The sequence below is a fragment of the Penicillium verrucosum genome, assembly GCF_028828655.1.
Source record: "Penicillium verrucosum strain IBT 35672 chromosome Unknown utg000004l_segment0_segment0, whole genome shotgun sequence".
Classification (NCBI taxonomy): domain Eukaryota; kingdom Fungi; phylum Ascomycota; class Eurotiomycetes; order Eurotiales; family Aspergillaceae; genus Penicillium; species Penicillium verrucosum.
This window is the reverse complement of record NW_026643213.1, coordinates 1731853-2723525: the sequence shown is the minus strand read 5'-3', so window position 1 is coordinate 2723525 and position 991673 is coordinate 1731853. Positions and strand designations below refer to the sequence as shown.

The following is a 991673-nucleotide window of genomic DNA, read 5'->3' as shown; positions in this document are numbered from 1 at the left end:
AAAATAGTAAATAGCTCTACTTTTATAATTAATATTATTATTATCTTCTATTTACTTATCTTTTAGTTAATAATAGCTCTAAAAAACTTATAAAAGAAGCCTTCTAAACTTTTCCGATTAATATAATTATTAAAGGAAGTATTACTTAAAAAGAAGAGAATAAGCGTAGAATATATAAAGTAGTATTTAAAAATAAGAAACTAGATATTATAAAGATATTAGATTAATCGATTTACTATTTCTTAATACTTAAGGCTTAAATTTATAAAGAACTCGGCTAAGTAGTTAGCTATCTTCGCTATATTTAAGCGAGTAATAATAGTTAGATAAAGAGTAGAACTAAGCTTCTATTAGTATTTATAGATCTATTTTTTATTTATTATTCTAGTAAACTTTATTATTTTATTTATTAGAAATAGGGTTTTATATTTATAACTATAGATAAGGCTATAATAAGTCGCTATAGAAGAGATATATAAATCCTAATAAAGCTAAAGCTTATATTTAGTAGTATCTTAGAGAATCTTAATCCTAAAAAACTAAATAGTTTCTTTTATTTTTTAAAGCTCTTAATAGTCTTTAAGATCTTATTTTAATTAAAAAGCTTATTAGTACTTTATTTAATAGAAGATAATAATAATATTATCTATATAAAAGAAGATAATTATATCTTTATTTATAAATAAGTAGAGGTCTTTAAATATAAAGATAAATCTAAGCTTTTTAAATATATATATAGCTTCTTATTATTATAGATATAGCGACTTTCTAAGTTTATAAAATACTTTTTATAGTCTCTAAGTATTACTTCTATCGTGGAAGCCTTTAGATATCTAAATATAGATAATATTATTAAAGTTACTATTTAGGAATATATTAATAGTATTAAGCTATATTATACTAAGATTAAATATAATAATAAATATAAATATAGCTTTTACTATTCGAGTAGTAAGCGTTACTACTCTCTTTTCTTTAGAGTTAATAGTTTAAAGATTATCTCTTATATAAATCCTAGCTTTTAGCTTAATTAAGAAGTTATTACTATTAAATTTATAGATAAATATCTAGATTAGAGGAAGTATCTAAATACTTTTATTTTATAAATATAGTTCTATTTTATATATTTTCCTTACTTTAATTAATTTAGTTTTAAGCTTTATAATAGTAAGAAAGTCTTTAATAAGTAGATAATTAAATATCTCCTTCTATATCTATAGCTCTAGAAGAAGATTATCTTAATATCTATTTAGCTAAGAATAGCTTATTAAAAGACTAGTTATAAATACTATAAGTATTAATTTAAACCTATTCTTAAGGCTATTATAAATAAGATAGCTTATTATATCTAAGTTTTTATAGACTCGCTTTTATTATCTATCTTAGAGTATATTAAATAGTATAATATCTCTTTAGATAAATACTTTTAATAAAATAGTAGTTTTTAATATTTTAATTTTAGGGAAAGTACTAGATACTTATAAAACTAATAAATTATATTAGTCCGGTTATATTTAATAAAATAGTACTATATCTTAATTATCTTATTTTTATAAAATCTACTTTTATAATTTCTTTAGAATAATTATAATAAAAGGCTTATTATCTAGTATAATAGATATATAAGATATAGCTATTAATAGTAAAGTAATTAGAGAAGCTTTCTTACTTTATAAAAATAGGATCTTAATTAATTATAGGCTTTATAAAGTACTTTTTAATAAAGGAATAATATTTAATAATAGCGAAAGTATTATATAATAGTATTAAAGATCCTTCTCTCTCTATTTATCTTTAGTAGTATAATCTTACTTCTACTCTAGAGGATCTTAAAAAGTATAATCTTACTCTTTATCTTAAAGATTATTCTATATAATTAGTATAATATTTACTTAGCGAATCGCTCGCTTTAACTTTATATTAAATTTATCTTTATTAATAATATTAGCTATCTATTTTTAATAGATCTTTAGCGGTTCTAAAAGATACTTTCTATAATTTAGATTTTTATTAAAAGTAGTATTATAAATAAACTTATAATTATTTATTTAGAGAAACTAGACTTTCTAAATATTATTTACTTAGTATCTAACTAAATAGCCTATCTCTATATATTAATATATTTTATCTAATTATAAGATTTTTTAAATTCTTATATAGATATAATAATTATAAACTTATAAGTTTAAAAGATTAATAGGAATAAAAATATCTATTCTCTAATAATAAAATTCTTATTATAAAATAATCTACTTTCTTAAGTTAAGTTTTATTAGCGATCTATTAAATATATATATAATAGCCTAAACTATTTCTAGCTAGAATTCTTTAAAAAGTTATAAATCTTTAAAAAGTACTCTTACTCTAGCGATAATTACCCTCCTAGATCGCTCGGCGAAACCGTTCTATTCCGGAGTACTAATAATAGAGTACTAGATAATTATCCCGTTCTCTTATAAAAAATAAATAATATCTTTATTTATAAAGACTTTATTATCTAATTAAAATATATAGATTAATAAGTTAAACTAGATCTATAATTATAAAATAAATTAAATAATTACTTCCTAATAACCGCTCTTTCGCTTATAGCTTTATATCTAATAAAAGCGAATCTTATTAAAATAGAAATAGGAGATCTATTTATTATTATTATAAGCCTCTTATAATATTATAAGATTAAAATATATCCGGCTAAGTAGACTAAAATTTATACTTTAAATATAATATAAGACTTATTATAATATCCGAGAGAGTTAATAAGTCTTATAAAGCTCTAGTTTATACTTTATAATTATAGATAAAATAATCTATACTCTTTTTATTATCTAGATAAGTTATTAAACTTACTTATTATATATATAATTAAGATATTAATATTATTAAGAAGCTATTACTTTTAAAATAAGTAGTAAAGAAGAATATTTAGTATTAAATAATATAATAATAAATACTACTAGGAATATAAAATCTATTTAGGGAAGTATAAAGAAGTTACTAATCTTCTTTAAATAAAAGAAGATCCTTTTAGTTATCTTATTAATAATAATAAGTTTATTAAAATTAGCTTTATATTCTTTCTATTTTATAAATATAACTAAGATAAGATTATAATAAAAGCTAGGTAAGAACTCTACTTTTAATAAAATAAGAGTTATAAGATTACTAAAGCGGCTTATAATCTAAAATTAGATTTTACTTATTCTATAAAGTTTAATTATTATATTATCGATCTTTAGTAAGTTATTAAAAGATTTAAATTTAATAAAGAGGTTCCTATTATTAATAATATACTTATTAGTAGCTAAATTAACTAATTAGCGATCTTTAATCGATAATCTTAGATTAGTTAAGAAAGTAGTATTAACTAGAAAAAGGATATCTTATAGAGGTAATACTATAGATAGTACTTATTAGGAAGATATAAATAAAGAAGATATAGATATCTTAACTTATTTCTCTATATTTAACTAAGAACTATTTAATATAATTAAAAAGGACTCTTTATCGTCTTCTCTAATCTCTATATAATAAGACTAAGTAATACTTTCTTCTTTAGTAAGTTTTATAAGAAGTTCTTTAGCTTTCTCTTTTACTTTCTTATTTAGCTTTTCGATATTAGTAATTAATTTTTTAATAATAGTTAGATCTAGTTTCTAATTATTCGGCTTTATTAATTTAATAAAGTAAGGATATATAACGAAGAAGTACTTTTCTCTATATATATATTATAGCTATCTTTTTAAAGTCTTATTTAATAAAAAGATTATTTAATTAGTAGAGGAAGTAGCTAGTTTTACTTCTTATTTACTATTAAGTATTATAAAAGCTTCTTATAGAGCTTTATTCTTAGATTTCTTTCTATTAAAAAATACTCGCTCGGAGTAGTAAGTATTAATAATACTTATAAAAATAGTCTATTATTCTATTATAAATATTTTAATATACTATTAGTAATAGAACTATAGTTTATAAGATATTAATACTTATAAAAAGTTATAAATAGCGTTTTCTTCGGACTTAGTAAAGTCTACCTTCGCCGCTTTATACTTTATATAAAGATTTTTAATTTTTAATAATTATATATTAATACTTATATCTTTAATTAAGGTAAAGAATAGCTCGTTCTATTATCTCTTAATAAGTTATACCTATACCCTATTAGTAAAGGAGAAGCGTTCTTAAAGTATTCGAAGAAGCTCTCTTATATCCCTTATATCGACTATTAAATATTAAACGAAAGAAATAGGATAAGTAACTTAATACTAAGATCTTACTATATTAAGTAAGTAGTAAAATAAGTATAATTCTTAGAAACCTCTAGATAAAAAACTCTAACCTTAATTAGACTTCTAGACCGCTCTTTCTAATATCTAGTAGAAGTATAGACTACCTATCCTATCTAACTAAGATTAAAAACTAGAACTATAGGTTATTAAGGGCTTACTAATAATAAAAAATAGGTCCTACTTATATATAAAAAGAAAACTAGTAATAATAGGATAAATAAGGAGTTATTCTAGTTAATATACCCCCTTAGAAGCTACTTTCTAATACTTTAAAGTTCTTTCTATTAAATAATCTATTTATCGACTAAGTATTAGATATTAACTAGTCTAAGTACTTTAATAAATATTTTATAAGCTTACTTTAAAAGGAGTTTTATAAGGCTATCTACCTATATATTAATAGTAGCTACCTATTATATTATAATATATCCTTTATTAACTTCCTAATAAAGCTAATAATAATAAATATCGATATATCGTAACTTAGTATAAAGTTATAACTACTCTTTAGTAAGTAAATCTATAGTTTATTAATTATTATAGTCGATTAAGAGTCCGATATTATAATTAAGATTAATTATATAAAGAAGCCTCTTCTATTATATAGCTATCTTACTAGCTTTTAAAATAGTAAATAGCTCTATTTTTATAGTTAATATTATTACTATTTTTTACTTATTTATCTTCTAGTTAATAATAGCTCTAAAAAGCTTATAAAAAAAACCTTCCGAATTTTTCTAATTAATATAATTACTAAAAGAAGTATTACTTAAAAAGGAGAGAGTAGGCGTAAAATATATAAGATAATATTCGAGAGTAAAAAACTAGATATTATAAAGATACTAAATTAATCGATTTACTATTTCTTAATATTTAAGACCTAAGTTTATAAAGAACTCGGCTAAGTAATTAGCTATCTTTACTATATTTAAGCGAGTAATAATAATTAGATAAAGAGTAGAATTAAGCTTTTATTAATACTTATAGATCTACTCTTTACTTACTATTCTAGTAAACTTTATTATTTTATTTATTAAAAGTAGGATTTTATATTTATAATTATAAATAAGACTATAATAGATCGCTATAAAAGAGATATATAAATCTTAATAAAACTAGAGCTTATACTTAGTAATATCTTAAAGAATCCTAATCTTAAGAAACTAAATAACTTCTCTTATTTTTTAGAGTTCCTAGTAGTCTTTAAGATCTTATTTTAATTAAAAAGCTTATTAATACTTTATCTAATAAAAGATAATAATAATATTATCTATATAAAAGAAGATAATTATATTTTTATTTATAAATAAGTAAAGATCTTTAGATATAAAAATAAACCTAAGTTTTTTAAATATATATATAGCTTTTTATTATTATAAATATAGCGACTTTCTAAGTCTATAAAATACTTTCTATAATCTTTAGATATTACTTCTATTATAGAAGTCTTTAAATATCTAAATATAAATAATATTATCGAGATTATTATTTAAGAATATATTAATAATATCGAGCTATATTATATTAAGATTAAATATAATAATAAATATAAATATAGCTCTTACTATTCAAATAGTAAGGGTTATTATTCTCTTTTTTTAGAGTTAATAGTTTAAAGATTATCTTTTATATAAATTCTAGTTTTTAGCTTAATTAAAAAGCTATTACTATTAAATTTATAGATAAATATCTAGATTAAGAGAAGTATCTAAATACTTCTATTTTATAGATATAGTTCTACTTTATATATTCTCTTTATTTTAATTACTTCGGCTTTAAGCCTTATAATTATAAAGAAGCTCTTAATAAGTAGGTAATTTAATATCTCTTTTTATATTTATAACTTTAAAAGAAGATTATCTTAATATCTATTTAGCTATAAATAGCTTACTAAAAAGCTAGTTATAAATATTATAAATACTAGTTTAAACTTATCTTTAAGGCTATTATAAATAAGATAGCTTATTATATCTAAGTCTTTATAGACTTATCTTTATTATCTATCTTAAAATATATTAGATAGTATAATATCTTCTTAGATAAATACTCTTAGTAAAGTAATAATTCCTAATATTTTAATTTTAAAAAAGTACTAAGTATTTATTAAACTAATAAATTATATTAGTCCGATTATATTTAATAAAATAGTACTATATCTTAATTATCTTACCTTTATAGAATCTATCTTTATAATTTCTTTAGAATAATTATAGTAAAAAACTTATTATCTAGTATAATAAGTATATAAAATATAACTATTAATAGTAAAGTAATTAGAGAAGTTTCCTCGCTTTATAGAAATAGGATCTTAATTAGTTATAGGCTTTATAAAATACTTTCTAGTAAAAAAATAGTACTTAATAATAGTAAAGACGTTATATAATAATATTAAGGATCCTTCTTTCTTTATCTATCTTTAGTAATATAATCTTACTCCTACTCTAAAAGATCTTAGGAAATATAATCTTACTCCTTATCTTAAAGATTATTCTATATAATTAGTATAATATTTATTTAGCGAATCGCTCGCTTTAGCTCTATATTAAGTTTATCTTTATTAATAATATTAGTTATCTACTTTTAATAAATCTTTAGTAGTTTTAAAGAGTACTTTTTATAATTTAGATTTTTATTAAAAATAATATTATAAATAAACTTATAACTATTTATTTAAAAGAACTAGACTTTCTAGATATTACTTACTCGGTATCTAACTAAATAACCTATTTTTATATATCGGTATATTTTATCTAATTATAGGATTCTCTAAATTCTTATATAAATATAGTAACTATAAATTTATAAATTTAAAAGATTAATAGGAATAAAAATATCTATTCTTTAATAATAAAATTCTTACTATAAAATAATCTATTTACCTAAATTAAGTTTTATTAGCGATCTATTAAGTATATATATAATAGTTTAGACTACTTCTAGCTAGAGTTCTTTAAAAAGCTATAAATTCTTAAGAAATACTCTTACTCTAGTAATAATTATCTTTTTAGATCGCTTAGCGAAACTATTCTATTCTAGAGTACCGACGATAAAGTACTAGATAATTATCTTATTTTCTTATAAAAAATAAATAATATCTTTATTTATAAAGGCTTTATTATCCGATTAAAATATATAAATTAATAAATTAAACTAAATCTATAATTATAAAATAAATTAAATAATTACTTCTTAATAACTACTCTTTTATTTATAACTTTATATCTAATAAAAGCGAATCCTATTAAGATAGAAATAAGAGATTTATTTATTATTATTATAAGCCTCTTATAATATTATAAGATTAAAATATATCTAGCTAAATAGACTAAAATTTATACCTTAAATATAGCGTAAGACTTATTATAATATCCGAAAGAGTTAATAAGTCTTATAAAGCTCTAGTTTATATTTTATAATTATAGATAGAATAATCTATACTTCTTTTACTATCTAGATAAGTTATTAAACTTACTTATTATATATATAATTAAAGTATTAATACTATTAAGAAGCTATTACTTTTAAAATAAGTAATAAAAAAGAATATTTAATATTAAATAATATAATAGTAAACGTTATTAAAAATATAAAATCTACTTAAGAAAGTATAAAAAAATTACTAATCTCCTCTAAATAAAAGAAGATCCTTTTAGTTATCTTATTAATAATAATAAATTCGTTAAAATTAACTTTATATCCTTTCTACTTTATAAATATAACTAAGATAAGATTATAATAAAAGCTAAATAAGAACTCTATTTCTAATAAAATAAGAGTTATAGGATTATTAGAGCGGTTTATAATCCGAAGTTAGACTTTATTTATTCTATAAAACTTAATTATTATATTATCGATCTTTAGTAAGCTATTAAAAGATTTAAATTTAATAAAAAAGCTCCTATTATTAGTAATATACTTACTAGTAGCTAAATTAATTAACTAGCGATCTTTAATTAATAATTTTAGATTAGTTAAAAAAGTAGTATTAACTAAAGAAAGAATATCTTATAGAAGTAGTACTATAAGTAGTATTTATTAGAAAGATATAAATAGAGAAGATATAGATATCTTAACTTACTTCTTTATATTTAATTAAAAACTATTTAATATAATTAAAAAGAACCCTTTATTATTTTCTCTAATCTTTATATAATAAGACTAAATAGTATCTTTTTTTTTAGTAAGTTTTATAAGAAGTTCTTTAGCTTTCTCTTTTATTTTCTTATTTAGCTTTTTTATATTAATAATTAATTTCTTTATAATAGCTAGATCTAATTTCTAGTTATTTAGTTTCGTTAATTTAATAAAATAAGGGTATATAGTAAAAAAGTACTTTTCTCTATATATATATTATAATTATCTCTTCGAAGTTTTATTCGATAAAAAGGTTATTTAGTTAGTAAAGAAAGTAGCTAGTTTAGCTTCCTACTTATTATTAAGTATTATAAAAACTCTCTATAGGGCTTTACTCTTAGATTTCTTCTTATTAAAGAGTACTTATTTAGAGCGGTAAGTATTAATAATACTTATAAAAATAGTCTATTATTCTATTATAAATATCTTAATATACTATTAGTAATAGAACTATAGTTTATAAGATATTAATACTTATAAAAAGTCGTAAATAGCGTTTTCTTTAGACTTTATAAAGTCTATCTTCGCTATTTTATACTTTATATAAAGATTTTCGACTTTTAATAACTATATATTAATACTAATATCTTTAACTAAAGTAAAGAGTAGCTTATTTTATTATCTCCTAATAAATTATACCCGTATCTTATTAGTAAAAGAGAAATATTCTTAAAATATTCGAAGAAGCTCTTTTATATTCCTTATATTAACTACTAAGCTTTATAACTTTAGAAAAAGATAGTATCTTATTCTCTTAAAGGCTTTATTAAATAATATTTAAATAATTCGGTAATCTAATAAGTCTTATTTATAATTATAGTAGTTAGTATTATAATCTATAAGTACTTCGCTAAATAGGCGACTACTTATAAGATCTTTAATATACTTCTTATCGGTTTTAAGTAGTTATTTAGATTTTATTAGAGAGGAAATCTAGCTTTCCTTCGAAGTTAATAGATCTAAATATTATTATACTTCTAGACTTTACCTAAAGTTCTCTATATCTAAGAACTAAGTTCGCTACTAAAGCGAGGATCTAAGGATTGTCTTTTCTTTATAGATATTGTAGTTAGTATCTAAAGAAGTAAGATTATTATAAAAGAGTAATATCTCGGCGTTACTATACTTATTCTTTATATTATTTAGAGGTAAAGAAGAGGTAGGAAGTAGATTAGATTTTACTTCGTCTAGTATATTAACCTATTAACTTCTTATATACTTCTTACTTAGGGGTATTAGAGGTTATTAGAGGCTTAAATAAGCGACTAAGTAATAATCTTATAAAGAAGAGTTACTAGCTAACTAGGCTTATAACTATTAAACGAAAGGAATAGGGTAAGTAACTTAATACTAAGATCTTACTATATCGAGTAAGTAGTAAAATAAGTATAATTCTTAGAAACCTCTAGATAAAAAACTCTAACCTTAGTCAGACTTCTAGACCGCTCTTTCTAATATCCGGTAGAAGTATAGACCGCCTATCCTATCTGACCGAGGTCAGAAACTAGGACTATAGGCTGCTAAGGGCTTGCTAATAACAAGAAGTAGGTCCTACTTATGTATAAAGAGAAAACTGGTAATGACGGGACGGGCAAGGAGTCATTCTGGTCGATACTAAGCTTTATAACTTTAGGGAAAGGTGGTGTCTTATTCTCTTAGAGGCTTTGTTAAGTGATATTCGAATGATTCGGTAATCTAATAAGTCTTATTTATAGTCATAGCGGTCGGCGTTGTAATCTATAAGTACTTCGCTAAGTAGGCGACTACTTATAGGATCTTTAGCGTACTTCTCGTCGGTTTTAAGTGGTCGTTTAGGTTTTATTAGAGGGGAAATCTAGCTTTCCTTCGAAGTTAATAGATCTAGATATTGCTATACTTCTAGGCTCCGCCTAGAGTTCTCTACGTCTAAGAACTAGGTTCGCTACTAGAGCGAGGATCTAAGGATCGTCTTTCCTTTATAGATACCGCGGTCGGTACCTAAAGAAGTAAGATTATTATAAAGGAGTAATATCTCGGCGTTACTATACTTATTCTTCGTATTATTCGGAGGTAAGGAAGAGATAGGAAGTAGATTAGATTATACTTCGTCTAGCACTTTAACCTATTAACTTCTTACGTACTTCTTACTTAGGGATATTAGGGGTTATTAGAGGCTTAGATAAGCGACTAAGTAGTAATCTTATAAAGAAGAGTTACTAGCTATGACGATCTGCAGAGTTTTCTGCCAGTTGACTCCGCCTGTAGAGTTTTCTGCTGATTGTTTCCGCCCTTGACCCTAGGACCTACCCCACATTGTCTTTGGTCCTATTGTTGATTTCTTTTTTCTTTCTTTTCTTTTTCTTCTCTATACTTATTATTCTAGTTAAATACACTCTTTTTGTTAAAGAACTAGCTAGTAATATAATAATAAGTACTAATCAAATCTAATAAGTAGTACGACTATATAGATCTCTATTATAGTAGATCTCGGTCTAGCTTATCCTACTTCCCGTTCCTTAGTATTATATAGCTAAGCTATCCGAACCGAACCTAATTCCTATTTAACTAATTAGAATAGTTAAGACTCGACGAAACCCTACGAATTATAGTAAGTAGCCGGTTACTATTATACTTAATAAAAAAGAGATCGACAATCGGATAATCGATATATCGATACTAAAGACCCTATATACTAAGAGATTAATAGATACTAATAAATATAATAAAGATAATAATAATATAGGAGAAGGATTATCTTTTATACGCGAATAATTATAGAAGATTTTATCGAAGAAGAGATTCTAAGAACTTACTTATTAGTACCGACGACTAGAGTAAGAGAACTAAAAGTTAAAGGATAAGATTATAGAGCTTTTTAATAAGAGAATTAATATTAATAAACTTATAATTAAATATAATAAAGTAATTACTTATTATAATCTTATAATATATAAATATAGAGACTTAGCTTTCTATCTTTTTTCCGCCTAAAACCTAAATATAGTTAACGCTAGCGTACTAATTATAAAGGCTAATATTATTTAAAAGATAATTAAGATACCCGATATATCGATATTTAATAATAGTAAAAAAGTAAGATTTAAAATATAGGAAATAGTAATCCGATAGAAACTTAAAACTAATATAGATTATTACCCTTTTCCGGTCTATTAAAAGCTTTATATATAGAGTTAGTATAAAAATAAGGCCTAATTATATATTACTCCCTAAATAAACGCCGACGTTAATACTCCCTATAAAGATATAAAGGATATTATTATATACTTAAAAACTATCTTCGCGAATCTAAATCGACGTATTAAAGTATATATTATATATTACTAACTAAAGATAAAGCTAAGAGATAACTTTACTAATTTCCTCGCGGAGTTTATATAGCTTATAGAAGAGGCTACTATTATAATTAAGAATCGGAAATAAGATCTATATTCTAAACTCTTATATCTATTTTAAACCTAGATTATATAAGCTATTAATTAGGAGATTATCTCGTTCGATATATTTATATAGAGCTACTAAAGTATATTATATAAAATTAATTTATAGTAGGAAGCTAAATTAACTAATTCCTATTTCTATATAAATCTACTTTTAAAAAGCGGTATAAGTACTACTATAATTAGTTTAAATTCTACTCTTTATATAAAATAGGAGAGTAGTACTAATTTTATTAGCCTCTTTATATTTAAATAAGAGATCTTAATAAAAGAAGGTTATTACTTTAATTATAAAGAGCGAGGATATATAATCTATAAGTATCCGAAGAAGAAGTTAAATTAGTCTATTATTATAGCTACTATAATTATTATTATCTCTTAGATTTAAAAAATTATAGAACTTAAAGTAAGCGATAAAGAGAATCTAAGAAAAGCTTTTATTTAAGATAAATCTCCTTTCTAGATAGAAAGAAAGTATTACTATTTATATTAGACTTATAAAAATTAATTAGTAGTCCTAAAGATAGCTTAGTTTTTAATATATAACTTATATATAATAACTACTCTTTTTCTATCTTAATACTAGATAATACTAGAATAAACAGATATATTTTTATTAATATAATAATAATTATACTACTTAATAAGTAATTTAGAATTAAGATATAGAGACTTAGTTATAAATATCTAATATATAGATTTAATAGTAAGCTAGCTAAACTAATATAATACGCTACTATTCTTATAATTTATATAGATAGTAAAGTATAGCGATAGATCTTAATATTAATTATAGATCTTAGATAATATAATATAATCCTTAGGCGGATATAATTTACTAAGTATAATATTCTTCTAAATTATTAATAGTACTAGATAATTTAGCTAGATTAAAAAAGTCTCTCTAATAAAGTTATAAATAAGATTACTATTTCTTTCTTAACTAAAATCTTAAAAAAGTTATTAAAGATAGATCTTATTTATTAAGCTAATATAGAATAATATAATTATTTTTTTAGATAATAAGATTAATAGGATTAATAACTATCTTTATAACTCTAATATACCCGAGAGTATTAGTATAGATATTAATAGGTTAAAAAAAAATAGAAGATAATTTAAAATTTAGAGAATAAAATAAAAGTTCTAAAAGCCCGAATATTAATAAAGAAAAAGTAGTTCTCTATTAATATTAATATCTATATAATTAAAAACGTTAGATTTAATTAATTTTATATAAGAAGTAAGATTAATAAAAAAACTAAAATCTTTATAACCTCTTTCTATAAGATCGATTATATTATCGATATTAAAAGCGCCTAGATATAGGATCCTAAAATTAATAAGATACTCCGGACCCTACTAAAGAAGTACTATAATCTTATAAAAACTTTCTTAAAAAAAAGATTAGATAAATTACTATCTTATAGATCTAGAGTTAATTATAATATTATATTTAAAGACGAAGTATAATCTAAATATTATCCTCTTTATAAACTATCTCTTTATAAACTAAAGAAAATAAAAAAATATATTATAAAGAATCTTAAAAAAGGATTTATTATTTTAAGTTTAGTATTATATATCTTTCTAATCTTAATAATAAAGAAATCTAGAAATAATCTTTATTTTTATATTAATTTCTAAAGATTAAATATTATTATAAAAAAAGATTACTATCTATTACTATTAATTAATAAAATCCTATAATAAACTAATAAAGTAAAGTTTTTTATAAAGCTTAATATTTAGTAAAGTTTCTACTAAATTTATTTAATACTAAGAGTAAAAGAGCTTATTATCTTCTATATATAATATAGATTATTTAAATATAAGATTATATTATTTAGATTAATAAATAGACCTACTATATTCTAATAGTATATAAATAATATATTATAAGAATATCTAAATAAGTATATTATAGTCTTTATAGATAATATTTTAATTTATAATAAGACTTTCGAAGAGTACTAATAATAAGTAAAAAAGATACTTTAATATCTATAGAAAATAGGTCTTTAGATAGTATTACTAAAATATAAATTCTTAGTATAAAAGATAAAGTTCCTTAGCTTTATTATAAATATAGATAGTATTATAGTTAACCTAAGAAAGATTAGTATTATTTAGTTATAATAAGTACTAATAATTATAAAAGAGGTTTAGTTATTTTTAGGATTTTATAATTTTTACTAACGATTTATTTAAGGATATAGTATTATCTTAAAATCTTTATATCGATTTATCTAATAAGATATTTCTTATAAATAGATAGAATAATATAAAGTAGCTTTTATATTACTAAAGAAAAAATTAATAATTATACTAGTCTTTTATTATTATAATCTAGCTTAATAAATAAAGATTAAGACTAATATTTCTAATAGAGTACTTAGAGTAATTCTTTCTTAGTATTATAAAAATAATAACTTTTAGTATCTAATAGCTTTCTTCTTAAAAAGTATATAGCTTATAAAGTTAAATTATAAGATATAGGATAAAGAACTCTTAGTAATTATTTATATATTATAAAAATAATAATCTAAACTTAAAGATTTAATATAAAAGGATTATTTTAAGATCTTAATAAATTATTAATTTTTTAAATATTTTATAATAATAAGATAGATAAACTAATAATAAATAAGATAGAGTAAATTCTTATTTTAATTCTACTTTATAATTAAATATTATCCTAGAAAAAAGAATATTATAGCTAACGTCTTATTATAAAAAGACTTATTTTATACTAATAATAGCCGATAAATAATACTTCTATTAAAAAATTATTTAAAAAAAGATATTTATTTAGTTAGTTTAAACTTAATTAATATAAAGTTTATAATAGATATTATTAAATAAATTAAATAAATTAACTAAGAAAGTAATAAGCTAGAGGATTTCCGGTAAATTATTAGAGAAGATAATAACTAAAAGTAGATAATTAAAAAAGATTTACTCTTATTTAAAGAATAATTTAAAATCCTAGACGAAGGGGATTTATATATAAGACTTCTTAATAATATATATTAATAATTATTAACTATATACTCTAGAATTAAGAAACTAAAAAAGCTTATTTTATTAAGATATTATTAGCTAAGATAGGCTAATAATATAAAATAATATATAGAAAATTATTTAATTTATAAATAAATAAAGACCTAGTAAGATTATATATCTAGATTATTATATCTTTTATCTATTCCTAAAAAATCCTAATAATATATTTTAATAGATTTCCGCTTATTCTTAAAAGATTATTATAATTATAATACTATTTTTATAATTATTAATTAATTAAATAAGAGACTAATTTTTATTCCCTATTATAAAGATACTAATATTAAGTAGATAGCTTAATTATTTATTAATAATATAATTCGAATTATAAGTATTCCGGAGACTATTATATTAGACTAAGGAGGATAATTTATTTTAGAATTCTAGACTAAGTTCTACTAAATACTTAGAATTAAAAGAAAGTTATTAACTATCTATTATCTTTAAACTAATAGATAAAGCGAGATCGCTAATTAGTATATAGTCTAGAGATTACGACTATATATTAAATAGAATTAAGATAACTAATTAGAGATTCTACTAATAATAGATTTTATAGTATTAATTCTTTTATAAGATACTATAAAATAATTACTATTTTTTATTAAAAGAGGTTATAAACTAATTATATCCTTTAACTAAAAAAATTAAAGTAATCTAATAGATAATAAATAAGATATAATTAATATATTATTATAACTCTAAGATATCTAAATAAAGATAAGAGATTAGATTATAAAGTCTTAGTAATAAATAATTCGGTAAGTAAATAAGTATTAGAGAGAGAAGGATTTCGATATCGATAATTAGATTTTTATTATAATAAAGGATTAGTAGTTTAACCGCTTAAATTAGAAGTTTTTTTATCTTACTAATAAGCTCTATAGAATTATTAAAAAGATCGGAAACGCTTATAAACTCGATCTTCTAAAATCTATTAGAGTTTACCTAGTATTTAATTCTAGTAAGCTTTAAAAAGCTTTATTATTAGAACTATTATATAGATAGTATCTAGATCTACTATTACTAGTTAGGGTCTCTAAAGAAGACGAATAAGAGATAGATAAGATTATCGATTTACGCCTTTACTACCGGAAGTTATAATATTAAGTTTAATAGCTCGGCTATAACCTCGACCTATAGTAGTATCCTATAGGGAATTTTAAGTATATACCTTAGAGAATTTAGGACTTCTATAATAATTACCCTCTAAAGCCCGGACCCCCGATACGTCTATAAGCCTAGATAGACGTAGCTAAAGACGAAGTCTTCCTTAAAGACTATAAGGATAATAATAAGCCGGTATTTAAGGGCTAAATATATTCTTAGTTAGGGGTTATATAACAATCTATAGAGTTTTCTACTAGTTGACTCCGCCTATAGAGTTTTCTACTAATTGTTTCCGCCCTTGACCCTAGGACCTACCCCACATTGTCTTTGGTCCTATTGTTGATTTCTTTTTTCTTTCTTTTCTTTTTCTTCTCTGTACTTATTGTTCTAGTTGAATGCACTCTTTTTGTTAAAGAACTGGCTGGTAACACTAGCTAACCGGGCTTATAACTATTAAACGAAGGGAATAAGGCAAGTGACTTAATACTAAGATCTTACTATATCGAGCAAGTGGTAAAATGAGTGTAATTCTTAGAAACCTCTGGCTGAAAACTCTGACCTTAGTCAGACTTCCAGACCGCTCTTCTAATATCTGGCAGAAGCATAGACCGCCTATCCTGTCTGACCGAGGTCAGAAACTAGGACTACAGGCTGCTAAGGGCTTGCTAATAACAAGAAGTGGGTCCTGCTTATGTACAAAGAGAAAACTGGTAATGACGGGACGGGCAAGGAGTCATTCTGGTCGACATCAAGTCTTTCTGTCAATTCTGCCCAATTCTGCCAACTCGTAAGATACTTCTCTTTACTATATAAATGCCTAGTAAATATATGTCACTCTAGAGTATTAAATACAACATAGCGGACGTCCTTATAAGTACTAGAAATATATTATTTTAATGCGTAGAACTTACCTTTTTATTTTTATTCCTTTTATCCTAATCGGGAAATAAAGGCCGATTTCCTAAACACGTGTTATTCGAGTCATTACGCTAGCTTACCTCACGAGAGTGGTGATGTGGGAGATGGGAGATAGTAGTAGGTAGGTGTCCGGGGGGGTAGTATTAGTACTCCCAATCGGGTATAGCCCTATAAAGTATAAATAGCTTCAATACTTCGTATACGCAATAGTATTAATACTAGGCGGTGATCTAATTTATACGCGGTGAGAAAGGGTGGTGAGCTAATCGGTAAGAAGTAGGAATAATCGTGGCACGGCCCAACACCACCTACCGGGTGTTGGTGGGCCCCACCAGATAGCAAATTTTCCCTTTTTTTTTTCAACTTCCTACCTATTTTATATCCTACTACCATGTCGGATCAAAAGGAAAACGTTGAAATCCGAACTATATAGGCTGTAGCTGCCTATAATTAGATAGATAAACCCAATTTATCTGAATTAGCGCGGGAATTTGAAATTCCCTACGGTCGGCTACGCGGTAATTCTGAATCCACGGGCGTAAGCCTAGTTCTACTATTATAGTACGGAATAAAGTATTAAATCTTATTTAAACGCGAGTAATATATTCCTAGATTAATTCTCTATATGAAGCCAATACCTACCCTACCCCTAAGCTTATTAAGCGGGCTATAAATTGTGACGGTGCCAATTACAACTGACCAGTTGGTTAGAAGAAGGCGTGTCAACTTGGAATCTTATTGATGAAGAGAAAAGGATAGGCCTGGTAACTGGCTAGCTATATATATATCCTTCTCTCCGTTTGTAGACGGGAGTCTATATTACGATTAAGCCTAGTTAGGCAATCCCTCGATTGACCCGTTTGCCCTTTACCGTTTACTCGTTAAACGGCGGCCGCGGTAGTCCCGACGGTGAGACGATCCAGAGGCTCTGGCGCCTAGGGGCGTTCTTCACGAACCCCCATCACCAGTTAACGACCGGCTCTGGTACGTAGCGCTAGTGGTATTTGGGTTCGACCCAGAAGACCCCGCGTACTAGCCACCCGGTTAGGAGTAGGCCTTGACAAGTCCCGCAGCACCGGTGCTGCGGTAGCACTAGGCCTTTGGTTCGGTGCTACAGCACTAAGGCTTAGCAGCACTAGGCCTTTAGTTCGGTGCTGTAGTGCTACAGCGGGAGTGCTGCAGCACTATAAACAGTACAAATACGACTAACCTCGTGATATATATAAGTTATATAGAAAAGCTAGTAATTTTAGGGTATTTTATTTATAATAAATAGGAAATCTAGAAAAGATTATTATTATATTTGTTTAATTATTTACGCTTTATTTAGTCCTCTTAGTACCTCTTAGTATATATATATTTATTATTATCTCTCCGACGCTTCCGTTTCCTATATAGACGCTAGCTATCGCTTTATATTATTCTAACTATTAGGTAATAATTTAGAAGTTTAACTAAGTCTATCTCTTAATCTAGAGTCTTCTAATCTAAGGGTAGGTCTAGGTCCTAGAGAATAGATAAAGTATCGCGATTATAGGTATCTATATTATCGGCTTTATATTCGGTTTTAGACTTAAGTTCCTTATTATTACTAATACTAGCTATATTATAATTAGATAATTAGGCCTCTACCTTCTTATTAGCCTCTATCCTTTTATTTAGGTCCTAGCTTTCTATAGATAGCTAGCCTTTAACGTAATTTATATTAAAACACGTTATATAGTAGAGTATTATTAGATCTTAAATAGTCGTTATATTAAGAGATCTACGTCTATAATAATAAATATCCCGCGCTAAGCTAAATAACTATTTAACTCTTATACTAATAATAGAAATAGAGAAGATATCCTAGGCTAGCGTCGTAAGGGTTAGGAACTAGGTCTTATATTATCTCTAGAATTAATATAGATTATTATTATTAGTTCCTTATAAAATTAATATATATTATAATTTTAAGTTTTATAATATATATATAAAGATTAAGATAATCTATTAATTCTTCTCGCTAGCTAACCTTCTCTTAGATAGCTAATCTTAGTCGGGTTTATATAAGTAGACTAGATATACTTCTAGTTCGTTATAAAATCTTATCTTTATCTACTAATTAAATTATAAGCTAGCGCTAATAATATCGCTTAAGATAAGAATATAGAGAGCTTTCGTATACTATATACTAGTCTATATTATTACTAGCCTAATCTACTCTTTTAAAGTAGTTAAGCTTATATATAGGGGTAAGGATCGTCCCTATTATATAAAAATATCTATAAGCCTTCTTAGTATTTTTATAGTAAGTTATAAGCTTTTATTCTCTAGCTTTTAAAGTATAAAGTATTACCTTTTTCTAAGAAACCTTCTTCCGATATAAATACTTTTAAGAGTCTTTAAAATATCTAAATAGTCTATTATATACTTCGAATATATAATAAATAGTAATATCCTTAATCTTAGATAGTCCGACTATCTATATATAAAAAAGATTTTATAATATAAAATAGATATTTAACCTACCGCTACTCTTATATATTTAGTTAGAACTAAAGCTAGTTATATAGAGTATAGTATCTATTAAATATAATAGATAGATAATTTACGCGTTAAAGTATTAGGTATATTAAATTCTAGCGGGTATATATATCTTATATTAGTATAAGCTTCGGCTTAGTATCTTATAGTATTAAAAAGAACTCTTATCGTTAAGGACTAATATTAATATAGACTATAAAAATACGGATCTAAAAATAATATAAGTATACTTTAATAAAGATTTTAAATAACTAATCTTTATAAGTATATAGATAATTCCTTTTTTAGATTTAGTCTTTTAAAGAGCTAATTTATTCTCTTCCTCCGACTAAATAGTATTAGCGGTATTATTATTTAGGTTAGCTTTTATTAATCTAAAGAGGTCCTTTAAGCTAAACTAAATTATATAGATAAGATATAGAATTTATATAACTTATATACTATCAAATTAAGCTATTCGATCGACTAGTAAAGGCTCTTTATAAGTATTTTATTATTAGAGGTATTATTAATAGTTATTATAAGTACTCTATTAATAATATTATATTACTATAGTATATCCTATAGTATCTTACTTAAATAACTATTAATATACTAACTATATACTAGCTTAAAGCCTAGTAGTATCTTATAATAATTCTAGCTAGAATCTATAAAATAGCTAGTAATTACTATAAACGCTTATTAAAAAGATAAAGTCTAGTAATTAAATATTATTAAAAGCTTAGTATTCTTTAGTAAAAGAGAAAGGGCCTTTTAATAGTCCTTTTTAACTATTATTTATAGACGACGCTATACTATCTTAAGAGTTAAGATTAGAGGTATATCTTTTAAAAAGCGAGTAAATCGAATAAATTTAAATATTTCCGGCCTTCTAAAGAACTAGAAGGGGAGCTAATATATTATAATTAATTTAATTTAAATTTATTCCTAATCCTTAGTATTAAAAGTAGTCTTCTACTTTAAAAGATACTTAGATTAAGATATATTAAATTAGTATATAATTTATTTTAAGATATAATAGTATATATTATTATAAACTATAATAATTATCTTAATATCTACTAAAGAGAAGAACTCCTTCTACCCTACTAATAAGTCTTACTCTTATAATACTTTTTTAATAAGTAAAGACCTCTAGACTATAATAGATAAGAAACCGCCTTTCTATATCGTCGATAAAATACTATCGGCTATCTAGTCTAATAATATATAACCTAGTCGAAGTACTCCTAATATAGTAATATATAATTTACTTTAAAGTTTACTTTATATTATAAAGTATTTAGTTAGGCGTATATAGTATATCGCTATTACTTAATAAATTATATTTTATTTATCTTTATATAATATATCTAAAGCTTCTTAGCTCTAAAGCTAATTCGTTCGAAGGTTATTAGAGTAGTAATAATATATAGAGCCTAGAATTCTAGAATACTAAGGATTAAAGGGGCTTCGGGATTTAGTATTTATTAGCTAATTAACTAGTTAGGAGTAAGGAAATTATATATTAAATTATATAAAAGAAAGTCGGAGTTAGTAAGACGGTCTAGATATCTAATTTACGATAAAAATACCTATAAAGAAGGGCTAGTCTTAGCGTACTATCTAAAAAGTAATATATTAAAGATTAAAGATAAATAGTATATATAGATATATAGTATAAGATAAAAAGAGAAATAGAAAGTATAAATAGCCTACCTAGATAAAATCTATAACCGATATAACTAATAATAAATAAAGAGAGTCTAGTAGTAAATAAAGCTAAATATAGATCTCGATATCTATTAGCTATTTACCTCCGACTCTTATAATAGCCCTACTATAATATTATAGTACTCCTATAATACTCTTATAGTACTTTTATAGTATTATAATATAGTACTATAATATAATATATTTCGGGGTCTATATTATCCCCTTATTTTATATAGCTACCTAAAGTCCTATTTTCTAACCTCTATTAGAAAATAAATAGTATATTAAGTTATTATATATAGCCTTCTATACCCTATATTTCTAACCTCCGTTAGAAAATAGATAGTATATTAAGTTATTATATATAGCCTATATAATATATTAATTATAAAGATTAAAATAAGATATAAGGTAATTTATCCGGTCGTAGTACTATACTATTTAAAAAAAGGGTGAAATATAGGCTTTTACTATAGAAAAATAAAATCGAAACTATAAGATAGAAACGGGAAGGTATATATATAGAGTAAATATATATATCTATATATAATACCCGTATATTCTCTTTTATATAATATCAACTACTAATTCTATACTATTTTAGGCTGATTTTACTTTAAATCTATATTTATATAGTACTTAAAGCTTTTAATCTATTTTTTAAACGTAAGTTAATACGAATCTTAGTAGTAAGTAACTATAACTACCTCCTAATACTAATATATAAGTAAAAAACAGTAATTTATCAAAATAAGTCAGCATTTTATCTATCCATTTTAGGTAATCCTTAGCAGAATTATGCTAGCGTAGCACTAAAACTAGTGCTGCGACGGTACTGCAGCACTTGGTGCCGCAGCACCATACAACAGCACCAAAATTGGCTTAGTCCCGCAGCACCTCGCAGCACCATATCGCAGCACCAAAATTGCCTTGGTGCTGCGGGACTTGTCAAGGCCTAGTTAGGAGTACTATAGGGACCGTTCGGTTATAGTTAACTCGCTATTAAGTTTACTAGATAGCCTACCGCTATTAGTAGAGTCCCTACGGTTCTCCCCGAACCGACTAATTAAGTATCGGGAGGAGGACGACTATAAACTACCGCGGGGCTTATAAATAGAGGAGGAGTAGGAGATAGGGGAAGGGCTATTTAGGTTATACCTATTAGGATTACCGCGCCCGCCGTTTAACTATTAATAAATAAAAGATAAACGCGGGATAGAAGATAATAAATAGATTAATCGAGGGATTACTTAATTAGGCTTAATTATAATATAGACTTCCGTCTATAAATAGAGGAAGGGATATATATATAGCTAGCTAGTTATTAGACTTATCCTTTTCCTCTCTATTAATAAGATTTTAAGTTAATATATATCTTTTTCTTACTAATTAGTTAGTTATAATTAGTATTATTATATAATCTTATTAATTATTTTTATTTTTATTTATATATCTATATATTAATTAGATATCCTTATATATATCTAATAGACTAAATATATCTTTATACTCCTATTATAATATACTATAGCTAAAGAATATATATTATAATCGAGGGCCTAGGCGTAAAATAACTTACTTTTATTTATCTTAAGAAAAACTATAATAGATAAAGAAGTTTGCTAATCGATATCTAAGAATTTTCCTAAAGATAATAATATACTAAAGTAATTAAAAAGTAAAAGATATTAAGTATTAATTATCTCTTTTTTAGTTTAATATATTTCTTATTATAATTAATAGAAAGAAAAAGTTAAATTAAAGAATTAGATATCTTTAATAAGATCTTAAATATAAATTTAAAAGAGTTAGAAAATCCGGTCTTTAAATAAAACTTCTTAGATTTAATTTATAATAATTTATATCTTATATAATAATACCTTCAATAAGCGGTTAAAAAATATATATTATATAAATAAATAGAGTTTATTTAAAAGTAGAAGAAAGCTTATAAAAAAGCTAATATAAAAAAAGCTAAAGTTAAAATATAGGTAAATAGACTTAGAGTATTATATCTAAACTTAAAGATAATATATTAAAAGAGTTTAGATCTCTTTAAATTTTTATATAAAATTAAAATTCTTTATAAGGATCCTCTAAAATAGGATCTTTAGGAGTCGAATACTCTTTAATAAAACTAATCGATAAGCTTATAAATTCTATAATAAATAGCCCTATTATCGAATAATTAGCTTAGATATTATAAAGTACTACCTTTTTAAATTAGAAGCGAAGCGACTAATTATAATTATCTTTAAAATTATTAGATCTATCTTTATTTATAGATAATAAGTAGCCCCTCTTCGAAGAATAAAAAATATTAATTTAAAATAAACTCTAAATAAATATAGACTACTATCCTATAAACTTTCTAAAGATTACTTATATTATTAGCTATTATAATAAAAAGATAATAAAATATATTTTATTAAAATAAAAGATTAATATAACCTATTAATATTATAATATAATAGAAATTTTTAAGTATTTAGATAATATTTATAATAATCTAAATTAATTAGTTAATATTAAGAGAAGCTACTATTTACTAATTATAAAAAAAGAGATAAGTTCGGATAGTTTTTATCTAAATTCTATTATTTAATAAATAAAATATAAATAAATCTTAATAGCTAAAAAAAAGATCTTCATTATAAACTTATTATAAACTTATAAAGATTAATTATTATAGATATAAATAGGATATCCTTATTTAATAAGTTTATCTAAATTTATTTATAGATCTTTAATTAGTTAGATATAATTATTAATTAAAAAAAGAAGAAGTCTATATAGAATTAAGATAATAATAAGGAAGGCTTAAAAAACTATATTTTTATAATAACTATTTTTATTAATTTATTAAAGATTAGAGATAGCGAGATCCTAAGAGTAAAAATTAAGATTAGCGTAATAAAATATTATAAATATAGAAAGAATAAATATTTTATAAAATATTATTAATAATAAAAAATAAAGATAGTAGCTATAATTAATTAATTAACCCTAATCTTAATAAATTAAATAAAAAAGCTTAATAACTTAATAGAATTAAAAAATTAATATCTCTAAAAAAAGTTTTTTTTTTAGATAAGATAATTAGTATCTAGATATTTAATCTTATAAAAAATATATTTAATCTAGACTAGAATATAATTTTTTAGATATAATTTTTATATAATACTTATATTATTATTATTATAATATTAATAGATATAAAAATAGATTATTTTATTATTATTAATATAAATCTAATAATTTTTCTATTATAAAGATTTAAAGTATTTATAAAGAGATTAGAAATATCTTATTTAATTAAAGGATTTAATAATTAAAATAAGTTAATAATTATATATTTTATTAGGCTAATATTAATTATTAATAGCTAATAATAATTATAGCTATCTTATTTAATTATTAATCTTAAAATTATAAATATTATCCTAAACTAACGCTAGCTAATATATTATAATATATTACTAAATTATTAGAGATATAATTTATAATAGCTAGAAGAAGCTATTATAATTAAAAAGATAATAAGAAAGTAAATATAATTATTCTATAAAAAATCTTAAAATAACTAATTTTAGATCTAATATATTAAGCTAATATAAAGCGATAAAAGCGAAATATTTAAATAAAGAAAATATAATACTCGCTACTAAAAACTTAGAAAGAGGATTAATAAGATAATCTAATTAAAATAAAATATATATTAATTAATTATAAATAATCCCTAAAGCTTTAAAGAGATTAGAATAGAAGTTTAAAAAGAATATTTTTTTTTAATAAATATTATAATAATTAGTATAATAGGATTTAATAAATATATAAAAGAAAAGACTACTAATATTTTTATTATAAATATATATAAGATTAATAAAATCTTAATTTATAAATTAGAAAGAGAGGAGTTAGAATAGTAAATCCTAAAGGCCTATTATAACTATCTTAATATATTCTCTAAAAAAGACTTAAATATACTACTATTTTTATAAGATAAGATCGACTATAAAATTATAATTAAAAAAGAGAATAAATTTAGTTATAGCCTATTTTATAAAATATCTATAAAAAAACTTAATATAATAAGATAATATATCGTCGAAAATTTATATAAAAGATTTATTATCTTTAATAACGCTCTCTTTATCTTACTAATTATTATAATAAAGAAACTAGATAATAGATTATAATTCTATATAGATTACCGAAAGCTTAATATAATAATAAAAAGAGACTAATATCCTTTTTTATTAATTCTTAAAATACTTAAGAAATTAAGAAAGATAAAGATCTTTATAAAGCTAGATATATATTAAAGTTTTATTAAATTAAAATAGACCTAATATTAGAAGAATTTATAACTTTTAGATTAAGATTAAGATTTTATAAGTTTAAGATTATATCTTTTAGTTTAATAAATATATTAATAATATTCTAAAGATATATAAATAATATCTTAATTAAATACTTAAATAACTTTATTATAGTCTTTATAAATAATATCTTTATTTATAGTAAGGACCCTATTTAATATAAAAAGTAGGTTTAAAAGATCTTAAGATATTTATAAAAAGCCGGATTATAAGCGATAATATTAAAATATAAATTTAGTATAATAAAAACTAGATTCTTTAGCTTTATTATTAGTATTAAAGATATCTAGATAAATCTTATAAAAATAGATATTATTATTAAGTAATAAGTTCTAGAAATAATTAAAAAAGTATAATTCTTTTTTAGATTCTATAACTTCTATTAGATATTTATCTAGAATTATAGTAAAATTATAAAACTACTTTACTAATTAATAAAAAAAGATTATTAGTTTAAATAGATAATAAACTATTAAAAAGCTTTTAAAAGACTAAAGAAGCTCTTAATAAAGATATTAATATTATATTATTATAATCTAATAGTAGAGACTTAAATTAAAGCTAATATTTTAAATAAAATAATAGGAGATATATTTATCTAAAAAAATATAAATAAATAGTAATACCTAATATTATTTTTCTTAAAGATACTTTCGCTAATAAAATAAAACTATAATATTTATAATAAAGAGATATTTATAATTATAAAAATACTAATAGAATAAAGATCTAAATTAAAAGATCTATAAAAGAATAAGCTATTTAAAATATATATTAACTATTAGTCTTTAATATATTTTATAATAAAAAAAATACTAAATAATTAATAAACTTAATAAACTTAAATACTAGTATAATTTAGATTTACTATTAAGTACTAGTTAGTAATAAAAAATATTATAGTAGATATATTATCCTAAAAAAATAAACCGGAAAACTTAATTAATTACTAAATATAGATCCTATTATCTTTAAACTAATTAAAAAAAAGGGTAGAAACTATAAATAAATCTAAAGATCTAATAATAGCTATTTTTATATTAGTAAATACCCTAATATCTAAAATAGATATTATAAAATAGATTAAAATAGTAAATATAGAGTATCTTAACCTCGCGTAATATTAAAAAGAGATAATAAACGTAGAATTATTATATAAAATTACGTTAATAGGATTACTAATTTATAATAACCGATTAGTAATATTAAAAAATAATAATTTATATATATATTTATTAGACGAGATATACCGCTAAGTATTAATAATATATCCTAAAAAAAAAAAAAATAGCTAATCTAGCTAAATAATAATATTTCTAGCTAGGATTATAAAAAAATATAAAAAATTATATAAAAAATTATTTAATTTATAAATAAATAAAGTCTTAATATAATAAAAAACTAAGATTACTATAACTACTATTAATATTAGATCGGCTTTAGTAATATATTATAATAAACTTTAGATTATTCCTAAAGGATAAATATAGATATAATATAATATATATTATAATAAATTAATTAATAAAATAACTAATCTCGATCTTATATTATAAAATAATTATAAGCTAGGAGATAGCGAGGCTATTTATTAAATATATATATTAGTATTATAATATATTAGACTTTATAATCTCGGACTAAAGACTATAATTTATATTAGAATTCTAGAAAAAGTCTTATTAGATCTTAAATATAAAAAGGAAATTATTAACTATCTATTATTTATAAATAGATAATTAAATTAAGATTATAAATTAATATATAATATAATAATTAAGATTATTTATAAAATACTATTAAAATAATTAGTTAGAAATTCTATTAATAATAGATTTTATAATAGTAGTCTTTTTATAGGATTTAATAAGAATATCGCTATTTATTATAGAATATAGATATTAGCTTTATATATTATAAGACTAATAAATAGCCGGCCTACTTCTAAAAATAAGCTTAAAATAAAATACTTAAGAATTTATTAAATTAATAGAAGATATTTAGATCTAGATTAAAGCTAATTTAAAATTAGTCTAAAATATATAAAAATATAAGACTAATAAGTATAGATAAAAACTAGATTTCGATATAAATAATATAATTTTTATTATAACTAAAAATTAAATAATATAAAGACTAAACTAGAAATTAAATAATTAAATAACTAAATTATATAAGATCTTTAAAAAATCCGGTTATTTCTTTAAAATCAATCTTTTTAAAATTATTAAAATTTACTCTATTTTTTATACTAAAAAACTATAAAAAGCTAGTAATATAAAATCCCTAATTAGATAAATTTAAGACTCTTTAAAGACTATAATTATTAAAGACTATAAAAAATATAAAGTTAAGCGAGTTCTAATTAATAAGATCTAGAACTAGAAGTTATAATATTATATTAAATAAACCGGATATAATAATAATCTATATTATAGTAAATATATTTTTCCTTTCTATATATCTTCCTCTAATATTATCTAGATCGATCCCTATCTTAATAATATAGTAAATATCGTTATACTAGTATCTAATATCCTAGCTTAAAACGTTACTTATAGGATATTTATTAGTACTCGTAATATCCTTTATTCTTAAATTAATTAAGGGCTTACTCTAATAATTATTTTCCGAGCTATACCGCTACTACTACCTATAGCGCCTCCTATAGTACCGCTTATTATACTATCTATTATACTATCTATTATACCGCCGCCTCCTCTACCTCTTTTACTCCTACCGCTAATAATATTCGAAGTATAAAAAGAATAGTTTAATAGAGTATTAGATAGATTCGTATAGTACTTTATAAGTATAAATTTTAGATAGGACTTATAAGGCTTTTACGCGTAGTTTTAGGTTTTCTAATATCTAGAATATTTTTCTTAGACCTTCTATAAAGTATTTACTTATAGGTTTTTATAGAGACTATTATTATTCTTATAGTATAGGAAGCCTTTCGGGAAGACTTTTACTCTTATATCCCTTCGTTCTTTATTAAGACGATATACCCTTTATTAGTCTATTTAAGAATATATATTCTTTACTAATCTTTAGGGTAACGCCTATTTTACCGACTATAAGATTATAAACTATCTCTTTTAATAACCTTAGCCTAATAGATTTATTATAGGCTAATTATAACGAGAGTCTTACTATAAAGATTATTACTTTTACGTTTCTATTAGCTATAGTTTATAAATAATATTTAGGACGGTTTAAAAAGGTTTATAAATTATTTTATTTCTCTTTTAAATCCTATTAAAACTTCTATAGTTTCTTCTAAGTTATTTTTTATAGATTAGTTTTTTAGAATTTATTTATTACGATTATATTATTTAATATACTATTATTCCTAGGTATTTTCGCTATCTTTATAGCCTTTCTAATATACTAGATATTAAAGCCCTCTACCTCTTTTTTTAATTTATAGAATATAATCGATTTTAAACTTATATTAATTTTAATAGGATCTAATTGTTTATTATAAATTAATTTATCTTTATAGGGCTTTAATATAGAGATATAGAGATATAGTATAGATTTTCCGGTATAAAGAGATTAATATTTATAAGAGGTTATAGGGAAGTCAAAATTAAGAGAAAAGAATTTTAGAAATCAGTTATAAATCAATTATAAATTAGTTACAAATCGGTTATAAAAAAGAATTGTATTATAATTATAGGAAAAACTATAAAGGATAAAAAACTAAGATCTAGGTAATATATACTATATATTTATATCAAAAATATAGTTATATTTAATATTCGTAATAATTTATATATTTAATTCTTTATTTAATATTACATTTTTATATTATAAATATAGTTTAATAATAAATTATATAATTGATTAATAATTAATTTATTTAATATTATATTATAATTAATTAATAATTCTATATAGTATTCTGATTTGATTAATAATTAATTGATTTTAATGATTTATTAATAATTAATTTATTTAATATTATATTATAATTAATCGATGATTCTATATAGTATTCTAATTTGATTAATAATTAATTGATTTTAATAATTTATTAATTTATTAATTTTAATAATTTATATATTTTAACAATTATATTATATTTCTTATAATCCTATTATATATAATAATAATATTTTATAGTCCTATTGTTTAATAATATTATTATTATATAACCTTATTATTTTAATAATAGTATTATCCTTATAATCTAATTATTAAAAAATAAAATAAGTAAATAAATAAATAACTAATTTTAGTTTTTTATAAATAAAATTGTAAATAAATTAATTTATAATTTTTATAAATAAATATAATATACCCCCTTAATCTTTATATTTATTTTTTATAAATAAATGTATAGATTAGCTATTATATAAATTAGCTAAATTAACGAAACTTTTATATAGTTTTAAATTAATATTTTTCGTTAAGAAATTAGCGAGTTAATATTTTATAGGGATATAAATTAGTTTTATTTTATTATTTAATATAGCTTATCTTATAAAATAAAATACTATTTCTATATATTTAGTCCTTTTATAGAATTCGGGATTTTTAGCTAATTTTTTAGCGGATAAACTATCTACTAGGATTTATAGAATTAAAGTAGTATAATTAAGATATAGGTTATTATTTAGATAATTAAATATATTTTCTAGATATATAGCTTCTTTAGTAGCTTCCCTTAAAGCTATATATTCGGCTTTATAACTACTAATAGTAACTATTTTTTATAATTAAGAGTTCTATAATATAGGATTATTAATTCCTATATCTAGAGATAGACTAAATAGATATATAGAGGTAGATTTTCTATTATTTAAATTATTTTCCTAGTCTATATTATAATATTCTTTTAATATAAGATTATTCCTTATATAACTATAGTATAAACCTCTAGTAGAGGTATATAATAAATATTTTTAGATTTTAGAGAGTATATTAAAATATTTTTTATTAGGATTACTTATAAATCTTAAATAATAAATAGTAGTAAATATTATATTTAGTCTAGTTTTTAATACTAGATATAATAATAATCCTATCTATTTCTAATATATATTAATATTATTTATAGATACTTAATCTAAGTTCTTAAATAATTTTAAACTAGGTTATCTAAGAATTTTTACTAGATTTTAATTTATATTAAATTTAGTTAATAGTTTTTCGATATATTTATTTTAGTTTATATAAAGATATTTATTTTTAATCTTAATATTATTACTAAGGAATATAGAAATAGATCCTATTTCTTTAATTTTAATATATTACTTTAATTATATTATTAGATCTTTTAAGTAATTAATATCTTTATAAATAGCTAAAATATTATCTATATAATATATTAAGATATAACCGGTTTTTTTATTTATATATATTCCTTCGTTATAAAGTAGTACTTTAAAACCGAATATAGATAAAGCTTTAAATAGATATTTATACTATAATCTTAGACTTTATTTTAGGCTATATATTACTTTTAATAAATAATAATATTTAGTTTTATTATTATATATACCTATTAGTAATATAGTATATATATTAGTATCTATATCTATATATATAAAAGTATTTTTAACGTTATATTATAAGATAGTCTATGTTTTATTAACTACTATAATTAATATTATATACTATATTTCTATTCTATATATTATAGAAAAGGTTTCTAAAAAATTGATATCTAGTTTTTAATTAAAACCTTAAATTACCTATCTAGCTTTATATCGAAAGGTTTTATCTTTATTAACTATATATAATTCCTTTATATTTTTAGGATTATAAATTAGTTTTTTCTTAAAAACCTATCTCCCTTTTATAGGTTTAATATCTATAGGTATATTTTTAATATTATATATTTATTATTTTTCTAATTCTTTAACTTCTTCTATATAGGCTTTATACTATTTATACTTTTTATTACTATCTATAGCTTCTTTATAGCTATTAGGTTTATTTAGAAGGGTAGTAGTTAGAAGAAAAGTATTTAACTTTAAATTTAAAGAATTTAAATTTAAATTAGAATTTAGATTATTAATATACTAAATTAGATTTTCTAACTTAGTATCTTTAATAATATATAAGATATTATTTTCTTTATATAGTATCTATACCTCTATTTTATATTTAGGGTCTCTTACTATATTATTATAATTTTTTATATTAATATAATAATTATTTATAGTAAATACTGTTAGTATAGTAAAAATCACTAATAGTATAGGAGTCTAACCTAATTAGGTATAGAATATCTTAGCGGTTATTTTCAGTCTAAGTATTATTTATTATAGTATCGCTATAGTAAAAAACACAGCCCCTGAATCACCCCAGCCATATAGTACTTCCATGATCTGCTCCATGATCCGCTCTATACTCGGCCCCATATTAATTCCCTATAATGATGCTCCTATAATCATGCCTCTATTAAATCATATGATCTAGATAGGGCTAATTGTTAGAGTTAATCGAGCCTTATTTGACGTTTTCATTGAATTAAAATGGAGAGAAAAATAGAATATAATAATGAAGCTTTTACTATGGGAGATTAGAATTAATGGACGACAATTAGCATGCAGAAATTTCATTGTGGGTGCTAAGGCTCGCTTAACCCTAGCCTATCATGATCACGTGATTTATATCTGGTACTGTGATTACGTAATCTATATCTGGCACTATGATTACGTGATCTAATGGGTGTATTATTATGGTGCATTAGTATGGTGTATTATTATGGGTGCCAAGGCTCGATTAACTCTAACAATTAGCCCTATCCAGATCATGTGATTTAATGGAGGTATGATTATGGGAGCATCATTATGGGGAATTAATATGGGGCCGAGTATGGAACAGATTATGGGGTAGATCATGGAAGTACTATGTGGCTGGGGTGATTCAGGGGCTGTGTTTTTTACTATGGCGATACCATAATAAATAACACATAGACTGAAAATGACCGCTAAGATATTCTATACCTAATTGGGTTAGACTCCTATGCCATTAGTTATTTTTGCTGTGCCAACAGTGTTTACCTTTATATATATTATAATATTTAATTAGATCTTTTCGGCTTTTTTTATTTTATTTATAAAAGATCTTTTTTATAAGCTTTATCTAATCTATAAAAATAACTTACTTTTTATAAGATCTATTAACTTTATCTCTCTTACTTTTTAAGTATAATCGGACTTTTAATTTAGCTTATCGGCTAGATTTTTTAAATCTATTTTATATTATATTATAAAATTAAATAATATAAGTTATATTATTTATTATATTTATCTTTTATTAAGATTCTAAGATATAAGTATTATAAAATCTTTTAGATTTTTATAATCTAATAATATAAGAATATTTATAATATCTTCTAAATAATATCTTTATATTTTAAATACTTTTATAATAATAAATAGCTTATTATTATAGATTTTATAATATATTTATAGCCTATTAAGCTTTCTTAAATAGAATATAAAGAGATATTATTAATTATTTTTCTTAAATTATAAAATAATTATTATTAATATAAAGCTTAATATATCTATCTTTATTAGTAGTCTTTTATTTAATTAGAAGTAGATTAAAAAAAGTATTTTTATAAAGTAATTTTTTAAGATAATAAATACTTCTCTTATCTTCTTTTTAAAGATAAAATCTTATATCTTTTTATTTATACCTTTCTTATAGATATCTAATCTTTTTACTAATATATTAAAAGATCTATAAATCTTTAAAAAGAATATTATAAATTTTTTATAGAAGTTTATATATTCTAAAAATATCTAAATATTATAAATATTTTTAGATTTTAACTAATCTATAATAATCTTAATCTTTTTCTAATCTATTTATATATCTTTTAATATAATAATATAATTAAGGAATTCTATTTTTATAGTATAGAATATATATTTTAATCTCTTTATATAAAGTTTATATTCGCGGAGTTTTATAAAAAAATTTTAAATATATTTTATATAATCTTCTATATTAAATAAAAATACTAGAATATTATCTAAATAAATAACTATAAAGATATTTATAAAATCTATAAAGGCTTTATTAATATATTATTAGAAGATTATTAGTATATTAAAAAGTCTAAATAATATAATCTTATAGTTAAAGAATTTATATTTTATATAAAATACTATTTTCTATTTATTTCTTATTTTTATATATAAATAATAATATATATTTAAGAGATTAAACTAGCTATAAATCTTTATTTTTATAAGATAATCTAGCGACCTTTTTATTAATAATAATAAATATTAATTCTTAATAATAATCTTATTTAGGTTTTTATAATTAATATATAATCTTAGTCCTTTATTCTTTTTAAATATAAATAATACTAATATTTTTATAAAACTCTATAAAGATTAAATCTATCTTTTATTTATAGCTTTTTTAATATATTCTTTTAATATCTAAAATTATTTTTTAAAAAGTAAATATATAGATTTTTATAGAGATTATATATCTTTCTTAAGATTAATTATATAATCTATTTTTAAATATAATATTAAGATCCCTACTTCTATTAGGTTAAATATATTTATAAAATCTATATATTCCTCTAATAAGACTTCTTTTTATATTATTTTTAGTCTTATAGATCTTATTAAGCTTATTTATAGATATATTAGAATATATTTTAAATCTTATAATAGATCTTATATATAATCTTCTACTATAATTCTTTTAAAGTTATTTTTATTTTATATATTATAATATTATTATAAAGCTTCTTTCTAATCTATTTATAGATTTTTATAGATTAATTACTCGAATCCTAGGATTAGATTATATTCTTATATATTTACTATTTTTATTATAAAACTGTAATTTTTTTTTATATTTATATTATTAATTAGATCGAATTTTATTTTTTATATTTTATAAGATCTAATCTCCTATCTATTAATAATTTTAATTATTTATAATAAGAGTTATAAGTCTTCTAAGTTCTATTTCGCCTATTTCTAATTAATAAAAGATTATTCTATATTATAATCTATAAAGATATATATAAGGATTTTTTTTATCCTAATATAGATTATAATCTTATTTATAAGGATTTTTAGAAGGTATAGATTTAAAGTAGTAATTCTTAATATAACTATTATTTAAAATATTAGGTTTTTTTATTTTTTTATATTATCTTTTTTACTATCTTTTATATTATCGCTTAGCCTTCTATAAAAAGAGTAGTATTTATTTTTTTTATAGCTATACTTATAATAATATTTATATATAAATAAAGACTTTTAATTCTTCTTATACTTCTTTTTTTAATCTTTATATATAAGTTATAAAGCTTCTTTTTATATCTTATATTTTTATAAAAGATTGTTTATCTTTTTTATTTTATTTCTTTAAATTAAATTAGCTTAGCTTTAAAATCTTTTTTTTATAAGTTTAAGTCTTATTTAATAATTTATAAATAATTTGAAAAAATCGATATATAAATAGTCTAAATCTATTTTAGTCTATCTATAATCTTCTATTTTAATATTATTAATTATACTTATATTTAGATATATTTTATATATATTCTCCGATAGTAAGATATATAGGTTTTTTATTATCTAGTCGATATATAGCGAGTATACTATAACTAATTAGCCTTATCTCTATTAGTAATATATTTATTATTCCTTTACTTCTTAATAAATAATCTACGGGTTATCTACTATATATTATAAGAACCGGATAAATTTTATATAGATTTTTAGTACTTTAGATCTAATAATATAGGATTCCTATATTATTATAAGAAAGACTACGGGCACACTTTTTTGCTTACGGCATACTTTCCACTAAACTACTTTGGGTATTTCTCCCGCTGGCCACAGTTTTTAACTACCCAGTGTTATTTATTATGGTATCGCCATAGTAAAAAACACAGCCCCTAAATCACCCCAGCTATATAGTACTTCTATGATCTGCTCTATAATCCGCTCTATACTCGGCCCTATATTAATTCCCTATAATAATACTCCTATAATCATGCCTCTATTAAATCATATGATCTAGATAGGGCTAATTGTTAGAGTTAATCGAGCCTTATTTGACGTTTTCATTGAATTAAAATGGAGAGAAAAATAGAATATAATAATGAAGCTTTTACTATGGGAGATTAGAATTAATGGACGACAATTAGTATGCAGAGATTTTATTGTGGGTGCTAAGGCTCGCTTAACCCTAGCCTGCTATAATCACGTGATCTATACCTAGCACTATAATCACGTGACTTGTACCTAGCACTATATAAAGGCACTATGATCACGTGATCTATACCTGGCACTATGTAAAGGTATCATAATCACGTGATTTAATGGGTGTATTAGTATAGTGCATTATTATAGGTGCTAAGGCTCGATTAACTCTAACAATTAGCCCTATCTAGATTATGTGATTTAATAGAGGCATGATTATAGGAGTATTATTATAGGGAATTAATATAGGGCCGAGTATAGAGCGGATTATAGAGCAGATTATAGAAGTATTATGTGCCTGGGGTGATTTAGGGGCTGTGTTTTTTACTATAGCGATACCATAATAAATAATACTGGGTAGTTAAAAACTGTAGCCAGCGGGAGAAATACCTAAAGTAGTTTAGTGGAAAGTGTGCCGTAAGTAAAAAAAGTGTGCCCGTAGTCCTTCTCTATTATTATTATATTATTATTAAAGACTTTAACTTCTCTATTTATCTTTATAATATTATTTTTAAAGTAGTATAAGTATTAGCCGAAGTAACTATTTAGGTATATTTATTAGGTATTGATATATTTGCCCCCCTTTAGCTATTCCTACCCCCCCTATCTGATTCTGCCTAATTTTATGGCAGAATTCTTTTCTGCTAGGTAAATCTCTACTTTTAGAATATTGATTTATATAGTAAAAAATCATATTTATAATAAGAAAAAAATGCTTATTCCTATATAATTAAAGCTTTTATTCGTATATAACCCCCTATTTTACTTAGTCTATATCAAATCTTTGTAGTAGCTCGGGCCTTAGGCTTAGCCTAAGTACCTTAGCGCCTCGACCACGAGATATTCTTATACCACGACCACGAGTTATTCCTACGCTACGACCTCGAGTTGTAAGACTAGCGCGCTAAGTAGTACCGCGACTCGTAGTAGCTGTAAAAGTAGAGAATAGATAGGAGATAAAGGAGAGAAGAAGTAGGAATTAGTGGAGAGAAAGGTAGGTTTAACGAGGCAATGTTAATTTTAAATTTAATTTCTATGAATCTTTACTTTTTATAAAGGGTACTTATTTTTATTAGGGGTTTATATAGTAAATGGAGGTACTACTAGGAGTGCTATACTTGACTAGAGAAAGCGGTGATTCAAAAAGGAAGGCGGTGAGAAGGACGGTTAGCGGATGCCTGAATATCAAGGCAGGGGGGGGTAGGAATAGCTAAAGGGGGGGCAAATATATCAACACCCTATTTATTATATCTTATACTCTTAGAGTATTTTTCTAGAGTATTTTATTATACTTATTAGATATAGAGGATATCTTATATTTAATATATAATATACTAGAGGGACTTTAAAGCTTATTTTATTATCTTCTTCTTTATTATTATAGTTCTTATTAGAAGAATACTTAGCTTAGCTTTTATATTTAATTCCGTTATACGTTTCTCTATCTATACTTATATCTCTAAATACTCTTTAAGTTCTATAAGCTATTATATATAGGCTTTTATTATCTTTAAATCTTTAGTTTCTTTATTATCTTTAATGGTTATAATAGAAATTAGTTCTTCCGCGATAGGTTCGGTCTAGTTCTTAGAACCTACCTAAACCCTTTTATTTTTATTTTTAGAGGTACCGAGGTCTATTTTAAAATTATCTTCTATAGGCGCGTTTAGTATCTCCTTACTTTATTTTATAGTTACGTAGGTTCGGTATATAGATACTATATTTTACTAATAACGGTCCGATTAAAAATAAGATAGTTTAGAATATAAAGACCTACTATAAAGGGTCTTTAGGGGGGTAAGATTAGAGTGCTAAGGGTATATATAATACGAATTACTACTATAAAGCAACTACAACTAGCACTACGTATATATTCAAACTAAACTATAAACCTTTATTTATAGTTCCGAACCTACTAGTTATACAATATACGTAACCTAAGCGAGATTATGTGTATTGGACCTATATATCTCGTAGGCTGTTACCAGCCAGTTCTTAATTAAAAGAGTGCATTTCAACTAGAACAATAAGTATAGAGAAGAAAAAGAAAAGGAAGAAAAAAGAAATCAATAATAGGACCAAAGACAATATAGGGTGGGTCCTAGGTTAAGGGCGGAAATAATCAGTAGAAAACTCTATAGGCGGGTAAATACGGTAGAACTAACTAACTAGTCTAAAGGCGGAGCTAGTTAGTAGAAAGCTCTACGGATTGTTATATAACCCCCGACTAAGAATATATTTAGCCCCTAAATACCGGCTTATTATTATCTCTATAGTCTTTAAGGAAGACTTCGTCTTCGGCTACGTTTATCTAGGCTTATAGGCGTATTAGGGGTCCGGGCTTTAAAGGGTAATTATTATAGAAGTCCTAAATTTTTTAAGGTATATACTTAAAATTCCTTATAGGATACTATTATAGATCGAGATTATAGCCGAGCTATTAAACTCGGTATTATAACTTCTAGTAGTAAAGATATAAATCGATAATCTTATCTATCTCTTATTCGTCTTTCTTAGAGATCCTAATCGATAGCGGCGGATCTAGATATTATTTATATAATAGTTCTAATAATAAAGCTTTTCGAAGCTTATTAAGATTAAATACTAAGTAAATTCTAATAGATTCTAAAAGATCGAGCTTATAAATATTTCCGATCTTTTTAATAATTTTATAGGGTCTATTAGTAAGATAAAAAAGTTTTTAATTTAAGCGATTAAACTACTAATTTTTTATTATAATAAAAATCTAATTACCGATATCGAAATCCTCCTTTCTTTAATATTTATTTACTTATTAAATTATCTATTACTAAGACTTTATAATCTAATCTTTTATCTTTATCTAGATATTTTAGAATTATAATAATATATTTATTATATCTTATTTATTATCTATTAGATTATTTTAATCTCTTTAATTAAAGAATATAGCCGATTTATAATCTCTTTTAATAAAAAATAGTAACTACTTTATAATATTTTATAAAAGAATTAATATTATAAAATCTATTATTAATAAAATCTTTAATTAGTTATTTTAATTTTATTTAATATATAATTATAATCTCTAGACTATATACTAATTTATAATTTTACTCTATTTATTAGTTTAAAAGTAATAGGTAGTTAATAACTTCTTTTTAATTCTAAATATCTAGTAGAACTTAGTCTAGAATTCTAAAATAAATTATCCTCTTTAGTCTAATATAATAGTCTCCGGAATATCTATAATTCGAATTATATTATTAATAAATAGTCGAGCTATTTACTTAATATTAATATTTTTATAATAAAAGATAGAAATTAGTCTTTTATTTAGTCGATTAATAATTATAAAAATAATATTATAATTATAATAATCCTTTAAAAATAAGCGGAAATCTATCGAAATATACTACTAAGATCTTTTAAGAATAGATAAAGAATATAATAATCTAGATATATAATCTTATTAAGCCTTTATTTATTTATAAATTAAGTAGTTTTCTATATATTATTTTATATTATTAATCTATCTTAATTAATAATATCTTAATAAGATAAGCTTCTTTAATTTCTTAATTCTAGGGTATATAATTAATAATTATTAATATATATTATTAAAAAGTCTTATATATAAATCTTCTTTATCTAGGACTTTAAGTTATTTTTTAAATAAGAGTAAATCTTCTTTAATTATCTATTTCTAATTACTATTTTCTCTAATAATTTACCGGAAATTCTTTAGCTTATTACTTTCTTAATTAGCTTATTTAATTCGCTTAATAATATCTATTATAAACTCTATATTAATTAGATTTAAACTAACTAGATAAATACCTTCTTCTAAATAACTTCTTAATAAAAGTATTATTTATCTATTATTATTAATATAAAATAAGTTTTTTTATAATAAGATATTAGCTATAATATTCTTTTTTCTAAGATAATACTTAATTATAAAATAGAATTAAGATAAGAACTTACTTTATCTCGCTTATTATTAGTTTATCTATCTTATTATTATAAAATATTTAAAAGACTAATAATCTATTAAAATCTTAAAATAATCTTTTTATATTAAATCTTTAAATTTAGATTACTATTTCTATAATATATAAATAATTACTAATAGTTCTTTATCCTATATCTTATAATTTAATTCTATAGGCTATATACTCTTTAAAAAAAAAGCTATTAGATACTAGAAATTATTATTTTTATAATATTAGGAAAGAACTACTCTAAGTACTCTATTAGAAATATTAATCTCGATCTTTATTTATCGAGTTAGATTATAATAATAAAAAATTAATATAATTATTAATTTTTTTTTTAATAATATAAAAGCTATTTTATATTATTCTATCTATTTATAAAAAATATCTTATTAGGTAAGTCGATATAGAGGTTTTAAGATAGTACTATATCCTTAAATAAATTATTAGTAAAAATTATAAAATCCTAAAAATAACTAAATTCTTTTTATAATTATTAGTACTTACTATAACTAAATAATATTAATCTTTCTTAGATTAACTATAATACTATCTATATTTATAATAAAGCTAAAGAACTTTATCTTTTATATTAAGAATTTATACTTTAATAATATTATCTAAAGACCTACTTTTTATAGATATTAAAGTATCTCTCTTACTTATTATTAGTACTTTTTAAATATCTTATTATAGATTAAAATATTATCTATAAAGATTATAGTATACTTATTTAAATATTCTTATAATATATTATTTATATACTATTAGAATATAATAGATCTATTTATTAATCTAAATAGCGTAATCTTATATTTAAATAATCTATATTATATATAAAAGATAGTAAGCTCTTCTATTTTTAGTATTAGATAAATTTAGTAGAAATCTTATTAGATATCGAGTTTTATAAAAAACTTTACTTTACTAATTTATTATAGAATTTTATTAATTAATAATAATAGATAATAATCTTTTTTTATAATAGTATTTAATCTTCGGAAATTAATATAGAAATAAAGACTATCTCTAGATTTCTTTACTATTAAGATTAGAGAAATATATAATACTAAACTTAGAATAATAAATCCTTTTTTAAGATTTTTTATAATATACTCTCTTATTTTTTTTAGTTTATAAAAAAATAGCTTATAAAAAGAATAATATCTAGATTATATTTTAGCTTTAAGTATAATATTATAATTAATTTTAGATCTATAAGATAATAATTTATCTAATCTTTTTTTTAAGAAAACTTTTATAAGATTATAATATTTTTTTAATAGGATCCGGAATATCTTACTAATTTTAGGATCTTATATTTAGGCGCTTTTAATATTAATAATATAATCGATCTTATAGAGAGAGATTATAAAGATTTCGGTTTTTTTATTAATCTTACTTCTTATATAAAATCGATTAAATTTAATACCTCTAATTATATAGATATCGATATTAATAAAAGACTACTCTTTTTTTTTTATTAATATCTAAGCTTTTAGAACTTTTATTTTATCCTCTAAATTTCGAATTATCTTCTATTTTTCTTTAATTTATTAGTATTTATACTAACGCTCTTAGATATATTAAAATTATAAAAATAATTATTAATCTTATTAATCTTATTATCTAAAAAGACGATTATATCGTTCTATATTAGTTTAATAAATAGGATCTACCTTCGATAACTTCTTTAAGATTTTAGTTAGAAAAGAGATAATAATTTTATTTATAACTTTATTAGGGAGACTTCTTTAATCTAGCTAAATTATTTAGTACTATTAATAATCTAGGAGAATATTATACTTAGTAAATTATATCCGCTTAAAGATTATATTATATTATCTAAGATTTATAATTAATATTAGGACTTATTATTATACTTTACTATCTATATAAATTATAAAAATAGCGGCGTATTATATTAGTTTAGCTAGTTTATTATTAAATTTATATACTAGATATTTATAGCCGAGTCTTTATATCTTAATTCTAAATTACTTACTAAATAATATAATTATTATTATATTAATAAAGATATATCTATTTACTTTAGTATTACTTAGTACTAAGATAGAAAAAGAGTAACTATTATATATAAGTTATATATTAAAAATTAAGTTATCTTTAGGATTACTAATTAACTTCTATAAGTCTAGTATAAATAGTAATACTTTCTTTTTATTTAAGAGAGAGACTTATTTTAAGTAAAAGCTTTTCTTAGATTCTTTTTATCGCTTACTTCGAGTTCTATAATTTCTTAAATTTAAAAGATAGTAATAATTATAATAACTATAATAGTAGGCTAGTTTAACTTCTTTTTCGGATAATTATAGATTATATATCCTCGCTTTTTATAATTAAAATAATAATCTTTTTTTATTAAGATCTCTTACTTAGATATAAAGAAGCTAATATATTTAGTACTATCTTTCTATTTTATATAAAGAATAAAATTCGAACTAATTATAATAGTACCTATACCGCTTTTTAAAGATAGATTTATATAAAAGTAAGAATTTATCGACTTAGCTTTTTATTATAAGCTAATTTTATATAATATACTTTAGTAATTTTATATAAATATATTAAATAAGATTATCTTTTAGTTAATAGCCTATATAATCTAGATTTAAAGTAAATATAAGAGTTTAGAATATAGATCTTATTTCTAATTCTTAATTATAATAATAGCTTCTTTTATAAGCTATATAAACTCTATAAGAAAATTAATAAAGTTATCTTTAGATTTTATCTTTAGTCGGTAGTAAGTAATATATACTTCGGCGCGTCGATTCGGGTTTATAAAGATAGTCTTTAAATAGGTAATAATATCCTCTATATTTTTATAAGGAATACTAGTATTAACGCTTATTTAAAGAATAATATATAATTAGGCTTTATTTTTATATTAGCTTTATATATAAAATCTCTAATAGATAAGAAGAGAGTAATAATCTATATTAGCTTTAAGTTTTTATTAGATTACTATTTCCTATATTTTAAAGTAGAACACTAATAGTATAGCAAAAAGTCTAATGGCATAGTCCACTAAGCCCTTTTAGTCCTAGCTTTCTTAGTACCCATCTTTCGGTCTAGGTATTATTTATTATGGTATCACCACAGTAAAAAACACAGCCCCTAAATCACCCTAGCCACGATCAGCTCCATGATCGGCCCCATAATAATACCACCGTTAAATCATATGATCATGATTGCTATTTGCTAGTTTATTTGTATAGTTTATATAGTTTGCTAGTAAATAAGACCATGTTCAGATGGTTTCAATAGGCTATATATACCCAGGTTTTCCCAGATTTTAATCCTTCTTCTGCATTTTCCCCACTCTATATACTTCATTTTTTGCTATATTTTATGCAAAAAATAGTAAAGAAATGAAGGTTTTACTATAGGAGATCGAAATTAATAGACGATAATTAGCATACAGAGATTTCATTGTAGGTGCCAAGGCTTGATTAACCCTATCATATGATTTAATAGTAGACAATTATAATCATATAATCTAAATTATTATAGATAATTATTTATCACGTGATCTTATAGTAGACAGCTATGATCACGTGATCTAATAGTGGCATCATTATAGGGCTGATCATAGAGCAGATCAAGGAGGAGATCGTGGAGTACTATGTGGCTAGGGTGGTTTAAGGGCTGTGTTTTTTACTATGGTGATACCATAATAAATAACACCTAGACCGAAAGATAGGTGCCAAGAAAGCTAGGACCAAAAGGGCTTAGTAGACTATGCCATTAGACTTTTTGCTATACCATTAGTGTTCTATATTTTAAATCTTATTTCTTTACTATTATTAAGTATCGGTATATTAGATATCTTAATTATTTTTTAGGTAATATTAGTCTTTATAATTAGTATACTAATATTAGCTATATTTAGATTCTAGATAGAAAGGAGATAGAAAGCTAAGTCTTTATATTTATAGATTATAAGATTACGATAAGTAATTATCTTATTATATTTAATTATAAGTTTATTAATATTAATTCTCTTATTAAGAAGCTTTATAATCTTATTCTTTAACTCTTAGTTCTCCTATTCTAATTATTAATATTAACGAGTAAGTTCCTAGAATCTCTCTTTTAATAGAGTCTTCTATAATTATTCGCGTATAAAGAATAATCTTTCTCTTATATTATTATTATCTTTATTATATTTATTAATATCTACTAGTCTCTCGGTATATAAGGTCTTTAGCGTTAATATATCGATTATCCGATCGTTAATCTCTTCTTTATTAAGTATAGTAGTAACCGGCTACTTATTATAGTTTATAGGGTTTTATCGGGTCTTAACTATTCTAATTAGTTAAATAGGGATTTAGTTCGGATAGCTTAGCTATATAATACTAAGGAACGGAAAGTAGGGTAAGCTAGACCGAGATCTACTATAATAGAGATCTATATAGTCATACTACTTATTAGATTTAATTAGTACTTATTATTATATTACTAGCTAGTTCTTAATTAAAAGAGTATATTTCAACTAGAATAATAAGTATAGGGAAGAAAAAGAAAAGAAAGAAAAAAGAAATCAACAATAGGACCAAAGACAATGTGGGGTGGGTCCTAGGTCAAGGGCGGAAACAATCAGCAGAAAACTCTATAGGCGGGCAAACACGGCAGAACCAACTAACTAGTCTAAAGGCGAAGCCAGTTGGCAGAAAACTCTGCGGATCGTCACATAGGCCATTAAAATGTCTACGTAGGTCCCCGAAGACCTTCGACGGTCTATCTTGAAGGTGTTATCTTAGGTCTAGGCGGGTTCTGCACCTTGCTTTGTATGGTGTAGGACGTGATAGATTATAACTAGTAGTTACTTTACTTCTCTAGTTTAATAAGCTTAGTAATCTTATTAATAAGTATTAGTTTCTTCTAAATAAGATCTTTAGTTAAGATAAAACCGGCTACTAAATCGGCGAAGGTAAGTAATAAAAGGTTATTACCTCTCGTTCTACTAGTAATAAAAGGTTATTACCTCTCGTTCTACTAGTAATATCGCTAGTAGAGGCTAATCGGAATCAATTACCGATATTAAATACGTCTCTATAGATAGCTAGTTAATACTACCTTAGTTTCTATCTAAGGGTAATTCTTAGATAGAAGAGTAGTATAAAAATATTACTACTACTAATTTCTAGATTAAACCTACCTTTAAATAGCTTTTATCCTTCTATAAAGCTACTATTAAGTTAGTAAAAAGGGGTAGGCTACGGCTTCTTTTAATAGATAATTATAGTTTATATCTTACCTTCGAATTTATTAGTTTTTATATCTAAAAGAATATTATTCCGTTCTATTTTATACCCTATATCATATTTATTTGTTTATTAAAAAGTTTATTAATTTTAAAAACAATTAGATTATAAGAATAATATTATTGTTAAAACAATGGGATTATAAGAAATATAATATAATTGTTATAAATGAAATAAATGGAACATTTATCGATTAATTAGAATATAATTATATAATAATTTATAATATTAAATCAATTAATCATCGATTAATTGGAATATAAATATTAAATAGAATCAATTAATTATATGAATTATTACGAATCATAATTAATTAAATTTGTAATATTAAATAGAATCAATTAATCATTAATTAATTATATAAATCATTATAGATCATTATAAATATAATATAAATATGTGGTAGATAATACCTAGATCTTAGTTTTTTATCCTTTATGGTTTTTTCCTATGATTATAATACAATTCTTTCCTATAACCGATTTGTAACTGATTTACAATTGATTTATATCTAATTTCTAAAGTTCTTTTCTCTTAATTTGACTTCCCTATAACCTCCTATAGGTTATAAGCCCGGCTCGTTTTATTTTTTTTTCTTTCTATAAACTACCTAATCTATTAAAATTGATCTTTTCCGAAACGCTAAACTATATCTTTCTATATATATTAATAGCACTATATATAGAATTATAGCCTCTCTTAAAAAAGTTTAAATTTAAAAGCTTCGAGGTTCTAAAAACTATTTAATCTAGGTAATTAGAGTGAAAGTAGTCGTTACTAAAGAAGAGCTTATTAGAATAATCCGTTAATAAGCTACTATAGGTAGTAAAAATAATAGAGCTCTCTCTATTATATAATTACTATATAATAATAGTCTACTCCTATATATTAAAGATATTTTAGAAGTAAAATAAGCCTAGGAAAGACTTTAGGAAATTTATTATCTAAAAGGTTTTACTACTAAATACCTAACTTTAAAAGAATTCTTTAATACCTAATTAGATGATTTTTATACTATAGAAGAATATCTTAATAAGGTTAAGATATTAGTAGATAATCTATTAAGTAAAAATATTACTTTACCTAAATAGATAGTAATTATATATATAAGAGGTTATAGGGAAGTTAAATTGAGAGAAAAGAGTTTAGAAATCAGTTGTAAATTAATTGTAGGAAAGAATTGTATTATAATTATAGGAAAAAACCATAAAGGATAAAAAACTAAGATCTAGGTGTTATCTGCCACATATTTATATTATATTTATAATGATCTATAATGATTTATATAATTAATTAATGATTAATTGATTCTATTTAATATTGCAAATAAGATTTAATCAATGAATTTAATGTTATAAACTATTATATAATTATATTCTAATTAATCGATGAATGTTCCATTTATTTTATTGTAACAATTATATTATATTTCTTATAATCCTATTGTTTTAATAATACTATTGTTTTAGTAGAACACTAATAGCACAGCAAAAAGTCTAATGGCATAGTTCACTAAACCCCTTTGGTCCTAGCCTTCTTAGCACCCATTTTTCGGTCTAGGTGTTATTTATTATGGTATCACCACAGTAAAAAAAACAGCCCCTGAATCACCCTAGCCACGATCAGCTCTATAATCGGCCCTATAATAATGCCGCCGTTAGATTATGTGATTATGATTGCTATTTGCTAGTTTGTTTGTATTGTTTGCATTGTTTGCCAGTAAATAAGACTATGTTCAGATGGTTTTAATAGGCTATATATACCTAGGTTTTCCTAGATTTTGATCCTTCTTCTACATTTTCCCTACTCTATATACTTCATTTTTTGCTATATTTTATATAAAAAATAGTGAAGAAATGAAGGTTTTAATATAGGAGATTGAAATTAATAGACGATAATTAGTATATAGAGATTTCATTGTAGGTGCTAAGGCTTGATTAACCCTATTATGTGATTTAATAGTAGACAATTATGATCACGTAATCTAAATTATTATAGGTGGTTATAATCACGTGACTTAATGGCAGATAGCTATGATTATATGATCTAAATTATTATAGATAATCATGATCACGTGATCTAATGGTGGCATCATTATGGGGCTGATCATAGAGTAGATCATAGAGGAGATTAAGGAGGAGATCGTGGAGCACTATGTGGCTAGGGTGGTTTAGGGGCTATTTTTTTTACTGTGGTGATACTATAATAAATAACACCTAGACCGAAAGATGGGTGCTAAGAAAGCTAGGACCAAAAGGGATTAGTGGACTATGCCATTAGACTTTTTGCTATACCATTAGTGTTCTACTTTAATAATACTATCTAAAGACCTATTTTCTATAGATATTAAAATACCTCTCTTACTTATTATTAATACTCTTTAAGCGTTTTACTATAGATTAAAATATTATCTATAAAGACTATAATATACTTATTTAGATATTCTTATAATATATTATTTATATATTATTAGAATATAGTAGGTCTATTTATTAATCTAAATAGTATAATTTTATATTTAAATAATTTATATTATATATAGAAAATAATAAGCTCTTCTATTTTTAATATTAAATAAATTCGGTAAAAATCTTATTAAATATTAAGTTTTATAAAAACTTTATTTTATTAGTTTATTATAAGATTTTATTAATTAATAATAATAGATAATAATCTTTTTTTATAATAATATTTAATCTTTAAAAGTCGATATAAAAATAAAAACTATTTTTAAATTTCTTTATTATTAAGATTAAGGAAATATATAATATTAAACTTAAAATAATAAATTCTTTCTTAAGATTATTTATAATATACTCTCTTATTTTCTTTAGCTTATAAAAAAATAACTTATAAAAAAGATAATATCTAGATTATACTTTAATTTTAAATATAATATTATAATCTACTCTAGATCTATAAAATAGTAATTTATCTAATCTTTTTTTTAAGAAGACTTTTATAAGGTTATAATACTTCTTTAATAAAATCTAAAATATTTTATTAATTTTAGGATCCTTTATCTAAATACTCTTAATATCGATAATATAATTAATCTTATAAAGAGATATTATAAAGATCTCGGGTTATTTATTAACCTTACTTTTTATATAAAATTAATTAAATCTAACGCCTTTAATTATATAGATATTAATATTAATTAAGAACTACTCTTCTTTTATTAATATCCGGGTCTTTAGAACTTTTATTTTATCCTTTAAATTTTAAATTATCTCTTATTTCTTTTTAATCTATTAATATTTATATTAATACTTTTTAGTATATTAAAGTTATAAAAATAATTACTAATCTTATTATCCGAAAAAATAATTATATACTTATTAATCTTAGTATACTCTAGGTTTTTCTTTATAAACCTATCTCCCTTATCTAATATAGTTATTTTTTAATAAAATAGGGTATTCTAAGGCTTTTTAGCTTAATTTCTATAGTAGTAGTAAGGTTTTTATTTTTTTATTATCTATTATTTAGTATATTAAATATAAGATTTTTTATCGAATATAAGGTTCTTTATAGCTATAGATTTATTTAAATATTATTTTATCCTCTTTTCTTCGAAGGAGTATATCTTTATACTCGTCTCTTATAATATAGCTTTAAATAATAGGACTATAAACTAGATTTTTAACCTTATATCTATAACTCTTATAAAGATATAATATATATATTATATTAATTCTATTATAAAGATTCTTATAGATTATATTAACTCTCTAGTTAGTAATAAATATAATTACTATTAGATTAATCGTTAAGCTTATATTATAATAAATATATTTTTTCTTTCTATATATCTTCTTTTAATATTATCTAGATCGACCCTTATCTTAATAATATAGCAAATACTATTATATTAGTACTAAATATCCTAGCTCGAAACGCTATTTATAAAACTTTTATTAGTACTTATAATACCCTCTATTCTTAGATTAATTAAGGATTTACTCTAATATCTATTATTTAAACTATATTAGTCCTTTCTATTAAGTAATTTATTTATCGACTAAATACTAGATATTAACTAGCTTAAATACTTTAATAAATATTTTATAAGCTTACTTTAAAGGGAGCTTTATAAGATTATCTATTTATATATTAGTAGTAATATATTTTACTATCGAGCTAGATAAACCCCCGAGCTAGATAGCCTTATTAAAACGCGTCTAATAATTAGTATTTAATTAAATTAACTACCTACTATACTACTAATTCGAGCTTAATATTCTAAAGATTTAGATTTAACTAAATAAGAGGGTAGGTTATTATTAGCTATCTAGACTATTAATAATTAAGAAATCCCTTTAATTTATAAAGTAGCCCGCCGGTTTAATATCCTAAATTTAACCCTCTTTACCCGCCTCTTATATCCTTTATTAACTTTCTAGCGAAGCTAATAATAATAAATATTAATATATTATAATTTAGTACGAAGTTATAGTTACTTTTTAGTAAATAAATCTATAGTTTATTAATTATTATAGTCGATTAAAAATCTAATATTATAATTAAGATTAACTATACCAGCTACCCGTAAGCGACCACTAGGGGTAGATACGCATACGGGTGATATTTTGCTGAGCTTAGCAGAAGCAAAAGGATTTAGCTTTCAAGAAGGCTTAAGAAGATACCTATAGCTAGGTCTATATAGGGATATAGGCGATAAAGAGTAGTAGGGGAATTTAACCTCCTCCCACCCCCACCCCTAAGGGGGTGGGGGTAGGGGAGGAATTATAATACTTGACTAAGATATTAGTCCTAGAGAGAGAGTATTAGCTATATAGGCAGCTGCTAAGCTAGCTAGTAGCTAGATTAGTAGCTAGTAGCTAGATTAGGAGCTAGGAGCTAGATTAGTAGCTAGGAGCTAGGTTAGTAGCTAGGAGCTAGGTTAGTAGCTAGGAGCTAGGTTAGTAGGTAGCTTAGTAGGTAGCTTAGTAGGTAGCTTAGTAGGTAGCTTAGTAGGTAGCTTAGTAGCTAGTTAGTAGGTAGTTTAGTAGCTAGCTTAGTAGGTAGTTTATAGCTAGCTTAGTATCTAGTAGGTAGTTTAGTAGCTAGTAGCTAGATTAGGAGCTAGGAGCTAGATTAGTAGCTAGCTTAGTAGCTAGCTTATAGGTAGCTTAGTAGCTAACTTATAGGTAGCTTAGTAGCTAGCTTAGCAGCTAGTTTAGTAGCTAGCCTAGTAGGTAGTTTAGTAGCTAGCTTAGCAGCTAGTTTAGCAGCTAGTTTAGCAGCTAGCTTAGTAGGTAGTTTACTATCTAGGCTACTATCTAGCTTAGCAGCTAGTTTAGTAGCTAGTTTAGTAGCTAGGTTAGTAGCTAGATTACCCGCTTAATTAATAGCTAGTTAGTAGGTAGATTAGTAGTTTAGTTAGCTTACTATCTAGATTAGGGGGTTAGATTACTATCTAGACTATTATATAGCTAAGGTAGTCTATAATCTAATCTAATCTAGATTCTAGATCGAGTATCTAATCTAAATAATCTACTAATCGATCTAATCTAATCTAATCTAGATTTTACTATCGAGTATCTAATCTAATCGATCTAATCTAATCTAGATTTTACTATCGAGTATCTAATCTATATCGATCTAATCTAATCTAGATTCTAATCTAATCGATCTACTAATCGGTAGTCTAATTAAAGTAATTTATTTTTATTTTAGTCGGAGCCGGGTTCGAACACGCGACCTTTAAGTTATATATCGTATTTAACCACTACGCTATATACCTAGTTTTTTCTATATTTATCCTATACTTACCTATAACCGTACTCTTTAGTTAGTAGAACCCCTATACTATTACCGGATTATATAGCGGTATAAGCGCTTACTAATACCTATAGTAGCTAGGGTTTAAACCCTCTTTTAATTAGGAGGTAATACCTAAGTATCTTATCTAGGCTTACTTTTATACCGTTCTATATATATATATATATATAATTCGCTTAGTAAAGTTAAATTAAATTAAATACGTAACCTTAGAATTATATCGTAATCACGTAATCGCCGCCGAATCCGGCGTAGATTAGATATATCCCGGGATTACGTAATATAGCTAGTTAGTGCCTTAGGCTATTAATTATATAGTAATCACGTGATCGCTATCTAATCCGGCGTATATTAGATATATTACCGCCTAATCCAGCGTTAATTAGATATATCACGTGATATATTACGTAATATAGGTAGTTAGTGCCTTAGGCGCCTTAGGCTACTTATTATATAGTAATCGCCGCCTAATCCGGCGTAGATCGGTATATATCACGTGATTATAGGGTGCTCACGTGATCGCCGCCTAATCCGGCGTGGATCGGTATATATCACGTGATTATAGGGTGCTCACGTGATCGCCGCCTAATCCGGCGTGGATCGGTATATATCACGTGATTATAGGGTGCTCACGTGATCGCCGCCTAATCCGGCGTGGATCGGTATATATCACGTGATTATAGGGTGCTCACGTGATCGCCGCCTAATCCGGCGTGGATCGGTATATATCACGTGATTATAGGGTGCTCACGTGATCGCCGCCTAATCCGGCGTGGATCGGTATATATCACGTGATCTATATATATCACGTGCTTTATCAGGCACCAAGGTGTCTATATCTCAAAGTCGAATCACGTGACTAACCCTACCCTGATCACATGAGGAGTGAATTCTACAGCCAATCAGAGGCCAGGATCTCAGAATTCGCAAGGCGGGTTTTTTGGCATAGTCTGTTGGGTATATTGCCTGTATTATTTGCTTCGCTTACGCTCAGCAAAATAAAGAAGCCTTTTTTATTATATAACTCTCTTACTAGCTTCTAAAATAGTAAGTAGCTTTATTTTTATTATTAATATTATTACTCTCTTTTACTTATTTATCTTCTAATTAATAATAACTTTAAAAAATTTATAGAGGAAGCTTTCTAAACTTTTTTAATTAATATAATTATTAAAAAAAATATCTCTTAAAAAAGAGAAAGTAAACCTAGAATATATAGGATAGTATTTAAGAGTAAGAAACTAGATATTATAAAAATATTAGATTAATTAATTTACTATCTCTTAATATTTAAAGCCTAGATTTATAAAGAACTCGGCTAAGTAGTTAGCTATTTTTACTATATTAAGATAAGTAATAATAATTAGATAGAGAGTAGAATTAAGCTTTTATTAGTACTTATAAATCTACTTTTTATTTACTATTTTAGTAAACTTTATTATTTTATTTATTAGAAGTAAGATTTTATATTTATAATTATAGATAAGATTATAATAAGTCGCTATAAAAGAGATATATAAATCTTAATAAAACTAGAGCTTATATTTAGTAGTATTTAGAGAATCCGAATCCTAAGAAATTAAGCGGCTTTTTTTATTTTTTAGAGCTCTTAATAGTCTTTAGGGTTTTATTTTAATTAAAGAGCTTATTAGTATTTTATTTAGAAGAAGATAATAATATCTTTAGATATAAAGATAAATCTAAGCTTTTTAAGTATATATATAGTTTTTTATTACTATAAATATAATAATTTTCTAAGTTTATAAAACGCTTTTTATAATCTCTAGATATTACTTCTATTATAAAAGTCTTTAAATATCTAAGTATAAATAATATTATTAAGATTACTATTTAGAAATATATTAATAATAGGGGATTAGTATAGAGATACCTCTTTTTTATAATCTAATACCCTTTTTAGTAATCCGATACCCCCTTATCTAATTTTTTAATATTAATTTACCGCTCTTTATACCGCCTTCGAGTTTTTATACTACCTTTATATTAAACTTCCCCTAATACTATAAGACGATAGTAGATACCTATAATTTATATATAAATATATAGTAAAAAATAAGTTATTTTTATCCTATATATATTATATTATAGGACTCGAGTAGTAATTAATCTAATAATATAATTCTAGTTTATATATATTAACCTACCTTCTCCTAACTTATTTTTTATCTATATTTATATTAAATTATTAATTTTAATTCTTTTTTTTTATTATTTCTATCCTACTTTTATTATTTTAGTAACTAAAATAGTCTTTTTAGGCCTAGTATATTTTAATTTATCCGATTTAGACGCTAATTCTAATTATAAGATCGTCCCTAAGTCCTTACTAGCGCCGCTAAGTATTAATTACGCTAATAAGTCTATACTAAGCTTTATCTTCCTACTTCCGCTAATAAACTAAATATATACTATCTTAGAGGAAGCGATTATCTTAATAAATATCTTTACGTAGTTATATAAGTATATAATTACCTCCTTATATTCTAAAAATATAAAAAAAGAGGTAAAAAAGACTATTTATCTCTACTATAATTATAATCGAAAGATTATATAAGATATAGATCCTTTTATAAAGCGGCGGAATACTAATATACTTATAACTAAATACTCTTTTATAATTATTCTTCGCTTAGATTTTAATACTAGGCTTTAGTATATAATAATTAAAGATTCTATATATAATTATAAGCCTTCGCCGCTATTAACCTATCCTATTATATAGGCCTTAAAGCTTACCTATAAAAAAGATAAGATCGAGAACGCGCTTTAATAAAAATATATAACCCGCTAAATTCTTATTAAGCTATATAAGACTAATCCTAAGAGTATTATTATTCCTTAAAATATCTATAATACCTAGAAAAAGCTTAATTAGGTCTTTCTTATTAGCCGAATACTTATCTAGGCGCTTTTATAGGAACTTCTAAAAGATAGTAACTAGATTTTTAAATATAAAGTTAATAATTAATATTATATATCTACTTTATTCTATATATATAAGTCTAGCGTTTAAATACTCTAAATAAACCCCTAGGTCCTTTCTATAGATTATATATATAAAATAAATTAATATAGTCTTCTTTTACTCGATATTATAGACTTTACTATAATAGGATCGATATTCTATACTAGTTTTATTTTTATATAAGATAAAAAAAAAAGATATATAAAATTATACTTAGTTATCTTATTAAAGTATATAAATCCCTTAGTATCGACCCTCCCTACCCCTTTATAATCCTTATAAATAAGGAAAAAGCGCTTATTACTACTATTAAAAATATATTTCTAAAGATAAAGTATATACTTTATCTCTAGTATATTAATATAAAGATTATAAAGATTACTTATCCCCTTCTTACCGACTAATTTATATAAGCCTATTAGGATTATAATTAGTCTATAGAGATTTAATCTACTAAATCTTTTTAGTATTAAACTAAGGCCTAATAAACTAAAAAAGACTAAAAAAAGATTAAGAAAAGATAAAAAAAGATATTAAAATAGTAGGGTCGAATTATTTATACTATAATATTTAAGGAGTATAAATACTAATAATTATATTTTAAAGAAAAATATAATAATAATCTTTTTTAATTATTATTAAAGTATATATAAAAAAAATAGCTAGATAATTATCTAAAGCGCTTCCTCTATATCTATATCTCGTAATATCTTTATCTAAATAAAATTATAATCTCTTAGGCCGAGGGTATTTATTAGTTATTAAAGCTTAGTTTTTAAATATTAAATAATAATTTACTTATTATACTTTATAGTTTCGAGCGTATAGTAAATCTCTAGTTCGCTAGGATTAAATATAAAATTAATACTTAGAAGATTTAAAGGCTAATAAAATAAGTTCTACTACTTTACTAACTACTAACTAATTAGATCTTAATATAGGCGATTTAACTTATAAAGAAGGTTTATATAAGATATCTACTAAAAAAGGAAAAAAAAGCTACTAATCTATCCTATCTATAACTATAATTTAAAGACTACTAATAGATTTCGGTAAATACTATTAGTATAGTAAAAATTACTAATAGTATAAGAGTCTAATCTAATTAAGATAGGTTTTTCTTAGCGGTTATTTTTAGTCTAAGTATTATTTATTATAATATTACTATAATAAAAAATATAGCCCCTAAATTACCCTAGCTATATAGTACTTTTATAATCTACTCTATAATCCGCTCTATACTCGGTCCTATATTAATTCCCTATAATAATACTCCTATAATTATACCTCTATTAAATTATATAATCTAGATAAGGCTAATTATTAGAGTTAATTAAGCCTTATTTAATATTTTTATTAAATTAAAATAGAGAGAAAAATAGAATATAATAATAAAGCTTTTACTATAGGAGATTAGAATTAATAGACGATAATTAGTATATAGAAATTTTATTATAGATACTAAGGCTCGCTTAACCCTAGCCTATTATAGTTACGTAATCTATATTTAGTACCGTAATTACGTAATCTAATTCTAGTACTATAATTACGTAATCTATATCTAGTACCGTTATTTACGTAATCTATATCTAGTACTATAGTCTATATCTAGTATTATAATTATATAATCTATATCTAGTATTATAATTACGTAATCTAATCCTAGTACTATAATTACGTAATCTATATCTCGAACTATAATTATATGATTTAATAGGTATATTATTATAGTATATTAGTATAGTGTATTATTATAGATACTAAGGCTCGATTAACTCTAACAATTAGCCTTATCTAGATCATATGATTTAATAGAGGTATAATTATAGGAGTATTATTATAGGGAATTAATATAGGGCCGAGTATAGAATAGATTATAGGGCAGATTATAGAAGTACTATATGGCTAGGGTGATTTAGGGGCTATGTTTTTTACTATAGCGATACCATAATAAATAACACTTAGACTAAAAATGACCGCTAAGATATTCTATACCTAATTGGGTTAGACTCCTGTGCCATTAGTGATTTTTGCTGTGCCAATAGTGTTTACCTATTTTAGTTCTATTTTATAATTAAATATTATTTTAGAAAGAAGAATATTATAGCTAATATCTTATTACGAAAAGACTTATTTTATACTAATAATAGTAGATAAATAATACTTTTATTAAAAAGTTATTTAGAAGAAGATATTTATCTAATTAGTTTAAATCTAATTAATATAAAATTTATAATAGATATTATTAAATAAGTTAAATAAGTTAACTAAGAAAATAATAAACTAGAGGATTTCTAGTAAATTATTAGAAAAGATAATAACTAGAAATAGATAATTAAAGAAGATTTACTCTTATTTAAAGGACGACTTAAGATCTTAAATAAAGAAGATTTATATATAAGACTTCTTAATAATATATATCGATAACTATTAATTATATACCCTAGAATTAAGAAACTAAAGAAGCTTATCTTATTAAAATATTATTAATTAAGATAGGCTAATAATATAAAATAATATATAGAAAACTATTTAGTTTATAAATAAATAAAGACCTAGCGAGATTATATATCTAGATTATTATATCTTTTATTTATTCTTAAAAGATCTTAATAATATATTTTAATAGATTTCCGCTCGTTCTTAAAGGATTATTATAGTTATAACGCTTTTTTTATAATTATTAATTAATTAAGTAAGAGATTAATTTCTATTCTTTATTATAAAAATACTAATATTAAATAAATAGCTTAATTATTTACTAATAATATAATTCGAATTATAGGTATTCTAAAGATTATTATATTAGACTAAGGAGGATAATTTATTTTAGAATTCTAGACTAAGTTCTATTAGATATTTAGAATTAAAAGAAAATTATTAACTACCTACTACTTTTAGACTAATAGATAAAGCGAAATTATAAATTAGTATATAGCCTAGAGGTTATAACTATATATTAAATAAAACTAGGATAATTAGTTAGAGATTTTACTAATAATAGATTTTATAATATTAATTCTTTTATAAGATATTATAAAATAATTACTATTTTTTATTAAAAAAGATTATAAATTAATTATATCTTTTAACTAAAGAGATCGAAGTAATCTAATAAATAATAAATAAGATATAATAAATATATTATTATAACTCTAAGATATCTAGATAAAGATAAGAGATTAGATTATAAAGTGATGAGCAATCTATGATAGATTACTACTGAGAGGGAAAAAGTAGAAGAAAGATTCTTAATTGCTAAAACTAATTATGCAGGGGTTTATATACCCTATAAACCATCTAAATATAAACAACAAATAGCAAACAAAAGAAGACTCAGTCTGTAGCAAACAATCATGCATGCCTGAGGGTTCAACACACCCCCCCTAGACCGAGTATCAAAAATAAATCAGAAAAATCATTCTAGTTTGTATAGTAAAATCATGTATAAAATCATCAGTTTCTAAGTATTAAATTCTATCAATCTGTCGTTTTCTTTATAATAAGTCGTTCTCTTAATCTTTCGAAATCAACCTTCGGTAAGGCCTTTATTAATATATTAGCTAGATTTGACTTTAAATCAATGACTCGAATATCAATCTATTTGGCCTTCTAGGCATACTTTATAAAGTGGTATTTTATATCTAACTACTTAGTGCTTTTCTTGAATATATTATTCTTTAAGATTATAACTATATTGTCGCTATTAGTATAGATCGGGACTTAAACTTCGTTACCCTTAAGATTTAATTGTTAAAGAATCTTAACTAGATATAATACTTCCCGTACTATACTATCTAAAGTAATATATTCTACAATTATACTTCCGGTAGTAATAATATCTTATTTCTAAGAGCTCTATAAAACCGGTACTCCGATATAGTAGAAAATATAGGCCTTTATTAACTTACCGTCCTCGTAATCGTTATACGAAGAATTAACGTAGCTAATTAAACTATCTTTCTTAACTACTAATTAAACTCTATAATCCGGAGCGTCTTTTAGATAGCGTAAAAGCTAAGATAAAGCTTCTAAATCTTACTTCCTTAGGTTAGTAGTTCTTCTTTATAATCGATTTACGGTAAAGGCTATATCCGGTCTAGTTCTTATAGTTAACTAGCCAACCTTACTAATATCTTCTCTATATATAGATTTTTCTTATATCGAAACTTCTTAATCGTCCTAATTATCTTCTACTATAGAAAATAGAGGTTAATAAGACGCCTTTATTAGTAAGTATATCGAACTAACTCTACCTAAGCTTACCGTTTATAAGAGGTCTTCTAGATAAATAGCTTAATCTATCTAGACGCCTTAATCTAATCTAGTAAGACTATAACCTAGAAACCTAGTAGGCTCCCCGATTACCTTAATTTTAAAAGTAATCGATTACTTTAACTATTTAATATCTTCGTTAGATACTACGGTATAGAGAGTATTATTAATATATAGTAAAAGCTATATACTCTTCTCCTTATACTAAAAAATATATCTTTTATTAGGTAGTTATTTAAATCTAAGACTTTCTAATTACTGTTTAATCGTTTTATACTATAGATAAGCTAATTGATATAAACTATATATTGCCTAGTTAATTATATAAACTTTACCTAGTATCTTATACCCCGTAGGTAATTTTATAAAGATATATCTCTCGTTAATTAGGGTATTAAGATAGGTAGTTATATAGTCAATTTATTCCTAAAATAAATTCCGAATTATTACTATAGAGAGGAATAGTCTTATACTCTCTAGTCTTATAATAGGCGTATAGGTATTATCGAAATTAAAACCTAGTCTCTATCTATTTCTATAGATAATCTATTAAGCTCTAAACTTAGTAATATAGTCTTCTTTATTATATTTAATATTATATACCTATTTACTAGATAGTATAGTACTTCCCTTTAGTAGATTATTAATAGTTTAATAAACCTTAGTACGATTAAGCTTCTTAATCTATAGATTTATTACTTACTACTAAAGTTCGCTCTATAGTAAATTCAATACCTCTATTCGGTTACGTAGAATCTTAATTTACTAGGTCTTTAAACCTTAGGGAATATTAATTACTACCGTACTAATTATTATCTTAATTAATTTAATTGCTAATAAAGCCTTACTATATTTATCCTATTCTTTATCTTCGAAACGTCTTAGTGATTTTAGCTAACGTCTAAATCTAGTTCTCGCCGATTATAGCGGAGTCGGTATAGATAAAGGATCTAGTAATAACGACGCCGGAGATAGTACCGATAGTAATAGTATAGGTATTATTTTTATACCTACCTTTAGTATAGTAAAATATATAGTTTAATTATCTTTATCTTTATTATCTAATTTAGTAATCTATAGTACCTAAGTATTAAGCTTCGATAGTTAATTAATTTATTAAATTTGCTAAGAATATTATACTATAATAATAGGTAATCTAGTTCTAGATCTCTCTAGACTATTAATAACCTCTCTAGTAATAACGATATCTCGATTATTAAAATAAGGAATCCCCTATTTTTATTCCTAGAAAATAACGTCTCTATATCTTATTACTTTCTTAGTTTTAAGATTATAAATTTGATAGATATAACTATTATCTCCTTCGTATCTAATAAGATAGCCTATCTAGGCCCTTAGCTCTATCTTCTAGCTCTAGATTCTCCTCTCCTTCGGAATATAAATATATACCTTAGTATACTAGGTCCGTAGAAAAGAAAGAGTTATATTATTAAGGGTTTGTATATTTAATTACTTCCTTTAAGCGATTACTAGTATATTATTTTCCTTCCTTCAAAGACGATTTATAATATAGTAAGCGGTATTTAAAGCCTTAGTCTATAATTCCTTCGGCGAACCGGTATTAATTCCTATTATCCTTATAATTTAGAGAAGGTAATAACCTATAAATTTAGAGACACTATTCTACTTATAGACGTAGGGAGTAGAAATAGATATAATCATTATCTTATTTCTTACCTAAGTAATAAAGGTAAAGAACTCCCTTCCCCCGTTAATACGCTATTCGAAAGTCTAAGTTATTATCCTCCGGTAAATATCTTCTATAAATCGTTATAAAACTAGTAATACTTTACCTTTTATAGTAAGGTATAAAGCGAAACGGTAATATATTATATTATCGGTAATCACTATTATATATTATCGATTATTTTTACTATTTTCTAGATTATAGCTAGGCGGGTTTACCGGCTACAAATTAATATAAAATATGGTAAACACTGTTGGCACAGCAAAAATCACTGATGGCACAGGAGTCTAACCCAATTAAGATAAGTCTTTCTTGGCGGTCATTTTTAGTCTAAGTGTTATTTATTATGGTATCGCCATAGTAAAAAACACAGCCCCTGAATCACCCCAGCCACATAGTACTTCCATGATCTGCTCCATGATCCGCTCCATACTCGGCCCCATATTAATTCCCCATAATGATGCTCCTATAATCATGCCTCTATTAAATCATATGATCTAGATAGGGCTAATTGTTAGAGTTAATCGAGCCTTATTTGACGTTTTCATTGAATTAAAATGGAGAGAAAAATAGAATATAATAATGAAGCTTTTACTATGTGACGATCTGCAGAGTTTTCTGCCAGTTGACTCCGCCTACAGAGTTTTCTGCTGATTGTTTCCGCCCTTGACCCAGGACCTACCCCACATTGTCTTTGGTCCTATTGTTGATTTCTTTTTTCTTTCTTTTCTTTTTCTTCTCTATACTTATTGTTCTAGTTGAATATACTCTTTTTGTTAAAGAACTAGCTAGTAATATAATAATAAATACTAATTAAATCTAATAAGTTATACGACCGTATAGATCTCTATTATAATAGATCTTAGTCTAGCTTACCCTACTTCCCGTTCCTTAGTATCGTATAGCTAAGCTATCCGAACCGAACCTAATTCTAACTAACTAATTAGAATAGTTAAGACTCGACGAAACCTTACAAACCGTAGTAAGTAGCCGGTTGCTACTATACTTAATAAAGAAGAGATCGACGATCGGATAATCGATATATCGACGCCGAAGACCCTATATACTAAGAGACTAGTAAATACTAGTAAATATAATAAAGATAATAATAATATAGGAGAAAGATTATCCTTTATACGCGAATAATTATAGAAGACTTTATCGAAGGAGAGATTCTAAGAACTTACTTATTAGTACCGATAACTAGAGTAGGAGAACTAAGAGTTAAAGAATAAGATTATAGAGCTTCTTAATAAGAAAGTTAATATTAATAAACTTATAATTAAACGCGATAAAGTAATTACTTATCGCGACCTTATAATATATAAATACGGAGATTTAGCTTTCTATCTTCTTTCTATCTAGAATCTAAATATAGCTAACGCTAGCGTACCGATTATAGAGGCTAATATTACCTAGAAAATAACTAAGATACCCGATATATCGATACTTAATAATAATAAAGAAGTAAGATTTAAAATATAAGAAATAGTAATCCGATAGAAACTTAAAACTAATATAGACTATTACCCTCTTCCGGTCTATCGGAAGCTCTATATATAGAGTCGGTATAAAGATAAGGCCTAGTTATATATTACTCTCTAAATAAGCGCTAACGCTAGTACTCTTTATAAAGATATAAAGGATATTATTATATACTTAAAAATTATCTTTATAAATCTAAATTGATATACCGAAGTATATACTATATACTATTAATTAAAGATAAAATTAAGAGATAATTTTACTAACTTCCTTATAGAGTTTATATAGCTTATAGAAAAGACTATTATTATAATTAAGAACTAGAAATAAGATCTATATTCTAAACTCTTATATCTATTTTAAATCTAGATTATATAGGCTATTAATTAAGAGATTATCTCGTTCGATATATTTATATAAAGCTACTAGAATATATTATACGAAATTAGTTTATAGTAGAAAGCTAAGTCGATTAATTCCTATTTCTATATAAACCTATCTTTAAAAAGTAGTATAGATACTACTATAATTAGTTTAAATTCTACTCTTTATATAAAATAGGAGGGTAGTACTAACTTTATTAGCCTCTTTATATTTAAATAAAAGACCTTAATAAAAAAAGGTTATTACTTTAATTATAAAGAGCGAGGATATATAATCCGTAATTATCTAAAGAAGAAGTTAAATTAGCCTATTATTATAGCTACTATAACTATTATTATCTCTTAGATTTAAGAAATCGTAGAACTTAAAGTAAATAATAAAGAGAATCTAGAAAAAGCTTTTATTTAGGATAAGTCTCTTTTTTAAATAGAAAGAAAGTATTATTATTTACGCTAGACTTATAGAAATTAATTAATAATCCTAGAAATAACTTAATTTTTAATATATAATTTATATATAATAACTACTCTTTTTCTATCTTAATACTAGATAATACTAGAGTAGACGGATATATCTTTATTAATACGATAATAATTATACTACTCGGTAAGCGATTTAAAATTAAGATATAAAGGCTTAGCTATAAATATCTAATATATAGATTTAATAATAAGCTAGCTAAACTAATATAATACGCTACTATTCTTATAGTTTATATAGATAGTAGAGTATAGCGATAAGTCTTAATATTAATTATAGATCTTAGATAATATAATATAATCCTTAGACGGATATAGTTTACTAAGTATAATATTCTTCTAGATTATCGATAGTACCGGATAATTTAGCTAGATTAAAAAAGTCTCTCTAATAAAGTTATAAGTAAGATTATTATTCTTTTTTTAACCGAAATCTTAAAAAAGCTATTAAAGATAGATCTTACTTATTAAGCTAATATAGAATAATATAATCGTCTTTTCGAATAATAAGATTAATAGGATTAATAACTATCTTTATAACTCTAACGTACCCGAGAGTATTAATATAGATACTAATAAATTAAAGAAAAATAGAAGATAATTCGAAATTTAAAGAATAAAATAAAAGTTCTAAAGACCTAGATATTAATAAAGAAAGAATAGTCTCTTATTAATATTAATATCTATATAATCGGAGGCGCTAGATTTAATCGACTTTATATAAGAAGTAAGGTTAATAAAAAAACTAAAATCTTTATAACCTTTCTCTATAAGATTAATTATATTATTAATATTAAAAGCGCTTAAATATAGGATCCTAAAATTAGTAAAATACTCTAGATCCTATTAAAAGAGTACTATAATCTTATAAAAGTTTTCTTAAAGAAAAGATTAGATAAATTATTATCTTATAGATCTAGAATTAATTATAATATTATATTTAAAGCTAAAGTATAATCTAGATATTATTCTTTTTATAAACTATCTCTTTATAAACTAAAGAAAGTAAAAGAGTATATTATAAAAAATCTTAAAAAAAGATTTATTATTCTAAGTTTAGTACTATATATCTCTTTAATCTTAATAATAAAAAAATCTAGAAGTAGTCTTTATTTTTATATCGACTTTTAAAGATTAAATACTATTACGAAAAAAGATTACTATCTATTATTATTAATCGATAAAGTCTTATAATAAACTAGTAAAATAAAGTTTTTTACTAAGCTTAATATCTAGTAAGATTTCTACCGAATTTATCTAATACTAAGAGTAGAAGAGCTTACTATCTTCTATATATAATATAGATTATTTAAATATAAGATTACGCTATTTAAATTAATAAATAAACCTACTATATTCTAATAGTATATAAATAACGTATTATAAGAATATCTAGATAAATATATTATAGTCTTTATAAATAATATTTTAATCTATAGTAAGACTCTCGAAGAGTATTAATAATAAGTAAGAGAGGTATTTTAATATCTATAAAAAGTAGGTCTCTAGGTAGTATTACTAAAATACAAATTCTTAGTATAAAAGATAAAGTTCCTTAGTTTTATTATAAGTATAAATAATATTATAGTTAATCTAAGAAAGATTAGTATTATTTAGTTATAGTAAGTACTAATAACTATAAAAAAGATTTAGTTATTCTTAAGATTTTATAATTTTTACTAATAATTTATTTAAAGATATAGTATTATCTTAAAATCTTTATATCGACTTATCTAGTAAAATGTTTTTTATAAATAAATAGAATAATATAAAATAACTTTTATATTACTAAAAAAAAATTAATAACTATATTAGTTCTTTATTATTATAATCTAGCTTAATAAATAAAGATTAAGACTAATACTTCTAATAGAGTACTTAGAGTAGTTCTTTTTTAATATTATAAAAATAATAATTTCTAATATCTAATAATTTTCTTTTTAAAGAGTATATAATCTATAAAGTTAAATTATAAAATATAAGATAAAGAACTCTTAGTAATTATTTATATATTATAAGAATAGCGATCTAAACTTAAAGATTTAATATAAGAGGATTATTTTAAGATCTTAATAGATTATTAGTCTTTTAAATACTTTATAATAATAAGATAGATAAACTAATAATAAGTAAGATAAAGCGAGTTCTTATCTTAGTTCTACTTTATAATTAAATATTATTCTAGAAAAAAAAATATTATAGCTAATATCTTATTATAAAAAGACTCGCCCTATACTAATAATAGTTAATAAATAATACTTCTACTAAGAAGTTATTTAAAAGAAGATATTTATCTAATTAATTTAAACCTAATCGATATAAAATCCGCGATAAATATTACCGAGCGAGTTAAATAAGTTAACTAAAAAAGTAATAAGCTAGAGGATTTCCGGTAAATTATTAAAGAAGATAATAACTAAAAGTAGATAATTAAAGAATGTTTACTTTTATTCGAAGGACGACTTAAAGTCCTAGACGAAAAAGATTTATATATAAGACTTCTTAATAATATATATCGATAACTATTAATTATATATCTTAGAATTAAGAAACTAAAGAAGCTTATTTTATTAAGATATTATTAGTTAGGATAGGCTAATAATATAAAATAATATATAGAAAACTACTTAATTTATAAATAAATAAAGACTTAGCGAGATTATATATCTAGATTATTATATCTTTTATCTATTCCTAAGAGATCCTAGTAGTATATTTTAATAGATTTCCGCTCGTTCTTAAAGGATTATTATAGTTATAATACTATTTTTATAGTTATTAATCGACTAAGTAAAAGACTAATTTCTATTCTTTATTATAAGAATACTAATACTAAGTAGATAGCTCGACTATTTATTAATAATATAATTTAAATTATAGATATTCTAAAGACTATTATATCGGACTAGAGAGGATAATTTATTTTAGAATTCTAGACTAAGTTCTACCGGATACTTAGAATTAAAAGAAAATTATTAACTATCTACTATCTTTAGACTAATAAATAGAGCGAGATCGCTAATTAATATATAGCCTAGAGATTACGACTATATATTAAATAGAATTAGGATAACTAATTAGAGATTCTACTAATAGTAGATTTTATAGTATTAATCTTTCTATAAGATATTATAAAATAGTTACTATTCTTTATCGAAAGAGATTATAAACCGGCTATATCCTTCGATTAGAAAGATCGAAGTAATCTAATAGATAATAAATAAGATATAATTAATATATTATTATAACTCTAAGATATCTAGATAAAGATAAAAGATTAGATTATAAAGTCCTAATAATAAATAATTTAATAAGTAAATAAATATTAGAGAGAGGAGGATTTTAATATTAATAATTAGATTTTTATTATAATAAAAGATTAATAGCTTAACCGCTTAAATTAGAAGCTTTCTTATCTTATTAATAGGCCCTATAGAATTATTAAAAAGATTAAAAACGCCTATAAGCTCGATCTTCTAGAATCTATTAGAGTTTATCTAGTATTTAATCCTAATAAGCTTCGAAAAGCTTTATTATTAGAATTATTATATAGATAGTATCTAGATCCGCTACTATTAGTTAGGATCTCTAAGGAAGACAAATAGGAGGTAGATAAGGTTATCGATTTACGTCTTTACTACCGGAAGTTATAATATCGAGTTTAATAGCTCGGCTATAACCTCGACTTATAGTAATATTCTATAAGGAATTTTAAGTATATATCTTAGAGAATTTAGGATTTCTATAATAATTACCCTCTAAAGCCCGGACCCCCGATATATCTATAAGCCTAGATAGACGCGGCTAAAGATAAAGTCTTCCTTAAAGACTATAGGGATAATAATAAGCCGGCATTTAGGGGCTAAATATATTCTTAGTCGGGGGTTATATAACGATCTATAGAGTTTTCTACTAGTTAACTCCGCCTATAGAGTTTTCTACTGATTGTTTCCGCCCTTGACCTAGGACCTACCCCACATTGTCTTTGGTCCTATTGTTGATTTCTTTTTTCTTTCTTTTCTTTTTCTTCTCTGTACTTATTGTTCTAGTTGAATGCACTCTTTTTGTTAAAGAACTGGCTGGTAACATACTATAGGAGATCAGAATTAATGGACGACAATTAGTATGCAGAAATTTCATTGTGGGTGCCAAGGCTCGCTTAACCCAAGCCTATTATGGTCACGTAATCTATATCTAGCACCATGCTCACGTGATCTATATCTGGTACCGTGATTACGTAATCTATATCTAGCACTATGCTCACGTGATCTATATCTGGCACCGTGATTACGTAATCTATATCTGGCACCATACTCACGTGGTCTATATCTGGCATTATGATTATGTGATCTAATCCTAGCACCGTGATCACGTGATCTATATCTGACACCGTGATTACGTAATCTATATCTGGCACTATAGTCTATATCTAGTACTATGATTACGTAATCTATATCTGGCATCATGATCACGTGATCTATATCTCGGACCATGATCACGTGATTTAATGGGTGCATTATTATGGTGCATTATTATGGTGCATTATTATGGTGCATTAGTATGGTGTATTATTATGGGTGCTAAGGCTCGATTAACTCTAACAATTAGCCCTATCCAGATCATGTGATTTAATGGAGGCATGATTATGGGAGCATCATTATGGGGAATTAATATGGGGCCGAGTATGGAACAGATTATGGGGCAGATCATGGAAGTACTATGTGGCTGGGGTGATTCAGGGGCTGTGTTTTTTACTATGGCGATACCTTAATAAATAACACTTAGACTGAAAATGACCGCCAAGATATTCCATACCTAATTGGGTTAGACCCCTGTGCCATCAGTGATTTTTGCTGTGCCAACAGTGTTTACCTAAAATATATAGGTAGCCTTTATAGCTCTCGCCTAGTTAGTCTTTAATATAATCTATTTAGACTTACTAAGACTATATACCTTATAATCGAAAGGCTTATCTTAAATATTAGAACCTAGATCAATCTAATTAACCTTAGTCTTATAAGAACCGGTATAGCCTAAACGTCTATAGGTTAATTCCGCGGAAATCACTATAGTACTAAGAGAGGGAGAGGCTAATTAAATAAACGGTACCCTATAGAAATCCTTAGTAAAACCGATAACCCTATCTTTATTATTATATAGGGTTTTCAATTTACTATTCTACTAAATCCCTATCTCCTTCTCTATAGTGCCTAGAGAGAAAAGGTTATATTAACTAGCTCGGTAAATATAGTAAATACTAATCTAATAGTATATTAGAGTCGTTTAAATAATAATATCTTTAATATAAAGACTAAGTTAAATTAAACTATAGTATTTAGCTTTAACTTTTTTATTACCGGAGGTTAACTATTCGTATTCCTATCCCTTCGGATATTTCTTAGTTATTAAAAAGGTAGATTAATTACTATAGATATACTCTAAAATACCCGTATCTAAGATCTATAGATATCTAGGTATAATAGCTATAAATTAAATAGCTATTATCGATTAATCTAGTTATATATTATTAATATTATCTAGATCTTACTCTACCGTATATTAATTAATAAGTATATAAGAAGGGTTAAAATTAGTTAGTAAACTAGCTATCGATATTATAATAAAACTAGTACTCTTAGATATAGAAAGGTTTGTCTACTTAGTCCTATCTATTAGTAGCCCCTAGACCTATTAAGCTTTATCCTATTTAAATTCCGTAAGGTTTATTAAATTACCTCTACGATTATTATTCTTAAAGAACTAGATTCTAGGTCTTAGAACCTATCCTTCCGGACGTTTATTAGGATATAGATTCTAGTATAATAATATATTATAGCCTATTACCTTATAGTAAGAATAATTACTATTATTACTTCTCTTAGGCCTATATACTCTCTATTTATTAATATATTCCTAGGGAGATATACCTTTCGGAGGTAAATTTATTAAACGAGTATTCTAAGAATTCTAAGGCTTCGAAGGATTCGGAGGATTACTATTTTACTAGCGTCGAGGTTAGTTATTATTAACCGTAGATATAATATTAAAGGAATTAGCGGAAGTAGACTTAATATAGTCCTAAATTGCTATACTATATCGATAGAAATCGACTATAGTAATTATAGTAACTAGATTTTTAATAGCGTTTAGTTTATTATTCTTTATAACTATAAAACTATTTAGCTCTAATACCTCTATTAGCTCTATTAATATTATTTATAAAGCGTAATAAGATAGAATTCTAGACTTTAAATTAGTTAACGTCTTATATGTTACCTTTATTAAAATAATAAATTTATCGCTTAACGAAAACTTCCTTTTAGAGATAGACCGGAAAGCTATTATAGCTACTTTTAAAGTACTATAACCTTTACCTTTTAAATACTTCCGAATCTCCTCTATAAACTTATCTATAAATATAATCGGATTTCCCTAACTATTAATTTCCTCTATTAAGTCGCTATCTAAACTACTAGATATTTAAGTACGAACTTACTTAGAAAGAGTCTTCTACTTCTAGCTATTCGGGTCTCTTCGGCTCGGCTAAGGGATCGATCGTTTAATCAAATTATATAAATTATAGCTCTCTAAGATCTTCTTAATCTTATCGATCTATTTATTAAGATCCTCTCTTTCTTTAAGAGGAGGGGTAATTTTGTAAAGATTGAATATTCTAATATCTAGTAGACCGACAGCTTAGTTAATAACTAAGACGTCTTCTTCATTATACTAGTTGTTATTATTAGGTAGGTAGGTTACTATTTTAACAAAATAACTATAAAGTAAGGTATAGTATCTTCTACTACCCTTCAAAAACAAAGTTCCAAAGCAAGACCTAATACTATTATAGTACTATCCTTGATAGATATTGATAAAATAATGATTCAGAGGTAGAAAAAAAGGGCTTTATAACCTAATGAGTAATCTATGATAGATTACTACTGAGAGGGAAAAAATAGAAGAAAGATTCTTAATTGCTAAAACTAATTATGTAGGGGTTTATATACCCTGCAAACCATCTGAACATAAACAACAAATAGCAAACAAAAGAAGACTCAGTCTGTAGCAAACAATCATGCATGCCTGAGGGTTCAACATAAAGTCTTAGTAATAAATAATTTAGTAAGTAAATAAGTATTAAAAAGAGAAGGATTTTAATATTAGTAATTAGGTTTTTATTATAATAAAAGATTAGTAGCTTAACTACTTAAATCGGAAGCTTTCTTATCTTATTAGCGGACTTTATAAAATTATTAAGAAGATTAGAAACGCTTATAAGCTCGATCTTCTAGAATCTATTAGAGTTTACTTAATATTTAATCCTAGTAAGCTTCGAAAAGCCTTATTATTAGAACTATTATATAGATAGTATCTAGATCCGCCGCTACCGGTTAGGATCTCTAAAGAAGATAAATAGGAGGTAGATAAGATTATCGATTTATATCTTTACTACTAGAAGTTATAATATTAAGTTTAATAGCTCGGCTATAACCTCGATCTATAGTAGTATCCTATAAGGAATTTTAAGTATATACCTTAAAAAATTTAGGACTTCTATAATAATTACCCTTTAAAACCCGGACCCCCGATACGCCTATAAGCCTAGATAGACGTAGCCGAAGACGAAGTCTTCCTTAAAGACTATAGAGATAACGATAAGCCGGTATTTAGGGGCTAAATACATTCTTAGTCGGGGGTTATATAACGATCCGTAGAGTTTTCTATATGACGATCCGTAGAGTTTTCTGCCAACTAGCTCCGCCTTTAGACTAGTCAGTTGGTTCTGCCGTGTTTGCCCGCCTACAGAGTTTTCTGCTGATTGTTTCCGCCCTTAGCCTAGGACCCACCCCACATTGTCTTTGGTCCTGTTGTTGATTTCTTTTTTCTTTCTTTTCTTTTTCTTCCCTATACTTATTGTTCTAGTTGAAATGCACTCTTTTAATTAAGAACTGGCTGGTAACAATATAATCTATATTTAAAGTAGATATAAAAGTTTAGAATATAGATCTCGTTTCTAGTTCTTAATTATAATAATAGCTTCTTCTATAAATATATAAATTCTATAAGAAAATCGGTAAAATTATCTCTAGACTTTATCTTTAGTTTATAGTATATAATATATACTTCGGTATATCGATTTAAATTTATAAAGATAGTTTTTAAATAAATAATAATATCTTTTATATCTTTATAAGAAATACTAGTATTAGTATTTATTTAGGAAGTAATATATAGCTAGGCTTTATTTTTATATTAGCTTTATATATAAAATCTCTAATAAATAAAAAAAAGAATAGTTTTAAGCTTTTATTAGATTACTATTTTCTATATTTCGAATCTTATTTTCTTTTTATTATTAAGTATTAATATATTAGATATCTTAGTTATCTTCTAGATAATATTAGCCTCTATAATTAATACGCTAGTATTAGCTATATTAGGATTCTAAATAATAAAGAGATAGAATACTAAATCTCTATATTTATAGATCGCGATATTATAATAAGTAACTATCTTATTATATTTAATTATTAAGTCGTTAATATTATTAAGAAATATTATAATCTCCTCTCTTAACTCCTAATTCTCTTACTCTAATTATCGGTATTAATAAATAAGTTCCTAGAATCTCTTCTTTAAAAAAGTCTTCCGAAGTTATTTATATATAGAAGATAATCCCTCTTTAGTATTATTATTATTATTTATCTTACTAGTATCTACTAGTCTTAATAATTAAATATATAAGGTTCTTAGTTCGGGTATATTAACTACCTAGTCGATCTCTTCTTCTTCTAGTATAGTAGCGACCGGCTACTTACCGCGGTTTATTAGGTTTCGGCGGGTCTCGACTATAATAACTAGTTAGATAGGGTTTAGTTCGGTTTAGAGGGTTTTAGTTATATAATACTAAGAAACGGAAAGTAGGTAAGCTAGACCGAGATCTATTATAATAGGGATCTATATAGTCTTTCTACTTATTAAATTTAATTCGGTACTTATTATTATATTACTAGCTAGTTCTTTAATAAAAAGAGTATATTTTAACTAAAATAATAAGTATAGAGAGGGAAAAAAAAGAGAAGAAAAAAATCTATTAATAGGACTAAAGATAATATAGGGTAGGTCCTAACCGGCCCCACTTTTATTTCCTAGGCAATAAAACGGACCCTCGCAAGCGAGGGTCTGACACCCAAACACAAAACCACCCCCAAATGCAAGTGTATCTTTTACTAGGCGAGCCATATAAAAGGTACATACAAAATGCTGATTTTTAGTACTACAAAAGTCTTTAAAAGCTTACTATAACCTAGTATATAAAACTATCCGCTCTATTTAAATACTATATTTGATTTTTAGCCTAGGTTTTAGGGAGCCCTCTTAAAGTATTACGATTTGAAGTTTTGGCCTACTATCGCGCCGAATATAAGATATTTGACTACTAAGGCGTCCCGGAAACTTGCCCTTTAAATTTAATAAAAGTATTAAGGTAGTATTAGAATATTACTGATATACTTAAAATAGAAGGTCTTTATGTAATTTAGTCGAGAAAAACGAGTATTTATGTATGTACCTTTTATATGGCTCGCCTAGTAAAAGATACACTTACATTTGGGGGTGGTTTTGTGTTTGGGTATCAGACCCTCGCTTACGAGGGTCCGTTTTATTGCCTGGGAAATAAAAAGTGGGGCCGGTTAGGTTAAAGATAGAAACAATTAGCAGAAATCTCTATAAGGCGGACAAATATAGTAGAACTAACTAACTCGTCTAAAGGCTAAGTTAGTTAGTAGAAAACTCTGTAAGTAGAGTCAACTAGCAGAAACCCCTCTAGATCGTTATATATAATAGTAATTATAGACGATATAATATATTATTATTTCGCTTTATACCTTATAATAAAAGATAAAGTATTATTAGTTTTATAATATTTTATAGAAGATATTTACTAGAAAGTAATAATTTAGACTTTCGAATAGAGTATTAATAGAGGAAGAGAGTTCTTTATCTTTATTATTTAGATAAGAAATAAGATAATAATTATATCTATTTCTATACCCTACGCTTATAAATAAAATAGCGTCTCCGAATTTATAGGCTATTATCTTCTCTAGATTATAAAGATAATAAGAATTAATACCGGTTTACTAAAGGAGTTATAGACTAAGGCTTTAAATATAGCTTACTATATTATAAATTGTCTCTAAAGGAAGAAATAAAGGGAAGCTAATTAAGAAGCGCTTATTATTATATAAATAAAATAATTAAATATATAAACTCCCGATAATATAACTTTTTCTTTTCTATAGACTTAATATACTAAGATATAATTTATATTCCGAAAGAAAGAAGGATTTAGAGTTAGAAGATAGAGGTAAGAGCCTAGATAAGTTACTTTATTAGATATAAGAGAGATAATAGTTATATCTATAGAATTTATAATCCTAAAACTAGGAAAGTAATAAGATATAGAGATATTATTTTTTAAAAATAGAAATAGGGAATTCCTTATTTTAATAATTAGTATATTATTATTATAGAAGAGGTAATCGATAGTCCTACTATAATATGTCGAATTGCAAGGTTGCATACATGGGATGATACCATGGAAGATTATGTAATCATGCTTAGTAATAACCGCACAGAAACAGCAGTTTCTATTATGTAGAAAATGCAGAGTTCTCCATATCAGCCCTGAGGTCCATACATTTCAATACGTTAGATTTCTGTCAGTTATGAGCCCGGCTTTGTTCCATTAATCAATTCAAAGATCAACCCTGCTTCTAATCGATACTGAGGTAATTTACCTAGCGACGAAGCAACCCCTAAATCGAAGAAAGAATCGGAAATCTGTTATTAATAAATCATGGCCGATTATCTCTCCGCGGGTCTATCCTCCCGCGTTATCCTTAAGGATACCGAAACTTAGGATGTATAGATCGCTAATATCGAATCGATTATAGTGTAATTTGATGTTTGGGAGCTATGTGATCCTAGTAAGGAAAAAGAACCGGAGATACGGAAAGCTCCGGTAGAGATTATATTGATTGAAGAAGCGGAGAAGAAGTATAGCGATAAATAGGTCGATACTTATAAAGTGATTTAATCGAATTAGTCGATAAAGAATATACTATATACCTAGGAAAAGAAGGGGTTAAGTATAATTGTAACGGTAATCCGGAATAGTGTTTATATAAACTTCTAGCTGTTTATTATAAACTATAAGACTCTATATAGTCTACTCCGAAACCTTCGAGAAAGGTTCGCCTCGGAGTATAATCCGATCTATTCTACTAGGCTCCGTTAATAATAGAGAAGCCTAGATAGAGGGTTAGATAAAAATATAAATATTAATAAATAGTTATTAAACTAAGAGATAGTTTAATTAAGCTATAAAAGAGTAGGAATACTAGAGGTAAATAACGCTTCGACTTAGTTCCTTAATACTATCTTAGTAATATTACCTAGATTCTACGAGATATAGACTCTAAGACTATAAGATAAAGAAGATATCGGATTTACTAAGCTTCTTAATCGGTATCGAGTATACTAGAAGATTACCTATAGTAAGCTAGTTGCTAATTAAAGAGGTATCTCTAAAACTGCTTTTTCGATATAGTAAGGCTATAAAGAAGCTAAGCTAAAGACCTCGGATAAAAAGTTAGCTAAGATAAAGTTAGCTAAAGAACTACCGTTTAAATTAAAGCTATATCTATATAGATAGAACTATAGACGGCACCTACCTTAGAAATATTAGGACGTCTTTAATAAGGATAAACCTTTTAGGTATACTAGAAATAAGGAAGCTAAGTAGAAATAAGAGAAAGCTATAAAGGCTAACCCTACTTAGAAAGCCTAGGTTAATAAGAAACGTTAAGAAAACCTATAGGGGAAGGTAGCTTAGTAAGTAAATACTACCCTTAATAACGAAGATAACTTATTATATAGGTTCTTCTCTATTTAGGCCGGCGAGTTAAAGAAAGGTAAGCTATAGGCCGGCGTACTAAAGGTAGGTAAGCCCTAGGTAAGTAAGCCAGCGGCTAGTAAGCAAATTCTAACCTCTACTATTATATCTACCTAAATTCTCGATACCGAACCGATTAGATAGAGATAGGTAGTCGATACCGGCGCGTAGATATATATTTATAATAATCGGGAGTGGTTTAAAACTTTCGAAGATATATAGAGTAGTATTAGGGTAGGAGATATAGAAACGAGTATCGATAGGGTAGGTACTATAGTAATCTATAATATTAGCCCTATTAATAGAAAAGTAGTTAAAATAAAGCTATATAACGCTAAGTACTCGCCTAATTTCTATAGTAATCTAATATTTAATAGGTTAATAATAAAAGCGAGGCTAATAATAAACTTCCGAAAGAACTATATTAAATTAACTAAGAAACCGGTATACTAAGTATATTAGGATTAGAAGTTAATATAATTAAAATAACTAACTAGTAAAGGATTAGCTTTTACTATAAAGAAGTTAGTAAGAGAACTAAAGTTAGAAGCTTCGATCTAAACTTAATATAGGCGCCTAGGCTATATTAGTTAGTAACGTCTTACTAAGCTAGTAGAGATAATTAAGGGGATTACTATTAAAAGCAATCTTAGTAAGGAGTAGGTATATAAAGCTTATTAATTAGTAGATACCCTAAAGCAAATCTCTCGCTAGAAAATAGGCTAAGTATATAGTATATTTAGACGTATCTACTTCGATCTAGTATAGAATTAAACTACTTATAATAGATATATCTAGATAACGTATTTTTACCTTAATAATATTAAGTACTACTTTGTCTTTATATATACTAAGAAAAGTGAATACTAAATAGTAGTTAAGAAGTTCCTAGTATTAGTTAAGAACTAGCTAAAAATCGAGATTAAGATATTCTACTATAATAATAAGCGGAGTATAGGTCTCGAAGTTAAAATAATAATAGAAGCCGAGGGATATATAATTAAGTATTCGCTACCTAGCTTACTAGAGATAAATAGTCCTACCGAGAGATCTAGGGGGATAGTAGTAAGAACTACTAGAGTTCTAATTAATAATATAGATCTCCCTAAGAATCTATAGCTAGAGGTAATATATATAGTAGTATATATCCTTAATAAGACTCCGATAAAGATTAGAGATCAATAGATTATACCTTAGAAAGAACTAATAAAGTATATTATATTAGATAGTATCTATTACTAAGAGATTAACCTTTTAAATATAAGGTTATATAGCTATCTAACGTACTCGAGAATTATTAAGAGAGTCTAATTAGATAAGATAGTACTTAGAGTAGAGATAGGATATCTCGTAGGGTATATCTCTAAGAACCTATATAAGATATAATTCCCCTATAAAGGCCGTAATAGAAGGGTAGACGTCGTTAGAGATACCGTTTTCGATAAATTAAGGAGGTATTCAAAATCGATACCTAAGGAAGAAGATGCTATTAGTATTATAATAGATAGACTAAGTATCTAGGATAACTAGCCGTAGGTACTTACTAATAATAAAGTATAGGTTGAGATTAGTACCTAGATAGAGATACCTAGATCGATAGCTAGGATAGTACTATATAATAAAACTAAGTATACTAAGTAAGCTAGAGATAATATAGTTAATATAGCTAATAATATAGTTAATATAGTTGATATAGCTAATAATCTAGTTAATAGAAATAATAGAAATAATAATAAAGAAGAGGTTAGGTAGAGAATCCTACTATAAGTTAGAAAGGAAGCAGCTAGATTGCCTACCCTATAGTTAATAATTAGACTAAAAAAACAAATAAAAGAGCAAATAATAGGAGAGTAAATAAATCTATAGAGAGGCCTACTAGGAAACTTCCTAGATATACTATCCTCCCTACTACTATTAAGATTATTATTATCACTATTAAAACTAGCCTTAGTATCCCTAAATCTATCGATTCTATCGAATCCGGAGCCCCGAGAAGTATTATTGTTACTAGATCCGATCTCCGTAATCCTATCGATCGAAACTAGGGGGGTAGATAGGGATATAGAAGTAAGAGATAATAAAGTAAGTAATAATAAAGTAGAGATAGAGAGATAGCTATAAAGGGAAATAGTAGACTTACCGGTACTATTATTATCCTATCGAGAGTAGTCCTATCGAGAGTAGTTCTATCGAGCGTCCTCCTAAGTATCGTTATTATTATCCTAACGAGTACTAAGAGATATATTAGGTGATATAGATATATTAAATATTATTACCGGTAGTAGATCTAGGAGACTAAGGACGGATCTAGATTATACTACCTACTTATCTCTTAATCTACTAAGCCTACTTTATACCTTCTCTATAGGTATAAGTAAAAGATTCGATAAGAAGCTTTACCGAGATAAACTTCCCCCGCTACTAGAGAACTAGGTATAGATTAAGAAGTACTAGTTCGGAGAAGGTTTTATAGTAGCGGTAAGCTTCGAAGTTTAGACGCTTAAGAAGAAAGAGACCTATACTAAGGTACTAATTCCGAATTAAAGAGGAGTCTAGGTACTACCTTTAAAATAGGTCCTTATCTATAAATTTAATATAGATAGATTTCTCGAGAAGTTTAAAGCGAGAATCTACGTTAGAGGTGATCTTTAATAGATGTCGATAGAAGAGAAAAGGGTAGCTACCCTAGCTATTAAAATAGCGAGAGCAATCTTTACCTTAGTAGTAGCCTTTAATCTCGATATAATATAGAGAGACGTAGTTACTATATTCCTAAACTTAGTACTCTAAAGTAAGGTTTATACTAAGTACCCGTAAGGATTCGAAGTATAAGATTAATATTAGCTACTCTATAGAGCTTTCTATAGCTTATAAATATTACTAAGATTATAGTAGTAAGAAGTAATAAAGATACTAGTAAAGCTAGGCCTTACCCTAGTACCGGAAGATCTATATATCTTTATAAAGAATAGTATTATCGTCTTCTTCTATATAGACGATATTATTATTATAAACTATCTAGATCCTTACTATATTAAGAAGGTAGCTAAGCTAGATAATAATATTAAGAAGTAATAGGAATTACGAGAACTAGAAGCAAACTAGTTCTTAAATATCCGTATTATTAGAAATAAAGATTAGATAAAACTCTAGTTATACTAAGATAGTGATGAGCAATCTATGTAAGATTACTACTGAGGGGGAAAAAGTAGAAGAAAGATTCTTAATTGCTAAAACTAATTATGCAGGGGTTTATATACCCTGCAAACCATCTGAACATAAACAACAAATAGCAAACAAAAGAAGGCTCAGTCTGTATCAAACAATCAAGCATGCATGCCTGAGGGTTCAACACACCCCCCCAGACTGAGTATCAAAAATAAATCATAAAAATCAATCTGGTTTGCATAGTAAAATCATGCATAAAATCAACAATTTCCAAGTATCAAATTCCATCAATTTGTCGTCATTTCCTTCTCAATTTTCTTCGTAACCAGTTGCTCTCTCAATCTTTCAAAATCAACCTTCGGTAAGGCCTTTGTCAATACATCAGCTGGATTTGACTTTGAATCAATGACTCTAATATCAATCCATTTGGCCTTCCAGGCATGCTTCACGAAGTGGTATTTCACATCCAACCACTTAGTGCTCTTTTTAAAAGCATCATTCTTCAAGATTGCAACTGTATTGTCGCTGTCAGTGCAGATCGGGACTTGAACTTTATCTTTGACTTCAAGATTCAGCTGTTGAAGGATTTTGACCAGATACAATGCTTCCCGCACCGCACTATCCAAAGCAATGTACTCTGCAACAGTGCTTCCGGTAGCAACAATGTCTTGCTTCCGAGAGCTCTATAAAACCGGTGCTCCGGTATAGTAGAAAATGTAGGCCTCAGTTGATTTGCCATCTTCGTAGTCGTTATACGAAGAATCAACGTAGCCAATCAAACCATCTTCCTTAACTGCCAATTTAACTCCATAATCCGGAGCGCCTTTCAGATAGCGTAAAAGCTAAGATAAAGCTTCCAAATCTTGCTTCCTTGGGTTGGCAGTTCTTCTTTGTAATCGATTCACAGCAAAGGCTATATCTAGCCTGGTTCTCATGGTCAACCAGCCAACCTTGCCAACGTCCTCTCCATATGCAGATTTCTCTTACACCGTGATTTGTTGATCATTATCAATATCTATCTTAATGATTGATCTTATTATCGAACCGTTTGTCGTTGATCTTGAACCACTTATTATTGATTCCTTTATTGAAAAAGGTGGTTGATAGGACGCCTTTATTGGTAAGTACGTCGAGCTAACCCTACCTATACTTGCCGTTTACAAGAGGTCTTTAAGATAAGCAGCTTGGTCCATCCAGATGCCATGATCCGATCTAGTAAGACTGCAACCTAGAAACCTAGCAGGCTCCCCGATTACCTTGATCTTAAAAGTAATCGATTGCTTTAACCATTCAATATCTTCCTTCGACACTGCGGTATAGAGGGTGTTATCAACATATAGCAGAAGCCACATACTCTTCCCCTTATACCAAAAAATATATCTTTCATCAGACAGTTGTTAAAATCTAAGACTCTCCAATTGCTGTTTGATCGTTTCATACTATAGGCAAGCTGATTGACGTAAACCATACATTGCCTGGTTAATCATACAAACTTTGCCCGGTGTCTTATACCCCGTAGGTGATCTTATAAAGACGCACCTCTCGTTAATCAGGGCATTAAGATAGGTAGTCGTGTAGTCAATCTATTCCCAAAACAAATTCCGAATCATCACTATAGAGAGGAATAGTCTTGTGCTCTCTAGCCGTGCTACAGGAGCGTAGGTATCGTCAAAGTCGAAACCTAGTCTCTATCTATTACCACAGATGACCTATCGAGCTCTGAACTCGGTAATGTAGTCTTCTTTGTTACATTTGATATCAAAAACCTATTTGCCAGGTAGCACAGTGCTTCCCTTTGGTGGATCATCAATAGTTTGATAGGCCTTAGCACGATCAAGCTTTTCAACCTGTAGGTCTATCGCTTGCTGCTATAGCTCGTTCTGCGGTGAATCCAATACTTCTATCCGGTTGCGTGGAATCTTGATTTGCCAGGTCTTTAAACCTTAGGGAATATCAATTGCCACCGTACCTATCATTATCTCAATTGAATCAATTGCTGATAAAGCCTTGCCATATTTATCCCATTCTTCATCTTCGAAACGTCTTAGTAGGTTCAATTGACGTCCAAACCTAGTTCTTACCGGTTGTGGCGGAGTCAGTATAGGCGTAGATAATGGGTCCGGTGATAATAATGCCGGAGATGGTGCCGACGGTGATAGTGTAGGCATCAAATTTCCAGAAATCAACTTTGCACCCGCCTTTAGCGTAGCAAAATACATGCTTTAATCATCATCATCCTCTTCTTCATCTATCTCAATCACCCGTTGTTAATCATTAAGCTTTAGTAGTTGATCAACCTGTTGAATTTGTCGAGAACGTTATGCTATAATAATAGGTGATCTAGTTCCTTGCTTAGAATCCAAAGGGCCATCGATCACCTCCCCTTCAACGACAATATCCCGATCATTAAAGTAAGGAATTCCCTATTTCTGTTCCTAGAAAACAACGTCTCTATGCCTTATCACCTTCCTAGTTTTAGGATTATAAATTCGGTAGATATAACCATTGTCTCCTTCGTATCCGACAAGGTGGCCTATCTAGGCCCTTAGCTCCATCTTTTGGCTCTAGATTCTCCTCTCCTTCGGAATGTGAACATATGCCTTAGCATACCAGGTCCGTAGAAAAGAAAGAGTTGTATTATCGGGAGTTCGCATATTCAATTGCTTCCTCTAAGCGATCACTAGTGCATCATTTCCCTTCCTTCGAAGACGATTTATAATATAGCAAGCGGTATTCAAAGCCTCGGTCTACAATTCCTTCGGCGAACCAGCATCAATTCCCATTATCCTTGTGATTTAGAGAAGGTAATAGCCTATGAATTCGGAGACGCCATTCTGTTCATAGGCGTAGGGAGCAGAAATAGACACAATCATTATCTTGTTTCTTACCCAATTGACAAAGGTAAAGAACTCTCTCCCTCCGTCAATTCTCCATTCAAAAGTCCAAGTTGTTGTCTTTTGGTAAATATCTTCTACAAAGCGTTGTAGAACCGGTGATGCCTTACCCTTTGTTGCAAGACATAATGCAAACCGATAACGTGTTACATCATCAGTGATCACCATTGTATGTTGCCTATTATTCTTACCGTTCTCTGGGTTATATCCTAGCGGATTGACCGGCTGCAGATCGATATGAAATATGTAGGCAGCCTTTGTAGCTCTTACTTGATTGGCTCTTAATATAATCTGCTTAGACTTGCCAAGGCCACATGCCTCGCAATCAAAAGATTCATTTTCTTGAATGTCACAACCTAGATCTGCCTAATTAAGCTTAGTTTTATAAGAACCGGTATGGCCTAAACGTCTATGGGCCAGTTCCGCGGAAATCACTACAGCACCTAGAGAGGGAGAGGCCAATTAAATAAACGGCACCCTATAAAAGTCTTTGGTAAAACCGATCACCCTATCTTCGTTATCATGAAGGGTTTTCGACTTACTGTTCCACCAAATTCCTAATTCCTTCTCTACAGTGCCAAGAGAGAAGAGGTTGTATTGACCTACTCGGTGAACGCAATAGATGCTAATCTGATAGCATATTGTTATAGCATGATCAACATAAAAACTTAGTTGAACCAAGCCATAGTATTCAGCTTTAACCTTTTCATTACCGGAGGTCAACCATTCATATTCTTATCCCTTCGGATATCTCTCAGTTGTCAGAAAGGCAGATTGATCACTATAGATATACTCTGAAGCACCCGTGTCCAAAATCCATAGGTATCCATATATTACAGCCACAAATTAAATGGCTATCATTGATTGATCTGGTTGTTGAATTAGAAACCCCTCGACATCATTAAAGTCATCTAGATCTTGTTCTGCCGTAAGTTGATTGGCAAGCATATAAGAAGGATTGAAACTAGTTAGCAAACTAGCTATCGATGTTATGATAAAGCTAGTGCTCTTAGGTACAGAAAGGTTTGCCTGCTTGGTCCTATCTGTCGGTGGCCCCTAGACCTATTGAGCTTTGTCCTATTTAAATTCCGTGGGGTTTGTCGAATTGCCTCCACGGTTGTTGTCATTCTTAAAAAACCAGATCCTAGGTCTTGGAACCCATCCTTCCGGACGTTTCTCAGGATACAAATTCCAGTATAACGATATGCCATGGCCCATTACCCCTCAGTAAGAACAATTGCCATTGTTGCTTCTCTTAGGTCTGTATACTCTCCATTTATTGACATATTCCTAGGGAGACGTGCCTTTCGGAGGTAAATTCGTCAAACGAGCATTCTAAGGATTCTGAGGTTTCGGAGGGTTCGAAGGATTCGGAGGATTGTTAGATTGACGTCGTTATTAATCGTTATTAACCGCTGATATAATACCAAAGGAATCGGCGGAAGTAGACTTGATATAGTCCTGAATTGCCGTACTATATCGATAGAAATCGATTATAGTAATCGTAGTAACTAGGTTCTCAATGGCGTTTAGTTCATTATCCTTCACAATAATAAAGCTATTTAACTCTGGCACCTCCATTAGCTCTATCAGCATCGTCTGTAGAGCAAAGTAGGGCGAAATTCTAGATTTCAAATCCATCAATGTTTTGTATATTGCTTTCAATGTAACAATGAACTCATCACTTAATGAAAACTTCTTTCGTAAGATAGACCGGAAGGCTGTCATCGCTGCCTTCAAAGCACCATAACCTTCACCTTTTAGATACTTCCGAATCTCCTCCAAAAACTCATCTGCGAATATAATCGGGTTTCCCCGACCATTGATTTCCTCCATCAAGTCGCTATCTAAACTGCTAGACATCCAAGTGCGAACTTACTTAGAAAGAGTCTTCCACTTCTAGCCATTCGGGTCTCTTCGACTCGGCCAGGGGATCGATCGTTTGACCAAATTATATAAATTATGGCTCTCTAAGATCTTCTCAACCTTATCGATCCATTTATCAAGATCCTCTCTTTCTTTGAGAGGAGGAGTAATCTTATAAAGATTGAATGTTCCAACATCTGGCAGACCGACAGCTTGGTCAATAACCAAGACGTCTTCTTCATCATGCCAGTTGTTGTTGTCAGGTGGGTAGGTTGCCATTTTGACAGAATAACCACAAATTAAGGTATAGTATCTTCTACTACCCTTCAAAAACAAAGCTCTAAAGCAAGACCTAGTACTATTATAGCACTATCCTTGATGGATATTGATGAAATAATGATTCAGAGGTAGAAAAAGGGCTTCATAACCTGATGAGCAATCTATGTAAGATTACTACTGAGGGGGAAAAAGTAGAAGAAAGATTCTTAATTGCTAAAACTAATTATGCAGGGGTTTATATACCCTGCAAACCATCTGAACATAAACAACAAATAGCAAACAAAAGAAGGCTCAGTCTGTATCAAACAATCAAGCATGCATGCCTGAGGGTTCAACAGATAGTTATATTAAAAGTATAGTAGCTAAGTATAGCTTAATTACTACTAGGAAAGTAGGGTCCCTAATAAGTATAGGGACTAAACCCCTTCTTCCGTACGATAGAGTAGTATTACCGAGCTAGATTTATAGTTTTTAGGCTAAGGTTAGATCTACTTAATATACTATTATTATCTCCCGGCTAGATATAGTAAAAGCTATAGCTAAACTAGCTGAATTTCTAATAAACCCCGGTCCGAAGTATATTAATACTATTAACCGAGTGATTTAATATCTCTATAAAACTAGGTTTTAGGCTATCGAGTATAGGACTAGATAATAAAGTAAAAACCTCGGTTTAGACGAAATAAAGGGTCTCTAGTTTGCTATAAAGTTAGTTGAATTTATAAGCGATACTTCGTTCGGAGATAACAAAGATAGGAAGAGTTCGGAAGGTTATATCTATAAGTTATATAGCGGTCTAATTGATTAGAAAGTATCGAAGCAAAAGACGGTAATAACGTCGATAACTAAGGTAGAGCTTCTTACTCTAGTAGAAGCCGGAAAAACCGTCTAATAGTAGCGTCGAGTCCTTAAAGCACTTAGCTTCTAACTAGATCATCCCTTGTCCATTATATACGACAATTAGTAGATAGTCGATCTACTAACGAAGGAAGGATCGACGATATATACGAAGCTACGGCATATAGATATTAATCGATCCTGGATGAAGCAAGAAGTTAGTGTAGGTAGAGTTAAAGTGGACTAGGTTCTAACTACAGCTATGCCTATAGATGGACTTATAAAGGCGCTTCTAAGACAGAAGCAGCATCTCTTCCGAGAGATGATTGGGATGAGAGAAATCAGACATCTGATTTATCTAGAAGAAGTAGAAAAGAAGTGAGAAAATGAAGGATTGGTAGCTCTGAAAGCTAAGAAAATGCAGGCTTTAAGAGCTGGGGGGTGTGTCGAATTGCAAGGTTATATACATGGGATGATACCATGGAAGATTATGTAATCATGCTTAGTAATAACCGCACAGAAACAGCAGTTTCTATTATGTAGAAAATACAGAGTTCTCCATATCAGCCCTGAGGTCCATACATTTCAATACGTCAGATTTCTGTCATAATACTCTAGAAATCTAGAACTAGATCTCTAGTAATTATAGTATAATATTCTTAATAGATTTAATAAGTTAATCGATTACTAAAGCTTAATAGCCTTATTTTATTAAAGTAGCTAATAAAGATATATATTTTACTACGCTAAAGATAAGTATAAAGTTAATACCTACGCTATCTCTATTAGAACTATCTTTAGCTTTATTATTATTAGATCTTTTATCTATACCGACTCTATTATAACCGGTAAGAACTAGGTATAGATAGTAATCGAATATACTAAAATATTTCGAAGATAAAGAATAGGATAAGTAAGGAAGAGCTTTATTAATTATAGGCGTAATAGCGATTAATATTCCCTAAGATTTAAAGACCTAATAAATTAAGATTCTATATAACCGGATAGAAGTATTAAACTTACTATAGAGCGAGCTTTAGTAGTTAGTAATAGATCTATAGATTAGAAAGCTTAATCGTACTAAGGCCTATTAAATTATAGATAATCTATTAAAAAGAAGTATAGTACTATCTAGTAAATAGGTCTTTAATATTAAATATAATAAAGAAGACTATATTACTAAGTTTAGAGCTTAATAGATTATCTATAATAATAGATAGAGGCTAGGTTTCGATTTTAACGATACCTATACTTCTATTATAATACTAGAGAGTATAAGGCTATTCCTCTTTATAGTAATAATTTAGAATTTATTTTAGGAATAAATTAATTATATAACTACTATCTTAATACCCTAATTAACGAGAGATATATCTTTATAAGATTATCTATAGTATATAAGATACTAAATAAGATTTATATAATTAATTAGGTAATATATAGTTTATAATAATTAGCTTATCTTTAGTATACGATAATTAAGTAGTAGTTAGAGAGTCTAGGATTTAAGTAACTCCCTAATAAAAGATATATTTTTTAATATAAAGAGAAGAGTATATAATCTTTACTATATATTAATAATACTCTCTATATTATAGTATCGAAGGAATATATTAAATAGTTAAAATAATCGATTACTTTTAAGATTAAGGTAATCGGAGAACCTATTAGATTTCTAGATTATAATCTTACTAGATCGGATTTTAGTATCTAGATAGATTAAGATATATATCTCGAAGATCTTTTATAAATAGTAAGCTTAAAAAGGGTAAGTTCGACGTACTTACTAATAAAAGCTTCTTATAAACCGCCTTTTATTATAATAAATAAAGATAATTAAGTGATTTTAATATAAGAAAAATCTATATATAGAGGACGTCGGTAAGGTTAGCTAGTTAATAATAAGAACTAGGCTAGATATAGCCTTTACTATAAATCGATTATAAAAAAGAACTACTAACCTAAGGAAATAGGATTTAGAAGCTTTATCTTAGCTTTTATACTATCTAAAAGATATACTAGATTATAGAATATAACTTATAAAGAATACTAATTAGATTATAAGTAGCTTAATTAGCTACGCTAATTCTTCGTATAATAATTATAAAGACGGTAAGTTAACTAAGGCCTATATTTCCTACTATACCCGGAGTACTAATAATATAGTATAGGAAGTATTATATCTAGTTAAAATTCTTTAATAACTAAATCTTAAAGATAAAGTTTAAGTCCCGATCTATACTAATAGCGATAATATAGTTGTAATCTTAAAGAATAATATATTTAAGAAAAGTACTAAGTAGTTAGATATTAAATACTACTTTATAAAATACGCTTAGAAGGCTAAATAGATTAATATTCGAGTTATTGATTTAAAGTTAAATCTAGCTAATATATTAACAAAAGCCTTACCGAAGGTTAATTTCGAAAGACGAAGAGAACGACTTATTATAAAGAAAGATAATTTTATAAAGAAATATTGAGATATAACAATAACGACAAATTGATAGAATTTAATATTTAGAAATTGATAATTTTATATATATTTTTACTATACAAACTAGAATAGTTTTTCCGATTTATTTTTAATACTTAGTCTAGGGGGGTATATTAAACTCCTAGGTATATATATATAATTGTTTGCTATAGACTAAGCCTTCTTTTATTTACTATTTGTTGTTTACTATTTATAAATAATATTTAGATAGTTTATAGGGTATATAAACCCTTATATAATTAGTTTTAGTAATTAAGAATTCTTACTCTGCTTTTTCCTATATATAGTAGTTTTCACTCTATTAGGTTATAAAGCCCTTTTTCTACCTCTAAATTATTATTTTATTAATATATATTAAGGATAGTGCTTTATAGTACTAGATCTTACTTTAGAATTCTTTTTAAAGGATAGTAGAAGATACTATACCTTACCTTTAAAATATTTAAACGAACTATTCTCTTATTAGTTCTTTTAATTACTTTACTAAGATAGCAACCTACCTACCTAATAATAATAACTAGTATAATAAAGAAGACGTTTTGATTATTAACTAAGCTATCGGTCTATTAGATATTAGAACGTTTAACCTTTATAAAATTATCCTACCTCTTAAAGAAAGAGAGGATCTTAATAAGTAGATCGATTATATTAAGAAGATCTTAGAGAGCTATAATTTATATAATTTGATTAAATAATCGGTCCCCTAGCCGAGTCGAAGAGACTCGAATAGCTAGAAGTAGAAGACTCTTTCTAAATAAGTTCGTACTTAGATATCTAGTAGTTTAGATAGCGACTTAATAAAGGAGATTAATAATCAGGGAAACTCGATTATCTTTATAGACAAGTTTATAAAGGAGATTAAGAAGTATATAAAAGATAAAGATTATAATATTTTAAAAGTAGCGATAATAGCTTTCCGATCTATCTTATAAAGGAAGTTTTTATTAAGTAATAAGTTTATTATTTTAATAAAAATAATATATAAAATATTAACTAATTTAAAGTCCTAGAATTCCGCCCTATTATACTCTATAAATAATATTAATAGAGCTAATAGAGGTATTAGAACTAAATAGCTTTATAGTTATAAAGAATAATAAACTAAACGCTATTAAAAACCTAGTTACTACGATTACTATAGTTAATTTTTATTAATATAGTACGGTAATTTAAGACTATATTAAGTCTATAAATACTAATTCTTTTAGTATTATATCGGCGGTAAATAATAATTAACCTTAACGTTAATCTAATAATAATCCTTTTCCGAACTCTCTTCACTTTCCGAAATCTTCGAATCCTCTTTAGAATCCTTAGAATTCGAATATATGTTTAACAAATTTACCTCTAAGGGAGAATAACGAACTAAAGGTATAGCTATAAATAATCTATAAAATAGTAACGAAGAGATAAAGAAACGTAAATTAAAAGAAATAAGAAGATAAAGACTATAAAAAGAAAATAAAAAGAAAATAAAGCCTAATATTATCGACGTAACGAATTTTAGATAAAATAAGAAATTACGAATTAGGTATAGAAAACTTAAATTATACCTTCTATTTCTATCTACTAAAGCTAAAATAATATTAAAACGTAATCTTTCCGCCTATAACTTAAAAAGCGGAATAAGGAAAGAATCCGCTAAATCCTCCACTAAATCCTAAAGAATACTACTAGATACTATAGGATCGAAATACCTAATATATATATCTTAGACTACTATTAAAAGATCCTATTTTTCCTAGATCTAGATAATAAAGCTATTGATAAGTAATTTATATAAGATTACTACTAAGGGGAAAAAGAAAGAGAAAGATTCTTAATTACTAAAACTAATTATATAGGGTGTTACTAGCCAGTTCTTAATTAAAAGAGTGCATTTTAACTAGAACAATAAGTATAGGGAAGAAAAAGAAAAGAAAGAAAAAAGAAATCAACAATAGGACTAAAGATAATATGGGGTGGGTCCTAGGTTAAGGGCGGAAATAATTAGTAGAAAACTCTATAGGCGGGTAAATACGGTAGAACTAACTAACTAGTCTAAAGGCGGAGCTAGTTAGTAGAAAACTCTATAGATCGTTATATAACCCCCGACTAAGAATATATTTAGCCCCTAAATACTAGCTTATTATTATCTCTATAGTCTTTAAAGAAGACTTCGTCTTCGGCTATATCTATCTAGGCTTATAGGCGTATTAAGCGTCCGGGCTTTAAAAAGTAATTATTATAGAAGTCCTAAATTTTTTAAGGTATATATTTAAAATTCCCTATAGGATACTACTATAGATCGAGATTATAGCCGAACTATTAAACTTAGTATTATAACTTCTAATAGTAAAGACGTAAATTAATAATCTTATCTACCTTCTATTTATCTTCCTTAGATATCCTAATTAGTAGTAGCGGATCTAGATACTATCTATATAATAGTTCTAATAATAAAGCTTTTCGAAGCTTACTAAGATTAAATATTAAATAAATTCTAATAGATTCTAAAAGATTAAGCTTATAAGCGTTTCCGATCTTCTTAATAATTTTATAAGATCTATTAATAAGATAAGAAAGCTTCCGATTTAGGTAATTAAATTACTAATTCTTTATTATAATAAAAATCTAATTATTAATATCGAAATCCTCCTTTTTTTAATATTTATTTATTTACTAAATTATCTATTATTAAAACTTTATAATCTAATTTCTTATCTTTATCTAGATATTTTAGAGTTATAATAATATATTTATTATATCCTATTTATTATTTATTAGATTATTTTAATCTCTTTAGTTAAAGGATATAGCTAGTTTATAATCTCTTTCGATAAAGAATAGTAATTATTTTATAATATCTTATAAAAGAATTAATATTATAAAATCTATTATTAATAAAATCTCTAATTAGTTATCTTAGTTCTATTTAATATATAATTATAACCTCTAGGCTATATATTAATTTATAATTTTATTTTATTTATTAGTCTAGAGATAATAGATAATTAATAACTTTTTCTTAATTCTAAGTATCTAGTAAAACTTAGTCTAGAATTCTAAAATAAACTATTCTTCTTAATCTAATAGTCTTTAAAATATCTATAATTTAAATTATATTATTAATAAATAATTAAGCTATTTATTTAATATTAGTATTTTTATAATAAAGGATAGAAATTAGTCTTTTATTTAGTTAATTAATAACTATAAAGATAATATTATAATTATAATAATTCTTTAAGAATAAGTAGAAATCTATTAAAATATACTACTAAGATCTTTTAGGAATAGGTAAAAGATATAATAATCTAGATATATAATCTTACTAGATCTTTATTTATTTATAAACTAAGTAGTTTTCTATATATTATTTTATATTATTAGTCTATTCTAATTAATAATATCTTAATAAAATAAGCTTTTTTAGTTTTTTAATTTTAAGATATATAGTTAATAATTATTAATATATATTATTAAAAAATCTTATATATAAATCTTTTTTATCTAGGATTTTAAATTATTTTTTAAATAAAAGTAAATCTTTTTTAATTATTTATTTCTAATTATTATCTTTTTTAATAATTTATTAAAAATCCTTTAGTTTATTATTTTTTTAATTAGCTTACTTAACTGGCTTAATAATATCTATTATAGATTTTATATTAATTAGATTTAAATTAATTAGATAAATATCTTTTTTTAAATAACTTCTTAATAAAAGTATTATTTATTTATTATTATTAGTATAAGATAAATCTTTTCGCGATAAAATATTAGTTATAATATTCTTCTTTTTAGGACGATACTTAATTATAAAATAAAACTAAAATAAGAACTCGCTTTATCTTATTTATTATTAATTTATCTATCTTATTATTATAAAGTATTTAAAAGACTAATAATTTATTAAGATCTCGAAATAATCTTTTTATACTAAACTTTTAAATTTAGATTACTATTCTTATAATATATAAATAATTATTAATAGTTTTTTATCTTATATCTTATAATTTAACTCTATAGGCTATATACTCTTTAAGAAGAAAGCTATTAGATATTAAAAGTTATTATTTTTATAATATTAGGAAAGAATTATTTTAAATATTCTATTAAAAGTATTAGTATCGATCTTTATTTATTAAGTTAGATTATAATAATAAAGGATTAATATAGTTATTAATTTTTTTTTTAGTAATATAAAAGCTATTTTATATTATTCTATCTATTTATAAGAAATATTTTACTAGATAAATTAATATAAAGATTTTAAGATAATATTATATTCTTAAATAAATTATTAGTAAAAATTATAAAATCCTAAAAATAACTAAATTCTTTTTATAGTTATTAGTACTTATTATAATTAAATAATACTAATCTTTCTTAGGTTAATTATAATATTATTTATATTTATAATAAAGCTAAGGAACTTTATCTTCTATATTAAGAATTCGTACTTTAGTAATATTATCTAAAGACCTATTTTTTATAGATATTAAAATACCTTTTTTACTTATTATTAGTACTCTTTAAGCGTCTTATTATAGATTAAAATATTATCTATAAAGATTATAATATACTCGTCTAGATATTCTTATAATATATTATTTATATACTATTAGAATATAGTAGGTTTATTTATTAATCTAAATAGTATAATCTTATATTTAAATAATCTATATTATATATAAAAGATAGTAAGCTCTTTTATTCTTAGTATTAAATAAATTCGATAGAAATCTTATTAGATATTAAGCTTTATAAAAAACTTTATTTTATTAGTTTATTATAAGACTTTATTAATTAATAGTAATAAGTAGTAATCTTTTTTTATAATAGTATTTAATCTTCGGAAGTTAATATAAAAATAAAGACTATCTTTAGGTTTTTTTATTATTAAGATTAAAGAAGTATATAATACTAAATTTAGAATAATAAATTCTTTCTTAAGATTTTTTATAATATACTCTCTCGCTTTCTTTAGCTTATAAAGAGATAACTTATAAAAAGGATAATATCTAGATTATACTTTAGCTTTAAATATAATATTATAATTAATTTTAGGTTTATAAGATAGTAATTTATCTAATCTTTTTTTTAAAAAAAATTTCTATAAGATTATAATACTTCTTTAATAGAGTCCGGAGTATCTTACTAATTTTAGGATCCTATATTTAGGCAGTAGAACACTAATGGCACAGTAAAAAGTCTAATGGCATAGTCCACTAAGCCCTTTTGGTCCTAGCTTTCTTGGCACCTATCTTTCGGTCTAGGTGTTATTTATTATGGTATCACCACAGTAAAAAACACAGCCCCTGAACTACCCCAGCCACATAGTGCTCCACGATCTCCTCCTTGATCTGCTCTATGATCAGCCCTATAATGATGCTACCATTAGATTACGTGATCATGGCTGTCTACCATAAGATCACGTGATAAATAATTATCTATAATAATTTAGATCACATGATCATAATTGTCTACCATTAAATCATATAATAGGGTTAATCAAGCCTTGGCACCCACAATGAAATCTCTGTATGCTAATTATCGTCTATTAATTTCGATCTCCTACAGTAAAACCTTCATTTCTTCACTATTTTTTGCATAAAATATAGCAAAAAATGAAGTATATAGAGTGGGGAAAATGTAGAAGAAGGATCAAAATCTGGGAAAACCTGGGTATATATAGCCTATTGAAACCATCTGAATATGGTCTTATTTACTAGCAAACTATACAAACTATGCAAATAAACTAGCAAATAGCAATCATGATCATATGATCTAACGGTGGCATTATTATGGGGCCGATTATGGAGCTGATCGTGGCTGGGGTGATTTAGGGGCTGTGTTTTTTACTGTGGTGATACCATAATAAATAACACCTAGACCGAAAGATGGGTGCCAAGAAAACTAGGACCAAAAGGGCTTAGTGGACTATGCTATTAGACTTTTTGCTGTGCTATTAGTGTTCTACTTTAGGCGCTTTTAATATTAATAATATAATTAATCTTATAAAAAGAGGTTATAAAGATTTTAGTTTTTTTATTAATCTTACTTTTTATATAAAATTAATTAAATCTAACGCCTTTAATTATATAGATATTAATACTAATAAAAGACTACTCTTCTTTTATTAATATTTAGGCCTTTAGAACTTTTATTTTATTCTCTAAATTTTAAATTATCTTCTATTTTTCTTTAATCTACTAATATTTATATTAATATTTCTAGATATATTAGAGTTATAAAGATAATTATTAATCCTACTAATCTTATTATCCGAAAAGATAATTATATTATTTTATATTAGCTTAATAAATAAGATTTATCTCTAATAGCTTTTTTAAGATTTTAGTTAGGAAAGGAATAATAATCTTACTTATAATTTTATTAAAGAGACTTCTTTAATCCGGCTAAATTATTTAGTACTATTAATAATTTAAGAGAATATTATATTTAGTAAACTATATCTATCTAAGGATTATATTATATTATTTAAGATCTATAATTAATATTAAGACTTATCGCTATACTTTACTATCTATATAAACTATAAGAATAGTAGTATATTATATTAGTTTAGCTAGCTTATCGTTAAATTTATATACTAGATATTTATAGCTAAGTCTTTATATCTTAATTCTAAATTACTTATTAAGTAATATAATTATTATTATATTAATAAAGATATATCTATTTATTCTAATATTATCTAATATTAAGATAGAAAAAGAGTAGTTATTATATATAAATTATATATTAAAAACTAAGCTATTTTTAAGATTATTAACTAATTTCTATAAGTCTAGTATAAATAGTAATATTTTCTTTCTATTTAGAAGGGAGATTTATCCTAGATAAAGACTTTTCTTAGATTCTCTTTATTATTTACTTCGAGTTCTATAATTTCCTAAATCTAAAGAATAGTAATAATCGCGGTAGCTATAATAATAGGCTAATTTAACTTCTTCTTTAGATAATTATAGGTTATATATCCTTACTTCTTATAATTAAAATAATAATCTTTTTTTATTAAAGTCTCTCGCTTAAATATAAAAAGACTAGAGAAAGACTACGGGCACACTTTTTTTGCTTGCGGCACACTTTCCACTAAACTACTTTGGGTATTTCTCCCGCTGGCCACAGTTTTTAACTACCCAGTGTTATTTATTATGGTATCGCCATAGTAAAAAACACAGCCCCTAAATCACCCCAGCCACATAGTACTTCCATGATCTGCTCTATGATCCGCTCTATACTCGGCCCTATATTAATTCCCCATAATGATGCTCCTATAATCATGCCTCCATTAAATCATATGATCTGGATAGGGCTAATTGTTAGAGTTAATCGAGCCTTATTTGACGTTTTCATTAAATTAAAATGGAGAGAAAAATAGAATATAATAATGAAGCTTTTACAATGGGAGATCAGAATTAATGGACGACAATTAGCATGCAGAGATTTTATTGTGGGTGCCAAGGCTCGCTTAACCCTAGCCTGCCATAATCACGTGATCTATACCTAGCACTATAATCACGTGACTTGTACCTAGCACCATGTAAAGGCACTATGATCACGTGATCTATACCTGGCACTATGTAAAGGTATCATGATCACGTGATTTAATGGGTGCATTAGTATGGTGCATTATTATGGGTGCTAAGGCTCGATTAACTCTAACAATTAGCCCTATCCAGATCATGTGATTTAATGGAGGCATGATTATAGGAGTATTATTATGGGGAATTAATATAGGGCCGAGTATAGAGCGGATCATGGAGCAGATCATGGAAGTATTATGTGCCTGGGGTGATTTAGGGGCTGTGTTTTTTACTATGGCGATACCATAATAAATAACACTGGGTAGTTAAAAACTGTGGCCAGCGGGAGAAATACCCAAAGTAGTTTAGTGGAAAGTGTGCCGCAAGCAAAAAAAGTGTGCCCGTAGTCCTTCTCAAAAGACTAATAAAGTTAGTATTATTTTCTTATTTTATATAAAAAGTAGAATTCGAACTAATTATAGTAGTACTTATACTATTTCTTAAAGATAGATTTATATAAAAGTAAGAATTTATTAATTTAGCTTCTTATTATAAGCTAATTTTATATAATATACTCTAATAACTCTATATAAATATATTAAATAAGATTATTTTTTAGTTAATAATTTATATAACTTAGATTTAAAATAAATATAAGAGTTTAAAATATAGATCTTATTTCTAATTCTTAATTATAATAGTAGCTTCTTTTATAAGCTATATAAACTCTATAAAGAAATTAGTAAAGTTATCTTTAGGCTTTATTTTTAATTAATAGTAAGTAGTATATACTTCGATATATTAATTTAAATTTATAAAGATAATCTTTAAATAGATAATAATATCCTTTATATTTTTATAAGAAATATTAGTATTAGCGTTTATTTAAAGAGTAATATATAGCTAAGTCTTATTTTTATATTAGTTTTATATATAAAGTCTCCGATAGATAGGAAGAGGATAATAATCTATATTAGTTTTAAGTTTTTATTAGATTACTATTTTTTATATTTTAAATCTTATTCTTTTACTATTATTAAGTATTAGTATATTAGATATCTTAATTATCTTCTAGATAATATTAGCTTTTATAATTAATATACTAGCGTTAGCTATATTTAGATTCTAGGTAGAAAGAAGATAAAAAGCTAAGTTTTTATATTTATAGATTATAAGATTATAATAAATAATTATCTTATTATATTTAATTATAAGTTTATTAATATTAATTCTCTTATTAAAAAGCTTTATAATCTTATTTTTTAACTTTTAGTTCTCCTACTCTAATTATTAGTACTAACGAGTAAGTTCTTAGAATCTCTTTTTTAATAAAATCTTCTATAATTATTCGCGTATAAAGAATAATCCTTCTCCTATATTATTATTATCTTTATTATATTTACTAGTATCTACTAGTCTTTTAATATATAGGATCTTCGGCGTTAATATATTAATTATCTAATTATTAATCTCTTCTTTATTAAATATAGTAGTAACCGGCTATTTATTATAGTTCGTAGGATTTCGTTAGGTCTTAATTATTCTAATTAATTAAATAGGGATTCGGTTTAGATAGCTTAGCTATATAATACTAAGGAACGGAAAGTAGGGTAAGCTAGACCGAGATCTACTATAATAGAGATCTATATAGTTATACTACTTATTAGATTTAATTAGTACTTATTATTATATTACTAGCTAGTTCTTAATTAAAAGAGTATATTTCAACTAGAATAATAAGTATAGGGAAGAAAAAGAAAAGAAAGAAAAAAGAAATTAATAATAGGACTAAAGACAATATAGGGTAGGTCCTAGGTCAAGGGCGGAAACAATCAGCAGAAAACTCTATAGGCGGGCAAACACGGCAGAACCAACTGACTAGTCCAAAGGCGGAGCTAGTTGGCAGAAAACTCTGCGGATCGTCATATAGGGGTTTATATACCCTACAAACTATCTAAATATTGCTTAACTATAGCAAATAATAAATAGTAAAAAAGAAGGCTTAGTCTATGGCAAATAATATATATATATATCTAGGAGTTTAATATACCCCCCTAGACTGAGTATTAAAAATAAATTAGAAAAACCATTCTAGTTTATATAGTAAAAATATATATAAAATTATTAATTTTAAAGTTGTCTTCTATTAATTTATCGTCTTTATCTGATATCGATTTCTCTTCTTCGTAATAAGTCGTTCTTTTAATCGTTCGAAATTAACCTTCGGTAAGGCCTTTATTAATATATTAGCTAGATTTAACTTTAAATTAATAACTCGAATATCAATCTACTTAGCCTTCTAAGTATATTTTATAAAATAATATTTTATATCTAACTACTTAGTACTTTTCTTAAATATATTATTCTTTAAAATTGTAACTATATTATCGCTATTAGTATAGATCGGGACTTAAACTTTATCCTTAAGATTTAGTTATTAAAGGATTTTAACTAGATATAATACTTCCCGTACTATACTATCTAAAGTAATATATTCTATAACTATACTTCTAGTAATAATAATATCTTACTTCCGAGAGCTCTATAAAACCGGTACTCCGGTATAATAGAAAATATAGGCCTTAATTAACTTACTATCTTTATAGTCGTTATACGAAGAATTAATATAGCTAATTAGGCTACTATAATTAGTATCCTTTATAAGTTATATTCTATAATCCGGTATACCTTTTAAGTAACGTAAAAGCTATAATAAAGCTTCTAAATCCTACTTCCTTAGGTTAATAGTTCTTCTCTATAATCGATTTACGGTAAAGGCTATATCTAGCCTAGTTCTTATTATTAACTAGCTAACCTTACCGATATCCGCTTTATATATAGATTTCCCCTATATCGAGACCTCTTAATTATTAATAATTAATAATTTACTTATTATTAAACTATTTATTATTAAATTAATTATCGAAAAAGGTAGTTAGTAAGACCTCTTTATTAGTAAGTATATCGAACTTACTCTACCTAAGCTTACTATTTATAAGAGGTCTTCGAGGTATATACCCTAATTTATCTAGATACTATAATCCGATCTAGTAAGACTATAACCTAGAAACCTAGTAGGTTCCTCGATTACCTTAATTTTAAAAGTAATCGATTACTTTAACTATTTAATATCTTCTTTTAATACTATAGTATAGAGAGTATTATTAATATATAGTAAAAGCTATATATTCCTCTCTTTATATAAAAAATATATCTTTTATTAGAGAGCTATTTAAATCCTAGATTCTCTAACTACTATTTAATTATTTTATACTATAAGTAAGCTAACTAACGTAAATTATATATTATCTAGTTAATTATATAAACTTTTTCTACTAGGTAAATCTCTACTTTTAGAATATTAATTTATATAGTAAAAAATTATATTTATAGATAGAATTAGGTAGGGGGGGGTAGGAATAGCTAAAGGAGGGGCAAATATATTAACACCCTTCTTATATATATAGAAGGTTTATTCTTATTAAAGACGTCCTAATATTTCTAAGCTAGGTAGCGACTATTATTCTAGCTATATAGATATAATTTTAACCTAAACAATATCTTTTTAGCTAATTTTATATTAGCTAGCTTTACTTCTTTATAGCCTTACTATATAGAGAATATAGCTTTAAAAATACTATATTAATTAGTAACTAGTTTACTATAGATAATCTTTTAATAAGCTCGATACTAGTTAAGAAACTCTATAAATCTAATATCTTCTTTATCTTAAAGTCTTAGAGTCTATATCTTATAGAAATTAGATAATATTACTAAAATAATATTAAGGAATTAAGCTAAAGCGTTATCTACTTCCGGTATCTTTATTTTTTTATATCTTATCTAAACTATCTTCTAGTTTAATAGCTAGTTATCGATATTTATATTTCTTTTTAACCCTCTATCTAGATTTCTTTATAATTAATAAAGCCTAATAATATTAGTTGGATTATATTCGGTAGCTAATTATTAATAAAGATTTCGAAGTAAAATATATAGAGTTTCATAGTCGATAATAAATAATTAATAGTTTAGGTAAACGCTATTTCGGATAACTATTACTATTATATTTAATCCCTTCTTTTACTAGATATATATAATATTATTAATTAACTATTCTAATTAGTATTTTTAATAATTTAAACTATATTTCTCTTATATATCGGCTATTAAAATAGCCTTTACTAGTATTATAAGAGGTTCTAGTTCCTCTTCTTAACTAAGATTATATAGCTCCTAAATATTAAATTATACTATAATTAACTTAATATTAGTAAGCTATAAATCCTCTATCGCTATATCCTTTAGGATAACGTAGGAGGATAAACCCGTAGAGAGATAATCGGCTATAATTTAGATTGATAAATTATTATTAATAACTTTATAGATAGATTTCCGATTTTTCTTCGATTTAGGGGTTACTTCGTCGCTAGGTAGACGACTTCTCTTTTATCGCTTTAACTACCTTAGTTTCGGCGATAGTAAGGTTAATCTTTAAATTAATCTTTATTAGAACGATTCCGGGCTTATAACTAATAGAAATCTATCTATATTAAAATATATAGGCACTACGGCTAATATTAAGAACTCTCTATTTTCTAAAATAATAAAACCCGCTATTTTAATAATCTATACGGTAATAATAACTAATCTATAATATACACTTTTATATAGTATATCTAGTACTCGAAGTTATATAATCTCTATAGTATAATACTATATAAATCTATATATACAACCTTATACTTTAATATTTACTATAGAGCGAGCTTTAGTAGTAAGCTATAGACCTATAGATTAAAAAGCTTAATCGTACTAAGGCTTATTAAGTTATTATCTACTAAAAGGAAGTATAGTACTACTTGGTAAATAGGTCTTTAATATTAAATATAATAAAGAAGACTATATTACCGAGTTTAGAGCTCGATAGGTTATCTATAGTAATAGATAGAGACTAGGTTTCGATTTTAACGGTATCTATACGCCTATTATAAGGCTAAAAAGTATAAGATTATTCCTTTCTATAGTATAAATTCGGAATTTATTTTAGGAATAAATTAATTATACTACTACCTACCTTAATATCTTAATTAACGAGAGATATATCTTTATAAGATTACCTATAGGGTATAAGATACTAGGTAATAAGAAAAGAATGCTTATTCCTATATAATGAAAGCTTTTATTCGTATATAACCCCCTATTTTGCTTAGTCTATATTAAATCTCCGTAGTAGCTCGGGCCTTAGGCTTAGCCTAAGTACCTTAGCGCCTCGACTACGAGATATTCTTATACTACGACTATAAGTTATTCCTACGCCACGACCTCGAGTTATAAGACTAGCGCGCTAAGTAGTACCGCGACTCGTAGTAGCTATAAAAGTAGAGAATAAATAGGAGATAAAAGAGAGAAGAAGTAGGAATTAGTAGAGAGAAAGGTAGGTTTAACAAGGTAATATTAATTTTAAATTTAATTTCTATAAATCTTTACTTTTTATAAAGGGTACTTATTTTTATTAGGGGTTTGTTTATATAGTAAATAGAGGTACTACTAGGAGTACTATACTTAATTAGAGAAAGCGGTGATTTAAAAAGGAAGGCGGTAAGAAGGGCGGTTAGCGGATACCTAAATATTAAGGTAGGGGGGTAGGAATAGCTAAAAGGGGGGGGTAAATATATTAATACCCTATAAGAAATAAAGACGCTAAGTAGAAATAGAATAAAGCTATAAAGGCTAATCCTATTTAAAAGGCCTAAATTAATAAGAAATATTAAGAAACCTAAGTATAAGAGAAGGTATTATAATAAGCTAATACTACCCTAGATAAAGATAACTTAATATATAGATTCTTCTTTATATAGGCTATTAAGCTTTAGATAAATAGACTATAAACTATTAAGCTATAGATAGGTAAGTCTTAGGTAAGTAAGCCGGCGGCTAGTAAGTAAATCGATATCTCTACTACTATTATATCTATTTAAATCTATAATACTAAATTAGTTAGAAAGAGATAGATAGTCGATACTAGAGCGTAGATATATATATATAATAATCGAGAGTTATTTAAGACTTTCGAAGATATATAAAATAGCGTTAGAGTAGGGGATATAAAAATAAATATTAATAGGATAGGTACTATAATAATCTATAGTATTAATATAATTAATAGTAATAAAATAGTTAAAATAAAGTTATATAATACTAAATACTTATCTATTTTCTATAGTAATTTAATATTTAATAGATTAATAATAAAGATAGGGATAGTAATAAACTTTAGAAAGAACTAGATTAAAATAACTACTAAAAAACTAGTATATAAAGTATATTAGAACTAGAAGTTAATATAATTAAAATAACTAAATAGAAAGAACTTAGTTTTTACTACTATAAAAAAGTTAGTCTAAAAACTAAAGATAGAAGTATTAATCTAAATTTAATATAAACGTTTAGGCTATATTAGCTAGTAGCGTCTTATTAAGCTAATAGAGATAATTAAAGAGATTACTATTAAAAGTAACCTTAGTAAGAAGTAGGTATATAAAGCTTATTAATTAATAGATATCCTAAAATAAATCTTTTACCGAAAAATAGACTAAATATATAATATATTTAGATATATCTACTTCGACCTAATATAAAATTAATCTACTTATAATAGATATATCTAGTTAATATATTTCTATCTTAATAGTATTATTAAGTACTACTTTATCTTTATATATACTAAGAAAAGTAACTACTAAATTATTATTAAGAAGTTTCTAATATTAGTTAAGAACTAGTTAAAGATAGAGATTAGAGTATTCTATTATAATAATAAGTAAAGTATAGGTTATAAAGTTAAAACTATAATTAAAGCTAAAAGATATATAATTAAATATTTACTATCTAATTTATTAGAGATAAATAGACTTACTAAGAGATTTAGAGGGATAGTAGTAAGAACTACTAGAGTTCTAATTAATAATATAGATCTCCCTAAGAATCTATAGCTAGAAATAATATATATAATAATATATATTCTAAATAGGACTCTAATATAAATTAAGAATAATACTAATAGTAATTAATAGATTATATCTTAGAAAGAATTAATAAAGTATATTATACTAGACGGTATCTATTACTAGATAATTAATCTTTTAAATATAAGATTATATAGTTACCTAACGTACTCGAGAATTATTAAGAGAGTATAATTAAATAAGATAGTATCTAGAGTAGAGATAGGATATCTTATAGGATATATCTCTAAGAATCTATATAAGATGTGACGATCTGCAGAGTTTTCTACTAGTTGACTCCGCTCGCAGAGTTTTCTGCCGACTAGCTCCGCCTTTGGACTAGTCAGTTGGTTCTACCGTATTTGCCCGCCTATAGAGTTTTCTATTAATTGTTTCCGCCTTTGACCTAGGACCTACCCTACATTGTCTTTGGTCCTATTATTGATTTCTTTTTTCTTTCTTTTCTTTTCCTTCTCTATACTTATTGTTCTAGTTGAAATGCACTCTTTAAATTAAGAACTGGCTGGTAACATAAGATATAGTTCCTCTATAAAAGCTAAAATAGAAAGATTAATATTATTAAAGATACTATTTTTAATAAAATAAGGCGGTATTCGAAATCGATACTATTAATACCTAAAATAGAAGATACTATTAATATTATAATAGATAGAATAGGTATATAGCTGTAGGTACTTACTACTAAAGAAGTATAGGCTAAGATTAGTATCTAGATAAAGATACTTAGGTTAATAGCTAGGATAGTATTATATAATAAAACTAAGTATACCGAATAAGCTAGAGATAATATAATAGCTATAACTAATATAGCTAATAATATAGCTAATATAGCTAATAATAAAGATAATAAAAAGGTTAAAAAAAGAAGTAGCTAGATTACTTATCTTATAATTAATAATTAGACTAAAAAAGTAAATAAAGAGAGAGTAAATAAGGCTCTAAAAAGGCCTATTAGGAAGCTTTCTAGATATATTATCTTCCCTATTACTATTAAGATTATTATATATATTTCTAATATCTATTAGAATTATAGTCTAGGAATAAGAAAATCTATTAATTTTATAGAATCTAAAACCTAGAGAAATATTACTATTATTATCGCTAAATCCGATTTTTATAATCCTATCGATCGAAACTAAAAAGGTAGATAGAGATATAAAAATAAATAATAATAAAATAGAGATAGAGAGATAGCTATAATAAAAGATAGTATACTCGCTATTACTAGTATTATTATCGTCGTTTTATTAAAAGTAGTCCTATCGAGCGTCTTCCTAAGTATTATTATTATCCTATTGAGTATTAAAAGATATATTAGGTAACGTCGATATATTAAATATTATTATTAGTAGTAGATCTAGGAGACTAAAAATAGATCTAGATTATACTACCTACCTATCTTTTAAATTACTAAGCTTACTTTATACCTTCTCTATAAATATTAATAAATAATTCGATAAAGAGATAAAGTTTTATTATAATAAACTACCTCTATTATTAGAGAACTAGTCCTAAATTAAAATATATTAGTTCGGTAAAGAGTTTATTATAGTAGTTAGCTTTAAAGTCTAAATATTAAAGAAAAAAGGAATCTATATTAAGGTCCTAATTCCGAATTAGAGAGGAATATAAGTACTACTATTAAGGTAGGTCTTTATATATAAATTTAACGCTAACGGATTTCTTAAGAAGTTTAAAGCGAGAATTTATATTTAAGGTAATCTTTAATAATTATTTATAGAGAAAAAAGTAATTATACTAACTATTAAGATAGCGAGAGCTATTTTTATCTTAATAGTAATATTTAATCTTAATATAATATAAAAAAATATAGTTACTATATTCTTAAATTTAATTTTATAAGATAAGATTTATACTAAATATCTACTAAGATTTAAAGTCTTAGATTAATACTAGCTACTTTATAAAACACTTTATAGCTTACGAATATTACTAAGATTATAATAATAAGAAGTAATAAAAATACTAATAAAACTAGGCCTTATCCTAGTATTAGAAAATCTATATATTATAAAAGATATTATCGTCTTTTTTATATTAATAATATTATTATTATAAATTATTTAGATCTTTATTATACTAAGTAGGTAGCTAAACTAGATAATAAAATTAAGAAGTAATAGGAATTATATAAATTAGATATAAACTAGTTCTTAAATATATATATTCTTAGAGATAGAGATTAGATAAAACTATAGTTATATTAAGATAGCTATATTAAAAATATAATAGCTAAATATAGCTTAATTATTACTAGGAAAGTAGGATCTCTTTTAGCTACTATTAAACCCCTTCTATTATACGATAGAGTAGTATTATCGAGTTAGATTTATAGTTTCTAGATTAAGATTAGATCTACTTAGTATACTACTACTATCTTCTAACTAGATACTTTAAAGACTATAGCTAAACTAGCTAAGTTTTTAATAAATCCTAGTCCGAAGTATATCGATACTATCGACTGAGTTATTTAATATCTATATAAAACTAGGTTCTAAGTTATTAAATATAATACTAGAAATTATTAGAATTAATAAGAATAATAAGATAAAAACCTTAGTTTAGACGAGATAAAAGATCTCTAGCTTATTATAAAGTTAGTTAAATTTATAAGCGATATTTTATTCGAAGATAATAAAGATAGAAAGAGTTTAGAAGGTTATATCTATAAGTTATATAGCGGTCTAATCGATTAGAAAGTATCGAAATAGAAGATAGTAACGACGTCGATAACTAAGATAGAGCTTCTTACTCTAGTAGAAGCCGGAAAAACCGTCTAATAATAGCGTAAAGTCTTTAAAGTACTACGCTTCTAACTAGATTATCCCTTATCTATTATATATAATAATTAGTAGATAGTCGATCTATTAACGAAGGAAGGAGCGACGATATATATAAAGCTACGGTATATAGATATTAACCAATCCTAGATAAAGTAAGAAGTTAGTATAGATAGAGTAAAGGTAGACTAGGTTCTAACTACGATTATACCGGTAGATAGCCTTACGAAAGCGCTTCCGAAATAGAAGTAGTATCTCTTCCGAGAGATAATTTAGATAAGAGAAATTAGGTATCTAATTTACCTAGAAGGAATAGAAGAGAAGTAAAGAAATTAAGGAATTAGTAGCTATTAAAGCTAGGAAAATATAGGCTTTAAGAGCTAGGGGGTATATTAAAGTATAAGATTATATATATAGATTTATATAGTATTATACTATAGAGATTATATAACTTCGAGTACTAGATATACTATATAAAAGTGTATATTATAGATTAGTTATTATTACCGTATAGATTATTAAAATAGCGGGTTTTGTTATTTTAGAAAATAGAGAGTTCTTAATATTAGCCGTAGTGCCTATATATTTTAATATAGATAGATTTCTATTATTAATTCCTATAGTCTTTATAATTTAGAGAAGGTAATAACTAATAAATTCGGAGACGCTATTTTACTTATAGACGTAGGGAGTAGAAATAGATATAATTATTATCTTATTTCTTACCTAAGTAATAAAGATAAAGAACTCTCTTCCTCCGTTAATTCTCTATTCGAATATTATTACTTTCTATTAAACTTCTTCTATAAAATATTATAGAACTAGTGATACTTCGCCCTTTATTATAAGATATAAAGCGAAACGATAGCGTATTATATTATCGGTAATTACTATTATATATTATTAATTATTTTTACTATTTTCCGGATTATAACTAGGCGGGTTTACCGGCTATAAATCGATATAAAATAAATAGGCCGCCTTTATAGTCCTTACCTAATTAGCTCTTAATATAATCTATTTAGATTTACTAAGACTATATACCTTATAATCGAAAGGTTTATCCTTTTAAATATTATAACTAAGATTTATCTAGTTAAGCTTAGTTTTATAAGAACCGGTATAGCCTAAGCGTCTATAGGCTAATTCTATAGAGATTACCGTAGCTCTAAAAAAAGGAGATAAAGAGGCTAATTAAATAAATAGTACTCTATAAAAATCCTTAGTAAAATCTATTACCCTATTTACGTTATTATAAAGGGTTTTCGATTTACTATTCTACTAAATCCCTATTTCCTTCTCTATAGTACCTAAAGAGAAAAGGTTATATTAACCTACTTAGTAAATATAATAGATACTAATCTAATAGTATATTAGAGTTATTTAAATAGTAGCTTATTATACCGATTAAACGGTAATATCTTCGATATAAAGATTTAGTTAAACTAAACTATAATATTTAGCTTTAATCTTTTTATTACCGGAAGTTAACTATTCGTATTCTTATCCTTTCGGATATTTCTTAGTTATTAGGAAAGTAGATTAATTACTATAAATATACTTAGAAGTACCTATATCTAAGATCTATAGGTATCTAGGTATAGTAGCTATAAATTAAATAGCTATTATTAATTAACTTATCGATTATTCTAGTTATTAAATTAGAATCTCTTTAATATAATTATTATTATCTAGATCTTAGTCCTAAAATTAATCTTATTAATCCTATAATAAAGATTCCGGATCTTCTTAATCTAATCCTCGGTCTAGGTTTATAAAAGATTAATTAATAAGTATAAAAGAAGGATTAAAATTAGTTAGTAAACTAGCTATCGATATTATAATAAAGCCTATTCTCTTAGATATAAAAAGATTTACCTACTTAGTTCTATCTATTAGTAGCCCTTAAACTTACTAAGTTTTATCTTATTTAAAATCCGTAAGGGTTATTAAATTACCTCTACGGCCGATATTATATTTAAAAGATTAGATCCTAGCTCTCGGAAACTATCCTTCTAGACGTCGATTAGGATAGGTAAACACTGTTGGCACAGCAAAAATCACTGATGGCACAGGAGTCTAACCCAATTAAGATAAGTCTTTCTTGGCGGTCATTTTCAGTCTAAGTGTTATTTATTATGGTATCGCAATAGTAAGAAACACAGCCCCTGACTCACCCCAGCCACATAGTACTTCATGATCCGCTCCATACTCGGCCCCATATTAATTCCCCATAATGATGCTCCCATAATCATGCCTCTATTAAATCACATGATCTGGATAGGGCTAATTGTTAGAGTTAATCGAGCCTTAGCACCCATAATAATGCACCCATTAAATCACGTGATTATGGTGCCAGATATAAATCACGTGATCATAGTACTAGGATTAGATCACGTGATCATGGTGCCATATATAGATTACGTAATCATAGTACCAGATATAGACAAGGTACCAGATAGAGATCACGTGATTATAGTACTAGAAATAAATCACGTGATTATAGTGCTAGATATAGATCACGTGATCTATATCTGGCACTATGTAAAAGCACCTTGATCACGTGATATATACCTGGTATTATGATCACGTGATTTATATCTGCTACTATGATTACGTGATCTATATCTGGCACCTTGGTCTATATCTGGTACTATGATTACGTAATCTATATCTGGCACCATGATCACGTGATCTAATCCTAGTACTATGATCACGTGATTTATTTCTAGTACTATAATCACGTGATCTCTATCTGGTACCTTGGTCTATATCTGGTACTATGATTACGTAATCTATATATGGCACCATGATCACGTGATCTAATCCTAATACTATGATCACGTGATCTATATCTGGCACCATGATCACGTGATCTAATCCTAGTACTATGATCACGTGATTTATTTCTAGTACTATAATCACGTGATCTCTATCTGGTACCTTGGTCTATATCTGGTACTATGATTACGTAATCTATATATGGCACCATAATCACGTGATTTAATGGGTGCATTATTATGGGTGCTAAGGCTCGATTAACTCTAACAATTAGCCCTATCCAGATCATGTGATTTAATAGAGGCATGATTATGGGAGCATCATTATGGGGAATTAATATGGGGCCGAGTATGGAGCGGATCATGAAGTACTATGTGGCTGGGGTGAGTCAGGGGCTGTGTTTCTTACTATTGCGATACCATAATAAATAACACTTAGACTGAAAATGACCGCCAAGAAAGACTTATCTTAATTGGGTTAGACTCCTGTGCCATCAGTGATTTTTGCTGTGCCAACAGTGTTTACCTTAGGATATAGATATTAATATAATAAAATATTATAGCCTATTACTCTATAGTAAGAATAATTACTATTATTACTTCTTTCTAGTTTATATACTTTCTATTTATTAGTATATTCCTAAGTAGTTATCCTCTTTAGAGATAAATTAGTTAACCGTCTACCCGAGTTTTAGATATTTAAAATCTAAGAAATCTAAGGCTTCGGAAGATTCGAAGGATTCGGAGGATTATTAGATTAACATCGTAATTAATTATTATTAACCGCCGATATAATATTAAAAGAATCGGTATTTATAGACTTAATATAGTCCTAGATTACTATACTATATCGATAAAAATCGACTATAGTAATTATAGAAACTAGGTTTTTAATAGCGTTTAGTTTATTATCCTTTATAACTATAAAGCTATTTAGCTCTAATACCTGTATTAGTACTATCAATATTATTTATAGAGTATAATAAGGCGGAATTCTAGATTTTAAATTAGTTAATATTTTATACGTTATCTTTATTAAAATAATAAACTTATCGCTTAATAAGAACTTTCTTTATAAGATAGACCGGAAAGCTATTATAGCTATCTTTAAAGTACTACTAGGGATCTCGATGGCATTACGCCTCTCGATAGTCCTTACGGAGGGAAGCGTTTAGTAGTAATAGTAAGCGATCCCCTCCGGGGGCCCTTCCAGGGACCCCTCCCGGGGGGAGGGGCGGCCTTCGGCCGCCCGGAATAGAGGTATCAGGCCGCCTAGTTAATAACTCTCTCCTCTATATATCATCTATTCTTATCTCTCACCCTCTACCATTCCCGCACGCTTACTCTGGTCGCTACTACACGCTAGAGATCTCGATGGCCTTAGGTTAGCACCCAGTTTAGCACCTAGTTTAGCACCTAGTTTAGTAGCTAGTTTAGCACCTAGTTTAGCACCCAGTTTAGCACCTAGTTTAGCACCTAGTTTAGCACCTAGTTTAGTACCTAGTTTAGCACCTAGTTTACTACCCAGTTTAGCACCTAGTTTAGTATCTACCTAGCTAACTATATAGTTAAGGATATAGTAGATACCTAAGGCTATCTATCCTATAGGTGCCACGTGACCGCCACCTAATTAGGAGCAGATCGGTCTATATCACGTGATCTAGCTAGTTAGGTGCCTAAGGCTATCTATCCTATAGGTGCCACGTGACCGCTACCTAATTAGGAGTAGATCGGTCTATATCACGTAATCTAGCTAGTTAGGTACCTAAGGCTATCTATCCTATAGGTACCACGTGACCGCCACCTAATTAGGAGCAGATCGGTATATATCACGTAATCTAGCTAGTTAGGTACCTAAGGCTATCTATCCTATAGTACTACGTAACCGCTATTTAATTTAGTCTAGATTAGTATATATCACGTAACGTACGAGGCCCTTACGTAATATTTATTCTACCGGTTAGGATTCTACCGGTTCTTAGCGAATAGATTTTCGCCGCCTAGACATCCTAGATATCTTATAGATTTCGACCTAGTGTTTAAGATCTAGGTCACGTAACGTACGAGGCCTTACGTAATATTTATTCTACCGGATAGGATTCTACCGTTTCTCAGCGATCAGTTTATACCGCCTAGACATCCAGATATCTTATGGATTTCGACCTAGTATTTAAGATCCAGGTCACGTGACGTACGAGGCCTTACGTAATGTTTATTCTGCCGGATAGGATTCTACCGTTTCTCAGCGATCAGTTTATACCGCCTAGACATCCAGATATCTTATGGATTTCGACCTAGTGTTTAAGATCCAGGTCACGTGACGTGCGAGGCCTTACGTAATGTTTATTCTGCCGGATAGGATTCTGCCGTTTCTCAGCGATCAGTTTACACCGCCTAGACATCCAGATATCTTATGGATTTCGACCTAGTGTTTAAGATCCAGGTCACGTGACGTGCGAGGCCTTACGTAATGTTTATTCTGCCGGATAGGATTCTGCCGTTTCTCAGCGATCAGTTTACACCGCCTAGACATCCAGATATCTTATGGATTTCGACCTAGTGTTTAAGATCCAGGTCACGTGACGTGCGAGGCCTTACGTAATGTTTATTCTGCCGGATAGGATTCTGCCGTTTCTCAGCGATCAGTTTACACCGCCTAGACATCCAGATATCTTATGGATTTCGACCCAGTGTTTGAGATCCAGGTCACGTGACGTGCGACCCCCTTATGATACTGGTTGCTCCGCTTCGCTCCGCAATAATCTTTATCTTTTATATACTTCCGAATCTCCTCTAAAAATATCTATAAAGATAATCGGGTTTCCCTAATTATTAATTTCTTCTATTAAGTCGCCGTCTAAACTACTAGATATCTAAATATAAACTTACTTAAAAAGAGTCTTCTACTTCTAGCTATTCGGGTCTCTTCGACTTAGCTAGGGGACCGATCGTTTAATTAAATTATATAAATTATAGCTCTCTAAGATCTTCTTAACCTCATCGATCTACTTATTAAGATCCTCTCTTTCTTTAAGAGGTAGGGTAATTTTATAAAGATTAAATATTCTAATATCTAGTAGACTAATAGCTTAGTTAATAACTAAAGTATCTTCTTTATTATATTAGTTGTTATTATTGGGTAGGTAGGTTGCTATCTTAGTAAAGTAATTAAAAAATAATAAGAGAATAGTTCGTTTAAATATTTTTAAATATTTTAAAAGGTAAGGTATATATCTTCGGCTATCCTTAATTAGAAAAGAACTATCCTTAATAAATATTAATAAAAATTAATAGAATAAATAACTTAAAGGTAGAAAAAGGGCTTTATAACCTAATATAGTAAATACTATAGAGTATAGGAAAAAGTAGAGTAAGAATTCTTAATTACTAAAACTAATTATATAGGGTTTATATACCTTATAAACTATCTGAATATTACTCAATTGTAGCAAATAATAAATAGTAAATAACAAACAAAAGAAGGCTTAGTCTATAGTAAACAATTATATATATATACCTAGGAGTTTAATAGTTTAATTTATTAATTTATATATTTTAATTAAATAATAAAGTCTCTATAGATAAGAATATTATCTACTTTTTATAAGAAAATAGGATAATTATTTAATACTCTATCGTCGGTACTCTAGAATATAATAATTTCGCTAAGCGATCTAGAGGGGTAATTATTACTAAAGTAAAAGTATTTTTTAAGGATTTATAGCTTTCTAAAGATCTCTAGCTAAAAATAGTCTAGACTACTATATATATACTTAATAGATTACTAATAAAATTTAATTTAGGAAAGTATATTATTTTATAATAAGAATTTTACTATTAAGAAATAAGTATTTTTATTCCTATTAATCTTTTAAACTTATAAGTTTATAATTACTATATCTATATAAGAATTTAGGGAAATCCTATAATTAAATAAGATATACCGATATATAAAGATCGGCTATTTAGTTAGATATTAAGTAAGTAATATCTAAAAAGTCTAGTTCCCCTAAATAAATAGTTATAAATTTGTTTAAGACGCTATCTTTAATAAAAATCTTAATTAAGTATCCTTTAGAACTACTAAAGATTTATTAAATATAAATAGCTAATATTATTAATAAAAATAAATTTAATATAAAGCTTAAGTAAATAATTCGCTAAATAAATATTATACTAATTATATAAAATAATCTTTAAAAAAAGAAATAAGATAATACTTCTAATAATCTTCTAAAGTAGGAATAAGATTATATTTCTAAAGATAAATAGAAAAAAAAGGGTCTTTAGTACTATTATATAATATTTTTATTATTATTTAGTACTATCCTTTTACTAGAAAGCGCTTTATAAAGTCTATAATTAATTAAGATCTTATTTTTATAAAATAAAAAAGCTTTTCCGACTACTTTATTATTAATAGCTATATCTTATATACTTATTATACTAGATAATAAGTCTTTTATAATAATTATTTTAAAGAAACTATAAAAATAAATATTATAAAGATAAGATAATTAAGATATAGTATTATTCCGCTAAATATAATCGGACTAATATAATTTATTAGATTAATAAGTCTTTAGCGCTTTCCCTAAAATTAAAATATTAGGAATAATTACTCTATTAAAAGTACTTATTCGAGGAGATATTATACTATTAAATATACTCTAAAAAAGATAATAAAAATAAGTCTAAAAAGACTTAAATATAATAAACTATCTTATTTATAATAGCTCTAAAGATAGATTTAAATTAGTATATAATATTTATAATTAGTTTTTTAATAAGCCGTCTTTAGCCGAATAAATATTAAGATAATCTCCCTCTAGAATTATAGATATAAAAGAAGATACTAAATTACCTACTTACTAAAGACTTCTTTACCGCTATAAGACTTAAAGCCGAATTAATTAAAATAAAAGGAATATATAAAATAGAACTATATTTATAAGATAGAAATATTTATATACTTCTGTCGAACGAAGGAACAGGGCAAGTGACTTGATACCAAAATCTTACTATATCGAGCAAGTGGTAAAATGAGTGTAATTCTTGGAATCCTCTGGCTGAAAAATTCTGACCTTAGTTAGACTTCTAGACCGCCCTTCTGACCTCCGGTAGAAGCACCGACCGCCTATCCTTTCTAACCGAGGTTAGAAACTAGGACTGTAGACTGCCTGTCTCTCTAAATATCCCTAAGGGCTTGCTAATATCAAGAAGTAGATCCTATATATATATAAAGAGAACAACTAGTAATAACGGGACGGGTAAGGAGTTATTCTAGTCGATATACCCCCCTAGGAGCTACCTTCTAGCACTCTAAAATTCTTTTCTATTAAGTAATCTATTTATCGACTAAGTGCTAGATATTAACTAGCCTAAGTGCTTTAATAAATACTTTATAAGCTTACTTTAGAAGGAGTTTTATAAGGCTATCTGCCTATATATCGGTAGTAGCTACCTACCGTATTATAATATATCCTTTATTAACTTTCTAATAAAGCTAATAATAATAAATATCGATATATTATAACTTAGTACGAAGTTATAGCTACTCTCTAGTAAGTAAATCTATAGTTTATTAGTTATTATAGTCGATCGAGAGTCCGATATTATAATTAAGACTAACCGCGTAAAAAAGCCTCTTCTATTATATAGCTATCTTATCGGCTTCTAAAATAGTAAGTAGCTCTACTTTTATAGTTAATATTATTACTATCTTCTACTTATTTATTTTCTAGTTAATAGTAGCTCTAAAAAGCTTATAAAGAAAGCCTTCCGAACTTTTCTAATTAATATAATTACTAAAGGAAGTATCGCTTAAGAAGGAGAGAGTAGGCGTAATATACGTTAGATAGTATTCGAGAGTAAGGAACTAGGTATTATAAAGATACTAGATTAATCGATTTATTATCTCTTAATACTTAGGGCTTAGATTCGTAAAGAACTCGGTTAAGTAGTTAGCTACCTTCGCTATATCTAGGCGAGTAATAATAGTTAGGTAGAGAGTAGAACTAAGCTTCTATTAGTACTTATAGATCTACTTTTTACTTACTATTTTAGTAAATTTTATTATTTTATTTATTAGAAGTAGGATTTTATACTTATAATTATAGATAAGGCTATAACGGGTCGCTATAGAAGAGATATATAAATCCTAGTAAAGCTAGAGCTTATACTTAATAGTATCTTAGAGAATCCTAATCCTAAGAAACTAAATAGCTTCTCCTATTTCTTAGAGCTCTTAGTAGTCTTTAAAATCTTATTTTAATTAAAGAGTTTATTAGTACTTTATCTAGTAGAAGATAATAATAATATTATCTATATAAAAGAAGATAATTATATCTTTATTTATAAATAAGTAGGGGTCTTTAGATATAAAGATAAATCTAAGCTTTTTAAGTATATATATAGCTTCTTATTACTATAAACGCGGCGACTTCCTAAGTTTATAAAATACTTTCTATAGTCTCTAGGTATTACTTCCGTCGCGGAAGCCCTTAGGTATCTAAGTATAGATAATATCGTCGAGGTTACTATTTAGGAATATATTGTGACGATCTGCAGAGTTTTCTGCTGACTGACTCCGCCTTTGGACGAGTCAGTTGGTTCTGCCGTGTGTTTCCGCCTTACAGAGATTTCTGCTGATTGTTTCCGCCTTCGACCCAGGACCCACCCCACAATGTCTTTTGGTCCTATTGATAGATTCTTTTCTTCTCTTTTCTTTTTCCTCCCTATACTTAATGTTCTAGTTAAATACACTCTTTTTGTTAAAGAACTAGCTGGTAACATAACATTAAGTACCATTTCAATTTTCAATAAGCAGAAGACCGTACAGATCCCTATTATGGTAGATCTCGGTCAAAGCTTACCCACTCTCCGTTCCTTAGCATCGTATAGCTAAGACCGATCCTCCGAACCGAACCGAATCCTATCTGACTAGTTATAATGGTCGAGACCCGCCGGAACCCGACGAACCGTGGCAAGCAGCCGCTCGCTACTATACCGGAAGAAGAAGAGATCGACCGGGTGGTCGATACATCCGAACCCCGAACCCTATATACCGAAATGCCGAGACTAGTTAATACTAGTAAGACGAATAATAATAATAACGCTAGAGAGGGATCGTCCTTTATACGCGAACAACTTCGGAAGACTCCTTTAAAGGAGAGATTCTAGGAACTTACTCGCTAGTACCGACGACTAGAGTAAGAGAATCAGGATTTAAGAGAGGAGGTCGCAATATTTCTTAGTAAGATTGACGATCTAACAACTAAGCGTAATAAGGCAATTGCTTATCGTGATATTACGACCCGTAAGCGGGGAGACTTAGCGTTCCGTCTCCTTACTACTTAGAATCCTAATATAGCTAATACTAGCGTACCGATTATAGAGGCTAACGTTACCCGAAAGACGACTAAGATGCCTAATATACTAATGCTTAATAACGGGAAAGAAGTAAGATTCGAAATATAGGAGATAGTGATCCGATAGAAACTTAAAGCTAACGTAGACTATTACCCTCTCCCTATCTATCAGAGACTCTACGTATAGAGCCGATATAAAGGCAAAGCCTAGCTATATATTGCTCCCCGAATAAGCGCTAACGCTAGTATTCCTTATAAAGATATAGAGGACATTATTACTTACTTAAAGACTATCTTTATAAACCCGAATCGACGTGCCGAAGTATATACTATATACTACCGACTAAAGATAAAGCCTAGGGATAACTTTACCGATTTCCTTATAGAGTTTATATAGCTTATAGAAGAAGCTGCCGTCGTAATTAAGAATCGGAAATAAGATCTATATTCTAAACTCCTATACCTACTTTAAACCTAGGTTATATAGGCTGTCAACTAAGAAATAATCTCGTTTGATACGTTCGTATAGAGTTACTAGAGTATATTATACGAAATTAGTTTATAGTAGGAAGCTAAGTCGACTAATCCCCGTTCCCGTACGAACCTACCCTTAGGAAGCGGTATAGATACCGCTATAACTAGTTCGAATTCTACTCCCTATATAAAGCGAGAAGATAGTGCTAACTTTATTAGTCTCTCCGCGTCTAAGCGGGAGACCTTAATAAAAGAAGGTCGTTATTTTAATTGTAAAGAATAAGGATATATAACCCGTGATTATCCGAAGAAGAAGTCAAACTAGCCTACTACTATAGCTACTACGACTATTATTAACCCTCGGATTTAGGAGATTGTAGAGCTCGAAGCAAGCGATAAAGAGAATCCGGGAAAAGCCTTTACCTAGGATAAGTCTCCCTCCTAGGTAGAAAGAAAGTTTTACTATTTATACTAGACTTATAGAAGTTAGTTAGTAGTCTAAGAGATAGCTTAGTTTTTAATATATAACTAATATATAATAGCCATTCTTTTTCTATTTTAGTACTAGGTGATACTAGAGTAGACGGATATATCTTTATTAATACGATAATAATTATACTACTTGGTAAGCGATTTAGGATTAAGGTAGAGAGGCTTAGTTGTAAATATCTAGTATACGGATTTAATAGTAAGCTAGCTAAACTAATACGATATACCGCTATTCTTACGGTTTATATAGATAGCCGAGTATAGCGATAGGTCCTAATATTAATTACGGATCTTAGACGATATAATATAATCCTCGGACGGATATAGTTTACCGAGTATAATATTCTCCTAGATTACCGACGGTACCGAATGATTTAGCCGGATTAAAGAAGTCTCTCTAACGAGGTTATAAGTAAGATTACTATTCCCTTTCTAACCGAAATCTTAAAGAAGCTATCGAAGATAGACCCTACCTATTAAGCTAATATAGAACGACGCGATCGCCTTTTCGGATAATAAGATTAGTAAGATTAGCAACTCCGATATACCCGAGAGTATTAATACGGATACTAGTAGGTTAAAGAGAAACGGAAGATAATTCGAAATTTAGAGGATAAAACAAAAGTTCTAAAGCCCCGGACATCGACGAAGGAAGAGTAATCCCCGATTAGTATCGATATCTACGCGATTAGAGGCGCTAGATTTAATCGACTTTACGTAAGAAGTAAGGTTAATAAAGAAACCGAAACCTTTATTACTTCCCTCTATAAAATCGACCATATCATCGATATCAAAAGTGCCTAAATATAGGATCCTAAAATCAATAAGATACTCCGGACTCTACTAAAGGAGTACCACGACCTTATAGAAGTTTTTTTAAAGAAGAGATCGGATGAATTGCTACCTTATAGACCTAGAGTTAATCACGATATTATACTTAAAGCCGAAGTATAACCTAGGTATTATCCTCTCTATAAACTATCCCTTTATAAATTAAAGGAAGTAAGAGAGTATATTATAAAGAATCTTAAGAAAGGGTTTATCGTTCCGAGCTTAGCACTATATACTTCTCTAATCTTAATAGCGAAGAAACCTAGAGGTAGTCTTCGTTTCTATATCGACTTCTAAAGATTAAATACTATTACGAAAAAGGATTATTATCTATTACTATTAATCGACGAAGTCTTATAACGAACTAGTAAAGCGAAGTTCTTTATAAAGCTTAATATCTAATAAGGTTTCTACCGAATTCGTTTAATACCGAGAGTAGAAGAGCTTACGACTTTCCGTACGCGGTATAGATTATTTAAATATAAAGTCATACTATTCGGATTAATAAATAGACCTACCATATTCCAACGGTATATGAACGATATATTATAAGAGTATCTAGATGAGTATACTATAGTCTTTATAGATAATATCTTAATCTATAGTAAGACCCTTAAAGAGCACTAGTAATAAGTAAGGGAGGTACTTTAACGTCTATAGAAAGTAGGTCTCTAGATAGTATTACCGAAGTACGAATTCTCCGTATAGAAGACAAAGTTCCTTAGTTTTATTATAAGCACGGACGGCATTATAGTTAACCTAGGAAAGATTAGTATTATTTAGTTATAGTAAGCCCTAACGACCGTAAAAGAGGTTTAGTCGTTTTTAGGATTTTATAATTTCTACCGACGTTTTATCTAAGGATATAGTACTATCTTAAAACCTTTATATCGACTTACTCGATAAGACGTTTCTTACGAATAGACCGAATAATATAAGGCCGCCTTCTTATTATTAAAGAAGAAGTTAATGACTACGCCGGTTCTCTGTTATTACGACCTAGTTCGACGGATAAGAGTCGAGACCGATACTTCCGACGGGGTACTCGGAGTAGTTCTCTCCTAGTATTACGAGAACGATAACTTCTAGTATCTAGTAGCTTTCTTCTTAAAGAGCATATAATCCGCGGAGTTAAATTACGAGATACGGGACAAAGAACTCTTAGTAATCATTCGTATACTATAGGAATAGCGACCTAAACTTAAAGGTTTAGTACGAAAGGATCGCTTCGAGATCTTAATAGACTATTAGTCTCTTAAATACTTTATAACAACGAGATAGATAAACTAACGATAAGCGAGATAGAGCGAGTTCCTATCTCAGTTCTATTTTATAATCAAGTATCGCCCGGGAAAGAAGAATATCGTAGCTAACGTCTTATCGCGAAAAGACTTACCCTATACCGATAATAATAGACAGATAACACTTCTACTAAGGAGTTATTTAGAAGAAGATATCTATCTAGTCGGTTTAAACCCAATTAACGTAGAGTATATAATAGATATTATCGGGCGAGTAAAGTAAGCCAACCGAGAAAGTACTAAGCTAGCGGATTTCCGACGGATAGCTAGGGAAGGCAGTAACTAGAAGTAGACTATCGAAGAAGATTTACTCTTATTCGAAGGACGACTTAAGATTCTAGACGAAGGAGATTTACGTATAAGACTTCTTAATAATATATATCGATAACCGTTAACCGTACACCCTAGAATCGAAAAACTAAAGAAGCTTATCTTATTAAGATATTATTAGCCGGGATAGGCTAACGACGTAAAGCGATACGTAGAAAACTACTTAGTTTATAAATAAACAAAAGCTTAGCGAGATCGTATACCTAGATTACTATATCCTTTACCTATTCCTAAGAGACCCTAGTAGTATATTTCGATAGATTTCCGCTTATTCCTAAAGGATCGTTATAGTTACGACGCTATCTTCGTGGTTATTAACCGACTAAGTAAGAGACTAATTTCTATTCCTTATTATAAGGATACTAATATTAAGTAGATAGCTAGATTGTTTATTAATAACGTGATTCGGACTATAGGTATTCCGGAGACTATTATATCTAACCGAGGCGGATAGTTTGTTTTAGAATTCTAGACCGAGTTCTACCGGATACTTAGAATTAAGAGGAAGTTGTTAACTACCTACTACCCTTAGACCGACGGATAGAGCGAGATCGTAAATTAGTATATAGCCTAGAGGTTACGACCGTATATTAAATAGAATTAAGATAACTAGTTAGAGATTCTACTAATAGTAGATTTCGTAGTATTAATCCTTCCGTAGGATACTACGAAGTAGTTACTATTCTTTATCGAAAGGGGTTACGAACCGGCTATATCCTTTAACTAGAAGGACCGAAGTAATCTAATAGACAACGAACGGGACGTAGTTAATATATTATCGCAACTTCAAGATATCTAGACGAAGACGAGAGATTAGATTATAAAGTCCTAGCAGCAGATAATTTAATAGGCGAATAAGTACCGGAGAGAAGAGGATTTCGACGTTAGTAATTAGGTTTTCGTTATAACGAAGGATTAGTAGCTAGACCGCCTGAATCGGAAGCTTTCTTACCTAGCTAGTAGACCCTATAGGATTATCGAGAAGATCGGAAACGCCTATAAGCTCGATCTTCCGGAATCTATTAAAGTTTATCCGGTATTTAATCCTAGTAAGCTTCGAAGAGCGTTATTATTAGAACTATTACGCGGATAGCATCTAGACCTACTACCGCTAATTAGGATCTCTAAGGAAGATAAATAGGAAGTAGACAAGGTTATCGATTCACGCCTTTATTACCGGAAGTTGTAGTATCGAGTTTAATAGCTCGGCCATGATCTCGACCTATAGTGGTATCCTATAGGAAATTTCAAGTATATACCTTAGAAGATTCAGCACTTCCATGACGATTACCCTCTGAAGCCCGGACCCCCGATGCGCCTATAAGCCTGGTTGGATGCGGCTAAGGACGAAGTCTTCCTTGAAGATCATGGGGATGACGATAAGCCGGCATTTAGGGGCTAAATGCATTCTTGGTCGGGGGTTATATGACGATCTGCAGAGTTTTCTGCTGACTGACTCCGCCTTTGGACGAGTCAGTTGGTTCTGCCGTGTGTTTCCGCCTTGCAGAGATTTCTGCTGATTGTTTCCGCCTTCGACCCAGGACCCACCCCACAATGTCTTTTGGTCCTGTTGATAGATTCTTTTCTTCTCTTTTCTTTTTCCTCCCTGTACTTAATGTTCTAGTTAAATGCACTCTTTTTGTTAAAGAACTGGCTGGTAACATATATTAATAGTATCGAGTTATATCGTACTAAAGTTAAATATAGTAATAAGTATAAATATAGCTTTTACTATTCGAGTAGTAAGCGTTATTACTCTCTTTTCTTTAAAGTTAATAGTTTAAAGATTACCTCTTATATAAATCCTAGCTTTTAGCTTAGTTAAAAAGCTATTACTATTAAATTTATAGGTAAATATCTAGATTAGAGGAAGTACCTAAATACTTTTATCTTATAGATATAGTTCTACTTTATATATTCTTCTTACTTTAATTAATTTAGCTTTAAGTCCTATAGCGGTAAGGAAGTCTTTAGTAAATAGGTAATTAAGTATCTCCTTCTATATCTATAGCTCTAGAGGAAGATCGTCCTAATATCTATTTAGCTAGAGACGGCTTATTAAAAGACTAATTATAAATACTATAAGTATTAGTTTAAACCTATTCTTAAGACTATTATAAATAAGATAGCTTACTATATCTAAGTCTTTATAGACTTACCTTTATCGTCTACCTTAGAGTATATTAAATAATATAATATCTCCTCGGATAAGTGCTCTTAGTAGAGTAGTAGTTCCTATTATTTTAACTTTAGGAAAAGTACTAGATACTTATTAAACTAATAAATTATATTAGTCCGGTTATATTTAGCGAAACGGTACTATATCTTAATTATTTTACCTTTATAAAATCTATCTCTATAATTTCTTCGGAATAACTATAGTAAAAGACTTATTATCTAGTATAATAGGTATATAAGATATAGCTATTAATAGTAAAGTAATCGGAGAAGCTTCCTTATTTTATAGAAGTAGGATCTCGATCGGTTATAAGCTTTATAGAATACTTTCCGATAAAGGAATAGTATTTAGTAACGGCGAAGGCGTTATATAATAATACTAAAGATCCTTCTTCCTCCGTCTATCTTTAGTAGTATAATCTTACTCCCGCTCTAGAGGATTTTAAGGAGTATTATCTTACTCTCTATCTTAAAGGTTATTTTATATAATTAGTATAATATTTATTTAGCGAATCGCTCGCTCTAGCTCTATATTAAGTTTATCTTTATTAATAATATTAGCTATCTACTCTTAACGAATCTTTAGCGGTTCCGAAGGGTACTTCCTATAATTTAGATTTTTATCGAAAGTAGCGTTACGAACGAACTTATAACTATTTATTTAGGGGAACTAGACTTTCTAGATATTACTTATTTAATATCCGACTAAGTAGTCTATCTCTATATATTAGTATATCTTATCTAATTATAGGATTCCCTAAATTCTTATATAGGTATAGTAACTATAAACTTATAAGTTTAAAAGATTAATAGGAATAAAAGTACCTATTCCTTAATAGTAGAATTCTTACTATAGAATAATTTACTTTCCTAAATTAAGTTTTATTAGCGATTTATTAAGTATATATATAATAGCTTAGACTATTTTTAGCTAGAGATCTTTAGGAAGTTATAAATCCTTAAGAAGTACTTTTACTCTAACGATAATTACCCTCCTAGATCGCTCGGCGAAACCGTTCTATTCTAGAGTACTAACGATAGAGTATTAAATAATTATCTTATTCTCTTATAGAAAGTAGATAACGTCTTTATCTATAAAGGCTTTATTATCCGATTAAAATATATAGATTAGTAAGTTAAACTAGGTCCGTAGTTATAAAATAAATTAAGTAATTACTTCTTAATAACTACTCTTCCGCTTATAGCTTTATACTTAGTAAAAGCGAATCTTATTAAGGTAGAAGTAGGAGATCTATTTATTATTATTATAAGCCTCTTATAGTATTATAAGATTAAAATATATTCGGCTAAGTAGACTAAAATTTATATCTTAAACGCGGCGTAAGACTTACTATAGTATTTAAGAGAGTTAATAAGTCTTATAAAGCTCTAGTTTATACTCTATAGTTATAGATAGAATAATCTATACTCCTTCTACTATTTAAGTAAGTCGTTAAACTCGCTCGCTATATATATAACTAAGGTATTAATACTATCGAGAAGCTATTACTTTCGAAGTAAGTAGTAAAGAAGAACGCTTAATATTAAATAATATAGTAGTAAATACTATTAGGAATATAAAATCTATTTAAAAAAGTATAAAAAAGTTACTAATCTCCTCTAAATAAGAGAAGATCCTTCTAGTTATCTTATTAATAATAGTAAATTTATTAAAATTAGCTTTATATCCTTTCTATTTTATAAATATAACTAAAATAAGATTATAATAAAAGCTAGATAAGAACTCTACTTCTAATAAAGTAAGAGTTATAGGATTACTAGAGCGGCTTATAGTCCGAAATTAGACTTTACCTATTCTATAAAGCTTAATTATTATATTATTAACTTTTAGTAAGCCGTCGAGAGGTTTAAATTTAATAAAGAGGTTTTTATTATTAGTAATATATTTATTAGTAGCTAAATTAACTAACTAGCGATCCTTAATTAATAATCTTAGATTAGTTAAGAAAGTAGTATTAACTAGAGAAAGGATATCTTATAAAGATAGTACTATAGATAGTACCTATTAGGAAGATATAGATAGAGAAGATATAAGTTTCTTAACTTACTTCTTTATATTTAACTAAGAACTATTTAATATAATTAAAAAAGACTTTTTATCGTCTTCTCCGATCTTTATATAATAAGACTAAGTAGTACTTTCTTCTTCGGTAAGTTTTATAAGAAGTTCTTTAGCTTTCTCTTTTACTTTCTTACTTAGCTTTTCTATATTAGCGGTTAATTTCTTAATAATAGCTAGATTTAGTTTCTAGTTATTTAGTCTTATTAATTTAATAAAGTAGGGATATATAATAAAGAAGTACTTTTCTTTATATATATATTATAGCTATCTCTTTAAAGTCTTATTTAATAAAGAGATTATTTAATTAATAGAGGAAGTAGCTAGTTTAGCTTCCTACTTACTATTAAGTATTATAAAGACTCCCTATAATACTTTACTCTTTAGTTTCTTCTTATTAAAAAGTACTTTCTTAAAGCGGTAAGTATTAATAACGCTTATAAGAGTAGTCTATTATTCTATTATAAATATCTTAATATATTATTAATAATAGAATTATAATTTATAAGATATTAATACTTATAGAAAGTTATAAATAGCGTTTTCTTCGGACTTAGTAAAGTCTACTTTTACCGCTTTATACTCTATATAAAGATTTTCGACTTTTAATAATTATATATTAATACTTATATTCTTAATTAAGATAAGGAGTAGCTCGTTCTATTATCTCCTAATAAGTTATACCTATATCTTACTAGTAAAGGAGAAGCGTTCTTAAAGTATTCGAAGAAGCTCTTTTATATCCTTTATATTAACTACTAAGCTTTATAACTCTAGGGAAAGATAGTATCTTATTCTTTTAGAGGCTTTATTAAGTAATATTCGAATAATTCGGTAATCTAATAAATCTTACTTATAATTATAGCGGTCGGCGTTATAATCTATAAGTACTTCGCTAAGTAGGCGATTACTTATAAGATCTTTAGCGTACTTCTTATCGGTTTTAAGTAGTCGTTCCGATTTTATTAGAGGGAAAATCTAGCTTTCTTTTAAAGTTAATAGATCTAGATATTACTATACTTCTAGGCTCCGCCTAGAGTTCTCTATATCTAAGAACTAAGTTCGCTACTAGAGCGAGGATCTAAAGATCGTCTTTCCTTTATAAATACCGCGGTCGGTACCTAAGAAAGTAAGATTATTATAAAAGAGTAATATCTCGGCGTTACTATACTTATTCTTCGTATTATTTAGAGGTAAGGAAGAGGTAGGAAGTGAATTAGGTTATACTTCGTCTAGTATATTAACCTATTAACTTCTTACGTACTTCTTACTTAGGGGTATTAGGGGTTATTAGAGGCTTAAATAAGCGACTAAGTAGTAATCTTATAAAGAAGAGTTACTAGCTAACCGGGCTTATAACTATCGAACGAAGGAATAGGGCAAGTAACTTAATACCAAAATCTTACTATATCGAGCAAGTAGTAAAATGAGTGTAATTCTTAGAATCCTCTAGCTGAAAAATTCTGACCTCAGTCAGACTTCCAGACCGCCCTTCTGACCTCCGGCAGAAGCACCGACCGCCTATCCTTTCTGACCGAGGTCAGAAACTAGGACTACAGACTGCCTGTCTCTCTAAATATCCCTAAGGGCTTGCTAATATCAAGAAGTGGATCCTGCATATATACAAAGAGAACAACTGGTAATGACGGGACGGGCAAGGAGTCATTCTGGTCGACAACTTCCTTTAATTTAAATCTTTATTTATAAATTTAATAGTAATAGCTTCTTAATTAAGCTAAAAGCTAGAATTTATATAAAAGAAATCTTTAAATTATTAACTTAAAAGAAAAAAGAGTAGTAATACTTATTACTCGAATAATAAGAGCTATTTTTATACTTATTACTATATTTAATCTTAATATAATATAGCTTAATATTATTAGGGGATTGGTATAGAGATACCCCCTCCCTATAATCTAATACCCCTTTTAGTAATCCGATACCCCCCTACCTAAAAATGCCTAAGAATACCTGATTTCTGCCTAGTTCCTTAGGTATTAATTCTTTTTACTAGACTTTTTCTAGTAGTTTTAAATTCTAGTTTATATAGTAAAAGAATATATATTTTAATTAGAAAAAAAAGCTTATTTTAATAGATTTAATACTTTCTACTCTAATAAAAGTATCTATTCTCTACTAAACTATTTCCTTAGTAATAGTATCCTCTATAATCTAACTACGCCCCTAACCGCGACCCCGACCCCGACCCCGACCGCGACCCCGACCGCGACCCTAAGTAGTATCTATCCCCCGACCCCGACCGCGCGCGCGCTAAGGTATACTACGAACCTAACCCCGGCTTACTTCTTATAAAGATAGATCTCGGTAGACGGAGGAGCTCTTTTACGCTTAAGTTTAGGTTAATAGATCGGCGGAAGACTAGATAGACTAGGTAGAATAGGAGGCCTAGATAGCCTAGGTACTCGCGAAGTTATATATACCTCGGGGTCGTCCTCGACGACGTATATAAAGGGGATCCTATATAAATAGGGATAGGTTAATTAGAGGGGTTATATTAATATTATATAAGTACTAATACTAATAGTATAGATCTAGTTCGAGCTACTTCTTCTTATTATCGTACGTCTTAATAATATAAATATAAGGAAATCTAGGTAAACACTGTTGGCACAGCAAAAATCACTGATGGTATAGGAGTCTAATCCAATTAGGTATAGAATATCTTGGCGGTCATTTTCAGTCTAAGTGTTACTTATTATGGTATCGCTATAGTAAAAAACATAGCCCCTAAATCACCCTAGCTATATAGTACTTCTATGATCTACCCTATAATCTATTCTATACTCGGCCCTATATTAATTCCCTATAATAATGCTCCTATAATTATACCTCTATTAAATCATATAATCTAGATAGGGCTAATTGTTAGAGTTAATCGAGCCTTAGTACCTATAATAATATATGACAGAAATCTGACGTATTGAAATGTATGGACCTCAGGGCTGATATGAAGAACTCTGCATTTTCTACATAATAGAAACTGCTGTTTCTGTGCGGTTATTACTAAGCATGATTACATAATCTTCCATGGTATCATCCCATGTATGCAACCCTGCACTTTGACAATATACTATACTAATACACTATAATAATATACCTATTAAATTACGTGATTATAGTTCGAGATATAGATTACGTAATTATAGTACTAGGATTAGATCACGTAATTATAATACTAGATATAGATTATATAATTATAGTACTAGATATAGACTATAGTACTAGATATAGATTATATAAATAATAGTACTAGATATAGATTATATAATTATAGTACTAGAATTAGATTACGTAATTATAGTACTAGAATTAGATTACGTAATTATAGTACTAGATATAGATTACGTAACTATAATAGGCTAGGGTTAAGCGAGCCTTAGTACCTATAATAAAATTTCTATATACTAATTATCGTCTATTAATTCTAATCTCCTATAATAAAAGCTTTATTATTATATTCTATTTTTCTCTTTATTTTAATTTAATAAAAATATTAAATAAAGCTCGATTAACTCTAATAATTAGCCCTATTTAGATTATATAATTTAATAGAGGTATAATTATAGAATTATTATTATAGGGAATTAATATAAAGCCGAGTATAGAGCGGATTATAGAGTAGATTATAGAAGTACTATATAACTAGGGTAATTTAGGGGCTATATTTTTTACTATAGTAATACTATAATAAATAATACTTAGACTAAAAATAACCGCTAAGAAAAACCTATCTTAATTAGGTTAAACTCTTATATTATTAGTAATTTTTACTATACTAATAATATTTATTAAAATCTATTAGTAGTCTTTAAATTATAGTTATAGATAGGATAGATTAGTAGCTTTCTTTCTTCCCCTTTTAATAGATATCTTATATAAACCTTCTTTATAAGTTAAATCGCCTATATTAAAATCTAATTAGTTAGTAGCTAGTAAAGTAGTAGAACTTATTTTATTAGCCTTTAAATCTTCTAAGTATTAATTTTATACTTAATCTTAGCGAACTAAAGATTTACTATATACTCGAAACTATAAAGTATAATAAGTAAATTATTATTTAATATTTAAAGACTAAGCTTTAATAGCTAATAAATACCCTTAGCCTAAAAGATTATAATTTTATTTAGATAAAGATATTATAAGATATAGATATAGAGGAAGCGTTTTAGATAATTATCTAGCTACTTTTTTTATATATACTCTAATAATAATTAAAAAAGATTATTATTATATTTTTCTTTAAAATATAATTATTAGCGCTTATACTTCTTAAATATTATAGTATAAATAATTCAACCCTACTATTTTAATATCTTTTTTTATTCTTTCTTAATCTTTTTTTAGTCTTTTTTAGTTTATTAGGCCTTAGTTTAATACTAAGAAGATTTAGTAGATTAGATCTCTATAGACTAATTATAATCCTAATAGGCTTATATAAATTAGTCGGTAAGAAGGGGATAAGTAATCTTTATAATTCTTATATTAATATATTAGAGATAAAGTATATACTTTATCTCTAGAAATATATTTTTAATAGTAGTAATAAGCGCTTTTTCCTTATCTATAAGGATTATAAAGGGATAGAGAGGGTCGATACTAAGGGATTTATATACTTTAATAAAATAGCTAAATATAATTTTATATATTTTTTTCTTTTTATCCTATATAAAAATAAAACTAGTATAGAATATTAATCCTATTATAGTAAAGCCTATAATATCGAGTAAAGAAAGACTATACTAATTTATTTTATATATATAATCTATAAAAAGGACCTAGGGGTTTATTTAGAGTATTTAAACGCTAGACTTATATATATAGAATAAAGTAGATATATAATATTAATTATTAACTTTATATTTAAAAATCTAATTACTATCCTTTAGAAGTTCCTATAAAAATATCTAGATAAGTATTCGGCCGATAAGAAAGACTTAATTAAGCTTTTTCCGGATATTATAGATATTCTAAGGAATAATAATACTCTTAGGATTAGTCTTATATAGCTTAGTAAGAATTTAGCGGGTTATATATTTTTATTAAAGCGCGTTCTCGATCTTATCTTTTTTATAGATAAGCTTTAAGGCCTATATAGTAGGGTAGGTTAATAGCGGCGAAGGCTTATAATTATATATAGAATCTTTAATTATTATATACTAAAATCTAGTATTAAGATCTAAGCGAAGAATAATTATAAAAGAGTATTTAGTCGTAAGTATATTAGTATTCCGCTACTTTATAAGAGGATCTATATCCTATATAACCTTTTAACTATAGTTATAGTAGAGATAGATAGTCTTTTTTACCCTTTTTTTATATTTTTAGAATATAAAGAGGTAATTATATACTTATATAACCGCGTAAAGATATTTATTAAGGTAATCGCTTCCTCTAAGATAGTATATATTTAGTCTATTAGCGGAAGTAGGAAGGTAAAGCTTAGTATAGACTCGTTAGCGTGATTAGTACTTAGCGGCGCTAGTAAGGACTTAGGGACGATCTTATAATCGGAATTAGCGTCTAAATTAGATAAATTAAAATATACTAGGCCTAAAAAGACTATTTTAGTTACTAAAATAATAAAAGTAGGATAGAAATAATAAAAAAAAAGGATTAAAACTAATAATTTAATATAAATATAGATAAAAAATAAATTAGGAGAAGGTAGATTAATATATATAAACTAGAATTATATTATTAGATTAATTACTACTCGAGTCCTATAATATAATATATATAAGATAAAAGTAACTTATTTTTTACTATATATTTATATATAAATTATAAGTATCTATTATCGTTCTATAATATTAGGGGAAGTTTAATATAAAGGCGGTATAAAAACTCGAAGGTAGTATAAAGAGTAGTAAATTAATACTAAAAAATTAGGTAGGGGGGTATCGGATTACTAAAAAGGGTATTAGATTATAAAAAGGGGATATCTCTATACTAATCTCCTATTATTAATATATTTCTAAATAGTAATCTTAATAATATTATTTATACTTAGATATTTAAAGACTTCTATAATAGAAGTAATATCTAGAGATTATAAAAAGCGTTTTATAGACTTAGAAAATCGCTATATTTATAGTAATAAAAAACTATATATATACTTAAAAAGCTTAGATTTATCTTTATATCTAAAGATATTATTATCTTCTTCTAAATAAAATACTAATAAGCTCTTTAATTAAAATAAAACCCTAAAGACTATTAAGAGCTCTAAGAAATAAAAAAAGCCGCTTAATTTCTTAGGATTCGGATTCTCTAAATACTATTAAATATAAGCTCTAGCTTTATTAAGATTTATATATCTTTTTTATAGCGACTTATTATAATCTTATCTATAATTATAAATATAAAATCTTACTTCTAATAAATAAAATAATAAAGTTTACTAAAATAATAAATAAAAAGTAGATTTATAAGTACTAATAAAAGCTTAATTCTACTCTCTATCTAATTATTATTACTTATCTTAATATAGTAAAAGTAGCTAACTACTTAGCCGAGTTCTTTATAAATCTAGGTTTTAAATATTAAGAGATAGTAAATTAATTAATCTAATATTTTTATAATATCTAGTTTCTTACTCTTAAATACTATCCTATATATTCTATATTTACTTTCTCTTTTTTAAGAGATATTTTTTTTAATAATTATATTAATTAAAAAAGTTTAGAAAGCTTCCTCTATAAATTTTTTAAAGTTATTATTAATTAGAAGATAAGTAAGTAAAAGAGAATAATAATATTAATAATAGAGATAAAGCTACTTACTATTTTAAAAGCTAGTAAGAGAGTTATATAATAAAAAAGGCTTCTTTACGCGGTTAATCTTAATTATAATATTAGATTTTTAATTAACTATAATAATTAATAAACTATAGATTTACTTACTAAAAAGTAATTATAACTTCGTACTAAATTATAATATATTAATATTTATTATTATTAGCTTTGCTAGAAAGTTAATAAAAGATATAAGAGGCGGGTAAAGAGGGTTAAATTTAGGATATTAAACCGGCGGGCTACTTTATAAACTAAAGAGATTTCTTAATTATTAATAGTCTAGATAGCTAATAATAACCTACCCTCTTATTTAGTTAAATCTAAATCTTTAGAATATTAAGCTCGAATTAGTAGTATAGTAGATAGTTAATTTAATTAAATACTAATTATTAGACGTATTTTAATAGGGCTATTTAGCTTAGGGGTTTATCTAGCTCGATAGTAAAATATATTATTACTAATATATAAATAGATAATCTTATAAAGCTCCCTTTAAAGTAAGCTTATAAAGTATTTATTAAAGTACTTAGACTAATTAATATCTAGTATTTAGTCGATAAATAGATTACTTAATAGAAAGGACTAATATAGTTTAAATAATAGATATTAGAGTAAATCCTTAATTAATCTAAGAATAGAGGGTATTATAAGTACTAATAAAAGTTTTATAAATAGCGTTTCGAGCTAGGATATTTAGTACTAATATAATAGTATTTGCTATATTATTAAGATAGGGGTCGATCTAGATAATATTAAAAGAAGATATATAGAAAGAAAAAATATATTTATTATAATATAAGCTTAATAATTAATCTAATAGTAATTATATTTATTACTAACTAGAGAGTTAATATAATCTATAAGAATCTTTATAATAGAATTAATATAATATATATATTATATCTTTATAGGAGTTATAGGTATAAGGTTAAAAATCTAGTTTATAGTCCTATTATTTAAAGCTATATTATAGGAGACGAGTATAAAGATATACTCCTTTAAAGAAAAGAGGGTAAAATAATATTTAAATAAATCTATAGCTATAAAGAATCTTATATTCGATAAAAAATCTTATATTTAATATACCGAATAATAAATAATAAAAAAATAAAAATCTTATTACTATTATAGAAATCGAGCTAAAAAGCCTTAAAATACCCTATTTTATTAAAAAATAACTATATTAGATAAAGGAGATAGGTTTATAAAGAAAAACCTAGAGTATACTAAGATCGACGAGTATATAATTATTTTTTCGGATAATAAGATTAGTAATTATTTTTATAACTTTAATATACTAAAAAGTATTAATATAAATATTAATAGATTAAAAAGAAATAGGAGATAATTTAAAATTTAGAGGATAAAATAAAAATTCTAAAGACCTAGATATTAATAAAAAAAGAGTAGTTCTTAATTAATATTAATATCTATATAATTAGAGGCGCTAGATTTAATTAATTTTATATAAAAAGTAAGGTTAATAAATAACCTAAGATCTTTATAATATCTCTTTATAAGATTAATTATATTATCGATATTAAGAGTATTTAGATAAAGAATCCTAAAATTAATAAAATATTTTAGATTTTATTAAAGAAGTATTATAATCTTATAAAAGTCTTCTTAAAGAAAAGATTAGATAAATTATTATTTTATAGATCTAGAGTAGATTATAATATTATATTTAAAATTAAAGTATAATCTAGATATTATCTTTTATATATAATATAGATTATTTAAATATAAAATTATACTATTTAGATTAATAAATAGACCTACTATATTCTAATAATATATAAATAATATATTATAAGAATATCTAAATAAGTATATTATAGTTTTTATAGATAATATTTTAATCTATAATAAAACGCTTAAAGAGTATTAATAATAAGTAAGAGAGGTATTTTAATATCTATAGAAAATAGGTCTTTAGATAGTATTATTAAAATATAAATTCTTAGTATAGAAGATAAAGTTCCTTAGCTTTATTATAAATATAAATAGTATTATAATTAATCTAGAAAAGATTAGTATTATTTAGTTATAATAAATACTAATAACTATAAAAAAGATTTAGTTATTCTTAGGATTTTATAATTTTTACTAATAATTTATTTAAAGATATAGTATTATCTTAAAACCTCTATATCGACTTACTTAGTAAGATATTTTTTATAAATAAATAGAATAGTATAAAATAGCTTTTATATTATTAAAGAAAAAATTAATAATTATATTAGTCTTTTATTATTATAATCTAGCTTAATAAATAAGGATTAAAATTAATACTTCTAATAAAATACTTAGAGTAGTTTTTTTTTAGTATTATAAAAATAATAATTTCTAGTATTTAATAGCTTTTTTTTTAAAGAGTATATAGCCTATAAAATTAAATTATAAGATATAGGATAAAAAACTATTAGTAATTATTTATATATTATAAAAATAGTAATCTAAATTTAAAGATTTAGTATAAAAAGATTATTTCGAGATCTTAATAGATTATTAGTCTCTTAAATATTTTATAATAATAAGATAGATAAACTAATAATAAATAAGATAAAATAAGTTCTTATTTTAGTTCTATTTTATAATTAAGTATTATTCTAGAAAAAAGAATATTATAGCTAATATTTTATTATAGAAAGACTTATTCTATACTAATAATAATAGATAGATAATATTTCTACTAAAAAGTTATTTAGAAAAAGATATTTATTTAATTAGTTTAAATCTAATCGATATAAAATCTATAATAGATATTATTAAATAAATTAAGTAAGCTAATTAAAAAAATAATAAATTAAAAGATTTCTAGTAAATTATTAAAAAAGATAGTAATTAAAAATAAATAATTAAAAAAGATTTATTCTTATTTAAAAGGCGATTTAAGATCTTAGATAAAGAAGATTTATATATAAGACTTTTTAATAATATATATTAATAACTATTAATTATATATCTTAAAATTAAAAAACTAAAGAAGCTTATTTTATTAAGATATTATTAGCTAAAATAGACTAATAATATAAAATAATATATAAAAAACTATTTAGTTTATAAATAAATAAAGATCTAATAAGATTATATATCTAGATTATTATATCTTTTATCTATTTTTAAAAGATTTTAGTAATATATTTTAATAGATTTCTATTTATTCTTAAAGGATTATTATAATTATAATATTATTTTTATAATTATTAATTAATTAAATAAAAGATTAATTTTTATTCTTTATTATAAAGATATTAATATTAAATAGATAGCTCGATTATTTATTAATAATATAATTCGAATTATAGATATTCTAGAGATTATTATATTAGACTAGAAAAGATAGTTTATTTTAGAATTCTAGATTAAGTTTTATTAAATATTTAGAATTAAGAAAAAATTATTAATTATTTATTATCTTTAGATTAATAAATAAAGCGAAATTATAAATTAGTATATAGTCTAAAGATTATAATTATATATTAAATAGAACTAGAATAATTAATTAAAGATTTTATTAATAATAGATTTTATAATATTAATTCTTCTATAAGATATTATAAAATAATTATTATTCTTTATTAAAAAAGATTATAAACTAATTATATTCTTTAATTAAAAAGATTAAAGTAATCTAATAGATAATAAATAAGATATAATAAATATATTATTATAATTTTAAAATATCTAAATAAAAATAAAAAATTAGATTATAAAATCTTAATAATAAATAATTTAGTAAGTAAATAAATATTAGAAAAAGAAGGATTTTAATATTAGTAATTAGATTTTTATTATAATAAAGGATTAATAGCTTAACTACCTAAATTAGAAGCTTTTTTATTTTATTAGCGGACTCTATAAAATTATTAAGAAGATCGGAAATATTTATAAGCTCGATCTTCTAGAATCTATTAGAGTTTATCTAATATTTAATTCTAATAAGCTTCGAAAAGCCTTATTATTAGAACTATTATATAAATAGTATCTAGATCCGCTATTATTAATTAAGATTTCTAAGAAAGATAAATAAAAGATAAATAAGATTATTAATTTATATCTTTACTACCGGAAGTTATAATATTAAGTTTAATAACTCGGCTATAATCTCGATCTATAGTAGTATCCTATAGGGAATTTTAAGTATATACTTTAAAAAATTTAGGACTTCTATAATAATTACCTTTTAAAGCCTAGACCCCCGATACGCCTATAAGCCTAGATAGACGTAGCCGAAGATAAAGTCTTCTTTAAAGACTATAGAGATAATAATAAGCCGGTATTTAGGGGCTAAATATATTCTTAGTCGGGGGTTATATAACGATCTATAGAGTTTTCTACTAACTAGCTCCGCCTTTAGACTAGTTAGTTAGTTCTACCGTATTTACCCGTCTATAGAGTTTTCTACTGATTGTTTCCGCCCTTAACCTAGGACCCACCCTATATTATCTTTGGTCCTATTGTTGATTTCTTTTTTCTTTCTTTTCTTTTTCTTCCCTATACTTATTGTTCTAGTTGAAATGCACTCTTTTAATTAAGAACTGGCTGGTAACAATACTTTTAGACTCCGCCTAGAATTCTCTATATTTAAGAACTAAGTTTACTATTAAAGCGAGAATCTAAGGATTTTTTTTTTTATAGATACTACGATCGGTATCTAAAGAAATAAGATTATTATAAAAGAGTAATATCTCGGTATTATAATACTTATTCTTTATATTATTTAAAGATAAGGAAGAGGTAGGAAGTAGGTTAGGTTATACTTCGTTCTAATAAATTTTAACCTATTAACTTCTCGCGTACTTCTTACTTAGGAGGTATTAGGGGTTATTAGGTACTTAAATAAGCGACTAAGTAGTAATCTTATAAAGAAGAGTTACTAGCTAACCGGGCTTATAACTAGTAGAACACTAATGGCACAGCAAAAAGTCTAATGGCACAGCTCACTAAACCCCTTTAGTCCTAGCCTTCTTGCCACCCATTTTTCGGCCTAGGTGTTATTTATTATGGTATCACCACAGTAAAAAACACAACCTCTGAATCACCCCAGCCACAATCAGCTCCATGATCGGTCCCATAATAATGCCATGCCACTATTAAATCATGTGATCATGATTGTCTAGATTAGATCACGTGATTATGAAGATCATGTGATTATGATTGTCTAAGATTAGATCAGGTGATCATGATTGTCTAGATTAGATCACGTGGTTATGATTGTCTAATCAGATCACGTGATTATGATTGTCTAAGATTAGATCAGGTGATAGGGTTAATCAAGCCTTGGCACCCACAATGAAATCTCTGCATGCTAATTATCGTCCATTAATTTCGATCTTCTATAGTAAAACCTTTATTTCTTTACTTTTTTTTTTTGATGGCATCGTCGGTGGCAGGGGGTTGACAGCGGCAGGTAGGTCGGTAATGACATAGATATAATCGGCGGTAGGGGGGTCGGTGATGACATGATTAGTGGCAGGGGGGTCGGTGATGACATAATCGGTGGCAGGCAGGTTGATAATGACGTTATCGGTGGTAGGCATGTTGATGGAGTAAGTGGGGAAAATCTAGGTATATATAGCCTATTAAAACCATCTGAATATGGTCTTGCAAACAATGCAAACAATGCTAGGAAATAGCAACTACAATCACGTGATCAATATAATCACGTGATCTTATTTATTATAAACCGTCATGATCACGTGATTTAATAGTGGCATTATTATGGGGCCGACCATGGAGTGGCTGGGGTGATTTAGGGGTTGTGTTTTTTACTGTGGTGATACCATAATAAATAACACCTAGGCCGACAAATGGGTGCCAAGAAAGCTAGGACCAAAAGGGTTTAGTGAACTGTGCCATTAGACTTTTTGCTGTGCCATTAGTGTTCTACTATAACTATCGAACGAAGGAATAAAGGCAATAACTTAATACCAAAAATCTTACTATATCGAGTAAGTAGTTGTAATGGATAAGTCCATACAACCCACAAAGTGGAGAAATCTCGGTCGCATTGGGCATATGCGCATATAGTGGAAACTCTGAGTGGTCTTTTTGGTTAATGCTTGCATTTTCCATTAAGAGTATTCCTTGTGGAGAATATTGGTCCAGAGCCCAATTTCCCTTACAGTAGTAAAATGAGTATATTTGTTAAGAAGTATAAGGTCTTCTCTCTATATATCCCTAAGTGCTTACTAATAGACCAAGAAGTAGGTCCTGCTTACACATAAAGAGAAAATCCAGTAATGACGGGACGGGCAAGGAGTCATTCTGGTCGACAATAGTTATATAGAGGAGAGAATTGTTTACCAGGCGGCCGTAGGCCCCCCCTTCCCCCCCGAAGGGCTCCCGGAGGGGATCGCTTACTATTACTGCTAAACGCTTCCATTGAGATCCCTAGTATGTTTGTTTTATTAGGATGAGACAGACCTAACCCTATAAAACATCCCTACTCGTAGATTCTTTTCTTCTTTTCCTTTTTTACTCTCTATACTTAGTATTCTCGTTGAAATGCACTCTTTTCCCTAAAGACCTAGCTGGTAACATAAGGTAATAAGTATCTTTGTTATTCTATATTAGAGACGTTTGACAACGTATACTATCCGTCAGCTAGGAGATCCCTTCCATATGGCCTGGTAATTTGAATTTCAAAGTCCTAGCCAGCAACAATCCGAATAAAGCAGAGTTTATTTCCACTAGTCATCGGGGTATTCATCCTTCATGTTACTAACAAACTTCCTGTCCCTCTCATCCCATCGTTTGAAATGCTTACCCGCAATGGCAGTCAAACTACTCGGCAATTCCGTGAAACGAGGTAGAATTATTCCAATATTTTCCTCGGCCACATAGCGGACACTTCGATCTGCCACACTATGCATACATTGTTAGCCAGTAGCCAAAAAGAGACGACGCAGGTACAACCCACAGCACATGATAGAAGCTTTGGTGCCTGCCAGCTTCTAATCGATCGATCCCCATTCTCCTCATCCACTGTTCGCCGGCGCCACATTCGGAGTCCCAGCCCGTGATAATAGCCTCGTAATGATAGCGACGATGGCGGAAAATCTGGCCCACCTTGTATTGTATATTTGCATTGCCACCGGTTCGCCTCCGAATCTGTTTTGGGATCTTATCCACAGCCCTCATCACATGAAGGCTCTCCAGTATGTGCTCATGCTCGAACAGTCCATGAAACAGAGGAGCGATGTACTGCTCGATTAGAAACACATCAGAAGGAAAGTCTGTAGCGAACAGTTCCATGAGCCATGGCAACTGATGGCGTAGATCCATCGGCCTCGAATCGCCCGATAGTAGCATCACAGCCCAGAGCGCTGCGTACTTTGCGCTCACGATGTCCACCGAGGTGGCCCGCCAGGTCGGATTTTGAGGCTCGACACGAATCGAGTTCAATATGTTCTTACCACAACGCAAGATAACGCCCGAGGTTGACGCTTCACCCAGAGTTGCGGTCTGGTCTATGTTAGACATACCCAGAAATGTTAATTGGCTGCGCAGGGTTGAGATAGACGTTTCTTTCGCTCCCCGGAATGGGTCCAAATAAAGGGCCCCCCCTGGCTCTATCCCACTCAAAGCATTGCCATTGATGTCTGAGCCCACCTGGGGGGTAATGATCACATGTACATGGAACGGAAATCCACAAGGATGGGCGTTTAAGCCTACCCCCTGCGCAACAAAGCAATATATCGCAGCTGACACCAACGGCAGTGAGTTATGCTCTGGATCCTTTAGCACCAGCCCTAAAAAGTTATGTTCCAAAGAATGATATTCCCGCTCTGGATTTATCCCTGTGAGATCATTCACCTCTAACCATGATGCTATGGCTACTGCCTTCTCACGAGGGGTGAAGAGGTACAGATCCGGGTGAGACGCCACAAAGCGGTTGAGGATCTCATCCAGAGAGTCTCGTATCTAAATCAGAGTCAGGTATGGATTTATCGTGGGTTACACTGGGATAAAACCTACTTCATCCAAATCCCCAGTTCCACTTTCAGGTATAAAGAGATCGAAGCAGGCCAAGGCTCTGTCGAGTGACACAGGTTCTCCGCGTTTCAGTTTCGCCCATTCCGGTATGGCAATGCTTCGGTGCAGGCAAGTCAAGAGCGCGTGGGCATAGTACCTTTTGTGGTTGGCACAAGCCACTGGTCAATTCAAGGGAAACACATGTCAACTTGCATAGGATTAGTAGCCCACCTTCTGGCCAAATAATCATCCCCGGACTCTATCAGGCTATATCGCAGAAGAGTATCCTTGGTATCGTATCCCATATCGACAACATGGCGAAACTTCTCGATCCGGCCGGTCTGGCTCGCAAGAATACTATCAAGAAGCCGAGTGACAGATCGATCAATCCGATATTTGGACACAAACAGAGCTTTCCAATTGGTTGAATTCACTGGGCAGGCAAGCTTCCGGGGCATATCATGTCGCCCATCCCAGAACTTGTAATGTGACTGGCAATGGTGACGCCATAGTAAACGCTCATTCGTTACATTTTGAAATCGACTATTGGTTTGTTCAATGGCAGCGCAGGATTGAGGAGAAGAATAACATAGAATCGAATGCAGGATCTCGTCTGGAAGATGGATTAAAGACTGAACCATCCCTGAAGGTGGAATATTGATGATGGTCGGGGGAGGGTAAGAAAGACAAAGGAAAAGGTAATCAGAACGGAATAAGAGCCGGTTTACATTCCTTAATAAGTGCAAGAGAAGAAGATCAAATTAAAAAGTAGATCAGAGAGTTAAGAGGGGAGAGGGAAAAGGGAAAAGGGAAAATAGTGGAAGGCAAGGAAAGCAAGAAGCAAGAAGATGTTTCTCCCCGCTTTCGTTATCTCTCTCTCTCTCTTATCGAAGATGCCAAGCCTTGAACCCTCGTTTTTTTGTTTTTTTTTTTTGTTTTTTTGGACTTCCTTTTCTTCCTTTCCCTTTTGCTTATAGACACCTATAGACAATACTCTTACTTTTCATACTAATGATCTCCTTGAAATATTTGAAATGAATTACTAAACAAGAAAGTTCTGTTTCAACCGCAAGCGAGTATTGCGGTATTCACCATCCCCCCTCCCTCCCCTCTCCCTCTTACACACCATGGGCCAATTCCATTCCACTAGCCAGGCTAGCTCAGGCGCTTCAGAACAACCAGACCGGAAGACCGACTACTATGAGCTGCTTGGTATAACCCGTGGTGCAACCGATGAGGAGTAAGTTCACATGGATATGTAGTTGTGGACATAACTAAAACTGGTCCGACCTCTCAGGATCAAAAAGGCATATCGAAAAAAAGCTCTTGTATTGCACCCAGATCGAAATTATGGGAATGTTGACGAAGCTACCAAGCTGTTCGCCGAAATCCAATCCGCTTATGAAGTATTGGCCGATCCCCAGGAACGAGCATGGTACGACTCCCATAGCGATGCATTTTTAGGGACCAGCGGAAATACCGATGATCAACACTCGTACAATGTTCGAATCACAACAGCCGAAGATGTCCTCAAACTCTTTTCGAAGTTCAGTCCTCGCATGGAATTCTCCGACTCCACAACCGGATTCTTTGGTGGTTTGCGAGAGCAATTCGAACAGCTCATGTTGGAAGAAAGATTGGCCTGTCAGTGGGAGAATCAAGATCCTATCGAATATCCATCATTTGGATCTGGTAATGACGATTTTGAGACCGTTGTACGGCCCTTCTATGCCGCATGGACCGGATTCTCCACCCAAAAGTCATTCGCGTGGAAAGATGTTCATCGTTATTCCGAAGCGCCTGATCGTCGGGTGCGACGAATGATGGAAAAGGAGAACAGACGTCTTCGGGAGGAAGGCATCCGAGAATTCAATGATGCTGTTAGGTCCCTCGTGGCCTTTGTCAAGAAACGTGATCCACGATACAAAGTCAATGCCCAAAGTGAAGCTCAACGCCAGGAAACCCTCCGCCAGTCTGTAGCTGCACAAGCTGCAAGATCACGAGCTATGAATCAAGCCAAGATGCGGGATCATGTCCTCCCCGAATGGGCCCAATCAGAGCAACCAGTGGCCGGTGAAGACCAGGAGAGCGAAGAGAGCGAAGTCGAGAGTTTTGAATGTGTGGCATGTCACAAATCTTTCAAAAGTCAGAAGCAATTCGAGGCGCATGAACGTAGCAAGAAGCATTTGAAGGCGGTCAAACAGCTATGCTGGGAGATGCGAATGCAGAACCATGAATTGGATCTGGAGTCCAATGATCCGAGTGCCAATGCAGTTACAACTAAACCTCTTGAGGTTGATGACAGGGAATATGAGGTTTCTGATGCCTCGGGTGTCGATCTGGGATTAGATACCTCTGTGAAGAGCCACAACATTGATGCTGAGGATCGAGGACGTTCACACGGGCTGGAGAAGACAACTCCTCTTTCCGAGCTAGAGGAACCAAGTCCTCCTTCCGAACTAGACACCCCAACATCTTCGCATGATGACGATTATGCCTCCAGGGAATATGTCGAGACGAGGCTCCGTGCCGATATGGATTCCTTGTCCACGCGCGCCGGAGACTCCTCTGATATACCTGATAATCCGGTCTCTTCGGACCTCACTGAGCAGTCACCAACTCTCAAAATGGGCAAGGCCAAGCAGAAACGGGCGAAAAGGGCCGCAAAGCAGGCGGATAAACCCACGGGGTTCATCTGTGCAAACTGCCAGGCTCCCTTCCCAACCAAGTCTAAATTATTCGATCATATTAGAGACCTCGACCACGCACAACCCCTGACGGGGTTTATTGCTAAGAAGGGGAGGAACCACTAGTAACACATACGTGAGCCTCATTTACCGTTTTTTCCCTTTTTTTTTAAAAAAAAAAAAAAAAAAAAAAAAAAGGCCATCAACTCTTACATTTCTATTTCTATAGCTTTAACAAGGCATATATATGCCGGGAAATCTTCCCTTTCTTCCTAACACAACCCCAAAACACCTAACCCAACCCAGCCCGCGAGTTCTTCACGACCTGCGCGACAGGCTGCAGAATTCCCTTGTTGTCGGCGGCACCCAAAGCAGTACCTGTACTCCATCCCATCTTCTCCAGCATGGCCCGCCCTCGGTTTTCAGCTCCGATTTCCGGAGCAGAGGCGCCAACCACATCGCCATCCATATACGAGGCAGCACCGGACTTTCCACGCTTGGCTTGGGAGAATTTCGGCACTTCGGTGCCCCATGATTTGAACAACCGACGGTTGAACTTCCTCCCGGATAAGAGCTCGTCAACGTTGGATATAGTCTTCGGTGTGTATCGCGGAGTGCGCGCTGTCTTATTGAGGACCGGGAAGCGAGAAAGTCCATGGCCGCGTGATTGTGATTTCAAATTCAGCGCATTGGCCAATTCGTGTATCAGCTTCCTGCGTTGCTTCGTCATGGGCGGCAAGGACAGGCTATATTGAGGTTAGCTAGGTCGATGAGAATAAGCAGATATAGAACAAACCTATTTCTAGCAGACATCAGGAATGAGCGAATCTCGGTCATAAATTCCTCCATGTTCATTTCCTTGGGGTACTTGACCTTGAGGTCTGGGTTTCCTGCTTTTCTGCCCAGTAATCCTTGCGCCCGGAGCTCTGCTCGCTCCATCTTCCGCAGCTTCTTTTTGGTCCGGTCGTTCTGCCAGGCTTCCTGTAGCTCGACTTCGAACTCACTGTCGGATAGTACCACGTCAGGGATGGATTTCTTGCCCTTGGCTTTTTTCCGTAGACTGGACCGATCAAAGTCCATTATGTCAAACCCGAAATATGGTTCAGACTCAAGAGCATCCGCAAATGCCGATGCCGATGTAAATGAAGGCTTTCCATAACGAGATGCCTTCTTGGTGGACCCAGAATATCCGTTCGCCAAGTCCTCAAGCAGCACGAAGTCTTCAAGGGTGTCGTCATCTGATCCAGAGATGACCATATCGCCCTCATCGTCTTCGCTTGATGTTGGGATTGAGTCATGTTCGGTGTCGATTTGCATTTGAGCTAATGATCTTGGTGATTCAATTTTGGAGCCTGTGGGGCTCGACGCCGACAAGTCTAGTTGCGTTGCGGCCTTTTCGACGTCAATGCCACCTTCCAGGTCAATCTTTGCATCGGGTTTCACTTCCTCATGGTAGTCATTGTCGATGTTGGCAATATAGTCGGCTAGTGGGTCGGTCTCTTCTTCCGGTGGCCAGTCTGGTCTCTCTGTGTTGGATTCAAGTTTGTCTATGGGGGTAGCGGCGGGCGAAGAATCCCGGGGCGTGGAGTCCAACGTTGGTGTGTGCGATTTCTGCCTGAATGCAACAGTAGTCGTCTGCATGATTTCTTGGATCTCGTTCTGATGGATTTCGATGAGGACGGGTTTTGTATTCCTCCTACGGCCGGTGAACACAACCTCATCCTCACTCGAGTCGTCTATGTCCGATAAGTTTGACTGCAATACTGGGTCCGGGTGTTCGGTATGGACAACTCCTTGTCCCTTTGAGTCGAAAATGAATGGGACCTCGAGGTTGGCCTTCTTGTCCGGTATATTGTCCGGTATATTGTCCGGTATATTGTCGGTCTTTGGTTCTTCCCGGTCCATGTCTGATTTTGTCTGCTCCTCATCTGCTTGTTCCAATGTCGGTTCTAGACTTCCCGCGCTCACAAAGTGAACGGCTTTATGGCGAAGGTTACTATCTGACCATGATCGCTGATGAGTTTCAGTATTCCGAGCTTCCTGTTGCATAGTAAACTGGTGTGGCGATGGGTCTTTTCGTTTTTAGAAAAAAAAAATTATATTAGTATTCATCAAAGGAATAGGAGCACGTTATTTACCTCTACCCATCGGTGCCCGCCTAGTACGGGCCTTGAATTTCCCATGACGGGCCATGTGTGTTGGTGAATCTGATCTGTTGGGGAAAAAAGAAGTGACTGGGGGGATTATTTTGGCCTTTGGGTCGAGTCCGGGCGGTGACGGATCTGGTACAAAAAGTGTAACGATAACAATACCAAGGTAACATACATACATGTATGTAGACGGGTTATTTTTATTTTCCAGACTTTTATATATACTATATATTATATATTATATATTTTAATATATTTCCCACTAAAATATCTTCAATTGTAGAGTATAAAACACATATTTATCGAGTGTAGATGTAGATTGTTGTATACAATTGAAGTCGGTGACGTCTTGGCTCGTGACTGAAGACTACCCCCTCATCTGGGGGACATCATACCCCGAGAAAAGGGACGAACTGGTTGTCTTTTGTAACAAAATCTTCCCTTTTTTTTGGTTGAGGAATTCACTTGTTCTTTTTATGGTGATCTGGCTTAGTCGCTGTCGCTTGGGTTTAAATCACCGAGTTAACTTCCATGTTGGTGAGAGACGGAGAGAGATAGAGAGATATATATATATCTACTCACCTCCGATGTTAAACCACCTACCATAATCATCAACCTACAACCACTCCACCACAAAAAACCAGCACCAACCATGACCGTGGACATGGAAAAGTGCAAACGCATAGTACAATACTTCTGGGACCCAGAACCCAGAAATGATATACCTGCGGCGTCGATATGGTGCCTGGGCAGAGAGTATGCCCCCCCGCAGCCATCTAGTGACCAGACCAGTGAGTCTCAGTCAAGCGAATATATAACCCCATACCCTACATCTAACACCCCATACAGCCAGCAACCCACATATTACCTCAAGACAACCCGATGCTAGCACGTTGAATGACACAGCATGGCCAAAGGCATTTCTCTCTGATTTTGGATCGAGGATCTGGATCACGTATCGATCAAATTTTATACCGATTCCACGAACAAAGACACCAGAAGCAACATCCTCGATGACACTGGGGGTACGCCTGAGAAGTCAGCTGATGGACCCCCAGGGCTTTACATCAGATACGGGGTGGGGCTGCATGATCAGATCTGGACAAAGCCTTTTGGCAAATACCTTTTCAGATCTATTACTAGGACGAGGTGAGAGATGCATCCAACCATGTGTGAAAAAAAAATCAAGCCAAACCTAGCCCCCAAAAATAGAGCTAACCAGAGATACCAACTAGACTGGCGCCGGGGGGAGAAAGTGGAGGAAGAGTCAAAGCTAATATCTATGTTCGCCGATCACCCCGAAGCTCCCTTCTCCATACACCAGTTTGTCAATCGTGGGGCAGAATCATGCGGAAAATACCCAGGTGAATGGTTTGGGCCTTCGGCAACTGCTAAATGTATCCAGTGCGTGTTACCAAAACTCGAGGTATGAAGGTAATGCTGATGGCGATAGACTACTTTCAACCCAGAGCGAGACCCCCCAACTCAGGGTCTATGTAACCAACGACACATCGGACGTCTATGAAGACACATTTGCACACGTATCACACGATAGCTCAGGTCGAATTCAACCAACACTCATCCTGATAGGAACTAGGCTGGGGATCGATAATGTCACCCCAGCGTACTGGGATGGACTCCGAGCTGCACTGACATACCCCCAATCCGTTGGCATTGCAGGGTAGGTCCATGCATCTGTTCGTATGCCCGATATAAAGTATGCGCTAACTAAACTAGTGGACGCCCATCTGCATCGCATTACTTTGTAGGGGCTCAAGACTGCCACCTCTTTTTCCTTGATCCACATACCACTCGACCTGCAACGTCCTATCGATCAGATGGGCTTTACACCCAAGAGGAACTGGATAGCTATTACACCAGCAGACTGCGAAGAATCCATATCAAAGACATGGATCCCAGCATGTTGATTGGATTTCTTATCAAAGACGAAGATGATTTGGCGGACTGGAAGAAACGAATCCAGTCCACGCCTGGACAGCCCATCGTGCACATCTTCCCCAGTCAGCATCAGTCAGATCATGGCCATGGTCGGGCGGAGGCTCTGGATGAAGTTGAGGCGCTGGACGATTCAGATGAGATGGAGTGAGAGTTCTAGACAAACCAGTAGATAGCAGATTGCTTCTTCTTTTTTTTTTTTTTTTTTACCAGGAAGGAGAGAAATAGAATCATGATGCAATGCAATTAAGCATTTGGAATTTCGCGTTCTAGTAGGGGAGGCCAATCCATGCCTGCCCCAGACCCGAGTTATGTTACACCGCATTCACGTATCGAGTGGTAACCATTCAAAATAAAATCACCCATCGGGGAAAAGAAAATTCAAGCCATCCCATGACGCATTAGAAACCCGCAAAACACCCATAACCGACCACCTCAGAGCCCATAACAGATCAAGAGGTAGTAAAAACAAAAGCAAGCTGGAAAGAAAACGTAAAGAAGCCGCTTATTTGGCGGAAGAAGAGTACTTGGTAACAGCCTTGGTGCCCTCAGAGACGGCGTGCTTGGCCAGCTCACCGGGGAGGATGAGGCGCACAGAGGTCTGGATCTCCCGGGAGGAGATGGTGGACTTCTTGTTGTAAGCAGCCAGCTTGGAGGCCTCGGTAGCGACACGCTCGAAGATGTCTGGAAAATGAAGTCAGAAAACATGACGTGACAAGAAAACGCGTAGACGCGTTTGTTTTTTGAGTGCTGTGAAGAAAAAAAACATACCGTTGACGAAGGAGTTCAGAATGGACATAGCACGAGTGGAGATACCAGTGTCGGGGTGGACCTGCTTGAGGACTGGAAATGGAGTCAGTATTGGACGCGTTTTCACTTGGTCGGGATGTTGTTTTCAGGAATCGACGTACCCTTGTAGATGTAAGAAGAGTAGGTCTCCTTGCGGGTCTTGCCGCGCTTCTTCTTCTCGCCAGTGGCAGCGGTGGCAGTCTTCTTGCCAGCCTCCTTCTTCTCAGCAGGGGCCTTGCCGCCAACTGGGGCCTTGCCACCAGTGGAGGGCTTCTTCTCAGCGGCCTTAGGGGGCATTTTGAATGTGGTTTGAAAAGTTGGTTGGGGAAAAAAAAGGAGTTGAAAGAGTTAAAAGGTAAAGATGGATGAAGCGTGTAGGTGGGAAACGGAGATGGAATGTGGAAGGTTAAGTTAAAGAGACGCGGTGACGAGGGGAGAGAGCATCTTTATACTCGTGTTCCAAAGGCTAGTTGATCCTGGAGGGGGTGAAAAGGAGGCCGAATTTCAATACGGTAATGAGCTGGTATGATCTGTATGATTAAACTGACCTTGACGCGTTTTAAGGTGATAAAGGTGGGGTATAATCACGCTCAGGTGACTGTCAGGTATGGTAATAAGGTTATATTACGACACTATTCCCAAAGCGGAATGTCTGATCTGATTGATCATTGGCTGCAACATCTAAGCGAGACTGTGATCTGGAGGGCTCATTGATGCTGTCCCAACGTCACCCTCACCGCGTCCTTATAAAGGTCCTCCGCTTCCACACGCTCTCCCACCTGCTCTTGCGACTTTACACCATAACTCAAGCTCTCCACCTTCAAACAACTCACTTCTCTTTCCACTAAACCCAACTCCCTTTTTTCCAAAAACAAACCATCAAAATGACTGGCGGAAAGTCTGGCGGCAAGGCTAGCGGTAGCAAGAACGCGCAGTCGTAAGTTGTTTACATTTCGCGTCTTATATATATACCTTTCATACTGACATCAACATCTTCAGCCGTTCATCCAAGGCTGGTTTGGCCTTCCCCGTTGGCCGTGTCCACCGTCTGCTCCGCAAGGGTAACTACGCTCAGCGTGTCGGTGCCGGTGCTCCCGTTTACCTCGCTGCCGTTCTTGAGTACCTCGCCGCTGAGATTCTCGAGTTGGCTGGAAACGCCGCCCGTGACAACAAGAAGACCCGTATCATTCCCCGTCACCTCCAACTTGCTATCCGCAACGATGAGGAGCTGAACAAGCTCCTGGGTCACGTCACCATTGCTCAGGGTGGTGTTCTCCCCAACATCCACCAGAGTACGTTATCTCCCATCAACTGTCATTTTAAATAGCATGTACTAACCTTATTTCCAGACCTTCTTCCCAAGAAGACTCCCAAGGCCGGCAAGGGCAGCCAGGAGCTGTAAGGGTTCTCTCTTTTTTCGCGGGTTGTTTGTTTTCTTTTCCGGCGCGGATTGGTTCTTTGACACGATAATGGGGTTATGGGACGGACACGTTATGGCTCTGCGTTTTCTCTTTTTTCTTCCATCAATTTCCTGGTTGTACATTATGTCTACGGACATGGAATGATACCGACGACCTTAACTTGCTTGAGGGGTTTCAACTTTCGGATACTAGCCCTGGGTATGAGCCCAAATCAATGAAAACTCCAGGTCTTTCAAGTGTTAAATCCACCCACTTTTCGTACTTGGTAAATACATTGTGCAAAGACATAGTATTCTTCTGAATTTGCCGCTGTTGTGGTGGCCATTGGCCATTTATTGTACATAAAATGAACTTCTTGATTCTTGATTCTGTTTTGGTACTCTCTACATCTGCAGGAAAGACGCATACTTTATATTGCATAGTTCATGTTTGCAATTGGCTCAATCCTTCATATTGTCTTTTGCAATAGTGATTTGACTTAGTGTGCACCGGGAGGTTGGGCATCTACATGATTTCATGGTTAGTGTAAATCCAAAAAGGTTGTATGTGGATTTAAACGTACATGGCAGGATTGGGGCTGGTAGGTTGCGCTCCCATTTGTTGCCGCCAGGCGCAGTAGGTGCTCGGTATGGGTCAGGGTGCTTCCAGGTTACCAAGAGCTTCTCTGTCTCGCGCAGCAAAACCTAGAACACGTGTCAGGTTTGCCAATCATGGATCTTTGGTGTCGCATACCTGTTGTTGGCGAGGATCGCGGACGTCCTTGTTGGCTTCGAAAAGGGATCGGATATAGACCGCTTGTCCACGCCAGATCTGCCGGTGGACAGCCCAGTCAAGAGACAATTTCAGAGAGCGCCGGTAGAGCGACCTGTAGTAGATCAGTGAACAGTCCATTAGGGAGGTATCAGCCTACTAACTCACTTAACAGCGGAGGTGGACATTGTGCTCAAGTTTTGTCCCGGGTCCAATTCCGGCCAGCTGGAAGAGGAGAAGGAAAAAATAAAATAGTGCGGATGTTGATAAAACTGGTCTATCAAACAGAAATGACAATCTTTGAAGATTGTTAGGGTTCCTGGTGGACAATAGGTCGGGGTTGAGGGTTTCAATGTCGTCAGGTTGACTATTCTGGGCTTCCTAATTCGTTCGGCACAAACTTGCTCAAATGGTCACTGCCGGTCCCCGTAGTGTAAGAAGAATAGTCCGCCTCTGCCGGAAGGGTGTGCCCGGTTTACCTCAGAACCCGATCTAATCCGAGCTTCATCTTCTTTGCTTCCTCTAATTTTTAGAGTTGAAGCTTTTCCCCCTTCTTATAAACCCCGGTTTGGCTTTTCCCCAGCTGAATAAATTTTGCTTTAATTCATCATGGCTTCCCGAATCTCTATTGCGCGCCTCTCGGGCCAGCGCTTCTCGGCTGTGGCCAAAACCGCTCCTCGGGCATCAAGCCAGTTCCGCAATATCAAGGGATTGTCTACCCTCACGCGGAAGACTTCAGCTCGCTCAGCTTCGGGTTTGCTGCAGGTCTCTTCCTCCGGGTAAGTATCCATGTCATGGCCGTCCGTCGCAATTTTAGCTCATACAACCCTATAGCCTCAGTGTCTCGCGACTCAGTCTTGCTCCCCTAGGAGGCCACCAACTTCGCACCTATGGTAATTACTCTTTCTTAAAGCAGTCTCATTGGTCAATTGCTAATAGTGCTTAGCCGACTCCATCATCAAGGTCCCCAGTATGGCTGAATCGATTACAGAGGGTACCCTCAAGCAGTTCTCAAAACGTATGGTCCTTTAGGCGTGGTTGAACATTGGACATTTGCTTATTCTGATATAGAGGTTGGCGATTTTGTCGAGCGCGACGAGGAGATTGCGACAATTGAAACAGACAAGGTAAATACCAACAACTCTGTCCCCACCCCTCATAACTAGTTTTGTCGCTGATATATTTTGTCGTTAGATTGATGTTTCGGTTAATGCCCCGGAGTCTGGTACCATCAAGGAGTTCCTCGTGAACGAGGAAGATACCGTTACTGTCGGCCAGGATCTCGTCAAGATCGAGCTTGGCGGCGCTCCCGAAGGTGGAAAGAAGGACGAGGGCGCCGAGAAGCCCAAGGAGCCCGAACCCAAGGAGTCTGAGCCCAAGAAGGATGCTCCGCCCGCACCCGCCGAGACCGAAAAGCCCAAGGAGCCCGAACCTAAGAAGGCCGCGCCCCCCAAGCAGGCTCCCAAGGCGGAGTCCAAGCCCCAAGCCGCTGAACAGCCAGCTCTTGGTGACCGTGAAGAACGCCGGGTATGTTGACCGCCAACAGACCTTTGACCTTGACTTCAAACTAATTTTGGGTTAGGTCAAAATGAACCGTATGCGTCTGCGTATTGCCGAGCGCCTGAAGCAGTCCCAGAACACCGCCGCTTCTCTTACCACTTTCAACGAGGTTGACATGTCCTCGCTGATGGAGTTCCGGAAACTGTACAAGGACGATGTGCTCAAGAAGACCGGCGTGAAGTTTGGTTTCATGAGCGCCTTCTCCCGTGCTTGTGTGCTTGCCATGAAGGATATCCCCGCTGTCAACGCTTCCATTGAGGGTCCTAACGGCGGTGACACCATTGTCTACCGCGACTACGTTGACATCAGCGTTGCAGTCGCCACCGAGAAGGGTCTTGTCACCCCTGTTGTCCGTAACACCGAAGGCAAGGATCTCGTTGGAATCGAGAAGGCCATCGCCGATCTCGGAAAGAAGGTGAGTAGTTGTTCCTCTGGAGGGGGATGTCCAGTTTACTGACATGTAATAGGCTCGTGACAACAAGTTGACCATTGAAGACATGGCCGGTGGTACCTTCACCATCAGTAACGTATGTTCTTTTTCCCCCTGTCTTTGTGTGTTTAAGAATAACACGGCTAACTTGCTCAGGGTGGTGTCTTCGGCTCGCTGATGGGTACACCCATCATCAACGTTCCCCAAACAGGTCAGTTCTCTCGTACTATCTATCTTTAGGGCTCGCATCTAATTGTGTCTAGCTGTCTTGGGTCTCCACGCCATTAAGGACAAGCCTGTCGCTGTGAACGGCAAGGTCGAAATCCGTCCCGTACGTACAGACCAATCCAGTCACTTTTTCTTCGGTTTACTGATGTCTCTAGATGATGTATTTGGCTCTCACCTACGATCACCGTCTCCTAGATGGTCGCGAGGCCGTTACTTTCCTTGTCAAGGTATGTCTACCTCCTCGTCCACCTGAATCAATCACTAATCCCATCACAGATCAAGGAGTACATTGAGGACCCCCGGCGCATGCTGCTTGGCTAGGTAGCATGAGTGTTTTTGCCACGCGCCTTTTATTATCTATGTTCTCGTACCTGGAGCGGCCTTGCGCCCTTTTGTAAATTATTATGTTCCAAGATATAAATGCCATATCAAGGACAGGTCTTGTAGTGGGCTCTGAGTACTATTCTACTATACTATTCTTCTGTTATGCGTGTGTCGCTTTCGATCTTTATCGGCTGTTGAGAATTGATTGAGATTGAACGATCAATATGGAGACCGAATTAGTGTAGTGTACATGTGGTAATTGCACTTTAAACAACTCGTGATCCACGGCGTTGGCTTTCCCTCATATGGCTCTTTGAATTGGGATCATTAGACATTGAAGAAGCACACAGGAAGGGCGCGCGTTCTCATGTCTTTTTTTTGAGTAGGAATATCAAATTCCACAATAGTTTCGAATCCACTCTGTCTCCTCCCGGGTCAAGCCTTCCAGTTCACCACGCTCCAGCTGAAGAAGAAGGGGCGCATCCAGGACTTCCATAAGATCCTCGAAAAAACCGACGTAACGATTCTGTAGCCATTGAAGAGGCCACACCCCATCGAGCTCTTCTCGGCTCATTGGATCCGCAGTACCAAATGGGGGTGGCATGTACTCCAGGAACATGGTACGGCTAACCTCCCACCATATGTCGAGTTCACTGTCGTTTGTTCTCCAGTTGCATAATCTGTGAAGCTGGTCTGGGAAGCGCACTTGTTCTTCCAGAATCGCATGAACCATGAAGTGGGCACCAAGGTCGAACCAGCGTGCCCAGGATATGTGGGCGATTGCAGAGTGACAGAAGTCCATGAATTGAACTGCGATATCAGACAGGGGCACAAAGTGACCGAGATCACGATCTTTGGGAGGGTCCCAGTGGAGGAATTGATTGGACAAGTAGAAGATGCGCAATTTCAAGTCCAGGTCCCAAGGCAAGGGGCCTTCAAGACGATGACCGAGAAGCCGCCGGTGGAATTCTAGAGCTGTCGTCAGTATGAATGATCTGTTGCTGAGAAGTTCTGATACTTACGTTCAACCAGGAGCGCAGAGCATTCAATATCTTCGGTTGCTCTTGCTTGACGAATTGCTTCTATAAGCCCACTGATACACATGCAGACCAGGTAGTCGAGGATCATCAGATCCACAATGGCATGAACGGCAGGGCTTGGCTCCGGCATTTTGAAGTCCACGCTGAGGCGGGAGAGGGTATCAATTGAAAGGGATATGAATGGTCCTAGATGGGTCCATGGTGCCCTATATGTGCAGCTGTCTCCCACAGTCAACACGCTTAGTCGGCGCGATTAGTCGGCGATTACTTAGGTAGTCTGTCTATATTGGAGGGTGTTTTGATATTCACCTTCACGTGACTCGATTCTATATAATAATTGTATGTGATTATATTCCATTTCTGATATATTTAGTCTTACATTCTTTCCTTTTTACTTAGTCATTTATGTTTTTATATTATTATTATTATTATTATTATTATACTTTGTATATTACATTGATTTTTAACTATAGAAGCAGTTATAGATGTCACGTGTGGTGAATCGAAATATCATGGCGTCATGTATATCTAACATCCCTCACACATATGTACATACGATGTAATTAACCACAACAAGGGAACTCCTCCTCTTCTTCACCTCCATAACACCCCCTCCCCCCCAGTTCATGCTCAATCTACGCATCAAACCAAAATTTAACCTCAATAAAGTACGGGCTATGACCATGGCATGGTATTGTTCTGGATCCACCAACACCGAGTTGATCGAGAACCTATTCAAGGCTGGACTGATCCACAATGAGCGTGTGAAAGATGCCATGATAGGAGTGAGCTCTATTGATTATGATCTGATTCAAGGTCCTTTCTAACATATGACCAAGGTTGATCGAGCCCATTATGCTCCATCACGGCCGTATTCGGACTCACCTCAACCCATTGGATATGGGGCCACTATATCAGCACCACACATGCATGGCCATGCATGTGAGTATCTGATTAATTATCTCAAACCAGGTGCTCGGGTGTTGGATATTGGATCGGGTTCAGGATACTTGACCCATGTCCTTGCCAATCTGGTGACCAGCCCATCTGGCAACGCTCAGGGACAGGTGATTGGTATTGACCATATCCCCGAGCTGACAGAAATAGCTCGTACCAACATGGACAAGTCCAAGAAAGGTAGTGGCTTCCAGGCATCTACAGTTGTCAAGTTTATCACCGGTGATGGACGCCTTGGATGGAAAGAAGGTGCACCGTACGACGCCATCCATGTTGGCGCCGCGGCCGACAAGCTTCATCCAACCCTGGTCGATCAGCTGCGTGCTCCTGGGAGACTTTTCATCCCAGTAGAATCGGAAGACGATGAGAGTGCCATGGATAGTCTCAGTGGTGGTCAATATATCTGGGTGGTGGATAAAAAGGAAGATGGATCCATTCACAAAGAGAAAGTCTTCCAGGTGAGCTACGTGCCCTTGACGGATGCTCCACAAGGATGAGATTGGAATTCAGACATTTTTTCATTTTTATTTTTCTTTCTCTCGTTCTATTCTACAGATGCCCTTGATTTTTTTCGAGTCGAAATCAAAATATAATGAGTTCTTCTGAGCTTACGAAAAAAAAAAAAAAAAAAACAATCCATTTTCTATATCGAAAGACTCCAAGAACACCTTTGGTATGTGTTTCACACAGTCAAAGACAATTCAATTAGCGGAATCCACCAGGGAATTTGAAACCACCTTGGAATTGTGGACCACCCTGTTGGAAGAAGAACTGTTGACCACCGCCACCGAATGGGTTGCCTTGGAATTGACTGCCCCGTTGTTGCGATTCAGGATCATTGGGATCGTCGCCGTTGTCAAACCGTGTCCGGAGTTCCGAGTCGGATAAAACCTCGTAGGCTTCATTGATGGCCGCCATCTTTTTCTCTGCTTCCTCCTTGCTTACACCCTGAGCGTTGGCCTTATCAGGATGATGTTGCTTCACTAGCTGGCGATACGCGCGCTTGATCGTCCGATCATCCGCATCGCGGCTAATACCCAGGACCTTATAGTAATCTTTCTGCTTGGAACGCTTGAGTAAGGTCTGAGCCTTTTGTTGGAGAGATTGCGCCTCTTGGGAATTGGGGTGGTGTTCCTTGGCCGATTCGAGCGTACGTATGGCGTCCTCGAATCGATCCTCGTCCAAAGCGATCTGGGCTTTATACAGGAGCCCGGCAAGTGAATGAGGAACAAGCTGGAGAGCTTCGGCGCAGTAAGGACCAGCCTTTTTGATCATACGCATCTGCGTATGTTAGGGACAGAAAAAAAAAAAAAAAAAAAACAAGCCATATGACCATAATAACGGTGGGAACTCACTTCACGGTAAGCTTCGCAGGTCTTCTCGACCAGGAATGTGTAAAGATTATCGGGTGCCAGGCGATGAATATGGTTAGCCTGTCTTGCTTCTTCAACATCGGCCTTCACGTCTGCAATCAGTCCAGTAGATTCACTATCGCCGACCATAAGATTTGCTGCATTGCTGAATTTGCGTGACCCCAGGGCAGTATGTAATTTTTCTAGCTGTTTGGCAAGCTTCCGTTCACGTCGATAGAGACGGTTGCACGGTTTTGAGTCGGGATCGGCATGGAGACATTTACGGATTTGAGCAAGGCCACGGTCACTGTCTCCTAGAGAGTAGAACAGCATGGAAGACATTTGCAGGTGAGGTTCGACCAAGCTCGGGGACATTTGCAAAACATGCGCCAAATCACTAAGCCCTTCTTCCGTCTCGCCTTTTTCAAAGTGACAATGGGCTCGAGCCTGTCGTAGAGATAGTGCCGTATTTGCCTTTAGGATGGCCACATTTGCCTCCAAGACACACGTCTCCCAGGCGCCCTGCTTTTCGGCATTGAGAGCCAAGGTTGCCGCATCTCGTGCGGCTTCTAATTCCTTGTAATCATCCGTTGACTTCTTTCCGGCCCGCTCGAGATCTTGCAAGGCCTCTTGCCAATGCGCGGAGCGTGCGTTCAAACGGGATCGCTGTAGAAGAGCGCCCTCGAAGTCCGGTTTGAGCTCTAGAACTCGATCAAAGTCACTCGAGGCTTGTGAGTTTTTGCCGATGGATAGATAAGCCGCGCCCCGCTGGAAGATCGTGATATAGTTGGTTGGGTCGCGCGAGACGGCGGCGTCGAAGTATACCACAGCATCTCGGGGTGAGCCCTGCGCGAGATGGGCTTTGGCGGAAGAGATTAATTCAGAGAGAGGTGTATCCGAGGGAATTTGAAGAGCGTATCCAACCGAGATACAAGCCAGAAAGGCCGTGAGTGATTCCAAGGAAACGAGCATCTTGGGGAATATGCGACGCGGTAACGATGTAGTAGTTAATTGGGAGGTGTAAAACGAGGGATTTGGTGTAGAATGAGTCTCCCTAGGAGTAGAAGAAGAGGGACATAATCCAAAAAAAGAGAGAAAAAAAGAAAGATGTAAAAGCGCAAAGAAAACAGAAAACAATGTTGTAGACAAGGGAAGTCGAAGTCATACTCCGTGGCCTTTACGCCTCGTATTGTTCCGTTACCGTCATGTGACATCGAATTATCTCCAATTGCTTTCGCTCCGAATTTTGGATCTCCCTCATTACTCTGATTCGAAGTATGCTCGTCAAGTCAATATGTCAAAATATCTTACGGCCTAGGCTTGGTTTGAAATTGTCGCCTTTGCGAGGTGTACATTCCAGTAAGACTAGATTGGTTACTTCTCCGATCAAATGCTAATTGCGTCTGAAGTATCCGATTCTGCCTTGTCTCCAGCTCTTTTGACCAGAGCACGTCTACTCGAAGCTGAACATACAAAGCTTGCAGAACGTCTGGGAGAGTCCTTTGATGCAAAAACCGCCAAGCGAGCCGGGGAATTAGCACCGATTGCAAATATCTTGAAAGAATGGGTTAATGCCAACGATGTATGCGCCTTGGGAGACCTTCATTGGAGCCCTACTAATACCGCCAGTCTATCGTCGAGCTCAAATCTCTATTAACCGATCCCAACACCGATGCCGAACTCCGGTCTTTAGCAACAGAAGACCTTGAAAGCAGTCGCGATGCCTTGCCTACAATATCAGACCGACTGAAGAAGGCTCTCGTTCCGCGACATCCATTTGCAGACCTTCCTTGCTTGCTCGAAATTAGACCTGGCGCAGGCGGAGATGAAGCAGGCTTATTCGCTTTTGAAATGTTACGGATGTACGTTGCCTTTTGCTCCCGAAGGGGCCTCCGCCCAACAATCTTGAAGCAGGACACAGAGGTCGGCCCGTCCGACGACCGTCTCAGTGAAGCGGTAATTGAAATTGAGGCCAATGGTGCATACGATATATTACGGACCGAATCGGGAGTACATAGGGTGCAGAGAGTACCTGCAACCGAGACCAAGGGTCGCACCCATACCAGCGCCGTCAGCGTAATGGTCTTGCCGAGTTTCCCAGAGGACGGTAGTGAGATGGATAGTGCTCTGAACTTTGAAGATCCAAACAGCGATTACTACATTGACCCGCAAGAGGTACGGGTTGAAAAGATGAGGGCTGGAGGTGCTGGTGGTCAGCACGTCAACAAAACCGAGTCCGCCATTCGACTGACCCATATTCCCACGCATACGGTCGTCTCCATGCAAGACGAACGATCCCAGCAGGCCAATCGGAGAAAGGCGTGGCAGATGCTTCGGGCAAAGCTGGCCGAAGCCCGACAAGAAGCCCGCGAGCAAGAACTTATGCAACTCAGACGAGGTATACTGGGTGGTGTGGCCAAAATGGGTCGAGGCGACAAGATTCGAACCTACAATTTTGGTCAAAGTCGCTGTACCGACCATCGCACAGGCATCACGATCCACAATCTGGATGGCATTCTTGATGGCGGTGATGGTTTGGACATTGTGATGGACAGTGTGCGGACCTGGATGGCTGATAGTGAAGTTGAGGCCATGGTTGCCGAGGACATGGCAAAAGCAAAGAGTAAATAAGCAGAGTAAAGATATCCCATGTAATTCTATTAAGGCCCGAGTCTATTTTGATGTTCTACAAATACTTTCGCTCCGGATCCAACATATCCAGCCCATCCATAGTCTTCTCGTACCTATCCAACAGTTAGCAACTTTCATACTATGACTTGGGGGTTGGACACAAACATGGTGAACACAATTCCTCCACTCATGATCAATCTCGCAAGTCGTGGCATAGCGCCAGACCACAAAGTGAAGACACCTTCATCCTTGACGATTCTTGTTGCGCAAACAATGCTGTTCTTGTAATGCTTGCTGGCCTCGAGTGATTGCATTCTGACATCGTTAGTACCATATGTATATATATATATCTCACTCATTAGCATGTCGGGATATCAACCTTGTCTTGACTGTGTCCAATGGTTGAGTCACATAACTGATTCATGTTAGTTTGGATTTGTCTGATCTCCTTCAGGGACCATGTCTTACACAGTGATCAGCCCTGCAATTCCACCAATCCCGAAGGTGGCTGCAGTGCCTAGCTTTTCGCCTGGCGCCGTATAACCCTCTGCAAACTGCTTCAATGTTGTGTAGGCTGTGAATCGGGTTGCCGAGTTGGCGGCCTGTCTTGCCGTGGTGGGCACAAAACCTTGGAAGAAGCCCTTGACACCTCTTTCCTTGAAAATGAGCTTGCTACCGTGCAAGAAACCACGCATCCGAGGGTTGGCAGACTTCCGGTCGTCGATCCTATAGTTTGGTCAGTAGAGCCCGCCAGATATAGGACGGGAACTTACAATTGAGTCTTGATGCTTTCAAAGGGAGTGACGGCGAAAAGAGACTCGGTGAATCCAGCACCAAATCCAGCAACAACCGTCCTTGGCCCTGAGATCTTGCCGTTCTCATCTTGGAGAACCGATTTTATGGCATCGAAAGCGACGAATCCTAGTATGTATCAGCGACAGCCCATACAATGCCACATGATGGGGGAGATAGACGGACGAATTCCAGCCTTGAGTGAGTTTCCGATAATCAGTGTTGTACATCCTGCATACCACTGGCTTCCGAATGGTGGCCATGGTAACTTTTGGCCTTGGGTGAGCTGGCGATTGAGTTGAGTCCGGGTCTTCGCAACTGCATAGGATTAGTAACAATTGTTGTAAGACATTCGAAGAGTCATACATTCGGCCGGGTATGTGATCGCTGTCAGGATACGGTTAGCTAGTGGCCTGGTAGGGGTCATTGAGCTCTTTACCGATCTCCACGGCTCCGGCAGTGGACCCCGCAAGGATGGAGCGAAGGGCGCTGGGCTATTTATTGGTGAGCTTTAAACAGAATATCTTATTTGATTGGAGAACGAACCTTGGCCTTTTGATCCTTATTCACCGTCGCCATTTCTTTTTGGGTAGTTTGGAGGAATTGTAGTTCGCCGAACCTCGGAGATCCAACGATATACGGCCTTCGGCACGTGCCATTACCGCAGTCGATGTTGGATTATTATAGAATCAGCCAAAGACAACTCATTCATACATATAGTTATATATATATATATATATATATATATATATATATAAATATATGAATATGAATATAATAGATGTATGAAGACTAAATACTTCAAACCCTACAACTTATTACAGTGGAACAAACTGGAGGGTTATTGTCAATTCACTAGCTGAATCTACTTAGATCCGTTAAGCAACTAGTGCTCCTCCTGTTTTTTATATTTTTTTTTTTCGGTTTTTTTGAGGATGAGAGAGTGGTGTTCACCGTGTCTCTAACGGTGATCACACAAAGTGAGTGTAGACAGGAATGGGGTTAAGCATGGTTGGTGTGGAGGACTCCACGCTGCCAACCAAAAGTTGGTGAGATCATCACTCGTTGCGTAGGGAAAATAAAAAAAAGAGCCCCCCTGGGTTAAAAAAAAAAAAAAAAAAGGATCGCATGAGACGCTTATCCTGTGGAACGCCATTTGCCTTGCAAAATCCCCGAAACACAGAATACAGCCTCGGCAAAACGTAAAGCGTAGGCGCCGGAAATGCATTTCCCTCAAGGATCCAACTCATAGGACAAGGGACCGGGACGGAAAAGACATATGATACATTGCACTCCCGTATCATTATGACCGAATAATCAATGCCAGGATAGCCCGGCAAGATTTCGAAGATAGAGCGGAATAGAATAAGAGAATCGAGGAAATCAAAGCGCAGCGATATGAAAAAAAAAGGGGTTATTCGAGCGTATTGGGGCTTAAGAGATGGGCGCCTGAGGTTGACCCGGATTTGGTTGACCAAAGGTGATCCGGTTGGCATCATTGTGTGCCCCACGACGTTGACCTTGTCCACGACCACGGTAAGAACCGCGTCCCCGATTATTGTAGTATTGGCCGTGTTGTCCACCATGTTGTTGGCCCTGCTGTTGGCCCTGTGGTTGACCGTGTGGTTGACCGTGTGGTTGGCCATGCGGTTGGCCATTGTGGTTGTTCCGACGAGGTTGACGGTCTCCGTTCATGTTCACGGATCCAGCTCCAGTCTGAGGTGGAGGATTGGAGATGGGCCGAGGGATGTTCTCAGGAGAATCATAGACATAAAGCTTCTTGTCAATATTCTGAGGGATGGGCTGGATTTCAGTGCCTAGTTCTTGCTCAATCTTGTACAGATTGAACCGATCTTCCCAGTTGATGAGGTTAATGGCGAGACCCAAGTGTCCGAAACGACCCGAACGACCGATACGGTGAAGATAGGTCTCCGCATTCTTCGGGAAATCAAAGTTGATCACAACGTTGACTGCTTGAATATCGATACCACGAGTCAATAGGTCAGAGCAGACCAAGTTGCGGCATACGCCATTGCGGAAGTCATGGAAGACTCGGTTGCGGTGCTGCTGAAGCATACGAGCATGAGAGTAAAAGCACGAATAGCCGAGTTCAGTGATCTTTTTGGCCAGAAGCTCAACCCGGTTGGTAGAGTTGCAGAAAATGATCGACTGGTTGATCTGAAGTTTGGAGAAGAGCGTGTTCAGGCAATGAACCTTTTGCTTCTCCTCGACGAAAGCATAGTACTGGGTGATACCACGTAGGGTAAGTTCGTCCATAAGGTTGATCTCGTAAGGGTTGCGCATGTGCTTATCCTTGAATGACTTGACAATCAAAGGGAAAGTGGCGCTGAAGAGCATGACCTGGCGATCCTTGGGGTGGAAGGACATAAGTTGCTCAATGACAGGAGTGAACTCGGGAGACAGCAACTTGTCTGCTTCATCCATCACAAATGTCGGGCATTCGGCCAAGTCGGCGACACCTTTGCTAGCCAAATCCAGTACTCGTCCAGGGGTTCCCACAAGAATATGAACGGGGTCATTCAACCGGATAATGTCATCCATCAAACCAGTTCCACCGGTGGTGACCATGACATTAATACCGAGGTGTTTGCCTAGCGTCTTGCAGACCTGTGATGTCTGGAGGGCAAGCTCTCGTGTGGGGACCAAGATCAAGGCCTGGGTCTTTGTACTTTTGGGGTTGATGCGCTCGAGGGTGGGGATAACAAAGGCGGCGGTCTTTCCAGTGCCGTTCTTAGCTCGGGCCAAGATGTCTCTGCCTGTGAGGGCAACTGGTATCGTCTCTTCTTGGATAGGGGAGGGCTTTTCAAATCCAGCCTCAAAAATGCCCATCATGAGTTCACGCTTAATGTAGAAGTCCTCAAACTCGAGGCCTTTCGTAGCAGTGACATCCTATTCAGAGTCAGTATTTTAGGAATTGACTGACACCAACAAAATACTCACCTCAGTTTGTGGGCGAGCATCTTTGGGGGGAGATTCAATGTGTCCTGCAGTCTTTGCTCTGAGGTTGCTTCCCTAGTCAAGTCAGGTTTAATTCAGCCCCTAAAAAACCCGATTGACTTACAGCTTAGTATTGCCGAGTTGTGCAGCAAGCGCGTCGGCCATTGTGACGATAAGGTGCTGAGGAGTTGGGAAGCAAGTGAGGGGACCGATTTTGTTTGCGATCAAGGGTGTGTGTGTGTGTGAAAGGATGTGCGCGGAAATTGGAAGAGGAATATTTCAGAAGAGGTTTGAGATGGAAATGTGAGGAGAGGAGAGGGATGTTCGTCAAAACCAATCAAGTTAGGGTGTAGGGGATGGGAGATCGGGTGTTCAATGATTCAATGAATTGAAGCTTCTGTGTGGAACCAAGAAATATCTCTGATACCAAAGCTGGGAGAGTTCACAGGATAAAGAATGGTAGAAACCAGATTTGTTATCAAGAGAGAGAGAGAGAGGGAGCAAAAGAGAAAAAAAGAGGTAGGGGAGGTTGAGATTATGATGGCGGGGAGCGAAGAGGTTTGAGGTAAAGAGTGAAGCTAAACGTTCCCACTGGGTATGGTCACGTGTCACTCTACTACTATTTACTACACACATGGGCACATTCTCTTAAAGCGAAGGATTTTTCAAACATGGCATATCTTCAAGGGTATTTTCGCTACAAATAACATTTAATGGACAGTTGGACAATCGGACAGTCGGTGATTTCAGCCCCGGAAGGTTAGTGTCGTTTGGCCACGCTCTGGCTCTGCCAACTCCTTCACCCTGACATCCGCAGAGATGGTGATATCAGTCTTGCTACCAGGTGTGATCAGAATGAACTGTCGCCCGATAGATCGTCTAGCGGCAACCATCTAGAATAGTTATCAGTCAGCGATAATCCTTAGGAAGGAGAAGTGTGGCACTTACAAGCATGTCAATTGCCATCTTTCGGTTGATATGATCCATATACACATCACTTGGTAAGGTCAGCATGGTAACAAATCAAAATGCGAAGAAAACCTACAATTCATCAAGACAACGGATTGGAGATCCCATGGCTTCCCAGAGAGACAACAACAGACAAACTTGTGAGAAAGATTTTTCTCCACCGGACAGTGTCTTTGCACCTCTCCCGGTGCTATCATCTTTGGTAATATCAGGTTCAACCTAGACAGTAGTTGTTAGCCTTCATCAATCCATTTCCGCCTAATGATTTTATGAACAGGCTTACTTGTAGATCCAGAAGTTTGTTGGTATGATCCGCCAACAGCCGACCACGGAAACTTCTCTCACTCAAGAGATAGGTGAACTGAGCTTTGGCCCGAGACGAGATGTGGGATCTGAAGATCTCCCATCTCTTCTTACGGTTCTGGAGGGTATCTTTCAGGGCCTAAACAGATGTTAGACCAGGCCAAAGAGACCAAGGAAACAAAAAAGAAATAACACAAAAGGGTAGTTGATTACCTGACCCAAGGCTGAAAACTGTTCAAGTTGCTGCAAGGCTCGATCATAGGTTGCTGCAGTCCTTGTTGCCTCAGCAGCAATTTCCTCTCGAGAACTTCCCAACCTATTGACAAGTCAGTTTTGTGTGGCAAACAGTAAGTTGCAAGAGACATACTCCAAGTTGTAACGATTCAGATCACGGCTTAGTTTATCAAGCTTTCTGTCGAGGCTGCCGGGGGTTTCTCCTTCGTCCACAGGAACTCGAGAAGAAACCAAGTTGGCCTTTTCATTGTATTCAATAACCCGTGCTTTTACCACCTCCTTTCTCGCCTCGATTGCAAACTTAGTCTCTTTATCATCGCCAATAAGTCTCACAGCTTCGTTCTTCTCGTCAAGGATTTTGGCTTGTTTCGTTTTCACAAGATTTTGCTCGCTTTCAGCAACTTGTAGTTTTTCTCGGAGAGTCCCAAGTTCAGCGTCTTTGGCGGAGAGTTCCCGCCGAATTTCTTTGAGAGTCTGCAGCATGGCTTTCATGGCCGCCTCACTGTCTTGGTATGATCCCTCATTGAGCTGCTTCTCATCTTCAGCTTCTTTCAATGCTGCCCGAAGGGCGTCGATGCGTCCATCCTCGGCGTTTTCTTTGTCCAAGGCGTCTCTGAGTCCCTCGGCATGATCTTCCATTGTTTGCATTTGGATTTGCAGATCTTTCTCGGTTCTTCCGTGTCGGACCAGTGCCTGTTTGCAGGCCTGGACGCGTGACTGGATAGTTACCAATGACTGTTCGATGTCTTTCTGTTGGCGTTTGAGGTCGGCGATAATGTCGCGTTGTGCGCTAGAGCTATTAGCCAGTGTCACAGGTTCAAAGGAAGAGGCCTTACTTGATTTGCAAGGCCACGTCGGATTTCATGCGCGGGCCATCGGTCCATCCCATAACAGGAGCCTGACTCGGTTCTCCGGCTCGGCTGTATGAAAGATGGAGTCCTCGACGTCGATCTTTTGGATCAATGGAGTAACAACGCCTAACGTTCCTTGGTCGTGTACCGTCAAATAGTACAGCGGAGGCTTCCTTTACATCCTCAATCAACAACATCTGTTCAATCCCATGGTTGATGATCAGTTGTCGCCGCACCAACTCGTTATCGATCTAAAAGGTCAGCACATCCCATAACTTGTGGAAGGGGTGAGGGTCGGTACCTGAAGTGTTCGTAACACAGTTTTGTATTGGGAGTCTGGTTCGTGTGCCGATGTATCCAAATGGCCACCAGAGCCGATGAAGATTTGACAGTTGCTGTTAGGTCAGCTTCAGTTTCAACATGAACCTCTGGTCAAACTCACCACTGAACTCGTCGCATGATACCGGAAAGAAGTTCCATGTCATTTTTGGACGAAACAATGAAACTGGTCAGTGTACCACCAAACACTCTTTCCAAAATGGACGACCACTTTGGTTCGAGCAAAGTGACATGGTGGCCAATGGGGCCGACAGGGGCCGACTTCCAAGATTTTTCCTGCTCAATCGCTTTGAGCAGTGCAGGCATTCTAAAATGAAAACCGGACTGCCTCGATCCCCCATCTCTAGTGAGATTTTCAAGTTGTTGCTCCGCTTGACTGATCTCGTTTTTCTTTTGCTGGAGAGGACCTTTTGCTTCGGTAAGGGTTCTCTCGGCAGTTTCGACATCTTCGCGTAAGCGAGCAGCACCTTGCCGATGCTCCTCATATTCCCTTTTGGCAGCAGAAGCGTCATTGGCGGCTTGTTCACACTCTTGTTGTTTTCGAGCGTGGCCGCCATCGCTCACATCGGCGAGGCGCTGATTCTCATCGTCGACTTTTTGCTGGGTATCCTGGATTCTCGACTGGGCCGCTTTGAGATAGTCCCTGATCTGGCGTTGTTCCGCCTATACAAAACAGTCAGGGAAGGTATTTCATGCTGACTGGAGGGACATACTTGTAGGTCATGTCGGCTGGCCATCTCAGCGTCCAATTTTTCTTTTATTTTGTCCCTTTCGTCTTGGGCCTCATTCACTGCCACGGCAGCTCTCCAGGAATGTTCACCTGCGGCTGTTTCCTCCGCGGCGACTCCATCAAAGGCAGCGTCAAACCGAGTGAGGCGAGACTCAGCTTCCGCAATTTTCCGATCTGCCTCGGCGATTTGTTCGGTGAGCGAGATTTCCATCTGTCTTGTCAGTTAATCATCAAAAAGGGGGTAGGGTGGGACTGACTCTCTCTTGCTCTTCAACTTGAGCCCAAGCCATTTGGCCTCGGATATTTCGGATCCGTCTTCTCAGAGAATCGTGTTGGTCAGAAATGTCGAGCTTTTTCTTGGCCAGATCCTTTCGGTTTTGGAGGACTTGTACGTCTTGGGACGATGTTCTGAGCTTTTCTTCAATTGAGTCGAGTGATTCCTCCACCAGCCGGTAGTCGTTATCAAGTTGTTCCAACTGGACGCCTTTGACGAAGAATTTGTACTTCTCAGCTGGGCTTGATGTACTCAAGAATTGACGGGCCATATCTTGAGAGAGTACGTTCATAGGGTTTTCAATCTGCAGAGAAAAGTAGTCGGTGATAGCATCCAGGTCGCCCTTTTTAGTCGAGACTATGCGCCCATTCTCTGACTTGATCTTGAACCCACTGGTGCCGCTTCGGGAGAAATGACGCTCGACAATAATGGTTTTTCCAAAATCGTCTGACAAATAGGCACCGTCACCTTGATTCTTGATGCGAACGATGATCGTGCTATTTTCTTTGCCCTCTTTAATAAAATTCTTAAGGCTCTGGCCACGATTTGTCGCCGAGGCTTTGCCACCTAGACAAAGGGTGATCGCTGTCAGAATTGCACTCTTGCCGCTGCCGTTCTTTCCAACAATGAAGTTGATCAAAGGGCCTAACTCCACATAGAAGTGATCATGGCACATAAAATTGTAGCACTCAACGCGTTCGAGAATTCCGTGTTCGGCAGGCACATTGGCTTCGTCGATCAGATGCGAATATTTTTCTTGTATGATCTGAGTCTGGCGGAGCTCTAGCTCGTCCTCGTCGTCCAGAAGCGCATCGTCGTTGACAGCTAGAAGTGAATCGGCGGCGTTGATAACAGCGCTAGAAGGGGTTGGAGATTCCGAGTTCGCTGAGCTCTCCGAAGTCGTCCGCTGTCGTTTCCTCTGTGACTGTTAGCTCTGCTTAAAATCTCATAGTTTGCTGGAATCGTACCGAGGAACTCATGGCTGGCTGGCTGGACCCATCACTTTCCTCGTCGGAGTCCGGAGACACCTGCACGCGCTTGCGGGATGGCATTTGAAGAAATAGTTATCAAACAAGGCTAGTAGCTAGCATATCGAGCAGAATCGACAGTCTAAGCTGATTGCCGCGGGTTTCGGCCACCCCCCACGAATTGATAGTCCCGAGGTCGCGTCGCGTCCGTGTCAAATAGACTTAGTAATCAAATGGGTAGGTAGGTACACGGCACCTGGGCACTGAGTGAAAATGTAGCCTTAAGCGTTACTTTTATGTTTTGCTGTTGAATTCAATAAGAAAGAAGAAACTCACAAGAGGAAGTTGAAGCGCTCTTGCTTTATGAGTAGAAACCGAGGGATCAACGATCTGGGTGTTTCTTTGTTCGAGTGACCACAAAGAGAATTCGACGCCAAAACTATAGACGAAAATACTCCCCGAGTACTCCGTAACTATTCGAGTACCTGCTGCCTCAAGCAATTTCTACATGTGTTGATGATACTGATAGGGGAATATTAATTTGATTAATAGCTGATTTGATCGATCTACCGCCAGACTACAGCTTCCTTCAACTAGAGGTACGCGAGTTGATTGCGCACGTTCTCTAGCCCATCAAAATTAGCATGTAGAGTAGTGGCAAGGACACTTGAACTTTTAATATTGCCATCACTTTCCCATTCATCGCACGCGTGACGAAGCTGCTGATGCGCAGCTGCAAATGCACTCTGCAACTCGAAAGTCCGTGTACACGACCGGCCTAGATCATTCATGTAATGGGTAGGGTCTTGTATGCATAATCGTTGCGCAACAATCAAATTTCGCTTCGCCGCAGCGGTCCGCTTGGCACTGATCAGCGAACGTTGACCGCGCTGGTGGGCAGGTTCATCATCGGAAGCTACAGGTAACATGTCTGCGCCGAAAAGACCCGGAGGATCCACGGCGACCCCGGCAGACTGGAGGTCAACCTGAGTGCCATAGAACTGTAGAAGAGCAAGGAACTGGTTACCCAAATTATTGGGCCCGGGGAACCGGCCATGGTTCATCTTCAAAAATGCCACGATGAGCATGGCTAGCGCATCCGGTCCAATGCTCGCCTGTGGCGAGCCAAAGAGACCACGCGCCTCTAGCAATGTGCGTGTTACTGCGTACAGCGGTCGCAGGGCAGGATATTCGGCCTGATAATCTTGCAGATACTCCGTGATCGCAGGGATACCCTCGCCACAATAAAATTCTAGCAACAGTCCAGTCGGCCGGTGGCGAGCGGATAGCGAGGGGTTTCGCTTGTCAGATAGTTTGACATGGTCGCCGAATGTATCGGTGTGCTGTAGAGCTCTTTGGACTTGACGCAGGAGGCGGATGTGCGCATCTTGGATCTGAGGCCGCGTGGGGCTCGGTCTTCGATCACGTTCTAGTGACCTAGGAAGGTCTTCATATGGTAGTATAAAGTCAAGATCGGAGTGCGCCAGTACAAGGCCCGTGCAGTGGGATCCAATCACTCTTGGGGCATGCGGGACCACTGCTTTGAGAAGTGAAGCTACCTCTATCCTGAGCTTCTCTACGCGATCTTGTTCCTGGGCTCTTGGGGTCAGGTATTGATCCAATGCTCGAATTTCCGCATCCAGGGTGATCTCAGCATTGGCACGAGGCAGCTCCAAATTTCTCAGCCAGGGATTCTGTGCCGGACGACCTGTTCCTGCAGGTTGAATCGGATTTTCTCCATGGCGATTAATGAATGATTGGTGAGATGGTATATCCACATGACTTTTGCGCTTTTTCTGGCGTCTTTTAGACACCGGATCGGGAGTATCAGGTGAATATTCCGAATTCGGTAGCGCTGGCTCTGCGGGTGGTTGGTAGTCGGCGCGACTTTCAGGTGGAATCTCAGGTCGCCAGAGCCCCGGCGGATCATCAATGGGGTAAATTTTGCGTATCAAACGAGATCGATTGGTGGACCGATGGGCTTCTAAGGTCTTTCGGAGGCTGTTGGCAAAGACATCGGGAGTCTTGGCTGCCGCAACGGAGCTATGGAATGAGCGAAAGAGGTGAGAGGGACGAATGCATAAAGGTAGGCTTGAAAGGTGCATAACAGTATTAGGGCATTTAAAGAAAGCAAAAGAGAACACCGGAGTGGGTGTCACCATGCCGAGGATGCATGCAGCATCCCAAAGATTATTTTCGGCCGACTTTAGTTATTCAATGGTTGTATGCCTCAGGCAGAAATAGCCATGTGACAAGGGGTATATTTACAGTTGCATTTCAGGAAGATCGGGGGTTTTCTTTTTATATATATATTTATATATACTATATATACCATAATATAATACCCTACATCTATCTCAGTATATTTAAATGTACTAAATGTTTTATATAGATCTAAAGTAACTATATAAAAAGTACGGAGTAGTTACTACTTCACAATATAACTAGTTAACTAGTTACTTAACTACTTAACTATATGTATAAATGCATACATGACGTAGCACTGAGGAAATATCCACAAATTCCCCCTTCATACTCTCTCTCTAACTTCGTCTTAAAACAGTTTCTTAATATTGTATGAATCTGTGAACTTGGAAGATCTCACCTTAAGGTGGTCGAACCCGTTCCCCCCCCAGGTCGATAACTCGATAACTCGATAACTCTCGATAAGACCTCACTTCACCGCTTGCCCCTCCATCCTTACTATCTCTTGTTCCTCCTTTCTTTACCTATAAGTCTATCGGTCTTTGATTTGATTATCCTCCTTATATCGTCCATGGCTTTCTTGCGATAGTCCATTCCCTCCCACCCACCCCCCAAACTTTGCTTATTGACTCAGTCCTAACTCCCCGAGGTATGTACTCTTGATTATCTTCTCATTCCCAACCCACCGATGTCCAAGGTTTCCCCGGATGTTAGTGCATGTGACAATTGCAGCCTAACTCTTACAGTCTAATTGAAACACATCCGATCTCATCCTCGATCTTCCCGTCATATAAGCGCTACGCGGCTGCTCGTCATGTCCGAACCAGAGAGCCCCGCGCAGGTACCCGATGACCAGCCAAACCCTGTTCTCGTTGGGCCTGGATTAAAGGCCCTCAAAGATGAAGCATATACCGAAGCGACAAATGCGACACCTAGTCTAGAGAAGATGTCGAACGAGGCCCCTTCATACTTTGACAATCTCCCCGGGACCAAATCTGTAACCACCGACCCGTCTGAGACCAACCCCCAGCCAGTACAGACTGCAGGGAGAGCATCATCCGGCGTCGATTTGCTGCGCCGCTTAAGCTTGACTTCAGACTCTCCCATGTCCCCTGAGACCGATCCACGCATGCAACACCCGGGACTTCATTTGAGTGGCCGCCTCATCAGCGCCGCTTTCTGCATACCATACAAGCTCAGCTTTCGATCGGGATCAGACTGGGTACGTGGATGATTCTTTTTATTGGAAGATAGTATTGGCTGACCGGATAACAGACGCTCAAGTCACGCTCCGGTACTTCAGCACTGTTCGATTCATTTGCACATCTTGCATCGGATGAGACTTCTTGGTCACACACATTGGTAGGCTGGACCGGAGAAGTCGAGCCTGATGTGGATGTGAAATCACCTTTGCAGCAAATACATCCCAATCCTGCAGTCAAGGCACCTCTAACCCCCGGTAACCTTGCTGTTAACCAACAATTGAACAAGGCTGCTGCGCCCGTCCCCGTGGATGTAACCAAGAAGGCACCCGCACATCCATTGTTGGAGGGGATTAATGTCACCCAACAGGATCGAGAACGACTTGATGAACAATTGAGCTCGGGTCGTCATGGCCGGGTATTGCCTGTGTGGTTGTCGGATGCATCAGAAGAACCAGAAGAGACTATTCTGCTGAAAGACCAAGGGAGATGGCGCCGTTATGCCGAACGTGAGCTATACCCTCTACTTCACTACAAGCAACATGGTCCGACAGATGGTCGATCTGAGCGGCGGTGGTGGGCCGACTATGTGCGCCTGAACCAGTTGTTTGCGGATCGCATCGTGCAGGAATATCAAGAAGGAGACGTGGTCTGGGTTCATGATTATCACCTATTTCTTCTCCCCAGTCTGCTACGGCAACGTGTCCCTAATATTTATGTGGGATTCTTCTTACATTCGCCTTTCCCCAGCAGCGAGTTCGTCCGGTGTCTTGCAAAGCGCAAGGAGATCCTGGAGGGTGTCTTGGGTGCCAACATGATTGGATTCCAAACGTTCTCCTACTCGCGACACTTTACCTCGTGCTGCACGCGTGTTTTAGGCTTTGAGTCGAACTCTGCCGGGGTTGATGCCTATGGGGCCCATGTTGCAGTAGATGTCTTCCCCATTGGTATCGATGCACGTTCGATTCAAAAAGCCGCCTTTGGGGCCCCGGATATCGAGAAGACTGTGTTGGGTATTCGCAAGCTCTATGCTGGAAAGAAAATCATCGTCGGCCGCGATCGGCTGGACAGTGTTCGTGGCGTCGCACAGAAGCTACAGGCATTCGAAATTTTCCTGGAGCGCTATCCGGAATGGCGTGACAAAGTTGTCCTCATCCAGGTGACGAGTCCAACTAGTGTAGAAGAGGAAAAGGAAGACCCAGAAAACAAAATTGCTGGCCAAATATCCAATTTGGTCTCGACCATCAATGGACGATTTGGCTCTTTGAGTTTCTCGCCCGTCCAGTACTATCCTCAATACTTGTCCCCGCGCGAGTATTTCGCTCTGTTGCGTGTTGCCGATGTCGGCTTGATTACTACGGTGCGAGATGGCATGAACACAACGAGTCTGGAATATATTGTCTGTCAGCAGACCAACCACAGCCCTTTGATTCTTTCTGAATTCTCTGGAACGGCGGGCACCCTGCCTAGTGCCATCCACATCAACCCATGGGATATGGTTGGGGTAGCTGCGGCGATCAATCAAGCATTGAATATGCCAGCGGACCAGCGGAAGGAGCAACATCTCAAGCTATACAAGCATGTAGTGACCAACACAGTTTCTATGTGGTCCAGGCAGTATCTCAATCGCCTACTGACCAACCTTTCGTCCTTTGACCAGTCGGTCGCTACACCTGCACTAGATCGCGCAAAACTCATGAAGCAGTATCGTAAGGCTCGCCGACGACTGTTCATGTTCGACTACGACGGCACTTTGACACCAATTGTCAAGGATCCTCAGGCGGCCATTCCCTCAGATCGGGTCCTCCGTACTCTGAAGAGCCTATCAGCCGACCCACGAAATGCCGTGTGGATCATTAGTGGACGGGACCAGGCTTTCCTGGATGAGTGGATGGGCCATATCCCAGAGCTCGGATTGAGTGCTGAGCATGGTTGTTTTATCCGAAAGCCTGGATCTGAGGATTGGGAAAACTTGGCCGAGAGAAGCAACATGGGATGGCAGAAGGAAGTAGTTGATGTTTTCCAACATTACACCGAGCGAACACAAGGTTCATTCATTGAACGAAAACGGGTAGCATTGACCTGGCATTATCGTCGTGCAGACCCAGAGTACGGTGCATTTCAGGCTCGCGAGTGTCGAAAGGCCTTGGAGGACACTGTTGCCAAACGGTGGGATGTGGAAGTCATGGCAGGTAAGGCCAATCTAGAGGTTCGACCAACCTTTGTGAACAAAGGATTTATCGCTACTCGATTGGTCAACGAATATGGCACGGCCCCAGGGAAGGCACCGGAGTTCATTTTATGTTTGGGTGATGATTTCACTGACGAAGGTAACTTTTTTTATATCTATATATTATTCCTCACCTTGACCAGTGCTGAACCAGTGAATTGACATGCAATTTAGATATGTTCCGAGCTCTCAAGAAGTTTGATCTACCACGCGACCATGTTTACTCAGTGACGGTGGGTGCCAGCTCCAAGCAGACCGATGCCAGCTGGCACTTATTGGAACCAGCCGATGTTATTGGATCAATTCAGATGCTTTTTAGCAGTTCCAACCAAGATCACTGAGATTAACATACTCTGGACCAACAAATCCAGGATTACCCGCCACAGCCAAGTATACGCCAATGCTCCGGGGAGTCTGGCCTTGGCATCCGTTGCAGATTCGGATATGCTGGGAATTATCACCACACGGCCTTGATGATGGTTTGCTCTATTGCTAGAGGACCATTGGCCCTCATATCCAAGACAACCTAAACTGGTTCAAAGGTTATACGAGTGTTACCTCTGCTATTGCTAGCTTGTTTGGCTTGGGTTTATGCTCTCCTGTTTTTTACCCTCAAGACAGGTCCTTTACCATATTTTTTTTTTTGTATAGACTCACATGTATGTACATGTTAGAAAGATAGCTATTGAAGTTCCTGAAGTTTTTATTATCCATATATACTATCTAACTACATATCCGAGACAGCCGGTTTTGCGGGGACCCCGGGATTGCGCCATATCCAGTGAGTGTGGGGTCAATATAAGATATACCTAGGTAGTTAGTATATAGGTTATATAGTAGATATAGTAGATATAGTAGATATAGTAGATATAGTAGATATAGTAGATATAGTATAGCCTTTGATATCCTTATTCAATTTGGAAAAAGGGCGAGAGAAAGATGGGAAGTAGCTGGAATATACTACTACTACAACCTTATGACCTAGTTATATAACTACTATATCAACTCTACAAAAGACTAAGATGGTACTAATAAAATCTGATATCCAATCCTATCTATACTAACCACAGAACCACATCATATACAACATACATGGGCATATATACATAGACCACTCTTAAAAAAAAAAAAAGAAAAAACCCCCCGGAAGTGGACCCCGTATGCCATCCGAAGGGCGCGGTCATCTCTGCGATCGGAACGATCCCCGTTATAAGAAAATTTCCCCTTTTGATTTTTGACTCATTGGATAATTTTGATTTTGCTTATAGTCCTGCATTTATATGGCGTCTAAAGGAGATAAACGAAACCATATCAACTCTTCGAATATGGTCTCCGATCTCCTACCCTCAAGTATGACTGAAGAACTTGGTCAAGAACAAGTCAACGAAAAGAACGGTATAGATCAACACCATCCTCGTCACTCCTCAGATGAAGAATCAACTATTGGGTATGAACCCGACCTTTCCCACATACCTACCAACACCAGCGCCTTGAATCGCACATTATCGGCGGTGCGCACTCGGGAATCTGGCAAAGATCTCGGCCCACCCCCGGACGGTGGATTTCAGGCTTGGTCGCAGGTTGCTCTCGCACACTTCGTCATCTTCAATACATGGGGCTATATCAACAGCTTTGGTGTCTTCCAGACATATTATTCCCAGACACTGGGACACCCACCTTCAGATATCTCTTGGGTTGGGAGTATCCAGATCTTCTTGTTGTTTTTCATTGGCACTTTCTCCGGTAGGGCCACCGATGCCGGCTATTTCACATTTACTCTGGCCTGTGGTGCTATCTTGGAATGCTTCAGTATCTTCATGACCTCGCTCTGCACCAAGTACTGGCAGCTGTTCCTGGCACAGGGGGTTGGTCAAGGAATTGGGTGTGGGCTCATGTTCTGTCCAACCTTGGCTTTGGTCTCGACTTATTTCGCCAAGAACCGGGGTATCGCTATTGGAATCGTTGCGTCGGGTTCTGCCACGGGGGGTCTGGTCTTCCCGGCCGTTATCATGAAAATGCTGCCACAGGTCGGGTATGGGTGGACCATACGGACGTTGGGCTTTATCTCGGTAGCCACACTGACTCCGTGTGTCCTGTTCCTCAAGCAGCGTCTTCCTCCACGCAAGAGTGGTCCGATTGTCGAGTGGGCTGCCTTCACCGAGCTGCCCTACTTGCTGTTCGCGATTGGCATGTTCATGAACTTCTGGGGCCTGTATGTTGGGTTTTTCTACATTGGCAGTTTCAGTCGTAACATAATCGGTGTCTCAAGCGATCGATCCATTGATTTACTCCTGGTCATGAATGGAGTCGGATTGGTCGGGCGATTGGTCCCCAACCTGCTTGCTGATCGGTACACCGGTCCTCTTAACCTGTTGATCCCATTCAGTTTTGCGACGGCCTTGGTTGGCTACTGCTGGGCGGCAGTCAACGGTATGTCCGGACTGTGGACATTTGCCACCTTTTATGGACTCTTTGCTGCGGGTATTCAATCCTTGTTCCCAGCGACCCTCAGCACCCTCACGACTGATATGAAGAAGATCGGTGTTCGTATGGGTATGGTACTCAGTGTGGTGGCAGTGGCAGCCCTTATAGGGTCTCCTATTGCTGGTGAACTAGTTATTCGTGATGATGGCGACTACCTGTATGCCCAAATGTTCATGGGATCTGCGATCTTACTTGGCGGATTGACCTTGATTGGGGCACGAGTGACCAAAGTGGGCACTGGTTTGGCTCGAGTTTGAAAAGTTAAGATATTATAGTATAGAGTATATATAGATATATAGATATATAGATATATAATCTAATAATCATGATCATAGATATACCTTAGGTATATGTTGTATATAACAAAGTAACAAATCAACGAGTTGTGGTTTGACGAGAGAGAGAGAGAGAGAGAGAGAGAGAACCCCACATGTGATTTTAATGCGAGCGCGGTGACTCGCGGTGACTCGCAGTGAACTCGCAGTGAACTCGTGAAACTCTGCCCTTTCTTTTTTCCAATTGTTGATCTTTTTTAATACATTTGGAGGGTCTTTGCAATACTTGATATTCTTTAGGTAGGTCCTTTTGGTCCTTTGGATCCTTTTTTTATTCTATTCTATTCTATTCTGGCGAACTGTTAAGGCGACATCCCACCTTTGCCCCTCCATTGTGTGCGAAACTTGCGAAAACCTCTTCAATGAAAACATTGAACTCCGCTAACTCGTTCTCAATATAGAATTATACATTTTACTCGAGCCTCTTTTTTTCAAAAGTTCGCAAAATAGTTCCTACATATCAATATGGCACCCCGTGGTCGTGGAGGAAAGTTCTCCAAGCCTACTCGTGGAGGTATGTCGTGTGTGTGTGCGCGCGTGTGCACCTGCAGAATACAAGATACCTGAAAGCTGATCAGATAATGAATAGGAGGCAAGCACTTTAGCAGAGATCTCCAACCATTAGACAAGGATGGTAACCAAATGGGTCTCTGGCGGGTAAGTGAACTTCACACTCCCAATTCAATTTCCACAGCACCCCTAACCATGTTATTTCTTTTATAGGAACCTGGTGAGCAAATCAAGTCATCGGGCGATGAAGATTCTTCGTCTGAAGAAGAAAGCTCCGAGGAATCCAGCGAGGACGAGTCCAAGCCCACCGAGTCATCCACAGCTGCCGGAACCCGCGAGGAGCGCCGCGCAGCTGCCAAAGCTAAGAAGGCCGCCGCATTGAAGAAGCGAGGCCAAGGACCCGCCCAACCGGGTGACTTACCCCCTTCAGACTCGGAAGAATCCGACAACGAGCTTCCCGCCAACCCCAACCATACTGCCAAGTCCCGCTCGCAGACCCTGAAGCCCGTCGAAGAACCCACTGCTGAGCCCAAGAAGCCCGCCAAGGTCAAGGATATCTCACAGTTGTCCCGACGTGAACGGGAGGCCGTCCAGGCCCAGCAGGCCCGTGAACGTTACCAGAAGCTACATGCCGAAGGTAAGACCGATGAGGCGAAGTCGGATCTAGCTCGTCTTGCCGTTATCCGTGAGCAGCGTGAGGCGGAGCGCTTGCGCAAGTTGGCGGAGAAGGAGGAGAAGGATGAACAAGCCAAGGAGCGTGCTGATGCTGCTCAGGAGCGGGAGGACCGTATGCGCGCCGCAGCTTCAGGAAAGACTGCTAAGAAGGTTGGTGGAAAGAAGAAATAAGCTCGTGGATATCGTTTTATATGTTGGTCATGACTTGGATCGAATTGTTGTTTACACATCTAGACAACAAAAAAAAAAAAATTACAAAACAAACATCACATTGGGCATCTGGAATCACTCAGGCAGTAGAAAATATACCCAATCATGGAAATTGAAATCATGTACACCGACGCCCCCTAACATTAGAGAAACACCTCAGTTTTAGGCTGGCTTTCCTGGGAAATATATGAGCCGGTCACCAAAAAAAAAGAAAAGAAAAGAAAACGTATTTCGAGTTTCATACAAGGGACCGAAATCCCCAGGGAGAGAATAGATAGCCAGGGGAAAGAGGTCTATTTGCGAGGAAGCTTGATACTTCACACGCCCCAGAACAACCCCTTAACACTGTGGCCTTGCATGACAATGCCCCAACCGGCAATCAAGCTAACTAGCCACATAACGGCGAATATGAGGATGGGCACAAGTAGAAGTTCTGTGTTGTGCAAGAAGGGAAGAGCATTGTACCCTAGGAATGTGATATAGGTGTAGTAAATGAGAGCAGAGAGGTAGAGTGAGTTTCCGAGGAAAGTAGCCAGGAAATCACTCGGGCTACGGGTGAGGAGCGGTAGAAGAAGGAACTGCACCACGTAGAGGTGGAGATAGAGAGGAAAGAAGGCCCGGTTGGATACCTATACAAGGATAGCGTCAGAAGGTCAGAAATACCACAGTATTTGTGGCAAAAAGTCTTACATCAAAACAATATCCAAACTCCAATTGCTCTTTCTCCCCTGGCTGGGTAAACAATCCCTGGGCAGCACCTCGTCTTCGGCCACGGGAGCCCCGCAGGCCAGCCAGAGAGGCAGCAGCTCCATTTGGACCGAATAGACGGCCAATGATAAAGTATCCAATTGTCGAGACGAGCAGTGAGGAGCCGATGAAATGCACGAACACGAAGAGGAAGGTGAGGCGTATGATTGCACCGAAGCCCGGCCTATAAGCGAGGCCCCATGCGAAGGCCGTGAGGAGGAGGAAGAATGATAGTAGGTAGGTGAATGACGGATCAGGCCGGTGCCATGTGTTTTTGGTTTCTGTTCTCGGGCGTCAATAGCTGCTCATTTAGGGCCACAGTAACTGTCATTGTGAAGGATTGTATGTGTTTGTTTGATCGAGGCACGACCCGAGCTTGGAATAAGTAGACTCACGTTTCTAAATCCCGAGGCGGGGGGGCATGGTCAGCATAGTCGGAGGGCCAAGCCAGTTAGGGTAGTCAAGACCACTTACATGGTAGTATATCGATTTGAAGACCTTTTTGGGTGCGATCAACAAGGAAGTCATTTCCCAAATGGCCATCTCAAAGTCCATTTGTGGAAATTTGAAGAGCCTATCTCACATCAGTGATTGTTTCTCATGTCGAGGTTCTTTGGGTCCTACCTCTTGAAGAAGCGCGGCATTCGGACTTTAGACCGGGTTGCGGGCGTTGAGCCGAAGTTGGCAGGGCCGACATGTTGGCGGGGCACGGAGATGTGAGGGTTCATGATCTTAGACCCCGTTTTCGAGAAGGGAGATCAGTCTCGGGGCATACACAATGCAGTCCGGTTCCAAGGTTGTTGTATAATTGTACGTGTATCCGATGCCAAGTTGGGCCTGGTTATGTCATCTTGGTCACGTGTTGGGTATATCCCTGCACATGTGGTCTACTTACGGAGTACATAACTACCTAGGTAACTAGTTAACTACGATTATGTATGTTACATGTACATTTAGTTTCCAACACACTATTCTCTATAATATACTCTCTCATCTGTTCGAATTCAAAGTTTAGATAGATCTTCACTCATGTATCTTCCGAACGAGTGTCATTCCCGCTGGAAAAGGGTTCCTAACTCGATAATCCACTCTGTAAGGGGCTAAAGGATACATACATGAGTACGGAGTACATAGTTAGTTATAGAGTAAGAATGGATAAATAACCATAATGTCAATATATATATCTCAGACTTATAAGCAGTACTCCTCTATTAGTACACACATATTCAACTATTTAGTTAAATGTCTATAACTATAGTTAGTTATATGTTGTCTACGGAAGTCAATATCCGATATATAAAGTAGCTCCATTCCCCCACGGCTCCACTTGTGTACTTTTTACAAAATTGTATGAGAACGGATTATAAGGCCTGTAATATTGATATATTGATATATTTTTATATTTTTATAATGGTATAGATCTATAAGCATAAGCATATACTTAATATATAACTAATATATACTAACTAGTACGTAAATTAATAGGTATAACTAGTTACAATGTATAACTACGTGAAACCCCTGAATCGGTGCGCTGGCACATCCTAAAAACTCAAGTAATTTCCCCTGGAATATACAACATACAACATACATTTCTATTCAGTTTCATAATATAACTATTGCAATCTCTCTTATTCAATACTATATGTATATATATATATATATATATATATAAAAAAAAGAAACAACAAAAAGAAAAATACCAGTCCCACCGTTCACCGGAGTTTAAAAGTTCCCCGTCAAACCTCCGATTCTCAGGAGTTTGTTCCACCCCGGTTTCTTGTTTCTCTCTACATTACTGCCCTTACCAACCTTCTACATTCCTTTTTCTTTTTCTTTTTTTTTTTTTAAAAACATTTGAAACATCCCTTGCTTCGTGGGACAATGACCAAGTGAATTACCCTTCAATCCGTCAAATCGGATATTGCAGTTCGAGACCATCCGTTTATCCAGAAACCCTCTCCCAAATCACTTTGTGAGACCTGCAAGATATCAGGTACGTCGCAGCAGACCTATGTGGTACCACTGGTTCTGATTCCCCTGGATCCCAACTATACTACAATGATTCTGCCCTTCCCTTCACGTGGATGGGAAATAACCAGCCTAGAATACAATAATTAACTAACTTCTGTTAGCGCAATAATGTCCCAACGGGCAGACCACTCTCCTCCCCATACACCTCCCTCCCAAACCGCGAGATACAATCCCTCCAAGCGTGGGTACCCAGCTCGAGCATCCATCCGTGATGCTTTCCCAGACGTCATGGATAATCCCACGAGAACCAGTGAATCGGGAGATGATCGAGACCCGCATGATCTGTCTCTATCCCCGCAACATGCTACACGGACGTCAATCGTCGATAACATGCTTCTTTCGCTCGATCAATTCGCCCCTAGTTCATCTGTTCTAGATGACTACCGGCTTTTCAATTCCGCATTCGAAACCGACCATAACAGCCGTTACTCGCAAGAATCTGATTCGCATGGCCGATACCGCGGACACACATTCTCCTCATCAATGTCCTCAGAACCGGATTATGGATACGAAGATGGGAATGGCCGCTATGCAACAATAATGGCGACCAAGGGCCGGCGCAGCAACAGTAGCTCTAATCACCAGCCGACACCGAGGCAGATCGGAAACTCGCGTGGTGGTACCGGTACCGGAACCATGCCACGAACAAACACTGCCCGAAAAGGCAGCAAAGGAAGCTCATCCTCCGCCGCGGACTACTCTTATACAATTCCCAGAGCACGAACGGATCAAGGCTTGGGCCGACGCTCAGCCAGCTTCGATTGTGGGCCAAAACGAGCGTTCGCACCTTATACTGATTCCAGTGTCGGTCAGGACTCAACGCTGTACGACGATCACTATGCTGCACCTACCCCGAGCGTTCCGGCGGGACCGCGAAAGGTTCACGATTATAATAGAACACCAACAACTGCTGCCGCGCGGACACCGGTAGCATCGCGGCGGAATAGTATAAAATCTGCTCATGCCCCTCAGATTCGAAAAGTTCGGCCTGAAAACATTGGTACAGGGACCATTAGAGCTCGGGACAATGACTTCCAAAATATGGATGATACGGAGCTTGACCCCCTCCGGCCATCACGGCATCGTTGGATCCTCCTGCTCCCAGCCCGACCATCTCCTATAACAAGCCGGCCTTTCCTCCCCCAGAACCAACGGCAGCTACCACAGTTTCAACCAACATCCCAACCAACGTCCCCATCAACCATCCTGCTCCAAGCACAAAAGACCGCCCGGGCTTCTTCCGGCGTGTCTTTGGATCAAAGTATCCGTCCCCTGTACCCGCAGATGCAGCAAGTATAAATGCCACCGATCCATCACACCCACAAGAAACCGAAAGGAGAGAAATCAATGGGACTGCTAGCCCGAAGGCACGACCTCAGCAGGCAGCCAAGAACTCTGCAGGTGCTTCTCCGTCCTCCGCTCGCACAGGACCCCATCAGGTCGTGAATAAGAAATCTTCGTTCTTCCGTAGACGGAAGAGATCGGTGCCTGACCATGCGCCTCCACCAATTGTAATTCCTCAACATCTTGCACCACAGACCATAGATACTATGGTGGCTCCAAGTCCCGTGAGCAGCCTTCGGCAGGTCATGAATCCTTACCTCGACGAAGAATTAGACCAGAAAGAAAATGCAGACTGGGAGGCCAAAATTCGACAACCGGCATTTTTACAGGCGCAGAAGAAAAGAGAAAGTGTTTCAGCTCCCGGGGCTCCCAAAACGAAGCCTTCTCTTCAGCCATCTGCTGCCTCTCGTGGCCAAGACCTCTCGCCCCTTGCAGAGAAGGATCGATCGTCGAATGGCGAAGCCTCCACAGACAATGCCTTGCAGGAGAAGTCTCAGAATGTTGCTGCTTCTGCTACTCTGTCCCCCGTCGCGGAGGACTTTTCGCGCAGAATCAAACCACAGGTCGATATTCCTCAAATCAATGTAGCCAGATTAGCGCTTCCATCTGAGGACAGGGATTATGAATCTCCCGTTGATTCTATATCAACAGCATCAAACTATCAGACTGCTGCGAACACCCCACTTATTGAGCAGGAAGAGTCTCAAACAGAGGATGATACCGATGATCAGACAGACGGACCTGGTGAATCTATTGAAGATGGCCCTACGGCGGCAGACCGTGAACAAGCTCAAAGGCTCTTCGACAGCCAGGATCAGGTGGTAGGCAACGAGCCTGCTGCCGCTTGGCTGGGTGACCCGGGTCGGGCAATGGTTCGCGAAGCATACATGCGACTGTACAACTGGTCTAATCTCAACATTGTTGCCTCGCTTCGGGCTCTTTGTGATCGTTTGGTGCTCAAGGGAGAAACTCAACAAGTGGATCGAGTGCTGGATGCCTTTTCGACTAGATGGTGCGATTGCAACCCGAGTCATGGCTTCAAAGCTACTGATGTTGTCCACACCATTTGCTATTCTATTTTGCTACTCAACACTGATCTGCACTTGGCCGACATTGATTCAAAAATGACTAAATCCCAATTCGTTCGAAATACCATGCCCACTATTCACCGAGTGGCAATGGATGCCGCACCGGAAGGATTTGAGACATTACGTCCAATCAACCGCTCCAAGACCCAACCCCATGAAGCGCACTCTGCTCCTGCATCCGCACGATCTGCAACTTTTCCTCCAGAAGTCACCCACAGCTCGTTTAATAACGAGGGTGATGCCAATGTCGATGCTGGGCCTTTGGTCAACACACCATTCACTGGAACAGTGAGAGCCTGGGAGCAACAAGTTGAAACGGTACTGAAGGAATTCTACACCTCCATCCAGAAGCAAAAACTGCCACTGTTCGGTGCTCAACCAGAACGTGAAGTATCTCGCATGTCGTCCAACAACTTTTTAGGCCCCTCTAGCGGTACCCTCCGTAGGAGTCCCAGCACAATTAGCAAGAGTGGTTCCGATATCTTCCCTCGCGGTCGTTCTGCCAATTCAAGCCATGGAGCTGCGCGATGGTCATCCAAACCCCGCTCCCGGGCTGGGAGGCTTTATCCTCCGTCGATGATGGGCTCCAGCCGTACCAGCCTAGACGACCAATCATCTGTCTGGACTCCGACTGGGTCGAGTACCTGGAGTAAATATTCTTTGGGCAAGTTCACTTCAGCGTCTGTGGACTCTTTTGGCTCAGACTTCCCTCGTGGCGAATACCAACAATCTATTGGTTTTGCCAATGCTCTGAGTCAGGCCATAATCAGGGAGGACTCTGCTCCCTCGGTATATAGCTATGAGGAACCCGAGCGAACGACCCCTCTGCTTGAAGATGACACGTTGGCTCTAGCCGGAGCTCCGTGGGCTAAGGAGGGAAGCCTGAAGCATAAGCATCACCTAGATGCGGTGGACAAACGGGCGAAGGACCGGAACTGGAATGACTGTTTTGCGGTCATACAGCAAGGCTGGATGCGTCTTTTCTCGTTCAACAACTCCACCAAGTCGATGCGGCAAAAGGCTAAGCAACCCGGCGGGGTTATAGTCGGTGGCGGCAACTGGACGGAAAATGCAGAAGAGCTTTGGAAGTTTATGCTGCGCCAAACCATCGCCAGTGCCTTACCATCGCCTGGATACTCCAAGTCTCGTCCTCATGTCTGGGCCCTGAGTTTGCCTACTGGGGCGGTTCATCTCTTCCAAGCTGGAACGCCTGAGATTGTCCGAGAATTTGTCTCAACGGCCAATTACTGGAGCGCGCGACTATCCAAGCAACCACTGGTAGGAGGCATCAGCAACATTGAATATGGATGGAGCGACAGTGTCATTAACAGCGCGCTGATCGGCGGTGAAAGTCGATCCCCGCCGCCTTCGTCAGGCGCACGGCCGAGTATTCAAAGCTCCATCCGAAGCTCCATCGATCATCAAGGCGTGCGACCCCGACTTCCCGCCGATCGGGTCAACATCAGTGACTGGAGCCCACCGCAGCAAAGTATGGTCGCCTCCAACTTGACAGAGGAGGAACAGTGGAAGGCTCTGCAGGCATATGTGCAGAACGTGGAGGATGATCTCTCTCGTCACAATGAACTGCGTTCGGCGATGAACCTTGCATTCTCTCCACGCCACCCCAACGCCGCTAAAGCCATGGCAAACTGGGAACGGAAATCATCATATCTGTTGCGTGAGATAGTTAAGTTCCGCACATATATTGACTCCCTACGCAACGCCATCGGCTCCAAAGAAAGAATTTTCGCTTCCACCAACTACTCTCAAGAGGATGGGGAAGCAACTATGGAACCCACAGAGTCTGTAGCGTAATTGCAGACTCTTCTTTTTCCTTGCCTTCGAATGCACTGGCTGTACTCCCCCCCCATATCCCCTTTCTTCTTCTTTTTCTTCTTCTTTTTTATGTGACTTTTGTTTGATACAACTTTGTCTAGTATACCTCCTTTCCTTCTAATGTTCTGTGATGGCGTGGATTACTGATTATTCCGTTTAATGCTTGGGACGGTGATGTGATGCTATGGATACCATGATTGTCGTTTTTACATATGAATATCATCGATTTGTATATGTCCTATTTCCTTCCAAGTTGTATATATGTAAACTGTATAACTAGTTAACCTTCTAGTTAACTAGTCTGCTTAACTATGTACAATGAAGTGATATACTTGTGGTTGTGGCATTAATGTATTTGGTGGTAATAGTGCGTGACAATACCACTACATAATTGTACCTGGCCGTGTCCATTACCATTGTATACTAACAACTTGCTCTTGCCCGATGACTTTCCAATATGTTCGAATATTGCAATTTAGACCTTTTCACTCCTTGATTTGAATCTCTCTCTCTCTCTCACACACACTCTCTCTCTTTCTTTCTCTCGTCCAACTTTTCTTAACTTGATATACTCAAATACCACAATGAGCGCTCATTCGCCGATCGAAGCGGGTAGCGAACTGCAGGGAGTGGATACCCAAACACCGGGCGTCATCTCCCCCGTTACAACTACAGTGCGCACCCCCTCTGTGTTGGTATTCCAGACGCCAGATCAGACATTGAATGATCTCAGTTCAGAATACTTCATGGCAGAGGACGTACCGGGGGTCTCCCCCGAACTCAGTAACCCACTCGGAATACGCGCAACCTCCTTCAGAGCCGGAAGAAGACCAAGACCAAGACCAAGATCATGAACATCAACATGAAGACCCTGAATTTACCATGACATCGACCCAACTAGATCTAGATGATCACAGCTTTATTCCTTCCTCCGTCGATCGCGACGAGAGCAGTCCATTCCATCCATCGAGCGAAAATGGCGACCACGAACGCGGCAACAACCAAACCTTAATCGAAGAGCACGAAATGCGCCGCAAACTGATGGACATTGAGTCGAGCTTTCTGCCGGAGCCCTCAACAATTGACGTGGCTGCGACCGGTCCTGCTGCTGGCGCGGATGATACCTACTTGGTTGGGGTTCCAAAGAATAATGTTGCAGACACCACACAGGACTCCTCACAGCTCTCATTCATTCAACCAGCCGAGACAAACCCGATGGAAGACGAGGGACACAGCGAGGAGGAGCGGCCGAATACGAATTTGGACTCGGCGCCCGACCCTGCAGAACAACATGCGGACAATTCCTTGCTTGACTCCCTCTCCTCGTCACCTACGGCAGCTGCAGCGCTACGCCGAAATCAATCCACATCGTCCGATAATGCGCGAGAAACCACCCATCTCTCTCAGGATGAGCGCCCCTTTAGATCGGAATTTTCTATGGCCGAGAATGAATCGCAACTCACTCCCTCGAAGCTTCGAAACACCTCCCGCAGCCTGTCGCCCGGTACGTCGCACCTATTTAGTGATCAGAGCGGTAGTGCTACTGGTAGTCGTAGAGCCAGCCGACCCAAGTACCTGACTAGTCGACAATCAGCCCATCGTCTCTCACATTCATCGGTCGCAAGTAACAACACTGAAACAACCAACAGCGATGCCACACTGGGCGCAGACTATGCTCTTCAAACCGGAGGCGCGACATCTGACAGCTATGGAAGCTTGCACCCTGGAAGGCGTGCGCAAATGGCTAGGACAACTAGTCTTGGTAGCATGGCATCTGGGATCTCCGGGTACAGCGAAGAAAATCCACTGGAGAAGAGAAATACGCCTGGTCCAACAGATGGCGGCCTACATACGCTGGAGGAGGAAGGCTCACCACCGCATTCTCGTGCCGATCCGGTTGAACACGAAGACACCTCAACACCAGTGACGCCAAAGGCGAAGCCACAGGACAGCAATGTTCCTACGGATACTGCAATTGCTGAGCGGGTTAAAGGCATTCAAGTTCCCACCACCTTTGCACAACGGTTCCGGGAAGACTTCCAAGCATCCCCGGAGAAGCGTTTAGGGGCCTCGACCCCTGCATTTGCGAAAAGTGGCCGGAACTTGACCCTCAAGGAACAGAGCAGCACCATTGATCGCCTGGCGAAGGAGAACTTTGACCTGAAAATGCGAATCCACTTTCTCAATGAGGCGCTGAACAAGCGATCCGAGGAAGGCATCAAGGAGATGATCTCGGAGAATGTTGAGCTCAAATCAGACAAGGTCAAACTCTCAAAGGACAACCAAAGCCTAAGACGCAAGATTCGGGACTTGGAAAAGCAAGTGAAAGACCATCAATCGGACAAGGACTCTATGGTCAATCATGACCCCGAAGGATCAGAGGAAGGTGATCGCGACTCGCCCCAAGATGAAGAGATTGTCTTCCTACGCGAACGGGTTGAAACATATGAACTCGAGATGGAGCGTATGAGGTCGGAAACAATTGCACGAGAAAGTGAGAAGCGACGGTTGGCCGAGATGGTCAAGTCGCTCAGCGATAATCGCGCGGGAGAGTCCGATGCAGGCGCGAGAGAAGAGCGAGTAAGTCAAAGTCAGATAGGCACAAAACAATCGGATCAAGCTAATAAGATATGCAGGAGATGTGGAAGGATATGCTCGACGCGGAAACCTCAGCGCGAGAGCAAGCCGAGGAAGAAAATCGAAGACTCCGGGCTGAGTCGATTCGTTTGCGGAGTGAGATGTATTCCGTCACAAAGCCTGGCCAATACGACTCTCTTTCGTACACATCTGATAGAGATGGCAACCGAGTTCCCACCGCCCCCAACAGCACGCTTGTGGTAGAGTTAGGGCTCCTTAAACAGGAGAACGCAGAGCTAAGAAAAGAAGTTAGTGCTCAGACTTCAATGCTCACATCTCGCAACCGAGAAAAGGAACGCCTTTATCAGGAGATCGAAGAATTAAAACTCGGAGAGCGTCGTCATGTTGGCCGGTCCATAGCTGGAGATAGTATCTTCGACCGTTCTGCCTCACGCAGTCATATCCGTCCATCTTCCCAGGCTAGCGACGGAACAGGTATGTCACGCAGCGACATGGACCGCGATGAACTCGAAGCCCGGAATGGACAACTCCGGGACCTAGTATCCACCCTGAAGCTTGAGAATCAAGCCATCCGAGCCGAACTTGAGGACTATATTGGAGAACTAGAGGCTCTTGACAAAGCATACCAGGCTGATGTTGATCAAGCGGAGGAAGAGATGCAAAATTTACAGCAAGAACGAGATCAGGCCGTGCATATGGCGAACGAACGAGATGCCGCTTTCCAGGACCTGCGGGCCGAAGCGCAGGAAGAGTTGGATACACTCGGAGACGAACTCGATCAGAAGATTGTAGAGTGCCAGCGCATGAACGAGGACCTAAGAAATCAGGATGAAAACCTCAGGGTTTTGCAAGCCGAGATGCGGTCTGCCAGCGAAGGCATCATCCGTCTTGAAGAAGACGCGCAGAACAACCTGGCCGCATACAAATCTGTGCAACAAGAGCTTGAGGAGACCAATCGCGAGATGGAGTCTATGGAGAAGAGCCTATTTGAGGCCAACACCAAGGTGCAGCGACTGACAGTGCAGATTGAGTCAAGCCAGAATGAAATTGCTTTCCTTCGTGAAGAGCAAGACGGCGATAAGATCCGCATCGGAGACCTCGAATCGGATCTCAAGAACTACCACATGAGCTTGGTCAGCGAGAAAGAGAAGACTAGAGAACTCGAACAGCGCTTGGCAGACGAACGTCACCAGCGAGAGGTGGTTGGAAGCAAGGAGAAGCAAGATGTTCAGCGTATCATGAATGAATTGAACCGCGAAGCTTCAGCCTCCAAGGAGGAGGTCCGACGTCTAAAGAAGAGCCTTTCAGCCCAGGAGATTGAAACCTCCACCTGGCGAGAACGGTTGATGGACCTCGAAAACAATTTGAGAGAAACTCTAGGTGACCTCAGCGGCAGTCGGTCTAGCTTGATCACCAATATCATGAAGCTGCAAAAGGAACTCGAGTCGACCGCCCTTGACTTGGAGAGCATCCGCTCGCAGCTAGACGAGAAAGAATCTCTGCTTCGAAACCGTGACGCTCTGCTCGAGAGTCATGGACTTGAGTCACGCAAACTCTCGGAACTCTTGGATCGCGAACGGCATGCGCGCCGAGCTGACAAGCAGTCGTTCGAATCGTCGCTCAAATCTCATCAGCAGGCATCCCGGACCATTACACAAAGCAATTCCCGCATCACAGATCTGGAAAAAGCACGGACCGAGGACCGCAAAAGATATGCATCGCTAGAACAGCAATTCAAGGACCAGCTTAGTGAGAGGAACGCCATGTTCCTTAACATTTGGAAGAGAATATCGGGGCTTTGCGGGCCGGACTGGGCGCACTCCAACAGTCTTATCAATGGCAATCTTCCGAGCCAGGAGGTCATTGGTAATATTTTGTTCTGGCCGGGTTTCAGCCGCAACCTTCTGCTTGCAATGAAGACTGTCGAGGCCGTGATGGCAAGTTTCAAGACTCGCATCAAGAGCATCGACCACGAGTTGACTAAGCGTTATCATACGCTTGAGCTGTCATATAACGGACGGATCAAGAAGCTCGAGCGCCTCGAGGAGGCTTTGAAAAATATACGATCTGATCGCGGACAGTCGAGCTCCACTCCGGAAATGTCTAAATTGCGTGGCGAGAACCGTCTGCTGAAGGCTGAACTCAATCTACTCCAATCCAACTCGCGAGGACAGGGTCCTGCATCTGCGGCTGCGGCTGCAGTCATGGCATCGGGACCCCGATCCCCTTCTTTGGCGTCAACAGCAGAGTCGGAACGATCCTTGGGACGTTCTAGCTCAACGGTTGGCACTGAAAGACCTCGCCCCGAGAAAGGCCTCGCTCGCGCTGCTACGGGACTTCCGCAGCCCTCTCACTCCTCTTCTAGCAGCACACTGACCAACAACAATGCTGGCACAATGATACCACGCACGCGTAGCTCGCACAGTGGCTGGGATGGTGGCGATGAGAAATGGATCCACAGGCTGCATGAGCTGGAGAAGCGACTCAAATCTGAACGTGAAGGTCGCCTCCTAGACCGCAGTGGCGCTCGCAAGCGACTCGAGGAGCGCGATGCCGAGAACCAGAAACTTCGAGATCAGCTCAGCCAGGAACGTACGCGGCGCGGACCTTCCGGGACCGTTGTAGATGGCGGCAGTCGCAATCGCCCTTCTGTCTCAGATGAGGCTCCCAGCTCCAGTGAAGGGGAGGGCATCACGGTCGACATCGAAGTTTGATTTTGTTGTCGGTTTTCTCCTGTACTATATATACCCCACCGTCTGTTTGTGTTTCGCTTCCACATTACACTTATCGCATATGCTTGTAATGATCATTTACGAGGGTCAATGAGATGAAGACAGGCGTTTTATTTATTTATATTCGGGAACATCTTTGTTGATGGATTGTCGGTTTTTCTTCATGTTTTTTTTTTTTTTTTTTTTGTGCATTTTATTTTTTGTTTCGTTGTACTTTATACACGTCCATATGCTCTATCAAGACGATTTCGATCTTTGTATGATACATTCCCCGTCTACCGCAACGATACCTTGAGCGAGAAATCCACGATCCCCGTACCCTGGTGGATTGAGCTGGTAGACAAGATATCGACATCGGCACAGACATACGCCGGCGCATTCTCTTCCGTCAACCCACCACTCACCTCGATTAAGAACGCCTTCTTCGAAGCCCATTCGCGCTTCAGCTGGGCTGCAGCCTCCCGCACCCCGTCGGGGGTAAAGTTATCCAGCATAATAATATCAGCCCCAGCGCCAATCGCCGCATTAGCCTCCTCCACACTCCGACACTCAACTTCGACCTTGGTCGAGAACCCCCCAGTAGCCTTGGCCGCCTGCACAGCGCGCGGGATCGCCGCCGCAATAGACTCAATTGATGACGGGTCCGCAACACCGCCGTCCGCCGCAGCCCGATTGTTCGCGCACGCCCACACGTGGTTATCCTTCAGCATGGTCATGGAGCTCAGATCATGGCGGTGGGGATCGGCACCGCCTGCAAGCATTCCATATTTCTCCACCAGCCGGAACCCAGGCGTTGTCTTCCTTGTACCAGCCAGGGTACCTTGCCATCCCTGCGCACGCAGCGCAGCGAGCATGGAGGCGCTCTTGCTGGCGATGCCCGAGCAACGAGCGAGGATGTTTAGGGCTACGCGCTCACCAAGGAGGATCTTGCGGATGGGGCCGCGGACGGTTGCGCAGTGCTGGATTGGGGTGATTGGTTCGCCTTCTTTGATGTGCCATTCGATTCTAAATGGGTTAGAGAGGCTGGGGCCTGGATGGAGGAGTAGGGGGAGTTGGTGGGGGGCTAGGACACTTACGTGCAGCCTAATTGCGAGAAGACCTCGTCGAAGAATGGTACGCCTGCGACGATACCCTGGGAGGTTGATCAGTTACTGTTCTTCTCAGACTAGGTGGGAATGCCGTGTTATAGATTCTGTTGCTTTACCTTGCTCTTTCCTAGTAGTCGGGCCTCGCCTTCTGACTCGCCGACGACAAAGCCGCCATAGTCCAGGCTAGGGCAGTCCTCTTCCAGCCAGGATGTTATGAAGCGCTTGTAGTTGCCAGGCAGTAGATGGCGTAGATCTCCATGAGCCGAGGCCATTGTAAGTAGATTTGGAACCCCGGAATTAGATCAAGTATTAGAGAAATACAGTGTGTATAGTCTGTTGATCTGCGCGTTCGTACGAAGTTCCCCCGCGCGGGGGGTGAAGAGGCTCGGGTTGGCCCGGTCTCCGATTGTGGCCGAGGTCACGTGGGTATACCAAAATGGGTTTATAATAAACCACACCCACACAACACAGTTATAGTATACAACAGTTTATATTATTGAGTACACCAATTACATATACAATTCCAGGTACGCATTAGGCTAGTATACACAAAAGAGTAAGCCTAGATACAATATAGTTTTAACTACATATACCCGTAACTCCAGTAAAGATAAATAGTAAATAGTTAATTTGTACTCCGTACTATAACCACATTCCGGGAATACGGCACACTAAAAAACCAAAAAGGATCGTGACAATATTCTAGTGGGGATTCTTCTGGAAGAGAGCGGGTCGGATGAATTGGGTATACATACATACTAGTTAGTTATATAGTTACATACTAATACACGTAGAACATCGAAGGAATTCAAATCCCGCCTCTTAGAAACGGGCTGCCGAGGATCCGAGTCGGAGATAACTTGGGTCGGCTTCGGCACCTGTTTATTTTTTTTTTTTTTTTTAGGAAGAAATACCGTTGTATAATAATCCAATGCCTAAGTGTCCACTTATTTCCACTTTCCACTTATTTCGAATGTAAATAGGAAAAATACACTTTATGTACTGCTATGTTGTATACCACTGGGATCAAGCCTTCCATGCCTTGTAAACAGTCTTGCAACCAAACAACTGACCCTTCTTCAGCAGAACCGTAGACCGCCACTCAGGCTCGTTGATCGCATTCACGAACCGGCTAGGTTCCACACAGAATCCAGCTCCCTCATGGTGTGCCGGGCCACCATTGATCGACGGCACATCGATATACTTGCCAGTGTAGAACTGGAAAGCAGGCTCGGTGCTATGCACCTCGAGATGCAGGCCCGTGCTTGCGTTACTGAACTGCGCCAGGCGGCGTAGCGGTAAGCCACGAGTGTCGAGTGGGATCTTGCTGGGATCGGACTCCAGCACAAAGACGTCGTCAATGTGTGCGCCCGTTGCGGCGAGTGTGAACGAGGATGTTACATCGCGGGGGAACTTGGTGATCCCTCCTGAGGGGATACCCGTGGTATCGAGGGGCAGATAGTCGTCGGTGGCGAGTTGAGCGGTAGTGCCTGAAATATCAGGTCCATGGCCGATGTTGAAGTAACTGTGAGTGGTGGAGGGGAAACTTGGTCAGCCGGGAGGGGGGAATAGGTTCTCCAATTTTCGAGATTGATGTCATCAATTTCGAAGGGGGAATATCAAGGATCTGGGTCTTTACCTATGGTTGGTGAGGTTGACTACAGTCTCCTCGCATTCATCACCAATGAATTCCACCTCATACTCAGCCGTCAGGATGGTCTTGGCATCACCCTCTTTACTGGCGGTGTACCACACGCGCACCTCGACAGTACCGGGGTACCCCTCCTCACCATCTCTGCAAAGGTACTTGAACAACAAAGCGTCGTGGCCATTGCGCTGAACGGTGTGGGGACCGTCAAAAACGCGCTTACCCCAACCCTTCTCACCCCCATGCAGGGAATTGGGGCCGTCGTTTTGGGTCAATTGGATCTTCTGGCCATTCAAGTCCTGAATCAGGCCATCCTTGATACGGTTTGCAACGCGGCCGATGGTGGCACCATAGTGCGGGGAGTTGTGCTTGACATAATCCTCCTGCGTGGGGAAACCCAAAACGATGTTCTTGTCACCGACCCGGAACTCTTGAATGATGGCGCCTAAAGGCAAGAAGGTGAATGCAGCTTGTTCGGCAGACATAATGAGGGGTTTATTTATTTTTTGGGGAGAATAGGAAGAAGATTGAGAAAAGTATGGAGAGTATGGAGAGTACGGAGTAGAGAATGTAGAGTAACTATGTACATTTCATTTTTAAGGGACATGACGTTACAACCCCGCAATCTGCGGGATCTATCACCGACAATGACACCTTGCAAGAAGATATTTTGTTTGTTTAGCATAAATGTTGATATTTAAGGTGTTAAGGGGTATGTTGTTGGCCTGGAGGGTCCCTGGTTTTAAGGTGATTAGGCTAAAAGAGAGGGAGAGGGAGAGGGAGAGGGAGGAGAGAGAGAGCTTTGAATTAGCCGGGTTAGGGTTCAAGTTCAACCCGTGACCCGTTGACCCGTGACCCGTTGACCCGTCGATTCATACAACATACAAAAAGCTCCCGGACTACCTGGGGCCACCTGGGGCCATATATAGTTTTGTATAACTAACTAACTACAACATATAATATGACTAGTTATCCAAGTCAAAAAGGTAAGGCTGTATTGAATTGGTATTCCCCCAGAAATTTCACAATACACACGGGTACTCCAATATAATCAACGCATAAAACCATAAAAGCGGACATAACAAATCGGCGTTAGGGTAAGCCTGCATCCGGTCGGAGGAAACGGGCCCCGGCGTCCGAAGGGATCTATACCCCGGACTCGGTTCTGAAAGAAAAAAAAAAAAAAAAATAGGAGACATGCCAAGGTTTTTATTAATAATTGGCAGGTACCTAAATATTAAGAGGGTTGGCATTGGATTGGCACTGGATTGGCATTGGATTGGATTAACAAATGTATTAAGATGTATTTGATGTATTAGGCAGGCATTTTCTTCTTAAGTTGACAGCACGTTGGATAACTGGGGCTGTGTCAGGGGTTGCGAGACCGAATACGATGTATACGAATACCTAACTAGTTATACGATTATAAGTAGTTCTACTACATAACTAACTAATATTGTAGTATTCTAGTAACTATTCTAGTATTCTAGTAACTAAATACAATAAAACGGTAAATCGGGATTTCGGCGACTTAATGGTTTTGGTCTCCGAAAGGGTTAGCAAGCAAAAGAGGTCTCTCACGTAAGCAGCAAAAATCGCTCAAATGTGGAGATTTCGGAGAGAAGAAGGAACCTTAGGAATTAGATCCGCTGAGTCAGAAGATCAATAATCAAATGAAAAATCAAATTCATAATCAACTTGATCTGGGCTGGGCAGAGAAAGAAAGAGAATATTAATACTATTATAATAATAATATTATTTATATTATTTGTTGTATATATTATTATAATAGTATTAATATTCCCCTTTGGATCAATATTAGTCATATTCAATGAATCAAGACCCCTGGAGCCAGAGAGCCCAGAGCCAGAGAGCCCAGAGCCATAGAGCCCAGAGCCATAGAGCCCGAGAACTTAGGGAGCAAATCGGCATTTTCCTCCGCCAAAGATCTTTTCGATCTGAAACGGTACCTGGGCATATATGTTGTATATGTTGTATATAGAGATAGAGAATGAGATCATTTCCCGTTTTGGATGGTGTAACGGTGACCTCAAAAACTTCAATTGAAAAATTGGAATTCGAATTAGAAGAACCAGAATAGACGCCTCCTTCGAAACCCCGTTTTAAAACTCCAGAGAAAATAACCCCAAAAGACAAAAAGACAAAAGGCCGAAACTCCAAATCCCGAAGAAATAAAAAAACAAACCCGGTACACTATACAAAGGTGATTAGGATCCCAATTGCGCCTGAATCCAGTCAAAAGAGACCTTGGGGGAAAATAGCCCCAGAAGAGAAGAGAGAGAGAAAAGCAGAACATGTATAGTATACATGCATCACGTCATACGGCGTTAAAAAAAAAAAAAAAAGGTCCAAAAGAAAGTAACCTTCCCCCCAAAAAAAAAGAAAGGAAGGAAAAAAAGAATGATAAAAAAAAAAAAGAATAAAGCTCAGATCGAGGTAATCTCCGTAGGATTGGGATTGAGGAACTGGTTGAAATCCTCGTAGTCATTCTTGGAATCAAGATAGGACCCTTGAGACAAGCAATTCATAGGTACCTGACGATTGAACATAGGCGATGATAACTGTTGGTCGTCAAAGGGCATATTGGAGTAATCGGCCGTGGACATCAAATCCATCTCGTCGAAAGGATTGAACCCGTTACTAGGCCATTGTTGTGGACCTTGCAAGGCCAATGGGTTGACCACCCCTTGCATGGACATGGGTTGGGCGAATTGCGGGGTGGTGGGCATCTGAGGTTGATGAGGCTGCTCGGTCTTGATAGGCGCACGTGTCGAGGGACTATATGTGGGTGGCGTGGGCGGCATGTGTTGCTGGGAGAAAGCATCGGAGGAGAAGCGCGAGCGAGGCACGGGGGACTGAGGGCTATCGGAACCACCGTCGGAAGATTCCTGTCGTTGCATGCCGGCATTGGTGTGCCATAGATCCTGTTGTAGGGCTTCGGAATTTTCTTCAAAGCGCTCACCCTTGGAGCCATCGAGGGCGCCGAGGCGCATAAGGAGGTCGTGAGTAAGTGGGTGACCGTTGGGTTCGAGTTTCAGGTGCTCGCCGGGCCAGCCTTCGCCTTCAATGTTGCGTCGATAGAGTTCCTGGAGGCCATTGACAAGCCAGGATTGTTGCTGTTCGAGCATTTCAACGTATCTAGAACGGGGGAAGATCGCTGGTCAGTGGGGGTGGTTCTTTAGGGTTGTGAATATAGCTCTATAGCTTACCCCTTCGGGTACACTTTGTCATGCGCCTTCTTGCGCTCTCCAAAGACACAGATGGCATTATCTGCACGACAACGGGAACAAGGGCTGGATCCATCACACTGTCCGGGTCAGTGTATGTTGGGGACGATTGCTCGTCTTTTTTTATATTTTACATACCTTGGATTTCTTCAAACGACACCGATCGCATGCTTTGCATACTCTTTTACGGACATTGCTGTCGGAATGCGAATGCTCGGAGGTTGGAGTTGATTGGCGAGCTGCCATGATTTAAGTCGAAATTGGTGATATAAATAGAGAGAGAGAGAGAAAGAGAGAGAGAAAAAAAAGAGAGGGTATAGGTATAGTAGGGGAATTTGACCCTTAGCTATACTACCAAAGCTCTTTAGGATCGACGTCAAATTGGGGGATCAATGATATAATGATGTTAACAGATCATTCAACAGAAACTGAGTTCAGTTAAAGTAGACGGATGCAGGTAGGTAATCCTTGGGACCAGAAGAAATAATTTGAGAAGTATAATATATCCCTGGTGGTATAGGTAACAGGTTGGAAGAGTCGTATATGAAGTAATAGAGAAAAGTAACAGTTCCAGGTCACCATGGGAGTAGATGTGCATATATAGGAATTTAAAAAAAAGAGGGGACCTTTTCTAGTTTTGGATTTATTTATTATTATTATTATTATTATTATTTGATTATTATTTGATTAGTTATTGAATTCGAGTCATGGATTATAGTCTCCCATAGTACGAGTTGTCAAAAAAGAAAAAAGAAAAAAAGAAAAAAGGATCGGATCGAAGATCATAAAATACAATACGAATCAATTACAATGAAAAATACAAGGATGACTCGGCATTTGCTGACGGAACTCGGAGACTTGGAACTGACGTATATCCGAGTGGACTACATTTCCAGCCACACAGATTATTGTATATTTTATTATAGGATATAGGATATAGATATAGAACATAACTAGAATATAGAACATAGATATAGAACATAGATATAGAACATAGAATATAGAATAGTTTTACTACCAAATACATAAAAACAAAATCATAAATATGAATCCATATCCTTGGCAGCATAACCCTATGTTGGATGTACAAAATAAATAAAAAATAAAAAATAAATCGGCAAGCCCATGCCGAATTGCATGTTGCACCCGAGACTCTTAGACTCTTCATTATATTATGTTATTCCGAGGCATCGGGTCTCTACAAGGTATATGTTGAAGTATGTTGTACTCCGTACTCCGTAGTTTACAATATACCACCCTAATCGGGGATTACAATTAAATAAAAGAATCTGGTCATTTTAAATGATTCATCACCCTACAATATATAGTCTGACAGGGCTATTACCAATTGTCCAGAGGGGGAAAAAAAAAAAAGTCCATGACGTGACCATTTCGAGCCTAATAGGGAACTATGTCCCTTTTGAGAATATACAACATCGTAACTGTATGATTAAAGGGCTAGACCAATTTGTTTTCTAGAAGATATATCCTGTTTCTCTTGATGTTTCCTATATAGTTCCTATATTTCCCTAATTCCCTATTTCCCCGTAAACCATTTCTCTCGGCTGATATTCCGTGTAGTTTGAAAGCTTAGCTCAATACTTACTGCATTTGGAAATATGTGACGACCAGGGCTAAAATCCTATCAGATCTTATTAATCCAATTAAATCCAATTAAATCCAATTAAATCCAATTAAATCCAATTAAAATCAATTAAAATCAATTAAATCCTATCAGATCCAGTCAATTTCAATTCTCTCAACCCGTGGGAACTCGATCGAGCATCATCTCTCGTATTTGGCGGAGGCGTATTCCGAGTCCATTCACCCCATTCACTTCATTCACCCTAATCACCCCAAAGGTGGGCTTTGGGTTCCTTCATGTGTCTCTACATATATGACAGGGTATGGTATAATATCTACATCTTTTTAATATAATATACAGCCTCATTATCCATCAACAAGAGCAGTGAAAGCACCAGAGCTGACAGACACAGCACCCCCGATAGCACTTTTCACGGGGTACCTTATGTTTTTCGGTTTTCTGAATTTCACTCTGTTCCTGACCCTGTTCGCCCTTTGGTTCCGTTATCTTCCGGTGTTTGATAAACTCCCATGCCCGACTCCGACGAGATCGGGTCTCGCCTGCAATTGCGTCTACGGTGGTTGTTGGCAGGGAATTGTGCGAGGACTCGGCGCACTGAGGAAGCGCAGCGTGTTGGCCATGAAGTTGGCGGGCTTCGACAACGCGACGGACTAAATCTATCCAGTCATTAGTTCTACACACACACTCTCTCTCTTTTCTCCTTGCGGACATATCATACGGGCAAAGGTCTCCTCAATGTTGACTGTCTCGCGAGCACTGGTCTCCATAAATCCACAGCCATGCTTGCGTGCATACTCGAGTCCATCGCGGGATGTCACCACGCGATTATCCTTGAGATCGCATTTGTTGCCCGCGACGATCTTCACTGGCGGTGGCAGACCGACCTGGCCGATATCTCGTACACCGGATTTCTTTCCCAACTCCTGGCGCAGTCGCTCGTTTTCCTCGACGCGTTGCTCCGCCTCCATATTGATCATGTCCATGAAATGATCCAGCGTTTCAAGACTCGAGGGGTTGGTGATATCGTAAACTAGGAGGAAGGCGTCCGAGTTCAATGTCATGGCAGACCATAGCCCCCGGTACTCCTCCTGGCCTGCGGTATCGGTGATGGCAAGGACGTAGGGGCGGCCATCGACATTGCGGGTGACGGAATAGGAATCCTCTGGGGGCCCGATTAGAATTGGAATGGCATCGATCGGATGGGCGTAATACCGATAGTTGGATCATATCTAGAAATGAGAGTATTAGAGAGATTTCCCAGGGTTAATTCGGGGGAGAAAGTGCTCACTCGTGAACCCATTGACTACGGACCAGCCGCATGGTGATGGAGGATTTACCTGCATCCACGATCTGATCAGATCTCGATCGCGCGAACCCCGGAAACGTGGCACCGAATCACGGAGTCAGGATATTCCCAGGAGATAAAAGAAACAACATACCACATCCACCATCTCCGCAGATGGTGATTGAGATCTTGTCCATGGCCAATGGACATTGGAGAGATAGAGAGAGTGAAGAGGGGGGGGAATTGGTCCCGAAGGTAGGGGTTTATTAATTATAATAGGGGGTTTAATATAGGTACTAGTTAACTATTTAGTTTGCTATGTAACTAACTAGTTATAGCCCTTATTAACTAGTGATATGTCTATCTCTCTACCTCCAAGTACCTCATAATGCCATTATTGAATTACTCTCTCTCTATAATTGTCATTGTGAGACATCTGGGGTGTTTTTTTGTCTGATATGAACGTTGGCAATACAATAACACTACACACATAATTTCTACAATTCATAATATATAGAATAGAATAAAGAGAAAGAATAATATATATATATATATAGAACATAGAATATAGAATATAGAATATAGAATATAGAATATAGAATAAATATACGAAGCGTATAAGAGATCTATTGGCGAGTGCTTCCCCACATACATTTGTACATTGGAGACATCAACTCTCTGTCTACACCTCTCTCTCTCTCCCTCTCTCTCCCCCTCTCCCTCTCTCTCTTCTTTCTTCTACAAATATCCATCATATTCACTTTTCATAAACATCCACACAGATCCAATATTTAACGCGAACTTCCGCTTCTGCCCAGGTTGTCATCCTGCGGGGCGATGGAAGTCGGTCTGGGCCCCAGATATTTCCATCATGACCAACATGAACAGCTTCAATTGGGAATATGATGATGAACAGGGCTCACACCCCCAAAACTCTTCATATACAACCTTTCTCAACCAGGGTAATTATGCCTTCGGTGCTATGCTATCCCAGGATGCGGATCTGCCTCTTCAGAATTTCGCACGATCACAGCCTTCGGACCTGGAAGAACCCAGGTCTAATGCCATGTTCACATACGACGGGCTTTCCACCTCGGGGATCTCAATGCCAATGAATATGAACGCCACGAACGCCTATACCTACAATATGCCAACCACCTACTCGGCCACCACCATGGGAATGCCTCTGCAGATGGATCATTCACAGTTTCAGTCTACATACCCACCCTTCCCACCCTCCATGACGATACCCCATTATCCCCAGACCGCTCATCCAGCCCGCAATGAACTATACGATACAACCACCAACTCGACGGCCAATTTCGAGGATTCCGACATTTCAGGTCGCACGAGCATCCGGTCACATGCGCAGGTGCAGGTGCAGGCGCAGCGGGCCCAGCGACAGCCTCTAGAGCGCCGCCTGCCTACTAGCCAGCCGTACCGTGGATCGCAACCGGTGGCTATCCAGCCCAAGAAGCCCGTTGCTACCAAAGGTGAGTTGCGTGAGTTGCGTCTGTGCCTGGCACTCCCTGTTTATGACTGACGCGGGAACGCGCAATCAGAAGATTTCTCGCCGGGCTTTTCCAAGCCCGAGAATGGAAAGACTGAACATACCGGCATATATTCGACAACTGGCTTTGACGTGCTGGGAGCGCTGGTATGTCGCCGTCGTCTCCTTTTTTTTATTATGGAGAGTATCTGACGATATATACCAACCTTGTTCAGAGCCGTGTGGCTATGCGACCCAACCCTAAAATTAACATTGGCGCAGTCGATCTCTCATGTGCCTTTGTTATGTGTGATATTTTGATCGAGGATCATCCGATCGTTTATGTATCAGAGGCCTTTGAACGATTGACCGGCTATACTAAAGATGAAATCGTTGGCCGGAATTGTCGATTCCTTCAAGCGCCCGACGGCAAAATCAACGCTGGCGCTAAGCGGACCTTTGTCGATGGACAAACTGTCCATCGGCTACGGTCAACTATCGACGATCGCAGTGAGATCCAGGCTAGTATAATTAACTACCGCAAGGGTGGACAACCCTTCATGAATCTCATCACGATGATCCCCATCCAGTGGGACTCGGGTGTTTATCGGTACTACATCGGCTTCCAGGTCGATCTGGTTGAAAAACCCGATGCTGTGAGGGGAAGAAATCCTGGTATGCTTTGCTGCATTCTTCGTGGCGAGTTGCCCCCACTAACATTGTATAGATGGTAATTACAGTATTAACTATCGGCGCGATCAGCTGCCACAGTATATAGTCCCTCCACCAGATATATACTCCTCACGACCAGACCTCGGGTTGCGATATGGCCATGACGAAGTGACTACCATTCTCAACGCCATGCGTTCAGCTGGCAATGATGTCAACCGGCACTACCTGGATCGTATTCTGGTTGAGAATACCGATGATGTGATCCATGTGCTTTCATTCAACGGCGAATTTTTGTATCTCTCGCCCTCTTGCCACAAGATTTTAGAGTACAATCCGGTCGAGCTGATTGGCAAGACCCTATCCACCATCTGTCATCCCAGTGATATTGGGCCTGTCATCCGTGATTTGCGGGCGAGTACAACAACCGCTCCAGTGAGTGTTGTGTATCGTATCAGGCAAAAGCACAGAGGATATATGTGGTTCGAGAGTCATGGCGCGTGGCACATCGACCCGAACCAAGGCCGGAGGCATCTTGTCATGACTGGCCGCCCACGACCCGTCTACACCTTGGATCGGATTGCTCGTCTGGGCTCATCCGCCGCGCTGGCTGAGAATGACGTCTGGGCCAAGATTTCTTTGTCTGGTGTCATTCTATTCGTTACGACCAAGGTGAAGCCGGTGCTCGGCCGGTCGCCTGACGAACTAATTGGTAAAGGCCTACAAGAGATCATGAAGCCCGAGGCTGGCGGCACTGTCATAATCACACAAGCCCTGGAGGCAGCCTGTGGTAGACAAGGAGCTAGCATGGCCACCGTTACGGGCAGCCACGAAGAAACGGATGAACCACCCTCATTCAAACACCAAATGTGGCACAAGAAAGGCCATACTATTTCAGCGCTTACCACTTTATACACGGGCGACGCACAGGAGGGAATCAAACCCACCTTCCTCGTCGCCCATATTCAATTTGCTCGATCCTCCCCTCCATCCGCCCGCGCTGCAGAAGACAGTAGTCTCGCTACGCTTACCGGCACTGCACGCAACACAACGCTTACCGTCAATGGCCCCGTCCCCACCCAGCAGTATGGTGCCCTTGGTCAACACATGCCCGACTTATCCAACCTCGTCGGCCGCAACGGTCTGCCCACTGGCAACCGCAGGATATCACCCTCTGCCGACCCGGTAACCTTCTTTACAGAGCTCAACCCCACCCGTGGATCGAGCTGGCAGATCGAGCTGCGTGAGCTAGAGAAACAGAACCGCACCCTGGCCGATGAACTGCAACGTCTGTTGGCTCGCCGCAGGAAGCGCAAGCGCAAGCAGGGTGCTATGGCGGTCGAGAAGTTTTGTGCCATGTGCAACACAAAGAACACCCCCGAGTGGCGACGTGGTCCGAGTGGAAACCGGGACCTTTGCAACAGCTGTGGTCTGCGGTGGGCGAAGCAAATCCGTGGCCAGGCGCAGGCGCAGGCTGCGGCTTCTTCGTCTATTACGGTGGACTGATGGTAAGTAAGTATATCAACTGTTTCTCTCTTTTTTTTTTTTTTCCTACATAAATTGATTTCCTTCTCCGTTTGGGGGTTGGTTTCTTGATACCCCTCCGTTTGACTGTCGATCGACACATGCCACTTTTGAGCGCTTGGAGTTTTGGATTTTTCATTCTCGCATGTCTTTTCAGATGCAGTCTTGGAAATTGAATGCAGAAAAAAAAACATGTTGGCTAAGACTGTAGGCTTTACGGCTAGTAATGACAGCCAAAGCTTGACAAGAACAAGAACAAGCTCCTTTATGAGTCGAAATGTTGGAATATAATATAATACAAAGGAATCCCTATGAAACATCTACTGTCCAAGCAGGGGCCTCCAGCAGTCTGGTCTCCAAAACCTACTGCTTCTTGGACTTGGAACTGTTTCCACGAACCGCCAGCCACTGCTCCAACCAGCGCCTCTCCAATTCCTCCGTCCGTTTTTGATCTTGAGTGCCATAAGAAACATCTACACCACCGCGTTCCTCAACTGCGATTCGCACCTCAGTAGCATTCATAGCCTTAACCCCTCCACCCATACGAATCATCCCATCATCAATAGCCAGGTACTCGACATATCGCGCCAGCCGAGGCCGGTAGATCAAACCAGCAAGCGACTCGCCCGCAGTCTTGTCATGACGCTTAACTAAACCAAAAACCGCACTGGCACGCAGCACATCAGCGGAGCCCGCATCAGCAACCCAGACAGGATCAGCAAAACGCCCAGCAAGCAGGGCCAACTGCTCCGCACCGCCCGCCTTGAGCAAATGCACTGACCGATCCTTATCCCCAGCAACAAACACATCCAGCGCCGCGAGTTTGCGTGCCGTAGCAGCAACGCGCTCCTTCTCCACCTGCGAGGGCACACGGCACGTCGCGGGCGTAATGGCAGAGCCGAAGATCGGGACGATCAGGGGTGTGAACTCGCCGCAGACGATCAGGATCAACGTGAAAGGGATCATGCGGCGGACATCGCGGGCAGAGCGACGAACGAGCTGGAACTGCGCGCGGCCGAGCTTGGATTCTTGTGTTATTGATGGTGCGCTGCGGTTGTTGTTGTGTGTGCTTGTCCGCGGCGGGGATAGAGGGATATAGGCGGGTAGGCCTAGTTTTCTCCGTAGAGGGAGTGAGGCGCGATAGTTCCGGTAGACATTTTTCAGGCCCGTTTTGTAGAAGGTCACGTATGCGCGGCCGAATTCGATATAGCGTTTTAGTTTGTCTGCTGTGCCTGCGGAGGAAGGTAGAGGAGAGGGGGTTGCGACGGGAGCAGGGTGTGTACTGATTGGGGCATTTATTTCGGATTTGGAGGGGACTGAGACGGTGGTTGCTGGAGGAGGTGATGGGGAGGGTTGGCGGGATTGCTGGCTCGGGGCGGAGGTTGAGAAGAGCTGGGACTGCGCGGAGATGGGCAGTAATTGGGGTCGGAGGTGGGAGTGGAAACGAGAGTGAGTCCAAGGTTGGAAATGAGCGTGCAAGGCTCGCTGGCCCCGAGTTATGCTGGCCATTGTTGAGTTGATGAGAGAAGATGAAACCCAAGCTGATGGCTGCGCATGTTATCAGTAGCTGACACCTTAGGCATCAATATCAAGATGCGAGATGTTCAGGACCAAGAGGGTTTGGAGTACCAGGGGATCCTCATATTACAGTACTTGAGGGCTAATGGTTTGATTATAATATCTCTCATTGTACTGGCTTGAAGAAAAACGGAATTCGTTAGAAGCTGCTATATATGCTCGAACTATTTTGTAGGGTAAATTAATGTACACCAGTTTGAATCCAAGACACCATCTATTCATCTGCGCGGATCTCAATGTTTTCGATGAGCCCATTGCCTAACCGCGCAATCTCATTCAGAATAGCAGTCTGGTTGATTACGACCTGGCCCTCGGTATCACCTGGGGCAGTCGAGTACGCTGTCTTCAGATTCCAGGTTCGCGATTTCAGGGTCTGCGGGTTCCAAAGGCCAGCAATCACTGCACAACGATCGTCTCCGTGGAAGAGCAAGATATTCTGGCCGTAGCAGGCTTGTACATCACAGACAAACGACTTGATGGTCTGCATCATTCCAGCACGGGGCTCGGCCAAGTTTTTGAACTTGGGTGTCGAGGAACCGCCGAACAGCTTTGGGCGAAGATGGATGACAAAGTCGTAGGGAGCAAGCGAGGTATCAAACAGCTCGGAAACATCAATATCGTGGGGCTTGCTTCGTAGTAGGCTTACTGCTGCTTTGGTCAGGCTGGACATCCGAGCAGCCACAACCTTGGAGGGCATCTCATATTGGGTCCAGGTCACCCCTTCAGTATCGAGGTCAGAGGCGACGAAAAGGGCCAGACTGTTCATCGCGGGGTCAATGCTGCGCCAGGCTGTGAACCGAGTGCGGATATTTTCCGTCACTTGTGGGGTCAGATCACCTCCTAGGTCAACAACGAACGGCTCCTGCTGCCAGTCCCACCGAGAGAGGGAATGGAGAGTTCTCAGGAATCCGGTCATGACAGATGAAGGACATTCCCAGGGGTTAGGCTGAGTGAAGGTGCGAATTACCAGCAACTCGATCAACTCGTCGCTGATCTGGGCAGTAAACAGGTGGGAATTAAACCATTGTTTGGTAAGACGAATGGTGGGCGACAACAAGGGGAAGCGTGTGCACAGGCTTCGGAGTGCCTGTGTCAAGCGCGGGGTTTGAACAAATGTCTTCTTGTAGGCGAAGAGAGCATAGGCGGCCTCTTCTCGTTCCCGGGGACTCAGATTTCGATCCTTGAGATTGCGCTCGAGTAGAGTTTGTTCACGCTCGTGGTGGATCCTCAACCGGAACAACACGCCAGAGGAATGGGGGACTTCCAAATACGCATTGTTGATCACCTTGCTCGATTCGTTTTCGAGGCCTACACGGCAAGACGAGGCAGCACCCGATGATTCTAGCGAGTCTCCAATTTTCAAAAGGAATGCAACCTTGGTCATTTGGATAGCGGCGAAGTCATCAGGCCAACGCGAGGAGCTTTCAAACTGAAGAACAACGTCGGTGGCTCCTGTTGGTCTGAGGGAGGTATAACGAAGAAGCGAACTGGCCGGCGCCAAGTGACGAACCTCCAGTGGCACGTCATCCATACCGCGAATAGATCTCTCAAGGTCCTTGAAGGCATCGTCGATTGACTGGAAAGCAGGGCTGGAGTATGCCAGTATGCCATCGCCATGCTCTTTGAGGAGCTCGTCATATTCATCACCAACAAATCCGAATTCATCGGTAGTGATCTTGAAGTGCCGTTGGAGTATGTACTCCAAGATCTGGTAGATGATAGATGTCTCCGACTCGTCAGACCACACAAGACTCTCCAGGATGCTGCCATCCTTGAATCGTCGAAGCTCCGACTTTTCACCCCAGAAAGCTTGGAATGAAGCAGACTCCTCTTTTTCTTCGGCAGCCGGGCCGTGGTCGACAATTCGTCCGACATTTTCAGCATTCAACAATAGTCCTACAGACACACTTTGACTTGACCGTTTAGGCTGCTTGGATTTGACTGACCACGAATCAATGGCGTGGCTCGCAATAGAGACAAGTTTGACTCTGTCTCCCAGGGCCCGGGAGAGAACATTATACAAAGCATTCTGCTCGTGAAGAGCGCGGAGTGTGTCTCCATTGAATGACTTGGGGAATGAGACCAGGCGGTCAAATCGGAGAGTTGGCTCGTCGACCTTGAGAATGAAAACCCTATCGAAGTTGTCCTCTCGTGACTCATTGAGCATTTTTAGGGTGATGGCGGCTTCATGACGCAGTGTTGTGTATGACCAAGGCGTCATTTTGTAAAGAATATTCAATCCTCTGCGGCCATCAAAGACAACAGGTACCCCGGAAGGAACTGGGACCTCTTGGCCAAAGAATAGAGGAGTTGTCAAATCCCTGCCGGCCAAGAATTGAATGGTGGCCTTGAAAATTTGGTAGCAGCTGTATGATGGCAGCAGGACCGGTTGTCCAGTCGGACCACCACCTTCAAACAGCAAAGACAGAAGTACAGTCCATTCGAAGCCACCAAAGCCTCCATTCTGGAAGGGGGTATGGAAGCCTCGTTGTTGCAGCCAAGTGCGGCCAAGAATGCATGCATCACTGAAAGAATCGCACTTTTTGGAGGCCGAATAGATAGACTTGTGATAAAGAGATACTGTGGCGTCGGAACGGAGGCTGGCATTGTAATACGAGGTTGGTTCGCCGACCTCCGAGTTATTGGAGCCCTGGCGGATATTGCTTTTGAGCGGAAGCGTTCTTGTGATCGGGAAAAACGTAGGGTCGATTGCGGTCAGAATTCGGATTGCAGGCACGGACGATCCGGCTTGACGCGGTTCCAACAAAATGAGAGGACGGAGACTGTCTCCATCCTGAGGACCAAATTTGATGTCAAACCCAAGGGTGTGCGCGGTGTCTTGAATCCCAGCGGCCACGCACGCGATATAATAGGCCCGCTTGTGGAAGTATCTGAAGTTGACGTAGTCCTTCTCCTGGAAAAGCGAACTTGGCATGGTGACTGCCAGATCAATTGGACGCGACTCCAAACTGCGAGCGCCTGTCTTGAGCGCAAAGCTACCTACCACATTGATGTTTGCAGGCTTTGCGTATGCCATGCTGTACTTGACATCCTTGCTCGGCCGAGGCTCAGGCCATGGAACCACCAGACCAGAAGCACGTAGCTCCTTCTCGGCATCGGGGACAGACTGCGGAGACCTTCCGGGCAGGCCTTCAATTGCGGTTTTGATTTGGTGTAGTGTTTCCTGAACCTTTGAGAGTTGCTTGCTGTAATTAGGTCTCAATCCCGCCAGTAGATCGTCCATTTGCAGCTTGAAGAAACTAGACTTGTAAAAGCCGCTGGCCATTGCAAGCTCTGCGGAGCGCTCATCTTTGCCTCGAGTCGGGTTTCGCTTCTCGGTCAATTTCGATGTCTGATTTGTTGAAGAGCTAGTAACAGCATTCTCCGGTGAAGGACTAAGCTTCCTGCGCTTTGATGTGTGGTCCGACATTTGGTGAGCGTAGCAGTTGTTAGTCGGAGAGGCCGAGATTTTTTTTTTTGCGGCGATAACGGTATTGTATCTGATACCGTATGGCTGACTCATCCGTAATTTATCCGGTACCTGGAGCCATCGCCGAAATCGCAGGTGGAGAGAGGAATGGTATCATTTACAACTTTATAAGTCTCTTGTTTTTTCTTTTCTTTTATTTCTCTCTCCTTCATTCTAAACCAAAATATTTATAGAATAGATCATATTTTCTTCTGATTTCTACTTTTTCAAAATTGAAAAATGTTGCAGGCTTGTGGAGGAACTGTGCCTCCAAACACTGACCATGTATGGTTTAAAACTCCCCGCAACCCCTCCATGACTCTTCTAACATTTATTTTTTAAGGCCGTCAGTGTATCGCTTCCATCATGGCGGGAAAATGTCGGCTACGAAGAAGGTGAAGATTGGGTCTTAAGCAAGATGAAATGCGGTTATCCCCGATTCTTCGTTCATCCTATTATCCAAAAGCTCGCCCAGGAGATTGTTCGCCGCGTCGGTAACCCCAACCTCGAATCGGCAACCCTATTCGCATCAGTCAAGGCAGCGCACGTCTGTCGCTCCTTTCTGCTTAGCAGAATTCCCACAGAGCAGGCATACAAAACACGGATCGTCAACTTTATCCCATCCCCACATACCGAAGCCGGATCAACAGTGACGTCTTCCTTGTCGTGTGTCATTTATCCCAAGGAATACGCCTCCATTACCAAGCAGGTATGGCAACACTCGGGCAATGGAATCTCCAGTCGGCGAGGTGAGTTCTGCCTGAGGGCATTGGAGGACGGGTTTTTGGTGGAAGACAAGGGCATGGCGACTGCGGAGTCAATCTCCCAGCGTCCTTGCAAGGGACCCCGCAGATACCAAAGCGTCAGTGGAGCGAGAAAGGGCTCTGTTGGGGAATCTCTCCCCAAGTCAAACAATGAAGACGGCCGAGACTATGCTCAATTTATTGAGGAGCGGTTTGGTCGAAACCTCAGCACTTCTCTCGCCAATCAGGCAAAGCTGGCTGTTCGCAAACGTATTGCGGGTGTCTTGACAGCCGATGTTGAACTGCCCGAAGCCCTAGAGACAGCTTCATCGGAAGGTCGAGTCGCCGGCATTTCTGAGGAGGATGTCCTTCTTTACCCTTCGGGAATGAACGCCATCTTTAACGCCCATCAGACCTTGCTGGCTACTAGAGGCGATTTACCGTCAATTTGTTTCGGCTTCCCTTACACGGATACATTGAAGATTCTCCAAAAGTGGGGACCAGGTTGCGTATTCTATGGCCACGGCTCCTCAGAAGATCTGGATGATCTGGAATCTCGACTGAAGGCTGGCGAGCGTTTCCTTGGACTTTTCACTGAGGCACCAGGTAACCCTCTTCTCAAAACACCGGACCTCAAACGGATTCGCGCTTTGGCGGACCAGTATGGGTTTGCCGTGGTGGTTGACGAAACCATCAGCAACTTTGTGAACATCAACGTTTTGCCCCTGTCAGACATAGTTCTCAGCAGCTTGACCAAGATTTTCAGTGGAGATAGCAACGTCATGGGAGGAAGTGCCGTGCTTAACCCTCACGCACAGTATTATGCTGCCATCAAGGAAACTTATAAACGGGAATACGAAGATATCTACTGGGCAGAGGATGCCGTTTTCCTAGAGCGAAACAGCCGTGATTTTATTGCTCGCATTGAACAGATCAATGCTACCTCTGAGAACATTACAGCTATGTTGAAGGAGTCTCCCCTAGGTAAGGGATTCACTTCCTTGGATTGAGAGCTATACTGACAATTTCACAGTGAAAGATGTTTACTACCCGAAATACAGTCCCACGAGACCACTATATGATAGTCTCCGTAATCCCAATGGTGGTTACGGTGGTCTCTTCTCTGTCACGTTCCACTCCCAACCCGAGGCGATTGCCTTCTTCGACACCATCGAGGTCTTGAAGGGACCTAGTCTTGGGACCAACTTTACATTGGGGTGAGTACGCAGGGCTCCCTACCTTGGATTTTGCTAACTTCTCAGTTCTCCGTACGTTCTCCTGGCTCATTACGGCGAATTAGACTGGGTATGTACACCACTCGTATGTTGATCAGGCCATAACTAACATGTGTTAGGCGAGATCCTTCAATGTCGATCCGGATCTAGTGAGAATCAGTGTTGGATTAGAAGAGGTACCTGATCTGCGCTCCAGAGTACAATGGGCCCTGGATGCAGTGCAAAGTGTTCGGCAGGCAAGTGCATAGTCTACCACAATTCAATCCAAGTTGGCATCTGCACCAGACGAGGACTCGGACTTTTCTTTTAGTATATCCAGATCCGTAAATTGCAGTATATGTCACGATATAAAGCAGACTACCATAGCTTATCACACTGTACCAATGAAGAAAACGAGATCCTGCTCCGAGCCCATCACTGTCCAACGCCAAACAAAAGCAGTTTGACCTGCTAGAATGTACGATCTAGCAGGTCATCCCCTATGGTACTCACGGCCCGGCTTGTGATGCCCAGGTCTCCACTGGCGGTTTTTCTCAAAGCCTGTCGCATGGTCTCTACATTGAGGTCTCCCCCAAAACTGGAAGCGACTGGGCTTTGGGTAGCACTAGCAGTAGGGAACCGAGTGGGAGACATATCAAGCCCCCTGAAGGAGGTCGCAATGCTTGTTGGCGGCGAAGTGCCAAGTCCATGCGAAGAAGATGGAGAGCGCAATGGGGACGGGGATTGGTTGAGATCTCCTAGGCGCTCCCGAGATATTACACCAGGATGAGCTTCATGCGTTTCTGCATGCTCGGCGTTGACAACGTCGGCAAAGGAAATGAAGCTCAGTCGACGTACATCTGTCGTGTCCAGTGCTCCATAACTGGACGAGAGTTCATCTCCCTCAGTCTGGCCCAAGAGATGATCGATACCCGAGGACGACATCGATTGCTCCCCCGATAGGCCACCCGCTGGCTGATGTAGGCTATGTGTGACAATTTCGACCGAATCTGGATCGAGGCGATCATCTGTGATCGCGGCCGATGATGCTTCTAAGACAGGTGGAATATAGTTATCGGTTCGAATATGCGCAGGTATGGAAGGCGACGCCTGTCCTGACACTATATCTTCCTGCACATCTCGTTCGAATATCTGAGAGGCGGGGGAATGTATACGGGGTGGCAGATACGATGAGCTTTCGGGCGACGAGGGGTGTCTCATGTATTTAGTCGAATCATAATTTGGTGTTCGCAGAGCTTCAGATGATCTCATGGGTGATATGCAGTCATCGATGTGATTCTTGTCCCAGGTGAGAGCAGCAGGCTTCGGAGCTCGTGTGCTTGCTCCAGCAGCATTTGGCTTCTGATCTGTCTGAGCTGTATAGTCCGACATTGCAATATGATAAAACTATCAAAATCCGACAGCCATGGTCAATAGAGTCGAGTAAATGGGAGTTAGTAAAAGTCTCAGTGATGACATCGGTTGAGAGACACACGGGAGAAGACCAGGTGACAGGTGACGGGGTTTCCCAACCGGGGGATTATGTATTACCCTAATAGATTACGCCTTGTATCTGGTACTTTTGGTTTGGGTACGATGAGAAAACACTTCCGATGTATTAGATACATATGGACTTTGAAATACGGTATGATAAATACACGCCGGCCAAGGGGGTCACGAGACCAGGGGAAAAAGTTCGGGTGCGAAGCGCGAGAGATGCCAACACATCCAGTCCTTTCAAACTCCAAGTTCGGTCTTACCTTTAGGTCAGTCATACCAGTATATGCAATATCTATGAACATTTACTAACCCTTTCCTTTCTATTCCTCTAGTTTCTGATCAATTCCCCTTCCCCAATTGACCAGAAGCAATGGCGACCTTCATTGCCGCGACGAAGCGGCCATTTCTCACATTGCCATTCCTTATTCCCTCCTTGTCGGATTCATTGGCACTAGGATTTCGACGAAACCAATCTTCATACCGACGAACCAAGCAGCGACTACGTGTGAAGCCAGACTCCTCGTTTGACCCGTCCAACCTGGGTCATGATCACATTATCCATAATCCGCCATCCAGTGCTCCAAATGCCTACCACACCCCATCCAAGTTCTTGCCTGCCGATGATGTTCGGAAAGCATCTATCCTTTCTTCCACTACGACCCCCAATGCCGACGATCTTCCCGGTGTTTACAAGTCTATGCCCGAAAGAAAATATCACCTCACCCCTTCAGACATTGAAGAAATCCGCAATCTCCGCAAGAATGATCCTATGACTTGGAGCCGAAACAAGCTCGCCAAACGTTTTGAATGCTCACCCGTTTTTATTGCCATGGTCTGCCAGGCAAGCCCGGAGAAGAGAGAGATCCAAGCCCGGATCTTGGAGGCGGTGCAATCTCGATGGGGACCCAAGCGTCGCATGGCCAGAGAGGATCGTCAACTGCGGCGCGAGGCGTGGGGACGAGATGCATAGTGACCTGGTCCAACTCATTTGGAGAGAGAGGATCTGTTCTTTTTTTTTTTTTTTTTTTGTTTTTGTAAAGAAAATCCATGTATTCTAGCTTATTTGTAGCATTGTTGATGTATTCCATACCAAATATGTTTCTATTATACTATTTTCAGGGTATAGTTAGCCTACAACATATAAAATATATCATATACAACATAGTTATACATATATCCTGTCGATGTCTCAGATCAAAACCGCCCCCAGTCACATCGCACCAATAAGAAAGATTACGTGATAAGAAAGAAGTCACCTTTCTCTCTCTGTGTCGGTTACCTCAGGCCAAAGACGGCAATGCCCCTCTTTCCCCTCCGTTGTCTTCCCTTCAGACTTGCTCCTCTTTCCTCTCGATTTTCTCCAGCTCTTCGTTCTTCTATCTCCCCTCGTCGTTTCTTCTACGGCCATATCAGTGATTCCAAAATGGCGCCCTCTTTAGAGCCCTTTTTCAAGCAGTAAGTATGGCGATTCTCTACAAAGAGACTTTAACTAACAAGTCAAATAGGGTCGACGACTCGTCCAACGATTTCATCGATCGTATGTAATACTGGTTTCTCGCTTTTTGCGACTTCTCACAAGGTCCTCGCTGATTTTGGTCAAAGGTCTACGGAAGGCGGTTGCAATCCCATCTGTCTCGGCACAAGATGAGAACCGACCGGATGTGGTCCGCGTAAGTCTTGCCAATAGACTTACAAATTCAGGGGGTTAATATTTCTAGATGGGACAATTCCTTGCCGACGAACTCACAGCTCTTGGAGCCGAGGTCGAGCAACGTCCATTGGGCAAGCAGCCTGGCAAAGAGCACCTCGAGCTGCCACCCGTGGTGGTTGCGAGATACGGCAACGATAAGAACAAGCGTACCATTCTGGTCTACGGACACTACGATGTGCAACCTGCTCTGAAGGAAGACGGCTGGGCTACCGAGCCCTTTGAATTGACCATTGATGAGAAGGATCGGATGTATGGCCGTGGTTCTACCGATGACAAGGGTCCCGTTCTGGGCTGGCTCAATGTCATCGATGCCCACCGCAAGGCTGGTATCGAGTTCCCCGTTAACTTGTTGTGCTGCTTCGAGGGAATGGAGGAGTATGGATCTGAGGGTCTGGATGACTTCATTCAGGCTGAGAGCAAGAAGTACTTCAAGGATACCGACGCCGTTTGTATCTCTGACAACTACTGGCTCGGCACTGAGAAGCCCTGCCTCACCTATGGTCTGCGCGGCTGCAACTACTACTCCATCAGCATTTCGGGCCCGGCTCAAGACCTCCACAGTGGTGTCTTTGGTGGCTCTGCCCACGAGCCTATGACTGATCTGGTCAACGTACTGTCCAAGCTGGTTGACTCCCAGGGTAACATCCTGATTCCGGGTCTCATGGATCTGGTGGCTCCCCTGACCGAGGAGGAGCAGACTCTCTATGGCAACATCAGCTACACTATGGACAACCTCCACGAGTCGTTGGGTGCTGAGACCGGTATCCATCCCAACAAGGAACGTACTCTGATGGCCAGATGGCGTTACCCCTCTCTGTCCATCCACGGTGTTGAGGGTGCCTACTCGGCCCCCGGTGCCAAGACAGTGATTCCCGCCAAGGTTATTGGTAAATTCTCTATCCGTACCGTGCCCAACATGGAGAGTGAAGATGTAAACAAGCTGGTCTTTGATCATATCAAGGCCGAATTTGCCAAGCTGAACACGAAGAACACTTTGGATGTTTGGCTGCAGCACGATGGCAAGTGGTGGGTCGCCAGCCCCAAGCACTGGAACTTCTCAGCCGCCGGCAAGGCTGTTCAGCAAGTCTTCGGAGTCGAACCTGATATGACTCGCGAGGGTGGAAGGTAGGACTCGGACTCCGTTTTCCCACTAAGATAGTTTCACGGCTAACCATTGATAGTATTCCTGTCACATTGACCTTCGAGCAGGCTACCGGCAAGAACGTCTTGCTCCTCCCCATGGGAAGCTCGACTGATGCTGCCCACTCTGTCAATGAGAAGCTTGACAAGAGAAACTACATTGAGGGAACCAAGCTGCTGGGGGCTTACCTGCACTATGTTGCGGAAGAGTCTACCTCTTCATAGATATAATCATATATACAATTTTTCATCTGCTGTTTTTGCAGTCTTTGCCAAAGTACAAGCTATTTCACCATAACCTTGGAATAATATATCTATTTGCTCATCACGCGGAGAATAACTATACTATCCCCGTGTTCGAAACCGGTTAATTACTTATATTGCGCTACTTCGGCAGGAAGGGACACAATGAAAAATCCCCATGAAGCGCAGACAACTCCAAAGGATGACTGGCCAAAGAACCATCGAGGAAAATCTATAAAAATGAAAATGCATCAATCGCTGTAGCGGCGCTCGAGAATTCCAACGCAGACACCAAGTAGACAAAACACGAGCAAACGATTAAATCAAGAGCAAGACGCCGACAAGTGCAAAAGCAATTCGAGGTTAGTTGCTATACATCTGTTAGTATCATGTACAGGAATCAATAAAGAGGGACAACTTACTAGATCTCCAGAGGAGAGATCTGATCTAAAGCATAGAGCCAGTTTCCACCTTGCTCCTCTTTCTCGAGCCTGTAAATAGAATTCGTCAGTGGATATGTTATTAAGTCTAATGGGAGCGAAGTGGAAACAGACCAGTCATAAGGCCACATGATGAGATGGCCTTGAGTGTTATTAAGGAGGTCCTCTGCGCGGCCCTTATCCAGGTACTCATCTGTGCCATGGAGGTCACGCTTCGAGCCAATCGTTGTAGCTCTGCGTCTACGTCTCCGGGACTGACTTGCCGAGTTCAGATTCAGGTTCACAGCTTCAGAGTAATCGACATGAGCCGGGGTTGTTCGTGACTTCTCGACGTCCTCACCGGCGGCGACGCCATTCTCGTCACTGGTCCCGTTCGGAACATTGGCTAACAGGTTCGGGTCGGACGCCGTCTTGAGTGTGGCCTTCTCATCAATAGACGATAATGTCTCCTGCTTCGCTAGCTGCTCAGACTGAGTACGACCAGCCTCATTCCCAGACCCAACCTTTTCGTCAATTGTCTGGGGGCTCTTCGGGTCTGCCTGCGGTCCTTCGGCCCTTGGGGTAATGAAAGACATCTGAGAAGCGATCGACATAGGAGAGCTGACCGGAGTACCAGCTGGGGGAGGGCCACTTTGTTTCTGTTGAGGCTGGGCTGGCTTATTGCCTTGCTGATTTTGCATCTCTGCAAAGCGCTCACCATATGTGGCATACTCCTTATATTCCTTCCAGTTCTTCACCTCGCTGTCGGGCATGCAGCGGAACACAGATCGGTAAATTTTAGTGTTCTTCTCGGCGACAGCTTGCCATGTGTCCAGGTAGAAGCCATCGATGATCGGATCTCTCATGCAGTCGTTATCGATGAAGATACGCTTGAGGTCTGGAACAGACGGGTGGTTGTGCTTAGGACTTTCATTATCTTCCCTGGGAATGTTCAACCCGGTACCGCTAGTCTCGGACTCGCGGCTCGACGATCCATTAACTCCATGGCCTTGTGGCGGTGCATTCGCATTGATCTCGGAGTTAGGATTGGTCTCACTCGATGACCCAGGTCTGCGGTCCTTGCGGGTCAAGGGTGTTTGAGGAGGCTTTTGCTGCGATGACCTCGGCCGCTCAATAGTACCCTTCCCTTCAGGGGCGATGGATGATTGCAGGGCTTCCTTTCCACTGGCCTCTACCTCCGAATCACGACCAACGGCTAGACCAGCCCTAACAGCGGCTGCCAGATGGTCGGGGCCATCCCCCTTCCACGTCTTTCCTGTGATCAGGGTTTTCAGTAACGCGAGGGTCGGCAGTGAGTTTACGGTTCGATTTGAGGTTAGGATTAGCACCCTGCTCCCAATCGACATCATGGTTGAAGCTATACATGTCCTCAGAGCGAGAAAGGAACTCATCCTGGACACGATGCCGACGTTCCACCATATCCCTTTCATCTTGTCGTTCGATAGCCGAGGACGCCGAATTTCTTCGCTCTCGGTTGTCAACTGGCTGTTCATTCCCCTCTGCGACCTGGATCTTGCGTAGCTCTTCTTCAGTAGCAAAGTCATGTTCCATGAGTTCATCGACATCAATTCCGAGATGTTCTCTCATCAGACGCATACGCAAAGTATGTGGGAATCGACCAACAAGGTATGGCTTGCCATTCATGGACGACATGATCATATCGGTGTCTCGCACAACAGATGCAACCTCCGAATCACGTGAACCCAACATGGATCGTTCGTTGATGTTTGCTGATCCAATAATAGCAGCACGATCGTCAACGACCATGCATTTGGCGTGAATATAAAGTTGCTCAGTTACCAGTGCCTTTTGCGGCCCAATCTTGCCCCAAGTTCGCAGACTGTAGAACTGGATATAGTCCTCTGGCTCGATTCCAAGAGCACGAAGACGGCCGAAAATAGATGTCTCTCCACGGCAGATACTGCGGTATTGACACTGCATGATAAGGCGAACACTTGTTCCACCTTCACTGTCCACGGTGTTCTGGAAGCCTGGCATCAATGGGATGACAATGACGGCGCGCCATGCTTCCTCATTTTTGGCAGCTCGGACAATACGTTCAACTAGGGCATCTCCAATGAGGTTCTCGATCTTCCGGCCCTCAATCTCGCAGGTGCTGATGAAGAACTGATTCTCGATATAGACGAAATGCTCGGATTCCTCAATCAACTTCACATAGGCATTCATGATGCTGTGCTCGACAACATCGGGTGTTCCCGTCGACCACATGCTGCTAGAACGGAGAATTTGTACCTCACAAGTTCCATCAAGACCCAAAGCTTCCAAATCAGCGGGGTTGAAATCGGGTGGCGGCAACAGGAAGGGCGTCGGCCGCGTGGGCTTTCGCTGGCGAAGAATGTAGTTCCAGCGTTGTACGAAATGACGAGTAAGATCCCGAGCAGGCTGGCCCACGACATGCATGGAAATGTCATGCCATGGCATCCGGGGCACAACATTGCGATCATACATCTCCTCGTACGGCTTATCGAGGTCATAGAAATCTTGGATTCTAGGATTGGAGTAGTCCTTGCCCGGCCAGAGTTGACAATGATCTGCATCCTTTGGACCATCGGTCGTTTCAAAGCCAGTAGGCTTGTCATCGGTCAACTGATGCTGAGGCGTATCCCAACGCCCAAAGCACAGATCGATACCTCCAACAAATGCGATGGTATGGTCAATAAGACAAAGCTTCTCGTGGTGCGCCCAGAAGAAAGTGTTTTGGCGGAACTGATTCGGTGATCGCTGAACAAAGATGTTGGGGTGGAGATCAAGGAGAGAGAACTTGGAATACTCCGAATCAATGGGAATGGCGGAGTTGATGTTGCGATACATGATCACGAAGACTTTGACGCCCTCCCGAGCTTTTTGTTGCAGGAGACGGTCCAATCGCCATTTCTGACTGATGGCAGCAGGCCGACGCATGTAAAGCTCTGGACTCAGCCACCAGTCATGGATATAAATGACATCCTTTGCCTGGTTGATTGCTCGTGATACAACCCACATGTGATCTCGTGCGTCAACCAGCCACTGCGCAAAGCAGTTTTGTCGCACAGGCGCGAAACTATCGAACCGGTTGGGACGCATCCACGGAGTATTGGCAACCATGAAGCGGATTGAGTCTTCAAACTGCTGGAGTTGACGCTCATTCCGGGCCAGCAGTTTGAGCTTGCGTTCAGAGTTCTCAAGTCGAAGAGTGTGGTGCTGAGGGTGTCTCGCAGACTGCTTTGCAGACTTGGCAAGATCCTTTGGATTTTGCTTGCGAAGACTAAGCTTCGGTGTCTGAATCTTGAAATGGGCATCCACCAAGAAGACATCATAAATATTCATCTCCTCGGGAGAGTCCACGCAGACTACATAGCTGTGTCTGACCAAAAACCACTTGGGCGAATGGCGCTTTTTGACCAAAGACGGGGTAAGCGCCTTTCGGAAATCAAGACCCTTGGAGGACTGGATTATCAGGAATCCTTCCTTGCCGTGATAACTGCCCTCTGCGGCCAGACGGACACCGAGAGCGGACAGTTCCAAGAATTTGCATAGGCGATTGCTGTCAGCCCTAAAGATCAGGAACCTGATCATCTTTTGCAGATAGACCTCAAGCTTCTTTCGCTGCTTCCCAGGGTATGTCTCTTTCTTAGCTCCCGACACACCTTCGTGGGCGGATGAAGGTCCTGCGGCTGAGTCTCCTTCTTGATTTGTGATGCTGGACTTTCTTCGAACAAGCGGACCAGAGGCCCGACGCTGGTGTGGTTGTTGATTCTGCTTTTTCTTTGTCGGAGGCCTCTCTGTACCACTCATCCCCTCCGCACCAGTCTCGTAGCCACCTTCTTCATCTTCATCCTCGAATTCACTTTCAAGGCCTCGCACACCTCGCATGTAGGGGAAGGCACTTCTAGGAAATCGAGGGAGACTTGGACTGTTTTCACTCGTGCGAAGCTGGATGTACTTCTGAGTTCCCAAATGAAGCTTATACTTGAGATGCAGATTGGCAAAGTCTCTTAACGTGCGGAAGATGATCCATTTCATGCGAGTCATCCCACTCCCGTACTCCATTTCAATTCGGAAGACCAGATGACGATCACCAGAGTGGGAATCAATCCGGCTGTCCGTGACACGAACCTTCAATTGCTCCAAAAGAATCGGAATTCTTCTGCTGCCATGCTCATCTCGTTGGAATGCGCTGGCCAGTATAAGCGCAGCAGGCACGGCTGAAGCGAGTTCAGCAAGCAATTCTGCGGATTTTTTATTGTCCACTGTGTGCTCTGGCTTTCGTCGCTGTCCTATAAGTTTCAGACCAGCTTTGATTTGCTTCCATCGCTGGGCACTGGCACTTGTGCCTCGCTCGGTTCGATGGCGTCTCCAGCTCGCCGTTAGGCTTTCATCGTTTCCAGACGGTCCGGCAAACCCGGTCAATCGCCTCAAGTTGCTCGGGCGCTGTTCGTCCTGATTGCCATCTACGCGGTCAGTGTAGCTGGCCACCCGAGTATTTGCCCATGGGCGGCTCCTCATCCGCCGGCTGAGCCTCTCACGGCCTTCGTCTTCGGAAACACCTTCGCGCTGTTGAGGTGTGAAGTCTGTGGTGCTTGCTCTTCGGGGGAACAAATTAGTGCGATAGTTCTCGAAAGGTGCGAAGGAGGATGAGAAGTGGAAAGATGGTCTGCGCGTTGTTTTGGGCGTTGTAGGGGCGGTGTTGGAGCCAGCTTCTTCCTCCCATTGCTTCTTTCGCCGTTGCGTTTTTCTCTTTTCACGAGGATCACGTTCCTCGGCGCCACTCTCTTCCGCATCCGCATCGATTTCACTACCCTCTTCTTCTAGAGGCTCCGGGAAGCGGAATTCTCCCCTTTCCGACCCCGGGGTAGCTGCTATATCGCCCGGTGCTGGGCGGAAGTCCGTACTTGCGCCGCTGGGAGACCGTGAGTGTGACGCAAAGTTTGGTGCAGTAGCAAGTAGTTTCAGCTTGCCAAACAACGACTGCTTTCCTTTGGCACCCTGATCATCATCATCGCCATGTTGGGAGACGGGTCGAGAGGGGGTCGAGATTGCGACCGGGAATGGGATGCATCGGGGACCTCTGTGTCTGTATCCCTGAATTGTACACTTTGGGCACGGGATGGAGGAGACATTCCGGGGTTAGACGACTGGCGTTGATGGCGACTCCATGGTTGGTGATCCTCGGTTGACCGGTTTGGTGGTCGCGTGCTCAGGGATGACCTGCCCCTGGGTGAGCCCTGTTTCAAGGATGATGGACGTGCATTTTCCTTGTCGCCTAGTATTCCACCTGTTTCATGATCGTCTGCAGGCTGGGTAGGTTGGGTCTGCTTGATCGAGGCCGGTTTCTTGGATTCTGTGGGAGAAGGCAACGGGGATGCCAATTTTGATATGTTTGAAGCCAAAGGAGGCTCTTGCTTCTTGGTGTCGACCTTCAATGAACCAGTTTCCACATCCTTGTGGATTGAAGAGGCCGACATATTTGGATTCTGGAACTAATGCATGATGATTATCAGTTGTAGTTCACGGGGGAGGGGAGTTCAACCACTTCTACTTTGTACATACTCAATACACTGTCAAGGATGACTATGTAATAATCATTGTCCTCTCTAGAATTCCAACACAAGAAAATAAGAAAACAAGAAAAATCCAGTTATAAAAAAGAGGTTAAAGAACGTGTGTTGACATTAAAAAGGAGCATAGCTAAATTGGTTTAGAGTGGAGTTTCCCAACTGTTCTCCGACTGGAGAAGATGCGGGCGGTCAGTTTGAAAAAAAAGGGGGTTAACGTGGTACTTTTTTACGCATGCTATTAGTGGAGTATCTACGGAGTATGGAGTACTAGATAGTACATCTCTATGTATAGTATCTAGTATGGAGTATAGAATATGAACTATTGGATTAAATTGAGTAATTTTAAAAGGGGGTTTCTTCTTTAATATGAAGTAAAATCGTCCATCTATGGTCTCAAATTGGAGGACCTTGGAGTAAGTAGCAAAGTAGAATTCAAATATATATAAGTTTTGTTTTTTAGAAAAGAGACAATATGAATATAGAGAAATATAAAAAAATATAAAAAAATACACAAGTACTTCGTAATAGTCAGAACTAGTAACTATGCCTACGTAGTTATATAAAGCGAAGGCCTCGGCTTAGGTCTAGTATATACCCGAGTTGCCTGGAGATAATTTCCCGCTATCTAACTAACCCACCTCTCTTCAACATATTTCACCTTATACCTTGTGTGTGTTCTTCATATCTGTTCAACCACCATGACTGATCCATTAAATTCCTTGAATGATCCAGACAGGCCCATACCAGCCGCCATCTCCCAGAAGGTCTACGCAATTGCTGGTATCTCAGTAACGGTCTTTGGACTGGAAGAGCTTCGCAAAGAGGCCTCAGAGGTCGCATGTCTATGGCTTCTTCACCCCAGATTAGCCACTCAGGAGCGTATGACTGGCATTGCCAATTCCGCCATCACCGACTGGAATACTAGAAACCAGGACACCCCCTCGGCCAAAGGTCTGATTGCTGTCTCGTTCGACCAGCGAAACCATGGTACCCGGACGGTCAACCCTCTTGCCAATGAGTCTTGGAAAAAGGGAAACCCTCGACATGCCCAGGATATGTTCTCCATCTTCCGTGAGTAAAACAGACTTGTAAAAATAAGATACGATATGCTAACTCTAGCTAGAGGGCACTGCAAGAGATACATCGGTGCTCATGGACTACCTTCCATCCTACACATTCCCCAGTGGTGAGCATAAGATCACCGAGAACTTAGTTCTGGGAGTCTCATTAGGCGGGCACGCAGCATGGAGCTGTCTTTTGCACGAGCCTCGAGTCAGCGCCGGGGTTGTCATCATCGGTTGTCCGGACTATATCAATCTGATGGCAGACCGCGCACGGCTTTCGAAGCTACTATCATGGACTAAGAGTGACCCGCCTGGCGCGGAGGTCCTTGGCTCAGAAGCCTTGCCGACTTCTTTCCTAGAGACCGTCAACCGATATGATCCCGCCGGTATGATGCTGCAGCATGTGGATTGTGGGCCATCGACTGGTCCTTTGCGCAAAGGCCCGTTGCCTCAGCCTTCAGAAAGTGAGCAGCAGGTGCTTCGGCCAATTCTGACTCGTACCTTGGCTGGCAAGCGCATTTTGAATCTGTCCGGTGGCAAGGACAAGCTTGTTCCCTATCATCGTGGAGAGCTGTTCCTCGACTGGTTCAAGCAGACTATCTCGTCCGATGGGTGGTTCGGCGATGGTGCGGTGTCTTTTGAAGATATCATTGACCGGGAGGCGGGCCATGAGGTCACTCCTAAGATGGCCGATGAGGCTGTTCGGTTTATCAGTGAGACATTGGCCGCCGGTCCCGATAAGGCGGGTCGACGGGGTTCGGTGCGAGAGTCGAAGATTTGAGCACTAGGCTATGGTGAACGTTTCGATGTCTACATAGAATGAAATTAGATGTGATATGATCGGACCTATCAGTTCGGCAGTTTTGCAACCGTAATCGGACAGATTGGAATAGACCCCAAAATCTACGAAGATGACCGTAGCTTTTAAACAGCGAACCTGTGCAATAACCTTGGGAAGCCTTTTCAGGTCCCAACAAGGTAGCCTCAGTCATCCTACACGAGCGTGGTTCAGGATTTCAGAACCAACACTCTGCCCTCCAATCATGATAATGGACATGAACAACAGTTGAAAAAAATCCTCCTTATGGTATTTGTTTAACACACTGATGAAATCGTAAGGGCATTCGGAGGCCATATGCTATGCTGATTGCATACAAAAAAACCCTTTTTATTTTCGACCGCCCGAACCGACTTGGTTTCGGTTCGGGCAGATCTCATTTTGAGTTCCGATCGTCCTCCATGTTGGCGAACGAACACAGCTAGGGCTTCAAATTGCCCCTATTCACCCGCCTTCCCAGAAATTTCTCGACGAATCAACGCTTATGCGACGAGCTCAACAACACCACCGGCGGCCTTGATCTTCTCCTCGGCGTCACGGCTGACGTAGCGGGCACGGATGACGACGGGAATCTGGGGGAGACGGCCCTTTCCAAGAACCTTGGAGTAGCCGAGGGGCAGGAGGTCGATGACGGGGGCGACATCGGTCTTCTGGCCGCTCAGGTAGGCGTCACGCTGCTCGGCGGGGACGAGGGACCAGAGCTGTGAAAAAAGTCGCAAGTTAGCGATAATTGTCCTTCTCAATCAAATTCCCGTAATTTTTCATATTGTTGTCGATTGGCCTCCCTGCTCTTTGCATATTGTCGCCATTTGCGCACTTCCGCCTCCAGACCAATCCACAATTTCTTCCTCATATCCGAATCGACTCGCAAGATGTAGATGTAACGTACCTTATCGACGTTGATGGTGGGCTTCCAGAACTGCTGGTTGGTCTTGTGGAAGTAACGCATACCAACCTTACCGAAGTAACCGGGGTGGAACTTGTCGATGTTGGTACGGTGGTGGTGTTGACCACCGGCCATACCGCGACCACCGGGGGACTTGCGGTGCTTGCCGACACGACCGTAACCGGCAGACACATGGCCGCGGCTGCGAGAGAATGAGAGGTTAGTGATATGTTGGTGTGATATTGCGACTGGGCTATGACGAATTTGGCTCTTCTGGTCGCGATCGACGAGAAAAGAATTCGATTCAGACGGCACAGGAAAGGGTGTCGACTCACTGCTTCCGGGTGTTCGAGAAACGGGTAGGCATCTTGTCGGCGGGGGTGTGACAAGACCGTTGATGTTTGGCGTTGAAGGGATCGTTCCGTCTACAGGATGTTGAAATCCAGGCTTAGAGTGTGCGCTAACAAATTCGCTTGTCCCGTGATCGTGGAACCCTAGCCCTGGCTTTGTCAGAACTTATGTCATATGTGACATACACCGCCTTCCTTCAATTCTGCCAGTATTTTACAACTTAGGGCTTTTGCTACATCTGCCAAAGCATCCAACGAGTGCAGATTTTATGGGAAAAACAAATGTTGCTGTATCATTTGTAGGGGTTTTTCTTTTTTATAAAAAAAAATTGTATTTTTTTATTACAGTGCATATCTCGCTATCGCCCTTTTTCAGCGAAGAATTTTGAAAGTCTTTGCACAGTCATCTGAGCCGCCCGCGTAGGAGGTGCTGGGACCAAGCTTCCTCTAATCCAACCAGGCAGTTTTTGCTGGATCCGTGGCGACTCATACCGGCGGTCAATCATAATGATAGCAGCGTAGTCATTCACGTGTCTGATGGCTCGACCGATGCACTGGTTCACTGCTCGCATGCATGAATTCTCGTAAAAGTCCCTGCCCACTGCCTTGCCCGCTGCTTTTCGTTCTGGCTCGGACCCAGACGTCTGTTTGTAGGCTTTCTCCTCCAAGTACTGGATTTTGGCCTGCCATACAGGGCTGCGGATATTAGGAAATGGTAGGCCGATGATAAAGACACCTCGCCCTAGCTTGTCGGAGAAATTAATGCCTTCTGACAACTTGCCACCTACGATAGACAGAAGCAAGGCTCCTGATCCCGATTCAACAGCTTCGGTATACTCTCGCAGCAAATCGTCCGTAGTTGTCACTGCTTCACGAGATTCGTAGAGAATCTTCTTCTTTCGTTCCAGTAGATTCAGAGTACTTTGGCCGTTCCCGTTGGGTATAGGCTTCTTCCAGACGCTCAGAACATGACTGAGATAGTCATAACTGGGGAAGAACGCGACCACCCCGTCTGGGATGACTTGACAGAGGGTTGCTATCGTACGCCCAAGATCGGTGATCTAGTTGATACGTAAATAACACGACTTTCCGCCGTATGGACTTTGGTACATACCATCTTTTCAGAATTTCGTGCCTCATATGTAAAATCAAATTCGTTCCCCATCAGTCCTTGAGTCAAGGATTGCGCCACCAAGTTGGATTTTGGAATGACGTGGCCATAACTGAATGCCCCTAGTCGTTCCGGGGGCAGATACGAAAACAAATGATTCACATAATCTGACATCTGTTGAAAGCATTAGAGAGCTGTGATATCAAAATACGAGCCGTACTTACAGGAGACATAGTGCCACCGGCTAGAATGACGGCCCTAGCGTCTTCGGCAATTTCCCGAAAGTGGTTCGTAGGGTCAAGAAGCATGTATTTCAACAAAACATCGTCTTGACTTTTCTGAAAGAAGAGTCGCCCCTCTTCCGAGGGGTTCATAAGAGGAAGAAGAAAGCTTTGAATATGAAACAAAACCGGCATTGTTGTTTTATCCTTGGGCCGACCAGGTTGTGTCTGTTGTGAGGATTCAAGATAGCCGTCAACTTTCCGGGCGAGCTTGCTCTCTTGCAGATATCTGGAGAGCTTGTAAGGGTTGATTTGGTCAACTCCCTTTCCAGCCATGAGATCTGAGGTTTGCACTGAGCCTTCCAGTACTCCTTTTTGCTGAGAGATGGACTTCATATGCTCCGCAATAGAGCTCACCAACCGGATGACTTGCGCAACATAGTTTCGATTCTTCCCTTTTAATCTGTTCTTGAACTTGCGGGCATATGTTGTCAACTGCCCGATGGCGGTCTGTAATTGACTTAGTGAGACAGTTACCGAATGAATGCCAGCTATTGCATCCATGAGGTTGTGGGCTTCATCGATGATGACAATGTGACCTTTGACGGAGAGATTGAGGGCCTCACGAGCTGATCTTTGCAGCAACAAGGGATATGGAAGTGTGACGATCTAGACTTGGATTAGAGCCGAAGTTATACCTGTGACTGGGTGAAACTGACCTCGCTGTGTTTGATAACTGGACGAGACGCATAGTAGGGACATATTCCGAGCTTTTTCCCAACCTGGGCAATGTCTTCGATGTCTTTGACTGTCGCCAAAGCATGATCCCTGAACTCAAGCGCCAGAGCCTCATCGTCTTTGGAGGGAATAAAGGAACACTTCTTGTCGGCTGCAACACCCGCTTGCTGTAAATCCAAACATCTTTCGTTAATTGCGGTGTTGTTCTCCAAGGCCCGGACTTTGGGGTTGATGCACAGGTTCTTTCTGGACCCTAGCGACAAGTGTTTCACACGCTCTTCAAGTTTGGAGAGGTCATTTTTGCTCTCTGGATCGAGATCGCTAGGTATACTAGATGGGAAGGCGACCCGTCGCAATTCACCGGCAAACTGGCTTAGCTGGGAATGTGTTCTTGAGCAAAAAAAGATCTTGATCCCGTCATCTCCGTCATCTTCTTCATCTTTCTTTTGTGTTGAAAATTTCCCTTGAAACCGTTCCAGCAAGGCTAAAGTGTTTGCAGAGAGACCATCGGAATTCCCAGAGTTATTCTGCTTTTTCTGATTGTCTGTGTCGCTATCATAGTCATCAAGAACAAATTGATCGTCATCGTCAACGAGTTCCAGTGCTGAGTCGTCAAGTCGCTATTTTCTAGTTAATATAACGATCTTGCATTTACTGGGGAACACAGACATACCTGCTTTTTACGGGGTCGGTCTGCGCTGTCCTGGGCCTGTTTCAAACGCTCTTCCTCTTGTCGAATCTTGGCCAATCGGGCCTCAAATTCTTGTCTCTTTTCGGTAATAGCACGCCTAGATTCCCTTTTGGCGTGTTCTATCATCCACTCGGGCTCATCGTCATCGCCTGGAATGTCAGACAGTTGGTATGTAGTCATATGTTTCACATTGGGACCCACATGTTGCATCGACGGTTTCCTGGAAGGCCTTTCGCTTGTGATCTCGAAGCCAGGTCAAAGAACCACAGATTAAACTTAGAGATTTTCCAGTACCTGTATAACATGTTAGAAAAATAAAATAAAATAAAAGTAGTTCTAGCTTACCAGTGGGGGATTCAAATACAGCGATCTTGCTATCTTCCAGGCAGGTGTAGAGGGCTTGCATAAATTGTAGTTGAATATCGTATGGCGTATAGGGATGATGGAAATCCATAACTAGTGGGTGGGGATGGGGATGATATTCAGTAAGAAAGGAGGTACATATGTATGGAGTACTCTGTATAGTCTCGTAAAGGAAGGTAAAAGGAAAAGATAAAAACACAGAAGGGAAAAGGAGAACGTTGAAAAAAAAAAACAAAAACAAAACAAACCTGAATTACACGTAGAATATGAGGACGGGGTGGAATTGACGCCGAAAATGACCGATTTTGATGCCAGAAACGGCTGCCTTTCCATAACTTTGATGCCCTCTGACCGCCTACGGCCCTGTAATACCACTATTCTGCACCCTAGCACTGTTACACCTTCTATACTACATGTACCTAGGTACCTGGGCATGTTTGGTAAGTAATTTAAAGTTAACTTATTCGGTAAGTGGCCATCTGCAAAACTCGTACGTTAGGGTCTATAATTTTTGTAAATACAGAGAAGTTGAACAGGTTGATCGAACCCCTACATTTTACAATACGGTCAATACCGAGGCATTTACATTACAATAAATGAATTGGATCAATCTAAATAACTATGTTGTATATCGTCGATTCTTACAATGCAATGCCATGAAATTGATCAAAACTCTAGTCACTCCTTATTAGTTGCCTCAGAATTATGACAGCATATTTCAGCACAGAATACCCTCAATTCACCTAGCACTCGCATCGCAAGAGCGCTGTGATCTTTGATATACTCAAAAATGAGGAACAAGTTTGAATTCTGTCAATATATTCCTCTGCTGCATTTGAGCCAAGACGCTTTGCCTCTGCTGCAAGGGTCAAGGCAGCAGAAAATAAGGCAGAGGTTGTTGCCCTAAGGAAAGACGAAGTGGAATATTTAGTTGAACGGGTCTTATTATGAAAGCAGAAGAAGGAATGAGACTCACCATGGACGATGGCGTGCCAACACAACCTTGTGTTGCTTGACCATGGACACAATTGTGTTGGCCGAGTCTAAACATATTGCCTTGGATCTTACAAGAAGGACATCTGAAGAGGAGGCCCATCGATGTTGTAGGACTCGGTTAACCTTCATTCGACAGAACAGAAATGAGAGAGACAAGGTAGTTTGTTGCCACAATACCCAAGGTGGATATTGTTCCCTGTCTTGGCCTGGTCCTCCAGTGATCTCGAGAAGATGAGATGGCAACTGTGAGATAATATTGGCCAGGGCTTCATCCGTTGTCAGAACAAGGTCTTCAAGAAGATTATCTCCACCTAGATTTTCAATGGCCGACATTTGGATTCGAAAGCGATAGTTCGATTGTGCTAAGAAGATCATAGCATTGTGATAATCCACTGGACGTGGCGTTTTGATGGCTGTATTCGGCTCGTCAATTAATTCTGTCGCTAACTCTTCATCTGATAGGACCAGTGGTAGTCTAACATTGAAGTCCGCTTCGTGGATGCAGGGCGGATGCGCTGGTATGGACAGCCATTCACAGATGATCAAGGTCCACCAAACTCGTCGACTGATCTCTTGCATAACAGGGTCGTTGGATACCATGGGAGGCTCCTGATCCATTCCCAAGATCTGCCCTATCCTTATTCCTGTTACTTGAAGAACTGGCTGAAGATTAAAGTCCCCAACATTTTTGGCCAGCCCGATCAGTATGGCAATGGCCTGCACTATCCTGAAATCAGGATTCCGCATGAAGTCAGCCTCGTTGAGGAAGAAGAGCGCTGTGTTATACCAGTTTTGAACAAGCTCAGGTGTATTTTCTATGATGCATTAGAATTGAGAAGTATTGGCTTGACTGGGGAAATGTGTTGGGGGGGGGTGAAACCTAGAGGTAGTCCCGCTTTTCTAGCTTCATCCTCGTCCATAAACATAAGACTCATCTATGATTGATCAGATTCGTTGGTCATAGGAAAAAAAAAGAGGAAATATTTTCTCACTGCTATAAAGGCAAAATATACAGCAAGCCAGAGAGTATCGCCATCGAGGAACATCCCGCTCATCCAAGCAGACTCGTGCTCTAGCTCGAATGTTTGCAGATGAACAGCGAAATGGATCCATGAGGTCCACGTAAAGCCATGATGCAATAGAACATCACTGCAGGCTTTGCTTGGCATCCGGATGTCTGTTCGATTCCACACCTTCTGATGATAAGCGCTTTTGCCATGTTGCAAATTCGTCTGGGTTTCGAGCATTTCAATGATGTTTTCCCATCTAGGGTATGTAGAAGAAGTTGTTTTCCGCTGTCGAAGTAGGCTGGGTTTGAATAGCTCGGCCTTTAGTCGATCGTTTTCTTGTTGGAGTTCAAGATATGATAGAACTCGCTCTTTCTGATTTGCACTGTCTCTATCTTAGAACTGGTTTAACATTTATATACCATATTGCTTGACACACCTGGTAACTTGGCCTTTGACTTTGACAACTTCTCTTGCACATGTGGTTTCAAGGCCTCTTGCGAGACAAGTTCCACATGGGATCTGCTTGTCGCATCTCACCCGACGTTTAGCACAGCTAGAGCAAGCAGTGGGTGCCCGTTGACTCTTTCTGGCTGTCATTGAGAATATAGGGAAAATCAAACAAACCTCAAGGCATAAATGCAATGCTGGAGGTATTTATCTATGACTTTGGGGGACATCCTTCCAAGGGGTTGAGATGATTGGCCTTGATAAACTTGGGGCTTTCGGTGATTGGCTAATACGATTACTCCTTATCGAGATTATCGAGTTTATCTGGCTTATCTTATCGAGGCTGTAGGGCTGCCGAGGTCACGAGAGAGGTATTTTAGCGTGATAGAATCGTTGGCTACGACTGAAATGTATATAATATCCCTTTAGTTAAAAGTTCTCCGTTATTCTTTTTCAAAAAAAATTAGAAGTCATGCCCTGAAAAGGATGCAAAATATACGCTCTCACATATGGATGAAACTAGTGACATGAGAGGTCAGCATTGGAATGTTGGAATGTTACGTCGGAAGTAATTGATTGAGATAGGAAGAGGGAAACTATCTAAAGCTGTGGCGGTAGAAGATATAAGCTGCAAGCAGATGATCTAAAATCCAGCATTTAGTAGGGAATTTTCCCTGCCAACTTTAACACCAGGTCCGTCTCAATCGGCTCCTCATTAAGACGCTTTGTCAGATCCCCTTCTTTCTCTTCTGGACGGTGTTCGTCACTAGTTTCCGTGAATAGATTGTCATGGGGCCAATGAGTCTATTCAAGAAGTCAATGAACCGCTCGTTTATACAGAAGAGACAGGATACCTACCGTTCCAATTCGCTGGTCGAACAGTTCGCCCTTTTGCTGCAAGATATCAGCTGTCGCAAAGGAAGCTGGTGTATAGCATGCATCTATGACAGTTAGAAAGTGACCCCAATTGGAAAGGGGAGGAGTACTCACAAACAACGGCGCGTACGTTTTGAGTGGATGGAACACAATTGAAATGCATAGTGCGAGAGTCCCAGAGAATCAGATCCCCGGCTTCAGCAGTGACCTTATGAATCTCACAGCCTCTTTTCTCGAACCACTTCACCTCACCCTCGTCAAAGCCAAACCAATCGCTAGGTCCCCATGTTTCTCGGCCAATTGTACCGGAGTGGGTCTTAAAGAACTCGGGCATAAGCTTTGTAGATCCCTTCATGACGAGAAGACCACCATCCTGAGGACCGTTTGGGGCAAAATTGAGAATACCCTGGACGCACTGCATGCCCTCTCGCAGTGGGCTTTGGTCAATATGTGGCCAAGGCTGTGTTTGTGGCAGAGTAGTACCAGATGGAAGCGTGAAGTTCATTCCATCAAAAGAGACCAGAAGCTGGTCAGTTCCCCACAGTTTTGTGAAGGCTTCGATTACTCTGTCCTCCCTGATAAGATCAGATTCTCAGATGTGTATTGTTAAGATATGGAAATTGGAGACTTACGTTCGGGCCTCCCATATAAACTTCTCATGTTGGATACGATATCCATGATACATTCCCCCCTTGATGTGTGTTGGTAAATGTTGTTCAGTCCAAGTCGAGCGATTGTTCCTATCAAACCCTAAAGGGAAACTTTCCAACCACTGAAACATCTTGTCGATGTAGTATTCACATCTCTCTGGCGAGATGGTGTTTTTGACCACAACGTATCCATTTTGGAACAATTCATCTCGCCAGTCTCCGTGAACTTTGGAATCATCCACGGTGAGTTGATTAGCCGTTCGATGAGGCATGTTATAGGGGTAAAGTTGGGTGCAAAATTGAGTACAAAAATACAAAACCGAGTGACGATAATAGAAATGATTTGGACAAAGTATCTTAAGAAACGTACTTTATGTTCTTTACCTCTTCTATATTTTAAAAAAAAAGCCCAAGTGTGATAATCCGGGGATGTCCCTCGGACCAGTTGACGGAAACTACCGCGTAGATAAGCCAAAACTCGCGCGAGTTTCGCGCGAGTTATAATAAGGATTATTGTTCTTGATAATTTCGAAGGACATCGATAAGTTCTTTGATCATACAAATTGTACTCTTAGATATATCCATTGATCATGACAGGATATAAGTTTGATAGATTCCCTTGGTTCTTCCCAGATCAATGCCATCCTGCTCTGTGTTAACCTTGGAGATCAACCTCCACTATGACTACCCCCGTTCAGGAATTCCAAACTCAACGCTTCGCCAAATGGTGGAAAGATCTTGGTCTTTGCAAGCTACTAGCATGGCAGGCGACTATCCTTATATCACAGATGACCACTGGTTATGATGAAAGCGTGGTCGGAAGTTTCCAGTCCATGAAGCCCTGGGTTAAAGGTCCATCGCTCATTTGTGCAATTTTCGAGACCGAAGCTGACTATACCACTCTCTCACCAGATATGGGATACCCCGATTCGTCTAGAGTTGGACTCATAACATCTATTGTCTTCGTTGGGGGTTTGTTGGTGCTCTGGTTGCCTCACCCACGGCGGACTACTTCGGACGCCGAGTAGGCATGTTTGTCGGATCAACCCTGACGTTTGTGGGAACTATAATCCAGACAGCTGCACAAAATGTTGGTATGTTTATTGGTGGTCGCTTTTTGATTGGCTTTGGGATTAGCTTCACATGTGTTGCTGGCCCCTCGCTGCTCTTCGAACTGGCTTATCCGGCAATGCGTGGCACAATCTCTTCTTTGGTAAGGGAACCCCTTACTAATATATTCGAACTCTTCACCATGCTCTCTGCTGAGCTAATTTTCTTTTTCTTAGTTCAATGTACTTTGGTACGTAGGCTCCATCATTGCGGCATGGACGACGTTCGGCACGGGATACATGTCTACCAGCTGGTCATGGCGTATACCGTCGCTTATCCAAGGAGTTCCCGCACTGTTTGTCATGATGTCTGTTCTTTGTGGTCTACCCGAAAGTCCGCGATGGCTTTGTTCAAACCAGCGTGTAGAAGAAGCCCAACAACTGCTTGCAAAATATCACAGCAACGGCAACTTGCACTCGGCTCTTGTGATCCATGAGATGGAAGAGATTCGTATTTTGTTGGAGGCTGAAGCAACCGCCCAAAAGAGTGGTCAAAGTAGCTGGAGCGTTCTCTACCGGTCACCAGCAAACAGGAAACGAATTGCCCTGGTGGCTACTATTGCCCTCTTGACCCTCTGGAATGGCCAGGGTGTAATCGCATACTACTTCAGCCCCATCTTGACCAGCATTGGTATCACCTCTACACCTCAGCAAACCAGCATCAACGGTGGCTTGCAGGTCTGGAACCTGCTCTTCTCCCTATCAGGAGCTTTACTGGCGGACCGAATCGGTAGACGAACTCTCTGGATGATTTCATTCATCGGGATGATCCTCGCCAACGTCCCATTGACTATATCATCGGCCATGTATGCTCAGCATGGATACAAGGGAGCCTCATATGCCGTTGTGATATTTCTGTTCCTCTACGATGCGGCCTTCAATTTGGCCAGCAATCCACTTCTTTATTGCTATCCGACGGAGCTTCTGCCGTTTGCAATTCGGGCCAAGGGGTTGAGTGTTCAAGTGGCCGTCTCACAGGCAGCGCTGACTATCAATCAATATGTGAACCCTATTGCACTGGATAGAATTGGATTTTACTACTATATTTTCTACCTGGGAATGCTTATCCTCGGGGTAAGTGCAATTTCTCCTACCCTTTCCATTTCCATACCTCGTGACATTGATACTCTCTACATAGACTTGTATTATATTTTTCACGTTTCCAGAAACGAAAGGAAAAACCGAAGTTGAGCTTGCAACTCTTTTCGAGGATCCCAAATTGGATCGTGCAGACCCAATAACGCTTGAAGGGTTGGAAGCAGCACTCGATCATGGCCCAAAACCCTGTGAGAAGAGTGCGGTAATTACTAAGAATGAGGCGTCGAACTCACTTCTAATGTGAGATCTGAGTGTGGAGTGATAGTTATGTTAGGCTTGCGTACATTGTGCAAATAACCACACCATATGGTGTGAATTTTGGTTATGCATATATGATAGTCCGATTATATAGACATATTAAACATTCCAAGGTTATGAAGCTACCTCAATATCCCAATCTACTCTATTTAAACACTACCTAGGTAACACTGACACCCTAGTAAGCTGCTGAGAACCCCGTATACTAGCCGGTTTCTCCAAGTCATTCTGCTCCACAGCCCCCAAATAAACCTATGGGGGCTCTAACTATGCCCCATTGGGTATGTATTCGTATCGATAGAACATGAACTGAGTTCAGTAAATTACTTACACCCTAAAAATATATCGTAATCACTGCATTGTTTACAATATTACGATACCAATTTCTTTTTTATGTAACTAATTATTGGTTATAAATACGAGTATACGATTAGTCATTCCGTACGATCCGAACTGAAATTTACTAAGCTGCCAGGACCGGAGTGAGTCTTAAAGCGGCAGGAGATATACAAAGCCCCACCAGAGGGAATCTCCTGCCTCCACGGATACAAGTCAGGTACCTCATGAGGCTGAAGAATTACATGTATGTTGTATACATAATAGTTATATAAGATATAAGATATATATATATATATATATATATATAACTAGCTTACAGGTACAATTCTATTACTATTACTATTAAAAATATAAGAGTGCCTAGTTAGATACTATTAACACACCATTAATAACTCTTATTCAATCCCGTTTGGCCGTTTGACCTGGCGGGGGGTGGGGGGGGGGGCTACTTTTTTTTCCCTTAAACCACTTTGAACTCCTCTTTTCAATTTCCCCCTCTTTCTTGACATTCGACTTGAACTATCACAGGGGAAGATTGAACAATTTCCTAACCGAAATTACAATGAACAGACCACCACAGGGTGGTCAGCAACGCTTAGGTGCAACATGGTATCCAGGGGGGCAAGATGACTTCTACATGCCAGAGGTCATATCCCCGTCTCCTCAGAGGTATGGATTTCGGATTCACATCTATTCTGCGATTTGAGATCCCTGCGGTCTCTGCGATTTTTGCGATCTCTGCAAAATCTGCAAATGCCGAAAATACGAGTACTAATTCATCCTAGAGTGATGCCAGAAGTACCCGAGAATATGCAGGACAATATCGCTGAGATGGAATACCGCGCTGACCCCCGCCGCGGGCAACAACAACAACCGCAACAACCGCAATACCAACGCGCCCACACTTATCCCGAGCGCACCTCCTCCGCCGTGCAAGGTCAACCTCAACACACTCAAGTTCACGATCCCAGTTCCTACGCGCAATCCGCGACCTATGACAGCATGGATCACCCCAACTTTTCACCATTCCCGGTCTTGCGGAACCCACCACCTAATGTCCCACCCACCGATGAACAGAGAGAAGCGAACCTAGAGCGTGCGCGAATGGCCGTGCTATCGACTACAGACCCGGAGATGCAACTCGCATGGGCCTTGGATGCCCTCGCCTTTGTCGAGGTCGCCGCGCAGAACGATGTCCGCCTCTGTCTGACCCAGCCACCACGCCCGCAGACCCCGCAGGTGGAGCGACAGCTACGAGTCGACGCGATGAACATCGTCGGCTTTCTTGCCGAGCAGCGCCACCCCAAAGCGGAATTCATCAAGGGCATGTGGCTCGAGTTTGGCAAATTTGGCTGCCCTGTCGATCGCAAGGAGGCATTCCGATCATACTCCCGAGCCGCTGAGAAGGGATACGCGCGTGCCGAATACCGGATCGGAATGCAGTTTGAGAGCTCGGGGGAGCCAGAGAAGGCGATCAAACATTACAAGCGGGGTGTTGGGCGAGCCGATTCTGCCTCGTACTATGTGGGTTATCAGATAGATCATGCAGGACAGTGGAGACACTAACATACTTGCAGCGCCTGGGAATGATGATTCTTTTGGGTCAGCATGGACAACTGCAGGATTTCAACACTGGGTTGGAATACATCCGCCTCGCAGCGCAGTCATGCGACCAGAACGCACCTCAAGGTGCATACGTGAGTTCTATGTGAAATTTACCTTGGAAAATTTATTCTAATGGAGAAAAGGTATACGGCATGCTCTTGGCTCGAGAACTCCCTCAAGTGAGCGTCCCGGAAAGCTTCCTACCCCTTGATCTGAACCTAGCACGTGTCAATATCGAAAAGGCGGCATACCACGGGTTCGCCAAGGCTCAGGTTAAGATGGGTGCGGCATATGAACTCTGTCAACTGAGTTGTGATTTCAACCCCGCGCTGTCTCTGCACTATAATGCACTGGCTGCCCGCCAGGGCGAGCCCGAAGCCGAGATGGCGATCAGCAAATGGTTCCTGTGTGGACATGAGGGAATATTTGAGAAGAACGACGAGCTGGCATTTACATATGCCCAGCGCGCGGCCCAGAGTGGTCTTCCGACAGCTGAATTCGCTCTGGGTTACTTCTATGAGGTCGGTATCTATGTGCCGGTGGATATCAAAGAAGCCCGCTCTTGGTACGCCAAGGCCGCTGCCAGCGGCAACAAGGATGCATCTGGTCGGATTGAAAGTATCTCGCGATCAAAGACTCTGTCCAGAAAGGACCATGAGAAGATCGCGATCTCACGCATCAAGTCGACGCGATACACCGCTCATCAGCGAGGTAATTCCCTGGAATCAACCCCAGAGAATATCCAAATGCCAGATCCCTCAAGAATGAGCTTGTCTGACGGCCCACCATCTGGGGCTCCTTACCCGGATCGTCCTCACTCTACTCGTCCCCGGCCTCAACAAGGTTATCAGCTGTCAGACACTCGCCCGAGCTCTGCTTTCGGCGTCAACCCCAACCTTCGATCCAATGCACCCTCGGGATATAGTGGCCCACCTCCCCCGGGCCAGGGGCCCAAATCTCGCACTCCGTCCTATGGGCCTGGTGGACCTGTCGGACCTGGCGCACCCATGAACTACCGCCAGCCTGGCGGCCCTGGAACCCCTCTCAGCGCTCCTGCTGGGCCTACAAGCCCGCAGGCTGGTAACATGATTGGTCCTGGCGGGGCTCCTCGTCTCGATATCGGCTATTCTGCACCAATGCCTCCTCCAGGTGGTCGACGCCCACCACCTCGACTTGACTCGGTTCCGGATCGCAAGCCTATGAGACCTCCTGTTTCTGGTCACCCTCCTGTTTCTAGCCACTCCGGAGTGTCCTCACCCAGTGTGACATCTCCTCGTCCGCCTGGTTCGCCCTCGTTTCCTCCGCGTATGGAGTCTCGGCAACAGTCTCACGGTTCGGGTGCCTCCACGCCTCAGCCGGCACCCTCAGTTGCGCCTTCCGTGGCGTCATCGACTTCATCCGCGCCCCAGCAGAAACCCGCCAAGCCGCCAAGTAAGGGACCCAAGACCTTTGAAGAGATGGGCGTTCCTAGCGCGAATAAAGATAGTGATTGCGTATGTAAACCCTACTTTTTGGCCATTGAAACTCGAACCAAAGCTGACTTTTGCAGATTGTGATGTGATACCCCGGGGCTTTGTTCCCTTTTTATCCTAGCATGTTTGGCTGTCTCCGTTCAACTTGCACTCTTCTCTACTTTCTCTAATCTCGGGGTTTCAAAAAGTTTTTCGCCGTCCGGGAGGCGAATGGTCTCAATGGGGTCTCCTTGTTTCCATATAACTGCATTTGCACCCATTTCATTTTTGTTTTTTCCCTGGACATATTGTTATTCGGGTTGTAAGTTTGAGCATGAATTAGATATCAGGAGTAGTTGTGTGAATTTATTGATTTTCATTCTTGAAACCTCCAAACTCTTCCTATTCTTCCTATATTGTAGCGTCACTTTGCACGTGAGGTCCACGAGTGTGAACTTCATCTACTTGGACCAACTCAGTGCAACTCAGTGCAACTCAGTGCAACATCTTCCCAATCTTTAACACCATGGCTCCGCGTAAGCCCAAGAGTGACGTTTCTGCTGGAGATGATGGTTAGATTATTCTCTGGATCATAATCATCGACCCTGACCTGCTAACCGTGGCCCTCGCAAAGATGCTTCAATGATCCGGGAATACCTTCGTGAGTATCCAGGCAGAATCTGGATCTTGACATATGGTTAATGACTTACTCGACGAGATTGCAGGTCAGCAAAAGTATGTTGGCTCTGATGAGAACTGTTTACTCGGAGGTGGTGGCTGACATTGCCTGGCACAGTCGTCCATATTCAGTTCGATCCCTCATCAGGACAGCACAAGAAACAAACCGCTAAGCAAGCATTGTTTAGGCCATTGATGTTTCTGCCAATCTTCACAACAAAGTGACCAAAAGTAAGACTGATCCTGTGAGCCTTGTCTATGCTTTCCTAATATATGGGTGACTAGCGCAAGCCGCCAAGCTTCTCCGGGGTTTGCATGAGAAGAAAGAGATCGAAGGGAGAGTTTCTGGTAAGTTGGGTATACTTGAAAGATAGAGACATACTAAATCAAATAACGTATAGGCAAACAGATGGTCTACCATGCTCTACAAGATCCCTCGGATATCACAACCCCGGAGGTAGCCGCGGCTCTTAAGCTTGACATTGAAAACCTCGAGAGTGAGATTTCAACTCTGAAGGCAAACGAAAAGAAGGTCCGAGCAGAGTTAGCCGCCCTGCATGCAAAGCCCCGGATATCTGATCTCCGGCAGGATATCAGCCGTCTTGAGAGCGAGAAATCGACGATCCAGTCTCGCCTGGCAAGTCGTCACGAGGGTGACCCTGTTCAGATATCACCAGAAGAAAGAGAAAAACTTGAAAAAGAATGGAAATACTGGCAACGACATGCCAACGTGCGCCGTCGGATCTGTCGCGATCTCTGGGGACAATGCTCCGAGGTACTTCCGGATGACATGACTGCGGCGGAGTTGTGGGTGAGTTTCTGAGAATGACGAGTGACGAGTTGACATAGCCCGAAGGGTCTCCAGTCATCAATTGCTCTGGAATTCTGACCAATGTTTATCAGGAATCTTTGGGGCTTGAAGGAACGCTCCAATAAGAAGATCTTGTGGAGTGGTGATCTTTCAACCTCGTCCCCACTCGTCACATCATTTGACATCTACGGAGTACGAGAGATACAGAGGGGATTCTCCAGGCTTTTAAGGCTGTGTATTCTATTTCCGATGAACATCTGATTCGCTGGTATGCACGAGCAGTTCGAGTATGGAATGGAGGCAACGAGAGAGGAGGCGAACCGTAATATGGGGGGACATTATCATGTCAGTGGTGAGATTGTATAAGATAGTGTGGGTGGTTATATGTTATGTTATATTTATTTTTTATAATTACATTTATACTCTTCTACTCTTCTACTCTACACCTTTGTTGTTCTCTCTGTTGGTGAATCATCGCAATATCTCTCTCTCTCTCTCTCTCTCTCGCTTCCCCACCGCCCCGAGAGCCTATCTCTCTTTCCCCTCTCCAATCTCCAACCCCTCCCACTTCTCCATGCAGGTGTCTACTCGTCCTCCGTCATCTCATAGAACCAGTCATTCAGAGATGAGAGGTCGTGCACCTCTTCCGGTTGCATCTGGGGCACCCCAGAATCCTCAGAATCCCCAGAATCCCCAAAATGGACATTCTCGCAATCCATCGGCACTTGACGTTGCCCGCAGTCCGCCAAATCAAAGCAATAAGAGTAAGTCTTGATTTTCCCCATTTATGTATTCATATCCCATTATTATACACCTCCCAGAAATACGAGCTAATCTTTTGCCATCGTCTATCCAGACACTAAACATGTTCCGTGCAAATTCTTTCGTCAGGGTGCCTGTCAGGCAGGCCCCGCTTGTCCTTTTTTACACTCCACCGATGCCGGAATTGATTACGCTCCTTGCAAATATTTTGCAAAGGTATGAGATTGACATTGTTTCGAAGTTCTCCCTTCGGTACACGTTTTCCGAGGCCTTCGGAAGTTAACGGGGGCAATGGATTTTAGGGAAACTGCAAGTTCGGCGCAAAATGCGCACTGGCGCATATCCTACCAGATGGACGAAGAGTCAACCGGCCGACTGGAAACATGGGAATGGGAAGCGGCCACCTCAATCTGGGCGGCCGAGTGAATCCGCAGACCTATGTCAATCAGGACTCCGCCTTGACCAACTCGGTGCTCTCCCAACAGCGCATGAACGGTCACGAGCAGCCTCGATATGCCCCGCAGCTGGCCCCGCAAGAGGAATATGGATCCCTGCATGGGCAGCAACAGCCATCCTATGATGGAATCCCCACAATCGATACGGGTCTGGCCTCCGATGCCGGCTCTAAGTATGGATCTCCCGCAGAAGATGTCCGATATCCCATGTCGCCTAATAATAACCACTTGAGCGCTCTCGATGCGGGTCTCCCGGCTTCATTCGACAGCCAAGGTATCTCTCATGCTGCCCGTTATGGTCCGGTGGCTGCTTCCATGCCCTCGCAATTTGGATTGGAGTCGCCGCCACCCCAGAGACTGGGACAAGCAGATGTATTCCGGAACCTGCGTGACGTCGGCTATGCTACCAGCTTGCGCAAGCCTTCCTCGCACATTGGATCTTCTCCTCCTGCTCCCGAAGATACAGTCGGCACCCGGTTCATGCACTCGTCACGCCCCGTCAAGCCACGCATGCTTTCCGCTAGTGTTCCTCGTCCGATGGCCCTTGAGGACTGGGATGAGAACTTCCCTATGGAAGAGGATTACCTACCAGTCAACCTGCACGACGATGTTCTGACCCCACAGGAAAAGCTGCGCCGTCTCTCCCGCACCGACAACGACCTAAGCTCCAGCCACCGCGACGTCTCCGGCCTTGGCATGACCAGCACCAGTTTCTCTAAGACAGGTTCTCCCCTGGCGTCGAGCCCGTCGCGATTTGGCGCATTGTTTGCCAAGCAGCGCCAGCGCAAGGAAGAGGAATCTCACGGCTCTTCCTCTTTCCACCTCGGTTCTCCTCTCCGTGAATCATCACTAAACCCAATCACCAGTCCTAGCCTGGGACCCATTGGCAGTAGCCGGGCATCCCACGAAGGGACATCGTTTATCTCGAGCCCTGGACGTCAATCCTCAATGTCGATGATTTCTGAGCAGCTCGGCGGCATGGGCCTTCACCCTGGCTCTGCTCGTCAGTCGTCTGCCGGCCCTAGCGCCCGCCTTGACCGAATCATCTCCTCTCCTGTCAACACAAGCAAAATCGAGGAGGAAGAGCAGAGTGACCTGGTCTTCGACATGGAGGAAGAGGTCGGCAATAAGCGGAACAGTGTCTCGTGGAGTGAGAACAAAGAAAGCTCCTCCTAATCTGTCCTCTCTTTGTTTCAACTTTTTTTATCACGAATACATCAAGTCCAAGTCCAAGTCCAACGTTGGGACATGTTCATATTCACCAAAAACACAGGAATACGGTTATCGGAGTTCAATTGGGGCATACATCAAGAGACAAAAACAAAAGAAGGGTCCAAGACAATACATCCTTTTCTTCTCTTCAAAGTGAGATATGTCTGGTTCAGCAAAAAAAAAAAAAAAAAACAAAAGGCGACACAAAGGAAAAGCTTCACATTCCCTCTCTCTCATAGACTGGCACTCAGCATCATCTGCCTTGTTTTATTCCTCCGCTTGGAGTCGTATCTAGACCAGTCATATGTGTTTCTCCTGGACTTTCAGAGGATTCCTCTGGGCCATTTACTGTATTAATTTCTGCCTTTTTCTCTGTTTTTATTCTCCATTTTCTGGATATCGCACTGTGTCTGGATTGACACATCTTGACTCTTTTTTTTCTTCTTTTCAGATCTGCTTTTCATGATTTCACGACTGCGATCTCTGGTGTTTTCCTTGGTGCTTTGTCTTCTTCTCCCTTGTTCTTTGTCCCCTATTGTCGGAATATGTGGTCTTGATCACCAGGACTGCAGGCATGTACAAACTGGAGATGTGCAAATAAACAATTTCTTGATACTTTTATAATAATTCAGTAGATAAATCATCCAGTAATTGAGAGACTGTGTTAAGGACCGAAATTAAATAAACCATTTCATGTTCTACCTAATAATACACCCTAAACTAAATTGACGCCTCAAGGATTACACCTTTTAAACCGAATCATGAAACCCCAGTATGTTCGTTCACCTTTCTTATAACTAAGCCTCATCCAGGTACAACGCAGTACCTTTCAAATTGACCAAATCATCCGTCGTAGTCTGAGCCTGAATCTGTTGTGTTTGTTGCATAGCCTGGTGATCCGCTACAGCACCACACTCCCGCGTTCCATCAATATCCATAGCATCATCATCCCGAGCACGATGAAGATATCCATAGAGCTGATTCGTACCCGTAATGACATGTTGCACTAACGTCTCAACCGCCCTACCAGTAAGTGCGTCGGCACGGCCCATAAGCTCAGTCTCCACCTCAGCACGCCGGCGCTTCGCAGCTTCGTCACGTTCCGTCTGCTCATCGGCCAGCTTGCGTTTCCGCTCCTCGACCTTCTTCTGATGTTCCTCCTTGGTAGCAAGGTATTTGAGGGAATGGCCGAGTTTGTGCTTTGAGGGCGGGATGAAGTCCACCGGCGGTGCAGAGAAGAAGAGCACGCGGCCATGGTCATCGCAGTGGAACTGGTGGCGGATGTCTTCTGGGATGGCGGCGTTGGCTGTGTCGTTCAGATGGAAGACTTCCACGGGCCGCGGTGCGTTCGGGTTGTACACGGCTGGTGGGGCTTGCATGCGGTTTTGGGGATAGCCGGTATAGGGGGTTTGTTGGGCTGCTGAGTATGGCTGGGCTGCTGGTGAGGGCTGGTATGCGCCTGCTGGTGTTTGCGGGGCAGCGGCAAGGTTGCTTGCGCGGCGTTGGAGGGACGCCGTAAAGGCTTGAGATGGGGTCATTTGGTGGAAGCCTGGTGGCCGGATGGGGGCGGGAGTAGTGTGTATGACGATTGGGGGCGTTGCTGGAGTACGAACGCCTGGGTCGATGATCGTTCTGGGAAGTGGTTGACGGGGTGCTACGGACTGGGGTAAAGAGGGAGGAGGCGGGGATGGGGTTGGCTCGGGTGGTGGAGATTCCTAATGTTGTCAGCTTTCGATGATCTTTTCTCATGTGAAATGAAGACTTACATTCTCATCTCGTGGACGGCGGTGAACAGCGCCAGCAACAGGGGGTGCATTGTCGGTTCCCCAGGTCGGTCGAGGAAGGTCATCGGTCTCCTTGGAATCCTCTTTCAGAAGATGCTTGATCGGACTAGGAACCTTCTTGATCTTGCGAGGCACATCAAAGAGATCCATCTCATAGTCTTTCTCTCGCACTTCATCTGGCAGACAGCTGGCCCATGTCTTGATCTTGTTCAACTTGTGTTTCTCCTCATTGTACCGAGCCTCGCACACGTAGATCTCCTTATCCGGTGCGAGATCTCTTGGGCGACCACGGCTGTAGCGGGTGAAGAACATAACAAAGCAGCGATCCACTATCTCGTCAATCCGGTGGTCTCGGTATTGCCCAGTCTTCACAACTTCGTTAGGGTAGAAGTGCTTCTCGAAGTGATGTACTGTCTGCTCAGGGCGGTAATACCAACATGCGTTGATCCATTTCTCCCCATCGGAGTCCTGCCAGGTTCGGTAGATCTGTGCAACGATGGGCTTGCTCACATCGTTTTGGTTTTGGATATGAACCCAGTCGCCAACCTTCCACAGTTCGCCGCGGTGGAGAATACCATCAGGGAGTGGGAAGCGTCCGTCTTCCATCAAGAACTCACTATCGGGCTTCTTCTTTTCTTGCTCGGCCAACTTTCGTGACTCGGTTTGCAGATCAACCGCATCCTTGAAGATCTGACTGTCCGACTGGTTGTAAGCTTTGGCGTTTTCGAACATCAGATCAAGATCGCGCATGAAATGGTCGACGGAGTTATACTTCTTGCGCTTGGACTTGCGCTTGATGATGTCGATGGCGATGGGTTCCTTAATCTCCATGTAGTAGTCCGGATAAGCGGCTTTGTCGGGGAGGCGTTCAAAGTGGGTGATCTTCAGGTGGCCACCGGCGCCTTTGAACTTCCGAATTCCCTTTAGAATTGTCTTGATGCGGATTTCCATAGGTGTATCCACGCGGGGAGGACGGCCTCTTTTCTTGCGAAGGTCGGGTTCGTGCTTTTGAGTCAATCCACGCTTGAAGCCGGGCTTGGGACCGGGCTTCTTCCTTCGTCGGCCCTCATCCTCAGAGTCGTCATCCTCATCTTCTTCTTCTTCCTCCTCTTCCTCATCGTCGTCAGGAAGCGGATCGGCCTCTGGGATCTCTCCAAGATCAGGTAGCTCTGCCTCCTCAGCGGGGATTAGACCTTGGGCGGCCAGCTTTCTGAACTCGGCGGCGAAAACTTCCTGGAAATTGTCAGTTGAATGCAGAGGGTGGCCGAGTTTACTCAAACATACTTTGACAACCAGCGCATCTTCGTAGGCCTGTGATCTAGGTCTATTATATGTTTGCGCATTGTGCGGGATCTAGATCGTTAGCTAGTTGCCAAACCTGGAGGGGCGCAACCACTTACCAAGGCGCAATCGCGAACAAATTCGGAAAAGTGCTTGTATTCCCTTTTGTTGATGCGCGCTTTCAAAATACTCAGGGCCATCGGCTCCTTGATGATATCGTAATAGTCGGGAACATAGCGTTTGTTGACACTGCGATGGAACAATCGCGACGGGTCGTGGCCACTGCGCAAGATAACCATTAGCCAGCGATCATTGTATATCTCAGGGTTCAAGCATACTCTTCTTCTCGGTAGTCATAAATTGCCATGACCACATCCATCATCATTTTCCATGTTTCGCGGTTGATCGCACCGTCATTCTCGATGGAGTTGACGGGTTGTTCACGCGGGGGTTGCGATAGCTCTTTCTCGGACTCCATGTCGTTAGCGACAAGCGCGTTTCCACGCGGTAAACTTTGACAGCCTTTGAGATCAAAGAGATCGAAGCAGGTAAGACAGAATTCAGGTAAGACAGTAGGGAAGCCCTGGAGAGGTCGGAGAATGTTTTACGAGCGCGTGAAGGTATTGCTGACTCAGCAGACTATTTAACGTTACGTACGGTAATTTGTGAAATGTAAGACTGTAAGAAATGTAAGAAATGTAAGAAATGTATGAAATGTATGAAATGTATGAAATGTATGAAATGTATGAAATGTATGAAATGTATGAAATGTATGAAATGTATGAAATGTATGAAATGTATGAAATGTATGAAATGTATGAAATGTATGAAATGTATGAAATGTATGAAATGTATGAAATGTATGAAATGTCATGACACTGGTCTCAAACATTTGAATTCATTTGGACATCTGGACGTATCTTCATGAGAGAGTACCATGTCATTTCTATTTGCTCTCTCCTGTGAGTGTCTGTGCTACCTATTGTGGCTAGAGATTGAAGTTGTCACTCAGGCCTAATGTACTTTCAATATACATAGCTCTTCAGCTATGGTTGCTATGATTGGCTTGGTACTTGGGTAGTCTCACCCTGTTTGCAGCTGTGTTTGCGACTTCAATGTTTTGCATCTGAAGGAATAGAGAACTGGCTCATATATACCAGTGTTAATTCTTTTCAGGGCTTAAGTTAAGGGAAGTCTTATACTATTTGGCTTGCATTGCAGCCTCAGGTATACCAAGCTATACCCCACACGGCAAGTCGTCATATCTTCCTGACTGTGGAACTTCCCAGTTCCCAAGTTCTTAAGATCCTCCACCTCGCAGTTCCCTTTGCTTCTTCAGGAATTTATCACAATGAGAATTCGAGTCCGTGGACCTTCAGGGCAGTCAACTGTTACTTTGGATGATACCGCAACCATCCAAGACCTTCAAACCCAAATTGCGGAGAAGACCGGTCTTGCTACTTTTGACGTTAAATATGGATATCCTCTCAAACCACTTGGGCTTGACAGCTTCCAACCAGACCAGAAGATCTTAGAAATTGGGATAAATCTAAACGGAGAGTCACTCATCGTCGCACAGAAAGAAGGCGCCACCCGAGGCGTGAGCGACGATGCGCCAACAGCCCCTATAGCGCCATCGCAGCCATCGCAGCCATCGCAGCCATCGATATCGCAAAGACCACAAGAGAACGCCGAAGACCCACCAGAAATCGCCTCCCCAGATCATGCCGGGACGTTCGTTCTCCGGGTGATGCCCGATGACAACTCGTGCCTTTTCCGAGCAGTGGGCGCTGCCGTCATGGGCGATATGGACACGATGGTTGAGCTACGATCGATTATTGCAGGAACTATTCAATCAAATCCGACGGAATATACAGCGGCGATTTTGGGCAAAAAGCCGGACGAATACTGTACTTGGATCCAGAACGAGGACTCGTGGGGTGGCGCCATCGAGCTCAAGATTCTCAGCGAATACTTCAATATCGAGATATGCTCCATCGATGTACAGACTCTGAACATGTTCCAATTTAATGAGGGAGCACCGACGCGGTGTATTGTGGTGTACTCGGGGATTCACTACGATGTCCTGGCGCTATCCCCCTCTCGCCCGCCTTATACTCGTGCCAACCCACTGCCACATGGAGATACCAAGATCTTCGAGGCTGTGGATCCGGTTGTTCTGCAAAAGGCCAAAGAATTGTGCCGGGTGTTGCAAGGCAAGCACTACTACACAGACACTTCTGGGTTTACTGTTCGCTGTAACATCTGCGGAGGCACATTCACTGGAGAGAAGGGTGCTACGAAGCATGCCGCGGAGACCGGGCATTACGATTTCGGAGAGGCGAGCTAGTATTACATATATAGGATAGATGAGCATACTGCGGGGTAGTTTATAGTCATATGAAGGCTGCTTCATTGTCATGAATAAAGTGGTATGCAGTGTATGGCATAAAATCGATCTCACATATCGTACAAATAGTCTTGGATCTCATAGCATGGCAACCTCATCTGCATCATCTTCCTCTTCTTCTTCTCCCGATTCTGCGCTTTCTTCTGGGTTACCTCCCCACTCCACGTCATGGTGCACAGGATCCGTGAAGAATTCATGCTGCAGGGCATCCGCGGCACTGAGGCGCTTAGATGGGTCTAGTTCCATTAGTCCAGACAAGAGGCGTGTTGCTTGCTGCTCGCTTTCCGTCAAATCTTCCACACAGCTGGACCATTTCACCAGCTTCTCCCAGCTGTAGCCTTTCTCGCCGATAGTTGGGATATTTGTTTCAAAAATCTGTCCATGCATGGCCGCGGCGGTCTTCATACGTTTGGTGCCGAAGATGCTTGACATTTCGATCATCGCATCGATATCGTCGGCAGAGTTGAAGAAGGGGAACCGACGTCCCAGCAGAGTTAGAAGGATGACACCCACTGACCACATGTCGATCTTTGTGGTTTGTGATGTGCATTTAAAGAGAACTTCCGGCGCTCGGAAGCCTCGAGTTCCAGCGCGGTTTGCTCGTCGTGATGGCCGGGAATCATTCTTGGGGTAGCCGGCTGAAAATCCCGTGGATGGGGGTTTTTGGAGTAGTAACTTGAAAGGATACGGCTTCGCCGGACATAACTTTGGTGTGTACATAGACATGGGCTGGTGTATTCTGAACCTTGGCGCTGTTGGGATAGTCAGTAAGTGCATCGACATATGGCAGCTACAAATCATACCTCTGCAAGCCCAAAGTCAACCAAGACACCTTCTTTCAGGTCTGGATTGTAGAGAAAGTTGCTAAAAGACATTAGTATAATTCAGATCACCGATAATGACACACTTACGTTGGCTTGATATCTCGGTGAAGAATTTCGTGTTCATGTACCGAGTTCAAGGCGGTCATGAGGGATCGTAGATAATGGCGCATGTCTGCAACCATGAATGTGCGGTATTGAATGCGAAAGTCGGTATGGGGGAAATAGGGCAACACAGCTACCACTTGATCCTGGTATCGGAAAGCAGTGATCAGCGGGCAGACAGACCCGCATCCTCGGAGATCGTGCAACAGTTCCAGCTCGTTCTGGATTCGCAGCGGGCTACTCGTGACATAAATCTTCTTCAATGCGACGAATTTTGTTTTTTTCCGCCCGGTTGGCTCGCCTTCAACTCGCCGTCGTTTGGATGGAGGTGCCGCATAGTTGTTTTGGGCTGATGCTGAGACATCCCAGTCGTTTTGGTGTGCATCATAATGAAGGTCCTCTGCCTTGTAGACCGTGGAGAATGTACCTATTAAGCCTGTTAATAAAGAGGCCTACTAATAACGGCTGAACCAGTCATACCTTCTCCGATTCTATTCACTAGACGAAACCGATCCGAGATTCCTGGGAATGTGTCCTCGAGCTTTCTCATATCCCCTCTGACGGATTCGTCTACCTCTTCCTCATAATCACTCTCCTGGTGCGCGTCGCTTTGTGAAACTGGTTCGTCATCATGTGCCAGCGAGTATTTGTGCTCTTGGAAGGAGTTGCTGCGCTTTAGCTCAAATACGCCGGGGGCAGCGCGGAGACCCGACATGGTGGCACGGAAGACAATAATGAGTCTATGAGTTGGATCTATTGTGTAATGAAGTGGAAAAACAAAGTCATAAGATCGTGTCGCGTGTAAGTCAAGGTCAAGGTCAAGGTCAAGTTCTTTGAATGTTTATCGCAATTGCCAAACACAACAATTACCATGCGGTGACAAATATGACAATACAACTGCCGGGCAAATCAATCAATACATGGCGGTGAAAGACCAACCCTGGAGGGGTCTGCATGACTTAAGCGGTAAATTAACCTTTGACCGCCTGATTACCTAAGTTAAACCAAAAAGGGCAAAAGCCAAACAAATGGAGCTTATCAACAAATCGGCTTTCCTCCCCGCTTTCACCTCTTTTTTCTCTCTTTAACCAACAATGGAGGATAGAATTCAATTCAACATAAATGAATCGCTCAAGTATTACTTGAGTGATCCCGCTTCGATCCCGACCCCTGATGCGGACCCGGAACTGTTGGATTGCGAATCGGATCCTGATCAACTTTCGCCAGCGCTGATTGACAGTATCTTGAACCCGATCGTGGATGCCGTGGCGGAGAACCCTGAAGGACTAACACGAGCATCATTGTTTGACTCGCTACAATTTTTACTAAAGTGCGCACCGGTCCCTTCCCAACTTGCCCATGGAGGCTGGCGCCCGCCTGGACTCGAATCTGACGAACCTTTTCACTCTTGCAGATACGCGACCCTTCTTCCTGCAAAGTACCTGAGCAAACTTTTGGATTTGGTTGTCTCAGGCCTGTCTGTTGAGGCGGATATCATCCATGGCGATCTTGAATCCGACGAGCAGGATGCCATTCAACACCACAAACAGCTTCTGGAGATGTACGGGTTCCTTCTTCAGTGGGCCTTGTCTGCCGTAGAGGTTAAGGCCGCAGAGAAGCCCACTGAAGCAGCACCCGTGCGACGAGGAGGACCCAAATCGAAGAAATCAGCGAATAATGGCCAGTGGGATTGGACGCCCCAGATCCAAATATCCATGGAGACCATGTGCAAGGTGATGAAGCTCAAGCTAGGACGTATTTTTTTGACTACTTCCGATCGCGACACTTTTATTACCCTATTCACGCGCACAATATACCTGGTCCTCGAGAGTGAGCAGCGGGTGAAGAGCATGGCCATTCGCATGCATGCTTTCAAGGTTCTTTGTATCGCAGTGAAACATCATGGCCAAGCCTTTGGTAGGTGCCCTGATTTGTATCATGGTTGAGCGATAGCTGACTTGTAGCATAGGAGCTCAAACTTCGATTGTGCAGAGCTTGACTTACTTTGAGCATCTCTCCGAGCCTATGGCCGAATTCCTCCATATTCTGGCAGAACAATACGACTATCCACAGCTTTCCGATGAGATCCTGAAGTGAGATTTATATCAGCAAACTGGTCGGATAGTTGCTAACTTTACATGCAGGGAGCTTGGAAACAAGGAGTTTAATTCTAATGATACGAGAGGTCCCAAGTCTGTATCGACGTTCATTATCAAGCTGTCCGAGCTTGCTCCCAGATTGATCATTAAGCAAATGACTCTTCTCGCCAAACAGCTAGATAGCGACGTACGTGACACTTGCAGTTTTCCCAAAGCTCTACTAACAAGTGCAGGCATATACTCTCCGCTGTGCAGTGATTGAGGTCTGCGGAAACCTCATTTCCGATCTCAGCCGACAGGAGGAACGCAGTGATAATTATAAGACGCAGATCAACGCCTTTTTCGACGTACTGGAAGAAAGATTCCTTGATATTAACCCTTACTGCCGCTGTCGCGCGATCCAGGTATTCATGCGAATCTGCGATTTGGAGCAGAAGTTCCCGAAGAGGCGACAGGCTGCAGCGGAACTTGCAGCTAGAAGCTTGGAGGATAAGAGCAGCAATGTGCGACGAAACGCGATCAAACTCCTGTCCAAGCTTGTTTCTACACACCCTTTCAGTGTTATGCATGGTGGGCTCCTCTCATACAAGGAGTGGACAGATAGACTGGACACGGTTGACGCCGAGTTGAATGCCCTACGTCCTCCTGAGACGCCCGGCTTTGAGGGGGGCGACATGACCCAGGTTGACCCCGAATTGTTGGATGACGCCACACAGATCCCAGATGAATCTCCATCGAAAGCGCCCCGGATGAGTGATGAAGAGAAGGCAGCTGCTGTGCAGAAAGCCGCAGAACAGGCGGCCACCTCTGAATTGATGACACGCCTCCAACTGACGAGGAAGTATTACAACGAGGCCATCCGGTTCATTGAAGTGCTTCACTCTGGATCCACCATCGTCACACAGTTGCTTTCATCCCGGAACAAGAGTGAGGTTATTGAAGCGATGGATTTCTTTGTTGTTCTCGATGCATACAAAATCGAGACTGCCCGCGATGGGATTCGCCGTATGCTGCGCCTTATTTGGACCAAAGGCAACAGCGACGAAGGAAAGGGCGTCCAGACACATCTGATTGATTGTTACAAGGGCCTCTTCTTCGATGCACCAGGCTCTTTCACACCCAACGATGCCGCGAACTACATCGCCCGCAACATGATCAGTTTGACGTTTGGTGCAACTCCTGCAGAACTGACCTGCCTCGAGCAGTTGCTCAGCACGATGATGAAGGCTGGAAATGTATCCGAGGCAGTCATCGCCAAGCTATGGCAAGTTTACAGTATCCAAAAGAAGGAAATCTCACGGACTCAACGCAGGGGCTCAATCATTGTCCTCGGAATGCTTGCCCTGGCAGATCCAGAGGTTGTGGTGAAGGAGATTGAGGCTATGCTGCGAATCGGTCTGGGTGGCTTTGGAAGGGCTGACCTTGTGCTCGCTAAGTACACCTGTATTGCGTTGCGACGCATGATCCCCGGACGTCAAGCCAAATCAAAAGAGGTTGTTGGCATTCCCAAACTTGCCAGCGACCACTCTGTTTTGGTCAAGCTGGTGGCTATGCTTGAGATCGAGACAGCCAGTAAGGAATGGTATGGAGTAGCAGAGCACGCGCTCAACGCCATCTACACTTTGTCCAAGCACCCCGACGTTCTTTGCTCTGACATCCTCCGGCGAAAGACGAGATTCGTCTTTGCGCCACACCTTCAACAACGCCCACCTTCCTCCCATGCCTCTATCAGCGGAGAAGAGGAGCAACAGCGACCTGGGACTGCATCCACTGACGGCCAGGAACCTAAGCCCAAGCCAGCATCTGCTGCACTCTCGCAGCTGCTGTACGTTGTTGGCCACGTTGCAATCAAACAGATCGTCCATCTGGAGCTGTGTGAGCTCGACTTCAAACGCCGCAAAGTCGAACAAGAGAAAAACAAAGCCGCCACTGCTCCTCAGAAGGAAGACAACGCCGAAGAAGACGAACTTGATCTCATTGGCGGAACGACAGAAGACGACTTCCAGGATGCCATGGCCCATATCCGAGAACGTGAGCTACTCTATGGAGAGAACTCGCTCTTGGCCAAATTTGGCCCGCTAGTGGTGGAGATTTTGGCCAACAACAACTCCTACCCGGATCGTGACCTGCAGGCCTCTGCGACCCTATGCCTTGCCAAACTCATGTGCGTGTCTGCCGAGTACTGTGAGAAGAATCTGCCACTCCTCATCACCATCATGGAGCGGTCCGAAGATCCTATCGTTCGCAGCAATGCTGTGATTGCGCTGGGTGACATGGCTGTTTGCTTCAATCACCTCATCGATGAGAACACTGATTTCCTCTACCGTCGTTTGAACGATGACGATGACTCCGTCAAGCGCACCTGTCTCATGACCCTTACCTTCCTCATCTTGGCTGGTCAGGTCAAGGTCAAGGGGCAACTGGGCGAGATGGCCAAATGTCTGGAGGATGATGACAAGAAGATCGCTGATCTGGCTCGCATGTTCTTCACAGAACTTTCAACCAAGGACAATGCTGTGTACAACCACTTTGTTGACATGTTCAGTCTGTTGAGTGCAGAGCGCAACCTGGATGAGACGTCTCTCCGCCGTATCGTCAAATTCTTGATCGGTTTCATCGAGAAGGTATGTTTTTTTTTTTCTGCTCTCTCTTGCCCCCCCTTCAACTTTCTAGTGATCAGTGCTAATGTTGGCCCAGGAAAAACACGCTCGCCAGCTTGCAGATAAGTTAGCCGCTCGACTTCCTCGCTGCGAAACCGAGCGACAGTGGAACGATGTTGCGTATGCGCTGTCTCTTCTACCGCATAAGAATGAGGAGATTACCAAGACTGTCAGTACAGGGTTCAAGGTTGTCAGTGCCGCAGGCTGAGGTTGATCTCTTGAGATGGATTATGTGTTGATGTACTTGATGATTGGAGTCTGGCGGCGTTAGTCTTTTGGGCAAGAGGTTGTAATTCTTTTTTTATGAATAGGATTAATCGTTCTATTGATCCTATGTATGATATACTATTCTGTTCAATTTCAGCTATTCACGAAACAGATTTCTAGGGAATAATGTCTAAGTATGTGAGAATAAAAGTAAAACCCCAAAAAAAGAAGAGATCAAAACAAAGAGACGCCGAGTTCTTCAATGTTTGTATTGTCGCATGCCAGATACGCCAAAGTTCTTACACTGTCAAGGGAGAACACAATTATATCTATGCGCCCTGCACTGTACTTTCTGTCAAAGCGAATTTGCCTGTGCGAATCCCCTCCAGAACCTTTTGACCTTCCTCGGTGAGTTCTGGCTTACCCAGCGGCGTCACCGCGCCAGTGAAGAACCGGGGACTCCACGCAGTTCCCTTTTCATTGCGCTCCGCAGCCCGCTGCCGTTGCCGTTCCTCAATATCCTGCTTGAGCTTGGTAGCCTGGCTGAACTGCTTCTCGACAATGGCATCCGTGACACCCGACCAGAACTTCAACGACTCGTTGGACAGCTGTTCTTCAGATGGAGGCAGGTCCTTTGTGATGGGGTGAAGCGGGGTGATGTCGATGAGCAGACGGGGCTCCTTGGTGCCCGCCGGAGTGAAGTAGATCTTGCCATGCCAAGAACCGGTAATGCGAGCCACGATATCGCTCTCCGGTACATCTTTCAGCCGAACTATCGTATCCTTGTCCGGGTTATAGCGGAAGATCACGCCCTCGAGCTTATTCTGTGACCGGCCGATCCAGCCTTCTTCCATGTACTGCAGGATCGCCTTCAGACCCGTTTTGGGGCAGGTGACATAACATGTATCCGCGACTGTGACTGAAAGCGCTCCACGCAGTATTCCTCCCAAGTGAGCGTTTGGGTGAGTTAACTGGTATTCCTCATTGTTCCTCTTCTCGATATTGACGAAGATTCCGAGGTTATGTTGGCCGGGGCTCACGCGGATACTGGTGCCGGTGAACTTGGCGCTGATCTGGTCGAATCCGCGCGCTGAGACGCCACGTTCGGGGCAGTCGATATAGAACGCTGATACTGGGGGATGGTGGGAGGTCTGTTCTGTGAGGTAGCATACTTTGACTTTCTCATCGCCGTCGGTTACGGTAGAGGAGCCATTGGAGCTGGCTTTGATGCCGGGGAGGTTTCCTTCTTCGGGGATATTGTCGCTAACATCCCAACTGCACTAAAAGGTGTTAGCAATGAATTACCATGCATGAAATGCCGAAGACACTGGTACTCACTCGGAAGAATTCACCCAGAGTTGAGTTGTATGGTTTGCACGGTTTCCCCTTGACGTATTTCTACCCGCAAAGATCAGTCAGTGGTCAGATGAAGTTAAGCAGCCGCAACATACCAGATCCTTAGTAAACCAGAACCGCAGCACCTCTAACATTCGACCTAGCTCATCATCCGACTTGCCAATGCTGTAGCTCTTGGGTCAGCACACAAGCTTCCACCAAATATGGGCACATTTGCTGACCTCGCAAACGTCTCCGGTCGATCTAAGTAATGCCAGTATTCTTGTCGCCATCCACAGTCAGCACCAACCCCGCACAGCGTAACACGAATAATGACCTACCCAGGTTTGGTCGAGGCTCCAGCAGTTGCGCTGGCAGTGAGAAACGAACCGAAGCGATATCTGCCACACCGACGAACCTAATTCCCAATCAATATTAGCGTCTGGCATCTGGGTATCTGTATTGCGCAGCGCAAACAGTGCGCGCGGGGGAGGGAGGGGAGAAGGTTGCCAAGGAAGGGTTGCCTACTTTCGAAGAATGGAGAGGAAGGTCTTCAGCTTGGAGGAATCATCTGGTGCCTTTTCAGGCACTGCGGTGGCAGACATGGTGTGTATGTTCAAGCGAGGATTTATAGAGAAGGACAAAGAGAGAGAGAGAGAGATAACTAGCTGGGGGTTCAAGTCGGATAGAAATGGTGGCAAATTGAGAGAGAGAGAGGTTGACGATGAGGGGTTTAGTATCTTCTCGGGCCAGCCTTTATACTGAAACAAGGAAACCAGAATAATATTGAGGTTTCAAGGTCCGTAAGAATCCCAGCCAAATCACAGAAACATCCAAAAAAAAAGGAAGACACAGAAGAAGCAACTCAACAACACTCGAGGCGGTGACGTTGGAACTATTTTTTGCCTGAGAGTGGGGTACCTCAGGCACACTGTATATGTTTCTTTCTTAGTTATATTTCTTTTATATTTCTTTTATATTTCTTTTATATTTCTTATATATTTATTTTTAGAATGATGCCTACATGTATATATTACCTTGCAGATATATTGAAGGGAAATGAATGCTCATATTAAAGAAAAAAAAGAAAGAGAAAGGAAAAAAAGAACATTCCAAGGTCATCCAATCAGTAGGCCACGAGGGCGGACAGTTCTTGCAACTGTTGTTTCTGCGCCAACCGTCGAAGCCACGTCCGGACCGCTGGCCCATAGTCAAACCGTCGTCCCGCTGCATACTCATCATCCGACCGATGAGATTGTTGTTCTTCACGAATGCGGGCCCGAATTTCTCGTTGTCTCATGCTTATCATCTGCTGATACTCCTGCAGTTTATCATCGGAACATGTCTGGTAATCATCATGGGTTTCCTGGGGGATCACTGCCGCATCGATATCCTCACGTGTCAGAGATAGAGTAGGGTGAGGACCAAGTATAGTTTCATCTAAGGCGAGTGTATCTGATGATGGGCACAGGGACATGGCACGCTGGTTCAGGATTTCCAAGGTTCTCACATTGACAGCCAAGTCATTAATGAGATCAGGTAGAGGATCCCGCACGAGTCCTAAAATTGAGAATTCAATTTCTTCTTCTTCGTATGCAGCCATTCGATCCAGAAGATTGGGTTTGACCAGTTCCAACCAGTCATCTTCAGAACATTCCCCTACTAGAGTTAGCAAGATCGTCCCAGCATGTTTGTTGTGGTGTGGAATGTGTACCAAGTGCTCGTGGCTGTCGCTCCAACCCATCCAACTTCCACAGCTGGCCCATCACAGGCATAAATGCAATGAAATGAAAAGTGGCATCAGACTCTTCAGCAGCCTGGCCGTTGGACCCTTTCTTCCTAGTGGTAGCTTCAGTCTTTAGCTGCAGATCTGAATTGAGAATATCCATTTTTCTAATTATGAACCGTCAGTATTTGAGTGGTAAAGATCAAATCCATACGGCATACCGTGCATATGAGTTGTGTATCCTTTTGACAAACTCAAAGTTGTTGATTGCATCCCCACGCAGAGCTGGGGTGAAAGGCATAGTGAATTCCTTGAAGGACCGTAGATTCTCTCCCAGATCAATATCCGGGATGTTGTTGACAATATTTAGTAGTGCTACGCTGGCACAAGCATTGTTGGCGGTCTATACATGTATAATTAGTAAAGAACACATTCAGCAAAAGAATAGAGGACTGACCTGGTTTGCGAACCACAACCCATCAGGGCAAGTTGCTTCTTGCTTTCCATCGTTATCTTCACGCCAGCGGAAGAGAAAGATTAAGCCATAAACAGGAGTACTGCTCACGGTTAGCTATCGAGTCCGTATATTCTTAAGAGCACAGTGAGAGGTTGCGAGCAACATACTTGAGGAGCGCCATCATTTCTTCATCAAGAGAGACGACTTCTTGGACCTTTACACCTTTGACCCCAAAATCACGTAGCATCACATTAAACAAGGCCTAATCCCCTCGGTAAGTAAAGAACGGCTAATACTATTTCTGGACACACACACATACCGGTTCTGACTCGATTTCGCAAAATCCATTCCAGCTGTCTTTTTCCAAACGGGACGCAGGCTGGCAGATATCGTCGCTGAGATCTTCTGGATCCGTCAGGCGACGCCTTTTGACTCGAGGACCCATGTTGGTTCCTTTTTCTTTTTCTTCTTTCTTTTTCTTTTGTTTTCAAAGAATAGAGGTAGGGAGTTGTAGAGTTGTAGAGTTGTAGAGCTGAAAAGCTTCAGGGATGAGATTGAAATGTGAAGCTATGATAAAAGTAGTCCTGAAATGATGATCTGCTGAAAGAAAGAGAAATAGAATCTTTTTATAGAAATAGTGTAAATAGGTAAATGATAGATGAGAAGTAGATAATATTCGTCCAAGAGAAGAAGAGTAGAGTGTGTAGGTCATCAACTGAGTTGGACCGAGCTTCTTCCGACGCGCTTCCCGCGTCTCCAACGTTTTTTTTTTGTTTCTTTCTTTCTCTACGAGAACGAATTGCCAGTTAGCTTCATATAGCTTCATACAGCTTCATTCGACTTAATTTGGTTTCATTCAACTTCATTCAACTTCATTTAATCCCTATTACAGCTTTATAAGGACCACCATTACACCCTATCTGCATCCCCACCTTTCGCCAGCTCCGGCAACCACAGCATGCCATGAACGGCACTCCCCTCCTCCCGTCTGCCTTTCCGCAGACGCCTAAAACAATCCCTGGAACTGGAAGGAGAAAGCTCTTTGAGACTCCTTCACGATCGCAGCCAAGAGAGCCCCGGGCTGTGCGAACGCCCCTCAGATCAGCATCCAAATCAGCCTCGAAGGCCTCGAGACTACCACCCCCGAATCCGAACGATGTGCCACTGATCCCCACCAATGTGATCGATGCTCCCTCCCAACGACTCTATGTCGTTGCAATATATTTTGCCTTGAATGCCTGGAGGATTTATGAATCCTTGACCGCATCCGATGACCTGGATTCAACTTGGCTGCTATTGAAATGGGCCACGATCGATGGAATCTTCCTAGTCGGACTGCAGGCTTTGCGCATACCTTGGCTGGAGTGGGCATTCCCGACCACGCTCACACTATTTCTGCTTCACGCCGTGGGCAATGTGTTTTTGATGTTCCGCATCCCAGTGAGTTTTTCTTTTTTTTTTTTTTTTTCTCTTTCTTTCTTCTCTTGGACTGCTTGCTGATCGACCCTTGCTAATACTTGCAGATTCCTTGGGCTGCATGGATTACTGGACTAGTAAAAGTGGCATACGATCGCGAATTATCGATTTCTGAGCGCAGAGTCAAGCCCGGCGATATCATTCACAATGCGTCATTGATCCTGGGAAAGCAAATTGTGCATATTCTGCCAGAGGGGTAAGTTCATCCGGTCCATATATACCTACCTATAAGATCAAGCTGACTTTATAATAGATCCGCCGTCCTCAATCCGGATCGGAACTCGCTTTGCCTTGATTCTCTGCAATCCACAATTGATCTGCCCATTCGTGTTAACCAGACCGACCCCGTCCTGATTGAAGTGTTGCGCCTGGATCTTAACACTGGCGAAAATGAAACAATCAGCATTCCGTCGAAGCAATTGAAAACTCTGAAAAAGCAAGCTGAAAAGAAGCATGCTCCGGGTCAACTCCATCGCGACTTGCTCTTCCCCGTGCGCAAGACTGGTGTCTATCGTCTTCAACGGGTGGTGGACGAGTCTCAGCTTGATGTCCACACACGAACATTTGATGCGCTGGTGGTCTCTTGCCCGCGAGCCTTGATCAAAAACTCACACATCGACAAGTGCAAAGGAGAATTATCCGACTTCAAACTGGAGGTGGAAGGTACGCCTCCGTTGAAGATCAAATACAGTCGCCAGGTCAACAATCTCGATCGTGGATTCTCGGTCCTCAACATCCAACCCGATCATCTGCGCTCTCCGCTACTCAATGGAAGAACTACTGCTGCTCTGTACAGCATCAACCAGCCCGACGTTTCGTGGGCGCAGAGTCAAAAGATTGAGGTCCCATTGAACGAATCATTGAATGACGGCGGAGAATGGTTTTACACCATCGAAGAGGTCCATGATGCTATTGGAAACGTGGCCAATTATTCTACTATCTTTGATGAAGGAGACCGACCATCCACAAAGTCGCAATCTCAGTGGTACCAGTTCTCCGTTCACGAGCGCCCGCAGTTGTCACTGCAAAACTGCAATGCTCAGAATCCGCTGCAAGTGGCCAAGGGAGACAGCACGAGGTTCCCCCTCAGTTTCCATCCTGACGGACACGCATATGCTAGGGATGGTCCGTTTTCGGTCGGTTACTCGTACACTGGCAACACCCAAGAGGCAGCACATGAACAAACAGTCGGCCTCAAGCATATGAATCAGACTTTGGACATCAAAGAGCCCGGTTTGTATGCCTTGACATCAATCTCTACCAAGTTTTGTCCAGGAGAGATCCTCGAGCCTTCATCTTGCTATTTGCACAACCCGCCTGAGCCAGAAGTGACAGTCAAGGCCGAAAAGATATTTGACCGATGTGCCAACAACGCTATTGGATTACTCGTGGATTTGGATCTCACGGGATCCCCTCCATTCTCTCTCCGGTACAGCATTGAGAGTTCCAAGGGCGTTGTTTCCAAAGTACAAGCCATCAATGGGATGCGCACGCAGCTCGATTTCACCCCATCGGAAGCCGGCTCATACACCTATCGTTTCATTGATATCGAAGATGCCGTCTACTCCCCGCGTTCTCTCAAGATACCGGTGCTTGAACAAGATGTGAAACCACCGGCCTCAGCTCATTTCCTATCAAGAAAATTGAGAACCGCCTGTTTCGGCGAAGCGGTTTCTGTGGAGGTGTCTTTCCTCGGAGAGGCCCCCTGGGTCTTGCAATACGAGATCGTGCACAATGGGAAGAGATCAAGGAAAACACTGGAATCTGATACTGATGTGGCAACTATCACGACGGATAAACTAATCAGTGGTGGTGACTACACTGTGTCTCTGACCAGCGTCAAGGATAAGTCTGGTTGCAAACGGACGCTCAAGGACAGCCTCAATATCGAAGCTCGATCACAGCCCCCGCACGTCTCTTTCGGTCAAATTGACAAGAAGAGAAGTGTCTTGGCTTTGCAGGGCTCCAAGATTGAGATTCCGTTAAGGCTGAGTGGCGAACGCCCGTGGACTGTCAAGTATAAGAATGTTGACGTGGACTCGGCGCCCATCCAGAAAAACTTCTGGGATGAAAACAGTATCTTGACTGTTGACAAGCAAGGTCTTTACGAGATCAGTGAAGTATTTGACGTCGGTTGTCCTGGAACTGTGGATCAGTCTGCAAATGAGTTTGAGGTCTCGTGGATCCCACGGCCCCAAATCACTGCCCTAGACGGCTCTCCAATTGGAGCCGCTAAGGAGTTGGCAAAGTCCGAGGTCTGTCAAGGCGACGATGATAGCCTTGAGGTTCGCCTGTCGGGCAATCCTCCATACAGTGTTCAATACGAGAAGCGACGCAAGGCGGACCGTGGAGGATTCTCTGCGGCGAAGCCACGGGCTTTGAAGTCCGCCCTTCATGTGACGTCGATGGAAATGGATACCTCTGAGGCTGGAGAATACAGCTACAAGTTCACACAAGTTGGTGACAGCCTCTATGACCACGATCCCAAGAGCAAAGCTCTGGTTGTGACACAAAAGGTCAACCCACTACCGTCCGCTAAGTTCGACCAACCTGGCCACGTCTTTGGCTTCTGCAAGGAAGACATCAACGGCGAGGAATCCATCCCCATTACTTTGGAGGGTGTCCCACCGTTCTCTCTAGAGATCAACATCAAACACCACTCGAACGCCAAACCAGAGATTGTCACGATTCCCAAGATCAATTCCAATCGCCATAAACTGCTGATTCCTCGTCGCCATCTTGACTTGGGGCAACACCAGGTCAGCATCCACAAGGTTCGCGATTCTAGAGGATGTCAAAAGACCACTGACCTCGATGCCTCCTCGGTACGGGTCGCCATCTCCGATGTTCCGACCATTATCCCGCTCGAGTCCAAGGTGGACTACTGTGTGGGCGAACGACTCTCCTTCTCGCTGTCAGGCCATGCTCCGTTCGACGTGTTCTACACGTTCGACGGGGCCAAACGCAAGGCGACTAGCCAAACCGCTAACTTCCGTCGTATCGCGGAGCTTCCCGGTCAGTTCACCATCAACGCCGTCAGTGACGGAGCCAGTGGAAAATGCAAGGCCCACAAAGACATCACCAAGGTCATCCACGCTATGCCAAGCGTGCGGATCAGCAAGGGCAAAGAATCAGTGGTGGATATTCACGAGGGTGGAGAAGCCGAGCTTCACTTTGAGTTCTGGGGTACACCACCATTCGAATTCACGTAAGTCAATAATAACCTCTGAGCCTGTCGTCTTTACCAAGACAGTCTGCTAACCTTTCACAGATACATCCGAAGCTCCAATGTCCGCAAGGGAAAGAAGTCGGAGATCCTTGATATCAAGCACGACATCTCCTACGAAAACATCAAGACGATCAAGACCTCTGATGAGGGAACTTACGAGGTTATCGCGATCAAGGACAAGTTCTGTTCATTCTCTTCCCAGGCTCCATCGGGCAAGTCAGACAGATGAAGATAAATCAAATGATGTGATGAATGTGGTGTAATACTTTGGTGTTTTTATGAATCTTGTTATTTACCTTGCCTTGTGGCTTTCTTTCCTCTTTTTTTTTTTTTTTTTTCCAATTTGTTGCATTGCAGCGGCGCTAGCACTTGAATTTCAGATATCTACATGCTTTCTGTCAAACTAATTCCAATTTGTCTACCAGGACGGTCACATCTGCATCTGGACCTCTGATAACGACTTGTCGAGATTCCCGTCTCTTCGACTCGGAAGCTATAACTAAAGGTGTTAGTTAGAGTAAATCAACGATCATGTACCAGAAACGAAACCCTTTTTGAATATTCTTCCCCATGGCGGTTTGGGAAACTTGAGGAAATATATATGAAGCTTTTGATATAAGGTGAGATAGATGGAGGAAGAGGAGAAAGACCCAAAGCAAAGAACAACATATTGTTTGCTATTCGAATGCAAAATCCATCTAAATATTTTAAAATCTACAGCTCAACCTGTACCGCCACCATACTCTCCGACATAAACCCAGTCACAAAGAGCCAAGCAAGCTTCTTACCAGCCTTAGGCTCAATTGGCACCAAAACAGCTGCACTGGCAGTCCGAAGTCTAGACCCATCATCCTCAAACAGCACCTTCTTCTCCCAGACGCCAGTACGAGAATCAAGAGTGGCATACCACACCTGAATAGCATTCAAAGCATTCGGATCCTTCGAATTAGCCATGAGATGAATAGCCTGTGAGACACCGGCGACAAGGAATCCGCTCGCATCATGCAAGTCGGTGGCATACGGATCATGGTAGTAAGACGGGTTATCGGCGAGAGAGCTAAAAGAGACGGAGGTATCGATGGAGATAGAGTGGTTGGACTCGTGTCGAGTAGCGAGGAACATCTCGCCGCCCATAGCGCTAGAAATAATGACTTCATTATCGGTGCGGCCGTGTCCGAGACCATTGTTGTTCCATAGACCTGTCAGTGCGGCGGAGGCTTCGATGGGAGCGTCTTTGCTTGCTAGGTCGGCGATCTGCACGTGGATGATGCTGGACCACTTGGCTGAACGCCAGACGTCTTCGATGAGTCGTTTGGGACCTTCACGGTAGAAGTGGTCGTTGGTGACGTAGAAGGAGGCCGGGCTGATGGCATAGATGTCGTTTGGTGTTTGTATGAGCGGGTGGTTGATTGAGCGGACATGTCTGATGGAATCGGAGTTTAGGATGTGGTGGAAGAGCTCGATCTGAGACTTGGCTTTGGGGAGGTCTTTGGGCTCATCGGCTTCAACGTATGCCGGGTTGGACAAGTGGTTGACGGCGTAGATATAGACTGCGTTTGACTGTTCGGGATCCTCGATGACATCGATTCCATGTGTCACGAAGGGACCTTGGAAGTTCTCGAATGCCAGACGAGTTGATTTCATAGTCTATATTTGGGGGGTTGATTTTTGAGATTTGTTTTCAGATATCTTCAGGACAAACTCACCTTGGGATCCACCACATGGATAGAGCCTTGGGCTGTGAGTGGCAGCATGTGGCCCAGCGGCGGGAACCAGCTCAACCGTGTACTCTTGTCGTCCTCGCAGGCAGTGAACAGCAGGTTTGCTGGGCTGTAGTAGTGCACATCCTCACAGTGAATAGTATCCTCGATATAAATTGGGCCTTGGCCTTCGCCTAATGCTGTCGGATTGGGAGTGAGGAAGTATCCTGTAATATGCACGAAATGGCCTATTGGGCCAGCCAGAAAGGCAACCAGAGCGATGAGGCCGAAGCTGAATGCGGTACCGAATGCCATACTATTGAGTATCAAGTGCGAATGAATATTCTGAAGCAAAATCGGAATTGGAAAAAAGTAAAAAGTCCATATTTATGTTATGTCTCCATTTCAACCCCTCACTAATTTGGACCTCGGAAAATATCCTCGGGAATCTGGGGATCTCCAGAGATCAGCAACTTTTGTTGCTGTTTTTGATCTTGAATGGATAACATATTCCAGATTGTGTAGAATGGTTGTAGGGAGGATAAAAAAGACCTGGGAACCCCTGGAGATGTCCTTGGACTACCTGATTAGTTATATTTCTGCTTAATCATGGGATACCTAAATGGGATTAGCGTATGTTCTATGCAGAAGCAGACGAAGAGAAGAAGAAGAAGCAGAAGAAGAAGAATACAAAGGATTTACAATGAACAATCTCAACATTTGAAAGAGCAAAGTGCATTAAACTATCCTAAGGCAAAAATTATGCAACTCTTTTTTTTTCTTTGTCGATTTTCGTAGGCCAAAAAAAAAAAATAGAAAAAAGAAGAAAATCACTCTGATTAAGTCTAGTCATACTCAGAGTGACTAGACCTCTGCGACAAAGTCCGAAAGAAAATAAAAAAATAAATAAAAAGTGAGTGCACTGGTACAAATTCCCATTCCCATATCGTGTCGTGATGAATTTCCCCAAACATTTTTCAGTTTGCGGATTGCTTGGCCTCAAGATATTCCTGATCGCTGGCGTCAAGAACGTCATATTCTTCGTCAGTCAGGAAGCCAGTGTCGGCATCAGTGGAGGCATCGTCCAGAGTCAGGCTCTCAACATCCTCTAGAACATCCACCTCCGAAGAATTCGACAAGCTCGGTGCCTGCGGTGCAGGAGTCTCGGATTGGTGAGTGCTTGACCCCGGAGATTCCTTCTCCAGCTTGGGGAAGATCATGCCACTGCCGGCAATTTCAGACGCGGCAGGGTAGGTCTCGCTGGTGCCGGCTTCTTCCAGAGAAGTAGACTGTATCTCGACATCACACCACAGACGATGACCGATTGCCACACCGTTGGGGAGTTTCAGACGCCAGTAGGAGATAGCAGAGCCTTCGTGCTGAGAGGTGCGGAGGTTGACAGTAAAGTCAGCACTCTCGCCTGGCTCCACAGGGGCAAGCAATTTGTTGCTTTCCATGGCGGCGCGAATCGACTCGACGCTAGAGGGGTGGCAGACATCGACATTGAACATCTTGTCTCCACCGACGAAGCGCACATCACAGCCAACGGGCCACGCTGCAGGACCAGGGTTGTAGAGGGTCCAGGTTTGGCGGAATGTGGTGTTTGGAGCCATCTTTGTACCGTCCGTGATAGTGTCACGGATAAAGAATGCCTTGTATTCCGACATAACAGAGTCATCGGTCTCGGGAATGGGCTTGCTCAGGAATGGCTGAGGCTCAACCTTCTCCACAGCCTTGCTGCTAGCATCCACCTCAACGGGTTCCTGCTCCTCAACTTCGGCCTGGTCAACGGGTCGAGTGGGACGAGTAGGGGCATGAACCTGGTCACCCAGGGCAACTGCTCCACTCAAGCCGTCGTCGCCTATGGTGCTCACAGTCACATTGCGGACGGGAGTGTTGAATTTGACCAGCGGATGAGTGCGGTTGTGGTGGTCAGTCGGAAGAGCCTCGCAGCTGGCACAGAAGTCGGTGTCATCACAGACAGCGCACTTGTAGCGAACTCCGCTGATGTAATTCTGGGCAGGTTTGCTCTTGCACAGAGGACCGTCACAGAAGATGCCATAGTGGATTTCATGTTCCCGAGCAGGTTCACCAATAGTATCGTAAACCTGCACGAACCGATGACTCGGGTGACTCTGAGAAGCAGTCAAAATGCATTCGGGGCAGAAGTCCCAATCGGGGCAGGCTAAGCACTTGTGACGAACACCAACGATACGCTAGAAAAAGAAATTAGTCAAGAGCCTCCGGAGTGGGTGGAACGAGTAAATACCTTGTCACAGCCGTCACAGACCGCGGCGTGTCGGAACTGCCGACCAGGAAGACAGCGAGAGGTGATCAGATTCTTCAAGCAGAAGTTTCGATCCGATCCCAGGTGGAAGGTGTGGCCAGGGTGGTGTCCATGCTTATTTCGGAGGAGGCAGCGAAGGCAAAGGTCATAGTCCTCGCATTCATTGCAGCGGACAAGGTTGCTTTCGTCGGCTTCTGTTTGTTGTGAGCAAAGAGAAGAGAGAAAATGAAAGTGAGAAAGAGAAAACTTACCGCGGCAGCATCCATTGCACATTGGCTTGTCATCACCCTGAATGGCTGCATCCAAACAAGCCGGCGGGGCCACTGGCTCTGGAATCGACTCCTGGATGGACTCTGGAATCGACTCTTGGATTGACTCTGGAATTGATTCCTGAATCGACTCAGGGACTGGTTCAGGGACCGACTCGGGGACGTGGACCACCGGCTTGGTAATCACCTCGCGCTGAATCTGAGTAGGCAGCATGGGGTTGAACTCCACTGCTGATTGATCACGAGGAGCAATAGTCTCGGTGGTACTGTTTGTGACGACACCATCCTTAACTGTCCTCTTGATCAACCAGTGACCTTCGCCGCGGCAAGATGCCCCGGCACCGACACATTGTAGACACAAGTCATAGTCTCCGTTCTCGCAAATGCTGCAGTGATAATGCGCATTTGCAATAGAACGACCACAGTGATTGCAGTCAATGCAGAACATCCCGTTGGACGAGCTGTGAGAGATGACCGGGAACTGATGCTTTTCTTGGTCCATCTCAAATGTGCGGTAGTGAGGTTGACCGAGAGGCAACTCTGTCTCATCGGTGAGATGAGGAACTTGGGTCGACTCAATAAGAGGGAGAGTAGGGAGGATTTTGGGAGGTGGTAGAGGACTCAGGACCGTTTCGAGATAACTGTGACGAGGGTGGTAGGTTGACTCCATCGGCACAGTGGGTTCTGATGGTACTGGTGATGGTGCAGATGTGTTTTGGGAAGGAAGAGTAGTGACCTTGATACGGAGTTTAGACTTGGCCTTAGCAGCTCGGTAGAGTTGTTTGTAGACTGCGATGTTGTCACAATCTAAGCGAATGTAAGAACCAGCACTGTCGGAATAGCGTTCAAGGATGACGTTGACATCCGCCGGAACCCCGAGCAGTTTCCTAAGCTAAACCGAAAGCGTCAAATCAGCTTGTGAAGAAGAAAAAACAAAAACAATATGTATCCTTTTGTTTACGGTTGGAAGAAAATATTTTGGACATAAAACATGATCTGATGATCGCTGAAGATAAGGAATGGAGTCGGACTACAGATCCGAAGCTTGAGCTTGAGTGGAGACTTACCACCTGGGGAAACACCTGGGCCTTCAGCTCCCTGAGAGGCATCTTGAAGCGACGGTTACTGTCATTGTAAAGTACTTTGACGGTAACCAGATTCTCTGGGCCCGAATGAGAAGGAGTAGATGGGGTGGTCATCGTAGACGATGTGCAAGTCCACCGGTGGATACACCGTTGAGATAAGGCAACAGAACAGTACTAGGGTGATGGATGGGAAAGGACAAAACCAGCACTTTACGAGTCAGAAAGAAATGCTGGAAGATAAAATGATGATGATTTTTTTTTAATGATGAAGGAAAAGAAAAGAAGTAGAGGAGAGAATCAAGGAAAAATAAGAGGGGAGTTGTACAAAACGCCCGTCGAATTGAAGGGAAAAAGCGGAGAGAACGGTCAGCTGCTGCTAACTGACAGGGAAGGCGGTGAGATATTTCCCTTTCAGGATGGATTACATAATATTATATGACGTGTTCAAACCCGGAGAGAATGCCAAGAAATACAGTGACTATCATACCTACATGCTCCTAGTTAACTACAACATAGTTGTCTACATCGTGGACTGCTTTGGACTTAAGAAAGTAGTTACAATATTGGCTTTTTTTTAATTCTTCATCAAATCCCCCCTCCAGAGAGAGGGAGAGGACCAAAATATCATCAAAAATCGAAAAACAGGAAAAGATGATGTCATGCACTAAATGCAGAACGGGAATTCGATCGCCCGATTGGAGGGAGATTGAGGGGGTTTGGGCTGAGAAGGGCTAGAATCAAAGACGTGATATTCCCCAAGTCTGGAAGTAAACATGGGGAAAATTGCGGAGGGAAAAACGCTCAAATGCATCAAAATCCAAGAGGGCCATGAATCAAAACTAGGACAGAAATTAAGGGAGAACAAAAAAAAAAAGGAGCAAAACTTGGCTAGAGAATGTGTGGATGCTTGAAAGGAAAAGAAAAAGCAAAAGCAAAGTGAATCATAGACCCCTGTAGAGAGAGAGGTGAAGGAAATTTGAAAGGAAATCGAGAACAAAGAGAGAGAATTGGAAGAAGTTGGTGGAAATTGAAGATGTGATGAGAAGAGAAGAAAAGAGAAGAGAGAAAAGAGAAAAGAGAAGAAAAGAGAAAGGGATTCATCACTGCCCATAATATTGACCGGATTGTTGAGGATAGTAGAAGGTCGTGCCTGGCGGTGTCATCATTCCGCCCATGCCAACCACACCCCCAGAGCCCGATCCCGATCCCGGTCCTGGTCCTGGTGCGGGACCTCCGTACATATTATTGGCATCATAAAAGTAGACGGTGCCCCCAGACTCATGAGCAACAGTACCCGGTGGAGGGGGCTGCTCCCCAGCTAAATAGGGCATTGCTTGCTGGCCCGGGAAATTTGGCACAGAAGCTCCGGGCCCAACGGGGCCATTGTAACCCGCATAATCGGGGCCCGAAGGCGGGTAATACATGCCCGAAGGATAGCTCGGAGGGTAGAAGCCAGACTGAGGATAATTGTAAGGTTGGAAGGGGGTGCGTGAATCGCCCGCTCCGGAATCTGGGAAAGCGGAGTGGCCGAATTCTGGCTGGGTGGGCCATGGCCTGGAAGAGGGACTTGGTGGTGGAAAGGCTGCTCATGCTGGGGTTGAGGCGGGTTGAAAGCGAACGGGAAAGTCGCTGGACTTTCAATGTCCGCAACGGAGACCGTCTTTTGAGGACGAGGTTGATGTATGGGGATCGGGGCGGGGCGGCTTTCGCGATAGGCCGGGTGAGGGAGGGACATAGCCATTGCAGGCCCAAATGGTGGGATCCCGACAGGCGGACGAGGTGGAGGAGGAAGACGAACAACGGGCTTGGGGTCGGTGGGAATTATAGGTCTGGAGTAGACAGACCCAGCAGGTGACGGCCACCCGTCCTGAGAAGGCATGCCAAATGAAGATCGACGGCTGACAACGCTAGGCGTATAAGAGGAGTTGGGGTAGTAGCTAGGACGTCGTCCACTGTACCAGCCGCCACCACGACCACCTCGACCACGAGAGACTTGGTTCGGCCGCAACGCGCGGGGGATAAAGATAAAGGAACGTTCAACGGAGGGGAATATGTATCGGGGCGGTTGGCTGGGAAGAGAAATTCGTACAGGCTTGTCGCGCCGCAAGGGGGGTCGGTGCTGAGGTAGCCGGGTGTGGAGTCTCTTGGGCACGGAAGAAAAATGAATTGGATTGGCCATGCCGGGCAAGGAAACAACGACAGGTACATTTCCAACCAACGTTGTGTTAGAAAAGGACCGGTTGGGCGGGGAAGATCTAGGGGCGGTGGGGACGGATGCGCCAGTATTAGGCATCGCGGATGATGTTGGGCGCTTTGCTGTAGGTCGATCCTCGCCAGCCACGGTATCGTGGAGATCGTGTGCCCACTGCCCTCCGCTGGCATCGGGCTTGGAAGACCTGAATCACGTTAGTAAGAAACACGACTGGGGGATGGAATGGAAAGTAACATACTTGCGAGAGCTGCCGTCTACGATCAGGCCGTAGGGGCGAGACTTGCTCTTGAGCCGGTGACCATTGTCAGTGGATCGCTTGTCATGAAGGAAAAAGCTGCCGCGAGTGGGAACGAAGGCTGGGTTCTGCTCTCGTTCCTTGACATACTTGTCATTCTCGCGGCGCTTTCTGGAAGCCAAATTGTTTCGATTTGGCTCGGTTGGAGGAGCGGAAGGCGTTCTTCCAGGGTTAGCCTCTTGTTGTTCCTCGAGGTCATCGAATTGAACCTCCGCAGCGTCGCCCGCACCGTCTGAGATCTTCAGGCCGTTCAACATTGCCTCTGTATCTGAAACAGTTGTCTTGAGTTCTCGTTTTCCCGGCGATACAGAGCTACTCCGTGTAGATTTGTCCACCCCACGACCGTTGACCTTGCCCGCCTTATCCAACGTAGAAACCTCGTCCTCGCTCTCCTCGCTGACTTCTCCGTCTGCATCTTCGTCCTCTTGGTGACTGTCGACCGAGCCTTCACTCAAGGAGTCGTCTCCTATGTCACCAGCCATTGAACCCTCTTCTTCACCATCCTCCTCCCGTCTCTTTCTGCGGCTAGCCCCGATATGACGTCGAAGAGGAGCCATGTTGAAGACGCAAGGGATTAATCACTTGGGGGAGGCGTAGATGTTTTATATTGACACACGCTTGACTTGGTGATTATCGGGACCGGGTTGGCTTAGAGAATGGAGTATGGTGAAAACAGTGGGCGTTGAAGGACGATAAACCAGTGGAATAGCAAATGAAATCAAAAAATATCAAAATACCAAGACAGGCTAGAAGAAACAAAAGGACACCTTGTGCAAGAATTATAACCAAAAGTGAAGAGAAAGAAGAGAAAGAGCAAGGGGGAAGAAGAAAGGAGATGCAGCCCAAGAGAGATGAGAAGAAGTACAGAGAGACTCGAGTACAGAGGAAGGGCATGACATCGCGGGAGACGTCAGGCCTGATCGGGCCTAGTCCAGGCGGTGAGGCTGTTTCTGCCTTGATGGGGGCCTAGAATTGCTGTCTTAAAAAGGTTACTTGATTTGGTTAGTGCCTGGCAAGCTAAATATTTGACATCTATAGAAGGCTTAGAATATAAAATATGAAGGTTGTGTGAAAGTCTTTTGTTTGATTTTTGGTAAATTCGAGAGGTTGCGCCCTATTATGCAGGCCGGGATATTGTGATATCCGGAAGTATACATGCGTTTCTTTTTTTGCGCATTCCACTGCAAGATGTGCCACCGAGTAATGGACTCGATGATCATGGATATCTGAGAGATCGTACAAATATTGGAAATTATCACCCAAAGGTCACGTTTGAGTCACAGGGTAGACCACGGTCGGAGTTTGATCCAATGCCACTTCGATTGCAGGCAGATCATTGACAGGTATCAGAATTTCACTGATTTATATTGTGTATGAGATGATTGAATGGCCCTGTAGAAAGACCGCAGATGATACTCCACGAACCGCAGATAAGTGACTTAGTCAAACGTGGTCTTCTGACCTTGACCCTCGACAATGGCACCACTGAGCTTCTGGACGGTTTCCTTGGAGTAGCGAGAGTCATCGATGGATTCACGTCTCTTCTTGTGTCGGGGTCTTTCTCGTGATTCGCCATCGACTTCGGTAATAGCCGGTTCATCCTTCTTCTCGGCATCCTTTCCAAAGCGCTTCTTGTATCGTGTAGACGCATCTTCGGCAAATTCCATTCGCATACGACGGCCCATAAGCTGGTTCACCCAAACCCTTTGCATCCGAGGCTTTAGCTTCTTCGACTTCTTCTTCGTCTCGGATGCTGAGTCGGAATCACTGTCGGAGGAATCCTCTTCACCGTCATCCTCCTTGACCAACATGAATCCTCTCACCGCTGCTTCTGCGGCAGCAAGTTCTTCAAACTCCACCCACGCATAACCCTTGCATTTTCCGGTATCTTGGAAAGTCGCCATATGCACGTTGGTAACAGTCCCGCATTTGCCGAAGTTTTCTTCGAGGTTTTCCTTGGTCACATCGAAGCTCAGGTTGCCGACGAAAATTCGCTTGGAGGGGGATGGCCAGACTTGGCTGCACCCGCAGCATTCTCTTGGGTTTCGGATTTCTCCGGGCGACCTGCAAAGTTGTTTGCATCCTTGATGAGCACGCGGCGGCCGGTCATGAGCTGCTCGCTTAGGCCGATTGCTTCTTGCAAAGACTTCTTGTCGGTGAAGTCGACATAAGCAAAGCCTCTGTTCTGTGACCTCCCAAATCTTTCAGGGCCCTTGGGGAGATGAATTCGCGTGATATCGGACTCGGAGATGTCGGAGTTGACGGTGAAGAACATGCGCAGCTCTTCTCTGGTCACAGTGAACGATAGGTTTCCAATCCAGATACCATATTGGGACCGCTTCCCCTCTGTTTCAGCTTCTTTGGATTCGGGTTTGCTGGACTTGCTAGACTTGGGTTTTTCATCATCACCTGCATCGCCTCCTTTGTTCTTTTTCGCTTTGCGCAGGGCCTTTTTTGAGACTGGCTCGGGTGCAGCAACATCGATTTCAAGCTCAGGACCATCCTGCAGCTTGCGCTTCTTTGACTGACTTCGGTGAGTTCCGACATGATGCGACAAGTGTAAATAGTGTGTTGACCACTATAATAATAATAGTCAATCAAAAGTCTGAGATTCTTTCGGGTCACAGGGAATCAAAGCAAAATAATTTAATTTTTTTTTACGGCGGCCAGGACCCGCCTCCCACGCAGCCCGATCCGCTTCTTGGCACGAACGCGCAGGGTGACCACATCCCCTTCATCTCTTCTGAACTTCTCCCCGTCATAACACCATGGCAGAACCAGATGACAACCGTGTTACCGAAAGCTTGCCAAATGCACCAACTGCTGCACCGGCTCCTGCAAAGCAATCAGTCCGGTCATTCAAGTACGAGTCCTCACAATCATCCGATCGGACAATGCTGACTTCTCTTTTCTGTCTAGGAAGAAATATGCCAAGCTGAAAGTCAGATTTGAGCTAGGAAGTCGAGAGAGTGAGAGTTTGATCAGGGAAGAATTGCGCATAGAGGACCTGTCCAAGCGCATTCAGGAACAAAACGAGTATGGGACTTACAAATCCCCACCCCCTGTATGAATAATTGCTAATGCTTTGATACTAGTCAATTGCTAGAGGTTCTCCTTGAGTTCAACGAAAGCTTACATGTTTCTCCCGACGTGCGATTCGATCTGAGCATGCCAACCGACCCTCCCTTGCTACCTACGGCCAAGCAGGAAATTGTACCTTTGATCAACGATGCAACACTAGCAAAACAAGCATGGAAGGAAGCCAAAGCTGGCTTGACTGCTGGTAGCATTGACACAAGTGCTTACCGTATCATTGAAGACAACATCAAACGAAACAAGGCGTTTGCACCTGCCCAGCAGTATAGCACCCTGTCACAGACCCATCACACCACGACAGACGCTGTTGAAAAGAAGCCCGACAACGATTGTGAACGCCAACTTGGATACTTTACGCCCGAGCATGAGACTGAGTACTATCTCGCCTTGGATGCCAAGCTAGGCGATGAGGCGGCTGCTACCCAACTTGCACGAATTCCAGATCGTCCCACGTTTGCGGAGCGTGAGCGGGATCTTACTATGCGGAATCCTGCATCGGTATACAACTGGCTGCGTCGCAACCAACCGCAAACCCTTCAAGATAATGAGATTGCTTCTGAAAAGTCTGCATCACGACCTTCCAATCAGCGATCTTCCAAGCGAGCGCCTGCTCAACGCAAGGATGAGGACATGTATGATGAGGATGGGACAGAGGTCCAGCCTACTCCTAAGAACAAGCGCAAGCGTGAAGAGGACACTGGTTATAGACCCAAGGGTGGTAGCAGCCGGTCGAAAAAGAAGAAGGAAGAGCCTACTTCCAACCCAAGCAAAGTGGCCAAAAAGCCTTGAGCGGTTGCTTTATAAAGGGAATTCATTTTTTGTGTATTAATACTGGCGTTGGTTTGATTCATCGGTTTCAAATGATATGAACGGATAATTCGTATTTTCAATTTCAAAATATAGTATGAATACATGTATGTGTCTCCATGAGATATCTAGGTAATAAAATACATTCTGAAGTTGGGTATATTTTGTATGGTGTGCCTGGAGGATACCTCATATGTTGTATGTACCCGGTTCTTGCCAAGCAACCCAACCCCCTGCGGGTGTTGGGTTACCACACACTAATACAAACTCTTGCCTAATACAAATTTTACACTACCCACCATTTTTACTACCATTTTATACCCTACAAATATGCCTGAAAAAAACCTAGATTTGGAGAGATCATTGGCAAATGCCCTATCTACATGGCATACTAGAAAAAAACCAAAAATAGCACTATTAGCGCGAGAATTCGGCGTTCCCTACACCTAGTTCTACAACCGCATTCACGGTCGGGGTTCTCGTTCGACGCGCTATGCCACCAATTCAGTCTTAAATTCGGATCAAGAGCAAGCATTAATTAGCTAGATCACTATACTAGATGATACTTGCTCTCCGCCTACCGCTAAGATGATAGAAGGGTGTGCAAATTCGATGATTCTACGCGAAGACGCGTCGCGTTCGCCGGTAGATAAGAACTAGGTATACCGGTTTTTAAAACGCATCCTACCTATCCACAACCTTTATTTTATAAAACAAAAACTAAAGGAAAAGAAGAGAATAGAGGCCGAAGATCTTAGTTATCTTACTACTTAGTATAAACATTTAAACTAGTATATTAAGAGCAATTAACTAAGGCCACGGGATATCTATAACTTTAACGAAACTAGCTTCCAAATTAGCTAAGGAAAGCCTTAAAAGGTCGTTTTAAAAAGCTAGAATCTATATTCACTAAATAGAGGTATTACGGAAGGTATTACCGGTATTGAATATATTACTACCGACGGTTAGAAGATAGTACCTTAGTTCCTAGTTCGGGGTAAATTTTATATAGAGAATTAGTATAAAGATACCAACCTTCCTACGGATTATATCCTAGTAACTACGCCTAATAGCTATATTACCGATTAAACTACTATTTAATAGCTTAAGGCCTTTAATTTAGCTACGAAAGACCGGACTACTCGGGGTAGTAAACGGCTTTTGTTAATAGATAACTATAGTTCCTACCGGAACCCGGAATTTATTGCCTTTATAGCGGAAAATGGCATTATTCCCTACTATTTTATACCCTATATAACCTATCTATACTAACCGCTAGATAGTAAGCCTTTTCTTACTTTAAAATATTACTACTAATCGAATAATAATACTATTATTTAATAGGGTGGTTCGGTAGACCGTAAAACGGACTTTTTCCGGAAGATTGTTTCCGTCCGTAATACCCTTATAACTAGAGTAATTAAGTCGGGATTTGTTTATTATAGCATTTCCCTATTTAACTATATAATAGTGCTTAATCCGCTTAAAAAGAAGTGGATTATAGTGATAATCTAGTTATCTTTAGTAAAGATGACGGATTAGAGATAGATTTTCCTAGCTCTATTACTAATTCACTACCCCGCGATATCTCTCGTATAAACGAGAGTACTCGTAAATTAGAGGTAGATATAGAATTGCTAGATAGCGAGCTTTATATAGCTATTCGATACCGAGTAAGGCTATTATATCGAAGTACGCGGATTTCGGCAGAGCTTACTACCTAGCTTGCTAAGGATAATACTACTCTTCTACGCTATAAAGTCCACCGGGATACCCGGATTACCAAACGGTAGATCAATTTAGGGGGCCCCCTAACCGCCGGTAATGTAAATCGAATGATCCGGGCGCGTGAATCAAAGGAGCAGGCCCAAGAAGACAGGCGGTTGAAAAAGTAGGGTCGGAAGCAAGCAATTGCAGAGGACATACCGACACCAGGACCCCGTTTTATACTATGGATACCGCCTATGGATGATGAACCTACTATTTAACTTTTTTCTTATATTTTTACCTGATTTTATTAGGCGTTGTGTGGTAGGAAAAATACAAAAACATTTGATGCGTTCTTTAAAATTTGTATTAGGCAAGAGTTTGTATTAGTGTGTGGTAACCCAACACCCGCAGGGGGGTTGGGTTGCTTGGCAAGAACCGGGTAATAACCATTTTATCGAACCCTAGAGCTTCCAAACAAAGGCACTAAGGTATGGTGTGGGTATAAGTGAGATCCACATAGTTAGAACATTGAACTTCAAGATTCCCTTTCAGTACATCTTACCGATATTGATACCAAATTAATTAAAGCCCTTTTCAATAACATTGTCATTGTGTATAGATCTCTAATCTTCTTATGTAGCTAATAGTTAGTATAGTTATGTACCAGATACTTTCTGTATTAGTGCACACCTCTTGCCGCTTTTTGATCACTAAGTAAAACTGAGCACGTCCCTAAGTATTCTGGCTGGGGAGTTTATGCCTGAGGCACTACAATAAAGGCCTAAGGCTGCCAAAACAACGAGGACTACCAGCCATACATCACAACTCGCATTGGCCCAGCTCGCCAGAATTTAGCGGCCGTACTTTGGATCACATAACCAGCTACGGAAGCGTAATTAAGGAGAAATCAGACGGCGATACCGAATTGGCACTACGGGTGCTTCACATTCGGCGGGCGTCGTTTTACCTGGAGACTAACCCTGCAACATACCGAATATCTCGTCGATATCCGCTCCGAACGGCCAAAGGTGGGCAGCAAAACAGGCAAGATCGAAGACGAGGTGTTTGAGGCGAAGCTGGCATGGGCGAACAGCTACAGGTTTTTCAACGATACTCAGCCTGAGGTCGTTGGTGGGCTTGGTCTATTCTTCCGGGAGCTTCTGCTTGCCAGCCAATGTACACGATATCTGATCGCGAAGTTTAGGTACTAATTATCGCATTCTTGTGGTAGCTTCAACTGATATTCAACGCAAACGAGGATATCACTTCTAAAAAATACGAACCAGTACCTCAAAGCGAGTGGGGGATATACAGATCGACATAGGAATACGAGATTCCCATCAAAACATCGTTGGCCAAGAACGAATAGAAATCCAATTGCCAAAAGGTTCGCCCAGACCTCGGGATGATCTTGACCTATTTATCAAATCAATCTCGTCTCCCTTTCTTTCTTTCTTTCTTTCCTTCTTTTTTCACTCTCGTTTATACGGAGTACTCGCTTTTCCATTCCCCAGTTCGAAACAAATCTTCGGCTTGTCAGCCAACGCTCAGAGTATGTTTTGGTTGATTTTATTTTCCATCCCCGTTGTCCGAGGGCAGTGTTCCCAGCAGTGTGGTCCAATTTCCTCGCTTTTATCATCATGCTCGCTTCCTGATCTCGACACGGATTGGCACGAGTTCCAACATCTCCCCATCGAACGCAATCTCTCTGGTCGGGAATACGCTCCATTCGGAAATGGGCCCTCGACGGCTCGGATTGCGACATACAACGAAGCGCGATGCTTCTGCACTAAAGCTATCAACTCACTCTCAGACTGTGAAGTCTGTGCCCGCTCAGCTTCTGAGTCGGAGACCCCGATAGCCAACCAGAACGATGTTGCAAGGTATTATCATGAGGACTGTAAGGCATTTGGGTATTTTGCCAACTCAACCCTCTCCTCTCCTTCTACGACTCTATCATCCATGCCGCCGGCGACTAAAGCACCGGACTACAATCGCGATTGTGAGATCTGCGGTGTAATCCATGGACAAATTACGGAATGTGATCTGGTCGACCTAGACATTTTCCCGACACCAACTCAGACGAGTGTACTCGCGGAGGGGTATGATTTTCACGGGAACGTATTACTCAACCGAACGGCCGCCGAGTGCTTCTGTACGCTTCCTGTCTTAAGACGACTTGATGGCTGCAGACAATGTATCACCATTAAAAACGACGATCTACGGGAAGTCTTCGATTTGTATCGGTCCGAATGCGAGAAACTAGGCTACTGGACTGACAACCAGGTTGTGGAATATGAAAGCTCTCCGAGTAGTACTACTAGTACTCAATCTGGTTCGAGCCCGACTTCACAAGCACCGGAATCTCCACAGACTGGTGAGGGAGCTAATATCAAACGGACACGACTGCTACCGCCTCTTGTATTATCTGGTACTATGTTGCTTTGTATTTTCTGACAGGGCGTAAGGCCACATAATGGATGTATGGATGATTTTATTTACTTTGACCCCTCGCCAAATCGATATGTAGGCTACAACAAGTATATATCCCGATGTACGTAGTTCTATGGAGAGAGTATTCCACCTGGGCACTTCTTGAAGAGGAACCTAGGGGGGAAGTTGCAAGGAGGCACCAATCGGTGTGCTCATAACTTACTCTGTACATCAACATCAACACGCCCTAACTAGGACTTTCTCTCGTTGAAGTCCCGGGATTTTCCCCCTTTGCGCACGGAGAAACCAATTTCCTGCACCGAAAATACTTCGGGGTTGCTTACGCCGAGATGCCCGACTGCAAGTCCCAAGTGTTGCAGATTATGGGCCAATATGACCCGGACGACACTTTCCTCGGTGAAATTGATTTCACCTTGCCACCAATCATTTTTGGTAGGGAAGTATGTTTGTACCATAAGGAGAGTTGCTTAAGAACATGATAGGGTATTTTATGCCAAGGTGCCATGTCCTCTTGACTCCTCTCATGGTTGTAACCCGCCAAGAGCAGCGCTAGTATGCTCATAGCTCTAGCAGATTGCGTCAAAATGGATTTAAAAAGGGCCGTTCGCCTTTGCAAAACTAAGAACACGCGAATGTTTCAATTTCAACCATGTTGAAACTTGGCGTTGGCTTTCTGGTTCTTGTTGGACATCTAAGCCATCATGCCGTAGCATCCAACTGCACCTCATCTTCCGCAACTGCTCACTGGCTTGGTGAAAAACCAACGTACCATGCTGGTGTAACTTTTGGTCTGCCATGGCCGCAAGGCAAATATCAGCCCCAAGAGACTATCTTCAGTCTGACTGGCGATACTGAAGACAAATCAGAATTGCAATCTTGGGCAACTGGCTACTGGGCCGACGGTTCCCTCAAATGGACAGCGCATGCCATTGCCGAATCAAACCAAATCTATGACCAATATACCGTTACTGCAACTTCACTGGGCTGTGTCAACAACTCGTCTTCGCCGTCAGAATCCAGTGCATCACAGAGCCCTATCGTTGTAACAGATAGTTCCGACGCGCTTACCGTCAACACGGGCGAGATCACCGTCTCATTTCCTAAAGGAGGGAACACCATTATTAGCAATATCAAGACAAAGGGTGGCAAGATTATCGGTGCAAACGGAAGACTTGTGCTCCAATCTCAGGACTCGGTGCCGGATAATTTTGACAACCGAACAAATTCTCCCATCCAATATTCCAATTTTGATGGCAATATCAACGAGGTCTTTGTAAATCATACATCGGCTCGCACGCTTGTAACTGTTCGTGGAAATCATACAGTCACCGATGGTCCCGATCACGATTCGTGGCTGCCATTCGTTGTTAGATTCTACCTTTACGCCAACTCTGCCACTATCAAAGTACTGCATAGCATCGTTTTTGATGGAGGCGAGAAGGATTTCGTCACCGGCCTCGGTATTCGATTCGATGTCCCATTGAAAGGCCAGGAATACTACGACCGGCACATCAGGTTCGCCGGTGTGGATGGCGGCATCTTCAACGAGGCAGTTCAGGGAATAACTGGACTGCGGAGAGACCCTGGCGAAGAAATTAGGGCTGCGCAATTTGCGGGCAAGAAACTGGCAGACACAGAGACTTGGGACACCAGGGTCACCACTCGGCTAAAGTGGATTCCAACGTGGGCAGACTACAGTCTTTCTCAGCTCACGGCCGATGGTTTTGGCCTTAAAAAGAGGACCAAGGCTGGCCAGTCATGGGTCAAAATTCCCAGCGGAACCCGTGCTGAAGGCCTGGCTTATCTAGGAGGTGCTACACAAGGAGGTCTCGCCGTCGGTCTACGGGATTTCTGGAAGCGGTACCCTGTTGGACTTGACATTTCCAATGCTGCCTCCGATACAGGTGAACTCACTTTGTGGTTATATAGCCCCGCTGCTGACCCATTGGATATGCGACCCTTCCACGATGGCTTAGGCCAGGATGGATATGAAGATCAATTGGACGCTCTCGAGATTACCTACGAGGACTGGGAACCCGGCTTTGATACGCCATATGGAATTGCTCGAACTAGTGAAGTATACTTGTTCGCGTTTGACCAAACGCCAACAAGTGAAAAGCTTGCATCGCTCACTGCGTACATGAATGATCCCCCGGTGTTGGTCGCAGAGCCGAAATATATCTATGAAACGCAAGCCCTCGGCGAGTACTGGGCGTTGCCAGGAGTCGCCAGTCCCGCTGCAGCTACTCTGGAAGATCGGCTCCATTTCATTTTTGACTTCTACAAGGGCCAAATTGAGCAGCGTCGCTGGTATGGCTTCTTGGACTACGGTGATTTCATGCACACATATGACACCGACCGACACACCTGGCGATACGACGTTGGTGGTTATGCCTGGGACAATTCAGAGCTGTCACCAGATCTCTTCTTCTGGCTTTACTTCCTCCGCACTGGCAGCAAAGATGCGTACCGATTTGCCGAGGCCCTGACCAGGCACACAGGTGAAGTCGATGTGTACCACATTGGTGACTGGAAGGGTCTGGGCACACGGCACGGTGTGCAGCACTGGAGTGATAGCGCGAAACAGGCTCGCATCTCTCAGCCGCAATACCGAAAATACTTCTTCTACCTCTCGGGAGGAGACGAGCGCGTCGGGGAGTTACTGGAAGAATTGCTTGACACCGATAAGACCTACGGGAAGCTTGATCCTCAGAGAAAAGTTCGCACAGATGGCTGGGAACCCAGTCCAAATTCGACGATCTCCTTTGGTCTTGGAACCGATTGGTCGAGTCTCGCTGCAGGGTGGCTAATTGAATGGGAACGTCGAGGTTCGAGATGGGAAGAGGCTAGGACAAAGTTGAACAACACGATCTCAGCAATAGCAAATCTGACCAACGGATTTGTGACCGGCTCCGGGCTGTACGACCCTGTGACCTGGACATTGGGCCCTCCCCTTCCGACCCGGGTAACCAGGGGAACGTGTCTATATCACATCTGAACGCAGTCTTCGGTCTTCCCGAGGTTGTTTCCGAAGCCATCGCATATTTGGCGGATGATATACCCAAAGGATTCAAGCAAGCGTGGTTGGACTACTGCTACTACTACCATGCCTCAGCGTCGGAGCAGAAGGACCGATATGGAGTGAGCTTCAGCAAAATAAGTCTTCTCCAGGCGCATTCAAGGCTGGCAGCGTACGCGGCGTATGAGACTAAGAACAAAACGCTTGCGCTGCGGGCCTGGAAGGACTTTTATGCTAGCGATGGGCTATTGCCGGATGCCCCCTGGAACATCACGCATGTGGACGGAGACGGTGTTTTAGTGCCCGTTGATGAGGCTGCTTGGCTTGGGACTAACGATATCGCCCAGTACGGTCTGGCTGTTATTCAGAATTTGGCCTATATTTCGGATTCGCTTGATGACTATCAATCATGAGCTTTGATGGTATAGGAGCTTCGAGCCTGCATGTAGCATCGAATATACAAGTATTATGTTGACGCCCGAATCCACAGTAATTGGATTTGTAACATTTCTGTTTGATGCTAGCTTTTACCATGTAGTAGGCGATATCATAAATTGGATTAGAGATTCACCTGTTTCAGTAGGTATAAATAAACACATAGAGACCACGAGTTACTCCTATATAACAAACATGATATTCAAATTACTGATTAATGGCAAAACATCACATTTCATCAATCTCAGGCTCTCTCTCCTCTCGGACAGGATCCCGCTTCGTCTGCGCGGACTTAGCTGTCTGCGCGGACTTAGCTGTCTTCGCATTCTCAGGAGGCGGTTTTCCTCGGAGACTTTCAATGATCTCATCCATTGTCTGATAATCGACTCGTCAGTGGTGTCACGATATTATATGTGAAATGTCCGATCATATACGAACCGGGTTATAAGAGTCGTCGATCCCCCGATTCCGGTTTCGCCTCTCAAGGATCTGGGACTTCAAAGGCGAGTCCTCGAAGTCATCTGGGAATGCCGCACCGATATTAACTAGGGTTGGATTGTAAGCTGCTTTCCAGACTATCCCAATAGAAATAGATATGCTGGTCGTACATTTCTGATCACCATCATTTCTGGACTGGACCTTTTGTGCGAAAGCTCGAGTCAGCCTAGGGGCGTAAGAGGTAGAGGACCTCACGATATATCGTTGCATATTGGGTTATTTCCTTGAGAATTATTATAAGGCTTAATTCATTTTGTTTCAAAATCTCGAACGACAGGTGTTTTTAAAGCGAAAATATACTCTGGGGATTAGGTTCATCCTGATGTCAACGGTAATGAACTGGCTGAATACGAAGTATCAGCCGATCAATCGATATTTCGATTCAAGAAATCAATTCAAGAAATCAAAATAATTGACCCAAGGCAAACACTTCGTGGTGACGTTGATCCGCGCCACCATCTCTTACTAGTTGACCTATCCTATACACAGGCTACTTATCAGCTCACAGCAATAATACATGTGAAAGTCATAGCCCTTGACATTTAGGCAATTTGTTATTACAACAAGCTGAAAATCATCATCCTCATGGGTGGTTAGCAATGGCGATACTGTCAGATATATCTGAATCCACGGAAATTCCGAAAGATCTTATAGGCTCCATGCAGTGTCGCACACATACCACCACCCGCAGTGGCCCACGCAGCTCCCTGGAAGCGTAAGGAGTTGATCGGTATATTCCGTTTCTTTGACGGACCTTTGCGTTTTCCATTTAGTTGAACTGCATGATGTGGACTGCGCTGGGGTGATGACAAGGATATACTACATACCTCGGGATACAGGCCACGATCGTCTTGGTAGTCTCCCGACCTGTGAATCGAGAAGGGTTTGGAAATCGTTGAGTGGGGAGGACATCTCTCAGATTTGAGTATGCGAGTAGTTTCTTATTTCATGGTCTCTCTACATTGCGGTGCTACGTGTGCATGTGCATGTGTATGCATATATATATATATATATATAATATATATATATATAGCTATAATATAGCTAGAGCTAGAGCTAAAGCTAGCGATTGGCACCCAATGACATCCGAAGACACATCATCTGATACAACTACATACAGACAGTGGGTTGGTAATCTGGCGTGCTTCGTTATAATTCGCTTTCTCACTTGGAGATCCGTGGTTGACTATACAAAGGACTTGATATCTCTCCGTGGGCATACCTTCCGGTGGCAAAGGAACCTGAACTCTGGAATATGTTCCACTGAGATGGTTTTACTTATCAAAAAGCAAGGTTAAGTACTAAAACAGAAAGGGAAAGCCATACAAGAGGACATGTTATGTAGATAGAAGAGTAAATGGCTGATAGATGGATATCGAGGATCTAAAAAGGCTCATTCAGTGAGTCTACCGTCAAAACATAGATGATAAGGGTTTTCTCACCATGTTTTTTTTCCCTTTCCCAGCAATCCTCAAATCTCATAGGAGCCGTTGCAGCTATTGTAGTTCTAAGCTGCCTCTCTACTGTATGGCGTAGTGGCAGCCTATTAACCTGCCGTCCATGGCTATAGTGGAGTTACCACGTGACCATGATTTTCTTCTGTCGGGCAACCCATCGGGATGCCTCCACTCCCATTCTGAAGTCAACTGCAACTGCAATCACAGACAACACACCCTTTGCAATGGCAATTACTATTCTTCCTCCAGTGGTAGAGGACGCCCGTCCCTATGAAGTTGACTCGGATGACGACATCTCCATGGACTCCGAGGAGGACATTGAAATGACTGGCATCTCTCGGCCTCACAAGCGACCTCGTTTACAAGGAAACTCGAATATTGGCGCAGGAGTTGTCACACCAGGAGAAGTGGTCACAGATGATCCGCAATGGATGAGGTTGGTGCAACCTTGAAGACCGCGCAAAAAAAAAAAAAAAAAAAAAACGCGCGGGGCTCATATCGTCATTTTTTTTTCTCTCAATACTAACAATCTACAGAGGTCACGGCACCTATATGAACCCGCTCTCGACATCTATCATTGCTACCGTTGCCGGTACAGTTCAAAAGACAAATAAGCTACTCTCCGTTCACCCTCTGCGCGCCCGCTATACCCCCCGAGATTGGAGACCTCGTCGTTGGTCGCATTGTTGAAGTGCAATCACGACGTTGGAAGGTCGATGTCGCCGCACCGCTACTTGCCCAGCTTCCTCTTTCCGCGATCAACCTTCCCGGTGGTATTTTGCGTCGACGAACAAGCGCCGACGAACTCCAGATCCGATCATTTTTCAGCGAAGGCGATCTTGTAGTTGCCGAAGTGCAGAGCGTGCACCAGGATGGGTCGGCGTCACTACACACACGGTCCTTGAAGTACGGGAAACTACGCAACGGTGTGTTCCTTGCCGTTACAGGAACCGGCGGCAGCGGAGCGTCCAGCTCCAGCGTTAAGGGTGGTGTTGGGAAGTCGGCCTCAGGCAGCGCGTTGGCTGCTCCTGGAGGTTCTGGTACTGGCGGTGTGGTGCGGGCTCGTCGACAGGTGTGGACCGTTCCCGCTACCAATGGTGGTGATGCAGTGGATATTGTCCTTGGAGTGAATGGCTACATCTTTATCTACAAGAATACCGAAGGGGAAGGTGGCGCATCCTCAACTGCGGAGAATGTTTCCATTACACGCATGGAAGAGATGGTGTCGAGTTCAATCTACTCTAGCCAGAACGACGATATCTCACCGCAGACCCGTCGGGAGATTGCACGGTTGGCACAGTGTATTCGAGTTTTGGTACACAGCGGAGTGCGTGTGGATGAAGCTACGGTTATGGCGACCTACAATGCTAGCCTGGAGGTGGATTTGGAGATTGGGGACGATGAAGACGAAGAAGATGAATGGCGACAGGAAGGTCGTGAGTATTTGGAGGGCGCCAAGGCCCAACAGATCCTCGAGTTGGTGAAGCAGCAGCTGTAATGGGTTCTAACTGCTCGAATGTATGATAATGATACCCCTCAGAGATAAAAGGGAACACTTAGTTGGCGTAATGTCAAAGTCCATGTTCATACCACACGGCCTGAGATTCCAGATGACACTATTAACTTGTCTATAATATACTCCAGGTAGTTGGGAGAATCCAGTTCACAGGTCTTGTTAGTACAATGTTGTATACCAATGTGATATAAACCAATTATCAGGGCCCGTGGGATCAGGATCTACCCAACCAGGTAGCTGTATTTTTGTAAGACATGAACAATGACTCGAAGAGAAATGATTAGAACATAGTTCAATAGACAATAGTTCAATAGTTCAATAGAACAATAGCCACAATAGGCAATAGGCAATAGACAATAGACAATAGACAATAAAATACTGGAACAATACCCCCAGGGCTACGTTGTAGCCATCTGATAGGCTTACATACGCAGTCACGAGTCAACCCATCTACTTCGTATTGTTCATTCTTCTCTTCTCTCTCCCTTCTCTCTCTTCTTAATATACTCGAAATATCCATTTTGAGAACATGCCCAATTACTTACTTCTTTCTCTTCTAATTCTCGACTATTGTCCAGTACCCATAGGTTAAAAACAACCTTTTTCTTGACTTGATCCTTTCTACTACTTACCTCCCGTACTGGGTTCCCCAATCTACTCCATCTTTTTCAAAGAACTTTCTTCCCATCATCCCATAGCCAAGATGCCCGATCTACGTCGTCAGATCTTCGAGAGTGGCAAGACCGTCTCGCGCAAGGCAGCATCCCGTGAAGCATCCCGCACCAACTCCCCCACCAATTCGAAGCAGACCTCGCGCCAGGGCTCCCGCAATGCCAGCAGAGCTCCTTCAGACGAAGAAGACTCGGGTTTCCTCTCTGATGAGACATCTATGAGGTAAGAACATATAACACTTTGCAGCTTTTTTGTCCTTTGTGTTTTTCTCTTTTCTCTTTTCTTTTTTTTTTTTTCTTTCTTTTCTTGTATCTTCACATGTTCCCCACTCCCGTGGCGGGATGATGTCACCAATGATGTCGGCATGTTTTCCAATCAACGCACTAACCAAGTTGGGATAGCATCGGCAGTATCGGATCTCTCGACGATGAGCACCCCGAACAAGATAATCCCGATTGGGAACAAGAACTCGGCGAGCGTATTCAAGAAATTCTCGATCGCAAGCGCAGCAGTGTCCAAGGCCGTGAGGAGGCCCTGCAAGCATTCTGCCGCCTGACCAAATACCACTATACAGTGGAAGAAATCAACGGCGCCGTTCCAGACCTACTGGCGGCATTTGAGCGAAGTGTCCGCACCGAGGTCAGTGTGCGTGAAGCAACTCTTGGCTTGCGCGCTATCGAGTTGCTTGTCATCTCAGCTTTCGACAACACCGTTTACGAAAACACCGAGCCCTTGCTCACCCGTACCATCCGTGACTCCGCCTCCCCTCTTGTCAAGGTAGCCGCTATTCACTGCCTCGGCGCATGCACTATCTTCGGGGGTGCCGGTGAAGATGGCATGCTTGAACAGATGGGTTTCCTCCTGGACATCATCGCCTCTGACGGCCAATCCATCGATGCCGCAGACGACCCCACCATTGTAACCGCCGCGCTCCAGCAGTGGGGATTCCTCGTCACCGAAGTCAACGACTTCGAAGAAGAAAGCGAGGAAGCAATCCAGATCTTCATGGATCAGCTCGATAGTTCTGATTCCAACGTGCAGATCGCAGCAGGTGAGAACATCGCCCTACTCTATGAGAAGAGCTACGGCCCCCAAGAGGACGACGAAGACGAGGAGAGCGTAGAGTCAAACGACGAAAGCGACGAGCATGAGCATGAGAACTATCCCACATCCGATCCCAAGCTTGTGAAGCGATACAACGCCTACCACAACACTCCCGAGCTGGAGAGCCAACTTCAGCAATTGGCCACCATCCACGGCAAGCAGATCAGCAAGCGCGACAAGAAATCACTCCACAGCAACTTTGCCTCGATCCTCACCACTGTCGAGAACCCACGCCGCGGTCCTCGCTACAACACCGCCATCGACCAGAACACCAACCGCCACTACGGTAGCACTCTCACCGTCAAGATTGGCCGCCACGGACTCATGACTATCGACCGCTGGTGGAAGTGGGTGCGACTCAATGCTTTGCGCCGCATCCTGCAGGGCGGCTTTTCCGAGCACTACTTCCAGGGTAACCGTTCCGTTCTCAACAGTCTCCCTGTCATGATGCGCATGGCAAACCAGGGTCACGGCTCGGCGGATCGCCAGAGTGCACGCAAGGCAGCCAAGATGCGCAACTCGCGTCGCTGGACTACTTACCAATCCGATGATGAGGATGAGTAAATAAGTACCTCCCTTGTATACTCATATCGGTGATGACTTAGCTATTGAATGATGAATAAAGGGAGGCATGAGATATCTTCGACATGGATTCGACGATGATAGCTTAGGGTTTTACGCCATTTGAAAGATTTCAACTTCTTTCCTTTGATATTTCTCGGTTTTTCTGCTTTCGTGTATATTTTGTCTCTATCCACTTGCCTTGTTTTTCATCCAACTTTGTACCTAACGAAATGATACTGGGCATTAAGCACCCAATGTACTTACGATATTCAATAAACCGTTCAAGTGAACAATAGTCTTAAGAGAAAAGTCCGTATTTATCTTTATATAAAGTGAAGAAGGTCCTGCCCAAAACATCTCACCCACATAACTAAGGTCCCATCATCTCTCCCGTAAGATCTTGGTGCATGTCCAATAGAATATAACCAGTAGATAGTCTCCAAGAAAAGGTCAACCAACATCAACAACCCTCCAGTCTAACCCCTCTAATCCTCAAACACAGGCACAACATTAGACCAGCTCCCCCTAGCCCTCTCCTCCCAATATCCATCCTTCCCACCCTTAAGTCGCCAAGCAACCTCCCCATCAGAGTCATTACTAACCCGCGTAAACCAGCGCGGAGTCCAACTCTCCCCGGTATTTTCCATCTCGCGCCTGCGTGCACGTTGTCCCTCTTCAAGCTGCACCTTAACCTCCTCCGCGTGGTCGAGGTCACCGTTTTCCAGCGCGCGCTGGTCAGGGCGCAGACGGGAGTCCGTCACAGGCAAATGATTATCCTCGATCGGGGTGATTTCATTCAGCGCGACCGCAAAGGACGTGAGACCGTAGTGCTTTGGCGCGGAGGGGACGAGCGAGCCGGCAGTCCAGATCGTGGTACCGGTGGGGTTACCGTCGCGGGTGAGAGTCAGCGAGGAGGGCCAGGAGCCGGATAAGCCGAGGGGTACGGGGTTATTGTTTGCGTCGACGGTGCGGGTGGAGACTTCCTCGCTGCGACCGGAGAACATGCCGCCGGCTTTGAAGGTTGAGATGGAGCGGTGGCCGGTGGACTCGTTTATGACGGCTAGCTCGCCGACGGGCTCAACGTATTTCTCGCCTGCGATGATGTTGCGTAGGAAGGATGTTGCGGGCGTGAAGCTGTAGCGGTCGCCGGTGCTGTGTAGGGTAATGCGAACGCGACCTTCGGTTGTGATCTCGGCGGATTTGCCCCAGAATTTCTGGCTAGGCATCGGCGATTGCGAGATGCTCCATTCTTTGCTGTCGGCTTGGTAGGCTAGTTGTACCGGTCGGTGTGAGACTTTCTCTGCGATGAAGCGGAAGCCTCGGTCTTCGCGGACGAGCTCATAGGTCTCGCCGAGCATTGGATTGAATGGTTTGCGGATGGAGCGTTCGCGGACGCGGTTGCTTGAGAGAGAGGATACTGCGAAGGCGGTTACGTATATCAGGCGCTCGATCGGGTCTTTGGATTGGGTGGCCTGGTCAAGCAGATTTGAGTACTCTAGGACCTCGGCGGCGCGTTGCAGGAGAGACATGGGTTCGTTGGCGGAGACCGGCATCGAAATCGTAGATAAGTCCTTTCCGACGTTCTTGCGCAAGAACCCAATCAAGCTTGGGGGCAAGACTGTTGGGGCGATGATATTCGCGCGGCGTTTTATTGGGTCCAGAGGCAGCGGGCTCAGCGATTTGGGTCTGACTGGGAACAGGCCCGATGCGCTGCTGCTTTCCTGACGAGTTGCTGCCGCGTCGGATTCACCGTCGCTATCAGAGGGGGCGTCGTCCTCAACTTCCTCGGCAGCAGAGGCAGGCCGGTCCTCTTCAGGCCCTTCGTCGTCGCTGTCCTGGATGGTCAGGAGGGGAGACTTGTCACCACCTCCATCTGTTGCATCAAAGAATTCTTGTGACATGTCAGACTCCATGCTCCGCCGGGGAACCATAGATGGCCGAGGCGGATGCCGTCGCTCCTTGCTCTCGGTAATCAGCGTGGAGAACTCAGAGACCGCATTGTCAAGATCACGTAGTACCGCCATCAAATTATCATGGATCTCATCCATGCTGTCTACGTGACTAGTGACACTGGCAGGCTTCCCCTTGCCGTCAGTGGCAGGTACCGCAAGCTGCGAGGAACTAGAGTTCGTTGTCATGGCCGGTGGTCGCTTGCTGCTGGGATTCGACGGTCCACTTGTCTTCCGCTTCCAGAATGGCCGTTTGGTCTCCGCCTCACTGGGAGTAGTCTCATGGGTACTGCGCTGGGGACTAGGGGATCGGCCACGCGAACGAGGCCGGTCGATAGGAGTTGGGAGGGGTGAGGCAAGATATTTGGGATCTGTATCCTTGGCAAGCCGGCGTATCGCATCTCGCGACCCGGAAATATGGCCGACAAGGCTCTCCACGCGAGTCCATTCACTCTCCTCCGCCGGGGAGGGCTGTGATGGAGCGTACAGCCGCAGCTCCGGAGGGGCAGCTAGACCATCATTGTTTTTATCCTTGGAAGCCTCCTTGGAGGAAGCTCTCTGGAGGGCACTCTTCCACGCACCAAATTCATGCTCGTTATTAGCACGCAGATGCCAGATCTCAGTACCGGAATCAATAGAGATCTCACGGGACTTTTCGTTGGTCGCAACGGCCGCTAGCGAGAGCGGGATCGCACCTCGCAGTGCGGACGAGTTGCGGTCATGATAATACGATAGCGTGCACGAAGTAAAATCCAGCGAAAAGAACCGTCGTGCCCAGCCCTGGTGACGCTTTCGTCGCCGCTTCTGCAGCAGTCCCGTGTGGATACTTTGGTTCGACACGTCGGCGTGCTGCGAGTTGAGCGTGGCTCGGCTGTTGCCTCGTCGGCGGGTCTTAGACTGCGGCAGTGACTCAGTCGATGCCCCTGGTTGAAATCGCGTGGTAGTCGATGCGGAACTATTTGGCTGGAGCCCGGTCGGATAGGTGAGGAGAACCAGTGTCAAGGTCTTAGAGATTTGTTTGGAGAATGTGTTATCGAAAACGAGGGCGTAGTTGCCCCCTTCGCTGAACGGCACATCGTAGGTCCCCTGGGTAATCTTGTCTGCCTCACACTTGCCCGTCCATTTGATTGTTTTGAGCCCAATTCCCGTCAGCTTCTCGATGACAGCAGATTGTGGTCGTGCGCCGGCAGTCGTCGCCGTTGCGGGGAGGTTCTCGGTAGAATCGGTGCTCTGGGAATCGGAGGCAGGAACATGGGTGCTCAGAGCAGAGGATTGGCCTGGGTGTTTGAAGATACCAAAGTTGACGGACTTCTTATGAGGTTGAATACTCCAAGAGATGGTGTGGTTGGCGCTGACATTGATCCAACGTACAAAGTACGACTAGAGAGATTAGTTGAGACCAAGCCTTTTGCTGTAACAACCCCTACCTTGCTGTGAATCTCCAGCTCTTCCATGGCCGCCATAATTGCGCACTGAGGGGTTGCAAGAACCACAATGTGTCCGTCGCGGTCCGACTGCGGCTGCGGCTGAACGTGGCGATGCGGGGGATAAGCCACAAGATGTCACAGGACCATTCGGGAAGGGCAGCTTTTAATCGAAAGGAAATACGAGGAATACGATCAAATACTAGGAAATGCAAGGAAATGCAAAAGAAATATAAAAGAGGGGGAGTAAAAGTTGAAGTTGAAACCGAGGCTGATAAGTTCACATGGTAGATGTAGATCTCCGTCTCAGCTCTTTCAGCCCTGGCAGTCTGTACATAACCTACGGAGTACGTGATACGGCCTATGTATACATCCACAGATATAGGCAACTCCACAACTCGCTTGAAATTCATTGATAATGGTTACATGTCATGCCAAAGGTGTATCAAATTAAAAAAAAAAAAAGTAGGAAATTCCATCCCATCTTTTCGGGGATTTTTGGGGGTTTTTTTGGGAATAGATAGTACACTGTACAGACGAGAATCATTCATCTCCGGCCGCCCTTGCTCATGTTGCTGAACATCAGCTTAAAGCCGTTGCACAGAGCATGCATGTCCGGGTAGGGATTTTTCTGTAGTTCATAGCCCTGAGGAATCACCTTGACCGGCCAGTTCTGAAGTCGTGCATGTTCGCCTGCCTTGAAGCAAAGGTAAAAGTAACCGGGGTATTTGGCGTTGATACAGAATGCATATGCCGAGCGGCGGGGATTGGCCTTGGTATAAGTTTCGAGCCATTGATCTATTAGATAGGGTGTTAGTTGGATGCTAGTCAAATGGATGAATTGCCAAAAAAAAAACATACCTGTCTCGGTTTTGCTGCCTTCTTGGAACTTCTCGTGCAGAATCATCTCGCTAACCTTCTTGGCCATCGCTTTGACGTGATTGACGATCAGGTCATCCAGGTCACTGTAAGTGTATCGACCACCGACCTTGAGGACACGGCCGACGGAGAACTCGTTCTCTTTGTCCAGCTCGAGAACATCAATATGCTGGTACACACCTTGCGCCACCTTCCAAGTGACAGCCAGGTGATCGTGGCCTCGGGAGGATGGGCGAATGACAACGTCGCCTGGGCTTTGAGAACCTAAGAACTCCTCGGCCTGGGTGGAGTTGAAAGGCCGGAAAAGCGGGTGCTTGATAACACGCATGGCTTGACCGCCACGCTGCGTCTTCTCCTGTAGCGACTCCTTATCGGCTCGCTCCTGCTGCTCGTCCCAATCGCCGAAGCCATGATCCTGGTTTCGATGAGATGGGTGACTGACTTGATCCTCACGTAGAGAGACGTTGCAAGAGAAACCCTTGCGGTTCAAGAACAGGATCTTGGCCGGGACTGTCTGGTGGACTTGGTATGCGTTGCGTACAGGGATGTGGTAGGGAACACCGAGCTCGGTCTCGGCCACAAGCACATCAACTCCGCAATCCAATTTGGCCTCAATGTGATCTTCGAATACTCGCTTGATGGCAATGGGCACCACCATACCAGGTGTTAAAGAGTCAGGCGTCTCGCCAGTGAGCATTGTGAAAATATCGTCGGTGCCGAGGAAGACATAGTGCTTGCGCAATTCCTCGTAGGGTTGTTGTAACTCGGCTCGGATCGTCTCGAGGGTAGCACGCTTGCGTTGGTTGAGGTTCTTCTCGAGCTGCTCTGCATACTCCTCCAGAATAAGATCGTTGACACGGTCCTGTGCCTCTTCCCGGAACAGCTTCCGCATGATAGCGCCAGTGCCGTTCTCGTCAGTCTCGGCCTTGATATCTTCTTCGTCCAATTCCAGCGCATCAGCGGCCATCTTGCGCGCAATATCGTAGTCTTCGGGATGCACACGGGTGTTGTCCAGCGGATCAGCATCGGGATCGGCATTCTCGAAGTCGATGTAGACGAAACTAGCACAGTTGTTCCAAACCTTGACACCCATAGCCGGGTATGTCGCGTTGACACCAAGCAATTCCACCCGGTTGTTTACAACTCCGCCATTCATGTTGACAATCTTGAGCAAGTGAGCCGCCTTTCGGGGACCAAGGCCGCAGACATACGGTAAGAGATTAGCTGTCGCCGAGTCGGCCACTGCCTCGTTGAGATCAACACCGACCAAGTTGACCATGTCCACCAGGGCGGTTTCCAGCTGCTTGAGAAGCATGTCCTGGGAGACTAGTTGCTGGCCTGGTTTAAACTGGATGGAGACAACATCACGGCCCAAGGACGCATATTCCTTGAGCGGGCTCTGCAAGTACCGGCCTAGAGCAACACAGTAATGGGTCAAAGGTCCAAAGCCTGGATTGTCACTTCTGGCGCGAGGGCTATTGTGGTACAACCGGGCAACCTCATCATTGACAATGACCACCTCCAGGGTGTCGCTGATCTCCTCATCGTGCTCATTTGTGTAGGATGCACCACGTAAGTCTTTTTGGTCGACAATCTCGGATACAAGCTTGTACAGGCGGCGCGTCTCTGGCGTCATGCCTGAAACACCGATGACATCTGGTCGACGACGATCTATCAAATCCACAAAAGCGGCCACGTCCTCACCATCGGCAATGCCACGGCTCTCATCGCCCACTGAAAGATCAATTAATTTGCCATTCTCCAAGACACGGCCATCTTCTTCTGTATAAGCCCAGTTGATGGGGTCCCGGCCCACCTGACCAGATCCGGTGGAGAGAGTGAGAACACGGGGCACTGTGCCTAGGACCATGCCCTTGGGTTTGTAAGGGGCTTGGTCAAGACGTTGCGAGAACGCTTCGCGGCACTCCTTGGCCACATGGTTCTCACATTCCTGTCGAATGTTTTCTTTTACACTGCGATTGATCAACCTTTCCAGTTTGCCCACGGCCAGATCCAGCACCTCACGGCGAAGACGGTTCCAAGCATCAGCAATCTCACTGTAGTTATCTGACTCAATATCGGCATAGAGACGTTTGCGGAATTGATCAAAGTTTTCAAATCGCACCCGGACATCAACAAGTCCTTCTTCCTCGGCCTTGAGCATGCGCAAGAACATTTCTGGGCGACGAGCAATATCGCTTAGCTGTTGGTTGCGCAGGTACTTGAATTCGGCGTAGGGATGCTGCTCATCAATCCGGCGAAGTCCTTTCTCTGTGCGGAAGCAATCAACAACTCCGTTCATGTAGTATGCCTGACGCATCACCTTGCGCATTTTAGGGCTGACAGTAAGTTCTTCGGCGAACATCGACTTAGCAGCTTTGAGAACATGCGAGCTGTTGGAAAAGTCGTTGTCGACAAACTGATCTGCCAACTCTTCGGGCTGCTCAGTGGGATCTTCAGTGTATTGCCGGCGGCCTTCCTTGGAGGCATTCTGAGCAAACGCATCTGCAGTGATGCCAAAAGCACGTACGAAGCCATAAGCCTTGCCGTTCCGAACCCGCTCAAAGAAAGACCTGCCAGTGGCTTTTCGGCGTTGTGTTTCCCCAGTAGCCTCGCCATTGACCTGATTGAGATCCCGCAGTTGTGAGGAATACTGGAAATGGATATAGTCCTGCACATCTTGGAGTTCCTCCATGGTTGCGGCCAAAGCAAGTTGATCCTCGACGTTGGAATCATCCACGTTGAAGAGACTTTGCAGGTTGTCGTATGTCTTTTGAATTGTACCACGCTTGTCAACCAAAGCGCGGAATTTGAGATCATGATCGAAGATATCCCATAGATCAGTCATATTGAGGAGTTTCTCGGCGCGGATGCTGTATTGGGCGGAGTCATCGTCGGGATCGGCGCCATTGGCCATATCTTTGACAGCATGAATCATGTAGTCCTTGCGATGCTGGAAAATGAAGGGTACTTCCCAATCGTCCGTGATTAGGAATTCCAACATTTTGGCAACAGAGCGCTGGAATGGTTCGTGCAATTCCGGATCCATGCGCTTCTTGAGCAACATCAAGTTTGCGATCCAGGCTGCCTCCTCCCGGAATTGCGCCTCGGACAATGCCACATGCTTGTAGGGCTTGCGAGCAACCTGATGGCGTTCGGGTTCGTCTAGGAGACGAATTTCGTTATCATCCTCCGTCAACATTCTCTCGGCCAGCTCTGATGGCTCAAAGACATCCTTCAAGTCTAGATGACGTTCTTCGGTTTGTTTGTCTGCGTCCTCTTGGTCTTCCATTTGTAGTGCGAAATCGTACTCTGTGCCATCACCGAATGCAGCGCGCATATCATCGAGTGCGTTTTCATCCAAGCCCGAGGTATCAGTCGGAATCAAGCCGGTCTTGTTGACTCTGGAGGCAGGCGCAACCCCAAGGTCATCCCTTTCGCGCTGGGCCTCGTCGTCGGAGAAAGTATCCTCTTCAATAAAGTCGTCCATCTCATCGCGCAGACCGCGGCGCTGACCTGGTCTAGCATATTGTTGCGCTTCCTCCTCTTCGTCCGAGTTGAAAATATCGTCGACGCCTTGAGACGGTTGGTGGCTCTCGCGGTCCTTGCCTCGCTTCAAGCGCTTAAACTTTGACTATTATCGGAGCGTCAGAATCTTGTCAAATGATGATCTGTAGCGTACATACCTCAGTGGCTGGCCCACGTTGTTGACTTGGACCATGTCCAATGAGTTCCAGATCTTCTTCATCAAGGTGCTCTTCGCGAGCAGCGCGCGGACGTTTCCTGTGTTTGCGAGCGACACGTTCGTCTTCTTCGTCCTCATCGACAATGAAACCTTCACGGACCTAAAAAATTTCGTCAGTAAAAAGAGAGAAACAGTCTAGTGGACGGTCGAAACTTACGGCGCGAGCAGCCTCCTCGTCATCTTCTTCTTCGTCTTCCTCCTCGCTCGAGTCATTGTAGTGATTGGTAGTACCTGCGCCCTGGCGGCCCTCGGCATCATAGTCATCGGCGACTTCCTCATCTTCGTCATCCATGACCGCCTCACCCTCGATCAGGTCGCGAAGGCTCATCTTGAAGTAATGATCCCTATTGCTAGGGACCGAGGAGAATGCGGTGACGGATGGAAAAATTCAAGATACTACTTCGCAAATGTGACACCAGGTAGTGCCCAGCTCGTTAAGACGGTCGAAAGTAAATCAGGGAGGGTGAAATTGAAGTAATAGTTGTCAAGAGGAAGAATCACGACCATCGGCGAGGAGAGGATGCGGGTGGCAGTGATTGGCTAATGCTAGTGTGGCTAGACGCTAGTCCTATTGTGGTAACCTAATTGTGGCTTGTCAAGTTCATGTCACGTGTGTTGATGCCTTTGTGTGTGTGTGTACGATCGTGCATTGTACATTCAACGATGCCCTGGTCGGATCCTTAATATGTGCATATATCACTTTGTACTATTGATGTAAGGTCGAGACTATCGAATATACCCGAGTTTGAACATTATCAATCCATCTCATTTACCCATAAACCCCGTTGCGTAAATCCAACCAGTGCCCAAAGCTAGCCTAAAAGACTGGTGGAACCCCCAGAAACACCTATTGTTTCAATGATTATAGTGGCTTTCTCAGTTCTTGAAGATCATCTCTCATTTTCTCCCTCTCATATTACCTATAAAAAAAATCCAACGTACTTCTGTTTGGCGCCGACCGGCACATTTTTGGTAATTTTTGGTCAAATCGATCAAATCGACGCGCCCGCAAGGTCCAATCAGCGTCGCCAAGAACATCGCAAGGTGATATCGACTTCCCCGCTGTTAGCTCGGGGGTTCGTTCTGACCACTCTGATCCCATCGGCTTGGGTAACGCGGACTTGATATCACTCAGGGCGACTGGGCTCTTCGTTTTCTTTTCTTTCACAACTTTCCCCTTGTGCAACTCCAACCCCCTCCAAGCCGCCATGACGGACCCGTTCCAGGCTCGGACATTGAAACGCAAGAATGTCAAAGGTCTTGCTCTCAATGCAGCCCCTAAACCCACCTCCAATCCTACCGATGGTGATGCACAAGCCCCTGGACCTGTTGGGAATAGCGAAGTCAACAATACAGATACGCTCGAAATCGGCCTGGAGTTTCGCCTCGATCTTCGCAGTGAAGACCTGGTCACATTGAAGGAACTCGGCGCTGGAAATGGAGGTACTGTTTCTAAAGTGATGCACGCATCCACAAAGGTGGTGATGGCTCGAAAGGTGTGTGTTGTGTATTGTGTGTTTCTGCTTTGTTGGCCAACTCTAATTTCCTCGTCCCCCCGCAGATTATCCGTGTGGAGGCCAAAGAGAACGTACGGAAACAAATTCTACGAGAACTTCGAGTCGGACATGACTGCAACTGTCCAAATATTGTCACTTTCTATGGTGCATTCCAAAACGAAGCGAGAGATATTGTACTATGCATGGAATATATGGATCTTGGGTAGGTGGACTCATCTGGAAAAAAACAAAGAGGATATAGCTGACGGGCAATTAGATCTCTCGACCGCGTTTCTAAAGATTTCGGCCCTGTTCGAGTCGATGTGCTGGGGAAGATCACCGAGTCCGTCTTGGCCGGTCTTGTCTACTTATATGAAGCCCACCGCATCATGCATCGTGATATCAAGCCGTCTAATATCTTGCTGAACTCCCGCGGCAACATCAAGCTCTGTGACTTTGGTGTTGCTACCGAGACAGTTAACTCGATTGCCGATACATTCGTTGGCACTTCCACATACATGGCTCCCGAGCGAATTCAGGGAGGCGCCTATACGGTCCGTTCCGACGTGTGGAGCGTGGGCTTGACGGTCATGGAGCTGGCCGTTGGAAAATTCCCCTTCGATCACTCCGATTCTGCTGCCGGAAACCGTGCTAGTGCAGGGCCGATGGGGATTCTGGATCTACTCCAGCAAATTGTGCATGAAACGGCGCCCAAGCTACCCAAGAGTGATGCCTTCCCACCTATCCTACATGACTTTGTTGGGAAGTGTCTCTTGAAGAAATCCGAGGAGCGCCCAACACCACGAGAGCTTTATGTATGTTGATCTCTCATTTTGGCCTGCAGCTCTTTTTCACGTGTACTAACTCCTTTCAGGACAAAGATGCCTTCTTGCAGGCCGCGAAGCGTACACCAGTCAACCTCGAAGGATGGGCAACGAGCATGATGGACCAAGAAAAGCGCAAGTCCTACTTGGGACCACCAATACCAACATCACTCCCTAGAGAGGCCTCGACATCAACCTCAAAACCGACATCATCTCCCGCCGCAGCTCCCACATCAACCAATATCAGCAAGCCCCCTGTCATCAGCAAGCCAACGCGGACCCCACAGCAGTCACCATTCCCTTCAAATCCAGTATCAGGCGATATCCCTCTAAGAATCGCCAACGAGGTCCCATCCAGTCACCGTCACTACCCGCAGTCCCAACCCCAGCCCCAGCCTCAATACTACTCATCGTCCTCATCCCGAGCCACGCGTTCTCCGCCACCCCCCTCTCTGGAGCACCTCTCGCTGGAAGCAAACGACGAAAACAGCCGATCCGGTCGTCGCGCGATGCGTCAGCACCTCAACGAGCCCGTTTCTGCTATCGATGCCTCATCTCGCCCATTCATGAGCCCCCGCTCCGCCAGCTCCAACAACTCCAATCCCCGCACGAACCTGCACGCCACGACGATGCCCATCCGCACTGCGCCTCCGAACGGCCCGCCTCCCGCGCCACCTGTTTCAACAGGCGGAAACTGGCGCATCCAACCAGGAACTACGCCTCGGTAATATGGTGATGTAGTTAATGTACTCGGATATGTCATATTTATGTTCTAGACAAACGTGCATATACAGACGAAAAGCCCATCCAGTACGGTCTCGGCTTTGGTGAATATGCTATCTCCTTGATGTGTGTTGTTCTGTTTATTGTGTACTCATGGCGCTCTTTATGGAACAAAAGGAGGAGCCAAGACAAGCTGCCCTAACAGCACTTTCTTTTTCTTCCGTCTATGAGTATCTCACTCTATTTTTCTATTTTCTCCTTCTTCACTTCTTATTCAATGACTCTGCTTTGATTGAAATATATCTGGCAACGAACCCTTATTTTGTTCATTTCTGACTCTGTCTTTATGTGCTGGGATGTCTTCCTGCATTACACGGCGTACATAAATACTTGCAATTTCATACTCTTTCAGCCCCTGGTAGAAACATCTAGATATGCGTCCCTTCAATATAACTTTCCAATAAAGCACCATGTACCAATCAATCTAAATTTCAGATTCCACACTTACCCAACGTGTGGGATATTCGCTGTCCAGGTACCTATAAACGCGCCTGGAGGAAGAAAAGCCAATGAGCGAACGACCTCGACTGTCATAAATAGTCTTGCCAGAATAAACACGACCACGATGAGGATCAACAAAGAGCCCTCGACGAATTCTAGTATCCTTGGCCGGCTTTCCAGTTTAAACACCTTCAACCAAATTGGATCCGAGATCAGATAGGCAAATGGCAAGGCAACAGCCGTTACAACCGAGCTCAGACGCCACAGTAGTCTCTCTGCGGCTGTAGGGAAGTCAAAGTTCCATGCTACGCAGTGGGTGGCACCAAACGCAAAGAAATACGCCAGGCTCATCACGTACCCTGGCACTTTCCTTATGGCATCTCTGTGCATGGCGTCATTGGGGATCCAGATGTTGGATTTGAAAACATTACCCACCGGGCCAGCATTGGCCATGTAGATCAAGTCTTCTGCGGAGGGATATCTGGCAGCTTTGATGGTATATGACGTCCGGACATCTTGGGGCTTATCGATCAACATGATATAAGTGATAGAGGAGCAAATTGCGAAAGATAGGGTAAAAATCTCGAGCTGGCTTGTTGGGAGATTTCGGCCTAGTCTTACGCCGAGTTGAATGAACATCCACGAGATCTGAAGCAATGCCAAGAGCTTGACGACGATATCACCATTGTTATGGTCATCCAGGGAATCCTGCGACATGTAGGGCAATTTGTCGATGATACCACGCTCACGGGCAAGGAGAAGCTGGTTCGCATCTACCACCCACAGATTGCCACAAAGAAGAGTGAGGTTTCCAACCCAATTCGTGTATGACATGTTGAGGATCGTTTCTTTCTTTAGGTAGCCTTGAGAAACTATGCTGTTTGCTTTTTCGATGGCAAGGATGTTGGATCTATCCAATGCCCAGTCAACTTTGCCAATCGCATTCGAGATCTTCTGCATTGATCTCTGAAGTATCTGTGGGGTTCGTATTCCATCCGGAAGATCTTTTATAGAAGGTATCTCTTGAGTACCGGCGGTAGCATCAGGATCGGCAAACTGAATAGGGAATCCACCCATATTGGCGTAGTGTATATGGGAGTCGGACCATGGGACGCCATCTCTATCCTGAATCTCTGCAAATCGGGCCTTGAGCATCCTAACAGAGGACACATCACTGTAGGCCCTCCCGAATGCCCACTCTGGGGCGATAATGTTGATCACCATCCATTTGAGCTTGCTGGAAAACCGCCAAAGCGTTCGCAGATATTTTTGGCGTTTTGTGAATGGTGTCGACTGGATTGGGACATTGAGATGGAGAATGGACCAAGTGCAAAGACTTATCACGCTGACGCAAGACCAAACAATATCCAAAGCCCCTCGAGCACTCGGCGAGGAAACAAATCCTGTCGTATCTGGAGGATAGGTACAATTGGTGTGAAATATCTGCATTCTGCTAATGGGCTCTCGAGTCAAAGGGGGAGCGCTATTTTGATATTTCGCGGGGGTCTCTGTATAAGACCAAAGTAGTATGGGCGCATCAAATAGTTCAGCCCGTTCAACTAACCATTCTGGACAGCGCATAGCATGGCTTCTTTTGTTCTTTGTACTTATTGGTTAACTCAATAGTGCTGGGGGGGGCTATGTAAAGGATGGGGGCGAAGTCTACATATAACACATAAGAAATATAAATATAGAACAAGATGGGTAAATACGTACATTGTTAAAGACCAATCCTTGTACGTCTCATATGTAGAACGTTTATTAGGCACCTGTGTACTTCATGAACTATACAATCTGGTTAGTTCATGGGCTACTATATATCACATATTGGTTGTGTTATAGAAAGAATCAACAGCTAAATAGCTAACAGCACAACAGACTCAATAGCCGAGGCGGCCGATGATAGCGTAGTATTGTCTACAATATTTCATTAGAAGAATATTGAATGACTGGCTGAAAACTGATATATCCAGCCATAACGACATGACCGAGGTATACATAAAGAGCTCATGTGTTGATAAAGCAAGCGGCTTCTCGAGACCGACAAAAAAAATACAACAGACGCAAACAAAACCGACGAGCAAAATGATAGCGCAAATGAATAAGCAAAACAAAGTCATAAAGCTCTTCTGAACACCAAACGAACCCCCACAACAAATCAGTCAACATGTTCTCTATTTCATCATGAGCTCTGGACCAGCTAGCGGGCTAGGAGCAGGAGGTCCATGGACAACACTCGGGGTCGATGGCGCAGGAGCAAGGTCTGGCATAGGGATTGATACAGACGACTTTCCACCCCGAGTGCTGTTAGTCCCGCCACGGCCAGAGGTCCCAGTGCCACCACCACGGCCACCACGGCTTTCAGGGGTAGCGGATGCAGTGGTAGCAGCACGGTCGCTGCCGCTATCGGCCTTCTTGTTGCCTCGCGGACGGCGTGAGGTGCCACCTCGAGAGCCGGGTCCACGCAATGGAAGGCCAGTATCTTGGGAGACGGGCACGGCAGCTGCAATAGGAACGTGTGGGTGCGAAGTCACGGTCCGACTCCGACCCGTTCCTCGCCCACGGCCACGGCCACGTTTGATTGTACCGTCGGCGCTGCAGATAATTAGTAAATTTGGAGTAAGAAGGTAGGAAGTAGACATACCGTTCCACCTGGACCTTTTCTCCCTCCGGAACCAGTGGCCCACTGTAGACAAAGAACCCATCCTTGCTGGCAGCAGCCTGCTCCTGCCACACCATTTCGGTATCATCCACAAATGGATCATCACGGTCATATTCCTCGACCTTCTTGCGTCGCTTTTTCTTCCCATCGCTAGCCTCCGAGGGCGCACCGTTGGTTCCCGTACCAGTACCGCCCATGGGAACATCGCCATCCATATCACTATCACGTTCCGCATCGAGGCTCAGGTCCTCGTCAGCACTCTCGCCGGCAGATATTCCTTTGGCATTTTTATCATTTCGTTCCAACGCGGCCCCGGCAGCTGCCACACGAGCCATGCGTGCCTTGTGCGCGGCCAGACGAGGGTGCAAGGCAGCGAAGCCATATTGTTCTTCCGCAAGCCGTGCAAAGTTGACAATCTGGTTGCCCTTCTGTAGCGGAACATGAACGATGATGCTGGGTGTACCACGCGAGTCAGGCGACTTTGCAGAATCATCGCCTCCGCCGAACAGCGCGTTTGTGATCAAGCCAGATCCCTGGGGCAGATGAGGGGCTTCTTTCGCAGGTCGAGCTGGCTTGGGGGATGAGGCCTTTGATGCCGGTGCAGTAGTTGTACTCTTTTCCTTTTTGGCGCTGGACGCAGAATTCTCTGTGTGGTCCATTTCCATTGATTCAACTGGTTGCTGTCTAGGCGGAGTCGGCTGCCCAGCGGGTTCGGGTTGCGCTGGAGGTTGAGGTTGGCGCACCGCCGGCGGAGACGGTTCGAGCTTAGGGGTTTGTGACGGCGGCGGCCGCGGCTCGGTAGGTGGGTATGGGGTGGTGTATGGGGTGGACTGCGACATGGCCTGCGGAATATGCATGGCTCCACGGGAAGCAGAGGAAATGGGAAGGGGCGATGGTGCTAAGGACGGATGTGAGGGTGTGGAAACCATCGCAGGCGGCGCCGGCGAAGACAAGCCGGACACATGGCCGGAGGAGGAGCGTTGAAGCGTGTTGTATATTGGTTGAGAGTTCTGAGCTGGTGGGTCGATGATGCTTGAGATCGCTGGCGATGCACTGGCACGATAACCATTGCGAGGGGAGATTGCGCGAGCGGGAGGACTATATGATGGTGCTGGAGATGGATTGTCAAACGCAGAACGAATAGGATCGAAGTTTTGTCCGCTAGTTCGTTGAGGTGGTGGTTGCGGCACTGGAGGTTGCGATTGCGGTTGTTGACGAGAAGGTTGCGACAGCTGATACGAAGCTCCTGGAACTGTAGGGGGGTGTGAATTTGAGTATGAAGTTGGAGTAGACTGGGGAGGTTGAGGCTGAGGAGGTTGAGTTTGAGCGGGCTGAGGTAGAGCGGGTTGAGCAGGTTGGGGCGTTGCAGGGGCGTGTGGAGGGCTTCGGGCGTCTACTGGAACCCTCGTTTCCTCTGGCGCAGGTTCTAGCTTGGGCTTTTTCCGGGAAGCAGTTGTGTTTGATTTCTCCCGTGGACGACGAGGAGCCCGTGCCGGTTTTTCTTTGACCTCTTTTGTTTCCTTCTCCTTCTTCTTGGTGTCAGGGTCGTCATCCTTCTTACGACGCGACCGCCTGGCGGTACCGGAGGCACGTCGGGCGCCTGTGTCGGGTTTGACATCAGCGCCAATAGACTCTTCTTCTTTAGGTATCCCCATACTAGGAGGATCCGACATGATTTGACAATATCACAATCAATAAACTAAAAATTAACAAATTGATGGAATTTGGTCAAAATCGAGATGATGATGAGAGTTGAGTCGAAGTGGTGAAACGTGTCGGGTATCAGGACGACAAACAGAGATTGAGGGGGGGAAAGAGGAACACAAGAAAGATAAGATGGTGACGGGAAGAAAGAAAACACCAAGAAGACGCGGGAAAAGCAGAAAAAAAGAGAGGGACGCGGAAGGGGAGAAGGGGAAAATGTTGACAAGAGAAGAGAAGAAAGTAGAAATAAGAAAGGGAGAAGAAGAAGAAGAAGAAAAAAAAAGGGAAGAAAAAAGGGAAGAAAGGGGAGAGACAGAGAGAGAGAGAGAGAGAGGGAGCAAGATTGGAATTAAAGCACATTACATAGAAGTACTGGATCATTGCTATTTGATATCGTCAAGGCTCTATACTACTTGGAAATAATGGGGGAATTACTATAGAACTCAGTATATAGGGTTATATCATATAGCTATACCTCTTACAATATTTTCTGTAGAATTTATATTTAAACTTGAAGTCATTGTTGAGTTATTAGAGATCATATCCCATTGTTCTCCCCTGCGGATCGTTTAGCCTAGAACCCGTAAGTTGTACCTGATACAGGAATGCCTTCATTTACCGAATGATCTCGTGTTCTTCAGATCAGATGCTCACTATATTCTGAGGCTTAGATCTGACTTTGGTCTTATTATTTATTTTCTTCTGTAGATAATATGAGTCCAAGTAGTACATGTATTGATCCTACTTGTGTATCCCAATAGAAGCTTATGATAGGTACGACAAATATTATTGACTTCCATCTTCGGTAAAAAAAAAACTTTTTGGTTTCAGACGAAAGGAAAAATAGAAAATATTCTTTTTTTCTATATCAAAGAAACGTGAATGACCCAATTAGTATCCAATTGGTCATCTATAGCATAAGAAAAGATCGATGGCGAGTTGGACAACATATAGATGGCGCGGATCAATGTGAGGAACCCAATTGGTACTAGCACATCCGCCTTCTCCCACTAACCTATTCTGGTTAGACCATTCTGCAGCCCCATTTTAGCTTTGGGAGCCGCATCCATGGATCTCCCCGCGCTGACATAACTTTTTTTTTCTCTCTCTTCACCTTATTTACGCATCATGGCTTTTCGAGGTGAACGCTTCCATTTGGACCTAGATGAGGAATCTGGTGCTCCAGAAATCCCTTCTCCATTCTCTCTTGTCGGTGAGATTCAAGAACGGGCTCCCTCCACCGCCATTCCCCCCGCGCCTAAACTGCCGACCTTGTCGGCGTCATCAACTGGGTTCCCTGCCCCTCGCCAACGCAAGCCATCTTCCTTCAAACAGCGACGAACAAACCAGCCCACTCCTCCGGCTCCTGCCCCTACTGAACCGACCGCCCAAGATGACAAGAAATCCATCGACGAGGAGAACCGCCGGCAGCTGGCGGCCATGTCGGACGCGCAGATCCAACAGGAACGAGAGGAGCTGATGGAACAGATGGATCCAGGCCTTCTAGAACGATTCCTCCGCAGAGCGAACATTGAAGAGGACCAAAAGGCTGATTTTGAACCACCGGCACCCGTGGCCGACGAAAAACCCAAACCGAAGAAATCAGTTTCGTTCGATGTTCCTGCGTCTGCAGCAGTTTCTGCACCAACCGCACAGTCTCATTCTGTACCTAAACCACCAACTAAGCCGCACCCTCGTAATGAAGATCTTGCTCCATCCTCCCTCCCTCAAGACCTCCACCCGGCCTCTGAACGGCCCTCCCTCGACCCAGCTACTATTGAAACCTTCCACTTCCCCCAGCCAACAACGCCGATGCCAGCCCTAGACCCATCTTCACCGTCTTTCCTATCAGATCTCCAGTCCCACTACTTCCCCGAGATAGCCCAGGACCCATCAACGCTCTCCTGGCTGCAGCCCCTCTCCGCCGACGAAGAAGACCCAGACTCGACGTCAGCCTACCACCCAGCCAGCAACGCTATCTCAATGGCACCTTCGGCAATCCGCTTCTCGCTAAGAGGCACCATTCTTGCTCCCGAAACATCCCTCTCCCTCCCGACAACCATGGGCCTGCACCATCACGGCGAGGATCCGCATGCTGCGGGCTACACGATCCCCGAGCTGGCGATTCTGGCGCGCTCGACGTTCCCCGCTCAGCGATGCATCGCATGGCGGGTTATAGGCCGGATCTTATTCCGTCTCGGCCGGGCAGAATTTGGAGAACGGGGCGGGCAGCTGTCGGATGGACTATGGTTTGTTATTGAAAAGGAGGGCATTGTTGCTGGTATGCTTGCCGAGGCCGATGGCGCTGCTGGTCAGACCCAGGGTAGAGATAAGGGCAAGAATACACAAGATGTCGAGGATAGTAACTTGCCTCTTGCGTCCGGCGTTGGGCGTCATGCTAGTGCTGCTGCATGGGCAGTCGAGGGTATCTGGTTGTGGCAGAAGGGCGGTGGTGGTGATCGTGGGTTGTTGAAGGAAGGCCAGCATCGATCTCTATAGATGGGTGTTTTTGCTGCATTACGTTCGATTAAGGAGCAAATAAACACCAGAAAGATTTTTATAAATATAGTAGAAAAAACCATGATAATGTTCAATTGTAAAAACCTACAGATCTACAGTTTCTAACTGAAATGTCCCATTATTCCCATTATAACTCGCATCCAACTTTGGCCATCCCCTCCTCTGCCCACTGCGGCTATCGATGTAAGAATCGTCAAGAGACAGATCTATATCCGCAGTAGAACAGAGACGAAGATGGAACCCCAAAGCCAAACACGAGAATTGCAACGGAATGTCGCATTGCAACATTCAATTGCAATAGTAGGGAGTCCTGCAATCGCAGTACTTGTAATGGTCATTGATATATCGCATCCGATACAGAGCTTATTCACCTCCGAAGAAGGAATTTCAAGGCATTGATCTCGCCTCGCGCTCCACCTTACAGCGCGAATAGTAAGTATCCTATGATTGGAGAAACGTGAGCACAGCAGAAGCAAGAAACTTGGAGTATGGGTATTAGTAGACTATGAGAGATTAGGCGAAAACACGGGTCCGCTTCACAGGGCTGCCCATGTGCATGGACGCATTTCCACCGACCATACCATTCAGTAGACGACCCATTCCCTCCACATCCAGTTCACCTCGTCGGAGCATCAGCTGATCGGTGTCTTCAGTTTCCTCCAGTTTCACTGCAGGTAGGGTTTCCTCGACGGATTCTGTCAACTTGGGAGCGAGAATCATGATCTGGTGCTCTGCTGCCACAAGTACATCGAAGGCTTGCCGCTCTGCTTGGCGGGATCGGCGTGCCGGTGCAGGTAGGTGTCCAATTGCCTGGAAGTTCTGGCCCATCAAGTTCACGTCCTGGAAAGGAGAAACGCGGCATCGGTTTGAGGAATCAAATGTGCCGGTGGTTTTGACAGCGTTGCGCCATAGAGATAGTAAGCTCGTGATGACTGCGCTCTGGCGGCCGTGACGGAGCAGGATCGACTCGTCGGGCAATACGTCCGAGGATGGATTTGTCTGCAAGACGGAGATTTGCCCGCGGTGGGATGGACTGGCTGTGCTCATAGATCCCTTCAGCAAGCCATCTTCGCGTACACGTCTTGTGGATGGTGTCATAGGGGCGAATCGAGGTCGCTGCTCGATTTCCGAATTGGTGTTGGAAAGTGGTGTCATAATACGACCGCAGACAGCGTATGCCGTCAAAGAACCGCCCGTCACACCTTGGACACTCGTCTGGCGGTGTAGCGGGCCTTTAACAGCACCAGGACCGGCGCCTTCGATATCCCATACGCCCCATTCGCCGTCTTCGAGAAGTACCATAACTGCTCGTCCGCCTAGCACCCAATCGGCATCAATGATACTCTTCCGCCGGGGAAGTCCGGTTGGTCCTTGCTCAAAGCCGGGGTAGAGACTTATCAACCAGCGACCTTCCGTGTCGATACTTTCGTAGTCTTCTTGGGGGATCGAAGCCCGCCGTGAGGATCTCGACGCCTTTTTGACAAAGCAGGAATAAATCTTGACACATCCGCTGTGGAATGCGACAAGCAGGTTGGCATGGCGGACGGATGGCCATGTGGACGGATTAAAGGCAATCGTCTGTGCAGGTGCTGGCAAGAGGCGCCGTTGAGAGACGATCTCTTCTTCCACAAGACGGGAAGAGGATTCTTCGCGGATTGGAATTCGGTGCAGCAACAGCGCACCGCATCCCTCTGCAGAATGCGTGGCCACAAGCAAATCCCATTTACCAAAGTTTCCAAATCGGCCCCGCGATTTCCGCTGCTCTTGCTCATCCTCAAATTCATGACAGGTGAATGCGATAGATACACCTCGTGGAATATCTTGGTGAGTGGTGGCCCCATTGACTGTGAGAGTTTGATTGCGCCAGCTCTTCGAATCCGTCTGTGTAGGGTGAGGAGGCACAAGTGGCAGAGTCACAACTTTCGTCGATAGGTCGGAGCAAACTACCGACACAACAATTGTGTTTCTCAGGATAGGTGGGAAGGGGTCTAAAGGCGAGCGAGATTCCTCGGGGAGAACACGAGGCACCGCCACATCCAGTACCCGGGTTCCAAGGGGAATATCAATTTGTCGCAGAATCTCTTCGTACGGAGCAGCGGGATCGACCTCGCTCTCCTCCAGACTGAATTCAACCACGGGCTCTTCTTGCACTGGTTCAGGTTCCTCTTCATCATCGGAGTCAATAATCATGACTGAATCGGGATCCGCATTGTTTTCTGCGAGCTTCGGCTTCGCTTGAGGCCCAGTCGGCTTTAGTTCTGCAAACCGTTTTCCTCCTCTCCACACAATTTTTAATCCAGTATCGTAGCCATAAATAATGACCGAGGAGCCATTCGGAGCTCGAAGTGGGTAGCCTTTGGCTGTGTGGATGCGATGGGAGAGCGGATAGCTAAAGATTTTGCGAAAACAAGATCAGCGTTAATCCAAGTATCATAACTAAAGCGCATCACCCGTACCTAATCTGCAAGTCATTTTCCCTAGGCCGGACCAAGGGAGTAGTGGGAAATGAGGGCATTGTGCTAGTTGCGATGCAGTGGCTACAGGCAGGTAGCTTCGAGCACAGGCGCCACAGGGCACCGTAGGGGCGATAGACAGTCGAAGATTTGTAGTCAAAATAAGATCTGATACCTGAATGCCTGTTTCTAAACAAAAGCAAACAGAGAGAAGAACGTTAGAGGTAGGGAGAGTGGAGGGTTGCGTAGATGGAGAAAGGAAGTTGTTTTGGTCGGGAGAGCAAAGACGGTCGATCCAATCCGCGTTCCAGCGCGTCTTCCCCAACTTCGACATCCAACCACTCGGCATGTCTTCTGGGCGCACCGTTAATTGATCTTACATGAACGATGGAAATGATTTCAACGATTTTGACCGCAGAACTGTTTGTGACGGCGCACCACGATCGCTACCCCGACTGCTAATCAGCCCACCATGGCGTCAGTTCGCTCTTTGGGGGTCCACGAACCCTCCGCCGTCTCTTACCTAGTCTCAGAGGGAATCCTCCCTCCTGAACCCTCGGAAGACTATTATAGCTGGACGTTATGTGTCGACGAAAGCGGATTGACTGGCCCCGTGGACGACGAGTTAGTATGGACGAAACACTGTGTTGTATGGTCCCGCGCAGGGATGGTGAAGCGAGTATTTCGAATGGACCCTGAGAAAGAAGAGATTCGACATGCTCTGTTCACTCGGTTTGCAACGGAAGATACGAAACGCACCAAAACCACGCCTTCAAGTCGACCTGAAGCAACTACTGGTACGCAAAAACCAAAGCGGACTGAAACCTTGTCAACATTAGATCTACATGGAGATGCACGAGTGGCGGTTGTTGCTCCCCAGCACTCCAACGAGGCTCTTTCTAGGGCTTTGGTGGTAGTCCTCAAATCGCAAGCTCATATCTTCTTCGTGGCGGGCAATAGCCATACAATTCCCCTTCCATTTGAGGTTGACTCCGTCTTTGCTACACCTCGAGGTCTTATTTTCCAAAGAAAGGTCCAGGATGAAAATGGCGACAGTCAACACCCAACTGCGCCACCGAATTCCTTCATGTCAACCTCGCTATTCGACCCCGGTGCCTCTCAGTCATTTTCTCTCAGCAAAAACAAGCGTCCATCAACGAAATCGTCAGCTGCCGCAGGTCCTTCCTGGATGCCAAATGCCAGCTCAAGTACAGACTTACCCCGGGTTTTCTCTCTCATTAACCCTCATTCCGAGATGGGTCTGGTTGTGTCATCGCAAACATCCCGCTGGCTTCAAAGCAGTGTCAATAGCACCAGAAGAAGACCATCTGGATTCGAGATGCTGGACCCTGTGGATGAGATTGTGTATATCTCTCCAAAAGACGAACTCTCGGGCATCAACAGACCAAACAGTAGCCCTTTGATTCTAGTGGTTACCATCAACACAACTACGGGTATCTATACGATATGGACTGCGCGCTACAAAGATGATGAATCAGGTGGCTCAATGAAAGATAAGGCCAGGCGGGAAACTGGAGGTACCCGGTCAGTAAGGCGAAGCTCGCATTTTGGGATGGCGACTGGCGCGACAACACCGGCCGCTCGCTCTGGAGCAACCCGAGAGAGCTTTGGACCTCGGACCGACTGGCCTTCTACTCAGCTATCTGAAGGGAAGACTGATGCTGAAGACGACTTGGCTTCGAGAGTAGCCCAAGACTTCGGGGATGTCGGTGTTCCCCTCAAAACATCAAGACGAGTCAGCTCACTGCTCGCCCGAACAGACCTTGCAACTAGCCAGGACCGTATCGCTTTTTCGGACTTGGCCACTGGCAGTCAGTCCAGCACTCTGCCTCATGGTGCTGGATTCAGACAGTCTATTGGAGGAGCAAGCACTCGTGCAAGCTTTGGTTTCAACCCTCGAGGCTCTCTGCCTCCCGGCACGGGGTCTGTTTACAGCACTGCAGGCAGCTTTCTGGATACCCCAGTGGACAAGCTACTCGAAGAGCTCAACAATGACAGTCTATCTCCCGGGTTCGAGAACACTGCCCTACGCGAATCGACATCCGGACTCCCGGAAGAACTTATATTGACCAAGGTTGAAAGTTTCTCGTCCCAATTCTCGGGCAGCTTCCAAAAGGAGCCAGCATCCCGCCGGTTGAAGGTCTCTACATTGGCGTCCACCGAGTTTGGAAGCGCCCATAAAGGCAATACAGCTTCGTTGGCCGTATATATCGTGGACCAACAGGCGCAGAAGTTAACTATTGTGAATCTAAGGGCCGACCGAGAGCCAACCCCCAAGAACCGGAAGAAAAAGTCCAAGGCCGCCGAACAGCGTCCGTTACTTGTGCGTGTGGTAAGAATCCAGAATGTCTCAAATGTCTTGGATGCTTGTAGAATCTCCGATGGGGATCTTTCGCGGATACTCTCACTGAGTGAAACGGACAGCGGACACAGCGAGCTATCATTACAAACCCTGTGGGGTAGTCCCGTCAAAGTTGAGGTTCCTGTGCCACTGCAGCTGTATGAACCGGATGGCATCTCTGCCAACAAACTCGAGAGTCGCCCGAGAGAAAGTGGTGTCAACCGGGTCATGGCGGATCCCGACCTCGTCTTCAACAAGTTTGATCATGGGTGTTCTCGAGGCAAGATCGACCTGGTAGACACCGATAAAAAGCGCCACAGACTCCAAATCCGAATGGAGCCGCGCAACGAGCTGGTGAAGAAAATACTCAAGATCTGCAAGTTCGCCTTGCGTGAGTCCGAGAAAGCGGGTGATGGCATTATGGTCGCATGGTGGGAGGTCATGAAATGGCTTCGGGGAAAGGAGGAAAACAACATTGAGTGGACCGCCATGACAGTCGTCTTGTTGAGCCTAGCAGCCCCATTCGTCGCCCCTCCACAAACGCAGCCTCCCAAACGAGCCCGTCGCAAGAAGGGTCTACTCAGATCGAGTAGTGGAGGACACCTGGACCTGGAAAGCTGGGAGTCCATGCTGGACCTGGAGTCTGGCTCATCCGGTGTTGTAGCTCCGTGGATGATGGACAGTTCCTGGGGGTGGATCGTTGAGCAAGACGCAATTGAAGGTCTTGCATCAGGAGATGCACACAAGGGTGCCAATTCCAGTCGGTCCACATATCGCCAGAATTCGTACTTGATCCGGTGCATCACCCTCAGCCGTGAATTCCTTCAAACTCCTCAAGGCCTCAGGGCTGCTGGCCGCGATGGCTACCTCCCTATATCTGAAGCATTCTCAGAGAACACAAGATGTACGGCATTGTGCAGTGTTGTCGTGGCCTTGCATCTATTGCGTGAAGAACAGAAGCTCTCCACCTGCGACTCGGAGGAGTCCCAAAGGCCCCTGGGTTTGCTTGCTCCTGTCATCGCACAATTGGGCGGCTGGCTAGGATGGGAATCCTGGAAATGGACCGAGGATGCCTATTATGGCACCGAAATTGCCAGTATGGAGCGCTGGCAGTTTGAGGATAATACTCATATCACTGGGCTAAAAGTTCCTGCCGAACCCTTCCCGCCACCGTCCATATTCGAATTCTTAATGGGTGCTGCTGCTCACCGGAGCCCTACACCGTTTGTTTCTCTCCTCGACATTGTGAATGCATCCGAGCGAACTCCCAGAAAAGGGCGAATGTGGCGCGAATGTTTCAGCATCACACCAAGGACGTGTGCGTTGAATGGTTTCTTCGCCGAAGTCCACAGTGTTTCAACACCCTTGGAAAAGATCAAGCTTTTGCAGCGCTGGGGTTTCACGAAGAGTGTCATTGATAGCTTCCCAGAAGGTGTCAGCGCCCCGCTTTATGAAGCTGTTATGCAATGCCAGATTGAAGCCTCCACGTCCTGGAACGCGACGCTCCTAGAGCTGATTGACAGAGAAGACCTTTACATGTCGATGAACCCGGCTCAAACCAATTCACTGGCAGCACCACATCAACCTAACCATAATGCCATCCGAGATTTCCACTATATCAGCAGCTCGGCATTAGATCTTGATGCCATCAACGCCTTTGAAGCATCTGCAGAGGCAGACCGATACTCAGTCACCAGGCTGATATTCCGAGATGATAAACGATTTATGGAGGCAGCTAAACTACTCAACCAGTCGAAAGCACCGGTGACAGAGTGCATAGCCGAACCTGGCTGGGGTGACTCGGACTTGTTAGAGGCACAGAAAGAAATTGTGCAGCTCGTAACAGTCCGAACATTGTCTACTCCAGCGGGTCGTGCAATGCTCACTTTTAGTGGCCGATTGCCTTTGTTGACTGAGAAGCTGCCGATTCCTTCATTTTCCCTGCAGTGCGTCATGAAGCCGGACAATGTGACTGTCAGCGCGGATAGATCTGCGTTCTCAGAAGAAAGAGTCTGCTGGGCCTTCTTCCACAACGGAGTGTCAACCGGTCTGGCAATCTCCAAGGCTTCGAAGGGTATTGACACGTCGTGGATCTTGTTCAACAAGCCACAGGATCTTACCAACCGACATGCTGGGTTTTTGTTGGCTCTGGGTCTGAATGGCCATCTTAAATCGTTGGCCAAATGGGTTGCTTTCAAGTACCTCACTCCCAAGCATACCATGACATCGATTGGTCTCCTGCTTGGTCTCTCTGCGTCGTATCTGGGCACAATGGATACTCTTATCACACGCTTGCTCTCGGTACATGTTACAAGAATGCTTCCGTTTGGAGCAGCTGAGCTGAACCTGTCGCAGTTGACTCAGACTGCTGGAATTATGGGCATCGGTCTACTCTACTGTGGCTCCCAGCATCGTCGTATGAGCGAGGTCATGCTCTCTGAAATCGAAAACAGTGACCAAGACGAGCAAGCTGCTACCACCGGAGAGGAACTCCGCGACGAAGGATATCGTCTGGCCGCAGGCTTCGCCCTTGGTTTCATTAACCTTGGCAAAGGCGATGACTTGCGGGGTATGCGCGATATGCATATTGTTGAACGGTTATTGTCAATCGCCGTGGGCACCAAGACCGTCGAAATCGCCCATGTACTCGACCGTGCTACGGCTGGCGCCACCATTGCCCTCATGATCATCTTCATGAAGACAAACGACTCGGTACTAGCCAAGAAGATCGATATCCCTGATACCACTGTTCGCTTCGACTACGTGCGGCCAGATCTCTTCCTGTTGCGAACACTGGCACGACACTTGATCATGTGGGATAGTATCAAGCCCACTGCTGAGTGGATCAGCCAGAGTCTGCCCGAAGTCTACCGGGGACGATCACGACTCACGGATGTACGCCGGCTGCGTAGCGAAGACATGCCATTCTTCAACATTATTGCAGGCCTCTGCTTTGCCGTCGGTCTCCGTCATGCTGGATCAGGACAAACACAGGCCCGAGATCTGTTGTTATTTTATCTAGACCAGCTTATCCGCATTTCACGGCTACCTGTGCGAAGTTACGACGCTAGACTCGCCCGCAATTCGGTTCGGAACTGTCAAGATGTGGTGGCCCTATCTGCCGCGGCAGTCATGGCTGGCACGGGTGACCTAGCTCTCTTTCGGCGCCTGCGGTCGCTCCATGGTCGGATCGATGCGGATACACCATATGGCAGTCACATGGCGGCACACATGGCTGTCGGAATACTCTTCCTCGGAGGAGGCAGCTACACACTTGGCACATCCAACCGCGCTGTGGCCGCGCTCATCTGCGCATTCTACCCGATCTTCCCAACAACGGTCCTTGATAACAAGTGCCACCTCCAAGCCTTCCGCCATTTCTGGGTTCTCGCTGCTGAACCACGATGCCTCGTCCCTCGCGATCTTGATACCCGCCGCCCAATCTCTATCCCCATTACCATAACATCTCATGACGAGACCACCCGCACCGTCAGTGCCCCATGTCTACTGCCAGATCCTAGCAGCATTGCCCGTATCGAGATACGCGGACCAGACCACTGGCCGCTCGTTCTAGATTTCAGCCAGAACGATGCCCTACGCGAGAAATTCCTCCGCGGCGACCCATCCGTCTACCTTCGCCGCAAGGCAACCTACAGTCCAAGCTCCTCGACCTCCGTCTTCGCCTCCACCCTGACCGGTCTCAGTGAAGCCCAAGACATCCTCCCAGCAACCGCCGGTCCTCTCTCAAACCCAACCAAGGGCCTCCCACCATCGGCATGGCCCACCCGCACGGCGCTACTCACTGGAAAGCCATCTGCGGCGATGACTCCGTCCCAAAACCCTTGGGACTGGGTCTTCCACCTCCCGTCCCTGCAAGACCTCGACATCCGGGAACGCTCCCTCGTCCTCCCGTCTTCCTTCCCGATGCGCTCCACGCGTATCACCGCTGATCTTGTCTCTGTGCCGCCTTGGCTGCGTACCTCGGCAGTAGATGCGAGACTCGCTCTGTCGCATACTGTGCGCAACATCGTGCAATCCGCACGCGGCCGCGGCGCTGATCCGGACCAAATTCGTGATCGGATCTGGCAGCTTCGTCTGTTGTTTGATTGGCTGGATCGTACTCATCCGGGCGATGAACGCGACCATCTTTCGAGTAGAGGACTACTATCCCCAGCACAGGGTCAGCCGTCTGGGCTGTGGTTGCGGAGAGACTTTGTTGAGGAAGTTAGGTGGCAGGTTTGGGGTGTGCAGGTTGGTGATCTTGAGGGTGAGAGTCAAATATAATTTTGTATTCGCATTAGGAAAAGAGATCACATCCCCAATTTTATTTTTTTATTTTTTTCTATTTCTCTCGTCTTCTTCTTCAACACCAAATTCCCCGGAGGTTCATCCCCGCACAGAGGGGCAACGGATAACACAATCGATAGCTTCCATCCCGCCATCGCCATCTCTCTCTTCTTCTCTTGAAATCATCCTGATACAAGTCAATTGCAGTCGCAGTCAATTTCAATTCCAATTTCAACTCCAATTGCAGTTCCAAACCAAAGCCATGACCAATCAAACCCAAAAACAATCCCCTCCCAAGCGGAGTGAGTCTCCAACTCCAACTTCTCACCAAAAGACAAGACACAAACGAACAAAGTCATCCAAAACTAACAATCTCAACAGTATGGGCCTCTCTAATAACAAATATGTCCTACCTCCCAGGCCTCCTAACCCTATACCACTCCCTCAATCACCCCTCCGCAGACCAAAGCATTACAAACGAACCCCAACCCTCCCCATCCCCATCCCCAACCCCAACCCAAGGAACAAAATACCCATTCGTAGCCTTCTACACCTCAACCTTCCCAGCCGAAGGCCTCAAAATCCTCCAAAACCGCAACATCGCATCCCAATGGGTCCCCTCAGTTACCCCCGCCAGCACCCGCAACTACACGAAAGACCCACGCTTCGCCGAAACATGGAACAAGCTAGTGGTCTTCTCACTTGAACAGTATGAGCGCATCATCCTCCTAGACGGCGACATCCTCGTCCGGCGAAACATGGACTCGTTAATGGAATTACCACTCGACGATGAAACCGACGCCGAGGGAAGCCGGGTGTTTGCAGCGGCGCATGCTTGCGCTTGTAATCCTATGAAGAAGGCGCATTATCCTGCTAATTGGTATGTAACACCAACCACCAACACCAACAACCAACCACTAAAACTAAACACTGCATACTACTAAAACTACAGTACTAATATTCATTCCTCTCATAGGATCCCTTCGAACTGCGCTTACACAACACAACACTCCACTCCCGCCGACGCGCAGAACATCGCCCCACCTCCAGGCTCCGGTGTCGGGATGCTGAACAGCGGGGTGTTAGTCGTGCGGCCTTCGGCGCGCGTGTACGACGAGATCATAGCTGCGTTACGGGAGACGGCGCGGATTGAGCGGTACGATTTCCCTGATCAGGAGTTGTTGTCTGATGTTTTTGCTGGACGGTGGGTTCCGTTGCCTTATGTTTATAATGCGCTTAAGACGTTGCGGATTGCGGGGGTGCATGATGCTATTTGGCGGGATGGGGAGGTTCGGGCGGTGCATTATATCTTTGCTACGAAGCCTTGGCATGAGGAGGTTGTAGAGGGGGATTTGTCTGGGTTGGAAGAGACGGCGGGTTGGTGGTGGAGGGCTAATTGGGAGAGGATGAGGGTTGAGAGGGAGGTTGGTGTTTTGGATGAGTTTTCTGGGTCTGGGTGATTGATATTCTTTGATATTATTCTCCCTTGTAGATAGGATTATTGTTGTAGTTTTTTATAGATTGATAGATGGTTATAGTTCTAAGATAGACAACTCTGTATAGACATTTCAGTTTCTAAGTTCATATTGATAGTGAGTGATATTGATATTGATATGGTGATCCATGTCAATCTGAACAGCTCCTATAACCAAATGCAATACATGCAGGTTGATCGAAATATATCCATGAAACGGGCGCAATCTGCATCAACGTCATCAGGCGTCAGGCGTCAAGCATCACGCAATTCTCATCAGTTGAATTCCAATCAACCATCATACCCAACAGCCTGGAGCTCTTTCCGCACCGCATCCTCGGTCTGGATCTTCTTCATCTGCGTATCCTCCAGTTTCTCGCCACCAGCAAGACGCATCTTAAGCTCATCAATGGCGCGGATCTTCTTCAGCAGGCCACGGATCTTCTTGTCCTGGGCAGAGGGATCCTCGACAGGCGCGGGAGCAGCGACAGGCGCGGGAGCCGGGGCCGGGGCAGGGGCAGGGGCAGCGGCAGGAGGAGCCGGGGCAGACTTGGCCGCACCGTTTCCATTCGTGAGGCCAGCATTCTTACCGCGGTTACGGTTGCGGTCGGGGCTGGGTCCAGTCGGGGCGTTGGCAAGAGGAGCATCAGTTCCATCTTCCTTGGCCTTCTTAGCCGCCTCGCGCTTCTTCTTGTTCTTCGCGGCGGACTTGGACAGGTTCTCGGCAGGCAGGGCGACGCCGCCGCCGGGCGCGGCTCCGGGAGGCAGGTACTCCTCCGAGGGCTCAGCACCGGGGATCTCACGACGGCGGGGCTTGCCGAAAGTGTTCATGCTGGCGCCGGGCACACCGTCGCGGACAAAGGCGGCACCGCCTTCGTCTTCACGCTTGAATGCGAGCGGGGTCAGTTGGCCACGGGCGCCAGGGGGGGCGGTAGGCACCTGCTGGCTTCACGGGGGCCTTGCGCGTACCCATGTAGGCGGTGGCGGAGGGGTGAGGCACAGGCACCTTGGTGAGCGGCTCACCCAGAGGGTGCTGCTCGATGCTCTGCGGGCGCCAGGTAACGTCGTAGAGCTCGGTCATCTCCTCGTTGTAGGTGAGACCGCCGCTAACGTGCCAGATGCGCACTCCGTTGTCGACGCGCAGGCGGGGGCTGGTCGTCGCGGTCAGGATGTACTGTCCGTCGGGTGACCAGGCGCACACGCTGGCGTTGGAGGCCTCGACGGTGGTGATCTTGTGGTAGTTCTTGTCCATATCGTAGAGGTCCATCTGTCCTGCCAGGTTACCGAAGCCGGCAACCAGCACGAAGCGGCCATGGGGCGAGAACTGGATAGTGTTGCGTGGCGCGAGGGGGAAGTTGTGCTTGGCAACACCGCGGAAGTTGAAGATGGTCGTCTTAGCGGGCATATAGCCGTACACAACGCCGAATTCCTTCGAGTTGGGGTTCCAACTAACATCGTGAATAGGGCCTTCCTTATCTATTGATTGTCAGTTGAGTTCAACAAGTAGTAATCCGAAAGAAAGAAAGAAAGAAAGAAACTTACCAAGATCAATGCGCGAGTCGAATGCACCACTAGCGCTCAGCAAGTACAGGGTCGTCTCGCCATAGTAACTCTTGCCAGTGCGATCCACCTCAGTCTGCGCAAGCACGATCAAGGTAGTTCCAGAAGCGTTCCACTTCAGCTGAACCTTATCGCCCTTGAAGAAGCTCTTCTGGGACACGGGTGCAGTGAACTGGGGCACAATGAACACCTTAACCTGGGCAGGCTGGCCCTTGCGCTCAGGGATAAATACGGCGATAGACTGAGTCTGACCAGGCGACAACGCAAAGTCCGCTACTCCCTCCACGCGCAACTTGTTCCAAACAGTGGAGAGGTTGTCGCTCTGGTAGAACTGAACCTCGTTGGTCACGGTGCGGGCGCACAGTCGCTCATCGGCAGTGTACTGCAAGTTCCAGCCGGTCTGCGACTTCTGGACGAAACTTCCCACAACCGAGTGCTCGTCCCCATCCTCAATGGCACGCCACACCTTCAAGTTCTTGACGGCGTCTCCGTTCTCGTCCTTGGATGTGCGCTGCCAGGTGATCACATAGGTGCCGAGTGGCGAAAATCCAAGCTCGAACACATTATCGGCGGGGATGGTCCCAACGACTTGGCCGACGGAAGGGTCGATAACGGTAACCCTGTGGTGGAGAAGAATGTTAGATTTTTGGACGTGAAAGTGGGGGGTAACCAACTTACTTCTCGGGTGATGCCCATGCGAAGTATCGGCCACACGGCGAGTAGGCGCTACAGCGGAGGTTGCCCTCTGGTCTGGAAAACGAGTCAGCGAAGTCTCTTGTTTGTTATCTGGCTCAATTCTTACTTCGCGAACCCAGAAAGGGGCTGGTAGACAGGGGCGGCATCCATGATGCTAATGCCCTTAAGCGTGCGGACTGTGCGACTATCAGCAACCATTCATCTACTCGAGAAATACGACCCCAAAGTCAGGAACAACGATGAGGAAGGAGAAAACACATACAAGCAAGTTGCGTAGGAGCAGCCATCTTGATTTCGACTCGCGGGTCTAGAATGAATCCACCAAAAGAAGAGAAATCGAATGCTTTTCGAGAACACCAGGTAAAATGGATTCTTCTAAGAAGAAACACGAATCACAAAGCGAACTTATAGGACCAAAATAGCCTCGCAGCGAACAACAGACCCGGTGAAATAACGGGGGAGTCGAACAAAGGCGAAGTGAAACGGGCTTTTCGGGGGTATTTCTCGGATTGGGATTTCGTGTGGGTTTCTGGGCAAGTGAAAACAGCAAGTCGGCGGAATAGAAGACTGCTAGACAAGTCAATGCCAGCAAAAGAGGTCGGGCGAAGAAAGGTAGTTGGGGTGGTTGAAGAGTGAAAGGAAGAAAATTCGGGTTTGGCGATGTGGCTCAGGCGGCATGCCGTCATTTGCGGTATACGCGTTGTGCCGGGAATCACCACTGTATAGATTCTATGCTTCGATTTGGGATTGGAGCTTGGATAGAACTATATACTGGCATGATAATACATTATTCTATATGTCTCTATATCTACATACCTGAAAATAATGTATAAATGTCTGGATTTACGTGGAAAAGACAGGTGGCAAGGATCTTTGGAGGGGAAGACACCAATCAGGGTACTGGCGACACTGGGATATTTGGAAGATATCATGTCCCAATAATAGATTTCTCTGTTTATAATTACATTCATTGCCATTGTTAATTTGAAACAACAGACACAAAAAAAAAAAAAAAGAGAAGCAATCCATTCGAGGCATCAAGCCACTAAACAACAAAACAAAAACGCCTTCGTAACCTCTTGAATCTACCAAACTATCAACCAGACTCTAATCCCGGCCTGGTGAACCAAAGCCACTGCTGCTGTGACCGGGGGTGGAAACCAATCGTGGAGTTCTGGCAGTAGTATCAACAATGTCCGGGTCAAAAGTCATACCATCAACCAAGCGAGCATCCTCATTCATAGGCTCGGGGGTCACCGACCCAGCCGGTGACGACGGCATCATAGAGCTCTCCCCAGCATGGTGCTGTTGTTGCTGAAGATATGAAGCCAGCGGATTCGGGCGGTTGACATTCGAGCTACCCATAGAAGTAGGCCGTGCCCCGATACCTCCAGAAGACACACGGTTCATTCCAGGTGGACGAGAAATCGGTCCACTGTAAGTACTGTTGGCGCCTTCGCCAAACCCAACTAGACTGGCATTACCCTCGTCACTAACATTACCAACACTGGAGGTGCCGTCCTCCTCGTGATACTCGCTCATTTTGTCGGCGTCGTATGTGTCGCTACTGCTTGCCCAGGTGGTGCGTCCGGCGATACTGCCCGTCGCGCTAGCACTGCCAACTGTGCTGCGCTCTTTCAGTGCTTGACTCTCAAAGTATCCTGGAGCATAAGGTGAAAGCACTTGGCCGGATGTTTGGCCACCGGCGCGAGATGTGGCAACGCGCTCAAGACCGGCTAGGCGGGAGATGCGGTCTGCGCGCTCAGCCTCTAGTGTTGTGGTGGAGGATGTGGAGGACTGGTGGGCATGGTGGCTGTGAGGAAATGGTTGGCCTTGGTGGCCGTCTTTGATGGCTGTGGTCGAGAGAGCAGATAGCGACGTAGTGCCGGAGTTGGGGGTGCCTCTGATTTCCCCGTTAATTAGCCAAGTCAGTATACTCTCCATGTTATATGCAGGCACAGGGAAGATGGAGTTATAGAGAGATCTTACGGTCCCATATCCGATGGAGTGACGGGGTCCGATAGGGGAGGAGGCAAATTGATCAGCGTTGGGGTAGTCATGATGAGATATGAAGATGAATTAATTCTCTGAAAATTAAGCAGAGTCAGTAATTTAGTAAGAGATGTTAAAAGAGATGAAAGTTGAAGAAAGAGAAAAGGGGAGAAGGAGAGATGGTGAACTTGAGGACTTGAACTTTGCGAACTAAATAATTAATTTCCTCCCACGTCATATCTTACCTCGTTGGTGAATATGGGGGCCATTAGTGGCCATTAGGACAATACTGCGGGTTACCATATTGTACAACATATGTAGTCCTCACATAACTATGTTGTATAATATATCTAGTATTCCGCTTATAAGTCCTCTATTCTTAATGGAAATTTGAATTATACAATTTTATTTAGTTGAAGATGATATTAGTTAGTGATATTACTATATCTTTGATGTCTTTTATACAAACCTAGAGCTCCACTGTCATGATGGACACTAACCACCACCATACAACATCAGTCCCGCCTTTCATACGTATTTCTTCCATATCAAAGTCACTTTGTTCGGAATATACCAGAAATCCAAGACGGGTAAAACACACACCAAATTCATGCATTCGTTCATTCATGTATACAAGCCTATAATAAAATGTGGAAGAGAAAACAGCCCGCTGCTCCCCCCTAATCCCTAAACCTTCCGATTCTCATAGTGCCCCCGAAGATCATCCACCTCTTTCTGGAGTTTGGTGAGATCAGCCAAGATGTCAAGAGCATTGGATGGCTGTGGAGCAGGTGTCTTATTCTCCTTCAACCCCGTCACATCACTACTACGGGCAATGGAATCTCGAGTGCGCCGAGGCGGAGGGGGCGGAGGTGGTCCAGTCGAGCCACCCAGTACACTCCCATAGGATGATGCCCGCCGCCCAGCCTTCAGTGATGATGGTCTGGAGTTAGTGGGGGAGACAGGTTCAGCGAGATATCTCCCAACGGGGCAGTCGCCTGGAAATCTCCCGATGATGACGGAGGCATGCTGATTCTCTTGTTTTCCGGTGCCCGACTGGAAGGGCCCGGACTGGGAGGCAAAGAGCTATCATTGCTCTCCGAGTCGTAAGAAATATTTAATCTGCTGCTAGTTTTGGACTGTATAGACTTGGATCTCCGCATCTGGCTGTGCCGTCGACTGAGAGGTGGCGTCGGAGGACGCTTATGCTGAGACTGGCTGCGCTGAAGCGAGTCCGTCGACCCTGTCGCTTCAGGGACCGAGAAATAGTCCGTAGTCGCTGATAGAGATACCGAGCTGGGATGCGAGGCGCCGGGCGTAACATTCCCAGAGGAGCCATAGGTTGACAGACGGTTAGTAGACCGAGACCGGACGGTCTGGGAGGATTCTGCGGTGGCTGTAGAGCCAATTCTGCGGCCGTGATGACTCCTAGGCGGAGGCGGCGGCTTCTTGTCTTTGACTCGGCCGAGGGGGCTGCTTCCGTCAAGCTCTAGAGACAACCGTGCTGCAGGACGTCCTGCATAGGAGCTGTCTGCAGCTATTGCAGACCGCATGTTGTGGTCGGGTGATATTGGGGACCCATCTGCTGATGGAGCTTGGTGTGGAGCTGACCCAAGAGATTCCGGTCGATCAATCTCATAGGGAGCTGGGCTCTTGTGCCGATTGCTTTCCTCCTCACTATCGGTCGCAGACACAACCAGATTGAACGGGTTTGTCTCTTCGTCCGAGGAGCTCGAGTCGTCTACCTCGCGTTCGAGCGATATAGACGACTTCCCGCGTTGATCGTTCAGGGCTATAGGTGGAGTGGATAAAGGCTTGGGAGGCAAAACAGGGACAAAAGTGCCCGAGTTGGTAGGCAATGGATCTGCGGGATTGCCTATATGTCCAGATTCATCAGCGTTATGTTGGGGATGATCTCCCCGTGTTACCGGGGAAGCCCCAGGAGGGGAAAGAGGGGAAAAACAATACTCACCCTGATTTCTAGGGCGAAAAGGATTTGATCTAGACATCGCGAGAATAAATATGTTAAAGAATCGAGAGAAAAGGAAGAGAAGAATTGAGGGGTCCCCGCCGAGTTTCTTATCCATGAGGTTTCCCAGTTACCTTACGCGCCGCTTTCCGAGATCGAGTCCGGCTCCCCCGAGAGGCTTTTTTGGGTAAAAAAAGCACCAAAGTATTCAGGTTCTTATATTAAGACAATAGTTCAGTCAAATTGGAAATATTGAATCGACATCCCAATTCCCTATTCTACATGGGAAAAGGGTCCAGGTATGATACAGAAGAGAAAGAAAAAAAAGAAACGCTCTCCAGAGAATACAAAGCCCACCACCCATATGCCTCACCCAGTGCTGTGAAATAATAATAAAAAAAAGATCCCTCCCATATTCAAGTCAACTCATCGTTCGTTATAGACATGCCATGTCTCTTCACCCTCGAAAAACTTATGTGCCAGGCGATTACCACTCTCCGTGGGCTGGCTGAATGCAATTTGACCCTTTGTTATTTCCATGCCATAAATGAAGTTGATGACCACGCAGTCGAGGAGATCTAAAGCGATTCCCTTTCGTCGCGAGGATCCGGAAGTCCAGATGCGAGAGACTCCGACAATGGCCGGGCGGATTTCATCTCGCGTCGAGACAGAGGAGCCGTTGTGTACATCGCCATTTTGTTCCTTTACAACCGGTCGCGATTCCCAGATGCGCTCGGTCAGACAGAGCCCGACACAGCGGCTGTCCTTCATGTGTAGAAATACCCGGTAGCGATCTACCTTCTCGGTCGGACCATCCTGTAAATGTTTGGGTGGTTCGGTTTGACTCCACAGGGTCTCGTCGTCGATTTCCGGTGATGAGAGCTCTTTATTGACAACCTCGAGAACCTTCTTCGCTTGGCTCTTGGCGCTAGGTGACGCCTTGCGGTCCACAATTACCACATACCCTTCGTCGAATCGAGTCGCTTCGTACACCCAGCGTGAGGCGTTCGCACGCATAAATGCCTTGCCCAGGTCGATCCCAGTCGCATTCATCTCGTGGAACTTTTTATGCAGTGCCGCATCCTCTGTATTAGATGGGATATATTCCATGCCACAGCTAGCACAGGTCTTTCGTGTATCATTTCCCAAGTCGATCTGCATCTGGCGCATAACGGGTTGTTTTTGACCTTTCTGTTTAGGTGGGTCCACGGATGAGCGTAGGCTATTCGAATTAACCTCCGTCAAGGGCGATCCGGCGGTGACCTCCTTGTGCTTGCGCTTGAGAAAGGCAAATGTCGGCTTGCGGGTATTTGCTAGCGGTGGAGTTAACCGTGGTGGTGGCGAGGATGGGGGTGTGGTAAGATCGTCAATATCGTCGAGCGTGCCTTCCGATAACAGGGAGTTGCGACGCGACGGGCTCGACAGCACGGCAGCTGAAGACTCGCGGATGGCATATTGTAGATTGGCCTCAGCTTCATCCGACTCATCCACGCGTCTTTTCTTCGCGGCGCGCTCATCGTCATAGACGCGCCATGTTGGTCGTCCGTAAGTTTTCATGAGTCCTCTTGAAAGGATGTTAGTTTCTTCCCCTTGTAAATTGAACCCAATATACATACCTCTTAAATGAATTGGTAACTGTCCACGGCATGACCCTGAGTTTTTTTTCCAAAATTTGTTCAGGGCACAGGTGGGATGAAGAAGTTGAGAAAGTCGAGAGAGCTGGGGCACACGCGTGGAACGCTAGTCTGTTTTAGGTCATATTGTTCCAATGGAAATGACTAATCTGACTGACCTTCAACGGAGTAGTTGAGATGTTATCCCTTGTGTCTTGTCTGGTTTTATCTTGTTTTCTTTGATTTTCAAGACAGTTTCAAGTTCAAACAGGAAAGAAGAAAAAAAGATGAAGTGGACACGATCAACAGTTTCCGGTGGAGAGCTGGGCTTTATAAAATAAAATAAAATAAAAAAGGAGAGTCTCGCCACCAGCCGGGATTAATACCGGGCCAAGGAGAAAGAAGACAAAAGAGTCTGAGAAGTGAAGTAGTAATGCGAAGATGCGAAGATGCGAAGATGATGAAGTGCAGATCAACGGAGTATAATAACAATCACACACCAGCCTTGTCAAATTCCTGTGGTTGGTATGTCGGGCACTACTTTTTTTTTTTTTTCCCCCTTTCTTAATTGATTCACAATAATAAATATATAAATAATGTTTATATGGAGTACGAATGGAGTACACAATTGGCAATTAGCAGACAGAGGCTCCAATCTCCAATATTCAACCAATGAGACTATTCTGTGTGTACTGGTGAAAGTCTACCAGGGAGATTAAAAGATGACACTCTCCTGAGCCCCCCTTGGCCTCTTGTTGCCAAGGTGTGCAAGGCTTCCATGTACTAGCCAGTAAGGCCTTCCCCATATTGCATTGTGCAAGGAAACGCACGTTGGAATTGTGATGATCACTTATTGACCGCTTTAATACTTCATGTTCAGCGCTTACAGGATACAGGATACAGGATACAGGTTGCTGTTCAGCTAAAGGAATATACCGGGCGCTTGGGACCAACCCAACACGAACTATTCCGTGCTGATTGGGTCAAGACCCGACACAGATCTTGGATCTTGTCAAGTGATTGGTTTGATGTTAAGTCAGATTACGAGATCACCCCATATAGCTATGAGACCTGCCCCCCCGGGATTTCACATAGACTGGCAACTGATCACTTGACATGTCAGGGAAGTATGAGTGTATTCAGTGCTGGAGCCTACAGAATACACATTCATTCCGATCACTACCGGACCACGGAGTCCGTTTCCACGAGAGGCGTCATAAGCTCCAACTCTAAACAAATGTCTCAAGGATTGCCTGAAGAACTACTCCTTCAGGGCCCTCAGGTTTGCTGTCCTGTGACAAAGCTTCCTTGTACCACCTTTACCATTCTCACCCATTCGTGGCCTTCATATATGTGCTGACCCTTCTCTGCTGTCCGGAGTACGCTGTCCTCTAAGAGGCAATGCTGGGGTATGGGCCAGTCAGGTCTGTTTGTTCTGAGTCACCCACGCAATTTTATGCATAGAATGTTACACATCCTCATCATCTGGTCTAACCATCTCCTCCGGTGGTATTCATTGTGCTCCAGGAAGTACTGTAGCTGGCAAAGTTACTCATTTACCAGGGTCTAGGCTAGAGGTTAAGTCAATACATATTCTTGTCATGCGCTATTATTGAGAGGATGTTGGACCTATCAACCTATGAAAGAGAAGCCTTCATGTGGCTTTCCTTAGTAGATTGTGGCTGGTTCAAACAGAGCTGGGATCGTACATATCATACATACATTAGTACTCCATACTCCCTTAGTACCTCTGTATAAGCATAGTATGTAAACGGCACAACTGGGGGGCTAATGTCGATCTCTCTGCTGAGTGGCACTAAGCACTAACCGTTGAAGCTAACATTAAAAGGGAATTAGAGGGAATAAAGGAAATAAAAAGGAATCTCTAGAAGTATTGAACTTGGGTATAGTTATACATTATACATAACTATAGTATAGAGTCATATATACTCCGTGTATATTTGCTATTCTACTATTCTACTATGTCGGTATTTAAATATTTCAACATATCAAAACCCGGAGAATATACTCTAATCTATAAATCACACAGAATAAAATCAAATCAATATGGTTAATATGGTTAATATACAATGTCAGATTCTATATAATTCCAGCTGACTCCGATCTCCCGGGGGCTATTTGGCCGCTTTTCCTTTTTTTTTTTCTCCCCGAGTTTCCCCCCCAAAACTCTTCAACTCCCAACAACTTTTGTTATTGTCAATTATACTAAAACATATTAGAATGTCTGACCAAGAACAAGCTGCTGGCAAGAGAAAGCGTGCGAGTAAGTATTGGATTCTACCTTTTTTTTTTTATGTGTTTTCCCCCTTGCTTTATATCTCATTCCGGAAGAAATTTTCTTCTCTCCAGAAACTACACTCGAATTACAATCACTCCCAACATCTTCTACAATCAATTCTGATTTGGACTGTGTGACATGTCGCTGGGCGCTAATCCACTCGGATTATATTCCAGCCACGTCTGTCACATCTGTCACAATTTCCCCCCTTCCCTTTACCCCTCCCCGCGCCTAAATCGCAATTCCATCATCTTAAAAAAACCTTCAACAACTTCATGTCTAACATCTCACCTCCAGGGACCCAGTCTTGCCCTCCTCCGGAGCTCCCCAGCTGGTCGCCGAACAGCATGTGCCAATTCCATCCCATGATAAAGACACCCAACGCTTGATTGTGGTTCTTTCCAATGCTAGTCTGGAAACCTACAAGGCTGTCTCTAGTGGACGCTCAGGGACCAAAGATGAGAAATTTTCTCTGCTGAACAGCGATGAGCACATCGGTATCATGCGCAAAATGAACCGTGATATCAGTGAAGCCCGACCAGATATTACCCACCAGGTACGATTCAACATCACCAGTGGCAATACCAAGGTCAAAAAAGAATCCCCACTAACCCGCCGTAGTGTCTGCTCACTCTTCTCGATTCCCCCGTGAACAAGGCCGGTCGGCTCCAAATTTTCATCCACACCGCCAAGGGCGTTTTGATCGAAGTCAATCCTTCCGTTCGCATCCCGAGAACATTCAAGCGGTTCGCCGGTCTGATGGTTCAGTTGCTCCACCGACTCTCCATCCGTTCGACAAACTCACAGGAAAAGCTCCTTAAGGTTATTAAGAACCCGATCACCGACCACCTGCCCCCCAACTGCCGCAAAGTGACCATGAGTTTCGAGGCGCCCGTGGTCCGTACCAAGGACTACCTGGAGTCGCTGAACCCCAATGAGAGTGTTGCCATTTTCGTCGGTGCCATGGCCAAGGGCCACGATGACTTTGCCGATTCTTTCAAGGACGAAACTATCAGTATCAGCAACTACAGTCTCAGTGCCAGTGTTGCCTGCAGCAAGTTCTGCCATGCTGCCGAAGAGGTTTGGGATATCCTCTGAGAACCCCAACTGGGAAAAACAAAAGAGAATGAAATCGCGCCCAGAGAGCGCGCGTCCTTGTTGTCTGTACTGACGGCACATTTGCACCTTTTTTTTATATATATACACGGGGATTGATTTGCAGAGCGAAGGTACCGGTATCTCTCTGCATATGCCTGTCCTTTGGAGTATTTCGGCTGTTATTAAGCCCACTTCTCTCTACCTTTCTATCTCGGTGTTGTTTGGAGGAAACTGGGAATACTGGGACAGCTTCCAAGCATCGGGATTCATCCCAAGGTCTGTGGTTTAGAGAGCATCTGGTTCTTTTTTCCGCTTATACGTTACGGGTCGGATGGCATTTGGTTCCTTTTCGCCAGTCCTTGATCCATCTTACTTCCATCCAGCTTCAACCTCGACTGCTGTGATGCGTAGATCAGAAAAAGTGAACAGCACATAGATCAGGGCCTATTCATTTAGGATTTCCTGAGACACATATCTTCAACTTCTGTGTTCAATAAAAATATGGCTTTTTTATTTTTTTTAACTCTTTCTCTTTATTTTTATTTTCTCTTTAGTCAAGTACTTATAAACTACTCCGTAATAATTCTCCTGATTGACGTGGCATGCCATTAGTTCCTCGCCTCACTTTGAATGTTACGAATCGGATCGACGGTGGCGATATGAGATGCACTTCTGCCCATCGTATATTTTAGTATGGGATATATTGTCGGTAGATATGTAATGGATATCATATTATTACTTACAAGATAGAAAATAAATGAATAAAAAAAGAAACACTCAAATTCTCAAATTCTCAAATTCTCAATATAAATCGTGTATGACTCAACCATATAGCTGTAGCGGTCAGCACATCTACCCAAATCCACCTGGCAGGACTTTTTCTTTTCTCCCCTCCACTCCGAAGTCTACCATTTGCTCACACAAGAACAAGTAAGCAAAAAGCCCACGTCGATAGGCTCCTGCACCTCGCTCAGGGCATCCAGAACAGACGCCCCATCCGCCAACAGGAATCCACATTGGCTCCCCGCGATGACCTGGCAGGGACCCATCTGCACCCCTCCAGCCATAGAGCGTTTCATCCTGCACAGAGTTGGGCCCCTAGATATCCCAAAGCAGCCAGGAACAGGAACAACATTCAGGCTGACTAGTTACTACTATGTGCCATTGGAAGTATGGACTGACTTTTCTTTCGATTCTCACCAAGTACGAAGAACAGAGGATGGGTTTAGGCCTTGAATATACGCCTTCGTCCTTGGACTGTTTCAACTTTTTCCGTGCAGATCGGGTACTGAGCATTGAACTTGATCTTTGGGCCAATCGTCTATGGACCCCCCACTTGCCTGACTCCATACAAGAAATCACACGTCCTCAAAAGTGTCCACCAACGTACTCCCGTACTATCGGGAGACATGCGGTGTTCTGGATGACCCTTTTTAGCTTGGGCAGGATTTTGGAGGCTAGTTTATTCTCTGTTTTTGGATTAGAGTCACACAGCATTTATTCTGACTGGCTCTTGAGGGCATCGTTCATGTGGCCTCATTTCCTGGCGTCATAGTTCTGGTTTTATAGACTTGGATTTCCTCACCGTATATATCTTTACCGATTCCATTTAATCTCTCTCTTTCTTTTCCAACCTTCGTTTTTCTCATTCTTTTTATTCAACTCTTTTGTACGTGCTGGTAATCCAGGCACGTCGACTTTCAACCTTCGCAATGCCCGTTTCGCATATCACCTTGACCGTCTCTCACCTCCCGACCTCTACCTCTTTCTTCTTATCATGTTTACAGCCATTGGGGTACCAATTCATCGGTCGACATGACGATTATATAGGGTTCGGTCAGAAGCAGGGGGAACCTGCTGATTTCTGGATGACCGAGACTAAGCCTGGGTGAGTGATATATATACATAAAGAAGAAGAAGAAAAAAAACACTCTATCTTTTAACAAAGCTAACTTGAATCAAAGATCTCCTCCTGGTGCAGTCCATGTCGCCTTTCCAGCCCCGTCAAAAGACGCAGTCGGCTCGTTCTTCATAAGTGCCCTAAAAGCGGGCGCGAAGATCCACGGCGAACCCAAGATGCGAGATTCGCAGTCAGGGTACTTCAGTGCAGCCGTCATCGACTTCGACGGCAACAGCATTGAAGCCGTGTACCGGCCCAGCAATGCCTCGGTTATATCATCAGAGGCTAGCGGACCGACAATGGCTCTTATAGAGAGTTCCAGCCGCTCTGTAGTCTCAAAGGCGAGCAGCAGAGCTAGCACCATCAAGACGGAGAGCATCGCACCTCCAAGGTCCGAGGTGTCCGAAGCCAGATCCGTAGCAAGGTCTGAGGCACGTTCTGAGGCAAGATCTGAGGCAAGATCTGAAGCAAGATCTGAAGCAAGATCCGAGGCAAGATCCGAAGCCCGATCCGAGGCCAAGTCGCGTGCCATTTCCAAAGCACCCACAACCTTTGAGCGGTCTGCACCAACAGTTGTCCCCCGTCAATTCCAAGGCCCGCCACCACCGTCATACTCAATGCAAGCACCCGCACCGCCCCAGAGCGATGACGGCAGCAAGGCAGCCAAGACGATCGTGGGCACGCTCATTGGCGCCGCGGCAGGCGCAGCCGTGGCCTACGCAATGGTCAAGGGTGACTCGCAGTCAACAATCCAAGAACCCGAACAGCCAATGCAGTTCGCAAACAGCTTCCCTCAAATCAAAGCGGCGGCCCAATCCTTCTTCGGCAACGACGACCAACAATCCCAATACCGCGCCATCGAAGCGCCCACACCACCTCGCAGCTCTTACACAACCGCCTCAAACCCCCGCTCAACCCTCTCACGCAGCGTAACCTCCAAGAACCCCCGCGCCAGCACACTATACGAGGGCACCGAATACATGCACGACAACCCGCGCCGCGCCTCGGAAGGCAGCATCTACAGTATTCCCGAAGACACCCCACTCCGAGCAATCGAATACCCACCAGCCAGCAACGCCTCACAACAACGCTACGCCTGTGCGCCGTCAACCTTCATCAGCAGCTACCACGACGAGAAGACCCGGGCGCCAAGCAGCGTACACAGCTCCTCAACGATCAAAGCACCGCAAAGCAGCCACCGACGCCACAGCCACGACGACCGCGACGGCTACGAGTCAGTCGTCTCGCAACGCTCGCAAAAGAGCCAGAGCCAGAACCAGAGCCAGCAAAGCACACACTCATACCGCGCTGCTTCAGTGCGTTCTTCCTCCCACGTCGGAAAAGACAACGCGAGCGTTGCATCGTCATCTCGCTCCGCGCGCAATATCCCCCTCCCCGCCGGCTCAAACGCTACATACTACTCCAGCCCGAGTATCCACAGCAAGGATGGCGGGAAGTCGTATTTGTCTGCGCGGGATGTGCCGCTTCCGGAAAGCGTGGCGGATCTCGATGTCGACTCGCATGTCTCGCCTGATGACTCGATTAGCCAGGTTGGATCTCATTCGCATCGACATCGGTCGCATCGGTCGAAGAGTTCTAAGGGGTCTAGGGCTGATGATCTTGTGAGTCCGGCGGATTCGGTGAGTCAGGTTTCTAGGGCTAGTCAGAGGACTGCTAAGGCTGGGGAGGGGTCGAGGGCTGGGAGTCGACGGGGGAGTCAGGTTGTTTGATTGTCATCCATCCGATCGGGGGAGATTTTGATATGACGGATTTCGATTTGATGTGATGTGGTTTCCTACTATTAATCTTTTTTTGATTTGCATTTACAGATAGATATACATACATACATACATATATGGTGTTTGGGAGTCGGACAATTGGAATGCATTATTATTCAGGAGTCAGTCAGTGTTTAAATGAAGTCCAATACTACCCCAATACTACACGATGTACAACTACAAGTACCAAAAAAAAGCCCATTAACACACAGACCGGCCTGTCTAGATTGTGTCATTTAAGACAGAAAACGAATAGAAGCCCCTAAACGCAAGACACAAGACACAAAACACATAATAGGTGATCTCGAACTACTCTCCGAAACCAAAGCATTACCCACCGAGTCCGAAGCATCGCCTAGTACAAACAAGCAAAAGAACTGGAGAAAAACTCGGCAAATTCCATAATTCAATCCTAGACGCACGCAGCGTTTGAAAAAGAGAAGAAGAAAAAAATGGATGCCATGAATGCATGAGGATTTGTCATAAGGATCGTTGGATATGAAAAGTCCCAGAAACTCAGCCCAACAAGACAAGGTCAAACCCGGCGCGAATGCAGTTTTTAGGCACGAAAGCAGGAAGCAAACGCGCACAAGAACAGGTGCATTTGAAATCAACACACAGAGTTTGGGGGATGAAAAAAAGACTGAAAACGTTTCTACGACCACAGGTACGCCAGGCTTTCGCGAATTCTGAATCTAGAGCGGGGCAAAGAAAGCGGAAAGATGCAGATCGACGTTGAGATGACACCGATGAAGAGTGGTCGAGCGAGATAGGGGCCGCAAGGAGGGGTTATTGAGGGAGAGGGATAGAGAGAATAACATAAGCGAAGAAGGAATCAGATTTGTCGTTTCACTCAAATAGCGTACTTCCGTGTCCACTCGCGAGCTGTCGCCTCATAACGGGGTCGGTCGGTCTTGTAGACGTGCGCGATTTCGGGCACAAGAGGATCGTCCGGGTTGGGGTCTGTGAGCATCGAGCAAATGGAGAGCAACACTATGAATGGTTAGAGATTGTGTGCATGGCAGATAGTGAAGGAAGTAGTTTTGCTCACCTTTAGAGATGGTGAGAGCAGGGCTCCATTGGTCTCTCAGGATGTCCAGACAGATGCTGCCGTTGGAGTTGATGTTGGGGTGGTAGATGCGAGTGGTGAAGTTGACCTTGGGAGGCTTGAAAGGGTAGTCGGTAGGGAAGTGAATGGCAAGGAAGAAGACACCACCAGAGTATGGGGAGTCACCCTGTATGATTTATTAGTATAACGAACTCTGGTGATGACACTCTGGACTGCGCAAAGGGCAAGATGGCCCCCAAGGTCCTCCAGAGCAGAGACGAGAAACAACTTACAGGACCCATGATAGTCGCTTGCCAGTGGAACTGTAAGAGGAAAAAAAAATACAAGTCAGTCATCCATGATCCCCTCATTGATATCAAACTGGTTCAACACCGGGGCGGTTGTGTCCCGCCACACGGCGCCAACCAAGAAAACGAGTATTCATACCAGATCATCTCCAACGGGGCCAGCGGAGCAGGAAGAGGGTGGATCACTATAGGAGAGTCAGAGTCATGAATCGCAGATGATGGCATCAGGATAGGCTTACCGGCCGAGGTCAGTGAGTTCCTTGTTAATACGCTTGAGAGCCATGACGAAAGAGTGAGAAAGGTGTAGAGAGTAAAAAGAAACTAGATGATGGATCGTCAGTTATTGATTCAAGTTAAAGAGGAAGTAAGTCGCCTTACGATTACGTCTTTGTGTGGAAAAGAAGAAGGAAGAAGATAATCGGGAGTCTCAAGAGGGGGAAAAGTGCCCCCAGGTGGGCGGAATCGATTCTGTCGGTATTGTACGGCCCAATACGGGAATACCGGGCGCCACACTGAGATTACACATCATGATTCAGCTTTGAGGCTTGACCTGTTATTTAAGGCATTAAAGAATAAGGCAGAAACAGATAGAATGTTCAATATATATATATATATATATATATATATGTCCTTTGAATCCAAATAGTTTGTTTGATGAATGAAGGCAATTCCCTTGATAGGGCTGGACCATCGAATTTGGCGGGGTTAGGCAAAGGCATGTACACAAGACAGCATTTGCAGATACATATGTCTAGTGAATAGAGAGTGGTGCCTAATCGGGTAGATCTTATATAGAATACATACATACATCCATATATATGTATATCGTATGTATGCATATCTCATAATTTCAATGTTAAAAAATTTTATATTCAATCTCTTTCTTTCAATATACCTCTGTATTGAAAATCTGTATTACGCCGCATGATACTGATACACTGCCCCTCGATGATGTCACGTGCGGGTGAGGCGCCCGCAATTTCCCGCTTGGCCAAAAGAGGAAGGAACTATGCTTTTGATAGCGTGACCATATACTAGTTATGTTGTACTCAAGGCTACATATGTACTGTTATAAATACCTATATAACACTTTGAATTATTCGATTGGGATATATTCTATATACAAGTATCAAGTATGCTCTTTTTTTATTTTCAGACAAAGGCCTGCTTGCCCGTAATGGCACGGCCCAGGATCAAAGCTGTTGGAATATGCATTAGCCTCAGCCCAACACCAGTCAGGCAGGAATAACTTACCATGGATATCACTCTGACCCTCGTAGGTCTGCACCACAAACAGGTTGGCCACATGGCGGGCAATGTGATACTCGTCGCTGGCAGCATTGCCACCAAAGACTTCTTGCAGACTAATACCAATGTTAGTAAAGCAGACCAAGAAAACAAAGCCAAAACAGAGTAACCTACGTTCTGGAATTAGCCAGAGCACGGTCACAGTTCTGACGCTTGATCATCGAGATCATTTCAGGCGTGGCCTTGCCAGCATCCTTAAGACGAGCCACCTGAACCGCAGCCAGGGTTCCGTAAGCAGCATCCGTAGCAGCATTAGCCAACTTCATCTGAATAAGCTGATACTTGGCAAGTGGGTTGCCCTTGAACTGCTTGCGCTCCAGACTGTACTCGCGCGCACGGGCAAGACAATCCTCCAGGGCACCCATGGCACCAAACGCAATTCCCAAGCGGGCACTGTTCAAGCATGTAAAGGGACCCTTGAGACCCTCAACGTCCGGAAGCATATTCTCTGCCGGTACGGGGCAGTTATCCATATGGATCATACCAGTGATGGAAGCACGCAGGGCACTCTTATTCTTGATAGCGGGTGTCTCGTACGACCCGGGCGTCGCACGCTCACGCTCCACAACAAACCCACGGATCTTTCCCGTGGACTCGAGCTTAGCCCACACGAGCGCGAGGTCAGCGATGGGTGAGTTGGTGATCCACGTCTTGCTGCCAGAGAGCAGGTACATGCCCTTTTGGGTGGGGTGCTCGCGGGCCACGGTCTCCATGGACCCAGGGTCAGAGCCATGGTTGGGCTCTGTCAAACCGAAGCATCCGGCGACTGTGCCCTTAGCAAGGCCAGGAAGGAAACGCTGTTTTTGTTCTTCTGTGCCGAACTCGTAGATGCCGGTCATAGCTAGCGAGCTTTGGACTGACATGCCTGATCGATATCCCGAGTCCACGCGTTCGACTTCCTTGGTGATGAGGCCCGATGCCACGGTGCTGACACCGGCGCATCCGTATCCTTCAATTGAAGCTCCGAGGAGACCCAGGTCACCCATCTCTTCTAGGATTCGACGGTCGTAATCCTCGTTGCGGTAGGCCTCTGCAAGGGATCACCGACGTCAGCTCACCATTTCATAACAAAAGCAAAGCAGATTGGACATACCCAAAACGCGGGGCGCAAGCTTATCCTGGCAGTATTGGCGTGCTGTATCCTGGATTGCCAATTCTTCCTCTGTGAACAGCTCCGCTGCGGCGAGGGGATCTTCCCAGTTGAAGACGGCCGAGGATGCATATCGGCGGCCTACCACGGAGGTAGGACCAGCCTGAATTGAGCGCACAGCTGCGCGAAGAAGAGATCTGTTCATCATGGCTAAAACAAAATATATACACAACTGTACAGAGTGGAGAGAGAACAGAAAGTTAGAATTGTTGCGGGGGAGCTCAATCAAATATAGCACCAATGGCGGAGACCTCGGCAGTTTGGTAAATTTGGGGTAAATGAAATCACCGAGTGCAATGTACAACCACAGAAATGATAGAATTAAAAGATCAACAGTATCTCGGTGGTATTTATTCAGGTCAATAGGATCAGATCAATATGATTCGACAGAATCCCCGGGCAATGGCTGTTTGGTTCCGCATGTTCGACCGACTCGGACTTTTTCGGTCTAACTGGACTCGATGCCAAGTGCCGAGATGTCCTACCCTCAACCTACACAACATAGGCAGGTCTCTATATAGATGATCAACAATTGCTATGTCGACATTGAAGGGCGTACCTCGGCATTCTCAATCATTGTTGGAATGTGTGTGAGGATGGGCTGATAAAATCCCATTTAGTTGCATGGTCGCGTGGTTATGAAAAAGAACCACGATAAAAAGTTTGTATAGAAAAAAATCCATCGCCCGTAGGCGATCCGGCAATTTGAGATGGACAGGGATCATATTATATACCAGTGCCATTTAGCAGGAAAATGAGCTATTTTTGTATGGAGATATAGCTCGACTTAATTAATACTAGTTCACTCTAAATGTATGTTCCTAGTATCCATATTCCCCTGCAACAACTGTGGTCGTCAATCATAGGCTGTTAGTTACTGTATGTACAAAGAGAATAATCCAAAGCCTTCCAAGTCCCAGGTAGATCACGCTGGCATCTGGCTCTGAAGGAAGTCAAACACTCCCGTAGGGAAATAATCCTCATCAAATCCCCAAAGATCTGCCATCATAGGGTCATCCGAGCCCTCTGATAGACCGGGCTCCAGCTTTCCTGGGTTCATATGAGGCTCAAACCCATTGCTACGTTCAGCCGAGAGCGGCGCAACACCAAGCAAAGGAGGTGGGTGATTCAAAATGGTGTCACGCTCACCCAGCATTTGCGCTCCGGGGATGACCACCGGCTTGAAGAGAGAAGGAGCTTCCTGCGCAGTTGACCCCATGGAATGTTGAGTACCAGCAGTGCGCTTCTCCCATTCCTCGAGCCCAGTCAGCATTTTGCGAAGACCCCGGGCGATATGGTGGCTCAGGTGGCGCTCGCTCGCCCGCTGGCTGCAGGATACCATGAGCTCGACGACCCGCCCAACGAGAACACGCACATAGCTCACGTCGACGTGTAGCCCTGCCGAGGCGATAGAGGTCCGTTTGCCCTGGCTCCCGGGAATGGCCCCGTTCGAGCAAACCTTGGCTGCGATTTTTAGCAGAAAGACTGCAGCAAATGTGATCATACTGTGGAGATATAGTGGGACGCCGACAAGCGCCAGCTGGATATCTCGCTCATCCAGGCAAACCTGGAGAGTCGCAATGGCTGATTCAACAGCGATGTTGGCACGTTTCCTGCGTTCAAATGACATTTGTCCAGAGGAGGTGGATGAGTGGTATGTGCGCAGAGCAACGGAGTTTAGCTGCAGTCGAGAAAAATGATAGTGCATATACACGGCCTTGTAGGGATATGCGCCGACGTATCGGCTTCCCGCTGTAGTAACGTATTAGACGATGTCGTTATTTCCTAGGGAGTCAATACTTACCAAGTCTAGGAAGCCATGCCGACTTCCAATCCCCGATATCAGCATCGTATTGATCAATCTTGGGGAAATCGCTCTCGGGAACCTCTAGGTCAACATCTGGACCGAATGCAAAATATATACGGGTGAGAATAATAAATAGATCGACCTGGCTGTGAAGTCGAAGGTCCCCTTGTGAAATCGATGGATTTTGGGTAAAGATATTGTGTTGAGTGATACTGGCATCTTCGTGGATCATCGGTGGTCGACCGTATGCAATAGAAAAGTGGTGTTCCAAGGTCTAAAAAATATGAGCAAAAAACAACAACAATTTGGGTCAAAGATTACTCACGTAGAGGAGATACCATAGTCTCGCTTGTTCCATGTGTTCTGGCGACCCTTGTGTGGCTTTCCGAAAAAATTGGTGCAGGTTGCGCTCAGTTGCAATACGAACTGCATAACCAGAGAGCTTCCAACTAACATCCGCAAGCCAAAATGCTCCAATGCATAGTGCGCGAATATCATCTAAAGTATGATGGTGGTCTAGCATAGACTCTGATGCCAATCTTGCAAACTCGGTATAGCATGTATCAAACGTGCGTTCTTTAGTCGGCATGTGAAGTGCGGTGACAGCCAAAATGGCGGCAGACAGCATTGACGAAGACCGTCGAACAGAGGTCAAGTCTTTATGTGCTAGCAAGGCTCCATCCCATAGATAGCGGTTGAGTACCTGGTCGAACTGATAGAACAGTTCCTCCGCTTCCTGGATATCGACCACTCCGCGCGAGATGAGATCAGTGACCAGTGCTTGGTCAGGGGTAAGCTTTTGTCCTGGCGAGCTCTCGCGGTTTTCGCTGAGCTGCGTCACCTCGTATAAACTGCCCATTGGTGCTGTGACCAGAGAGGTTGCGCCAGCTTCCTCGCGGTCCAAAGAATATCGTGGCTGTTGTTGGGGGAAGCCATAGTTTGACCTTGCAGCTGTGCCATTTCTTGTTGTATTGTCAACTGGCTCAGCTCTTCTATGTTGTACAAGTCCATTATCATCGGTCGAGACGGTGGAGTCTTTCCGGCCTCTCTTGTTCGAAGGCGCCTCGATTGTACCACCGCCTGCTTGGTAGTATGATAGCTCTGGTAGCTGGGATTTCCTGAGTAGGTCCGTCATTGCCGATTCGATCATTGATTTCCACCTGTCGTAGTCGGCGCAATCAGTATATGTTACCAGTGTAAATAGCCAATATAAGGCACTCACTCAGCTTCGTCCTCTAGTAACGTTTGGAGGCTTTTATTCACAACACACTCTAGTCCCATACGCTGACACCGAGAGCACACCGAGTCAGTTGCCTTCATGTCACAGCGCACCTTGTGCCGCTTACACTCAGTGCATGCCCGTATCCGTCGAGAGATCTTCGGAACATGGTGAGGGCGGTCCTCCGGAGTGAAGGCACCCTGCGGGGGAGAGTCGGACGAGGCTTCGCCATTGGTCTCGAATTGAATGCGATTCCGCTTCATATTATTCTAGAGTGGACTCATCCTCCTGGCGCATTCCGGGGAAGATAGAAAGGCGGGGTCGGAGCAGCTTCACCCCCATGGACCGGCCGGTTCTGGCCCGAATTACTCATTGCCGGTTGGCCGCCTGAGGCATACATGCATATTCAGGCATCAAGAAGGCTGGAATTGACCGGTCACCTGACCTTGTGGTACACTATACCCAATTAGGTTTAAATGGTGTCGCGCTTCCAGCCCAGCGCGTTCGCGTATTGCGACAGGTCAAGCTCAACTCTCTACACAGACAACAAGATTGCAATTTGAGAAAACCTGAGCTCACATTCAAGATGGGTATTAAACGTAAGTATCTTACTCTCAATTATTCAAATCTCTTTGCTAAATAAATACCAGATCTGTACCAAGTGATCTCCGAGAATGCCCCCGATGCGATCAAGACGGGCGAGATCAAGAACCACTTCGGCCGCAAGGTCGCAATTGTATGAATTGTATAACTTTCGATATATCTTCATATGCTGACTTATACATTCTTCAAATTAGGATGCGTACGTTATTGGATCACCGGTCCGGTAGCTCGAGAATCTCTAGTCGCTAACCCAGAACAGGTCAATGAGCATCTACAGTTTCCTGATCGCCGTGCGCTCGGAGGGTCAACAGCTCATGAGTGAGTCGGGCGAGACCACATCCCACCTGATGGGCATGTTCTACCGCACTCTACGAATGGTGGATAACGGTATTAAACCTCTTTACGTTTTCGACGGAGCTCCGCCGAAGCTCAAGTCCGGTGAATTAGCCAAGCGTGTCGCACGCAAGGCTGAAGCAACCGAAGCCCATGAAGAAGCCAAGGAAACTGGAACTGCGGAAGATATCGAAAAGTTCTCACGACGGACTGTCCGCGTCACCCGTGAACACAATGCAGAGTGCAAGAAGCTCCTTGGGCTGATGGGAATTCCTTTCATTAATGCACCGACGGAAGCCGAAGCCCAGTGTGCTGTCCTGGCTCGTGCGGGCAAGGTGTACGCAGCTGCATCAGAGGATATGGATACATTGTGCTTTGAGTCGCCGATTCTCCTGCGCCACCTGACATTCAGTGAGCAGCGCAAGGAACCTATCCAGGAGATCCACTTGGATCGAGCGCTTGAGGGTCTTGATATGGACCGCGCACAGGTACGGTATCCTAATTATGCTACGCGTAATCACAATTGCTGACTATGTCTACCATGCAGTTCATCGATCTCTGCATTCTTCTAGGCTGTGATTACCTAGAGCCTATTCCCAAGGTGGGAGCCACCACTGCCCTCAGCCTAATCAAGGAACACAAGTCTCTGGAGAAGGTCCTGGAGTTCATGAAGAACGACCCGAAGAAGAAATTCGTAGTTCCCGAGGACTGGCCATACGAAGATGCACGAGAACTTTTTGCTAACCCCGACGTCCGGCCTGCCGATCACGCCGACTGTGACTTCAAGTGGGACGCACCCAACATTGAGGGCCTGATTGAGTTCCTGGTTGGGGACAAGGGCTTCAATGAAGACCGTGTGCGCAACGGTGCCGCTCGTCTGTCGAAGCACCTCAAGACCGCTCAGCAATCCCGGCTGGAGGGATTCTTCAAGCCCGTCGGACGCACTGAAGACGAGAAGGCATCTCTCAAGCGCAAGCACGACGAGAAGCTGCAGCAACAAAAGAAGAAAAAGAAGGAAGATGCCAAGGCTAAGAAGGAAGCCAAGGCGAAGCCGCGTGGAGCGGCCTAGTTTCTTGATGACGAGAGATGCATTTTTCTTTTTTTTTTTCCGTCAAAAACAACTTATGATACAAAATTCTTTCCTGATCTAACATGAGCTGGACTGGCGTGGGCGTTCTATGATTTATTTGTTTCGTTCTTTCTGATGGATTATTTTCATTGTGGAGAATGTCTGTTTCGCCTCGGGCATCGGGGACAAGGCATGAGGTTCCGTGTATCATAGCAAAGGGTGGTCCGATTTAAAACTAAACTGGGGTAATATGTACTCCGATGCTTCTCCATCATTCCAGGACCCTTTTCCAGCTCCTTAGAAGCCAAGATCAAACAAGATCAAGTCGAGCAGATATAGGGATTTTGTCTGATCCTCGGGGCCACAGTTGATAGAAAAGTCCAAAAACAGTATATTTATTATCTTCCATTTATTCTCCATGCATGGAAATATCAAATCACCTTTTCAACTGTCCTGGTGTGGCTATATCGAGGGTGTCAATACTCATCGTTCGCGTAGAGAGTCGTATAGATCGGGGCCGATTAGCGAGATTAGTCGAGAGACCCCCCAACACCAACCACGACTGATCTTCATGATGGAAAGCAGGAGACACTTCGAATGTAGAAAATATATGCTGGCATCAGTTACCATGAACAATTTACACCATCCAAATATGCAACAAGAGTTCACACAGTGCAGGATCAGCGTTATCACCATCTGAGCCCTTGATTCGACGCGCCGGTTGCGGTGGCGGATGCAGATGCGATGATCCCCGTCACACAGCTACGCTGATGGATCAATAATTGGGGTCATACGGCATGGAACGAGGAGTTTGGTCCAATGATTGTGTATTTTTTATTATTCTCTCTATCTGTTGTTGGTTGTTGTGATAGAACGTGCTCATCATATGGGTCCCTATACTACATCTATCCCGGGTCGATCCCAGGCCCGGTAACTTTATGAGTGCGAATCAGCGGGGAGAGGTGGGATCGGGGCTATTCTGTGTCTTTTATTGGTTATGTCTTGCTGATCCTGATGTGATTATGTAGTGGCGTTGCCGCCAGGTTGTAAGCTTCCAGGGTTTCCCCTCTCTTGGGCCAGACCTTGGTATACTAACTATGTTGTATATCGCGTGCCCTGATCTGGAGAGTGAAGTTGGCTTCATAAATCGTATGGTTTGCCATGGCACTTCTAGTGTCTAGTTATCTTAATAAGATGTTAATAAATAAAAAAATTCCATTAATTTCCCTGTTAGTTTTGATGATATATATATGTGGTCAGCTGTATTACTTCTGGTGTAAATTCTCATTTTCCTACTATTATTCTCATTATTGTCCTAATATAAAGACTGAAGTCGAATCATTATCAGTCATGTTTTCAAATTCATATTACCTCGAGGTATACCTAGGTAGATATGTTGTCAAAGTTCGTGTATGCGTCCAAAGTGCCCGAGTCTCGACATCATCTTGGAGGTTGTACCATGGAAATCGAGTCAGCCTTTTAGAAATCCCCGTGACCTTTCACGAGGTAATGCAGGTCCAGGTCCCCTCTAAGCAAGGAGGTTTCAATTGCATCCACGTTATAAGTATATATATATAAAAGGTCATAATATACCTCTGGATTCTAAGTCTCAAGGAGGGTTCCTAGATCCTCACTAAAGAGGGAATGGTTACCCTAGACGGCATTGGAATGTACAGGAAAAAGGATCTCCCCCTCTCTGAGAAGATATGCCTCCAAAATAGAGTATGCGCGATTTCTATCGAGGGGAAGACGCGTAGAAGTACCAGTCTACCAGTTTATATGATTATTGTCGCGTTATAATCTTGTAGAATCTTTCTGTTATTCTAATCCAGATTGAAAAAAAAAAGAAGATAAAAGTATCTTGATATTCATAAGTATCTCATCTATCTCATATCAAAAAGAGAGAAAGAGAATGTGTAGACATCAACCATATTCTTTATTCTTCAAGTTGGAACACACGCGAAGAGATACTCGTAAAGAACACACCGAGACAGGAAAGAAACACAACATTTAATTCAAAAGAAAAACTGGCTAAAAGATAGAGAGCATTTAAAAACAAAATCAGAAAGAAAGTGCTTTTTTTATTTTTTCACTCTGATGATCTTGTTGTCAACACCGGTCGCCTATAAATCACGGATGCCCCGCGGCCTTCCCTTTCCCTTCTGCTCTTTTTTCTTCCTCTTCTGCTTTCAACTCCCACTACCTTTTTCTTTTAAACTAAACTTCTCATCTCTTGATAACTTGAACTTCTTCATATTCTCCCCTTCTCACTTTTAAATCAATCATGCCTCCCAAGAAGGTTACCAGCGCGCCCAAGAAGGTGGCGTCGACTACTGCTCCTCACACCTCTTACCGTGGTATGTTTTCACTGATCCTGAATGCCCACCATATCGCGTAAAAGTGATATGGACATGAATCTAGTCGCGAACATCTGCTGATTCGATCAATACAGATATGATCAAGGACGCCATTATTAGCGTGAGTTGATCACTGCCGGCGCGAGCCAACCTGGTTGTTGTGATTTGGGTCGCGCGCCCGACCGTGACACGTCTTTGGCTTTGGGCATAGACAACCACAACAAAACCAGTTCTTAGTTTTTATTTGTTTTCATTGCTGACTCTTGTCCTTTCTGCGTATAGCTGAAGGAACGCAATGGTAGCAGGTATGTATTCTGGTGTTCTCCTTCGTCGCCGATGCCTCCGGGAGAGGTCCCGGCATTTCGCGCCATTCATTCTAGTAACCAGTCACTAACTGAATCTCCCCTTATTTTAGTCGCCAGGCTATCAAGAAGTACGTTCAGTCTAACAACAAGATCAACGTCACTTCCCAGAGTGTCTTCGACTCTCAGTTCAACAAGGCTATCAAGGCCGGTGTTGAGAAGAATGAGTTCACTCAGCCCAAGGGTATGTTCCTATGTACCCTGCCTGCGCGCATTGACCCTATCCTACTCTGCGTGATCTGATTCAACTTCTGCATTTCGTCGCATGAGTTTCGGATGGTTTCATCCGTTATTTGATCATTTAACTGACGCGTCATCATCTAGGCCCATCTGGCCCTCTGAAGCTTGCGAAGAAGGATGCTCCTGTCAAGGCCGCTCCTAAGCCTGCCCCCAAGGCTTCTACCAAAGCTCCTGCTCCTGCTAAAGCTCCTGCTAAGGCCCCGGCTAAGGTAAGCTCTCATCGAAGGATGTATTTCTATGGTCCCAACTAATTGTGATATAAGACCCCCACCAAGACTGGTCCCAAGACTGTCACAAAGACTGCGGGCAAGAAGGCCGCCACCAAGCCCAAGGCTAACTCTGGCAAGGCTCGCAAGACCTCCACCGCCGTAAGTTGATCTCCGGATGTTCAGTCCATCTGCCCCCCTTGATCGACCTGTTACTGACGAACATTCCAGGCCCCGGCTGTCGTTGAGCAGCCCAAGATTCTGGGAAAGACCAAGTCTGGCCGTATCACCAAGACTACTGCCCCGCAGCCCACAACTACCCGGGCTGCTCCCAAGAAGCGGACCACCAAGAAATAGAGGCTTCGATGTCCTCTTGTCTTTTTCACTAGGTTGAACTCTCCCTATATTTTCACGTGCGCATTTCCAGGGAGAGTACCTGGTCCTTATTCCTCTGTTCTTCTTTTGTAATTTCTTTCTTTGGACTGATTGATCTCTGTGGCTCTGATGGTTTCCTTGGCTTTTTTGCTTCTCTTTTGATTTTTCTTTTTGGGGTATCTTTGTTATGATGGCTTTGCTTCTTTCCAAAGTCCTATGGATGGCGTCCTGCGGTGGGTTTTGCAATGGGGAACTGCAGTCTTCTTATTACCTTGATATCGTGATTAATTCCATTATCACTGGAATTCAAATTGGTTTTTGGTTGAATAAGGGAGGTTAAACTGTAGTACTACCTCGACTGCCGATCGCGTATATTGTACGGAGTAGTCGTAAACAAACTGTAGATCTCTCCACATTCTCCCGTGTCAGTGATTTATTTTTATCTTTGTATCTTTGTGTCATTCTATTGGACTGAAACAAGTATTATTACTTTATTACCAGAGGATGCTTAGAGTCCTAACTAAGCCCTGACTGGAACTGAATATACCTAGGTAATACCCGGGGTTTACAATCTGATACCGGGGCTTTATTTAATACATGCAAACAGTGGGTAGAGAAACAGTAAATGGGTGTAATAAAACGAGCAAGTAGTGATCATACATATGTAACATCTTTCTACCATCATCTCTTAATATCAGAGACATATACTGTGACTATCATATGCCACTGGAGAACTTCAACAAGCATCTCAAGCACATCATCCAAGGATGCCTAGAAGAGTCTGAGAGACCATGCCATCTGTACAAAAAACATTCGCCAGCATTCCAAAAGCCAGGACATAACAAGGCATTTAAATAGGAAGCCGACAAACCCGATGGTTTCCATCGGCCTAAACCGGGATAGTTGATGTCTGTCATGATAGCTCTCTTGGTTTTTTGATTGTTCAGTGCCGTTGAAGAAGCTATCTGGAGTTCCCATAATATAGGCGAACACGCACGGTCGAAGTGTCCCTCTCTACCTGATTGAATAGACTTTAGATCCATTGTTACTTGAAGCAGTCATAGGGAGGTTTGGAGGAATCATCTTGGTAGGTAGGACTCGAATGGAAAAACCTCCTGTTCTGACGAGAACTTCTGTCCCACCTGCAATTATCTTAATATGTCACCGGAAGGAGTTCCTCACTGCAGTGCCTCCTAGAAATCCCTAAAGAGCAATTCCGGTTAGAATGGGGATTAAGTAGCGATAGAGAAACTCCTGTCCCGCTCGATCTGTGCCCAATCAACACATTCAGGGACTGCGTTCACTTCTTTCTAGTTAGAGCTTTTATAGTATACTGTCTTCTCCATGATGTTCCTTCAAAATGCTGTACATATCAAATCGACCAAAACATTCTCCCGTATTGCTTTTGCAAAACTGCGAGATATCACTATCTATTTTAGTAGACCTTGGGAGTCTATATAGCCTTTATGAGTTGATCAAGATTCACACTCGGATGCACTAGATCAAGACTCAGTGGGGGCCGAACCTTAAGACGCCCATCATATCCTGAGATAATTTTCGATTGCAACTATTTTATGAATATATCAATTATAATATCAACAGGTCTTGACAATTTCGAGGGTGCAAATCAGTCAAGTGAACTCATATCCTAATATTTTCATAACGGAGAACTTCCACCCATTCGAGCAGTTTCTTCCAGTTTATGAATGATTGGAGGATGTGCGTGCTACGATTGAGCTACAGAAGTCATACGACGAGGCGGGATTTTGGATCTTTCAATCCTACCTTGCCATTCATATGTACACATAGAGACATTCACCTCCATCGATGTAACGGATGTAACGATCCGTAAGGGTTATGCTAGCGATCTCTGGATGGCCATGCCGATACTGCAGATTCCAAATTGGATATTAAGGTCGATAAGTTAAAAGTTAAATCGGTTAAGGTAGAGATACTGCGCCACATGGTATGGACAAACCCATGGAAAGGGAGAACCAAGATAATTGGTTGGCGCATACCTAGGTAGGAGGGGTGATAACTAACTAGTTAGTTAGAGAAGAGCACATGTCTTTAGAGATAGCTCGGATATGGTAATTGACGCTTCACAGGTTCGAAGTTTGATTTGTATGCGGATGTCCTTTTACTATCGGCTCGGATGTTGGAATTTATTCATCCCGGAGCTCGGAGGCGACGGGGGTGCCGGGCAGGGACTATCCTTATTATATTTATATTGTATCTTTGTATCTTTGTATCTTCGTACAGGAAGTGGAGAATTTCCCCCTGTGGCGCAGATGCGGAAGATTTCATTATGGGGCTATTTATGGAACAATTGCTTGTACTGGAAGATGTATACATACATTAATTATGTAACTATAACTAGTTAACTAGAGACAGTAGAAGAACATTGTCTGATTCTTTATCTCCCCAGGGCTGAAATCCAAAGAAATGGCTCAGGGACAGATAGGCTGATTGACATTGTAATTGGTGCATCTCCACGTGTATTTAGTTAGTATGTTATGTATGAAATAGGTATGCGTACGGTATCATTCTATACATATGTAGTTAAAAGACTCGATGTAAGAGTTTGTGTAACGATCTCCTTGCATAAACCACTCCGTTTACTGTATTGAATTAGAGAATGACCAATAAAATTGATAGTTTTATGTTGAAGGTAATAGTAATATAACAGTAACTATAGTAGTATAACAGTATAACAAGAGTAAAGAAAAGAAATAAAAAATGATGTGATAAACCGCGCTCATTGAACATCCGAGTTTTTTTTTATGCAGCAGCCTGATACATGTACTTAGTCTAGTATTTAACTAGTTAACTACCCATATTATTATACAAACAACAATATGTCGAGGTATATAAAGAATTAAAATAAAAGGGTCTATATCTATCGGAATATAATATGAACGTTTAACACATAAAAAAAAAAAAAAACTCATATAGAAGAGATAAACGGTGGAGTTATACTGGATGTACTCCGTACATACGTGTAATTCTTTTTCTCCCAGACAACCATCCTTCTCCCCTTCCACATCCTCCCCCCATATTTCCCCCATTTTAAAACAACCTCAAGTTTACATCTTCCCCCTTTTCCCTTGCATTGAATTATGTTGATCGGTTGAATACCCTCTGGGCAACTGGCTCTATACTTTCTTTGTTTTCCTCTAATATCATCTGGAACTCCGTCCGGTTCACAACTTTCCTGGATCTCCGCCAATTAGGGCGACTGCCGTCACTTCGGGTTGCCGGTCCACGCAGAACTCACGTCACCCCCGTTTCCCTGAAAATTCAACATGCCTGCCTTCTCCAACGAGCTCTCCTACCAGACTGCCACTGCGACGGCTACCCACCCTCGCTCCTTCGAATCCTCTAGAAAGTCGCACGACAAGACCCCCGTCGGAAATACTTTCCTGTGGACCAACTGGCCCAACGAAACCGACTTGAATCACGACTCCCATCAGAATGACCGACAACTTTTGACCGACCTGAAGAACGGCAGTGCATACTCCCTGAATGGCCCTCGATCTAGTGTCGGCTCGTACACGCGCGAACTGCCCCTGTCCAAGGACGGCAGCATGCATTCGGTAGGCAATGGATCCACGAGGGATCCCCGCGAGAACGGCCGCCCGTCCGTTATGCTGGACCGTAAACCTTCGGACAGTGGACCGGGAGCTATTTCCACAACAGCATCCCCTTCCAGCCAACAACCCAATGGTACTGCAAATGGCCGACCTGTCCAAGGGAAACTCATGGTCAATGGAGACGTTCATCCACCCTACGCCGATGAGTCTTCAATCTCGCCATCGGCCTCACTCTTACAAATCCCGCAGCAGGATGAGAACGGTCGTTATTCTCCAGACCCTGATCGCCTGGCACCTAATTCGAAGCCCGCCCAACCACGCCACTCCTCCCCTCCCGCCTCATCCATACTCGACGCTGCCTCGGTGCCGGAATCGCAGAACTCGAGTATGCGACAACGACATTCATTGCAGGTTCCACGAACGCCCAGTGTTCGACGAGATAGCCGAGAATACACCGATGATGCTGCGTACAGCAGTGGCCGAATGTCACCGACCACCGGCTTCCGACGCGCGTCAGTCGGTCTGATTAGACGGGCAACGAAAAACAGCACCCATCAAGATGTCACTTTGGATGAGGCACCGCCGGATGAAGATGCGGCCCGATGGGCTGAAGCTATTAAACAAAAGCGGGCCTCACGACGACGCCGTGAAGAGGAGGACGATGATCGGGTGATTGTCGGCACCAAAGTGGACCAGAATCACGTCAACTATGTGACAGCATACAACATGTTGACTGGTATCCGCTTTACGGTCTCGAGAATCAACGCGAAAATGGACCGGGAACTCACCCCGGCGGACTTTGATGCCAAACACAAGTTCTCCTTTGACATGTGCGCACCCCTTTCGATGTTGATAACTTGGACGTGACTGACAGCAGCAGAACGGGAAATGAACTGATTCCCTCCGCAAAATATGACTTCAAGTTCAAAGACTATGCACCTTGGGTGTTCCGACACCTTCGCTCCAAGTTCCGTCTCGATCCCGCCGACTACCTTATGTCCCTCACAAGCAAGTACATTCTGTCGGAATTGGGCTCCCCCGGTAAGAGCGGGAGCTTCTTTTACTTCTCACGCGACTACAAGTACATCATCAAGACCATCCACCATTCCGAGCACAAGCTTCTCCGAAAGGTTCTTCCTGAGTACTACCGGCACGTGGAGAACAACCCAAACACACTCATCTCACAATTCTACGGATTGCACCGAGTCAAAATGGCATACGGCCGAAAGATCCACTTTGTCGTAATGAACAACCTGTTCCCGCCGCACCGGGATATCCACCAGACGTTCGACCTGAAGGGCTCGACGATTGGTCGTGATCTGCAAGAGTCAGATCTCGAGAGAAACCCCAGAGCGACTATGAAGGACCTGAACTGGGTTCGTCGCAACCGTCATTTGGAATGTGGTCCGTCAAAACGAGACTTCTTCATTGAGCAATTGAAACGCGACGTTGTATTGCTTCAAAGACTCAAGATCATGGACTATTCTCTTCTGGTAGGAATCCATGATGCGGGCAGGGGCAACGAGGAGAAATTGCGTGACAAGACTCTTCAGGTCTTCCAGCCAGGAGGCAACCGCGAAGAGGATACGACTCCCAACAACCTAATGCGCACTCCATCAAAATTGGAAAATGAACGCAAGGCCCGGGAGCTGCGCATGCTTATCAAACGTGAACGGCCTGTTCCATTGGACAAAGCAGCTGCGAAGATGCCAGATGAAATCCTCGATGAACGGAAATACCATGTCTTCTATGCGGATGATGGAGGTTTCCGGGCCACTCATGAGAATGGCCAACCTGGTGACGAGATCTATTACCTCGGTATAATTGATTGCCTGACCCATTACGGAACCACCAAGAAACTGGAGAACTTCTTCAAAGGACTCTCGCATGACCGGACACAGATTTCTCCAATCCCACCAGAGAGCTACGGAGAGCGCTTCATTAATTTCATCAAGGGAATCACCATGTCGAGGGAAGAAGCCGAACGACGACGCGAAGAAGCCGAAGCCTCCGCATCAGGCGCACCTCAACAATCCACCGAAAAGCCACTTTCGAGATCCTCTTCTGTCGAGCGAACAATGCAGGCAGCAGAGAAGGAGGCATCGAAAGACGTGTCCATCACCCATCCTCGAACATTAGCCACTGTCTGGGATCCAGCAGACGCCGGGGGCCCTGGTCCAACTTCGACTCTCCCAATCGTGGACGAAGCCGGCGAAGCCAGCAGTGTCGGAGGACGCAGCTCAAACAGCCGACACGGCCCTCCAGCACCAGACAAGGAATTGCCTCCTCTCCCCCGCAACCGTCCACCGGCAACTCCCAGCAAGGGCAAGGAAGTTGATCGGCGCAACTTTGTGAATCCCAGTCCGGTCCGACGTTAGCCACTGCTATCCCCTTGATACCTCTATTCGTCTCTTTGTCTTTTTTTTTTTTTCGTATTCAGCGAGATATCCCCCTTGTTGCTCTTGATAGAACCACCATTTTGTTTCCTCAGCATGGATCTGCGCGAGGCATATCATCTTCCTATCCTCATACTTACCCCAAACACTTTCCGCAAGAAACTGATGTTCACGAGTGACATGTGTATAATTTCTGTTGACTGTTGAGCGACCCATCTCCGTCTCTTCGCGTGTTTCGTATTTGCCTTTGCCTGGATTACTCGGAACATTTGGACAAAGCCCGAAACCCGAACGCTCAACCTCACCGACTCTCTCTCTTTTCTTCGCCGTCTCAAGCGCCTTCATTCTCCCTAGCCTTGCTTACTACGAGCCTGTACTGTCCGCTGTCCACCCATGGACTGTACAGGTTCCACCTTCATTGATCGAACATACCGTTGCCACACTCTCTATATCATAACCAGACCTCATCTCCAGCCCAAGAAGTTTTGCCGTCATATTCTGTGCCAACCTCACATCGATGATCCAATCTTTTCACCAACCGTCTCATTTCCTTTTTCTTTTTTCCCTCTATTATTCTCAAAACACACCTTCACAGCCAAAGAATACCGCCGGCTCCAGAATCCGGTCGTCACTCCGTTCATCGAACGCTTTTTTTTTCTTATTGTATCTCTCGTGTATCCCACATCTTCTTTTTCTTCTTTTCTCTTTGATTTGCTTGTTCCTTGATCGAGTCTCTCTCCATACCCTGTACCAATCACTATACCACATGTTTACTCTCGATATTCATGCTTCTTATTTGCTGAGGATAATCAACTTAGCAGAATTCAGCGTGGGAACTTTCTTACTACTTCTTTTTCAGTTAGTTGTAACCTCTTGTAGGTGCTAAAGTTAGATGCTTTGTAGCGAACTCCGTGGACCTAATGTACAGAAGTTAACTACCTGGGTACGTTGTGTAGGTGGTACACTATGGTGACTGCGCGGGTGAGACTCGATACTAGAGCTTGAAAGTGCCTACATCCTCTCTAGACCGAAGTGGACAAGCGTAGAGCCCAAAGACAGGTAGACAATTCAATTCATTATTCAAACACAGCATAGATTGAGCCACAAGAAAGCAAATATGGACCTAAGTAAGATACCACTAAAAAGACCCCGTCCCAACCATGATGGGACGACGCGAGAAAAAACAAGATACGCAAAGAAAGAAAAGTAAGACCTGCCCATTCATCATGTAGACGCCATATTCTGAAGAGAATCAATAGAAAGGGTAAAATAGAAACAGAAAACGAAAATTGAAAAGAAACACCCCATATTTGATTTGACCTCCGAGAAAAGAACATGAAACGCAAAGTCAAGGCGAACTGTGCGACATAACCGAAAAAAAAGAGAAGAAAAGAAGGCAGTCCAGACCATCTGTGCATAAGATCGCGACAGAGGTCGTGATGCAAGTTGCATCTAAATCTTACTCGTTCTTGCCCTGAGTGACCTTGGCAGCCTGGATAGCAGACATCTTCTGAGTCCAGCCCTGGGTAGGCTGGGGCTTCTTGACGGTGCGGAGGTCATCGGTAGAGAAGCCCGAGATACGCATGTTGTAGTTACGCTCGAGGACGAGCTGGATATCGCGCAGCTCGAGGGTCGAGGAAGGGCGCAGCTTGGCGAGACGACAGGCCTGGGTGATGACCTCGTCGACGAAATCGTCTGCCATTTGGAGGATGAACTGGGGGAAAAGATTAACATGTTTGATCTCTTTTTTATTTGTCTCTCACTTTGAGGGGGAATAAGCTTACCTCTTCGGCATCTGGGGTCAGCATTTCTCCTTCGCCGCCACCGGTGACCTGGCGCACGAGGATGTCAAGCATCTTCTTGCTCAGGACGCGCTGGCCTTCACCTTCGAGGACGTAGCCGGGGTGTTTCTGGATCGCGGGCTGGCCCATCATGCCCATGGTGCCGTGGCTGGGACCACCAGAAAGAGAGGGACGGGAGCCTGGCATTGAGACGGGCTCGGGGGTTGAGGTGTGCAGGTTCTTGGGAATAGCCATGTTGGTGTTGCGGTTGGGTGTTTCACCTGGACGGTTGGCAAGATAACCCTGGGGGTGAGCCTGCTGGTTGGCCTGGGCTTGTTGGCTCATTGTCTGCTGTTGAGGGGTGGGGTTGGTGTAGGTTTGTGCAGCTTGTGAGATAGCAGCTTGGTGTGAGAGAGGACGAGGTGGGCCTTGGTTTACCTGTTGGGGAGGCCCTGGGGGTGTGGGAGTGGACCCGTCAGGATGGGGGTTTTGGCTGAAAGTAACTTGTCCTCCTGGAGTTCCTTGCTGGGAGGGAGGCTGTGGACGTTGAACCTGAGGAAGTGGTGCACTGATTGGGACTGGAGTGTTTCCAGCAGATTGGGCAGAAGGTGGTTGTCCAGGTTGAGAAGCAGAGGGGGACATGGCAGTTTGGCGCGCTGCGTTGACCGCTGAGTTGATAGTATGGGGAGCTGGGGGTTGAGGTTGCCCTGATTGCATGGTGTTTGCTGCCGTTCCTGCTGCCTGAGGATTCGGTACATTTTGAGCTGACACGGGAGGTGCGACTGGGGTTTGGTTCAAATTGACCGGTGTATTTGCCTGTGCTGCCTGATTCATCGCTTGATTCTGTGGATTTTGTTGTGACTGAATCTTGAAGCTTTCCTGCTGCTCTTTGAACTTGTTCAAGAACTCGCTACCCTCTCGGAAAAGCTTTTCAGCCGCCAACTGTCGATTTTTGAATTCTTGCATTTCCTCTTGGCTCATATTGCCTTGGGCCTGCCGCTGAGCATATGACGAACGAAGATCGGCCATCCGAGCCCGTCCAACCTCCTGCTTCTGAAGAGCGATACCATATCGCAATCGAGCCTCGGGTATCCATGTTTGCACCTGCTCAGGGGTCACGTTCGGAGGCAGGAAAAAATTGAGCGCGCTGACCCGGGCTTGGATTTGCGGGATGAGCTGATTGATCGTCTGGGGGTTGTTGGATTGGGTTCGCTGAACGGGTTGTCCCTGTGGTCCCTGCGTTCCCTGAGGAGCTTGTTGTACCGGTTGCCCCTGCTGTGGCTGTTGTCCCGGCTGTCCCGGCTGTCCCTGCACCGCTGCCTGCTGGTGTTGGTGTTGTTGTATTGCCTGATTTCGGTTCTGCTGGAAAACCCGCATCCCCTTCATCAAGTTCTGGGACAGCTGCGAGAGCTTGGTATGCGCCTGTTGGTATTCGTGGGTCTGTGGATCGCGGGTGTTCAGCAAATCCCAGAGGCTGCGCACTAGTTGGGTATGCTGGGCCTTCTGCTGGTCACTGAGATGCGGCAGCTTCTGCACTTGATCGGTTCGGATGAGGTTAGAGTGCTGTGGCTGGGGGGGCACCCATTGGCTGACCAACTTGGCCAACTTGACCCTGAGACCCATCCATCTCTGCGATGATGATGATGTACTAGTGCTCTGCTGAGGATTCAAGGGCACGAAGAGTTAAACAGTGTTGGAGAGGATAATCGACGCGAAAAAGTCTGTCTTTAGAGATACAGCCGGTCGCAGTTGTCTGGATAACAAGCGAGGATATATTACGCCGCAGAAGATGGCAGATTAGGATAGTCCGAATGCAATGGACTTTAGATTTGGCAGATTACAACTTTTGACGGCGGTGATGGAGGCGGTCTTGGCATCAACCCTCTATGGAACTACAATCTCGAAGAGATCTTTATTATCTATATTATTTGGTAGCTGCGATAGATCTGTAATTATAATATTCTTTGATCTTCCAGTTTAACTATGTAATCTATATAATCTATGTGGTATTGCTGGGGGCATATATCCTATACATTGCTCCTGATATACGGGCATATAGTCCACCTCTAGGGTCGACCCCTGGAGAAAGGCCCGCAGAAAGCCTCCCAAGGCCTGAGCCCCGGGGCTCCAGGGCAGGGGCTTACCTAATCAATGTCCCCGCGCTTTAACATTGGAAGGCGGTCAATTCCAGGAGTGTGCACGAACCAATATCATGTGCCTACATACCACATCCCTAGGTAACCATCTAGTTAGTTATCTACCTAGGTAGTTAGCTACTAGTGTAATTTAAATCTGACTTCAGTAATTATTTTGCTTGGAATTCGCAATGTGGGTGGCATGAGTGACAAGAATAGTGGTCCGCTTGTGTGGCCTTGTCATATCTTCTTTTTGGTGCACTTTTTAGTACAACATTCACCCACCTCCACTCAACTTTACTAGTGCACAATTAGCGTAGTGTTCTATATGTTAGTATTCTTTTACAAATGAATAGTATACTAATTTTTTTTAAAAACAGGGCTCTTTGCACTCCTAACTCTCAAATTTTAACTCTCAACTTCTTACTATCTTACTATCTTAGTAGTTACGTAGTAGGTCCCCTATTACTAGCAGCAATCACTGTCTAGCACCTCAATAGCATACTATCAATCAGATCAGATAGGAATTCCTCCAGTAACTACAGTATCCTAGGCCTCCTAAACCATAACCTACGAAGCTTCGATAAAGGAAAGTGCTGATCCCTATACTTTCTCTCAATATAATCCTTCATATAGTTCTACGCCTCATTAATAGGATTTAAATCAGGTAAAAATGTAGGCTATTTTATCACAATAACCCTAAGCCCCTTGAAGAAATCAAGAGTCTCTTTCGTAGTATGCCTTAGAGTATTATCGTAAATAACAATCGGATCTTACTCCCTTCTTAGACGGAAGAAGCCTTCTATCACAATACGTATAATATAGGATTCACTATATAGGTATAGGGACTTTTTAAAGTAAATTTAAATTGGATCTGAAATGAATCTGAAATGAATCTGAAATGAATTGGTAGATCTCTTGGCCGCTAGTTTAGGGGTGGGTGAATCTTTATAGAGTAGACTGTTGTAGTCTTTTTCAGAGATTTGCCCCGTTTGTCCCGTTGATGCCAGACTTGATCTGCTAGATCCTCAATATCGCGATGACTGACGATGAAGTCAGTGTCATCTGGCCCTTTGGGCCTATGGATATAAGAGGGGCGACAACATCTACATCCTCTCAACTCGTTCATGATTTTCCGAATTACCGCTTTTTGATGCTAGACTTCATCTACTAGATCCTCAATATCGTGGTGACTGATGACACTCTCAAGTCATCTGGCCCTTCCGGCCTAATGTGGATATAAGAGGGGCGACGGCATCTACATCCTCTCAACTCCTTCATAATCTTTAGGAGTATTCGGCCCTTCGCTTTCGCCCCTAACCCCTTTGGGGGTTGGGGCGGTTGTTGGGCCAAGCATTTGGGCCGAGTAAGTAATATATCCGTGATTATTGATTCACTTCTAATAGTATTCTAGGCTTCTGTGCCCCAATGTTTCTAGGGATCTCAGAGAAGCTTATGGGGTGACCGGGAAGGCCGAGATGTGGGAGGGTATCTAAAAAGACCATCGAAAAGACTACTGAAAAGATACGTCAAGACTGCATAAGCGGCCGACTGTTCTTCTCTTAATTCCCGAAAATCAGATGTATCATATATTTCTATGAAGAGCGAAAACACCTCATTCATATATAACCACTTCAAAGTCTTTTGACAATGTATGTAGGAATCAGTGGTCTTACTACTAGTCTGTCAATTCCTAAACAAAGGACCCTAAAGCTCTGGTCTTGTTGCGCTGATAGCATGTCTGTTGTGATGCGTCCACATCAATGTAGGCTTGCCTGCTACCGTCCCAATGCACCCAGCTTGCTGTCGGTAGCAGTGCGTTGTTTTGAAGTTGCTCTCTAGGATCTCGAATGACTGTGGCTCTTCATCGGTGGGATCGCCGTAGCGCGTCTTCTTCGCCCATTCTTGACGTGGCCGTCCTGTTAAGGGACTACCGCGTAGCAGTGCTGTCTTGCGGATCTGGAGTGGTGGTCTTCTGTGCGTACCAGGGTATGATATGTCTCCAGTTTCTGTAGTGTGTCAGGAAACTGTAGATCCGCTATCGCTCGTAGCTTCTCCTCCGGTGTGGACATGCCGAGGGCGTCAACTCGTTGTCCTAGGATCGAAACCCGGTGGAAGCCGATGTATGCCTTCTTGGGTTCGAGCTTGATGTTGTAGGCTTGTAGGCATTGAAAGAGTCGGCGTATGTCTGTGATGTACTCTTGCAGATTTGCTGACGCAACGTCCATATATGCTTTGCACCACTTCGCGAATTTCTTTAGGATCAGGTCCATTTGCCTCTGGCGACTGAGTTGCGGTAACCCGTTATGGCGACGTTGAATATTTCTTGACCTCGGTGGCTGATCACTGCCATGCGCGGGCGGTGTTCTAGCTTTATGGAATTCTATAGTATTCGAGGTGATCTGTTTGCATCCCTGCTTGTAAGAAACATATAACTAGCCAATCGGCTAGCAGGGTTGTTCTTTCTAACAAGATTATGGGAATTTTTGGATTGCAGAAATATCGGGGGAAAAAAAAGAATATGGTTCCCCTTATAGATTTCAGATATAGGCTGCGCAACAGCTCGACGAGGCTATAACCCGAATCACCGATGTGTTAAGATAAATTACTTGTGTTCAAAAGCCATTTCTCTCACGGCGGTCACCCAAGGAACATTCTTTCTTTTATGTAGGTATACTCACGGGAAAAAAAACCCGGCAAGAGGTGAGCCCTAAAAAAGACACCTAGATGATATTGGAAGAAACAAAAGAGGAAATCCACTACTATGTTATATGTATTTTCTACCATGTAGCATGTTGTTTGATACAGACTAATAATATCGTGAATGATGGATTGATTTCGATGTTCATAATTATCGTAAGGCATAGAAAGTTGTATCATGGAAATCTCTCATGGGTAACTTGAAATGAATAATGATAAGGGCACCAGAGGTCGCTGGTGGTCGCGGGTGGTGATGACCTTGACGCAGGGCGTGCGGCGTCCTTTTTATGACAATTGAAAGTGACCCAGCTGTAAACTTTGCTCGGAACAATGGCTCAGTACGCACAGCAGCCTGCAACACCGAGGAGCCTATTCTGGCCGAGTATAACTGACCCTATTGACCAATAACACTTGGAGACATGGCTAGGGCAGGGTAAACCAAGGGAGAGCCATGGACCCGGAAAGCTCTTTATTGAGTAAGAGAGAGAGAGCTGCGGTACCCAGCCGGAGGAGGTGTCCACAGAGCAAGATGTCCTTTTCTGGTGGGTAGCGAGGCAGACAAGATGTCAATAGAAAGTCTTCCACAAGGCAGGAATATAGCCATGACGAAAGAAAAGAATCAGCCTATCAATCCACCCAGATCTCGATCCATGCCTGTAACCCGTTCTTCTAGCCTTCGCTTCCTCTGCTCCAGGTTTCGGATTTCGGTTAACTCTCGCTCAATATCCTCATCAGTGACCTCTGGAATTTCTGGTTGTGCCACCGGTGTAGGGCAAAAATCATCTTCATCATCTCCATAAGAGTGCCTCATTTGATCTAGTTCTGCAGTGTTCGTTGCAACCCGACCTTCCAACTGTGCTATGGACTCACAGATCATCTCATGCCGATAGCGAAGGTTGGCAATCTTTTCCTGTGCACCGGCAACCGGACTTTGAGCTGGTTAGATTGAACCAGGAGTTATTATCAAATATGTGTGGCACTCACTAAACGTTGCACAGGATTTCGGCACCTCGAAGAAGCACTTCAATGTTGACCTCCCCGCGGGGTCCTCTAGTTGAGGTTCCCGCTGATCGCTTGATCTCTTCCATCATATCGTGTCCCAGTACCCTAGCCACTGCAGACTGGTTACGGTTGTCCCGTGCTGAATAAATGCGGCTTGCCATTGACTCCCTTTCGGTCTCAGCGGGGAACATAGTCCCGCGTCGTGTGGCACGTCTTTGTGGTCCATGGGCATTAGTAGAGGGATCGACCTGGAAGAGTGCTCGCTCGTGGGCTTCGGTGTCCCTGATCAAGGCTGTGATATCGTGGGGGCCCAACAGTGCAGTGGTGAAAATACGTGGGGGAGGAAACCTGGACGCGTTAATTAAAGCAATATGGTTGGAGTGATCACAAACACTAACGGCAAATCGGCAATGGCATTAGAAGAGAGTGTAATCTGCTCTAGGTGGGAATTTAGCAGTGACATGTTTTATGGGTGTTTTGAGAGCTCTGGAACGTGAAGGATGAGTGGTTGGATGCGCTACACTGCACCGCACTGTTTACTCCAGGAATCCAGGAAAGCTGCATATATGCCTAAGGCATCAAATTCAGCATATGTCTGTGTATCAGCAACCACGTCTAGCCACGCTGAAATTGACTGAGCAGGATAACACCAATTTGATTTGTGATTTACAGGTCGTATTCCTTTATTTGATAATTTTTCTTTTTTTTTTCCTAATATCTTCTTGTCGTCTTTCTAACAGCTTCGATAGCAAAAGTGCTAAGTTGAGGCCCGGTAAGCTCCACTGACTAAGCGCTCATCTGGTCTCTTGCGCCCGTTCATCCCATCTCTTGACATCACATCACCCATCCACTTCATCCATCTGTCCGCACCAGTTTTTCTTCATCATACTTGTGATATTGGCAGTTTGGCTCCCTAAATTGCTTTTCTCCTTCCTGTTTTCATATCGTGATCACTCGCCCTTCCCCCTACTTCTTCCGATAGCTTGGTGGCTGCCCAGCTGAGCTTGACAGCTTGAGAAAGATGCCGGCCGAAAGGCGTTCTTTGCGATCAAACAATAAATCCGACACGTCTTCATCCGCTAACGGTGAAAAGGCAAACTCGAACTCTCAGGGCTCGGGTGCGAAAGACAAGGCGCCTACCACTCGCGCCGCCAACAAGGCCAAGTCAGCTCCGACCAAGAAAGACGCAAAGGGCGCATCAAACGGCAGCATGAAAGAGGATGATCAGTCGCATACAAATGGATCGAAGTCAACCGAGAACGGTGTGAATGGATCCGAAGATGTTGAGATGGGAGAGGATACGGCAGGTGCGCCTACATCCTCATCCAACACCAGCAAGGACCGCAAAAGTAACGAGAAGATGACTGTTGTAGTGCCCCCTACCAAGGGTTCCAGATCGTCCGGCAAGGATAAGGAGGATGTGACGATGGAAGGTGCAGAGGGTGGCGATGTTGAGAACACTGAGCCAGAGGTCGACCCAACAACCAAGGCTATTCAAGGTTCGTCTAGTTTTCTCCCTTGCTCAAAATAAGTCCAGATTGCTAACGATGAATGCCTGTTTGTTCGGCATGGGGTTAGACATCAAATCCAACTTCACCTTGCTCGAGCGAGCCGTTGCCCACTTCGACCCCAGATTCACCCTCCGTGTTCTCCGATCGATATCGTCGATGCGGAAACACCTCACCCCGGAGGTCCTCGCCGAAGTCATTGTGGAAACATATTCCGCTTCTAGCTCCACCGCCTCGTTCCTGTTGGAAGCTCTCGGCCAAACCAATGCTTTCGAGAATGCTCCAGCCAGTTCGCAGATGGAGGTTGATTCGGATAAGAAGCCCATCCCCAAGGAGACCCTTGCCGAGGTAGATGCATATCTCTCCATTCTCGTCCAGATATACCTGTTCGACCAACGGGAGATTCAGAAGGGAGTTCAGTTCTCGACAGACTTGATCGAGCGCCTGCGAGCATTGAACCGTCGTACGCTGGATTCTCTTGCCGCCCGCGTGTACTTTTACTACTCTCTCTTCTTCGAGCAAGTCGCTCCGCTCCCTCCTTCTCCCGCAGCGGCTGTTACCACTATCCGCCAGCCATTGTTGGCAGCACTGCGCACGGCTGTGCTCCGGAAAGATGTCGATACGCAGGCTACTGTGATGACCTTGCTTCTTCGCAACTACCTGTCCACGTCTCATATCTCACAGGCAGATCTACTGATCTCGCATAACCCATTCCCCGTGGCTGCGTCTAACAATCAGATTGCTCGGTATATGTTCTATCTCGGCCGCATCCGTGCCATCCAGCTGCAGTACACCGAGGCCCACAGTCATCTGATTGGGGCTACCCGCAAGTCACCCGCTAGCCAGGTTGCTCGTGGATTCTACCAGGCCTCTCACAAGTTGTTGGTCGTCGTCGAGCTGTTGATGGGTGATATTCCTGACCGCGCAGTTTTCCGCCAGCCGGCTTTGGAACGGGCTATGCACCCTTATCTGCTGCTTTCTCAGGCAGTCAGTGTTGCTGATCTGGATGGGTTCCTCAACATTGTCAACACCCACAGCGAGACTTTCCGGAAGGATGGCACATACACCTTGATCTTGCGTTTGCGACAGAACGTCATCAAGACCGGTATCCGCATGATGTCGCTGTCTTACTCCCGTATCTCACTGCGGGATATCTGCCTTCGTCTCGGACTCGACAGCGAAGAATCTGCCGAGTACATTGTGGCCAAGGCTATTCGGGACGGTGTCATCGAGGCCACGCTTGATCACGAGCACGGGTTCATGAAGAGCAAGGAAGTGGGTGACATCTACGCCACTAGAGAACCTGGCGAGGCCTTCCACGAGCGTATCCGCGCCTGTCTGGCCCTCCACGACGAGAGTGTTAAGGTATGTTATTCTGTCTCCCTCGCTGAACATTCTTATTTCGTTGCCCTTACTAACATGGACTCGTCCAATTGCAGGCTATGCGTTTCCCCATGAACCAGCATCGCCTGGAGCTCAAGAGTGCCCAAGAAGCTCGGGAACGGGAGCGCGAGCTTGCCAAGGAGATCCAGGAGGGAGACATGGACGATGAAGATGCTGGTGGTGATTTCGATGCCATTTAAAGAGGAGTGAGGTTGTTCCATAATCGACACAGCATTCATTTCTTTTCTTCCCCTTCTACCGCACTGGTCCCATGCATGGGTCTCTACCTCGTAGCGGCCTTCTTCAACCCGTGTGTTAATTGTTTTGTTTTCCTTATTCTGACTCTTTATTCGGATGTGTACGAAGGGGGAATATGCAGGATGCAGGACCAAGATGGCCGGCGCAGTCTTCTCTGTGTCTATTATACTGGAATCATTTCTTGCCTTGTGCCTTTTATTAGAATTGTATCACAACCGAGTGATTAATGGCTTGTAAATTGTAATTTCCTCTAGGATTATTATTCCCTTGATGCTATTTTCTACAAAAGAAAGTCCAAAAGTGTCGGTAACAGGTCGCCGAGTCATACTTGGGCTGCGTAGCACCGGGTCCGTGCCGACCCGAGAGAGAGCTCGAAATCTTCCCGCCCGCAAGATTGTTCGTCCTTGTACTCCGCAAACACCTCACATCAGTATCGTTTCCTGGGATTAGGTTCCTATGGTTGAATTTGGATTCCTTTTGTTTATAATTAAAGAGCCCTCGCATTGAGCATGGGAGCTCGAACCGCATCGGCCACCGGGCTGATCCTCTCATCACGAACAACCGTCTGTTCTCAATGCCTCCGCGATGACCTCCGTTTCGCGCATATTGCTCTCCAATCCCGCAAATACCACCCGACGCGTCGGCGGGATGCCTCGCCATTTGGAGCTGCCGTGTCAGCGGCCCAGGCCATTTTCAAGGGTATGCCGAAGGCGCCTCCAGGTATCTCTGTCGACCCATTGAGAATGGTTGGGAAGGAGCTCAAGTTCCTCACCAAAAACATCCGACAATTGCTTGGATCAGGTCACCCAGCGCTGGACAAGGTCGCCAAGTACTACACTCATAGTGAGGGCAAGCACATGCGGCCCATGCTTGTCCTCCTCATGTCCCAAGCGACAGCTTTGGACCCTCGCAAGCACCACACCTACACGGATAAACCGAGCCCCGTCGATTCCTCCTTTAGTGCGCCATCCATCCTCGAAGACGCCAACCCAGAAATGAACCCGCTCGTGGCCCCGAACGCCGAGAGCAAATATGATATCGCGGGAGACGACAACATCCTACCTTCACAACGGCGGTTGGCCGAGATCACGGAGTTGATCCACACAGCATCTCTCCTGCACGACGACGTCATTGACAATGCTGTGACACGTCGTGCCAATAGTTCTGCAAACCTAGCCTTCGGAAATAAGATGGCCGTGCTGGCGGGTGACTTCTTGCTTGGGCGAGCCTCGGTAGCACTGGCTCGTCTGCGTGACCCCGAGGTCACTGAACTCATGGCCACTGTAATTGCTAATCTAGTGGAGGGCGAGTTCATGCAATTGAAGAACACTGCGCAAGACGAATCGAGACCCGTCTACACCGACGAGACTCTTGCCTACTACCTCCAGAAGACTTACCTGAAGACTGCCAGTCTGATCAGCAAGTCCTGCCGCTCTGCTGCAGTCCTGGGACAGAGTGCCCCGGAGGTGATCGAGGCTTCGTATGCCTATGGCCGCAACTTGGGTCTGGCTTTCCAGCTCGTTGATGATATGTTGGATTACACGGTCACTGAGGCGGAGATGGGCAAGCCTGTTGGTGCAGACTTAGAGCTTGGATTGGCGACTGCTCCACTCTTGTTTGCGTGGAGGAGCAACCCGGAGCTCGGTCCCCTGGTCGGACGAAAGTTCCGCAAGGAGGGTGATGTGCAGCTGGTGAGTTTTACAAATGGCGCGTGGTCTTGCGTGGTAACGATAATACTAACCATTTGCTTCAACTAGGCCCGTGAGCTCGTTTACCGCAGCAATGGTGTTGAGCAGACCCGTGCTCTGGCCCAGGAATATGCCGACAAGGCCATTGCCGCCATCAGCGACTTCCCAGACAGCGATGCTAAGACCGGTCTGATTGAGATGTGCGAGAAGACCATGAATCGCAGGAAGTAGAGGAGATTACGCTCCCATGTACACATATTTTGTTTTTCAGCTTGCCCCGTTCCTTATTGTTTCTTTAGGTGACTGTCTTTGTTTTTATATGCCTGTGTACACTTAGTTGTCTTAGATGGTTGGATATATACTTGATCTTCACCAATAGAAATATTTTCTCTTCTCACATTGTTTGTATACGCTGGTTTTTATTTCATGGATGTGTATATATATATTTTGGCTGATCCCAAATAAGACAGCTGTCGAAATATAATGATATCCTGTAAACAAAAAGCAAAAGCCGCCCATAACGATTCTCAGCTAGATTACCACCATATATACATACCATTTGAACTGACTCAAACAGTAATGTAGGTGAGGTTGTTGATTTCCGAAGTTTCTTTCACGTTACTGACAGCTGGTCGATTCAGGCGGGGTACATATGGATTGACTAGTAATGATACAGTAAATATCTGAATTACAATATAAATACAAAGTGACTAACAATTAAAGTGGTAATTTATAAAGGAAATACAAATACAAAACCAGTAATGCCGAGGTACCCAAGACCCTCCGTCATCCCGTCATTCCGTCGTGCTGGTGGAAGCTGCAACTCCCTGCAACTCATTCTCCTCATTCTCTTGCGCGCTATAATTCTTTGTCCTTTATCTCGCTCGTTTTTATCCCGGAGCCGGTCTCTTTTCCTTTGCCGTGTCCTATCTTAGCTGTTGGAGGTCGCTCTCCCAAACTATGGAGCTTTCGACTCGCCCGCATTGATCGACTGGTTCCCGATGGGTTCGCTCGCTAGCTTCCTCTTCGTTTATGCCCTCGGTGGAATCACTTTCATTCCACTAGTCTTGACTTCAATCATCCTCTACGCCTACCTGACCCTTCCATCGGCGCCCCAACTGCCGCAATCATGCGAGAAAGCGGCCGATCCCGTCCGTCAACCTACCGATGACGACTTTAGTCTCAAGTCCGGCACCGACCAGCTGGCGGAGAAATTCCATCGCACTCACGAGTCCGATGTCGCTGCTGGATACTTTGCTGTCTGTCGTGAATATGTTCCCGGTGGTGTGAATGGGAAGCCCCCCGAGAGAACGACTCCTGCTGGGGAAGTCGTTGCGGCCGAAAGTCCTAGCGTGTACCAGACTATGTATCGGAGTCTGTTCGATCGAAAGCAGGCACCAAGTATCGACCCAGCGAAGGCGAATGGAAAGACCACGAAACGGGCGCGGAATGTCTTCTACATTGTTCTCCGGTATGCTTCTCTTCGTCTAAATGTATATAGGTTGTTATGTTAAGCGCTGATTGCTGACGTTGGATGATATGTGATCAGACATGGTCACTTGATGCTTTACGATGATGTAAATCAGGTCGAGGTGCGGTATGTCATTTCGCTTGCTCACCACGACGTGACCATATACGGAGGAGAAGGGGACATCCCAGAAGGAGAGCTGTGGCTCAAAAGAAACGCCATATGCCTCTCTCGGCGACTGGCTTCGCTTGGGGATCTAGGAGGGCCGACTCCGCCGTTTTATCTCTTCTCTGAAAACTTGTCGGAGAAGGAGGATTTCTATATCGCCATGCTGCAGAATCAAAACCGGCTGTGGGACTCGTCTGATCGCCCGCCCAAGCACCAGGAGTTTGATACCAAGCATATTGTCACATTGGTCCAGCGCCTGCATTCCTCCGAAGAGCAGCTGCAGACACGTTGGATCAATGCTTTCCTTGGAAGGTGGTTCCTAGCGATGTACCGGACACCTGAGTTGGAGGAATTCGTGCGGAGCAAGATCGTCAAGAAGATATCCCGTGCCAACAAACCCAATTTCATTAGCAAGATCGGCTTGCAGAGAATCGATATGGGCGAAGGGGCTCCGTTTATCACCAACCCTAGACTGAAGGACTTGACGGTGGACGGTAATTGCTGCGTGGAGGCCGATATGCAATACACTGGAAACTTTCGGGTCGAAATCTCGGCAACTGTGCGCATTGATTTGGGCCCTCGGTTCAAGGCCAGAGAGGTGGACATTGTCCTTGCTGTTGTGTTGAAGAAACTTGAAGGCCATTTGTTGGTACGCTTCAAGCCCCCACCCAGCAATCGCATCTGGATGTCTTTCGAAACCACACCAAAGATGGAAATGGACATCCAACCCATTGTCAGCTCTAAACAAATCACATACAGCCTCATCCTGCGCACGATCGAGAGCAAGATCCGCGAAGCAGTCGCAGAGAGTATTGTTCTGCCTTTCTGGGACGACGTTCCCTTCCATAATACCTTTGGCCAGGCTTTCCGCGGTGGTATTTGGCAGCGAGACACTCCAGAGTCGAGTGCCCAGGTAGAGATACCAGAGATACCTGATGAGTCTGGCGAAGCTCCCCCGACTCCGAAGAGCGTTGTTAGTGATCCCATTGAAGCCCTCAAGTCCAAGGACGATCGCACGATGAGCATGCCTGTCCTTTCTGAGCCCGGAACGGCCAAAAAGAAGCCGCGTAAAGGCCTGAAATCTCCCCTGTCAGACCTGCAATCGAACAGTTCCACTGCCACTTCCACTGGTATCGAGAGACCGGACATCGCACCCATGCCTCGAGCTATTCGGTCACAGACCTTCTCTCATGCTGCAGACCCTGTAGTCACAGCGGACAATGCCAGGGTTGACAAACCTGTTGTGAACAAAAAAGGCGAAGAAAAGAGTCATGCCACAAACGCCATGATAGAGATATCAAGCCGGTCCCCACCTACATCCCCACAGCGAACTCCAAGCACCTCGCCACCTACAGGTGGTCTTATGATGCCAGAAAATGCGGTCCATAGCCGCGAATCGTCGATTGCAGATTCTATTGATAGCGCTAGCTTTTCCCATGAGAGTGTTATCCAGAGACCTTCTTCTACTCGCATGGAGAGCGGGTCCTTCTCCAGCCTGAGAAACTCTCGGGGTAGTTCCACTGTGTCCGTGGTCAGCGACACGGCTCCACGACGCAGCACAATCGAAACCATAACCAAAACCTTTACATCTTCCGACGACAAGTCTTCCAGCCCAATGACTCTCGGGCAAGCCACTGCTGCCGCCAAGAAATGGAGTTGGAGCGTGTTTGGTAAAGGTGACCCAAATAACGGTCAAGATTCATCGCGGTCGCCGCCTGGCACGCTTAACCAACCGATTGGGCGCGGTCATCCTCATCCACCACTTGGAACACCCTTGCCGCGCCCAGACAAATATGCCCTGAAGAGGAACGCAGGGACATTGCCCAAGCGTAAACCTGTGGCAGCACACACATTGCCCGAACGCCCCAAGACAGGAGACCAACAGCCCCCACTATCACATTTACCCCGCAGGAAACCAATGGCTCCTGAAGTGCGCGATGACCGAGGCATTGATGAACTACTCGTGGTGGAGGCACCTCAAGAATCTGAGCCAAATAGCCCGGCCCCTGGGGACCCCGAATCAGACCCCAGTCTGATAGCGCCGACTCCTGTTGAGAGTGAGACATCATCAAAGGCTGAACAGTTTGAGGCTGATTCCGAAGAGCAAGAGGAGTTGCCTGTTGTTGAATCGTTACGCTCTGTTGATCAGGCGCCGTCTTCAACTCTAGGTAGTCATGAGACCTTACCATCTACAGGAAAGGTGGAAATACCCTCATCGTAATTTCTGTTGCCTCCGCTAAGGCCCCTACCTATGTGGCTCCTTTATGCTTGTAGCTAATTCCCCGATATTCAATATATCCATGTCGACCTTGAGTTGTTTCGAACGAAGTAGAGCAGCAGACCGTAGAGATTGGCCCAGATGAATATTTTATTCATGCTGCCTTGCTTGTAGTGTGTACATCATATATATTTGACGCGTAGACTCAGACAGCCTTCGTAAGGGAGAAAGCCTCAAAAATTCAAGCCCGTGGCCCAAACCCGCATCGGCTTAGGCGTCGCCAAGACTCCCGACAGGCGCCAGCTTTCCCGTTCCCCATCAACGTCATTGCTCGAACTCCCACGTGTCTTTTTTGGTGCTTCACCAATTCCACTTTGCTTTGCGATTCGAATCATCCGCTTATTCCGGTCAGCGCAACCTATCTCTAGCGTCTGTGCGCTGTCCGGGTTCCAGCTTGTCAACGCGATAACCCTTTCCGATATTCGTCCACTCCCCTCACCCCTGAGCACACACCCCAACCGCCACGATGAGTCGGTAAGCAAAGACGGACTTCGAATTCTGAGAGTGCTTGTCTGATAAGGGATTGCGCAGGACCGAGGCCGATTTGGCCATCAATATCCGCAAGGCCACCAGTATTGGTAAGTCGTTAGTCGGGGATGAGACCGACGCGGACATGATGGGCTAACATTTTGGCAGAGGAAACCGCTCCTAAACGTACGTTTCAATCATATTTCATTGCAACCCCAGCGAATCCGTTGATGCCATCTCGGCTTTGCCCCGTCCGAATCGAGCTGACCATCCCCCGCGTCTGTAGGGAAACATGTGCGGAGTTGCATCGTCTATACGTGGGACCACAAGTCATCGGCGGCTTTCTGGGCTGGCATGAAAGTGTACGTTTTGGGATACCGGGAAGGCATGGAAAAAGGCTGTTGTTTTCGAGACGGCTAACACGGCTTCGTTCTTTACAGGCAGCCCGTCCTCGCCGACGAGGTCCAGACGTTCAAGGCCCTGATCACGATACACAAGGTCCTTCAAGAGGGCCACCCCATGGTTGTCCGCGAGGCGCAGCAACATTCCAACTGGATTGATAGCTTGATGCGAGGAGTCGGAGGTGACGGCATTCGAGGTATGGATTCCACGCAGGACGACTGCGCAATTGCTCTCTGCTCGAGAGGTGGCAACACATGTGAGAGACGGAATAATGACAGTTCTGTATAGGATATGCCCCGCTCATTCGGGAGTACGTCTTCTTCCTCGAGGCGAAATTGAACTTCCACCGCAGCCACCCCGAATTCAACGGTATGTCGCTCACGGTTGACCAGTTCTGTAAAGGGCGGGTGTCTGACAGTCGCAGGCTTGTTTGAATATGAGGAGTACATTAGTTTGAAGTCGATCAACGATCCGAACGAAGGGTGGGTACATACCTGGTTTTCGCGACTAAAGGAGAGAAGGAGAGAGGTGCTGACAGTCACATAGCTACGAGACCATCACCGATCTGATGGCTCTGCAAGATCAAATCGATTCCTTCCAAAAGCTCATCTTCTCGAACTTCATGTCCGGCACGAACAATGAATGTCGGATCTCGGCATTGGTGCCACTTGTGCAGGAGAGTTATGGCATCTACAAGTTCATCACCAGCATGCTGCGAGCCATGCACACAAGTATGTTGCACTTAGTCCTTGGGTTTGCCTCAACAGCCGCTGACTGATGTTTCTGTAGCCACCGGAGAGGACGAAGCCCTCGAGCCACTCCGGGGCCGATATGATGCCCAGCACCACCGCCTTGTTCGGTTCTACTATGAGTGCTCCAACCTGCGCTACCTAACAGGCCTTATCACCATCCCGAAGTTGCCACAGGATCCGCCAAGTTTGCTTGCCGAAGATGACGATCGCCCAGCTCTTCCCAGACGACCGGCGAGAGAAGTGGAAGCCCAGCCCTCGCCGCCACCGAAGGTCGCTGCTGAACCAGAGCCGATTAATGATTTCTGGACAAACGAAACCAAACGCCAACAAGAAGAGTACGAGGCGGAGCAGCAACGCTTGCAGCAGCAGTGGGAGGATCAACAACGCCAGCAACTCCAAGCCCAACAGCAAGCCCAGAACGATTTCGAGGAGCAGCAGCGTTTGCAGGCGGAACAACAGAGACTGGCACAGGAACAGCTTCTCCGCGACCAGTACCAGACACACACACAAGGCCGGCTGGCAGAGCTGGAGCAGGAGAACCTCAACGCCCGCGCACAGTATGAGCGTGACCAATTGATGCTGCAGCAATATGACCGCCGTGTCAAAGAGGTTGAGGAGCAGATGAACCACCTGAACTCGAACCTCAACTTGCAGAATGCCTCGAAGGACGACCAGATTCGATCCCTGCAGGAGCAGGTGAACACCTGGCGATCCAAATACGAGGCATTGGCCAAGTTGTACTCACAACTTCGACAAGAGCACCTCGATCTTCTTCAGACCACAAAGAGCCTCAAGCTGAAGGCAGCCTCCGCGCAAGAGGCAATCGACCGACGAGAGAAGCTGGAGCGCGAGCTGAAGACCAAGAACTTGGAACTGGCTGACATGATCCGGGAACGGGACCGTGCTTTGCATGACCGTGACCGTTTGACGGGAACCAACAAAGACGACTTGGAGAAGGTCAAGCGGGAGCTTCGCATGGCTCTTGAGCGTGCTGAAAACGCAGAGCGCTCAAAGGGCACTGAGATCTCGTCCCTACTGTCCAAGTATAACCGCGAGATGGCCGACCTGGAAGAGTCCCTTCGAGTGAGTAACTGTTCATGTTGTCCATCTTGCTTAAGTTTGTGATTCATGCTGACCTTGTAGGTTAAAACGCGCGCATTGGACGAACATTCCAGTCGCAACAATGACCGCCAGGAAGACCTTGACCTGGCTCTTCGCGAGAAGGACGAGGAGATTGAGGTGTATAAGGCTGGTATGGACCAGGCTCTTGAGGAACTGGAGGAGCTGAGACTGGTAAGCAGTGATATTGGCAACATTCGATGTTTGCATACTGACCATGTTCCACTGTAGAACCAAGGCGATGTCGACCATGCGCTAGACAGCCAGATTGACACTGTGCTCCACGGTACAGTCGCAAAAATCAACGATATTATCGACTCCGTGCTGCAGACTGGTGTGCAACGTGTCGACGATGCTCTGTATGAACTGGATTCGTCCATGCAGGCCGGTAACCAAAACGCCTCTCCTCCATATGTTCTTTCGCAGATTGAAAAGGCGTCGGCTTCTGCAACCGAATTCTCCACTGCTTTCAACAACTTTGTGGCCGATGGCCCCAACAGTCCCCATGCTGAGATCATCCGGACAGTGTCCATCTTCTCTGGGTCCGTCTCGGATGTGCTGAGCAATACCAAGGGTCTCATCCGCTTCGCTACCGATGACAAGAGCTCCGACCACCTTATTAATGCTGCGCGCAAGTCTGCTCAGGCGACTGTGCGGTTCTTCCGTGGCTTACAGTCGTTCCGTCTCGAAGGTCTGGAACCATTGCAGAAGACTGATGTCGTCATAAACAACAACCTCGAAGTCCAGCGTGATCTGCAAGCGTTGTCGAAGCTGGTTGATTCGTTCGCTCCGAAGAATACCAAGATCAGCACCAGTGGTGATCTAGGTGATCTTGTCGACCAGGAATTGCTCAAGGCTGCTGATGCCATTGACGCAGCTGCCCAGCGTCTGGCCAAGCTCAAGAACAAGCCCCGTGACGGATACTCCACCTACGAGCTGCGCATCAATGATGTTATCCTTGCCGCCGCCATTGCCGTCACTAACGCAATTTCGGAGCTGATCAAGGCTGCGACAGAGACACAGCAGGAGATTGTTCGTGAAGGCCGTGGAAGCTCGTCTCGCACTGCCTTCTACAAGAAGAACAACCGCTGGACGGAGGGTTTGATCTCTGCCGCCAAAGCAGTGGCTTCTTCAACCAACACATTGATCGAGACTGCTGATGGTGTAATCTCGGGCCGCAACTCCCCGGAGCAACTCATTGTCGCCTCCAACGATGTTGCAGCCAGCACAGCCCAGCTTGTCGCAGCCAGTCGGGTAAAGGCAACATTCATGAGCAAGAACCAGGATCGCCTAGAAACCGCCAGCAAAGCTGTCGGTGCCGCTTGTCGTGCCCTCGTGCGGCAGGTCCAGGACATTATCAAGGAGAAGAACCGCGACGGCGATGAGGGCGAGGATTATGGAAAGCTGAGCTCGCACGAGTTCAAGGTCCGCGAGATGGAGCAGCAGGTATGTGACGTCCCCTTCCCCCTTGTATCCCATCCATCACATCCTAATGTACCGTCCCAACAGGTCGAAATCCTCCAACTCGAGAACGGTCTCGCTCGCGCCCGCCAGCGTCTGGGCGAAATGCGCAAGATTTCTTACCAGGAGGATTAGGGAAATCGTCGCATGTGTGTTTCGCTCTTGGCTGTCTGTGTATATTCCGCATCTCAATTTCAAGGAGTTTCGTTTCGTCCGTGTCGCACTTTGCGTCCTTCGGCCTGGGCTATTCTTCCCAACCCCCGTAGTTAGTTTCTTGTTTTGATTTCCCATAGCGAATGCAAGCAACTTACCTAGTTCCCTGGATCATTGTAGTCTATAGACCCGCTCCCCTGTATCTGTATCTATGTTCCGGCTCCAGTAGGCAGCCCTGTGGAACTCAAGGTCTCACGGCACGGTCGCATGGTCGCACGGTCGCACGGTCGCATGGTCGCAGGGTGCCCGGCTTGTACCTATGCGCCATGTCCCCTGCTCGAGGCTGCATGCCAAGCTTTGGATCCACACTCGAGTGGTGGAACCATGGATGCAGTGCATGTCGATCCGCGGGTAGAGCCGACTAGCGGCGGGTGTCACCAAAGAGTATCGAGACGACATCTCATGCACGCAGACAAAGAATCGAGTGTCTGGGCGTCGCTGGGTGGTTGGAGCTTCGGGATTAGAGTGAAATGTAGACTCGAATAGGCTCAGAGTGAAGCATTGGGAACGTCTGGTTTGGAATCCGGAAAATATGAGATTTGGAGGAACTGTTTTTTGTTCTGGTTGTCGAAGGATTTTGCTGAATACCAATGATGCAAAAGGATGCGACCTTCCAGTTATCTATTTACGATTCTATATGCTACAATGGAGAAGGCAGTTTGGGCAAAACAACTAATTGGATTGCAAGTTAAAGTACATTGGAAAAGGGGCTCACGTTGCAGGAAAAGAGCGTCTGGAAAACCCCGGGGGAAAGAAAGCCAGTCAGCTCAGTTCCTGAGAACTTGTCATGAACCGAAACAAACGAATGAAAAGCAGCTAATAATACAGGTGAATTGTGCAACATGGGAAAAAGCTTTTTTTTTTTTGAAGTTTTTGTTTTCAATTTTTTTTTGTTTTTTTGAGTTTTCGGTGAAAGCCAAATGCATGAGGTCGAATAATCTGGTTGAAATGAACCGTGTATGCTCATTGGTGACTGGCCAGCGAGGCGAAACAGGCGAATAATTGTTGAAGCTGGGCCAAGTCAAGATCGAGAAGGAGCCATATTAAAACACGGTAGGGATGTCAGAAGTGTCACACTCGAATGGCATGGGGTTGTAACGCATGGAAGCAATGCTGTTGCCTGAAGCTAGTTCATCGCTAATTTGAATGCGCTCGCTGTGGCTGAAAGAAGTAGAAATTGGCTGGACACCATTGGGACCGAAGAGGAGATCTTCATCGTTCAGGTCGGACATGAAAATATCATCGACTTCGATCAAAGAGCCGTCATAGGGGGCATCGAAATCGTAGTAGGTACTACCGTTGTTGGTACGGACACGAGGAGTGCGGCGTTTACGATCAGCAGGGCGGCGAGGGGAATATTGATAGTCAGGGTGCTTAATAGCGTGTTCGCGCTTCAGGTCCTCTGCCAGACGGGTGAACTGCATCCGAACTTCGGGGCTCTCATTGTTCCAGCGGGCGCCGAGGATACGAGCTGATCCAGTGATTAGCTAGAAACAAAACAAGCAAAGAACAATTGGAGATAACTCACAAATCTCGTTGTTGGAAACACCGGGGTTTGCGTTCTTGACCAGGTGGTGGTTTGCCTGGCGGTAAAGAATGAAACAGTTTGGAGGGCGAGGAACCTTGCCAGGGCGAACGGGAAGCTTGGATTCCGGCGCGTTGGCAATGGATCGGCTGAACACAAGGTGATCTTTGACAGCTATGTTGTGCTCCTCGGGCCACAAGTCTTCATCGCTATCAGCTTTGATTTCTTTCGGGATAAGCCGATAAGCATTGATGGATTCATCAACAATGATGTCGACCTTCTTGTTGAGCAAACACCTGTTTTATCTTGTTAATAACATAACCCAGGCAGGCATGGGGTCAAGACTTACGCCAGACGATGAGCCATTGTGGTAAGATTAGCATTGCCAAGAACGTTATCAACAACATTGCGAGGCAGAAACATTTCACCACCAGTCTCGGTAAGATGGGTGGTAGCATCAGCCCAAAGGAGCTCCATAATGCGAAGAGGTGTCATTTTAGCGTCGTCAGCAACAAGATCTAAGATCGAGTTGGCCATCACAAGATGAAGTGCTTGTTACTGGGGCACAGTAAGAAAGAAAATTCAGGTGGGTAGTGGAAGGAAAAGAGAACAGGGTGGAGAGAGGAGAGGGAAGAAAGAAGAAAAGAAATGAGGTGGGGGGTAAATAAATACAGGAGCTGAGGTAGGTGAAGGTTGGTGACGAGATGGGTGATTTCTTTGTTTGCGCGGCAACGCCAATCACGGTGCCAGGCGACCAACGTGTGTGTTCTTTGTTTGCGCGGCAACGCCAATCACATGGTCTCATTCTCGTTGGTGACTTCTTTGTTAGGAATAGTACCATTAGAACAAAGAAAGTCAATTATGGAGGGGTAAGACTATCTGGGAAAAGTCACTTTAGCGTCAAGTACCATTTCGACAACCAGGTCATACACTACTGTATATACCATTCAGAGCGGTTACTATACATTATTTGATAAAAATGGAATGTCTCTACACAATAATTCCTGTAATTAATATGCCATGATAGCCCATTAAAATATCATTTCGATATGTGCTATATCTGTGTGCTATGATGGATATTTGTGTGTAGGTCGGGTAAGTGGATCTTCACCACGTGGCACTGCAGATCCGGGGGTTAGCGCCCACCCACAGGTACCCTTGAAACCTTAAAACATATCAAACTTTACACAAAATAGCTTCGAACTATGAGTCTGATTCTGATTGCATAGAGAGTCTCGGTTTACGAAGTAACAACAAAGAAATATAATTAGCATGGGAGGAAACCTAAGAAACAATTTCATCCATAAGGGTTGACAACATACCTACCCAATATGTATCTTTACTTGAACATCCCTATAGCAACTGGAGGGAAGGTAAACAAAGTGCAAACGAGCGCAAACGAGCGCAAACGAGCGTCTGGCTAATATAATAACACCAGACAAAGAAACCAAACAAAGAATTCAAACAAAGAGATTCGAACAAAGAGATTCAATCAAGAAAATAAACCACCCAATCAAGATGTAAACAACAAACAAAAGAAACAAAGCCACGAGAAACAAGGGAACAATAAAGACAAAGAAACTGGGGGCCAAAAAAAAATAAAATAAATAAATAAAATAAATAAAAAAATAAAAGAGAATGAGAAAGGGACAGAGAGAATTGACGTAGCGAACGTCGAGTGCTTCAAACCTAAGGCAGCAAATCTTGGAATGACCTAGAAGTCTTCAGTGGAATTTGGGCTATTACTTACCCGCTGCATACTGCGATTTGGGTACATGAAATCCTCTTTAAGTCTTAGTTACTCGTTGCTAGGCGTGCTTGGTTAGGACAAGAAGACTTCAGAGCCTTGCAGGCACTATCTAATAGCCATGCATGTACATCTACCTAGCTAGTCTTCGAACGTCTCATATTTAGATTGGTCGACACGCTCGGAATCCAATCAATCCCATTAAATCTACAATGAGCGTATAGAAACCAGACATAATAATTGAAAATTGATACTAGGCTGTATTATTCGGCAAGTCTGTTGACTACCGAGGGAGATCCCCTTCCTATGACATGTATTTTATTGCTCTTGCGTCGCAACGGGTGAGTTCCAATCACTGGCCCAGATAAAAGTGGGACACCGCCATTGCGTACCCTTTTCCTTCTCTCCACTGGGTCCCAATGGCCGGGGACAAATCCAAAAGGAGCGGCCGCGATTCATTCCGGGTTTCTTTGTCGTCAAGCTGATACACGGCTCTTGGTGTCCATCACATGGCGGAACAGGCTTCTTGGTAAAAAGTTTTGACCAATCCTCCTTGCTGACAATCGGGTCGATTATTGTGTCGTCAACAAACTTGCTGACCGTCGGCCATTCATTAGAAGTGTCAGCTTCCATCCTTATGATGTCTTCTTGGGACCCCGCAGGTTGTGGATGGATTCCTAGAGCTTTCCCCTGCTCTTGTAGGGTTTCAGATGGTTTGCGGCTAAGTGATGGTGTCGAGGGCCCCGGTGAAGCCATAGGTGACCGGGTAGCTTCATATATATCGACAGATTTTGGCTTGAAGAAGCCTGCTAATGACTTTTGCCCTGCCGTAGAGGCCCTGGGAGACGTCGCTGCGGCGGATTTTGGGCGTTTCGCGAATGTGGTGGGTAGAGGCTGGGAGCGTTTGCGGGAAACAATCTGAGGGGTTTGGTTTCTCTCAGCGATACGTGTAGAACCATTTCTAGCCGAGTCAGTGGATCCGAAGGTTGTGTGCGTGGCTGTAGATTCCGTGACTTCGGTCGCGGGCATGTTAGCCAGTGTAGCGGCTAGCTCTACCGACCCCGATGGAATGCTGGCTGGTTTGCGAGCGAACATGTCCTTGATACTTCTGCGCTTACCAACGTCGAATTCGGGGAGTAAACGCCCCGAAGCGGATAATGCGCACTCGTTTGAGTAATCCCGTTGACGCTTGCCACACTTAAACATTCCCGGTGGGTTGAGAATATCCCGAATGTTTACTTCACCTTCGGGCTGATTCACAGACTCCTTGATGATAGCATATACAGGACAATGGTCAGATCCCTATAAAGCAGTCAATCAATGATTCAACACAAAGGAGAGAAATCCTTACCATCAATCCCTCTTGAATGTTTGAGTCGGAGAACCAGTTCTGCATACCCAAGCTGCACAACACATAGTCAATCCTTGAGCCGTAATTCCCTGGTCGAGCATTGAGCTTCTGATCCCAGCATGTATACATGCCTGTACGATCTGGATGAAATGACCTGCAGACATCGAAGAGGACAGGATGTTCCCTGCCTTCGTCACGTTCACCAATAACCACGCCATCCGATATCGAGTGATTGAATAGACGTCGAGAAGGAGCAGATATAAATTCGTCCTCTGTCATCGTGCCCTTTCGTATGGCCTCAATTCCATGGGCGGCATCGATGCCCTGCTTCGAAATATTGATGTCTCCAGCCACGACCACATTCTTCCCCATCGCAGTCAGGTTACGGATTCGTGAATCTAGGACATTGAGAAAGTCCATGCGAAAGGTGTCCCGGCTCTCATCCCGATATGCAGGGCAATAGACACCAATGAGGACGAATGCAGGAAACTCCAGAATGACGCACCGCCCTTCGGAGTCGAGGGTTGATGTATCTATTGTGGTATCGGGCATCGAGCTCACATCCTCCTGCTCTTCTTCAGAGTCAGGCCCTTCAGGATTCATAGCGGGCCTGGAAAGCTGATCAGATGTTGGATACCCACCAACCTGCTGCTCTTCTGGAAGATTGCGGAAAGATGTTGAGGATTTTGGTGGACAGAGCACTCCAGTAATGCCCTCTTCTGCCCTTATTGGAGAACATGTGGCATTGCGCGTGTAAATCACAACGCCCGAGTATCCTAAAAGCTGTTAATTTTTTGTATACGTAGCGCCGGAATAGTAGCTTGCCTTTTTTGACTCGAGGGAGACTAAAATAACAGTCCCATCCTGGAACCAAGACCATGTCATCGCGAAGGTCTTTGCGCTGAATCTTGGTCTCTTGGAGAATTACAATATCCGCCTCGAGGATATCGAACATGGACTTTGGATCAAATAAGCTCGATATACTTGGAAATAGAACGTAAGGATACATACTTACCTCGAATGTGCGCGTTCCTCTCCATGGCTCATAGGAGAACGGATTTCTTATTGGCATATTAGTGTTGAACAAGTTCAACTAGCAGGTTTCTCTCATACCGTATACCATTGACTAAATAGTGATGCACGGTTGGTATATATACTCATAACTTCAATTGCCCCAACAATTCAGATAGAACTTACCGTTCCATGTGGTGATGCGGAATCCCATGTTGGACGCTAGTGTATTAAGGGACAAGGCAGCATTTCCTGCGATGTAAATGATAAAAAGACGTCGAGATACAAATAGAAAATTCGAGTCAAGCAATGACCAAAACCTCCTCTTGTTGTTTAAAATCTAGGTCACGGGGTTGCGGGAGTAGCGTGCATCCCGACGTCCATACATATTGCGAAGTGATCACGTGACATACACTGCCTTTTGCCTGATATATCAGGCTTCATGACATCAGGTTACATAATCCGGGAGATCACGGGGATACGCTAAAGGCGGCTTTGGACCTCATCGCACCACTTTTGACCTCCACCACCAAAAGAACTCCTTAGCACCACCCACCATGTTCTCTCAGCGCAATCTTGGTCGCCTGTCCCAGCGTGCTTCGCAGCAAATGCGTTCCGCTCCGGTTCGCTCCACCATCCAGCGCCGTTTCAACAGCGCCGAAGCCAAGCCTTCGTGGATCGTCGACAACGAGTTCAACCGCGAGAGAGCTGCCGTCAAGCACCATGCTGCCTCTACCAGTGGTACGTACCACCATAACTGAACTCAATTGATTGTGATGCATGGCCATAGGCCGTAGACAATACACGTTACTAACCCAATGATTGTACAGACCTCTGGCGCAAACTTTCCATCTTGTATGTTTCTGATCAATATCAGCACTTGATTTGATATCCTCGCCAACGGAGAAAAATCTAATCACTTGACAGTGCCGTGATTCCCTGCCTTATTGGTGGCGGTCTCAACGCCTACAACCTCTGGTCCGAGCACTGGGAGCACTGGGAGCACATGGCCCCCTCGAGGAGCGCACCGAGTACCCTTACCAGAACATTCGTGTGAAGAACTTCCCCTGGGGAGACGGCGATAAGGTATGTGAATCCAATTATGCTATGTACCGAAGACTCAAGCTAATCTGTGTCTGGACTAGACCATCTTGTGAGTTCCGACTTCCTCGACTATGCATTATTTGCAGAACAGCAGTTGCTGCAAGCTTAAATGGATGATCTTCTTTCGAATGGATCGCATGCCATTCTATCACCACCATCCCGCCCCCTGAAAACCCAGGACTAACTTATGATCCACAGCTGGAACTCCGATGTCAACTACCACAACAAGGACAAGGCCACCTAAATTAGGTCGCCCGCAATATTCCCATATACTCGAGACTCCCATTCGAATCCCGCCAGGAAGTTACTGAGTGTGTGTCAGGGCTGGCTTTTCCATGTACATATACCACACTGTCGTTTTACGGTAGTAACACAGTCAAATGCTTGGGGAGCTGAAGGTCCAGTTGACAGAACGAGGCGAAACTTGCTATGTACTAGTCAACATTCATTCTTGCTGCTATTTCTTTTGTCTCTTTTTAGGTCATTCTTATATCTACTGTCTCGAAACCTATGCTTCCTGAGATTACGTTGGCTAATGATCGTAGTGACCCATCCTGCTAAGTGGATACTGCGACCAGGCTCTTTGAAGAGGGCACGTCTCGGCCAGTGCTTCGAATTGCTTAGAATCATGTCGTTTAAATATTGAAGAATATTCTTTGTCATGAAGAAACCGGCATGAAGCCTTGAAGGTAGCCAAGCCCATAAACCACATAAAAAGGACCATGACGACAAGAGAAGACTTACAGATGGAATGCAAATGCATTGTCTCTTTGTGACATGGACTAGTACACTAGTCGAGTTGGTTGGTCCACAATCAATAACAGCCCTGGAAGAAAGGCGCACTTGTATCATAGTAGTCGATATTTCTCAAGGTCGGTTTGAGTACCTCGCTGGGCTGAAGAGAGGTTCATAGTGCTCGAGAGGGTTTGGTATACCGTGGAAATGTAATTTAATAGCACAAATTGACAGCCATGGCGAACGTAATCTATACATGCCTAGAAGTACATAACCCCAACCCCGGAAACAAATGTCCAGGTATACAAATAGATAATAAACTATACAAACAAAGAGCTGTTTGGAGCGAGAAGGTCCAGCCCAGACTCACCTTCGAGGAGAGGGAAGAGGCGACGAATCCGATCCTCTAGAATAGCATCTTCAGCCTCCCAGCGTCGACGATCGAGACTCTTTGCCTCTGCGCGGCGCTCGCCGCCAAACCAAGCACCCTTAGCCTGATCTCTACTCTCCTGTTCCTCTTTCCGAGCACGGGTAACAAGGGAAGAAACCATGGTTTTCCAATTCTCCAGCCCAACCTTCAGGCACTGTGCGCAGCGAGTTCGAGCCGTGCGGTCGGCCGAATTGCCGAGGTCGAGCATTGTGGACTCAGCCATATCGACTGCATCACGCGTCCAGGCAAGGCCGGATTCCTTTGACGAGGAGGCGTACAAAATCTCACCGATGTAGGTCATCAATCCTGCTTCTTCGCAGGCGGATGCCGTGGTGCGGCGTGGGGGATCGTCGCCTGATGGGAGGGGTTCTGGATACTCCACGGGAATGAGAACATTTCTGAGCGATTTGAAGAGAGAGGCGAATGGATCGTTGTCTGATTTAGGCAGAGTCGGAAAATAGGGGGCTATATCAGAGTCCGAGGATAGATGGAGGCTGCGTCGGGCTTTGAGAACAGATGTGAAGAGGGATAAAGCTGTTGGAAGGTTGGCTTGACGGGCGTTGTGAACGGCGAGAGCCGTGGAGACTCGGAGGATGTTTTCTGAAGGTAGGTCTCCGCCGTTGTTTTTCAAGATGCCGTTCTCCAAATCCACGATCTTGCTAGCATCTCCTTCCAGCCCACTGGCAGCAATGTCCAATGCCCACTTATACATGTCACCCGCTGTAAGGCCCAAGCCTTTGAAATCAAGCCAGTCAGCATAGGCCAAGGCAGCATCAAGTTTCTGCCCCGTGTCAAAGCCCCTGGTTGTCAAGACCTTCATGTAGAATCGCTCTGGAGACGGAGACGCCTGCTCACAGTCCTCTTCCTGTGGGACTTTCTTCTGGCCAGCGGGCATGGGCTTTGGTCGGGGGTTTGAGGGTCCAACAACATATTCCGCAGGCGCAGATATCTTCTGCTTGCGATCTGTCAACCAGCCGTCCAAGTTCTCAGCAGCCTTGGCAGCGCCCATCAGGGCCTGAAAATATCCGCGGCGCCAAGGCTCACTCTTTGCGGAGACATCGAATCCAGTGCGGCCGACGCCTTCTACCAGGAACCCACCCTCATCTTGTTCAACGAGACCTTTGCCCTCTCCCTCTAGGTTCTCCAAACGCTCCAGCAGCTCACGAAGATATCCAGCAACCATGGGCCAATTCGTCATTAGCTTGCCGATCTGCTCCGGATTCTGCAGTGCCTGTGCGGATCGCAGACACCAGCGGCTTTTCCAGGACCATTCCGGTGGTGTGGGCCATGAGTGCTCAATGTCTTCTTGGTAGATACCGAGTTGTATCGCGGAGAATAAGACAAGGATGGCAGACACCGATAGGCCAATCTTGACACCTCGCGATACCCTTCGCTTGTAATGCTCGCGGCTCTCAGTGGATATCAAGCGACCAAAGTGCTGGCGGAGATGGATTGATAGTGGTGGAAGTGGACGGGTTGGCGCAAGAGGGGATAGAAATGGAAGTTGAGGGCGACCCGGCGCCGGAGAAAGAAGAAGTAGGCGTGTGCGGTGGGTGAATGGTCGGAGATGTACGTTAGGACCGGAGATCCGAGGTAGATGGGTAGGTCGGATATGACTCGGTATTCGACCGATAGCGTTTCGAGGAGGTAACATGATTGAATTACCGAAAAGGTCGGAAATTGATGAAGCCTCAACATGTTGCTGATTGATGGATGTTTGTCATGTTTGTATTACACGTGACTTTTTTAGGCGGTATAGATCCGCAGCGAGTATCAACCAATGCAACCTCATATCTCGACTGCGATAGCATTTTGTAGAGTGATTTGTTGCTGGGTATCTTGAAGTGGATAATACCCTTCCTTTGAGAAATTGGTTTGAAATGGGCTAACTGACGATAGGATACAGTCCCTTGATAGATATACATGCATCAGCCTTGAACTTAACATATACATTGCATTTAAAATTGAATGCCGAGCTCATAGAATTGCACCAGTATTCTTCTCTTGACAAGAGTTATGCATCACCTAGTGATTTATTGATTTATTGGCGCCTGTTGAATGGTCCGAGCACCGGAGTCAAGTATCAGTCTGCAAGCCTATGGTCTGTGAGACTGGTTTAGTAAGCCCTTTTCTATACCTATCTTACCTGGAATATGACGGAAGCACTTGGGCTCTTTTATGCACTACAATCTACTATAATCAGAATTCAAAATGGCACTCTCTCTGCTTTGCAGTGTGCACATAGTCCCCGCTACCAATGGAGAATATTCGCGAGGGCTTCCTTAAATTTAAATATTTACTTGTTCTCTTTATAATTGGCATGCAATATGCCGCTGCCTGGTCCGATTACATATGCTTCGTATATAACCAAAATGTAAGCACTCTGCTCCTACTCCAGGGCTATTTTGTATACAACAATGGAGCCCTGGAGTATATAAAAGTGGACCCGACGCCAAGAATGGCGTTGATTAGATAACGTTTAGTGTAGTGGGGCGATTCCACTTTGGGGGCCTGAGGCTGCCTAGTTGCTTACCTAGGTATGTTGTAGATGGTTTTGCATTTTGGCTTCCACGTTGTTTCCTTTTCCTTTTTTCCTTTTCCATTGTCTCCCTGGTCGGTATTCTTCATTCATTTTCTACCTTCTTTTTTGCTTTCTTGTCGTGTTCCCTTCATTTAATACACTTGGGACACTTCATTTGAACCCGACTTTCGCGTCTCATTGTTTCTTCTCTTCTACTTTTTTTTTCAAGCTTTTAACACAATCAAATATTATCATGCCTCGAAAAGAGTTCTTGCGAGATCTCGCAGATGCGGCAGTTCCTGGCCGATTCTCCTGTCTCTCCGATATCAGGACAGGGGACTACGATGGATCAATTTCCTTCACATTCGCAGCACCTGCGGCAGGCCTCACACTTGATCTCCAGGCCATAGTATCAGGTAAGAGACACCCCTAACTCATAGTGAGAAGGCTCTAATATGTTGCTGAACCACACACAGACTCTCACGATTATCCCAAGGACCATGGATTTCTAGCCTTCTCGTCGTCCGAGGGCTGTCCTAAGACAGTCACCTCATCCCTGGAAAACGCAATGCCCTGTTTTACAGGTTTAACCATTCACGACTTGTTGAGCAACATTGAGAACATTATCACCAACTCCATTGTTGATCCCGATTTGGCATCCAGTCACTCAGAGGACCCGGGCACTCATGACTTCAACGATGATGAGTCCTTTCCCAGTGACATAGAGTCTGACTGGGAGTCTGCTGATGAAAATGGAAGATTCATGCCCACTCAAAGTGAGACTAAATTGCGAGAGAAGATTCGCCGTGACCTGCGTGCGGCCAAGAATGCGGGATTCAAAGTAGGATACCTTGGGCCAAAATATGGCACCATCATTGTGTCAGTGTCTTGCCGCATTTCCAAGCTTGGCATTTCTGAGGAAGCTATGAATGCCTGGAGTATCCAACCCTCGGAGTATTTCGTTTTGCTAATCCGTTATCGGCCGACATACTTTGATCTCCAAACAATCGTCGAGACAGCAGGTGATCCGAAGGACATTCCAGTTCAAATGCATGTTGGCCTCTGTGATTCATATAAGCCATCCTTTGAGCACGCCATGGAAGCCATACAGGGGCCACAAGATCAACAGACGAAAGACGAGAGTGCAACTTCACACGAAACAATATGTGGTCATTTTCTCAAGCCGCTGTTCATTAGAAAATCGCTCAATTTACTTCTCGGAGAGCGACTACTTGGGATCATCAATCTTCGGCAGAAACATGGGTTTTCATGGACAGGGGCAGAGCTTTTCTTCCAGATCAACCAAGGTAGAGCCTATCTCAGCTCTGATATCTCTTCCGAGGAGTACTGTCAGTTGGACAGTTGGACCACTCCGATGCCAGAAATCCTTGTGGCTGACCACATGACTGAACGGGATCGCAATATCTCCAATCTGTCTCTGCCTCTTCTTGCTATGCAATTTACCCTGCGGCATTTTATCAAGTGCACAGAATTCTGCCTGGTTTGTCACTGCAAGACTGGCGATATCTTCGAGTCACTGAAGCCCTACGTCTGCTCTAACGCGTTATGTCTATATCAATATATGGCGCTGGGCTTGGGCCCAAGTCTTGAATATGAGATCAAATCCCAACCCTTTGTCGTTGACTTGTTGACCAGCCTGGCATACTCGAGGGCTTCAGCGGGGCTCCTTGAAGACTTCCCGACTGGTCTTCGGCTGCGTGTACCCGAGAAATTGCTCCCTCAAAAAAACCCAGATCTTACTCAATATCATACCGGGCAATTTGATGCAGTCAATCTTGAAATTCGGTTAAATCAGCCGGCTCCGGTCAAAGTGGGTGATTGGATTGTAATCATTATTACGGCCCCAAAGGCGGAAGAATGGCACTGTCGCATTGAACGCGTTGGTGAGACCTCAAACCATATTCGCATCTCAACTCCAATTAGTGAAGGCCATCAATTGCAGCCAGAAGACCTGCCAGCTCTGTCCGAGGAGGTGAAATTTGTTGTTTACGACACCAATCTGGACGATTTGGCACCCGCGCAAAAACAGCAGATGATTTCTTGTCTATTGGGTATGCTCCCTGGTATCGAGGAAATGAAGGCCTTCATTGGAAGCCACGAAAGGGGCAAGCTTCTTTCGTCGTGGAAAGACGTTATATCCCCCGCTGGGTTGGACCTTTTACGCTGGGTTGTTGCTTCGAATCGATCTCTCATCAAGCAAGATGATGAGCCTCAACATCGGGTAGTTGGAATGGGCGATTATATTCAATTCAGACTTGTTCAAGGTGCTGCCGACAAAGAGCAGCGCTTTATCGACGCGGTCAATTCCAATTCCTTGGCCGAGAACCCAAATCACCCTACGATATTCGCTTGGCATGGCAGCCCTGTGAATAACTGGCACAGTATTCTACGTGAGGGTTTTCATTTCAAGCAAATTCTCCATGGCCGCGCCTGTGGTAATGGCGTTTACATGTCGAGCAACTTCCATATCTCATTAGGATACTCAGGAACACATATTCTTCCTAGATGGTCCAAGACCCGACTGAAGCTCTCGGCGCTGGTTTCTCTGAATGAGATAGTCAATGCTACCCATAGATTTGTGAGCCGCAGACCACACTACGTCGTTCAACACTTGGATTGGATCCAACCAAGGTATCTTTTCGTCATGCTCCAAAATTCCAATGGACCTGGCATGGCAGAGAGAACAGTTGGAGATGTGTACATGCCAAAGAGCTCCAAATCCCAGTCATCACCTTGCAAAAACGATGAAAGACTTACGTACAAACAAGATCAGCGTTATATGGCTTTCGGTGCGGACGGAAAATCGATCAAAATTCCCATTTCGATATTTAGCGGCCAACGGGGAAAATTTCTTGCGACTGCCGGAGAAACAGGACTTGCAGACCTTGCGCCGTCACCGAAGAGACGTAGATATTCAGTTGAAAGTGAACAAGATGGCGACGACAACGACAACGTTAGCATTGAGACGACTATGGAGGATCTCAGCCTTCTGTTATCCGATGATGAAATGTCTGAAAGTTCCTCAGGTCCCAGCATGCAAGAAGGAGCTATCCCAGAACCTGGCCTGAAGACAGATTTCCGACCCGGAACCCTCCATAACAGTACTTTGCCTACACTTTCTTCACCCCAGTTTGCGACAACCTCGGCCACACAAGTCCTACAGCAACATCTCCAGGCTACTTTCAAAATCCAGAAGCGAGTGCCACTCCACGAACTCGGATGGTACGTCGACCCCAGCTTGATCACAACAGTTTACCAATGGGTCGTGGAGCTACACACGTTTGATCCCTCCCTCCCACTAGCCCAGGACCTTAAAGCCATCAACCAAAAGAGCGTCGTCCTGGAGCTCCGCTTCCCCGCACATTTTCCCATGGATCCACCTCTTGTGCGGGTGATCCGCCCTCGTTTCCTCGAGTTTGCCGCTGGAGGCGGCGGCCACGTTACTACCGGTGGGTCTATGTGCATGGAACTGCTTACACACTCGGGCTGGCTACCGACTGCTTCGATTGAGAGTGTGTTGTTGCAGGTTCGCATGGCTCTCACCACCACCGAGCCAAGACCCGCGCGGCTGAATCTAACAAACTCCAATGACTATCTTGTAGGTGAGGCGGTGGAAGCCTACAGAAGAGTTGCGTTGGCGCATGGATGGCAGGTCTCGAAGGATATCCAGCAACTTACCTGGTGATATCATTGCTATCTTTTGCTGCTTTTCTTTTTCAAGAAACATTTGTAACATTTGTACAGAGTGGAACTTTGCTTTGAACTCTTTAACCAATTCTCTTTGCTGAACCTGTCATATTAGGAAACATTTGCTACTTTATTATCTGTGTGCATTATGCACTGTAGTTTGTAGCTTCGTTTCTAATGCCCCTAAGATAAACGGCCATTGTACAAAAGAATAGAGAGAGAAGCATGAGTTGACGGTGTGAGTTGGGGAAAAAAGTTCCAATTGAAGAATAAAACTAAGTAACTATGTAGTCCTACAATATGATGTACGACGATCCATGATCCCAGAAACCATACGCCTATTCACAAACATAAGCCCCCAGCAAGAGGGTAATAAACAAAACCAATGCCATTCATTGTACATTAGGTGGCGGCAGAAAATGAAACCTCGCACATGGTTCATGTAGACTCAGACGGATCAGCCTGTGGGGTCGTATCTAGGAGCTCCTCGACTTTGTCATTGGTCTCCTTGGGTTTGCTAGGCCGAGAATCTTCCTTCAGCTCTGCTTCGGCGGCGACACTTTGATCAGGGACAGTTGTTTCGGTTGCTGCCTCTGTCTTTTCGTCTGCGCTGGGCGTTGGTTCTTCTGGTAGACTGGGATCCACAGGAGCAGCTGTAGTGGACTCCTCTGCGGTGGGCTCGGGCTGTGGATTCTCTACGGTTGGTGGTGCTTGAGACAAGTCTTGTTTCGCGGGAGACTGGGTATCTAGCCCTTCGCTTTGCTCCGGTACCGGGACATCTCCCATCTCGACATCTTTTGCTTCTTCTGAGTGTGGACTGGGCTCGGGGGCATCAGAGGAATTTGGTTGTTCGCGCTCGGTAGCTATCGAGGTCTGTTCTTGTGTGCCAGCATTGGAAATCGACTCGCTTGAAATCTGTTGAGGTTCCCGAGTCTCTGCCAAGACATCGGTTGATTCTGCAGTCTGTTCTGGTTCTGAATGCTCATGTACTACTGCGGGTTCTAGAGACTTTTTGAGGCTGACAGGTGACAGGGCAGTCGCGTTTTCCTGCTGGCTTGGGAGACCAAGTTCTTCCTTCGGTGCAAGGTCAGCCGCTGGCTTTATGGCTTCCTCTTCTCCTTGCACCTTGGTATCTGAGCTTTGAGCTTCACCGACTGCAGCTGGAAGCTCAGTGGGTTCACTTGTCGTTACGGCAGTTTCGGCGGGGGGAGTGGGAGTCTTGTCATACTCCGAAATGACAGGCTTCTCATTTGAATCGGTGACTTCAGCATTCTCTGAGGGAACATTGGCGGCCACGGGGGCAAAATCCACGTCTGAGGTCTTCTCAGGCTGGTTTTGCTTCTCCTTTTCGGGGGCAGGAGGCTGGGTTTCAGGAACGGCATCTGACATGTCGACATCAACTGACTGCTCGGCAGGGGTTTCGGATGAAGGCTGATCCACAAACTCTGTGCCAGACAGAGGCTGAGGGGTATCGGGGGTCTTCGCATCTAACATGGAATCGTCACCATCGTCACTCTCGTCGCCCTCGTCGCCGTCTTCATCGTCTTCGTCTTGCCCAGTCTGGTCAATGGACATGTGCGAGGCATCCTGCTGGTCTTCTCTCTTGACGCCACCATCCCCACTGCCAGTAGCAGGGCCAACTCCATGTACTGTCGCGGCATCAGCCCCTTCGCCAGGCGCAAACATGACCTTCTTCTTCCGGCCCTTTCCAATGCCTCTGCCCTTTCGCTTAGGTGGAGGCGGACGTCGCTTTGGAGGTGTCATTACAGCTGCCGATCCAGCCTCTGCAACAACAACACCCTCGGCATTGACAATGCCGACCCCCTCGACGACTGTTCCGGGTGCAGGCGCCTCAGGCTTCACAGGCACTTGGCTTTGCTCGGCAATCGTCTGCAAGTCGCCAGTAATCTCTCCTTCAATTCGATGGCCCTCTGGCACCCAGGCTTCGTAGATGGAGATGTTGCCTGTTTCGGGATCAACTTTTTTGAATTTCGTCCTCCTCATGGGCCCAGAAGCCGACCCATCTGTGCCAGCAGTGGCGCCATAAAGGGATGAAAGACCAGGGCGCCTCTTTGCTAGAAACTCTACCTCCGCAGGCTCAAGGTGTTTGGGAAGCGTCATCCATTTGCGAGTTGTGAAGCTCCGATCAGCCGTATGAGATGCCGATCCTGAGTCTTCCGCATCGGCCACGCTTTTCTCCTCGTCATCGGCTGCTCGACTGCCCTGGCGGATATGGATACATCCAGCACGGGCTGCTCGAAGAAGTGCGCGACTGATTGGCGGCAAGAGCTGACTGTCTCTTGGCATGGGGAGCTCTGGTAGGGTTGGTCCTCCGCCTGGACCTTGAACGCCGAATTCTGAGTCATCTGGCTTGGGCGCTTGAGATAAGGTGTGCTGCTGTCGGGACCAGCGACGCACTGGTAATCCTTCAAAGACATCGTGATCGATTTGACCGGTTCGTGTGCGATTTGGGGCACCATCGAGGTGTCGCCCTGAGCGCGAGGCTCTGAACTGTGGTAGAGTTTAGCCAACTAATCCAGGAATTTCAAAACCTAGTATATCTGGAATGAACATGTATCTTGGGCGACCATGTCGGGGCCAGATAAGATAGAACACCACGGGGGCAAGTCGAAACGTACCGTGGAAGGCATGGCAGATGCCCCTGTACTGAGTCAAAGACAATTGTGCCCGATCAGGAAGCTCGCAATGTCCTTGTGGGGACCTCCCAGAGAGGATTCTTTGCCGGGATGTGGTGGAGTGGGTGATGGTATCGGAGCAGTGCAACTCCGTCGCGTTGCGATGCTACAAGACCGTAAAGAGACATCACGTGATACATACTTATTGACCATCAACGCAACATCTTGGTATAGCAGCCATCTATTTCGTGACAATATCCCCCCCAATTGATAGAAATAAATACAGTTCAACTCATTGGGATGCATATTGTAATTCAGGAGTGGAATGGTGTGTTTCTGGTTGATAAAAAAAAATAGCTACAGTTGTAGCTCCAGCGCTGAATGTATAAATACAGAAAATGAGCAGATGTTTAATTAGTCCACCATTGGCAAGTTATCAAAACAAATCAGATGGAATAGTTACAAATTTCCATGCGACTTTCAAGGATTAATCCCAACTACTACAGGTTAGTGCACGCAAAAAAGAAGTTGGGCATGGAGCTTCAATTGGATGGCTTACCCAGTGTCCTTCTGACGAACAATGCCTCCATGGTCTCCGGTCTCCTTTCCCTTCAAAGATAACAATGTAAGATTGAATCCTGGAGCAAGGTCCTAAGCCAAGGTAGGACTTACAGTCTTCTGGCCTTCCACCACCAACTTATCCAACTGATAGAACTGGCTGATGATCGTTTGTCTCTGTGATTAGGTCAGTATAATTATCCCCCGGAGTTGGATTCAATGATTTGTAGGGTATTGTTGTAAGGTGAGACTCGTCGACTTTCAATGCGCGAGGTTGAAAATGGATCCTCCATATCTGCCATCGATCGAGATTCACCCCCCAAAAGCCATGCGATACCACTGACCTTCATCAAGCGCAAGCTTTTAAGTCCCTCCTGGATCAGTTCCTGTACCTGGCGTTCCTCTGTGGTGTTTTGGTGCTCGCGGAACGAGTCCCTTGTCTTCCGACGAGCGTATTCGCGGAAGTTGTAGTTGGAAAACTGTCCGGAATAGCGCAGAAGGGAGCGGAACTAAGGAAAGGAGAAAAACTCCGGTTAGTTTTATGTATTGAGGATGAAGGCACGAGGTCGAAACGCATATAGAGCCAAGAGGACATACCAAAGATCGTGCCTGGAAGGCAGTCTGACGAGGCAAGGGCGCGACAGACATAATGGCTGAGGTTATGGTAATAGTATGGGGAGGATTCAGAGGGTAATCAGAGTCGAAAAGCCGATGACGAAGAGTGCGGGATGTTTGCTTTGGTCAACCCCAGGTTATCACTAAAGCCTTGGTTGCGCGGTCGACACGGAGCTGCTGCGGCAAAAGTATGTCCTAAAAGTCGCTGTGTTAGAGAGATGGCTCTTATTCTAATGGTCGAGATACCAAAATGTAGTTCACATACGTTGGGCGCAATGACTCGTATCAAAGACGCAATCGGAGATGTCGGTTCAATCTTGCAAGAACCAAAGATCCGGGGAAATTAAGTCACAGGTGAATCGATGATTTTGATCTCTCGTAATACAGTCTCTTACAAGAAAAGAGACACAGTGGGTTGAAGTATGTAGGAAATGAGAAGAAGCGCAGAAGTGGGAAATTCTTTTGCGTTCGGAGACGAATGACGGAGTTACCGGGGCCGAGCTCCTTTGCTCCACGTTTCTTCTGTTTCTTCTGTATCTCAAGTTCGGTGGATTTTATTGCACAAGTTCAACAACTCCAATTTTGCAGATATTTGTATTGCATTTCTGCTTCATTGACCTTGGATCTTTCTTTTTTTTTCCATGTCTCAAATACCCACGCCACCAGTGTCGCGACCGGGCTCAGAGGCACCTGAAGTGAAGGTGAAGCCAGTGGCTTTGGAGGATTCGGTCCAATGTTTGGATACACTTCTTGAGAAATACTTGCACCTGCTTGATCGGCAGCAGAAATTACATTCAAGCCTGGCAGAGCAGCTGTCATCGGTATGACTTTGTTAATCACGGTTCATGAAATATGCTGAGACAACGTAGGGGTTTTTGCTCTCGCCCAGGCCAATTTCTCCAGTCCTGGTCGTCGTTATGGTCCGGATTATTATGATGGGCGCATGAAAGCGACGAGGAAGATGTAACTTCACCCGCTGTCATTGATTACTGACGCTTGTTAACCGGCCGAAATTGACAGATCAATCCAATCCAAACGAAACACGGAGCAATCCACGAACGATCCTCAAGATGAAGCGGATATCACTGCGCTACCTGATTCTGAATACACATTCTCCGTCAAGAAGACCACACCTAGTCATCCACCAGAGGATGGGAACAACGAAACCAAGGCCACTTCTCCGGTCCTAGGTGAACATCTTGAGGCCGAGGAAACTCGCCCGGCCGAGGCGGCTAGCTCGGAAACATCAGACCATGCAGAAACGGAGACTACCCCTGTCCAAAACCCCAAGCCCGTCTCTAAGAAGTTCCGTTCTGCCGATCCAATTCATTGGTATGGAATATTGGTTCCCCAATCGCTACGCAGGGCACAAGACTCTTTCACAAATGCGATAGATAATCAGGTACCGGATTTGGCCAGTACAACAGTTGAGATGCAAGCTGTGGAACAGCAGATAAACCAATTACGAGCTCGATTGGAAATTGAATCCTCCGATGCAACTGTGTTGTAGTCATCCGTGACCTTGTCCAACATTACGTGGTTAATCAGCCGTGGCAAGGTCAAGTTGACGTTGACATGTCGCACAGAGCATTTTATTCCTGATATCCCAAGGAGATCACCTTAGGTGACCGGATGTGTTTAGAATTGAGAGCCGCAAATGCCTCGGATCTAGAGATTGGACTTGGAGAACAATCTATAACTACATAGTTAGTTAATATATATTTTCCACATGATCCACGAACCGTTCATGTTTAGTTACGCCGTGCTCCGTACTCCGTACTGTGTGGATGTGTATAAAAACCAAGAGCGGGGAATTGCTATAATTGTACACATGGAGATTCAAAGGGGGCAGTGATATATTATGGCTAGTACCAAGTAGGTTTAAAGATGTTTCAGTGCAAATCCCAGTCTATCAGTCTATACTCCGTCCTCTCCGTACGGAGTATTCGGGGACTCCAGTACTATATAGCCATCGATAGTTAGATCCAGTAAACTTCAAGTACGTACTCCGTTCAACATACAGTATAACCAACTATAACTAGTTAACTAAGTAAAATGTATGAATTTCAGTCTGTTCCAACCATCTCAAGTTTCAAATTACTAAAAAGGAGCCTTAATGTGAGACGTTAGCGTCCGGAACTAAGTCCAACCCCACTGATAGAATCGACAGACAACCATATGATTCGTCTACGGAGGAATTTGGCCGAGTCTCATGTTGGCCCCGACCTTTCAGTTTCTTTTTTTTTCTTTTCTTCTTGTCCTTTTTTTCCCTTCTGTTTATTTTTTTAAATTAAGGTACAATGTTGGAAAGCTATTGACAGGTCAGTATAGGTACGGAGTAGACCTGGTACTCATCACAATGGGGTTTGAAGACGGAGACTTCAGATATAAAGGACTGAGATTACAGGACTAAAGGAATTGCAAGAAATAAATATAGTCGAGGGTTGATGTTTAGCATTAATATACTTCCCGTTTGAGAAGTGGACTAGTATCCATATGTGAGGAACCGCGTTAGTCCTGGGGGGAAACTGCCAGGTTCAATTCAATACCTTTTTTTTTTGCTCTCTCTCTCCTTTTTCCCAACTTTCAAAGAGCTTGATGCTCTCCCTTTTTTGAATGTGTAAGTCTACAAAGTACCCAGATCAAAGATTGGGGGTTAACCCAATTAGCCTTGTACGCCAGTTTGATACTAGCGGTTCCTCTCATTTTCTCCCCTTTTTGAACGGTAAGCCTCTCTCTCTCTAAAGACAATTCCATGTTCATTTAGAGCTGATCCTGACTATTATATCTAGTGGCATTGTATGCCCTTCCATTCATTTACGATCTGATCCTGTGGATCTTGCTTTTCTAGATCGTGTTCATTGCTTTATCCACTTTCTACAATCTTGTAGACACTTGCTCAGTGGGACCAAACACCATTTCTCTGGTTTCAATCATTTCATTCTTTTTTCGATTCGATCAAGGTATCGAGCATTCATTCATTTCCATCCCTCAATATTCGAGATACAAATCTTCTCTTTTGAACCCGCAGTACTACCACGCCACACTGGATATCTTGCGAGCCCTAACTTCTCGCAAACTGTACAAGAGCATCCACCCCGGCATTCGATTTAGCCATACTTCTTTCGACCAGACAACCTTCCAATGAGCACAGAAGTACCAAGCTCCGGGCCCTCAGGGGAGCCTGGCAGGAGTGGATCCGTCAAGCGGGCCAGACAAATGTTGGATGCTGGCGTGCGTCCAGAACGAGCCTCGCCACCCCAGCGGATGGGATATCCTCCAGTCCCGAGGAATTTCTCCCATCAAACACAATGGCCTCTTCCTGATTCGGGCCTTCCACCACACCCGATCAATCAACATCATCCTAGGTATTTGATTCCCCGTGGTCCTCCACCTCAGAGACCACTTCATCCGAGTGAACTCCCTTCGCCATCCATTTACTCAGAACGGGATGGCCCAACCTCAGAAAGGAGCGCGAGTCCGAGCCAAAGACCTCCCCGTTCCTTCTCACAACTTCAGCCGCCTCCGCTAGCGCAGTCGCGCGGGCCGGTAAACGATGCCCCTACTAGTCCCACCAGCACAACCACCAGCACAATCGACATGACTCCTCGAATATCGATTGCAACAGAGGATTTGTTTAGACAGTCTGTGACTTCGTCGACGCCTTCGGTTCCTAATATGCCCCAACTTCCACCTGGTTTTCAGCTGCCCGAGTCCGGTCTTTCTCCGGACGACCCCAGGTACCGGACGGCAGGTCTCGTGGCACCGCTCAATGCGCGAAAGCCTGGCCGGGCTCGTCAATCCTCCATTCCCCCCATCCCAGAAGCATTCACCGACCCTCGCCTTACAAAATGCTCCGTCGCGTCCAGCCGAGCCATTCCTTCAAGTTGGGGATCTGGTCCCGCTGAATCCGAGATTCTAGGAGCATATCTCGACATGGATTCAGACGATGGCCAGCGCTCACCGGGACTTCAAGAGGATGATACAAACCTTGTCCGAAGTGCCAGTGTTGGAAAGCGAGGAAAGCCGACAATGCGTACCATCCTCAAGTCTAACCCTGTTTCCGTTGTAAGCATGCCATCACCCACCCAGGAGGAATTCACCAAAAATACACCAGTACGACCTATCGGAATGGGAGTTGCTGCAAGCCAGGTGCCCCGTATACCAAGTCAATTACGAAACTCGTCTACTACAGCATCGAGTGAATCGGTGAAAGGCGTGGACCCGGAAAAGCCACCTTTTGCCCCGCATTATGACTTGCCCTCCGATGTACGCCTCGAGAAAGAGCTCGAGGCCTTCGGAGCGCTGCCTCACGCAGCACCAACAATGAGTGACAAGAGACCTGGGGGTCGCAAGCCTCCTGCTTTGAATATGCATGCGGTACGGGATGCAGAGGCTCGTGGAAGCCTTTCCAGCCTATCTGATTTGATTCTGAGGGCGACAAAACTGGCATCGAATCTGGATCATGGGAGAACCGCCAGCAAAGCTAATAATCTGGCTGGTGGCGATGAGGCAGGGTTTAGGGCTGGGATGGGTGAGTCTTTGGGATCTATATCATGTGAAATCTTGGAAATAGTACTAACTACTGTGTGTGTGTGTAGGACACCGACCACGCAAGTCCGGCTCTCTATCGGACATGCTCGCCTCCTTCCCTCCACCGGGTTTGGCGACACCCGAAGGTGGTGCATCACGCACCTCATGGCCCTTCTTTGCACGCTCTAACTTGCGTAATGTTGAGCAGCTTAACTCCAATGATGACGATCCACATGCTCCCCGGCGCAAGAAGACGTGCTGCGGAATGCCACGGAAGATCTTCGTGATCCTCTGCATCGTACTCTTCATCATCATCGTTCTCGCGATTCTTCTCCCTGTGTTCCTTGTCGCCGTGCCTCGTGAGAAAGCCAACTCGTCCTGTGCTGAAAAGAACCCTTGTGAGAATGGAGGCGTGAGTGTCTCAGCCGGTACCCAATGCTCGTGTGTTTGTTCGAACGGTTATACCGGCTCAAAATGCAATATCGCGGGTGATAGTAGCTGCACCACCGCCCTGATAAGTAACGGATCGAATGCGACCATGGGTAGTTCACTCCCTTCTATGTTCGAAGAAACGAAAGCAAAATTCGACATCACCCTCGACTCCGTCACAATCATGGCTCTCTTCAGCATGAACGACATCTCCTGCAAGACCGAAAACGCTCTCGTAGCTTTCAACGAAGTTACAAATGACAACACGAGCAAGACCCGCCGATCCGTACAGTCGATAGCCGACTCGATCCCATCCGCCTCGACAACCGACCCAACACCAGCCTTGGCTGTCCGTTCTATGGCCACTATGAACGGAATCCTATACGACGACTCGGAATCAAGCAAGCCAAGTACGACCACGTCGACACCCACACAAACCGAGTCAGCAACGACCGCCTCTGCTACTAAGATCGGCGCTCAATCTACTGCCGCCAAGTCAGACACGTCCACGTCCACTGCGACCAGCGTTCCCGAGAACGTCGTTGGGTTTTCTCGGGTTGCGGTGTTGTATATTCTGCAGAAGACAGGCTCGCTTGATACGGCTCTGTCCTCACGGGAAGATATCCAAGGGTACCTGGTCGATTCCTATGCGAACACGACTCAGCCGGCCCTGAAGGTGGGAGCGTTCGATGTCGATTTTGAGAAGTTGACCATTACGCTTCCCAATAGCACGGTGAAGGCGCAGTGAAAATTGTCCAGGGGGGGTGTATATAGGGTTGTCTATATGGGTCTGGGGTGAATTTAATTATGTATATTGGGTTATTAGCGTCTTGAATGTTAGTTATTTGGACAACGTGTATGTCGATCATTTCCTAATTGGGAAATTAGGTATCGGTAAATGTCGTGATTCCGCGCGGAGGTGACGTGCTTCATCACATGACCTTAGCCTCTGCAGATGTGGCGTTGGGCTAAGACGTTTTGGGATGGTCGTTATACTCCAAGTTGGAGATTTATCAAGTGAACTACAACATACATAGTTATATATATATATATAACTAACTATTGTATACTACTTGATCTTCAGAATGACAAGTCAGGTATATGATGATCTTAATCAAAGGGATCGTCTATTTGCCCCTGAAAATCCATATATAACATTATATATTGTAGACTCGTCAACTAAACGTACACTCATACTATTACCACACAATTGCAAAAACCTACATATATTATATATTTTGTGTATTCCACATATGAATGAATTCATTTCCTATAATAATAGCCCTAAGATCCATAATAAAATATATGTTGTCCCCCGAGGAAATCGTCCAGCCAAGACTTGCACCCGGTCCCCACTTGTTGACGACTTCTGTTGGATGTGGATGGTGCAATCCACCTGGGCACCCCTCTCCTACAGGAAATTTCTTGATAAGCCAGTAGCTTTTCCCTCTCTTTTTCTTCCCTTTTCTACTTTGTACATTAACTCTTTTTCTTTGATCTTACTTTTTGTGTCCCTTTTTATATTCATTATGGCCAACGCCCCTCATGGTGGTGTCCTCAAGGACCTTCTCGCCCGCGATGCTCCCCGCCAGGTTGAGCTCGCCGCTGAGGCCGAGACTCTCCCCGCTGTCACTCTTTCTGAGCGTCAGCTGTGTGATCTCGAGCTGATCATGAACGGAGGTTTCTCTCCTCTCGAGGGTAAGTGCAATTGTTTCTTTGGAGATTCAAAATGTGCCCTTTTTTGGGGGAGGGAGGGGCATGGACAATAGAGGGGCAGTAACTAATCTTCTTGCAGGATTCATGAACCAGGCAGACTACGACCGGTATGTGTTGACACGAATAATCCTAATTGGAATGAGAAACCCCCTCATTCTGGACGAAACAAATCTATAACAGCGGCAGCTGACAAGATGCATAGTGTCTGTGAGGAAAACCGCCTTGCCGATGGCAATGTGTTCTCCATGCCCATTACCCTCGACGCTACCCAGAAGGTTATCGACGAGAAGAAGCTCCAAGCTGGTTCTCGCATCACCCTGCGTGATTTCCGTGACGACCGTAACTTGGCTATTCTTACCATTGATGACATTTACCGTCCCGACAAGTGAGTTTCACCTCTTCTCTCTCCGTTTCATCTTCGAAACCGGTCGCACTGTCGATCCTTATTTCTGTACCCTCGGATACCTTGTTTGGCTTTTTTACTATGGGCGTTTGATGTCACATACCTCGAATCCTTACCCAATGAGTTGGGAGTGGCCTGTGCTATGTGTGGGGCTCGCTGACGTGGTTCTCCCCTGATTTAGGACTAGAGAGGCTAAGCTTGTCTTCGGCGGTGACCCAGAGCACCCGGCTATCGTGTACCTGAACAACTCTGTCCAGGAGTTCTACATTGGTGGCAAGATCGAGGCCGTCAACAAGCTCAACCACTACGACTATGTCGCCCTCCGCTGTATGTTCAATTCCCCATTCCGCTAAGTGAATCTGGCTAATATATCCTCCACAGATACCCCCCGCAGAGTTGCGCGTCCACTTCGACAAGCTGGGCTGGTCCCGCGTCGTCGCCTTCCAGACTCGTAACCCCATGCACCGTGCCCACCGTGAGCTGACTGTCCGCGCGGCCCGTTCCCGCCAGGCCAATGTCCTGATTCACCCCGTTGTCGGTCTCACCAAGCCCGGTGACATTGACCACTTCACCCGTGTCCGCGCATACCAGGCCCTCCTTCCCCGCTACCCCAACGGCATGGCCGTCCTGGGTCTCCTCGGTCTGGCCATGCGTATGGGTGGTCCCCGTGAGGCCATCTGGCACGCCATTATCCGCAAGAATCATGGTGCCACTCACTTCATTGTCGGACGTGACCACGCCGGTCCTGGTTCCAACTCCAAGGGCGAGGACTTCTACGGCCCCTACGATGCCCAGCACGCCGTCGAGAAGTACAAGGACGAGCTCGGCATCGAGGTCGTCGAATTCCAGATGGTTACCTACCTCCCCGATACCGATGAGTACCGCCCCGTTGACCAGGTCCCCGCTGGCGTCAAGACCCTCAACATCTCCGGTACCGAGCTCCGCCGTCGTCTGCGTTCCGGCGCCCACATCCCCGAGTGGTTCTCCTACCCCGAGGTTGTCAAGATTCTGCGCGAGTCCAACCCCCTCGCGCCACCCAGGGTTTCACCATCTTCCTCACCGGTTACATGAACTCCGGCAAGGATGCCATCGCCCGTGCTTTGCAGGTTACTCTGAACCAGCAGGGTGGTCGCTCCGTCTCCCTGTTGCTGGGTGACACCGTCCGCCACGAGCTCTCTTCCGAGCTCGGATTCACCCGCGAGGACCGCCACACCAACGTCCAGCGCATTGCCTTCGTTGCCACCGAGCTTACCCGCGCCGGTGCCGCCGTCATTGCCGCCCCCATCGCACCCTACGAGGAGTCCCGCAAGTTCGCTCGCGACGCCGTCTCCCAGGCTGGCTCTTTCTTCTTGGTGCACGTCGCCACTCCCCTCGAGCACTGCGAGCAGTCCGATAAGCGCGGCATCTACGCTGCTGCTCGTCGTGGCGAGATCAAGGGCTTCACTGGTGTCGATGACCCCTATGAGACTCCTGAGAAGGCTGATCTCGTTGTTGACTTCTCCAAGCAGAGTGTGCGCAGCATTGTGCATGAGATCATTCTCGTTTTGGAGAGCCAGGGTTTCTTGGAGCGTCAGTAAAAGTGCTATGAGGTTGCGTGAGGCTTAGTGTCCGATTATTGTTTTGTTGCACATGAGAAAATGTGCTGGGTCTTTTTTTACTATGGATTCCCCTGACTTAGATAGTTTCAAGTTGCCAATAGATTTGGTTTGATGGTCTAACCTGCTACACTGTAACCAACTTTGGAATATAATCCCAGGATAGATAAGTAGATCACTTTTGAATTTATAAAATCACAGACAAATTACCAGTGGTAGCGTCTCCTAAAAATATATATACTATCTTTATCTAGACTTCTACAAGAGACTAGGAAACCCAGGGAAACCCATGTTGAATTTAGAGACATCTACCCGGGCTATATCAGAGTTGATATCAGAGGAATCTCTCACGTTCATAACCATGACGCATAAAGCAAAACCGAAGGAATCATAAAGCCACAGTAAAAATAGAAATGCAAGAATAAAGTGAAAGGGAGCAAAGAAGGATAAAAACGCCAGGGGGAAAACACACGATGTCATACATAATAAGGGGGTAAAATTGCCACACCGAGTTTTAGCCAAAGTAGAAAAGAAATAAAAGATTACCGAGGGAGAAAAAGAAGATTACCAAGTAGAAGGAGAATAGAAAGAATGGACCACTGACAAGCGTCGCGGTCAACAGAGAATAGGAGAATAGGAGAATAAAAGACTTCCCAGCTGTTGGTTGACAGTCCTGGGATTGCCAACGAGCAAAAGAGGTGTTGTAATATAAGTCGGTTCTTTCGAGCGAAGTCCTGAAAAGCCCACAAAGACGAGGTTGTTAAGCGTAGTATGACCAGAGGTCAATCATTTCTTTGCTCCCTTGACAGATTTAATGACACGCCGAGCCGCACTCTTGACCCCCTTACCAAAGCCGCCTTTGGAAGTGTCTTTAGCCTTGGGAGCGGGCTTCTTGGCCTTGACGGGGCTCTTGGCAGGTGTCTTCTTCACAGGCTTGCGGGGAGAACCTCCGGAGCCCTTGGAGGCAGCAGCGAGAATTTGCTTCTTGGTCTCGGCAGAAGGCCGCTTGAGCTGGGATGTGGTCTTCTTAGGAGAAGCCGGGGTTTCCTTGACTGCCTTCTTAGATCGGGGAGCACGGACAGTCGCCTTAATCCGGCCTGTGGCTTTAACGGTTGGTAGCTTGACATTGGCCTTCGACTTGGCAGTAGTTGTGGTTTTGCTCTTGGCCGTTGTCTTGGTCGTCTTCTTCCCACGAACGGTAGCCACGGCCTTTTTCACGCTGGCCTTGATGGCCTTGGACTTGGTTATCTTGCGCTTTTTGCCCTGAGAGGAGTCGTCGCTATCGTCGCTATCGTCGCTATCGGATTCTTCTGCGGCCTTTCGTTTTTTGCCGTTGACATTCTTTGCAGTTGCCTTCTTTGTGCCTTCCTCGGCCTTTCGTTTCTCGAGTTCTTTGGCACGTTGTTGCTTATCCTTCAGCCGTGGACCAAGGAAGCCTCGACAGTTCGTTGATCCACAGCGACATTGTTGAACATTCTTGTTAGAGTAAGGACTAATAGTGTTAGCACATGATCAAGTGGCGTGATATGCAAATACTCACTCGAAGTTGTAGTCATAGCTCAATTCCTCTCCTGTCGAGACTCCTCGATCTCCAGCGAAGAGCGCCATGCGTGGCTTGCCAGCAACAGTCCACTTCTCCATACGGCAGTTTGGCTCACAGGCATGGTTAACAAAGCGAGCAATAGACCCACGAGTAGCATCAATGATCATGTTCTGATCGAAATACATGAGGTAGTAACACTGGTCGACTAGGTTAATAAATGGTAAAGCACCAAAAGTCACAAAGGGCACATACGTCGTTGTTTTTGTATACTGTCCTCATCCTCTTCTCACACTCAAGCTGGGTGAGAATCTCACCGGTATACTCCACAATAATCTGGTTGGGCTCGAAGGAACGGTTGCTGCGGACGCCATACCCGCGATCTTTTGTCTTGATGACTTCGACTCCAATGTTATACTTGCCTCCAGCCTTGGTCCGATGCTTAAGACCCTCGAAATTCCGGTTACCGCACTCAGGACCCAGCCTGCAGTTGCCGTTGTCACACTCGTAGAACATATAGCGGTTTTGGCAGTTCTCATCGCAGCCAGTGTCTTCAGTACACATACAAGTAGACAGCTCGAGGTTTTTATTCGCTTTCCAGAAACTTCCGGCATCACCAACAAAAACATCTAGACTGTTTGTTAGCCCTCACTTCATGTGAGATACTCGACATGCCACTCACTCTTGTTAGTCTTGCGCCACTCGTTAGGCTTAGGCTGGCCAGGTGGCAGTGGCGAGAATATATCAAATGGCAGCTGGTAGTCCCGTCCAGTCTTCAAAAGGCGAGCGCCTTTGAACATGGGCATGGGAAGGATGGTGCGATGCATAGGACCAGTGCCAGTTTTCTTCGAATTCTTACTCCGACGCTGCTTAGGAGGCGAGTCCGAGGGTTCTTGTCCTGTATATAGGCCATGCGACAGCCATATCTTGCGCCTAGGTCGCGGTGAAGCAGGTACAGCCGGTTCCTCTGGTTCAGAAGCATCTTGATCTTGGGGCTTGGACAAGTCGCTCTCAGATACTCGACGCTTCTTCAATGCAGGCTCGTTTGCTGTCGAAGGAGGCGCCTCGTTTTTCAACGGGGCAATATTGCGAGGGCGAAGACTAGAACGCCGACCAAGATCCTTGTCTCCCAGACCTCTCGTGCGCTTTCCTAATATACTGCTGGCCCGGTCGACCATATCCGAAGCTTTATCCATCAGACCGAAACGACCTGACCGTCGTAGAGACTTGCGAGGAGAGGTTCGGGATGGGACCAACTCAGCCGCGGCCGTTCCTTCGTCTTTGGCCAATGCTTTCCCCACGCGCTTTTGTAGTGCCCGCTGCTCAAGTTTCACATTCATATTCTCAGATTGCAAGTCTTGGGAAGACTTTGAGACCGGTGTATCGGGGGCCACGGTGTCGTCGGCCACAGTATCATCGTCGACTGGAGTTCCGTTCCACAAGGAAGATTCCATCACAGCAATACTGTGGCGCAGAGAAGAGTGTGATCGTTTCGCTTTAGCAAGGCTGTCTACGTAGGCCTCGCTAGATGAAGCTGCGGGTTCCTCGTTCTCGGGTGTGTCGTCTAGTGGCTCACCGGGGCGCAACGATGCGCGTGCAACCCGTGTTGACCTTCGCCGTCCTGCGGGTTTTTCGTCGGTCAGCGCGTTCTCGTTGTTGCTTGACGTCTCTGAGCGACTGTTTTCAGGTGTCAAGAGTTGTTCTGGCACGTCAAGGCTCATATTGTCATCGGTAGCCTCGTGAGCCTGGACGTCGGGAGCCGCGGACGCGATGGATCGGGACGTTCGTAGCGCCATTTTCGAGAGAATGAGATAAGAAGAAGGACAATTCCACCTGGAACCGCCCTTTCTCTATCGATGTCGAGCAACTGGCGCGTGTGGTCGGGCTGGATGGGGAAATATCAGGGGAAGGTGTCGGATCGAAGAGGATCAGCTTCCCGCGCGCTTCTTATCAATTTAGGGTGAGGGTCTGACGCGTGCAACAACACTTTCGAACACTCCAATCGTATAAATTCCCGGCCTAGTAGAGTGCTAATGCAATAAAAAGAATGAAAAAAAAGCAAGGGAGAAGGGGAAAGTAAGCATCTGCTAGGGCTTACAATGTTGGATCTCGTGCCCTGGTGGAATGTCGAAATCCCTCACTCTCGCCCCCACATGAACATGGAATATTCTACGCCTGAGAGGTGGATAGATGGATTATTCTAGCTGTGAAATACACAGGGTGATATCAAATGTCTAAACAAAGTGAATATATAGTCTTACTAGGACACGGAAAGAAAAGGCTGGTTCGGGATAGGTTGCCCATTCCCAGGTATGTAAGTCACAACAAGTAACTAACAGGATATAACAGGATAGGAAATAGATCATGAAAGACCAGTAGAAAGAGAGAATTATGTCTGCGCCAGGTGTAGCAAATCAAACAGAGATGACGACAAGAAGGGTATGTGTGTAATGTAGTGATTAGAAAGCGATAGATGTGTCCACGGGGATGAATAGTCCCAGAAGAACAAGAATAGGGGAGGAAGAAGGGGAAATCATGAACATCTTCACAGATCGTAGCCGCCGAACCAAGACCGACAGGTAAAAAATGGCTTTTTGTTCTTAGTCCTGTTGGGGACCAACATGTTGCATCTCAATGCCTTGGGACTCGACATCTGGGACACGGTACCTGCGCTTTTGTGAGTCCAAGCGTTGATCGCCATCTTCATACCGCTGCTTGAATTGCATGTAGGTAGGAGGCCTAGGACGCCCAAGAACAGCAATCCAATTCTTGAGGATATTTCCTTGGGTGAACGGTCGATGCCGGTCAGTCTTGGAAAACTTGTGCGAGTTGAGATATTCTCTGGTGGTTTCGCCACGGCCAACTAGGAACAGATGATATGCCCAAAGCGATGTAGGGTATGGCACTGCAACCACTCCATATATCACCATGGCCCATGGCACTCTCCATTTGGAAATTGCAGCCCCGAATGATATGCTTTCTTGGGACCTGTAGACTAAGATATGTGCCAGACTAGCACCGATCAAAAAGAGAGCCAAGAGGGTGCAAGAGCTGACGAAAGTAAAGAAATAGCGATAGTTTCGGCGACCAACGCAATTGTTGAGCCATACGCAGTGATGGTCGAGGGTTTCGACACAGTTGTTGCAGACGCGGCAGTGATAGCAGCGAGGAGGCCGCCAAATATTACATGTCTTGCAGTATTTCACAGGCACGTCCATGGCAGCTACATCTGAAGTAGCAAGCTTGACCATAACCCAGTCATTTGTGGGCGGACCAAGCGCCAGAGGGTCGTCTGAGGAATCTGGCTGAGGCATAGGATGTACATTCCGGGGCATGATCTAGCAATATCACGTTAGCGACCACGAAACCAAATCAAGACCGAGTCACTTACTCCGGGATCGACGACGGACGCATGCACAAACGACGAGAAACACACGTAGAAAATGTAAGCAAATACTATGGGAATAGCAGGGGAGATATTATTCCACAGCCAGGGAGCTCTAATTTCAGAAGTTAGCCATTGGCCTGATGCTCATATCAAGTGGGTTCACATACGAGAAGGCGAAGAACAACGCCGAGGGTACAATGATTAAAAGACCCGTTGCAATATTGACAGGCTTGTCTCTCGAGTTCTGGAACCGCCCCCCGCCGCAGAAGAATGTGTTGCCGAGGAAGTACTCATAATTTTTGCCCGGATTTGTTTTTGGTAGAGCGGGCTTTTTCACGTCCAGGGGACCTGGAGAGGAGCCGGCGGAGGAGAGATGTTCGTGGCCTTGACGGGCCCGAGACTCGTGGCCGTGTCCTGCACCCCTATTTTGCAATGACAGGAATGATAGGGGTGATTTTGGTGGCGTGTCCTGCACGACATGTCCTGTATAGTTTGCACCTAGGTTGAGACGCGGGGGCTTCTCCTTTTGATCTCGGTCCCGCAGTAGTTGGACGCTTTCGCCCAGACTCCGGATGGTTGTGTTACCGGTGGGGCTAGCGTTAGACGTATTGCGGTCTGGAATGATAGGATCTGTGAACTCTGTTCCTCGAGACGGAGGAGCTTCCATATCAGCCGGAGGTTGAGATCCTTGCGGGACTGTGCTATTAGAGGCCAAGCTCCTCCTGTTGTTGCTTCCGTGCTCTGTCCAGTCGTCGATGGATGAAACCGTCCCTTTAGTCACAGGGCGTGTTCCTCGATGTGCCTGTAATCGTTGCGAGCTCATGGGCCGAAAAAATGCCTGTGCCGTCAAGGACGGGATATGTGTTCTACTCAATCGACTCCCCGAGCTACCAGGTCTGCTGGTCACTTGGCTGGGCGCATTGATCGAGTTTCGGGTTGGAGGCGGACCACGTCTGGACGAAACAGAGGGGCGAGACTGGAGTGGAGCGGGAGGTGATGTGTAAGATGGCGTTCGCTCTCCATCTTCATCTGTCACTCGGGATGAAATTCCGCCTACAGAGGGAGGTCGAGGGATCCCCAGTACAGGGTGCGGTGCCGATCCCTGGTTTGTGTCGCCATTCTCCGGACGATCTGCCGAGTTTTCCATGGCCGTAGAAGGATGTGAATATTGACAATTGCTAGATGGAAATGCGCGCTATCATATTGCGTTCCTAATTGGCAATAGCGAAGGGGTGGAAGCGAATCGCGGTGTCACGTAGGCAGCTAATACCGATGGGATACGGTGAGCACCGAAGCGGATCAGAAGAAAGGAATGACGATAGAGCCGAGACAAGGTCTAATGAGCGAAAGTGAATAGACGGATTAATCAAGGTCCTATTAGTCCCATTAATCTCAAGTCCCAATGCTGAGTTCCACTAACAAACGCGCCGCAAAGCTGGGGCCAGGGTGCAGAGCCCCTGATGGAGAAAACCGGAACAACATACCTGAGGCATAAACAGCGATCGAGAGGCCAAACAAATTGTAAAGGCCAATTACATCACAGAATAAAGACCAGAATGATCGTATATGCGTCAGCAAGTCGGATAATTCGAACTACAGAACATCAACCAACAGGAAGCTCGAAAGTCAGGACCCAGATTGCTTGAACCGGTGATGACTCAGCGTCACCTGATATGCCGGCAACATCATTCGACATTCATGATTCTCTCCCACTACCCCGTCTCCAGTTCTCTGCCCACGAATTCTCTTTCCAACGCACGCTCGAATTGCTGCAACCATGTCCTCAATCGCTGCTCTGGCTACCCGCCGGGCTCTGACCCGCCAGTCCCTCCTCCGCGCTCCCCCGCGCCGCTTCAGCTCCTCCAAGGTCGAGGAGGCCAGCCTCGACAAGGCCGGCAAGCGTGATCCCGAGCTCTACGTACGGATCCCACGAAGCAATTGAACCACGCTCGAGCTTTCATTCTAACTGCTGTACTTCTAGGTCCTTCTCGGTGTCATGTCTGGTGCTTTCCTGATTGCCGGATGGTGAGCATCCCTCCCGAAATTGCCCTACAACGCCTCAATGCCCAATGCCTCGCCCCATTTGCGCCACTGTGACGTATCAGCACTCCTGGGATTTTACCTACAATCTACCTACCACTCTCAATGGCGCATGCACATACAATGAAAAGCAAGCACGACGATCGCTAATCAGTTCGGTGTTCGCCATAATATAGGTACTTCGGCCGCAAGCCCACCTCCGTGAACTCTGAGAGCAACGTTCGCATTGGCGAGAGCGCCATGCCCTGGCACGGCCAGTCAGAGGATGGCAAGGTCTACAAGTACCAGTACCACCCCCACGGTGACAAGAGCCAGCCCCTCCGTGCTGCTCCCAGCGCCATGAACACCGTCATTGTTCCCAATGTCACCCTTCCCGAGGTATGGATGCGCTAGACCTTTTTTTTATATTTTATGCCATACGAGGGAGCACTCCAGACCTTTTTCGGAGTGTCATGTGTGATTGCCTCGGCTATTTTGGTAGGAAATGCTGACATTAGCTTCTTTTCTAACAGGACCTCCACGAGAAGTTCAACAAGTACGGCAAGGAGGAGTGGGACTACTGAACGGCTATTGATTAGCCATAAGAAGTGCCTTGAGAAGTCAAATGAAGCGAACTGCCGTTTCTTGCGGCCGGCTGCTGTACACTAAGACCGGGGAGAGGAGGGTGCTACGTGAACTTGCCATTGGGATAGCAAGAGTTTTGTGCATAGTATCCGTATTCAGATAAAGAGTCAATTGGGAATAGCTCTCTTTCTTGCGTTATATCCGTGTCCTGCTGGCTTGGTTACAAGATTTGAATTAGGCAATCTAGAACTATGCCTGACAAACCAGATGTCCAAACGCTAAAAGTGGCAACTAGCTAGCTACCTATGATGTTATGAATATAGCACAAAATCCGCGGATATCAGTGTCAATTATGGCAACACTAAAAAAAAGCTAATATGGAATAGAGAAATAGACAAGTACTCTATGGAGTCTCATTATACATGGCAGAATTCGCTCTCCTCTTACACCTTTATCTTCCACACAATCACTACTTGGTGGCTTCGTTGCCCTCGCTGGCAGGCTTAGCCTCCAAGGAGCTTGACTTCTCAACAGAGCGCTCGTTGCCATCAGCAACAGACGCGGGGCTCTCAGGGGGCACGGAGTCCTCGGCCGCACTGCCAGTCTCTGGATTCTGGCCTTGCACATCTGGGTGCGGGGGTGCGAGCTGGCCATCGACGACGGGGACCTCGTGGGCATTCTGCAAAGGCTGACCAGGCTCATAGCGCGTCTCGAATTTCACCTTACCTTCTGCTCGGAGCGAGGCTACCAGGTCCTCGTCAAGAACTTTGCCGTTCTGGTCACGGTACTCAACACGCGCCATAGACCCTTGGATCTTGGGCGCGGTGACGGCCGCTGGGTCTGATTCCTGAACAGCTTCATCTGCAGGCCCAGGTGCAGGCTCTTGGGCCTGAACTGGCGGCGGTGGGGGGTGGGGGTGGTGCTTGAGCTGCGGTTGTAGGGGCAGCCACAGGTGGCAGACTCGGCACGTACTGAGTGATGTACTGGCTCAACTAGTGGCATTTAAAAGTCCATGTTAGTCGCGGTCTCGTTGATTCGTTCAATGACCTCGCCGGGGAGGTCTCCATTTCGGAGCACTTACGTCAGTGTGGAAGGTGTTGCAGTCGAAATCCCAAGACCCGAGCAGCTTCACCTGGTTGCAGGCATCCCTAGTCCATGGGTTGCCATACACAAGTGGGGCGTAGATGGTGAACACAACAATGCTAAGACCCAGGAATATTGTCATCAGAGCCTTGCCGATCAGAGGCTTCGACGCTAGCCCCAGGCTCTTGATGCGGTTTGTGAGGAAGTCAAATTCTTGGCAGAGGACCATAATGGCGAAGTAAAGGGCAGGGAGATAGTGGTGCAAGAAGAGCTGGCGTGCCATGAGGTAAAATGGGAAATAGTGGAAGAACCAGCCCAAAACGCTGGTGCCAACCTCGTAGTCAAAGCGCTTGAACGAAGCGTGCTTGTAGTCACCACAGCTTCGCTGCCACCTAACAATGGAGAGAGCCTTGAAAACGAAATAGATTCCAATGGCCAGAGTGGTTGACCACCAAATAAGCGGGTTTCCGAGGAGGTAAATTTGGCGGTTGTCTTTGCCCCAGAAGTTGATGCCACGAAGGAGGGTAGGCCAGGAGGGCGGGCGAGAATCCCAGGCGTGGGACTCGACCAAGCCTGCGTTCGTGGTCCACATGACCTTCTGCAATTCCCAGAACTTGCCCAGGAAGCCGGGGTTCCGGTAGTTGACTCGCTCGGCGTCAGGGGCCATAGCGGGGTGCTGGTTGGACTCAATATACCAAACGCTATTGGGGAGAGTACCACCCTTTGCGCATGTCACTTCCTGCTGCTCCCATCCCCATTCCGGGAGCTTGACCTTGTGGGAAAACAGGACACAGCCAGTCATGACGTGCACCAGCTTGAACTTGGACTGGATAGTCCGCAGGCGTTTCTTAGATTCCGGAGTCTCGGACAAGGACTTAACAATCTCAACCCTCCATAAGTCATTGGCATCACCAGGGAAGCCTTCGTATCCGTAGGCGGAGACCTCATACTGCCAGTCGGCCTCAGTCACTGGAGGGCGCTCGTCGTGCGAGTGAATTCTCCGGTGAGTGATCCCATGGTAAAGTCTGATAGTCGAACCGTCCTCGATGAAACCAGGAGCAGTTAAGTTGTCCCAGGCGAATGGGCCCTCGACCTCTCCATAGGATCCTAGAGGCTGAGTCGAGTTCTCCAAAAGGAACACGTTGTTTTCATCCTTGTGGGGGTAAAGCGTGATTTGCTGCTGCTTGCTGCCCGTTGGGTACATATGAGGGTGAGAGTGCAGGTAGCCGCCCTGCGTGTTCAGGTGGCGGAGGCTGATTCGAGATCCAAACGAGACATCTGCGGGAACATCTTGCATAGACTTTGAGTTCAAAGTTGCCTGGAATTCTGATGACATGAAGCCGTCACCTTCTCCGGGGTTGACCAAGCATGTGAAGTGAATGGCAAACATGGCAAGGTAGAAGCCTAGGGGAATGAAAATGAGACAGAAGACCCGAGAGAAGAAATGCTTGAGCCACAGACGCTATAACAATCCAAATGTTAGCAAAAAAACACGGCTTGATCTGAATCTGTGAATCTGGAAAGACATACCGGTGTGACATTTTTAGCATCACCCAACAGTACCCACAACTGGAGAACCGTGAGAGATCCAACCCAAGCCATAGTGAAGAGACCAACCCACTTCACACTCAGGGTTGCACCCAGAGAAAGACCGGTAAACACCAGCCAGAACCACCACGGGCCGCGGAAGGCATAAGCCGGTCCCAGCTCTTGTTGGTTGGTGAAGCAGCTGAAGGCCAAAGCTGTCAGGGCGGTAAAGAAAATCAATGGGGAGTCGAGCAGAATAAGACGAGACTGAGTGACCAAAGCGTTGTCAAAGATAACAAGACCAGCACCTAGGAGCGAAGTCGAAGTTCGGCACCCGGTAACCTTGAGGGTGAGGAACATCAATGGGACAGTCAAAACACCCAGGATAGCTGGAAGCATGCGCATCGCCACATAGGGCACACCAGGCTCCAAATAATCCTTTCCAATATCCTTGAAGTCGAAGTTTCCGTCGAAACCAGCCAGCCAGCCAGCCAGCGTAAGCAGCAGTTTAGCTAGCGGGGGGTGCACATCCATGAAGAATTTTCCCTTGATGTATTTGGAAGCAAATCCACCGAAGCTGTTTGAGCGCAAATCATTAGTCTCCGTTCGTTTTTATTTCGATGTATAACACAATATTGGTGGGGAACGTACTGGACTTCATCGAAGACCACGCTGGTGGGCTGATAGATTCTGAATAGACGAACGGCCGTGGCGATCAGAGTCACCAGTACAACAAGCTTATAGTCCGAACCGGGGAGTTTGAATATATCATTATTCTTCACACCATCCGAGGCGTACGTCTTCTGGGGCACCGGCAAAGGCTTGCGGCTCTTGGGTTTAGGCGACCGACTAGGCGAGCGCCTACCACGGCTCTGCGGCCGTACGGCCAGTGTGTCTTTCGATTTCTGGGCCATATTGTCCCGATACAGGTGTTAAACGACGTCAGCGGTTCAGGAGAATGGCGCGCGGGATCCGGAATGTCGAGGAGAGAAGATAGGAGATTTGTGTGTAGTTTGGTTATAGTTTAATCGTTAATGAGAGGCTTCTCAAAGTTCAATGAACGAGTGGACGCTGTCGAAAGCTGCTTTCGATCTCGAGTTGTCAACCGTTCAATGGCTTCAGGCACCACACCAATTTAATGATTGTGTAACAATGAGGAAAAAGGCCCCATGACAGGGAAAAAAAAATAAGAGATTAAAGGAAAAAAAGCTGTTGAAGGGAGAGTAAGAAAAAAAAAGAGGACGTTGAAAAACCAGAATAGAATATAATTGAACGCAGATGGCAGCAGATGGACGAAAGCGTGCAGTTCCGCCTTGAGGCCAGATCAACGGCGGCTGTGGAGGTCAACATGTGAGCCCCTTAGTTTTTAGCCCCCCGTATTGTGACGGTCTTTACGGTAGTGGAATTTAGAGTCAGAATACTATATGTTTTTTTTTTTTTTTTGAAAACTATACATATATTGGTATAGAATTAGTGCTTTAGATATGAATTGGCTATATCTATTAAAAAAAAAAAGAAAGTAAGTAAACATTCCCTATTCTGTCTGGACTGCATTTCAGTGGAGAGGCCGCGCATGGATACACCGCCACAGCACACACCGCCATAATACTGCCATTGTCTGTGGCAGTGACCCAGGGTGTGGCTGGTGAAAGCTAGTCAGCACGTCCTAGATCGTCTGCGATTCTACTCCCAAGACCCCCATTCCTTCGTATTCTCGCCATTCACCATGGAGTCGTCAAATGGAAACACACCTCACCCAGAGGCATCTGAGGGGGCTCTAAAGCCTCCAGAGGGCATGGTTCTCCCCCCAAGGATATCCGAAAAGCCATTGAGACCACAGCAAGCTACGTCGTTCGCCATAAAGGTACCTTTGAAGACCGTATCCGCCAGAAGGAAAAGAATAACTACAAATTCTCCTTCCTAACCCCTGGAGATGCCTATGAGCCCTACTATCAATGGTACACAGCCGAGTACAAAGCAGGCCGAGTAGCAGGACCAGGAGGGCGAGCTGGCGAGACCGTCGTCGCCGCGGTACCAGAAAAGCCCAAGGGGCCACCTGAACCGTCCTCGTTCCACTTCTCGGCGCGCATGCCTATTATCAACGCACAGGATTTGGACGTGGTCAAACACACGGCGCTATTTGTCGCAAAGCGCGGGAAGTCATTCATGACTGCACTGTCGCAACGCGAGGCCAGAAATTTCCAATTCGACTTCTTACGGCCACAACATAGTCTCTATCAATTCTTCACACGATTGGTCGACCAATACACTATTCTGCTTCGTGCCGAGGGAATCGACGGGGCGACTACATCCACGAAAAGAATCGCAGAATTGGAAGAAAATGCAAAGAACAAATTCCACGTCATGGAGCGTGCTATGCAGCGGGCAGAATGGGTGAAATATCAACGGAAACAGAAGGAAGAGAAGGAGGAACAAAGTGAACAGGAGCGCACTGAGTACGCCCAGATCGACTGGCACGATTTCGTCACGGTTGAAACCGTCGAGTTCACCGATCACGAGGACCTCGCGGAGTTGCCACCTCCAACCTCCGCCAATGACCTACAGTCCGCCTCTCTTGAGCAAAGAGCGACACTTTCCCTCAGCACACGACGCATTGAGGAAGCGATGCCCACCGGCCTCGACGAACCCGTCTACTACAACGCCTACCCAGTCCAACCCGCACCCGAACCCGCACCCACAGTCTCGCCCTACCCAGCAGGCCCCCACCCCCCCCGCAGCAGGCCAGTACACAAATCCAGAAGAGGACCAGCGCATCCGCGAGCGAATGCAAGCGCGCGACCAGGCAGCCGCCGCTCAGGCAGCAGCCCAAGCCGGCCCAGGCGAACAGCCAATGCGCATCCGATCAGACTACGTGCCCCGCGCCCAGGCGCGCCGCCAACAAGCCCAGATGGCGATCTGCCCTTACTGCAGCCAGAAAGTGCCCGCCAACGAGCTGGACGAGCACATCCGGATCGAGCTGCTCGATCCGCGTTGGAAAGAACAGCGTGCAAAGGCCGAGGCCCGCAGTGCCACTACCAACCTCTCCACCGTCGACGTGGCCGGCAACCTCAAGCGTCTTGCAAGTCAGCGCAGCGATCTCTTCGATACTTCTCCCCTGGACCCGGAGGAAGAATCTCGCCGCAAGCGACTGGCTACGGGTCTCGAAGGCTCGGCTGGTCCTCAACACCCGAACGCTGCCGTGCAGAATCCCAACCCTCAGAGCACGAATATCGAAGACCAGCTCAGACATATTCATCAGCTTGCCAAGAAATGATATCCCCCACCATCTACATGAAGTTCAGACGGGATGTTCTCGTTCCAAAATTGAGGTTTCCTGGGGTTTTTCTTTCTCGAACGTATCTGTTCTGCCATTTGTGGAGTTTGGGAGGGATGAAATCTGGATGATGAGCTTCTTTTTTCTGTTTGTGTACAATAGCCCTCTTACTCTTAACCTCACGAAACATCTTGTCTGGTCTATGCTTCTTTTCATCGTATTTACTATTTGATGCTGTCTATATTGCATACGACGTAGTGCTGATCCTTTTGGACATTGGTGGCTAACGTGTTACTTACATCTTCTACGGTATATGTATGTATATGCAATTTGATTCAAATTCATCTATCATTTATCACGATATTCCACCACCAATGGGGCCCGGTATCAGCATCGCCGCGAGTCCAAAGTGGGAACGAACAAAAAGGGGAAAAGAACAGAAACAGTGAAAATCCATAATACAACACCTGGTCCAAATATCCGCCGGAAAAGGAAGGGACAAGAGAAAAACAAAACACATTATTATGTATACATGGTCGAAAGTGAAAAGGTTGATAATAATACAAGAGGCCATGCCGCTGAAAGCGAAGAAATGGATACTCCAAAAGCCAGAACCAATGAGGAACATCATCAAGAGGTAACCTAATGGGTGATTAAAGGTAGAGGTGGAGGTAGAAGCAGAAGCAAAAGTAGCATCTCCAAAAGGCAGGTCTGTATCAATGACCAGGAGGAAGTTGAAGAGAATTAAGTGACTGAAGCAAGAATGTAATGCCAAAGGGTGGGGGAAGACATTAGGCGGATCATAAAATGTTGGGTAAACCGTGTAGTCGTCTCACTCGTGTTGATCGCTTGTGATTAACCGAGGTCAAGAGTTGCTCAAACCATTGGGTTTGGCGGTGTCTGTGGCTGTATCTGTCTCTCGGCGCTGAATGATCGAGGGTTCGTCGAGGATAGGTTCCGTGGCACTGGGTTGAGTGATATATGTGTGCGTGTTTGGATTATGAGTGATTGAGGGCTCGTTGGGGGTAGGTTCCGTGGCACTGGGTTGAGCGATGTCTGTGTGTGTGTTTGGACTCTGAATGATCGAGGGCTCGTTGAGGATAGGTTCCGTGGCACTGGATGCAGCGATGTCTGTGTGTGTGTTGGGACTATGAGCGATTGAGTGCTCGTCGAGGATAGGTTCCGTGACACCACTGGGTTGAGCGATAACTGTGTGTATGTTTGGAGTATGAACGATTGAGGACTCGTCGAGGACAGGTGCCGTGGAATTGGTATCCACGTCGGCGCTAGCCTCTTCATAAACGCTTGCTACCGAATCGATAGAAACTCGCTTTGGTTCCGAGCCACTCAAGGAAGCGCCATCGTCCCTATCATAGATAGAACTTTGAGGTCGAGGGAGATCAGGGTGGGTTATGTGATCAGTAGCGGATTGTGTTTCCGGTGCGAGATGATCGGCCGCTAGGGATACTTTCTCCACCCTGGGCTCGAGGTAAGTAACGTCCACAGGATAGAGATACTGGTCATCATCGTCCTCAGGGGTGTCAGGATTAAATTCTGTGCTGGCCAGCTCGGCCTCTGGTTCGCTTGGGCGATTGCACAATGGAACGATGCCTCCTCCGACACGGGACCAGAACATCCTCTCTCTGAGGCGGATGGTCTCATCCCAGATCTCCTTTTCTTCTTCGGTGTCGCCAGCCCGAAGATGTCCATCAAGGATGAGACGCAAGTAACCAGTGAACTCGCAACACGAGCGCACTCTCTCTAAACAGAGAATACAAAGTGAGTACCTTTGAGCGGTCTCGCTATCTGACGTTCGGAAACGATGGGTTCTCTCGTTAGGCGTGCCGGGTCTGCGTTCACCACAGACAGAGCAGGGGAAATCGAATTTCTTGGCTGCTGGGGGCATTGGCTCCACGACAAGACTTCCGTCGCAGATACTACTTAGAACGGTGCGTCGGGTCAACCATGAGATCCCCGGCGCTAGATCTAGTCTCAGTGTAGGTTCAATATCCTCCATGAGCACCCGCTTGTAGAAGCGAGTTTCCTTCAAGGAAAAATTCGATCCCGTTGTGGAAGACATGCTCCCATTGGGGGAATGGGTAAACCCTTTGGTGGGTGATGAGGTCGACGATGGAGATCCTCCACTAGCAAAGCCTGCCAGGCCCATCACGTTCAGGCCTCCATATGACCCACTAGCAGCACGGCTGGGAGGTTTGGAGCTCCGAGAGAGGACCAGAAGATCGCGGAAATCCTCATAACCTTGCAAATCTGTCCGGCATACCATGCGGAGGAACTGCGGGAAGCTGGAGGAAGGGCCTGGAGTGAACTCCTCGGGGCTTTCAATCAATATACGATCGGGTTCAATGTCAGTCTCTTGGGTACTAGAGCCTTGCGCTTGTGAGAGCTCATCCGGGGACGATGGAGTGGCAGTGGCACGGCTTTCGACGTCATCTTTGTGAAGATTCATCGCTTGCATGACGGACTTGAGCTCGGCAAGCTGGTCCTGGTGCGATGCCAGGAGCAACTCGGTGTCTTTGACTTGTGAACGTAACTGTTCATTCTTCTTCTCCACTGCCTCCCGCTCAATTTTCGCTGCAGCTACCATCTAAAGTGATGTTAGAATTGAATTTATATTGCACATGTTGAAGGAGATTATTGACCTTATTGGCTTCTTCGAACAGAGCCGCAGTAAGGGTTTCCACTTCCTGCTCAATGTTCTTCCTGCCCTTTTCAGCAGCGAGCCGCTGGGTTGTTTCTTCTGCTAGGGCATCCCGTAATTTCGAGGTTTCGCGATCAGAGTCGAACTTCTTGATATAGACTTTGTTATCCAAGTCTCGCCGATACTTCTCATTCTGGAACTCTAGAGCTTGAATCTTGCCCTGGGCCAGCTCTAGCTCTTGACGGGTAGCAACCAGGCTGTCATCGAGGTCTGTTTGGTTGTTGATGGCCTGGATCAATTTCACAGACAATGCTGCTACTTCGTTACTCAAATCGGGGTGGTGAGACGATGACGTCGAATGTGAGACCTCCGACCCGACCATCAATCGCGGGTCCTGCAAGGTGCTGAAACTGCTTTCATCGAATCCGGGGGTCTTTGTTCCATTAGAAGAAGCGATGTCGGAGAGATTGGTAGTCGACTTCGCTCTGACGACGGTTCGGTCGGGAGATAATGACCGGTGCTCGGAGGAGAGTGACCTCTTGTGGGCGTTGCGCGGGATCATATTGGATGGGGAGAAGAAGCTATGATGGGTGGTTTGAAAGGCAATTAAACTGCCCCACCTAAAATGTCAATAACTGAAGTCCTAAAAAAGGACATCTTGATGGATGACTTACTCGGCCATGATGAGTGACGTAGAAGGCGTTGGGGGTAGAGAGGGGGAGGTAAGGGCAAGGAGAGAGTTCGCTCGTCACTAGATCAAGACCAAGATCACGTCCAGAAAGGCTCCGGTAGACAAGTTACTCTCCACGCCATTCACAGCCAAAGAGGTAAGTGTTAGAATAGAAAGGTCGCGCGTACGCGGTCGAGTATGTTCACGGGGTACGTAATAAGCTTAAAGATAGTGAAATCCAGATTTGGAAATGATGAAAATCAGGATTGCCGTAGACACAACAGAAATGAATGCGCTGAAAGTGAAGAGAAGGATTGAATCGCCACAAACAGGACTGACCGGAAATATCAGCCTGTCGAGGATGTCAAGGAAGTCAGGGTTGCAGCGTGAGGATGAATCGAGGCTTAGTCACCTCGGATATGAAATGGATTAGACACGGACTATTGAAGGATTGACTGCGCACTATGCACTTGTAAGAAGCTGAAGATTTTTAATAGGAGATGTGCCCAGGTGAATATGGGGGTTTTTTTTTCTTTCGAAGGGGAAAGAAAGATCAATGTGAGGGGGACAAATTCAGCATCGCCACCCGGAGACGGGACGGAGACACCCCGGGCGCTTCAGATAGACTTCTCTTCGGGGGAATAGTTTGGAGCTAACCCTGAAGCTATCGATCGGTTATGGAGTACTTAGGCAATTTACTTTTCAATTTTGAGATTTACCCCTCAAAAGGTGCAGTAGAGAGTATTTCGTACATTCATGATCCAACATACAGTGCTTTTAGTGGCTGCCTAGGCGCCTAAGTACATGTTAAGGACTTATCACGCAAAACATACATATGACAATGTGAATAGTTAACTATATATAGTAAGATACTATCCCTAAATGAAAATAAAGAAACATACAATTTATATGCATCCATACAACATACAACATACAACATACAACATACAACATACAACATACAACATAGGTGTACAGAGGTGGAAATATAGTTCCACGTGTAAATTCCCCCCCAGACACTTTGTGTACTACTACTAGTACATAGATAGGGGAGTGGCATTTAACATAAGAATAGTATAGCTCTAACATTATGTATTTACTACCTATCTCTTATATATCTCTAGTTATCTCCTATTATTTGACAATTTGGGGGATTCTTAATTGTCTTCTGTAGAGGGTGAGGACGATTCCATACAAAATATATAGTAGTTGAATATATACATTATAACAATAATCATCATTTCCAGGACAATTAGATTATTTCAATTCCTATTTCTCTAGTAACCACATACTCTACTAATTATACTATTGTATACATACCTAGGTAGTTGTAGTTAAGACTACCCCGGAATAATGTATGGTCGTTCCACCCCTCCATACCCAGGCGAGCCCAAGTGGGGTTCACCAATTTAATCCTCGACTCTTCAACATTTGAACAATCCAAGACCCCTCACTATATTTGAATATCCACAATGGCAGACGCAGAGTTAGAAGAGGTCAGTCTCACAACCATATCATGAATCATGAAAAGTCTGCGCCCTTTGATTCTGGTCCTAAGAGAGAAAAAAAAATAGATCCGACGAGCTCGTCTCGCGCAACTCCAGCAACAAGGACCCCGCGGAGGTGGTCCAGGTGGTCAGGATGGTGGCGAGCAGGCACAGCAGAGGAGGTAAGTGTTGGATTAAGTCGCAAGAATATGCTGTATGCTAACCAACTCGATCAGACAAGCAGAGGGTAAGTCTCCAGATCTAACGTTTCATCAACCCACCGATTCGCATTCGATGGACTATGGACAACATCCTTATATCGCCGCATTTCTAACCCTTCCTTGATTTTTACCTTAGCCGAACAACGCGCTTCGATCCTGCAACAAATTCTCGACCCCGACGCCGCCGATCGCCTAGGCCGTATCCGCCTCGTTAAGGAATCTCGCGCAACAGATATCGAGAACCGTCTCATCATGCTTGCCCAGTCGGGACAGTTACGGGCGAAGGTAACCGAGACACAGCTCAAGGAGTTGTTGGGGGCTGTTGCAGAAAACCAGCGCAAAGAGGAGGAGGAGCACAAAATCGTTATCTCTCGCCGCAAAGGTGGGTGGGATGAAGATGATGATCTTTTGGACCTCTAAGGGTCGCATAAAATTTGATTGATGATCACTTGAGCTTATGGCCCTTTTTGTTTCTTGCATTCGGATACCTCTGTTACTATCCGCTCGTGGCCCACTGGGAAAATCTACTCCAGGCGTTATGGTCCTTCGTTCTTTTATACTACTTCCAGCTCGGTTGAAATCCAGGGCAATCGGCCTTGCATCGGTGATATGGTTTACAACGCTCCAATAATCATACATCTCTCCCTATATTCAAGATCCATCGCTCCGGCAGGACCGCAATCCAGCTCAGCTCGAAGCCTGTTGCTGTCTCTCCTTTTCCCGCTTCTGCTGCTGCCGAATCATCTTTCGAATCTCTCTTAGATCCGGCGGACGTTCAATATTCAGCTCGGCTCTAAGCTCGTCCACATCCTTCTCCAACACCTCTTCCCAATAAACATTGATAAGCTCCTTACTCCGCAGCCCACTGCGAATAGCCCACGGGAGATGTAACGAGAGGAACCGCTCTTTCTCAGCGGGCTTCATCCGCACGAAGGCGAATAGACTCAGCCCGGTCATGGGCAGAAGTGTGTTCAGGAACTCCAGCGCCTTAAGAGCCAGCTCGCCCTCCACAAAAATCGGTAGACCCGTCACGGCGTGGTAGAAGTCATGACATTCGCGGTATCGCTGCATGACATATGCACATTCTTCATTGTCGATGTACTGGACATTATCTCGGGTGTCGGGTGATACACCCTCACGATCTAGCCATTTAGCGTATGTCCGGCCGACGGAGTTCTCGGGGAGCGTGCGGAGATGGTCCATTTTGAGGGTTTCGGAAGTGATGCGGGGCCGATCACGGAGAATGCGGCGCCCTGTTGGATCAGAGAGCATGGCATCACGTAGTCGGTATATGAAAAATGGAGTCGCGGTGGCTTCGCCCAAGGCCGCAATGAGATCTATATAATACCGTGTTAGACCATGATCCGAGATCTTATACTGGCTCTGTAGGAAATTATATTCACGCACCCGCTCTTCTAGGGTTGATAAGGGACCCAATTGCCGAGCCTAAGGCCAGAGCCCCGCGTTCGATAGTGGTCAATGGGACATGGCCGGGATAGTTTGGTGGTGGGCGGTTCAGAACGGAAAAGGGCCGTAGAGTGCTTGCAGCTGATAGATTTGGACTGGCAGCCAAGGCTCGAAGCTCAACTGCTCCACGCCTCCCGAGTACCGACATTATGAATCCCAAAGCCAGAGGAACTTGTGCATGGTCTGGGAATGAAAGTTGAAATGAAAGTCGAAGTGGTATGATTATCAGATCGGCAGGGACAGCATAAGTGGCTGTTGTGCCCTGCCGTAGATCGCGATAACGCTGTTGATCGTCGATAACTTGCATCTGCTCCACATTGTAGAGTGAATTTCAGACATCGACGCGTTTCAAGACTACTAAATATTCCTTTTAGGCTTTTTTTGCCTTGAAAGAACAGGATACAATTGAACAGGCCCCTCTGAAGGTGTGTTCTAGCAAATGTATATCTCTCTAACTCAATCCCTATCTCGTAGTACATTCTGACTGGAGCAAGTTCTCAAAGCCTGCCAAGAAGCACAAAAACCATACAATATGAAGCCAGAATGGTGGCCTGGGGAAGAGCATGAGGCTTTCACCGAATGGGCAACCTCCAATGGCATAGACACCAACTCGGTGACCCCAGCCCGGTTCCAAGGACGTGGGTTGGGAATGATGGCCACCCGGAGTATCAAAGTATGAATCCCAAATCTATGCATACACCTCATTTGTATATATACTCACCAAGTATCTATTCAGAAAGGGGAGTTTGTCCTCCGAGTGCCGACAAAGTTGATGCTAAGGGTCGAAGATATTCCTTCGACTTTCATCGACAAACTCCCAGAAGACATTGCTGTACAAGCGCTGCTGGCGGCATATCTCACGCACGGCGCAACAGATGAATTGTCAAAATACGAGTTATGGCAAAAGTCATGGCCCAGCCGCAAAGACTTCGAAGACACCATGCCGATCCTCTGGCCAACCGCCCTGGGAGGACCGCAGTTGCCCAGCAGCAAAGACGACTCGACTGACTCGGAGCAGCCAAGTCTTCTCCCGACGTCAATTTCAGGGCTCTGGAATAGTCTACAGCCAGGTCCAAAGACGAGGAAATACAGCGCAGACTACCAGAACATTCTTTCGCAGCAGGCTCAGCGGTTGCGCAAAGCATGGACGGATGTCATTTCTGCCTTCCCGGAGACTAACTGGGAGAAATTCTCATACCACTGGCTGATTGTGAATACGAGGAGCTTCTACTGGATTGGTAAAGGACAGGAAACACCGGAAGACCCTGATGATGCGATGGGGCTGGTGCCTTTTGCTGATTATTTTAATCATGCAGATGTCGCTGTGGGTGATTTTTCTGTTTCATGTTATATTGACCAAGCTAACATATAGTTGCAAACAGCGGGATGTCAAGTTTGATGAGAATACATACGAATTTCGCGCTACGAAAGATTATGAGGAGGGCGAGGAAGTGTACATGAACTACGGCAGTCATCCGAATGATACTTTACTAGCAGAATGTGGGGAAGCGTTGTTATCTTCTTCTTTTCGATATGCTGACTTTGTTCCTTCTATTCTATAGATGGCTTCTTCCTTGATGTGAATGAAGCAGATTCGATCTATCTCGACGATATCGTCTTTCGGGATATTCATTCCGCCGAACAGCAAGAGGATTTGTGGTTGAATCAGTATTATGGGTATGTGATTTGGTTTGATATTTTACATGAAATGCGCATTTTGCACGCGATATATACAGTTCTCTACTGACACAGCGCTAGTAACTACCAAGTCACTCCCCATGGACCCTGTTACCGCACAGAGGTCGCTGCATGTCTGAGTTATATGAAGGAGGAGGATTGGCGGAACCATGTTCTTGAAGGCCAATCACAGGGCTTGGATGAGAGTCAATCTGAGGCCACCATCAAAAGGTGGATTCTGACATATGCCGCAGAGGCAGATGCAACTATAGCAGCGCTGCAGAAGGCCATGGAACTCAACACCACAGTTCAAGCACACCGTCCAAAAGCAGAGATGCTGCTGAGGCGATGGAGGCAGATCAAGGATCTTTGCGATCATGCAACTAAAACCATCTCTGTATAGAGATTGTCCGCAAATAATTTAGATTGTTGTTGAATTTTTTTGACCCGCTCACACACAGAGAGACATGAGTAGGAGTCATGGTAGAGTAGGAATTCGAGAGAGTAGAAGGTAGTCCGGAGCTTAAATGGGAGGTTCATTGGTGGAGATGACGTTGTCGAGATCGAGGGGAATCGCGCCAGCTTCTCGGCTGCGATGGGTAGCAGCTTTGGCAGCGACCAAATGCTTGATCATGTAGTTGAGTGCGCATTTGATACCCAGTTCTTCACCACGACGCACAATCCATCCGTTGAAGTATTCAATCTCTGTCAATCTCCGCTGGTTGATATCTTGCTGCATCGAACTGTGGTTCTTGGCCGTGTTGCTTGCGATGTTCACGACCAAACGACGCAGCCGTTCTGGGGAGAAGCGGTCTTCGATGCCCGGGATACCTTGCAGTTCAGGAAGAGCACAGATCACGGCGGAGATCTCAAAAAGTAGCAGCCGCATGACACGAGTGAAGCTGAACGAGTAGAGGATTTCGCCATTGGTACAGTCGCTCAGTGCAGTCAGGGGATTGATGACGCAGTTCACTGCCAATTTCTCAAGTTGATATTGCAACAGACCCGCTGGTGTGTCAGCCACGGCGACCAAGGGCGGAGTGAGAGTCAACAGGCGCAGAAGATATTTTGTGGACGGCGCCCACGTATGGTCAGCTTCCGGTGTTGTGGGAGGGATATTGGGATTTCCAACCGGGCTGAGGATGGTGGTCCCAACGCCTAAATGCGAAATCTTGAACGAGTCGTTCCTACCCAAACCATGGCTGAAGACCGTTTGGATGTAATGTGGTCGATTGTTCGGATCGGGGAAAATATTTCGATTGATAGAGTCGAGTACGCCCATGCCATTATGGACAAGACAAATGGTTGAGTCTTTGGTCAGGCGGTGACTAATATCTTTAATGGCAAGTTCCGTGTGATGCGCCTTGGTGCAAATAATCAGGCATTCGATGGGGCCATTATCTGGCGGAGGCTCAGAATTAAACGGCAAGGGCCGGTTGTCAACAGGCGGCATCGTATACCATCTTCCTTCTTCGTCCACTGTTTCAACATCAAATCCAGTCCTGACATCGTCAAGGCCATGGGTGCTGACAGAAATTTGTCCCCTTTTTCGAACAAAGGCTTGGTAGAGATAGTCATTGTGCAAGCAGATTGTGATTGGCGGCGGTGATCGTCTCGTGGCTAAAGAATGAGCAAAGAAGCAACCTAGATTGCCCATTCCGAGGATATGCACTCGTCCTGACAGAGGGGCATTGGTATCATGGTTGACCTCATGCAACTCTTCCTTCCATGTTGAGATAAATCGTGTGTTTGGCCCGCCATAGACCTGGAACCGGGAGCGAAAACATGTACCAAGGATGCTAGTTCGCCATAAAGAGCGGGGACGAAATGTCGACTGCATTCTGAGAGCGTTGAGGAAAAGCTCCCCGGTATATCGGATTGAGTTGCAAGTATGTGTTTGGCGATGAGAGTAGGTTAAAACGATAGGTTTGACGAAGTATCGATTCTTATGTCATGGGTATTGTCAAATAGGTAAGAGCCCGGCGGCTGGTGTGTCCACCAAGGCCTATTTTTGTGCAATCAAGCAATTGTTGGATATGCGCGTGTTCTCGGCGATCTCAGTTGCGCAGATGATAATCGGTCCAGAATCCACACCGCCCGCTTTTACCGCCCGAGTTGAACCCGCCTTACTTTTTTCTTAGATCAAGCAATTTCTCATCTACACCACATCTCACCGTCATGGACCCAACAGACCTGCTACCGCTGCTTGAGCAGCTGGATGACAATGTCGATGATTTGGAGGGAGTTCTCCAGCCTCTTTTGGCCAGCACACTCCTCAAAAACTCAAACAAATTGCCAGTTATGGACAAAGCAAAACTTCACGTGTTGATCACCTACACACTAGAATCACTAATATTCTGTACGTCACAACACAAAATTCCAGCTTTTGCTTATACTAATAAATTGGACAGCTTATCTGCGGCTTCATGGCGTGGATGCGAAGCAGCACCCGGTGTTCCGGGAACTGACCCGTGTGAAGCAGTACTTTGAAAAGATCAAGGCACTGGAGACTGAGCCTGAGGAACGCTCTATGACCCTTGACAAGGCAGCTGCGGGCCGATTTATCAAACATGGCCTTGTAAGTGTTGACCTGTTTCATGGTATTATAATGACTACTCTAACCAAGTTTACACAGGCTGGCAATGATAAGTATGACTTGGAACGGGCAGAAAAGCAGGCGAAAGAGCGAGCCCGTGCTGAGTTCAAAGCAGCCATGCTCGCCCGCAAGAGCGTTGAGGTCTCGAAAGCGCAAGCCAGCAACAATTCCGACGACGACGATTCTGAAGGGGGTGTGGACATTGCAACAGCAGCAGAGCCTCAGGCTGACACAAATCACCCCGGAAAGACCGAGAAGGAAAGCAAAAAGAAATTCAAGGGAGAGCACAAAGCAGAAAACAGCAAGTCAAAGAAAGAGAGGAAAATCAATAAGGCGACACTGAAAGAAGAGAAGAAGGAGCGCCGGCAGAAGAAGGAGGACTCCCGAAAGGCCCGCAAAGCCCAATGATTGCATTGCGCCTCAATTTTGGTGGAAACTAAGTACGGACTGCCTTGCGCCTCGAATACTAAGGACGGACTGCCGAGCGGTCTCAAAACATAGCATTGGCTATGCGTCATCATTACCAGAACCTCTGTCGACATGACATGCATTGTCGAATCTAATCATCGCTCTGCAAAACCTGTCCGGCCCTGAGCTTCCATTTAGATGGATGTCTCGGCCATCTCGAGACCACAATGAGTGGCTCTATGTACTACTATGTATGTACGAGACTTGGATGTCTCCATGAATCAAGATACCCTTCCGCAATTCTATGCACAAGCCAGTAGACGGAACCAGCTGCTTCTTTTGCTTCTTTCCATGATATAATTCGCGCACATGTATTCTATTGCTTTTAATAGCACATGCTAGTAAGTCCCGTGGTAAACCCGTTCCTGACTCCGCGCCGGGCAACCGGCACCGTAATGTCCGATCCACGTGACAACCTTCCACCAATCAACATCCACGAATCTCCAAGGTTTGCATCGGAGTTTGCCTCAGTGGCCGAACTTACTCATCTTCTAGCTTCTTCTTTCTCCACTAGCACTTATACTTATATCTACCTTCTCCTCCCTTTTACATTCGTCCAAACAAACCCACACACAACCATCAAAATGCCTCGTCAACAACGCCGTGCCGCTCCCACCCCTGCGCGCAGCGCTCCCAGCCGTCCTACCGCCGCTCCTGCTCGGCCCGCGGCTGCTCCCTCGCAGCAGCAGTCGCAGCCTCACTCGACCGCCGCTCAACCCCCACAGGCCCAGCAGGCTCCTCCTATGCAGCAGCAGAGTGCCGGCCCTGGACTCTTCGGCCAGATGGCCTCGACCGCAGCGTAAGTTCGAATCCCGGCTTCGTGTTTCGTTCCCCGATAAAATCCGGGGTTAGGATCGACTTTTTCCGGAATATGTGCTAACAGTTATTTTCCATTCAGTGGTGTTGCCGTCGGCTCTTCCATCGGCCACGCCATCGGTGGCTTCTTCGGTGGTGGCTCCAGCGCCCCCGCTGAGGCCCAACAGGCTCCCCCTGCCCAGTCCCAGGCTATGGACAACGGCCTCTACCAGAGCAACGCTTCCCAGACCTCGTACGAGAACCCTGCCTGTGAGGTTGATGTTCGCAACTTCCGCACTTGCATGGATGAGAACCAGGGTAACCTCGGCATTTGCGGTTGGTACCTTGATCAGCTGGTATGTTTACACTTGTTTTATTTCCTTTTTTTTTTTAAAAAAATATGTACTAATGTCCCGCAGAAAGCTTGCCAGGCTGCCGCTAAGCCCTACTAAGGGTTTGATACCAATTTGACCCTTGGTGGTCAGAAAGACAGATACCATTTTTAGTAATAAGTGATGGGGTCTATGGGCTTATTGTTCATAGCCAATCTTTCTTTTGCATAGCCATTTCCATATTGTACTTTATACCATCTCTCCTCGATAAAGGAATCAATGCTTGACTACCGAATCAAGAATTTAACGAATTTCCTACATTTGTAGTTATCTGATTATGGTTTGGACTAATGTCTGTGTCAAATCCAGATGCGATTAAAATGGACGCTCAGTAATTTCATGGACAAGGTCAACTTTACAGCAATCAAAAAGTATAGTGTAGCCAGAGTGTCATAGTACAGAGGCTAATCCATCCGATCCATGAACGCCATAAAAATAATGCAAGAACACCAAAGCAATACCGCTAGGACTTATTTATCCTTGTCATCTTGGTTCTTCCGTGGCTCGAAGTTCAACTAAGAGATATGTTAGCCAAACCTGAACAAGATATTCTCGATTAGCATCACATACCTGGTTCCCATTGTAAAGCTGACTATTCCCACGTCCATCTTGCTGATCTCTCAGCGTCCGTATATTGGGTCCTGTGGTCCTAGGGCGTTGAGAATTGCCAGTAGCCGGAGAGGGCGAAGGGGTGGATGCACCGCTTGCTGATGCGGTTGAGCCATATCCAAGGAATGAACCCACAAGATCTGTTGCGGTGCTGGCAGCAGAAGAGGCCAAGTTGTAGATGGTAGAGATACCACGAACAGGCAAGCTATCCGCTGCCGAATAGGCCTCCGTGTATGTTGATACAGGGACCATGACCAGATTCGCGGTGGAACCGAGGCCTAAGTCTCGGAGAGTTTGCGATTCCTGGGTGACGGAAAGAGTTTCACTGGGGAGGGGGGTTAAGATATGTTTGAGGTTGTAGGGTCGGTTATCGCCTTCCATCTTCTGATCAAGCCAAGCCCGTACATCATTTCGGATGCTCTGAGTGGGTGTAAAACTAGATCGCACGGAGCTTCCATCAAACAGGCGCACTTGTAACCGGTACTCGGTTGGAGGTCCTCGAGGGACAATAGGTTTTGGCTCTTGAAGTTCGCTCTTTAGAATACCCTTGTCAGTGGGCTTCTTAGACCCCATCGGTGCTTTGCCTTTAATGTCCTTATGGCTGACTTCTTTCGATAATAAGTGCTTCTGAGATGTAGAGCCCACTGCTTTTGCAGGTTCTGCAGCCTTCTTGGGTAATTGTTCAATCTGTGATCGTTTCTTGATTGCAATTTCACTCGCTTGCTTTGCGGATATGCTGGCATTGGATGGCGCCTCGGGCTGGGGTTGGGGCGTGACTGACACCGGCGTATTATTAGTCGAAGCGGTAGGAGTGTCATTGCTTTGTATTTGTTGCGCAGGACTAGGTGTCTGTTCATTTTCCAAAGCTGCAATTAATCGACTGCGGAAGTCATCTTTCGAAATATCTGGCCCGATGTATTCCTTCAGCGTGCCATTCCTGGAACAAAGTCAGCAAACCAACTCTGAGTTGCCCACAGGTGTTGAACGGTTAAGCGCACTTAATAAGAATGACAGTTGGAAACTTTGAAATCGGACAAAAAGGAGCCAGGAATCCAGCTTCCTGTGACCCCGCTGTCAAGCGCAATACAACTGCTTTGGCATTGAGTGCTTGTGCAACCTGCATGGGGTCAGATACGGTCAGACATTCAATGGTAGTGAGTGGACGTACCTCATCATCGCCAAAATAAGCATCTTCCCATTGAGAGCTCAACTCCTCGTCATCTGTATGTTCAAGTCCCAAGATCAGCGACAGGTCATTCCATGCGGGGAGAAAACCAGCGACCTCTAACAAAGCAAGTAACCGCTTTGGCATCTCTCACTGCAGCAGCAATGCCATCCTGAAGGGATCCGTTGTAGAAAAGTGTCATGATCGCATTCCAGCAAAGACTTGGAGGACATAAGAAGGCAAGTGCGGAGAGACAAGTATAGATTGGAGAAGCGTGGGCGGTCACGATAACCCCCGATCCCGAAATTCAAACTGCCATCGCATTTGCAGCAAGAAACTCCAACTCTTACCTCGCCCAAAGCTCACCTCGTTCTTCACATTGTCTAAACCGTCAAAATGCGGCCGATATTTTCTGCTTTGCAGAAGACATCTGCAAGGGTCTGGACACTGCCAACTCGGGCTATTCGGAGCCCTCGTGTACCATCGAAGATCAATTCCATCTGCCGCCTACAACAATTCCGCCATATCTCGCAATCGCGTCAGCTGGCTGAGGGTCTGAACATCGTGGACCACCCAGCAAGGCTTGTCCGGGTTAATAAGAAACATGGGCCTGGTCTGATCATTTTGGGTGTGTCAATGTCCAATGCTACATATTCTCAAGAATACTATATTTTAGTGACTAGGAGATAATTACTAACGTATTATTCTACATATCTATAGCTCTGATTCCTATCATCTCATTTATCCTGGGAACATGGCAGGTACAGCGCCTGGACTGGAAAACCAAACTGATGGCCAAATTCGAGGACCGTCTCGTGAAGCCCCCTCTGCCACTGCCGCCCCGAATCGATCCGGATGCCATTTCGGAGTTCGATTACCGCCGCGTGTACGCTACCGGCCGTCTCCGCCACGACAAGGAAATGCTGATTGGACCCCGCATGAACGAAGGAGAGGACGGCTTTATCGTGGTTACTCCCCTCGAGCGAGAGGGACAGAGTACCGTACTTGTGAACCGGGGTTGGATCTCAAGGAAGCTGAAGGATCAAAAAGACCGGCCTTTGGGTGTACTGGATGAAGAGGTGACCGTGGAGGGTTTGCTACGAGAGCCATGGAAGAAGAACATGTTTACACCGGATAACAAACCGGAAGAGGGGATATTCTACTTTCCCGATATCAATCAGATGGCGGAGAAGAGCGGGAGCCAGCCTGTTTGGATTGAGCAGACAATGGGTAAGGAGGCTAGATTGAACTATATTGCTACCGCATGGCTAACAATGATTTGCGTTTCTAGTGCCCGACCTCCTCGTATCGTATGATCGCGAAGCCAAGGGTATTCCAATTGGCCGCGCCGCGGAGGTGAATTTGAGAAACAACCATTCTCAATACATCTTCACCTGGTAAGTTGGATCCGTTGCGTGCTTTCCCTTCCCGCTCGAGATTGTCGCTCATACTTTGCAGGTATGGCCTGTCTTTGGCCACAACCATCATGATGTGGATGGTTATTCGGAAGAACCCCAACGAGGCACTGCGCCGAGTTCGCCAGAACCGAAACTGGTAATCGGTAGTGGGATTCCAGCTTTACCTTTGCATAATTCATTGGCGTTCAAGGTGTTACTTTTCATGGAGAATTTTGTTTTGGACATTCATGGAGGCATGGCCAATCTCATATCTTGCTGAAGTTCTTTGGGTAAATGCTTCTGGGCGAGGGAAAACACTGTCGTTGAGTTGTTGATATGGCGTTGCCTGGAACAAGTCAGCAGTTATTCCTATAAAATGGTTGGCTTCCAAGGAAACTGACCTCCTCAGCAATGTGGTGACATCGCTCTCATCAATGGTCTTCCGTCCTGCATGCTTTGAATACGCAGCCAAGTCTTGGCTTGCTTGCTCAAAGTACCAAGAGGACGCCTGTTCGATCGCGGCCAGCGTGGCTTTGTTGATTTTTGCCTTTGGCCCAGCCCCCCGAACGCGCGAAGCGAGTCGCCAGCTTTTTTACCACGCCTGCCGGCAAGTTTGGGACAGGAATTCCATGTCGTGAAATTTTCTTTTGCTTGCCCTGGGCTGGGATAGCTTCATCTCGCAATCCACCTCCAACAATCCCAGGGCTCACGCTTGGTGATGCTGCGGGGGGGAAGTCGAGTCCGAAACCAAAATCAGCCCCAGCGTCGTTATCATCATCATCATCATCATCATCGTCTGGTGGAGCAGGGGGTGCCTCTGCGGTGGACAGTTCGAAATCCTCCATATCGTTCATGTCCCCGCCAGTGGGATCTTCGAGCGGAGCAGCGGCAGGAGATGGAAAGTTGAGATCAAAATGGAAGCGGCCCAGGTCTTCCGTCTCTCCCCTATTTGTGATATTAGCATTGTAACATAAACAATCCAACTCTTGTATACCCACCCTCTATCAAAGTCGCCCCCGCTCATCATTGTATCCTCTGCCTCATCATCCTCACCCACAATGCCAGTTTCATCTGCATCATCGCTCTCTAATCGTGTCTCGTCGAAATCTCCGCTGATTCTGCCAGTAGCTCGGCTCATCATCGATAACCGATCCCGGTCTCTGATGCTAGCGTCGCGAGGGTATTCGACAGACTGATAAGTCATATCCATATCCTCTTCTGCAAAGGCGAGAGACATCCTCGGGGGTGTATTTCAGGACTCGGTTCTTCGCCTTCACCCTCGGACTCCTGAATCGGCAAAGATAATCGTGGCCGCTCAATTTCCGGCTCATTATCAAGCTGTTCGAATTCATCAATTGGCTCTTCGATAGGCTCTGGCTTCTCCTGCGGCGAGGAGCGGATAGGTTGAGACACAGGAGCGAGTGCTAAGACAGGCCCAAAATAATCAGTTTAATTCCTCGTATCGAATAGTACAAGGTAAAGCCCTTACCTCTGCCTAGGTTTCTGAGAATATCGAATGTAGTCTCCCGCTGCATTCGGCCGCTTTTTCGGCGATCCCGACCAGGGGTATTCGCCGCTCGTTGTTGCCGGGCACGAAGTCCGTATGGTGTTGCTGGCGCACCTACGCCTCGAGCGCGTGGTGTGTATCGAGAGGCGGACCGCTGAGTGCCTGGGGTGGTTGCAGTAACAAGTCGACTTGGTGTAAGAGGGTAGCGTGTATGGCTAGGTAGGCGTTGTAGCTATATGTAGATGATACGGTCAGCAACCTTCAAAACTCCCAAAAACTCCCAAAAGGTAATGAATAGCACTCACTCCGGTCAGTGTTGTATCCCCAGATGGGGTAGCAGTTCCAAATGGTGACTGACGGCCACGCGCGTTTGGGGTGGAGGTAGACATGGCTTGGTTTTTTCTGCAAGAGAAGTACAGCTATATCATGTGAAATATACCAGACCACATATATGATCACCACAGCAATAAATCCCCAGATCAACTGGGCGAACAGTTAATCACAACATTGACATTCATGTTTGTCTGTCGCGTTTAGAAACAACAATTGCGGGCCAGTGCATGATTGGCCTGTGCTTATCGATAAGATTGGCTGAATCAGCCGGCTTTTTTTTTTGCGCAATGAAGTCTTCTCGATGCTACTTGCATTTACTAATTGAATATTAAAATACAAAATACTTGGAAATCTTTGGGTCAAGTTCACACTGGCTATTGTCACTATGGCCGACACAAACGCCCCCAAAGGACTTTCCAATAAGCTCCAAAACAAGCGCAAGAGACAAGCCGACGACGCTGCTCCCAAGCAAGAAAAGCCCGAGGCAGGCACACCCGCAGAGGGATCAAGCAAGAAGAAGCAGAAGAAGACCAAAAACAAAAAGAAGCAGGCTGAACATGATGAGAGTCAATCAACACGCAAAGACGGCATTGACGAGTCCATTGGCAAGATGGACGGCCGTTTGTTGGGCGATCACTTTGCGCAGAAAGCCAAAAGACATGATAAGGAGCTCTCTGCTGTTGAACTGAGTGATCTTTCGGTCCCAGGTATGTATAATTCTATTGTTCTGTCGGCCAAGGCCGAAGGGTGTTCTAGACATTAACAAATCTATAGATTCCGCATTCCTCGATACCTCTTCCTTCACCTCCATCCGCAAACTGGAGCAACTCCCCGAATTCCTCAAGTCGTTCAGTCCCAAGGGCTCCGACCTATCAAAGTCATCCGAGAAGAACGGCACCCCTCATACACTAGTCATTTCGGGTGCTGCTCTGCGAGCCGCTGATGTTGTACGGTAAGTGGGCAACTTTCAATGTTTTCTGTGGTACGAGTCGAAGCTGGAGCTGACAATTGATGTTAATAGGGCACTGCGTTCTTTCCAAACCAAGGAAAGCATTGTAGGCAAGCTGTTCGCGAAGCACATCAAGCTGGAGGAAGCGAAGCAGTTCCTTCAGCGTGCTCGGTCTGGTATTGGGGCTGGTACCCCAACCAGAATCTCTGATTTGATCGAGTCAGGTGAGTTTGCTCGATTGCTATCTATAGATAGCTCTACTTGTTCATGTATACAGATGCTGATAATTGGTCTTCTAGGAACTCTCAACCTGGAGGAGCTGGAGCGCATTGTCATTGATGGATCACACGTTGACCAGAAGCAACGAGGCATCTTTGATATGAAGGACACGCATATGCCGCTGTTGAAGCTGCTTACTCGGCCGGAACTGCGTGAGCGCTATGGGGTGAAGAAGGGTGTGAAGATCTTGGCGTTCTGATCTAATACACTGATCATGAACTTTTATACTGGTATATTATTCGAGTACATGCAAAATTGAATGGATGTATTCATACAGTTGTTTAGCGGTGGTACGTAGTTCGTACTAAGTAACAAAAATTGCGAACTATAAAAACCAGGGCCTTATCGGGAAGCCTATCTTCACCGCCTCCCGAGAACGGCAAAAATTAAATTTCACTTTTCTCTCCGCCCGACTTTTTTTTGGAGCTTGAGTCTCGTCGCGCTGCAAACTTCCCCACCTCTTTCTTGTTTTCCTAAATATCCCAAGACTTCCACTCGTCTTGTTTTCTCACCCATCCCACCATTGTCCCTCTTCACCACAAATATTACCCCACACAAACCACTACAATGGGCGATAAGCGCAAGCTCGTGCAGGATGAGGTTGTCGAGCCTGAGGGCAAGAAGATGAAGAAGGAGAAGAAGGACAAGAAAGACAAGAAGGAAAAGAAGGAGAAACGCAAGGTGCAGGAGGAGTCCGAGGTTGTTGCTCCCGCCGAAACTGCTGCCCCGGCACAGGAAGAGGTGAAGGAGAAGAAGGACAAGAAAGACAAGAAGGAAAAGAAGGAGAAACGCAAGTTGCAGGAAGAGTCTGATGTTGTTGCTCCCGCCGAAACTGCTGCCCCGGCACAGGAAGAGGTGAAGGAGAAGAAGGACAAGAAGGACAAGTCCGAGAAGAAGGAGAAGTCTGAGAAGAAGGACAAGTCCGAGAAGAAGGAGAAGTCCGAGAAGAAGGAGAAGTCCGACAAGAAGGAGAAGCGCAAGGCCGAGGAGCCCGCCGCCGAGCCTGCTGCTCCCTCCGAGGACGCCATGGATATTGACGTGACCCCTGCGGAGAGGAAGGACGCCAATAAGAAGGAGAAGAAGGACAGGAAGAAGGAGAAGAAGGCGAAGAAGGAGAAGAAGGAGAAGACCGAGCCCGTGGCTGAGACCGAAGAAGAGCCCGCCGCTGAATCTGCGGAGGCCGAGCAGGCCCAGAAGAGCTCCCGTTTCATCTGCTTTGTCGGTAAGTGATTACAACCCGATGGACTACCTCGAGCCGAGGACATAGGATTAACAAAGCATATACAGGCAACCTTCCCTACTCCGCCAACCATGAGTCCTTGAGCAAGCACTTCGAGAAGAACCCCCCAGCCACAATCCGCGTCGCAACCAAGAAAGAAGACCCCAAGAAATGCCGCGGCTTCGCATTCATTGAGTTTGACAACTACGACCGCATGAAGACCTGCCTCAAGCTGTACCACCACTCCACCTTCGACGACGGAAAGTACCCGCCCCGACGCATGAACGTCGAACTGACGTGAGTTATCCCTCCCCAATTGGAAAAGATGATCCCCATTCCCGAGTCTCCTCCAAGAAAGAAAGCCCAATTGCAACCACAGACTGTGTACTAACTCTCAATTGCAGTGCTGGCGGCGGCGGCGCGAAGTCCGAACACCGCAATGCCAAGATCCAGGCCAAGAATGAGAAGCTCAATGAGGAGCGTCAGCGCCAGGCTAAGGATATCCAGAAGGACAAGAAGAAGCACGACAAGAAAGCTGCTCCGGCTGGCGGCTCCGGTGCCAACGCTGCTGGCTTGGACGGCGCGGCTGATGACGCTGTCAGCGCCGCTGACAACGATCAGTGGGCTGGTCTGCACCCTAGCCGCAGAGGCCGTGTTTAAATCCACAAAGGCCGCTGATTCACTGCAATGGTCTCAACTTGTCGGTGGGTCGGAACAGTGTACAGCAAGGTGTCCGGAGCATCTGCAGGCAGCTGGACATTTTGATAGCCATGCATTCCCCGGAGCATCAGGGTTGGCCTGCTTTTTTCTTCTGTTCCAAAAAGTACTTACTTCATGTCTCTATTGCTTGATTTTGAAGATACCAATTCATATGTTCTTTTCTGTGATTCGTTCCCTAAATATCGCTCTAGTGGATATATATATATAGTATGGCATGAACTACAGGTAACTTAATGACCAGGGTATATAATGTCGGGATCAAGAACATCGCAATTGAATTGGGACAGACTATGAACAAGGGGCCAAGAGGGCAACAGAAAAATATTCCCAAGAAAAACGGTCAATGGATTTCATCACAAACACAGCACTGAGAGGCCGGCGAAATTAAAAAAAAAAAGCCTCTAACTACCCAGACGCCGTATTAACTATATATTATTCATTATAGCATACGAGAACATGGGGAGACGAGTCAAGCCGAACAAACCTGCTCTACAAGATATTGCATTTGACTGCCTTCCTCCCGGATTTCGTAGCGGGACGGGGATTGAGAACGGCTCTATGGGACGGTTAGAAAGAAAGAAGAAAAACCCCCGGTTTGAACAGACAGTCTCCCCGGGAAAGAGAGTAAAAAACGTACCGGATGGCTTCATCAAACACGCTCTTCAGGTTGCGCTGCGTCAGCGCCGAACATTCAAGGTACTTATGTGCGCGAATTTCCTTGGCGACAGCCAGTGCTTGTTCGTAGGAGACGGTCTCCATCTTGCGTGCGCGGAGGGCTTCCGTAGTCGCCCGGTCGTCTCTCAGATCGAGCTTGGTACCGACGAGGATGATGGGGACATTGGGGGCGTGATGTTCGATCTCGGGGAACCACTAGAATGGGTGGGATATGGTTAGTCGCATTGGAATGAATAGGAAGAGGCTGGTAAGATCTCTCTTGTGTATATTCGAGGCGGTTCGTACCTTCGCTTTGACGTTATCGAATGATGGTGGGCTGACGATGGAGAAACAGATCAAAAACACGTCTGTTTGCGGGTAGGATAACGGTCTCAGACGATCGTAATCCTCTTGTCCAGCGGTATCCCACAGTCCCAGGCTGATCGGCCGGCCGTCAACCATAACACTGGCCGTGTAGTTGTCAAAGCTGTAATGGGATCAATGTCCGTTCGGGATTTTTCAAGGTTTTTCGCATTGAGGGGCAGTGGGTACGAACACAGTAGGGATGTATTCACCGGGGAAAGCATTTGTTGTGTACGAGATCAGAAGACATGTCTAGGAGAAGTAGAAATTGGATGTTAACAATCTATCGCAAGATTATAGTAGGGATGGGAGTTGTTTTGGGGGGAGGGATGTACTAACTTTGCCAACTGCACCATCACCAGTCACCACACACTGCAGGTATTGTCAATTCCAGCGCATGATTTGTAGATCTCCTGGGATGCCCACCTTCAGTGACTGAGTAGCCGGACCCGTCGCCATGTCGCAAAAAAAAATAGACCAAATCAAGCGGAGTTTCAACAGGGGCTGTCGTGTTGGCGATAAGACGATAACGGAAGGACACAATGGCAACAAGGGCAACAAGGGTATCTTCCGAAATAATTAGCTTTAGCTTCAGGGGGATAGGGAAAGAAGCTAGGAGGCTGGAGCTAAGGAAAAGAGGGGGTGGGAAAGATGTGGAGACTCAGAATGAAAGATGAAAGGAAGAACAAAGAGAACTCACCAAAAAATCAACAAAAAAAAAAGAAAAAGAGATATTAAATGGGATGAGAAAGAAAGAGAGAGAGAGAGAGAGAGAGAGAGATAGTCAGTCAGTCAGAAAGGAGAAGAAGAAAAAAAAATAAGAGAAGACTAGTTCCCCTAGTTCAAGTAATAAAATAGTTTATGAAGAGAAGAGATTCAAAAACCCTTATAAGTCGTCTCCACTTTATTTCTAAATATTGAATATGCGTATTAAATAGATATATAAGGATATATATAAGGATATATATAAGGATATATATAGGGATATATATGTTGTATATAAGGATATAACCTTGGAAGGATATCTTGATACCCTTCCCTTTCTTACTTCCTCATATCTTGGTAATCACTAATGCACCAATCGCATGACAATCGAATCACGAGTGACACCGGCACATAATCATGGGCGTCTATTTAATATCGAATCATTATGTTTTATAGGGAACCAGGGTGCATATGCATGGGCCATCAATTGATCCTATTTATATCTACCCAACCACTCCCTCCCAGACATCACCTCCTAAAAAAGAGAACACACAGACACCTATAATCGCGATACGCCCCTCGAACCATTCAGGAACCCGCCTGCCCTGATCTCCGCCGGTTTCATTAACAAAGTGGATAATTTTTTGGAGAAGGTTCGGAAATAAGGCGATTTGACGTGGGTCTGGATCGCCGTCTGGTTTTTATACCTATTTGAAAAGAGCCGATCAGAATCTGTGGTTGGAAATTGGCAAAAGATACTCTTGCGAATCAGATTGTGCGGCCACGGCCTCCATGCGGGGGAGAGTCATCTGTGAGAGACGACCCTATATCGATACCTCAATGGTTGACTTACCTCTCAACAATCACAATCTCATTCTTGGCCTTGATTTCAAATGCGTAGTAGACTAGTGTGTCTGGCTCATGTTCTTGCACTTGTTTGATGACGTCGGTTACCAGAGTCGCTACCTAGAGGATAACCCAATACGGTTAGATATTTGGACTGTCAAGGAGTATGAGGCTGAACTGACTTCTTCAAACTTCTCTGGCTTGGGAATGAAAACTGCGGTAACGTTGATTTCGGACATATTGACCTGTTGAGTTGTCAGTGGCTGAGGTTAATAAGGAGTATCAGTAGCATTAATAGAACAACCTACTTTTTCAATGTAAACTCGATGATATTCAAGTATCTTAGATTGGATATTGGAATAATAGGATATAAGAGTTAAGAGTTAAGAGTTAAATATGTAAATGTAAATGTATTGGAATGCGGATCATATAATCCATCTAATCCACCCGGATATCAACCTCGGTCCATGGCAAGTGGGGCAAGAAGTCCATACATACAACATCGTTAACTAACTATGGGCATGTATTCCACAGATATATGGCTGTCGTATATTGAAATATCAGTTATCACTCTATATTCTTCTTTTACTCGGTGATAGTTATCTAATTCAACTCGAATATAAAGTTAAAAACTATGTTTATGTGTTTTTGTTTGATATACACTTTGGCCGATAGTAAAGCAATATGCAATATGAAGTCTCCAATGTCTAGTAGTAACAATAACAATAACTGTATAGTATATAGAGAGTGTTGTATATGTGAATATGTTGTCTATTCAGCTTCAAGAAGCCCTGGAGAAATTAGTTACTTACATCATCAACTACTGCCTCAGGCATCAGCTGAATCAGCAACCGCCGAGATTCGTCTCAGGGTCAAATCTCCCGCAAATCACCGTCGCCCCTCAGCAGACAAGCCCCCACCACCGACCCCTTCAGCGGGCCGATTTCTCCGATTTACGGCACATGGACTCCACGAGCACTTGTTCACGTTTCGTGGGGTTTTATACCGGCTGAACGCAGGCTGATCTCGATGGATTTGGGGTATCGGAACATACTGGCACCGGATGGGCCACATTACTCAATCCCGCCCAGCGACTTTCGGTCCCCCACACTACCCCGACCACCCCCGGTTATCGATTTCATGCAGAGAAGTTCGGAATCTTGCGAGATGGAGAAGGCTCCGCCTGTCACAGGCAAGCGCCGAGGTGGCAGTCGGAAAGCCTGTAATGAATGTAAGCAGCAAAAGGTGAGTCATGTGCATATAGTACTATGCAATTTTACCCAAGCCAACCCCGACCGTATCGGTTATCCGACAATCGCGCTGATGTCTCAAACCTTGATAGCTGAGATGCGATATTGTTCAAACGCCAGCTGCGGCATGTTCGCGTTGTCGTAGACTTGGAATAGACTGTAAAGTTGAACAGTCGTTCAAGCGTATCTCTAAGAGAAGGTAAATCTTTTTTTTCCCCTCTCATGTTTTATGTCTCTCTCTCGTGTCTTATTGACCCTATTTCACAGGCGCAATGCTGAAATGGAAAAGGAGATTGCGGATCTTCGCCGTCGCCTGGGACCTAATTCAGATCATGAGCAAGGTGTAGAGCCTCAAGAGTCTCATGGAGGCGATGAAATGTCCCATTGCTCAGAGGATGTCTTTGCTCGCCGTGACTCGGCCGCCATTGACCAATCTCGACCTGTTTCGGTGCCGGTTGAAACCCACTCATCTATGGCAACTCCTTTGACTATGAAAAGGGATGGTTCTATCATATCACAGGATGAGGGCCAGTGGAGACTGGAAGATGTTTGTCTCTCTAAAGCCCGGGTTCTTCGATTATACGAACAGTATGCGCTCTTCATTTCTTTGGCCCGCTTCTCCGATTAACATCCGTATAGATACTTTACTTATTATCACCCCTTTCTTCCTCTTTTGAATCCACCCAAGCCCCCGGAGGTGTATCTCAACCGATGCCCTCTTTTGGCGTGGACTATGATCTGTGTTGCGAGTCGACGGTCTCAATATGAGCCTGGGCTCTTGAGCGCACTGTCCGGACCATTTAGCAGGCTGCTTTGGTCCACCATTACCAGTGTCCCGCAGGACTACCGGGTGGTCAAGGCCCTTTGTGTTCTGTGTACATGGCCTCTTCCGACTACAAGCCAGCGCACTGATGCAACCTTCATGCTCAGTGGCTTGATGATGCAGATTGCTATGCAGCTTGGACTACACCGTCCGGTCCAAGCGGAAGAGTTCACAACATTCCGCATGGAAGTTCAAGGTGAAGCTCTAAAGGATCGATTACATACCTGGGTCATTTGCAACATTGTGGCTCAAAAGTGAGTATTTCCCTTTCGATATATGGCCGCTTATCACAGACTGATTGAGGATTCGGCAGTGTTGCGACTGGTTACGGCCAGCCCCCGAGTACAATATACGACTGGGCCCTTGAGCCTGCCTCTTTGAGGGATGCTGATTACCGGCTTCCCGATGATCTGGCCACTCGGTTGCGTATCGAAAAGTTCTGCGACCGGGTGACCAAGGCATTATACAGCAGTAAGCCCGAACCTGCGGAGTTCATCAGTGTCGACAAGCTTGTGGTCGTCCAGGTTTTGGAAAGTGAACTCAGAGACATGGATGTCGAGTTTGACGGGAAAATCTCCGGTAGGTCTTTGTCGTATTATTCGAATTTCGCACCGCTCACACTCGCACTAAGCAATCAACACTATCCATCTCCGGGCCGCAGAACTGCACTTCCGATACTTCATGTTTTTGGGGTCCACTGCACGAAGCGACGATCTGATCAAGCTTTTCCTTGCGACAACCTCCTTTCTTGGTCGAGTACTAGACCTCGAAACATCCCCAGGTGAAGTGATCGGCCACTCCACCAACTATATTCTTCAAATGATTGTATCCGCCGCTTTTGCTCTCATGAAATTGTTGAAGAGCAGCTTCAGTCGACACCTCGATTTCAATCATGGCAAGCTACTGTTCAACGGTGCGATCTCAGCAATTCGCCGAATCAGTGTCATGGATCACGACCGTCCCATTCGTCTTGCAGACATTCTAGCTCAGATGTGGAATGCCACGAGTTTAGAGCCAGCCGAAGAAGATGCCCTACAGCTTAAAGTCCGCTGCCGGATGAGCATGAGCCATGTCTACGACACGGTCTGGCGTTGGCGACAACGGTTCCGACCGGTCAAAAGCCTCGAGGAAATGCAAGGTAGGTTTTCTTTGCTTTCCCCCTCCTTTGGTTATTTTCTTGCAGTTTTTAACAAATGTCTTCTCATAGCTGCTGCCATAGCAGCGAACCAAGATATACTAGGTCCGGCAGGACACATGACGCGTCAACAGCAGGATAGCTCCCTGGAGGATCAATCTCTAATGATGCCAGCTCAGTTTGATGAAGGCGGAGCATTTTTCAGCGAATCTGGTTTCTCGGAAGTCTTTGATTCACTCAATTGGGTGTTTGATGGCATTCCCGACTCTTTCGTCGCACCTCCGGTTTTATAGATTCCAATTACTGCGATTACGGGGGTATTGTAGGTGTTGTTGTTTTTGTATAATGTTTGATATTTGATTCCCAGCGACGATACCAGAATAAAAGTGATATTTACTGTTTTACTGTATGCTACAAATAGAACATAAATATACGTCCAACTATACGTCCAACACAAAGTGAAGCCCAAGATCCACTGTGGCTGAACCCGCCATTACGTCTTGACCCTCCAAGAATAAATCCACCTACTTTGTACGGAGTACAGCCTAAGGACATTCCTATAGGTTCATGCTATTTCGGCCCAAGTGAAACTACCGAAGGCAGGCTGCAGCATTTCTTGTTCCTGGACCTCATTTTGATCGGCTCCTAACCGCATCTCCACTGATACATAAAAGGTGTGGCCCTTAAGGCTTTCCGTTCCCCCTCTATTTAACTCCTCCTTCTTGACATTCACACAAGTCAAGAACAATTTCCATGTCGGATCCAGCCCTACACGAATCCACGGCGATACCGACGCTCTCCGATGCGCCTCCGTCGAGCGCCGGTCGCTCATCCCCTAGTCATGGGGGCGAGCCGGCCCAGCCGACCCACGAGGCCATCTCAGATGAGCTGAAGGCCCGCCTGGACAAAGTTATCTACTCTGATGTGAGCAGACACAGCCAATTCCACCGTCACGCGCATATTAAAAGAAGACGCAATTATATTAATCATAAGTAGATCGGAATAACCACACTCCTGACACGACTGAAGCAAAGCGTGGCCTCCGCCAGGGTTAGTAGTCGCAAAGGGACTCCAATGACGACCGCAAGCGCTGACAACGGTATCTACTAGGATTTCTCAACATTCCTGAAAAAGCGAGGTTCCCTCGAAGAAGAGCATGCTCAGGGGCTGAGAAAACTGTCGCGCGTGATCAGCGATGCGTCGCAACGCTCCGAGAACCGACAAGGAACATACAGTTCCAGCTACAAGGACATCCACCGAATCCAGGAGCGAATGGTCGACCATGGTCTCCAATTCGCCGTCTCCCTCCACCAGATGTCCGATGATCTGCACGAACTCGCCGCCAACATCGAGCGCGGCCGCAAGCAATGGAAACAGACGGGTTTGGCTGCGGAGAAGAGGGTTGTCGATGCGCAGTCGCTGGCGGAGAAGGCGAAGGCCAAGTACGAGTCATTAGCGGAGCAGTATGATCGTGTTCGCACGGGAGACAAGCAGGGCGGAAAGTTCGGTCTCAAGGGCCACAAGTCTGCGGCGCAGCATGAGGAGGAGCTGTTGCGCAAGGTCCAGAACGCGGATAGCGATTATGGGTCTAAGGTTCAGGCTGCTCAGGCGGCGCGTCAGGAGCTGGTGTCTACTCACCGTCCTCAGGCTGTACTCAATCTTCAGCAGTTGATCTCTGAGTGTGACTCGGGCTTGACCCTGCAACAGCAGAAGTTCGGTATGTGCGATTCATTCTTACACAGATGGCTCCATCATTCATTGTTCATTGGCTAATGATTTGCAGCTACTTTCAACGAGAAACTGCTTTTGGGCCAAGGTCTCTGCGTCAACCCTTTGAAGACCGATGCGAGTGGCGGACCTAAGAGCCTTGCCGATGTTATCCGCCAAGTTGATAACCAGAGAGATCTCCACGAGTTTATTTTAAGCCATGAAGGCAACCCGGGGGCTGTGGCTTCAGAAGAGGTCAAATATGAGCGCCACCCTGTAAGTTCTACATTGTTCCTCCAATGCTCCACTATACTAACACGATTAGACACTTGGTGGTGCTGGGGCTATTGCTTCTGCTCCTGCGGCACCTTCGCAACCAGGCACTCAAAATAAGCGCGTGTCAATCGCGCAAGGATTCAACTCGAATAATGTCTCTTCGCCGGCGCTTCAGCCACCGCAGACCGGTGATCGATTGCCGCAATCTCCTTATCCCCCCGAGAAGACCTTCACTCCGCCCCCAGCCGGCACAGCTCCATACCCAGTCTCAGGGCCGCCTGCTCCGGAACCCGCACCTAAGATCCCGCTGCCAATGGGAGGACCTCCCCCAATGGACAGGAGTTTGCAATCGAACCTCCCCCCATTGAAGCCAGTGTTCGGTGTTTCGCTGAATGACCTGTACGCCCGGGATGGAACCGCAGTTCCTTTCATTGTGTACCAGTGCTTCCAAGCAGTTGAGCTGTTCGGTCTGGATATGGAGGGCATCTATCGACTTTCCGGTAGTGCCAACCACATCGGTCACATGAAAGCCGTGTTCGACAATGGTAAGCTTGACCAGACACACGAAGAAATATGGACTGCTTGCTAACCCTATGAACAGACTCCTCGCAGGTCGACTTTACAAACCCGGAGAACTTTTACCATGATGTCAACAGTGTTGCAGGACTTGCGAAACAATTCTTCAGGGACCTACCTGACCCTCTGTTCACCACTCAGTTCTACCAGCAATTTGTTGATGCTGCTCGTAAGTAGTCTTTATGCCATGCATAGAGAAAAAAAACTGACAATGAACCCGCAGGCTTTGACGATGACATCCAACGCCGAGACTCGATGCACGCTCTTATTAACAGTCTGCCCGATGCTCACTATGCTACTCTCCGGGCCATCATCTTGGTACGACCCCAACAAAAACCTATTCCTTGTTCTCATCTAGATACTAACCTAGTCCAATGCAGCACCTCAACAAGATCCAAGAACACTATACCCATAACCGTATGAATGCAGGCAATCTGGCCATTTGCTTCGGGTATGTCCCTGCACATTCCACATCCTATCAAAACAGGACTGTTATCTGATCCAGACTCGCTAATTCTCGCTATAGACCAACCCTACTGGGCGCCAATTCCGGAGGCAGCATCGCCGACGCTGGGTGGCAGGTCCGTGTCGTCGAGACGATTCTGAATAACACATTCCAGATCTTCGACGACGATTGATCAATTCCCCCACCCGGTCCATTCCTAGTTTCTTTCTTGTTTTTGTTTATTGGAATATGAGCGTTGGGCCCGCGGACTCACGTATAATGATGATCTGGATGCATCGCTTCCCGGTGCTCTTTTGAACCTCTTTTTTTATCCATTCGTACTTCTTGTTCTTGTGTGTCCTGGTGTTTTCCCCGGAGTGATATTTGTGCTACACATTAATATTGTGCCTTGGGCCTCCCGATTGTACATATACTAGTCCTTTTAGTTTTGGCTTTTGTTGGTCATGAACAACGTATAATCGTGTTACCGATGATGTCAGGTAGAGCAGCAAATATTGGGCTGTTTAGTATCATATTAGTAGGATGTAGACAATATACTGCCAGCAATAGAAAACCGGATAGTTGGCATGGCCGTGTGATCTACTATTCTTCGACTTTTTCCCCGGATTTCTATCTAGGGCATTCAATCCACAAAGTTTGAAACTTTGAGACTATATGTTTAGGAAAATGATAGTAGATCGTGGGAAGGACACCCTGAGACATTGATATTCATTTATACAAGTAACGGCTCAAAAGAAAGGTAGAATTTGATCAAAACAGGTGGATATGGTACATGAGAGGTGTAAATGCTTCGATATCAGGGGGTTTCGGTGTCCAGGAAAAGAGAACAGACCAGAAAAGAAGCCGACGCGAGCCTCTGTCCAGTGTTAGGCCCAAAATGAGGAGTTTGAGGAGTTTCAAGGTTGCTAAACAAGAAGTAAGACAAGCAGGTGAAATCTGAAATCAAGGATATTCAATAGTATCACAATTTGAGAAGCGACTCAAAATTATTTCTGGCCCATCGATTCCTTGATCATGTCCAGACGCTCGAGTGCCGACAAGCCAGGCATGAAGTAGGGGTTATTCCAGGCCTCATGCAACGAGGTGGGACTGATGTGGCCCCAGACTCTCCAGCCCTTATCCTGGTCGTTCCAGCGGAGATGCTGAATGACAATGTGCTCGACGCAGTCCTGCTCCTTGGCGGAAACGATGTTATTTTCCGTAGGTTCCTTTGCGCTGGGGTTCTGGACCTGAGTCGTGGTTGTGGACTGTCGGCTCGTGACGCGCACGACAATTTGACGGATACCGGATTTCGGGATGTCAGGGATGGATGTGGCGCGATCTGAGATGACGCGGAGGCCGGTGAAGTTTGTACTTGGCCTACGCAGGTATTTCACCAGTTTCCAGGTCACTTGCTCATTCTTCGGGCGGCGTTCGATACCTGTGCTGAGCTGCTTGACGAGATTGTCGCAGCAGATCTGGCGGATTTTAGGAATGTTGCCTCTATAACAATTCATCGCGGTTAGTCCCGCTCAAAGGTAAACAAGGAGAAGGCGCATGCTTACTCGGCAAATGCTGTGTACATGTCCTCCTGAAGCTTTGCGGCGAAGTGGCGGCGCTTGCCTAGGAGAAGAGGAAGGGTGTTTTCGCGCTTGCAATATTGGAGCAGACTGCAATATAGTTAGAAAAGAGAATCTTTGTAGGTATACGGTATATGCAGCTCTTGCTCAACGGTAACCGCCACTAGGGCGATAGAGCGTGCCGAATATTCCGAGGATTCGGGGAGAACTAACCTGGCATGGTTGCTCAACCAGGCCTTGAGCCATGTCCATTCCATATGCCATCTATCGCGCGGTGCCGTGAAAACCGAAGGCATATCCCTCCACAAGGGTCGGACAAAGGTACCCGGTAATATGCCAATATCATTTGGCAGATCGGCTAGCTTCATGCCCTGGGTTCTGGTTTTGAAGGACGGCTGCACTTGGCTTGGAGGGCGGAAATTCATTTGTCTCCCACGCCATTGCTGGGAGGTCTCGGAAAAGGCCCGACATTGCACGAAGGAACCAGATGGTGCAATCCGAGCAGATGTGCCCACGGGCATTCGTAGGGAAGACGCCATTGCGAATCGGATTTGAGTAAGAGAAGTTGGTTCCTGACCGAAGAACAGAAATCCGCGGAACTATCAGTCACGTGTATCCACTCCGCAGGTCGACAGCAACAACTGGACTCTTCTTTGTGAACGAAGCGCTCTCTTATGGAGGCTACAGCTTATATCTTCCTCGCTTGTTTCTTTAAATACTGACTGCCCAAATGTAAAAAAAAGAAGCTGAATGTATAGAATTAAACTGCCCCCCGGGAAAAAAGACACCGCCCACACAACTGGGTCTGATATCTACCAATTAGGGGACTCACAAACAGCTTGACAACAACCGAACTTTGAATCTTATCGAAGAGCGAACGACTCGATCGTAACGCTCATCCTATACCCCCATTCCATTCCTTGCGTGGCGGCCGCATATGCCGCGATTCAGAATAAAGGCTGGCTCCTCAACGTAATGCGTCTCCTCCACCATACACGCGCCACGACTATCCACACCAACATCCACCGCGCGGTCCAGACTTGAATCTCGCGCGATCGGCTCTTCCGCCGAGCTACCTCAACACTTCCCCTGAACTACTACAAAGCCAGTTGGCTAAAGAGGTGGCTTCTCCATCTGTTTCAACTGTCCCGCCTTCCCCGACTTCCTCTACGTCCCACACCCCACTCAGCAGCGATGGCCCTCCGTCCGCACTGCACCCGCGGGTCGCTGTCATACTCGGGGTAGACCGCAGGTGGTATATTCCCCTGCTGGTATGTCGGGCTCTGAGCACACTTCCTGCTGCCTGGTGGGGTTTGCGATGCGCCTTTACTTTCCTTGCCGAGTTACTGCATATAAGGCCGGGTATGGGACGAGAGGGGTGGGCGGCGGCGATTGTTGGTAGTGTTGGACAAGAATGGGATGTTGAGAGGAGGTTCCGTGTGACGGAGGTGGCATTGGCTATTATGTGGGTATGTGGTATTCCTACCTTAATATGTATACGGGTGTATATCTTTTTTTGATATACTACTTGCGGACTTTTATACTGACTACATTGACAGTGCTGTGCATCTGCGTATCTTTCCTATTTCTTTGCTGATTGCATGATGTCTCGATGGTTGGTTCTATATGCCCTTGAACGTCTCACTATCGTCCTTAATGCTAATCCGTGATATACTCAGGCTTCTAAACTACACTCCACCAGCCGTTGTGATCCGACTGCTAACAACCAATGGCCTGATTGCGTATATCACTTCTTGGGTCCTCTATCTATCTGGTGCATCCTCTGACCCCCGACTCCTTTTACCAGCATGGATCTCCATAACAACCGTACGTTACTTTAACTCTCAATTGTTCATCTATCTTACAACAGCCACTGACCCTTCACCTAGTCTTTAACCTTTGTCTACCACGCAACACAAAACCATGCAACCATCAAACGCGAAACAGCAGCATCGCTACTAGTCGTCTCTGTTGCAAGCTTCCTAAGCATGTCCTCACTCCTCATGCAGTTGCATTTGACCCGTGAAAATGAACCAGAAGTGCCTGTCTTCGTCATCACCCGGAAGCTTTGGGACTGGGCTGTGGCTATCTTCCTGCGCATGCGAGTTGCGGATGACCGTATTCCTATTGGAGAGCTGTAGCTTGTTTACTTGCCTCCTAGTTACTGGACTTTATTTTCTTTTTCTGTTTCAGGATATCTTACAGAACTGATTTCCACAGTCTTGACAAGCTGGACAAGTATTCTTGGCTAGACAGGGTGGATGATTTGTACATTTTTTGGGATTTGATTTTGATTTTGATTGAGTTGAAGACTCTTTGTCTTTGGGTCTTTGGACTTCTGTCGCGCTTTATACCCCTGGCCTAGGGATGTTTCTTTTCGACACGGCGATCTTTGATAGATCTAATCTATTATTTTTGTTTCTTGATTGATTCACAATGCGAAACTCCATCCTCTTAAACTGACATGATAGATTTACTTTACGTTGCTGCATTAGCTGGGAAGATTAGGTTATGCTGGATAACAGTTCAATTTCCTTGTTCCCAAGCAATGGACTGCATCCCCGAGAGAAGGGCAACAAAAAGAGTGAGAACAGCACAAAGATTAAGCAGACGATAAAGACCGAGAAAACGGTTCAGCAAAAAGCACGCCCTTAGTTCAACCTGGATCTCCTCGATCAGCCAGACTGACAAATTGACCATGGGAATGCAATGGCAATGAGCAATACAGGCAAAAGGTAACCCCTTCTCAAAGGATAAAAAGGATGGAAAACACACGCAAAGTAATGAGAAAAAAAAAAAAAAAAGTGTTGTCTGTCTATGCAGATATGGGTATCTACCAACTCCTCGTTCCGTCATAATCCCGTCCTAAAATAGCGGTCGAACCACCCCGCTCTCCCTGCCGGTCCGGGAACGATAGGCAGGAGGTACACAGGTGTAGCGGGTCATTTCGACGAAGGGCCCAGGTCTAACACGCCAGGCACAAAGCGGTGGGGGGAAAAAGCAAGACATTCGATCGATGTGAAGGCCAGTATTGTATACGACATTGTATACGGCCGGCGGATGAGGGATGCTTCCTATCCCACCGCTCACAGGGCAACATAAACCGGGAAGAGGGGACTGGAACAAGGCATGATGTTGGTGATGGGATTAGAACCCGTGGACCTAGAATATAACAGATTAGGACATGGTAGTGATGGTGGGGAGTAGGTAACTGGGGCAGCGACATACCTTGATGGTCTTGGCATCAAGCTCGAGTCCCTCCTTCTTGTCAGTCAAGAACTCCTGAACATCCTTTCTCTGGTCTCCCTGCAGCTGAATCACCTCGCCCATCTCGGTGTCAGAGACGATGGTGCCATTGCAAGCTAAGAGATTGTTAGCATTTGGGCCAGACACCACATGCACAGGTTACAAGACATACCGAATTTCTTCTTGATGACCTTGAGAATCTTCTTCTGGTCGAACTTCTTGGGAAGACCCTGAACAGTGGTCAGAGTCTTGCGACCATTGCGTTCTGTTGTGAAACAAGCGGTTAGCATGTACCCCCCTTTTAGCGCCGGCGAGTCGCAAAGAGTAGCCATGGGCGGTGAGAGTAGGAGAGTGAACGTACGCTGAATCCGTATGTGGATATAGTTCTGAGACTGTTTAGTCTCGCCGGTATCTTCGTCGGCTTCGGCGAAGGGGTCTGTAAGATGCACATGTCAGCCTCAGTCCAGTACCAAATTTCTACCCCGCTGCCGTCAGACTTGGTGGAACGGAGGCGGGGAGTGCTGAAATCTAGAGCGTTGACACCACACATGACAAAAGAGGTATCTCTCATTCTCATACGTAGTGATCATAACTGTGGATATGCGTGGGAGTGGGGGGTGAAGCCCGATACGCGCCCAGGAGGGGGAAGTGGCGAACTTACCGAAGGTCTTGAGGTTTTCGATGGACATAAACTCGGCCTTTTCGTAGTAAACGGCGTTTAAAATGGGTATTGATAAAGTGAGCGAAGGGGGAGATTCAATATCTCTGTAAAAGATCGGAGCGTGTGTGGTGGGGAGAGAGGAGATGCTGTGGTAGAAGAATGGGAGAGAAGAAGTGGCAGAGCCTTTTGAGGCAAGAGTCACGTTGTGGGGGAAGGCGGTGTGTGACTAAGCGATACTCATCCAAACAATTGTGCAAGAACTACAAGAACTAGTAGGTGGATATCATATATACGACTTATAATCCAAGCTAGTAAATAATGGTAATTATGGTGGCAAGCAGACTTGCTCATCTTTGATCACAAGGGCAGAACTCGGTTTGAATATTGGTACATCGTGACAAGAATAGCTGAAGGTGGAGATCTCTCAGTCCAGACTCAGAATCTGATGATCCGCGAACAATTAATCCATTGTAGTCCAGATGCTGAGGCGGTTGAGATTATGATGCGTATGAAGGATATTAAGGAGGTTCGGGCGTTCAAGAGGCCAGCGGGGTCGGTGCGGCGGCGCCGGTGGTACCCCCAGGAGCCTGCGGAGGCAAGAAGAGAGGGAAATAGGTCTGCAATGGTTTGTTAAGCTGGGTGTATCGGAATCTTGTAGGGTTGAAAGACATACGACAACCAATGCCATCACTATACCACGCCATGAATATTAGTCCTGCAAGCAAAAGAGGGGTACGGGGAGGAACGAACAGGACATGAGAACCGACATGTAGGCCGGTGTAGAAGCAGTCTTTTTCTGCTCTGGGGATTCACCCAACCAGGACTGAAGTGAGAAGACGAAGGATACCCTGTTTCCGAGTCAGATAACCTGGTCAAAGTACTGACTGCTCGCTCGCACCGCTCTTACCATCCGATCATGCTGTATCGCGACTCTTGTCAATAAAGTCCATAACTTGTGTAAGATGCGCCGACTCACCGGTTCCGAGTAAACATCTAAAAAGATCATGGTCAGGGTCAAGTTATCGCGAGGTCAGATGTTGAGGTAACGACTTACGGCCGCCATGGGCATAGTGCTCGACATTGTACCTGTTGAATAGCTCAATCAGCTTTTCATGATCCTCGCACTAAGGCATGTCGTTGCTGAAACGAAGGTGTGGGCGTACTGGAGATATCGGCATCGCTGCTGCTCTTGGGCGGATCGACATAGGGGATCGCTTTTCAACGTTAGCTTTGACAAGTCAAGACTTGAAGTAATAATTGTTCCACACACCAAGATCAGCCCTGCGCATATCTTTCTTTGATGACATTGTGTTGATATATGATATTAAGGTGATGGGTTGAGGTAACCAGAAGGAATCAAACTGGCCAACCCCCCGGGTGCCAAGGCGGTGCCAGTCTGGGCTAGACCGAGAACACCCCGGATTGAATATCTCCGATGGAGGACAATAGATACACACCTCTTTTTCTTTTTCTTCTTCTCTCTCTGTATATTCTATATCTTCTATTCTGTATCTCCCAAATGGACCATTATTGATTAATTTCCCAAGTTGAGAACACTATAGGGATCAGAATACCCAAGTTTGAGTACAAGTGGATCAACTCTGCCAATTTTCTAGTTAGTTAACTATAATATGTACGATGTACAACATATGATTCATATCGGAATAAAGCCATTCGGATTGTGGCTATTAAATGTAATAGTACGACAATACAAGTAAAACCCACCGACATCATACAGGGTTTGTGTAATGATCTAGAGGTGCGGTAAGTCAGTGTGATGGCTGTGCATCGATTACTTCCTACATAGTATGTTGGATGCATATAACATACTAGTACGGAGTACAGCGGACTCCGTAGGCTTCAACCTACTCACTTTTTTTTTTTTTTTTTTAATTCCCTCCTTGCAGTTAGCATATTCCAGTCCTCAATGTAATTTCATGGAATCTTGGATGAACATGCAGGACATTGATCGGCACCCCAGACGGCATTTGCCATTAAGTCCAGGCCGAGACAAACATGCCACGGGTCCAGAGTCAAATTGGAAATTGGAAATGCAAAGACCCGATGGACCCGGTGCTTTGTGGAATGTAGACTCCATCAAACTCCGATAAGTTATTATTTAGACAGCCTCGGGGATTCTGCCGAGAGAGAATGGGAACGGCCCGTTGCGCTCTTGGACCTCTCTAGACTGTGTAACAGGTGAGTACTTCGTAGTCTTTGGATTGGGGAATCACCAAGTCCTCTATGGTTGTAAATTGGGAATGGCTAAGACTTCTTGCCGAGGAGGTATATGACAGATTAAGAGGTGAGAAGACATAAAGATTCGGAGTTGAAAGAAGAGCAAAGCAAATCAACTGGGATATTGTGAGATGAAAGTGATTTGGTATTGTCAGGCCATTACCCCAATTTTACCAAATTACCAAATTACCAAATCATATGATAAGCCCTGGAGGTGCCCGATGTGAACACAATTCGATTGAACTTGGAGTACTTTATTATATACTATAATATATATATATATATATATATATATATATATATTAATATATACTAATATATACGGAGAATCCAAGGTTGTACTTCTTTGTGTAACACCATTCATCTCTTCTAATTAAGAATTGGAAGTTTGGTGTTTTCCCCGAACAAAATATACCCCCAGAACACACCCATAACACCCATAACACACCCCAGAACACCCAGAACACCGCAGATACCCAGATACCCGAGTTGGCCGTTCCCCGATTCCCCCATCAGCTCACCCTGCCAACTCGCCAACCCGCCAACTTCCACTTAATTCCGCGCATTCACCTTCATTTTTTTTAAAAAAAATATTGACTCGAATTCCTCGAAATCACACGTCGCCTGGATGACCCGAATACTCCATCCTTTGGATACATCATGAACCTAAGATGATCCCCCATTCCTCTGCCGGCGGCCAATCGTGGGGCCACCCTCTGCGGACCTTCAATGGCGGTCCCGGACGGGTTGATAATGCGCAGATGTTGGGACAATATGACCAGCCCGACAGGTCAGCCTCACTACCCCAGCCGCCAATTCGACAACCCGTCGTTGTTGACCTGACCGCAGGCGGTCCGGAGTCGCAAGATAGAGAACCGCCCCCAAACGACCCAGATTGGATGTTCCGAGTGCATCCCATACATCGGATACTGCCGCGACGGTGGGAGAAACAAGGAGTACTCCCGGAAGTGCAATTTCGCGACCTGCAGTCTCATGGCGCGGCCGTCCGGTCTGGTCCTTCCAGGCTGTCGTGTCGGAAATCCCGAGCAATGAGAATCGGGGCGATGGCGCTGTCGGATCTAAGCCCCCATCTCCGCCTCCGTTGCCGGCTCAGCCTTGGATGAACAATTTCGTGACCGAACCGGAGGGAAGCGGTGTCGTGAAGTCGAGGGAAAGCTCCCCAGTCGGGGCCGTACAAACGACCCCATATCGCATTGAGACCCCTTCCGTCGCTCCGGTCTACAAAGGTCAAAGTAAGTGAACACCCCGGATTTCTGTACTGTAGCTACTGAGACTAATTACCCGTTTCAGAACCCGCCGATTTCGCCCCATGGACCGGAAACCACCCGGAGGACGTCCTGAGCGAGCAAACCGCGAAACAAGGATATTATGACCGCACACAGGTCTCCCAGAATGAATCGAATACCGCTCGTCCTGCATTATATGCGCAGCTCAAGAATCGCACAGGGCTGCAAATGCTTTCGTCCGTCTTTGCTGCGGCGTTAGAGAAACGGCAAAGTCACAACACTATTAACGCTCCGTCAACCTTCAAACCACCACCTCGAGTTACGCTCACCGACAACAAGCGCGAGGCGTGGCTTCGAGATCTCGCCAACCCGTCGGTTCCACTGCGAAGGTTGAGCCGCACTATTCCCCACGGCATCCGCGGCAAGATCCTTCTGGACCAGTGCCTTGGTAAATGGATTCCGATTGCACGTGCTGTCTGGTTGGCAAAATGTGTGGGTGCGAATGAAATCCGTGCGTTCAAGCGCAAAGGCACCAGTGGGGCTTTGGCTGTTGGGTTAGAGGCGAAATGGGTCCGAGATTGGACGACAAATGTCCAGCAATTTGCTGAAGGGGTTTTTGCTGCCCCCAAGTCCTCGGATTGGAAGGCGAAGATGACATATGCGTACGTGCTCGTGGATTGCCGTCAATTGTGAGCAGCATGCTAACCTTTGTCTCTAGAGTCGGGTTGACCGCCCGTTTATTCTCCGAAAACTTACTGGATCACGACCATTTCCTTGAATGGTTTTTGTCATCCTTTGAGGCTGCTTCTATCGGGACGATTCCAGTCTGGCTTTTGATGCTCGGCATATACTGGAATAGTATTATGCGATATCGGCGAAGGGGACGACGATTAGCTGAGCTGCTGCTTGAAAAAGTGCGACAGGTGTGTTTCAACTTGCACTCATTACTTTGTACGTGCAGTCAATACTGACAGCTAGCAATAGGCAACTGAAGCTAAGTTAACTCAACTTCAACCTCTTATCGACCGTCTTTCTCGCTTTATAAAAAAGCTTGTTCTCGATCATACCTCCTCGATGATACTCCCAAATTCTTGGGAGACATATCAACAACAGGTGTCATCTGCCCTTGATTTGGGCAATGAGGCAGAGAAAGCTCTTTTCCAGAGTCTAGTAGAACGCAATGTGCGAGTGCAACGTTCTAGACACTCGAAACAGACGACTCAACGCTCACCCCATCAACGCATCGTCCGACTTCTCGACTCCATACGCTCTGCACAGGATCTCTCTTCTGTCTTTGGCTATCTCGACGCTTTTGATGACAAGGCTGTTTTGGTCTCCAAGTTATTGGAATGGCTCTCTACACCCTTCCGCCACGGTCTCTGTCGGGTTTACATTGGTGTTCGCCTGCTCCGCAAATGGAAATTGGCCGGTGTTGATATCGACAGTCACATACTGGCCTTTCTCTCCCGTGGACAAAACAAGCAAAAGCTCAACATGGATCAAATCTATCATGTCGTCTCTGAACTTGTGAGGTCACAGACATTCTCAGTTGGCCGCTATCTTCAATGGCTTATGGCGCGTGGCGTTACTGGGTCACCTTCAGCCGGGGAGCGCAAGGTAAGATCGAATCTACATACCAAACCCTTCTGATCACTAACCGATATGTAGGTGAAAGACTTGCCAACCGATATTGGATTGATAGCACAACTCCCTGTTGCCCGTCTTCCAGAACATGTTGGGAACTTACGGAGCACTCTGTTGACCCGTACGGGGCTCTCTACCTCTGAAGAGAACGCAGCTATTGATAGCGTGAAAGAAATCATCAGCCAACGTCTACCCGGAATTTTCGGCGTCCATGAATCTGCATCAATGGTATTAGACTCATTACCACCAAACTTGCCTTGGGCTGTCAAAGCCGAGGTTGGCCAGTGGTTACGCAGAGCAATTGCGGAACACAACCGGAGTGTAGAGTAAGCAATTGCACTTTTCCCTCCCAAGTTCCCTCCCAAGGCCGACACCTGTGCTTACTAACTCGCTAATAGGTCAACTAACAGAGGAGCATTTCCCGTTGGCGTTACCTCTGTGGTATCTGCGCTGACTCCCGCGGAGTTTTATACCGTCCGCGATGCCCTTGAATCATTTGGCGACATTTCAATGTTAGCAGATGTGTTGATGTTTGCATCTAGTTGTGGTGATAGCACCGTTCTCGCCTCAGTTGCAGATACCACAAACTGCCATTTCGACTCTCTTTGCATGATTGGTGCCACAACCGATTTGTTCCGGAGACTCATTGATGCCTACGCCGGCGTTAAGAGGTTCGGTATGCCAGGTCTTGACCTGATATTCTCTCTGATCGAACTTGGTTTACGCATTCCGAGTGATCTCAACACTGTGTCCATTCTTCGCCAGGATCTCTCTCGCATGGAGAACAAGGCAATCATGGCCGCATCCTCTCCAGTCTCTGACCACATTCCAGATGGTTTTGGTGGCATCGATCCTTTCTTCCGAGAGAAACTAGACCAGCTTTTGCAATCAGGAAATGTCATGGATGAGCCCACTCTGGACGCGATTTTCAACACACTCATAAAGCATTTAGAGTCTGATGATGGCCATGCAAACCTGTCAGCAAACGATACCTGCCGTTACCTTGCACAGCTCAGGTCTTTCCATCCAAAGCATTTCGATAGCATCCTTGCCCGTTGGGTCTGTGGTCATTTGCGATCTCCTGAACGTACCATCTTGCTGCGAATTCTACCGCCGCTGATTGGTGTGGGATGCGTTACTATCAGAGCTTTTTTGGCCCTTGCAAAGAAACTCACACTCTCTAAGCCCGCAACAGTTCCCAATGCAGCCCAACTGCCTGTTGATCTTGTCCAACTTCTTGTATCTGGCGACGAAGACAGCAAGTCCTTTGATTTGGTGTCATATCGGTTCCAGTTGGCACAACAGGAATTTCTCAATAAGAACTCTGAGGAAGCGCTCAAAATTGTTTGCGACGCCGCATCTTGCAATGCCGGTAGCTCTTCCACTGGACACACCGAGATGGAGCGCTCTATAGTCATGCTGTTACGTGATCTTTTTGTACAACACCCCGAATGTGCGGCACAGAATGGTATGCAAAAGCTCATAGACCAATATCCAGCCGCTTTGAGTATTGTCCAGAAAGCGCTTGACCTTTTATTGGGTATCGAGTCACAGTCCGACGGCAGCTCAGTCCTTTCAAAGGTCGAAAAGCTTGCCTGCATGACCGACGACTTCTCGCTTCCATTTTGCCAATTGAAGCTCCAAGTTCTATTCCATGCAGACTCGGGGGCTGAAGACCGAACCAATATTGTTGATGCCATGTTCAAAACTGCCGTATCTGACTGTCGTGCTCACAGACTTCACTGGGTTGACCTAGTCGCACTGATGAGCCCGGACGCCGTACGCCAAATCCGGGAACGTGCGGAGAAGGAGTTTTTCTCCATCCCATTGCTTGAAGAGCCGATAGATGATATTCCTGACTCGCCTGACAAGCTGGGATCATTGGAAACTGCCAAAATGTATCTTACCATTATCGAAGAGCTTGCGAGCAGCATTCCCGATTCTGGGGCCCCATCTGTCGCTCCGGTGCTCGTGGAAAAGATGGATTCCCTTCTCCACAAGATCATCACAATGCACAACAACAATACACTCGCCAAGGGTGTGGGCAACACAGATCGTTCAAAATTGGAGCGAGCTCTTGCATTCTGGTTCTCTGCTTTGCTGAGGATCATCGTCCTCCATCGATCTGCATTCTCCCAACCGCCCCCAGCTCTCAAAATCAATCCTCTGCACGAACAGCTCCGACTTCTGACATCAATATTCTGCATTGCACTCTCGCGTCTGCCCGGGGATGTCCTTCGTCTATTCCCTGCAGCCGATTACTTTCCCCACCCGACCCCAGCTGAAGGCTTCCGTCCCTGCCCAGGAATCCTCCTACAGACCCACGCCCTCGACGTGGCTGCCTCGTTAATCGACATTTTCCCAGACGAAGTCCGCCACCAATGCGCACGGTTCCTGAAAGAGAAATGTCCATCGTTCATCCCATTCCAGAACGACTCTCGCTTCCTCTACCTCCTGGGCCCAATCTCAGACCAATACCCTGCGAATGCTCACCAAGCCTCGGCCCCCTCTCCGGCAGCATCGGGGTCAACCCCAACCCCCACACCTTCTATCTTCTCTATCTCTGGATCGTCTACAGCGCAGCAGTCTGTCACAGCAGCGTCGGGGCCATCTACCGCACCGCCCGACTCGAACTCCATGGCCAACCGACTTCGTCTTCAACATCGCGGTCGTGTTGTCGGTCCTTATCCAGTCCGTCCTTGGGAGCTACTTGAGGATGCAGCGCCGTTCCTGGGCGTGAATGATACGGCTGTCAATCTGGGCTTTTTTGATGCCAGACGTGTGAGAGCTTGATGATCAAGATCAAGCTAATCACTAATTACTTGGGAGAGGTCACACTCCTATATATACTTCCCACTTCCCACCCTTACTTTTGTTTCTTTCTCGTTATATTTTCTCCCTCCGCTTTCGGTTCTTTTCATCCCCAGCGTTATCTCCTCCATATCCGATCACTTCCCAATTCCCACCTCCACCTCCCCTTCCACCTTCCTACCACCATCACAGCATATCCTCTATCCTCCCGCTCCTCACATCTATTTAACCATGAGCGTTTGCATATGAGAACTTGCCATTTTCTTCTTTCCTGCGTTCTTTTCTTTTTGTTCGGCGTGCATTACTATCCCCCCCCACTGGCATTCGGTTTCGGTATCTATGGCATGCAACCTGGCATCGAGAAGCATTTTGTACATATAAACCGGCTTTCGGTCTCGGCGTTTACATGGACGGGGATTAAGTTGTCATCCCGGCTGTGTCAATCAAATCAGATCGAATCAGATCAGATCAGATCATATTATTATCGATGAGCCACTTCAATCTTTATCTTTATATTTCATACTTCAGGACAGTTTATGGTAGGTGATCTTTGGCACTTGAACCAAGAATACAACTGTTAGGAACTAATATTGGTACACGATGTATTGGATTATAGATAGGAATGAGCAAGGTCGCAGAATAAAAATTGAAATTTGATAATTGAATCGAGCATGTTCATCGTAATATACATGCTCCCCTTTTTTTGGTGTTATTTCTTTTTCCCTGAAAAGCAGATACACAGATTCGAATAAAGAGCTCGGAACAAAAGAAAGAAAAAGATAAGAATAAAACAGCCCGTCATAGCAAGCAAATCAAACCGGATAACTTCCTTCATCCCCATTTCAATCACGTGTCAATATCAAACCTACTTCTTCGAAGTACCACTGCCAACGCTGCTCTTGTCACTGGGACCGAGACCTCGGCTCTTCCGAATATTATCCCTGCGCTCATTCTCGAGCTCTTGGATGACCTCTTGCAAGAGATGTTCAGGGACACGCGAGTCGGGGTCGGCCGCGGCCCGCTGCGCATTAATCTCACGGGTGTACTGCTCAACTGTCTTGCCAGTGTCGGTCTTGGGTTGGTACTTTTTCTTGAGGGGTTTGCGATGCTGGAAAGCATGGCGGGCCAGTTGGTATTTGTCCTGTGGCACTGCGGGCTCGAGTCTTCTGCCACTCTTGGCTGGAGTGGGCGTGGCAACTTCCGGGGACTTGCCCTTGTCTGAGGTGTCCTTGTCGACTACCTTGAGGGTCTCGACGGTATCAGGGGTCTTGGTATCGCCTGATTCTAGTGAGTTATCTTTGGCTGGAGTCTGAAGTTTAGCGGTTTCCCGAGACTCGTCGGTGTCTGGTGTCTTGGGGCCAGCCTCGGAGGAAGACCCAGCGCTTTCTTCATTTTTGGTGTCGATTTTCAATGGTGGCTGGGTTTCATCAATCAACCCTTCTTTTGTTTCATCATGAGTTGGAGCACAGATGGATTCAGTCTGAGGCGGGTTGGGCTCGGTCTCAGGTTCGGTGGGTTTGTTCTCACGTTTGTTCTCAGGTTTGTTCTCAGGTTTGTTCTCAGACTCGGTAGGCTCTTCCACAGGTGCGGCGGACTCCATTTGAGCATCAGCGGACTTGCTCGCATGTGCCGTGTTAAGCCTTCGCGGGGAACCATCCAGAGCTTGCGTGGAGACGGGGTCACTCTGGGTTTTAGCTGGAGCAGATACTGGAGCCATGTCACAGCCACCATCGGTGTTGGAGTGGTGCGGCCGAACTAGTTTGCGACCTCTCTCCACGTCGGGGGTCTGGACTTTAGTCTGCGTCAAGGTTGACTCGGATTCGTTGACTCTGGACGGCGAGTTGATGTTCTGCTGACTTTCCATGCTAGATTGGCGACTGCGAGGATATAGGTAGGGATGGTAGGACTGGTTGTAGTCAGGCTGCACGAAACAGGCACCTGGGTAACCGGCCCAACCTGGCTGCATGTTTGCGACGGGCTCCTCGGTGGGATAGGGCTCGTAGTATATTTGCCTATGATGTTCGGTGTCAAACTGGGGCTGACTAGAGACAACCAATGGACAGTCGGGATGAGGAGGCAGTCGCCGGCGACCGGGAACAGAAGCAGCAACAGGACCAGCAACAGGACCAGCAACAGGCTGGGGCTGAGTGATGATTGGAGGAAGAGTATTGGGAGGCTGGTATGATTGATTGCTCAAAAACACAGGATACCCTGGGGCTGGCATAGCAGTGTACTCTGTGTGATATGGCGGGGGTGGACCTTCATGCATTGGCATTTGGTTGAACACAACAGGGGGATTAGGAAAGGCACCCGCAGCTACGAAGCTTTGATTGGGGTAGTTCTGGGGGAAGTTGTTGCCCTGATAGTTCGGGTGGAAGTTGCCCGAGAAGTTTTGATTGAAGTTGGGGTTGGGATAGCCCTGGTTCAAGTTGTTCTGAGGGAAACCCTGGGCGCCGGGATAGTTCTGATGGAAAGAGCCGTGAGGCGAATGGTTTTGACCATTGAAGCTTTGACTGTGGCCATGATTTGCAAAGGGTGGGTTTTGGTTTCTGGGGGCAGGACCAGGAGCATTTCGGAATCCGCCTCTGTTGTTGTTGTTGCTACCGCTGAGCCATGGACGATGGAAAGATCTGCGACCATTGTTGTTGTATCGCTGCTGATTGCCACGGTTTGGAGGAGGCTGGTTAGATGGCCTGTGTCCTGCAGGAGGGTAATCCTGAGGAAGCTGGTTGTCGTTGTTGGGGTCCATACTGGACCTGGTCATATAGTAATCAGGGTTGTTTTGGAAATGCTAGAATTATCAAGTGGTCAGTAGAGTCAGAGAGCAAAATTGGACAATCGACTTACCTGGAGGGCATCTGCGTAATCGTCGGGATATGCGAAAGTGACAACGCCAAAGGTAGACTTGACTCCGTCTTGGTTGACAAAGTGTTCAATAGTGACGCCCTCGAGACTACCACGTCCCTTCAAGGCAGCGAGGACTTCGGATTTTTCGATAGGAGCATCAGAGAGATAACCGAAATTGGCAGTTCCTAAGTAAAAGGAAAAGTGTGAGAAGGAGTGAAGATGAGAAGGTGAGAAGGTGAGAAGGTGAGAAAGTGCGAAGGTGCAGAGCAGAGAGACATGGGATGAAGAGACCAACAACAAAAAATATCCAAGGGGAACTTACGTCTGGCCTTAGATGATTCCAATCTCAACACTCGATTATGAAGCATCAGATTTCCATTTTGTTTCAATGCTGCATTTGCTGCTTTGGTGTCCTATTTAAGTATGTTAGTATATAAATCTTATAACTATGTATCTTATATATCTTATATATATATATAAAAGACCACTCACCTCGAACTGTACAAAGCCAACAGGTAATTTCTTCAGTCCCTGTGACAGTTTGATCTTAACATGACACCGGCCAAATGCAGAGATCATATCTGTAAGATCTTCTTCCAACTTTTCAGGAGAAACCTTGATGGAGAGGCTATTCAAAGTCAATATATATAGTATCAAATAAGACTGGGTGATACATACTTCCCCACAAAAACACAACAATCTGGAAGAAAGAGTCCCTGTGCATTTCCCTTGCTAGGAGTTTGATTCAGTCGGTCTGCACGCGGGACGTACACCGGCGTGTCTGCCTCTCCCGGCTTCTTTTCGTCGGCTGGCTTGACTGGCTCGGCATCAGGTTGTTCTGGGGTACTAGGTTTCGAGCTACTAGACCCAGAAGAACTAGATTCCGAAGCTGTATGCTCATGGTCATCAAGCCTCCGGATAGTAGGCTCCGGGGCACTATGCCTAGTCATACTAGGATCAGAGTCGTTTTGTTCGACGTAATGAATCGCCATTGGAGGCATTGGGAGATATATAAGCAACGAAAGTAACTAAGTGTTTTGTACTGCGGTAAACGAATGGTTCAACTGCGACAAACGAGCGTGGTATAGATGTATGGGGAAAAAAAAGAAGAGAGAAGAGAATGAGGTACTGAGATAACTACGTGGGATATTCCTCTGTGAAAACCATCTCCGTCGCCATATTCGGACAAAAATCGAAATATCCGCTTTCCAAGGCTGGAATTCCCCAGCACGGACAAGTACATATGAAACTAACCACGGTATATTTCCGGGGAGCCCTCATAGTACTAAGATGGAGCGGTCTTGACTCAGAATCAAGCCTTACCCAGGGCTCTGTAGTTCAGGGGACTATCAAACCACTGGTTCAGAATCGGACATCAAGAAAGCTGATTGGAGCTGGACCCCCATGAAGATGTTTATAGCGCATGTATTGTCCATGAGTCTTCATATAAAGTTGGCCATGAAGTCTGGATCTCTTTCCGAAAAAGTGAATACGCGTCATACCAATTCAGGTGTCGGCCTGGCGAAGTATATGAGATGCTCCTGAGGATCAGAATGTCGTCAGCCATCAGCACATGCATGAAATTTGATGCAGTGCTAAGCTCAATAGGGTCAAAGGAAGATCAACCTTGGAAGTCTTCAAATATATGTGCATTTAGCGTGAATCTTGAATCTTGAATTCTGAATACCAAGTCCCGAGTCTCTGGTAAGTAAAGTTGTAACATAATGACGTGTATATTATTGAGATAATTGAACAACCAAGGGTATAACTTATATTAATATTATAAGAACAACAGAAAATGAAGTATGAAGGAAGTTAGGGCAAGAGAAGAGAGAAGGGAGGAGAGAGGAGAGAGGAGAGATCAAACATCACAAACACTCATTATCTTATCGATCCCGTTCACGCCACCTCGGTAGCAGCGCAGCAGCGCCGACTGATATTAAGCAACTCCAACTCCAGATAGACCTGGGCTTCTCCCTATCCTGAGTTCCTTAATTACAATTACAATATGTTTCCAACTCGACGTCTAGCCCAAGGCGGATTCTTCAGACGCAGCGCCGATGAGTTCGGCCGATTATCAAAGATCGGTAAGTTGTGTCAATGTCGTCAGTCTTGCAGCTCAACTAATTTGCCGCAGCTTGGAATACAGAAGCCCTCCATACCCCGACCAAACCTTATACACTCCTGAATTTCGAAGACGAGGGCACCGTTACAGGATGCAAAACCATGGCCGACCGCGCAGTAGGAGGCTTTAGCACAGCCAGCCTAGACTATGAACCAGCTGAACCTTCTTCAAATACTCCCTCGCATGCGCGCTTCCACGGTAGCATCTCAACTAAGCTTCCAGACAACTGGCGCGTCGAAAGAACCGGTACGTTTGCTACCTGCTACCTAAGTAGTGACACATCCAAGTGGCCATGAAAAAAGAAGAAAAGAAGAAAAGAAAACAGCTAATATCCGCAAACCAGGCTACGCCGCGTTCCGCAACCAAGACCGAGGCTTCTGGCTCTTCGGTCGGCTCGTCTGGGACGTTGATCCTTACGCGTATCTTGCCCTGCGCATCAAGTCCGACGGCCGCCGGTACACCGTCAACGTGCAGACAGACGCGGTCGTTGAGACGGATATCCACCAGCACAGACTATACACACGACACCACCGCCTGCGTGACACACCGAACTCACAGGAAGACTATGACTTCCAGGCAGACTCACCCGATGCCGTTGAGGATTTATATCCCAGTGGCCTGCCTTCCGCGCTTTCAGACGTCCCACCTGAATCGACAATCATTTCCACCTCTACCAGTACAACGACGTCTGGCTCGAATGGATGGGAGACTGTCCTCTTGCCATTTAACTCGTTTGTGCGCACGAATCACGGCTTTGTCATTGAACCCCAGACCTCTTTGACTCGCCAGCGTGTTAAGAGTATTGGCATTGGTCTCACTGACCGTGTCGAGGGTCCCTTTGATCTACGCATTCATAAGATCTGGGCGACGAATGGCCTCAGTGAGGCGGAGATTGAAGAGGAGCGACGTATTTGTGGTGATAATGCGCTGCCTCTCGATGAGGGTGCTAGCTCTGGTTGGACTCATACGCCCAAAAAGTCCATCAAGGAAGAGAGCAAGCAGCAGGAGCGGGATTCAAATAAGAAGGGTCTCAAGGGCTTGAAGTCTGAGTGGGAGGAGTAAAGGTAGGTCAAGATATAGCCATATATGTGTATAATAATCTCTGCTGCCTCCATGGTGAGCCAACCGTTGAACATGATACTTGAATTTCATTTTCGTCTCGAATCAATCATAAACAAACACAAAATCTACACTTGTGAATCATATATATCCCTCAATATAGCGGGCTTAACCGTATACCTCACTCTAGATCTTACCACCAGTGATCTTCTCCCAAGCCTCTTGGTACTTCTCCGCTGTCTTAAGGGCAATATCATCAGGCATGCGCACACCCTCCTTACCCTTGAGACCCTCACTGACCAACCAGTCACGCAGGAACTGCTTGTCGAAGCTAGCCTGGCCACGTCCGACAGCGTAGGATTCCTTAGGCCAGAAGCGGGAGGAGTCAGGCGTCAGGACTTCATCAGCCAGGACGACCTCACCAGTCTCCTCATCGACTCCAAACTCAAACTTGGTATCGGCGATGATCACACCACGCTCGAGAGCGTACTCGTGTGCTGTCTTGTAGAGCTCAACGGCCATCTTGGCAACGGTCGAGGCGTAGGATTCGCCCAGAATGGCGACAGCTGTAAGTGATGTGTTAGGTGGAGGTCTTGTCTCGTGAACTATATATCTGGTACTGATATATCAAGCCAACAGATTTGACGAAAAGAACATACCCTGGTCCGGATGAATGTTCTCATCATGCTCGCCCTGCTCTGCCTTCGTACTGGGGGGTGTAGATAGGGCCGTCGGGGAAGGCCTGGCTCTCCTGCAGACCGGCGGGGACCTTGATTCCATGCACGGTGCCGGACTTCTTGTATTCATTCCATGCGGAGCCGGTGATGTATCCACGGACAATTGCCTCAATGGGGAGAATGCGCAGCTTGCGGACTTGCATACTACGGTTCTGCAGGGTTGGGCGGAGGGATTCCGGGATCTGGGGTGGGAGGTCGAGGGTGATGAAGTGGGTGCGGAGGGAGGGGTTTGCCTCTGTCAGGGCTTTGAACCACGTTTGCGTGCAGAGAGTGAGGAGAACACCCTTGTTGGGGATACCCTATATTGGAGAATGACTAGAATTAGCAAGCAGTTTGACTAGATAATAGTGGTGTTGGTGTGGGGAATTGTATACATTCTCCATGATCACATCGTAGGCGGAGATGCGATCGCTCGCAACGAAGAGCAGGGTCTTATCGTCAATTTCATAGAGGTCGCGGACCTTGCCTCTGGCAATAAGGGGCAAGGCACCCTGCAAATCTGTGGTAGTCAGAGCTTGGGCCATTGTTCAATTGGTGAGTTGCTGAGGAAAGTTGTTCTGCGTCATCTTTTTTTTCCCGAGTGCTTGTCCCGCATCGCAGCCTTGCAGCCTCAGGTGTCGATCAATTATCCCAACACGCGCGCCCTTGGAACAATACCGTCGATAGAACACAGCAAGATGTGGCAGCCATAGTCGAAGGCAAAAATGACGCGTTATTTGACTCCCTGGAGAGTCTCTTTGCTGTGTCTAGTCACACTCTACACTGAAGGCGTCGTGCCCAATTCTTCTGCTATTGACGTCCTCTCGTTCCTCACAGCGGGTCTGTTCCCACTAGATGCCGCCGATAAGCAATGGGAGGAGCATTACTTGCCGACAGTTTCAGCACTTGAAGAATGCCTGTCTCGTCATGATTCCTCTATTCCTGGGCGCACGCTCTGGGACTTGTTTCTGAAGAACGTCTGGTCCATCGACTCGCTGGATGCGCTGGAGACTTTCTTCGGCGAGGTTATCCCGTCCCTCCTGGCTAAAACGCGCGAGGATTTGATCCATGACAGGGATAATGGGATTGCACCAGTGGCAGATGATCGCATGCGCCTGTCCAGGAGTTCGCCGCTTGGCGCGTTCGTACGGAGAGCTTATCTTGAATATACGCGGCTACAGTTTCACGACTCCGTGAAGCTCTGGACGGGATTTGTCAGATACCGTCTACCCACTTACAGCTACTGGAGTCGCAGACATCATGAAGCTGAGGAAATCGCCGTTGATGTTAACCTACGCGACTTGGGACTGGATTCAACTAGCCACCTTTCACAGGTGGTGTATGGTGACATTGAAGATGATGAGAATGGAGAAGGAGAGGTTAGCGTCAAGGATGCCGAGCGACTGATCGAGTTCCAAGTCAGTGAACTGCAAAGTACGCAATTCTTTTTCCAGCTTGTCATGGCTATGTGCTAACGGACACAGGAATGGGAGGCAGAGTTCCGGATGGAATGAGGGCTCAGCTGAAACGCATCATGACCTCAGAGGCTTCGGTTCCAGTAATGATGTATTACCTGGAGTAAGTGTTGTATACATCATTATCGATGTACATTTGTGATTGACAAAATGCCAGATATCTCGACGCTTGGAGGGCTGGAGACTATACCTCAGCATTTGACAATCTCCACCGCTACTTCGACTACACCATGCACGCGAATCTCGACCGAAGTGCATATCAATTTGCGCTTCTAAACCTAGCTATCATGCAAGCAGATTTTGAGTGTTTTAGTGAAGCTATTTCCGCCGTGCAAGAAGCTGTGGCAATTGCTCGCGAGTCTCACGATATGAACTGCCTGAACTTCTGCATGAGCTGGCTGTATCACTTCGGCAAAGCTTTCCCAGAGCAGATGCGGGAAGTTCAGAACAGTGGAATGCTGGGTAATGAAAAAGAGGGACTCGCTTTCCTCAAAGCCAAATCCAAGGAGACTGGCATGTGGTCTCTGATGAGTACCACATTACTTAGTGAAGCTAAGTTAGAGATGCAGCAAGTAAGGATTCTTGTTTCCTTTTGACCAGGTTGATGCTAATGATAAACAGGGAGAGAGTCTTGCATCAATAGTCGAATCTTTCGTGCGAGCATCCCACGTCAATGTGACAAAGAGCGTGACGACTCCCACAGGTGCATACATGCTGTTACAGAGCTCCATGTACGCCAGGATAGGTATGATACTAAGTGTGATAATAATTGCGATGGCGCTAATACAGCTGACAGGGGCTACTCACCTTGCTTGGCTGAATACCGAGGTATTCCGCGAGTGCTATTCGGAGGGCCAACCTCATGATGACTTTGTCAAGATCACATTCCGAAATTGCCAAATAGTATGTCAGCTGGCTTTCTCTGGAGGTGTATAACAGAAATGCTGATTCATTACCTATAGTTGGCACAGAAAGGCAATTACAAGGAGGCATTCACACGGCTGAATCAGATCGACCCAGAGAAGCTCCGATCTTTCAGATACAACAACGCCTGGACTTATTATTCAGGGCTACTGCAATTGCGACGACAAATCTGTCGGTAGGTACTCCCGACTCTATCACTTCTTACAGATCCATTTCTAACAAACCTACAGCGATGACAAGGTGGCCGTCGAACACATTCTATCCCAACTCCAAGCAGTACAACTCCGAGACTTCGACTTGCGCATGCTTCTAGCCTTCTATTCAATAGAATTCACCATGCGCCAAGGCGACTACGGTCGGGCCCTGAGAATGGTCGAGCAAGCCGCGCACTCTATGCAACCCGAAAACTTCGACATCCACTCCCAGATCAAACTACTGTGTCTAAAAGCACAAATCCTTGGCAAATCCGGCCAACCGCAACGCGGCTTCTCCCTTGCCATGCGCGCAGCCAGCATCGCACATCGCTCCAAAGTCCTCGCCGACCTCTGGGAAGCCATCTGCACATTAGCCACGGTGTTACTGAGTCTGCGTGAATTTGCAGCCACGGGCGAACTCGTCGAGAGCATCCTGGCCCAGGTCCTAGAGTCCGAAAACTACAGTCTTATCGCGTATGCGTATTCACTTCTTGTGGATGCGAATATGGGCATGGCGGGTGAGCTATGGAGCCTGCAGGGGCGGGACTCCACGTCTGCGAGGAAGGAGTACATTAACCGTGCTCTTGGGTATATTGATTCGGCGTATGATCATTTCGAGGAAATTGAGGATATCAAGGGGCAGACGGAGATGATGGCTAAGAAGGCTACTGTTATGCATCTTACGGGGGATCCAGTACTGGCTAATGATTATGCTGCCAAGTATCTGGATCTGCGGAGACTACGAACTGGAACATGAATACCTCACAGAAACAATAATATACACTTAGAAGAATGTCTGGTTATTGAAATGTAAGCAAATGACTGTTTAATAGGCTATCATTGTAAAAGCCCGCGAGTCCACGGATATATATATTCCACAATTCCACATCCGTTCAAAGTATAGAGTTATTACTGGTATCAGACGAATAATGTAAGTAAGATAGACTACACTATTTGCCCTACTTCCGAAGCAATGCGGGAACAAGCAGTATGGCTTTGAAGGATTGACTGATTGCGTGCGATTTTGGTTCTGGCGTGGGGGTCAAGCGTTTCCGCATTCGAGTCATCTACTTTGTAGAATCTACAATATACAATATCTACAATATATATACAGATTCCAAGGGAGTTAAGGTAGAAATGAACTGTGTTTAGATTTACAGAAGGCCTTTATACAATATAACATACCTATGTTGTAGATCACCCCGCACCTATTCGGAATAAAACCCGGAGTTGGAAGTCAATCAGCCATAGTTAAGCACATAGTTTCGGAGTTCAATATACCTTAGCCCTATATTTATATATATATATATATATATATTTATATTTATATCTCATTTACTTCGTTTATTTCATTTACTTCGTAAACACACTACACAAAATGTTACCAACTGAACCCCCAGCCCCTCCATTCCGCAGCGTCTCCGCCTGCAACAGATGTCGACTCCGCAAACACCGCTGCGACCAACGCCTCCCTCGCTGCGAGTCATGCGAAAAAGCCCAAGTCCGCTGCGTGGGCTACGACCCCCTCACAAAACAAGAAGTACCACGCAGCTACGTAGCCTTCCTCGAAAGCCGCGTCAACTATCTCAACCAGGTCCTCACGGACCACGGCATCGGATTTAAGCCCGCTATCGCCTATGATGAAGAAGAGGTGTTGAAGATGGAAGCTAGACAGTCGCCGAGATTTGAATCTCGCGGATTAAGAGATGCAAGAAGATTGCCCGAGAAGATGCAAGCGCACACGCAAACGCAAACGCAAACGCAGACCGACATGGGCGTGCAGACGACCCGTAAGAGGAAATCGACTCCGTGTGTCGACGACGCCATTCCTACCAGACAGGTTAAACGACTGGCGCAGTTAAATGTCCTTCTTACGGAGTTGTTGACGGATGGATGTCAGCATCGAGAATGTTCCCGTGATCCTGACCCTGACCCGGCGAGGGTGTATATGCGTGGTGCTCGTAGACATGACGTGCAGGAGGATTGTGTTGAGCAGAGATTGCCGTGGTCGCCGCGGAGTGTTGATTCGATTGATCATAATGATAGCCGCATGAATAGATCTGTGTCGCCGGTGTCATTGCATGAGACATATCAGTATCCCGGGCCGACTCATGGGCGTGGCTCTTCTATGCTTAGTGCGGAAACGGCCTTGGGATCAGATCAGGGGCGTGAAGTACATAACGCAAAGAGACGGCCTGGGATCGAGTTTGATTTGGGAGATTTCGAGTCTGAGATACCTAATATCAAGCTCTTGGCTGGGAGTGGTGAAGGGAGGAAGACAGATGTTGGTCGACGTTTCAATGTTTCGAGTCGTGCTGCGTCGCCGGAGGAGGAGGGTCGTTCTAGTTCTAGTCCCGAGCCCAAGTTTGATATTGGTGCCGATCTGCTTCGCGGGCGGAGGGAGAGAGAAAGGGCTAATTATGATTTGTTGGATGAATTCCTTGTTGACTGGGCTGAGTGATTGTTCGTTCGTTTCCTGTGGGGGCGTGTATGTATGTATATATGAATATAATGATCAGCCTATATGATATAGACTTGGTTGAGGACGTAGTACGTTGAAGAAAATAAAACCAGTAATTCATTCTGTCAAGGCTATAAACTCCGTATAAGCAAACCAATCTCTTAATAATTATCATCAAATGGCTAAAAGTAGAACGCAATATCAAACTATCGTAAATCGTGTTGTCTCTTCCCGACCCAATCACCAGCCCTACACAGCAATTGCCGTTACTGTAGAGAGACCGGAACCCATGGAATCCTTGAAAGTGTCGACCTCGACCTCGTAGTTGTGTCCACCTGAACGGAGAGCGACATTCTCTTGATCGTGGCCGACAGCAACGTCCGCAGGAAGATCGTGCTCCGCAGGCCAAATCTGGTGACCCGCCGCCTCTTCTTTGGCATGGTGTTCTGTGACGACCTCGCGCACGGTCTTCTGGAAATGAAGTGGACCCCGTTCCATCTCGGGATGAAGCAGGCCGTTGACGAAGACACCAGCGTTGAGGTTCTTCTGCGAGTGCATGCACAGGTACTTGTCCTCGGACATGATTCGTTTGTACATGTCGCTGATGACATTGAAGGCTTCATCGGTGGCGTCCTTGTGACGGTAGACCTCGTAGCGCATCATACATTGCGTCGGGCTGGTAGGGGTGAAACGCTGCATGAAGAAGAAGTTGGGACTAAGGAATCAATGTTAGCTTTTGATAGAATCCGAGAAGGATAGATATATACTCACGAGACATTGAAAGAAGCATTAGGCCAGAAATAGGTAGTTGCTATCCGGAATCCCTTCGCGATCTGGTCAGGTCGGGGGGGCACCGTAGTGTTGGATGTGGCCGGCCTTTGTCTTGACATAGTAGGAGTTGAGGTCTGCGATGGTGGGGATATCCGGGTGAGCGACTAGACAGTGGTAGCACTCGTTGTAGTTATCGGCTAGGATCTTCCAGTTGAAGTCGCCCTCCATATCCCATGTGTGGTCGAAGTTATATTCCTCGAAGTTGTAGTGCTCGAACCGGGGCTGCTCGTCGACGCCCTCGAAGTCGTCTTTCCAGGCAACTTCGGGGGTCTCACTGGCGTCCAGATTCACCCAGACGAATCCATTTCGGTCAATGTGTACATGGGCAGGGAAGAGATCGTTGCCGTGGAACGCAGTGATGTCTCCATTGTTGTCTTTGGCGACGATGAACTCGTAGCCGGCAGCGTCGTAGCGGACACAGTCACCAGTGTTGGGGACTCGGTGCTTGTGTGTAGTAAGGAGCCATTTGCGGGAGAAGATAGATCGGCGTTCAAGCTCGTACATATCCTGGGATGTATACCAGGAAGCGGGTAGAGCACGGATCGGTTTCATTTCATCTTTCGCTGGGTCATCTTTCGCTGGGACAGCGGATGTACCGAAGAAGTTCTTCAAGAAGGACATTGTGAATACAAATTCAAAGAGATATCTTTGTAATTGGATATGTAGTAAATGATAGTTGCACTTTGAAGTTGCTATAGACTAAATTTGAACACGGCGACGTTTACGCTTCTAAATAGCCATCACGATCGTAGCCAATTCATGAACCACGGGGCTTGGAACAACCATCCCGAAGTATAAACCGGATCTCGACCTTTCGAAACCGAGTCCGGTGACATAGTTGGAGACTGATTGTGTTCAGATTGCCACTTCTGGTGGGAGATATACCTGAAGACCGATCAGGTGACCGGAAAACCACAAACCGGACCGAGTGGCTTGAAGCCTATCGAACAACTTCTCTCATCAAAAGAGTCCTGGTGTATAGTAAGACGGGCAGCTGATAAAGGCCCCGACCCGTCAACGGTTCGGGGTAAATCCGACCCACGCCGGTTTACACATACCTTAAATGGCAGTGTTTGCCAATATGACGGGGCTGGAAAACTGGGGTATGGGGAGAGCGTCTATAAGTACGGAGTAATCGCAGGAGTCAGGATCTTTCATAAACCACTGGCAATGACAAGGTAGATTCATTTCCGGAACCTCCGGCGCCAGAACACATACAAGTTATATGTATGTTGCAGTAATCACCAGAAGCAGGGGTCGAGGTCCTTTTTTGCCTTGGCGACATTTTCGGAGGTAAACATCATATTATTGCATGATCAGAACAGAGGGGAGGTTCATCGAGTAAACAAACATACATGATTCGCAAAGTTTCAGAAAGGAAAAAAAAAGAATTCATGCGAATGAAAAGGATATTTCAGGGACATTTGAACCTCGCAGCATCCAGTGGCGTATTTCAGTAATGAGGGGGTCGAGACCAACAAAGAGCCAGTGTTGGAGCTAACGTGTGAGCTAGTAATGAACCCTTGTCTCTGATTATATATATTAAATGAATACAACAGTCTCAACTTTGAAAAAACACGATGAGTCAATTCGCGTCAAGCTTTCCAAGAACACAGGTTCTACGTCAGCAAAACAGCGGTGATGATAATTCCCAGAGATCGAAAGAACATATCAACATGTCCGATAAAAGTGCCAGGTCAGAATACATTGACGATCAATGCACACTAAGTAAGCAATACAGCAAGGCAAACACATACGTAGACACGGGTTATCAGGCCTCGATGCAGAATAGAATTAATATATGTTATGTTGTAGATACCTACGGAGTAAATACCTAGGTAATTTACAATAGAGAGGTAATTTAACCCGTATCAGTCCGGTATTAAATCAGCGTTTTAAATGATTGGCTGAGAGGGGATCTAAAGATTGATCGCCGACTATTTGCAGAATATAATGTTGTTATGTTGTATGTTGTATACACAGCCCCCGTGATAGGTCATTTTTTTTATGGAGTCGATCAATATATGTATTTTGATGCACCTCCGTACTCCGTATAACACAAAGATCCGATATGCAGTTGTAAATGGTACACTTGAAAGTCACAAAAGCTGAACGCCACTCCCCAAAGTGTAGATACATATAACGCGCGAAAAAAAAAAAAACAAAAACAAAAACAAAAACAAAAACAAAACCAAAGGCTTGCAATTGAAGCATGACACGTTAGCTATACAGACAGATTTCCAAAAAGTCGCATATGAGGAACTCATCATTAGAACATAAACGAGTAGATGAATACCAAAATCGTGGCTACGGTGGCAACCGTATATTCAAGCTCGAACCAAGCGGCCTGGCCACCGAAGGCGATCTTTTTACTCTGCTTGGTCGGGTGCGCCACACCAGTCTTAGGGTCGCGGGTCAAAAGTTCCTCACGGTCTGGCATCCGGGGAGGATCGATCGCATAGGAGACCGGGGTCCACAGCGAAGAGCAGATGAAAAGGAAGGTAAGCGGGGGCCAGAAAGCGTGAGTGATGAGGCAGAGGATGATATCTCGGAAGCCCGAGTTCTGGGCCCAGCAGCGGTAAGAGGAGATGACAACTCCGACGAGGGTGACGTAGACGAAGGCAAGGTGGAAGCTGGCCATGTAGTTGAGCAGGATCACGCGCAGACGGACGAACATGTTCTTAGACTTCTTTGGGTCGCGCTCGTTCAGAGTGGAGCCCAGAGAACCCGTTGGCTTGAAGGCTTGGGTTTGACCGCCCAGCCAGGTGGGCAGGAGGAAGGAGCGCACAATGCAAAGAGCGATGTAGGGCGACATCCAAAGTTGATAACGGGAGCCTCGTTGACCGGTGTGATAGCCTGCCGGGATGAACAGGGCCAGCTCACAGAGACGGTTGGAGATGGTTGCGGCGAAGCAGGACCAGATCAGCCAGCGGAGTTGCTCTTCAGTCGCGAAGGCGACCAGACGCTTGCCCCACAAGAGGATGATCGGGATGGCAAAGAGGGAAAGGGTCAGCAGGAGGGTGTAGACACTGAGGGTTGCGTAGAGGAAGCCAGAGAAACGCTGAGCAAAGGTCATCTGTCGAACGGCATCACCCCAGAGGCAGAACTTCAGCTTGGCAGCTGTGTCGACGGTTCCAATTGCCCACCGCGTACGCTGCTTGAGATGTCCACCAAAGTCTTCCGGCACGGTACCAAATTGAAGAGCCTCGTGAATGTATGCGGTTCTCCATCCTTTGCCAAGCATGAGTGTCGAGGTCGCGACATCTTCAGCCAAAGAACCAAGCGGGAAGTTGCCAATCTCTTCGAGAGCCTCGCGTCGAACGACGTAACCGGATCCAGTGCACCAAGCCACACCGAGTGCATCCTTGATCGGCTCAATAACATGCACGAAGAAATCCAGACTCTGGGCCAGCGGATCGGATGCAGGGGTGTTGTAGAAAAGTTGGGGCGGACATGCAAGGGCCATTTTGGGATCCACCAACAAGTGGGGAAGGATCGCGCGAAGCCAGTCTTGTTCGGGAATCTGCAGATCGTCAGTCAGTACTTCCGTACACAAATTTCAATTTCAATGTGAACTGGGTATTTGTAATTTACCATATCAGCATCCAGGGCGGCCATGAATTGGCCGGCGCCTCCCGGCAAAAGGTTGACTTGATCCAGACCGTAGTTCAGGTTACCTGCCTTGAAGTGGTGGGGCTTTCCGGGGATCTTTTCACGAGCCATGTAAATGACGTTGGGGTGGTTCACGGCGAGTTCGTTGCAGGCTGCCTCGAGGGTGGGGGATTTGGCGTCATCTAGAATGATGACCCTCATCTGGTCGCGGGGGTAGTCCTGGTCACACGCACCACGGACGGTATCGATCACAACCTCGTCGTCCTCTCCACAGCAAGTGATAAACACATCCACCGTAGGACATTCATTGCCGGTCAATCTTAGCTTGGCACGGCCTCTCTTCTTCAAAGCCATCATAGTCCAGCAGTTGTGCATGAGGGAGGGGATCGCAACAGTGATTTCGATGGCCACAAAGATCCAAGCTCCAGAGTATGAGACGTGGGCAATGTTTTGAGCCATAATAATGCAGGCTATTCTCAGACCAAGGTAGAACAAGTAGATTGCAGTGTTGGCCAATGTGAGAAAGGGTACGAGGAAAAACACCCATCTCTTCCACCCTTTCCATGTTTCCGCATCATCGCGGTCATGAATGCGAGCAATGGATCCGGATTTGACCCAATCCTTTTCAAATGCTGGAGGAGCAGGTGAGGTCACTAGAGGAGCCAAACTCTGGTGACTTTCCTGGACTCCATTGTTTTGATACTGTACGGGGAGAACTTGTTAGGCCGTGATCTATACCGAGAATAGAGAGCACAGAGAAAAGATCGGTACTTACTAGAGTTGGCGAAGCGGACCGGGAGTCATACGGCGTCCGCGTGTCCCAATCAGAGTGACCCGACATTCGAGCGGTGGGTTGAAGCCAAATAGGTTGGCCGTATTCATCGGTAGGGAAATGACCCGGTCTGACTGGAGTAAGAGGCCTTGGTGAGACTGGTGAGGGCGAGAAAGGCTCTGGATGTTCAAAGCTGTTGTTTGTATGAAAGCCGCTTCGATAGGTATTCAGCTCTACCTTTTCGTCCTGATCGTCAGGACCATGTCGTCTGTCCATTTCGAGACCAAAAGTTATAGATTATGTAAAGTCAAAAGCTGAGGAATGTGGGATATTGAGGACGTTGAAAACGTTGAAAACGAGTGTGATCAGCCCAAAGAGCTGGAATGGAAGAATGGAAGAGAAAAGTCTCACATTCGTAGAAGTATTTTAGCGCACGGTACCGGCGATCTCAAAGGGACCAGATTGTTAAGCCCTGAGGCTAGTGCGGCCAAGGACCGAGGGTGCATGACCGCTTTGGGATAGTCGCGAGCAAAAATAGATTTTTATGTTTTTTCAATTTTCTTTTCAACGTAATGTTTCACTTCTAACAGTGGTTACAGTGGTTTCTTACGCAATGTACCTGATTTGGTCAGTATTTGCTGGTTGCATCAAGCGGGTCTTGGGTCTTGGTCTTGGTCTTGGTTTTGGTTTTGGTCTTTGTCTTTGTCTTCTCTTATTTTTTGTATATTTCAGTAATATTACAAATTTCCATTTTCAATTTCCAAAGTTCAAAATTGCCACCTAATCGGACCAATCATAATATACCAATAAATGAAAGTTTCCCCATCAGGTACATGATGTGGTTCTGTACCTGATCTGTACCTGAATTCTCGTAATGTTCAACTGCAAAGTGAATGTACGGGGAGGTATATGAGCACACCATTACCACGCTAACCTTTTTCTTTTTTTCTTTTTCTTTTTTTTTTTTAAAAAAAAAGACCCCACTCAGAACCCTTTTCTTATCAACAAGACTTGTGTGGTCAACGCTTAGTTCCGCTTCGATCGTCCTAAACATACTAACCCGATGCATCTCCCCCAATCCACCCATCCACTCATCCACATATTGTGTGGGATGTGATACCGAGATTTCGCCTTTGCTATTCGCTGTTCAACTTGCTTGTCGTTTTTTTTTTTTTTTTTCTTTCTTTTTTCCCCTTCTTCGAGTTGCTTATCATTTCACTTACTCACTATCGTTAATTTCTTTGCTTTATACCACCTGCGTTTAATCATGGTCTTTGGAATAGGACTGATTGTCAATACGGTCCTTGTGGCCATCCCAGTCGGGGGAAGCGTTGGAGCTCTTATGGGAATTGACGCCCACCGAGCCGCTACAGGTCAGAAGCCTCTATTCACCGGGGGGAGCACCAACGATGGCACCGAATCCGGTGGCGGCGGTAGCGACAGCACTGGCGGTGGCGGTGGTCATGACACTGTCACGAACAACGGCATACAGAACACCCAATACTGTGAACTATCTTGGGGAATAACCCCACCGTCAAAGACTGAGCAATACACCCGTAAGTATCCTCGAACTACCAGCCCAGGTGCTGTTGACCCCTAAACAAAGACTAACCGAGACTACAGTGAACCCCAATCAATGGGGTGTGAAAAAGGATACGACAGGAAACGGGCTGTGCATGAATGTATGCATTGAACATACCCATCTATACTTTTCCTAAGGGCGTACTAATGTGACATCTTAACTTAGGTCACAACGTTAGTCAACCAGACTTATGCAGCCCAGACTGCTCCCGAGTTCTCCATCACCTGGCAATTCGACCCTGGCCCTCAGACTGCGCCTGTCCACGGATACCCGAATATTCGCGTCGACGATGTGTTGCCAAAGGAAATGGATAAGATCACAGAGTTGTATCTTGACCTGCATTGGACATATGGAGTGGGTGACACCCCTGCTGCGTCAACAGATGTACAAGCGTTGACAGACGAAAACCTTGCCACAAACGTCGCCATTGATATGTTCTTGGACACCGATGCCGACAAAGCCAAGAATGGAACTGAGGCGAAATTCGAGGTCATGGTTTGGTTCTGGATGTCAAACGAGGAGGCCCAGCCTCTTGGATGGGGGAAACCAGGAATCAAGAGGACCGTGGGAGGAACGACCTTGTGAGTGGAGAGTTGAAACTTGTTTGTAACTGACATAGCCCTGCATACGCTAACATCTATTTTCATCAGCACGCTTTACGAGGGTGAAAATGACAACGGACAATATGTCTTGTCCTGGGTTCCGGAAACGATCGTCGAGAAGTTCACTGGAGACATTTACCCTCTCATTACCGATCTGTATAACTTGGAAGGAAGTGACTACCCGGCCAAGGATGACTATCTTGGCAGTCTCAGTTTCGGAACAGAAACCTACTCTGTGAACAAGAATGTCACATTCTGGGCCGAGCAGTACAAGATCGACATCAGGAGCTAAGGACGAAGGAGTATAGTATATTGTATGATTATGAGCATGTATTTTCCGGCATTTTCTATTCACATATTCACGTCAACACACATCAAGCGTTATACATCATGTCAGTTCTGAATCTTCATTGTCTTATCTTCGTTACTTGAGCTCGATACTTAAGCTCGGATTACTCCGGGCCTCGTCAATTATTTGCCCAGCATTCAACCTCTGAAAATGAGGAAGAATTATCCCACTCTTCCAAATCTCCTTTTAGATTAGGAATCTGATCATTCAAGTTAAGCTGATTTCGATATCCCGAGTTCAGTTACCTGTAATGAGAACGCGCGCATGTCAAACTCGGCCAGTTTCCGAGATTCGTGATTTCTCCGCAAGATGAAGCGGCAGGTGCAGGTATGCGCAGATGACACCATCAGACGTGATAATCGTCGCATCTTCCATTATCAAGGCTTGCAACTAGCCAGCAGAACATGCAAGAAATATAAGAATACCCGCAAGCAATGGATGATTGCTATCATAGACACTGGGTTAACTCTGGATTCTCGATTTCAGCTGTCCACCCTGTACGAGCTTCAAGCAACCCGAATACTCGAATATGGAGCATTCAAATGCAATTGATACCAAGTCGGTTCATGAAGTATCTGATCATGGAGTACAATCCAATCCTGAGTCACCAGATGGGCTATGGCTCCGATTCCTTACCTATATCAAATGGTATCCCAAGGGCATGTCACACCTAGAGAAAAAGCTGGTCCTCAAACTGGATATCATGATCTTAATCTTTGGCTGCCTTTCATTCTTCACCAAATACCTTGACCAACAAGCGACCACCAATGCCTATGTATCGTTAGTCGGCAATACCCTCAGTAACTATAGCAGACAACTCCGGTGACTAACAACCTATCATAGAGGCATGGAAGAAGACCTGAATCTGCATGGCAATGAATTGAACTTCATGACAGCGGTATTCTGGGCTTCGTATTGCACCTCCATGATACCAGCCTGCTACTGGTTAACGCGCACGCGAATCAACATCGCGCTGCCAACCCTAGAAATCGGATGGGGACTCTCCACATTCGGCTGTGCTTGGGCCCAAAATCTGAATACGATATACGCAATGCGCTTCTTCCGTCATCTATGTCATCGGGTCGTGGTATAAACCCGGCGAAGTGACGCGTCGGGTTGCGCTTTTCTTTGTCGCTTCTCCACTTGGGACTATGTTCGCGGGCTATTTGCAGGCTGCTGCTTATACAAATTTGGAGGGGAGACGTGGATTGCCTGGATGGAGGTATTTGATTCTAATTATATATTAAAGATTTTGGCACTGGCCTGTTGGTACCAGCGAATATATTATTTTCCCAGATGTTCCTCATCGCCCAAAGCCACGGTTCCTAACAGCGACCGAGCATAATATTGCCAACATTCGTCTGAAAGGTCTAACAGCACGAAGCGAATTAAAGGTCTCTTCAAGCGAGTCTTTGGACGATGGCATTGGTATGTCTTTGTCGTGCATTGGACTTTAATGGACCAGAGCTTCACACCATACTCGACACCCTTTAGTCTATATCTCAAGGCTAAACCTGAAATTTACTCCGTCTCACGGGTGAACACCTTACCGACGATCGCAACGGCGCTGTCTGTGGTAGCAGCGCTAGTAGCGGGCGTTGCCGCGGATCGTCTGCGAAATTTCTGGATTCCTTCTGTTGCGACCAGCATTCCTGTCCTGATTGGTGTGATTTTGCTTGTTGACTACAATGTTGGGGAAACGGGAAGGCTAGTCGGATTTATCCTCACAAGATTCGAAGGCGGTATGTGGATAGGCTTCTAGTCTTATTTGTTGTCTTTTATATTAAAAAATGTCTTGGATATTAACTTTATCACAGCAATTAGTTCGCTCAGTACGGAGTATGAGTTGGGCGACTATCACCATGGCTAATGATGCGTCGAAGTGCCGAAGCTAGAGAACACCATCTGCCGTCTTTTCAATGTCTTGGCATCAAGCACGACATCTCGGGGGATCCACCTTTGATCCAATTTTTTTTTAGATATCTTCTTCTGATCCTTGTTCTTTCTTCTTTTTCTACTGTCTTCAATATATAAACAAAAGGGTATCTCAAGAGGGCATACATTTAACCATGGCCCCTCCCATTGAGCCAGAAGTTACTTCTGAGACCCATGATGACTCTCAGACTATCACCCGGTCTCGGTCGTCTTGGTACCGCTCCATTCCCTTCCAAATTGCCGTTGCTAGTGGTGTCTCGTTCACCGCACCTGGAATGTGGGATGCACTGAACAACCTCGGAGCAGGTGGTGCAGCTGAGCCCTACGCCGTCTCCGCGGCCAATGCTCTGGTCTACGGATTGTTTGCCATTGTTTGTGTCGCCGCTGGTGCAATCAACAACCGTATTGGTCTTCGGTACGGTCTGGTTCTTGGCGCAATTGGTTACCCGATCTACGGTGCTGGCCTGTACACTAACAACTACCACCCTACGACATGGTTCATGCTCTTCGGCTCCGCGCTCTGCGGTATCTCAGCTGGGTTTTTCTGGGCTGCCGAGGCCGCAATTATCATTGGTTATCCTAGTCCCAAGGAGCGCGCTTTCTATATTGCTATCTGGCAGACTGCCAAGTCTTCCGGTCCGATTGTCGGCGGTGCAATCAGTCTGGGTCTGAATGCACAGGGCTCCAAAAAGGGAACGGTCAGCGCTTCGACTTACATCGTCTTCATTGTCATCATGTGTCTCGGTCTGCCGATTTCTCTCCTGCTCAGTCCTGCCGAGAAGGTGCAACGCAAGGACCACTCTCTTGTGGTTGTCGACAAGAAAGAAACCTGGTCCAAGGAATTCAAGGCTGCCTTTTCTCTGATCTTCACTCGCCGTGTTCTCCTTCTCCTCCCTGCCTTCTTCATCAGCTACTTCTACAACGGCTTCCAGAGCACGTTCCTGACCACCTACTTCACCGTTCGATCTCGCGCATTCTCATCGTTCCTCACCAATTTCGCCGGAATCGCATCTTCGTTCATCTGGGCCGCCCTACTCGACCGCCAATCCATCTTTATCAAGACCCGCGCCAGAATCGCTTTCTGCTCCATCATTACCCTGATCATCGGCACATGGATCTGGGCTACCGTCCTGCAGAAACAGTACTACGACGCATCCGAACCCCCGATGTTCGACTGGTTCACAAGCGGTTTCAACAAGGCCTATGCGCTCGTCTTCTTCTGGAACTTCAGTGGCCAAGCCTTCCAACAGTTCCTCTACTGGCTGGTTGGCCAGTACAGCACCGACATCTCATCTTTGTCCTACCACTGTGGAATCCTGCGTGGATTCGAAGCTCTGGGACAAACCGTTGCATGGGCCATGCAGACCGAAGGTGGTGCCAACCATTTCATCAGCATCGGTCTGAACTTTGGAATCACTGTTCTTGCCTTCGTCCCCACGTGGATTGTTCTGTCTGAATTGGAACACAGCCACGAGGTGCAGGTCACCGTGGAGGACGTCGCGCCCAAGACAGTCGGCGAGTCAACAGCCTGAGCTCGTCACTCGAATTGAGTCTTTTGATTCTTCGATTTGCATGGTTCTCCGGATTCAACCCGGGAACCCACGTTATATTATTTTAATGATAGATAAGATACCCCCCCGCATGCTCTCACTCAACGCCGAGCATTATGTATAAAAATGTTAGAGAACTATAGAACCTTTCCACAGTCAATACTGGGAAATGGACCTCAGCCGATTGGCTATTTTGACTTGAGCTTTCTCCAAGGACTTTTGTAACGTACTCATTATTAAATCGGGATCACCTTTTAAGTTAAGCGAGTATAGAGCTATTGAGACCTAGAATACTCCAATGTGTTTGGGGATATTCTTTTAGATGCCTTTTAGATGTACGCGAAGACGGTAAAAAGCATAAACTGTATAGATGACCTTTCTATATATATAATTAGGTATACATATGAGAATCAATCCAACTAGATGATGGATATCGGGCAGTTCGAATTAAATTTGTTTCTAACATACAACATCAGAGTAGAAACATAAATATTGAGGATTTATGTGGTTGTTCATAACTTATACATATACACCAATCAGAATCAGAATACCTAGGTAGGCGAGTGACCCGCATCCCAACCTCAGGTTTCTAGATAGTTATTTAGTAATTTTCCGAATGATCTGATAGACGTATAATATCACGTACGGTGGCAATACCTCGGAAGACTACAACATATGGATGAACTGTTTTAGATCGGAGCGACTATTTTTAGCAAACCCACACGGGCCAACGGTCCGCAGATGACTCAACAAGAAGATCCCAAGAAGATCCCGAGGTTGATGAACACATGTATTATCTTTTTGGGCTCTATACAATATTGTATTCAGAAGGGTATGCCGAGGGAAGTAGTGATTATGTGATACATTATTGTACGTTATTGTATATATTGCTAACTAATATACTCCGTAGTATTTCAATTTTCATTCGCCACCAAAGTGTTTTAAGGTTTGCACAATGTAAAAAGCGTTCATAAGGAATACATAGGATATACACCACGGCATATGATACATATAATACCCAAAATCAGACCAATTGGAATAGCCCGGATGATCTGCATCACGCGTAATTCTGATTTTCTAGAATGGCTGGGAATAAAAAAAGTAAAAAGTGAGACTTTTAATAGATGAAGGCATAAGTATGAATGTCCAGGTTGGGTTTATATCAAGATCAATTGTTCCACAGAACCCTAGTTAGAAGATTAAGAATATCTGACAATTAACCTACAGTATACATATACAATATATACACATACAATATATAACTACACCTACAGCATTATTGTATAGTTATGTCTTCCCATTTCCCATTCTGGGCCCCCGGAGGAACATCACCAATCGCAGGATAGAACTGAATTGTTGTACCATGGAGGAATAGACATTTAGCGAGATTGTTTTTTTTTTTTTTATATGGATATTCTAAATATTCTTAATATTCTGAAGAAACGAAATAAGCTAAATAGAAATTGGACATAAAAAAAAAATTAAAAAAAAAAAGAAGAATGAAAAAAAAAAAAAAGGAGCCACAGAGAAAAAGAGAGTACGTACTCGGTGACTTGGAAGTACCTGGAAGCCTTGGGGTTGCGTGGTCCCGATAAAAACCATTCCATTTCCCTTTTCTTCATTTTCTTCATTTTCTTCATTTTCTTCATTTCTGCAATTCTTGAAATTCTACAATTCTTGCAATTCAGGTCAATTTCTATTGCCTCTTGTACTCTTGTACTATTGTAATTCATTTGCTCTCCTTGCTCCACTCTTTGATACTTCACATCTCGCATTTTACCCCAACCACTTGGCCAAGCACCCTCAAACCACCCTCAAATCACTCCTAGTCACCCTGTCACCCAGTCACACTCAGTTAGCCTCCATTTATTTCACCGTGTCGATTATATCCTACTGTTGACCAGCCTTACTCCCTGACGTGTCTCAAATTGCAAACGCGCGGAATTGTTATCGCCCCTCTTGGCAATTCCTACCTCCACCTACGCTCCACTCCAGCGGTAGGCAGATCACAACCGTTTCAGACCTGCCTTGAATCTCGGACGCTAAAAAGTACGGTGGGAACTCTTAATAAAAATGGACACCCCCAAATCTCCCACCTCTCCTAAAAGGAGTCGTGGATTCAGTGTCAAGTCCGACAGATCAGACAAATCCGGGTCAACAGGCCATAAACGTGGAGTATCTGAGTCTTCAGAAGAGAAAGCTCGTCGCAATCTACACACCAAAGCAGATCCACTCGTCGCCATGAATGAGCTTCAGCCTAGTACGTCCAGTTGAGAGAGGTTGGGCCTTGATTCTGGCCCGGTCGCATTCCTTCCCATTTCACTTCAACTGACATTTCAACAGTGGCCGTTGCGTTGGAAAAGTCAAATTTAGGCTCCCTGCGAGAAATTGAATTCAAAGATCAGTTTGGGAATGTCATCAGTTCGTATTCACTCACAATCTTTCATTCCTGGGGGCTATTTTGCTAACCCTTGCTTCCTCCTAGCCGATCCCGACCTGTCAAATCCCACTCGACCACGTTTGGAGCGCCCCTTGGATACAATTCGATCGTTTGAGGCAGCCATCAACGGCTCATACAATAATAACCGTGCGTCATATGTTAAAACAGGTATTCCTTTTTGTTTTCTTGGCAATTCCTTGTGAAAAATCAGGAATACGGGAATAGGGACTGATTTCTTTGATAGATGATGCCGCATCACAGATGGGCGACTTCAGCCGACGAACCAGCTACTATGGAGGTATGTTTTATGTGATTGCTCGCTTGCATTGATTGCATCTAATCCTTTCGTCGATAGGTCAAAACACTGGTCCTTCAAACAGAAACTACGAACAAAGCAATCACTACGGCCAAACACAATCGCGACCAGACAGCATCGTGAACGCATACCAAAACACACCTTTATCACCCGAAAACCCGAACCCTTACGCCCAGAGCGGATATAATCAGGGTGGATATAGCCAAAACAGCAGAAGACGCCCATCCCACCATCCCCGAGGATCACCCTCAGCACCCCTCACCCCGTCCGAGGGCTACCCAAACATGCCCGGCAGCTCACAATACGGCTACCAACGGTCCCGTGACAATGTGGCTGCCATGTCACACATTAGTTCTGGCTACACAGACCCCTACGGCCAGTCTACAGACCCCAGCTCGATGAACAGCTCCAACGATCAATTGCAGCAGCAGGTTCTGCAGCAACAGCGTCTTGATGGACGTGCTCAAGTCGAGCATGGTTTCAATTTCAACTCACCCCAGATCCCCCAGCCCTTCAGTGACTCGAGCTGGGGTGGACCTGCTGGAGGTGCTCCGACTCCCACGGGGGCTGGGCCTGCACAACCGACTCCACAAAAGAGGGTGAACCAACCTCCGGCTCCGCCGAAACAGGAGAAGAGGAAGAGCTGGTTCAAACGCCGGTTCAGCAAAGATTAAATAAATCCGAGTGTCTTGAGTGAGATGTGACTAAGATGAACAATGCTTGATACTGATACTGTATCTGGACACTTCATTTCAAGCTGCATGATCCTTTTTTTTTTCTTCTTTTTTTTCCGGGTTGTGCAGACTGGCGTTTTTCATTTTGTATGGCACCGGATATGGATATGCGAGATGTGCTATTGTTTTTGCTTTTTCATGGCTAGTTGTTTCAATTGCATGCTGTAATGAGGTTATGATACATGGACACTTGGGAGACGTCATGAGTTTGTTTCTTCACTTTTTGTTTATTATTCATATCGATCTGTATCTATTCTACCTATCCTATCCCTCCTAGGATATCCCTCACATTTCCTTATTGTTCTCCATATGCATATACCTGTAGGTACAAACACCTATCCATACCTAAGTATAAGATCCACCCTTAAAGAGGTGAATGATAATCGACAATAGGAAAACAAAACCAGAGAATAAATTGAGGGGGAATCCATATAGTAGTCCCCTAAATTGATACCACTCACCCGCCATCACCACCGCACCAGAGAAATGGGAATCACGAAAGAACCAAGTGTAAAAAGCACCACCCCAATTTCTACTTCCGCCCCAGCAACTTATACTTCAACTTATCAGCCAACCCCTCATGCGCAACCTTCTTCTTCTCCTTCTCCTTGAGCGTAGCCTCGTCAAGATGAACATTCCCCTGTCCACCACGCTACCCCCAAAAAATGAAGTCAGCCATAGTGTCTGGGAAAATAAAATGCGCCTGAAAATCCAAAATCGGGTAAAGGGGTGGGATAAAAAGTAAAAAAGAACAAAGGGGAAATCCATAGGAAAAATTAAAGAAGATTCGGAAAAATAGGTATTCAACATAACGAAAGAGCTCTATTCTCACCCCGGTATGGTACACCTCATCTGTAGAGTCGCGGACAGCAAGCTCAGGTATCATCTCGACGTCATGGGGCGCCCTGGACGACGGACGGACCATTGGTGAAGCGATATTTCCTGCGCCGCCTCGCTGGTGAAGTTTCATGCGTCAGTGGGAGTTGGGTTAGGTCATTGGATCCTTAGATCCTTGGGTCTGGGGTTGGGGTTGGTAGGGTGAGAAATTGTAGTTATACTCACGCCGGCAGAGTAAGCGCCATCACCTTGGTCGCCGTATGGGCCTTCACGAACGATCTCGCCATCGACGTATCTATTGATGAGTTTGGGTTAGTTATGTGTCGCCTGTGCGAGCGACTCGTTCGGACATATGTTGTACTTACTCGGTTGTGTCATGGCCGATGTTTCCTTGACCTAGTTTTGGAGCTTGTTGGTTGGTTGTCTTGGGAATAGAGGGGATATCGCGAATTGCGATTAGGGTTGGGGGTTTAGAATTTAGGTGGGTTTATTACCTCCTCGGCCGTGAGAGACCATTGGTGCCTCGGATTCCTTTGTTTTATTTTTCTCGAGCATGGTTGTTGACTGGTTTTTGTTAGACATTGGTTCTTGTCGGTGGGGTGGTTGTAGGTGAAATGGGTTGTAAGTAGATGCGAATGGAAGAGGATTGGGGTAGGTGGGCAGGTATTTATTGATGATGGGGCGATGGATGCAGGTACAAGATGTGATGGCGGGGATATCCACGTGTTGGGGTGTAACTGTGAGCTTACTGTTTCTTTTGGGTCTCGAAATGGGCTTAAGATGTACAGGAGGGGGGTTATAAGATAAGTGAATTTTGGGGGATCTAGATGTATTAAGTATAACCCACCCACTTGATGGGATCGGGGGAGCTAGTCCGTAGATAATACTGAGATTCCGAGCCAATATGTTCCTTAATCTCGATCGTTCTCTATCTATGATCTATGTTGTATATCGTTCAGATGTTGTTATTCAACGACATTGAACATTTATATTCGCAGAACTACATTTGACGTCGCTGATAAGATAACGGCCTCCGATTGGTGGAGGGGTGACAAACTGCAATTGGCCGATAGCGAACTTGGCGTTTACTTTATGTTGTATATTGTATATCCATATTAAGGGAATATTAAGGGAATAACAGGAGAGGAGAGTATTGTATTGAACTGGTGCAATGATAGAATATTCCTGAGAAAAGACATAAAGATCAGCGTAGCCATGGCCCATATGGTAAAGGATAGAATCATAGAAGCTGCGCATGCTACCCGCGGAATCGGAATCAAACCAGATACGTCCTTAGTTCGTCTTCTTCTTGTCTTCGCCTGAGCCACCTGTGGTAGGAAGGCCCATGAAAATCTTGAATGAATCGTAGCTGTAAGATCAAAGTCAGTATATATCTAGCACACGGACCAAAGGAAAGCGAGATCATACATCATCCATTGGAGACCGGTCTGTACATCGGAGGCTTGTTAGCAGCTGAATTAAACTAGTTGAACATGAGAACAACTCACCAAAGTACCGATCATCACAATACGGACAGGCAGTCCGTTCCACAATCCCCGGAAGCCAATGTCACCATAGATGCGACTCATAGCAGCGCCAAATGCCTCACCCGCCTGTCGATTCGCGTTCAACTTGCTAACCATGACATCTGCAGGGTGCGATACCGCAGCACACAGAATACCAGCGAGGTAACCGCCTGTGAATGCAACGGCAGTCTGGGCGCCCTTGTTGTAGTCGGACTTCTGACCTGGTAGATTGTGGTAGATCATCTCAACAATGGTCTCGAAGGAAGCAAACTTCATCATAGTGTAGGGAACTTGACGGCCCCACAACGGGTAGAGACCCTTGTACAGACTGATTTAAGAGTCAGAAGATAGAGGATTTGACTCAAGAACGAAAGACGATAGACGTCGAACTCACCCAGCAACGCCCTCCTTGGCAACAACGCTTGAGATACCGCTGAAAGTACCTGTGATCTCAGGAGGAATGGTAGTCTGACCGCGGACCTTTACAGACTCGAATGGACACAGCGCAACATCTGCGATGAGCTCCGCCGAAGCACTTGCTGTCAGGTAGATGGCAGTCTTGAACCGGCTCGCATTTTCCTGGCCGACTAGGTCGCTGTAGAAGACCTTGAAGTATTCGTATCCTCCATACTTGAAAGCTCCTTGGGCCTGTTATAACGGTAATCAGTACGGATACATAAGGAATGTAAAGCTCTACATGTCGCTCAGGCTTACACTGTAGCCGAAGAAGGTAGGGCTCCAGCCCGTGAAAACACCGCGAATACCTTCAGCTGCACGGATGGTACGGAAGGCTTGTAGGTTGCTCTTGTAGAGCTTGGAGTCAACTTGGCGGCGACATTTGATCAGGTCGAGGGGTGTCACGGCAGTGTGGGTAAGACCCTGGTATATATGTGAGTATCTGGTCCATATAGTCCTCACCATTCAGATAAAAGGGGATACGCACACATGCTAGCATTCCACCAAATGTACAAGCTGCATAGTACTTCAGAGAGCCAGGCTGAATCTTGCCGGTCTTCTCCTGAGCCTTCTGGCTTGCAGCATTAAATTCCCGGCTTGCCTCGTGGGCAATGTCGTCGGCCTTGGTTTTCACATCGTCGAGTGCACTCCAAGCTGTGAACGGTCTGTTTTTAGCAGTGGAGCTCTCCTTGGTGCTCATAGAACCTAGAGGATGCTGGGCGGCGAAAGCGTTGATCCAGTTGGGAATCATAGTGTACTTCGGGTGGAGGTGGGTATGAGTGGAGTCGGTTTGGATATGCGGGTGATCTCCACCAAAGGGTGGATTTCCAGTGTCACTGAATGTATTTCCTTTTTAATTGAATCTGTATGAGATCGAATTGGGATGAAATAGAAAGTGACGGAGGGCAGTAAGAGCTCACCAAAGACAATGACGTGTGGGGGTGGTAAGTCTTGGCGGTAGGCGCTTCCAACCTTGGTTTACAGTATGTTTGAAGAGGAGAGATTACTCTCGATGTGTACTCCATACTCTGTTGGAATTAATACTTGTACTCATGAAACAGCCATCGGAGTTAGGAGTTAATACTTGTACTTCCTCCGTGGCTAGTACTAGTTATATGCACCTGATCACAATCCTCCTGGGGCCAAAAGAGAAACCGGTTTGTATACTTATTTAAGCACATGTGCTTGGAGTCTATAAAGATACACTAAGGGCTATTGTATCATTTCATCATAAATATATAGTTGCCAATGGTGTGGATATCTAGCCTAGATATTCACTCGTGATACTATATAGTACTCTGTAGGGTGAGGATATCGAGATAGGGCTGCCTTAGCTTTGTTTTCTCCTTTTCTTTAGGCCTCATGAGAGAGAGAGATAGAGAGAGCTATATTGAATCAAAAGTAAGAACCTTGGAAGCAAAAATAAAATGGATATGTATGTATGAATCTGATATGCTCCGTGGCCGCAAGCGCTGACCGTAGTGGAGTTAAAGAGATGCCAAGCTTGACATCAAAAAGTCATCTCGCAACGGCTGCGAGCTCTTGATCCTACACAACTTAGGTATACCCTACTGAGAACCCTTACTTCACTTCTCAATATTTACACCTGTGCCAATTCTTCTTCGTCTTCCATCCAACTGTCCTTCTTCTCGACTACACTCCAACCTATCCACTGCCCCTCACCAACCCCTCATCGCGATCACAGCCAGAATGGCATCATACCTGACCGGCAGCGAGGCCTTCACTCGCGAGAAACAAGCCACCCCTGAAATAAGCACATCATCTACAGCAGCCTGGGCTGACAAGTACCGTGGCGTTCGTCTCTCCCAATAACAATCATCCGGACCCCCGAACTAACACAAAACACAGGCAACAATTGAAGATCTCGATCCTCCCCCAGCGCTCTCAATCTCCTCCCATGACCCAATTTCCACAGCCCTAATGGCCGCCTACGAGCGCGACTACACGCACCTCACCGTTATCTCCCCGGCAAAGCGCTCCCTGCTGGGCTACCTTAGCATCCCACGACTACGAGAGCTGCTGCAGAGTGGTGCTGTGAAAGAAAGCGATCCAGTCTCAGCAGCGATGCAGCGGTTTAACCGCAAACGTGGTATCTACCAGGTCATCACGATGGACACGCCGCTCGAGGATCTCGAACAGTTCTTCGAGAGCGAGACGGGACCAAATGGCGAGAAGCGCGAGAAGCAGCAGTTTGCTGTTGTCACTGATTTGGCACGCAAGTTTGTGCTTGGTGTTGCTACCAAGGCGGACTTGGAGGAGTTTGTCAAGCGCAGACCTACCTAAGCTGATAGCCGAGGAGAATGAGAATGGGAATATGTAGACTGGTTTCTGTTTGGCACTGCATATCGGCGTATCTGTCTATACCGAGGGCATGGGTTGAGGTTTTCTTTTTGGTCTCTACCTGCCGTTCCTTCAACATGAACAGCACATTTCTAATATGAGCCTTGACTGTCGGGAATGAAGTGTGGAACTTGGTATCCGAGGAATATCCGGGATATCTAACAGTCAGATGAATAGCTCAATCAATATGTAGTTTTACAATTGAGTTCTTAGATGGTCAAAGTTGTTCCATCCCAGTTATACAAAAAAAAAAAAAGAAACCCCAACCACCCGAAGAATGCCGCAACGCCGAAAACAGTAATTGTGTGATCTGGAATCACCCAGGTCGAGTTTTATCCACTCTACTGGGCTTTCTTTGAATCTGACTTGCTAGCTGCTTGTCTGTCCTCCTGGTCCTCCGTCCAGGCGACATAGATATATGCGAACAAGACCACGTTGGCGGTAACGGCGGCGGTGACTCCGGCGAGTGTCGAGCTCCCTACATAACATCAATTCAATTTAGTATTTGTCAATTGCAAGTTGGGAGGTGGAGAAATACTCACCACTGAAGATTGTATTCACAGTCAGGAAATACATGCCAATGGGGCCAGCGATCATGGCAGCTGTAAAGCCAAGGAGCTTGTATATCACATCTCTAGATATCAAAGCTAATTAGAATGTGTCTTGAAAGATCAACTTAAGCTTCTAAGGCCTATTTATTTATCTTACGCAGGAACAGCTGGGGCCACGTCGGAAGTGCCTTGCGGCGCAGGCTTCGCTGTAACATCGGCATAGGACTGGGTGTGAGGGCGACGGGCAGACATCCTTGTTTTCTCTTGGGGTAACAGTTTTTTTTTTAACAGTTTTTTTTTTTTTTAAAAAAAAAAAAAAAAACAAAAGGTAAAGGTCAAACGGATGTAAAAGGGAAGGCCTATGGTGAGAGAACAAAGGAACTGAAGCTATCGCAATCGCAGGTGCGGAGATAACTTAGTGCCCGCAGTGCCCGCCGTCACATGCTGGGATTTGATTGGTTGAATTGATGTATATCCCATGTGACTGACTCTCTTTGTTTCGTTCGCATTTGGCAAAAGCTACGATCTATTGTTTATTCAATTTAACAAGTTCAATATATTCAATATAGACCTAAGCCTCATTCGACGGTCTTCATGTGATTGAACTTCTTAATGTCTTACTTCGTATGTCTTACTTTCTTTGTTCGAATTTACAGCTTAATTGACGGATCTCACACGTGATTGGGCGCGTCCACTGTCGCGCGTGTCCGCTTTGGCAGAAAACAGAAAAAACGTTCCTGAATAGAGCAGAACAATTAAATGGCTTCTATGGTTCAATGACATTGTTAGTTTTATGAGAGATGGATGAATCGGGCAATAATACTCCTCCTCGAGATATAAAAACCATTCCGAGTACCCCCCTGGCGAAGACTACGAAACTCTCGCCACTCTTCCAGCGATAACCCCGTCGCAAAGATTGACCCAACCAACACAACTACTTGAACACCCTTACACACGGCAAAATAGCACTGTCATTCAAGTCGCTGCATCTTCACCAATAGGCCCTGCCTATTCTCCTCCCCCGCCGAGTCCAAGGCGGTTTACTTTCATCCTTAATCGCTCCTTCTGGGACACAATTCAGACCTCCTGCCTCTGGTCCTACAAAACGAACACCAACATTTGATCTTGAGGACGGACCGACATATCGAGGTGGATCCTCAGACGAAGAAGATCTACAAAACACAGATATAAAACCATCTTTGTTTGCGAAAACCATTCGGAGCCCCGAAAAAGAAAAGATCATGGAGTCTCCCGTCCGCCCTGACACCGGGCCAATGGATCGCTTCCGAGAGATTACAGCCTCTGCAATGTACGATCCGAACAATCCTGGAACCGCAATCAAGCGGACTGCAGATGAAATGAGTCCGCCGGAACCCAAGGGAGTTGCCTTGAAAAAAGTGCGCCAAGATGCGCCATCTCACGCACAGCCTGTGGGAGTTCCAGACATCCAGCTTCATGAAATCAACGACTTCAGACTCCGCGTCAAGGTTGAGCGCATTCTCAAAGTCATGCCGCATATGACTGTTAGAGCCTGTATGGACGCCATGTTGAAAGCAAAGGGCAACTACGACGACGCCCTCCAAAATCTTGCAAAAATGGATGCTGCTGAACAGGAGAATGGTCCCGTGGTGATTCAATCCTCCGATGATGAATTGAGCGCCTCCCCGGCTGCGGGCCCGGTCCCCATGGCCAAGCAGAACATCAAAGCCCGTGGCACCATTCAGGACAAGTGGGCAGCAATGAAGCAGCCCAAGGGCCAGGATTCCGATGACGAAGGAAAGCCTCGTCGCCGACTGATTCGTGGACCCAAGTCTGGAGGCTCTTCCCGTGCTGTTTCGCCTGTTCGTTCTATCACCATCGACGGGGACAGTCCCCCGAAAAAGAAGCTGGGACGGCTCCAGAAGGGTCGCAAAGCTCCTTCACCTGACCGATCTGAGTCCCCCGAGGCTATGATGAGTGATTCGGACGATTCTAATATTGAGATCCAAGAATCCACCGCTGGCGGTTTGGATTCCAAGGTTTTGAAATTCCTCAAAACATGCAGTGTTCAGGATCTCGCTGATCTCGCTTCTATCCCCCAAGAAACTGCTCAAATTATCATTTCGAACCGTCCATACGAGACCCTCGATGCGGTGCGTGTTGTCTCTGCTCCAGTTGCAGAGACTGTGAAGCCCAAGGGCAAGAGAGGAGGCAAGGCCCCCAAGCCCATCGGTGACAAGATTGTCGACAAGTGTATTGATATGTGGACTGGATACACGGCCATTGACACTCTTGTTACCGAGGTTGCGGCACTTGGTAAACCAGTTGCTGATGAGATGAAGAAATGGGGCGTCGACACCTTCGGGAAAAAGGGAGACTTGGAAATCACCAACCTTGCTCCTGCTCCTGCCCCTGCCAAACCAGAGCACGACTCTGGCATTGCTACTCCTGCGACTGAACACCAATCTTCCGGAAGTGACGAAGAAAGCGGAAAACTGGTTGTTTCCAAGCGCAAATCACGTTTTATCTCGCAGCCCGCTATCATGGCCGACGACCTGGTCATGAAGGATTATCAAATTGTGGGCATCAACTGGCTCGCATTGCTATTCGAAAAGAAACTCAGCTGCATCCTGGCCGATGACATGGGCCTGGGCAAGACTTGCCAGGTCATTGGATTCCTCGCGCATCTGTTCGAGAAGGGCATCAAGGGCCCTCATCTGATTGTTGTCCCTTCTTCCACCATTGAGAACTGGCTTCGCGAATTCCAGAAGTTCTGTCCAGTCTTGAACGTCATGCCATACTATGCTGGTCTCAACGAGCGTGCGCTTATCCGGGAGGAGATCGAGGAACGACGTGACGAGATCAACGTTGTGATCACCACCTACACGATTGCCAAGGCGAAGCTTGATGCCAAGTTCTTGCGTGACATGGATTTCACTGTTTGTGTCTACGACGAAGGCCACATGCTCAAGAACCATCAATCTCAGCTTTACGAAAAGTTGATTCGAATTCGGGCGCGTTTCCGTCTGCTTCTCACCGGTACTCCTCTCCAGAACAACTTGCAGGAGCTGGCATCTCTTCTCGGCTTTATTCTTCCCTCGGTCTTCCAGGATCACAAAGATGATCTTCATGCTGTCTTCTCCAACAAGGCAAAGACCACCGACGAGTCCCATGCTACCCTCCTATCCCAGCAGCGCATTGAGCGCGCGAAGTCGATGATGAAGCCCTTTATCCTCCGACGAAAGAAGCATCAGGTCATTGATCTTCCAGCCAAGCACTCCCATGTCGGTTGGTGTCAAATGAAGCCTTCTCAGGTCAAGATTTACGCCCATGAAAAAGAGCAAGTGCGCCAGCTGATGGAAGATCGTGCCGCTGGAAAGAAGACTGGTTCGAAGTCCGCCAACATTCTGATGAAGTTGCGCCAGGCTGCTATTCACCCTCTCCTTGCTCGTCGCCATTACACAAATGAGATTCTGCAGAAGATGGCTAAGGCCTGTTTGAAGGAAGACAAGTGGTCGCTATCCGACCCCAAGATCATTTTCGAGGAACTCAAGGCGTACAACGATTTCGAGTGCCACCACATGTGTGTGGAAAACCCCCAATCCCTTGGCAAGTTCAAGCTGAAGAGCAACGAATGGATGGACTCCGGCAAGGTGGAGCACCTCAAAGAGCTTCTCACCCGTTTCATCGACAATGGCGACCGCACTCTCATATTCTCTCAGTTTACAATGGTCATGGACATTCTTGAGCACGTCTTGGAGACACTGAAAATCGAGTTCGTCCGCCTGGATGGTCGCACCAACGTCGAGGACCGCCAATCCATTCTCGACGCCTTCCACGACCGCACCGAGATCCCCGTTTTCCTTCTGTCCACCAAGGCCGGTGGTGCCGGTATCAACTTGGCCTGTGCCAACCGCGTGGTCATCTTCGACTCTTCCTTCAACCCACAGGAAGATGTGCAGGCTGAAAACCGTGCCCACCGAGTCGGCCAGAACCGCGAGGTCGAAGTCTACCGTCTGGTGACCCAGAAAACCATTGAGGAACAGATCTACGCACTAGGCCAGACCAAGCTGGCACTTGATCAGGCCGTTGCTGCGGACGAGGAAGCTAGCACGAAGAAGGGTGAGGAGGCTGGCATGAAGGTCGTCGAGGAAATGATCATGGCTGAGATCGAAGCGGAGACAAAGAAGTGAATGAGCACAACAAGGAAATGAGAAAAAGAGCAAAAACGAAAAAAAGGGTACACTGGAGTTTCTGTTGTGAGGATCTGCATGGTGATGCATTTAATACCGTGCCGAACATGGCACAGTGAGTACATGGTGTTTGGGATCAATATCATGGCGATCGTTCGGAATCGAATATCATTTGTTAGATTAGAGGATCAGGGATCAGAAATCCAATTGTCATTGATTTAGTGCACAATTCTTGTAAAGCGTTAAGTAACATGTATTGTACTACAGTAGGTAACTAACTAGTCATCCAGGAATGAGAACGAGATATGTAAGTTGGGGAATAATCTTTGGACAGAACAGATGGAAAGCAATCGAAAACACCTCAGAATGCGGATATAAGTAACATGAAAAGCAACAATTAAGCGAGGACAAAAAAACCAAGGGCTATGCATGTGGGCCGAGAAAAGAGCACGAAAGAAAGCAATTATAGACGATAAATGGAGCCAAAGGTGCAAAGTGATATTTACGCCGTCACCTGAGATGGAGCCTCGGTCTGTGCAACGGGAACAGGAGCCTCGACATCTGGTTGCTCAGCTGGTTGCTCAGCATCAACTTGAGTAACCTTAGTCGGCTGAGGAGCAGAAGATCGCCGAATGGGACCGCCTCCATGAACAGCCGGCAAGGGCGCTTTAGTCCGAACAGCATCGCCGCCAGCCGCACGAGCAGTCTCGGACTCCTTAGCATTCTGCACAGCCTTAGACTGGGTGGGTATATCATGTTCAGACTGGATGGATGTATCAGGTTCAGACTGGCTTGGTGGAGAAGCCTTCCACTGATTATCGAGACCCAAAATTTGATCAAGACCCGCAGCTGCAGGAAGCAAATCCTCGAATTTCAACCGGCGGCAGATATCAAGGTACGTCTTCAACAGCTTCGTATCCTGGAACTCTTTGACCTTGCCGGGGATCAGCATGTTAAGCAGGTACTTGGTATTGCCCAGACGGTTCTCCGACTCGATACAGAAGCGCAGGTACTCGTAGACGAGCTCCGGCCACGGGGAGAGACCGCCATCCTCCTTGGTGCGGAAACAAGACGCGTTAGTCTCCGCGGAGGTGGCGATCATCGCGCCGTCAACTCCGTGCTCGTTCATCAGCGCAAGCCCGTGGTCACGCGAAGTCACGTCGCCGTTCATCACGCACGCCACACCGGCGTCGTGGCAAATGCGCACTATCATTGGGATCTGGTCACGGATTGCGGGTTCGCGTGGTCGCATGGGAGTAGTGCGACAGTGGACTGTCAAGCCTGTGATGCCTGTCTTCACAAGGCGGGAGACGAGGGCCTCTGTTTCTTCGGGATTGGAGAGGATGCGAATCTTGACCGAGATGCCGATTTGGTAGGGTTCGCCGATTTCCTTGACGAGGGACTCCAGAATACAGACGAGGAGGTCCGGGGTGCGGAGGAGGGCGGCGCCCATGCCACCGCTTGTGGAGAAGGGTTTCGGGCAGCCGGAGTTGACATCGATGCCTGAGACGTCGCCGGCCACAACATGCGCTGCTTGTACTGCTAGAATCGGGTCGGCTGTGCCAAGTTGGAAGATCAGCCGGCCTTTTTCGCGCTCTGGGTCGATACGGTAGATGATTGATTTTTTGGCTGTTTTGTTGGCGCGTCCGCCGTTGCTGGGCACGCGAGTGAATTCGATTGTGCCGTTTCGTGGGTTCACTTGTCGCTGGGTGCCGATCATAGAGCGGTCAATTGTTTCAGGGCCCCAGACAAGGTCGGCGCCGTATTTCAACGCTAGGAGGCGGGAGGGTAGTTCGCCCGATCGGACCATTGGCGCGAGGACGATTTTGTTGCGGTAGTCAACACCCTTGGGGGAATGGGCACGCGCGGCACAACGGCCGGCACAGGGGCAGGTGCAGTTGGAGTTGCGGTTGCGAGGGTTGCCATTGTCTTGCGGAGAGTTCTGATCATAGCATTCCTAGGTATTGCGGGGAGAGGGGAGTATATAGAACGGTCTTTTCTTTTTTTCTGGGTATCCTCCCGATAGAAAGCTTGGGTCACGTGAAGATAGTGGCGATAACTCTCTTTTTTTTCTTTTCAGGGCAGGTAATTGGATTTCATGTTTTTATGTAATCTAAATCTTAATGGTATTTTTGAGCACCTTGTAATATCAAAGCAACCAATGATTGGGCTTCCCTTGAAGGATCATGACATGCTCTACTGTGAACATTGAATGTGTTTGTCTACGATTTTTCTCCAGGTTTGATGATTCTAAGATTATAACTCTACAATTGAAGTGAATACAATTGCAATTGATCTATAGACCGCGTATACTGCCGATATCGGGGTGTCTGGCAGTATGGGGTCGGGTATGTACATGCAGTGCACATCCTACCAAATAGTTAAAAGATGTAGTGTATATGTACCTACCTTGTGTCTTATAATATCCCTTAATATGTAGTGCGAGCACGAGACTTCAATTGTATACAATATACACCCGCAATTGACTAGATCAGTCGGGATATCAATCTAATTCGGGTTGATCATAGACATGCCGACTTTCGGAACTGCTATGATTTTTTTTTTTTTTTTTTTTTTTTTTTTGTATTTTCTTTTCTTTTTTTTTTTTCAGACAAACTTCCGACGCAGTCAAAGGGGTAACACCACCACGCATCACAACATTGAACACATTGAACATATATACTTGTGTGATTAAAAGGTACAATTTCAAGTTTTGTATCAGAAATACTAAATATAACAAAAAACCAAACATATTAAACCCATTTCCATCACAGCCAATGACTCGTCCTCCTTTGGCCCGACTGGGAAGTGCTACCTCCACCGCCTCCCGTTCTATTTGGCGCACATCAGCAACGCTGGCTCCCCCCACTTTGACTGCCCCTCTCTCTTCCTCTTCTTCCTTTTCTTCTCCCTTATCCCGTGCGGCCCAAGTATCTAGACACTTTTCGTCCGCTTCACCCAACATGTCTTACTCTATCCGCAAGATTGGTTCCCCATACACTCTCGAGCACCGTGTGTTCGTTGAGAAGGATGGCGTCCCCGTCTCTCCCTTCCACGACATTCCTCTCTACGCCAATGAGCAGCAGACCATCCTGAACATGGTCGTTGAGATCCCCCGCTGGACCAACGCCAAGCAGGAGGTACGACAACACAATACTTCAATTGACCCCACCACATGCTGATTGCATCAACAGATCTCCAAGGATGATTTCCTCAACCCCATCAAGCAGGACACCAAGAAGGGCAAGCTCCGCTTCGTTCGCAACTGCTTCCCCCACAAGGGTTACCTCTGGAACTACGGTGCCTTCCCTCGCGTAAGTTTTGGACCTCCCACCCGTGGATAGGAAGAGGGGTAAAAAAAAACTGACATGTTACGAACCAGACCTGGGAAGACCCCAACTCCGTCCACCCCGAGACCAAGGCCAAGGGTGACAACGATCCCCTCGATGTTTGCGAGATTGGTGAGCTTGTCGGCTACACCGGCCAGGTCAAGCAGGTCAAGGTTCTCGGTGTTATGGCCCTGATTGACGAGGAGGAGACCGACTGGAAGATCATTGTCATCGATGTCAACGATCCTCTTGCTCCTAAGCTCAACGACATTGAGGATGTCGAGCGCCAGCTTCCCGGCCTCATGCGCGCCACCAACGAGTGGTTCCGCATCTACAAGATCCCCGATGGAAAGCCCGAGAACCAGTTCGCCTTCTCCGGCGAGTGCAAGAACAAGAAGTACGCCGAGGATGTCATCCGCGAGTGCTCCGACGCCTGGGAGAAGCTTGTCTCTGGCAAGACCGCCCGTGGCGAGATCAGCCTGTGAGTTCTACCCAAATATATCCTTTTTTTTAGGATGTTGAAGCTAACTAGCGCCAGTGCCAACTCCACTGTTGAGGGATCTGCCGACCGTGTTGACCAGGCTCAGCTCGCTGCCATCCCCCGCAACGAGACTCTGCCCCCTGCTCCCATTGATGGCAGCATTGACAAGTGGTTCTTCATCTCAGGTGCCGCAGTATAAATGGTGTTTTTTGCCAAAGAAGTATAAAACTAACCAACCATTTCAAGCCTATGATCGTCTACCTGGTGGAGATTATGTTCTTCGATTCCCCGAGGAGAGGTCCCATTTTTGAATTGTGAATGAATTGCTCCCTATACTTATTCTTTACCGCCGCGGCCTAGAGAAAAGTAGTCTCGATGGGCAGGATGCAAATCTGAGCAACTGGATATGTAGCAATGAAACTGTCACCAAATCCAACCGATTGTGCAACCTTAGAAGATCTTCAAATCTACTCCACTAAGCCCAATGTCAGGTAACTATGAGGCATACATAAACAGCCTATGTTCTTTACCAAAGTAAGAATAATTCAAGTATTCCGACATGCCCAACAGCGCCAAAAATCGTCAGATGAAACAAATGATAGGTAATATAATACACGAATGCACAGCTCGAACAATATAACTTTCCCCTAGTTGTTCAGGCTGGCCTCCCGCTGCAGAGCTCTGCCAACACGGGATACCTCTTCGATAACATCGCCAATCTTCAGCCCGCGCTTTCCGACATCCAGCGTAAGCTCCTTGCCGCCCTTAAACCCAACAGTCATGGTCGGTGACTCGGTGGAGTTCCGCGGCAATTGCTTGACCTTAATATCGATATGGTTCGGGCTGCTTGTTGGGATAGTGTTTGGTGTGCGCAGCATGCCGAGGAACAGACGGCATGGCCGGGATCCACGGGAGAAGGGGTTGTAGGCGGTCCGGAAGGTGGTTATCGTGGCGATGGGGATGGTCATTGTTGCGGTTTGGGTTGGGGGTGAGAGGGGCGGGGGAGGTTTTGTAGGCTGGTAAATTGATCAGTTTTTCGATCTTTCCGGAATGAATTATATCCTGTAGCTCTGTCTTGGTTGTGTTGTTGCGTACCTGAGTGGATGAGGGCCGGCGGGAAGTTTTTTTTAAAGGTGGTGTTTGCTGGGGTTGATTCCGCGGCGGTTGGACAGTTAACTCGCGAAAGATTGATCCAAGGAGAATATCGCGTGGGTCTCAGTCTGTCTGCGACAAGTCTGAGAGTTAAAGGCGCAAGGTCAATTGGAAGTCCTAACTACACCAGAGTCGCCGTTGCGAATTGCGGTTGGAAGAATGGGGCATGTTTGACTCAGATGCAAACACAATGCCAAATGACGCCCGTCTACATGGCAACTTGGAGTGGAACAACTCGACACTTTCAAAGCAACTTATTCCTTTAAATCTCTCAGGATATTCTCCGCTAGTATCTATTTTCAAAAACATTCCTTCAACTCGCCGAACAGATAGCACTTTGAATGTGTTACATCGAATAAACAATACTCTCATCGCAAGATGTCCCCCACGACAGCCCTCCAGGGCCGCGTGAAAGAGCTCTCAACTTCTCTGGGACAAATTCAACCCCTTGTGGATCGATTACGCGATTTTACTGCTTCTATCGGACAGGGCGATGAAGCCCGCCTGGAGCTTGGGAGTGAAATACATTCCCGACTGAAGGAAGCCGAGCAAGAGCTAGAGCTGCTGCGTGTAGAAGCCGAGGCGCTGGAAACCGGCTCTGATAGCAGGCGCAAGGCCCCTGCTGTTCATGGACAGAAGGAGGCTGAGAGGGAGCGGGTCATTTCGATGGTGGGGCGATTGGCTGAGGATCTCAAGAGGTAAGATACTCTTAACGACTTGCACATGCCGAGGATATTTCCTTGTCGTAGTCCACTGGCTAGTCTTTATATATTCAGCATATGCTAATCGACCCTCCAGAACACGAGGTGAATTCCGAACTGCCCAATTACAAGCGAAGCGGAAAGCCGAACTTGCCAAGCGGCAGGAGAGAGAGTTGCTGCTGTCGAGATCGCATTCCTCCGAGAAGAAGCAGCCGACAGAGAAGTTTACCCAGGATGATCTTGTTTTGAACGCCTCGAACGATGTGACATCTGCGCTACGCAGAACCCATCAACTCATGCAGGCGGAGCTCTCCCGCAGCCAATTTGCCCAATCGACCCTTGGTGAGTACCTCTTGCCTTTTCTCTGATCATACCGGATGCTAATATCTTTCGGTTAGAACAATCCACAGCCGCGATCTCATCTCTGTCCGAGTCTTATAGCGGCCTTGATACACTTCTCTCCTCGTCCCGCAACCTGGCTAACTCCCTTCTCCGCTCCCAAAAGTCCGACACGTGGTACCTTGAGACTGCTTTCTATGTTCTTATTGCAACAATCAGTTGGCTTCTATTTCGACGTGTCTTCTATGGGCCTCTTTGGTGGCTTTTATGGCTGCCTTTGAAGTTCATCGGTCGGGTCGCGTTTGCAACACTAGGTGCAGCTGGACTGTCCACTACAGCTGCGCAGTCTGCTTCTCAGTCCCTCGCAGGGGATGTCTCTACGGCGATTCATCAAATGGCCACGGCGGCTACAACAGGAACCGTGACAGCCAGTATCACTGCCTGGGAGCAAGAGCCGTCAGCACCGATCGATAGCGATCGTGTAATTGACAAAATTGGTGACATGGTTGAGCAAGAGAAACAATCAAGCGTAGACATCGACGATGTCACCCCGGAGGAGAGGGCAAGACAGGCAGAGCTTCCCCGGAATACAAAAAGAGGATGTTCGAGGCCGGGATGGAGGAACCGGTCCGAGACGAGCTATAGATATTGATCCGAGCATTAATGAGATACCATGCAATCATGAACTTTGCAATCTTGATCTTTGTAGTTTCTAAGACCACCATTGAAGGTGAGGATGGGGTTGAAGTATATCGAAGCAGTGAGCTGCTCTCATTGGTCGGTATGTTTAAGTGCTGCGCGTGTCACGTGGAGACGCGTCTCGATTGTGGAGGGCGTCAGAGAGAGAGATCTTCAACACATCGCAGACCAGCTCTCGAGATAACCCTGACTTTTGCTGATTTCAGGCTATTCAACAACAATGGCTGCTTCTTTTTTTCAATAATAAGGCTCGTGCCGCTGCCGTCGCAGCATCCAGTAGCTCCAAGTCTAAAGCTGGTGACAACAAGGAAGACACGACCCGACTCCAGCCGTGGGTTGAGAAATAGTAAGCCAATGCTTCATGTCGCACTCACCGAGCAATTTGACTAATATTTATTAGCCGTCCCAAGACCCTGGATGATGTTGCTGCGCAAGACCACACAACCAAAGTCTTGCGGCGGACTCTGCAAGCTTCAAACGTAAACCATCCAGCCCATGAACAATTGGAATAATAAAAATAACACCAACTAGCTCCCCCATATGCTCTTTTACGGACCCCCGGCACAGGAAAAACATCGACAATCCTCGCCCTCGCCAAATCCCTCTTCGGGCCCGCCCTCTACCGCTCCCGAATCCTAGAACTGAACGCCTCCGACGAGCGCGGTATCGGCATCGTCCGCGACAAAGTGAAGAATTTCGCCCGAGCCCAGCTCTCCCAACCAACAGGCCTGGATGCCGCCTACCGCGCACAGTACCCATGTCCACCATTCAAGATCATCATCCTCGACGAGGCAGACAGTATGACGCAAGACGCACAGTCCGCTCTGCGCCGCACGATGGAGACATACAGTCGGATCACGCGGTTCTGTCTTGTCTGTAACTACGTCACGCGCATTATCGAGCCGCTCGCTAGTCGATGCAGCAAGTTCCGATTCAAGATGCTGGATACTAGCGCTGCTGGTGAGCGGATCTCGAATATTGCGGAGCGGGAGGGTTTGCAGCTTGAGGATGGGGTTATCGATACGCTTATCCGGTGTGGCGAGGGTGATTTGCGTCGTGCTATCACGTATCTGCAAAGTGCGGCGCGGTTGGTCGGTGCTACGAAGCCGCCTGCTGTGAAGGATGCTGATGATGATGCTGAGATGACGGATGCTGGTAGCAATTCTAGTGTTATTACGGTTCGCAGCATTGAGGAAATTGCTGGCGTGCTGCCGGAGGACATTTTGGATTCTCTTGTGGAGGCTATGCAGCCCAAGAGTGGTGGGTCGGTCTACGAGGCTGTCTCGGGGGTGATTACGGACCTTGTGGCTGATGGTTGGAGTGCTACGCAGCTTGTTGGACAGGTTTGTTCTTCTTCTCTTCGTGTTGGCATTGCATCTTGCTGACCTCTTCTAGTTATACCGACGTGTAGTGCTCAACGAAGCAATCCCTGATATCCAGAAAAACAAGATTGTCATGCTCTTCTCGGAGATGGACAAGCGGCTGGTTGACGGGTCCGATGAGCATCTCTCCATGTTGGACCTTGCACTACGCATTGCGGGAGTCCTGAGTGGAAATTGAGAGGCATTCTGTCAAATCTCGATGACCCTCCTGGTCAGCAGTAAGATTCCCCGAATACTTGATTGAAAATAGAGATGGCGTTCGGGACAAGGACGGCCTACATGTTCGAGGCGTTATATTCGGATTTTCTTAGCCCTCAGATCTTGTTCGAATGAAATGATCATGATACCCTTCCACTTTTCTTTTTGTGTCAACTACTGGCGCCAATAAACAACATTGTAAAATGGTAAATTCCTCTAAATTATAGACAATTAATCATGGCCTTGATTCCTGGCCTTTGTTTCATTTTAGTAGGAATAAAGCAAGAGATATATACAAGCAACATGAAACAAAAAGCTAGGCAAAGTAGCACCATAGGAGACTAGCAGAGCTCATCTCTCTCTCTTATTCTGCTCAAAACCAATCATGAGATGAAATTAGAAAGTTTGCTTCGTTTTAATTCTCACTTTCTACCAACTTTCATCTGCCAACAAAAGCCTGGAATTCCCAAGTCTTGACACTCAACATACTCTGCTGATTCTCTATCAGGACTCGTATTTTTCGCTCATCTTGAGATGGACCCTAACCACCCTGCCAGACTGTACCATGGAGCTAGTCGCGACCCTCGTCGTGCTGGTAGAGCTAACCAAGGAGCTGGCCATGATGATAGACAACAGCATCACTACCGAATCCAACCATACCAGCAACAAAGCCAATACCAAATCCAACACTACCACCACCAGGTAAGCTATACGTTCCAAAAAATGTACTCCCCACTGTTGTGTCGATATCGATAGCATTAGCCTGGAGAGTGTACTTGATGATATTTGTACTGCATCCAAATGTCTTTTGCCTTCTCATCCTGCTCTTCAACATGCCCCTCTCATGTTGTATATGCTGTTTTGAAAATGAAACCCTTTGACCAACCACTGACAAATAAACTGGAAACTTATAGAGCAACACCACCCTCGCTTGTTACCTCTGTCACGACACCGGACACATTCAACGAAGTTGCCCACTACTCGCCCTTTGGAGATCTGCCATCGAGACACTTTGCCGCGTAAAAAACACCTCCCAGAACAAATTCCTTGATTATTTTCTAACATGATAACCTTAAGGACCGCAATATCGACCCAGGGAGCCTTCTTGAACAAATCGATCTCGTGAGTATTGATCCTAGAATGATCTCCCGCACCATAACTAACATATCATATCGATACAGGGGATTCTTGTTGCTGCTCTAGCTAGCGCTCTTCCCGATAGGGATGGCGATATCCCTATGCGGTAAGTCATTCTATAAGGGGTTATGTTCCTGGTCAACCGAAGACTCGAGTTATAGGATGCGGGAAGGAAACAACAGTTAAGCCCTAAATGGTGTATGGGTAGTGACTTCGACTTCATCGAGTCGTAGAATGAACTTTGACCCAATTGAATGCCTTGGGCTTTGAGGGAGCTTTCTACTTGTTAATAAGCTGGTATATCAAAGGTGGCCAGTTTTGTTGTCCTGCCCCGGGGCATCATACAAATGTTTTATGTATTCCTTTGAAATGCGGGGGCATAAAGGGCTCTACTTGGACAGGACCCCCGAGCCGGCATAAGCTGGGTCCTGGTTGGCGATGTGTATAAATAAACCTTTGAGAATTCATTCTCTTTGCAAACCCACAGAAATGTTTTCGAAAGTGACAGAAGGTGAGACTAGACGGTCATCATCTCTTCCTACCATGTACACTCCAGAAGGATAGAAAGAGCTTGCAAGCAGATGCTCTTGTAGATAGTGAAGCAAATGGAATCTCTAGTTTCAAAACGTTTCTATGGCCCACCCGAATGCACTCTAAAACGCTAAAAGCATGTCAGGTCTATTTCATCTCTCATTTGACCTCACCGTTTACTGAATCACCAGCTTATGCCGACGCACAGTGACCACCATCGACTCGGAGATCAGCACCTGTCATCCAAGCGCTAGAATCAGTGAGCATGTATAGAGTAGGTCCCTTGAAGTCCTCGGGGGTGCCAAGACGTCCGAGAAGTGCACCACGCATCCAAGTCTCCTCCAAGTCCGGCTTCTCCTGAAGCAAAGCGTCGGTCATGGCAGTGCGAATATACTATGATATCAATGGTCAGCCGAATTCACTCAGACAAGCCAGAACAGGAAATTGATCTCTTACTCCTGCAGACAGTGTGTTGACGCGAATATTGTGCTGGCCCCATTCTTGGGCAACCGACCGGCACATCTGGTGCACAGCGGCCTTGGAGGAGTTGTATGCGGTGCAGGTCAATCCCTACAAAAGATTCACCTGTTAGTGTATTATCTTCGAATTCAATCCGTTGCAAGACTTACCCGGTTGGCAACCTGACCAGACATAGACGCGATCATCACAATGCTGCCTGGAGTCTTTTGCTCCACGAAGATACGCGCACAGTGCTTGGCGGGAATAAATGTCCCAAGAACACTGAATAGGAAAACGGCAATCAGCAAGATGATCTTGCATCACAACATTATCCGACTCACTTGACATCCAGCATCTTCCGATATCCATCGACAGGGTAATCAAGAGCGGGGACCATCTGTTGAATGCCAGCACAAGTGATGGCACCACGCAAAGGCTTGTCCCTACGCAGTGCCTCGGCCGCAACGTCTCCCAACACTTTCTTAGTGTCCTCCTCATTGGTGATATCGCACTGGGTGTATGTTGCTTGAAGGCCACGCTGCTTGGCCAGCTTCTGCACGGCGCTCCATTCCTCTTCGCTGGGCCCGGGGAGCAGATCAAGACAGGCAACATCGCCACCAGCTTCAAGGACAGCAGTTGTCAAGCACATACCCAGACCACGGCCGCCTCCGGTGATCATGACTGTGCGACCGGCCAAAGAGAAAAGGTCATCGGCAGGCACGAAGGCAGCAGGGGTCTCGTTGGACTCCGGCACGACTGCCGGTGTGGTGTGGTCGAGGGAGATAGAAGGGGCCATTGTGACTCAAGGTTAGAGCTATGATGGATAAGAAAGGATGAATATGAAATGGTAGATTTGATTATTTTAACAACAGATTGGAGCGTGTCTGCTGCATATAAGACACATGCTCCAGCGCGTCATCCTCAGCCAGGCAATCGCTTATAATGGCTATATGCAACCTAACTAGGAAGTTTTCAGCTCGATGGATCATAGTAGAACGGAATTGTACGAAATCCATTTGAGGTCCAATTTTTCAAAGGCAGTCGCCGATTTCGACAAATCATGCCGATATGCGCAAATAACGATCTGGTCGTGAAGCCAGATTCCTTCTCAACGGTGCTAAAATATGCTGTTTAAGGAATGGTGCGACTGCATATCAGTGGGGAAATAGGGCAGCAAGCTGGGGAACAAGCTGGGGTTGAGACCAGATATTCCACGTGACTGTGCTTAAACTTTCCTAATCAGGAAATATATAGGGTCGGACTACTGGGACCCCCCTCAGCTGCAGGGACCCCCCTTTGGCTATATGGACCCCCCTCTGCCTGATTTTGATGCCTGAAAATTTGTCTGCTTCCTACCACAACCTACAACAACTGCCACTGCTTGCCCGCTTCCCAATGCGGACACCGCCCGGCCCCATAGTGCATCCTAATACGGTTAGCGCGTTAGCTTCCAAATAGCAACAGCCATGTTTATACTATAGCTCCTATGGTACCTCCTTTAACTATGTAAACCTCTAGTTATTATAAGTCACTTTTACGCAACAGGTAAATATCCTCATCAATGCATCTTCTTCCCATCGTTTCCCTGTCTCCCAACCTGCACTATTGTCACCCCATTTTACATCCTTCTTACGCGTTTTTATCTCTTGTTTATCGTCAAATGCTAGTCTACAATGGAGTGCTATAATGGCGCCTGCTACAGAGGAGCATGCATTTCGCGCCATTTTGGCAGATCAGCCTCTATTGCCTAATCGGGCAGGTACGGGGTGGCCAGCATTGAATTCAGCGCGTTGGGGCGAGCAAAATGGTGTATGGATGGCCTGGTAAACCTGGCAGGAAGAGTGGGTCCCGCGCAGGTCACGGGGTGGCAGAAAAACTGGCAATAAGGGGCAGGTGTTGGCAGTAAGGGCCCAGAAGGGTAATTCGATTGGTGCCTGACATGCATGGTGTCTGCCTTCCTAAAGAGGTAAAGGGGGGGGTCCATATAGCCAAAGGGGGGTCCCTGCAGCTGAGGGGGGTCCCAGTAGTCCGACCCTATATATATACATTGTTGTAGGTACATGCCATTTAAGAGATTAACCGGTCCAACTTAGGACTCGGCTCTTTGTTTTCCCCTACTAGTACTCCATACCTTTCCCACTAGTTGTGCACCAATATGTTCTACTCAATCTCACACAAAATGACTACATACCTAGGAGGTTGAATACATGGATTTACATGGTATTATACCATGTATTATGTTTAGTTATCATTTTAGTTAGCTGCCAGCTGTACCATACATTTGGTATATAATAACTGTATGCATAATGTCGGCTTCCTTTAGCTCGGCAAAAGCACCTAGCTCAGTTAGACTGATATCCAACAGATGCGGCATTTTCCATCGTCATTGCCCCCCACAAGGCATCCCGCAAAACGCGGAGTTGACCCGGCGGAACCTAAATTATGGCCGGGGAAGTTCATCGGCCATGTGGGAACTTAAGCCACAGTGTCACAGAATGAATGGAACCCCTTTTGATTGACTATGATACTGTCCCCGGTTGTTCAAGTTATAAAACCCTCGGGGGCCCCACTACTTTGGGTAGCCCAGTCACTACAACCATCATGACTTTCCTCGTGGGTCGGTCGTTAAGCTACGCCATCACAGCCACTGCTGGTAGTGGCTTCTTACTGTAAGTAGACGACCCTAGTGTCGTCAGATCAAGTAAATAGGTTGTTCGGCTGACAGGGGTGATCAGGTTCGGCTATGACCAGGGTGTTATGTCCAGTCTGTTGACTGGAGATGCATTTGTTGCCACATTCCCTGAGATCGATACCACTGAGAACGGACACGGTAGTTCTTCCTTACAAGGCACAGTGTGAGTGGTCTGGTACCCTATATAGAAGAGAACGGAGACTGACTCTACATTATTTACGTACAATAGTGTCGCTATTTATGAGATTGTAAGCGCTCGTTTGTTTTCAAAGTCCCATGCTATCACATTTCTAACATGCTTAGGGCTGTTTCTTGGGTGCAATTGTTTCTTTGCTCGTTGGTGAACGACTCGGTCGACGCAATTGTGTCATGGCTGGATGTGTGGTTCTGAGTATCGGTGCTGCTCTTCAAGCCAGTGCCTATAGCATTCCCCATCTCATCGTCGGCCGAATCGTTGCAGGTGTTGGAAATGGTCTCAACACAAGTACAATCCGTGAGGCGCCCTTCAATTAGATTTTAACCCCCGTCTTTTTACTTTTATTTGCTAACATTGCCACAGCGGTCTGGCATTCGGAGATGAGCAAGGCAGCAAGTCGAGGCAAAGGAGTGAGTTATTCATAACGCCTCTTATAAGCTCTGGGTCTAACCTTCCGATCAGTTGGCCATCGAGCTAACCATCAATATCTTTGGTGTCATGCTTTCATATTGGGTTGGTGAGATTCATTCCTGCCCACACCATTGGCCAAGCCTTGATGTTAATTTTTGGCTGTTTCTTGTAGACTACGGGATGAGCTACGTTAAGAATGAAGCACAATTCCGATTTCCGCTTGCGCTACAAATTCTCTTCGCTATCGTGACCTTCCTCGGAATAATGTGTCTTCCTGAATCTCCTCGATGGGTATGTCAAAATACATTCAAATTCGTGGAGCACGAATTAACGGGATAGCTTATCCAACATGGCCGCGAAAACGAAGCTCGTCACATTATCTGGGCGCTCCAGCACAATGCTCGTGAAATCGATGAAGATGACCCTGTTGTGAACGTGGATGTTACAGAGATCTCTCGGGCAGTCGAAGAAGAACAGGAAGCATCATCTGGAGGTTCATTCAAACTTCTCTTCCAGAACAACAAGCAACGGTTCCTATACAGAACTCTTCTCGGTATGGGAGGTCAAGCCATGCAGCAGCTATCCGGCATTAACCTGATTACATACGTGAGTCATACAACTTGAAATTTTGATGTTAACGTTGCTAATGAACCCTAGTATGCTACTGTCATCTTCGAGCAGTCAGTTGGAATGTCCCACCACACAGCATTGCTATTGGCTGGCTTCAATGGAATCGCATACTTCTTTTCCTCCATGGTTCCCATTTGGACTATTGAACGGTATGTCGACCCATGATGGAGTCCTGACATTATGCTAATTTCTTCCAGCTTTGGTCGTCGTAAGCTCATGATGTTTGCAGTCATTGGACAGGGCTGCTGCATGGCTATTTTGGCAGGCACTATCTGGGATGGTGGACACACAGCTGGCCTGGTTGCGACTGTCATGCTATTCCTGTTCAACTTCTTCTTTGCAACGGGTCTTCTTGCTATTCCTTGGCTTTGTGAGTATTCCTTCATATAACATTGTGCTTTGAATGGACTCAGCGCTAACGAAACACGAACACGAAGTGCCCGCGGAATATTCACCACTCGCAATTCGAACCAGATCAGCCGCTATGGCGACTGCAACAAACTGTATGTATTTCGATTCTTTGATCAATGGCAAAAAGCTAATGAGTGTTAGGGATTTGTACATTCCTTGTGGTGGAAATCACACCAGTCAGCATTGGCAACATCGGATACAAGACCTATATATATTTTGCCAGTATGTGCCTTCTTGTTTCAGTCCAAATGCTTGAACTAACCGACAAACACAGTATTTAACTTCTTCTTCCTACCATTTATCTACATTTTCTATCCGGAAACGCAAAATCTCACTCTGGAGCAAATCGATCGGTTATTCACTGGCGAAAAGGTTCAGCTCCATTGGGACTCGTCGATGGGGATTGCAGGTGATGTGGGCACACGAGTTGGAAATGCTACAGCTAAAGACGTGGAGAACGTAAATGTTCAACATATTGAGTAAATCATTTTAGTGGTGGTTGTTTAGAGGATCAAAGGATTTTATTACGTCTAATATGACTATGTACCTATCTATACGTACCGGATATTTATTGTGGCATCTACAGGGGGAGGGAGACCTAAGTGAGCATCCATCAGCCTCTTGAATTTTGATTTGCATAGTAAAAAATGCATGGTTTTGTAGGTTTTCTGATTTCTATTTTCCATCAATTTGTCGTATTTCAATATGTCTTTCCTTCAGAGTATAGTAATGAAATTGTAGTCCTATCGATTTCATCCTATTAAGAGAACACAGCTCGGCTTATGGGTCCATTCGGGTCCTGCGCCTTTGTCCTGCATAGTGCGAGACGAGACAAGGAAAGTGTTAGGCTCTATACTTTCTCTTAATATAATCCTTCGTCTAGTTCTATACCTCCTTAATAAGATTTCAATCAGGTAAAAAACGTAGGCTATTCTATTATAATAACCCTAAGCTCCTTAAAGAAATCAAGAGTCTCTTTAGTAGTATACCTAGGAGTATTGTCGTATATAATAATCGGATCTTACTCCCTTTTTAGACGGAAGGAGCCTTCTATCATAATACGTATCATATAGGATTCACTATAGAGATATAGGGACTTCTAAAGTGAATTGAATCAATTGAATCTGAAATGAATCTGAAATGAATCTGAAATGAATCTGAATTGAATCTGAATTGAATCTGAATTGACTGTCGTAGTCCTTTCGAAGTATGGTGGTCACGAATTCAGTTTCAGTAGTCGAACAACTCCAACACTGAGCGCTAGACAAGCGGGAAACCTCAAGCCTGACAGTATCACTGAACGCGTTTGAAATGTCCGTTCGAGGTTGTGAATTTTGAGTGTGATAATAGAAGCAAGAAACGGAGCCATCATTAGGTGGTGCTGGATGGGGTTTGGGCCAAGGCATCTCAGCTCTGTAATAGGTAGCTTTGCATTCATATAGGGAAGCCATCGAGCTCGAATGCGACTACCTCGTAATCTGTCCGACTGCCAGATGGGACATGGCCCCTAAACAGGAACCTTGGTTTTTTTATGGTTGAGTGGTAAGATTGACTTGACTTTTTTCGAAGGTTATATATATGTAGAAAAATAAGAAATTTCTGGAGGGTATCAAGGAGTTAACGACCAATGGAGAAGAAGTTCTACTAGGATGGATGTCTTTATAGCACAACGTATCACGCGGTTTCGCAGTCGTGCGCCATAAGAGCAGCCTAACAATGGGAGCGGCAATTGGCCACAATAGGCCGTGACGAGGCTCTAAGTTCATATCATGAAGTATGACTGTAGTTCCTTCCTGATCAATTGGGATTTTAACCCATTTTTCACCGGATGAATAACGTGGTAAACGTGGGGAAACGGGGAAAACCGGACTTGCCCCTCATCTCAAGGGCGCCTAAACTTTCCTGATCCGGTAATGGTCTTTCACTTCTTCAATATTATCCATCCTTTGCGCAAACATCGACTGCTATCATCAGCTTATCCAAGATGGTAGCTTCTCGAAAATTGTCAAACATGCCCCTGAACAGTTCTCGGGCTAGCAGCGATAATGACGGAATGAGCCCACAGACTTCCGCTCCACTAGAACCGCAAGATTTGCATCCTCTAAACATGGGGATGGAACGCAGAAAACGTACGCGGACTGGATGTGTCAACTGCAGTCGCCGACGGCGAAAATGTGATGAGGCTAAGCCCACTTGCACGGGCTGCAAGCGCCGAGGTGACGAGTGCCAATGGCGTATGCTCGGAGCCTTTCGCGATTCCAATACCAAGGTGCTTGAATCAGATCATCCCTCGATGAGCCAAGGTGTGACAGCGAGCAAAAACAAGCGTCAGGGTATATTCAAGATCTTGAATTCCGTCCCCAAAACCTCACGGGCAAAAAACGCACCCAAGCAACAGGGTCACGGAGTTTCCGAACCAGTACATGAGCCGTCTCCGCCGCTTACTCTAGATACCAGTGCCACAGCCGTGCCTGTGTGTGCCACGGAAAGTACCCCGGATCCCACTGCCCCCTCGCTTACCAATGAGATCCGTAGTCCTAATCCCGCGCCTAACCTAGGTCTATCACCACCCTACTCCAGTGATACTTCATCACACCTGTCTCAGAAGTCCATTCAAAACAATTCCCCAGGCCATACTGGGTGTGTGATCAATGGGCATTACGTGGGACCTCACGCGGTGTCTCCCCAGCCTGATTATCCACCAACCATACAATGTGACTCCAATACGCTTCCCCAATCCAGGGACGACTCGTCGCAAATCCATAATTCCAGCCCTGAGTATATGATCGACGGCTTGAATGGGCTAGGGGGCTTAACTCAGAGCGCCCCGTTTCATTCATCTTTGACTGGATCTTACCAAACTGTTCCATCGCCATTGTTTGGTCACAATATCTTTTCCGACCCAGCCGATCTAGTCAATGATGTGTTTTTGCCGGGTTCTGCTTATGAAGCACTTCATACGGCTCTAAGAAACCGCCAACTATGGACTGCCCTGCCAGATATCCCAAATCGTCGCAGCTCGCAAGACTCCATTCCTCCAGTGCATAGCCCTGTAGCATTTGGTGATGTCGGGACGATTTCGAGGACCGAGCGGCAGTCTAGAGCCTTGGAATATAGCAGGCGGTTTTAATTATCGGCCGAAAGAGAACATATACTGTGGGGAAATTATCTTAATGAAATATGCTCCTGGGTAAGTTACCTGTGCGGACTCCATTATATTGAGAATCCATCTAACTCTGGAAAGCTCGACATGTTTGATAATCATCGCCATTTTGCTTCCACCTTTCCTCAAATGGCCAAGACTTCGACTCATCTTCGTTACTCTATATTGGCATTATCGGCACGACAGCTCGAAAGACAACAAAACCGGAAATCGCAGTCAGAGAGCCTATATTTGTATCAGGAAGCCATCCACCTCCTTCTACCTGAGTTGGAATGTAAAACTACTCCTGTCATAGCTTCTTGCGTTATCTTGTGTGTCTTGGAAATGTTGAGCTGTAGGTATCCAGGGTTTTCATTAACGTGCGTTTCAGATCTGACGAATGATAGGTAATCCCAAGGAATGGCGTCGCCATTTAGACGGCTGTGCGTATCTTATTCAATCAGCCGGTATCAATGGCTTCTCCGGGAAGGAAGAGCAAGCTCTTTTTTGGTGTTTTGCTCGGATGGGTATGAAGCCCTCTTTTCCATATTATCCACTATTCCTGACTTCAATCAGATGTTTGTGGTGGTCTCATATCCGAGGAGGAGACGATCATACCTATCCATAATTGGCGGCCAATGGATATGAGCTACAGCGAAGCTGCACAGACATTTATATCTTCGGCCAAAACGAATAGTGATACATATGCCAACTATACAGTATATCTTGTCGCGCGAACGTTGAACGTTCTTTTCGGCTGTGCTTCAAAAATGTCTCACCCTTGCACATCATGCCAATCAGTTCCCAACGACGATGGCGACTCATACGTTGATCGCTGGGCAGATTCGTTCGAGCGTGTAGAAGAGTGGTACGGTAATCGACCCGCCCAGATGAAATCTATATTCAGCGTTGCTGCTTCTGAGCGCGAAGGACTGGATCGAGCTTTTCCAATTGCGTTATATGGGAATGGGGCTGCTAGTAAGGTTCCTCATTCTTGCTAGTTGACCCCGTGGTACTAATATTGGTCAGTATCCGGGAACCAGATGTATCATGTAGCAGCCTTATTGTTGCTTCAGCGAAAGCCAAAGACATTGACATTGAGCAAGAGGCCAGTAAGCTGTCTTCTACGATTTTTTACTGCTCAAGGCTAATGAACAGATAGAGATCGGTTCTTTGGCATGCTCGACAAATATATGCAATATCCGCATCCAACGGTCATCAGTGAGTTTCTCAACCATTATTTCACTGAAAAAAAGAGGGGAATACTGCGCCGGGTTGCTAACCTTTACGATGTCTGTGACTAGTGGCTGTTGGACTAATGCACTTCAACCTTTGTGGATAGCTGGCAAGGCGATGTCTCACTACTCCGAACACACTGCCATTGTGGAAACTTTGGTCAAAATCGAACGTGAGACTGGTTGGGCTACTGCTTGGCGTGTTGAAGATCTTAAAGAATTTTGGGGTGAATACGATAATGACGAAGACAGTGATGTCGACATGGATTAAGTTTGAGAGTTCAACATAAATGTTAGTCTTCAAGTAATATATTGTGTTCCCTTCTCAGTCATCGTATCTTACCCGGTTGACATGCCATACTGATCTGTATGCGTTTATATCTAAATCGAACATCTAATACGTATCTTTCAGCCCGCTCTATTCCGAGTCCAGCAGATCAGAAAGCTTATCCAAGTATGCATGAGGTCTGACATCGCCAGAAACGAAGTCCTCCTTAGAACAGACACCAGTCAAGACACCCAGCGTACCACCAAGCTTCCCCTCAAGTCCAAAGCGAATATCCGTATTCGCGCGATCACCAACCATGCAAGCCCGGCTACGATCAAACTTGAACTTACCCTCGATGGAATCCATCATAGCCTGACTGGGTTTGCCGAGTGCAATTGGCTCCTTATTCAGCATCATTATCAACGGCGCGCTCATAGAGCCAGCGCCAGGGAACAGAGACCCAGAGCTCGGCAGGGTGGAGTCGATGTTCGTAGCGAGGAAGACCGCCCCGCGTCTGATGTAGTGGTATGCCAATGCCATCTTGAGGTAGTTCATGTGGAAATCGAGACCGACGAGCACGACACCGACTTCCGGGTCTATAATGGATTCATCGCCCGTCGCAATCTTCTTGTAGTCGTCTGGTGTGACGTCGCGGCGGTATGCGGGGTCTGTGCCGCCAATGAATGGGACGTTCTCGGAGCGGAGTTCTTGCTCAATGCCTGTCTCGCCGATCACGTAGACTTTACGCTTGTTTTCGGGGAGCTGGAGGATGCGAGAGATGTATATAGAGGAACTGTATGACGAGGAGAAGATCTCTTCCTATTTGGTTGTGAGTTACACGGCCTCGGGTGAATCTCATATGGTAATTGGTAATGGTTGGTATCACTGACCACTGTACTGGGGATTCCCAAGCCTTCAAGCTTCTTGCGGTAATCTGCGCGTGACTTGGTGCTGTTATTCGTCACGAAGACGACTTGCTTTCCTGCGGGGATTATCAACCTCCGCTTTTTTGCTGAATTGAGATTCAATGCGCACCATTGTTTCGGAGAAGCTCCAGTGTCTCCACTGTTCCGGGAAAAAGGTGGTCGCCGGACCATAAAACACCTAAATTATCATTGTCTCAGCGGTTGTTGCGACGGGGCGGGGTGGGCTGCGGGGGACCTCCGTGGAGGGACAGCTGGGATCGAACGAGCATGGGGGACACACCATCACAGTCGAAGAGGAATACCTGTATACAATTCAGTCAGTAAATAGGACCTCCGTGGTACATCAATGCAATCAAAAACGTATGCTTACATCAAACTTGGCCAGGAACTCCTGGAGGCCGGCCTTATCGCCGGTCAGGTAGCGGGGCGCGATTGAGGATTCTTTCGCCATGATACCGGTATGATCGGAATACACAAGTAAAGTAGTAAAGTACAGTAAGAACGGAAGATCAAGGTAAAGGAAGAAGTCAGAGTGAGATTTGAAGTAGATCAGAGCAACAAGAGTCTGTACCACCCGAAGCGACTCCCCGGTGAATTGCGGGGCTCTTTATCTTTTCCTTGGCATTCGATCGTCAACTACGTTGTTGTAGAATAGAGTATTGAAGGGGTTGTAGCCATTACGTCTCCTGGGATGTAAGAGCTTGCTATATATTTAAATAACAAGTTCAGTTTCCGACAAAAAGTAGAGGGTTGAGAAAGACTCTGAGGATATAAGTACTCACCACTAGCCAATCCATACCCCCAGAAATACCTACACCGTCAGTAGCGGAACACGGAGCAACATTCCATCTTCGATGCCCTAGTTCTCCCAAATTTAACGCCTCCGATATCTCCACAGGGTTCTTTGCTCCCTCTAGATCCTGTTTGTTGGCGAACACAAGAAGAGGAGCATCGCGGAGCTCACGCATGCCTTCCCAATTCAGCAAGTACGTTAATTCATTGGCGGCATCATCTAATCGGGCTATATCTGTCGAGTCGACAGCAAATATAATCGCGTTGGTCTTTGCGAAATAATCGCTCCACTCGGGTCGCAACTTGTCTCTTCCTCCTTTATCCTAGACACCAGACAGATCAGTGACGAGTTTTTACATATGTGTAGTCAATTTGGGAGCCTCGTCGAAAGCCATACCAAACAAACGAAGTTCATGCCTCCATGGGTCAATGACTCGAGATTAAATCCTACTGTGGGCATCGTTTCAATAGGACCAGGACCGTAGTCCTAAAGACACTCGCATTTAGTATTCGCCCACGAAAACTGACCACATTCAAATTACTTTCAGCTGTGAATATAGAATTGTTGTCTTTCCGGAATCGAACTGATCGAATTGAGCAAGGAGATCAGCACTGGTACCTGCAAATATCCCAGACTTAGATACGAAGAACATATAGCATACCAGTCCTGCAATAAGTATTTGATATTTCTTCTTCTGCCAAAGCGAAGATATTGGCAATGATACCGTAGAGCCCATATTGACGTCCTTGGAAAACAAGGAGACAGTGACGACAGGCAGAAGTATGTCGTTTTGGCCTGCACACTTTCGCTAAACTACTTCGGGTATTTCCACTGGCCGATCTTAACCAAACTGATATTCTTAACTCTGAACAGGAACATGTGTCTACAGTAACCCGAGGCCCTATTTTGCTTTGTCCGCATATATCGTCAATCCGGACCACTTTGTCATTTTTAAATTATGCCCAGCCTAGGTGTAGTTAGAGATTGATATTCCATTAATTTCAATAACGTAAACACTATTAGAACAGACAGCTAGCGCCTTTAGAGAAGGTATCTCTGACCGTTTCATAGTCAAAATTAGACCTCCGCACCGGCCCATAAAGCCCATAGCCCAACCCGGACCAACCCGCAAATAGGCTGGTCTTTGGGCCAGTCCTTAGGCCCATCGATAGGCCTTAGGCCTAGGATAAACGCCCACTAGGCTTTTATAGGGGCCCAATAGGCCTCAAACAATACAAAAATGCTAATTCTTAGCAGATTCATAAGTAATGCAGATTCTTCTAGTATTTTTGAGTATTTAAATTACCGCCTAAGACCTAAGTTGACCGAGTCTTTATAGGAATTAAGTCTATCAATTGGTAGAATTGACTATAGATAAGATTTATAAAATCAATAAGACTAATAAGAGTAGCGCCCTGGCAAACACAAAATTCCCACCGAACGCAAAATCTAGAAAATCAAGTACCTTTTGTATTGGTAAGTCATATAGAATATACTTATTTTCTAGATTTTGCGCGCACCAACAACCGGGGACCGGTTGTTGGGCGCTTGGCACGGCTAATTAAAAGAAGAAGATCTTGGGAAGGAGGTATTTACATAATAACCTTAAAGTGGCATTTGAAGTTTTCAAAGGCACTAAAGATGCACCTACTTCTGTCTATATAGAATATATATATCTGCACATTGATAATCTATCACCTATTGAACCCCCGTATTAGGCTAGACTAGAGCCAGCGGGCCGAGCTTCCAAGTAAGCTTACTGACTAGAACATGCGTAAAAAATAGGCATTATTCAGCAGGTTTAGAAGCGCCAAGACGGGATTTATGTATATGTACAACAGAAATAGTCTTTGTTGGGGGCCTCATAGGCCCCGACTAATAGGCAATAGGCTTAGTTGGTCTTTGAAGGTAGGGCCCATAGCCCACTGCTGGTTGGTTTATGGGTCTAAGGTCCTGGACCAACTCGGCCCATTGCGGAGGTCTAGGACTCAAAATGTGATTATAGGAGGAATGAAACTGGTACTGCCTCGTGCAGAACGTGTACCTAGACTGCAATCGCTCGGTATCCTTTTCGGCCATGTGTCGATCTCGTACGGAGTACTCGCCTAGTGCCAAGCTTGCCAAGCGAAGCCCCGAGTTTTTTTTCCCGCGCGTCAGGGTCAACGAATTGAACTTTTCTCCGCGCTTCCGCCCTACTGCGGTCGATAAATCTTCAAGCTTGAGGCTTGACATAAAACATGCTAGAGATATTCTATGTTCTATTGCAGGGTATCTATCTCGCACTGTAACCTGGTCCGAATAGCCCGTAGCGAGAATCTTGGCGATCCTGTTAGGCTAAGACGTCCTCCCGTTAAAGGGCGGAAGGCTAGATGCTTGGTTTTAGACAGGCGGAAATTAAAGCACCTGAATTACCTATCTAGGTAACCTAGGTAGGTATGCCATATTCTGGAGTATTCCCGAGGTCGGGTTCAACCCCCAAAGGGGATTAGACCACTGTGCCAGCAGAGATTTACTGTACATAAGGGGCTTCTTTCCCGAAGCATAAGATCTGAGATCGACTTAATTTGCCCCACTAAACGGCGTGGGTGTTGGAAGATATTCAACATTCGCAATGAAACAGAGCGACGAGGGCCGGCTTAGCACAACATATTCATATATAATAATGTACTCATAAGTGCCAAAAAAGGGAGCTGATTATCTTTTACTCCCAATTTACTGTGGTTCTTCCATAAACTTTTCAGTCTGGAAGAACGGTCACCCGGGAAGGCTAAGCCCTGACTTTTCCCAGTCACTCAATCGGTAAAACACCGGCTTCCCCACATCCTCGCCTGAACGGTTGTATAGCTCACCCTCTGTCTAGGCACAGACCCTTCGTTGAGGGCCCAGGTGAATAACCTTCGAGCCTATCAGCTTATGTGAAGTTTATCCAAATTTCCTTCTGCAAGTCCAGCTATTTATTGAACACGTAAAATGCGGAAGTGATCCTATATCTTTGTAATTTTCTCATCACTGGGATTAGAACCGAAATATACGGGGAAATAATTGAGGATATTTTTAAAATTCTTCATCGATAAGACCCTGCCGACTACATGTTGACGGGGAGAACGCAGAATGAGTGTAATCCAGCACTAAGGGAAATAAGTTTGGTCTCGAAGGCTGATAATCGGCTAAATAGTGGGCTAGTTAGGTGGCCGGAAATTAAGTGGCTGTATAAAAGCAAGCGCCACTCAAATCAAAGGACCATGACTCGCTAAAACGGTTTCCTATTTATGGGGCAAATAAAATAGGCATAGTGTTGAGCCATAAATAATACTAGACCTCGACACTAGTAGGCCGATCTGATAATATGAAGTTGTGCCAGCCAGTTAGCCGTTGGGAAAGTTTTCCCAGAACTCCCAGTCGTGCAAGTACCGGAACCCGATAGCTTGGAACCGGCAAATCCACCCTTGGCATAGGGTTAGACTGTGTTAGCTAGGGGACCCTTTTATTATATCCCTGCTAATGGCATCCAAAACCTCCACAACCTCGTGTGATTCGATTTGAGCTTCAAAGATTTTAATAGGCAGTCGACCACACCACAAGCTTGACCCTTAACGCCATGGTTGTTTATGCCGATGCGGCTCCGTCCCTAGCGGGCAGCGCTATCATGTTGACGATATTGGCCTTCATGACCTACGGCTTGCGGGTTTACTGCAGATTGACCCGCAAGTCATGGGGAATAGAAGATTGGATCATGACAATAGCACTTGTCAGTACCTCACAAGAAGAAATTTCCCATGGCTCGACTAACACTCTAAAGGTACCATTTGCCGTGCTTGCGGCGGGATGTATCGGGGGAGCCTTCAATGGAATTGGTGTCCATAATTCGACACTGGCAAAGCCTGGTAATGAAAAGTATTCGGCGGAGGGGATGAAGGTGAGCGCAGTTTAGGCCACATTGACTGACACAGCACTGACGAATCGACAAGTTCTTTCTTATATTTGAAGTCGGCTACTGTGCTGCCATCATTCCAATTAAGCTCAGCATCAGTTGGATGTTGATTCGAGTGGCGCAGGGGCGTAAGGCGTACCTCTATACACAATATGCCGTCATTGCTACATTCGTGACTATGAATATCATTGCGTTGATCTTTATTCTGATCAACTGCATCCCCATAGAGTGAGTCACAAGGACTATCCCCACAAAATGGTGTTGCTGACCACATCGCAGAGCTGCATGGAACGAGGAAGCCCTTAATAATGGAGGCTATTGCCAGCCCAGTTACGTCCTTGCCGATGTGTACTACGCGTGCACGGCTGTCAATATCCTTACCGACTGGGTGACGGCTTTCCTGTACGAACCTAAGACTCATCTATTTTGTGTGAAAGAGAAATGACTGACCCTACGGATAGACCGATACCTTTACTTTGGAACGTACAGATCAACCGCAACACCAAAATCTCGATCGTTGGCCTTATGGGCCTCGGTGTCTTGTGCGTGATTCTGCATTCCCCGTTCTTACTTTTCCTCATAGCTGACTTTTGATTCCTGCAGTGCATCGGTATCAGCATGCGTGCGCCTCAAGTACACTGTTGCCCTGACAAACCAAGTCGACTACCTCTACGGGGTCGCGAACGTGGTCATCTGGGGGTTCGCCGAAAATAGCGTCGGCATGATCGTTGGAAATGTGGCAACCCTCCGCCCGCTAATCCGCATCCTCCGCGATCGCAATACCTCGAACTACAATAATTACAACCGATCGCCTGGCTTCAACAATTCCAACCCTACCGGAAGGGCAAATTTCTCACGAAATTACGAGCTCCCCGAAATCGGGAAGGACCTCAACCATACGACCACTACCTCGGCGATTGATCACAACCGACGTGGAAGCGTGAGCGATGGAGACAGCCAGAAGGAGATTCTGGATAATGGCCAACGGCCCGGTGAAGCCGATATCGTGGTCAGTCGGCAGGTTATCGTTGCTTATAACTAGATCACTGGGTACGAAGGTTATTTCTATGTTTATATGTATGTAATTCCTATAGAGGAGCCCGTTATAATACGTCGAGGTATCTACAAAGTGTAGGTTAGAAAGTGAGGAGGGAGAGAGTTGATTGCTATGGAGGCACGATCTGCCGAATATCTACAAAGTGAGGTCTGAGGCACTAACATGGAACAAGGCCACCATCACAACATATTATCTAAGCAACCAATTCGGGTAAAAGGTACGAAAAAAAAGAATGGTGAGAAGCTAACTGCACCGTACAACATACTAGTTCTAGTGTGGTTCCCAGTGGGGAGTGGGGATTACGACCTAATATAAATACTACCACTGGACCGCGTGAGTGACAATAGGATATTCCGATCGTCGTGATGATTCCGATCGTCGTGATGATCTTTCTGAGTTTAGCCTAGTGGTTAATTTCCCAGGTGCCAAGGTCCTTTTAGGTAATTAGTCGACGACCTAATTTAGTATCACACACCCCTTAAGAACCAGCTATTGAACATATGAGGTCAAATATGTCTCGGCAGTTATTTGGCTGCAAGCGTGCTTCCCAGGTATTTGATACAAGATCCCCCAAGGTCGTACCGCGATGCCAGAAGTGAGCGTAGACCTCTCAATAGCCCACAAATAGGCCCAAGCCACCGTCCCACAGCCCAACCCGCAGTGGGTTATGGGCTTTGTCTTCAAAGCCCAGACCAACCCACAGCCCATTAATGGGCGCCTATTTCTCTGCATAAATATAATACTCTAAGACAGAAGATGACGATCATCTTCTCTCTCTTACTACCTAGCTCAGTGCCCTCCCCGACGAGCTCTTTGAGCATTAGACCACCTCATCGCTCTACTTTACGCCCGAGAGGAAAATATTTAATTGTCAGCTTAGAGGAGTCGCTCCTAGGGATGAACCGCTTATAGTGGAGCAGACGTCTATCCAAGATTCATTCGATCGTACGGGCCCGGATCTCGATGAGGAGGAAGCCACAAAGTGAAGGCGCTCGATGGATTTTACAATATAATCCCGCGAAGAGACCTTCGCCTACGGAAATCTTATCTAATACTTAGTTCTGTGAGGTTGACGTTGAGAGCGACTCGCCCAAGGTGTCTATAACCTAGTATCTCACGTTGTCTATGTCATCTAGGCCCTAAGGCTGCAATTCTGCCTCAACAAATACATACGCAGCTATGATGATGGTGCCTTTCCGACGCCATCAGGAGTGGATGATAGACCTGCCAACAACCAGGATCTCAAGAATCAAAAGTCAAGAGCCCATCTAGACAATGGGAGACAAAACGAAATAGATCGCCCAATTTGAATTCGTTGTGGAGAACATTTGTAGCTCGGTTCCCGTTAACGAAAAGAGAGCTGCGGTCTCGTATAGAAAAAGTATAGCAGCGGTGATCCTTTTGTACACCCGGATAATCCACTATGTGCCAAGACCACTTTAGTACCCGACATGACCGTTTTATTAGATAACTTCATAGGACTCTACATGGGTGACAGAACGGGATACCAAGGTATGTGAGAGTAACATAATGGCATTCGTACATTCACTAACGAGAGATCAGACAACTCAGCCCCAGCGGCAATATCACATGGTTCTTGTGCTGGGTCAACGTTCCACTCCAGATAGAGGATCAAAGGTCATTTGGGGCCCATCTGTTTTTATTTCTATGTCATGGAGGTTGGGGGCTTGCTCTGGCGCCAACATGCCCGAACTGAGGTCGGATCTTACAAGCAATGTGATCAGCTAGGAGAGTTATTCAATCTAACAGATGCAGATTTCCACTGAGCATTATCTCTGATTCTATATACCCTAGTAGAGGCATCAGTCCGCCGCACTGCGATTTTCTGCGCTTTAATTTCTAGGAACTTGCTGTACTTTGGCAGATCAGAAACTCATGTCTGCCTGTTGATCATATTATGTAGTCATAAATAATCCTGGATGCGAACCAGCGCAAGGCAATCTCCCTGGAAACCTAGAGCTGTAAAAGTCATATTGGAGTCCTCGTATCGCCCTCGATTTACCAGTTGAGATATTAAGTTGAAATTTATCGCATTAATCATGTGTTCCGGACAGCGCAGCTCGCCCAGGAAATACGGTATCTCATGTCTACCTCCAATTGGTAAGAAGGGAGAACCTAACATAAGCATGATCTTCGAGACAATATAGCGGTAAGTTTAACTCCCGGACTAAGTTGTGTAGCTAAGGGATAGAACTAATAGGTTATGTGGTAGTTTCTCTCTAGCTTAGTTTTAATCTAGGCAAGATTTTGGATAATATCTAATAATGACGTTTACTGTATGTACATTTTTAACGTGATGAGCATAGGGTCAGCTGGAACAGGAAGCCAACGACCCGCGAGTCCATATACATATTCACCACCTAACTTACGTGTTATATGCAGGGTGGCTCATCATCTGTCCAAGGATCCGTGACCGACCAATCAGCTAAATCGCGGTCCGAGCCGGCACCTAAACGTTGAACTTACCTACCTTTGTAAGTATAGAGCACAACAACAATATTTACCATCTCCACTTATATGAACCATTAGAAAAATAGAAAAATACTGAAACAAGCTGGACATAGTAGACAACCGATTTGGCAACCTTTTAACACATACAGGTCCGCACGCATTAGCCTATAATAATCCATTTTTACCGAAGCAAGAGGTCACACTTAAGTTTCAGGGTTTCTATTCGATGTTACACTGCATCGTCCTCTACGTCATGCACCATTACCTGTAATCAGAAGGCAGAAACACACTTGCGAACCTGGAACCTTTCGTATATAGACCTATATAATGTCACGTCCTTTTTATCTTACTATACTTTTCAACACACTGAGTTTACCCAACAGCAATCATGGTTTTCTACGCCTATGCCAAAAATGTGAGCAACGTACGCCCTGGCCATAAAGATCTATTCTAACCAGTTGAATGAAGATGCGAGATGAGGAAGAATGGCGCTACGTTATTGTTGCTACGAACATGGAGGTGCTTGATGAATGGTACCGAACCCTACAGGAGAGGCTTCCTGCTGGCGCTATAGGTCGACAGGCCCCTGATTTCTATCTGCATGACCACTCAAAGGTCGACCTCGGAAGGACTACCAAAGTACCAAAGTAGGAAAAGAGACTCCTGAGTTCGATGATCGGGTTAAATTCACGTGGCTACCGAGGGTGGACGGGAGGAACTATGTCACATTTTACAACAAGCATGTTGTTGACCATATTAGTGGCAATTCGTACGTCGGTTTATATTAACTAGCACCATCATACTCTCTATCCCACCACTGATTACTCTATAGGTTTTTCATCCGTTCAAAGAGCAACCCCAGCGTGTTCTGGTATGCAGAGAACGATAAGATACGTGCTGGACAGCAAGGTCGCACTAGATTCCGAATTACTGGGAGAGACTTGGAAGGGAGTGCCGTTATGATCAACGGAGATCCAATTTCTATCACTCCTGTCCATGACTGGAACCGATCTGTGTGTGTTCAACACAATGGGGATTTGGGCCTTGGACATAGAAGTCACGACTTCAAACTTGCTGATCTCAAGAATGGCTTTTTGTCTTCTGGCTTGGGATTTGACACCAAAGTAACCAAAGTCAATCATGATGGTGAAGAGTGGGAGCTTGTATCCTAGTGGGGTTGATTATCTGGGTGGCAATATCTAGTTTTTATACCGTTTTTACCTCTGCCCTAGTGGTGGTCTTTTTCCCCCTCTACCTACGAGGGGGTTTTTTTCCCTCCTCTCTAATGTGAATGCAGGGGCAGACGCTTTGACTAGTTGGTATCAATGGAATTTCTCATCCTACATTATATGGCTTTCAGAGATAGGATCTGTAAGCGTGAACTCATCTCGGATAGAATAGAAAGTCGTCGATGGGTAACGTACTGGCCGGATTGTTGGACTGTACCCTACCTCGTGGTGACACGGTAGTGCTTTAGTGTCGGAGTAGATGCATTGGCATACCGGAGGATCTATTGATCCCATATAATGAATATGACAATGATGGGAAGTGCTCCTGGGTTATTCACTTGAAACCGCATAGCCATCCATGTTGGCTCCGTAGCAGCTGGAAGGGTAGAAATTGTGTCCAATATCGGTGGCCTGTTGAAGTTGATAACCCTAGATTATTATTTTACTCCACAAATATAAGCTCGATGGATTTGGTTTTTATTGTATTAAATAGAGAATTAGTAGTTTATCTAATAGAAGAAGGTTTTGTATTTTTAAGAGTAGGTTTTGTGGTACAATCTAGTCTGAAAACGAATGATCTCTACGATATCAAATTGATCAATTTCTACGTACTCGCTAGCTACACCGAGGTATAGAAACGACTTTAGCTTCGGGGAGTCGGTAAGCGGTGGTAAGTGGTAGTCGGTAAGCGGTAGACGGCAACCGGCAGCGGGATAGGTAGGTAACTAGTTAGGGCTTTTTAGTAACTAACTAGTTAGCAACAGCTAACTAAATGGAACGGGATCAGACTCAACAACGGTATTACCTCGGCGATGATTTACCTTAAGGTAACGTAGAGTAGAGGTCACAATTCTCTATTTTATACTTATCTTAATAAAGTGAGATGGCAAAGAAGTTGTCAAGTTGGTCAAAGAGTTCGTCCGGCACTAGTTAGTTATTCCGTGCCGAAAGCTTTACAATACACTATGCAGTCAGGATTCAGGCAACATTAGGCCAAAATAAGGCACTAAGGCCGCAATGCATTGCATTAAATCCAAAAGTAACCCTAGTCCCTATGTTGTATGCCCCTGCGTAGTATCAGGTGTTCCGACAGCCGTGAACCATCAAATTGTTCTGGGGCACTAGATGTCCATAGCAAGTTTGAATATCCTTGCTGCGAGCCGTTTTGTTCTTTCTACATTATATAAAATTCAAGTCAACATTCTCCTAGGTCCTTTCCTGTGTACTCACTGAAGTTATTGCAGGGTACTCAACATTGAGACATCTCAACCAATTAAATACTAACTAGTTAGTTAATATAATATATTTGGCGCACTAACTCACCGAGAGCCTTGGAAGGTTCCTGATGACCTCGGGAGCCCTGGAGATTACCAACTTTTAGTAATGCGGATCCCCAAAACCATAAGTTTATTCTTAACTAACCTTACACAGACTACACAAGTGTACTAACTGACTAACTGACTAACTAGTTAAAGAATTAAAGAAAATTGATTAAGTAAACATTACCAATACTTATTCATTCGGAAAGGAAACCTTGGAAATCCAGTATCAAGATAATGCAAATCCAATCTACAAGCTTATTATAAATATTGTCTTTTCCTGTCTGAAGATAGTATTATACATTTCCAATCGTATATATTAATCATATTACTTGATCTATTCATTGCTATTCCTTTTGTTTGGTCTCATCCTACGCATTCTTCTGAATCTTCTCAATCCTTCCGACATTTCTCCCTCCCGTCTCTCTTTTTACACCAAATGTCCTCTCAGGTCCACGTCGTCATCGTCGGGGCATCTTTCGCCGGTATTCCGATCGCTCATTCCCTTCTGAAAGATATTCCAACTGTCAAAGTCACCCTGATCAATCCATCACCAACCTTTTACTTTGCCATTGCTGCCCCCCGACTTCTGGCGAAGCGAAATGCCTTCAAACCTGAACAGTACCTTCTTCCAATCGAAAGAGAGTTCAGCCGGTACCGACCGAAATCATTTGAATTTGTCCAAGGCCGCGCCTCAGCAATCGACGTCTCGGCAAAAACAATCACCCTTGATACCACCAGGAACATCCACTTTGATTACCTCGTGATTGCATCCGGCAGCACAACTGCCTCAACCAGTCAGACACATGCCATCTCTATCCCATTCAAGCAGTCCAACTCCGATGACATGAATAGCGTGATTCAAAATGCACAAGACTCCATCAGTAGGGCCGAAAGCATTGTCATTGCCGGTGCCGGACCCATTGGGGTTGAACTTGCGGGAGAAATAGCAGAGGCCGCTCAACAGAGTGGTAGGAAAGTGAACATCACTCTTGTATCAGCCTCTTATCGCATCCTGCCGATGCTGAAGCCTGCAGGCAGCGCTACGGCCGAAAAGCTTCTTACCGAGTTGGGAGTTGAAATCGTGAAAAATCAAAAAGTCTCCAGAGCCGTGCAAAGCGGGGAGTCCCACTCGTGGGCAGTGACGCTTGACGAGGGACGAAAATTGGATGTCGACTTATACATCCCCACAACCGGTGTCTTGCCGAACAACGATTTCATCCCTGCGAACCTCTTGGACGAGAATGGCTGGGTGATGGTCGACAAAGGGCTTCGAGTCAAGTCACCGAGCGGGTCAGCAGATCGATTGCCAATTTTTGCAGCGGGCGATATCACCAACAACTCCATGCGGTTATCCTTCAAAGCACAGGAGCAGGCAGCGGTTGTTGCTGCTAACCTGAAGGCGGAAATTGTTGGCCAAGGGAAGAGTAAAGTATACTCCCAAGGTGATAAGGTTATGATGGTGGTGCCAGTTGGTTCAACGGGCGGTACCGGGTTGATTATGGGTTGGACGCCTTGGAGTGCAATGGTTAAGATGGTTAAGGGAAAGGACTTCCTAATTTCCAAGGCCAATCCGGCAATTTCTGCGAAGTGAAATAATTGTTCATTTGTTTCCAATTTTTATATCGTACAAACATGTTATAGGAGAATAATACAATAATGGCTTATTACTTGGAGTGTCTTGGTCACGTACAGAATCTTTCACCGGTGCTCAATGTTGTATAGATCGGTGCCCACTGGATTTGGAATATGTATGTGCTTACTAATACTGTCGTGATTAGGTAACCTTCGGTGGAACCTCGGAAGACCTCGCGGGACCCACATTATCCCCAGATCGTCCCGGAGATGTTCCTATCTCCCGTCATAACAATGGCGTGCCGTTAACCTGCGCTTGTGAATTGATGATGTTGGCCTCCTGATATACCGCCCTTCTAGAGGTCAGAGTCTCCAGCTTTTTAGGGCTCACTCTGATATTCGATGGAGCGGCACCCTAGCGTTGTGCGACCGGGGGCTGATTAGAGATGAGGTGAGAATCCAGGCACCTCTACGCAATTGACACATTGAAACTTTCAGCTGATCTTCAGCCTAATATTATCGGGCGGAACACTCAGTCTCTTGGCACTGCATATATCCACTAGCTGAGGCAACCACACTCCCTGTGATAAGAGGCAACGGTAGCAAATTACTCGAGCGGAGAAGAAATCATGACTATTCTCCTTGACAAAAGCGGAGCCAACGTTCCTATCACAGAGGATGTGGTCAAAGAGGCGGTGAGGAATTATTAGGTCGCTGATAAGCTGACGACGGTTCTCCTCGACAGACGCGGAGCCAATATCCCGATCACAGACGACGTGATGAAAACCGCGACAGAGAACGAGAACTGCGGGGATAGACTCATGGCGATTCTCCTCCGCCAAAGAGCCGCTGTCCTTGCAACACAGGATGTGGATGAGACAGCGGTAGGGAATCATTCCAGCATTGCTTTCAATCAAAACGCGAGGTTGATACAGGGCGAGTCTGAGATTACTCTACCATTAATTCCGCGAGGAATTGAGGTGCCTACTACAGATCAAACCGAGCCTCCGTGAGAAAGCTTTCAGGGATAGCTACGTGCCTTCTACCCTTTTCAATCGACTGACTATTTTCCTCCTTCGACAGTCACTGTTTCGTTGGATTCGGGCGACATTATTCTAGTTCACTCCATTCACACCAATGGCCGCGCCGATGGCTCATGGATATCAGGCCCATGGATTATTGCGAGAAGTATAATGAACTACATATGCGCCCCCTCCTCAAGGCTTTAGTCGATTTATAGGCCACCATGCCAAGAATATCGGGTTCATCATTCGGAGGCTTTGGAAACAAAGATATAATACGAGGTCCCAACTCTGGTGTCTGTAAGTCCCTTGTGAGCAAGTAAAGACTTACGACAGAACAGAACTGGTTGCTCTGCAGGAAAAGTCCGAATGTCTTATTCCGGAAGCCCTGCTGGTGAAGCAGTACGATGTAATTCGGAGGGTCCGCAAGGCCGGCCTTGGTTTCGGACCTTTTATCACTATTTATTACCACCAAGCAGGTCCAAGTGTTCGTTAATGGAGAGCATTCCGAGGAAGATGTGGAGGATATTCTGGACGAGATATCTATCAATCCGTCAAGATCGTCACTGGCGGCGTGCAAATTTCTTGATGCATTGGATGAGGAGGTCAATGGGATCGTCGGCCTGAGCAGGGCCCTGATCGAAATGTCTGTCTCTGGTTCTTTTGCTGCTATGCATGCCCAGAGCCTTGCGTATGGCCGCCTGCAACCACGTCCAGTGGATTTGGGCCTTTTGTTGGTTTCAACGACGCAGGTGCTGGTCAAAACCTATAACTGCCAAGCGACTGGATTAAATATGCAAGCGCACTGTAGTTGCCTGGTTTTGATGGAGTTGCCTGGTTTTGATGGCGCCGGCTCTGAACTTCAATTGTCCCTTCCCTTCCAGACAATCGGGCGGATTCACAGGTCCCCAAGGCAGGACTTCACAAAAAGTCCAAAAAGCCACGAAGAACAACCTCTTTTTGGTACTAGCCTTGGTCTCCGGGATTTTGTTCCTATACATCATTGCTAGGAAGAGCGGAAGCTTTGAGCTTTTCTTTTATTCTAAACTCCATTCTCGTGTATCATAGCCTATCTCATATGACAGGCTCTAGACGATCAGTTTACATCATTGATTTATCACCAGCAAGTAGTTCATTTCCGAATCCTTCGTATGATAGCTTAGAATAAGACTAGGACTAGGAATATATTGGGGTTAATTAGGCGAAGAAGACCAGGCAAATTGGTATGAGATGCTCAGATTAGTGAACTAATGCCATATACCGATCAACCAGCCGTAGTGAAAATAACTCAACTTTTATGCCAACAAGCTTGCAGTCCATGGCTACCATTTCCTTCAATTGCTTACTGTCACAGCCCTGGGAGTCGGGCACAAGTAGACCACCTAGGTATAACATCTGTTAGAACCTTAGACCGAACTAGTTATATATATCACTCCACAACCAAGTTCAAAACACATGTATAACACAATATTAAGCCAACAAACCAAATCTAGACCATCGTAGAATTATGACCCATCACCACGATAACATCTCACTAGACATGCAGAACACACCGCATTAGCGTCCCAACCTATATTGTATCCACATGGAGTAAAGTACGTACATCAATTCCGAAAAGTCGGTGACAAGCACCCAAAATGAGGGGTTATGTCAAAGCCAAACAAGACATCCAAAAACCTGATTTAAGTGCTGCACAACAATATCGCACGGATTATCATCAACGAACAGCTCATCGAGACGGACACCGCTAGTTCTAGGGATAACTGCTTGTCGACACGAGGTAGTGTGTTACACGCACTCACTCGAAAAATGTTAAAAAAAAAGGAAAATGGTTTGTTGATTTGTTGTTACACCAGAATCGAGAAGAGAGAACACATGTGTCTGGTCTGGTTTACCCCTCGTTTGGACTTGGATTTGATTTGATTTGATTCGGTCTGGTCCTGTCTACATACAACATAGTACATGATTTGACAGACAGGTCTGCAATATCAAGACCCTTATCCTTACACCATGTACCAATGGGAACATACAAGTCTACATATGTAGTGGCGAGATGTGGGTTCTGCGACTAGACTGGACCGGAGTGGACTTAAGTTAACATTTGACTGTGTACGGCGGGTGTGTATCAAATTTGACTGGAATGATTGCCTGACAGTGGCGATCCACGTTGGTCATTTTGGTTTGCAGTATGTACATGCATACATGTATGAAACCAAGCATACTAACTAGATGTATCTGTATAAATGGTCTGATATAGGTGTTGTGCAGATAAGTTTAATTGCGGTTACTTGAGTTTAACGATACAGCTGAGTATATAAGATTGAGGTGGTAAATCCGAAAGCTAGTGTTGATGTCCATTGAATCCAAATAGGCAATCATTCAGATTAAAGAGCTGACCCTGATTTTAGTCAAGAGTCAGTGGGCTCAACCTATGTTAAGCCAGAAATCCTCGCCCGGAAAACGCTTGTAAGGGTCTACAGTATTGACAAAGGCCCAATCAAAGACTGGCGAAATACAGAGGTAGAACATGAGATGTAACGAGAGCTTGGTAGGACATAAAATGCCCGGGTGGAGAGGAAATGAAGGAACATGAGAGTGAAGATAGAATGATGCAGTCAAAGCCAAAACAAGAACAAAGTTGTAAAGCGAAGAGGGTATAGGTATAGATATGTATGTGATCGTGAGATGTCATGAGATGAGTAGTGAGTGCTGAAAAACAATAAAAAAAAAAAAAAAAACAAGAAATGTCAAGGTAGTTTTAGCAGGGCAAAAGCCAAACCTCAAACCCATGGATCAGACTGCACATAAGTATGTGGGTTGACAGGCCCAACCAGCTTGATCTGAGCTTTCAACTGCTCTCTTCTGCGATCATCTTTCGACTCCGCAATCTTCTTCTTCGCACCCAGGAACACCCCTCGGGTATTATGCAGGGACTGCTTGCTCGGCGGAGACAAAGAAGGGCTGGCCTTTGCATAAGATAAGTCGGGGGCCGAAGATGAAGATGGGTCTGCAGCGGAGTCGGGCGAAAACTTATATCTCGGGAACTGAACGTTCCGCTTCTTGGATTTGGGCGCTTCCCAGATCACCGGGCCGTGTTTCTGGTACGGGGATAGCGGAACCGCTAGTTGTTTCGGCCGGGGAGTTGTAGGCGTGGAGATCGAAGTAGGTGATGTTGGGGAGATCGGTGTTTGAAGATGGAACTTGTGATTGGTATAGTCATACTCGCTACTCGAGGATGTATCCACGGAGGTAACTCGGACAGCGACATTCGTATCCAAGGCCAAAGAGGAGAGCTGTGGTGTCGGCGTTGTTGTGCCGAGTGTACCTCCTACATCATTGAGATGGTGGTCCATGGGAGCTGTCGCTGGGCGGGGAATTTCCTTGGATTTATTATTATCTGCCGTCGAGTCGCGCGAGAGAGTGCGGTGGACGTAAGTCTTGATCGAGTCGCGCACTCCGCCGAGACCACCGCGGTCGAGCGAATGCCAGCGGTATTTGCCCTTGGCGAAATCCAATGGGTTTCCCATTTTGCGGGGTTTGTTGTTCGGGGTAACCAGATTCGGACTGATGCGGCCACTGGCCTGTAGAGCGGAAGGCGCCAACTCGGGGAAATAATCCCACTTTTTCTCGCGGAAATAGTGATTTGTGCCTGTGCGATTTTGGGTCCAATACGATGGACGCCCGTGCTGTGTATCAGAAAATGAAGAGGAAACTGATACTGAGGGCTCAACAATCAATGGCCGGATATTGAGATTGGTCGAGTCCGTGCGTTTGTGTGGAGGTTGCGGGGATAGTCTCAGAAGTTGATCGGCGGATGGAGCCGGGTGATCGACTAAGTCGTCGAAGTCGGAGCCCGAACTGACGAAGATGGGATAACTATCTGCTGAGTGGCGGGGTTCACTTCCAGTGATGCTATCAAGTGTACTTTCGGTGTCGCTGTCGCTGTCGCTGGAGTCACTCCACATAGCCGAGCATTCTGGTTCTTCGGAGAGGGGTTTTGCGGGGAGTGGTTTATTGAGAAAGAGATCGGAGCGTGTTGAAAATTGAGGTGATAGTGGTGAGAGTGGTGGGATTACTCGCTCGAGTCCTTCTAGTGAACGAGATGGTCGGACGGGAGGTGCCATTCGACTGTGATACGAAAAGGTCGGGGAAGGCATTTTTGGGGATTCGAGAATGTCGACTCAATGAGAAGTATAAAAATAATCCATCAAAGAAGATGGAAAGTATGAATTAAGGTGAACAAAGAAAAGAGATGGAGTGGGAGGAGAGAGTGTAGTATATATGAAGGATGTAAGGAGGAGTATATAAGATAACATAAGATAATATACGGTAATAATCTATACAGTCATACCTATATATACAAATATACAAATATACAAATATACAAATATACAAATATACAAATATACAAATATACAAATATACAAATATACAAATATACACGCAAAGCAATACCAAAAAAAAGTAAACATCGTCAAACGAACTGACGCAAGGACTTTGGATCGCCCTTACTCCGTTTAACAGACAATATGATTGGTTTAGACTGGATATACCTTGGGCTTATTCCGAGTTATTTAGTCTTAGGCCTCTCTGACATGTTCCCTTTTTTTCTTTTCCGCACAGCCCTCTTCTCTAACTAAGTTTGGCTGCCTTCTCTTGTAATCGGCCCAACTGACGAAGTCCAGCGATCATCTCCTCGTCTCCAAAATGACTGTTATGTTCAAATTCTGGTTCCTGCGCGTATGCGACACGGGCTGCATCGACAATAATCCTTGCGGTCATGCCAAAGATACGATAGGCATGATCTTCCCCATGTTCACTAATTTCATGAACAAAGAACTGGTGCACTAGTGGCGTAGTTAGTATCCACATGGATGTTTCTCTCCTTTTGGGCTCCTTTTTCTTGGCCCCCTATTTCCCGTTTGGGAAAAAGAAACTAAAATAAACATTCTATATATCCGTCCTCGGCATATTCCATATGGACATAGAAAACGCAGTTGAGAAATAAAAAAGAACAGAAAAAGAATAGAAAAAGAACAGCAAAAAGGAAATATAAAAATAGACTTACTTCTCCATTGTGAATTATGCCACATCCCCCAAGCCCCACGATACCATTCATGTCCTTTCTCTACACTCTCGCTCAAAAAGTCCTTGAATGGCGCTGTAAAAACAGCCTCAACCTCTCTGGCATCCAAAATAGGAATAAGGGACACCTCAGGATCAGCATTTAGCCCCGAGTGTGGGTCATAGCTGTGGAGAAGAGCGACGCAGGGACGAACAACCACCTCGGTCCTGGCAAGATTGGCCGGGAACTCGCAGAGATGCTCCACGCTAAATGGGGATGGAAGCTTTTGGTTAATGTCAGGGAGGCCGATCTCCTCATTTGCCTCGCGTCGTGCCGTTTGGAAGGCGGTTTCGTTGATATCTGCTCGGCCTAAGGAGTAGAAGGCATCAGTTTGTATTTTCTTTTTTCTTCTTTTTCCCAAGGTGACCGATTTGACTCGGCTTTCGGCCTTTTCTTTTTCTTTTTCTCCTTTTATCTTGAAAAAAAAAAAAAAAAAACCCCTGTCAACTTACCACCAGGCAAAGCAGCATCTCCTGCATCTACACCCGAACAAGATTAGCTCACTCCCGAACAACCAACCCATGTCATGCAGCCACCTGAAAACAGGGCTGATCCACGTATTGCTCCCCTTAGAAGACTCACACGAACTTAGTGTCTTAGCCCGGATCGTAACAACGACCTTAAGGTCACCCTTGGCATCGGCGAAGAGCAGTATCAGCACAGCCGCCCGTCTGCTTAACGGAACCGAATTGTACACCGTTGGCGGGGAACATAGTTTCGAAGTCTGCTGATTGCTTCCTATGGATACATCATAAGTGTCAGGGTATTCTTATTATCCCTGTGGGGGGAGTGTGGGGTTTCAAATGGACATCGGGATGGACATCCACGGGGGAAAGGGAAGAAGAACGGTGGGGGGTCTTGGTTGAAACAAGACAAGACAACGAAAACCTTCTTGACCGTGAAGAACTTGTCTTAGACACACGGAAAGAAAAGAATGTTCCATCTTGCTCTTCTCTTCTTCGCCCCCCCAAATCAAGAGGTTTCAAGTCCAACGCAACTTGTAAGACTTGAAGCCGAAACTCAAATGACCCTATCTCCCATACCTCCTTGGATACACATCCAGGTATGATCGTCCTTAGAAAAAAAGAAAAGAAACATGGCAATTTAAGACAACCCGTGGCTTAAGGGGGGAAACAGGGGATAAAAAGTGGCAGGGATAATACGCATGGCAAAGTGGACACAGCAGATTCATATTACACATGTGGACACGCGGTCATTTCGGATAGCTGCAGGGAACAAGTTACACATACCTGAGATGTGGGATTTAGGGGCGCCATTATTTTGGACTTTCGGGGTTCGGGCTTGGGAGTGCTAGGGTTGGAGTGGAATAATTTGGGTTGGTTTTGATTCTGGAGGCTGGTGGTATTGAAACGAAGTCGCTGGAAGAGGTTGAGCTGTTGTCTCCGCATCTCAAACAAGTTCGTTATACCGAACTACTGTAGTAGTTAGTACTCCGTTGGGCAGTGGCCTATACTTGGGGAAAGATGGGGGTTTGGCGAAGTAGCCGAGGTAACTTGAGAATGTCGGTGTCGGTGACTAATAATATAAACCCATCGGAGAATAGTTTAGTTACCTCAAAAGTGTTATAGCCACGAAGTAGATAGTTAGGTACTTGATGAGGTATCCACTGGATGCAGTTATACAGTATTCGAGATATATGAAATAGCCAAAAGGGAATCAATAGAGTACACCAGCCAAATCACATCGAGAAGAGAGAAATAAAATAAGGTAGAGAGAGGCGGGGATCAAATGGTCTATCAACATAGCGAAAATAAATAAGACAGGATGAGAACTGAAAGGGGGAGAAAACCAAGTGAGAGCCAACAAAACACAGCAACCATCTATATGACCAGTACAACACAAATGCCTGAAATCAAAACTCAAATCACCAGCATATTCATATCAATTACGAGCTTTCGCTCTTCTTCGCGTCCTTGGACTCGGTCTTCTCGGCGCGCTCACCTTCCACCAAGGCCTCGTTAGCCTCAGCAGACTGCTTAGCGCCATCAGCCACAGCCTCAACCTTGGTCTCCTCCTTCTCGTCGATATCCTCGATATCCTTAGGTGCCGAAACACCCGTGCTCTCATTCTCGCTGTTCTGCTCGTTCTCCTCCTCGATCAGCTCCTCCTGCTCCTTGATAACCTCAAGACGCTGCTTGTTCGTAGCAGCACCCTCGGCATTGTGGACCTCGAGCTCGATCTCGTGGAACAACTCCTCGGGAATGCTAGAGAGTACAGACTTGAGCGCGTCGATTTGCGACGCAAACTCGGACTCCTTGCCACCCTGTGTGTACAGGTAGGCGTTGCTCAAAACCAACAGAGTTGAGGGAACTCCTTGCTTGAGACGCAGCTCGAGCCACATGTCGAGATCCTCGCGCAGGCGCGCGGGGGAGACGCCGTGTGTGCGGATTCCACGCGAGGCGCTGGCCATCTGCAGTTCGGGGACGGAGAGCGAATCAACACCCTCGTAGAAGATCGCGCGATCATCACGCTTGATCTGGCGCATGCGGTGTCGGATAGTGTACCGGAGCATGGCGTCGGTACCGAAGGAGTTCAGGTTCATGTAGCGGCAAATGCCGACCAGCTGAGGTCGAGACAGGTTGTCAAGGGTCAGGTCATCCTTGAAGATCTTGCAAACCTTGATGACATCCTCTGTTGAGGGCGATTCACCAGTGGTGCGGATCTTGCGGAAAAAGTCCGTGAATTCGTCGTTCTTGACGGTGGCGGCAGTCAAGGGCAAACCGGTCTCCCGTATGGTGTTGCGCAAGAATCCAGAGACTTCTTTGCGGGTCGATCTGAGGTTCAACGCTTTGGCATCGCGGGCTTTCTGCCCCTCGTAGGTGCTAGGGAGCATGTTGGGGAAGAGCTTTAGGGCCACGGGTAGCAGGAGTTCGGCAAAAGGAACGATAAGGAACATCGAAAATGGAACCAGACGCCCCAGATCCTTTGTAGTACGTTGGAGCTATAATCAAATCTAGGTTAGCCAAACGGTACAAAATATCGAAATATTCCTGGTGGCGCAAAGCATACCTGGCGGTGCTCTCGGCGACTGAGTTCATAACCACCGGCCATCTTCAGCGCCAGTCTCGAACTAATCTTGACCTCAGTGGAAAGCAACTTTGTGCCATCCCAGTAGTGCTGCAACTCTTTCTTGACCTTTTGTCCAAGTGTCAACTTCTTCGCGCTCTTCTTCTCAGCCAACTTCTGATCTTCTGGGTTCGTCTTTGCGGCAACTCCAGCCGACGGAGGCTTGCTAACAGTTGACTGTGTCTCGGTAGGCTGGGTTTGCGCAACGGTAGATTGTGCCTGGGTGGTCTGTTCTTGGGAGAGCGGCTTCTTGGCTTGCTCGGCATTGAACCCGGGGGAGGATAGTTTTGAGAAGAGTTGTTCGATGTGGATTGCTCGGTCGCATATCCACGCTGGGGCATCAGAATGGCAAGCGCCGAGATTTGGGATGGCAGGTCGCGGCCATTTTGTAGAAGGCTGCGGGCTGCGATGGAGGCCGGGCTCAGTGCACTAGAACGACCACGGGCTGCCCAGGAGAAACATATCAGCTACTGCCATTGCCATCGAGCTCCTTGATGTTCTTCAACACTTACCGATCAGCGCAGACCGAAAAGCAGGTGTGCCGCGGACCAATCCGGTCGATCTCATTGTAGCGGACATTTGCGGGAAACGTTGGGGGAAAAAACGTTAAGTGCTCGAAGCAATGAGTAAAGGGGTTATACGCGCAACAACAATGGTATAAAATGATCAAGCCTAATGTCCACTGGATGAAAAATAAATCACAGCAATAAATTGATGATTATGAAAGTTTGGAATGTCCTGGAACCGGATCCGATGAGAAGATGTTGTGATGTACTGCCGCAGTCATCTTGCACGTGACAGCCGATACCGCCTCGGGCTCGGGTTTTGCTCGGGGATAAAGAGATATCCGGACAGTTTTAGGACAGGCCGAAGGCATGTACAAAGAGAAGTATTTCATTGTGCAGATATAATCCAAGTTCATATCAATCTGAACATCCAATTCTGTACATTTATATGACTAAAAATAAACTCGCTCAGTAATTTCAACGTTCTTGAATCTTAACAAAGAAGAAAAACCAACAAAACGAGGGTATATAAGGACTGGCATAAACGATGGCAACAAAACATTATGTCCCTTAAGGTTCAAATTCGCTCTCTAACGAGAGAGTCTTTGTTTAAACTTTCCTGGATATCGGTAGAAGAGGCCTCGGCAGTATCCAACAAGGGGATTTGATCGACGCTGGATCGCTTCCCCTCGCCGTGTGCATTGATGGCTTCGCTGAGAGGACTGGGCTCAGCGACAAGCAAGGGACTAGCTGTACCTTCGGGGGAGCTCTGCCAGCGTGCCACATCTGTCTTGAGCTCCTCCAGCTCCTTCTGGAAGCGCTTTCCAAAGACGTCGATGTAGTAAGTTGCTCCATTGTGGATGCTCCAGACAAAAAGAGCAGACATGAACAGACCGCTGGCCCACTTGGACCAAAACCAGATCGGACAGGGGATCATTGTGGACAAAGCAAACCCATACTGGATGAACATGAAGCATGGCTCTTGCAGCGCTTCGGGTAGACTAAGCACAAATCGCCCAATCCACGCCTTGGAGTATGACTTGCGCAGCCATGTGAAGCTGGTCGGGCGACCCGCTGCGATCTTGTCACGGCGGCGCACGGTAATTAGGAAGTGGTACATGAGCTGCCATACCACATAGGGAGCCGTGGACCAGATGATCATGGCACCAAGACCATAATGCTCTGGGTCTCCGGGCTCACTAAACTTGATGTTGTAGACAGCAGGAAATCGTTCCTTCAGTTTCTCAACCGGAGTCAGGTGTACGATGCAGTGCAAAGTTACGGGTGGCATAATATGGATGAAGAGACTGCAGAGACATGAGCGAACGAACTTTGTACCTTTCGATATCTAACGTACCTGACAACCTTGTCCATACTGTGGAAGACCATAGAGTTGCGCCACATGGCGATTGCAGCCGCATTGTTTCCGAAGGTCAGGCAGAAGGTGCTAATAAAGAGCCGTTTCGAGTTGGGGAAGACCCAAATACTCAGCATGCAAAGCAGATTGACAAAATAGCAGAGATCGGCCAAGAAGTAGTGGTAGCCCTTAGCATGGTACGTGAAGTAGCGGATGGGCATAAAATATGCCAGCTGGGCGCTGAACCATATGTAGAAGTACTCTGGGCAAGCACCGATCAGGTAGCCGCTGATGAAGATATTGAGCACACCAGCAATAAAAGACATCTTCTCCCGGAGGGTGACAGTCGCCGTCTTGTTCCACTGCTTTCCCAGGCGCTCTACACCCTGCTTCATCCGAGAGCGATATTTTTCCAGCTTCTCATCGGCGGTCGGTGCCCGGCGCTTCCATTCACCCACAACACGATCCTTGGCATTCAAGGAAGACGACTTGAGCTTCTCCCGCTGCTTGCGCACCTTCTCCTTTTGCATGGTGATTGTCCGCTGCCATTTCTCCAGGCGCTGTGAGAGCTGGATGTTGTCAAGTAGGTCGAAAACCGTCAGCTTGTCCAGCGGCGGAAATGACTCCCAGTCCTCCTGATACGAGCTGCTGTTTGAGAAGGAGCCGTTGCGTGACAGACTTCTTGGGGATGTAGTAGGAGAGCCAAATTCATCGTTGTCGGTAAAGTCGTCTGAAGGGAAGGGCACATTGATCTCGTCCAGGCCTGGCGTGGGGACCAGCGGCTCGGCTGACATGGTGGGATCAGACTTTCTTCTTGAGCTAGTGTTTTCCATTAAAAATTGTTGCTGGAAGAAGAATATTGTCGGTCCGTCCCGAGTGTTGGGATATGGTCGACTAAGGAAACGATTGAATGTTAGCATCCCCATAGTTGCAAGCCCAAAGAGCACAGCTTAGTAGAGATGTGCCAGATAGGCGTGAGTGCTCCAAAAATCACAGTCATTATGTAGAGATGAGGGGCCATTTAAAAAGACGAAGGCAATCTTACCTTATCAGTAGATCACGCGTTTGTTGGACTCACTGGGTGATGACGGCGAACTGTGGTTGGCGATCCACAGAGTCAACAACTCCGGACTCACTGGCGCATGACACGAAAACGGCGGTACAGAACTGCCGTTGCTGCTTTGATGCAGTCACGAAGGTTGAGGAGATATTCGAACAAGAACCAGCGAGAAGTTGAGAAGTTAACGTGTGCTTGTGTTGCGAGTGTTGGTTGGACGGAGAGATGCGCTGGGGGATCGGCACGCGGACCCAATCAGCGGGCTGTCTTGGCCCAGGTGAACTTGTCGCCTGAGGCAGCACATTTTATAGGTCGAGTCTTACAGTTTTACTTGCACTGTTCTAATGTAGTGTTGGCCACATTTTGAGTTGTCCCCTTCATTATTTTGCACATTCTCCCTCACTTCTCGTATATGAAAGCGAGGTGAGAAAGCATCCCAGGTAGGAAAAGAATTATAATTATAAGGAAAAAAAAACAGCCAGTGAAACCCCCATATCCGTGTCCAGCCAAACGCTCACAAACTCCAGGTATGTACTGGTGAAAACAAGAGAGAGAAGAAAGCAGAACAATACTAATATCCAAACTGCGATGCAGGGTTGGCATGTGGCCAGAACCCGGGCCCTTTATCAGACACAAACGGTTGCGAGTAGTACCCGGATAGGTAACTCGGGTCTGGATGCATAGATTTCGTGACACTTGAGGACTCAAGAGGGGGGATTACATGCACTGATGGTGCTATGCCCATTGGGTAGCCGAAGCTGCCTGTCGGGCTGTGTGGGCCACTTGACTCGCTAGTGGTGGGTGAAAGGGGCAGATTATGCGAGTGGTGTAGCTTTGGGTCATCTTCTTCCAGTGTGGAAATGCCGGGGTTATCACCTGCATCCTGCATGTCATGTTCGGCCTCGACCATAGACGCCGTTACTGGTGCTGTGTGTGCACGGGATGATAATTCATCGCCGTCTTGGAAGATTGCTTCTGGTAGATGTGTTTGTGTTACCTGAATCAAGGTATTGGCGTCTATAATGACAAAAGCACAGACAGGGTTAGTGGAACTGCTGATTTGGTCTTGTGTTTGGGACAGGGTGATACGTACCGATTTCACCATCCAGGAACTGTTCCTCCATCTGTCGCACAAAGTAGATCTCGTCTAGAACTTGCAACCGGTTGGCAGGGGTAATCTGACGTCTCACATCTTGGCCAGCGTCTCGCAGTTTGTCTGTTGTGACCCCGTGACTATCTTTTAATTCACAGAGGATATGAACAAGAAGTTGCAGCCGGTCTATCGCCAGTTAGTATTGACCCGTGTTCTCATATCATTGATACTAAAGAGGATGCTCACCAGGCTTGAGCAGATGATCAGGCTCTTTGTGTAAAACACCAGCAGGCCACCATGCAGGCTTGGTGAACTCTGGGTCAACACGCTGTGAGACACCGGCAATAACCCTGCGTCCATTGTATGGATAATGGACCTGCTTCCTCGGCTCGACAAGCTTGATATAGGACTTTGCAATAGCGCGACAGTTGAGCTGTTGGAAATCCTCAAATGCCTTCTCGTAGTACCGTCGCAGCAGTGCCCGGTTACCGACACGAAGAACAGTCCGTCCAGGTGGAGGTGTGGTGGGCGGCGGCGAGCTAGATTTAGGTCGAGACCTGGGCGAGCCACTGTTACGCTTTGACTTTTTCCGGCTTTGCTGTGAGGACCACTGGAATGGGATCATCTCAGCCTGCCTCGTCTGACCAGTTGGCCCCCATCCAGAAGGCGCTTGCTCGTCCCAAGGTGAGTGGGGTGCTTGGGTTGGGTCTGCAAGGAGGCAGAAAAGAAAAGTCAGTGTTGCCGCTCTGAAACTTTGGATTCTAACAATCTGGCTCACTCGTGAATTGCGGACTCGTCTGTGGTGTCTGGCCGGTCATTTCGATGAATCGGTCTGTAACATCTGGTGTAAAGATGGCGCCTTCACAGCCTGCAATTGAGGGCGAGGCTTGCAGTTGCCATTGACCATTGTGGTCAAGGTATATCATGGCGAAGTGTGGGTGTGTGTATTCGGCGGTATGAGGTTGTTTAGGGGTGATCGGCTATTTTATTATTAGCCAAACTTGATACTTGTTGCCTTCTGTTTTTGCAATGGGGAAGTTCTATTACCATATTCACCGGCGGTTGCTGCGGGATGCACGTATCGGAGTGTCTTCGCTCCAGCGCCTCTCCAGGAAATGGATATCCACGATTCACATCCATATTGTGAGATAGTATGGGGTATGAAAATTTATTTCACGAGATCGGGCTTCACCGCGCTTGTTAGAACGTAGTAACTTGCAAATACAACCTCTGAGATACAGAATGGACCTGGGACTCTCAACAATCGACCCAAGGTGTCAATTTAATAGAAAGAAGAGTCAACGCAGCTTGCCGATGGATAATAGATCCGGGGGCTATTCGATTAGGGGCAGGGTCCAGGCGAGATAAATATACCACGGAGTAATAATACGGGACCACGTCCATGATCTCCCCAAGTCCGTCGTCCGACAGCAGACCCCGAAGATTGGCATATTTCTCCACATGACATCGATGTCCCCTGAAAGTGCGAGTTTTGGGTGCTAATGCAAGGAAAAATGAATAGCTGCAAAGCCGAGCGTGTGGCAATACGAAAAGCTTCCGTATCACTTCTTTCTGCAACTTGTGATTGGACCATCCAGTTCTGCCCCTTTGAAATGGTGGGAGTCGATGGGTCGAGTCCGTTCTGCGCATTGACGCTTAGGGCTGTGATCCATGGATGAGTGTCACATAACCTTGTTCGATCCATGGTTCCGTCGGGGGATCCGTGATCTGCTTCTTGGAACCATGGAACCCGTCTCAACTTCAACGCTTAGAGAAAACAGCCACAAAGATCGTCAATTTGTTCACAAATCAAATGTTGGAAATATCTCCAAATTGATCAAAATGGATACAAATCCCTCACACACTTGCTCCGCTATCTGCACTACTCGTAGGCTATCTGCAGCAAACCGCTGTATCCATAAATCTATTTCCCGCTCCAATACACCAAGTCAACCCTCTAACCTTTTAATCTATCGAGAAAATGGTAGACATACCAGGCGTACCAAGTTGTACCTAATCGAGGGGCGATCCAATAAGCCTAAGGTGGGAAACTTGTATCTATCCAATCGCATTAACCGATCGGCGATCCCTAGGCCACATCAGCCACGACAGGTGATAAATGAAGAGCGGTCATTCCTCAACGCCTCTGAGATCATCACCTGCAAGCCAAGAGAGCCTAATAAACCACTGACTAATGCATGGTCGAGGTGAATCTCTCTAATTTCTTATGGATCTACTCCGAATGGATACTTACTTGCGTTGTCAGTGCGTCAGCGTAGTGGGCTTTTTCAACTACATTGTACGCGCAGCTGCGCCCACACCTGAATGTTTCTCTTTGGTGCTTTTTTATTTTTATCTTTTATTTTTTACATCAGGAATTTGTGGGTAAGATAGAGTGGGCTTCCAAGAAACTACTCCGTACGGAGTACTAGGACTACAATGTTTATCTCCACCGGGCGCTTGGTCCAAGTACCATTTGTCCGTGCGGCCCTTCTCCAACCTAATCTACAACGCGGGTCTAAAGACCTGGAGATAAATCTTTTCCGTCTGCCTGGGAAAGCTAAGGCCCCCCGGGGGTCAAAGCCGTCACGACCATCGAATCTTGAGCTTATTTTCCAAGTTCGCGGAAGTTGGTTTGTGGTTCCGGGAATCCAACCCCCGAGCATTATCCTAGTCAATCTTCGTTGTTTCTTTTTTTCATTTTTTGGCTCTTCGCTCTCGCTCACGATCACATCCTTCTTCTCTTTTCTTTTTCTTTTCAACATGGTGTACGGAGTAAATGCACCAGGTATGTATCGAATCGCCCCTAGCATGCATTCTTCAAGTTGGTGATTCCAAATTCTGCTTCCCTGCGGCATCGTGCATGAGCGGACGTGGCAACCCGGAGCTAGAGTCAAAGCATTCTTCGAACCCGAAGGACAATTCGTATCCATAAGGAAAAGGAGCCCCAAAGTTAATTGAATCTGAACTACCATTGGGATCGGTTCCCTGCTCCAGGATCGACAGTGTCTACTGGGAGTGGGGAAACCGTGGATGACAGACTAAGAAGCTGATCATTGCGAATTTGATCAACCGCTCCATTATTCCATACGGCTTTTATGGAGTAGGCATTGTTTCTTTTTTTTCTCGGCCCTGTGTGTGGTATACGACATAGCCAACGATTGAAAATGGTCATGATTAGCTACCTACCAGGGTAGGTAGCGCCACCAGGATCTCGGCCTGCAGCAGGAGCGGATTGCAGCTGTAGCGAGGCCCAATGTTATGGGGGAGTGCCACTGTGTACTCAGTACTCCGTATTATCATTATTATTCCTCCACCGTCTCTTTGGCCTTGTTTTATTTATTTATTTGCTTTTTCTAGGGGGCTATTATCATTGTTATTTAGACTAGGCCCAGAAACACGGAAAATATAACCGTGTCGCGTTATTTAATGCAATTCGATGAGCCTACAGGCCACATATTCATATGGCAATTTCACTTTATATATTGCAATGAAGAGAGATATCGGGGTTTTCGATCTTAAGAAAAGTCAGCCCTTGACTACAGTTGAAGATAGGGTCTCAGCGGGCTTTTTATACTTTTTACCGATCTGCCTGGGGCCATCTGACCTCTGTATCATTTGGTTCGAGGTTTCAAATATATTGGATATTCCATGGTCAATGCTCTTTGCCAGGCAGCCCTTATTATCATCAACAAAAGCAAGAAAATAATATTAATTCCACGCAATCAATAACACGGGGTTAGGTACCGAGCATGTACTAAATACATCGCACCTCAACACCAAGCACCAAAGCAACAATATACACATTATCATCCCCTGAGCCGCATTGGCCCCAAACTCTGTAATACCCAAGGGTGCACGATCCCCACAAGAGAATACACCACAACGCCCCCTCAACAAGTGGCGTGGAAAAGACATACGTCCCTTGCGTATATATGTGCGGGCCGCAACATCCAAGAGATGAAATGATCAACAACGGAATACATACGGAGTACAATATTACGGTCAATTCTATCATTCTACTCTTTATTCTGTACGGGAGTACATTTTAGCGAGAATATCTCCCCTTATAATGGCCGCAATACGCGCATGAGAAGATCACCATCTGCCCGTGGACGCAAGCTGCTCCTATATGTACTGCTACCGTTGCACAAGACTTTTGAGGGATTGCAATATTTGCATATTTGGAAATAAAGCATTTTTTATTTTCGATCCTCGGTAACAAAATATCCAGTGTTCCTGCTGTACAAAGTCTACTTACACCGCGCAATGTTATCGAGTATGTATGAATATGTGCGTCTCGGCGGGTGGTGCTCCCGGGGGCTCCCGCCTGTTGACATTCCGTTACCATTGCTAGCTGGGTGCAGATGGTTAAATCCTGGTACCAGGATACTGCTGCAGGAAACCTGCATTATTGGAAATTCGGATCCGGGTCGCCTCTGTGGTGTCTGGGGGGGGTTGACGCGGGGCATGATTTGCAATGCTCGTTGGGGTTACAGTGACTTGGATGGTGGCGGTGACTAGGTATACCCAAGTAGAGTAGACTGCACCTGATGACTCCGTTGTTCCTCTCACCGTACTTGGCGTCAGGTTTCCAGAAAGGAGATTAGAGCCATTGGCTAAGGACTCCGTCGAAGCTTGGTTTTATTCTTAGTGGTCACTGATTCCGTCGTTCTCGCTTTCCTCGGCCATTGTCCTTGCAAAGCACTACATCAAATATCGCCACCTCGGGGGCTGTCAAGGGAGAGTCTAGAACTCATTCGACCCCGGATTATCGATACGGGGTTGTCTGTCCAGATGCAACCGAATATGGAAAGTCGGGGTCAAGCCCACTGGCCGATCATGGTAGTTCTAAATGTATAATCAGTCGGGAACTACTCCGTAACTTTAACCCCATAAACTAACTAACTAGTGGGGCCGAATTGGTTTGATCCCTTAAGCTTTTCAAATACCTTTGGATCCATGAACACCCAAATTCGAGAGCGGATCTGCTTCCATATCAACTTAAATGATCAAGAAAGCTCAATTTTAAGCTCTTTGATCGCACCTACCGATTTGACAACCATATCTTTTCCTCCCCGCACGGGCCCGCTGTCTTCTAATTTATAGTTATACGACCAGCCATCCTAGGTAATGTCAGTGATCCCGAGTCAACGAGAAATAGGCGAAATCGTGCGGATTCAGCAACCTGTGATTAGTCTTTTCCTGTGATAAGTTTGCAACGGTACAATTACACAAAGACGAGAGCTTGGGTTGGAGTTCAGACCTCACGGAGAATCCAGGCCAGCCTATTTTTCTTCTAACAAAGACAAACTTTCAAGCTATGGGGGATTGCCTTAGTACGGGTGGTAGGACCTCCGTCCCGACTGTTCGTATCCTGATCGAACGTTGCCATGATTCACGGCAGTCCGTGTCCTTGTTCATGTGCCCTTGGTGGAGGGTCCTGCCTTATCTTGATCGGGTCCAAGCTATTGGTCAGATTCTGTTAGGATCGGCCTCACCTGGCCTTATTTGACAGGACTTCCATCTAGATAGTCCCTAGCTCCTCTCCCTCTGCTTTCCCCCTTCTTCAGCAGTTGGCACTTCCAATACAGTTGCATTGCTCTCTCTTCCCCTGTCTTCTCAATAGATTCACAGATTATAGCGCGACAAGGTTATATCTAGCAAATCCGTCGTCATAGCAGAGAACTCCGCTCTATCTGGCGCTTGACTGCTCGTTCCATTAATACCCAGGTTGGTTGATTAGTCGCTCGCTATCTAATTCGCAGGGCAAAAACAGTTTGGTAAATTAGTTTTGAACAAGTCATAATTCTATGTCTGTGACTATGAAAGGTCCACCTGGAAGCTTCGTACACTTCCCCTAACGTCTGATGACACATGCTCCTGAAAGCTCAACTGCGGACGCAGCAGATATACTCTTTGTAACCGAAATTAACTTTTCGGTTCATCGTTTGCTTAAATGTATCTCACTAGTCATGCATTTATTTTCGTTGGTTGAAGTAATAGAACTATAGGAACGATTATATATATCGGAACTGGACAAATCTGTCAACTGGACAATTCGTTTTTTTCAACGGGTGCTGTGCAACGGATAGAAGAGATTCTACTCCGTACTGAGATTTGAATTTGCTATTAAACTCTAATATAACAGGCTCAGGGTACTCTTATCTTTATCCGCCGCATGAGCCGTCTGGCCTCATGATCCCCATCTCACAACTCTCACAATTCCGTCTTAACAACTCCATCCTCACCCCGATGCACCTTCGAAGTACACAACCCCCTTTAGTTTTTCAGGGTGAGCACGGCAGGCTTCCACGGTAGGGAATTGTAGTTACCCCCCGGCGGTGGAATCTCGTCCCTGGTAGAGGAGTTGCAGGTTGCATGGATCGATGGTCATCGTTTGGTCAGGGTTGGTTCTAACCAAATCACCGTGACTGATGTCGTTGGTCCAGGTTGCACCGCTATTGGCTTTACCAGCGAAGGGCTTGCTCTCGCTTGCTGCCTGCTCTTCCCACGAACCGTCGAGACTGTTGGAGACGAATGAACGGAAATACCGCTGCTGTTGTGCTCCAACTGCTTCGATGATCATAAGGTACTTGTTCTGGCCCTTGACGGTGTACACCTGAACTGCTTCGAACAGGTCGTTCTTAGTGCCACTCAGCACCACTTCCGAACTTGTTCCGAAGTCTCCAGGGAATTTGTCGATAGGCATGCTGGCGCGATAGATCTTGCCATTGTCCCCAGCAAAGAAAAGGTACATATTCGTAGCGTCACCGATAACGGTCTGATCAATGGCGCCAGTGTCTGAACCGGTGATCTTTCCGGAAAAGAGGGCTTGCTCCGATGACCATCCATTGGTATCGGTAGGATCACTTGATGTTCGATAGGTAAACGTGCTCGAACCCCATTGGTAGGCCAAGACCCAGATGTCCTTTGGCTGGAAGTAGAACAAAGTGGGCGCGACAACTGTGAAGCTCATTCCGACTTGACTCGCAGTTGCCATGTCAGACCAATCCGAAAAGGGGCCGAAGTTCATCGAGCCGTAGTTCCCACTTGCGTCGGTGGTTGAGGCGTATACGAGGTGTTTATTGTTAAAAACCACGTTGGTGAAATCTTTGACTGCGGTCCATCCGGACTTTGGATTCGCTAGAGCGCCAGTTGATGTCCACGTATAAGTTGATGGAAGCGCGCAGTCGGCGACGACAGCTGGTGCTGATGCTAGCAACAACATGCCAGATGACACAAGGCCAGCTTTTGCCTTGGAGAATCTCATTGTCGTCGAGATCCTAGTGTATAGTGGTTTATTGGATTGAAGACTTGAAGCACAAATACAAACAAACCACCCTGGCTGGAACCGACCTTGTTTAAATACTCCAATGACGACTTATAAATTGGATAGTTTGGCCCGGGTAAATGGATTGAGCTAATTCCTTGTTTCCGAAGGATGAAATCCCCAATGTTTCAGTTTGAAAGGGCTGATCCTTGTGTGTTTCTTATTTGATAACTTCGGGGATACCTAGGTAATATTGACCAAAATAAACTATATTAGCCAGGGACAGCGGTCCACCGGACGATCCCCTTTCTAGAGATAGCTCCGAGCTAAATTCCACATCGAATTGGCCATTCCAAGCCTATATTCAGGCTGAGTTTAGGTAAATACATCAATGAGATCATAAGTCCTCCTGTGATTCTTGATGGTGACTCTAGGTGGTTTGATTTATTATTACTGACACGTCCATCATTATTATATGCTGTTTCACTGTCAAACACACTAGTTTTAAGAAAGCTTTTCTTAGTGGTTTTACCATCTTGGTGTAGGTTGCTCCTTGCGGAAAGCTGAAGAACGTCAGATGTAATCAGCCGAGGCACCTCCAAGCGGGATTTGGCAGGGGAGATTGAAAAATAGCTGAACTAGGAAAACCCGACTGCACGAAGTTGGAGCTAGCTACTTTTCTCAGCCTTCAATTCACCAAGTACCCGCCGTATGTTGTAGATGTTATCTCCACTCCTTACCCCTCTTCGTTTCATCTGAACGGCTGGGCTATTCTACCCTTGAGCACAAGCCAAGATTGTGGGCCCTTTCGTTACATGTTGGGGCTAGAATTTACAAGGGGCCTATATGCCTGAACGGACAACTGGAGCTTGGTGGTTGGATAGTATTCATTCAAAGTACATATCGTCCCAAGTGAAGTCCTCTATGCGAGCATTTAGGCTAAAAACAAATATTTAATATTATCCCATCCGAGGCATTTACTAGATAGAGGCTTGGATAAAATACAACTCCTATTCCCCATTAGTAAAAATAATTGACGATGGAGTCCCGTTTTGCATCGGGGAAGGATTTCCCCTTTAGCTGGCATTTCAATAGTCAACCTTGGAACTTCTCTTCCCGAAGAAATATGGGCTCCTGAGCTATATAAGTATCTTCTCATTCCCCCCAGACAATTTCTTCTACCAGTCTCATTTCTATTCATCGACTTGAAGAACCAACATGTTTCCCAATATGATTCAAATCAAGACAGCTGCCCTAGCTATGCTTTTCGCTACCCAAGTGCTTTCCGGGCCGGTTGAATCCCGACAGGCCTCTGTGAGCATTGATGCCAAATTCAAGACTCACGGGAAGAAATACCTTGGAAACATTGGTGACCAGGGCACCTTGAACAAGAATGAAAAGACCCCGGCAATCCTCAAGGCTGACTTTGGCCAAGTGACTCCGGAGAACAGTATGAAGTGGGATGCTACTGAGCGTAAGGACAACTGTTTCGTGGCGATTATAGTATCAGAAGCTGATTTGCAAAAATAGCAAACCAAGGACAGTTCTCCTTCACAGGGGCTGACGAGTTGGTATGTACCTGGCCTTTCCTATAGCAATTGCTTCTTTACCTGGTCCTTACACATTCTAGGTCGACTTTGCCGAGTCAAATGGGAAACTGATCCGCGGCCATACTCTCGGTAAGTCGTTGAAACTCTAGAACTCAAGTATGTCACAACAAGCAAAGCTAAACTCGTCAAGTGTGGTACTCTCAGCTCCCATCTTGGGTCTCTTCTATCTCAGACAAGACAACCTTGATCGATGTTATGAAGAACCACATTACCACGGTGATGAAGCAATACAAGGGTAAAATCTATGCCTGGGTATGTTCTCCCGACAATATGAGTTCTACAAAGCTACGATACTGATCAAACTAAGGACGTTGTAAACGAAATTTTCGAAGAGGATGGCTCCTTCCGCGATAGCGTCTTCTACAATCTCCTTGGAGAAGACTTTGTGCGGATCGCTTTCGAAACAGCTCGTGCTGCAGACCCAGCTGCGAAGCTTTACATCAACGACTTCAAGTGAGTCGCAGCCCTCTGCTCTTTTCATTCTGCATGGATTCTGACCTTACACAGCCTGGATTCCGCCTCTTCCACTAAATTGACTGGCATGGTTAGCCATGTTAAAAAATGGGTTGCTGCCGGTGTCCCAATTGACGGAATTGGTAAGATACCTGTCATCGCAGATCACCGTATAAGATTGCTTACTCCTTTCAAGGCTCTCAAACCCACTTGACCGCCGGTGGCGGTGCTGCAGTTTCGGAATAAGTACCCACTTGCTTCTTATCGACCGAAAATCAGCTAACAACCTCTCACGGCTCTGAATGCTCTGGCCAGTGCAGGAACCAAGGAGGTCGCTATCACCGAGCTTGACATTGCTGGCGCTGACTCCACCGACTATGTGAATGTGAGTCCCACAATGCTGTGAGTGGTATTATTGACTCCCTACTAAATCTCTATTTTTTTATAGGTTGTCAAAGCTTGCCTGGACCAGCCGAAGTGTGTCGGAATCACAGTTTGGGGAGTTTCTGACTCGGTAAATGCCCATTCTTCCCATGGTAAATCACATTGTATACTAATACTACATACTTTGTTAGGATTCGTGGCGCTCCGAATCGAGCCCATTGCTTTTCGACGGAAATTACAACCCCAAGGCTGCGTATGACGCCATCGCAGATGCCCTCTAGGGAAGATGCTTTCGACATCTATCAGAAGTTTATAGGCTACACTTCAACTCGAGAGTGTCCGGACAACAGGAAATCATTGATTTATTCGGTTAATCGAAATTGAATAAACCAAATTGAGATATCTCGCAGAAAGGGTCCAACGATGTTTCAGGGCCCCACGGTGGAGCATTTACTCGAAGAATGGAATCCTCAGACAGAACTAGCGTACCTCCCAACTCAAAATCTACTTGGAGATATGCTCCGCGTTTCTGGACTATGACCTTGAAGTCCACGTAATTAGGCTGATTTGGGCGGGTACCCGGTTCTTGCCAAGTAACCCCCTAACGTACTTGCCTAACGTAAAATGTACCTTTTACTAGTAATTCACATATAAAAGGTACATCCAGAAAATTAGGGTTTCTGGACTCTCGAATTAGATATGATAATTATAGTCTCAGTACTAGAATGCTAAGTATCAAGAGATATATATTCTCTATAAAATATAATCTCTAGAGAGGGTATCGTGAATATATGTTGTATAGCGCGAACAACTTTCGGAGGCTGTTCAAAACCCCTTCGTGATATAACACCACGATAACGCCGGTTTTAGATATTAAAATAGTGCTATCTAGTTTTATATGTAGATAAAATAGTACTATCGGATTCATTTTATTTTTATCAATTTTTGTCGAATTTTGACAGATGATAGGCCATATGTACCTTTTATATGTGAATGACTAGTAAAAGGTACCACCCGCATGGGGGTTGGGTTGCTTGGCAAGAACCGGGTAATCCGGTATTTGAGAGTCGATATTTGCCGAACAGAGTGTAGGGGGTTCAACCTCAGGGGCAAAGACCCTGAAGATCACATCCCAGATTGTCAATTACCCCACACCTGGCCAAGTACTCCGTACTCCGTACGTGTCTTGGAAACGGCCCCCGAGTCTCCAATTCTTAGTGGAGACTACTATATAATGCACTATATATAAAGCTTATCGACCGAAATTCTTAGACCTGTGACATGATACTAACTCCACTCTTGCTTCCTTTGACCTCTTTCCTAATTAAGTCGACTGTGCCGTGCATGGTGAATACTCTCTTAGATGCCATTTTACATAGGTTTCTGTCCAAGATCAGGTCGAGTCACTTGTTCAACAACAATGCATTGACGGTCACCCGTCACAAGGATGAGAGTTCTCTTTGCATTTTCACAAGCATCTTACCTTCTTTCCATCCACCGACCCTATTTTATCGACTGTCTTAGCAATTTCTCAAATTTCCCATACTTTAAGGTAGCGGACATCTACAGACGACTATGTGCATCCCGACATATTTCTCCCTGGCTAATTTCCCTTGCTTTTCCAATTTGTTTGTGTCCTAGCTAGACTTTCATAGGTAAAAGAGCTCTAGATATATATATATGTATGATATGGACTTTTTTACCCAACTCGCACTTTCACGTTACTAAAGGCAAATTTGCAGGGGTGAGCAGGGGTTAACCAATATAAAAATATATCTGAACTAGATATGCATATATTAACTATATCGAATGTTTTTCGCATAACTCGCACTTTCGCGTTACTTGAGGGAATAGTTATATAGTGTCAAGTTCCCCATGGATCTATGCATGTAGACACCTAATACTGGGTAACCCGTGGAAGTAAAATGTTTGCTTTGATGGGGATTTTCCGTCAACCATCTGAGACAAATAGGTCTGCAGGTCTACAGGTCTGCAGGTATATAAATGTGTTTGCTAACGTACGCACAATTTGATTTTAGGTAAGGTTGATCTGATTTGTGACTTCCAAGACTTTAAGCATCCACGTCTCGTTACTTCTTTCCTCTTTCTTCCTCCTTTGCACTTCCTTTACCAATTCTTCCATCTCACCAACTCTTTCCTCTCACACCCGCTATCATGGAGACAATCACCAACTATCTCTCGCTTCCTGCGATGGCGGAGTTCATCAGCGCATACGAGAATAAGCCAGACGCTGAGAATGCCAAGATCATGGTGGGCGCTCTCCTCACTTACGCCTTCGATTTGGATGATGGCTGGGTCTTCAAGTGGCAAGAGGATGAGGAGAACAACCACTCGAACTGTTTCGTTGTGAAAGCCGTTGGCGAAGAGAGGGCCCTGCACACCGTCGTGAAGATTATTCTCGACCCCTCTGGTTCCATCAAGGACAACTGGGATCAATCCGTTCCACGCTTGATCGGTGCCCCGCTTCCCAGTGAGCGATGCTGGGCCATCCTCGTCCGTGGCATCAAACTTCGTCTTTACGAATACCATCGCAACCAAAGTCCCGACGACCGTCTGGTCCCCTGTGACTTCAAGATTGCCGACAAGACCCAGCATGCCATCCATATTCGCAGAAATGCCGATGCAATCAACAACCTTCTCACCAGCATCCCTAACCGGGTCCCCCATCCACTCGAGGAGGGCGGAAACATGAACCCGGCTCCAAATGACTCTGCCACCGACATCGCAACTGAGTCGCAGGTCTCGCTGGATGCTACTCTTGAGACTGTCCCTGTCTCTGGTGCGTACGTGGAGTCATCCTCTGAGGATCCTCCCACTGAGGCTAGCGAGGAAATTGTGCCCGCTAGTGAGGACAAGACGCCTACTCAGGCGGAGCCTGTCGCTGTGCATGAGGCCGCTACCCAGGCCATGACAGCAATTGATGCCAATACTACTCCCTCCCAGATCAAGCGTACCGCCGAGGTCAACGGAACCCAGGCTAAGATCGCTTCTCAGGCCAAGGCTGCATTTATGGCTAAGGCTGCTGCTGGGATCAAGAGTACTACTCCGGCCAAGACTGCTACTCAGGTCCAGACTGCTACTCAGGTCAAGACTGCTACTCAGGTCAAGACTGTCACCCCGGCCAAGACTGTCACCCCGGCCAAGACTGTTACCCCGGCCAAGACTGTTACCCCGGCAAAGACTGTTGCTCCAACCAAGCCTGCTATTCAGGTCAAGCCTGCTACTCAGGTCAAGCCTGCTACTCAGGTCAAGCCTGCTACTCAGGTCAAGCCTGCTACTCAGGTCAAGCCTGCTGCGGAGGTCAAGAATGGTATTCAGGCCAAGATTACCAATCCAACCAAGGCTGCTCTGCTAGCGAAGGGGATTTCTGGAATGAAGATCACTCCGCAGATCAAGTCCTCAAACATGACTGAGGTTGTGGGACAGGCAGGAACAAACTAGAAGGTATCTGACTTGTTGAGCCTCCATGACTATCTACTTCTCGCTAATGGCAGTACCTCCAATAGGTCGCACGTCTCTCACAGAACACTCTTTTTCGGTTCACGGTTTACGCTTCACGGTTTACGCTTCACGGTTCTCACTTCACGGTTCTCTGTTCTCGGTGCTTCCTACTCTTGTTCTTTCTTTCCAGACATCGATTTGTCTCATCCAACACCGGTACTTTCAGCAAGTGCTAAGTCTTGTGCATGGTGGAAGTCCGGTTCCTGGTGTTTCACAAAACGCATCAAAAATCATCAAAAATCATCAAAAATAAGCTGAAGTCCCTTCATGACTTCACAGGTGGGCGGTTCTTTGCTATCTTTTTCGCGGGGCTTTTAATATCTTTATCTTTTGCTATCAAGTGGTGCATTTTCTAGGGGAGGAATTACATCTATTAACATGGTCTTAATTGAAAACTCTTTTTCCATATCTACTTCCGGGAGATGCTCTCAGAAGCATCATCCAAAATAAGTAAAAGCATGAACAGTTGACTTGTGAGTTGTTCGGAAACGGAGGTTTTTAGGGTTACCGTAGTTACGACGTGCGAGAAGGGTTAGAACAACCTGAAAACCACAGTATAGGAACTGGTATCAATTAACAGCCTTGTCGATAGAAATAATTGCCCAGAATGGACACAGGGTAGTTTCAATAATCTACAACGATGAAGAAATAGCAAGCAAAGTAAAAGCAAAGGGTTATCACACAATCCGTATAAATCCCATCTGGAGGATTTAGGTGTACTTCCGAAGCTGTGAATGATCATTGTCAGCATATTTCCATATCGGCGTATACGAAAGGCATCTTCAAAACTCACATCAAGCGTCAACGATTTGCTGCTGTTCTCCACCTGGTCCCGGTAGATACCGACCAGAGCCTCACTGTTCTGGAACAGTCCGGTTTTCAGACTAATCACGATAAACTGCATGCCAGGTGCGGCATGGTCATGGATATAGTTGGCGATGCGGGCGACATTGGTGTTGTCCAGGGCTGCGTCAACCTCGTCCAGCACGAAGAATGGAGACGGCTGGTACGAGTGGATAGCGAATAGCAAAGCGAGTGCGGCCATGGTCTTCTCGCCACCTGAAAGGTGCTCCATGTCTCGGAAACGTTTGAGAGGAGGCATAGCGTGGTATTTGATGCCGTCCAAATACGGTTCGTCCGAATCCTCAATATCGAGGTAGCTGTTTGAAATGTTAGTTATCATCGTTCGCAGTCGGATGTTCAAAAAGAAACCTACGCTTGACCACCCAGGGGGTAATTGGCACTGCGCGTGAGTTCACGGTAGATCGGCCCAATTTGCTCGGAAATGTGAGTGAATGCCTTGTTGAAGAGATCGGACCGCGTCTTCATCACGGACTCAAACTCTTCCTTGGCCTTTCGTGCAGACTTCCGGGCGTCCTCGAAGTCCTTTTCGGTGCTGCGAAGTTTGTTCTCGACACTCTCCAAGCGCTCCATGGCACGCGCATTCGGCGCCATCTTGTCGAGGTCGCTGTTGAGAACACGGACCTTTTCGAGCAGTTCATCCTCGAGCTTGTCATCGGCCTCCTGTAATTGAATTAGTATGTGGGAAACAAGGCGATAGGAGTGAACACTAACCTCTTTCAGGGTCTCCCCCAGAGAGTCGAAGTCGACCTCGATACCATAATCGTGCACCGGAGGAGCCTCGTCCAAACCATCTCCTTCATCCACCTCCATGGCATCCGGATCTGCTGCTTGCACAAGGTCATCAATTGGAAGCTTGTCAAGCGAATTAGAAGACTCGGCCAAAGGAACATCAATGTCTTCAAGCTTGCAGCGACGCAGAAGAGCGTAACGACTGGAAGAGTTCCTCTGGATCTCTGCTTCAAGCGCATTGACGTTCTTCAACGCTGCTTCAACGTGCTTGCTACGCCTCTGGAGTTCACGGCGCTGCTCTGCCAAGTTTTCTGCTGACTGGCCATAGATTTGCTTCTGCTCCTGGAGTGCCTCTCGGAGGAGCTCAAGCTCCGCTTCGAATTCATCGAGCTGTTTGCGGATTTCTTCTTGCTGGCCTTGTAGCTCTTCAATCAGGCTCTGGTCGCGCTCGTATTGGGCTTTGAGGCCATTGATTCGGTCCTCGGTGGCTTGAATACGTTGTTTCTCGAAGCTGAGCTGGTTCTCAATTCGGCTCTTTTGGGTGGTGAATTCAAGCTTCTTTTGCGCGGCCTCTTCCTGCATAGAGCCCTGCTGGGCCTCATATTCTCGGATATCATCATACCCTAAGCGCTTGCAGAACTTGCGGTAGATCTCGTCCTCAACGGTGCTGACCGAAGCTTGTGACGTTTCGATTGTCTCATCTAGCTCGTCAAGGTTTTCCTTACGCTCGGTGTATTTAGGTCGCAGTTCCTCCATCTGGCCCTTAACGAAGTCCAGCTCGCTACGTTTGCTCTCGAGGTTCCTCTCGAGGGCCTTCAACTCATCACGGGAGTAATTGAGGCGCTGCTCGAGACCGACGAGGTCACCCTGGAGCGTCTCTTCTTCAGACCCTCGGCGGTGACTCTTGGGGAGGGTGGTGAGATCACTCATGAGCTTCTCCTTTAATTTATATAGGTTCTCAACCTCAGAATCTTCCCAGCGCTTGGAGTTCTGCTGAAGACCACGTCCACCAGTCATGAGACCACCCTTGTGGATGACAGTTCCATCGAGGGTGACAGCCTTCGCGTCCACATTTCGTTCGTAGCAAAGATACTTGGCCGTCGCCAGATCGTCACAGACAATAGAGTTGCCGCAGGCGTAGCTGATTGCGCGCGCAACCGAATCATCATAATCAATAGTCTCAATAGCAGGGCGCATGCCCCGATGCATGCCCTTCAGGTTCGAGTTGAAGGCCTTGACTTGAATTGTTTCTAGCGGGACGAATGTGGCCTGACCTGCTCGTTGGTCGCGTAGGTGCTGAATGCACTCTTTGGCAGTCTTCTCGTTGTCCACAACAATAGCGTCGAAGTGTCGACCTAGTACGGTGCTGACTGCATCGGAGTATTTCTTCTGCTTCGGCCGGCAAAGGTCACTGACACGGCCTTTGACGCCGGGGAAAATGCGCTTCAATGCCGAGATTAACTCCTTGGCTCGGAGCTCGCGTTCGGTCTGCTTCTTACCATCATCGGCCTCGAGAAGCTTTCTTAACACCACCTGAAGCTTTTCTTCTAGCTCGGTCCGCATTTGGGAGACCTTCAAACGCTCGGAGGTCAATGCGTTCAGCTCCTTCTTCTTACGGTCGATTTCTTTAGAGGTGGACTTGACGGTGTCATTGAGAGACGACTTGCGTTCAGTCATGTTCTGGACATCGGATTCAACAGATTTGAGTTGCCACTCAGTATTCTCGAACTTGCCCTTCAAGCTGTTGACTGCTTCAGCTTCGGTCTTTCTCTGCCGGCGCAGATTGTCCAGGTTCAATGAGTCCGCCGACGAACGCCGATTGACTTCTTCTCTGAGCTTGTGGTACTCCTGCTGATCGGCTTCGCTCAGCTGGCCACCCTTCTTGCTCATCGCCTTCTGCCATTCAACTTCCCACTGAGCCTGAGCTTTCTCGACAAGCTTGAGATCTTTTTCTAGTTGCTTGCCATTGTTGGATTGTGATGCGCGCTCCTTCTCAATCTCGGTAATTTTTGAAGAGTATCTCTCAACCTTCTTCTGGGTGATGTCGATCTTCTCGTCGACAGGCACAAGCGAGTTGTTGAGTTCTTCAATCTCTCTCTCCTTTTTCGTGATGTTTTTCTCGGCCTTGCCGACATCTCTGCCGACTCGAGCATGGTCTTTCTTGGCGTCTTCGACGTTCTTCTCATATTTCTCGACGCCACGGCGGTACTCCTTGAGCTCATCTTGATATTTCTGGATATCCGCACTGGAGTCGTCGATCAGTCGCTGGAAGTGAAAGAGCTTCCATAGGATATGAGTGATAATGGCCTGGTCGCGTTCTTCGGCCTTTTTCGCATAGTTCTCGGCCTCTCGCTTCTGTTCTTGGTATTGCTTGACTTCGGAATTGATTCCTCGTCGACGGTTGAGCTGGACGGTTTGCTGTTCCGCGGCCTCCTCCGCCTCTGCCTTGAACTTTTCATAGTCGGCCTTGTGCTCCAGACTGCCAGAGATCTGCTCAATCAACCGAGTAAGGTCTCTGGGCGACTGGGATGCGATTGCCTCGACATCACCCTGGAACACCAGGAAGTTTCGCGCCTTGATCAAGATGTTCTCCTCCTCCAAGGCCTCGTTGTATTGGTGGGCAGACACGATTCGGTTGTTAATGCGGTATTCACTAACACCCTGGCTAGTAATAGATCGGCGCCATTGCTGCTCCTCGCCTGCGTCGTCCTCATAGACTGCCATCACCCAAGCGGATTTCGGGTCGTTTCCACCGGCATCTTGGGAGACATCCATGCTCTCTGGCTCCTCCTCTTGCTGGCCATCCTGCTCATCGGCAGCAGGCTCTCCATCCACTTTAGATGTGCGCAAAACGCGGCCACGGTACACAAGGTCACGGAGATTCGTCGATCGCAGGTGAGAAGACTTGATTCCTAGAACGAAAGATATGGCATCCATCCTAATGCGCATTAGCCTACGGTTCTTTGGGCTAAGACCAGGAGGCACTCACGAGTTTGACTTGCCAGACCCGTTCGGGCCAATAATCGACGTGAAGTACGCATCTCCGAACAGGAGGACATGATGTCCCTTGTAGGATTTGAAGTCTAGTAACAAAGTTAGCTACTGCCTGCGTCGCATCTTCCGGTCGTACATACTGAAAAGCTCCAAACGAATGAGTTTTCCCATCTTGCCAGCGGCTTCCTGAGGGAGCAACGCGCCGAGAAATTCAAGAACCCTGTTATTTAAACAAGAGATTGAGTTGTGGGCAAGATGTGGGAGGGGCGCGATAACGGGTGAACCGCGTCCACCTAAGACGCGCCGGCCATCACGTGGCACCCCAAATTTAGTGGCGCATAAACGTTGGAAGACGACCCTACGACATTACATACTAAAAATATATTCTAACAAGCAGTAGGATTCTTATAAGATACTCTGTTGTGGTATTATTGAAATCGCCTTCCTGACTGGTATTACAAGTGCTCTATCGCTATCTAAGAGACAAAGCAAAAATGATGTACAGAACATAACTAGATGCGACACGACACGAAGAGACCTTCGTGATACTTGGATAATGATCTCCAATTAATCTCTGAATGGCATCTTCACATTCACCATGCGCCCAAAGTGTAGGAGATCATCCGAGATGTATCCATTGGAGTCCAGTCGGAAATGGGTTTTGTGACCCGCCAACTGCACAATGATGAAGTCCTCGTTCGTGAAAAGTTGCCGCACGCTCTGGAAAATCCGGCGAGGCATGGATTTCACCGTCCTGATAAAGGTTGGCTCGGTTTCCAACGTGCGGCCGAGTTTGGTACTATCCTCGTAACGCTTCATGGTTTCTGGAGAGACCGAGATTCTGCGCTTGAAAGAGAGATCACCCGGTGCCACTTCGACCTGGTAAGGCTTCTTGAAAGGGACCATGCTTCGGACACTGAAAAGGACGCGCATACGACCATCGGAGTTGACCGCTCTGATATTCTTGACTAGGGAGCCAGTTCGGGCGATGAACAGGGTGCCACCAACACTCATCATGATACAGATACCACCAAATAGAGATTTCTGCCACATTGGAAGAGGAACCAGAGGATCCACGAGAACCGCGTTCGAGTTGTAGATGGAATAGGCGAAGCAGAACGCGGAGAGACCGTACGCAGTTAAGATATATGGGCGATGAGAAGGAGCTTGGAACAAAAGCACTTGTCCGGCTTTTACTACTTTCGCTTGCAGCTTCGCAATGGCACGGGGGTTCTTGTTCCCATAAGGGCTTGCGGCTTGCCACGCGGAATCGACAGTTCTGGCCACACCCTTGATCTTGTAATGAGGCGCACTAGAAGTGAAGTGGCGCAAGGACGATGCCGAGTTCATCTGAAAGCCAGGTCGCATTGGACTTTGTAGGCATTGGCGCCAGAATATTGAGAAGGTGGGTGTTCTGACGGACATGGCTGTACTGGGCCTATGGATGCTCACGTTAGTAAAGTGATGTAGACCATGACGTGCAGCCAATTGACACTCATAAATCCGGAGGGGAATTGGCAGAGAGTCAACGATAAAATAGCTTCGGCTCGATAACTTACTAGGACAAGAATCAATTGACCGTCGTTCTGATCGGAAATCGCCGATAATGGCCAAAACACCAAGCGGCAGAAAAATGTTCCCGTCCCGGCCGCCGGTGAAAGCTCCCAACGCCCTCAACACCTCCAACAGCTGCTTTGAATTACCTCGCCAAACACACGACCTCAGAAGAATTGACCTCGGAGATTTGTGCGCTTTGACGTGGTGGTGGGCTCTTCGTTGATCCTGCTCGTTCCTTTCGAATCCAACGTCCGCGGCGAGTTGCGACATCGGCCGAAGATCCCAATCGGCATCGCAGCACTCCCAATCTTCCAAAACTCCAGAATCACTTAGCAATGGCAGCCAAGATCACAGTCGGTCAGGTTCCGGCCATGTTTGCTCGCCGTCAACAGAAGGTGTTCGGTGTCGGCAGACGTGAGTTTCCCATCCATGTTCATGGCAAACAGCATCTCCGCAACGGAAAGCCGCTCCTCGAGGCTCAGGTCTACGGCGGAAACTACTTGCGATATAACAAGCATTGCTTAACTAGTGCTAACACCGACATCCCTTCTAGGCCTGCAATCCACCGCTCCCACAACCCAGAACCCCGCCTATCCGCTCTACCCCTCCGTCGCCCAGCTCCTCCGTGAGAAGGGTATTCCCAAGTCTGATGTCGACAAGATCCCAGCTTCGGGCCCCAAGGGTCGTCTCTTGAAGGGTGACGTACTTGCATATATCGGCCAGATTCCCGCCAACTACCCATCAACCCAGGCCGCCACTCTGGCCAAGCTTTCTCACCTCGATCTGAGCAACATCAAGATCGCCCCGGCCCCGGCCCCGGCCGCCCCGGCCGTGGCTGAAGAGGAGATTGTCTCCAAGCCCCTGCCCATGACTTCCGTCGCCATCTCTATTTCCCTGGCTACCGTGTTGTCTACCCAGAAGAAGCTCCAGGATAACCTGGGTGTCACAGTCCCGCTGTCCCGCTTCCTTGCCGTCGCTACAGACCTTGCCAACGACGACCTGCCCCGCTTGGCTAGCTTCAAGCCCTCCGCCGATGAGCTTTTCGAGGAGGTTCTCGGCGCCCAGCCGATCAACACATCCCGCGGTGGTTATATTCCCGAGCTGAACGCTTTCGAGGCCCCGAAGACTGTCCGCTCTAAGCCTGTCACCGAGGACCTGATCGACTTCCTCAGTACAAAGTCGTCCAAGAAGTCCGTGCCTACGGCTTCGGTTGAGAGCTCGGCCGGTGTTGCTTCCAACGTTTTCAGCTTGACCGTCCCTGTTGGTGAGGAGACCCGCGCCAAGGCATTTTTGGAGCGAATCAAGACTCTTCTCTCAGTTGAGCCAGCACGGTTGGTGCTTTAGATTTTCCTTGGTGTTTCAAATCTCCCTTCTTCGAGCTTTTTTCTTTTGTTTGTTTCCGGTCATCTGCGCCAAAAACTGGGCAGGCGAAGCTCATTCATGAATGTATACAGTATAGCATAGTTAATCGGATATTTCCTTGATTGGGTTACTTCGCTTGAGAAAAAGAAATTAAGTTAACTATGCGAAAGAAGGTCCTTAGTCAAGGAGAAGAAGCAAGAGCTTGGACCTCCAAGAAACATATAAGTGTCAATCAATTTCGATTCTCATTTGGTTTCAGGCATGGTTTAGATCCCATGAAGGTTGGTTGGCATAGCTAAATCCTCTGAAATGGGAACATAGGCACAAATTTGTGCCGAAAAAAAGGGTCATGTCATCATCAAAAGCAACCATGCAAAAGACAAATTGAAATGAAAACACCCCCCGCGCAACACCGCATACCGGCAACCAAGAAACACCGCAAGCGCCGCCGCTCAAAGCCTTGAAGTAACGTGTGGGTGTAGAAATGCTCGCTCGACTCCAAGGTGACCGGCCAGTACGGCCAGTACGGCCAGCCTAAATCCCAGCCAGAGTAGGACGAATGAATGGAAGGGATCAAGGAAACAAGTGGAAGCAAAAAAAGCAAAATGAAAAAAGAACTCAAACAAAGTATCCATTCCGAATGAACGAGCGCCGGACGTCCACCCGCAAAATGCTTTAAACCGCCGATGGAAAAAAAAACATGCAATAGATGCCGACGCATAAAAAGATGAAGAGTGAGATCCCCCTCAGGCCATGCGATGATTTTCCCCCAGTGACCAAATTGAAGAAAACCCAAAAACGCCATGTCGAATGCAGATGAAGAGACAAATTAGAAGGTAGACAGTATTGGCCGAACTACCGGATGGTGCCCCATTCGGCCAGTTTGCTGCCTTCCCGACGAGTGTCTCTTGTAGCTCGTCTATCAAATATTTTCCAGAATCTGAGTGTTTCGTCGCCTGCTCCTGTTACGACGGTTTCGCCATCAGGGCTCATGGCGAGGTAAAGAACGCGGAAAGTGTGACCAGTCAAGGAGACGATTTGTTCCATGCGAGGGTATTTCCAGATGACGATTTGGTTCTGGCTGTAACCGTGTGTGCTGATGATCTCGTCGGAGTTTTTGCACCAAGAGAGGTTGCAGACCTGACTACCGGTGTCGACCTCTTTGATCATTGAGCCGGTTTGTGTGTTCCAGAACTTAATGGTGCGGTCTGCAGTACCACCACCAGAAGCGAGAAGATGGTGTTGATGAGGAGACCATGCAATGGCCTTGACTGCTGCGTTGTGGTCGGAGAAGCGGTAGAGGGGTGTCTCGCTCAGCTTATCCCAAACCATCAACTTGTTGTCGTTGCCGCCGGATGCTAATTGGCCATCTTCAGTGTTCCACTTCAAACCACAAACTTCTTGTTTATGGCCAGAAAGCTTTCGAATGTACTGGTCTGGAGACCGAACATCACGGTGATAGATGAGACGGTCTCGAGATCCCGATGTGAGAATGTGATCGTTCCACGCCAAAGCACCAACTCGGTTGGTATGTCCAATCATGGTTCGTAGCCGCCGGCAATGCTCAGCGTCCCATATTTGTACTAGGCCTTTACCCGTGCCAATTGCAAGATGTGTACCCTGTAGTCCTTGATGTGAGTATCATGTATGGAGCATTCACATGCAGATTTCTTGCTTACCCTTTGAATCCAGCTCACGCTGGTCACGGTATCATCTTTCAGCTCGCAGAGCCTCGTAACTCCACCGGTGTGGGAGTTCCACATATAGACACAATTGGCCAATCCAACACCAAGAACATTACCACTGCCCCAGTCCACCAGGTTCAAATAGAAATCATCCTGAAGATCCGGTGCATCCAGGACCTTGTATGGCACCTTGTTTACATACCGGGCCTGTTTTCGAGGTGTTTCGAGAATACGCTGACTGTCGTATCGAATGGGAGAAAGACTGTAGAGCTCAGAGCGCACGTCTAAGTTGGGGCCATGCACACTTCGAGGGGTTTTAGAGGGGGTTGGATGTCCCGATCCGGGCCGTGAAGGTCCATAGTTGAAGAGGTTCTTGTGTGGGGTGGTGGGGGTGATGCTAGCTGGAGGGAGATTGGAAGCCATATGAGCGGGTGGTGTATGAGATCGAGTCTTGTCATTGATTCCATTGCTGAAGCCGAGCAATGGGTCGGGTGGCGCAGAGTTCAAGTCGGGTTGTGGAACCGTGTTTCCGAACAGCTCGCTGCGCAAAACTCGAGAAAATGTGAGGTTGGCTTCCTCGGCTGCGATAAAAAGTCAGTTCAAATGTACAACGCATTGGATTCCGATATGTGACACACTCTTTTGGAAATGGAGCTCGGAGTGAGGGGGGCGTTTCTTCGCCTTGGAAGGAGTCGATGGGCAACCATCTTCATGCAACAGACTATAAGTCGCTTGTAGATCTTGTCCGTCGCGATTGGGGATGAATCTGAATTATTGTCAGTAGCTGGGTCATAGATGACTGCCATTGCTTTTGTCGCGGGCTTTCCGATTGAAGACGACCAAAAGCGTGGCTTACCGGTCCCCGTAGACCCGCTGTCTCTTGCGACACGGACTGGAGGCCGGGGTTCTGTCCCTCCGGCCCCCAGCAGTCTCATAATCCAGCAATGCTTTTGCAAGCGCACTAGGGTCGATTGGGTCTGCTTCATCTTCCCGTTGGCGGCTGCCCGAATTTGAATTGTCTGGGAAATACATCGTGCGCTTAGAGGGCATGCTTGGCGGCGTCTTCGATCCAGGCGGTGATGCAATGTTTGATATCTGCGATATTCGAGGTCTTGATGCCGACCTATTCCCAGCCTTCTTTGAATTCTGAGGTTTGTCCGCCATGGCGATGTCTGGTTGTCTGTCCAAGCCCCAGAGCCAAAGTGCAACCAATCAAGACAGAGATAAGTGTTGCATAAGATAGAAGTGAAATGTCTGTCAATCGAGGATGTCAAACGGTCAGAGATCCGGGTGTAGGGTCAAGGGTATTTAAAGGGCGATTCGCAGAGGGTCCGTTGTTGTTGATCCAGAGGCGGAATGATGGCCCCAGCCGTTGACGCCTGAAGAGAGAAGATGTTCCAGGAGAAAGTACGAGCAGACCCTGTTTCACCAGGCAGACTAAACAAAGAAGTGTCTGAACTTCAGGCATGTGAATGAATGAATGTCTTCAAGGGAGTGACGGAGTTGCGCAGGGCGACTCTCTGGGTCACGCGTCGGGTACGCTAACCTGATTTAGCCGATGGCAATCGGGCCCCATCAACCAGGTCAAATCAGTTAGTTAAGTACTCTTCACCTTTTTGACCACACTGATGGATATTTTATACTATTTCAGTGAGGTCTAGCTCTTTGGTTTACTTTTACAAAGCAGTCTCATGCTGGTTGCCGAGAATATTTGGAACGTTCTGTTTCAGCATGGCTTTGTTACAATTGAAACTGATTTCACACTGTTAGTCCTGTTGTTTACTTTGGACGCGCACAAACTAGTCTAACTGGACCACTGAAAGTGGGGGGCATGTGAGGGATCTATAATGGGTCGTTTTTCTAACGCGAAATGCACAGATTGGTTTGGTATACGCGCTTGTTTCGACGCGACGCGACGAAGCTTGGGCCATGGCAACGACAATACCAATCTTAGAAATTATATGCCCAAAGCTTCTATAGTGGGGTTGGCTTTACAACCAACTATCTATACAACAGAATATTACTGCGGAGTAAAGTAAACATAATAGTAATAAATGAAATGTATCCTACAATCTCTATCCGATTACCTGAAATAGTTCTGAGACTACCGGTGTCGTCTAGTTTCAGTGGCTTTGTTACGTGACATTGCCATCCGCAGTCACCGCCAAACCAATCAAACCTCCGGCAAAAGCCCAACTTTCTTTCTTTGTGCTCCCCCTGCAATGGTCCTCAGGCGTCTTTGTCCTGATATTATTGGTTGTTCTCAACGTTATTCTACAATGGCTGCCAAGCAACCTGCTCTGGACTTCTTGTCCTTTGTGAATTCTGCTCCTACCCGTATGGAGTCCCCATCCGATGACGTGGGATGTCGCTGATTTGTCTTATCTACAGCTTTCCATGCCGTCCACGAGGCCAAGCAGCTTCTCACTAAGGCTGGGTTCCAAGAAATTAAGGTCTGTTCAAACTAAACCCGGAGTGGTAAGAATGTGGCTCATCCATCAATAGGAGAGAGACTCTTGGGCGTCAACCTGTCAACCGGGAGGCAAGTACTACTTGACTCGCAACACTACTACCCTCGTGGCATTTGCGATTGGCAAGCAATGGCAGGTATGTACCGATTGCGGAATTGAATAAACAATCTTTAATTCATGGATATAGCCGGGCAATGCCATCTCTATGATCGGTGCCCACACCGACTCTCCGGTGTTGAGGGTCAAGCCCGTTAGCAAGAAGAGCGGGGAAGGTTTCGTCCAGGTCGGTGTTGAGACCTACGGTGGAGGCATCTGGCACACTTGTGCGTGCCATTGATTACCCTCAAACTATCACCATCGCTAATTCCATCCAGGGTTTGACCGTGATCTGGGTGTCGCTGGCCGGGTTATGACTCGTGAAAGCGATGGTTCTATTGTGCAGAAACTGGTCAAGATTGACCGCCCCAGTATGTTTTATGTTGACCCAATAAATGTGCCTTGCTAACAGGTTAGTCCTCCGTATTCCAACACTGGCTATCCATCTGGACCGCCAGGAGAACTTTGCATTCAACAAGGAAACACAGCTGTTTCCTATCGCTGGCCTTGTTGCTGCAGAACTCAACCGCAATGGGGGAACCGACACCCCTAATACAGACGAGGGTGCGGGGTTCTCACCTTTGAAATCTGTCACGGAACGTCATCACTCTCATTTTGTTGACCTTATTGCTGCGGAGGCTGGTGTCAATCCAAGCGATATTCTAGATTTCGAAATGATTCTATTCGACACTCAGAAGTCCTGTCTTGGTGGTATGCTGGAGGAACTCATCTTTTCTCCTCGCCTAGACAACCTGAACAGCACTTTCTGTGCTACAGTTGGTCTGATTGACTCTGTGGCCGAGCAATCAGCCCTCGATAACGAAGATGCGATCCGCCTGATTGCCTTGTTTGACCACGAGGAAATCGGAAGCCGCACAGCACAGGGTGCGGACTCGAACGTGCTTCCGTCGATTATTCGCCGTCTGTCCGTCCTCCCGTCCTCCTCCAAGAGCACTGACTTGTCAACTGCCTATGAGCAAACTCTGTCCACCTCCTTCCTTGTCTCCGCCGACATGGCTCACTCGGTCAACCCCAACTATGCGGGCAAGTACGAGTCGGACCACAAGCCGGAGATGAACAAGGGCCCGGTGATTAAGATTAACGCCAACGCTCGCTATGCAACAAATTCCCCTGGAATCGTTCTCCTTGAGGAGATTGCGCGCAAGACCACCAAGGAGACTGGTGAGCACGTTCCTCTCCAGCTCTTTGTGGTTCGTAATGACTCCAGCTGTGGCAGCACCATTGGCCCGATGTTGTCTGCTGCACTGGGTGCGCGGACATTGGATCTGGGCAATCCCCAGCTCAGCATGCACAGTATCCGTGAAACAGGCGGCACCTATGATGTTGCCCATGCCATTCGTCTGTTCACTGGGTTCTTCAAGCATTACTCAGAGCTGTCGAAGACGATCCTTGTGGATTAAGCTTACCAGGAATATGTATGAAGTGGTACAAACAATAAGCTACATTCAAACGGGGTAGCATTCCATAGTATCCAATTTTAAAGCATTAAAGTGCTGAATTGATGTTACAACATACATAATACCAGAACATCTTAAAATAAAACAGAAACATGCTGTGCATGTACCTTGGGAGAAGCACGTGGTCCGGACCGAGGAAAGTCCGCCTCGACACATCTCCGTCTCCAACAACCCATCCATAGTTACCCCAGCCGCCAAAGCACGGGGAGTCTCCACCTCGACTCCTTATATCCCGTTTGTTGCATACTGTTCAAGCCCTCATGACCCTCTATGACAGACGTTGATGCCTATCGGGATGCGGAATACATCGCTGACGTGTCCGGCATATCCTATGACGATGCGGAACCCCCACAGCCAACAGGCACGCCCAGCAGCCAAAACGCGCGTGTGAAGAAAGTCAAGTCGACCGCCAAAGTCGCCTTCATTGATCGATTGTTGCGCGATCTCGACATATTAGTTTATTGTCAACTCTCCGCCCTGTATTACATGGAGTAAGTCCAACTCCAACCATGATCTTCAACCGTCTTTCCACCCACGACAGACCCCTAACATCTGTTTCTGTCCGTCTAGCTGCTCGATTGTCTTATTTGCCATACGTGCCATCGTCGAATTGATCTTCTTCACACCAAAAGCATCCCCCTTTGAACCTACACGCAATCAGCCGTATGTGGGCGCCATCCTCGGCAGTAACCTCATCTGCATGGTCTTCCATGCCTTCCTGATTCATCCCGAAGCTGGCGAGGAAACACGCGGCTATCTACATGGGGGACTGTTCATCGACTTCATCGGGCAGGCTCCCGTCTCTGTTTACCGGCTTCTCTCGTTCGACCTTTTAATCTTTCTAATCGATATCATCATGCTGGCCTTGATTATCGAGCGGGTGAAGACTAATGGAACCCCCGTACCAGCGCCTACAACGCCGAATTCAGATACAGTCACAGAGACAACCACAGAGACAGGCCCAGATGCGGAGGAGTCCCAGCCACAGGACCATGATGCCGAGGAGCGTGGCATTATACGGCAAGAGGATGGGGAGGAAACAATGTCCCCCGCCCATCATAATTCCGATTCACATCACAGTAGCTTCGTCGATGAAGAGGTTGAAGAAGAGCGCACGACGCTCTTGGCCGACCCGGCCGACCCTGAATCTGGCAGTGGTGCTCGGGGTGAGCACCCGATGGATACATTCGCGGCTGGTGAGGCTGTCATTGTCAACATGAGCCTCCTAGGTACAATTCGTGACCAATGGCGCCACTCAAATGCCGCGGCACGGCCAACGTCCGGCTTTGTGCCGTCCCCCGAGACGGCAACGTTTCTCCGGCAGCGCTTTGGTCTCCAGGTTGGGACTAATGGTCGCATAGAGCGTGCGAATACAACATGATGCAAATCTATATTCCAGCTCCTGCGGTAAACTATATATATGTACTAGTAAATTCCCACGAACAAACCTTTCAATGCCATACCTTCAGGTTGTTTTGTTCGGTTCATATATACTATCAACATATCCCATCTTTCTTAATGGGTTTACCCGATATTAGGGCAATCAGAGCCACATCAGAATCATCACACATTCATAGAAATCACCTTGTTCAATGTCAGATCTCGACCCTAACTCTGAAATCTATGATATCCATAGGCCTATGATGCTAGAAACTTGGTCCTTGCGAGAAAAGCGCTTACTCCTTCAGTTAGAAGGTTGCCTTGAATTCAGATATATCACAGCAGCATCCAGAACCAAAATTACGAAAATCCCCGAAGTAAGTGACAGAAGGTGATCATGGTCGATTTTATTAACACACAATTCTGCAATGCAACTGATAAAGTCCTATGGCTAGACAGGAGACACCAAAACCCCTTGTATATACCAAAGCATCATAGACACATTGTGGAATTTATGCAGTAGGAGGCTTAGCCTCTTCCCCAGAACCCTCCTTCCCCTGGACTCTACGGTCCAGAATCTCATCAATAACACCCAACTCGAGCGCCTCATCAGCACCCATGAAGTAATCGCGCTCCATAAGCTTCTCAATATCATCTAGGGACAACTGCTTCTTGCTAGTAAGATGGCGTCGGTAGATCTCATTGAGCTGAGTGCGCACGCGCAGAATCTCTTTTGCATGGATAGCGATGTCGGACGCCTGTCCGAAGTAGCCGCCCGAAGGCTGGTGTACCATGATCGAGGAGTGCGGGAGACAGTAGCGCTTGCCTGCTTCGCCGCCGGCAAGAAGAAGAGAGCCCATTGATGCTGCTTGACCAACGCAGATTGTGCTCACGGGAGAGGCGATATATGTCATTGTATCGTAGATCGCGAGGCCTGTGGAATTGTTCATCAGTATAGGTCGGTGATAGCGGTTGGGGTAGGTCCACGTACCGGCTGTTACTGAGCCTCCTGGGGAGTTGATGTAAAGGTGAATTGGTTTGGCAGGGTTATCGGCTTCGAGGAAGAGGAGTTGTGCGACTATCGATGCGGAGAGGGTGTCGTCGACTTGGCCGTTGAGGCAGATGATGCGTTCCTGGAGGCTTGATTAGCATGGGTAGGTTGCGGGGGAACTGTCCTCCTGTATCTAGTTACCTTCATTAATCGAGAAAAGATATCGTCTGTCGTACGCGATGCAGGTTAGTAGGTTGATCATGTTTTGGGTCATATGCAAGCTCCGGTGATGAGTGCAATGGCGCAACATACAAGTGTGCCAGCTGCCTCCCTATTCAAAGTAATCAGTATATGCGCATTGAGTACTTTTTGTTTCGATATATGGATCAAACATACCACTGTCTCTGTCACGAATGGCGTCGGCGTCCAACTCCGCGGGGGCTGCGCAGACGGTCCTTGGTTCGAAAAGCATCGTGCGAATAAGGCGGCGGGCCGGGTGATAGCAACGGGGGAATTCTGGATAGACCGCCCTAGCTGGCGCACAGAAGCTCTTGAAAGCATCCTCAAATATATGCAAATGCGATCTGTAGTTGTATGGAGTTGGAAATACAAAGTCGGAATCCGGAGACCCTGGACGGTGAACCGTCCGATGCGATAAGAGAGGCGCTAAGATAAGCAGCTAAGGTGAACACCTGGGCGGCAGCAACAATGCCGGCGATGGATGGTCTACTAGTACTAACTTTCTCTGGAGAATAGCATTTTTCTGGAGGAAATTTTTGATATTGTATCCGAGACCCCCAATTAGGTCGCATTGCCCCCCTTCAACGCTATTCGGCACGATCAGCAACTTCTCCGCAAATAAGGGGCTCCGATTGGCTCCTGCAACAGCTCCGAGATCATCTTTTCCGCCCTGAACTGAACTCGACTCACCATCAGCTCTGTTCTCCCAACCATCCAAACAATGGAGTGTGTGGGCACACGGATCCCGTATGCAAGATGGCGCCTGAGTGCCTTCCGACAACTACTAGCGACATCGCAGGTTCAGGCAGCTAGTCGAGGCATCTCGACCTCGCGACAAACGGACCCAGTGACTGAAATTACTTTGGGAACAAAGACAGACAACTCCAATCCGAACTCCGTGCCTCCTTCGCAGAGGCTTCCGCAGTCTCCTCTCCTCACACATCCTCGCTCTGGGACCGAGAAGAATCGCAAGAGACGCCCCACGACACAGGAGGAAGCCAACCTGCTCAAGAACCCATGGGCCCTGATGCTAGCTTCCCCGGCACGTATGTGCTCTGTAACTGGTGCACGACTTCCATCTGCTCTTATGGGGACTTGGGGACTTGTTAGACAACCAGATTCAGACCAGCTTCATATGATGCCTGTCGGTCTGCTGCAGGACTCGCTGCAAAACAATAAGACCAAGAAGCTCGGTTCATCACCAGATCCAACCATCCCAGGCAAACTAGGAATCCCAGACATTGAGAAACAATGCCAGGAAGAGGATGTATCACCAATCCCAACATCCCTAGACAAGCAGACTGGACGCCAGCTTGTGCTTCGCATTTCTGAGCTTCTTCCACTTATTCAATCTATTTCAGTGCCGCTCTCCAAGAAGGGCGGGAAAAGACCACCGATTATGCGCCTGTTACCATTCCGATGGAAGCACCCCCAGGGCCCTGTGACGGCCCATGAAGAGAAAAGAATCACCTGGTCGGAGGATACGCCGGAGTTTATGTTGCGGAGTACGAGGGATGTCGTTGTTAAGAAGCTAGGTGCAGTCCTCGAGAAATATAAGCGCGTCGGCACCTCCAATGGAGTCTGGAGGGGTCTGGATCTGCCCGAGTACTCGGATGCTGCGCTGAAGGAAGCCCTGGGAAGTCTGGGGCGATTTGATCGTATGGAATGTGGTGGAGTCCTGCTTCTTGGCTCAGAGAATTCTGCGGCTGCCAATCATAAGTCCCAGTCGAGTGGCTCTTTGGACTCGGTGGCTCTCACGCAAACTGGCTCGAAAGTTCCTGTGTTTGATCTGTCGGTGCTTTTTTCTCCGACTGATATCAAAAAGCTCCGTGAATCTCACGGTCAGTTCCAACACACTGCGCTGTTCTTCAGACCAGAGGACCAGCTCGGTATTGATGCGATGATATCCCTCTGGAAAATCAAACGCCTCCTTGGGGGTGTTGATCCAACAGAGAAATGAAACCGCTGTATAATCAAATAATAAAACGATTCACTTACTCATTCCTTCGATGCTGGTGTTGTGGGAATTATACCGATCTGTCAGGCCACAGTTATAGAGATCATGTCGAGATGGAGCCCAAATCGATGTGACCGAGAATCGCATGCATTGCTTTGGGCAAGAATATAGCGAGATGGAAAGTCAATCCAAAGGGTTAGCGTAACAATTATGCCAGGAGCAGCTAGAATTACAATGAGAAGAGCCGTTGAGGGCCGCAGTGATGAGTGCGTGTCTACATTAATGTCCACATTAATGTCCACTTCCACTTTTATTCTTGGATTAGTTGCCAATAATCCTATCTCGTATGAGACCTGCGTCTAAAGGTTGCACTGCTATGCCTTCAACTCCTGCAGAGTCAATGTTTGCTTTGCCTGCGTTTTTGCCTTACAGATCAGGTCTTCATTTCAGCCCAACTCATATAGATAAGGCCATTCCCACCAGATTCTTAGAAATTCTACTGGCCTGCCTCTCTCCCTCTGCTCATTATCATCAAATACCTATATTTATATATATCTCTATATAGTATCGAAGCAGCCCCTCAAGGCTTGTTAGAGCCCTCATAGTTTGGACATGCACAATCATTGTCTCCCTCCAGGGCTGCGACAAAGGCTTTGAACTTTGCCATGGCCTAAGCACCGTGCAATCACCTGGAGCCGAAAAATGCCAACACTATGGTTGGACTTTCGACTCTCGTCAATCATTCTTTGCATATCAGTCAGAAACCTCCCGGTGAGCCTATAAGAAGAGCACCCCACACATAGTGGAATTCTCAAGCTCATGACCCCAGAGATATTTTAGCGGTCAAAACTGAACTGTTCAGACCTCTTTGATTGCAAGAAATGACCTGTAACATCATCTGATGGGCATTCGGCCTTAACCGAATGGCAAAGCATCGTTATCCTTCTGCTTATCATCCCCGGTATAGGCGACAAGGACTACGGGTAGGCCCCTTCACTCATACATCATTTATTTGACCGAAGACAGAAGTGAAAGTGAACTGATGAGCTTCTTCATAACTATTGACCTTCTTTCACTTGATTTTCATTTGCTACAACGCAAAACTATATGAACAAGGTAATGTCGGACCTCACATGTTGTTCAAATTCATGAATAAAATAGCTAATGGCTTTGATAAAAGTCTTCTTCGGTGTCCCATATCCATCTGGATACACTGCAATACAGACTTCAATACACAGACATGGTTCACTTTGATCTGTGAACTGACTTCATCTGCGTATGACCACAGGCAGCCAAGCGCCGTATGTGGCCAAATCGGTCACCCGCTGAGTGACTGTCCCTTCCGCAATTTCTACGACCCAACCCAGGAAAAGACCTCTCCAGCCTGGGTAATTCTATCATCCTGGATTCTGTTTCTTGCCTATACTGATTTATATTGGATGTTCCCAGTTCTCCCCTCCTGTCCCATATGCCCACCGACGACTGTTGGCTCTCAAGAAGCGGGAGGTAGCCCACCCACTTCCGATCCCATAGACCCAGAGGAAATCGTCACCCTTGGCTCTGAAGTCCGAGACTTTATTGTCCAGTGAGTTTCACTGTCGGTCAGGCGATATCACTTGACTGTACGGGCGGGCCCCTTCTAGTAGGACCGGCATAGCTAGAACAATACATCATCCTTGTCTTCCCTTAATCTTCCAGCCGTACAGTGAGGATGTCATTGATGCCACCCCGATTGCCGAGTCCCACCTACTCAAACGGCACTGGAGAGAGCAAGCCAGTTTAAAGCTTTGTGAGTATGACGGAAAGGTGACACGAGGCAAAATTATGCCATGGTAGGGTTGCGACTTCAGGATAAGAGGATGAGGCAGGAGTCATTCAGGATGTTGGATCACAAACTGAAGCAGCTGTTACAACCTGCCCCTGGACTGGCGAGTTACAAACTAGGCCAAAAGACCACTATATCTGAGCATTACGCTCAGATAGTCCAGGCTCCGTTATATATAGTGCGTGTCATGACATTATCTCCCTTTTTCTCCAGGGTATGACCCCATACCCAACTAGGGATGGTATAACTCAGAGGTAAACTTTTTTCAACTTGTTTATATGACTCAGAGGTATGGCTTTGCATTTTAACATGTTCAGATCACGTAGTCAGCAGCACAGCATAATAAATATAATGAAAATAGATTACCATAACGTGGCTGTTGTTGCTATCTGGAGTGGATAGAGCGTTAATAATGATGATGTCGAAAGCTGGGGCGTGGGAAGGAAGTGCTGATATGTATCTACCTAGACATTTAGTCAGCCCTATAAGGCTCTTCGAGTGACTTCATTGAATGTAGTTCACAGGGGGTGTACCTTCGGAGGCCTTGGAATTATTAGTTTAGCTCGGGGAGATACATTGATCTCGGCACATATATCAAGTCTGCTAGCATCGGCGCTTAAGCAACTCAGCATCGAACACAACTTAAAACCCCAATATTGCCTACCTCTCACCAAAATGTCTGGATGGGTTATAGCTGCCATAGACGCAATCAGCTACGCGGGTGCAGTAAACTTCACACCTGAAAATGATATTCCAGATCTGGCCGGGAAGGTCATCTTGGTCACGGGCGGTGGGTTAAACCGTATATCAACGGGGCATTAATACCACATCTGACGCTATACACCTACACAGGAAATGCAGGTTTGGGCAAAGAAACAGTCCTCCAACTGGCCAAGCACAATCCGAAGAAGATCTTCCTCGGCGCGCGTTCAGAAGCAAAGGCAGAAGAAGCCATCAAGTCGGTAAAATTATCCGTTTCAAACGACGTCGAAATCAGCTGGATACCGTTGGACTTGACGATAGGTAAATCGATCAAGAACGCAGCGGAGAAAGTGAACGCCCAATTGTCCCGCCTCGATATCCTAATCCTCAACGCTGGTGTGATGGCTCTCCCACCTGGCGAGACCGAAATGGGCCATGAGATCCAACTTGGCACGAATCACACCGGGCACTTCTATCTTACCAAATTGCTGCTGCCAATACTGCTCAAGACGGCTGAAGAACCTGACTCGGATGTCCGCGTCGTATCGCTCGCTTCTGTGGGACATAATTTCGCGCCGGCATCCGAGAAAATTATGGATCAAAAGAAGCTCAAGAAGGTCAACACGCTTGCTCGGTACGGAGCGTCGAAGGCTGCCAATATTCTCTTCGCAGCGGAACTCGGCAGAAGGTACCCGTCAATAACGTCGGTGGCTGTCCATCCAGGTATTATCGTAACAAACTTGTATGGCCCTCTGAATTCGCAATATCTGATTGCTGCTTTGAGCTCGAAGATTTTGCGTTTCTCTGGATCAACAGTGCGCCAGGGCGCGTATAACTCGCTGTGGGCGGCTGCTGGTGCAAATAAGGAGGAGCTCACAAATGGAGGATATTATGTGCCTGTTGGAATTTTGAAACGTCGAAACAAATGGGCGTGCAATGAGGATATGGGGAAGCGCTTGTGGGAGTGGACTGAGTTGGAGCTTACCAAGGCCAATCTGTGATCAGATTCGTGTATTTACCTCTTGATTGTTTCTTGCATAGGCTAGTGCATGATTTAACCCAGATTGCCAGTTGATTATATAGTCGAATTATTTTTATCGCGTTAAAATAAAAGAGAGAGAAAAAAAAAAGCTATGAACTACTTAGCAACTCTGACAACCACCTTCCCGAGACCTCCCTTCCCACTGTAAACAATCTGGCACGCTGATCGCACTGCTTCAATATCATACAGCTCAACATTATTTCCAACCACCGTTCTCAACCTGTGTTCCTCAACATGATTTCTTAACTCGTCCAGATCTTGACCACTCGATTCCAGGAACATATATGAATACTCGACACCATACCGCCATGCTCTCAGTTTACGGACAGAATCAAAAGTATTAAGTGCCATTCGTAAAACAATGGGGATGTTCTGCTTATTGGGCAGATCGTTCATTGAGGATTCCTGGAGCTGGTTGCCCGATGGCATGGTCGCAACCGACACGATACGTCCAGATTTGGGTTTCATTAGGCAGAGGTACTCCATTGCAGAACCAACTGTGTCGAAGAGGAAGTCCACAGAGCCAGACTTGATGACCTGTCTTGGGTCAGATTTCGTGTAGTCAATTACTGTAAGTGTGTAAGCAAAAGTTTACTCGCGCGGAATTTGAGTTCTTACTCTCATCCACCGTTCCTTCGCCTAGGAGCTCGTTGACCTTTTCCACCTTTGAGGTCGAAACTGTGGTGATGACATTGCCTGCATGGAAGACATTCTTTGCCAATTGGCATGCAAACAGACCTGTCCCACTCACTTTCGTCATGTTAGACTCATACACAACAGTTTGCAGGACAAAAGCAACATACAGCCGGCGGGCACAAGGACGGTCTTTCCAGCCAGTTCTCCTTTGTATTTTCTGAGTGCTTGAAGTGCAGTCATTGCTGCCAGAGGAATTGAAGCTGCATCCTCGAATGATAATGATGGGGGCTTCAGGGCAATGTATTTCTCTACACATCTGACAAATTCACTGCAGGATCCTAGTGATTGAATGTCAGTGGTGACCTACCCGTATGACCGTCGGAGCTGCACATACCTCGAGAAATCTCCGGTAGTCTAGTATAGACTTCATCTCCGACTTGGAACCGCGTTACATCCGACCCAACCTCCATCACTATACCGGCACAGTCATAGCCGATTTTGTACGGGAAGCTATTTATGTCAGGTACGATCTTTGCAATGTATATGGAATCACATACGAGTCTTTCACCGCCAATTTCAGCATCCCATCGGCTTTCTTCACGTCGATTGGATTGATGCTCGCCGCATGAACCTTAATGATCACATCTTTTGGATCACTGAGCTCCGGCTTGGCCAACTCAGAAACCCGGTACCCCGATGGTTTCGAGTATGATGAAATGTTCAAGGACAACATCTCAGGTTGAAACTTTCAGCGAAATATGAAAATGCTAAAATGAGGGTCGTGACCACACTATATAAATCGGTTGAAGGTTGAAGTCATAGTTCAGCAACGGGTGAACTATCTATCCGGCCATGCCAAGCCACCGGTTTCGATCAATTCTTTTACGATAGCAAGTCGCAGAGATTTAATCAACACAGAATCTTCGAGATATCCTTACTTATCAATAGTGTGGGAAGAGGTTTTAGACATTTTTGGTTCATGGGTGTACTTAATGCCAAGAGCCGCACAGGCAACGGCAACAATTTTTCTACACAATTCGTATCACGGCAGTAGAAGAATTGTTTGTATTAATATTTAAAGCAGGTTTGCGGGGTTTGCATTACTTCTCAGCCTCAGGCCGCCAAGAGGTGTCTTAGATAGATTGACAATTATCAACTTCCTAGCGCTACCATAATTGCTACCAATATAAAATTAGTACTAATAGATAGAGCCAGAAATTAGATTTAACTTATAGTTAAAATGAAAACCGTAGCCTAAGGCGGCGTGGTGCAATTTCAAAAATTAGATTCGCGCAAAGATATGTGTTGACCTATGTATATACTAGACCTCTAGCCCACAAAGCCCAAAGCCCAACCCAACTCAAACCGCTGGGTTTTGGGCCCAGAATGAAAGCCCACAAAGTCCATTCGGGCCCATAATAGGCCCCAAAGAATACAAACATACGAATCTACTGTAGTTGTATAATTATTGCATTTTTCTCTAGTTTCTTTAGTATCCAAACTACCATCTGAGCGATATATAAAGCTATACAACGTAGAAATGTTCTTCTTATTTATAACTTAGCTTAAAAGACCCGTGGAAAGTTTGAAGATACAATGTTAATTTTCATAAAGCTTTTCGAGTACGAGCCTTGCGCCACCCAAGGTAGATAACCTGACAATGGCGACTCGTTGATCGGTCCCTGTGCCAAGAGGATTTTGAACTCTCCATTTGTACTCCCGTACAGACATTGTCCGTATGATGTCAGGCTTCTCCTTATATTGTACGTTATACATCATCGATGGGAGAAAGGGGTTGGGATTCTCAGGGGCTGGGTTATATGAGGATGTTCGGGCTGATCATTTGAATTGAAAAGATGGCTGTAAAGTCTAGCCAATGTTGCAGGTGACGATCATGGGTTTTCACGAGGGACTATGAAGTCCAAGACGCCCCTGAAATAAGTATCGGCTGGTATATTGATTTCGGCTGCGCGTACGGAGTAGTGTAGATGAGATTTCAAGACCAAATTGTCTCTTATAAAATTATGTTTGATATTCTGTTTGAAGTACGTACTTTGAGTAATTTGTTGAAATAATATTAGCAGATCTATCTTGAAAACACAAAGTATATTCGTGTATAAAACAACAGTGACAATTAGCTTCTTGTACAACGAGTGACCACGTGGACGGAGTAGTGATTGGGATCCAAATGTTTAACAGCGTCGGATGCCAGCTGTATTCCCCATGTCTTGGCGTTTCTAGATTCTACAACAGACTAAGCCAAGACGGAGCTGGCAGCGCTCATTTCGGAGATCAGGTGGCCGTTTGTTCGTATATCTCAACCAAATCTATACATTTTCGAGTATAAATTACTCCAGAGTATTTTCTGAATGCGGTCAAACATACTCCGTACAAATATTCAAGGTTTCTTGCAGGTCATTGCAGGCCAGCTTCGGGGGTTGCTTGGTCAGCGAGTTAAGGTTTAAATTTGGACCCTTGATATGGTAGCAATCTCTAAGATGAGGTGATTTTAAAAAGGTCGATCGTAGTTGCAATGTGAAAGCGCTACGAAGTACAACATATGGAATAGTTACAAGCAATCATAGTACTCCGTATGTAGATCATTGATGGCTGGTGGCTGGCCTCATGTCCTAGCTTTTTGGTTAGGTAGGGGAGTATATTATAGGTCTTCAGTCAATCACTGGTGTGCTTCCTGTGCATAAGAATCACATTGAATTGCATGAATCAGCCTCGGAAGTCCGAAGCTACATTCGCGATGAAGGCTGGGCACTGGAGGCGGTCAATCCGACCGAAATCATTGATAGATCATAGATCCATGATCACTCTGAAGAGTACGGAGTAAAAAGGACGGAGAATAAATGTACAACATAAACTCTCCCAAGGTAAAAGTGAAAGAGAAGAAGAAATGAATAACGGTGATCTTCTTTGACCTTCTATTGTAGGCTAGGTTAGGCGGAGAAGTACGCGTTCATATGGTTAAAAGAACTTTTATTCTCCCGGTGAGCCTGTCCCAAAGCAGGTTAATCGCCCCCACTGGATGGATAACACCATGACATCGTGTTCGTGTCTTGTGGTGTGACTTGTGTGTTGATAATTGCAGGGTTGGACGTGGTCATTGCAAACGTAAAAGGGTAAAGCTAATGGGAGCGAAATGCTGTAGCCCGGGTATGAGTCTATGGGGTAGGTTTAATTGAGATGATCTATGTTGTACTCCGTATTAATCCTAGAAGAAACGAATAAAAAAAGATACAAGATAACTCAATTATTCGTCTTTGTTGAAGTGAGACCACAGTCCGGGATAGTCCAAGTTAGGCTTGCTGCCTGACAAAACAGGCCACAATCAGCCACCAGCGCCTCGTCGGTTATTCGAACCTTTTGGATGCAACCCTACACATATTACGACCCCTCTTTGTTTGTCTTAATTTCTTGGTGAAACAGAAAAGGTTCCACTTTCTTAGTTCCAATATTCGAGTTCAAGTCTAAGTGTGATGAAGTGATAAAAGTGATAAAGTGCTGAATGCATGGATACCCGTCACATGCAACCCCTGGAAGTGTCTGTGGAGATAAATCATCCAGGTACCAGGGGAGAAATTCAGGAACACAACACACACACAACCAACCGGAATTCAAATGCTCTCTCTCTGATCAGCCACCCGGAAGGGCCAGAAGAGGAGGCGAAAAAAAGGACGAACTTCGCCATCGGAGTTCCACATGGATGATCCTAGCCTCCCCCACACAGGGCCAATCATCAACCCACGAATGGGGTAATGAACGCCGATGAACGCCAATGAACGCCATCATGAACTCGAAGGACCAACTAGGTTCGTTCACAGGGGCTTCATGCTGTCTGAAACTGGCCAATCGCTCCTTAACCAAGCGGCTGGGTCCCCTCTCGGGCAGTGTTTCAGCCCTTACAGGAGGGACTATACCCTCCCGCGCAAGGCCCAAAGCCCGCTATTGGACCACTTTTACAGCCACCTCTGAACGCAATTCGATTCCGCTGCGGGCCTCGACTGATCACTTTACCAAACGAGAAAGGAAGGGCAAAGGGCACACAGCTACTGGTTGAGTACATATACTTTCGGTTTCCCGTTTCTTCTTTTCTTTCCCTCGACCGTGCAAGCAGGGCTTCTTCCACAGTTCTATATCGTTTCTTTGTCGCTTCAATTTCGTCGTCCTCCCTCATTCTCTCTATCAAAATGTTCTTTCCTTCATTGGTATGTCTATACTTCGCATGAACCGGTGGTCGAGTGCGGCATGGTCCACAGCTCCACTCCCAACCAACCATACACCCATCGCTAATTTCGCACATAGATCCTGGCTGCTGGCAGTCTGTCTACTCTCATTCAAGCCATTCCTCATGGCGCGAACTCCCATCACTCATTGCACCGTCGCGCTGCTGCCACCTATGCTGTCATGGGTGGTAACGGTGATCCCTCCGACGGATGGCCTTCCCTGGGCCAATGGTCGGAGTACGAGACTCTGTGAGTAGTACATTAATCTGAAAAGAAAAGCAGAGCGCCGAGCTAAACTTTTTTTTTTTTTGTTGGGGGTCTCAACCAAATTCTGATTGCCGCATCATGCGACAACTCTGACGACGAAACAAGCGACATTAACACTAGCATTAAGTCGGTCGCCAGCGAAACTGGTGTCGACCCTCGATTCATCCTTGCAATTATTATGCAAGAAAGCAAGGGCTGCGTTCGCGTCCAGTCCACCAACAACGGTGTCGTGAATACTGGTCTCATGCAGAGCCACGCTGGCGAGGGCTCCTGCAATAAGGACGGCAGCAAGACAACTCCCTGCCCCTCCTCCATGATCAAGCAGATGATCAAGGACGGCACAGCTGGAACCACCCAGGGCGACGGTCTCAAGCAGTGCTTTGAGTCCCAGAGCGGCGGCACTTCCACCAAGTACTTCAAGGCCGCCCGCACCTACAACTCTGGCTCCATCGACTCATCTGGAAACCTCGGCCAGGGCGGCGCAACCCACTGCTACGCCTCTGACATCGCCAACCGTGTCCGTGGCTGGGCCGGCGACGTGACCGAGTGTATCGAATCTACAATTGGAACTCTTACTAGCGGCGTGGAGTCGGTCCTCGGTGGTGACGATGACTCAAGCAGCTCCTCTTCCTCAAGTGCTGCTGAGCAACCCACCGAGCCTGCCGAGCCTGCCGAGTCTATCCAGACCTCATCCTCGACCGCTGTTGAGCAGCCCGCTGAGACTGCGCCCTCCGCCCCCGTCTCGGCCGCCCAACCGGCCGAGACCACTTCCGTGGCACCTGTCCCCATCTGGACCCCCAGTGTGAACGTGCACTTGGCCACGCAGACCGCCGCCACCCCATCCTGGACCACTAGATCCACACCAGCCGCGACAACTGCACCAACAGTCCCCAGCTCATCATCCGGAACAGCCCCTCTTTACCCCCACGCCAGCTCATCATGCCAGAAATACTACACCGTCACAAACGGTGATTTCTGCTCCAAGTTGACCGAAACTGTCGGAATCTCTTTCTCCAATCTCCGCAGCTTGAACCCTGGCCTCAACGAGAAGTGCTCGGATTTGTGGCTCGGATATCAGTACTGTATTCAGGCTTAAGTTTGAGTCTCTGATCGATCTACTTTTGGATCAATTTGTCTGCTTTTACTGATTCCCAGGATCTTTTGGATCTATTTTTACCCTTCTTTCCCTCCTTCAGGCGGTGCCTTCTTTGTATATAGCATGAGCTTGCTCTGCAAAAACTGGCTGTGGGTGATGCCGGCACCCGCCCATAGTCTTTTTACGATGAATGACACCAGCGAACATTTTTTTACGCTTTTGGACTTAACACAACCTTCTCTGATCATCGTAAATTATGTGTAGTAGTTACGTGAAGTGCCATTCTGGCAGGCTTTGTTCTAAATGAATAAGCCTAGTACTATATACACCTGGGCAAGGTTGTGATTGGCAAATTGCCACCCACCAGACTCACCTGTATTCAATATACGGTTCTCGCGAGGACTGTAGCTGCCATTCTCTCCCAGCAGAGTATGTGTAACCAAGTTGAAAATTTTCAATCGATAGAAATGGGAATGTCTGAGTAGCTGTGGTGCTACTTGAAACCATGTCTACCAATTGAGGTCTCCTAGATTGTCGTTGGGGACTAGGTTTATTGTATGTACACTAGACACAAAGACAAAGAGCAACCTTGCCTTTGACCATATAGCAGACATTGGAAAGGTTGACAAAGCAATTGTTCAAACGAAAGATAAATGTCTCTACCAAAGGCCAGAAGACAAAGAATTGGGCGAAAATCCACTATAACTAATGATCTCTAATCTACTTATTTAAACCAGTCTGAATCCCTACTTGCTCATAGTTATCCATTCCATCCAGCAATTTGATCTATCACACAATTAACCCAACAGCCAGCACGTTCTTCACCAAAGGCTTCAATATGATGCAACCAGGTATGTTCAGATATGTGTTTGGTGGACCGGGTCTCCCTGAGTGGGAGGTGAGCAGCCATGAGTGCGTTTATTTTGTGACAGTGCATTTCCACGAGAGTTATAGATCATATTCCAGCGAAAAGCTCATGCGAAGTATGATCCGTCGAATCAAAGATGGGCAGGCCGAGGTCAGCCTTAAGCCTCTCCATCGTCTGACTCCGCGATGTATCTCAATGCCAGTTTATGGACCCTATGACGCCCCCAGTGCCGTTATTCTTGCAACCGGCAGAGAAGTTGCAGAGAAGCGCTTGAATGAAATCCAGCAGGGATTTGTGGAGATTGATATGGATCTCGTTTTCGGTCGTCAACGTTAGGTTGGTATTTTGGCTTCAAAGCAATCTATGAATGAACTTCTTCAGTAATTCCCATCCTTTCTTCTTCTATCTCCGTAGTAGAGATATGATAATTGTACGAAAATATAATATATTGACTACCATAATAGTAGTGAGCATGTTACCAGGTAGATTGTAGTGTCAACGAACAATAAAGAACAAGTCATTTTAACTGAAGTTCTCCACCTTCCACCACCAGTCGAATAACCTCCTTATTCAATCCCTCCCAGCGAGTCCGTCCCTTGATAAACCAATATACAAAAGCAAACAAAGTAGTGGCACCAAAAATCGGTGCCGCATAATTCATGTTCTCTCCAGTAACCGGCAACTCTGCTGGGAATGCCAGCCACACTGTTACCCAGGCAGTATACACCAAAGCAAATACATTAACCGGAAGTCCCCAGATGCCCATATTCCAGTTTCCAAGAGGGGCCACATGCTTCTGAAACCGATTATGAACCATGCAACTAATAGCAATAAAATACGACACAAAGAGGCCAATGGAGCCGAGTGCAACGAACGCCCCAAAAGCGGCACCGTCAGCGATGTTCAAACACGCTAGAACCATGACGACGATTACTGGGAGCCAAACAGCACGAATTGGTACATTGTGCTTGCGGTCGATCTGCCGTTCTTGTCAGCAACCATCCTCTGCGTTTATCTTATATCTCACCGTCTGGTGCGAATGGTGCATACATAACTAAACCACCGGGGCAGGGCTCCGTCTCGAGCCCACGCCCACGTCAACCTTGAGACAGACGCGATGCTTGCCAGATTGACCGACAGCGAGATTACAAGTAGCCCGCTCACCATCGCGATGGCGGCTTTCACGGACCCAGTTGCTTGCCGGCAGATCTCGATTATCGGGAAGTTTGACTTATGGGCTTCCTCTACCGAGCCCATCGTGAAAAGCATGCAGACAACCATTGCATATGCCAAGATACCGTTGGCGACGACGGTATAGAAGATAGACCTAGGAACAGCCTGTTTTGCTCGGCGGACTTCTTCACTCATGTGGACTGCGCCGTCAAAGCCTGCTTAACTTAGCTTGCTGTATTTGATTTTATTTTTTCCAAGTATGTAATGCGCACGTACCGACAAACCCCCAGACAGGAGTGAGCAGACCGATGTTCCATGCGGGGAACTTTGCCCAGCCGGAGGTGCTTTGCGTGTGTAGAAAGACAAACTCTGGCGTGTGACGAGGTGCTAGAGCTGTGAATACAACCAGAAACACAATCAGAAGGCAGATGTGTAGAATACCCGCCAACATTTCAATCCAAGGAATCAGCCAAAATGTATACATGTTCATCAATGCTTCGATAATAAGCATGCCAATAATGATGAGGGTTATGTGCCATTGCTTTGGATTGTACTCTGGGTAGTTCACGCTCGCTAGGCCCTGGATCATTGTAGCTGTGGTGTTGGCAACACCGGCGAGTGTGGAGATCCACGCAAACCAGGTCACCCAACCTGAGTAATGTTAGTATTGAACCAGGCAGCACTCGATAATTGACACACCCTGCATCCAAGTGATGAATTTCCTCTGGCTCGGCGGTGCCAGATAATGTGTCCAGTGGTACTGAGCCCCGGCGATTGGTTGCATCGACGCCATCTCGGCTAGCGAGGCAGATTGAGCCATTGCACCGAACACCACGATTACTATACCCCAAGCTAAAGCTGCAGGGCCGCCATTTGAGAGCACTGTACTCAAATTCCTAAACAGTAGTTGTGTTATTAGCGCTGAAGCACAACAAAGGATAAGATAAGACTCTCATACAAAGCTTGAGTTTCCCAGCTCGACAAGTAAGTAAGAGAGAAAAAGAATATCTGGGTGAAATTAAAAAGCCGCTGTATACTGTCTCAGTTGGGTACACTTTCTTGACTGAACAAGTTGCATCGTACCTTGGGCGAAGCCTGCTCCGTGGGTCCAGTCTTTTTAAGGGGGGTGTCATAGGCATTGGAGACATTTGCACCTTGGTCTAGTGCAGCCATTCCAATGACTGCATTTTCCCTTTCCAAAGAGAGCATCTCAAGGCGCTCCATTTGTTCTCGGCGGTGCGAAAAAGGCAGTTGATGACGAGAAACAAAACATTGGACAAGTCCCGAAGGAAGATCGGAGAAAGAAAAAGCAAAACTGAGGTGGAAGCCATAAATCCAAAAACAAGGATCATGCAGAGTCCTTGTCTCACGGTAAATTGTCCTTGTCTTGCCTGGATGGGGTCGGTGTATGGTGCCGAACCAGTATCCGGCCTGCTTTGGAGGTGGGACCGAAAGATGCACGGTTGTGGAACTTGAGATAGACTGATCAGTCGCAAGACAGGAATCATCGTACTCGTGTGTCTCTGGTCGTCTGGAAGATCCAATAAAGAACCCGATATGAGGGTACTCGGACAGTGGTTGGGTTCTGCATATATCATGTAATGTCTCTTCTGCTAACCTTTGGCATAAACATGATCCTGTTCAACTATGTCCAACGAGAATCTTTCGACAGTCATGTCATCCAGCATAACGGTTATCCTACCGCCGCTCTTACCTGTCACCGATAATGATCATAGTGCTTGGGTTATCACCGTGAGCACTATTCTACTTATTATCACTATTCTCGCCACAACAGTGACCTTGATATCTCGCATTCGCGTTTTGCGCAGAATTTCCTGGAGCGATTCAACTCTATTTCTCGGTTGTGTAAGTGTCTTTTGCCTTTAATAATTACTGTTCCTAATCAGTTCACTAGATCATATTTATTCCTCAGACTGTTTGTGTGAATGTAGCCAGCTCCCATGGTATTGGCAAGCACCGATATGCATTGAGCAATGCCTCATTTGAGAAATACAGCAAGGTAAGAAGGTGAAGCACCTTTAGCACCTTTCTCCAAACCTTGAATCTATATTCTAACATAACCAAGACACTCTTCGCTAGTCATCTTCTCGGGGTTCTCGTCTTAGGGTGTTCCAAGGCCGCCGTTGCACTTCTGGTCCTCTCCTTGCAACCCTTTGAGAAAATAACACTTGCATGCAAGGTTGTTTTGGGCTTGATCAGTACCTGGGCCCTAGCTGCACTTATAGCGCTCGGAAAACAGTGCGATGGACCACGACCGTGGGACTCCAGCCCCGAGCGATGCGTGAATCAACAGGTTTTATATATCGCGTTGGGAGGCATGCACATGTTATTAGATGTGGTAATAATTGGGCTGCCAGTTGCTCTACTACATCAAGTCCAGATAATACGGTGGAAACGCTACCAAATCTCTGCCCTGTTCGCGATGCGGATCCTGTGAGTAGTTGATCTCCCAATCTTGATACAAATCCCCATCTAATCCCACGCAGCGTTCTAGCTCTCACTATTGCTGGCCTGCGATCCCTCTCACCGCTCTATAATTCCAAACCTCTAGATGAAACATGGAATGCCCTCATGCCAGCCATCTGGCTACAATTAATTCTCAGCTCCTCAATTCTCTGCACATGCATCCCGACCCTCAAACGTGTCCTCGCCGAGCTCCAGACAGGCATGATGGCCGGTGTAGTTTCGGACTTTTTTGAGCATTCCGTCTCGGGTCACACCAACTCAGGAGATCGATCGGCGTCCAAATCTGATAATGTTGTTGGACAGAGATCAGGATCAGGGTCGGCATCTCGCTCGCCAAATCCAAGACATTCACTAGATGCCGAGCGCGTCGAGAGTCAAAAGAATCTGCGCGAAAATGCCACCGTTCAAACAATCAACTATGAGGCCTTTTACGAAGGTCCTGGTTCTTCCAGTGCCTCATCTTCTCATAACCATGAGAGCGATGGTTTGAGCATATATTCACATCGTGGAACCTGAAGGCAACTAGTGTTAAAAGGCTGGGAGTATTCACGGGAAAGTATACCTAATGTTGTAGGGTATATCTAATTATTTAGAGGAAGTGTGATTATATACCCAATTAGATTATCACTACTCACAAATATGTTCCATTTACCGTGTTTCTGAGGCATCTTCTCATGACGCCATCATCGATACTCTAACAAACGGACTTGACCGGTTGGCAAAGAGTTTCCCATGGCTTACTGCATTGGTTTTACAGTCTCATGTGATTTAGTGCCCAACCTTAGCCGTGGTGATAATCAGTTCTTACCCCTCTCAATCGTAGCGTGAAGACAAATATAACCTCTGCCCTCGCAAGGTATTTCAAATTCCCCGCTATATCGGATGCAAACTAATCTTACCCCTAGGAACTCGATTTAGAACCGTTCTTTCGCACTCGATGGAAGCTCGACGGTTGGACGATGTAAACGATGCAGCCGAAGGAACCCGAAAAGAGATCAAGGTATTACTACCACAAGTCACAACAATCGAAGAGGATGAAAAAGGAAATAAAAAGTACGGCGGGGATGCGCTTTTGATGTTGATTTCCCGTATGAATACCACCCTCGGTATTGATGAGGTAGGCACGAATATTATTTGTTCCTAGACGGACGATTTTACTAACCCAACTAGAATTGGGAAGGACGCTTAAGGTATTGGAAGTATCCTACAAAACTGAATCTTCCAAACTCGGCATACCTTATTCCAATACTGAAAGGAATTGAAGTGAACGGGTGGTTATTGAAGGAAGGATGGTTCGTACAAGTCAATGTTAACCCAGTTGTGGTGGCTGCGGGTACGACTACGCTGTTAGTTGCGCCTCGCTGATATATACCTATGGCCTAAGTAGGAAATAGATTCGAGGAAGTTCAAATGTTATCATTATGGTCAAGTTATCAACGAGGGCGCAGGGGATGGTAATACGGGCGTCTTCAAAATAACTCTCCTCGACAAAATCCAGCTCGTAGTGAAAGATCTACGACATGACCCCTCCGCACCGACAATGGAGACGGGCTTTGCCAGGCCAAGTATCCTTTTACCATGCTCGACGAGAATGTCATTGCTCCTTGCACGACTCTAAACCTACGGGGTAATCTGCCAAGCACAACTTACAAGTATCACGACCGAGTCAGCTTTGGTGTTTTGTGTCCAGGCAAATTTCATCGAGGGCGGTTTAATGCTCACGCTGGTCGCTCAGCATAATGTCATGGATATGACTGGCCAAGATTTTATCATCGGATTGCTGGTCAAGGCATGCCACAATGAGGCTTTCACAATCGAGGAGATTACAGTCGGTAACATGGATCGGAGCCATGTCATTCTGCTACTGGATGATTCGTACACCCCGGGCCCTGAACTCCTTCACCAGATTGTGAAACCCCCGCCAAGCGTTAAAGATATTGTCTTGGATCCGGTTACACCCCCAAAATCTACATGGGCTTACATCGAACTCTCCACGGCACAGCTTGGTTCCCTCAAAGTTCTCGCCACGAATACATTTCCCGCATCCACGGACTTCATCTCTACGGACGATGCTGTCAGCGCTTTTATCTGGAAATCCATCGCTCGTGCCCGGGCTTCTTGTCTGGAAGAGACTTCTGAATCATTGTTACGCGCGCAGTCGACATGAGACAGCGTTTTGGTATTCCCCAGGGCTATCCGGGTCTCCTGCAGACTTTGACATACAACACCGACACTATCCAGAAACTATCTGAAGAGGCTTTGGGTATCGTTGACGCCGAGCTTCGGTCCCAGCTCGATCCCAAGAAGAATGCTTGTATTCAATACCTGTGCCCTCGCCACATTTCTCAGCCGCTCGGCTGACAAGACCAAGGCGTCTTTTACCGCCACGGTCAATATTTCATCCAACGTTATGCTGCTCGTGGTCGAGAATTAGCTGTTATGATCTCGACTTTAATTAGGATTGGGTAAGCCTGAAGCCGTGCGTAGACCACATTTTACCCCTGTACGTGGCTTATATACTCTCTATTCCTACTCTAATAAAACCAGTTACGTTCCGGTTAATAACTCTATCATATATCTTAGCCCTAGTTAGGAGTTCTGTCGCTCCCGGAAACTTTAGTACGGTTTCTAGGGGCATATAAACAGCTTTTAGGAGCCAAATAGACACTAGGAAACCCGACGTAGCTTATAGGGCCTTTGAGGTTTGAGGAACTAAAGTCATATTCCTATTGATAGCTTTATTAATTCCTAGAATCATAAGTGGTTCTTAGGGCTATGGCCAACCCTTCTGGGGGTGGTGGAATGACACATATTTGTGCGCATGTCCGGTGAAGTTGTGTTACAAGGGCTTTCCGCGACCTCAGAAAGCAAGATATTGACACTAGGATCCAGAGGTAGGGTCCTAGGGGCGCAACAGGTCCCAGGTCTAACCAATGTGTTCCCAAAGCCAGTTTTGTATCCAGTCAGGAGCTAAAGTATATCTCCTAGGGATCAAAAGCTCCTAGAAATGATTCGAGCTTCCCAGACTCAGTTTAACAAGCACAAGAGGTTGTTAGTCTCTCTCTCGAGTTGCGTTTTTCTGCCAACAAACTCCGCGTTTGCTGGCCATGTCCGATCCGTTGTCTCCTTGTTCACGTGGTCGTTTCCTACCGTACTCAAAGACACCATTCACATCATCTGACGGATTGAAGGGGCCGTGGGAGGGTAAGGGACTGGGCGCCACAAGCTCGGCGACGAGTCGGTCGGCGAAGGTAAGATAAGGCTTGTATGGGACTTTTCTCCGTCGAATTGTAGGCCATTTCATGGGGCCTGTTGAATCCTTCGGATTCTTAAGGCCATTCAGTAGCTCGGTGGTGATTTGGGCCTCGTAATAAAGTATGTATTCCCGATCTAATACGTTGGTCACGAGAAGACGTGACTGGAAGCGGATTAGCTAGGCCCCGACAGATAGATAAAGAAACGAATAAGCAAAAAACATACGGTGTAAATAGTTGGTTTTGGCAAATCCAGCTTACGCTCCTGGAGCTGCGCAAGGGCCAATAAGTGACAGATGAAATATGGATCTTCGGTCCATTCCTTTGGGGTTGTCTGAGCTAGTCGCTTCTGACAGATACTCACCCCAACGGAGTTCATACCTCCCCTTGGACCTGGACAAGGCTCAAACTGTCTCCTTCGATCTCCGTTGACTTTTGTGTAATGTACATAGCCTACCAACGAGGGTGAGCCATTATGGATGTGATCGATGGTTGCTTTATGGCGATGAAACACAATATAGTTTGGTTGGTGAACACGTCGACCTTGAAAATAAAATGGTGCTCCTTTACTGCTCAGCAGTGTTGTTAGTAACTCCTATAGAAGCTGTTATCAGACAGTAGCTCTTACCGAAAGTATGAAAAAGGGCGCTCCTCGCCCACTAAAATGTTGGTGAGACGACGCTGCTTTTCGAGAAGGAATAACTCCATAGCAAGTGCTTCAGCATCGTTTGATAGCTTCGGGCAAGGCTTTCGACCATCAGTGTTCCTATGGTCGTTTTGAGTAGATTCTGCATAGACAGGGGGAGTTCCGACATCCTCGAATCGACACCCCACCAGATTAAGGTGGTAAGAAGTCCACTGGAGAGGATTGACGAGGCAATAACTGTGGTAGCGCACGATATCATGAAATGATTTTGCTTGAGGGTTGGCCGCCATGGCGATGATCTTTGCGATGTTTTGAGTCGGCATCATGATAATGCCCAAGAAGGTTTCCACCGCCTATCAGGGCACCTCTGACCGCCTTTGGCATATAACAGACCAATCAACTTCCAACCTCCGAAGGTTGTGATGATGGCAGTTGGGCACTAGGCTGCTAGTTAGGCAGCGACCGCGAATCAATTGGGGAAATCAACAATGTAACTTCTTTTATGCTTCAAATATATTGTGTTAATTATGACCCCTACTCCTTATTTTAGCAGTGTTATCTCTGAATCTGCTTTCAGGGCTCGTTTTCAAGCCGAGAATGGAAAAAACTTTTCGCAGCTAAAAGTTGTCGCCGCCAGTTACTGGGGACGGCCTCATTTGCTTGCATGTCGTGTAGTACGGCGGGACCCGCAGCGCAATCTGCTTCCCATTCTATCACAATATGTGACAACCTCTGATATACATTCTTCATCCAACGAAATCAGCGCGTTCTTACAAGGTCCCGATTTGACGTTCATGGCTCAGAGCGAGCACTATTTAGTGCGAAGGTCTAATTGTGGTATCTCACTTGCTCAAATTTGGGCAGCCATGGCCATGTTCAAGGGGAACCAGGACCGTCGCACGCGAGATATACCTACGATGCAGGAACAAAACGAAAGTAAGAATGACAACGACGACGAGGCACGGCAGCCCAAGCGTCTTAGACGACATACATTCCAGCCAGACTTCGCCGACTCTAGTGAAATACAAGTTGGCTCTAGTAGCCCACCGCAAGACGGCTCGTACAATGGCTCTCAAGGGTCTTCCCTGGGTTATGTCGACCCTGATACACACTATCTGGGTACAACACCAGAAGACGACACGCTGCGACTCGCGTCGTGCGTTATTCGACATATACTTTATTTTGCATCGCCCCAAAACTCAGCATCAAATCCAATTGTTGTCGAGTTTCGAGATGCAAAGACAAGACTCGCCGCTACAACCACGATTGGAGACCGGCAAATAGTTACCATTGACGATGGTGGCCTCTGTTTGAGACGGCAAAACGAAAATGGCAATTTTATCCTTGCGAATAACCACGTTGCAGTGTTGGAAGCGAAGACGCAATTCCAGTGTCTAGAGAGTGGACGACCCATTATCTCTGATAGGAGTTTTGCACAGATGATTTGCGAAGCGCTAGCGACCAGATTATCTAACGGTGGCAACTCGTAAGTTTAATCAACTTCAGATCGCCTAGGCGTTTTCGTCTCCGCATATTTCCTTTATAGTACAAACTGACGATCTTGGCAGCGTCATAGTCATAAATGCTACGCAGCACTACATGTGCTTCCTGCAAATGGACATGAGTGATGATTATATCATGGATTTTGAGAGTCCCACACCTACACATATGTTATATGTGAGCTCCACGCCCTGGTTCGATCTTAGCCAAAAAGGCGGGAGGGAAAATGTATTAGCCAATTTATGTGGGATTATGCGTCGAGCCATATACGAACAGGAATAGGAGCTAGAGGCTACAATCGCTCATCTCGCGAAATGCCTACACATTACTGTGAAATGGAAAGATAGTTACCTAGGTACCTAGGTAGTTAATCCGATATGATATCGCTTTATGTAAGGCATTTCGGCAGTATTAGGGGTATAATAAGTGAATAATTAACCTTGTATTATCTTAACTCGGTGTTCGTGCTGTCAGTAGGCCTATAGAGGCTACTAGAGCTTGACCTCGTGTGGTTGTGTTACTCGTGGAGTACTAGAGTACGCAGTCAAGGTTGTTTTGCCTCAGCAACTAGCACTATTTCAATGGAAACCAGCTCCCAGTATCATTAGTCTCAACTCTGTAAACAATGTAGAGATTTTCAGTACACCTTTTCTATTATCTATCTCTTAGGAATTGTATATGCATGGATACTACCGTAACACTTGTCGATCACCGTCTCCGCATTCCGCCATGCCTCCTCATTTGGGAACTTCAATGTTGAGAGTTCTTCCTTCCTTCATCTCTCTCATCTCTCTCACCCTCTGCACTTTTATTCATTTCCTTATACTACTAGTTAGGTTTTTGTTCAATCATATTAAAACATCGTTGTTTGTTGTCTCTTGTCTCTTCCTAACAATCTAAAACCGTCATCATGGGTGGGGAAGTTCCCTTTCGCCCCGCTCCTCCAGCTTTACCCCAGTTAGCTGATCGCCCGGTCGGCCAACGTATCAAGAAGATCTACACCGATCGTCTGAACCAGTTCACATCGAACGGCCAGTATGAAGGCCAAAACCTCATCTCAAAGTATCACGAAGCTACAAATTCAGACGAAGACCATGTCAAGCTCTCTGTTTACTCGGTTCCTGACCTACAGCGACCGACCTTCAAAGAGGCGACCTCTCAGGAATTCAAGCCAACTCATATCGGTGCTTCTTTTGGCCCCAGTTGGTCCACACATTGGTTTCAGATTCACCTCACAGTGCCCGAAGACATGCTCCAACGGGAGCATCTAGAGTTCCATTGGGATGCCAACAATGAAGGGTTGATCTGGACAGAGGACGGTCACCCGCTGCAGGGCTTGACTGGAGGTGGAGAACGGACCGAGTTTGTTCTCCCTAAAGGCTGGTGTGATGGGAAGGAGCATACCTTCTATATTGAAATGGCTTGCAATGGCATGTTTGGCAATGCTCCTGGTGGCGATTCGATCCAGCCACCAAATCCCGATAAATACTTCACGCTCAGCACGGCGCGAATCACTGCGGTAAACCTAGCGGCTCGAGCACTTTTCTATGATTTTTGGATTATTGGAGATGCCGCCCGGGAATTCCCAGGTGAGTCGTGGGAGTCGCATGAAGCCAATGTCGTGGCAAATTCTATCATGGATACCTTCATTGCCGGCAATGGAAGCAATGAGGCCATAAACGAGGCGCGGAAGATTGCTAGGAAATATCTCGGCGATAAAGTGGATTCGTCCAATGTTTACGACACAAACACGCAGCCAATAGTGTATGCCATTGGCCATTGTCACATTGACACCTGCTGGCTGTGGCCTTGGGCTGAGACTAAGCGAAAAGTAGCACGGTCGTGGTCCAACCAATGTGATCTGATGGAACGATATCCTGAGCACCGTTTTGCTTGTTCTCAGGCTCAGCAGTTCAAATGGCTCAAGCAGTACTATCCATCCGTCTTTGATCGCGTGAAGCGCTGGGTAAAGAAGGGCAACTTCCAGCCTGTCGGCGGGAGCTGGGTCGAGCACGATACGAACATGCCAAGTGGGGAGTCGCTGGTCAGACAGTTTTTGTATGGACAGCGATTCTTTGAGGCAAACTTCGGTAAGCGAAGCACAACGTTCTGGTTGCCCGATACCTTCGGCTACTCTACCCAGATCCCTCAGATATGCCGCCTGGCTGGGATGAGCCGCTTCTTTACCCAGAAGCTCAGCTGGAACAACATCAATACCTTCCCTCACACTACATTCCAGTGGGTTGCGCTTGATGGCAGCCAAGTCATGTGCCACATGGCCCCTGCCGAGACCTACACGGCTGAAGCGCATTTCGGTGATGTCAAGCGCAGTGTCAGTCAGCACAAGTCACTAGACAACGACAAGACATCGCTACTTGTATTTGGAAAGGGCGATGGAGGTGGTGGCCCGACCTTTGGACACCTCGAAAAGCTGCGTCGCTGCCGTGGTCTCAGTGATCAGGTCGGCTCATTGCCCCGAGTGCAAATGGGCGAGTCGGTAGATGACTTCTTTGCAAAGTTGGAGGCAAAGGCTGCCTCTGGCACTGATTTTGCTACCTGGTACGGCGAGCTTTACTTTGAGTTGCACCGTGGAACATACACTACTCAAGCAAATAACAAGCGCAATAATCGCAAGTCCGAGTTCCTACTGCGTGAGATCGAGCTTCTTGCGACCTTTGCAACCATCAATGCTTCCGATGGTGGATATCGGTATCCCAAGAAGGAGATTGACGAGATGTGGGAAGGAACCCTCCTTTGCCAATTCCATGATTGCTTGCCGGGTAGCTCCATTGAGATGTGTTATGACGACTCAGACAAGTTGTATGCCGAAATCTTTGAGACGGGAGCCAAGCTGCGAAAGAATGCTCTCGGGGCTTTGGGACTCACTGGCGATTTCACGGGTGGAGATTCCATGGCCCTCAACACATTGCCATGGCCCCGATCAGAAGTCGTTGCAGTTCCTCCGGCAGTGTCTGCATATGAGGGATCCAGATACGCCGTCGCCGATGGCACAACTGGGGTGATGCAAGTCCAGCCGGCCGACTTCAAAACAACCACTTCGGTGACCGTGGTCGAGGTCAAAGCTGGTGTGTTCCGTCTGGAGAATGGTAAGCTGAGGGTTGATGTTCAGGATGGGGTTATCACATCCTTGTACGATGTACAAGCAGATAGAGAGATCGTCGCAAAGGACCGCAAGGCTGGCCAGCTAGTCATCTTTGACGACAAGCCTCTTTACTGGCAAGCATGGGATGTTGAGGTTTTCCATATTGAGTCACGAAAGGAGTTGCCCGGGGGTAAGACGACCATTGTAGAAAATGACCCGCACCGGGTGAGTGTCATGACTGAGACACAGATCAGCGACAAGAGCTGGATCAAGACCACAATCAGCCTGTCGGCATCCACATCTGATGAGCCCTCGCATGTGGAAATGGAAAGCGAGGTGGAATGGCAAGAGACCATGAAATTCCTCAAGGTCGAGTTCCCTGTTGATATCACCAACACCGAGGCATCCTACGAGACCCAGTATGGCATCGTTAGGCGCCCGACCCATTATAACACAAGGTATGCACTGACTTTCTACAAACTTCACAACAATACTAATTACTCTGCAGTTGGGACATGGCCAAATTCGAAGTCTGCTGTCACAAATGGGCCGACCTCTCTGAAAACGGCTATGGAGTCTCCATCCTCAACGACTCTAAATACGGCTTTGCAACATGCGGTAACCTGATGCGCCTTTCTCTGCTCCGTGCCCCGAAGGCCCCGGACGCCCACGCTGACATGGGCCGCCACCACATTCGCTATGCAATTCTTCCTCACATCGGTGCCCTTGATGCCCGAACAATCCGCGCAGGCTTCAATTTCAATAACCCACTCGTCGTTGAAAACGCCGGCCCTAAAGCATCTGCTTCCAATGACCTATTCAAATCTCTGTCTATCAAGGGCGCGCCTTCCTTGATTCTGGATGTTGTCAAGCGCGGCGAGGATGATGCTGATGTTTCGTGGGATGGTACTCCTGTCCGTCCTGGGAAGTGTGTTATCCTGCGTGTCTATGAATCACTTGGTGGTAAGGCTCGTGGTACCATTGAGACGACACTACCTGTGAAGAGTGCTTTCAAGTGCAATGTTCTCGAGGATATTGAGACTGACGGGCTCGATATTGCCACTGAAGATGGTCGTTCGGTGATCAAGATTGAGTTGAGGGCGTTTGAGGTCGCTACGTACCGACTACAGCTGTGATGGTAAGGAACATACTATTTGAGTGGCAGGCTTTAAGCAAGCCTAGGGAGTATCGCATTCAATTGGAAGCAATGAAACAAATGACGTATCGGACAAACGCTGTCTGTATAAGTTCGTGATTTACATGATATCGCATCGTAGGTGTAATAAGACAGATAAATCCCATTCCCATTTCCCGCTACGCCCGCAACACGACTCCTCCCAGGAGTCATGTGAAAAGACAAACCAACCAACTCCGAAAAAGCCAAGCAGATGCAAGACGAACGCAGAATATAAAGAGCAGTGCATCTTCCAAGAAGACTCAGTCTCTCCCGTAGCTGATCTTCAACCGCTTAACAGAAGGCTTGTCCTCGTCGGATATATCCTCTGTCTGGTTCTTACCCTTGGTATTCTTCGACCCACCAGTCGCCTTCTTCTTGTTTTTTGACGAGCCATTCGAGCTCTTCATCCCGCTAGCCGAAACGGATAGTGGGTCAATCTTCATGGACATGCTTCCGCCAGTCGTAGATGTCGGCGTCGCTGCGTGGGAAGGCGTTGTTTGTACGGAGGAAGGTCCTGGGGAATCCTGCGGACACAACAATAATCGTTAGTCACCAGTTCGAATCAAAAACCTCATACTTGGCATCCAAGGCGGGTAGTTCCTTGGTAGGTTCGGTTCTGCATACCAGCATGTAACTCGCCGAGCTCCGTGAGAAAACTCGATCCGATTCCGTCACCTGCGCCTTTCGCCTCGACCCGGCCATGCTACTGCCCAGACCCAGTCCTGCGGCGCCGAGACTCGACCCGCTCGCGGAGCCTTTGATGTAATTGTCGAATCCCTTGATGATGTTTCCAGCAGTGGTTTCTTCCAGATATGATTGTTCGAAGCGGAAGATTTGGTCTTCGAGTTGGGCCTGGGGAGAGGTGTGTTAGCAACACATCACGATAGAACTGTTCACATGTGCATGGGTGGATATTGCGAGACGATGCGGGATTGGAGAACATCCTCGCGCATCAAAGAACAAAATGCTAGAAAGATAACCACGTCCGGTCCTTAGAGGACCAGAACGCGCGAGACTGCACTGCACTCACCATGCTTTTATCCATTAATCGCTTTTTCTGTAGTGTGTCCCTCAGCTCGCGGCGCAGTTTCTCGTAGTATGGTAACCCGCGATTCGCGGAATTCTGATCGGCAGGCGCATTCGGTGCCCCTGCTGTTGCGCCGGCTGTGGGCGCCGCAGCTCCGGTGTTCGCGGACGCGGGCGTTGGAGCTGGTGCTGTGTCTGCCATTATTGGAAGGTTGAAATGCAGTAGAAGGGATATTTGCTTTACGTCAAAGGGACGTATGGCATGCGCAGAATGGGCGAAAGGAAGTTAAGATTGGGGTGGAAATTGTGTCAGTGCCGTAGTCAATGACCGCGTTGGGGACTAAGAGAGTTGTAGCCGCTGAGAGATCTTATCAACGTTTGTCTTGTTTGCATTCCCCTCCTTGATTGTCAGCTATGATGTGCTTTGTGAGGTGTCTCTTCTCATACCATCTGCTATGTTACGAGTATATTGTCATTTGTTTTATTGAAACATAAGAGGCCTCTTGTTACTTCTACTGCATAACTATTCATTTGCTACTACTCAAGATGGACCACTCGATGCACGGTGATATGGGTCACGGTGGTATGGGTCATGGCGATATGGATATGGGTGGGAAATGCAATATGAATGTGAGATATAGCCTTCGGTCTGCTTTGATCCCATGCTAATATCGAATGTCTGAATCGTAGATGCTCTTCACCTGGTCCTCCGAGAATTTGTGCATCATCTTCCGCAGCTGGCATATCACCGGACCCTTCTCCTTCATTTTCTCCCTCATCGCTATCGTTATCCTTGCTGCGGGCTATGAGGGAGTACGATCAGCGACCCGGAAATACGAGATTGCCCATGCACAGCGGCTCAGTGCGTTCCTAAGCACTACTACCACTACTGGGGGTAAGTGATTTGCTCTTTTTGTGGGTCAAAGGAAAATGTCAAGCATACTACATTTCCAATAATTCCTGCTATGTTTTGGAGATATGATAGGGAGATGGTATACTCTGAATGGGCAAGGTTCTTTCTTATTGATGCCTTGGCTCTCTGCAGACGCTGAGATCGCCGACCCTATCATTGCCAACGGCCTGACGGATGCAATCCCTCAAACTCACCACGAAAGCTCACCACTGCTTGTAGGAAGGGCTAACAAAGCGGCGCTGGTGCGCAAGGGCAAGCTTATCACGGCGGCTTTGTATGCCATCCAGGTTTTCTATAGCTTCTTCATCATGTGAGTGACTTCCAGCAATCCCTCTAGCTTCGTCCTAGCTTGCTGACTTGCTGATTTAGGCTGCTGTTCATGACGTATAATGGGCAGGTCATGATCGCAGTTGCAGTGGGCGCATTTGTTGGGTACTTGGCTTTCTCCGAAGGGACGCCAGCTGAAAAGACAATCGCGTGTCATTAAAGGATGCAATCCAGGGCATTGGCGTATTTGCAGACTCAAGAGGCAGGTGTAGAGAACAATGGCCAGCGTCAGATATTTGAACTGGTTTTCAGATTGGAATTGATGGGTTTAGAAGCCCTTTTCGGCGGGGAACGGTGCTGGTTTGTGGTTCCACCAATCTCTCCATATTGCAGTAATAGTTCATATAGTTCATGGAACTTCAACATCACTCCCATCATCGCCAAATCCAAAACTGAATCCACCTCCTTCGGTATCTTGCCCATCGGGGGTGTCCTCTGTTTTCCCATGAACAATATCCTCCCATTTGCGCTTTTTGCCTTCGTTCTTCTTCTGCAAATCATTCCACGCCTGCTCCAGCAGGTCGGGATATGCCTCGCGCATACCGGTCATAAACCGCTCACATGGATTAGCCACGTTCTTCCGGAACCCAGACACCTGGTCTGGCTTGTTAGACAAGAAATCCAAGGCAGCGCCCAGATGGCCTCGGGGAATAAAGTTCTGTGTGATAGCGATCGACGGCTCTAGGTTCACGACCAAATGCCACCACCCAGATGGAACGTGTAAGATCTCACCCTCGCCGCAGATCCCTTCCACACACCCTGGAGTCTGGCGTGCCTCGGCATGGAAGCCCAGTAGCCATTCAGCAATGCTGAGCGGAGAAGTCACCTCACTCTGGTCATCCGACACAAAGACACCCGGAGGCAGGGGTTGCTTCTTGCTGGACGGGAACATAATCCAATATTTGGGACCACGTAGCACGGCGTTCCATGCGCTGGTGGCATTGGGGTCTTTGTGAAACTTGCTGCCGGACCGCTCGGGACCGATAATCAACCATTGATGATCAGGGCGGTCGTCACCAAGCACGGAGAAGAAGTCTTCGGCGAAGCACGCTGGGGGCCAGTACGATGCGTCGGGTGTGGTTTCTGGAGATCCCACGGACAGTCCCATCTTGGAGACGAATGATCGGTCGAATAGGTACAGCGGGCTCTCGTCGGAATTGTCCGCCATGTAGTCGCCGTAGGTGCGCATGGCCCAGTCCACGGCTTCGGCACGGAACTTGGTCTTCCCGTATCGGGCCAGTAGTGACCCCACAGTCCAGTCCTTATATGCTGGCCAAGCCTTGACAGGCTCAGTCAGGATGAATGGTCGGTCGGTCCAATTTGCTTGGAATTCCTCTGGTGACAGGTCTGGAAGTCGTGCAATCTGGTTCCGCGCTGGGATCTTAGAAACATAGGGGTCGAGTGAGATGTGTGCGCAGTTGAACGGCCGGTAGAGAGAATCGGAGAATAGCTGGGAACAGTCCACCATGGGCACTTTGGAGGCGGGGATATTGAGATATGTTGACCGCCATGTTCCTCGCCATGTGAAATCTTCTCTTGGGTCACTGCAACCAGACTTAGTATGGATATCATTTGTGTTCATTGGGAAAATTATTATATTTTATGAATAAAGGGTAGGGCTCAAGACCAAAAACATGACTCGGATCTACATAATTCAACTTGGATCTGCAGGCTTGTGGCTTACCGAACAAACAGCGCCTTCCACAGTTCTTCAGCCCGGGTAAAGGCATAGAAGGCCTTGCATGTCCGCCCGATTTTCAACAGGCTTGGCCCATCAAAGCCCTCCAACAACAACAAAATTAGTTCGTCTGGCAGATGTTGAAAGGTCCCTATGGCGTTACGAAGACTCCAGGTAGCCAACAGAGCATTCCCACTTGGTTTCACACCTAGTGGGTGGGAGGGAATGGCATCCCTTATGATCTCTGCATCTTGTGGTGGTGGATGGCTCGGCAACGATGTTATGTCAGGCATGATCTGAGGCTGGCACTTTTAGGGCTTCAAAGATTCTGTTTAGTGGCGACCTAACCAACTGGAAGGTAGTTCACCAAATAAATGGGAACAAGTGAAACTAAATTGATAAAACCAAAGAAATTGATTAGAGCAACAATTTCCTCGCATCAATCAATTCAAAAATAATAAAATAAAGTCAACAAGAGGGATGTTTTTCCTCTTCATGTCGCCCACTCTAAACTCGCTTGGGCTTGGCCACACCCAATAAGGAAAGCGGTGGGATAATGCCCCGTAAAAAAAAAAAAAAGTAGTAGCAAATGGCGCCGCAGTTGTGGCCATTCGATTTTTTCGCTTCTCTTCTCTTCCTCCTCCCACCCCATTTGTGAATTTCACATCCAACCACATTTTTCAACCTTTCCTAGTATCCTATAAAAAGACTCTTTAATAAAGAGTCTGAGGTACTAGAAGTCAACTTTCCCACGCAGCGAACCTCCACAAGTTCGCTAAATCTACCCCACCACACCGATCACAGACGCCTGTGATCCTTTCTATCAAACCGCAAATATGGCTGACAAGGGTCTTGAGGATCTCGCCGAGGGTATGCATTACATTCCTGTCACTTTTTGATTAAAGATATTTTACTTTGCCTTCGCTGGAAGTCGCAACCACGAGCGCATTCAGTGCTGGGTGGCGTCAGATACGGAAGGCGCGATATGAAGATAGAGGCTAATATTACATTTTTCTTGCAACAGGGCAGATCGAGTCTAACTACGATGAGGTCACCGACTCCTTCGACTCCATGGACCTGAAGCCCGAGCTGCTTCGCGGTATGTACCCCCTTCGTCTTATCAGGTGGGGTTGAAAAAAAAAAAAGATTTACTAACGGTGGGATACTAGGTGTCTACGCTTACGGTTTCGAGCGTCCCTCCGCTATTCAGCAGCGTGCCATCATGCCCATCATCAAGGGTGAGTTTTGTTTCATTCCAAACCCACTGTTGAAATTTGCGCCTAACCTGTGAGGTCAGGCAACGATGTTATCGCCCAGGCTCAGTCCGGTACCGGTAAGACCGCTACCTTCTCTATCTCCGCCCTGCAGAAGATCGACCCCGAGGTCAAGGCCTGCCAGGCTCTGATCCTTGCTCCCACCCGTGAGTTGGCTCAGCAGATCCAGAAGGTCGTTGTCGCCATCGGTGACTTCATGTCCCTCGACTGCCACGCCTGTATCGGTGGTACCAACGTCCGTGAGGATATGAACGCTCTCCGCGCCGGCCCCCAGGTCGTTGTCGGTACCCCCGGCCGTGTCCACGACATGATCCAGCGCCGTGTTCTGTCCACCACCGCCATGAAGCTCTTCATCCTCGACGAGGCCGATGAGATGCTGTCCGTAAGTTATTGCAATTGATATCATGTGTGTCAAACTGGTTCTAACTTTTCTTTTTTTAGCGTGGTTTCACCGAGCAGATCTACGACATCTTCCAGCTGCTTCCCCAGTCTACCCAGGTTACCCTGCTCTCCGCTACCATGCCCCAGGATGTCCTTGAGGTCACCACCAAGTTCATGCGCGACCCCGTCCGTATCCTTGTCAAGAAGCAGGAACTTACCCTTGAGGGTATCAAGCAGTTCTACATTGCCGTTGAGAAGGAGGAGTGGAAGCTCGACACCCTCTCCGATCTCTACGAGACCGTCACCATTACCCAAGCTGTCATCTTCTGCAACACCCGCCGAAAGGTCGACTGGCTCACCGACAAGCTCACTGCCCGTGATTTCACCGTCTCCGCTATGCACGGTGACATGGAGCAGGGCCAGCGTGATGTTATCATGAAGGAGTTCCGTTCCGGTTCCTCCCGTGTCCTGATCGCCACTGACCTTTTGGCCCGTGGTATCGATGTCCAGCAGGTTTCCCTGGTCATCAACTACGATCTCCCCGCCAACCGTGAGAACTACATTCACCGTATCGGTCGTGGTGGTCGTTTCGGTCGCAAGGGTGTTGCCATTAACTTCGTCACCGCTGACGATGTTCGCATGCTCCGTGAGATCGAGCAGTTCTACTCCACCCAGGTTGAGGAGATGCCCATGAACGTGGCTGACCTCATCTAAACACCCTAACTCTTGACGTCTTGATGCGGTTTACGATCGCAGAATCTGCGTTAAAAGTGGCTTTCTGCGTTTCCGCCTGCAGTGTGCCGGGAAAATGAATGGGGCTATGCTTCCGCATATTGAGTTGACAAGTCGACGCCCCGGTCATTTTCCCGGCCCTTGGTATGGTTTCCTATGTCTTGCACCAACGGAGATGAGAAATGTTTGTGCGTTCACCTCTTGCTTCTCCGTTTTCTCTTAGTTTTTATGCATTTCCCTCTGCTTTTTCCCTTGTCTGTATCTAGCTCGCTCTTGTTGGTTAAGGATGCTGCCTATTCTCGTACTTAATCAATAGACCGGGCCAAAATGTGACTTGTTCCTCAGGGCGTCGTCCTTGAAAGATATTAAAATCCGTATTCTGTTTATTGAATAGATATGCATAGTGTAACCGTCATTGATTCTCTCGTATAAAGTGTCAAGTGTCGCAAACTCTAGTGGCACACAAGCGCAATTCGAGCCCCTTGAACAGCCGTTGAGTCTATCATCTCGAGGCCTGGAGATTTGCCCTCGGTAGCCTAAAACTTTGTCACGAGTTAGCTTCTTGAGGCCCTATGCCATTTATACAAAACTTTCATATTCTCATAAAACGGAACCAGCTTATATGTTAGCGCTTAGAAATGCATGCCCAGGTGGGCCGTGAATGACCCTCCAGCTTGTCATTTCTGAGTCTTTGGAGTATTTTTAGTTCCCCTGGCTCTATATCTGCCACTTTATTCGTCTTCTGTAGATATGAAGTACTCGGAACATGTTCCGATGCCCGGACAAGCGAGCCGATGGTTGTGTCTTGATATGGAACCATTATACATATCAATTTTTGAAGAGAAGAGTTTGATGATATTCGGACATTTGTACTCATAATACCCCATTTAGTTCGATCTCAGAAGTTATAAAGTTCTTTAATCTACATAGTAACCATGAAATATATAAAATATATATATAACCGGTGGCCGAGGCTAACCTTATGTTCAAACGTAACCTGAATGACTACGCATCATTAGATTCTATATTATTATTAGATACGTTAATTAGGTATACTTCTCCCTATTTTTCACCATCTTAGTCCTCTACAGAGTGGATAAAGATACAAGCGGTCGGTGCAGAAACCCGTCATCTCTGGAGTTCTCCGCATCTGTCGGAGAACACCCGAACCTCCGATTAACCCCCACGCCTTCTTTTCTTAATTACTCTTCTTTGTCAATCGCATAGCTTCAATTCCCTCCAAAATGGCTTCCATCCGTGCCAACTGTCGCAAGATTATGTGCATCGGCCGTAACTACGCGTGAGTCTCCCTATATCCATCTCCCCGAGCCTTGTTTCCATCGGGAGTTCCGACAACGGTGTCGCGCGCTCTCTCCCTCGGTCACAATTGCTAACAGGATGGATTGACACAGCGATCACATTACCGAGCTCAACAACACAGCCCCCAAGCAGCCATTCTTCTTCCTCAAGCCCCCATCATCCATCCTCCTCCCCGGCTCGGGACCCGTCCTCCGTCCCAAGGGCGTCAGCCTGCACTATGAGGTCGAACTGGGTCTGGTGATGGGCAAGACCGTGCGCGATCTCGATCCCAACGATGAGAAGGCCGCACTGGACGCGATTCAGAGTGAGTACAGAATGCCATCCGGATTTGAATGCGCATACCGCACCCTACACCACAGCGATGGACCAAGGATATGGACTCGAACCAACAAGTCGCTGACAAAACAAACCCGTTGCGGTGAATAGGCTACGTCCTCGCTATTGATATGACTGCCCGCAACGTACAAGACGAGGCAAAGAAGAAGGGCCTTCCCTGGTCCATCGCCAAGGGCTTCGACACTTTCCTCCCTATCTCGCAGGAGATCGCCAAGTCGCGCATCCCTAACCCGCACGAGGCATTCCTGCGCCTTCGCATTGGCCAGACCGAGCGCCAGGCTGACTCGACTAGTCTGATGCTGTACCGCATTCCGCAGCAGCTGGCGCAGATTTCGCGCGTGATGACGCTCGATAAGGGTGATATTGTCCTTACCGGTACGCCTAAGGGTGTTGGGCAGGTTAAGGCGGGTGATGTTATGAGGGCATCGATTGAGGTTGGTGGGAAGGAGATTGAGGAGGGTCGGATTGAGGTTGAGGTGCAGGATCGCGAGGGGCGGTATGAGTTCAAGGAGACCTAGATTTGTCTTTTGGGAGTTGTATATTTTGAACTTATAGAAACTAGAAGTATATAGTTATGTTGTATGGTGAAATGATCATTTTGGGATTCAAGGCAAAAGCTGATTGCACCAAGGGTCTATGATTTACCAATATACTCAGGAAATGAGAACAAAAAAAAAAAAAAAACACACACACATGGAATAAAATATTGAACAAATCCAGGGAGCATCCATCGCAATATCTCTCCCATCAGAATCGAGAGAGGTTCCCTGTTTGCCAAGACATTGCAATGTTTGGCTCTGATTTCCAAGAAACATCCACCAATCTCCCGACTCAAACACCAGACCCCATCAACATGCAAGTCGCAGAGATCCTCTCAGATATCAATTCTCTCCGCGTCTGCGTAAGTATCACCCTTCCTTCTTTCAGAAGGCTGCCCCACGAACACGGTGTCCTGGATAAAGAGACAGTACCCCACCAGACAATATGGCAATGCTGACAACATGATACAGGGTCACAACGAGGCCCTATCACTGGTGAATGTGCACAAAAATATCACAGGCTCAGATTCAACCGAATCTGGTAGCGCACTGGCAGATAAGAGCCCGACAGACGACAAGGCCGATCTTCGTCGTGCAAAGGAACTGGTTGAGCTACACTACGAGGTGAAGGCGAGACATGCCAACGGAACCGTTGATGAGGAGTTGAGTCAAGCTCGGCAAGATGTCCAGTGTGTTCTGAGAGAGCTGTCCACTGTCTAACCACAGTCATCGGGACCTTTTTTTCGTGGGCGTTGAGGATCGCGGTTGCTCTTCTTTTTATTTTTCTTCCCTTCCCTCTTCCATGATTTATATCACTGAGTGCATGGAATTTGATCGACTCGTTTGATCCAAAAAAAAACCTATTGGATTGCTGTTGACTCGGTCTTTCCCACACACACCCAGCCCTCGAGAACAGGACCGTGGGAGCCCATGAAGCCCATGAATTAATGAATTTATTGCGTTTACAAAACCTCACAAATCTTTCCGGGAATACTGTACGATCTGATCATGAGCAACTACGCGTCCTTCAGTTGTCCGGCACAAATCTCCAATGGCCCTGACTCGCGTCTGAATCTCTTTATCCTTTAGCACTCGCAACAGGGCCGAAGACAGTTCCGATCCGGTTATTTTCGGTGCCGAATTGCGGCTTCCGTGTAAGCCAATACCTAGCCACTCTACTCGGACCGAACAATCGTATGTGTCGAACCACTGGGGCAGAATGACTTGCGGAACACCCGCCCTGGGAAGAGACATCAGCACCCTTTCTTCCATCAATTTGTGACTCCAAGAAAGAAACTTACTTGCACGCCTCGAAGAACGAGTTGGCTCCTCCATGGTGGACATATGCAACAATATTACCGTCTTCCAGAATAGATATAATCTCTGGCTGGATCCATGGAAAAATCCTCACTTTATCAGTTTTAACGAGAGGTGCGAGAATACTCTTGACCGTCGGGGAGTTCTCCCAGTCATATTTGAGTTTCCACAAGACCTGCATATTAGGGAACTCACTCATAACAGCCTGTATTGCCATTGCCATCTGTATTGTATCATTCTCTGGGGCTTGAACATGTGATCCAAGACATATCAGAATGGTTGGCTCCTTCAGCCACGACTCCAGTGCTGGATCGCTTTCTATAAGCGACGAAAATGACCGGACGATCGGACCGCAGATGATAACATTGTCTGGCACGTATAATGGAAAATCCATCTCTCGGAATGAAGGCGAGAGGTGCAGATAGGTTTCACAGTATGGCGCCATCTGGGGAAATGCAGTGCGGATTCCTGCTTTCTTCCGTATGTCCAGGAGATCGCGCATGGGTTTACCAAAGCGAACAATCCAGGCGAAGCAAAATACCATGTATATATTTGCAAGGATTAGTCTCCATGGTAGGGGATATGGATAACCTGACCCGGTGCTGAATAATAAAGTCAGCGAGATATTAGAACTCCACTCGGAAGACCTGGGTTGCTCACAGGGGGTATTTCCAAAGAACGGCAGCTCTCGGCTGGACAGTTGCCACCACGTCTTTCAAAGGCACAGGCCAGAGTATCACGATTCGCGAGTCAACACTGCGAGCGGCATCTAGTCCTAGATGCAACAGCGGATCTGCAACCACGAGGACCGGACGAACATCTCTCAAGATCTCGAGACAGCTTCGGTACGACAGTATATACTCGTCAGGTGTCCATCCCAGCACGGAGATGTTGATTATGTTACATGCATCGAGTATTCCGGCAAGCCCTGGCCGATGAGATATACTCGGTGTTGTACGTGGCACGATCTCAGCCAGGGACGGACCTGCAATTGGATGGAAGTGGATCACTTGGTCGTACTCCGCTTTGTTATTTATCGCTTGCACGCGAGCTGATAAATCCTTGAACGAGGCGATGTGGACTTCGAACTCGCCGCGCTGTAGGAACTCTTCGGCTACTGCAAGTGCGACGTTGGACTGTCCATGTTCGGGGCTTGTGAGGAAAAGGATAGGCTGTTTTGGAGGTGACATTGTGTGCTTTCTTTTTGCCCAAGTTTTCGTATGGGCTAAATCAAATAGGTTGTTCCTGGTCGGGGTTTTGATTTAAGTCTCTGAACACGCATCCCACCCTTATGAGATTGTGTTGTCGCATTCTATGAATACTAGCCGAGGTATGGTTACTCGGTGCTTATAGAATGGACAAAATGGGATATTTATGGACTAAGTTCCTTCATTTTAACTCAATGGGGAATGTAGTAGCACCAGTTGTCATATTCGCGGCTAATCTCATAAAATACCCGGATCGAATCCTTAAGCTTTAGAGAACTCGCTTGTGTACCATTAGACATTCTTTAATCAATAATAATAACTACTCCTATAGTAATGGGAACATGGACCTCAGATACGTAAGAGAAAATAGACAAACTAATGGCCTATATCTAATTTTCGACCTAAGTATCCCAGTTTTCGCAAACAGCCAAGAGTGATGGCCAAGCCGACCAAGTTCAGTGAGAACAAGAACAAGAATGCAGCCCGATAGCCGCCCATCCATGTCTCTGGGGATTCGTGTAAAGAAGTACTTCGGTCGGGGGTCTGGAGTAGCTGTGTACTGACATCGTTTGAAATAAGCGCAGTCAGTGCCATGCCCACAGAGGCTCCAACCATTGCCACAGTGCATAGTACTCCCATTGCAAGCCCCTGAGTTTCTGGAGAAAAAAACACAGCAACCATCATTGTGGCAATTGGGATAACCGAATTTGATGCCACCGGGTTCAATGAAACAGCGGGCAATGCACATTCCCAGTAAGGCGAAGCTAGGCTCAATGTAGCCATCAAGAGTGGAGAGAGACTAGAGAGCACTATTGCAATGATGAGGATATTGTTGGCTTCAACACGAGATAAGAAATGTCCAGTGAGCAGACTGCTCAGGGCGCCGGCGATAGGGATTGCCAGATATCGCCAAGAAGATTGTAGAACCGAAAGCCCTTGTGCTCGTTGGAATACGAAGATCATAAGCTGTGACGTAGAGTGAGAAGATGTGTAGACGAAGAAAACAACTAGACACATGGAGAGGAAATGGTAGTTTGCCCAAAGAGAATTCTGAATGCGCTGTGTGCTGTCTCTTTCCCAACAATCATGCCAGAATAGGAAGGCGACAAGGAGGATCCAAGAAAGAGCAAGAGGAACGAAGAGGCCCGATCTGCCAATGTTTGCTACATTGTTTGTGATGACACTAGTTTTTATTTGATCAGTGTTCCGAGAATATAACCAGTCATTAGGGTGGGGATACGTACGCTAGTGCAGAGAATAGGAGCGCGGTCAATGAACTTGCGAGCAAAGTTCCAGACCACTCCATATCTTCAGCCAGCTCTGTCCATGGAATAGATTCTGGTTCGTGGGGCTGTTGGGGAATCGTCCAAATTGATACTAGAAACCCCAATAGGCTTAAAATTGCAGCGCAATGAAAGCCCCATCGCCAACCAGCAGTCTCCGAGAGCATTCCACTAAGGATGATGCCTACTCCAGATCCGATATATTGACTTGCACTCGTGCAGGAAAATGCGAAATTGCGTAACTTCCCAATTGGAAGATTCTCCACGTGAATGCTCATTGCGGAGATGAAACACATTGGGTAAGCTATGCCGGATATAAATCTGACAACAATAAGCTGCGCGCCAGTCCGGGCCAGTCCGCTAACCAGATGGCAAACAGTCTGTAGAAAGCATCCAGACAGAAATGTTCTCCTGCTTCCTAGGACGTCTGCTAAAGAGCCTGCCAGCAGGAATGTGCAGCCCTGAGCAAGATAGTACATTGACATTGGCCTGTGGAGTTGTGAGCTTGGCGTATTCTGTGTAACCAGATACAAAACTGGCTTGGGTACTGGAGATCCAATTCAGATCCAATTCAGATCCAATTCAGATCCAATTCAGATCCAATTCAGATCCAATTCAGATCCAATTCAGATCCAATTCAGATCCAATTCAGATCCAATTCAGATCCAATTCAGATCCAATTCAGATCCAATTCAGATTCAATTCAGGGTGTATTATTATGGTGCATTATTATGGGTGCTAAGGCTCGATTAACTCTAACAATTAGCCCTATACAGATCATGTGATTTAATGGAGGCATGATTATGGGAGCATCATTATGGGGAATTAATATGGGGCCGAGTGTAGAGTAGATCATGGGGCAGATCATGGAAGTACTATGTGGCTGGGGTGATTCAGGGGCTGTGTTTTTTACTATGGCGATACCATAATAAATGACACTTAGGATGAAAATGACTGCCAAGATAGTCTCTACTTAATTGGGTTAGACCACTGTGCCAACAGTGCTTACCAAAGAAAATACGATTGATTATAGAAGTCCGGAGGTATGCGTTTATTGGCCGAGAAGCGGTTCTCTGTCTCCACATTTTAACGATCCTCTCTGTTCGCCTCTGTGCCAGGACATGTTGAGGATCTCCAAGTAGACTGATCAAATATTCCTAGCTCCAGTAGTCCTACAAAGTCCAGTTAGGAAATAGTGGGACCGAGAAGACAAAGTATTCCCAGGAGCATCGAGCTTAGAATGGTAATGCTTATTGGGTGGCCAAATAGCAAGCTCCATTATGGCGCAATTACTCCGTAATTGCAGTCATTTTACCAGGATTGAAGATCACATTGAAATGCCAGCCTTTTTTTGATGGGACGACGGGTGCCATCTAAGAGTGGAGGGCTGCACGTAGTCGCTAGCGAAAGCAGCTTCCACCCTTGACATTATTTTTCTTTTCTCGGGCCCCACTGCCAAGACACTAGTGAAATAAAATATTTAGCAGTCACTAATAAAATAACTGCTAAAAGGGGTTTTTTTTTTCTGGGACCAAACCGTAAAACTACACATTAAAATATGCTACAGGATGGTTCAAAACCAATCCCTCCAGTCTACCCTCTATTATTCTTTTTCAACACCTTTTCTAAAATATGCTATACTATACCTATTACGGTTAGGTTACTCAGCCCACGATGACTGTTCTTGGCAGCATTGAGCCTCTAAAAATAACTTTCGTACTGGCCACGTATATGGCGTGTCGGGTGTTACGGGCAGAACAACTTCAACTTTGAGAAACCCCGTATTTGCCCCTCATTCTCCACTCCCCACCTTTTGACTTGATTTCCTCGGAATCGATTACATTCAAGCTCATACCAAAGCATAGCAATTCTATGACTCAATCTATTCAATTATGGAAGGAGTACATATCTTCGGATCCGACTTACCAATATTTGTGTGGTTTAAAGAAGAAAGTGAGGCCGTATTTGCTCCTCCCAACGCCAAACAAACACTGAATATCTTAGGGCTAGTTGAACCCAGATGGAGACAAATTCTTCGAGGATCGAAAAAGAAACGCGACTAATCCAGACCCAGAAGTCAAGGAAAGTTTCTACAATATGACGCTAGACATAGGAAATGCGTTGGCATCTACGACGGGAGTGTTTAAGTTGGAATCAAGTTATCCGCGTATTCTTGACTTATGTATGGCACCTGGTGGCTTTAGCGCGACGGCCAAAATAGAGCTTCCTGAGTCTATTATTGATGCTATTACGCTTCCTCCCCAAACCGGTGGCCATGAAGTTATGGCTGATAACATTTGTCGGCATATTACATATGCTGATATCACGATGTACTCGAAAGAAATGATTTCAGATGGTCATATTCCTGCCGGTCGTCCCGACTCCGAAAGATTTGAAACATCCAGCCCGTACGTTGAAAACCAGTACGACATAGTGATTTGTGGTGGCGCGGTGGCAAAAGCTCATCTGATGGAGCGGCACCGCAGCGAATGCGAACGGTCGCTTTTGACGGTCTCACAATTGGTCTTCGCAATGAATCGGCTTAAACCTGGAGGTTCAATAGTTCTGCTTCTTCACCACGTCGAGTCCTGGGATACAGTTTGCATACTCCACGCCTTCAATCAGTTTTCCCACATTCAACTTTTCAAACACCCTAAGTGCCATGCTATCAAATCCTCGTTTTACCTTGTTGCCAAAAACATTGACTTACACCACGAAAACGCCATAATATCGCTGTCCTATTGGAAAGACCTTTGGAGATATCTCACGTTCAAGGAGCCTGGGAACCTCCCGTCGCCACGATCGATCCTTTATAAATCCGAAGATGATTTTATTCAGGGTGTACTGAGTGAATTTGGCCCCCGGTTTCTCGAGCTTGCTGGCCCTGTATGGAAAAAACAGGCCAAAGCACTCCGTCGGTCATCATTCATACGACCAAAGCCCGGAAGGCCTTAACGAGTCAAAGCGTTTCATGGCATATTTGTGCACTAGGTGTTAGGGATATCGAAGTCAATTTAAGTGGTGGTATCCGCCAAATATGGGACATTGAAGAAGAGGGAATAAAGGAATCAATTTTTTTTACCTAAGTCACAACCATGCACAGGAATAATGGGAGCTTGGTAGCAGTATTAGTATTTGACATTGTTTGCTCGAATGAAACATATTTCAATCATGCTTTATAATCGGTATATTAGAAAGTGCTCATCTCAGTAACAGTGGGGTTCTCTAGAAATAGAATCTAGGAAGGGATCTAAGCTAACGAAGCCATGAAATTATCTCAGGCTATACAGTGCATAGGTGTCATAACTGTTCATCTGGAACTTCACTGTTAAACCCCAGATATACCCTTCAGCAGCCAACTTTATGTACGCTGGTGTTTGTCCAATTATTTATTGCGCTAGCGCCTTGGCAGTGGGTCCCGAAAACAAGAAAGCTATGCTTGGGGCGGAAGCTGATTTCGCTACGGAGTACTCCGTACCGACTGTACATTTTATTGATGCAGCTTACTCAGGCCGCTCAGGCTCAGCTCAGACTCAGTGAGCAGATCAGAGCGCTTATGTAATACTCAGTGAGCGGATCAGACCGGTCAGGGGCGTGCTCAGTTGTACTCAGTGAGCAAAAAGTGGCAAGGTCTGAGCACTAATACGGAAAGGGAACGCCAAGAAGTGGCAGAGGAAATCCGCTACGTAGGTAGCTATACGTACTTGATTTCCCCTGCCGGGTGGGGCTTTAGGCGTGTGAACTCCTGAGGTCCCATGAAGTGTCTTTTCGTTGCACATATTCTACGTAAGTATTATTTAACGAGTCTACTGACATGATTGAGGATGATGTTATCATACTAAGGGAAGACGAATTGATGCGTTCTGCCAGCAGATGGTCACTCCGACATTTGCTTGGTTTTCGACTGCTCACTCTCCCAGAACAGCCCTTTCTCCAGGCTTTTATAACTGATCACGAGAACCACTGCCCACCGTGTAATACTGAAAGACGGAGTTCGCAGAATGTTGACCATTATTGGACGAAACTTCTCACACATGATTGCCCAATTGACTTTCCGAAAAGCACGGACTCTGAGCTTCTACGCCTACCAAGTGGTTTTTTTGGGTCGAACTCGCACGAGTAACCCGCTCTCAAATCGTCACCGACTCACGGTTATACCCTCAGCGTGAAAGACGACCTCCACAAATAGACGATTATATTGATTCCATATCTACCATTCCGGGGTCCTCCTCCCCCATAAACCTCACTCTATCCGAATTTAAGGTTGACCTTAACGACCTTGACGAGGATGAGCATGACGCTCGGCGAAGTAATCCCGAGGAAGTCACCGTGCATTTCCTAATGTCTTTTCTTCAATTCGCTTTAAACCTCTGTCTATTATAGGATAATAGAGACCGAGAGGTACGACCGCGGGTCGAACGCCTAAAAGCTACGACCCGCGTTGCTAGAACTTATAATATTAGCGCTGAAGATGATAGTAGAATTTGCAGGATGGATCGGCACGCCTACGGTTGGATAATAGGACCCCTATACTTAGCCTTTATTAAGGCGAAGAGGGTATTTAAATATATCCACTTTGACGAGTAGATAGGAGAATATAAGCTAGTAGTGTCAAATAAAACACTAGCTTAGTACCTTAGCGAAGCGGTGATATTATAGCGAGCAAACCGAGAGTTCCTAGGCTAAGAGTAAATCTACTATTAGGTTTTTGGCATTACTTTACTCTTCTTTTGCAGTTGTTAACGTAGGCTTCTATCTACAGTATCTTCCTCGTAGCGACGAATACTTTTCTACGTTTTATTCATTTCAAATTCGGCTCTCATTATAGTGATTACGTCGATACTGCAAGCGAGATGATATAAAAGACCCTAGTCGATAACGAAAATAGAGACACGTTTATCTATATATATAGCACTAAATGGTTTAACCTTCAGTCGCCTAAGGGAAGAAAGTCCGCGCTATACTATATTTTAGCGATAGTAAGGTAGCATAACGAACGGAATACTATACTTTTCCCTATTGTTAATAACTCTAGTAGCCTCCCATGACAGTGATCTCTCTATAGAATACTATAGCGATTCATAGCGATTAGAACCTAGAATAGAAGGTTTTAGGGAGATTAAATAAGGAAGTAGGTAGCCTGCGAAATTGATAGCTGTGCACTAGGGGGAAGTGGGAAGAATAATAGTATTATACTGTAGGTTCGTGTTATAGAATTCGAACTCGTACGCCAAAAAGGCAGCTTGATAACACAAACGGCATTTAGGCCACGAAAGGCCCCGGCGAGGCTCTAAGGACCAGCAAGTAGTACACTTTATATATAAGTTACGCACACATATATATAGATATGGTAGCCAGCGGATCGCATTTTTAGCGATAAGTCTAGGTAAATGAGGTCTACCTATCTCCCTACCTACTGTACAGTCGACCTCATATGCACAAATAGATAGAATTGTAGTACAGCACTATAGTCTACACATTGCTTTCGGGGATTAGGGTCAATCATGTTACATCCATTAGAGCATTCTGAGCTTTCTCAAAATCCAAGACCGCTTAGCCCCTCCCAGTGTCGCACTACTCTTTCTTAGATAGACTTCTATGACTGTCTGGCTCGTGCCCGTACCCAACTGTATCAGCCATGACAGTGGTGTTAGGTACATACATATCATCCATAGAATTAACTTTTCTTCTTCACGTTCCAATCTCTCGAACTCTTATTCCAAAACTCTAAGACATTGATGGTACCCCTTATATCTGTATCTCCGTGTAGTTGGAGGAAGAACATCGTGGAAGGACATCATTTTTGCAGCCGAAGAGGTAGAAACTCCCAAACGGCCTTGAGCTTGCCCTATATTATGGGTTTTATTATTAATTATGACGATAATCGCAGTTACTAATATACCAATATGGCTACCTAGGTACCATGGAACATGTGCACCGTCGTACCTAAAGAGCGCTGAATAGAGCGGCGAGCCGCCCACGCCCGAACCGTGAGCGCTTGGTGGTCACCACCTTAGACATGCTGTTGTATGTTGTATATATTTTTTTGTCTCTCCGTTCTAATCACTTACAGCAGGTCTTCATTGTTCTTTCTCTCCCAATCACCCATCGTTATATTTACGGATATGCTCGAGCTAACTGGCCTCTGCTCTAGTGGAGTCAGCTTCTATAAACGATTCTATAAGCATTAGTTCTCGTGTAATCGAATATCTCTCTGTTTTCCGAACTGTTTACTTCAGTATTCGCGAACTGGTAAGATACCAACATGTCTCATTTGTGCTGTTTGGCAGCAACATCGCTCAACAAAGGGGCGCAAAACCTTGAATAATTTATCCTCCATCGCCACCCTAATTGGAACTCCCACTCACTGCTGTCCAGAGTCCAATTCATCTTATGAGAGGGGTTTGCCAGGGAGTACAGAACGTAATGTGTGTCAGACCATCCATGGATGTTTTTGGGGGAGAGGGAAATGTAGCCGCGCTGAACCGCAGAGTTGGCTAGAGAACAACAGAAATTAGCACAAATACTATAGTACCACTGTTGGAATAAAAAAATCACTCACATTGACCCAGATACCTGATCATAGATCAGGTTCGTTGTCGTAGCGGGGGTCGGTTCGATTCCACATGGCAGAAACTGTCTTCTCGATAAGTTAGCTCCAATATCACTGAAAGTAGAGTGACAGCAAACCTATTGACTAGGCGAAACTCTCGACGAATGGCATAGCGAGGGCCACGGTCTAGGCTCCAGGAATACTCATCCGAAAGAGACTCTCCAGGCACTTTTTCCCATACAATACAGACCGAAAAGCCCCCCGGAACGGCATCGTAGTTATCTTGTTGAGCCTTTGTAGTCCAGGAGGGCGGGAGTAACGTTACATGCCATGAACTTCAGCTTTTGAAATGCCTCTAGCTCCGTGGGTGTATATATCGGAACAGCTTAATATGCTCCGATTTTGGGGTTGCTGTTCTCCGTGCCAATGGTTGGGATCTGACGATGTATTCTTTTTGAGTTACGTCGTACTTTCGGTAACAAAGGAACTTTGCTATGGTTGAAACGGGGCCATGATGCTCAACTTCCTTCTGGCTCATGAGAAAGGCTGATTCCTCGAGATGTTGGGTCATGATCCATGTTTGGGCAGGTAAAGAGAAGTATGGATCGGCATCTGCTGTGGTTTCACTGTCTTCCAGGCTAGCCAGAAAGGGGGTTCTGACCTGGTGCATGACGGTCTGATAGACCTTTACGAAACAGATCAATATTTTGATGAAGTTTAGGTGCCGGAGAGGTATTGGACAGAGCTTGAAAAATAAAAAGATGAGTGATGAGTTGGTGACCACGGGACTGATGTGGAAACCGTAGGCTTCAGGCTTTCATCCTATGTTCACGCCAGCACTAATGATTTGGTTAGCTTCAAGCACGCCCTGGAGGCATTAGACGCTCAGGCAACCGCGACCGGGATCGACTTCGAAAACAGGCGCAGGCGCAGGCTCGGGGTTGTGCTTGGCACTGAGACCGCCACCGTCGAAATTGATCTGTATGAGCGTCGCTGTCGGCGAAATATACCGAACTAGAAAGCGGTTTAGGTGCCAGGGTCCAAAACCCCCTAACTGCCCTTTTAGGAAGTGCTTAATGCATCCCAGGTTCCATGGGTATAGCCAAAGCCAGTGAGGTTATTCAGGTGTAAATAAATCTTTCAGTTTCATTTTTCTAGATAGTTCAGATGACTTTCTACATGACTTTCTAGATGGGCTTTCAGGTGATATACTATATGAATTATACGTGGATTATAAATGTGGTCTGGTCGGCAATGATGTTCCAGGCATTCAGACATGAAAGCGATTACCATAGGGGCGATTCAAGGAGTTTTGAACCCTGGCACTTAAACCACTTCGTACCTGTGTACTACCTTGCATGATTTTGGTGTGTACTGTAAACCAGCGCCAATTCTAGGTCGTGTAGAACGAAGCAATTCTATCAAGTTACTAATATGCGAATCATAGAAGATTATATCTGGCTGTAGCATCCAGTAGATTGAACAGGCTTGCGGGACTCGGTCTTCCACCCCGTACACAAGTGCCTCTATTTCAGCCCGGTACACACATAGTATCCCAACCATAGCGTCTGGCACTTATTGCCCACCCCTTTATTCCACGCATAGAAGTTTGCCAATGTGACACCCGCATTCTTTGCGATCTTCTCGCAGCTATCCCCATTACCCACCTTATAAAACCAACGGTAATAACAACTGGCTCAGCTGTGACGAGTTCCCCTGGAACGCGATGGAAGAAGGCGGGAATCCGAATAAGAACAGTCGGACGTGTGTGCCGGGCTGGCAGCAAAATATGCAAGGGTGGTTCAACGGTATCCTCAATACCATGGTGCAGGAGGTGACCTGGACCGCCACGAACGGCGAGACCAAAACGGCCGACAAGTCATGGGGGGCCGACTGGGCCTCGCGCGGCGTCTTGGGCTTGGGGAGCACCGCGAACCGCGACAAGGCGTGGAATTATGGCCGCGCGCATGAGAAGAAGTTCACTTATCATCTCTTTAACTCCGATTCCGATACCACCGTCACCGGCTCCAGGTATGAGGTCTTCAACCACAACCTCGCCGATGGCGGCGACAAGAGCGATATGGCTGAAGTCATTGGCGCCGTGAACACGCTGGGCAACGCGAAGTACTCCATCACCAAGAATGCCCTATGTCGGACTACTGGCACACATGATCACCCGTTTTGGCACTCTGCGGAAGGTCTTTATGTGAACACGGTTCAGTAAGTGTTATGGTTTCTTTGTTTGGATCCTTTTGTTTGTCTGACAGCTTCTCCAGGTGCACAGTGGTATTCGACAATACGGTCGCCCAGGCCAAGATCAAGCGAGGCGAGAAGCCGACCCAAGAGGATATATTCAATATCAAGCGTGAGTCATCCCTGAAGGAGCCCCCTTTCTGTCCATGCTGCTAACAAGCCGTCCACGCAGGCATCGAGATTGCGGAGGATGAACCCGTGCATGAAATATTTGTTCCATTTGACGATGCAGAGCCAACTCTGACGCCTCGGAGTATCGGGAAGCACCGAAGACACCGCGCCCATCATCACTAGGTGGCCAGATTTCTGTTGCTTATGTACAATAGAGCAGGTTGATATATGATCTTCTATAAATTTACTACTCATGGCTACTCCCACCCATTCCCTTCCCCCAGGTAAAACTCCACGTCTTCATCCTCATCATCCACAATCTCCGACAAAGGCTCGCCCTCAAACCAATTCACCGCAATCTGCGCCGCCTCCGTGGCCCGCTCACGCACCCTAACCGGAAGGATCTCCCCCCGGTGATTCACCGCCAGGGCCAGCACCCAACCCTCCTCACAGGCCTTCCGATCTGCAACAAGAACCAGCGCCTTCTGTGTCCGATCACTCTCCGCCAGCTCCTCAGCCCGCTCCTCCCCCTCAAAATGCCGCCAGTCGCCATCCGACATCCCCTCAAACAGCTCAGGGCAGTGCATCAGCGCCGCAAGTAGATAACCCGGTACGGAACCCGGACGGCCTGTCGCAACGCCGTCAATCACATCCTGGTCCCGCTGGGCATCTGCTGTTAGTTCCTCCCGATCCTCGAAGACGAACTCCTCGGGGATGCAGAAAACGTGGTTATTCTCGCGGCCCTGCTGTAGGACTTCCTTCCGGAGTCGGGCATACGCCGTGTCTGCGGCTTCTTGGCTTGTTTTATCTGTAGGATCGCCGAACCAGGTCCGGATCCATAGGACTGTCGAGAGCAGGCTGCTGATTGCACGGTCTTCCTCTGAGAGGAGGTCTTGCGGCAACCGCTCTGGAACATGATCGATGATTGGGTCATCGAACATGGCGAGGGCCCAGTCCTGGGAGTTTGGTCAGTGGGTGGTGATCATTGAGAATGGGCTGGTGGGGAGATAGATACGTTTCGCCCATATTTTCCTAGCGCGATCCATTTCTCAACAAGGATTCTTTTTTGCTCGTTTTTGGAGAGCGGGGATCTCGTGTCCCAGTTTGCCTGGGCAAATAGAGAGCTTAGCATGGACTTGCTCTCGCGGATGTGTTTAGAGGAACGGGGGCGCTTACTACGACGAAATGGTCGAATGGGAGGTACCCGAATTCGGGGAGGTCGAGGCCTTCTCTCATCGTTGTTGTTCTTGGCGGTAGCGGTGGGAGTGAATGACGTCGCGGTAGTTGGGGGGATGAGGGTGGGGCATGGCTGGGTTATATACCACTACGGCAGACTATTTGGACCATTTTTGACAACGGGCTTTCTGCCATGCAGAAAATCAGTAATTGGCGCTAATGGAACAATACAATACTAGAAAATTACATAGTATAATAATATTATAGATCCATTTCTATCAACTTTATTCGGCTTGCTTAGTTTTACCTAAAGGTTACTTATCCTAAATACCGCGTAAAGGTATAAGCTTTGTTTAGGTGTCGTATATAGGCCCCGTACGACTAGGGAGGCTATTATATTAGGGGAAAAAAAGAGGAAACCTACTTAGTTAAGTTCGATAACCTTAGGGCTATTATTATCGATCTTAATAGGATAGGACTTAGTTCTAATAGCTAACTAATCTTATAGAGGCGTTATCTTAACTAGCGTAGCGGCTACCCTTCGTATTCTATTTCGGGTACTATTATTATCTTATACGGAGTATCGAGATCTATAATCTTAGAACTTATAGTTCTTATATACTCTACCGAAATACCCTAGTATATAGGAATATAATAGGAATAGGTATAGGCTCCTAGTATAACGGCGTTTATTAGAATATTTATTATACTTAGTAATAAGTTCCTATCTATAAGATTAAATTAGTAAGGTATTTACGTATAATAGGCGTATACTTATAATTTATAAACCTCTAATATAACTAGTTATAAAAGAGATATTACGGCTAGTTAAGATAAGTAAGGTATAGTCTTTATCGCTATATATAAAACGGGTAAAAAGGGGGCTTACGACTAGAAATAGAGACTATAAGATACTATCTTAGGAACTAATATACTATATAAGATTTTAATCTCTAGTACTTAGTTATAAGATTATAGGCTATCTATATTTAGCTTTAGTCTAGATATACCCTTTATAGTATTTAATTAGCTATTAGAATATAGTATTCTATCTATTAGTAAGATCGATACTACTATTAATTAAGCCCTAAAGCCTAGTAAATATAATATTAACTTCGTATATAAGCTCGTGACCGAGTAAAGCTATTAGGCGGTTAGGGGTTAGAGCGGCGAGAGGAAGGAAGGCTAGACTTATTATTATATAAGATCTTATATTAATAGATATTTAGATTAGATAATAGATCTTACTAGAAATATAAAGAAGGATATAAAGAGATTATCTTTATCGTATAAAGAGGATATATTAGTAGAGGGGTCTAAAGCGATAGAGAGTATTATTATAGAGGGAGAAAGAGAAAGAGAAAAAGAGAGAGAGAAAGAGAGAGAGAGAAAGAGAGAGTTAGTTAGTAGATAGTATTACCTAATTAGGTAGTATTACTATTTTAGGTAGTAATATTAGAAATAACTTTTATTAATAAATAGATAAATATCTTAATACTTCGTACGAAGATTAATAAAAGTATAAATACGCTATTAATAAATAAATAAATATCTATAAATACTATTCGATCTAAATAAGTACTATACTCTACTAAGCGGAGTTAGGCCTATACTTATTATATTATATATTAAAATACTTCCTCTCTTTAATTGTTTATATTATTCCTATATCTATCTCTTACTATAGCTGCCCCTCTTAGTACTCTTATTCGTACGACTTATAATCCTATAATTAAAGCTCCTAACTCTACGGCCCTCTTTAGGATTATTTATAGAGTAACTACCGCGGATAGTCCTAGACTAAATTATACTATAGTACGCCTTACCTATACTAGTAACCTCGCTCTCTATAAGTTTTATTATATACTAGAATAACGATAAGTATAGGCGTTCCTATTGTGACGATCTGAGAGAGGAATTCTACCGGTTGACTCCGCCTACTGGACTTTCTAGCTAGAATGTCTGACCTCGGTCAGAAAGAGATTCTGTCGGTTGACTCCGCCTATAGAGATTTCTGGCAGAGGATTCCGCCTAGGTTCGATGTTTGTATTCCTCTAGTATTTATAGGACCTATACCCTATAACGATATTAATAGTCCTATCTATAGATTTCTTTCTTCCTTTCTTTTTTCCCTCCTATACTTAATATTCTCGTTAAATACACTCTTTTTGTTTAAAGAACTAGCTGGTAATACCTATCGTATAAATTCTTTATAAAAAGAATACGAACTAGATGTTACGTCTTATACTATATAAAGTAAGGTATAGAACCCGCCTAGACCCGAGATAGTACCTTTAAGATAGACCTTCGGAGGTCTTCGGGGACCTACGTAGATATATTAATAGCCTACGAGATATATAGGTCTAATATATATAATCTCGCTTAGGCTACGTATATTATATAACTAGTAGATTTAGAACTATAGATAAAGGTTTATAGTTTAGTTTAAATATATACGTAGTACTAGTTATAATTACTTTATAATAGTATTTTATATTATATATACCCTTAGTACTCTAATTATACTTTTTATAAGATCTTTTATAGTAGGTCTTTATATTCTAAACTATCTTATTTTTAATCGGACTACTACTAATAAAATATAGTACCTATACGCTAAACCTATATAATTATAGAATAAAGTAAGGAGACGCTAGAAGTAATTATAGAAGATAACTTCGATATAAATCTCGGTATCTCTAAAGATAAATATAAAGAAGAATAATTAGATTCTATAAATCCGACTAAGCCTCTTATAGAAGAACTAATTTCTATTATAACTATTAAAGATAATAAAAAAATTAAGGGTTTAAAGATAGTAAAGATCTATATATAATAATTTATAAAACTTAAAGAGTATCTAGAGATATAAGTATAGATAAAAAAATATATAACGAAATTAAATATAAAAGCTAAGCTAAATATTTCTTTAATAAGAATAATATCGTTAGTAAATATAAATCTTAATAATAATAAGAAAAAAGATAATAAAATAAGCTTTAGAGTCTTTTTAATATATTATATATTAAATATAAGATATTCTTTATATCTAATAAATATTATAAAATACTCTAGAAAAATACTCTAAGAATATAAGATATAATAAACGCGCCTAAATAATTACTTTAGCTAATATCTATATTATTTTAAAGATAATACTATAAAAATAGATAAAGAGGTCGAGATCTTTAATAATAATATAATAATAATATAGGAATCCTATATTATTAAATCTAAAATACTAAAAATCTATATAAAGTTTATCTAGTTCCTATAATATATAATAGATAACCCTTAGATTATTTATTAAAAAATAGAGGAATAATAAATATATTATTAATAGAGACTAGGCTAATTAATTATAGTATATTTATTATATATCGATTAGATAGTAAAAAACCTATATATCCTATTATTAGAGAATATATATAAAATATATCTAAGTATAAATATAATTAATAATATTAAAGTAAAAGATTATAAATAAATTAAAATAAATCTAAATTATTTATATATTAATCTCTTAGATTACTTATAAACTATTAAATTAAATCTAAATTTATAGAAAAAGACTTTAAAATTAAGTTAATCTATCTTAAAAAAATAAGATAAAAAAGATAAATAATCCTTTATAAAAATATAAGATATAAAGGAAATCTTATAATCTATATATAAAAAACCGGAAAAGAAATATAAGAATATAACTTAATCTTAAAATTCGACTAATTAATTTATAAAAATTTATAAATAGATTAAAAAGAAGCTTTATAGTAGTATTATAGTATATAAAATAATGATAATTTTAAAAGAATTATAGTAAAGGATTATACATAAGATCTATTATAAAATATAAAATATATTTTAGTATATCTATAGATAGATCTAGTAAGATCTATAAGACTAGAAGTAATATAAGAAGAAGCCTTATTAAAAGAATATATAGATTTTATAAATATATTTAATCTTATAAAAATAGGGATCTTAATATTATATTTAAAAATAGATTATATAATTAATCTTAAGAGAGATATATAATCTTTATAGAAACCTATATATCTATTATCTAAAGAATAACTTTAGATATTAAAGAAATATATTAAAAAAGCTATAAATAAGAGATAGATCTAATCTTTATAAAGTTTTATAAAAACGCTAATACTTTTTATATCTAAAAAGAATAAAAGATTAAGATTATATATTAATTATAAAAGACTAAATAAGATTATTATTAAGAATCGATATCTATTATTATTAATAGGAAAGTTATTAAATCGTTTTATAAAAGCTAAGATTTATAGCTAGTTCGATCTTTTAAATATATACTACTACTTATATATAAAAATAAGAGATAAATAGAAGATAATATTTTATATAAAATATAAGCTTTTTAAATATAAGATTATATTATTTAGATTTTTTAATATATTAATAATCTTCTAATAATATATTAATAAAGTCTTTATAGACTTTATAAATATCTTTATAATTATTTATTTAAATAATATTCTAATATTCTTATTTAATATAAAAGATTATATAAAATATATTTAAAAGATTTTTATAAGACTCTATAAATATAAGCTCTATATAAAAAGATTAAAATATATATTCTATATTATAAGAATAAAATTCTTTAGCTTTATTATTATATTAAAAGATATATAAATAAATTAAAAAAAGATAATAATTATTATAAATTAATTAAAGCCTAAAAATATCTATAATATCTAGATATTCTTAGGATATATAAACTTTTATAGAAGATTTATAATATTTTTTTTAAAGATCTATAAATCTTTTAATATATTAGTAAAAAGATTAGATATTTATAAAAAAGATATAAATAAGAAGATATAAGATTTTATTTTTATAAAAAAAATAAAAGAAGTATTCGCTATTCTAAAAAGTTATTTTATAAAGATATCTCTTCTAATCTATTTTTAACTAAATAAAAGATTATTAATAAAAATAAATATATTAGATTTTATATTAATAATAATTATCTTATAATTTAAAAAAGATAATTAATAATATCTCTTTATATTTTATTTAAAAAAACTTAATAAGCTAAAAATATATTATAAAATCTATAATAATAAGTTACTTATTATTATAAAAATATTTAAAATATAAAAATATTATTTAAAAGATATTATAAATATCCTTATATTATTAGATTATAAGAATCTAAAGGATTTTATAATATTTATATCTTAGAATCTTAATAAGAGATAAACGTAATAGATAATATAATTTATATTATTTAATTTTATAATATAATATAAAATAGATTTAAAAAATCTAATTAATAGACTAAGTTAAAGTATCTAATTATATTTAAAAAGTAAGAGAGATAGAGTTAGTAGATCTTATAAAAAATAAGCTATTTTTAAAGATTAGATAAAGCTTATAAAAAAGATCTTTTATAAATAAAGTAAAAGAAGCTAAAAAGATCTAATTAAATATTATAATATATATAAAAATCGCGAAAGACCTTTAGACTGTTATAGGTGACATTGGAGGCTGGACGGACAGACGGTCTGTAGCCCTAGTTTCTGACCTCGGTCGGAGCGGTCTATGCTTCTGCCGGAGGTCAGAAGGGCGGTCGGGGGATCTACCGGAGGTCAGAGTTTTCTACTAGAGGTTTCCGCCTATAGGATAAGAACAAGACCTATAAAGGTCTTACTAGAGGGATTCTTTCTCTCTCTCTTTCTTTTATTCTCTATATTTAGTATTCTCGTTAAATATACTCTTTTTGTTTAAAGAACTAGCTAGTAATATAATACTAAGTACTAATTAAATCTAATAAGTAGTACGACCGTATAGATCTCTATTATAGTAGATCTCGGTCTAGCTTACCCTACTTTCCGTTCTTTAGTATCGTATAGCTAAGCTATCTAAACCGAACCGAATTCTTATCTAACTAATTAGAATAGTTAAGACTCGACGAAACCCTATAAACTATAGTAAGTAGCTAGTTACTATTATACTTAATAAAAAAGAGATTAATAATCGGATAATTAATACGTCGACGCTAAAGACCTTATATACTAAGAGACTAGTAGATACTAGTAAATATAATAAAAATAATAATAATATAGGAGAAGGATTATCTTTTATATACGAATAATTATAAAAGACTCCGTCGAAAGAGAGATTCTAGGAACTTACTTATTAGTACCGACGATTAGAGTAGGAGAACTAAAAGTTAAAGAATAAGATTATAGAGCTTCTTAATAAAAGAATTAATATTAATAAACTTATAATTAAATACGACGAGGTAATTACTTATCGCGACCTTATAATCTATAAATGTAGAGACTTAGCTTTCCGTCTTCTTTCCGTCTAGAACCTAGATATAGCTAACGTTAGCGTACTAATTATAGAGGCTAATATTATCCGAAAGATAACTAAGATATCCGATATACCGATACTTAATAATAGTAAAGAAGTAAGATTCGAAATATAGGAAATAGGGATCCGATAGAAACTCGAAACTAATATAGATTATTACCTATTACTAGTCTATTAGAAGCTTTATATATAAAGCTATTATAAAGATAAGGCCTAGTTATATATTACCCCTTATATAAGCTCTAATTTAAGTAACCTCTATATCGACGCTAAAGATATAATCGTTTACCTAAAGACTATTTTTATAAACCTAAATCGTCGTACTAAAGTATATACTACTTACTATAAGTTAATAATAAAACTAAAAGATAGTTTTACCGATTTTCTTACTAAATTTATATAGCTTATAGAGGAAGTAGCCGTAGTCGCTAAGAACCGGAAACGAGACCTCTATTTAAAACTCCTATACCTACTCTAAACTTAAATTATATAGGCTATAGATTAGGAAGCTATCTCGTTTAATATATTTACCTAGAGCTATTAAAATATATCGTATAAAATTAGCCTATAATAAAAGGCGAAGACTACCTTTTATATATAATTAGCTATTATTATTACTAGCGGATCGGGTACTACTCCGAAAACGATATTAATATACTCCTCTTATATTAAGCGTAAAAAAAGTACTAATAATAGAAGACTCTTAAATATAGAAAAAGAGACCTTAATAAAAGAAGGTTATTATTTTAACTATAAGAAGTAAGGGTATATAATCTATAATTATCCGAAGAAGAAGTTAAACTAGCTTACTATTATAGTTATTACGACTATTACTACCTCTCGGATTTAGGAAATCGTAAAACTCGAAGTAAGCGATAAAAAGAATCTAGAAAAAGCCTTTATCTAGGATAAGTCTCCCTTCTAGATAGAAAGAAAGTATTACTATTTACGCTAGACTTATAGAAGTTAGTTAGTAGTTCTAAAGATAGCTTAGTTTTTAATATATAACTTATATATAATAGCTACTCTTTTTCTATCTTAGTACTAGATAATACTAGAGTAGATAGATATATCTTTATTAATATAATAATAATTATATTACTCGGTAAGCGATTTAAAATTAAGATATAAAAGCTTAGCCGTAAATATCTAGTATATAGATTTAATAGTAAGCTAGCTAAACCGATATAATACGCCGCTATTCTTATAGTTTATATAGATAGTAGAGTATAGCGATAGGTCCTAATACTAATTATAGATCTTAGATAATACGATATAATCCTTAGGAGGATATAGTTTACCGAGTATAATATTCTTCTAGATTATCGATATTACCGAATAATTTAGCCGGATTAAAGAAGTCTCTTTAATAAGATTATAAGTAAGATTACTATTCCCTTTCTAACCGAAATCTTAAAGAAGTTATTAGAGGTAGATTTTATCTATTAAGCTAATATAGAATAATATAATTATCTTTTCGGATAATAAGATTAGTAGAATTAATAACTACCTTTATAACTTCGATATATTTAAGAGCGTTAATATAAATACTAGTAAGTTAAAGAAAAATAGAAGATAATTCGAAATTTAAAGGATAAAATAAGAGTTCTAAAGGCCCGGATATCGATAAAGAAAGAGTAGTCTCCTATTAATATCGATATCTATACGATCGGAGGCGCTAGATTTAATCGACTTTATATAAGAAATAAGATTAATAAAGAAACCGAAATCTTTATAATCTCTCTCTATAAGATCGATTATATTATCGATATTAAGAGCGCCTAGATATAGGATCTTAAAATTAGTAAGATACTCCGGACCCTACTAAAGGAGTACTACGATCTTATAGAAGTTTTCTCGAAGAAAAGATTAGATAAATTACTACCTTATAGACCTAGAGTTAATTATAATATTTGTAAAGGATAAAGGTCCTTTCAAAGGTAAAACAGGAACTTAGGCGACATATATATTCATAGAAGTTTTGACACGTATATGAATCGTGCGGGGTTCGTCACCTGATCGGTGCCGAGCCTTAGTACGCATATTTCCTTTTAATCTTAGGTCCCCCCGGGACCCCTGAATTCTAGTAAGAATTAGTCTTAGTATATATAGCCTAATATACCTTTGTTCCTCCTCCTAAGCTAACGTATCTTACCCGGTTGATAGGCCTTATACCTAAAACAGTATAATCTTATAATTCTAATTCTTCCTCTTTAACTGCCTAAGATATAATAGCTCCCCTAACTACCTATAGTAGCTCGCGTAATAATACCGAGGCGTTAGAGTATCCTACCTAAACCGGTAGCGAATCGGGAATGCTTCTATCTACGGAAGAACGGGAGAAAATACTAACTTAGGACCTATCTAAAAAAACTACCGAGATAGCGGCAGAAAGCTCTTATATCGCCGATAAAACCCTTCGAAGCCTAGAAGAGAAGATTATAGAATATAAAGCTAGAGTAATATTATAAGAACGTATTCTCGCGGCTTAAAAAGCGGTCGCGGAAAATAAAGAGAAACTTCGGGATTTCGGTTAAATAATAAGAAGGTCTTAGAACTACCGCGATTTATCTATAAAAAGCGAATCCTCTTAAAAAAAAGAGATTAAAAGGGATATTAGCCGATTTAAACTAGATTTCGATATAAAATAAAGAAAGGACTAGCTAAATAACCTCGAAGCGCTCTTTAAGAGGACTCCGAAAAAATATATCTTAAGAACCTAAAAAATCCTCGCCGTTATAAATTATCTATATACCTCCTATAAAGGAAAATAGATATCTTATAAATAGAAATATCCTAAAGAGGTATCGGATTAGGACGTATTTAGAGAATAAATAAAGATACTTCTAAGAAACTCCTATAATATTATTACCGATATCCTCGTCTAGTTCTAAGAGGCTATAATAAAACCTTACTAGGACCCTTATAATTTCGAAAACTACCTCGAATCGCTAGAGAATTACCTCCTAAACTAGAATAAGGAATAAAGAGCCTAGACCCTATTTATAAAACTATAGAAACCTCTCTAAGATATTATAATTACTACTAATAATAATATCTTATCTATAAACCGGGACGAAATATTAAAGCTAGTATCTATACTTTATTATATCTATTTTATATATTAGAGGCTAAGGAAGGACTCCTTAAACTATTATTACTAAGATAAGAAAAGACGGGAAAACTATACTAATTCGATATTAAATCACTCCTACGTTAAAATCTCGACTTCCTAGGGTAGAGGATAACCTCGGGGTAAAGGGTAACCTAAGGATTTTAGAATCTAAGGCCGGGGCCGGGGACGTAAATTAAATAATCGAGATAATTTATAAAGCTCTATAAATAATATATAGCCTAAAAAGAGAAACGGTACCGAAAAGATACCGGAAAGCGCTTATTTTATCTATAGAGATAAAAACTACTAAGCTTAGGATTGCCCCTAGAAAGCCTTAGTTTAATCTATTATCTAAGTATTAAAAACTCGGGACTCTAGATAATTAGGAAAAGTCGAAGAGCTAGAGTAGATCCCGATATACTAGTTTAATACCTACTTATTAGGACTATAGTACGCCTTTATATACCGATTACTATATATAATAGTATTAAAACGTACGCGGATCTAGATACTAGTATAGAATATAATATAATTAGTAGAGAGTTCGCTAAAGAAAATAAATTACGTACTATACCCTTTATATCTCTATTACTAAAGGGCGTAGCCCTAGAACGACTCTATACTTATAATATATACTAGATACCTTTCGTAATTAGAGACTCTAGAGGGACTAAAAAGATAGTAAATCGATTTTATATCGGGATCGAGAGAGATCCTAGACTAGAAGGAAGTCTAGTACTTCTATCTAGGATATTTATAAATAAATTTAATATAATTCTACGTCCTAATATAAATAAATAGTAATTCGGAATAAAGAGTTTCGAACTCTAAAACCCCTATAAATTTATAAAATAATTAAGAAATACCGCTATTATCTATATATTAGTTAAGATACTAAAAGAGGTCTAATTACTAGATAAAGACGCCGCCGTATTAGATATAGATCGGGTACAAATACCTCTCGAATTAGAAGAGTTCCTTAATATATTTAATTATAAAAAAGCGGGTACCCTACTAAGGACTAAAATATCCGATTATATAATCAAACTTAAAGAAGGGAAAACCCCCCTTATAGGCCGATTTACCTACTATCTAGAACCGAACTTAAGGAGTTATAGGCCTACCTAGTCGATAATATTAAAAAGAGGAGAATTCGCCTATTAAAGAGCCTTATAGGCGCCCCTATCCTTTTTATCCTAAAGAAAGACGGAGGCCTATAGCTATATATAGACTATAGAGGGCTAAACTATATATCGGTTAAGAACTAGTACCTTTTACCCCTTATTTCGGAGATTCTTAACCGCCTTTTAGAAGTCTAATTTTTTAGTAAGATCGATATTAAGGATACCTACTACTAGATTCGACTCCGGGAAGGTAACGAATAGAAGACGGCTTTCTAAATAAGATATAGCTATTTTAAATATATAGTTATATTATTTAGGTTATCTAATATACCCGCTACCTTCTAAAGCTATATCTATACCGCGCTAGTAGGGCTAGTTAATATAGTATATATAGCTTATCTAGACGATATCCTAGTATTTATAAAGGATTAAGAATCCTATATAAAGGCCCTTCGATAAGTCTTTAAAAGGCTATAGAGAGCGGAACTCTATATAAAACTATTAAAATATACTTTCTATTAGAGAGAGATCGAGTTCTTAGGGTTTATTATAGATAGATTAGGGGTAAAAATAGATTAAAACCGCGTCCGTATAATCTAGAAATAGGAAGAACTAAAGAGCTATTATAATATCTAGGTCTTCCTAGGATTTTATAATTTCTACCGCCGCTTTATAAAGAGGTATTCTTAATTATCCCTACCCCTTATATCTATAATAAAAAAAAGTAAGAATAATAAAAAGCCGGGGTAAGTATAATTAAATACGACCGAATCGTAGGCGTTTCGGTAGTTAAAACTTACTTTCTAGTTAGTATCCCTATTATATTATTTTAATCTAGAGAAGTATATTATATTAGAAACGGATATTTTAAATTAAGGTATAAGAGATATACTCTTATAGCTAGATTCGGAGGGTCGGTAGTATCTAGTAGCCTTCTAGTTAAAGAAATTTTCGGGCCTAAAACTTAATTATATTACCCCGGATTAAGAGCTTTTCGCTATTGTTTACTCTTTTTAATACTAGCGGTACTATCTAGATAGTAGTAAGTATCCTATTAAAGTATTATTAGACTATACTAATTTACGTACGTTTATAACCTAATAAAAGCTTAACGGCCGATAGGTACGCTAGTATATATTCTTAACGCCTTTTAACTTTATTATAAAGTATAGGCCTAAAAAAATAAACCCTATAGATAGGCTTTCTAGAATTCTAAATTCCGAATAAATAATTATAGAGAAAGAATTAATTAGTCCGATTTAAAACCGAATTATAAATAAAAAGACCCTAGCTCTAAGAGAGACTAAAGGGCTAGAGGCCCTAACGATCTAAAGTATTATAGAGACCTAAGATCTAGACGTAGATTAAGAGTATAAATCCTAAGGATATAACTCGATCGGATTAATAGTAAAATATATCGATACTAATATAGACCTATAGTCTAAATAGAGAGAGCTATATAACGAATTAGATATTCTATTTAATCTAAAGGATATTATAGTAATCTAGTCTATAAGTATAGCTACTATTATAGATACTCTCGAATAGGTAGGAAAACTCTAGTTAGATAATCTAGAAATAATCCGCCGGAAGAGTAATATATCGGCCTAGAAACCTAGTAGTAAAAGCTAATTAGTTAACGCCTTAGGTTACCTTAGGTACCGAGGACGTCTATATATACTAAAGAAGGAGGGTATCTATTAAAAATTAATAATAATATATTATAACGATCTTACTATAGGCTATTTTAGGAAAGTAAGGACCGAGGAACTTCTTAGAAGAGATTTCTATTAGATTAACCTATAAGAAGATATAAAAAAATACGTAAAATCTTATATAGTATATTAAACCGCTTAAATATTAAGATATCGTCCTTTCGGTAAGCTTAAATTACTACTAATTCCCTTCTAGCCTTTTACCGAATTATTAATAGACTTTATTATAGGCTTACCTTAATCGATCTAGAAAGGAAGGATAGTTAATATAATTTTAGTAGTTATAAACTATTTTTTAAAATAGTGCCTTTTCTTCCTAATTTCGACTATAATAGACGCTTCGGAATTAGCCGAGCTATTTTATTAAAGTATTAAACTATAATTCGGACTACTAAATAGTATTATATCCGATTAGGGATTAGTTTTTATAAATAGGTTTTAGTTAAAATTATATTATATATCCTAGGTAAAACTAAGATATTCGATAGCGTTTTACCCCTAGACCGATAGTTAAATAGAGAGAATAAACTAAACGCTCGAATACTACCTTTAGTATTTTATTAACGAGTAATAGAAGATATAGCCTATACTTCTACGTACCGCGGAATTCGCCTATAATAATACTATTAATATAATAACTAGAATATCGCCTTTCTAAGCCCTATTAGGGTTTAATCTAAACTTCTAAATACGCGCTAAGGACGGTAGCGTTAAGAGGGAGATACCGGTAGCTTTAGTAAGAATTTAAAAGCTTATAAAGCTTCGCGAAAAGCTATAGAAAGTATAGAGAATAGTAACCGAAATATAGGTATTTTATTATAATAAGCGTTATAAAGAAATAATATTTAAGAAGAATAACCTAGTAGCCCTATTAATAAAAAACCTATGATTAAAAGAAGGTACTATAAAGAAGCTATTACCTCGATAGATCGGATCTTTTAGAATCCTTAAATATATTAGAAAATAAGCGTATCGCCTTCTACTCCCTAGCTAATATATAGTAATCTATAATATTTTCCCTATCTCCCTACTTTAGCTATAGTACTAACGAGAGGGCGAATTAGAATAATTGCTATTACTAGAACTAACGGATAATAATAAATAAGAGGTCGAAGAGGTTAAGGATTACTATTAATTTAAAGATAAACTATACTACCTAGTAAAGTAATACGGCTAGCTATTAGAATATAATTAATAGGTACCCGAAAGCGTAATAATAAATACGCTAAAAATCATATTAAAATATTAAAAAACTCTAGAAAAGAAGAAAATCTAAGGATAGCTATAACCGCCGAATTAGAACCGGAACTAGCCCGCTATACTCGCGGGTCTAAAGGGAACGTAGCTAGGTACGCCTCTAGGAATTATCCTATAATATTAGATACCTAGGAATTATCCTAAGTAGCCTAGATTAATTCTTATATATCCTCCCGGAAGGCGACTACCCTAGTATACTAGCTATACGCCGACTCCTCGGCTATATATAGACGAGGATAGTAATTAGCCTTATTTATAAGTTTCTCGTACTTAATAGCGGTAGTAGGAACGGGTAATAAAAGAATTATTAATAAACTATAGTCGGATATCTACTAGGAATAAGCGTCTCTAGTAGTCTAGAAATAGATTAAAATAAAATCCTAAAGATATAAAGGAAAATACTTTATTTAAGATATATAAATACTAGGAAGAGAGTAGGTACGATAGTAAGATTTTATAAAACTATCGAAGCTCGCGATAAGATACTAAACGTACGCTATAACGCTAATAACTAGCTTATAAGGCAGCTATAATATAATTATAGTATCCTAGTTGTTAATATTAAGCTTAGCGTCTTCGCTAAAGCTATTATTAGAGTTTATCTAAAAGTCCCGAACCTATAATAAGTACGCCGAAAGTTTATAGCGGTTCTCTTTAATATCTTTAGAGACCTAAGCGAGGTTAGTACGATTTAGTACCGAATCCTTACTAGAGTAGTCTAGAATACTTACTATCTCGTAAGGCTTATATAACCTATTATAGTATTAATAATTCTTCTTATTATACGTCTTAGCGAAGTAGCGGATAATAAAAGGTCGAAGAAATACCGAATTAGTATCTATTTACTCGCGTATAAAAACGCGTAGGTATATTATATACTAGGTATATTAGCGTAAAATTAGAGAGCGTAGTTTATATAGTAAATAATAGATAAGAGGTATAGTTACGATTAACCTATAAAATAATAATAAAGAAGTAGTAAAATATAAATCTAAAAGAATAAGAAGATAGAGAGTTATAAAAAGAAAATAAATTAAAGGTTATTAACGCGACGGGGTCTAGATCGGATTCTATATAAAATAGGAAACTATAGATTAAATCTAGAAATATAAGTTATATCTTCTATTTCTATCTACTACCTATTAAAAGCTAAGAGCTAAAATCTATAATAATATTAATATATAACCTTCCCGTCTATAATTCGAAAAGCGGAATAGGAAAAGAATCCGCTAGATCCTCTATTAAATCTCTTAGAATAATACCTAGTACTATAGGATCGAAGTATCTAATATATATATTTTAGATTACTACTAAAAGATTATACTTACTTTAGGTCTAAACGATAAAACTATTATCTCCTATCTAAAGACGCTACCCTACTTCGGTATAGAACCGTTTCTACTACTCTTCTATTAAAAGAATAAGAGGACGTAGGATAGGGTTTAGGTATATTATATAGCGACTAGCGAGATAGCTACGATATTAAAATAGGTTGTTAGTAAATTACTACTAGGATATATAATTTCTGAGAACCTATCTTAGTCTTTATAGAATCCTTCCGGTCTTTATCCGAAAACCTATAATCGGACTTATACGCTTTATAGGTAGTATCGAAGTCTTTAGCTAAATTAATAACCCCCTTACCTATCTCCTAGAGATATACTATATCTTACGTATAATATCTATTTATAGGTAACTAGTACTAGGCTATCTACTCTAGAATCGCGATTAATTCGACGCGATCTCCTTATATTCCCTCTAATAAAGGTTTATATATCGATTTCTATTAATTATATTACTAGTATTTTTTAGAGTTAGTCTTATATAAGAAATACTAAATAGAAAACGGAACCGCGCTTATTCCGAGGGTAAAACGAATAATTATCGAGCGAAGATAGCTTATATATTATATATTTTTTAAATAGATTCGATTTCTACGAATAACGGGTATAATAAAATCGATACTAAATATCGAGGATAGTTAGGAAATTAGGGTTCTCTACTATAAATATATCTATAGTTATATAGCCCTAATACTATAAAGATATAATAAAATTAGATAAAGATTCGGAACTATTCTAATTATAGCTCCTTTATTATAGAGTACTACCGATATCTCCCCGATACTTTATAGCTATAATCTATTTTCGGATATAGATATCCTCGTAGGAGAAGGGGGAATAATTATAAAGGATAAAGGTCCTTTTAAAGGTAAAATAGGAACTTAGGCGATATATATATTTATAGAAGTTTTAATACGTATATAAATCGTACGGGGTTCGTTACCTGATCAGTGCCGAGCCTTAGCACGTATATTTCCTTTTAATCTTAGGTCCCCCCGGGACCCCTGAATTCTAGCAAGAATTAGTCTTGGCACATATAGCCCAATACACCTTTGTTCCTCCTCCCAAGCCAACGTATCTTACCCGGTTGACAGGCCTTACACCTAAAACAGTATAATCTTATAATATTATACTTAAAGCCGAAGTATAATCTAGATATTATCTTCTTTATAAGCTATCTCTTTATAAGCTAAAGAAAGCGAGAGAGTATATTATAAAAAATCTTAAGAAAGGATTTATTATTCTAAGTTTAGTACTATATACTTCTCTAATTTTAATAATAAAGAAACCTAGAGGTAGTCTTCGTTTCTACGTTAACTTCTAAAGATTAAATACTATTATAAAAAAAGATTACTACCTATTACTATTAATCGACGAAGTCCTATAATAAACTAGTAAAGTAAAGTTTTTTATAAAGCTTAATATCTAGTAAGATTTCTACCGAATTCGCCTAATACCGAGAGTAGAAGAGCTTACTACCTTCTATACGTAGTATAGATTATTTAAGTATAAGGTTATATTATTTAGATTAATAAATAGACCCGCTATATTCTAATAATATATAAATAACGTACTATAGGAATACCTAGACGAGTATATTATAGTCTTTATAGATAATATCTTAATTTATAGTAAGACTCTCGAAGAGTACTAATAGTAAGTAAGAGAGGTACTTTAACGTCTATAGAAAGTAGGTCTTTAGGTAGTATTACTAAAGTATAAATTCTTAGTATAAAAGATAAAGTTCCTTAGTTTTATTATAAGTATAGATAGTATTATAGTTAATCTAAGAAAAATTAGTATTATTTAGTTATAGTAAGTATTAATAATTATAAAAGAGGTTTAGTCGTTCTTAGGATTTTATAATTTTTACTAACGATTTATTTAAGAATATAGTATTATCTCTAAATCTTTATATCGACTTATCTAGTAAGACGTTTCTTATAAATAGATAGAATAATATAAAGTAGCTTTCGCGTTACTAAAGAAAAAATTAATAACTATATTAGTCTTCTATTATTATAACCTAGCTCGATAAATAAAGATCGAGACTAATATTTTCGATAGAGTACTTAGAGTAATTCTTTCCTAATATTATAAAAATAATAACTTCTAGTATCTAGTAGCTTTCTTCTTAAAGAGTATATAGCCCGTAAAGTTAAATTATAAGATATAGGATAAAGAACTATTAGTAATTATTCGTATATTATAAAAATAGTAACCTAAACTTAAAGGTTTAGTATAAAAAGATCGTTTCGAGATCTTAATAGATTATTAGTCCCTTAAATACTTTATAATAATAAGATAGATAAACTAACGATAAGCGAGATAGAGCGAGTTCTTATCTTAGTTCTACTTTATAATTAAGTACTATCCTAAAAAGAAGAATATCGTAGCTAATATCTTATCGCGAAAAGACTCGCCCTATACCGATAATAATAGATAGATAATACTCCTACCGAGAAGTTATTTAGAAGAAGGTATTTATCTAATTAGTTTAAACCTAATCGATATAGAGTCTATAATAGATATTACCGAGTAGATTAAATAAATTAACTAAGAAAGTAATAAGCTAAAGGATTTCCGGCGAATCGCTAGAGAAGGTAGTAACTAAAAGTAGATAATCGAAAAAGATTTACTTTTATTCGAAGGACGACTTAAGGTCCCGGATAAAGGAGATTTACGTATAAGACTTCTTAACGATATATATCGATAACTATTAACTATATATCCTAGAATCGAGAAACTAAAGAAGCTTATCTTATTAAGATATTATTAGCTAGGATAGGCTAATAACGTAAAATAATATATAAAAAACTACTTAGTTTATAAATAAATAAAGGCCTAGCGAGACTATATATCTAGATTATTATATTTCTTACCTATTCCTAAGAGACCTTAGTAGTATATTTCGATAGATTTCCGCTTATTCTTAAAGGATTATTATAATTACGATACTATCTTTATAGTTATTAATCGACTAAGTAAGAGACTAATTTCTATCCCCTATTATAAAGATACTAATACTAAGTAGATAGCTCGATTATTTATTAATAATATAATTCGAATTATAGATATTCCGGAGACTATTATATTAGACCGGGGAGGATAGTTTATTTTAGAATTCTAGACTAAGTTCTATCGGATATTTAGAATTAAGAGGAAATTATTAACTACCTACTATCTCTAGACTAACGAATAGAGCGAAATCGTAAATTAGTATATAGCCTAAAGATTACGATTATACGTTAAGTAGAATTAGGATAACTAGTTAGAGATTTTACTAATAGTAGACTTTATAGTATTAATTCTTCTATAGGATACTATAAAATAATTACTATTCTTTATTAAAAGAGGTTATAAACTAGCTATATCCTTCGACTAGAGGGATCGAAGTAATCTAATAGATAACGAACGGGATATAGTTAATATATTATTATAACTCTAAGATATCTAGACGAAGATAAGGGACTAGATTATAAAATCTTAGTAGTAGATAATTTAGTAAGTAAATAAGTATTAGAGAGAGGAGGATTTCGACGTCGGTAATTAGATTTTTATTATAATAAAGGATTAGTAGCTTAACCGTCCGAATTAGAAGCTTTTTTATCTTACTAGTAGACCCTATAAAATTATTAAAAAGATCGGAAACGCCTATAAGCTCGATCTTCTAGAATCTATTAGAGTTTACCCGATATTTAATCTTAGTAAGCTTTAAAAAGCCTTATTATTAGAACTATTATATAGATAGTATCTAGATCCGCCGCTACCGGTTAGGATCTTTAAAGAAGACGAATAAGAAGTAGATAAGGTTATCGATTTACGCCTTTACTACCGGAAATTATAATATCGAGTTTAATAGCTCGGCTATAACCTCGACCTATAATAGTATCCTATAGGGAATTTTAAGTATATACCTAAAAAGATTTAGGACTTCTATAATAATTACCCTTTAAAGCCCGGACCCCCGATACGCCTATAAGCCTAGATAGACGTAGCTAAAGACGAAGTCTTCCTTAAGGATTATATTAATAACGATAGGCCTATATTTAGGGACTAAATATAGTTTTAGTCGGGGGTTATATTATAGGTAATATTAGAGGCTAGACGGATAGACGGTCTATAGCCCTAGTTTCTAACCTCGGTCGGAGCGGTCTATGCTTCTGCCGGAGGTTAGAAGGGCGGTCGGGGGATCTACCGGAGGTCAGAGTTTTCTACTAGAGGTTTCCGCCTATAGGATAGGAACGAGACCCACAAAGGTCTTGCTAGAGGGATTCTTTCTCTCTCTCTTCCTTTTATTCTCTGTACTTAGTATTCTCGTTAAATGTACTCTTTTTGTTTAAAGAACTGGCTGGTGACATAGACTAAAGATATAATAAATATAAAAACTATATTAAAATCTAAAAAATAGGCTTAAAGATTTATAAAAAAAAACTAATAGATATATAAAAAGATTATAATTATCCTAAAAAAAATAAAAATAGGTCTTTAAAAAATCTTATAAAATATAAAAGTTATAAATAGATAAGTACTAGATTATTAATAATTATAATAATCTAGAATAATATATTATTTATATAAAAGTAATAGTTAATTTTATAAAAAGAATAATACTAAAAGATATTTTTATAAAGTCTATTATAAACTTTATAAGATAATATTAAAACTAAGACTATTTTATAAAGAATAAATATAATAAAATAGATAAAATAAAAAGTAATAAATACTTTAGTAGTATATTATAAATAATAATTATTAAAGATAACTTACTTAGATATAATAAGAAGATTTATATACTAAGAGACTTAATTATAGTATATAAAATTATATATATTTACTATAATAATCTTTAAATAAGATATTATAAAAAAAGATAAATTATTAAAAGAATTTATAATAAATATTTTTAATAATATATAAAAAAGAAAATAATTTTATATATAGATAAATATAATATTTATTAAAGAAATATAATATATAAATATAAATTATATAGATTATTAGAATTATTACTAGTATTTTAAAGATTATTATAATAAATAAATATAGACTTTATAATAGATTTATTATCTTTAAAATAAAAGTATAAAGTTTATAATATAATATTAATAGTAGTAGATCTATTTATAAAATTTATAATCTATATATTATATATTAAAGATATAATAATAGAAGATCTTATAGTTATATTATATATAAAAATTATTTTATAATTAAGAATACTAGAGAATCTTATTAATAATAGAAGAAGTTTATTTATTAATACTTTTTAAACTAATTTCTATTTTTATCTTATAATATAAAAAAGATTATCTATTATATATTATTTATAAATAGATAAATAAATAAAAAGATAAAATTAATCTATTAAATACTATCTTTATAATTATATTAATTAATATTAAAATAATTAGACTAAATAGATTCTTTTTATATAATATATATATAATATAATTATATATTTAGTTTTAAATATATCTCTAAATAAAGCTTTTATAAAAATCTAATCTAAACTCTAATTAAATATTAAAGATAATAATAAAGAGGTTTATAAAGATATAAAAGAATATATAAAAGAGCTTATAGAATAATAAGAAAAGTTTAAAAAGAGATTATAAAAAATAAAAGATATTATAAAAAAAGCTATAAATAAGAATTATATAAAGAAAATCTTTATAATAACTAATTAAATATTACTTTAGAATAAATATATTAATTTAAAATACTTTTTTAAAAAACTAAATAATTATTATAAAAAACTCTTTTAAATAATTTATAAAGTAAGATAATAAATATATTAATTAATATTAACCCTTTTATATTAAAAAATCTATATTATATAATATATCTCTATATTAAAGTCTTATAAAAATAAACTAATTTATAATAAGCGGCTAGATCTTATTAAAGTTAATAAAAAATCTAAGTTTAAAATTAACTATATTTTATAAATTAAAAAAAGAGATAAAGATTTTTAATATCTAATATATTAAAAAGACTATAAAGATAATAAGAATATTTAAAAATTAGATAATATATTAAATAATATAATTATAATAGATTAATTCTAAAAATCTAATCTACTAAAAATAATTTAAAAAGAATTATAAAAGTCTTAATAAGATTTAAAAAAGAAATAAAATAATTTATAGACTTTTTTAAATTATCTTAAATACTATTTATAAACTATAATTAATAAAAATATAAGAATAATAATCTCTATAGTAAGACTTTTATTATAATTAGCTTATAATAAATCTATTAAATTAATATTATTAAAAAAGATAACTTATAGCTTTATAATTAATAAAATAAATATTATTTTAAAGATTAATAAAAAGTATAAATCTTTAAATAAACTAATAAAAAATATATTATTTTTATAAAAAATAAAGAGATATAAGAATAAAAGTCTTTATAAAAGACTTTTTATATTATAAAAATAATAATAGTCTTTATAAAAATCTATAAATAAATACTTTATAAAAGACCTAAAAAAAATAACCTAGATATTAAAAAATATAAAAATATATAAAAAAGCCTTATAAGTCTTATCTAAATACTTATAAAATACTATATAAACCTATCTAATACTCTATTAAACTATTCTCTCTATACTTCGAATATTATTAATAATAAAGATAAAAAAGCTAAAAAGAATAATAGTATAATAAATAATATAATAAGAGATACTATAAGTACTATTATAGATAATAATAAAGATATAATTAATAATATAATTAATAGAGTAACTAGTAGTACTACTAATAGTACTAAAATAACTTATATAATAAAAGCTAGAGTAAGTCTTTAATTAATCTAAAAATAGAGAGTATTATAAATATTAATAAAAGTCTTATAAATAGCGTTTTAAGCTAGGATATTCGGTACTAGAATAATAATATTTATTATAATATTAAGATAAAGATCGATCTAAATAATATTAAAAGAAGATATATAAAAAGAAAAATATATTTACTATAATATAAGCCTATTAATTAATCTAATAATAATTATATTTATTACTAGCCGGAGAATTAATATAATTTATAAGAATCTTTATAATCGAATTAATATAATATATATACTATATCTCTATAAGAGTTATAAATATAGGGTTAAAAATCTAGTTTATAGTCTTATTATTTAAAGCTATATTATAAAAGATAAGTATAAGGATATACTCTTTTAAAAAAAAAGAGATAAAAATAGCGTTTAAATAAACTTATAGTTATAAAAAATCTTATAATCGATAAAAAAATCTTATACTTAGTATATAAAATAAAAGATAAAAAACCTCGCTACCGCTATAAAAACCTAGCTAAGAAGCCTTAGAATACCCTAGTTAATAAAAAAGAACTATACTAGATAAAGAAGATAGGTTTATAAAGAGAACCTAGAAGTACGCTAAGATTAATAAGTATAAAAGAAGGAGGTAATATCACGTCCTATACTATATAAAGTAAGATATAGAACCCGCCTAGACCTAAGATAGTATCTTTAAGATAGACCTTCGGAGGTCTTTAGGGACCTACGTAGATATATTAATAGCCTACGAGATATATAGGTCTAATATATATAATCTCGCTTAGGCTACGTATATTATATAACTAGTAGATTTAGAACTATAGATAAAGGTTTATAGTTTAGTTTAAATATATACGTAGTACTAGTTACAATTGCTTCGTAGTAGTATTTCGTATTATATATACCCTTGGCACTCTGATCATACCCTTCATAAGACCCTTTATAGTGGGTCTTCATACTAGAACCTTTATAATATATATAGATTAAATATATATTATCTTTCTATAGAGTATTAAAAGAGATAGATACTAATATATATATCTAGCTCCGTACTATACGACCTTCTTATATTAATAGATTGCTTATTATATCGCGTAAGTAGCGGTTTCTAGGTATATATATAAACTTTGATATTAATTATCCCTTTTTTAGTATCGTACGACTTCTAGATTTCTAAAAGGGCTATTATACGAACTATAAATAAAAAGAATAGGCGAGAGCCTACTACTATAGGAGTCTAAATAAAGCGAGAAAGATTCTAGTTAATATAATAGCTCTTCTTAAGCCTAGCCGGCTAGAAGAGTTAGTAGATAAGGATAATAAGGATAAAGAGGATAATAAGGAGGATAAAGAAGAGTAATAGTCTTATATAAAAGTATAATATTTTTAGGATTTTAGAATAAAATATAGATAAAATAAATAAAATATAAATAAAATAAATAAATAAAATAAAATATAGATAAAATAAAGTAAATAAAATAAATAAAATATAAATAAAATAAATAAATAAAATAAAATATAGATAAAATAAAGTAAATAAAATAAATAAAATATAAATAAAATAAATAAAATTTAGATAAAAATCTAATTTTCCTATTTTACCTATATAATACGCTATCTTATATAATATATAAATATATTATTATTAGATAACTTAGTAGAATTAGACTATTTTTACTTAAATACTATATTTAGTATTTCTATTTTATTATTACTATTCTCTATTTTATCCTTATTATATATATTTTAAGCTTACTATCCTAGATTTTATCCTCGCTATCTCTTATCGTACGACTAATAGGCTCTTTTATCTATATATCTATTTAATTAATTATCTTAGGGTATAAGTTTAAAATAGCTTATAAAGATTTAGCCTCTTTCTCTTTTTTAATAATTATATCTAGTACTATATAAGATACTAATTCCTACTCTAATTCTATCTCTATCGGCTCTTTTTAGATAATAATAATAATAATTTAATACTCCTAACTAACTTTATAGAATTACTCTAAAAGATCTTTAATATTTTATTTACAGTTTATAGATTCTATAATTAATATTAGCTAATACTTTTTCTTAATTTTATAAGCTAGGTAAAATTAATTATTAAAATTATATTTATAGATATTAAGGTTATTAAGAATAGTAGGAAGGAGATTTTAAGTAATAAAATTATAGAAATATTTTATTATATAAAAGCGGATATTATAGGCGAAATACCCTATTAATTAAGGGATTAGAATAGATATATTAAGATATAATAAAATATACTAAGATCTTTAAGTTATTTTACCCCTTTTTTCCCCTTTATTCTATCTTTTTTATTTTTCTCTATAGGAATATACTAAATAAAGAATTAGATACTTATACGAAAAAAGAGTAATATTTATATTAGATCGTTTAAAATAGATTAAAATAAAGATAATAATTTAAAAAAAGAAGGGATAAAAAGAGAAGAAGAAAAGAGAAAAAAAGATAGACGCTAAAAAAAAAAAAAAAAAACTAGTCTACTTACTAAATCTTAGCTACTAATTAGCTATATAAAATAGCTTTTTATATAATCGGAATATCGGAAATATATTAGACTTTTTATAATCTAATACTCGCTAGCGAAGCTCTTTATATATCGTACGATATAACTAATTAAGCTTAGTAATATCTTATAGTAGGGGGTTATTAGGATTAAATCCTATATCTATAAGCTACTTATTATACTAGGCTAGCGTATTACTTAGAAGAAATTTATCGGTATCCTAATTACTAATATCTTATTATATTATATAAAGTAGGTCTTTATTAATTAGGATATAATAATTATAGACTTTATCTAGCGTATTATTAACTTAGACGTTCGGATAGTAGTAATTAATATATAATTTCCTAAGGATATTTTATAGTCGGCGAGATTATTTCTAGATATTATAAATATTCTATATTTTAATATAGGATTATATATAATATCGTACGATAGGTATATAAATTATATAAAAAGTAACCTAGTCTAGGATATAGATTTATAAAAATAGCCCTTCTTTTTTAAAATAGTAAAAATATCGTTTTATATATATTAGTATTATATAATAAAGAGATTAATAGTTAGTTAATAAATTTATATAAAATATAAAGATATATAATTTTAAAAGCTAACCTTATTAGACTTTAATCCTTTAATTTATAGTACTTAGTCTATAGAAATAGTACTATTTATAAGAGATCTTAGGTTTATACGATTTCCGGAGTATTTAATAAGTATTACCTATAAGAGTAGTTTTAATACTAAGATTAGACTATATCGTATAAGGTAATCGGCTTTATATAAAGAAGGTATTTAGATACTAATAGTAGATACTAATTATTATATAAGTACTAACCCTAATATAAATCTAAAGAATATATTAAGAGTAGCTATTAATAGCTATATAGATCTTAATACTAAAGTTAACTAGCTTTATATAGCTATTAATATACTAAATATAATTTAGATTAGGATATAAATATACCTTATAAATCCGCTATAGATTATATATATAACGTTCTAATAAATTAGGGCGTTACCGGCTATATTTAGCGAAAACCTTATCCCTAGTTTAATATAAGTAACTTTACTAAATAGTATAATTATATCGTATAAGAGGTAGTTACCTTAGGAATAGGTAGCTATAGTAATAAAGATAGTTATATAAAGATTTCTTCTAAACCCTTTAATATCTTTAATATTAATTTTACTCTTAATAATACGTTAGATCTCTATTATATAATCGGCTTAACCCTCTATAGATATTACCCGATAATATATACTAAGCTAGTTATAAAGCCGGTATATCGTATAATCTAATATCTTATATCCTTTATTTTAAAAGATAGATCGGATCTACTAGTCGGAAAGTAAAAGCTAGAAGATTAGAGTATAAAGCCGATTATAGAGAGCTATATCCTTTATTAATATCGATAGAGCAATTCCCTACGTCTTAAGGCGTCTATAGATCGTACGAGGGCTAATACTAAGGTTATAAATACTCTAAAGAGAGTTATATATAGCTTTTAAAGAGGCACCTATTTAATAGAGAGAGATAATCTTATCTCTATATAGCCTAAGATCGACGGGGGGTAGTATAGTTATATAAAAAATAAAAATAAATATAGGTTTAGAATAGGCGGAATATATTATCTTATACGGTATAAAAGGCGGAAACTCTAGCGGTGAATCTTATATATGTATTAATAAGCGTTATCAAAAATAGTCCAAATAGGCTGCCGTAATACCACGCCTAGGTGTGCTTCCAAGATTATGTACCTTGTCAGAACTACCACCTTTTCTACTTGGCTCTAGTGCCACTTGGCTCTAGTACGGAGAAACTCCCTCAATAAACTGTCCCCCTTATTCAGTTCTCGCCGCAGTGTTCTCGGACAGTTCAGCATAACGATATTAGACAATCATTTCAGTATTGGCATACTTAACACTTAGACCTGGCAGTGACCTGCGGGTGATCCTTACGACCCTAAGGGTAGTTACGCAGCGGTATAGACGCCATGGGTCAAACCCTTTTTCCCGCATTTCTTGATGCCTGAATGCCTGTTTTGGGCCTGAGAGCCTTAATTAAAACCAGCAGAAAAATAGAAATACCTGAATTACTATTACAATTGCCTTAATAAGCAAGGTACTACTATTCTGTCAGCTGCTCTCGATTCTGCAAAATGAATCTCCGATTTTTGAGATGGTTTACCAGCCTCCATAGATGAAAATGAAGCCTTTTTCCCCCGTACAAATGTATATATCTCTATTTTTTTGTTACCAGCCAGTTCTTAATTAAAAGAGTGCATTTCAACTAGAACAATAAGTATAGAGAAGGAAAAGAAAAGAAAGAAAAAAGAAATCAACAATAGGACTAAAGATAATATAGGGTAGGTCCTAGGTTAAGGGCGGAAACAATCAGTAGAAAACTCTATAAGCGGAGTCAACTAGTAGAAAACTCTATAGATCGTTATATAACCCCCGATTAAGAATATATTTAGCCCCTAAATACCGGCTTATTATTATCCCTATAGTCTTTAAGGAAGACTTCGTCTTTAGCTATATCTATCTAGGCTTATATGTCACGATCGACAAGTATCACATGCTATCACATGTCAAGATCGTTCTTATCTTTCTTTGTTTGCTTGCTTTCTTTGTTCTTATCTTCCTTTGTTTGATGGAGTGCTACTATGCCTAATTGGGCATGCCTATTAAGCCTATTTGGAAAAGAGGATTGTTTCTTTGTTTGATCCAGCTATATCAACCCCTCTGGATCTCTCTCTGCACTTCTTCTTCTTTTCTCCCTATCTTTGCTTTTCTAGTTAAATGCACTCTTTCTCATAAAGACCTAGCTCGTAATATAAAAGCAAAGATCCTCTCTACGAAGTCCTATAGTGAGAACTGGCATCGCTTTTGTATAGCTATACAGAGAACTCATTACGAGAACCTCTTAGCTCGAAGCATCTCTCTTTGTAGACAGCCTGGTGACGAGACGTACCTAAGTGCGTAATCTAGAGATTAGGCTGCTCCGGGTTAAATAGTAAGCTAAGCGCGAGAGACTGTTTATTCCCTCCTTCTAGATTTCGACTCTACCCCCGGATATCCTCCCCGGATTTTTTCTTCCTTCTCTATTTCTTAGGTATAGGTAACTAGTGCAATTTTTCTTTCTTTACCTCGCTTCCTTTTCTCTGATCCTCGTTAAAATAGATTAATAAGCCTTTTAACAGCTTCGCGTAGAGCTCCGCGCCGAATTCTCCTCTATAATCGATAATCTTAGAGGTAAAATTTAGGTTCTCTAGTAAGCTCTCTAGTAGGCTACCGTTACCGTAAAACCCCCTTCGTCGAAACGTCCTAAATTATTACTCCCCGATCTAAAGAAGTTTACCGGCCTCGCTATTAAGTACGATACGTAGGATACCGCAATCCGTACTAAGCTAGTAATCGACGGACCCGCTATAGGAGATTCTATAGCTTAGTTTTACTACGTATTCTTTAATCTTATAAGCTAAGTTTAAGCAATAGTTCTTCCCTAGCTTACGTCCGCTCGCGACTCCGGTATTCACGATTACTATATAATTCTCGACTTACTTCGCCGCGTTTACGATAATCTAAATAAGGTTTAAGAAGTAGAGGATCGTCTTCTTTCGATTAAGTAGTCTCCCGAAGAATTACTCGCTGCTTATATCGTAAAGTTTAAGCGCGTTCTTTACGAAGCTAAAGGATAGAATTAGCCCGATATTACTAAGATCTCTACTTTCCGAAAAGGTCTTTAAACTTCACTTCGGAACCGTCTTTCCTAGCAGCTAAACCTTTTATATACCTATACCGAGTTTGTTAGTATTATTTAGTAGCTCGCCGGCTATAACTTCTCTTCCGCCTATTTAAATTCGAATACGACAACTTCTTCGAATACCTATAATAATGATCGGATAGATCTAATAGTTCTCGAATCTGGCGATATCCTTAATTACGATACCGCTATCGCTAGCATTTGCAAATCTAGAGGCTAGATTAGTTCTTTCGTCGGGGTTATATCACGATCGACAAGTATCATATGCTATCATATATTAAGATCGTTCTTATCTTTCTTTGTTTACTTGCTTTCTTTGTTCTTATCTTCCTTTGTTTGATAGAGTGCTACTATGCCTAATTGGGTATGCCTACTAAGCCTATTTGGAAAAGAGGATTGTTTCTTTGTTTGATCTAGCTATATCAACCCCTCTGGATCTCTCTCTGCACTTCTTCTTCTTTTCTCCCCATCTTTGCTTTTCTAGTTAAATGCACTCTTTCTCACAAAGACCTGGCTCGTAACATTATAGACGTATTAGGGGTCCGGGCTTTAAGGGGTAATTATTATAGAATTCCTAAATTTTCTAAGATATATACTTAAAATTCACTATAAGATATTACTATAAGTCGAGGTTATAGCCGAGCTATTAAACTCGGTATTATAACTTCTAGTAGTAAAGAGATAATCTTATCTATCTTTTATTTATCTTTTTTAGAGATCCTAACTAATAGCGGTAGATCTACATACTATTTATATAATAGTTCTAATAATAAAGCTTTTCGAAGCTTATTAAAATTAAATACTAAATAAACTATAATAGATTCTAAAAGATTAAACTTATAAATATTTCCGATCTTTTTAATAATTCTATAAAATCTATTAATAAGATAAAAAAGCTTCTAATTTAGATAATTAAACTACTAATCTTTTATTATAATAAAAATTTAATTACTAATATTAAAATCCTTTTTTTTTAATATTTATTTATTTATTAAATTATCTATTATTAAGATTTTATAATCTAATCTTTTATTTTTATTTAAATATTTTAAAATTATAATAATATATTAATTATATCTTATTTATTATTTATTAGATTATTTTAATCTCTTTAATTAAAGAATATAACTAATTTATAATCTTTTTTAATAAAGAATAATAACTACTTTATAATATCTTATAAAAGAATTAATATTATAAAATTTATTATTAATAAAATCTTTAATTAATTATTATAACTCTGTTTAATATATAATTATAATCTCTAAATTATATATTAATTTATAATTTTACTTTATTTATTAGTCTAAAGATAATAAATAGTTAATAACTTTCTTTTAATTTTAAGTATTTAATAAAATTTAGTTTAGAATTTTAAAATAAACTATCTTTTTTAGTCTAATATAATAATCTTTAAAATATCTATAATTTAAATTATATTATTAATAAATAATTAAGTTATTTATTTAATATTAATATTTTTATAATAAAAAATAAAAATTAATCTTTTATTTAGTTAATTAATAATTATAAAGATAGTATTATAATTATAATAATTTTTTAAGAATAAGTAGAAATCTATTAAAATATATTATTAAGATCTTTTAAAAATAAATAAAGAATATAATAATCTAAATATATAATCTTACTAAATCTTTATTTATTTATAAACTAAATAATTTTTTATATATTATTTTATATTATTAACTTATCTTAATTAATAATATTTTAATAAAATAAGTTTTTCTAATTTTTTAATTTTAAGATATATAATTAATAGTTATTAATATATATTATTAAAAAGTCTTATATATAAATCTTTTTTATCTAGGATTTTAAATTATCTTTTAAATAAAAATAAATCTTCTTTAATTATTTATTTTTAATTAATATTTTCTTTAATAATTTACTAAAAATCCTTTAATTTATTATTTTCTTAATTAATTTATTTAATTTATTTAGTAATATCTATTATAGATTTTATATTAATTAGATTTAAACTAATTAGATAAATATCTTTTTTTAAATAACTTTTTAGTAGAAGTATTATTTATCTATTATTATTAGTATAAAATAAGTCTTTTTATAATAAGATATTAGTTATAATATTCTTTTTTTTAAAATAATATTTAATTATAAAATAGAATTAAAATAAAAACTTATTTTATCTTATTTATTATTAATTTATTTATCTTATTATTATAAAATATTTAAAAGACTAATAATCTATTAAGATCTTAAAATAATCTTTTTATATTAAATCTTTAAATTTAAATCGCTATTCTTATAATATATATATAATTATTAAAAATTCTTTATTTTATATCTTATAATTTAATTTTATAAGTTATATATTCTTTAAAAAAGAAAGCTATTAGATACTAAAAGTTATTATTTTTATAATATTAGGAAAAAACTACTTTAAATATTTTATTAAAAATATTAATCTTAATCTTTATTTATTAAGCTAGATTATAATAATAAAAAATTAGTATAATTATTAAATTTCTTTTTAATAATATAAAAATTATTTTATATTATTTTATTTATTTATAAAAAATATTATATTAAATAAATTAATATAAAGATTTTAAAATAATATTATATCTTTAAATAAATTATTAGTAAAAATTATAAAATCTTAAAAATAACTAAACTCTTTTTATAATTATTAGTACTTATTATAATTAAATAATACTAATCTTTTTTAGATTAATTATAATATTATTTATATTTATAATAAAGCTAAAGAACTTTATTTTTTATATTAAGAATTTATACTTTAGTAATACTATTTAGAGATCTATTTTTTATAAATATTAAAATATTTTTCTTATTTACTATTAATACTCTTTAAAAGTCTTATTATAGATTAAAATATTATTTATAAAGATTATAGTATATTTATCTAAGTATTCTTATAATATATTATTTATATATTATTAGAATATAATAGATCTATTTATTAACTTAAATAATATAATCTTATATTTAAATAATTTATATTATATATAAAAAATAATAAGCTCTTCTACTTTTAATATTAAATAAATTTAATAGAAATCTTACTAAATATTAAGTTTTATAAAAAATTTTATTTTATTAGTTTATTATAAGACTTTATTAATTAATAATAATAAATAGTAATCTTTTTTTATAATAATAATTAATCTTTAAAAGTTAATATAAAAATAAAGATTATTTTTAGATTTTTTTATTATTAAAATTAAAGAAATATATAATATTAAATTTAGAATAATAAATTCTTTTTTAAGATTTTTTATAATATATTCTTTTATCTTTTTTAATTTATAAAAAGATAGTTTATAAAAGAAATAATATCTAGATTATATTTTAGCTTTAAATATAATATTATAATTAATTTTAGATTTATAAGATAATAATTTATCTAATCTTTTTTTTAAAAAAATTTTTTATAAGATTATAATACTTTTTTAATAAGATTTAAAATATTTTACTAATTTTAAAATCTTATATCTAAGTACTTTTAATATCGATAATATAATTAATCTTATAAAAAAAGATTATAAAGATTTTAGTTTTTTTATTAATCTTATTTTTTATATAAAATTAATTAAATCTAATACTTTTAATTATATAGATATTAATATTAATAAAAGACTATTTTTTTTTATTAATATTTAGATCTTTAGAATTTTTATTTTATCCTCTAAATTTCGAATTATTTTTTATTTCTTTTTTAATCTATTAATATTTATACTAATATTTTTAGATATATTAAAATTATAAAAATAATTATTAATCTTATTAATCTTATTATCTAAAAAGATAATTATATTATTTTATATTAGTTTAATAAATAAAATCTATTTTTAATAATTCTTTTAAGATTTTAGTTAAAAAGAAAATAGTAATTTTACTTATAATTTTATTAAAAAGACTTTTTAAATTTAATTAAATTATTTAATACTATTAATAATCTAGAAAAATATTATATTTAATAAATTATATCTACTTAAGAATTATATTATATTATTTAAGATTTATAATTAATATTAGGACTTATTATTATACTTTATTATCTATATAAATTATAAAAATAGTAGTATATTATATTAGTTTAGCTAGCTTATTATTAAATCTATATACTAAATATTTATAGCTAAATTTTTATATCTTAATTTTAAATCGCTTACTAAATAGTATAATTATTATTATATTAATAAAGATATATCTATTTATTTTAGTATTATTTAATATTAAGATAAAAAAAGAGTAGTTATTATATATAAATTATATATTAAAAATTAAGCTATTTTTAGGACTATTAATTAATTTTTATAAGTCTAATATAAATAATAATACTTTCTTTTTATTTAAAAAGAAAACTTATCCTAAATAAAGATTTTTTCTAGATTCTTTTTATCGCTTACTTTAAATTCTATAATTTCCTAAATCTAAGGAATAATAATAATTATAGTAATTATAATAATAGATTAATTTAACTTCTTTTTTAGATAATTATAAGTTATATATTCTTACTTCTTATAATTAAAATAATAATCTTCTTTTATTAAGATCTTTTATTTAGATATAAAAAGACTAATAAAATTAGTACTATCTTTTTATTTTATATAAAAAATAAAATTTAAATTAATTATAATAATATTTATATTACTTTCTAAAAATAAATTTATATAAAAATAAGAATTTATCGATTTAGCTTTTTATTATAAGCTAATTTTATATAATATATTTTAATAATTTTATATAAATATATTAAATAAGATTATCTTTTAATTAATAACTTATATAATCTAGATTTAAAATAAATATAAGAATTTAAAATATAGATCTTATTTTTAGTTCTTAATTATAATAATAACTTCTTTTATAAATTATATAAACTCTATAAGAAAATTAATAAAATTATTTTTAAGCTTTATCTTTAATTAATAATAAATAATATATACTTTAATATATTAATTTAGATTTATAAAAATAATCTTTAAATAAGTAATAATATCTTTTATATCTTTATAAAAAATACTAATATTAGTATTTATTTAGAGAATAATATATAGCTAGATTTTATCTTTATATTAGTTTTATATATAGAGTTTCTAATATATAAGAAGAGGATAATAATCTATATTAGTTTTAAGTTTTTATTAGATTATTATTTCCTATATTTTAAATCTTATTTTTTTATTATTATTAAATATTAGTATATTAAATATCTTAATTATTTTTTAGATAATATTAATCTTTATAATTAGTATGCTAATATTAGTTATATTTAGATTTTAAGCGGAAAAGAGATAAAAAGCTAAGTTTTTATATTTATAGATTATAAAATTATAATAAGTAATTATCTTATTATATTTAATTATAAATTTATTAATATTAATTCTTTTATTAAAAAACTTTATAATCTTATTCTTTAACTTTTAATTCTCTTACTCTAATTATTAGTACTAATAAATAAGTTCTTAGAATCTCTTTTTTAATAAAGTCTTTTATAATTATTTATATATAGAAGATAATCCTTTTTTTATATTATTATTATCTTTATTATATTTATTAATATTTATTAGTCTTTTAATATATAAGATTTTTAGTATTAATATATCGATTATCCGATTATTAATCTCTTTTTTATTAAGTATAGTAGTAACTAGCTATTTATTATAGTTTATAAGATTTTATCGGGTCTTAATTATTCTAATTAATTAAATAAAGGTTTAATTCGGATAGCTTAGCTATATAATACTAAGAAACGGAAAGTAGGGTAAGCTAGACCGAGATCTACTATAATAAAGATCTATATAGTCGTACTACTTATTAGATTTAATTAGTACTTATTATTATATTACTAGCTAGTTCTTAATTAAAAGAGTATATTTTAACTAGAATAATAAGTATAGAGAAGGAAAAGAAAAGAAAGAAAAAAGAAATCAATAATAGGACCAAAGACAATATAGGGTAGGTCCTAGGTCAAGGGCGGAAACAATCAGTAGAAAACTCTATAAGCGGAGTCAACTAGCAGAAAACTCTGCAGATCGTCACACGTCCTATATAAGATATACTTACGGCGGCATACTTCTAACGCTTATAGTCTTCGAACTTAAGCGTTAGATTCTACTTTTTCTATCTTAGAGACCCCTACGCTATTCCTTTATTCTCTATCTAGCTATAATTAGCGCTATAGTTAGGTTAATAACTATTTTATTAAGGCGTACTAGATTTATCGCGATTATTTAGAGCTACCGGAATAGAATTTTATCGTAGTTATCTCAACCTTTTAATTGATACGTTATAATCAATTCGACAACACTTTCTTTTACTTATCTCTATATAATATACTTCCGGGAACGGTACCACCGCCTATAGTACAGTGTTTCTCGAGCATAGACCCGAAAGGAGTAATATCAGGCTAATCATAAAACGCTAATTAAAGATGCTAAATTTCTTTAATTTTTTTACTACTTTTCCCTCACTATAACTAGCCTTAGGTTAGGAAAGTGCAGCCCAATCCAGCGCCTCCTCCCACCTTTTTGTCACTAGTATTCACCCCACTTATAAGCATCGTGGATGTAGGCTTACGGGGAGTAAAGGATTCTACTCGCAGAAAATTTTACCAGCCAGGAAGTTTAGCTCCCAGAAGCCGATAGTATAACTAGAAGCGATAATTAAAACTAAACGTTGAAGTTTTCCTAGAGCATAACTCTAGAGACGGTTCCCCCCGCTTAGCATACGCGGGCCAGCTTCCCAGGAGTGTAAAGTTTGTCTCTAGGGACACGGACCACCTCTCCTAGGAGTTATATTGCTCCTAGAACCCTACGTAAAGTTCTTAGAGGCAACCACTGGTCATCCCAGGATCAACGGAAGTGATTCTGGGATCGGTATTTCTTGACTGCTTCCTCCGCAGATTCGTCGATGTGGACAACTGGTGGGATCCACCAAGGTGGCACTATGTGCGGTACGCGTTTCTCCAGCCGTTCGAGCCGCACGCCGTGTTTACTCTCTAACGTGTTCGAGAAACGGTCGAGGGGGTTCTGTTCGCTGCGTCCTTGGGCGGGCGTTCTAGGCTCCCCCTCCCAGTCTCAGTCATGGCTATGTCGTCGTGTAGCGGTGTTCTTCTGATGCGCATTGTGGCTTCCAACGCAGTTTGCTCAAGTTGCTGTTGTACCGGGAGTAGATGAGATTCGACGTCCACTGCTGCACCGGCCGTTGTCCGAAAGGCCCCTGTGATGATCTGAGCTGCACGTCTCTGGATCCTCTGGATTGTACTCGTCATAGCGTAACCTCTGCTTGCATAGCCGTTCCCATGGTTGTGCCACGCTGAACACCCGTACAGCATCTGGGGTACGATCATCGCGCGGTATACATGCCGGAGATTGATGGCCCCGGTGCCCCATGTCGAAGAAGCGAGTGCTGACAGAGCCGAGAGCCGCTTCGTCGCCCCCGCCTCTACCTTATCGCGGTGGTCATCCCAGCGAAGCTTGGTGTCCATTTGAATACCTAGATAGCGGCATGACGTAGAGGCCTCGATAGTGGCGTGTGATAAGCGGAGAGCATGTGTGCTGTTCTTTCTGGGATCTCTGGTGAAGTGAGCCAGTTCATATTTTGCTGGAGCAAACTGGGAACCGTGCTTGGCTGCCCATTGTTCGGCTTTCCGGTGGATCTTTTTCAAGGTCTTGCTAGGGCCCTTTTGTACCCAGGAGACAAAAGTTCTGCCCATATCTTCTCGCTCCCAGGAGGCAGCTCCTTCACCCCAGGAGCATGATGCCGCTACATTCTTAAAGAGGTCGTACAAATAGTTTTCAACTCTTGCAGCCTATCCTATGGGAAGTTCTACCTTCTGATTTGCTATGCCCAACTTCTATTTGGATCCCGGTTTATTATTTCTTGCAAATTTTCGGCTCAACATCATCTGGGGTCTCCTGCGTTTATGAGTTGATACTGATAGATTCGTTACTGGGAATTCTTTACTGATGCTTGTGCCTCTGATTCGACTTGTTTACCTATTTTCTGTACATCTCTACCGTCTGATCCTCCAACCATTGACTGAAATCTAGCTCCTGTATGACAATCAGATTGAGAATACTGTATACTAATTCCGAAAGAGGGAAAACCGTGGTCCATCGTACGAAATGCTCTGTCGGGAGAACAATGACTGCATGCGATAGCTAGAAAAGAGAGGAACACGTGGTCTATCGTACGAACGAGGAAACAGGACATCGGAGGATCGTCTACATCGTGGGTATTTTCGCTAGTGCGAGAACCGTGGCAGATCCTAGGACGTAGGAGTTCGGGAGACCATGTGTATCGTGGGGTATCCACGTACGAAAACCGTGGCATCCTGTGTACCCTTTTTTTTGCGCCTCTTGCCTCGGCGAAACGCTGACGATCAACCGAGATGCCAACGAGCGCCCCACCTAGTGAATATTTCTACCAACAGAATATTCAGTCGAGGAAAGATTCTGATAGGTATAATTTTTTCAATTCTGAATATTATAGAATCATATTTTTGTGTGCTACACCCCAACGCTAAGTGACGGTAAATCGAACGCCCAATACGGCTACACTTGACGCCAGTTTAAGCGTTCATTTTACCAAAATCTCAGTCATCCATACATCACGTGATCGCAATCAAACCAGTCTTATCGCTTGCTCCTCCCTGAAGGTCGCTTCCTTTGCTCCCGGATTGCTCCCTGGGCTCTCCCTGACAATGGTTACGAGATCGATTCAGTGGATAACTAATACGAATATCGCGGTCTACGGCGGTGCAAGATCAGTTCTACAGTAATAATGGATCCAAACGCAGCAGATGGATGATTTGTGCTTGAGAGTGAAGTAAACTTAAACATGGTCACAATATACTCATTTCTCATACAAGAAATCCTAGACCCTAGAGTCATTTACCCGCCTAATAGCCAATGGCTTTCGGGGCCATCACATACTCAACAAGAGCAGCATTATGGGCCAGTTCCATGGTCCTGCCATCTGTGACAGTGGGATCTCGTCCAGCAAAGTTTTGAGGGAAGCCAATATCGAACTCGTTGGCAGATTCAAGGAATTCAACCTGCTTTTGAGTCAAACGAATAGACAAAGCCTGGATGTTGTCGTGCAAGTGCTCGACCTTACGGCCCCCGACAACAGGGAAAACGTTGGGTGTCTTGCTCATGACGTAGGCAATTGCGATAGCAGTAACTGATTCAATACCATGTTCAGATGCGACTTGGGACAGCGCCTCTGAAATCCGACGCTCTTCTTCGCTTTGCTCTTCGCCTGCCATAAGGCGTAGACCCTCACCCTTCGCATTGCGCTCTGCTAGTTGTTTTGCGGTTTGGAAATGCCCACTTCCAATTACATCCCAGGGTGCTAATGCCATACCGAAATATCGAGCCATTGGTATGATGTCTCGCTCGAAATCTCGACGAAGTACATTCCACTGGCCCTGATACACAGAGAACTGCGTCTTGCCATGTGCGCGGGCGTATGTATTCGCTGCAGATACCCACCACGCGGGCGTATCAGAAACTCCTAGGTACATGACTTTTCCTTGCTCAATGAGGATATGCAAGGAGTCCATAACCTCCTCAATCGAGGTGGTATGATCCCACCAGTGCAAATAGAAGATGTCGATGTAGTCCGTCTGTAACTTGCGTAGAGAGTCGCGCACGCTATGAAACATGTTGCGTTTGGAGTTTCCTGCTGCATTGGGCACGTTGCCTTTACCTGCTTCCCAGGAACGGTAATCAAACGAGTACTTTGTTCCGATGACAATCTGGTCGCGGTTGTTGCGACTGGCCATCCATTCGCCAATCCAGGCTTCTGATTGCTGATCTTGATAGCAACCTGCTGTGTCGATGAAGTTTCCACCGGCAGCGACGAAGGCGTCTAGAAGCTTGAACGATTGTTCTTTGTTCATGGTACCCATAAAGCTGGACCAGGCTTCACCAATTGACATTCCACCAAGTTGTAAGGGAGATACGCGGATGGCAGCGCGAGGGCTGAGGGTGCGATATTTGCCCAATGGAGTTACAGGCTCAGGGGCTGCTCCGAATGCTTCCTCCATCGTGAATTTTCAAGGATGTGAAGCAATTGAAGTGAAACTGTGAGGTAGTTTGGAAGGGATTGGAATAAAATTTTGATAAGAGTTACGATATTTGAAGACAGGGAACTGTATGGTATTAATACTCGCTGAAAGATATAAGCTTCTCCGCCAGCCATCGCTATTTGTGGCCAGGAAGCTGCATAATATCATGACGCATTCTCTCCGATCGGTTTGTCGCAGTACAGGGCTCGTATGTAGCTGGGTAGTCCATTGGTCGACTATTTCGGACTTGCGCGGTCGCTCAGTAGAACCTGCAGGTCCTGCAGGATTTCTGCGGCTGGTTCGGGCTGCGTTGCTCAAAGCAAGATGGTGATAACATCTGGCATGCTGGGCGGTTTATACAAAAGCAAAAAGAATAAGCCACGCATTTGGTAGTGCGATAAACCTACATACACGGATGCGGTGTGATGACTATTGGGGCTGAAACTACATGCCGGATGTGTTCAGTAACCTGCTTTACATCATGGGCTAGACCACATGTGCCCAGGGGAATAAGATGTATCGTTTCCAAGTTGCCCTTGCGTGCTTTTGCAGAAGGTTTTCGCACTGACACAACATGGCAGGGGACCCACCAGGATGCATAACTTTGCCTTCCTATGCACGTCGATCTACTCCGTACAGAGTACAGTATGTAGACTTGTGACAGACATGATTTCGTTACAAATTGAGTTTTTTTGTACATGCACTAGTATTTCCCAAGGACCTTGCTTCGGGTGACGTATGAAGAGGAGTCGCTAGTTTTTTGACAGTACTGAGTGCTAGAGATGCAGAGGGACTGGATGTGATGATCAATGTGATAGATGGATGCATGCTATAGGCGAGATCTATCTACTACACAGCGTGTGGTGTGTGTCGGAGCAGCTGTGGGCCTAAGTAGCATACACGAATGAGATAGTAAGGAGTCTTTTTTGACGAACTAAAGAAGTGGTAGAATACCACTAAGACCCTTCGGGATCGGCTTATTCATCGTTCACCCAATTTCTTCCTAGTATGGTGTCATAACACGCCATAGTTCGGCAAAAGAGACCCCTGAGATCATTCAACCGATCTTAACACCTACAATCAATCATCTAATTTATTGGACATGTTCAGTACTAGCCAGTACATCAATTCCTCATACTGACATTTTTTGTGAACGTCTCTGTTACCATAACGATTTTGTATGGTAGCGCGGACAATCTATCTACCGAATATTACAATCACGTTACTAAATACAACATATGACAAAACAAAGCTCCACATAACTAACGTAATCCACGGCCGAGCTGCGCACACGGTCGGCCTGCGCACCTACCCCTATTATAAACTTTTTAACCAAAATATATCAACACAAACGCATCAATTCATCCTAAACTAGCGATTTCTACATTGGTTAATCTTATGTCCAGTTACTCCACATCCACTGCAGGTAGGAGGAGCCCTCCTAGCCGGTTGAATTGGCTGCTGAGGCAGATCAACCTCCTGTTCATGCGATACTACCTCATCAGCTTCTACCGGCTGAATTGGCTGCTGAGCTAGCTGTAGGCCCTCTTCGATCGATAGTCCTCCTTCATGAGCGATCTGTCTAGTCGATCAAGTGCGCTTTTGACGTTTCTTTTCATTTGCCGCGCGTAGATTGGCGTTCTCCTTTACTAGTAGCACAGTGTTATGCAGTGCAATAGAGTGGCCTTTGATAATCTGATCAAGTATGATTTTTGACGGTATTGGAGGGCTATTTGATCGTTGCTTTAATAGCTCTTTAAGCATAGAAGCTTGCTTAGCTAGCTAAATCGCTGTTCTAGGTGTTTTTGGTATGAATTGGCTAGATCTGCTGCTTGGTCGGTTTGATGGTGGTGTAGGTGTTCAGAGAGAGATATTAAGCTTAGAAAGTACTCTGTCAGCATTAACTGGTATGATACCAGTAGCTGCGAAGCTGCTTTGAACGATATTCGGCTGGAAAGCTTCTAGTCGTGCATGAGGATAATCTGCTAGAAAATCAAGCTTGTCAATATGATTATAGCCAGTTCAGGCTAAATCACTCACAAATCGACCATACGTATGCTTCAAAACAGCAAAACACCCAACATCAAGTGGTTGTAGTAGATGCAATGAATGTGAAGGCATACAGAGTGGTATAATATCGTTTTTAGCACAGATTTGATCGAATTAAGGTGTTAAATGGCTACCATGGCCATCAAGGATTAATAGCCGAAATCGCCCTTGTATGCGTGAAGTAGTACATAGAATAAAGATCTTTTATAGCCAGCAAAGGCCAATTTCATCGGTAGTCCAGCCATTATTCGATACTTCGATTCGCCAATCCCTAGGGAGATTTGATTCAAACCAACCAGCAATATAAACCTGGCGCCTAAATATGATGTATAGCGTCAGCGAATAGCCATCAGAACATATCGTTTTGATCGCAGTAACCCATTCGCGATTTCCTGGCTGTAGAATCGATCACCGACCGTAGTATTCAGCTTGTGTAACTACCTTCTGCGCTGATATAAGGCCCATTGCGAATCCAGTCTCATCAAAGTTATAGATATCCTCCGGTTGGATACCGTTCTCGATCACGCGTTGTACCATCAAAAACCACTCTCATATAGCCTTTGGATCCTCTTTAAGAGCATGCTGATAGTCATATCGTCGCGAGAAGCGCGTTTGAAGCTCATCGCATCGTGTAACAAAGGTTGACGCCCAATTAACACCAACAGTCAATGGGGGGGTTGTTCCACGCGCTACAAGAAGGATATCGGCCATCTCTCATACAGTAGAGGGCCTAGGGGCTGCTCCACGTGAATCCATAGAGAGTATCCATTCAGTAAGCGAATCCTCTTCAAATTGGGACAATTTATAGCCGTTTGGGCGTATATCGACGCGTGATGATATACCCTTTGCGCGGCTGCGGAGTGTTGATTCAGGTATATCATATAGCCTTGCTGCTGCGCGAATAGATTTAATACGATCATTTTTGATATCGGAGAGGGCTAATAGGATCCTGCCCTCTTGATTGGCCGATTTATGCGAAGATTCAGTGCGAATTGGTGGCATGGTAAGTAATTGAACTAGGTAGAGTGGCTGGAAGACGGGTGCGCAGGCCGACCGTGTGCGCAGCTCGGCCGTGGATTACGTTAGTTATTCCGACAGTGTGCGGGATGACTAAGCACAATCCGCCTGTGCCCTCAGGTCTCAACACTGAGTAGTGTGGCTATCCATGATAACAGGAGGATGAGGTCTACAGCTCATACGTATGGGATGGAAAGGTGATATGAGTGGAAGGAAAAGAAACTACTACGGACTGAAAGGTGAGGTTATCACCAGTAAGTTACATGCGGCTGCCTGAATCTGCAGGCACCAGTCCATTAACTAGTTAGTTATTGGAGCACCAAGATGCCAAGGGGAATACTTCCAAGGGGAATACTTCCAAGGGGAATACTTCCAGAGGGACGGAAACATTTTATTTGAATAGATTTATTAGCCAAATAGCAGGCATAAATTTAACGCTTTGAAGGGTTCCGCATCTACTTGGATGGAATGCCCGAGTACTGGACTGCATACGCAATATCCAGGCACAATTTTACCAACTGCTCTAATCAGCTCAAGTTATAAGTTCGCTTACAGCAAGCTTTGAATGGATGTTGCTGTGTCAGACTCAAACAATTAACTGGGTCTAGGTTTGAGAGTCACTCTCAAAGGTCGACCGGTGAAGTGTATCGAGACATATGTCTTATATTTCATGTCCTCATCACTGGAAATTAAAATTTTTTGTCAGATTGCAAACAGAGACAGGGATCCGGAAAGACTTACGTTGTTTCGTACAGCGAAACCTCAAATTTGCGGAAGACGGCAGCTGTCGCCGTCGAAAGGTGGGGATACGAAATACTTCATCTGTCAGCGATAGTTCGAGAATCTGATCTGTCGGTCTCCAAACACTCACTGCGCTCCGGGGCACATCCGCCGACCCTTCGAGAAGGAAGCGAGAGATCGATCAAGTTGGGGATCTTCTGCATGCCATCGTTCGGGGATAAATCTCTCAGGGTCGGGAAATATAGTGGAATCCATATGAACGTATGACGAAGAGGTGACTACCACCGTCTATTTGAATTGTTATGTTGAGCATCACAGATCAAATTTCGAACTTTGAGTAGCACTTACCCCGGAGGGTATTAAGTTTCCGTCGATTTGAGTCCCTTCGACTGTAACAACGCGGGGCATGCCGGAAATGACGCCATGTGTCAAGCGGAGACTTTCTTTTACAACACCTTTCTGTAGATTGATTAAAAGAAAATCCCCCACCAAACAAGGAGGTGTAACTTACCAGATATGGGAGATTCCCTAGCACTTCGCAAGGTGGGATTGGTTCGTCTGGATTCTTCCAGACGGTTTGTAACTCCACAAGCAGCTTCCGCTGTACTTCAGGATCCCGGGCTATTCGAAAGGCACAGTAAGGCAGAACATTGGAAATGTCAATCACAGCACCTTGCATGATACCCATTAATTCACCGAAGACCTCAGGTATGGAAAGCACGATATTATTTTTTTCAGCTTTAGAGTCCATGAGCATGCGAAGAAAGCTGGCTTGAGTCTTCAACTGGGGAGATGCAAGGTTGTGATGAAAGAGATCGGTCATTGTCTATAGAAGTGTGAGGTTCTCATTTCCAGGATAAAATCAGAGATAAGGTAGCATGCCAACCTTTTCTTCGACGTTTCGATTATGATAACCGACTCGGAGGCATGAAGGGAGATAGTTAGCTATACTGTGGAGTCTATGGGTAATGGGAAAGTTTCGCATCAACCAGAAAGTCCAATCATAGCCAAGGAAAGTCGATCTGCATAGTGGATGACTGAATTCTCCATTATTGAGTGTTCGAAAATTGCTAGGAAGAACGGGAAAGATCATCTCGTTGATGAAATCCAATGTCAGACTGCGGAACCCGAATGCCAATTCCACGGGCATATTATGTTTTGCGCTGGGTTGTAGAAGGTCACAGAACCTCTGGGCCTGCAAATATTTGAGCTTTTGCTTACGATACGAGAGAATAGGATCATACATTCTTGAGAATGACAGTATGAATCTCGCCAAGATAGGCGGGTTTAAAGAATGGCGCCATAAGCTTCCATCTTGTCCGATGCATTTCGCCTTCAAGCTTGAAAGATGATTCGAGCATCCCGAGACTCGTCAAGAACTCTTGGTCTTTTCCTGTCTTGCTTTGGGGCGAGAAAATATCGTGGAAAGCTTGTGGATTACGGAAATGCAGCTGATTGCCACAAATTAGCCACCAAACGATCGGTTATTCTGTAAGAGTCCACGCACTGTATTTGGTGTGATCCGAACGACTGGGCCTATTTTTAAATAGTCAGAGCTGGAAGAAGTGACATTGAATTTGGGCATAACGTCTTGCCGTAGTGTTTATGCAGTTCTGTTACCTGCTCCACCAAACAACCATCTCGCCATGCCTCGTGGTATGCTCGATATAGGGTGGAAATGGCGGCAAGTTTGGGACCAGGATATCGACTGAGGGGATGAAGGTAAAGTCTGTAAAAAATGAGAGATAGATAGTAAACAGGAATCGTGATGAGCGCGATGAGTATCCATCGATTAGTCCCTTCGGTGAACATCATAGTTAAGTTGGTAATATCTTCTTGGATTACCACGACAGACTTTCGCAAGCAGCGAATGTGCTATTTATGACTGAAGTTTCAAGGCCAATCTAGTCAATGTAGCTTGATCTGAAATTTGAAGGAGGTTGGTAGGTAATACACCCCTTTACCAGCTTTGAGTGCCAATTCTTTTCAGACCGCTGCGTCATGTCCAAGACATAAACTCTGTGGGTCTCATGGCCTTGGAAGCACCATGACGCAGTCAAGAAATACACTGCCTGGCCAGTATGTCGGAATACTTTTAGCGTGCATAAGCGTGAGCCACTGAAATTTTAGTATTTTTACAGTATTTAACTAGAAGGCATTCATACAATAACTACGGCAGCTGAGAAATTATCTAGCAGTTTACATACATATGTATATGTGTTACGAGGCAATAATTAAAATGTGGCTTGCAGGTGTTCCGACATACTGGCCAGGCAGTGTATATTGAATACAAAAGCAATGTTAATACATATAGAGATATTATAGTTCACCATCGAAGATCTACTTGAGTATCTCCAGATGTCTATGCGCTTATAGGTGCATATGTGATGCGTGAGGAACACCACTAGTAGTAGGTATGTAAGTATTATTGACTGTACGAAGTACAGTAAGACAATCTCCGGAAGCTGCTTATCTTCTACAGTAGCTTTCGATAAATATGTAGTGTAACTTTGAATGTGAGCCATCAAAGGTCAGCAGTGAGCGCGGCCTGGGGGCGAATATGTTCCCTGGTATGTATGGAATTCGAGGCCCAAGGGTCTTCTATGCCTTCAAGTTCAACCTGAAAGCATTTTGAATTTTGGGCATGTGATAGTTGTTATCTGGGGATTAATTTATTTACTCATTCATCCGAGGACGATCAGTGTCCAATGATTCAAATAATATATCTCTGTTAGGACAATCTCCTGAGGGACGTCCTGATACGATAAGGATACGAGTGAAGAATGTGAGATATGCCTGATATGGTTATGATGATATTCAGACTAATCGCTGGTCCTCCTAAGAGGATCCAGCTCCTCCTTTCGAGGGGATGCCTGCGTGCATATGCAGGAAGGTAAGCGAGGTGATGTATCAACTCTGGTGGTGCCTAGGCACCTCTTCCGCATTCCCTATACCTCTTTGTATGGTTGGCGTAACAATCTCAAATGTTTATTCAAGTATCGATTTGAATGTTAAATAAGACTGCCTATGCATTAACGACTAGATGCCCGATAGACCACGGGATGAAAATTAGGGAAACAACATTACAACCTCGGGACCGCGTTCAGGGGAGTTGGGACAGGGACAAATAGAGTGGGGAATAAACTGCACATATGCATGTTTTCAGCAGACAGCTGATTCATTGATAAGGCCCATCACTGAATGGACTGAGGAAAAGCACGCACAATGTGATGATATTGATAATACTGATGGCGGCGGTGGTGGATAACCTTGGAAGAGAGGAGATAAATCAGGTGGAAGATGCTACTTGAGATGGGTCAATCACCTACCCTATCACTTCTTACATATGGAGTATAGTTACCTAACATATAAATGAAGGTAGTAAGATGAGAGAAACCTGAGTGCTGTCTCGATCTAGGAGAGGATTCCGTGTTTACGAAATATGGGTATTTCTGCAGTTCCTGTCAACCTTGAAGTCGAGCATCGAGTACCTTGCTTAATAGGTAAGGGGTACGGAGTACCTGCTGTGATTAATGCATCTGTGATACTATGTATGCATCGTCAATCACCATCTTGTGTAACAATGACCCTTAGAATTACGTAAATCCACAAACGTGCATTTGAATGATCTCAGAACACCGATCAGCCCGCGGGTTATTCAGGTAGCCACTGGGTTGTTAGTGCCTCGATTTTCGTATGTCAATGCGCGTTTCTCCTGACCCTCGACACATCACGTTATACAGCACAACGGCCACAGGCCCCTGTCCCTCGCTAGGCCTACCTGGGATGATCGCCGTCAACACGTCTAACCGCCCAATCATCAGACATGCGGTGGGTTTGATGATTCAAGGCCTCAGTGTTACGACGAAACCAGCGTGGAGGTGGGAGGTGGAGCTGTTTGTTAACTGGGTGGCGATACACTACGTCACTTCACTTCTACGGATTGAATACGAGGTTGATAGCATGTGAATGATTACTACTAATACTATCACCACCACCACCACTACAACTACTACCGACAGGCTGCAACTAATAAGATCCCTTGGGTGTCATTGCGTGAAAATGCGTTTGAGAAATACTAGAATGCTTTGGCCTCAAATTTTCAATTAATGCATGGATTCAAGGATATGTATGCTTTTACTAGGTATTGCCCGAAATTGTCACTTGCCCAAGAGAAGATCAATACGTACAGATTTTTCTATACACCATGGTTGATTGAAAGGGGAGAGCTAGATCACCGACAGCTCTTTGGGATTTTCCCATGGAAACGACATGCTCGTGAAATGGCCTTGCTTGGACGTCAAATAGTAAATAGGACGTGTCAGTCCTAGCGCATTTGCGATGGCCGCCGGGCGCATGTCGAAGTTTTGAAATACGATTCGCTCTAGCTCCACAGAACTCAGCTTGCTCGTGCCGTAAGTCTGAACGTAGATACTCAGCGGTTGAGCAATTCCGATTGAATACGAGAGCTGGATCAAACACCGTCGCGCAAGACCTGCATGCACGATTGACTTTGCGATCCATCGCGCCATGTACGCGGCAGATCGATCAACCTAGTCCAAACATTAGTTGCATGTCCGCACTATTGGACGAAGAGCCACACTAACCTGTCTGAAATCCTTTCCAGAGAACGCACCCCCACCGTGAGCTCCCCACCCGCCATAGGTATCCACCACGATCTTACGACCTGTAACCCCAGCGAATTTCCCAGATGGAGTCACCCCTTCATCTCCAGTTGGTTGGATCTGTGATTTGTTATGTATCAGCATTGGGCTCAATGTTTAAGGGTTCTGGGTAATACCCACATGATAGATGGTCTTGGAATCAAGGTACTTGGGTGGGATCGCTTTCCGAATGACCTGATCGAGGATTGCTTCACGAAGCTTCTCGACGGTCACATCGGGCGTATGCTGGGCAGTAAGGACAATGGTATGAACACGAATGGGTATCACCCTCCCATCATCCTCCATATATTCCATTGTCACCTGTGTTTTGGTGTCTGCAAGCAGCCATGGGAGGGTGCCCTTGACACGCGCAAACTTCATCTGCAGCGAGATTTTGTGAGAAAGATCGATAGTCATAGGTCTATAGGCCCCTTCAGTTAGTGTTGAGAATCAGAAAAGTTAAGCCCTAGCAACACTTACAGCAATTGATTAGTCTCATCGGAGGCGTAGCCGAATATGATTCCCTGATCTCCTGCTTTTTCCTCGGCCGGCTTAGGGCAAGAAACACACATACAGCCAGGTACTTTCCGCGAAAGACTGGGGGCTCGTCGCTCAACATAGTCCATTACTTGACATGTTCGATAGTCAATTTCCTGCTCTGGGGAATTATAACCAATATCTTTGAGGACATGACGGACGATTTCGTCGGCGTCAAGAGCGACGGTCGACTCTACGACACCAAACACAATGACCAGGTCCTTTCGAATGGCAACCTCAATGGCAACCTTTGATAGAGAGTCATCCTTCAAGCAGACATCTAGAATGTAATCCGCAATCTGATCACAAATTTTATCTGGATGGCCTTCCCCAACTGATTCAGAGGTAAACAGGAAAGTTTCCGGCTCGGAGGGCTTCATGTTGAGTGGTCGTAGAAAGAATTGAACTGAAATAGATGTTGTTCCAGCTGTAGAATGTTACAAAGTATGGTCTAACTGGTCAATTTATAGTCTATGAGATGCCGTCTTGTGGTAAGACTGTTTAAAATAGTCCTTCTAGCTTGACATAAATTAAACTATTTTCGTTAGTGAAAATTGCCTAGTCACAGAATTTCTGACCATACAGCTTTTAACTTTCAAGTATGCAATTGATGTTTCACCGCATTTGCATGAGTTAAAATTACTCCATGTGGGTAGTCTGGTTTATTACATATGATTTATATGCGGTACACAGATATTGGGATATGATCGATATATTGATTGGTATCTTACGTACATGTGAAGTTCCTTGCATATCACGAATCCGAGATGAATACCACGGATGCCTTTTTAATCCGCATCATGTTTGCATGATGCTACGTATATATTTCATTTCCCATCCCTGTGAGCTTTTATCCTCGCAGCGCACTTTTCATTCAGCTCAAACATCTGAATAGATCACGAATTTGAAACATGGACAGCGGCATTCGTCCTTTTAATCAGGCTTCCTGGGCAATCAGCCCCAAAGCGAGATCATTTGTGGTCCAGGAATCCCCTTATAACCCCCCAGGCCCAAACGAGGTTCTGGTGAAGAACTCAGCTGTTGCCATCAACCCCATTGATTTCATGGTTCAAGATGACGCTTTCCTGGATTACTTGCAATATCCCCACATCTTGGGGTGTGATGTTGCCGGTGAAATCGTTGAGATAGGAAGTGAGGTCAAGCGATTTGTTGTAGGCCAGAGGATAATTGGGTATGGCTTTCCATACCTCGCTGCAAAGTCTACGGCTGACCAGATTCGCGGGAACTTTAGTCATGGATTTGGGTTAGACAGCGGAAAGGCAAAGCATGGAGCTTTTCAAAATTATACTGTTTGCTTGGCTACATTGGTTTGTCCATTGCCTAGCCATATTCTATTCTCCCATGGAGTTGTTCTCCCATGTGCACTTTCCACCGCTGCGTCTGGACTATACCAAGAGAACACTCTTCAGCTAGAGCCCCCCGTCGACAAAGCCTCGTTCAACTGGCAAAACTATCCTTATCTGGGGAGGAGCATCTAGTGTGGGCAGCTGTGCCATTCAACTAGCAAGGGACTCAGGATACGAGGTCTTCACTACGGCCAGCCCACACAATCACGCTCTTTGCTCTGCTTGGGGCGCTGCAATGGTATTTGACTACCAAAAAGAATCTGTTATTGATGAGATTATCGATGCGCTCCGTGAAAAGCAGGTCGTGGGATTCTTCGACGCAATATCGAAGAGCTACACTATCCAGGCGTGCGTCGATATCATAAAACGCATGCAGCTTAACACAAAGGTCATTACGACCAATCCAATACCAGGAAACGTGAGATTGGAGGGTGTAGTATCTGAACCAGGTAAATCATTGGGATAGAAAAATGGCGGCGCCTGGACGAATGCTGACCAAATCTAGTCCTGGGAGGGGATATTGCAGGCAATCCAGTAGGGAAGATGCTGTACGAAGATTATCTGCCGATGGCCCTGCAGCAGAAAACCTTCAAGCCATGCCCAGATCCGTTGATTATTGGTCATGGCCTGGAGGCTATTCAGGCAGGAGTTGACAGAGTCAAACAGGGAGTTAGCTCCCAGAAAGTTGTCGTTACTTTAGGAGCTTAGCTTTGCGCTTTCTAAGGTGTCATGATAAATAAAGTAAGATTCCAAAATGAAGAAAAATAAAGAACGGATGATTGGTTGTAGTTGGACAAACCAAAATGTAGATGGCGAGGGATTGTCGAAAAAGCATTACACAACTGTTCAAATGATACATGTACATAGTATGCAGGTGTTCTAAGTATTGTTCATACGGTATGCACCCCCTCTTATGGTAGTCGGCACATTGAAGACCAAGCCACTAGTCTATGATCTCATCACAACGCCCCAAATAAGCAAATAGCCCCCTTGCTTGCGTTGTTCACCTGCACCTACTCACTGTTTATTACTATGCACAACATCATTGGACTCGCTAAAACAAATATGCAAGATATTGTAGTTATATAATAGTCCATCCCCCTCCCTCGGAGACGATCACTAATCCCGTCATCCACCTCTTTCATGTCAACCATCAAAATCCCTAACCACTCCCCGCCATGGGGCGTGCAATGGAGGTCTTCCACGAGCTTTATTGTTGCTACGGTCTGGATGGCAACGTTCACGGTAAGGATTTCAGAGAAGTTGGATTCCGCTTAAACTAGAACTGACTATCGCTAGGAGTTCTTCCTCTTCGCAATGGTAAGTCACTAGATGATGCCAACTACCTTGACCTTGGAATACTCATGAGTGAAATTCCAATGTTAGATTGTGCCTGTGATGCCGACCGCATTGATAACCCGCGCTCACGTTTTACCCGCCGACCGTGAGTTTCACCCGTCTAACCCCTTCTCCACCCTCATTTCGCGCAGAATGATGGAATCTTAATACTGTATGAAGGTCAATACTGGTCGAGCGTTCTTCTGATGTGTGACGCTGGGATGGTGGTGGTTTGCTGCCCTTTCTTCGGATTCCTAGTCGATCGTACACGCACACGGCAACTCCCCTTTCTTTCCGGTCTTATCTTGCTGGCCGCTTCAATGATCCTTCTCGCGGTCGGAAAAACGCTCTCTATCTTCCTCATAGCGCGGCTCCTCCAAGGTGCTGCCACGGCTATGGTGTGCGTCGCTGGTCTTACGCTCACCACGGACACATTCGAAAAGGAGCGATTAGGCACCGCAATTGGATATCTCGGCTCTGCCACCACAATGGGGTTTGTCTTAGGCCCTTCTGTAGGGGGGGTCACATACAGCAAGCTCGGATATGAGGCAGTTTTTATAATATCTGCTGTTCTGATTGGCATTGATTTTGTTCTACGACTACTGCTGATTGAGAAAAAAGTTGCCATAAAGTGGATTCAACCTGGTGCGGATATCCTGTCCGGTGATGATGAAGTTCTCCTTGATTGCGACGGCCAGCGAGTAGCTCCTGGGGGGGTCAAGGTTCTGCTAAAGCTTTTAAAAGAGCCGCGAATGCTCATCACGCTTGGGGGGCTTTGTGTCATTGGGATTCTCAATTCGACGTTTGATGCCGTGAGTGCAACCATATCCTCATATTATAATCTGTTATGAGCTTTTCGAAGCTGATTGCACAAGACCATGCCTGTATTCGTGGAATCGAGCTATCATTGGTCCCCAATAGGAGCTGGATTGATCTTTCTCCCTAGTGCTCTAGTATCACTGCTGGGTCCTTACTCCGGTAAGCTGACAGTTAACAGTCTCTCAATGGGCTTGTAACGCCTTACTGACAGCGACAGGATCTCTTTGTGATCGTTACGGTCCCCGAATAATGATCTTTCTAGGGTTTCTCTTTCTCGTACCGACGCAAACCTGCCTTGCTTTTGTCGGGCACAATTCTTTTCTTTGCATCATCGCCCTCATTGGCCTTATGTGTCTGAGCGGTCTGTTCACAATTACAGCCTTGCCTTCCTTATATGTGGAGTCTCAGTCTGTGCTAGACGATATGGAACGAGAGAAGCCTGGTGTTATGGGCTCGAAAGGTGCCGTTGCGCAGGCATTTGCTCTGCAGACCATGGCTCAGTTTATCGGGTTATTCCTTGGTCCCCTGTGGGCCAGCTTTATCATGTACCGGTTTGGATGGGCAATCATGTGCTGGACGCTGGCCTTTTTTAGTTCTTGTCGCTGCAGTTTCAGCGCTCTGGCTAAATGGCAAGCCTCCAGATCACGGGGAGGGTTCTAGTGGGGAATCAGAGCCTCTTATACATGGAGAAAGTGATCCGTGTTACATATAGGTATACCAATGGCGGGAGTCAGGCATAAAATACATAGATCCTAGGTAGACAACGGCAAAGGCGAAAAAGAAAATATGCAAGCTCGAGAAGTAAAAACATATGGCAAATCGGGCCACTAAATGCAGAGTTTCTCCCGAGCAGGTATCAGATCACCTAGTTATTACCCAATATGGTCGATACATGTGGAAATAAACATATTTGATTGGCTTCTCTGATCCAATCAATAGTCAGAGACATGAAAAGGTAAATACGATGAGTATCCTCCTCATTATGTTTGCTACACAATCGCTTGTACTCAACCGCAAGACGGTGGGTAAAGTGACCGAAGACGACTTGATCGTAACCCCTAGTGATTACTGGGACGGAACGTTGAAGGCAAATGTTGAGGACATTTTACAAATGAAAAAGAAGCGTAGCCAACGTATTCGCTCTGAAGGCACAGCTGTTACCGTGTCGGTCAACGACAAGTCCTTGAAAGATTTTGAGAAATTCTATATTTCTACTGACATCGATTGGAAGCCAGTGGAGAAACAACTACGTAAATAGAGCAATTTGCTCCGCATGGGCAAAAATCTTAGGGTTATTATTGCCTTCAACTACGGCCATGATGATCAGGCTAGGCCTGCACCGCGGGTGCCAGCTCAACGAGGGCCGTGTTACAGCCTTCATGATCAGGTGACCCTATGGCGCCAAGACTGAGATTCTGTAAGGATCGCATGGTTTTCAATTGGTTGACTAGCTGCGGCCTATAGGCATTACTTAATTATATAATACTTGCTAAGCCTTTCTCTCGCGTTAATAAGTTTGTTGTGCGCTTAGTAACCCTTAGCTAAGCCAAGGTCTACTTGCCTAAGGTATACGGAGCTACCTTAGGTACCGAGCCCGGCAACCCTACTAAGCGCTCGGGAGTATATCCCTTCCTACTAAATCTAGCTACCGCCCTAGTAGCTACCGAAGTAATACTATTCTAACTTCTTTTTTAATAGTAAGGTAGAGAGTTAGGTAAAAAGCGTAGAAAGCTAGTTTATATTAGATTATAGGCGGGGCTTACTTTTATCTAAAAGTAGCTTTATTTACCCGACGAGTAAATAGTCTTAATTAGTCGCTTATAGAAATAATTTAAAAGATAAACGCCTATTAAAGATATAAATATCTCTTACTTTTTACTCTATTTCCTTCTTTTTCTTCTTCTTCTCTAAATCTAAATATTCTTCTTCTAAACTTTAGTATATTAAATTAATCTTATTAGTGTAAAGGATAAAGGTCCTTTCAAAGGTAAAATAGGAACTTAGGCGACATATATATTTATAGAAGTTTTTGACATATATGTGAATCGTACGGGGTTCGTCACCTAATCGGTGCCGAACCTTAGCACGTATATTTCCTTTTAATCTTAGGTCCCCCTAGGACCCCCTAAATTCTAGTAAGAATTAGTCTTAGTATATATAGCCTAATATATCTTTATTCCTCCTCCTAAGCTAACGTATCTTACCCGGTTAATAGGCCTTATACCTAAAATAGTATATTCTTATAATTCTAATTCTTCTTCTTTAACTATCTAAGATATAATAGCTCCCCTAACTACCCGTAATAGCTCGCGTAATAATATTAAGGTACTAGAGTATCCTATTTAAACTAGTAGCGAATTAGGAATACTTCTACCTATAGAAGAATAGGAGGAAATACTAATTTAGGATCTACCTAAAAAAACTACCGAGATAGTAGCGGAAAGCTTTTATATCGCTAACGAAACCCTTCGAAGCCTAGAAGAAAAGATTATAGAATATAAAGCTAAAGTAGTATTATAAGAATATATTCTCGCGGTTTAAAAAATAGTTATAAAAAATAAAAAAGAAACTTTAGAATTTTAGTTAAATAATAAAAAGATCTCAGAACTACTACGATTTATCTATAGAAAGTAAACCTTCCTAAAAAAAAGAGATTAAAAAAGATATTAGCTAATTTAAACTAGATTTTAGTATAAAATAAAAAAAAGACTAACTAAATAATCTTAAAGCGCTTTTTAAAAGAGCTCTAAAAAAATATATATCTTAAAAACCTAAAAAATCCTTACTACTATAAATTACCTATATATCTCTTATAAAAGAAAATAGATATCTTATAAATAGAAATATCCTAAAAAGATATCGGATTAAGATATATTTAAAAAATAGATAAAAATACTTCTAAAAAACTCTTATAATATTATTACTAATATCCTTATCTAGTTCTAAAAGACTATAATAAAACCCTATTAAGACCCTCGTAATTTCGAAAACTACCTTAAATCGCTAGAAAATTACCTCCTAAACTAAAATAAGAAATAAAAGACCTAGACCCTATTTATAAAATTATAGAAACCTCTCTAAGATATTATAATTACTACTAATAATAATATTTTATTTATAAATTAGAATAAAATATTAAAGCTAATATCTATACTTTACTATATTTATTTTATATACTAGAGGCTAAAGAAGGACTTTTTAAACTATTATTACTAAGATAAGAAAAGATAGAGAAACTATACTAATTTAATATTAAATTACTCTTATATCGAAATCTCGACTCTTTAAGATAGAGGATAATCTCGGGGTAGAGGGTAATCTAAAGATTTTAAAATCCGAAGCCGGGGCTAAAGATATAAATTAAATAATCGAGATAATTTATAAAGCTCTATAAATAATATATAGCCTAAAAAGAAAAATAGTACCGAAAAGATACTAGAAAGCGCTTATTTTATCTATAAAAATAAAAACTATTAGGCTTAAGATTACCTCTAAAAAGTCTTAATTTAATCTATTATCTAAGTATTAAAAACTCGGGATTCTAAATAATTAGAAAAAATTAAAGAGCTAGAGTAGATCTTAATATACTAGCTTAATATTTATTTATTAGGACTATAATATATTTTTATATACCGATTACTATATATAATAATATCGAAATATATACGGATCTAAATACTAGCGTAAAATATAATATAATTAATAGAGAGTTCGCTAAAGAAAATAAATTATATACTATATCTTTTATATCTCTATTATTAAAAGGCGTAGCCCTAGAACGACTTTATACCTATAATATATATTAAGTATCTTTTATAATTAGAGACTTTAAAGAGACTAAAAAAATAGTAAATTAACCCTATATTAGGATTGAGAGAGATCTTAGATTAAAAAAAGTCTAATACTTTTATCTAAGATATTTATAAATAAATTTAATATAATTCTACGTCCTAATATAGATAAATAGTAGTTCGGGATAAAGAGTTTTAAACTCTAAAACCTCTATAAATTTATAAAATAATTAAGAAATACCGCTATTATCTATATATTAATTAAGATATTAGAAGAGGTCTAGTTACTAGATAAAGACGTCGCTATATCGGATATAGATTAGGTATAAATATCCCTTAAATTAGAAGAGTTTCTTAATATATTTAACTATAAAAAAATAGATATCTTACTAAAGACTAAAATATCCGATTATATAATTAAACTTAAAAAAAGGAAAACCTTTTTTTATAGGCTAATTTACCTACTATCTAGAACCGAACTTAAGAAGTTATAGGCCTATTTAGTCGATAATATTAAAAAAGAAAGAATTCGCCTATTAAAAAGCCCCGCGGGCGTCTTTATTCTTTTTATTCTAAAAAAGGATAGAGGCCTATAATTATATATAAATTATAAAGGGCTAAACTATATATCGGTTAAGAACCGGTACCCTCTATCCTTTATTTTAGAGATTCTTAACTACTTTTTAGAAGCTTAGTTTTTTAGTAAGATTAATATTAAGAATACCTACTACCGGATTCGACTCTAAAAAAATAATAAATAAAAAACGGCTTTCCGAATAAAATATAGCTATTTTAAATATATAATTATACTATTTAGATTATTTAATATATCTACTACCTTCTAAAGTTATATTTATACCGCGTTAGTAAGACTAATTAATATAGTATATATAGCTTATCTAGACGATATCCTAGTATTTATAAAAGATCGAGAATCCTATATAAAAGCTTTTTAATAAGTCTTCGAAAGACTATAAAGAGCGGAACTCTATATAAAATTATTAAAATATACTTTTTATTAAAGAGAGGTTAAGTTCTTAGAGTTTATTATAGATAGATTAGGAATAAAAATAGACTAAAGCTACGTCCGTATAATCTAAAAATAGGAAGAACTAAAAAGCTATTATAATATCTAAGTCTTCCTAAGATTTTATAATTTCTACCGCCGCTTTATAAAAAGATATTCCTAATTATCCCTACCCCTTACGTCTATAATAAAAGAAAGTAAGAATAGTAAAAAGTTAGGGTAAGTATAGTTAAACGCGACTAAATTATAAGTATTTCGGTAGTTAAAACTTATCTTCTAATTAGTATCCCTATTATATTATTTTAATCTAAAGAAGTATATTATATTAGAAACGGATACTTTAAATTAGAGTATAAAAGATATACTCTTATAGCTAGATTCAGAGGGTCGGTAATATCTAATAGCCTTTTAGTTAAAGAAATTTTCGGGTCTAAAACTTAATTATACTACCCTAGATTAAAAGCTTTTCGCTATTATTTACTTTTTTTAATACTAACGGTACTATCTAGATAATAGTAAGTATCCTATTAAAATATTATTAGACTATATTAATTTATATATATTTATAATCTAGTAGAAGTTTAATAGCCGATAGGTATACTAATATATATTCTTAATATCTTTTAACTTTATTATAAAATATAAGCCTAGAAAAATAAATCTTATAGATAGGCTTTTTAGAATTCTAAATTCTGAATAAGTAATTATAAGAAAGGAATTAATTAATCTAATTTAGAACCGAATTATAGATAAAAAGACCTTAGCTCTAAAAAAGACCGAAGGGCTAGAGGCCCTAATAATCTAAAATATTATAGGAACCTAAGATCTAAATATAGATTAAGAATATAAATCTTAAAGATATAACTCGATCGGATCGATAATAAAATATATTAATACCGATATAGACTTATAGTCTAAATAAAGAAAGCTATATAATAAATTAGATATTCTATTCGATCTAAAGAATACTATAATAATCTAGTTTATAAGTATAGCTACTATTATAAATACTCTTAAATAAATAAGAAAACTCTAGTTAGATAATCTAAAAATAATCTACTAGAAAGATAATATATCGGCCTAGAAACCTAATAGTAAAGACTAGTTAATTAACGCCTTAGATTACCTTAGATACTAAGAATATCTATATATACTAAAAAAGAAGGATATTTATTAAAAATTAATAATAATATATTATAATAACCCTACTATAGGCTATTTTAAGAGAGTAAAGACCGAGGAACTTCTTAGAAGAGATTTCTATTAGATTAACTTATAAGAAGATATAAAAAAATATATAAAATCTTATATAGTATATTAAACCGCCTAAATATTAAGATATCGCTTTTTCGGTAAGCTCGAATTACTATTAATTCCCTTCCGGCCTTTTACCGAATTATTAATAGACTTTATTATAGACTTACTTTAATCGATCTAGAAAGGAAGAATAATTAATATAATTTTAGTAATTATAGACCGTTTTTCGAAATAGTACCTTTTCTTCCTAGTTTTAATTATAATAGACGCTTCGGAATTAGCTAAGCTATTTTATTAAAGTATTAAACTATAATTCGGACTACTAAATAGTATTATATCCGACTAAAGATTAGTTTTTATAAGTAGATTTTAGTTAAAATTATACTATATATCCTAAGTAAAACTAAGATATTCGATAGCGTTTTACCTCTAGACTAATAGTTAAATAGAAAGGATAAACTAAACGCTTAAATACTACCTTCGATATTTTATTAATAAGTAATAAAAGATATAGTCTATACTTTTATATACCGCGGAATTCGCCTATAATAATATTATTAATATAATAATTAGAATATCGTCTTTTTAAGCCCTATTAAGATTTAATCTAAACTTCTAAATATATATTAAGAATAATAGCGTTAAGAGGGAGGTACTAATAGCTTTAGCGAGAATTTAAATACTTATAAAGCTTCGCGAAAAGCTATAGAAAGTATAAAGAATAGTAACTAAAATATAAATATTTTATTATAATAAATATTATAAAAAAATAATATTTAAGAAGAACGACCTAATAATCTTATTAATAAAAAACCTATAATTAAAAGAAGGTATTATAAAAAAGTTATTATTTTAATAGATTAGATCTTTTAGAATCCTTAAATACGTCGGAAAATAAGCGTATCGCTTTTTACTCTTTAGTTAATATATAATAATCTATAATATTTTCCTTATCTCCCTACTTTAGCTATAATACTAATAAGAGGGCGAATTAGAATAATTACTATTATTAAAACTAACGGATAATAATAAATAAGAGGTTAAAGAGGTTAAGGATTACTATCGGTTTAAAAATAAACTATACTATCTAGTAAAATAGTATAACTAGCTATTAGAATATAATTAATAGATACCCGAAAGCGTAATAATAAATATATTAAAAATTATATTAAAATATTAAAAAACTCTAGAAAAAAAGAAAACCTAAAAGTAGCCGTAGCCGCTAAATTAAAATTAGAACTAGCCCGCTATACTCGTAGGTCTAAAGGAAATATAGCTAGATACGCCTTTAAAAATTATCCTATAATATTAGATACCTAAGAATTATTCTAAATAGCCTAGACTAATTCTTATATATCCTCTTAGAAAGCGACTATCCTAATATATTAGCTATATACCGACTCCTCGGCTATATATAAATAGAGATAGTAACTAGCCTTATTTATAAGCTTTTTATACTTAGTAGTAATAATAAGAATAGATAATAAAGAAATTACTAATAAACTATAATTAAATATCTACTAAGAATAAGCGTCTCTAATAGCCTAGGAATAGGTTAGAATAAAATCCTAAAGATATAAAAAAAAATACTTTATCTAAAATATATAAGTACTAAAGAGAGAATAGATATAATAATAAGACTTTATAAAACTATTAAAGCTTATAATAAAATACCGAATATATACTATAATACTAATAACTAATTTATAAGATAGCTATAATATAATCGTAGTACCCTAATTATTAATATTAGGCTTAGCGTTTTCGCTAAAGCTATTATTAGAATTCGTCTAAAAATCCTAAATCTATAATAAATACGCCGAAAGTTTATAGCGGTTCCCCTCGATATCCTTAGGGACCTAAGCGAGGTTAATATAATTTAGTACTAAATCCTTATTAGAGTAGTCTAGAATACTTACTATCTTATAAGACTTATATAACCTATTATAGTATTAATAATTCTTCTTATTATATATCTTAGCAAAGTAGCGGATAATAAAAAATCGAAGAGATACCGAATTAGTATCGGTCTACTCGCGTATAAAAATACGTAGGTATATTATATACTAAGTATACTAATATAAAATTAGAGAGTATAATTTATAGGGTAAATAATAGATAAGAGATATAATTATAATTAATCTATAAAATAATAATAAAAAAGTAAAAGAATACGAATCTAAAGAAGTAAAAAGGTAAAAAATTATAAAAAAAAATAAATTAAAGATTATTAACGCGATAGGGTCTAAATTAGATTCTATATAAAATAAGAAACTATAGATTAAATCTAAAAATATAAGTTATACCTTCTATTTCTATTTACTATCTACTAAAACTAAAATTTAAATAATACTAATATATAATCTCCCCGCCTATAATTTAAAAAGCGGAATAAAAAAAAAATCTGTTAGATCCTTAACTAAATCCCTTAGAATAATACCTAGTACTATAAGATCGAAGTATCTAATATATATATTTTAGATTACTATTAAAAGATTATATTTATTCTAGATCTAAATAATAAAACTATTATCTCCTATCTAAAGACGCTATCCTATTTTAGTATAAAATTATTTCTACTACTCCTCCGTCGAAGAAATAAAAAGGCGTAGGATAAGATTTAGGTATATTATATAGCGACTAGCGAGATAGCTATAATACTAAAATAGATTATTAGCGAATTACTATCGGGATATATAATTTCCGAGAACCTACCTTAGCCTCTATAGAATCTTTCTAGTCTTTATCCGAAAACCTATAATCGGACTTATACGCTTTATAGGTAGTATCGAAGTCTTTAGCTAAATTAATAACCCCCTTACCTATCTCCCGGAGATATACCGTATCTTACGTATAATATCTATTTATAGGTAATTAGTACTAGGCTACCTACTCTAGAATCGCGATTAATTCGACGCGATCTCCCTATATTCCCTCTAACGGAGGTTTATATATCGATTTCTATTAATTATATTACTAACATTTTTTAGAGTTAGCCTTATATAAAAAATACTAAATAAAAAACGGAACCGCGCTCGTTCTAGGGGCAAAATAAATAATTATCGAGCGAAGACAGCTTATATTGTAAGAATATACTGTTTTAGGTGTAAGGCCTATCAACCGGGTAAGATACGTTGGCTTAGGAGGAGGAACAAAGGTATATTGGGCTGTGTGTGCTAAGACTAATTCTTACTAGAATTCAGGGGTCCCGGGGGGACCCAAGATTAAAAGGAAATATACGGGCTAAGGCTCGGCACCGATTAGGTGACGAACCCCGTACGATTTATATACGTGTTAAAAACTTCTATAAATATATATATCGCCTAAGTTCCTATTTTACCTTTAAAAGGACCTTTATCCTTTATAATTATTCCCCCTTCTCTTATAAGGATATCTATATCCGAAATAGATTATAGCTATAAAGTATCGGGGAGATATCGGTAGTACTCTATAATAAAGGAGCTATAATTAGAATAGTTCCGAATCTTTATCTAATTTTACTATATCTTTATAATATTAGGGCTATATAGCTATAGATATATTTATAGTAGAGAACCCTAATTTCCTAACTATCCTCGATATTTAGTATCGATTTTACTATACCCGCTATTCGTAGAAATCGAATCTATTTAAAAAATATATAGTATATAAGTTATCTTCGCTCGATAATTATTTATTTTACCTCTAGAACGAGCGCGGTTCCGTTTTCTATTTAGTATTTCTTATATAAAGCTAACTCTAAAAAATACTAGTAATATAATTAATAGAAGTCGATATATAAATCTCTATTAGAGGGAATATAGAGAGATCGTATCGAATTAATCGCGATTTTAGAGTAGGTAGCCTAGTACTAATTACCTATAAATAAATATTATATATAAGATATAATATATCTCCGGGAGATAGGTAAGGGGGTTATTAATTTAGCTAAAGACTTCGATACTACCTATAAAGCGTATAAGTCCGATTATAGGTTTTCGGATAAAGACTAGAAGGATTCTATAAAGGCCGAGGTAGGTTCTTAGAAATTATATATTCTAGTAGTAATTCGCTAACAATCTATTTTAGTATCGTAGCTATCTCGCTAGTCGCTATACGATATACCTAAACCTTATCCTACGCCCCTTTATTTCTTCGATAGAAAAATAGTAGAAATAGTTCTATATTAAAGCGGGATAGTATCTCTAGGTAGAAGATAACGGTTTTATTATTTAGATTTAAAATAAGTATAATCCTTTAGTAGTAATCTAAAATATATATATCGGATACTTCGATCCTATAGTACTAGATATTATTCTAAAAGACTTAATAGAGGATCTAGCGGATTCTTTTCCTATTCCGCTTTTCTAATTATAGGCGGGAAGGTTACATATTAGTATTATTTTAGGTTTTAGTTTTTAGCTTTTAGTAGGTAGTAGATAGAAATAGAAGGTATAACTTATATTTCTAGATTTAATCTATAGTTTCTTATTTTATATAGAATCCGATCTAGATCCCGTCGCGTTAATAATCTTTAATTTATTTTCTTTTTATAACTCTCTATCTTCTTACTTCTTTAGATTTACGTTTTACTACTTCTTTATTATTATTTTATAAGTTAATCGTAATTATACCTCCTATCCGTTATTTACTATATAAACTACGCTCTCTAATTTTACGCTAGTATACCTAGTATATAATATATCTACGCGTTTCTATATACGAGTAGATAGATACTAATTCGGTATCTCTTCGACCCTTTATTATCCGCTACTTCGCTAAGATATATAATAGGAAGAATTATTAATACTATAATAGATTATATAAGCCTTATAAGATAGTAAGTATTCTAGACTACTCTAGTAAGGATTTAGTATTAAATTATACTAACCTCGCTTAGATCCCTAAGGGTATCGAGGAGAACTATTATAAACTTTCGGCGTATTTATTATAGATTTAGGACTTTTAGACGAACTTTAATAATAGCTTTAGCGAAGACGCTAAGCTTAATATTAACGACTAGGGTACTATAATTATATTATAACTACTTTATAAGCTAGTCGTTAGTATTATAGTATATATTTAATATCTTATCGCGAGCTTCGATAGTTTTATAAAGTCTTATTATCGTATCTACTCTCTTCTCGGTATTTATATATCTTAGGTAAAGTATTTTCCTTTATATCTTTAGGATTTTATTCTAACCTATTCCTAGGCTACTAGAGACGCTTATTCCTAGTAGGTATCCGATTATAGTTCGTTAGTAATTCTTTTATTACCCGTTCTTATTACCGCTACTAAGTATAAGAAACTTATAAATAAGGCTAGTTACTACCCTCGTCTATATATAGCCGAGGAGTCGGTATATAGCTAATATACTAGGATAGTCGCTTTCTAGGAGGATATATAGGAATTAATCTAGGCTACTCGGGATAATTCTTAGGTATCTAATACTATAAGATAATTCCTAGAGGCGTATCTAGCTACGTTCCCCTTAGACCCGCGAGTATAGCAGGCTAGTTCCGGTTCTAATTCGGCGGCTATAGCTATCTTTAGGTTTTCTTCTTTCCTAGAGTTTTTTAATATTTTAATATAAATTTTAGTATATTTATTATTACGCTTTTAGGTATTTATTAATTATATTCTAATAGCTAGCTATATTATTTTACTAGATAGTATAGTTTATCTTTAAATTAATAGTAATTCTTAACCTCTTCGACCTCCTATTTATTATTATCTACTAATTCTAGTAATAGTAATTATTCTAATTCGCCCTCTCGTTAGTACTATAGCTAAAGTAGGGAGATAGGGAAAATATTATAGATCGCTATATATTAGCTAGGGAGTAGGAGGCGATACGCTTATTTTCCGATATATTTAAAGATTCTAAAAAGTCCGATCTATCGAGATAATAGCTTCTTTATAGTACCTTCTTTTAATCGTAGGTTTTTTATTAATAGAGCTACTAGGTCGTTCTTCTTAAATATTATTTCTTTATAACGCTTATTATAATAAAATACTTACGTTTCGGTTATTATTTTTTATATTTTTTATAGCTTTTCGCGAAGCTCTATAAGCTTTTAAATTCTTACTAAAGCTACCGGTACCTCCTTCTTAACGCTACCATTCTTAGCGCGTATTTAGAAATTTAGATTAAATCCTAATAGGGCTTAGAAAGGCGATATTCTAGTTATTATATTAATAGTATTATTATAAGCGAATTCCGCGGTATATAGAAGTATAGGCTATATCTTCTATTACTTATTAATAAAGTACTAAAGATAGTATTCGAGTATTTAGTTTATCCTCTTTATTTAACCGTCGGTCTAGGGGTAAAACGCTATCGAATACCTTAGTTTTATCTAGGATATATAATATAATTTTAACTAAAACCTATTTATAAAAACTAATCCCTAATCGGATATAATATTATTTAGTAGTCCGAATCGTAGTTTAATACTTTAATAGAATAGCTCGGCTAATTCCGAAGCGTCTATTATAGTCGAAACTAAGAAGAAAAGGCACTATTTCGAAAAATAGTCTATAACTACTAAAATTATATTAATTATCCTTCCTTTCTAGATCGATTAAGGTAAGCCTATAATAAAGTCTATTAATAATTTAGTAAAAGGCTAGGAGGGAATCGGTAATAATTCGAGCTTATCGAAAGGACGATACCTTAGTATTTAAATAATTTAATATATCGCGTAAGATTTTACGTATTTTTTTACGTCTTCTTATAGATTAATCTAATAGAAATCTCTTTTAAGAAATTCCTCGGTCCTTACTCTCCTAAAATAGCCTATAGTAGGGTCGTTATAATATATTATTATTAATTTTTAATAGATACCCTCCTTCTTTAATATATATAGACGTCCTCGGTACCTAAGGTAACCTAAGGCGTTAATTAACTAGTCCTTACTACTAGGTTTCTAGACTAATATATTACCCTTCTAATAGATTATTTTTAGATTATCTAACTAGAGTTTTCCTATCTATTTAAGAGTATCTATAGTAGTAGCTATACTTATAGACTAGATTACTATAATATTTTTTAGATTAAATAGAATATCTAATTCGTTATATAGCTCTCTCTATTTAGACTATAGGTCTATATCGGTATCGATATATTTTATTATCGATCCGATTAAGTTATATCCTTAGGATTTATACTCTTAATCTATATCTAGATCTTAGGTCCCTATAATACTTTAGATTGTTAGGGCCTCTAGCCCTTCGGTCTCTTCTAAAGCCGGGGTCTTTTCGTCTATAATTTAGTTCTAAATTAGACTAATTAATTCCTTTTTTATAATTACTTATTCGGAATTTAGAATTCTAGAAAGCCTATCTATAGGATTTATTTTTCTAGGCTTATACTTTATAATAAAGTTAAAAGATATTAAGAATATATACTAATATATCTATCGGCTATTAAACTTCTATTAGGTTATAAACGTACGTAAATTAGTATAGTCTAATAATATTTTAATAGGATACTTACTACTATCTAGATAGTACCGCTAATATTAAAAAGAGTAAACGATAGCGAAAAGCTCCTAATCTAGGGTAGTATAGTTAAGTTCTAGGCCTAAAAATTTCTTTAATTAAAAGGCTATTAGGTACTATCGACCCTTCGAATCTAGCTATAAAAGTACGCCTCTTATATCCTAATTTAAAATATCCGTTTCTAATATAATATACTTCTCTAGATTAAAATAATATAATAAGGATACTAATTAGAAAGTAAATTTTAACTACTAAAACGCCTATAATTCGGTCGCGTTTAACTATATTTATCCTAGCTTTTTACTATTCTTACTTTCTTTTATTATAGACGTAAAGAGTAGGGATAGTTAAGAATACTTTTTTATAAAACAGTAGTAGAAATTATAAAATCCTAGAAAGACCTAAATATTATAATAGCTCTTTAGTTCTTTTTATTCTTAGATTATATAGACGCGGCTTTAGTTTATTTTTACCCCCGATCTATCTATAATAAATCTTAGGAACTTAACCTCTCTCTAATAGAAAATATATTTTAATAATTTTATATAGAGTTCCGCTTTCTATAGCCTTTCGAAGACTTATTAAAGGGCCTTTATATAAGATTCTCGATTCTTTATAAATACTAGGATATCGTCTAGATAAGCTATATATATTATATTAACTAGCCTTACTAGCGCGGTATAGATATAGCTTTAGAAGATAGTAGGTATATTAGATAACCTAAATAGTATAACTATATATTTAAAATAGCTATATCTTATTTAGAAAGCCGTCTTCTATTCGTTATCTTCCTAGAGTCGAATCTAATAGTAGGTATCCTTAACGTCGACCTTATTAAAAAACTAGGCTCCTAAAAGATAATTAAGAATCTCTAAAATAAGAGGTAGAGGGTACCGGTTCTTAATTAATATATAATTTAATCCTCTATAGTCTATATATAGCTATAAGCCTCTATCTTTCTTTAGGATAAAAAGGATAGGGGCGCCTATAGGGCTTTTTAATAGGCGAATTCTCCTCTTTTTAATATTATCGATTAGGTAGGCCTATAACTCCTTAAGTTCGGTTCTAGATAGTAGGTAAATCGGCCTATAAGGGGGGTTTTCCCTTTTTTAAGTTCGATTATATAATTAGATATTTTAGTCCTTAATAGGGTACCCGCTTTTTTATAATTAAATATATTAAAGAACTCTTCTAATTCGAGAGGTATTTATACCCGATCTATATCCGATATAGCGGCGTCTTCGTCTAATAACTAGACCTCTTCTAGTATCTTAATTAATATATAGATAATAGCGGTATTTCTTAATTATTTTATAAATTTATAGGGGTTCTAGAGTTCGAAACTCTTTATTCTAAACTACTATTTATCTATACTAAGATATAGAATTATATTAAATTTATTTATAAATATCTTAAATAAAAGTACTAGACTTCCTTCTAGTCTAGGATCTCTCTCGATCCCGATATAAGATTGATTTACTATCTTTTTAGTCCCTCTAGAGTCTCTAATTATAAAAGATATCTAATATATATTATAGGTACAGAATCGTTCTAAGGCTACGTCTTTTAATAATAGAGATATAAAGGGTATAGTACGTAATTTATTTTCTTTAGCGAACTCTCTACTAATTATATTATATTCTATACTAGTATTTAAATCCGTATATATTTCGATACTATTATATATAGTAATCGGTATATAAAGATATATTATAGTCCTAATAAGTAGGTATTAAGCTAGTATATTAGGATCTACTCTAGCTCTTCGACTTTTCCCGATTATCTAGAGTCCTAAATTTTTAATACTTAAATAATAGATTAAACTAAGGCTTTCTAGGGGTAATCCTAAGCCTAGTAGTTTTTATCTTTATAGATAAAATAGGTACTTTCTAGTATCTTTTTAGTACTATTTCTTTTTTTAGGCTATATATTATTTATAGAGCTTTATAAATTATCTCGATTATTTAATCTACGTCTCTAGCCCTAGCCTCGGATTCTAAAATCCCTAAATTATTCTCTACCCTAAGGTTATCCTCTACCCTAGGGAGTCGAGGTTTCGATATAGGAGTAATTTAATATCGAATTAGTATAGTTTCCCTATCTTTTCTTATCCTAATAATAATAGTTTAAAGAGTCCTTCCTTAGCCTCTAGTATATAAAATAGATATAGTAAAATATAGATACTAGCTTTAATATTTCGTCTTAGTTTATAAGTAAAACGCTATTATTAGTAGTAATTATAATATCTCGGAGAGGTTTCTATAGTTTTATAAATAGGGTCTAGGCTCTTTATTCCTTATTTTAGTTTAGGAGATAATTCTCTAGCGATTCGAGGTAGTTTTCGAAATTACGAGGGTCTTAATAGGGTTTTATTATAGCCTCTTAGAACTAGACGAGGATATTAGTAATAATATTATAGGAGCTCTTTAGAAGTATCTTTATCTATTCCTTAAATACGTCCTAATCTAATACCTCTTTAGGATATTTCTGTTTATAAGACGTCTATTTTTTTTTATAAGAGATATATAGGTAATTTATAGCGGCGAGGATTTTTTAGGTTTCTAAGACGTATTTTTTTCGGAGCCCTCTTAAAGAGCGCTTCGAGGTTATTTAGCTAGTCCTCTCTTTATTTTATACTAAAATCTAGTTTAAATTAGTTAATATCCCTTTTAATCTCTTCTTTTTAGAAGGGTTCGCTTTCCGCGGATAAATCGTAGTAGTTCTAAGATCTTCTTATTATTTAACTAAAATCCTAAAGTTTCTTTTCGTTTTCCGCGACCGCTTTTTAGGCTATAAGAATATATTCTTATAATACTACTTTAGCTTTATATTCTATAACCTTCTCTTCTAGGCTTCGAAGGGTTTCGTCGGCGATACGAGAGCTTTCCGCCGCTACCTCGGTAGTTTTTTTAGGTAGGTTTTAAATTAGTATTTCCTCCTATTTTTCTATAGGTAGAAGTATTCCCGATTCGCTACTAGTTTAGATAGGATACTCTAGCGCCTTAGTGTTATTACGCGAGCTACTACGGGTAATTAGGGGAGCTATTATATCTTAGGTAGTTAAAGAGGAAGAATTAGAATTATAAGATTATACTATTTTAGGTATAAGGCCTATTAACCGGGTAAGATACGTTGGCTTAGGAGGAGGAATAAAGGTATATTAGGCTATATATGCTAAGACTAATTCTTGCTAGAATTTAGGGGTCCCGGGGGGACCTAAGATTAAAAGGAAATGTGCGTGCTAAGGCTCGGCACCGATCAGGTGACGAACCCCGTACGATTCATATACGTGTTAAAACTTCTATGAATATATATGTCGCCTAAGTTCCTATTTCACCTTTGAAAGGACCTTTATCCTTTACATAATATTTAAAAATAAAAAACTAGATATTATAAAAATATTAGATTAATTAATTTATTATCTTTTAATATTTAAGATTTAGATTTATAAAAAACTTAATTAAATAATTTATTATCTTTATTATATTTAAATAAATAATAATAATTAGATAAAGAGTAGAACTAAGCTTTTATTAATATTTATAGATCTATTTTTTACTTATTATTCTAATAAATTTTATTATTTTATTTACTAGAAGTAAGATTTTATATTTATAATTCTAGATAAAATTATAATAAATTACTATAAAAAAAATATATAAATCTTAATAAAGCTAAAGCTTATATTTAATAGTATTTTAGAGAATCCTAATCTTAAAAAATTAAATAGCTTCTTCTATTTTTTAAAGTTTTTAATAATCTTTAAGATTTTATTTTAATTAAAAAGTTTATTAATATTTTATTTAATAAAAAATAATAATAATATTATTTATATAAAAAAAAATAATTATATCTTTATTTATAAATAAATAAGGATTTTTAAATATAAAAATAAATCTAAGCTTTTTAAATATATATATAGCTTCTTATTATTATAAATATAATAATTTTTTAAATCTATAAAATACTTTTTATAATCTTTAAATATTATTTTCTTTATAAAAGTCTTTAAATATCTAAATATAGATAATATTATTAAGATTATTATTTAAAAATATATTAATAATATTAAGTTATATTATATTAAGATTAAATATAATAATAAGTATAAATATAGCTTTTATTATTCGAGTAATAAGTATTATTATTCTCTTTTTTTTAGAGTTAATAATTTAAAAGTTATCTTTTATATAAATCTTAGCTTTTAGTTTAATTAAAAAGCTATTATTATTAAATTTATAAATAAATATTTAGATTAAAAGAAATATTTAAATACTTTTATCTTATAAATATAGTTCTATTTTATATATTCTTTTTATCTTAATTAATTTAGCTTTAAGTCTTATAATAATAAGAAAATCTTTAATAAATAGATAATTTAATATCTCTTTTTATATTTATAGCTTTAAAAAAGATTATTTTAATATTTATTTAGCTAAAAATAGCTTATTAAAAAACTAATTATAAATATTATAAATATTAGATTAAATCTATTTTTAGAGTTATTATAAATAAGATAATTTATTATATTTAAATCTTTATAAACTCGCTTTTATTATTTATTTTAAAGTATATTAGATAATATAATATCTCTTTAGATAAGTATTTTTAGTAAAGTAAAAATTCCTAATATTTTAACTTTAAAAAAAATACTAAATATTTATAAAGCTAATAAATTATATTAATCTAATTATATTTAATAAAATAGTATTATATTTTAATTATCTTATTTTTATAAAATCTATTTTTATAATTTTTTTAGAATAATTATAATAAAAAACTTATTATCTAGTATAATAAATATATAAGATATAGCTATTAATAATAAAATAATTAAAAAAGCTTTTTTATTTTATAAAAATAGGATCTTAATTAATTATAGATTTTATAAAATACTTTCTAATAAAGAAATAATATTTAATAATAATAAAGATATTATATAATAATACTAAAAATCTTTTTTTTTATTTATTTTTAATAATATAATCTTACTTCTATTTTAGAAGATTTTAAAAAATATTATTTTACTTTTTATTCTAAAGATTATTTTATATAATTAATATAATATTTATTTAATAAATTATTTATTTTAATTTTATATTAAATTTATTTTTATTAATAATATTAGTTATTTATTTTTAATAAATCTTTAGAGATTTTAAAAAGTATTTTTTATAATTAAGATTTTTATTAAAAGTAGTATTATAAATAAACTTATAATTATTTATTTAAAGAAACTAGATTTTTTAAATATTATTTATTTAATATCTAATTAAATAGTTTATTTTTATATATTAATATATCTTATTTAATTATAAGATTCTTTAAATTCTTATATAGATATAGTAATTATAAATTTATAAATTTAAAAGATTAATAAGAATAAAAGTACTTATTCTTTAATAGTAAAATTCTTATTATAAAATAATCTATTTTTCTAAATTAAGTTTTATTAGCGATTTATTAAGTATATATATAATAGCCTAGATTATTTTTAGTTAAAGATCTTTAAAAAACTATAAATCCTTAAAAAGTATTTTTATTTTAATAATAATTACTTCTTTAAATCGCTTAATAAAATTATTTTATTCTAGAATATTAATAATAGAGTATTAAATAATTATTTTATTTTTTTAGAGAAAATAAATAATATCTTTATTTATAAAAATTTTATTATTCGATTAAAATATATAAATTAATAAATTAAATTAGATTTATAATTATAAATTAAATTAAATAATTACTTTTTAATAATTATTTTTTTATTTATAGCTTTATATCTAATAAAAATAAATCTTATTAAGATTAAAATAGAAGATTTATTTATTATTATTATAAATCTTTTATAGTATTATAAGATTAAAATATATCTAACTAAGTAGATTAAAATTAGTATTTTAAATATAATATAAGATTTATTATAATATTTATAAGAGTTAGTAAATCTTATAAAGATTTAATTTATATTTTATAATTATAGATAAAATAATTTATACTTCTTTTATTATCTAGATAAGTTATTAAACTTATTTATTATATATATAATTAAGATATTAATATTATTAAAAAATTATTACTTTTAAAATAAATAGTAAAAAAGAATATTTAATATTAAATAATATAATAATAAATATTATTAAGAATATATAATCTATTTAGGAAAGTATAAAGAAATTACTAATCTCCTTTAAATAAAAGAAGATCTTTTTAATTATCTTATTAATAATAATAAGTTTATTAAAATTAATTTTATATTCTTTCTACTTTATAAATATAACTAAAATAAGATTATAATAAAAACTAGATAAGAACTCTATTTTTAATAAAATAAGAGTTATAAGATTACTAAAATAGCTTATAGTCCGGAGTTAGATTTTACTTATTCTATAAAGCTTAATAGTTATATTACCGATCTTTAGTAAGTTATTAAAAGATCTAAATTTAATAAAAAAGCTTTTATTATTAATAATATACTTACTAATAGCTAAATTAATTAACTAGCGATCTTTAATTAATAATCTTAGCTTAGTTAAGAAAGTAGTATTAACTAGGGAAAGGATATTTTATAAAAATAATATTATAAGTAGTATCTATTAGGAAGATATAGATAAAGAAGATATAAATAGCTTAATTTACTTTTTTATATTTAATTAAGAATTATTTAATATAATTAAAAAGGACTCTTTATTATCTTCTCCGATCTTTATATAGTAAGACTAAATAATATCTTCTTCTTCGGTAAGTTTTATAAAAAGTTCTTTAGCTTTCTCTTTTATCAAACGAAGGAATAGGGCAAGTGACTTAATACTAAGATCTTACTATATCGAGTAAGTAGTAAAATAAGTATATTTGTTAAGAAGTATAAGGTCTTCTCTCTAAATATCCCTAAGTATTTACTAATAGGTAAGAAGTAGATCCTACTTATATATAAAGAGAAAATCTAGTAATAATAGGATAGATAAAGAGTTATTCTAGTCGATATACCCCTCTAGGAGCTATCTTCTAGTACTCTAAAGTTCTTTCTATTAAGTAATCTATTTATTAACTAAGTACTAGATATTAATTAGCCTAAATACTTTAAAATACTTTATAAGCTTACTTTAAAAGGAGTTTTATAAGATTATCTATCTATATATTAATAATAGTTACTTATTATATTATAATATATCTTTTATTAACTTTTTAGCGAAGCTAATAATAATAAATATCGATATATTATAACTTAGTATAGAATTATAGCTACTTTTTAGTAAATAAATCTATAATTTATTAGTTATTATAGTCGATTAAAAGTCTAATATTATAATTAAAATTAATTATATAAAGAAGTCTTTTTTATTATATAATTATTTTATTAGCTTTTAAAATAATAAATAGCTTTATTTTTATAGTTAATATTATTATTATTTTCTATTTATTTATCTTTTAATTAATAATAACTCTAAAAAACTGATATAAAAACCTTTTAAACTTTTTTAATTAATATAATTATTAAAGAAAATACTATTTAAAAAAGAAAGAATAAATATAGAATATATAAAATAATATTTAAAAGTAAGAAACTAGATATTATAAAAATATTAAATTAATTAATTTATTATCTTTTAATATTTAAGATTTAGATTTATAAAAAATTTAGCTAAATAGTTAGCTATTTTTATTATATTTAAATAAATAATAATAGTTAAATAAAGAATAAAATTAAGCTTTTATTAATATTTATAAATTTATTTTTTACTTACTATTTTAGTAAATTTTATTATTTTATTTATTAAAAATAGGATTTTATATTTATAATTATAAATAAGATTATAATAAATTACTATAAAAAAGATATATAAATCTTAATAAAGCTAGAGCTTATATTTAATAATATTTTAGAGAATCTTAATCCTAAATAATTAAATAGTTTTTTTTATTTTTTAGAGCCTTTAATAATTTTTAAGATTTTATTTTAATTAAAAAGTTTATTAGTACTTTATTTAATAAAAAATAATAATAATATTATTTATATAAAAAAGATAATTATATCTTTATTTATAAATAAGTAAGAATCTTTAAATATAAAGATAAATCTAAATTTTTTAGATATATATAGCTTTTTATTATTATAAATATAGCGATTTTTTAAGTTTATAAAGTATTTTTTATAATCTCTAGATATTACTTTTATTATAGAAGTTTTTAAATATTTAAATATAAATAATATTATTAAGATTATTATTTAAAAATATATTAATAGTATTAAATTATATTATATTAAGATTAAATATAATAATAAATATAAATATAGCTTTTATTATTCGAGTAATAAGTATTATTACTCTTTTTTTTTAAAGATAATAGTTTAAAGATTATCCCTTATATAAATCCTAGCTTTTAGTTTAATTAAGAAGTTATTATTATTAAATTTATAAGTAAATATCTAGATTAAAAGAAATATTTAAATACTTTTATTTTATAAATATAGTTCTATTTTATATATTCTCTTTATTTTACTTAATTTAGCTTTAAGCCTTATAATAGCGAGGAAGTCTTTAATAAATAGATAATTTAGTATCTTCTTTTATATCTATAGCTTTAAAGAAAGATTATCCTAATATCTATTTAATTAAAGATAGTTTACTAAAAGACTAATTATAAAGATTATAAGTATTAAATTAAACCTATCCTTAAGGCTATTATAAATAAGATAATTTATTATATCTAAAAGGTATTTTTTATAATTAAGATTTTTATTAAAAGTAGTATTATAAATAAACTTATAGCTATTTATTTAGGAGAACTAGACTTTCTAGATATTACTTATTTAGTATCTAATTAAATAACTTATTTTTATATATTAGTATATCTTATCTAATTATAGGATTTTTTAAATTCTTATATAAATATAGTAATTATAAACTTATAAGTTTAAAAGATTAATAAGAATAAAAATATCTATTTTTTAATAATAAAATTCTTATTATAGAATAATCTATTTTCTTAAATTAAATTTTATTAGTAATCTATTAAATATATATATAATAGCTTAGACTACCTTTAGCTAAAGATCTTTAAAAAGCTATAAATTCTTAAAAAGTATTTTTATTTTAATAATAATTATCTTTTTAGATTATTTAGTAAAATTATTTTATTTTAAAATACTAATAATAAAATATTAGATAGTTATCTTATTTTCTTATAAAAAGTAAATAATATCTTTATTTATAGAGATTTTATTATTTAATTAAAATATATAAATTAGTAAGTTAAATTAGATCTATAATTATAAAATAAATTAAATAATTACTTTCTAATAATTACTTTTTTATTTATAGCTTTATATTTAATAAAAATAAATTTTATTAAGATAAAAATAGGAGATCTATTTATTATTATTATAAGTCTTTTATAATATTATAAGATTAAAATATATTTAGCTAAATAGACTAAAATTAATATTTTAAATATAATATAAGACTTATTATAATATTTAAGAGAGTTAGTAAGTCTTATAAAGCTTTAGTTTATATTTTATAATTATAGATAAAATAATCTATATTTCTTTTATTATTTAGATAAGTTATTAAACTTATTTATTATATATATAATTAAAATATTAATATTATTAAAAAGTTATTATTTTTGAAGTAAATAGTAAAAAGAAATATTTAATATTAAATAATATAATAATAAATATTATTAGAAATATATAATCTATTTAAAAAAATATAAAGAAGTTACTAATCTTCTCTAAATAAAAGAAGATTCTTTTAATTATCTTATTAATAATAATAAATTTATTAAAGTTAATTTTATATCTTTTTTATTTTATAAATATAATTAAAATAAGATTATAATAAAAATTAGATAAAAACTCTACTTCTAATAAAATAAGAGTTATAAGATTACTAAAGTAGCTTATAATCTAGAATTAGATTTTATTTATTCTATAAAATTTAGTAGTTATATTATTAATCTTTAATAAGCTATCGAGAGATCTAAATTTAATAAAAAGACTTTTATTATTAGTAATATATTTATTAGTAGCCGAATTAACTAATTAGCGATCTTTAATCGATAATCTTAAATTAGTTAAAAAAGTAGTATTAACTAGAGAAAGGATATCTTATAGAGATAGTATTATAAATAATATCTATTAGGAAGATATAGATAAAGAAGATATAAGTATCTTAATTTACGTTTTTATATTTAATTAAAAATTATTTAATATAATTAAAAAAGATCTTTTATCGTTTTCTCCGATCTTTATATAATAAGATTAAATAGTATTTTTTTCTTTAATAAGTTTTATAAGAAGTTCTTTAACTTTCTCTTTTATTTTCTTATTTAGCTTTTTTATATTAGCGGTTAATTTTTTAATAATAGCTAGATCTAGTTTTTAATTATTAGGTCTTATTAATTTAATAAAGTAAGGATATATAATAAAAAAATACTTTTCTTTATATATATATTATAGCTATCCTTTCGAAGTTTTATTCGATAAAGAGGTTATCTAATTAGTAAAGAAAGTAGTTAGTTTAGCTTTCTACTTATTATTAAGTATTATAAAAGCTTTTTATAAGACTTTACTCTTTAATTTCTTCTTATTAAAGAGTACTCTTTTAGAGCGGTAAGTATTAATAATATTTATAAAAATAGTTTATTATTCTATTATAAATATCTTAATATACTATTAGTAATAAAATTATAATTTATAAGATATTAATATTTATAGAAAGTTATAAATAGCGTTTTCTTCGGATTTAGTAAAATCTATATTCGCTATTTTATACTCTATATATGACGATCTGAAAGAGATTCTATCAGAGGATTCCGCCTATAGAGATTTCTAGTAGAGGATTCCGCCTAGGTTCGATATTTGTATTCCTCTAGTGTTTGTAGGACCTATACCCTATAATAATATTAATGATCCTACCTATAGATTTTCTTTCTTCCTTTCTTTTTTCCCTCCTATACTTAATATTCTAGTTAAATATACTCTTTTTATTAAAGAACTAGCTAGTAATATAATATTAAGTACTATTTAAATCTAATAAGTAGTACGATCGTATAGATCTCTATTATAATAGATCTCGGTCTAGCTTATCCTACTTTCCGTTCTTTAGTACTATATAACTAAAATATCTAAACCGAACTTTATCTAACTAATTATAATAATTAAGACTTAATAAAATCCTATAAACTATAGTAAATAGCTAGTTATTATTATACTTAATAAGAAAGAAATTAATAATCGGATAATTAATATATTAATACTAAAAGTCTTATATATTAAGAGACTAATAGATATTAGTAAATATAATAAAAATAATAATAATACTAAAAAGGGATTATTTTTTATACGCGAATAATTATAGAAGATTTTATTAAAAAAGAGATTCTAGGAACTTACTTATTAGTACTAATAATTAGAGTAAGAAAACTAAAAGTTAAAAAATAAGATTATAATACTTCTTAATAAAAGAATTAATATTAATAAACTTATAATTAAATATAATAAAGCGATTTCTTATTATAATTTTATAATTTATAAATATAAAGATTTAGCTTTTTATTTATTTTTTATTTAAAATCTAAATATAATTAATATTAATATACTAATTATAAAAGCTAATATTAATTAAAAGATAATTAAGATATCTAATATATTAATATTTAATAATAAAAAAAAAGTAAGATTTAAAATCTAAAAAATAATAATCTAATAAAAACTTAAAATTAATATAAACTATTATCTTTTGTTTATTTATTAGAAGTTTTATATATAAAATTAATATAAAAATAAGCTTTAATTATATATTATTTTCTAAATAAATACTAATATTAGTACTCTTTATAAAAATATAAAGGATATTATTATATATTTAAAAATTATCTTTATAAATCTAAATCGATATACTAAAATATATATTATATACTATTAATTAAAGATAAAACTAAGAGATAGTTTTATTAATTTTCTTATAGAATTTATATAGCTTATAAAAAAGGCTATTATTATAATTAAAAACTAAAAATAAGATTTATATTCTAAATTTTTATATCTACTTTAGATCTAGAGTATATAAACTATTAATTAAGGGATTATTTTATTTAATATATTTATATAAAATTACTAAAATATATTATATAAAATTAGTTTATAATAAGAACCTAAATTAGCTAATTCTATTTTTTATTTTTATATAAATCTATCTTTAAAAAATAATATAAATATTATTATAATTAATTTAAATTATATTTTTTATATAAAATATAAAGATAATATTAATTTTATAAGTTTTTTTATATCTAAATAAAAGATCTTAATAAAAGAAGATTATTATTTTAATTATAAAAAGTAAGGATATATAATCTATAATTATTTAAAGAAAAAATTTAATTAATAGCTTATTATTATAGTTATTATTATTACTTCTTATATTTAAGAGATAAAGAAACTTAAAATAAGCGATAAAAAAAATCTAAAAAAAGTCTTTAATTAAAATAAGTCTCTTTTTTAGATAGAAAAAAAGTATTATTATTTATATTAGACTTATAAAAATTAGTAAATAGTTCTAAAAATAACTTAGTTTTTAATATATAATTTATATATAATAACTATCCTTTTTCTATTTTAGTATTAAATAATATTAGAGTAGATAAATATATTTTTATTAATATAATAATAATTATATTATTTAATAAATAATTTAAAATTAAAATAAAAAGATTTAGTTATAAATATCTAGTATATAGATTTAATAATAAATTAGTTAAATTAATATAATATATTATTATTTTTATAATTTATATAAATAATAGAGTATAGCGATAAATCCTAATATTAATTATAGATCTTAAGCGATATAATATAATCTTTAAATAGATATAATTTATTAAATATAATATTCTTTTAGATTATTAATAATATTAAATAATTTAATTAGATTAAAAAAGTCTTTTTAATAAAATTATAAATAAGATTACTATTTTTTTTTTAATTAAAATCTTAAAAGAATTATTAAAGATAGACTCTATTTATTAAGCTAATATAAAATAATATAATTATCTTTTTAGATAATAAGATTAATAGGATTAATAATTATTTTTATAATTTTAATATACTTAAAAGTATTAATATAGATACTAATAGATTAAAAAGAAATAAAAGATAATTTAAAATTTAAAAGATAAAATAAAAGTTCTAAAGTTTTAGATATTAATAAAAAAAGAGTAGTCTTTAATTAATATTAATATCTATGCGATTAAAGATATTAGATTTAATTAGCTTTATATAAAAAGTAAGATTAATAAAGAAACTAAAATCTTTATAATCTTTTTTTATAAAATCGATTATATTATTAATATTAAAAGTATTTAAATATAGGATCTTAAAATTAATAAAATACTCCGGATTTTATTAAAAAAGTACTATAATCTTATAAAGATTCTTTTAAAGAAAAGATTAGATAAATTATTATCTTATAAATCTAGAGTTAATTATAATATTATATTTAAAGCTAAAGTATAATCTAGATATTATTCTTTTTATAAGCTATTTTTTTATAAGCTAAAAAAAGTAAGAGAATATATTATAAAGAATTTAAAGAAATAATTTATTATTCTAAATTTAATATTATATATTTATCTAATCTTAATAAAAAAGTCTAAAGATAATCTTTATTTTTATATCGATTTTTAAAGATTAAATATTATTATAAAAAAGATTATTATTTATTATTATTAATTAATAAAATCTTATAATAAACTAGTAAAATAAAAATTTTTATAAAGCTTAATATTTAATAAGATTTTTACTAAATTTATTTAATACTAAAAGTAAAAGAGCTTATTATTTTCTATATATAGTATAGATTATTTAAATATAAAATTATATTATTTAAATTAATAAATAAATCTATTATATTCTAATAGTATATAAATAATATATTATAAGAATATCTAGATAAGTATACTATAATCTTTATAGATAATATCTTAATTTATAATAAGATCTTTAAAAAGTACTAATAATAGATAAAGAAGGTATTTTAATATCTATAGAAAGTAGATCTTTAAGTAGTATTACTAAAATATAAATTTTTAGTATAAAAGATAAAGTTTATTAGTTTTATTATAAATATAAATAGTATTATAATTAATCTAAAAAAGATTAGTATTATTTAATTATAGTAAGTTCTAATAATTATAAAAAAGATTTAGTTATTCTTAAGATTTTATAATTTTTACTAATAATTTATTTAAAGATATAATACTATCTTAAAATCTTTATATTAATTTACTCGATAAAATATTTTTTATAAATAGACTAAATAATATAAAATAGTTTTTTTATTACTAAAAAAGAAATTAATAATTATATCGGTTCTTTATTATTATAATCTAATTTAATAAATAAGAGTTAAGATTAATACTTCTAATAAAGTATTTAAAGTAGTTTTTTTTAATATTATAAAAATAATAACTTCTAATATCTAATAGTCTTTTTCTTAAAGAATATATAGTTTATAAAAATAAATTATAAAATATAGAATAAAAAACTCTTAGTAATTATTTATATATTATAAGAATAATAATCTAAACTTAAAGAATTAATATAAAAAGATTATTTTAAGATTTTAATAGATTATTAGTCTTTTAAATATTTTATAATAATAAGATAAATAAATTAATAATAAATAAAATAAAATAAGTTTTTATTTTAATTCTATTTTATAATTAAATATCGTTTTAAAAAAAAGAATATTATAATTAATATCTTATCGCGAAAAGACTTATTTTATACTAATAATAAATAATAAATAATACTTCTATTAAAGACTTATTTTAAAAAAGATATTTATCTAATTAATTTAAATTTAATTAATATATAATATATAATAGATATTATTAAATAAATAAAATAAGCTAACTAAAAACATATTAAGCTAATAATAGATTATTAAGAAAGATAATAACTAAAAGTAGATAATTAAGAAAGGTTTACTCTTATTTAAAGAATAATTTAAGATTTTAGATAAAAAAGATTTATATATAAGACTTTTTAATAATATATATTAATAATTATTAATTATATATTCTAAAATTAAGAAGCTAAAAAAGCTTATTTTATTAAGATATTATTAATTAGAATAGATTAATAATATAAAATAATATATAAAACATTATTTAGTTTATAAATAAATAAAAGCTTAATAAGATTATATATCTAGATTATTATATTTTTTATTTATTCTTAAAAGATTTTAGTAATATATTTTAATAAATTTTCGCTTATTTTTAAAGGATTATTATAATTATAATATTATTTTTATAATTATTAATCGACTAAATAAAAGATTAATTTTTATTTCTTATTATAAAAATACTAATATTAAATAAATAATTTAATTAATTATTAATAATATAATTTAGATTATAAATATTCTAAAAATCATTATATCTAATTAAAAAAAAGTTTATTTTAGAATTTTAGATTAAGTTCTATTAGATATTTAAGATTAAAAGAAAGTTATTAATTATCTACTATTTTTAAATTAATAAATAAAATAAAATCGTTAATTAATATATAATTTAAAGATTATAATTATATATAAAATAAAATTAAGATAATTAGTTAGAGATTTTATTAATAGTAGATTTTATAATATCGATTTTTTTATAGGATATTATAAAATAATTACTATTTTTTATTAAAAGAGATTATAAATTAGTTATATTTTTTAATTAAAAAGACTAAAATAATCTAATAAATAATAAATAAAATATAATTAATATATTATTATAACTCTAAGATATTTAGATAAAAATAAAAGATTAGATTATAAAATTCTAATAATAAATAATTTAATAAATAAATAAGTATTAGAAAGAAGAGGATTTTAATATTAATAATTAGATTTTTATTATAATAAAAAATTAATAATTAAACCGCCTAAATTAAAAGCTTTCTTATTTTATTAATAAATCTTATAAGATTATTAAAAAGATTAAAAATACTTATAAGCTTAATCTTCTAGAATCTATTAAAATTTATTTAATATTTAATCTTAATAAGCTTTAAAAAGTATTATTATTAGAATTATTATATAGATAATATCTAAATCTATCGCTACTAATTAGGATCTCTAAAGAAGATAAATAAAAGATAAATAAGATTATCGATTTATATCTCTATTATTAGAAGCTATAATATCGAGTTTAATAGCTTAATTATAACCTTAATCTATAATAATATCCTATAGGAAATTTTAAATACGTACCTTAGAAGATTTAAGATTTCTATAATAATTACCCTCTAAAACCTAGGCCTCTAATACGTTTATAAGTCTAGATAGACGCGGCTAAAGATAAAGTCTTTCTTAAAGATTATAGGGATAATAATAAACCGGTATTTAGGGACTAAATATATTTTTAATCGGGGGTTATATAATAATCTAAAAGAGATTCTATTAAAAGATTCCGCCTATAAAGATTTCTAGTAGAGGATTCCGCCTATAAAGATTTCTAGTAGAGGATTCCGCCTAGATTCGATATTTATATTCCTCTAGTATTTATAGGACCTATACCCTACAACGACATTAATAGTCCTGCCTATAGATTTTCTTTCTTCCTTTCTTTTTTCCCTCCTATACTTAATATTCTAGTTAAATGCACTCTTTTTGTTAAAGAACTGGCTAGTAACACTATATAAAGATTTTTAACTTTTAATAATTATATATTAATATCTATATTTTTAACTAAGATAAAAAGTAGCTTATTCTATTATCTTCTAATAAGTTATATTTATATTTTATTAGTAAAAAAGAAGCGTTCTTAAAATATTTAAAGAAGCTTTTTTATATTCTTTATATTAATTACTAAGCTTTATAACTTTAGAGAAAGAAAATATCTTATTTTCTTAGAGGCTTTATTAAGTAATATTCGAATAATTTAGTAATCTAATAAGTCTTATTTATAATTATAGTAGTTAGTATTATAATTTATAAGTATTTCGCTAAGTAGGCGGCTATTTATAGGATCTTTAGTATATTTCTTATTAGTTTTAAATAGTTATTTAGGTTTTATTAAAAAGGAAATCTAGCTTTTCTTTAAAATTAATAGATTTAGATATTCTTATACTTCTAGGCTCTATCTAGAGTTCTCTATATCTAAGAACTATAACGATCTATAGAGTTTTCTGCCACGATCTATAGAGTTTTCTGCTAGTTGACTCCGCTTATAGAGTTTTCTACTAATTGTTTCCGCCCTTAACCTAGGACCTATCTTATATTATCTTTAGTCCTATTGTTAATTTCTTTTTTCTTTCTTTTCTTTTCCTTCTTTATACTTATTATTCTAGTTAAAATATACTCTTTTAATTAAGAACTAGCTAATAATATAATAATAAATACTAATTAAATCTAATAAGTAGTATAACTATATAGATCTTTATTATAGTAGATCTCGGTCTAGCTTATCCTACTTTCTATTCTTTAGTATTATATAGCTAAGCTATCCGAACTAAATCCCTATTTAACTAATTAGAATAGTTAATACTTAATAAAACCCTATAAACTATAATAAGTAGCTAATTATTATTATATTTAATAAAAAAGAGATTAACGATTAGATAATCGATATATTAACGCTAAAGATCTTATATATTAAAAGACTAATAGATATTAGTAAATATAATAAAGATAATAATAATATAAGAGAAGAATTATCTTTTATATATAAATAATTATAGAAGATTTTATTAAAAAAAAGATTCTAGGAACTTATTTATTAATATTAATAATTAGAGTAAGAGAACTAGAAATTAAAAGATAAGATTATAGAGTTTTTTAATAAAAGAATTAATATTAATAAACTTATAATTAAATATAATAAGATAATTATTTATCGCGATCTTATAATCTATAAATATAAAAACTTAATTTTTTATCTTCTTTCTACTTAGAATCTAAATATAGCTAATACTAATATATTAATTATAAAGACTAATATTATCTAAAAAATAACTAAAATATCTAATATATTAATACTTAATAATAATAAAAAAATAAAATTCGAAATATAAAAAATAATAATCTAATAAAAACTTAAAGCTAATATAAATTATTATCCTCTTTTTATTTATTAAAGATTTTATATATAAAATTAATATAAAAATAAGGCTTAGCTATATATTACTCTCTAAATAAATACTAATATTAGTATTTTTTATAAAGATATAAAAGATATTATTATTTATTTAAAAATTATTTTTATAAATCTAAATTAATATATTAAAATATATATTATTTATTATTAATTAAAGATAAAATCTAAAGATAACTTTATTAATTTTTTTATAAAGTTTATATAATTTATAAAAGAAGCTATTATTATAATTAAGAACTAAAAACGAGATTTATATTTTAAACTCTTATATCTACTTTAAATCTAGATTATATAAACTATTAATTAAAAGATAATCTTATTTAATATATTTATATAAAATTATTAGAGTATATTATATAAAATTAATTTATAATAAAAAACTAAGTCGATAAATTCTTATTTTTATATAAATCTATTTTTAGAAAGCGGTATAAATATTATTATAATTAGTTTAAATTCTATTCTTTATATAAAATAAAAAGATAATATTAATTTTATTAGTTTTTTTATATTTAAGTAAGAGACTTTAATAAAAAAAGATTATTATTTTAATTATAAAAAGTAAGGATATATAATTTATAATTATCTAAAAAAGAAGTTAAACTAATTTATTATTATAATTATTATAATTATTATTATTCTTTAGATTTAAGAAATTATAGAATTTAAAATAAGTAATAAAAAAAATCTAAGAAAAGTTTTTATTTAAAATAAGTCTTTTTTTTAAGTAGAAAGAAAGTATTATTATTTATATTAGACTTATAAAAATTAATTAATAATCTTAAAAATAGTTTAATTTTTAATATATAATTTATATATAATAGCTACTCTTTTTTTATCTTAGTATTAAATAATATTAGAGTAAATAAATATATCTTTATTAATATAATAATAATTATATTATTTAATAAATAATTTAGAATTAAGATATAAAGACTTAATTATAAATATTTAATATATAAATTTAATAATAAGCTAACCGAATTAATATAATACGTTATTATTCTTATAGTTTATATAAATAATAGAATATAATAATAAATTTTAATATTAATTATAAATCTTAAATAATATAATATAATTCTTAGATAGATATAATTTACTAAGTATAATATTCTTTTAGATTATCGATAGTATTAAATAATTTAACTAGATTAAAAAGGTTTTTTTAATAAAGTTATAAATAAGATTACTATTTCTTTTCTAATTAAAATCTTAAAAAAACTATTAAAAATAGATCTTATTTATTAAGCTAATATAGAATAATATAATTATCTTTTTAGATAATAAGATTAATAGGATTAATAATTATCTTTATAATTTTAATATATCTAAAGGTATTAATATAAATATTAGTAAATTAAAGAAAAATAAAAGATAATTCGAAATTTAAAGAATAAAATAAAAATTCTAAAGATTTAGATATTAATAATAAAAAAGTAGTTTTTTATTAGTATTAATATTTATATAATTAGAAATATTAGATTTAATTAATTTTATATAAAAAGTAAGATTAATAAAAAAACTAAAATCTTTATAATCTTTTTTTATAAGATTAATTATATTATTAATATTAAAAATATCTAGATATAAGATCTTAAAATTAGTAAAATACTCCGGATCTTATTAAAAAAGTATTATAATCTTATAAAAGTTTTTTTAAAGAAAAGATTAAATAAATTATTATCTTATAAATCTAAAGTTAATTATAATATTATATTTAAAGCCGAAATATAATCTAGATATTATTCTTTTTATAAATTATTTTTTTATAAACTAAAAAAAATAAAAAAGTATATTATAAAAAATCTTAAAAAAGGATTTATTATTTTAAATTTAGTATTATATATCTTTTTAATCTTAATAATAAAAAAACTTAAATATAATTTTTATTTTTATATTAATTTTTAGAGATTAAATATTATTATAAAAAAGATTATTATTTATTATTATTAATTAATAAAGTCTTATAATAAATTAATAAAATAAAGTTTTTTATAAAGTTTAATATTTAATAAGATTTCTACTAAATTTATCTAATATTAAGAGTAAAAAAACTTAGTATCTTTTATATATAATATAGATTATTTAAATATAAGATTATATTATTTAGATTAATAAATAGATTTATTATATTTTAATAATATATAAATAATATATTATAAGAATATTTAGATAAATATATTATAGTCTTTATAAATAATATTTTAATTTATAATAAAACTTTTAAAAAGTACTAATAATAAATAAAAGAGATATTTTAATATTTATAAAAAATAGATCTTTAAATAATATTACTAAAATATAAATTCTTAATATAAAAGATAAAGTTCTTTAATTTTATTATAAATATAAATAATATTATAATTAATTTAAAAAAGATTAATATTATTTAATTATAATAAATATTAATAATTATAAAAGAGATTTAATTATTCTTAAGATTTTATAATTTTTATTAATAATTTATTTAAAGATATAATATTATTTTAAAATTTTTATATCGATTTATTTAATAAGATATTTTTTATAAATAGATAAAATAATATAAAATAGCTTTTATATTATTAAAGAAAAAATTAATAATTATATTAGTCTTTTATTATTATAATCTAATTTAATAAATAAAGATTAAAACTAATATTTTTAATAAAATACTTAAAATAATTTCTTCTTAATATTATAAAAATAATAATTTTTAATATCTAATAATTTTCTTCTTAAAAAGTATATAATCTATAAAATTAAATTATAAGATATAAGATAAAAAACTTTTAATAATTATTTATATATTATAAAAATAATAATCTAAATTTAAAGATTTAATATAAAAAGATTATTTTAAGATTTTAATAGATTATTAGTCTTTTAAATATTTTATAATAATAAGATAGATAAATTAATAATAAATAAGATAGAGTAAGTTCTTATTTTAATTCTACTTTATAATTAAATATTATTCTAGAAAAAAAAATATTATAGTTAATATTTTATTATAAAAAGACTTATTTTATATTAATAATAATAAATAAATAATACTTTTATTAAAAAGTTATTTAGAAGAAGATATTTATCTAATTAATTTAAATCTAATTAATATAAAGTCTATAATAGATATTATTAAACGAGTTAAATAAATTAATTAAAAAAATAATAAATTAAAGGATTTTTGATAAATTATTAAAAAAGATAATAACTAAAAATAAATAATTAAAAAAGATTTATTTTTATTTAAAAAATAATTTAAAGTCTTAAATAAAAAAGATTTATATATAAGATTTTTTAATAATATATATTAATAATTATTAATTATATATCTTAGAATTAAAAAATAAAAAAAGCTTATTTTATTAAAATATTATTAGCTAAAATAGATTAATAATATAAAATAATATATAAAAAACTATTTAGTTTATAAATAAATAAAGACTTAATAAGATTATATATCTAGATTATTATATTTTTTATTTATTTTTAAGAGACTTTAGTAGTATATTTTAATAGATTTCTATTTATTCTTAAAGGATTATTATAATTATAATACTATTTTTATAATTATTAATCGATTAAATAAGAGATTAATTTCTATTTCTTATTATAAAGATATTAATATTAAATAGATAGCTCGATTATTTATTAATAATATAATTTAAATTATAGATATTCTAGAGATTATTATATTAAATTAAAAAGAATAACTTATTTTAGAATTCTAGATTAAGTTTTATTAGATATTTAGAATTAAAAAAAGTTATTAATTATTTACTATTTTTAAAATAATAAATAAAATAAAATTATAAATTAATATATAATCTAAAGATTATAATTATATATTAAATAAAATTAAGATAATTAGTTAGAGATTTTATTAATAGTAGATTTTATAATATTAATCTTTTTATAAAATATTATAAAATAATTATTATTTTTTATTAAAAGAGATTATAAACTAGTTATATCTTTTAATTAAAGAGATCGAAGTAATTTAATAAATAATAAATAGAATATAAATAATATATTATTATAACTCTAAAATATCTAGATAAAGATAAAGAATTAGATTATAAAATCTTAATAGTAGATAATTTAATAAATAAATAAGTATTAGAAAAAAGAGGATTTTAATATTAGTAATTAGATTTTTATTATAATAAAAAATTAGTAATTTAATTATCTAAATCGGAAGCTTTTTTATTTTATTAGCGGATCTTATAGAATTATTAAGAAGATTAGAAACGCTTATAAACTTAATCTTTTAGAATCTATTAAAGTTTATCTAGTATTTAATCCTAATAAGCTTTAAAAAGCCTTATTATTAGAACTATTATATAGATAATATCTAGATCTACTACTATTAGTTAGGATCTCTAAAGAAGATAAATAAGAGGTAGATAAGATTATTAATTTACGCCTTTATTACTAGAAATTATAATACTAAGTTTAATAGCTCGGCTATAACCTCGACCTATAGTAGTATCCTATAGGGAATTTTAAATATATACCTTAGAAAATTTAGGAATTCTATAATAATTACCTCTTAAAGGCCGGACCCCTAATACGTCTATAAGCCTAGATAGATATAGCTAAAGACGAAGTCTTCCTTAAAGACTATAGGGATAATAATAAGCCGGCATTTAGGGGCTAAATATATTCTTAGTCGGGGGTTATATAACGATCTATAGAGTTTTCTACTACGATCTATAGAGTTTTCTACTAGTTAACTCCGCTTATAGAGTTTTCTGCTGATTGTTTCCGCCCTTAACCTAGGACCCACCCTACATTGTCTTTGGTCCTATTGTTGATTTCTTTTTTCTTTCTTTTCTTTTCCTTCTCTGTACTTATTGTTCTAGTTGAAATATACTCTTTTAATTAAGAACTGGCTGGTAATAAGAACTAGATTCGCTATTAAAGCGAGGATCTAAGAATCGTCTTTTTTTTATAAATACCGCGGTTAGTATCTAAGGAAGTAAGATTATTATAAAGAAATAATATCTCGGCGTTATAGTACTTATTCTTTATATTATTCGGAGGTAAGGAAGAGATAGAAAGTAGATTAGATTATACTTCGTCTAGTATATTAACTTATTAACTTCTTACGTACTTCTTACTTAGGGGTATTAGGGGTTATTAGAGGCTTAGATAAGCGACTAAGTAGTAATCTTATAAAGAAGAGTTACTAGCTAACCGGGCTTATAATTATCGAACGAAGGAATAGGATAAGTGACTTAATACTAAGATCTTACTATATCGAGTAAGTAGTAAAATAAGTATGTTTATTAAGAAGTATAAGGTCTTCTCTCTAAATATCCCTAAGTGCTTACTAATAGGCAAGAAGTAGATCCTGCTTATATACAAAGAGAAAATCTGGTAATAACGGGACGGGCAAGGAGTCATTCTAGTTAATAGATAATATATAAGATTATCTTAGTAAAGATCGGCGGCTAAGAGGGTAATAAAGAGATAAGTAATACTAAGGTTCTAAATATAGGCGAGTAGGTTATAGTAGTAGATATTCTAGTAGAGCTAGGTATCTTAGAGGTAGGTAGAATAACGCGCGATATCCTAAAGTAGTTTTTAGGCCTTAGGGGTATTATTTTTAAAAGCTATATAGAGGTTATCCGCTAAGATCTTATAGTTATTATAGCCTTTAACGAAGAAGTCGGCCTAGGATATAATAGAGCGCTATATAAGTATATTAAAAACTATAAAGCGGAACCGAAGATACTATACGAAACGGCCTAATTTATAGCGTATTAAGTACTAGTACTACTCTTTAAACTTAACTATATATAGATAAGAAGCCTAAAACTCGGCCTTACTATATAGAAAAAGAATCGGGAAGATAAGAGAGAGTATAGGCTAGCTATTACTAAACTCGAATAGCGGAGTAGTTTTAATAGAGAGTAAGATAAGATAGTAACGCTAGGATAGTATATCTTTAAGCTAAGTAGAGGACTTTTTAGATAATAAGCGGGTTATAAAGATAATATTATAGAGTATAATCTCCTTATTTAGTTTATTCTTAAGATTAGGAATAACTATATACTTAAATCCTAAGTTATCTTAGATAAAAGGATCTAGCTAGGATAACGTTAGTAGATTATCGGGCTTAATAGGCTAGATTTAGGATAATATAAGATTAGAGATATTATTATTAAGCGGTAGCTAAGATAAATAGGCTAGGTTAATAATAAGATAGCGGTAACTAGGATAGTAGATAGTAAGAAACTAAAGCTATTATATAACTATTATATAACGGATTATAAAATTATAATTAAATTAGCGGCGGAGTTATAAATAGTTTATAATATTTATAAATTAAAGTATAATAAGATCTAGTTTAGTAGGGAGTAATAATAGCCGATTATAAATCTTAAGAATATTTACTAAGAAATACGCTATATAATTATAATAGAAATACTATTAGCTATAAACCTAGTAGATTTTAATAATAGTATAAATAAAAAAAATTAGTATTTCTTCTATCTATATTAAGATAGGAAGGTATAAATAAAAAAAATTAGTATTTCTTCTATCTATATTAAGATAGGAAGGTAAGATAAGATATTATTAAGATATATATTATTACTTAGATTATAAAAATAGATATAATCCGATAGAACCGGCTTCCGGTCTTTATTTTTATCTTTAATATAATACTAATAATAGACTCTAGCCTAAGGCTCTTATATTACGTATTTTATATTAAACTAATACTTATTATAGCGTATATAGATCTTTATAATAGATTCTTAAAGTATATTCTAGAAGTTATAGACTAGAGCTTATTATATCTTTATTAAAAGCTTAAATATTATAGTATAGACTAAATAAGCCTATAAAAATTAAGATAAATATAGTAGTATATAAATAGAGGTAGCTATAGATTAACTAAAGGAAGTATAAAAGATACTAAGTATAGGGAGAGAGGGTAAGAATAGGAAATACTATAATAAAAATAGTATAAAGAGATTAGAATATAAAAAGATATAAAAAAAGAGGGGAATTAATAATATTAAAAGAGAAGGCGTCTAGAAGATCTTTTTATTAATATAATATCGGACGTAGTACTTCCTTTTTTTATATTATAAGCTTTAATAGAGATTATATAGCTAGAAATAGTCTTAGAATAAGCGATAATAGGCTTAAACGTTATAAATTATTTAGATAAAGGATATTAGTAATATAAAGATAATAAAGAAGTTATAAATCTTAATAAAGACTTCCTTATAGTACTAAAGATAAGCTTAAATTAAGAGACTAATCTAGCGGCGATTCTAGAATTAATTTAGCGGCTTAGCGGTATTATATTTAATATATATATAGTAATCGATCTATAAGACGGGCTATATATAGATCTAAATCTTAATAAATAGGGGTCTAGTAGGCGGTTTCTAGCTTTAATAGTAATCTAGGTACTTTATAGTAAGGATACTTAGTTAGTAGTAGTTATAAAACTAATCTATATATTTATAGATATAGTATCTAATATATCTATAGCTACTAAGTTAGAGATCCGGCGGGCTCGATTAAATAATAAGCTATAACGGGCGAGGAATCTTAATATATAGGCTAGGTAGAAGACGCGGTTTATAGGATATTAATATCGCGGCTTATACGTCTCTTTTATACGCGTTATTCTATAAGATATTAGTTAATAGCGTATTATATAGATAGGATATTCTATAGATATCTAGTTATAACGAGTACGATAATTAAGATAGGTTCGACGGGATATAATATAGGCCTTAGGATCCTAGGATATATTAAATTAATATATAGGCTTAGTATTACCGTATTTAACGTAAGTTATAAGATCTATTAGAACGCGAGGAGGCCTATAGATATATATAAATAGAGCTATAGTAAGAGATAGAGGTAAAGTAGTATATAAGATAGATAGTTAGTATTAGACGACGCGGTATAAGACCGTATTAAAAAAAGAGTAATAAAGCCTATTTAAAGCCGGGTTATATACGGGCCGGATAATAATAAGAAGTATATACTAATCACGTAGTATTGTCTATTACGTATAATCCGGGCCGGGCAAATAGTCCGAAAAGTTTGGTCACGTGATTTAGCCCTATCCTGATCATATAAGGAGTAAATTCTCTAGCCAATCAGAGGCCAGGATCTCAGAATTCAAAGGCGGGATTTTAGGCATAGTCTATTGGGTATATTGCCTATATTATTTGCTTCGCTCCGCTTAGCAAAATAAGATAGAAGTATTTAGGTACTTCCCTTAATCTAGATTTTTATCTATAAATTTAATAGTAATAACTTCTTAATTAAGCTAAAAGCTAGGATTTATATAAAAGATAATCTTTAAACCGTTAACTCCGAAGAAAAGAGAATAGTAATGTTTATTACTCGAATAGTAAGAACTATATTTATACTTATTACTATATTTAATCTTAGTACGATATAGCTCGATACTATTAATATATTCTTAAATAGTAACCTCGACGATATTATCTATATTTAGATACCTAAGGGCTTCCGCGACGGAAGTAATATCTAGAGATTATAAAAAATACTCTATAGACTTAGAAAGTCGCTATATTTATAATATAATAGATAGCTACTACTAATATATAGATAGATAGTCTTATAAAACTTCTTCTAAGGTAAGCTTATAGAGTATTTATCGAAGTACTTAGGCTAGTTAATATCTAGTACTTAGTTAATAAATAGATTACTTAATAGAAAGGACTTTAGAGTATCTAGGGATAGCTCCTAGGGGGGTATATCGACTAGAATAACTCCTTACCCGTCCCGTTATTACTAGACTTTTCTTTTTATATATAAATAGGACCTACTTCTTACTTATTAGTAAGTACTTAGGGATATTTAGAGAGAAGACCTTATACTTCTCAACAATAACACTCATTTTGCCACTTGCTCGATATAGTAAGATCTTGGTATCAAGTCACTTGCCCTATTCCTTCGTTCGACATTATCTCTACTAGCCTCTCTGCCAGGATATGTTGGGGATCTCTAAGTAGACTAAACCAATACTCCTAGCTCCGGTAGTCCTTCAAATCCTGGTTAGGAAATGGCGGGACCGAGAAGACAAAGTATTTCTAGGAGCATCCATCGTAGAAGGAGAATGATGATTGGGTAGCCAAATAGCAAGCTCTATTATGGCGCAATTAATTGCAGACATTTTACTACGATTGAGTATCACATTGAAATTCCAGCCCTTTTTTGATAGGACGATGGGTGCCATCTAAAAGTGGAGGGGTACACGTGATGGAGCTAGTGTGTTGCATTTTATTGACGTAGCTTACTTAGGATGCTCACCCCAATTCCAGCTCAGACTCAGTGAGCGAATCAGGGCGCTCAGATGATGCTCAGTGAGCGGATCAGATCGCTCAGGTGACGATCAGAGCATGCTCACTGAGCAGGTCAGAGCGCTTATGTAATGCTCAGTAAGCGGATCAGAGCGCTCAGGGGCATGCTCAGATCTACTCAGTGAGCAAAAAGCGGCAAGGTCTGAGCACTAATAGCACTAATACGGAAAGAGAACGCCAAGAAGTGGCAGAGGAAATCAAGTACATAGGTAGTTATCGGACTTTAGAGAGTCTTGATCATTCACGAGTCCACCGGCCTAGTCGGGCCCATTGATTCTGATTTTCTGCCATCCGACATTCTAGGTTCGATTCCTAAGATGTCCATATGTGCTGATGCGTTCTTCACACCAGCTTTGGGGACATTGATATGAGGCTGACTTTTTGTGACTCCACGAGTCGACCATATGTTCATAGCCTTTAAGGATTTTATAAAATAAGTCCTCTTCGTAGAGTTTCTCCACACGTATCCAATAGCCTTTCCTTTTCGGTCGGAACCGACGAAAACGCAGCAAGGAGCCCAAGTTGTCTTGGGGCGCCCGCGAGGCCCTCGTGGCTACACAACGCGGAGAAGTGCAAGCATTCCAGTGCAGCTTAGGGAATCAGCCCGATGCTTAGGCGCACTAGGTATCGTGATGGTTGTCATGGTGGAGAAGGCAAGCATCCTCTTGCATGTAAGTGCTAGGCATAGTTGGTCGACTGAGTAGACATGCGCGGTGATTTGTAGTAGGAGCTCATTGGGCAGAGCCGCAAGTTCTGATGACTGGGTAACTCGCGGCGTTTCAAGGACCTGCAGGTTTGGCCATCAGAAAAAGATTAAGCAGAGCAAACAGGTCCAACCTACAGTTTGTGGGACTTTAAATGCACCCCATTGGGCAGGGGCATGGCGTCTTTGGCAGTCCTCGAAGTGATGAAGCCATTGCATGTACACCATTGCGCGTACATAACAAATGCAGACCAGCGTGCCTGTGGGCCTTGCGGAACAACAAACCGCACATGCGCGTCACGTCTATGTACGAAGACGTAAAGGGCCCTTTTGGGGGAAGCGTATGTCTGAATGCCTTAATTTAGAATCCGGCTCGCTACCCCAGCTTGATGAAAACCAATGAGAAAAGCTCTCTCTCTCTCTCTCTCGGAACGAGCGAAGGTTCATAACCTAGTGGAGATGGAATGGAGAAAACACGGATTGGCTGTCTCGCACGAGGAGGGGAAGAAGAGAAGGAAAGGAGAGAAAGCTATCATACATGGAGGTTCTAGTTATCACATATCATAGTGACGCCTCAGGCATCCAACGGTAAAGACGGCGGGTGTTGGGCGATTTTCTTCTGCGGCCTAAATGTGGTCATTCCAGGCCGATGATTAGGCTACCAAGGTCCTGTGCTGGATGCCAGTTCATTTAAATACCGGAAATACCCCCAATGTCATATAGTGAGTACCCTGCGATTTGCTACTGCTACTCGTCTCACCCAAACTGCAATATGAAATTTGTTATTTGAGTCAAACAACCACTTTTTTTTTCAATTTATGTCTTAAATATGGATGCATGCTTTATGAACCCCTGGCAAAGCGCTTTATGATAACGCGGGTTGGTACACACATTAAACTGACCAAATTCTTACCAAAGACTGTACCGAATCGAAGTGCTCTCGACAAGCAAACATGGTGCTCGAATCTAGTGCTGCGGGGACGGTCAGTCACACGAGTCTATGGTGTGTCCAAGGAGCTAGTTCGACCTACCGAGATGTCTTCCCATTTCTCCCAGCCACGTCCACGGACTTGGGTCAGTTCTTCATCTGTCAGCTGCTTGCCGGTAGTAAAGTATCCCGATTGGATCTTGGCATCGATCTCGACCCTTGAATCACTAGGGATCATCTCGTCGGGGATAGGGATACGCTCGATAATCTTGATACCAGAGTCCACGATGGCGTCATGCTTCATGTTCGACATTGACAGCATGCGATCGATTTTCGTGATGCCAAGCCAGTGCAGAATATCGGGCATAAGAGCTTGAAAGCGCATCTACAGTGGAGGCAGTCAGTATATGCGAGCCACACTAAATGATCAGGATCCTTACATCGCGGACACCGGCAATATTCTCTGTCCGACTGAAGTACTTATCGGCGGTGTCACCTCCACGCTTGCGCGCATTGTACACAAGATACTTAATCACTTCCCCAAGGGCTCGACCTTCTTTGCGGAAGTAGATGACCACACCACTGCCGCCGTTCTGTGCCTCTCGGATTGCTTCGCGAATACCGAACGCTAAGTATGGTCGACAGGTACAGATATCTGACTGGAAGACATCACTGCCATTACACTCATCGTGGACACGCAGAGCCAGCTTGACATTCTCGTCCGCAATCCGCTCGGGTGGGCCGAAGATGTATACGGTAAGGCCTCCGATTGGTGGCAGGAAGGTTTTCAGATCAGGCCGAGTGATAAGCTCGGGGTAGCTCCCACCGGTATGCTCGAACAAAGTGCGACGAAGAGTGCCTTCGTCAACGCCAAATCGTTCTGCTACACCGGGTAGATACCAGACAGGCTCGGCTGCTACCTTAGTGACACGGACCTCACCAGATGAATCAACAAGAATAGACCCGTCCACCTCGAGCAGGCCATTCTTCACATCATCGGCAATCTCCGCAAGTTTCATGTTAGCGCGAGTGACCGCCATCGTTGGACGGATATCCCAGCCAGCCTCCAGCTCTGCCTTGAACTGGTTGACAATGTCATGGCCGTAAGGATCCATAGAGACGATCTTCTTCTTATCCGCCCAGGCAGGCTGCGGGGGGAAATTGAAAGTCGGCTCAGAGTTACGGAAGTCCGGTCGGAAATCCGCATCCAAGTCACCAGCGGCAATGGCAAGGGCATTGTAGATGCTGTAACTGCCACCGTGGGCGCCGATGGCATTGCGGCGCTTAACGAGGTTCCCACTGCGGGATACAACTACCGGACCCCGGGATTTGGCGTCGGGAGCGCCCCACTCAAGGGGGACGGGTTCAATGCCGCTCTGGCCTGGGTAAGTGGTCAACTATATTTGATATTAGTATTAGTATTATACGAATATTGAAGTCAGAATATATCTGGATCTTCCTTACGATGATATGCTTGCTGTATCGGGGATTGGGGTCGGTGGGGGAGCTGTTGGAGATGGTTCCGTTGATACGGGCAAGACATTGGCAGTGAGTTCTGTTTTCAGCATGATTACTTATAGAAGAAAGGCTTCAGGATGATGAAGATATGAAGAGAGTTTACAAGAAACAGAAAAGAAGAAGGGAAAGAGGAAAGAGTGTGCTGTGAGGAGGGGAAGTACAGCGTGCCCATGTGACTTTTCCAAGGTTATCTTTCTCCTCACGTTATCTGAGGGGCTTATCTGCAGGTTTTTGTACAAATCAGGGGGAATATATTATATTGTGTTAGTTTCTTGGCTTTAATCATTATATGTAGTATTGTACGGAGTATATACTCAGTTTATATCCCCAGTTTATATGGAAGAAGATATAGAAGATACTAACTAAACTATAGAAGATCCACCGATCCACCGGTTTCCACCGCTGTTCTTCGGAGTTCTTCGGAGTTCAATCTAACTGGTCGGAGTAGCGAACACCGTAACTTCCTGAATTATCATTTTGCCTTGGGGAACACCAACCCATTAAGACAAGAACTTGTGTTTCCCCCATGAGGTAAATGATTTTGCTTATTTTAATGCCACCCGCTAACTACATATACCCACGGTAGTACCTCGCGTCGTCGGAATGGCAAGCCAGCCTCCTGCGAGCCATGTCGCAGAGACAAAGTCCGTTGCGATCATGCATTACCTGTATGTACTCGCTGTAGAGATCGTGGGATTTCCACGCGATGTTACTATCACCCCGCTCCCCTGACGAGGGCCAAGGGTCGCCGTATCTTCCCATTGGAAGAGGGAGTTCCATTTGATCGACCTCCATCAGCAAGGTGTGTTAATTATAAATTCACTTTTATGTTTTGTCTCATTGAGTTGCCAGTGGTCAATTACCACCCCAGTGCACTTTCGTAGCTATATCCATATGTATACATATCAGGCTCTTATGATTGCTGTTTCGCAGGAACCCTCATTCAAGCGAGACACCGCTCAACCCTGACGCGTCAAATTCGGGACAGGAGATCTCTTCTGGGCGCATAGCCCGTACCCAACCATTGCTTTCTGGGTACTTCGGTCCAACGAGCTTCGTATCCCCCCTAACTGAGGATGTCGACTTGGGCTCGGAAGGTCATGTTCTGGGCCTGGAGATCGAATCTGCCCAGAGAGTCCTGCCACCATACTGGGTCCACAAGATATCCGAAATTCTATTAACACTCAACGATTTTGAGAAAGTCGAAGCCCTGATCCGCGAGTATTATGCACTGAGCCAAAGCGCGATTATAGCGGCGCCATTCGTACTCAACAGCCTTGGTCCGGTTGGGTCTATGTGCAAAGAGAGCATATCAGACCATAATCTTGTTGATTTCACATCTTCACTGACAGTCAATATAATACAAAACACATCTGAGAATTTTGAGGTTCCGTCTACGACACAAGGGCGAGATTTCCACACGCTGTTCACGGGTCCAGCAATCCGCCTTGAAATCATCGGGCTTCTCTGCGCTCTCGCTGGTCGGGCAAGATATCTAGGGCTTGTTAGTAACAGGTTCGATGAAGACCAAACTTCGCGGTCTCAATATGCACGTAAGATGCTTGCAGCCAGCGATGCCGCACTGCACATTTGCAAAATCCTTACCCCACTCAATGACCTGACAATATGGCTGTTGCATGAGATTCTCCTGTTGTCGGATATAGTACATGGCGACTCAAGTATGTTCAGCTTAATCCATCCGCAATATGTTACCTTTACTAACACCTTTTAGGCCCCGCCTGTTGGAAGCGACTAGGCGAGCTTTCCACCGACATCTTCGCACTTGGTCTCCACCGTGACTCCAAGACCTCGAGCGATGTGCCCGAGTTTCTGTTAGAGTCGCGCAGACGTCAATTCGCTGCAGCTTATCAGCTTGACAAGAGCATCGCCACATTCTTAGGTCGACCGCCAAGAATACCATGGCGATACGCCGATTGTCGCATGCCCCTTGATATCAGCGATGAGGCACTCGCTACTGATAATACGGTATTGAATTACTCTCACGACTACATCGACGAGAATGGCTGGAGTCGCAACGGAGTAGTCCAGCGGTCATCATGGATACGAGTGCGATTTATCGTCAGCACATTTCGGGATGAAATACTGGAGGTCTCTTTGCAGAACATGACACCGGAGATGGAAAATATGCTCAAGTACATCATGACATTCTTTCTACTTTACGTTCAGCAGCTGATACATACAGGAATATCTCGCAGCGATGTCATCTAGCATGGGATTCGCTCCCCAATTGGCTACGCTACAGCCCACAATGTTGGGATCAGAACTTACATGTAGGAGTATGTCTCATGATGATTATTTCATATCTGGCATATCTATACAACGACTTCCTCATCCAACGACTCATCGCCGGGAAGAATAACCCGCGTGGAAACACAGCACTGCTCTCTGTGAGTGCTGATATACTCTCAACGGTCCTGACCTTGGGCATGCAACGCGAACAAATGGTCGACCTCCGGCCAGATTTTGCGTGGACGGTATGTACGATCAAAAGGAACTGTGCTTCTACTCGTTCTAATACTGAGTGAATGAAAGGTTCTGCTCTACGGCTTTCCCAGCGCCAGTCTACTCATCAAAGCCCTGCAGCACCAAAAGCGCACAGGCGAGCCATTCCTCTACGAAGGGTCGAGATCGGCACTTATCCGCAATTTGAGTGTCTTCATTTCGCACCTTGAATCTATCGTCCGGCCGGATAATGCTAACTATGCTTTATTTCAACGGGCTAGTCAACTGTTCTCTAGGATCATTGATGAGATTCTGGAGCCTCAGTCAATTCTTCCGGACTCGGATCTTGCGGATACTTCTACTTTTAACTTTGATCCAATGATTGAAGTTGATGGCCTGGATTTGTTTAATAACGTGGATCTTGGGGTTGCATTTAATCAGTGGTTGTTTTAGGGGGAGTCTATGGGTTGTGGTGGTTTCATGTATATAGTCGCGATAGAAGGCTTGGGTATTCTAATCGGGCTGCAGGCCTGCTTCGTCAATTTGCCTCCGTTAAAGGGATATTCATAACCGTTACGGGTATGGTAGGACCAACCAGAATATATACAAAACAAGTACCTGGACCACGCTGTCAATGATCTCATGACAGACAGGGGCAGTGGCAGTGGCAGTGGCAGTAGCAGTGGCAGCAGGGTGTAGCAGCAGGGTGTAGCAGGTCCTCCGAAAATTGCGGCGGAAGATATACTCTTGGAAGCTTTGCGCTATTTGATTTTGTCTTTCCATTATCAAGAAAAGCCCGAGGAACTGTAGCTAGAGTCTACATTGCTTACGCAATGGTGGCTGTGTCGATTGTCGAGTGAACGATATGCTCTGCATGCTTCATCCTCGCGTCGATTGGTGGTGCCGAAAGAACGTCCCGCAGGAAGAATTCATAGTGAGACGAAAGGAAGAAAAGAAGAAAATCTACAAACATGTTGAAATGAAAAAGAGATGGCGGTGTTGTTTTTTTTTAGGGTAGCAATTGACTTCGTTAATTGAAACCAGCTGCTTCTTTTGACATGCCTGGCAAATGCAGCCCAGGAGAAATGAAATGGGCTGCAGGGGCAGCCATGCGCGCAAATAGGTATCTAATTTCCCCTCGGCCCAATTGGCCCGCCGAAAAAGAAAAAGAAAAGAAAAGAAGAGATTTCGTCACTCTTCATAGCATGGAATGTGAAAAGATTCTTTTTCAAATCAGAACAGAAAGCTGTGATTGAGAAAAGGGATCAATGTATCTTAGTTGCTCTGGACAAAGTTGGCTTGAGCTCGGGTATTCTTGATCGTTTTCTTGATCATATCCTCCACTTCATCCCAATCGCTGGTATCAATGCGGTCGATGACGCACTGGAAGTGCGCTTGGATCTTGCGAAGCATATCCCACTCATCGCGGTTGGAAACAAAGGAGATTGCCACGCCAATACGACCGAAGCGACCAGTACGACCGATACGGTGCAGATAGGTCTGGTAGTCGGGTGTGTTGGTGCGATGACCGGATGAGTATTCCTCGGGAATATCCTGAAGGCGGAAAAGGTCAGTTTTGAACATGAAAGGGGATACACAATGAGCTCACGTAGTTTACGACCAAGGAAACTGTGGAGACATCAATTCCACGAGCAAGCACGTTGGTTGTGATAAGAACCTTAGCGTCACCGCTGCGGAAGGAATCAATCACCGCGTCACGCTGGGATCCCTCGACACCACCAGTCAACGAGGCAACAGTGTGACCCTCAGCAACCATACGCTTCTCAATCTCAACAGCAGAAGCACGGGTCTATTTGGAGATTAGCAATGTTCCAATCTAAATCCTACATGGTACTTACCCGGACGAAAATGATTGAGGATCCGACAGTGAGCAGACCATAGAGCTGGACGAGGTTTTGATATTTCTCTTCATCGGTGTTGCAATCCATGTAGAGTTGTTTGATACCCTCAACAGTTAATTCTTCGTGTTGGAGGGTAATCTCGTTTGCGGCAGGAGCAAACTTTCCCGCATAGCGGTAGACGTGAGCGGGGAAGGTTGCCGAAAACAGAACGATTTGGACAGTTCGGGGGAGCATCCTACCCAGGGGGAACTATTAGCTGAAAGCTTTGAGTGTTGGGAGTTTAAAAGTGCTTACGCCTTGGCCCGGATGCACTGATCTCCCAGGCCTTGCTGATCAAGCATGTTATCCGCCTCATCCAGGACGAGCACTTTCAAGCCAGTAGGGTTCATGACACGCTTCTTGATCATATCTTGAACAGTGCCAGGTGTGCCAACCACAACTGAGCAATCCATCTTCGACGGGCGAGCATTGGAATCGGCAGGAACAGCAGTGCCGATAACGAGACCTTCAAGGAACTGACCCATGATCTGAATCACACCAACAATTTGACGCGCCAATTCACGGGTAGGAGCGAGTATTAGAGCTTGAGGGGTCATCTGCAACTGCTCTGTTGAGAGGTCGAGACGACTGAGGATGTTGAGGACGAAGGCCGCAGTTTTGCCGGTACCGGACTGCGACTGACCGACCAAATTCTTCGGGGGGTTGCTCATCAATAGGGGAAGCGCGCGCTCCTGTACCTTGGATGGCTTGCGGAAGTTCATGGTCGAGAGACCTTTCAGAATGCGCGCATCTCTGGATTGTCAATCAAGTCAGCTATGAGGTGTTCATTCGCCATCAGCGTATAATTATTAGCACTTACAGGCCCAGATCTTCAAAGCTTTTGACTGAGAACAGGGGGTTGTTAGGGTCCGCTTGCAAGTCGCTCAATTTCACCGCAACAGTGTAGTCGGGCTCCTCGAGATTTGCTGAGCCCTGCGCGGGGGCAGAGGCCCCGTCCTCCGTGGGAGGGGCGGAGACATTAGAGGAATCTGTAAAGTTAAAGAAAAAAAATATATATTAGCTATCAGTCGGGATATCGCGCGTTTTCCGGTCGTGTGGACTGGAGGAATCAGCGACGGTGGCGTGGTGTCGTTTCGTACCAGTGGGCTTCGACTCATCAGGTTTGGTGACACGGTCAGCCAAGGAACCCCCAGCAGGGGTAGTCTCTGGATTTTCAGACATGGTATAACAGTCTGGTGGGTATCATAGAAAACCAGAAAGAGTTGGAGAAGGAAAGGTGGAGGGGTTGGTCGTGGGGTAAAGAAAAGTTCGAAATGGAATTAGATGGCTGACTCCACGATTGGAGGTTAAGATGGCGCCGACCGATGACTTTAGGAGGAGATGGAGGAAATTAAAAACCCAAGCACGAAGAGAAGAAGAGCAATAGCCAAAAGGGGAGAAACAATAGCTTCTTTCTGAATGGAAGAGCAAAAACAGATGACGCCGAAGGATAGGAACTAGTCCGAATTGAGAGTCAAAGTGAAATATATGTATTGATATTGTAATAAATGATCAATACACATATTAACAACCAGCAACGTGTATGTTTGGTATTGTCACAGGGGACCGGCCTTCTCCCCGCCTTGGCCATTGAGCTCATTCTTCCTGTCTGAATGGCCTCGATAGCCCTTTGAACATTACCTAATTGGGGATATTGAATAACTAGTTACTTTGATTGGTAGCAAAGACAAGTGGCTCATTTACGAGCGCTGACACCAGGCAACCCCGTCTCATTGTCCGGTCTTCCATTCCCGCGCCATCCCATGCGCGTCTGCCTTGGGATCTCAATCTAACCATGGCGGCCGCAGACGTTGCTCCCCAATTCGGAGCAGAGTTAAAGGTATCTCTATTGGAAGATGATGGTTGCAGATGCATAACTAACTGGCTTAATTTACCTAGGATTCCTTCAAACCGGTCAACAGTTGGGTATGGTCCCGACATCGTTTCCCCGCAGTCAACCCGTCAGATCACCCTATATGCTTGAAGTGGAGCTAATGCAAACATATTGCACAGGTATCAAATGGTATATCATGGGTAGACGAAATACACCAATTCTACCGCGAGCGGAGTGCGATTGAGAAGGAATACGCATCCAAGTTAACGGCCCTGTGCAAAAAGTACTATGACCGCAAGTCGAAGAAGATCAGCCCCTTGAGTGTAGGCGATACGCCCACTTTAACCCCCGGCTCCCTCGAAAGCGCATCGCTCACTACATGGACTACACAATTGAACGCCGTGGAATCTCACGCCGCTGAACGAGACAAGTTTGCCTCGGAGTTGGTAGTGCAAGTGGCGGATCCTTTGAAACAAGCCGCCACCCAGTATGAAGAGATCCGCAAATGCCATGTTGAATATCATGGAAAGTTAGAGAAGGAACGCGAGGCAGCATATGGCGATCTCAAAAAAGCCAAGGGTAAATACGATGGCGCATGCCAGGAGGTTGAATCTCGCAGAAAGAAAATGGAGTCCGCTTTCGATCATGGCAAGGGCAAAGCACAAGCAGCATATCAACAACAAATACTGGAGATGAACAACTATAAGGCATGGCTCATTCAACTGAAAACCCCGTGTTCTGATGCTAACTTGCGGGCAGAACCTCTATCTGATCGGTATCAATGTGACAAATAAGCTCAAGGAGAAATTTTACCATGAATATGTCCCTGAGGTGGTCGACGTAAGATGAACCTGCCGCTCCCCATAACTTGGATCAACAATGGTACTTATACTTCCGATCAGGGTTTACAAAATCTCAATGAAACACGAGTCGCAAAAATGAACTTGATGTGGTCGCTCGCCGCCCAACTTGAGAAATCATCTCTTTCAAATAGCACCGAGCACATAGCCAAGCTTCTTGTCGAGATTCCTCGGAACAACCCGCGTCTGGACTCATTGATGTTCCTCCAGCACAACGTGACTCAATCGCAGGAACCTGCAAACCTAGCATTTGAGCCGAGTCCAGTATGGCACGACGATGCTTCAGTCATCGCCGATGAAGCAGCCAAGGTCTTCCTGCGCAACATTCTGAGTAAAAGCAAAACTCAAATCCGCGAACTACGAGTTGAGTCAGACCGGAAGAAGCGCGAGGTTGAAGGAAGCAAGAAAGTACGGGAAAATATTCAACATGGCAAAGATAATCGAAACGAGTTAGATGTCGTGCGGTCCATTTTCTACACCCAAGAATCCTTGCACGAAGTTGATCGCAAATGGGTTACCGCCGAGGTAGAAACGGCGACTATCATGGCAGTAGCTGGAGATTTGTCGTTAGGAGCCCAGAACCACAATTTCCGCTCTCAGACATTTAAGATCCCGACAAATTGTGATCTTTGTGGCGAGAGAATTTGGGGCCTGTCCGCCAAGGGCTTTGATTGTCGAGATTGTGGTTACACCTGCCATAGTAAATGCCAAATGAAGGTGCCCGCGGAGTGCCCAGGCGAGCAAACCAAGGAAGACAAGAAGAAACTCAAGGGCTTGCGACAGGAACAAGCTGGTGCCATGCCTGTTGTGGATGTCGGCACCCCTACAGGTTCCACTGCCGCCCCATCTCTAACACGACAAAATACTATGAACTCTCTTAGCTCAGGATATGCGGCCAGTACGGCTCGTTCGGTATCGAATGTTGCTGCTCAGCCCGCACCCGAAAGCCCAGCAGAGGAGCCTCCAGCTCCCGTTGCAGAGACAAAGCCGGCTGCCGCTGCCGCGAAGAGGAACCGAGTGCTAGCACCACCTCCGACAGCATACGTGACTGCACCTCCGCCGAGTGACTCTGACATGCCTTCAAGATCCAAAGAGCCACGAGGTAAGATGCTGTACGCGTATCAAGCTACGGGCTCAGATGAGGTCAGCGTGGAAGATGGGGATGAAGTGGTGATCCTCCAACCAGATGGTACGTCCTCTTGTCTTATCGTTTTACACCCAATATCTACTAACAATCACACAGATGGTTCTGGATGGCTGCGTGTGCGATCTGGAGCCAACGAAGGACTCGTTCCGACGGCGTATGTCGAAGCTGCCCCAGCACCATCTCCCGTGCCATCCGCTAGTCCCAGTATGCCTGAGCGACCTGGGTCAACGTACTCAAATTCCTCGTCCTCCCTTGCGGGAAGCGCTGCGCCGAAGCGTGTTGGACCAGCAGTCGCGCCTAGACGAGGAGCCAAGAAATTGCAATATGTCGAGGCGTTGTACGAGTACGAAGCCCGCAGCGATATGGAGTGGAATATGGCCGAGGGTGACCGGTTTGTCCTAATCAACCGGGATAGTGGTGATGGATGGGCCGACGTGGAACGGGGTGGTGTTACAAAGAGCGTCCCGGCGAACTACATCCAGGAGGTGTAGGTTGGGAACGTCTACGTAGTACCCCATTGGCCTTCGTACATTTTTCTAAGCGGTTGACGCTTTTCTACTTGCGTGCCTTATAAGATCCATGCCTGCTTTCTGTTGAATTTTGTTCATTTTCCTGTATAGTCGGCGTCAACTGTGCCGTTGTCATTATTTTTACATCAGCGAGCATTGGAGGCATTCGTGCTGGCATCCATTCAGAGTCTCGAATAGAGCATAGAACACGTTGTTTCCATTGAATCCGCATGAAAGTTGAAACAGTTCCAGTTGTGGGTAGGAGTGTAGATGAAGTAAAAGAGACCACAAACAGCACCCGAACCCATGCTTCCACTCTTCCATTTTGTATGTAAGTCTTCATCCTCAATATAAAATCATAATCATCAATCATCACGCGAGTTGTTGACCAGGTTCGCCGCCCGGACCCCTCCTGTTATTGCGACACAGGAGGGAATCCAGTATCTAAATGCTCAAACCCTGTCTCAGCGGACCACATATACCTCGACCAATCCTCGACATGAAACTCCTCCATAGCCGGTAACTCCAAATCCATATTCAGATCGACCTCGTTCAAATATCCCAAGTTGTTATCACCCAATTCCAGCGCAGGATCCAGCGAGAAGTCAAACGGATGCGCCCCGTCCAGCGGACTAACCATGGACAAGGTCTGCGCGATCTGCGAACCAGAAACAGAAAGCGTAGAAGGCTGGAGCGAATACGCAGGATCAAACAAGGCCACAGCCGCGACATCAGCATCCGAGGAAACGGGGTATTCATACAGAGATCCAGGCGCGGAATGAGAAAGGGAGCCACAGCCCCCCTGCTCTTCTGGACTGAGAGTCTGATTCGAGTTCGAGGTCGAGGTCGAGTCCAAACCAGACAAAACAGACCCAGAGAATGACACTGTGTGTCTCGATGAGTCAATCCTAGACATCGAGCCCTCGGAGCCTGACCAATCTCCTGCGCCAATTACATCATGGCAATGGTAGTTAGGTGTCTTTGCGGGCGACGAAGCCGACGAGGTCGAGCAGGCCGATTTCGACCCGGACCTAGACTTTGACTTTGACTTTGTCACGCTCGTCGTTAAGAGAGGTTTTCCGCCGCCCACGGAACCCGAAATCGACCCCGACGGACCGTGACCGGGACTTGGACTTGCACCGGGAGTTGGACGAGGGGCAATGGGAAGGAAATTGGTGGGATTATGCCGCGCATAGAGTCTTCCGTGGCTCGAGGCTTTCTAGAAAAAGAGCAAACACCAATCAGTACCATGGCGTTTGCAATTTCTCTTTCTTCCATATGGCGAAGATATGGATTCCAGTTTGGCTGTGTTTATTTTGTGTTTGCGTTACTTTTGAAGGACATTTGAGCTCTGCGTCACGTTTTGTGCGCGCGTGCTCCAGTGGAGATGTGCAGGGTGTGGCATTGCACACTGTACATGTTGCGAAAGGTCGACCTTTACGCTTGATGCGAATCAATGGACGATCTAGATGTTGTTTTTGTCAAGGTCAGTTTTGAGAGTTTTAATAGCTTTATGTGGTTATGGGTTATGGGTTAGAGCAATGAAGGTATGGGGAAAAGAAAAAGGGGAAAATGGTAGCTATTTAGGTACTAACCATGGTGTTTGCAGCTGGTCACACGGTGGCCCCGTATACAAGCTTCACACGCCCACTTTTGACCGTCGATAAGCATTCCTCGTTAAGATGAGAGGTCATAGTGTGTGTGGATGGGGAGGAGCTTATATACCCTTTTTTTTTTTTCTTAGATCGTCCCGTGGTAAGGTAAGTAAGGTAGGACTGAGGGGTCAACCGGGATATTGACTATGATGACACAGGAACATATTATTTTATTATATTTTTATTCTTTTCTATTACAATCGGAAATAGACATGTGTGTGTAGAAATCCAGTCATAGCCACAGGATCGACTAGGACTGGCTCGTGCAGAGGGTTCTGTACTTTGTGGTTTTGTGTGGCTTTGTGGCTTCAGGGTTTTCGATGCTGGAGCTCCATAGTTTTGATGCTACTATGCGGTACTTTTGTTACGAACCAAAAAGGGTAAAACGGTAAGAAAGTACCTGTTAAATAGTTAGTTAACTATATGTACCCCGTATACTCCGTATACTCCGTACTGGTCCTATAGTTATGAGGGATTTTCGATAAATTGAGATATGGAAAGTTCTCCAATTCCCTTCCTCCAATCCCCAATACTACCATACCAAATAGAAAAGATGGAAATGCCTCATAATACAACTCTTTTCTTTTCACGTGAATCTTTTAATTTTCTTACTCCATAATTTTGAGACGCCCGTTCCACCATGGGGCTGGTGTAAATGGTACGCCAAGAGAAAAAGAGAGACCAGGGTCTGCATCTGGAGGTGGCTGTGCTGTTTTATTGCATTTTCCCATTCCCTTTCTGTCTCGGTGAAGTATATATGTATACTTTAACTCTTCTATTCTATCCATTTTATTTCAATTTATTTCAATTTTATTTCAATTATCTTCAATCTCATCTTTTTTTCTTTTCTCTCAGTCAAACACAAAGGTCGTTACAAAAAACAAAAAACAAAAAAAGAAACAAGCTCTTAGCTGTCAACTCTCCCGACCAATCATAATCATTCCAAAACCAACTCTCCTGGCTCCGCAGTATGCGCCATTTATATAAACCTGAGGCATTTTTCCTTTCCACTGGTTTCTTTTCTTTTTTTTTTTTTCCCCTCTCCAAAGCGGGATCTTTCACTTGAAAATAATTCTGTCGCCTGTTGGGTCACACGGCACATTGTGCGTTGGCTCTTTTTTTTCTCTGCCGGAAATCGCCTATTTCGCCAGAGAAAAAAAAAAGGGAAAAAAGGGAATTTGCACTTAAGCATTCAAGGCGTAGCTTTTTTAACGTCTCTGATCTCCGATTCCAAGTCAAGCCTTCAGGGCTATACTCTTCTCAGCCATCGGGATAATGACTGTCTTCCCAATGATATCTTCAGATACATCTGTGAGCTAGGAAACACTTCACAAATGTTTGAATTCTCATAATCGATCTCCCAACTGTTTGGAAGACAAGCACATTTCAAGATAAGAGTTCGCCCGGTCTTGATTATCTCATGGCTGCGATCAACTCGTGTGACAATGGAACTTGACTTGGGTTAACTGGATCGCTGCAGGTTAGCATATCAACAGAATATGATTCTGGGAGTCTCAAGAAGATCCACCGCAAGGTGCGGACATGACTATTTATATGAGTATCCCAGCACTTCCCTCGGGATGAGCAATGGTATTTACATTGCAAGGGTTGCATGGGATATGTCTGCGGGAAGATCCCCCGTTCGCTGAGTTATATGGCTCATATCAATATCTTGCCCCCCCCTGGTTCAGATCGGATATTATATGGCCGTGATAATACCCTTTTCGGGTATTCCGTTTCACCGCATAGTTGCTACTGAAACCTACCTAGGTCGTTACACCGACTATTTGACCCATGTACCGCTAGCACCACCATGAGTGTCAACACTTATCTCAATATCTCGATTCCATACATGCCCACCCATATCTCACTCCATGCTGACCAAGACCTGTCAGGGTGTAGGTTAGCCGAGGTTTGAACCCGGAACTTACATCTCGGACAGAGGAGGCATAAGCCCCCTTATTCTTCCTTATTCTTTCATGCACAGACCTCGGGTTAGACGAATCACCAGTTATATCAACGTTTTCCAGCCCCTGATATGATAGGAGTGGGGTTCAAGCAGGAGGTACATCTTGTGTGGCGCATTCTCTATATCTACATATCATTGGCTGCCTGACAGCGCCTAGTCTGAAGATATTTGAGTTAGATTTGTCCCATCCGGTCAAAATTGCTAAAGTACAAATGCCTCTCCCTCTTCTTGGGCCGAACCGCAGCACTGCAAATACCTAAATAACACAGCAAAACAACCATTCAATCCATCAACTCATACTTCCACAGGTGACTGCATCCACTGTCTAGTCTTAGGATCAAGACACTCTTCCTCCGCCTCTTTCCACTCACTCAAAACCAAATTCGCTCTCTCCCGTGATCTCGATGTAATCTTCGCCGGGAACTCTTCAGGCATACACACAAACCCTTGCGTCAAGCGCTCAGGATCAGGCAAAATGTCAGTTCCCGCGGTATCAGTTTCAGGCGTGATATCAAACGCCCACAGAATGCGCGACATGCCAAGGAACAGACTGCGCTCGGCAACATGGATCCCGGGACATATACGACGGCCCGCACCGAAGGTGAACACATCCCGCTTCGACGGATCCGCGTTCGCCGCTGCCTCTCCGAAGCTCTGGTAGTCGTCGCGGTACCGATCGGGGTTGAATACCCGCGGGCTGGGATGACGCGCCGGGTCCATGTGGATGCCCCACACGTTGTTCACCACGCCAGCGCCGTTGGGAATGAAGTACCCCTTGTACTCGTCGTCTTGTGTGACTGCGTGTGGGACGGCTCCGAGGATGGTCGTGGGCATCCAGCGGACGGTTTCTTTCATGCACCCTCGTACGTACTGTAGTTCAGCCAGGTCTTCCATAACCGGTAGCCGACCTGGACCTACTACCCTTTCGATCTCTTCTTGGGCTTTGCGTTGGACATCTGGGTACAGTAGCATGGCTTGGACGAAGGCGTATAATGTGCTTGATGTAGTGTCTGAGCCGGCTTCGAGGAGAGTTCCGGAGATATAAGCTGCTTGATCGTCGCTGAACCCGTCTTCTTTCTGCGCTTTGTACATTCCCGCGGAGAAGCAGGGCTTGATTGTGTTTTCTTCAACCTCTTCCTTTGCTCGTAGCCAATGGCTCAGATATAACGCTTTCTCCTTTTTGTGGAGGTCCTTTGCTTTCTGTTGTGCTGGGAGAAGGAATCTAGGTAGTTTCCGCAGCCACGGGAAGAAATCAATGATCGCTGCTGTTCCGGTCTGGTTGAGATCTGCAAATTCAGAGAACCCGTTAAACAACTGCATCATTTTCTCGTCTTCGTATGTAGGTGTGCGCCATCCGAAAACCATCGTGGTCGTGAGGGCATTGGAGTATCGTCGAATGTGTTTCAGGAATCCTTCTGGCTCCGTCAGGAACTGGTACAACATTTGTCGGTTCTCCAACATTTGATACGGTAGATATCTCTTAGAGGTTGTAACGTTAAGCAAGCCATGCACCATTTTGCGGAACTGACATCAAGTTAGCATAAATATCGAAAAATATCGAAATGATGATCAGTAAGTAATGCTTACCCCACGCCATGTTGGTCCATAGCCCTGAAATGGAAGAATTGGTTAGCTACGAGATACATCCGAAAATCATTTCTTTCCTCCGAGGCTCTCTCGCTTCACGACTTACCATCATCAACATTCTGAGGTCACCGCTGCACAACTTCTGGCCTATATACAACTCTGGCCGGTGTGAATATATACCACTTCTTTTATCCAAAAGCTCTTTGACTGCCTCGTCACTAGACAGTACAATCAGACACTTGGTGCCTAGGATCAAACTGTAGATTGGGCCATATTCACGTGCCCATTTTTCAAATTGAAGATGGGCATCTTGAGATGGCATCTAAAGGCGACAGGTTAGCTCAAAGTTCTTCATCTGGAAGCACACCTCATCACGCACCTGATGAATGTTCCCCAAAATGGGTAATGTTGGAGGTCCCGGGGGGTAATTCTTTGGTCGACGTCCGATTCTGAGAACCCGAGAAAGAAGCAGGATAGCAATGACTGCCCCTACTATTGCGGTAACTGGTAGCATCTGGGATATGATATTTGGGGATTCTTTTCACAACCGGGTGAATCAAAGGTGCATTCTTAAGATAAAGAAGATTGACAATGACATTGCGGTCAGAGTATCCCACGAAATACCCTTTGCTTTATAAATTCTGTTACTTAGATCCATATTTTTATCTTCTAGCATGTCTCAACCCCAGTATATTGGTCGATCTCGGAGGTCGGAGTGGGATGCGTGTATAAAGGCGGATGCGGAGGTGGGCGTCGGAGTGGATGTGGGGGTACATTTTCCACCGGAAGACCCTCCACAATTTCAATGGACGTAGCAACAACCTATCATTGTAGAACGATTTATCACCAAAATGCTCTCAAAAGGGGTTATACCAATGACGAGCGTTCGAAATCGAGTCGGATTTAATTCCACACCCCAAATACCGGCAGCAAGTCCACTGACCAGCGGCAAATAAGCGTTTTACTTTCCAACAAACCACACCACGCTTGAGTATTTCTGCTATATTCTTTTCCTCCTATGTTGGTGTACTGTCCCCCGGGCTACACTTGTCTACTCCCGTTCATTCATTGATACGTGTCAAAATCGCAGTATCGAGTATCCTGTCCATCGCAAGAGATGGTCCCACCTTTCCTGAACTTGACAGTCAACATGTGCATAAACGGCGGCTCTTTACCCTTGGATTTATCTGTGACAGAGACATTTCCTCGGCCACTTGTGGTTGTGGGGACATTGTCCTCGGAGCCTAATCCCCCGTTGGTATTGTCCATATCCCTTGTCTTCGTTCTGGGGCCGGTCTTATCCTATATAGGGCTAGAAACCGGTGTCGACGTTTGGCAGCAAACTATGAGCCTAGAGATAGACACTCTTGGTTAGTATAGGTGTCTTTTTCCGACACCTACACTTCCCACGAGTGCCTCTGAGGGTGATTAGGCTGGACTTTAGGGTTGTTAACTCTGCATAAGTCTCTCATATGAACATAATAAGAGGGAGCAACACAGGCTTTATATACCGGATGGCCCACACACCAAATCACAAGACCAAAACTAGACCAATCGGGCTGGCGCAGGCACCGATCATGGCTTTCCAGCCACCAGCGGGGCTATCCGAACCTTCACCGTAATGTTTAGGGCCTTTACAATGACCAGGTATGCTTTCCGTACGTAGCGTTCTTATAGCTACTTGCATAAAAGCCGACTGTATTCCTATACGTGGACGATTTTCCATATTTTGATATGTGATCACACTGTCATCTCGGGTTTTTCATATTGTGTACATCTCATATGTCACCAACTTTATCTATAACCTTCAACCAAGCTTATATGTCTAAACCACTCGGACATGACCTACCTTGAAAGACAATGCCAAGCACAAACTATATCGAAGTGCACACGAAAATAGCCGCGCAATACTGCAATACATAGATCCATCGCAAAGTATTCGGTTGCCTCGGGCTGTGAAGTCGAAAATCAGAGACCAAAATAGTTTCTAAGCTTCCAAGTGATGTGCATTTATAATCAGGAAGAATTAAGGTAATTTTACCTTGCTGATATGATTTGTCTACGACTATTCGGTGGATCCCTTGGCGTGTCAGCAACTTGCATTATGCCCAGGTGCGTACGTACAGGTGCCCAGCTGTTTGATTTTAAAATCTAGTTGCCTTCCCAAATGATTAGCTAACTATAGCTTTGTTCTGCTATGTACGGCAGTCTCTGGGCTCTTTATATTCCTAGCTCAAATAAAACCTGTGTACATAGCTAGTTACAGCGGTTCTTTTTAGGAGGTTGCCAGTTGACCGAGGTGTTACATGACACAAGATGACAACGCCTATATCCTGCGACTTTCTGATACCTCAACACATTGGTTAGACGACTCTTTTGTTATAAGAACAGAACTAAGAACATATATGCCCACTTGTCATCAACGCCGATAAACTCGGCTTAAGTCCGTGCCAAGACCACTCAGCCACATAATACGTGATCATCCAATAAGCGCCAAGAGATCATCCTCATGGGCCAAAGTGAACTCTTGGAGAAGGTCAATTCAAACTCCAAATTCAACTCCCACAAGTCCAGACGACCAAGTTAGATCAGAAACTCAAAATAACCTTGGAAAACCCTCTATATAATCAAACTAACACCCCCAGACACATTTATCCATTTCAAGGTACTTCGAATCCTTCGCCCCCACCTACTTTTTACCACCCAAAATGTTCTTTCGGCCATTATTTACCTTATTCTTTGTCCTCCTCTTCAGCTTTCTGGCTACAGGCGCAGCTATAGGCGCTCGGTCCGTGGGGATTTCCGAGCCTGACAACACCCTCGAAGATACGACGCAGACAATAATACAACCACAACCAATCCACGATGCACCATCAATAACTACTCTTCCTCCGAGATCCGCACATAAAGATGATGGCATAATACCCAGACTCCACGAAACAACAATCGACTGGAGAGAGGATGGATCTGAGTTTCTAAGACTAGAATCTGAACGTGAGGCCGGGTTTCTTCCAAGTTCCCATCATGAGAGGTAAACATTATATCCAGTTGCGACCAGCCACCAGTCACTAACAGAATCTTGTTTGCCAGTGATTACTACCAAATACCCGGGTTTTGGCCATTGTTCAAAATATGTGTCGCTTCCGCAATAGCGATTTGTGTCCTCAAAATAATCCGGGACTTGAAAAGATAACAATATATAAAACGAAAATTCATGACATTTACTCATTTTATATGGTAGTAGTAGGTAATAAGACATTGTAATTGAATTGTTCAGCAGGGCCCCATCTTTCAAATCTGGAATGTTTGAAACCCCATAATCAAATCATTAATCTGGCGCATACTGGTTTGGTCATATCGATTCAGAATTGGGTCCAGTAGGCCCTCGTCAAGCGGCTCCAGCTCATTCTCCGGCTTAGATGTGCCAAGTACTGCCAATCGATCTGCCATCAGGTGGGCTAGAAGCCAGTATTCTGGGGCATAGCGGAAGAATCCCATTCGTTTCCAGAGCTCCCCGGGTTGAATGTGAGGGTCTTCGATTGTCGCATGTGGCGTGATTCCTTGCGGGAATGTCGACGAGAACAACTGCCAGATGTCTCGCCAGTTGCTGAGGGCATTTTGTATTGGGGCTCGGAGTTGGAAGCTGCCTACCGCGCTACGGAATTGGAAGATTTGGGAATGAATTGCTAATGGTTACATATAGTATTAACAAGGTTGAATCATGGGGGTTTGAATTGTAGCTTACCTGATGTTAATGTGAATAAATTTAATGGACCCAGGATAGCGAGGAGGTGGCGGATATTGGCGGATAAATCGTCTTTACATAGTGACTCGAAGGACCCACGGAATGAGGTGGTCCAGTAGAGACTTCTTGCAGGCAGGAAGAGCTGGAGTTGGTGGTGGCATTGGTCTGCCGTTGTCGCTTGAAAGCAAGCTTCTGGTGTTGCCATATGCATCCTTATTTCTTTGATGACCATTCGCGGAGGGAGATTGTTAAAAATGACGAATGCTGAATCTAGTAAAAAGATCCAAGTGAACAGACTATCGTTCCAGTATCAGTGACTATTTCTTCAAGTGCAATATTGAGACCTACCGAATGAGTTCCTCTCTAGCTGCATATTCTTTCCATTCGAACTCATGGCGGCCTAGCTCGCTGTAGTTCAGATGTCTCGCCGCCGTGATCCCAATATCACGAGCGGTCTTTGGTACATTAATACACTGATGAGGTACAGACTGGAAGGTACACTTACAGATACCAGAGTAGCAAAACGGTAACGTCGAATGCGACTCTTGCTAGCATCCGTACCCTCCCAATTCTGATAAAGACATACTATGTAGGCCGCCTGTACAGCCTGTATCCTGCGTCGTTGAATGGCTATGTTACCAGAGGATTGGTAAGTCAAATCACTGTTGAAATCATCGTCAATGAAAACCATTTCTTCCACACAGTTGAACCAAGTGCGCGCATCTTCGTTGTCAGGCATATCTGGTGATACACAAGCACCTTTCAATAATTAGCGTTTACCAGGCCCTATAATACAAGACTGTCTCACCAATTAGAGCCATTGAAGCTAGGACCGTTGGCTTCGCTGCCAGCATGTCGAAGGTAGGCCGGTGCACAAAGTTCACATTAGGATGCCATATTGCCCAATAGAACCCCATAAATCTTCTTATGTTCGAAGGGGAGAAGAATTGCAGACATGCATCCCTGAGTGCTGGTGACCAGTCCAAGGCAACAGAACTGTTGCGCGGTTTAATCGTGACCACTTCTTCGACTAAAAGAAGAATCTCGTGTGTCTTCAAGGAAAGTGGGTCATTGAACCAATCCAGCGGTAAGTCGCTGGTTGAACTTGTATCACTGTTATTTTCCAGGATCAAAGGAGATGGAATATCCATGCTTAAGGCAGGCATTGACATTATTCGCTCCTGTAACTCAGACAAGATTTGCTGGTCTAACCTGGCAGCAACTTGTTCTCTTTGTTCGTGGGTGCCGCAATCAAAGCTCGACACTAGACCCGTGTTGCTAGTAAATTTGTCCAGAAAGTGCAGCGATTTCCGGGGGTTGTCATTAGAAACAGGTATTTCGAAAGTTGCCGGGCCTTCGGAAGGTAATGCCGAAAAGTCCGGCCAAGTTGGACTGGTGCGTTGCATAGAAGCCGGATCAAAAAAGGTATTGGTCGGACTTGTGCCAAAGTTTTGCAAGTCTTCCATAGCGAAGCCCCACGGCATCATTGTGTTAGATGTCGATGTCGATGGCGGTGGCGGTAGGTCCGTGAGTTGGGTATTCAGGTCTTGGTCTTTCGGTGTATCATTCATTGAGATATGCTGGCTTAGTCGTAATGATGACCCCGTGTCTGTAGAATACCAACACTGAGCACCCTTTTTGGCGCAGCTGTGACATGGTTGATGGGAGCTACAAGCCTTTTTCTGACGAACGCAACGATCGCAAGCCCGTCTTCGAGTGCTTGCTCTCGATGGGCCGCCATCACAGGACCGCAGATGTCGCTTTAAAACATCAGCACGCTGGAAAGCTCTGTCGCACGAATTGCATTGGTATGGCCGCTGTGATGTATGGGAGCCGATGTGGCGAAACAGGTGTTCACGTCGCTTATACCGCTTGAGGCATAATGAGCACTCGTATTTTGGGCATTCTGATGCCTGAGGGCTTTCTGCTAAAGGATATTCAGTTGACATCTTTGAACAGAAATCTTTTCTGGTCCAAGTCCGGGGGAGTGTCCGGGGCAATGGTGGGCGTGGAGAGCAGTGGGGCGACAAATGTTAGAGTTCCAGCACGGCTGCGTTGATCGGTAATTGGGTGTCGGTCTATGATTCTTCACATTTCTTTCACATATGCCGACTACTTAGTAGTTTGTTGCTTTATGCTACGTGATACATTATGGATATTCCATGGTTCTTCTGATTACCAGAAAGAAAGAAGCAAAAAAGGGATATAATCAAGGATGCTTTCCAAGGTTATATATAACTGACTAGTCATACTACATACTTAACCCAATCCTACTAAAAAGCGATTACTACTTTGTCCTATTGTTTAGCTTTCCAGGTCTATACCTACCTAGGGCGAGCATTGTACTATTTACCTTTGATACTATTGTGGCGCAGAGATTGATTCCGTATTTTCATCGATATATCAAGTCCCCAATTTACCGATACTTAGTACAGCATAGGTAGGAAGCTAGTTACGACGAAGATAGAATTTATTCTCAGTGGTCTGATACCTTGTAAAGAGAGCATGGATAACCTAATCTTAGTCGACCAGATAATGATAAAGAATTTGCTAAAGAGTTGATTTCGTGCGAATACTTCACAACTAAGCCTCAATTAACAGGAGTGGTAATACAATAGCGCCCTGGTGGGTGAATGGAAAGAATGTCAAGTGTCCCAAGGGACGCGTGGGACAGCTGTCAAGTACATCAGAAGTATAGGGCGCGAATCCCGATTCCGGTTGTGTACCTATCCGCGAGAAGGTATCCAACGCTATACCTAGATAGCCACGACCTGCACGAAGAATCGAGTATCGTCGGTCAGGAACTTCTTATCACTCTCAAGCTGCTGTTGGATCCATTTAATGGCGCTCATGTATGCTATATCCACAAAGTCAGCCAGGAAGCCAGGGGATTATTTCAGATAAAACTCACCCTTGATGTCATCAGTGCCCGGGTGGTTGAGACCAGTTTCTCCATTGCGGTGGCCACTGAACCACTTTTCATAGCCGTACTTCTTCTCGCCGTCATGACGAGCCTTGATGTCTTTTGCGAGATCGTGGCTAACACTCAAGGATTAGTCATATATACCTTGATATAAAAACCGTGTTAAAACGTACTTGAGAACAATACCCTTCTTGACTTCATCAACGGACAAGCCCTGGAATTCAGACGCAGAATGTCTCAAGATGAACCAGTTCTGTTTGAATACGCCGTAGTTGGTACCGTCGCCGGACTTTCCATCACCTAAAAGTGTGAATGTTAGTACTGCTGCTAGTTCTGCCGGCTAACCTTTACACATACCAAATTTGTAATCGGTGGTCATATTGTTGCTAATACTTGTTAGCTGGGTTATTAGGTGCAGATACCAAAGAATTGAACTAACGTCTCCAGCATGGCAATGGCAATGTCACGCGTGTTGCCACCAGCCTTCAGGATCTCCTGCTTGCGGTCTCCGAGACCGTGAACGATGTAACTGCCCTGTTTATCAGCGCGGGCAACGTTTACGTTCAAGTCTGCTACCGGAGAGGCGACAACGGCAGATAGGAGAGCCAAAGAGGCAAATAAAGAGCGGAACTGCATCCTGAAATAAGATGGAAAGAATGAAATTGTTTGGTTGATTGAAACGATGGATGTGTGATGCTTCGAAAGAACTGGAGGCTAGCAGCTTCCTTTTATAATGGCGATATGATATCTGGAACAACGGGATCTTCTGTTGAATTGCCGTACTACAGGAGTAGAAATCGAAGGATCATCAAGTTCGATGTTTCACTTTATATTATATTGAGAGGATCCCAACAAATTTGTGCCAATTTGGAAAACAGGAAGACAAAAGGAAGATTTTCACTTTCAGTGTCCTGTGAGTCGTCCTATATCGCAAGCAGATATCGTTTCATATTCGACACTAGTCTCAAACACTGGCCATGATTCAAAGGGAATGAATATGGCCTCATAATTGAACGGTGAAGTGAACAACATGTGGAGACAAAGATGGACTTGAAAAGGATACATGAAACTATGCACTGAGTATGTATTTAGTTAAACAATACGGAAAAGGATAAGCGTCAAACCAAATGATAACTACCATTCCCCACTACTGTTCTCTTCGGCATATAAATATTTTCACATGATCTAAAGTTCGGGGGAGTTTCTTCGAAATTTCCTATTTTGATCGGACTTCCGCCCATCGTATGCCCAAACAGGCAATTTTACATAGGATGACTCCCACACCTGGCATAATCAGATGCTGCGTGAGCGTTTATAGTGTCTCAGTATAAAACGGTTAATTTCGGATTCTACGGCGTCGTCTCGATACGACCCGCAATAAATATTCAAGAATATAGCCAACACAGCTTGCAGGGGCTAGATAACAGAAAGGAGTGAGTTGCCACGGGAAGAGGGCGAGTGTCCTAAACTACCTAGGTATATACTGATGAGGGGTGTATGCCCGAGGTACTAATGCTTTCACGCAGACAGGTGAATGTTGTACATTGACATGTGTAGTTAACTACGAATAACGGTCCACGGGTCTACGGGTCCACCCATTTCCCAGTAGCTGAAGTACCTCCCTTCCCCCCCGGCAAAGAAGCCTTTCGCCGGCTTTACAACCATATACGGGGGGCTTTACTAAAGTATAGTGGTTGTGGAGAAATAGGATTAATAGATGTCTAGCTAGATGTATGATTTTAGTATATTCAATTTAATGGCGTTTTGATTGAGATATAACTAAGAAATCCGTAGGTTGGGTGTGCATGTGAAATACGTTATAGAATAGTGATATTACAGGGCAGGAGGCGCGGGCGGCTAAAGTTACGGGTGGAGGTCCTCATATTCTAGTTGTAGTAACATTATTGTAACATTATTGTATTATTGTATTTATTCTTTTGAATGATACTCGATCTCGTGGCAGTCAACCATGTTTGATCAATAACACTAAATCACCCCCTGCATCCAAACCGGTATTGCAGGCTGGAGCCCGAAGAGCCCGAAGCGAAGAGCCCGAAGGGCAATGGTGATGATCATGGAGTATCCTCTCCTTGCCCAGGTGCTATATTGCAGTTTATGACTACCAGTATACACCCCCTCTCTATAATCTTATTCCAATAATCCATGGCTCTTATAGCCTCTAACTATCCCTTTCTCATTCAATTCCTTCAAACTAAAAAAATAAGATATACTCACCCCGGCGCAATGGAATGGTCCTTCCCGATCTGCTCTAGCGTCAAGATAATCAAAAAGAAGCAGAAAAGCAAATATGGAAGAGAAAGACAACGAACGCACAACGTTGCACCCAGCACGCGTTAGGTACATATTTCAAATACCTTGTGGGGGCCATTTGATCGACACGGGTCGGCCCTTAGTCTTAAACGCTCGGCCATCAATATTTGGGGAAGTAGATTCCATAGATAGAAATCAAGGTTCAAATCCCGGTAGTACATGCATGTGTACCTACACTGGTAGTTTGTGTCACCCCTAAAACTTTGTATCATATATCATATAGTTGCAGGAACAAGGCATCTCGTGCCTGAACGTTAGGTCGTTACAATATCGGCCCATACCTGCAAATATCTCATCATCTACACGAATAATTGATAACAATCACCCAGGTTCTAAAGCCCCAGGCTGTAACTAATTATAAATAAAGTGGCTAGCACTCCATGGAGGTGTGGAGCTCGCCGATCATTGCTCGCTGGGGTGATAATGTTGCAGGTGATGGGCGGTTTACTGGGGCCTGATGCATGCAAGTGATCGGGGTTTGGCGCGTTGCACCCTCGGCGATCCTACATCATCTGTGCTGATCCTGTTCCTTTCCCCCGGTGCAGCAGGGGTCACGAATGCTACCATGGCATTGGGAACCACAAGGGTATGATTCTAGAAAAAGCAAATATTCTATGCCGTCATTGCTTCGGATGTACCTTGCTTCCAAGATTGGCATGTGGCTTTCTTCTACTCATGTGCACAAGGGGCACTGGGCCCCGATTACCTGGTAACTGCCTGATTGAAAAACGTGCGTTTTCGCGGGAAGAACCCCCTTGCCGATATTTATAATTGTACGGAATACGACTTGGGGATTTCCTAGTGGAGTAAAAACGTAGATATTCTTGGAAAAAGGTGGACTGTAATTGGTCCTTTGCTGTTTGTAGGTTAATCTGCCTTTATATACATGGACATTAAATATATGCAACCAAATGAAGTAACAAGAATAGAAAAGATATAATTAGCCCCGAATGTAGGTATGTTGCCAATGTGTGCCAAAGAACTCCTCGCTGTGATGTCGCTTGCTCAAAAACCCAGAGGAAGAAAAAGACGCTTGTAAGAATGACAAGATCAAACAAAAGAAAAAGGTGCATGCGAAGTTGTGGTTGTTAAGGCTTCAGTGCTGAGTATCAAAAGGTTCGAAAAAGAGTAGCCTCATATAAGAGGACAATAAGATGTCGAGAAGTGAATCGCTGGTCGTTTGCATGTTGTTCGAGTAGATCGCCAAGGAAAAAGAGAAAAAAAAAAAAAAAGAATGAAAGAGAGAGAAACGCAGTTCATGCAGTTCGAGCAGTTCGAGCAGTCGCCCGAGATCCTCGACGATGTTTCAAATCGTCTCGGCTGAGGAGTCGGCGTAGTTTAGAAACAAATCGGCATGGTCGGCCATCTAGGACAATGTTAGAACTAAATCCGATCGAAGGGGAAAAAAAAGAAATAGGATCAAGCTTACCAATGCGACGCATAGACATGGAGGAATCATCCATAGTTTGTGTTGTGTAGGCCGCAGCCCAATATCCCGTGTCACGATAACCGGTGAAGGTGCAATTGCTGGGATTATACTGTGGCTGCAGGGCCGCGACATGCGGGTAGAGCGTTGCCAACGGTGAGAGAAGCTCATCTGGCGGAGGTGACCGTCTGCTATCGATGCTTCCTCGAGACTGAAAAAAAAATATAAGTCAGATTGATTTAGTTAAGTAAAGCATGGGGGTTACCCACGTAAAGCTCATAGTTGTTCTTGTAACTCATGGTGGGTATGTAGAGTGGGTTTTGCGTGTTGCGTGGAAGTGGTGTTTTTGTATATCACACGAAGTCTTATATGCAAGATGACGACTTGATCATGAAACCTTAACAACGATGCAAATCTGTGAGTGTGTTGAGTGTGTTGAGATGCAGGTTTGACCAGAAGCGAACCAGCCTGCATTTAAATCAAATGGAAATGCTCAGCCGCAGAAATTTGGAAGTGGGGGAGATCAGACGTCAAGCTGATCCGCATCTAGTAGCCTAGTTTGATTTTTTTTCGTAGATTGGATTTTGTTACACCCGGGTAGTCGGGTTTTCAGACCACGATGAAGGTGAATAGCGTCCATCTCATTGGATGAGATGGAGGGGGGCTGTCTGAGCGTCAGGGCCGATCGGTCGGGGTCCCCGATGTGGGCAAGTCTCTCTCTCTCTCTATACGAGAGAACTCATTGGAACTTGGGATCATCCTTGCACATACACTCCCGTACATGCCCACGAATTGTGTCATCTCGTTCTACTTTTACCCCCTTGCTTATTTTTTTTCTTCTGTCTTTTCTTCCTTCCACGTTGTTGTTTCATTTTAATTTTTCTTTACCGAGTCCAAGAACATGTCCTATAACTAGTTAGGTAGGAACAGGGAAGACCAAGAATAACTCGCAGATCCATGGATTCCAAATGTGATATGAGATCCACCCCCGAACAGATCCGTGATCCTACCTTTTTAGGTCAATGAATAAATATCAATATGTTTAATTATTATTTGGAGAAGTGGACCTTGGAAGTGTCAGCCATGTCGCACAGGTCACGAATAGAGACTACCTAAGCGGGTATATTAGAAAAGACTAAACACTAAACTATGGGAAAGATGAGATCGGTGATCTTCCGCTAGTTGTAAGGCTTCCAAATCATTTCAGAGTGATCTAGGGTGAGATGGTGCGAGAGACTAGCCCTCGAATGTATTGAACTATTGATACACTAACTCCGTAAGAGATCTAGATCGACCATGTGGGTTGCCTGATTGAGACTAGTGGACAATTCCATTGTCCGGTTCGGGACACAGCCACACACCCCTTGCTATTTGAGGATAAGCGCACGAGCCACATCTTCGGTCTCACCGTGGCTCAACCAGTGGCTCACCGTGGCTAGTGATCATATCTGTGGCTCAAGCTTGGTTTCTCTTCGATAGCTTCCCAAGATCCACCCCACCCTGCCTTCACCTGCGAAAAGCCGAACTAGTCCGCCCTTGATCTTCACAGGTTATCGATTTGGGACACCCTTGATGGATCGGTCTTCGCCGTCCGCGCTAAGGCGCGGAACTATAAGGCGTTCGCCTCCCCCAGAATTATAGACTATTCCAACACAAGTCTAAATCCACTTCCAGTTTCAAACATTCTTCCTTTGTGCCTCCTATCAACAACATATGTCGACTGTTGAACATGTCACTGAGCATGCAGGGTTCTGGAAGAGAGTGCTGGGAAAACTCTCAGCATATGGATATGCGCGATCCTTATTCTCGCGAACAACTCGCTCAAAGTGAGTTCCTTCTTCCGTCACTTCCCTCAATCCCCTCAATCCCCTCTACTCCGGTCTTGCTTATTGCACCGGTTACACAATGACCAATATTCTGAGACTTTTTGCCCTTGTTCCAGGATCCGTCGAACGAGACGCTGAACGACTTTCGGATAGGCGCGACCGCTCTCATGAAGAGGGAATAACCAACCCAGAGGCTCAGTCGGTGTTGAACGACGCCGAGTTTGGTCGCGTGGATCCCACGGGATGGTTCCCACACTACAAGAATTGTGTTCAGCACTTCGTCGACTATAGCCAACACACACCCCAAGTGCAGTCTATTGCCGCGTTCATCAATATTCGACTACCCTGTCAGCGACCTTCCGAGTCTAGCGCACCCATGTCTGGATCGACACCATCATCCTTTATTTCTCTACGGCCATATATTAGACGGTTAATTGTCACGGCACAGGACTCACCGACTGTTATGCAAGGCTTCTTCGGTGGTGATTGGGAGGCGGGCGTGGGCTGTATCTACAAACAAGAACGGGTGAACTATATGTTCACGGCTAAGAGCAGTGGGTGGGCATCTACCAAGGCTGCCTACGACATTTCTCCAGATGAAGAGACTCCCTTCTTGAGGCCCCTGCGTGACCCCTCGGAGGATGAGATTCGAGTAGCTGAAGCACGGTGGAGCGAATGGCTGGCAATGGAGGATTGGATGGTTGGAGCGCGCAGTCCCTGGTAGGATGTCGCAGTCATGAGGCACGAATTTTCTTGTTTTCTTTTGTTGTTATTTTTTTTTTTCTTATGTTTCTTGTTCCCCCCAAAAATATAGTGCTTGTGATGTCATATCACAGTGGAGTATAATGAGAAGGCGGTCCTTTTGTTTCACTCTATGTGCCCTAGTCAATGTGCCCTATGTTGTAGGGGAAGTTTCACCAAACCTACAACATAGCAATACAAAATCATAAGCATGTAAAAAAAAAAAAAAAAAAAAGTGTTAATAAATAATTTGTTTCGTCTCGCACGCTCATGCAGAGTTGACAGAGATCGCCCGCGGGTCCCGCGTCAGAATCGATAGTGCCGCACCGCCACAGCCACAGATCACTCCTGGAGAACACAAGTGACAAATACTTAGGCGACTCAAAGAAACAGCGATTCATCCGTCGGACTCCGTTTATTAATCGAATATTCTCAAGTCAAGATATCTAACCAGACTTAGCTAGGCACAATTTAACCATATTATAGGGATCCACAAGTCTCTGACTCACGGCACGACCCCTTGTCATGACTATCAACCTGTCACTTGCGAATAAATTGAAGATCAATAGTCTCTTCTGCAAGGTTATGATTTGAGATCCATTCACCGACCCGTGTAGAAATTCAGCCCCTCCCCTGAATCCAGGTTCCCGGGAACCTGACACATCCACGAAATCCACGATCGGAATGGCGATATGCATCTACGAGCACGATGCAGCCAAAATAATACCGGCACTAGTATCTGAACTGCCGTATTCAACGACTTTGCTCCGGCGAATCCAACATGGAATCGCGTATCCGTGTGAGACCGCCCATATACTGGCAACTTTCCCGCCTGGTTTAACCCCTGAGCCTGGAAACCCATGGCTGGCTGCGCGAGTGGATCTTTTCGCTGGCCGCACAACCCAAATGATCATCTACTCCAGCCTCGAAGCGGAGCACACGTCAATTCCGCTGATCGTCACTGTCAGCGATAGTACGGAGATATTAAATGTGGACTCAACATCCAATAATAGCAAGAACAATCATAATAATGATGCCGACAATGCTGATATCAGCACCATCACCAAGTCAATTGTGTCCACCTTTTCCGCCAGCCCACTCGTCTTAGCCCTGGCCCGCGCGCAGCTATTGGCTTTGCTGGAATATGTTAAGACCAATATGCTACCATCCTACCTATCATACTTGGCGAAGTCAGCCCAAGCCACATCCGTAACAGCTAAAATTCCTTCCGTGTCGGCGTCCTCGGTGACCTCAAACAACACCAGTCCCACTAGTGTCCCCCTGATCCCCGCGCCGGATCCACAGGCTTTTCTCATCGGCAGCCTTCATACAGGTCTATTCTCTCTCCTACAGCAATCGGGCTCTTACACCCCATCTGACCCGATACCCAATATCCGGGTCCATCGCTTCGACGATCCGCCTTATTACAAGTACTTTTTCCGGAGATCTGATTTCAGCCCCGAGGCAGTGTCTGGAAGATCTGCCGATCTGCCGTTCGCCGATCTTTCCCTCCCACCCGGATATAGGTTCCATGACCGAGAGAGTAGGGAGGGTGTTCTGAGTAAGCACCTGGATCTTGTGCAGAGTCGGACACATATCCCCAGGCCAAGGACACAGCTATCTAAAATTCCCGGTATGGCGGTTTATTTGGATTCTACCTCTAGTGATGCTGATGAAATGCCTATTGCGTGGGGATTCTTGGGTGTGGATGGAGCGCTGGTGACATTGCATGTTGAGCCGGAGCATCGGGGTCGCGGACTTGCGGTTCCATTGTCTAAGGCTATCATGCGTCGTGGAATGGCAGTAGATGGTGTTTTTGGAGCTGGGAGTGTCAACTCTGAGCATAGTCAGACTCGAGATCGTGTTGGAGCTTGGGCGCATACTGAGGTGGCTGGGTATAATAACGCGAGTCGGAGAGTCATGGAAAAGATTGGTGGTCAGGTTTTGACAACTGTCACCTGGACTGTCATTGAGCTGCTTGATTAAATGTTTCTATAAACGGGGATATATAGTTAGTTGTTCAAGATAGTCTAAGACAGTCTCTCTAAGGTTTCTTGACCTTTCTCATCCAGATTCGGGTATTGTCTTAGATTACACATATCCGTCCAAAATGCCTTGGCATTTTCGTGAGCCTCGCCATGTACGCTTAAGCGCTCCCGGAGCAACTTTTTCCATTTGACATCCATGTCTGTAAATCCAAAAGAGGCCGAAACATACTCATACCAAATAGGAAAAAAGGCAGCGTATTCCCAGTCAAGTATACCGACAACCTTTCCGTTTCGGACCATGATATTCCCTAAATTGAGATCGCAATGAGTGAGCACATAGGGCTCGCACTCTGGTAGGCGCGTCTTCAAGTTCCCTAGTACTTGTTGAGGGAGATGGCGAAGGTTAAGGGCCAGGGCATCCCAGAGCTCTTGGTCGGAGTGAAACGGTCCGTGGGGCTCAAGATCGAAAAACAGTAAGCTCGGATAGCATAGACTTTGATCGATATACTAAATAGAGGTTGACGTGACGGATCGAAGCTGCTTTCGTACTTTGACGACTTGATCCGCGATATCTATCTTTTGGGGTTCTGACAAAGAAGGCCATGCCTCCTCGAGCGTTTGACCACTAATACGTTCGTTTAAAATGAAGTATCGCCCATCGCGATCGACCCAGTCACGTAAAACCTTTGGGACGGGGACGTCGGTATAGGTCGCTAGATGGTTCAATGTTTTGACTTCAACTTTTGATTTTGGACCCTCGTCGGGCCGATCTTTCAGAATCACATCTGAACCGATGGACCAGACGCCCCGCGTAGATGCGCCGTAGAAGAGTTTGAGGTGGCTAGTATAATGGCACCGTTTTTCTTTGTCAAGTGTCCACCCGCATGCGATACAACCTTTGTCGAGTGGTTCACCCATGGTCGATTTGTTGCAAGAGATGGATTTTAACTGAGTATTGGAATATTGGAAGGAGGATTAGGTGGGGGGGGAAAGGAGGCCCTTGCTCGAATACGCATAACGCTTGTGGCGGTTCTCCCAGTCGGATAAACCAGTGTGCATATATATATATATATTGAGTGCCCTAGTCGGCTTCGGGATTACGAATAAGGGAAGAATCATAGAGGGCGCTTAAACTATTTCTGTTCTGGAGCTTATACATAAACATACCTTTCTTTAGTTGAATGCCATAAACATGTGGATGTTAGGGAGATAACCAAGTGACTCATAGTAAACATTGTCCCCAGATATTCCCAATTGGGCTTAGCGGATGATCGGTTGTGATTCCTCGAGATGAAGGGGGAAACTTCACTTCCAACTTCTCTATTTTCTTTTCATTTCCAAGCCAATTGACCAATCTCCGTTCCTGCAAAATGAGTAACCCTAAAGGCGTCGCTGAGAACATGCTCTGGGGAGGCCGCTTCACCCGTGAGTACCACAACCCCTCCATCCCACCAAAAAGACCACTGACTCATACCTAAAAAAAACACTAGAGGGCCTTGACCCCCTTATGGTGCAGTACAACACCTCGCTCCCTTACGATCGCGTGTTCTGGAAGCAGGATATTGCCGGCTCAATTGCCTTCGCCCGCGCCAACACCAACTCCGGTATCCTCACACAACAAGAGTTCGCCGAGATCGAGCGTGGTTTCAAGCAGGTCGCCCAGGAATGGCAAACAAACACTTTCGTCGCCAAGGAGAACGATGAGGACATCCACACCGCTAATGAGCGCCGTCTGGGCGAGATCATTGGCAAGGATATCGGCGGCAAGCTGCACACCGGTCGCTCGCGTAATGAGCAGATCGCCACGGATATGCGCCTGTGGCTCCGCGATGAACTCCGCTTGATCGAGAGCCACCTCTGCGATCTGATCAAGGTTTCCATTGCCCGCGCTGAGAACGATATCGCCTATCTCATGCCTGGTTACACCCACTTGCAGAAGGCCCAGCCCGTCCGCTGGTCCCACTGGATCCTGTCACACGCCACTGCCTTCGCTAGCGAGTTGGAGCGTCTGCGTGAGGTTATCCGTCGCGTTAACAAGAGCCCTCTTGGTACCGGTGCCCTTGCCGGTAACTGCTTCAACATTGATCGCGAGGCTATGGCCAAGGAGCTTGGCTTCGATGGCTTGCTGTACAACTCCATGAACGCTGTTGCGGACCGTGACTTCGCTATGGAGACTATGCAATGGGGCAGCTCGTTCATGCTCAAGATTTCCCGCTGGGCCGAGGATCTGATCATCTACAGCAGTCTGGAGTTCGGCTTTGTCCGTCTGTCAGATGCCTACTCGACTGGATCGTCGCTCATGCCCCAGAAGAAGAACGCAGGTAAGACAGAACTCCGCCTTGTGATATGAAGCAGCATGTTGATATATGTTCCGCAATTTAGACAGCCTGGAGCTGCTCCGCGGTAAGTCTGGCCGTGCCTTCGGCCAGATGGCCGGCCTGATGTGCACAATCAAGGGTCTCCCCACTACCTACAACAAGGATCTGCAGGAGAGTGTTGAGCCAATGCTCGACCACGTCAAGACTGTCAGCGACAGCATCCAGATTGCAACCGGTGTGCTCTCTACTCTCACTGTCATCCCCGAGAAGATGATCGCCGCCCTGGCTCCGGAGATGCTGGCTACCGAAATTGCCGACTACCTTGTCCGCAAGGGCGTGCCTTTCCGCGAGGGACACCACATCTCCGGTCGTGTCGTTGCTCTGGCTGAGAACACCAATGTTCCCATGGACACACTCTCTCTGAAGCAGCTCCAGGAAGTTGACGCCCGCTTCGATGCTGATGTCCAGGCTTGCCTTGACTACGAGCGTGCCGTCGAGCTCAAGGATGCCATTGGTGGAACCAGCAAGCGTGCAGTCCTCGAGCAGACCGCCGTGCTGAAGAACTTGGTGTAAAATATTTTGGATACGATATATGAAAACAAATTATAGGCTTTCGGTTAGACAAAAATGAATGTATGAATTGACTTCTTTAGGTGTCTTCCAAAAATACAAAGTCTTAAGCTATTCTTAAGCTATGTGGTGCTAATAAAGCAGGGAATATCATTTCAACATACCAATCGGACCATCGTTCAAATCTCACCAAAAACACTGAAGCCGGGACTCCAACCCTAACATAGACATATCCAGCACTACCCCCAAAATACAAAATCAAAATCGAACCCAATTCCTCAAATTCCCCCTCTTGGACTGATACCCATCCTCCCAGACGGGGACTTAATTTCGTCTCCAGGGGCGCCCTCTTCCGCCTCATAAGCAGGCGGGACGTCAACATCGCCCTCCGCAGCCGCAATATCATCTTCCAAACTCCGCTCCGCGGGCCTATGCCTCGACCTGGACACACTGCTCCCACGTCCCTGGAGATCGGAAGTATGGTCACTTGTTGCGATTCCAAACCTGTTCCCCCCGCCCCGATCCTCCGGTCTCCCAGCATACTGCATAAAACTCATAACATGATCTGTCTCACCACGCCCAGCCTTCCTTTCCCTTTCCCCGCAGGCCTGCGAGTCTCCAATTTCCATACCATTGGAGTATCGATCCAGATTTGCACCTAGGACAACTCCCTCCGCGGTGATGACCCGTCCAGCTTGGTTTCTCCCAGAACTGCTACCATTGCTATTGCTATGGCTGTGGCCGCTGCCGTTGCCGGTTCCTCTTGCTGAGCTTGCGCGTGAACTAGGTATAGGCGCCGAGGCAGGTGATTCCCAAGCCTGAGGACTAGTCCTTGGGTTGGTGTTATTCTGCTGGCGCTGTCGTTGCTCGATTGGTACATTAATTAGCTCGCGCTGGGAGTGGGAGGCTAGTTCGGCCCGCAGGCGATAGAAGCACGTGTCTGGTAGCTCGGGGGTAAATCCTTGGCGGGGAGGGACTGAAGCGATGAGCTCGTTTGAGTGCATGTCGGTTGGCGGGACTGGGGGCGTTTTGTGGGGAGACTGTGAGGTAAGGCTCGTTGAGGATAGCGCCAATGCTAGGTCTGGTGTGATGTTTATGTTTCCCCGTGTGTTATCCATGGCGAATGGGGAGACTGCGCTCAATGAGTCTATTGTTAGCGAAACGTCCAGTATCAGTGAAATGTTATTTTGCCCCCTTGGCCGGTTAGTTATTGGATGTGTTTGAGCTCACTATTTGTTTCGCTGTCTGAGGGCGATAGAGCCCCTTTTGTTTCGAGTGCATTTGCTCGATCTTTCCGCGTAAATCCGTAAGGGTACCATGAGACGAGAGTTGAACCCTTCTCACGTTTCCCATATTCTCTCTTGCGGCGACAGCAACAGAAAAGTAGAACGGCACAAATGACCAAGACCGCAATTCCTCCAACAACACCGCCGATGATTGCGCCCAGGTTTGAAGATGGGGCACTTCCGGTGTTGGATGTCTCCGAACCTGCTGATGTTTCTGAAGCAATAGAGGAGGATGTCGAAGAAGGTGGAGATGTGGTCGTAGACGGATCCGTTGACAAGACGGTAGTTGACCTCGACAAAGTGGACGTAGAGGAAGTGGTGCTGGTTCTCGGCGTCACACTGGGCAACAAACCAATGATCGCAGCTGTGGTCAACGAGAGTGTGTCATCGGGACACACGCCCGTCGTACACGGATCACTTGAGCAGCACCCACGAAAGTTTCCTGCCGTGCAGACATACCACTGATCGGTCCCGGTACAAGTATTAGAGTCTCGGGGGATGATAGACTCGAGGAACTCGAGAGACTTCATCTCGAACACCATCCTCAACGATTAAGTCTCATTCACCGAATCGGAAGACAACTTGATCAAATTGCAAGACACCAGTTATGCTGGATAGCACAAGCTTCAACGTCTGGAAGTGAGAGGTCGAGCTCGTCCTTTCAACGAGATTTGAGGATCTGCCAGCAAAAATGACAACAGACAACAGACGTTAACTGGGTCATGCCTCGACAGATATTCTTGCAAGAGCCATTCATTACCTTTCGAATGGAGAGCATGACCCTGTTCCCCAAAGAAACCCAGGAAGAGTCCCTTTGTTAGTGGTCGGGGTGGCAATGACATGTCAATTATAGATCCTGGTATGTTTGTCACCAATGAGCTTCACCTGTGTAGGGTTAGTATCTCTTGGGCTCGTGTGGTCGTGTGGGTAGGCTCTTCAGCTCTTTGACGAGCCATAACTATTTTGGATATTTTAGTGATAGATGATCCCTGAATCCAGCAAGTCAGCAAGAAACCACAAATCAACCAAGGTTCGAAGTGAGACTCAACGAGACTAGTGTTTGGTTTCTTTGTTGACAGACCAGGGAAGCCAAGCCCCCCCGGGGATTTTTAGCCAAACCAGACAAAGAAGGGGAGTTATGATATGGGGGAGTTTCGATATGGGGCAAGGGAAAAAAAAAAAAAAACTACAATATGGATCTATCATAGCGAATAGAAAAACATTAAGAAGTAATAAATCCAATCATATGAGACAAACTGAGGGTAAAAGCACTCAGCACACCAACTCTTCGCCTGTTAAGATAAAGGAAAAAAAATATGGCTATACAGGATGGTAAGTAACACAGTCAACAAAAAAATGGTCTTTTTCATAGATATTTCCCCTTGAAACGGGGCCTTGTGACGCCACAAACCCTAGTTCCACCTCAAAAACCACGAGGTTGGGAGAGGGCGTCGATAGGGTCCATCTGAAACAACTCCGTGGTATCCTCCGTATTCTCTGCGGGTCAACTCCAAAATAGCGAGCTTAGTAGGTACGCTTGAAAGGAGGAACGGCCTTGCACTCTGCCTCATCCAGGGTGTTAGCCTCAACGGCACGGTAGCCTAGCTTGACCTCGCCGTGGGGCTTCTTCTGCCAGGAGAGAGTGTGCTTCATCCACTTCTCGTCGTCACGGTCGGGGAAGTCCTCGCGGGCGTGGGCACCACGAGACTCCTTACGAGCGGCAGCAGAAGCAGCGGTTTGGGTACTGTGAGATTTGTGTTAGCAGGATATCTTAAATTCTTTACTCGGGGTAACGTACGCGCAAGTCAGCAGGTTGCGGAGCTCAAGGGTCTCCACCAGGTCGGAGTTCCAGATCATGCTGCGGTCCTTGGTGCCGACCTGGGCATACAACTGGTCAACCTTGTTGACCTTCTCAACACCCTCGTCCAAGCTCTCCTGGGTACGGAAGACGCTGACATCGGTCTGCATGGTTTTCTGCATGGCGTTGCGGACTTCGAAGGTGGACTTCGGGCCATCGGCGGTACGGGCAAAGTCGAGGTCCTTGATGGACTGAGCACCAGCATCGGAGGAAAGCTCCTTGTGGGGCTTGCCGGGGGTGGCAGTGTCGCGAACACGGTGAGACACAGCACGGCCGAAGACAATCAAATCAAGCAGGGAGTTGGCACCCAGGCGGTTAGCACCGTGGACAGACACACATGCGGCCTCACCGCAGGCATACAGACCGGGAACAACCTTCTCCTGGCCGTTCTCATCCACGTCCAGAACCTCACCAGTGTACTTGGTGGGGATACCACCCATGTTGTAGTGGACGGTGGGGAGGACAGGGATGGGCTGCTTGGTGACATCAACACCGGAGAAAATCGAGGCAGTCTCGGAGATACCGGGCAGACGCTCGTGGAGGAGCTCAGCGGGCAAGTGGCTAAGCTGGAGGTAGATGTGGTCCTTTTCAGGACCGACACCACGGCCCTCACGGATCTCCAGAGTCATGGAGCGGGAGACAACGTCACGGGAGGCAAGATCCTTGGCGGTAGGAGCGTAACGCTCCATGAAACGCTCACCCTCGGAGTTGAGCAGGTAACCACCCTCACCGCGGGAGCCCTCGGTGATCAGGCAACCGGCACCGTAGATACCAGTAGGGTGGAACTGGACGAACTCAAGATCCTGGTTAGGGAGACCAGCGCGAGCAACCATAGCCATACCGTCACCAGTGCAAGTGTGAGCAGAGGTACAGGAGAAGTAGGCGCGTCCGTAACCACCGGTGGCAAGAACAGTGTGGTGGGCCTTGAAGCGGTGCAGAGTACCATCCTCCTGGTTGTAGGCAATGACACCACGGCATTCACCATCCTCCATCAGCAGGTCGAGCGCGAAGTATTCGATGAAGTAGTTGGTGTTGTGACGGAGGGACTGTCCGTAGAGGGTGTGCAAAAGGGCGTGACCAGTACGGTCGGCGGCGGCGGCGCAACGGTAGGCCTGACCACCCTTGCCGAAATCCTTGGACTGACCACCGAAAGCACGCTGGTAAATACGTCCGTCCTCGGTACGCGAGAAGGGGCAACCGTAGCCCTCAAGCTCGCGAACACTGGCCGGAGCCTCGCGGGTCATGTAGTGGATGGCATCTTGGTCACCAAGCCAATCGGAACCCTTCACGGTATCGTACATGTGCCATCTCCAGTCATCCTCGTGCATGCTAAGATCCAGTTAGACTCGATTCGCTACCTTTCAGTGCTTGTGTGGGAAACCTACTTTCCGAGGGCAGCGTTGATACCACCCTGGGCAGCGACAGTGTGACTTCTCGTGGGGAACAGCTTGGAAACACAAGCTGTCTTGAATCCAGCCTCGGCCAGACCGAAAGCAGCGCGCAGACCGGCACCACCGGCACCGACAACGAGGGCATCGTACTCGTGATCCTGCGCAAGTCAGATCCAATCAATCTCTTGTCCATTCGGAGAGCGGTATTGTCTTACGATGATGGGGTACTTGTCGGTCAGGTATCCATTGGACTCCTTAGCGCGCAAAGGCTGGTTGGACCATATCCGGGCTGGCGCAGGAGTAATTAGTGGTGCATTCATGGGTGGACAATTCGAGTCTCTAATGCGTACCTGCGGGTCTTGAAGATGAGAAAAGACGTCTCTGATCCCTCAAAACGCGGGAAACCTGGAGAAATAGACGTGTGAGTATGGTACGGGTGTCGCGAATGAGCCGAAAATCGTTGCATGGCTACTCACTTTGGATGCAGGAGCTAGGCTCCGGAGGCTCATAGAGCTCATGATGGCGGGTCAAAAGAGAATTGAGTTTCCCTAATGAACCAAAAGAATCGCAGGACACCGAGGGTCGGTGACGGGCTTAGCAAAGAGGGGAGATTGTGGAATAGCGAACTCCTTCCAGGGCAACACTTTCATCTGGAATCGGTTGACGGTTGACGGTTTCACGCTGACATAATCATTCTCGCAGTTGCCGACGGGGAGGACCGGGGCCGAACCAGCCAATCAGAGGCTGCGCAATAAAAATCAACCTCGGGCAGCCGGCCATCCGTGATTGGCCAGATGGCACGTGTCCACGATTCATTTTGCCGGCCAGCACAGGTTACCGGAAGGATACGGTAGAGTGTGAGGGAGATTGAAGAGAGCCGCTAGGATGGATTACGGGGTCTTATCACTATATCTGGCTATTCTGTCTGATTTTAGTCCCACTTTTGCTGGTGGTAATGACATACAACTGCTAGATGTCACACACATCGGTTGCAGTGTACATCTATCTAGCTCGACACAGTCAGGTGGAGTCACATGACCAGTGACGTTTTCACCAATCAGGAAAGTACCTGGACGGACTATATTGTATATTGTACCACATTGGTAGTCAGAGGGAATATGGTTAAAAATTATATTGTATTGATCAGGAAGAAATTCCCACGTAACAAGACAATAGTGATCGTACATCCCATCCATAATGCAAGTCGGAATCTCTAGTTGTACTGCATATATGTCGCCGTCGAGTTGAACTTGAGGTTGCCCTTGATCACCTTCTCAACAGAGGCCAAGAAGTCCTTCTCGGTAGCCACCTTGCGACGAGCCCGGATAGCAAACATACCGGCCTCAGTCGCAACACTGCGAAGTTCGGCACCTGTGGCATTGGGGCACAATCGCGAGATCAACTCCCAACGGATGTCTCGCTCGACGGACATGCTCTTGGCATGGATTCGGAGAATGTTGGCACGGCCCTCGACATCCGGCAGCGAGAATTCGATCTTACGATCAATACGACCGGGACGCATCAGGGCTGGGTCAAGTGTGGACGGACGGTTGGTAGCGAACATGACCTTGATGTTACCACGAGAGTCGAATCCATCCAGCTGTGTGATCAGTTCCAGCATGGTTCGCTGGACCTCGTTGTCGCCACCAGCACCATCATCGAAACGTGCACCACCAACGGCATCAATTTCATCGAAGAAAATGATGCATGCTTTCTTGGTACGGGCCATCTCGAAAAGTTCACGGACCATCCGAGCACCCTCACCAACGTACTTCTGCACCAGTTCACTACCAATGACACGAATGAATGTAGCATCCGTTCGGTTGGCGACTGCACGGGCGCAAAGAGTCTTTCCGGTTCCCGGGGGTCCATAGAGCAGAGCACCCTTGGGTGGGTCGATACCGAGGTTCACGAAACGTTCTGGCGATAGCAAGGGCATTTCAACGACTTCTCGTAGCTTCTCGATCTGTTCTTTGCATCCGCCAACGTCGCCGTAGGTCACATCGGGCTTATCCTCGACAGTCATCATTGTCACGCTAGGGTCGATCTTTGGTGGCAAGGGCAGCATGATCTGGTACTTATTACGGTCGACGCTGCAAAGCCTAGTCAGTACCTAGAAGTGACATATAATCCACCAGATAACTTACCCAACTCTCATGCCTTCCTCGATATCTGTCGGACTAACGCGATCTCCTAGGTTGACAACGAACTTGGCAATTTGCTTGACGTTGATCACATATTTGCTCTTGTCCGAGTCCTTCTCATCCTGGATAATCTTTGTGCACCTTGCGACCTGTAGCGGCTGTTCCTCCGCCATGCGTTGTCGATCGGCAGCAACATCCCAAAGGTGTGGAGGCGCAAGACCGGTGTCAGATTCCTGGTAAACGTAAGCTCCAGTTGTTCAAGGGGCCGAAAGAGCTGGACAAGTTATCACCTTAACACCGATCTTCTCATTGACACTGTTCTGTTTGTCCTTGATATCCTTCTCGAGCTTCTTCAGCGCATTCGCGTAAGGTGCGGCGCCGTAAGTCTTGAGTACTGCGATGTCACTGTGATGGGCGTCAGTAAATTATTGCCATCGCGATTTGTGTGGATTGAATCAACACACGCCGGGAACTCACGCGTCTGTAAGGGGTGTAATCTTCTTCTCTGGTTCTTCATCGTCTGCGTAGTTCTTTTGGAACTTCTCCCAGTTCTGACCCGTGGCGCTAGGCATGATGAAAGGTATTGAAAGCCCAAGGCCAAGCTAAGGGAGGGTTCAAGGAAACAATAAAATCGAGGATGTATATGCAGATAGACAAAATTCGACGTGCTCTGAGAACAGTGGCAAATTGAAAAAAAGGATAGATAGGTTGGATATTGGGAGAGCAAAGGACGGTGATGTAGCAGAGCTGCGGTGGTCGAGCTAGCCTCACTAATCAGGTGCCAAGCTTCATCACCGCCCCAGAACCTCGCAGAATTTCCTGTGTGTCCTCCACCACAACAACTCAACTATCTCCTTTCACTCATTTTTTAAGGTTAATTTTGAATATAAATTTTCAAAATGGCCGCCGCAGTAGCACAGGGAGCCGCCGGCAACAACTCCTTCAAGGTGCGAGGCCTCGAAAAGATGTGTGTGAGCCACTGATTTCTGATTGCATGCAGGACAAGGAGAAGCCGATGGCCGTGCGGGCCTCCAACATTCTCGCTGCTCGGGGTATGTCTATTCTCATTGCGTTAAAGGCATCCATGCTAATGATATCGTAGCTGTCTCCGATGCCATTCGAACAGTACGCTTGCTCAAACGATCTGCAAATACCCAGATGAGGGGCTAACAAGAATATAGTCGTTGGGACCCAGGGGTATGGATAAGATGGTGAGTTCATCTCGGATTTTCGTTATATCAAGGTGCTAATCTCTCTCTAGATCCAAACGGCCAAGGGACAGACCATCATTGTACGCACCCCAATTTCATTCGATCATATCGGGATCCCCAACTGACCCCCGCAGACCAACGATGGAAACACCATGTTGAAGGATATGAGCGTGATGCACCCCGCTGCCCGTATGCTCGTCGACCTGAGTGCGGCGCAGGATGTCGAAGCTGGTGATGGAACGACATCAGTGGTTGTCATTGCTGGCAGTCTGCTCGGCGCTGCCGAAAAGTTGCTAGGCAAGGGCCTTCACCCCACTGTCATCTCCGAGTCTTTCCAAAGAGCCGCCGGTGCTGCCGTCGAGATCCTCCACAACATGTCCCGTCCTATCAATCTTTCCGATCGTTCCACCCTCCTCCAAGCCGCTTCTACTTCGCTTTCGTCCAAGATCGTGTCCCAGCACTCCGGACTTCTTGGCCCGATGGCCGTCGACTCGGTCCTAAAGGTTTGTGACCCGAAGACCGCAGAGAATGTGGACCTGCGGGACATCCGTATTGTGAAGAAGGTTGGCGGCACAATCGAGGACAGTGAGATGGTCGATGGCGTGGTTCTCAACCAGCCTGTGATCAAGAGCAGTGGTGGTCCCACAAGAATCGAGAAGGCGCGGATAGGTCTGATCCAGTTCCAACTGAGCCCGCCCAAGCCAGACGTATGTTTACTCGTGCCTCTAGTTGTTATTCGAACAGAACTAAAAATCAAACCCTAGATGGAGAACCAAATCGTGGTGAACGACTACCGTCAGATGGACAAGATCCTGAAAGAGGAGCGCCAATACATGCTCAACATGGTCAAGAAGATCCAGAAGACCAAGTGTAACGTTCTTTTGATTCAGAAGTCCATCCTCCGTGACGCCGTGAACGAACTTTCCCTGCACTTCCTTTCCCGTCTCAAGATTCTCGCCATCAAGGATATTGAGCGCGATGAGGTCGAGTTCCTGTGCAAGAGTCTCGGCTGCAAGCCCGTCGCTAACGTCGACTCCTTCACCGAGGACAAGCTCGGCACCGCCGACCTCATCGAGGAAGTCCAGGCCTCCGGTGCTCGTTACGTCAAGATCACCGGTATCAAGGCTCCTCTTGCTGCTTACAACCAGACCGTCTCAATTGTGGCTCGCGGTGCCAACAGCTTGATTTTGGATGAAGCCGAGCGATCGTTGCACGACGCCCTATGTGTCATTCGCTGCCTCGTCAAGAAGCGTGCCATGATCGCAGGTGGTGGCGCTCCCGAGGTTGAAGTGGCCCACACACTCGCCATGCGCGCTCGTGAGCTTACTGGTACTGAAGCTATCTGCTTTAAGGCCTTCGCTGATGCCATGGAGGTCATCCCCACTACTCTCGCTGAGAACGCCGGTCTTAACTCCATCAAGGTTGTGACTGAACTCCGCCACCGCCACGCTCAGGGCCAGCACAATGCTGGTGTCAGCATTCGCAGTGGTGGTGTGAAGGATGATATCACAGAGGAGAATATTCTCCAACCCCTGCTGGTCAGCACCAGTGCGATTGAGCTGGCTGCGGAGACTGTGAAGATGATCATGAGAATTGATGACATTGCTCTGTCGCGGTAAACGCCCTCGGCGGCCGCTAACGTGAGCTGTATGATGGAAAGCGATCTGATCGCGACGAGTAATTAAAAAAATATCCCGTTCCTGCATAGAATCACTCTCAGACTTGTGACACTTCCTGTGCAATGTATATGGTAAACCGAGCTCCTTGTAATGTTATTCTCCCAAATTCCAATGCGAAAGGTGAAAATCGGTGTGTGTGCTTAGGTCCTCGGATGGCATATTGACATGGGAGATTTGAAATTGGGGCTATTTAGGGTATTGCGCGTTTTGAGGATATAACGGAGTATGCTGCACCTCCCTATGTTTGTGCATGCACACCTTCCAATGCCCTTTTTTTAGTTCATTTTTCGTTCTCTAACTTGGATGGGTGCTGTCTAGTAAAATGCACGAGTCTCAAACAAATTAAGAGCATGAAATCAGATGCAGAGTCAACACTGGAAGCTCTTCAACATCTTCGTTGGGCCTACTCCGTAGATGCATCTTGTTATATATTCGCTATAGGGTTATATTCCTTATGAGCTTTCGGCTATCCAATACATAAAGGGCGCGTTCGCCATATATTCTTTTGGAAAATGATAATATAACTCAATACAACACCGGCATGTGTACTTGATATATATAGAGCAGGCCTTGACTAATTGCCCCGATGAACAATCAATAATTATATTAACAGTGTACACATTAGTAACAAAGCTAGTCTGTAAGAAGTGAACCAATCATCAACAACATTAAAACCCAAAATGGAATTGAATAAGGATATGGACTTGAAGCTAAAGACATCAATAACCCTTTGTTCGCGCCAAGAGATGGGTGTCGGTCCGTTTCACCAGATCCTCCGACATTGAAAGCTCTCGACAAAGTGATCTCTGCTTTTTTCATACGTTGTCATAGTAATTTTGTCCTCTATATATACACATCAAGTTTTACTGTCATCAGGACAGTCAGTGATTGCTGGCGCTTGGCCGCCTCGAATTGCGGGCGATAAGAGATAGCGTGACGATCGGGACGTCAGCTCCGCTACGATCAACCACCACCATGGGGAAGTTCGAAGGTGAAGGGAACCCAGAGTCCATACGGTTGAATCGACAACGGTCGGAATCCGTCTCCTCACAAACATCCACAGACTCCGGCCTATCGATCGCCTCCGAATCATTCATGAAGAACCACAAGGGGGGGCAACACAATGCCGATGGAGGAAGGGGATGGGGACAGATACCGGGACATTGAAGACGGAGCGGAAACTGGCTCAGATGAGCCTCTTATATCAAGCGGAAAGAAAGCAAGCTCGTCCAGTCGCCTGCGCCAGATTGTCTGGTTACTGGTGTTGCTCTGCGTCGGTGGCTGGGTGCTTGCTTTCGTACTGTTCCTCACGCAGAAACGACCCGATACCGCGGCACTCTCATCTGCGTCATCCGCGGAGATCCATGAACCAACCGTGGAGATCCATGAATCAGACCCGGTCTCCGGTGCTAAGAGCCATGGGAAACCAGTGACACTCGAGCAAGTCTTGAGTGGTACCTGGTCTCCGAGGTCCCACGCGATCTCCTGGATTGCAGGCCCGGATGGCGAGGATGGTCTTCTGGTTGAGCAGGGCGAGAAACAAGACGCTTTTTTAAGGGTGAAAGACATCCGCAGTAGTAAGGATGGCGTCGATAATCTCGACACCAGAGTGTTGATGAAGAAGGCGTACATCTGGTTTGAGGGAGAGGCCATGATACCAGCCAAGACGTGGCCAAGTCCTGATATGAACAAGGTCTTGATCATGACTGACATCCAGTCCAATTGGAGACACTCGTATTTTGGGAAATATTGGATTTTCGATGTGGCGACGCAGAAGGCCGAGCCGCTCGATCCTGGGAACCTGGGTGGACGTGTACAGCTTGCAACTTGGTCGCCAACCTCTGATGCGGTTGTGTTTGTTCGTGAGAACAACCTATATTTGCGTAAGTTGGCATCTTTGGAGGTCACCCCCATCACCAAGGACGGCGACGAGAACCTCTTTTATGGTGTTCCAGACTGGGTGTATGAGGAAGAAGTGTTTGCAGGCAACACCGGAACCTGGTGGTCAGATGATGGGAAGTTTGTCGCATTCCTTCGAACGAACGAGTCAGCAGTTCCTGAATACCCTATTCAATACTTCCTTTCACGGCCATCTGGCAAAGAGCCGCCACCTGGACTTGAAAATTACCCTGAAGTCAGACAGATCAAATACCCCAAACCAGGAGCCCCGAATCCGATTGTCAACTTGCAGTTCTATGATGTCGAGAAAAATGAAGTTTTCTCATTTGAGATGCCAGAGGACTTTGTTGACGCTGAACGCATTATCATCGAGATTGTCTGGGCGTCCGAGGGCAAAGTTTTGGTCCGAGAGACCAACCGCGAAAGCGATGTTGTGAAGATTTTTGTTATGGACACAAAGGCTCGAACTGGTAAACTGGTGCGGTCAGATGATATCGCAGCTTTGGACGGTGGCTGGGTTGAGCCTTCACAATCGACTCGGGTTATTCCCGCTGACCCTAAAAATGGTCGCCCACACGATGGTTATATTGACACCGTTATTTATGAAGGCTATGATCACTTGGCTTATTTCTCACCTTTCGATAACCCAGAGCCTGTGATGTTGACCAAGGGCAATTGGGAAGTGGTCAAGGCGCCGTCCGCTGTTGACCTGAAGAAGGGTCTGGTATACTTTGTTGCCACAAAGGAAGCTCCAACTCAGCGTCATGTATACTCTGTCAACCTGGACGGGTCCGATCTTCGACCCCTGACGGATGTATCTGCACCCGGATTTTTCGATGTTTCATTTTCACATGGAGCCGGCTATGGTTTACTCAGCTATAAAGGCCCAGCAGTGCCGTGGCAGGCTGTGATCAACACCCAAGGCGACGAGATTGACTTCCTAAACCTCATCGAGGAGAATGTTGAACTCGCCAAGAGGGTGGAAAATTTCGCTCTCCCAACAGAGGTGTACACCAATGTAACCATTGATGGTTACACGCTCCAAGTTCTGGAGCGCCGCCCTCCAAACTTCGACCCTGCAAAGAAATACCCCGTGCTTTTCTTCCTATATGGTGGACCGGGATCTCAAACGGTCGACCGCAAGTTTACAGTTGACTTCCAGACCTATGTCGCCTCGAGCCTGGGTTATATTGTCGTCACCGTGGATGGTCGGGGAACCGGGTTCATCGGGAGAGAAGCCCGATGCGTTGTTCGCGGTAATATCGGCCACTACGAAGCTATTGATCAGATTGAGACGGCTAAGATCTGGGCTAGCAAGAGTTACGTGGATGAAAGCCGCATGGCAGTTTGGGGCTGGAGCTACGGTGGCTACATGACCCTGAAGGTCCTTGAACAAGATGCGGGCGAGACATTCCAATATGGCATGGCCGTGGCACCCGTCACTGACTGGAGGTTCTATGGTAAGCCCATTCAAATTACCACTGTTCTGTTTGCTCTCCCACATGCACATACTAACATCCTACTTCATAGACTCTATCTATACAGAACGTTATATGCACACACCCGAGCACAACCCCTCAGGTTATGAAAATGCCTCCATCAGTGATGTTATGGCCCTAGGCCACAGTGTTCGATTTTTGATCATGCACGGTGTTGCTGACGACAATGTTCATCTTCAAAATACCCTTGTGTTGATCGACAAGCTGGATTTGAAGAACATCGACAACTACGATATGCAGGTCTTCCCTGACTCGGATCATAGTATACAATTCCATATGGCGCATGCGCTTGTTTATGAACGTAAGTCGATTTCTCATGCGTTTCCATTTCATGGCTTCCCAAGGTTGGAAAAGGACACGACTAATTATGAATCAAGGTCTTTCGAGCTGGCTCATTAATGCGTTCAACGGTGAATGGCATCGGATCACGAGTCCGAAACCACAGGAGTCGACGTGATGTCCATCGACTTGTGCTTTTTACGGCTTTCGGGGTAAATACATTTGTTTTGGAACTATCTACACCCCGTTTGGGTAGATTATATGCTGCTAGATATATATAGCTCTAGGGAACAATGGATGCATATTATAATTCAATATATTCTCATAATTAATGCTAACAACATAGGATAAAAAGACTCTAATCGCTGATGTACGCCACAATTTCTCGACAGGTCGAAACAACAAAACTGGTGTAAAAAGATCAGACAAAACATATCGACAGAGGACTTTTCAAAAAAAACCAACTCAGACACCGAATAATGCAAGTATGAACAAAATGTAGTGGGAAAAATATACAGGAGTGCAGTATGTGCAAGTAGGGGGTAGTAAGGAGGCAAATCAAGACGCGTGGCTAGGAGAAAGTCCGCCGGCCCGAATGAAGTCATCTCTGTTCGCGACACTGATATCAGAATTTCGGTACGGAAGGAAGTCTTCACGTTGCAAGCCACGTAGCTGTTCCCGACCGACAGTTGAGACGGAGCGCGAGTAGGATCCAGAAGGAGAGTGGGCGTGAGGACGGGAACCCAGCAGAGACAACCGATGGGTGGAGGTCCTTGCGGGTGACCTATTACGCGGGGAGCTGCCGTTGGACATCGCGGTAGGCCTTGGCGCAAAGACAGGCAGACGAGCGAAGGACTCGGTAGAGACATTGCTCATACTCATGCTCATGCTCAGGCTCATAGCCGAGATATTAGAGATGGGACGGTGGTTGCCGCCGCGACCGGGTAACTGGGACGTAGAACTGTATACCGTGGAAATACCAGACTGGGCAGAAGAGCGCCAGGAGTGCACCGCGCCGCGCGGGATGGTGATGATCTCTTCATCGATGCCAGTCTCAATGGCGGCTGCCACGTCGGCTGGGTCGATCGGGTCGCCAGCTGCGCGGCTGGCCATCATCTTGGCGGACTTACCAATCCACAACATCTGCTCGTGTTCGCGGAGGTACCGGTCGCCACTGAAGGACTTCTGAACAATCTTGCGGGTCATCATGCCGAGTTTGCGACGGTGCTCGCTCTTCTCGTACATACGGCGGGTGATGGCTGCTACTTCCTCCGGTGTGGGAGAGGAGGTCAGGACTGGTGCGGGCGATGTGTCTTCGCTGTGTTTGCTCCATTCGCCGAGCATGGCAAGCATGCCGATTTGGGCCTTTGCTAGGGCGAGGGCATCGTTTGGTGCGACAACGGCACTGAAGCGGGAGAAGTCATCTGGGTCACTGAGTACTCGGAGGGAAGCACCGACATCTGTGCAGACGACGGGAGCTCCAGTCAGAGCAGCCTCTCCTAGGGCGAGAGGGAGACCTTCAGACAGAGATGAGTTCAAGAAAAGCCATGTGTTCTCTAGGACCTTCATGGGGTCGGCAGTTCCACGGAGTGTGACTCTGCCACGAAGACCCTTTGATGCGATAATCTCTTGACACTCGGTAGAGTAAGTTGGGGCCTTGTCAATGGCACCGTAGATGTCCAGATGGTACTCATCGAACTTCCACTGGTTGATGATGATATCTGCAGCAAGAAGGGCAGTCTTGATATCCTTGGCATACCAAACGTGGGACAACATGGTCACAGTCGGACGCTCGGATTTGATTTCCTTGACTGGAGAGAACTTTTGCATATCAGTGATACCGTTGACGACAGGATCGATCTTTCGGCGGAAAGTGTTTCGATGCTCAATTGTGCCCTGGCAGGTACCAATCTCGACCTCCCAACCGGGGTTGAAGAAGTCTGCACAGGGAAGGATGATGTCTGCGTGATGAAGGGTCAAGACAGAGGTAATTCGCATCAATCCAAGCAGTGCGTTTCGAACAAATGGCGAGAGCTTGCACAGAGCAGACGACAGACAGAGGTTGGTTTCACGCCAACTGATGGCGTGGTCCCAAATCTGCAAGGTACAGTTGCGCTTGATCTTGCATACAACGCCGTAAGAGGCACTGACGCTGTGATGTGAGGCTTGGAAGGTTGAAGGGATCTTTTCAGGAACCGGGATTGAGAAGATGAAGAGATAGCGGTACCAGAGCTCCAGGGCGACATCGAGAGATGCCAGAGTAGGAAGCTCAGTGTCGAACCACTGGGATGACGGGATGGTGTTCGACATTTCCTGGGTCAGCCACAAATCGCGCCAACTCTGCTTCACTATCTCACTGTTCCACACTTGAGTCCAATGACGGGTCTCTTGGAAGTATGTGTTCAAGTTCACAAGTGCACGAGTCGCCTGGTGGATATCAGACTTTGAGAGATGAACTGCACGAGCACCCTTAACCAAAGCAGTCAGAATCGGAATGAAGTTCATCTTGATGTCGAACTCGCTCGCCGACGTAACATCATCAACCTCAGCATCCAGCTTGTTATGGAACAAACCGTGAGTTGGCGTGAGGAAGTCCATACCCCAAAGCGGGATGAGCTTGAGGGACTGGATGTTCTGTTCGGTTTGATGCTTGGGGACACCAAAGTCGTTCGCAGACTCGCAAATCATGTGCCATTTGATGGTTCGAAGGGAGTTGATCATATCTCGTCGACAGGCAGAGACACCGCCACCTTCATTGGGCCAGGTACCGTTGTCTGCCGCCATGACATGGAGCGTCTTGTCGGTATCGGTGCCAAAGTTCTTGGAGCGGGTGTTAACAACAGCGTCACCTCCAGGGCCAAAATTGAGCAGATCGGTGAGCTTAACAGCGAGAGGGGTCCAACTGGAAATGTTCTCGTCCAGATCTGCACTTGCCATGATCGCATCAGCGCGGAGATCCACGTACTTCTTCGCAGATCCAAGATTGCCCCAGTCACGGCTACGCCAGTAAGGGGTAAGAACCTTATCTCTGCGAAGAATGCGATCGTCCATCCAGCGCACAATAATTGCATCGAAGTCAACACGATCCTTCCATGCCTTCCACATCAAGGAGCGAGCCTGAGAAGTTGACACCACAAAGCGCTTCTTCGTGAGGCCCAGTGTTCGGGAAAGAATATTTGATCGGAGACTGTCGCAGTAGACAAATGGGTTATCATGCGCAAAGCTGGTATACTTCGGCTTGGAAAGTACACCCAGATAGTCGTGCTCAATCATTGGCGGAGTCTGCATCTTCTGTCCGTTGATAGTAGTGAAGATGGTGGGATGGAACTTGTGATCATACAGCCAACGACTTTCATAGACATCGGCACCCTGAACAAAGCTGGCCTCGGTGACCTTGGAGTGAGGAATCCAGCGCTCAATCTTCTCGGGATGGCGGCGCGGAGGCGCACACCAAGACACTGTACAGCTAATGTGGGATAAGACGAACTCGGCTCGCAGCAACTCATCACCAAAACGGGGGTTCTTGCGATAATGGTACTTGAAGCGGATAAGATTGGCATCCTTCATGTAGGAACCCGATTCGATAAGACCCTTGCGGTTGTACTGGACGCTTTGCAGATAGTTTGCTCCTGACACGCAGCGTCGTCCTAGTGGAATGCGGTTTGATGATTTGTTGAGCTTGAACACCTTCTTAGTCGGAACTCGATAGTCGTAGTGGTATTCGTTGATCACTTTGCCGTCCTTGAACTCCTGCTTGACCAGAAGTAACATCTCACCCGAATAGGTGCTGACGTACTTCAGGGATTTGACCTCTTTGGGCTCGGTCTTATGCTCACCAGCATAGTGGTAAATCTTGAAACCACCATCAATCTCGTGGTGCCTGAAGGCTGTAAAGGTGCCATCCAGACTTTGGATAATGACCCGACTCTTTTTGATATGGATCGTCATGCCCTTGGTCTCGTCCCACAGCCGCTTGACATTCTTGCGGCCATGGAAGAGAAAGAGTGACAAGCCCAAGTCTTGAACGATCTTAGAATAAACCCAGACCATATTGAATAAGAATCTGATTGGCACACGGACAACAGTCGGAAGGGTCTGAGTGACATGATTGAACTCTCTCTGGAATTCCGGATCTGCAACCAAAGCTACCACAAAGAATTTTACTATTGTTCCCAGCTTGTGGTAAATGTAGCTAGCTGGTGACCGGACCAGCGACAATGCAATTGGGAGCTTCCGAGGTATGTAGGAGATGTACTTCGAAGTCTCGGGCTCTTTGGGAAAGGCGGCTTCTCCAGTTCCCCAGTGAGCATAGTCGAGAACGCTAATTGCAGTGGCAGCTCCAAGGTTGCAACGGGCAACGTGAACATCGAGATCATCGGTATCGAATGTGCAAAGACTTTTCTGGAGCCATTGGCGTTGGCTATTGGAGAGACTACATTGTTGACCCAAGCAACGTTTCAGCAGCAAATCCCGAACTTCGGTTGGGAGCTTGTCCCAATGGAGATCGGGCTCAAAACCAAGGCAAAGCTGCCGAAGCAGTTCTTTCTTAGCCCAGCGTACGACCGTAGTTGTGTTGGCCTCCTCACGAAGCTGTTGAGCCATTGTGTAAGTTACCCCACCGGAGACAATGGATCCTGCCAATGATGCGTACTCATGAGGCACACCCACCATAAGCTCTGTGACAGCATGAAGCAAGGTTTCAGCAATGATCTGACAATTTGCGCTGATATCGAGACGCTCGTCTAGGAGTCCTCCCACGGCGATGGCTAGCTTTAACTGGTTCCCGGTGCTGCAGCTGAGAGCTCGAATGCCGGGACCGAGAGAGCCAAAGGAGACAAGCTCAATGACAATATCGCCCTTCTCCCACGATGCGATCGCACTGTTAGCAACATTTTTGGAGCCGGGAAACGCTTCTTCAATCATGACTTCTTCTTTGCAAGACATTATAGCACTCTTGATTTCGACGCCAGGATGGACACCAGGATTGAGCTTGTATCGGGAATCAGATGGAAGTAGCGAATAGCTTTCGAAGAAAGTCTGAAGCTCTTGCTGAGACCATTCGGGGTCCGACCAGGGCGTTGTAAACGCATGGAAGGTGCGGCCAAGCTCCACTGGAGAGTCCACTTTGTTTGGCATACCCATTTTGGCATTCCAGATCGAGAGGATGGCAACGGTCCAGGTGGCAGATCCGAGTCCAATGATCTGCGAGTACAGAAAACGCGGCATAGACACTTTGAGCGCGATACCGACTGGTAATCCGATACAGATACCAATGATGAGAGGCTTCAGCGCATGAGGGCCCGTGAAGATCTTCGTATATTGGTACCAGATTAAACCGGTGTAGGCGAGAACGTATGAGAAGAAAACAATCATGGCTTCAATCGATGATTGGAAGGTCCAAATGAGAGCAGTGGCAAGGGCAAGACTCCAGACATGCCACAAGAGGAATCTAAAAAGGACTCGCCAGTATACCTTTCGCCGGAGTTGTACCTCTTGTTTCTGTGCGATCCGAATATCCTTTGCAGATCTGACGGAAAAAGGCGCATTGGTACCAAGAGCATCATGGAGCTCCTGGGCTTTGGTATCAATGAGCACGGCTCCGATCAGATAGTAGGCAAGGGGCGAATCCAACGGCCATTCGATTAGCATCATTCACCGTGCTCGTGAGGCCAAGAATACGGTCGCCACTCAGCAATTGTGCCCATTTGTCGAGAAGCGCAATCACAAAGTAGAGAACACCACATCCCATCTCTTTGCTCGATTGACGCCAGTGAACGAATGCATTGTGTAGACGAAGACCTTTCTGGGAGTTACGCAGGGTGTCAAGTGCCACCTTGGTTTGGATGTTCCAACCAGAACTAAACGGAATCGGCCTCGGCACATCTGCATAGCGGCAGTACCAATCTAGAAGGAAATTGGTAGACTCCCAGTCCTGGGCAAGCTCAACGACCATTTTATCCTTGGATGCTTTTGAGAACATCCCACGCTTCGTCTCAGCCAAGACGTCCTTCGAGAGTGCTTCTCTCGCCAGCTTGAGGGCGGCCGGGTCACTCATATTCGCGAACACCTTCTCGTCATCATTTCCATAGGCAGTGATATACCACTTACGAATCTCAGTATCATCGGTGCGTCGCACAGATTGGTACCAAGTGACCCATTTGGAGGTGACCGAACGAAGGCACAGCAAAAGCACACCAATAAAGACATAGATAATGGCGAGGTAGACAGCCGAGTCGTGGCCACTCCAGGCTGTGATGATCGGTGCCAAGAAGAGGATCGGAATGCACATAATAATTGGCTTGCGGCCAGACAAAAAGCTCGAACCGGGGTAACTGAAGCTTGCAAGCGAGGCGAAGGTTGAGAAGTAGATTGTCAAAGCGATCAGGTAGAGGTAGAAGATGATACCAGCCCGAGGGCCTCGAACACTTGAAATGGCAACAAAACCGATCAAGCCACCGGCCACAGTGAAGGCAATACCAGCGATCAGGCGAATGAGAACGAACATGTTCGCTGCTGCGAATGCCATCGAAATGAGGTAATAAGGACCACCACACGCAATCCACGTACCAATTGCACCGGAAAGCAGCAGAGATATCATTAGCGCCATAGTTGCACTGTCCTGTTCATCGTGAGACATGGCGGCAGAGAGATAGAGTCCACGGCCAACCATGGTAAGCAAAATGATATCAATCAAAGCAGGAATAGCGAAGACACTCAAGAATGTGAATCGCTGGTATCCAGGCATAGTCTTACGCTGCTCATCGGGGTTGACATCAATCTGAGCTCCGGCGTAGGATGTAGCAAGCTCCGGGGCACCGTTCACCCAGTTTGGCGGCTGATGGTCTCCATAGTAAGCTCTGAACCGGTCCGATAGCAACTTTCCGAAAACACTGGGAGCAACGTCGAAGTAAGCTTCACAACGAGATCCAAGGGCAAATGACTCTGCGAAGGCGGCAGCCTGATCGGTATGGTTGTTGAATAGAGGATTCCGATCGGTCACCTCTGCGTAAATCTCATCGAAGGCTCCCTGTCTTGCGGCACAGAAAAGCGCAAGAGCCATCATATCCACATATGTATCAACGGAGCCACCTTGAAGAAGGGCGCAGAGACCACTAGTAATGGCGGCAAGGTCATCCTCACGGCGATACCTCAGAACATCGGAGAGCACACTGTCGGCCTGATGGAAAAGATCAAGACAGGCATCGAGAGACGGGTATTTGCAACCTTGGTCCATGTACCAGTTGATACGAGACTTGATCAAATCCTCAGCAGATGTTGATTTCTCGAGATACCCAACTGTGTTTAGCACCTTCAACTGAGAAAAAGAAGGGGCATCCACTAGTTGCTTGCGAATGTAGGTGCAGATGGCTTCAGATAGATCGCTATGAGAATCAGTGAGAGAGAGGTGCTGCAAGAGAAGGAGGCGCTCTTCAGGGCTGAGAACATCGATGTCTTGAATCAGTCGACGGGGGAGGCCAGTATTGTGGGAAACATCTTGGGACCAGGTCGCGAAGGTCGCCTCAGCCTCGAAGCAGACATGCCGAGGAAATCCCTTTGCCGATAGGAAGGTGTGAAGAATAGTTCCAGCCAGGCCCTGGGCATTCTTGGACACATAAATCTCAATACCATCATGTTCCATCTCAAAAACGGCCCAAAAGCGTAAATCAGAGCTCTTGCGCAGACCAGAGTCGAGACAAAGATTGACGTGCAACAGATCATTGGATGCCCAGTTTGCAAGTTCCTTAATTGCGTTGGCCAAATGATCGTCATCTTCGGAGAGATCTAGAGAGTCATAGAATTGGCATAGAAGGAGTCCAATGCTTTGGATTTTGGTTGTCGGGACGGGATGAAGAAGGTTGAGGGACTTGAGACGTTGTTGAGATTGGACAATTTCTGCAAATGCCAGTGGAGTCGAGTCTGAACCGAGAGGGAAGCAACCAAGTGAATTGTAGGCCATTCCTGACATGGAGATGGAGAGAGGACTGCCCTGTGACTTGACCTGTGCGACCCATTCTGGAGGATCACGCATTCGAGCAGTCGGGCTATCGGGGGCCTTCGAGTCGTATTCCGACGAATCCAGCAGCGCATCAATAGCGGGGAAAATTGGCTTGAGAACTTCCCAGCCGTCCTTCTTATCCGGGGAAGGCAATATGTTCAGGTTCGCCCGCCAGATATCGTGGGCCTTCATCATTTCTGCTTCCTTCAACCAACCAAACGCGGGAAGAGGCTCGAGAGTCGTGACGTTAAGATCTGCATCATGAAGAGCAGCTTCGGGGCCGATCCAGGTAATTGCGCTGTAAAAGCCACACCATTGGATAGATCTGCGGATTATGGCATTGGGAACAGTGACATTGTCGTCGACGGTTTCCCAGGCCATTACTACAAAGTCTCTCATGCAAGACTCAGAAACGAAGGCCTTGATTGTTGATTGTAGTTCGGCCATTTGGAAATAATCCCGCTTTTCGCCTTGAGGCATAATGCTAGCGTTTCGGATGACCAAGCCTGCCACAGCATCGCTCTGCACGGCCTTTCGATCCTTCAAGAAATGAGGTGGCTCCGACTCGAGATAGACTGCCAAGCCGAGGCTGCTGATCGCCTCGATAAGCTTTCCTCGAGCAGTAGGACGGAGCACATCTTCCCAATTGGCGAGGAGAACACCGGAAAATGAGGTATCATGAAATCCGCTTGCGAGTAATTCTTCGATCTTTTCGATGACGGTCAAGGCAGATGCCTTTGGAGGAAGGACTTTCCCCAAATCAACACGTCCTAGCACTTGGCTGCGCTCGTGTCTGGAAATAGCTTTGGCGACCCCTGCCTGGAAGGGATTCACAACCAACACATCCCATTCTTTCAAAAGTCTTTCTTGTGAGGCAGTAGGTGGTGTTTCGAAGCTTCCCAGGTATACTCCAAAGCTCGTGGGCTTTCCCTTGTGGGGGGCGTCTTTCAATCAAGTTGAGTTCTCGGTTGGATAGCTTGGTGAGCCGTTTGGATACACTCAAAGGGAAATTGTCCGGTAGCGGTCTTGACTAAAAATGGGTTAGAATTAACATCCAAACCAGAGAAAAACGCTTGTGGATGGTCACTGTATCATACCTTGTAGTATTTGATAAGTCTCTTTACTCCGGAATATACAATTGATAAAAGGCCAGTGGTGACTGTGAATAGCAAAACTCCAATGAATACCTAGGGGAAATGGTCAGCGTATTCTCGTGTTCTGTGTCTGTAACAAGGTTGCTGAACGTCAAGTTGTAAAGAGGACCGGAATCAACATACAAATTGCCACCAATGTTCTTTCATGGCATCCCAGCCAAGAGGATGTGGCCTCTCTGGGAGTGAGTCTACTGCCATTATCTCAAGATGTTGAGTTCTCGACTCGATATCTCTCTAGGCGCAATGTAAAGAGGTAACTGGTTGGCAAGTAGAGAGGAGTCTCAACTGCAAATGCTTATAGTGACATGCCTAAACGAGTGACTGCTGTGTTTTGCAAAAGGCAAATATGTCGATGTAGAACAAAATAAATTGGAGGGTACAGGTGAACTCAAGTGTTGGTAGGGTAATAAGGTAAAAGAGTAGTGGGGGAAGGACTGAAGTGAATATCCACTTCTCCAAGCCGTATAAGTAAAGTAGACAATTTTGCCCCCTAGGATTTCCCTTGCTCAGATGTCAGGGAACAGAGAAAAAAGAGAAAAAAAAAGGAAAAAATATGTATACACGGAGTGGGTTCGCCTCTTTTGGACTGTATAGGACAAAGGGTCTGGGCGTCTATCGAAGAGCTCTCAGAAACACGGGGCAAAAATAGCACACACTAAAGTTTTTGTTAGATGCAAGACTAAAAGAAACCACTAACAAATACACCAGAGCTGACCGATGAGACAGACTCGGTGGAGCCAGGCATATGTACATATTCTACTCCGTATGGCAGATAGATATGCTACCATGTGTAGCAAAGCCATGCGATTCATATCGTGGCAATTATTACCCCGATGGGCCTTGTCTGTTTTTCCAAATCTATTCCCATTCAACATATCATATCAACATTGAACACATCGTGCTGGCCCCCGCTCAAGATGTATCTGTGTCGGATTTCGTCTGCTTAGCTTATAAGCTAAAAAAAAGCAGTTTGGCGCGGGCTAGAAGCATCATGTCATGCTGCAGATAAAACTCAAGGTCTTGGCACAATAATAATATAATAATTAATAAAATGATTAAATCAAGAAGAAAAAAAAATAGAAAATACATGGAAAAGCTGCCGACTAGGGATTGATGAAACGAATGGAGAGCGGAACTGGGACAATGAAGAACCCGATCGAAATAAAAGACGAGATATACGTTGTACAAACAGGTAAGTGAAAATTACCCCGTATTTACCGCAACAAAGAAAATACAAGGTATCCGAGTCACCCGAAATACCTTGTATTCGATATATACGCATACAACAGTATACTATTCGGTACTTGGCATTTAGACTAAGACATTTCCTTTCCCCACGTCAATTCTTTTTTGGATCTGACGAGTCTTTCTTTCCCCCTGGCGAATGTTCGAACTGTACCTGATCCCGTTAGAGTCTCGGCAATAAGAGGCATTTGCGTTGCTTGGCACTGAATATTAGTACTATGTGTTGTCAGAGCTTCTAGCCATTGTATATTGTTGTTCGGGTCTCGGTCTAGTCAATTGCCTAGCGTCGCCTTTTTTCCCACCTATCTTCCCATTTTATTATTTTTAACCCAAAAATGAAAAATGAAAAATGAAATCCCACCTGGCCCTGCTAAGACCAATTGTTGATTGACCAATCGCATACCTAGCATGGGGTGCCAACACAGTACCTAGTGTTGTATGTGTCTTCATTTTGAAATCGCCGGATCTCAGACCCCCAAGAGATGAGAACTCGCCTCACGCTCCCAAAACCGTCAACGCCACATGGAGACATATAAAGAACTTTTCTTTATAGATTAGATTACTTCCGAAATTAACTAGAAACAAAGGGCGATACGTCTTGGATTGAAACCTTTGGCTTAGTCCATAAGTGTTTGATCTACTTACGGTAGTATAAAGATGATGATCATGCAGATAGTTAGGGGTAGACAGATGCAAGCTAATTTCATTCGTTCATTGTACTCCGTATTTTATTCTATTTTCCTAGCTGTCAGTAGTTAGTATTGCAGACCTGCATACTGTGTGACCTGCCCTATCGAGAACCTGGTCAATATCATGGTTGCCGTGCCGGTCTGGGCTTTGAAGGTCGGCTGTTACTACGCATTTATAACATGCGACACTGCCCCAGGCGTTTGGCCCGAGAACACACCGACTGTCATCGCATATCACCCTCCAGTCTCTACTCCTTCTAGTACTCCTAGCAGTTCTGTTGGAGTGAGCTCAATCACGCTCGCTACTTCCACACACTCGTTGACTGTCTCTGTGTCTCTACCCTCTACCCTTATTGCTACTTCGTCTAGCACAGTTGTACCGAGCACTTCTACAGCATCCACCTTCGTTACTTTCATCTCGTCGGGCGCAATCCCGTTAGAGTCTGCTTCGGGCTCAGTCATCGTCACTGTCTCATCCGCTTCTTCTAGCATCCCTACCCAGAGTGGGTCGTCTTCTGTCTCATCAGGCTCCGCTTCTAGCTCCCCTGTTTCGTATTCCGGAAGTTCTTCAGCCAGCTCATCTGCCTCGTCCGCTGTTGCCAGCAACCAGGCTTCGTCTGCACCTGTTTCCACAAGTGCTTCTGTGACTACTCCTAGCATGTCGTCCACCGCCATCTCGATCTCGGCTGTTGCAGCTGATATTCTGGTCATTGCCAGAGATGCTGCCTCTGCAGGTGTGGCCAGCTCCGGCCTCAATGGATATGGTATCCCATTCACAACTCTGATTGTTCCCTCCGCTGGTGTCCCTCTTCCTGACCTCAATGGCACCGCTGGAGGAAACTTCGGAGGTATTGTCGTTGCCTCTGAAGTCAGCTATGAGTATGGTGGTACCCAGGGCTTCCAGAGTGCCCTGACCACGGATCAGTGGAACCAGCTATATGCTTACCAGCTTGAATATGGTGTTCGTATGGTCCAATACGATGTCTACCCGGGTCCCAAATTCGGTACATCTGCAATCGGCGGATGCTGTGACGACGGCGTTGAGCAACTTGTCTCTTTCACCGATATTAGTGATTTCCCCACATCTGGCCTGAAGACTGGCGCTGGTGTCAGCACCAGTGGTCTGTGGCATTACCCTGCGACTATCACCGACACCACCTCTACTAAGCAGATTGCTTCATTTGCGCCCACCACAGGCTTCACCACTGAGAGTGTCGCTGGTGTGATTAGCGACTTCGATGGTCGTCAGCAGATGACCTTCTTCATCGGTTTCGATACTACTTGGAGTTCTACATCCAGCTACCTGCAGCACGCATGGATCACCTGGGTTACCCGTGGTCTGTACGCCGGATACCGCCGTGTCAACCTGAACACCCAGATTGATGATATGTTCCTTGAGACTGAAATCTACTCACCTGCTGGTAAAAATTTCCGTATTCGCGCCCAGGATATGAGCAAAATTGCCAGCTGGACTGATAAGATCAACGCCAAGATGCCCGCCGGCAGTTCCTACTTCGTTGAAATTGGCCACAATGGTAACGGAAACGTCGAGAACTCTTCCGACACCTCGGATTCTGGCTGGGATGCTTGCGGGGCTGCTATCGAATATGAATCGCCTGCTGACACTCCTCTCGAGTGGGTCAAGCCTCTTGGAACTGGCACTGACCTGTGGCCCGCTGTCCCCACTACTTACGACTGGACAGCTACTTGCACTGCCATGGATGAACTCCTAGCCTGGTGGACCACCGAAAGCAACCTCAACAAGTTCGGTCACATTTCCCACACCTTCACCCACGAGGAGCAGGACAATGCCACCTACAGCGATGTCTACAAGGAGATCAGCTTCAACCAGGCTTGGCTTAAGGCCGTCGGTATTGACAAGGCCACCAAGTTCACTTCCAACGGTATCATTCCTCCTGCCATCACTGGTCTACACAACGGCGATGCCCTTCGGGCCTGGTGGGAGAACGGCATTACGAACTGTGTTGGCGATAACACTCGCCCTGCCCTTCTGAATAAAGAGAATGTCATGTGGCCACTTTTCACAACTGCTGCTGCCAACGGTTTCGATGGGATACAGGTCAACCCTCGATGGGCCTCTCGCATCTACTATAACTGCGACACCCCTGCCTGTACCGTTGCGGAGTGGATTGCCACCTCTGCTGGTTCCGGTACCTTCCAGGACCTCCTGGACATCGAGAAGGGAGAGACCATGCGTCACCTCTTCGGCCTCTTCCACGATGGTTACATGTTCCACCAGGCCAACCTCCGCAACATTGATGTTGACCCGATCACCATTAACGGTGTGTCTGAAAAGTACTCCATTATGCAAGCTTGGGTGGAAACCCAGGTTCAGGAGTTTGTCCGCCTGGCTCAATGGCCCATCATCACACTCACCCACCAAGAGGTAAGATAAACCCCATCCAACACGCTGCAATCTTTTGTCCAGACACTGACTCCCCATAGATGTCCGCCTCCTTCCTTGCTCGTTTCAACCGCGACAAGTGTGGCTACTCTCTGAGCTACACCACCAGCAACAAGAAGATCACTGCCGTCACTGTGTCTGCCACTGGAAACACCTGCACTGACCCTATCCCGGTGACCTTCCCTGTTGCCCCTACCAGCACCCAGGGTTTCGCCACTGAGCAGCTCGGTGCTGACCCTCTGACCGTCTGGGTTAAGCTCTCTGGCTCCCCTGTCACATTCACTCTTTCCACCCCCATTTCCCTTTAAGAGGTTGTAACGATGATTGGCTTGCCTTCGTTTGGCAGGTTGATGTTCCTTTTGGATTTTGTTGGCCACCCGTCGCTTTCATATTATCTTGTGGATATCTCCCTTAAGATGTCAATAATGGTTTATATATATGTGAAGGAAACGGAACCCATGCTTTTCTGTTGATACGAACACTGAATGTGCTGTGTTTTTCTAATGTCTGGGAATTTCAAGTATAATTATACGATAATATACAATGATTCTTTCCGAACGGTTTTCATACTCAAGACTCAGTCTGCGTGAAGTAATAAACAGCATCGTGACAAAAAAAAGCAGAAGCCTATTCTCGATACTACCCTCGGACATGTCATCTAGCGGTCTGGTAGAGCGTGATGGTGTCAGCAATTTCGCACTGCAGGTCCGATGTGACAACGTCGACAATGTTGTACGAATCAAGGGATGTTACTGTCCGACTCATCCGGCGCGTGGAAAATACTTCACATTTTGTGTACATCGAGTCATGTAACCAAAAACAGAAAGAAAAAAAAGGATTTCTACCGATGAGACTAAGCCATCTAATCGTGGCAAAAACAAATGCTAGCAAGTCAATTCTGTCTACCCATACACAGAAGGCCAAAAACAGAAGAACAGCCTTGGCAGCGAGCTTAGGGCCTAACTTGTCTCTCAACACAACGCCATAAACCATAACCACCCTACTCATCCTGCCCGATGACCGCCATCCGGGTGATGGATGTTGAGCCAAGTGATTTGTAAAATAACGATTATGTCTCGGATGTAGCGCAGATGTAAGTATCGGCTGTTGGGAATATCTGAGATACCGATCCACACATATTCCTGTATAGTCCACCTGCATGGTGCATAGGGCAATCTAATTTAGTCCCAATATATGGTTCCAGACCTACTTCGTACAGCGGGGAAGCATGTATACGATGGAGTTACATGCAGCTACTGCATCAAACTATGTACTCCATGCCCCATACCCATTCGAGTCATACTCCGGAGACAAGGAGGCTCAATGCTAAATTTGGAATCAGGGGCATAAGATGATATTATTTCGGGGATATCCGCGGGCATACTCTGTAGATTCCTGGGCAATAAAGCCAGTCGGCCTCGAAGTTAATGCGCTCTACTAAGTATCTGGTAGTAATCAAGAATGTATGTTATGTAAGCCAGTGAGTGGCTGGGGTTGGGTTCGGCCTTTGAAGCTTACTCTGACTTCCGCTGTTACTGTCCCCCTTTTTACTTTCTTTGATTCCTTACTATCCTTAGCAGCGACAGGCGCCGGGACAAATATGACGAGATCATGGAACGAGCTAAAATAGGGACAAAAAAAAACACACTCCTTGGCATGCATTCTAAGCGAGACATTGATCTGAATCAAGAATCATCAAACGGGTCAAGCGTAAGGTGAGTTATCAAACAGTGAGCCTTGGAAACTGCTAAGCGATCTTGGCATGGGCTCGAGGTCTTCAAATTCTCCGGGCGAAAACCGAGACTCGGCAGTAATGGATTTGGTAGACTCAGATTTGTCATTGCCCAGTCCTGTGGACCTGTTTCGGTTAGCGGGTGTGGCGTCCAAGAGATTCACGGGAAGGGAAGAGTCAGGCGATTGGATTATCTGAGACTAGCGCCATCGGGGTTGGCTTTTTCTCTGGTAGTCTATTTTAGCGTCTTCGATACCTAGGTATGCTACTCAAAAGGATTGTGGAGAGGGCGGGTCGTGTAGGAGAGTGAAAAGTCAACAAAAGCGTTCAATTCGAAACACAGAATAGTGAGATGACAATAATAGTAACAGCGGGACTCTGTATGTTATAGTAATACTGTTAGTGATATTCAATAGGTGCAAGTATTCCAAATCTGAATGTCATTATTCTGTGTCTGCGCATAAGCGAAGGCATCAGATGATGGGGTATCCTTGTCCTCAACCAGAAGTCCGGCGAGTTAGTATTGGATGGTTTTTAAAATGACTGATCATCATTTCAAAATTGATTTAGGCTGTTGAGAGCCTGTTTGGTTAGGGCTAGCAAAATACCGGCATTTGAGCGGTGTTTACAAAAACGATCCTTCTAGTTTCGTGGTAATTTAGGTAATTAATAAAATACAATACCACAATACATCAGTACTGTGAATGTGACGGCTAAAAACACCCAACCCCGATTTTGTGGCACTTTAGGGCTAAGGCGCTTGCCAGCACATGCATCTATCCTTTTCCTTTTCTTGGAAATTTTTTAAACAGGAAAATTGGAAGTGCAAAGTGCAAAGACCTTTCGATTTCTGAAGTTTTTCTGGTGCTGTTGGCACTTTTGTTTATAAAAAGACAAGGTGGCTGAAGTTTCACTAGGCCCCCCAATCTAGCACTATGCAGTAGCAAGTAGAGTACAAAAGACGGAGTAGTGCTTGGCAAACCGAGATTTCTCTTTTTTCTTTTTGTTTGGGACTATTTTGGGCAAAAAGCCAGCCTATTGTAGCTTTGTTCTAAAGTTTTATCCTTGGCAATTTGGGAGTCAACTGTCAACCCCTGAGATCCTGTGGCTTGTCATTCTTATCTCAATATTGACAAAAAGTACTGTTCTACTATACTATGTAGATAATATATTAAGATTACCTAGTTAAGTAAGATAATCCAATTAGTAGATCACAGATCAGCAGGTTCCACCACCTTATTTTCATCTTTCGCCTTGGAATTTGACCTGGGCAGGTGAGTGGGGGATCTTTCCCGCCGCCTCCTTCTTGGCCCCCTAAAGCCGTCTAGGCATCCTCATTTCCCACGTTGTATGTTGGATGTTGGATGTTGGGTGTTGTACATTTTCCATTAATTTCCGCTTTACCCGTTCAAGTGATTCCAGGGACATCTAAGGCTGAGTTTTGCTTTTTCCAGGGTAACATCCAGGTCTTTTCGGTACGCTGGAGGATCTCCCTCAGCCCCTGGACCTTCGCTCTGGGCCCTTTATTTTGAGCTTAAAGATGCCTATCTCCCGAGTTAGTGCCTGCTGATCTTTTCGACTTTCTTTTTTTCTCCTTTCCGTGGGCTACCCCATACTTACTCCTTCATTAAATCCAAATACCCCACGACTTTGAGTCACTACACTTGATCCCACCATCCCACCGATATATTACACACAACTAAACTTCTTCCATCGTTTAATCTCTCACTTCAAAATCTACCCTAATGGGTGATTTGTCATCCAAAACGGGCTGGTGGGCTTGGTCGACCAAGAAGAAGGTTCTTATCTTTGGAACCATCGCTCTTGTCATCGTTGCTCTAGGTGTCGGCCTAGGCGCCGGACTAGGAATTGGCCTCAAGAACAGCGGAGACGATGACAATAATAACGATAATGAGGGCACCGGTTCCGGCCCGACAAACACGACAACACCAACAAATACAACCGTGAAATGGCAGCCAGCTGTCGGCAGCAAGTGGCAGATTATACTGAAGTCGGAGGATGGTGCACCCATCTCCACCTCAGTGGACGCACCAATCTACGACATTGATCTCTTCGACAACAACAAAACCGTCATCTCAGATCTCCAGAAAATGGGCCGCAAAGTGATCTGCTACTTCTCGGCCGGCTCGTTCGAGGACTGGCGCAAGGACGCCGGCGACTTCCACCCCGCAGATAAGGGCGAGAATCTCGACGGATGGCCCGGCGAGAAATGGCTCAACCTCACGTCCCCCAACGTGCGCAAAATCATGCAGGCGCGTCTCGATGTCGCAGTGGAGAAGGGCTGCGACGGTGTTGATCCTGACAATATCGACGGGTACGACAATGAGAACGGTCTTGATCTCACCAAGGCTCAGGCTATCAACTACGTGAACTGGCTTGCTTCTCAGTCTCACAGCCGCGGTCTCTCGGTTGGATTGAAGAATGGCGCAGATATTATCGACTCTGTCATTGATAACATGCAATGGTGTGTCAATGAGCAGTGTGCCGAGTACGAGGAGTGTGATACCTATGCGTCCTTCATCGAGGCGGACAAGCCTGTCTTCCATATCGAGTACCCCAAGGGCGGTTCTACCAACAACAATAAGTCGGTGACGAGCAGCCAGGCGAAATCTGCTTGTACGGCCAACAGCTCTGGAAACTTTTCAACTGTTATCAAAAACATGGACTTGGATAATTGGGTTGAATACTGCCCGTGATCGGGTTTTGTGCTTGGAGTGGGCTCGTTATACCTAACTAAGAGTTGACATTGCATGTATAAGTAATACGACGTGATATTTTTGGTACCATTACTCATAACTTCTTTCCGTTCATCTTTTTTCGGTTCATCGTGTTTAGGCGCTGTGCATTCATTAGTCCCGGGGCTGAACAGAAAGAGTAAATTGGCAAGTCCCTACGAAGTGCATGACGCCCAGATATGAAAAGTCCCTGGAATGAACTTGTCATTGTCAGCGCTAGGTAAATTTCAAAGAGCGCCTTTCCATCCGTATCTAATCTATCAACCCCCTCGAAATGACGCCTTCGGCCCTCATTGCCTTGAATGACATCGACGAGACGCAGGACCAGGGGCACAACAACTCGCAAGCCTAAAGCGAAGGGGAAAAAAAACGCCATGTTCAGAACGCAGAACACCTATCACAATAATTAAGCCTAATGCGAGCACATAATCGCTATGTTATGTCTGAATTGGAGCTCGCTAGCCTTATAACGGTCATCTGACAGCTTCATTCCCAGGGTATGCGCCGGACCCAGCCCAGGCTCGCTTACTCCGACAAAAGCAGCTTGTCTCTAGCGCACATATCGTAAGTTCGCACTGGTACTAGATGGCACTAGCACCAACACTAGCCCAAATACTCAGCTCATCGCAGAGCAACCACAACCAGCGCCATCGTCGGCGAAAACTACCTTTACTTCTAGCGGCGTTTTATGCATAGACTATAGTCTCCAGTGGCTGTGACTACTGCCGCTAGTGGAAATTTCCAATTCCCCAAGACTTCCGTCCGCCCGGTTTGCTCATGGCGTGACGCGACGGAGAAATCGGAGGTTACTGTGCTAAGGCTTGGCTTTTGCGCCGGATCTGCCCTCCGCCAATAGCTCTTTTTTTCTTTTTGTTTACAAGGTATTAGGCATTGCTTGTGGTTTACTTCGCTAAAGCTTTGGAACACCCGGATACCCAGGTACACGCCAAGCCGGATATTTAGGTAACAGGACATGATCCATGTCCATTTCCTACTGTATTTTGCCACCAGAGGTATAATTATAGGTTTCTTTGTTTCTCGCCTTGGAGTAGGACAAAGCATTTACTAATTCGCTCTCTTTGCCCAGTCGGCCTCAATGAAACAAAAAAAACGGGTGTTCTAGTGCGATGAGGGGATATGGACTTTCCCAAGAAGAACTTGGTTAGTTAACTAGTAACCGGCGATGTTGTGCTGGTCTTGGCTGTCTTGGCATATGGATATGTTGGGACCGGTGGGTTGAAGCTCTTCACTAGTCTGATTGGTTAGGTTCGAGAACTCATTCTCGGAATGCTCGGTTCCTTTGGGGAAGTGGATTCATCCGGTAACTTTGCTTCGTTGTAGTATGTAACGAGATATTGTAGTATGTGTTTGAGGTAGCTAGGTATTTTTAGAGGTTTAATTACATACCGATATGTGGATACTGTTATTTATGTGTATTTTACATATCTTTTGTCAGGTATCCAGGTATTTGCTTAAACCTCGATTTTCCCAGTATTTTCCGTCATTTGTGTGGTTGAGACTGTGTTTGCCACGATAAACGTATCATAAATGCTATTGCAGCTCCTTGCATAAACCCCTGGGGTTGAAACTGAAGTCATGTGTTACTTAGTTACCAAGATACATAGTTATGTCGTACTATTTTTACCCATTTTATCGTACTTCATACCACTTGGGAAAAAAAAAAACCATTGGACGATCAAGCGTCTAGCGGCTCTTCTTTTTTAACACCAACTATAGTTTAACCTCGTTTCATCGTACGACAAAGTTTGCATGTCTTACATCCGATCCCAATACAAAGACGGCTGAACACGGGAGTGCTTTGGGTCTCCAGTTGCGAAGCTCACTCCTGATCAAACTAGCCAGTAGAAACGCACCATCACTTTTGGGGTGGCTTATTTTTTCACTCTCTGCATGTCTGCTTTGCATATGGCACGTGTGATATACCCGCCTACCAATAACAGGTGAACCATGGAAATAAAAAAGCGCTAAAATCGGCTACCCGAGTGGCTCACCTAGGAAATCTAGATCTCCCCGTTCCTGACCGCAACCCTAGCGATGAGTGGTTAGGTTCCTCGGCGGCTATGTATGTGTTTCCTCTACTTGTTCGTATTAATGCTCACCGATCGGCGGAAATCTCTGCGACACAGTGCAGGGTTCCTGTAACGGAAACTAACACCGAAGTGGGAAGATAGTGGGTCGTTTAGAATAGCGCCTCGATCCGGTGGTCCCACTTAGTGAGAATGATTCAAGATCGGACTAGTATTCACGACCCATCGTTTACCGAAATATGGGAATGCCCAATTTGAATTGGTGGGTTTTTGTAAGACTGTATGGCAAATTCCATGCGAACTGAACCTCAAACCAGGATCTACGCATATAGAACCGATCGCCATTTGTTCGGATTTAGACGTGTCCACCCATACATGTTCACAGTTGCTCGATCATGCCGCAGCCATAACCCACCCCGGCATCCTCCGTTACTTCCCCTAAACACTGGTCTTCGGCACTTGTGTTGTTAGCGCCTAGTGATCGACTAGTTGCAGTCTGTAAGTAGTCAAATAATCTTTTCCTATAGAAAAACCAGCGATATATGGTAGGAACGATTGACAATACTCCTACTGTAATAGTCCAGTTCTCCCCAGCGGCTACAAGAAGTACCGCAGCCAAGAGATCGATCGAAGATCCTTTGCTTCCGAAATACCCGGCCACGCCACGAGGTAGTAACTTCCGCCACCGCCACTAGCGCTCAATTCCAGGGGGTACAACCAGAGTTACGAAGTAAAGATAGTACGCATGAGCTAAAGAACAAGGGTGAAGTGTGTAGGGTGAGTTACGCAAACTATATCTTACATCGAGCTACCAGGGAAGAACCTGTTCCTTAGAGGTAGAAAAGGATAAATATTGCCCGCAACTGTAGTATTTCGCCAGGGACTGGGAATTGGGGACGGGTGAGTGGTTGATTGAAATTTCCGGTTGTGTGTCATATCTCGATGTAACAACATCCCACGCCGGCCTGGTTCCTGGAATATGACCCCGTTGGAATCAGACAGGTCGGGTTTGTAACTCGATACAGCCACAGTTGTATCCTGTTAAACCTACATGCACTCCGTACAGAGTACATTGTTACTGTTCCAATGCAACGTTGTATCGGGAAACTGAGTTTTGACATTATAGCGATGACCTAAGCCCATAGTCAATGTTAATACCCGAAGTCTGTTGTTCAGGTCATGTCCCACGCTGCTGTTTCAGTCTCTGACCACTTTACACTATCTAAGACTTGGAACATACATTGTACTTTAACTGAGGAATTGGCTTAGTATAGCAATTTAGACTTTGTTTTAGGATGTTCTAGTTGAATATATTCGAGCCGTAAATATAGAATGGCGTCCATCACCAATTGAAACGGTGGCTTGCTGTTATGCCCTGCCAAGATAGTTGAAAGCCAATCCCACATGGATATCTTGGTAGTTTCTCTAAGCCTTGAGACGGCATTGGCTGGGCTTATATAAGATGCTATCTGCAGGTCTCATAGATCGATCGGATGAGCGGTAACTCAGAGACATTGTGAAAAAGTCTGGTCTAGATCGAGACCAGGAAAGGAAGGTGTTTGAGCATTTCTACATCGTCGGTCAAATTAGTCATGCCAGATCTGACTGATGAGTTTAGCTTATACCTCGTATCGAGAGGATTCCCTGACACACTCTCCGGTTTTGGATATATCCCTATGCTCCGCGATCCAACCATACTGTTGCTTTGCCACATATTCCAATTGACGGGTAGTTCGTTAGTGGCAGGAATAAATTACCATTTTTGGCTTAGTGACATGTATTGTTGTATTTATACTTGATACGAAAAGTTGAAAATTACTACAATACAGTATTCTCCATGGACTCCATATAACTAGCTTACCTAGGTACCTCCAACAAAGACGGCATTTATAGGATAGAAGGTGAAAGAGAAAAATTTTCATTCCGTACTTTGCTGCAAAATCATGAAAATTCAAATGGGCTAAGTAATCTAAAAATCAACTCGTAAAATCATAAAACAAAATGAGTGAAAATCAATAACATGCTAGCTATACCAAAAAGAATATGTGCACATACTCGCTCGACCCAATTTACCTCACCAGTGCACATCATACTAAAGCAAGTAATCTAAAGACAGAAATTCAAAAGTTCAAGCTGCCATCAGATCGACAAACTCAGTCCACCTGGCACCAAATGAGGCATAATAGTCAGTGCTAAGATGGGTGATATACACCTCATCCGCAACCTGGCGCACCTGCTTGACCAGACTGCGGAGGGCCTTGCCCTCGACAGCATCAGGCACGGAGTGAACGATGGCACATAGTTGGGTACGATTGCTGTCCGCGATATTGGTGAACATCCTGGCACCTTGCCGTTCCTGGAACGTAGTGTAGGCAGCTTCGAACACAACGGTTGAATCTGCTGTTGCTAGGTACCGAGAATCGGGAACAGCGCCGGGGTTATGGACAACCTGATGGTTTTAGTTAGCTTAATGGACTTCGCCTATGTATCCCAGAAGGGGAAACCATTATGAGACAGGCCGGGATGGGATATGTGGTGTTGGGATAAAAATAAAGCCATAGTGTGGCTCAAGTGATACGGGAATAGTAAACAGAAGAAATTAAAAAAGCAAATCTTGACGTAAAAATAAAGAAACGAAAAATAGGTCTAAGATGATGCGAGACAGGGAGTCTCGGAAGAATTGCAATACTCACAAATTGATCGGGACCAAGATCATCAAGGTCCTTAACAAAGTCCGTCAGCCCTTGCAAATACGTCAAGGTTTGAGGTTCGTATTGCTGGGGTGTTTCATCGAAGAAGATTCCGCGGACCGCCAGGTTGGGATCGGAGGAATTAGCCGGCCAGTCGGCATAGGTTTGGATATCCTTGCGAACAGCAGAAACGTTGCGGTTTCCGTATGAGGTATACACATAGCCCAAAAGACGCACATTTGCGTAAGCAGTGAGCTTTGGGATCTCACGGGTGTAATTGCCATCCGGGAGAGAGTCAGGCCCCGGGCCGTTCCCTGGGTTGATTACAACGGTAAAGTTGACATCGGGGTGGGTAGATATCCTGTGGCGTTTAGTAGCTGTATGTGATGGTATGATTTGACGCCCGAACGGCACGACAGGCATTATGCCGCGGGCTACCGGCTGGGGTAGAGAGCAATCCAGTAACTGGGAGGGAAACAGAACTTGAGATGGAAAGGGATAGAAACATACACATTTTCCAGCGGAGCCCACGCCTCAGGAGCAGGATACACGTAGAGTGGTACGAAGACCTTCGCTTTGGGACCCATGTTATCTTTCTTAAGAGTAGTGACGACAACAGAGGGAACAACGGCCACAATAATCACAATTAGAACCACGATTGCCAAGATGAGACGAGAACGCTTCGACTTAAGACATGTCCGCTTGCTCACGTGTTTTTCAGGGTCAGACATATTGGCTACAGAAAGAAAGAGGAAATGAAGAGAGTGGGTTCGTGAGCACTACCGGTTACATATGAGCAAGAAGTTTTCAAAGACGGGTGGCCAACAAAAAATAATACACATCGAAAGAGCTTGCTGGTCAACACGACCTTAGGCTGAGTGTCTCGCCGGCGAAAAATGGACCTGGCGCCTCGACCATATGCAGAAAGGGTCTTGGCTGAGACGTTGGAAATAGAAAGAAAATACGAAGGAAATATTTATTTATCTTTTTTTAAAAAAGAAAATGATATAAAGAAAAAAAAGAAAAACAATAATAATTCCATTATTATACTAGCTTGAGCTGAGGCCCTAACTTACAGGCAGCGAGACATACTTAGGGCATTTGGAGGTACAAAATGATATAGGCCCAGCCGCATATCTGGCCCACCAAGGGGCATCCTGCCCGATGGTTCTGTTCCAAGTTGTGCCTACTCCCCCCCTCTTACGGTCCCTTTGTGTTTTTTTATTCCGCTTATGCTTGTTTCTTTTGTTCCTTTTTCTTCTATTTTTGCCGGAGGTACTGTGCTAGACCCTCATTCGCCAAGGAGGGGTGGCATAATAGATGAACCCAAACAGAGAGAATCCGAGTGAGCCAACGCAAGTACCTCGCTTGTTTTGTATAAAACCTTGGTTAAGGGCCCACCGAAGAATAGGATATCTCAGTCTTGGTTATATAATAGCATAAAACATTTTCTCTCATTGTTTGAAGTGGTAGCATAACTTACCTATCATTCATTGTCGACTTCCCGCCATGATTGAGCCAACATCATTTTCCTCGTCGAGATCTGATAGCCCCCAAAGGTCCGATTCAAGCAGTCCTGTGCAATCTCATACCGCCATCGACACGCCCGCAACAGAGGCTGGAGACCCATTCGACAATCTCCATGACTTGTTGCGGAGAATCCCTTTGCAAAGCCACGTTCTTGTCACTGGTGGCCTCGGCTTTATCGGTAGTCACACCACGCTGGAGCTGCTCAAGGCAAACTATAACGTTATTGTGATCGATAATCTTAGCAACGCATTCGAGAATGTTTTCAACCGTATCAGCCTGTTGGCCAAGAAACATCACGAGGAGAATGGCACGAAAATGCCATCTCTCCGATTGCATGCACACGATTATCGCGACACCAAGGCTCTTCAGCCACTGCTTGAGGAGTACCAGCTCCCATCCAGGTGGGGAACTCCCAAGTCTGGAATCGCCGGAGTCATCCACTTCGCGGCGTATAAAGCTGTGGAGGAGAGCATTCGGAAGCCACTGAAGTATTACTCCAATAATGTTAGCGGCCTTGTCGACTTTGCCACAACACTTGGAGACTTCGGCATCAAGACGTTCATCTTCTCGTCTTCCGCCACCGTATACGGAACTCTGGCAACCTCGGGTCTTCCATTGAAAGAGGAACTCTGTGTTCACAAGGAAGAGTTGTACACAGATCACAAAGGCTCACAACAATCCATCCAACCTGGATGCACTGGAATCACCAACCCGTACGGACGCACAAAATGGATGTGTGAAACCATCCTGGCCGACCTGGCCGCATCAGACCCCGAATGGACTATTGTTGCACTCCGCTATTTCAACCCCGTTGGCTGTGATTCTTCCGGTCTTTTGGGCGAAGACCCAAGACAGGCACCAACAAACCTGCTTCCCGTCGTTGTCAAAGTCATGACCGGGCAGTATTCCGAACTCGCGATGTTTGGGACAGATTGGGAAACCGAAGATGGCACTGCCGTCCGTGACTTCATCCACGTTAGTGATCTAGCTCGTGGGCATATTGCCGCACTCAGTTCGGCCAACGAGGGCAAGCTGACAGAGAATTTCCGCACATTCAACCTCGGAACTGGAAAGGGAAATTCCGTGATGGATGTGGTCAGCACTATGGAGTCTGTTATTGAGAAGCCCATCCCCCGACGTGCTGCGCCACGTCGCGAAGGTGACGTTGGAGCCTGCGTTGCGGTCGTCGACCGGTCATCGGAAGAGCTTCAATGGAAGACAGAAAAGAGCCTGAAGGATGCATGCCAGGACATCTGCAACTTCTTGGATGTCAGTGGCCTGTCTTCATAGCGCGGTCCTCGTACTGTTGGTCCGATATCAGTTGTGTTTTGTTTGTTTTCTCACCTGTTCTTAATATACCTGCTCACTGGAACAATAACCCTTTGGAGGTATGTGTTTTAATACGGTCATTGTCTTTTTTTTTGTTTTTCTAGCATGTCGATTAGAGTTGCATTACTCGCGAGCATTCTTGGTCTGTCCGTGGGACGTTTTCCCATTTGGATGTACAGAATCCATCTCTTTGTCGCGATATGCGAATTGAATAAAAGTTGGCATTTGATTCTTAGAATTTGTAGCAAGTATTCTCAGAGAACATAACTGGATGATATGTGTGCTATCACGTGATATCGAATATTACGTCTGGACACAACCGGTGTGGGTGACGAGGTCGGGACAAGAAATAGTAGGAGTCATAGTGTACTGAAGATATTAATCTGTGACAAATATAATCTATGAACAGATCAGACCGTTGCAAGGAGTGAAGCTGTTGTATGCCATAAAGGCTGGTATATCACGTGACTGATCTCCGTCTTGGCATCAAATATGGCCGCAGTTTTCTGCGACAGCTCTGTCTCCGCGCGTGTCTTATTGCATCTTCAACGCAATTGGGTTTCATTGTCGTCCAGGGCTTCTCTTGAACCATTTGATACTGTCCTAGCCTATTCTCCACCTTTTTCTGAATTATCTCGTCACAATGATCTGCAAAAGCTGCCGCACGACAATGTTGTCCCGATTCAACCAGCAGCCAGTGGTCCGGACGGCTTCAGCATGCGCGCGCCAGCTGCCTCTGGTCCGTAGCCAATTCCGCTCATATAGCAGTGATAACAACCCTCCTGTGGCTGCTACTCCTCCTCCGCCCTCCCCCCGCCAACCCACGGTCGGCGACCTCACAACCCCGTCCGCCATCTCCTCCGCTACCCCCGGCGTTTCTCAGCCTTTGAGCACCCCCGAAGGTGTCCACACCGATGCCAACCCCGGAGCTCCAACAAAACCCACTGCCGTACGCGCACCGAGCAGTTGCCCGGCTGGAACCAAACTGAACGGACTCAACTACTTCAAGAACAAGCCGGATGTCTTCGCCAAGGAAGATTCTGAGTACCCAGATTGGCTATGGAACCTCTTGGGAGATTCCACCAAGGACGCAAAGACTAAGCAGGGTGGTGTTGACCCAAGCAGTAAGTTATCTCCTGGATTTCCGGTTTTTCGCAAGATGCTTACCCTGTCGTAGCCTTGAACAAGAAGCAAAGAAAGCGTTATGAAAAGAAGCTGGCCGCCCGTACTGGCCCCCTCGCCGCTAAGATCCCCGCCCACCACCACGCTCACGATATCACTCCCGCACCCTACAACCGCGACGCTCCTGAAGCGGATGCCATGGCCGATGCCACCGAAGGCTTCGAACAGCGCTCGGAGATTATCAAGAGTGCACGCGATGCCAGACGGAAGTCCATTAAGGAGTCCAACTTCCTCCGCGGTCTGTAAGCTCGTTCTATGTCGATTCAAGTGGAACACATGAAAGCGATTGTACTTTTCTTGTTGGGGTTGTGTCGCAGGCGCCCAGAACCGCTTCAATGCTGTTGGATATTGGATAGACCGGGCTCTTTGGAGCATCCGGGATGTATTATTACATTGATTTATTTTTCGATTGTGCTATATATCAAATGATATTTGTCTTAGATCTACGCTCGTCGCAAAGTATCCCGAACAGCCACCCCCATCATTGAGAAAGTCAAGGTATATAACTTACTGGGGAATGGGCCAATCCTTCTCCTCCCCCTGCCCTTCAAGCCAAGGCAAACAAGCTTCATAAAGCGTTTTGAACTCCCCCTCCCCAAGAAGAAGCATCTTGTCAAAGACGTCCTGGTCAAAGCGCTGGAACCAAGCCAAAATTGCGGCGAGAATCATATCCGCATAGCCAGCCCTTTCACCCTCTAAAAAGGGCCCCTGCTTTCCTTCCTTACCCTTGAGCATCTTAATCAGCGCCTCGGCCTCCTTCTCAATAATCTGCCACAAAGCAAGCAACTCCGCCTCATCCGTCGGCCTAACCTCAGAAAGCGGCTTCCCGAAAGCCACAGTGCGCGTCCGGATAAAGTACTCCCGTCCGCGCTCATCTAGTCTAGATGGAACGTTGGGAATAAGCAGCGACCTGTAAGTCGGTGACATCAAGCTCACTATCTTCAGCACGGCGACCATGAGCGAATAGCTTGCGTCGCCGGAGGGGAAGAGCGGCGGCGACGGGTACAGCTTATCAATGTACAGGGCGATCGGCTCGGAATCCATAAGCACACCGTCGGGGTTGCTCGTTATCGACCCCTTGTGGCTGATTGCTGGTAGTGTGTAAGGTGTCGCTGACTCGCCAGGTGAGACGCCATGGGCCTTGAGTAAAGGTGCGATGTCGGGGTATGATACCCAGCTTTGGGTGTAGGGGATTCCTTTAAAGTTGAGGACCATTCTGGTCCGGAGGGTGTGGGGGGACCATGACTTGGAAGGGCCTGGTTGGGTTAGAGGTTTGTTTTTGTAGAGAGAGTCATCTAACTTCGGGGCTGCTCCGTACCGGGTAGGTCTGATAGGAGGTCGAAGAAATGGATTTTGGATTCAGTCATTGTGTAATTGGTAATTGTATTCAACTTATATGTCTTTAGGGTTGAAGTTGAAATGAGTGTCCTGATTGTTGAGAGGTAGTTTCTTCCTCATGTATACAACAGACTTCGGGAGCGGGGGTAATTGATTTATCAGCTGGAACGGAGTTTAGTAACTCGGGGAAGAATACCAAGTTGCTGATAAGAAGGCTTTTTATTCTTTTAATAGATGAGAGCTAATAGCTAATAGCTAGTAGCTAAATAGCTAAATAGCTAATGGGCTTGCTATTAATCTGATACTTTCATGGCTCGTGTTAAGCTATGAAGCTATGAAGCTATGGAGATAATATTGAACAAATCCATATTTCCTATCCAAGCTATACTCGGGCTCGAACTAAAGATACATTTATCAGGGATTTAAGATTTATTTGGACTCTTGAAAGTTGAATGTTGAAAACATACTCCACGATGATATAGGCAGAGGGGCACCACGTTGGCAGTGGGGAGACGCACGGGTCACTTTAGGATTTTCTCCTGACATCCACGACAAAGTCATTTCTACATCGTGGGACATCGATGTTCTATTCGATCTAAAGTTCAATACATAACTGGCAAACTGAAACAACGCGGGGCAATCCTTTGCCAATAACCCTACCCCTCCACATACCCAACCATAAGGTATCTCTTAGCATACTCCCTGCCGGAACAGAACAGCCCACCAACAATACACCAGTGCAAAATGGAGAAAGTCGAAGCTCTCGTGGACCGTGCTAAACACCTCGTACTCCACGAGCCACCCGAGACACCGTCACACACCGTGGACAAATTCCACCCATCTTTGGATGATCATATTCAGAAGATCTACAAGTCTGTTGATGCATATGCTCCAACTACCAACTACTTCCTCCAAGAAATACAACATGACACTGCCGTTACAACTTCTTCCGAGCCAGTTGCCGACGTTTTGGATTCTTTGGATGCCTTTCGTGCATACATGAAGGATGCGAACTCGTCTGCGATGGCACTAGAAGAAGCCCTCGATCTTTCTGCGCCCATTTCAGATTACTTTATCTCGTCGAGTCACAACACTTATTTAACGGGCAATCAGCTGTACGGTGACGCTGCTGCTAGTGCCTATACATCTGTGAGTTGATACTTCGAAGAATGATCCTACCATTTACGCTCCATGAATGTTATGTTATGACTTCCTAAGACCTGGAATTTATGATTGGCTCATGCTCCAATAGGTCCTCCTCCGCGGCTGCAGGTCCGTCGAGATTGATGTCTGGGATGGAGAATCGGACACCTCCAACTCAAGCGACAGTGAGAGAGATAGCGACAGTAGCAGCAGTGATTCGGAGACGGAAGAGAGGACGAAGGGTGGGGAGAGCCGCCGAGAAAAACCCGCCAAAGAACAGAAACAGTCATTCTCGTCGAAATTGGAAGCTAAACTTGGTGGCGTCCTTCGTCGCAAATCCGTAAAGTCGCCCCAGCGACCATCGGACGAAGAGACCGCGACGAGCCACATGCCTGTTCCTGCTGAGCCTCGTGTTCTGCATGGCCATACCCTAACCAAGGGAACGACATTCCGTGAAATCTGTTATGCGATCCGTGACAGTGCATTTGTTGCCAGTGACCTTCCACTGGTCATTAGTCTCGAGGTACATGCGTCTCTTGAGCAGCAACAGACGATGGTCGACATCATGTTGGAGGCGTGGAAAGGACTGCTTGTGGATGCTCCTCCAGATGATGGGAAACTTCCCTCGCTAGCTGATCTGAAGAATAAGATCTTGATTAAGAGCAAATGCATTCCATTCAATCCCGAGGACGAGACTCCCGAGGGAGAAGCTCTGACGCCGCAGAACTCCGATGATAAGTCCTCGGGGCAGCAGCCGCCGAAGCCATCAAAGATTCTTGACGCTCTGGCCAAGCTGGCAGTTTATACTCGCGCGTATCACTTCAGCCATTTTGATCAACCGGGTATGCATCACCATTGTAAGATACGGCCATGAAGACGATGCTAATTTGGTTAACAGAGGCCAAAGTCCCTCTCCATGTGTTCTCGCTCTCCGAGAAAGCAGCGCGAGAAGCCCATGTCAACCAGCGCGACGCCTTGTTCGAGCACAACCGAACATCTATGATGCGTATCTACCCGTATGCATTCCGAGTCACCTCATCAAACCTTGATCCAACATTCTATTGGCGGCGCGGTGCTCAGCTGGTAGCATTGAACTGGCAGAACCTTGATAAGGGCATGATGCTCAATCACGGAATGTTTGTCGGAACCCACGGCTGGCGACTGAAGCCCTCTGGCTACCGAAGTGAGAAAGTTTCTCCGACAGATGTTATCGAGCGCCGCAATTTGACCCTCTCAATCGAGATATATGCCGCGCAGGATCTCTCTCTGCCGCCGGGCGACCACAGCGAGAGGGGATTCAAACCCTATGTGAACTGCCAACTGCACGTCGAAGAACCCGAAGACGATGCAACCCCGGACCAGGACGACGCCAGCTCTGACACGGAGAAGAGCAGCTACAGACGGTGCACGAAGAGTTCTTCGGGTCGGAACGCGGACTTTAAGGGCCAGAAATTGGAGTTCCCGACCGTGACGGGGATCATTGAGGAGCTGAGTTTCCTACGGTTAGTCTTTCTTTTTCGATTTCTTGCTTACATCGATGTATCGAGCAATTCCCCTCGTGCTTTGTCCTCTTCCTTGCTCTACAAGACTTCCCCTTGCTGCATTTCTACCTTCCGTCACATGAGTCCGTCTCTTCGAGTATGCAGGCATAAACACTGCATTGTGATACCCGTCAAAAGAACGCATGCACTTTCCCGCATCACATAAACATGACGACAGGGCTTGATATTTGCTTCTTCTGGGCTTCCTCCTTGGTAACAAGATGCATTATCTGGACTTGGGCTCAGCAAGGCGGGCCTGTAACTTTCCTTAGCCATCACCCCCACTATCATGCACACTACCCCCTATAATGCGTTTCACATTCCAAGATGCAAGCATTATGTATAAACAAGTTACTGATTCGATCTACTTTATTTTTAGGATCAAGATCAAGGACGACGAGATCGGTCGGGATCCATTGGCTGCGTGGGCTTGCATCCGACTTGACCGGCTGCGGGAAGGCTATCGGCTGATTCATCTCCACGAATGCGCTGGCGAGAAGAGTGGTGGTTTCTTGCTAGTTAATATTGTGAAGCAGGTTACTTAACTAGCCAGAATATATCATGTTATCATGTTATCACCGAAGTATGTGCAATAGTCTTTCCAATTGTTAATCTTAATAGTATTAATGTATTGGGTACGGCAAATTGTGAGATGGAAAGCAAAGACGCCATTCAAACGAATACGCTAAGACCGTCAATTGTCTTTGGGCAGAGTTTGGGCATCATGTCGTACAGCGCATTTCCACATTAGGAGCATCAGGAACAAAAAGGTTACAGAAAGGGCACGTCAACATCTGACAAATGTGATAAGTCTTTCGGCATGTGTATCACAAGCTCATTTCGATCTCATTTCGACATGGCCAGAGACGACAGGGTACAGATTAGCGATCGTGATTGTGAGATGCCATTTATGCCAGTCAGCGTGCATATCTGATTCGAGGACGTTACACAGAAACAATGGCACGTTGGCATTTGGACTTTCCTCGATTTTCGATTTTCGAGACTGCATTGTGCAGAGCCGTGGACGCAGCAGCAGCAGTTTGACGAAAAACAAACAGTTTCGAGTCGAGGGTGTCTGAGTAAAGGCATAACGACCGAGCTTTGAGTAGATCATATCTTGTTTTAGCTAGGCGGTACCGTTGGCATCTAAAGTGGGTGCATCTGGAGGTCCTACTCCGTGTTTTATGCGATGTTGTGCTAGTGTCGTATATCACTTTAGAACCTGGAACCCATTTAATTATTAGCCGCATGATATGCATTGTACCGATGCCGCGCATGAGTATGATGAAACAGGGTTTAGTATGCCAGTTTCCCGAGGGGCGCCAAGGTAGATGTGCATATCGCGATCTGTTACTTCAGTGGGTTCTGGGTAGTCGCTTCATTTTGCTAGGTCGGCTATGTGATAACTTACTATAAGACTCCGACAAGCGAGAGAAAAGTAGCGATGATAGGTTAGATGGAGTATAATGGACCAAAGGGCGTTCAACAAAGATGATTGTTGGCAGTATATGGGTATGGGTAAGAACGTGGGGTGGCAGTCCGACCTTGGCCTTCGGGTCACATTAGCCTACATGTATGTACGGATAGTAGTTACGTTGGTGAACTAAAAAGATGCTTGCATGCTGCGTGCCATATCCCCCCCTCCCCACCGTGGGGCTCAGGTTCATATCATGTACGGAGTAGAAGATCGGTGAGAGTGACTGTAAAGGTTGAAATCACCACGGAGTATAATCATATCACCTTGAAGAGCTCAACATCAAGAGCGATCAATGTGCCAAGCGATATGCATCAGATTGATCAACATGGCTAGTGGGGACTAACAGATATGTCAAGTTGACCGGTAAATCCTCCGACAAAGTTGCCAAATATGATCACACGTCGTTTGAAGGATAATATGAGACGTCTACTCCGTACGGAGTACGGCTGTTCTTGGGATTCCTCACGAAGTACGAAGTAGTTGATTAGTTAGTTGGTGAATGACAAGTCTTGTAGTTCTTCATATTTCTTCAGACAGTTATTTGTCATTTGACAGATGGAAGGGTTCATGCATAACAGGGTGACAATATCTGCCCTGGGGACCAACGGGCTCTACACCGAAATGGCCAATGATCGGACCAGATCGTCAGTTTGAGAAGTGGAGGGGGATCCATGTTGAATACCATCAACCAATCACAGTAGAACACTAGACCCATCTTGGATCTATTATAGGGTTCAAGCGTTCTGGGGTTGATACGTCAACTCTTAAATGTCTGCTGAGAGTTGCAATCCTAGTCTCCCCCTCCCCCTTTTTTTCCCTTTTCCAAGTATCGGTGAATTGATGCAAGTTACCGAGGCTCAATTAAAGCATTTTTTTAGTCTCATCCTCTTGAATTGTTGATCATTTGAGCTTTAGGAAGCAAATATCAAAAAGAGGCCTCGGGAGGTACCGAGGAAGTTACTGTCATTGGCTTTAGTGGGCCAGTGGCGTATACAAAGAGGGTAGGGGGGTCGTGATGACTCTGTTTTTGGCTCATTTTTGGTGTTGATGTTCGTGCAGCAAAAGGCCAAGCCGTCAGGACGAACATCCATATCCTGTCACTGGCTGATATCATTGGGGGAGAAACAGAGAAGTGAGCTGAGTGGGAACTACCGAATGTGTCCTAAGTTTTTGATATTAATTTTGAGATCACAATTTTTTCTTTTTTCTTTTCTTTTTTCCTTTTTAATTTTTTTCTGATTCATTTCTTTGCCTTTGATTAGCCAGTGTAAACTAGATCTATTCCTCGCTTTCGCTCTCTTCCCTCGCTTTCCGGGTCTTATAAGGACCCCTCCTCATCCTATTCCCATGACTTTATCTCCAGACTTCAACCTAAGAGAAATCTAACGCTATTCTCGGATTTCGGCAAAGAACTCTATTCATACCCTTCTCTCTCCTTTCTTGACCCCAATTACCATGACTTCCTCCAAATGTGCCGCACCGGTGTGCTCAAACTCCTCTACCGCCACCAAGGTTCGTATTCCCATACTGCGTCATGAATGTGGTACTTCTACTACTTCTATCCAACCATACTAACTATCCCACAGATGCCAGGTGTGCGATGCCCCAATTGCCAAGCGCAGGGGAAAGAAGTATGGGTTATCCCAGGCAAGAATTGTCACATCTGTCACACGCCTTGTGCATGATAGGCCCGGGATCCTGTGTTGCACATCTCCCACAAAAGAGACCGTGTGCAGTCATGCGCACTCATGCTTTCCGGACGTGATCTGGTTCTTTCACATCATAACATCTCCCAATCATATGGAGACTTTTGAATCTCAAGAATCTCGAGAATGAATTCAATACATCCGACCACACGGCGGGAGGGCCTGCGAATATTCTGGAGATCGACACCCACACTGACTTGGCATTGGGTAAACCTCAGGCGAAAGGCAGAATAGGGTTCTACCGTGGTGTTTCTATCTCTGTTTCTGTTTCTCTTTTCTTTAGCGATTTTTAATCATGAGATACGACATTTTTGCTTTCCTTTCAGTCGATAGTGTTGCGAATATAATCAGGTGCTATCTTACCATCAGGCCAAGTACAACGCTTTATCGGATCAGGTAGGGGTATCACACACGTTAAATTGGGCTTGTTCAAGTACTTTTGTCTTGCATATACAATATGTGCATACAAAATAGTAGGTAAGTTCCATAGTCCCACGTGGGAGTTCTGAGATCAACCTGATCCTGTTTGTCAGGACTGGCAGCTAGTTACAGATAGTTAGTTTCCTCTCCCTCTTCTTCTTTTCCCCTTCTTCTTCAGCAGTTAGGGCTTACAATACAGTTGCATTGCGCTCTCTCTTCTCTTGGCTTCTCATTATGTTGTAGAGTTTCCAGACTCTATGACATCATTCACCCATACCTTACTATGTATTCCCTTACTATAGACACCCGTGGACAGAGTGCCAGGCGGGCATTCAGTAAGCCACTACATGGGTAGGTACTGATGTGGAGCTGAGTACATGCATCCATATGACTCGTATGCGTATGATGTGTTCTATCTCTTTTTTTTTTGGGAATTCCGGGGTAGGCAGATGGTTAAAAAAGGATGTAGCTCTTCAGAGTTAGTGGTATTCTATAACGCAATCTAGGCATTTTATGTGGTATTATAACAAAGTCAAGTCAAAACAAGGCCAACAAACCTCCAGGGCTATACTTACTCCTAGGCTCGTTCATAAAGCGGCAAGCGATAAGCCCCAAAACAGCAAGGAAAATGTTCCGGACTTGCCATTTATCCAGTACGTATACATCACCCTTCAACTTCAACTTTCATATTTCATTGCATCCACAAGAAACTGACACTGAAAATCATAATCCAACCCGTCATGACGGAGAAGTATCCCACCGGAACCCGCGCTGAGAGTGAGCGTCTCGTCCGCGAATGGGGGTTTCGACATATCTTCACCTGGACAGATGGAAAGTATGTACAGGGATGTTTTTTTCTTTTTTTTTTTTTTTTTTTTTTGGAGATGATATACCCAAAATGTGGAATACTGGATTTTGAATCACCGATAGCAAATCGGTCTCTCATGCCCGAGCGCATATATACCCATGCTGACCTTGCCCATCAGCAACGCCTATTATTCCCCGCACTCGCATAGCGGCCTGACAACACACCTTATCCGCCGTGGATCTCTAACAATCACTTACCCTGATGATAATGTGAAATTCTATAACGGGGAAGTTAAAAAAGAGACGTTTCGTGTTGGAGAGAGGGTTGATGTTCCTGCGGGAAAAGTTCATGAGGTTTGGATTGGGGATGAAGGGTGTGAATATGTGATTGGAGAGTAGGAAGTGTTGAACAATCTCTCATGTATGCATGTTTGCTACAGACTGGGCCTTTTGCTTATTATTTGCTATTTGCTAGTTTGTTTGCTACAATTGAGCAATGTTTAGATGGTTTTAGCAGGGTATAACTAGTTATAACCCCCTACATTTCTAGGTGAATCAATTGACAATTCTTCTCCTGTTCTCTTCCACACAGTGGTATTTACTACAACAGGTTATGAAGCCCTCTTTCTACCCCTGAATCATTTATTTTATCAATATCCATCAAGGATAGTGCTTCCTAGTATAGGCCTTGCTTTGGAACTCTTTTGCTGAACACTATATCTCACTTTTGGTTTATTTTTTGACTTCTTTGTCAAAATGACAACCCCCGAGAAGCGGGCTTTGCGACTATCTGACAACAACAACTGGCATGATGAAGAAGACATGCTGGTTAATGACCAAGCCGCCAGATGTTGGAACTTTTAATCTTTACAAAATTACCCCACCACTCTAAGAAAGACAGGATCATGACAAGTGGATCGACAAGGTTGAGAAGACCTTGGAGAGTCACAATTTGCATAATTTGATCAAAAGATCTATTCCCTGGCCGAACAGGAGAGATCCAAATAGTCAGAAGTGGAAGACTCTTTCCAAACAAGTGCGCACCTGGATGTCTAGTAGTATAGACAGCGACTTGATGGAAGAGATCAATGGACGTGAAACCCTATCACCTTTGCAGATGAACTTATGGAAGAGATTCGGGAGCATATGAAAGGTGAAAGCAGCAATGACAGCATTTAGAAAATCTCTCGAAAGAAATTTTCATCAAGTGATGAATTCATTGTTTCAATGAAAGCAACGTGTAAGACCCGCCTAGTAGACACGTAGATGCCTCAGGTTCCTTCCCTTTTTGGGTGACGGGCACCGTTTGCACTTTCCCCGTTTGTCTTCAGCCACTGGGAAGGTATAAATACCCCCTTCCCCCATTTCTCTCTCCTTTTGTTTCTTCCTTCTTCAACACCCCGGGTCCACATTGCACATCGTGGTTCCCGTTCTCCTGACTCTGGGTCCTGACTCTGGGTAAGTGCTGCGGTCCAGGTTAGTCTGCCAATAGATTGGGGCTTCGGCTCTAGTCTAGGCTACGCATGTCGACTTGTTCCTCTCGCGACCTCTGTGGATACAGACTGTAATCTCCTGGAGTCTCCGCTTCCTGTGAGCTCAAACCCTTTCTCCTGACTCCGGGCAAGTGCCGCGGTCTAGGTTAGTCTGCCAATAGATTGGGGCTTCGGCTCTAGTCTAGACACGAAACATGTCGACTTGTTCTACTCGCGACCTCTGTGGATACAGACTGTAATTTCCTGGAGTCTCCACTTCCTGTGAGCTCAAAACCGTGCTCTTTGAGCCAATTTTTGGAACCTATCGTACAGAGACAGCGCTCTGTTGCCTGAAGAATTCTCTGAGGGCATTCTCTTTTCTTGAAGGTTCCTTCTTTTACAGTCCCTTCGTGACTGCTGCACTCAGTGCTTGATGCTTTGTGGGCTCTGTCTAATTCATGTCAAGCTATCGTTCACTCCTGTCCCCTCCTTCTCCCCCTTCCCCTTCTCTTTGTCACGATTGACAATCGTTGGCTGATTTAAAGCCTGGAATTCCGCCTTATTATGCTCTTCAAACCATGTTGATAGAGCTAATGGAGGTGCCAGAACTAAACAGCCTTATAGTTGTGAAAGACAATGAGTTGAATGCAATCGAGAACCCAGTTACCATGATTACTATGATCGGTTTCCATCGATATAGTACGGCAATCCAGCCGAGCCCACAAAGGCCAGCTACCCCAGCTTCGAAATCAATGAAAAAGGGCGCCCTCGGAACGAGCGAAGGCTCATAACCTGACAGCGAGTCAGGAGAAGAGAGATCAGCAATGCAAATGGTATTCGTGCTAACTGCTGATGATCAACGTTGATGATGATGATGGATGAGAAGAAAAGGGGAAAAGAAGAAGAGAGGAGTCCTGACAAACAAGGTCATGTGATATGATCCCAACAGGAAGGATACCACTTTTGTTTCTACTCGATATATTTTGATCCATTTTTATTCCTTTGGAAATTCGTTGATGAATGTTTTGATGACATTAATGCCGAATGAGCTCAGCTCATTGTTTTGTTCTATTTGATGTTATTGAAGTCTAGTTTATGCCTCTATAATCTTATCATATATAACTATGCCAGACAATGTAGTCGTGTATCTAATGCAAAAATCGGAAATCAAGCCTGTAGCGCGGTCATTAGCATTCACTTTCACAGCAAAGGAGACAACTTCTAGACATACCTCTTGTTTCCAAGGTCTTTGTTCTCAACCACGTATCGCGATCGCTCTTCGCTCGACATTTTATCCCAAATAGCAGCATTTTGTCTAGAAGCAAATATTAGCAAATGCAATTTGACCGATCAGAGTGCACGGGTTGACATACTTGTTACGCCTCACATAGTAAATCTTAGCAGCGATGAATACTGCCATACTCCACACCGCAAGAGCCATAAGGACCCTATTACCGGTGTGATAATACGGCTTATCTTCGGCGCGGTAGATCTGAACGTGATGGTTAGTTATGATAGCTTGAGCACATAAGGGAACCGAAACCAAGACTAACGTTGTTACCAATGATGCTACTGGCCTGCACCGTCATGTTGTAGACAGCAGTAGCAACCGTTCGCGTCCTCACAGAGCCTGCATTGCGGGATGTAATTGCGACAACAATAGCGTGCACGTAAGGCATACCAATCAACATAATCAGCAGAACCCAACGAACCCAAGGACTGGCACTCTCAGAGATAGTCTCCAACGCGATCAACAGGACCAGAGCCCAAAGCTCAGCACCGACACCAAGCAGAAGTCGCTGATTAAAGCGCTCTGATATCCAAGTCCACAACAGCAGATTCACAATGAAGATCACATACGCCGGGATGGTGAGCAGGTTCGTGTTGAAAGTGCTGAAACCGAGCGACTTCAGTTCCAGACTGATGTACGACGTAGCTGGTGTATTGGGGATCATCCACGTCAGACCGAGTAGGTAGATGAGCCACATGTCGTAGTCCTTCAGGGCCTGCCAGAGGAGCTTGGGAGTAACGGCCTGGCGATTGTGCATGGATCCCTTGCTAGGGTCATCGCGGAGTACACGATTAACCATGATTTTCTCCTCGTGTTCATTGAACCAACCGTTCTTCCCGCGGAACCGGCCGGCGGTTTGCGTTGGTGAAGGTGGCATCCAGAACGCAGCGGCGATACCGATCAACCCGGTAATCAAACCCTCCAGGGCAAACAGGTATCGCCAGCCACCTGTGCCATCTGATTGTCGAATGTGGAGGAAGCCGAAAGCAAGGAAAGCACTGACAATTGCGGTTGCTTCATATGTCATCCAGAAGAAGCTGAGCCGGATAGGCAACTCCTTGGATTTGTACCAGAATGACAGGAAGAGGATGGTGTCTGGAATAAAGCCACCCTCGAGAAGACCGAGCATAGCGCGGGTCGCGAAGAATCCGCTCTTGTTTTGGATAAATGCCTGGCACGACGCGATGATACTCCAGCTTATCATTTGCACGGGAATCCAGCGATCGGGACCGACCCATTTCGATATGAGCTGGGAGGGCAGCTCGGCGAAGAGGAATGTTAGATAGAAGATCGTTTGGCCAGTGTTGTAGTCGTTTGTGCTCATGCCGAGGTCGTCTAGCATATTGTCTGATGTGGCTTGGACGACATTTCCACGGTCGAGCTGGAGCGCAAAGAAAGTCACACAGGCAAATGTGCAAATTCGCCAGTCAATCTGTTAAACAGGTCAGTTATTATGTACACAATGCACGCGGGCTTGAGTAGCTTATACCTTTCTAACAACGGCTGTCTCTTCTTGCTCTGTCCACTCAAAGTCCGGGTCCCAGCGATGGGCACCCTCATATTCAGAAATGGGCTTGTAGAACCGCGGGTCCTCCGTGGTATCGAAAGCGCAGTCGGTCTGCTTGGCGCGAGGACCGTCATACGTCGACGAAGACGAAGACTCTGCGGATGAGACTCTCGGGGCACCCTTAGAGTCACGGCCCTCGGCATCGGAGGCCGTTGCCTTGGCTTCTTTAACCGTCATCTCGCAGTATCGGGATTGGGACTTAGACTACGGATGGGAAAAAAGAAGCATTACTTGGTTGGATGGACATCAAGCCCTATAAAGACAGCAAGGGGACATGAACATTTACTTATCACGCCATATTTAGCATATGTCTCGCGTTGGCCGCTCTACGTGTGGGCCCTCCGAGACGGTAGAACTGACAACGTTGATAACGGAAAGGTTTGCAATTGCCGAAGTGTGATATGCGTGGGTGATTTAGAGTCCCCAATTGCGAGCTGGTAGGTTGACTTAGGGAGGCCTAGGCTCAAAGTGGAAGCGCTTTCTGCGGGATCGTGGATATTGTAGATCGGAATGTGTCCGGATATAAGAGATTTCAAGCAATTAGGGATAAATATACAAAAGTAGACAGAGAGCCGACGAATGTTGTGTATGTAGTTGGGTGTTGGCTTGGCCGAATCACGCAAGTATAGTGGAAGTGACGTTAGGAGTCCACGACTCCACGAGTCGGCAGAGCCAAATCAAGCAGGGATGTTTCGCTGGCTCCAACTTGTTTCATGAAGATCTACATGATATACTCCATAAAAGTTGTATGAGTATGGAGTTGTCTATACTATATTAGCTAGATTAGTTATATTGACATACGTGGAGTGTGTCTTAGCATCTATTCAATAAAACATTAACTACGGAGTATATGATATATGATATGTTATTGAACATGATATAGATTGTGTTTGAATGAAATGCGAAAAAAAAACAAGAAAATATCACGCCATAGTGGCCCCAATGGCATATCCCATCGATGTCGAGTCTACGAATGAATTTGACTCTTTTCAAATCACGGCGATTGTCAGAAGACGCACGCCATTCTTCTATCACGCCATTTTCAGTATAATATGCTAAGACGCTGATATCGAATACTACAACAAATACTCCGTATGCTTGTATACGAAGTACCTTCCTCGCGTAACCCCGCAGGCTCGTCGGCTCGCGATGATAACGGAAAGTTGATGCTGAATTGCCATTCCACAACCGTAAACCCCCGCAATGATGGCGTAATTCGTGTTGTCTCGGTTTGATCGTGCCGAGATGGATTATATATTGGCAGGAGTTAATCCTCCACACGAAGATACGGAGAGACAGATCTGCTCACTTTTAAAATTCAATCCTAAAACATGGCCCCCTCCCTCACTGAATCAGTAGGCCTTCGGGCCCCGCCTGTTACGCTTCCGCTGAAGTCGGATGGTGGCTACAACAAGGAGAACTTGATAGGATACAAGATCGAAAAGGAGCGTGAGATTAAGGGCACAGACAAGCTACCTCCTGTATCATATCCGGAATATCTGCCCGTTTGGGATAATGAGACAGAAAGGTATACCTCTACCCGAGCCCTAATGCCGCCCCGCATCCCCATGAATATCATACCTAATAGACGTCTAGATACCCTCCTCTTGAGCTCTTTGAGCATTATGACCACGGCAAGGATGCCGACGCCGCTTTCCCAGACCTGTTTCCCAAGGACCAAGTCGAGGTTGACCATGTCACTCCCTTCATTGGCTCTGAGATCCACGGCGTGCAACTAAGCCAACTGTCCGACAAGGGCAAGGATCAATTGGCCCTCTATGTTGCACAGCGACGAGTTGTCGGTGTGTAATCGGAAGCATTTCTCCGATCTCCATCGCTCTTATAAGCACAAGTCTAACAAGTCTAAACAGCCTTCCGCGACCAAGACTTCGCATCCCGCCCGATCCAAGAGGTTGTCGACTATGCTGGATACTTTGGCCGACACCACATCCACCAGACCTCGGGGGCCCCCAAGGGGTTCCCAGAGATTCACCTTGTCTTCCGCGGTGCTGACGACCGCACCGGTGATACCTTCCTGAAGCAACGCACCAATACTATTACATGGCACTCGGATGTCACCTTCGAGAAGCAGCCCCCCGGCACAACTTTCTTGTATGTGCTCGACGGCCCCACCACAGGTGGTGACACCCTGTTCGCCGACATGGTCCAGGCATACAAGCGCCTGTCGCCTGGCTTCCGGGAGCGACTCCACGGATTGAAGGCTGTACACTCCGGCCTCGAGCAGATTAATGCTAGTTTGAATGGCGGTGGTATTGCCCGTCGTGATCCTGTTACCTCGGAGCACCCCATTGTCCGAACTCACCCGGTAACTGGCGAGAAGGCACTTTACGTGAACCCTCAGTGTAAGTCTGCATCAACACATTTGGATAAGAGATTTGTAAAGCTGACATGTCTTGTTCTTGTCGCATAGTCACCCGGTACATTGTTGGATACAAGAAAGAGGAATCAGACCACCTCCTCAAGTTCCTATACGATCACATCGCCTTGTCGCAGGACCTGCAGGCTCGTATTCGCTGGAAGGCTGATACCGTCGTTGTCTGGGATGTAAGTTATAGCATCAACCTGTTCTTTCTTCAAAGAGAACAGATGCTAACCTTCGCAGAACCGTGTCGCATGTCACTCTGCCGTTTTCGACTGGGAGGATGGCCAGCGCCGACACATCGCTCGTCTCACACCCCAGGCTGAGCCTCCCTATGAGACACCTTTTGATGGTTAGATGGGGCACTGGAAGCCTTCGAATTTAAATAACACATAGCTACGATAATCTCAAGCCCGAATTGAGAAGAAATGAATAACAAGGAATAATTTGGTTGTCATGTCTGCATTATTAGCGTATCCTGCATCTACCATAGGCTTTCGTAATTTGTGTCATACAAAAAGCCCAACAACTCATGCCTTCTGACGCCTGAAACAACTCAAAAGTCCAACATTCCACTCATTAAACCTCCTAGCAGAGAGTGGGAGCATCTCATTACTCCCAGTCAACGCTTGCGACATTGTTTCAAATATCATAGATGGCAATTCCAACTCTTCCACCGACAAGGGCGATGGATTCCCAATTTCCGGATGGAGCAATTCGTCCACATCTGGAGACTTTTGGTAGAATATTTTCATCGCTTGCTGAGCCATGATACTACGGCCTGCGCTAGAATTCGAGTATCGCATATCGGGATTGAAGACCCAAAGCTGCCAAGTACAAGATTCGTTAGCCGGTCTCGTCTATAGGTTTTGCTCTCCATAATGCCTCAAATTCGGAGGAAACTTGAGTGGAATGACATATCACTTACCACGAGACCACTCTTCTGACCACAATGGACGACGAATCGCCGGGCGCTTTCTCTCTCGATCAATTCAAGTAACTGTGCAGCAACGATCGTTTCTGTTGGGTGGACCTCCCACTTTTCGAGGTCTGCTTCATGGCTGAGTGAACTGGTATTCAGGGATACGTTGGCCTTCAGCAGTCGCCATCCCTTGGCGATTGGATCTTCCATGCCAATTATGGAATTGCAGTTTGCGCAGTCGAGGGTTCGTGGTGTTGAGACTTCAATGTTTGTTTTTTGCTCTTCGTCATTGCCCTGAATTGCATTGCTTGTCAGGAATTGTAATCGTAACGTGATTGTAATTATTGCGTCGCATAAAAGACTTGGAAGTGAAGAGAAAGGCATTGTATTCAATCTCGCAGTTATATAGATATTGCACACATCACATCACGCAAGAAGAATAATATAATGTAACCCTTGTAATCACGCCCGCTCCACTGCTCAAGTAGCCGGCGCTGAAAATAGAGAACACCTTGGGTGGCAAAACAAGGAAAAAGCAGCTCACACAGGTCCAGTATCGCAAACGCAAAGAGCGAAATCCATCTGCAGAGAGAGGATAACTACCCCTCTTGTCCGTGATCCTGTTCCTGTGAGAGGACCACCTTCTCTTTGGATTGCTAGTACACAAAGTGCATGTCGTCCATCTTGGGCAATTGTATCGGAGGCCACCCCACTGAAGACTGAGTGGCCCCCTTCTAAGTTGCCCGGGTCCAATGGGATAAAAATCAGGCTGAAACAATGGGGTAGAAGAGAGGGATGTAATAATCATACCTTTTTCAATCCTGTGCAGTCTGTTTCAGTGAGAAGGAAAGTCGCAACATCAACAAAAACCGTCCCTGAAATAGCCACAACGTGGCTGTCCGCACCATATCCTTTTGTCTGTGCAGTTTGTTCCTCGATCTCGAGCGCGGTGTCTTTCTCGTCTTTCTCGTGGCCTTCATGGGGGTCAGGTTTGTGGCAATGCCAGAAATCCATCATTTCAGCCCAGTTCCCACTGGGAAGGTCTTTCCAGATCCACCCCACGGTAGGGCTTTCGCCTGATCCCCGATCAACTGACTTGGATATTAACGAGGAGTCAAGAAATACTTGTGCACACTCTCGACAACGAATACGAGTGGAGGATGACATTTCATCCGCTGTCCATGGTGAAAATTCATCGATTAGTTCATCGCGAGGCGCCAGCGCCTCTTCGTCGGGATCAACCTGCATGCGAAAAGAAAAATCATAGCTGGAATCCCCAGTGCCATTGGGATCTGATTTTGGTGCTGGTCCAGAGGGTGTTTTCAACACGCGCCGAGACGCGTCATTGACGCGTGCTGGCAGTTTGATCGTTTCTGTGACATATTCAAATGGATTTGATAGGGAGACTGTGACTGCTTTTCTTGATTCTGAAAGTTGGATATCTGGTCGGATTCCATCAAATCTTGCCGTCCCGGGAAGGGACACGTAAAGGGTTATCTGGCGGATGTTCGGTAGAAACTCTGCGTGTAGGTAGAGGGGTACATCGGGATCCTGCATTGTGGAAGTCGTGTACACGAATTTGTCCCAGGCAGGGCTGGTGGTCGATGCCTGGCAGTGTTTGGTGCTCCTAGGCTAGAAAGATAAGGGGAAAGAGAGTGAGTAACCGGAGCAAATATTTAGCAATCATGTAGAACTGAGAATTCTGACTGTCTAAGGCCATGAGAAACATGTCGCGCTTAAAGGAAATTAGTTGATGCCAGTGGTGATCTCGGCCCCAGGGTCCGCGTTTCTCACATGCAAACAATGCAAACACCGATCACGTAAATCTTTACTTCCCTCCCAAGGTCGTAATGCAACAACAGCGATCAATCAACATATGTTGTTTGATTATTCATTAAATCGTATATAAATTTGAGCTGAGTGGAGTGAAAAACCAGCGAACAAAGCCTACAGCTCATATCCGACAAAATTACCTCGCCAACGCTTGAACTCGGTCACAAATCGCACAGCAGCCTTCAAGAAGAAGCTATCAGAATCGCCCCAAGTGGAAGCCAGTTCCTTCAGTGCTCGGGTGGTCTTTACAAAGTACACATTGGTCGAGAATTCACCATTGATGGCTTTCCCAGCAACCCATTCCCAGTCCTTTCCGTTCAGATCATAATTCCGGATTTGGTCCATTTTGATCTCAGGCCGCAGTTGCGCGACGTAGATGCCAACGCAAACTAACCACCATTGTCGAAGAAGAGAAATTTGGAACTGGGGGGGTATGAAAGGCAACATGACGCGGACAGCGTGGCTGGTTGCGAGGTTCAAAGCGAAGAACAAGTCGTAATGCCCGGTCGAATCGACTGCAGTTGTTCCAACTAGCAAGGCAGCTGCAAGCTCTTGGCTCTCGCGGAACTGTTCAATTGGATTGTCGATCTTCCATGCCTTCCAGTGGTTGAGAAGCACGGCGTTCCGGCTGACGAAAAGGGTATCGAGGTTGTCGCTGCCGGGAGTAGGAAAGAGGCCATCTAAGTCCTTATCTTCCCGGACCAGGTCAATAATTGCAAAGATTGACTTTGATTCATACGACGCCTCATTTTTCGAGTGATTGGGGTCCTCCAAGGACTTGTATATGTCATTATGGCAGGTTGCTGCAAGTCCGAGTGCTTCCATTGCGATCTCACGACTGTCCATTTCAAAGGCGTACGCAAAATGGATCAATGGCAATCCGACTAGACAGGTGGTTAGCATGTACAAAGTCAAGTCTAGCCTTCTCGGTGAGCATTGAAACGTACGAGAAGCCATTATAGAATCAAACATGGGCTCCTTGCCGGTAAACAGGTACTCAGCCACGACTTCCTTCCAGTCATAGCTGAGGTGGACCATTTCATCTTCAAAGAAATCCACGAACGCTCGATCAAATCTGCATGGTGTTAACGAAGAGTCCCAAGCGGAAGAAAGGCCGAAACAAGTCAGGCAACCCACCCTCGACACCCCAGGTGGCCTCGCCAGTCAAGAGTAGTGATTTCAGCCGGTGATCCCTTCCATTTAACTAGATCAGATACTTCCTCCTCATATATGCGGCCTAAAGTATCGGCGTCTGCGCCTTGCAGAAAGGAGGAGCTCAAGAGCTGCAAGCAGGTCAATGACACGGACCAATGGAAAGGAATGCATACATAGAAAGCCCTTGCTACAAAAGGCAATGCATATCACTCACGTGTATTAACTGATTAGGGAAGTTCCGACAATCAAACAGCGAGTTCTCGACATGGTTCAATTTCAGTAGGTGCTTGAATGCCCGGGCTGGCTTGTCTTGAGCTGTCTCAGTTTCATGAACGTTGACGGGGGCAGATCGATCGCCAGGGTGGGCGAGGATGAAAACAAGCTAAGCGATGGTAATGATGGCCACCGAACAGTGAACATCGTGACGATGAATGAGGTCTGTGTGTAGTTGTTTGGATGGGATTGTTGGGGAATCGTCACGTGAAGAAGAAGTTGATATCCATGGATGACGTAGGAAACTTTGGGTTATCAATCTAGTCACATGACAGCCAAATAAATCCCAACGTTCCATCGGGCGGCTTGCTCCAAAAAATATACGATATTTCAGTATTATCAGTATCGTTCAGAAGTACTACTGATTATCACATTTTAGATATGGACACTTTTATCATTCCAAGGTTTCGAGAGATAACGGCCTGGCTTGCGAGGTATTCTATTTTGAAAGCCTAGATCTTGCACCATCAGGTTACAATATGTAACACATCCTGGCGATCTGGATAACTATTTAATCCTTATGTTGTTCAACAACTGGAATCGGCTGCTCTGGCTGAGCACCAACCTCTCCATTGAAGACTTCCACCGATATACGGGGACCGACGAAATTCTTGCGTCCATCTACAAACCACTGGATGACAGAAATGATAAAGACAATACCAAATGCCGCAACACAGTAATCTGTCATGTCGAATTAGCTTTGTGCTTCTGCATCATCAAAAGAGAGAGAGCCAACTCACTCATGTTGCTACCAGTGGCAGGGAGCTCAGGGGGAAGAGAAAGAGGATAGTAGTCAGGGCAATGTACGCCAACGAGATCTGAGAAGTTTTGAGTCAGTAACAATTTCGATGAAACCCTAGGGGAGGATGTCATACAAGGTTGACGGTCCAGCCAACGATTTCTGGCAGGACGAATGAGCGCTCAGGTAGCATCGTTCTTCCTCGACAGCAGTTCACTGCAATTGGTATTCCATATGAGATGCCGAGCAGCACCACTGATGCTGAGACAATAGCATTGAAAGCGCTTTGGGGATGTTAGCAAGATCCAGTATAGAACGTTATGCGCATGCTTACCTGGATGAGCCCAAGAAGATACACCCGAAGATAGTGATGAGACCAAGATTGAGATATAGCGAGTTCAAGGGGACATTCAGCTTGGGGTGAACGCGAGAGAAGAAGGGAGACGCAGGGAGACCACCATCACTATAAGTAGTATCAGCATAATGGCTAATTTTGAAGATCAAATGCCCATAATAACGTACCGCGCGAAGGCATAGATCATACGACTGCTAGTGGTCATAATAGCGATTGCAGCGAACTGAGCGCAGACTAGGGGGAAGCTTGAAAGGGTGTCAGTACAACAAGAAAGCGACGGAATAGCAGTGAGGCCTACATCAAGAGACAGATAGCGCCGGCATTGTTCGAAGTGGCATTCGTCATGATTGCAAGGAGCGGAGTTGCCGCTGACTCAATAATTTTGTTGATATCACCAGCCACAAAGAGCAGTACAATAAGGAAGACTGATCCAGTGAAAGTACCGATAAGGACACAAGCAATCATGATCTTGGGTCCCTCAACCGAAGGGTTGGGAATTTCTGTAGTCCATTAGCCTCAGATTCATGATTAAGGTGCAAACTTCTGGAAGCTACCTTCAATCATGTGGGCGACACCATCAAAGCCAGTAACACCAAGTCCGCCTTGAAGAAGCTATGAATATGTTAGATATGCTCATGAACTTTCGTATCAAACGACATACCCCAAGCAACCACGCAATTCCATCAGGCCCTACAAGAGTCAGTTCAAGAACATAGATAATGATAGGAGAAACTTACATCCTGTTTCATTGATGAAATCACTGAAGACGAACCTGTTCTCTCTGTCAGTCATTTGGCGTTTAGGGAAGTGTCAACCAGGTAAAACATACTTTCCGGAGTTATAATTTGGCGAGGCACACGAAAGTACGGTGATGCAAATGATGGTAAATCCTGTCAGGGACCAGAGGACTGTGGGAATTAGTAGAAAATCCCCGACAGCTCGATATAGGGTATCTCACAAGCTCCCTTGGTGACATAAGGCATAAGGTTGTTCATAAAGGCGTTGATGAGGAAGGCAATGATGTTGTAGCCGCAGTATATTAGGAATTGGTGCCAGCGCTGGGGGTTATAGCCCTGGATGTGAAAGTCAGTCAGATATATCATCAATATTGTAGCCTAGAATAACTCACCGGGTTCATAAGAGAGATCGCACCCTGGATGAGCTGACTGCCCAAGAGACCAGCAGTGGCGACCAGCGCAACCCAACCAGAGCAGTTGATCCAACCCGTAATCCAGGAAAGAATTGGCATCCATTTTCTCCATGAAGTTACAGCGACCCAATGGTATTGGCCTCCTGCAGTAGGGTATGCAGAAAGAAACTCGGCTAGGGAAGTGGCCATGCACAAATTACAGATTCCTGCTGTAATAAGACCTATTGGGAGTCGTGTCAGCTCTATATTTTGACAGAAAGCCGAGCGGATACATACCCCAGACAACACTTGCGCTGCCTCCCGAGGACAAACTGAGTCCCAAACTTGCCGACAACGCGGTCCATGACTGTCCAGCGTTAATTGTTGATTCTTATGGAATTGTGTATACTGCCGGTCGCGTCACATACATTTAGAATGGCAAAAGCAAGACCCAGCATGGAACTTAAGAAGGAACACACAGGTTAGCACAATCCAGGAAGTTGTGTTCAATTGTAGGACATACATCATGGAGAAATTTCGCTTCAGCTCAGACTTATGACCCAGCTGGGCCAGCTGAGCATCATCGCTATTGTATTCGGCTTTGTCCATGGTAAGTATTATGTACCACGTACAACAAGTGATGAAAAGGGAAAAGAAAAGATAAGGTCAGACAAGGAGGAACAGGGATCTTAAGCAGGCCCCCGAATGAAATGACATGACCAGTTTTCGAATATCAATTCTACGCCCAATCTTCCCTTCTGTACTACCGTTGGCTCCCCGCGGGGAAATTAGACCGAGTACAATACACGGAGTAGCGTTAGGTAAAGGATTTGGGGTATGGAACCTTGGGTGTCCAGAAGAAGATAACCGACCGTGTCTGTGACTGGCCCGGCGGACCGAGAACGGCCATTTCAGCCAGTTACAAGCTGCAAGCTGATCGGGCCCGTCTAAGGCTGGATTGTCCCGGTCCGACGATCCATGGCTTGCGGCGGCAGCCCCAGTGCTTGTGCCCTTATCGACGTATGATTGGTTAGTTTTGGACCCACAAGTCTGACTAGCGGGAATGAAGGTTACTGGGGGAAGTGGACGATCTTTGGGGACGGATGAATGGCGAAAATATATTGTGGGATGTGCATGATAAATCAAGGTATATATTGCTTCCAAGGGCTTGGCTACCATCATTGGCTTTACTTGTTGTTGTAGGCTACGGTATTTGCCCCTGTTTGAGGAATTAAGCCAAGATGCCAAGGGAAACGAATTTATGTGGAGCGGTGGGCCGTAACCCTTCGAAGGTTATCTGTAGAGACAAATACTCCTATGTAAGAAGATATCTCTTTCACCGGGTGGATTCCAATGCTCTTTCTTATCCGCCACATATTAAATCGTCTATCAGTACCCTTGGAGGGAAAGTGCGGTTCCAAATTTGGCTTTGGTCTGCGTATCAGCCATTATGCCTGGGTATCTATAGATGTTTTGCTCTTCAGAATACGCACTGTTCTCTAAAAGTATTTTAGAATCACTCCACCCACAATGTGAAACATAGATATCATGCCAGTCCTTTTTTGGGGCGGGGAAGTTGCCGCTAGAGAAAAGGAAAGAAAGGGAAGATAACGAAATTGACATTGAGAATCAGGGTACATAAAACAAAGGAAAGCAACTTTGCTTTCTTTCAGTATCGTAGGATGTGCAAAGCACACATGTGCATAAATTGCCCATCCTCAAACCATATCTTGACATCATCCATGGAAATTTCAAACTCAAAATTCCCAACCTTTCCTTGTTCAAACAGCACCTAGGCAGGGCAGGTCATGGCTTGCTTCAGTAAGCACATGTAAATTAGGTAATACAAGAGCCCCTCCAGTTTGACAGATATGACTACTCATCCTGTCCCTCAGCATGCAGCAGGAACCAAGCCCCAATGCACTCGTTTCGAATATGCTCAATCATATCGGCTTCGGTCCACACAGTAAAAGCGCGACGGAAGATTGCAAACGATCGCTGAAACTTGTCAAGGGCGGGGTCAAGCCTCATCATCTTCATGTAGCTGTCGGACATTGATCCCGTCCTGGGGTGCGTGAGCATGGCAGTGCAACCACGGCACGAGTACATAAGCTTGCGCGTATTGCCTCGATTGACGACAGGAACCCGACAGGAAACTGCGTGGTGGTGAGCATTCTGATGATAGTTTCCCATTGAGATGAGCAAACGCAGTTTGACGGGGATGGGTGAATCCAGGGGAGCAGCGCGATAAACGTCATGCGGGTTTTCCACCTCAAATTCTTCGTCATCATCATCCTCATCGGAAGTTTCTTCTTCTCCATCAATATTGAACGGGGTGCCCTCCACAGCACGCTTAATACCCTTGCGGGTGCCGTACATCTCCAGGGCTTTGGTCAGCGCCAATTTGACAGGAATAACCCAAGCGCCAAGATCGCCCAAATCAAAGCCATTCTTGCTCAGCTGCGGCAGATACACGGTTTGGGTATTGATGAGATCGGTTAAGTCAAGGCCAAAGATCATGGCTGCCTGTCCGACGGGGAGACACCAGTATGAGTGGTCTTCGTGCAAGCAAGGGTGGCAGATACGCTCCATTGTAGGTAGGTAGAGTTGAACGGACGACGCGCCGCATACCACGCACTTTTCACCTATGATTGCCTCTTTAAGATCATGAATGGACCAGTTCTCATGGATCTGAGACTTTTTGAGAATCTTCGGCATGCCGGGGGCCCACTTTCTCAGAAATGCAACCGGGCTTTCCTGCACAAGCTGATTGGCGATGCGGTTGACGTATGACAGACTTATGGCACTAGGCAAATCCAATTTGTTGATAATCATGTCGAGGATTTCGTTCGGGAGATGTTTCATATCCCCCAAGTCCTCCGTGGCCTTCCCCTTGGGTCTGATATGCTCCGGCACAGGCCGCAGCTCGAGATCAACGATTCCAGTTTCCAGGGTACGGGGGCTCTTGGCAATGATTCTGAGCACCTTGGCCGGCTCCCAGTTGATAGCAAAATCATGCCCCAAGGTCAACTGCTCCGGGTCCAGCGTGAGATTCATTGTGGCGAGACGGTGTATAACCCGCAGGAATATGAGATTGGATGTGTTGGAGAGAACGCACTACGAGAAACCTCCGGTTGGAGAAACTCGTGAAAAACGCGTGTGGTCAACGAATGGAAGAACACTATCAGTGTCGTGTCAGTGGATGATGTGATAAACACTCTACGTGGATGAGAACTCAAACCTGATAAACACAACCCCTTGTTGAGAAGGGTGGGAAATAAATAGATGAAAAGATATTGAGAAGGAAGGAATATGGGAAGAGAAAGGAGGAGGAGAAGTGAGGGAAAAGAAGTAGGAGAGGAGAAAGAGACACAACCCCCAATTTATGGAGGGACGTGAATCGGAAAGCGCGGGACTGAGGCCTGGCGTAGCAAACGCGATATCAGCCAGGCTGGAAGTGATACTTTGCTATATTTATTCATGATACACTACTACATTGTTTGGAGGCGAGGCTTTCAGTGAGGTCGTGGTCGTGGACAAGGCTCAGTTAGAGGTCATCCTGCACCATCAGGCCTTTCATGTGCGCTCTCACTCTAATCTGCTTGGGTAAATTCGGAGTGAGTGCATGAGCGTCAACATACAATGGTTTCTAGGATGGTGCAGCTTGGTCTGGAGCCCATTACAAATAGGGGGATGAGCCCTTGAAGTTACAATATACGACAATGAGGAGGTGGTCGAGGTGCTCTGCAACGATGTCACGATCCCCATTGGAGATTCCACCTTGAACGCGCTTCTTGGGAAAGAAATGTATGGAATGAGTCCGAGATAGTCTGGGTAACTCTGTCCAATTGCGAAGAGAAATTCTTAATATGAACATATTCTGGTACACGCAATTGTTTTTGTTTCGACAGACGATAAGAAGGACCCGTGGACGAGGGTGATGATGACTGCAACAGTAACAAGGAGGATGTCATGGGTAATTAGGTAGGTTAAGTCCTCCTAGGTAAGCTTTAAAATGCCTAGAAACACCCATGGTACTGTCTGTAGACGCGCGGGTAATGGTGGCTCTATCCATGGATATCAATGGCTAACCTTAATTTAAAGTCCAACTGTGGCGTCGTGACTGGCAACGACCTTCGGATACTGTGATCGCAAAGGAACTTAGAATAGCAATACGATACCCTTGCCAATCTGATACAATCAAAAAGAGTCGTGCGTTGAAACATCTCGGGATTTCATCTAGTCTAGCATCGCAGCGTTGGCCTACGTGCGCTCATCGTGACGGGCTAGGGTGGTAATAGCAGAGAAAAGAAGTAGACTTGTACACAGAAACAATAGTTAGGTATATCAAATCAGCATAGTAGATACAAAGGCCGTCTGGTCGACCAGCTGAACAGTGCCGGCACGTTAAAATATACGGACAGTGCCAGACTTTCTATTCAACCTCCTCCATGGGGTTCATCAAGTGATCAGTCCGAACGACGAAATCATCCTCGTCTTCATCATCTTGGGCACTGGCACTATTTGCCATGTCCTCATCGTCGCCGTCAACAGATCCATCAGATTCCGCACCGGTGCGGGACTTTCCCTTCTTGCTGACGCTCCTTCCTTTGCCTTTGCTGCTGGTTGTTGACTGGCCGCTGGCACTGCGGACAACGTTGCCTGGCCATTTGGTCATGCCTTTGATACGACCGGGAAGACTCTCGGTTGTATTACTGTCACCATTCGTGGCCGGTGCCTCTTCTGGTATGGCCGAGCCGCCCTGGTTAAATGCCTCCATTGCCTCCGCTATTGTCTGTGGCGCGGCAGCGGTGGAGTCTTGCTTTGACTTGTCCACTGCTTCGAAGGTTTGACGGATGCGCTCGAAATGTTCAAGTTCCTTGGCACTGCGAGGGGTTAGGATCATGGTATATCACCAAGAGGAGACAAGAGGTAGGGTAGGATGGGGAATGGAGTGAACACGTACCTAACACTTGGCACAAGCTCTCCTTGAGCAGACAGGAAATCTCCCTCTGTTACCATCACATTCACATCTTCCTTCGTGGCGAGATGGTCAAAGAACCAAGCAGTGCTGACTGGACCATTTGGCAGAGACTTGATTTTCTCATCGACCGCGGTGGCCTTTCGGGTGATAGCTTTTAGCATGGCATCAGAACAGAGTGCATACAGATCAGCACCAGTATAAGTCAAAGGAAGCTGTTCCGCAACGCGGTCAAGTGAGACATCGGGTTGGAGAGCGAACTTCCGCGTCAAAGCCTCAAGGATAGTGGACTGCTTCCTATGTGTATCTGACACGCCCAGGTAGAGCATCTTGTCGAAGCGACCGGGGCGGAGGAGCGCAGTGTCAAGCAGATCGGGACGGTTAGTCGCACCAATGACGAACACTCCACCGCTATTCTCCTCGCCGCCGTTCATTCCATCCAGCTCTGCGAGCAGCTGACTGACGATACGGTCCATAACACCACCGCTGTCTCCCTGGTTACCACGCTTGGGCGCAACGGAATCCAACTCATCAAAGAACACAACGCAGGGACGAGCATCCCGAGCGCGTTGGAATACTCGACGCACGTTTGCCTCGGATTCACCAATATACATATTAAGCAATTCAGGGCCCTTTACGGAGAAGAAGTTAAGAGAGAACTCAGTGGCAATGGCCTTTGCGAGGAGGGTCTTTCCGGTGCCGGGCGGGCCATAGAACAAGATACCACTGCGCTTCTTCATTCCCTTGGCGAAGAGCTCGGGTCGTTCGAGCGGCAGCTGAATGGTCTCGACCAAGGCATCCTTAACGTTAGTCAACCCACCAACATCATCCCAGCCAACGTTTGGAATCTTAGGTGCGCCGATTGAATCGGCAAAGTTCTTCCGCGCAGCTTCTACAGCGGCGTCAAAGTCTGCCTTGGTGACACCTCGTGCACCGTCGCCTCCTGCCAGCAGGACGTCTCTGACAAAGACTTCTGATCCGGAAAGCTTCTTGCTAGCCTCGGCCAGACTTTCGAGGCGAGCTGTTCTCGCCCCGGCAGCCCGTTCCACAACGTCAACCAAATCTCCTGCAACAAGAGCTGCGGTCTTCAGAGCAATGGTGCCCAGTTCCACGTCCGCGGACAGTCTGATACTGCGCTCTGCGACGGCATTTCGCAGAATGCCTTCGCGCTCTTTCTCCTCCGGGGCACCCATCTCAAACTCATGGGTGATAAGGCTGCGGATACCTTCGGGGATGGTTTCAACATCAGTGGTAGTCGCAATGACAACTCTGGCATCGTTCAAGACATCACTCATTGCTGTGACAATGCGATCGGCGGTTAAAACTTCGATATGCCTAATCAGCAATGCGGTGCAGTTTGCTCCGCAGTGGAAAGCCCGTTCTGCTCGGGCTTTGAGATATGCTTCGGTCTTGACATCGCCACCATTCGCGCCGCCTTCTGTCAAGATATCGTACGCATCGATGGGAAATGTGTGCAGGCCGATGTCTGAGCACGCTCGAGTTGCAATGGTTGCCTTGCCTATATGCCTTTGCTGGGATCTAAGGAGAATGAAGACAGGCTTCATGCCTAGCTGAATAGCCCGCGGGCTTGTGGCAGCAGACATCAGATCACGGATTCGCTGCTGCAATGATGGTATAAAGGACTGAGGTGGATCAGCAACAATGCCATGAGCCGTCGGGACATCATGGACGCTCTTTGGGATCGTCTTGACGCCCAGCCAATACTCCCACCCATTGCCCAACACGCCAGGAACTCGGCTCACATCGCTTCCAGCCTGTACCATGCGCGTAGTCGCCGGGTCTAGTACAGCAACTCCGCCCCACTGATCTTCGCCTGTCTCCTCCATCTCCTCTACAGTAGTCGGGGCTACCTGTCCGACACGGAACCAAGCGACGCCGATTTTGCGGGCCCCGGCATTATTTGCATTGACGCCTTGGCCCAGCCGGATAGTGATGTCTTCCTCCTGACTAGCACTGTCACCGCCAGCGGTGCCAGAGAACACCGCTCTGCCAAGTCCTTCGTCCACGCTAATTCCGACCAAATCACCACTTTTAAGGATACGCCGGCGTGATTCGAAGTACTGCTTCAATCCTGCAAATAGCGCCGGTTGAAGGACCCGGTCCATCGAGAGGGGAGTGGAAACCTTGAGCAGTGTAACCTCTTTCGCCAAAGGCGGGTTCTTAGCAGCAGTGTTCTTCATCTGATGCAAGAGACCAGGTTTGGAGGAGCCATTAGGAGTAGCGAAGATCATGGGAGAGATCCGCAGGTACTTGGGATTTTCAATATTGCCAAGAAGCAACGGGGGAACGAAAACTGAAGGGGTCAAGCGGGTGGGTGCGCGTTGCGAAACACTGGACCGGCGTTCACCTGAGTGATTAATGGCATACCGTGGCTTAGAGGACGGAAGACCCGAAAGACCAAAAATCTTAACTGGGCGCCAATCGCCCGCGTCTTCAGGGGAGTCGTTGAAACTTCCAAATTTGAGCGAGGCAAACATGTTCAGCTGGGGCTCCTCGGCAGCTTCGATTCTGACCCAATCACCGGAAAAGCATCCAATCTTGGCGAGCGTATTGATATCTACAAAGACAAAGGAGTCGACGTCTTCATCGTCTCGAGGTCGGGGGTGCAGCACCTCATTTGGGACTTGTTGCAGGAGACCTTCCACCTTGAAGGTCTTGCCTCCGCCATGACCAGGGCGCATGGTGGCTGATGTGAAATTTGATGCCACAGATCCGGGGGGTATGGATTCCGTCTAATCGTCGACCGCCGGCTCTAGGGGTCGCCGAAGTCAAAGAAGACATCATCCCCGATGGTGGCTGCGGCAATTCAGGCGCACTGAGAGAAATCATGTCTTCCAGAGAATCATCCGAAGAGTCACTCATGGATCCTGCTGAGCCCTCTGTTTCTGACTCTTCTGCAGCTGACGTTACTTCCATTTCTGTCCCACTTTCGCCAGGCTTATCTTCGGCTGCAGAATAGAATTGTTCGTTGGAAGTGTCATCAGCTTCGTCCTCGGCCACTTGCTTCAGAAGCGCAGACTTCGAGGGCACAGTTTGTTGAGCGCGGAGTCCTTGAGAGCGAGCCTGGACAAGCACAATCTTTGTCGTCGACATCAGCAAACCTTGCGAAACGGGCTCGCAAAATGAGATTCGCGCAGGTGGTGGTGGCGCGTAAGTTATGGGATGAGAAGGGAGTGGAAGGGGCAGCACGTCTCCGGTATGCACAATGCGCTGAGCTCCCAATGCTTCACGAACTGCTGCAGTGAGACGCTGTTCGGCATCCGCTGCAGCCCTTTTCGAATGCTTCTTGGCTTCTACCGAGTTCCCCGACTTCCCCCAGAGTCCATTCGGCCCTTGCCCATTCGTGAATCCACCGCTAAATTTGCTCTGAACATCATCATGATTGCGGAGTAGATGTCGCTCAACGGTCACAAAGATTGTATCGAGATGAATTGGGGCGACATCCAGAATCCGAATCTCTATGGAACGGTGTGCCTGTATGGAGTTGCGTGACGAGTCAACTTTTCCCAAAGCCTGGAGGAAAGGCTGAAGTGAGTCTGCCGATTCGGGAAACAGCACAGTCGAGTGTGACATTGGAACCGGCGATCTCTCTGTTGGCTGGATGCGCACGGGGAGTATCGTCCAGGCCTGATCTTCCACCGAGGTATAAGTGGGCGTATGCGGGGCAATTGCAACATAAAGTACTCCATCGTCAGAAGTCGTGACATCTAGTCAGGGGAAGACGGATCAGTTAATATTGCTATTAAGAACAGTCAAAGGGGTTTCACACTCACCTTGGAGGGCCTGCTGCTGGAAGAGGTCATTCGCTAGATCCTCGGATACTATGCCGACTTTCCCGCGCAGTTGGGGGTCTAGGGCCAACCGTGCTGCGATGGGTGCCTTATTGTTCAATCGCCGCTTTCCGGCTCTTCTTCTCCGTTGTCGAGGTTGTTGGGAATTCTGCCCATACTGTTCGAAGTCCATGGATGCGGTGCCTTGTCGGTTGCCGTCGGTAAACGAAGCGGGGGAGATAGGAGGAGATATGAACGGAATGCAATCACCAAATCATCGGTTTAACAAGCGCCCATGAGAAAATGTCCTATAGAATCCCGCGCCTGATCTAGCGAACTACTGAGGGGAGAAGACGAGGTTCGCCGGATCCAGAATCCGGGGGAAATCAACACGCGGGCATCTCGGCACCGCCCGTCGTTCTGCCATATCCCGAAGCCGAGGTCCAATCGACCGGGGAGAATGTACGCAAATGTGCGGAGGATGAATAGAGAATATTATATAGATGTACATTATAGTTCTGCTGCACTTTCCTTGAATTAACCAGATAATTCCAGTGATACTCAAAAATGTATGGCTCTATGCCCAATCTCAGTCGCAAGTGTGCTCTAACGTCATTGGCTGTTGTCTGCTTGTGATAGCGCGTGGAACAAAAGCTCCCCCCAGCCTTGGAGCTCCAAATGGCTGACATCATTCGGGGTAGGTCCATTCCAATTGAGAGAATCTTAATGAACAGAAGAGCTTGTATTTTGGGCCTTATTGATTTTTTCTGTCATTGGAACAAATTTAGCCAAATAGGGTTTCCTGGAAATATATATTTGTCAGCTCTCTTCGATACCCAGGTGGTTTAAGGCAGAGTCATTCCTAGAACTAAGGTTTCTAGCAGATACGACATTATTTAGTAGATTGTCGGAGAAACCTATCAGGCAGTTGCATATTGAAGTAATAATATCGCAGCCTGAAATAGTTAGAGCGATAACGGGTGAGTGTGGTGAAGGTGATGTAGAGGAGGTATATTCCTGTCCAGGCGAGAATAAGAAATGCTGTTGACTGATTGCTTTCCCCGGATGGCTTCCCAGTACCTAGGTAGACTTCCATACCAATCCCATCTATGATTTAGAGCCATTCCAGAGTGGTAAGCTACATGGTAACCTTGGAAGAACGGTATAGCCATGAATGTGGGTTTGACATATCAATGACATCGGAAACTGTACAAGATTAAAATAAGGTTGGCGTTGTCGGTCCTTGTAGATATGACAACAGTTGACTTCAGGTACAGTTGTAAAGTAAATGAGATGCTACAAACACCCGGTTCAGTTATACAAAGTACATCGTACTCCTTGGAAAGATGGTCCTTTTTGACAGACTGACAGGTGGGCTGTGTAGCGGGAAGAAGGAGTCAGACAAGGGCGGAGACAGCAGGGTCGATACGAGCATATTGTCTGGCCCGTCCGATCAGAAGACGGATGCATTTTCGTCCGGCAGACGCAGGCTGAACAGGACCAGGATTGAACTATTATTGGGCCGGTCAAGTACGACAAGCGGTGACAGGAGGCTCAAGTGTGCATGTGCAACTCATATTTGGGGTGAAATCAATGACCCAATACTCCGTACGTACATACTCCGTACGGGGTACTATTGGTCTAAAACAGGTTGGTGAGTTGGCAAAAAGTAAGTCGATGTTGTTCACCTGGGCACTTTTTGTTGTGGGCCTCTTTTGTTTCCCGGTCAATCAGGGGCCAAGACCCTGGAGACTAAATCAGCGTGACCCCGATGATTTTCCTTTGCCCAGAATTTTCATGGTATGATCCTAGTAATAGGTGACGTAGAAATAGTTGATAATTAAAATTCTGACTCCGGGTTTTACCATGGGTATCGCCGTGGAAAATCCCAAGAATTTCCTTTGATTGAGGACACGTATGTTGTAGGGAAATACAACATCCAAAAAATGTGCTGCCTGGATTCTCCGTTAGAAGGTGAGGCTCTTTTTTTTTTGGAAATGGAATTCTCATCTTTCCGAGTCCCGAGTTTCCATTTTAAGAACTCAGTGGAACCAGTGGAGAAACGATACGATACCCGCTGGGGGCCACGCGGGAACCACCTTCATGGGCTGGATGGTTTAATTACTGTTATAGGTTTACCAATGTTTACCATACAAAACGTCTTGTACAGCCAATCATAGACTGTAGAATGTGCTCAGCCTTCGCATTCTATACCATTTTGGTGTTAGCGTCTTCGTCTATCAGGCAGACATCCAACACGCAATGAGCCTTCCAGGTCCCTTCTCTCTTCCTTGATCCGCTGATTTTCCCCCATCATTTGTGTTCAGGTTTAATTCTTCATTTTCAATCCTATTTTGCTCTTCATCGCTGCCTTCAGTCTAAGGATATCAAAGATTTCGTATTTAGTGGGGCTCACCGCTTGGGAATCCATCTTGGAACGTTATATCTCAGCATTGGAATCTCATCAGCGCTGTGAATCCGGGGAATTCATTTCATCTTTGGATATCGTTATCGTTGATTAAACAGCCATTTAAACTGGTGTTCTTGATCCTCTCTGTGTCAAACCCCGCTTTGAAGTTTTCCGACCCCCCGCGACACGTCGGATTAGGAGTGCATGTTCATCCAGAGACTATCAGACGATCGCGCTATCGTGATAGATCTCCAGAACATCATACTGGTTCAAGTGTGTCGATTTTAAACACTCTTGGTGGATATCCAAGAGCAGTGGTGCTGTTAAATACCAAAGAACGGAGATAACCCGCATCAAATTGAGGCTTGCATCTCTGACTCGACTGTACGTCACTTCTCGAATCGTCTAGACAACTTTCCGGTGAGTCATGGCATGGCCCAATCAGCCGCAATCCACTGCTCCTTTCCTGTCCGAAACATGTATGCTAAATTTTAGTTGATACAGACTACGCCCAATAATGTCTGCCGTCCAGACTGAGCCATCGCGGGTGCACCCGCGTCGTCGGCCTGTCTTAAACAACGCCCTTCCCACGCTGTCGAGCGACTCGCCTGACTCTAAGATGCCTCTGAAGAAAGGAGAAACTTTCCATACCCCCACTTCTCCTCCATCGAGTGATCACGACCCTGTCTTGAACTTCCGCTCCCTACCTCATCGCTCGGCCACTTCGTTGGAAGCCCTCACTGTTGCCGAAGAGCGCATGACTTCCATCCTAGGCCGTCTGACTTTGGAATCTACTGAAGACCAGACCCCTGAGGTTGCTAGCGGTGAGAGTTCGATGGAGAGTGGGTTAGTGCATGGTAACTCCAAGTCTATGTCTAACTCCCCACGTTCCTCAAGTGAAGAGGGCCGCAGCATTCCTATCCCACTAGATGAGAAAAAGGCCCGCCAAGAGCATAGTCACGAGTCCGATAGTGGACTAGGGACCTCTGTCAGCAGTGAAGAGGGACTGGCAGACTCGCAAAATCAAGGTGGGTGTCACATGCCACAAGAATACATTGTCGCAATTCTGCCCCCCCCTATTGTTTCCTATTTGAGCCCTAACAATCAATAGTGAATAATGGTATTCATGACAATCAATCTGCCATTACAAGCTCTATTTCGGCTTTTGATACTGGTTCGTCACCAAAACGTCAATTGGGCCCTGCCGCTTGCAAACAAATTGAACGTTTTGTGCTCGTTCCTATTTTGAAAGAGCCCCGCTTGAAACCATTCCACCCACTGGTCCGAAGCGTTCCCCAGCGCATTATCAATAAGCAGATTGTTTGTCTGCGTGACCTCGAGAAAACCCTATTGTGGTTGGCACCTGTAAGTCAATACATTGTTCTACTCAAAAGGGTTTATGGAGTTCTGGTTGCTTATTATTATTATTATTATTACTTTATATAAAGAACTCCGCCACTTCTCGGAATTCCTATCTCAACTTTTGCGAGTTTACGATCCAGTGCTTGCATACTTCGACTTCGCATCTCAACGATCGTGACCAACGACTACCAGCTGATCGACCTTACACTAACGGATACTTCCTTGATCTTGTTTCGCAGGTTCGAAGATACGCAGCAATGGTTCGTGCTGAGCGCAAGCGAGTCCAGGCGACTCGGGGCTCCGAGTCTAACAAGGAGTCTAACTCTTCTGCGTATGTAACATCCCATTTGATGGACTACGGAACCTATCTAATTCAAAGTAGCATCCCGAAGGCTATCCTGGCTGGTGGTCTGTCTAAGAATGGGAAGTCTGCCGAACTTGTAATCATGCGAGATGGAAAGCCAATTTCCATGGCCACGGGAAAGCCTTACGAGGCGGATGCTTCTGGTGCTGCTAAGCGTACTATTACTCTTGACGATGCGGTCGATGAGGGCGTTGAGCGCTCCATGGCCCGCCGCAAGAAGGATGCTCCTCCCATGAACATCAATCAAAAGTGCGCCGATTGCGACAAGGTCTTCAAGCGTCCTTGTGACTTGACGTAGGTCGTCCTGTTCATTGAATCGAAGTATCGTAATCGATATGCTAATTCATTCATAGAAAACACGAGAAGACACATACTCGCCCCTGGAAGTGCGAGTACCCCGACTGCAATTACCACACCAAGGGTTGGCCCACCGAGAAAGAACGTGATCGGCACATGAACGACAGACATTCGGCCAAGCCCACCCTCTTCAAGTGTCAATTCCACAAGTGCCCCTATGCTTCGAAGCGCGCCAGCAACTGCAAGCAGCACATGGAAAAGTCCCATGGATGGGTTTACGTTCGATCAAAGAACAATGGCCGCAATGGCAGCACTAGCAGCAAGCGAGGCTCTTCTGTCCAGGCCACTCCTCAGACCCCCAGTGTCTCTACTCCTGCTTCGAAGGCGACCGACTTTGCCTCTCCAATCCCTGGCCCCAGCCCTTCTCCTAGCGACCAGAACTACAACTGGCCTGAGAACCCTCAGTTCAACTTTGCAGACCCCCCACCGCTTGCTCATGGGGAGGATTTCCCCCTATTCGGAGAAACATCTCCCTATCTGATGACCGATGTCAACTCATTCCCAACTTCGGTGAACCTGAGCGGGTTCCAGAGTCAATTTGAAGCCGGTGACCCGAACGGCTTGATTCCGGCTCTGGAAATGCACCGCCAATCTATGAATTCCATGTCCATCCCATCTGCCGAATCGGTCCCCGACCTGATGGGGCCTGTGTCCTTTGACGGATCCCCACTCACCGGTACCGAAAGTATCAATTTTGACCTTGATTGGAGCAATCTGGACTATCCAACCAACGAGGACTACACTACAATGGCTGCGAATCTCCCTCAGGGGCATTCCCTCGAGGTGATGAAGGGTTATTCGAATGATTACGACCAAACGAACCTCAACTACTGTTCTTACGATGCCTCCGGAAAGCCCTCCGGCCTCTCTCCTGGTGCACAGGGCAATGCCATGTTGTACTCACCGGATTCTTGTAACGTGGGCGACACTCTTTCTGAGCGCTACGAATACGGACTCCTGGCCCAGGCGGGCAACGACTTCACCCTCTACAACCAGAGCGCTCAGATGGATGGCCGTGCTCAGCCCATGATGCAAACTCCTAGCGACCAGTCAGCTCAATACCATCGGCCTCAGCAGCAGATGTTCCCCTCTCTTGAGCACGAGCGCGTCCTACAGAGCATGCAGCCTTGGAATGGCCAGCAACCCCAGGGACACTATCTGCCCCGCGACATGAAGCTGGAATACATGGAGTGAACAGGTGGGATCCCTGGGGTTAAAGCAAATACACTTCTCCACACTTATTTTCTGAAGCGAATTTAATGTTCCCAAGCGATGGAAATGCGGGTTGTTTTTATCTTTTATTTTTTGATTTGATCTTCATCTTTCTACTCCAAGTAACATAGCTGAAGTATATTTATTTATTTATTGGTTCTGTTTGAATACAGTGGTTTTCGCATTACCTGCTTTTACCTCCAGGGCTAGTTTCAACGCTTTGAATAAATTCAAATGTTGCCAGATGAAAGGCCACACGGTCCCCTTCAAGTAATTTCCTACCAATCCAAGTGCAAGGGATATGCTAGTTCCATCACTTGCTTCTCCAGAATCCACAATGATATGTCTGATGACACTGCCGAGAAACCTCGCCTCGTAAGGCGCAGAACTAGTACGAGTACGGAGTACCATATAGGCAACACTATAATGAATTAGCCTTGGCGTACGAGTCCTATGGAGATCTAGCGATGGACTACGGTAAAAGGTCATGGCGATCAAAATCGGTCGGGGGGCGGAGTTGGGTTTAAAATAGTATAAATAGGTAGTATAAGATATATAGAGGCTTAGAATATATATATAGTCTCACATATATATATATATACCTAAGTATCTATCTCATAGGTGTCCAGATCATCCAAGTAAAATATTGGGGGAGTTGTGACGACATCATCTTCTTGCCCGACTCTCCTGCTCCGCTCCGGCCCCTCTCCCCCCTCCCCCAATTGCCTTTGTTCCACCTTTTCCCAGAAGCAAACATCGTGAGACCCAGTATTCTGTACTGCTTAGTCTTGTCTAGTTGATTCATTCCAGCGCCAACTGGCCTTGCTAGGCAGACACATTATTCTGCGCTTCCTGCAATTTTCATCACATCACCTATAACACACTGGCCGTGTGATTCAATCTCCTAGGGACTCAGCTTCCCTCTCAACTGAGCAGGAGAATTACCGCTCAACATGCCGGAAACACAATCGCCTGATTCCGCAGTCCCTAGCGGTAAGGGAGATATGGCTGCAGCCCCACCACCAGGTCAGGTCTTGACGGGCAAGCAAGAACACTGTAAGTTGGACGATATGATGATCGCATTCACATTTCACAGTTCCTGACATCTAGGTAATTTGCGCAGACCTCAAGCGTGAGCTCATCGCTCGTGAAGTCCGTGGTGAAATCTTCGAGCTTAATTCCCCTACCGCGCTCCAGCGATTCGGCGCCCCCTTCAGATCGGAATTCGGCGAGGTCGCACCGGTCGACTCAGAGCTGCCTATTCTTCGGTATATTTTTGTCCATCACGTTCGGAATTTCCCATTTCTCGACCAAGCGCGCGAAAAGGAGTTTTGGCAGGATAAGCTACAAATCGTGGGTGTTTCGCTTCCCTGAATGGAAACCGTGGAGGAACGAAGTGTGGCTAACAGTTGAGGATATAGTTCCTGGAATCGTTTGCCAATAAACATGTCTCGTCTTCGGAGGATCGACTGGAGGAGACGAAGCGCCGGAAGTTGGCTCGGAAATGCGAGAAGCTCGTGGAGCTGATGATGGTTTCGGGTGTGCCGACCGCGTCGGGATATGAGGAGCGCATCCAGTTCTCGGAAATGGAGATTGTCGAGCGGGGTGCTCAGGAGTCGGGCCTGCTGGCTAATATGCCCGAGGGTAATTCAATCAATGGTTGGGATGTGAACGTGGCCGCTGTTCGGACAACCTCTGTCAAGCGGACAGTGCGGTACCATCAACATGCAGTAAGTTTCATAACAATACCGTTCTTTTCCGAGTGATCTTTTACTGACAACATCTGTTCTAGGAATTCGTTATTCGAGTTCGTCACCACAATAACCAGGAGATTCATATTGGGAGGAGATATGGAGAGTTTGTCAAACTTCACAAGAGATTGAGGACTGAGATGCCAGGAAAGCTACTCCCTCCTCTTCCTCGTAAGAACAAGTCTTCTTCCACCTCGAGCTGGTGGGGCTCTAGTGCAGATGATGACGCTTCGTCTATTTCATCTCTGTCCACACAGGACACGAGTGTTGTCGAGGATCGGCTCTCTGCACCAACTCTTTCCGCTGGGAACCTGCGGCGATCGATCTCCCGAGGATCAATGCGATCAGCGAAATCGCCGCGTGCATCAACGAGCGACGTGTCGAGGGCCACTGTACTGTACCGAGAGGAGCAGCGTGTGTCGCTGCGCGCGTTCCTGCGCACTATATTGCAGAACAAGCGTATCGCAGAATCCAAGGCCATGGAAGAATTCTTGACTGCCCGCCCCATCGAGTTGAATGAGGAAGAGTTGATCGATGTTCAGAAACGGAAAAACATGGATGCTGTGAGGATTGAGGAACAGAAGAGATTCTATGAGATTGCTAGGCAACGAGCGGCGGAGCTGGACGTGTACATGGAGCGGTTCCGACGGGACATTGTGGAGAGCAGTAAGTCGCGAGCTCCTTCCAGCACAACATGGTTTGCTAATCTCTGTTGCAATCTAGATGGTTTGACAAAGCTGTTCGCCGAGATCCGGGAGAAGCCCACAATTGCAGACCTCAGCCCACAATATCAGAAATTTGCCGAGTGGCTCCGCATTGAGTACGTTGTCTGATTTTCTGAGTGACTTCCCCTACTGACATTGAATAGGGTTGCCGCAACAATATACCATCTGTTCCTTGCCGAGGATAACTCCCCTGAACTGTTTGCACAGGCGAAGCGAATCCATGGCCTGGTGCCGTATACGCTAATGAAAAATGTGATTCGCATCGCTAACCCTGCTGCAGTCATGTCTGGTGTTCTAGACCTTTTCATGGCCCAGCCCTTCGGCTCGCGGTCACTTTTGCAACGCATCTTCTCATTAACACTAAACGAAAGCATCAAAGATTTCCAAAAATCAATTGATTCTCTGGCTTCAAAGGTCGAAGATACTGTGCTTACTCAGAAGCTCAAGACCTTCGCGGATGCCGAGGAAGAAATCAAGAATGTGATCCGAGAAGAGGCTGTTGCTGACGATGTTGACATTATTGTGGCCATCCTTCGCTCCGAACTACTGTCACCCGAACTCACGCCAGAACAGATTGGCAAGGTGTTCAATGGCTACGTCGCTTGGAACTATGCCGTGGAGAATGTCGATCTAGAAATGCAACAGGGTGCCCAATGGTTCGCTCACATGAAGCAGCTTCTGAAGCTTTACACCCGCCAGCGCGACAAGGCGATGATGCTGGGCATTGTCGAGGAGCCGGTCACACTGCAACTCTTCCGCGACCTGTTCACTATCTTCTACGAGCCGCTCGTCCGGGTTTACAAATCTGCCAACGTGTACAACAGCATTACAGACTTTGCTCTATTTGCCGACGATGCTATTAGTGTGATTGAGAGTGCCCAGCGCCAGGATGCCTCTGCCGATCCGAACCAAACAGTGCAGGCCTTCATCGACCTGTGCGCTCGCCACGAGGCCAACTTCTATAAGTTCATCCACGAAGTGCACCAGCACGATAACGGCCTATTCCAGTCTCTAATGGGTTGGATTGAGGAGATTCTCGATTTCCTGCGCAACGGTCCTGCCGGAGGCAAAATGGACATCAACGCTTTGTTCCAAGGAGCGGTTGGAGTTGGTCAGATCGACAAAGAGCTTGCTCTCACGGAAATCAACCAGCTTATCAAGTGGCAAGAGGACCGGAAACGCTGGCATCTGAACAAGACTCGCCAGAAGATGGCTGCTGAAGGTACATCTGGGGAGGCTATTCCAGGAGCTACAACTTTCAAGGGTAGTGATTTCGGTCTTGACGAGGTATGTGTTTCCCACCCACTCGACTTCAAAAATGAATTTGAAATTTAAAAGCTAACTCCGGGGTTACAGGCTGATCTTGAGGACCTCACTATCTCAGATGAGGCATCTGATGCATCTGATGAAGACTCTGGGGATGAGAACGTAGACGATCCCATCGCCGTAGAGCGCCGTCGGCGGACAAAGAAGCAGGACCAACTTCGTCGTACTGCGGGTGAACCCGTTAAGCCCGACGTTACAGAGATTCTCAAGCTTGCTGATCCATTTGGTGCCATGTTGCGGCATGTACTTGCCGATTAGATGCCGATGTTAGAATTGTTTTGTACATTCGTGATACCGCCATAGATATGGCTTCTCCTGTTGGATTCCCACTACCTTATTATGTTTTCATACACCGATCCTTTTCTCGCTTGCTTCTTCTACCTGCTAGCTCGCTCATGGCTGTGCCGAGGGGGCTAGGACCACTAGATAGATATAGCGCATGATAGGGACCGCACGCCAGATCGGTCGCGATAATTGGGACGGAAATATTCATGATGGGCTGCCTATGTATCTCCGCAGTGCCTCCACTACCTCCTGATTGCCATTCTCCAGTGCCACCTCTAACGGAGTCTTCCCATCTGTATCACCTAACTGTGGATCAATGCCAGGCGCCCCGAGTAGTAGTTCCACAACACCTATGTGACCATAAAATGCAGCATTAAACAGCGGTGTCTGACCGTTCTCATCACGAGCATTGGGATCAGCCCGCCTAGACCCAGTCAATAACCGCCTGACAATCCCCTCATGGTTTCTTTCTGTCGCAACCCCCAACGGTGTAGTCCCATGCATATCAGGAATCTCCAGCCCAACCCTCTCACATGCAACCAACAAGTCGACGATCTTCTCGTGTCCATTCTCTGCAGCAACAAACAAAGGCGTCTGTCTTTTCCAATGCGTCTGCAAATTAGGATCGGTAACTTCCCACTCTAGTAAAAACTGTACGACATCCGCTCGCTCCGCCGAAGCCGCAATTGAAAACGCCCCTCGTCCATACTGCTGTCCTTCAGCGTTGGGATCAAGCTTTTCCCCAAAGTACTTAACCAAATACCGCACAATATCAACATGCCCCATGATGGCCGCATAGAAAAATACATGCTGACAATGCACAGCGCCATCATCCCCCTCAAGAATCAACCGCAAATGGGTAGCAAGCAACAAGCCCACATCCCCATCAACTTCCCGCGCAGCACGACTGAGCGGCGTCCATCCCTGTCGATTCGGCACGCGCGGGTCCGCCCGCCCGCCACAGAGAAGCAGCGTGATCATCTTGGGCTGATGGTTGACGGCAATCATGAGTGCGGTATCGCCCGTCTTATCTTGCAAGTTGACGTCTGTCCGGTCATCATTCAGCAGGGTCTGCACTATGGCCGAATGGCCTTCTTTGACGGCCCAGGACAGCGGCGGACGGATCCATTTTCTGTCGCGGGTGTTTGGGTTTGCTTCGTCGTTTAGCAGTAGTAGTTTGAGTACCGCGAGGCTATTGTGTAAAGCGGCTAGCATGATCGGGGTGCAGCCTTTTAGTCGTGGGTCTGTGTCTGTTTTGGATTGGATGTCGAAGCCGGCGGAGAGGGATTTTAGGGCTGTTGACGGGGTGTTGGTTGTTGAGGCCCAGAAGAGGGATTTGGGATTTGGAGAGGTTGCATCGCGTTTATAGAGGGTGTTGTTTAGGAGGTTGTAGGTTGTGGTGTTGGTGCATGTGAAGGCATTTAGGTCTGATGATGATGCGAGGAAATCGGATATTGTGAGGTATAGTTCCTTAGGGAGGGTTGAGAGGGGTCCTTGTGGGTGTATGCATAGTGTATGCATTTGAGGCGTTTAAAAGGGTATCGAAGCATGAGGGTTTGATCATGGGGGTTGGTTGGAGGAGTTGTATATAAAATAAGAACTGACTTGACGTGGGGTTAAGCTTCTTTATAATAATCGCCCTTTATGTGTGCAGATCCGAACCCCGGCCCTCAGTAGTACATGAGGTCATTTGTGATCGGAATGTATAAATTAAGCAATCTTGTCTCGGATAATTCTCAATTCTCAATTCTCCATATCCTAAATTCTATTCATAGCACTCTTGTTATAAGTTACTTAGTTAGGTATAACCCACCTTGGGTTGACTCCATCGAATGTCTTAAAGTTGCCAAGACCTCGTGGAGTCCGGATAAGATAAGCAGGTTTCCATGGCGACAACCTTCATCTTCTTTCCTGCAACAACATTCTGACAGTTGGGGAAGAAACTGTTGAAAATGTCGTCCCCTCAAAAATACCCAGCTTCACCAGGAACTACAGCGCCTTTGCGCCGTGGCCTCTTCAAAGATGGTCTTTGGCGTTGTAACTGCCCAGAAAGGCCGGTTGCGGTGCGCCGTGAAACCAAGAAGCAGGGGCCAAACTTCGGAAAATGGTGTAAGTTGAATCTTGCTTTTTTTTGAAGGATGATGCTTGGGAAGTATCTCTATATAAATTAGCGACTAATATATAAAAAAAAATAGTTTGGACTTGCGCGCAACCTTCACATCTCAAATGCAGCTTCTTCCTGTGGGCAGACGACGCCACAATGCGTGAGCAAGCAGCCGTTCTTGCCAACTCTCGATCCGAACTCGATCCTAGCCCGCTCACCCCATCAAGGCGCACCCCAGGACGAATGAATAATGGGCTACTCACCCCACAGACTGAGCGCAGATTTATCGACACCCCGCAACGCAACTTCAAGTCGCCCCCAAGACAGCTAAGGCCAGAATGATCTCAGAAGCGTCGGACGATTTTGGTTGGAATGACGACTCGGATGATAATGATGAGCTTGTCAAAGCACTCTCATCCAGCCAGACCGAGACCGAGCTCTTCATCTCGCAACCCAACTTCCATCCCAAATCCCCGTTCAAGACCCCCCGCACCGCCAAGGTGACTTCACCCGGCAAGCGCAAACTGGCAGAAGTCACGAACGATGATTCTTCCTTCGGACAGTCTGCACCCCAGACGCCTTTCTCATCTCGCTCTTCTCGCACCGAGATGTTCCCTCCCTCGTCTGCTGAATTATGCATGACACCCACGCCTAGCAAATACAACGATGTTCTCTCCGCAGACTCGAAATTCGACACCTCGGATCTTGCAAAAAGTCTACTCGATATTCTGGAAAAACATAGTGTAGTTTTGCCGAACAAAGCGCAGGACGAGGTGGTCTCGCTGCTTAACCGGCAGGACTTGAAGACACAGGGGATTATTCGTGGGCGGGATATGACGCGGCTGGCATTGAAGAAGAAGAATGACGAAATTAAAAAGCTGCAAGACCGGGTCTCCAACCTGGAATCTCAGAGGGAACTGGATCGTTCTCTTATTGAGGGGATGAAACCCTAGCAGACAACCTTGGAATCACATTACACATGCAGCAGACACTACCGGTGTTGATTTCAGGGATTGACTTTCGGATGTCCAGACTTTTGGCTCCGCGTGGGCCACCTATCTCACGAACTGTTACGATGATATGATAGCTTTGCGATATGTGATTATTGCGTTATTGCGTTATTGTGTCGACATTTTGTGAAAGCAGGCAATCATGAGCCTGTTCCTTATTACAAAAATTAGCATAATTCAATGAGGAATATAAGCTTTACCAATGTACAACATAAAGTCATTTGTCCACCCTACGATCTAGCCCGGATTTTGGCCAAGTAATGTTAGGCATAGGGGAGAAATCAAGCCAAATACTACCTCGTAGACTACAGTCTGCTATTGCTCAGAGGTTTATAACCAATGTCCATAATAATTTATGACCGATTCCGACAAATCTTGTTTTACATTCCAGTACTTTTCACATGCTCTTTAGGATCTAGATCTAGATAAGGATGTCACGTGGTAGATAACAAATAAATTATCGCGCCGCAATGCGCCTCGAGCTTCGAACAAGGAGACAAATACCTAGCAGGCCAGAAATAAACAATCTCCACTTCCAATGAAACCGACAGATGCAGCTTCTGAGCAGGCTACTCTTCACGAGACCCCTGCCATGTTCCGACCCCCGGTGAACCGTGCCATGCGCACCCTCGACCGGTCATTTTTCCGAAGAAATGTGCCCCTCTCTGTCGCCCGCGTTTTTAAAACAAGCGATATTTCGAACGTGCGGAAGGATTTGATCAAGAGCCGCGATATCCTGCTCTTGCCACGCATTAGCCCTATCCGTGAGGTGAAGGACCAGGATGGCAAGGTGTGGAAGGCTATGATGTTGCGCGAAGACTTGAAGGTTGATGGTAGGTTTATTGGGCTTGGATTGGCCCCGACATTGATCGATGGATTCTAATTGAAGTGTATAGATAAGGCGACATGGTCGCCTACTATCAACGAGCTCGTTAATAAGGGAACGGTCGCCTTAGGGCCTTATGAATTGGTATTGGAATATGATCACTGGTCGTATGGTATGCTCGCAATCATCTTTTCTCCTCGGCTAAATATTACATGCTAACAATCTCATAGCTGAGATCATCTCATCAATTCTACCTGAGGACCTGATGGATGAGATCCCTCAAGGCTTTACCCAAGTGGGGCATGTTTGTATGTTCGTCTGACTCACTGCCTATAAACCCAATACTGACGAAACAGTGCATTTAAATCTTCGCGCCCAATACTTCCCATATAAGCACATACTTGCCGAGGTTCTTATGGACAAGAACCCGACCGTTCGCACCGTCATCAATAAGACCGAAGACGTCGGCTCACAAAGCCAGTTCCGCACCTTCCCATTCGAGCTGCTGACTGGCGAGAATGACCTAAATGTCATCCAGCACGAGCAGGACTGCGAGTTCCGATTCGACTATGCCCGCGTCTACTGGAACAGCCGTCTGGAGACCGAGCATCGTCGCCTGGTCGAGAAGTTCGCGCCCAGTGAAATGGTCTGCGACGTGATGGCCGGTGTCGGCCCCTTCGCCGTACCAGCAGGTCGGAAAAAGATCTTCGTCTGGGCCAACGATCTCAACCCCCATGGATTTGAAGTTATGCAAGATGCTATCACTCGTAATAAGGTGCAAGATTTCGTTACCCCTTTCAACCAGGATGGTCGGGAGTTCATCCGTTCTTCGGGTCGGTTGTTGCTGAGCGAGAAGCCTCTTACCGTTACTATCCACCCCAAGGTGGGCAGAGAGAAGCAGCGTAAGATTGCCGCAGGCAACGGATCCCCGCTACCCTCACCGAAGGTATACACCCGTCCTACCATTGTCAATCACTATGTTATGAACCTACCTGCTACGGCCATTGAATTCCTCGATGCCTTCCCCGGGCTCTATGCTGGCGAGGAACAGATTTTTGCGCCGAACACCGAGCAAAAACTGCCCATGATCCACGTTTACTGTTTCTCGGGACACTCAGATAATGAGGTGGATGATCACATCGATATCTGCGAGAGAATCTCCGAGCGCATCGGGCACAAGATCACTGTCGATGACTGCGTGGGAGGCAAGGGTAACCAGGAATTAGAACTCGCCATTCACAATGTGAGGCTGGTTAGTCCCAAGAAGCAGATGTTCTGTGCTAGCTTCCGTCTGCCACGGGAGGTCGCTTTTCGGAAGGTATAAAGTTGTTGCATAGCTGTATATGAGGTGTTTGGGGCTTGCTCCATAAACAAAAATAAGACTCTATTACCCCACGAACAGCATGTATTATAATAGTAGTTGGTAGTAATAAATAAGACCGATGAATTTGGTTTACCATCGGATTTTATTTATTTTCTGGAAGAAGAGGCGGGTAATGCCGTCACCGCCTTGAAATGCCGAAAGTGAAACTGCAGAGATCAACGTCGGAGCCAAACAAGTCACCTCATCTTCTTTACAGCAGATACACGGCGTCGACGAAGTATCTTCGGATAAGTTATTTTCACTAATACCTTCAATTCGAATGCGCTGGGCTGCATATCCGAACCTACGAAATCTCGCCTTCCGGATCGCACCATGAGCGTCCAACTACCCCCCACCTACGCACCGCAAGCGCGCGCTGCCGCAAGGCGAGCTCGAAGCAGCCTCCACACTCAAGCTGGGCGCTGATCAACATACGCACACACTCTCACTTTCGGAAGCCCGACTCGTTATCCACAAGGTGTTGGAGAACAAGCGGCGCGGAGGCAACAAGTACGAGGAGCCGGAGTAAGTGGACCACAGACCATTTGATTTCGATATCGAATGCTGACCTGTAATGCTTTTTCTACAGAAACTTGACCAAGACTTTGGATTACTTGGATGTCTTTGCCCGGTTCAAGGACGAGGAAAATATCAAGGCAGTCGAACGCCTTTTGAACTCTCACACAGAGCTAGAGATGTTCGAGCGGTCACAGCTGGGTAAGTTTTGATTTGCACTGCCCTCCAAACTGCCCTCCAATCAGCCAAAATCTTATTCAATCCGTTGTACTTGCACGTGGATATCGTTGTTGGGAGGAAGACTTGGTATTCTCAGATTTACTGACTTGCGTCTTTCTCTGAACAGGTAGTTTGTGTTGCGATAATGCCGAGGAGGCTAAGTCTCTCATCCCGAGTCTTCAGAATAAGATCTCCGACGGAGACTTGCAAGAATTGTTGGATGAGCTGACCAAGTTGCGCAACTTCACCGAGTAAAAACATATGCCACAGGCCCGGTCGCATTTTCACTGTGGATGTCTCATTTTTTTTTAGGAGCATGGGGTTTGAAGGCGTTTTTTTTTTTGTTTTGTTTTTTTGTTTTTTTTTTTTTTTAGTAGGGGTGGCAGGATTTCCGAGTGTCGATCCTAAACATGCCATAAGGTACGGAGTACATATGGAGGGGGAACTGGTGATTCATAATAGAAACCTTCCCCGGGCCAACCATTGCCGTGCAATTTTGATTACATATCCTCCATCCCATTTAGCCAAGTCCGTGCTCTTCCGTTTGCCACCGGAATAGTAAATTTAGCATGTGCCGGAGAATGTGTCCTTGACTCCGGGGTGTTCCACTCCGGGGACTAGCATTTGTAAAGCTCAAACGTCCTATTTTGGAAATGTATTACAAATGATATTGTACAGCGGTCAAAGGACACAGCGAAGTTATGTACGAACACGAGATGCATATTGTAGATCGAGCGCATAGAACATATGTTGTAGAGTACCTAGGTACTTACCTTGGTATGTTGTAGGTAAATATAGCCTAGGCTTTTCCAAGGTTCCCTCCACATTACGTTCACCCCACAGTTTTGAATTGCAGAGTTTCTCGGGCACTACTGCGACTCTTAGTATGGAACAGACTGTGATTGGTTGGGTAGAAAGCCGTTATCACTGGATGGTGATTGGTCCGGGAGATCCTTGTACAATGGTACCTCGACCAGTTAGAAATTCCGATCATGCAGGAAGACCAATCCTTAGGGGAAACGACAGAGGCAAAAAATTAAAAACCAATTTAAAAATGAGGTTCTCATTATCTAACTATTTGATCTATACCTAACCATTTCCCCTCAAGAAAAAAAATCTAAATGAAAATGATGACCTAAAGGATATTAAAGGATATTCAGTACGTAATGTAATGTCTGCTTTCAGAACCAATCAGCAAGGGACAGCTTATCTTTGACAATTAAAGTGTCATAATTGTCAGTCACTTGCTTAACTTAATAGAGGTTTTTGTTACGAGAGGAAAAAAGCTGATCGACTGGGACTCGGAAAAAGTCACAAATTTTGGGGGAAAGTCATAGTTTATATTACCTATTCGATCATAGATCCATGTCATCATGTATTCTAACTCTTGATTCTTTCTTTTCATCTCTTTTCCTCAACTTCGCCTTTTATTCCCCAGATATTGAACGGGTAGGAATGACGGAGCGGACTATTCGACATCTCATCTTGCTGCAGTCACTTGCAGGTTCATCTGCCTGATATACCTCTTTTTTTCCATCTCCGGTGCCGGCTTTGGATTATCGTGAACTGACTCCCGGAGATAACCAACTTTTTTTTTTTTTCTTTCTGATAAGAGTATGTGGTCACTCTTATCACCATGATCTCATCCAATGACTGACTCGGTATATGATCCAGAAAAATAAATTGGTCTCGAATATAGATCCTACAACATAGATTGCAGAATAATACGTCTGGAGGAAGCTCCGTGAAGACCCTATCATCTCTGCTATCTCCGCTCTTACTTGCCCCCATTATCGTGCCTCCAGGGCTAGTTCCGGTCCACATGGCTACCGTTATCACTATCCAGCCTTCAGGCTATTCCCAAACCCATTCCCCTGATCTCCGCCGAAAGACGGGCTCGACCCCAACGCTCTCGCCATCTCCCATCTCCATCAATTCGACCCTTCCCCGCGTACGGAATGGGGCTAGCTGTGACGCTTGTCTCCGCAGAAAGAGCAGGTGTGCCATGAACGAAATGGTCAATAAGTGCTACTCATGCGACTTTCATCGCCAGGATTGTACCTTCACTCTTACAGCTCAATCCGAGGTTACATCCAAGAAAAGGAAATTGGACGAGGGACAGGAGCCCGCAGAAGCAATTAAGCGGTATGCAATCCCAACCGGCTGGGGATATACTTCAGCTCCCCTATATCGAGAGAAATGGTGTGAGAGAAATTGTGTCCTAACAATCTCCAGACCCTCAACAATACAACCGACGCATTCTATCCCGGAGACCGAGCCTCACACATCAGCATTGAATATGATTCGCCCCGGTTTCTTTAACCAGTCAACGCAGCATATTGGCATGACCACTGAGCTGGAGCCGACCTTGTTGGATTATCTTCCACTAGACCAATACGACGAGTGCACAGTCTCCGACTCACGCGTGCGGAGATGTGCCGACGACGGCACCTTCATGCGTGTCGTCGATACCGTGCCTGGCGGTGACTCGCAGGCCGTGTCACTTGATGTTATTGAGAGCCTGGTCGCTCCCTACGGCTCAACACTAATCGAGAAGTTCTTCGATCATGTACACCCCTCGTTCCCAATTTTGATAGAGGAAGTGTTCCGCCAATCATACCGTGAACGCCGTGGCCTGTCACCGCTACTACTCGCCGCAGTCTACGTCTTGACATTGAAGTTTGTCGACGTCGGTGCCGCCTCGCAAACTGCGCGCAAACCCGATGCCGCACGGCTAGAGGATTCGGCATTGAAGCTGCTGATGGATTCTTTGCAATTCCCTAGTGTCTCGACTATCCAAGCCGGGCTCCTGCTGACACAGAAGTCGACTCTAGCTACGGCATCACTAAATGGTCAGCTGGTCACGGCCGCGTTCGAGCTAGGCCTGCATCAGGACTGCACGAGCTGGCGCATGGAGACCTGGGAGAAGGGACTGAGGAAGCGCCTCGCGTGGGCTTTGTATATGCAGGACAAATGGTCGTCGCTGGTGCACGGCCGACCCTCACACATTTTCGCCTTCAACTGGACGGTCAAGGATCTCGTGGAGCAGGACTTCTCAGACGCCTTTGCTTCCGGCACTGACTCCTCGCACGATGAAACCGCCGTCGGCCACGGCCCTCTTCTTTTCTGCAACATGGTCGCACTAACAACCATTCTTTCCGACATCCTCGACCGTTTCTACACATTGCACGCCATCGAAGAGTTCGCCGCTGCCGGAAACCAGCGTACACGCATGATCTTAGAAAGGGCCAAACCAGCCCAAATCCGTCTTAAGGACTGGTTCTCCTCCCTTCCACCATCCCTCAAGATGGAAACCTCAACCGGCGAACTCGTCGAAACAATAACAGACGAACACGCCCGCAATGGTGCCCTCCACCTCGCCTACTTCGCCACCGAAATAACCCTACACCGCTGCATCGTCCGCTCCCTCCTCGCCGAAGGCACAGACCAATACCTCGCGCACATCTGCCGCTCCGCCGCAAAGACACGCCTAATCTCCGCAATGGACTTTGTCAACCGCCTCCGCCCTGCTCACCTCCGCTCTTTCTGGCCCGCCTCCGCACGCACCAACTTCTCCCTTATCGGCTCTTTCGGCATGCTCCTTCGCATCACCGCCCCGACAAGCGAGGAGGCAGACTTCTACCGCGTCCGGCTGTGTGAATACCGCTGGACTCTAGGTGTCAGCCATAAGAACGCCGAATTCATGGGCTTTGCCTTGCAGAGTCTTGATAATGCCACTACGCTACACAAGCACGTCCCCGCGAAGCCAGGGATTGCAGAGCTCATGGCTTCATCTGGCAAGAATGCGCCGCCACGCATGCCGACTTCAGCCCTTGGCTCTTACGATGAGGCTATGATGGATGCCACCGGCACGGCCGCTTCGAGCTCGGTTATGTCGGGGCTTGCGTCGCCAGCTACGTCTGTTAGTGATATGGAGGATGACGGGGAGGCCTCTATGGCGCCCCTGTGATCACGTCCACATCTCTTCCACCTCTTCGATTCAGCTTCATATTTTCCTACCTCCGCCCTCGACCTCACATCTTACCTCATTTCCAACCTTTTGACTCCTCATGACTCCCCTTCTGCTCCGGCGTTTTCTAGGGCATTTGTTCTTGATTTTCTGAGATGAAGCGCTTGATTTATTTGAAATTATTGATTATGGATGCATCTACCCCATGCACCGAGTCTGCGGACTAAACCTGTTACGTTGTGACGACGGAATTACCCTGGCTTTGGAATATCTGGATTGGACCAGATTATGCTTCGTGTTTGCTTTTGGGTTTGACTTTTCGCCAATGTTTCTATACAGGAATTATGTATATAGATTGGATGATGAATTATGATTTTACTTTTAACAATAGTGGTGGTCCTATGTATCCGAGTGTAGTACCTAGATAGTAATCTCGTCGCAAAGCGATGTTAGTTTCAGCTTTGAATTTGGACGCTTTTCCCTTGGTGTAGTAGAGCGGCTGGGCATCCAAAGTTACGGAAAGGCAGCCGTTTCTGGCCTCAAAAAGCGGTCATTTTCGGCGCCAATCCCATAGGCCCTCATATTCTAGTTGCAATGTATACTCTACAAGTGCATTAATATGCGGCGAACGGCATTGGCGATGTTATCGGGTTCTTCACTGTTGGCATTTGGTTTATGATGTACAGGTCAGTGGCAAGTTCATGACCTCGTTGGGCCATATCATGAATGTTGACAGATGGCTCTCATCCAAAGAACCAATAAGCGCATGGGTCCTCAGTATCTCGTTTTCAAAGGAGCCTCTCATATACCAAGTATCGACCAGAGTATTTACTAGATAAAAATGAGCGAGGATGACGAGTGAGAGTCCACGGAGGCAGTTATGGTCGCTGTCGCTGCTCTCAAGTGACGCTAAGAAAGCACTAGGGAGCATATTCGGCCAGGACAGAATTGCGGCCTCTTCCAAGTCCAACTGGATCTCCTTGTCTGTCGGGGTTTCAGTTGATGCACACCCCAATACGGATAAAATGCGTGAGTAAACAAATTCTAGGATACGTATTGTCTCGTTGTGCGCATCCATAGCCCAGTCTAACGTCGTAGGCGGTGGGGTTTGAGATGTTGGCGTTCCCGAACAGCTGGACAAGTCATCCCAAGGATGTTCAAGCGTATTCAGAGAAGCCTTGATAGAAGCGACTGCTTGACGAGCTCCGTCGGCAAATTTCAGCAAGCGGGGTGCGCAACGAGAAAGCCGAGACGGTGCATTAGATGATGAATCCACCCAATACTCATCGCTATGCTGGAGTGACAATATCTGCCGGAGCCGGCTGGATTTCAAAGCTTGCCATTGGTCACCTATCACAGAGGTTACACCTCGGTTGAGGTATAACCAGTTGAGGCGCGGGATGGTATTTGTAGAAAGAGGATCTGCCATGGCGCCGCTCCTCCCTTTAGTAGGCTCAGTAAGTGGGTTGAGGTCCTGAATCTTAAGGAATGCAAATGCAAATGCAACCAGGAGAATTGACCCTGTGAAAACAGCTTCGGCATTGGAGGGAGAAATGCGGGACACGTCTTCCCTGAAGCCTTCTAACCCTCTTTGATGATGTTCCATAACGATCGCCAAGCCCACCGTATCGGAGTCTTCAAAAACCACGGTCGTATTGGCATCGGCCTTCTGTTTGACCATATGTATACCCCCTAATGCTAGGAGCAGATGCATCAAATATCGATTTTCGCTTGCTAACTCGGGGATAATATGCTGCCAAGTTTGAGATCGCCTGTGGTGCAACGTCATTTGTCTTGCGGTATATAGATGATAGAACTGAAGGAGCTTCAGATCATCCATATTTAGATCTCCATCTCGGTGTTGGTGGGATTGGTCTGAAGTGATGGCCGGTGCTGTCGCATTTATTGACAAGGGCTGGATGCAACCGAGTGGTGGACCTTCATCAGACGGCGCAAAAGAGTCCGGCAAGAGATATCCATCGCCTTCCTCTGTGTCTGCTCTTGATCTAGGAGGTCTTTTCAAAGTAAGGCGCGGGGGAGGGTAGGAACAGGGTTCGCCTCTGGAAGAACATGTGCCACAAACGGGTTGAAGCTCGTCGCACTTAGGGAAATCAGCATTTAATCGGTAAACAGAAACTAACCGGACTAGGAGTAAGGAGGCGTACCTTGACCCTTCGGAATTTGCAGGGATAGCAGCCATTGCGAGATTTGGTGTGGCGGGCGCGATGTCTTCTCATAACTCTGTGGGTATGAACTACGGTGTCTTCGTCCATTTTCAGGGAACCAAGCTTCTCTGATAGTAAAAAAGAACATCCACCATGGTTGGCAACATTTGTGCAAAGTTGCAGCCTATATTTGTGAGTAGTTGCCTAAGTAAAATCCGGCGATGAACCTATAACCAGGGCGATCCACAGCAACCATAGACGTATATACGGGCGACTAGTGTGCGGGTCCTCAATTACTATGGGTTTATACACCGCCTTCTCAAAGCATACCTAGGTGTACTAGCAAATGCAAAATAGAAATTAAGTATCTTTTGTATTGGTAAGTCATACAAAAGGTACATAGGCACCCCAGCATGACATACTCGACCCTCGAACTAGTTAACTAGCTAAAGTAATAGAAAGTGTACGAATAACTATATAGTGCTAGTCTAGCTTAATTAAATTAATAGTTAGTAGTATTAATAGTTAGTATCTAATATGGAGGAAGAAGAAAAATTTTAAATGAAACTATATAACTAAAGGCTATATAGTAGAAATAACCAAGGTGCTTTCTTTATTTTGGTATACTTAATACTCACTTCACACTATCTATATCTTCTTATATTTTCCCAACTAGTTTGAGGGCCGAGAAAAAGTATGTTATGCTTAACTATAGAGTGCCTAAGTACAAAAAAGGATACCTAAGTACCTTTTGTATTGGTAAGTCATACGAATGATACTTAAGTTTTTTATTTTGCGGTAGGCTACATGAAACAAAAATGTTTCTCCATACACGATTGAATCGTGTAAGTTACGAAATAGTCAGTCACTCGCGCCCATGGCCGCTCAAGCCCTGCAAAGTGACCAATTCTGCAAGATCGGCACCAGAACTGGGCAAACTCGGGGGCTGAGCCTCACGTTCAAAATCCCCCGAGCTAATGTTCTTATTATAGCCAACTCTATCTTGACGGGATTAATACATAACCTAGCCAGTGATGCATCCCGACTGAAACTCCGTTCCCGTCATCGTACACTCCCTAGCCTTCTAAGCCCATCCTCGCATGACTGTCCACCATGTGGAATAGGGACTCACTCGACCGCGACACGGAATTAATGACGATTTCCGACCACCAAAGTGCAGATTTGCTGACCGAAAGGACATCAGAACGCGAGTCTGAAAGATACTCGGAAAGAGACACAGAAAGACTCTCCGTGTACAAAGATTCCAAGCCTAAACATGGTTGGCTCTTTCAAAGCGGAGACCGGTTCCAAGGCTGGAGGTTCACTATCTGTCTGGCTTTTATCGCCAGCTTGATCGTCTTCTTTTTCAACCTCGGTTTTATGCTCTATACTATCTCTCATCATCGACAGGATGATACGAAGGGGATCTTGTACCAGGGTGATTGCGATAAAGTGCGGCATTTGGACATTGGCTTCCATTTGCTGATCAACATCTTGAGCACGACTCTGTTGTCTGCTAGCAATTTTGGGATGGTACTTAATATGAACACCCCCAATTATGTCTTCTAATCAACTAATAGCGATACCAGCAATGCCTCGCTGCACCGACAAGACGAAACATCGACCGAGCTCACCAAAACGGGAAATGGCTCGATATTGGAGTGCCCAGTATCCGCAACCTTTTCCGCGTATCTAAAGGACGATCGCTATTATGGATATGCCTGGCATCCTCCTCTCTCCCTTTCCATCTCATGTAAGACATTCCCTCATCTAACTAAACATCAACAACGCCCCCGCTAAGCAAAATAGAAAGGTATAACTCGACAATCTTCTCAACAACCTCCGTCACAGCCTACAATATCTTCCTAGGACATGGAGATCTAGGCAAAATATCTTTGCCAGACCTTGGAGTACAAATCAAAGGCACGGACAAATGGTCCTCCTTCAACGAACTCTTGTCATCCGCCAAAAATGGATCTCTGCAGCATCTCGACCCAAAGGAATGCGTGGACAAATACGCCCAAACTTTCCAGACAACCTATGGCAATCTCCTTCTTGTCACCGAGCAATTGCCACCAAACACTTCGTATGTTCACCTTACAACGCAGCATGTAATAAATCCTCGGGTATACTCGACTTACCCGCCGCCGGCGGCAGATCCGTATGAGTGGCTTTGTCCAATTGATTGGGGCGATGACTGTGAAACGTATTTGCCGACTATTCATACTCAAATCAAGAAAGATAACTGGACGGTGGCAAGTAATAGACCGCCGGCTCGGGCTCGTGGGCGGAAGATTGATTACTGTCTTGCCAAAAAGGCGAGACAGATTTGCAAATTGCAGTACTCTTTGCCACTGACCATTGTCGCAATTACATTCAATCTGGTCAAGTCCGCCATACTGTGTTATATGTGGTTTCGTATGAAAGAAGCCCCCATCCTGACCATCGGTGATGCCATTACCTCCTTCCTACGTTGCCCCGATCCATATACGAAGGGTGGATGTCTCCTTCTCAACCGAGAAGCGGAATCCATGTTTCGGTCTTCATCGTCATCAATCAAGAAGTATCCACTACATGAACCGAGGAAGTATGTTAGGAAACGGAGACGTTGGGGTAGTGCCGCTTCCACCAAACGATGGGTATTCAGTATATCCTCGTAAGTTTTCCATCTACACCACCGTTCCCATAACGTCTGAGACTCTCAACTAATATCTCTTTAGAGGGGTCATAGCCATCCTTGTCTGTATCATCCTTCTCGTATACGGCATCTCCCAAACAAGATCCGGGTCAACCGTCTGGCAAGCAACCCTAGGCGAAGTAAATCCAAGCACCCTCATACTTAGCGACAACTGGCCCAGCACTCTAATACCAATCGTGATAATTGCTAACCTCCCCCAACTCCTCTTCTCCTTCCTCTACTTTGCCTTCAACAGCCTCCTAACCGCAATGAATATGGCCGCAGAATGGAGCGGTTACGCCGTCAACCGAAAAGGACTCCGAGTCTCAGGTAGTCCGTCCCTCTCGCAACGCAGTAACTATTTCCTCTCATTGCCATATCGCTACGCAATCCCACTCATGGCCGTCTCTGCTCTTCTGCACTGGCTTATCTCACGGAGTCTATTTATCGTGGGAATTGAAGCATACAGTCCAAATATGGAGAGAGAGCAGGGTGATGACATCCTCACATGTGGATACTCGCCTGTTGCGATTGTCAGCTCCATTGCGGTTGGGGGCTTTATGTTTTTCTGTGTCGTTGGACTAGGTTTCAGACTGTTTGAGTCGGGCATGCCCGTTGTGGGAAGTTGCAGTTTTACCATTTCTGCGGCGTGTCACCCTACTTTTGATCCCAACCGTAAAGGCAATGGGGAGGTCGACGAAGGGACGGAGTGGGAAAATGAAGACGAGGATATGGCTCTATTGCCCGTTCAATGGGGTTCAGTGCCGGTCGTGGGTTCGGTGGGACATTGCAGCTTCACGTCCGGGGATGTGGAAGAGCCCCACGGGGAGCAGACATATCTGTAGAAGGGTACATGTATAAGTACGTGTATTTCAGAAATAACGTGATTTCTGTGTCTAAAAATAGTGGCCTAACTGTGCCTAAACCACGGACAATTCCGCTCCGTTTCAGTGATACGAGGTTATAGGGTCAGTACAATACACTAGTATGGGTTTAGCTTAATTAGATACTTAAGTGTGGTTCATTGAATACTATATAGAACACAACATAAAGGGAATGTAACAAATCAGGCATTCGGGAATGTTGAAAATCCCTCGGATGCGTCACGTCAGTAAGATCCTGACCCTTTTTCGTCCGCAGTATTTTTTTCCAAACATGTTTACGGTCAATGTCGCAGGGCTGTGTGACTGCAGCCTTGTAAATCGCAATCTCCGGTGGCCAGATGGCGCTCAAGCTCCTTAGGAACGGTTGACGAAGTTGGTGAGGGCAGCGTGAGTGGCATAAAACTCACTCTTGGGCTTGTAGCACTGGTCGAACATCAACGGCTTTGCGCCCTTCGCCCAGGTGTAAGCGTGCTTATCTGTAAAGCCCCAGAAGCTAATGTCGGTGATTCCTGCGTCGAGAGCCTCGCCGATGACGGCGCCGTAAATATCAGTCTCGAGCGCGTTGTCGAGCGTGTGAACATCCATCTCGGCGATTGACACCTCCAATCCGAGCGCCTTGTAGGAGTTGACAATCTCCGTGATAACGCCCGGTTTCAGGGCTACTGCAGTGATGTGCATCTGGAGGGCGACTCCATCAATTGGGACGCCCTTTGCCACGAGTCCGGAGACCAGGTTGTATAGTTCCTGGCGTTTGCCAGGAAGTGACTCGACCATATTTTCGTTGAGAACTAGCTTGGCGCCTGGGGCTGCTGCTCGGGCGATGCGGAAGGCATCTTCAACGTAGTCGGATCCGAGAACTTGATAGAAGGTATTGTTGTTTAGGCCGCCTCCCTGATTTTTCAAGGCTTCGGCGACAACGTCCCACCGATCTATCTTGCCATCGTATCGATGCATGACCGCCTCAAAGTGAGTCTTCATCGCAGTACGAAAGGCCGCAGGGTGGGTGATGTTGAGGAGGAAGTCAGGGTTACAGCAGTTTGAGATAAGGCCGTGTCCCTTGACCACCATGTTGTTGTCTTCCGCGAAGTTAACGAGGCGGTCGATCGGATCCCAGTTGTAGTGCCCTTTGGTCGGGTTGATGAACGACCATTTCATTTCATTTTCGGGAGAGAGGCTGTTGAATTGATTGGCAAGGACAGCGGAGAACTCCGGATCATTGAGATACACCGGATTGATCGCTCCAGACCCAATAAGAATATCCTTCTTGCTTGACTCGTTCCTCAGCGATGTGGTACCAGTGCTCGGAAACGCGTAGACTCTTTCAGCAGCCACGATGAGTGCGGTGGCGATTGTTGACGCAAAGATCTTCATGATTTTGTCTGGCGATGTATTCTCTGTTTGTTTGGTACCTCAACTGTTTGTGATTGTCAAGACTGTCGAGGCAGATCCAACAGCTTTATAGCTGGGAAAATGTGGACCAGGCAATGACATATCGCCGGGACACATCGTGGGCTGGTGCCTACTGCGGTGTCATAGCAGGGTACGAACACGCTAGTTCTACACGTAAACGAGTTCATCCCTGGTTCAAGGAATTTATGGAACCACTGGACTCCAAATCCCAGTACATACAATAGTTGAAGAAGAGCTGCAGTGTGGGAGCCGCCTAAGCCGATGTCTAAAAACGTATACGAGCAGACCCACTCGCCATTGATATGAGGTGAACCCGACTAGGGATTGTTCTTATTCGTAAATTTTCTAGTTGTAGATCAAGTTATTATTGCTCCACTAACCACCTGTTTCCAAATTTAATGGTCGATAAAGCGTTAAACGTATACGAATACGCCCCACTTTTTAGGTTAAGCTTAAATTCCGGCTGAAATTCAACCAATGAAGAAGCCAGGCCGTATTCGTTTATTGGAAGTGGATCCAAGTCCAATGTTGTAATTCCATGGGCAAATCTCATTTCCAGATGCATCTAGTCTGCCTTTTTTTTTCCCACTCGGTCGTATTTGTTGGTTCTCAGGACTTCATCTTGTTCCCTTAATCCATCTACGACACACGACGCCTTAGCGAATATGGCTAGCAATGGCCGTTCGGGATGTGTCTACGAACTACCTGGTGATCCTATCATAGAGGCATCTACCACTGGTCCCTCGACTACTAGTGTGAGTGGTATCAATTTGAACGGTATGTTTACTTTTTTTGCAAAGCCTTTTTATTCGCCGTGACTCGTGAGGGTATCTTGATGCTGGACTTGACGTTCGATTTATTGATATATGACCTTCCGGAAATAGATGCAGGTCGCGTTGATATCGACTGGGAATCGAGGGTCGTACGAAGTCTTTCGAAGCTCTACACTGGCCCTTTATTGAGAGCTCCTACACCGCCGCCTGAATACTCTGAACTACCGACGCAAGATGCCGAGTCTACGACAGTTAGACCCGATCGCATGTCGGGACACTTCGAGCCAAGTCAGCAACTTACAAAAGGTTGGGTCGCCAAATTGAACATTGCGATCCAAGTAGTGGGAAGTCGGGGTGACGTTCAACCTTTCATTGCCCTTGGAAATGAACTTCAGCGATATGGTCATCGTGTGCGTCTAGCCACACATGATATGTTTGAAAGTTTCGTCAGGGAATCGGGGTTGGAGTTTTACCCGATTGGAGGCGATCCAAGAGAGCTGATGGCATACATGGTCAAGACCCCGGGACTTATCCCAAGCATGGAGAGTTTTCGAGCAGGCGAGATTCGTCGCAAGCGCATCATGATACGGGAAATGCTGGATGGGTGTTGGGAATCATGTATCAAGCCGGATTTGGTAACAGGCCACCCATTCGTGGCAGATGCTATCATTGCCAACCCACCGAGCTTTGCACATGTTCACTGTGCTCAAGCTCTCGGCGTCCCAGTACATCTGATGTTCACCATGCCTTGGAGCAGTACCAAGTCTTTTCCACATCCCCTGGCTAACTTCAAGGCCGATGGTCCAGACCAGGGGTTCAAAAATTATGCCTCGTACGATCTTGTCAACTGGCTTACATGGCAAGGGTATGGTTCTATTTGAAACGGAACACGTGTACACCGTACTAATCTATTCTATCAGGGTTGGGGATGTAGTCAATCAATGGCGGAAAGAGCTTGATCTAGACGAAGTGGCCATGTTTGAAGGTCCTCATCTTGCTAAAATACTGAAAGTCCCCTTCACATACTGTTGGTCTCCGGCTCTTGTACCCAAACCGTTGGATTGGCCGTCTTATATTGGTCAGTGCCCCACGAAGGAGTTTTCTATTTATCGATAGACGCGGCTGACATGAAATGTAGATGTCTGCGGCTTCTTCTTCCGTGACGTTCCCAAATATGACCCTCCAACAGATCTTCAGGTCTTCCTATCGTCTGGTCCACCACCGATATATATTGGCTTTGGGAGTATTGTGCTTGAGGATCCGATTAGGATCAATGCAATCATTCTTGATGCGGTCAATGCTGCTGGTGTGAGGGCTATCATTTCTAAGGGCTGGTCGAATTTGGGCGGAAACCAAAGCGAGAACGTATATTTTATCGGAGATTGCCCTCATGAATGGTTGTTCCAACACGTGGCAGCGGTGGTACATCATGGAGGCGCTGGCACAACGGCCTGCGGCTTGCGGAATGCAAAACCTACAGTTATTGTCCCGTTCTTCGGAGAGTGAGTGATTTCATTCCTAATGGTATCTCATATGACCTCGAGACTTACCTTTTTAGTCAACCGTTCTGGGGTGCTATGGTGGCTGCAGCGGGCGCTGGTCCTGTTCCCATCCCCCACCAAGAGCTAAATGCCGATATCTTAGCTGAAGGAATTCGATATTGCTTCACAGACCAAGCGATCACTGCAGCCTCTGCAATTGCGGTCAAAATGACTTCTGAAACAGGGGTCCAAGCAGCCGTCTCTTCCTTCCATTCACATCTTCCCTTGGAGCGCCTCTCCTGTGATATATGTCCAGGGGTACCAGCAGTATGGTCTTATTCCAAACGGGATATCGACGTAAAACTGTCAAAGGTCGCGGCAGCAACGCTAGTCGCACAAAATTTGATTAACCCCAAACGTCTAAAATTGTACGTGAAGCTTCTAGTCCCATGGAGGTACAAAACTAACCAATATTCAGACATGCAATCAAGCCCATTGTGATCGAGAATCGTCGGTGGGACCCTATCACAGGCGGAGCTTCTGCCGTGATGGGAACCACGACAGAACTCATGGATTCCGTCTTGGGGTTGTTCTACAAACCCTTTGAGGAATATAAAGACTTCCAAATAAGCCACAGGGATCGGCCCTTGACGAGTGCCTCGAGTCAAGCTGTACATCGGCCTACAAGCAGCTCTACCGGAAACTGCTCCCTACAGACACAAGAGGGAGCTGACGATACAAAAAGCATGAGTTTTATAGAAGATTCATCGTCGGCGTCTAAATATAATAGTGCTAGGCTTGCAGGGAGAATGGCCGGAGCTTCAGTGAAAAGTCTTGCCAATTTTGTGCCGACTGCGCTGAAAGGCATGACGGTCGACATTCCACTCGCCATGACGGAGGGAATGCGCAACGTCCCTCGATTATATGGCGAAAAGCCACAGCATGACGGTTCCGTTACTGGCATCAAAAGCGGGTTCGTCCTTGGCGGCAGGGGTTTCGCTCTGGGGATGGTGGAGGCAGTGGGCGATTTGGTCGTGAAGCCGTACGAAGGCATCCGAAAGGATGGTGCAAAGGGCGCTGTGACGGGCATTGGCAAGGGCGTGACAAATATGACGACTAAAGCGGGTTGCGCTATGTTCGGTGTTGTGGTATACCCTGGTGTTGGTATTGCGAAGAGCCTAAAATCGGCTGTCTATTTCAGGACAAAAACGAGCATAGTCAAGGCACGTCGTGCCGAGGGCGCATGGTTATTGGAGCATTGTACACATGCGGACGTTGATAGCTACGCTACCAGCTACCGAAGGATGCTAAAGGGCAAGAACAGCTGATTTATTACAAGACAGTTTGCAGGAACGGCAATATGATATAAATATGTATTAACTAAAGAACATGTTCGAGTAACACCAATATACGGAGTAGCCCTACACCACGAGAATAAACAGGTCTTCTGGAAAGAAATTCAATACTATAGAATACATTGCATACAGAGAACAGCCCAAATCGATCTATCTGTACAATATGCCGCAAAGATATCAATGCATCGCGGCAAGACCATTACCAACAGCCCAAAGATCAGACCATATCTCGAGTAATACGGTCAATGCGTCGAATCACTGTCGGATCATGGTCCGGCATCACATTTTCGCCTGAAAAAAAGCTTCTCCCAAACACCGAACCTCCCAATTATGACCGGGGTTCAATTACTGAGCTGTCCGCTGAGTCTTCCACGACCACCGCGCCTTCCGCCAACAACTCCTCCGGTGTCTTCACCCGCACATCCATGACACGCAGGAGCGTATAGCGGTGCTTGCTCTTAGCCTGCTTGACGTGCCTTTGTCTCCGCTTAGTCTTCTCCTTGATGCGCAGCGGCTCTGCATCCACACCCGTCACACGAACACGGCACTCGTAGATACGCTCGTCGATAGTCGGCGTACCCTTCATTGTGAAATCGCGGGATCCAAGTGCTGAAGCACGGTTGAAACGCAGAATATCGCCCGCCTTGACCTTGGGCATGAGGAAAGGCAACCGAATGTGATCACCTTCTGTCAAGAGGTATGGTCGTGCGTGCAATTGAGCGACGACGTAGTGCGGCTTCTGACCGGCAAGATGGGGGAGCTGGGACATGAGAGATTCTGTCACTTTGAGAGGGGAGGTGAAAGTTGGGGCAACGGGTTGTTTGGCAATGGGGACGTGTGCGCGTGTTTGGGGTGTCATATTGGTTTCGTCGAAAGTGGAGGCCTTGACACCCTGGTGAGACTTTGGTTGGGTATCTTGGGCTCGGGGAGTGGCGCTGAGAGGTGATTCAGGGTGACTAGATGCCGATTGGCTCTGAGGTTGTTCCGAATTCATCAAAGATGCAGTTTGGTGAAGGCATGCTCGTTGCTGCAGGGAAGCTGCGGATGAAATTGTAGACGGCGCAGTCCAGCGCAGTTCGGAGGCGAGGCTCCTTAGAGCAGAGCGTGAGAACATGTTGACTGACCGCTTGCCAATGCTCAATGATCGAGAGTGGAAGTGGTTCGCGGTGGTGATATCCGAGATAGAAGAGCGGCTTCCCCGTAACTAGAGAAATTCACTACTTGCGCAAAGGGCCGCTTTGTCACCCGTAGTATCACGTGATGTTAGTCTATCTGACTCGAGGGTGTAGATTTGCAGCGAGAAGAGACCAATATGGTGATAATGAGTTATATCTCCTAATGTGAAGGCAACTGTTTTTCTATCCCCGATTTTCTACCATTCATCTGGGGTTTTTTACTTGGAATATTAACAAGTTGAAGAAGTCGAGAAATGACCTTACGATAAGAAGCGTCACGTGCCTCACTATCTTTTCCCGCATCACAACTTTTTCGGTCTCGATTAGATCTTCAAGGCAAGAACTTTATCACCCATTCACCTCGTGTTGTTCATTCGTCGTTCATCATGGTAAGCTCCTAATGGTTTCTCAATGTCTCAATGTCCAATTCCATCAATTTACTAACTTTTTCCTACCTACAGCCTCAGAACGAGTTCGTCCCTCCCCGCCAGCCACCGCCCGGTCTCCAACTAACATTTTCCCACCAGGTATATCGAGCGCTGGCAGAAGCAGCACGGCAAGCGTCTCGATCACGATGAGCGCATGCGCAAGCGTCAGGCTCGTGAGGGACACAAGGCGTCCCACGATGCCCAGAACCTTCGTGGTCTGCGGGCCAAGCTGTACCAGCAGAACCGCCACAAGGAGAAGATTCAAATGAAGAAGCGCATCAAGGCCCAGGAAGAGAAGAACGTCAAGTCCGCTGCACCCGACGAGCCTTCCAAGACTCCTCTGCCCCAGTACCTGCTCGATCGTTCGCAGGAGACCAACGCCAAGGCCCTCTCCAGTGCTATCAAGAACAAGCGTAATGAGAAGGCTGCTAAGTTTGCTGTCCCCCTGCCTAAGGTTAAGGGTATTAGCGAGGAGGAGATGTTCAAGGTTATCAACACCGGAAAGAAGACCCACAAGAAGGCCTGGAAGCGTATGATCACCAAGCCTACTTTCGTTGGTAACGACTTCACCCGTCGTCCCGTCAAGTACGAGCGGTTCATTCGCCCCATGGGTCTGCGTTACAAGAAGTGCAACGTCACACAGTATGTTTTATCTTTGGGGAGGGAATGCCCACCCTCCGGTTTATTTCGGTTGGATATGGTATATTGACTTTTTTTCTTCTTTCACAGTCCCGAGCTGGCTGTCACCGTGCAGCTCCCCATCCTGTCCGTCAAGAAGAACCCCCAGAACCCTCTCTATACCCAGCTGGGTGTCTTGACCAAGGGAACAATCATTGAGGTCAACGTCTCCGAATTGGGTCTTGTTACCACTGCCGGTAAGGTTGTCTGGGGTAAATGGGCCCAGGTGACCAACACACCTGAGAACGACGGTTGTGTCAATGCGTGAGTTACTTCGATCATTCCTATTGTCTATGTTATATCTCAAACTAACCTGAAATAGGGTCCTCCTTGTCTAATTTTACCACAACCACTTCCTCTACATTCCCGGCAGGCACCCGCCTGTCTCCGATACCTCCATCTAAGACAGTTCTTTATTTCCCTTTCTTGATACATACGGTCTATCAAGACTGTTCTATTCTTGGGCGGTGTTAATGGCGCAGAGTCAAGTCCATTGATTTCAAACGAAAAGTATTCCGCATGTTTGGCTTTTGAATGGACATAGCTAGTTTTTAGATAGTCAGGCATTTATCAACTATGATTTTATGAAGACAAGCAGCATGTCCATTGTAAGAGATTATAAGGTCATAAACCAAAGACTTGATCGGATTTCCAGGTAGTCCATAGGATAAAAAAAACCCGTGGACGCAGTATAGTATCCAAGTAATGAAGATAGAGGTTGCCAATTGAACATCCTAACCAAATTGGGAGTTATTGTCACTCTAAGAACGCTTATATCCCACTCGGATGAAGGAGAAAAGATGAAAAAGGCCTATGAAATCATGTACGGGAATGAAAATGAACACGCTGCGCTGAACCGAGAGCCGTGAATGAATACCCAACCATAAGGCAACATGGTTGGGTCGAACACCCCGAAGGATGATGCGGAAAGAAAAGAAGAGACAATGCAAAGAAACACAGACAGCCATATATCCAGCAAATTAAACCAACCAAACCCAGACAGGAAAAAAAAAACATATCCAACACCAGTCATTAAGTCGTTCTAACCAAGAAGGGAACATGAGAAAAGGCCGATAGGGCAGTCAAGACAAAGGAAATAATGCGAAACGAGTGGTCGGGTGTTGTCATGGATTTTCTTCTTCAAGGGCCGCTTTTATCTTTGCAAAGAAGCCTGCGGGCCATGCAGCCAGTTCTTCCTCTCTGGGTACACCGCGTGCCTTGCAGTGGTTGACGACATTGGCTAAAATACGGCCAAGCATATCCTGGGTGACTGGAACAGCACCCTCAAGCTGAGCATCTGGGTGCAAGAAAGGGTCGCGCGGGCCAAGCATCTCCTCAATGGTTGGTCGGAGGGTCTGGTCACGCTGCAGACAGCGCTTGAGAGTCCGAACAAGGCCAGGAGGCACAGGGACGCCACCGACACCGAATGCCGGGAAATCGATTTGTACACGGGGGTTGGGGATAGCCATGATGCGTTCATAATATTTGGCGATCTTGGCGAATGGTGGTTGTCCGTAAACCATCTTGTACAGAATACAACCCAAACTCCAGACATCACTGGGTTTTCCTAATTTCATAACTTTTCCAACACTTGAAGACAGACCAAGCGACACGTTAGAATCAACCAATGCCTCGGGGGACATATAATTGGGTGTGCCGACTTGCTGTTCGCGATGAACGTTGACCGTGTTATCTTGAATTGCATTGGCAATTCCAAAGTCGATGAGCTTCAACCGGCCTTGTACCATGAGGAAGTTGGCCGGTTTCAGATCTGAGTGAACGATATTGTACTCGTGGACAGCTTGGACACACTCGAGCATCTCCTTCCAATAAAATCGAGTAAAGTTGATATCAAACACAGCATCTTCAGCATTTAGACGGAATGTAAGGATCTTTTCAAGATCAGACTCTCCAATTTCCATGAGCACACTAAGGGCATGTTTGTCATTGTTCAGCTCCCAGTCAAACAAGCGCACCACACGGTCCACATTGTCTAACTTCTTCAACAAGTCAATTTCACCCTTGTATCCAGTCAAAGTCACAGGATCGACGTCTTCAAGATTGACACGCTTGAGAGCGAAAATCTTGTAATTCTCTGCCATCACTCGGTAGACACGCGAACTGCCGCCGCGGCCAATGCAATCGAGCCGAGTGAAATGCTTGCCATTAATCGCGACTTGACTCTTCTTTTTTCGAGATGTCGATGCGCCTCCTGTGGAAGTAGCAGTCTCAAGAACTGACATTTTCGGGGGAGGAGGGGCGGCCCTATGAGGGGTATTGCTGCTCCGTGTGGCCAGTACCTTTCGCGCAGAGTTGGTTGCTGGAGTCTCTGCTACATCTTTCTTCTCGGTATCGTAGACAACATTATACTTTTCAGGTCTATCCAACACATTCAACCCTTGGGGCTTTGTACGCCGGAAAGTTGGCGGTGGTTCATTCTCCTGGTCACGGACCGATGGCAAAGCCGGTATTGAAGGAACCTTGAATACAGGTTGTTCCTTCGCAATCGATGATTTGGAAGACATTTCTGATGAAGCAGGTGTAGACTTTGAGCCATATGATTTTGGCGAGGACGACCTCGAAAACGGCCCTTCAACCTCAGCAGGGCGAAGAGGGTACTCTCGTCGATTGGATTCACGCATAAGAGGCGGGCTTGGGTCGGCCCATGACACCTTGGGGGATGAGGGTTTTGCTGGGTTGTGAGGTCGGTAGTCGGCATTCTCCTCCTCTCCTTCGACATCCTCCCGGACGCCGTCAGCCGAGAGATATTGGTGGTTTTCCTCGTTGCTTTCTTCGCTCTGACGACGTAGCACACCCCTCCGGGCAGGGCCGTTCAAGAAAGTGCCGGCAAGTCGACCAACCCGCTTGACACGCAGTGAGCTATGCGGAGCGATTTCTTCACCGCCGCGGCCTCGTAATGCGGAAGAAAGGCCATATCGCAACGCTGGATCATCATCATATTGCGATTTCCGATCACTATCCGAGCGCTCTGCACTACCATACTCGTCACCCGAATTGCGTTCCGACGAGCGCTTTCCTGAAGGTGAGACAGAGGCAGGGGATCGTGTATTGCTGCGTGAAGCATTGATACGAACACTGCGCTGGCGTGGGGCGGGAGTAATAAAATCATTGGGGCGGCTATGGTGCTCTTGTTCAGCGCTCTGGCTATTTGATAGTGGGGAGCTTTCGCGTGAGAATCGAGAGGCGGAAGAGATAGCGCCTACACGAACAACTCTTGGAGCCGGGCTACCATTAGATGAGTCGTGCGGGGACGAATTCCGGGGTGAGCGGCTTTGCTGTCTTGATGTTTCAATTCGAGGTTCGTGCGAGATGTGTGCCTTTTGCAAATGAGGCGAAGAACCTAGTCCATCCCCATGCAGCAATGCCTTTACAGAAGCGCTAAATTTAGGTTCCGGGACCTCTTCGTCGGAGCTGTCCCCAGAGTAGTGTTTGGGCATAGTTTGTGTTGATGGAGATACCCGTCTGGAACCCGAGCGTGAAACCGCGGATCGGGACATCGGCCGGGGTGGCTGTCGGTACAGTTCGTTGTATGCTGGGAGAGAATTCGGGGACGCCATGGCGATAATACCTACATTGAAGTCGTGGATCAATGTGGCCCCTCCAAAGTTGTCGATTGTTTTGTTGACCCTGGAGAAAGCCCAGTCTCGAGGTTTCGTCGCGGGCGCGCTATATAGTCACGTGTATGTTGTTGCTATGGCGACGTCTACACCATAACATACCAGAGAACACTTGAAAGACTGGATTCTGCGCTTAGCTTGAGTGGAAAAGATTGCATAAAAAGGGGGCCGCAGCTTTAAGCTAATAATCTCCCAGTTTCTCCTAGCAAGAGTATCCCAGTACATTAAGTAAATCGCAAGACCGCAATCGATCCCTTAATACCCGATTTAGGATCGGCCGGATAACCTCCACTTACTAGTTAGTTAGTATTCCTCTTAACTATAAACTACAACATTGTACTAGTCTAAATTATACTCCTCAATCAGGGGATTTTATCGGTTTGATCAAGAGTCAAGTGATATATATAAGGCATCGTCAATATCAATGGCCACCACTGCCTTCCAATATTCGGTATGATTGATATATTCATAGGAAAACCCGAAGCTGAAACGAAACCCGATAACTCAGAACGTAGTCAACATCAACAAGACTTAGATCATCTGGCCTCTATAGATACTAGGCTATCAGAGTAGCCCTGGAAGAATATCGTACAAGAAGTATAGCTTTGAGGTGTTTTACCACTATGAATCAATCTAGTCACTTTAAAAGGAATGCGGAATTGTTATATATTTTAGATTACATAGCTTTCGTAATGCAGCAGGAATATATGAAATTAATTTTATCACTTTATGGCTATCTATAGAAGTGCTAAAGAACGATGAGACTTACGTATATGGTAGTCGGGCACAGACATATATTCTTCAAGAGGGGGAAGTAAAAAACCACCCTGGAATATCACTTTATTTTTGTTTATTTAATAGGATATAAGAATAAGAAAGGGGAAAAAAGATCATATACAAGGATAAAACCCACAGATATCTAGATCTGTCTAGCTAGTATGGTAGTATGGATGGATGGAGGTTGTCGAACTGGATATTGGTGACTTGACCGCCTTAGAAATCGGGCGAACATTCTAGCTACGGCAGCCTAGAGCGACCACACGCGCAATGAGAACACCGCGGACATCTATCTCGCGTTTGCTCGTTATGGACTTTCCTTCCTTCATCTCAGACTCTAGCAAAAATGGCGTCCAGCGTGGATGCGAAGCTAATTAGGCGGACCAAGTTCCCCCCTGAGTTCAATAAGAAGGTGGATATGACCAAGGTCAATATCGAGGTTATGAAGAAGTAAGTGGCTTTCCCCGGCGTTTTTCGGATCCCCGGTTTACTGACATTGCTTTTTTCCCCACCTACGTAGATGGATCGCAAGCCAAATCTCTAAAATATTGGGAAACGAGGATGACGTTGTTATCGAGCTCTGTTTCGCACATCTGGAGGGACCACGTTATGTATGTTGGGCTGTCGGATATCTATTGTCTCGACCCTAGTTTGCTGACACCTGTTTCTGGTTCTAGCCCGATATCAAATCTCTCCAGATCCAACTTACCGGATTCCTCGACAAAGATACTCCCAAGTTCTGCCAAGAGCTATGGTCGCTGTGTCTGAGCGGTCAGGCCAATCCACAGGGCGTTCCGAAGGAGCTCCTGGAGGCTAAGAAGCTTGAGCTCATACAAGAGAAGGTGATTGTAAGCGTGCCCTCGACCTTGGATATTTTCTAACCATACTACAATATAGCTGGAAGCCGAGAAAGCTAGTGAAGCACTTCGACGCCAAAGGGAACAAGGCCAAAACCGCGAACGAGAGCTGGACGATGTGAGACGCCGCGAGCGAACAGACCGTGGGTCAGACCGCGGACGTGGAGGAAGAGGTGGTGATCGCGGTGATCGCGGTGGCCGTGGAGGTCGAGGACGAGACTTAAACAACAGACGATACTCGCCTCCCAGAGACCAAGACCGTACCCGAGACCGATTCCGTGAGCCTCTTCCGCGACGTGACTTTGACTCCTACGTGCCGCCTGGTAATCGTCGTGGCCGCCGACCATCTAAGTCTCCACATGGCACTCGTTCTCCATCTCGATCCCCAAAGCCATCATCACCATCTCGTCGAAACCGCGATGAGACACGCCACGGACGACGCGAACGCCGCCGTCGTTCCCCAAGCAACTCAGTATCTCCCGAGCGACGCAACCGCGGAGGAGCGAGAAGACGCAGCAGTCCGGATTACGGTGACCGTGTTAAAGCAAGACCCATTTCCCGCAGCCGTTCCCCGCGCTCACGTTCCCCCAGAGGAGACCGCCGCCGAAGCTCCGTCTCTCGTAGCCGCAGTGTATCATCCCCGCCCCGCAGCACCCGGCGCCAGACAGACTCTGCCAAGCCCGTATCTCCCTCGAGATCCCGTCGCTCATCTGGACGCTATGCCCGCCGCAATTCTGGTCGCTTGAGTCGCAGTCGCAGCCGCAGTCGCAGTCGCAGCCTTGACCGTACTGGTACACGTGATCGTGGTGAGAACCGTCGACGCCGCAGCCCCAGCGGTGGTCGGAGCCGTAGCCGCAGCCCCAAGAAGGACACCGACGGCAAGCGGCGCCGCTCTTTGGAAAGATACAAACCTGATGAGAAACGACGCAAGATGGCTGATGAGAACGATGATTCCACCCGACCCCCTTTGAAAGCTGATGACCCGTCTAAGGCTGATGACACCAAAGCTGATGACATTAAAGCTGATGACAGTGAGACAAAAGTTGCCGAGCAGGTTGGTTATTGAGAATAGAGATTCCTGGCTCGACCTCCACCTTGTATCCTTTACCGCCCATATTCAATTCCTACTTAATGTTCGTCTAAAATTTCACATGTCATGTTGTTTCTGAAGTTGCTATCTTGAACCGGATACTAACAAACTCGCAACACTTAGACCAAGAAACCACTTTCTGCTTGGTTAAATTCAACTGAGTTTCGTGAGAAATTACTCCGCGAGAGATGTATTGCTCTGCGTCGCCGGTCTAGCGAGCAGCCGAGCAGTGCTTCACAGCCAAAGCAGGACTAAACGAGAGCAGCAAGAACCAGTGGAACGGATTAACACTGGCCATTTGTGACTTGAACTTTGAGATTTACCTCAACGAAATGTGTGCATTTTAGCGCTGTACATGTACTTTGTAACAATTCCAATTATTATTATTATTATTTTTTAAATCAGATAGGTTTACGTGCTCTGTTGTATATGCTGTAAGCCCTGGAGGAAAAGATGATGCTATCCTTACATACTATGTAGTCGAGAAAAACACATCACTAACACAATAACACAAAGGAATGTACTCCATTAAAGGGAAAGATATATATACACACAAGTCATCAATAGACAAGGGATCTCCAGCATGCCGATATCCAAAACCATACATAAACACACCAGAACATGAGATATGCGATACACATGATGAACAGGATATTTCAATCTCCACACAAGCAGATTAGAATTAGAATTATATATCTACAGAGACACCAGAGGCTCAGAGACGGCAGATCAACAAGAGGTGTGCATGGGAAAGGGGTATCTGAAGCATGGGGGCGCAGCGACATTGACACACACCGCACGAGTATCGAAAATCATCTTGTCGTGGATAGGGCTCAAAAAGCAAAAAAATAAAATAAAATAACAATTGGCGAAGGAAATTCTATCACAGACCATCATCTAAGGCCTTGGCCTCGGAATATGTCCACGGACAGTGTCTGCTAGTATAGTGTCTGCTTTTACTCGCAGCCGCAGACGGTGGCGGTCACAGTCTCAGTGACGGTGACAACCTCGCTACCACCGGAGGGCACGCTGGGGGCGCTGGTAGGAGCAGGGCCGGAGGGAGCAGGGCCACCGGGGATGACAGTCGAGGTGACGATGGCGGAGGTCTCGGTGTCGCAGGGAGTGGTGCTGGCACCGGGAACACCAGCGACAGGAGTACCGGTGGGAGCAACGCCGGAGGGGGTCTCGGCGGGGGCGGTGCCGGTAGGCACGGCAGGAACGTTAACGGTCTGGGAGCCGGACTCGTTAGGGCCACCGGGGATCACAGTTGAGCTGACGATCGCGGAGGTCTCGGTGTCGCAAGGGGTGGTGCTGGCACCGGGAACACCAGCGACAGTAGTACCGGTGGGAGCAACGCCGGAGGGAGTCTCGGCGGGGGCGGTGCCAGTGGGCACGGCAGGGACGTTAACGGTCTGGGAGGAGCCAGACTCGTTGGGGCCACCGGGGATCACAGTAGAGCTAACGATCTCCGAGGTCTCGGTGTCACAGGGGGTAGTGCTAGCACCGGGAACGCTGGCGACAGGAGTACCGGTGGGAGCGACGCCGGAGGGAGTCTCGGCGGGGGCGGTGCCAGTGGGCACGGCAGGGACGTCAACGGTCTGGGAGCCAGACTCATTGGGGCCACCGGGGATCACAGTAGAGCTGACAATCTCCGAGGTCTCGGTGTCACAGGGGGTAGTGCTAGCACCGGGAACGCTGGCGACAGGAGTACCGGTGGGAGCGACGCCGGAGGGGGTCTCGGCGGGGGCGGTGCCAGTGGGCACGGCAGGGACGTCAACGGTCTGGGAGCCAGACTCATTGGGGCCACCGGGGATCACAGTAGAGCTGACAACCTCCGAGGTCTCGGTGTCACAAGGGGTGGTGCTGGCACCGGGAACACCAGAGACAGGAGTACCGGTGGGAGCAACGCCGGAGGGAGTCTCGGCAGGGGCGGTGCCGGTGGGCACGGCAGGCACAGCGACAGTGACGGAGCCGGAGCCGTTGGGGCCGGGGATGACGGTAGAGCTGACAATCTGCGAGGTCTCGGTATCACAGGGGGTGGTGCTGGCACCGGGAACGCTGGGAACCGGGGTGCCGGCGGGAGTAGAGGCGGAGACGGAGACGGAGGCACCGGGACCGGAAGGCACAGCGGAGGTGCCGGGCAGGTGGGGGGTGCTGGAGGGCAGGCTGGGAACGGAAGACGAAGCGGGGACGGAGGGAGCACCGGGGATGCTGCAGCCGGTGAACCACTGGATGATGATGATCTCGATGGAGACATCGATGTCAATGGAAGTGCAGCCACTGAGGAAGGCAGCGAGCTCAGCACGGGCAGCGAGGCTCAGGTCAAGCAAGCTACCGCCGGCAGCGCAGAGGGAAAGGGCACCACGGAGGTCAACGCTGAGACCGGAGAGGGTGTCGGTCAGGAGACCGGTGACATCGCCGACGAGGCCACCGACCAGGTCGAGGGAAGCGGAGACATCAGTCTCGACAGCGAAGGACAGCCAAAGAAGGACGACAGCCTTCAGCTCAACGCCCAGAGAGCAGTCGGAGCTGTGGAGCCAGATGGCGAGCTTGGTGCGGATGTCGAGTTCGACGGCGGTGGCGAGTTCACCCTTGGCGCATGCCTCGAGAGCGAGCTTGACATCAGTAGAGAGACCAGCAGCGAGATCAACGCCCAGGAAGGCGGCGAGAGTGGCCTGGCCGCCAACGGACAGAAGGCCGGACTCCAGAACGTGTACACCGACGGAAGCACCAACGGAGATGGTGGAGAGAGCAGTGTCAGCAAGAGCACCAATCTCAACAAGGTCACCACCGGCGTGACCATTGATCCAGGCAAGAACCGAGACCTTGAGGTGAGCGCTGAGGTCACACTCCTTGCTGTTGATCCAGGCGAGGAGGGAAGCCTTGATATCAGCTGCCAGACTGCCGACAACACCGCCAGCGGCGCAGACATTCAGACCAACCTTGACACCGAGATCAAGATCCAGTCTAGCCTCAATCCAAGCGGAAAGGGAAGACTGAGCACTAGCACTCAGGACGAGAGCGGACTCGAGGTTGGCAGCCTCAAAGATACCGTCAACGGTCACGTAAAGCTGGCCCTGGGCAGCGATATCGGCACATCCGGGGATGTAGACGGACAGAGCAGCCAGGATGTCTTCGGAGAGGACGAGCTCGTCGTTACCCTCACACCAGGAGATCAGGGACTTCTTGAGAGAGACATCCAGGTGGGCGTGGAAGAGCAACCAAAGTTTGAGGGCGGCCTTAGCCTTGTGGTGGATGACGCCGGACTTGCAGCCAAGAGCACCACCGGAGAGAGCGGCAGCACCTTCAGCGCTCAGACCAGCAAGAAGTTCAACCGAGGAGTGGGAGGAGTGGCCACCGAGGACGGCACCGAGGATCGAAGTCACGTCGACAGTGATGTCACCGAGGATCTCACCGAGGAGACCCAAGGTACGGGGCTCCACGACCTTGTCGGTAGGGTAGGCGAGAGCCGCGCCCGCCAGACCGGCGAGCATAACGAGAGAAGAACGCATGATGCGTTGTTTTTGTGTTGTATTAACGAGTGTAATAGACCCAAAACTAGTTGGATGTATATAAAGTCTTCTGAACAAGGGTATACAGAAGCGAAAGACTGGACAGGCAGGCAGAAAGCCGCCAAAGGAATTAACGATAGACTGGAAAGAGGAAAAAGAGAAGAAAGACAGTTGAACAATTGAAGATTCGAAGAGGTGATCGCCATGGTTATATATAAAACCCCTGATTAACTTATGAGCCGGGAGGGATCCGGGCATCAATTCCAGGTACTGAACTGTATTGGAATCGGAACACACTCAGACTGGTTCTACCCCGGTCTCCAATTCCACATTTGGAGCTATCGACCCCTTGGGGCCTCAGGGATGAGAAAGATGGAGACTTGGGATCTTTCAAGTGGATCATGACTCCTGAGGGGCTAACAGGTTAGTACTCCGTGCTTGTGGGCCATGCTCTGAACTATTTTTGGTAGAGTTGGGAAAATTGTATCATATTTATGGAATTTAGGATATTTAGATATTTAGATATTTATGATATTCATCATATTCATTATATTATACTCCGTCCATTTGGGTAGAGAGAAACTCATTTGGAAGTGGAAGATATATGCCCCCCTCAGAGACAGACAGACCCTAAATGAGAAATAAACATCCCAAAAAAAGAAACCATAAAAAAAAGAAAAGAAACCTGCCAAGTCATAAGGGGAAAAAGATCAACAAGATCAACCTTGGGACGGTTGAAACGGTCTAATATCACCATTTTGTGTCCTCCCCCTTTTCTATCTCCACAGTTGGAACTATATTCTACTCTACACATCTATGGAGTAACAACATACGCCTTATAGTCCAAGTCCAAGTATCTGATTCTCATGAACCCTGTACTCCGTACTCCGTACTAAGAAGTATATGCGACATTCCGAGTGGGCTGTCAAATGCATGTTCCACTGCTTCCGGGGAATTAGCGCAGGTACAGCATGCTCTTGACTCTATTAGGCAAAGATGGACACGTCCGATTTTGTCCAACTTGCACCTGTCAATTCAAGATATATTGTACTCCGTACTCCATACACGATAGCAATTAGGGCTATTTATGGGAACTTGTCAGACCAAGTGAATTTTCGCTCTTTTCCGAGGTAGGGAGTACTTTTGATCAACTTGGATCATACTAGTACTTTTCATATGGAAACTAGTACGAAGTATAGAGTACAAAGTACATAGTTAACTAGTTACAAAGTAACTACAACGCGAGAGCCTATTCCCAAAATATACGGTCGGCAAGAATGCATATGGTTACACTTTACAGGTTGTGAAGAGGAGGTTCTTGACCAACTAACTATTGCAGAATAACCCCGTATGTTGTACTCGACACAAAACAAGGATAGTTAGCAGCATCTAGGCCTTTCTAATGTTGTTTGACAGCACTAGTGAAGACACTACCTAGTCGGGTTTAAAATGTGAATGAAATATGAATTTATGCAACTCACGTATGGAAGCATCTCCACTGGGTGGATTGGCATAGTCAAATCAGAATGGTCTATTCCAGATGGATTAATATCAAAAACAAGCTAAAAATGCCCTAGGCCGTAGAGTGGAGAAAAGCCATATCCCTTAAAAATTGCAAATTTGATTTTGAACCACAACATAGTTACTTGGTTAATATGCTGATGGCACTGGATGTTCCATATAGGAGTCAACTAAACCAATACCAAAAACAGTAGACGACTACTCAATGAATTTTGAGAAATAATCACCATTAAGCTTCTCTTCCACTGCTCCACAAACTACCGGTTCTCAAACAACACTATGGAGTAAAAAGTTGTGATCTGCATAAATGAAAATGTCTCACTCCACGAGCTCCACGGGTACAATAATGGAGCACTTGCAGACGGTGTATGTGATGGTCAGCCTCTCAACTGGCAGGATACTCAGGCACTTGCACTTTGGAAATTGTGATGGGCTGATTTGTAAGAGCTGGGCACATACAACATACAATATACAACATAGTTAGGTAGTTATATTATTGTAGCAGTTCTCATCTCCAGCTGCAGGTACCCGACCCGCTGTTAGGATCAATGCAGGTATCTTTGCTACGGCTCGGGAAAAATGACTAGAAGTAAATGGAATAAAATAGAAACCAAATGTTGAGATGATGATAAATGTTATACGGAGGACACAAAGTACGTGTCTCCAATAATACTTCGACTTCCACACCATAATATCCGAGGGGCAACACGAGTACGAAGTACAAAATACAGTCTCAAACAAAGAAAAATAAAACAAAAACTAAACCCATTAGGCTCAACTAGTCCAATGCCTCTCTGCGATAGTCGTTTATTCGGAACAATCGAAAATATTTTTAGAATTATGTATAGTTAACTAGTTAGTTATATGAGTAGTAGTTTGTTGTACTCGATCTCTCCAAAGGTACTATATTCCCCACCCTTTCGGAAACAGTCGGATGTTTCATCTTTGAATCAGTTCGACCAAAAAAATAACCAACTCTGCAATGCTCAGATCCATCAGGAACCTCACTCTACTTGAAACAGTTGCTATTTTTATTTCCGATCCACCAGTTCACGCCAAGATCTGTCGAGTAAAACCCTTTTAAGCTTCCCAAAAAACCAACAGTTTCATGCACCCGGACTTTTGCCGTGGATGGCGGGCTGAAAGACAGAAAAGACCATCCTCAACCCCCCCCAATTCTCAACCTGAAACAACTTGGCAAGGTTAGCTGAAGGTTAACTGTCAGGAACACCCGATCACCCGATCACCCGAATTACCCGATCGAGATAAGTATACTTCTAACTAAAATCTCTGATACCAGATGGGAAGGAAAAAAAACAACGACTCCAACGATATCACTAATGGAAACCGTGGAACGTCCTCGGATCGCAACACTTGAAACGACGGCTCGTTTTTGTCCTTTTTTGTTGAGATACACGAAACAGGAACTGGATCTCATTCCTACAACAACCTAGTTACTCTCTCGACCGAGTTCTCTTCGATCTATCGTCCCATACGGAGTACATCCTCCAATACGGAGTACATCCTCCAATACGGAGTACATCCTCCAATACGGAGTACAGCAACCCAACCCCTTCATTCCACGCTAAGGTGAGCTCCTGAATCCACGGGTCCAAAACACCATACCCATACCACACACCATGACTGGGAGTTATACCAAATTCAGACCAAGGTCAGAGAATTTCCGGAGTTCACCGGCGAGGACAAGACGAGACGTCCCATATCACATGTAACGGGGAGTGGGGTTCGACGGCAAGAATCCATTTTGGAAGTGCCGAGGTCAACATAGTACAACACACATACTAGTTATGCTGCTACACTCTATACTGGATGTTGTAGACTGGTTGCCGGGAATTTGAAGTCTTTCTAGAATTCCTGTTCCAAGGTTCTAGATCAACTTTATTCATACAAGCCCTAACTAATATATTCTATTATTGAGTTTGTGAAAGAGACTATCTACATCCACAGCATAAAAAAGCACAAAAGCAGCACCGCCATCAAGAAACTCAACCCGAGTCCTTGATTCGGGCTAACCTACTTCGAATCCAAGTAGCGAACGGCGCGAAGAAATGTGTATCACCATTACCAGGCCATTCACAAAACGCCAGAAGAGCCCGATATCGTTCAGACGCAGCCGTTGAAGAGGCACAAAGTATCTTCGCCAGATCAACCGGGCAGAGATAAGGCGGCTGTCTTACGTCCTCGCTGATAGACGCAGTGCCTTGCATTGAGCATGCGTAGTACACACAATGGGCAATACCAAAGTAGTGTCCCAATTGTTGGCTGACCGTCCGACAAACACGACCCAACCAGAGCGCAGCAAGTAACGAAGGCGATGAATCTACCTCCGGGAGGGAGCAGTAGACTGAGACCGCATCCCCCACAGGACCGTCTAGCTCCGAAGTCGAATTCTGTGATCCTCGACCATTGTCCCGAGATTTCCTTTTCTGTCTTTTCGCACTTGGTTCTGCCGAAGCACATGTCAACATGTACTTATCGCAATGCGATGCAGGCCATGCATGGAGACGCTCAACATCTTGGATATCATCCAATGTGGGATTTTATCTTGCGCTGGATACCACTGCAACGAGACTTCCTCCGTATGCACGGCCACATACAAACTCGTCCTCGTCCTCGTAGAGGTCGAAGTCAACAAGAATCAAGAGGGCATATGCATCGTTCGGTAAAATGCTAATGGCAACATCGAGAAGATCGTCTAAATTGACTTGGCCCGCATATGTCCCATCGGACAAGGTACGCGAGCGAATGCGCACGCACTCGTCGCCAGATTGCACACCTAGGTATTGCGGGCCTGTCTTTTCCCGTGGTCTCTTTGTGGGTTCTTTCCAGGGAATAAACCGCAGGGTAGATGGTGGCATCATCTTAACTGGAAGACCGTGATAGAAGGTAGTTAGATACTCCCGCACGTCCTTCGCACTAGGGGGCTTTGGGGAAAGCTCGTCGTCTGGGTGTTTTGGTGTTGTCCATTTTCGCATGAAGTCAACATCTGGGTCAATTTGAGGAGATGGAACGATACAGACGGTTTTTTGTTTTGCAGTTACCGGGTTGCGGTGCTTATCATCAAGCCATTCTTGAAAACTCTGTGGTCTTCTTCGAGGAAGAGTTTGTCTTCTCGTGGGAAGCTTCGGTTGTCTGCTTTGATTGCGGCGAGACGTTGCCGTGGACCTTGTCTTCTGAAACCATCTTCTGAAACTGGCTACGGCAGCATGAGTAGAGGAGGACAAGCAGATAGATTTATGATCACACGTTGAGATGGACTTTCGTGGCATACTGGAAATTCTATTCCAAATATAAAGAAATAATAAGTAGACATCGGGAAGAAAGGGGGATACGACATGTCTGTTAGGCGCACAAACCCTTACTAAGGACGGAGTAGTCATCGAGGAATTGAATCATTTTGAAAAGGAAATTAAAACGGTTACTAGATTTTTAGACATCCTCTGAACTTGGTAACATTGAAATTCGGAGTAAAATATATATATAAAAGGCCGTTCTCGTCGTATATCAAACACCAGTCAACACTGTTTCCAGACTTCGAATGAAGCGTTGAACATCATCCTCACTGATCAACTGACGATTACCCTCAAATTCAAGATCCAGCTTCCCATCTCGTGGGGTAGCATATATTTCCGGTCGATTTCGAGGCAGCAGATCCGCCTCGTAGAATGATATCCGACTTTCCGTCCCAAGGAAAGTGAAGTTACGATCATCTTCTTGCTGGAAAGAGGTCCGCCAGCCGAAGTCCTTTGTATCATCTGGCCAATTAGTGCAGTTCCGGATAATTTCTTCCATCCCGGCGGTTTCGTATCGAGAATCCTTAATGAGCTGACGCTGTAATTGCAATGCAATCCCTGAAAGAGTAGCATGGTCATCAATGTGCACGCTGATAGGAATCTCGGTCATAGATGGCCCGACCACATTTTGCAGACTGCTCGGTAGCATTGTCCGGCCAGTGACCAGACGTCCAAAAACAACGTGAGCTTGCTGATACTGGCGGGACAATACCATGGCACATGCGGCATGGAATAAAGTTGCGGGTGACATCCCCTCAACCAAGCGCCCTTCGGGTATTGGAATCGTCGCTTTCACCGTCAGCCGGTCTTTGGTAGTGTACACACGGTTGGAATAATCTACACTACTCCACTTGGGATTTGGAGTGTGCTCAAGGCGCGAGGTCCAGTACGCAAAGGCGTCTGTCTTCCTGTCCTCTCTATAGGTGATATACTGAGCAAACTTGGGTTCGTCAGGCAGAGTGTCGCCACAGTAGAGTGAAGAGAGACTGCGGAGAACCGTATCCCAGCTAAATCCGTCAAATTGGGCGTGGGAGATCCGGAAAATGAGTCGGTGTTGCCCAGAGGGACTCCGTACTGCCATGAATCGGATGAAGGAAGAGCCAAAGGCTCGAACCCGTTTTCGATCTAGCTCACAAATGGAATCGACGAAGGTTGTAATATCATCGTCTTGATTTGCCTGGAAGTTGTCATACGCAGGATTCAAATGTTCGAGCAAGACTTGCCAGTATCGACCGTGCGTTTGGATGAACACCGTACGAAGGACGTCGTGATGGTCTACTAACTTGCGGCACGACCACTGTAACCGCGAGAAGTCGACATCTGCTGGGAGATCGAAGATCCAATGAGGCAATCGGCTGGGTGGGTCCTGGAACGCATCCAAAATTGCACAGGCTTGGAAGTCAGTGCAAGGAAGTACATCAAGAACATTCCCAGCTCCTGGGTCGAGGAGCGGATCGACAAAGTCAGCGAGGAAGGGCTTTGGTTCACTCGTCTCGAGCAAAGCGAACGGTCGCAGCATTGGCAGAGACTCCTCCTCAGTGGCTTCCTGAACTAAAAGGGCGAGTTGAGAGAGACGTGGCGCGTTGAAAATATCCGCGACTGTGAGCGTGAGCTTCTCATTTCGTGCTGCTGCCACCAGTCGCATGGCTGCGATGGACTCTCCACCAATTCTGAGGAAGTTGCTGTCGGCATTGATAATGTGCGGATCCATTCCAAGAACCACCGACCATAGTACTTGCAATCTCTGTTCCATAACAGTGGTGGGCGCGCGATGGGATTTCCCGTGAGACTGCAGTTTTGCTAGCTTCTCCAAAGTCTGAACGGCTCCCAACTGCCGTAGAGTTCTTCTATCTGTTTTGTCGGTGGTAGTCATTGGAATCTTTTCAATGGGGATGTAGGCACCAGGAACCATGCTAGGAAAGAATCACAGTTAACCCCAGTCGTATTTCTCGAGAGTAGAAAAAGCGCTGTTGAATGGGAGGACACTTACTATTGCGGTAAAGAATTGGAAAGCCTATCCTCCAAACCGTCGATCAAGCGCGCCAGCTTCGATAAAGTGGCTTCCTCGGACCACTCCTCCTCAGGGGGAGATAGGGCAAAAAAGACGGCGAGAATGGGACTGCTATTGTTGGGGGTAATAATCTCTGCCGCAAGGCCATCACATAAATCAGGATGGCGGAGGTTAGCACGGATATGGTATTCTACTTCAGCCAGCTCAACTCGCTGACCTCGAAGTTTGACCATACCATCCTTACGACCGAGGAAATCTAGCGACCCATCTGAATTGTATCGAAGTAGGTCGCCCGTCTTATATAAGGTGGCCTGACGGCCTGGAAGGCTTGATGAGCCTTGCAACAGCCAGGAAGGATTCTGAATGTACGAAGCAGCAGTCTTGTCCGAGTCATTAAAATACCCTCGACTGACCGTGGGACCCTCAATTAAAAGCTCTCCCACGGCACCAATTGCGGCCAGACGATCGGGACGGCCCGGTTGCACCAGCCATGTCCGGGCCCCATATGAGTACCCTACATGATTGTTTCGCCCGTTGGACCGGAGAGGCGTAAACGTGAGAGCCTGTGCACATTCAGCGGGGCCGTAGATCCCAATGACGGCCTCAGCCTGCTTCCACCGAGCAACCTCAGTGGTAGGGATGGGTTCGCCCCCCATGGCCAAAGTTTTGAGCCTAGGCATGTTAGATGGCTCCAAAGATCGCACCACGGAGGGGGTGAAGTAGGAATAGTTGCAATTCATGCGATTGAACGCCCCCGCAATGTCATTTCGACGCTCCAACTCGTCGGGAATACAAAGACAGCCTCCACGGATCAATGTCTGAAGAGTATTGGACCATGACACATCAAAGCTGTACGAAACAAAGTCAAATACACGTGTGCCTGGCTGAATACGCAGCATCTCTGCTTGATGCACTGCAGCAGATGCGAAATTCTGATGTGTAGTCACGACGCCTTTAGGTGTTCCCGTGGAGCCGCTGGTGAATACCACTGATGGAAGAAGTTAGTACAGTGACTGGGGGGTGGAAGAGAAACTAGTATGAACGCACCATATAGAACATTGGATGGGTGAACTGTAGGCAAAGGCCGAGTGAGAATATCTTCGGCCACCAAGTCGAGGCAATCTTGATCAATAATAATAACTTTAGTATTAGATAAGTGACGTGCCAATCCGGCGGTTTTCGCCGATGCTAGGACGACCCGAGGATTGACTTGTCTGACGATGGACTGCAGTCGGGATTCCGGTTGAGTCGAGTCCATCGAGAGACACGCAGCACCTGACTTCATCACTCCAAGGGCAGCCACTGGATGCCACATAGACTTCTCAAAGCAAAGTGGAATGATGGTACCGGGACCAACGCCAGAAACCATCAAGTGAGAGGCCAACCGATCGGAAAGTTGGTCCAACTCGAAATACGTTAGATTGCCGTTCCAGGCACATATGGCTGGCCGATCTCCATAATTCTGAGCAGTTGCACTGATTAAGCCGTGCACACACTCAGGAATTGCCGGAGGCACAGACAAGTTCCATTTCCATAGCTCTGCTAGGTCGGCGCCACTGAGAGTCTGAATCTGATCGACAGGCTGAGTTGTGCCTATACATACTTGGCGTAAGACGTGCTCGAATTGAGAGGCAATTCGTTCCATCTGCGTTGCATCTACCACCCTAGAATCAAAGCTGAACTCAAGTTGCAGACCATTCGTGTTGGTAAGTTGACACATGATCATGATAGCATTTGGATTGGAGTCATCTAGATCCTGAATTGCAGAGACTAGTTCTCTGGGATGCTCGTAGGGGCCATCGTGATGATCATCAGTCTGGCCTTGACTAGCAGGCTGAACAACGAGAAGAGTATTGAATCGGCTTCCTCGATCAGTGTTTGCATCAATGCGCCGAATTGTGAGCAACTCAGACTGTTCGTAGGCAATCATGTCAATGGACTGCTTTTGGATGTTAGAGAGCAGACTATCGATCGATTCTTGGAAGTCAAGTTTGACTCGGACAGGCACAGCATTTATAAGAGGCGCGACCACGCGGTCCAAACCTTGGAGAGGAGCTTGTCGTCCCGTGACCATGGCGCCGAAAACCACATCGTCCGAGTCCATGTACCGCGCAGTGAGGATGGCCCATGATGCACGAATGACTGTGATGATAAATACGTTAGCAACCCCCACGGAAAACAGAGTTCATTAAGAGGGAACATTAGGAACATACTAGTTGACGGAGTGACATCTCGCTGTGGCCACTGGAATGCCTCCAGATTACGTCGTACTGTGCTATCTGCTTTGGGTTGATGATCTGCGTGAGGCAATGCTGGGAAGGGGATTGCCTCGAAATCTGCGAATTCACGACTCCAAAAGTCCTTTGCCTTCTCAGCATCAACCGCCATGACATGCCTGATAAAAGCTTGGAATGATGCCACTGGGGCATTATCATCAAGGACGCCATCATAAGCTTTAGACACCTCGTCCACGAGAAGGTTCAATGAATAGCCATCATATATCGCATGATGCTGAGTGAGCAGACAGTAATGCTCCTGGTTGCGTTCATCTTCAACAATGACAAGCCGAGTCAACGGGGTGGCTAGACCCATGGGCCTGTTTTCATATTTTTGGAGATATTGCTGCAGCGGTTGAGGGACGTCCCAGTGCAGCGGTTCATCAACAATACCTTGCACGAGACCATCTGTTGGACAGTCCACAATTCGTGAACGAAGGATTGGAGCAGAGGCTCTACTCACCATTTCCCACGCATTCACGAGCCGCGACTCGTCGACATTCTTCCTCAATTTGAGCAAGAGTCGAGCGACATATGAGTTGGCGCGTTTGGCGGTCATGGAGAGCAGTGATTTTTGGACACCCGTACAAGGGAAGATGTCTTCAATTTGGCTGTTATGGATCTGGCATTGGCTCGCGAAGTCATCCAAGATGATCTTTTGCTCCGAGGGGTGCTCCAGAAGAGAGAAGGGATTGACCACTTCCATCTCCTTGGTGTCTTTCGGAGACAAGGCAGACATTGCCTGTGCCATTTCAGACAATCGACGCGTGGTGAGAATATTATGAACTGACAAGGACAGCCCTTGCATACGAGCCAAAGAGGCCAACCGCATCGCCGAAATGGAGTCGCCACCCAGACGAACGAAGCTACTCTCGGCTCCAATCCTCTCGGCGGGTACACCAAGGACTTCAACCCATAAGGTTTGTAGGTGGCATTCGGAGGCTGTGCTTGGGGGCAACATAGTTGCAGGAGCATCGCTGCGCGTCAATACTTCTAGAGTCAAACTAGAGCCCATCTCGCGCAACCGTCATCGGTCAGTCTTGCCACTCGCCGCCATAGGCATAGATGGGGTTGCGATATAAGTTGCAGGGACCATGTAGGACGGAACCCGGCTCGGCAACTCAGCTTCGAGATAGGGCAACAAGTCGGCCAACTGTGCTTGGTCGCAGTCAATAAATACGGCAAGCATTGGCCGGCCTGTGACGGTTGGCTCTATAACCTCTGCCACTGCCGTTGGCGCAGCTCCTGACGAAGATCGATCCATTAGGCACTGCATGACATGATGCTCAACATCTGCAAGCTCAATGCGTTGGCCTCGCAATTTAACCTGGGTGTCCTTTCGACCCACGAACGCGAGATTTCCAGTGAGTGGATGATATTTGACAAGGTCACCAGTCTTATACATCCGACCACGCCGCCCCGGGACTTTTCCGTCAGGAGAGCCCTGACCTAGCCAGTAAGGATTCTCAATGAAGGCTGCTGCTGTTTTCTCTTCATTCTGGAAGTACCCTTGTCCCACTAGAGGTCCCTCGAGACACAGCTCACCTACGGTCCCAAGAGGTGCCAGTCGGTCATGGTTCTCAGGGTCCACCACCCAGGTCAGAACGCCGATACCTTTCCCGATAGAGTGTACGACAGTGGCTGGCGTCTTGGGAACTCGATGATAGAGGGTAATAGCAGAGCATTCCGAAGGCCCATACACCTCGAATGCGTTGACAGGTGGGGCCCATCTAGCGAGATCCTCTGGCAAGACCGCCTCACCCCCGAGAAAGAGATAGCGTAGGGTAGGAGTACGCTGCGGATCTATCCACCGCGCAGTGGAAGGGGTTAGGAAGATGTGCGTGGTCTCAAACCGGTGCACGCTCTCGGTCAGATCGCTTTTTCGTTCTTCCTCGCTGGGGATACATAACGTGCCCCCGGCATTCCATACGTGAAAGAGGCACCAGTAGACTGCATCAAATGAGTAGGAAGAGAAATCATATAGACGCGTCGTTGAATTCATTTCAAGCGTGGATTGCTGGTGGACCACTGCACTGGTGAATTGTTGGTGATGCATGAGACATCCTTTGGGAGTTCCGGTGCTGCCACTTGTAAAGACGGTGTATAAAAGATCATCTGAAGATACAGACGGCAGGTCGTGACTTTCGGGTGTCATATTTATCACATCGGCCTCAAAGAAGGTTGATCCCTTCCCCAAGGGCACTGGGTGAGTCACCCATCGTGAACACCGATGTTCCTGAGAGATTGATGACAATAGCACAGTGGGATTCACCTGCCGCAATATACCATCAAGACGAGCGTCTGGCAGTGATGGATCTAAGAGGAGGGTGGCACCACCGGCTTTCATAACGGCAAGCACTGCGAGCATAGCATACATGCTTTTCTCAAAGCAAAGCGGCACAATCATGTTCCTTTTCACTCCAATGCTCACTAGGTAACCTGCGAGCCTGGTTGACAGCCGATCTAACTCAGCATATGTTAAACTACCATCCCACGCAGATATGGCCACTGAGTCAGGCTGGCGTTGTACAACTTGCTTGATTAGATCATGCATGCACCGATCTATAGCGGCAGGCAAATTTGCGTTCCAGGTCCAGATGTCATTCAGATGAGACTGGGTCATCATGTTTACATCTCCCAGCGTACTATGGGGCAATTTCTGTGTGCACATGGTCCGAAGGGCCTGATCCAGGTGCGCCGCCATGGTTTGAATAGTCTCAGACTGAACAATGGCAGAGTCATAGCACAACTCGACCTTCAGCCGACCTGGCTCTAGGTTGCACACTACCGATAACGCATAAGAGCTAAAGCTATGGTATCGACCAGCCTCATTATGTTCAGCCGACCGACAGACAAACAAGCCAGTATCGTCCATAGTTTGCTCAGGTGGTTGGATCACGAGCAAGGTCTGGAAGCGACATGCCTCTTCTGCCGACGTGCTGACTTGCCGGATGTTCGACAATCCTGTTTGCTCATGAGGGACCATGTCTCGCTCTTGATCCTGGATCGATTGGAGAAATTGTGAGACAGTGGCATCGCTTTCAATCTGCACACGAACAGGAACTGTGGCAATGGTTGGGCCTGCGATTCTCTCTGTGCCCTGAATGGGGGCTTTACGACCCATGACCACTGTGCCGAACACCACGTCGGACGAGATCGCATATTGGCCGTATACGAGGCTGAATGCTCCACGGATTATGGTCGAAGGAGTGAACCCATCTGTTCGCCATTTAACATCGTCGATTACAACAGTTCGGGTGGAATTCGTTCTTGGCTGGTAGCTAGCCGAGGGAAGCAGTGGGAATTGCGAAGCTTCACATCTTTCAAATTGTGTCTTCCAAAACTTGGCGTCGGCTTCCTTATTCTGACTGGAGATGTATTTGACGAATGACTGGAAGGGACATAGTCGAAGAGGCGTTTCTCCATAGTAAAGACTCTTTAGCGTGCCCATTATCATGGCTGAAGCCGGCCCATCATATATCGAATGATGCATAGTCAATGCAAAGGACCGGCGCACTGGGCCGGAAGCACCAGATGCTTCATCAGTTGACTTGAATGAAAACAACCCACAACGCATGAGAGGGGTACCCAACCCCATGGGATATTGACGGTCCTGTTCCAGGTATTCATCCAGGCTCCCGGCCTTGCTCCAATCTGCTTTTTCTCGGATCACGGCTTGAACAAATCCCTGCCCAGGAAGATTGACTATACGTGTGCGGAGGATAGGCACTGTGCGCACCAGCTCTTCCCAGGCATGTTCGAAGCGGCGGACATCTATCGAAGGGTCTAGCTCCTGCACATTGCGACCGGTGTAATCCCCGTGGGACTTGATGGTTAAAGCTAGCAAACCTGTTTGGAGAGAGGTGCAAGGGAATAAATCTTCAATGTCATCCTCATTCACAGCACAGGCGGATGCTGCCTGGTGGCGGGCTAGCTTCAGGTCTCGGCCATGATCCAATAGCGTAAAAGGCTCAATGCTGTCATCTGGTGCATCCTCCAAGTTTTGCAGGAGGCTAGCCATCTCTTCCAAGATGGGAAATTCCATCACCCCGGCGACGGTGAGCAGCAGGCCGTGTTGGCGAGCGGTACCTACCAATCGCATGGCATCAATGGAGTTACCAACCTGCAGGAAACTGTCGGTGGCCGAGATTGTCTCCGATTCGATTCCTAGAGTAAGAGACCACAGCCTCACTAAAGTGATCTCGGCGGTTGTGGCTGGTAGCCGTCCCGTGGATCCTTGGCTGGATGGAGTTGACGACGCAGCAATCTCAAGCAGCCGCCTTCGATCTCGCTTCCCGTTTGTAGTCAAAGGAACACTTGGAAGTGCAATATACCACGAGGGGACTGCATATCGAGGCAGAACCGCCTGAAGCTTTTGGTTGAGTCCTCTGGTTAATTGGTCGATATCCTCTTGGGTGACGATGAACCCCACGAGTATCATTCCGCCTCCACCTGGGAGCGAGATGGCATCGACGATGACCTCCGTGTGTTCGCCTGGTCGATCAAGACATTGTTGAATTTGGGTCTCGACCTCTTTTGGCACCACTAATTGACCAAGTACTTTGAGTTGGGAATCCTTCCGCCCCAAGAACACCAAATAGCCGTCGGAGTCATATCGGGCCAGATCCCCTGTTCTATAGACACAACCCTGCCTTCCTGGACGAGTAGCCCCAAACCCACGAGAGAGGAATGTGGGGTTTTGGTAGAAGTGCTTGTCTGTGAGAGACGCATTTCCGACATAGCCACTGGCACGTGCAGGGCCCTGCACCACGATCTCGCCGATTGCACCAAATGGAACAAGTCTGTGGTGGTTTTGAGGATCTACTAGCCAGCAGCGGCACAAGTCAATGTGTGCAATCACACCGCTGGACCAATTGGGCTCATCGGCCGGGTAAACGGTAACTGCAGGGAATTCGGCGGGCCCGTACCAATTGCGGACAGCGCAGCTTCCTTTCCACCTTTCAACGTCGCCCTGCAAAACGTTTTCACCCCCCATTACAATAGTGGAAAGCCCCGGTACGTCTTGCGGACGCAGCAATCGCGCGGTGGATGGGGTGATAAACGCCCAGTTCGCCCCAAAATGATTAATTGCAGCCGCGATACCATCGAGGCGTTGAGCTTCAGATGGGATACAGAGACAGGCCGTGTGAGTCAGCCCAATAATTGTTTCCAGCGTCGAGACATCAAAATCGTACGATGAGAATTGAAACATGCGTGAAGAGGGGGTTACCAACAAACGCAGAGTCGGTTCCTCTGCGTTTGCAGCCAGAGCTCGGTGACTCCAGAGAACATGTTTCGGTTCACCAGTGCTCCCCGAGGATACTAGAATCGAGGCTGGGCTATCCATCTCCAGGACAGGTAGTGGCGTGATGATTTCTTCCAATGGGGTCTCCAAAATTTGCTCCATGGTAATACAGCGAGCATATTTTGAGACCGTCGCCAAGCGCCCGGGTGAAGCTAGGGCAACTTCTACACCAAGATGCTGGAAAGTACGATTCATTCTCTGCTCTGGCATGTCTGCTGATTGTAGCAGAGTCACTCCACCGGCTTTCCAGACGGCAACCTGAGCCAGTGGCATATATCGAGACTTTACAAAGCACAAGGGCACAACGGACCCTTTCTTGACTCCCAGATGCAGCACTAACTTGCGCGCGACAACGGTAGAGATTTGGTCCAGCTCGCCATATGTGAACTGGCCATCCCATGCATCAATGGCGATAGCCTCGGGGTTCGTTTTGGCACATAGACTAATCCTGTCATGTACAAACGTGGTTGGGTCCGGGGGTAGGTCTGCGTTCTGGGCCCAGAAGCGCTCCAGGTCGAGCTCACTGACTGTCTGGAGGGTGTTCAGTGTCGTCCTATCGGGGGACTTTGTACACAACTGGCGAATGACTGTCTCCAGCTGACAGACCATCTTTTTAACCTGCCGCTTGTCGATGATCTTTGGGTCAAAGCTCATTTGAATGTTAAGTCCCGAGGTGGTAAGCTGACAGATGATCATTAAGCCATACACATTGAACGGGTCTGTCCCCATTGTGCTCAAATTGGAGGCAAAGCTCCGTGCCTTGAACAGCCGACTATCTTCATGCAGGCTGTTCCCTTTGGTTATTGGCTGGACCACCAGCAAAGTCTGGAACAACCCACCATTGCGATCCCCGTTGGCTCGTTGGATGTTTGGCAAGCCGTATTGCTCATAAGACATAATGTCCAACCCCTGTCTTTGGAGGCCTTGGAGGAATGTCTCGACCGTATTCCCCCAATCAATTGATACAGCAATTGGAACCGTTGCAATAGTTGGCGCTACGCAGTTTTGCATGCCGTTTATATTTGCCTGTCGTCCACCCACTGTCACCCCGAAGATCACATCGCTGGAGGCCACATACTGTGAGGCGAGGACCGCCCACGCTGCGCGGAGGATTGTGGATGGTGTCGCTCCCTTGGAAGGCCAGTTGAGGGCAATCGGATGCTCCACAAACCCACTGGCTTGTGGCTCATACGTGCCGGATGGTAGGATAGGGAATGAACGGAACTCAGCGCGAGACAGCTGAGCCTTCCAGAAATCATCCGATTCCTGTGTATTTATCTGACTCAAATGGCGAATGAAATGCTCCACTCCAGTGACCGTTCTTCCTGGCTGGTCGTAATACTGAGCCTGGAGTTCTTCGAGAACCATGGGCAGTGAGCTGCCGTCGTACAAGCAGTGATGAATGGTGAAGATGAACGTGCGATCGATGATGGCCGCACGGCAGAGCTGGGTCCCTAAGGCCATCGGCTCCGTCTCATCGGCATGCAAGTACTGCTGGATGTTTTGACCAGATCTCCAAGGTGTGTCATTGAGGACGGCCTGCACAAGCCCTTTACCAGGGAGATCCACGATTCGGGTTCGCATAATAGACAGCTTGGCGATTGTCTTTTCCCAGGCATTTTTGAGTCGGTCTGAGTCAATATCGCTTTGAAGTGGCAATACACTACGAGATACATATTGCCCATTTCTTCGGGCGCCTAGCGCCAGCAATCCCTCTTGAAGTGCTGTACATGGGTAGACATCAAGAACCTGATCTTGCGAGACTGAACAAATTTGGGCAACATATGATCGACAATGTGACTCGTCCACGCCCAGGGGTAAAAGCGAAAATGCTGGAATGTGATGCATCACATGACTTTCACCGTGGACCAATTTCTCGACCATCCTCTCCAGCTCGGGGAAATCGAACACATCGGCAACAGTGAGAGAAAAGCCATGGGTACAAGCCATTCCAACGAGGCGCATGCCGCTGATCGAGTCTCCTCCCAAGCGAAGGAAGTGATCGGTCGCGTAGATGACATCCGGCTCAACCACCAGCACATGAGCCCACATTTGCTGTAATAATCTCTCGTTCTCAGTGTTTACCTTTCTGGCTTGCTTTCGAGTTGGTTGCATTTCCGCCAATTGGGCCAACGTGAGGGAACTTCCAATTTCTCGCAATCGTCTCCTGTCTGTCTTTCCCGTCGAACCGATGGGAAGTTCACTAAGCGGTATGTACATCCTGGGAATCATATACGGTGGAAGAATGCTGGCAAGATGATTCTCCAGAGCATCGACCGGCCATTCACTTTGAAGATATGCATGGGGATCTGCGCGATGAACGGCATCAGCAGGACTGATGAAGAGGGCCAAAGTATCGTTGTCACCGCAAGCCGGAGAAAATATCTCTGCGACAAGTATTATGTCCACCAAACCGATCAAGAAGTCTTGGATACACCGCTCTATTTCTCCTAGGTCAATCCGCTGGCCTCGGATCTTTCGCTGAGAATCTTGGAGGCGCCCAAGGTAGATGATACGACCATCCGAGTCGTAGGTAACCAGATCCCCAGTACGATATACTGGACCTGGTCGACCAGGGGTCTTCCAGTGGCCATCTTGCAGCCACGATGGGGAAATAAAACTCTCTTTGTTCAACTCAGCGCCATTGGTTCCAGCATACTGAGCTAGCATAGAGCCCTCCATGCACAACTCGGCCACTGCTCCCACTGGAGCTAGTACGTTGGGGTCTTTTGGGTCGACAAGCCACGCAAGCCCGGCGCGACCTTGCCCAATCATGCCTGGACGCCAACTGTCGGGATCTACAAGGCACGAAGTAGCCACCGAGGCTTCCGCTGGCCCGTACCAGTTATATACGGTTTTCTGGGCGTCTAGCCACCGAAAAGCAGTCTTGTGCTCGAGCTTCTCGCCTGCAAATACCATCGTTTTCATGGATGGCAAATCACCAGCGCTCATGGTCTCTGACACAGATGGGGTCAGACACATCCAATTGGCGTCGTAGCAGTTGATTGCGTCGGTCAGCCGATTCCTTCGGTCAGTCTCCGATGGGATGCACAAGCAACCTCCAGCAAGCAAGGTAGCCAAAGTCTCTACTGTGCTCACATCAAAGTCGTAACCGGCAAACTGGAAAACTCGGCTCCTGTCGGTCAGTCCAAATGCCATGATGGCGGCTTTTATATTAGCTGATAAGGCGCTGTGGCTCCACGCAATGGCCTTTGGTGTTCCAGTAGAGCCTGAAGTAAATAGAACAAGAGCAGGATCACTGGGCAGGTGGCAATGTGGCAAAGGTTTAACAACAACATCGGAGCCTTTCATTTCCGGCCTAATGAGGTCGGCGATATTGAGGACTGGGACCAACACATGGAATGGAGATGAATCGGATGAGGTGGAGGTAACCACAATCTGGGGCTTCAAGCTCTCAACTACTTGCAAGGCTCGAGTTTTAGAAACCGGTATAGACATCGGCAGAACTATTGCACCAATTCCGAGGGCTGCAAGCATCATCACTGCCTGCCAAGCACTTTTCTCAAAGGTTAGGATAACCAATGACCCAGGAAGCACACCTTCCTGGCGAAGTCGCGCAGCCAGCGTTACAGACCAGGTCTGCACTTGTTGGGAAGTTAACTGCTGGTCCCACGCAGATATCAGAACTGCTTCTGGTTTCGCATCACTTTGCCGATGCAGACCATCGGTGATTGATTCAAACTTGGACTCCAGCCGCGCAGCGTTCCATGTCCAAATATCAGCCAAGTCATCCTTGGTGACAACGGTGACATCGCGCAGGCTCATCTGAGTACACTCTTCCGAGCATAGCTGCCGTAGCAAATGTTCAAATTGTACCGACATTCTCTGGACTTGTTTCGCTGGAATGGCACCGGAATCAAAGTTCATTTTCAATTCAACTCCAGACTCATGCAATTGACAGATAATCATCATCGCGTATGGGTTGTACATGCCGACGGTGTCGGCTTCTCCATCCTTGCAAACAACTTTCAAACTGCCCGGTTGGTCAGAGCTGCTAACAACACTACTCGTCCGGCTGAAAAGCCTGTCGACCTCGTGTCTGTTTGCCTGCTGAGCCGGCTGGATCACCAGGAGTAGCTGAAAAAGGTTTGTATCCTCAACCAATCTAGCAATCTGCTGCAACCCTAGCTGTTCATGCTCAGTGGCCTCCACTGCCTGTCTTTGAACCTGTTCAAGCCAGCTCCCAACTGTTTGATTCCAGTCGAATTTAGCGCGGACTGGCACAGTCGCGATTGTTGGCCCTGCAATCCGTTCGATCCCGGCCACAGCGGCCTGTCGCCCGCTGATCGTGGCTCCATACCTGACATCGTTGGAATTGGTGTATGAGGCTAGTAACAGGGCCAATGCTGCTCTAACAACCGATGACGGTGTGGTCCCCGAATGTATCCACGACATTTCGGAGATGTTATGGTTGAAGTCAAGCTTTCCCCCTGGCCGATAGCCCGGAGATGGGAAAGTTTTCGTTTCAGACCCACCATCTAGGTAGGTCTTCCAATAGAGCGATGATGCTTCTTTGTTCATCCCTTTTGTGTATTTCACAAATGACCGGAAGGGCAAAATAGACGAGGGGATTGTCTTCTCATCGTACTCGGCTTCAATGGCATCCAATATCAGCTTGGTGGACCATCCATCGAAGATCGAGTGGTGCATTTCTACAATAAGACTGGGGGATTCCCCAGAAACTAGCCCAGCCCGACACAAAGGGACTCCCAGTCCCATCGGAATTGACTCTTCGATGAAGTTGGTGATACTCTCGTACCGACCCAACATGATGGGGGAGCCGACAACAACTTGAACTAGACCATCGCTGGTTAGGTCGATGACTCTTGTTCGCAGGATCGATGCTTGATGAACGGTATTCAGCCATGCCTTTTCAAACCGAGATAGATCTATGTGGCCAGGAAGCTCAAACAATGTCCGTGCAACGTTATTGGTTTCGCCCCGAGCTGTGATAGAGAGCATGCCTTGTTGGAGTGCGGTGCACGGATATATATCTTCAACTTGAGCCAATTCGATATTGCAGAGTTCAGCAGCCTCCTCGCGCATTCTTTGGGTATCTGCAGGACGGTCCATTAGGGAAAATGGGGCAATTTCTTCGCTTTCAGAGGAGAAAGAATGCTCCCTGATGACGAGGGCAAGGTCACTCAGCACTGGACTCTTGAACACATCTGCCACCGTGATGGATAAATTGGCATTCCGTGCTGCCGCGACCAACAACATAGCTGCAACTGAATCCCCTCCTAAGCGGAGGAAACTATCTGTGGTGCTGATTCTAATCGATGGTATCTTCAATATGTGCGCCCAGAGCCCACGAAGCTGCTCCTCCATGGCAGTCGATGGGTCACGGTATTCTTGGACCGGGAGGATGGCTGACTGTAATTGAAGAAGTTCCTCCAAAGACAAACCATCTCCCAGCTCTCGCAGTTTTCGCCGGTCAATTTTGCCAGTGGCAGCCACCGGTATGTCTTCGATGGGGAGATAGATGCTGGGGAGCATAAATGCTGGCAACACACCATCTAGGTCGCGCACAAGATTATTTATCATGGCCTTGACTGTCTCGGGGTCCTTATTCTTATTCTGCACAAAGAGGGCAAGCAGTGCAGTATCGCTTCCCTTGGGAGTCACGATATCCGCAATTATTGTCAGTGCGTCGTTCAGACAAGCACGCGCATGGTGCTCCACATCGCCGATTTCAATCCGTTGACCTCTGATCTTCAATTGCGAGACATTTTTACGCCCTAGGAACAGGATACTTCCATCCGAGCGGGTCTTGACTAAGTCCCCGGTCCTGTATAGGCGGCCTTGCCGCCCCAGGTTACCAGGGCTCCCAGACAAAAGCCACGGTGGGTTATCGATGAACGCCTCGTCGGTCTTTTCTTGATTGGACAGGTACCCTTGCCCAACCATGGGCCCCTCGAGGTACAGTTCTCCCGGAGTTCCAGGAGGAACAAGCTGGCTGCTATCGTTGGGGTTGACAATCCAGAGACAGAATCCTGTGCCTCTCCCAATATCTGGGCGACCTTCCGCGTAGCAATGGAGCTGCGAGAACGTACATTTCCAGGTACACTCGGTGGGACCGTACGTATTGAGCAAACGAACACGGCCAGCCCATTGAGTCACATTTTCTCGATACGGCATCTCTCCACTCAGAAGTATAGTTTGAAGGGTCGGTGGGACCGAACTAATTGTTCGCAAAACAGTGGGAGTGATATTGATCAGGGTAGCCGCAAATGCCGTGATAGCAGCTGAGAGGTTATTCACCATATCTTGCTCGTTGGCGACGCACAGACAGCCGCCTGCACACAACGTATGAAGAACATTACTCCAGGCCACATCAAAGGAATAAGGTGCAAAGTCAAAGACGCGCGACTCTTGGTGGAAGCCAAGAGCTTTGCCCTGGTGATGTACCGCACTTCTCACGTTGGCGTGGCTAATACACGCTCCTTTGGGCTCGCCGGTAGTTCCACTGGTTTGTAGCACTGAAATTAGCACTCTTATTCCCTTGGAAAATTGGGTCATGGACTCTTACGAGGTAAAGGATATATAGACTATGTCGTTTGGTGATACCACCGGAAAATCAAGCGTCTGCTGTTTTATGGTACCAGCAATCTCCAGCAGACTATCGTCGAGCTGAAGGATGGGTGAACCGCACAAGAGAGATACTCTCTTTTGAGTTGCTGCGCAACAAATCATTGCTTTTGGTTGCGCATGTTTAATAATGGATCGCAGTCTCGCGTCTGGATGAATCGAATCAAGGGCAATAGCCGCACATCCGGCTTTGATGATACCCAACATGGCGACACATGTCCATCGTGACTTCGGGAAAAGAATGGTGACTGGGGATCTTGGTGGGATGCCCATTTCACAGAGATGGTGAGCAACATAATCACTCAAGGCGGATAGTTGAGCATAGGTAAAATCTCCATCCCACGCGGAAACAGCGAGGGCATCTGGCTGTTTTTGCACCACCTCAGTGATCAAGTCATGAACGCAGCCCATGATAGACCCTGGGACAACAGTATTACTAGCCCATATGTCATCAAGTTCTTGCGACGAAGTTGATACAGCAACTGGTGCATCCGGCGTTGGTAACTGAGTACCATGGTTCGTCTTTGTCGCAATCATTCTAATATTTTAGGAAGATGATTCCAATTGTAGGGGAAGGTTATCATCAGCTCTTAATGTGAATTCTCACAACCTTGGTATCTCGGTATCAGCGATGGAGCATTGAACGGGCCAGGAATCCACTCCACTTTGTGGATCTCCATTTGACTGTGCGCACCCGGCAATGCATGCACATGCAAGATCGGGTTAGAGTCATGCAGTAAGAAACGACTAGGTACACCGCTGTTATGTTATGTGTTGCTGACCTGTCATTGATCAGAATGGTCCTGACACCTGGAGGGCCCGCTTCAGTGCAGATGCACCACTGTGACCCACGAACTGGACAACACAAGATATGATCACCATTACTTCCACGTTTTTTCAGTCAATCTGCAATCCGATATTGATAAGGCATTTCCTACAACATAGGTGGCTAGCATCTACTACAAGAAGCCTAGCCATTGGTTCGAGTATTTACACATTGGGCAACTTCCACCACATTCCTTACTATATCTCTATCAGTCATGCTCGGGCAACTTGACTTTTCGAGATTTCACCGTGGAAGCATCGAGGAGCGAGATCAATTCTGTCGTGAGTTGATCTCCCAGTTGAGCAAGTCGGGCTGGGTACGGCTAGTCAATCATGGTGTCCCTTCAGATAGCATTGACCGGGCATTTGAAATGGTGCGAACATTCTCTCAACATCTGTCCGAAGCTCCTCACACTCATCGTCTCCCCAGAGTCACAAATTCTTCGATCTCCCAATGGAGCAGAAGCTGAAGTCGCCTCACCCGCCCACGGCTCATCCCCATCGAGGCTTCAGTCCTGTTGGTCTGGAGAACATATCAACTGTGTCTAATTATCGCTCCTCAGCTACGCAGCCCCTACTCAGAGATATGAAGGTACGTACTTTTGACCAGCTCATCTTATTTAAGTTTTACATATCTAACCAATTCACTAGGAGTCTTATGACATTGGATCGGAACAAGATCCACTATACTCCAATATTTGGCCCCCGGCAGGCGTCCACGATAACTTTCAAACGACAATGAGCTCATTTTTTACTGTCTGTTACGACGCCCAATTGGTCATTCTGGACGCTATTTCGATTGGCTTGGGGTTGCCCGTGCACTCTCTACGTGAATTACATACAGCACAGACTAACGAGCTGCGGCTCACTCACTACCCAGAAGTGGATCGTGCTGATTTTGCTAATGCCACCCGCATTGCGGCGCACACGGATTTTGGCACTATTACTCTATTGTTTCAAGACAATGTTGGAGGCCTGGGTAAGCAATACCACTTTCCAAGTTCGGAAGGTGTCATCTCTCTATACTAGTATTGATCTAACGGAATCCTAGAGATGGAACAGCCCCCCTGGGAGCGGAGTATTTGTTCCGGCTGACAGTGCTGGCCCCTATGAGTGTATTGTCAATGTAGGTGATTGTCTCCAAATGTGGACAGGGTTGCATAGTGCCCGACACCGGGTGCATCTGGCAAAAAGTGAAAACGAGTGTAATATGGTCCCAGAACGCTTTTCGATTGCGTATTTCGCGAAGCCCGATCGTGCAGCGCTTCTCCATCCACTGCTGGATTCGTTAGTTGACGAAACCAAGCCAGTGCAAAAGTTCTTGACAGCCAATGAGTTCCAGCACATGCGAATTGAGAGCACGTACAACAGCACCTGATAGTTCAGCTGCCTGCGCACGTTCTCCTCGGCCTATGAAGAATACTTGGCATTCAATACATGTGGTGTTATGTAACTATCGCCTGTGTATTTGCAGTTTGATATGTTACTCCCGATCTCAACATACTCCACATAATGCAAGTGAGACCAATCTAAATCGAATGAGGCGATAGTTGTGTTGTAACAGTGTACTTTTATCACAGAGAGTGAGCTGAAGGAGCTGCCTAGATGGTTTCCTGCAGGATTCTTGGGGGCTTACCCGACGGGGCTCCGGCCCGCGCTTACTTGGCTGCTCCACCTTCCCCCTCTCTCTTTTATCTCCACTACAAACGGGGGTTAATATGCAGAGAATGCAGGGAATACGAGCAGTTGAGGGAATTCACGTTACGAGTTCGCAGAGACAAAGATTGGAGACCTATTTCTAACCCTAATCTAGGTTTCAGCCAGACCTACTTCATCAATATCCACCCGAAAGATCACAGCAGTTGATCCTTGGTTCCACTCATCTACGACATGGCCTGGCTAGCAATTTACTCCAGGATTCTACTATTTTGCTTGGCTGGGGCCATTTGCTCTAGTGCGACGAGTCTACTTCCATCCACTGTCGGGATTTCCAGGGCCGAACCTGGTTGCTGCTTCTAGCTTCCAGCTTTATTACATCGTGTGGACTGGGCGGGAAAAGACCTGGTACCAAGGTTCACAGTGAGAATATGGTCTGTTGTACCGTCACGTCTGATCTCCCTTTCTATGGTCTAACCTATAAACAGGTCGGGTCGTTCGCTGCGGTCCCAACCACCTGACATTCAATGATCTGGATCTGATCCCCGTAGTTTATCCAAGACAGACTACCCCCAAGACTTCACCTGTCCCGGTGCAGCCACCAACAAGGCCAACTATCTTGAGTATGCTGCGACTAAACGGCAGTTTAGCAGGCAGCGGGTCACAAATTACATGTTGATCCTCGGAGCCGGTAACTGATTGGAATAGCTTTTGGTATCGCGGGTGCAGTTGTATAAAGTTCTAGTAGATGAAACTCTTATTAAGTGTGGTTCCATTCTCAACATGAGGCCCACACTAGCCTCTCAGTAGATTGGGGTACTTGGGTTAAGTAAATGTCCGAATACGCTCTAAAAATGCCTCAACGGAAGTATTTAAATGAATGAAAAGGATCAGAACTGTTTGACCGTTGGAATGAGGACCAATCATCTTGGATTTGACAAAACACGTCTAGATCCTCTCAGCATTTAGTTGCATGCACATTCCCTGCTAGTTAACTATAACCCTTCACGTCTGGGCATGTAGACCTTGTGTTCGAGCCATAATTTAGCCAGCCCCAAAGATGTATGATGCCCTTGATAAACGTGGGTAGTTCTAGATCTTAACGCGGGATGATCTCTCAATGCATATCCTCCTGTACGTCTATCACCATAGAGTCCCTAGGTGAGAATATCCTACATCCTCATTAATCACATCATCGGCATTAATTGCCTGAGAGCTATCGGCGGTAGTCCATGTATAAACTACACTAGACACGACTAGGCACCGGTTCCTTGTAATTGATAGGAAGAAAACACTGCCCCAAAAGTTACCCAAGGTGGTCTTTCGTTTACATACTCCGTACAGCAGAGAACCTTTTTTCTCGTACATACCTTTCACCTATTTTGCATATTTCGTAGCTCATTTGAACCGGTCTGTGTTTCTGTCTGGGCCTCGTCATGCAGCTCCAACTTCCGTATCGTGATTTGTACTCGAGACCATCTATACGGGTTGCCCTATGTCAGGATCCTCCAGAGCACCCAGATGTCCATTCATTTGAATGCCCTTGTTATCCAGACTGTTCAATATGCGGTCCTGGTAATCCTGCAGTGACTAGGCCCGAGAATATTAAGAACGTCCCTCCCGTTCGCACGAGCTACCGATAGGAAGAAAGCTCAGATCCTCCCTTGGATAAAAATACTAAAGTATGCATTATCGGGGCCGGGGTTGCTGGTCTATATCTCGCGCTGATTTTGCAAAATTTGGAGATCCCAAACCTTTCCTGGGATATCCTTGAGGCCAATCGGGATCGCATTGGTGGCCGCATTTATACCCATCGCTTCTCTGAGGCGCACAACGACTACTATGACGTGGGCGCAATGCGCTTTCCGGATATTCCTGTTATGTCTCGAGTCTTCGATCTTTTTCGCCGAATGCAAGTACCATTGAAGGAATTTGAGATGCGAGAGAGAAACACGAACACGGGGGGGCAGTAATATCTCCAAGACCAAAGATAGCTCATCAGCCAATCTTGTCAGTCAATGCTTCGGCCCTTATAAAAAGGTCATGCAAAAGGACTTTGTGCAGGGCTTCCAACTCCTTATGCAAGCCGATGCAATGAGCACCCGCGAATACCTTCGAGGCAGCCACAAGTCAGACTTCATGACAATCCAGTCTGCCGAGAGCGATACAACCGGCACAGGCACGTTTGATCAAGCCTTTTCAGAAAGCGTCATGGACTCTTTCGACCTTGATCAATCCATGACAGGGTCCGAGGACAGTGGGGCAGTGAAATGGTATTCTGTGGATGGCGGCTCTTCCGTGGTGATCGAGCGAATGTGCCATCAAATAAACAAAAGCAGCACAATCGAGCTCGGGAAACAAGTTCGCCGAATTGCCATCAATCGTAGCGCCAATCTGTCCGTGTCATGTGCGGGCGAGAAAGATGATCGCGATGGGTACGCGGCGGTGTTCAGCACTACACCATTGGCATGTCTGCAGCGCATCGACACTAGCTCACTCCATCTTGATCCTATTCAAGAGGAAGCAATCCGGTGTTTACGGTATGAAGACTCTACCAAGGTAGGTATCAAGTTTGCGTATCCATGGTGGATCGTAGACTGCGGGATTCGAGGGGGTGGTAGTGTCTCGTCGACCCTGCCGTCACGGACCTGCGTCTACCCGTCGAATATCGCCGAAGAGAACTGGGACCAATCAGCCGTGTTGTTGGCCTCGTACACCTGGGGCCAAGACGCCACTCGCATGGGGGCTCTAATCGGTTCGTCTTCCGCCAGCTCGGATAGGGGTGAGGATGAAGTGGATGACCTGCTGGATCTTGTCCTCCGCGACCTCGCTAGGCAACATCAGCAGCATGGAATCACGTACGAGAAGCTGCAAAGTCTGTACAGGGATCATCATGCCTTCTGCTGGGGTAATTCCCGATTTTCGTCAGGGGCCTTTGCGCTTTTTGGCCCGGGACAATTCACCAATCTCTACCCTTCTTTGTCTCTCCCAGCTGCCGATGGCAAGTTCCATATTGTAGGGGAGGCCTCCAGTGTCCATCATGGGTGGGTGGTCGGCTCGTTGAACAGTGCATATGCGGCGGTCTATCGATTCTTGCTTCGATATGGACAACAACGGGCCATCCAGAAGCTGGAGAAGAACTGGGGAACAGTGCATGAGTTGGATCTTGCAGGTGTTGCTCGTCTTGGTACACCTAATTGATGCGGATTAAACTCCCCTGTCAACTCGGATGAACGACACTACAGTGACTCCGCAAAAGTGTTAACACCCAACACCCCTAAGATGGTGTGAGGTGACCATAGGTTGTGGCCGGTGGTTTAGCCGGACGCTTTTCAGTAAGGGTTGATTTCATTGGATCATCATCTTGCTGTAGGAGCGGGTGTCTGCAGTAGCTGTCATCGGGCGACAATATAACAGCGCTGCGGACGCTAGACCATGATTCCCCCTTCCCCACGTTCTCTTTCCACTTCTGATAGTACTGCAAGACCACCCGACCTCTATATCTTCAATCTAAATTTGAATTTGTCCTCCGCCACAATTATTTCCCTCTGGCTCTCTAGCTCAGCAACGTCCCATCCCGAGACTAGAAAGCGGCCCGATAGCCACGCACGCTTTGTCTTTGTAAGCCATACACAGAACCCACCAGGCAAACTGATGTCGTCGAGCAAAACTTTTTGGAGAGGTGAAATAATTAGATCATAGGCACAAAAGTAGGTCATCTCGAAACTTACCATCATCCCACGGTACAGTCTCGTCATTTGTCTTGATAGCTCCCGGGTGAACAGCAATGCAAACCACATCTGATTTGAATTCTGCATCAACATACTCAGCTAGGCGGTTCAATGCAAGTTTGCTCATATTATAAGACGGTGAACCCAAGGTCGAATAGGGATAGTTTGCCGCTAATGAAGACAATATAATCATTGTTTGAGGCCCATTGGTAGATTGTTGAATTAGAGGAAGGAACTTTTTGATAGCGGAATAGGTACCATGGTAATTAGTAGCCCAAGCTTTCATTCTCTCTTCCTCGAGTTCATCACAAATTCCGGAGGGGGAGATGGGATTCCCGTCCGTATCCTTTTCGTATCGTAGTGGTTCGCATTGGTTGAAGACAGCAACATCTAGTCGACCAAATGACGATCTGCAGCGAGAGGCCAATCGAATCACATCTTCCTCTTTAGACACATCACAAGCTTCATATTCCACTCGGCAACTTGGATTGATGGCTTTGACCTGTTCTGCAACGCTCTTCGCGCTCGCTTCAGAGCGTGAACTCAGTAAAATCCCAGATGCTCCAGCCTGTGCATAAGAGAGCGCAATTGAAACCCCAATTCCTCTTTGGCCTGTCCCTGTGATAGCCACGACAAAAGGCATCGGCAGCTTCACATTTACTGGATCAAGTTGACCACCCTTTGCAGAACGAAAGTACCGCTTTGTGACGTATGCAGCTGATCCCAGAATTTCATCGCGAAAAAGGGGCGGGAGATCAGAAACATTGATCCATTCTGCCCTTCGGAGGTCCATTTTAAACTGATAAAAGGCAAATCAAGTTTGAGAAAGATAGCTCTAGCTCTGGGTGTGCTCCAAGATTGAAATGTGTGAATTCAGTACAAGATTCAGTATAGTGAATTTCTGGGTCTTTGTCGTGTCTTATGTACTTTACGAAGATGTGAGTTCTGGTCTTTGTTGTTCTGATGACGACGTACTTGTCGGGTATACCTACATAGGTAGTTATGCAACTACAAAACAGTCCACCTTCTACCTAGTAGGCACATGTACATATTGTAGAGGGGAAGCCTGTCCTCGCATGTACGATTACGTACGTGTATGGCGTCATGTTCCGTCCCGTATGAAGATGCCCTTGTTCCCTAAAAGTAATGGTTAACTATTTATAGTCTAAGACGCCTCTCTCAACGGACCTCTAGTTACAAGTGATTCCCTTGCCCTTCCATAGCGTATTGTGAGTGTTGGTGTTGTTGGTACTGCATCGAACTGCGTATTCTGACTACACTGCCTTGAGCGTTCCCCCTCCTCAATATGAATGTAGGTGTGAAATACTGCAGATAAACCCCTCTTCACAAATGGGTCCGAGCGCGATGCCACCTATAGCTCCGTATGGGAGGTGTGACTTGAAATGGCAAACCTACCTTAAGAAGTACGTCTGTATATAGTCATAAAGTTGTAATCACTTCAACGTTGTAGCTTCCACTGAAGTGCACCTTGGATATCTATAAATGGGCAAGTTGTAGTGGAATGACACTAAAATTCCAGGTGATCTGTTCGTCCGTACCTCATGCAGATATGTGATTCAGGCCGGGTTGGTAATAGCCGTGCCAAGTCCCCTGGTGTTGGTGTGTCCCACTATGTTGTAGTTACCAGATTCTCATAGGATGCAAGATCTGTAAATTATGTATCTTTTGTATGACTTACCTATACAAAAGGTACTTAGGTATAACATACATTTTTCTCGACCCTCAAACCAGTTAGGGAAGATATAAGAACATTCATATAGTATAAAGGAAGTCTGTATTATTTAACCAAACTTTGGTAAGGAATATTAAGTATACTAAAATAAAGAAAGTACCTATGTTGTAGAAATTGCTGGGACTGATTCGCCAAATGCGCACTTGTACTTCTGGGTTGGGTGTCCAAGGAAGACGAGTTGCCAGACTATGTATCCACAAGTCTACTTCAGTTTGCCTTGTTTGCAGCGAAATTTCTGGGAGGAGGGATATTTATAGAACAGATTGAATACGATGTCTATTGCGAGATAGCGCTTCCTAGTAGTCATTAGCCGAAGCCAAAATGGTTTCAGACCCTCAGTTTCTATCCGCCGATCGGTGTCCTTGCTTCTTATTCTGAGAGCGGATACTTCTGTATCTCATATCTCGACTTCAAATATGACCGCAATGCCAACCCCACTACCCACGACAATAGCTATGAGCGGCTGTAAGCCGATATATTTTGCGGCACTGAAAGGAACCATCCGTAGATCATCACTCGTTGATTGAATCATCGGAGTGAAATACCATGTCGAGGTGACCCCAAGCCATAGCATAACCCATACCATCCCAGCAGCACGCTTCAAAAGCGGCACAATGTCTGAAGGTTGTTGTGCCTCCTCTTGCCTGCTGTCAGGTGTTTGCCCCCGTTTCCAAATACTTTGCACTCCATCCTCGATCATTATTCCCAAGACAAATGCTAAATAAAACGGCATCGAGCCGGACCTTTCCATCGGAATGCCCTGCAGTATGTCGACGAGGACATGAAATACCGCGGAGATGAGAAAGACAATAAAAAGATTGGTGTATCGTTCGAGTATTGAAGATCTGGCAAGATTCAAAACATCTCGTGCAATAAAGTTGCTGATAGAAGTAAAGGGCTGGCGCATGAATTGATGCCAGAATTTCCTTCAAAATGCGTCAACATAATTATATACCTTGGTAAACAAATATGGCCTACCCCCAAAAGTTGCGTAATGTAAATGCGTCTGCCAAACTCCCGAAAGCTGGTGGCCAGTCTGCAGGAGAATCTAGCCCGATCCCGACGAAGAATATTGACAGTACTCGATACGCAAGATCGCCAATTAGACGGTTTACTACAACCCAAATAGACAGATACGTGGCTATTCGCTCTGCCCAATGTCCTAAAGGCACAATCCATTCGACTTGCAACTTTGTGGGCTCATGCAGGCCACGTTCCTTAGCCTGCTGAAGCGAGACCGTTTGCACGATATCCAGCACCAAGTACTGCCATGCGACGATTGCTAACTGTCGTAGCAAAAATCGACCCCGTGTTGGGACCTGCATACCCCGCCACAGGTAATACTTTGGATGAGAAGGCACATTTTTCACCTGCCTTTGTGTATTGACAGCGCGGGTTTGAGCAAGCAAGCGAAATGCTGCGATCAACCTAGATCCGAAGTTTTGAACGCTCTTTATACTCCGCTCTGAGTTGGCCAGAGGATTGAGCAACAATAGATTCGTTGCCTGCAAAGTCGCAATGACAAGTTGTGATATGGCCTGGCACCATGCGGGACTGCCAGACGAGCCAGAGCGACGGATGAACCTGCTCGCGATCCATATCATCCCTGGAATGCACAGGTAGCGCAGGGGAGAGCTTTTCCGTGTGGTGATGATGAGAGCGGCAGGGACCACATTCTGGACCAGGTAGAAGCAGAAGAATTCTAATATATTTGCACCTGTCGAGTGATACAACCCATACATCACCGCGGCTAGTGTGATAGGTGAGAGTCAACGAGGTCTAGATTTACGCTCATCACATTTTGAGTCTACCCGGACCCACACCCAACATGATGTCAATTTATTGGCCAGTTTGTTGGATCCGAATGGGTTCCTCTAATGTTCCAATGTTTGGAATCGTAATTTCCCAATATTTGAATAAGCTCAGCTCAACCTTGGAACTGGAGTCCAAGACCATAGACCACTAGTGATTAAAACCATGGGAAAAAAAAAGGTTGCACAAGCGGCTTAAAATTACGCGCCGGGCCGTTTGCCCACATCTTTCAGTTGTCCAAGAATGTCAACGTTATGTAAATTTACTTCTCCTTGGATTTCCTTATGAAAATTCATTCCCTAATTGTGAACTAGTCTTGAACTGACATTGAGTGTAGGTAACTTCGTGTCCTAGCCTTGATCGACTCCGTAGTGAGAAACGGTGGAATTGGGGAGATACACTGCTGGTAATATGCAGCGGGGAAGCAATGGACACGTACATGCGGGGACTATCGTAAACTGAAAACCAATTGGAGAAGGTTAGAAATTCAGCACGGTCATATTCATACAACCTTGAGTTTATTTCACCCAACTCGGGGTGGGATCTACAGGTTACCGAGTTGGGCTGGCAGATGCCATATTGTTTGTGTTATAACCTTCTTTATCTCCTTCGCCATTCTCGTTTCTTAGTACTCACCCACCTTGATGTTATTCACCTTTATCTCCAGTCTTTTGCTGGGAGCCCTCGTCCTCTATGTCGCCAAAGTCCTGTTGAGCCGCCAGAGGCTTGCTGGCCCTCTGCCACCAGGCCCAAGGCCGACGCCAGTGCTTGGCAACGTATCTGATCTACCGCCGCCGGGGACACAAGATTGGATACATTGGCTTCAATACAAAGATTCTTACGGTATGCTTTTACAGCGATTATTATTTTCCACAACACACACTGACGCAAGGGATTCCCAGGGCCGGTCAGCTCTATCACGGTGCTGGGACAAACAATTGTAATATTGAATGACGCAAAACCGGCTATGGAACTTCTAGCAAAGCGCTCTTCAAAATACTCCTCAAGGCCAAATCTAGTCTTGGCGTCCGAAATGTAAGAACAGGTGACCTGGTTGTTCAAATCTGGACATAGAGCTGACGCATTTATGAAGAACAAAAGCACTTGGAGGCTTTGAGCAACACCATCAAAAGAAATGGGCAGTTCTCATCGGAGAAAGAAAGCTGAGAGGTCATGTTTCGAGAAGGGGATAGGCTATCAACCGAGCAGCGTGGCAACGTCTATCGATTTTAACAATGGCGCAAACCGGTCGATTGCATCATTTCCAGTTGCACTTGGCCCAAGAACCCATTCTGTACTTGCGTACAAATCGGTTTGAACGGTGTCCGAAACCGTAGCTTGAGGGTCCTGAGAATTGACAACGTCCTGGACGGTTCTGTTGTTGTCTGCATATGTGGCGAGCTTGGGCCTTTTCTCGTCATGATGGTCAGTCTCATTGTCGGTATCTTCGTCAGTCCTCTTTCTCTTGTCACCTGCTGGAGGAATGTGGTAGAGTTGAACGAGGTGTGGATGGATGAGGTTTTTATCGTCGAAATACAAATCACGTAGCATGGTCAATTCGTCGATAGTGGCTTGGTCAAGTGCATGACAGCGGGCACTTCCTAATATAGCGATCCCTCGTCGAATTGCAGCTAATGGGTGTCCGTGCCATGGCTTGGGGGCAGTAAGAACCCTAAGAAAATCGATGGGTAAACGGCCGTCACAGAGAAAATTTTTGAGGTAGTAGCCACGGTACAGTCCACCGATTGCGTCGTCTGGCACTAGTCCTTTTGAAGTATGATGGTCACGGTAGTCCTTTGCTGTTGGCACGATTCGGGTTGACGGTGGATCAGCTTGGGCACGGCGACGCTGATCTTCAAGTTCATATCGTATGAAAAAGTTCAAATCCGTTGGAAGGAACACCCAGCGGGGATCATCGGCACGGTCAAAGGCAGCGTGGCAGGTGGGACAAAGCTGAATGCAGTTGGTCACTGCCTTCAATGAGAACGGCACCAGGCCAGCTTCGATCCAACAAGAGACCTTAAGGCTGATTAGCTAATGTAGGACATGTATATGGGTATGGATAAATACTTGGCCATCTATCTGCGCAATAACATAGGCGAATTCAGTTTCGGTAGTCGAACAACTCCAACACTGAGCGCCAGACAAGCGGGAAACCTCAAGCTTGACAGTATCACTGAACGCGTTCGAAATGTCCGTTCGAGGTTGTAAATTTTGAGTGCTACAATAGAAGCGAGAAACGGAAGAAGTACTGGAAAGTGAAGCAGACGCAGGCATTGAGGCTTTGTTCGATTTACCTGCCATCATTAGCTGGCGCTGGATGGGTTTTGGGCCAAGTCATCTCACCTCTGTAATAGGTGGCTTCGAACTCATATAGGGAAGCTATCGAGCTCGAATGCGACTACCTCGTAATCATAGTCGGAAAGAGGAAGGAGTATTATGGCAAGTGTCGATCGTGTCAGACTGCCTAGATGGGACACGGCCCCTAAACAGGAACCTTGGCTTTTGTATGGTTGGGTGGTAAGAGTAAGATTGACGTATCTCAAAGTAAAGTGAAAAAATTTGCACCGCGATCAACATTGTCCTATCGCTTTATCTTCGCTCTCATACTGAATCAACAAGCTCGCCGCTGGGGTCAAGATCCTCATGTTAGGAACTGAGATGCTGATCCTCCTCGGCGCCGTGACCTCATAGAAGTGCATATAGAACAATGGGAATCTGATGACATGAATGTCGTGCCTTGGAATCATTCCAGATTCGAAATTGGACTTTTTCTGAATCTATCGTGTTATCGTAGTGTCACCGGATGAATAACGTGGGGAAACGCCACTGGGGGAAAACCCGCCTCGTCTCAAGGGCGCCTGAATTTTCCTGATCCGGTAATGATGTTTCACTTCGTCAATATTATCCACTGCACAAACATTGACTGCTATCATCAGTTTACCCAAGATGGTAGCTTCTCGAAAGATGTGCTTGAAATTAGATACTGTTAGAACCACCTGTATGAATGCTTGCAAATTGCTTGAAACCCCACTATTTATTTCCCACTTCAAAGAGTGTAAATGGACCTTTCCAAAAAAAAAAGGCACCTTGATAGTGACTACTTCTCGACTTATATCCTCGGCACAACTTGAAACCCTGACCTTGAGGTTCTCGACATACCCCACATCAGAATGGTTGCACGGCATTTACTTTCGGTGCAAGAGATGATCAAACATAGCGGAGCAGATAATTGCTGGATAATAGGATCATGTCCATCGTCACTAGTAGACTCATATATAGTAGATTTAAGGGACACTAAACCATTCTAGTTCCAAAAGTTCCATGACATTCTAATTCTTCAATAGATACATAACCAATTTCTCTAGTCCATCAGAATTTGATCTATATCCTACGGTGCGACCTCGGGGAGTATATAGATCAAGACATCCCACTATTAAAGTCTTGGAAGGTGAAAAATACCGTAAAACAAAGAAAAATTACCTGTGACAAGTGTAAACAAAACTGGCCAATGGGATGAAAGCCCAGTAAGGGACAACCTTGAATAGTGGACATGTGATCACTAGCTGTTCAAATATACAATACGTCTCTTCGGGTTTATTTCCTTTTTGTTCTTTTTCCTTTTCTTTTTCGAGTTTGAAACTATTTTGTTTCTGCCAGGCGTCTCAACATCAATTTAATGATGCAAAAAGGTAGACCTACTCTCGTGTCGGAATATCAATGTTTAGATGATCTCCAGATCCCTGAGGATCAGCCGCTTCTCGGCTCCCCCTTCACCCGCTCGGACACCCACTCTCGTGGACTTGCCATCATAGTTTGCACGGCCGCGGTATTGTTTATTCCCAGTGCAGTCAACGGCCTAGTCACCCTCAATATCACACAACTTTCATCCGAATTTGAATTAGAGCCTGGAGTTGAATTATGGTGAGAGACATCTGAATTGGATCTGAATTGAATCTGAATTTAATCTATAAAGTGTATAGTACACAAATAAAAGAGAAGTTAAAATTAGTAAATGCTTCAAGAAGGCAGTAATTAACTAGGCGGTGAGGTAATAACCAATGAGAGAGTTATGTGTCGGATGGCATTTTTAATCGCCCGTAGACCAGGAGCAACTAACCAGATAGGCTTCTCGTTTGACTCTTTCGTGACCCAGACGCCGTCGACTGGGCCTAGCGAAGGGTGGTATGTCCGAACCAAGTTCTCGTTCTGTGGCGTTATGGTTGGTTCTATAGTGGCACGTGCAGTAGCAACCTCTTTATTTCCCCATTCAGATGAAGTTGTTCCTAGAAAATAATTAGCAACTTCTTGCACTATAGAAAAACCGACCGAGATCATCCTCACTTGACACTGGGACCATGGACCGCAGCAATCCCACCCCTTCAGCCGGAGGTTCCTCATGAGGGTCGGTGGAGTCATCCGGAGCTGGAGGGTAGGGGAAGAGCCCTGAATCTCCAGCGTATATCCGTTGTCTCTTGGACCTTGGCGTCGCAACATGAGTGCTGGGCCTGATTACTGCTGGCATGATGAACAAAAAGTTGTTCACAGTCCAGGAAGCGTCTGAGACGAAGAACGACACTAAATGAAAGAGAGGTTAGAATGGGAATATTCAGCGTGTCCGGCCACTTGAATTTGATGACGGGGCCGGTTGGTACCAAGTACATGAAGGTAGGGAGAGTTGTTGGTCGGAATAAGGGCTGACGTCTGCTAGTCTGATAGATCGGTCCTCACAACCTTGAAATCTCCTGGGGATATATAAAGACCAACCTTGGAAGCCTGTGGGACTGACGTAAGATTTATGAGGAATCTCGATGAGCTGAAAAAGTGATGAGATCTGATGGACAAGGTGATAAACGCGATGAATCAGGAGAGGTCTGAATTTCTTAAAGAACTAGAAGGTGCCAATACACAAGTATTTTGGAAGGCGGGATTGTCCCTCTCCTTCCGGCGGACCATTTCTGCCGGCATCCCCCATCGAGTGGCAGGCCGTCCCCCCGACCTATCAGGACATCCCCGTGACGCATTAGAAACTCTTGTATAGCGTCTCACCATCATTCCCTATCATCCTCCTTAGCGCGACGTGTAACTTCCTCTCGAATCGCTTGGGGGTTGTATACCTCGGATTCACCCTGAACGTACTCGAGATAACGAAACAGATATCTTTCTATTATATTCCGAGCCATAACGGTGGCCTCCACTTTCTTAGTTATGTTAGGGATGCGTTCGGTTCGTGTATATCCGTAGGCTTCTCTAGTTTCTTCTCTATAGAGGAACTCTTCACGTAAGGCTTATCTTTCCTAGGGAGTATACCATGAGGCCCTGCTTCCCTAAGACAGATTTCTTGCAGATATTGACGAACATACCCCAAGAATCATCAATATATATCTGCGAGGACCGGTGCCTAACTAGCATCAGAGCTAGGGTTATAGTTAAAGAAATTGTCATATACAAATGGTTTGGGTATTTGGGCTTGAACTACTTTTACCTTTTGCCATTACTATTGTATACCAGGTGTTCCTTCGGCTGCCCTGCACAATCGACCAATTATTATTTCCCGTTTCTCGAAGTTCGAGCCTCTTGGGGGTGTGTCTGTAGTATGCTTTTTTTTATCAGGAAAATACCTATTATGCCAAGCATTAAAAGCCAGTGATTGTTCCGGGGTTGATGTGATGGGGAAGGGCTAACCGCATCAAGTAAAGGAATCCTCCCCACTCAGCATCATCTGCATATTCATATACCTATTACTCAACTACGCGATCTTATCACGCGAAGTAGGCCCATAGTCTATGAGATCAGAGCAATACTATCAAGACTTATCGGTAGCTTTCTCCCCATTGATAACAGTCTCCCCCGCTATCATTTCGGGTCTTATCTCAAGATTCAAGCTTCCCCTCATCACCCGTAAGCCCCCACCTGACAGAGGAAATACCCTACGTAGAAGAACCTACCTAGGTAGGTAAGTTCCATTGGACATAGTGGACGGTGAGGTAAGGAGTTCCTTTGAACAATTCTAACGAGATAAAAGGGAAAATTGCTTCTTCAAACTACAGCCGAGCGAGAAATTTTGTACAAAATTTCGGAAAGCTCTAGGCAGAAACCAATACCGGAAACACAATACTCTTCCATTCGGTCACCTTAATGATATTCTTCTGGGTATATCATTACCGCATAGGAAAAATCTAATTTTATTCTATCACGTCTCTTTCGAAACTCATAGCATTTTGTTGTCACCTTAAGAAGCCAAATTTCTTCCGTAGCCCTTTTATTGAAGCCTTAAGTGTACTATTTCAACCCTGAGCTATATGTTTAGTATTATTTATGGAGAGGAGTTCATTCATCATCCACTTATATCGAGGATTGCATACTTCCCCAATTCGAGCGACTTTGGCGTCGTGCTATAGAACGCGTCTCGGTAGAGGCTATTGACAATCACCGCGGGCGATTTTTTAATTGCAGTCGTAATGGTATGATTCGTGCTAAGCATATATTGATCCTTAAAGCCTATCGGCTATATCTTATTAATACGAGTTTTGTATATATCCACCGTTTACTTATAGTTCTTATATGATTGCGTATCTTGGATATAGCCATATATAAACGATACTACAGCGACCATCACCTAAAGGCGGAGATTAGAAAGACATTGAATGGCTCCACTGGTTCCATATACTGCTGGACTTTCCTAGTGTAAGGAACATATTGTTCGTGGTCTAAGATTTAGCGGTGCTGAATTGGGAGAGGTGCCTTTTCATCTTTGGGTCCCGTTTCTGCTTCGCTCGCTAGACATATGCTATGTTTAGCGGGGAGGTTGAAGGCTATTATGGCCCAGACTTATATATAGGGTTAAATATTGCATTAATTAACACACAACTTTTTGAAGTCATTTCAGTCAGTCATTTCAGGGCAAAGGCGCAAGTTTTGCCAAACGACATGTGTGAGCCTCATGTATGTTGGGTTACACAGGTACATATGTATGTCCACTGCATTGACCAAATACGCGGTGGCTTTCTATTCTGTGCCAGGAGGCTCAAGCCTTGTGTTGCATACGAAGCGGACGGTGAGGTGATGAGGAAGTCGATGAAGAAGTCGATGAGGATGGTCAAGTAGAACAATCAGCCGAGTCCCAGCCAAAAGCAGCCCGATTGGAAGAAAATGGAGCTTCAAGAAGCCAGAGGATCATGAGGCAGGGTGGATATTATCCGAAGTGTAAAACGGAAAAGTTTATTCAGAATTCCTGTCAAAAAAGTGGTCGCGAGAGTTCGAGTGCTTCTGTCAATGTAAATCAATGCGGTCTACAGCGTCGGGTTCGAGATCCACAAATCCTGCTAGGTTGTGTGGAGTACCATTGATCCCATTCGTCTCTTGCGCCGTTCCTCTACCTATGCAAGTAGGTTCCGGTGCTACCGGTGAGGTAGTAGTGGAGACTAGCGCGATCAGATAAGATCATAACACGCCCATTTCTTCTGTGTCGCGGGGCGCCAAGACATCACGCGATGACGTGTCAAGATGATCAGAGTGCGAAAAAGAAACGAAATTTGGTTGGCTCCATTTCAGCAACCTAATATTGAATGTTCAGCAAGGAGATATAGAGATATAACAGAGTAGAGAAGGGGGATGTAAAGAAGTTGAAAAAGCTTCCAAGGTTGCAAATCACATGGGCAGGGCTTGGAACCTTGGAAAGAAACAGAGTGGGGACAGTTAAGGCCAATGAACATTGGCCATTAATTACTGTCATAAAACATTTATTACTGTGTTACAAGCCTAAATTGTCATGAGTCAGCATAATTAACAGCCAGAATACCGTCAGGGGTGACCGGCGAGCCGGAAGTGCCGCCAGCCGCGATCATACGACGAGAACTTCCTTCCCATTCGGCTGCCTGGCTGGTGTATTTTGGTCCATACAACCCCCTCTGATCTTCATGCATGGAGACTGGAAGCTCAATCTCAGTTTAAAGCAATAGCTTGTATCTCCAGAACTGTCTCTTCCCATTACGTCGGTTCTTGTATTTTCAAGGGCTACCCAGGTGATCCACCTTCCCTTTATCGCTCAGAGATCACCTATGCACAGCGGGTTTAGAACCCACCTGGTTCCTTGGGCCTAAGTGATTGCATCAGGTCTGTTTTATGTGGGTATCTGACACACCCCTGCTTCGTTCCTCCAATCGCCTACCACCACCCGTGACTGTTATTCTCACATCCCCCTCCTCGCAACTCAGTCTTTACATTTCACATTGCAGAAAGCAAAGAGTGCATTCACGTCTGTTAAGCTTCATTTATTTGAGTTCGAGCGTTACACTTGAAGTTGAGCCCAGTCAGTACCATCTATCTCCTTGCCGCTGTCATTGGATCGCCGCTAGCCTTTATCGGCCTAGCTGCCTGATTTGCCTCCAAGATGGCTGTGCAGGCAGCTAAATTCTATGCCTTTAAAGAAGCAGTGTCTTTCTTCTATTATTGGAACTAACATGCTATTCAGTGCCAACCATTTAGAGTGCCCAATACATCATTCGGACTTAGACTGCCTCGGGCATTGGTCGAGGATCCAAGCGTGGAATACTAGCCAAAATGTCTGGTCCCAATATGGAGAATGACTTTCAGCTTTTTTCTTCACGGACTACTGATGCGGATGAAGCGCGAGGAGGTGGTGATCTGTTCACACATCCAACCGGAGAAAATGTGAACCAAGATTGGACGCAATGGATGCGATGGGATGAGCCAATGTTCTCGGAAGGAGATCAAAAGCCAATGGGTTCGTCTATAGACCTACCATCTATTTCCCCCCACACAGATATGAGCTCTCCGAGTCATTTGAACTACAAAGACTTCTCGCCTAATCTTCCCCTCGGCTTGGTGGAAATTCCATCTGAGCCCAATGCCGGGAACAACCTTGGCTACACCCACAGCCTGCCTGGAAAAGACTGCCACACCAGCCAGCAACAACATTCAGGTCTGGTGTCTCCAATCTCAAGTGCTGGGACAAGCCGGAAGCGAAAGACCGGCAGCGATGACGACGCCACCACAGTGACTGGACCAGTGCAACCGGGCAAGAAAATGCCTGCCAAAAAGCGGGCTCACAACGTCATCGAGAAGCGGTATCGTGCCAACTTGAACGATAAAATCGCCGAACTTCGCGACAGTGTTCCCAGCCTGCGGTCGACCAAGAACCCGAATGGAGGCTCACCCGATGATGACGACGAAGCGGAGGCAGCAAATGCCGCGAACAAGCTCAACAAAGCATCCATTTTGTCGAAAGCGACGGAGTACATCAAGCATTTGGAAATTCGTAACCAACGTTTGGAAGACGAAAACACTGATTTGAAGAATCGGCTCCGTCAGGCTGATAAGGCAGCAGATCAAGCCGCCACATCCTCGGCATCTGTGTCCTCTCCCAGCAACTACGCCTCAACGGACTCGGCCTCCGGTAGCTCACCTAGTGTGTTTTCTCAGGCGGAAGAGGTGTCCAGCGACGGTTCACCCACCTCTCAGAACCCCCCAGAAGGCCTCCTTCCGGTTCCTGATGCATGGAAACGTATGCGATCTGAGACTGCAAAGCAAGGAATCTTTGCCGAATCCTATATCAAATACCCCTCGTCATCATCCTCATCTCATCAACCACAATATGCGAGAGAAGATACCTCCACCCGACGTTCAAGGATGCCCAACAAGTATATGCTGGGTGCCCTTGCCGGTCTGATGGTTCTTGAAGGTATGGGCTCTGACGATTCCGAGTCCGAGCCGAAGGGCCTGTTTGCACTCCCTATCAGCCTTCTCAGCCGTTTCCAAACACCTACACTGGCACACTGGGAATTCTATCTGAAGCAGTTCTGGTACTCGTGGCAGGCTCGTGCATTTTCTCATTTCCTCATGCTAGCAACGCTGGTCGTTGGTAGTGCTTTCATTGTTTTTGTCTACTTGTTCAATGCGCAGCCCATCACGCGACGTGGCCCATCCAAATCGGCTTCTGAGGGCCCGCCTGCGCCCCTTACGTCTAGTGATTTCCGCCGGCAGGCTTGGTTAACTAGCATGCAACGCGCCGGTGTTCCACGTCATAGATTCTTCCGAGAGTGGTATGTCGTTACTTCGAGATGCTTTGAATACGTCTTACGATGCTTCATGGGATGGCAACTCTATTCGTGGGCCACCGGAATCACCGAGGAAGATGAAAAAGGGCGAGTCAAGACTTGGGATATTGCAATTGATGCTCAACTCACTGGTGGAGATGCTGAGATCAGCAAGAGCCGCCTTGTGCTCACTATCTTCGCTGCTGGCACACTCCCCTGCACTCCCACGAGAATGATAATCAAAGCCTTGCATGTCCGCATTCTTTTGTGGAACGTCGGAGAGGCAGGCTCCTGGTCATTCCATGTGTCAAACGACATTGCACGAGCTCTTGCCAGATTCCAGTGGGGTGTGGCTCGAGAATTAAATGCCGCGCTCCCTGAGGGTCACCCTGATCAGCTTCCCCCTCATCTTGCTGCCTTGATCAAACTAGATTGCGAAGATGTCATGATTGACAACATTATTCAACGTGCTGTGAATCTGACATGGAACCGACCAACTCAAGAGGGTACTGGCGACGACGAAGTGCTGCTTGACGTTGTGGACGAAGACCCGGCCATTCAATGTTCCCAAGATGCACTTGCGGCTTGGTGGTCCAGTCACCTTTTGCAAACCGCCCTTCTCAATTATTTCGAAGCAAGTGAGAAGGGCCCGGTGTCCAAGGCAAGCCGTGATGCATTCAAAGAGAAGATTCGTATGTCTCTCGATGTGGCGCCAGTGCTTTCCGCCGCGCACACTCGAGCACTTGTTATGAAAGCCGTATTCTTTGAACAAAACCGCATTGAAAATGTCGGGGCAGTTCTTGCCGCACTGCCGAAGGAGAAGAGAAAGGGAAGTCAGAGCCACTCGTCCAACTTCCTTGATTCCTCTCTCCCCGTTTCTGTGCGGGACGAAATCTCCATTGCCGTGCGTTGTGCTATGATTGCCACCATTGTCACCGAACGATCCACAGGCGACTCTTCCTCACTACCGGAGTCTTTCACCATTCAAAAGGCCATTACTTGGTTTAATCAGCTTCCGATCGATCCAATCGAGCTTTCTCTCATTGGGTTTTCGTCTGTCTATCACCTCCTACACCTCCTCGCCTCTGACGTGGATTATATCGCGTCATCCGATTCATCCTGCCCTTCGACTCCAACCTCAGAGGCTACTTCCTCCGCAGACGATGAAGCTGAAGAAAAGCCCCGTTCGGCCCACAAGCTCTCCATCTTCCCCCGCGACATTCCCAATCTCGGGCGGGTATCAGCAGAACTCATTTATTGGGCCCGACATGCCTACACCCCGGCTTTCTACGGCTTTTCATCTACTCTTGTAGAAGTAATCGTCAATTCGTGCACAGCAGTTTGCCAAAACGCAGGCATCAATGTTGATGACTTTGTTCACACTGCGCCTGACAGGGCTTTGTCTAAGCAACGCAGGACCCGTCGACGCAGGGGAGAATCCCAGTCATCTCAAAGCGACGCCGATCAAGATCTAGTTGATTATCCCGTCCAAAGACCGTCTCTGCGTCGGGAACGATCGGCCAGCAACGACACTGGGTATGGCAGCCTCTCTGTTGAGGAAGATGCACAGCCAGTCCCCCAAACCCCTCCCAATGTGCAGGAGGTACCTGGCTGAGGTCTCCAATTACCACAGCCCCCTGTGTCACTTATGCAAACCCAATAATGACGGCGTTTTCGGTTTTTGTATTCTAGTTTGGTTATGGTCAAGGGTTCTTTTTGGTCATCGGGAAAAGAGGGGGAAATGGAATGGTATCGATAATAGCGTATTTGTATAAGCTCTAGCGTCAAATAGAATGGCATCCTCATAACATATATGATAAACTCACAAAGTCATAGTTCAAAACTGCAGGTGTATTGTATGAATTCAGGTAGCATTAGAGGGTCTTTGCCTATGATATCCAACATGGACAGAAAAATTCTACATTCAGCTTGTTCTAGGGCTGAGAGTGTGTGCAATTCATTTTTGGCATAGGCCATTTGCTCTGATGGTAGTTGCCAATGTTTGCAGCCGTCTTCTCTTGACCTTGCGCAACAACGGGAGATGGTCTGTGCATTGGATTCCGCTTCAAGTTGTTTCCGGTCATGTTCATCTAATGAGATCCATCTCGTTTTAGTATGTATTTTCAACATTGTACATATACTATAACTAGTTAACTAGTTAACTAGTTATATGTTGTATGTGGTATTTTTGTATGGATCAATCTAGGCCCTGAGAACCTCAAATCCCCAATGTAACAGAACCTTCCTTTGGAAGGTTCCGTACGGAGTTACGGAGTACGTACAGGCTGGTTAACTAAGTATTTAAGGCATCAATTATTTATGCCAGGAATCTAAGGCCATCTATCTCACTAGCAACCCATGGACCGACCTCCTGACCTGTATAGTCACGATACCACATACAACAAGCACTCCACTTAACTCATCTGAAATATTCTATTCCTTTATCTTGCATATTGTCACATACTTGGTTTTCCTGAGGCGATAACTCGGCTTGCCTCATCATTTTACTGTCCATCTGATTCAAGGCATCAGCCCCGCCACGACCCTCAACCCGTTTCGGGCATTTCGTGAAGCGGAATGGTCAGCGGTGCTTTCGAGAGCCTCGGCTCAACGGAGCTCACTGAACTGGCGTGAATTCCGAGAGAAGTCGTTTGGTAATTGTGTCCATCTGGTATCATTCTATACACACTCGGACCCTTACCTAGAATCTCTCGAGCCAATTTAGAAGTTTTTGCGGCTCCGAGTCTTAGTATAGTGTACTATGGCGTCATATATACAAGGTTCGACTACTACGCTGCAGTTTGCACCTCGAACTTGACCATTGTCTCTAACGTTACGGTTGCATCCCATTGAACCGAGTGTTCGATGCTCGAGTCATTTTAAGCGTCTTGTTATCGAGAGTTCTGAAAATTGATCTGCAAATCTCAAGCAGAATCGACCCGATTCAGGAACTAAATTGGTTATTATTTTTTTCATGTTCACATATCTTTGTTCTTATCCCATGATATGACTGATTGGGGGACGAAGAATGCTGGAAGTGACAGCAGGTGTCAACATTCCGTTTTCGGGTTGCCGAACAAGGGCTCCATCTATACGGCCACCCCTACGCCTACAATGATGGCCCAGCCCGCTACATCACCCCGAGGTCCACATGCCCTTCAATTGGTCATGACAAGGCAGTTGCCAGAGACTTGGAATTCTTCACTACTCGAGCGCATCATCTCCACTCAGAATAAACTTCGCACGCATGCCAAGGTCCATTTCGCCCAATTCGACGTTACAGTGGCCATGTGAGACACAATTGTCTACGCTTGTCGTGTAAACGTGAGGGTGGGTTCGTTCATCTTTTTTAAAAAAAAATAAACTTGCGGGACCTGCACCGGTCAATGACGGCATGTCTCCATCCATGGATGGCTAGTCTGGAAATTAATACAACGCCAATGATGCCCACGTCTTACTTTCCTTTCCACGCGACCCCAGTACCATTTGAAGCATATTCCGCCCAAACCTTGTGTTCTCGCCCTTTCTCGGTCTTGAACTCTTCGAGGGTTGGATAATATATGCTCATTGTGGTTGACGGTCTTCCTACCTGAGCCGATCTGTAGCTCGAGCTCCCCTTGCCTATTGAATGGCATGATGGGTGTCGAACTCAAAGGAAATGGCCCGGGGGAGCCGCCTATGAACCCCACGATTGCCGTCCCTCTGTTCGTTGTCGGTGGACTGATAGCAATTTTATTTGCCTGGAAAACCGTCATTCGCATTCGACATCGCCGACGATCAAAGGCGGCACAGGAAGGAACTGACCAGACGCAGCTATGCCGGACAAATCGCTTCAATGCCGCCCTCAAAAAGAATTTACTATATGCTCCGATATGGGGCAATCGCCATAGCCGCGAATTCCGCATCTTACGGATGCATATGGGGTCTCTACCGCTACGACTGGAAGTGATTTGCCTGTTGATTTACCTCAGCTTGAACATAATTTTCATTGTCGTGACCGTCGATTGGTGGATCAGCGATTACTCGGAGAAGATGTTCCAGCTCAAATACTCCGCGGGCCATCTGGCAGTCATGAATACGCCAGGCTTGGTCATTGGCGCAGGACGGAACAATCCGTTGGTCCAGCTGCTGGGTATCTCGTTCGATGCGTTCAACTTTATGCATCGTTGGGTGGGACGTGTGATCACAGCTAACGCGATCATTCACATGAGCGCCGTGCTGGCCGACCAGGTTTATCTGCGTGAGTAGCCTTAAACATATATGATGCAATCATTCACTAATATCGACCTTTTGAAATTAGATGGCACAGACTATGTTCTATATATCATGTGGCAACAGAGGCTCTTTCTATGCGGCCTTATGGTATGTGATACAGTTCACCAGCGTTTCAGATGGTCATCTAACATATATCTCCACAGGCCATCCTTGGATTTATTTTCATTTTTATTCAATCTCTGTCGCCGGCCCGACATGCATTTTACGAATTATTCCTTCACCTGCATATAGCCCTGGCCGTATTTGCCTTCGTGGCACTTTGGTATCACCTGAAAAACCTGTTGCAACAGCGTGTGCTTCTTGGCACCTTGATCCTGTGGGGTCTTGATCGTGCAGGTCGACTTGCAATACTACTTTGGAGAAATCTTAGCTCAAGACCCACAACTGCCACAGTCGAGGCTCTGTCTGGGTCTGTTGCTCGCGTTGATGTTGCCGTGGCTCGGGCATGGCGCTTCCGTCCTGGTCAGTATATGTACCTCTATATGCCGTGTCTGGGCTTGTGGACATCACATCCGTTCACGGTTGCGTGGTCGTCGACATCGGATTCGTTGAATATGAACGAAAAACGCGCCTCGGGTGACTCTTTGGACGCTCTCACCGGAGGCTCGCCAACTACAACCATGTCCGTCCTGATCAAGGGCCAAGACGGATTCACAAAAAAGTTGCTCCAGAAGGTGGAAGACTCCCCCGAGGGACGCATTCAGGCTATGGCATTGGCAGAGGGGCCATTTGGTATGGATTCCATATCTTAGACATTGGTTGTTGATGGTTTTAAATATGTTTGCTAACATTTCACAGGCGGTATCCATTCTCTCGCCTCATATGGTACTCTACTGTTGATAGCCGGGGGGGATCGGCATTACCCACCCAATGTCATATTTGAACGAGGTTATCACCACGTTCACCGAACAAAAGACAGCTACTCGCAAGGTGCATTTGGTCTGGATCGTCCGCAGTCTAGGTATGACAACCCTGCCTGTTACATGTAATTGACCACTAACATTTTTTTTAAAAAAAAGACCATCTCAGTTGGATTCAAAGTTTCATGGCCGAGATACTAGGCCACGAATCCCTAACCAGCCCAACAAACCCGAACGGCCACTCATACTTCCAATTTCCACGGCTTCTCCTCTCCATCAGCCTGCATATCACATCGCATAAGGACACGGTCGAGGAATACATCCCACAGCCAGATTCGCTGTGGATGCAATGCGCTCCGCCCAACGTACCGGTCAGCATCAACCACGGCAAGCCGTGTATGCAGTCCGTGCTAGAAAAAGAAAAAGAAGATCAGATCGGTGCGATGGCGGTTAGTGTCTGCGGTCCTGGTGGCCTGGGCGATAGTGTGCGGGAGGCTGTTAGAAATGTGCAAGGGGAGAAGACGGTTGATCTCTTCGAAGAGACATTCTCATGGTAGGTGGCTTTGTGTCTCTGGATATGTTTTCTAGAAGCTCTGCGAGTTTTGTCGTTATATTTCTGTGTAAACAATTTTTGAGTTGAGCTCTACATCGATACCCTCTGTGAGGTTTTAAGAATCGGTTTTTGAATCTAGTTAAATGTATATTTTCGATTAGAAGTCTGGCGTATGCATTCTCTACTCTATTTTGGAAGCATCGAAAAAGTTCATCAGGATGATATTTCATTGTTCATGTTCATTACACGCTCCATTTTGGCTAGAGCACGGTCTATCAAGTCTTCGACGAGTTCCTGGCCAGGTGTGCAAGTAGCCTTCGCATCACGAAGACCCTGCAGCCATATATCCCATCTGTCGCGTTCAAAGCCTTTCCAACCACGGGTTGAATACATTTCTCCCGGTCGACCGTCATATTTGTTGTATCTTCGGCAGTTGAGTACATTTTCCCACAGCCTATCGCCGGCACAGATTAGCCAGTAACACACGCCGAGCAGACCAGCCGTAGAAGCCACTCGTTCGGAAAGAATGCCCTCTTCGAACACATGACGAAGTCCACGGAGTCCCATATGAGACTCATCCATAGCATCGCTGATCCACACCTGCAACGGGGAAGTGTACTCAACATCGGCAGCTTGGGTCGCTTTCGCGAGGAAGATATTGAACTTTGCCCATCTGATTTGGTGTTCAGGTTCCATATCCGGGTCGTTGAGGTCTAAGGATTGATTAGCGCTACAGAAGGAAGAAAGAAAAGAAAAGAAAAAGAAAATACAAGAATCCGAGGTTTTTGCTTACATTTCATCTGGTCAGTCCATATTTCACGAGCCCAGAAAGTCAGGGATGGTAGATGTGACCATACTCTGCTTCCATCTTGTGTTTTTAGGACCAAACCAGTCGATGAGTCGACGGCATTGTACAGCTTCAACTCAGCCAGGAATTTAACCAATGGATCATACTGGGTTGTATCGATTTGCATAGCCAACTCAATGATAGCTATGAATGTTATTGCGTCGGCCTTCTCGATAGTTCCTCCTGCGCCGTAGTTTTCCAATCTGTCCATTGTCGTGGCTATAACCCATTGTACAGCATCGTCCACTTCGACTTCTTCATTGACAAGTGCCTCGAATAACTTGAACTCCTTGGACTCTTCGGCCCGCGTGTGCTTAAGCGTTTCATCCCACATGGTGAATTATTGGTAAGGTTTTTGTTCTCTTGAGATGAACTTCCTTTTTTTTATTTTTTTTTTTGTTCAATTTGCTAGTGGGTGGGAAATCCTTGTCTAGCGTGTCTTAGGGCTAGACTAGGCTCGGGGTTGTTACAGATAGAGTTTATTTTTGATTGTGTGTTGGAGTGGAATAAATAAATACAACATACAGACATTGAAGTTAACCAATAATGAATATAAAATATATAAAATATATATATTGTACCAAGACAGTAGTGGATCGAAGGATCAAAGGATCGAAGGATCGTGGGAAGATTAACCCCAAAGGCACAAAGCGGCACATTGACCGTGCGGGGGGAGTTCCTTAAAATTCTAAAACTTGGCATTTGCATTTCCCTTGTATATACTCCGCATATATATCGATCCCAAATATCCAATGGCATATCAATTGAACCATGATCACGTTGAAATTTGACTCTGTGCAACAGCCCACTGGAAAAGTTCTGCGATCGAGTTACTCACCGTAGCCGTCCTAGGAATTTCATGCCCACCACCATGATCATAGGTACGACGTTTCGTTGGTTCACAAATACCAGAAAGATGCACACCAGCCGCCCAGCGAGGATCTTTCGAGCCGTAAATATGTACCGTGGGAATATTGATGTGGTAAGGACTTGTAATCTCACTCCGCAATTCGGCCTCCGAGAGCCCGCTGTCTAGAGTTTTGAGACCAATCCACCGATCCCCACCTTGGGTCAAGAGAGCCGACGAGCGAGCCTGTTGATTCAACGCAGACCGGGAAGCAAGATCACGTCTGCGCGCCTCGGCAGAAACATGGAAGCCCATTTCCTCCAGAACACCCAACGATGCACCCCCGCACACAAAAATAGCCGCTTTGAACGGCGGCGGGAGGTGGGGTGTCTCTTCGTGGTGGAATAGGAGAGCACTAGATCCCAGGGCGCAGCCTTGAGAGAACATGAGCGCGAGATCGTAGGGGCCATTTTTGGCGATATGATCTGTCAGCCAGTTGTAGGTGGCTCGGATGGACTCGACCCCGTCATTTTGCCAAAAAGAGTAGTATGGCGGACTGTAGAAGATATCTACTCCTGGAGCGGCGTCACACTCGAATGGGCCATCGATAAAGTCAAATTGAATGTCGTTGGGAAGTTTGGCGCGGAATGAGGCTGGGGATATATTAGTTATGTCTGTGGAAAGACCGGTGGACTGTGGGGGAAGGGGGCTAACAAGTTTGGGACCTGAAGATAGAGCCACTAGTCCCTCGACCATGGAGGCAAAGCACTTTCATGATGATATATATTCTGGTTGAAGTTGAAATAAGAGAGGGGGGGAATCCTGTCGGAGGGGTTCAAGCTCATGCAGATAAGCACTAACCGACTCAACCCCGCGATATCACGATTCGGAATAACACCTTATTTTGAACAGTTAAAGGACATCAAATTCGTTGGTTTAGACCAGAATTACAAGATATAGGTCTGACTACTATTCTCAAATTGCTTTGAACCCTGGTTTTATTTTCTAGTCTTGGCTGATACCCCCTTGCGCTAGCTAGGCGGAGGACCTCATTTATAGTTACCTGATATGTTAACATGTCAGACATTCTTGCACATTGAAAATGAAATAGAAATCTGTTAAGATAGATTCAAAGTTGCTATGGCTTTTTGTTGGTAGTTCCCCTGCCGGTTTGTTCCGTATACCAAGCCTCATATATATATATATAGTTATATAGTTAGATAGTAATCGTTATGTGATATCATCCTTTTCGGAGCATCTTCCTAGTCTTCCTAGCACTTTATTTCTGAATTATATTTATATACAAATGTTAATTTCGAAATTGGACCATCTGTCTGTCGAGAATTGACCTCTGGGCCACGGTTGGGAGATAGATAGTTGTCTTTCCTACAGATCTGCAATAATCACAGTACTACGTTTCAGGTGAGCGATTGACGCAATAAGGCCAATTGGAATGCATATCAAAAGCCTTGATGACATTCGTGTTCATGTCATCCCTGTGCAACATTGAAATATGGCCAAGAGACCAAATCAGGGCAGAACTATCGATTGGGGCCTACTTTTCAGAGTGAATCGAAAGATGCCTAATGTGGGCTTTCCGTTTTGGCGTGAAGGCTGTGTAGCATATTCATACGTGCCTGTTCCAGGGGCAACGCTGTTAATCAACGATGTCGAAGCGGATGGATTAAGACGGAGTCGGTGCAATATTTGGGACGATCCTAAGTTTGGTCCAAGTGGAGAGATATAAAGTGGATTATTTCACCTCAATTTGTAATCAATCAACTATTTAATCCTCCATCTTCTCCATCTTCTATATTCCAATATTCCAATATTCCAATATTTCAGTTCACTCACTGTCTCCTTTATCCCCCATACTCCATACTACCACCATGAAGGCAGTCATCATCACCCAACCCAAGACCGCGGGCTTGGTCACTGATCGTCCCATTCCCAAGCTTCGCGATGACTACATTCTTGTCAAGACCGTCAGTGTGGGCTTGAACCCCACCGACTGGAAGCACGTTGCCTACATTTCCCCTCCTGGCGTTCTCATCGGATGCGACTATGCAGGCACAGTCGAGGCCGTCGGCAAGGATGTCAAAAAGAATTTCAACAAGGGTGACCGCGTGTGCGGATTCGTGCACGGTTCCAATGCAGTGCAGCCCGAAGATGGCACTTTCGCCGAGTACATTGTCGCCAAGGGTGACGTACAGTGGAAGATACCCGAAAATATGAGCTTCCAGGAGGCCGCCACCCTCGGAGTGGGCATCAACACCGTGGGCCAGGGTCTGTACCAGAGTTTGAAGCTTGCACTGCCCACCGAACCCATTAAGGATGCGACTCCGATTCTGATTTACGGCGGATCCACCGCGACCGGTACCCTGGCCATCCAATTTGCCAAGCTCTCGGGCTACAAGGTCTTGACCACTTGCTCGCCGCGCAACTTCGATTTGGTCCGCAGCCTCGGCGCCGATGATGTCTATGACTACAAGGACGCCCAGGCCGCCGCTAAAATTCGCAATGCCACCGATAACAACCTGAAGCTCGTATTCGATTGCATCTCGCTCGAGTCCAGCGCGGCGTTCTGTGACAATGCTATCTCCACGGATGGGGGCGAGTATAGCGCTCTGTTGGGCGTCAAAATTAACCGTGCCAATGTGAATGACCGCTTCACCCTGGCTTATACCACCATCGGTGAGGCGTTCTCCTTTGGAGATATTCCCTTCCCCGCCAAGCCAGAGGATAGGGCTTTCGCTGAGAAGTTCCTTCCCATTGCCGAGTGTCTGCTCGCCCAAGGAAAGGTTAAGGTTCACCCTCCTAAGGTCGGCGAGCATGGATTGAAGGGTGTGATTGAGGGTCTGAACTTGTTGAAGGAGGACAAGGTCAGCGGCGAGAAGCTGGTCTACAATGTCTCCGAAACCCCGGAGTAAGACACTACTTTCTGTCTACTGGATGATTTAGAGAACGAAAAAGCTACCATTTTCACCTCCACAACCTTGAATTACTGTGCGAGTTTCATCTATTCTATCTTCCAAGATGATATATCTCCCATTAGTTGTCATTGACATTATCAATGTAGAATCAATCTTCAAAACAGGCTTGAAATTTCCACACGTCACCTGCCCCTCCTTTATCATCTCAAACCTGATTATCAATCGAGCCATTCTTCTGCGTTTCGTACTCCCTCGGGTCCTCGCTTTAAATCCCACTTCCAACTAACTGTTGTCTTGTCAGCCCAGACTAGTTCCAAACCAATTGCCATGGGTTATCAATCCGACCTTTGCTCAAACACGCCAGGAACATGAGAAAGCATATCAAAACTGACCACACAACGTTGAATAAACGTAAATCCTTCATAACGGTCTTTACCTTCGAAATTAAGGCGCGGGTACCTCGGCACTGAAGAAGCTCCCCGAGATTTGGACAATGGCCAATCAGATCAAGGCTCTGTCCGCATTAGGCTTAGTCTCCGCAAGAGCAAACACCCCTGGAGAAGCACGAGATACCTTCCTATGTTGTAAGTAACTACATACATGTGGAGAGCATCATCGGATATGTCGTTGATCGACAGTGATTTGAGAGCAACAGGTTGATTGGTAATTCATTGACAAGTTCGCCATGGGAAAGAAAAAAAAAAAAAAAAACCACGCACTCCAGGGCTGCCGGGGCACCTGCAGCACAGACCCGCCTAGTAGTCAACATTTACGTGGACTGTCCAAAATGTTCTCTTTTCAAACGGCCTTGGTCATAAAATTTAGATAAAGAAAATGAATAAACAGCAGCGTGTTGAACACCATAGAGGCAGCACTTTATGGCCGACGTGGTGTTGAACCAGTCAGACAAATGATCCAAAATCACTTCAGTTCCACACTCGCATTCGCACTTAGCGATAGTGGCGTAAGAGTAGCCAATCCTGCCCGAGTCTCAGCATCCTCGAGAGTAAGAGTTGCATTCCTCCCGCTCCCAATGCCCAGTGACCGCTTCACGGCCTTCCAGCTCTCAACGCACAACAGGTAGACACATGTACAACCAAGGACGACTCCCCACTCCCAGGTGATAGCATGATGCTTGAAGACAAGCTGGTTGACAACTGGGAGGTAAATGACCGGGAAGGCAACGACGAAGCCAGCCATGACTGCCCAAAAGAGGAAGCGGTTCTTCCAGAGGGTGGAGAAGACCGATGATGTCTTGGGATTCCGGATGGGATCCATGTTGAATAGGGAACGAGAAAAGTGCTTCACTTCCCATGCGGTAACAAGGAGAAGAAAGGTGAGTGTGGCGTATGTTGTGGCGCGAGCGCGGAACACTGCGTCGCAGCTTGGATTGTATTCTTGATTACATCCATCGCCTAAAGAAGACGTTCCCGAGCCGGCGGCGTAAATCACACAGACAAATGACACGAGGCAAAGTGTGCCCATGAAGGTTCCGTAGATCATTTTATCTACGATCAGCTCACGGGTAAACACGCCTATGCGTAGGTCGTGGGGTGGTCTATACATGATATCTGGCTGGGCCTCTTCAAGTCCAAGACCGACGGCCAAGAATGAAGAGGTAACAAGATTCGCCCATAAGATTTCCAATGGAGATAGAGGGAAAACCGAGTCACCTCCCTCGTCTTTAAAAGCAAGAGCAAATAGCAGGAGGATGACTTGTGCGATATTCGAAATGAGCAGATGCATGAGGAACTAAAGGTGGTGTCAGTAAATCAACCTTGATTGTAATATCAATGGTAAAAGACATTTTTACCTTCTGAATGTTATCAAAAAGCCGTCTACCTTCTTCAACCGCTTTGACAATAGACGAGAAGTTGTCATCTGTCAAAACCATATCGGCAGCCTCCTTTGCAACATCGCTGCCATTTTTGCCCATGGCAATACCAACGTCAGCCCTTTTGAGGGCAGGTGAATCATTAACACCATCCCCCGTCATGACACAAAATGCCTGACGTCGATGCATCGCATCTACCATCCGAACCTTGGTGGCAGGGCTGCAGCGTGCAATGACGAGAGGCAGTTCCTCAATTGCATCAATTTCTGCATCGGTCAACTTGTCGAATTCATCCGCAGCCATCACCAGTCTGCCGGCTTTGACAATTGCCGTGACACGGTCAAGGATACCGACTTCTGACGCAATTGCTGTGGCTGTCTTGATGTGGTCACCAGTGAGCATATGCACTGTGATCCCTGCCATTTGACATCTGCGTACGGCTGCAGCTGATTCGACCCGAGGGGGATCATAGAGTCCTACGAGACCCCCGAATCGTAGACTTGATTCAGCAGAGCTTCGTGGAGATATTTGAGATTCATCGTCGGCTGGGGGTGTCTTGTATGCGATGCATAGCACCCGAAGTCCTTCGCCCGCCATCCGGTCGGCCGTGTCTCGTATGTTTTGCTTTTCTGCTTCATCAATACTGAGATGCGGAATAATGGTCTCCGGGGCGCCCTTGGTATACACCTCTTTGATTCTATCCCGTAAATTGTCATAGACAACGGTCATCTTCTTGATGGCAGAATCAAATGGATACTCTGTATGTAATTGAAGTTGTCTTTTCTTCATCACAGAGTCTTTTCCAAAGTCGAAGCGCAAAGCCAGAACATGAAGAGCAATCTCCGTTGGTTCACCCACAGCACTCCATACTTGATTGTCATGGTGGACGGCTGAAAGGTTGCAGAGAGCAAGCGCTCGTAGGAAGGTATGCAGTGCGGGATTATCTTCGATGGGTTGATTGGAGTTCCAATCAATCTCATCCAGTTGGACCAGACCACTGGTCGGATCAAATGGATCTGTAGTCTGGCTCACAGTCAAAGTCCCAGCACCGGGGATCCATGCAGATCGGGCTACCATCTTTCCCTGGGTTAAGGTGCCTGTCTTGTCAGAACAGATATTCGTGACACCGCCGACTGCCTCAAGACACTGGAGTTTTCGGACAATCACATTTCCTCTGGCCATTGCTTTTGTGCCCACAGCTATTGTGATGGTGAGGACAGCAATCAACGATTCTGGGATGACGGCAACGGCAACACAGATGCCATATATGAGAACCTCGCCCTGAACATCCCATTTATTGACTGAGAAGACAATAATGGCGAGCAGAATTGCTAGTCCGAAAAGCAAGAGTGCAAATTTGCTCAGCTTCACTTGCAACGGCGTACCGACCAAGCCCAACACGTTCATGAAGAATGTCTTCACCTGTTTCCCCGCCTTACCAAGACGACTCGAGTCACCGAGATTGGGCTGTGTTTGTAGTAGTTGTGCAATCTTCCCAACTTCCGTGTTCATCCCTATTGCAACGACTATTCCCATTGCACGACCTTGTGTAGTACTACAGCCAGAATAAGCCATGTTGGTTCGATCACCGATAGGAATATCAGACAACGATAGGGTTACATGAGGGGTTTTGAGGACGGGGAGGGATTCGCCTGTCAGAAGTGCTTCATCCATTGAAGCATTCATGCCATCGAACAAGCGCAGGTCGGCAGGGACAATATCCCCAACTGCTAGCTGGACTATATCACCGACAACCAGTGCCTCGGCCTTGACGGAGGCAATGCGACCCTCTCGGATGGCCTTGCATATTGGGGCGGAGAGACGATGCAGCGAAAGGATTGTCTGTTCGGCGCGGTAGTCTTGAACGAAGCTAGAAGACAAGTCTTAACGCCAGTAGTGTACAGGTCTTGATTCGGAAATACTCACCCCACGACTATATTCAAAACAATCACTGCCGTGATGACACCTCCCTCAATGTAATCATCGATTCCAAAGGATAGGGCCATGGTGATCAGAAGGACCTTGATTTATGTCAGCTATATTTTGTTGGTGGCATTGCTTGGTTTATGTGGTTTGACATACTAGTGTTAGACTGTTAGACACCTGTCTTAGCAGTATCCCCCAGACGGAGACACCCTCCATCTCACGCACGGTATTCGGACCATCGCGCTGGAGGCGGGAGGCCGCTTCGGTGCCATAGAGTCCATTTCTAACGCGTGTGTTAATAAAAAATGTCTGGTCATGCTGAAGTACATCAGATATTAACGCACTGGAGATCGGTGTGGAGGAGAGAGGCGAGCTCGAATGGTTCTATAAGATGGGCGTTCTGGCCGGGCCCTTCTTTCCTTGCTTGGGGCTCGAAGAACGTAGTACTATCAGTATGTGAGATGGACTTTTTATCGGTATCGCAGGGCTTAGTATGTAGGCGGTTTGTCACATTGGGTTGGTTGGTTTCCGTAAAAGGACATATAGGAGGCTCTGTCGATTCCTCGACATCGGGGGTTGTCTCTACGCCCATTCAATAAGAATTTTGGTAAAGAAAGCGGTGGAAATAAGCTAGATGGTATTGAAATCCCCTGATGAATGCCCGTCAACCTTGAGAGTAGGGGAAAAGTATATTCGCACTAGAGGAGAGAGGGGGGAGGTGGAAGTAGCAAGATGGGGAATGATCTAGAAACGGAATTTGTATCAAGAAGTAGCCCTTTGCATCAAACGTTCACATGTTCCCTTGCTTTCGACCGGAAGAGGGGGTTCTCCAGGCTGTGAGGGGCAGCTTTGATCACATCGTGAAGCCACAATGTCATTGGGTCGACCCATTGTCGGAAAATCTTGGCTCCTCTGGACTCTGGTGGGAGTTTTCAAAGATATTGGTGTGTAGTCCAGTTAAATCATGGGACCAAAGATCCTTACATTGGGATTGGTGGCATTCCAGTCCGGGGTTGAAACCCCAATACACTTGGCTTCTAGGCAGTCGTGGCGTTCTATTCCTGGATTAAAGCTGACGGCTTATCGGAATTCCAGCGATACCCTCTTGTACTTTGGCTGTTGGAAGCTCAATCCAGGTAAGAGGTAACGACCTCCGAGTACCAGATACCAGAAATGCCCTATTTGTTTAAAATTGGTGGTTCCGCAAAGGTCCACGACTGCAAGGTCCTGTATGGACACAGTCGCCTTGCCAATCTTTTGATTAGTTGAATAGGCTGCATTCCAAGAACTCGGCATCTTGGGGGCTGACACGTCCACTGCGACCCTATGGGAAATGGTAGCGAATCGGAGATGACAATCTAAGCCGGCCATGGTCAGAGAGCGGTCAGAGTGTATGTGCCAGTCCTTACCTACTAGTTATGCACAAAGTACATAACTACAACATAGGGTAATATGTTGTAGGTAAATAACTACCTAGTTAGGTAGTTAACTAGTTAACTAGTTAGTAACTAACAACATTCCATGTAGGATTTGTAGGTTGTAGTTGATACCACAGAAGTATAAGATGGACTGGTGACAAACAAAGTACCAAGTACAAGCCCACCTCAGGCGGCCAATCAAGGAGCGGCCCGCACATGAAAAATCGCTGCGACAACTTTGGAACTCGACTTTTTTGCTCTTCGATCAACACAACTTTAGAAGCTTCCCAATCTGCTTTCTTTTCTATTGTCAATATGGTCGGCCCTATAACATCCCTCTCACAATTAAATCGTGCCGACGGATCGGCTTCATACAAATGCCCAGCTACCGGTTACAGCATTCTGGGTGCAGTCAACGCGCCCATTGAGCTCCCAGCACGCCGTGACGCATTGAAACCCGAAGAAGCTACTGTGGAGGTCTTTGTCAAACCTGGTACGACAACTGCCGGTGTTGGTGAAAGATACGTCGAAGGAATCCTGCGGTCTGTGCTAGGGAAAATTGTCCTCGGGCGGGAGAAAGGCTTCCCCCGTCGCGGCGTGGTCCTCACCCTGGCTATTGTTGGAGGAGAGAACGTGGCACGCGGTGACTCTGTGAGTATTTCAAAGCGTTGCTTCGCTCTACATTGTGTCGAACTGTCAGACTGATCTATCTAGTACCTTACTATCATCCCGGCTCTCCTACATGCTGCCTTGCTCGCTATGATATCTGCCTCCGTGCCTCTGTCTATGACCTTCTCCGCAACCCTCCTCAGTGTAACCAAGTCTGGTGATATTGTGCGGGACCCCTCCCCGACTGTCGCCAAGGCTGCTGTGTCCCTCCATGTTTTCGCCGTCTCCTCGAAGAATCACCTTTTGCTCAACGAAAGCGAGGGTCGGTTTGAATTTGATACCTGGGAACTTGTCCGTCAGCGCGCGCTCTCCATTTGTCAGGGCGTGATAACCGCCAGCGATGATGGTGATGTTACTATGGACGAAGGAACAGCCAGCGCCGGTTTGAACAGTTTCATCCGGGAGACCGTGGAGGACCAGGTCTACAGCGACTACGCCTACAAGCTGGACTCTATCTGAGATTGGCTGCGCCCACGGCAAATTTGCGGAGAGTTAGTGAGACGCGATAAAATAGGACAGGTCGATCGGTCAGCCCCTGGTCCCCTTCTCTAGTGCACATGACTTCCCTGAAGCACTCGCTATACCTCCTCCCCCTCGACTAGAGATACGACGGGGCCACAAAATAATTGATCGAGTACGACACCCGGTTAAGGCACCGTCACCTGACTGTCACTGCATGTACAACACGCTTCATTCAGCTGCCACAAGCGACAGCCTTGCTGCATATGAGGCTTGTTTTCGGGTTCCCCCCAACTGTTGAATTCTGGACGGACCCCGTCGCCCAATCTTGCCAAGTGATTTAGCAGTGAACGATTGGAATTACCGACTCCTAACAGGCGCAGCCAGAATGATGGGTCCCCCAGTTCGAGTCATGATTGGAAGGAACACATGGTTTAACCGACATTCTGGCAAAGACAGCAAGTAGGATGTGAGAATAGAATACCCAAAAACAAATACCAACCATCCATGGTTTACCTCTAAGCTCTTGAATCATTCTGTATCTTTGGATATCACAGTGTAAACGTCATTTTATCTGAGCGCACTACGCGAGTGTACGCATTTGGCGATTACTACTCCGTATATATATTGTAGGCTAATCAAACTCACCAATGATAGAATTTTCTGGGGAAATCTCGCCAATGTCAGAAACCAAATAAACCAGTAATCCAGTAATCCAGTAAATCAATCTAAATCATCTCCTAAATATCCTAATTTAGTGTGATTGTCGAGGTCAGTGGTTATCCTAAAAGGGATTGATTCCCTTGATTTTTCCGGTGTATCCCTGCCCTTTGGTCAATCTTTACCTTACCAGATCAACTTCCTCTCAAGTTTATTCGCATCCTTGTCCGATATATCAAAAAAAAAAAAAAAAAAAAGCAAAAGCAAATCCGGTGGAAGATACTAGAATCAATATCAACTGGCACGACTTGACACAGCTGCGATCTCAAGACTTCGGATCCGCAAACCCCGTTACATCCGAGCTGTTTTTCCTTGATTATTCTCTCCCCCCCATCTTATTTACCCGTCTAAGCCGATGGCGTCCAGTTGTGATAATCTACAGTCTGACACCCTCTCGAGTGTTTCCACACAAACCCCATCTCATCCATCTCATCCCTCTCTCCCCTCTCTATCCCCGACCAAGGCCCCACTCCCAACGACGGTGCTCCTCCGCGATGCTCTCATAGCAACCCAGGATCGCCCACATCTCCCTCAAGGAACCAACAGCGTACTTTGTACACAAATATCCGAATCGACTCAAGAGGAGGACGCAGGCTTGTCGCTGCCTTCTTCGACATTACGGTCGTTTCGCCGGAAGTCGATCAATCGGCGATCGAAGAAAGCGCTGTCGACCGACTGTATACCGCGACAGACAATTTTGAAAGCCCTGGCCTCCCGAGCTTCGATCCTCGGCAATACCACCAACATGTCGACGAGTTCCTTGTCGAGTATGCTCGCGAATAAATCCACCCAGGCTTCCCCGCCTTCTGACAGCCGACAACGGCGGGGGAGCAACGATTCCTCCCACAACCTCTCTGCCGCACTATCAAATCTTCAATTGAACGGATATCTCGATCGATCACCTACCACGGCACGTCTAATACTGCAATCGCCATGTTATTTCCATCAGCGCTTCGATGACGCTGTCAACATAAAAAAGGGTGTTGGAGGAAATTGCCGACGACGAGTGGCTGTCCCATTCGCGACTAGTTCAGACGGCAACTGGAGTCCGTGAAGTGTCGAAGCAACTACAGCGCCGACCTATCAAACGCGCAGTGCGAAATGTCATGATTGTCACTAAGGCGCGTGATAACAGCTTGGTACACTTGACTCGGGAAGTTGCCGAGTGGCTGCTTTCGACCTCAAGATATGGAAGTGAATTAGGAGTCAATGTCTACGTAGATGCGAAACTGCGAAATTCGAAGCGATTTGATGCTCCGGGCCTGTTGCAGAAAGACCCGATGTTTGCCCAGATGTTACATTTTTGGACACCGGATCTTTGTTGGACATCGCCAGATAAATTCGATTTGGTGCTGACGCTTGGTGGTGATGGTACCGTTCTCTTCACATCTTGGCTCTTTCAGCGCGTGGTTCCGCCCGTGCTCTGCTTTTCGCTTGGCAGCCTGGGCTTCCTGACAAATTTCGAGTTTTCCGACTACAAATCACAGCTTAATGCCGTTATGGGCGAGGTGGGCATGCGCGTCAATTTACGCATGCGATTCACATGTACCGTATATCGGAAAGACCGGAGCAAGGGAGCAGAGGTGGGCGCTGTCGAGGAGGGCGAGCAATTCGAAGTATTGAATGAGCTCGTCATCGACCGCGGCCCATCCCCCCTATGTGTCGAACCTAGAGCTCTACGCCGACGACGAACTGCTCACAGTCGTCCAAGCAGACGGCTGTATCTTTTCCACGCCGACAGGTTCCACGGCGTACTCTCTATCCGCTGGCGGTTCTCTTATGCATCCATCCATCCCTGGCATCCTCCTCACTCCAATATGCCCGCACACCCTCTCTTTCCGCCCAATGGTCCTCTCAGACTCCCACCTTCTCCGTATTGCAGTTCCCAAATCCTCCCGGTCCACCGCTTACTGCTCCTTTGACGGTAAGGGCCGCGTCGAACTCCGCCAGGGCGACTACGTCACTGTCGAAGCTAGCCAGTACCCATTCCCAACAGTTGTTTCCAACAACAACGAATGGTTCACTAGCGTCCAGCGTGCTCTACGGTGGAACACCCGCGGCGCGGTCCAGAAGAGCTGGGATGGTGGCGATGCCGACGCGGATTTGAACAGTGATCCCAATGAGGACGAACAGTGGGACATCGATATGGACACCATGCTTGGTGGTACAGATAGCGGCATCGGTCCCAGTGAAGATGGGGATGCTCTATCGCCCAATCCCATGCGTCGACAAATGAGCTTGCTCAATATGTGATGTTCTTGTGCATGTTAGCGATTTTCGTTTTCCTTTTCTGCTCTATACCTTTTTTAACGTCTGGGTCTCGGTGTTTTCTTTTTTTGTTTTCGTTTATCAACCCCAGCGTGATGAGGTTCGCTCGGTGTTTGATTTTGCATTGTAACTATGTTGTTTCCGACATATCTCGGACACGGAAGTATCCGCATCACCGTTTGTCTTGGAGATCATGTTGATAGATCATGATATATTGCCTCTACGGCTTGAATAGAAAGCCTTCGGCGGGTCGACTATGATTTCCGTCTCGCGACTTGCTGTTGTCCCGTTTAGACTTATGTGCCGTGATTTGATTTAGAATTACGATAGAAACTATCCGTCGACAATACTTCTCAGGAAAACTTGCCCCCTGTCTACCGTCAAAGGAAGCAGTCAGATTTATAGAGTACACAACGCCTTTACATTGCGGGTCGTTTGATATATCCTCTACTATGAAGTAGGTTCTACTGAGAAGGTCCAATCTGGAAAGAACTCCTAAAATTATCTACTATTCCGAGCCTATAACACCAAAGGAAGAGATATTTTATAAAGTCAACACCAAAGAGTACTCAAGAACGGCAGTGTTTCGGTCCTGAACGGTGTACGACAAAGATGTCAGATTATCCCGTATCCTGTAACTTGAAACTTGCACCGGACCACGTACCAATGTAGCTTTTGAAAGCATCTTCAAGGTGCTGTATACTAGCTTCTGACAAGAAAAAAAGAAGTCCTTGAAATTGTCGAGAAAAGCCTCCATTAGACTTTCAGCAATGACCAACTTGCCATATTCCAGATCGTCAAAAATTGGCAACGTGAAGCCCTCTTTCATAGTTAAGACAGAGAGCTCTCGTGGCCCGACGGAGCTGAGTCCACTTACTCCACATTCAATAAAGTTGTCGTATCCACCATATCAACCGATATCTCTGTTTTTTTTTTGTTTTTTTTGTTTTTTTTTGTACTTATAACATTTCACAGTGTATTCAGTACATATATCTGGGTATAGCACTAACACACCTGCTCAGTGGCTGCGATAAACAAGGCCGTGATCAACAATACAGGAAGAACTACGACACAGGAAGGAACCTTCCAGAGCCTAGCACAGATCTACAAGAAAAGGTGACGGCAAGAACTCGGTCTCCCCGGCGATCTTCGACTATTTCTTTGGTTATCCCCGTTCAAGGAGAACGGGTGGGCGCATGGAAGCTCACCAGGTATTCGCTTGTCGATATTGCATGGTTCATAAACGATCTGTGCAAGACGAATGTCGGCATACCACTTTGCTATGATCCTTGATTTCCGGTAGCCTTCCAATGGAAAAGCGTAGAATTGCGTAAGAGCTATATAGCAAAAGCTCTGCGTGGGAAGAAACCCTACTAGGCTTTGCGCAATAGCTAAACAGCAACCACTCAGATGCATGATAATCAACATGATAATCAACCGAACAATTTCATTTTAACCCCGTGTCTTTCGTAAGCATTATAAAAGGTAATATAAAAAAAAGAATTATGTTCGCCTTTACCAGTCGCAGTTCTCAGCCAGGAAGATGGCTAATTTCTCAAGGTACTTTTTATCCTCCTCATCAAATCCAGAAGGCTCGGTGCAGTCGATGTCAATGATAGCGACAGTCTATTAATGAAGATGTGAGTATGTTCCTCTCAAAACTAAATTGCATCTCCAGAAAATGCGCCATGGTCGGTAGGGAATGAGTACTCACCTCTCCATTAACCAAGATAGGCACAACAATCTCACTACGACTCTCCGCATCGCATGCAATATGTCCAGGGAAGGTCAGAACATCAGGAACAATAACAGTCTCCTGCTTGGCGGCAGCAGTGCCGCAAACGCCCTTGCCGAAACGAATCTCCTGACACGCGGGCTTTCCGTGGAAGGGCCCGAGGAGAAGAATCTGGTTTTCCGAGGAAGAGTATGTCGTTGAGATAATCACGCCGCCGGAACTGGGTGCGCCAGGCAATGGCTGCGAGGTGACCGGGGATGCAAGAGCTGGGAATTTGTCATCGCGAATGTAGAACCCGGCCCAGTTGACGGAGGAGGAAGGGGCGGGGAGGCAGGCATAGGCGTGCCAAAGCAGGGAAGCGACGTTGGAGAGGTTGCTGGTGGGTCGTAAGCGATCATGCTTTTTCAAGGGTTCGCGCGGTTGTTTGAAGCGCGTATATTTATTGTGTATTTTGTGATTGTGAATGTCGTGAACTCACCTAACCCAATTCCGTTGGCCGTCCAGAAGACCTTGTGTTGACAGTAGGAGTTGTTCGTATATATCGGCCTTGGAGCTACCTGGCATGAAATAGGAGGAGTCGGCGTGAGGCTGTTAGACGCGATTGTGTTAGCGCTGTTGTTTCGGTCTGCAGGGATCTGCGCGATGTCCTTTTGCAGTGGATCAGGAAATTCGCAAAGACCACACGGGGACGAGCATACCATGACGATTCAATGAATTGAGGATGTGTGCGCAGAGATGCGAAATGACAAAAAAATTAGATGAGGAATTGATCGCGCTAAGTGGCTTCTGGGTATTTTTCTTAAAAAAAGAAAAAGGGCAGAATCGGAGAAGCGGGGCGTTTAGACGTTCAACCAAAAAAAAAAAAAAAAAAAAAAAAAAAAAAGAAAAAGAGGTTCCTACTTTCTTTGACCTTGGAATCTCTTCCAAGGTTAATTTTCTCGCCTCCTGATCTTTTGTTCCTTATATCCCCCGATAAAGCCCGATTCTATCGAGATGCACTCAACTCAGATACAAGTTCATGTCGAATTGTGGATGGCACATACTGGTGGAACTACCATCCACTCACCTGTGGGGTTAATTAATGTATATGTTGGATGTGCAAGCTCATCTCTCATCAGATCTCGACATGTGTCAATCCCGAAACCCATTCATTCGACTGCTTTGGTTGACTCCACCTTGGAGTCCAGAGTCTAGAATACGGGATGATGTCGGAGTTATCAAAGTACTCCCGACTGGCTGAACTTTCTTGTCTCTCCTTGAGCTAAACATTCTATGCACTTGATGTTTCTCGATCAAGGTGTTGATAATATGATTGACCTCTACCCGGAGTAGAGATCGTGCTCGAGAGATTGATGGTTTCTTGTACTGGAAACCATGGACGCTGCGACCTTGATAATGGCCAGATTCCAGTTCTCTGGTACCTTTGATCCAGTCATCGGAATAGCTGGAAGTCCCGAACGGCTCTCGGATGTGAACCTCATCGGGAGTAATACGAACAACAGGGCCTGGAAATAGTCAGATTCAATAACTTTTTTTCTTTTTTACATAAATATCAGATGGCATACCAAACTTCCGGTGCATATTGTCAATCTCATACTCAAAAATTCCAGGACCCCAGGCAGAAAAGTAAATCTCATATAACCCTGTTGCGGCAGCAAGGCGAGGCCCTGGGAACCTGCTGAGCTTGTGAAAATAAAGACGATAAATAATCATGACTATGTTATAGGCCACAGCACTGCCTAATAAGAAAAAGACAAACATGATCACTGTTACGATCAAAGTTCGCTATAGTGAGGTTGAAAAAAAAAAGGAAGTAGAACACACTCCCCACTCTCCATATTAGAAATAAAGTCTAGCCCCAGGACTGTTCTCTTCATATAACTTTCGACAATGGAATCTCTAGGGGCTAAAATATGAAATCCATTCCCCCCCACTACCTTTCCCCAGCCCACGACAAGACCCAATTGGCTAAGTCCATACCGCATGTTATACCGCATAAACTTTTCCCACTAGGTCGAACATCTGCCCACGGGCTCGTTAGTAGGTCACTTAGAATTTCTTTGCCCTAAGATTCCCGAACTGAATGGCCTGATCTTCGAAACAAAGTTTGCGATGTTTCCGCCCGCGACTAAAAAGAGCCACGACCCCGTTGACATCACCAATAGCCAATATTGGGTTGATGGCTAACTCTCATACCATACCGCCCTTCTCGACAAACCTCAGCATGTACGATGTACACCGGTCCGGTAGTGGGATCTAGTGCCGATCTAGTGTGGCTTGCGAGTTCGGGTTTGGTGCTGATTTGATGACGGAAGTGGGGGCTGATCGTAGACCGCCAGTTGGCTTTGCGCGTCCCCGCCACTGGGCGATCTTTCGATTTCTCAATTTGTTTTTCTCGAAGGATATCTGTAGTGCTGTAGTGCGGAATGGCGGTGGGCGTCATTGTGCATCAATTCTAGTTTGCACTCGGTTCTAGTCGTCTTTGATTCGGGCATCCTGTGTCATTTAAAAGTCAAGGTTTGAAGTGTGCGATGTTCCTCGTACTTGCGAGGTCTATGCAGATGCAAATGACCTGATAAGGTTTGGAATGAAATCATTGGTGGCAACTTTGGAATTAACCAATTCGATAAGGTTCGTGGGGTCAAGTCGGGAGTTTCCACGATTGGCATGTGGTACAGGATGAGCTCGAGAACTGTAACTAATAGAAATAGGAAAGTAGGAGCATTCTATCACTATCTACCTACATATGTACTTTGTAGGTGATTAGACGAAAAAAGACCCTGGTGCATGACTTGAGTATTCTGATATTCTTGTGTACGACAGCAACGATGTCACGCGCGCCCATATTCGCTCAGAGTCAACATCCGTAGTCGCTCAAGGTAGTAATCAATCAAGAATAGGCCTTATGGCAGACTGCCAGATTCCACTAACTTGTAATACCGGCAAAGGACTTCCAATATGCTGCCATTGACGTTTCTGAACGTCGTTCCTCCAAATAGCACCATAACACCCTATTTATCTCTGAACGGTAGCTGTGACCCCGGTGATCACCAACAGTATTTCCCGGTTTCATATCACTTGCATATCACATCTTGTGTTTCCCGGCAATTTAACGCGAGCCGAGCTACCACAAAGAGTAATTAGATATCTCACCTCACAGCCTATAGAGGCTGGTAGCTCCACCATCGAGAGGCATCCACGGGCTGTAAAATGACGCAACATAAGTTGATGGTGTGGGAGTTGGTTATGCTCAAAAGCTCTATTCTGAATTAATCCAGCCAAGATTGTATATTACAATGTAGGTACGGAATATGCCCTAAACAGGAAACAAGGGCTTAGGGCTCTCGGATAGACACGCTTCCGGGTATTATTCTCACGTGACTATAAAGTACCGTGCATCAAGTCAATATTCAGTGACCCTTCCGCTACCGCCTTCTCAATTTGATATACCGCCCTTTATTCATTAGCTTTTATTGGTGGATACTTAACCGGCAGAATCTGTGTGTTAAAAGTACAACACACCTGTCAGTTACCCGGATGTGTATTACACGCCACTTTATAGGTCGACTCATCCCCAGGCGACAAGAAGCTTAAATCAATCGAACTCGATTTTTCAACGTGTGATCTCTTGATTAAAGTTGGTCCTCCTCAATTTTGTACATTTCCAATTCTAAAATAAACACGCATCCCACTCCTGTCTACTCCGTAGACACATATGGAGATCCGTATCCGCATCCGTTGGTGCAAACATTACCACTCGGCAATGCCAGCTGCCATGGGTGGTCCGATGTCTCTGAGGCCGCCCGTACCCCAGAAAATGGGGCCCCCTGAACCGACTCTATCAAGCACAAAGTGGATTCCGCCGTTTCCAAAGTGAGCGGAAAACGGGTAGAAGGCCTTCCGTCGCCAAAATGGAGGAATATTTAAACGAGGTCCAGTCTTGATTCCAATTGACGCTGCCGATAATTCACTCAACCCATTATTCCTATCTATTCATACTCACCACTCAAATGCCTGAACAAATCCTTGCGGGAAAAACATGTCTCGTCACCGGCGGTGGCGGCGGCCTAGGCAAAGCAATTGCAACCCAATTCCTGGAAGCTGGCGCCAGTGTCGTAATTTGCGACGTGAACGAGGAACGTCTACAGAAGACCTCGGCTGAACTGTCATCCAAGGGGCCCCTGAAGGCCATTAAGACCGATATCACCAAGACCAACGAAGTGGAGAACCTTTTGAAACGCTGATTGGCGAATTCGGCAAAATTGATGTCCTGGTCAACAACGCCGGCATCATGGACCACTTCGACCCAATCGGCGATCTGGACATGGAGTTTTGGGATCGCGTCATGGCGATTAATCTCACTGCTCCGGCTCTACTGAGCAAATTGGCAGTTCGTAACATGCTGGCGCAGCCGAAGCCAGATGGACGTATTATTAATATTGTTTCTGTTGCTGGAAAGGCTGGATGGGCTGGTGGTATGTTCTAACCAAAGTGAGGGGTGCTACTAGATCTGACATTTAACTAATTCTTCCAGGTGCTGCCTATACTACCAGCAAGCACGGTCTTGTCGGATTGACCAAGAACATTGCTGCGTACTATGGCAACAAGGGCATCAAGTGCAACGCTTTGATGATGGGTGGCATGGAAACCAACATTGTTGATGCTTTCAGCGCCGGGATGCATACGGAGGGTTATGAGAAGATGATAAATGTCTACGATTCTATTCAAGCTCCCTACGTCGATGTGAATGAAGCTGCTGGGTTCTGTGTGAACATGACATATGGAAAGGGCGCCGGTCAGATCAACGGCGCGACTATCGCTATTGATAATGGCTGGAGTTCTGTCGTTGGGTAGACTGCAAGTTGTGGCTGTGTTTTTCTGCAAAATGTTAAATTTTTAGATTTCTTTTCTATGACATACACATGTTTCTTGTAACTACTTGGGAATAAGCGAACGAATCAATTTGGATACATATCATGTCTCTTTCAAAACACAAGACCTAAGTCACCAAGGGATTTGGCTGAGGGGGTCCTTGATCCCACTTCTCCATTCCTTCCGGAATATCAATAATCGCCTCCCGGCACCAAATATGAACTGCAGTTCGCAGCATTTCTTTGTTCAGATCCTCCAAGCAGCCACCTTTCACATTGGTAATTGCAGAAAATTCGACCTGTTCGCTAGGTGCAGGTACAGTATCCCGGAAGCGATGGAAAAGCCGTGCACCACACTCCTTGTAGAAAAGGCACTCCATATCGCGTCCCTTAAGGGTAAGACGAGTGTAGCTGATGACCAGACTGGAGACTGACTCAGGGAGCTCGAAGTACGGAAATGTTGCGGTGATGCCGAACGCGGACGAGCTTTGGTGCTGGCATTCTGTGCAGTGGCAGATCCAGAGTTTCAGAGGTTTCTCTGCCGGTGTTGTGAATTGAATCTTGCCACATTGGCAGCGAGCTTTCATCCCCATGGTGGGTTGCGAAAGAATGCAATTATTCCATGGTGAGGGGTAGATGATTCACAGGGTGGACCTATACGAGCTTAGGAGATGATATTTACAAAAAGGCCTGAGTTGGATAAATCTTTAAGTTGACATATTCCATTGGGCTGAAACGTTATGGCGGCTGTCAAAATTCGAAAATATCTCACATATTACACAAGTAGTTGAGCTTTTTTCTCAAATTTCATTGTTCAAAGGACTATTCTGAGAATTCGCTATTGCATTGTACTTGTGTAGAAAATAACCTCGATCCCAGGTAACCGAACTCCGAACTCAATTGCGTAATTCTCGAAGACCGCTGTCATCATCCTCGTATCTCATACAGACCTCGGGATATCTCTCGTTGGCAGGAAACTCCATCAAAGTTTACCCTCCATGACCATCTGAATAACAGCAATGGCCCCAGGAGCCTCTTGCCATGCTTCATAGGTCAAATTCAAGGTCATCCGCATCTGTTCCACACTCCCAATCCGAAACATCGTGGGTTTGACCGCCAAGTGTTCACCTGGGTCCATAAGAGCCGGCCAGAAGTGGGGGTTCAATTTCTTGACGCTTTCGTACAAAGCGCGAATCTGGGCCTTTAGTTTCGCACCTTCGAGCGGTGCGTCCTGACAGTTGGCGATATTGGTGTTTTTGGCGATAGTCGAAGGTTTCGGTCTGAGTCCCAGCATGTGGGTAATACTCTCATCAGCAGATCTCATGCCGGTGAGGATCGCTTGAAGCACTTTGATCTTGACTAGAGTCAAAGAAACGATATGGGGAAGATTCGAATTGCCACGGAACATATCGACTGGCTCAAGCGGGTTGGCGTTCTTGACGTCAAGGTAGGGCAGGTTGGTATTACCCCAATCATAGCGGTGGTTCCGGCCAGTCGTAGCCCACCACTTCAGAAAATCGTAGCACTCCTGGTCCTGCTGGAGACGAATCATCAAGCCGGGGATGACGTCTCGTGAGCCCATGTTATCACCTCGACAGAGCCGCAGATTTTCCATCAATAGGCCGAGTTGTGCTTCAAGCGATTCGACATTCCCAATACTGCTCATGATATTACACAGGGCAGCACGGGCCTGCATGTAAGGGCGTGTCTCGAGGATCTTCCAGAAGTTACCGACGCCATAGGAGTAGGGATCATCTGGAAGAGCCCGTAAGGCCTGTTCTTGCTTCTCCATAGCAACACGGCATCTTCTGATGGCGCTGCAAGCAGACTTATGCTCTCCGCGGTGAGCAGTCTGGTGTTCGACGCCACAGTACATCATCACCTTACAGCCAGAGCAGCGGAGAACTCCATCTTCCTTGCCACACACACCACAGCCAGACGGGGGTGTCATTTTCTTATCGGGAAAACGTAGGAGGTGTGGCAGATGGGGCAGTGTTGATGTTCTTGGTGGAGAATAGGTTCACGGTGCAAGGAAAGTTTAATTGCCTTGTCTTGCTTTGCAGAAGCCGGTGAAGGTTCCGCAAGATCTGCGAAGAAAGACCACAGGGGGAGGGAAGAGTAAGAACCGTGGGGAGGTGGAGAAGGTGACGGTACGGTATTTATTATGGACTTCCCAGGATAAGAATTGAGTATGCCTTGTTTGCCTTCAAATCCGGGCCACCGGATACAAACAAAAGCCGTGATAGCATGCCCTTCTCGATCGTTCCGGTTAAGACATGAGGCGTCATTTTAATCATTCTTTCTCCACAAGCACTTATTTCCACAGCAGGTAATATGAAGCGTTGAAGCTTGGTATACGGAATCCGTTTCGAGACCTGAATTTCTTATATCACATCGGAAAAATAAGAAGAGTGGACAGGTTATATACACATTAGCTATTGCGGGCCGATGATAGGCCTAATCCCCCGGACCACGTGAGGTACATGTGATCTTAAGCATTGAGTTCCCTCGGAATAACTGTTCATCCCCCTCAGTCCCCACTTCTACCTCTGCTCGCCTTCGCAAAAAGTACTGGATCAGACGACTCCTTGCCCTTTCTGCTACTCAATCAATCCATCACATGAATCACCGTATACCATCATGAAGTTTTTCGAGAACAATTTCACCTACGATTACTCCTTCCCCGCTGTCTCCCTCGCCTATTTCCTCCGCTATCCTAATCCGTATTCTCGCCATGTCCTTACAACAGATGTCATCGACAGATACGTCGACCCCAAGACCCAGCGTCTTCACACAATCCGACTACACCTAAAAAAATCCAAGGTCCCATCTGGAATCCTAAAGCTTCTACCAAAAGGCATGGGAGGTTCAGACAGTTCCGGTCAGAGCTATATTCTGGAGAAGACCATTGTTGATGCCAAGGAGGGGTGGATGGAGACCGAGTCCCGCAACATGGAATGGACGGGCATCCTTAGCGTCGTTGAGAAGCAATGCTACAAGCGGCTTCCATCCGAGGAGGATCGCCTGGCTCTCGATGGTCTCGCCGTGGACAAAAGTTCCGAACAGACCAATGTCAAGACTACGGTCACCTTCCGCTCCCGACTCGGACAGGGCAAGCTCCTTGGGAAGAAGAAGCAGGGCACTGGCGATAATGAAGACGAAGAGCCTCGCAAAGGGTTCTTCTCGTCCCTTTCCACTGCCGGCATCCAACGGACCATTGAGCTTATCGGTGTGAGCCGAACCAAAGAAGCCGTATTGAAAAGCAAAGAGGGCATGAACATTGTCCTTGAGCGTCTACGCAGTGGTGGTGTTGTTGGTGTCCTAGAAGGTATGCGCCAAGACCGAGAGGCAGCTTTCGGTCCCGATGGTACGTGGAAGCGTGTCTGGCTGCAGGGCAAGGACCGTTCCGTTGAAAACGACAAGTCGTGATGGACATCCATTTCTGGTTTGGATTGTCTTGTTTTTGCTTGGGTGATCTACCCGTCCTTGCATTTTTATTTCAAGCGCGGAGTTCTGGCGTGGGGATATGATCGAAACTCTCCCACAAATCTTTTTGATTGTTGATATTTGAAACTGTATATGTTTATATGTTGTTATGAGGCAAAGCCTCTGGGATGTACATCAAAGGGGACATTTTAACGCTCATTGGAAGGCTAATTGTACAATATGGATCAATTTTCTATCCTTGTCTTCTGTGTGCTTTTTTTTTTTTTTTTTTCTGAGGGGTTTTTCATTCCCGCCGATATCTGTCTGTCTGGTCTGTATTTCATGGAGGTAGAGGAAACAGGGCGGCTGCAGATGCAACCACTGGTCGTCGGGTCTCAAGTCTGGAGGTTTCCGACGCATCAACGATATCACCTTTGGCTGGATGTGTCTTGTTCCTGATATCGGCCGAGGCGGGAACGAGCGTTGAGGTCTGTCTATGTCTACTGGCGCGACTAGTCTCCCCACTAGTCTTCCCACTCCTTACAGTTAGATCATTACTAAGTTTTCAACTCCCGTTCGTTTACCGTCAATTCGTTTTTAGCATGGAGATCAGCAAGCTGACAGACAAGATGGAGACCATCACCAATAAGCAGACCATTGCGGACATCGTCACCAACGGCGGCTAGAAATGAATGCCTGGCCCCCAATCACGACCAAGAGAGCTTCGCAGGTAGCTCCCGTCGGGCTCGAGCAGTTACAAGCATGCAAGTCCCAGCTATTGCAGGGGCAATAGGTGTGGCATGTTCTACGTCAACAATGTGGCGTTGCCGGCGGTAGCGCCTTAGTTTCGGATGACATTCATGGCATTGGTGCACCATTCGTATGTGAATCGGCTGTCATCGGCAAAAGGGCACTGTCAAAGTACTCGGTATGTTGTACGGAGTATGGAGTACTTGGTTCTCAGATCCACCCGAAAATTAATGACCCACTTGACAACTTGAACGAGGCGCAAAACCCCGAAGTTGAGATACCCTGCAGCCGATGAACTCCGTTGCCGAGGACAACCTTTACGCGTGAGAGGGACAGATTACACAGATACTTTTGGCCAATGAGCGCAGGCTGTGCTGCGAAACCGTGTGGATGAATGACATTTTGAGCTCGTAGCGTTCTAAAATCCTCAGCCCAATATTGGATTGCGGTTGTTTTAGGTTAGTGTTGTTGGAAACCAGACATTATATTTCGTTCTTATTTTTAATTACGTGATTTCAATCTCAAACCACCCTCTTGTCTTTCTTTTCGTGTATTCATTGAATTTTCGGATATTCTTTGAATTGAATTGAAGATGACCGAGAAGATTATCGGGAACCTCTGAAGGACGGCCTTGGAAGGTTCAGCCCGATGACTACCTACATATATAGATATATCTAGGTATATATATAATATATGTATGCATACCGAAGATTTAGGTAGGTAAGCCGACATTCCATTTTCTTATAGGATTAATTTGTATTTTTCCTTAGTATGTTGTATTTTATTCTCAAACCTCTTCAGAGTACTTTGTACGGAAGATTGAGAATAATACATAGTCTCGGAGGATTGCCGGACTAAGTGGATTCCGGCGGTCTTTGCGATACACATAATTGCACGCTAACGGTCAGCCGAATCAGCGAACGACCCTTGGCTGAAAATATGCGAACCCGAGATTCCAACCCCAATGGAGTGTGTTTCAGACCCTAGAAATCAAATGAGAAACCAAATGACGCAGTAAGATTCTCAAGAGCAGAGTATTTCTGATCGAGTTTCTTCCTACGTCAGAGCTGTTACATTGTTAAGCCTATCGGAGGACAGGTAAGGATTATACATATCTGGTAATCGGTGCTACTATATACATCACGGCGTCTTGCATATCGCACAGATCTCATATTGGTATTATTGGCTATTATACATGATTATACGTTGGTTTGTACTCCGTCTTATCACTCCGTACTATTACTCCGTGTCCAAAATGTACATACAATATATATTTTATATATATATATATACCCTGTTCTTCAATATGAAACATCTGGAATGAAGATGAGGTCATGCATATCTATGATCTGAGGATGATCTCTGACCTTAACTCTGAAAAGAGAAAGGATCGATATAATACCAATACAACAGTACAAACAGTACAACATACCTATTCCTCACTAATCTCCTCTCTGTGAGGCAAATCTCGCATCTAAGTGGCTGGACCCTGCTTTACCCTGTGACTGATCATCGTCAATAATTCCCCTTTGGGATAACAATGCGGGGGCTTTTGGTTTTAGCGCGAAAAACAATATTTCACAATCAAGGGGGTACCTAATGGAAACTTACCTATTCTCTGAATCCACTACTGTGCATGAAGTACCTTTCAGGTACCCAGCAGGTACCCGAGTTTCCAAATCACACCTTTTCACCAGGAATGCTCGGGGGAACATTCAATAATAAATATACCGTTGTATACCGTTGTATGTATTGGTTGTATGATGGTATGATGGTATGGTTGTACGGTTGTCCACTTGTACGCCGTACTCTCCTTGAAATAATACTTTCCTTGTATTCCGTACTCCTTGGCAATTCACTCGGCATTCTGTTTTTCTTCCTTTTCCAAGGTTCTCTCGGAAGGTCCATTATTCATCTCCTTGGGACCCGGTGAAATAACAACCCTTTCTTTCTTTTGTGGTTTTCACTGAGACTAGCCTCATTTCCCTCACTAAAAAAGACCCTAGTAGGTTATTGCGGGGACCCGTTTCCCTAAACTTTCCCTGGCTTCCGTTGACATTTATCAGTTAAATCTCCCACCCTTTTTTTTTATTACCTCCTTTCCCCCGTAATGAACTTGCAATACATCTGCTCTCGATTATCCTGACTCTGAGGGCCTCCGCGGTCACTCTTGCTGGACATATAACCCACCGGATATGCCTTTCAATCTGAGCCTCGGGTCCCTAGCCCTGTTGATGGTATTACTACAAACTGTATCGGCTCAGTTCTGCTCGTTCTGGAATAACGGATGCATCGACTCCCTCGCTCAAACTGCAATTCGCTTCGATCTCAATCCTCTCTTTCCGGACCCCGTTACCCTCTACTATGGCTTTGATGCCAGTTCCTCCGGCAAGGGCACAGGGCCCATGACAAAGACGGCGTTTTGGCTGGGATATCAAAGTAATAATATCGATGTGAATGCTGTCGACTCGAATCGCACCTCGGAAATCGGCCTCAGAGTCGGCAACTTGACCGGTACCCCATCTGGAGCGAACAATGGATGCGATGGGATTTGGGGGGATGATTGTTCCCGTGATCTTAAGAGTGCCCTACAGGATGCCATCTATCGTCTTGCTGTGTCGGGCGAGCCCTATTCTAAGCCTCTGGAGGTCGTTCTCAACAAAATGTTGACGAAGCCGCCGTCGCTGCCTTCGTGCCCACCACCCACCCTTGATGTCTCGGCCATTCCAGTCCAAGGTATGTCAATCATTATATCTTATATCATTATGTTCTAACCTTCCTAGATTTCGCTAGAGAACGAGTCCCCGATCGGAACGTCACCATCATGCCACCTGGCTCGGGCGCCTGGCCTTGGCAGGTCTGGTATCTTGATAACATGAACGCCCGCAACCAAGCTTCCCAGGTCGCAGTTGGCATCATAAGTCGCGCCCCTTCTTACAATAGTTCACCACCGGACAGCCCAGACGACATCATGGTTGAACTTGTCTGTGTGCAGGCTCCTTCTAGTGGATCTTCCAAGAGCTCTCATGATTAAACTGGGATGTCGAGGTCGATCTTCCGATCGTCCTCGGGCGGGATTTTTTTCCCTTTACTCTCCCTCTCTCTCTTTCTGGGTGGTGGGTGATACATTACGCCCTTTGACCTATGGCTCTTCTCGGTACTTAGCTTGCAGTTTTCGTCTACACCTGCCACGCCATGGCGACATTCCATCACGGTGGGGAAACAAAAGCAAGTCTGAGCAAGATCCCAGGGCACTTATTTTCTTGGCACAAGTGAATTCGATGACTAGGTTGAAACGGCAAACTACCTCAGCGCGCCAATCCTTTTCTCTGTGTCAATGGTGGCGCCACGTCACTTTGAATACTCGGCAAGTTCCACATGAACAAAGAACAGAGTTGATTGATTCAATGCAAAGAAACGTGGAAGTCCAGTACCTATGCTGTACAGTGACATGGCAATACGTTGGATCTTTGTCACTGGCTTCTGGGAACCCACGAACTTACTCTTCTTCATCGCCACCGAATCGGGTCTGTCACCCCTGACATTCAAACGACAAGCTTAACAGGCTTTGAATGCCCCGGCCTCCAGGATACCAAGCCACCGGCCTGCTCACTCAACAGCACGCGATCCGTTTGGCTCCCAAGCTTCGCAAACCCAAGACACTACTTCTCTGGGTCTCATTCGAATCCCTATTCTCACTCACCATGTGCATTATCCGCCTTCTCCCAATGACCCTTGGGCATGTTGGAAAGGATAGTGCTGTTCATGTGGGGATTTCCCACATGGGCGCGAACAGGTCTTTTTCGAGCCAGCTATACTCTCACCTCTCTCCCGCCCAGATACATCAGTCATCCACCGTCTGGAAGTTGACATGTCTCCCCATCACCACCGTGTCCGGTGTAATTGATACCGGTTTTCATGCATGTGCTACAATCGCATGGCCCTATATGATATGAAGGCCACACAGAACAGAAATTAAAGGTTAAGCCCTTTTGGGATAGCTTGGTGGGGTGGGATTTGGAATTGTGGGACTTGTTTTTCATGAATCTGAATCCAAGGTCTTTAAGAGACCGGTCATTTAACTTGTGAAGATTATGTATAGTACGGAGTAGATACAAGTCATTGCAAATCAAAATAGCATGACTGTTGCCCGTTCTAGAGTGGGTTGTCAACACTTTCCACTCACATCCAAGCTATCTACCACGTGCATAGTACCTGCATGATACCTGTAAACATTGAAGATCGACACTTCTTTTACTTTTTTCCCCCTTTCTTGGCTCTTCTCTCAATTCTTCTCTGGTTTCTCTCATTTACCTTGTTGTACATCAATGGGGTCCTCGTCCTCGGGTTTATTCAAGATGCAAGCCCTCTTGGCCCTCCTGGGCACTACATATCTCATCTTGAATGTCGCATTTGCGGTCTCCCTCCCAGGAGACTCATCCTATGTGGCTGCTGCTGGGTTCCCGACCTCTGCATTCTCGTATGAGTTCTATGAACAGTCCGGTGGCTCAGGCACATAGATATGCTAATGCCAATGGCAGATCCTACTACCTTTCCCCGGCCCAGCCAACCCAACAACCCCAGCCGATCATCTATGATCCGGTGTTGGACCTCACCTTCCCTTATGAGTTGACAGATCCTGACAATATCCCAGACAATCAGGATGAGGTCTACTTCCCTGTGCCGCGAACTCACATGCCTGCCAAGAAGAGGTATAAGTTGGTTCAGGAAGCACTATCCAATGTGACCAACATCATCAAGTCGAATAGCTCAGCAAACAACTGCACCAAATGCAAGAACGCCCTAGCTGCAGCAAAGCCTGCAGCCTTGCATGGACCGGCTTTTGTTCCAGATGCTATGGTCAGCCTGTGCAAGACCTTTAGCTTCCATGATGATGAGACATGTGAGCAAGATTTTGCCACGAACACATTCGGCGCTATCTGGACTCAGGTTCTGGCCTATGCTGATGTAGAAGGGTTGGATGGTGAATACATCTGCCATTCTCTCGACAGCAAGTATTGCAGCGCGCCAAAAACCAGCCCGCTTGACACGACCAAGCTTTTCCCGAAACCCAAACCTGCAGATGCCCAGGCCCCCAAGGCAAGTGGGGAGCGGGTCAAGGTACTACATCTGTCAGACTTCCATCTCGATGCCCGGTATGCCGTCAGTTCTGAAGCAAACTGCACGTCTGGCCTCTGCTGTCGGAGTGACAACAACAACGACCTTTCCGAGGATAATCCACTGCTTTCTGCCTCTGCGTATGGCTCTTTCCTGTGCGATACCCCATATGACTTGGGTCTTGCCGCTTTACAGGCTGTTGGTCCTCTGACTGGAACTGGCAAAGGAAAACACGACGACCACCTTGCATGGACGCTATATACGGGCGATCTTGTATCGCATGATCCGGAATCCCAGATATCCATGGCGTTGACTCAGTATACCGAGACCAGCATTTATGGCATGTTCAAACACTATATCTCCGGTCCTGTCTTTGCGGCACTTGGAAATCATGACACCAGTCCTTCAAACATCGATTCTCCTCATAATCTCCCCGGGCGTCTGGGGGAACAGCAAAGCTGGAATTATGAGCACTTGGCTGGACTGTGGCGCCATGAAGGATGGATTAGTCGTGAGACCGCTGATGAAGCGAGCACGCACTATGGCGGGTACTCTGTCAAGACGCACTACGGACTGCGCATCCTTACATTCAACACTGGTATGTTGTCACCAACTCATTTGGGAATTGTTTACTCACTCTCATAGACTTGTGGTACCGATCGAACTTCTTGACTTTCATCAACACTACTGACCCCGATAACTCTGGAATTTTCTCGTGGATGATCGAGGAGCTGCAAAAGGCCGAGGATGCCGGTGAGCGTGTCTGGATAGTTGGCCATGTCCTCAGTGGCTGGGACGGAACCAACCCACTACCCAATCCGACCGATCTATTCTACCAGATCGTGGACCGCTACTCGCCTCACGTCATTGCCAACATCTTCTTCGGACACACCCACGAGGACCAGTTCATGGTTTACTACGCCAACAACGGGACAGTGCAGAATTCAGACAACGCCCTCACTACCGGTTGGATCATGCCCAGTGTCACCCCTCTGACAAACCTCAACAGTGGATTCCGTGTGTACGAGGTCGACACGGGCGACTTCAACGTCTACGAAGCATATACCTTCTACAGTAATGTGTCGGAGTACCCGGCACTAGAGCACAAGGGCCCGACGTTTGAGATTGAATATTCCACTCGTGATACATATGGACCGGCAGCTGAGTGGGACGAGGATGCGCCGTTGAACGCGACCTTCTGGCACCGGGTGACCGAGGCCATGGAGAAGGACTTGGAGCTTGTCACTCTGCATAACTCTTACCAGGGGAAGCGGAGTGTCAAGAGCCCTAACTGTACTACTACCGCGTGTCAGGAGGCCAAGGTCTGCTATATGCGCAGTGGTAGTGTTGCATTGGGTAGCCAGTGCCCTCAAGGGTAATTTTTTTTTTTTTTTTTGACTTGGGTGGATCTGAAAATATATATGCTGACCTTTCTAGATATGGTTCCGTGCAAAGCGCCTTTAATGTAAAGTAGTGAATGATCGCTATGCGAACTGATGGTAATGGAGCATAATTGCTGCAATTGAATTTTATTTTATCCAAGGAGGGATTTGTATTCTTTTTATATTTTTCTAGTGTCGTTATCCAACTGGAACAGACTTAGTTGATTAGAGTGTGGTGATAATAACGCCAATCTCGAGGGTGATTGTTTCTTCCTTTTTAGTTTTATCTTCTAGTTTAGCAATACTAGTCGTTGGTGCTATCTACCAAATCCTTCCTGTCTATGTTCTCCTAGTAAATGGGCCAATCTACAAAATGGAAATGATAGACATTGCGATGAAACCTAGATTCCTCTCAGCAGAATCTGCAAAAATTGGAATGTAGGTGGATCAAGGAAGAAAAGAAAGAATCATTGATCCAAGTGCAACCTTTATGATTTCATGTCCAATATACTATAGTATATAGTAGTTAGTATATTGTACAGCCATGTAGTCCAATAGACCGCTTGATCCCGGATGCATGACGTAGCAACGAGTTTTAGGGTTTGGGGATGTTGCTTTTCCCATGTCATCACTGACCTCCGGAGCATCCGATTTATAACGTCGATTTCCCAGAGAACTTTTATATAGTGAGATAGGTTATTCTTTTGCTCTTATCCTATATCTCTACTATATCTCTACTATACCTCTATACCAACCATCCCTCACGCGACATCTGGTTAACCTCAACCTCAACCTCAACCTCAAATTCAAATCTAAATCTAAATCTATAAAAATGGGTCTCCGGGTTGTGCAGCTAGGTCTTAGAGCCTGGGAGGTATGTGCAATATCGCAACAGCAAAACAAAAAGCCATGAAGAAATCACACAAGTTCAGTACTAACCAAACTCACAGTTCGTATGGACCCTGCTCATTATGGCCCTCGTCGGCAACATGATCGCCGAAGCCTTCTCCGGGAACCCTGCGACTGTGAACTACGCCATCTACGTAGCAGTGTTCTCAATGTTCACGCTGATCTACCTGATCCCAGCCTCGTTCAACATCAACTGGGCCGGCCACCCGATCATCATGATCATCATCGATGCGCTGAACTGCGTTTTCTTCTTCTGTGCTGCTATCGCACTCGCCGCGAAGCTAGAGTGCCACTCTTGCAACAACGAGGTAAGTGGAATTCGAACCTAAGATCGATCGTAGTGAATATGCGACGGAAAGAGAGCGAATAGACACTAACCTCTTCTCTAGGACTACCTCAGGAGCAATGAGATCACCAATGGCTCAGACAATATGACCAAGCGCTGCCGTGAGGCCCAGGCTTCTGTTGCTTTCCTCTGGTTCGCCTGGGCGGGTTACTTGGCCTCCGTTGTCGTCTCTGTCTTCCTGTCCCGTTCTGCGGCTGGTCCCTCGCGTACCAGCCGTACTGGCAGCCGTCGCGGAGGCCGCCCCAACATGACCCAGGTTTAAATGGGTCTTTTGTCATGGTAGGCGGGTGCGAGGTGCGTGGTGTAGATCGAGCTTCGGGCTTGGTTGTTATCGTCCTCGTCTGTCATGGTTATATGTACTACCTGGTAATTTGGGATACTATTGGATTATGGTTCTGGTTCTGGTTAATGGCGCTGACGGGGTGATGTCGGTATACGGTTGAGGTGTTTGTACGAAGGTGGTTTGTACGATCTACGAGCTTGGAGCTTCTTGGTTTTGATGTCTTCCCCTCATGCCTGCAACGATTCGACGGAAATGCCGTGGTTTTAGTCTCTGTTCGATCATGAGAGAGATGTTTGGATACTTAATGTGCTACTTATTTCATTAATAATATTGGTTTTGGTCTCCTTCGGGTTTTACCTGGCGTTGACTTTTATTTCAATATGTCTTTTCTATGGGTTGACAAATGTCCGTGGGGGTTAGCAGGGTGTCAATTAGGCTTGCGTAGGAAACTTCTGAAGTCGCTAGATAAAAACACAGAAAGACGTATTGTCCTGACACAAATTTTTACGGAGCCAGCAGGAGTTGGAAAATTGAAAACTGTCATTTTATACGTTGATTATTACAATCACAATAATCCATTGATCTAAAAGGTTAAATTAGTATCCAAGGTAGCCATTTTTGGTAGCCTATGTACCGTCAATTATCGTTGTAGCATAGGTAAGATTCCTATATGCATGGATTATGAATTCTAGGGAGCTGTACCTAGGTAGATGCATGTGCTTCGTCATGGGCGGGTTGACTCATTCAAGGTCCCGTGCGCAAAAGACAACCCTTGGGGATATTTTGGGAACTTCTAGCAGAAACAAATACATAACAATTTGGAATCAATTTCCAGATATATTAAATCCCATATATCTCCACGTTTACTCCGTACATTGCTAAGCTTAGGGCTTAGCGGGGCAAAACTTCCCTCCGCTCCACCCAAAGAATTTCTCCAGAGCTTCTGCCCTGACACTTTTCCCCCTTCATTTCACATCTCCATCAATATGCCTGTCCAGTGAGATTATCCTACAGTCCTATATTTGCAACCACTGACCCCCTCATTAGCTACCTGATTCTACTCTCCCGACAGGGCAAAGTGGTATGCCTCGTCACCTACCCAACTACATAACACCTGGCCGAAGCCCCCCAACTAACAACATTTCTCTAGCGCCTTGCCAAGTGGTTCACCACCCTCTCTCCCAAGGAGAAGGCCAAGATCATCAAGGATGTAACCCAGCTGGTGCTGTCCCGCCGGACGCGGATGTGCAATTTCCTGGAATACAAAGGTGACTTTCCATCCCCGCACGACCCCTTTTCACCGACGGGCTGGAATTGGACTAACAGGGATTGTACTCCTAGACTCGAAAGTCGTCTACCGTCGCTACGCTTCTCTCTTCTTCATCGCTGGCTGTGCCTCGACCGATAATGAGCTAATCACCCTCGAGGTGGTGCACCGCTATGTCGAGCAGATGGACAAGTACTACGGCAATGTCTGCGAGCTAGACATCATTTTCAACTTTCAAAAAGCATACTTTATTCTCGATGAGTTATTGATTGCGGGGAAATGCAGGAGACCAGCAAGAAGAATGTTCTTCGCTGTATCAGCCAGCAGGACAGTTTGGAAGATATGGAGGTGAGTTAGGACATGTTCCAGTTCATTTCCATGTGTATTGGCACTTTCTTTTATCAAAGAAAGAATCTCCAAAGGGGGTGTTGCTATACATGGCTATATTTGGACCCTTTATCCCATCTCCCCCTTGTCCCCCCAGCCATGGCCAAGATTCAGCCGGGCTAATTATTCCCCAGGTTGAGGAAGATGTGGTCACCAAGATCATGTAACATGAGCAAGCAGGATTCTTGCTCCCTTTTTTGTTTTTTTTGTGTGGGCGTACATAGGAGTTTTCACACGATACTAATCAATACAACTTGTTTCACATCAGGAGTCGGAAGATATGACACGCAATTTGGATCAAATTGGCCTATGAATTGTCCTTTCCATGGTTGGTCTGCTCGTGAGGTCAGTGCGGGTTCCTACTGGACCACGCCTTCCCACACGTGACTGTTTCCGGCGTCCTCCCCTCTCCGATCATCTGAGACCATCCCCTCCTGCCTCATTTTCATCTCTCTGTATAATCCCCTCATTTGGCGGTGTTGACTTGTTATAAGAACTGCAACCGATCTCCTATAGTTCGCGTTGTCTCCCTTATCCCTCCCCTGGTCGCCGTTATCGCCGATCGACATCATCGAATCTCCACCTTCGGCTCAATCACCCGTTGTGACAACACCACTGTCCCTCGTCTATCTCTCTCCCTTACTCTCTCTATATTTTTCTCTACGTCAAAAGAGAGATTTGAGCCTGTCTCTTCAAACCCCAGACCGACACGTCATCTCAAGGCGCTTATCGGCTTATCTCGGGATCTCCACTACCCCAGTATAACCTCACGATGAAGGTAAAGTCGCAACTCCAACGTGTCTTTCAGTTCAGTTCAGTTTACTTACCATCCCCGTCATATATAGTTTCTTCCCCTTCCAGAGTTTGAGGACGTGACTAGTTCTCTCAATTTCGACACGGCTGATTGCCATATCGTCGGTGGCTGTGACATCTACACCACCAAGGCGGCACGCTCCGATCGGAAACTGTACAATCACATCGAACAGTCACTCGAGGCTCAATATGAATCGGTCCTTCGATTTTCGGCTTCGCTGTCACCTCCAAATGCACACGATGCCGCCGAGACCCTCAATCTATCGCGATCTAGCCCGTTCGGACCCCTGAGCGACCATTCGAGCCGACGGACCTTTGCCTATTTGATCGCCACTCTGAACGCAAGTCATCCTGATTACGACTTCTCACACGTCCTGCGCGCCACTGATTTCCGACGCGAACGGAATTTGAAGCGTGTTATGAACACGGTGGACTCCACGCTACTCAACCTCCGACCGCGCGAGAGCACCAACTTGTCTCCTGCATCCCCCGCGACGCTTTCTGGATCGTATACAGCAGGTTCATCTTCTGCATGGGGCCCGCGGGTGTGGAAAACGATAGATGAGCACATGTCGCTCAAGGAGTGTTCAATCTACTCATATTCGCCGGAGGAAGACCCATCCGATGCCGATGATGGGGCTATCTGGAGTCTACATTTCTTTTTCTTCAACCCGATTCGCAAGCGTGTCTGTTACATTTTCCTGCGCGCGATTCCTATACTCAGCCACACCCCAGACGAGATGGCAACTACACCTACTGGGAAGCGGACCTACGACGACGGATACCTCACGCCGGACATCAGCTCCAGCAAGCGTGCCAAGTTTTGGTTTGGAGAACGCGCCAGATCGACCCTTATCGCCAGCGACAGTGATGACGAGATGGAGCGCCCTTCCAAGACGATTCGCAATAACTCGGTTGACTATGACACTTATTTGGTCAGTGACGACGAGGAGCATCTGCCAGTCGACCGTCGGGGAGTTCGGGCAATAAGTGAGGAAATTGCCGACTCGATGGAAGTCTAAGGTCTACCAATCAAGTGATTTAGCTTGTGTGCTTTTGTTTTTCGTTTCTTGTATGTCTTCTTTTGGCCCCGTTGATCGGGTATGATATTTCCAGCCGGAGGTGTTGGGTTAATGCTTTTTTTTTTTTTGGCTGGCGCAATCAACTTGCATGAATTTTTGACTTTTGTTCGCAAGGGGAGTTGTTGAATGGACGTTATTGAACGGCCAATATTGACATGATGCCCCTCAAGTTTGTGACTTACTGTCTAATACTACCCATGTCTATTTTTTTGGGAGATTTGTACTGCATCAAGTAGATGCAGATGTATTAATTTTAGGAAGTAAAGCCTTTTTGTTTCTTTCTGAAAACTCCGCTAGCATCCGTTTCAAATCCTATCATTGACACTAACCTGACAGTAAAGCAGTCTTTCATATGCCATGATCAACGCCGTCTGTAATTTCATGACTCTGAACCCCATAGTACCACGAACGAACCTTGTCCTGCTCGGGTAAGTGTTCAATCTGAATGATATCGACCCAAGTAAACTCAGGCATTACAACCCTCCGCTGTCAACCCTACAGACTCTGCCCTCGTCAATTGTTCCAAAATAGCAAAACTTCCCGAAGGCATGTCCATATGGCTTTTCCAACCTTGGACTTCCAGGGTTCGCTCGGGTTGATGGTGCGTAGGGCTGATTGACAGGGCCTCAACCCTTATGTGGCGTCAACGTCTATCTTGCTGATCTTACCTAGTAAGATTCAACAAAATCCAATATCATGGCCCATAGATGGTTATAAGTGATTTATCTAGCACATCTTTCGAGTTGGTATTACCTTGTACGGTTACCGTTGACATCTCAGTCGGACATATAGATCAGACACGTGGTCCGTGCATCGGGGATAGCTGTCCATTCTCTCCCTTCCGCTTCATCTTCCTCCCTATTTTATTATATCCATACAATTCTAACGATTAATCATGGCCGACGACGAGGAGCGCATTAAGGCTGAGAAGCTAGCCGCAGCCAAGAAAAGGGTAATCCCTCACAACTGACAAGATGACGTTGTTTTGGTCGCTAACTGGACTGTTGTTCTTCAGGTTGCCCAGCTCCAGAAGAAAAAGAAGGCTAAGAAGACTCCCGCCACTGGAGCGGATACACCCAAGGAGGCAGATGTCCCAACAGAGACACAACCTGATGAAGATGCCCCGAGCCCAGAGACACTGCAAGTAGATGCCCCCGCGGAGGAGAAGCCAAACATACAGGATGAACCGGCCGCACAACCCGAGGCCGCAGCCCCCAACAACCAGCGGAAGTAGAAGAACCAACTCCGCAACTTGCTGTTGATGCGAATATCGAGTCTCCTACCGAACCAATGCCTCCAGCGCCCACATCTCCTGATCCAGATGCTGAGCCGCTGCCACTCCGGCTCGATACACCCCGCGCCAGTCACGGCCGACAACCCTCGCTGTCAATCCAGTCAAAGATGCGCTCATCTTCATTCCGCAAGACCTCAGTCTCCCAGGGCAGCGTCTCCCCGTCTCCGTCTACTGCAAACAAGTCCCCCGCACAATCATTACCGCCCCTAACCGGTGACGGGGAGTCGGTTCACGAAGTATTCCGCAAACAGTCTACTAAGATCGAGGAGCTTGAGAAAGATAATAAACGCTTGGAGAAGGACCTCTCGGATGCAACTATGCGCTGGCGCAAGACTGAGGAGCAAGTGGAGGATCTGCGGGAAGCGAGTGTTGATGGCGTGGAGTTGAAAGAGCAATTGAAGAAGGCAGAGGAGAAGGTTGCAAGCATCGAGTCGTTGGTATGAAATCTTGTTTTCCTCTGATAGCTATATTTTCTAACTCGCGGAACAGAAAGAAGAAATTGCTTCCCTCCAGCGGCAGAACTCACAGCTCCAGACCCGGTCACATCGAAACACAAGTGCAACAGAGTCACCGCCAGCCGACCTTGTTCGTCAGCTCGAGTCCAAGTCAGCTACTATTGAGTCTATGGAGCTAGAGATCTCAAATCTTCGCGCCCAGGTCGCCTCCCAAACGTCCTCTAACGATGCACACGAGTCTCAGGTCGCAGCGCTAGAGGAGAAGGTTTCAAAGACCCAATCATCACTAGATCAATCCCAGCGTGAACTGGCAGACATCAAACAGGCATTGGCGCGGGCCTCGGAGAAAGCAGTCAAGGAAGGCGTCGATAAGACATCTACCGAAACGCTGATCAAGAATCTCCAGCGTGAGATCGAGGAGCACAAGAACGAAAAGAGCGAATCGGAAAAGAAAATCGAGACGCTAGACAAGAAACTCCAAGCATTAGGCAATCTTCACAAAGAAACTGAAGCCCGACACCAAACACGGTTACGTGAGAGCGAGAAATCCGACAAAGAAATCGCCGTCATGCGGAAAAAGGTCGCCAGCATCGAAAACGAGAACCTCCGCCTACGCGAAGAGAGTGATCGGATTCGGACTCGCCAGACTGGTGGAGGCGCCGACGATGACGCCCTGGACGAGCTTGAGGACGAAGAACGCCAGCGCCTTGAGCGCCGAATCCGCGAGTTAGAAGGGGAGGTCTTCGATCTGCGCCGCGGTGTTTGGCAAGAGAAGCGGCAGGAGATGGAGCACTACCCGGATGACGGACCTAGCCCTGCCTCTGGCGACGCGGCCAATGCATTCGACGACGTTGACCTTGTCGGCGGACGACCCGACCATGCCCGTCGCCGCAGTATGGCCCAGCAGCAGCACTCCTCCTTCTCCACTGTGCTCTCTAGCGGCTTTGCTGCCTTCACAGGAGCTGCCGGCAACCGCGCCCGCGCTTCATCGTCTAACCCGTCTCATCCCCCTGGTACCCGTGGAAGTCTTGAACTTGTTTCCGAAGAAAACTTTGATGACGAGTTCGATGAAGATGCATTCGCGCGTGCACAGGCCGAGGAAGAAGGCCGCAAGCGTGTTGAGTGGATGCGTGATATCAAGAGCAAGCTGCGTGACTGGAACGGCTGGCGTCTGGATCTGGTCGATAGTCGTGCCGGTGCAGAAGGGGCTGGCGTAGGCATGGGTGAGATATTTGAGGTTTAGCCTTTGTTTACTTACTTTACATCATGTGTGTTCTGGATGTACGATCATTTACAATATACCACGAGGTCGACTTCAACTTTACCTGGAGTTGACCAATGAACTTTGACGCAAAGAGTGAACTGCTGATGCAATGGACGTAGGATATCTAATGGAAAACCGATATAATAAGACACTTCAAACATTCGAACTGAAGCAAAACCAAAATAATCTTAATCCCATCTTAATCCAAAGAAGGCTTACCCGTCAAATACCCCTCAGACGACCTATTCTTCCTACGACCCCAGATATCACCAGCCCAACTAGTAATCTGATAAAGCCAACCACCAGTAACAAGCACACCCGAGATAGTGTTAATAACCCGAATCAGCAGCGACAAAAACCCCGCTCTCTCCTCGCTGACCAGCAACAGTATCGGCTCAAAGTTATACTTGAAGAAGATGCCAGGGATAACCATCGGCGACTCAGGGATCACGCTGGACTGACTCGTCGCCGCGTATTGGTTCGTGAAGACGGTGTTACGCCCGTACCGCGCAGCCGCAGCCTCCGGCGAGCTCGTGTACGCTTCCAGCGCGCCCTTCCCTCGACTGTATAGCGTCGGCACAATCGAAAGGAAGTACTGGAACTTGTAGTAATGCTCCTCGCTCTCGGCGATAGTCTTGTCGAGTGGGTTCTGCAGAGTCGGGTAATGCGGCCCGAAGGAGAGCTCCGTGATCATGTGGGAGAAGTTGAAGGCTGGGTGAGAGGTGAGAGCTGTTAGCGATAATTGTACGGGGATACGGGGATGAGAATGGCTTTGGCTTTTGGCTTTTGGCTTTTGGCTTTCGGGGATGGGGGACGGGGAGAATACATACACGAGTGATCGAGATGCGGTGCGTTTTCGCGATACCCATGGCCACGCGCTGTGATATGGAAGTCACCCTGCACCTTATTTCCCTCTAGACTTCCGTAGATGCGACACGCGTCTGGGACGACGCCGCGACGCATGCGCGGGCCCTTAGGGAACTTCCTGCGTGGGTTATTGCGCACCTCGCCGAGGACGTGGCCGACGTGGACGTCAGCCTCTTGTTCTGCGAGACGGTCTGTTTCTTCGTGGGAGAGGGTTTGGTATTCGTGGGCGCCGTCGGTGGTTTCGTAGTTGCGCTTTTCCATCCAGAGGAGCCAGTTTGTGTCGTCGCGTTTGAGGAGTTCGCCGGCTAGGATGCGGTCGCCGACTGCGTCTTGGATGTTTACGCGGAGTTGGTCGCAAGGCATGTGCACGACCATGTCGAGGTTTAGTTGGAGCTCGTGGGAGACGCCCTTTTCAACGCTGAAGTGGTAGTTTTCGGTGCCGCGCCACCAGGTTTTTAACTCGGACCAGCTGAAGATTGTGCATATGAGGAGGATTAGGACGGTCCATTGGCCGCCGCTGCGGGTTGGGGTTGTGTAGGCGGCTTTTGTTTTGGCTGGTGAAGGTGAGTAGCTTGTCTAGATGTTTGAACTTCGGAGGTACTCACGAAAGGCGTCGAAGGTCTTCAGGGCAGCCAAACCTGGCTTTTCCCCGAAGGCATCTTCGTTCAGACCCTTAGATTCGAAGCCATTCATCGCGAATCAATTATCCATGAAGGCCCAATGGAAGTTGTTGTCAAAGAAGTGGAGTAAATAAGATAAGATGAGGCCAAGTATCCCGATTGCCCAGTGGGGACATGCCAATGGTCCAACGTACATGTATATCGTGTCTTCTTTATATTTAGTTGCTTTAGCTGCTTTATTTATAGAAGTACTGCCTTAGAATAAAAAAAATCACATAGTCATTAATTCAGCTATAGAAGCCACTTGACACAACGTTAAATCGCTCTACCCATGAGCAACACATCGTAAACTCTTAAGAAATGCAATGAGAGGTAACAATGTACAAACACAGGGACCAAACATGGCCCTGAATGGGGGTCATCAAGTATAAAAACGAAGGGAAATGCATAAGCAAGAGCAAAACGTAAGGTATAAGCGATACTCAGGTCATAATGGGCGCAATGCAAATGCAGGAACAAGGGGGTATAACATGAATGCATCTCAAACAAAATGCCGACATGACAACCACCCGATGCAAGGATGAGAAAGTAAAAAAAGGAAAGGATTAGTATTACAGGGCATTCAACAGAAAAACAAAAGGTGCAAGATCATTTCCTCTGTCGGCTAGTCAGCATCTCATTCTTTGGCCCCTGGTTTTCAGATCGTTGGCCTAACTCACCAGGCTTGTCGCAGCCGCCGCAGTAGCAAGGTCTGGCTTTCCGCTGATACTCCGCGCCGAAACACGAGGGAGCGCAGATCCGGCAGTAGAGTTGCTGGACCCGCGCTTGCCGGGGCTGGACGGAGGACCGTTCACGGTCGAGTGTCGTTTGCCGCTACCCTTGACCGGGGAATTGGCTGAGGCATCGCGAGTGCGCATGAACCCGCTCTTTAGCGTTGTGCCTGGAGGTTCAGGGAGAGGACGAGCCGCAGACGGGACACCTCGCTTGGAGGGCGAGTTCGATGTATACATTCTGGGCCGGGGGGGCTTCACACCAGTGAGGAACTCGTGTTTCAGCGCATCATGAGGCGAGATGCGACGAGCAGGATCCCAGCGAAGGCAGCGAGTGATGAAGTCAAGGAAGGCTTCATCGTCACACTTCAAGGCCTGTCGGAGCTCCTTAGTACTCGGACGACGTCGGCGCCCCTTGGATGAAACAGTCAAACGCGGCTTGCCCAGGGAATCAAAGAACAACTTCTTGCGTGAGCTCTTCTCAATGAGATGCTTTTCCGGAGGACCAAAAACTTCCATGATACAAGCAAGCTGCTCTTGCTCATTCTCTCCTGGGAAAATGGGATAGCCGGTGAACAGCTCAGCCAAAATACAACCCAAACTCCACATGTCTATCGGCATGCCGTACGACATTCCGAGGATGACCTCGGGCGAACGGTAGAAGCGACTTTGGATGTAAGTATAGACCTTTTCATTCTCAAAGCAACTTGAACCAAAGTCGATGACTCGAATTTCGGAGTTCAACGGGTGAACGAGAAGAATGTTTTCGGGTTTCAAGTCACAGTGAATGACCTTCTTCGCATGCAACAGCACAAGACTGCTCAGCATCTGCTTGGTGAAAACACGGATCAGCTTCAACGAAAAGCCCCGGAATTCATGGGCCTTGATGAATTCATAAAGATTCATGCCAAGGAGTTCGGTCGAAATACACAGATGACCACGGAAATAGAAGCTTTGGGTGAAGTTGACCACGCTATGCTTGCCATGAGGATCCCATTCCTTCAGCTTTTGTAGGAGGTTGACTTCAATAAGGGCTTGTTGGTGGAACCGCTTCTTGTTGCGAATGATTTTAATCGCAACCAGAGCCCCAGTCTTGTGATCGACGCATCGCACGACCTGACCAAAACTACCCTTGCCCAGGACATCAACAACTTCGTACCGGTAAGCTAGATGGTCGCCAATGATAATGTTGTAATCACCACGGTCATCATCGTACCCAAAGTTCGCTGCGCTGGAGTGGAGATCTCCAACATGTTTCTTTGCAGTGTGGGTACCGCAGAAGAAAATGTCGCGATAATCGATGATCTCACCGCGTTCAAAGATGTTGAGCGTTGCCATCTTCAAGGCCTGGGCCGGACTGACACGATCCTTTGGACCAGCCTTGCGGCGCAAGTCGTCTAGCACACGCGCCGCCTTTTCAAAGTCTTTGCGTTTAGACCCAAGTCGCTTCATCTCTTCATCTGCAATGGCCACGTCTGCATCAACAGTGCTATCCGTAGGCCGGGAAGCAGCCGCAACACTAGATCTAGCGTTATTGATCATCTTGTGGACAGGAGAGATGTAAGTGCTCTGCACGCGTCTAGAGCGGTCGTTTTCGCTCGACTCATTGGACGGAGTTGGCTCCAGGGCGAGACTTTTCTCGCTGCTGACACTTGGTTTCCGAGTCGTGGAGTTGGTTACACTTGAAACAGAAGACTGTCGGCGAGGGTTGAGGTACGATGGTTTGGGATTAGGACTTGTCGAGTTGACCGAAGACAAGTTGTTCCATGTTGCAGAGGCTGGAAGTTTAGGCGGCGGCATATGATGGTACTTGGTTGGGTCAGCATCAGCTTCTGCCTTTTGGGGCTTCGAGTTGCTGCGAAGCCGTGCCACCTTAAGCCGGTCCCGAAGAGAAGTGCCGGACGCAGTGGCAGCGACACTCTCAGGATCCGAAGGCGTCGATATCTGGCTGAGCCGTTCTGGAGCGGGAGTGAAAATGGCACTTTGTGTTTGAGGTCGTGGACCATTCAACTTGTGTGCTGGCGTCCGATTCGAGTAGTCGGCGCTGACCTGGTGGCGGAGATGGTTGAGCTCGGCGCCACTCTTGGGCAGCGTGTATGAGGCATAGGGAGAAATGTTGCGAGCTGCGCTTGGCGTGTCAAATGACCCAAACGCGCTGGTACTGCTAGAAGCTCGTAGCGCGGCGGTTGATGAGCTGACGGCAAAGTGGGAGGTGCTGCTTCTTGCTTGAGTGGGGAGCAGTTGGTCTTCTTCGTCAGGGTACCAGAAATTCGCTTTGGATGCTGTCATAGGAGTACTGGGTGTCTTGGAAATCACTTGGTTGGAGGGGGTGAGAGCTTTGCGCTCATCATCCCTGTCCTTGAGTGCCTCGATTTTGGCCGCCATGGGTGTGCCCAAAGGCAACAAATTCAACGGGGGCAACTTCAAGGGCTGCAAACCCTTTCGTCCCGCTAGAACAGTAGAAGTTCGTGATCGCGAATCAGGGGTTTTCGTTTCGGTAGAGTGAACTTTTTCAACTTGGGCAGTGGTGTGCGTTTCCGAGTCTGAATCTTTAATGTTCAGAAGGCCCAAATCCACAGGAATACTTGATTTTCTGGTCGCGGGGAGAACAGGCGCATCCAATTCACCTTTGGGTGACTCGTAGGCCTTGGGGATCGCTGGAACCGGTGGAACCTCTTCCCCGTTGGAGTTTGTTTGCTCTGTGCGTGGCTTAGGCGTCGGGAGTCGGGACGAAGATAGATTCTGGGACAGCCGGTTTTGAAGAGAGCTCCCGGAAGTTCGCGCCGAGTTATAGCTGGTGTTCGAAGAAACAGACAACCCTGAGCTGTACGATTTGCGATTTGGGTCAGGCGTGGTTCGGTTCGAGGAGGGGGTGACGCTTTTCCTCGGAATTTGAGAGGGAGATTGGGTTGATGATAGAGGACGGATGGGCATAGGTTCTGTCTGGGTGGGAGGTGTATGTGGCATCGGAGGGGCAGGAGGCGCAATCGACATTCGCTTTAGTCGTCGTGCGTCAGTGGGACTGATCGTTCGAGCACCAAGTCCAGTGGCATGTGGCGGCATAACAGAAGTCCGCTTAGATGCAGAGGAAGGTGTCACCACGGCGCCAGAAGGGTTTCTTACCGGGGTCCGCACGGCGTTGGTGGAATTTGATCGTGTGTGGTCAACGACTCCAGAGGCAGTCAGCAACTGACCACGGGGTTCCCTTGGGCTGGGCTGGAATGATTTTGCCTTCATATTTCGAACAGAAGGCGGAACCTTGGCATCAGACTCCGGAAGTCGAGGGCGAAGCAAGTTATTTGTTGAGGCAGTGTCAGTGCTTATTTTGCGGGCACTTAGACTGGCGCGCCTAGCCGAAGCATTGGTAGGTGCAAATGCTCCAGAGCTGATAGATTTGCGCGGACCCCTTGAAGTACTTCCGGCAGCCGGCTGGGCTATACTTTGGCGGCGAGCGCGAGTATTGGCGGAGGATGCTGTGAGCCCTGCAGCGGTATTCGCACCATTCGCACCATTTGGACGTTGCACTTCACTCTTTCGTCGAGCGGAAGGACCCCGTGTACGTTCCGATACATTGCCCGCATAGGTGTGGTTTTCCCAGGGATTTGTTAGAGGGCCTGTTTCACGATTCTCACCCGAACTGCCGTTCCCGGGCATGGGGAAGTGGTTCAAGCTGGGCTCCCCCATGATGCTGTTATGGAAATCATCAAAGTTTACCGGCGCTAAAAAGTCCGTGTTGTCTGCATGGTTGGGATCAGCCTTTGACAGGTTGCCCACGCTCGTAGATCGAAGGTTAAAGCTTTTGGTCGAATCAAGCGTAGAATCAACAGAGGAGTTCCCAGAGTGAGGGTACGGGGTAGGTTTGCTAGATATCGAATTAGTCCAAAGCCAGCCACGAGAGCAGAACTGGACATACCTCCACCGCGAAGCGTCTTGCGGTCGTGGGCCCTGAGGAACCCTTTGGTCACGAATTGAAAGTCTTCTCCTATTCATCCCACCTGCGCGCGGTCCGGCGATCCCATTTGTCGTGTCAAAATTGTTATTGTTTGATGGAAAGTTGGTCGAGGCCGACTTCTGCAGGCGCCTGCGGCCCGGAGCCTCTGCTGTTTCTTGTTACTATCTAGCTGCACCTTCCCGACATCTTTCACTCTTACCTCCCGAACCCGAATCATCGTTTGAGGGATTGTATGCTGCTTCGGTCCGCGCTTGACCCCTCCCCGGTGTTTGGGGCTTTGTCGACATTGTTTGAGCTCTCGCGCGTTTTCAGAGGAAAGTCGAAAAAGGAGACTGGACCGTGCCAGAGATGCGATCGCAATTGCATTCAGGAGAAGTGCGAGGTCTCAAACCAAGAGATACTTGAGCACCGTCGCGCGACTCTTGAAAACAGCTACCGTTCCATTGCGAGTTGTGAAATAGCAATGGCCAACGCAGGTTCTCTTTGACAAATAATTTTGGGGGGAAAGCAGGGTTGCTGGGGCAAGTCCACTAAGGCGGTAACAGGGAAAAAGAAGGTAATTTGGGGGGGGCAAGTGGATTTTATAAGTTAACCCCCGTCAACAAAGGGGATTTTTAGATAAGATCGAAGCTATATGTGAATAATCACAGAGGAAATATATGCATATTAAAGCAAAATAACAAAAAAAATAACAAAAAATAACAAAAACTGAGACAAATGAAGGCCAAGCTGCTTTCTTTTTTAGTGTGAACTATTGGACTTCGAGGTTCCCCCTGATGAAAACAGGATTATGTCAGCTTCTTTCCCCGTTAGATCGGCAAAGCACATGCTTGACAGTTAGAATTCCCGTTTCTCTTTACACTTCATTTCTTCTTCTTCTTCTTTAAGATCCTATGTCTAATCATGGATGGATTTACAGAAGCTCTAAGCGACAACCCTAAGATTTCAACAAAACGGAATAGACCTGGTTCGCCAGATAGTTCCCATTCGAGATCTTCTTCTGTATCCAAGAACTCACTACAAGACCGCTTATTTACAAAGTATGCTTGGAATGGATTTCTTCCTGGATAGATCCAATAGATATGTGAGAAGTTCTAACGGCTGACGACTACAGGCTTCTCCAACAAGTTATTCCAACGGACGATGAAGATGAAACCGATTCATTGGGAGACAAGGCCTTGGCCTCTCCAAAGAAACCGGCTTTCAGTTTGCCTGTAATGGCAAATAATTTCCGTCGCTTTAATGCAAGGTAGGGCTGAATCATCTCATATGATATTATCCATGGATCAACTGAAACTAAACCACTATAGAATTGGTGTGGTATTTCTGTTTCAAAGTCGTCTCGAGCAACTATTCACTTGGGACACCCCAACCCATACCATCTCTTTCCTTTTTGTCTATTCTTTCATCTGCTTAGAACCTCATCTACTTTTGGTTTTGCCCCTAGTGGTTCTTTTGCTCTTTATAATGGTGCCAGCCTTTGCAACTCGTCACCCACCACCCCCAAGCACCTCGACGTCCAGTACTACTCCTTACTACTCCTATGATGGACCAGCCCTGGCACCAGCCACGACTATCAAGCCAGCCCCAGAGACTTCCAAGGATTTCCTTCGGAACATGCGAGATCTACAGAATTGCATGGCTGATTTCTCAGATGCCCATGATGCAGCTATCTCTGTTGTTGCGCCGCTGACGAATTTCTCCAATGAGAAGCTCTCTTCAACTCTATTTCTCGGATGTACGATTGCAATAGTAGTATTGTTTATCAGTGCGCATCTGCTGCCCCTCAAAATTGTGCTGCTTGTTGGCGGCAATGCGCTGATTCTCTCCATCCACCCAACGGTGGGGCAATTCATATCTGCTTTGATGCAGGATATGGCTGGGGATTCCATTGACACAGATTCGGATGAGAAAGATGGCTTCGCCTCATCGGTCCCTGCAGACCCATCTGCAGCAATGTCGGCCATGGAAAAGCTTGCAGATATCTCCTTGGACATATATCCCGAAGAGCGGGAGGTGGAAATTTTTGAGCTGCAGCACCGGGCCGCAGGAACGTCGGAGTCTGGGTGGGAGAGCTTCCTGTTCAGTCACGCGCCTTACGACCCGCTATCACCATCTCGCATCGCTGGGGACCGACCTCGTGGGTGCCGATTCTTTGAGGATGTCCGTGCCCCACGTGGCTGGGCCTGGAAGAGCAAGAAGTGGGAACTCGATCTAGACTGCCGTGAATGGGTGGTGGAGCGCATGATCACCAGTGTTGGGTTCGAGGTCCCAGGCGTAAATGCTGAAGGCAACGCCATTGTCGGAGAAGTTGGTGGTTGGGTTTGGGACTTGCCTCCAACTCGGCACGAGTCAGATGATGATTTGACATTAGCTTACGGAGACCTACCTGATTCACCATCTCCCAATGAAACCAAGGTCAAGGAGAAGGGGAAGGAGCAAGCGAAGTCACGGGATTGGGAGGAAGGGACTGCGTCCTACGGAGTGGGAGAATGGAGACGCCGACGATGGGTACGAGTGGTGCAACGAATAAGCCTTCCGCCGGCGGGGGTTGTTACCTACTCGACCCTCAGTAGTAACAGCTAAAGGAAACACGAGATAACGAATCCAAGCGGCTCAGTTGCCGTCCAATAATATTTACTTCGGGACACATGCATCCACGTAGACACTTTTAATAAACAGAAAAAGATAAACGCCAGACTCGCCCTAACCAGATGCTCAGAACAAATGAACAAGGCATTACGACTGATTCTTCTTCCACTTGTTAATTCTCCTCCGCAGATCACCCTCGCTCTGCTGCATAGGATTCAGCTTGCGATCACGAGTCATAGCAGTGAAATTATCTCCGTGCTTCTCAATCAAGCGCTGAGCCCACTCGCCCTCGCGCGAGCTCTGGTACCGCGGCTTCTTAGCACGGACAGTCTTGCCCTCCTGATCAGCCTGGCGCTCAAGCTGCTGCACAATCACCGAGTCGGCGAGAGCGTTGCTGTCACCATCACCTCCCAAAACATCATTCAGAGGGTCGTTGAGAGGGTTGTTGCGCGAGCGCTGAAGGCCCGCCACTTCGATGTTGTCTTCGTCGTCGTCGTGGATGACACGCAGAATCTTGCCAGTCTTGGGATCTCGCTCGACTCGGGTCTCGCCGAGGTCAAGCTTGGCCGCGGCTGCTTTGGCGCTGCCGCGGATGTGCAGCGAGTTCTTGTTGTCGGGGTATTGGTCCTTGTTTCCGGGGAGGCGTTCGCGGCCACCGGATGGTGCGTTCAGCTTGTGCATCAAACCAAGGCGTTGGTAATTTTGTGTCAGGGTCAGATCACGATCCCTATAGTCGTTAGTGGTTTGCATTTCTCAAGTGGGCAAGATGCGCATACCAGTTGTCGGCGATGATCTGATTGCCCAGCACATTGATCTTCTTGTGGCCGCTCTTGAGACGGCTGTCCTTGGCACGGGCTGTGGAGCGCCCAGAGCGGGCCTTCTTCTTTTGCAAAACTTTACCCATTGTGAATAGTGAAGTGAGTGTAGAGGTAAATTGGTTCCTCTTCTCTGTAGTCGGCGATAATAAAAAGCGTTATCGAAACTTTTTTTCTGAGTTTGCATTTCATGTCTTGGCATGTTTGCTCAGGGTCCCGCGATAAATAACGATAGCGGCTAGCTGTACTTCCATGGGCTGTATTGCCTGTCACTTAAACAGAACCTTGGCCAATTTCTTCGAAATGGCTTCTCGATTTTTCCCTTCGCGTAGAACAGGCATTGCCCTTGTTGCAGGATGCCTTTTGTTCTCAGCCTTAGCGGCAGCTAATGTTGGCCCCGGAGAGCTCTCCGTGGGCCAGATTGAGGAGCAATTGCAGGTACGCTGTACAACGTACTTTGTGGCTTACATTTGAACTAATCTGTCACAGAGCTGCCCACTTGTCGAATCTCTCAATGAGCACAAGCGTGCAACCCGCCCAGAGACTACTAGCTTGACGTCGAAGATCTTCGCTGTTCTCTTCCCGAGCACCCCAGCCGTGAACGCGCTTCTGGCAACTTTGTATATCTCCGGTCCACCGAGTAAGTCTTCCCCCTCAATACTCACGATAGATCTCTGCTAACTGCTTTAGACTTCCTCCTGGCACTATGCCCACCTAACATTGACCCCTCCTCGCTGTCAGTGATGGTCGCATTTGCCGTCGGCGGCTTGCTTGGTGACACCCTCTTCCACCTACTTCCCGAGATCTTCGTCGGCGAAGCCTCCCCCGACCACGTGAGCTTCGTAATGGTTGAGCCAAACAAGAACCTCCTTCTTGGCTTAGGAATCATGGTCGGATTCTTCACCTTTGTCGCAATGGACAAGGCCCTGCGCATCGCGACTGGCGGTGAGGGCGGCCATGACCACTCGCACAGCCACGCGCACACCGAATCAATCGATGCAGTTACATCCGGCGCCGAGAGCAAGAAGCCCAGCGGCGAGCTGAAGAAGCGCAAGTCTGCTGCGAAGGAGTCCTCTGAGGTCGTCTCCGAAAAGGAAATTAACCCAAGCGTGAAACTTGGCGGTTACCTCAACCTCATCGCTGACTTCACCCATAACATCACCGATGGCCTTGCCCTTTCCTCTTCCTTCTATGCTTCACCTACCATCGGCGCAACGACCACTGTGGCTGTCTTCTTCCATGAAATCCCCCATGAAGTTGGTGACTTTGCCCTTCTTATTCAGTCTGGCTTCTCAAAGCGCAAGGCCATGGGTGCACAATTCGTTACTGCTATTGGTGCATTCTTGGGTACCATTATTGGAATTGCCGTCCAGGAGTTTGGTGGCAACGGCACTATGTTGGATGATACCGAGCCTGCTGGTCTTATGGGAACTAGCCTCACTTGGGGTGATATGCTTCTTCCGTTCACGGCAGGCACATTCTTGTATGTTGGCACCGTGGCTGTGATCCCAGAGTTGCTGGAGACTGGTAAGGACAAGGGCGTTGAAGTGCGCAAGACTATCACACAGTTTTTGGCTGTTGCTCTTGGGGCCGGTATTATGCTCGCGTAAGTATCTGTTCCCCCACCCCCAGGCCACAAGGCCTCCGTGGTACAATTATCACTAACACACTTTGTAGCATTTCGTGGGATTGATTCAGTTGTGTTGGGCAATGGTATATGCTGATATACACCAGTAAGCTCATTTTGTGCCCATGACTGTTAAGCCTCAGTGCAACGACAAAAGTCGATACCTTTGGTTCAGCCAAGAATAAATAAGTGACGCCCGACTTGTAAATAGACCAATGCCACGTTTAACCAGATGCTACAGTGCTTTTTATATACGACCATTTAGATTCATCTTGCACGAATAAGTAACCGTTCATTCGAGATGGCATTAGCCACGTTAGAGCCAAAATAAATGCACAAGAACCTTCAAGCCAGCAACGCCCCTAGAGCTAACTCCCCTCCAACATGAATGAATAATACCCAGTCATATTCCTTGGTAATACACAGGATAATGCAAAGTCAATTTTAAGACTTGGGGACGCAACCATCCCAAGTACGTATGAAATAAAAAAGCCTCGACGGAAGGACGGATGCCGAAGTGAATGATGTTAAGAGAGGCGAGAAAGAGCTTGAGATGCGCACAGCGCAAAGTATGCAAGCAATCGAAATAGACATTAGACGAGGCTGGAAGCCATTTACTCGTTATAATGGTAGACCTGGAAACGTGTTAGCAAAAAACATCCACCTTATCAGCCAATTAGGTTGGGGAATCGAAACATACGAAGTAATCTGGGAGTCCAATGACCTCGTATCCCAGTCTTCGAGCCATCTTCGCAAAGCCCTCCGTCTCCACCAAATGGAAGAACGGGAAGGCGGGGAACATGGCACCATCACGATGCACATCAGCCTTGACCAACAAGGCGGTACCGCCAACACCATCAAGAGCAAGCATCTTCTTCGGATCGAGCTTTTTCATATCCGGCAAGTGCGCCATCAGAGTACGATACGTAGGCATCTCAGCGTAGCCTTCCAAGAGAATCTCATCAGGCCCCATGTTCGCAGCGAGGTTCTGCGCAGTCTGACTATCAACCCAAGAGTTAAAGTCATAAGGCCTGACATCCCACTTCTTCTTGGAGGTATCATAATAGCGCTGGAAGCAATTCGGCACAATTACCGGCTGATCGAAGGCTGTCAGATCCTGAATGAGAGCAGCCGGTGTCTCAACGACATCACTGTCCAGCCAGAGGACCCACGAAGTCCCGGGACCGAGCGTTGTGAAGACCAGACTGTTTCTCGCGCGACTCATGGACTCACGACGCTCTTTCTGCGCTTCCATGGCATGGCGGGCCTTTTCATCCTGGGATTTCAACGGCGGATCGAAGTCTTGGCGAAGGATGCTGATACTCGCGAAGCGGTTGTCGATTGGTCCCGACTGCGTCTTGGAAATGGCCTTTTCCAGAGCCGCAACTGCGGCGTTTCCTTCGCTTGTCTTCGGTGCGATGAAGCCCAGGGATATCAGCTCGTGCGGATAGCTCAGCCTCTCGATGTTATCCCAGTATGCTTGGTAGAAGCGGGCTAGCGGAGTCAGGATGAGGACCCGCTCGCCGTTGGCAACAGAGTCCGCGGTGTTGGTTAGGCTGTTGAGGTCGTAGTGGACAACCGGAGGAGCTGCCTTGTATCCATCGCTTCGGACTGCCTGTGATTTGAAGAAGGGTTTTGTGGGTGGGGATAAGGGATGTTCGGCGGCGTTTTCCTGGCGTTGTTGGGAGCTAGCGGATGCGGAGGATGCGGAGGGAGTCGAGGGCGAGAGCATGAAACATATGAAACCGAATGCTAGCAGCGCTGCTAGCACGAGGCTGATTGGGCTCGTGCGGCGCATGGAGCGTGCAACGGCCATGGCCGGTCAACGATAAACGTCGTTAAATGTTTAATTGGAGATTGAGACGTGTCCAGCGAAACCGCTGACGTCCTGATTGCGTTAATGCCTCAGGCACCAAGGAATCAGATTTCAACCTTGCCTCAATTCCTCCCCTGGTGACAACTACGGGAAATTGATTCTGGTGTGAAAGGGATTGAAAAGATGTCAAAGAGAACTACTATGGATGATAGATCACTTTTATTCTTTGCCTTGTCCGGAAAGAGACAAACCAAGACAACCCATTGTCACCTCATTATCAAGAACCCTTCAACGGCGGCCGAGATCATAACTTCAGCTGCATGGTCCAATTATGAATCGCCATTCGCTCGGTCTTGGAACGTGTCCATTTTATCGGGGGATAATTTAAAGAGGGTCCCGAAGGGTCTCATCGCCGAATGCGGCCCGTCACTACATGGTACATTCCTGATCACAGACTACCACGACCCACGATTGACTTTCTTCAGGGGACAATAATGCATAAAACAATGGGTATTTTCTTCTAAATAATTATATAGCCATGAGACTTCGGTATATTCAATCATTTTGGGTTCGTGTAGACCATGGAGGAGTTAGTTAGGGCAAGGCACGCATCACACCCTCGAACGCAACCAGAGCCATTGCATTCGCCGGGAATGCCCTAAGGAAGCATGGTACAAAGCCCCGCCAGTACCCTCTCCACCCACGCTCACGCCATACGGCGACCGCAGCGTCCTTCCAGCCACGGAACTGGCGCTTGCCGTCATTCAGCGCACCACCCATGGGGTCAGTCATAAGACGCTGCTTAACGACATCGGACGGGTAGGAGGTGAGCCAGAAGCATTGTGCGGAGATACCACCGGCCCAGAAATTGATCGCAGGGGCGGAGAGCGTAGTGTTCTTTTTGAAGTAGCGAGTCAGGACGTCATAGGAGCCCCACCAGAAGAAGAAAAAGGAGCGGAAGAAGACCGTTGCCCAGAGACCGCGGTATAGGCCGCTGATGCCATGCGTGCGAATCTGTTCATGTTAGTTGGTGTATACAGTGTGGAGTCATTGGCACTCACCAGCTTGCGTAGGCAGTCAATCGGCCCGCTGTACATTCGCTTCGATTTGTCGGCGGCGTATTGCACCTGCAAGCGTGCCTTGACGTGCTCGACTGGGGCTGCGATGAAGCTGACCGTTGTACCAGCCAGGATACCTGCAATGCCATGTCCGAAACTAGGAAGGGTTGCGAGGTCTGGCTGGTAGCGCGAGAAGGGGAGGTAAGGGCGGATGTGAGGTTTCGAGAAGACATTTTCGAGTAGTAATCGGCGATATAGAGTCAACGAGCCCAGCATGCTGCAGATGGTCAGCAAGATTCCTCTTAAATGGCGTAGAACACTTACATAGAGTCCATCATCATCCATCCGACCAGCGGCGGTGTAGCTCCCTTATAAAACCCTTGTAATCCTTCCTTTCGCAAAGTCTGCAACGTGCAATCTAACGGTCCTCGAAACTGTACATCTTTGCTGGTTTGTAGGCGAACCTTGATGGTGTCGAATCTGTGCAATTTCGTTAACAATTGACGCAAGGCGAAGTAGTTGGTTATACATACGGATGGCCAACTGTAGGGGAAAAAAGAAGAAAAGAATTAGCTCCAATCCTCAATCAAAGCACAGAAAACAACTTACCACTGAGCTTTGCAATTCCTGAAAAAACGCCCGCCACAAAACCCTTGTAATTCGATTTCGATGTCCCAGACTGAGCAAGCGCGTGTTCCTCCTTCTGTTGACCCGTCATATCAGATGCTGAAACAGCTAAAGGCGCCGGCGCTGATGACATCTTCTAAGAGCCCCAAATGTTTCCCCTAATCCCTAGTCGTGGATCGCAGATCCAATACGTCACAGAATGGACGCCTCGCGCAAATTGTAGGGTGCTTGTGCGCAACGCGCGGGCGGCCAAATCGAAATGTGTGACGGATGCCGATAAGGATAGTGATTTGGGGTTGCTGGGCTGCCAAGGAGGATTTTCCAAACTGGCGCGCCTTTTCTGGGGAAGCTGGGGTATATATATGACTGTAATGGAGTAATTGAGAAAAATATCAGTGAGGGGAGTTGGTTTAATGATAGTTTGGGCCCCGCAGATTCCTCTCTCGGGGAGAGTGGGTATTCCTCCGAATCGCATGTGGTGCCTTAGGCGCATATTGGAAGTGACTTTTCAAGCTAACCTTATATGGCGTAGTAGAGTAGTAAATCTGGGGATTAACTTTAAGAGTTTGCCTGCCCAGATGTATATCATCTCTTATCTGATCCCGTACAATATGTGTTGCCTGGGACCAATCCCAAAGACAATAGGATAAGACTCAATAAAAGGCTCGCTAGGGGAAGCCATACAAGTTCCGAAAAACGAAAACAAGATGAAAGGTCATATAGCCCGGCTTACCTGGAGATGGGAATGGTATTCTAACACGCAAGGAACAGCGCATTTCAAATGAAGCGAATATGACCCAACGGGCACATCCCGCCAACATGTCCACCACGCCTCAGACGTTGGCCCTATAACCGTACGGTCATAGCACGCGTTGGGTAACTGTTACTGTGGGTAATTAAACCAAGAAATAAAACCACAAAACAATGTTTTGTATTGAAGGTTGATACTTGGCTTCTACTTGGATATCAAGGTCCGAGGCTGGACTAGAGCAGGGTATATAATTTAGATACATGATGTCGTGATGCAAGATCAAACACAGTAGTCGGCCGAGGCTGAGGATGTTTAATCAAAACGAGTGAGAATGACGAGAATGCAAAAATCAGAGCAAGAAAGAAATTAAAACAACCAAAAAAAAAAAAGACAACATACACACTGTATCAGGCGTGTGGAGCGAGCTTATTTTGTTCCAGAACACCAAAAGCAAAAGCAGATATAAAAACAGGCACGAAATGAAGGCTCCAAGGGGATCCCACTTCTCTAATGGATAATAAACAGAAACAACCTTTTAATGCAAATCCGGGTTGGGATAGATCTATTACCGGCCCTTGGCGGACTTTCGAGCCTTCTGTCGAGCCTTCTCCTCATAGGCAATGAGCTTTTCCACCAGCTCAGCCGGAGGACCGGAGTTCTTTGGGACATCTCGTGGAGTCCGCTCGGATGTGTTGTTCATCGAGCCATGGGCGAGGTAGTCACCGGCCTCTAGCGCCAAGGGCGTGACGGGGCCTGGGCTGACCAGAGGATCCAAACGGGGCGCCGATGGACCTTGGTGGACGCCCTCGATGAACTCCCGGTACTGCCACATCATGTCGCGTGACCCGGCTGCATTGCGGTAGGTAGGCTGTCGAGGTTGACGAGGAGACGGAGGCTGGGTAGTGGCGTTGTGGGAAGTATTGCTCGACTGATATACGGCGGGATGGAACCGGGGCAGGCTGCCGAGATGGAAATTCTGGGTTTGCTTGGTCTTGGATGGGTTCTGAGTCCGTGAGCGAGTTGGTTGGGGAGAGTTTGAGCGTCGTGGAGACATGATAGGCGAGGCAGCCGGGGAGTAGTAAGGTGAACTATCAGAACGCATCCTTGTCGAGGATGGCGGGGGCCGCGATGGATACCGGCCGCGACGGACAGGCCGGATTGATGATATTTGTCGGGACTTGGCGGATTGAGACGCACGTTCCCAATCGTCAAAATACGAGTCGTGATCAAATCGACCGGTGAGTGGTGTCACTGGAAGGTCCTCGTATATTGGATCAGGGCGTCTTGGAATAGGAATGGGTCTCGTGGATGAAGATAAAGTAAGCGAGTCAAAAGGGTCGATCGGAATGGTATCCGGATAACGGGTCCGACGAGGTGGCGAAGGGGGATTATAAGTAGACGAGGTGGCTGTCAGATCTCGCAGAGAGGAGAGTGACACAGGTGTGGGGTAGCCGTGTTTGGTGATCAGACTTTCCAGATGATCTCTTGGTTGGAATGCTGAACGCCGGTGCGAGGCCGATGATAGGCCTAAATTTTAATTAGCATGGAAATGGGAATGCCACACGTGTCTAGAGAAGAATGACAGCGTGTCGCGATAGCCGACAGAATATTGGTTTTAATAGTATCCATGGACATGTCAAGGGGGGAGAAAAGTTTGAGAATATACAACCAGTAGGGATGTTATAGGCCAATGGTAGAAGAGTGGGAAAGACACCCGGAACATCCATGGGAAATACAAACCGGAATGGGTAATTGAGCCACTTACTTGGGGAAAATGAACTACTGCGTGATGAAGGGTAAAGAGAAGATGAAGATGACGAAGACGATGAATAAAAGGAAAATGAAAAAGGAGAATCTGAGGGAGAATGTTTTCGCATCTGTTGGTTTTTTTTTTTTTGCCGGTTAGTGTGCATCAAGCACTTGCGGGGTGGGCAACTCCACCAAGTATTTAACCAAGTATTTAACCAAGTATTTAAGAATAGAACAAAAAAAAAAGGGAATTGGAAATGACAAGACAGAAAGAAAATAATATAAAAATATAAAATATAAAAAAGAATCTCTTACTTGGTATAATTCTCTGAGTCCGAGGACTCTGATGTTCCCACATCCAGACTCTTTCAAAAGGCAAGACGGTAAGATCCCATGGATGGGGAAACGGGATGACGAATGTGCCGCTTTAATAGTGGAGCTCTTTAGATTTGCCCAAAACACCCACTCTGAGAGAAATCAGGGAGATCAGGGAGATCAGGGAGATCAGGGAAATCAGTCAAATCAGTCAAATCAGTCAAATATGAGAAATATGAGAAATACAAGAAATGAAGGAAATGTCCTTTCTTAAAAGCTCCGGGCCAGGCACCTGTGAAACCAATATTTCACCCAGGTATCTATCTCTCCACGCGCAACCGCCTGATGACCCGTAAGTTTCTTCTTCTTCTTCTTCTTTTTTTAAAAAAAAAGAAAAAGAAAATATCAAGTAATGACTTCTTCATATCATAAATTGAGATAATCCAGTTTTGATTTAACGAGATTGGACACTCAAAATGAAAATAGGTGAAGATCCCCGTCCAGTTACGAGTGATTAACCAAGGGTGTCATGCGTCAAGCTGGTCATTTCTGATTCGCACGCGTCTTTTGATTCAACAGTGACGTCCTAACTACCGACTCATGTCATCTGTCTACATCCGTCTGTTGAAGTTAATCTATCCCTAAGCTGGAGAGGAGCCAACCATCATCCATGTTGCCTGGTCCGCCGCATCACCCGACACCTATCACTACGCCGTAGAGGGAGGGAACCGTTAACGTTGACTGGCTGACACACCAGGCTGAACCTCCTTATAACATATTCTAGGTGCTTGATACAACCTCATGATGGGTCTAGGGTGTTTGTATGTCTTGGATTACTGTCCAAGCTTCCAGTCCATCCAGCTACCCCTTTTCCTACTCCGTACAAGGCCGCCGAATTGGTTATCTTTAGAACAGGAGTGAATCATTGAAATCCAAATGAGGTATTTATTTATCTTTATGTTGGGTGAACCACAATCCCCTAGAAAAGAGTGACATTCGAAGGATACGGGGACCCAGTACTCCGTAGTGTCACAGACGAACTAATCAAGATACAAAAAGTACATTGGGGCACCCATTAGTCTGAATTGAGCTAGCTGCAGAATGGGCTGGCATTGGTTTCATTGCCGCGTACTTTGCTTAGGCGGAGACACTTTGCTGAGGCGGAGACATACCTACAACACAACTAGAGCTGATCTTCTTCACCTCAACCCACTTAAAAATGTGTATAATTAGAATCAAATATTCGTAAGGGTTATAAGTGGCAAATAATATATTGATACTAATGATTATTTCTACCATTCCTAATATTGGAAAGTAAATCGAGGCAGTAAGTTTCGGTAGCTTTGTCCTTTGCCCCTGCATACTGTGAGTTCTACAGCTCTTTGGACCTTTCTGCTGTACTCTGTACTACATGAGAAAGAAGAGTGAAACTTACTAGCGAGGAGTCTATAGTCCAAATTCAAATTCAAGTCCAAGTCCACGGGGGAGCAAAGAATTATGAGACCATAGCCTCGGCCCCTCCCCACCACGGAAATTATCTGACGCAGTGAAACCGACCTTGGAATCCGATTCAGAATATATTCCAATGTCAAACCCCCTGAAACCAACAAGGCAGGCGGGTCTCCTTTCCCACAGTCCTCAACCATCCAACACGACAAAACTACGTGTCAATCGGACCCCTCCGGAATTGCGACAGTCTCAAAAATTGACATCAAATCCCAACTCTTTCTCCCTCATATACCAAACTATCGATAACGTGTCCCGTACTTATGAGAAAAAAGCGACTCGCATCTGCAGCAGACCGGAAAGACAAGCTTATTGGCATAATTTCAAACATGGCTGACCCACATATCCGCGGAAGTCTACGACGTTATCCTGACCTGATACTAACCGACACATGTCACCAATTATACAGCCCGCTGGCTTCTATATTGTGGAGAATCACTCGATGGCCCCGCGTAAGGCGTAAGGGGGTTGTACTATCGCATACAGTGGCTTACAGACATCGAACAAGGCGTGCTTAGCGGCGGTTTGCTGCATGAAGTTTCGGGTGCAGTGGGGTGGGGTGATGCCCGATGCGGGTGCGCGGGGCAAGTTGGGTAGTGGTTGGTGGGATGGAGGGAATGTTTACGAAGTACTCCGTACCGTGAGGTAGGAAAGTGTACTGATATCCTCCGTACAGCGCATCTATATCACACTTGGACTGGGATTATGGGGCTCGTAGCATGCAGGAAGCCGGGGTGTTCTAGCAGGGTAGAGCAAATTGGCTCAGCAACCTTTGGATCATGTTGACTCTAGACCGTCGATGTTTCGAATCTGTACACCGTTCGAGTTCACCACCACGCCAGTGGAATCTCAGAAAATGCCCAAGCTACGCCAGCAAGTATGTGAAACTAACATTTTCCCCATCTTGTGCAGAAGTAGAAGCGTAGCGGCCTGGATGTCAGCGCCCAATAGACATCGAACGAGGTTGGGGATTGGTTCCGTAGCGGCGGGGGAGTTTGAGTGGATATTCATGAGGAACGTCGTGTCTGTCTGATTGGCGACTGATCCCCCAAAGCCAAAGGCGATCTCAAAGGTCTAGACAAAGATTATGGGGTATTTGTATTTAAGCAACTCAACTAGCCAAACATAACGTCCGACGTTAGTTAGGATCGATTTTTTGAATAGGGAATTAGCACATACTATGGACATACCATCCACTGCTAGCTCGGAAATAAGAAGCCGAAGCTTCAGCTTTTCAATAGGAAACTCCAGCAAATATTGTATATCCATGTCCTGATCCAGGCTCAGCTCCCGCGCCTGTTGTCGAAACAGCCAGCCCAAGAATGCCCCAGTCGTGAACGCTGAAAAGACATCGAAACAGCCAGCCCAAGAATGCCCCAGTCGTGAACGCTGAAAAGACAGTGTCTCCGCTGCATGCGAGAAAATAGAACATATCTGTTCGCTGTGATCGCCATACACATCATGCATTACACTCGGGATACTTGTCATGGGAGCATAAAGACTACAATACCTTCAGGTAATGATCCTCGAGATGAGGAGGAATTCTAGATCTGTGAGGATAAAATACAGGATAGGCAGAGGGCTACTAAGTCTGAATCCTGTGGTGTTGATTCCTGCTCGGATTTACCAAGTCAGGTAACCCTAACTCCCTCGTAGATCCTATCGGTTGACACTAAATTTCCAAGATAATAATGACTATATAACTAGATGACGTTCGTCATTCATCTTCTAGCATTTTCCTGTGATTTAAGACCAACATTCTTTCTCTCTAGTAGGCGAGACATTTCACAGAAAAACAACGGCTACGGGTTGACACATTGGAATGTGACTTTGACACGGACAAGCGCCTATAGTCGCCACGAGTACTCTTTTTTAAATGATCCAACCTGTCTGGCCATTTGCTGAGAACTCCCTTGTGAACATTGGAATAGCGGGCAATATGATTTTTGTGTCTTATAGACATTAATAACACAGATGAAATGGAAACTAGGTTAGACTTCCTACATTGATGGGTGAAAGCCAAAGTTATCCGAGTCTCTATTATGTACTTTTTTCGAGATCCTGAAGTCCTTCTCTACTTCGTGATATTTCATCTATTTTACTTCATTGTTGATAAAAGAAAAACGTAGTTGTACCCCTGGAGTGAGTGTCCAGTTATATACCTCCGGCAGATCCCTCTTGATGCACTTTATTTGAAAAGATAAACTTTGAATGCAGTGCAGACACAACAGAGATAACTATCTCATCCAATGGAGGGTCGCATACTTTTATCGACTGAAATTTAGTTGAAAAAGACAGCAGTAAGAAGCACCGAGGGAGGCTTTCGCGGGGTTAGGACCGGTCACCTGATAATGGATAGAACAGACCAATCAGAGTACCCACTGATAGCGGGATTTCTGACTCATCCCGCGATATTGCAAGAGGGGCAACAAAAGAAATTCACGATTTCCTCCACCATTAATAAGGTGAGAACCGGCCTTAGACTGCTGCAATTGAAGACCTAGAACTAACCAATTTCCACCAGACGAAGAAAAAAAAAAAACCATGGCCAACGAAACAACCCAGCCTCCGGCGCTCAGCTCGTTGAGCATCGACGAGAAAACCCCAGACAGCAAGGCCGTTGGCCAGATCGTGACGCCCTTCGATGTTTCCGGTGGAGTTGATGAATCTGGCAAGCTGTTGCCAGTCGACTATGAGAAGCTCACGAGGGAGTTTGGAGCCACACCCATCAATGCAGCTCTATTGGAGCGCTTTGAGAAAGTGACTGGTCATCGGCCACACCGTTTCATGCGCCGGAGTATTGTGTTCAGTCACCGCGACCTGTCGAAGATTTTGGATAAGCACGAGAAGGGCGAGCCATTTTTCCTCTACACTGGCCGTGGGCCGAGTAGCGACAGCATGCACGTTGGACACACTGTGCCGTTCGAGTTCACCAAGTATGTTTAGTCTCGGATAACCACCTGGGTAGATATCGGAAACTGATTCAATCGTAGATGGCTCCAGGATGTCTTTGATGTTCCCCTCGTTATCATGATGACCGACGATGAGAAGTTTATGCACTCTCAGAAGATCGAGATTGAGGACGCCAAGCGATACACAAAAGCAAACGCCAAGGATATCATTGCTGTTGGATTCGATATGAAGAAGACATTTATCTTCAGTGATTTCCAATTTATTGGTGGTGCTTTCTACGAGAACATGTGCCGGATGGCGAAGAGAATTACAATCAACCAGGTCAAGGGCACATTCGGGTTTAACGACAGCAACAACATTGGCGAGTTCCACTTCTGTGCCACCCAGTCTGCTGCAGCCTTCTCTACCAGTTTCCCCCACATCTTCGGTACCGAGACGAAGAAGGTGGCATCGATTCCTTGCTTGATTCCATGCGCCATTGACCAAGACCCCTACTTCCGCCAGTGCCGCGAACATGCGGAGAAGATGAAGTATAAGAAGCCCTCTCTCATCCACTCCATCTTCCTTCCCGCCCTTCAAGGTCCTGGATCCAAGATGTCCGCCAGTATCGACAGTTCCGCCATTTTCATGAACGACACGCCTAACAAGATCAAGAACAAGATCAACAAGCACGCTTTCTCAGGTGGCCAGGACACCGCCGAATTGCAGCGCGAGCTGGGCGGCAACACTAAGGACGATATCCCATTCCAGTACTTGACGTTCTTCCTCGAGGATGACGAGGAACTGGAGCGCATCCGTACCGATTATGAGGCTGGAAAGATGATGACCGGCGAGATCAAGCAGAAGTGTATCGCTGAGCTCCAGGTTTATGTCCAAGGATTCCAGGAGCGCAGGGCACAGGTTACGGATGAGATCATGGCCGAGTACATGCGTCCTCGCTCTCTTGAGTGGAAGGGGAATCCCAACCCAGTGGTGGTCCAGAAGGCCAAGAAATAGACCTAGATGGGTAAGGGGGCATTTTCTGGAGCGGAAAAAAAATACGTACGATTTCATAGCCTTTTCATCAATTTACCAATACCATTCAAACATCGACTAGTTCACATATATCCCTATTGAAGTAGGTGCATACAACGTAGGTGAATGCCATGTAGTATGGGGTTTATTACTTGGCTATGACCTGGCCTTGAATGAAACCCCTTACGCCGTTGCTCAACCAACACAACTCGCCATCCACAAGTTCATCTCGGGATATGGTGTGTTCTAGACAGAAACCCTGAGATAACGCATACCTCCGTGTTGTACCCGCATTACCGCCACTGCTCAGCGGGGGAGTGATCCACATATGGTCCCGTAAGAAGTACGGCGTAGTGATGCTGCCTTCCATAACCTCGCCATTCGGGTTCACAACCAGTACTTCCGCAAGGTCTGTCGGCGAATTAATCCCCGCTCTCAGCCGCGCAGACGTATATTCATCACGCGCAGTGGTTTTATGTGTAGTGAAGACGGAAGGTGTTGTTGATTGGGCATCGACATAGACGCGCCATATCTGCAGGCTTGGGTTTGTATGTAAAGAGGGAATGAACAAACTCATTAGATCAATGCTTGCTGTTGGGTTCGCCTCAACTCTGGCTTTCCCTGTGTTGTTCACTACAATTCGAAGCCTCCACGCTTTGCTTCGGTCCGGAATTGACGCGTCGAGGAACTCCTCGAAGCTTTGCAAGTCTTGTTGCAGCCAGTTTAGAGCATCGTTCCATTGGAAATTAGCCGCAGCAGCTATCAGCCGGGCTTGATGGTAGGCGAGGAGGTAGTAGGGGGATTTGTGAGGATCTGGATAGCTCGATGCATGGCGACAGGCTGCGTCTGAAAGGCCCGGGTCAAAGCGAAGGGAAGAAAAGATCTCGAAAGATTGTGCGCTTGCGGTCATTTTTGCGAAAGTCAATGGCTTATGGTCGTTGCTGTAGTCACCAAGTCAGTGTTGTCGGATAGTAGATGAATCAAGCGATGTTGCTTCGGACGGAATTTGAAGAAGAGAAGGGGGAAGAATATAAAAGACCCGATGAGCCAGCTCTGTTGTTCAATCCGGGCATGCGTTGTGGAGAACTTGAGTGTTACCGGCGTATGGCGCATGATTGGCCGGTCCGGCCAGCGGAACCCTTGACTTTTCCTCTGAGCTTCATCATTCCCGAACTTCCCCATCTCTAACTCCTTCTGTCGAGGTCTGGTTAGTGCATCCCTTGTCTTCCATCTCAGCCTATTTGCGCCTGACTTCACGATTGAATACTGACATCTGATACATTCAAAGAACTAGCTGCGTCGCTCCCTTTGCCTGGTTCCTTTACACATCATGTCGAACGAATTGCCGTTACCTACGCCCGCCCAAAATGTGGTGATTGATACATCAAAGCTGACCGAATCATCATCGGCATCGGTTTGGGATCGCATCACTAACTGGGTCTCAGACAACAAGGCCGTTGTCTACACCATTGCCGGCGTTGCCGTTGTCGTGACCGGCGCGGGTGTCGTCTACTACCTGAACGATTCTAGCAAATCCACCCCCTCAGCACCCAAGAAGAGCAAGAACCAGCGACGGAAGGAAAAGAAGAAGGCTGAGGAAGAAAAGGCTGCACCAGTGAAGGATGGTATGTGCTCTTGTTTAAACACGGTTGTCAGATGACTGACAAGGTTTCAGAGACCCCTAAAAAGGCAGAGGAGCCCACTGATGAGCTTCCCGAAGTGGATGAAGCAACTATTGGAGAGCTGTCCGAAGAGGTATGTCAAACAATCTTCTTTCTCACACTTTTGCTGACAAGTTAAGACCCGGAACGCCTATGCGGCCAAGTTGAAGGCTGCTGGTAACAAGGCCTACGGAATCAAGGACTACCCCAACGCAATTGAGTTGTACGGCAAGGCCATTATCTGCAAGCCCGATCCCGTATTCTACTCCAACCGTGCCGCCTGCTACAACGTCCAATCCAACTGGGAGAAGGTCGTCGAGGACACCAGCGCCGCTCTCGCCATGGACAGCGAATACGTCAAGGCCCTCAACCGAAGAGCCATTGCCTACGAGCACCTCGAAAAGTACAGCGAGGCTCTTCTCGACTTCACAGCCAGCTGCATCATTGATGCCTTCTCCAACGACGTGAGCCGCAACTCACTCGAACGGCTGCTGAAGAAGGTTGCCGAGAAGAAGAGCCAGGCTATTCTGGAGGCGCGCACCAAGAAGTTGCCTAGTGCCACTTTTGTCTCCAACTACCTCCAGAGCTTCCGCCCCCAGGTTCTGCCCGAGGGATTGGAGGAGTCGGTTGAGCTGAGCGATGAGTCCGGTTTAGGCCAGCTGCGTAAGGGTCTCATCGCTATGGGCAAGAAGACTGCCGATGGCTACGAAGAGGCTGCCGCCGCTTTCGAAAAGGCACTTGAGCTCGGCGAGCTCGGCGAATTTGAAGGATTGGCCCTCAACATGCGAGCTACCTTCACCTACCTCGGCGGTAATGCCACTGGCGCTTTGGTCGATCTGGACAAGAGTGTTGAGCTTTCGCCTTCTCTGGTTCAGAGCTATATCAAGCGCGCCAGCTTGCACTTGGAGCTTGGTAACAAGGACGCTGCGGCCGATGACTTCGAGCTTGCCATTACCCACAACAAGGACGACCCCGATATCTACTACCACCGTGCCCAGCTGCACTTCATCCTGACCGAGCTTGCCGAGGCCGCTAAGGACTACCAGAAGTCGATCGACCTCGACCGGTCGTTCATTTACTCCCACATCCAACTTGGTGTGACACAATACAAGATGGGTTCCGTCGCCTCAGCGATGGCCACTTTCCGCCGGACAGTAAAGAACTTTGAGGAAGTCCCCGATGTATACAACTACTACGGCGAGCTTCTGCTTGACCAGCAGAACTACTCCGAGGCTATTGAGAAGTTTGACAAGGCTGTTGAGATGGAGAAGCAGAGCAAGCCCATGGGTATCAACGTCCTGCCTTTGATCAACAAGGCTCTTGCCTTGTTCCAGTGGAAGCACGACTTCCAGGAGGCTGAGAACCTCTGCCAGAAGGCTCTGATCATTGATCCCGAGTGCGATATTGCTGTCGGAACCATGGCCCAGCTTCTTCTCCAGCAGGGCAAGGTCTCCCAGGCTCTCAAGTACTTCGAGCGCGCTGCTGAGCTGGCTCGCACCGAGGCTGAGATCATCAATGCCATCTCCTATGCCGAGGCTACCCGCACCCAGTTGGAGGTTCAGGAAAAATACCCCCAGCTGGCTGCCCGCCTGAACACCATGGGTGCCATGAACGGTGGTGCTCCTGGCATGTAAGAAAGTCAGCGGATCATCTTAGTCCTTCGCTCCTTCGCTTCTTTCTTTTGCCCCGGTTTGGGTACTTTTTTTGTCTAAGCCTTTTTCTCCTCCGGTTTTGGTATCTTTGGATCCCCGGTCCACTATTCTCTCCGCATGTATTTACTATCGGTTGACATATTCCCCGTCCGCCTTCTTTTCTTTTCTTTTTGTTTTGGTACTGGGTCTGTCTGAGATAAGACTCGGGATGGGATGGGCCGTTTGACGGCAAACCGAGCCCGGGTAAGTGCATTGGGGTTTGACCATGTAGTAATTTGTGTACCATAGAGGAAAATGAGAGTGCTCATTAACACCAGATTAGCTTACTTTTCCAAGGTTGTTATTGCTATTTATGCAAGTAGAGTATAACTAAATATAGTTCCCCTTAACTAGTTAACTAACTACTAGTAGTTAACTAGTAGTATGTAGTAGTAGCATTATAGTACTCCATGTGCAGATGACCCATGACGTGAGTATCCACATCAGCTGACCCCACCCCTTATCGGCATCTCCGGACTCTGTTTTGATTTTAATACTTGACAAGTCGAAAGAAGAAAGGAACTGAATCATCAAAAGGTTCAATAAGTAAGTTGATATATAGATATATACTATTTCTATTTCGATGGTCTATATCCAGTAGGGAAGTCCCGTTGAGCCAGGGTATATGCGTGTTGAAATAAGCCCAACGGCGTCATTTGCTTATCTTATACTATCACTTCTCATACATACCTCATTGTCCCTGAGCTTCCGGATACTTTACTTCTTAGTTTCTTGTTGAATTCTGACACTCTGGAAATTTGAATAGGTTTACCAGTAACTGAGGTCTAAGTTGATTTATATTTCAAAGGGGTTTACCACCCTGGCCATCCCCAAACGACCGCCTTGTCAGCGGTGAACCTAACTTCAACCTGATTCATGAATCTACCCCTCTTCCTTCCCTTTCCCTTCCACACCTTCTGTGCTTAGGAACAACTTTTCGTATCTGCTGCTCTGAGTTGTTCTGCTTGCAAACTACTTTTTCTACAATACATCTGCTATCTCCCGGCTGTCTCAACTGATCCATGTGATCGCGTTGCAGCCTGGAAACACCCAGGTAAGCTGCCTTTGTCTCCAACTCCCTTAACCTCCTGCCCCTCCTCCCCACCCTTACCCTTCATCCTCCCATGCTTTGTTATTAGTTCTACCTTGCTATCATGTTCTCTCCTATCACATATAGCATTCTATCTCTCAGTCTGACCATCGTCTAGAAGCAAACAGCTTCCTATTTCTACTTTCCAGATCCTCCACAGTACCATCATTCATCCTTTGGCCATGTCGGACCCACGCGGTAAGTACTCGGATCACTCAACAGTCACCTGGCTTCAACTGACAACTCGAATTCACAGCCACTGTGACGCTTATCCCCCTCTTCGAAGACACCCATCCTCTGCGTACCCTCACCATCACCGACAATGATAAGACCGTGGCCATCGGACGTGCCTCGAAGCGTGAGACTCGAAAACGGAGTCCCGCGCCAGAGAACGCTTGGTTTGAGTCCCGGGTGATGTCTCGTGACCATGCCTTTCTTAACATTCCGACGGACCATAAGGTTAGCTCCAACCTCCAAATCCGACCATACAGCCTCGCTGACATCTTTGACAGATGGTTTTCATTACCGACTGTGGCTCAACGCACGGAACATACTTGAATGATATCAAACTGGTGACAGATGCGGATACCCCGCTGTCCAATGGGGATATCATCCGATTTGGTGTCGACGTCGACCGTGGTCAGGGTAAGTGATGTCGATCTCAGCCTAATAATACCGACACTAACTAGGTACAGAGGTGTTTGAGGCCATCGAAGTCCGGTTCAAGGTTCAGTGGCTCAAACCCCAGCATGTGGCCATTCCAGATGATGACATTTCCATCAAATTGGATCCAAGTCCGTCAACCAACAGTTTCTCTGTCCCCGAGGACGATAGCGATGTCGAAGCTGCCGATATCCCCAGTGATAACACCTCTAAAGAGTCGGCTGCCCGACCTTGCGAAACTACTGTTCTGCAGCCTGCGGATACATCTCCTGTCTCTCCTGTTCCGAGTGTCCAAGGCGACGAACATGCAAAGGACGAGCCGGAGCTCCATTGGGGTGGTTCCTCTTCTACCGAGGAGTCTATCACAAAGGCTGTACCCGGTCCTACACCACTAGTCCCAGATCTTCCTAGTCTGCTGTCTGATACTAAACCGCCCTCTGACGATAAGCCATCTACCGCGGAGCGGGCCTCTACCGAACCTCCATCTGCTCAGCCAACAGACGAGGCAGATATTTTCCCTGCAACCTGTTACCAGAAAGTACCGGAAGACCAATACAGCGATTGGACCATTATGCGGCCGATGTTCATGCGCCTGGCAGACATGGCTTGGGGTGAATCTAATATGATACCCGACGTTGATCATGAAAGACGCATTATTCACGCCGCGCGCCGTTGTTCTCTTTCCAAAGATTCTTACTGGCTAGGAGACGACATTACCTTCAAGCCTTGCATTGGGACAGAAGTCCATTGGGAGCATGACTCCGAAGAATCAGACACCTCATTCCATCGTATGCCCGGTAGCCTCCTTAGGTACTGGTCAGTCGATAAGCGAAGGTATTGGATCATCTGCGATGACGATGACGGCGAGGATATGAACAATTGGTGGTGGATCGTTGAGAAGCCAGAAGAGCTCCTCAGCGAGGAAGTGAAGCAGGCGCTCGTGCATGAAGACGATGATTACGACCACAAATGCTGGATCATAAGGAACTGGGAGCCCCAAATGGTCGGAGATCAATGGTGCGAGGCGATGCCTTACTGGGATCCGACATTTAACAATCGACATATGCTCACTGATGACGAGTCCCTCGATTCAGACGAAGAAGCCCAGCGCAGTGACGGATATGTGTCTGAGTTAGATGGTCTCAGTGATTCAATGTCAGAGGACTACGGCGTATATCCGTATGAGACGTACGACAACGAATCGATTCATGGAGCCGACTATGGAGCCGACTATGAGGTGTCGGTACAAGACTTTGACGAAGATGACGGAGAGGAAGAAGATGCCGAGGACTTGGAGGAAGATAATGAGGCCTCCGATGAATCTGAAAACGACTCTGATCGTTCCTCTGGGGACGCCGACCACACTGATGCCGTCGAGGTGTCCAAGCATCTACCCGAAGAGACTGACACACGATCATTGTACCAGGAGGCTCTTGGGGGTCAGTCAGTGAACCCCGCACGGATCGAGAGCAACCCATTGATGACACAGACTGCCCTTGGTATGACAAACCCAGGTGCTCGGTTCCCGACATACGCTGTTTCTGGTGAACTGCCAAGATCATGTGAAAACAAATACCCTCCAATGCAACGAAAGATTGAGAGCACTGTTGGGGTACCGTCCTTGTCCCATGAATTCGAGAATCGCTATCATGATGGACCGTTCTCGACCAGTGCTTCCGTGGAGGATGCCTCTGTGCCTCACCTGGCAACGTCCAGAACATCCAACTTGAAGCGTACTGCAACAGAGATGCAATCGTCGCCTCCTGAACCCAGTCTTTCTCAAGATGCTCAGCGGCTGCCTGTAGAGCCAGCTAGTCAGCCAGATCTCAACCCCGACACTATTCCCTCCGAAGCCAAGGATGCGATCACCTCTGCACTTGCTGAGAATGTCTCTGCATTTGCTGAGAACGGAAATGCAGAGAATGAGCGCCCGGCAAAGCGAATCAAGTCTAATCACCCAGCCTCAAAGTCCTTGGCAAGCCACGCCACCACAGCTGTCGTCAGCGCTCTGCTGGGTGGTCTGGGAACTATTGCTATGCTAGCAGCCTTGCCCAATGAATACTTCCAGTGATTGAAATTACTTAGTTTCCTGGTTCGGTTGCTTTTACTCTCCGCTTTTTCCATATTTTATGATTTAACGCCGACACATGAGTTCGGCGTGATTCCAACGATTTTATGATCTCGGGGTTACCCAGGCGTCCTGGCTTTGGGTGGAAGGATGGATCAAGGTGTTTGTTTGTTTGTTCTTCTCCCCCCTCTCTCCCCCTGCTGTTTTTATGTCGTGGCTCCATGGGCAAGCACGCGGGATCCTCACGTGAGCACCGCGGTATGGTTATGGAAGCTGCCACTAGTGGGCGTTTTATTAGCTGGATAATTTGTTTCTGCCCTTATCTCTTTGCTTTTTCCCGTTTCCCGTGGCTATACCATAGGGTCACATACGGTGACTCGAGGATGGAACGCCACGTAGCGCTTTATTATTTTTCCCATGTGATAGCTATGCAGATCGTAATGGATAATGAAATCCTTTAATCCTTTACTTTTGTCCACGCATCAGGTAATCTTAAAGAACCAACTGTGGAGCTTGTGGTCTCTAAGGCTACAGCCTTTTCGTGCCTGTCAGGTACCATTTTTGGTCTTGAGTGGCCTCGTTTAGAAATGCACCATGATATCATTCCACTGTCGCTCAAAGTCAGCACTTGTCTAGCTTGTTGAGTTCATTTTATGCTTCAGGGGGATCTATTAAGTGCCGAGTTTCGAATAGTATCTGATATTCTACAGTGCTTGACTTTTTATACTTGCCTATACAACATATCCCGTATCCCAATAGGAAAAGAAAAGGAAAAGAAAAGATGGCCATCTCATTTACAACATAAAAATGGATTGGAACATTCCATTCCCACAGGACATTGAAAAAAAGACGACCGCAGTGACAATGGGAACCGGGCTGCAGGTATCTCATAGGTTCATATCAGCTGACTTGCAATTGGAGTTGCTCTTTTTCCATTTACGTGCAACCTCATAATTTCTTTTTTCTTTTCTTTCCTTTCTTTTTCCCGGCATCCTCGGGGTTCAATCGTGACACTAATTGGTTTACAAACGTTCTGGTTCCAGGACGACCCTCGAAAGTCTCAGATAGCCCTTTTGAGACATCGATGGAAACTTCTCCGTTGTAATGATTGATGCAACTTGCCGCTCATGCGAAGCCTCGACTCCAGCCCGAATTCAAATCCTCGACTTCGAATCCTGGACTAGCGTGTGATTGGAGGTGGCTGCCTGCATGTCTACTGCCAACAGCGAACTGGTTGAACGAGCTCAGGGAGTTTGAAGTAGCTGGGCTATCTTGGATCCATAACAGTATGATGAATCGGAGGCTGATATCTTTAGTATACGAATCCACAGTCCTGCCCAATGACGCGCATACCCGTTGCTTCTACTCCGTACTTGAAGTCGTATTCGGGTTACATCGATCTCATAACTGATGGCAGACTGCATCCATGCAAACGCCGAAGATGAGTGGATTGATTTCGAGCTGTTCATGGATTCTGTCATTTCCACAGGATTTGATTCTGCATGTGACCAATCTGCGGAAGCGCGTCAGGTCAGATCATACAATGAATTCGAGGCAAAGTCAAAAACGGCTGCAAGGAATCCTTGTAATGTTGAGATGAGAATGTTAAAGGGGGGATGGGGGGAGTTTCGAGTTTTTTCTCCTCCCCCTGTCCTTGCAGCCGCACCCCTCCACGGTTACCTGCTTGAGGCTAAGTGTCACATCCACGGCGCTTCGGGCTTGTAGCCTATGAACTCATGCGATTGGCTGCGAGGCCAAATTTTGATTTCTCCTTCTTTCTGCCTATTGGTAGCTCATACCTCTCACAGGGCTTTCTTTTCACCTCAATTACAGCTGCAGCTTCTTTTTTTTTTTTTTGTTTTGTTTTCGGATTTCTTTATGTCGGCACCACATGTGCTTGTCAGATGCATCCGCAGCCTCCGGTACTCATCGGAGATTGTGCTTCTAAAGGATTATCTTCGAAGGCTGGAATGTGATATGTGGATTATGGGAGATTAGTACGTCGATTGGATATCCCTGCACGACATCGTCACCGTGCGTTTTTCTCATCGCTCACAGCAGATACGGCAGATACGGCAGATATACTTTGAGAGTGTACTCCGTAGAAGCCCTTGAATACCGTTCCTGATTCGGTATATGTTAAGCGAACTGAGCTGGTGACCATCTAGCTGTCAATTGAAACTTCCATGCATGGTACTTTACTCTATTTGGCTGAGATGGAAAGATCCTCTCGACACAAGGAAAATACGACAAGAGCTGACGACGGAATCCCACCATGGGGACTAAATCCTCGAAAAGAATCTCAGCCAGTATGGCCCCTATCATCTATATATCATCTCGGAGATCAAATCATGGTTGCATGGTTAAATGCAGCTATCCGTGGTTGGAATTTTCATGTCTTATACTCGTGGCCATTTCAACCGTCCTGACCCACGAGGATAATGGTATATACCAAGTCTTGCGGTCAAGGTTTGTGACACAAAATGGCGGCCATGCTCCTGGGACATCTTTTCCGCTGCACATGAACGACTTATCTGTATAACACTAGATCAACTTATGATTTGCCAATCTGGTGGTATTGTAGTTTCACTGTTCTCCCACCGAATGTCGAGCGAATGAACCCTTTGTAAAAATGTATGAACTGGCGTAGGCCCAGTTGTATGGATCGAGAAACACCAGAATCCCCCACCAGCTCCTGTTTCATAAACCCTGCATTTCCGTACCTTAGCTTGACAGGCACAAGCACCTGGGCAGCGGGGGTCTGACAGCTCAGCTAAGTCCAGAACGGTTTCTGTGCCGTTTCCCCCTCTCATGTTGGGATCTAGTTATTTTATTTTATTTTATTTATTTTTTGGGGGAATCACCGTAGGATTCGATTGAAATAGCCAAGTGTGTAAATGAAATCTCCCACGTACATTACCTGAACTGTCCTATCACCATCCCTCTTACTTGTCCTGCTGATCATCCCCATGGACTCAAACCTGATTCCCGTCATCAATTCCACGCTCCGTGGTGCATATCATATGTGACACTTGGAAACTCTCGGGAACTTGGTGGCACTGATTAATTTCGTCTTGTATAAGAAATCCGTGGTTTTCTCCGTCTATACTTTGGAACTATTGTCTTCCTTTGTTTCCAACTACTTTTTCAAGACTCTCACAATATACTGGCTATTCTTTTATTGATCAGTTTTCCTCTACGAGAAAGAACCAACAGGAAGAATAGCACAAAGCCACCTGGACTTTATATGAGGTGGATTTGGACCATACTACTTCATTTTCCACATCTACTACATACACCCTTTACCTTCTGATATTTCCCTTTCCTATACCTCCAACATCCATTACAATGGCCAGTTCCACCCAGTCCATGATGAACCTTGACCCGGAGCATATATCCTGCATCGGAGGACGGACGGTAGTGACATGCAAAGGTTGCGCAGGCAATGCCCCGAGGTAACTATATACACATACACCAGCTCCAAGATATATCCATTATAGCCCCCTCAACAGGCAATGCTAACCCCCTTCCCAGAGGAGCAATCTGCCTCAGCTGCAACGGTCGCGGCTTCAACATCTTCGTCTGTGCACACTGCAACCCCGCAGCTGCAGCAGCCGCAGCCAGAGCAACGGCGAACCCCACAGCTGCATCTGCAGAAACACCGGGATCCTCGACACCGTCTTCCCCCGGCTCTCTAAGTCGCAGCTCGTCTGGTTCGCATCCTTCACATATCGATCCGAACGTTGCTCGTTCGTATGCAAAATATGGGGATGGTCGGGATAGTACGAGCTGTGGCCGGATTGATAGCAATATGAATAAGCCACGAAATCCATGATCTGTGATCTGTGATCTGTGATATGTGACTTTGGTTTACGTGCGAGGAATATCGATATCAGATACACCGAGGGCGGGGGTTGGATATATCTCATGGCAAGTCCGACGGTTTGGGTGTGATTTTCCACCGCTTGGACTAAGTGGGGGATGATTACTCCTGGTAAAGGAATTCGACTGCGGTTTATATGTTGGAAGGAGTTTTGGGTTTTGGTTCATGAGATATATGTGATATGTGATATGGGATATGGGATATGGGATATGGTGGCTACCTGGTTGTGGCTTCATCTTCGGGGATTTTCTTTCCTTGTGTTTATTTTCTATCTCTTTTGGATCTTATTTGGTTGATCTGCTCGTGTTGATTCAGTATCCTTTTCGTCCTTTCATGGTGAATGCACTGGATGCTACCATATCATGCACATACCCTTTGGATGAAAGAGGCAGAGACTATACAGTATACGAGGGACAACTATTCTCTTTTGGCTTGCGGGAAGCGTTTTCATTCTTAAAATTTTGATATCTCCATATTTCGCTTAGAATATATGTTGTACATGTCTGCTTTTATTAGTTGAACCTTACCTTACTTCTGATTTAGGAATATATTTCATAAGGTCAACTTGAACAAAGAAAGAACATATCGACTAACGCACTGTTTGTAGTTACACTAATTGCTCAATCAAATGAGAGCGACTATATCTTCCCAACCTCATATTGGACATCTCTCAACTCTGTTAGAGGAAGTTTGATCGGCGCTGGTTCACGGTTGCGAACGGAGTTCAGTTGTTCGAACGCATAAGCCACCTCAAGGAGAACTCCATCTGAGAATGCCTTGGTAAGAAGAGTCAAAGCAAATCTTGGCCTCAGTTAGCAGGAACAACCAATCAATAAAGTGGTATGGGACGTTCTTACGGCATTCCAGGCGCCTGAACGACTAGCCCTTGGTCAAGCTCAACAGGAGTGCCTTCGGGAAAGTATCCTAGTGGAATGGAAATCACAGGGGACCCTATCTTTGCCGCAAGATCATTTGCAATACCCCAGTATGATGGAACGACGAAAAGATCGACGTGGTACTTCTCCATAGCTCCTAGAATACCACCTGATCCCCCAAAGTAACGCTCTTGCTGTACCATTTCAGTATACTTGTCGCTGTCCACGTCAATCCCCTCGGCTTGAGTCCATAGAAACTTGCCGATATCTCTCTCTGGATACTCCTCTTCCGGGTGTGTTTTGGTAAACTCAATAAGATCTTCCGTAGAGCCGATACTGTTGGGGTTTGTTTCGAGTGTTTGTATATACCGGGAGAAGTCCCTTCGGAGCTCCGATGATCGAACGATACCCTTAACTTGTTCGTTCAGCTTCGTGAATTCCTCAGCAGCCGGGAAGTCCGCATTATCAACTATCGTTGCACCAGCAGAACTCAAAGATTGCAAGGCAATCTCAAATGCACCGCCAACTGGAGAATCCTTATTCGCCTCAAAAGTGTTCCTAGGGATACCGATACTAATTCCACTCAGGTCAGTTCCTTTGCAAAATTCAGTATAATCTGATGCTTGGTCCTGTGGAATATTCCAGGTCATCTCGTCGTGCTCGCTCCGACCAGCCATTGCACTTAGAAGATATGCGGCGTCTTTGACATTGCGTGTGATAGTTCCGATGATATCCTGTCGGACAGAGATAGGAATAGTGCCATCGTTTGCAATAAGACCTCGAGCAGGCTTCAACCCAATGACATTGCTAAACTCAGCAGGGCTGGTAATGCTTCCAGAAGTCTTGAATGCTTTATTAAAATGATTGTTAAGTCAAACCCAAGGGACGGATGAACTACCTCAGTGCCAATTGCGGCCACAGATAATGAGGGTGTCGGCGTTGATGTGTATGAAATGTTCAACATCGAATCAGATGCGCAAACATTGTTCACTCAGTTCAGCGAACAACATCGTCATTGATCCGGCTAAGACTGCTCTTTTGATAATCGACGTGCAGCAGATATTCCCTGATCTTGAGATGAAACCAAAATGATCGATATCTTTCAAGGTTTCTGTTCTGATCGGATGCCCCGAGCGGATAAGGAATTTCCCATCCCCACGCTTGTGGGGATGGCGGGTGTGGGGTCTCGGGTTGACTTGATATAAAATCATTCAATAACATACCACTTGCACACTTCTTCTTCTCTCTTTTTGATTTATTTTATTATAATCATTCTATACTATGGCCAATACATTGGAAAAGCCCACAGGCGAGTATCGTCAGTACCTGCCTGACCTCAGCCTCCCACGCTTCCAGGGGATGTGCCAGCAGGATGCGCACGAGTACGCACACGAATTCAAGACGGGGCATCAGCCACCCTGGCTGCATGCACTATATATGCATTGGTTAGAGCTATTACAAGAACCCTTCAAAGGCGTGACCACCGATGGTATGAACCAAACCGAAAAGGATACTAGTAGAATGCTTCTAACATGTATAGGAAACGTCCGCCCGGGTCTATTCACAATACAAGAAGAAGACGTCCCAATTCAACAAATCGTAGAAGCAACAGAAGCTGTAACCGACCTGCTAGACGAGAAGCAAAAAGAAGCCATCAACTACCACATCGACTCCCCGCAATGGCGCACATGGTCGAATCCGGAGTTCCTACTCGCGAACAAGGGCATCCGACTCGACGAAGTCAACATCGAGACCCGGGACGCAGTAATGACCGTCCTCAAAACAACCCTCTCACCAGAAGGCTACAAAAAAGCCGTGAGCGCAATGCGCATCAACCACTTCCTCGGCGAGCTAGTCAAGTCCCCAGCAGTGATGAACGAATTCTCCTACAACTTCGTCCTCTTCGGCCGCCCATCAACAACCCGACCCTGGGGCTGGTCATTCTACGGCCACCATCTCTGCCTGAACATCTTCTTGTACAAGGGACAGATCATCGCGTCGCCGTGGTTCACAGGCGCAGAGCCGAACGAGGTCGACGCCGGCCCGCACGCCGGCACGCGCATCATGCAGATCGAAGAGAGACTCGGGTTGCAGTTGATGCAATCGCTCTCGACGGAGCTTCAGGCTTCCGCTCGTGTCTTCGTCCATATGAAGGATCCGGCCATGCCGCCCGGTCGCTGGAATAAGGATGACCAGCGCCATCTGTGCGGTGCGTACCGTGATAATCGGGAGGTGCCGTATGAGGGGATTCTCGCGTCGACTTTTACTGCCGCGCAGAAACGGCTTATGTATGACATCCTGGAGCAATATTTGCTTTATCTGCCGGTTAAATCGCGGGCTATGAAGATTGATCAGGTGCGTGCGTATGAGGCGGAGACGTACTTTTGTTGGATTGGAGGGTATGGGGATGAGGACCCATTCTATTACCGTATTCAGAATCCGGTGATTCTTGTCGAGTTTGATCATCATTCCGGGGTGTTTTTGAATAATGAGGAACCGAAGAAATTCCACATTCATACTCTGCTTCGCACACCGAACGGGGGTGACTATGGTCAGGCGCTGCGGTCACAGATTCCGGGGGTTGAGGGATTGAATGGGAAAGAAATTCTCTGGTAGGTCGACTCAGCCTATCGGAGGGAATGTACTGTATGGGATGAATGATGAAGCTTCTTTCTACGTCACATTGCATTTTCCTACCTATCTTGAGATGAGGTTATCACTGGTGGTGTTTGTGTAAGGTCACAAAGACGATTCACGAAGATATGATTCGAACTGGATAAACTGAACTTGGCTGTAGATACACAAACCCACAAAGAGATATTTTATTCAAATCGTTATCCATATTAGTTGTTCCTACCAGGAAGAATAAAAAATGTATACAGCCCCAACGCCGAAGCACGAAATCGAAAGATAAGAAAAGCGTCAACAATCTGCAAGGACTGAAATAGTAGAATTATGAGAAGTCGTGAAGGACCAATGGTACCTGGATAGGTCTCCTTCCCCTGTTTGCGTGACGCGTGATTCGTTCAGGTGCCATGAAAGCTACACAGAGCGCTATCAAGTGACTTGAAACTCATCATGGTCAGGAATCAACTCATACCCACCCTCTGATGGTAGGACCTTAGCAGCGACAATAACGACGCCTGCGCAGAAAACACTCAAACAACAGCTAATAGTGCAAAGGATCCAGGACTGGTCAAGTTTCCAGCCGACGAAGAACCGGTCCTCGTTATCGAATAGATATGCCTGTAAGCCAAATCATTAGGACAATTCATCGTGGGACCCAAATATAGGAATAATGATTATCAACCCACCACTATCGACATGCCACCTGCTTGCACAATGGCAGACAGACCAACCATCAAACTAAGGACACTCCACCCATTTTCGCGCAGCCGTTTCCCGCCACTCAGGATGACGAGGTAGGTGACTATGCTTATACCCTGCAGAACGACGGCAAAGGAGATCAAGAACCCTACGGAGCGCCACATGGAGCAGAAGTACCGGTCTCCGCCATGACAGTCATCGCGTTGTGGGAAGCTCTCGCAGGTATCGGTGAGGGAGGAGCAGCGGCGGTGGAGGCCGTATGAGTAATGGTTATCGGGCTATAGATCCATAGTGTTAGTGGGAGCTTGTTGGTGGGTGGAGATGAACGTTGTACCTTTTCGCTATGGTAGCTGACCCATCTTGGAATGACGATCGAGGATACTGTCAAGCCAAATGCTGGGAGATTTTGTTAGTCAATGCAGATGCCTAGCTGAGGGCAGAGAGATGAGAGCTGCCTACAGGCCAAAAATATCACTAGTGTCCCAATATAGATTATCGTCTTTGTGAGGAATCCTGTGTAGTTCCGATCGGTACCGCGAGGCACTAGGTGGAAGTCCATCGCTGCAGAGGATGGGATGGCGTGGGATGTTCACGATGCTTGGTGCCAGCCCTGCACATCGAGTGTAGAGCAGTGAAGAGTTTGAGAAGTGTCAATAGACGCCAAGCAAGACACAGGAAATAGAAATGATGCGGGCAAGGGAAGGGATAGGAAGTACTAGACGGGGTGGGTTAATCGGGTCAGATAAGAGACAGCTCCCCTTGGAGGGTCACGCGGAGTTTAAGGAGTTTAGGGGGGAATGAATGTTATAAGGGGAGATAACAAAAGGGTTATATTGTTTGGTCACAATAAATCGCTCTGTGCAACATCCGAATGAATCAACTGGACTCAACTGGATTCAAAAGGGGATTTCTTTCCCCGCAGACAATTCAAGGTCAAGGAGGCCAAGGAGGCCAAGGAGGCCAAGCCGATTGACGTCAATGCGTACTTCATCTATCACCCCTACATCCTACATCCTACATATAATATATATATATCTAATATGTATATTGTATAAGGAATCAATACAAAATAAAAAATTTACCATATACCATCACCACACAACTTTCAAGTCATCGGGGCAATGTCTCAACAGACAGCCCTTTGGAACAGACATCATCATTAGAACTAAGAGCAAGATACAGTCATAATGTACACGACGGCATGTGCCATAAACAATAAGAGATCATGACGCAAAAGACCGACCCGGATGAATACATGCGGATCTAAAAGGAAGCATCAAGATGACCACCAGGAAACAGTAAAACGCCAACCGGATACATCCCGTAGAAAAAGGAAGAAGAAATAAAAAAGAAATTGCGCCAGGAATTGTCACGGTCATTGCACTGGCACTTCATTCCGGACGCTTTTGTTGGATCATAGCGCGGAAATCATCGTTGCTCTTTTTCGGTTTGCTCTCGCCGTCCGGGGTCGTGTCCATTTTCTCACTCACCTGATTAGCGGTAGATGGGGTCGGACCGGGAGGTGCGATCTGTCGTTTCATCCCAAGACCACCCTTGCGAGCGCCAGGCTGCTGCGGGCGTCTAATCGGCCCGGTAGATTGTAGCTTCGTCTTCTTCGTTTTGTTTTCTTGCTTGACGGATTGCCCCAGGTCTGTTTTGACTTCGGGGGGGCAAATTCATCATCTCTCGAACTGTGCCGATATGAAGGGGGCGTCCAGCAGTGATCTCCTTCCCTTCGAGCGCCAACGTAGCTTTGCCGGCACTCTGAACATCGACATATTCCACAATAGCACCTTGATGTTCTGGGCGCAAATTGATCGCGACTAAACGCCCATATGGCTCGACAAGGGCACGGATGCGGGCTTGATTGACGGTATCGGGAACGTTCATCAAAGCAAGTGTGCGCTGTGCATGATCACCAACCGGCACTTCAAGGCCACTGACACCGTAGTCCGCCGGGTGTGCTGCAACTCTCGAGATAATGACTTGGTTTCCACGCCGAGTGTCGGTCGAAGCTATTTCAACGTACAGAGGACGTGACCTGAACGTTTGACCATTCATTGCAACGGCGTCCTTGGCAGCGTCCTTAGTAGCGAAAGTAACAAAGCCGAATCCTTTACTACCACCGGTAATCTTTTGCTCAATCAAGACCCTTTCGATTTCGCCGAATTTGGAGAATAGTTCTTTCACATCTTTTTCACTGGCATCCCAGGAAATATTTGCAACATAAATTTCTCGTCCTTCGTATCTGGGACCACTGCGGGGAAGTTTTTGTTCAGGGTTGGATATCTTCACAGTGAGCCTCATACCATCTTCAAATCGCATTCCATGAAGCTCCGTCGCATGGTGCGCAGCACTGGAGGTATCAAACTGCAAGTAGCAGAAGCGTCTGGAAGTGCCAAACTTGAGAGACGGCATGCGAACATCGAGTACTTCACCATACTGCTAAAGTTAGCGATGTCACAAAGGCTAGGCTGAAGCACTTACCTTGCTGAAAAGGTTGCGGAGGAAGTCCTCATCCGCAGTGGGCGGGTAATTGGTGATCCAAAGTGTCGTCTGTGACCCGACTTGGACGTCGATGATGTTATCAGTGTCGTTGAAGCGCTTTTGGTCACGAGTGAGAGCGGCAAGAGCGTCTTCCTTGAATTCGAACTCGATGACCGCAACCTCGGACTTTTTCTCGTCTCTACGGAGCAATTTGACAGTGTTGATGGTACCGATCTGTTTGGTCAGCTAAGTTGTACCGGTAGAAATAGTGATGGGGAACTTACATGGCGGAAGAATTGGCGGATTTGGCGCTCAGTGGTACCTTTGGGCAAGTTCGAGACGATAACGGTCGCATTCTCTCGATCGCGTGCAGGAGGGGCGGGAGCCTCCGCCAGGACTTCTTCGTTACAGACCTTTTTGGTTTCCGGCATCTCGTCCTTTTCGTCTTGGCGTTTTCTCTTTTCAGGCGAAGGGACTGCCTCCACTGCCGTCTCCCACTGCTGTTGCTGCTGCTGCTGCTGCTGCTGTTGCTGTGCTGCGGCTGCGGCTACCTCTCGCGCTTCCCTTTCTCTCCGGACAGTCACGGCTCGCATTGCTTTCCGAGTCTCAATCACGGCTAGCTGGAGCTCATCTGAGTCCTCGTAGTCCTCGCAATGTGTAACGTATGTCTGAACGATCTTGTCAGGCCAGTCCAGGTCTGTTCTCTTGATCGCTTGTTTGAGCACGGCAGTAGCAAAGCTTGGGTTCGGGGTTCGGCGCGCTGCGTCGACTGTTGCCTCGCCTTGCACAAATTTGCTCCAGCAAATCAACTCCCATTCGTAGTAGGCGAGCCAGAATTCATAGCTACTGCCACGACGAGCCACTAAACCCTTGAAGGTCTCTCGCGCGCTGTCCCAGCTGCCGCTTTCGCTAAGGAAACGGATGTAAATTCGTTCCAGACGGAAAAGAGGATCGCCCTGGTACGCCGGGCCGTACTTCTTTTCGCCTAGTTCTTGCACGCTTTCGATTGCGGAGCGAATGCCAACTTCCGCGACATCAAGATCTTCGTCGGTTGAGTCAGACAAAAAGGCGCGTCGGCGAAGGTAACTACACCAGGTGACGTGCACCTTCAAGACTTCCTCCAAACCACCAGCATCAAGCAGTCCAGTGCTAGTTGCTTTGTGCTTGATACTCGAAATCTTGTTGAACGACTGGCTCTCTCTTTCCGAGCTTAGAATATACTGGGACCACAGGTTTCCAGACCACGGGCAATGACGCGTGGCACGGTCTAGGGTAGATATTGTCGTGGTAGAGGCGCGGCGATGAAGAGATTCGCCGATCAAAAACATGACATAGTCTTCCCAAAGCGACACATCGGTCGGGAAATGAAGAACGGCGCGTTGGTAGATGGCATTCACCAAATCGAAGCTGAAATCTCCTCGTTTCCGGCGGTTGCGCGTCAATTCCCAATCAATGTACTCGGAGTAAACTGTCCATTCGAGAGTGCGATCACCCGACTCTTGCGCTTTCGCCAGGCGGTGTTCGAATTCCTCTCGTGCATTGTAGAGAGCCTTTGGCTCAGCTGCGCGGGCGACGGTCTCAGACATGATGTCTTCATACTTGCTGTCGTAATAAGTTGAAATGAAGCTTGAAAACTTTTGGAAGGTCTGGTCCCAGGTGGCGTGGGGAGTTTGCAGACGATGGCCGTAAAGTCCATGAAGATGGTTGATCTTTTCTTGGGAAGGTGCACGAGCAATGTCCTGAGCATAGAGGTCCAAAAGGCGATCCCAGACCAAGTGGCTGTTATTGATTCTCCATTTGGTAGCGTCTGCGCCCCGCTGCCACACTTCTACGACCGAGTCCCATGTGAACACCTCGCGCCCAACCATGCGATCCTCTTCGGTCCACTGCGAACTGGCTTCGCCATGAGCGGAATTGTAAAGATAAAGCACCCATTCGCCGTAGATATTCCACAGTTTTGTGCTGCCAAACTCCTCTTCGACGGATCTCTGGCAAAGTTCTAGAACAGCAATGCGCCCGTCGACATCTTGAGCTAACATACTTTCATCCTGAATCCATTCAGCCCAAAGATCTTCTCCCATGGCGAAAAGCTTGTCCATTTCTTCGCGTGCCGTTTTCAAATCGTTGAGCAGATCATAACGTCGTGGGTCACCGTGGACATCTGGGTTATTCGGTGGGTAGACGTGGTTGACAAATCCTGCATGCAGTAATCCGATAAATTGCACGTGCGCGTCATGCGTGTGGGGGGTTGAGCGAGATTTGATGAAAAAGCTCGGTCGCCGACCGTTGCGCATCCGGGTCAAGCGAAGTCGCGGCGTAGGTCCTCTTCGCGGGCCCATCGCGCCCTTCCGACATGGCGATTTCGAACGACATCCGAGAGGTAGGGGTGTTGTGGGTGATAGAATTGACGTGTGGGTGGATAGTAGATGGGGATAACTGGTGCTCATAGGACTCGGTACTCCGGAGCATGCTTGTCGGTGTTGGACGTTGTGGCTGGTGGTGCTGCATCGAGGCGAGATCCGCCAAAGTGTCCATTCCCGGCGTGGATGCCTGTCTTGGGGGTACTTCAGTCGGAGAAGTCCCATTCACTCCGCTGGGTCCTGGCGAAGATTCTCCAGTAGGAGCGTACACCTGCTGTGCGAGAGGCGAAGAAGTCTTGCCCTTTCGTCTAGAGCCTGTCCGAGTTCTCTCGATAGCTTTGTGGGGGGATGGCCCTGCAGAGGTTGCCGGTGCGTTGTTCGACATAGGACCGGACACGGGCGTGGAGTTTCCAGACTTGGGATTTGAGTCCGGCGAAAGAAGCGAGTTGATGTCCATGTTTGGATACAGTTTTGGAGAAGAACGATGGGATACCGGTAAATGTCGTAATGGATACCCCGATGCTTTTCAAGCAGAGATCCAGATCATACGACAGTCTTGATGTACCTCAGCACGTCCATTCCTGCATCGGCCGGTCGTATTCAAATACTCGTTGTTGTTCCTGCAAATGACGTAGATTTACACTTGCGCAGCTGCTTTTGGCGGGTGGCTAAGAGTCTAAAGGAATGCCTGGAATGAACGAGAGCGCTTTAATCGAGAGGGCAAGCTGAAATATCAGAGATATCAGATATTGGAAAGGGATAGAAATGACAGGCTGATGGCCTGGTGAGGGAAGGGAGGGATGAGGGAAGACGAAAAAGAGAGAGAAGAACTGAAAGAGGGAAAGATGAGGGCTAGTGGATACTGTGGAGATGGTTGAGAAGAAGAAACGATAATGTCGCGAGAATGAAATACGAAAATGACTTTCAAAGATATGAGATCAACTCCATCTGTAGATAAGTCTGTTCTTGCTCTATAGCCTCGTGCAGTCGTAAGTCGCATCTCTTGAAGCTATTCTGATCGATCAAGTTCAAGGTGCCTCAGGCTCCGGTATCCCGCACAGACCACAAGCGCAGGGAACTTTCAGCTTTTTTCCCGACGTGAACTTCTAGCAACAACATCCCAACAGCCATAATGGTCTATCCCTCAGGGCAATTGGTCCGGACAGGTATGTTGTATTCATATATCTTATGCTTGGTCTCCCTACTGACTTACTTCCCACCTTTAGCTGCCCGGACCGTCTCCTTCGTCCCTCGCCGAACATTGACCTCGACGGCCATCCGTTACGCTTTGAACGATGGCGAAAGCAAAAAGCCGACTGGTTTGTTTTCTTCCTTGAAAAACATGTTTTCGGGAGGATCAAGCCAAAAACACAAAGTCGCCCACCGACCCTCGGCCCCTAAGAAGGAAGATGGTCTAGGCGCCTCCATCTTCGGATCAGACTTCACCACACCAACAACCGGACCCATGCCATCCCGGCCAACGGCGGAACAACAAAAAGAAGGCATATCCGGAAAGTTGGAGGACCGCGACTTGAGTCGCCTGCAAGTGGGACTGGGTCCCGACCCCAAGGCCCAGCTGCGATGGGAGAGGAAGATGGCTGTCCGCGAGGTCCGGAAACGAGGCCGCGTACCGACAAAGGTCCAAATTAAGCGCACAGAGCGCGAATCACTTTCCAAATCTCACTGGATCAAGACGTCCCTGAAGAAGCTGGGTCCTCTGGCCCGCCAAATCGCCGGCAAGAATATCGACGAAGCCATCCTCCAGATGCGCTTCAGCAACAAAAAGGCCGCCAAGGACGTACTGGAACACCTGGAACACGCAAAGAACGTTGCCATTGTCCGTGCCGGCATGGGCCTTGGGGCCTCGAACTCCGAGCCATCGAAACCCATTACTGTCATACTCAAGACTGGCGAGCGACAGAAGATTGCCAACCCCACAGACATCTTCATCCAAGAGGCCTGGGTTAACCGCGGTCCCTATGGATATGAGATGGATCACCGTGCCCGTGGTCAGATCAACCGCATGCGTCCCCCTACTACAAGTCTCTCGGTCCTGTTGAAGGAAGAGAAGACTCGTATCCGCGAGTGGGAGGACCGTGAGGCCAAGGCCCAGCGGGAGCGCAGGTCTCAGCTCTGGACACAACTGCCGGATCGCAAGGTCTCTGCACAGAACCAGTACTACAGTTGGTGATCAATGCTTTGGCGTTTGTATTATTTATATCTAGATCTTTCGCGTGGACAGTGGTTTTTCATTAGCCGATTGGAGGCGACAATTGCATTTGTGAGAAGTCGCTCTCATCTTTCTTGAGTAAGAGCGACTCATGTACAATACTGAATCAATTTCTTGGATTTCAAACCATTGAGACCGGCTGTATACCTCTTAATATTCAAATGTTTATCAACCCAGCAGCCATTTCAGTTATATACTTGGTGCATTCCTCGAAATTGACTTCTGAGTCATGCGAGCTCTACAATGTGTGTGACTTCTACCGCGACGGGACCCCTTTTCCACCGAAACAAGCACGGGAATCACCGCACCAGTTGCCAAGGGAAAGTGGCGATGGCCCAAAACTTCCAGGATGCTAGTGATGGCACCTGAGTGAGCCGTTAATGAAATGTATGTACTTTCATCGTGGGCAAATATATCGTCCAAAAGACCGCGAAGCCGATCGTTGCGGTGCTCGTTTGACTCGCGGACCTTAGGATCCCACAACTTGTCTTCCTCGGAGAATCCAGCTTCAAACTGGTACTCTGGGTACTCTTCTGCGATTTCCGAAGCCGTTGAGCGACGGTCACAGGTGTGCTGACCCATCGTCTCGCGGAGGAGCTAGCCATGTTAGACATTGTAGGTTACATAGTAGAAATCAAACACACCTCTTTAATGGTCGGCTTAAAAGGATCCGTGTCAGGGATCGCAAGTCCCCGGAACGTAATCTGCGCCGTTTCAAGACACCGGTTCAGTGGGCTCACGTAGTAGGACTCGGGTGACGGGATACCAGCATCGATCTGCTGTTTCCAAGCTGAATGCGCAACTTGTGCCTGGCATCTGCCCTGTTCAGTAAGACGAGCATCGACCCAGTTGCCGTCCTCGTCTCCGTCTTGGAGAGACCAGTACTCCTAGGCGTCTAATTAGCGTCTAGTTAGTCCATGGAGGAAATGCTCAGTCGCTTACATCCCACTCCTTGGTGCCATACTTGCGCTCAGCCACGTTGTGGACACCCTCGCCGTGCCGTCCAAGAAAGAGTACTTTGAGCTTTTTAGTCTCGCTGGCATTCAGGCGTTGAATGTGGGCGTCAAAACGCCGCCACTGGCTGTCAGTCTGGTTCACTCCGAGGTGCTCATCGTAGTGTTTTTCGATGAGTCCGAAGTTTGATTCCACCTTTCCAGATCATCAGACAATTGATTGTTTGAACAAGGATATTGGGGTCTCTTACGTAGTCGAAGGTGTCGGGGTCAGTGGCGGGGTCATCCTGGAGGAAATATCCCATCACTGCAGTGAAGCGTAGCAGGGGAGAATGCATAGTTTTGAAGCTGAATCAAAGTACGAGTGTTGGTTTGAACCGTAAAAGAACAAGGAAAACGGGGGATGGTTGGGGCGGGATTAGGGAGGTTTAGGGCTGAGGTGGTGGAGACGGCAAAAGGTGCAACCTGAATTCATATGAGGGATGTTCACTACTGAATTCATTTTTGGAAATTACCCGGAAACTATGATCCTTTGACATGGGGGATTTTGGTTTTGATTTTTTTTCTTTATTGTATACCTACGTATATATCGGTGCCCACCCATTGGGAGCTCCGAGAAGGAAGCTATGCCTGTAAATCCAGTAGCGGACATAGTCGGCACAGGGCTCGCTGTATGAATTCTCAACCCTAGTTATCTACCAAGTACCGTACCTTGGGTTTTTATAAAAGTGTCCGTGTCTTCACGACATTGGTTACTGCTTCTGAAGCCATATATAGTTGTACTTGCGCCTTGAGATTATTACTTGAACATCCAGGATTTGGTGGATATTAGATACAAATCAAATCTTTTTAATCGTGAGGGACTATTGTAATATGACAATATACTATATCACCTATATATGCCCTTTGCAATCAAGTATCGTCCAGAGCCAGCTCAGCCAATTATCAAAAGTTATGCATCCAGTGCCGAACAAACAGAGCCGACGATTCGAAAACAAACGGTTAGTCCAGGCGCCAAGCGTTCCGCAGTCCACCCAAATATATGCTTTTCTTTGTAGACACGATGTGTCGGCCAAACAGCGACAGACACTTGTAAACCATACCCTCCAGCCCGGAAGCTAGAGACATCGATGATTGCCAGGCACCAGCAAATGCCAAGGCAGTACTAGAAAGCAGGCGGCCAGCACTTTCAACAACGGGCGGAACAAGGAGACCTTTTCTACTGATGAGCAGTGGCCGATTCTCGGTGTTATCCCGTGATCCGTTTCCAAAGAGATCTGGTGACCCACGCCGAGCTGGCGAGACCAGTAGATCCTTTGGCACAGACTGCAAGCCAGAGAGTATTGCAAGTTGCTTGGCAAGTTTCTCTGAAACCCCTCTGTGATCTGCCCCGGATACCTGGATTCCAGAGTTGCACACGAGCGACGTGGAATGGCGCATTCCAATGTTGCCAGCAGCAGTACCTGGCGCCACAGAAATTTCTGCGGCGCGGGCGGACCTTGTTCGGTGCACATCCAGACCTGGAGTATGACGAACACCGGTGGTTGGATGGTTCGCCGAGGATGTCGTCTTGACGTCGGCCCTCTCTGAACTTACAACACCAGCCGACGAGGTCGACACGCGCCAGCGCAAGCTCGAGCTGCCAGATGGCACTCCAGCTGCGTGAACCGGCCGAGATGTACTTGAACTGCATGGGTCGTGGGGCTGTCCACTTGCTGTGTTCTTCGAGATCCTCTCTTGCGTGTAAAGTATCTCGTGTCCCGTGGATGAGTGATTTGCGATGTTCTTGCCAGATAGGAGTATGTCGTGTCCTGCAGCCTGACCGTTCGCAGCACTTCTCCTCAATGGTAGAACGTTGTCTTGGCACGACACGTTCTTGGAATCTGGCTTGCCAGATAGTAGAACAATGTCGTGTCCCGGCAGAGTACTCTTTTGAGTGTTCGTCCTGATAATCTGCTTGGCGATTGGTACTGCCACAGGCAGTCCCATAGATGGATCGATCCTAGATGAGCTGCTTGTTGGTTTCCTGATCGCCTTGATTGTTGGAAGCACTTGAGATGAGTTGAATAATGTGTCGTGACCCGGCGAGTCCGAGTAGCACGCCTCCTGGATTGGCACTTGGCGCATCGGTTGCCTCGGCCTATCTTGGAGTGCGGCGTTCATCGGAACATCGCTAGCAGCGGCACGAGCAGCAGCCTTCTCCAGGCAGTTGCACTACTCGAACGTTAGCGTGCTCAAATGTTCAATGTGAATGGGAAACTTACTCGCTTGTGCTGCTTCTTGTGCTTTTCACAAGCACCGTATTTCCGAGCCTTGATGTAGTTCTCCTTCTGTGCCTGAGAGCGAGGCTTCTGTTTCTTGGGCACATTGGCTGCGGTGTTCATATTCAAGTCGAGAACCATCTCCATGCCTCCTGGAGGGGGCGCCTCGGAGAGGGATGTGTTTTCCGAGCTAGGACGCGGAGAGATGCTCCCACGAACATATTCTGACCAGCTTGGGGATGAGAAGCTGGTGTTGGAGTCCGAGGACATATCCAAGTCAAGGGCAGTGGCATCGCAAAGGCGCTGCAGGTGCAGCGCAATCGCTGCCTCACGGCGCTTCTCCTTGTTACTAGCAACGCGCGGGTCGGCAGCGGCCTGCGCCTCAACCAAGTTCCGGAACATGTTGCTGCCGTCATATGGGTTGTACCCCAAGAACGCAGCATCATCAAACAAAGGAGCAGCCGGGTCCTGCATGAAACCTCCATTCATTCCCATGAACTCTTCTTGTGGGAGATCATGGCTGATCATGTCGAAGGAGGATTGCATGAAATCAGACGGTGAGGTGAAGATCCCATCTGCCTCATAAGGCAGAGCCAGGTCCTGGGGTGAGACGGTGGTGGCGGTCGACTGGTCATCGTAACCTGAAGGGAGATCGAGGAATTGATCGAAGTCAACCCATTCATTGAGGGTTGTCGCATCCATGTCAGAGAAGAATTGATCCGCAACAAAAGCCATTGGAAAATAAAACAAAGAGTGGGTATCACTTGGGTATCTATTTATGAAAAAAAGATGAAGAACACAAAGTCAAAGAGAGAGGGGGCCGTTTTAGTGAGGCCAAGGCTAAGGATCCTGAGGCAGTAGGATACTAGAGAATACCTAGGTAGTGAGGAGGTCGTGAATAAGATGAAAGGATGCTGGCTTCCGGGGAAGGTGAAGAACCCAAGACCTGAGGCAACCGTTGATTCTATGTATGCTCTGTCTCTCTTAGTCCGCCATTCCTTTTCGGGGTCCCCGACTAGACGCTAATCCTCTTTGGGACCCCGACACCCCGCTCGATCGCTCTAAGCCGCAGTATGACTCAAAGTACATACTCTTTACATACTCCCAGGGTACTTTCAGATCTATACGATCTACTATAGAGATCTAAGTACCTACAAAGTATCTTTTAGTGGAAGAAAATTCCATATGCTCTTAGCCTTTTTTATACCTACGTAGTATACCTAGGTAACTTCTTTAGTGGATGTTTCTATGATATAAATACACTAACTCGAAAAGTTCCACTCTTTACAATGCAAAAAGATATCTCTTTTCCGAAATGCTCAAGCTCGAGAGGCTGTGTTGCACAGCCCAGCTAGTTTGTACTAAAGCATACGGAGTACACGAGGATAATATAGCCAGCACGTTATATCTACAAACCTGACATATATAGTCGACTTAGGATCTAAAAGAACAAGAAAAATGCATTATTATATCTCTGGGTAATGTGAGAATAATGAAAAACTCGATCAATTGACTTTAAGCCACAGTCTTTTAAGGGTCTTGTTGACCCACCGCAAAGGACACGGCTTTTCTCGGAGCTTCGGCGAAGATTCTTTTACTTTGTTTTTTTTTTTTTTAAAAAAAAAGAAGCTTTATTCATGAGCTCTAGCTAGATGATCTCCTAGTCACATATTCCGTACACAGACCAACCTTTGATCTGGGATAAGATGCACTACATTAGGGCTAATATAAGGATATAAATGTTAAAATATATTCTGCCATGTTGACCGACAAGATATAAGATGTTGAGGTGACCTCGGGAACGTCTAAAGTATTATGATATATATATATATATATAGACATATAGAGATTTATATGTATATTATCCGTATAACAAGGTTGATCTTGACATCCATGGATATATATTATGGTACGGAGTAAGTCCTCCGTACTCCGTACAGAGTACGGTGATGTGCCCCAGCCCAGTGGACCTTGAAGTAGCTTAGGTAAGGTCTAGAACTCCCGCAAATCCATCGATATTCCTAAACGAGGTTGATTGAGAATCTTCCCTTCCCCAGATCTCATTGATCTTCCTATTTTATTATTGATACCGAGTATCTACCCAACCTCTTCCCATTTTTGGTTTCTTCACTTCTTCTGCTTACCCCTGACCAAGCAAAGTCTACCCCTCCATCCCCCCACCGACAAACAGCTGTCCAGCTCCACTCTCGGTTCTGTTGTGGGGAGGGTCGAGACTGATTAACTGATTGGCGCCTGGCAAATGTTTCGAGAGGAAAAAAATAGAAAAAAAGCCCCTACTTTACCACGGTCTGTACAGTCAGCAGGCCCGGACCGCTGAACCGTCTGGAAAATCAATCACGTCACGTTGTCATTCTTCCCGACCATGGCCGCTGCATTCGATGAGGAAGACCTCGCTATCCCCTTCCCCTCCGACCGTGATCGTCCGCGTGAACGTGCTAGGACTCCGGCTTCCCACCACTCCGCCATGGCAATGCCCCCGCCCTCGAGGCCGACCGGCAAGGCCGAGGACCCATTGCAGTTGCAATCACCGTCGACTACCCGAGATATGCAACGCCTCGACCAGTACCAGACTATAAGGGTCTTAGGTGAGGGTTCCTTTGGCAAGGTAAAACTTGCTATTCACCAGCCAAGTGGACGTCAGGTTGCCCTGAAGATCATCTCACGACGCAAACTACTCTCCCGAGACATGGTTGGGCGGGTGGAGCGAGAAATCCAGTACTTGCAATTGCTACGACACCCTCACATCATTAAATTGTACAATCTCCATCCAAAATTCAATTGGGGTTTCAGTTGGCTGACCATTTATGTTTTAGGTATACGGTGATTGCGACCAAGTCCGATATTGTGATGGTGCTGGAGTACGCAGAGCGAGAGTTGTTCGATTATCTTGTGAGGAAGGGAAGGTGCGGTGACGACGAAGCCCGGAAATTCTTCCAACAAATAATTTGTGCGGTGGAATACTGCCACCGACACAAGATTGTACACCGTGACTTGAAGCCCGAGAATCTGCTCATCGACAACCAGAAGAACGTTAAGATTGCGGATTTCGGTTTGAGTAATATTATGACAGATGGCAACTTCCTCAAAACCAGCTGCGGTAGCCCGAACTACGCTGCTCCAGAAGTCATCTCCGGAAAGCTCTACGCCGGTCCCGAGGTCGATGTATGGAGTTGTGGTGTGATTTTGTATGTGTTGTTGGTAGGCCGATTGCCTTTCGATGATGATTACATTCCAGCCCTTTTCAAGAAGATTGCAGCCGGTACCTTCCACATACCTGGATACATCTCATCCGGGGCAGCTCGTTTGATCCGGGCAATGCTCCAAGTTCACCCCGTCCACCGCATTACAATTCCTGAGATCAGGCTGGACCCATGGTTCACCAAAAATCTCCCCCAGTACCTGGAACCGCCACGAGAGGAGTTCATCGCCCCAGGGGCGGACCCGAAGAAGGTTGATTCCGCAAAGCTTGGTATGGCAAAGCCTCCACCAGTCCAGCACAAAATCCATCGAATTGCAGTTTCCAAGCTCGAACGAAGCATGGGATATGGCCGAGAGGATATCGAAGAGGCATTGAGGCACCCGGAACCCAGCGCGATCAAGGATGCCTTCTCCATCGTTGTTGAGAATGAGATGATGCAAACGAATTGTAAGCACTGAAATGTTTAATTTACTTACCTCTCCGCTAACGACAACAGCACCCACGGAAGATAATTTGTTAGCTCAAAATGTTCAGAAAGGAGCTGCGCCTTCATCTGCGGAACGGACTCCTGCGCCTCGTCATCAAGGGTCCCCTGCCCCCGCCATGGACAGGACCGTTAGTGCATCGCACCGGAGGGCATCGGAAGACCCACAGCCATCAGAATCCGAAGAAGAACTTCGCGTTAGCCACGTGCGGATCCTCCCTACTAGCTTGCCGTATGTTCACGATCAACTCATGGAACAACGTGATCGAGATAAAAGAGCTCGCAGCGAAATGCTCGAGCAGCGTCGCCAAGAAGCCGCTCACCTTGACCCAGAGGGACATGGATCTGCCTATCGGGATATGTCTCCCGAAGAACAGGCCGCCACAGCCCGTGCATTGAAGCCCCACGCACGTAGTGTCGTCGACTTCGACAAGTTACGATTCGAGCCACCAACCGGTCAACCACTTGAAAAGCAGCCAAAGCGGAGCCGCAAATGGCAGTTTGGTATTCGATCCCGAAACCAACCATATGAGGCCATGCTGTATCTGTACCGGGCAATTGCTGCCCAGGGTGGATTGTGGGATATTCAACCGGTGGAATCTGGTATGTTTCCACTTATTACCTGCTTCGAGCTCATTCTTACATCCTCTAGGCACCAACATCGGCCCCGACGCGACTCCCTCCCCTGATAAGCCCAAACCCTTGCAGAGCAAATACCCCGACCTCCCATCCGACTACTACATTCCCAAGGATCCATGGTTTATCCGTGCACGTCTACTGAAAGAAGGCATCAAGGCCCCCGGGGCCTCCACCAGTGTTTACAATAGCCGCAGCGACCTTGAAGAGCTGCGCCGCCGCTTCAACATCTCGGGGATCTCTGTCCCAACAGAAGACAGAAGCCGAGACCCCCAGTCCTCCGTACCCGACAGCGGTCTCACGAGCGGGGCCTCCTCGGTCAATGGACCAAGCGGACTCCCGCACATCACCTACGGTGTCTGGGTCTTCCTCGACATCCAGCTTTACCAACTCGAAGAAAACAACTACATGGTTGACTTCAAATGTGATGGCTACCAGAACGTGATCCGCGCCGAGGGCGACACCGGATGGCATCCTATTAGCAAGCGCTTCAAGAACAAGGAGAAGGAGGTGACCAGCCCTTACCCCTTCCTTGATGTGGCGTCTGATCTCGTCGCCCAGCTGGCTGTGGCAAGCTAGACCAGTCTGTTTATCTGAGAGCTGGATTTGGCTTTTGTTCATACAAAAACTACCATGATAATTATCTTACATTAATTTCTTATTCATATGGCTTGGGTGGTTGCATAGGAGCTTTTTTTTTTTTTTTTTTTTTTTTTTTTTCTGCTGCATTTTGGTGTCTTTCCAGCAAGCGAGTCGTATTGTTGTGGGTTCTATCTACCATTGTACCTCATGTAGGTACGGAGTATGTGGTCTGGTGTCTTTTCTCTTCTTTCTCTCTCCCTTTCGCATGCAAATATTCGTTCAATTAACTTTTTACTGCTTAGCTGAATACATAGGAACTTAGTCTTTTGAAGAAGCTACAAATGGAATTTGAGACTAACATTTGAACACTACCATATGTCTATGTATCTATAATTCATCAAGACAGCCAGTTATTGACCAAGTCTTATGTACAATAATTGTACGGCAATGAAATTGAATCAATTAAAATCTACACAGTCATATTTGCTAAAGCGATTCTTTTTTCTTTTTCTTTTCTGCTTTTCTTACTCTTATTTCTCCCAGTCTTCACCACATCACAAAATCATCAGGCAAACGCAGGACTTTTGAAAGGTCCGTATCTGAAACACAATGAACAACCAGTTGATGTTAACCCTAGGGGAACATGGTCTGATACCAATGTAGATCAGATTTCCTTGACATGGGGAGATCACTCTTGACACTTTTTTTTTTATGTCTGTTTTGCATAATAAGATGGTGCTGCTTCCCCAGAGAAACACCTTGAGTGTATTGTGATTATGCCCTTTTTTTTCCAATCATTTTGAATTCATTTTTCAGTTGTGAATTGATTGTCAACGAGTCAACGAGTCCATTCAATATTCCGTCAATTCATTTTCTTTTGTTTTGTTTTAGATTTTATTTTCAATCTTTTTTCCCTTTCTTTTTGATGTGATCGTTGGTTGATATGAACTGAGCACAAACTTAAGCGATAGTGAGAGTAGATTGAGGAGTAAATGAGAAATGAGATCTCAGTTATTTATCTCCATCCTTGCCGGGTTTCTTGACAGGACCCTGTCCAGGGACACGGTCTATGGCCTTGATGTAGACCCGTTCACTGCGTCGTCGCTGGCTCTCAGATTGACCTCGGTTTGTCCCAGCCCTGCCGATGTGAGGTTGCATCAGTGAGAGATTGGCTCCAGTCATCTCAATGGGCTCTGAGTTTGGTTCATCGTTGCGCGGGGTTGTGTTGTTGTTAGTCGCCAAAGCACCATTTGTCGGCTGCGTCGATTCAGTCCGAGCATTGGTGTCACAGGTATCCTGGACTTCTCCAATGATGTGTCCCCCTCCAGAAATTCTCTGCTCTGACTGATTACTGTCCCTTTCGTTCATGGGGAAGTGAGTGGCAGATCGCTGCCGTAGAGCAGCCTCCTTAACCCATGGCTTGAAATGGGGGAGGATTTCAACGTCGGGGAAGCGCACAGTGCTGGCACGCACGCGTAGAGGGTCCCGGTTGGTAGACTTAGTCACCCGTCCTTTTCGGACGTGAGAAAGCGCACCCCGACGAGGGGTACCTGGTGCGCTCGGTGACTTGGGAAGGTGACGGAGCTGTTGTTGGACTCTTTCCTGGTTCCGTAGCCGGACCATGTGGTCACGGACAAGTTCGATGATCTGGCGGATCTCTTCAAATGACTTGCCGTGACCGATGTGTTGGCGAAGCCAGTCCGGGACCGGGGCGATGATGGCAGTTGGATGCTTACGGCTTGGACCTCGAGGAACGATGTCTGAAGACTTGTCTTGGTCTTGGGCCTGGCTGGCGGCCGAGGGAGTAGTCTCCTTTTGACGGGAGGTCTCGGTGGTGGTGAGTGCGCCTTCGGCTTCACGTCCGACACGCATTTGCTCTCGTCGGCGGAGGATGAGTTCGAAACTCTCCACTCCATCCCAGTTCTCCATTCGGCTCAGGGATTCTAACAGGAGATCACACTGCGTAAACGGCCATTGGTCTGCACGGTATCGGGCACGCTGGTAGTGCTTTCGGCAGTAATGGACCCAGACGCTGAGTGGGAACAGCTTGGTGACGGCCTTGTTTCTGCCAAACACGTGTGACACAACCTTTCGGTAGTGCATTCCATCGGGCGAGGGATGCATTCGACATGGAGCGGCAAATTCACATAAGTGATCCTCCTCGTTGTCGTCAATATTTTTGGCATCCTCTTGGTTGTTCGCTCCTTCTCTGCCGGGTGCTGGGTCACACCCCTGCACCTGTTGCTCCTGGTCGTGGTGGTATCCATACAACTTGCGGTTATCAAGAGGGTAAGTCTGTCCAGTAGAGTTCCCTGCATGGTCTAGAGCATGACCACGACGACCACGCTGGATGTTGCTCGGAGATAGTGTCGGGGAGGAGCTAGGCAGACGAGGCATCAGGTCATTGATTCCGGGTGGGACATACATCTCCCGCGGATAGTGATTGAATTCCATAAATGGAGTTTGTGGTAGTTCTCGGGATCGAGTAAGGTCATCGAGTTGGTTCAGGCGGCAAGGACTTCTGCTGCGAGCCCGTTCTTGTGCTCGTACATGATCAACCCTTTCCGATCTATCCCGGTATGGGTTGGCACAGTCTGCAGCACTCCTGAGCTCTGCCCCTCGGTTGGGATCATATACAGGGTATGATCCATTCCTACTGGTGAAACGGGGATCTGGGGGCTGTGCTGTGCTGTATTGCTGGAGGGGACTGAAATCCGTGTCCAGTTGTATCAATGGTGAAGTAAGTGGAGGGGAGAGAAGTAGGGACAGGGGTGGGGTTTCCTGACGAATCGTTCGACTAGACATGCCGGGGCTAATATTTCGATTAGCTGACATCTTCGAAAAACACGATGTTCTTGACACCTATCACGGGCTTGTATCGCAGATCCTAGCTCATGGGCAGTGAAAAAGGAAGGGGAAGGCAAAGGAATAGTGAAAGGCTGAACGAAAGGTAGGACTCCAGATATAGTATGCTTGGATGCTAGGAAGATAGCGACCCCATGGGATATATCATATACTTACGTCGAAACCTGTTGGTTGGCATGGGCAGTACTGCTAGGCCTAAGCATATAAGTTAGCATCTGATCTCAAAATAAACGGAAAATATGTGCACAACAAGCTAGAGGGGAAGAGTGAGCATGTTGAGTATACATACATTTTCAAGTCCTCCTGAGGGAGGTGGCCCCGATCACCTGCATCAGGGCCCTGATCCTGCATGATGGAAACTATGATGCAAGAGAAAGACGAAGATAAATGGAGATGGGAAAGTACGTCCTTGATGACGGACGTACCTGGGTAATGATGAATGTTGATAGCAAAGCCCGTTGATGATGATGCACGAGCTATCTGATAAAGTGAAAGGCTTCAGGTGGTGGGCGAAAGTAGAAAGTAAAACAGTGCGAGGATAGGACAGGGGAGGAGGAGGAGAACTGCAATAGGATGGGTTTTTATAAGTTTGTCGGAATTTACCTGCGATGTTTGTATTTGATCGAGTTCAGATGGTTTTTTCCCTTTGTTGGATATTCGGATATCTCCATGCCACATCATCTAGTTACAGTATGAGGTTGTGCATCGTGGGTACCATTTAGTTGCTAGACAATAAGAAATAACAGGACTTGGAATAGCCGAGTCTCTAAGACCGATTTACTGAGTATGGGAGTAGTGCTTATATCCATAGAGACATGAGACGAGACCTTTTGAATTCGATGGAAATCACCAGATTCTAGAAGAGTATAAGAGTAATGAGGCTTTTGGCTCACGGCGTGAGGGTAATATCTTCTTATACAACATGGCGTGAAGAGACAACCACCGACAACCACCTCGATAGAGCTAACGGAGTGGAATAAAATCCACTGGAGAAAGTGGGAGATCAGGAACCTTTATATAGGCAATCCTGAGAACTAATGTCAGACCATCGAGCAACTACATCAATGAACTTGGTAAACTTAGTCTCAAGTCTATGGAGCACCTATCCAGTAAGAGTCAAGGTGTCACTTTAAAAGGTATCATTGCGGATTCTTGTTATGTGTACATCAAGAGTTATATCCCTCGTAAATCAAATCCATAACGCCATCTTTGCCGGATATCAAGAGCAGTACAGTCTGAAACCAAAAATTGAAAAGAATCGGGGAAATATGCCTACCAGGGGGCCAACATAAACATAGCAGTACATGAGTCATCCCTAAATGTAGAATGAAAATCGTTTTACCTGGCATAGCCTATCGACGCTGGTTGCCTTGGTACGTACTTTCGAACGGCCCCCCGGCCAGGGCTGCATGCCGCAGAGCCAATGTCAATTGTACTCAGCTCTCTGCTCAGGGCATCCATGCGGCCATTTCCATTTGCATTACCAGACATGACGGGGTAGCTTGGACTTCCTCCGGTGATTGGCACCTTGTTTGGAATTGGGGGACCTGGGCTATAGTCATACAGTGGCGTACGAGACCCCGGAGAGGGCGAGACAGAGCCTCGGGAAGAACGCGGCCGCTCAGTCGAAGTGGGGGTGTTGTAGGCCTGACTTCGCGCGTAGCTATCAGAGCGCTCACGCGCGTAGTCCGGGCGAGGTGGTGTTCGTACCATTGCCCCTGGACTTGCGTGCACATGGGTGGGTGTGTATTGGACCGGGCGATCCGACGGGTAGGTAGTGGTCTCGGTTCTAAATCCAACGCGTGGCGGGCCTGTGCTGCGTGATGAGGGAGCGTCGTTTCCTCTAGAAGTTGGCCGAGGGGAGTGTTTGAAGCGGATGATAACTTCTGGCTTGCGGTTCTTCCTCTCTGGTTCAGGCGCCCATGTATCGGTGGGAAGATGGTCAGAGGGGTCAATCTCACGGCCATCATCCCCGATGATTGGGTGATCTAGGTCTCGATGAGGCTCAGTCTTTCCGCGTATCACGGCATCTCGAGCTTGCGAAGGCGAGTCATATGCCGGGGAAGGATCTCGGCTGGGAGGGTGAGAGGCATTGGGATTTAGAGAGATGTAAGAGTCTGGAGAGAAAGGGATTGAAGAGCCACCGCGGACGTCCGAAGAAGAGGGACGCGGACTGACTGACTTCCGGGTCACAGCCCGCATATTAGGGCTGACAGATTCACCTCTGCTAGAAGTGGGTCTTTGCTCAATAGGCCGGGGCGATGTTCGTAGGGGGTAGACAGGGGCATCGTAATGAGCAGGTGCCGATACAGGAACTGGTGCAGGCGGCTGGGAAATCATCATCTCATCGTCCCAGTGAGTGCTGCGTCTGTTGGCTGATCGCTCGAGTGCTACCCTCTCAGATGAGTCTTCCGGTTCATAGCCTGCGACGAGGCTTGCGGGCATTGCTGGGGAGTTTCCCATTGAAGAGGGGTCCTGATAGCGATCGCGGTGGGACGGGGTAGACATGCTCGATGGAAGATGGGGGACTGAGGATCGAGCAGTAGATTGGGGTGTATAGGGTGCATATGGGCGGGGCGACGTTTTCGGTGTAGGCAGCTGAGAGTGCGGCCTTCGTGACCCGTGTGCCGGTGGAGGAGGGGGCGGTCCGTCATCATCTTCATCCTCTACTCGTGGTTGCATTCCGGCATACTCTGGGTGGTAATCATGACCATGAGCAGTGATCTGTAGAGGCCGAACTCTGTGTGCATGGTACCTCGGGTCATCCACTGGCCCTAAAGAAGAAGGCATAAAGTCCGAAGCTGGCACCTCGTGCGTATGCGTTGCGCCATATGACATGGGATCTGGATCGTATCGAGGCTGCTCTATTTGAGCATAGAAACTTTGGCGTGTAGAATTGTATGGCACTTCCTGATGGAGATCTGCCTCGTAATGATTTTGCCTGGCGAGGCGATAGTCTCTCGAAGGTGGCTGATCATACTCGGGATGATTCCGCAGTTGTTGTTGCTGCTGCTGCAGTTGCTCCAGTTTCTGTTGCTCCAGTTTCTGTTGCTCCAGTTTCTGTTGCTCCAGTTGTTGTAGCTCCAGCTGTTGTTGCAACTGTTGTTGCCGCTGTAATTCCTGTTGCCGCTGCAGTTCTTGTTGCCGCTGTAATTCTTGTTGCCGCTGTAATTCTTGTTGCCGCTGTAGTTCGTGTTGCTGTTGGAGTTCTTGTTCCTGCTGCTGCTGTTGCAGTAGGCGCGAGTCATACGGGGTTTCAATAACTTCATTGGAGGCATAAGGCAGTTCATGGGTGGTTTGTCGGCGGAGAGGAGCAACAACTGCCGTGTCCCATTCTTGGGTGTAGTTATCGGCACCATCATACCCGCCCCGAGATGGAGGTGGGACGGGAGAAGGTGCGCGATAAGATGATGCATCGTATACATGCTCTGAATGTCTTGGGGCATAGGAGATGGTGTCTGGAGCACCAGATAGGGTGTTTGAATGTCCAGGAAGGGCGGGTCTCGACGGGGCAGGGTGGTGAAGTGGAGGCGCAGAGTGAGATTGTTCCAGAGGAGCTGGTCTTGGCGGGGCCCCTGCAGGGCCGCTGGGCAAGGGTCGTCGCTTGACATCTTTCAATTGTCGCGGACCAGATATACTCGTGTTGCTCGGAGTACTAGGGACTTTGCCTTGGACCCGGTCAGCGGCTTCTTGTCGACGTCCAATCAGGACCTCATCTTGTTGTCTGGTGTCGTAGTAAGTCATTTCCATTCGGATATCTCCTGCATATTTCCCACGGTATTGAAGTGGGTGCCAGTGATCATTCTGGCTACCGCCTGGGATGATCAAGCTTTGTAAATCGATCCAGGTCTCGCCGATCAAGTCGGTCTTCTTATCGTCATTGAACACAGAGACCTTTAGCTTGAAGTAATCGGGGGATTCATGTACAGTAAATCGAAGTTCCGAGTCCCTAGGCAAGTAAGTTACATTTTCCACGTTTATCAGGCTAAAAGCTTACCATCGCGGCGTTTGTCCTCCTCGCAAGTCTGTTTGTGTTTTCTTTGCTTCCTTGCCCAATCGTGCTGCAGCATAAGGGTTCTGTTTGCCCATAGTCTTCCGGTTGGGTAGGTTCTTGGCTCGATCGATAATAGCGACCAAGGTACCGATAATGGGCCCATCGACGGAGATGTCAGCGAAGATGCCCGCCGCATGGTTGACCTTGGAGACCTTCGACATTGTCCAGGATTCTAATCAATCACTGGAAATATTGAATATAAACGAAAATTACCATTGACGCCAATGTCTAGGGAGAGGGGAAGAAGAAAAGAGAAGAGGTACCTCTTTGGAATATCCGAAGTGGGTATTGGAGGTGGCTGGGGTTGTATCAGATCTTAAGAATTGATTGGTTGTTACCCCTGGCGGTGGACGGGGTGATGTACCATACCATGGATACACAAACCTTGCATTCAAGTAAACAAGGAAACTACGATGAACTTCATTTCATTACATTTCGTTACGATGTAACTCTGTATATATT

General features: G+C 43.6%; 306 protein-coding genes across 306 annotated transcripts; 152 read left to right on the top strand and 154 right to left on the bottom strand.

Annotated features, from left to right (window-relative positions):
• Window positions 1-77959: 77959 nt before the first annotated feature.
• Window positions 77960-79083, bottom strand: N7516_010378 (uncharacterized protein; the record flags this gene model as incomplete). The annotated part of the gene is given in 6 exon segments (XM_057223097.1): window positions 77960-78118; window positions 78182-78256; window positions 78631-78715; window positions 78747-78859; window positions 78890-78964; window positions 78976-79083. The coding sequence occupies 6 exon segments, from the start codon at window positions 79081-79083 to the stop codon at window positions 77960-77962; spliced, it is 615 nt and encodes a 204-aa protein (XP_057070318.1).
• Window positions 79084-82069: 2986 nt separating this feature from the next.
• Window positions 82070-82315, bottom strand: N7516_010377 (uncharacterized protein; the record flags this gene model as incomplete). Its single annotated transcript, XM_057223096.1, has 1 exon — window positions 82070-82315. The coding sequence occupies one exon, from the start codon at window positions 82313-82315 to the stop codon at window positions 82070-82072; it is 246 nt and encodes an 81-aa protein (XP_057070317.1).
• Window positions 82316-134322: 52007 nt separating this feature from the next.
• N7516_010376 (uncharacterized protein) lies at window positions 134323-136317 on the bottom strand. The gene is given in 5 exon segments (XM_057223095.1): window positions 134323-134534; window positions 134545-135139; window positions 135155-135593; window positions 135648-135801; window positions 135876-136317. 5 exon segments carry the CDS (start codon window positions 136283-136285, stop codon window positions 134360-134362), a joined length of 1773 nt encoding a protein of 590 aa, XP_057070316.1. The 5' UTR covers window positions 136286-136317; the 3' UTR covers window positions 134323-134359.
• A 454-nt stretch (window positions 136318-136771) lies between these two features.
• On the top strand, window positions 136772-138457 carry N7516_010375 (putative C2H2 finger domain protein; the record flags this gene model as incomplete). Its single annotated transcript, XM_057223094.1, has 2 exons — window positions 136772-136884; window positions 136942-138457. The coding sequence occupies 2 exons, from the start codon at window positions 136772-136774 to the stop codon at window positions 138455-138457; spliced, it is 1629 nt and encodes a 542-aa protein (XP_057070315.1).
• Window positions 138458-138623: 166 nt separating this feature from the next.
• On the bottom strand, window positions 138624-140380 carry N7516_010374 (uncharacterized protein; the record flags this gene model as incomplete). Its single annotated transcript, XM_057223093.1, has 2 exons — window positions 138624-139077; window positions 139128-140380. The coding sequence occupies 2 exons, from the start codon at window positions 140378-140380 to the stop codon at window positions 138624-138626; spliced, it is 1707 nt and encodes a 568-aa protein (XP_057070314.1).
• Window positions 140381-141133: 753 nt separating this feature from the next.
• N7516_010373 (cysteine protease ATG4) lies at window positions 141134-142604 on the top strand (the record flags this gene model as incomplete). Its single annotated transcript, XM_057223092.1, has 5 exons — window positions 141134-141272; window positions 141331-141630; window positions 141717-141907; window positions 141951-142162; window positions 142219-142604. The coding sequence occupies 5 exons, from the start codon at window positions 141134-141136 to the stop codon at window positions 142586-142588; spliced, it is 1212 nt and encodes a 403-aa protein (XP_057070313.1). The 3' UTR covers window positions 142589-142604.
• A 338-nt stretch (window positions 142605-142942) lies between these two features.
• N7516_010372 (histone H2B family protein) lies at window positions 142943-143523 on the bottom strand (the record flags this gene model as incomplete). Its single annotated transcript, XM_057223091.1, has 3 exons — window positions 142943-143121; window positions 143209-143280; window positions 143349-143523. The coding sequence occupies 3 exons, from the start codon at window positions 143521-143523 to the stop codon at window positions 142943-142945; spliced, it is 426 nt and encodes a 141-aa protein (XP_057070312.1).
• A 587-nt stretch (window positions 143524-144110) lies between these two features.
• Window positions 144111-144628, top strand: N7516_010371 (histone H2A; the record flags this gene model as incomplete). The annotated part of the gene is made up of 3 exons (XM_057223090.1): window positions 144111-144163; window positions 144226-144518; window positions 144576-144628. 3 exons carry the CDS (start codon window positions 144111-144113, stop codon window positions 144626-144628), a joined length of 399 nt encoding a protein of 132 aa, XP_057070311.1.
• A 497-nt stretch (window positions 144629-145125) lies between these two features.
• N7516_010370 (NADH dehydrogenase [ubiquinone] 1 beta subcomplex subunit 9) lies at window positions 145126-145628 on the bottom strand (the record flags this gene model as incomplete). Its single annotated transcript, XM_057223089.1, has 4 exons — window positions 145566-145628; window positions 145380-145512; window positions 145210-145330; window positions 145126-145151 (listed from the first exon to the last, which is right to left on the bottom strand). The coding sequence occupies exons 1-4, from the start codon at window positions 145583-145585 to the stop codon at window positions 145126-145128; spliced, it is 300 nt and encodes a 99-aa protein (XP_057070310.1). The 5' UTR covers window positions 145586-145628.
• A 378-nt stretch (window positions 145629-146006) lies between these two features.
• N7516_010369 (uncharacterized protein) lies at window positions 146007-147936 on the top strand (the record flags this gene model as incomplete). Its single annotated transcript, XM_057223088.1, has 11 exons — window positions 146007-146176; window positions 146232-146290; window positions 146344-146415; window positions 146469-146524; window positions 146592-146924; window positions 146980-147372; window positions 147425-147484; window positions 147544-147598; window positions 147651-147718; window positions 147771-147842; window positions 147892-147936. The coding sequence occupies 11 exons, from the start codon at window positions 146007-146009 to the stop codon at window positions 147934-147936; spliced, it is 1383 nt and encodes a 460-aa protein (XP_057070309.1).
• A 394-nt stretch (window positions 147937-148330) lies between these two features.
• Window positions 148331-149109, bottom strand: N7516_010368 (uncharacterized protein; the record flags this gene model as incomplete). The annotated part of the gene is made up of 2 exons (XM_057223087.1): window positions 148331-148908; window positions 148962-149109. The coding sequence occupies 2 exons, from the start codon at window positions 149107-149109 to the stop codon at window positions 148331-148333; spliced, it is 726 nt and encodes a 241-aa protein (XP_057070308.1).
• A 496-nt stretch (window positions 149110-149605) lies between these two features.
• On the top strand, window positions 149606-150433 carry N7516_010367 (protein-L-isoaspartate O-methyltransferase; the record flags this gene model as incomplete). The annotated part of the gene is made up of 2 exons (XM_057223086.1): window positions 149606-149764; window positions 149819-150433. The coding sequence occupies 2 exons, from the start codon at window positions 149606-149608 to the stop codon at window positions 150431-150433; spliced, it is 774 nt and encodes a 257-aa protein (XP_057070307.1).
• A 208-nt stretch (window positions 150434-150641) lies between these two features.
• Window positions 150642-152260, bottom strand: N7516_010366 (DnaJ and TPR domain protein; the record flags this gene model as incomplete). The annotated part of the gene is made up of 2 exons (XM_057223085.1): window positions 150642-151217; window positions 151292-152260. 2 exons carry the CDS (start codon window positions 152258-152260, stop codon window positions 150642-150644), a joined length of 1545 nt encoding a protein of 514 aa, XP_057070306.1.
• A 305-nt stretch (window positions 152261-152565) lies between these two features.
• N7516_010365 (putative mitochondrial translation release factor (RF-1)) lies at window positions 152566-153919 on the top strand (the record flags this gene model as incomplete). Its single annotated transcript, XM_057223084.1, has 3 exons — window positions 152566-152637; window positions 152658-152870; window positions 152918-153919. 3 exons carry the CDS (start codon window positions 152566-152568, stop codon window positions 153917-153919), a joined length of 1287 nt encoding a protein of 428 aa, XP_057070305.1.
• A 55-nt stretch (window positions 153920-153974) lies between these two features.
• On the bottom strand, window positions 153975-155290 carry N7516_010364 (putative mitochondrial tricarboxylate transporter (Ctp); the record flags this gene model as incomplete). Its single annotated transcript, XM_057223083.1, has 9 exons — window positions 153975-154032; window positions 154085-154234; window positions 154299-154334; window positions 154388-154645; window positions 154693-154840; window positions 154898-155029; window positions 155078-155098; window positions 155151-155205; window positions 155258-155290. The coding sequence occupies 9 exons, from the start codon at window positions 155288-155290 to the stop codon at window positions 153975-153977; spliced, it is 891 nt and encodes a 296-aa protein (XP_057070304.1).
• Window positions 155291-156145: 855 nt separating this feature from the next.
• On the bottom strand, window positions 156146-157834 carry dhh1 (DExD/H-box ATP-dependent RNA helicase DHH1; the record flags this gene model as incomplete). The annotated part of the gene is made up of 3 exons (XM_057223082.1): window positions 156146-157621; window positions 157673-157730; window positions 157794-157834. The coding sequence occupies 3 exons, from the start codon at window positions 157832-157834 to the stop codon at window positions 156146-156148; spliced, it is 1575 nt and encodes a 524-aa protein (XP_057070303.1).
• Window positions 157835-158415: 581 nt separating this feature from the next.
• N7516_010362 (DNA repair protein SMC6) lies at window positions 158416-162421 on the bottom strand (the record flags this gene model as incomplete). Its single annotated transcript, XM_057223081.1, has 12 exons — window positions 158416-158562; window positions 158618-158666; window positions 158715-158857; window positions 158922-159080; window positions 159155-159257; window positions 159309-159965; window positions 160012-160277; window positions 160328-160421; window positions 160469-161028; window positions 161079-161306; window positions 161353-162288; window positions 162338-162421. The coding sequence occupies 12 exons, from the start codon at window positions 162419-162421 to the stop codon at window positions 158416-158418; spliced, it is 3426 nt and encodes a 1141-aa protein (XP_057070302.1).
• A 509-nt stretch (window positions 162422-162930) lies between these two features.
• On the bottom strand, window positions 162931-164442 carry N7516_010361 (uncharacterized protein; the record flags this gene model as incomplete). Its single annotated transcript, XM_057223080.1, has 1 exon — window positions 162931-164442. One exon carries the CDS (start codon window positions 164440-164442, stop codon window positions 162931-162933), a length of 1512 nt encoding a protein of 503 aa, XP_057070301.1.
• A 914-nt stretch (window positions 164443-165356) lies between these two features.
• Window positions 165357-168315, top strand: orlA (putative alpha,alpha-trehalose-phosphate synthase subunit Tps2; the record flags this gene model as incomplete). Its single annotated transcript, XM_057223079.1, has 3 exons — window positions 165357-165764; window positions 165818-168074; window positions 168149-168315. The coding sequence occupies 3 exons, from the start codon at window positions 165357-165359 to the stop codon at window positions 168313-168315; spliced, it is 2832 nt and encodes a 943-aa protein (XP_057070300.1).
• A 984-nt stretch (window positions 168316-169299) lies between these two features.
• N7516_010359 (putative MFS monocarboxylate transporter) lies at window positions 169300-170715 on the top strand (the record flags this gene model as incomplete). Its single annotated transcript, XM_057223078.1, has 1 exon — window positions 169300-170715. The coding sequence occupies one exon, from the start codon at window positions 169300-169302 to the stop codon at window positions 170713-170715; it is 1416 nt and encodes a 471-aa protein (XP_057070299.1).
• A 543-nt stretch (window positions 170716-171258) lies between these two features.
• On the top strand, window positions 171259-172149 carry N7516_010358 (PDGFA associated 1 family protein; the record flags this gene model as incomplete). Its single annotated transcript, XM_057223077.1, has 3 exons — window positions 171259-171307; window positions 171383-171450; window positions 171517-172149. The coding sequence occupies 3 exons, from the start codon at window positions 171259-171261 to the stop codon at window positions 172147-172149; spliced, it is 750 nt and encodes a 249-aa protein (XP_057070298.1).
• A 356-nt stretch (window positions 172150-172505) lies between these two features.
• On the bottom strand, window positions 172506-173663 carry N7516_010357 (unc-50 family protein; the record flags this gene model as incomplete). The annotated part of the gene is made up of 5 exons (XM_057223076.1): window positions 172506-172817; window positions 172879-173216; window positions 173331-173334; window positions 173410-173509; window positions 173560-173663. 5 exons carry the CDS (start codon window positions 173661-173663, stop codon window positions 172506-172508), a joined length of 858 nt encoding a protein of 285 aa, XP_057070297.1.
• Window positions 173664-175077: 1414 nt separating this feature from the next.
• Window positions 175078-179216, top strand: N7516_010356 (Sec7 domain protein; the record flags this gene model as incomplete). Its single annotated transcript, XM_057223075.1, has 2 exons — window positions 175078-176053; window positions 176116-179216. 2 exons carry the CDS (start codon window positions 175078-175080, stop codon window positions 179214-179216), a joined length of 4077 nt encoding a protein of 1358 aa, XP_057070296.1.
• A 605-nt stretch (window positions 179217-179821) lies between these two features.
• On the top strand, window positions 179822-184549 carry N7516_010355 (putative anucleate primary sterigmata (ApsB); the record flags this gene model as incomplete). The annotated part of the gene is made up of 3 exons (XM_057223074.1): window positions 179822-180020; window positions 180055-181817; window positions 181874-184549. The coding sequence occupies 3 exons, from the start codon at window positions 179822-179824 to the stop codon at window positions 184547-184549; spliced, it is 4638 nt and encodes a 1545-aa protein (XP_057070295.1).
• Window positions 184550-184842: 293 nt separating this feature from the next.
• On the bottom strand, window positions 184843-185927 carry N7516_010354 (nicotinate-nucleotide diphosphorylase (carboxylating); the record flags this gene model as incomplete). Its single annotated transcript, XM_057223073.1, has 3 exons — window positions 184843-185572; window positions 185644-185699; window positions 185772-185927. The coding sequence occupies 3 exons, from the start codon at window positions 185925-185927 to the stop codon at window positions 184843-184845; spliced, it is 942 nt and encodes a 313-aa protein (XP_057070294.1).
• A 754-nt stretch (window positions 185928-186681) lies between these two features.
• N7516_010353 (aldose epimerase family protein) lies at window positions 186682-187788 on the bottom strand (the record flags this gene model as incomplete). Its single annotated transcript, XM_057223072.1, has 2 exons — window positions 186682-187180; window positions 187295-187788. The coding sequence occupies 2 exons, from the start codon at window positions 187786-187788 to the stop codon at window positions 186682-186684; spliced, it is 993 nt and encodes a 330-aa protein (XP_057070293.1).
• Window positions 187789-189750: 1962 nt separating this feature from the next.
• Window positions 189751-190797, bottom strand: N7516_010352 (Zn(II)2Cys6 transcription factor domain-containing protein; the record flags this gene model as incomplete). The annotated part of the gene is made up of 3 exons (XM_057223071.1): window positions 189751-190462; window positions 190534-190631; window positions 190690-190797. The coding sequence occupies 3 exons, from the start codon at window positions 190795-190797 to the stop codon at window positions 189751-189753; spliced, it is 918 nt and encodes a 305-aa protein (XP_057070292.1).
• A 1711-nt stretch (window positions 190798-192508) lies between these two features.
• On the bottom strand, window positions 192509-193639 carry N7516_010351 (putative RAS small monomeric GTPase; the record flags this gene model as incomplete). The annotated part of the gene is made up of 5 exons (XM_057223070.1): window positions 192509-192813; window positions 192876-193319; window positions 193370-193386; window positions 193446-193494; window positions 193597-193639. 5 exons carry the CDS (start codon window positions 193637-193639, stop codon window positions 192509-192511), a joined length of 858 nt encoding a protein of 285 aa, XP_057070291.1.
• Window positions 193640-194313: 674 nt separating this feature from the next.
• lreA (uncharacterized protein) lies at window positions 194314-197106 on the top strand (the record flags this gene model as incomplete). Its single annotated transcript, XM_057223069.1, has 4 exons — window positions 194314-194944; window positions 195005-195099; window positions 195168-195606; window positions 195659-197106. The coding sequence occupies 4 exons, from the start codon at window positions 194314-194316 to the stop codon at window positions 197104-197106; spliced, it is 2613 nt and encodes an 870-aa protein (XP_057070290.1).
• Window positions 197107-197487: 381 nt separating this feature from the next.
• On the bottom strand, window positions 197488-198633 carry N7516_010349 (uncharacterized protein; the record flags this gene model as incomplete). The annotated part of the gene is made up of 1 exon (XM_057223068.1): window positions 197488-198633. One exon carries the CDS (start codon window positions 198631-198633, stop codon window positions 197488-197490), a length of 1146 nt encoding a protein of 381 aa, XP_057070289.1.
• Window positions 198634-198916: 283 nt separating this feature from the next.
• On the bottom strand, window positions 198917-202132 carry N7516_010348 (rRNA-processing protein UTP22; the record flags this gene model as incomplete). Its single annotated transcript, XM_057223067.1, has 1 exon — window positions 198917-202132. The coding sequence occupies one exon, from the start codon at window positions 202130-202132 to the stop codon at window positions 198917-198919; it is 3216 nt and encodes a 1071-aa protein (XP_057070288.1).
• Window positions 202133-202411: 279 nt separating this feature from the next.
• On the top strand, window positions 202412-204397 carry N7516_010347 (cystathionine gamma-synthase; the record flags this gene model as incomplete). Its single annotated transcript, XM_057223066.1, has 5 exons — window positions 202412-202456; window positions 202515-203898; window positions 203948-204131; window positions 204177-204219; window positions 204269-204397. The coding sequence occupies 5 exons, from the start codon at window positions 202412-202414 to the stop codon at window positions 204395-204397; spliced, it is 1785 nt and encodes a 594-aa protein (XP_057070287.1).
• Window positions 204398-204599: 202 nt separating this feature from the next.
• On the bottom strand, window positions 204600-205520 carry N7516_010346 (uncharacterized protein; the record flags this gene model as incomplete). The annotated part of the gene is made up of 1 exon (XM_057223065.1): window positions 204600-205520. One exon carries the CDS (start codon window positions 205518-205520, stop codon window positions 204600-204602), a length of 921 nt encoding a protein of 306 aa, XP_057070286.1.
• Window positions 205521-205998: 478 nt separating this feature from the next.
• N7516_010345 (mitochondrial 54S ribosomal protein mL58) lies at window positions 205999-206598 on the top strand (the record flags this gene model as incomplete). The annotated part of the gene is made up of 1 exon (XM_057223064.1): window positions 205999-206598. The coding sequence occupies one exon, from the start codon at window positions 205999-206001 to the stop codon at window positions 206596-206598; it is 600 nt and encodes a 199-aa protein (XP_057070285.1).
• A 327-nt stretch (window positions 206599-206925) lies between these two features.
• Window positions 206926-208708, top strand: N7516_010344 (M20 family dipeptidase; the record flags this gene model as incomplete). The annotated part of the gene is made up of 5 exons (XM_057223063.1): window positions 206926-207083; window positions 207134-207165; window positions 207231-207298; window positions 207347-208464; window positions 208521-208708. 5 exons carry the CDS (start codon window positions 206926-206928, stop codon window positions 208702-208704), a joined length of 1560 nt encoding a protein of 519 aa, XP_057070284.1. The 3' UTR covers window positions 208705-208708.
• A 377-nt stretch (window positions 208709-209085) lies between these two features.
• pld3 (phospholipase D) lies at window positions 209086-214627 on the bottom strand (the record flags this gene model as incomplete). The annotated part of the gene is given in 5 exon segments (XM_057223062.1): window positions 209086-209092; window positions 209145-209213; window positions 209277-210412; window positions 210441-214244; window positions 214256-214627. 5 exon segments carry the CDS (start codon window positions 214625-214627, stop codon window positions 209086-209088), a joined length of 5388 nt encoding a protein of 1795 aa, XP_057070283.1.
• Window positions 214628-215418: 791 nt separating this feature from the next.
• On the top strand, window positions 215419-216565 carry N7516_010342 (uncharacterized protein; the record flags this gene model as incomplete). Its single annotated transcript, XM_057223061.1, has 2 exons — window positions 215419-215791; window positions 215844-216565. 2 exons carry the CDS (start codon window positions 215419-215421, stop codon window positions 216563-216565), a joined length of 1095 nt encoding a protein of 364 aa, XP_057070282.1.
• A 539-nt stretch (window positions 216566-217104) lies between these two features.
• Window positions 217105-217875, bottom strand: N7516_010341 (60S ribosomal protein uL15; the record flags this gene model as incomplete). Its single annotated transcript, XM_057223060.1, has 3 exons — window positions 217105-217323; window positions 217512-217710; window positions 217844-217875. 3 exons carry the CDS (start codon window positions 217873-217875, stop codon window positions 217105-217107), a joined length of 450 nt encoding a protein of 149 aa, XP_057070281.1.
• A 342-nt stretch (window positions 217876-218217) lies between these two features.
• On the bottom strand, window positions 218218-221025 carry chl1 (DNA helicase; the record flags this gene model as incomplete). The annotated part of the gene is made up of 7 exons (XM_057223059.1): window positions 218218-218919; window positions 218973-219143; window positions 219194-219859; window positions 219910-220548; window positions 220602-220768; window positions 220821-220913; window positions 220965-221025. The coding sequence occupies 7 exons, from the start codon at window positions 221023-221025 to the stop codon at window positions 218218-218220; spliced, it is 2499 nt and encodes an 832-aa protein (XP_057070280.1).
• A 700-nt stretch (window positions 221026-221725) lies between these two features.
• On the bottom strand, window positions 221726-223585 carry N7516_010339 (Zn(II)2Cys6 transcription factor; the record flags this gene model as incomplete). Its single annotated transcript, XM_057223058.1, has 5 exons — window positions 221726-221885; window positions 221959-222793; window positions 222859-222913; window positions 222992-223376; window positions 223425-223585. 5 exons carry the CDS (start codon window positions 223583-223585, stop codon window positions 221726-221728), a joined length of 1596 nt encoding a protein of 531 aa, XP_057070279.1.
• Window positions 223586-224092: 507 nt separating this feature from the next.
• On the bottom strand, window positions 224093-225233 carry N7516_010338 (phytanoyl-CoA dioxygenase family protein; the record flags this gene model as incomplete). Its single annotated transcript, XM_057223057.1, has 4 exons — window positions 224093-224239; window positions 224294-224376; window positions 224426-224886; window positions 224944-225233. 4 exons carry the CDS (start codon window positions 225231-225233, stop codon window positions 224093-224095), a joined length of 981 nt encoding a protein of 326 aa, XP_057070278.1.
• A 408-nt stretch (window positions 225234-225641) lies between these two features.
• Window positions 225642-227406, top strand: N7516_010337 (uncharacterized protein; the record flags this gene model as incomplete). The annotated part of the gene is made up of 4 exons (XM_057223056.1): window positions 225642-225933; window positions 225990-226174; window positions 226248-227144; window positions 227209-227406. Coding segments are annotated over 4 exons (1572 nt in total), but the record flags the coding sequence as incomplete, so codon positions are not given.
• Window positions 227407-228327: 921 nt separating this feature from the next.
• On the top strand, window positions 228328-230931 carry N7516_010336 (uncharacterized protein; the record flags this gene model as incomplete). Its single annotated transcript, XM_057223055.1, has 5 exons — window positions 228328-228434; window positions 228551-229289; window positions 229343-229462; window positions 229514-230863; window positions 230920-230931. 5 exons carry the CDS (start codon window positions 228328-228330, stop codon window positions 230929-230931), a joined length of 2328 nt encoding a protein of 775 aa, XP_057070276.1.
• A 416-nt stretch (window positions 230932-231347) lies between these two features.
• Window positions 231348-232322, top strand: N7516_010335 (uncharacterized protein; the record flags this gene model as incomplete). Its single annotated transcript, XM_057223054.1, has 3 exons — window positions 231348-231393; window positions 231785-231847; window positions 231901-232322. The coding sequence occupies 3 exons, from the start codon at window positions 231348-231350 to the stop codon at window positions 232320-232322; spliced, it is 531 nt and encodes a 176-aa protein (XP_057070275.1).
• Window positions 232323-232935: 613 nt separating this feature from the next.
• N7516_010334 (putative spindle poison sensitivity protein Scp3) lies at window positions 232936-234703 on the top strand (the record flags this gene model as incomplete). Its single annotated transcript, XM_057223053.1, has 3 exons — window positions 232936-233074; window positions 233167-233288; window positions 233375-234703. The coding sequence occupies 3 exons, from the start codon at window positions 232936-232938 to the stop codon at window positions 234701-234703; spliced, it is 1590 nt and encodes a 529-aa protein (XP_057070274.1).
• Window positions 234704-235536: 833 nt separating this feature from the next.
• N7516_010333 (putative RSC complex subunit (RSC1)) lies at window positions 235537-238282 on the bottom strand (the record flags this gene model as incomplete). Its single annotated transcript, XM_057223052.1, has 5 exons — window positions 235537-236454; window positions 236506-237756; window positions 237808-237876; window positions 237924-238086; window positions 238143-238282. The coding sequence occupies 5 exons, from the start codon at window positions 238280-238282 to the stop codon at window positions 235537-235539; spliced, it is 2541 nt and encodes an 846-aa protein (XP_057070273.1).
• An 873-nt stretch (window positions 238283-239155) lies between these two features.
• Window positions 239156-240154, top strand: N7516_010332 (ubiquitin-specific protease OTU1; the record flags this gene model as incomplete). The annotated part of the gene is made up of 1 exon (XM_057223051.1): window positions 239156-240154. The coding sequence occupies one exon, from the start codon at window positions 239156-239158 to the stop codon at window positions 240152-240154; it is 999 nt and encodes a 332-aa protein (XP_057070272.1).
• A 138-nt stretch (window positions 240155-240292) lies between these two features.
• N7516_010331 (serine/threonine protein kinase CDC7) lies at window positions 240293-241855 on the bottom strand (the record flags this gene model as incomplete). The annotated part of the gene is made up of 4 exons (XM_057223050.1): window positions 240293-240943; window positions 241018-241078; window positions 241126-241567; window positions 241621-241855. 4 exons carry the CDS (start codon window positions 241853-241855, stop codon window positions 240293-240295), a joined length of 1389 nt encoding a protein of 462 aa, XP_057070271.1.
• Window positions 241856-242234: 379 nt separating this feature from the next.
• N7516_010330 (condensin subunit YCS4) lies at window positions 242235-246191 on the top strand (the record flags this gene model as incomplete). Its single annotated transcript, XM_057223049.1, has 5 exons — window positions 242235-243057; window positions 243110-243233; window positions 243285-243426; window positions 243473-245863; window positions 245937-246191. 5 exons carry the CDS (start codon window positions 242235-242237, stop codon window positions 246105-246107), a joined length of 3651 nt encoding a protein of 1216 aa, XP_057070270.1. The 3' UTR covers window positions 246108-246191.
• A 244-nt stretch (window positions 246192-246435) lies between these two features.
• On the bottom strand, window positions 246436-248046 carry N7516_010329 (putative oxysterol binding protein (Orp8); the record flags this gene model as incomplete). Its single annotated transcript, XM_057223048.1, has 6 exons — window positions 246436-247386; window positions 247445-247504; window positions 247558-247627; window positions 247684-247723; window positions 247783-247859; window positions 247970-248046. The coding sequence occupies 6 exons, from the start codon at window positions 248044-248046 to the stop codon at window positions 246436-246438; spliced, it is 1275 nt and encodes a 424-aa protein (XP_057070269.1).
• Window positions 248047-248567: 521 nt separating this feature from the next.
• On the bottom strand, window positions 248568-250069 carry N7516_010328 (ubiquitin C-terminal hydrolase 37; the record flags this gene model as incomplete). The annotated part of the gene is made up of 6 exons (XM_057223047.1): window positions 248568-249100; window positions 249156-249334; window positions 249389-249570; window positions 249625-249724; window positions 249792-249886; window positions 249944-250069. The coding sequence occupies 6 exons, from the start codon at window positions 250067-250069 to the stop codon at window positions 248568-248570; spliced, it is 1215 nt and encodes a 404-aa protein (XP_057070268.1).
• A 518-nt stretch (window positions 250070-250587) lies between these two features.
• On the top strand, window positions 250588-254601 carry N7516_010327 (uncharacterized protein; the record flags this gene model as incomplete). Its single annotated transcript, XM_057223046.1, has 4 exons — window positions 250588-251064; window positions 251148-251296; window positions 251354-254308; window positions 254372-254601. 4 exons carry the CDS (start codon window positions 250588-250590, stop codon window positions 254556-254558), a joined length of 3768 nt encoding a protein of 1255 aa, XP_057070267.1. The 3' UTR covers window positions 254559-254601.
• Window positions 254602-255043: 442 nt separating this feature from the next.
• Window positions 255044-256344, bottom strand: N7516_010326 (serum paraoxonase/arylesterase family protein; the record flags this gene model as incomplete). Its single annotated transcript, XM_057223045.1, has 2 exons — window positions 255044-255976; window positions 256036-256344. 2 exons carry the CDS (start codon window positions 256342-256344, stop codon window positions 255044-255046), a joined length of 1242 nt encoding a protein of 413 aa, XP_057070266.1.
• Window positions 256345-257006: 662 nt separating this feature from the next.
• On the bottom strand, window positions 257007-259784 carry N7516_010325 (ZZ type zinc finger domain protein; the record flags this gene model as incomplete). The annotated part of the gene is made up of 4 exons (XM_057223044.1): window positions 257007-258245; window positions 258299-258510; window positions 258568-259477; window positions 259653-259784. 4 exons carry the CDS (start codon window positions 259782-259784, stop codon window positions 257007-257009), a joined length of 2493 nt encoding a protein of 830 aa, XP_057070265.1.
• Window positions 259785-260770: 986 nt separating this feature from the next.
• N7516_010324 (uncharacterized protein) lies at window positions 260771-262734 on the bottom strand (the record flags this gene model as incomplete). Its single annotated transcript, XM_057223043.1, has 3 exons — window positions 260771-261208; window positions 261238-262066; window positions 262121-262734. The coding sequence occupies 3 exons, from the start codon at window positions 262732-262734 to the stop codon at window positions 260771-260773; spliced, it is 1881 nt and encodes a 626-aa protein (XP_057070264.1).
• Window positions 262735-263616: 882 nt separating this feature from the next.
• N7516_010323 (putative RNA binding protein Rnp24) lies at window positions 263617-264724 on the bottom strand (the record flags this gene model as incomplete). The annotated part of the gene is made up of 3 exons (XM_057223042.1): window positions 263617-264191; window positions 264242-264680; window positions 264707-264724. 3 exons carry the CDS (start codon window positions 264722-264724, stop codon window positions 263617-263619), a joined length of 1032 nt encoding a protein of 343 aa, XP_057070263.1.
• Window positions 264725-264945: 221 nt separating this feature from the next.
• On the top strand, window positions 264946-266062 carry N7516_010322 (uncharacterized protein; the record flags this gene model as incomplete). Its single annotated transcript, XM_057223041.1, has 3 exons — window positions 264946-265040; window positions 265097-265213; window positions 265273-266062. 3 exons carry the CDS (start codon window positions 264946-264948, stop codon window positions 266060-266062), a joined length of 1002 nt encoding a protein of 333 aa, XP_057070262.1.
• Window positions 266063-269344: 3282 nt separating this feature from the next.
• N7516_010321 (uncharacterized protein) lies at window positions 269345-270247 on the top strand (the record flags this gene model as incomplete). Its single annotated transcript, XM_057223040.1, has 1 exon — window positions 269345-270247. One exon carries the CDS (start codon window positions 269345-269347, stop codon window positions 270245-270247), a length of 903 nt encoding a protein of 300 aa, XP_057070261.1.
• A 646-nt stretch (window positions 270248-270893) lies between these two features.
• N7516_010320 (polysaccharide lyase family 26 protein) lies at window positions 270894-273676 on the top strand (the record flags this gene model as incomplete). The annotated part of the gene is made up of 2 exons (XM_057223039.1): window positions 270894-273209; window positions 273266-273676. 2 exons carry the CDS (start codon window positions 270894-270896, stop codon window positions 273674-273676), a joined length of 2727 nt encoding a protein of 908 aa, XP_057070260.1.
• Window positions 273677-273926: 250 nt separating this feature from the next.
• N7516_010319 (uncharacterized protein) lies at window positions 273927-274406 on the bottom strand (the record flags this gene model as incomplete). The annotated part of the gene is made up of 3 exons (XM_057223038.1): window positions 273927-274073; window positions 274137-274243; window positions 274307-274406. 3 exons carry the CDS (start codon window positions 274404-274406, stop codon window positions 273927-273929), a joined length of 354 nt encoding a protein of 117 aa, XP_057070259.1.
• Window positions 274407-275784: 1378 nt separating this feature from the next.
• On the top strand, window positions 275785-277151 carry N7516_010318 (exosome non-catalytic core subunit RRP4; the record flags this gene model as incomplete). Its single annotated transcript, XM_057223037.1, is given in 3 exon segments — window positions 275785-276089; window positions 276190-276238; window positions 276252-277151. The coding sequence occupies 3 exon segments, from the start codon at window positions 275785-275787 to the stop codon at window positions 277149-277151; spliced, it is 1254 nt and encodes a 417-aa protein (XP_057070258.1).
• Window positions 277152-277872: 721 nt separating this feature from the next.
• N7516_010317 (IFRD domain-containing protein) lies at window positions 277873-279509 on the top strand (the record flags this gene model as incomplete). Its single annotated transcript, XM_057223036.1, has 2 exons — window positions 277873-278063; window positions 278243-279509. The coding sequence occupies 2 exons, from the start codon at window positions 277873-277875 to the stop codon at window positions 279507-279509; spliced, it is 1458 nt and encodes a 485-aa protein (XP_057070257.1).
• A 485-nt stretch (window positions 279510-279994) lies between these two features.
• Window positions 279995-282971, bottom strand: N7516_010316 (oxysterol-binding protein related protein OSH3; the record flags this gene model as incomplete). The annotated part of the gene is made up of 2 exons (XM_057223035.1): window positions 282886-282971; window positions 279995-282838 (listed from the first exon to the last, which is right to left on the bottom strand). The coding sequence occupies exons 1-2, from the start codon at window positions 282919-282921 to the stop codon at window positions 279995-279997; spliced, it is 2880 nt and encodes a 959-aa protein (XP_057070256.1). The 5' UTR covers window positions 282922-282971.
• A 458-nt stretch (window positions 282972-283429) lies between these two features.
• On the bottom strand, window positions 283430-287834 carry spt6 (chromatin-remodeling histone chaperone SPT6; the record flags this gene model as incomplete). The annotated part of the gene is made up of 4 exons (XM_057223034.1): window positions 283430-283680; window positions 283744-287395; window positions 287448-287606; window positions 287664-287834. 4 exons carry the CDS (start codon window positions 287832-287834, stop codon window positions 283430-283432), a joined length of 4233 nt encoding a protein of 1410 aa, XP_057070255.1.
• An 852-nt stretch (window positions 287835-288686) lies between these two features.
• Window positions 288687-290554, top strand: ste7 (MAP kinase kinase Ste7; the record flags this gene model as incomplete). Its single annotated transcript, XM_057223033.1, has 4 exons — window positions 288687-289002; window positions 289068-289225; window positions 289280-289817; window positions 289877-290554. Exons 1-4 carry the CDS (start codon window positions 288715-288717, stop codon window positions 290552-290554), a joined length of 1662 nt encoding a protein of 553 aa, XP_057070254.1. The 5' UTR covers window positions 288687-288714.
• Window positions 290555-291053: 499 nt separating this feature from the next.
• N7516_010313 (uncharacterized protein) lies at window positions 291054-292274 on the bottom strand (the record flags this gene model as incomplete). Its single annotated transcript, XM_057223032.1, has 1 exon — window positions 291054-292274. One exon carries the CDS (start codon window positions 292272-292274, stop codon window positions 291054-291056), a length of 1221 nt encoding a protein of 406 aa, XP_057070253.1.
• A 950-nt stretch (window positions 292275-293224) lies between these two features.
• N7516_010312 (uncharacterized protein) lies at window positions 293225-295385 on the bottom strand (the record flags this gene model as incomplete). Its single annotated transcript, XM_057223031.1, has 2 exons — window positions 293225-293645; window positions 293695-295385. The coding sequence occupies 2 exons, from the start codon at window positions 295383-295385 to the stop codon at window positions 293225-293227; spliced, it is 2112 nt and encodes a 703-aa protein (XP_057070252.1).
• A 1159-nt stretch (window positions 295386-296544) lies between these two features.
• On the top strand, window positions 296545-297915 carry N7516_010311 (RPAP1 family protein; the record flags this gene model as incomplete). The annotated part of the gene is made up of 1 exon (XM_057223030.1): window positions 296545-297915. The coding sequence occupies one exon, from the start codon at window positions 296545-296547 to the stop codon at window positions 297913-297915; it is 1371 nt and encodes a 456-aa protein (XP_057070251.1).
• A 534-nt stretch (window positions 297916-298449) lies between these two features.
• On the bottom strand, window positions 298450-300451 carry N7516_010310 (uncharacterized protein; the record flags this gene model as incomplete). Its single annotated transcript, XM_057223029.1, has 2 exons — window positions 298450-300325; window positions 300393-300451. The coding sequence occupies 2 exons, from the start codon at window positions 300449-300451 to the stop codon at window positions 298450-298452; spliced, it is 1935 nt and encodes a 644-aa protein (XP_057070250.1).
• A 410-nt stretch (window positions 300452-300861) lies between these two features.
• On the top strand, window positions 300862-307035 carry N7516_010309 (anaphase promoting complex subunit 1; the record flags this gene model as incomplete). The annotated part of the gene is made up of 1 exon (XM_057223028.1): window positions 300862-307035. One exon carries the CDS (start codon window positions 300862-300864, stop codon window positions 307033-307035), a length of 6174 nt encoding a protein of 2057 aa, XP_057070249.1.
• Window positions 307036-307300: 265 nt separating this feature from the next.
• Window positions 307301-308498, top strand: N7516_010308 (Glycosyl transferase family 8; the record flags this gene model as incomplete). The annotated part of the gene is made up of 3 exons (XM_057223027.1): window positions 307301-307340; window positions 307420-307918; window positions 308015-308498. 3 exons carry the CDS (start codon window positions 307301-307303, stop codon window positions 308496-308498), a joined length of 1023 nt encoding a protein of 340 aa, XP_057070248.1.
• A 305-nt stretch (window positions 308499-308803) lies between these two features.
• Window positions 308804-311175, bottom strand: N7516_010307 (translation initiation factor 2A; the record flags this gene model as incomplete). The annotated part of the gene is given in 6 exon segments (XM_057223026.1): window positions 308804-309451; window positions 309465-309988; window positions 310055-310692; window positions 310751-310822; window positions 310875-310944; window positions 311031-311175. The coding sequence occupies 6 exon segments, from the start codon at window positions 311053-311055 to the stop codon at window positions 308804-308806; spliced, it is 1977 nt and encodes a 658-aa protein (XP_057070247.1). The 5' UTR covers window positions 311056-311175.
• Window positions 311176-311875: 700 nt separating this feature from the next.
• N7516_010306 (uncharacterized protein) lies at window positions 311876-312888 on the bottom strand (the record flags this gene model as incomplete). Its single annotated transcript, XM_057223025.1, has 2 exons — window positions 312758-312888; window positions 311876-312671 (listed from the first exon to the last, which is right to left on the bottom strand). The coding sequence occupies exons 1-2, from the start codon at window positions 312826-312828 to the stop codon at window positions 311876-311878; spliced, it is 867 nt and encodes a 288-aa protein (XP_057070246.1). The 5' UTR covers window positions 312829-312888.
• Window positions 312889-313689: 801 nt separating this feature from the next.
• Window positions 313690-314769, bottom strand: N7516_010305 (uncharacterized protein; the record flags this gene model as incomplete). Its single annotated transcript, XM_057223024.1, has 2 exons — window positions 313690-314636; window positions 314733-314769. The coding sequence occupies 2 exons, from the start codon at window positions 314767-314769 to the stop codon at window positions 313690-313692; spliced, it is 984 nt and encodes a 327-aa protein (XP_057070245.1).
• Window positions 314770-315155: 386 nt separating this feature from the next.
• On the bottom strand, window positions 315156-316377 carry N7516_010304 (ESCO family N-acetyltransferase; the record flags this gene model as incomplete). Its single annotated transcript, XM_057223023.1, has 2 exons — window positions 315156-316293; window positions 316346-316377. 2 exons carry the CDS (start codon window positions 316375-316377, stop codon window positions 315156-315158), a joined length of 1170 nt encoding a protein of 389 aa, XP_057070244.1.
• A 2206-nt stretch (window positions 316378-318583) lies between these two features.
• On the top strand, window positions 318584-319739 carry N7516_010303 (18S rRNA pseudouridine methyltransferase; the record flags this gene model as incomplete). Its single annotated transcript, XM_057223022.1, has 3 exons — window positions 318584-318630; window positions 318939-319197; window positions 319263-319739. The coding sequence occupies 3 exons, from the start codon at window positions 318584-318586 to the stop codon at window positions 319737-319739; spliced, it is 783 nt and encodes a 260-aa protein (XP_057070243.1).
• Window positions 319740-321451: 1712 nt separating this feature from the next.
• N7516_010302 (VOC family protein) lies at window positions 321452-323369 on the top strand (the record flags this gene model as incomplete). Its single annotated transcript, XM_057223021.1, has 2 exons — window positions 321452-321627; window positions 321704-323369. The coding sequence occupies 2 exons, from the start codon at window positions 321452-321454 to the stop codon at window positions 323367-323369; spliced, it is 1842 nt and encodes a 613-aa protein (XP_057070242.1).
• Window positions 323370-324270: 901 nt separating this feature from the next.
• On the bottom strand, window positions 324271-325056 carry N7516_010301 (putative ubiquitin conjugating enzyme (UbcD); the record flags this gene model as incomplete). The annotated part of the gene is made up of 5 exons (XM_057223020.1): window positions 324271-324410; window positions 324469-324652; window positions 324759-324788; window positions 324913-324958; window positions 325013-325056. The coding sequence occupies 5 exons, from the start codon at window positions 325054-325056 to the stop codon at window positions 324271-324273; spliced, it is 444 nt and encodes a 147-aa protein (XP_057070241.1).
• Window positions 325057-325925: 869 nt separating this feature from the next.
• Window positions 325926-327379, bottom strand: N7516_010300 (acyl-CoA dehydrogenase; the record flags this gene model as incomplete). Its single annotated transcript, XM_057223019.1, has 4 exons — window positions 325926-325972; window positions 326028-326137; window positions 326196-327111; window positions 327175-327379. 4 exons carry the CDS (start codon window positions 327377-327379, stop codon window positions 325926-325928), a joined length of 1278 nt encoding a protein of 425 aa, XP_057070240.1.
• Window positions 327380-328156: 777 nt separating this feature from the next.
• On the bottom strand, window positions 328157-330520 carry N7516_010299 (uncharacterized protein; the record flags this gene model as incomplete). The annotated part of the gene is made up of 4 exons (XM_057223018.1): window positions 328157-328983; window positions 329036-329312; window positions 329364-330198; window positions 330261-330520. 4 exons carry the CDS (start codon window positions 330518-330520, stop codon window positions 328157-328159), a joined length of 2199 nt encoding a protein of 732 aa, XP_057070239.1.
• A 323-nt stretch (window positions 330521-330843) lies between these two features.
• fen1 (multifunctional nuclease RAD27) lies at window positions 330844-332262 on the top strand (the record flags this gene model as incomplete). Its single annotated transcript, XM_057223017.1, has 5 exons — window positions 330844-330856; window positions 330908-330993; window positions 331055-331059; window positions 331120-331681; window positions 331741-332262. The coding sequence occupies 5 exons, from the start codon at window positions 330844-330846 to the stop codon at window positions 332260-332262; spliced, it is 1188 nt and encodes a 395-aa protein (XP_057070238.1).
• A 2284-nt stretch (window positions 332263-334546) lies between these two features.
• On the top strand, window positions 334547-335784 carry N7516_010297 (histone H1/H5 family protein; the record flags this gene model as incomplete). Its single annotated transcript, XM_057223016.1, has 7 exons — window positions 334547-334619; window positions 334715-334740; window positions 334902-334924; window positions 335035-335165; window positions 335306-335430; window positions 335485-335589; window positions 335659-335784. 7 exons carry the CDS (start codon window positions 334547-334549, stop codon window positions 335782-335784), a joined length of 609 nt encoding a protein of 202 aa, XP_057070237.1.
• A 3323-nt stretch (window positions 335785-339107) lies between these two features.
• N7516_010296 (1-phosphatidylinositol-4-phosphate 5-kinase) lies at window positions 339108-341773 on the top strand (the record flags this gene model as incomplete). Its single annotated transcript, XM_057223015.1, has 2 exons — window positions 339108-340225; window positions 340276-341773. The coding sequence occupies 2 exons, from the start codon at window positions 339108-339110 to the stop codon at window positions 341771-341773; spliced, it is 2616 nt and encodes an 871-aa protein (XP_057070236.1).
• A 1477-nt stretch (window positions 341774-343250) lies between these two features.
• N7516_010295 (putative transcription initiation factor TFIID subunit 12) lies at window positions 343251-345199 on the bottom strand (the record flags this gene model as incomplete). Its single annotated transcript, XM_057223014.1, has 3 exons — window positions 343251-343505; window positions 343576-345107; window positions 345166-345199. 3 exons carry the CDS (start codon window positions 345197-345199, stop codon window positions 343251-343253), a joined length of 1821 nt encoding a protein of 606 aa, XP_057070235.1.
• A 2215-nt stretch (window positions 345200-347414) lies between these two features.
• Window positions 347415-347935, bottom strand: N7516_010294 (uncharacterized protein; the record flags this gene model as incomplete). Its single annotated transcript, XM_057223013.1, has 2 exons — window positions 347415-347666; window positions 347693-347935. The coding sequence occupies 2 exons, from the start codon at window positions 347933-347935 to the stop codon at window positions 347415-347417; spliced, it is 495 nt and encodes a 164-aa protein (XP_057070234.1).
• Window positions 347936-349026: 1091 nt separating this feature from the next.
• On the bottom strand, window positions 349027-349872 carry N7516_010293 (uncharacterized protein; the record flags this gene model as incomplete). The annotated part of the gene is made up of 3 exons (XM_057223012.1): window positions 349027-349336; window positions 349392-349757; window positions 349808-349872. 3 exons carry the CDS (start codon window positions 349870-349872, stop codon window positions 349027-349029), a joined length of 741 nt encoding a protein of 246 aa, XP_057070233.1.
• A 558-nt stretch (window positions 349873-350430) lies between these two features.
• N7516_010292 (proteasome regulatory particle lid subunit RPN3) lies at window positions 350431-352500 on the top strand (the record flags this gene model as incomplete). Its single annotated transcript, XM_057223011.1, has 3 exons — window positions 350431-350908; window positions 350988-352282; window positions 352357-352500. The coding sequence occupies 3 exons, from the start codon at window positions 350431-350433 to the stop codon at window positions 352498-352500; spliced, it is 1917 nt and encodes a 638-aa protein (XP_057070232.1).
• Window positions 352501-353067: 567 nt separating this feature from the next.
• Window positions 353068-354477, top strand: N7516_010291 (trans-hexaprenyltranstransferase; the record flags this gene model as incomplete). Its single annotated transcript, XM_057223010.1, has 2 exons — window positions 353068-354249; window positions 354316-354477. 2 exons carry the CDS (start codon window positions 353068-353070, stop codon window positions 354475-354477), a joined length of 1344 nt encoding a protein of 447 aa, XP_057070231.1.
• A 770-nt stretch (window positions 354478-355247) lies between these two features.
• On the top strand, window positions 355248-358103 carry N7516_010290 (SMP domain-containing protein; the record flags this gene model as incomplete). Its single annotated transcript, XM_057223009.1, has 2 exons — window positions 355248-355717; window positions 355796-358103. 2 exons carry the CDS (start codon window positions 355248-355250, stop codon window positions 358101-358103), a joined length of 2778 nt encoding a protein of 925 aa, XP_057070230.1.
• A 523-nt stretch (window positions 358104-358626) lies between these two features.
• N7516_010289 (putative cytoskeleton assembly control protein Sla2) lies at window positions 358627-362497 on the top strand (the record flags this gene model as incomplete). The annotated part of the gene is made up of 12 exons (XM_057223008.1): window positions 358627-358634; window positions 358692-358738; window positions 358797-358814; window positions 358915-358990; window positions 359069-359226; window positions 359319-359399; window positions 359455-359512; window positions 359577-359761; window positions 359820-360865; window positions 360926-361075; window positions 361133-362347; window positions 362411-362497. 12 exons carry the CDS (start codon window positions 358627-358629, stop codon window positions 362495-362497), a joined length of 3129 nt encoding a protein of 1042 aa, XP_057070229.1.
• A 1121-nt stretch (window positions 362498-363618) lies between these two features.
• On the bottom strand, window positions 363619-364637 carry N7516_010288 (HMG-box domain-containing protein; the record flags this gene model as incomplete). Its single annotated transcript, XM_057223007.1, has 3 exons — window positions 363619-364046; window positions 364104-364396; window positions 364450-364637. 3 exons carry the CDS (start codon window positions 364635-364637, stop codon window positions 363619-363621), a joined length of 909 nt encoding a protein of 302 aa, XP_057070228.1.
• Window positions 364638-366165: 1528 nt separating this feature from the next.
• Window positions 366166-368423, bottom strand: N7516_010287 (DNA-(apurinic or apyrimidinic site) lyase APN2; the record flags this gene model as incomplete). Its single annotated transcript, XM_057223006.1, has 6 exons — window positions 366166-367149; window positions 367199-367974; window positions 368024-368156; window positions 368214-368259; window positions 368312-368324; window positions 368396-368423. 6 exons carry the CDS (start codon window positions 368421-368423, stop codon window positions 366166-366168), a joined length of 1980 nt encoding a protein of 659 aa, XP_057070227.1.
• A 343-nt stretch (window positions 368424-368766) lies between these two features.
• N7516_010286 (cytochrome c oxidase subunit VIa) lies at window positions 368767-369557 on the top strand (the record flags this gene model as incomplete). Its single annotated transcript, XM_057223005.1, has 5 exons — window positions 368767-368954; window positions 369040-369064; window positions 369137-369295; window positions 369355-369362; window positions 369512-369557. The coding sequence occupies 5 exons, from the start codon at window positions 368767-368769 to the stop codon at window positions 369555-369557; spliced, it is 426 nt and encodes a 141-aa protein (XP_057070226.1).
• An 811-nt stretch (window positions 369558-370368) lies between these two features.
• On the bottom strand, window positions 370369-372132 carry N7516_010285 (uncharacterized protein; the record flags this gene model as incomplete). The annotated part of the gene is made up of 1 exon (XM_057223004.1): window positions 370369-372132. The coding sequence occupies one exon, from the start codon at window positions 372130-372132 to the stop codon at window positions 370369-370371; it is 1764 nt and encodes a 587-aa protein (XP_057070225.1).
• A 1120-nt stretch (window positions 372133-373252) lies between these two features.
• N7516_010284 (putative ubiquitin conjugating enzyme) lies at window positions 373253-376705 on the top strand (the record flags this gene model as incomplete). Its single annotated transcript, XM_057223003.1, has 2 exons — window positions 373253-373415; window positions 373476-376705. The coding sequence occupies 2 exons, from the start codon at window positions 373253-373255 to the stop codon at window positions 376703-376705; spliced, it is 3393 nt and encodes a 1130-aa protein (XP_057070224.1).
• Window positions 376706-377145: 440 nt separating this feature from the next.
• On the bottom strand, window positions 377146-379358 carry N7516_010283 (uncharacterized protein; the record flags this gene model as incomplete). The annotated part of the gene is made up of 2 exons (XM_057223002.1): window positions 377146-379218; window positions 379347-379358. The coding sequence occupies 2 exons, from the start codon at window positions 379356-379358 to the stop codon at window positions 377146-377148; spliced, it is 2085 nt and encodes a 694-aa protein (XP_057070223.1).
• A 472-nt stretch (window positions 379359-379830) lies between these two features.
• On the bottom strand, window positions 379831-380549 carry N7516_010282 (LYR motif-containing protein; the record flags this gene model as incomplete). Its single annotated transcript, XM_057223001.1, has 5 exons — window positions 379831-379840; window positions 379903-379952; window positions 380016-380078; window positions 380246-380410; window positions 380499-380549. The coding sequence occupies 5 exons, from the start codon at window positions 380547-380549 to the stop codon at window positions 379831-379833; spliced, it is 339 nt and encodes a 112-aa protein (XP_057070222.1).
• Window positions 380550-381157: 608 nt separating this feature from the next.
• Window positions 381158-382026, top strand: N7516_010281 (uncharacterized protein; the record flags this gene model as incomplete). The annotated part of the gene is made up of 3 exons (XM_057223000.1): window positions 381158-381337; window positions 381406-381479; window positions 381537-382026. The coding sequence occupies 3 exons, from the start codon at window positions 381158-381160 to the stop codon at window positions 382024-382026; spliced, it is 744 nt and encodes a 247-aa protein (XP_057070221.1).
• A 1634-nt stretch (window positions 382027-383660) lies between these two features.
• N7516_010280 (uncharacterized protein) lies at window positions 383661-386226 on the top strand (the record flags this gene model as incomplete). Its single annotated transcript, XM_057222999.1, has 2 exons — window positions 383661-385050; window positions 385118-386226. 2 exons carry the CDS (start codon window positions 383661-383663, stop codon window positions 386224-386226), a joined length of 2499 nt encoding a protein of 832 aa, XP_057070220.1.
• A 753-nt stretch (window positions 386227-386979) lies between these two features.
• sC (sulfate adenylyltransferase) lies at window positions 386980-389174 on the top strand (the record flags this gene model as incomplete). Its single annotated transcript, XM_057222998.1, has 6 exons — window positions 386980-387176; window positions 387274-387301; window positions 387397-387579; window positions 387779-387911; window positions 387979-388596; window positions 388638-389174. The coding sequence occupies exons 1-6, from the start codon at window positions 387008-387010 to the stop codon at window positions 389172-389174; spliced, it is 1668 nt and encodes a 555-aa protein (XP_057070219.1). The 5' UTR covers window positions 386980-387007.
• Window positions 389175-389978: 804 nt separating this feature from the next.
• Window positions 389979-392528, bottom strand: N7516_010278 (putative histone-lysine N-methyltransferase (Ash1); the record flags this gene model as incomplete). The annotated part of the gene is made up of 4 exons (XM_057222997.1): window positions 389979-390684; window positions 390733-390932; window positions 390988-391361; window positions 391415-392528. The coding sequence occupies 4 exons, from the start codon at window positions 392526-392528 to the stop codon at window positions 389979-389981; spliced, it is 2394 nt and encodes a 797-aa protein (XP_057070218.1).
• A 798-nt stretch (window positions 392529-393326) lies between these two features.
• erf2 (palmitoyltransferase ERF2) lies at window positions 393327-395267 on the bottom strand (the record flags this gene model as incomplete). The annotated part of the gene is made up of 3 exons (XM_057222996.1): window positions 393327-394070; window positions 394124-394232; window positions 394288-395267. 3 exons carry the CDS (start codon window positions 395265-395267, stop codon window positions 393333-393335), a joined length of 1827 nt encoding a protein of 608 aa, XP_057070217.1. The 3' UTR covers window positions 393327-393332.
• Window positions 395268-395897: 630 nt separating this feature from the next.
• Window positions 395898-396723, top strand: N7516_010276 (uncharacterized protein; the record flags this gene model as incomplete). The annotated part of the gene is made up of 4 exons (XM_057222995.1): window positions 395898-396038; window positions 396102-396145; window positions 396337-396538; window positions 396673-396723. The coding sequence occupies 4 exons, from the start codon at window positions 395898-395900 to the stop codon at window positions 396721-396723; spliced, it is 438 nt and encodes a 145-aa protein (XP_057070216.1).
• A 470-nt stretch (window positions 396724-397193) lies between these two features.
• Window positions 397194-400248, bottom strand: pmt1 (protein mannosyltransferase 1; the record flags this gene model as incomplete). Its single annotated transcript, XM_057222994.1, has 4 exons — window positions 397194-397652; window positions 397806-399269; window positions 399338-399911; window positions 399986-400248. 4 exons carry the CDS (start codon window positions 400246-400248, stop codon window positions 397194-397196), a joined length of 2760 nt encoding a protein of 919 aa, XP_057070215.1.
• Window positions 400249-401060: 812 nt separating this feature from the next.
• N7516_010274 (SURP domain-containing protein) lies at window positions 401061-402608 on the top strand (the record flags this gene model as incomplete). Its single annotated transcript, XM_057222993.1, is given in 3 exon segments — window positions 401061-401132; window positions 401147-401983; window positions 402006-402608. 3 exon segments carry the CDS (start codon window positions 401061-401063, stop codon window positions 402606-402608), a joined length of 1512 nt encoding a protein of 503 aa, XP_057070214.1.
• Window positions 402609-403473: 865 nt separating this feature from the next.
• N7516_010273 (guanine nucleotide exchange factor SEC2) lies at window positions 403474-405949 on the bottom strand (the record flags this gene model as incomplete). Its single annotated transcript, XM_057222992.1, has 3 exons — window positions 403474-405213; window positions 405269-405887; window positions 405942-405949. 3 exons carry the CDS (start codon window positions 405947-405949, stop codon window positions 403474-403476), a joined length of 2367 nt encoding a protein of 788 aa, XP_057070213.1.
• Window positions 405950-407409: 1460 nt separating this feature from the next.
• N7516_010272 (DNA-binding protein) lies at window positions 407410-408065 on the top strand (the record flags this gene model as incomplete). Its single annotated transcript, XM_057222991.1, has 4 exons — window positions 407410-407433; window positions 407512-407606; window positions 407661-407671; window positions 407782-408065. 4 exons carry the CDS (start codon window positions 407410-407412, stop codon window positions 408063-408065), a joined length of 414 nt encoding a protein of 137 aa, XP_057070212.1.
• A 267-nt stretch (window positions 408066-408332) lies between these two features.
• coq4 (ubiquinone biosynthesis protein COQ4) lies at window positions 408333-409294 on the bottom strand (the record flags this gene model as incomplete). Its single annotated transcript, XM_057222990.1, has 2 exons — window positions 409053-409294; window positions 408333-408982 (listed from the first exon to the last, which is right to left on the bottom strand). The coding sequence occupies exons 1-2, from the start codon at window positions 409258-409260 to the stop codon at window positions 408333-408335; spliced, it is 858 nt and encodes a 285-aa protein (XP_057070211.1). The 5' UTR covers window positions 409261-409294.
• A 350-nt stretch (window positions 409295-409644) lies between these two features.
• On the top strand, window positions 409645-411192 carry N7516_010270 (uncharacterized protein; the record flags this gene model as incomplete). Its single annotated transcript, XM_057222989.1, has 5 exons — window positions 409645-409785; window positions 409849-410436; window positions 410495-410612; window positions 410675-410789; window positions 410865-411192. The coding sequence occupies 5 exons, from the start codon at window positions 409645-409647 to the stop codon at window positions 411190-411192; spliced, it is 1290 nt and encodes a 429-aa protein (XP_057070210.1).
• A 120-nt stretch (window positions 411193-411312) lies between these two features.
• On the bottom strand, window positions 411313-412629 carry N7516_010269 (ketopantoate reductase family protein; the record flags this gene model as incomplete). Its single annotated transcript, XM_057222988.1, has 1 exon — window positions 411313-412629. The coding sequence occupies one exon, from the start codon at window positions 412627-412629 to the stop codon at window positions 411313-411315; it is 1317 nt and encodes a 438-aa protein (XP_057070209.1).
• Window positions 412630-412967: 338 nt separating this feature from the next.
• N7516_010268 (Sas10/Utp3/C1D family protein) lies at window positions 412968-413793 on the top strand (the record flags this gene model as incomplete). Its single annotated transcript, XM_057222987.1, has 3 exons — window positions 412968-413148; window positions 413201-413367; window positions 413425-413793. 3 exons carry the CDS (start codon window positions 412968-412970, stop codon window positions 413791-413793), a joined length of 717 nt encoding a protein of 238 aa, XP_057070208.1.
• A 644-nt stretch (window positions 413794-414437) lies between these two features.
• Window positions 414438-415223, top strand: N7516_010267 (coiled-coil-helix-coiled-coil-helix domain-containing protein; the record flags this gene model as incomplete). Its single annotated transcript, XM_057222986.1, has 3 exons — window positions 414438-414652; window positions 414752-415004; window positions 415068-415223. 3 exons carry the CDS (start codon window positions 414438-414440, stop codon window positions 415098-415100), a joined length of 501 nt encoding a protein of 166 aa, XP_057070207.1. The 3' UTR covers window positions 415101-415223.
• A 287-nt stretch (window positions 415224-415510) lies between these two features.
• Window positions 415511-417042, bottom strand: N7516_010266 (UBX domain-containing protein; the record flags this gene model as incomplete). Its single annotated transcript, XM_057222985.1, has 5 exons — window positions 416932-417042; window positions 416818-416870; window positions 416648-416766; window positions 415611-416586; window positions 415511-415555 (listed from the first exon to the last, which is right to left on the bottom strand). The coding sequence occupies exons 1-5, from the start codon at window positions 417014-417016 to the stop codon at window positions 415511-415513; spliced, it is 1278 nt and encodes a 425-aa protein (XP_057070206.1). The 5' UTR covers window positions 417017-417042.
• Window positions 417043-417210: 168 nt separating this feature from the next.
• Window positions 417211-418372, top strand: N7516_010265 (cytochrome oxidase assembly protein SHY1; the record flags this gene model as incomplete). The annotated part of the gene is made up of 4 exons (XM_057222984.1): window positions 417211-417442; window positions 417535-418044; window positions 418106-418211; window positions 418273-418372. 4 exons carry the CDS (start codon window positions 417211-417213, stop codon window positions 418370-418372), a joined length of 948 nt encoding a protein of 315 aa, XP_057070205.1.
• Window positions 418373-418457: 85 nt separating this feature from the next.
• On the bottom strand, window positions 418458-420107 carry N7516_010264 (uncharacterized protein; the record flags this gene model as incomplete). The annotated part of the gene is made up of 7 exons (XM_057222983.1): window positions 418458-418557; window positions 418613-418758; window positions 418808-419156; window positions 419210-419429; window positions 419489-419635; window positions 419701-419950; window positions 420024-420107. The coding sequence occupies 7 exons, from the start codon at window positions 420105-420107 to the stop codon at window positions 418458-418460; spliced, it is 1296 nt and encodes a 431-aa protein (XP_057070204.1).
• Window positions 420108-420436: 329 nt separating this feature from the next.
• Window positions 420437-421478, top strand: N7516_010263 (uncharacterized protein; the record flags this gene model as incomplete). Its single annotated transcript, XM_057222982.1, has 4 exons — window positions 420437-420758; window positions 420826-421003; window positions 421073-421224; window positions 421300-421478. 4 exons carry the CDS (start codon window positions 420437-420439, stop codon window positions 421476-421478), a joined length of 831 nt encoding a protein of 276 aa, XP_057070203.1.
• A 368-nt stretch (window positions 421479-421846) lies between these two features.
• N7516_010262 (RNA-binding protein) lies at window positions 421847-423158 on the top strand (the record flags this gene model as incomplete). Its single annotated transcript, XM_057222981.1, has 3 exons — window positions 421847-422501; window positions 422567-422795; window positions 422903-423158. 3 exons carry the CDS (start codon window positions 421847-421849, stop codon window positions 423156-423158), a joined length of 1140 nt encoding a protein of 379 aa, XP_057070202.1.
• A 369-nt stretch (window positions 423159-423527) lies between these two features.
• racA (putative Rho GTPase Rac) lies at window positions 423528-424738 on the bottom strand. Its single transcript, XM_057222980.1, has 6 exons — window positions 424662-424738; window positions 424575-424607; window positions 424429-424487; window positions 424179-424359; window positions 423856-424088; window positions 423528-423774 (listed from the first exon to the last, which is right to left on the bottom strand). Exons 1-6 carry the CDS (start codon window positions 424692-424694, stop codon window positions 423708-423710), a joined length of 606 nt encoding a protein of 201 aa, XP_057070201.1. The 5' UTR covers window positions 424695-424738; the 3' UTR covers window positions 423528-423707.
• A 761-nt stretch (window positions 424739-425499) lies between these two features.
• On the bottom strand, window positions 425500-426025 carry N7516_010260 (putative quinol monooxygenase; the record flags this gene model as incomplete). Its single annotated transcript, XM_057222979.1, has 3 exons — window positions 425500-425647; window positions 425794-425906; window positions 425969-426025. The coding sequence occupies 3 exons, from the start codon at window positions 426023-426025 to the stop codon at window positions 425500-425502; spliced, it is 318 nt and encodes a 105-aa protein (XP_057070200.1).
• Window positions 426026-426694: 669 nt separating this feature from the next.
• N7516_010259 (transcription factor domain-containing protein) lies at window positions 426695-429287 on the top strand (the record flags this gene model as incomplete). Its single annotated transcript, XM_057222978.1, has 7 exons — window positions 426695-427031; window positions 427129-427235; window positions 427304-427624; window positions 427676-428113; window positions 428173-428438; window positions 428491-428997; window positions 429067-429287. The coding sequence occupies exons 1-7, from the start codon at window positions 426816-426818 to the stop codon at window positions 429285-429287; spliced, it is 2076 nt and encodes a 691-aa protein (XP_057070199.1). The 5' UTR covers window positions 426695-426815.
• Window positions 429288-429747: 460 nt separating this feature from the next.
• On the top strand, window positions 429748-432191 carry rgd1 (putative Rho GTPase activator (Rgd1); the record flags this gene model as incomplete). The annotated part of the gene is made up of 9 exons (XM_057222977.1): window positions 429748-429918; window positions 429991-430044; window positions 430105-430711; window positions 430778-430977; window positions 431027-431522; window positions 431579-431722; window positions 431777-431871; window positions 431934-432004; window positions 432080-432191. The coding sequence occupies 9 exons, from the start codon at window positions 429748-429750 to the stop codon at window positions 432189-432191; spliced, it is 1950 nt and encodes a 649-aa protein (XP_057070198.1).
• Window positions 432192-433005: 814 nt separating this feature from the next.
• N7516_010257 (uncharacterized protein) lies at window positions 433006-434117 on the bottom strand (the record flags this gene model as incomplete). Its single annotated transcript, XM_057222976.1, has 3 exons — window positions 433006-433501; window positions 433564-433668; window positions 433792-434117. The coding sequence occupies 3 exons, from the start codon at window positions 434115-434117 to the stop codon at window positions 433006-433008; spliced, it is 927 nt and encodes a 308-aa protein (XP_057070197.1).
• Window positions 434118-434537: 420 nt separating this feature from the next.
• On the top strand, window positions 434538-435719 carry N7516_010256 (uncharacterized protein; the record flags this gene model as incomplete). Its single annotated transcript, XM_057222975.1, has 4 exons — window positions 434538-435047; window positions 435138-435193; window positions 435258-435405; window positions 435468-435719. The coding sequence occupies 4 exons, from the start codon at window positions 434538-434540 to the stop codon at window positions 435717-435719; spliced, it is 966 nt and encodes a 321-aa protein (XP_057070196.1).
• A 1006-nt stretch (window positions 435720-436725) lies between these two features.
• Window positions 436726-437513, bottom strand: N7516_010255 (translation initiation factor eIF1; the record flags this gene model as incomplete). The annotated part of the gene is made up of 5 exons (XM_057222974.1): window positions 436726-436740; window positions 436807-436940; window positions 436997-437089; window positions 437186-437260; window positions 437486-437513. The coding sequence occupies 5 exons, from the start codon at window positions 437511-437513 to the stop codon at window positions 436726-436728; spliced, it is 345 nt and encodes a 114-aa protein (XP_057070195.1).
• Window positions 437514-438021: 508 nt separating this feature from the next.
• On the bottom strand, window positions 438022-438792 carry N7516_010254 (uncharacterized protein; the record flags this gene model as incomplete). The annotated part of the gene is made up of 8 exons (XM_057222973.1): window positions 438022-438102; window positions 438159-438175; window positions 438236-438333; window positions 438393-438404; window positions 438462-438478; window positions 438540-438571; window positions 438649-438699; window positions 438756-438792. The coding sequence occupies 8 exons, from the start codon at window positions 438790-438792 to the stop codon at window positions 438022-438024; spliced, it is 345 nt and encodes a 114-aa protein (XP_057070194.1).
• A 1602-nt stretch (window positions 438793-440394) lies between these two features.
• Window positions 440395-445407, top strand: N7516_010253 (mediator of RNA polymerase II transcription subunit 12; the record flags this gene model as incomplete). Its single annotated transcript, XM_057222972.1, is given in 7 exon segments — window positions 440395-440663; window positions 440678-440976; window positions 441035-441632; window positions 441689-441893; window positions 441955-442587; window positions 442639-442940; window positions 443025-445407. 7 exon segments carry the CDS (start codon window positions 440395-440397, stop codon window positions 445405-445407), a joined length of 4689 nt encoding a protein of 1562 aa, XP_057070193.1.
• An 883-nt stretch (window positions 445408-446290) lies between these two features.
• N7516_010252 (uncharacterized protein) lies at window positions 446291-449273 on the bottom strand (the record flags this gene model as incomplete). Its single annotated transcript, XM_057222971.1, has 5 exons — window positions 446291-448216; window positions 448273-448457; window positions 448595-448685; window positions 448765-448900; window positions 448951-449273. 5 exons carry the CDS (start codon window positions 449271-449273, stop codon window positions 446291-446293), a joined length of 2661 nt encoding a protein of 886 aa, XP_057070192.1.
• A 1007-nt stretch (window positions 449274-450280) lies between these two features.
• N7516_010251 (CIA30 family protein) lies at window positions 450281-451459 on the top strand (the record flags this gene model as incomplete). Its single annotated transcript, XM_057222970.1, has 3 exons — window positions 450281-450359; window positions 450410-450643; window positions 450741-451459. The coding sequence occupies 3 exons, from the start codon at window positions 450281-450283 to the stop codon at window positions 451457-451459; spliced, it is 1032 nt and encodes a 343-aa protein (XP_057070191.1).
• Window positions 451460-451642: 183 nt separating this feature from the next.
• On the bottom strand, window positions 451643-452738 carry N7516_010250 (phosphoribosylaminoimidazolesuccinocarboxamide synthase; the record flags this gene model as incomplete). Its single annotated transcript, XM_057222969.1, has 3 exons — window positions 452568-452738; window positions 452159-452492; window positions 451643-452022 (listed from the first exon to the last, which is right to left on the bottom strand). The coding sequence occupies exons 1-3, from the start codon at window positions 452715-452717 to the stop codon at window positions 451643-451645; spliced, it is 864 nt and encodes a 287-aa protein (XP_057070190.1). The 5' UTR covers window positions 452718-452738.
• Window positions 452739-452897: 159 nt separating this feature from the next.
• N7516_010249 (putative anaphase-promoting complex subunit Apc5) lies at window positions 452898-455522 on the top strand (the record flags this gene model as incomplete). Its single annotated transcript, XM_057222968.1, has 7 exons — window positions 452898-453606; window positions 453657-453750; window positions 453805-454219; window positions 454269-454392; window positions 454444-454550; window positions 454610-454746; window positions 454802-455522. 7 exons carry the CDS (start codon window positions 452898-452900, stop codon window positions 455520-455522), a joined length of 2307 nt encoding a protein of 768 aa, XP_057070189.1.
• Window positions 455523-456143: 621 nt separating this feature from the next.
• Window positions 456144-457226, top strand: N7516_010248 (uncharacterized protein; the record flags this gene model as incomplete). The annotated part of the gene is made up of 1 exon (XM_057222967.1): window positions 456144-457226. One exon carries the CDS (start codon window positions 456144-456146, stop codon window positions 457224-457226), a length of 1083 nt encoding a protein of 360 aa, XP_057070188.1.
• A 249-nt stretch (window positions 457227-457475) lies between these two features.
• N7516_010247 (aromatic ring-hydroxylating oxygenase subunit alpha) lies at window positions 457476-458678 on the bottom strand (the record flags this gene model as incomplete). The annotated part of the gene is made up of 3 exons (XM_057222966.1): window positions 457476-457941; window positions 457998-458037; window positions 458081-458678. 3 exons carry the CDS (start codon window positions 458676-458678, stop codon window positions 457476-457478), a joined length of 1104 nt encoding a protein of 367 aa, XP_057070187.1.
• A 1648-nt stretch (window positions 458679-460326) lies between these two features.
• N7516_010246 (glycosyltransferase family 2 protein) lies at window positions 460327-462717 on the bottom strand (the record flags this gene model as incomplete). The annotated part of the gene is made up of 3 exons (XM_057222965.1): window positions 460327-461580; window positions 461652-462371; window positions 462445-462717. The coding sequence occupies 3 exons, from the start codon at window positions 462715-462717 to the stop codon at window positions 460327-460329; spliced, it is 2247 nt and encodes a 748-aa protein (XP_057070186.1).
• Window positions 462718-463708: 991 nt separating this feature from the next.
• On the top strand, window positions 463709-464917 carry N7516_010245 (glycoside hydrolase family 12 protein; the record flags this gene model as incomplete). Its single annotated transcript, XM_057222964.1, has 4 exons — window positions 463709-463997; window positions 464065-464123; window positions 464189-464604; window positions 464674-464917. The coding sequence occupies 4 exons, from the start codon at window positions 463709-463711 to the stop codon at window positions 464915-464917; spliced, it is 1008 nt and encodes a 335-aa protein (XP_057070185.1).
• A 586-nt stretch (window positions 464918-465503) lies between these two features.
• N7516_010244 (uncharacterized protein) lies at window positions 465504-466844 on the top strand (the record flags this gene model as incomplete). Its single annotated transcript, XM_057222963.1, has 4 exons — window positions 465504-465754; window positions 465818-466061; window positions 466359-466716; window positions 466792-466844. 4 exons carry the CDS (start codon window positions 465504-465506, stop codon window positions 466842-466844), a joined length of 906 nt encoding a protein of 301 aa, XP_057070184.1.
• A 199-nt stretch (window positions 466845-467043) lies between these two features.
• N7516_010243 (uncharacterized protein) lies at window positions 467044-468441 on the top strand (the record flags this gene model as incomplete). The annotated part of the gene is made up of 1 exon (XM_057222962.1): window positions 467044-468441. The coding sequence occupies one exon, from the start codon at window positions 467044-467046 to the stop codon at window positions 468439-468441; it is 1398 nt and encodes a 465-aa protein (XP_057070183.1).
• A 2091-nt stretch (window positions 468442-470532) lies between these two features.
• On the top strand, window positions 470533-471889 carry N7516_010242 (DUF2406 domain-containing protein; the record flags this gene model as incomplete). The annotated part of the gene is made up of 5 exons (XM_057222961.1): window positions 470533-470719; window positions 470803-470880; window positions 470945-471067; window positions 471144-471197; window positions 471255-471889. 5 exons carry the CDS (start codon window positions 470533-470535, stop codon window positions 471887-471889), a joined length of 1077 nt encoding a protein of 358 aa, XP_057070182.1.
• Window positions 471890-472481: 592 nt separating this feature from the next.
• Window positions 472482-473368, bottom strand: N7516_010241 (DUF3602 domain-containing protein; the record flags this gene model as incomplete). Its single annotated transcript, XM_057222960.1, has 5 exons — window positions 472482-472601; window positions 472782-472904; window positions 473012-473081; window positions 473152-473182; window positions 473281-473368. 5 exons carry the CDS (start codon window positions 473366-473368, stop codon window positions 472482-472484), a joined length of 432 nt encoding a protein of 143 aa, XP_057070181.1.
• A 711-nt stretch (window positions 473369-474079) lies between these two features.
• Window positions 474080-475519, bottom strand: N7516_010240 (putative mitochondrial phosphate carrier protein; the record flags this gene model as incomplete). Its single annotated transcript, XM_057222959.1, has 6 exons — window positions 474080-474155; window positions 474215-474234; window positions 474295-474640; window positions 474707-474960; window positions 475027-475191; window positions 475256-475519. 6 exons carry the CDS (start codon window positions 475517-475519, stop codon window positions 474080-474082), a joined length of 1125 nt encoding a protein of 374 aa, XP_057070180.1.
• A 959-nt stretch (window positions 475520-476478) lies between these two features.
• Window positions 476479-477072, top strand: N7516_010239 (putative cystathionine beta-synthase (beta-thionase); the record flags this gene model as incomplete). Its single annotated transcript, XM_057222958.1, has 2 exons — window positions 476479-476583; window positions 476638-477072. 2 exons carry the CDS (start codon window positions 476479-476481, stop codon window positions 477070-477072), a joined length of 540 nt encoding a protein of 179 aa, XP_057070179.1.
• A 378-nt stretch (window positions 477073-477450) lies between these two features.
• On the bottom strand, window positions 477451-477932 carry N7516_010238 (vacuolar ATPase assembly integral membrane protein VMA21; the record flags this gene model as incomplete). The annotated part of the gene is made up of 3 exons (XM_057222957.1): window positions 477451-477607; window positions 477672-477763; window positions 477838-477932. 3 exons carry the CDS (start codon window positions 477930-477932, stop codon window positions 477471-477473), a joined length of 324 nt encoding a protein of 107 aa, XP_057070178.1. The 3' UTR covers window positions 477451-477470.
• Window positions 477933-478515: 583 nt separating this feature from the next.
• On the top strand, window positions 478516-481852 carry N7516_010237 (DEAD/DEAH box helicase; the record flags this gene model as incomplete). The annotated part of the gene is made up of 2 exons (XM_057222956.1): window positions 478516-478650; window positions 478682-481852. Coding segments are annotated over 2 exons (3306 nt in total), but the record flags the coding sequence as incomplete, so codon positions are not given.
• Window positions 481853-482354: 502 nt separating this feature from the next.
• Window positions 482355-483778, bottom strand: N7516_010236 (tRNA-dihydrouridine(20) synthase (NAD(+)); the record flags this gene model as incomplete). Its single annotated transcript, XM_057222955.1, has 2 exons — window positions 482355-483698; window positions 483725-483778. 2 exons carry the CDS (start codon window positions 483776-483778, stop codon window positions 482355-482357), a joined length of 1398 nt encoding a protein of 465 aa, XP_057070176.1.
• Window positions 483779-484629: 851 nt separating this feature from the next.
• ipp1 (inorganic diphosphatase IPP1) lies at window positions 484630-485882 on the top strand (the record flags this gene model as incomplete). The annotated part of the gene is made up of 4 exons (XM_057222954.1): window positions 484630-484992; window positions 485047-485166; window positions 485235-485662; window positions 485720-485882. The coding sequence occupies 4 exons, from the start codon at window positions 484630-484632 to the stop codon at window positions 485859-485861; spliced, it is 1053 nt and encodes a 350-aa protein (XP_057070175.1). The 3' UTR covers window positions 485862-485882.
• A 427-nt stretch (window positions 485883-486309) lies between these two features.
• Window positions 486310-486630, bottom strand: N7516_010234 (mitochondrial 54S ribosomal mL53 protein; the record flags this gene model as incomplete). The annotated part of the gene is made up of 1 exon (XM_057222953.1): window positions 486310-486630. One exon carries the CDS (start codon window positions 486628-486630, stop codon window positions 486310-486312), a length of 321 nt encoding a protein of 106 aa, XP_057070174.1.
• A 562-nt stretch (window positions 486631-487192) lies between these two features.
• N7516_010233 (putative protein transport membrane glycoprotein Sec20) lies at window positions 487193-490113 on the top strand (the record flags this gene model as incomplete). Its single annotated transcript, XM_057222952.1, has 6 exons — window positions 487193-487512; window positions 487613-487857; window positions 487914-488456; window positions 488564-488635; window positions 489085-489896; window positions 489949-490113. 6 exons carry the CDS (start codon window positions 487193-487195, stop codon window positions 490111-490113), a joined length of 2157 nt encoding a protein of 718 aa, XP_057070173.1.
• Window positions 490114-490698: 585 nt separating this feature from the next.
• Window positions 490699-491503, top strand: N7516_010232 (uncharacterized protein; the record flags this gene model as incomplete). Its single annotated transcript, XM_057222951.1, has 5 exons — window positions 490699-490835; window positions 491048-491102; window positions 491211-491255; window positions 491315-491376; window positions 491479-491503. 5 exons carry the CDS (start codon window positions 490699-490701, stop codon window positions 491501-491503), a joined length of 324 nt encoding a protein of 107 aa, XP_057070172.1.
• Window positions 491504-491993: 490 nt separating this feature from the next.
• On the bottom strand, window positions 491994-493056 carry N7516_010231 (oxidoreductase, short chain dehydrogenase/reductase family; the record flags this gene model as incomplete). Its single annotated transcript, XM_057222950.1, has 4 exons — window positions 491994-492194; window positions 492258-492371; window positions 492431-492542; window positions 492602-493056. The coding sequence occupies 4 exons, from the start codon at window positions 493054-493056 to the stop codon at window positions 491994-491996; spliced, it is 882 nt and encodes a 293-aa protein (XP_057070171.1).
• A 1805-nt stretch (window positions 493057-494861) lies between these two features.
• Window positions 494862-497083, top strand: N7516_010230 (sugar porter family MFS transporter; the record flags this gene model as incomplete). The annotated part of the gene is made up of 13 exons (XM_057222949.1): window positions 494862-494929; window positions 494996-495115; window positions 495182-495200; window positions 495256-495445; window positions 495512-495558; window positions 495611-495665; window positions 495732-495850; window positions 495899-496165; window positions 496217-496338; window positions 496387-496559; window positions 496627-496692; window positions 496742-496822; window positions 496875-497083. The coding sequence occupies 13 exons, from the start codon at window positions 494862-494864 to the stop codon at window positions 497081-497083; spliced, it is 1536 nt and encodes a 511-aa protein (XP_057070170.1).
• Window positions 497084-498584: 1501 nt separating this feature from the next.
• Window positions 498585-499730, top strand: N7516_010229 (Zn(II)2Cys6 transcription factor domain-containing protein; the record flags this gene model as incomplete). Its single annotated transcript, XM_057222948.1, has 1 exon — window positions 498585-499730. One exon carries the CDS (start codon window positions 498585-498587, stop codon window positions 499728-499730), a length of 1146 nt encoding a protein of 381 aa, XP_057070169.1.
• Window positions 499731-500512: 782 nt separating this feature from the next.
• On the top strand, window positions 500513-501248 carry N7516_010228 (uncharacterized protein; the record flags this gene model as incomplete). The annotated part of the gene is made up of 4 exons (XM_057222947.1): window positions 500513-500720; window positions 500772-500854; window positions 500905-500963; window positions 501047-501248. The coding sequence occupies 4 exons, from the start codon at window positions 500513-500515 to the stop codon at window positions 501246-501248; spliced, it is 552 nt and encodes a 183-aa protein (XP_057070168.1).
• A 147-nt stretch (window positions 501249-501395) lies between these two features.
• Window positions 501396-502622, bottom strand: N7516_010227 (uncharacterized protein; the record flags this gene model as incomplete). Its single annotated transcript, XM_057222946.1, has 5 exons — window positions 501396-502064; window positions 502136-502227; window positions 502281-502349; window positions 502452-502473; window positions 502542-502622. The coding sequence occupies 5 exons, from the start codon at window positions 502620-502622 to the stop codon at window positions 501396-501398; spliced, it is 933 nt and encodes a 310-aa protein (XP_057070167.1).
• A 3940-nt stretch (window positions 502623-506562) lies between these two features.
• On the top strand, window positions 506563-507937 carry N7516_010226 (uncharacterized protein; the record flags this gene model as incomplete). The annotated part of the gene is made up of 5 exons (XM_057222945.1): window positions 506563-506880; window positions 506933-507123; window positions 507175-507297; window positions 507357-507437; window positions 507499-507937. The coding sequence occupies 5 exons, from the start codon at window positions 506563-506565 to the stop codon at window positions 507935-507937; spliced, it is 1152 nt and encodes a 383-aa protein (XP_057070166.1).
• A 2875-nt stretch (window positions 507938-510812) lies between these two features.
• On the top strand, window positions 510813-511596 carry N7516_010225 (uncharacterized protein; the record flags this gene model as incomplete). Its single annotated transcript, XM_057222944.1, has 4 exons — window positions 510813-510848; window positions 510893-510998; window positions 511040-511193; window positions 511257-511596. 4 exons carry the CDS (start codon window positions 510813-510815, stop codon window positions 511594-511596), a joined length of 636 nt encoding a protein of 211 aa, XP_057070165.1.
• Window positions 511597-513411: 1815 nt separating this feature from the next.
• N7516_010224 (NAD(P)/FAD-dependent oxidoreductase) lies at window positions 513412-514566 on the top strand (the record flags this gene model as incomplete). The annotated part of the gene is made up of 1 exon (XM_057222943.1): window positions 513412-514566. The coding sequence occupies one exon, from the start codon at window positions 513412-513414 to the stop codon at window positions 514564-514566; it is 1155 nt and encodes a 384-aa protein (XP_057070164.1).
• Window positions 514567-515176: 610 nt separating this feature from the next.
• Window positions 515177-515560, top strand: N7516_010223 (uncharacterized protein; the record flags this gene model as incomplete). Its single annotated transcript, XM_057222942.1, is given in 2 exon segments — window positions 515177-515242; window positions 515258-515560. 2 exon segments carry the CDS (start codon window positions 515177-515179, stop codon window positions 515558-515560), a joined length of 369 nt encoding a protein of 122 aa, XP_057070163.1.
• Window positions 515561-518349: 2789 nt separating this feature from the next.
• Window positions 518350-519693, bottom strand: N7516_010222 (uncharacterized protein; the record flags this gene model as incomplete). Its single annotated transcript, XM_057222941.1, has 1 exon — window positions 518350-519693. One exon carries the CDS (start codon window positions 519691-519693, stop codon window positions 518350-518352), a length of 1344 nt encoding a protein of 447 aa, XP_057070162.1.
• Window positions 519694-520201: 508 nt separating this feature from the next.
• N7516_010221 (NUDIX hydrolase) lies at window positions 520202-522103 on the bottom strand (the record flags this gene model as incomplete). Its single annotated transcript, XM_057222940.1, has 5 exons — window positions 520202-520416; window positions 520638-521003; window positions 521147-521173; window positions 521277-521418; window positions 521945-522103. The coding sequence occupies 5 exons, from the start codon at window positions 522101-522103 to the stop codon at window positions 520202-520204; spliced, it is 909 nt and encodes a 302-aa protein (XP_057070161.1).
• A 497-nt stretch (window positions 522104-522600) lies between these two features.
• N7516_010220 (MRS7 family protein) lies at window positions 522601-524360 on the bottom strand (the record flags this gene model as incomplete). The annotated part of the gene is made up of 4 exons (XM_057222939.1): window positions 522601-523656; window positions 523725-524014; window positions 524113-524226; window positions 524294-524360. The coding sequence occupies 4 exons, from the start codon at window positions 524358-524360 to the stop codon at window positions 522601-522603; spliced, it is 1527 nt and encodes a 508-aa protein (XP_057070160.1).
• A 504-nt stretch (window positions 524361-524864) lies between these two features.
• On the bottom strand, window positions 524865-526438 carry N7516_010219 (glycerophosphocholine acyltransferase; the record flags this gene model as incomplete). The annotated part of the gene is made up of 2 exons (XM_057222938.1): window positions 524865-525594; window positions 525645-526438. 2 exons carry the CDS (start codon window positions 526436-526438, stop codon window positions 524865-524867), a joined length of 1524 nt encoding a protein of 507 aa, XP_057070159.1.
• Window positions 526439-527272: 834 nt separating this feature from the next.
• N7516_010218 (DUF2841 domain-containing protein) lies at window positions 527273-528934 on the bottom strand (the record flags this gene model as incomplete). The annotated part of the gene is made up of 5 exons (XM_057222937.1): window positions 527273-527718; window positions 527795-527980; window positions 528041-528502; window positions 528573-528774; window positions 528842-528934. 5 exons carry the CDS (start codon window positions 528932-528934, stop codon window positions 527273-527275), a joined length of 1389 nt encoding a protein of 462 aa, XP_057070158.1.
• Window positions 528935-534125: 5191 nt separating this feature from the next.
• On the bottom strand, window positions 534126-535067 carry N7516_010217 (uncharacterized protein; the record flags this gene model as incomplete). The annotated part of the gene is made up of 1 exon (XM_057222936.1): window positions 534126-535067. The coding sequence occupies one exon, from the start codon at window positions 535065-535067 to the stop codon at window positions 534126-534128; it is 942 nt and encodes a 313-aa protein (XP_057070157.1).
• A 1218-nt stretch (window positions 535068-536285) lies between these two features.
• On the top strand, window positions 536286-537795 carry N7516_010216 (endo-1,4-beta-xylanase; the record flags this gene model as incomplete). The annotated part of the gene is made up of 9 exons (XM_057222935.1): window positions 536286-536541; window positions 536598-536638; window positions 536698-536746; window positions 536808-536929; window positions 536985-537130; window positions 537185-537273; window positions 537451-537515; window positions 537579-537644; window positions 537706-537795. 9 exons carry the CDS (start codon window positions 536286-536288, stop codon window positions 537793-537795), a joined length of 924 nt encoding a protein of 307 aa, XP_057070156.1.
• A 1894-nt stretch (window positions 537796-539689) lies between these two features.
• N7516_010215 (uncharacterized protein) lies at window positions 539690-540976 on the top strand (the record flags this gene model as incomplete). Its single annotated transcript, XM_057222934.1, has 1 exon — window positions 539690-540976. One exon carries the CDS (start codon window positions 539690-539692, stop codon window positions 540974-540976), a length of 1287 nt encoding a protein of 428 aa, XP_057070155.1.
• A 770-nt stretch (window positions 540977-541746) lies between these two features.
• Window positions 541747-545794, bottom strand: N7516_010214 (cohesin subunit SMC1; the record flags this gene model as incomplete). The annotated part of the gene is made up of 6 exons (XM_057222933.1): window positions 541747-541764; window positions 541830-542196; window positions 542253-542560; window positions 542612-545567; window positions 545619-545712; window positions 545764-545794. The coding sequence occupies 6 exons, from the start codon at window positions 545792-545794 to the stop codon at window positions 541747-541749; spliced, it is 3774 nt and encodes a 1257-aa protein (XP_057070154.1).
• Window positions 545795-546190: 396 nt separating this feature from the next.
• Window positions 546191-547048, bottom strand: N7516_010213 (uncharacterized protein; the record flags this gene model as incomplete). The annotated part of the gene is made up of 1 exon (XM_057222932.1): window positions 546191-547048. The coding sequence occupies one exon, from the start codon at window positions 547046-547048 to the stop codon at window positions 546191-546193; it is 858 nt and encodes a 285-aa protein (XP_057070153.1).
• A 241-nt stretch (window positions 547049-547289) lies between these two features.
• pdx1 (uncharacterized protein) lies at window positions 547290-548524 on the top strand (the record flags this gene model as incomplete). The annotated part of the gene is made up of 2 exons (XM_057222931.1): window positions 547290-547594; window positions 547734-548524. Exons 1-2 carry the CDS (start codon window positions 547516-547518, stop codon window positions 548522-548524), a joined length of 870 nt encoding a protein of 289 aa, XP_057070152.1. The 5' UTR covers window positions 547290-547515.
• An 873-nt stretch (window positions 548525-549397) lies between these two features.
• On the bottom strand, window positions 549398-551277 carry N7516_010211 (WD40 repeat domain-containing protein; the record flags this gene model as incomplete). Its single annotated transcript, XM_057222930.1, has 4 exons — window positions 549398-550162; window positions 550222-550808; window positions 550866-550993; window positions 551084-551277. 4 exons carry the CDS (start codon window positions 551275-551277, stop codon window positions 549398-549400), a joined length of 1674 nt encoding a protein of 557 aa, XP_057070151.1.
• A 1229-nt stretch (window positions 551278-552506) lies between these two features.
• N7516_010210 (M18 family aminopeptidase) lies at window positions 552507-554215 on the top strand (the record flags this gene model as incomplete). The annotated part of the gene is made up of 6 exons (XM_057222929.1): window positions 552507-552564; window positions 552619-552680; window positions 552733-552834; window positions 552886-553021; window positions 553073-553165; window positions 553212-554215. The coding sequence occupies 6 exons, from the start codon at window positions 552507-552509 to the stop codon at window positions 554213-554215; spliced, it is 1455 nt and encodes a 484-aa protein (XP_057070150.1).
• A 327-nt stretch (window positions 554216-554542) lies between these two features.
• N7516_010209 (DSC4 family protein) lies at window positions 554543-555653 on the top strand (the record flags this gene model as incomplete). The annotated part of the gene is made up of 2 exons (XM_057222928.1): window positions 554543-554763; window positions 554843-555653. The coding sequence occupies 2 exons, from the start codon at window positions 554543-554545 to the stop codon at window positions 555651-555653; spliced, it is 1032 nt and encodes a 343-aa protein (XP_057070149.1).
• Window positions 555654-556164: 511 nt separating this feature from the next.
• Window positions 556165-557204, bottom strand: N7516_010208 (ATP-dependent Clp protease proteolytic subunit; the record flags this gene model as incomplete). Its single annotated transcript, XM_057222927.1, has 5 exons — window positions 556165-556586; window positions 556644-556785; window positions 556845-556870; window positions 556956-556974; window positions 557040-557204. 5 exons carry the CDS (start codon window positions 557202-557204, stop codon window positions 556165-556167), a joined length of 774 nt encoding a protein of 257 aa, XP_057070148.1.
• Window positions 557205-557604: 400 nt separating this feature from the next.
• N7516_010207 (uncharacterized protein) lies at window positions 557605-558843 on the top strand (the record flags this gene model as incomplete). Its single annotated transcript, XM_057222926.1, has 1 exon — window positions 557605-558843. The coding sequence occupies one exon, from the start codon at window positions 557605-557607 to the stop codon at window positions 558841-558843; it is 1239 nt and encodes a 412-aa protein (XP_057070147.1).
• Window positions 558844-561340: 2497 nt separating this feature from the next.
• On the top strand, window positions 561341-562368 carry N7516_010206 (uncharacterized protein; the record flags this gene model as incomplete). Its single annotated transcript, XM_057222925.1, has 2 exons — window positions 561341-561455; window positions 561518-562368. 2 exons carry the CDS (start codon window positions 561341-561343, stop codon window positions 562366-562368), a joined length of 966 nt encoding a protein of 321 aa, XP_057070146.1.
• A 137-nt stretch (window positions 562369-562505) lies between these two features.
• N7516_010205 (NADP-dependent oxidoreductase) lies at window positions 562506-563778 on the bottom strand (the record flags this gene model as incomplete). The annotated part of the gene is made up of 5 exons (XM_057222924.1): window positions 562506-562978; window positions 563028-563159; window positions 563213-563383; window positions 563440-563555; window positions 563603-563778. 5 exons carry the CDS (start codon window positions 563776-563778, stop codon window positions 562506-562508), a joined length of 1068 nt encoding a protein of 355 aa, XP_057070145.1.
• A 3066-nt stretch (window positions 563779-566844) lies between these two features.
• On the top strand, window positions 566845-567114 carry N7516_010204 (uncharacterized protein; the record flags this gene model as incomplete). Its single annotated transcript, XM_057222923.1, has 1 exon — window positions 566845-567114. The coding sequence occupies one exon, from the start codon at window positions 566845-566847 to the stop codon at window positions 567112-567114; it is 270 nt and encodes an 89-aa protein (XP_057070144.1).
• Window positions 567115-567244: 130 nt separating this feature from the next.
• Window positions 567245-568643, top strand: N7516_010203 (LysM peptidoglycan-binding domain-containing protein; the record flags this gene model as incomplete). Its single annotated transcript, XM_057222922.1, has 3 exons — window positions 567245-567262; window positions 567360-567529; window positions 567653-568643. 3 exons carry the CDS (start codon window positions 567245-567247, stop codon window positions 568641-568643), a joined length of 1179 nt encoding a protein of 392 aa, XP_057070143.1.
• Window positions 568644-569481: 838 nt separating this feature from the next.
• N7516_010202 (uncharacterized protein) lies at window positions 569482-569847 on the top strand (the record flags this gene model as incomplete). Its single annotated transcript, XM_057222921.1, has 2 exons — window positions 569482-569555; window positions 569610-569847. 2 exons carry the CDS (start codon window positions 569482-569484, stop codon window positions 569845-569847), a joined length of 312 nt encoding a protein of 103 aa, XP_057070142.1.
• Window positions 569848-570028: 181 nt separating this feature from the next.
• N7516_010201 (Amino acid/polyamine transporter I) lies at window positions 570029-571908 on the bottom strand (the record flags this gene model as incomplete). The annotated part of the gene is made up of 6 exons (XM_057222920.1): window positions 570029-570490; window positions 570562-570899; window positions 570961-571335; window positions 571384-571580; window positions 571643-571713; window positions 571768-571908. 6 exons carry the CDS (start codon window positions 571906-571908, stop codon window positions 570029-570031), a joined length of 1584 nt encoding a protein of 527 aa, XP_057070141.1.
• Window positions 571909-573127: 1219 nt separating this feature from the next.
• N7516_010200 (uncharacterized protein) lies at window positions 573128-573687 on the top strand (the record flags this gene model as incomplete). Its single annotated transcript, XM_057222919.1, has 2 exons — window positions 573128-573138; window positions 573192-573687. The coding sequence occupies 2 exons, from the start codon at window positions 573128-573130 to the stop codon at window positions 573685-573687; spliced, it is 507 nt and encodes a 168-aa protein (XP_057070140.1).
• A 421-nt stretch (window positions 573688-574108) lies between these two features.
• Window positions 574109-574536, top strand: N7516_010199 (uncharacterized protein; the record flags this gene model as incomplete). Its single annotated transcript, XM_057222918.1, has 2 exons — window positions 574109-574288; window positions 574342-574536. 2 exons carry the CDS (start codon window positions 574109-574111, stop codon window positions 574534-574536), a joined length of 375 nt encoding a protein of 124 aa, XP_057070139.1.
• Window positions 574537-574885: 349 nt separating this feature from the next.
• On the top strand, window positions 574886-575338 carry N7516_010198 (uncharacterized protein; the record flags this gene model as incomplete). Its single annotated transcript, XM_057222917.1, has 1 exon — window positions 574886-575338. The coding sequence occupies one exon, from the start codon at window positions 574886-574888 to the stop codon at window positions 575336-575338; it is 453 nt and encodes a 150-aa protein (XP_057070138.1).
• Window positions 575339-576223: 885 nt separating this feature from the next.
• On the bottom strand, window positions 576224-576899 carry N7516_010197 (uncharacterized protein; the record flags this gene model as incomplete). Its single annotated transcript, XM_057222916.1, has 3 exons — window positions 576224-576589; window positions 576652-576811; window positions 576883-576899. The coding sequence occupies 3 exons, from the start codon at window positions 576897-576899 to the stop codon at window positions 576224-576226; spliced, it is 543 nt and encodes a 180-aa protein (XP_057070137.1).
• Window positions 576900-577598: 699 nt separating this feature from the next.
• On the top strand, window positions 577599-578561 carry N7516_010196 (uncharacterized protein; the record flags this gene model as incomplete). Its single annotated transcript, XM_057222915.1, has 1 exon — window positions 577599-578561. One exon carries the CDS (start codon window positions 577599-577601, stop codon window positions 578559-578561), a length of 963 nt encoding a protein of 320 aa, XP_057070136.1.
• A 920-nt stretch (window positions 578562-579481) lies between these two features.
• ams1 (alpha-mannosidase) lies at window positions 579482-582810 on the top strand (the record flags this gene model as incomplete). The annotated part of the gene is made up of 2 exons (XM_057222914.1): window positions 579482-582132; window positions 582183-582810. 2 exons carry the CDS (start codon window positions 579482-579484, stop codon window positions 582808-582810), a joined length of 3279 nt encoding a protein of 1092 aa, XP_057070135.1.
• Window positions 582811-583111: 301 nt separating this feature from the next.
• Window positions 583112-584079, bottom strand: N7516_010194 (chromatin modification-related protein EAF6/MEAF6; the record flags this gene model as incomplete). Its single annotated transcript, XM_057222913.1, has 3 exons — window positions 583112-583375; window positions 583476-583703; window positions 583882-584079. 3 exons carry the CDS (start codon window positions 584077-584079, stop codon window positions 583112-583114), a joined length of 690 nt encoding a protein of 229 aa, XP_057070134.1.
• Window positions 584080-584423: 344 nt separating this feature from the next.
• Window positions 584424-585277, top strand: N7516_010193 (low-affinity Cu transporter; the record flags this gene model as incomplete). The annotated part of the gene is made up of 4 exons (XM_057222912.1): window positions 584424-584507; window positions 584568-584772; window positions 584923-585100; window positions 585160-585277. The coding sequence occupies 4 exons, from the start codon at window positions 584424-584426 to the stop codon at window positions 585275-585277; spliced, it is 585 nt and encodes a 194-aa protein (XP_057070133.1).
• A 189-nt stretch (window positions 585278-585466) lies between these two features.
• Window positions 585467-587138, bottom strand: N7516_010192 (putative F-box and JmjC domain protein; the record flags this gene model as incomplete). Its single annotated transcript, XM_057222911.1, has 2 exons — window positions 586802-587138; window positions 585467-586661 (listed from the first exon to the last, which is right to left on the bottom strand). The coding sequence occupies exons 1-2, from the start codon at window positions 587086-587088 to the stop codon at window positions 585467-585469; spliced, it is 1482 nt and encodes a 493-aa protein (XP_057070132.1). The 5' UTR covers window positions 587089-587138.
• Window positions 587139-587410: 272 nt separating this feature from the next.
• Window positions 587411-589318, top strand: tif1 (putative eukaryotic translation initiation factor 4). Its single transcript, XM_057222910.1, has 5 exons — window positions 587411-587665; window positions 587820-587894; window positions 587965-588033; window positions 588093-588451; window positions 588511-589318. The coding sequence occupies exons 1-5, from the start codon at window positions 587632-587634 to the stop codon at window positions 589162-589164; spliced, it is 1191 nt and encodes a 396-aa protein (XP_057070131.1). The 5' UTR covers window positions 587411-587631; the 3' UTR covers window positions 589165-589318.
• A 1108-nt stretch (window positions 589319-590426) lies between these two features.
• On the top strand, window positions 590427-591356 carry N7516_010190 (fumarylacetoacetate hydrolase family protein; the record flags this gene model as incomplete). The annotated part of the gene is made up of 3 exons (XM_057222909.1): window positions 590427-590482; window positions 590595-590806; window positions 590929-591356. The coding sequence occupies 3 exons, from the start codon at window positions 590427-590429 to the stop codon at window positions 591354-591356; spliced, it is 696 nt and encodes a 231-aa protein (XP_057070130.1).
• Window positions 591357-591691: 335 nt separating this feature from the next.
• N7516_010189 (uncharacterized protein) lies at window positions 591692-592097 on the top strand (the record flags this gene model as incomplete). The annotated part of the gene is made up of 2 exons (XM_057222908.1): window positions 591692-591739; window positions 591849-592097. The coding sequence occupies 2 exons, from the start codon at window positions 591692-591694 to the stop codon at window positions 592095-592097; spliced, it is 297 nt and encodes a 98-aa protein (XP_057070129.1).
• A 252-nt stretch (window positions 592098-592349) lies between these two features.
• Window positions 592350-593884, bottom strand: N7516_010188 (glycosyltransferase family 1 protein; the record flags this gene model as incomplete). Its single annotated transcript, XM_057222907.1, has 3 exons — window positions 592350-592617; window positions 592679-593296; window positions 593355-593884. The coding sequence occupies 3 exons, from the start codon at window positions 593882-593884 to the stop codon at window positions 592350-592352; spliced, it is 1416 nt and encodes a 471-aa protein (XP_057070128.1).
• Window positions 593885-594277: 393 nt separating this feature from the next.
• N7516_010187 (uncharacterized protein) lies at window positions 594278-595673 on the bottom strand (the record flags this gene model as incomplete). The annotated part of the gene is made up of 2 exons (XM_057222906.1): window positions 594278-595085; window positions 595147-595673. Coding segments are annotated over 2 exons (1335 nt in total), but the record flags the coding sequence as incomplete, so codon positions are not given.
• A 1696-nt stretch (window positions 595674-597369) lies between these two features.
• Window positions 597370-598140, top strand: N7516_010186 (uncharacterized protein; the record flags this gene model as incomplete). Its single annotated transcript, XM_057222905.1, has 1 exon — window positions 597370-598140. The coding sequence occupies one exon, from the start codon at window positions 597370-597372 to the stop codon at window positions 598138-598140; it is 771 nt and encodes a 256-aa protein (XP_057070126.1).
• A 5387-nt stretch (window positions 598141-603527) lies between these two features.
• Window positions 603528-604285, top strand: N7516_010185 (uncharacterized protein; the record flags this gene model as incomplete). The annotated part of the gene is made up of 3 exons (XM_057222904.1): window positions 603528-603958; window positions 604015-604103; window positions 604164-604285. 3 exons carry the CDS (start codon window positions 603528-603530, stop codon window positions 604283-604285), a joined length of 642 nt encoding a protein of 213 aa, XP_057070125.1.
• A 74-nt stretch (window positions 604286-604359) lies between these two features.
• Window positions 604360-605338, bottom strand: N7516_010184 (uncharacterized protein; the record flags this gene model as incomplete). The annotated part of the gene is made up of 3 exons (XM_057222903.1): window positions 604360-605058; window positions 605118-605210; window positions 605279-605338. The coding sequence occupies 3 exons, from the start codon at window positions 605336-605338 to the stop codon at window positions 604360-604362; spliced, it is 852 nt and encodes a 283-aa protein (XP_057070124.1).
• A 34966-nt stretch (window positions 605339-640304) lies between these two features.
• N7516_010183 (uncharacterized protein) lies at window positions 640305-641021 on the bottom strand (the record flags this gene model as incomplete). The annotated part of the gene is made up of 1 exon (XM_057222902.1): window positions 640305-641021. One exon carries the CDS (start codon window positions 641019-641021, stop codon window positions 640305-640307), a length of 717 nt encoding a protein of 238 aa, XP_057070123.1.
• Window positions 641022-642209: 1188 nt separating this feature from the next.
• On the bottom strand, window positions 642210-643361 carry N7516_010182 (aryl-alcohol dehydrogenase AAD14; the record flags this gene model as incomplete). Its single annotated transcript, XM_057222901.1, has 1 exon — window positions 642210-643361. The coding sequence occupies one exon, from the start codon at window positions 643359-643361 to the stop codon at window positions 642210-642212; it is 1152 nt and encodes a 383-aa protein (XP_057070122.1).
• Window positions 643362-647042: 3681 nt separating this feature from the next.
• On the bottom strand, window positions 647043-648012 carry N7516_010181 (Cytochrome P450 E-class group I; the record flags this gene model as incomplete). Its single annotated transcript, XM_057222900.1, has 5 exons — window positions 647043-647130; window positions 647190-647264; window positions 647320-647477; window positions 647538-647648; window positions 647701-648012. The coding sequence occupies 5 exons, from the start codon at window positions 648010-648012 to the stop codon at window positions 647043-647045; spliced, it is 744 nt and encodes a 247-aa protein (XP_057070121.1).
• Window positions 648013-651418: 3406 nt separating this feature from the next.
• N7516_010180 (methionine adenosyltransferase) lies at window positions 651419-652770 on the bottom strand (the record flags this gene model as incomplete). Its single annotated transcript, XM_057222899.1, has 4 exons — window positions 651419-651742; window positions 651797-651934; window positions 651995-652274; window positions 652334-652770. The coding sequence occupies 4 exons, from the start codon at window positions 652768-652770 to the stop codon at window positions 651419-651421; spliced, it is 1179 nt and encodes a 392-aa protein (XP_057070120.1).
• Window positions 652771-653301: 531 nt separating this feature from the next.
• Window positions 653302-654465, top strand: N7516_010179 (zinc-binding alcohol dehydrogenase family protein; the record flags this gene model as incomplete). The annotated part of the gene is made up of 3 exons (XM_057222898.1): window positions 653302-653718; window positions 653825-654206; window positions 654263-654465. 3 exons carry the CDS (start codon window positions 653302-653304, stop codon window positions 654463-654465), a joined length of 1002 nt encoding a protein of 333 aa, XP_057070119.1.
• A 435-nt stretch (window positions 654466-654900) lies between these two features.
• On the top strand, window positions 654901-656574 carry N7516_010178 (MFS transporter; the record flags this gene model as incomplete). Its single annotated transcript, XM_057222897.1, has 6 exons — window positions 654901-655002; window positions 655057-655077; window positions 655144-655201; window positions 655276-655907; window positions 655971-656073; window positions 656132-656574. 6 exons carry the CDS (start codon window positions 654901-654903, stop codon window positions 656572-656574), a joined length of 1359 nt encoding a protein of 452 aa, XP_057070118.1.
• Window positions 656575-656896: 322 nt separating this feature from the next.
• On the top strand, window positions 656897-657172 carry N7516_010177 (uncharacterized protein; the record flags this gene model as incomplete). Its single annotated transcript, XM_057222896.1, has 1 exon — window positions 656897-657172. The coding sequence occupies one exon, from the start codon at window positions 656897-656899 to the stop codon at window positions 657170-657172; it is 276 nt and encodes a 91-aa protein (XP_057070117.1).
• Window positions 657173-698652: 41480 nt separating this feature from the next.
• On the bottom strand, window positions 698653-700182 carry N7516_010176 (putative GTP cyclohydrolase II; the record flags this gene model as incomplete). The annotated part of the gene is made up of 4 exons (XM_057222895.1): window positions 698653-698658; window positions 698718-698999; window positions 699055-700011; window positions 700093-700182. 4 exons carry the CDS (start codon window positions 700180-700182, stop codon window positions 698653-698655), a joined length of 1335 nt encoding a protein of 444 aa, XP_057070116.1.
• A 553-nt stretch (window positions 700183-700735) lies between these two features.
• N7516_010175 (transcription factor domain-containing protein) lies at window positions 700736-703048 on the top strand (the record flags this gene model as incomplete). Its single annotated transcript, XM_057222894.1, has 5 exons — window positions 700736-700800; window positions 701066-701811; window positions 701865-702285; window positions 702336-702627; window positions 702686-703048. 5 exons carry the CDS (start codon window positions 700736-700738, stop codon window positions 703046-703048), a joined length of 1887 nt encoding a protein of 628 aa, XP_057070115.1.
• A 120-nt stretch (window positions 703049-703168) lies between these two features.
• N7516_010174 (uncharacterized protein) lies at window positions 703169-703568 on the bottom strand (the record flags this gene model as incomplete). Its single annotated transcript, XM_057222893.1, has 2 exons — window positions 703169-703349; window positions 703426-703568. 2 exons carry the CDS (start codon window positions 703566-703568, stop codon window positions 703169-703171), a joined length of 324 nt encoding a protein of 107 aa, XP_057070114.1.
• Window positions 703569-703870: 302 nt separating this feature from the next.
• On the bottom strand, window positions 703871-706096 carry dbp5 (ATP-dependent RNA helicase DBP5; the record flags this gene model as incomplete). Its single annotated transcript, XM_057222892.1, has 7 exons — window positions 703871-704149; window positions 704205-704405; window positions 704455-704692; window positions 704752-705249; window positions 705317-705485; window positions 705597-705689; window positions 706018-706096. 7 exons carry the CDS (start codon window positions 706094-706096, stop codon window positions 703871-703873), a joined length of 1557 nt encoding a protein of 518 aa, XP_057070113.1.
• A 195-nt stretch (window positions 706097-706291) lies between these two features.
• N7516_010172 (putative actin polymerization protein Bzz1) lies at window positions 706292-708828 on the top strand (the record flags this gene model as incomplete). The annotated part of the gene is made up of 6 exons (XM_057222891.1): window positions 706292-706336; window positions 706396-706422; window positions 706510-707037; window positions 707090-707170; window positions 707233-708379; window positions 708434-708828. The coding sequence occupies 6 exons, from the start codon at window positions 706292-706294 to the stop codon at window positions 708826-708828; spliced, it is 2223 nt and encodes a 740-aa protein (XP_057070112.1).
• Window positions 708829-709261: 433 nt separating this feature from the next.
• On the bottom strand, window positions 709262-710517 carry N7516_010171 (uncharacterized protein; the record flags this gene model as incomplete). Its single annotated transcript, XM_057222890.1, has 3 exons — window positions 709262-710065; window positions 710178-710311; window positions 710442-710517. The coding sequence occupies 3 exons, from the start codon at window positions 710515-710517 to the stop codon at window positions 709262-709264; spliced, it is 1014 nt and encodes a 337-aa protein (XP_057070111.1).
• Window positions 710518-712764: 2247 nt separating this feature from the next.
• Window positions 712765-714571, bottom strand: N7516_010170 (cytochrome P450; the record flags this gene model as incomplete). Its single annotated transcript, XM_057222889.1, has 4 exons — window positions 712765-713994; window positions 714058-714081; window positions 714164-714379; window positions 714437-714571. 4 exons carry the CDS (start codon window positions 714569-714571, stop codon window positions 712765-712767), a joined length of 1605 nt encoding a protein of 534 aa, XP_057070110.1.
• A 551-nt stretch (window positions 714572-715122) lies between these two features.
• N7516_010169 (uncharacterized protein) lies at window positions 715123-715326 on the bottom strand (the record flags this gene model as incomplete). Its single annotated transcript, XM_057222888.1, has 1 exon — window positions 715123-715326. One exon carries the CDS (start codon window positions 715324-715326, stop codon window positions 715123-715125), a length of 204 nt encoding a protein of 67 aa, XP_057070109.1.
• Window positions 715327-717348: 2022 nt separating this feature from the next.
• N7516_010168 (putative C2H2 transcription factor) lies at window positions 717349-719751 on the bottom strand (the record flags this gene model as incomplete). Its single annotated transcript, XM_057222887.1, has 5 exons — window positions 717349-717743; window positions 717803-718098; window positions 718151-718257; window positions 718308-718561; window positions 718611-719751. 5 exons carry the CDS (start codon window positions 719749-719751, stop codon window positions 717349-717351), a joined length of 2193 nt encoding a protein of 730 aa, XP_057070108.1.
• Window positions 719752-720558: 807 nt separating this feature from the next.
• On the bottom strand, window positions 720559-721361 carry N7516_010167 (uncharacterized protein; the record flags this gene model as incomplete). Its single annotated transcript, XM_057222886.1, has 5 exons — window positions 720559-720659; window positions 720714-720841; window positions 720899-721025; window positions 721083-721111; window positions 721165-721361. The coding sequence occupies 5 exons, from the start codon at window positions 721359-721361 to the stop codon at window positions 720559-720561; spliced, it is 582 nt and encodes a 193-aa protein (XP_057070107.1).
• Window positions 721362-724312: 2951 nt separating this feature from the next.
• N7516_010166 (uncharacterized protein) lies at window positions 724313-724781 on the bottom strand (the record flags this gene model as incomplete). Its single annotated transcript, XM_057222885.1, has 3 exons — window positions 724313-724422; window positions 724486-724693; window positions 724752-724781. 3 exons carry the CDS (start codon window positions 724779-724781, stop codon window positions 724313-724315), a joined length of 348 nt encoding a protein of 115 aa, XP_057070106.1.
• A 1430-nt stretch (window positions 724782-726211) lies between these two features.
• Window positions 726212-727032, top strand: N7516_010165 (uncharacterized protein; the record flags this gene model as incomplete). Its single annotated transcript, XM_057222884.1, has 2 exons — window positions 726212-726308; window positions 726425-727032. The coding sequence occupies 2 exons, from the start codon at window positions 726212-726214 to the stop codon at window positions 727030-727032; spliced, it is 705 nt and encodes a 234-aa protein (XP_057070105.1).
• Window positions 727033-727733: 701 nt separating this feature from the next.
• N7516_010164 (uncharacterized protein) lies at window positions 727734-729035 on the top strand (the record flags this gene model as incomplete). The annotated part of the gene is made up of 1 exon (XM_057222883.1): window positions 727734-729035. The coding sequence occupies one exon, from the start codon at window positions 727734-727736 to the stop codon at window positions 729033-729035; it is 1302 nt and encodes a 433-aa protein (XP_057070104.1).
• Window positions 729036-729079: 44 nt separating this feature from the next.
• On the bottom strand, window positions 729080-729955 carry N7516_010163 (aminoglycoside phosphotransferase family protein; the record flags this gene model as incomplete). The annotated part of the gene is made up of 2 exons (XM_057222882.1): window positions 729080-729544; window positions 729587-729955. The coding sequence occupies 2 exons, from the start codon at window positions 729953-729955 to the stop codon at window positions 729080-729082; spliced, it is 834 nt and encodes a 277-aa protein (XP_057070103.1).
• A 413-nt stretch (window positions 729956-730368) lies between these two features.
• Window positions 730369-731928, top strand: N7516_010162 (argininosuccinate lyase ARG4; the record flags this gene model as incomplete). Its single annotated transcript, XM_057222881.1, has 3 exons — window positions 730369-730462; window positions 730528-731358; window positions 731420-731928. Exons 1-3 carry the CDS (start codon window positions 730408-730410, stop codon window positions 731926-731928), a joined length of 1395 nt encoding a protein of 464 aa, XP_057070102.1. The 5' UTR covers window positions 730369-730407.
• Window positions 731929-732203: 275 nt separating this feature from the next.
• Window positions 732204-733753, bottom strand: N7516_010161 (uncharacterized protein; the record flags this gene model as incomplete). Its single annotated transcript, XM_057222880.1, has 2 exons — window positions 732204-733072; window positions 733156-733753. The coding sequence occupies 2 exons, from the start codon at window positions 733751-733753 to the stop codon at window positions 732204-732206; spliced, it is 1467 nt and encodes a 488-aa protein (XP_057070101.1).
• A 982-nt stretch (window positions 733754-734735) lies between these two features.
• N7516_010160 (uncharacterized protein) lies at window positions 734736-736978 on the bottom strand (the record flags this gene model as incomplete). Its single annotated transcript, XM_057222879.1, has 6 exons — window positions 734736-734955; window positions 735010-736398; window positions 736455-736618; window positions 736676-736749; window positions 736811-736865; window positions 736937-736978. 6 exons carry the CDS (start codon window positions 736976-736978, stop codon window positions 734736-734738), a joined length of 1944 nt encoding a protein of 647 aa, XP_057070100.1.
• A 695-nt stretch (window positions 736979-737673) lies between these two features.
• On the bottom strand, window positions 737674-739176 carry rpt1 (proteasome regulatory particle base subunit RPT1; the record flags this gene model as incomplete). Its single annotated transcript, XM_057222878.1, has 4 exons — window positions 737674-738553; window positions 738608-738837; window positions 738895-739009; window positions 739082-739176. The coding sequence occupies 4 exons, from the start codon at window positions 739174-739176 to the stop codon at window positions 737674-737676; spliced, it is 1320 nt and encodes a 439-aa protein (XP_057070099.1).
• A 327-nt stretch (window positions 739177-739503) lies between these two features.
• On the top strand, window positions 739504-741434 carry N7516_010158 (chaperonin-containing T-complex subunit CCT4; the record flags this gene model as incomplete). The annotated part of the gene is made up of 7 exons (XM_057222877.1): window positions 739504-739551; window positions 739605-739656; window positions 739707-739729; window positions 739786-739815; window positions 739866-739895; window positions 739950-740522; window positions 740580-741434. 7 exons carry the CDS (start codon window positions 739504-739506, stop codon window positions 741432-741434), a joined length of 1611 nt encoding a protein of 536 aa, XP_057070098.1.
• Window positions 741435-742617: 1183 nt separating this feature from the next.
• Window positions 742618-745349, top strand: dapB (dipeptidyl aminopeptidase dapB; the record flags this gene model as incomplete). Its single annotated transcript, XM_057222876.1, has 3 exons — window positions 742618-744853; window positions 744924-745193; window positions 745270-745349. The coding sequence occupies 3 exons, from the start codon at window positions 742618-742620 to the stop codon at window positions 745347-745349; spliced, it is 2586 nt and encodes an 861-aa protein (XP_057070097.1).
• A 380-nt stretch (window positions 745350-745729) lies between these two features.
• Window positions 745730-754519, bottom strand: gtb3 (glycosyltransferase family 4 protein; the record flags this gene model as incomplete). Its single annotated transcript, XM_057222875.1, has 5 exons — window positions 745730-750742; window positions 750828-754033; window positions 754077-754197; window positions 754265-754354; window positions 754445-754519. 5 exons carry the CDS (start codon window positions 754517-754519, stop codon window positions 745730-745732), a joined length of 8505 nt encoding a protein of 2834 aa, XP_057070096.1.
• Window positions 754520-756379: 1860 nt separating this feature from the next.
• agd3 (putative extracellular serine-rich protein) lies at window positions 756380-758988 on the top strand (the record flags this gene model as incomplete). The annotated part of the gene is made up of 2 exons (XM_057222874.1): window positions 756380-758662; window positions 758722-758988. 2 exons carry the CDS (start codon window positions 756380-756382, stop codon window positions 758986-758988), a joined length of 2550 nt encoding a protein of 849 aa, XP_057070095.1.
• A 3169-nt stretch (window positions 758989-762157) lies between these two features.
• Window positions 762158-763129, top strand: N7516_010154 (endo alpha-1,4 polygalactosaminidase; the record flags this gene model as incomplete). The annotated part of the gene is made up of 1 exon (XM_057222873.1): window positions 762158-763129. The coding sequence occupies one exon, from the start codon at window positions 762158-762160 to the stop codon at window positions 763127-763129; it is 972 nt and encodes a 323-aa protein (XP_057070094.1).
• A 4215-nt stretch (window positions 763130-767344) lies between these two features.
• On the bottom strand, window positions 767345-768637 carry N7516_010153 (spherulation-specific family 4 protein; the record flags this gene model as incomplete). The annotated part of the gene is made up of 3 exons (XM_057222872.1): window positions 767345-767665; window positions 767910-768267; window positions 768417-768637. The coding sequence occupies 3 exons, from the start codon at window positions 768635-768637 to the stop codon at window positions 767345-767347; spliced, it is 900 nt and encodes a 299-aa protein (XP_057070093.1).
• A 778-nt stretch (window positions 768638-769415) lies between these two features.
• N7516_010152 (NAD-dependent epimerase/dehydratase family protein) lies at window positions 769416-770726 on the top strand (the record flags this gene model as incomplete). Its single annotated transcript, XM_057222871.1, has 1 exon — window positions 769416-770726. One exon carries the CDS (start codon window positions 769416-769418, stop codon window positions 770724-770726), a length of 1311 nt encoding a protein of 436 aa, XP_057070092.1.
• A 682-nt stretch (window positions 770727-771408) lies between these two features.
• On the top strand, window positions 771409-772193 carry N7516_010151 (mitochondrial 54S ribosomal protein mL54; the record flags this gene model as incomplete). The annotated part of the gene is made up of 2 exons (XM_057222870.1): window positions 771409-771889; window positions 771943-772193. 2 exons carry the CDS (start codon window positions 771409-771411, stop codon window positions 772191-772193), a joined length of 732 nt encoding a protein of 243 aa, XP_057070091.1.
• A 261-nt stretch (window positions 772194-772454) lies between these two features.
• Window positions 772455-773314, bottom strand: N7516_010150 (glutathione S-transferase family protein; the record flags this gene model as incomplete). The annotated part of the gene is made up of 2 exons (XM_057222869.1): window positions 772455-773203; window positions 773266-773314. The coding sequence occupies 2 exons, from the start codon at window positions 773312-773314 to the stop codon at window positions 772455-772457; spliced, it is 798 nt and encodes a 265-aa protein (XP_057070090.1).
• Window positions 773315-774029: 715 nt separating this feature from the next.
• N7516_010149 (putative phosphoinositide-specific phospholipase C) lies at window positions 774030-776514 on the top strand (the record flags this gene model as incomplete). The annotated part of the gene is made up of 4 exons (XM_057222868.1): window positions 774030-774434; window positions 774538-775270; window positions 775327-775930; window positions 776349-776514. 4 exons carry the CDS (start codon window positions 774030-774032, stop codon window positions 776512-776514), a joined length of 1908 nt encoding a protein of 635 aa, XP_057070089.1.
• A 3798-nt stretch (window positions 776515-780312) lies between these two features.
• Window positions 780313-780778, top strand: N7516_010148 (uncharacterized protein; the record flags this gene model as incomplete). Its single annotated transcript, XM_057222867.1, has 2 exons — window positions 780313-780407; window positions 780559-780778. 2 exons carry the CDS (start codon window positions 780313-780315, stop codon window positions 780776-780778), a joined length of 315 nt encoding a protein of 104 aa, XP_057070088.1.
• A 357-nt stretch (window positions 780779-781135) lies between these two features.
• On the top strand, window positions 781136-781529 carry N7516_010147 (uncharacterized protein; the record flags this gene model as incomplete). The annotated part of the gene is made up of 2 exons (XM_057222866.1): window positions 781136-781207; window positions 781281-781529. The coding sequence occupies 2 exons, from the start codon at window positions 781136-781138 to the stop codon at window positions 781527-781529; spliced, it is 321 nt and encodes a 106-aa protein (XP_057070087.1).
• A 77-nt stretch (window positions 781530-781606) lies between these two features.
• N7516_010146 (uncharacterized protein) lies at window positions 781607-782549 on the top strand (the record flags this gene model as incomplete). The annotated part of the gene is made up of 2 exons (XM_057222865.1): window positions 781607-781633; window positions 782397-782549. Coding segments are annotated over 2 exons (180 nt in total), but the record flags the coding sequence as incomplete, so codon positions are not given.
• Window positions 782550-782999: 450 nt separating this feature from the next.
• N7516_010145 (putative transporter) lies at window positions 783000-784886 on the bottom strand (the record flags this gene model as incomplete). Its single annotated transcript, XM_057222864.1, has 5 exons — window positions 783000-783024; window positions 783083-783166; window positions 783225-783343; window positions 783405-784574; window positions 784632-784886. 5 exons carry the CDS (start codon window positions 784884-784886, stop codon window positions 783000-783002), a joined length of 1653 nt encoding a protein of 550 aa, XP_057070085.1.
• Window positions 784887-786040: 1154 nt separating this feature from the next.
• N7516_010144 (TauD/TfdA dioxygenase family protein) lies at window positions 786041-787446 on the top strand (the record flags this gene model as incomplete). Its single annotated transcript, XM_057222863.1, has 5 exons — window positions 786041-786237; window positions 786306-786511; window positions 786581-787072; window positions 787141-787274; window positions 787333-787446. 5 exons carry the CDS (start codon window positions 786041-786043, stop codon window positions 787444-787446), a joined length of 1143 nt encoding a protein of 380 aa, XP_057070084.1.
• Window positions 787447-787619: 173 nt separating this feature from the next.
• N7516_010143 (HECT-type E3 ubiquitin transferase) lies at window positions 787620-789568 on the bottom strand (the record flags this gene model as incomplete). Its single annotated transcript, XM_057222862.1, has 3 exons — window positions 787620-787916; window positions 788018-788305; window positions 788822-789568. The coding sequence occupies 3 exons, from the start codon at window positions 789566-789568 to the stop codon at window positions 787620-787622; spliced, it is 1332 nt and encodes a 443-aa protein (XP_057070083.1).
• Window positions 789569-789958: 390 nt separating this feature from the next.
• N7516_010142 (uncharacterized protein) lies at window positions 789959-794104 on the bottom strand (the record flags this gene model as incomplete). The annotated part of the gene is made up of 19 exons (XM_057222861.1): window positions 789959-790728; window positions 790792-790919; window positions 790982-791127; window positions 791214-791381; window positions 791838-791953; window positions 792013-792090; window positions 792219-792295; window positions 792346-792474; window positions 792534-792611; window positions 792665-792866; window positions 792921-792978; window positions 793028-793056; window positions 793104-793138; window positions 793196-793274; window positions 793325-793439; window positions 793496-793737; window positions 793793-793862; window positions 793924-793957; window positions 794019-794104. The coding sequence occupies 19 exons, from the start codon at window positions 794102-794104 to the stop codon at window positions 789959-789961; spliced, it is 2640 nt and encodes an 879-aa protein (XP_057070082.1).
• A 1266-nt stretch (window positions 794105-795370) lies between these two features.
• Window positions 795371-796552, bottom strand: N7516_010141 (F-box protein; the record flags this gene model as incomplete). Its single annotated transcript, XM_057222860.1, has 1 exon — window positions 795371-796552. The coding sequence occupies one exon, from the start codon at window positions 796550-796552 to the stop codon at window positions 795371-795373; it is 1182 nt and encodes a 393-aa protein (XP_057070081.1).
• A 1378-nt stretch (window positions 796553-797930) lies between these two features.
• Window positions 797931-802460, bottom strand: pex6 (AAA family ATPase peroxin 6; the record flags this gene model as incomplete). Its single annotated transcript, XM_057222859.1, has 4 exons — window positions 797931-798381; window positions 798462-801183; window positions 801242-802204; window positions 802271-802460. 4 exons carry the CDS (start codon window positions 802458-802460, stop codon window positions 797931-797933), a joined length of 4326 nt encoding a protein of 1441 aa, XP_057070080.1.
• A 2734-nt stretch (window positions 802461-805194) lies between these two features.
• Window positions 805195-807954, top strand: ace1 (putative C2H2 transcription factor (Ace1); the record flags this gene model as incomplete). The annotated part of the gene is made up of 4 exons (XM_057222858.1): window positions 805195-805705; window positions 805789-806042; window positions 806126-806697; window positions 806757-807954. The coding sequence occupies 4 exons, from the start codon at window positions 805195-805197 to the stop codon at window positions 807952-807954; spliced, it is 2535 nt and encodes an 844-aa protein (XP_057070079.1).
• Window positions 807955-808925: 971 nt separating this feature from the next.
• Window positions 808926-812032, top strand: N7516_010138 (PX domain-containing protein; the record flags this gene model as incomplete). Its single annotated transcript, XM_057222857.1, has 7 exons — window positions 808926-809028; window positions 809096-809325; window positions 809394-809702; window positions 809765-810389; window positions 810447-810543; window positions 810592-811735; window positions 811805-812032. The coding sequence occupies 7 exons, from the start codon at window positions 808926-808928 to the stop codon at window positions 812030-812032; spliced, it is 2736 nt and encodes a 911-aa protein (XP_057070078.1).
• A 231-nt stretch (window positions 812033-812263) lies between these two features.
• On the bottom strand, window positions 812264-813580 carry N7516_010137 (ankyrin repeat domain-containing protein; the record flags this gene model as incomplete). Its single annotated transcript, XM_057222856.1, has 1 exon — window positions 812264-813580. One exon carries the CDS (start codon window positions 813578-813580, stop codon window positions 812264-812266), a length of 1317 nt encoding a protein of 438 aa, XP_057070077.1.
• A 431-nt stretch (window positions 813581-814011) lies between these two features.
• N7516_010136 (uncharacterized protein) lies at window positions 814012-815116 on the top strand (the record flags this gene model as incomplete). Its single annotated transcript, XM_057222855.1, has 3 exons — window positions 814012-814168; window positions 814255-814474; window positions 814501-815116. The coding sequence occupies 3 exons, from the start codon at window positions 814012-814014 to the stop codon at window positions 815114-815116; spliced, it is 993 nt and encodes a 330-aa protein (XP_057070076.1).
• Window positions 815117-815711: 595 nt separating this feature from the next.
• N7516_010135 (uncharacterized protein) lies at window positions 815712-818352 on the top strand (the record flags this gene model as incomplete). Its single annotated transcript, XM_057222854.1, has 7 exons — window positions 815712-816006; window positions 816070-816171; window positions 816230-816307; window positions 816356-817317; window positions 817733-817887; window positions 817952-818079; window positions 818225-818352. 7 exons carry the CDS (start codon window positions 815712-815714, stop codon window positions 818350-818352), a joined length of 1848 nt encoding a protein of 615 aa, XP_057070075.1.
• Window positions 818353-819919: 1567 nt separating this feature from the next.
• On the top strand, window positions 819920-822067 carry N7516_010134 (putative C6 transcription factor (OTam); the record flags this gene model as incomplete). The annotated part of the gene is made up of 2 exons (XM_057222853.1): window positions 819920-820242; window positions 820333-822067. 2 exons carry the CDS (start codon window positions 819920-819922, stop codon window positions 822065-822067), a joined length of 2058 nt encoding a protein of 685 aa, XP_057070074.1.
• A 673-nt stretch (window positions 822068-822740) lies between these two features.
• N7516_010133 (Zn(II)2Cys6 transcription factor domain-containing protein) lies at window positions 822741-824267 on the bottom strand (the record flags this gene model as incomplete). The annotated part of the gene is made up of 1 exon (XM_057222852.1): window positions 822741-824267. The coding sequence occupies one exon, from the start codon at window positions 824265-824267 to the stop codon at window positions 822741-822743; it is 1527 nt and encodes a 508-aa protein (XP_057070073.1).
• A 1078-nt stretch (window positions 824268-825345) lies between these two features.
• Window positions 825346-827754, top strand: N7516_010132 (uncharacterized protein; the record flags this gene model as incomplete). Its single annotated transcript, XM_057222851.1, has 4 exons — window positions 825346-825765; window positions 825813-825985; window positions 826046-826888; window positions 826953-827754. The coding sequence occupies 4 exons, from the start codon at window positions 825346-825348 to the stop codon at window positions 827752-827754; spliced, it is 2238 nt and encodes a 745-aa protein (XP_057070072.1).
• Window positions 827755-828147: 393 nt separating this feature from the next.
• On the bottom strand, window positions 828148-829164 carry N7516_010131 (endo-1,4-beta-xylanase; the record flags this gene model as incomplete). Its single annotated transcript, XM_057222850.1, has 1 exon — window positions 828148-829164. One exon carries the CDS (start codon window positions 829162-829164, stop codon window positions 828148-828150), a length of 1017 nt encoding a protein of 338 aa, XP_057070071.1.
• A 704-nt stretch (window positions 829165-829868) lies between these two features.
• Window positions 829869-832785, top strand: N7516_010130 (glycosyltransferase; the record flags this gene model as incomplete). The annotated part of the gene is made up of 6 exons (XM_057222849.1): window positions 829869-829980; window positions 830088-830841; window positions 830897-831054; window positions 831115-831478; window positions 831535-831885; window positions 831936-832785. 6 exons carry the CDS (start codon window positions 829869-829871, stop codon window positions 832783-832785), a joined length of 2589 nt encoding a protein of 862 aa, XP_057070070.1.
• A 355-nt stretch (window positions 832786-833140) lies between these two features.
• On the bottom strand, window positions 833141-833926 carry N7516_010129 (mitochondrial 54S ribosomal protein bL21m; the record flags this gene model as incomplete). The annotated part of the gene is made up of 1 exon (XM_057222848.1): window positions 833141-833926. The coding sequence occupies one exon, from the start codon at window positions 833924-833926 to the stop codon at window positions 833141-833143; it is 786 nt and encodes a 261-aa protein (XP_057070069.1).
• A 447-nt stretch (window positions 833927-834373) lies between these two features.
• On the top strand, window positions 834374-835431 carry N7516_010128 (rRNA-processing protein NSA2; the record flags this gene model as incomplete). Its single annotated transcript, XM_057222847.1, has 5 exons — window positions 834374-834376; window positions 834449-834459; window positions 834515-835057; window positions 835145-835357; window positions 835416-835431. 5 exons carry the CDS (start codon window positions 834374-834376, stop codon window positions 835429-835431), a joined length of 786 nt encoding a protein of 261 aa, XP_057070068.1.
• A 786-nt stretch (window positions 835432-836217) lies between these two features.
• Window positions 836218-838671, bottom strand: N7516_010127 (serine/threonine/tyrosine protein kinase MPS1; the record flags this gene model as incomplete). The annotated part of the gene is made up of 1 exon (XM_057222846.1): window positions 836218-838671. One exon carries the CDS (start codon window positions 838669-838671, stop codon window positions 836218-836220), a length of 2454 nt encoding a protein of 817 aa, XP_057070067.1.
• Window positions 838672-839854: 1183 nt separating this feature from the next.
• Window positions 839855-841111, top strand: N7516_010126 (PWI domain-containing protein; the record flags this gene model as incomplete). The annotated part of the gene is made up of 5 exons (XM_057222845.1): window positions 839855-839958; window positions 840029-840119; window positions 840186-840356; window positions 840406-840508; window positions 840597-841111. The coding sequence occupies 5 exons, from the start codon at window positions 839855-839857 to the stop codon at window positions 841109-841111; spliced, it is 984 nt and encodes a 327-aa protein (XP_057070066.1).
• Window positions 841112-842411: 1300 nt separating this feature from the next.
• On the bottom strand, window positions 842412-844967 carry N7516_010125 (putative cell wall protein; the record flags this gene model as incomplete). The annotated part of the gene is made up of 1 exon (XM_057222844.1): window positions 842412-844967. One exon carries the CDS (start codon window positions 844965-844967, stop codon window positions 842412-842414), a length of 2556 nt encoding a protein of 851 aa, XP_057070065.1.
• A 4082-nt stretch (window positions 844968-849049) lies between these two features.
• On the bottom strand, window positions 849050-849778 carry N7516_010124 (uncharacterized protein; the record flags this gene model as incomplete). Its single annotated transcript, XM_057222843.1, has 1 exon — window positions 849050-849778. One exon carries the CDS (start codon window positions 849776-849778, stop codon window positions 849050-849052), a length of 729 nt encoding a protein of 242 aa, XP_057070064.1.
• Window positions 849779-850013: 235 nt separating this feature from the next.
• Window positions 850014-866540, bottom strand: N7516_010123 (non-ribosomal peptide synthetase; the record flags this gene model as incomplete). Its single annotated transcript, XM_057222842.1, has 6 exons — window positions 850014-851715; window positions 851793-852801; window positions 852861-853955; window positions 854027-855082; window positions 855137-865881; window positions 865945-866540. 6 exons carry the CDS (start codon window positions 866538-866540, stop codon window positions 850014-850016), a joined length of 16203 nt encoding a protein of 5400 aa, XP_057070063.1.
• A 437-nt stretch (window positions 866541-866977) lies between these two features.
• N7516_010122 (Oxoglutarate/iron-dependent dioxygenase) lies at window positions 866978-868206 on the top strand (the record flags this gene model as incomplete). The annotated part of the gene is made up of 4 exons (XM_057222841.1): window positions 866978-867202; window positions 867259-867420; window positions 867480-867839; window positions 867880-868206. Coding segments are annotated over 4 exons (1074 nt in total), but the record flags the coding sequence as incomplete, so codon positions are not given.
• Window positions 868207-870527: 2321 nt separating this feature from the next.
• N7516_010121 (flavin monoamine oxidase family protein) lies at window positions 870528-871685 on the top strand (the record flags this gene model as incomplete). The annotated part of the gene is made up of 1 exon (XM_057222840.1): window positions 870528-871685. The coding sequence occupies one exon, from the start codon at window positions 870528-870530 to the stop codon at window positions 871683-871685; it is 1158 nt and encodes a 385-aa protein (XP_057070061.1).
• Window positions 871686-871981: 296 nt separating this feature from the next.
• N7516_010120 (SDR family NAD(P)-dependent oxidoreductase) lies at window positions 871982-873008 on the bottom strand (the record flags this gene model as incomplete). Its single annotated transcript, XM_057222839.1, has 2 exons — window positions 871982-872154; window positions 872216-873008. 2 exons carry the CDS (start codon window positions 873006-873008, stop codon window positions 871982-871984), a joined length of 966 nt encoding a protein of 321 aa, XP_057070060.1.
• Window positions 873009-874365: 1357 nt separating this feature from the next.
• Window positions 874366-875710, bottom strand: N7516_010119 (wax synthase family protein; the record flags this gene model as incomplete). The annotated part of the gene is made up of 2 exons (XM_057222838.1): window positions 874366-874894; window positions 874947-875710. The coding sequence occupies 2 exons, from the start codon at window positions 875708-875710 to the stop codon at window positions 874366-874368; spliced, it is 1293 nt and encodes a 430-aa protein (XP_057070059.1).
• A 1267-nt stretch (window positions 875711-876977) lies between these two features.
• N7516_010118 (uncharacterized protein) lies at window positions 876978-878057 on the bottom strand (the record flags this gene model as incomplete). Its single annotated transcript, XM_057222837.1, has 2 exons — window positions 876978-877799; window positions 877851-878057. 2 exons carry the CDS (start codon window positions 878055-878057, stop codon window positions 876978-876980), a joined length of 1029 nt encoding a protein of 342 aa, XP_057070058.1.
• A 6285-nt stretch (window positions 878058-884342) lies between these two features.
• Window positions 884343-887453, top strand: N7516_010117 (basic helix-loop-helix domain-containing protein; the record flags this gene model as incomplete). Its single annotated transcript, XM_057222836.1, has 1 exon — window positions 884343-887453. One exon carries the CDS (start codon window positions 884343-884345, stop codon window positions 887451-887453), a length of 3111 nt encoding a protein of 1036 aa, XP_057070057.1.
• A 2021-nt stretch (window positions 887454-889474) lies between these two features.
• On the top strand, window positions 889475-891530 carry N7516_010116 (ferric reductase family protein; the record flags this gene model as incomplete). The annotated part of the gene is made up of 5 exons (XM_057222835.1): window positions 889475-890078; window positions 890139-890200; window positions 890257-890845; window positions 890912-891074; window positions 891143-891530. The coding sequence occupies 5 exons, from the start codon at window positions 889475-889477 to the stop codon at window positions 891528-891530; spliced, it is 1806 nt and encodes a 601-aa protein (XP_057070056.1).
• Window positions 891531-891739: 209 nt separating this feature from the next.
• N7516_010115 (DUF3632 domain-containing protein) lies at window positions 891740-892707 on the bottom strand (the record flags this gene model as incomplete). The annotated part of the gene is made up of 2 exons (XM_057222834.1): window positions 891740-892239; window positions 892320-892707. 2 exons carry the CDS (start codon window positions 892705-892707, stop codon window positions 891740-891742), a joined length of 888 nt encoding a protein of 295 aa, XP_057070055.1.
• A 441-nt stretch (window positions 892708-893148) lies between these two features.
• Window positions 893149-893995, bottom strand: N7516_010114 (putative EF-hand calcium-binding domain protein; the record flags this gene model as incomplete). Its single annotated transcript, XM_057222833.1, has 2 exons — window positions 893149-893873; window positions 893935-893995. The coding sequence occupies 2 exons, from the start codon at window positions 893993-893995 to the stop codon at window positions 893149-893151; spliced, it is 786 nt and encodes a 261-aa protein (XP_057070054.1).
• A 1114-nt stretch (window positions 893996-895109) lies between these two features.
• Window positions 895110-896150, top strand: N7516_010113 (zinc-binding alcohol dehydrogenase family protein; the record flags this gene model as incomplete). The annotated part of the gene is made up of 1 exon (XM_057222832.1): window positions 895110-896150. One exon carries the CDS (start codon window positions 895110-895112, stop codon window positions 896148-896150), a length of 1041 nt encoding a protein of 346 aa, XP_057070053.1.
• Window positions 896151-897074: 924 nt separating this feature from the next.
• On the bottom strand, window positions 897075-900505 carry N7516_010112 (putative potassium/sodium P-type ATPase; the record flags this gene model as incomplete). Its single annotated transcript, XM_057222831.1, has 5 exons — window positions 897075-897905; window positions 897967-899857; window positions 899914-900008; window positions 900070-900196; window positions 900258-900505. The coding sequence occupies 5 exons, from the start codon at window positions 900503-900505 to the stop codon at window positions 897075-897077; spliced, it is 3192 nt and encodes a 1063-aa protein (XP_057070052.1).
• A 1141-nt stretch (window positions 900506-901646) lies between these two features.
• On the top strand, window positions 901647-902459 carry N7516_010111 (putative exosome complex subunit Rrp46; the record flags this gene model as incomplete). The annotated part of the gene is made up of 2 exons (XM_057222830.1): window positions 901647-901982; window positions 902046-902459. The coding sequence occupies 2 exons, from the start codon at window positions 901647-901649 to the stop codon at window positions 902457-902459; spliced, it is 750 nt and encodes a 249-aa protein (XP_057070051.1).
• A 1075-nt stretch (window positions 902460-903534) lies between these two features.
• Window positions 903535-905432, top strand: N7516_010110 (putative NAD+ kinase Utr1; the record flags this gene model as incomplete). Its single annotated transcript, XM_057222829.1, has 3 exons — window positions 903535-904225; window positions 904275-904795; window positions 904854-905432. 3 exons carry the CDS (start codon window positions 903535-903537, stop codon window positions 905430-905432), a joined length of 1791 nt encoding a protein of 596 aa, XP_057070050.1.
• Window positions 905433-906962: 1530 nt separating this feature from the next.
• Window positions 906963-907883, bottom strand: N7516_010109 (GAF domain-containing protein; the record flags this gene model as incomplete). The annotated part of the gene is made up of 4 exons (XM_057222828.1): window positions 906963-907073; window positions 907162-907558; window positions 907661-907770; window positions 907881-907883. 4 exons carry the CDS (start codon window positions 907881-907883, stop codon window positions 906963-906965), a joined length of 621 nt encoding a protein of 206 aa, XP_057070049.1.
• A 430-nt stretch (window positions 907884-908313) lies between these two features.
• Window positions 908314-908763, bottom strand: N7516_010108 (uncharacterized protein; the record flags this gene model as incomplete). The annotated part of the gene is made up of 2 exons (XM_057222827.1): window positions 908314-908687; window positions 908748-908763. The coding sequence occupies 2 exons, from the start codon at window positions 908761-908763 to the stop codon at window positions 908314-908316; spliced, it is 390 nt and encodes a 129-aa protein (XP_057070048.1).
• Window positions 908764-911192: 2429 nt separating this feature from the next.
• Window positions 911193-912036, top strand: N7516_010107 (SDR family NAD(P)-dependent oxidoreductase; the record flags this gene model as incomplete). The annotated part of the gene is made up of 3 exons (XM_057222826.1): window positions 911193-911347; window positions 911404-911657; window positions 911717-912036. 3 exons carry the CDS (start codon window positions 911193-911195, stop codon window positions 912034-912036), a joined length of 729 nt encoding a protein of 242 aa, XP_057070047.1.
• A 145-nt stretch (window positions 912037-912181) lies between these two features.
• N7516_010106 (GFA family protein) lies at window positions 912182-912646 on the bottom strand (the record flags this gene model as incomplete). Its single annotated transcript, XM_057222825.1, has 1 exon — window positions 912182-912646. The coding sequence occupies one exon, from the start codon at window positions 912644-912646 to the stop codon at window positions 912182-912184; it is 465 nt and encodes a 154-aa protein (XP_057070046.1).
• Window positions 912647-913035: 389 nt separating this feature from the next.
• N7516_010105 (zinc finger MYND domain-containing protein) lies at window positions 913036-914004 on the bottom strand (the record flags this gene model as incomplete). The annotated part of the gene is made up of 1 exon (XM_057222824.1): window positions 913036-914004. One exon carries the CDS (start codon window positions 914002-914004, stop codon window positions 913036-913038), a length of 969 nt encoding a protein of 322 aa, XP_057070045.1.
• Window positions 914005-914693: 689 nt separating this feature from the next.
• N7516_010104 (MSF1 domain protein) lies at window positions 914694-915482 on the top strand (the record flags this gene model as incomplete). Its single annotated transcript, XM_057222823.1, has 1 exon — window positions 914694-915482. One exon carries the CDS (start codon window positions 914694-914696, stop codon window positions 915480-915482), a length of 789 nt encoding a protein of 262 aa, XP_057070044.1.
• A 2942-nt stretch (window positions 915483-918424) lies between these two features.
• N7516_010103 (uncharacterized protein) lies at window positions 918425-919263 on the top strand (the record flags this gene model as incomplete). Its single annotated transcript, XM_057222822.1, has 2 exons — window positions 918425-918965; window positions 919013-919263. The coding sequence occupies 2 exons, from the start codon at window positions 918425-918427 to the stop codon at window positions 919261-919263; spliced, it is 792 nt and encodes a 263-aa protein (XP_057070043.1).
• A 1294-nt stretch (window positions 919264-920557) lies between these two features.
• On the top strand, window positions 920558-922821 carry N7516_010102 (PPN1 endopolyphosphatase family protein; the record flags this gene model as incomplete). Its single annotated transcript, XM_057222821.1, has 4 exons — window positions 920558-920709; window positions 920771-921945; window positions 921993-922722; window positions 922785-922821. The coding sequence occupies 4 exons, from the start codon at window positions 920558-920560 to the stop codon at window positions 922819-922821; spliced, it is 2094 nt and encodes a 697-aa protein (XP_057070042.1).
• A 740-nt stretch (window positions 922822-923561) lies between these two features.
• Window positions 923562-924246, top strand: N7516_010101 (MARVEL domain-containing protein; the record flags this gene model as incomplete). Its single annotated transcript, XM_057222820.1, has 3 exons — window positions 923562-923603; window positions 923680-923946; window positions 924028-924246. 3 exons carry the CDS (start codon window positions 923562-923564, stop codon window positions 924244-924246), a joined length of 528 nt encoding a protein of 175 aa, XP_057070041.1.
• A 1036-nt stretch (window positions 924247-925282) lies between these two features.
• Window positions 925283-926234, top strand: N7516_010100 (AP-1 complex subunit sigma; the record flags this gene model as incomplete). Its single annotated transcript, XM_057222819.1, has 5 exons — window positions 925283-925348; window positions 925418-925535; window positions 925609-925882; window positions 926056-926137; window positions 926190-926234. Coding segments are annotated over 5 exons (585 nt in total), but the record flags the coding sequence as incomplete, so codon positions are not given.
• Window positions 926235-926693: 459 nt separating this feature from the next.
• On the top strand, window positions 926694-927756 carry N7516_010099 (RNA polymerase III-inhibiting protein MAF1; the record flags this gene model as incomplete). Its single annotated transcript, XM_057222818.1, has 2 exons — window positions 926694-926699; window positions 926767-927756. 2 exons carry the CDS (start codon window positions 926694-926696, stop codon window positions 927754-927756), a joined length of 996 nt encoding a protein of 331 aa, XP_057070039.1.
• Window positions 927757-928711: 955 nt separating this feature from the next.
• N7516_010098 (uncharacterized protein) lies at window positions 928712-929050 on the top strand (the record flags this gene model as incomplete). The annotated part of the gene is made up of 2 exons (XM_057222817.1): window positions 928712-928768; window positions 928832-929050. The coding sequence occupies 2 exons, from the start codon at window positions 928712-928714 to the stop codon at window positions 929048-929050; spliced, it is 276 nt and encodes a 91-aa protein (XP_057070038.1).
• Window positions 929051-929106: 56 nt separating this feature from the next.
• N7516_010097 (uncharacterized protein) lies at window positions 929107-930808 on the top strand (the record flags this gene model as incomplete). The annotated part of the gene is made up of 2 exons (XM_057222816.1): window positions 929107-929547; window positions 929600-930808. The coding sequence occupies 2 exons, from the start codon at window positions 929107-929109 to the stop codon at window positions 930806-930808; spliced, it is 1650 nt and encodes a 549-aa protein (XP_057070037.1).
• A 220-nt stretch (window positions 930809-931028) lies between these two features.
• On the bottom strand, window positions 931029-932389 carry N7516_010096 (endoplasmic reticulum-Golgi intermediate compartment family protein; the record flags this gene model as incomplete). Its single annotated transcript, XM_057222815.1, has 3 exons — window positions 931029-931540; window positions 931660-932250; window positions 932302-932389. 3 exons carry the CDS (start codon window positions 932387-932389, stop codon window positions 931029-931031), a joined length of 1191 nt encoding a protein of 396 aa, XP_057070036.1.
• A 637-nt stretch (window positions 932390-933026) lies between these two features.
• On the bottom strand, window positions 933027-937325 carry N7516_010095 (putative protein kinase; the record flags this gene model as incomplete). The annotated part of the gene is made up of 3 exons (XM_057222814.1): window positions 933027-936948; window positions 937000-937186; window positions 937238-937325. 3 exons carry the CDS (start codon window positions 937323-937325, stop codon window positions 933027-933029), a joined length of 4197 nt encoding a protein of 1398 aa, XP_057070035.1.
• Window positions 937326-938505: 1180 nt separating this feature from the next.
• N7516_010094 (PEX28-32 family peroxisomal membrane protein) lies at window positions 938506-939624 on the top strand (the record flags this gene model as incomplete). The annotated part of the gene is made up of 1 exon (XM_057222813.1): window positions 938506-939624. The coding sequence occupies one exon, from the start codon at window positions 938506-938508 to the stop codon at window positions 939622-939624; it is 1119 nt and encodes a 372-aa protein (XP_057070034.1).
• Window positions 939625-939777: 153 nt separating this feature from the next.
• Window positions 939778-940534, bottom strand: N7516_010093 (nucleolar protein 16; the record flags this gene model as incomplete). The annotated part of the gene is made up of 2 exons (XM_057222812.1): window positions 939778-940357; window positions 940407-940534. The coding sequence occupies 2 exons, from the start codon at window positions 940532-940534 to the stop codon at window positions 939778-939780; spliced, it is 708 nt and encodes a 235-aa protein (XP_057070033.1).
• A 214-nt stretch (window positions 940535-940748) lies between these two features.
• On the top strand, window positions 940749-942138 carry N7516_010092 (Zn(2+) transporter YKE4; the record flags this gene model as incomplete). Its single annotated transcript, XM_057222811.1, has 4 exons — window positions 940749-940883; window positions 940935-941085; window positions 941136-942051; window positions 942123-942138. The coding sequence occupies 4 exons, from the start codon at window positions 940749-940751 to the stop codon at window positions 942136-942138; spliced, it is 1218 nt and encodes a 405-aa protein (XP_057070032.1).
• Window positions 942139-942686: 548 nt separating this feature from the next.
• N7516_010091 (mannosyltransferase complex subunit MNN9) lies at window positions 942687-943888 on the bottom strand (the record flags this gene model as incomplete). Its single annotated transcript, XM_057222810.1, has 2 exons — window positions 942687-942707; window positions 942773-943888. The coding sequence occupies 2 exons, from the start codon at window positions 943886-943888 to the stop codon at window positions 942687-942689; spliced, it is 1137 nt and encodes a 378-aa protein (XP_057070031.1).
• A 594-nt stretch (window positions 943889-944482) lies between these two features.
• Window positions 944483-945706, bottom strand: N7516_010090 (uncharacterized protein; the record flags this gene model as incomplete). The annotated part of the gene is made up of 5 exons (XM_057222809.1): window positions 944483-944902; window positions 944950-945223; window positions 945271-945426; window positions 945480-945489; window positions 945556-945706. The coding sequence occupies 5 exons, from the start codon at window positions 945704-945706 to the stop codon at window positions 944483-944485; spliced, it is 1011 nt and encodes a 336-aa protein (XP_057070030.1).
• A 1183-nt stretch (window positions 945707-946889) lies between these two features.
• Window positions 946890-947959, bottom strand: N7516_010089 (uncharacterized protein; the record flags this gene model as incomplete). The annotated part of the gene is made up of 2 exons (XM_057222808.1): window positions 946890-947851; window positions 947908-947959. The coding sequence occupies 2 exons, from the start codon at window positions 947957-947959 to the stop codon at window positions 946890-946892; spliced, it is 1014 nt and encodes a 337-aa protein (XP_057070029.1).
• Window positions 947960-950743: 2784 nt separating this feature from the next.
• N7516_010088 (uncharacterized protein) lies at window positions 950744-951163 on the bottom strand (the record flags this gene model as incomplete). The annotated part of the gene is made up of 2 exons (XM_057222807.1): window positions 950744-950968; window positions 951074-951163. The coding sequence occupies 2 exons, from the start codon at window positions 951161-951163 to the stop codon at window positions 950744-950746; spliced, it is 315 nt and encodes a 104-aa protein (XP_057070028.1).
• A 1275-nt stretch (window positions 951164-952438) lies between these two features.
• Window positions 952439-953803, top strand: N7516_010087 (tryptophan--tRNA ligase WRS1; the record flags this gene model as incomplete). Its single annotated transcript, XM_057222806.1, has 2 exons — window positions 952439-952830; window positions 952888-953803. The coding sequence occupies 2 exons, from the start codon at window positions 952439-952441 to the stop codon at window positions 953801-953803; spliced, it is 1308 nt and encodes a 435-aa protein (XP_057070027.1).
• A 166-nt stretch (window positions 953804-953969) lies between these two features.
• On the bottom strand, window positions 953970-954731 carry N7516_010086 (uncharacterized protein; the record flags this gene model as incomplete). The annotated part of the gene is made up of 1 exon (XM_057222805.1): window positions 953970-954731. One exon carries the CDS (start codon window positions 954729-954731, stop codon window positions 953970-953972), a length of 762 nt encoding a protein of 253 aa, XP_057070026.1.
• A 420-nt stretch (window positions 954732-955151) lies between these two features.
• On the top strand, window positions 955152-957155 carry tom70 (putative mitochondrial outer membrane translocase receptor (TOM70); the record flags this gene model as incomplete). The annotated part of the gene is made up of 3 exons (XM_057222804.1): window positions 955152-955446; window positions 955497-955576; window positions 955623-957155. 3 exons carry the CDS (start codon window positions 955152-955154, stop codon window positions 957114-957116), a joined length of 1869 nt encoding a protein of 622 aa, XP_057070025.1. The 3' UTR covers window positions 957117-957155.
• A 1290-nt stretch (window positions 957156-958445) lies between these two features.
• N7516_010084 (FHA domain protein) lies at window positions 958446-960997 on the top strand (the record flags this gene model as incomplete). Its single annotated transcript, XM_057222803.1, has 4 exons — window positions 958446-958461; window positions 958520-958722; window positions 958776-958908; window positions 958959-960997. The coding sequence occupies 4 exons, from the start codon at window positions 958446-958448 to the stop codon at window positions 960995-960997; spliced, it is 2391 nt and encodes a 796-aa protein (XP_057070024.1).
• Window positions 960998-964342: 3345 nt separating this feature from the next.
• Window positions 964343-964829, top strand: N7516_010083 (uncharacterized protein; the record flags this gene model as incomplete). The annotated part of the gene is made up of 2 exons (XM_057222802.1): window positions 964343-964449; window positions 964529-964829. The coding sequence occupies 2 exons, from the start codon at window positions 964343-964345 to the stop codon at window positions 964827-964829; spliced, it is 408 nt and encodes a 135-aa protein (XP_057070023.1).
• Window positions 964830-965515: 686 nt separating this feature from the next.
• Window positions 965516-966716, bottom strand: N7516_010082 (amidase; the record flags this gene model as incomplete). The annotated part of the gene is made up of 3 exons (XM_057222801.1): window positions 965516-965678; window positions 965735-966594; window positions 966651-966716. 3 exons carry the CDS (start codon window positions 966714-966716, stop codon window positions 965516-965518), a joined length of 1089 nt encoding a protein of 362 aa, XP_057070022.1.
• A 317-nt stretch (window positions 966717-967033) lies between these two features.
• N7516_010081 (DUF3500 domain-containing protein) lies at window positions 967034-968368 on the top strand (the record flags this gene model as incomplete). The annotated part of the gene is made up of 2 exons (XM_057222800.1): window positions 967034-967241; window positions 967293-968368. 2 exons carry the CDS (start codon window positions 967034-967036, stop codon window positions 968366-968368), a joined length of 1284 nt encoding a protein of 427 aa, XP_057070021.1.
• A 441-nt stretch (window positions 968369-968809) lies between these two features.
• N7516_010080 (uncharacterized protein) lies at window positions 968810-969638 on the bottom strand (the record flags this gene model as incomplete). Its single annotated transcript, XM_057222799.1, has 4 exons — window positions 968810-968998; window positions 969067-969357; window positions 969414-969475; window positions 969539-969638. 4 exons carry the CDS (start codon window positions 969636-969638, stop codon window positions 968810-968812), a joined length of 642 nt encoding a protein of 213 aa, XP_057070020.1.
• An 832-nt stretch (window positions 969639-970470) lies between these two features.
• Window positions 970471-974383, bottom strand: N7516_010079 (U6 snRNP complex subunit PRP24; the record flags this gene model as incomplete). Its single annotated transcript, XM_057222798.1, is given in 5 exon segments — window positions 970471-970730; window positions 970741-971524; window positions 971567-971800; window positions 971851-973837; window positions 973851-974383. The coding sequence occupies 5 exon segments, from the start codon at window positions 974381-974383 to the stop codon at window positions 970471-970473; spliced, it is 3798 nt and encodes a 1265-aa protein (XP_057070019.1).
• Window positions 974384-975058: 675 nt separating this feature from the next.
• Window positions 975059-976117, top strand: N7516_010078 (mitochondrial 54S ribosomal protein uL22m; the record flags this gene model as incomplete). The annotated part of the gene is made up of 2 exons (XM_057222797.1): window positions 975059-975092; window positions 975153-976117. 2 exons carry the CDS (start codon window positions 975059-975061, stop codon window positions 976115-976117), a joined length of 999 nt encoding a protein of 332 aa, XP_057070018.1.
• A 228-nt stretch (window positions 976118-976345) lies between these two features.
• On the bottom strand, window positions 976346-977447 carry N7516_010077 (histidine phosphatase family protein; the record flags this gene model as incomplete). The annotated part of the gene is made up of 4 exons (XM_057222796.1): window positions 976346-976753; window positions 976801-977043; window positions 977099-977305; window positions 977361-977447. The coding sequence occupies 4 exons, from the start codon at window positions 977445-977447 to the stop codon at window positions 976346-976348; spliced, it is 945 nt and encodes a 314-aa protein (XP_057070017.1).
• Window positions 977448-978111: 664 nt separating this feature from the next.
• N7516_010076 (uncharacterized protein) lies at window positions 978112-980105 on the bottom strand (the record flags this gene model as incomplete). The annotated part of the gene is made up of 2 exons (XM_057222795.1): window positions 978112-979323; window positions 979374-980105. 2 exons carry the CDS (start codon window positions 980103-980105, stop codon window positions 978112-978114), a joined length of 1944 nt encoding a protein of 647 aa, XP_057070016.1.
• Window positions 980106-981753: 1648 nt separating this feature from the next.
• Window positions 981754-984289, top strand: N7516_010075 (serine/threonine-protein kinase; the record flags this gene model as incomplete). Its single annotated transcript, XM_057222794.1, has 4 exons — window positions 981754-982145; window positions 982205-983037; window positions 983087-983677; window positions 983727-984289. The coding sequence occupies 4 exons, from the start codon at window positions 981754-981756 to the stop codon at window positions 984287-984289; spliced, it is 2379 nt and encodes a 792-aa protein (XP_057070015.1).
• A 1014-nt stretch (window positions 984290-985303) lies between these two features.
• Window positions 985304-987508, bottom strand: N7516_010074 (putative pathogenicity factor; the record flags this gene model as incomplete). Its single annotated transcript, XM_057222793.1, has 3 exons — window positions 985304-987104; window positions 987314-987352; window positions 987447-987508. The coding sequence occupies 3 exons, from the start codon at window positions 987506-987508 to the stop codon at window positions 985304-985306; spliced, it is 1902 nt and encodes a 633-aa protein (XP_057070014.1).
• A 987-nt stretch (window positions 987509-988495) lies between these two features.
• On the bottom strand, window positions 988496-991372 carry N7516_010073 (uncharacterized protein; the record flags this gene model as incomplete). Its single annotated transcript, XM_057222792.1, has 2 exons — window positions 988496-991106; window positions 991155-991372. The coding sequence occupies 2 exons, from the start codon at window positions 991370-991372 to the stop codon at window positions 988496-988498; spliced, it is 2829 nt and encodes a 942-aa protein (XP_057070013.1).
• Window positions 991373-991673: the final 301 nt, after the last annotated feature.

Bases quoted from the DNA above. Each gene is read 5' to 3' on its own strand.
- N7516_010376 (XM_057223095.1), bottom strand. From the start codon at position 136,285: ATGGTTCAGTCTTTAATCCATCTTCCAGACGAGATCCTGCATTCGATT. The intron at 135,802-135,875 runs GTGGGCTACTAA...CAACCACAAAAG, and splicing joins GATGATTATTTGGCCAGAAG to GTACTATGCCCACGCGCTCT. The intron at 135,594-135,647 runs GTAGGTTTTATC...ACTCTGATTTAG, and splicing joins GAACTGGGGATTTGGATGAA to ATACGAGACTCTCTGGATGA.
- racA (XM_057222980.1), bottom strand. From the start codon at position 424,694: ATGGCGACGGGTCCGGCTACTCAGTCACTGAAG. The intron at 424,608-424,661 runs GTGGGCATCCCA...CAATACCTGCAG, and splicing joins CGGCTACTCAGTCACTGAAG to TGTGTGGTGACTGGTGATGG. The intron at 424,089-424,178 runs GTACGAACCGCC...CACCCATTCTAG, and splicing joins TCGATAACGTCAAAGCGAAG to TGGTTCCCCGAGATCGAACA.
- tif1 (XM_057222910.1), top strand. From the start codon at position 587,632: ATGGCTGACAAGGGTCTTGAGGATCTCGCCGAGG. The intron at 587,895-587,964 runs GTATGTACCCCC...GTGGGATACTAG, and splicing joins GAAGCCCGAGCTGCTTCGCG to GTGTCTACGCTTACGGTTTC. The intron at 588,034-588,092 runs GTGAGTTTTGTT...CTGTGAGGTCAG, and splicing joins CATCATGCCCATCATCAAGG to GCAACGATGTTATCGCCCAG.